This window comes from Lissotriton helveticus, chromosome 3_1 (genome assembly GCF_964261635.1).
Source record: "Lissotriton helveticus chromosome 3_1, aLisHel1.1, whole genome shotgun sequence".
NCBI classification, from domain to species: domain Eukaryota; kingdom Metazoa; phylum Chordata; class Amphibia; order Caudata; family Salamandridae; genus Lissotriton; species Lissotriton helveticus.
The window spans coordinates 625,382,083-626,358,913 of NC_136061.1; the positions used below are offsets into that span (position 1 = coordinate 625,382,083).

The 976,831-nt window shown below is 46.1% G+C and overlaps 4 protein-coding genes and 2 long non-coding RNA genes across 11 annotated transcripts; 3 read left to right on the top strand and 3 right to left on the bottom strand.

Annotated features, from left to right (window-relative positions):
• Positions 1–3,339: 3,339 nt before the first annotated feature.
• On the bottom strand, positions 3,340–59,122 carry TMEM216 (transmembrane protein 216). The gene is made up of 6 exons (XM_078680627.1): positions 59,062–59,122; positions 41,458–41,474; positions 39,223–39,316; positions 38,137–38,229; positions 8,692–8,893; positions 3,340–8,331 (listed from the first exon to the last, which is right to left on the bottom strand). The coding sequence occupies exons 1-6, from the start codon at positions 59,072–59,074 to the stop codon at positions 8,316–8,318; spliced, it is 435 nt and encodes a 144-aa protein (XP_078536753.1). The 5' UTR covers positions 59,075–59,122; the 3' UTR covers positions 3,340–8,315.
• A 113,946-nt stretch (positions 59,123–173,068) lies between these two features.
• On the bottom strand, positions 173,069–246,372 carry TMEM138 (transmembrane protein 138). 2 transcript variants are annotated; one of them, XM_078680635.1, is made up of 5 exons: positions 246,301–246,372; positions 243,956–244,134; positions 214,440–214,611; positions 189,431–189,506; positions 173,069–174,539 (listed from the first exon to the last, which is right to left on the bottom strand). In XM_078680635.1, the coding sequence occupies exons 2-5, from the start codon at positions 244,081–244,083 to the stop codon at positions 174,427–174,429; spliced, it is 489 nt and encodes a 162-aa protein (XP_078536761.1). In that variant the 5' UTR covers positions 244,084–244,134; positions 246,301–246,372; the 3' UTR covers positions 173,069–174,426. The 2 variants fall into 2 exon arrangements, with proteins under 2 accessions (XP_078536761.1, XP_078536762.1); XM_078680636.1 differs by lacking the exon at positions 246,301–246,372 and adding an exon at positions 246,102–246,242.
• CYB561A3 (cytochrome b561 family member A3) lies at positions 246,370–490,540 on the top strand. Of its 3 annotated transcripts, none has more exons than XM_078680631.1 (6): positions 246,370–246,490; positions 418,464–418,665; positions 462,506–462,714; positions 468,981–469,135; positions 474,171–474,333; positions 490,325–490,540. In XM_078680631.1, exons 2-6 carry the CDS (start codon positions 418,488–418,490, stop codon positions 490,352–490,354), a joined length of 735 nt encoding a protein of 244 aa, XP_078536757.1. In that variant the 5' UTR covers positions 246,370–246,490; positions 418,464–418,487; the 3' UTR covers positions 490,355–490,540. The 3 variants fall into 3 exon arrangements, with proteins under 3 accessions (XP_078536757.1, XP_078536758.1, XP_078536759.1); XM_078680632.1 differs by lacking the exon at positions 246,370–246,490 and adding an exon at positions 247,132–247,147; XM_078680633.1 differs by lacking the exon at positions 246,370–246,490 and adding an exon at positions 308,124–308,166.
• Positions 490,501–839,008, bottom strand: TKFC (triokinase and FMN cyclase). Of its 3 annotated transcripts, none has more exons than XM_078680630.1 (18): positions 838,866–839,008; positions 661,607–661,715; positions 646,630–646,819; positions 646,069–646,179; positions 640,218–640,399; positions 639,406–639,484; positions 638,732–638,821; positions 621,470–621,504; positions 613,253–613,337; positions 613,051–613,140; positions 603,951–604,067; positions 568,850–568,972; positions 535,245–535,382; positions 534,611–534,717; positions 534,302–534,405; positions 531,756–531,789; positions 510,565–510,654; positions 490,501–491,082 (listed from the first exon to the last, which is right to left on the bottom strand). In XM_078680630.1, exons 2-18 carry the CDS (start codon positions 661,610–661,612, stop codon positions 490,921–490,923), a joined length of 1,743 nt encoding a protein of 580 aa, XP_078536756.1. In that variant the 5' UTR covers positions 661,613–661,715; positions 838,866–839,008; the 3' UTR covers positions 490,501–490,920. The 3 variants fall into 3 exon arrangements, with proteins under 3 accessions (XP_078536756.1, XP_078536754.1, XP_078536755.1); XM_078680628.1 differs by lacking the exon at positions 838,866–839,008 and adding an exon at positions 688,675–688,871; XM_078680629.1 differs by lacking the exon at positions 838,866–839,008 and adding an exon at positions 688,563–688,834.
• LOC144824683 (uncharacterized) lies at positions 728,070–728,563 on the top strand. Its single transcript, XR_013609058.1, has 3 exons — positions 728,070–728,194; positions 728,282–728,376; positions 728,463–728,563. It is a non-coding gene; the product is annotated as an uncharacterized LOC144824683 (long non-coding RNA).
• Positions 839,009–898,646: 59,638 nt separating the features above from the next.
• On the top strand, positions 898,647–921,742 carry LOC144822767 (uncharacterized). Its single transcript, XR_013608684.1, has 4 exons — positions 898,647–898,855; positions 898,947–899,051; positions 914,097–914,139; positions 921,549–921,742. It is a non-coding gene; the product is annotated as an uncharacterized LOC144822767 (long non-coding RNA).
• Positions 921,743–976,831: the final 55,089 nt, after the last annotated feature.

A 976,831-nucleotide genomic window follows, 5' to 3' on the forward strand; every position in this document is an offset into this window, starting at 1 on the left:
AGCTGGAAAGCGTTTCCTGGGGACAGCTGTGGCGGTGGCAAAGCGGGACATAGCAGCGGGTTGGTCCCAGGCAGCGGCTCCAACGGTGCGGAGATGGAGGAGGGGGGTAGATTGGTGTGGGGTACAGGAGGAGTCTCTCTTTGAGGCCCGAGGTTGTCCGGAACTATTCGGTAAAGTGTGGGGCAAATAGTTTGGCTTAATACCACTGTGAAGGTCCATGTCTTATTATGCAACTGTGTTATCTGGGGATTGATGTACCCACTCGGAGGGGGGCTGCTTTACCTTTGTTGACGTCAATGAGGAGAGGTGTTTTAACTGTGATGTGTGATTTGCTACCAATGAATTTGTTTAAAAAATTTCTATAAAAATTGATTATCAAAAAAATCGTGCTAAGTTTTTTTATCGTTCTAGTTATATTTAGATATCTTATGTTGCCACACTTTCGAGGTTGTAGGAGATTCATTATAAACGTTGCAATCTTCCCTAACCCAGTGTTTGGACATTTTTTGTAGTTCTTCAATTAATCTGAAATATTTAGCTGCATACAGGCCTTTGTATGTTGGTGTCAGGCAAATATCCATGTATTAGATAGGTTTTCTGACCACTTAATGGAAATAAACCTGGCAGCCTGGTCATTTTTCCACACCGAGAGTGAAGTTGAGAAGAAAACCTCTCCAGAGGTAACAATATTTCTGGTGGATATATAATCTTCCAACATATTCCTAACCTTCCTTAGGCTGTGTCAAAGAAATTCCCAATGTGAAGTTAATCAAGTCCATCACATAGCAGTGTAGCTCCCACTCGTAGACCTCCAGCTAGACACTGATGGCATCCACTTTCATAATGAGAAAGCCTATGAAATAAGCAACTACTTGGAAGACTCCAAGGGCTGCGCCCATTTCCACAGGTGAATTGTCTCCCAACAAATGATCCAACAGCCCACACTGCGCTATCGATCTAATGGATGCTTGTGATGTTGTCCGACAGAGTACAGAAGTTGCCCCCTGCAATAGCAGGGAGAAGAGCCTTCAGGGCAAATTGGACCTCCTGACGCTCAAGTACATAGATTTGAGGCACTTCTGCAAGCAAAGGCACTGCACCAGTGTGACAGGTTAATGAGCACCTTAGCAAAGACACAAGCATTGCCACAACAGCCAGAGCCTGAGGAGGGCTGAACGGTTACCCATCAGAAGGTTGGAGGGTTCAACAACTAAAGCAGATCCTGATGCTCCGAATTGTATATCCTCATCTTAGCCTAGAGACTTAGATGAAGTAGTGGTTACGACACCAATGGACAACACTAAGAAGCGCTCATCCACAAATATATGCAAGGCACCAACAGGACGAACGAGGCCATGAGGACCAGCAGACCTAGGACCGGGATCTGAGCTGGAGCCAGGCTAGTTAAAAAAACCACCTGAAGATCCATGATCCTCTGAGAAAAAAGAAAGGCCTTCATAAGTTGTGTTGACCACTGCCCCAATAAATGGCTGCCCTCTGTGTGGCAGGGAGAGGAGACTTCTGAATATTGATGGTAACACTGAGTTTGGGGAATAGAGTCTGTGCCTGGAGATATTCGTGGATCAAAGTTGGGGACCCCGCCTTTAGCAGTTAGTCATCAAAGTAAAGGAATACATGGTCTTCCACCCTCTACAGCAAAGCCTCCACAGCTGCCAGCACCTTTGTAAAAACGTAAGACTATCGTTATTCCAAAAGTGAAGACCTCAAACTGAAAATCATGAACCTCAAATACCACCTGTGAGCCTGGAGAATTGGAAGATGACACCAATCAATTGGATCTAGTTCAGGGATACCATCTTGAACTTTTCCTGATGGCTGAACAGGATCAGAAGGTGGAGATCTAGAATAGATCTTAATTCTCTGTCCCTCTTGGGGATCAAGAAGGGAGTAAAACCTTGCCCCTCTCTCTTCCAGAGGCACTACAGTTATAGTCCCCTCTGCTTTGCAGATGATGTTTGAAACATCACACTCTTCAGTAGCGGATGGAAGTTAAGCTACACGGAGCAGTCTATGGTGTCTGCTAATCAGCTTTTGTATTACCAGGTCTGAAAACGCTGTCTCCCATGCACTCATTGTTGGGTCTAGGAGAGCCTCATTAAACGGAAGCAAGTGCCCCGCATAAGTTGTAGAAGAATGGAAGAATTTTTTTTTTAAAAGAACCATCATTTTTAGCTGGAAGGTCTTAGCCTGAATGGTGTCAGCTGAAGAACCGGGAAACATAAATAAATCTTTTTTGGGGGAGGAGGGAGTGTGTTTTGGGACACCTGGCATTGAGGAAGAGCCCGACATTGGGTAACAGTGTTGAGGATTCATACAGTGCCAGGAATGGGGCCACTTCTTTAAGGTGGAAAATGACTTCTGCTTCATACAGCAATGTTTGTGTCTTTTGGGGGGAGAATGTCTTAGGAGAATGTTAACTCGAGGGTGACTTTCCTTTTGTGGTGAGAGTTCACTAGAGTCTCCCTGTGGGCCTGAGTCAAAAATAGGTTGGCCTCCCACTCCCTAATGGCCTTCACAGCCGTGGCCGCTGCAGGTAAGAGTGGTGGGGCCAGGTGAGGGGGGATTTCGAGAGACAACCACTAGGGAATATTAAATAAATTATTTATTTTCCCTCGTAGTCGCCTCTAGAAATCTCCCTTCACCTGGCCCCTCCGCTCTTACCTGCAGCGGCCGCGGCTGGGCCTTCAGGTGCATATAGGTTCAATAGCTGCACACTATAGCGTCAAGTCCCAACCTCAGACATCTCAAATATTAATTGTTGGGTTCCAAAGGGACATCATCTTGCAGCAACCGCTACAAAAAATATATTCTGGAGAAAAAAAAAAAACAGTTTCGAGCACTAAGAACCGCATCGACGAGACACATAAAAATAGGAATAAACACTAGCAGGCAAGATGACAACTAAGGCACTCCAGGAATGTCACGTCTTGAGAACAAGTTATGGCTGGACTTATGTGGAACCAACCACCTGGTGATGGTGGAGAGTCCTTTTGGGGGGGGATGCTTTTGAGACCATACAGAAGTCTGGAAGGAGTATTCATAAGGTGAAGAATGTGCGGGAAGATCTATTCATTAGAATTCCTATGCACTTTACACCCCAAGATTCCTTACATTCCTGAAACTCTTGTCAGAGCTCATAGGAAACGTTCAGAGTCTTGCTGGGTCAACAGAATTTCATAAGCAAACATGATTCATTAAGAGTCAGTTATTATCCAGGTTGAAAGCCAGGTAGTAGGCCTATACACAGAAGTGTAGGAGAGCCCGGAAGTGCAGAGAATTTCACACAGTATGTTGAAGAAGTGTTCAATCAAAAAACAGTTTTTATGGAAAATAAAGATTTATTATAAATATTTCAATATTCCATTTATGGAAAACTGGTGATTGGGAAATAAACATGATACAGTTGAAAATCACAGAACACTGCATACAAATTGACTGAAGTCCTTATGGACTTAGGGAAGAATCCGCACCTCTTCAGAGATACATTATTGCGAGGAAACTTGCTCAAGAGCTTACGGATTTCACACAATCTGGAAAGATGTTCCATCCACTCCCAGGCACAGAACCTCCAGACAAACGTCCCCTTGGTCATCTGAATTCAGCAGACACAATGAAGAAGCTCTATCACCTACAGAACTCCTCAAACCAAGTCTACCTTCAGCCACCACAATTTCAGGCACTCATGGCCAGGAGAACAGCCTTTACTCTTGAAGAAGTTTATACTTTCCATTCAGTAATACAAAGAAAATCCCACTAAATACACGCCCAGAAACAGCTAGAGGTTACCTCTCCTCACAAGAACAACACATCTATGGAATTAGACCCTCTTTTATAAGTGGGGAAGCAACTAGGACAAAGGCACCGTTTCCTTCTGAAAGTATCAGCACCACCAAGACATTAATAGGTTACACTCGCTTTGAAATGCTACCAGGAGCCCTAGAGAACTTGGGGGGTATTGTAGTGTCTACTGGATGACAAAGTTTTGAAAGGGTGCCCTGCTAATTTGGATAGCAGTAATGATGCCACAGGTCACACAACAAAGCTCAGCAAGTGCATCCATAGAAGCTTAAGTAGCTGCTTTGCACGTGTTCACCAATAAGATATTCCTGAAAAGCTAAGCAGAAGCACTTTTCCGGCATGCATTTCTTTGCAATTAGTAGAAGTGTTACATGCAGTATTTTAATCCACTCCTACAACAATTCCTGAACAGCACATCTTAATCTCCTGGATGACAGGTCTAAATTTGTAGGATCCTTTGGCAAAGGAATCTTGCCTGGAGATTTGGAGACACTTTAAGAGCTGAGAAGCAGAACTGGCATTTGTGATGTGGACTTGAAATCTATGTTCCCATGTAATTCATCCTCACCTTGTACACAAGTTGTACTGGGGAGCATAACAAAAGTCAGTCTGTCCCTCAGCCTTTGACCATTCTATAAGCTAGTGTGTTTAAGCTAACCCCATGCTAGTATGTGGAGCCTAAGTGATGTAATCAGTTTACCAGCTATAGGAAAAGCCATATATAATGTGAGGATGGTCTCAAGATATGTCTACAAATGCAATTCTTTATATAGGGTCCAACACTGAAATATTCTGAATGGCTGCTGGCCTACTTGCCATATTGAATGGACTTCAAGAATGCATAGGAATTTGGTGCACTTGTGGTTACGGGGTTGGACCGTACTGGCATTTTCATTGTTTTGGAAGTAACTGGTCTACCAGCCATGGACGCTATGATGAGCAGAAATATAATACTCATGTGGCTACAGGGGCTGGTTAGTTGCCATCTCGCTCCATTGAATTTTCAGTGTGTATACTCTGCTTCCTGAATACTGAAGGCTCTTATGAACTTGATATTTATGCGGAAGCACTTAAAGGATACAGGTGAGTGAAGTCCCTGCACATGTTTTTTGCAAATCATGAATGACATACACGGTCAGCCTGACTGAATGTATCAGCCTGATTAAAAGTATGCGTTGACGACCAGCTCGGGCACTTTGAAGTATCTTTGAAAGCTTTTTATTTCTTAAATTACAGCTGAAATAGGAATTAGGGATTGTTCTATCAGATGGTTAGAGGAGCAACAGTCAGTTGTTATAAAGATATATTGCTTGGATTTTTGGGCAGCACATCTCTGTGAATGCTTTACCAGCACAGTGGAATGTCCATATCGTTGAAATGTTTTTAGCGTCTTTCTTACACATTGGTGTCGCTTCACCCTGTTCTTTCTTTTTCCTACTGTTGTCATAGCCCCTTTCTGGTTCTTAACAATGGGTCAGGAAGAGTAAAAACCTTTTTTAATATGTTCCACAGACATAGCGCTGTGATTTCTGTGCAGCCCATATGTGTGACTACTTTACCAGCACAGCGGAATGCCCTGATCGGGGGGATGCTTTTATCGTCTCTCTCGCACACTGGGTTGGCTTCACCACGTTTCTTCCTTTTCCTATTGGTGTCGCTCCCCCTTCTGCTTCTTAAAAATGGGCCCGGAAGAGTAATACTTTTTTAGTGTACGGTGGTAGTACGGTGCAATGCTCTGTTCGGGGGCATGTATCTAATCTTTGTTTTCACATTGGTGTTGTTTCACTTGGTTTCTTCCATTTCCTACCAATGGTATTCCTCTTCTCTGGTTATTAATATGGAGCTAGGAATAATAAGATTCTTTGCTCATGACCACTTCATCTTAAATCTTAGAGTCTTACAAATACCTGAACAATTAGGTGGTGATGTTGTGCACTAGATCTGGCGACCTTAGCCGAGTCATTACTTGATGGTGAGTATATGGCATTAATCATTTTGAATATTTTAAACAATGGGCTCTGGCACCCTACACAAGGTGTCAGGTCAACTCTCATACGGAGGGATCTCCGTAATGAATAATGGATTAGTAGTTTCACTTCTGTGTAGTCCATGTCTAATGAAAAAAAATCTTTTGTTCTCTCCCCTTTGTATGTAGTAGTTTGTTTTCGTTTCTCACCCTCTGTATATTTGGAAGGTGTGTTAATTACTGTATGCATTTTGCTAGTTCCTATTTGTCGTTTAGGGTTTGATCCAAAAAAATTCTTCTTCCTGCTTTTGACTGATCAATTTTTGTGTCAGTAAAGTTTATCACCTGTATTTTAGTCTACATTTGTCTAGGGATTGTTATATAATTAGTACATTGCCTGTGAATTTGTATTTGTTGTGCATTTGTAATGTTTTAATAATTCATTTGGATGACTTTAAATGTTTTATTCTCTGATTTTAAAAGAATCATGTGGGAAGTTATGGAACTGTGTTGTTCCTAATACACTGTTAATTTGTGTGTGTATTTATAGGTGTGTTTTCTGCTGCATGTCATGTGTGCAGCCCTGAAAGAAGACTTGTACTGGCAAAACGCGTTGGCGGCATTATTTTTTGTCTACATGTTAAACAAAACACTGATAAAAGAACACACTCTAGCAGAGGATCATTTTGTCTTGAGCATACTGATATGTTGGTTTACCTTGTTCAAACACAGGCCTTTGGTTGCCTGTCGATTATATGTGTAAGGTACTCGGGGTGTTCTTTGCATACTATTGCCTACCCACTCCCCACAACACATGTGATCTTGTTGAGATCTTGGTCCTACGAAATTCCAATTAATCACAACTCTGGTATTAGCCTTATATTGTGGTGGAAGCGTGCTCTTGAGTGCTGCAGGAAGTTTGGGAATATGTCACATGAAGTCCTAGATTGGGCTTACAGTGTTTTGATCTCATCAATTTGTTTTCCTTACAGTGGTTTTCTTATCTATAAACTACAACAAAGTGGTTCCAACAAAAAAGATAAACAGTCCTAAGCTACTATGCTGAACATGAGGGCACTATCAATACTTTATTTCCATGTTGCTATCCATGATCTATGAGTTTTTGCAAAGCTAAAAAAGAACATAGGTTTGATGGCAATTTTTGATCCTTTCTTAAGTGATCTGAACTAGTTCATTCTTACAAATGGCAAAACATTTATCCAAAGGCAGAGAATTTCTCACAACTAAAAAGTGTACCATGCCCTCACCAGTACATGGGTACACTAAGTGCAAGATGGAAAAGCCCAATCTTCTTGTACTGTATAACAGAGATATCGCGAAGTCTGCAGTCTTTAGTATGTCTCTGCCATCTATCACTACCATGTATTCACTTTCTGTGTTTGTGGAAAGAATCAGTCTGCCCCTACCCATTGTTCTGCTGGTCTACAGGTGAAATCCAACATGAATGGCATTTCTCAAAGTTCCCAAATGGTGCTAAGAAATAGTGATCTTTTTCAAATACTGCCCCCTTCCTCATGCCACTGTGCTGGCGCTCAGTGATTTGAGGATTCACTCACAAAAGTTCATCTAAAGAAGGAGTCATCCTCACCAGAAAAATATTTTAGCTACCGTATTATATTAATGTTGACTAAGCCAAATTATTCGCAGCATGAATGTCATGAAACCTCCCCTATCCAGTTGACGGTCTGATATGACCAGACAATTAAACAAAAATGTTTTTCTAAAAAACTCTAACTTTCTCAGCATCACCATCCAGGAAGATGTCAATAGAGAAGTGCATGCAGACCCAGAAGCCACTACTGACGTCAGACTAGTCTGCGAGTCTGTGACCAACCAAATCCTGTCTCATCAGTGAGACAGCGGCTGAAGGATGAAGGACTGCTTGCATTAGCCCAACAGAGGTAGATCAGCTTTTGAAATTGGACTTGAGACGGCACACCTATAGAGCTTCTGAACCTATAAGGGGGATACTTGTTTATAGATGCTGACTTTCTGGTGGGGGCTCATACAGAGAGTCCTGGGCGAGCTGCATCCCACTCTGATACTCTTACAAAGAACACTCTTCCCAGGGAGAATGAATTCTGCTGTTGAACGCAAATAACCACACATCAAACACCTAAAGAACCCCAGAAATCGCCATTTCAGGGAGTTACACAAGAATAACAATAGTGGTGGCTTATACGGATTATCAGGGAAACACACAGGTACACGCAGAGCCACACATTTGAACAAACTAACACAGTCACACTGCACAGATAATGAACTCCTGCTTTCTGCTGGAGCGAGCACCTCCTCTGTGTCACAAACGTACTCCTCGACAACAAGTGGAGCACAGCCCCTACCACGGGTGCCATGAGCAAGGAACATGTGCACATTCACCGCAGAGCACTGTGAGGAGCAGTCATCTGCTGTGCACAGCAGCTTCTGTCTGCTTATTACGGAGGATCTCAAAACCTCTTGGGCAGTAGGGTGACAAATTCTCAGGTGTCCTGCATTTGTGAGAACAGCATCAGTATGTTTCCAGCCTGTAAAAAGAGAGAAAGATTGGATAAGATGCAAAGGACAAATGCCTCCTCAGTATCCCCATTTATCTCCTAAACAGATGTTATCTATGTGGCGGGACAACCCCAGAGACATACAGGTACATCTATATTCACTCACGTTAAACACTGCAGATGAGATATCACATAAGGAAAAGTATCCCCGTCCTATCTATCTTAAGGTCTCTGTGATGCATTTACGGTTGATTCTATTTTTAGTGCACTGTTCATCTGGCATTAACTATTCTTACTGTCCCTTCAATCATGGAAGTTTTAAAAGGTGTTCACAACATGAGAGAGGTGTAGTTCTCCTCACCAGACCCCAGAATAAAGGCATACCATTACCTGGAGAAAGAGACGAGGGCCACAATGTCTAGAAGAACTTCTAGAACATAGAAAACCAAGAGGATGACGTTCATTACTGCTTCGAGACGCAACACGTAGGTCTGCAGGAGCAGGTAGTACAAAGCCAACATGGCAGCTGGAAACGTCAAGCCCACACTGATGACTACAGGCAGTTTTCTCTGAGTCAAGTTTCCTTTTGAACCTGTAGTATGCAAAGAGCAGAACATCTTGTAACAAAGAAAGTTTAAAGTACAGCCAATACACAACAAGGAGAAGAAAGAGATGGGGCGGAGAAGAGAAGAAAAATAGATAGTAAATGAACACATCAGCAAATCCAAGTTGGGACCCAAGTAAAGGAACTTATTCTAAATGCCAGTGTGACATATTACGCAATCAGATTGCTGTTTAATTAAGCACCATCAAACATTACTCTGTAAGGATGTAGGTTTATTTAGACAATTCGCCGTAAAATGATTGATGGACACTATAAGGAAGCTACACAAACTACAGCTGTTCAAAATGAACATAGACCCCACTTAATGGTGCACAGACAACAACCTCATGAGTAATGCACAACATATCATGGCATCCCATCCCACGAGATAAGTATTTCATTTTCTCTGATGTAGCAGATTACCAAATATTCACTGAAGTATGCAGAACACAAACAAAAACTGGTAGTTTACTGAACTTATAAATGTATAAAAGGCACCCGTTACATATAACTTACTCGGTTCCACAGAACCGTGTGAAATAAAAATATGAAGGCCGTTTTTAAATCGCATCTCTGTATGAAACGGGTGGCTTCTCCATTAGGGCTCTGCGGCTGCGCCCCCCCTGATATTCCTTCACATTCCTGTACAAATATTAAATGGATCGATTTATTTAGAGATAAGATCGTATCTCTAAACAAATTGATGTATTTAAGTCTGGGCTGTGTGTCCCAGGTTGCCTGCCCCACCTTGCTTTGAAGCCAGAGAAGGAAGCCAGGCAGTAAATCAACTTTCTGAACTGTGATGCACAACGCAGGGCTTACTGTTCTAAGGCCCTGCATAATAAAGCATTGTCATTATATTCTATGGCAGTGTCCACTTTAGGCCAGTGACGCTTTCAGCATCATAGTTTCGGGCGTTAAAGTCTCCATCCCTGTGTGAGCGCAGCCGTCTGTCATTCACAGACATAGATCCCACACATTTCCATTTGTCACACTTAGGAGTGGATGCAAGCATGTGTAGTCTGGTGCCTTGTTCTATGTAATGGTAAGTGTTAGAATGCTAATCTTCTGTGATGTGTATTGGTTTGAGACCCCTCGCCACCCTAACCTCCCCCACTGTGACACGCGTCACCCCAGGCCCTGGCTGCACGTCGCTAGACCAGTTAGATGTGGAGTTGCTGCATTTGTTTCCCCGCAAAATGATCCAAAAGCGAAGGCCAGGGTTCTTTTCCCCCTGTGAAGTTGATACAAATAACTGAGTCAGGGGCAAAGCAAGTGAAATGTGCTTACAGTAGATAGTTATCTGCTGTAAGACAGTAAAACTGACCTTGAGTACCGAGCCCTGCAGAGAAGTACATCCTGTGCGCCTTAAAGTCTATCCAGTACAGCTGAACTATGTTGGCTCATTTGATATAAATGCACTGCAGTTCTAATGCGGTCTGCCGGCAAAGTGTCTTTAAATCAGCTTCATGCCTGACTGCAATTACTACATCCCTGTAGGTGCATGGCCATGCTGCTTAGTCTCTAGACCAACAGCATGCAATGCAGACTTTAACAATAACATGGTATTAATGGCACAGTTTACGTTCCCAAGGTTTGATGAAATGCTACTCTGAAAACAAAAGCATTGTGCGGTTTTTTAAATTTGATTCACAAGAAAGAGGTGGACATTAGCGTTCATAGCAGTCCGAACCATAGCCCTCCAGCCCGCATTACCGCAGTCTTTTTTTTTTTCTTTTTTCTTTTTTAAAAACCTTTATTTGAGTCAATCAAAGCGGTACAAGCGCAGGCCTACAACCACAGGGGCTGGCCGCAAACTCAGGAAATACAAACAGGAGCATTACACATGTTTACGGCTCAAGGAGCTATCGCGGTGTAGTCATAATACGTGGTTGTAGGCTCCACAAAGCATAAGGATAAAAGAGGTTTCATTTTTATATTTTTGAAGAAGTAACTGTGGCTATATCATCGAAGGCATCACACTGCACGATAAACTAGAAGAGGCGGGAGGGGAGTATCCCCCCATGCAATCAGGAATCGGTGATGAGCAATACGGCATAAGACACAGTACGCCCGCCAAAGGCAGGCCAGGAGGAAGGGTCAAACAATGGCAAGCAATGTATCGAAAGCATCATCCGAAAAACCAAGCCTTCCGAAACCACAAAAGAGAGGCAAGTGCAGATGCCCGACAGAGAGAAGGATGAAAGGAAACGATACAGCCAACCCTACTAGGAAGGAAAAAGAAAGGGACCATAGAACAAAACAAACTAAAATAACAAAACCCCCCCAACACCCTCCACCCTACATCACCGTAATGGCTATGGCCTATCCCACTAACAGCGTGCCTGTCGCCCCGGAATTACCCTAAAGAGGAAAATAAAGGATCCCGGTGTATAGACCCGAAATTTAGAAAAGAGCGGAAAGGGGCCCATCGCCCAACGAAATAAAAGAAGGGCCCAAGAAAGGGAAGAAGAAAGAAGAAAGGGACCATAGAACAAAACAAACTAAAATAACAAATCCCCCCCCCCCACACCCGCCACCCCACACCACTGTAATGGCTACGGCCTACCCCACTAACAGCGTGCCTGTCGCCCAGGAATTGCCCCACAGAAAGAGAAAGAAAAAGAGTAGATTCGTAAAAACTGAGGGAGGGCCCTCAGTACGGGCTCCCAGCCGACCCTTCCCGCAAAATATACTACTCCCCAAGAGACATAATCCACAGCAATAATCAATCGAGTCAATCAGTAATGGGGAGAATCATCAACAGTTCGCACTAAAAGGCACAGAAAAATAACACGCGCCCCGCATCCCCGCCAGCCACCTAATTGTCAACATTTGAAGGGATACATCTTATCCTTGGCCTGTCCTTACGAGTCCCCGAAGGCACATCCGCCGATCGATTCCCGCATCCGCCGATACAAGGAAACAAAGAGGCCAAGCAAAGGCGGAGAGCAACACAAGCATACAAGATGGACGTCGCTGGCCACCAGCAGAGTCTTCGGCCCAGGCGGCCATCTTCCCCAAGACATTCCCAGGACCCGTATTCCACAGCAGGGATGCGAGGACAAAGACGGAGGAAACAGGCACGGGCACCAGCCGTCGCTGTGACAAAGCATAGGACGTCGGTAGCGGAGCAACGTACGGAACCGCTAACAGCTGTTGTGAGAGGGAACCATCAGAATAGTCAAAAGCCACGGATAGTTGTCCACAGTTCTACGCATTGTCCATTAGCACCCACACTCCTCCGCGTACACGGGTGGTCACGGTACTCGCCTCGAAAACAATTCGGGGCCGATCTTCATGTACCAAGAAGTCGTCCGACCGTGAGTGTCCCAGTGCGAGCATGACACCATCCAGCTTCCTCCAGAGCTCACGTGAACAGTGTTCCCAGGCAAATCGAAAGTCATCAATAGCAGCAAGTATGTCACCGCAGAACGACGTAGCCCCTGTTGTACATACCGCAGCGCCTCTTGATTGCACCCACTCCACCTCTTGTTGCACCTCGGGAGCCAGGATAGCGTTCTCCATCTCATCCAGGCAGCATTCCGGTGTTTCCATCGTAAATGGGGACTGGGAGGTAGTCAGAGGCGAGGGCAGCTCGATGCGATCACATTCCGGTTCGCAGAAACATGGAGGGCAGAACCCAAAGCAACGGTCTCCTGCAGCGATCATCTGCGCTCCGGTGCAGCGCCAGCCGAAAATTCGGGAGTGGCCCGCGAAAACCGGGCCGAGTCTGAAACAGCGTCGGATTAGTCACCATCTGTGCTCCACATATATATTAAGTTCCCACCAGGTCATCGCTTAAGGGGTGCGCCACGGCCGCTTTGCTTGTCAAGCAGGACGCCTGTGGTAAGAATCCGATCGCCGGATCCTGCACTCCTGTGGACCGACTCCGCCCCAGAGCAGATGGCCGCTGTTGTTGCATCAGCACCCGGCCATGTTTAGAAGCAGATGCCCCGGCTCCAGAGTCTCTCAGGGCTGCCGACTGCCATCGCAAATATCTCCGGTTATGAGGCCAGCAGGGAGCTCGGGAACACGCTATCAGTTTCAGCGCTCATTCCCACACACCAGATTAAAGCGCAATGTCAGGATAATGACAGGAGAGTCATGCGGGGCTCGGAGGGTCACGGAGCTGGGAGCCTACACGTCCGTTCGCATCGCCATCTTGGCTCCTCCCCCGCATTACCGCAGTCTTGCCCGCCAGTGACATGCCCTTAACAACAGTAATGCCAAAAACATGGATTGATTTACAAACAATGCGTGTTAAAAACATTAAGGTAATGCATGCCAGCTATTTAGTTTCGATCTTATTTCAAGTTTGACTTAACCCCTTTGCCGTGGCGTGAATTTCGCAGTGGTGCGGGGTTGCGTGGGGGGGTTGGGGGGGCGTGACACTGCGGTGCTCATGACGGGTACCTGGCCGTCATAAATCATGGGAGGCGTGTGCTCATAACGGCCGGGAGCCGTCAGAACTCCGCCCACATATTAATTCGCCCACACAGGCGGGGAATTAATTGTGCATGGGAGGAGCGGCAGCGTTCTGACGGCTCCCGGCCATCATGAGCACACGCCTACCATGCATGACGGCCAGGAGCCGTCACGACCACCGAAGGTGTTAATTTAACTTCACTCAAAAGTTTGCTATTTAATCATGTTGTGTTTCTTTCTGTATTTTTTTCGTGCATCCTTTGAGCTGTGCAGGTGTTTATGAGGGGTTTTGATTGAGAACGCAGACGCCGACGCTGAAGCCAAAGCAAAGTGCCTGTCAGTGGGTTGGCCTCTTTGCAGAGTACACAGAACAATGGTGTGAAGGGTAGAGGACAAAATATTTACAGGGCAAAAGTAAATAAATATGAGTGAGTGCAGTGTATGATTGGAAGTGGTGAAGTGAGGGAGATACATGGGAGTGCCTTCGAGAAAGAGTGAAAGGAGGGTGCCAAAGAGGAAAGAGAGGTGGTTGAAGATGTGCAGATGGAAGAGATGTGCAGCGAAAAAGGACATATATATCTAACCTAAAGTACACATAACTGAAGACAGGAGTCCTTCCACATGCCTCAATACTATTGAAATATCAGAATGGAACCATTTTGAAGGTTAATTATTATAACAAATCTTTGTTGTTACTCATTTATGTTAAACAGCTAAAAAACATTGACAAAGCCAATCACACGGACAGGTTTTAGGTATAGGTCAGTTGTTGTGTTACATATCTGGATGCAATTACATCTAAGAGAGAACCCACAATACCGGTCGGGTAGCACACTATGGGAATCACTGAAATTTCTTTTACGTATTCCCTTTTAGAGAGTCAACACATTTTTCATTCCAATTAAAGACCTGTCTTCACATATTTCTATATGACAAATTGCAGTCAGCAGCTGTGGATCCTTTCCGAAGCCTGGTTAGAGCATATTCTTCCAAAATTGATGCTGCATGCAGTTCAAGACACTGGGCAAGCACAGAGTTTAAAAGGCTGAAGTTGTTGTGTTGTACAATTGGCACATTACAGTAACTGTCGAATATATAAATGCAATAAGATATAGGGCAGTTTTTATCTTTTGTTCAATTTATTTCTCTGGAGGAGGATCTAGCCTGGAACCCACGTTTGTCCAATAAGCTTGCCCACATCACTCACTACATAAAAGTCATACCAAACCTTTACGCCACACCACTTTAAATGTCACCATCCGCCATTGGTATGGAGAAAAATATATTCAAATATGAGCAATGGAAAGTATCAAGCCCATTCCGTTTGTTTTGCTTACACACTCCCTATACATAGATTCCAATAATTTTGCCTTTTTAGCTACATTTACATATAGGGGCCTTCCGTTACGTCTCTTCATCCATTCGTCTGCTGTAAAATATCATTATCCACCTACCACAGCATATAGATGGTGGTACAGTGCCAGCCCAATTCAGCTGGTCTCACTTGAATGACGGCATTTTGCTTATGCACAATATGCACATCAAGAGGCAAAGTAGTCTATGCCAGTGATTAAGTACTAGCCTAGGAGTGTGGGGGTAATACTCCAGGGAGTCTACACCAACTTGAACAGGGCTCAATTTTGTATTCAAAATGGGCCAACCTATTGATGGATTATACCCCTTAAATCCACAGTGCAATCACAATGAATAATTAGAAAAAAGACGAGTCCATTATATTACAGGCCTTCAAAATTTCAAATTGAGCATTTGAGTCCATAAGGCTTCATTTTCTTGTATAATAATTATTTATTGATCTTGTGGTCCTTGAACTAAAAATATTTCAGGGTGCTACAAAAAGGTCCCAGACAATGCATGTTTCACCCCTCAACACTCATAGGCTATTACTTAATAAACTTAAGTAGTGTTACTCTACACACAATGTGGTATTTCTAATTCCAATATACAAACCCCCACCTGCACCACACGTACTCTAGAGAACTGCAACCTATCAGCACTATGCTCACACCCATTTTGAATGCATCCTTCTCCTCCGTGACCTTCTCAGATGCTTGAAAACATGCAACTGCCCCTCCCACTGCTGAAGAAACTCTCTGCTGTCCCTTCAAAGCTAGTCAACTAGGCAGATGTCCTGCTTATCCTTCTCAGCCAAGGCCTTAGAGAAAATCATCAATAGACACCTCATCAAATACCTCAACGACAACTAACTATTTGAGACCACTCAGTCTGCTTTTAGATCCAACCACAGCACAAAAACGTCCCTCTGACTCTGGACAGAGGAGACAAGGCGACCCTCATCCTCCCGTATCTCTCTGCAGCATTTAACACAGTCTCTCACCCCATCCCCATCCAACGTCTTCATGAAATTGGAATCCAAGGACAGGTACATCAATGGATCTTCTTCCTGACTGGAAGGATCCAGTCAATTAGCCTGGCAGCGTACACCTCGGATACATGCGATCTCTCTGTGAAGTTCCGGAAGAATGCTCCCGGAGCCCAACCCTCCTCAATGCATACATGATCCCTCTAGCCAGAATCATCTACTCTCGTGATATCAACCTCCTCTCCGATGCACAACTCATTCTCCACCTCATAGACAAGACGCCCAGTACCCTGATCAAGTTGAAGGCCTGCTTGACTGAAATCGCCCACTGGTTATAGACCAACTGTCTAAAACATAATGCCAATAAGGCCAAAATCATAAACTTCGGGAAGAGCACATCACTGAGGGACTTCACCTGGTGACCAACAGAGCTAGAACTGATACCCCCACCCGACTACCCATGCCAAGAACCTCAGGATCAACATTGACAGCAAACTTAACATGACCGCCCAAGCCCATGCTGTCAGCACCTCATGCTTCCATATCAATCAATCAATCAATCAATCAATCAAGGGGCTTGTAAAGTGTAACTCCGATCAGTCGCAAGGGACTGTGGTTTAGTCGAAGAAGCAGGTCTTGTGGTCCTTCCTAAATTGGGGCAGTGACAGCGACTGCCTTAGGGGGAGAGGCAGGGTGTTCCAGGTCTTTGCTGCGAAATAGGAGAAGGATCTTCCCCCCAGCAGTGGTCTTACGGATACATGGGATGGCGGCCAGGGCCAGTTGTGCAGAGCAGAGGGCTCTGGTGGGTGCATAGAACAAGAGGCGGTGGTTGAGTGATGCAGGTCCTGTGTTGTGTAGGGCTTTGTAGGCGTGTGTGAGGAGCTTGAAGGTGATCCTTTTGTTGACTGGGACCCAGTGGAGGTCTCTCAGGTGGCTGGTGATGTGGCTGCGGTGGGGGATGTTGAGGAGGAGTCTGGCAGAGGAGTTCTGAATGCTTAGAAGTTTCTTGAGGAGTTTATGGGTGATGCTGGAGTGGAGAACGTTGACGTAGCCGAGTCTGCAGCTCATGAGTGCGTGGGTGACAATCTTTCTGTACTCCGTGGGGATACACTTGAAGATCTTTCTGATCAGGCATAGCATGTGGAAGCAGGATGATGAGACAGCATTAATCTGTTGGTTCATGGTGAGGGAGGAGTATAAGATAATACTGAAATTTCTTGCGTGGTCTGTGGGTGTGGGCGGAGGCCACCAGGAGTTGTCCCTAGCGGAGTGGGTGGAGCACAAGATGAGGACTTCGGTCTTCTCTGTGTTTAGCTTGAGGCAGCTGTCCTTGATCCAGGTGGCGATAGCCTTCATCCGGTCCAGAAGTTGCTCTTGGCAACTGTGGGCTCATTGGTGAGGGAGAGGAACAGCTGGGTGTCATGAACCCTGATGATGCTGAGGAAGATAACACCCTCTATGCCGGGATCAACATAAAACTTACCAGAAGGATGAAGACCATTCAGAACTAAATGGCCAGAATCACACTCAACCTCCCACACTGCAATCACATCACACAAAACCTGAAGAAGCTCTACTGGCTCCCCATTCATAAACAAGCCCAAGTAAAACTCCTCACCCATGCTTACAAGTACGTAATACTGGCCCTGCATACCTCAACAATCACATCTGCTTTAACAAACCTTCCAGGGACTTCTGCTCGTTCCAGACTACTACCTCCACAAACTCCAAGCATACAGAAAACTAGATCTAGTTTTTGAACCTTTTCATAAATTGCTCCTTAAGCATGAATTGACATGCAGCCACACATAAGAGCATCCTCCTCACTTATTCAACTCTGCAAGAAGCTGAAGACCTGGCTTTTCGTGCAGTCCCACTAGGGCCTGGGTTTCCTAGACTCACACCCGCTCAGCACCCGGATGCCCTCCTGAGTGATAGTGTGCTCTCCAAATCTGCATAACACACATATTACATCTATATGATGCAGGCGACCGCTTCATTATAATAACAACTCCCATTTAAGACAGCAATAAGCATTGGAAGAAGTCTGGAGGGTAAAAGTCTGCAAAGGCTAACCAGGCAACAGTGTGACCAACTCAAGAAAGAGAGCAATAAAATGGCATTGATAGAGGAGATATACTGCGTGATCTCAGGAAAATAACCACGCAGTGTTGGTCTCCGAGGGGAATTTTACAAGAAGTACATGGATACATTGGAAGTAATCCTGGAGGCAGTAGAATGGCTCCCCTTCAATGCTGGAAGCTATAATCAAAATTGTAGCCAAACAGAACAAGAGATACACTGGACTGTAGAGCATATCATCAACTCTCAATGATTAACATGGACAAAAAATAATAGACAAAATACCAGCTAACAGATTCATCATTAAAGCAATGTCAGGACTGATATATGAAGATTAGTGTTGGTTCATTTCTGTAATGACTTGGCTACGCTTAGAAACAGTAAAAAATACTGGACTGAATGGGGTAGGATTGGTGAAAATCTCAGCCCAGGAGAGAGAGTAGCACTCAGAACTCTTCAGGAAAATATGGAGATCATATTAAAAGAGGTTGACAAAGGGGGAAACATAGTGGTCATGAATAGACATGACTACAAGAGTGAAAAGGTGGCGGGTAATTCTTAATTTGAATTAACAACAAAAATCAATCAACATCTAAAGATATAAAGGCATGACAACTGTTTATTTAATGATGACGAATACATGTATTTACGAATAGACCGCCCAAAATAGCTATGCATCTACACTCTCCCCAAGATACAGGGAGAACAATAATTTCGGGTATTGGTGTACCCACAGAAAGACTATCTGAATTTGTGGATGTATTTCTACAGCCTCTGGTTAAAAGCTTGCCCTCATATATACAGGACACAAAGCTTATGCTTAATCTGTTGGGAAATATCTATTGGGAATCAGGCATGACAATGGTTACATTGGATGTTGTATCGCTATAACTAGCCTTGGACATGATCAGGGACTCGGCTCTACGACAAATATAAAGTAAAAGATCAGCCAGCCTATGGCAATATACAGAGAGGCTGCTGGGGATGTCAGAGTTGATCTTGAGGAATAATGTGATCCTATTCAAAGATGAATGGTACAGACAACTACAGGGGACTGCGATAGGTTCCAAATGCACTTCTTCATACGCCTGCCTCTTCATGAGGTAGTCAGAGGTGGAGCTAATTTGGGTCCCACATGGAATGCCATGGATTGACTATGTGTTCTACTGGGGATGCTGCATAGATGATTGCTTTATGATTTGGACAGGTAGCGTACAGCAACTAAACAGCTTTTGCTCCTATATCAATGACAATCAGTCCAATATAAAGTTTACCTTTCACTATAGTACAGAGACAATTATTTTCCTGGACTTGGAACTTTACATTATTATTAATAAGATTCAGAGCAGGCTTTAGCACGCGCCCACATCATGCAACTCATATTTACAACAAGGGGTGGTGAGGGACAGAGTCTCTGAATTAAGCAGAATACTCTCACCCAGTCAAAAGATCAGGGCTAGATCCAACACCGTTTTTTAGCTCATTGCACCATCCCAGTTTCAGAACCTGGCTGTATGCAAATTAGTCTGTTCCTGTCCCAGTGCATGATGGGAACAGGGCAAACCAAACTACAAAAGCCAATTCTTACACTCAGTATTACATGCATCTAGTACTCATTCAAAATATCAGGTTAATGCCATCCCTTTTGGAGAAATGACACAGGCAAAGCATAAATGTAGTGAAGAATCAGAATGTGAGACAGTACTGAATGACATTGAAATTAGGTTTTTACAAGAAGGATACAGCAGGCAAGTGGTTAGTGCTGCTAGGAAGCGAATTATGAATGTGAGTAGGGAACAAACACTAATCAAAAGACAACAAGCGAGCAAAGATCCAAGAAGGTACCGCTGGTGACAGATTACAGCAGGCTCTCTGTAAAATTCCGCAGGTCTCTTCAGCGACATTGGAACTTACTGACAACAGATAGAATGCTACAGGGTTATATCTCTTACATAAATTGTGAGTCAGCTGGCGGGAGTGTGGATCAACAAATTTAAGGCCCTCAAACTTTGCAAAGGCAACAAAGCGGGTAAATTATTAGCCTCTCATCTTAAACATAAGCAGAAACAGTTTACTATAAAAGACTCCAATAGGAACATCCAAACTAACCAAAGAGAGATCCTGCACGCCTTTAAATCCCTCTATGAAGATCTATATAAAAGCAAACAATCAGTTTAATCGGAAGAGTGTGCCAATTATTTAAAATCACTAAACCTACCAAGCTTATCGGAAACAGAAAGAGCAGCGCTAGGGAAACCCATTTTGGAAACGGAACTAGCTAACTCAATCAAATCCCTGAAAAGTAACAAGGCCCCAGGTCCAGACAGTTTCTCGGCTTCCTTTTATAAGGCATTCGGAGGGTCTCTACAACCAACCATGTTAAAAGTTTTGAATACCATACCCAGAGAGGGACGTACATCCAATTCGATGAAAGAAGCCAACATTATCTTAACACCAAAGGAAGGAAAAGACCCCTTATTGCCAAACAATTACAGGCCAATCTTACTGATCAATGTGGACTGTAAAATCTATGCTAAAATTCTAGCCCTAAGACTGAAAGGGGTTCTTCCAAAGTTAATTAGTAATTCACAAGTTGGATTCCCTAAAAATCGAATGTCTAATGACAACACTAGCTTATTATGTTTCTTGAGATAATGTATGTTGTCTTTTAATCTAGGTAACTCGTACATCAACATGGTTATGGCGATGTATTAATCACTTACCGCCTGTATAGCGATTAATGGAACCCTTTCGGATGCCTTTACACTTGAGCAGCGAACTAGGCAGGGTTGTCCTCTTTCTACCGCCCTCATCCTCCTAGCCCTTGAGCCTTTAATCCAGGATATTAAGTGTAACAACGAAATAAGAGAAGTACGTTTTAAGGATTCTAAGGTGAAACTAGCCACCTATGCAGATGATATTCTCATTGTAACAGAGGATACGAGCTCTTCTATTAAGGCCCTGATGCGATCCATATAAGTTTATTCCTCTCACTCGGGTTATAAGCTAAAGAGAGATACATCCAAAGTTAAGCCCTTGAACATTCACTGCACCAGAGAGATACTGGGAGACTCGGGCCTTGCATGGCAGCCGGGATTTATCAACTATCTAGGGATAGAATTCGGCAGCACTATCTTAGAGTCTCTTCAACAGAATGAATTCATCACCTTGGGGAAAATTAAAGATCTCCTAGACGCATGGTCCCCAAGATTTATCACGTGGTGGGGCAGAATCGAAACCATGAAGATGATGATCACGCCTCTAGTGAATTACCTAATCACAATGCTCCCTCTCTTATTGACGGAGGATTTCCACCGCAAGTTGGACATCCTCATATCCAAATTTCTTTGGCAAGGGAAAAAGGCCAGTATTAGTCCGGAAGAACTCAGATTCGACAAATCCATTGGGGGAGAATGGGGAATCTAAACTCTACCAAACAGCGTTCTTAGCTAAACAAGGTTCGTACTGGCTTGTACCACAAACAGAGTATACACCAGTCTGGCTAGAAATTGAAAAATCCTTGCTTAATATGCTCACCCCAGTAACCCTTCTTACCTCCAACTTCTTGAACGTCAACTGCTCAAAATCCATATTTAAGCACGCAGAATCTGCACTAATGATATTAGACAAAAAATTTGACACCAGCATAAGACCCACTAATCTTGAGTATATTTGATATGAGGCCTGGATTGTTAGAGGCAGCTTCTTTCCACACCAACTATTCGACTCAGCGTACCCCCTTACATTCAAAGCTCTACAGTCTAAATATAATCTGGAACCCTTGGAGTTTTACAATTTTTAAAAGTAAAGACAGCAGTAATGAAAGATAAATTACGGCCATCACCTCCTCGTCTCCCACAATACGTAGAGAAGATAAACACGTTTGGTCATCAGGTTTCTTGGATCTACAAATTACTCCACCCAAAACAATCTGCCCTGAATAAGAAGCTTATCCCTTTTTGGGATTCACACTCTTCCTCCCCGATCTGCGAAGCTGATTAGTCCAATACATGGAGCTCAGTCTCCTGGAATAAAATTTCACCAGCCCTTTCACAGACAAAATGTTGGCTCCTACATAAGGTTTATTGGATACCAGCCCGCCTACAGTTACACAAGATTCGTGAGGACCCTAGATGCTGGAACTGTGAAGAAGAGATAGGGAACCTTGCATATCTGCTACTATACTGCAAATGTGTGGAACCATTTTGGGACGGGGTATTCAACTTTATTTCTAAACTTTTCACATACCTCCTCAAGACGGAACTTTCTACGCTGACATTCGGCTTTATCAGGGTAGACTCATTGAACGATAAGGACAGTGCCCTTTTGGACCTGCTCCTGATAGCAGCGGTTAAGGTCATCTTGAATAATTGGAAAAAAGCGTCTTAATTGCTGGCTAAACTGGGTCTCCAATCTTAGGGGTGCTGACAACATTGCTCTCCAAAATACACCATGGAAACCCCCCTCAGACATATGTGGGACAGCCTTGATCTATTTTTCAAACCATATAAACCGCCATGAACCACGAATCTTAGCGTGGGGTAGGCCCTTCGCCTGTCCACATTCTGGCAATATCTGTTGGCTAAATATTCCCCTAAAAGGGAAGTACCTGAACATTGCTGTTTTATAACTTTAGTGGATGCATACCGTCAATGTATAATCTTTATTATTGGATTCCTATTCTTTTTTGTATATATTTTCTGTATTTGTATTTATATTTTCTGTATTTAAAGTTCAATATATTATGTGACAAGCTTTAAGGTAGCCTGTACGGGTTCGTATGTATCCTCACTAAGGGTCTGTCACATTCTTAGAAACACAATGTATAGAATGCCATGACACCATCTCAACCTTCAATGGAATATGTTTGTCACAGTCGATCACTCTGCAATTGTGCTTGGGGTTCCTGCTCTCGCTTTTCCACCTCCAACTTTAGATATTATGCTTAAATGAAGATTTTCAAAGATATATGTCGGACTGGGCTAAGGAATTCTTTTCTATTAATCGGTATTCGTCACAATCTGCAATTGTGTGGGATTCATTCAAAGCATGCTTTAGAGGGGGGGCACAAGAGAGCGCACAGCGGAATGGCTGCCTCTTGAGACAGCTCCGCTGGCCAGGATGTAATATTGGCTAATATAGCTAATATAGCGGAAGGCGAGTGACCCGAAACACATTAACGGCAAATATCGAAATCGGAACGTGCCAGGAAGAACGGGATGAGGCTAAAGTGAGTGGCCGATAGCCGGATGGCAAGAAATATGCCCCGGAGACGTGCGGTGTGGGGATACGACTCGGCCCAAGATGGCGGATCGGTGAAGCGAACGCATTACGAAACACGGAGGCTGCAGCATATGGGCGGTAGGATTGCAGTGTGGCTCCCAGCGCAGTTGCGGAGAAACTGAGAGGCGCGCAACAGGGTCTGGTTGGCCTGATTAACAGAGTAAGGCAGACGACGTGAATAGTCCCAGGCAGCGCAACTGTAACAGTGCGAGGCGTAAGATGGCGAGAAATACCCCCAGCCCCGACGCGAAGCACCCAAACTCTCACAGCTCCGAGCCTCACAGGAAGAGATGCACGAAGCGATTTAATCACTACCCTAATGCTGTACAGCAATGCGAATACCCCCGCAGTAGCGATCAGAATTGGAAGTAAAGTATCCTGGATCACAAGATGGCGGCGCCCATAGGGGTTTAGAGCGCGCAGACAAAAACGGAACACAGGACTGCCGGCAGAAAGGTGATGTCTGGAAATAGCGGTGAGAGGCGATAACGAGACGATACCACTGTCGAATTCACACAAGAGAGTGCACTAACACCGCCATATCCCACGTGTGGTCTGGTATACATTGTGCACATATTGCGGTCACTACTACGGGGAGGCGCTAGGAGAGAAGACGAACGCGCACAGCACAAGGCCCATAGCGGGGAGAGTGGTGTAGACAGCATACCCCCCCAACCGGCAGGTATGAAACGGCAACATCGGGGAGGCCAAGACAAGACAGGAATTGGGCGGTGTGACGGCGGGACCTGGCAGGTACTGCCCCTTACCAGCTGACATACGACCAAGGGACAGAAGGCAAGCATACCAGAGCAGGTACCAGCTCACTACAACCCCTTCGTGGGGTGGAAACGCCGAACACCCGAGGGGCAGTGTTTAGTAGCAAAGCATATACCCTAAGTGGAAAGACGCCCGCGACAGCCAAAGGCATTTGGATAAGTGGGGTGGAAAAAGACACCAATCGACAGAGACCATAGACGGGCAAGCACGATATCGCACACATTGAGAGCCTGTGGGACAGAAAATATGGGCAAACCAGAGAAAGTCCAATCTAAGCTGGCCTTTGACACCAGGAAGACAGCGAAAGGCTCCAATGTTCCCTCAGACACTGAATCAGATAATGACATCGAGCCAAACAATGTAATGGAGCAAACATTAAAAGCCATCCAAAAAAGCCTGCAGGACGTCCACGGAAAATTAGACTCCATCACACAGAGGGTCGATAATATGGCCGCAAAATTGGACAAACACGACAAACGACTAGAAGAGGCAGAGACCCGCCTGTCGGCGGTGGAGGAGGATGAATCCCACACTACCACACAGAAATGCTCGGAAATGGACAGAGTGCTAGAAGTCATTAAAAACAAATACGAGGAGTTGGAAGCGCGGTCCCGGCGCAATAACGTCCGAATCGCAGGCGTGCCAGAAACAACCAACACCGGCAAAATGGAAACTTATGTGGAAGACCTGTTGAAAAACATCTTTGGGGCCGAGCACTTGTCATCAGTATTTATTGTAGAACGCGCCCACAGAACGTTAGCACCAAGACCAAAACCGGGAGCTCCACCGCGGCCGATAGTCGCACGTCTTCTGAATTACAGAGACAGAGATGCGGTCCTAAAAATGGCGAGGGAGAAGCAGACAATCGAGCATCAGGGTAGCAAACTGCAATTTTACCCCAACTTTACGATTAACGTCCAAATGGCTCGTAAAGAATTTGCACCGGCGAAACAGAAACTCAGAGAGATGGGTGTTGAGTATGCAATGCTCTACCCTGCCAGATTGAAAATAACAAAAGATGAAAAGACTGTGATTTGCCAAACACCGAAAGAGGCGAACGACTTCATCAAAAAAATAGGACAGCGGCGTCGCGAGCAACGCAGACAGGAGCAGAATCAAGACTCGGAGTAAAGATGCAAAGTTGTGAATAACAAGTTGAAATCACCCCAGCTGCGACAACAACAGGTTGGGAACATTGTAAGTCGACTACTCCTATTCCACAGACATGAAACGGAGAAACCACTCGACGGGACTCTACACCGAACTACCCAAGAGGCGGAACAGGCGAGGGCCTGACATTACAGCAGGCGGGACCATATCGGGCGCACGTTGGCGCCGTTCTGCCTGGTATAACATATGACCGGAAGAGTAGATACCTGGCAGAGCGCACTGGATTGGTAAAGCCAAGCGCCCAGAATCGACTAGAAGAGGTAGAGTGTTGTGGTACTGTGGCTCCTCACTTCCCCCTAGACCAGGTAACAGCATATATACGCTACACTAGTGTGTTATGGGGCGGAGGTATGACACAGTTGGACAGACTGCTATGGCATTTCATGAACATGGACATGTGGTCCTGACTTGACCGGCTCTAAAAATGTCAGAAGCAGGAGTGGTTTTAAACGATTGATATTGGCGTAGATGGCACCCCACTCTGCTACATGTGGGGATGGCACAGATGGGGTGAACTAGCCGAAATACCACAAACCTGGCCACATCCACTATGTTGGATGAGGTTGTGTGACCCAGGTGGACCCCCCAACAGGGTGACCCCCTACCATGGTTTTTTCAAGTTAACTGTTGATAATGGGGAATGTCTTTGGCATGATTGGGATGCTAAAGTGGGTGGGGGGAGGTGGGGAGCAGTTGGGGCTGTTTGGTACGAAGTACTGCATTTGAGAAGCACTGCCTTAATCCGAACAGGGAATGTATTGAGATGCATGACACAGCAAATATGGCGAATGTGTTGTATAAACATTACCAGTAGTAAAAGATTGAACAGCTAAAGATTAGAGAGTGGAGATGATTGAGAAACAAATGTCGGATAAGCTAAGACTGATAACCTGGAACGTGCGAGGCCTCAAAAACCCCAAGAAAATTAGGCAAATACTGGCATATTTCATGAGACTACATATTGACATAGCCTTCCTACAGGAGACACACATAGATCCTCATGCACAGACAAATATAGGCAACAGATGGGCGGAATCGACATATGGGGCTGCATATTCTTCATACTCGAGAGGGGTCCTGATACTGTTATGGAAAGGGTTAAACTTTATAACGGAACACGTTCACACTGATAGCGAAGGGAGATATGTAGCTGTTACAGGCACCCTAAGAGGACAAAAGATCAACCTACTGAATATATATGCACCAAACGTAGACGACCCAACATTTTACAATGCCATCTGGATGAAACTAAATGAACTCCCAGAAGTCCCGGTGGTGTGGGGGCGGGGGCGACTTTAACGTAGCCTTAAATGACGTAGTTGACAGATCACATACATCGGCGGAGACACACAAACAAGCACTAAAGAAACTGCATGACATCTTGCTAGACTAGCAACTAGTAGACCTCTGGAGAACAAAACACCCGACCAAATTGGAAGCTACACACACAACAGCGGCGCATGGTAGCTGGTCGAGAATAGATTATTGGCTGGGTTCCCCTGAAGTGTTACAGTGGATGGTAGATATAACCCACCTCCCCCGAACTCAGTCTGACCACAATCCGGTGATGTTGACTCTAGCACTGCCCAACTATATACCCCCTCCGTTTAGCTGGAGATTCAATGGGAGAGCCCTACTAGATCCGATTTATAAAGAAACAATCAAAAAAGCCATAGCAGAGTACTTTGAGTTCAATGCACCCACCACAGACGACCCTTGGTTACTGTGGGAAGCCTTCAAAGCCACCATAAGGGGTATATGCATCAGCACCAATGCAGGTATCTTGAAAGACCTACGGCAGCAACTATCGAAAGGGGAAGAGAAAATACGAGAACTGGAGATGGAGTTCGAACGGACTCAGGATCCAGCTCTATTGGGCAAAATCAGAACTGAGGTATCCGAATATCAAAAGCGTGCAGATGAGGAGCTTAATTATGTCCATAAAAGACGGGTTGCGAGAAGCTATGGTGAAAGTGGGAGGCCGGGTGCTATATTGGCAGCCAAAATAAGTGCACAGAGACCGCCACCAGTAGTGACAGCGGTGAGGGACACAGAGGGGGAGCTTCGACATGACGCGAAGGGGATACTAGAGGCATTTATGTATACATACAGGAAATTATATACAGCAGGCACAACGGCATCGGAGGCCGAAATAGCGACATACTGTGATGATGTGGCACTAGCTTGGTTGTCTGATGCGCAGAGGGAATACCTCTCCCTGCCAGTGACAGTAGAGGAGGTCACTGAAGTCATACAATCACTACCTAATGCAAAGGCGCCCGGACCAGACGGGCATACGGGAGAGTTTTATAAAGCCTATGTGGACCTACTGGCTCCACATATTGTGGATATGTTGGGAGATGCTCACGAGAAAATGACATTACCGCCATCGTTAAGGGAGGCTATGATACTAGCGTTTTTGAAACCGGACAAGGACCCGGAGACATGCGAATCTTATAGACCACTGTCTCTTATAAATGTTGACACTAAAATACTCTCTAAACTCTTGGCAACTAGGCTACAACGACCAGACTGATCTTACCCGTCCAGTCGGGCTTTATCCCGACCCGTTCCACGCCCCATAACACCAGAACCCTATCTGCACTTTCCCATTACTTAACCCCTACTACCAAGGCCGCAGCGGTCCTATTGGACGCCGCAAAAGCTTTCGACACTATAGCATGGACATATTTGCGCACAATTTTGGGCAGGATGGGCTTCCCGCCGATGTTCCTTCAGTGGGTGCAATTACTATACACTGCGCCCATTGCACGCATTCGGGTCAACAAATACGTCTCAGAGCCAATTTCCATAGGGAGAGGCACCAGGCAGGGATGCCCACTATCCCCCCTGCTATTCGCCATAGCGTTAGAGCCCCTAGCTTGCAAGATACGACAGGGCCACCACTACTCAGCATTGCAGTTTCCCCAAAGACCACTCCACATATCGCTTTATGCGGATGATATGCTATTGTACGTGCAAGACCCGAAAGACAATCTGAACCCACTATTGCGCGAATACGTTAAATTTGAACACCACTCAGGGCTAAGTATAAATTGGGCTAAATCGACAATTATCCCGCTCACCGACAGCACTCTTCCATTCCAAACGGAATACCCCTTGGACTGGCAATCAGACCCAGTTAGATACTTAGGGGTGTGGTTTCATAGAGATCCCGAAGTAGTGATCCGCATGAATTACGGTAGAGTGGTCGCAGGCCTAGAACAAAAAATTGACAGATGGATACAGTTACCGCTATCACTGGCGGATAGAATAGCGATCGTGAAGATGGTAATACTCCCAAAACTACTCTACCTATTTAATAATATTCCGATAAAGCCCCCAATGGCAGTGTTTCGAACAATTACATCCATGACGCTAAAACTAATATGGGCGGGTAAAACAGCTAGGATTCAAGGTCCCTGACTTCCTGCTCTATTACCTGTGCGCTCAGGCCCAATATGCCCATTTCTGGTACCACAAGGTCCCATTCCTTACACATGTTGCCGTTGAAGAGGGAGACGCCCTTCCCATTCCCTTGGACGCAATACTAACACACGACAGACCCACATTGCATAAGCAGGATATAAACACAATAGACGCTACAAATGAAGCTTGGAGACTGATGGCTAAAAAGGTGAATAAGCAGCCAATTTACGCCCCGGAACTGCCATTACATCATCATCTGAATATCTCGGTTACACAGGAGAAGGTGGGGATGGAACTCCTTAAACAGGTGGGCATAGACACCATGGGGGATTTATACCAGGAAGGGGTGGTCAAAACTTTGGAAGACCTTGCATACGTACAAAACCAATCAATGCTTTTCAAATTCACGTTCTATAGACTACAAAAGGCACTCAAAGCACTTTACCCGACGTACCCATCAGAACCAAACGTATTACTGACCCTACAACTGATACTCACAACACCTGACCCCAGACACCGGGTGTCCAAGCTCTATGTATCACTGCAAGCCGAAATGGGTGTCACAGCACACAAGGCGATCCAGAAATGGGATAGCTGTTTAGACACCCCACTCACGGAAGAAGAATGGTCCACAACGGGCACGATCACGGAACTACTGACACCAAATGGGAATCTACGGTTGATACACATTATATATTTACACCACACGTACCACACACCTAAGAGATTACACAAATATGGCCTGAGAGCAGACTCTAGATGTCAAAGGTGTGGGACCGAAAACGCTGATTTTATACATATGGCATGGTACTGTGGGGGGGTAGCGAATTTTTGGTTGTCAGTAAATGATATGTTGGGCAAGATGGTGAATATCCAGATTGATTGTAATATTTGCACATGCTTACTGGGCCTGTTGCCGGGTGTTCGAGCACGCAGACGTAAGTTTTGCGTAATAGCCCTCCTTATGGCAAAAAGGAGAATAGAGATCTGCTGGGGAGGTAAAATGGCACCCCAAACCAAGCACTGGATCCGGGATATGGTTTATTGCAAAGACAATTTGAAACTGTTTGAGGAAGAATTACCACTACGAGCGCGACCAAAAGACTACTGGCATTATTTAATTAATTATTTAGCTGGATTAGACGAACAGCAGTAATGTACGCACGATGTAATGTATACTGGTTTGACATGTACTATACAAGATCGTACCCTGTTGGATGTGGAGTGTTGTAATGCAGTGATGTTGAAAGAGGTGTGACTACCTCATGTTCGGACGTAAGGCGTCCTATAATGTATTTGAAATGCCAATAAAAACAATAAAAAAAAAAAAAGCATGCTTTAGAGGGGAGGTATTACGTTTTGTGAGTTATCAGAATAGGAAGAGAAAGCAGGAGATGTTGGAGTTATATGCCAAGCTGAGGGATGCGGAAAATAGATTAATTCAGGGGGTCACTACGCGTATAGGCAATATACAAGAATTAGAGGAGGCTGCAGAGCTAGTGAGGTCTAAAATCAAGGGAATCTGGAATATGGATAATGGCAGGAAATATCTGGTCCATAAAAAACAAATTCACGAATTTGGCGAATCGGTTGGCCGGTGTTTGGCGCTTCGCCTACGTATGAAAGAATCTGGGTGGCGTATTGCGGGGATGAGGGATTATGCTGGTGTACAGTGTCAGGACCCTAAAGGGATATTAGCTATTTTTCAACAGTTTTATTCAGAATTGTATACGCACAATCAACCTCCCAGTACACCCACTCTAGATAGCAGGGATTGGCCCTTTGTACAACTTGATACTAGTGAATGGGAGAGGATGGTGGAACCGATTACTATGGAAGAGTTGGAAGCAGCTGTAAATGGACTAGCATTGGGGAAAGCGGCTGGACCCTACAAACTTCTGGCAGACATATATAAGCTGCTTTTCGGGGTAATAAAGGAAGATATGTTATGCACATTTAGGGCTGCACATAATGGATTGGCTCCTAAAGCATGGGCAGAAGCCACTATTGTGGTTTTGGGAAAAAAGGTAAAGATCCTGAATTGGCGGGCTCTTATAGGCCAATCTCATTATGGAACTGCGATAGCAAAATATATTCTAAAATTTTAGCCAACCGACTGTCTCAAGTCATTACTCCTTTAGTGTCCCAAAATCAACATGGTTTTATTCCTGAGCGCAGCACAGTATCACATGTTAATAAAGTGGTGACGTTGCTTGATATTGCACAGACGGAGAAGCGGGAGTTAGGCCTTATTTTATTGGATGCAGAAAAAGCGTTCGACCGTGTGGAGTGGGCTTACTTGTGGGAATTGATGTCAATGATGTGTTTTGGTAGACGATTTATAAAGGCCCTACAAGTTTTGTACACTGCACCGGTCGCCAGGATTGCTTCAATGGGCTTACTCTCTGAAGGGGTACAAATCACTCGAGGGACAAGGCAGGGGTGCCCTTGTTCTCCATTGCTGTTTGCGCTATTTATAAATCAGTTTTTAGAACAACTAGGCAATAATTCTTTGATCAAGCCCTTCATGGTTTACAATGTATCTTATTCAGTGTTTGCATATGCAGACGATATTGCTGGAACTACCTCTGATCCTGTTCTAGTGCTCCAAGAGAGAGCGGCTTGCACATTCGTTTGGTCAGATTTTTGGCTATAAACTAAATGTCACTAAGACACAGGTTTTAATTACTGAGCAGGTGACTATGCAAGATACACAAGTGATAAAATAAGAGACGTATCTGGGTATCCAAATTAGACCATCTATGGAGGAACTGGTTAATGTTAATAGGAATACGCTACTATTGAGTATTCAAGATTCATTAGATAAGTGGTCCAGAATTCAATTTAGTTTGATTGGCAAAACCAATATATTTAAGATGAATTTTTACCTAAGGTGTTGTATATTTTCTGAGCTGTTCCATTGGAGATTTCTATGACACAACTGCAGCACTTACTGTCTATTTGCTCCAAGTTCCTTTGGGCCCCGGGTAAACCCAGACGAGCCATGAAGTTTCTGACCTTACCTGTTGAGGGAGGGGTGCTTGCCATTCCTGATTTTGCCCTCTATTTCTATGCTTGTTTTTTGTTAAAAATGCGGATTTTATTACCAGGAGAAGATGTGGGCAATATTGCGAAGGCTCCGTCTATTTTTCAGATTTTGTTGGGTACTGAGGCACGTCAATGCTTCTTCAAACACATTTATGGTAGTTATTACAAATGCACAAGGTTTAAGGTCCTTATATCTGCCTTTAACGTGTGGAAAAGAATACGAACGATTTGTTTAGTGGAAAAATTGTCCCTGTACACCCCAATTAATGCTGTAAATATTCTTCCTCCTATATTCTGGGATACCATTGCTAAAGGGTGGAGGGCAAAGGGTGTTGTCCTACTTGGGGATCTCTTTTGTAACAACGGTTCCCTGATGTCCTATGAAGAACTATCCCGATTGTATAATTTGCCTAAAAAACAATTCTTTAAGTTTCTTCAGTTTAGATATTTTATTTTCTGGAAAAAAGTTAGAGCGGACGCCAGCTCAGTAGTCACTGCTGTGCAACGACAGGTTCAAATCGGGGTGCTGTATCAAATATTGTTATCCTGTAAAAAGGATGATCTTGATAAATTTAGTACCAACTGGGCTGCGATGCTGGGCATCGAGAACTTGAGTTTAAAGGATGCTATTGTTAGATCTAGGGAGACTCTGCTATCTGCGAACTTGAAAGCTCAATGTTTCAAAACCTTTTTTAGTTTATATTATACACCAGGCGTATGATTAAATGGGGAACTGGGCAAGATGGAAAATGTTTTCGATGCCGGGGGGATAATATAGATATGTTGCACATTTTTTTTTCCTGTGCTTGTTTGACAAATTATATTCGATGCAGTGACCAATTTTTGTCTAGAGTAGTAGGGGTTTCTACTGTTATAACACCCGTAATGATGCTCTTGGGTATTGGACCGGAAGTGGGCAAGGGTACTCCTTATATAAACACAGATATTTTATTTTTATTGCAATGACTGTCGCCCAACTTTGTATTGCTGCTGAGTGGTTACAGGTTGAACCTCCCTCCTTTGAACGATGGAGGGCTAAGATGTATAACTTATTTTTGTTAGAGTTTAGTTTATATTCGGTTAAAGGGATCATGAAACGAAATATTGGTTTAGGTATCTGGGGTATTTTTTCTGATCATGTGTCTGATTGAACTAATTTTGATTTTCAAAAGTATGTATTGGTCCATTGAGTTACTGTGGGGAAAAAAAGGAATACGTTTGTTTATTGATTATATGTGAGTAATATGTTAGTGCTTGATGTTCGTATTTGTTTTATAATTTATGAAAACAACCAATAAAACATTTTTTGAACATAAAAAAATATATTCTAATGTTCCATAGGCGGAAGACCTTCAAAAATCTTCTTAATCCCAGTTACCCAAAACATAGATGCAAGGTTATTTGGCTGATAGAACTGAGTTTGGGCTTTTACAAATGCAGTCACTGTGGTATGTGCAAGCGAGCTATGGATAAAACAAGGAGAATTAGCAATGGGGTGAGAGGTGTATGACATTTTCCATAATATTACCTGTAATACAAAATATGTGGTGTACATCATTATCTGTAAATGAGAACGAATATATATTGGCAGCACAATCAGGTGCCTTAGAGACAGAGTTGGCAAATACATGAGGGGCCTAAGAGTCAATGATGTACGCCACCCCATTGTAACACATACCATGGAATGTGGAGCATAAACTGAACAGAAGAGTTTTAATTTCTGCGGTATTGACCATTTGAACAGAGATCCCCGAGTGGCAACAGGGAACTATGCCTTAAACGCAGACAAGCGCTGTGGATTATGCGATTACGGTCCGTTAAAGGAGTTTGAACATTGACCATGAACTACTATATTTCTTGGGGGAATAATGTAGATACTATGGAATGTCTGCTATGCATATACTTGGGTAGCTTTTGTTTGATATCACAGGGTCATTGGTTTGGATCTATAACTTGGTGGACTTCTACCATAATGTAAATGGAACCTGCACGCAGAGCGACTACATTAGACTAAAGCTTATCCCTGAGTGTGCATCCAGATTAGCTGGTCTGGTAGGAACGTGGACGAAGAGGAGATCCAATTGGACTTTAGGCATATGGAGACTCAAAAATGTTGGTCTATTTTCATCATAGTACAACTGACCTCACAGCTAGATCACCTATATGGTTCACACCTGTGTCATGAACAGGGGTGAACCATTCGAAGAAAGGTCTCACGATAATCTTGGATACAACTAAGCGACTCAACTTGAGCCATTGGTGATTATGGCACATTGATAATGACATATTACGAATGATGGAGAAGATTCCAGTATAACACTTATGCAAAATTGAGTAATAGTATAACACTTTTATCTCTACTATTACAATTATGATACATATAGCTTTCGGGACAATATCTACACTTTACCCATCCTCTCGGTTTAATCTACAGTGTATATTGAGTAACTTACTACATTTCTTTCCTCGACGAAGCATGGTTTATGACTCAAAACCGGATTTGAGTAAAAACGGATATGGTGCTAATTTTGGTATATATGATATTATAATATTAGATAGATCAATGATATGATAGTCTACATATGCAAACATATATGAATAGTGGATTGCCTTACCCTCCAATTGGGGTTCTAATTAAACTTCGAATGTTATTGAGTAAAGTACAAGGATTATTCTCCAATGAGTCTACAACATGACTCAATACTGACCAGAGTTAAGCATGCTAACCGTGCAAATATGCTCCTATTTACAATTCAGATATGACAACACCATTCTCTTGTACAGCATGCAGCATGCGTCAGGTTAGTTGTCCACCCTTTATCCGCTTTTAAATAGGGAAGTCAAAATCACAAAGACTAACTGAAGTTCTGGACAATGAGATATCAAAAGGTACAATCATGAAAATAAATATTACACACCTGGCAGACGCTCCCAGTGAAACACAATTGGGACAGAGATTGATAATGAATTCAGGAACAGAAACTGGAACAAAGCCCTGTCACGCATTAGAAAGACCTGAAGCAATGCTAGATTCTGACTCTTACAGTTTAGAATCATACATCACATATATGTGACACCTATCATCCATACTATTATTATAAAGAGAGAGCCCAAACCTTTGATGCGGGTAATCTCAGTAACCACAGCACCAATCACAACACCCAATACAGCGTTCGAAAGGGCAGTTGCAGCAGAAGAACATAGGCTATGCAGACGGCCACCATATTTATTTATTTATTTATTTCTTCATTTTTGCAGAGTTTTATATAGTGCGAACTTGACCCGAACTGAATCAGGTATCAGAGCACTTTACATAGCATCAGTTACGTTACATGAGGACACACATTCATTTTTGTTAGGCACGGGGAGATTAAGTGATTTGCCCAGAATCACAGGATGTTTGGCGTTGTTACCAAGACTCGGACCCAGATCCCCAGGTCCGAGGTCGAACACCTTAGCCGTTAGGCCAACTCCTCTATACATTTAAAAGGTAAAAGAACCGTGCCAGCAAAGTAGTCCCTTGTGGGCGTGTCTGCGTTCTGCTGTGGGCGTGGGCTGGGGGCATGACTAACGTTGGGGGCGTGTGGTACGGCCATCACATCGTGGGCTGTGGGCATGTGCTGGGGCGTGACCAACGCTGGGGGCGTGTGTCCTCCCTTCATGCCATGTGAGTCGTACATACAAGCGCCAATTACATTGCTACGCAGCATCAAGGGGCACGCTGGGGGCGTGAGAAACGTTGGGGGCATGTGTCCGGCCTTCATGCCATGTGAAGGCAATTGCGCCGCATCAAGGGGCACGCTGGGGGCGTGAGAAACGCTGGGGACGTGTGCTACGTTCCGCCCTTCATGCCATGTGGGTCGTACATTAATCAGAAGATCGTTTGCTGTGGCCGTGTGCTGGGGGCGTGACAAACGCGTTCACCTGGAGGCCTGGTAAGTAACGTTACCGCAGCCTCTCCTGAGCGCTGTTACTGAACTCTCTCATTCAACGAAATTACACGCACCTGCTACCATCAACCAGGGCTCTAGCCGGGCTCAGGCGGCGGATCAGTACACTAATTACACGCGCCTGATAACATCAACCAAGGCTTCAGCTGGGCCTCAAGCGGGGGAACACACGCCTGCTAACATCAAACAGGCCTGCATCTGGGCCTCAAGCAGGGGAACACGCAAATGAGCGTGTCTACGGGGACAATTACTGCAGCCTCTACTACTCGCTGTCACTCAACTCTCTCATTAAACGGATTTACCCGCGTCTGATAACTCTCTCATTCAACGACATTACACGCGCCTGCTATCATCAACCAGGGCTGTAGCCGGGCTCAGGCGGCGGATCACCACACCAATTACACGCGCCTGCTAACATCAACCAGGGCTGCAGCTGGACCTTCTCCGTCCCTATTCTAATGAAACAAAAAATGTTGTCAACCGCGAGATTTTGAAATAAATTGCCCTTGCCAAATACACACATTACACACATTCTATTTCATACCTGGACAACGTCGGGACGGGCTGCTAGTGCTACATAAAGTAGATCCAAGTAAATCAGATTGATGTGCCAAATGCAAATAGAGAGAATTTACATTCCGCCATACGATCAGAACATGCCTGATGATCTAGTAGTGTACTGGGAGAGGGTTGAAGAGAGATAAAATGGTGCCAAGAGATGGTAAATAGTAGTAGACTCAACTGCCTTGCCTGCTTGGTATATCAAGATTTAGGACGAAAATCCAAATGACAGGGAGGCCATCAATTCACAATTCTACTTCCTGGGCATATAATAGCAATAGGCGGGATGTGGGAATCCCCTCATATAATGGATGGTTGATCGGGGATATCAAGGAGTGGTCATTGGTGGAGAACATACAGAATAGACTCCTAGAAATGATAAAATAGGAGAGAACGTAACAGGATAGAGAGCATACATATTAGATACAGAACCACACAAGAAAAACAAACTCATCCTAGACTTAATCTTGTTCTCCCAAATGGGGACATTAATGTAGCAATTAAAGTGGCTATAGGAGTAGAGGTTCAAATTAATTAAAAAAACACAGTTCAGGACTGTATATGAAGAGGTGAGAACCGTTTTTTTTAAAAAAAGGAATAAGTTCCACTATTTCTTTTGCCGCGGTTTGTATAGTTTCTGTTACGATGGAAAATAGTAAATGTATTAAATGGAACAAGAAAAAACAATAAAGATAATGTTAAAAAAATAAATACCATTTGTAATAACACAGGTATCTAGATTTACCTTGCTATGGAACTTATTGGTAAAAGAGTAAGGGCCATATGTATCACGCCAAATTGAATTCGCAAACGCCGAAATTCGCAGAATTTCGGCGTTTGCGAATGCAATTTGGACTAATGGTATGCATCAAGCAAATCTGCTTGAAAAATAAGGAATCGCAAAATAGCGATTCCTTAACTTGCGATTGCATTTAAGGAATACAATGTAAGAAGCCAAAAAAATTAGCAAATTGGCCTTAAAGAATCGCAAATTACCACCAACTTCTAGTTGGTGGTAAGTTGCGAATTCCTTTCAAAATGCATATTTTTACAATTTTCTAAGTGCCATGTGATGCATTTATGTGCGCCACATGTGCACCCATGCCGATTTCAGGGGTGCAACATGGTGTCCTTTGGACACCCCTGCACCCTTGAAAATATTCACAATTTGCGATTAGCAAATTGCGATTAGCAAATTTCCCCTTCATTTCTATGGGCCTCCTGGCCCATGGAAATGAAGGGGAAATTATTGCTTAATTGCGATTAGCAATTTGCTAATCGCAATTAAGGAATTTTAAGAAATCGCTAAAAAGAAGCCGATTTCTACATACATACCATTTTGCGATTTCTAAATAGCGATTCCTTAAAAATCGCTATTTAGGAATCGCAAAACGGAATGTTGATGCATATGGCCCTAAATATACAGTTTTGCATGTGGGACAGTGGTCACACAGAATCAGGTAGGGAGCACTTGGTGGCCACTTGCTCCCGAACTTAAAACTTACAGGTATCTATGGGTTACATTCATCTTCGAAGGCCAGTGTCACCAGATCTACACTGTTTTATTTATTTCACAGAACAAGAAACCAGTGGTCTCTGGAAACAAGAATACCGAGACTGCCAAAAGTTTGGCCTATCTGAAACAAACCCATTTCTGTCCCTATGGCCCTTTCAATTAAATGCTTAATTTATATAACACAAATAACATTGTAAACGCAACCTGTACCTCGAGAGAGAACAGGCTACGATAAACAAAGGAAAGGTTTACAACGCAGCATAATTAGAATAACGTCATGGCCATACTGATGAGTTATTAAACAAAACGATTGTCTTAAGGGAAACCTAGAAGCAGCTGGAACAGAAGAACTGCATTTATTACCAAATACACCTTGCGAGAAAACAGAAATAATGACTGTCCTTAAAGATCTCCCAATAGACCATTCATTTGCAGCATTGCAAGTCATTTAAGACCAGAAAGAGAAATCATTGGATTTCATGGAGTTGATCTCTTTTAGTCCCTCACACACCAAATCAGAGAACGTGCTCATGGCCACTCAGTCGGTCTTCTCCCCCACCCCATTCCTCTCGAGCTTTTTTGTAATTCTGACCTTACAGTATGTGCCTCTTTTAGATTAATAAAATGTCAAATTCTTATTTCTCACCAAAAAATATGCGGACGACCTCGATGGCAAGGTAGAGGAAGAGCATCACCAGGTCCAGGGTCAGGTTGGCCGTGGGATACGGTAGGAGCAGACCTGCAGGGCGAGACAGACCTCATGAGAAGCGCTAGCGCGGGCAGCGAGCACAGGATGGACTGGGGTGTTGGTGGTGCAAAAAGGAATATTACATCGTGTGAGAGAAAAGTGGGGTGCATTGAGGAGAAGGGAGAAAACAAAATAATAATTGACAAAAGGCATAACGGTAATGGCACCGGAAAAGAAAAGGTATCATTGGGAAGCAGCAGCCAGGGAGAGGGAAGGTAGTTTACTTAAAGGAGCATAGAGTGATGGGACAATTGTGTGGGTCTGGTTTTGAAAATGCACTACAATTGTAGACTGCTCTCTCCTGTCTTCACTGCCAGCGAGCGGCCTGCTTTTGCAGATCTACGATGGTGAAAGGAGACTACAAACGTGAAGCCACTATCAAAACTAGGCCACAAACTGATGGGCACACCGGGAAAAAATGTAATCCATCTCAATAGGTTTACAATGATCTCGCGCAAGCAAACACATAATACAGCATGCCAGCATAAAGTATTGTACTATATACTTGTCAATCTAGTTTGACTGCCCCCTTTAAGCTAGTGATGGGATGGCTTAGTGGCAGTATGGTAGAATGTGAGGTGAACCACAGTTGGTACATCGCCGAGGCAACAAGGTAGAAGAGGAGTTCGAAACCCATATATGGCACCGAACAGGAGAGAGCAGGGACATGAATAAGTAAGCTAAGTTATTTGATAGGAGGTTACAAGAGCAATGGAAGTTACTATTCTGGTGACAGCGCTGAAATGAGTGATAGTGAGATTATTAATATAGGAGCATAGAAGGAAAATGGCACACATTGCTTTATTTTGGCACAAGGGAGTTTGGAATAGGTATGGTTTCTACCCTGTAATGGCTTAGGAGGAGACTGTTAGACCCCAGAAGCACTTGAGTGGAGAGATGCTGAAATTATGGACTGAAGGCAACGTAATGGAGGCACCAGACGTACTGTTGAAACTAAACGATCAGCATAAGTTACATACTCACCTTTGTATGCAAACATGAGTATTTCCATCACAAAGTAGGTTGCATAATACCAGCCGTTCAGAAAGAGGAGGACCTCCAGGGGAGTGGAAGAGAGCTGTTAGTCAAGGAATTCAACTTCTACCCTGAAACAGGTTAAGAGGCTGTAGAAAAATTCACCTGAGAAGAATTATGTGACGGGGCAAAATTAATCAAAAGGACAGAAAGAAACCTGCTAAATTATGTACCAGCTATTGTTCTTCCCAATATTTTTTTAAATATAGAAACTAAGGTTGATGCTCGATATGTGTCTACGTGCTCCTGAACTTGGAATAACTGATGAACTAATAAAATAAGCTGCCACAAACTTCACTTTCTGTTTTTGTGGACTCCCTCATTTACTTTTATTAGTAATTTTCTTCCCAAACATTCTTTCTTCAATCCCACCCTCCCTTTTGTTTTCCATTCTTACTCCCCTCCATTTGTGCATCCTTCTTAGTTCCATCTTTTTTGTAGCATGCTGTTTCTTTTTTCCCACGTGAAAGGAAGCTACTCTACATCTACCTTTTCTTCAGCCAGCCTCCTTCCTTCCTTATTACCTCAATTTAACTACTTTATGGGGTTTCGTCTTTCATCCCTTTATTCTTTGACTCTCCTATCCTTCCTCAATCCCTGCCTTCATCTTTTATCGTTTCTTTACCATACCACTGCACTTTCTCTTTTTTACATCATCCTATTATGTTGCTTCTTTTATATTTTTAACATCTTCATCCATTCGTTTTATACTTACCTACTTTTCCTTCACAAAATTTCCATTTCCTCTCCCAGTCCCTATTTTCTCTTCCCCATTACCAACTACTCCTCAGGACCCAATAAGAGGAAAATGACTTTGGGAGGGGGTAGTGTCTATAAATACAATTTTGCTTGCCAGTTTCTTGTTAATGGGTATTCTGCAGAGATTTACATCGAACATGAGTAAGTCTTGGGTCTTCAATCTTAGTCGGAACAGCTCAAACTTCAATTATTTTGAGGTGCATCGAATTCCTACGGTACTAATGATTTAATAATAGTTTTACCTCTTATAACTATATATATTTGCAGTAGGAGCCATTTGCTCCGGAGGCGGTTTACAAGCAAATGTGCTATAACCTCTTGATGAATGCTTCCCCAAACAAACTAACCGAAGCAGTACAGTTAAAAATAAAGTCACAATTGCCATAGTAAACAGTGGCTAGATGAGCACAGATGATACAGTCTGGAAGAGGCAGATCCAATACTGAAGTCTACCTGGTATGTTTCTTCCAGCAGAGAGGAGGGTGGAATAGAGGGTGGAAGACGAGTACCTATGGTCATGAACTCTGACTGGGTGGCCTGCACCGTGGTCAGGCAGGATATCAGCTTACTGCCATCCTAGCTCTGTGTGCGTGTGAGACAACAGAGGGAGTGTGCCAGGTTCAGCACTGTTGGCATTGAGAACCTGTAAATACTGCACAATGCAGCCTGCAATATTAGGGATGTGGAGGTGTGAGTTGGACGGCTGTTGTGAAATTCTGGCCATGCAAACCATACGTTTGATTCTTAATTGTGTGACATATACATGGAACATTGTTAATAACCGATAGTTGCAATATATCGAGTATATCTACTCATAATACTGGGAAATACACACTCTTCTATAAAGAAACGTGCACTACGGAAGGCATAGATGGTCCAACAACCCTTCCCAGGGTACATTTTCCCTCCCTTAACTAAAATATAAGCACTGTGGTGTTGTTTGAGTGGCAAGGGGTTTGTCGGGCTTACGGAGACCAATCTCTAAGCATTACTAAGTCCTAACAAGAGTTGTTTCCCTGTGGCCTTTCACATGCTCTACTTTCACTGCCTCCTCCTTTCCACCCTTCTCTCTAATTCAGCCTGCCTCAGCTAGCCTCTTATTCTCCCCCTTCCTTATCTATCCCTCGTTGCCTTCCTCCATCCCTCCTCTCTACCACCTTTATCTCAAGCTGTAGAGGTTGTTTAGCCAAGAGTCGCTGTACAACGCCTGCAGCAGGAACATGACCGTTACCTCCAAAGTAGAATCGGACCCTGTTTATAAGACTCAGCATATATCCCCTCCCCAGTGCATTTACTTAAATTGAATGTGGTGGGCATTTCCTTCATAGGGCTGGTGGGCTCCGCCTGTCAGCGTCCATCCTGCTCTTACAAATGAGCTGTGGTGCTTATCCTACTGCTCACACAGCAGCACGGTTTAAAGGATACAACTCTTCCGCGTCTCCCTAGAAAAAAAACACAAAGAAAATCAAACGTTAGAGCCGTACTCCTTATTAATGTATCAACCTGCGTGTACTTGTTTCCTCCTGTCCGGGGCTGTCAAGCACTGCTATCCTTGCTATGTTTTGAATGGTTCTACCTGCCTCTCCCTTTCTATCAGGTTTGCTATATGGGATTTTTTGCTCTTTCCCGGTCCTTTTAATTGACGGTGAGAGGGGGTGGAGGGTGGGGGGTTAGGGGGGAGGTCAGGCAGGCAGGACGGGAGGAGCTGATTTACTCCATGTGGCAATATCCAAGTCATCACTTAAGGGTTTGCTGTCCGTCGAGGTTTCCTACTCTTGGTTCACACAGTTGAACCTGCATCCTAAGGAGACGTCAAGTTTCTCTTTCTATTATGATCTTGCCCAGGACTGTTGCATTTCATCAGTTCTCCCTGCCTAGGTTTCCAAGTGTGGAATCTTAATCTCTTACTATCCAGGTCTCCCTCCAGTCCATCTTCCTGATCCAGAGCTCAGTCAATGCTCCTCAATCCCCCAGTACTATCCGTCCTCTACCCCATGTAGGTCGCACTCAGTGCTGTCCCTCTTTATGAAAACGCAATGACTGTGCACTGGGCCCTGTCCAACTTAATACATCGTCTGACTGTCTTGTGCAGCAAAGCTAATGAAACAGTCATAAGGGGCAACTATCCTTCCATCTAGATCTGAATTAGTGTGGAGTGTGTTTTAAAATGGCGGACCCATCTGACATCAAGGGGGCATTGCCAAAAGCCTAAGACCAGTTGCGTACATGTACACTGGTTCGGCCCTCCTTATCAGAGGCTTTTTGACAGAGCAGAGCAACTTCAACCTTGTGTTGGACTCGCAAAGCCTTCTACTGTCAGGTCTCCCTGCTGCCTTTTTGAGATGTCATTTAAAACTGTGGCTCTTGCCCTTTTCTCCCACACTGATGTCCTGCTGCAGTGTACACGTGCTGCCAGTCATGCTGTGGTGCTCTGGTGCCTTCCTTCATGCCACCGTGGTCATGGGTGAAGCCCCTCCTGCTAATGAATTTGCACGTGATTGGCATTCAGCAGCTGTATTCCCCAGCATGGCGACACTGCTTTCTTGCCTAACGCCGCCCATCCTCGAGTGGTTCTGCATGCATAACAGAACATAACAGAACGTGTGTTTTTGAAAACCTCTCGTTCACCCACAAGGGTGTCTTGGCGCTGAATAACGTGTAATGGGCTACTCCAACTCTGGGTTCACCTGTCCCTTTGCTGTGCATCCCCAGTTCAGCCCCTCTTGCTGCACAAGGGCCGCCCCTCACGTGGTTGGGATACTGCTGGCCAAATCACGTAATCTCTTCACGCCTAAAAGTGAGTGTCTTGTCTGTAATGCAACTGGTGCTCATGTAAAGCGCTCCGATACCTAATGGTCGAGTTCGGCTAATAAAAAACTGCGGTCTATCCTGTCCCTGTATTTCACAGTGCAATTTCTCCTGTTGGTGTCTTTCCCAGCTCTATCCACAGTGATTCTTACATCGTATGGACAGGTGTTTCTAGCTCCCGATCAGAGGTGCTGTTCCTCAAGCCGCTATGTTCTCCTGCAGGGTCCCTCCTGCTGCTCTTTGCACTGACTAGCTCCTGCCAGTATTCGTTTGCTTCCACGTGATGGGCTCCTTCCTCCCACCCCATCTGCTCTGTTTCCCAGTTCTGTCCCTCTTGTGTCTGTGTCCCCAGTGCGCTCTTCCTTCTCTATTAATGTTTTGCCTCCCAAACCCAAATCCTTGCTCCCTATTCTTTCAAGCGCCAGCCCTCTTGCTATCTCTCCACGGGTACTGTCGCTACATCTCCTTTGTCCTCAAATGCAGCCACTCTGGACTGACTGAATATAAAACAGTTATGAGGCAGGCTACATTCTAAAAGATGGGTGGGAGGGGGCTTCTGTGCACTGGAGTCTGCCTCTCTGCTTGTTGAAACTGGATTCTGGTTTATGTAATACAGACCTTGTCATAATACCGGTACCGCATGGCCTGTGCACAGAGGCAGTGGTGGTACCCGAATCTTATCAAATCTATCAGCGGCATTCAACACCACTGATCCCTAAATTCTCAGCATGCGGACATCGGAGGAGGATTTTTGAAGGGGATCGCTTCATTTCTGTCAAAGCGATAAGAGGGGTCCGAGGCAGCCAGGATCGGATTGGGTTGATAAATTGGCCCGGGCACCCCAAAAAAAGTGGCCCACATTTGGGGATCGCAACCTTTCAACAATCATTGTGTGGTTAGCATTATGGGCTTATTTTGGGGAGATATTTGTGGTAAATTATGTTTTTTTAAAGTTTAAAAGGTCTGTAGCATCATCCAAGACTGGTAACACTGTTATTCCATTACAGATCACCTACGTCTTCTGACACATACCTTCTGGTCAATAAAGCCGTCACCGTCAGGTCCTTGAACGCCTTGCTCTCTTTCTTAGATCCCCACGCCCTTGCTCACCCTCAGATCTCTTGATCCCCACAGGACCTAAAACTCATGGTCATCATTAGGGATTCTCAGTCACCACTTCTATCCAACATGGCCCCAGAGGTTTTCACTCATCCTCAAGTCTGTAGGCTTCTGCTCACTTCAAGTACCCATGGGTTTTCCAAATCTTAAGGACATAAGGCTCATGCTCACTATCAGTTGGTACTTAAACCACCCACTTACCAATAGGCCCCTTGAGCTCATTTCCACGATTTGGCCCCCTGAGGATTCTGCTCAGACTCAGAGTTCTGAAGCTCCAGCTCAATCTCAGAAGCCTTTGGATTCCAGCTTATCTTCTGGTCACCTGATTTTCCTGTTTACCCACTCATACCTAAAAGCTTCAAGATGCCCTCGGTTCACTGAATACCCTGTTCAGCAGGAGATTTTGCAAAGCATATATTTCGGTTTATTTCCCTTGCTGCTTCAGAAGTAACTAAAATGAAAGGGAAGGTTGGAGACCTGTATACCACTCTATCATTCAACCCTTCTTGCTACTCAATATTCCCCCTGCTTGTCTCTCTGCTCCTCTCCCTCATTTCCTTTTGTGTCTCTTTCTCTCCTTTCTTTTTTCTCTCCTCTTTCATCCCATGATGGAGGATGAATGTTTTTCTTTCTTTTTTTACAGTAATACTGCCAAAAAGGTGTTTTTCTTTAATCTGTTTCTATAAAAAATATTAAACACATTTCCAGGACTTCGGTGAGTCCTTCTTTGCCTGGAACTTCCTTTGTTTCCCCTGGACTCCTCGGAGGTAGCAAAGGAAGTGCCAGGAGTAGCAGGCAGCAAGTTAGAGGTCACAGCTGCGACCCCTGACTACCTTCAAAGACGACCATGGTATGCTGCCAAGACATTTGTCACATCTTATTTACAGTGGTGATGGCTGCTATGAAGTGGTTTGCAAGGTGTAGAATGCGGCACATGATTCTGTGGTCTTGTGAATGATGGCAAAATCCAATGTGTTTTGGTTTGTGTGGATTTCAATTGGTTTGGTATTGTACATGGACAGGCCTCACTCGCCTACTTCCTATGTCAAGTCAGATTTTATCAGTATGAGCTATTTTTAGGCCCTACTGGCCTAATCTGGCAGCTGACAAACAGGTGTCCTGATCACGGACTTAAATGAGCAATAAAGATGTATTTAAATCTTGTTTTCCTCGTCTCACATTTTCTCTGAACTCAACGACAGAGATCAAATGTCAGCTTCGTGTTTGCTTTTCTTTCTCCAATTTCAAAGTTAGAGGATTTTGTAAAGTGAGCTGTCTGACCATGCAAATAGCTTATAAATGAACGGTTCAAATATTTCAAAATATATTTCAACAATTAGGAATTACATTTTTTGTAATTCTGTGGTATGAAAACAAAAGATTTTAATAGAATAGGAACAAGTAAGAACACTTTACTTACTGATGTGTAAATGATAAATTTGTTTGCTGAAACCCAATTTCCACACAATATTGTTTAAACGCTGTTTAGTTTTATCAGTAAAACTGAATGTTAGTAGGAACATTTGTGGAAATTTCAATAGAAAATGTGCGGTCTGTAAATTACAGTGCGCTTTCACATCATGCTTTAATAATATATTTAATAAAATCGAGTTGTTAAACATAAATTATGAAACATTCCCGCCCCGCCCTGATGACAATGCTATTAGTGAACTAACAGGTAAGTCAGGGGTCATGTGTTCTCGAATTGCGGGCTAAATTCTTATTATACAAGAAGCAAAACGTTCAGTCTAGTAAATCCAATAAATGTGCTTTTTTACACAGCAGAAATACTGAACTCATTGATTTGAAGCTGCTCCCATATGTGATGATGAAGATAAAGGCGACCGTGAAATTGAATATTTGTCTAGTGTCACACAATTCGAGACCAGTTTATGGGTCAAGTATGTTACATTTAGGTTTCATACATTATTCAAGTCTCTAGAACTGCAGATCTGGTAAAACATCATTTTTCGATGCCTGATGGAGACTTGATGTTAGGAGATTTACTGAACTATAATGGTATGTGGAGTATGTTCCAGTATGTGTTGTAGGGTATTGTAATGTATGGTGTGAGATGGATGGCATTGCTTACCTGGTGTTTTGGAGTGAACTGGGTGTCACAGAGTGCCCTGGTGCAATACATTGTGTATGAAGATATATTCTGGCACATTAGGATTCAAAATGCTAGGATTTGTATGCGAAAACATGGCATTTAATAGTGCTTGAAATGTTATAGTATTCAGCATATTCCAGTATGCAGTGACAGTGTTGTATAGTGAGGTGTGGTGGGATCTGACCTAAACAGTACAGTGTTAAGTTGTGTATTGTGGTGTTATGTGGTATGGTTCAATGTGATGAGAAGCTTTGCAGTGTGGCAATGTGTGCATGCCTTTAATGTTTGTTGTGCTGTAGGTAGTGATATGATGTGGAATATAGTGTGGTTTACTATGTTATGTGCTGCATTGTTTGGTGCACTAATATGTGCTATGGGTGTGGCCTTGTGTTAATTATACAGCTGCGGACTTCAAATTTCTTTCATGCAGCGTTCCTCGCATGTAAAAATTAAAAACCTATTTTTTTTTCAAAATTATTCAATACGATTGGGATATCTAAACATATTTAACAATTCAAACATTGTATTTATGTTCAGCTATACCTTTTAAAAATACAATCAAATACTATGATTGTCAACAAGCTATGGGTCGCCTTGCTAAAGTGTAAAAGTATCCACAGTGTAATGCTTTACCAGAAATGAGGGGTGGGACTTTGCAGTGCTATTTAGAGGCCCCCTCAACGCCTTCTCGCAACAAGACACTTTTTTTTTTAACTAAAAAGGAAAGCAATGTTTTTAGCATGGTGCTCCTCTTGGCCAGTGCCTGCCGCTATCCCCGTGATCTATTTGGGCACCCCCAGAGGAGACACACCCAATTTGAAGACCTCTAGTATATGGTTTGTTTAGTGGAAGCTTTAGCATGTAGAGCAGTATTGTGGAGCGAGGCACTATACTGGTAGAGTAGCTAAACTGCTTGTGTGAGGGTTATAGGTGAGGTGTGATTTTGAACTGCAATATTCCAAAAGGTCATTTGATGCTGTGGCAGAGTGGAATGTATAAGTGTGGTACTGAGTTTGACAGGATACCTGTGTTGCTTGGTGAGCCAAGTGATGTGGGTTTAAGGTACTGAGAAGGTTTTGTCTCCCAAACAAGAAACTCCACAAAGAACTGGGTTGAACACTTTAGTGGTTTACAAAAGACACATTTTCAGGCACAGGGGAGCATGAACATGGGTACAGATGTTTGTAAAGAAGGAACAGAGCCTTACATGTAACTCTTTCATTGAGTGGGATTCAGCAAATTGACCTTAATGCAGGAGTTTTGTGTCCTTTGTTAAGGCACAATATCATTCTTACCAATCATGCTGTATCAACCGATCTGTGTATGTATTTCTTCCAGCTTACCTCTACACCCTATTTCTGCTAGCATGAGTGCTCAGCACCGAAGTGTGTGCTCTGACCCCAAAATGGTACGGTCAAAATTGCTTTCATCCACTTCATCTATGTAACTTCCTGTAAGGCCATGGTAAATGGCATAGAAAACACTCAAAAGGCATGGAAGTTCAATGTCATATGTGGGCTGCAGTGTGTATTTACACCACCAGTATGTGTGACAAAAATATATGCCGACCAATAGCATCACTGATCTCCGGCTGGCCTGCAGTTTAAAGCACTGCAGTGACACATGGAAAGAACAAGTGCCATAGCATTTTTAGGAAAACTTAGTTTTATATATTAATAGATTACCTCTAAAATGTACATTCTAAACCCACAGATCTGGGCGCTTCAAAAAGTGACACACTATTCACAGGGCCACTAGAATTAAGCAATTGTGCGGCTGCTGTGATTTTTCGCATTATTATAGATTTGCCGCATTTACCACATAATCCATCATCTGCCGCATAATCTGCAGATTTTAACGAAAGAACATTTTGTTTCTATCTCAAACAGTTAAAAAGTTACTAAAAATGCAGTAACATGTGGTGCTGCGCACTGAAACGCCCTATGGAAAATTCGACTGATCATCTTTTTGTTGCTTATTGCTATATTTGGGGATTACAATTGCAATAATGAAGTGCAACCAATGCCCAGTGTTACCAAGTTATAAAATGATGAACTAATAAAGAAATACTATTACAAAATGTGTCACATAATGCCACACAATTTTCCTTTCTTTGCCACATAATTTACTGAACCCTGCAGCATAATTTGGCCCTCTCCTGCCGCATAACTCCAGTCACCCTGACTATACATCTATAATAATGTCCACTCACATTGACTAAATATCCAAGAGCTCCTTTCACTGCATAGGTTAAGCTAGATTCCCCATAAACAGGCCTGTGTGAAATTAAAACCCTTAATTTCTGTCTTTGCCTATGAAAGTGTAAGCAGAAATACTCTAAGTTATTTTCCACTCTGGTTTAAAAAAATTACTTAATGGCGACATCAAATTTTAAAGTAATTTTATTAGAATACCTGTTGTGCTGCCTGCGCTAAAACTGACTCAGGAACAGTTTTACCATTCATCTCCCCTCCAGAAGCCCAACACGCATTCCTGACTGGAGTTAATGACCCTGCTCACCTGTGGACAACAGCCTGGCCTCTAAGCCGAGGAAGGAAGTTATGTAGTCAATAAATGACCACTCAACCGGAGTTAACCATCTGGAAGGGTTACAGAAACAGTTGGCAGAATATCTCGCTTTTGATTTGGAGATGCTTAATGAAGCTGGCAGGATCTTCTCCCATTCATTCTTAGTGCCTTCCATGACTCTCCGCCTCTAGCCCCAGTGGAGAGAATACCCAGTTCTAGACCTTGAGCAAGGCAGAAGAACTCATCTAAATAATGGAGAGGTTTACAGTAAATCAAAGAGAAGTACAGCAAAAGGAGGTGGGCATGGGGCAAGCAAGTAAACAGGACTGGGTAGGAAACGGTCTCCAATCGCTAGCTAGTGCACAGATACCACCTCCTCAGAACATTCTTGGAACTGCAACTACATCCCCCAAAGGAGAAAGCCCTGCTGAAAAATTAATTGAAGGACTCCTGAGGTTCAGCCATGGATTGGAACTGCTCTCCATTGGTCATATGGCTGACCTTCTATTTGCCTGCTCCAGGGACACAAAAAGCAAGAGGACTCGGACTCTAAGTAGCCCCACTTGACCACTGAGGAATAGACCCTGTAAGACCCCTGGCTGGAGAGACCTGGTGCCTAGCAGCTTATCCCGATGACCTAACCTATGAGTTTTCCCAGCAATTAAAGAAGTGTGGGACGTAGTCATTTTTTACCCTTCTGGAGAACCGGGGCAAGGAAACCAGGTATGTCCCACTCAGAACTTTTTGCTGCACTGAAAACAGGTACAGCAGGACCTTGCAGTAAAAACAGGTTGTCTTGTATCATTGTGCACAGCTATAACCTCCAGCCTTGCCCTGCTAAAGAATTCTGAGAACTTTAAAAAAGTGCCTTAGTCCAACTGTGAAACTCTGGGCTAGGGCAAGATGAAATTATCTAGCCAAAAAGTAAAGTAACATAGGCAGCTACAAAATCCAGCTATGGCCCTTCAGAGCTTTTGGTGTCATAATCAACAGCTTCAGCACAAGTTCAATTATAACAAACCTGACTTTGAGGAACCTAGTCTGCTTCAGGCTTCAACCTTACCCTGGAAGACTTTAACCTCCAGGAAAAAGGCTACGTCCATAGGTAAAAACTTTAACCAGGAGGATCCATTCGATGCATCAGACCTCCGCTCTATCACTGTCAGGCAGATATCATGCCTAGCTCCCAATAAAAAACAAAGGAATGTTTTTCAGTAGTGCTTTCCTTTTCTAGGCACTTTTTACTTAAATAGTTGTATATTCATATTGCTGGTTCCCACTATCCAATTTATTGGCATTGATGTCTTTTGATTAATAAAGTTTTCCATATTTTTTTAATTAGTTTGTGAATTAATTCGATTGTGTTGTATCTTTGACTTCTGGTTTGGTTTTGACCTACTGTTTGGACTTAACACCTATTTCTCTGAAGATTTTGTTAATTCCTGTGCCATTGCTATCAGGAGTTAAGCAAAGTGTCAATAAAAATTGGTTTGAACCAAACAAAGGTGTATTTTTTATGTTGGTATGGGTACCCCCCAGCCCCTCCTAAATGTTAAACAACTTTCTGACAGGGACAAGAAGTTTTAATGTTTATTTGTCCAACTGACACTAGACGTTATACTACAGGTAGCAAGAACTGGGTCATGGCACTCTGGTGCTCACAGCCAATCAAGTTGGCAGAAACATATCTCATTAATGCGAGAAATGTGTTAAGGGCAGAAGTCCATTTCTGCATTTTCAGCTGTTACTAACTAAGACAATCCTGAGTCTGCCTCCAGGTACGACGCTGCTTACTAAAATTAACCTAATTTAGGAGAGGACTTAGGGGTCAATACTGGTCTGCTGTGGGATCATAAAAGGGGAAGCTGCAGCCTCCCCAGAATAAAGAAGATAGCACACTTGAGAGCACTGAGATGCTGTACATGGTAAAGCGCAATGCAGCTATCTTCTGAACACAGTCAGAATTGCCTGGTGAGCGGTGGGGGCTAGGAGCAGGCCTCTGACCCCTGGGCCCCCGCCTGTGTTTTTTCTTCCTCATTTCGGCCCCTAAGTAGTGCCAGATGCACCATACAAAACACTGGGCACACAACATTTATTTGCAGGACTCAAGCTGGCCTGTCACCAGAGAAAGAGAATGAATTACAAAAACGGTGATGCCAAGGTATTTACTAGAGAAAAGGTGATTCCGAGAACAAAAACGGTCAATTATTTGTCTCTTTACAACCAAAGTTTTTATGATATATATCTCTCTTCTGTTAAGACGTTCATCCAATGGTAATTACTAAAATACACGTACACATAATTACAACAAAACAGTAGTATAGTTTATAAATTATTTTAAAGAAATGTAATTAAATATAAATCAGTCGACCAAACAATATTTAATCTTGTAAGGATTGACGTATAAAAATTACAACAAACAAAATTAGTAGTCTAAATTCCAGTGATCCAAATGTCTTATTGTTGTGGACCCTTAATCCAAAGTTTTGTGTAAGAAGCCCAATGGTTTCTTTACAAGGAAAAGAAATGGCGTTGTCTTTTCTCGGCCTTATTTCCTTTTTCTGACACCACATTAGCAGGAAGCAAAGGAAGCCCAATTGATTTTATGGCTTCAACCATCAATGATGCTCCTGGGAAATATATTCATCCAGTTTCCAAATCAAAAACAGGTGCCGAAATATAACAATAACTGTCCTTTGCCCAATGGTTTCTTTACAAGGAAAAGAAATGGCGTTGTCTTTTCTCGGCCTTATTTCCTTTTTCTGACACCACATTAGCAGGAAGCAAAGGAAGCCCAATTGATTTTATGGCTTCAACCATCAATGATGCTCCTGGGAAATATATTCATCCAGTTTCCAAATCAAAAACAGGTGCCGAAATATAACAATAACTGTCACCAGAGAAAGCCAGAACTTCAGGTGTTACAGCAGCCGCACTATTCACAGTAGAGTTCCATAATGTAAGAATGTGGATTATGATTTGGGCTGGGAAGCCGCCTGAGCCCCTGATAATATATGGAAAACTTTGTGGCTAAAAAATGTCATATTTTTGGATTTGCAGCATTTGCCACGTAATCCATCCTTTGCTGCATAATCGGTGGCTTTTAACTCAAATGGATTTCTAGCTCAAACAGGTCCAAAAAAACTCAGCAATGCATGTTGCACCACAGTGGTAGGCAATTGTCTGGTCACTTTTCAGTTGCTCCCCAGAGATATATAAGAATAATATCCCCAGAGACAGCCCAGAGGGACGCCAGGGGTACCGACGGAGAGAGCGGTGCTCCATGTACCTGAGCTGCAGCCAGGTGAGGTGGGGCTTTGCCTTCCTGCCAACAAGCCAGGAAGATGGTATCAGATCACGTCTAAGGTGATATTATTCTTATATTTTAGCAGTAGCATACAAGGGTTCTGAGGAAGCAGCAGGAGACCACCTGGCTCAGGTAGTCTGCAGAAACATGTCGACCTAAGATACTAGTAGTTATAACATTATACTACTTTTGCACTGATTTTTAGACTTTGGGATTGCGGGGGTACTGAATAAATTTGTTTTCCCCTGTCTCTACCCAATCTTAATTCTCCTTTTTTCTTTATCACTTATTGATACACTTTCACCATTTTCCTGCACTGCTATCCAGTCATCCAGAGACACGCTCTCTCTTTGACATTGGAGACATAGATTAGGCTCAATATATCTGCCAATCTATTGTGGAGACTTGTCTTTCCAATATGTGACGGTCTCAAATGATGAAGGGTGGTCTCGTGAGTTGACTGATGGGAACTCACACATGTGGATGATATTTCCACAGGCTAGATCATTGTTCACACTCTGCTCTGTCTAGCTATCCAGATACATGCAAAAAAGTTTTTTGACTGATTATTTTGACTCACTGCTATTTCATGTTGGTGTATTACTGATATTAGGGGCTATAGCAGGTGTGGGTCGGTAAACTTCCCCTAGGACCCTTCACTCCCAGTGTTTTTGTTGGGTAATCTCAGTAACCACAGCACCAATCACAACACCCAAATCAGCGTTGGAAAGGGCAGTTGCAGCAGAAGGACATAGGCTATGCAGACGGCCACCATATACATTTTTTTTTAAATTGTTTTTATTAACTTTTCAAGAAACAGTTGTGTTCATCACAAACATACAGTGCAAGACATACAATTGTACCATAGGACACCATAAACATTTAAAAGGTAAAAGAACTTTGCCAGCAAAGCAGTCCCTTGTGGGCGTGTCTGCGTTGTGCTGTGGGCGTGGTCTGGGGGCGTGACTAACGCTGGGGGCGTGTGGTACGGCCATCACATCGTGGGCTGTGGGTGCGTGCTGGGGGCGTGACAAATGCTGGGGGCGTGTGTCCGCCCTTCATGCCATGTGAGTCATACATACAAGCGCCAATTACGTTGCTGCGCAGCATCAAGGGGCACGCTGGGGCCGTGAGAAACGCTGGGGGCGTGTGTCCGGCCTTCATGCCATGTGAACGCAATTGCGCCGCATCAAGGGGTATGCTGGGGGCGTGAGAAACGCTGGGAGCGTGTGCTACGTTCTGCCCTTCATGCCATGTGGGTCGTACATTAATCAGAAGATCGTCTGCTGTGGCCGTGTGCTGGGGGCATGACAAACGCATTCAGCTGGAGGCCTGGTAAGAAACATTACTGCAGCCTCTCCTGCCCGCTGTTACTGAACTCTCTCATTCAACGAAATTAGATGCGCCTGCTACCATCAACCAGTGCTCTAGTCGGGCTCTGGCTGCGGATCAGTACACTAATTACACGCGCCTGATAACATCAACCAGAGCTGCAGCTGGGCCTCAAGCGGGTCAACACGCAAACGAGCGTGTCTGCGGGAACAATTACTGCAGCCTCTCCTACTCGCTGTCACTGAACTCTCTCGTTAAACTGATTTACCTGCGGCTGATAACTCTCTCATTCAACGACATTACACGCGCCTGCTAACATCAACCAGGGCTGTAGCCGGGCTCAGGCGGCAGATCACGACACCAATTACACGCGCCTGCTAACATCAACCAGGGCTGCAGCTGGCCCTTCTCCGTCCCTATTCTAATGAAACAAAAATGTTGTCTACCGCGATATTTTAAAATAAATTGCCCTTGCCAAATACACACATTACACACATTCTATTTCATAGCCGGAAAACGTCTGGATAGACTGCTAGTCTATAATACAAACCTAGGCCACATATAGGGTACATGTGACAACTAACTTGCCTCTTAGTTCACTAAAAGCATTGCCATCGTGACAGGGGAAAGCTCGGCTCGCCCTGTAAATTTGTTGGCTCAACCACCTCCAGTTCTAAGTCCAGAGAAAATAGGGTCCAGAAAAAGGCAAATAATCTGGAGTGACAATGAAGAAAAGGCAGATTTCTACATATAGAACTCCAAGATAGCAGCTGTTGCTATCTGCATTACTTCATTTTCTGCATTTTCAAGATTGCTGAGTTACTTTAAGTTGGACTGGAATGGTGGGTGATCATGTTGGGAGGAATGACGCTCTATCTATTTCAATTCCTATTATAAAAATGAATATGTTAAGGAAGCACAGACTGAAAAATGAAAATCTACACCTTTACGTATCGGAGGACTGTTGCACAGCCCCCTTCCGCGGCTGGTGAAAATGTATGTAAAGGTGGTTTTGTCGTACTTGTGGTGTCCTTCCCTACACACTTCTCCTGGCAATCAAGCAAACACAGCAGAGGATGCAGCACAGGCCAAGATGCCAGAGAGAAAAAGAAAACTCTGCACTTCTGAATATGGAAACATAAAGCTAATATTGGAGTGCTATGTTATGTTAGCTGAAACAACAAGGGGTTTAATTTATGCAGAGGGCATATCGCTATTAAAGAGGAGTGTAATTTCAGCCTTCATGCCACCGAGTTCAAGGGTCTTTATGAGGAGTGACTGAGCCAAGCAACAAAGTAGCAGCTGTAAATCTCTCTAACCTCCTTTGAGAATAATCCAGTTCCTCCTCCTCTACATTGACTATCCCTGCATCTTTCTTCTGCTACCCTACCCCTCAGACACTACACACTCATTATAACCATGCTCTAAGCTTCTGCCCCTGCTATTCCTGTTCTCCATGTACATCATACACTGCAGCAGTCTGTCCCGTTTTGCTGTGTGTTTGTCTCAGAATGTCACAGGTGCAATACTTGAGTAGTAGATTTTTGTTGAGAGCAATCAAAGCTTGCATGATACTGCACGTGCTGCAGCACTGCAGCTTTCATCATTAAACCTGTTCTATACATGAGAAACCCCTGCACCATGGCTGCCTGAGCTATACACGTTCTTTGTATGAGAAGCTTGCATGATGCTGTTAATTGGACTAAACAATATACGCCCATTCACACCTTGGGAATTGTCTAAAAGCGGAGATTTGATGCCCACTCAATCACTCATCTTTTTCCCCCCGAGACTGACCTCCCTCCCCCACCAAGATCATCTTCTTTAAAGTAGAAGAGCTGACTAAAGATTCTTCAACTGACCAATTAAAACATGGCAGCTCTGTGAGGCACCAGTTCCAATGAAAGTAAAGTGGCACTAAAGTGAAGAGCGGAGAGCGGATATTTCCCAAAGAGCTGCAACAGCTCTGTTAAGTGCCAATGCTATTCCGTTAAAAGGGAAAGTGACTCTAAGAGGTGCTTGCACGACACTGCCACCACACTATATATATACACTGAGTAATGGTCCCTTGGCCTAAATTCATGCAATGATCTACCCACCAAACATAATTAATCACAATGTGATATGGTATTTGAAGACAGGTTAAGTGTATCATGGACAGGCGGAGTATTCCAAAGGCACCAGAGGTTTGATGGGGTGCAGTGTTATTGTGCAACTGTGTGCAAGCTGGAGTAGTTGTATGAAACGGTGTGCAGTGCTCAATAAAGGGTGTTAGCAACCTAGCATTTCTTTATTTTGCCAGGATCAAAGGTCTGGGTGAAGGGCCATCCGTGCGTCTTGCGAGTGGTGCGACTGGCGCAATTCAAGAAATGGAGGCATGGGTTTTCCACCACTGACTTAATTTGGTTGGGGGGCCAGTATTCGCTAGAACAGCTTGCTGAAGAAGCTGTGGCCCACCATTGAGATAATTTGGTTGGGGGTTCTAGGCATGCGCTGGAACAGATTGCTGTAGAAGCTGCGGCACAGACTTGGGGGGGGGGGTGTCTCCCCTCCCAACATTTTGGTCATACACCTGGAAGCCAATGATTTGACTTTCCTGGGTAGGAGGGCACTGCGGCCAGAAATGAAATCCTCTTGGTGTAAGTTAGGCAACCAATTGTGGGCATGGGTGTTATGATGGGCAGAGATAACCCAACTGTTAGTGTGGCGAGGGGCCCGGTCACAGGGTTAACGGGAAAACCTCAAGCAGGAGAGTTAACAGTGCCAGGCGTTGATTCACTGAACAGAGGGAATTTGGTTTATCAGGCATGGCCTGCTGCATGCTAAAGTCCACAGGGAGTTTTAAAGAGGATGGGGTGCACCAGTCTGAGTGGGCATGGTCTTATTCTTGCTGGACCTGGGAGAGGCCCTGGAATCAGCAGGATGTAGGTAAAAATGCCTACCTTGGTGGGGGACCTGGTAATGACGGGGCCACACCCAGAGCTGTGGCGGAGTTGCATGGCGATCCAGAGGCAGAAAGATACTCAGGGGTACCCTCTTCAGGAGCACAAAGGGTTCAAAGGCGAAATTCCCCAGCAATGCCTCGTGCTGGACCATGGAGCAGCGACGGCGCCCCGTTAGTCCTATGGGTGGTTGTAAGCCAGAGCAACCGGGGTTGCATAGAACGCTCCTCCCCTTCGGGTGTTAGCAAGGGGGTGGACTGGCAGTCCATTGGTGGGAGGGGTTTTCTCCTCCCCAAAATTGGTAAGCGCCGATTGGCGACAGCCACGGTGTAATTTGAGGCGGGCAGGTGGCGGAGGGGCTGCCTGTTCTTGCTTCGCCCGTAAGATAACCCACCATTTTGGCATATTTGGTATGTAAATAAACCTGCAGCAATTTTCTCCACAAACAAGGTGTTGGGTGGTTTATTTCCTAATATTATTGCTGTATGTGGGATGGGGGTGTTGTTGATATTGGCACTATGTTGGCTGCTCGTGGTCAACAAAGGGGATCCTCGAAATAGGGCGGACGCCTTAGTGCCACATGAGGGCACACAAGACAGTCCAGGGTTGTGGGACCCCCTAAGGGTCCGTGCGCATCGTCACTTCCGGTAGGGGTTGGGCAGGGGTGAGGTATAAGCGCCTCTCCCTGCCCACCTCTTGTTGCTGACCTTGATGCCGTTTCTCTCCCTACCGTTACCCAGCATAAGTGCAAGGGTGGGGAGGGAGAGGTGTTCTAACATCTTATTTTGTGTTGCAGGCGAAGTTACAGGGCGATCCAGAGGCGGAAAGGTACTCAGGGGTACCCTCTTCAGGAGCACAAAGGGTGCAAAGGCCAAATTCCCCAGAAAGTCCTTGCGCTAGACTCTGGAGGAGCAATGGTGCCCCATTAGTCCTATGGGCAGTTGTAAGCCTGAGCAACCAGGGGTTGCCTGGAACACTCTGCCCCTTCGAGGCATGAGTAAGGGGGTGGACTGGCGGTCCACCGGTGGGAGGGGTTATCCCCTCCTCCAAAATTGGTAAGCACCGATTGGTGACGGCCACGGTGTTATTTGGCTCATCAGGCAGGCAGGCGGAGAAGGGGCTGCCAGTCCTTGGATCGCCCGTAAGATTACCCACCATGTTGGTATATTTGGTATGCAAATAAACCTGCTGCAATTTTCTCCACAAACAATGTGTTGTGTGGTTTATTTCCTAATAATATTGTTGTATGTGGGATGGGGAGTGTTGCTGATATTGGCACGATTCTAAGTGCCAATGCTATTCTGTTAAAAAGACAAGTGACTAAGAGGTGCTTGCACTACACTGCCACCACACTATATTTGTGCACTGAGTAATGTTCCCGTGGGCTAAATTCATGGAAGGAGAGTCAGATGTGGTGGGCGCTCCTTTTCATATAATTCTGCCATCGGTTGGAATGCCCTTCCACTTCATTTGCATAAAGAGCCCAATCTGCTCTTGTTCCAAAAGCTCCTAATAACCTAGCTCTTTTAGATCTGTATTCATCTCTCACTGTTCTGTCTTCTGCACCCATCCGCAGCGCTGGGAGGCCTCTGTGTAGCAATCGTGTTTTATAACTGCTATTTTATTTAATTCAATGAGCTACCCACCAAACATAATTAATCACAGCGTGGTACAGTAGTTGAATGGCTTAATCAAACAAAAGACCCCTAATTCGATTGATGATACTGTATTATTCATAATTCAACAGTAACGCCATTCATTGGTGCAGACGGCGCAAGGTGCAAAGAAGTGCGCAATCCGTGACAGTATTTACAATGAAACGCCTAAACAACAAGGTGTCACACGATAATACATAAATAAATTCAATGTCCACATACAATCCTTACACAATAACTAGAGTTGGGGCGATTTTCATAGTGTGGTCTATACTCCCCAAGAAATGCCAATTCCACTGGTTCCGGATTTCTGACCAGATATTTAATAGAGTATTTTTAACTAGTACTTTGGTAAAGTTATAAAGGCAGGATTTGGAAGAGAGTGTTATAGAATAACAATTCGAATGAGCACTCGATGACTCCCCCAAATAAAGTATACTCCTCTGATGCCCCCGCATGCAAAGTGTTTCGTTAAGCACGTGTCCTGCTGATAATGTAACGTTGATCAATTCATTCCCAATTATCAACACATTTTAGGGGGGATGTGGAAGAGCTGCCAAAAAATAACACCATTGGCTGAGCATTTGGACGCACTAGCTATGCATGCACCAGAGCCATATGATTTTTATGAGATAAGCAACGGAGCAAGTACTCCTCCTCGAAAGCCCTGGCAAATCTTGACCACTAGTATTGTAATGCCGGTCCGATTTGAACATTTGATTGAAATGGCTTAGACTCAAACGATATTTCCAAGGGTAACAGCAGAAAATTAACAATTTTAAGCAAAAAAATAAAAAGGTCGGGTCTTTAAAATGCGAGTCCCTTCAGAAGTATTTACTTACCGCCGATTCATGTTTTGCACCTCTCCCGGCAATCCTTAATTTGTCACACTTTCTTCCTGTTCTTTCGCTTAATTATCTTCTTTTCCTCCTCTAAATAGCCCTTCACACCATAGTTACCCTTTCTTCTTTCCATAATCACTCTCCCTGGCCTGCACGTGAACCCTCAAACTCTACAGTTCACCCTACATCCACTTTCGAATTCCCCTCTCTCTATGCGCCTTTCTCATAGCACTTTACTCCAGTTCTTCACATAACCGATCTAGCTGCCCCCTCCTCATGGTCAGTATGCCTTTCATCATCTCCCCTCCCTCTTTGCACGCTCTTACTGCCCCCCTTACCTCGCCTCATTTTCTTAGGTGCCCATTCTCTGTGTGACACTCACCTCTAGGCGCCATCTTCAGTGTCCATGGGAACCAGTACAGCGTCGGAGCCGGAGAACCGTATTGATCTGTCAACAGTAAACATAGAAAGCGGACAAACAAATATCTAGCCAGAAAAGCCTGACTGTGGATATAGAAAGAGGACGGGAAATTAACCACCGTGACAGCAAGGGGGCGGGCTGCGGGGGTGCAGAACAGTAGTTAGAACTGAGAAATAGTAACTTTGCTAGGCACGGGAGCCGTGAATAGTCCAGACCATACCAGAATAATTCATGGATACGATCATAAAAAAAATCACACCTCTGCCGTCTCCCACAGACGTCTAATAAAGAATTAGCAAGCACGCTGAAGTTATCAAGTCAGGGCTTCGAATTTACCCGGTCCATGCGTGAATGGCTCATTCAGTCCAGATTTTTGTCGTTGCTTGCAGAGATCTGTAGTCCTGCTGTTTGACGTATTATAAAACTAGAATAAAAAAAATTCCAGACGTTTTAAACTGGTTTGGATCTCTATGTTCTATGAGGCACAGTGCTATACAAGTATACAAATACATTCAGATATGTTCAGTAGATCTTGTTACCACCTATACTGGATTCATCAGTTTTGTATTAAATAAAGTATCCACAGGATACATTTCGGCAGTGCAAACCTGTTGGCATTTAGGTGGGGGGAGGTGGGGGGGATGAGGGGAATATAGCCAGCAAATACATGAACATGTGGATATGGGGGGTGAAAAGCACCAAAAGCCACGGTAAACCACGAACATTCATGCTACGTGATATATTTTGCCCTGATAAATACCAGATAAACTCAAAGTGGGTTTTTATTGTGTGAGGTAATGACAAATGTCCTAGCTAACGAGAAGGAAAGTTTAAATTCTATTAAGGGCAAGGAGGCGAGGATTATGTATTTTTTTCTATACATTATTTTCACAGCAGTATTAAAAGAACTTAAACCTGTAAAACATTACAGACTACACAGATTACACCCCACTTCACCTCTACATCATGCATTTCCCCACTATTCCACTGCCTTCTCTCACCCCCCAACTCCCCTATTCCTTCCCATTTCTACCCTTTTTATTCCACCTGTCTTACAATCTGAACCACCAATCAACTCGCCTTACCCTCCCCTCACCCTCCCCTCGGCCCCTCACCCCTCTTCCCCTTTCCTCAACCCCCCCACTCTGCCTGGTGCCTTTACCCCTACTTTCACCTTTCATTTCCCTTGGTACCTGGCCTGCACCCTCTCTCCTCTCCCCAATCGTGTGGCCTCCCTTTGTCCTCCCTCCTCTCCCTGCTCAACCCCTTCTCCTCTCACCCCACCATTTCCATGGCCCTCCCATTACCCCACTCCCGCTCTCCTCCTCCAGCCATCCATTTCTACTTCTCAACTATCTCCTCCTAGGTATGATATCTATTCTTCACCTCTGCTCAACACCAGCCCCCCTCAGACCCTTTCATCACATATCTCCTCCCAGCCCCCCACAACCCACTGCCCTTCTATGCATACTTCACTTCCTCCCCCACCTTCGACCCCTGCACCCCAACACTCTCCCCGGTCCCCCACTTCCTCTTGTCCTCCTTCGCCTAGTCCACTCTCTCCCGTAACCATTGAGCCACCCTTCACTCCATGCTCAGCACACCTCTCTCTGGAAACTAAACTTGATTCCCTCATCGCGTCCATTTCCCTGCTTGAAGCGTCCATTTCACTCCTTTGTACTAAGATATCCCCATCCCCGAACAACCTTCCGAAGAGTTCCTTGCTCCCGCGCCCCAATAGAGCCAACCACAATCTATCCTCCACAGACATTACCAACCTATCGGCTACTTACAAGACCATCAATGTCATTTCCCCTACACTCGCCTCTCCTAACAACTCTACTCAATTTGCCATTCAGACAATCTCTTCCATCAGAATTTACCAGCCTCGACCTCAAGGGGCACCCTCATTCAAGAATCTAATCCCTATCCCCCTCATCAGTCCAGACACTCACATCACCAAAACAGTTGCGTCAGAGCTTCACTGTATGCTCCATAACTGCAGATCTGCAACCAAACACAAACTGGAAATCTCCGACACCATCACTCACCACAACTTCGACATGCTCTTTCTCACTGAGACCTGGTTAAATGACTCCTCTCACACTTCATTTGATCTTTTGTTATCTACTGACCACTCTATTGTCAGAAACGACAGACCAGGCCAGATCGGGGGAGCTATTGCGATTATCTTCAGAGACACCCTCCAAATTAAAGCCTCTCCCACTACCCTCTTTAGCACCTTTGAATGCCTCTGTCAGATCCATGTCAACTGTCAGGTCCATGTCAGTTTCGGGTTCAAAATTCACACCAGTACCTGTGTACAAGATTCGCAATAACCCCTTGCCCCAGTTGTCAATTTGGGGTTGGAGGCAGAGACAGGTCCACGCTAGTAAACGGAGTTTTGGGTTTGACATGCTTCCTGATTGTTCCATTGAGGTTTCAGGTGAGCGCTCTAGTTGTTTCTTGTAGTCCGCCATTTCGTGCGTTAGCACGTATTATGCTGCGCACTTCAACTGTCATTTCCCTAGCAAAAAGACGTTCTGTATTTTGCTCCCTGTCACTAGAGTATTTTCCCCATGTAATTTCCTCGTCCTTAGTCCCCTTTTTGTTCCCCTCGTCAGAGTGTTTCCAGTCAGCTCCGCAGCGACGAGGTCAGGTATTTACTGCCGCGGCTCTCAGCCCGAAGCTCCGCCTTCTGAGGTGTTCCAGCGGAGTTCGGTCGGGAGCTTGCCGGTGGGAGTTTTTTCAATTCCAGTCAGCTCTGCAGCGACGAGGTCAGGTATTTACTGCCGCAGCTCTCAGCCCGAAGCTCCGCCTTCTGAGGTGTTTCAGTGGAGTTCGGTCATGATCTTGCCGGTGGGAGTCTTTCAATGATATTTGCATTTCCAACTGCTCTGGGTCATTTAATGAAAGCGGATAATATAACACGACTCTGCTGCGCTTGGGCAGGAGGCTGCATTTGATTACAGCAGTCTAGTATTCCGCTTGAGGCAGTAGTAAGCAGAGCAGCAGTTTTCGGACATTGTCAAATCAGTAATTTATGAGTAGGGCTAGTACTGAACATTTTCGAAATTAAGCCCTAATTCAAGTCAACCAAGTAAAGTCAGCCACAGAGTAACCAAGTATCCAGAGGCAGCAGTTGTAGTTGTTTCCAGTGAAGTAATCATAATACGTCAGTGATTTGAGAGCAGTTTGAGTCATCATATATTGTACCTATTCAGTGCAGGAAGAGCAAGATCCTTCAGCTGCAGTATATAGGAGTATCCATATATGCATATAGAGTATACTTTTATTTACCACCTAAAAAAGACTCAATATAAGGCATAAGACTATTTACTGAACTGAATTCTTCAATCTGCAGAAAAGACTTTAAACACAGTAAGAGATTGTCATTCAAAGAGAGAAGCTCAAATCCACACAGTCACAGGTATTTAGAGTCAAGGTAGATTAGAGTGTCACTTTCCAAATAGAGTTGCTAGAACTGTGGTAATCTTTTGTTAAATGTTACAGGTGTTCTCCAGCTTCCTGAATTCGAGAGGAAGCAGTAGAAGACACCGGTGTGGCAGTCTCTCTTGTTATCCACTTCCCCTTTCCCTTCCATTCCTGGGCTTGGAGTATTCCGAGTGCAGGGGTGATTGGGAATTTGGAAATACTCAGCTTTGAAGCCTTGGTCATCCGCTCCCACGGAATCAGGAAATTCAGGTACTGCTTCTTACAGATTGAAGTGCCAGAACTACCTTCTGTCTGAGCGAGATGGCTGAAGGTTTTGACGTCAAGGCGTTGGCTTCAATTTTAGAGGGGTTACAGAAACAGTTGAGTGAAACTAGGGAGGAGGTAAGGAAGTCCAATCAGGAAGCAAATTATTTGCGTCGGAGGATAGATGAGCTTTCTGAGAGTCCTAGTCCTAACTTTGGGAGTATCAAGTCACAAACCTTTGCCCCTTCTCCATCGTCTTCTACAGAGTTAACTACTCAGGTAGTGCATGCCATGTCCCCCACAAGTCAGTTCGCCCCTCCCTGAGAGATTTCAGGGAGATCCCCATAAGGCTCAGATCTTTCTTACACAGTGCACCTTGCATTTACTTTGTAATCCCATTCTGTTCAAGGAGGATCAGTCTAAAGTGGCGTTTGTGCTGTCCTACCTGAGTGGCGATGCTGCAGCATTGTCCTTGCCTCTGGTTTCTTCAAATGATCCGGTTCTGTACAAGTTTGAAGACTTCAAGGCTGAATTTTTGCGCATCTTCGATTGAAGGACAATTTCTCAAACCACGGACCACGAATTATTGGATTTAAAGCAAGGAAATAGGGATCTGGTGGCATACCTAGCGCAATTCAACAAATTGATTGTAGAAACTAGTTGGCCAGAGGCTAAGAGAGCGGCAATTTTTTACAGAGGTTTGAAGGATGAGTTGAAGGATGGATTGGCTCAGATTCCAAAGAGGCCCACCGATGTGTCTGAACTAATAGATCTTGTATTGCAAATTGACCAACGGCAATCAGAAAGACAAAATGAACGTCGAAAGGAAGTCAGAATTCTCCCACCTCGATTTGATCGTGTTAGGTCTGAGTCAGTCAAGAACCCAGAAGGTCATTCCAGTGAAGAGCCAATGCAGGTTGGAACAATCCGCGGTCCTCTCACTAAAGAGGAAAGAGAAAAGAGGCGTCTGGGAAGGCTATGCATGTATTGTGGACAGTCCGGCCATTTCGTAAAAGAATGTCCAAAGAAACCAAAGACCAGTTCATGGGTAAAAGACAAGCTCCACCAGTAGACGGAGTTGCACTGGTGGGAGCAAGTGGAGAGACAACTCCAAAACTACAATTTCTGGCAAATACCTTACAATCTGCAGCTCCACATTTGATATTATCTAGTAAAATTTCTTTTGGAGAAGATCGAGTGGAAGAAGTCTCCGTCATGGTTGATTCTGGGGCAACGGGGAACTTTTGTGACATTCAGTTTGCCAGGTCATTAGGAATTCGATTTGAGAAGAAGTTAAGACCTGAACCAGTTCGGGCGGTGGAGGGCACCAATTTATCTTCGGGACCCATAGTCTTTGATACTGAAGTGATAACTGTGTTGGGTCCGGGAGAACATCGGAGCTACATCACATTTAATCTGATTGATGCTCCTCAGTTCCAGCTCATTTTAGGACTGCCCTGGCTCATGGAGCATAATCCACAGATTGATTGATCAAGACGCACAGTGGAAATGAATTCAGACTTTTGCCATGAGCATTGTTTCCAGTCTTTATCTGAGGCCCCGAGATCCACAATGTCATCAAATTTGGCTAATCAAACCCAGATGATTTGCGCTTTGGAAGTTCCAGAAATCCCTGATGAATACCAAGATTTGAAGGAAGTTTTCAATGAGAGAGAAGCTCAAAGGTTACCGCCTCATCGGGAGTACGACTGTCGGATTGAATTAGAGCCTGGAGCCTCCTTGCCGTGCAGTCGAATTTACGCATTATCTGAACCAGAGAATGTCCACCTGAAAAAGTATATTGAACAAAACTTGGCTAATGGTTTCATTCGGCCGTCCCAATCCCCAGTGTCATCACCTCTGTTCTTTATTCCAAAGAAGGATGGAACCCTGAGAACTTGTATTGACTATCGGGCATTAAATCTAGTCACCAAAAAGAATCGCTACCCGTTACCACCAATTTCTGAGCTCCTCGATCAGGTCAAGGATGCTTGTGTATATACCAAATTGGATTTACGTGGGGCCTATCATTTGGTTCGCATGGCTGAGGGTGAAGAGTGGAAGACCGCGTTTCGAACCCGGCTGGGGTTGTTTGAATATCAAGTGATGCCCTTTGGGCTATGTAACGCCCCAGCAGCATTCCAGCATTTTGTGAACAATGTGCTTCGTGAGTTCCTTGATCAATTTGCCGTGGTGTACATCGATGATATCCTTATTTTTTCCAACAGTCTTGAGGAGCATGTGTTTCACGTACATGCCATTTTGGAGCGGCTGTTGGAGAATCAACTGTTTGTGAAATTGGAAAAGTGTGTTTTTCATTCGTCTAGAGTGGAGTTCTTGGGCTTTATACTTTCTCCAGAGGGAGTCTCCATGGATAATTCTAAGCTTCAGGCAATCCAGGCCTGGCCTGCTCCCCGGTCTGTGAAGGAGATACAAAGCTTTTTGGGATTTGCCCATTTTTACCGGCGCTTCATTCAGAATTTTTCGGAAAAAGTGAGTCCTATTACTCGGCTGCTTAAGGAAGATGTGCGGTTTACCTGGGAACATGAAACTGAGGAGGCTTTTCAGCATTTAAAGGAGGCGTTCATTACCGCTCCCGTTCTGCAGCATCCCGATTTGAAGGAACCTTTTTTCATTGAAGCAGACGCTTCCAATTTGGCGATTGGAGGAATTCTGTCTCAACGTCAGAAGAATACAGGTCAGCTCCATCCTGTGGCCTATCATTCCCGAAAACTGTCACCTGCAGAGGTCAATTATTCAATTGCGGACAAAGAGCTTTTGGCCGTGAAGGAGGCTTTACAGGTTTGGAGACATTACTTGTTTGGAGCAAGACACGTGATCACCGTTTTCACCGATCATCGGAATTTGCAATTTTTAAAATCAGCTCGAACTCTCACTCCTCGACAACTTAGGTGGTCCCTTTTCTTTGCAGACTATGATTTTGTTTTGACCTATAAGCCTGGATCTGCAAATGGAAAGGCGGATGCTCTGTCTCATTTGAGTTTGGGTGAAGATTCTGTTGCCAAAGTGGAGGGTTTTATTATTCCAGAAGAAAAGATTGTGGCCATTACAGTCGAGGATGAGTTGGGAAATCGGATCAAAGAAGAATTTTCAAAGCAGGAATTTTCCAATTGGGCAATGGAAGGTCCAGATCGACTAGTGAAAGATGGGAAACCATTCTTACAAGGAAAAATGTTTGTCCCAATTGAAGGTCTTAGAAAAGAAATCATTCAGCAGTTTCATGATCACCAGTTGGCAGGACATAAAGGAGCCTTAAAGACTGTGGAATTGATTAAGAGAACATTCCTTTGGTCTGGCATGGACGCTCAGGTGAGACAGTACATCGCCACTTGTGAACAATGCGTTAAGGGTAAGAGTTTGAGACAATCCCCGCAGGGTCTCCTTATGCCTCTGCCTGTAGCCCCTTCCCCTTGGCACACCATATCTATGGATTTCATAGTGGATTTACCATCTAGTCAGGGATATTCTGTGATCTGGGTAGTGGTGGATCAGTTTTCCAAAATGAGTCACTTCATTCCTCTTAAGACTCTACCTACTGCATCTCAGTTGGCCACTCTGTTTGTTGACCACATAGTAAAATTGCATGGAATTCCTAAAGTGGTCATTTCTGATCGTGGATCGCAATTTGTTTCCCGATTCTGGAAATCCTTCTTAAAGGGGTTGGGGGTCGACTCTCGTCTGTCCACTAGTTATCATCCAGAAACTGATGGACAGACAGAAAGAGTTAATCAGGACCTGGAACAATATCTCCGCATGTACTTAATGAATCAGGAAGGGGATTGGCCTTCTTTGTTGAGCACGGCAGAGTTTGCTTATAACAATTCAGTTCATACTGCCACTGGGTTTTCCCCGTTCTTTCTGAATTCAGGTCGCCATCCCAACATGTTGGTAGGAAGGGTAGATGTAGAAGTCCCAGCTGCGGAAGAGGTGATTCGAAATTTGCAAAGATCCTATCAGGTCGCTTCCTCTAATCTCTGTAAGGCAAAGGGGGCTAATAAGGTTCAGGCAGACAAGAAGCGAAGAGAGAGCCCAATCTATGAGCCTGGGGATAAGGTTTGGATTTCCACTCGACACATGCGGTTGAGTGGAAATCGAAAGTTCCAACCGAGATTTGTGGGTCCATATCCAGTGATTCGAATGGTAAATCCAGTTAGTGTAAGAATAGCACTGCCTAAGTCTTTGAAAATCCACCCTACTTTTCATGTCTCTTTGATCAAACGAAACCCACCCAATTTCAGACAAAAATTACCGCCAGCTCCCATTCAAGTTCAATCCACGGAAGAATTTGAGGTTAAGAGAATTCTAGATTCTAAATGGAGAAGAGGGAGATTATTCTATTTAGTGCATTGGAAAGGTTATGGTCCTGAGGAACGGTCTTGGGAACCCAGTAGCTATGTGCATGCCCCAAGATTGGTCTCTGATTTCCACAAGACACACCCGCAGAAACCCAGGGAGGGGGTTTTGGTGGGGGGTACTGTCAGGTCCATGTCAACTGTCAGGTCCATGTCACTTTCGGGTTCAAAATTCACACCAGTACCTGTGTACAAGATTCGCAATAACCCCTTGCCCCAGTTGTCAATTTGGGGTTGGAGGCAGAGACAGGCCCACGTTAGTAAACGGAGTTTTGGGTTTGACATGCTTCCTGATTGTTCCATTGAGGTTTCAGGTGAGCGCTCTAGTTGTTTCTTGTAGTCCGCCATTTCGTGCGTTAGCACGTATTATTCTGCGCACTTCAACTGTCATTTCCCTAGCAGAAAGACGTTCTGTATTTTGCTCCCTGTCACTAGAGTATTTTCCCCGTGTAAGTTCCTTGTCCTTAGTCCCCTTTTTGTTCCCCTCGTCAGAGTGTTTCCAGTCAGCTCCGCAGCGACGAGGTCAGGTATTTACTGCCGCGGCTCTCAGCCCGAAGCTCTGCCTTCCGAGGTGTTCCAGCGGAGTTCGGTCGGGAGCTTGCCGATGGGAGTTTTTTCAATTCCAGTCAGCTCTGCAGCGACGAGGTCAGGTATTTACTGCCGCAGCTCTCAGCCCGAAGCTCCGCCTTCTGAGGTGTTTCAGCGGAGTTCGGTCATGAGCTTGCCGGTGGGAGTCTTTCAATGATATTTGCATTTCCAACTGCTCTGGGTCATTTAATGAAAGCGGATAATATAACACGACTCTGCTGCGCTTGGGCAGGAGGCTGCATTTGATTACAGCAGTCTAGTATTCCGCTTGAGGCAGAAGTAAGCAGAGCAGCAGTTTTCGGACATTGTCAATTCAGTAATTTATGAGTAGTGCTAGTACTGAACATTTTCGAAATTAAGCCCTAATTCAAGTCAACCAAGTAAAGTCAGCCACAGAGTAACCAAGTATCCAGAGGCAGCAGTTGTAGTTGTTTCCAATGAAGTAATCATAATACGTCAGTGATTTGAGAGCAGTTTGAGTCATCATATATTGTACCTATTCAGTGCAGGAAGAGCAAGATCCTTCAGCTGCAGTATATAGGAGTATCCATATATGCATATAGAGTATACTTTTATTTACCACCTAAATAAGACTCAATATAAGGCATAAGACTATTTACTGAACTGAATTCTTCAATCTGCAGAAAAGACTTTAAACACAGTAACAGATTGTCATTCAAAGAGAGAAGCTCAAATCCACACAGTCACAGGTATTTAGAGTCAAGGTAGATTAGAGTGTCACTTTCCAAATAGAGTTGCTAGAACTGTGGTAATCTTTTGTTAAATGTTACAGGTGTTCTCCAGCTTCCTGAATTCGAGAGGTAGTAGTAGAAGACACCGGTGTGGCAGTCTCTCTTGTTATCCACTTCCCCTTTCCCTTCCATTCCTGGGCTTGGAGTATTCCGGTGCAGGGGTGATTGGGAATTTGGAAATACTCAGCTTTGAAGCCTTGGTCATCCGCTCCCACGGAATCAGGAAATTCAGGTACTGCTTCTTACAGATTGAAGTGCCAGAACTACCTTCTGTCTGAGCGAGATGGCTGAAGGTTTTGACGTCAAGGCGTTGGCTTCAATTTTAGAGGGGTTACAGAAACAGTTGAGTGAAACTAGGGAGGAGGTAAGGAAGTCCAATCAGGAAGCAAATTATTTGCGTCGGAGGATAGATGAGCTTTCTGAGAGTCCTAGTCCTAACTTTGGGAGTATCAAGTCACAAACCTTTGCCCCTTCTCCATCGTCTTCTACAGAGTTAACTACTCAGGTAGTGCATGCCATGTCCCCCACAAGTCCGTTCGCCCCTCCCTGAGAGATTTCAGGGAGATCCCCATAAGGCTCAGATCTTTCTTACACAGTGCTCCTTGCATTTCCTTTGTAATCCCATTCTGTTCAAGGAGGATCAGTCTAAAGTGGCGTTTGTGCTGTCCTACCTGAGTGGTGATGCTGCAGCATTGTCCTTGCCTCTGGTTTCTTCAAATGATCCGGTTCTGTACAAGTTTGAAGACTTCAAGGCTGAATTTTTGCGCATCTTCGATTGAAGGACAATTTCTCAAACCACGGACCACGAATTATTGGATTTAAAGCAAGGAAATAGGGATCTGGTGGCATACCTGGCGCAATTCAACAAATTGATTGTAGAAACTAGTTGGCCAGAGGCTAAGAGAGCGGCAATTTTTTACAGAGGTTTGAAGGATGAGTTGAAGGATGGATTGGCTCAGATTCCAAAGAGGCCCACCGATGTGTCTGAACTAATAGATCTTGTATTGCAAATTGACCAACGGCAATCAGAAAGACAAAATGAACGTCGAAAGGAAGTCAGAATTCTCCCACCTCGATTTGATCGTGTTAGGTCTGAGTCAGTCAAGAACCCAGAAGGTCATTCCAGTGAAGAGCCAATGCAGGTTGGAACAATCCGCGGTCCTCTCACTAAAGAGGAAAGAGAAAAGAGGCGTCTGGGAAGGCTATGCATGTATTGTGGACAGTCCGGCCATTTCGTAAAAGAATGTCCAAAGAAACCAAAGACCAGTTCATGGGTAAAAGACAAGCTCCACCAGTAGACGGAGTTGCACTGGTGGGAGCAAGTGGAGAGACAACTCCAAAACTACAATTTCTGGCAAATACCTTACAATCTGCAGCTCCACATTTGATATTATCTAGTAAAATATCTTTTGGAGAAGATCGAGTGGAAGAAGTCTCCGTCATGGTTGATTCTGGGGCAACGGGGAACTTTTGTGACATTCAGTTTGCCAGGTCATTAGGAATTCGATTTGAGAAGAAGTTAAGACCTGAACCAGTTCGGGCGGTGGACGGCACCAATTTATCTTCGGGACCCATAGTCTTTGATACTGAAGTGATAACTGTGTTGGGTCCGGGAGAACATCGGAGCTACATCACATTTAATCTGATTGATGCTCCTCAGTTCCAGCTCATTTTAGGACTGCCCTGGCTCATGGAGCATAATCCACAGATTGATTGATCAAGACGCACAGTGGAAATGAATTCAGACTTTTGCCATGAGCATTGTTTCCAGTCTTTATCTGAGGCCCCGAGATCCACAATGTCATCAAATTTGGCTAATCAAACCCAGATGATTTGCGCTTTGGAAGTTCCAGAAATCCCTGATGAATACCAAGATTTGAAGGAAGTTTTCAATGAGAGAGAAGCTCAAAGGTTACCGCCTCATCGGGAGTACGACTGTCGGATTGAATTAGAGCCTGGAGCCTCCTTGCCGTGCAGTCGAATTTACGCATTATCTGAACCAGAGAATGTCCACCTGAAAAAGTATATTGAACAAAACTTGGCTAATGGTTTCATTCGGCCGTCCCAATCCCCAGTGTCATCACCTCTGTTCTTTATTCCAAAGAAGGATGGAACCCTGAGAACTTGTATTGACTATCGGGCATTAAATCTAGTCACCAAAAAGAATCGCTACCCGTTACCACCAATTTCTGAGCTCCTCGATCAGGTCAAGGATGCTTGTGTACATACCAAATTGGATTTACGTGGGGCCTATCATTTGGTTCGCATGGCTGAGGGTGAAGAGTGGAAGACCGCGTTTCGAACCCGGCTGGGGTTGTTTGAATATCAAGTGATGCCCTTTGGGCTATGTAACGCCCCAGCAGCATTCCAGCATTTTGTGAACAATGTGCTTCGTGAGTTCCTTGATCAATTTGCCGTGGTGTACATCGATGATATCCTTATTTTTTCCAACAGTCTTGAGGAGCATGTGTTTCACGTACATGCCATTTTGGAGCGGCTGTTGGAGAATCAACTGTTTGTGAAATTGGAAAAGTGTGTTTTTCATTCGTCTAGAGTGGAGTTCTTGGGCTTTATACTTTCTCCAGAGGGAGTCTCCATGGATAATTCTAAGCTTCAGGCAATCCAGGCCTGGCCTGCTCCCCGGTCTGTGAAGGAGATACAAAGCTTTTTGGGATTTGCCCATTTTTACCGGCGCTTCATTCAGAATTTTTCGGAAAAAGTGAGTCCTATTACTCGGCTGCTTAAGGAAGATGTGCGGTTTACCTGGGAACATGAAACTGAGGAGGCTTTTCAGCATTTAAAGGAGGCGTTCATTACCGCTCCCGTTCTGCAGCATCCCGATTTGAAGGAACCTTTTTTCATTGAAGCAGACGCTTCCAATTTGGCGATTGGAGGAATTCTGTCTCAACGTCAGAAGAATACAGGTCAGCTCCATCCTGTGGCCTATCATTCCCGAAAACTGTCACCTGCAGAGGTCAATTATTCAATTGCGGACAAAGAGCTTTTGGCCGTGAAGGAGGCTTTACAGGTTTGGAGACATTACTTGTTTGGAGCAAGACACGTGATCACCGTTTTCACCGATCATCGGAATTTGCAATTTTTAAAATCAGCTCGAACTCTCACTCCTCGACAACTTAGGTGGTCCCTTTTCTTTGCAGACTATGATTTTGTTTTGACCTATAAGCCTGGATCTGCAAATGGAAAGGCGGATGCTCTGTCTCGTTTGAGTTTGGGTGAAGATTCTGTTGCCAAAGTGGAAGGTTTTATTATTCCAGAAGAAAAGATTGTGGCCATTACAGTCGAGGATGAGTTGGGAAATCGGATCAAAGAAGAATTTTCAAAGTAGGAATTTTCCAATTGGGCAATGGAAGGTCCAGATCGACTAGTGAAAGATGGGAAACCATTCTTACAAGGAAAAATGTTTGTCCCAAGTGAAGGTCTTAGAAAAGAAATCATTCAGCAGTTTCATGATCACCAGTTGGCAGGACATAAAGGAGCCTTAAAGACTGTGGAATTGATTAAGAGAACATTCCTTTGGTCTGGCATGGACGCTCAGGTGAGACAGTACATCGCCACTTGTGAACAATGCGTTAAGGGTAAGAGTTTGAGACAATCCCCGCAGGGTCTCCTTATGCCTCTGCCTGTAGCCCCTTCCCCTTGGCACACCATATCTATGGATTTCATAGTGGATTTACCATCTAGTCAGAGATATTCTGTGATCTGGGTAGTGGTGGATCAGTTTTCCAAAATGAGTCACTTCATTCCTCTTAAGACTCTACCTACTGCATCTCAGTTGGCCACTCTGTTTGTTGACCACATAGTAAAATTGCATGGAATTCCTAAAGTGGTCATTTCTGATCGTGGATCGCAATTTGTTTCCCGATTCTGGAAATCCTTCTTAAAGGGGTTGGGGGTCGACTCTCGTCTGTCCACTAGTTATCATCCAGAAACTGATGGACAGACAGAAAGAGTTAATCAGGACCTGGAACAATATCTCCGCATGTACTTAATGAATCAGGAAGGGGATTGGCCTTCTTTGTTGAGCACGGCAGAGTTTGCTTATAACAATTCAGTTCATACTGCCACTGGGTTTTCCCCGTTCTTTCTGAATTCAGGTCGCCATCCCAACATGTTGGTAGGAAGGGTAGATGTAGAAGTCCCAGCTGCGGAAGAGGTGATTCGAAATTTGCAAAGATCCTATCAGGTCGCTTCCTCTAATCTCTGTAAGGCAAAGGGGGCTAATAAGGTTCAGGCAGACAAGAAGCGAAGAGAGAGCCCAATCTATGAGCCTGGGGATAAGGTTTGGATTTCCACTCGACACATGCGGTTGAGTGGAAATCGAAAGTTCCAACCGAGATTTGTGGGTCCATATCCAGTGATTCGAATGGTAAATCCAGTTAGTGTAAGAATAGCACTGCCTAAGTCTTTGAAAATCCACCCTACTTTTCATGTCTCTTTGATCAAACGAAACCCACCCAATTTCAGACAAAAATTACCGCCAGCTCCCATTCAAGTTCAATCCACGGAAGAATTTGAGGTTAAGAGAATTCTAGATTCTAAATGGAGAAGAGGGAGATTATTCTATTTAGTGGATTGGAAAGGTTATGGTCCTGAGGAACGGTCTTGGGAACCCAGTAGCTATGTGCATGCCCCAAGATTGGTCTCTGATTTCCACAAGACACACCCGCAGAAACCCAGGGAGGGGGTTTTGGTGGGGGGTACTGTCAGGTCCATGTCAACTGTCAGGTCCATGTCAGTTTCGGGTTCAAAATTCACACCAGTACCTGTGTACAAGATTCGCAATAACCCCTTGCCCCAGTTGTCAATTTGGGGTTGGAGGCAGAGACAGGCCCACGTTAGTAAACGGAGTTTTGGGTTTGACATGCTTCCTGATTGTTCCATTGAGGTTTCAGGTGAGCGCTCTAGTTGTTTCTTGTAGTCCGCCATTTCGTGCGTTAGCACGTATTATTCTGCGCACTTCAACTGTCATTTCCCTAGCAGAAAGACGTTCTGTATTTTGCTCCCTGTCACTAGAGTATTTTCCCCGTGTAAGTTCCTTGTCCTTAGTCCCCTTTTTGTTCCCCTCGTCAGAGTGTTTCCAGTCAGCTCCGCAGCGACGAGGTCAGGTATTTACTGCCGCGGCTCTCAGCCCGAAGCTCTGCCTTCCGAGGTGTTCCAGCGGAGTTCGGTCGGGAGCTTGCCGGTGGGAGTTTTTTCAATTCCAGTCAGCTCTGCAGCGACGAGGTCAGGTATTTACTGCCGCAGCTCTCAGCCCGAAGCTCCGCCTTCTGAGGTGTTTCAGCGGAGTTCGGTCATGAGCTTGCCGGTGGGAGTCTTTCAATGATATTTGCATTTCCAACTGCTCTGGGTCATTTAATGAAAGCGGATAATATAACACGACTCTGCTGCACTTGGGCAGGAGGCTGCATTTGATTACAGCAGTCTAGTATTCCGCTTGAGGCAGAAGTAAGCAGAGCAGCAGTTTTCGGACATTGTCAATTCAGTAATTTATGAGTAGTGCTAGTACTGAACATTTTCGAAATTAAGCCCTAATTCAAGTCAACCAAGTAAAGTCAGCCACAGAGTAACCAAGTATCCAGAGGCAGCAGTTGTAGTTGTTTCCAATGAAGTAATCATAATACGTCAGTGATTTGAGAGCAGTTTGAGTCATCATATATTGTACCTATTCAGTGCAGGAAGAGCAAGATCCTTCAGCTGCAGTATATAGGAGTATCCATATATGCATATAGAGTATACTTTTATTTACCACCTAAATAAGACTCAATATAAGGCATAAGACTATTTACTGAACTGAATTCTTCAATCTGCAGAAAAGACTTTAAACACAGTAACAGATTGTCATTCAAAGAGAGAAGCTCAAATCCACACAGTCACAGGTATTTAGAGTCAAGGTAGATTAGAGTGTCACTTTCCAAATAGAGTTGCTAGAACTGTGGTAATCTTTTGTTAAATGTTACAGGTGTTCTCCAGCTTCCTGAATTCGAGAGGTAGTAGTAGAAGACACCGGTGTGGCAGTCTCTCTTGTTATCCACTTCCCCTTTCCCTTCCATTCCTGGGCTTGGAGTATTCCGAGTGCAGGGGTGATTGGGAATTTGGAAATACTCAGCTTTGAAGCCTTGGTCATCCGCTCCCACGGATTCAGAAAATTCAGGTACTGCTTCTGACAGCCTCTCCCTAGAATTCCAAGTTCATCATGGCACACCCTTCAGGTTCCATACTATCTACCACCCGCCTGGAAATTGCTCTTCCTTCATGGAGGAATTCATTGACTTCATTAGTGACCAATATTCACAGAGCGACAAACAGATCTTCCTAGGTGATTTCAACCTCCACTGGGGCTCTTTGGAAGACTCGGCTGCCAACAAGCTTGCAACCTTTCTTTCCGCTAATGATCTTACACAACACTGCTTGGAATCTACACATGCCAAGGGATCAATTCTGGACCTTGTGATTTCCAAATCAGACCAGATTACCACTGCTTCACCCATCCTTGTGGACTGGTCTGACCATTTCCTCATTCCCTTCTGTTTTCACCTCTCTCACATTTTAACTCTCAGCCAACCCAAAAGAGCCGCTACGTGGTTCCGCAACACAAAAAACATTGATCTTGAGTCTCTTTGTGATTCTGCTATGCAGTCTCTTCCTAATCTAGACCCCAATACGGATGTCAACGATCTCACTCCCCTTTGCCTCTCAATCCTCGCAGTCGAAATCGACAAAGTTGCTCCACTCCAAAGCAAAAGGAAAAGACCCACCCCATCAGCTCCTTGGTTCAACAAAGATCTCTACGACGAAAGGAAAAACCTCAGAATCTTATAGAAGCACTGGAGACATTCTCCATCCACCCCCAACCTCTCTCTTTTACGTTCAGCAAGATCCATTTACCACAAACACATCTTCCAGGAAAAAACATCACACTTCAGATCCCTTCTCGATTCAGCTAAAAACAGACCCAAAAAACTTTTCGACCTCGTCAAAAACCCAAATTGTTCTCCCCAAACCATAAAACCTGAGGATGCATCAAAGAAAGCAACTGAGTTCGCTATATTCTTCGACCAAAAGGTAAAATCTCTGGTGGAACAGGTCACCCACCCCACCCTCATCGAGGAGCAAAAATCCTTAGTCACTTGGCAGAACTTTGCCGGCATCTCAGAGGTTGATCTCCTCAAATGCATCCGTGAAACCAAACCCTCCAACCATTCCTCTGACCCCATTCCCAGTGGCATCGCCATTGATTTCTATACTAACACTCTCTCCTACTGGACCAGACTAGTCAATCTCTTCCTCAGTCAAGGATCTCTCCCAAGTGTCTTCAAAACAGGACAGGTTACCCCCCTTCTAAAAAAAACCTCTGCAGATGCAAATGACCTCAGTAACTTCCGCCCCATTACCAATCTCCCTTTTCTTTCAAAGATCACAGAAAAATGTGTTGCAAAACAACTGTCCCAGCACATTATGGACAATAATCTCCTCGACATGTTCCAGTCAGGCTTTATTCAAAACTGCAGCACTGAAACAACCCTGCTGAAAGTGATCGATGATGCGCTGCATATTCTTGATTCAGGGGAATCGTGCCTTCTGATTCGTCTTGACCTCTCTGCAGCTTTTGACACTGTTAATCACACCACCCTCCTTAACATTCTTCAACAGAGAATGGACGTGGAAGGCACAGTACTCAAATGGTTTGCCTCTTTCCTCACAGACATATCCCAAATGATCAAGATTGCAAATAGTCTCTCGTCTCCACTGATGGTTGGTCAAGGCGTCCCTCAAGGTTCTATCCTTGCTCCCACTCTGTTCAATCTCTATCTGGAAGTATTAGGGAACCTTCTAAGCAAATCTGGAATCCTCTACCATCTCTACGCTGATGACACCCAAACCTACCTCAAGGTGTCTTCCCCTCATGATCTCTCACTACTCAGCTCTACTCTCAACACTATTCACAACTGGTTGCTAGTTCACCAACTCATTCTCAATCCCTCCAAAACGTAATTTCTCCTCATATCTAACTCTCTCTCGCCGCCTCCTGTTCAAGCCTGGATTGATCAATCAAATCTACTCAACAGTAAACCCATCATTGTGGACTGCGCTAAATCCCTAGGTGTCATACTAGACAAAAGACTCAACCTAGTCTCACACATCAACTCCATGGCCAAGAGCGCACGTCATCAACTGCGACTCTTATGGGGGATTCGTCGATTCTTCCCGGAGAATGACCTAAAAACCTTGGTCCAATCGCTAGTTCTCTCTAGACTTGACTATTGCAATTCTCTTCTGACTGGCCTTCCCAAATCTCACCTCTCTCCCCTCAAATCCGTCCTCCATTCAGCAGCTCGCTTCATCTCAGGGTCCAAACGAAATGACCTCATCACTCCTATCCTGTCTTCTCTCCGTTGGCTTCCCATTGAGGCTAGAGCTTTCTACAAAACAGCGTGCATCACCCACAAAGCTTTGCACTCTTCCTCCCCTCGCTATCTGGCGAATAAACTCAAACTGTCTGGAGGCTCAAGACCTTCTCGGAATGCAGAAAAGTTCCTTCTTGAACCCCCCTCCTTCAAAAGAGAAAAACTGTTGGCACAATCGTTCTCAGGGAATGCAGTGAGAACCTGGAACTCGCTTCCTCCTTCACTCCGTGCCATCACCTCCATCCAGATCTTCAAAGCGGACCTCAAATCTCTTTTATTCCAAAGACACTTTCTGAACTAATTCCCTCCTCCTCAGACCCTGCCAGGAAGTTCTTTAGTCTTTGTAAATTTGTCACATATGTTTATATTTTTGATGTGCATCCTGTGCTTGCTGTGTTTGAAATTGCTTTCCTTTTGCCTGCGTTGTTTTGATTCTATGGCCTGCTATTGTTCGCCTGGAAGTTCTTTAGTCATTGTAAAATGTGTCATATTTATTCTTACTTTTACTTGTACACTCCGTTCAGGCCATTTTTGTTTGTTCTATTCCTGCAACAGTTCTCTCATGTAACGTAACTGGTTCTATTGTACAGTGCTCTGACACCTTCGGGTAAAGTCCACGCTTTATAAAAATGCATTAAATAAATAAAATAAATAAATAAACATCCCACCTACCATAGTGGAGCAGTCTCCATGGTAACCATAGTCCAATCACAGTTCAGTTCATTGCTTAGAATCACGTGACGTCCCTTCCACTTCCTCGTCTTCACTCGAAGATGTTAAGCTGGGATCGCCACCCTATTCAAACTTTTGATAATTACCAACAATATAGAGAGAGTCCCGTTACTCTCTTCTTCAGAATATCAATAGGTCAACATTAGTCCATGAATCCACTCAGAGTACAATATATCCAAACTGCATAAATGGGCTAAAAGGACTTCAGCCCCCCGTTGTGTGTCTCAGCCGGGACGGCTGCAGCTGGAACTGCTGTGGGCTGGGCAGTGTCTGGAGTTTTATCTCCGGCACACCCAAGTTTTTCACAGGTATTTAAAGATCATTTGCATATTTACATACCGTGTAAACTGGTTGCCAAGTCTTAGTTTTTTTTTCTGGTTCCAATACCCCCTGGGCCCGCACTCTGCCTATCCCTTACATTTGTATTTTACATTTACTGACGTAGTGTAAGAATGAATTTTATGAAAAAGAATATAAAGTAGGGTTGCCAAAAGAAAAATGCCACCATGTGTTGTTTAAAGAGCCTGCAAAGACCTCGTCTTGACAATAAATATGAAAAAGTATGTATGCATTTGTAATGTGACTTTTCTGTCTTTGTTTTCTAATTATCAGTCAAGGATCATTCAGGCAGCCCTAGAACACAATTAAAAGTGCTTTCTATTTATATTTGCTGTTCAAAGTATGAACAGATAAGTGCTGAAAATACGGCTTTCGGTGACTGTTTATTTTTGTACCGTCTGGGACATCAATATAATGAGCTGGAAACCTTAGTCATAAGACTGGAAGTTTGTTGCAGGATCAGCACATTATTTATTTCCTTCACCTTCGATCCCCTGTGTATGATTAATGCCATAATAGAAATAGTTTAACTTATATCTGAAACCATGCACCCTGCACTCAGACAACTCACTTCTCATTCTCGCCCTTCACTTTCACATTCACCCTGCACTCACAGCAATCACAATGCACTCACACTGATCACCATGCACTCACGCAATTCACCCACTCACCCTGCACTCACAGTGATCTCTCTGCACTCACAATCAGGGCTGGACTGGCCGAAGCGGGCACCGGGCATACCCCAGTGGGCCGCCGTAATGGGGGCAGGTTTATGGCCCCTGGGGGGCCGTTTTTATTACTGGGGCCGGCAATATCGCACCAGTAGTGGGGGCAGATTAAAGGCCCCTGGGGGGGGCATTTTTATTACCGGGGGCCGGCAATATCGCACCCCTGTAACAAAATCGGCCAAAAACCGCACTAACAAACAGCTGGGCTGCACCCTCTCTCCACCCCAGGGGGGTCGGCTGTGCAGTTTGCCAGGGCTGGTTTCGGTTCCCAGTCCGGCCCTGTCTGCAAGTCACGCGCACTTTTTGTGATGATGATCATGCGCATTGGGGCTCGCACAATAAACATTTTACTGCGTGAGCCCCAATGCGCATTACATTATTACCAGACCCACCCCTGCTGTCATGTATTCCTATAGGTTCTGAATCAATCCCCCTATTCCTGACCCTATTCTGGTTAAACTAACTATCAAGTTAACTAACAGTCAGCCCATGAGGCAAGAAAAGCCCCCATGATGCAGATACCGTTATCTGACGCAGTCACACTACGGCACAGGAACGTGTTATCTGATTAGGTCATAACGCTTGAGATCTAATTAGACAAGCGACATTCCTCCAGCCCCTGATAAGGCATACGACGTTCTCATAACAAATCAAACCTATGACAACCTGGAAAATCCGTGCGGCCATTGTTTTGATTTCACAGAGAACTTCAGTAAAAGAATGTGCTAACGAGCAAGTCGTATGACATCTTTATTGACGCATCTATGTCCATCCTTACGTCAATCTCGGCACCTTTAAGGTATAAATATTGCCGATCTTGCCCTATGCAAACACACGCGTGGTGTCAAGACGGAGCAGCCATACTTGCCGAAGCCCAGAAGCAGAGCAGACCCCGCTGGCAGCAGCCCCGCCTTCCTGACGCGCTGAGAGACGCGCTGCTATCTCCTACCGAGAGACCCAGCACCGGCGCTTTCGGGCAGCCCTCGCAGGCAGCCTGGAATATCGAGACCAGAGAAAGAGATACCATTCCTCATTCATCCTAACTTCCAGGTACAGAACTGAATAACCCCTCACAGAGAATTCTTTAGTTATTCACTTGGCAAAAACAAACTTAACTTAAACTGTAACTTTCTATTCCCGCCCACGCATTAGACTTAGGTCAGGTACACGGGGTAGGCGTATTTAGAAACACCAGTTGAGTACGTTTAGTCAAATGTATATGTGTATGTAAATATATTTTAATCATTTTAAACATCATATGGCTCAGAAACCATATCAATGTTTTTACAGTATTATTTTATACTATTGCTTTTAATGTATGCACTTTACTTAACTATAAGTATTGCAATAATATCGATCCATTTCTCTTGTACGAGAAAAGAGACTGATCAATAAATAACACCTTTTTATTGAACACGCCCGTCTCTTCCTTTTCTCTACAATCTGATGAGACTAAGAATGCACGTACTGACTGAGTAAAATAATTGCCTTGTGCTCACACGACTCTGGAGATACACTCTTGATTAGGGGAGAGCAAAGTTGTCATGTTCTATGGTTGTCAGAAACTAAATCCCTTCTTGTCTAATCAGGGGAGTTAATTCTTTCCTGAACATTCGAGAAAGTTTCTAGCGAACTCTGAGCTACGCTGGCAAACCCAAAACTTAAGTCTAGTATCGACAGTAGTAGACCTAGTTAACGTCTGGCCTAGGCCTTTACTGCTGTAGGTATTATTCCAATGCGCAGAGCCTATTGGGAAGATAGGAACTACACTACATGGCGCCCAACGCGTTTGGAAAGGGCGATAAAACTAACGTAAGACATTTAGAGTAACTCAGTCGTGCTTTCTCACTCAGACCCCTTTTCCCAAATACTCCAAAGACGTCTGGAGTGGGTGAAAGGTAATATCCTCCAAAACCTCGCAGGAGGGAACTCCTATGTAAGGTTCTTGGTATAGTCAACGTTGAAGGATAAACAGTTCCAAAATATTGTGCATCTAATCTTTGTTCCATTAAGAAACCTGATCTGCAAACAAACATAATACCATCCTGTCGGTAAAATGGGAGACAGTGATGAAGAAAGAGAGGCAGTTAGATTAGCAGCTGAAATAGTAGCAGCTGATACTGCAGCACTAGATGCGGACGGGGATATAATACTCATCCCGGTCGCCAAAAGGAAATCTATTACCTTAAAACTTATAGAAAATGGACTGACACCTAGAGGTGGCACAGTCATATTCGTAATTGAGGCACACGAATATCGGCAGACAGAGGTATACTATACATGGATACATTTTCCAGCAGCAAATGCTGTAACAAAGTACTTCCACTATTACAAAATAGAGGTTCCACCCGACATTTACACTCCTTTCGAGGAGGTGGAAGTACCACTCAAATTCCAAGAGCATTTGCTCTTATTTGATGGCGCCCTAATACATAACAATCACATTACAAGGCTCGGTCCTTTAGGTAGACCAGGAGCAACGTGGCTGGTCTTAGCCGGATACACACCACACCCAGACATCGAAGGGATGTCTACAGGAGAGCTGTTAATACAGCTAAAACAATTACTAAAAATTCATAGACAATTAGTCCAGTATGTAATGCGGACTTCAACAATTCAGCCAGCGATTAAACTTCCACAGCTGACCCCTCACCAGGGGAACACAAATAAAATCACACCACAGAACATCCAATCCTGCCTAGGTAAAGTTCCGGCTAAACGGGAACAAATACCATTCTGGTTGGCACAGAAAATCACCCAAATAGAGGCGGTGTCTCCTGACACCACCCCATTAGAAAAACACAGGATTCTGACTATATGTCTCCCAATGGGAATCGCACCACACATAGAGGACTGTGACACTTGGGGTACAGTCTTTGCTTCAATCTACACAAAAACGCACGGTGTTCCATCCATTTCGGTAATACCAGATGTGCTAAAACAAATTCAAGATGAATACGGTCCAGAACCAGCTTTAACTCTTGGTATGAAATTACTGAAAGACTTCAAGCAGGTCTCGGCTATATTATTAGCCAACATAAAAGGTGAAGCAGCAAACGTGGCGATCCGCCAGAGGTTAAAAGAGACAGATATAGCAGACCAACCAGCTGAAATTGCCAGAATCATAGAAAAATCTTATGAAGAACTAGGTAGAGATAGTTTAGGTGGAATACCAGTGAAACCGCAACTGACTGAAAGTCCAGAAAAAACATTTTTTAATAATAATTCACCAAAAAAGAACTGGGATGGAAACAAACAATCCAATCCAAAAGAAAAGAAATTCCAGTCCCGAGGAAGGTCTCCTAGGCGAAGGGAGAAATCTCCGAACCAGAGACACAGGTCACCCCAGAGTGACCCCTCTGGGAAAAGATATAACCTTAGAAATAGGGATAATATTAAAAAACCTGATAGATATCAAGACATTGATACACGTCCCTCTCAATCTTTTCAGACTTCCTCGCAGAAATCGGAAAGAAGAGGACGATCAGAACAAAGAGAAGAGCACGCCAAGTCCAAAGACAAGGAACCTGCTCAACAAAAAAAGAAATTACAATTTCCAAAAAAGAAGGTAGCCAGTATCAAGGTAGTTAACAATGCCGAGAATACTGAGGACACAACTGAAAAACGGAGAGTGGGCTCAGACAATGCTAGACAGCGCAGCAGAAGTGAGCATAGCTCGCAAAGTCCTTATGAATCATCTGGAGACAGTGGACACGAATGAATATCTTCAAGTGGAAACTGCAGACACCAGAGTTAGCAAACCCCACAAGATATACGAGATAACATTACGTATAGAGGGAGATAAGACTAGGAAAATAAGGGGACTATTTTGGGATAACCTCTCCAAGGGCTATGACATCCTTCTAGCTGAAAAAGACTGGCCACCAGAGTTTGTCAGGGAGTGCCCTCATGGCGAAGAAGTAATTATACCTGCCTTCTCGAATCAAATACCGATTCATAAAAAATACACACTTGCCAGAAAGTGGGCAGTGGCCTTAGCACCTGCTTTATATAAAAATCATGTAGGATGGGATGAGGATTCTCCTCCTCACAAAATCCAGTTAAAATCACAACCTACTGCACAAAGGCAGTACCCAATTAAGCAAGAAGCTAAAAAACAGGTAAATGAAATACTAGATCAGCTAGAATACCAGGGGGTGATTGAAACTTGCACCTCACAAATGAACAATCCTTTGTTTCCGGTCTCCAAACCAGACAATTCATATCGTCTAGTTTTGGATTACCGACACCTTAACACATGTTGCAAAACCTTTGCAGTGCAAAACTCACACAGTGCTGCACTAATGAATAACATAGTGCGCAAAAAATACAAAACAACCTTGGACATCTCCAATGGATTCTTTTGTCAAAACATAGCACTAGAGAGCAGATATTTAACTGCATTCTCAGTAAATGTCACTCAAAAGCAATTCTGTCGGTTAGCCCAGGGGTACAAGAACAGCCCGGGGGTATTCTCAGCGAGAGTAACAGAATTACTACAACTATATGATAATGAAGCATTATCTTATGTCGATGACATTTACTTAACAGATGATGACTTGGATACTCACTTGAAAAGAGTGAACACCATAATACTTGGGTTCGCAGCAGAGGGTTACAAATTCAACTTTAAAAAATCCAGAATTGCCCATTTAACGGTCTTATACGTAGGATATGAATTATCAAGTATAGCCTGTTTGACAATTTTCTAAATAACTAGAAGAATTAAAAAATCTAAAATATGAAAAGACGTATCCTCTGCCAATCGACATTCTGCCTCTACGACATTACGCCTGTGTAATCTATACAGACGGACATGCTCAACCCTCCGTTTGGGGAGAACATGCATACAACCCCACATGTGAGATTACAAAAGAAGTGTGGCGCGGAGGTAAACTAAGACCTCTATTAACAAAAACACACTCAGTTGAAACTAATTCAGAACTACAAACTGAAATAATAGCATTGAAAATGGCGCTAGATAATGCGGATCGCGAATTCCCGACACTTATAGTGTCAGATTCATATTACTGCGTCAAAGCATATAACAAGGATTTGCAGACATGGATTCAGAACGGTTACAAAGATGACACAGATGCACCAATAAAGCAGAAATTGCTCTGGGAACAAATAGCTCTTTTACAAAAAGAACTACCAAAGACTCACGTGACACACTCACTGAGTCATCAACGTGATGGCGTTCACGTTGTAGGGAATTCATTGGCTGAAACAGCCGCAGCGGCAGCCACTAAACCGGCTCCCGTAGATCGAAAAAAGCGTACATTAAAATACATTGACGGTGAAACAATGCTGGCGGTGAAAACGTCATCAAAAGGCGACTGCTCAGCGTTACCGATCAACTATCCACTCAATTATACATACATAATCGATGCAAACTCCGTCCCTTTTGCTCGAATCCCTGGAGTGGGGGATAGAGTGATTCCAAACATGGACAGGAGAAGCTTGTTAATCGCAGACGCACACATGGGCGAGGGTCTCAGACACCTCAAACTGAAAGATTCTCTGGAAGAATTACAATCACGGTACTGGTGGCCAGGCATGAGCCTGCATTACACCATGTTTGTAAAAAACTGCCCAAACTGCAACAGAGATCGCAGTGGGGAGAGAAACAGTTTAATACCTCGTCGTATCAAGGCAGATAATATGACCAATAAAAAGCAGGGCTTGCGATTAACATATACAGGCTAGTTTCCACTTATAATGTAGATCACCAGCACTCGGCTGACGTCCGGACTGTTATACAAAGATTTGCGAGTCTAAATGGCATATACGCTAAGAGCATGTTACGTTTGACCATTGTCTTCACTCTAGCCCTCCGGCCGGGGGGGAAACATGGCCAAATGAGCACAGCCCAGCGGGAATCTTCTCACTTCCTTCCTGAGGGTACGGGATGGTGTAAAGAAAAAACCAAGGCAGAAAGCAATCTATAATGGAAAGGATATTAGATTCGGGAGCTGGGTGGGTCAAACATCTAATAAGTGTCCAACGTAGTCTAAATAACTTGCCAAGAAATTCTCTGAAGGGATTCAGTCCGTACGAATTATTATTTGGAACTAGAATGATTATCTCTGACCTCGACAGTCAGACTTCAGTGGTTAAAGAAAAAAGCTTTGATGTCAAAGACCGTTTGGCTATTTTGCAGGACTTAAACAAAACAAGAAAAGACCTGAGCAACATACAGTTGAAACAACAGCCAACAACCACTGAAGAATCACCACCTGTCCCAGCAAGACCTGTCTGGATTCCAAAAGTCGGGGATCTAGTCAGGGAGAAGATCGCGGTAAAGAAGGAATTTGGGCCTTCTTACAGAAAAGCAGTTCCTGTCTTGTCTGTCAACGGGACAAGATCAGTTGTACTACCGCCACTTGCTGGTAAAAAGGAGAACCGAGTTGTATCCATCGACCTGGTAAAACCACAACATGTGGCCGATAACAAACAGTAGGCCAAGTGGACTCCCAATAAGTAGCAGAACACCAAGGTTTGCTACCAGTACAGAGGTCCTAACGAAGAGGCTCATCACATTCGAAACGCCTACAGAAGAACAACAAGGACTATGCAACGATGCAATAGAACTCAGACCTCTGAAAACCCAAATAAAAACATTTAGCAGGGACACACCAATCTATAATGAAGTACCAAGTGAAAATGCAAGAAACAAAAATCCTGAAGCAATTGGAACAATTGACAGAACTGCATCCGGCTACTTCATCAACTTCGATGATTCCTCTGAAAGCCTCAGTGAATCAAAGACACAGCCATCATCAAAATCCTTTAAAGACAAAGCTAAGGAACTTTTGAACCAACTGAAAGAAACATATCTGATTTCTCCATGGATTGAATTTTGGGTGGGTTTTGGTGCATTTATCCTCATACTTTGGCTCATCATGGTATTAACTTTGGGACGCTTCATTGAGGGAAAATATGCTAAAATGGACACAGCAAGTCAGAACATCAACTTGGTCCTCAAACCACACACATCTTCACACGTCGAGAAAAGAGAACTTTCTTCAGCCAACTTCACAGCCAATCCTATACCTGGTGGGGTAGCCTGGGACAACACTGACTATGAAATTTATGGTCCGGTCGAGATCCTGAAATACCCACACCAAATCAAGATCTCCTTGAGTGACTTTGCAAAACCAAACTCATTTGCTGATGATTGGGACTTCGAAAGCATTAATAACATGATGTCTGACTTAGTAATGGCTGCTAAATTTACAAAACATGATTATTTGCAAGGTTCTACAAATTATGATAGTATGTATTGCTATAACCACTATGGTAACCATTTTTTACATAAATCTGCACAACCTAGAAATGTTTTAAATTATAATCAATGGGAACATTGTGCAACACCTCCAAAAGGGAGCTCAAGAATCATTTACGACAAATATTCATATTTTTCAGGTTTTAACACAAGTAATGCTGAAACATTTTATTATAAATTGTCAAACAAGACAGGGATGAAAACCATGATAACCAACACAAAGTTGATATATTCAGATTCATTCTTCGAAGAAATGAATACTTTAGGATTTAATTATTGGGACAAAAATTTTGATTTGAAAAGTGTTTGGGGTACAAAAGAATGGCAAGTACAGGGTTTAGAAGCTTTGTTTAGAGCTTGCATGATCCCAGAACAAATGATATTTTTAAATGACACTGTTCAACAAACCACCTGTCTTGGCCTAGCCAAAATCAAAGATTTAAATAAACCGTCTATTCCAAAGCCAACAATGTTTAGCAATAGCTCTGATACGGATGAAGAGATAGACGTAAACCATATATTAAACCAAAACAGAACACATCCTGATTGGAAACAATGGTTGATCTGGCCCACAGATACAAATAACTGTCAAGACAGATTCCTGAATAAAACACAGGGGTTCAAAATGACCAGGCCAGACCCTAGATATCCCCAAAGACATCACCCAGGGATAATAACAACCTACAGTGTGGGCAAATTATGCCTTCAATGGCTACAAACTTCCACACTGCCTGAAATTAAGCAACACCTAACTTTACTTACTGATGGTGCTGACTTGCGTGATTTCATAATGGGACCACGCAAACAGCGTCAAAAGCGTTTCATAGCAGCCTCTGTATATGCAGCATACAATGAGGCCTGGAAGGTTAATCAAATTGAAACAGCAGAGAGAATACGGGAAATTGACCGTATTAATTTGGAAAAATCACTTTCTGTAGTGGACAATGGGTTAATGACTCTGTCCTCCAGAATTTTTTCATTGGACAGCATTGTGTCTTCAGCAATCGATATATTATCGCAAGACTTACTGTTATTACAACATGGTCAGTCACAATTGCGTTCTATTGTACAGCTTGGCTGGACGTTACAAAATCTGCGTTCAGGCTATGTGCCTTGGCGTTTAATCAACACAACGTCACTATTCCAAATCTTTAACCTTACTGATAGACAAATCGGTATGGCGCAAAAGGGTGCTGATTATACAATCTTGAGCATTGAAAAACTAGAAAGATTACCAATGACAATGTCAGAACGACCTGTCAGTGAATGGATAATCCACGGAATCATAAATATTCCAATCTCAACCTTCAGGTTTCAATACTGCCAAAAATATATATAGGCTGGCATGTACGAGAAATTGGGAAAGGGGTACCTTAAAACAACTTGGAACCTGCCCTATTCACATGCATGTGTCAGTAATAAAGGACAGAAAGTGTTTCTTAGTGGCAACAATTGTGCTATGTCACTAAGCGGCACGCTTCTGTGTAACGGAATTAGTTTGCATGGAGCCTGTGAAGGGAATTCATACAACCTTTCATGTCATCAGCAAGGCGCACCTGCAACTGAAATAGAACCATTCTTTCAAAGACTCTATAATGGGAGTTACATTCTTATTGTAGACCGCAAATGTTGTAGTCTTATGCCCGGGACTCCTTATCTAGTCACTACGACTGCGAAGGTCAAGTGCTGTGGACGTTCTTTGTTCCCCAGCTCCTTTCCAGACAGGGAGGCAAGGGCATGGCCCAGTTTGAAAATTACTTCTATTCGAATAGATACTTTAAGCAGAATGAAAACAGTGCTTCTTCAGACGCCTACAAGGCTCACGTCATCAAAAGAAACGTATGATCTACAAGTCGCAAGGACGACTGCAGAGATACATACATTATTATCAACTAATTCCCCCCGTACATTTCGCGGAAATCCTGAGCGAAATCTTAAATATTTCTGATACCACTGGGGTCTCAAAGGTATTTAAGACAGTATTTTCGATGGCATTAACACCATTCAAAGCCATACTGGGTATTTTTCCAGATTTCGTCCATTCGATTTTTGGCGGACTTCCCCTGATCCTGGGACTAATTGCAGGAATCCTATTCTTAGTCCTTATTTTTCGTTATGGCAACCCATGTCACAGATCAAACTCTTGCGACAATGGAAGATACAATCCTAGCCATTGGATACCGGGACCGGATATCAAAAATCCTGGGACTCTCCCGGCTTAGAGACCTAAATATGACTTGGTTTCTATCATTTCGACCAATGTGGCAAAGATGTGTTTTACCTGTATTGAGATGTCTGCTATGCGGAGAAGAATGCGTGTTAGACACCTGTCTGACGCTACAATCGGATGCGCCAGTGGATGCAGATACATTGTTGGTTCCTACCAAGGTTCACGCTTTGTGCTGCCCTCAAAGGCTGCCAATCCTGATGACGGCATTCGTGGAGTCTTCACCACTACGATTGAAGAGTAGTGAAGTTCAAGATGAAAGCAGCATTAATCAGGTACGACCTTCTGTCAGCAATGCGAATCAGAATGTCGATGGAGACAATCATGCGCACGAATGCATGGTTACACCTATTTCCGACTTAGTGGAACTTTCCCATGAAGCTGTTGACAGTTTTTTCGAAAGCCTTAATGATATGATGTTCTCTCCGGAACAGAAATAGAGACTTTTGAGCAAGCTCGCACACGGCGTTCCCTGAATTCGGCCTTCAACTTTAAAAATAAAGTCACATGAACAATTTTTCCCACCAGTTCACGGACAGCAATTTTTTAGCAGCCCCAATTTGTTTTTTACAAAATTTTCGGGACACTTATCTTCTGCTTAAAGTAAGAAACTATTCCTAGAGAACTAAGATTTTTATTTTTAGATACTTTATAAACTTTAGTTGCCCGCTGGTATGTTCACAAATATTTTATTATGTGATGAAATGGTCTCGAACTTTCTTTCTGTATAGCCATATTAAGAGCCATTTCATGTGTATTTCTCATATACCAAATAAGCAATAATGTCTACAAATGCGTGTTTACTTTAGCGTTTAATTCATAGCTTAAGTGCATACAATATATATGACTGCAATTTTTCTGTATATTTGAAAATTTCAAAATGCATTTATGTATTTTGGGGTGGTGAGGTATACACTATACTCTATAGTATGTTGTACTATGTTATACTATGCATAGATTAGTAAATATGACCATAGTTAGCGTGGAGTGGGTGTCATGTATTCCTATAGGTTCTGAATCAATCCCCCTATCCCTGACCCTATTCTGGTTAAACTAACTATCAAGTTAACTAACAGTCAGCCCATGAGGCAAGAAAAGCCCCCATGATGCAGATACCGTTATCTGACGCAGTCACACTACGGCACAGGAACGTGTTATCTGATTAGGTCATAACGCTTGAGATCTAATTAGACAAGCGACATTCCTCCAGCCCCTGATAAGGCATACGACGTTCTCATAACAAATCAAACCTATGACAACCTGGAAAATCCGTGCGGCCATTGTTTTGATTTCACAGAGAACTTCAGTAAAAGAATGTGCTAACGAGCAAGTCGTATGACATCTTTATTGACGCATCTATGTCCATCCTTACGTCAATCTCGGCACCTTTAAGGTATAAATATTGCCGATCTTGCCCTATGCAAACACACGCGTGGTGACAAGACGGAGCAGCCATACTTGCCGAAGCCCAGAAGCAGAGCAGACCCCGCTGGCAGCAGCCCCGCCTTCCTGACGCGCTGAGAGACGCGCTGCTATCTCCTACCGAGAGACCCAGCACCGGCGCTTTCGGGCAGCCCTCGCAGGCAGCCTGGAATATCGAGACCAGAGAAAGAGATACCATTCCTCATTCATCCTAACTTCCAGGTACAGAACTGAATAACCCCTCACAGAGAATTCTTTAGTTATTCACTTGGCAAAAACAAACTTAACTTAAACTGTAACTTTCTATTCCCGCCCACGCATTAGACTTAGGTCAGGTACACGGGGTAGGCGTATTTAGAAACACCAGTTGAGTACGTTTAGTCAAATGTATATGTGTATGTAAATATATTTTAATCATTTTAAACATCATATGGCTCAGAAACCAAATCAATGTTTTTACAGTATTATTTTATACTATTGCTTTTAATGTATGCACTTTACTTAACTATAAGTATTGCAATAATATCGATCCATTTCTCTTGTACGAGAAAAGAGACTGATCAATAAATAACACCTTTTTATTGAACACGCCCGTCTCTTCCTTTTCTCTACAATCTGATGAGACTAAGAATGCACGTACTGACTGAGTAAAATAATTGCCTTGTGCTCACACGACTCTGGAGATACACTCTTGATTAGGGGAGAGCAAAGTTGTCATGTTCTATGGTTGTCAGAAACTAAATCCCTTCTTGTCTAATCAGGGGAGTTAATTCTTTCCTGAACATTCGAGAAAGTTTCTAGCGAACTCTGAGCTACGCTGGCAAACCCAAAACTTAAGTCTAGTATCGACAGTAGTAGACCTAGTTAACGTCTGGCCTAGGCCTTTACTGCTGTAGGTATTATTCCAATGCGCAGAGCCTATTGGGAAGATAGGAACTACACTACACTGCTAAGGGTGAACTGTAAGACCGCGGCGCCAGGACTCCAGGAGACAGATCTGAGCACTGCGCGTGACATGTAGGTGCAACCTGGTGGATTAATTTTAATAAAATTAAATTGGGTAAAGGACGTTGCGTGCAGCACCAGCTGTGCTTGAATGTTTGCTGAGTCCAAATCGGCCCCAGCACAAAAAACGGCCCCCACCCCATCCAGCCTACCGGGGGATTGCCCGGTATTATCAGTCCGGCCCTGTTGATGACGGGGCGGAAGCCCTTGTCCTTCCTCTGTATCAGAAAAAGGTTGCTTAAAAATCTGCCTGGGTGGAGTACTGACCTGTAAATGGCTCCTTTTTTCAGGAGTTCCAAGACCTCAGAATCTATGAGACATTTGTCTTCTGCGAAAAGACCAAGGGTCTGGGGCGTAAATCTTGAATAAGGGCACCGTAGAACTCTATGTGGAAGCACCTTACAGTCAGAAGAACCCAAGTCCGTTGTGACCCTTTCCCCGTTGTGCTCAAAGTGCAGTAGCCTCCCCCTAGATCTCACCACTTTTTCCTTTAGCGAAGGTCTGGGGCATTCAACCTGGAGTCTAGTCCTAACTTCCTTCTTCAAGGGCTGGCGGATCTTCCCCACCACATACTCTGCCACTTTGGCATCAGGGATCCACTGTGCTGACGGGGTGATATATCTCAGTAGGGTCGAACATATCTGAGTGACCCCGTCCCTCTGTGGGGACTCAGAGTCTTGAGATCTCAGGAGCCAGGGATGGCCTGAGCCATTGTCCTTGTCAGAGGAGAAATCCTCCTCCGACACACCCTCTCCTTCAAAGGGAAATCTACCATCGGGGTCTGTATTTGGACCAACAGTGTCACAGTTTTCTCCGGGCTTATCTTCCTCCCGGCAGGGTGCCTGTTTCAGCGTTTGCACACTTTTCTGGAAGGCTTTTCTGAGCCTAGCAAATCCTTCCAAGTACCCCGCATCAGACTTTGTACCCCTTTTACTCCACACCTGGCAGCCACTAGGTCCCGCCTCCACCTGAGTGGGGTCGCTGAACACCCCCGATGCCTTTGGACAGACCATCCACCTGATCCCTAAGGGGGGCCAGCGCCCTAGAAATAGCCTGTGACAGAGCCTGGATGGAGGGGCATTCTTACTCTAACTACTAGAATGAGGAGTAAACATGGCCCTCAAATGACGACATATTAAAGTGAGGGTGTGAGCACACATAAAAAATTCCCTTTAGAATTTAAAATGGGCAGCCCCCTACCCGGGGCTCCAACAGCTAAAAGCTGTACTTATGTACGAAAAACCGCCACCGGGTGGCACTGCGGTCACCTGATCGTACATGGAATCGCACCACGTTGTGGTGTCAGTGCGGTGAGGCTTGGTTTGCGAGAAGCAGGGAGAGGACCTGGCCAATAGGCTCAGAAAGCCCTAATCCACAAGTGCGTGCAGAATGCCGATGAGAGCGCTCAACGCAGCTGCCTCGTTCGGTCACCGTACACCTAACAGACCACACAGTGCACTGACGTGCAACTGAGAGGTCTGCGACAGCGGGAGATAAAAGTGCTTGACCTAAAGCCTACTGCGCTCAACAGTGGACAAAAATACCTAGCCAATAAAATAGTGAAATCACCATAAAGATATATACTTTTTTTTTTTACATCAGATAAGACAGGAATGAGAGGAATGCACCTAACTGGCAAGCAGTGAAGAAAAAGGAAGCGGAAGGGATGTCATGTGATTATATACAATGGACTGAACTGTGATTGCATTATGGTTACCATGGAGACTGCTCCCCTATGGTTGATGGGATGTGTAGTCTGTAATGTTTTACTGGTTTTTGTTTAAGTTCTTTTAATACTGCTGGGAAAATAAAGTGAAAAAAGAAATGTATAATCCTCGCCTCCGGTCCTGACATAGAATTATTAAATGTGGAGCCTAGTCATTTTGGCTTCAGCCTCACACGTTAATAATATAAAGTGGTGCACTTGAACTCAGTACTGAAGGGCATTCACTGTAAAACTAGAGATTCAACTACACTGTGCCTTAACCTTATTAAAATGTAGTCTGTAGAGATTGGATAATACCATCCTCACACTATTAATATGTATTTACTTCAGGAATGAGAAAGATTTATGTAAACGTTTGTATTAATTTTTTCACATTTGAATTCATAATGTAGTTCACATTCACATTTATACATTATATTTACATAAACTACAACATTAATCTAATATTGAATTCATGTACTGACAATTTCATTTATTTGTAGTTGTATGTGCACATATTAGACGCATGAAATGTGCATTAAATACTGCTTTTCATTACTACTTGCATGTCGGTTCTTTGCAGGTGCGTTTACATGATTTGTTAGCCTGAGAATAGATGTAACACTGTACTAGTGATAGAGAGCCTGAGAAGGGGACCTTAACAAAGAACATTGAGAGCCAGAGCGTTAACTACAGTCCCTACTCAATAATGTATTGAGGAGTTGCAGGTACCCAAGGTCGATATCATTTACAGGACTGGTCCAGGAGAACTTGCTAATGCTGCAGCTCAAAACGTGAGAATGGAAAGGACAATGGAGCCTTTGATGATGTGAATAAGGGGTGTTACTCAGAAGGTTTGTGTGTGTGATAATCTATTATACGAGTTAAGGCAGAGGTGGAACACAATGTGTTCTGTGTTTCATGTTCTGTCATAGAATGTAATTTTGCCAGGACGTCAGTTGTCTCTTGGTGCTGTTCGTTATGAGACGTAAATAAGTTTCTACAGACAACTCATGTGTTATGGTTTATTTGACTACTACAATTGAGCTAAGATCAGAAAGAACACCCACAGCGTGCGACTCAGAAACCACAGTCTGTGGTGATTTTCAGTGACGACGTTCGTGTGCAGGGCTGTCCAGGTATTATCTCTCAGGTCCTAACCGTAGCGGAGTTCGAGGTGAGAGCGATGTGCAGCACTGCTTTGTTAGCAGCAAGCGGCATTGGGTGAGGCCAGATATGTTTAAGACATTGACAGATTGGTGAAAGTTTTACTGCCGGCATTAACGATTGTCAGTTATGAGTCGTGTGGCAACGCTTTTTTTGCGCAAGCTCACTCACCACCTGTGTTTGGACTACAATCCAGATTGTTTCTATGTGAAAATTAAACTATTTGAAACTTCTGACTCCAAAAGCGTCTTGTGTTTGGACCGTAATTAATGTTTGTACTTTCATGAGTTACCTCTTCTCTGTGGACAACGATTTGGGCCTGTCAGGCTGACAGACCAAGATTTTTGAACTCTCTGGTGCTTTTGGACATATTAGTATCGATTGTGTATCAGGAGGTCTTTTTGATCCTAATTATTATTATTATTATTATTAACAGATTTGTGCAGTGCATAGCTGCCCCAGCAACGAGGCATCCCAGCGCTACCCAAAAAATACTCGTAAGTAGTGACAGCCCGGGGGAGAGAGTTACACTGGTAAAAGCCAGGGGCCTCATTTATGAAAGCCTTGCGCCACCGGTGCGTCACTTTTTCCCATGTTAAAAGTGACGCACCGGCGGCGCAAGGCCTTCATAAGTAAGGCACCAGGTCTTTATGGCTTTCCGAAAAGCTAGGTGATCTTGGAGCCCTTTAATACCAGTAGGAAGGGAGTTCCAGAGCCTGGCAGCCAAAACTCTAAAAGAGTGACCACCTGCTCTGGCTCTTTAAACTCTGGGGATGTATACCAGCCCTTGGTCAGCTGACCGCAGGCAACGGTTCGGGACATAAGATGTTAGCAAGTCTGATAGGACTAGGGGGGCTTGTTTGGTCAAGATTTTATGGGCGACACAAAGTGATTTAAACTGAATTCTTTTCTCCACCGGTAGCCAGTGTAGTTTGGGTAGAAACCTAGACACAGAGCATGTTTTCGGCAGCGACAGTAGAGTACGGGCTGCTGCGTTTTGTATTCTCTGCAGGCGCTGGATACAAGATTTGTTGGCACCTAAATAGAGGGAATTGCCATAATCCAGTCTGGATAAGATTGTGGCCTATACAATAGTCTGCCGGATTTTGGGCTCGAAAAAGCCAAGTAGAGGTTTTAACCCTCTCAGGAGCCCAAAGCAGGTCCTTGCGACTACTTTGGATTGGGCGTCAAAGAAGAGACCTCTATCAATCCAACACTAGATAGGCGGTATAGTGTAATTCATTCTTGTATACCACACATTTCCTTTTGACCGTGTTCCTCTACTCGGAATCTGTGATGTGCGAGTTCAGTCAAGTGATCACTGCCCCCTAATTTTGTTTATGACACATTTCATCTTGCCAGCATGTCCCATCCACAGGAATCAGCCAGCAGTGAAACGCACACTTGCTTCTTTCATGTCCCGGCTACAGGAATAAGCTGGCAGTGACACTCACACTAATTTGTGTCCATCATAGCATGTTTTTCGGCGAGTTTGCCATTTGTCAGTGACACACTCACTGTATGGCAGTAAACAGCATTTCCAAGTGTTTATTCACTGGTCAGTGACATGCACTCTGTTAATTTACATCAGAAGTAATTTTTCCTGATCATCCTTTTCCCAAGTAAATTTGTTTCTCTGCAAGGTAAACAGTGGCACACACACTTTGCGTGCCAGCTGAGTTCAGCACCTGTGAAAACTGCAGTGACACACACCCTTTTATTTGTTGGCTATCACAAGTTTGTTTTTATGCACACTTTGCATGTCAGCCTTTGGTTGCAATTAAGGCTTACAGTTATTGCTAATTTGCAGTGGGAGGGCAGGAGGTGTATACAGCCCTAATTTACAAAAGTACAGTGTCCTATTTGGTCATCTAAATAAACATTATTATTAGTCATAATTGCTGTGATAATAGTGATTAAACTTTGACCTTGGCAAATTGTGTTTGTGAATTGCAGTTGGTAATTTCAACCCCCTCCCTCCATTTGTACAGTCCCCAGGCGAACCACCCGTTAAATTGAAGATCCGGGTTTAAGGCTTTTACAAAGTATTTAGGAGCCATTGGTGAAAATCGATACTCTACAGAGAGGAAAAGGTTTCTCCTCAAGCACAATTAGTGGTGTGAGGGACAAACTATTTTTGAACATTTCCGCCGATAAAACAGGCACAGATGAGGAAGAGTAATTGGACGAGTTTCAGGAGGCAGGTTCAGAAGCAAGTGAAGCAATTTGATGTAATGCTAAGTCTAATTGTAAACAGGTATACATTTTCTACAAGAGAACAGCACCAGGAGGAGTCGATAGACTCAAACATGGCAGCTTTATGTGTTTTAGCCACCAATTGTGAATTTGAACACTTCATGAACCAGTTAATCAGGGACCAAATAGTGGTCAGGTTTCCTGACAAGAAGTTACAGGAGAAATTTCTCACATATAAGAGTCCTTCTCTAAATGAGACAATTAATATTGTCAAAAGATTTGAAATATCTAAAAAAAGTTAGAGAGAATTGATTAATAAGGTGAGTGTCGCCGCAATGTTAGACAATGTTAAGGGGGTGAACAGCAGAATTTCTTTTCAGACAATTTTGTTTTAAATTAAGAGAGTTAACAAGAATCAATTTTTAAGCAGTAAAATGTACACTTCAGATGTGGGTAACCTCAACATCCTTCCTACCTCGAATGTGAACACACTCGACCTCTGTGCACTGTTGCTGGAAACTCTTTTCCAATTATAATTTCAAAACACTGTGTAGCTGAATTGTACACACTGGAAATTTATTCTGATTAAAGATTCATTAGGTAACTCTATACCTTATTCAGTTTTTTGAAACATACACAAAGAAAAACATTTGTTTACATCTTCATTTTGATCATGAACAATAGATAATCAGCAAGTTAAATTTTGACAATACACGAATTCAAAACATCGAAACATTTTGTCCATTTCACATGGATGCCCGATGCATTTCGAGCCTGAGGTGGCTCTTCTTCTGGGGCCTGAAATCTAAACATATAGAAACACTCTGTAAATTTCTGACAAGCAAGGGGCCATAAAGTATTCATAAAAACTTCTTATACACAAATCCAAGGCCGAGAAAATTGATATAGAAGAAAGAAAAAATATGAAAACACATCCACCATGTGATCAGTTTTCCCTGGTGCTGTCGCCAAAATATTCATACGGAGAACTTACCCTCCTGGTAGTTCGTTATTGCCAGCTGCAATTACTAAACCAATCGATAAAGGAAAATGAAATGCTGTTCTAATGGTTGCCACATTCCTAGTACAACAGTGTACTCTTACAAAACACTCACCCTCGTTCATCTCTTCCTGTCCGACTGCGATCCTTCAAACTCGTAATTTTGCTAGAAGAGCAAAAACCACAACTTAGAGACCTGATACGTGCTACACAATGTGGGTAAAGTATCTACTCTAAACACGTCCTATAACATACCTTAAAGCTGTAACTCAAACGACTTGATCCACCACTTTCCGAAATATTTCACGCGCCTCCAACTCGCTGTTGATACTTTCACTTCTATCCGCCATCTTAACATATCTACAGCACTACCTCTAACCAATCAACACCCGCGTTCCCATACGCCGTCAACGGAAAGACTACAACGTTAACCTACGCTGCTCAATCCCCATACACAACCGAAAGTTACCGAGCACTATTACCTATCCTCACCTTCGTCAATGGAACTGCTGCAACTTTATCAATGCTTCTATTCACACGGACCACCCGGGATCGCGAACCACTTCTGTTTATACCACAGCTATTTTCAATGGCAAGAACGGTTCTTTCTACTACCGAATGGTACATCTATGGGCTTTGCAGGGGCTCCTGCATATGCAAATACCTTCATGGCCAAGTTCGAGTCAGACGACATATATACAGACAAAGATTGGATGAATCATGCATTACTCTACTGCAGGTTCATAGATGATATATTTGTGATTTGGAATGCAGACAGACAATTGTTGGAAGACAAATTAGTTACCCTTAACCAACATGACGAGCACATTCATTTCACACATAACATCAGTGAAGACTGGATCTCATTCTTGGATGTGGCTATACGCCTAGAAGACACAGGTTTACAGACAGAGGTTTTCCGCAAAGAAACTGATGTCAATAACGCATTATCATTTCAAAGTTTTCATCCACAAAATCTCAAGGAAAATGTACCTTTTTCTCAATTTATGAGAATAAAGAGGATTTGTTTCACAAATACAAACCTAGATAAACACCTGGACATCCAACAGAGTACATTCACTGAAAGAGGATATCCGGATGAAATTTTGACTAAAACAAGGGAACGAATAAAGGCATATGACAAAACTAATTTGTTGAAACAGAAACACGAGAAGACCATTGAAAGACATGTATTTGTCTCAAAATTTTCCACAATCTAACAAAAGATAAAGAACATTATCAATCGCCATTGGGAACTTCTCCAAAATGAATGTGATTTCAAAGGGATTTTTGATCAAAAAACGATTTTTGCTTACACCCGTTCAAAAAACCTGAAAGATATTATTAAGAGTAAGATGAAGCAAAAACAAACAGCAGTTTTCAAAGTAATGAAAAAGTATGGTAACTGTGTACATTGTAACAATGTCATAGTAGAGTCATCTCTACATCATCCTCAAACTGGAAAAACAATATCATTGTTTCACAATTCAGATTGCAATTCAAGCATGTTGATTTACAACATAAAGTGCCCTTGTGGAAAATTATATGTCTGTAAAACTGAGCGCAAATTAAAAGTGAGAATTTCTGAGCATAAAAGTACAATTAGAAATCAGAATGCCAAAAGCTCTTTAGCCGTTTATTGGATGGAGGCAAAACACAGCATAGCTCAGCTACAGTTCTCAGTTCTAGAAAAGATTCAACCACAAGCAGGAATGGATCTTACTAGATCCCTCCTACAGAGAGAATCCTATTGGATGAAAAAGCTAGACACTCAGGACCCCAGGGGTCTAAATGAAAAATTAGATTTTTCGTGCTTTCTATAACAGGTATTCATTGTTGATGCACCATGTGTAAATGTGTGAAAATCTGTTTGTTGTCTCTAGCGATTTTTTCAGTAAATGTTTACCTCCCAGAGTGTTTCAGAAATACACCATTGGCCTTCTTTATTCTTTTTTATTTTTCTTCCACCCAAAAATGTTTTTGTTTAATTTTTCTGTTTTATTAGTTTCCATTTTCATCGCGATCACGGGTGGTCCGTGTGAATAGGAGCATTGATAAAGTTGCAGCAGTTCCATTGACGGAGGTGAGGATAGGGAATAGTGCTCGGTAACTTCTGGCTGTGTATGGGGATTGAGCAGCGTAGGTTAACGTTGTAGTCTTTCCGTTGACGGCATATGGGAACGCGGGTGTTGATTGGTTAGAGGTAGTGATGTAGATATGTTAAGATGGCGGATAGAAGTGAAAGTATCAACAGCGAGTTGGAGGCGCGTGAAATATTTCGGAAAGTGGTGGATCAAGTCGTTTGAGTTACAGCTTTAAGGTATGTTATAGGATGTGGTTATAGTAGATTCTTTACCCACATTGTGTAGCACGTATCAGGTCTCTAAGTTGTGGTTTTTGCTGTTCTAGCAAAATTACGAGTTTGAAGGATCGCAGTCGGATAGGAAGAGACGAACGAGGGTGAGTTTTTGTAAGAGTACACTGTTGTACTAGGAATGTGGCAACCATTAGAACGGCATTTCATTTTCCTTTATCGATTGGTTTAGTAATGGCAGCTGGCAATAACAAACTACCACGAGGGTAAGTTCTCCGTATGAATATTTTGGCGACAGCACCAGGGAACACTGAGCACATGGTGGAGGTGTTTTTATATTTTTTATTTCTTCTATATCAATTTTCTCGGCCTTGGATTTGGTGTATAAGAAGTTTTTATGAATACTTTATGGCCCCTTGCTTGTCAGAAATTTACAGAGTGTTTCTATATGTTTAGATTTCAGGCCCCAGAAGAAGAGCCACCTCAGGCTCGAAATGCATCGGGCATCCATGTGAAATGGACAAAATGTTTCAATGTTTTGAATTTGTGTATTGTCAAAATTTAACTTGCTGATTATCTATTGTTCATGATCAAAATGAAGATGTAAACAAATGTTTATCTTTGTGTATGTTTAAAACAACTGAATAAGGTATAGAGTTACCTAATGAATCTTTAATCAGAATACATTTCCAGTGTGTACAATTCAGCTACATAGTGTTTTGAAATTATAATTGGAAAAGAGTTTCCAGCAACAGTGCACAGAGGTCGAGTGTGTTCACATTCGAGGTAGGAAGGTTCAGTAGCAGGCACGTGAGGACAAACATGTCACCTCTGTTGCACGCATATAAAAGTACAGTTTAGTTACGAATATTTAAGAGTTTCATAGTATTAAGATTAAAACAAGGAATGCTTCTCATTTGAACATTTTCCAATAGTTACTTTGTCCAGTACAGAGTAAGCACCCAACCATGTCATGTGACACGATTTCAAGTACAACAGAACATAGGGCAAGCACTTTGGCTTTTACACCGGAACAAACAACTGATATCTACTCATTAATTGAAGAAGTTAAATCAACAGACACGCAAGGAACCACGATAATACAACAATTAAAACAACTGGAATTTTTAGCAAGACGGGAGATCAATCAGAAACTTCACGCATCAACACTGGTGCAATATCACAGGGTCAAACGGATCCCACGAGGTTTAAGGCTGTCTATCAAGCCCATGCTATTTAGGTTTCATCTGAACAAAGAATTCATGGATCGATGGTATTCTATTCTAAATAAATGTAGTTTGGACTCGATTTTGTTATTGGTCGAAGAACTAGCCAAAACAATTAGAGACCTAGCAAAAGAAATAGAAGAAATTAAAGTGAATCTAGAGGAAAGAATGGATAAGGTAGACTGGGACAAAGCTCTTGAAGACATCCATATGAGACTAGAGAAACACACTAAAGAAATTCAAGAAGGCAAAATAAGGAAATTTAAAAGAGATACACTGGATTATAAATTACAAGAAGTGTACACTTGGGCAGAAGTGTATGCCCAGCGACGAGTGTATCCTAAGAGAAAAACAAACATTTCATCTGAAGAAAGTTTGGTATCAGATTCAGAAACTTCAACAAATAGACCACCGGCCCAAAGTCAATTGCCTAGAGAACCAACAACTTCAAAACCATTAGATGAAGGAGGGGCACAAGCCTCTAGTTCCAAACAACCTTTTTTATCCAATGCCGCGGACACCAGTCGCCCACCAGGAACATCAAAGCCAACAGTAAAACTAGGCGAAGCAGCAGAAAAAGCTCGCACAAGGAGCTAGAAGTAAATCTGGTGGTTAACATTTCAGATGTTGAACTAACACCACAACAAATGAGAGTTTTAAACAAAGCCTTAGGTTTTGTTCCAACTTACACAACGAATCTCTTTGAAAGTGAAGTTGCTCTGTTTAAATTCATGAGAGTTCTACGTTTGAGGCATTTTTTTACCAACGTAATACCTAGCCATACTCAAAAAACTGAAACAGAATTCTTGGGGTTTCGTCCAAAATCAAAATTTCAAGCACCAGTTTCACACAAAATCTTGGATGCTTTTGAGAGATCAGTTCGTAATGATTTTCAAAAAATCAACATGCAAAGAGTTAAAAGAAAGAATTTGTCGAATCAAGACAGAAGCACGTTGAAATCATTACAAGACAACACGGAGATACTGATTCAGAAAGCAGATAAAGGCGGGGCGATCGTAGTGATGAACATGAAATTCTATATTGATAGAGTTGAAGAACACGTTTCAGATACCTTGACCTACCTACATCTTGATAAAGATCCCTCTGAAGACCTTAAATTGACACTTCAAAAAATTCTGGAAAAATCTTTTGAATTAGGATACATCTCATCATCCACTAAGCAGTTTTTAACTGTAGATTATCCTAGGAGACCACGTCTCTACATGCTCCCGAAGATCCATAAGGACTTGAACAACCCACCGATGAGAACAATAGTGACAGGGTGCGGTACCATCTTTGAACCCCTTGGGCATTATATAGACAAATTTCTTCAACCATTTGTCCAACAGTGGCCGTCGTATGTAAATGATACCACAGATTTTCTCCTTAAACTCCAGACAATTCTAGTAGACAGCAAAATGCTGCTCTGTACTATAGATGTTAAATCATTATATACGTCTATTCCTCACCAAGCAGGCCTGGAAGCTGTGGAATGGGCACTGCTGTGCAAACCCACCATAAGAGCAGACAAAGTGTTCATTTTAGAAAGCCTCCACTTCTGTTTATACCACAGCTATTTTCAATGGCAAGAATGGTTCTTTCTACAACAGAACGGTACATCTATGGGCTTTGCAGGGGCTCCTGCATATGCAAATACCTTCATGGCCAAGTTCGAGTCAGACCACATATATACAGACAAAGATTTGATGAATCATGCAGTACTCTACTGCAGGTTCATAGATGATATATTTGTGATTTGGAATGCAGACAGACAATTGTTGGAAGACAAATTAGTTACCCTTAACCAACATGACGAGCACATTCAATTCACACATAACATCAGTTAACTGGATCTCATTCTTGGATGTGGCTATACGCCTAGAAGACACAGGTTTACAGACAGAGGTTTTCCGCAAAGAAACTGATGTCAATAACGCATTATCATATCAAAGTTTTCATCCACAAAATCTCAAATAAAATTTACCTTTTTCTCAATTTATGAGAATAAAGAGGATTTGTTCCACAATTACAGACCTAGATAAACACCTGGACATCCAACAGAGTACATTCACTGAAAGAGGATATCCGGATGAAATTTTGACTAAAACAAGGGAACAAATAAAGGCATATGACAGAATTAATTTGTTGAAACAGAAACCCAAGAAGACCATTGAAAGACATGTATTTGTCTCAAAATTTTCCACAAGCTCACAAAAGATAAAGAACATTATCAATCGCCATTGGGAACTTCTCCCAAATGAATGTGATTTCAAAGGGATTTTTGATCAAAAACCGATTTTTGCTTACACCCGTTCAAAAAACCTGAAAGATATTGTTAAGTGAAAGATGAAGCAAAAACAAACAGCAGTTTTCAAAGGAATGAAAAAGTGTGGTAACTGTGTACATTGTAACAATGTCATAGTAGGGTCATCTCTACATCATCCTCAAACTGGAAAAACAATATAATTGTTTCACAATTCAGATTGCAATTCAAGCATGTTGATTTACTACATAAAGTGCCCTTGTGGAAAATTATATGTCGGTAAAACGGAGCGCAAATTAAAAGTGAGAATTTCTGAGCATAAAAGTACAATTAGAAATCAGAATGCCAAAAGCTCTTTAGCCGTTCATTGGATGGAGGCAAAACACAGCATAGCTCAGCTACAGTTCTCAGTTCTAGAAAAGATTCAACCACAAGCAGGAATGGATCTCACTAGATCCCTCCTGCAGAGAGAATCCTATTGGATCAAAAAGCTAGACACTCAGGACCCCAGGGGTCTAAATGAAAAATTTGATTTTTCGTGCTTTCTATAACAGGTATTCATTGTTGATGCACCATGTGTAAATGTGTGAAAATCTGTTTGTTGTCTCTAGCGATTTTTTCAGTAAATGTTTACCTCCCAGAGTGTTTCAGAAATACACGATTGGCCTTCTTTATTCTTTTTTATTTTTCTTCCACAAAAAAAAATGTTGTTTAATTTTTCTGTTTTATTAGTTTCCATTTTCGTCGCGATCACGGGTGGTCCGTGTGAATAGGAGCATTGATAAAGTTGCAGCAGTTCCATTGACGGAGGTGAGGATAGGTAATAGTGCTCGGTAACTTCCGGTTGTGTATGGGGATTGAGCAGCGTAGGTAAACGTTGTAGTCTTTCCGTTGACGGCGTATGGGAACGCGGGTGTTGATTGGTTAGAGGTAGTGATGTAGATATGTTAAGATGGCGGATAGAAGTGAAAGTATCAACAGCGAGTTGGAGGCGCGTGAAATATTTCGGAAATTGGTGAATCAAGTCGTTTGAGTTCCAGCTTTAAGGTATGTTATAGGACGTGGTTATAGTACATTCTTTACCCACATTGTGTAGCACGTAGCAGGTCTCTAAGTTGTGGTTTTTGATCTTCTAGCAAAATTACGAGTTTGAAGGATCGCAGTCGGACAGGAAGAGACGAACGAGGGTGAGTGTTTTGTAAGAGTACACTGTTGTACTAGGAATGTGGCAACCATTAGAACAGCATTTCATTTTCCTTTATCGATTGGTTTAATAATTGCAGCTGGCAATAACGAACTACCAGGAGGGTAAGTTTTCCGTATGAATATTTTGGCGACAGAACCAGGGAACACTGAGCACCTGGTGGAGGTGTTTTCATATTTTTTCTTTCTTCTATATCAATTTTCTCAGCCTTGGATTTGGTGTATAAGAAGTTTTTATGAATACTTTATGGCCCCTTGCTTGTCAGAAATTTACAGAGTGTTTCTATGTGTTTAGATTTCAGGCCCCAGAAGAAGAGCCACCTCAGACTCGAAATGCATCGGGCATCCATGTGAAATGGACAAAATGTTTCAATGTTTTGAATTCGTGTATTGTCAAAATTTAACTTGCTGATTATCTATTGTTCATGATCAAAATGAAGATGTAAACAAATGTTTTTCTTTGTGTATGTGATAAAGCGCCGGGACACTCCCCTGGAGTAGCCGTGCGCTATAAAAATAGACATATAACATATGTTTAAAAAAACTGAATAAGGTATAGAGTTACCTAATGAATCTTTAATCAGAATAAATTTCCAGTGAGTACAATTCAGCTACATAGTGTTTTGAAATTATAATTGGAAAAGAGTTTCCAGCAACGGTGCACAGAGGTCGAGTGTGTTCACATTCGAGGTACGAAGGTTCAGTAGCAGGCACGTGAGGACAAACGTGTCACCACTGTAGCACGCATATAAAAGTACAGTTTAGTTACGAATATTTAAGAGTTTCATAGTATTAAGATTAAAACAAGGAGTGCTTCTCATTTGAACATTTTCTAACCTCAACATCCTCCCATGTCCCGCCAAGAATGCCATATGTAAGAACTGTGGGAGAATTGGTCATTTTGCTGAACGCGATTGTGGTGTTTGAAGGTGATTATCAAGATGATATGACTGATTTGGTGGATGGCACAAGAGACATGGTTTTAGTCATAAACAATGAGAATGAACATGAATGTAGAGCTCCATATTCTGATTTCTGTGTGGACGGCAAGATGTTGAAACTACTAGTGATTCAGGAGCAAAAAAGACCATAATGACAGAAGAGCTATTCATGAACACATGGGACAACAAGGTGTTGTCGGCTCCAGATAGGTGCCTGGTCTCATATGAAGGGAAAACATTTAGTTGATTGGTTATTTTGAAACCACTCTTCAATTCACAGAGAGGATCATTCAAGGGAAAGTGTAAGTTGCAAAAAAGGGACATAACATTTTAGGTTGGTATCACCAAGGATTGTTTGAGTTGATTTTGAGACCTGGGAAGGTAGTACCGGTGTCTTTGGTCAGGGACATTTAGACGGACACCAGCATTTCATGGATGCTAAAGTTACCTAAGGTGCGAACTAGCTAAGCCATTATGGCTGCTAGCCTGGATAACAAATGCTACTGCTGCTTGTCGCCACCAGGGAGATGGGAGGGGTGGGGTGGGGTGGGGTGATGGGGTTAATTCTTGGTTAAATATTATTATTGTTATGTAAAATTTAAAGTGCATTGCGATATAAGGAAATTCACTGGATCAGCGTGCTCGATGTTTGATTTGCATTGGAAGAACCATTGTTTGAGAATACTGGATGCCATATGATGTGTATATGACAAATGTAAAAGTTATGATGCAATGTCACCAATAAAAACAAGTTACAAAAGTTACCTAAGGTGTTTGAGGACAGTTTCGGAACGATTAGTGGGTTCAGACACAGGATCAGGGTCCAGGACAACGTGTTATCTGCTAAACACAGACTTAGGCCTTTTAGCATCAGAGGAGAGTTAGGAAATATTCTGGAAAGAATGTGCATCTAAGGTGTTATTGAACCCATAGAATCGTCTTTATGGCTTTCTCTGTTAGTTATCGCAAGGTAAAAAATGGGAGATCTTAGAGTCTGCATTGATTTGCGCAGCTTAAACAAGGTTATATGAGTTGACTGCCATCCTTTGCCGCGAATTGATGACATTGTATCTAGTTTTGCTGGTGCATTGGTGCTTAGCAAGATTGATTTATTATACGCTTTCATCCAGTGGAATTGGCTCAAACTTGCAGGCATTTTACTGCTTTCATCTTACCAGTAGGCACTTTTCAGTTTAAGATAATGCCTTTTGGTTTGGCATCCACTGCTTTAGTTTCCCCAACATATCATGAAATTCATAGTTAAGGGCATCAATGGTTTAGTGCTTCAAGATCTTATTTTGGTTGCTGCTAGGGATATCCATGAACATGACAAAATAATACACAGTGTATTGGGAAGGCTGGAATGTTCCAGTGTTGTGGCAAATGTTAAGAAATGTGAGTTTGCCAAGTCACAAATTGAATATCTAGGTCATGTATTTTCATGGATTGTTGTGGATCCGCGACCAAGTTTATTGAAGTATATGGTAAAAGCTCCTGCACCCAATAGAAAGAATCAAGGGCCAGATGTAGGTAAGTTCCATTTACCGATTCCTTAATAGCGATTATTACCGAATCGCTATTAAGGAATCAGTAAATGCAATGTAGGTAGGAATCGCTAAAATATTAGAGATTCCTTAACATTCCTTAATAACGAATCGGTAATACCAATTCTTTATTAAGGAATAGCCATTCATTCCTATGGGCCAGGAGGCCCATAGGAATGACTGGGAAGACATTCACTATTAGCGATTCGGTATTACTGAATCGTTAATAGCGGGAGGTATTTCAAGGGTGCCAGGGTGTCCAAACGACACCCTGTTGCACCCCTGAAATGTGCATGTGTGCACATGTGGCACACATCCATGCCCTAAGGGCACAGAAATAAAAGCATTTTTACCACCAACTTGGAGTTGGTGGTAAATAGCGATTCCTTAAGGCTGAGGTGCACTGTTTTCAGTGCTACCTACATTGCATTTAAGGAATCGGTATTACCGATTCCTTAAATGCAAGAGCAATAAGGAATCGGTATTTACCGATTCCTTATTAACCGATTCCTAACCTACATCGCACATGGCTAAATACCGGTCGGTAACGCCGGTATTTAGCCACCTACATCTGGCCTCAAGTGTCATCTTTTCTGGGTGTCTGTGAATTTTATGCAATGTTCATTAAACATTTTGCCAACAGATCAGAGAATTTAAGGAATCTCCTAAAACAAAATAACTGTTTTCAAGTGGGATGAAGAGTGTCAGAAAGAGTTTGACCAGCTGAAGGCTGAGATAGGGTCTGAGAAAATGTTGTCACCATATAATCCCGCCAATCAGTGCATTCCTACTGTTGATGCCAGCAACGGTGGTTTGGGGGCTACTCTTTCTCAATGAGGGGTTTGAGTGAACGCACAGTTGGTTTTGCCTTACGAGCTCTACGTGTAAATGAGAAGAAACTTTCTATGATAGAAGAACTGCTTGCTTGCTTACTTGCTGATGGGCAGTGGAGTGATTCAAGTGTTTTGTGTGGGGAAGAAAGTTCACAATTATGACAGACCGCATACCCCTTGTTGGTATTTTGAGTGGGGATGTCATTAGAGATTTGACTCCCAGGATCACAAGATTGAGTGCAAAACTACTCTAATATAATTTTGAGGTAAAGTAGATCCCTGGAGGGGAGAATATAAGGGCAGATTACTTGTCAAGGTCTTCATTAAGTATCATTACATTTGAATCTGAGGATGAGGATCAAGAATGCCTCCTAGCAGCAATTGATGTGTTTGGAGAGTTCTTTCGAAAGAGATGAATGGTTGGAGGATATGGGAAAAGAGCAAGTTTTAGAAAAGGTTCAGGAATGTGTGGTCCATGGATGGCCTGAGGAATCATCTTTGCATCCTAGTGTCCAACCATATTTCAAGATCTCTGATGAGCTAACTTCAGAAGATGAAGATCTGATCATGCGAGGTGACAAGTTTAGTCCACCAATGTCACTCAGAGGGCGTTTAAAACAGGCTAGTCACGAGGGTCATTTGAGCCAAACTATCACCAAGAAAAAGACATATGCTGTGTATGGACAGAGAAATTGTTGAAATAGTCAGGGATTGTGTCCTTTTCTCCACAAGTGATAAGGTCCTGAAGACTGTCACTCCCCCTTCCACACTGTTGAGCTTCCAGAAAGGCCATGGTCCAAAGTGGCTGTGGATTTCATAGGACCTTTCAGCATTCTGCCAACCAGGTGCACGCACGCTATTATTTTGTTTGACTATTACAGCAAGTGGTGGGAGGTGAAATTTGTCCAAGAACCCAACACCAATTATGTCATATCTTTTTTCAACAAGATGTTTAGGAGGGAAGACTTACATAAAGAGCTGGTCTCTGACAGTAGTTTTCAGGTTGTGTCAAGAAAGATGAGAGAGTTTCTGAGCAAAGCAGGAATCAAACAAAAGAGGGTGGCTTTGTGTCATCCTCAGGCAAATGTTTTGGTGGAGAAAATGAACAGAATCTTGGAAAATTGTATCCAGTGGGCTGTTCAGAATGGTGTTGGTGTACACACGGCAGTGGAGGATATGCTGTTTCCCCATCGCAGCAGTCCCAATGCAGTCTCAAGTAAAACACCTTTTGAAATGATGAGAGGACGATTACTTTCCAGTGTATCCGTCCTTTGGTGGAACTGGCACAAAGAAAAACAAAACAGAGATTTGATGTCAAAAACATGGCGGGAATAAGCATGGGAATGCTGTCGTGGAAGGAAATAGGATCCATATAAAAGAACCTTCTCATGTGCTGAAAGCCAGCGTTTAAGTTCAGAGAACCTGTAAAAGTTGAAGCCATGAGTGGTTATCTGTCATGGTGAAAGGACATGAGTGGTGAAATAGTTCAAGGGTAGTGAAAGTAAAGGACGGAGATGTCATGGAAGCACTAGAAGAGTATGGTTCGGATTGAAAATAAGTTTTGTCTCCAGACAATGGTATTCAACAAAAAAGAGTCATTAGGAAACCTTTAAGGTATCGTTGAAAATATGTTGAATTTTTGTGTATTTGTTTTGCAATGAATATACATGAAAAGCTTTATGTGTGTATGTTCCTTTTATTGCATGTTGGTCATCGATTTTCTCACTTTTCTTTTTAGTCAAATCATTTTATATTGTTAACATTATATTAGTGTCTTTCGTTGTTTTTTGCATGAAGAGGGAGATGTTGTAGTAATCTATTATATGAGTTAAGACAGAGATGGAACACCAGGTGGTCTGTGTTCCATGTTCTGTCATAGAATGTAGTTTTGTCAGGACTGCAGTTGTCTTCTGGTGCTGTTCGTGATGAGAAGTAAATAAACTTTTCTACAGACAACTTGTATTTTATGGTGTATTTGACTACTACAGTGTGATATTAACTCGTGTTCTCACAGGTCGATGTTGGCTACTTTTCCTTTGGACATTGAGAAGTACAGACCTCTATGTTTTCCCCTTGGAATCCTTTGCTAAGTGTGGCCTAGGCTAATACTAATTTCCTCATCACTTGAAGACTCTTGACCAAGCTTCTGAAATGCTGACACCGTCCTGTTATTTTCCCTTTTTCTGAATTTTCCCAAGTTTTTGAGATCCTTTAAGACTTACTCACCCTTAAAGGTTTAGGGGCAGATGTATCATCATTGCAGTTTGCGAGTCCTTAATTGGCAATTTTAGCGATTAGCTATTAAGAACTCGTAAAATGCAATAAAATTGCGATTCCTACATATTCCATAATTGCGAATCGCAAATTGCGATTCGCCTTTAAGGAATACCTTGTTCCTGTGGGTCTAGAGGCCCGTAGGAATGAATGGGAAGACATTCGCAATTTGTGAGTACCCAATAGGTACTCGCAAATTGCTAATGCAACTTCAAGGGTGCAAGGGTGCCAAAAGGACACCCTGTTGCACCCCTGAAATATGCATGTGTGTACATGTGGCGCACATACTATGCGCCACATGGCAATTTGAAAAATGCAAAAAAGGGAATTTTTCTAGGAAATTGCAAATTACCTCCAACTTGAAGTTGGTGGTAATTTGTGATTTCTTAATGCAAAATCGTACAACTTGGGTGCTTCCAGAATTGCATTTAAGGAATCTCAATGATTACTTAAATGCATTCGCAAATTAGGGAATCACACATTTTTTGATTCCCTATTTTGCGATGGCCTTTTGGAATGATACATTATTATTATTATGTATTATTATTAGTATTTATTAGGCGCAAAAACGAATCATCTCCATGGGGATCTCTCAGCGCCACATCCCATCCCATGATACATCCCAAAAGGCTTTGATACATCTGGCCCATAGACTCTAAATTAGGTGACTGTAGACATTACTCATGTTTAGGAGAGAAGATCGGAGTCTCTTCTCCGAGCACCGCATTCTATTTTTATATTTTGTATTGCTGTGACTGAACTTCTTGTATGTCTCATGCTGATGCACCTGAACTTCTTTTGGAGGTTAGGCTATCCTGTTGTTATCTTGTATCTTTTCAGTATGGTATTAAAATGTATCTACATTACCTGACTGTTACCTTGTAATAAAACTTCTTAACTTTATTCTGCGATTCCTAGTCCTCTTTTGTAGCCAAATTGCTTACAGTGTTAATTAGATTTGTTTGACTAATGCTAAAACTCCTTCTACCTCTCAGTCGACAAAGAAAAGACCCATTGGTTAATCAGTGGTAAGAGGTTGGCCCAACGCTGGATCAAATGCGATGACGGTCAAATCACAATAGTTCTTTTTATAGTTTTGCCACATCTCAAAGGATTAATATCAGCCATTTGTTCATGTTTTGCCATCCTGAAGCTGCATAGTGCAGGTACTTAAGAAATGATATGCAGTCCTCTGCATTCTTTGTAATGGGGCAATTCTTCCGATGAACCCTTCAACAAACCTTTAGCAATAGTTTGGGCTACTCTGAAATACTTCTCAAGTAGTTTCTTATATTTCCTGTTTTAGGTGCATATTTCAAAGGATCAGCAAGAATTGGCAAAGCCAATATACCCGGCATTGACTGCTAACCTTTTTGCTTTGCCAATGTGTGCTTTTTATTTTAAATTATTTGGTAAAACCATTCCAAAAAACCTTTAAAATGCATGCCTGTGAATACACAATCAGCGATCTTGAAATGTTTTTTTTAAAATAAAGTTTTATAAAAAAACAGTAAAATACAGATGCTTAGGTGAGCACATGAATGCATGTTAGTGGCCGTCTTCAAATTTTTTGCCAAAGCAAAAAACATTAAAAGATGGCCATCCATGCATGCACATGCGTCGATGGCCAGTTTTGAATGGTTTCGAAGCTCACTCAAAGATGGGCAATGATTCTGAGAGGGCCCGTGCGGAGGGGCCCTCGGGGCACACACACCCCTCCCCAAAACAAAGCCGTGGGGCCGTGAAAACACCAGATGCAGGCAGCAGCCCTGCAGCCATATTCGAATGAAAGAAACTACGCCAAGGACTCTCCTGGACTTCTTTACTTTTTCTTTTGTCCTAGCCGCCATTTTGCTGCTGCTCTCGGCCGCTTTTCTCTGGACCCTGACCCGCCATCTTGTCCATTCCCTCGTCCTTTATCCCTTTTCCCTCGTTTCCCCCTTGACGATCCTCAAATGTTTGTTCCCTTTTCTGGTTTGCCTTTTCTCCATACCCTTGTATCCCTCCCACCCTCCCTTGGTGCTGTGACTGCATCCCACTCCGACCCCACTTAATGGAACTCTGCTTTTCAGTTTCTTTTTTTGTTTTTTTTTTGGGGGGGGGGTCTTGACATGAGAAAATCTACTATGTGTATATATGTATATAGAGAGAACTCTAATCACTAGAGTAGACCTTTGTACTCTGTACCATTCCTATGTGACTCTTAGAGTATATCCATTTGTATCTCTTCCTTGAGTGACTTTACTAGTTGTACATTTGCAATTTTTCTTTCTGTTTGTATCTTTTATGTAACGCATGTAATCCTAAATCCTTATGTTTTGCAACTGGTTCTTATGTAAAGCGCTCTGACACCTTCGGATAAAGTTCGCGCTATATAAAATCGCATTAAATAAATAAATATATATATTTTTTTAAAACTGCAAGTGAGAGACCTGTTGCAGTGTTTGTGGACTTGCAAGGCTCTCACAAATCAAAAAAAGTTACAACTTTTTTTAAGTTGACAGTTTTCCAAAACCAATAAAATAGATTTAAAACAAAAAAGAGACATTGGCCCACAAGGACCTGTCACCAATAATGGCACTATGCATGGTCAGAATGCAGCAACTCACACAAATGGGAAACAATGGTTCAAGCGGGTGGACGTACTGCCCATGCTATGTGCTGAGGTGTATGGAACAAAATGTGCAGAACCCTACAACAGAGTAATGGATGAACAGGACTCAGTGAAAGCCCTTGTATATATGTAAAGCCCATGCATATATGTATATGTTCACTGAAAAGAACTATGTTAAAAAACGAAGTATTTTCCTGGCTCAAAAGTATAACCCATCGAAATTCACCAGTAATGTTTGTGAACACACACAACATAACTCATGGTCGTCCTCCATGTTGTTTTCCTTTAACTATTTTTGTGTATCTGTGACAATAGCAAATAGTTTTTTTGTGCATGGCGGTCGACCGTAAGATGTGTCGTGTTATCACTGTTTTATACATTTGAGACAGAAACAGCACAGTTTTTAACTTTGTTTTTCCCCCAGTAAATTTAATAGTTTTTTAATGCTTTACTTCAATATTAGTATTAAACAACAAAAGAGTGACTAAGAGACAACTAAAGGGTAATTGCTCTAAACAATTAAAGAGAAAAAGCACAAAAGATGTTTATTAAAAGAACCCTCACTCACCGACTTGGTCGGTGACATGCTTCATCATAGGGTTCCACCAGAGAAGCCAAATGCTTCCCTGGTGTGCTTCCACGCCTGACTTACAGTGTAGCAGGATGTTCAGATGGTTGTGTGCATACATGGTGAAATGTGAAAAGTGATGATTAAAAAGTGTTTGGAACTGGCCCTTCCAATGATTTATTCAAGGCTGCCCAAATACTAATAAAAACGTGAGGTGGATGTAAGCCAGTCCTATAAAGTAGCTGGTGGCATCCAAATTTATATTAAGAAGTGGTCAACATGTTTCTGCTTAAACGTGCTATTAGCAAAGCATTGGTCAGGACCCAGAAAAAATCCCACGGCGGTGTGCGCACGCTAAGGCGCACCCTAACCCGTGGAATATTGCAACAGATGGTACAACTCACGGTTATGCCCAGTGGTCTTGCCTAGATTCAGAGACCTTTATGTTAAATTCAACCTGTAAAAGAGAGACATTCTGTCATTGTGTCCTAACTTCAATCTAGTAAGTACAATTACATGTTTGTATAAACACTGCAGAAGTGAATAATCTCTTTAAATCAATATTGTATATATATTTGTGTATTTACATGTGGTCAGTAAATTGTAGAAGAAACACATCTGAACTTGACAGGATGTGTCTATTAATGCGATAGCAGCAATGATTCAGTTACCTTTGCCATTTTCTTTAAATATTTCATTAAAGCGCATCGTGGTTGAATATTTCATTAAAGCGCATCGTGGTTTTTAGGTCTTTCTAAATACCTACGAGCGCAAAGAACGTAGTCTGAAAGCTCAAAAAGGGATTAGAATCCCGCATGCTTTATGGTATTCTCAACATGGTTTGACCCCCAGAGATAAACAGGGGTAGGAAAACTGGTGAAAAGCATGCGTCTAAATTCTGCACAATAGCGGAGAAAATGGATTACTTGGACTTGTCAAGTGAACTGCTTCATGGGGCTCACGGGGAGGTGAGACGGACGTTTGGGTATCTAAATCAAACGAAAATTAATCGTAACTACGAGCACTCGCGAAATCTTGAAACTGTAATGCGCCCAATATAACTTCAATATTAACCCAGACTGGGCATTGTCTTTGGCGAATTCTGCATGGGTTTGGCCGCAGTTCAACCTATCATGGTTGCCCACCTCTTGCTGCTATGCTCCTCAGGGTCTGTCCGCATTGCAGAGAGTTCCTGAGTCCAACCCACTGTTCCCACCTAACCCATCCCTCCGCATGACCTTCAACAAGAGTAGGCACAGGTCATCAGGGGCTGGGCACAGGCCCTGTACCCTACCTCCTGCCTTCCAACCAAAGCCAGACATATTTTAGTGGTTTGGTCCCAATAATTAAGTTTACAACCAAATGTAAATTTTTTACGCCTGTCAGGATTTTACAAACGTATTCTTGGCAGGTGTAGATGCATTTATGAGTGTGTATTTCTCTGTCACAAGTATGGGGAAATCCACTCTTGAAATCCCACCTAAGGAGCAGCTTATGGGTGTTGCATGCCCAGGTTTGCCTTGGAAGTTTGGGAACAACCACAAAGATGTACTTTTGTGAGCATTCCCAAACCACCATCCAAACCATTTATGGTGTCTTTCGGTTAAAATATTAATTCGATCTATGAAAAAATAGATCATAAAAGCACAAATTCATCATATCAAACCATTAAAAAACCGTTAAACAATTTACAATCATAAATTTTGGATTTACAGTAATTCAAGTTAGCGTGCCCATCGACTTTCTTGAAAGTTTGGAAACACCCACGAAGATGAGCATTCCCAAACCACCATCCAAACCATTTATGTTGCTAATATGTTTGAACCTGAAAGCTACCATTTTGTAAATGGGAGAAACTTGTGGGTTTTATTAGTCAAAATAAGGTGTAAAAGACTGCACTTAATGTTTAAAGAGATTTCCCTGCTGCTTGAAATAGAAATATGGACGTGCTGGTACTCACTACCTCGCGATACATTTTTGCTACTGAGTAGTGCAAGTACTCTCTTACTAAATGTTTGGCATCCCTGATGAGAGGTGCTAGTACCTTCCCTTTCAAAAGAAATTACGTGAAGGTTCTAGAAGTATGACAATGTCTGTCCATTTAAAGCACTGTTTTCTCCCAAATGTCAAACGTCACCTTACATAACTGTTGCAAATTGCCATGTCTTGTCTTATCTTCATTTATAAGGATTGGCCTACAAGTCGCACCATGCAAATTATTGTTGACTAAAAAGCTGGGACTGGTGCTAAGGAGGCTGTCATAGCGAATTTCTGGTCTGTGAGATAAGGTGACCCATTTCAAATAGTATTTTCTCCAACCTCCCAGATCACACTGCAGCAGTGACAGGTAAACTCTGAAATAGGTGTAGATCAAACTTCAGTACTATGCTGCACCAAGCAAGAATGTCAGCCTTCCCTACCGAAACTAGATCTTTGTTTCTCCCCAAATTTTGTTATAAAAACAGAGCCAAAGAAGTTTTTTTGCAGCATAGGTTTTCAAGTTTGTCCGTCAAAAAACACAGGGTTTACAGGTTTTTTAATACCCCAGAGTCTGCAGCTGCACAAAGGAGCATTGGTTTATGGCAGCATTAAGTCTTTGACGTTTCCATCAGAAAGCCATGTGTTTGATTGAAACACAGGAATCACAGCACAAAATATTTGTGTAACATCATTGAAGAAGCCCACACCGTCAGAAATAACCCCACCAAAAAAAACGCTCTTTTCAAGTTGTATGCCAGTAGAAATATTTATTGCGCCCTACCTGATTCTGTTTGCACGACTAATGGACCAGGAGAGATGGTAATCCCTGTAGGAGTATGGTGCTCCGGACTGAACCTGCTTCTCTTTTGGCATGTGAGAATGGTTCAGAGCCACGGAGTGTCAGAGTCTTTTGGCATGTGACAGTCAAAATGAACATGTGAAACTCATTTGGTCTTCGCGCCTTCAGCCCTTGAAAAACAACGCCCCATGCGAGCGCGCAGCGGATGCCTGATACCCAGTGGCAGTGGGTTCGAGGCTGCTGCGCTCGTGTGTGGGTGCGTCCTGTGACTTTTATCCTCATTTTATTCCTACCACTAGTTTTTAAAGATCGTGCATTTACTAACTAGTTTTTTTAAATTTAACTGTACCTTATCTCACTGGACTGCTGATTGCCTCCCTCGCTCTTCCCGCTCCCCTAGCCCCGGTCTGGCACGGCTGTGTGCCGATTGCTCCGGATGGCTGACGGGGTAGCGGGCGCCATTTTGGGAGAGGCAGTGGTGTTCTCAGGGCAGCGCACCAGTCTTCGCGCCTTCAGCCCTTCAAAAACAACGCCCCATGCGAGCGCGCAGCGGACGAACGCCAAAGGCGCGCCAAAGGCAAGCCCGTCTGCGCCCGTCCGCGGCTAGGGGCCCTCCACTCTGCCCATTTTTATTCATACTCCACTGCACAACTACTTGCGCTACAGGTCCGTTGGCTCCCCCAAATGGCCGTCTGCGCACGGATCACTGAACTTGGCATAGCCCGTTCCCCTTTTCTTTTCACCTCCCCGGTTGTAGACCCTCCCCCGCTCTCCCCAGTCCCCCCAAGGCCCTCTTCCCCCCCACTACTGCCACCCGTGTCACTCCATCTCTCAGCCTTCCTACTTAATACCAGGTCGGCCGTCAAACACCAGCTAGAATTGTTTGACTACTTGGATTCCGTCAAGCCGGACCTACTTTTTTTGACCGAGACCTGGTTCCGCACTGACTCTCTCCCCAACGTGTTATCAGCCCTCCCTCCCGCCCCCTATGTTATCCTCAGGGCCGATCGGCCTGAGGGTCGAACAGGAGGTGGGGTTGCTCTGATTGCCCAGGCAGGCCTTCACTTCCAAATGCTCCCCTCCCCTTCCTTACCTTTGGCGGATTGCTTGGTCATTCGCTCTTCCTCTTCCCAGGTTCCCCTTACGTTTGTCCTTGTCTATCGTCCTCCCCAGCCTTGCCCTTGTTTCCTCCCCACTATTTCTGATCTCCTGGGAACCTTGGCAATTAATAACTCTTCGGTCTTGCTCCTTGGGGATTTTAACTTCTGGCCCAATGACCCAGCGGAAGATATTGTATCCCGTAATTTCACTGAACTCCTTCTTAGCCTGAACTTTGTCTCCCGTGTTTCTTCCCCCACCCACATTCATGGCCACACTCTAGACCAAATCTGGACCCTTAATACCCCCGTTTCTGTCCCCTCTGTCCAGCCCTGTTCTTGGTCAGACCACTTTCTGATTTCTTTTTCCTTGGATCTTAGCGTCACCCCCAAATCTCCATTTTCCAAACACACCTGGGCGAGAAATTGGAGCAGAGTGGACATCCCTGCACTCTGCTCCTCTTTATCTGCTTCTGGCCCAGACCTGGCTGGCCTTGCACCATCTAGGCAACTGGATGCCTTGAACATCTGGCTCCGGAGGGCCTGCGATCAAGCTGCCCCCCTGAAGTGTGTTACAGTCAAACGCGCCCATGATGCTAACAAATGGTTCTCCCCCGCCCTTAAGGCAAAAAAACTGGCCGTGCGCCAAGCAGAGAGGGCTTGGAGGCGTACCTATTGCCCACTTTCGAAACTTCGTTACACCTCCATCCTTACGGAATATAAAAAGGATATCCTTCTCGCCAAGACAGCCTATTTTACAGGGAGGATTCTGGCCGCAGAGAACCAGTCCAAAGAAATATTTTCCATAGTTCATGAACTGGCTTCTTCTGACAGAGCCTCTTCTAATATTCCCCCATCCCAGCTCCTGTGCAACTCCCTCAACGATTTCTTCGCCGAGAAAGTCGCTCTCATTAAGGCTAAGATTCCGCTACCTTCCCCTACCTTCTGTGATCCCCAGTTTCCTTCCCCCTCTACCAGTTTAACTCATTTCCCCCTCCTGACCAGAGAAACCTTCCTCGCCCTAGTGACCCGCGTCAAATCTGGATCCCCTGCGGATATTGCCCCGGCGCATATCTTTCGCTAGATTTTTACTAACTGCTACCCCTCCCCCCTCACCTTCCTTAATGATTCTCTTGAACAGGGGATTGTACCGGCCCCTCATAAAGCTGCTATTGTTATTCCCATTCTAAAAAACCTGGGGCTGACCCCGCCTCTCCTTCCAACTATCGTCCCATTTCCCTTCTTCCCTTTTTGGCCAAAGCCCTGGAGGTTCACGTCACCCAGGTTCTTGGCGCCTTCGTGGAGGAGAGTGGGGGACTTGCCTCCCACCAGGCCGGCTTTCGACCCCGGCACTCCACTGAGAAGGTCGTCATTTCTGTGATGGACGAGTTTAGAGAGGGGCTAGATACCAACACTTCCCAGGCCCTCGTTCTCTTGGATCTTTCCGCCGCCTTTGACACGGTTGACCATTCCATCCTTCTCACCCGTGTCAAGGCGGCGGGCATCGGGGGCCCAGCTTTGACCTGGATTAGCTCCTTTCTGAGTGATCTTCCCAGGCCGTCCATCTTGCTGAGTTCACTGCCTCCCCTCACCCGGTTCAGTGTGGTGTCCCCCAGGGTTCCTCTCTCTCTCCTTTATTATTTAATCTGTATATCTTTCCTCTTATCTTTGCACTCCAACAAATGGAGGTCACCGTGTATAACTATGCCGATGACCTCCAACTCATTTTCCATCTGTCATACCAGCATACTTAATTTCCAGTCTGTCATGCTGTTCATCAGTGATTGGATGAACCGCAACCATTTGAAACTAAATCCGGACAAGACTGAACTTGTCGTCACTGGTCGCACCCCCAGCCCCTGGTCCCCTAACTTTTGGCCTTCCTCCTTGGGTACCCCCCCCCCCCACGCCTTCTTCCTCAGTTAAAACTTTAGGGATCTCACTCAATAAACACCTCACTCCCAGATCAGTTCTGTTGTTTCTTCCTGTTTCTTTGCTCTCCGCACTATACGGAAAATTTCCCGGTTCTTCTCCTTCCACGCCCTAAAATTGATTTTGATGGCAATGGTCCTGTCCCGGTTGGACTACGGGAACATTGTGTATAATGGCGCTCCTGCATATGCCTTTCACCGCCTCCAGCTAGTCCAAAATCAGGCTGCCCGCCTGATTTACGGGCTGCCCAGATTCCATCGCACCACTCCCCTACTCAAATCCCTACATTGGCTGCCGATCAAAGAACGAGCTCTCTTCAAATTGGGCTGTACCACCTTTCAAGCCATAGCGGGAACTGCCCCAGAGTTCATTTCCTCCGCCATGAGTGCTTACTGCCCCAACAGAGAACTCCGCTCTTCCACCAAATTTTTTCTCTCTGTTCCCCGGTTCAAAAAAAGCAAATCTGCGGGTTTTAAATTTACCGTTCTTGCCCCCACTTTTTAGAACTCCCTCCCCCTTCACATTAGATCTATTTCCTCCTATCTTGAATTTCGCAGGGCCCTCAAGACTTTTTTATTCTCTCACGCTTTCCCACCTCAGTAACTTTGTGGTCCTAGCCCTAGGTTAAGCATCCTTCAGCGCCATGAAACCGCCTGGTATACGTGCGCTATATAAATTCCTGTAAATTCAAATTAAAAAATGATAGACAAGAGTAAGCTTAAACCTTAAAGGCTTATTTTCATATTTTAGTCATACAATATACTAATAGCATAGCCAAATCAATACATCAGAATGCATAGCTCAGTCAGAATATAAAATCAATCACAGACATAGTAAAGTTCAGGGCAGCAAAATACAGAGAATGGAGAGTAAAGCAGCTGGGATTCGCCTCCTACAGTCGGAGAGAAGAGCCGTAACATATCCAAAAAGACTGCCCTTTTATAGTGTTCTGAATAAAGGATTTCACACACTCAGCACATTAGTACATGGTTCTCATCAAATGGACCAATCAGAATTAATCAAAGCGAAACTGTTGCAGAAAAAATAATTTCAAAAGTCTCTCATAATTCTGTAACATGGAGCTTCTCACGCATTCTACCTGCACTAGAACAAATAAGGTTACACTTTTTCAAAATTCTACCAAAACAGCTAGATTAGACTTTGGACATATGTAATTTTGTTAATATTCTTGAGTAAGTCATTGTCTTGCCTAGGAAAGATACAACTAGAATTATTCTACTGAGAGATGAAAATACAAGTAATACAAAACATTGGCAACTAACGTCACAACGAAGATAGAGTCTATACTCTCTAAATAGCATGAGCTCTATTTTCACTGGTGCAATGTATTACATTTGAGAAAAACTGCAGCTTCACCCATTCCCAATGATTTACTAAAATCATCACATTCTGCCTTTTTAGACCAGCATCTCACAAAACAGTTGTCATCAGCTTTGGATTCTTTCGTCTTGATTCCTCAAGCTTTTTCATTTCATCATCCAATCCGCTTTCAATCTCCTCTAACTTGACTTCATTCCTCCTTCTTTTTCTTTTGCTTGTTGCGAACAGGTTCTTTTTTTCCCACAATGTATTCCACCTTTTGATAAAATATATCCAAAGCCTTTAAGAACACACATTTCCACAATTATGATGACAGGTTATTAGTATTAGCTTTAATACTCACCCACTTAAATTTCTAAACTGCTCACCGATCTTTGTAAAGCCTCTTCATATGGAACCTGATAAAGAAACGTTTCCTTCCCGTGCCGCAGTGTCCTTTTACTCTTTTATTACATGAATGATATTTGTGATATTAGCGATGCTTAATCTGCTGATCGACTTTAGATGTAACATCACAACACTGCAGTAAGGGAAGCACCTTGCAAACCCTGCCTTCCCTTCCCCTGCAAGTAGCAAGTCAACTGCAAGCTGATTTTGCTTTACCATAGCTCTAACAGCCAGAAAATCTTTATCAATAACTGTTAGTGAACTTGCTATGTCAGTAGTGCGCCTCATGAGTTCCCTTCTTTCAAATAATTTGAATGATATATTCTAGAAAAAAAACAAGGTTATGTAGTAACTCTCTTCCCAATTTTGTGGTAACTGGAAGTACATAATAAATTCCCCTTATGTTAACGTTAGGCCCTGTAAACTTTTGATTCTTTATCAAATAATTCTGATTATAGTTACTCCAAACCACCATTTCTACACTCAGTTTCGATCCTTTCTCGCATATGATACACAGTTCAGCTCTTTTTGCCACATGCAGGTTTGACCTTGGATGAATTTTTGTCTCTAACACTCTCTCTTTATTCAAATTACCATTTGTACTGCCACCTGCACTTTCCTTCCTTATCTTTACATTATGCTCATTTATAAATATTCTTTCAGCATGGTTAATCTTACTCGGAAGATCACATGCACTTGTGTTAGCAGAATTAGGGTTAATGTAAGGCTGAAAATATTTAATAATGTACTCCCTTTTACTTACCCTTCCATGAGCTTTTGAAAATCGAGAGATAGGATTTGTCATTCAGATGTACAGTTTGAAAGAATTAGTGATAGGTACCTTCTCCAAAGGCAATTCGTTGTCAGAATAAAAGAGTTTCACAGAATCCTGGTGATAAAATAATTCAGAAACACGTTGCAGGAAAAAGCATGAGACAGTGGAAGGTGAAAATAAGTGGAACCATGAGCTGCAGAGGCTGGCAAATAAGAACATATTAAACACTTTTCTACTTTCATAAAAATGTATATATTCAGCTAATATTTGATAATAAACACTACAACTAAAAATAATATCAGATTTTGATCTATGCTCTAATCTTCTTTCTAGTTTCCATTTACCACTTGGCTGTGTCTGGTCTACCTTAACATTAGGTGTAACATGTCCATCCAGGAGGTATAAGTCTCTCAACAAACCTAACACACAAATTGCTAAGCCAACCGTCAAGACTACTAGAACATTTCACAGCATGCCTGTGCCTTTAATGCCATGCTAATCTCTTTGCAACTCAAAGCAGTGAGAAAAAGAAAACTGTCTTATCAACATTCATTATTAGCTCAGATCTTTGTTTCAGTTAGTTCATGTCACACTATATGCTAGAGTCTCTACCGTATCCGTAAAGTGGCTGTCATCTTCTTCAGCTGGATACCTTTGGGCTCTAGAGTCCTCTAACTGTCAGCCTAAGGCACATGTGCTTCAAACCTTTATCGTTTCCTCCTTCAGTGCGTTTTTGCACGCTCAAAAATCATCAGAGGTGGGCGTGGCCAGCCACCAGGCAAGATGGCCGCACACTAGAAGAGCACCACAGCAGCCCGAGAAATAATCTCCATAAATCCATCATCATCCGATCTAAACAAGCATTTACAATGCAATGGTTTCGCCTTTGGAAAAGTTAGAGCTATTGGCATTGTAAATGACAACATTTGTATTTATGTGTTGGTTGAGGATCCCCTCTCCATAGCAACAGTGAAAACCGCGGAGGCTTTCTCCGGCCCAATCACGACCACTGCCATCCCACCATTTCGGGTCACGTTTGCAGATGTTTTGTCAGACTGAGAAGATACCTTTGTGGTTATCTTTCTACCCATGCTCATCGCCTTGCCTCGCGCTTTCGGCAAAGGGGGTTCAGACCAATCAACACCGGCCTCCTAAAGACAGATCTGCAGGAATGCAGAGCAAGGGACAAGAGACTCCTCGGGAGCACCTAACTAACAACTGATGGGATAGGGGAGGACTTGTGTTACAGTAAGGTACTGCTAATGCTAACCCATTCACTGCCTTACTTTGAAGTAAGGCAGTCTTGATAGAATGAAGCCAATGCCATAAAATACATAGTCGGCATGCTACAAAATAACTTAACGTAATGCACTCATCGTAACTCGTAACTGTGTGATCGTTTGCGTCCTTGTGCAACGCCATAGACCGTGCTGCCAATGTTGCAACGTCAAACACATGCCACGGAAACCCCAAACAGGACCAAATGACTACAAAGCTAGCAGCAACACACCAGTGCTGTCTCCCGTTTTCAAGGCCTGCCTGACACTGAGTTTGTGGCATAGGTAGCCTGGGGGGTTCTGCTGGTCTCTTCGAACGTAACACTCTAAGGGAGCTTCCTGGCCTCGGACTTCCGCACACACCCCGAGAAGGGTCCTGGTTCTTCCGACGCCCCCTTGTCGGATACTTAGGCACTGGCGTTGTCCCTATGCCACCCGTCTTGCCTCCGTAAGTACATAAATAGATAAAGTCACTGTCGGGAAATGGAAGCAATGTCGGCCCCCCAGTCCACACGAACACCTTATTAAGTGAGGGCGTTTCATACAGACTGCGGACTCTCCCCGAAACTCTTCTCCGCAAATTTATTGTGCCTGATTTCTGGCCAATGCGCTCGAAGTTTTAAATTGGATTTTGCACACACGGTATTCGTCCTGTGTAGTCATTTCATGACAAGAAAACTGACCCGCTTACTTTTTTTCTGACCAGAACGGAACAAAATCAGTTTTTTTTCAACTGAGGAAGGACGAGGTACGCGGTGGAGAGGAGCCGTCCCCTGTCACGGAGATGCCTGCCGAAGATCAACGAATGCTGGTCAGGTCCCAGGACCACAGAGCTTCAACTTGTCGAAGTGAAATAGTAAACAGTGACAGGCACATCGCTCGGTGTATGGTGGTTTAAGATTCACTCCGATACCACCAACACAGTCCAAGAAGAAATGGAGTACACAAACGAATGCACATATAAGTACAGGGTCAAAACATAAAAACACAGCTTTCTTTTTGTCTCTATCATTTTATCTATCTATAATTTTGAATGTTTGCAAATAGATAGATGGTGATACAGTAGAGCTATAGCGGCACAATAAAATTACATGAGAGAAATGGCCAGTGCTTTAAATGGGAAAAAATAAGTGCAGGTACTCATTAATATGAGCTAGAGGTGTGGCAAGTGGGCGGGGCTAGGGGCGGGGCTAAGAGCAACACAAGATGCTACATAATGAATTCGGTACCAGTTGCAGGCACTATAAAAACACATGAAAAATATGTGTATGTAAATGAAACAGGTTAACTCGTTACAAGAAATGAAATCCAAACAGGATGATATGTGAACAGTTCCTCGTTTTGCCATACTGCTTTTTTGTTGTTGTTTGGCACAGTACTATCTACTCTCAGGCATACACACACACACACACACACACTCACATACACACTCACACTCACATACACACTCACACGCACACTCACAATCACTCACACTCACTCACACTCACTCACACTCACACTCACATTCACACACACTCACACACCATCTAAAATCTCCTGAGTGTCCTGATTCTCTCCCTCTTTCCCCCACTTTTCTCCCACAGAAAAACAGGCACACACAAGTCGGCAAGCACACAGACATAAGCAAACACTCACAAAAAGTCTCAGGTGGGATTAAAGCCATTTTAAACTCCTTACCTCCCATGACTTTCTAAATTGCTGCTGTCCATGTTCTGCCTCCATACCTGTGTTTGCCCAAAAGCACACAATAGTGGGAATGTGATTAACAGCACAGGGCCTAAATGGGCCCTCCACTGTCAATACTGTGTGATGGTGAACACAGCGACATCGTGCAAATGATCCCAATCTAAATAGTTCAACAGCGGTTCTACTCAGGACTATAGAAGCGCTGTGGCTGTCAAATAGGTTCCAACCATGGCAGCCTCGGGCTCACCAGCACTAGCAGCCAGTGAGCCTACCTTTCATGAGTTTTGGTACTCTCCTCAGCAGTAGAGACGTGCTACTACACACATTTAAAACAATGGCACTGCCCTTTTCCCTAGGCTCTTCCTGGTTCCATGCCTTTACATAGGCATGTCCTCTCCATTCGCCTCTCATCTTTACCCAGCCTCTAAGCTTATCTCCCTAGTTCTGCTTCTCTTCTTCCCACCTTTTGCTTACTCTCTCTACAAGTCTTCAATTTCCTCACTGTTTATTTCCCTACTTGTCTCCTTTTCTCCCCTCCATTCTGTACTCATCCCCTAAGTTTGCCATCTGGCCAGTAGTTTGTTCTGCAGTGTGTGTGTGTGTCTGTGTGCGTCTGTCTGTGTGCGTCTGGGTGAGTGTGTGGGTGTGCGTATGTCTGGGTGTGCGTGTGTCTGGGTGTGTGTGTGCGTGTGTGTGTCTGCGTGTGTGTCTGTGTGTGTGGGTGTGTCTGTCCGTCTGTATCTATCTGTGTGTATGGGTGGATGACAGCACGACATGATGACGTCACTGAATTATACCAATTACTTTATAACCGGGATCACATTTAAAACTATTAGCCATGCGAGATGGGATGCGCAAACATGGAAGATGACAGCACGACATGATGACGTCACGGAATTATTCAAATTACTTTATTAACAAGACGTATCCACGGGACGGGCCAAACGGGATAAACATTTCAACTGTAGATAATTATCATGGGAGGGCACGAACACGGAAGAAGGCACTAGGAGTATGCAAATAGAAGGCACATTTTAAAATATTAGCCATGGGAGATAGGATGCTCGAACACGGAAGATGACAGCACGATATGATGAAGTCACGGAATCATGCCAATTACTTTTTAACCGGGATCACATTTAAAACTATTAGCCATGGGAGATGGGATGCACATTTTAAAATATTAGCCATGGGAGATGGGATGCACAAACGCGGAAGATGACAGCACGACATGATGACGTCACTGAATTATTCAAATTACATATTAACAAGATGTATCCACGGGACGGGGCCAAACGGGATAAAAATGTCAACTGTAGATAATTATCATGGGGGGGGGGCACGAACACGGAATAAGGCACTTGGATTATGCTAATTACTTTATTAACCAGACGTATCCACGGGACGTGCGAGACATCATATGCATACCTGCCAACGGGATAAAAAATGTAAACTATAGATGATTATGATGGGGGGGCACGGACACGGTAGAAGGCACTTGGATTATGCAAATTACTTTATTAACACAGTGATTAATGTTGGAGGGGCTCACAAAGAGAAGCAGCTCCTGTCCTGAACAAAAAAATGCAAAGAAAACCGGCTTTGGCTGTCTTTCTGAACCCATTTACACCCCTAATTGAGAGGGGCGGGGGTGAGGCTAAAGCACTTTCAGCGGAACTGTCGTTGCGCATGTGATTTCCTCACTGTTTATTTCCCTACTTGTCTCCTTTTCTCCCCTCCATTCTGTACTCATCCCCTAAGTTTGCCATCTGGCCAGTATTTTGTTCTGCAGTGTGTGTGTGTCTGTGTGCGTCTGGGTGTGTGTGTGGGTGTGCGTATGTCTGGGTGTGGGTGTGCGTGTGTCTGGGTGTGTGTATGCGTGTGTGTGTCTGCGTGTGTGTCTGCGTGTGTGTCTGTGTGTGTGGGTGTGTCTGTGTGTCTGTATCTATCTGTGTGTATGGGTGGATGACAGCACGACATGATGACGTCACTGAATTATACCAATTACTTTATAACCGGGATCACATTTAAAACTATTAGCCATGGGAGATGGGATGCGCAAACATGGAAGATGACAGCACGACATGATGACGTCACGGAATTATTCAAATTACTTTATTAACAAGACGTATCCACGGGACGGGCCAAACGGGATAAACATTTCAACTGTAGATAATTATCATGGGAGGGCACGAACACGGAAGAAGGCACTTGGAGTATGCAAATAGAAGGCACATTTTAAAATATTAGCCATGGGAGATAGGATGCTCGAACACGGAAGATGACAGAACGACATGATGACGTCACGGAATCATGCCAATTACTTTTTAACCGGGATCACATTTAAAACTATTAGCCATGGGATACAGATAAGCATGCAAACGGTGAGATACCCGGCTGGTAAACAGACACTTGATTGGCCACTGGAATACACATTATTGTCTATAAAAACGTATGCACCCGCACTCACCGACTGTCTTCTGGCGGGCGGGGCTCTCCTCCTCACACGGGAGCCTTGCTCCCTGCAGCACTCCTCCGGCGGTCGCTTTGGGGCCGCGGGCGGGGTTCCTCTCCTCCTGGGCTCTCCTAGATGCAGCAGGGCTCCCTCGCATCACGGGAGCCCTGCAAACCGGCCGCCATGCTTCTTCTTTCTTCCCCCCGGGCTGCGGGGGCGGGCACTTCCGGCCGGCCGCGCTGGGATTGGCCGGCCGGCCAACCACTTCCGGGTCGCTGCGGGCAGCGCAGCGGCCCTTCTCCTTAGGTAGGCAGGCGGGGGCTGATTTTTACGGGCAAATGCCGGGTGGGCACCGGCTCTAGATAACCATCAATCGGGGCGGGAGTGGACACGGACGGCGGGAGGGGGCGGGAGTGGACACGGACGGCGGGAGGGGGCGGGAGTGGACACGGACGGCGGGAGGGGGCGGGAGTGGACACGGATGGCGGGAGGGGGCGGGAGAGGACACGGACGGCGGGAGGGGGCGGGAGAGGACACGGACGGCGGGAAACGTGCACAGGACAGCGAGGGGGGGGCGGAAATGGACAGCGCATCAGTGAAAGGGGAGGGAACGGGAAAAAACGTAACTCCGCCCTGTGAAAAAATCTCGGGAACGCCCCCGAATCTGGTCCGGCCTTGACGGACAGATCTCTGTTCCAATGGCTAGCCTCCATTTATGGAGCTAGCCAATGGGACAGGGGGGCGTATTCCATTCTCCTTACTGGAAATCAAGAGATTTCTCTGGAGGCGGAGCTAAGAGCTCCGCCCTCCAGCGAAACCTAAAAATGGCAGTCTGACCCCGAGGCAATAGCAAACGGTGGACCGAGATCTCACAGGGGACTGTGTGGCCGGCGCCTCCCTGTAGACTACATATCACGAGAAAAGCCTGAGTGAATGAGGCGAGAGACGAGCACTGCAACCGAGCTGGTCCCGCTGCTGAAACTGGAGAGACGGGATTGGCTGCAGCGACACACTACTGATCGGTGGCGGGACTGATGGACGGGCCACCAAGCGCGCAAGGGGAGAGGCGACCAAGCCGGAAAGTCCTACTGACCAGAATTGACCATGCAGGGGAGGTGCACCAGTGGACACTCTCCCATTCCTCCAACCCTCGCCGCTGACGTCCTACCGGGGGATCGCCCCCCCTGCTCCGTTGCCAGTGACTGGACCCTTGACCCTGCTGGTTGAGCGGGGCTGCGACATTGCTTCTCTGCGGACTTGGCATCCGGGGACCGACTGATATCAGAAGGGCCCATGTGAGAGCCGGGCTGTCCTGGGCGTCGCGCTCTGAAAGGGGGCGGCCGGCGGAGGTGGGGGACCGCTTGGCACACGGCAAGAGCCGGTGTGCGTGACTTTTGATGCAAAGGAGCTAAAATGGGTCTGGGCCAGGCCAGAGAGACTCCCAAGAACAAAGTTACATCCTGCTGGTCTCTTCAGTCCTCCCCCGCAACGAATATTATTACTTCTTCAGGTGCCCCCCCTCACGCCACCCTCCTGAGTATTTAAGACTTGAGTCCTTGGTGATGCAGATTGCCAGGGGATGCGACTCTGCCCCCATGCGAGCACTGTGATTGAGAGTCCCCTGGGGACCAGACTTTGCCTTGGGGGCTTGGTGGTGGCAGACGGGGGTAAGCCCTGGGCCTCTGCGGCAAGGAACAGAGTGGAGTGGGGTGGGGTGAGGGCCATATTGATCTCCTGGGCCTACCCCTTGAGGGTTGTACTAAGCGGAGGGCTCTCACAGGAAAATCAGGCTGCGGAATTAGCCCCGAATCTTCAAAAGGGGGAGCTGGACTAAATGCTAGGCCCGTTCACTCCCAGAGAGAGAACAGCGCTGGCTGGAGAACTCGGAAGTCCACGCCAAATACAGCACTAACGAACAACGAGAGATAACGGCACTCGGGGACTGACCGGAAGTAAGAAACTTGGGGCACTGGTCAGGAACCACGGGACTAAGCCACTGCAATTAAATAAGTTGGACAAATATACTGTACCAATGGTGGCTCAAGGAGACATTTCCCCTCTGGTGGGAACTGAAGTGGGCCCCTCCACGCAGCAGGAGGGGGAGCCCACACTGAGAGAAATAATGGCAGAAATACGAGACTTAAGAGGCCCACTGTAATCTAAATTGGACACAGTTACAACGGATGTGAACTTCCTTATGACAGATGTGGTGTCAGAAACATAGCAGACAAAGTGAAGACAGCCGAATCCCAGATAAATGGTCTCCAATCAAACACCAAATGTCTAGAGGAACACTTGCAGGCCCTCACAAAGGATATTGCAATCCTCACAGCAAATGTTGCAGATCAGGAAGGAAGATCAGGACGCAATAACATCAGGGTGGTGGGGGTCCCGGAGGGAACAGAATGGCCTAGTGTCAACCTGTTTCTTGAAGACCTGATCCTCACCATGTTGCGCCTGAACAGATTCTCTAAATTATTTTCCTTAGGGCAGGCAACGAGAGCTCAGGACCCGTGACTCAAACCAGGTTCCCTGCCACGCACAATCATAGGAAGAATATTCAACTATAGGGACTGAGATGCGATCCGCCTAGCGTTACGCACCCATGGAGATCTCAGCATAGAAAATGCAACTGTTCGTTTTTTCCCAGACTCCACCCTACAAGTTCAAAGACAACGAAGGAGCTTTGAAGCAGTGAAACGAGCCCTCTGGGAAAAAGACATTAAATATATGATGCTCTATCCGGCCAGATTAAAGATTATCAGCGAGGGCAAGACGTGGCACTTTGATACCCTGGAGGAAGCCTGGGAGTGGGTGAAGGTATGGAGACCAGCACATCAGAAAGGGTCTAGGAACATAGAGATCCAAAGCCCAAAGGGGGTAATATCCACTGATATGATGACCAGCTCGAGGACCGCTGACCCCCAGGCAAGAGGCGAGAACTGGTGAGAAACTCATGTTTTCAAGTATCAGCAAATCTGTAATTCTGTACCTCTTCCGCTTTTGTACCTTATAAGACTGTTTGAAATGAATAAAGGGATGGGAGATTCCAGACTACAGAGAGGGGGGGATCATGGCAGGGGTGAACTAACCAGGGTAAGACATGGACCAGGGGTCGCTGCACTAAGATCCTGGTTGGAGGAGATGTTAATGCATGTTAATTTAGGCAATTTGATCTTGGGCTGGCACGTGTTGCCCCCCTACAATGGGATTGTTATGGTTTATTTTGGGCAACAGGCACTCTACAAGTTGGGGGCATGGGCATGTTTTAGCTCACTAGGCAGGGTAGCAGGGAGGGGGTGGTAGATGTTCTAGGGATTGTTCTATGAGAAATAATTAATGTTTTATTTATTAATGCATCACTACGCAAATGCCTGGTTGGGATTGTAAAAGAGATTGTAAAATATCAGAATGGTTCAGAGCCACGGAGTGCCATAGTCGGGGAGGTGACTCCTCGAATGAGTAATGGCTCTCTACAAACACTCTTTAACAAAAGAGGGATGGAGAGGGAATAGTGGATTCTGTCTCCCCTAGCAACTATCATAAACAAAAAGGAATCCACTAGGTGGACGGCGGCTGTTACCACAATGGTGGGGAGCAACCAGTGTTGTTAAAATACCCCTCACACACCAACAGGCCCCTTGGTGTCATGCTTCATCATCGGGGTCTTCGCAAACCTCTACGGAATGCGGCGTGCTACGACTTCACGACTACGCAGGAGCACTTTATGAGTGAACTATGTGTTTGGTGTGTGTGAGGGTACCAAAATGTGAGTGGTGAGGTGAAAGTGAAGGATTAAAAAATACCTGGCACGTGAGTGCTGAAAAAATTTTTTAATGAGTCTCCGGCTGGTATTATTAAAAAGAGTGCTAGAGTGGTTGTGGTTTACTAATTAGGGTAACCCAACCAAGTTAGTGCGTCGACATGTTTCGGAGTTATGGAACTCCTTCTTCAGGACGGGAATATGCACTACTTATCCCCACCTTACTCACATGTGTGTAGATTTTAAAAGTGTGCTCTACAAAAATAGATATGGTGAATAATGTACCTATCTATGTTGGATGTACGGTCCGTTGCGCCCAATTGGCGGTTCAGGATACCTGTAACAGAAAAGTCATGTAAAACACGATGACACAGATTGTTGTGTCCATACTGTGCAAACACACAGAAGGGTAATAAGGAACAAAAGTGAAGGTCCAGGAACCCTAAGAATTATTATTAAACAGGATAATACATGTTCTCGTATTTATACTGTGTAAATACACAGAAGGGTAACAAGGAACAAAAGTGAAGGTCCAGGAACCCTAAAAAAGGAAAAAAACGAACAACATATAGACTGAGACACATACACATTCAAAGTATCAGATAGGTCTTAGAGGGTATGGTTTCTGACCCAATTGTGTAGCTTACTTATTAAGAGAGGTCCAATGGCCTCATGAGCCACAGCGTGTTGGGGGGTCCGTTCTACCCGATATGGCAACCTGTGAGGTATTTAAGGGAATGGATCAAAAGGTTTGTAATCCCTCGATAATAAAAGATCACACACCATTAGGCTTGTTCATACATCCATGCACACTCACGGTTATTCACAGGGCTGTCTGGCTTGCTCCCCCTCCACGCGGCTCCGACGAGTGAGGCTGTGAACTAAGGAGCGAGTTTAAATAGTCTCAGAAGACTTCAATTAGCCCCTAATTGAAAGCGGAAAAGGCCCATAACTGGTCCGGACCCCTAGTCTGCATTCCGCATCTGCGCGCACCGGGTAGGGTGTTCCCGTGTGGATGCGCATGTGCGGAGGAGTAGTGTTAAATTCGTGCGCATGCGCCCCTGCTCTATTCGTCAGTGACAACCCTAAGTCGCTTCGCGCATGTGCGATACCGGTGACAGACCGGACTCAGTGTCTGCCGCCTCGTGCATGCGCGGAGAGGGTATAATTGCCTGTATTCGAATCGATTTAACATAAAAACCTCGTGTGTTACAAGGAGACGAGCTGAGATCGCTTTGGTGACAGTAAAAGGCGCCATGTATAAGCCGCCTACACAAAAAGGGATAATGATAATATTTAACCATGGGCATTAAGGGGGGAAATGTTACAAGTATTTAAAGCCTGGTAACAAGCCGATTAGGAGGTAAATTTTCAAAACAAAGACTAATGGACTACATCTATCACTGGACCCCTATGAGCCAAAAAGGACAGTATGGTTTTTCTGACCTGGATGTTAACGAGGATGTCCTCCTGTGGAGTGAGTATTGAGGACAGGGAAAACTAGAAAAAGAGTGTGGAGGGAGATGGTTAACAGATCTCTGGGTTCTTGGCAAAAGTGGTGGTTATTTAACGCAATTGGCTCCATGGAATGGAGTAGGTGTTTTACAGATCTCGGCGTGCTTGGCAAAAAATGGGGGTTATTTAGCGCAATTGGCTCCATGGAATGGAGTCGTTCAACCCAGTCACATCTGAGCCCAGACGGAACACCCATCTTTGTTCCTTCTCGAACAAGCCCCTTTCAGATTTCAATTGCTCAATAACAGTCCAATGTATATCATTCACACAGTGCTGTGCCTCCAGGAAGTGAGATGCCATTTTCGTTGTCTGTTTTTTGCATCTCACATTGCTCTTGTGTTCATTAATTCTGGTTTTGACTGCACGTGTGGTCATTCCTACATACTCTTTTCCGCAAGGGCATGTGATAAGATACACCACATTGCGGCTGTTGCAATTCGTGACAGTGCGTTGTTCCCATTTCTCGCCATTACTAAATTCAAGAGTCAGGCTTTTCTTCGTCAGGTGGCAACTATTACAATTCCCACATGGGTGATGCCCATGTAGTCCTTTTAGCCTTGTCTGCTGTGTTACATTGGTTTGAGGTCTTGTATGGACCAGGATATCCTTCAAGTTTCTTCCTCTCCTATGTGCAAAGATGGGTTTTTCCAGATCTAAATTCACACTCGTAAGGATGCACCAGTGTTTGTTTACCAGTTTGGATACCTGGTTTGACACGGGGCTGAAGGTCGTGACACAGACTGGTCTGACAGATTCCTCTTTTGGTGGGTTGTCATCTAAAAGAGCTTCCCGGTTGTTGTTCCGGGCTCTTTTCATAGCCTGGTTAATGATCTTATCTGGGTATTTCCTCTGTTGTAGTTTTTTGCTCAGATCCAGTGCTTGGATTTTGTACTTTCCCACATCGCTGCAGTTCCGACGTAGGCGAAGGAACTGTCCATATGGTAAGTTTTCCCTCAGGTGACGTGGATGAAAACTGTCGAACCTGAGGAGGCAGTTCCTTGCTGTCGGTTTAAAGTGTGTCTCTGTCTTTAAAAGTCCAACCTCATGATAAATGTTGAGGTCTAAAAAGACCATGGACTCGTTGGACATTTGATGAGTAAATTTCAGGAAATCGTTCTGGCGGTTAATCCATTGCATGAAATCCAAAACAGATTGGTTATTGCCTTCCCATATGACCAAGACGTCATCGATATAACGTTTCCATGACAGGATTTTACTCCTGAACGGATTGTCCTGGTGAAGGATTTTGGTAGTCTCCAGGTGGTGGACATAGAGACCCGCCAGGCTTGGAGCAAAGGTGCTCCCCATGCTAGTCCCATGGCGTTGCAAGTAGAGGGTACCCTCATACTCGAAAAAATTCTTCGTGAGGGCCATCGAGATGCATTCCATCACCACACCTCGTGGGGTATGGTAAAGCCACTGCTTGCTATACAAGACTTCCTCAATGATGTTCAGGGTTTCATCGTGTGGGAGACTGGTGTACAAGCTCTCCACATCGAGGCTCAGTAAGATTTGTGAGGTTGGGTTGAAAGGATGGTCTTTCAGTAATTGAAGGACGGCTTTCGTATCCTTAAGATATGTATCAGTGGCCTGTACCAAAGGTCTCAGGAAGGCATCCGCGAACTTGGAAAGGGGTTCCAAAATAGAAGCGATGCCCGACACGATGGGGCGACCAGGGGGGTTCTCGAGGTTCTTGTGAACCTTGGGTATCGTATAAAAATACGGTACCCGTGGGTTTTTCTGTGTCAGAAACAGAGCCTCTTTTTTCGTGAGCCAATCATGGCTGAGAGCTTCTTCGGTCATTGCTCCCACTTGGATTCGTATGGACTCTGTGGGGTCCTCATCCAGAACCTGATAATTCCTACTGTCTGCGAGGAGTCTCCTGCATTCTTGATCATATGCCGTCATTGTTTGAATCACAACGGCCCCGCCCTTGTCCGCGGGTTTTATGATAATCAATTTGTTTCTTGATAATTCTCTCACAGCCTCGTTCTCTAGTCTGCTCATGTTCTGAAAGACCCTGGAGTCTGTATCCAATTTGCCTAACTCAGTCATGACAGCTTTCTCAAAAGCTAAGACTTCCACTGGGAGCTGGTTATCCTGTGGTGTGAAGGAAGATTTTGGTTTCAAACCCGTGTCTGATGTCTCGACATTAGGTTCTTGGTTATAGAAAAAGGCCTTCAGCTTGATGGTCCTGATAAAATCCTGGACCTCCCTGTGTAGAAGAAAAATGTCTGGTTTGTTCGTTGGTACATAACCTAGACCCTTGTTCAGTACTTTTTGCTGTATCTCAGTTAATGGCCATGGGGATATGTTGATAACTAAGTCCCTCTCTTGCTGGTTGAGGCTTGACCCGCTGTCATGCTCCTGGTGTGCATTCTGGGGTCTGATTCTGTCACCGGTTGCCAAGTGACATTGTTCCCTCTCTTGTTCCTGCCCCTGTTGGATCCTGGGCCCCACGATAAAAAAGGTTGTTGGTTTTGTTGTGGTACGGTGGACTGATCATCCCCCCATTGTGGGTACATTGGTCCCATTTGTGGTGGACCATATTGGTACTGTGGAAATTGAAATGGGCCCTGAAAAGGATTGAACATGGGTGGTCCTTGGAAACCCCGCCATCCCCTTTGGCGTGGATACTGGTTTCTCTGTTGCCGATAGCCGCCCCTTTGATGTCTCTTGTTCCTGAATCCCCCAGAGTTGTTACTGGCGGAACTCCCATCAGAGTTGACGCTGTCAGCGTCACTGGTATTCCCACTAGCCACATAGTCCGCTTTGGTGTAAGGGTAAGCCCATTCAGCTGTAAAGCGGTCCTTATCTTTTTTGAATTTATTAAATTTACTTTGTTTTAAAGTGGCCTCGAACTCAGACATTTGTTTATTAAGTTCTTCTAAACCTTTCTTTAAATCAGCCGGTTGGATATAACCTTTTAGTTGGACTTCCAGTCTCTGTATTTCAATCTTTAATTCTTGGGATTTTTTACTTGCCGTCTGTACTATGAGGACTAACCAGTCCCTGGTGCAATGCCAGGAGATCAAAGACCATGCTTTTTTAAAAGCTAAATCATCCTGGAAGATAAAAGGTTCATTTTTTACTAGTAAGCCCTGAGGGGCTAGTTTGCTCCTTAAGTACTCCCTCATTAGCAGTCCATGTAGGGCAGCTCTGATCTGTACCTTCCGCACATTGGTTAGTTCATCCCAATCTCCTACTGTAGGGGCAGGGTTGTCGGTGCTTAAACCCTCGAATGGATTGTCCTGCGCCAAAATCCTGTCAATCTCATCCTCAGTGAAAGTAAGCCCGTGTTCATCCTCCATGGTGGTTTCTGTGGATGGTCTATCTAATGATGAATGTGAAGTGTGTCGTCAAACATATACAGTGTTGTTCGATAAGGGAGGGGTTCCCACAGCTGCGCGCTGTCTACAAATAATCTTTAACAAAAGAGGGATGGAGAGGGAATAGTGGATTCTGTCTCCCCTAGCAACTATCATAAACAAAAAGGAATCCACTAGGTGGACGGCGGCTGTTACCACAATGGTGGGGAGCAACCAGTGTTGTTAAAATACCCCTCACACACCAACAGGCCCCTTGGTGTCATGCTTCATCATCGGGGTCTTCGCAAACCTCTACGGAATGCGGCGTGCTACGACTTCACGACTACGCAGGAGCACTTTATGAGTGAACTATGTGTTTGGTGTGTGTGAGGGTACCAAAATGTGAGTGGTGAGGTGAAAGTGAAGGATTAAAAAATACCTGGCACGTGAGTGCTGAAAACATTTTTTAATGAGTCTCCGGCTGGTATTATTAAAAAGAGTGCTAGAGTGGTTGTGGTTTACCAAAAACAATAAATTCAAAAAAGATAAGGACCGCTTTACAGCTGAATGGGCTTACCCTTACACCAAAGCGGACTATGTGGCTAGTGGGAATACCAGTGACGCTGACAGCGTCAACTCTGATGGGAGTTCCGCCAGTAACAACTCTGGGGGATTCAGGAACAAGAGACATCAAAGGGGCGGCTATCGGCAACAGAGAAACCAGTATCCACGCCAAAGGGGATGGCGGGGTTTCCAAGGACCACCCATGTTCAATCCTTTTCAGGGCCCATTTCAATTTCCACAGTACCAATATGGTCCACCACAAATGGGACCAATGTACCCACAATGGGGGGATGATCAGTCCACCGTACCACAACAAAACCAACAACCTTTTTTATCGTGGGGCCCAGGATCCAACAGGGGCAGGAACAAGAGAGGGAACAATGTCACTTGGCAACCGGTGACAGAATCAGACCCCAGAATGCACACCAGGAGCATGACAGCGGGTCAAGCCTCAACCAGCAAGAGAGGGACTTAGTTATCAACATATCCCCATGGCCATTAACTGAGATACAGCAAAAAGTACTGAACAAGGGTCTAGGTTATGTACCAACGAACAAACCAGACATTTTTCTTCTACACAGGGAGGTCCAGGATTTTATCAGGACCATCAAGCTGAAGGCCTTTTTCTATAACCAAGAACCTAATGTCGAGACATCAGACACGGGTTTGAAACCAAAATCTTCCTTCACACCACAGGATAACCAGCTCCCAGTGGAAGTCTTAGCTTTTGAGAAAGCTGTCATGACTGAGTTAGGCAAATTGGATAAAGACTCCAGGGTCTTTCAGAACATGAGCAGACTAGAGAACGAGGCTGTGAGGGAATTATCAAGAAACAAATTGATTATCATAAAACCCGCGGACAAGGGCGGGGCCGTTGTGATTCAAACAATGACGGCATATGATCAAGAATGCAGGAGACTCCTCGCAGACAGTAGGAATTATCAGGTTCTGGATGAGGACCCCACAGAGTCCATACGAATCCAAGTGGGAGCAATGACCGAAGAAGCTCTCAGCCATGATTGGCTCACGAAAAAAGAGGCTCTGTTTCTGACACAGAAAAACCCACGGGTACCGTATTTTTATACGATACCCAAGGTTCACAAGAACCTCGAGAACCCCCCTGGTCGCCCCATCGTGTCGGGCATCGCTTCTATTTTGGAACCCCTTTCCAAGTTCGCGGATGCCTTCCTGAGACCTTTGGTACAGGCCACTGATACATATCTTAAGGATACGAAAGCCGTCCTTCAATTACTGAAAGACCATCCTTTCAACCCAACCTCACAAATCTTACTGAGCCTCGATGTGGAGAGCTTGTACACCAGTCTCCCACACGATGAAACCCTGAACATCATTGAGGAAGTCTTGTATAGCAAGCAGTGGCTTTACCATACCCCACGAGGTGTGGTGATGGAATGCATCTCGATGGCCCTCACGAAGAATTTTTTCGAGTATGAGGGTACCCTCTACTTGCAACGCCATGGGACTAGCATGGGGAGCACCTTTGCTCCAAGCCTGGCGGGTCTCTATGTCCACCACCTGGAGACTACCAAAATCCTTCACCAGGACAATCCGTTCAGGAGTAAAATCCTGTCATGGAAATGTTATATCGATGACGTCTTGGTCATATGGGAAGGCAATACCCAATCTGTTTTGGATTTCATGCAATGGATTAACCGCCAGAACGATTTCCTGAAATTTACTCATCAAATGTCCAACGAGTCCATGGTCTTTTTAGACCTCAACATTTATCATGAGGTTGGACTTTTAAAGACAGAGACACACTTTAAACCGACAGCAAGGAACTGCCTCCTCAGGTTCGACAGTTTTCATCCACGTCACCTGAGGGAGAACTTACCATATGGACAGTTCCTTCGCCTACGTCGGAACTGCAGCGATGTGGGAAAGTACAAAATCCAAGCACTGGATCTGAGCAAAAAACTACAACAGAGGAAATACCCAGATAAGATCATTAACCAGGCTATGAAAAGAGCCCGGAACAACAACCGGGAAGCTCTTTTAGATGACAACCCACCAAAAGAGGAATCTGTCAGACCAGTCTGTGTCACGACCTTCAGCCCCGTGTCAAACCAGGTATCCAAACTGGTAAACAAACACTGGCGCATCCTTACGAGTGTGAATTTAGATCTGGAAAAACCCATCTTTGCACATAGGAGAGGAAGAAACTTGAAGGATATCCTGGTCCATACAAGACCTCAAACCAATGTAACACAGCAGACAAGGCTAAAAGGACTACATGGGCATCACCCATGTGGGAATTGTAATAGTTGCCACCTGACGAAGAAAAGCCTGACTCTTGAATTTAGTAATGGCGAGAAATGGGAACAACGCACTGTCACGAATTGCAACAGCCGCAATGTGGTGTATCTTATCACATGCCCTTGCGGAAAAGAGTATGTAGGAATGACCACACGTGCAGTCAAAACCAGAATTAATGAACACAAGAGCAATGTGAGATGCAAAAAACAGACAACGAAAATGGCATCTCACTTCCTGGAGGCACAGCACTGTGTGAATGATATACATTGGACTGTTATTGAGCAATTGAAATCTGAAAGGGGCTTGTTCGAGAAGGAACAAAGATGGGTGTTCCGTCTGGGCTCAGATGTGACTGGGTTGAACGACTCCATTCCATGGAGCAATTGCGCTAAATAACCCCCATTTTTTGCCAAGCACGCCGAGATCTGTAAAACACCTACTCCATTCCATGGAGCCAATTGCGTTAAATAACCACCACTTTTGCCAAGAACCCAGAGATCTGTTAACCATCTCCCTCCACACTCTTTTTCTAGTTTTCCCTGTCCTCAATACTCACTCCACAGGAGGACATCCTCGTTAACATCCAGGTCAGAAAAACCATACTGTCCTTTTTGGCTCATAGGGGTCCAGTGATAGATGTAGTCCATTAGTCTTTGTTTTGAAAATTTACCTCCTAATCGGCTTGTTACCAGGCTTTAAATACTTGTAACATTTCCCCCCTTAATGCCCATGGTTAAATATTATCATTATCCCTTTTTGTGTAGGCGGCTTATACATGGCGCCTTTTACTGTCACCAAAGCGATCTCAGCTCGTCTCCTTGTAACACACGAGGTTTTTATGTTAAATCGATTCGAATACAGGCAATTATACCCTCTCCGCGCATGCACGAGGCGGCAGACACTGAGTCCGGTCTGTCACCGGTATCGCACATGCGCGAAGCGACTTAGGGTTGTCACTGACGAATAGAGCAGGGGCGCATGCGCACGAATTTAACACTACTCCTCCGCACATGCGCATCCACACGGGAACACCCTACCCGGTGCGCGCAGATGCGGAATGCAGACTAGGGGTCCGGACCAGTTATGGGCCTTTTCCGCTTTCAATTAGGGGCTAATTGAAGTCTTCTGAGACTATTTAAACTCGCTCCTTAGTTCACAGCCTCACTCGTCGGAGCCGCGTGGAGGGGGAGCAAGCCAGACAGCCCTGTGAATAACCGTGAGTGTGCATGGATGTATGAACAAGCCTAATGGTGTGTGATCTTTTATTATCGAGGGATTACAAACCTTTTGATCCATTCCCTTAAATACCTCACAGGTTGCCATATCGGGTAGAACGGACCCCCCAACACGCTGTGGCTCATGAGGCCATTGGACCTCTCTTAATAAGTAAGCTACACAATTGGGTCAGAAACCATACCCTCTAAGACCTATCTGATACTTTGAATGTGTATGTGTCTCAGTCTATATGTTGTTCGTTTTTTTCCTTTTTTAGGGTTCCTGGACCTTCACTTTTGTTCCTTGTTACCCTTCTGTGTATTTACACAGTATAAATACGAGAACATGTATTATCCTGTTTAATAATAATTCTTAGGGTTCCTGGACCTTCACTTTTGTTCCTTATTACCCTTCTGTGTGTTTGCACAGTATGGACACAACAATCTGTGTCATCGTGTTTTACATGACTTTTCTGTCACAGGTATCCTGAACCGCCAATTGGGCGCAACGGACCGTACATCCAACATAGATAGGTACATTATTCACCATATCTATTTTTGTAGAGCACACTTTTAAAATCTACACACATGTGAGTAAGGTGGGGATAAGTAGTGCATATTCCCGTCCTGAAGAAGGAGTTCCATAACTCCGAAACATGTCGACGCACTAACTTGGTTGGGTTACCCTAATTAGTAAACCACAACCACTCTAGCACTCTTTTTAATAATACCAGCCGGAGACTCATTAAAAAAAATTTTCAGCACTCACGTGCCAGGTATTTTTTAATCCTTCACTTTCACCTCACCACTCACATTTTGGTACCCTCACACACACCAAACACATAGTTCACTCATAAAGTGCTCCTGCGTAGTCGTGAAGTCGTAGCACGCCGCATTCCGTAGAGGTTTGCGAAGACCCCGATGATGAAGCATGACACCAAGGGGCCTGTTGGTGTGTGAGGGGTATTTTAACAACACTGGTTGCTCCCCACCATTGTGGTAACAGCCGCCGTCCACCTAGTGGATTCCTTTTTGTTTATGATATCTCTACAAACACTCCATTCAACACAATGAACCAAGTACTGAATAGAAACGTACACATTTGGACATGGAATGTCAATGGATTGGTCCTTCAATACATACAAAGACAGGCTCCAGACGTCATATTACACCAAGAGACACATCTTAAAGGCACAAGCTACAGGGCCCTCAACAGGTTTGGGTACACACTGATAGCACACTCCGGGTATACGACGGATTCATTGGGATAGGAATACTGCCCAAGAAGACAATCCCTTGCACAGTGCAACATACCTGGAACGACCTACAGGGTAGATTTGTGGTAGTGACAGATACTTGGGAGGGTGAGACTTTGAACCTATGCTCCCTCTACACCCCACCATGACTACATATGGGAATTCAACCAGAAGTGGACGCAGCATTATTGGCCCTACCCACTGGCACAGTGGTGTTGGGGGGCATCAATGATATATTGGATATAGCCCTAAACAAAATGAGCGGGCGGGCTGACTGACTGGGAAAAGAGGGGCATTATCGTCCTTTACAGAAGCCATGGGATAGGTCGACCTGTGGAAGCAACACAATTCTGCAGGCAGACAAATCACACATTTATCCCCAGCACATGCCTGCTACACCCGGCTAGACTAACTACTGACATATACGAAATCAGCCAGATGGTTCTGAGACACAACTATCCACTCGAGAGGCATCTCGCACCACTCTCCAGTGGGAGTACACCTACAAGGGCGACCAATAAATAATTTTCAATTGATTCCTAGAATAGACGTTTGATATCTCCAGGAAAAGGTAAGAAAAGATAAAATTAGGAAAGATACCACCCTAAACTTCGAAGAGAACCAGGGGACAGTCCGCTCCCCATGCGTGCTTTGGGAAGCATATACAACGGGTGGAAAAAGGATGGAGGAATGGCAAAAATGTGGGAACCTTGAAAGGTAGGTCCTAACCCTAGAAAGGGAGCCAGCGTAGGACAGATCAGAGGCAGTGACCCACCAGCTGCGCCTGAAGCAAGACGTCCTTTGCGCTCTTGCAGAAAACAGAGGGAGGGCAAACACCCTTGGTGACCCAACACCGTCAATATAACTTTGGTGACAGAGCTGGTAAACTCCGGCCTGGCTAGAGCACTGAGACAGAGACAGAACCTGGGTATTAGAAATCAGGGACCCTGACTGAACGACTCGGAAAACAAATATGGAAATAGTAGAGGCATTCACCTGCTATTATGAGGAACAATATGCCCCCCAGATCCGGAAACGGAACTAGGCAGCACAGAACTTTTACAGTCTCTAGGCTTACAGACTGACGCAAAAGGACAGAGAAGGATTAGAATCAGATCTGACGGAAAAATAAGTAGTTGGGGCGATAAGAGGACTACAATCCGGGAAAGGAACGGGTCCCAACGGCCTCCCTCTTGAATTAAGTAATATATGCTCAACTGGGGAGGCCAAACCAATGTTGGACATGTTTCAAAAAGCCAGAGAGAAGGGTGGCTACCTAGGGATCAGAGGATTGCCACGATAGTCACCATCCATAGGATGGGCAAGGTCCCCTCCCAGTGTAGCTTCTACCGCCCGATTCCCCTCCTAAATGTGGAGGTCAAAGTGCTTGCCAAGGTGCTGGCGACAAGACTTAGAGAGGTTATCATGAAAATAATACACCCAGACCAGTCGTGCTTCATAACCCATCTTAACACCCGACTGAATCTCTGACTCCTTTTCAGGGTCCTAAGCCAAACCAAGCCGCCTTCCTCAGATAAAGCAGTGGTGATGGCGTTCGACACAACGACGGCGTTCAACAGTATATTATGGAAATATATCTTCACTGTACTGCCAAGGATGGGCTTTAGAACAAACTTTTGCAAGTGGGTCCGAGTACTATACCGGGAACCCTTAACCCAGGTACAGGTCAATGGAGTAACCTCTCGGGTGTTCACCCTGGGCAGGGGGACACTCCAAGGCTGCCCCCTATTGCGATAGTCTTTGCACTAGCCCTGGAACCGCTCACATTGTGGATACGCGGAGATCATCTAATTTAGGGGAAACCTACACCCGGAGGGTGGAAAGAATGCATATCACTATATGCGGACAATGTCCTACTATATGTTACACGTCCATATGGATCAGGGAGCAGGTTGCTCCAGATATTCACAGAGTTTGGTAACCATTCAATATATTGGATAAATTGGCCTAAATTGTTGCTCTTCCTGCTTAATAATAAAGGGGCTTGTAGAGCGCACTGGTGACGCCATCCCGGCGTGTCCCCGCGCTGTGGAGAGAGAGACAGAGCAGACCGAACCGATACTACTGAGTGAACAGGTGGGTTTTTAGAAGCTTCCTGAATACCGTTTCGGTCGTGGCCATCCTAATGTCGATGGGAAGGATATTCCACTGGTTGGCTGCCAGCACACGGAAGGAACGACCACCCATTCTGGCCTTCTTAATGCGTGGTACTTTCAGAAGGCCCATGCCCAAGGAGCGAAGTGCTCTGGTGGGCTGATAAGGGATGGCTAAGTCCTTCAAATAATCCGGGGCTTTTGAGACGGTAATCCTGTAGCAGAATAACAGTGCCTTGAAGGGAGGGATTCCCCGACTAACTACAGACTGTGGGGCTCCGAATTCCGATATTTGGGCATCCACATTACCAGGAACCTGCAAAGGTTTCTCAGACTAAATGTGCACCTCCAGATAGATCGGCTACATGAAAACGTGACTCACTGCTGTACTTTGCCCCTCACATTATCAGGGAGAGCTTCACTATATAAAATGATGACCCTCCTCATCTTCTATACGTGTGGCAAAACATGCCGTTTTGTATTCCGCCAGAACTATTTCGGAAGATAGAACAGGAGGTGTGGACGTTGCTGTGACAGGGAGCGGCCCCTCGAATAGCTCTGCATAAACTACAGAGGGGAGTGTATGACAGGAGCATGGGGATCCCAGATGCCTGAATCTATTATTGGGCAAAGCAGCTGATGGTAATTAATGACGGGGTATTTGCAGACCTGCAGGAGCCCACATATAGAGTAGATAGACATGTGATGGGAAACTGAAATTTTGAAATTATTCTATATCAAAGGAGAAAAGAAAACACTCTTCCCGAGCAGACTCGCTCAGTGATCAGAGCCCGGCAGGAGGCAACATGCTACCTGGGTTGGCGCAACAGACTAACAGGAAAGACTCCCGTGTGGGGCAGTGACCTACTGAGAGAAGTGAGAGGACTGAAGGATTTTAAACACGTGGAGACACTCGGGATAGGTCATTTATGAGATGTATTGAGAGGACAGGCTATAATATCATTCACAGATGTCAAACGAGAATATGAACTGTCAGAAAAGGAATGGTATAGGTATATACAATTGGGTCATGCACTGAAGAATTATTTAAGAGAGGGAGACTTATTACCAAATCTCTACCCCTCAGAGGACAGACTCTTAGCAGACCCTATGCCTAGCAAGGGCATATCGCTGACTTACAAAAAACTATTAGATAACTCCCCAGATGTGATGACATCCCTGCGTCAGAAATGGTAAAAACATTGATAATGAGGAATGGATTTCGGCAATGCAAAGTCCAAGAGAGGTAGCTACTAGAACTAGGTTCCGGTTGATCCAACTACAGATCTTGCATCGCTCCCACTACTCCCCGACCCTACTTTAAAAAAAAAAAAATCTTTTTATTAAAATAAAAGGCTCCAAAAAACAGTTGCATACTGTAAAGCATCGGATAGTATGTGGACATACAGAAGGCAGGGTCATGCAGAATACAATTCCGAACATTACGCTCTGCATACAAAGACAAAGATACATACATATCCTTAGCAGGTTTCGGAGACAGACTGGGTTGCCAGTAAATCCCCCCTGTACATTCTCCACGCCGCCCACTTTACCTATTTCTTGGGACACCCTCTACTTTTATATATCACTTTTTCCGCCCACTTGCACCAATCTAGGTCCTTTTCCCAGTCTTCCACCCCGGACCCTCCTTTTTAGAATAGGAAAAACACTGTCACCATTGTACCTGTAGAGATGTGGCCAGGAAGCTACCTTTTTTCATATATTATGGGACTGTCCACTCATTCAGTCCTTCTGGGAACAAGTCACTGGAATACTGACCCAATTCATATCCAAAACTATCCAAATAAATTGAAAAGAAATACTACTGAATATGTCCGGCGATGAGCCTAGAACCAGATATCACCATATATGGGTCACCTTAGCCCTATCGGATAGCAAAAAGAAATATTGCTAGGGCATGGCGCAAGCCGGAACCTCCAACATTACGAAAATGGATGTCAGACATGGATTGGTACCAGAATGCAGAACAAGTGATATATAAAGAGTGAGGGTGCCCAAAAAAATGCGAAAAAGTTTGGGGACCTTGGAGAACCTATAGAGGTACAGGTGGTAACAGTCAGATTTGAAGGGTACCCAAAGTGACCAGGATGGAAGGTGGTTGACTGTGGCTCTGACTCAGAGTAATGCTGATCAAAACATGCTAAGAAATGTTGAACACCAAAAACGATTACTTATTAACTCATGTTTTTCCCTTTTTTTCTTTTTCTGTAATTGTTGTAACATAATGATAAATGCATGATCCGTGCTAAATGTATGATGCAAACCTTAATAAAAAAAGAGTTTATAAAAAAAGAAAATCGTCAGAGGTAATTCTTTTCTCCTGAACTACACTCTCTCCATTTCATGGCGGTTCTTCAAGGATGATCTAATAGTCCCCTAAATCAATGTTACCTTTCACAAAGTATGTCCAGTAAGAGCCTGGATACTTATTGTTCGGTTTTCTTAGTCTTCTTGGTCTCTCTATTGCTGGTTGCTATCTGTTCTGTGTCTTCTTTCTCTTCCAGTTCTCTTTCCTTTCTAATGATCTCTGGTTTTGTAGATCTTGTCAACACACCTTCTTGCATTTTCATTCTTTGGGAATTTGTCTTCGTAATGCACTCTTCTCCATGGACGTCATTTAGGGGTCGCTTCTGCAACCCCTGGCATGTCTCTTATGACCCCTGGCAATGCCTTCATGACCCCTAATGGCAGAAGTGGCAAAATCACTGCCAGGAACAGAAGCAGCTCATCCTTATGAATGTCAGTGGGGGCTTCCATTTCCTTGTTTTTTGTCAATTTTTTTTATTATTAAATATTAAATTATTTGCTATTAGTTTAATTAAAAAAAAATGGGGTACCAATATTTGGCATGTAACTTTCCTAGCAGTTTAGGTAAGTTAAAAAATGCTTTTAGATGTATGTGTGTTGTGTGCGTACTTGCAGTATTGAGTGTGTTTATGTAAGAGAGCGTGTGTATGTGTGAATGTGTGTATGTGTAGGCAGAGTATGTGTGATTGAGTGTGTGTGTGTGTGTGTGTGTGAATATGTGGATATGTGTAACTGTTTGAATTTGTGAGCATGTGTATGTGTGAGTGAAATTGAAGGTCAAAGGGCATGTGAAGTCACTTCCGCTACCCATGGCATTTTGGTGAATTGACGTCCATGCTCTTGTCTTTGAGGTACCTGTCACCTTCGATTCATGGAACAGATATTTTAAGCCTACCGCTTCTCCTCCCTCATCTTCAACTGGCTGTGCACATGTTTCTCCTTGATTGCTCTTTGTTCTCCAGAGTTCACCAGGGATTTGACAGATGCAGAGGTTCATCACTGTCTATACATGCTTCTCCTGGGCTTTGCTCTGGCTGCTATTCAGACAAATGGTGGTGCGGACTCTTGGGTAGGACCTCTTCTCCTTCTTCCTCTGATGCCTTAGAAACTGCAAATCGAGTTGGATTCTGAGAATCAGTGAATGTTACTTCCACGTTTTCCAGCTCATCGCAATGTTGACGCATGGATCATGCACGTATCTCACTTGCCTCGGACGCCTTCCAATCATGCCCCAGTCCTGCTTGAGCTTGACCTCCCACGGGGTTCCTCGTGTGCCTTCACCTATTGGCTTCCGCCTTGATTTCTGAAGGACCAAGTGTAGTGTGAGGAAATCAGAACCACAGTAACGGATTATTTTGAGCAAAATGAATAAACTGAGCTGGTGTGCTTCCTTCCTCTGAGAGGCCTTTAAGGTTGGGACATAAAGCGCATGAAATGCGAGACAGGCTGGGATGCTAGGGGCGCTGCGAGGCGAGCTGGCCCACCTAGAACAGGAAATTGGGGAGTTAAAGCTTAGGGGGCAGATTTACAATAACTGGCGCATCACTGTATATCAACAGGGATGCGCCAGTTATTGTGCATCATGGCAGACACCTCTTGCGCCACCATGGATGCGTCGCATTTACAATGCGGCGCACCATGGGGCAAGAATAGATAGATGTGTGACGCATCTGCTCCCATAAAGGTGACGCATTGCTGGAGTCGCATCGCAAGTACGAGGCAGCTCCAGCAAGGCTCAGGGTGCACCTATGCCTAACATGCTGTGTCAATCTTTACGCCAGCTTCAAGAAGGCGCAGGGTTTTGATGCAGCATGGCCTTAAAAGTGACTGAGTGAAATCTTGTAGATTTCACTCAGAAACTTTTAGGAGGCGTTCCTGCGCCGGAACGCCCACATGTGGCACAGGGCTTTACAACACGACACATCTCCCAGATGCGTCACATTGTAAATACCCCGCAGCATGGCCCTGGCTTTGCGCCGCCGCTGTGTCACAAAAGTGACGCAACGACGGTGCATATGTGGCGTACGGGGCATGTAAATCTGCCCCCAAGTATTTTTCAGGCTGTAGTGCGGCGGTGCTGGTATCCATCAGGGGAAAATTGACGGAATATGAACAGGCGAAACAGAGGGAAACCCACTACCTGGGAAAGGAGACCAGCGCACGGAAATATAAAGAGGGAGACAGGACTGTAGTGCGGTGGTGCTGGCATCTATTAGGGGCGAATTGACAGAATATGAGGAAGCAGAACAGAGGGAAACCCACTACTTGGGAAAGGAGACCAGCACACGAAAATATGGAGAGGGCGGGTAAAACATTAGCCCAAATGATGGGCAAACACTGGGCTAGCAATTACATAGTAGAACTGCAGAATGAGCATCCCTGTGTGCACGTCAGTACTGAGGGGGTGCAGGGTGCAATTAATGATTTCTTTTCTTTGTTATATTAGACACAGCAAATTACTCCTCCACCAGACCTTACGGCATGCTTTGACTCTATACAATTGATATGGCTTGAGGATGGCCATAGGAAATACCTTGATGAACCCTTCTCGGTTGAGGAGGTGGTCTGGGTAATCAAAGTTATGCCCGGCCAACAAAGCACCAGGGTTCAATGAACTTACAGCGGCCTTTTATAAGGAATATGCCCGTTAATTGGCACCACACCTCCTCACGATGTACGAGGAGTCATTGGCAGCCAGCTCCAATCCACCGTCCTTAAGAAGCCCTTATCGTGATAATCCTCAAACCGGGTAAGGACCCCTAGCGCTGCGACTTGTACCGCCCTCCATCAATGATAAAACTAGATATTAAATCCTTGCTAAACTGATCACCTGAAGACTGCTCCAGCAACTCCCAACAATAGTGCGCCTGGACCAGTCAGGGTTCGTCCCAGGTAGGTCGAAGTTGCATGATTTGCTCACTTTTTTGCCCTCCTTCACACTATTGAGCCGACCATGAGCACAGCAGCAGTGTTCTTAGATGCCACTAAGACTTTTGATTCATTAGAGTGGCCTTATCTTTTTTCGGTACCGTTGCGCATAGGAGCAAGCTTTCGATTCAAACAACTGTGTAGGCTAGTGTATAGTCAACCGGCAGCCCTTTCGGTGACATGGGGGACTCAGCAAGTCTGCCCCGTCACCAATTCCCTTTTCGAAAACTATGGAGCCGGTTACGGCACAGCTGAGGCAACATCATTCGTGACGCGGCCTAGCTTTCACACCCTGTAGCATCGTTATGCTGACGATGTGATGCTTTACGTTAGCGACCTAAAGTCTAACCTGGACCTGCTGATGAGGGAATTTACGAAATTTGGGGGTTTGTCAGCTGTCATGATCAACTGGACAAAATCTATCCTGTCCCCCTTAACAAATACAATGCTTAAATTCTCCCCCGAATGCCCGATTGAATGGGTGGATGGTCCTGTTAAATACCTTGAGATGTGGCTTAGTAGGGACGTAGATGATCTCTGGAAGGACAATTATGGGCGCTTGACGTGGCTGGATGAACATGTGGAGGGCTGGCGCAGACTCCCGCTCTCATTGACGGGAAGACTGGCCATTGCCGAGATGGTTATTCTACCAAAATTCCTTTATTTATTAACTGCCCTTGCCGCTCTATTTCAGACACCAGCTCCGATCGCGATTGGTGTCCCTTGTGTGGGCTGGAAATCAACCCTGGATAGCCTGGAAGATACCGACACTCCCCTTCAAACAAGGGGGACTGGGTGTCCCAGATATGGATCTATACTATTTGTGTGCCCAAATACAATTCTTCCACTACTGGATCTTTCCCACACAATTCCAAGCCCATAATCCCGAACATGCGCTCGCTATGCCGTGCCCCTTGCAGATGGTACTGCTCCAGTTCCCTAGGTGCCCGCACATTGGTACAGTGGCCTGTACGGTGTGGGCATGGAGGGAACTCATGCAGAAGACGAGACTGGAGCATTTGTTCACTCCATCTGTGCCGCTTATAGGACATCCCCAGTTTCCCATCACCCTGGCTGCAGGCACACACACAAGCTTGTAGGTGTGGCCCCCTGTCGGTCACAGAGCGTGGGACACTGATGCGATGCATTGCTGTGCTCAGGCGTGTGCACTGTTCCCCAACTATCGACTCCATCTTATACATTTTACATACATACCCGGCCTAATCTCACTCCAAACAAGCTCCATAGAGCGGGACCGATTGATGATACACGCGTGTGATGTGTGACACCCTGTGCTAATTTATTACAACTCGCATGGGATTGCCTAGATGTGAGGAAGTACGGGGATGTGGTATTTGAGACGCTGAAGACGATGATAGGGAATGCGCCAGAGGGGCGCAGACTGACTGCGATGCTCCTCTTGCTTGCCAAGCACCGAGTGGCAATGCACTGGGGCCAACGCGCGGTGTTACGCGTGGCAGATTGGCTTAAGGATGCAGCATTCTGCCAGGTGCAATCGAATAATTACTGGAAACTGATGCAGTTACGTGCTCTAACCCAAGATATTTGGTCCCCCTAATAGGCCTACTTACTTGCTCAAGCTGACAAGGAGGCCGAAACTGCAAACGGCATGGTGAATCTAGAGGGGCCCGCTCCAGTGGTAAAGGGGATATCATTCAGAATGATTGCCTGACCCAGCCAGGGCGAGTGTGTGAATGATTGATCAAGACCAGGATTGTACTGTTGTGCTGTCATTACCGCCACTTTATTTTTTTTTACTTGCTGGGTGTTTCCTTACTCTTCTCCTTTTCAGTTCCCTTTCTTGTAGTTGACTCACGGTATCACGAAATCATATGCATCACTTGCAATTGTGACCATGTAACACTACCCATCCTGAACTGATGTTGCTGTATCCTGTGTTGTCTCATCTTGTTTGAAAATCGATAAAAATTATTTTTTCTTAAATAGTCTCTGTATTCTCGAACCATGATCAGATGCAAGCGAGTCATGTGCTTCTACATACATCTTTTATAGTTTCTCTGCATATTCTATCTGCACTCTTTCCTTTTGCCTATCATACTAGAGCGCCATCCGTCTTTTTATCTAGAGAGACCGGTGTTCAGTGATGTTGTTGAACTCCCATCAAATGTATCTGCTTGAAAAGTAACATTGATTCTTTCATCCCGGCTCTGTGTCCTGTCTAGTCATCGAATTCTTTGCAGGGCTGTGAACATTGAGTGCATTTTCATTCTGTTTCTTTCCCCATTTACCACTTCAGAACTCTGTAGTAGGGATATGCACCGGTCACCGGGTTTCACATATATTAGTCTACTGTAATCTGATCCATTGATAATTCAGTGCACTCTACATATTCGCTCTGTTGAGATGTAATCACTCGTGGTACCCCAGCTCCGGCTCAGCTGCACCTTGTCCTTGGCTGACCTTTGTACCGCAACCATCTGTCTGTGCATTCTGGGAAGGTCCATCCTCTCTTTCCGGTACTGTCATCATAATCCTGCCCCTCTGGCTTGAATTTGATTCCAAGTCATTTCCTCTGCCGGGCTGCTTTGGGGTGATTTGATATCTGTTGACCCAGTGGCGTCACTAGGGTTGGTGTCACGCGGTGCGGGTAACTCATGGTGTCACCCCCTCACAACTTACCGGATGGACCAACTCACCCTCTGCCTGCACCATGTCCCCCTGCCGGCACCATCTCTCCCTCTGTCCGCACCATCTCCCCTCCGCCTGCACCAACTCCCCTCCGCCTGCACCATTTCACCCCCTGCCTGCACCATCTTTCCCTCAGCCTACACCATCTCACCCTCAGCCTACACCATCTCACCCTCTGCCTGCACCATCTCCCCTCTCCCTGCACCATCTCTCCTCTGGTTGCACCATCTCTCCCTGTGCCCACACCATCTCCCCTCCGCCTGCACCATCTCTCCCTCTGCCTGCACCATCTATCCCTCTGCCTGCACCATCTCTCCCTCTGCCTGCACATCTCCCCTCTGCCTGCACCATCTCCCCTCCGCCTGCACCATCTCTCTCTCTGCCTGCACCATCTCGCCCTCTGCCTGCACCATCTCCAGCTGACCCCTCGAAAAATGATTTACGTCCAAAGTGGGCAGGGAAGATTTCATGTTTCTTTTGTTTCCCAGATAAAACATCTAAACACCAATTTTCTAAATCAAAAAGCCTTAACATCGCATGGGGCTTACCAGGCTTAAGTAGACGTGCACCACACATTAAGATACTTGACGGTTATACTGTAACAGACGTGCCTTGTTTCACTCCCTCAGTATGTCAAAGATTTGAAACAATCTTAAAAATAATGGTACCTCTCAGTCCTTGCTTTAAGGTTTCGGTGTTTCTCAGAGGAAAGACAGGAAAAGCTTGACTGCTCCAACTAACTGCTTTCAGAAACAATGTAGCAAGGGGTTTTCGGTTCACCTTGCCCATGCCTTCGAACTATTATTCAGCACACTGGCTCCACCTCCTGGAGCTTCGAGAGCACCAAGAGGCAATAAAGCACAACCGAGGTAGTAGCCAAGGCCTCAGCGCACAGTTTCCTGCGTTACACCGCAAACTGCAGGGAAGAAGGCGCGACGAGTCAAGCAGACATGGATGCCCACACCTCTGATCCAGGCAGCCCTCTACTCCGACTGGCTGGCGCGCCTGCCACGCGCCCACCCTGCTGAAAGCACTGCATCTGCACGGCGGCTTCACAGGTTCAGGGAGCAAATGTCCTCTTAATCTAGCATTCCAGGTATTTTTCTCTGTTCTCGTAGCACCGACACTAAAACAACACAATCGCTGTAGTACAAAGCGCTGAGAAGGGGAGGCCTGACAAACCCATCTACAAAAAGCATAAGAAGCAACCTGCAATCCAGCTCATATTGGATCGTCGCCAGTTTGCAAGACTTCTAGTGAAGAAAGAAATAAAAAGGTCATGTTCAGAATACTTTCACCATGAGACGTAAATGGGAACTAGAGCAGCTGCCAGTGCCACTAGCAGAGAGAGCATTATGAGATATTGAAGGATGAAGATTCCTTAAGCCGGAAATGTCATTTTTCCTGTTTTATTGGACTGCAGATTCGCCAACTACGTTGCCTCGGTTTTCCCATTTATATTTGTTTCAAGAAGATTTCTTTTGTTGCCACCTTTTTAAATGGCAACTTTTTTAGACTTTAAATTGCCTTTTTTGTATTTAAAGATAAGAAATAAAATGTGGCCAATACATCATTTAAATAGGCTGAAATATAATTTAATGAGCCAAATGACTTTTTAAATAAAATGGGAAAAACTGTGAAAAGGGCGCCTGGCTCTCGCATGTGGTGTGACTATTTGATGCTTATGATTAATATTTGGGATACCCTGAATGAGAAGAGAGCTTCTTATTGGAAATTGTCACAATTGGTGCCTGCTGACTCCTCTTTTGATTTAACATGAATTACTGCAGTATTAGAGGAAAAACAGCATGTGCACGGAGCACATCTACATAACGAACCTGACAATTCAGGAAATTTCAGGAGGCACATTCAGGGCCCTCCAGGGACAGGGAACCACTTCCCAGCAAGTACATCTTGGCGCACAACACTCATTCTGCTCATTGTGACATTCCTGCATGCTGACAGGGTCAACAAGCATTTGCAATGCAATGGGTCTTGCATTAGTTAAATGGAGAGCTATTGGTTTTGCAAATGGAAAAGAAATGCGGAGTCCGCCTGCTTTTGTTTTTCTATTTATAGACTTTTGTTGCAATGGCGACACGCTGCACTTTAGCTTTAGATGTTTAAAGCTAAAGCACAGTGTGCCACCATTGCTGCAAAAGTCAATATGTAGAAAAAAAAGTTGTGCGGCCACCGGATACAATTTTTTTTTTTACTATTGTAGCAATCCCCGCATGTGCGCTTAACCTCAATATGTTTAAAAGTAAAGAGCGGCATAGCACAATTGCTATAAAAGTAAATAAACTGAGAAGAAATGTGGCATCCGCCCGCCTTTTTCTATTTATTGATTTTAGTAGCAATGGTGGCACAACGCACTTTAGCTTTAGATGTTTAAAGCTAAAGCACGAGATGCAGACATTGCCACACAGCGACATGTAGACATTGCCACACAAGTCAATCAATAGAAAGAAAAAAAGTTGTGCAGCCACCGTCTTTTTTTCTATTAATTTACTTTTATAGCAATCGTACCAAGCTGTGCTTTAGTTTAAAATGTTTAAAAGTAAAGCATGGCCTGCCACGATTGCTACAAAATTAAATAATGGAAAAGAAATACGGCATTCGCCCGTCTTTGTTTTTGTTGTAATTTTTTGTAGCAATGAGAGCATTGTCGCGTTTTAGCTTTAGATGTTAAACACTAAAGGGCGGCGTGCCGTCATTGCCACAAAAGTCAATGAATAAGTTGTGCACGCGCCATATCTTTTTTAATTGATGTACTTTTGTACCAATCTCGACATGCCGCGTTTTAGCTTAAAACTAAAGCGCAGCATGCAGCGATTGCTACAAAAGTAAGTAAGCACTGCAAAGAAAAAACAGGAAGGACAGCAACAATAATGGGAGGGAGAGGGTGCGTCTGCGAGCAAGGAGGCAACAGATAGCTAGAGATAGCCAACCAAAAGAAACAAAAGAAGCAGACAGTATGCAGACTCACGGTGTTACCGTCCTATATAGCACTACTTGTTTTCTAAAAAAAAGAAAAAAAATAGATGATTTAGAATGAATAACTGAGTGCAGCCTTATCTCGCACGCATGTGCACAAAAAGACAAGAAATTGGAGGTAAAAACATTTTTTCTTTTATTTTAACCCTTTGGAGGGTTAAAGAGGAACCATTGCCATACCAGGGAAGGCTGCATGTTTATTTTGTTTTGTTTCTAAAGCATCTGTTGTAAGAACATTCCAAAAATAGTTTGACAGGGTTTTCCAGTAAGCATAAAGTGAGGCTTTTTGCTATAGTGGTCCTGGTAAGACTTATCTGTAGACAATGACTTGAAAAGAGAGCTACGAGATGGGCCCTGCACTGCACCTCAACAGAAAGAGTGGGTTAGGGTGAGACAGTCACAGAAGGAGCCTGTGCTACACTCTAGCACCTGGGATGGCTTAGGGTGATAACGCTGTAGATAAGGCCATGCACTTCACTGCAGCACTGCGAGTTGCTTAGGGTAAGACAAATACAGGACGTGCCCTGCACTGCACTCTAGCGCTGAGGGTGGGTTAGGGTGAGACTGTCACGGAAGGCGCCTGTACAGCACTCCAGCACCTGTGATGGCTTGGGGTGCCACACCTGTAGACCGGGCCATGCAAGTCACTGCAGCACTGTGGATCGGTTAGGCTGGCAGAGCTGAAAGATGGGCCTTGAACTGCAGCTCAGTACTGTGGGTGGGTAAGGGCGAGTCAGCTAAAGAACGGGCCTTGCAGTGCACATCAGCACAGTGAACGGACTAGGGTGACACAGCTACAAGACAGGACCTGCACTGCACTACTTCACTGTGCTTCCGTTAGGATGCCAAAAAGTGATGGATGAGCCCTGCACTGCTCGGCCCTGTGAGTTGGATAGGTGACATGGCAGGACAAAGAGCCTTGCACTGGAGTAAATCATGTGGTCCAGTGGGGGTGACAAAGCCGCAAAATGGACATCGCACTGCAGCCCTTCACTGTGGATGTATTAAGGTGAAAAACTGAAGGATGGGCTTTGCACCACAGCCCTGCACTGTGGATGTGTTAAGGTGAAAAACTCAAATGTGGGCATCGCACTGCAGCCCTGTACTGTGGATGTGTTAAGATCTAAAACTGAAGGATGGGCTTCGCACTGCAGTCCAGAACTGTGTGCGCGATGCAGCGAAAGAGATGGAGGATGAGCCATGCACTGGACCTCAGCACATCAGATGGTTTAACGTGCCAAAACTACATGATGGGTCCGCACTGCAGTTCAGCACTGTGGATTGGTTTCAGTAACAGTAACAATGCTGTAGGATGGGTCTTGCGCTGCAATTCAACACTGTGGGTCAGTTAGGGTGATAGTGATGCATGATCAATACTGTACTGCAGACCGGACTGTGATTATGCACATAAAGCTAAGGGTAGGCCTTGCACTGCAGCTCAGCAGTGTGAAATGGCCTAAGGGGCATGGCTGCAGGGTGGCCTTTGACGTGCAGCCCCAGAGTGTGGGATGGGTTACTGGTACAAAACTTCAGGATAGGCCTGCACTGCAGTTTATTTTTGTGAGAACGTTATCGTAAGAGAGCTGCAGTGATTAGCACTGCACTAGAGTCCAGCGACGTGGAAATTGATTCTGCTGACAGAGCTACATGGCACCCTGCACTGCCACACTGCTTTGGTTGAATTATGATGACAAAACCTACAAAGTGCATTTCACTGCAGTTTAACAATGTGGCATGGTGCAAGGTGACAGAGCTACACACCCTGTGCTGCAGACATGGCTTGTGGGTGTGATATGGTGACAGAGCTGCAGGTTGGGCCCTGCGCAGCAGTGAACAGCTGTGGGTGGGTTAAGGTGACAGAGTGATGGACCCCACGCAGAGGTCAATGTCTGTTGTTGGTTGGTTTAGGGTGACAGAGCGATAGATCCTGTACTGCAGTCATGGCCTGTAGGCATTTTAGGATGACAGAGCTGTAGGATGGGCCCTGCCCAGCAGTCAAGGACTGTGGGTAAGTTAGGGTGACAGAGCTACCGGATGGGCCTTGTGCAGTAACCATACGGAATCAAACAAGCACTGGTAAAAACGAACACGTCTTGTTTCTGAATGAAAAAGCGAGATCAAAAGTACTTATGTAGTAGTGGAATATATAATTTTTAGAGCAATCCTAGCAGCAGTGTAAGGTGCCATCACGCAGCCAAAACCGTTTTTGTTCCTCCCAGAAATGTATAAAATAATGCATTGAAATAGTGAATAAAAATAAACGTGTTTGGAATAAGTGATTGTTTGACGGAGTAACGCGGTTGTTAAACTCTACACCAGGCTCTTAATATCTTTCAGATGAAAGAGGCAGTTGATGACATCATGAGGTTTTGTGTCAGTGATCTGCAGCACACTCACACTGCGCGAAGCTCACACTTGGATTCCAAGAAGGAAGAAGGTGCTATCCATCACAAGACATGGCACTACACAGCGCCTGAAGACGTACCATGGCTTGACTTGGCATGAGAGCACTGGGAAGCACCCGCCAGCTGCCCCTCTCTGCACCCTCCTCACTGAGGGTCAGCTACTCCCTCCACCCACCGCTGGCAGGAATGAGATGTGTCTGACAGCCCACAGGTCAGTTGGGGGTAGGGGTGGCGCTCTTCCTGCCTTGGACTTGACACGCTCAGTGGCGTAACGAAAATTGATGGGGCCCCCCTGCAAAGTACACGCCCCCCATTATCCACGCCACTCAAGATTTCTCAGGCCAGCCACCTGCCTTACCACAGGGGCTATTGCTACTTCACTGGTACCGATAGGACCGTTATAAGTATTCCTGGATGGTAGAGTTAATAGGTGGGCTTAGTTTGCTTGCAGTCTATTTAGATGGTGGTCTATCCACTACTACAGGGTCCCTGCCATCAGTACGCTGGGGAAGTTTGCCCTATTTTAGGTGGGTTTCGTGATGCAGACTCATGTCATGATATACAACATCGGGCCCACTCATGGTTTAGTTTTGCCAAAAGTGCATCCACTGCTCCTTCTCTTTCACACCTCCTTCCTCCCTCTTGCTTTCTCTCTTCCTTTCTACTATTTCTGAGTATTCTATCTTTTCTTCATTCTCATCCCTGCCTTTTTTCTTTCTATTCTCTATCACTTTTATCTCCAACTTTTTCTCTCCTATCCCATCAAAATCATTCCACTATGCTTTCCCTATCTCCTGTGCAGTATTTCTCTCCCTTTCTCTGCTCTTTTTATGCTATCTGCTTTGTATTCCCTTCGTCCATTTTCTCACCCTCTCCCTTCCCTACCTCACTTTTCTTCTTTTATACCCCAGCCGACCTTGTCCCTATAGCGCCTTGTGATTTCTTTCCTTCATACTTTCTCGCTGGGTCCCTTGATTAGCGCTTCCAGTGCATTCTTATGCTCTTCATCAATCCTGTACAGACCTTATTGCCCTTTTTCTTTCTCATCTGTTACCATTCTTGGACAGATGTATTTAAACAGTACATTGTTGTATTTCTTGGATGCTAACTACTCGCTCTTCCTGCTTTTTCAACCTCCACTTCACTACCTCACAAAGCCATTTACTGATAAGCATCACTATCGATCAAGGACAAAATCACCCCAAAAAAATAAGCTATGTTCCAGCACCACAACACCTTTCCAATAATTCACTTTAAAATACTCCGCAGAGGTCTGATCTATTTAATGTTTAACAACAGCCCTTGAAACAGACTTGCAGTAGAGCATCAAAACCCATCCAACCTGCTACTGTACAGAGAACAACTCAAGGATCTCCTGCCAACACCAAACCTACCAACTCAAGACTCATAAGTTTCCCCAACTCCTGCCTGGTCGATCATCAGCCCAAAAGTAAGGCTCTTTCTTCAACCTACTGTCCTACAGAAACATTCCAAGGTGTCTTCCCCAAATGTCTCTAAATCGATAAAGACAAAGACAACCAGTCCCAAACATAACCTTTCACACTGTGCAGCTTCCTCTTCCAGGTTGTCTGAGACTGACAGACAAACAGATAGAGTGCGACCCAGCACTTCTCTTGTCAATTGACAGAGATCATGCATTTGATCGAGTGTACAGGCCTTTTTCTGTGGAAAATACTAGATAAGATGGGTCTGGAAACACAATTCAAAACATGGGAATTGTGCAACTATTCTTGCCCCGCAGCTCGGAAGCTGAGCTGGACTTTCACTTCATCATAAAGAAATGGACTGACATCCCCCACAAAGTGCACACCTCCTCATTCTGTGCCTCACGAAAAGAAGCAATGCTTAAGGTGACACACTATTGGTACTACACCCCAGCCAGAAGGTGAAATGGAAACTCAACAGGCCTAATGGCTGTTAATGCAACTTCGGCCACCCAGACACACTGACTCGTGTCCTCTGGTTCTGTCCCAAACTCTGACGCTACTGGTAGGCCGTCTGAAAAATATCAATGAAATGTTTGCAACAGACATACCCTTTCTTTCTAGCTACGTCCTACTGAGCCTCACCAATGCCCAAACACACCCTCTACACTCTAACAAAGGGAAAGCAAAAATAATGGGTTTTGGCTTTGTGTGGGGCTAAACAGGTCATCAAAACCAAATGGGGCACAGATACATTGTCGTCTCACTTTGACTGGCTGCATAAACTGTGGGACTTCACAGGGATGGACAGGCTTACTGCTTCCCTGCAGAACAAGTTGCTACACTTTGACAAAATGAGGGGCCCATGCATCCAATATCTGGCACAGGACTTTTGGGAACTTACTAGTCCTCTTTACTTACGAGTACACCAGCTTACAGGACGAAGGGGCACACCTGATCAGCAAGACAAACACTGACCGCAGTGGGTATGATGCACTAAAAGACCCAGCCTGCTGACACTGAATACTTTGCGAAAGAGCTCATTCTGGCGAGAGCGGCTATGCTCCCGGGGTGACAACCCCTGATATTTTATCGCTTCCCTCTCGCCTTTCCCAGTCCCCCCTGGTATCCTCCCTTCCTCGCCTTCTATCTCCTTCTTCTGTTCTCCCACTGTTCTTCCTCATCAGCCTTTCGATTTAGGTAAGAGTATCCGTTCCTGGATAAATTTAATAAAAAGATCTGAACCATAAAAGATCAATGGGTCAGCTAAATATTGTCATTTTAACAATATTAATATAATATTCCATCATCGCAAGTAAAATTCAAAGTGGTGTACTAACTCGCAGCTGCTGTCACCTCCTTTTTCAGAACTACGTACCTGCTGTTTTTGAGAACTACCCCGCAAGCTTTAAGATAAGGTAGCAGCGATAGAGCTGAAAATGTGGGACACCTCAGTTAAGAGAGCGTTGGCATCCTGTCATTTTTTTTTTTTTTTTCGAAGACGTTTATTAATGTTCAAAGGTGCAATACATATAGCAAAGCCTACAACCCTGCGGGCCGGCTGCAAAGGAACGGTAAATCGTGAGGGTGCAGGTCTGCATAAGAGGGCGTATCATTGCGCCCCTTGTGTCCCCGGTACATTAGGTCATAGATGGTATAGTCACATTATCTTAAATCAAGAAAAGAATAGGTCCATAAATGACGTCTTATTTTTCAGTTTTTCTAGAACTAAGCCATGAATTCAGCAAACTAAACAAAACAGTACATATCGGTATGTCCCAATGTTCCTATCGTGGCTACACCACATCAAGTCTGTCCCATTTGCACGGTGTCGATAGGAGTCACCTCTGACCAGTGTGGTATGTGGCGATGATGGTACAGTACAGCAGGGGGTCAGTGGTGTGCATGCGCAAGTGCACTTAGACTTGAGGTGGGACAGCTCCTTTGGGCCATGGTATTTCGCCGGTCGCCGGCCTGGTTAGTGGAGCATGTAGCTGTCAGGTGGAGTAGCCTCGCTGTCGGTGTATCAAGCGGCGTCTACGCCTGCAGTCGCCGCCTGGAGCGCCGTTGACCGCTTCCACCCACCGTATCATGGGGGGTTGGAGAGGCCACCGCCGGTGAGCAGGGGTCCGATATTACAAACATGTGAACATGAACGGGGAAGGGGGGGTGGAGTGTATTCGCGGGGGCGATGTCAGCAGCTCAGCGCTGGGGGCGTGTTGCTGGGCAATGACTGCTGGTGGGCGCCCGCGTGGGCGTCGAGCCGGTTCTGAGGTCTGCGCGCTGGGTGATCCATGTCAGTGCCGGGGGGGGGCTGCGGGTGGTGGTTCCTGCAATAGGGCTGCAGCCTCTGTGGCCCACCTCCGGTGTCGCTTATTCTACGTGAGCCCCCTGACAGTGCCCTCCCCCTGCAGGGACCCCAGGATGCCATCCCAGAGCTGTGCGATCGGGAACTGCCTCAGACCCGCTATTTCTTCCCGGTGTAGCGCCGTGCCTTCCGCCCTGGCCCAGTTAGTAAAGGACGTGAACCAATGTGTCGGGGTGGGCGGTTCTCGCCGTTTCCAATGTCTTGTGAGCAGCCGTTTGGCCGTGATGAGGCCCAGATCCCAGAACCGTGCCTGTGTTTTGTTCAGTTTGGTTCTTTTATAGAGTCCGAGAATGCACGCCTCCCACGTGTCCGGCAGGCCCGGGCCCGTGCTGTGATTCAGGAGTGAAGTCACCTCCCCCCAGTACGCGGTCAGGGTTGGGCAGTGCCAAAGCATGTGTAGGATATCTGCACCCAGCAGGTCACATCTGGGACAAACGGCAGTGTCGATCGCGAAGTATCTGTTTATTCTATCTGGCGTTAGGTATGCCTGGTGCAATATGTACAGTTGAATGACACGGAAGCGGGAATTGCGGGGGACGTTCACGGGACTAGCCAGGACTAGGTTCCACTCCTTATCAGTCCAATCCCTCCCTCGGTGCGCCGCCCATTTAGCCCTAATCTGCTGTGTGGGTTTTTGCGTGTGGATGAGAAGCGCCTGCGCTAACCAATGTGTGATGTGCGAGCCTCTGCCCATTACATGTAGATATTGGATCAGGTGGTGTATCGGTGGCTCATCCTGGATGTCTCCCCAGGAGTCAGTGTATGCCCGCAGTACCGACGCATGGAATAAGAATTGCCCAGCCGGCAGTCCCGTGGTTTCGATAGTTCCGCAAATGGGAGCAGGGCCCCGTCAGCATACAGGTCACCCATGGTCTCTACTCCGGCTGTGACCCAGAGGTCCAAATTGCGCGGCGTGACCATCCCGCTCCTCCTGGGGGTGCCCAGCAGGGGGAGGGCAGGAGCATACGGTCTGACATTTTGTGTCAGTTTCAGGCTCCGGAGAAAGCATTTGCGGGCCACGGCCATATGCAAGGGTAAAGGACGGGGTCCTATGGTTAATGGGTGAAACAGGGCACAAACCTGGGGGTGGGTCCATTGGTAGTCCGCAGTGGCCGTATCGTCTAGATGCGTATCGCTGAGCCAGTACGTCACCCATTGGAGCTGTGCAGCCAGGTAATATAGCTCCATGTTGGGGACAGCCAATCCTCCCTCCGCAGTCGGGGAGTACAGTTTAGCCAGCGCCACTCGAGGTCGTCCCGTGTTCCAGATCAAGCATCGAAGCATTGATTCCAGGTCGCGGAATATCCGTGCGGGGACATACGTAGGGATATTCGCGAAGTGATAGAGTAGCCTAGGGAGCGCTATCATTTTGGAAAGAGCTATGCGGCTGGGCACGTTCAGCGGCAGAGTTTTCCAGAAGGACATCTGGGCTCGCAGGGAGGAAATGGCGCGCACCAGGTTGCCCTCCAGTATGTCCTGTGGGTCCCTATAGATGTGCAGCCCCAGGTATTTAAACGTGGTCGGGTACCAAGCGAGCCGGGTCCCTCCGAGGTGCACATCGCATTCCAAATGGTCTCGGCTGAACGAGTATATTCCGGACTTGGCCCAGTTGACCCTGAGGCCCGAGACCTCCGCGAAGGTCTGGAAGATGTCCGATAGCTCGGCTGGTACCGCGGTGAGGTCTCGCACATAAAGCAGCAGGTCGTCTGCATAGACGGAGACTGTGTGTATTCCGTCAGCCAATGGGATCCCCCATCCCGCCCCCTGTCCCGCAGCAGAGCCGCCAGTGGTTCAATGGCTAAAGAGAAAAGGAGGGGCGACAGGGGGCAACCTTGCCTGGTGCCTCTGCGCACCCTGATCCTCTCCGACAACAGCCCACCCATCCGCACTCGGACACTGGGTCTCTGGTAGAGCAGTCCGACCATGTCAGCAAAGGCATCTCCCACCTCGAATCTGTCTAACACTGCTCCCAGGTATGGCCATTCTACTGAGTCGAAGGCTTTCTCCAGGTCTAAGACCAGACACCCCTGATCTAGGCCAATGCGTCAAAGCCGCTTCCTGAATCCGGAAGAGGCGGCGTAGGTTACGAGACGTGCTCCGCGCCGGCATGAAGCCGTTTTGATCCGCATGCACCAGAGTTGGTACCTCCAGGGCCAAGCGGCGGGCCAGGAGGGAGGTGAAAATTTTATAATCGGTATTCAGCATGGCCAACGGCCTATAGGACCCCATGAGTGCGCCATCCCTGCCCGGTTTCAACAGCGAGACCAGGTTTGCCTCGTTGAGCGAGTCTGGGAGTGCTGATTCCTCCATCGCAGTCTGGTACAATTTGAGCAGCTGATTCCTCCATCGCAGTATGGTACAATTTGAGCAGCTCCGGAACCAGCGTGTCCGAACACGCCTTAAAGAATTCGGCGGGTAGTCCATCCGGGCCAGGTGATTTGCCGTTGGACAGTGCGAAGATGGCCTCGCGCATTTCTTCCGGGGAGAATGGTGCCCCCAGGGCGTCTTGCTGCGGGCCTATAAGGGAGGGCAGCGGGATGTCTGCCAGGTATTCTGCTATGTAGGCCGCGGAGACTCTCAGTTGCGATTTGTACAGGGCCTGATAGTGCCCCACAAACGCTTGATGTATCCTGCTTTGGGTGTACACTAGCTCTCCCTCAGCCGTGCGGATGACGGATACTGGCTCCGTGCGTTCCTTCTGCCTGACTAACCAGGCCAATAGCCTACCGGGCTTGTCGCCGTGTTGGTGCACCCGCGCCGAATGGGCCGCAAAATTGACGTGGCGCAGCCGTTCCAGTAGTGTTTCGTGCTCCGCCCGGGCCGCCTGCAGCCGGTCTCCTGCGCCTCCCACCGCCTCCTGTTTCCTGCCGAGTAGGTCCGCTTCCACCCTGCGCAAATCCTCCTCCAACTTCCACCGTATGCTCCCCTGAGTGCTCAAGCAGTGTCCCCTTACCACCACCTTAAATGCGTCCCATTCTACTCTTGGGGAGGATGCTGTATCTGAGTTGTCAGTGAAGTATTGCGCTACGCAGGCCTGCAGGGAGTCTCTAAAGGGGCCGTCTAGCAGTAATGCGGGTTGCAGTCGCCATGTGGGGATTGGTGGGCGCGGGCGTTCCCAAGCCATGTGGAGTGTATGGGGGTTGTGGTCCGAGTGCGTCCGACCCAGGTATTGGGAGTCAGAGATGTGCGGCAACATTTCCGTTGACACCATGTACCTGTCAAGGCGTACGTGTAACGTATGTGCTCCCGAGAAATAAGAGTACACCCTAGCATCAGGATTGTGCGCGCGCCATGCATCCTTCAGTTCCCACTGTGCCGCCCACTGTGTGAGTGCCCTCGTGGCCCCCTGGGATGTTGCCTCTGGCCTAGGCGGGACCGAGCGGTCCAGCACTGGGTCTAGTACCGTGTTATAGTCGCCTCCCAGTATCCATGGGACGCCGTGCCAGGGCGCCAATTTCTCTGAGATGCGCGCCAGGAAGGTGCCCTGATCCGTGTTTGGAGCGTAAATGGACGCCAGGACCACCGGTCGCCCGTCCATGCGACCCTTCACTAGGACATACCTCCCCATCGTGTCTGTGTGAACTTCTGACATTACGAAGGGAGTTCCCGGCTTTACCCACAGCAGCGCTCCGCGGGCATATGAGGAGTATTCAGTGGCATACAGTTGTCCCCTCCATCTTCGCCTCAGCGCCGTCACCTCCGCCCCACCCAGGTGTGTTTCCTGCAATAGCGCGACCTGCATGCTTTGCCTTTTCAAGTAGGAGTATATTTGATACCTGCGCGCGGGCGTGTGCATACCTCTAATGTTCCATGTACATATTTTTATGGCAGACATTTTGGCAATATACATTCCTCCCCGACATTCCCAACAGCAGCGGCTCCACCAAAGGCCCCAGCAGTGGCTCTCCCAGCTCTCCCGTTTCCACCCCCCGCAGCACACTCAGCAAAGTTCAGGAAGACAGTAGGACAGGGAAAAAAAACAATGAATAACAACAACCAACAGCGGGCTATCCCCACTAAAATACCAAAAGGGCAGTGGCGGAACGGGCCACCGTCCATGCTCTCAAGGGAGAGGAACATTCTTACTTGTCTAAGGGGCAGTGTGTGCTAAGCACAAGTTCGGCAAAAAAGATATATAGTCAGTTAGGGGAAGCAGGTCACTTCCCTGAGCCACTCGATACAGGGTATTAGTTGCCGCCTACTACGGTCCAACGCTCCGAGTAACCCATCCTGCGTGCGGTCAGGTGCGGATGTGTGCTGAGAGACCACCCCGCCATCTCCCACCCTGCTTACCGCTAGTGCCACTAGGGCATTACTCACTGTTCCAGGTGTCCACTGTTCGGTCAGCTGGCAGGGGGGGGGAGGGAGATGGCCCCAGCAGTGGCGGGCGCCAGTCGCGCATCATCGTCCAGTCGACCATCGCCAGCCCCCCCTTCGTTGCGGCTAGGCCAATGCAAACATCACCTCTAGAATCAGTGGATCAAGTCAGAGGTTTGCGGCGTGACTATAGGCAGTTCCACCGAGATCTGTGAGTTCGGGATCCCATATATGGCCTCGTCGTCGTCGCTCGGTACCGGCGGTTGGCCGTCCTCCTGGGCTGTCTCTTGGGAGGGTGAGTTACTCATTTGAGAAACCTTCTGTAAGGCATCACGCTGTTCTTGGAGCATCTGGTCCAGTGGGGGAGAGTGTCTCGCCCCCTCCTCCGCGTGTTGGGACCGTTGGGTCCTGTGTCTGCGGCGGCGTCGCGGTCCTCGTGGCCTGTTCCTCGTCTCGCCCCCGCGAGAGTACTTGGGTGCCGTGTCCGTGCCCCCGTCCAGCCACTCACTGGCCTCCACAGGTGTGCTAAAGAAGTAAGTGTTGTCTCCCGCCACTACTCTCAGCTTGGCAGGGAATAGTAGGGAGTACTTGAGGCCCGCGGTGCGTAGCCTCCTCTTCACTTCCATGAAATCGTGCCTCTGGCGCTGTACCTGGATGGTGTAATCGGGGAAGAACATGATCGACGCATTGTCTATGCGCACCTCGCCCAGTCGCCGGGCCTCTCGCAGCACCGTGTCTCTGTCTCCGTAGTTCAGTATCCTGAAGAGCAGAGGCCTCGGATTGGCGCCGGTGGTGTAGGGCCGCGTTGGCACCCGGTGTGCGCGCTCCACAACGAAGTGTGGTGACAGCGAGCCCTCGGGCAATAGTGTCCGCAGCCAGTCTTCCACATGTTGGGCCGGGCGGGCCCACTCCCATTTTTCTGGAACCCCCACAAGTCTGATGTTGTTGCGTCTCGCCCTCCCTTCCGCGTCCTCGGCCCTGTCCTCCAGGAACTCCACTCTGTTCAGGAGGTCCTGCATTTGCCTGTCTGTCTGAGTGACCTTGGGCTCGATCTCCTTCACTGCGCCTTCCAGGGTCTTGGTTCGGTCGGACAATTTCCTGTGGTCGTCGCGCAGGAGGGTCAGGTCCACTGCGACCCCATCTATTTTGGACTCCAGGGAGGTTCTAGTTTGTTGGAGGGACTGTTCCATTCGTTCCATCGCTGCCAGCACGCTGTCGAGCCTCGCAGCCAGTTGCTCGGCGGCCATTTTGTGTATCGGTCTGCCCGTCTTCCCTTTCGGCGGGGCCCCACCAGTCCCGGTGCGGGTCCCGGTGCGGGTCCGCACTCCCCCGGACATGTGCGGGTGGCGCCTGTCCGGCAGGGTCGTCCCCGGTGCTGCTCCAGTGATGGCGTCCCCGGATGCGCTGCACTCCTGGGTGGGGAACTCTGCGGTTGTCAGCTATTCCCTCAGTGTAGGCCGTCGTTGTTGCCCCCGGGGGGGGGGGGGGGGGAGGGGGTCCACCAGGGGGTACTTCGCCTTATCGCCCCATGGCTGCGCCACACCGGCCCGAATGCTGCACTGGCCGAGGGGGCGTGTGTGACACGTGTGCCTGTGTGGTCTGGGCAGGGTGGTCTGGGCCAGGTCCGCTCTTCACTCATGCCATACTGTCTCTCCGGCAGCCGTCGCCCCCATGGGGGGGGGTCCGCAGGTGCGCCCCTCCGTGCGTCAACAGTGTGGGGGGGATGGCCGTTCTGTTCCTGGTGGGTACGCGGCCCCCCGGTCAGGGTACCAGGCCCTCAGTGTCCGGCTCTGGGGCTGCTGCCTCCCGCCGGCCCCTCGGTGTCCGCTTCAGCGTGGTGGGCTCCCCGGGTGGCGCCAGTTGCTATGTGGTCCCTCCGGGGGGGGCTGTCTGCCGTTGGGGCAACCGCCGTCCCCTGCGTCCCCCCCGGGTCGACCACTGCCTCGCTATGCCTCACCTCGGTCCGGGGCAGGTCGTGCGTGGGGGCCGCGGCGCGAACGGGGGGGCGCCTGTTCTCCCCAATGTCCGGGCTCGTCCCTGGCGGTCTGCAGCAGTTCAGGGTGACTTCCGGACCACCGGCGGGTCCACCCGGCAAGGCAGTGTGCAGCTCGTGAGGTCCGGGCAGCTCGAGGAGGGTGGGCTGTCGGGCCTGTCCTCTGGGCCCACGCCTCGGTCTCTCTTGGCTGTGCCGCCGGCCCGGGAGCGCCCTGCCCCGCAAGAGGGCTGTGGGAGAGGTCGGGGTCGGCCCCGTCGGAGCTCGGGAGCAAAACTTCGCCAGATGAGCCGTGGCGGGTTCCGGGGGGGCCCGCTCAAGGTTTCGGGCGGCCTCGATCAAAATTGCCGGATAATTGGCTCAGGGAAGGGGAGCCGGTAGCGGAGCTCTACCCAAGAGCGTCCGTCGCCATTGCGTGCTTAGCCACGCCCCCGTTGGCATCCTGTCATGGCGGCAGTCCCACAGTGTCATGGATAGCGTGTGCTTCAGCCAAGGCGACAATAACTTCTGTTGTCTGCGTGTACCCAGGGGGTCTAAACCAGTACTTCATTTGTTATTCCATTATGACTTTATAACACACAAAAAGATAGAAGAGGGCCTAAGGGAGTTTAGAGACCGAACAAAGACATATTCCCCAAATAAACATGAAAAACACAAGTAATGTCAAAGGGTCTGGACTTAAAGCTATGTGTGGTACATTAAACTAGTAAAAGACTGTGTCAACCCATTAAAGTCTAAATAAAAACGTGAATATAGACATGAAAGAGTGTCCTGTGTACCCTAACAGGATACCCATCAGTCACCACTCGGAACCGCCCTTCATCATTTGGGATTCCTGTACTACATATCTGAGGTCAACTATCGGAGAGGGTAAAAGGTCAGTTGGTATAACCTTTAATTCACCTGATAGTGACTGATATGTTCAAAAAGCCACAAGTGCCAATGACTAAATATGGGGTGACTGATTTGCAGTGCTCGTGGAAAAAGTGTTAAGTGAAAAAATAATAATAAAATTGGGTGAGGGAGCAACAATGAACATTTTTATTCTGTTTGCTTGCTCGCTCCTCCAACATTAAAAAGAGCAGCAAAGGTAGGTTCAACAAATATCTACCCGAAGTTGGTCAACATGTTTCAGCATTACAAAGGGACAGGTGAGTCCAATGCTTTCATCAGGACATGGATAACTAAAGATGCTACTGCAAAGGTATAGTGAAAAATTTAATTAAAAAAGTGACTATATCAAACATACTGCGACATGAAAAAAGATCACCTGGGTTCCTAGGTTTAGAGTTTGCTTGCAGTTGTACTATATGTCACATTTTTGGTCGAAGTATTTAGCCCCACCTCGCCTGGCACCTGCTCAGGAATCAAGGGAGGCCCCGCTCTCTCCGTCGGTACCTCGTTACCGTCTTCCAAGCCAACTGGCTTGGAAGACGGTAACGAGGTACCGAGGTACCGAGGTGCCAACTGGCTTGGAAGACGGTAACGAGGTACCGAGGTACCGACGGAGAGAGCGGGGCCTCCCTTGATTCCTGAGCCGTTGCCAGGCGAGGTGGGGCTAAATACTTCGACCAAAAATGTGACATATAGTACAACTGCAAGCAAACTCTACACCTAGGAACCCAGGTGATCTTTTTTCATGTCGCAGTATGTTTATGATATAGTCACTTTTTTAATTCAATTTTTCACTATACCTTTGCAGTAGCATCTTTAGTTATCCATGTCCTGATGAAAGCATTGGACTCACCTGTCCCTTTGTAATGCTGAAACATGTTGACCAACTTCGGGTAGATATTTGTTGAACCTACCTTTGCTGCTCTTTTTAATGTTGGAGGAGCGAGCAAGCAAACAGAATAAAAATTTTCATTGTTGCTCCCTCACCCAATTTTATTATTATTTTTTAACTTAACACTTTTTCCACGAGCACTGCAAATCAGTCACCCCATATTTAGTCATTGGCACTTGTGGCTTTTTGAACATATCAGTCACTATCAGGTGAATTAAAGGTTATACCAACTGACCTTTTACCCTCTCCGATAGTTGACCTCAGATATGTAGTACAGGAATCCCAAATGATGAAGGGCGGTTCCGAGTGGTGACTGATGGGTATGCTGTTAGGGTACACAGGACACTCTTTCATGTCTATATTCACGTTTTTATTTAGAATTTAATGGGTTGACACAGTCTTTTCCTAGTTTAATGTACCACACATAGCTTTAAGTCCAGACCCTTTGACATTACTTGTGTTTTTCATTCCATTATGACTGCCTGGGAGACACCCCCTTTTAAAAAAAAATGTTTGGTTTCCTTCCATTCCTCTCAAACCGTACACCACTAGGATAGAAGGAGTTAAACAGTCTCTGATGTCAACATATTAATGCATTGAATATAACAAGTGGCTCCTGGTTTTACACAGAGTATAAAGAAGCCTTCAAGCTGCCTATGTGCACATGCATGTGACTGGGACCCAGGAGGATGAACACGGACACTGATATGTAGAAAAACATCTGCTGTCATCCCTAGTCTACACAGGTTCATCGGTGGCCCTGGGAGTTGTACTTAAAAGCAACGAATGCAGACGACATATGTACACGTGCACACGAGGCTCTGAGACTTGTACGCATAAAACTGTTCAATACGTCGCATTCACCCCAAGAGTACACATGCAGTTGTTAGCCTGCATGTTTAACACAAAGCCGGTAAGGGGACAGGGGCAACTATCCCACGTGTGTACACATGCTTGTGGATATAGAGGTCAGCAGGAAAAGGACCTTTGGGGCTTATCTCAGCCTTCTCCCCACTCTCCTCCTCACATTTACCTGCATTAACAGGACGTGTTTTAGAGTGTGACATATGGGTGGTGTATCTCTTGTTCCCTGTAGAGATAGTAGGAAGCTATGGTCATAGCAGCTATAAAGTGACCCCATTACAAAAGACCCCTTCAGGCATCCCTTTGGGTGTTGGGACTTTAGGTCTGCACTCAGCTGAAAGCCTGTCTTGGTGGCCTATATCAAGCTTTACTGGTCCATCTTGGCATCTCCAATACCTCATGTTTGGCACCCAGCATCCACTGTGTACTCCTGGGGGGCAGATGTCGTGCCCTCTCACCCCCCTCCTCTCTAGGCCCCGCTATACTAGGTGCTCAGCTGTCAGCATGTCTCTGACTTTCAGCGTACCCTGGTTTTTCCAACAGTGCCATGAATGCTGGATGAAAAGTCTGACTCTGAAACTTTAACCTGGTTTCCTAGATCCAAAGTAGCAGCATAGCTCTGCTTTTTAGGTCAAGCCTAGAGTCAGAGTGCTTTCAACTCGCTCTCTGCTGTGCCAGTCAGAAATGCTGACCCCCTTTTGGTGGACTGCTTTCCAAAGTCTCACCCCAGGCTGCTTGGTTGATTCCCAGGCGATTTCACTAAGAGAACAATGTTAGTGGCCATGATAGTACTTTAATGGTTCCTCCTGTTACAGCGTGTAATAGTTCCTCCTCTTATCTGCATTGCATCTTGCTAAAGCCCCGGCCCCCTGCTCCTCACTATGCTCGTGCGATGGAATTCCATCACCATAGTTTTGAAAAATGTAATACGTTGCGCTATGTTTATAGCAGATTAATCACAGATAAATACCGTAGCTATCTCTTTAAAAACAAAGAGTGCTAGATATCATGAGGACAGTTTAAGTTTTTTATGTAGCTTGACCCAATCCCACTCCAAATAATTCCAGGACACTTAATACCACATAATTACTATCAACATAATTCCACAGCACCCAATTCCAATACACAAATTCACTCCATGACACACAATTCCAAGCCACACAATTACACAACTAACTAATTCAATCCAACCCACATGATTCCACACCAAACCACATGCATACACTCTGTAACAACAAATAAGTAATAAACATTGCCATTTACAATGCCAATATCTCCAACACAAACAAATGCGAGGACCATTGCATTTCCAATGCTTGCTTACCTTCCAATGCGTACCAGCAGAGTCCTATTCTTGGAGCTGCAAACCTTCTCCTGGCCAGAGATGTTTTAAGGCATGGGCAAAGTGGGCCCTGGCCTTTCAGGGGGCCCCCTCATAGAGCTAGCTCTTTTCTGCAGAGTCTAGTCCTGGTGACCTTGAGCAATGCTTAGACAGTTTGTTTTAAGTACCATTTTTCTTTAATTTATTTTTAATATGGGTGATGTGTGAAAGTCTATTACAGACATTTTGCAGAGAAATGTTGTGTTTATGTTTATTGCAAAATCCATTAAAAAAAGGTTTCTTTTAGATCAAAAGAACCTGAAATATGAGAAATGGGAGGGTGACACAGAGGTTATTAGCAGTAACATTAGTGTGCTGCTACTGTGTGACCATATTGAAAACACAAGTTACTACCCCTTAATATTAGATGTAAACACATTTAGAATTTGCAGTAGTGTGCTTGTGCACTGTCAGTGACCTGGCCAAAGGGTGCATGAAAAAGCTGAAATAAGAACAACAATTGAAAGCTGTTCCAAACAGGAGCCCCCAAAATAATTTGGCCCAGGGCTCCCAAAATCCTTAAAATGTCCCTGCTCCTGGCCCTGTCAGCTCTGTGTTGCCTCTTCTCATAGGAGCAGTGCTCTGTGGGGTATGTTCTTTCTGGGGCCCCCACCCCCATCCTTTTTCCGACCCGGCTCTGACTCCGACTGAAGAGAAACAATGTAAGTTGTTACTTTGTTTCTCTAAAGTCAGCGCGAGGAGCTCAGAGCAGGTTGCACACTGCACCTGCTTTAGAGGGAGAGAGGCTTGCTTTAGCGCAAGCCTCTCTCTCACAGCTCTCACCAAAGAGCTGAGGGTGCCCTCTTTATTTATTTTAGAGTGGGGGCCAACCGCACAGCGGGGGCTGCGGGGGGATTTGTTACGCCCCCGGACACACTGTCCGAGCAGTGAGGAAGATGAAGTTGCCCCTGGGGCTGGCCAGTCAAATGGTAGCAGCCCCCTCGGAGGGCACCTCGGAGGGTCTGTCCCCACTGTCACTAGTCAGGAGAACTGAGGCCCGCAGGGGGACAGCTGCGCCTGCATCCCCGGCGACACACGTAAGCACACGGGCACAGATACTGCAACTCGCTGTTTATATCCCAGTTACTGGCACAAGAAAGAGATGTGGGAGGCAGCTGAAAATAGGGACTCTCAGAAGAAACACGAGCAGATAAACTGACAAGAAACAAAGAGTCCGGCTGAGGGTGTATGCAAAGAGGGATACAGGGAGGACATCGCACACACACACACAGGCAGGCACGCAAAATACAGGATAGGCAGCACAAAGGCAAGCCTTCATTGCTAACAGCAAACATCACACACAGACCCGAGCTCTTGCGAGGCCCCGCGTCCCACACATGACTGACCGCTGCCTCTCACTGGCCCTGGTCGCTTCGCCCAGGCGCAGTTGGGGGAACCCCTTAAATCAGAAAGGATGGTTCTGGGAAGATGCAGTGTGGTGAAGTCAGAGGGTGTGAGGGGCTGGCCGTGGAGTAACCAGCCCGCCTGCGGCTGAGAGGCCTTCTTCACCCCACAAGGAAGAGCTGTCTGTCTGTCCCAAGATCCACTGACGGGCTCTGGAGGTGCCTCGAGGCAGAAAGCGCCACAGTACACATTGCATCACGCACTCAATCTTCTTTTACAGCCAGTGCCTGAGACTGACAGGGGAAATGCAAATTATTTTTCTTTCTTATGGTTGGCAATATTATCAACAGGCATAAAAGAGCTTTCGCAGGGCGGTGCGCAGTTCTCCCCCTAAAGTGAGATGTCAGCCCGGCCATCTGTGAGACAGGGAAGAGGTGTGAGAGACAGTCCGTGAAAAGTAGGCACTTGGGGAGAAGAAGGCGGGTGCGCAGAAACAGAACTGCAGAGACAGAGAGAGAAAAAGAGGCAGCGAGAGTGGATGGCAACGAAAGCCGACTGACTGAAAAAACATAGTGCTTTAGCATAATGCCGAAAGTAAAAGATCTAGTCCGGATGGGCGGTCCGAAAAGGAGACAGAGCGGTAACAAGGAGGGACTAAGAAGCCTCATTTTCAATCAGAAGCCAGCATTTACCATGGACGATGATGCCAGCCAATCAAAAATATGGGCGGGGCTTCCACTCCACTTCTAAAACATACCCTACTACAATATGCCTCGCAGTGCGAGCAGCTCATGCGCGCTGCAACGCTAGGCAAGACCTAAAAATCACCGTTGTAATATAACACCTAAACAAGTTAATTAGTAGCAGGGAGGTTGCAGTGTTCAAAAAGCAAGGATACACATCAAGGTGGTTGTGTCATCTCTGAGCACAAATTAGGATCCCAATAACTTTTTCTTAAAGCACCTAGAGCACCTGGGATGACCGTAACTCGAAATTTCCTGGTGTGAGGAGAGAAGCGCTGGTGAGAGTTGTCTTCATGCATGTCCCTTGGGGACATTCCATATAACGGTCAATATTTTTTCCATGTAACAATACAACAGTGACCATGTACTGGAATGTGCTTACATGTCTCACTGCTTGATAGTCACACATAACGGGAACACTCAAAAAGCACGCTGGTTGCTGTTTGCAATGAGGAAAGCATCTGCCATCTCTTTAAAGTGTCTCAACTAAAAGTTACATTCCTGTAGAGCAGAACTTAGCTCGGTCTCGCAGCAGAAGATTAGTAATTGTTTTCTACAGGTTTACATCCAAAGACTGCATGCTAACTCAACCTTGAAGTTGACCCACTAAATTCCTAAAGCCGTGCAAGAAAAAGTGACCTCGACAAACTTGAAATGTTTCCTTCCTTCACTTCTTTTGAATGCCTCGCTTTCCCTTCTGAATCCCTCCTCAGACTTTTCTAAGATGCATGCCAGTCTGCTTTTATTGCTATTGCTTTACAACCATCACCCTGCATGCTAACAATATATCTATTAATTTCCTCATCTATTTGGTTTTCATATTGCCTCCACAAATTATCACACCTAACTCATTAATGTATCGCAAACGAACCGCTGAAAACACATGCAATGGTCTCCTCGAGTACACTAGTCTAAACCTGATAACCAATGGACTAACCACTAACTTTAGGTTCAGGAGTAGCATGCTGCACTGCACTTAAACACATCATCAGGAGTAGTAAGTGATATATCAATGATTTAAATTCAATACTAACCCACGAAAAAGAAAAGAAAACAGATACAAAGAACCCTGCACCGATTTATAAACGGATGTCTCTGGTGAAACATTTAGATCAGTGGTAAGTGGTACCACCAGCACCATGCACCAAGAGGGAGTCTCCATTGTTGCTGCCAATCCTGCTTTGGCTTATGGGAATTGCCCCCAAGAAAAATAGTATGGAACGCAACAAAAATATTCAGGTTTTATTTAAAAAAGGTTTGCTTGCCTAACATTTCCACTGTTAAAGAAAACTTCAAACGTACCGATATAAATGATCTCAAAATTAAAATCTTATCTGGATCCTTGCTTGGGAGTCTATAAAATGGTAAAAACAAAAACGTGCTTCAGTGTTCTTATTCTCCGACTACAGGCTAGTTTACTTACACAGTATGCATTCAAACAGATGTTGTGAAGACCTGAAATTTTTTGAGATTAAGTACAAAGCCAAGAAACAGGACACTTTTTGCAAAATAGTTGTATTAATTTACGCAATGATTATAAATTAAAAATAAAAAACATCTAAAATTGGGCCAAAGATATACTCCCACCCCACCCCAAAATCCGCTGGAAACATTATCCTGGAAGTGAACTCTTGAGGAAATAACAGCGGAGAAACAACGTAGATTGCTTCATGGACATTTGTAATGTAGCAGATCTATGTACCCACATCTCGCTCACCTCCACCCACAAGCTCAAACACCAGCACCAACTATAAAGAGTACTTGACAGAAACACAACAATGCACAGCAAGGAAAAGATGGACTAAACTTATGTTTGGAAGACGGCAGATTCCTCATTCTTGCACACTGCATGGCCGCAAGCACTTCATTCTGACAAGTATATACATTTCATCAAACCAATATGCACATATTTTATCAGAAACAAAGAATATTGTAAACAAACATTTATCAAGATAGGCACACAATGTATCTGAAGACTGGGCCATATTTTGCATCACTAGGATAAAAGCATGCCCTACCTCAGAGACACCTGTCTGTGTGACATCTGACACACTCATGCTCTACCACTCAAACTTCAATATAACAGACATTTGTGTCCTTTAACCTCGATGTACTGGGTAGCTTGTGGTTCTGTTGGATGCTTTGGTGGAACAGGGGCTCACTCCTCAGTGTATAAGGACTAAGTTAAGTCGATGGGTTTATGGTATCTTAGTGCATGTCACATTATGACATTAGTTCACTCTCAGGTAACAGATACTCCAAACATGATCAGAAGGGATCTCTGGTACACACATTAATAGCTGTAAGCCTCAATCTGCTCAATAACCACCCAGGCAAGCTCAATGTCCAAATAAAAAAAAAGTCATGTACTGTCAAAGAGGAGTTCTGACACAGGCAGGCTCCCCTCCAGGGAACTTCATGTATCCTCTTCTTCCAAGAGCATAAAATACTCCCACCCTCCTCAGAGGTGGATATTCTTCTCCCCCCGGTCAGCAGCAGGTACACACATGAAAGGCTATCAGTCATGATCAATATAAGCCCATTGGCTCCGTGTGAAGTTCCCTCAACTCTGTACCATCAGTGGAGGTCAGCTCCGCATGTGGGCAAATTCCTTCCGTAGCCAAAGGGAGTCTTCATAAAAGCGTGGATCCCCAAGGCACACTGCTGTTCTCTTATAGAAGTAATAATACAGAACGGCCCCTGCAGGAAAATGGAAATGGCAGAGAAGATATTAAACATACAGAACAACACCTTGTACAGCACTCCGTTCACTTTCAGCAACGGTTGTGCTACACAAATACCACATAAATACAACACACAGGTCCCAAGAAATGAGTCAAAGCTACTTAACAATGAATTATCAGAGGAGCAAGAAAAATGAGGTTATGACAACCACACACGAGTCCAACACCCTCTTCAGCCATTGGGCTCTACAAGCGTAGTTTTCCAGTATGGTCCCCGTCATGTGTTCAAATGTTTGCACTTCGTTCCACCTGGCAATGGATTCCATAGCACTCTAAGAAAAGATGGGCTTCTTTCTTAACATGAAGTGGTTAGAACTACATTAAACGAAATAGAACTACCACAGAAAAACAAATCTTAAAGGTTTGTGTCTTTAGAAGATTATTTTACCTACATTTCACTATTCAGACTCTTGCATCAGAGATTATGTAGTATTCCAAGCATCAACCATGAGTTATAGAATGATATATGTATACAAAGTGAGATTTCTCTAAAGAGTCTGATCAACTGGTGGAGCTACAACTATAAACCACAGGCAACCAAACAAACGATGAAAATCCAAAAGAGATCAATTCAAGAAAAACAGAAAAAATCATTAGACAACTAGTTAACAGTTTAAATACATATGATCTGCCTATTGATTACCTCAACGATCAGAGACTATCCTAGGACTGATGTCTCACCCTCGTAGAGGCCTGTGGGGGCACAATTACGTGCTTAAATGTAATTAAACCTCCTCCAATCTGACCAAATCCCCAAGCGAGAGGAGGGTCAATGGCTCTGGGGACTCCCGCAGACTGGCCCAGGGTGCGGTCAGTGGAAGTAGCGCGAGGATAGTAGCGTGTAAATGGAACTTGTTAGGGGGAGTACAGCCTGAGGGATGACTGCAGACAGACCTAGGAGTGCACTGAAGAAGAGTTACACTGCTCATGAGGCGCCTATGTGACCAATTTCAGTGAGGCCAAAGGCTGGCATCAATATTTTTATCGTATTTTCAAATATAACAAGAAAACACTGCTTCTCCATGATTCATATAATCACAAATATCAATAACATGTTCACTCCACGCACCTCCCCCATCTATCATCCTATGCTCTACCATTTTGATCCCACCCATCACCCTCAATTTAATGGTATTTATGTGGGCAGACAAGGGCTTTGTAAACTGTTTTTTTCCAGCTGCAGAGCATAGGTTCATGTCACAAGTCCACTCAACCACAGTAGAGGGAAGTGACAATCCAGTGTCTTAAAATATCTCGCTTTGCCACAGTCATACTGGTGGTCACCAGGCAGCATGCACCTAATTAACCTGGGTCCTCACCTTCAAAACCCAGGATGGCACTTTTGGAACACAGGGTCAGAGTGCAGCCAACCACCCTGCTAGGTTCATTATATCTTGGCCCTGTAATGTTAGATTTTGGGGAAGTCTCAGCACTGCTGACCCATATAATATTGCCTCTGGGCTCCATTTTTGGGCAAGATCTTGCTCCAACCTGTAGGCCAGGTCTAGGCGATCCCCATATATCTAATCATTAACCACCACTAGTTATGACACCCAGTACTACAGACAGATGTCGGGCGCCCCAGACCACCACAGTAGCATCCACGTCCATATATCGCTATATAGGGTCTGAAACAGCTTTAGGAAGTAGCAACCAAAGTTAATTCTATTTAGGGTCTGAAACAGAAATGGTAAATGAACTGATTCGAATGCCTTCTCAAAAAAACAACAACAAAAAAAACGACCAGGGTTATTGAGTCCTGCACCTCTGCCGCTATGGCTACTGCAGGTAGTGAATGCAGTGCCTGATGCCATAAGCTAGCATAAAGCCACTTTGGTCTGCCTGGACCAATAATCATATAACCAGAGCCAGCTGTGAGGCTAGTATTTTAAGAAGTATCTTTGCCTCCGTATTAATAAGGATATTGGACGGTGTGATGAGCAATCTGTGGTGCCTTCCCTGGTTTGGAAATAATCACTTTCATGGCTCACCCAAAGTCATATGGCTTTGCTGTAGTATTTCTACAAAGAGCACCCAAAAGCTGCAGGGCTGTAGAGAAGAGTACGGATTATAAAATCCAGCCAAAAAACCATTTGGACCTGGCGTCTTACCAGTGTACATTGAAGATATAGCTGCTTGAGCCTCCTCCAGGGACAATGCTTCATCTAGCTACCCCCCTTTCCAGCATCATCAACTTATTCACTAGGTGATCGGGTGCTAGTACAGGCACAGATTGCTCTTTTGCGGAGGGGCCTGTGTGGCATATAAATCGGAGTAATACTCTGCAAACACCTCTGTAATAGAGACCGCAGCTGTGGCCAGGCACCCACTACTGTGGCGTATCTGTGGAATTATGTGTAGTTCCATGCCCCCTGTAGCCAATCTGGCAGCTAACCCACTTTAACTCCCCATTTTTAGATCATATGCTGAGTGAAGAGCCATGACACACTTGCAGCATTCAGTCTGAGGCGTCGCAGCTATTCCTCGGCTGCCACCAGTCGTCTGACAACAGGGGGTCCCGCGCACAGAAAACACTCGACAAGTTCACAGATTTCGGCCTCCAAGAAGAAAAAAAGTTACTTACCTGTAACTTTGGTTCCCCAGTATTGGTACTTTCATAGATTCCCATGCTTTGTATCAATTCCCCCGTCGTCGGAATGGGAGCCTCTGTAAAATAAAAATACCATAGCAGTAGTTACAAAAGAGAAAGAAAGGCCTAGGCCTCATCTCATTTTGTACCCTATCTGCCTCTTTTTGTAAAAGAGACCAAAAAATTGTAAAAACCAATCAGAGTAGACTCACCCCATAGAACCCTCCTGAGAGAGCCTCTGAGCCTCAGATTTTCGTAGCCGTTGTGTAAAAGTAATTACATTTGCTGAAGGCTGAGCTTTCCCAGGGGAGGCGGGTGGGCATATGGAAATCTATGAAAGTAACAATACTAGGGAACCAAAGTTACAGGTAAATAACTTGTCTTCTTGCCACAGTATTGGACTTTCATAGATTCCCATGCTTTGTATCAGAGTAGCTAGCAGTAAGCCACAAATGCACATTTTGTTACATGCATATCAGCATAACACAGTATAAGCATTATCATCAAATACAAAATGTGCAATAAAGGAAGGAGGGATAGAAGGGAAAGCTCACCGTCACTGGAATAAATTCCTCAGGACTGCTTGTCCGACTGCTGTATCACTCCTTGTGGAAGAATCCAAACAGTAGTGTTTCGTTAATGAATGGGCACTGCTCCATGTAGCTGCCCTACAAATGTCCTTGATAGGGACACCAGAGAACAGAGATGTTGATGATGACACTGATCTTGTAGAATGAGCTTTGATCCGTCCCCTCAGCGGCTTTCCCGCTGCTTGATGACAGAAATGAATCGTGCTGGCAATCCAACGTGATATCCCCTGCTTTGACAGGGGCAAACCTTTCCTTGGAGAGCTAAAAGCGACAAAAAGTTGCAAAGTCTTCCTTAATTCTTTCGTACGTTGAAGATAAAACTTCAGGCATCTTTGGACATCCAAAGTGTGGAGAGATCTCTCCTCCAGAGATGAAGGTCGAGGAAAGAAAGTCTTTAGTAATATAGACTCATTTAGGTGAAAATCCGAAGGGACTTTTGGGATAAATTTCGGATTTGTCCGTAAGATCAGGACACAAACTTCATGTCCGCTCTATGTATTGGTTCAAAAGGAGCCCTCATGAGATGGGCAAGGACCAGGTTGAGTTGCCAAATTGGAGGAGGAGGTCTCACCGGAGGGAAAGCCCTGAATAGACCCTTTAGAAATTGCTTGATCACCCTCGCGGACCAAAGAGAAGGGTCAGAGGTTGTCCGTCTGTACCTCGAGATCGCTGCCAGATGCACTTTAATGGAAGAGTGTTGAAGACCTGATTTGGCCAAAGACAATATGTACGGTAAGATTTTATGAGGAGCCGAAGTAAAAGGATGAAGATTCTCTTTTTGGCACCATGTACAAAAAGGCTTCCATTTTGCACGATAGGTCCTGTTTGTACTAAGAGCCCGAGCTTGAGCTAAAATGTCTTTGCAATCTTGAGGGATATCTAAAGCATTGAACTCCCGGTGCTCAGGAGCCAAGCTGTCAATTGCAGAGAGCTCGGGTCTAGATGCATTACTTGACCCTGGGACATCGTCAGCAGGGTAGGAATTGGACGCAGGAGAATTTGTTGATCCTTCGATAGAAGGAGGAGCTCTGTGAACCAAAATTGGCGGGGCCAAGCTGGGGCTATTAAAATCATGGTGCAGGGTTCCGTCTTGAGGTTCCTCAGTATCCTTGGTATCAAAGGAATCAGTGAAAAGGCGTAAAGAAATGCGCCTGACCAGGCTACCGAAAGGGCATTCCCCAGCGACTCTCGATGGTGATACCTGCTTGCGTAGAATTGGCATTTCTTGTTCTGTGGAGTCGGGACAGGTCTATAAGAGGAGTGCCCCAACGAGCGAATATTCTGTCGAGAATCCTCTGATCCAATTCCCATTCGTGGGAGATTGACCTTAGACGGCTCAATGAATCCGCCTCGACATTGAGAGAACCTGGTAGATGTTCTGCTGAGAGAGCTAACTGGTGACGAATAACCCATTCCCAGATCTCCTGTGCCTCTTTTGAAAGGAGTTTGGATTTTGTTCCGCCTTGCTTGTTCACATAATGCATGACCGTCGTGTTGTCTCTCCGCACCAGGACTGTAGAATTTTGAATTTTTGGAAGGAAAGCTTGTAGAGCTAAACAAATCGCTCTCAGTTCTAGTAGGTTGATGTGAGAGGTGCGAAGCTCTGGAGACCAGCGATCGCTCACTTGAAGATCCTGTAATATTGTAATATAGCTCCCCAGCCTTCTAGAGAAGCGTCTGTGGTCAGGACTAACAGAGAGGGAGGAACCCTGAAGGAGAGACCTTCCTCGATATTGCTTGTTACAGACCACCACCTGATCGCCTTCTTCATGACACAAGTAATCTTTATCCTGTCTTCGAAAGACCCCTCTGCTTGACGCCATTGCAAGTCTAGTTGTTCCTGCAGAGGACGCATGTGAAGCCTGTAGTGCGGAATCAATGCAATGTAAGATGTTATCGATCCTAGAAGGGATTTGTACTGACGGACTGAAAGAGTTTGTTTCGTTCGAAAACGGTTGGCAGAAAGAATCAGTCTGTTCTATCACTCCTCTGAAGGGAAAGCTCTGCAAAGAGTTGTATCAAGAATGGCACCCAGAAATCTTGCCGACCTGGACGGAAGAAGGACAGACTTGCCTCTGTTTAGGCCTAGACCCAGATGACTGAAAAGTTGAATACAATCCTCGACTGCTTTTGAGGCTGCTTGAGAGATTGGAGCTTTTATCAGCCAGTCGTCCAAGTAGGGAAACACCTGCAGAGACTGCCTTCTGAGAAAAGCTGCCACTGGTGCCAATACCTTTGTAAATATCCGTGATGCAGATCTTAGACCGAAAGGTAGGTTTTTGAACTGAAAGTGGCTCTTGGCTACTGTAAGTGAAGATACCTCCTGTGGGCCGGATGAATGGGAACATGAAAATATGCGTCCTCTAGATCTAGAGTTGCCATATAATCGCCAGGATTTAGGAGACGCAATATATCCTGAAGAGAAACCATCCGAAAAGAGAGTTTTATGAGATAGGTGTTGAGCTACCTCAGGTCTAGATTTGGGCGCCACTTTTCTTCCGTCTTGCGAACCAGGAAAAACCTGGAATAGAATCCTTTCCCTCGTTGGGTCTGAGGAACCGATTCTATCGCTCCTTTGATGAGCAGCTGTTGAACTTCGAGACATAGAAGATTTAGATGTTTCGATTCCGTGGCGTGAGGAGTTCTGGATGATGGAAATTCTTGAAACTCTAGTGTGGGATGTATGACGTTATAACGCATACTATTACTCCGCAGACCATTACAACGCGACTTTTACTCCGCATACCGTTACAACGCATAGCGCCTTGGGGCGCTGGATAGTGGTAAGTATAATTTACTATTCTAACTCCAGTCCCCGTGGACCCTAGGGAAGGTGTTGGATAGTAAATTATACTTATTCCCTATCCTAGAGCGCCCCCCAGCGCAATGCGTTGTAATGGTATGCGGATTAATGGTCGCGTTGTAATGGTAGTGCGGAGTAAAAGATCCGTTGTAACGGGTGTATACCCTAGTGTGTGGCCGAATTGTATGATGTTGAGGACCCCCCTGATCCGATGTAATAATTTTCCAGTTAAGTTTTTGTTGTTTACTTTATATAAAATGTGAAACCTTTTAAATATCCTCTTATTGCCACGAACTTTGGATAATGTTATGCTTCTTTGCTGCCGGACCTTCGGCTGTCGGCTGATGAGCGGTGTCTTATTGTGCTACTGTTACTGCATTTGACTGGCCGGCCCCAGTGGTTGTAGGCCTGTAACTGTATTCCTTGTCTTACTAATAAAGGTTTAAAAAAAAAAATAATAATAATAATAATTTTCCAGTTGTGGAGATATTCTGATATCCTGCCCCCCACTGATGTGACTAGAGGGGGAGGAACAGTAGACAGAGCCATGAAGCCGCTATTGACGTTTAGGTGTATCTCTCCCCTGACGTCCTCTAGGTGGTTGGCGAGAGAAAGACGCCGATTGACCATGGCGCTGTGAGTATTTGGGCTTGTATGACTGAGAGGACTGCAAGTAAGAAGAGTAGCGCTGTTGGTTGCACCCTCTGTATGATGAAAAACCTCTCCTTTTCGCACCCCTGAAAGGAACCTTGCAGTAATGCAATGTCCCCAAGGACCTTGCCATGTCCGTGTCCTTCTTGATGTCTTGAAGGCATCATCTATATGCTTTCCAAAAAGCATTTCTCCATCATAAGCTAAGTCCAAGATCTTATTTTGGACTTCCTGGCGAAACCAGGTTGCCCGAAGCCAGCCCGGATGCCTTAAAACTGCTGATCCCGCAAGAGCTCGGAAAGCGGTGGTTGCTATATCCATAGCACAATCTATCACCGCCGAAGATGAACGTTCTCCTTCCTCCAGAATCTTCTTGGCCTCTTCCTTTGCACCATCCGGAAGTTGGTCAACAAACGGGGATAAATCACACCACATTTGGCGATCATATCTACCCAGGATTGCAAGAGCATTAGCAGCTCAGACTAGAAGGCTGGCCATTGAGGAGAACCTTTTTCCCACATTGTCCAAGCGTCTCTCCTCTTTGTTGGCGGTGTCGTAAGAGGCGCTGATGGATTTTTGGACTTTCTTTGCGCTGCCTGGGAAATAACGGAGTCTGGGTTCGGTTGACCAGTCAGGCAAGCGGGACTGTTTTCTGGAGCCTTATATTTTTTCCCAGCCGGGTAAGAACAGGAATGACCGTAGCTGGATTCTGCATCACTTTAGTACCTTCCGACCACACATGTTCAACTATCGGTATTGAACGGATGGATTTTCTGTAAGGCTCCTTGAAGTCGTAAAGGAAACAGTCTGTCTGTACTGTCGTAATAGGAAGACCAAACCTCTTGGACGCCCTCTCCATAAGGTTATGGAAACCTCCAATGTCTGCTGGAGGAGAGGTAGCAGGATCCAGCAATGGTGAGGCTGGATCTTGAATAACATACTCGTCCCAATCTCTATCCGGGTCTGGGTTTTGATCTACCTGATGATCGTCATCAGATGAGTCATCATCATCCTGAATAGCAATAACCTCCTGATGGCTTTCTTTTGGATCTGGCTCCGAAGCTCGAGAAACCTGAGGTGTCACTGTAACTGGAGTAGTAGCAGGAATGGAAGGAGGAGGAGGCTGCGCTTGTTGGTCCGGAGCTTGAGACGGGAACCTTCTTTTGTAATCCTGGAGCATCATCTGCAAGTCTGTTATGAGAGAGGAAGGCATTGCCACCATGTCCTGTTGTTGTTGAGGCCTCTCTTGCTGAACAAAATGGCGTTCCTCCGTATAGTAGTCATCAGAGTCTGAATCTTGATACTTCACTTGAAGTTGGGATGGGCTGTAAGCATCCCCATAAGGGCCATCTTCTTCATCTGATTCCTCCTCCAAAAGCAAAGTTGGAGGCAAGGGTGTTACTCTGCGAGGAGATGTCATCTCTGGAGTAATCTGCTGTCTTTTAATAGAAATGTGGACCCTTTGAATCGTCTAACGTTGACGGAGAGATGGACCTCGTCGACGGTGGACTGATAGTCGACGGTGTCGTCGACGAGCTCATCGTCATAATCATCACCGCTGTCGTCGTCGACGTCGTTCTCGACATTGAAGATGTAAGCACCATCGTCGACGAGAAGGAAACAGGTACCTTAAACGTCGACGAAGATATCACTGCAGCTGCCGTCGACGAGGCTGCCGTCGTCGACGTACCAGATATTTTCGTCGTCGACGGACGAGATTTCTTATCAGATTTTCCTTCCTGAGGGACAGTAGCAGGTTTTTTGAATACCTTCTCCTTTTCAGATGGTGGAGAAGTAATAGAAGGAGTTTTCTGTACCTTCTTTGATGACTGTGTCTCCTCAGTCCATCCCAGCCTCTCCTTTACACCTCGGTGAGGAGATGGTTTGGGACTAGGCCTCTCAGACCTATCAGAGGTCACTTGCAGGGCCTTAACAGGGGGCTCAGAAGATGTTGAAGGGGAGGACCCACCCCTTTTTTGAATCTCCTGGAGGACGCAGCTGAGGAAGAATCCTCACTGTTGGATGATAGAACCTCCTTACGAGACTTCATTTTCGGCAACCAGGTTAACAAGCAGCCTTCAATGGTCTCTCAAGGTCTTCGTAGAGAAAGTCCTGCAGATCTTACAATCTGTGGCCTTGTGATCCGGGTACAAGCAGTATATACAGTCCTTATGCTTGTCCTCAATGTATAGCCTCTTCTTTGAGCAGGTAGCACAAGCTCTGAATAAAGCCTTCTTCTCCTTATCAGACATATTAGTTGAAAAAGAAGAAAAATTCCAAGTCTGAAGAGAAATCTGAGCAGAGCTCTGTAAAGACTCCCTTAGCACAATGTGCGGTAGAAAATCTGAGGCTCTCTCAGGAGGGTTCTATAGGGTGAGGCTACTCTGATTGGTTGTTACAATTTTTTGGTCTCTTTTACAAAAAGAGGCAGATAGGCTACAAAATGAGATAAGGCCTAGGCCTTTTTCTCTTTTGTACCTACTGCTATGGTATTATTATTTTACTGAGGCTCCCATTCCTACGATGGGGGAATGATACAAAGCATGGGAATCTATGAAAGTCCAATACTGGGGCAAGTCTGCTTCTTTTTTTTTTTTTACTCTTTGTTTAACCCCCATTATTAGAGCTTTTGTGTGACTGTGTGCATCCCACCATAAAGGCCTCTTATACGATGCAAGGTGTTATCTCTTTGCCCTTTTCCAATTTAAATCATGTATGCAACACTTTCCTGTTGGCCGCTTTGAACCGATTGGTAGTGCTTTTCTGCATGAATTATGAGCCCTGCCCTTTGCTTATCGGTGTCTGAGGGAGGATAAAGAAGTTTTTCTTACAGGGGCGGGAGTGTGATTCGACAGTGGATCACTCTCTTGTGTGCAAACACGTTAAATTGCACGGCGAGTAAAACGTGTCAGCGCCGAATCTCTCTTGCTTTTTAAAGGGGACCGAGTACCATCCTTCAAGCCTGTCTTTACATTGCTTACTAACGGCAGCTATCTCATTTTAAACAATCAAGACTGCTGCGGCTTGCGAGTGGGAGTCCCATACTTAGTAACAGTTTCCCAGCGAGTAACTTGCTGTATCAATGTCCTTTTCTCACTCCCGCAGGGGAGTTTAGATTCTTCACTTTGGCCTTCCATTCCTACTTTGAAACCAGAGTTCAACAAGTTGAGCAGGCTCAAAGCCCTTTTACTCCAAGAAGGAGGAGGCCCTCACTTCCGCCAAAGAAACATTCAGATTGCAGGTGGCTCGGACCTCGAGTAAGATACAGTCGCTTTTTAACACTAACCTCCCACTTCATTTTGGGGAACTCATTCACCAAATATTTAATGCATCTCAGATGACAGGCCGTGCGCACTTTTTAAATGTGTGGTATCTGGTCTGGTCTCTTTCTTTCAAACTATATTCGGGCTAATACCAGTTTTTATTCATTCTATATTTTCAAGCATTTTCGGAGGCTTCCCCTAATATTGGTGCATGCAGCTGGTGTCCTGCTTCTCCTCATTTCGCTCCGTAATGGCTGCTCACTTTGTGGCTCTGCATAGGCCAGCCCAGCTACAACTGTACCGCAATCGCCTGTATGAGGCTTTTGGATGCTTGCCCTTAGCAACGATTGGTGCAAGTTATGACTTGACCTTTCGCTTTGCCTTCTATACTTGCGTGCAACCTGTTCTTCATAGCAAAATTTTTTATTTCTCCTGTGCGATGGAACTTTGCTTATCGAACACGTGTTGTCCAATCCTTGATTTAAGTGGTTCATGGGTCCCTTAGAGGCGCAGGACAAGGCTTGTTCTGTGGATGGTCAAATGACATGTGCAGCTTTCCTTGGAATCTTGGCTCAAAGGAATTTGTGTACGGCTGCGGAGACCTTCCTTCAACATAGTTTCATTGAATATCACAGAAGTTTCCCGTTTCTAGTTTTGGATGCTCCTGCTTCTGAGGAATATGATTGTTCCTTCGACTTACTTAATTGGAGGTCATCACTTTTTTCTACCAATGACAAAGATGAACTATTGGAGGGAATTGCATTTCTTTGCACACATACCTTCATGGTTTGACTACTTGGTTCGTCACAATTCCAGTCTGGGATTACAGACTCTTTTTTTCCAGGACTTTCCCTTTTTTCTCCGATTTGGTTTTTTAGAAAGTTCCTCACCAATATTTTAAACACTGCCTGACTTTTGAACTCTGTTTATGTTCTTCTGTCTATGTCCTACTGACTTACCAGGGGGAGGGTGTTATATTGGGTTATGTGGCCCGTAGATACATTGTCGACATTGCTAAGTTAGCGTGAGTTTTGCCTGCCCTATGCTGCTGCTTTTTGCACTCTCCTCTGCTACAGTTTGTTTTCGCGACACTTTGCCTCTGCCCTGTACATGATAACAGATTGTTTTACACGTTCTGAGCTTTCCCTTCAAATTCTGTCTGAACATAATGTGCAAGGTCGATCAACAATATCTCTTGTTATTCTGTTCTGGTCAGTCCCTATTACCTAGACAAAACATGTTACCAACAGTTACAATAGGGAAGAATCATGCTTTGATATAGCGTTGTTGCATGTTTTTGAAACACACTCGAAGAAAGCCGTCCCAGGGAGCGGAGCTCTGCTATTCCTATGATGTAAACCTTTGCGTTTAGGCTTTCAGGTAGGGGGTCTGCAAACAACGCCTAGGGATCTTCTTTTATATAAAATAACTTGTTACTGCCAAGGAGATGGTGATTATGCCTAGTTATTTTGCCTTTTTCACAGTCTTTATGAAATGATGACTCCTTTTGTATCTATGGTTTTCTAACAATACTAATGATGTTAGCTTTATGCATTTTGCTGCTTGTCGTGGTTCACATACTGTTTTATGAATCACTATAGTCAAAATAAACATTTTGAACTAATTTAGAAACTGATTATTCTTATTGAGGACAAGTACGAGAGAAGAAAAGATTGTCTTGTTCCCGCGACACTGAAGTGAGTTGGGAGTGCTCGTGTTCTGGGTTGTCCTCATGTAACGCAACTGGGCATTTGGTTCTGGTTGACATAGCTGATGGTCCTGTCTGGCCATCAGGGGAACCCTTATTCGAGCTTCCGTTGCTTACGGAAGAAGTCTTTAGTGGGCTGGCACGGGGCATTTCATCTGGTTCTCCTTTGGACCCTGTCCCACATAAGATCTAGAAGGAATATGAGGAGGAATTATTTCCCACCCTCCGCCTGATCTGTAATCAGTCTCTGGGTATGGGGGTGGTTCCAGTTCAGTGGAAGCAGGCTTTGATATCTCCATTACTGAAGAAGCCTTCCTTGGACCCGGAATGTTCCAAGAGCTACAGGCCGATTTCCTTGCTGCCTTTTCCTGCAAAGGTCGTTGAGCGCGCAGTCAGCTTGGCTCTATCTCATCATCCGGAACACCACCACCTACTTGAGGATGAGCAATTTGGCTTCCGTCCGGCTCACGGGTCTGAAACGGCCTTGGTTACTGCCATGGACGAGCTTCAGAGGCGTGCAGACAAAGGTCAGGCAGCGGTGCTTATTCTGCTTGATATGTCTGCCGCCTTTGATACGGTTAACCATGAGATCTTGCTGGGCCGTTTAAGTGAAGCTGGGGTAAGAGGCATCGCTCTGTCGTGGTTTCGGTCATTTCTGCAGGAGAGACAGCAGGCGGTTTCGTTGCCTCCTTTCCAGTCTGCGTTCTCTCCTGTTCCACATCGGGTGCCTCAGGGCTCGGCTATCAGCCCGATCCTTTTTAATCTTTACTTAAGACCCCTGATTACGCTCATCAAATCTTATAACATAAAGGTTATAAATTATGCGGATGACACGCAGTTGATTCTCTCCTTTGAGGGAGAAGAATCGATTTCGGTGGAGGTTTTCCATAACTGCCTACTGGACACGTCGCGCTGGCTGAGGGGTAATTCCCTTCAGTTTAACGCCGGAAAGACGGAGGTGCTTTTTTGCGCTGGGAATAAGATCTCCCGTCCTTTTCCTGAGAATTTTTGGCCTCCTGAGACCGCGACTAAAGTGCGACCCGTGGAGGCAGTCCGCAACCTAGGAGTTATGCTTGATCATAAACTCAGCATGGAGACTCATGTAGCGAAGACGACATCTTGTTGCTTTGCTATCTTGCGGTCTCTGCGGAAGATATTGCCTCTACTTCCATTCCAGGCGCGCACTCAAGTGGTCAGGTGTACGATTCTTAGTAGGCTTGACTATTGTAATGCCTTACTACTGGAATCTCCTGGCTTCCTGCTGGACAGGCTCCAGAGAATACAATCAGCGGCCGCGAGGTTGGCGTTGGGGCTTCCCAGAAGAGCTCATGCGCCGGCAGCCTTGGCAGAACTTCATTGGCTCCCTCTGAGACAAAGGGTTCAGTTCAAGGCGCTATGTCTGATGTTTAAAGCTCTTCACGGATTGGGCCCTTTGTCCCTGCAATCCAAGTTTACCTGGCACGCTCCGATCAGACTGCTTCGATCTTCATCGGCTAGCCTGGTGAATGTGCCTCGGTTTAAGAAGGTCCGTTCGGGAGGCAGATCCTATGAGGTAGCGGCGGCCAAATTATGGAATCTGCTCCCACACGAGATCAGGCACACCGCGGAGCTTCTTCCCTTTTGGAGAAAAGTTAAAACCTGGTTGTTTCCTAAGTAACGTAGTCTGACCGCCCTTTTCCGACACTCTTCTTCCCTCTCTTGAGTTATCAGCGCCAGGATGCCTGTCAGGTGAAAGTGCGCTATATAAGACCAACAAATAAATAAATAATAAACTGGTGCCACGTAAAGCGTCCTGATACCCGATACCTTCGGGTCAAGTTTGCGCTATATAAAACTCTGCAAAAAAATTAAATGACAGTGAAGGTATCCAGCCTGCCCCTTGACCAGAACAGATAGAAGCAGTGGCGCAAAGGAAAATGGAGAAATCTGAAGATGGGAAGCCGCAAAACTGCTGCTGTTCCCTGATGAAGAACTAATAGAAGGTTTTCTTTATCAGTTGGCTTTCGAGTGATATGGGAGTCGAGCGACTGAGGAAGACGTGTTCTTTCAGGTGAAAACTGCCAGAGTTTTCGGCAGCATCTTGGATTCTTCTATGCAGGTCTACTTTATAAACATTTGGTCACCTTTGAGATTTTTCTGTACTGGATTGAACTATCAGCAATGATTAGGAGGAACTAATCTGTGGATGCTGTAATGTTTGGAGTCTCTTTCATGCTGTTTTTAATCTGACTTTAAAAACACAGGCAGCAAAATATAAAAACATTAGAAATACAAAAACTGGAATCCCAGGTTGACAAACATTTCTATAAAAACCAGCATCAGCCAATTGGAATGCCAAATCTTTGAGATGCTACTATGTAATCTCAATTGAGACAAAACAAAACATCTTCTCTGCTGAGAAGCAGCATTGATGGAATGAACAAACTGGACAGTCTCCTCCGCATGTGCTCAACAAATTATAAAAAAGTTTTTTTTCTTATATGTCTGCAGGTTGTACTACAATGGATACTGACCTGAGTGTGCAAACCGGATGTGAGAATGTCATCCACAGAGTCCAGTGGGACAAAAAAAAAAAAGAATCAAGGAATGAAGACCAAGCGTTGACGGTGGTGTGAGCCAATTCAACTGTGTCATCACTTTTGCCATTTTGACTCAAAGTTAAACTCTTAGGAAATCATGGCTGCATTTTTATTTACAAGAGTTGGTTGTTGATAATGTGGATGATTACCTTGTGTTTCTGTTACAGTTGTTTAATACAAAATGAAGGAGATCGTTTGAAATGCATTAATTTAAAAACTATTTTACAATCTTCAAACTTCTACACAGATCTTCTTTCAACTGAAGATATAATGAATGTAGAGCACTACAGAAAAAGTGACTATTCGAAAAGTGACAAATAAAAGAGAGTCTAACGTACCACATCCACAAACGGATTTTATATGTGTTATATATTAACTAGGAACTAACCTGAAAAACTGGAGTTGACGCAGATTGTGCATTTGTTTTGTGAGGGGTGAGGTTTTGTAATACTAAACAGTGTGCTACTTCATCATAGGAGTGAAGCCTATAACGTAGTGCAGAAGGGAAAAAAAGAATAGTGGCAAAGCAATGGACAATCTTACAGCAGAGAACATTAAGACTAGCTGTTATATGCACAGGAAGTAGAGTATCTTCTTATTCCCAGGTCTGGATTCACACCTGCGGGGTCATCTCTCAGATACTCCCACACCCCATGTTCTTACCTAACCTCTGGAAGACGAAGAGTGCCTGGAGCCCATCTGTCCACACAAAGGCTTCACTGTTTCCCCAGCGCAGGCTCTAAAAGGGAAAGGCAGGTGTAAAGGAGGGGTGAACGGGAGGGCGGGTGCACAGAGAGGTTAATCAAATGAGCAGCTTTAACAAGAAACCCAGGGATCAGCGCCAAGGCTTCTCTGAGGCTCAACGCAAATCCTCTTATAGCAGCACTATGGGGCCGGCAAAAAGCAGGCCATGTTACTGACATAAGAGAACAGATCTGTGCCCTGGGAAGGCCCTGTGAGACTCATACAACGGATCACGTACAAGTGATACCGGGCCTATCCCAAACCAGGCAAAACCACGCCAAATCACATGCAGCCACGTGCTCACATTGGAAAAAGTGTACATTGAACCATATCCTGCTTAATCGCCTTATCATTCAATCCATACCCTTCACATCTTAAGTAACTTCTCTTCCACATTGTTAATGTAAACTCAGGCTGCCTCCCCTCCCCAGTCTTTGAAGGCCAACTCAGGGCCTCAAAGCGCTTGAAACGGTCTGTATACCCCTCTGCCACTGACACTGTGGGTTTAAATCCGTCCCCACCCTCTTCAGCTGTTCTCCTAACCTTTACCTATCCTACAGACCCTTATCATATTTTCCTATCTTCAGGACTTTGAAGCACAGTGAAGTGGACAAAAGACAAAAATAGCGGTGCAATATAAATGACAAAATATAAGTATGCACACATTGCTATATCTTGTTCAATCACACTCTGATCTAGCAGGTTTAATCACACACACGGCATGCAGTGTCCACCCGCACATTGGGTAATGCTTTGCTTGGGCGTACAGATTAATATCCAGGCTTTTCATGCAAGGGACACATTAACAGTCAGAGCCAAACATGGCGTAAAAACAAATCATATGCACCTTGAGCTAAATTTTCTGAAGCAAATACATACATTATCACATGCATGATGTGTCCAATCAAAGACCAGCGATATGAACCACAAGGAAAAAACACTGAACCATAACAGCAGACTAAAAGATCGTTCAATACTGTGCCTAATCCCACACAGTGCAATACTCATCCTAATTACACACTGGCAACACCCAGACTAACCACACACTGTGCCATGCTCACCCTGCCATATAATACTCCGACACAAAGAAGTGGTCTCCTCACAGAGCACTGCACAGCTCCTTGCCCAGGCACACACTGGCCATATACACAACAATAAACACCCTGCCTAATCACACTCTGCCTAATTACCAGAAAGGCCAAGGCCTGTCTAATGAAACGCACAACCTGCATATTCACATAACAAGCATAACCTGGCTTTATTCAACTTAATAGCACTTAGAGATCCACATACTCTGTACTCTACACTCACCTGTCAAGAGCTGTGCCATACTGCACGAACAACAAATAAACAATTGTCCTCAAAGGAATCGTTTAAACCAATTTCAGTAATTAATATTGTCACAAAAAAGTGATCAATTATTTACTAGAAGCAAGGTAAATACAGTTTTTTTACTGTTTTATGTTTTCTCACAAAAATATTTTTTCATTCGAATATATTATCAAAAATTCAGGCATGGCAACATGATACTACTACAATTCATTGATTTTCGGTAGTATATAACACCTTATGCTCTTTACATGGATGAACCGAAATGCCATGTACAAAAGATTATATCAGAGTCATACATTTTTTATATAACATAAATGGTATTAGTATAAGCAAAGCGGCGTCAGGCGTCGACGTTTCGGTCCTTCTTTGGTTAATAAATCCATAGGACCATCCTCAGGACCAGTTGCACAAAATATATCTACAAATAAATATGCACAAATGAATATACATTCATATAAAACACCTTGCATTCCAAATATCGTCTAATCATTTCAAAGGAAAACAAACAAATCAAGAAGTGTGAGAACCATTATAAAACCACCACCAAAGTGCTCAATGTACACTATATACAAAACATCAAGGTCTTACCACTAACCACCAGCCGGTGGACGTGAGGCCTCAATGGGCAAATTATTTTGCAGAATCTAAAAATCAAAAACCAACTACCTATTAGATGTGGCAGTTCTAAATAACCATAGGATTAAGTAGCCCAAAGTACAGTCATAACCATACTTACAAAATATTCGACTCAATCCTGCGTATTAATCGGGAGAGTATAATACCCTGTAACAATACAAAAAACGGTACCAGAACTGTGCAAGTCCAACGACCAGATCAACCACTATGTTACCATCTCAACACCACAGCGTGAAATGAACCAAAATACTTACAACTGAAACCCTCGATGTTTCTTTTATCTCCTACAAACCAAAACGGACTAATTACTACATATGACCTCGACAGAACCTCCATAGATGAGATTACTCGTACAGCGCTAACACTTACTTGGGTTCCGGAGCATTCGCGTCTCACTTCCTCATGCCTCAACGGTCAGGGAATGCCAGAGACGACACTTCCGGGTATTTGACCTTTAACCTGTACCACGTGATCGCGTGTAAAGCGAAAATAAAAATAAAACGTGGTATTGTTGTAAATAATCAAGAAACCATTGCGTGCTAGCCGTATCAAACATATGGGCCAAGTAAAAACTTATAGAAAACAGATTTAAAAAAAAAAAGATTTAAAAAAATCGGATCCGAAGGAGTTACCGACATTCAAATCTAGTGGCGGCCATGATGGAATGGGTTCCAAGGAAGAGCAAATTGCTCAACCTGCATCAATAAATCAGGCTGCTTAACCTACATCAGCCAAACTCAATTTACAGCAGTTTGGCCACATAACCAGTATATTAGTTAAACTTACCAAACCCAAAATACTATTTACAACAGTTAGCCACATAGAAATGTCAAACTTCCAAGGGAAAGGACTATAATGTCGCTACAGTATGCCATTCAATAACAGAACACCCACAAGAAGTAGGTGAGAATTACCAAACCTGATCATAGCCAGCCTAATCATATAGAAGGCTCCAAGTTTTCTGTTTCTATTGATTTTACAGATAAATATTGATATGAGATTGATAATTAGTAGAGCGCTCGACTTCCCAGGGGTGTCTGGCGCTTGTATCTGTGAACAATGAAGGTAAAAACAGGTCTGTGTGAAAACAGGTAAAAACAGGTACTTTGCGAAAAGAGCCATGTTTTCAGTTGTTTCCTGAACTATAGAAGGGTGGGTAATGCTTTGAGGTGCAGGGGTAGCGTATTCCACAATTTAATGGGGTCATTTGAAAGACTTCTAGCTCCCCAGAATGCTTTATTGATTTTGGACCTAGCCATTGATTTAATAGAGCTAGAACGGAGGAGGTTTTCTGGGGATATAACAGCAGAATGCACAAGTTACTACTTGTGTAACGATATATCTTTAAGAGACATTAGTTAGTGATAGATTCCCTACCTTAGAATATCCCCAGGCGTCAGACTGGATCCGGAAAGTTTCGCTTAGCAGTACCCCTTCGTGTTGGTAGGTGGGGTCGTGCGGCTCCGCACCCGTCACTGGCATCGTGAGCGCAGAGATTACGTCACAGAGACTACTTAGGCACCACCCATGCGCGCTGACGTCAATTCTGTGCACGACTTTCAGCGCCGAAACGCAGAGCCATGCAAGATACTGACCATTGGTGCATAAAACTAGGGCCCTAAAAGGGGATGACCTTAACCCTAGTAATAAGTTTGCAGAACGGGGAGGATGGGTGGGACGGTAAGGAATCTATCACTAACTAATGTCTCTTACAGATATATCGTTACCCAAGTAGTAACTTGTGCACCTGAAAGAGACATGTTAGTGATAGATTCCCTACCTTAGAATAGATACCCAAGCAATACCAACCCCAATGGTGGGTCTGCGAACCGGATTACACCAGAAAGTCACGGAGCACAGAACGGCCAAAGAAGCCGTCTCTCCGGACCTGTCAAGGCAGTAGTGTTTGGTAAACGTGTACAGCGAGGCCCACGTAGCTGCCTGACAAATGTCCTGCAAGGCAACGCTGCGTCCCAAGGCAGTAGTGGCTGCAGTTGCCCTGGTCGAATGGGCACGCAACCCCACAGGAGGCTCCTTCTTGTCCAAGGAGTAATATGCTTTGATGCACACAACGACCCACTGGGAAATGGTCCTTTGTGCACAGCCCGGCCTTTTTTGGCACCCAAGTAGCCAAAAAAGAGCTGATCATCCACCCGGATCCACCCGGAACTGCTGTAGATAGAAAGCAAGCGCACGTTTTGGGTCCAGACGGTGGAGCCTTTTCCTCTTCCCTGGAAGGACGCAGAGGCGGAAAGAAGGTGGGCAAAGTAATGGTCTGCCCGTTGTGGAAGGGCGTGACAAACTTTGGCAAGAAAGAAGGACGGGTCCTTACAACCACCTTGTCCGGATGAACCGAAAGAAAAGGAGGTTTAGAAGAAAGAGCCTGGAGCTCACTCACTCTTCTAGCAGAGGTGATAGCTACCAGGAAAGCCGTCTTTAGAGTAAGAAGACGTAAAGGACAGTTATGAAGAGGCTGAAATGGAGCGCACATCAGAAAAGTCAAGACAAGATTTAAGTCCCATTGAGGCATTATGAAAGGCACAGGAGGAAACGTGTGTGTAATGCCTTTGAGAAAGCGGTTAACAACCGGGGACTTAAAAAAAGAAGGCTGATCAGGAAGCCTCAGGAAGGCAGAAATGGCAGAAAGATAGCCTTTGATAGTGCCCAGAGCAGATCCCTGCTGGGCCAAAGAGAAGAGAAACAGTAGAACCTCAGAAAGAGGGGCCGAAAGGGGATCCACAGCCTACGCTGTGCACCGCACCACACCACAAATTTTTTCCATTGGCACGCGTATACAGTTTTAGTGGAGGGAAGCCTGGCTGCCAGAATGACATTACAGACTTCGGGAGGAAGGTCGAAAGCAGTCAAATGTCGCCGCTCAATCTCCATGCATGGAGGTGGAGGCTGGATAGGTACGGGTGGAGGATCGCCCCCTGCTACTGCGACAGAAGATCCTCCCGAAGAGGCAGACAGATCGGGGGATCGATGCTCATACTGAGTAGCTCAGGATACCATACTCTTCGAGCCCAGTCTGGAGCCTGATCTTCTTCAGCACTCCGGGCAGAAGTGGTATAGGCAGAAAAGCATACAGTAGACCGCAGCTCCACTCGAGACGAAAAGCGTCTCCTAGTGAGCGCTGTCTTGGAAATTCCAACGCACAGAACTGATGACTTTGCGCGTTCTCTTTGGTGGCGAATAGATCTAACCAAGGCTCTCCCGACTGCAGAAAGAGACCTTGCGCCACGCCCGAGTTCAGGTGCCATTTGTGATCCATCATGCACCAGCGGCTGAGTTTGTCCGCCCTGGCGTTCAGAGAACCTGCCAGGTGTTGAACCACCAAGGTAATGCCTTGATGTTCCAGCCATGTCCAGAGGCGCAGAGCCTCTTGACATGGGGTCCACGACCCCACCCTGCCCTGTTTGTTGCAGTACCACATGGCGGTGGTGTTGTCTGTGAACACCTGCACTACACTTCCCTGGACAGAGTGAAGGAATTCCTTCAGTGCAAGTCGGATTGCCCGCAGCCCAGAAGGTTGATATGGAGCCGGGACTCTGCCGGAGACCAGAGGCCTCTGATCTCCGCCTCTCCCAAGTGGCCTCCCCATCTTAGGAGGGATGCTCCGGTTTGGGAAGGGAGAGGGATCTGCAATGGACCCAATCGCGATTCGTGAGCCACCACTGCAGATGTCACGCAGTGCCCTCTGAGATCTGGACATGATCTGACAGGTTGCCCTGGTGCTGTGCCCACTGGAACTTCAGGTCCCACTCCAGAGCCCGCATATGCCATCTGGGATTTGGCACCAGCAGGATGCAGGAGGACATCAGGCCCAGGGGTCATCCTGACTGAAACCCAGGATAGAGGCTGGAAGATCGGAATCATAGCCTGAATATCCCGGACTCGCTGCTCGGGAGGCTAGTCCTGAAACTGCGTCGGGTCGAGAACCGCTCCAATGAAGGGGAGCCTCTGAGAGGGACTCAGGTGCGACTTCGGCACATTGAGGGAAAACCCCAGAAAGTGCAGGAGGTTGGCCGTAGTCTGAAGGTGGGTGACGACTGCCTAGGGCGAGCCCGCCTTCAACAACCAGTCGTCGAGATAGGGGAAGACTGACACCCTTGACCTGCGCAGAGGAGCTGCGACCACTGCCATCACTTTAGTGAACACCCGAGGGGCACTGGTAAGGCCAAAGGGGAGCACGGCAAACTGAAAATGCTCCTGGTCTACGGTGAACCGCAGGTAGCGCCGGTGGACCAGCAGGACTGGAATGTGAAAATATGAGTCCTGCAAGTCCAACGCCACCATCCAGTCTCCAGGGCAGCTAGGACCTGAGCCCGAGTCAGCATCTTGAACTTCTCCTTCCGGAGACCAGAAAGTAGTGGGAATAACAACCATGTCCTACTTCTGGCCCAGAAACGTGCTCGATGGCCCCCTTGGCCAGGAGGGCCGAGACTTCCTGACAGAGAAGAGTCAAATGATCCCACGACATGCGGGGGTGCCGAGGCGGCATGGCAGGAGTGGAGGACAGAAAGGGAAGTGCGTAAACATGGCCGATTTGCAGCACCCACTTGTCCGATGTGATTTCACGCCAGTAGTGGAGGTGGTGGCGGATCCTGCCACCCACCGGCGTGGGGTGCACTCTGAAGCTTGGATTAGGAAGGCTTAGAGGCGGAAGCAGCGGGGGTGGAAGTGGACTGACCCACAGACTGGTTACCAGACCCGCCCCTGCGGAATCCATGGAAAGGCTGCACTGAGGCTGCTTATGCACAGGCTTGCTGGAAGAGCGTGCCTGGGTGCCCCTGCCCTGGCCACAAAAGGAACGAAACACCGGCGTGGCAGGGTTCTTCGTGGAAAGACCCAAAGACTTAACCGTAGCCCGAGAGTCTTTAAAAAGCTCCAGGGCATTGTCGGCCTTATTGCCAAAAAGGCGGGAGCCATCAAAGGGCATATCCATGAGCGAGCACTGGACATTGGATGAGAACCCAGTGGAACGCAACCAGGCGTGGCACCGCAACTCCACAGTCGTGGAAATTGCCCTGCCCAACGAATCAGCGGTATACAAACCACACCTGATGGCAAACTTCGCCGCATCCTTGCCTTCCGCAATCGCTTGGGAAAGGACAGCCTGGACCTCCTGAGAAAACTGAGGCAAGACCTCAGCTACCGAATCCCACACTGTGTGAGAGTAATGGCCCAATAAGCAGGCAGTGTTAACTGACCGCAACCCCAAGCTGGCTGAGAACAACCTCTTGCCGAATTGGTCTAGCCTTTTAGAGTCCTTATCCAGCAGAGCCGCGGGAAAAGCACTTTGCGATGTTGAGGCCTGAATGACCAGGCGCTCAGGCGTGGGGAGAGTGGTCAAGAGGACAGGGTCACCAGGTGCCCCCGAGGCCGGTCGCAACCAAGTGCCCAAGAGGACTTCGGTGAGAGCCTCATTGAAAGGGAGCAGTGGCTCCGACGACGTAAACGCCGTCTGGAGCACCTCCCTAAGGAGGTTGGTCTTAAGGGCCACCGTAGGGAGGTCGAGATGAAGATCCTCCGCAGCACCACGGTATAGGAAGCACCCTCCTCCATAGTAGGTGGAGGAGAGGCAAGCCCCGGATCAGCAGACACATCAAGCTCGCCCGCATCTTGAAGGTCGTCCACCCAATCCTGCTCGCAGTCACATTGCCGGGCAAGGGGGTCCTCGGAACCGTCCCAGTCCTTGTCCGTCTGTGGAGTAGAGGGAGCCAGCTGTGGCGGCAGGGCCGGAGAGGGAGCAAGCGACGCCAGGAACGGCGCCAGTCGGGGCCGAGCCGGAGCCGTATCCCAATGCGGATCCCAGGTCGGAACGAAATGGTCCGAGAACAGGGGCAGGGGTAGGATAAACTGCACTCCGTGTGGTGCCTGTGGTGGAGCCAAGGGCGGCGCCGGGGCCGGAGGCAAGGGCAGCACCGGGGCTAGATCCAACGGCACTGCACCTCATTGCGCTGAGGCTGGAGCCGACAGCGCAGGATCATGTGGCGCCGGGGCAGGCGCCAGTGGCGGAGCCACCAGGCCCACAGGATCTGGACATGGGACCCGAAGGCGCGCCGGCAGGAGCCTAGGGCCTAAAAAGGCTGTCCATGGCAGCAAGAAACTCTTGCATCTGTTCGGGAGTCGCCGACGGACCCGGGTATAGTGGGTAGGCAGCAGGACTCCACGGCTCCAGAGGAACCGCAGGGGTGGAGCCACTGTCCATCCCCCCCCCCCGTCCTCCTCCGGGGAGCGGCGGGGGGACGTCAGAGAGCGAACACGCTTCTTTGACTTCTTTTTATGGCGCCTCTTAGCGGAATCTGAAGGCGAAGACTTGGACTCCGGTCCCGTGAGCAGCCCGGGAACCGGCCTCTAGACCCGGAGCGGCGGTAAAAGGAGTGCTGAACCTCCAGCAACTTCCTGCGCCGCTCCCGCAAGGCCTTTGGGCCATGGCTCGACAGTCTCGACAGTCCCGGGAGTCATGATCGGTCTCCAGGCAGTAGAGGCACACATCGTGGGGGTCCGCCACCGACATGTTACAGCTACGTGCACCAGGAGATGAGAGGAAAAGACAAAAGTCTCAAAAAAGTAGTCAAAAAATGACGGAGGTGCTCAATCTGGATCTGTGTTGCAGCGCGGAAAAAGACAGAACTGACGTCAGCTCGCATGGGTGGTTTTTAAGTAGTCTCCGTGACGTCATCTCGGCGCTCACGACGCCAGTGACGGAAGCAGAGCCGCATGACACCACCTACCGACGCGCAGGGGTACGGTACTGCTAAGCAAAACTTTCCAGATCTAGTCTGACGCCTGGGGATATTCTAAGGTAGGGAATCTATCACTAACGTGTCTCTTTCAGATACCTTTGTCAGATAGAATGGGCCTGAATCGTGAAGTGCCTTGTGTGTCAAGCAAAGCACTTTAAATGCTACTCTTTTAGTGACAGGGTGCCAATGAAGCAGCCAATGAAACATCTCAATGGTTTGGGAATCTGGTGTGTATTTTGGGATTTTCATAAAAAGATCTGCGACATTTTGAAGTATCGGCAGTTTATTCATCTGCCTTTTTTGTATGTCCATATAAAGGGCATTACAGTTCTCAATCTTAGAAAGGAATAATGTAGTGATTACGGATTTGTGTAAATCAAACGGGATGAATGGATGGATCTTTCTCAATCTTTACAAAACCTAAAAACAAGATGATGTAGTATGATTTAGCTGGCCTGAAAAAGTACTCTTGCTGTCGAAAATGACCCCCTCATTCTAACCTTGGAGACTGGGAGAGGGGTGGGGGGCAGGAAAGGGCCCAATTCATGAGGCTAGCAAGTGGGATTCTAGAAGGTTATTTCTTTTTCAAAAAGTAGGACTGCTGCCTTCTCAGCGTTTAACTTAAGACAGTTGTCTCCCATCCAACCTACAACCTCACACATACACTTTCTGTAACGTTTGGCAACCTCTAATGGAGCCCCCGAGATTGAAGCTACAACCTACAATATCATTGGCATATGATACGGTGGAAAAATCAAACGACCTACAATCACAAAACCATTTATTTTCCTGACTGTCTGTGTGCACAGCGCTTTTGAGAGTTATCTGGGGAGAGAGCTAACTCAGCTGGAGAGTGCTGGGTGACTGCAGCTAGGGGGGTGCAAGCCACTGGTATGAAGTCCCTGCCAGTATTGGAGAAGATACTTCTACTGCTGACCCATCTATACTGGTTGTATGTGCAGTAAAAGGCTGCTTTCCTACATCACCAAAGTCAAAATGCAAAGTCAATGGCTCAGTGTAACCCTCCTTGAAATGCCATGGCCTTGAATTGCTCACATGACCCTTGCATCAGACACCTTGAGCTGCTGCAGCGAAAAGCTTACAACGGATATCACGTCTATTGCATAGTTCTTAATGCTGTGACTTATGAGTTACAAAGCCAATGGTCGTGCAGACAGACACGCTTGGAAGTTAAAAAAAAAAAAACTGTACTAAGCTTTTAATATGATTGTACTGTTCTACTGGTGAACTTACATGGCCACTTACACCACTAAAACCCATAAGGCATACAACAGCGAGAGTACTTCTATTGGTTAAATACATTTTGAAATGTACAACATGAATCTTCATTTTTTCAGAAACACATGGATCAATAGAGTTAAATAAAACCTCAAAAAATATATAATTGAACTAAGAGTGCTAACTGTATTCTGAGCCATATCTCAACAACTAACACACCATGTCTAACCATATAATGAATTACTGTGCATGATGATATACTGGGCCACAACTTGTTTAAACTAGGCCAGATGCAGAGCCCAATCCTAGTCTGGGCCCGAATCTGGAAAATCTCACAATCAAACCATCACATACTGCACCGTCAGTTTGCCTATTCACAAACCATGTCCAATCTAATAATACACTGTGCCAAATGCATATAGTGGCATTCACTGCTTAATGATTCACCAGGATACCCCCTACTTAGTCATATACTTAACTTGAAGCAGACAAAGTCATACAAAGGCATGAGCAGAAAGAGGCATGTCCTGTCTAATTACGCACTACCAACATGCATAGTAAGAATAGTAAGGAAATTGTGCCTAAAGACAACAGATCAGATTATCAGCAAGACAAACCATTGCCTATTCATACATAGGGCAATATCCGCACACAGGTACTGGAACTAATTGTGCAATACTGTGTCTAATTGCACTCATAGACATAAGCTGCCTAATTACCTTCTAACCCCCTAACCTGCCAAATCATACACCAGGCCCCATTCTGGCTGATCACACACATAGCCATACGCATACTGAACTCTATTATGCCTAACCCCACATTGACAATGCACGGAGCAACAAAATCAGTGCCTCATCACACCTGAAGCAATCGATAATCTGATGAATCACACTAGCCAGACCAGGTAAAACCAAAAACGATGCCTTCCTCTGATAACCACAAACCATACCCTCTCCTGCCTAGTCACATAGCATGATATATCGCACCAAATCATATACACAATGAGCCATACACTCGTCTCATCACGCTAGACTCTTATACACACATAGCAAAACCATGCCTTATCTTGACACACTCATTATTCTCATCAAACCACAGAGTATAACTAACCTAATAACTTACTGGAGCATAACCATGATATTGTTTCCACCCATACAATGACAACACACATATATATAATATATTGGAACCAATTGTTTGAAACTGAACTTAGATAAAAAGGAACGGATGCTGTCGAGTACGAATAATTTGCTCAATTGTCCCAAAGCATGACTTGCCACTTTCACCTTAGAAAGGCAGTTTCCAAACTGCCTAAAAAAGAAAAATATGAAAAATCAAATGGGGCCGGGGTGTTAACATGAGACTTCATGCCCGCTTTGGCTAAAAGAAGCTTAGACAACAAATAGCTGGATATGAAGACAACCTGCAAACCAGATTCAGCAAACACAATATATACAAAACATAGCAGCACTGGTGATCTTTCAATTGCATAAGCAAGATGCAGGGTCAACTCTTAAGTGAACAATCCTTTGGCATCCAGTGGAGTAGACACACACTTTGAAAACACCCTGCTTAATATTTAAATAATACATCTTGAAGGCCCACTGTACCTGCAAGCAAAGGTCAATACTTATGTGTAAAATATTATGTTAGAAATCTCCTAGCCTATATTTGCCAATAATTCCACAGCCTGGTCTATATTTGCTGACAATTCCACAGGCCATGTATAAATCCTTGGAATACACCGTTTGCCCACACTGGCTACGTCCAGGAAGGGATTAAAACATCTGCGGCTTATAAAATGGTCAATCTGTATGACACTTTCTTGACAGTACCTCTTTTCAGACCCATGTGTGATTGGCTTATGTGTTACACACTATAAACATTTTAAAAAAATCAAATTGTTAAAAATACCCTACTCATTCATAAAGCAGGCAATATACACACCAAGCAAAACACTGTCATAGAACACGTTGGACAATAATCTGCCTGATCACACTAGGCCACTTAAACACCAAGCCATACCCTGCTTATTCACATGCAGTGGCATATATCCGTAGGTCTGATGATTCACAAACTGACAATATACACATGAAACTTCAGGCCTATCACATACTTGGTAGCCCTACTGCTCTTTATTTCACATTGTACCACTTCCTGCCTAATGGTATCTGAATAAATGTGCACTAATCCATACCTTGCCAGTTTTCACGCTGGTCAATCAGCACACCGAGCAAAACATTGACTTATTAAAGCCTGTAATAAACCAGGCATAAATGACATACCCTCTTCTAGTAAATCACCAGGTTTATACGCTGAGACAGCAAAACCCTATCCAATGAGACACTAAGCTAATCAGAGAAACCAGCATTGGCATAGCCAATTGGTCTCGCCTTTTTGACCCTATAAGTGTGTAGCCATGCAGCACGTTATCCTGGGATCTGTTCCGCCTGGGATTGAAGGGGCTGCTCTGGAGGGGCTGCTCCTGTAGTGTAGCTCCTATTTTCCCAATAGGCTCTGCGCATTGGAATAATACCTACAGCAGTAAAGGCCTAGACCAGACGTTAACTAGGTCTACTACTGTCGATACTAGACTTAATTTTTGGGTTTGCCAGCGTAGCTCAGAGTTCGCTAGAAACTTTCTCGAATGTTCAAGGAGGAATTAACTTCCCTGATTAGACAAGAAGGGATTTAGTTTCTGACAACCATAGAACATGACAACTTTGCTCTCCCCTAATCAAGAGTTAATCTCGAGAGTCGTGTGAGCACAAGGCAATTATTTTACTCAGTCAGTACGTGCATTCTTAGTCTCATCAGAATGTAGAGAAAAGGAAGAGACGGGCGTGTTCAATAAAAAGGTGTTATTTATTGATCAGTCTCTTTTCTCATACATGAGAAATGGATCGATATTATTGCAATACTTATAGTTAAGTAAAGTGCATACATTAAAAGCAATAGTATAAAATAATACTGTAAAAACATTGATATGGTTTCTGAGCCATATGATGTTTGAAATGATTAAAATATATTTACATACACATATACATTTGACTAAACGTACTCAACTGGTGTTTCTAAATACGCCTACCCCGTGTACCTGACCTAAGTCTGATGCGTGGGCGGGAATAGAAAGTTACAGTTTTAGTTAAGTTTGTTTTTGCCAAGTGAATAACTAAAGAATTCTCTGTGAGGGGTTATTCAGTTCTGTACCTGGAATTTAGGATGAATGAGGAATGGTATCTCTTTCTCTGGTCTCGATATTCCAGGCTGCCTGCGAGGGCTACCCGGAAGCGCCGGTACTGGGTCTCTCGGCTTGAGATAGCAGCGCGTCTCTCAGCGCGTCAGGAAGGCGGGGCTGCTGCCAGCGGGGTCTGCTTCTGCTCTCGGCTTCGGCAAGTGTGGCTGCTCCGTCTTGTCACCACGCGTGTGTTTGCATAGGGCAAGATCGGCAATATTTATACCTTAAAGGTGCCGAGATTGACGTAAGGATGGACATAGATACGTCAATAAAGATGTCATACGACTTGCTCGTTAGCACATTCTTTACTAAAGTTCTCTGTGAAATCAAAACAATGGCCGCACGGATTTTCCAGGTTGTCATAGGTTTGATTTGTTATGAGAACGTCGTATGCCTTATCAGGGGCTGGAGGAATGTCGCTTGTCTAATTAGATCTCAAGCGTTATGACCTAATCAGATAACACGTTCCTGTGCCGTAGTGTGACTGCGTCAGATAACGGTATCTGCATCATGGGGGCTTGTCTTGCCTCATGGGCTGACTGTTAGTTAACTTGATAGTTAGTTTAACCAGAATAGGGTCAGGAATAGGGGGATCGATTCAGAACCTATAGGAATACACGACACCCACTCCACGCTAACTATGGTCATATTTACTAATCTATGCATAGTATAACATAGTACAACATACTATAGAGAATAGTGTATACCTTACCACCCCAAAATACATAAATGCATTTTGAAATTTTCAAATATACTGAAAAATTGCAGTCATATATTTTGTATGCACTTAAGCTATGAATTAAATGCAAAAGTAAACACGCATTTGTATGCATTATTGCTTAATTTGGTATTTGAGAAATACACATGAAATGGCTCTTAATATAGCTATACAGAAAGAAAGTTCGAGACCATTTCATCACATGATAAAATATTTGTGAACATCCCAGCGGGCAACTAAAGTCTATAAAGTATCTAAAAATAGAAATCTTAGTTCTCTAGGAATAGTTTCTTACTTTAAGCAGAAGATCAGTGTCCCGAAAATTTTGTAAAAAAAAATTAATTTGGGGCTTCTAAAAAATTGCTGTCCGTGAACCGGTGGGAAAAATTGTTCATGTGACTTTATTTTTAAAGTTGAAGGCCGAATTCAGGGAACGCCGTGTGCGAGTTTACTCAAAAGTCTCTATTTCTGTTCTGGAGAGAACATCATATCATTCAGGCTTTCGAAAAAACTGTCAACAGCTTCATGGGAAAGTTCCACTAAGTCGGAAATAGGGGTAACCATGCATTCGTGCGCATGATTGTCTGCATTGACATTCTGATTCGCATTGCTGACAGAAGGTCGTACCTGTTCAATGCTGCTCTCATCTTGAACTTCACTACTCTTCAATCGTAGTGGTGAAGATTCCAGGAATGCCGTCATCAGGATTGGTAGCCTTTGAGGGCAGCACAAAGCGTGAACCTTGGTAGGAACCAACAGTGTATCTGCATCCACTGGCGCATCCGATTGTAGCGTCAGACAGGTGTCTAACACGCATTCTTCTCCGCATAGCAGACACCTTAGTACAGGTAAAACACACCTTTGCCACATTGGTCGAAATGATAGAAACCAAGTCATGTTCAGGTCTCTAAGCCGGGAGAGTCCCAGGATTTTTGATATCCGGTCCCGGTATCCAATGGCTAGGATCGTCTCTTCCATTGTCGCGAGAGTTTGATCTGTGACATGGGTTGCCATAACGAAAAATAAGGACCAAGAATAGGATTCCTGCAATTAGTGCTAGGATCAGGGGAAGTCCGCCAAAAATCGAATGGACGAAATCTGGAAAAATACCCAGTATGGCTTTGAATGGTGTTAATGCCATCGAAAATACTGTCTTAAATACCCCTGAGATCCCATTGGTATCAGAAATATTTAAGATTTCGCTCAGGATTTCCGCGAAATGTACGGGGGAATTAGTTGATAATAATGTATGTATCTCTGCAGTCGTCCTTGCGACTTGTAGATCATACGTTTCTTTTGATGACGTGAGCCTTGTAGGCGTCTGTAGAAGCACTGTTTTCATTCTGCTTAAAGTAGGGAGGAAACAAATGACAACAAGGACAAGTCCATTATTATTCTAGGACTCAGTATCCTAAATTTGCCCCTGTAAATGTATTAAGTATGTAATGTAATGTATTAAGAGCACAACCAAGTTTAACTTAAATGTATAAACTGCTTTACAAATTGGGTTCTAAATTTCACAATCAGTGTTTACATAACTTTTATAAATACTGCACAAACGTCTGACACATTAAAGAATGAGTGGCTGCAAAATGATAATATCTTAATAACAACAAATCTCCATTCCTAACAATAGGTTCAAAGGAGAAAACCATCACCACCGAGCCAACAATAATCACAAACTGGACCCTATTAAACGACATTTCTGAAAACAATAATGTGTAGCTAAAGAACAAGTTCAAGTCCCTAATCCACTTGCTAAACACTGCCTGTACCACCTTGCTCACTTTGCCACTGGATTCAAGCAAGCCGGGCTGAAGATGGCTGTAATGCCAGAAACCGGTCCTGGGAAGCTTGTTTCCGGTCCAGGGAAGGCATGGCTTGGCAGTTCGGGCTGGAATGTTCCCATGAGGCACGGGGTCAGACTGATTTGCATATGGCCATGTCTGAACTGGGGTGGCAGAGTGGGCTAAAGAACGGTGATGGATTAAACCCAGATCTGTTGACTGGGTGTGAATGTTTGATTGGTTCAGATGCTCCGTCTATCACCACCCCCTTTTGTACCACTTTGTACCACTAAGAACCGCCTCCTAAACTTTGGGCCTTCTCCCATGATTACTACGGAGACAATAATTCTTAGGAACCCGTGGAGTGAATTAGATGCACTCCAGCTACTTGGAAATACTGATGTAAAGCACAGAATGCTTTGGAGTATTTAGACAAGTGGGAGTTACTATGCACACTGTCACTGACTGCAAATCAGTTTCTGAACAACATCGCTGTATTGGCACACATCTGGTACAAGGCAATGCACACAAGGAAGTGTTCATAACCAGTCCATAATTCGATACAGATTAATCAGAAGAGCAATGAAAATATACACTCAAAAGCAAGAGTGGGCACAATCCAGAGTCATGGAGGATGCCCAAAAACTGTCAAAATAAATTGACTCTCAAACCACACTCTTTACATAGCGCCATAAAATGCTAAATGAAACTATTAAGTTGTCTTCGTTTTGAAGCACTAATGCACAAATTCCCAAAGGAGAAATTGCCTTCATTTTATCTTCAATCACAACTGTAGGCTGGGACTGCATCCTCTCCTGATTTCTGTGAAGCTGATGTTTCCTTGCTATCAGTCCAGATAGGAGAGAAAAACCACACCTATTGTACATTGCCCTCAAACTAATATAATTTTAAAAAAAATAGGGTTGGTAAGGGCCCTTGCCATCACATAGGGGGAGAAGAAACCCTCTGCAATGGAGAAGGAGAGGGGTTGCTTTCATACAGTGGGTCTGAGACAGCCCTTGACAGCAGAGCAGCGACCTTGCTGCACACTACAGCAAAGGAAACGATACAGAAAGAAATGGATGTTATATGTGTTATCGCACACATAAGAGTACACACAGGGGCCCCATATGCTATAAAGCCTTAACCATTGTTGTGCTGGCCAAAGATTAAATGCCCCTGTGGCACCTCCACTAAAGCAGAAACTGCGCGAATGTCCTCAATACCATCAAACTAAATGAAACTGATCAATGCAACCATTACAGTAAGGGATTATAGAATACAAATTAAGAGCATAAGATAATTACAGCCTTCCCTGTCTTTAAAAGATTTCAAAACTATAGTATACAAATTGTATGGGGGCTGGTGATGGCAAAATGCCGTAGTTACAAAAATCATGTTTAGCCGGGATCTGTAAGGAACTCCTTGTTATGTCACTCTGTTTCACCCACCATCCAGCCACAGCATGTTCATGCCACAAACAACATGAAAAGGCAACAGCGATTTCAATCTGGATGTCCTATTGTTAACAGTGGGGACGGAGTGTTTTGCCAGTGAAGTGCGACCGCTTCGGATTTCATGTTTTCCGCTCCGATTTATTTACTTGTCATATCTTGATACCTACATCTAAATCTCTTCCCAGAACTCCTCTGAGCCTCTTATTCATGCCCGGATTTAGAGTGGGGACATCCAAATTGTGCGCTTAAACCTGGCAACAGATATATTATGGGCGCTTTTGTGGAAAAAAAGTGCACACCTTGTAGAACGCAAGAGAGAGTTGGTCAAGCATCTCTTTCATCAAGATGTCATGTTCACGACAGTCAGCCCCCCGAAGCTCGAATTGAAGGCCGCCTGCTTTTCCGCTAGCTAGTGGGGGGAAGTGCTTTTTAAAAAAGCATTGCGTAGCCAATAGGTCTCGCTTTGTGGCCTTATAAGTGTTTAGAGAGAGCATTTGGCCTTGTTAACGTTTTTAATATGTGTTCAGATCTTTCTGAATGTTGTGTAGTATGTTTAAAAGTTATAATGAAAACAGTAGTATAACCATTTATTACCTTATATATAACCTAGAGAACATTATATACAACCGAAGTATCCTAATATAAACCAGAATTAATAAAAAAAAATGTGTTCTCGTTTTATTTTGTTTATGGAAGGAAGGGGGCAGTAGGGGGGGAGAGTGGAGGTGATTTTTTAGGTCTCGCCTGTCGATGCGCATGCGCATCGAGCTTGCGAGACTATGGGGGCTTATCCACTCTTTGTCCAACTTGCAAGGAATCGTGGCGATTCCTTGCAGTGCCCGTGACTTTTAAGCTCAATGCGCATGAGCATTGAGCTTAAAAGCGCGTGCACATGCCCCCAGCCGCCTGCCTTGCCTACTCTCCCGCCCCCTCACTTCTTGATTGCACGGCCGCTAGGCCGTGCCTCCCCTACTCTCCTCCCCCCTCCTCCTCCTACTCTCCTCCCCTGTCTGCCTGCCGTGTCGCACCTCTCCCCTCTCCGCCCCCTCCCCTGCCCGCCGTGCTCTCCCCTCCTCTCCTTTCCCACGCTCGCCTCCTGAAAGTCGTCTTCGTTTTGTCTCACCGCTCTCCGTTTACTTTCCTGCCTCCCCCTCTTTCACCCCTTTCTATTTTATATCCCCAATTTTCTCCTTTTTAGTTTTTATTTATTCCACTTCCCCAGCAGCACCGCACACACGCCCCTCCCCCGCTGTCCCCTGGAGCAGCGCGCAGACACCCGCTCCCTCCCCCGGTGACATGTCTCTCGCTGCCTCTGTTTGTGTTGGTGCAGCGAGAAATGTTCTGTCACAATCCCGTCCGTCAAATCCGGCTTCGTATCCTCACTCACAATGTCACGGGCACCGCGGCCTGTGCCCTCACACCTCCGACGACCACTCGGTGCAAATACGGACTCTCTCCCTCAGTACTGCGTCATCAGTGCCTCCCACGGCGACCCCCTCTTCCAACAGACCACCCTCCCAGACCAGCAGCCCTCCTCTCCCTTTCACCCCACAGAAACCGTGCCCGCACTCATGACGTACACGCCGTCCTTTCCTACCCACACACCTGCACTCACACTGCCTCTCATCTTCTGCATCTCACAGCGACAGTCTCTCCTATCCCAGGCGTCCCACGCTGAGTCTATTTCAACTCCGGCTTCCCACAATGACCGTTTCTCCCGCCTCATTGACAGTCTCTCGTTTCCAGTGTCTCTATCTCCTGCATCCCACACTGACAGTCTCTCTCGTATCCTGCACGCCACACTGACAATCTCTCTCATTTGCTGCACCCACCCTACATGACAGTCTCCCACGCCTCGTACACCCAGCAATTACAATATCTTACGTCCCCTGCACGCCACACCGACGGTCTCTCTCGCCTCCTGCACTCCATACTGACAAGTCTCTCTCTCATCCTGCACGCCACACTGACGGTCTCTCTCGCCTCCTGCACTCCACACTGACAAGTCTCTCTCGAATCCTGCACGCCACACTGACGCTCTCTCTCATTCCTATACTCCACACTGACAGTCTCTCTCGAATACTGCATGCCACACTGACGCTCTCTCATTCCTATACTCCACACTGACAGTCTCTCTCGAATACTGCACGCCACACTGACGCTCTCTCTCATTCCTATACTCCACACTGACAGTCTCTCTCGAATCCTGCACTCCACACTGACGGTCTTTCTCGCCTCCTGGATCTTAGGCTGGCAGTCCCTCTCATCTCCAGCATTCTACAGTGACACTCCTCTTTCATCCTGCATGTCTCAGCTGCCTTTTAAATCATCTACGCTCCGCGCTCCACCAGACAAAGGCACCACGAAGCTTTGCTGAGCGGCTATAACTGTCAATGCCTAGAGCGTGGAAACAAATGTCTGGAGCTCGTGTTACAAACACCCTACAGTTGTAGCTAACATGGCATAGCCTCGGGCAACTAATGGTATAATATTGTGCTCTCCATAGCTACACAGTCCTGGACGGCTGCATTGCCCATTGTTGCTCCACCGGGGCAAGAGCTGTGCCACCCTTTGAAGATCCCCGCTGGCTTTGTAAATAAGCCCCGTCTGGGTTATATATATGCCATTTGGCTATCATTAACATCGAGCAGAAGACCTTTCTGTGCCTCCCCTACTCTCCTCCCCCCTCCTCCTCCTACTCTCCTCCCCTGCCTGCCGTGTCGCACCTCTCCCCTCTCCGCCCCACCCCTGCCCGCCGTGCTCTCCCCTCCTCTCCTTTCCCGCGCTCGCCTCCTGAAAGTCGTCTTCGTTTTGTCTCACCGCTCTCCGTTTACTTTCCTGCCTCCCCCTCTTTCACCCCTTTCTATTTAATATCCCCAATTTTCTACTTTTTAGTTTTATTTATTCCAGTTCGTGTGTCACCTCTTTCTTCCTTTGCCCATCCAACCTCCGTTTTTGTTCTGCCTTTGTCCCTGCTCAGCAGCCCCGCATGCCTTCCCCAGCAGCACCGCACACACGCCCCTCCCCCGCTGTCCCCGGAGCAGCGCGCAGACACCCGCCCCCTCCCCCGGTGACATGTCTCTCGCTGCCTCTGTTTGTGTTGGTGCAGCGAGAAATGTTCTGTCACAATCCCGGGAAATATCACCACCTCCGGGGATTATTTATTAACAAGCGGGCTCCTGCCCCGCCTCTCTCCTCATTCGATCTCTCTCATTCGGCTTCTTCTGCTGCTCTCCCCTCCTCTCCTTTCCCACGCTCGCCTGGGAGCCCTAATGAAATGTATTGACGCGGGGGCTTAAAAAGTTTGAAGACTAGGGCTCTAGGGCCTATTGGCTTAGCCTGTGGCCAATGTTAAGCTCCAAACTCCTACGAAAGGTGATGTCACCCATCAAATACAGGTAGCCCCGCCCACACTCCACAAACACCCTCTGCCTAACAGCTGAACAAAGCCACACTTGCGTCGAAGTGGAAAGTCCCCGACGATCTCTGTTCGATCTTTAGTCTGCTTTGCTTTCACTTTCTTTTAAGACAGTAAAGTTAGCATTTCCAGGAAAGGAAGGACACCCACGCGCAGTACATGTGAATGCCCTCACCCTCACTCACCCTCAACCCCTCACCCTCACTCACCCTCAACCCCTCACCCTCAAACCCTCACTCACCCTCACCCTCACTCACCCTCACTCACCCTCAACCCCTCACTCACCCTCACTCACCCTCACTCACCCTCACCCCTCACCCTCAACCCCTCACCCTCAACCCCTCACTCTCACTCATCCTCACTCACCCTCAACCCCTCACCCTCACTCACCCTCACCCACCCTCAACCCCTCACCCTCACCCTCACTCACCCTCAACCCCTCACCCTCACTCACCCTCACCCTCACTCACCCTCACCCTCAACCCCTCACCTTCAATCACCCTCAACCCCTCACCCTCACCCTCACTCACACTCACCCTCACTCACCCTCACCCTCACTCACCCTCACCCACCCTCAACACCTCATCCTCACTCACCCTCACCCTCACTCACCCTCAACCCCTCACCCTCACTCACCCTCACCCTCACTCACCCTCACTCACCCTCAACCCCTCACCCTCAATCCCTCACCCTCACTCACCCTCAACCCCTCACCCTCACTCACAGTCAACCCCTCACCCTCACCCTCACTCACCCTCACCCACCCTCACCCTCACTCACCCTCAACCCCTCACCCTCACTCACCCTCACTCACCCTCACTCACCCTTACTCACCTCAACCCCTCACCCACCCTCACTCACCCTCAACCCCTCACCCTCACTCACCCTCAACCCCTCACTCACCCTCACTCACTCACCCTCACCCACCCTCACGCTCACCCTCACTCACCCTCAACACCTCACCCTCACACAGTGCAATAGCTCTCAGACCATTTCAGTTACAGCTTTTATAAATATTTATGGCTTTTTTTATTTGTAATTCTTTAGCATTGGCTACAGGAAACAAAAATGCTAAACATTTACAAAAAAAAACCATAAACAATTCTAAAAGCACTAACTCTAATGGTGCGAGACCTATTGCATTTCCAATGCTTGTTTTTTATTGGGATCTAGTAATGTTAGTTCCGGCATACACCGGCTTAAATTAAGCCTCCTGCATGGGTGGCGCTGCTCTGCTTTCTGTTAGCATGCCGATGTGCGTACCAGAAGCCACATGTTTAAATTAATCCCTCTGCATGCACCTATATTACCCGCCTGGTTTTGAGGGTGCCCTAAGAGCTTGGCATTGTGCACAAAGAAAGAGAGTGAAAGGAGGCCATGTTAATGAAAGAAGGGGGCAGAAAAATGCTCAGTGCTTTTTCACGAATGTGTTTTTATGTATTGTGCGTTAGATTTCTTTTGGGGAGGGGGTGTAGCCACCGGCTTAAATTAGGCCCCCTGCATGGGTGGAGGAGCGTGTGTGCTTTCTGTTAACATGCCGATGTGCGTACCAGAAGCCACAGGTTTAAATTAAGCCCCCTACATGGCCTATATTCAATGCTCTAATCCCTTCACCCAGACATTGCTTGAGGAAAGCTAGCTTCCTTGAGGCAGTAAAAATACCTCCTCCAATTGCCTGAACATATGTTTGAGCCTTCTCTCCAGTCTTCCCACGGTACAACTGGTTCACCAGGGGAATATAAAAATACATCAGGAACTGATAAACCTTCTATAGTGTTGCTTTAAATAGTCACAACAACCAGAACAATCCTTATACAGCAGCGCTGATACAGATGCAAAATTAGCCTAGCCAGCAAGGGTTAATCCAGTAGAGAGATTTGTGGCCGGAATAGCATGTGTTTGCCAGGCAACCAATCCGGCAGCTACAAGCTACAGTGGGTCTCATGCGTGCACGTGCCGCACCCCAGGAAAGTTGAAGGCGAAACTCCTCTGTGCAGAGACCCTCACAGCTGCAAATTAAGCTGATTTCTTCTCGTGAGAGCTTCCGCGATCAAAATAAATGGAGTCCTGAAGATCCTTGTGAAGGTCTTGCCAAAAGTAACGCAACTGCAAATTCTGGCTCTGTGTGTCCCACCGTACAGGCCCTCTCAGAAGCCCTCCTCCCGGAGGCAAACCCTAGCAGTATTTTACTAACTCCTACCTAATGCAGATGCTGTGTCCAACCCCTAACTATCTGTTAATCTAATCCTTTCTGAGTTTAATCTAACTTTATTTAATCTATTTTTCTCACTTTTCTCGGTTTCGGCATAAGTCGCAGCAATGAAGTATGAAGTTGTGCTGTGCGGTTAAAACGCTATGTCACTACAGTAGGATAACTTTTTTTTACATTTATTTTGTGTCACAGTTTTATGTAGAGCTAGGCCCAAGGGCAAGGTAGCGCTTTACTTGAGCGCAAGTTACATTACACAAGGTCAGATTCGATTAAATTGATTTGTAAAGAGCAAGGATTGTGGTTTTGTCCTTTCAGCAAATGTTGTCTGGGCCATTGTCCGGGAAAAATGGTGGAAGTTCTGTGGTGAAAAACGCAGTGCACTTCCTGGTTCGTGACATTGCAGGGAGAGGATAAGCACACAGGCAACAGCAACATGAGTGAGGTAGAAAGGAAGGAGCACATGACAGAGATTGCTAGAAAATGCATCTACTCTTTAGGAATGCTTAGACAAAAAGAAAGAAGTAGTACTCGAAAAGGGAACACTGGAAGTACACAAATAATGGGCCCATGCTCCAGGGAGAGGGACAAACAAGAAGTGGAAGAGAAGCCCTCACGCACTAAAGAAGGAGAAACAATCAAATGAGAGTGAGACTGAAGCCAAACAACGCTAAGCAATCATTGTGGGCTCTAAGCCCACGGTTAGCTGGCAAAATGATTTCCAACGACAGCGCATGTGCAGTCTATGGCGAGACTTGAAAATGGCATACTAGTCGGGTGCTCAACATTGCTGGACAAGGGCCTCATTCATGCCATATTTTTAGGTTATCCACGTCATTTACATGTACATAAAAATCGGGGCATGCAACGTGTTTTTGTTTTTTCTTCAATCATTATGATATTTTATGGAAAAGTGACAATTTCACGATGCATGAACATTAATGGCACACATATACTTATTTAACACAAACAAAATGGTTCTGTAAAAACAGTTTGTGGTTTTTCCCTCTGTAATGACATTGTACCTGGCAAAGTTCTGCAAGTTAAACTTGGATGGGAAATGTCTAAACTTTTGCTACCTACCGTACATAAAAAAGCTTTAAAAAAAGTAAAATTGCAGAGAAATTATTTGGCATGTATCTTCTAACAAGGGTGAGGTTGACTAGAATGAAAATGATCTCACCAAATAAAAATATCACATGGGTAAAAGTAAACTGGGCAACTTTGCCGGCTACGCATAGTGCACATCTGGAATTTTACATGTAAAAGAAAAAGAGAAAAAAAGACCTACAAACTGCAGACAAAAGCACTTGCAGCGCACTAGAAAGAAAAGCTCCTGAACATTCTCCTAAAATGCTGTGCATCTGGTCATGGGTCCCTTCTTACCAGGATTTAAAACAAAACCCTACTTGGAGACATAACCCCCATATTTATTCTGGTATGCCTTTGCCTGGAAATGAGGTTTGTTGTCCTTCACTGCAAGTCTGCTAAACCAAACACAAGCTGGAGACACTAATCCCGAGAAAAGCCATACTCTACCTAATTATACTACAGGGCAAATGTACATCCAGCCATATGCTGACTCATAAATGAAACAAGGCTATATTTAGATTGGGAAAAACTCTGCCTAACTACACATTGAAGATCCAGCCTAGTAACTCACCCACACAAATTCAAGGCCATAACCTACATGGTCAAACACCAGTCAAACCATGCCAAACTACACACGGAAACACTGTCCAAAACACCTTGACATACTTTGCCTAATCACATGCCAGGTCTTATCATCACGTACCGACGAGCATCTGTCTCATAATCCAGTCCATGCATGAAAAACAGGGCCCCTAAACACATGCTGACAAGCCCAATCCCAAACACACTAACATTCTGTTAACACACCCGTCCCTTACACACTAACAGTGTCCCCTCAGCCTGTGCCTAAACATCTGGATCATCTGCAGAAACACAACTTGCAGTCATACACACAATTACCCTTTACTTGAGAGACCAGTGCCCACGAACTCAAAAACGTATCTTCAACACTACTAACAATAACTCCCATCTTTTACCAATAGTCTTGAGCTAGAATAGAAAAACTAATAGTGATTGCTGAGCCTACTTTCACATGATATTTGTCCTTACCATCACCCAAACGTGGAAGGCAATGCTCAGCCCCAGGTACACAGCCGAAAGGAGGATGGTGCCTTTAAATTTGTGGAACAGGAGACTAACTAGACCAGCCTGGAAGACGAACGTGTTGAAGAACATCAGGAAGAGTGTGATGACATTGAAGAGGATGGCAATGTCCTGAATGCTGCAGAGACACAAATCCAAGCAGGAAATTTATCGGACAGTGGCAAGGTTCGTAGAGTGTCTCACCAGAGACCATTTCTGAGAAACCACCGTCAATTTGAGTAATACATAGACTAAATGACTGTAAATGGAGACTGGAAGACAAGGTATGAAAAAGGAGGATTTGGAGACTAAGAAATGGAATAAAGAGGCAAGAAGAGGATAGGAAAGGGAGGATTAGGCAAGACACCCGTCATTGGCTCCCAATCCAGAAGTGAACTTAACTCCCTCAGTTAATTTTGTTAAAAAAGCTTATTCACACATTTCTAAATTTATAACTGTCACTGGACTGAAAACATAGAATACTAAACATTTCTAGGTGGTTGTATTTTGGCCTCAAGCACATCAAACCAAAGCAACAACAGATACAGACAGCATGTTCAAATAAGACTTGTATTTGTATATACACAGGGATCCAGCCGGCACTCTAAAAGTATTCCTGTAGGAAGGTGGAGTAATATGTGGTGATATTGGATAGTCTTCACCATGCAATGATCCCACAATACCCCCAAAGACGGTGCTTGGATTAACAATATTAAATCCCAACTTCAGTCATGGGAGAGTGGCAAAGAGCAGTCAGGCTTTACTAGAGGAACATGTGTTAAGCATTTCAGAGTACCAACATCTGCGGCGTCCCCCAAGGATCCTCACTGAGCCCCACCCTCTTCAACGTCTACATGAGTCCCCACCCGGCCATCGCACGCCAACACAACCTCAGCATAATCTCCTACGCCGACGACACCCAGCTGATCCTCTCCCTGACCAACGACCCCGCCGCCGCCAGAGCCAACCTGCACGAAGGGATGAAAGAGGTAGCCGAGTGGATGACGACCAGCCGCCTGAAACTGAACTCGGACAAGACGGAGGTCCTCATCCTGGGCTCTTCACCCTCCGCCTGGGACGACTCCTGGTGGCCCCCCGCCCTGGGCACCGCACCCAAACCGACAGACCATGCACGCAACCTGGGCTTCATCCTGGACTCCTCCCTCTCCATGACCAGGCAAGTCAACAACGTCTCCTCGGCGTGCTTCAACATCCTACGCATGCTACGGAAGATCTTCTGGTGGATCCCCACCGAGACCAGGAAGACCGTCACCCAGGCCCTCGTCACTAGCCGACTGGACTACGGCAACGCCCTCTACGCCGGTACCACCGCCAAGCTCCAGAAGAGACTCCAGCGGATCCAGAACGCCTCAGCCAGACTCATCCTCGACATCCCACGAACCAGCCACATCTCCGGACATCTGAGAGACCTTCACTGGCTCCCCGTCAACAAAAGAATCACCTTCCGCCTCCTCACCCACGCACACAAAGCCCTACACGACCAAGGCCCAAGCTACCTCAACAGCCGAATCAACTTCTACGCTCCCAAACGCCACCTCCGATCAGCCAACCACGCTCTCGCCGCCGTCCCCCGCATCCGAAGAGCGACTACAGGAGGAAGGTCCTTCTCCTACCTGGCCGCCAAGACCTGGAACTCCCTCCCTCCCGACCTGCGCCTGACCCAAGACCATCTCTCCTTCAGGAAGAAGCTGAAGACCTGGCTGTTCGAGCAGTAGCGGCACCCCCCCTCCCCCAGCGCCTTGAGACCCTACGGGTATGTAGTGCGCTCTATAAATGTCATTGATTGATTGATTGATTGACTTTAAGTAATTGACACAACTCTAAATAAATCCGACACCAGTTTATAATAATAGAGAAGATTTTTATATTAATTTAGACAACAAAACAAACGTAATCAGATACATATAACCGGAGTTGTAGATTTTAGAAAAAATATATATATATCACACCAATTCAATACGGCAGAGCTTTTGCTTTGGGGTCAATGGGAAAGAGTGGTAGTGACAATCGGTCACTTACTTGCAGGTCAAGTTGCGTGGAACCCAAGGAGGCTAAAGGTGATGTGGGTCACAGGACCAAGCCACAATAGTCAGTTAAATATTACCTGGCTCAAGAAGCCCGGATGCAGAGTTGTCCTGGCTGTCTTGGTGCTGAAGCTGGAGCCGTGGGAATGCTGGGTTTACCGATTTCACACTGCTGGTGGGGAACATGGTGCACAAAGTAAAAAACGAAGCACCTTCTGAAGTCGGAGGAAGGTTTTGCAGTGTTACCGCTAGGCACAGCGTTGAGTAAAGGAGGTGGTTGCCAGACTGGCGACCAACAAGCCTGGCAGCGGTAGGCACAGCAGAACGTGATTTTGATGTCTGGAGGTCCTGGGGTACACAGTAGCAGCCTGAAACATTGTGGAGTCCGTCTGTCTGGGGGAAACTAACTTTGGTACGAGGACGAGCACATCTGTGCAGTTCCAGGAAGGTTGCCACAGGTGCAGAGTATCACCCCTTTGGTTTGTGCAGCTCCTGTTGTCGTAGACACAAGTCTCCTCTTTTGTCCTTAATGCAAGTCAGATCAGAACGGCGGTTCTGATATCAGGGGTAGCCCTTAAATCCTAGATTATGAGGCATTAGGGACACGGGTGCAAGTGGCCAATCTGCCCCTGAGGTGACTACATCCAACAGTGCATGTCACCTATTCTACCCAGAACCCACTATTCGACTACTTAAAGGTGTGGCTAAACTTTTGGGGGTGTACACATCCTAAATGTCTCACTTTCCTGCCTGCCGAGGTGCAAATGTGCCTGGGGGCAGGGCTGTTTCCTCCTTTGTGAGGCAGCCTGATTGCATATCACAGGCAGTGCAGCATTTGAAGCTCACCGCCTTGAGGTGCTGCTACACTAGCCAGCCTGTCAGGGAGGGAGTTGTGCCCTCCTTTCCATCCAGGCCGTTGTGTGGCAGGGGGTCAGATTCCTGTATTGGTAGCAGCAAGTGTGGGCTGGCAGCCAGAGCACAGAAAAGGCTGGGGCAACCACAACCTCCAAGGTAGCTACCTGGTAGCAAGCCACATCATCCACAACACAAGATTTGTGTCAGAGGTGATGAGGCACGTTGTTTGATACCAAGCACAACATATTTAGGCAATACCATAATGGAGCTGCCAACCATGGGTTTGCTTGGGTGCCAGCCCATGTTATCATGTGGACCTTTAATGGTAAAGGTCTCTTAAGGACATATAAGCTTGCACTTACATGACCACACCTTAACTATAATGCACCCTGCCTCCTGGGCTTTAAGGAGGTCTTCCTTAGGGATAACTGGCATATATTAAAAATAGTACATTGACTTTGCCACACATGGTGAGTGCAAAGTAGAGTTCAAGCCGTTTCCAATGTTCCTGCAGTCTGCAATGGCAGGCCTGTTGTCATTAATTTATTTGGGTCAATCAGGCTTGGACAACCAGTGCTTCAGGTCAGGCTGACCCCTTAAACACCATGCCCTGGGTACCACATACTATGTTATGTTATGTTATTTTTATATAGCGCAAATCACCACTGGTCTCTAAGCGCTTCAGAGAAGGAGCAAGTCACTGCATGGCTGCAAGGACGGAGCATTAGACAGATGTCAATGTCTCTCTAAACAAGTGGGTTTTTAACAGCTTTCTAAAGGGGAGCTGGCCCGATTCCTTGTGCAGGCTCTCCGGTAAATCATTCCAGATCCGTGGAAGTAGGACCGAGAACGCTCTGCCCCCTTTAGTCTTGAAGTTGTACCTGGAAGAGGCTAGCCTACAGGCCTCCGAAGAACGTAGAACCCGTCCAGGCACGTACTTTTGCACTCTGTCTTTTATGTATTTTGGTGCATCCCCATACATAGCCTTGTGGGTTATACACAGGCTCTTAAATTGCACACGCAGCCAGTACAATTTGTGAAGTAGGGGGGTGGCTCGCGTGCACCTAGGGAGACTAAAAATTTACCTGGTCGCATCATTTTGTACAATCTGCAGTCTCCTCAGAAGCTTCTGTGGGATGCCCAGATAAAGGGCATTCCCATAGTCCAGCCGAAAAATGACCGTGGCTGAGACAATTGATTGTAAGACAGAGGTGGAGAGGAGAGGGACAAGTCTCCGTAATTGCCTAAGTAAGCCCGTGCAGATGCCTACAACCGAAGACACCTGGCCAGGCATAGACAGATCTGAATCGATTTTCAAGCCTAGGCTCTTTACTACTGGCACTGGGATTGGCGCCACACCTAATTCTGAATGCCAGAAAAGTCCACACCAAGGGCTATTTTGAGCTGGGATAATCAGTACCTCGGTTTTATCCGGGTTGACTTTCAATGAATTGGCTGCCATCCAGTTAACAGTAAACCTGAGTGGAGGGGCGCTAGAGGGCGCACTGCGTGATGGCTGACTTCTAAGTCGGCTCCGCCGGACGGGCGCGTCTCCTCGAAACCCCTGGCCCTAAACCTGACCCGATTCCAGCGAAAAACGGCGGAATGGACGGCTGACAGACTCGCCTGCACTCTGTGGCGATCTCGGCCGAGAAACGGACCGCACGCCGAAGAAAGTCGACATGACCTCTCCTGGAGCGGACCGGCTGCACAAAATGGCGGCGCGCGGCTGCAGTGACCGCAGATGAAAACGCACGATGACGCGCATTAAAGTCCACTGGACAAACCCCCCCTCAACGCGCTAGCTGTGAAGCGCTAATATCAGCGGCTTTTGGGTGTGATGTGCCTGTGCAGACTGCGGGTATCGCGGCGGACTGTCTGCGTTCCACGGCGGCCAAAATGGCGGCGGCGGTGACACGCACACTCGGCGAACCTGCGCCGGACGCTGCCAGCTAACTATCGTGACACATCAGAGTCCCTCCGGCGCGGAGACCTCACTTTGTGCGGCTGCTACGGTGCCTTGGGAGGAGTAACAATCGGAGGTGAGCTGCAGGGAGCGAGCGCGTCGGAAGCTGATCGCCGATGCTGACCGCTGCCTTGACGGCGCGACCTAGACCCGCCATCACCAGCGAGTCCGCCCCACACGGTCTGGGAGATATAGGGACGCGGCCAGCGCACTGCATCGTATGCACTGGCACATGACACCACTGCACAGCGCGCTGAACTGACCTACACCGCCGTGGAGCCCGCCACATGGCCCAATGAGCAGGGCCTCGACGTGGAGGACGTCTGGAACACGGATGCGACGCGCACGGACTCCAACTACGACGGCATTACCTGCGAGCCCCCAAATCACTAGCCCAGTTGGCCCCCCGAGCGCGATGGGCAAGCCGGACAAGCAGCAGTCGAGGCTGCCCTTTGAGACACGGAAGCAAACGACGAAAACAGGCGCTGCTCAGGATGCTGATGGAGACCAGGTACTGGAAGAGGGCGCCGGCATGGAGGCGGTACTGAGGGCTATCCAGCAGAGTCTACATGACATGAATGGCAAGATGGACAGTGTCGTGGCGCGGGTGGACTCCCTATCTAACAAGCTGGAAAACCACGAGGGGAGGCTGGTGGAGGCGGAGCGCAGGATCTCCTCGGTGGAAGATCACTCCAGAGACATCGCGAAAACACACAGCGCCCTTGAGAGGACCCTGGAAACCCTAAAGGCGAAGGTGGAGGACCAGGAAGCGAGGTCCCGCCGCAACAACGTGCGCATCTCGGGCCTGCCAGAATCTACCAACACGGGCAAGATGGAGACATACGTGGAAAGCATGCTGAAGGACATCTTCGGGGCTAACAGCTTCTCTGAAGTCTTCCTGATTGAACGCGCTCATCGCTCTCTGGCCCCCGTTCCGAAACCAGGGGCTCCACCTCGAATAATCATCGCCCGGGTGCTCAACTACAGAGACAGAGACACTATACTACGGCTGGCGAGGGAGAAGGGCGCCATTAACCATCAGGGCAACTCGCTGGAGTTCTACCCAGACCACACCATGGCGGTGCAACAAGCAAGGAAGGAATTTGCTACAGTCAAGAAGAAGCTCCGTGAGCTGGACATTGGTTACGCGATGCTGTACCCTGCAAAACTCAAAATCCTGACGGATGGTAAGCCGGTGGTCCTCACGACGGTGCAGGCTGCACAGGAGTACGTCAAGACCCTCACCAAACGTCGGAAAAATCAGGAGAATGCGAGCAGAATGAGCGACAACGACTGAAAGCGCGACAGATCATCGTGTGCCTCTTTGGACTGTTTCGGCGCTGTGGGCGCCACACGACGGCCATTACAAACTGAGTGAAGCTTCACGTGGCGCACCACGGGACTGGGACGCCCACTGCTGGCGAACCCTAGATGGGAGTCGTGCATGGCGGCGACGCAGTGAGTACTATGGGGAACTGTTTATACAGAACTGGCACAGGAGCATTGGGCCTCCATTAACTATTGACAGACAACTAACGAGGTACGCTACCTGGCTATCACTGTGCAGCCCGAGACACTGACAATGAGGGTGCTCGATACTACCTGCGAGTGGTCTTGTAATTTGGGGGGGGATTGGAAGAATGTTGAAGGTCACTAAGTGCCTGCGGGGGATCGGGGATGGGGTGGGGGGGATAGGGTGTTCATATTGATGATGTACTAGCACGCTAATCGCGCCCGTCCACATCCACTATGTGGATGGAGATGTGTGCTTCAGGCGGCACCCCCAGGAGGGTGTTCCCCACAAAAAGTTTACTCACTGTTCTGAAGTTCGGGGGGGAATGGCTTTGGCGAAGTTTGGGTGCTAAAGTGGGTGGTGGGGGGATGGGGAAACTGATTGAAGTTACCGTATTTGCACTGTGTCTGAGAAGCATTGCGACCTCGTTTATTGCCTTCATAGCGAATGTTGGGATTGTACTGTTCCATAGGTGGCCACGCAGATCACGCGGCGCACATTTCCACCGGAACACACGCTAATGGCGCGCTTTGACACACTCAACCTCATCACGTGGAATGTCAGGGGGCTGGGGAACCCGAAGAAGAAAAGGCAAATGTTTGCGTACTTTGACAGGCTCAAGGTCGACGTGGCCTTCCTACAAGAAACTCACTTGGCACCCACTTCCACACATGGGCTGGGGAACAAGTGGGCAGAATCCACAACTGGCTCATACTACTCATCGTACTCCCGTGGCGTTAGTATACTGGTAAAAAAGGGCACTCACTTCAAAATCACAGACACACACACTGACCCAGGGGGTCGATATGTTATAGTAGTAGGTGAGACGAGACGTCATAGACTGGCTCTTGTGAACGTGTATGGTCCGAACGTGGACGATGCAGACTTCTTTGAAAGGCTATGGCATATTATAGCTGATGTACGAGCGGACAATGTTCTCTGGGGAGGGGACTTCAACGTCACACTCAGGGACGGGCTTGACAGGGCAGCACACACGCTTGAGCACCACACCAAGGCGAGGGAAATGCTACTTGACGCAATGTCTGATTTGCACGTCAGTGACCTGTGGAGGTTACTACACCCGGGGGAACAGGTAGCCACACACATTAATGCTGCGAATAGGAGCTGGTCCAGACTAGATTTCTGGCTAGCCACGCAGGACGTTCTTGCCTGGGTGGAGCAGATTACACATCTCCCTAGAACACTGTCAGATCACAGCCCCGTGCTCCTACGTTTACGGATCCCACACTATGTCCCACCGCCCTACACATGGCGCTTCAACGCACAGGCCTTGCGCGACCCGCTTTATGTAGATACACTCCAAACAGCGATCACTGACTACTTCGAACTAAATGCCCCTACCACGGAGGACCCGTGCCTTCTATGGGAAGCATTTAAAGCGACAATACGGGGCGTGTGTATTAACACGTCTGCAGGTATACTGAAAGATATTCGCCGCCAACTTACCAGAAGGGAGGAGATGCTCCGAGATCTGGAACAGCGCTACACAAACACTGGGGACACGGCGCTGTTAAGCGACATACAATCCATACTGCTGGAGTACAACACATTTGCTGATGACGAACTCAAATACATATTTAAGAGGACAACGGCCAGGAGATATGGGGAAGGGGGTAGGCCGGGCAGGGCCCTAGCAGACAAGATTTGCTCGGGAAGGACACCACAACATATAACAGCTATACGCACCACACAAGGCACACGCGCGCACGACATACCAACCATTATGGGCGAATTCAGGGAAACCTACGGGGCTCTATACGAGGCCAGACCACAGGTGCCACGGGAGGAGATACTGGAGTACATGGCTGACGTAGAGATTGCCTGGCTGGCAGACGGGCACAGGGAATACCTAGCTAGACCCCTCACGACGCAAGAAATCATTGACACCATCAAAAGGCTCCCTAATGGCAAAGCACCGGGCCCGGATGGCTTCGTCATAGAATTCTATAAAACGTACGCTAGCACGCTAGCACCACATCTGGTGAACCTGTACGAGGCCGCTCATGAAGCCCAGACTCTGCCACCGTCTATGAGAGAGGCGTTGCTCATCGCCATTCTGAAACCTGGTAAGGATGAAGAACAGTGCGACTCCTACCGTCCTCTCTCATTGATAAACGTTGACACCAAGATCCTAGCCAGCATACTGGCGGACCGACTAAAGCCATTAATGCCGATGTTAATAAGACCTGATCAGGCGGGGTTCATCCCGGACCGGTCGACCGCGCACAACACCCGCACCCTCTTTGCTTTGGCGCACTACTTGGCCCCGGACATCAAGGCAGTTGCTGTATTGCTGGACGCGGCTAAGGCGTTCGATACGATTGACTGGCCGTTCCTACATGCAGTTCTGCTCCGGATGGGATTCCCCCCCTTATTCATTGGCTGGATCACGATGCTGTACTCGGGCCTGACGGCCCGCATACGGGTGAACAAACATCTCTCGTCTCCGATCGACATCCGACGTGGCACCAGACAAGGGTGCCCCCTATCACCTATGCTTTTTGCCCTTATACTGGAGCCCTTGGCGTGTAAAATAAGACAGCACCACCACTACTCAGCCATTCAGTTACCCACGCGACCCATACACATTGCCCTGTATGCGGACGACATGGTCTTATATGTGAAAAACCCGGAGTCCAACCTCAACCCCCTACTGCGGGAATACATTAAATTCGGCCAATATGCAGGGCTCCGCATTAACTGGAACAAATCCCTCATACTCCCACTGACAGATAGCACCCAACCCACGCCTCTGGACTATCCCCTGGAATGGCAGGAGGAGCCGACGAAATACCTAGGCGTCTGGTTCCACAGGGATCCAGAGCTAGTCATCCGCACCAACTACGGGAGGGTTGTCTCTGCTCTGGAAGACAAGGTCAAGCGATGGATAAAACTACCGCTCTCACTGGCGGACAGGCTTGCCATTGTGAAGATGGTGCTCCTGCCCAAATTTTTATATCTTTTTAATAATATCCCTATTAAGCCCCCGGCGGAGGTTTTCCGTAACATTAAATCTCTCATGCTCTCTTTAATCTGGGCGGGTAAGCAGGCTAGACTGGACCTGCAGACTCTGACGCTCCCATACGCTAGAGGGGGATTCAAGGTGCCAGACATCTATCTATACTACCAATGTGCTCAGGCGCAATACGCGCATCACTGGTTCCACGAGATTCCTTTCCTCACACATGTGGCTGTTGAGCATGGAGATGCTGACCCCATCCCACTAACGAGTATACTGACACACAAACGTCCCAGATTACACGCCCACGATATTAACCCGGTGAACACCACGGTGGAAGCATGGAGAACACTCAGTAAGATGGCGCGATGCACACCACTCTATGCACCGGCACTCCCGTTGGCTCACCACCCGGCGCTGTCGGTCACGCAAGAACAGGTAGGGATGGACCTCCTTAAACGGGCTGGCATAGACACCCTTGGGGATTTGTACAGGGAAGGGCACTTTGTGCAGCTGAACCAACTCACATATATCAAGAATCCAACTCTGTTGTTCAGCTTTAACTATTATAGACTTCAGAGGGCGGTGAAGGAACACTTTGTGTCTTTTCCAGCAGAACCGCAAGCACTAGCACCACTGACACTCATGATCGACACCCCCTCGGCTGCACACCTGGTATCCCGACTGTACCGTTGCGCACAAGCTAGCAATGGTGGTAACACTGCACGAGCCAGGGAGAAATGGCAAACGGTACTGGGGGAGGATCTCACGGAAGAAGACTGGGAGGCCTCCTGCATGCTCACGGGGATGCTAACACCTAACGGGAACCTCAGACTGATCCATTACAAATATTTGCACCAGATGTACCACACCCCTGCACGTTTGCACCGATATGGGCTGAGAGACAACTCTAACTGCACTAGGTGTGGGCGGGAACACGCGGACTTCATACACTTGGCGTGGCACTGTGATGCTGTAACACAATACTGGGATCAGGTGATACGGACACTCAACGCTATGTTAGGAGCCCAATTGCCGTGCACTGCTAAAGTCTGTCTCCTAGGATTGGTGCCACACTTGCGAGCGAGACGGCGTAAACTTTGTGTGATTGCGCTATTAATGGCGAAAAGACGAATATCCCTACACTGGAACAGTAGGCGAAAGCCTAAGGTGAGAACTTGGCTGGAAGATCTGACCTACTGTAGAGACACCTTAGTCACGTATGAGGAAGAGCTGCCTATGGGATCCCGCCCCAGAGACTTTTGGGAGCCCTTTCAGCAGTATATGATGTCAAGGGCATCTGATGACAATGAGGGCTGAGCGCTCCAATGTTTAAAGACTTGATGCCACTATGAGCCACACTTGTGGGCAAATGAGGGGGGGAGAATGCTGTGACACAGTGCTTTAAGGTTTACAGGGGGTTGTTGCTTTGATGTTTGTAGTGTTCCCCCTAGGTTGCGGGGGCTTTTGTAAAAAATGCCACGAAATGTAAGACTGATCAGGCAAATTTACCATGCAGATGCATCGTCGACATCACTGCCTACGCTACTACCGAAAATGCGCCGCCGGACCTATGGTTGTCGGCTGATGGGCTGTGTATGGTTGAACTGTTCATTTATTCCTGCGTACTTAACAAAGCCGGCCTTTTGAGGTTGTAGGCGAGAATGACTGTAAATTTTCTATGACAATGCACAATAAATGTCTTACCCAAAAAAAAAAAAAAAAAAAAAAAAAAAAAACAGTAAACCTGAGTAGATTTTTCATCGATTCTTGTGCATGGCTGGTGTTGTCAAGTCGGACCAGGAGTTGGGTGTCATCAGCGTAGTTAAAGACCTGGCAGTCTCTGCATGTGAGCGCCTCCACCAAGGGCTGCAAATAGATATTAAAGAGAAGTGGAGACAAAGCAGAGCCCTGGGGGACTCCACAGGACAGGGGGCCCAAGGTCGACACCTGCTCCCCCATTTGGACTCTCTGGGTACGGTCGGTCAGGAAAGATCTTAGCCACTGAAGTGCTTGCCCCTTTATGCCCAGATTCAACAAACGGCTCAGCAGGATGTTGTGGCTGACCGTGTCGAATGCCGCTGACAGATCTAATAAAATCAGAGCACTCGGATGTTTATTATCGGCTCTAATTCTAAGCTCGTCCAGTACTGACACCATTACCAGCTCTGTGCTATGGTGTGTCCTAAAACCCGCCTGTCTAGAATGGAGCAGGTGGTGATCGTCTAAGTATTTTGCAAGGGATTTCAAGATGTGTTGTTCTAATAATTTAGCGAGGAAGGGGAGCTATGAGATGGGCCTATAGTTTTTTAAGGCTGTTGTATCTGCCCCTGGTTTTTTCAATAGGGGAGCAACCCATGCTTCCTTCAGCCTCGTTGGTAGATAGCCCAGATCTGAAGACTCGTTGATCAAATCCAGGGCCTGCCTTTCCAAACCCGGCGCCTGCCTTTCCGAACCCGGCAGGGCCATTTGAAAAAGGCCTGGCGGGCCTGATTTAATCTGTTTAGCTACTGCAGCCAGGGTGGCAGGGTCAAGCCTTGGAAAACTAGCCAGCTGGCTGCTAGGGCAGGGAGGGGTAATCTGATCCAGGAGACTGGGATCAATGGGGTTTGTAGTAATTTCTGAGATGATGTCCAGAACCTTTTGGAGGAAAAACCCCTGAAAACTATCACAGGTCGGCAGGGCTCCCATGGTGTTTTTGTCCCCTTTTTGGCTCAGTTCCTTCAGTATTGCAAAAAACTCTTTTTTTTTTTTGTTTCCCGCCGAGCTAATCCAAGCTTCATAGAATGCCGCCTTCTTACCTAGGATAGCTGATTTATTCTTGGCAAGGAGGGCTTTATAGGTTTTTAAATCTATTGGATCATACTTAAGTCTCCATCGCCTCTCGGCTTGTCGGAGAAGTTGCTTTTTTCCCTTAGAGTCTCGTCGTACCAAGGGGCTCCTTTCCCTTTGTCTCTAACCCTTTCTTTACGTTCAGGGGCCAGTGAGTCAATGGCCTGTTGTAATCGGGAAAAAAGGGCTACGCATTTGTGGTCCAGGTTATCCTCACTTCCCACAGGGACAGGGCTAGAGTGGAGTAAAGCGACTATGGAGTCTGCCTCGACGTTTTTCCACAATCTAACCTGCCTCCACAGAGGTGGAGGCCGAAGGAGTGGGCAATCCATGGGGACCCAGCATCTCAACAGCGCGTGGTCCGACCAGGCACAGGGACTGATATCGGTGATCTGTGCCTGCGGTTTAGAAGACCAAATTAGGTCTAAAGTATGCCCTTTGTTGTGGGTAGAGCCATTTACCAGTTGCACCATTTCCATAGAGCTCATGTTTGACTCAAATAGAGATTCCGCAGGTTCTCTTTGCATCTTGTCCCAATGATAGTTGAAATCCCCCACTGCTAAGAGGTGTTTCTATCTGGAACATAGGTCAGACATAAGTTCCAGAAAACCCTCATTCAAGTCAGGGGTGGATCTAGGGGGGGGCGATATGCTACCATAAATATAAAGCAGGAGGATTTCAAGAAGATTTTTATCGCCAAAATATCAGCACTATCACAATTTTCCGCAAGTATTTTAGTGACCATAAGGCACTTTTTGAACAGGACCGCTACTCCCCCTCCCCTGAATTCTCCTGGCCTATTATGCCAGACCGCGTCAAAGTCCATTGGCAAGGCTGCCACCATGTCTGGGGTGGAAGTATCCCCCAACCACGTTTCTGTGAGTGCCAAGACATCAAAGTTACCCTCTTGTAATAGGGTAAATACTTTGAGGTGATGTTTCTGCAAGGAGAGAGTATTACGGAATGCTACCTTTAGACCATTTCCTATAGGGACTCAGGGCTGCCCCAGAGTCCTCCGGGCCCCCTCCCCCTCAATGTTGCTGGTCTCCAGTAGGGATTCCGCTCGCAAGTTTGCGTGCACACTGTTCTCTAACACACAGTTATCTGATTTAAGTGCCCATAGTGTCTCAGGCGCTAACCAAGATGGCGGCGTGGCCTGTGCCACCGGAAGTTGGAACGCAACTGCATCCGTCACCCTACACTCCCTCCACACAAACAGCACTTCAAGCTTCGGTGGAACGGGGAGAAGTGACCGGAATACGGCGAAGGGCTAGGTAAGCAGACTCGATATATGCGGGCAACAGTTTAAATGCCCCAAAACTGTAGCACTGTATCAGGCAGCTTCTCACAGTCCCCTCAATAGTAGGCAAACAAAGTGCAATAGTTAAAAGTATCAAAGTATTAAAACCCGTGTTGAAGAGCTCTGTGTTAGCTGCTCTTCTCTAAGCCGGGACTTATAAGGGGGTTAAAGTTTTATGCCAATTGGGGTTACCAACTCAAATATCAGTTTTAGAGAGAGAGCACTAGCACTAGGGCTTAGGCAGTAGGCTCTAGTGCACGTTCAGACTTTCAGAGGTGTAGTCATCAGCATTGGGGCAAAAAGGGGGAGGGCAAGCAAAAATGGCACTTTTCGACAATCCCATTTGTATTTCCCTCTCCAACAGTCTCCTAAAGTCTACTGTCCATCTTTGTAGATTACAGCCTTCAGGCTCTTGCCTTACTTGATGGTTGAACTAAACTCCTGAACCTACAGTCCTGATACATGGTGTTCGGTTGTTAATGGTTCCTAGACACTGAAGTCTGGAAACAGGAGACAGGACTCCTTCAGAAAGGATAAGGTATTTTTGCCAAGAGGGGCCGCTGCTCTTCCTGTAGCACTTCCATTTAGTAGAAGATGATAGAGAAGGGTGGGACTGTAGTTTCTCCTGTTCAGAATGAGAAGGATCCTTTAAGTGAGGCAGCATTTTGTCTCTTTTCTGATTCTGGTCAGTGGGTCTGTTAACAAGCTAGGTGCAGAAAGTTGCACGTTTGTTGTGGTAACTCCGGGTTTGAAACTGCCCTCCTATCAGAAGTATTAAGCTGCACAAAGACTGAGCCTGGAGAACAGCCTGGAAAATGCAGATGAACAGGGAACCATCTCAAGCCAGTTCTTAATGTCCAGATAGTGAAACCACATCCCCAGTCTGCCTAAACTGTTTTAAAGTGGGAATCACTGACTGACATATTGCTCCAGTTCCATTCTTTCTTCAACCAAGAAAGGGAATGTTCAGTGTACTACTGCACTACAAGGGCTCGTATCTGCCTGATAAACATTTTCCTGAGATGAAGGGACATACCTGGAATCTGGCCTTGGTGGAAGAAGTGGAGTCTCTGGCTTAAAGCTCTTTGAAGCCAACGAGCTGCTGAGAGAGGAAAGGAGCCTGCCAACCCTGCAGAGGTGTGACAGACTTGAAGCGCCTGAGCAGACTTACCTCCAGTGCTCTGTAAGTCTCCCAGCCGATAGAAGACTTGGACAACGATCAACAAGCCCCGTGAGTTTTAGGCATGCATCTCTACCACAACATACACTCCGAAAGTCAACAGCCTTTAACAGTTTGGTTAATAAAGTACTTTAAGAAAACTAAAAGGCTGTACCCACATGACGAAGGAAGGGAGAGACAACTGGAATGAAACTAAAAAGAAGAAAACACTTACATCTATACTAGTAACAATCCAAAGTCTTTTTCATCCTTTATCTAACCCTCGACAGTGGAGCACACAGTTTTATTTATATAGAGCAATGAATTTATACTTAAGTTAATATACAACTGTGATATCAAAATGTACACATTTGGTAAGATTCATAATACTACTTAACAGTAATGATGGAAGGTATAAAAATCAGTGCAGGATATTCAATGAAAACCAAGTATATAACAAGTCATCCACAGTTACTTATTTTTATTTTTAAAAATAGAAAGCTATAGGAAAACTGTCAGTTGCACATGTGTTAAAGGTTATAACCTAGAAATCAGTAAGGTTTTGAGATTTGTCAACATCGTAGGTCAAAAACTGGGTACACTCATCACAGGCACTATTTAGGATGATGCCAGGTATAGATCGACAGAGAACGGGCGGAAGTTGTCTATAAGTAGCAATTAAAGCTTCCAAAGAACGAATTAGGCTGTGTAATGTTGCAATGATATTGTCAGCAGGGAGTAACACCCAGAACAAATGTTAATTTCTCTATACTCTTGTAAAGCTCTACTTCTAAGAATTAAATTGGATCCTTGCACTAACATCCTAAGTGCATTATGCTTGTGTGTGTATGTGACCAGTGTACTGTATGTAGTTTATGAGTGCGCCAGAGTAATGGAAGCCTGAGGGTTCCATTTTAAAAGTCCCTGGCCTGTGCACAAGATGGAGGTGAGACTGTTTTACCAGAAACTGGAAATGTAATGCTTGTATTCCTGAAGCTGGAGGGAGGCAACCTAGACACTGAAGTCTGGAAACATGAGACAAAACTCCTTCAGAAATTATTAGGTATTTTTGCCAAGTCGGGCTCCTACTCCTCCTGTAGCACTTCCATTTGGTAGAAGATGGTAGTGATGACTGTAGTTTCTGTTCAGAATGAGAAAGATCCTCTAAGTGAGGCAGCCTTTTGTCTTTTTAGGTCGAGCTGGAGAAAGCAATGTGAAGCATTGCGTCCAGCTCGACAACTAATGTTGCCCGTCTCCTGGGAATCTGAGACAGGGGATGTGCACGCGGCGATTTCACTTCGTGGGTGCGCACGCCCAGCCCGGCGCCATGCACATCTCCTGTCTCAGATTCACAGTAAGTCAGCCTCTCGCACACAGCCACACTCACGCATGCGCACATACACAGCCACACGCATGCACACGCACACTGCATACACACACGCACCCCCCCTTAAACGGACACACGCGCACACAGACAGACACACGCACACTCGAACACACACAGACACACGCGCGCACCCCCCCCCCACCCCACTCACCGGGCTCTTTCCGCGTGTCCCTCGGCAGCGGGCATTCAGCGTGCAGGGTTCCAGGACTTTCTCCCGCCGGCAGTTCCTTCCTGTTTCTTTGCAGGACCCGCCCACGTCCCAGCGAAGGCTGCCTGACTTCCGCTATGTATAACGGGTAGCATTAGCACTCCGTGGCATCTCAGACGCATAACGGGTAGCATTAGCACCTCTTGTTAACATTGTAAATAAAGCAAATGTCTGGATTGCTGGTACTATTAAATTGTTTTCCTGTGACAGTGTATGTTACCGGATTGTTACTGTATCGTTTTCTTTTTTAAACTGTGATAAAGATAATGCATCTGAAGTGCCTGCTTTCCATCAGTAATCGTGCACTTATTGAGTCTGATTATGATTAGTTTCCAGAGTGATTATTTTCACCTTAACTTTGGATGTTTATGTACCTAAACACTGGCTGGCCAACAAACCTCACGGTGTCCTGTTTTCAAAAGGGCCAGCAACGTTCTACTAGTGACATTTGGAAAGAGCAGAAGAACTGAAACTTTTCTCATACACTTAGGGGTGAAAATAAATCCTTTGCCTTGGGTAACAGTTATGCCCCCCTTCCCCACCCCATTGTAGCTCCATCTGAGTGAACTGCCATTTTCTGGGTAATGTCAATTTCTGCCAAATTCTGAGTATATTTACAGTGAGTTTCATACCTGGTTGGGTATCGATTTCTACCGAGGTGCATAGTGAATGGAGTAACCAATACCAGATAAGGGATTTTGTAAGACAATCCTGGGGCGAGATGATCCTGACTCTTTTCAAATGCGCATCGCGGAAGCGGCCGCCTGAGGGGTACCCGCCCGGCACTGCAGAGAGACACTGGTGTACACGCCGCCTTCTTCCCTTTCTTTCTACTTCAGAAAATCTTTTTCGGCCTATTTTCTGTTGTCTGCACACACAAAAGTATAACAATTTGCGAAGCCACCTGTCCTTCGCTATTCAGGTGCTGCCCCGTCCATGTAATGCGCGGTGTCTGTGTGGGACCTGCAGCTGCCTAGATTTAAAGGCCAACAAATACAGTACATGTTTTGTAGTGGGCACAGCCTGGGCTGTGAGAGGGGGCACCTCTGGCTGTGGGATGCTCTGAGCCATCTTTAACGCAATGCCTTGATGAAAGGCTGAGCTCTGCATGGCTGCAGGTCGTAAACACTCCAAAGTCTTCTCAATAAGGGGCAGTTCTGGCTGCTGTGAAGTTGGCACGTATGGCCAGAAATATACAGTATGAATCGAGTCTATATTAGCAGTGGAGAGAAACAGAGAAGTTTTAAGACAAGAGCAAAGTGGGCTCTGCCCAGGGGCCACAACCTTTCAGCCCCCCCCCCCCCGATAGAGCCAGCTCTGTTCTACAGAGTCTTGCCCTGATGGCCTTGAACAGTTCTTAGTTAAAAGCAGATTGCCACCTGACGCCAAAGAATGCTCCCTTGTCCCCACAACCCGCCTATTTTTTTCCTCTTTTGCTTTAAACATTGAAAGCACTAAAACGGTAAACCTTTTTCTGCTTTCTATAGCCCTTAGTTCAGAAAACAGTCTCTCCTATTTTACCGCGTTGAAAAGGTTTCCTTTATTATTGTCATGGAATGGCTCTTTCTTGGAAGGTATGTATGTCACTGTAAAACTGTCCTGTATAACTTTTAAAGTAATTTTAGCAAGGCGTTGCTTAAAGAAATGTGTTACTACATCTACTGATGAATTGTGGGAGTGATGGTGATTAAGGAGATTGTCTTTCTGAACATTTGGAAGATAATGTAAATGTAAATCGGTCCTTAAGTTCGGTCGGACGTAGAACTATTGGTAGTTGGTGTCTGTCACTTAATTAGAAAAATAATGGGTGGTCTAATTGTGCCATATTATGGTTGCCTAGGAAAACACTCACATCGGAGATACGCTTGTTATAAAAACAAGGAAGGATGTTTATTTAGTGCCCTTGCTGCAAAGTCTGGATTTTGCTGCAAGAAACCCAGCCCAGGGACTTGCAGTGTTCAATTTTCAAAAGACTACTTACATGTAAATTGGCTGTAGTTTAGGCACATGTCTGCAAAGCTTACACGTGCTGAAAGTTGCTTGCAACTGCTTCTGTTTTTAACACATTTAAGACTTTAGAAAACATCATAATTATAAATGGTAGCATGGTGACATCTTGAAACCCCGCCTGGCACTCTCACATAAAACAAGCTGCATGTGATCCACTCATGGAGCAGCACACCCATAGAGGTTATTAGCATGAGCATAACGAACCAGACCTTTTTAGTATTACATTATTAGCAATTGCGAGGTATAGTTGTCCAGTACAGTTCTATGCGCTAAGCTTCTCAGATATCATAACCATACATGTTTCAACAGATGACTGGTGTCAGTATTTATCCGTTATATATCGCGTTCCACGGATGCTTCTTTTGGTTGGAATCTGATACAATTTACTATGTTTCAGAAATCAATCCACTGGTGTATAAGTGCTCTTTGAAATCAAGGTCACAGTATGAGACCAGATCGGTTGTGATTGTTGGAGAGGTTTCCAAGTGCATGCAACAGCTTTCCAGCAGTAGAGCCAAAAACGCTACACGCAACTATAAGGGCTATATGCGATGGGAGTGATTTTAAGTTCGAGCTATTTCGTGTATTATATTTTATGCGCTCTCTCTCTCTCGCAATCATATCTATATTCCTCCATCCCCTGCAGTCTTCGGCATAGATGCTAGAACAGTCGAATTTCCTGGCCAATTCCACCACAACATCACTGAGCGTCACCACAGCATCAATCTGTGCAACCATTCAACAACAACTGGTTCAAATCTGTTCTCTCAATGTTTCAAGCTTTATTACAAATGTCACAAAAAGATGTTGATATTTCAGTTCTGTTCTTGGATTTTCATCACAATAAAATACACTGAACATAATCTTCACAAAAGTTATTTACAAAATTTTAAGCTATTCCCATTATAAATTACAATAACTTTTATTTAAGTATTAATTATTAAAAAAAAAAAAGCCATTGTTATTTGTAATATCAATACATCTAAGTCACGTAAATACAACACATATTCCATTACAAATGCTATTGGTGTCACATTTGCGAAAGTTATAACGATTGGCATTGTAAATGTCAAACCTATTAATTTAGCTATTTTCAAAACCAACACATAAATAAAAAAATTGCCATTTACAATACCAATAGCTCAACCTTTCCTAATGCGAGACCTATTGCATTGCAAATGCTTGTTTCTAATTACTGTCAGTGTGCCTGTTAACGAGCTAGGTGGAGAAAGTCGCACCTCTGTTGTGGTAACTCCAGGCTTGAGACTGCCCTGTTATGAGAAGAATCAAGCTGCACAAACACTGTGTCTGGTGAATGGTCTGGATAATGCAGATGAACAGGGAACCATCTCAGACCAGTTCTTAAAGTACAGATAGTAAAACCACATTCCCAGTCTGCTTAAACTGGACAAAGTAGGAACCACTGACTGACAATTTGCTCCAGTCCCATGTTCTCTTTAACCAAGGAAGGGAGAGCTTAGAGGCAGTGGCGGCTCCCCCATAGAGGTGTGGGGGCGTTGCCCCACTGGTTTCTCGCAGTGCGAGAAGGCAGAAACATAAATGGTAATAACTACCATTTTATGTTTCTGCCTTCTCGCGCAGCGAGAAAGCTGAAGTGCCTGGATGTGGGTGGGCGGTCCTGCTCGAGGGCAGGGGGTGGGAGTGGCTTACCCACTGTTGTGCGCACTGACTGTTTGGGCGGTACTGTATGTACAACAGTGGGCAAGCCACTCCCCCCTGCCCTTGAGCAACACCGCCCACTCTCCTTGTTCTCTATGTATGCTGCTGCATGGCAGCATACATAGAGAAAATGACCCGGGTGGGGCGCGCTCCGCTGTGGCCACCAATCACAATGCTGCCATTGCAGCCTTGTGATTGGTGGACAGGAGGGAGAGAGGCTGCCTTTCCTGGCTGATGACAGGAATTAAATTCGGAAAAGTACGGATGGCGGGAGTCGGTCGGTGGACCCATCCAGAAGCTGATGTGGCAGCGGCGCAGGACGGTAAGTTAAGTTTTCAATTATTTGATATATATGGTTTCGTTTTTTAATTAAACAAACCTCTCCCGCCTCCTCCCATCCCACCGGGACGATCCCATTTCCCCCGCCCCCTCCCCCCCCCCATCTACCCGTCATGCCGGCCGCTACTTGCGCCATGTTTAAAACATGTGAAAAGAAAGCTTTATGTGTACGTTTAGGTGTACGTACTACGGTACTATGTATATGCAATCGGATTTAATTGCTTGCTATTGTGTTAAGTGTGTCTGTGAGTTTCGGGCCAGCTCAGCACAGTGCGCATTTAAATTTACTAGATGCACCTGCATGACCGTTTCTATGCATTTTGTGCCTGCGCACACTGGGCAAGGATTTCACAAGGGAGATGGGGTGCACGAATGACGTGGATCTGCGCCTGCCAAACGCTTTCAAAATTCGTGAGCATGGGAGTAGTGTGTGTGCCCATTAATTTACACACAAATCATTACGGTTTGTGTATGCAAAAATTTGATTTTTGTTCAATGTGCTTTAGCATAGATAAAGAATAAGGTTTGTGAATTCAAGCCCTCTGGTATCTTTTGTTACAAAATATTTACCAAAATGTGTCACTAATTGTTTTTGGAAATGTATTAATGGAGGGGTTAGTCGGTACAAAATATTTTGATGTCTGGTACTGCATTAACTGAACTTAACGCGTAATATATATATAAAAAAACTCCGTTTTCCAGCATTGGGCCTCACTCTGTTACACTGTTGGTGTCTTTTGATGGGTTACTCCGAGCCCATTTCCGTGAGGCCGCCTTGAAGGGTCGGGGGCTCCAGATTCGGGGAATCTGTGTGTGAATTGAAATGAGGAGCATGACCCACCCACGCACCAAGCCTACAAAGGACAGCTAAAGGTGCTAAAACTGTCTGCGTGGTGGAAAGGATTCGTAAGGGATTACATCCATTCACGATCTTGCTGGACACTGATGTTTGTTTTTCAAGCAAAATCGGAAATTATTCGCAGAGACTGCTATTTCGCCTGACATCCTTGATGGATTAACCCCACACCAGAACAATGTATTGCACGTAAGAACATTGCATCCAGATTGCTGGTAAAAGAAAGATTTGAACTTTCAGTATAATCTGCTTACTATAAGTGTGCATGCATTGTGGGACTTGTATTCTTTATGTACTGTCAGGTGATTGATATTTTAAAAAGCACGCAATACGCACTTGCCAATCACAAGTTCATTACTTCCTGCTGTGAACAAGACTTCCGCCGAAACGTTAGTATATGGAAGTTTGTTGCACTGCTACCGCCTGATTAAAAACCTCGGTTTTCCAGCATTGGGCCTCACTCTCTGTTACACTGTTGGTGTCTTTTGATGGGTTACTCCGAGCCCATTTCCGTGCGGCCGCCTTGAAGGGTCGGGGGCTCCAGATTCGGGGAATCTGTGTGTGAATTGAAATGAGGAGCATGACCCACCCACGCACCAAGCCTACAAAGGACAGCTAAAGGTGCTAAAACTGTCTGCGTGGTGGAAAGGATTTGTGAGGGATTACATCCATTCACGATCTTGCTGGACAATGATGTTTGTTTTTCAAGCAAAATGCAAAATCGGAAATTATTCGCAGAGACTGCTATTTCGCCTGACATCCTTGATGGATTAACCCCACACCAGAACAATGTATTGCACGTAAGAACATTGCATCCAGATTGCTGGTAAAAGAAAGATTTGAACTTTCAGTATAATCTGCTTACTATAAGTGTGCATGCATTGTGGGACTTGTATTCTTTATGTACTGTCAGGTGATTGATATTTTAAAAAGCACGCAATACGCACTTGCCAATCACAAGTTCATTACTTCCTGCTGTGAACAAGACTTCCGCCGAAACGTTAGTATATGGAAGTTTGCTGCGCTGCTACCGCCTGATTAAAAACCTCGGTTTTCCACCATTGGGCCTCACTCTCTGTTACACTGTTGGTGTCTTTTGATGGGTTACTCCGAGCCCATTTCCGTGCGGCCGCCTTGAAGGGTCGGGGGCGACAGATTCGGGGAATCTGTGTGTGAATTGAAATGAGGAGCATGACCCACCCACGCACCAAGCCTACAAAGGACAGCTAAAGGTGCTAAAACTGTCTGCGTGGTGGAAAGGATTCGTGAGGGATTACATCCATTCACGATCTTGCTGGACAATGATGTTTGTTTTTCAAGCAAAATGCAAAATCGGAAATTATTCGCAGAGACTGCTATTTCGCCTGACATCCTTGATGGATTAACCCCACACCAGAACAATGTATTGCACGTAAGAACATTGCATCCAGATTGCTGGTAAAAGAAAGATTCGAACTTTCAGTATAATCTGCTTACTATAAGTGTGCATGCATTGTGGGACTTGTATTCTTTATGTACTGTCAGGTGATTGATATTTTAAAAAGCACGCAATACGCACTTGCCAATCACAAGTTCATTACTTCCTGCTGTGAACAAGGCTTCCGCCGAAACGTTAGTATATGGAAGTTTGCTGCGCTGCTACCGCCTGATTAAAAACCTCGGTTTTCCCGCATTGGGCCTCACTCTCTGTTACACTGTTGGTGTCTTTTGATGGGTTACTCCGAGCCCATTTCCGTGAGGCCGCCTTGAAGGGTCGGGGGCTCCAGATTCGGGGAATCTGTGTGTGAATTGAAATGAGGAGCATGACCCACCCACGCACCAAGCCTACAAAGGACAGCTAAAGGTGCTAAAACTGTCTGCGTGGTGGAAAGGATTCGTGAGGGATTACATCCATTCACGATCTTGCTGGACAATGATGTTTGTTTTTCAAGCAAAATGCAAAATCGGAAATTATTCGCAGAGACTGCTATTTCGCCTGACATCCTTGATGGATTAACCCCACACCAGAACAATGTATTGCACGTAAGAACATTGCATCCAGATTGCTGGTAAAAGAAAGATTTGAACTTTCAGTATAATCTGCTTACTATAAGTGTGCATGCATTGTGGGACTTGTCTTCTTTATGTACTGTCAGGTGATTGATATTTTAAAAAGCACGCAATACGCACTTGCCAATCACAAGTATATTACTTCCTGCTGTGAACAAGGCTTCCGCCGAAACGTTAGTATATGGAAGTTTGCTGCGCTGCTACCGCCTAATTAAAAACCTCGGTTTTCCAGCATTGGGCCTCACTCTCTGTTACACTGTTGGCGTCTTTTGATGGGTTACTCCGAGCCCATTTCCGTGAGGCCGCCTTGAAGGGTCGGGGGCTCCAGATTCGGGGAATCTGTGTGTGAATTGAAATGAGGAGCACGACCCACCCACGCACCAAGCCTACAAAGGACAGCTAAAGGTGCTAAAACTGTCTGCGTGGTGGAAAGGATTCGTGAGGGATTACATCCATTCACGATCTTGCTGGACAATGATGTTTGTTTTTCAAGCAAAATGCAAAATCGGAAATTATTCGCAGAGACTGCTATTTCGCCTGACATCCTTGATGGATTAACCCCACACCAGAACAATGTAGTGCACGTAAGAACATTGCATCCAGATTGCTGGTAAAAGAAAGATTTGAACTTTCAGTATAATCTGCTTACTATAAGTGTGCATGCATTGTGGGACTTGTATTCTTTATGTACTGTCAGGTGATTGATATTTTAAAAAGCACACAATACGCACTTGCCAATCACAAGTTCATTACTTCCTGCTGTGAACAAGGCTTCCGCCGAAACGTTAGTATATGGAAGTTTGCTGCGCTGCTACCGCCTGATTAAAAACCTCGGTTTTCCAGCATTGGGCCTCACTCTCTGTTACACTGTTGGTGTCTTTTGATGGGTTACTCCGAGCCCATTTCCGTGAGGCCGCCTTGAAGGGTCGGGGGCTCCAGATTCGGGGAATGTGTGTTAATTGAAATGAAGAGCATGACCCACCCACGCACCAAGCCTACAAAGGACAGCTAAAGGTGCTAAAACTGTCTGCGTGGTGGAAAGGATCCGTGAGGGATTACATCCATTCACGATCTTGCTGGACAATGATGTTTGTTTTTCAAGCAAAATGCAAAATCGGAAATTATTCGCAGAGACTGCTATTTCGCCTGACATCCTTGATGGATTAACCCCACACCAGAACAATGTATTGCACGTAAGAACATTGCATCCAGATTGCTGGTAAAAGAAAGATTTGAACTTTCAGTATAATCTGCTTACTATAAGTGTGCATGCATTGTGGGACTTGTATTCTTTATGTACTGTCAGGTGATTGATATTTTAAAAAGCACGCAATACGCACTTGCCAATCACAAGTTCATTACTTCCTGCTGTGAACAAGGCTTCCGCCGAAACGTTAGTATATGGAAGTTTGCTGCGCTGCTACCACCTGATTAAAAACCTCGGTTTTCCAGCATTGGGCCTCACTCTCTGTTACACTGTTGGTGTCTTTTGATGGGTTACTCCGAGCCCATTTCCGTGAGGCCGCCTTGAAGGGTCGGGGGCTCCAAATTCCGGGAATCTGTGTGTGAATTGAAATGAGGAGCATGACCCACCCACGCACCACGCCTACAAAGGACAGCTAAAGGTGCTAAAACTGTCTGCGTGGTGGAATGGATTCGTGAGGGATTACATCCATTCACGATCTTGCTGGACAATGATGTTTGTTTTTCAAGCAAAATGCAAAATCAGAAATTATTCGCAGAGACTGCTATTTCGCCTGACATCCTTGATAGATTAACCCCACACCAGAACAATGTATTGCACGTAAGAACATTGCATCCAGATTGCTGGTAAAAGAAAGATTTGAACTTTCAGTATAATCTGCTTACTATAAGTGTGCATGCATTGTGGGACTTGTATTCTTTATGTACTGTCAGGTGATTGATATTTTAAAAAGCACGCAATACGCACTTGCCAATCACAAGTTCATTACTTCCTGCTGTGAACAAGGCTTCCGCCGAAACGTTAGTATATGGAAGTTTGCTGCGCTGCTACCGCCTGATTAAAAACCTCGGTTTTCCAGCATTGGGCCTCACTCTCTGTTATACTGTTGGTGTCTTTTGATGGGTTACTCCGAGCCCATTTCCGTGAGGCCGCCTTGAAGGGTCGGGGGCTCCAGATTCGGGGAATCTGTGTGTGAATATATATATATATATATATATATATATATACATATACATACACACACACACACACACACACACACAAAGTGTTGGATATGTGATTCACAGTTAGCATGACTAACAGCCCACAGCGACCTCCTGAAAACAACACTGAAAAGAACATTAGATTTCGGCATCTCTGTGATGTAAATTTAAATCAACGGTCAGGCGGTTATGGATTGAAAGTTGAAATCATGTTCAAAACTATGTTGTTACCAAAAAGGTGAAAAATCTGCCGCAATTCCAAAGTACTTCCTTATTGGTTCAAAGGCTCGAAGCCTCTTGACTCTAGGATTGCAAGCAGCATGTGGCTCTGAAACTTTTGATGGCGAGTCTTGTCTTGTGGTAAGTGTGTTTGATTTCTTTGTCTTCAGCTGTCTGCCTGTGTGTTTTGGCTTCAGTGTACAGGCATCGTGCCTTGCACAATGCACACAGTTATCCCCATCAGTCCTGATGCACATTAGTAGTCATTTTGCTTCATACCGCAACATTTTGTACAGACCGAGTGAGGACACTATGACCAATATATCACAGCAGACTAGTCACCCCCTCCCCTCCTTCTGCGCCAAACGACTGCAAAACGTTACTTGCACAAAGGTGAGAAGTGCGAACTGTGGTGGGGGGGGAAGGGGTTTTGACGGTCACGACCGTCCCATTTGAAATGCTTCAGCTAAAGTGAAAGGCATGAGTCTCTCTGTGATGTAAACCGAGGAAGGGGCAGGCTGCTAAAACAAGCCTTCTTGCCAGGGTACTTCCTTCCCAGAAAGAAATGTAAATATGCACATGTAAATGTAAGGGCGCTTGGAAGCCCATATCGGCTTTTATTGAAGCTTTCTGCTACAACTTCATTATTTTTTAGGGTTATTGTAAGGGAGCTACTAGCTAATCTGTTAAGTGTGGGCTTCACAAAAACGGTTATAAAAAAACCTGCACAACGTAGAGTATGCACAAATATCTATATGTTGGTAATACTTTTTTATCTTAAGCCTTTTTGTGCATTCTGTAGCATTGCAGCCAATGTTATATTGTGTGTGTAATGCAATTTTAAAATAATTACTCAAGTGTCACAGTGCTTACTACCGCAGACTGAAACCTTGTATCACTAAACATATACAAGTCACTATTCTCCACTGCACCAACCAGGATTCACTGCTGTGGCTCTCTGGTGCACTGCATTAATAGACGTTTCATAATGCTCAATAGTGCTGCATTTCCCACTGATTTACATAACTTGCATTTCCTTTTAATTTAAACTGTGCGTTATTTTATATGTAGTTACGAGAGTGTGAAAGACCGAAAAAAGTTACAGATTATGTTGTTTTTTTAGCCATGCCCAAACGCTCAGGTATTCCGCCTCAAAGAAGGTCTGCGTTTCGCTCAATTCCGTATGAGTGCTGCTTACACACAGTGCAGTGCTCTAACATAAACCATCCTTTTGGGCACTTACCATCATGTTCCTGTAATTTGTGTTCCTCCCATGCACCATTTGCCCACTTTTTCAAAATTTTCCAAATTTTCGGGGGGGGGGGGAGAGGGGTTGTACCCCCTGCCCCAAAACCCCCTTATGTCGGCTTGTGCATGCACTCTGCTACAGCTTTTACGCGTCACCACTTTCAAATGTCACCAGCCGCCACTGCTTAGAGGACTACTGCACTGCAAGAGCTCATATCTTCCTGACAAACTTTCCCCTGAGGTGAACGGACATAACTGGAATCTGGCATTTGTGGAAGTAGTGGAGTCTCTGGCTGAAAGCTTTTTGAAGCCAACTTGCTGCTGAGAGAGGGAAGGAGCCTGCCAACCCTGCAGAGTTGAGTTGGACTTGAAGTGCAGAGCAGACTTACCCCCAGTGCTGTGTAAGTCTGCCAACTGATAGAAGACTTGGGACAACAATCTGCATGCCATGAGAAAACTGGGCAGCAATCTCTCCGTGAAAATAGAAAAGCAGTTCCAGGAGGGAAAAAAAGTTTGTGGTTGTCACTACTGTCACTGAGAAGTATGTGCCAGAGTTGGACTGTGCCACCATCACACAAGCCTGTGCCAGAAATGTGCAGTGCTGCTGCGACAGACCCCACAACTGCTGCCCTCATGCCACTATTACCTTTGCTTTTGGCGACCCACCAACTACATCTCACTGGTGACCAAAAAGAGGGCCCACCATTAACAGTCACTGACTACCATTGAGGATGTAGGATAGCAGTGCCCCGTTGTCAAATTACTGCTGCTGCCCTCTCCAGGATTGTGGGACACGCTCCAGCCAGCATGTTCCCCCCTGCCCCCAGAAGCGAGAGTGACAAGCGCTAAGGGTCCTCTCCGGATGCTGGAAAATGGACCCCAAGACCTGAGCTGTGGTGAGACTGTACAATATAAGAGACTTGCTTGAAAACGGAGCACTAAAACTGAACTCTGGGGTAATGTGCATCTTCCTTTTGATACATCCCCAAGGAACACTCAAATGCCCATGGAGAGACCTACCTAGACCCACCAAAGGGGTTCGGGGAGACAATCAAGATAGGAGGAGAGGGGGCAGACTACAAGGAGCATTATCCCAAGCAGAAAATTCAGACTGTTTTATGTGCTGTGAAATATTATGTTTTAATTGTGTAGATTAAAGCATTTCTTTCTTACCAATGTAGTACACTAGATAGCACGTGGAGTCATTGTGCTTCTGGGTGATGGCTAAGTGTTGGGTTTGCAAACCCTCACACTAACTGTCTGTGAAGCCTCCGACTGCTCGACATCGCCACCACAGAGAGGCAAATGATAAAGGGGTTGTATTTGGGCCAGTCTGTAGAGCCATAGTAACACCGACCATAGGGAACACCGACCATAGGGCATCACAGGAAAACGACTGCAGCCACGCGGATGAGGTTCAGTAGTCCCTACTTGCTCCATGGCGCCTGAAACAAGTTCTGACAACTGCAAATCTGGCTTTGCGACGAACATGGATGTCAATACTCTTACACAAACGACACAGAAGAAAACAGGACAATGCCATTAAAGGGACATCAAAATAGCCCTGGCCAGAGGTAAGTGCTACTCCTTGAACTATTTTCTATGTTGTGTCTAGCGTTGCACAGAGGTGCTTTCTTGTCTTTCACCACAGTTGCACAGATAAGCTGCTTTGTGGTCACAGGTACACTAACAGTATATTATATACCCTAAAACAATACAGTATGTCTGCCAAGGTCACACAATGTTCAGCAATAAACTTGGTTGCTGAGCAATTCCAATGCCTTTTATCGGGAGAGGGAAAGAGAGAGAGGGAAAGAGAGAGAGGGAAAGAGAGAGAGAGGGAAAGAGATAAAGGGAAAGAGAGAGCGGGAAAGGGAGAGAGAGGGAAAGAGAGAGAGAGAGAGAGAGGGAAAGAGAGAGAGAGAGAGAGAGAGGGAAAGAGAGAGAGAGAGAGAGAGAGGGAAAGAGAGAGAGAGAGAGGGAAAGAGAGAGAGAGAGAGAGGGAAAGAGAGAGAGAGAGAGAGGGAAAGAGAGAGAGAGAGAGAGGAAAGAGAGAGAGAGAGAGAGAGGAGAGAGAGAGAGAGAGAGAGAGAGAGAGAGAGAGAGAGAGAGAGAGAGAGAGAGAGAGAGAGAGAGAGAGAGAGAGAGAGAGAGAGAGAGAGAGAGAGAGAGAGAGAGAGAGAGAGAGAGAGAGAGAGAGAGAGAGAGAGAGAGAGAGAGAGAGAGAGAGAGAGAGAGAGAGAGAGAGAGAGAGAGACCCTTGAGAAGGGGCCTCAGCAGGCACCTTTTGAAATCCATTACTTTTATTTAAGCAGTGGGTATACCCAGATAACTCCACCAGACGTTAAGGAGGAAGTGACAGATATAAGGATGGTGCGTTTATAGAACAAAAAGGTAGAGAGGGGACCCACAGGATGCTAATATAGACAGGTGGTCAGGACAGGATTAGCGAGAAAGGGGAGGCATAGGATGTGATTATACACAAAGCAGCAGGGACGTAGACACTAATTGGGTGGTTTTAAGGAGAAGGGTGGTGACATACTCCCAGCAGCAGTGGTTATAAATGCACAAGTAGCGACAACATGTGAATATGACTGTTTGAGTACACACAATTACAGAGGGAAAGCCCAAAAGGTAAAGCTGTACTTACATGAAAAGCACAAGCTGTATGACAGACACAGTGCGCAGCAATTCAGAAAAAGAGTTAACAAAGAGGTCATAGAGGAGCAGCAAGAACTGCAAGGACAGCACTAGGCTGTAGTTGCTGGTCTGAAGCATCTTCCTGCAGGGCTCAGCATCCAGAGTCAGAAGCGAAGACTGTCATCCTCGCTAAAAAGAGAAAGAGAGAATGCGTGTGACAGTTAGCATTTAGGCAGAGACAGAAGCTTGTGGGTTACGGAGAAAGCGAACTGGCCTGCAACACAGCACACTACTTCCTGAATCTCCTCTCGGTTCAAATTACCAGATGTGTTCATATTATGAAGAGACTGAAGTACAGATAGATATATACCTGTACTAAAAGAGCACGTGAACATGAAAGGAATTTTGCATTCTCAACTATGTTTATTCAAGTTTCTAGAGAATGTACATGCACACACATTGAAATGTTTGACAATTCAGATGCACCAGCACGTTATCTGCATTTTATTAATGGCAGCAACCTGAAGGCAGTGAAGGAGCATTCCTATTTTTACTTCCAGCCGTGCACAAAACAAAGGCCTGATTTAAAGGGCTATAACACCTTCTTTTAAGTATCACTCTGTCTAGGACCTATCTAGAATCTATTATCTAGATGCCAATGTAATGGAAGGCACAAAGGTTATCGCTTCACAAGTAGTTTAGAGAAACTATGACTTGGAGGCAGGTTTTTAACTTTATTCAACCTCCATGTAGTGTAAGATTTCAAGATTTAGTGTCTGTGAGTGATAACACAAATACTGATTTAAATGGCAACTGCTATTTTTATGTAATTATTTTACAGCACTATTCCTCCCAGTGTATTGTGTCAGAGTGCTTTACATCACACACAGAGGCATAATATGTAAAGCAGCACAGGAAGAGTTACAAAAGGCAATGAGTATTATAAGGGGTAGGAATCACATATGCGCAACACTTGTAGATGTTAAGAGTGAATGGCCAGGATAAACACACAGTCAAGATATAAAACATAACGCAGTGATTGTGGTTGTCTTTACTAAGCCCAGCACCATGTGACTCTGGGCAATAGCTCGCTTAATCTTCCCGACGGCCCCCAGCGCCTAGAGACCCTTACGGGTGATTGTGCGCTTTACAAATGTGGACTTTACTTTACTTTACTAACAAGACTTTTTTACTTCCCACAGACCCTTCTTTCCAATCTTATAATAATAGATTGAGAAAAAAAATAAGGATCTAAACCCATCATTTACAGTTTGCATGTAGCTCTATGACACTGGTAAATAGATCACTGTGACATATCAGGACTGCCTCATGACCTGGAAATAACAAAGTGATCACGGTGGATAAAAGAAATAGTCCACTTATCTATCTACATTAAATATAAACCTGTGAACTGCATGTTACATGATGTACTTTGCAGGGAGCACATTAACCGACTATGCTACTTTATGAGCTAGAACTGAGGTATTCACTAGTTATTTAACAACTATTATGATACTCTCAGAATTGCTGGGCAAGCACAAATCTCTGCAGCAGTTGTCTTAACCATGTAAAATATTTAAAAATGCAGCCTGTTTGTGGCCAATTAAGTAAGCTAGAACACATTTACTGACGAGCATGCTCTTGGGGCCTATTACTTTAAATGTATACGTTAACTGCCAGACTAGACTCTGCCTTTCAAGCTCCATCCTTGTGACTCCTCTACACCTTGACTTTCAATGTATGGGTTCTTAGTAACCCTCACCGTCTGCAGGTTTCGCTTCTTCTAGTTCACCTTTTTTTGTTTAATGTTTTACAGCCCACCCTCTCCGATTTCCATCCGGAACCCTTATGTGCTCTGTCTTTCTCCCTTTGCTCCTGCCCAGCTCCACCTCAAGAAAATATGTGTGTTCACCGCTACGGTCACAGATTCGAATCCACGCGGTCTCTAGCTTTTTATCCTCCCGACATCTACAAAAGGTGCTCCACTTAATTCATCTGTTATTCAGCGACAAGATTTTCACGGGAGAAAGTGCACTTTATATGTACACGTAAGGGTATGGATACTCTCCTCTCTCCACGACCTCCCAATACCGCCTCCCCTTGGTTCCCTTCTTTCTTCCTCTTCCCTCATCATTTGGACTTTAAACTAATCATACCAAAGCTGGCAGCCCTGTTTCTCTAAGGGTTAGAGGTATTCTACTCTTCCGGACTGCTCACTCCCGGTGCACCTCTTACTCGTCTCCTCGTCCTCTAATCTAAGCCTTGCCATTCCTAGTATCTTCCCGCCTCAGGTCCGCCAGTTCCCTATCATTAGCATCTACCGAAATCAGTTCTACCCACCCCTCCGGTTCTCACCTCGTCAGGGTTTTCAGCCACAAGCGTCATGGAAACAGCAACATCCGACTAATTTAGCCCCGCCTCTTCCGAACACGGAATCCGCACTTCTGATTCGTTCATCACTGAACCAGCATTAACCTCCTACAACTCCCAGAACGCCCAGCGGCACCACCAGGAAGTGCGTACAGAGGAGACCCCGACAGCGGCGGTGAGCAGTATTGCCAGATTGGATTAATTTCCGCAGAAATTGGCGATATTTTCCCCGTTGTTGCGGGAAATAACTCTCCAGGCGGACGGGGCAGAAACGTGGGCTTTACTAAGCCCTGTGCGCGTAAAAATCTCGGAGGGGGGGGGGGGGCGACGCAGCCAATCAAAGTCCTGCAGAGCCCCCGGATTCAGCATATAGCGCGAAAGCGCTACATAAGACGGCCGTGCTGAATTTTTATTTCTTTATGTATAAAGCGCCAGCTAGACCCGTGGGTATCGGAGCGCTTTACATACACAAAGGAAAAGAAATATTGCATAACTTTGCAGGACACGAGGGTGCGTGAAGGTATAAGCAAAGACATAATACTTATGTATACTGTGAGCGGAGAAAGACGCAGGTGGTTGAAACAGTCAGTTAACCACCACCCTTGAAGGTCAAAGTGAGGAGGAAGTACATTAAGTTATTGATGCCTAGGTTGGTTGATTTGGTCAGTAAAGTATTGGTTGAGGAGAAGTTGTTTCAGGTCTGTTTTGAAGCAAGAGACGGAGGGGTTGCATCTGATGTCAATAGGGAGTGCATTCCACATCTTGGGTACATTACCATAGAAGGATCAGCACTGGGTCGTTTTCCTTTCCAGTTTCGGAGGGATGAGAAGTGGTGAGTTGGTGCTTCTGAGAGTTCTGGATTTTCTGAATGCTTCTGGCCTGCCCCCAGATTGACTGAAACAATGTGGTCTCTAGGGGCAAGTCTCGTTTGTATGGATTTCCGCATAGTGCTATGGCATCTCTCATTAGTTACTACCAACAACCTGTCATAGGTGCCGAATTATAGGCCAGTTCTAATGGGGCATGAACACCCCGTGAGGGGCTAACAAAATAGGCTTATTTATGACTGAAAATGCTGTGCAGATCTATTCCTTACCAAATGCTTGGTGTCCTTTTGAGTCCACCGCAGAAATATTTAAAATGTTGACATGTGCAGCACAACCAATGTTTTTACCTCATTTTAAAAGTCAGCACGAAATAACGCAGCCTGCCCTTGGGTACATTGTTTTGGAACACCCTGAAAGTGAGAGAAGCAAACGGTCCCTAATGAGCCATAGAATACATGATCAAAGCCACCAGTCCTCCTCTTTCAGTCCCCACCTCAGGGTCTCTACGTACACACGCTGCTTCTACTGATCTGGAAGGACTGGGGGCGCTGTGGCATTTGAGAGAGGAGTCAGGAGTGTCAAGGCAAGGGCTGGTTGGCCTACCCTGCAGCCAGCTTCTGTTGCGCGTGAGATTCCTAGGTGCCCAGCAGGTTATTTAAGGCAAGGTTAGTTGTCCAAGTCACCAAGTGTCCTTCTGCTCAGCTGCTGTCAGCTGCCCTCTCTCTCTTCCTCTTCTTCCCGCACCTCCTCACTTGCTGAAAACCGTGACTTAAAAAAAAGTAGTTTCCTCTACTTTCCCTCATCCGTTCCCCTGTGGATTTGATCCAAAAAAAAGAAAACACTTGTGCTGGAAATGTCCTCTTTTTCTGAAATGTTTCTGTTCCATAGTGCAGCCTCGGGAGGAAGAACATTTTTTTGGGAGAATACAAAAAATAAATATCTAAATAAAGCATGACCAAGTGGTAGTAAAGTGGCCAGATTGTTTTTATTCACGCCCAAACACATTAGCGCCATTTTACAGAGTTTACCAGTATAGCGCTACTTTTCTTTTCTCGTCTTTCTTTGAACAGCATTGATTTCCCCGGGTGTGGAAGTGACCCAATCCTGTCAGCACTTTAATGCCTGATTGATTGACAGGAGTGGAAAACATTTAGGGCCATCTGTAGGTGAGGCAATACCGGTCGGTAACGGTGAAATTCGGTAAATTTCACTGTTACCGACCGGTATTTAGGGATTAGAGATGTAGGAGGCAGGTTTCAAGGATTCGGTAATTTACCGAATCTGTAATTTAAGGAATCGGTAAATTACTGAATTCTCAAAATACTGATTCGGTTAATTACCAAATCCTTAATTCCTATGTAGGAGGCACTCAAGTGAGTGCATTTTAGCATTCAGGATTCGTTATTTACCACCAACTATAAGATGGTGGTAAATACCGAATACCTTAGTAAAAGCAATTTATTGCTTTTTTTCCAGTGCCATGTGGCAGACATACATGCCCATAGGGCATGTATGTGTGCTATATGTGCACACATGCACGATTCAGGGGTGCAACAGTGTGTCAATGTGACACCCTGCCACACTTGAATATGTTCCCCCTATTACGGATTCGCTATTTACCGAATCGGTAATAGTGAATGGCTTCCCATTCATTCCTATAAAGTAAAGTAAAGTCCACATTTGTAAAGCGCACAATCACCCGTAAGGGTCTCTAGGCGCTGGGGGGCCGTCGGGAAGATTAAGCGAGCTATTGCCCAGAGTCACATGGTGCTGGGCTGACCTGCCGCCGGAGCCGGGGATCGAACCGTGGTCCCCAGATTCCAGCGTCAGTCGCCCTGGCCGCGGCGCCACACCTCTTCCCAATGGGCCTCTAGGCCCATAGGAATGAATGGGAATTACCGAATCGGTAATACCGAATATTACAGATTCGGTAAAATGTACTGAATATTTACCTACTTACTATTTACCGATTTTCAAATACCGAATCGATAAAATTCGGTATTTAAAAATCGGTAAATAGTGATTACCTACATATGGCCCTTAATGTGATCCTTATCAGTAGTTTTCCTTATTTTAGTTTAGTTATTTTTAGTTTATAAAATCTGTGTTCAGGGATGTGGTCTCTTTAAACCATATTGCTCACATTTTGTAAGGAATCGACATTGAAACACGTCCCTTCTGGACCCTGCAGTCCTGTCCTTAACTTTTCAGGCAAACACACTCATTGATTTCTGAACAATGAGTGTAAAAGTGTTAAGGTAACCATGTTGTTCTGCTTACATTTCACATTCTTTACTTAATCTTGCATTCCCTATTCCCTATGAGGGTTTGCCTTTCCCAAGATGTCACCTGGCAGCATATTACTCTTGTCTAGTGCATAGTTTGAATTGAGTCGCCTACAGGTGTTAATAGCGGGGCACAATTGGGTTGTAGCTGAAGGCAGTGCAATTTTCTCTCAGTGGGACAGTATGGTGGTCACTCTGGGGAGAGGATGTGCCACTATGGCCAGAGCTGCCGAATTTGGAACTGGGTAACCAGGTTCAGTCTTCAGGAACAATCCACCACACCACTCTCCTGAGGAAGCACATTTCCATGCTAGACCTTAAAAGCCCTGGTGTCTTAGCACCTTCAAGGCCTGTCCACCACAATCCATACTGAAGTTCACCTCCAGTCTTGCGGGCAGGCCTACGAAGCAGCACACCCTAGAGCAACAGTGACTCTGTCACTGAGGTCACAGGACTTTGGAGGTCAGTCCGCCACACCCATTGGTACCTCCATTGGCCTTGTTTCAGCAGGAGTAGTACAACTCACCAGGGATCAGCAATGCAGGATTTGCATGCACACCAAACTAAGACGCTTCTTTACAAGAGAATGGCGAAGCGTGGCGTTAAGCACACATTGCTAATGCCACACTCCACCATTCTGAAAATGCAGGGATGCACCGTATTTTCAATAATATATCACATCCCTGCATTTTCCCTAGGGCTAAACCCAGCTGCCGAGCACCAACGCATGCACACTTGCACCCATAGTGCATGGGTGCCAGCGTTGAGGCAATGATTGTTTATGTGCAGGAAGGTGTCCCTTCCTGCACATAAACAATCCAGTATGGTGAATTATAACTTCTATTTGTGCTGCATTGTGCAGCACACATAGAAGTTGCAACTCGTCATTTATTAAATGTTTATGTGCAGGAAGGGATACCTTCCTGCACATGATTAATCCTTCATGGTGATTTGCTGTTTCTATGTGTGCTGCACAATTGAGCACACATTAAAACAGCAAAAACCAGAAATTAAGCATTTATTCTCGTTTCGCCATGTTAAGACCAGGTTTTCCTTGGTCTTAATTTTGGCGTTGCCTCTTATTCACGCCACCCTTGTAAATAGGGAGCAGCGTCAAAATCAATGGATGTTGCGACGGAACATAGGCCTGCCTGACAGACACTCTTCTTGTTCAGGTCAGGCAGGCAGGAGCTGGATATGCCTTCAATGCGCGGACTCCCTGAGATGAACTTTGCCAGGCGGAGGATTTCACAGCCCTGTTGGCGTGACCTCCTCAGTCCGGCAAAATTGCCCTGAGGCCCTTCCCTAGTGATGAAGGGGAGCATCATCGATTGCCTTGGACCCAGGCACTTCAGTTTTAAGCGCTGAAGTTCCCAGGGCAGTGTCTCGGAGTCACAGAGTTGGGTGGGGTTAGCAGTGTCATTGACCCCATCCCACTCTGTGACGAGGTTGAGACTGTTGCCTTCCAATTAGCCAATGAGGTAAGGCAGAAGTCCCAACCCTTCTAGGACCTCTGAGGCTTCCTTCTTGGAGAGCTGCTAAGGTAAGTTGTATCCGTATTTTTTTAATTCAATTCAATTACAACTTTATTTCGATCTTTAGATCATAAAAGTGCACAATTAAAAACGAATATATCACATTTCCATCTCACACTTAGCGATAGAGTAAATTTGTCACAATAATAAGGTCATGGGGCATGAAGTTTAACAATCCATCATAAAAAAAAGAGTATACAGATAAAATCAAATAATTCATTAATATAATAAATAAAGTAGTTAAGATGTTAAAAATTCTTCATAATTATTTTTTTTTTTAAACAGTAAGACACATATCTCATAAATTATTAGTCATAACATTAATATATCTGGACACTCCATAGAGAAAAGAATTCATCATTAGATTTTTTCAACGGCTTTACAAAGTTTAAAAACAAGATTTTTCAAATAATTACTAGAGTTTTATGGAACAGTTGTCACAATTTCAACCCTTTTTTTGCTCTAATATACATTACACAGGAGAGGAATCTAGAAACACAAAAAACCACCAATTGCGTGGTTTCGGACCTTAATAAATGTTCTGCCTCTCTGCGCTGCCTTAAATTTAAATTGATGCAGAGAGGTTTGATCCATCTTTTTCTTGGTGTGTCGTACAGTGGACATAAAAAGAGTATGTGTGCATCATCCTCCTTGACCTAATAAAGGTGTTTACAAAATGTACATTCATCATAATTTTTGTCGTCACGGTTACAACCCCATTTAGATTTGTGTTCATTGGTTTGCAATACCCCATATCTAAATTTCACGTACAATGATTTTGCAATTGGTGGGCGTACCTCATCCAATAGTGATTCAAATAGAGCTATATCTTTAAACAGGAGAAAGGATGTAGATAGAGAACCTAAATTGGAGCCGTGCAGAAATCGACTGCTCACATGACTCCAAAAGGATGACTTTACAATCTTACTACACACCGTAGTCCGCTTTGAAGGCTCATCCCAGTAGTGTGCTAGGCCTATTTTTTTAAGCCATAACAACACATGTTGCAACCACGGGATGGTGTTTATGGGACCAAAACTCATTATCTCCTGCAACCATTTTTTATAGCGTACTAGCTCTACCGTTGCCCAAATTCTTAGCCAAAATAAGAGGGGGCTCAATACTGCGAGATTGTCAGTACGTTTTAAGTTAAGATCGAGTGTTACCGGAAGCATCGGGGTCCTATTGGGTAAAGACAGTAACTTACGAATACATTTATTTTCCCCAATTTCGAAGTAACGTTTACAGTAGGCTACCCCAAAGTTCTGTCCCATACAAGGCTGCGGACTGAGCCTTGAATTTATAAACCTCTATGGCTGGGGAAACTGCCCTAGAGGTGCTCCCTCTATGTTTCTTTGTAATAGGGGCACAATTTTGGAGAAGAACTATTCTGTTTTTTCCAGTTGTGGCTTCCATGATAGTTTCGAATCTAATGTAATGCCCTGGTAATTAAAACTATGTACATGTTCCAATCTTTGGCAATTTAACTCTAGATTGCTTTTAAAAGATTTATGCGGGTTAATAGACATTTATTTGGTCTTGCATGGACTAATTTCCAATCCCTTGTTGGTACAATACAGATGAAAGGAATTCAACAAATTCTGGAGCCCACTGGGCGTTTGTGAGATCAAGATGGTATCATCTGCAAAAAGTAGTGCTGGAATTATTTCCCCAGCCAGCCTAGGGGAATCATTTTTACAACCCTTCAGGAAGCTAGGAATATCATTTACGTACAATGTGAACAGGGTGGGCGCCAAGATACAGCCTTGGCGCACACCCCTACTCACATGAATTTCCCTGGTAAGTTCACCCCTCGGCGCCCATCTCACTTTTGCATAGTTCCCCTCATGCAGCCTGATTATCTGGACCAGTAGTTCGATAGGTACCCCCAGATCTTTCAGGCAGCACCAAAAGTGGCTCCTGGGTACCAAATCGAACGAGGCCCTCAAGTCAATAAATGCAATATATAAACTACCCTGTCTTATGGTTATATATTTCCAGCAAAGACACAGAAATCTGAAGACTTGGTCGATGGTACTTGTCTTCTTTCTAAACCCGGCTTGATATTTGGAAAGCAACCCGACTTCTTCGATCCAGTCCGATAGCCGAGATAATAAATGCTTAGCATGCAGTTTCTGTGGAATGTCAATCAAACTAATAGGGCGATAATTCGCCGGATCGTGTCTATTACCCTTTTTAAAAATTGTAACTATCTCTGCCCCCTTCCATGTGTTTGGTATTGGTTCAAATTTAGCTATTGCGTTACATAGGTAGTTAATATATGGGCCCCATATACTTAAGTCATGTTTAAAAAGGTCGCCAGGAATTTTGTCCGGTCCCGGTGCTTTGCCGGATTTGGCTGATCCCAATAATGAAATTGTTTTGTTTAAAGTAAAATTCAGGTTGACTGCCTTAGCATTATTAATCATTTCCTCAGTTAAAACAAAGCTATTGCCATTGGATTCAGAATGTAGTGCAGAGAAGTGATCCACCCAAGTGCTTTCATCTAGGAATAAGTCTCTTTGTGTTCTTCCTGACCTATTGTCTTTGGCCATTAAAATCCGGCCTGCTCTTTTTCTTTAGCTGCACAAATTAGATCTGCCCAGATCTCCTCATCCCAAGACCTCTTTGCAGCATCAATGGTCTGTTTATACATACGTCTTTTATCCCTTATTTTATCTGTATGTTCACTCTTAATAGCCTTTATTAGCTCTTGCTTTGCTATTCAGCAATCCCCGTTAAACCACGGGTTACCTGGGCTAATCCTGTCTGATATTCCTACCTTTTTTTCTTTAGCTGCTTTAGTTAAAACAGGTCCTAGGGATCTAACCAATCTGTCATGGACTTCTATCATTTTGGGTTGAACCGAGGCATTCTCTATAAAGGGTGCAATGGTCTCTGCGAAGATAGAATAAATGCTAGCCATTGCTCTTGTATTCCCTAAAATAAATGGGCATTTTATAGCTCGGTTATTACTCCTTAGTAAAATTTCATTATCCAGGCTACCTATCTCATCTGAATCCGAATGTGGTGGGAGGAAGAAATCTAGCAATATCGATAAGTTCAAGGGCCGGTGGTCGCTTTCAATTCTATCAAACTTCTTTAAGATCGACCAAGTGACTCCAGAATCCCAGTGACACTAGGATGTAGTCTATATTGCTCCTTGATTTGCCTCTACTAAACATATGAGCATTGGGTCTGTCTGAAGGAAGGAGCCAATTGCAGGCTCTAAGGCTGTAAGACATTGTTAACTTTAATAATTGAGTCACAGCAGCTGTACACTTAACCACTTTATTACCTTCTAACTCTGGGATGTTGAATGACAGGTCTTCGGCCTCCAATAAGTTGCCGAATCCCGATACAGGCTCAAAATTACAGTTGAAGTCACCTCCAACTATGATATTCGATTCCTGTCCCAGAGTATCAAGGAATAGTTCCAGCTGATTAATTACTAGTGACTCACGATGTGCTGGGCTTGGTCTATTGTAGATATTAAACAAGTGCACAGCCTCACCGTCTTTTGAAACCAGTTTTAGGCCCAGTATATCTTTGGATGGAACATTCAAAGGCGCTATAGTAATTTCAAGAGAAATCCGAATCCAGATCACCAGTCCCCCCGATGGTCTTCCCCTTAGGGAGGGGCTCGCCTCCACACTAAATGTTTTGAAGCCAACCCTGTGAGGTGTATCTAGAAGCCAGGTTTCCTGTAGGAGTATCACATCCCCAGTCTCAATGTAGGTATTCCACATTGGGTCTGACAAATTCCTCCTTAGCCCTGCAATGTCCCACGAGAACACGTGCAGATTTGGTATATTTTTCGATGCCCTAGATTGCAACACATCATCGATACCCAGGATCCCAGTAGTACTGTGAGAATCAATATTGTGAAACCTAGTAACCGAAGGGATCTCTATTTTTGTTACCTGAGTTTCGCTAGAGCTGGCTACCATCAACAGAGTAAACACTTCCACCCTATCCACACAATTTATCTCCATGGGAACTGTAGGTATTTCCGGCCCACACAGTATATGCTCTAAATGTCAATCCAGGTCATCCACGGTTGATAGGACCCCAAAGGAGTTATTCAATGAGACTTTCGGAGCATCACCAACTCAGTTATCTATCTCCGCTGGTCTGTAAAAATATCCCAGCGGTACAGCACTAATGTTGGTGGTCCCCAGATCAAGCATCTCATTATTCGCTAGGATGGCCCTAATCATGTGCGGCCACCTAAAGTTTACCACCACACAATCCCCTCTAATGTTTTTCCTAGATTCTCCCACCCAACCCACCCTACGTACCATTAAGATGTCAGCTTCTCTCAATGGATTACATTTCCTAAATTTTGCCAGCCAACCAACTACCTTATTTTTCAAATTAGACCAGTTCTCTTTCTGTTCCCTTCTAAGCACCGGTACTCCTGCCAAAATTAGCGTATAGGGGCAAGAAGCAGGTGGTAACTTTAGGACGTCCTCATTGGGAATTAGATCTGTACCTTTGAGGCTAAATAAAACCGGTTTGTCTGTTTGGGCTCCATGCCTGTCACAAGCTGGGGCACCATATTGGCGAACTCCTACCTCCCTTTGGGGTTCAATAGTAACTCTTGCCTCAGTTACTACTGTTCCTGCACTATTGTCAACTATAAGATTATCATGTGGTCTTGGGATATTCCTTGTCTTATTGCAGCATATAATTATCTCTGGTTCGAGTGGGATGGGTTATTTACAACCTGGCCACTTGCTTTGGGTGGAACTCCCTGTGTATTTCCAATCCCTCTCTTCTGTGCACAGTCTCCAGATGGGGAGCAACCCGAACTCAACAACCCCATTGTGTTTTGCAGTAGACCCAGCTTCTCTTCCAGCGGTTTTAAGGCCTTGCAGATAAGGTCATCTATATCCGCTAACATACCATCCCTTGCAGAATCCAGGGATTCTTTTACGATAGACTCAAGATCCCCAAGATGGTTGACTGTGGTTGGGGCATGTAGGTCATCATAACTCTGTTTGAGTCGAAACACTCTTCCCAAGGGCTCTATTGTTGTCTAGGCATATTTTATTACCCCCAGCGACCCTGGCCCTCACTTTCCTGGGTGCTGGAGATTTTTTTTTTTTACACCTTTGCCATCTATTTTTTTTGCTACCAATGTCTGATTTTTATTTCTTGATCTGGATCCCACACTAGAAGTATCATTGATCATTATAGGGCTGGCTAAATTTGAGCAAGCTAGAGCCAGTCCCTCCTCCTCATCTTTTTCGGCAGAACCTATGGATGGAATCTGAGGTGTACCAGAGAGCCTAGGTGAACCTCTTTGCATGTAAATTGGGTCAAGGGACAGCCTCCTTTCAGCAATTTGAATCTCATGGTTAAGGAGGGATTCAGCCCTAATAATAAAAGCATCTAGGGTAGCTGCGGGTCCTTTACGTTTACTCATGGCGCAGCCCCTTGTCACAAGTGTGAAAAAAGAAAATAATATAAAAGATGGACAATATAATACACCAGTGGGACGAGTACAATAAGGAAGGGTGACCAGCCTCTCCAGTGGCTGGAGCTTACCAACAACTTATGATCTACCAAAGTCCAGATGTCAGCGGGGTGGCCCAGTCCAGTCTCCGTCAGGCTACGATGGGCATGGACGGGCCCGCCCTTGGCCTGGACTTTGCCCGGGCACGCCCGCGCGCATCCCGTGCTGCGGTATTCCTTTCGTTGCTTTAAGCACCTCCTGGTGCACGTGACCCCGTTAGGCGTGTAGAACTAGTGCACAGGATGCTGGGATGTGTAGTCCCCACACGCTAGTAAACAATGGTGGCGCTCGAGAACCCTCTCGAGCGCGGCGGCCCCCTCAGGACTACGGGCTCTCCTCTAGTGGCAGCAGGTAGGGATTTGGGCACAACAACAAAGTTTCAGCAAGATTTTGGATGTGATTTATAGATTTATACTTTTATTAGTGTTGTGAATGGGTGTGTGCGTGTGTGAATGCACAAGTGTAAGTGAGGTGTATTTGCATGTGTGGCCACCGCCCCCTCCCTGGTAAAATTACCGGCCATCACTGCTTTTAACACGGATATCCTTTTGTTATTTGCAGTTACAATGCCACAATCCTTCTACTATAGCATAGTAAGGCATTACTTTATGGTTTATATCTTTTTAGGTCTCGGCCTGACGTCAGCAGCGCATGCACTGCTCTCGTCATATGAGACTTCTTGGAATCGATACGATTCCATAAGCCTCAACTCAGCTCTGCCTTCAGCTTTCATTCGTGCGCGTAGTTTGACGTCACAAAATATGCCTAAAGCAGTGCATTGATTACACTGAAGGCATGCCAATCATTCTTTGTTGCCACCCTGTCTCCTTTTAGGCACGCCCACTAGGATTGGATAGTTTAAGGGCGGATATACACTGTTTCCGTTAAAGGACTCAAAGCACTTTTTTTTCTAATTTGCAGCGCCGTCCACATGCTTGTAATGGCCGCTGACAGTCTCTCCTGCTACTGCCCTCCCCACCCTCTCAAAATGTGGAATTCTGCTGCATCATCAACGCACCTTATCTCTCTGGTGTTTAGATTTTTAAAGCAATCTATTCATGCATTCATTTGCGCATTATGATGAGCTGACGAGTATATTTCGTGTGAGACGGGGTTGGACTACAGAGGTATGTTTGAATAGTCAGAGCCTTTAGAGCCAGAGAACTAGGTCAGCAGAGCTGCTCTAGAGGCAGAGAACCAGGTCAGCAGAGCTGCTCTAGTGCCTACGAAACAGGTCAGCAGAGCTGCTCAAGAACCTAAGGACCAGGTCAGCGGAGCTGCTCTAGAGCCTAAGAACCAGGTCAGCAGAGCTGCTCTAGAGCCTAAGAAGCAGGTCAGCAGAGCTGCTTTAGAGCCAGAGAACCAGGTCAGCAGAGTTACTCTAGAGCCAGAGAACTAGGTCAGCAGAGCTGCTTTAGAGCCAGAGAACCAGGTCAGCAGAGCAGCTCCAGAGCCTAAGAACCAGGTCAGCAGAGCTACATTAGAGCCTAAGAACCAGGTCAGCAGAGCTGCTCTAGTGGCAGAGAACTAGGTCAGCAGAGCTGCTGTAGAGCCAGAGAACCAGGTCAGCAGAGCTGCTGTAGAGCCAGAGAACCAGGGCAGCAGAGCTGCTTTAGAGCCAGAGAACCAGGTCAGCGAGCTGCTTTAGAGCCATACAACAGGTTAGAAGAGCTGCTGTAGAGCCAGAGAACCAAGTCAGCAGAGCTGCTCTAGATCCAGAGAACCAGGTCAGCAGAGTTGGTGTAAAGCCAGAGAAATCAGGTCGGCAGAGCTGCTTTAGAGCCAGAAAAACCAGGTCAGCAGAGCTGCTCTAGAGCCAGAGAACCAGGTCAGCAGAGCTGCTCTAGAGCCAGAGAACCAGGTCAGCAGAGCTGCTTTAGAGCCATAGAACCAGGTGAGCAGAGCTGCTGTAAAGCCATAGAACCAGGTGAGCAGAGCTGCTTTAGAGCCAGAGAACCAGGTCAGCTTAGCTGCTCTAGACCCTAAGAACAAGTTCAGCAGAACTGCTTTAGAGCCAGAGAACCAGGTCAGCAGAGCTGCTCTAGAGCCTAAGAAGCTGGTCAGCAGAGCTGTTCTAGAGGCAGAGAACCAGGTCAGCAGAGCTGCTTTAGAGGGAGACAACCAGGTCAGCAGAGCTGCTTTAGAGCCAGAGAACCAGGCAGCAGAGCAGAGCTGCTCTAGAGCCATAGAACCAGGTCAGCAGAACTGCTTTAGAGCCATAGACCTGGGTCAGCAGAGCTGCTTTAGAGGCAGGGAACCAGGCCAGCAGAGCTGTTGTAGAGCCAGAGAACCAGGTCAGCAGAGCTGCTCTAGAGCCTAAGAACTAGGGCCCGATGTAGGTAATTAGTATTTACCGATTTGTAAATACTGAATTTTACCGATTCGGTATTTACAAATCGGTAAATGCTATGTAGGTATTTTTACCGTTTTTTTTTTTTTTACCGAATCTGTAACATTCGCTAATTACCGATTTGGTAATTGGCATTGATTTCTTTGGGTCTTGAGGCCCATAGAAATCAATGTCTATTGCCAAATCGGTAAATACCGATTTGGTAAAATTACCGAATTTGCAAGGCGGACAGGGTGTCACTTTGACACCCTGTTGCACCCCTGATTCTGGCTTGTGTGCCATGTGGCACACATACATGCACTTAGGCATGTATGTGTGCCACATGGCACAGGTGTACATACACAGATGTGCATGTACACAGGAATTCGTTATTTACCCTGATATAGCATGTCATGGTAAATAACGAATTCTTAAGGGCCGGTGGCACTGTTTTCAGTACCACCTACATCACAAATTTGCGATTCTGTAAATTTACTGATTCAGTAATTTACAGAATCGGTAAATTTTCCGAATCTGTAAATATACCGAATCGGTAAATTTAAGGCCCCCTACATCTGCAACTCCAAATACCGGTCGGTAACGGCCGAAATCGGCCGTTACCGGTATTTGGCCTCCTACATCTGGCCCTAGGTCAGCAGAGCTGCTCTAGAGCCAGAGAACCGGGTCAGCGAGCTGCCGTAGAGCTTCTGTAGAGCCAGGGAAACCAGGTCAGTACCTCTGGTACTTTTCCTATAGGCCAAGGGGTCCCACAAAGCTCGTCCCTGAACCCTCTGCTCTTCAATCTTTATGTCCAACCCCTGGCGGGTTTAGCCAGGAGCAGAGGGTTGACCATGGTCTCTTACGCTGACGACACTCAGTTGATGGTGGCTCTTTCGAGTGACCCCAAGTAGGACGCCAGGAAATTTCAGGGCGACCTCTCGGCGGTTGCCGAGTGGATGACCACCAACTGTCTCCAACTGAATACCAACAAGTCTGAAGTGCTGTTGGTGGGAGGGAACCATGATTGCTGGAGCGAGCTGTGGTGGCCCAAGGGTTTGGGTAAGGCTGCCATTCCTAAGCCTGTAGTAAAGAACCTGGGGGTCTGGATGGACACCTCACTCAATTTTCAGACTCAGACTAAAAAGGTGGCGGGAACATGTTTCGGTTTGTTGCGCGGGCTCAAACCTATACTAGCCTTCTTCAATGCCACGACTAGGCAGATCATTATTCAGGCCTTGATTTTGTCTAGTTTGGGTTATGCTTGCTCGCTGTATCTGGGAGCTAATACATCTGAAATACAGAGGCTACAGAGAGTCCAGAACACAGCCGCAAGATCTCTTTTGGGCCTGCGCAGAACATCTGCAGTGACCAGTGCCATCCGTCGCCTCCACTGGCTGCCTGTAGACAGGAAAATTGAGTTTAAGGCACTGTGAATAGCTTATAAAATTCTGAAACTGGCATCCCCTCAAATTCTGACGGATCTTCTTTTAGCTTATTTTCCCACACGATCACTTCGATCCATGGGACAATGTCTGGTAGTGATCCCCCGGGTGAGAAGGGTCCCCGCCTGCGGGCACTCCTTTTGTAATATAGCTGCCCTTCTGTGGAACTCTTTGCCGGCCCACATTCGAGTACTCACTAATTATCTTCACTTTAGGAAGGCCATTAAAACATTTCTTTTGTCGCTCCTTATAGGCCTCCTGTGTTTTTGTGCATGCTATTCTTTTGCTACTTAGCGCCGGGACGCCTCTTAGCTGGGCCAGCTGTTGCGCTTTATAAAATTTTAACATAACATAACAGTGCTAATGATGAAGGGAATTGAGTGGGATGGAACACGAACGTTATCAGTGGAGTTGAGGGAGTGCCAGTGTTCAGGGTGTCGCCAAAAGTTCTGGGAAATTAGGTCACTTTCCTTTCTGCTCTAACGTTCATCTGTACCCCAAACAAACTCATCTGCTGCTTGCCAAGATATGAGCTTTAGTCGAGCGCTTGCTGCAACACAATGGAAACCACAATATCCTCTATACCTTTTAGTGTAAGTAAGTGGTCACGGAAAAGGACTTTGGAACGGAGGGCAGGGAGTCGGTTAGAGTAGGTGACTGTCTCTTTTCTGACCTCTCCTTACATTTTAACTGGATAAGTGTTGAACTCTCGTCTTACTGTAGCAGCCCTCAGTTTTCACACTGTTGCTTCACATTTACTGACACTTGTTTTGCATGAAAACTGTGTTCCAGATTTGTCTGCTGCAATGGTTATTTTTGCTGTTGTCCCATACTTTCATTGTAAAGTAGTTTTTTGTTGTATATTTTCAGACCAGTACATAGAATGTAAGCTATGTCAAAATATTTGTGTTGCAATTACGTTAATACAATGAGATGTTTCTTAATATGTAGATCATTGTGTGGTGTTAATTCTGCATAACCTTTTCAATATTCTTTTTGGAGCCAAATTGTTGAAATGGCATTGAAATTCCTATTCATAGACCTAAAGTGGTTTTTAATATGCTTTTGTTGAAGTAATTCATGAATGTCAGGTTTGGTTCTGTGGTGAAAGAACTACAAGATGAAAAGTAAAATGAGTAGTGATTAACACAGGTGACCAGTTAACCTCCTCCTACTATCTGTATATTGAATAGAATTTAGATTAATCTTTAAAATATTTTCTGAAGACTACTTTGCAAAATTTGAGAGTTTCGACTTTGGGTTGACACTGGTCTGCATTGGGCTAAATTTAGGCTGGCATTTGTGTGAGGTCTTGGCTGCCGCTGCCGGACTCAGGATGTCTCCTTACCTTACGGAAGACTACCTCACACAAGCGCTGCCGGACACAGGACGTCTCGGTCTCACACGGAAGTTTACCTAAGCATTAACACGGATTTGCCTGGAGGCTTACTCATCGCCCTAAACTAGGTATTTGTTCCCAACCTTGGTCAACGTACTCCCTTATCTGAACTGAGGACCCAGGGGCTTTTGTCTCTTTCCATAGAAACCTCTTTGATTATATTCGTTGTTGGCATTCACGCTTGGACTTGTGAATTAAGCTATGAGTTAGGATTGAGGGAATTGGAACTCAAGGCCAAAAGTTTGGAGGTGCCTCCCTCTGGTGGCAGCACACCGCCAGTGTCTGTTGAAGCAAGAGTCTACATCTCCAAAGATGTACTTAAAGATTTCCACAAGAATGAGGATATTGGTCTATGGTTTAGGGCTTATGAAGTGCAATGTTGGCCCACCGGGTCCCTGAGAAGGATTGGGGAGTGGGATTGTGGGCCACTTTGTACGTGATCGGAGGGACACTTTGTTGGATTTACCTACAGAGGAGCAGATGTCCTATATCCACATGAAGGGAGCCATAATGTCCAGATTTGGTTTGACCCCAGAGTTATACAGACTTATTGCCCAGAAGAAGCCCTTTTTATAGGGTGAAATATGTTGGCTGTTCTACATGTATACTAAGGATATTTGAATAATAAAAGACTTTCAATCAATATCTGAAGACTATATGTTATATTGTTTACACTTTACCTGCTGAATTTGTTAATTGGTGTGTTGTTTCTCTCATCAACTTTTTCTAATTATAGTTGTCTGTGGTCATGTGGCAGCTGACTATTTGAGGTGGGAACCATTATCTTTTGTTTACTTTCGGTGGCAAGCCAAGACGGTGCAGTTGTCTCCAACCCTGCTGCCCTTCTTTCTCAGTTGCTTCCACCTCATTAGTACCAGTTTAATAACAAATTGCAGAAGTAAGCAACTGAAATATGACCAGTTAACCTTTGTAAAGGACCTTCTACTGCAAGCAAGCACATTGCCACTTTTTTAGTAACTTGATCCGTTTGTAGTTACAGACAATTTTTTTAATTAAAATCTGCAAATAATGCATTATGTGGCAAATAAGGCAAATCCTTAATTATGGGGACAACAAACATGGCTACAGAATAGCATAATTTAAGTGGCCCTGATATACATTATATAGATATATTTAATAACTTTCTCTTTTTTGGGAACCCCCCCCCCCCTTGTTTTATTTACTCCTACCTTTTCTTTTCCACTACCCACCCCTAGGCACTACAATTAGTCTTATCTCCCTTTACCACTTCCCATCCCATAATCCTAAATGTAACATTTAATTGATTTTTCAGAGGGGAACCTCCCTGTTAGATCTGCCACCATTGGCGTGGGTCTCCCTTCCACTTTTTGCTGTTGCCACTTATGTTTTTGCTGGTTTTAGATGTTTTTGGGCACTGTGCCACTGCTGTTCAGTGCCACAGTGCAATTGCTCCCTATGGTAAATTGATGTATGGATTAGTGACTCCATGATTGGCTTGTTTGGTTTACTTGTCAGACCCTAGTACAGGGTGCCAAGCTACCAAGTGGGTGAGCAGGGGTTATTTTAGGATTGTAGCCCCTTGCCCAGACTATACGCAAGGGTCCCTATTTTGTCAAAGGTACCTACCTCTGCCAACTAGAGACCCCCAAATCTAACATTGGTGGTCGGCGGTGAGGATTTGGACTTGCTTTTGTGAATCATATACAGTGATTGGTGTACACTACTAATGAGTGCAGACCATAACGTGACCACATACTTTTTGAGAGTTTTTCCTTGGAACTTCTTTTCTATTTTTGATTCTTGAGAACTGCCAGTCTTTTCTACCATGAGCAAGTCAGCATCCATAGTATCTGTAGACATCGTATTGGAAGAGAAGAGAATTTATACTTACACTGTGCCTCATCTCAAAGCTTTGTGCCAGAAATGTAAAATCTCTGTGAAAGGCCTCACCAGGAAAGAGGAATACCAAAAGGCGCTGAGGGCCTGGGTAGAATCTAGGAATGCCAGTGAGCATCCTGAGGGGCCAGTGATGGAGCCAGAGGATTTAAGTGGGCAGCTTGAGGGGCCAGTGGACCCAACCGGGGGTGAGGAGGCACCTTCAGGGGCAGCCAGAAGTGTTTCTTCCAAGGGATTGTTCCCAGGAGAGCTGCAGGACAGAGTAAAGGAGAGGATGCATAAGTTGGAGCTAGCTCGGCTCAATATGGATGGTCAGAAAGACATAGATAACAAGAATATAGAGCTTGGGATGGCATTAGAGATGAAGAAGTTAGCCTTAGAGGAAAAGAGAATGCATTTTGAGCATGAGTTAGGATTGAGGGAATTGGAACTCAAGGCCAAAAGTTTGGAGGTGCCTCCCTCTGGTGGCAGCAAACCGCCAGTGTCTGTTGAAGCAAGAGTCTACATCTCCAAAGATGTACTTAAAGATTTCCACAAGAATGAGGATATTGGTCTATGGTTTAGGGCTTATGAAGTGCAATGTTGGCCCACCGGGTCCCTGAGAAGGATTGGGGAGTGGGATTGTGGGCCACTTTGTACGTGATCGGAGGGACACTTTGTTGGATTTACCTACAGAGGAGCAGATGTCCTATATCCACATGAAGGGAGCCATAATGTCCAGATTTGGTTTGACCCCAGAGTTATACAGACAAAGGTTTAGGAATTGTAGAAAACTGGATTCTACGACATGGGTGGAATATGTGTCTTTCTTTTGCAGAGCATTGGATGGTTGGGTGAAGGGTAGCAAAGTGGATACTTTTGAGGCGCTCTATGATTTGTTTGCATGGGAGCACATGTCAAAGAACTGTTTTCCAGAGGTACGCCAGCATCTTATTGATAGCGAGCTGACTAACTCTAGGAAGCTTGCTGAGGAGGCGGACCGCTGGGTGAGCACCCGGGTCCAGAAGGGTCATGTGGGAGACTTTGCCAAAGGTGGGCAGGGTCTCCAGCAGAAGAGTGGGGGGGGACAAGGGTAAACAGAGGGAATTCCAGAAAGGGCCCTAAACTAATCCCCAAGGGAAAGGTTCCCAGCCTCCCCCTGAGAAGACGGTAGTGGCCCGACAGATACGCCTGTTCACAAGGTGCCCAAGACCTGTTGTAAGTGTGGTCGTGTTGCCCACTGTTCTTATGACGCTAGATGTCCCTTGTATGGGAAGACAGCACCCACTGGTGCACTACCCCGGCAGTTGGCTAGTGTAGCCCTGGGGGAGGAGATGGGTGCCCAAGGTGGGTGGGGCCCGGAGAGATGCCCCTTGTCTCTTTAGGAGACTGTGAGGTGGTCCCCAGGACCCAGTTGCCTGATAACACTAAAAAGTACAGGCAGTGGGTGACCATCAATGGCAAGAGGGTGGAAGCTCTTGGAGACACCGGAGCCAGTGTGATAGCTGTCAGTTGTCAGCTGGTGTCTGCAGAGCAGGTAATCCCCAATGCATTTTACCCAGGTGTTGCCGCTGACAACACAGAGAGCGGCTGCAAGGTGGCACAGGTTCCCTTTGAGTGGGCAGGGGAGGGTCGCAGGGACTCTTCAAGTAGCTGTGAGGCCAGCCATGCCTGTTGATTATCTATTAGGTAACGATTTGGTGAGCTCCCCTTGGGCTAAGGTGGAGCAAAGAGCTCATTTAGAGATGTTAGGTTTGCCTGAGTGGGCCTGCGTGCCCACTCGGTCTATGGCAGCCAGTAAGGGTATTCAAGAGGACCTGGAGCCTGAGAAAATGGACCAGGTGCCTGCCTTAAAGAGAAGAGAAGAGGTGAGGGCACGGGAAACCGGCCCCTGAGATTCCCACGGCCCAGGAGGAGGCAGACCCTGAGGGGGATGCCCTGGAGCCTACCGGGGAAGAGATTGCTGAACTGGGAGACCTGCCTGAGCTGATCCATTGGCAGCAAGAAGGAGGTCCCTCCAGGGAAGAGTTCTGAGAGGACCAGAACAAGTGCCCTTCTCTTGTGAGTTTGCGGCAGCAGGCTGCAAATCAGGCAGTAGGTGATCAGTCTGGATCACATTGGATCTACTGGGAGAATGGTCTCCTGTGTAATGAGCCTAAGGTTGCTGAGCCTGGTTCAGCCCGTGTGCTAGTGGTACCACAGCGCTTCAGAGCCTTCCTACTGGGGCTGGCTCATGGTGTGCCTTTAGCAGAGCATTTGGGGCAGGACAAGACCTTTGAAAGGCTTGTCACCCACTGTTATTGGCCCCAAATGCACAAGAGTTTAGACACTCATTGCAGGACCTGTCAGACTTGCCAGGCAAGTGGAAAGGGTGGGAGGAAGTGCAAGGATCCTCTCCAGCCATTCCCTGTGGTCAGCAGCCGCTTTGAAAGGGTGGGCATTGACATTGTTTGGCCTCTGGATCCCAAGACAATCATGGGCAACAGGTTCATCCTGGTCTTGGTGGACCATGCCACCCGGTACCCAGAAGCCCTCTCAGGACAGTGACGGCCCCCGTGGTGGGACGTGCACTGATGGGGTTTTTCTCCCGTGTGGGGTTTCCCAGAGAGGTGGTGTCAGACCGAGGTACCAGCTTCATTTCTAAGTATATGAAGTCCCTGTGGCAGGAGTGTGGTGTAACATACAAGTTCACCACTCCTTACCACCCCGAAGGTAATAGGCTGGTTGAGAGATTCAGTCGGACCCTCAAAGGCATGATTATGGGTCTTGAGGAACCCATGAGGAGTAAGTGGGACGTCCTCTTACCATGCCTTCTCTTTGCATATCGTGAGGTGCCACAAAAGTCCCTAGGGTTCAACCCCTTTAAACTTCTCCATGGTCACCCAGTAAGAGGACCTTTGAGTTTGGTCAAGGAAGGCTGGGAGCATCTCCCAGCAAAACCTCCCCAGGATGTATATAGCTACATGCTGGCCTTCAGGAACCAAACTAGGCGATTCAGAAAACTCGCTGAGGCGAATCGGGAAGCCAGCCAGGAGGAGAAGCGGTGGTACAACCATAATGCCACTCTGGTTGAACTTCAGCCTGGTCAGAAAGTGTGGGTCATGGCCCCAGTGTAGCCCTGTGCGCTCCAGGATAAGTGGACCGGACCATTTGAGGTGATGGAGCGCAAAAGTCCGGTTACCTACTTGGTGGACTTGCGGTCTCCCAGGAACCCCTTGTGTGTCCTGCATGTCGGTGAAGATAGGAGATCCCCTTTGGACAAATTTACACTGGCATTCTCAGCTCATAGATAACCTAGGAGCAATAACACTATTCAATACAACTATAAGTATAGACACTGGAGCCAATTGCGAACGTGAAAAAATGTGAAGAAATAGTAGCAATGAAGAGAAAATTAAAAAATGTACAATTTATTTTGATTTAAAAAACATATGCTGCTAAGCAAATATCACATTTGAAACAGACATCAGAAATAATATACATATACAGTGGGAAACATTAAAATGAGGAAAATAGTTCCTATGATATTAGAACTATATGCACAAGTGTAGAACAGAATCACACTACACAATTCATAGAATATTATAATTGGAGTGGTTATTGCAAAAACTTTGTGCACAGTGGTTCAAAAAATAGCATCAACGCGTTTCAGTGGGCGTGAAGGTAGAAAGCCAACACCTTCTTCAGGATAAAATTTAGGAAAAATTGAGAAGTCCCACACACAAATACAATATCTGAAATATAAGAACAACATATGCAGGTATAAGATACACAAATTTAAAAACATAATTTAAAAGAACCAATTCATAGCTACATAGCTCCAAATCACACAAAAAGCTCCAGGGTTTACACCGATTTATGTACATATAGTAACAAAAAAACACATTTATCTATCTTTATGATTAGACATATACAGCATCTTTATAATCACATATAGATCCAAAGTATATCCTAGGTTATCTATGAGCTGAGAATGCCAGTGTAAATTTGACCAAAGGGGATCTCCTATCTTGACCTACAGTCTCTTGGTACCCCACCCCTTTGGTCTGTGGGTCCCTCTCTTTTACTAGAGATGTCCTGCATGTCAACCACCTGAAGGCCCTTTTAGAGAGGTCAGAAGTGGGCATGCTCCAATCAACAGATGCTGGATTCCGGTCCAGGGAGGACCTGGCTTGGCAGTTCGTTCTGGAATGTTCCCAAGAGGCACAGGGTCAAGACTGATTTGCATATGGCTGGCTCTAAACTGGGGTGGCATGGTGAGCAAAAGAACGATAGATTTAACCCAGATCTCTTCACTGGGGATGAATGTATGATTCATTCATCATTCCGTTCATCATTTGTTTGCTTAGCACTTTTCGCCCTATGTGGGATGGTTATGCCCAGACGTGGGTCCCTTGCTCACTGCGCCACTGGATTCAAGCTAACCTGGCTGAAGAAGGGTGACATACCCTGAAACCGGTCCCAGGATACTTGTTTCCGGTTCAGGGAGGACCAAGCTTGGCAGTTCGGTCTGGACTGTTCCCATGAGGCACAGGTTCAAGACTGATTTGCATATGGCTGGGTCTAAACTGGGGTGGCATGGTGAGCAAAAGAATAATGGATTTAACCCAGATCTCTTGACTGGGGGTGAATGTATGATTCATTCATCATTCCGTCCATCATTTGTTTGCTTAGCACTTTTTGCCCTATGTGGGATGGGTATGCCCAGATGTTGGTCCCTTGCTCACTGTGCCACTGGATTCAATCAAGCCTGGCTGAAGATGGGTGACATACCCTGAAACCGGTCCCAGGATACTTTTTTCCGGTTCAGGGAGGACCAAGCTTGGCAGTTCGGTCTGGACTGTTCCCATGAGGCACAGGGTCAAGACTAATTTGCATATTGCTGGGTCTAAACTGGAGTGACAATCAAAGTCAAAGGGAATTTCCCTGGACTAACTTTTTGGAGAATAGTGTTGTATTCTAAATAACATTTAACTATAACACAAGCACATTATTCAAAAAGAATTTTTCGCCACCAACTAAAATGTAACGTTTGTACGTTTTCTTTATGAAAATTTTTTTTTCCTCACTTAACAAGGTATTATCCTTAACATAAGGACCCCAAGGACAAATTAAAATTTCAGAAAAACCAGTTTATTTTCTGAAAAACAATTAATATACACCTTTCTTTATGCAATAGAAAATTCATAAAACATACATCAATACAAAAAAATATATTACAGTAAGCATAAACAACAAATATCACAAAATAAATACATATAACTTGATTAAAAAACAGACAGAAAACCCCTTCTTTTCAGTGGAACAATGGATGTTTCTCCCAGATAATCAGATCCAATAGCCTTTTTATCGTACGTATGAGCATTCCAATGTCCAAGATTGGCGTATTTATGGAAACCACTCGGCTTTGCTTGGATTCTATACACAAAGTGCGTCGATGCGTTTCGGTGTTTTAGCCTTGGATATGGTTACACCTTCCTCAGGACAAAAATGATTGGGGTCAACATCACCAAGTTTGGTGGAATCCTTCTAAATGTTAAAAGAATATATATCAGTCAATGCATTACTTAGTATTCCCTCTCCAGTTACATAACCAGTTTTTAAAATGACACACTACCTTAGTGCTCTATCTTTCGTTCATCTGCCTAACTCGAGTTCATTGTTTTTTATGTACATACTCTCTCAACATACGTCTTAAGTCTAGTCAACATAAACATTTCACAAATCTTTATTACACATGTAACGTTGCCGATTCTCTGCAAATTGATATATACATTCTCTCACTATACATGGTGACAGTCTAATACCATTACATTATAGATGTTGGCTTCCATTCATTTGGGTGACTTAACATGGAGGAAACCTCTCTGCAAATTGGTATAAGCATTCTCTCACTATGTGGGATGACAATCTAATGCCATTACATTGTAGATGTTGCCGTCCTTTCATTAAGGTGACTAACATACGGAAAAACCTCTACTGACCTTTATATTAGATTTCGTGTTATCAGGCTTCTTAATAGGAAAATGTGTCCTATTATATCCAAAAAAGGGCTCATCGATCATTCATCTCCCTAGTTGCAATTAAAATCGTATCCTTATAGGCACTGGGGAAGGCAAAAAGTGCGTTTTAGACTCCTTGGTTATCGTTTGCACTTAAGTTCTACTTTGCAGGGATATTCTCCTTACCTTTTATATTCTGTTTGAGCGTTTTATTTACAATTCACGTATGTTTTAGCTGCTTCCCTCAAAGCTTCATTATGTTAATGCGAATTTTGGTACAGGATTCTAAGTTGGAGACAAAGTTGTAAGTTTTAGAATTATGCCTCGCTGTTCTGTTCGGTTTTTGTTTCTAACGCTAGCTAAACGTTTTCTTACCCGTACTCCTTCTGTCTATTCAATTCACCACGGTGTCACCTTGGGTATCCACTTTCAGATTAATCAGCAAGGTTCTTTGAACTGTATGTGTTCTAAACGGAAGGAACAACATATGCTAGTTTGTGTTGGTTTTATTTAGGTATGATCTTTTAAATTTAACTACGTTTCCCTATATTTGATTATTTGTCCTCATTTAAGAGCACCTCCTTCTGGAGAGCATGTATTTTATTTTTACGAGTAGTCCGACCTTTATTTCTATTATTAACATTTCTGTAAGTAGAATGGTTTTAATACCCCGAGTTTACTTAACTTCCTCCTCGTATACAAAAAGGATCACTTCCAACTACTCAACTCGAGTTGAGATAACATTTATACAAACTAATCATGTTTGGCCTCCGCCCAATTTGCAAGCCTCTATTGTTAAACCTGATGTTACCCCTTCCCTCCTACGGGTCCGAGTCCCACCTTTTGTACTAAATACATCTTCCATCCCGGGGGGTTTTTCGGGGACTAAATACAGCGGGCTTACCTTCTAGTGCTCCACCACGTACTTCACCGCGGGTCCGTCTCGTTCTGTTTGCTCGTTGCGTTTATCGCACGTTATATACCTTTCCCCAGTACTTAATAGATTACAGCTGTAGTTTGTTAGTCGACGCTACTCCCTTATTCGAGCGTTTTATTTGCGCATGCTGTAAAGTCTGGATGGGCCCTAGGCCCTCATGTTGGCAATCAGTCACACGCAGGCACAGGACACACTGGAGGTATGCTGCAACTGGCCCAGAGCACGTGGGCTCGGCCTCTTTTATTGAAGCTGTGTCACCTGACCAGTGACATCAGTGGTGGGTGGGTGTTTAGTGTGAATACAGGCTCAGCACTAGAATGCTGACTTATGCTGGGTATTACATCCCTCCCCAAATTGGTTAAAAAATTAAACCAAACAGAAAAAGTCCAAAAACCTGTGGGGGAAAGAAAAACATAGAAATGTACCATTGGACTTGCGCTTTCAAAACGAGTCTCTTTGGCTGTTTGCAAGCCGCAGGCAGTATAGTTCTTGCACTGAGAACTAACAGTTCTCGGTGGCACGGTTCGCAGTTGTTCGGCGGGTTCATTCTTTGTCTGTGCTGTCTGTCCGCTGTTCTCAGCCCTGCCTTTGCTACGCTCCGTTGGTGATGAGAGATAGATGGATGACACAGGTGACAACAGTCTTCTGGTTTCGTGGTGTTTTCCGGGCAGGCTTTAGTGTTGACTCTTGGCAGGTGAATAGAGTAGGTGCACACATCCCTCTCACTAGGTTGCCCCTCTCGCCGGTATTCCTCTCTCACCAGATGTCCGGGAGGACTTTTTTGCCAGGTTTCCACTGGACTGGTGTTCTCGGTCGTGTTGCTCCACCATGGCCTTCGGGCCTTGAGCAGGACGCTCCACGAGCCTCACCGTCGTGTCCTAGTTCCACCTGAAGGTTGAGTTGTAGACTCTTCTCATTGCTCGCGAGGCTTTCATCCCCTTGGGTCCTGCAGACGTGCATCTGTGGATCTGTCTCCTGTGCGGGACTTGCTGCCACCAGAGTCCCTTGAGGCCTCTGATTCTGGGTTGCCACGGGCTGGTGCGAGGTGGTCAGTTCCTCAGCTTCCGGAGGCCTGAGTAGTCTCGCCATCCAATCTTCCGCTCAACCCCAGAGGTAGATGTCGCCAACAGTCTAGCTTGCTCTCTTCTGCGTTCGCCATGTGGATGGATGGCTCGTAGGTGGTTGTCTTTGGTCTGCGCTGCCGGTGCTCTTGCTAGGCTTGTCTTCCATTGCACTCAGGTGTTCCAGTGCCTGTCACCTTGCTTCTTTCTGCAGGGGCGGCTTCTTCTTGCAGTGGCAGCGTGCCATTCCGACTTCTCCCTTCTTCTTTTCTTCTTAGTGGCAGTGGCCACTCTGTTCTTTCTTCCTTCTTCTTGAAGTGGCTTCGTGCCACTCTGACTTCTCCTTTCTTCCTTTCCTCGGTGGTGGCGTGCCACTCCGATCTTTCTTCTCCTCTTCTTGCGACGTACCCTGGTCCCCTTTTCTTCATCTTCTCTGGCCAGGCTTCCCCATGCAGCGCGCGCACTCTGCACGTGTTGTCCTGGTCTTGTCCTAGTCCTAGGACACTGTCTTCTTGTCACTCACTTCCCAGGGTTAGCCTCTCGTCCTTCACTTCCTCTTTCTGTCGCTTTCATTAATTATAGGGTTGAAGTTCGTGGGTCCATGTCCTCGGACCGCGCCTTGTCTGAACTTCTTGGACCTCGTGCTGGTACCCTCTGCCGATCACTGACAGGTAGGCTTCTCGGTGTGGCCATCTGCCGATCACTGACAGGTAGGCTTCTCGGTGCGACCATCTGGCCGGTCGACTTCTTGGTGCGGCCATCTGGCTGGCCGGCTTCATGCTTGGTGACCAGGCTGTGTGGTCATGTTGCTTCTGTGTTGGATCCTCACCGCTGCGGGTTGTCTGCGCAACCATTTTCTTTCCTTCGCAGTATCTTCCTTGTGACTTGCTGCTTTGGGCTAGTGCGGTCTGCACTGCTGCGCAGTTGCGTCATGCGCTTTCGCACTTCCTGGTGCGTTCTTGGGGTTTTCTTCACGCTCTTTTGTGCTTCTGGCGCGCTCCTACGTCATTACCTTTTATCTTCCTCGGCGGTGTGATGGCTTGTATACTACTTTGGACGTGACTGCGGGCAGGTTGATGCCTTTCGTAGTCTTTTGCTGCAAACCTTCCTTGTGCGTTCCTGCGCTGTCTCCTGGCGTCTTCCTGGCGCTTTTCCTGCGCTTGACCACTGTCGTCTTGCTGGAGGGCAATGAGTTGCAGTCTGTCCTTGGCTTTTAACCTTGCTTTTGCTGTACTCCCTTGCTGCTACAGTCTTGTGCTTCTGTGTGTCTTCTGTGCACCCTGTTGCCTTCTTCTTGGAAGTAGTCACCTGCCAGCAGGTGGTTCTCTATCCGTCTCTGGGCAGCATTTGTGGGGGCTCTTGTGGCTGGGCTGTGGGCTTTCTTTGCTTGGGGTATGCTTGTTTTTAATTGGTTGACCCAAGGCTTGTTCCTTTCTGTGGAGCTCTTCCCTTGCCTGTGATTTGTTCACATGGCCACTAGATGGCAGTGTAACGGAGCATCAACTGATCAGATCTGGAGTTTCTGTTCACAATGGCACCACAGCCTCATGCACATCGCTCCCCGGGACACCCACAGGCCGCTAATGATGACCGGAGGACTCCGCTTCAGACTTGTGAGTCTCTTTCTGTTGTATTTACTTCCCCCTGGTTCAGACTACGTAGGGAGGGGGTGTTGGTGCTGCGCTACCGCAGGCTACTCTTTGCTGCCCCTCGTTGCTTGCTGCGCTGGGGCTAGGGCTGCAGTCTCTTTCCTTCTTAGTGGTGGGGCAAGGCAGGCGGCACAGTTTGTTTGTCTTGGCGGGGACGGGGAGCAGTTAGCTACTCCGCTCTCCGTCCTTCCGCCCTGGTCTTTCTTCCTCATGCTCCCCCCCGCTGCAGGTAGGGCTCACCTCCGGGCCTGGTCCTTCTTTTCTTCTATGCGGGTGGGCTCAGTTTGGGTGCTGCCTACGGTGTTGTGTAGGGTGAAGTTGCCTTCCCTCCCGGCTTCAGGTCAGACGCTGGTTTCTCGCCTCGCGCCACACGCTGCGCGGGGTAGGGGTGACGGCACTGCTCCTCACAGTCGCGGGTGGGCTCCGCTTCTTAGTCGGCTCCCCGCAGCTTCCCTCACGCTGGGGGCGCTCTCTGGTACAGTTTATTCCCTCGCCGCCGCACTTCACACACGCGGCGGGGGACGCTGCAGGCAGGCCGCGGGTGGGCTCCGCTGGTCCTGGTTCACTTCTACATTCTTCCACCCTCGCAGCGGCAGCCGCGCACTACACATGCTGCGCTGCGGGGTTAGGAGGCGCTACAGGCAGGCTGCGGGTGGGCTCCGTTGGCTTCGCTTTACTTTATGTTTAACTGTCGGCTCCCACGCGCCCGGCAGGGTGCCACGACTATGCGGGTGGGCACCGCTTAATATCCAGTCACAAGGGGGTCGCTTCAGGCCTGCGCGGCCCCCTCAGGCATTTCCAGCGCCCTGGCTCACCTCCGGCCTGCGGGCCTTTCACTCCATCGCGGGTGGCTCCGCGTTGGTCGCCTCACTGTCGGGGCAGTCACGGTCGACGCGGGTGGGCTCCGGTCGATCCACGTGGGCACAAACTCAATTGCGGCCGGTACAGGTGGGCTCTGGCCGGTCCGCTTATATTCTTGGGGGCACCGCCACGGCAAGGCGGCATACAGCAGACTGGAGAGGTGCGGGGTGGATTCCCGGTCACCTCCTCCTTCTCCAGGCCCGGGGCTCGACACACGCCTCGTGGGCCTCTCGGCGGCCGGCTGCTTTCTCAGGGGGGTGTGCCTTTGCAGCAGGCAGCTCTCTCTTCCCCTTTCCCTTGAAGTTTTCTTTTTAGCTGTGGCACGCTGGGCACAGCTCCGCTCTCGTCGCCATTGTAAAGTCTGGATGGGCCCTAGGCCCTCATGTTGGCAATCAGTCACATGCAGACACAGGACACACTGGAGGTATGCTGCAACTGGCCCAGAGCACGTGGGCTCGGCCTCTTTTATTGAAGCTGTGTCACCTGACCAGTGACATCAGTGGTGGGTGGGTGTTTAGTGTGAATACAGGCTCAGCACTAGAATGCTGACTTATGCTGGGCATTACACATGCGTCTTTGAGCCGCTTTGGAGCAAAACGTGGCCGCCATCTTATGACAGTCATTCTCACTTTCCGATACACATTATAAGAGTGTAATTTAACTTTATAGCGTCGTAACGATGTGGGCTTTCTTTCATTAATCGCTCCTGGTGAAAAACATATTATAGGACAAGTATTCGTCCATTTGTAGTCTAAATGCGGTGAACTTTCTCTCACCTAATTTATTTGTACCGGCAAGGAGTATGCGTCCTATCTATTTTGGTACTGGTATTTTGTGTTTACCAAATATTTAAAAAAAAATGTTTTATTTTTTTAAAAGTAGATGGCATCCCTTATTTTTCAGTTTTGCCCATCGCTAACTCACACCTAAGTATTCGGACGTGATCTCTCCCAACTATGGCCCTCCTGTTTGAACCGTCAAGTATATATTGGGTATATTAGAAGTAATAGAATTATATTATTGAGCAGTATTATTTTTGTCCCTAAGTGCGGTTTTTTTTGCACTAACATTTTCCTACCGATAGTTCCTGTGATTCTGTGTATCTTCATTTCTACGGATCTGATGGTCTTCCTATGTGGGTTGTCATTCCTACCCACTGTCATACACACTATAGGTTGGAATCTCTAAATTGTCATATTAATCTTTACTTAGTATGGACCTCTCGGGTAAAAATTCTACATTAACTAGTACACATTGGCATGTAGGATTGTTTGCTATACATGGGTGAACAGATCTCTATGCACATCTTTTGCATCGTACTGCGTGCATATGCCCCTATTTGTTACCATTCCTTCTTTATTCTTACAGGAGAGTATCCCAATCCTCCCTGGTATTAAGTCCACACTTTATGGTGTTGAACTTAATCATGTACCACTGTTCTTGCTGTTTCCGTCTTTTTTTGGTGTTGCCCATCCTTGTCTCTTCTTTAACTTTTTTCGACAACTACCCATCTTATATCTGACTCATTGTGATTTCTTTCTTTCCAGTGGTTCACTAGCGGGGCATTCTCTTTCCCTAATCTGATTGCGGATTTATGTTCCCCTATTCTTACCCTTACCTCCCTGCCTGTTTCACATATATATCCTAGGCCGCAGGGGCAGAGGATTAAATACACCAAATTCTTGCTCCTGCAGTTCGTCAGAGTATTCAGGCTGTGCTTGACAGAATTTAAACAGATTTCTTTAGTGACCAAACAAACATCACACACACTGCATGTTCCACATTTGTGGTTTCCAACTGCTTTCCCTCCTGTCAAGGTTTTTTGTGTTTCAACTATGTCATCTCTGTAGGTGTGTACTAGAGTTGAACACAAGTTTTTTTATTTTTCTTATACGCATATAGTGGTCTGGGCAGGACAGTATCAGATCCATCATTAAGGATCTTCCAATTATGGTTGATCACATTTTTTATCTGGTTAGCCAAACCTGAGAATTGGCTTACCATTACAATTTTCTCCCCAATTGGGGCTCTCTCTCAAGTAGGCTTTCTCTATTATAGTACCGGGCCCTTTTTAGAGAGTGGTTTATGAGTTTATTTGGATAACCTCTCTCTCTAAACTTCTGTTTAGTCATTTCGGCATGTTTGTAGAAATCCTCCAATGAGGTACAATTCCTCCTTAATCGGAGGAATTCCCTAAAGGGTATACTGTCCTTCTGGCTGTTGGGGTGATAACTTTTATAGTGTAAAACGGTATTTCTGTCTGTTTCCTTTTTAAAAAGCTCTACTGCAAGCTGGTTATTTTCGTTTTTTATACTGATATCTAAAAAAATCCACTTTTCTGTTATTGTATACAGCTGTAAATTTCAGATTACTATCTCCAAGGTTAATCCATAATAAAAATTCTTTGAGAGCATCTTCAGATCCGGACCAGATAAAAAAAAATATCATCTATAAATCTGGTCCAGTTTCAGATGTTCTCATAGAAAGGACTTATATTATTGTATATATGTTTCTCCTAAAAAACGCTGACATAAATGCATGCTAGACTCTGTGCGCAAGTTGCACCCATACTTGTACCTTTACGTTGTATGTACAAGTCTTTTTTGAAGAGAAAGATATTATTCAATAAAACCATAGATACACACTGCACTATGAATTCTTTATTTGCACCAATGATTTCTGTATTCTCCAAGAGATTCCTTATTACTTCAATCGTATCTTTTTGTGGTATATTAGTATATAGTGACTCTACATCGAGAGTCACTAAATACTCATTTTCCCCATCAAACTGTAATCCTTCTGTTTTACTGATCATGTCTGCTGTGTCTTTTTGTAAGACTTTTGTTGCTGGACTAAAGGCTTCAGAAATCTATTGGCATACTTACTGAGGGGTTCTAGCAGAGAATCAATAGAGGCCACGATTGGTCTTAGGGGTGGATCCTCTATGTTTTTGTGAACTTTCGGGAGTCCATAGAACGCTGGTGTTTTAGGGCTGTCATTATATAAGAATTTAAATTCTTCTTCACTAATGTCTCCCTTCTCTTTGGCGGTCTGTAGTACACATTCCACATTTCTCTTCGGGTCATTTAAGTTGGTTTGAGAAACCCTGGTGTAGTGTTGTTTGTTCAATAAAAGTTTCATAACTCTCTCATCGTAATCTGTGGTATTAAGAACCACTACCCCCCCCTTCTTATCTGCTGGTTTTGTGGTGATTAGGGTGTCTTGTGCAAGGGATTCTAGTGCTTCTCTTTGTTCTTTCGAAATGTTATGTGCCTGATATTGTTTCCTTTCTAATAATTTGCTAATTTCCATTTTTACGACACTTTCAAAGATGTCGACATTTTTGTCAACCATCCCTAGACTTGGGGTGAAGTTAGATTTGGCCCTCAAACCTGAATCCGTTGGTGGTTCTCGTTCCGGTCTATTCTCAAAGAACCTACGAAGTCTGATCTTTCTAAAAAAAAGACCTAAGGTCTTTTTCAAGTTGGAATTTATTGATGCCCGCCGTGGGGGCAAAACTAAATCCCATCTTGAGTACCTGCTCTTCTATTATGGTCAATTTTCTACTCGACAGGTTTATTATTGGTGTAGTCTCTATCTCCAATAAACTTTGTTTCTTGTCCTTTTATATTCTTGAGGGGCCTGGTTGTTCTGGTAATCCTGGTCCTGATCTCTCAGGATGGGTTTCCTTGTATAGGATCCCCTTCCCCTGTTTGAGAATCCCCTTTGGGGTCTTTGTGGGCGATGATCTAAAAAATCCTCATACTTTCTATTGGGATGAGGGTGTGTTGAGTCTTCCCGATGGGGCATATCTTCCTCCCCCCCCGCTACTTTCAGAGGAACCGGAAAAGTTTGTATGTTTAGGTCTTCTATTTTGGAACCTTACTCTCGGTCCCCTTTCCCAAGTTTGTTCTGATTTCTCTGTATAGTAGTCTTTTTTTAGGAAGGGATATATTAACTCTTGGCTAAATTTATTTATGTCTTTCCTCAGTTTTTGGGTTTTTCTGTTATTCAAATATTCATAATACCCATTCATGTCCTGATTTATTTCTTCTATCTTTTTTTTGGCTTCTTCCACTATATTTGTATCTATTTCCCTCTTTTCAATGAGAATGGTGCTTTGTGCTGTTTCTATTATTAAAAGCATCCAATCTCTACTGCACCTATTTGAGATGAATGTCCAAGTCTCTAGGAATTTAGCGTTATTAACAAAGAGGCCAGGCTCATTGTGTATCTGGAGCCCTATAGGGATGGTGCCAGCTCTAACATATTGTGACATGAATTCGGCATGAAGTTCTGTTTGAATAATTTTCTTTTTTAGATTAACCAACTGATTCCACTTCTCTCCCCCATTCGGGATAAAAGTTATAGTATTTCCACTCCTATTTGAGCTTAGAATTTTATTAAGTTGTTCTTCACTGAAGCCAAAGGTCTTCAGTTGGTCCATTATTAAAATTGGACAGAAACGAGTTCGTTTTTATGGAAAACCTAACACTAAAACCTGTCTCTCCAGCAAAGAGCTGTACACATGAGTTAATAAAAGAGAGAAGACCCCACTAGTTCCAGGGAACAGGGTACTACAGACAATCAAAGTGAATTTCCCTGGACTAACTTTTTGGAGAATAGTGTTGTATTCTAAATAACATTTAACTATAACACAAGCACATTATTCAAAAAGAATTTTTCGCCACCAACTAAAATGTAACGTTTGTACGTTTTCTTTATTAAAAAATCTTTTTCCTCACTTAACAGGGTATTATCCTTAACATAAGGACCCCAAGGACAAATTAAAATTTCAGAAAAACCAGTTTCTTTTCTGAAAAACAATTAATATACACCTTTCTTTATGCAATAGAAAATTCATAAAACATACATCAATACAAAAAAATATATTACAGTAAGCATAAACAACAAATATCACAAAATAAATACATATAACTTGATTAAAAAACAGACAGAAAACCCCTTCTTTTCAGTGGAACAATGGATGTTACTCCCAGATAATCAGATCCAATAGCCTTTTTATTGTACGTATGAGCATTCCAATGTCCAAGATTGGCGTATTTATGGAAACCACTCGGCTTTGCTTGGATTCTATACACAAAGTGCGTCGACGCGTTTTGGTGTTTTAGCCTTGGATATGGTTACACCTTCCTCAGGACAAAAATAATTGGGGTCAACATCACCAAGTTTGGTGGAATCCTTCTAAATGTTAAAAGAATATATATCAGTCAATGCATTACTTAGTATTCCCTCTCCAGTTACATAACCAGTTTTTAAAATGACACACTACCTTAGTGCTCTATCTTTCGTTCATCTGCCTAACTTCGAGTTCATTGTTTTTTATGTATGTACTCTCTCAATATATGTCTTAAGTCTAGTCAACATAAACATTTCACAAATCTTTATTACACATGTAACGTTGCAGATTCTCTGCAAATTGATATATACATTCTCTCACTATACATGGTGACAGTCTAATACCATTACATTTTAGATGTTGGGCTTCCATTCATTTGGGTGACTTAACATGGAGGAGACCTCTCTGCAAATTGGTATAAGCATTCTCTCACTATGTGGGATGACAATCTAATGCCATTACATTGTAGATGTTGGCGTCCTTTCATTAAGGTGATTAACATACGGAAAAACCTCTACTGACCTTTATATTAGATTTCGTGTTATCAGGCTCCTTAATAGGAAAATGTGTCCTATTATATCCAAAAAAGGGCTCATCGATCATTCATCTCCCTAGTTGCAATTAAAATCGTATCCTTATGGGCACTGGGGAAGGCAAAAAGTGCGTTTTAGACTCCTTGGTTATCGTTTGCACTTAAGTTATACTTCGCAGGGATATTCTCCTTACCTTTTATATTCTGTTTGATCGTTTTATTTACAATTCACGTATGTTTTAGCTGCTTCCCTCAAAGCTTCATTATGTTAATGCGAATTTTGGTACAGGATTCTAAGTTGGAGACAAAGTTGTAAGTTTTCGAATTATGCCTCGCTGTTCTGTTCGGTTTTTGTTTCTAACGCTAGCTAAACGTTTTCTTACCCGTACTCCTTCTGTCTATTCAATTCACCACGGTGTCACCTTGGGACTCCACTTTCAGATTAATCAGCAAGGTACTTTGAACTGGATGTGTTCTAAACGGAAGGAACAACATATGCTAGTTTGTGTTGGTTTTATTTAGGTATGATCTTTTAAATTTAACTACGTTTCACTATATTTGATTATTTGTCCTCATTTAAGAGCACCTCCTTCTGGAGAGCATGTATTTTATTATTAGGAGTAGTCCGACCTTTATTTCTATTATTAATATTTCTGTAAGTAGAATGGTTTTAATATCCCGAGTTTACTTAACTTCTTCCTCTGTATACAAAAAGGATCACTTCCAACTACTCTACTCGAGTTGACATAACATTTATACAAACTAATCATGTTTGGCCTCCGCCCAATTTGCAAGCCTCTATTGCTAAACCTGATGTTACCCCTTCCCTCCTATAGGTCCGAGTCCCACCTTTTGTACTAAATACATCTCCCATCCCGGTTTTTTTTTCGGGGACTAAATACAGCGGGCTTACCTTCTAGTGCTCCACCACGTACTTCACCGCGGGTCCGTCTCGTTCTGTTTGCTCGTTGTGTTTATCGCGCATTATATACCGTTCCCCAGTACTTAATAGATTACAGCTGTAGTTCGTTAGTCGACGCTACTCCCTTATTCGAGCGTTTTATTTGCGCATGCGTCTTTGAGCCGATTTGGAGCAAAACGTGGCCGCCATTTATGACAGTCATTCTCACTATCCGATACACATTATAAGAGTGTAATTTAACTTTATAGCGTCTGAACGATGTGGGCTTTCTTTCATTAATCGCTCCTGGTGAAAAAAATATTATAGGACAAGTATTCGTCCATTTTAGTCTAAATGCGGTGAACTTTCTCTCCCCTAATTTATTTGTACCGGCAAGGAGTATGCGTCCTATCTATTTTGGTACTGGTATTTTGTGTTTACCAAATATTAAAAAAAGTTTTTTTTTTTTTTAAAGTAGATGGCATTCCTTATTTTTCAGTTTTGCCCATCGCTAACTCGCACCTAAGTATTCGGGCATGATCTCTCCCAACTATTGCCCTCCTGTTTGAACCGTAAAGTATATATTGGGTATATTAGAAGTAATAGAATTATATTATTGAGCAGTATATTTTTGTCCCTAAGTGCGTTTTTTTTTTGGCACTAACATTTTCCTACCGATAGTTCCTGTGATTCTGTGTATCTTCATTTCTACGGATCTGATAGTCTTCCTATGTGGGTTGTCATTCCTACCCACTGTCATACACAATATAGGTTGGAATCTCTAAATTGTCATATTAATCTTTCCTCAGTATGGACCTTTCAGGTAAAAATTCTACATTAACTAGTACACATCGGCATGTAGGATTGTTTGCTATACATGGGTGAACAGATCACTATGCACATCTTTTGCATCGTACTGCGTGCATATGCCCCTATTTGTTACCATTCCTTCTTTATTCTTACAGGAGAGTATCCCAATCCTCCCTGGTATTAAGCCCACACTTTATGGTGTTGAACTTAATCATGTACCACTTTTCTTGCTGTTTCCGTCTTTTTTTGGTGTTGCCCATCCTTGTCTCTTCTTTAACTTTTTTCGACAACTACCCATCTTATATCTGACTCATTGTGATATCTTTCTTTCCAGTGGTTCACTAGCAGGGCATTCTCTTTCCCTAATCTGATTGCGGATTTATGTTCCCCTATTCTTACCCTTACCTCCCTGCCTGTTTCACCTATATATCCTAGGCCGCAGGGGCAGAGGATTAAATTTACCAAATTCTTGCTCCTGCAGTTCGTCAGAGTATTCAGGCTGTGCTTGACAGAATTTAAACAGATTTCTTTAGTGACGAAACAAAGATCACACACACTGCATGTTTCACATTTGTGGTTTCCAACTGCTTTCTCTCCTGTCAAGGTTTTTTGTGTTTCAACTATGTCATCTCTGTAGGTGTGTACTAGAGTTGAACGTAAGTTTTTATTTTTCTTATTCGCATATAGTGGTCTGGGCAGGACAGTATCAGATCCATCATTAAGGATCTTCCAATTATGGTTGATCACATTTTTTATCTGGTTAGCCAAACCTGAGAATTGTCTTACCATGACAATTTTCTCCCCAATTGGGGCTCTCTCCCTCTTCTCAAGTAGGCTTTCTCTATTATAGTACCGGGCCCTTTTTAGAGAGTGGTTTATGAGTTTATTTGGATAACCTCTCTCTCTAAACGTCTGTTTGGTAATTTCGGCATGTTTGTAGAAATCCTCCAATGAGGTACAATTCCTCCTTAATCGGAGGAATTCCCCAAAGGGTATACTGTCCTTCTGGCTGTTGGGGTGATAACTTTTATAGTGTAAAACTGTATTTCTGTCTGTTTCCTTTTTAAAAAGTTCTACTGCAAGCTGGTTATTTTCGTTTTTTATACTGATATCTAAAAAATCCACTTTTCTGTTATTGTATACAGCTGTAAATTTCAGATTACTATCTCCAAGGTTAATCCATAATAAAAATTCTTTGAGAGCTTCTTCAGATCCGGACCAGATAAAAAACATATCATCTATAAATCTGGTCCAGGTTCGGATGTTCTCATAGTAAGGACTTATATTATTGTATATATGTTTCTCCTCAAAAACGCTGACATAAATGTATGCTAGACTCGGTGCGCAAGTTGCGCCCATACTTGTACCTTTACGTTGTATGTACAAGTCTTTTTTGAAGAGAAAGATATTATTCAATAAAACCATAGATACACACTGCACTATGAATTCTTTATTTGCACCAATGATTTCTGTATTCTCCAAGAGATTCCTTATTACTTCAATCGAATCTTTTTGTGGTATATTAGTATATAGTGACTCTACATCGAGAGTCACTAAATACTCATTTTCCCCATCAAACTGTAATCCTTCTGTTTTACTGATCATGTCTGCTGTGTCTTTTATGTAAGACTTTTGTTGCTGGACTAAAGGCTTCAGAAATCTATTGGCATACTTACTGAGGGGTTCTAGCAGAGAATCAATAGAGGCCACGATTGGTCTTAGGGGTGGATCCTCTATGTTTTTGTGAACTTTCGGGAGTCCATAGAACGCTGGTGTTTTAGGGCTGTCATTATATAAGAATTTAAATTCTTCCTCACTAATGTCTCCCTTCTCTTTGGCGGTCTGTAGTACACATCCCACCTCTCTCTTCAGGTCATTTAAGTTGGTTTGAGAAACCCTGGTGTAGTGTTGTTTGTTCAATAAAAGTTTCATAACTCTCTCATCGTAATCTGTGGTATTAAGAACCACTACCCCTCCCCCCCCCCCTTATCGGCTAGTTTTATGGTGATTAGGGTGTCTTGTGCAAGGGATTCTAGTGCTTCTCTTTGTTCTTTCGAAATGTTATGTGCCTGATATTGTTTCCTTTCTAATAATTTGCTAATTTCCATTTTTACGACACTTTCAAAGATGTCGACATTTTTGTCAACCATCCCTAGACTTGGGGTGAAGTTAGATTTGGCCCTCAAACCTGAATCCGTTGGTGGTTCTCTTTCCGGTCTATTCTCAAAGAACCTACAAAGTCTGATCTTTCTAAAAAAAAAGACCGAAGCTCTTTTTCAAGTTGGAATTTATTGATGCCCGCCGTGGGGGCAAAACTAAATCCCATCTTGAGTACCTGCTCTTCTATTATGGTCAATTTTCTACTCGACAGGTTTATTATTGGTGTAGTCTCTATCTCCAATAAACTTTGTTTCTTGTCCTTTTGTATTCTCGAGGGGCCTGGTTGTTCTGGTAATCCTGGTCCTGTTCTCTCAGGATGGGTTTCCTTGTATAGGATCCCCTTCCACTGTTTGAGAATCCCCTTTGGGGTCTTTGTGGGCGATGATCTAAAAAATCCTCATCCTCTCTATTGGGATGAGGGTGTGTTGAGTCTTCCCGATGTGGCATATCTTCCTCCCCCCGCTACTTTCAGAGGAACCGGAAAAGTTCGTATGTTTAGGTCTTCTATTTTGGAACCTTACTCTCGTCCCCTTCCCAAGTTTGTTCTGATTTCTCTGTATAGTAGTCTTTTTTTAGGAAGGGATATATTACCTCTTGGCTAAATTTATTTATGTCTTTCCTCAGTTTTTGGGTTTTTCTGTTATTCAAATATTCATAATACCCATTCATGTCCTGATTTATTTATTCTATCTCTTTTTTTTGGCTTCTTCCACTATATTTGTATCTATCAGTGTTTTTTCTAATTCCTCTATTTCCCTCTTTTCAATGAGAATGGTGCTTTGTGCTGTTTCTATTATTAAAAGCATCCAATCACTACTGCACCTGTTTGAGATAAATGTCCAAGTCTCTAGGAATTTAGCGTTATTAACAAAGAGGCCAGGCTCATTGTGTATCTGGAGCCCTATAGGGATGGTGCCAGCTCTAACATATTGTGACATGAATTCGGCATGAAGTTCTGTTAGAATAATTTTCTTTTTTAGATTAACCAACTGATTCCACTTCTCTCCCCCATTCGGGATAACAGTTATAGTATTTCCACTCCTATTTGAGCTTAGAATTTTATTAAGTTGTTCTTCACTGAAGCCAAAGGTCTTCAGTTGGTCCATTATTAAAATTGGACAGAAACTAGCTAGTTTTTATGGAAAACTTAACACTAAAACCTGTCTCTCCAGCAAAGAGCTGTACACATGAGTTAATAAAAGAGAGAAGACCCCACTAGTTCCAGGGAACAGGGTACTACAGACAATCAGTCAAAGGGAATTTCCCTGGACTAACTTTTTGGAGAATAGTGTTGTATTCTAAATAACATTTAACTATAACACAAGTTTGGGGAGCTGGGAGGGAGGGTGGGGAGGGGGTGGACTTGTTGGGAGTGAGTGGTGGCTGTGTGTGTTGTATGGGGTGGCTGTGTACGTCCTGGCACTGGCAGGGGAAGGGCAGGGTGGCGTTTTTCTTTGTTGCTGTCCTTTTGCTCGTGGGTGGGGGTGGGGAAGTTGTTTTTGCACAAGTTACATGTCTTGGGGAGTTTTTGGAGGGTGGGATGGGGTTCTTGGAGAGGGTTTTGCTGACATCATGTGCGAATGTTCCAGATGTTGGGATTCCTGAGGGATGGGTTCTGTTTTACGCGGACATTGTTGCTGGCCTCAGGTGTATATTGAGTTCGAGTTGTGGAGGGTCACCTCGTGGTGCTCCTCCTTTCCGCTTACCTATTGTGGGGACCGAGTGGGAGCGGGGCGTGTTGTATTTTCACTGTGCCCCGATTGGGCGTAATAGCTGGACATGGGATTTAAATTTTTAACGTGGAATGTGCGTGGGTTGGGTACTTGCACCAAGAGACACAGAGTGCTCACCTTTCTGAAGAGACATGGAGTCTCAGTGGCTTGCCTGCAAGAGACCCACTTGGATGACGATGGTGCGCAGCGCCTGTCCAAGAAATGGAGGGGCCAGATGTTTCATTCCTCCTTCTCTACATATGCTAGGGGTGTCCTTATTTGGGTGGCTCCGGGGATCCCCTGCGCTGTCCAGTATGTCGATGCGGATGTGGAGGGTAGATACTTGTTGGTGCGAATCAGATTAGATGATAAGGAACTCTTGCTGCTTAACACCTATGCCCCAAACACCGATGACCCGGCTTTCTTCTCTCGGATCTAGGACCTGGTGGCCTCTGGTATGGATGCACCCCTCCTTTGGTTTGGAGACTTTAATTGTATCTTGCACCCAGAGTTGGACCGCCATCCGCCCCGGTCGGGCACTAAGCCCCGTATGACGGCACGGTTGCGGGACGTGATGCACAACCTTGGAGCGTTGGACGTGTGGAGGGCCTGTCACCCTACGCAGAAGCTCTATACCTGTTACACCCCGACGCACGGTACCCATAGCAGATTGGACCGCGTATTGGCGGCTAACCTTACCCCGTCTCTTACCTTGACGGTTACCCATCAGGCCCGGTATTTGTCGGATCATGCCCCTGTGACGTGTGTGACGCAGTGGCCTGATCGGGTTACACGGCCCCGCACATGGCGAATGCCCGCTGACCTCCTTCAGGATCCAGTGGGTAAGGATCATGTAGAGACTTCACTGTTGGACTATGTGAACCTTAATTGGGGAGGGGACGAGCTGCCCTATTCTGCTAAATGGGATGCGTTGAAAGCGGTAGTGCGGGGGGCGTGTATGGGCCTCACGTATGGGGTCAGAAAACAACTGCTATCTGAGTTGCAGGATGCGGAGGCTGCGCTTCGGCGCGCCCAGTCCCGCCCTGACCCGGATGCCCTAGATCGGCAGGCTGAGGAGGACGCTCTGGTCTCGATCCACGACATCCTTTCCCGGCTTGATAAATTTACTCTGGGCCAGTACAGGCAGAGACTCCACCGTGAGGGCGATAAATCTGGCCGCCTGTTGGCCTGGATACTTCGCCGTGAGTTCGCACCTGAAAGGATAGTTGCCTTGCGCGACCCGCATGGGGTTATGGTCCACTCTGAATCCGATATCCTCGAGGTACTTCGAAGCCACCTGCAGTCTGTATATGAGGCGGACCCAACGGTTACGGAAGGTACCTATCAATCGTATCTTGAGGAACTGGACCTTCAAGCCTTGCCGGAAGCAACGGCGAAGGAACTAGATGCGAAACTGACACTGAGTGAGATAACTGCGGCAATGGCCGCCCTCCCTCGGGCCAAGGCCCCTGGTGGCGACGGCTATCCGGCAGAGTTGTATCACTCCTTCGGTCACGTCCTGGCCCCCCTCCTGTTGCAAGTCTATACTGAGGCTTTACAGACGGGCGCCCTTCCGACCACTATGAACCAAGGAGAAGTGTGCATGATTTTAAAGCCGGGCGGAGACGGTGCTGACCCCGCGGCATACCGTCCTATCACCTTGATTAATACGGACGCAAAAATTCTCACCAAGCTGTTGGCCACTCGACTCGCCCCACTTATGACTCGGCTGATACATCCCGACCAGTGCGGATTCATTCCGGGTCGTAATACGGCGATGAACTTGCGCCACCTGAACCATATCCTGCATGAGGTGAGGGGTCGAGAGGGCCCTCATGTCTTGGTGTCAATCGACCTGGCCAAGGCCTTTGACATGGTGCACTGGGGATATCTGATGCAGGTGCTCCGGAAGACGGGGTTCGGACCTGAATTTCGCGCTTGGATCCGGGTGCTATATCGAGCGCCCCGGGCCAGGGTGCGGCTGGGGTCGGCCCGTTCGGAGGAGTGGTTGTTGGGGAGGGGCACCCGACAGGGCTGTCCTCTGTCCCCCCTCCTTTTCGCACTTGCGATTGAGCCCCTTGCCGTATCCGCCCGCGCTGCACTACAGCGCAGGGCAATAGCCGTGGGTGGCACTGCTAATGTGATATCCCTATACTCGGATGATGCACTCTTTTATCTTGCCTCCCCCTCTGAGGCCCTTCCTGCCTTGATGAGGGTCCTGGACCACTTTGGTGCGGCTTCTGGGTTGCGTATTAATCTTAATAAGTCCCTAGTGTTCCCGTTGTCGGGCTGCGCCCCGGACCCCGACGTGGATAGACCCTACCAGGGCCTCCGTTGGGAATGGGAGGCGTTTCGCTACCTTGGCATTCAGGTGGCCGCGTCCGATGATGCCCTGCTGACTCGCAATGTGGACAGGGTGCTTATAGCCCTCCGCAAGTCTATCACCTTTTGGAATACGCTTCCTCTCTCTCTCATGGGACGGTTGGCGGTGGCCAAAATGGTGATGCTCCCTAGAATCCTATATATCCTGCAGAATACCTTATGTCCGTTGCCTTCCCGAGTGTTTCGCACCTTGGACTCGCTCCTCACTTCCCTGCTTTGGGCGGGGGGGGCGCAGCAGAGTAGCTTTGCGCACGGTGGTGCGATCATGGGAGGAGGGAGGCCTCGAAGCCCCGAGATTCGAACTATATTACTTTGCGGCGCAGCTCCTCCCGGCGGCGAGGTGGTTTGCGGAAGAACAGAACTGGGAATTGGCTCTACTAGCTGGCACGGCCAATGACAGAGTCCTGAGAGAGGCGTTGATGCAGGGCCGAGGCACCGACGACACCTTGCCGTATGTGGTACGCCACACAGCCGAAATCTGGCAGCGGTTTGTTGAGAAGGGGTTGAGGCGAGCTCCTTTTCATAGGGAGCTCCCGTTATGGATTTTAGCCCCGGTACTCCGGTTGGAAGAGACTATGTCCTACCGAGAGTGGCGCTCTGGTGGATGTGAGACACTGACGGACCTCTATCCAGACGACTCTTTCCTATCCTTTGAACGAGCCAGAGAGTCCTTTGAGCTGGGTAGGGGGCAATACCTTCACTATCGAAGCCTCCAAGATGTGGCCAAGACGACATGGCCCCAGTACCCGGAGGCTCCGCCAGTTACGCATACCCTGGACGTCATCTAGTCCTGTGGGCGAGGCAGACGGTTGATCTCCCTTCTCTACTCGGCCATGTGCCGGGATTCCACCCCCCCGACGGCGCCGGCCTGGGCGGCCTGGGAGGTGGACTTAGAGGTGTCGCTGGCACCAGATCAGCGGAAGCGAATAGGGCTTTTAACCCGCAAGGTCTCCTGCAATGCGCGTTTTAAACTGATACACTTTAACTTCCTCCACCGAACCTATATGACCCCTGTGTCCTTGCATCGTATCTCGGCTGATAGACCTCACACCTGCCCGCGATGTGGAGCGCAGAGAGCGGGCTTTCTGCACTTAGCATGGGCCTGCCCTCCAGTACAGGACTTTTGGAGGAAAGTGGTGCCACACATTACCCGGGCCACGCATATCGAGCTCCTCTTTGACCCGCTCCATTGTCTCCTGGCACTGATACCCAGGCCCAGGAAGAAAAAGTTGTCCTATAAGTTCCTGCAACTTCTATTGGTCCTAGCGAGGAGACGAGTGGCCATTACATGGATGGGTCAGAGGGCACCCGACCTTTCTGTTTGGCTGAGAGATGCGAAAGAATGGGCTCTAGCTGAGGAGACGCACATGCAGCGTACTCGCAGGGACGAGAAATTGCAAGAGGACCTACTTGCCTGGAGGGTGCTATGCATGGAGGGGCTAACGGAGGATGAATCGGATGCCACCAGTGATGAACTGTTTTCTCCTGCTGATCCAGAGTCCGACAGTCCTGGGGAGGGGTCAGAGTTAGGGGGGCTTGATCGGGTGTAGGAGCCCATAGTACCCACGCCAAGTTCCCTTGTAATGTCTGCTTGAACACAACGGGGATCCCCATAGGTCCAGCCGCTTCCTATGATCCATGCCTTAGCTTGTCCTCACACTAGTGATTTACCTCCTTAGAAGTTGTACTACTGATGCCTATGTTTGTTTTTAGGGGGTTTTCTGGTTATTGTTGTAATATTATATGTACTCAGAATTTGTAGCGTAAAAAACAGCGAATGTATTGATGGTTTGGTATCCTTAGCACACAAAGGCGCTTCTTATATCCTCACTACATGCCTAGTCCCTGCTCCGCCCAGCCTCCGGGATGTGGGCCGTGATTGGCTGTGTATTATTTTGGAGTTGGCGTGATGTTATTCCTCCTGCGTATATGCTTGAGGTGTCATTGTAAGATGTGCATATTCTATATTTTCGCAATAAAAACATATTTTCAAAAAAAAAACTATAACACAAGTACATTATTCAAAAAGAATTTTCGCCACCAACTAAAATGTAACGTTTGTACGTTTTCTTTATTAAAAAATATTTTTCTTCACTTAACAGGGTATTATCCTTAAAATAAGGACCCCAAGGACAAATTAAAATTTCAGAAAAACCAGTTTCTTTTCTGAAAAACAATGAATATACACCTTTCTATATGCAATAGAAAATTCATAAAACATACATCAATACAACAAAATATATTACAGTAAGCATAAACAACAAATATCACAACATAAATACATATAACTTGATTAAAAAACAGACAGAAAAACTCTTCTTTTCAGTGGAACAATGGATGCTACTCCCAGATAATCAGATCCGATAGCCTTTTTATCGTACGTATGAGCATTCCAATGTCCAAGATTTGCGTATTTATGGAAACCACTCGGCTTTGCTTGGTTTCTATACACAAAGTGCGTCGACGCGTTTCGGTGTTTTAGCCTTGGATATGGTTACACCTTCCTCAGGACAAAAATGATTGGGGTCAACATCACCAAGTTTGGTGGAATCCTTCTAAATGTTAAAAGAATATATATCAGTCAATGCATTACTTAGTATTCCCTCTCCAGTTACATAACCGGTTTTTAAAATGACACACTACCTTAGTGCTCTATCTTTCGTTCATCTGCCTAACTTCGAGTTCATTGTTTTTTATGTATATACTCTCTCAACATATGTCTTAAGTCTAGTCAACATAAACATTTCACAAATCTTTATTACACATGTAATGTTGCCGATTCTCTGCAAATTGATATATACATTCTCTCACTATACATGGTGACAGTCTAATACCATTACATTTTAGATGTTGGCTTCCATTGAACCAAGGGTTGGCTCTAAGCCTGCGATTGAGAACAGCAGGGCTACTAGCTGCTTGCCACTGAATGTTAGGTCTATGGTTAGACATAAGTACCAACTTGAATGTCTCATCCAGACTGAAGATCCGGATGTACTGTTTCTTACCGAGACCTGGGCCAATGACAGTAGCGACCCCGATTGGAATATCGCTGTACCTCTGGGCTACGCAGTTGCTAATATCAATAGAACCGAAGGAAGGGGGGGTGGCATAGCCATCATTTACAAGTCCTTTCTTAAGTTGCAGGTCGCGCCCGAAAGACTTGAAGGTGCGGAATCTATGAGCTACACATTGAAACTTGACAATACTGCTTCGTTCTCCGGCCTACTTATTTACAGACCCCCGGGCCCAAGAACTCAGTTCTTAGCAGCAATCCAAACATATCTTGAAAATTCTTTTTTGAGCATGATCACTACACCATCTTGGATGATCTGAATTTTCATATGGAGGACATAAATAACTTCGATACGATCAAGGTTCTTGACATACTCTCCTGCCACAATATGGAACAGATTGTCAATGAACCCACCCATAATGCAGGTCACACCCTAGATGCCATCTGTACCAGCATGCCTCATGTTGCTAAAAACAAGATAATTCCTATGGCATGGTCCGACCACTATGCGATTTTCTTTACTGCCCTGCTTCAAAATGCCCCCCATAGAAGACGACTTAGGTCTCCCACCAGGAAATGCCGAGCCTGGAAGTCAGTCACAAGGTCTGACTTACTAGGTGCCCTCGGGGAAAGAGTAGGAGCTTGCCCAGATGTTAATGATGCGGCTCTGGCTCTTCATGCCAGCCTTCTTAAAACCGCCAACCTGGTAGCACTGGAGAAATCACTTAAAGTGCGGCAAAAACGGGTGTCCGCGCCTTGGTACTCACCAGAATTAAAATCCGCTAAAATTATCTGCAGGCAGAAAGAGCGGACCTGGAGATTGAATTATGATCCAGGTCATAGAAAAAATTATTGCGCTGCACTAGAGGATTATAAGAGCCTAATTATACAGGCAAAATCCTCCTACTATTCCAGGAAGATACAGGACGCCATCCATTCAAGCAGAGAGCTATTCACCACAGTCAATACTTTATTGAGTTGCCCCCGAAGTGAGAGTTTTTAACCTGACAAGGCATTCATTGACAAAATGGCGACCAACTTTCAGAATAAGGTGCTAGTTGTTTATAATGATCTGTCCACATCAGCAGATAAGACACTGCCAGAGCAAAGCAGGGGCGACGGTGTATGTAAAGCACAAGGTGCTCTCTCATCGTTTCCCCCGTTGGATGCCAACATGCTGGCTGATTCACTGATGAACACCAAGTCAGGCTCTCCAATGGATCCCTGTCCACCTTTTGTGCTCCACTTGGCACCGGCAGAATTAAGTGCTCTACTACTGCCGGTTTGTCCTGAGCTCGGGAGTTTTTCCACTATCCTGGAAAAAGGCCTGTATTCGGCCTTTGTTGAAGAAGCCCAAGCTAGATCCCTCAGAGGAAAAGAACTACCGTCCCATCTCCTGCTTGCCGCTGCCAGCCAAGCTAGTGGAAAAAGCCATGAACACTGAATTATCCGCATTTCTAGAGACATGGCATATTCTTGATAGCACCCAACATGGCTTCAGGGCAAATCATTCCACAGAAACTGCCCTGCTGAGGGCAGCGGAAGAAATCCGGATGGGAATGGATGAGGGAGGTAGGGTCACGTTGGTTCTATTGGATCTAACGGCGGCCTTCGACACCGTAAACCATGAGGTACTTATCCTACGGCTGCAGGATATCGGTGTCAAAGGACTAGCGTTGGATCTCCTCTCCTCTTTTCTGTCGGACAGGGAGCAAGTTGTTTCCTGGAATGGCCATCAGTCAGACATCTTTACTCTACCGGGAGGAGTTCCTCAGGGCTCTGCGTTATCTCCTACCTTGTTTAATATTTATGTCTCCCCTATGGCCAAGATAATAATGAACCTGGGGTTTAAGCTGGTGTCATACGCTGATGACACTCCGCTGATTGTCTCCATGTCCCACTCTGTAGACGTCAAGCCCGGTGATTTCGCCGGCTGTATGTCGGCAGTCATGCAGTGGATGAACTCTAATTTTTTAAAACTGAATACAGAGAAGACAGGAGTCCTAGAATTTGGACAGAAAGCCTCCAACTGAAACCACAACTGGTGGCCTACGACGACCGGAGCCTGTCCGGTACCAGTGGTGAAAGCAAGGAACCTTGGGTTCATTTTTGACAAAGATCTGGCTTGGAAGTCCCAGGTGAACCAGGTAGTGTCTGCATGTTTCTTTGTGCTTAAAGGGCTGAGAAAGATCTTGCTGTTTATCCCTTACCATCTTAGGAAATCGGTTTTAATTGCCACTATCTTTTCAAGAATAGATTATGGCAATGCCCTCTATCTGGGAGCATGGTGTGCACAACTGGCCAAACTCCAGTCTATCCAGAATGCCTCTGCCAGATTGCTACTCGGTCTGCCCAAACACCATTCTACTTCACAGGCCATCAGGCAGCTACACTGGCTTCCAGTCCAGAGTAGGATTGACATTAAAGCGCTGTGTTTAGTGCACAAAGCATTGGCGGGAGGGGGGGCCTCCGATCTCCAACATCTGTTTTCAAGGTACACGCCAACCCGTCCGCTGAGGTCTGCCTCTTGCGGGCTGGTTGTGTTGTCTAAAATTAACAGACAACGGTGGGGAGGGAAGAGCTTCTCACATCTGGCCTCGAAGCTTTGGAATGCATTACCTCAACAGCTAAGGCAAATCCCCAATTATTTGCGGTTCAGGAAGGAAATTAAAACATGGCTCTTTACTAAATAGGATGGTGGCAAGTTCTTCAGCATGTTACCCTACACAGCGCCAAGACGCCTCGGCATTAGTGCGCTTTACAAATACCAGCACTCACTCACTCACTCACTCGCTCCATTCATTTGGGTGACTTAACATGGAGGAAACCTCTCTGCAAATTGGTATAAGCATTCTCTCACTATGTGGGATGACAATCTAATGCCATTACATTGTAGATGTTGGCGTCCTTTCATTAAGGTGACTAACATACGGAAAAACCTCTACTGACCTTTATATTAGATTTCGTATTATCAGGCTCCTTAATAGGAAAATGTGTCCTATTATATCCAAAAAAGGGCTCCTCGATCATTCATCTCCCTAGTTGCAATTAAAATCGTATCCTTATGGGCACTGGGGAAGGCAAAAAGTGCGTTTTAGACTCCTTGGTTATCGTTTGCACTTAAGTTATACTTCGCAGGGATATTCTCCTTACCTTTTATATTCTGTTTGATCGTTTTATTTACAATTCACGTATGTTTTAGCTGCTTCCCTCAAAGCTTCATTATGTTAATGCGAATTTTGGTACAGGATTCTAAGTTGGAGACAAAGTTGTAAGTTTTAGAATTATGCCTCGCTGTTCTGTTCGGTTTGTGTTTCTAACGCTAGCGAAACGTTTTCTTACCCGTACTCCGTCTGTCTATTCATTTCACCACGGTGTCACCTTGGGTATCCACTTTCAGATTAATCAGCAAGATTCTTTGAACTGGATGTGTTCTAAACGGAAGGAACAACATATGCTAGTTTGTGTTGGTTTTATTTAGGTATGATCTTTTAAATTTAACTACGTTTCCCTATATTTGATTATTTGTCCTTATTTAAGAGCACCTCCTTCTGGAGAGCATGTATTTTATTTTTACGAGTAGTCCGACCTTTATTTCTATTTTTAACATTTCTGTAAGTAGAATGGTTTTAATACCCCGAGTTTACTTAACTTCCTCCTCTGTATTATCTGTATTATCCTTATGTTAAGGATAATACCCTGTTAAGTGAGGAAAAAGATTTTTTAGTAAAGAAAACGTACAAACGTTACATTTTAGTTGGTGGCGAAAAATTCTTTTTGAATAATGTGCTTGTGTTATAGTTAAATGTTATTTAGAATACAACACTATTCTCCAAAAAGTTAGTCTAGGGAAATTCCCTTTGACTTTGCTTGTCTGTAGTACCCTGTTCCCTGGAACTAGTGGGGTCTTCTCTCTTTTATTAACTCATGTGTACAGCTCTTTGCTGGAGAGACAGGTTTTAGTGTTAAGTTTTCCATAAAAACTAACTCGTTTCTGTCCAATTTTAATAATGGACCAACTGAAGACCTTTGGCTTCAGTGAAGAACAGCTTAATAAAATTCTAAGCTCAAATAGGAGTGGAAATACTATAACTGTTATCCCGAATGGGGGAGAGAAGCGGAATCAGTTGGTTAATCTAAAAAAGAAAATTATTCGAACAGAACTTGATGCCGAATTCATGTCACAATATGTTAGAGCTGGCACCATCCCTATAGGGCTCCAGATACATAATGAGCCTGGCCTCTTTGTTAATAACGCTAAATTCCTAGAGACTTGGACATTCATCTCAAATAGGTGCAGTAGATATTGGATGCTTTTAATAATAGAAACAGCACAAAGCACCATTCTCATTGAAAAGAGGGAAATAGAGGAATTAGAAAAAACACTGATAGATACAAATATAGTGGAAGAAGCCAAAAAAAAAAAAAGATAGAAGAAATAAATCAGGACATGAATGGGTATTATGAATATTTGAATATCAGAAAAACCCAAAAACTGAGGAAAGACATAAATAAATGTAGCCAAGAGGTAATATATCCCTTCCTAAAAAAGACTACTATACAGAGAAATCAGAACAAACTTGGGAAAGGGGACCGAGAATAAGGTTCCAAAATAGAAGACCTAAACATATGAACTTTTCCGGTTCCTCTGAAAGTAGCGGGGGGGAGGAAGATATGCCACATCGGGAAGACTCAACACACCCTCATCCCAATAGAGAGTATGAGGATTTTTTAGCTCATCGCCCACAAAGACCCCAAAGGGGATTCTCAAACAGGGGAAGGGGATCCTATACAAGGAAACCCATCATGAGAGAACAGGACCAGGATTACCAGAACAACCAGGCCCCTCAAGAATACAAAAGGACAAGAAACAAAGTTTATTGGAGATAGAGACTACACCAAAAATAAACCTGTCGAGTAGAAAATTGACCATAATAGAAGAGCCAGGTACTCAAGATGGGATTTAGTTTTGTCCCCACGGCGGGCATCAATAAATTCCAACTTGAAAAAGACCGTAGGTCTTTTTTTAGAAAGATCAGACTTCGTAGGTTCTTTGAGAATAGACAGGAAAGAGAACCACCAACGGATTCAGGTTTGAGGGCCAAATCTAACTTCACCCCAAGTCTAGGGATGGTTGACAAAAATGTCGACATCTTTGAAAGTGTCGTAAAAATGGAAATTAGCAAATTATTAGAAAGGAAACCATATCAGGCACATAACATTTCGAAAGAACAAAGAGAAGCACTAGAATCCCTTGCACAAGACACCCTAATCACCATAAAACCAGCAGATAAGGCGGGGGGGGGGTAGTGGTTCTTAATACCACAGATTACGATGAGAGAGTTATGAAACTTTTATTGAACAAACAACACTACACCAGGGTTTCTCAAACCAACTTAAATGACCTGAAGAGAGAGGTGGAATGTGTACTACAGACCGCCAAAGAGAAGGGAGACATTAGTGAGGAAGAATTTAAATTCTTATATAATGACAGCCCTAAAACACCACGGTTCTATGGACTCCGAAAGTTCACAAAAACATAGAGGATCCACCCCTAAGACCAATCGTGGCCTCTATTGATTCTCTGCTAGAACCCCTCAGTAAGTATGCCGATATATTTCTGAAGCCTTTAGTCCAGCAACAAAAGTCTTACATAAAAGACAGCAGACATGATCAGTAAAACAGAAGGATTACAGTTTGATGGGGAAAATGAGTATTTAGTGACTCTCGATGTAGAGTCACTATATACTAATATACCACAAAAAGATACGATTGAAGTAATAAGGAATCTCTTGGAGAATACAGAAATCATTGGTGCAAATAAAGAATTCATAGTGCAGTGTGTATCTATGGTTTTATTGAATAATATCTTTCTCTTCAAAAAAGACTTGTACATACAACGTAAAGATACAAGTATGGGCGCAACTTGCGCACCGAGTCTAGCATGCATTTATGTCAGCGTTTTTGAGGAGAAACATATATACAATAATATAAGTCCGTTCTATGAGAACATCCGAAACTGGACCAGATTTATAGATTATATGTTTTTTTATCTGGTCAGGATCTGAAGATGCTCTCAAAGAATTTTTATTATGGATTAACCTTGGAGATAGTAATCTGAAATTTACAGCTGTATACAATAACAGAAAAGTGGAGTTTTTTAGATATCCGTATAAAAAACGGATATAACCAGCTTGCAGTAGAGCTTTTTAAAAAGGAAACAGACAGAAATACCGTTTTACACTATAAACGTTATCACCCCAACAGCCAGAAGGACAGTATACCCTTTGGGGAATTCCTCCGATTAAGGAGGAATTGTACCTCATTGGAGGATTTCTACAAACATTCCGAAATGACTAAATAGGAGTTTAGAGAGAGAGGTTATCCAAATAAACTCATAAACCTTTCTCTAAAAAGGGCCCGGTACTATAATAGAGAAAGCCTACTTGAGAAGAGGGAGAGAGCCCCAATTGGGGAGAAAATTGTCATGGTAAGCCAATTCTCAGGTTTGGCTAACCAGATAAAAAATGTGATCAACCATAATTGGAAGATCCTTAATGATGGATCTGATACTGTCCTGCCCAGACCACTATATGCGTATAAGAAAAATAAAAACTTACGTTCAACTCTAGTACACACCTACAGAGATGACATAGCTGAAACACAAAAACCTTGACAGGAGGGAAAGCAGTTGGAAACCACAAATGTGGAACATGCAGTGTGTGTGATCTTTGTTTGGTCACTAAAGAAATCTGTTTAAATTCTGTCAAGCACAGCCTGAATACTCTGACGAACTGCAGGAGCAAGAATTTGGTGTATTTAATCTTCTGCCCCTGCGGCCTAGGATATATAGGTGAAACAGGCAGGGAGGTAAGGGTAAGAATAGGGGAACATAAATCCGCAATCAGATTAGGGAAAGAGAATGCCCCGCTAGTGAACCACTGGAAAGAAAGAAATCACAATGAGTCAGATATAAGATGGGTAGTTGTCGAAAAAATTAAAGAACAGACAAGGATGGGCAACACCAAAAAAAGACGGAAACAGCAAGAACAGTGGTGCGTGATTAAGTTCAACACCATAAAGTGTGGACTTAATACCAGGGAGGATTGGGATACTCTCCTGTAAGAATAAAGAAGAAATGGTAACAAATAGGGGCATATGCACGCAGTACGATGCAAAAGATGTGCATAGAGATCTGTTCACCCATGTATAGCAAACAATCCTACATGCCGATGTGTACTAGTTAATGTAGAATTTATACCTGAGAGGTCCATACTAAGGAAAGATTAATATGACAATTTAGAGATTCCAACCTATAGTGTGTATGACAGTGGGTAGGAATGACAACCCACATAGGAAGACCATCAGATCCGTAGAAATGAAGATACACAGAATCACAGGAACTATCGGTAGGAAAATGTTAGTGCCAAAAAAAACGCACTTAGGGACAAAAATATACTGCTCAATAATATAATTCTATTACTTCTAATATACCCAATATATACTTGACGGTTCAAACAGGAGGGCCATAGTTGGGAGAGATCACGCCCGAATACTTAGGTGTGAGTTAACGATGGGCAAAACTGAAAAATAAGGGATGCCATCTACTTTTAAAAAAAAACAAAAACCTTTTTTTAATATTTGGTAAACACAAAATACCAGTACCAAAATAGATAGGACGCATACTCCTTGCCGGTACAAATAAATTAGGTGAGAGAAAGTTCACCGCATTTAGACTACAAATGGACGAATACTTGTCCTATAATATTTTTTTCACCAGGAGCGATTAATGAAAGAAAGCCCACATCGTTAAGACGCTATAAAGTTAAATTACACTCTTATAATGTGTATCGGATAGTGAGAATGACTGTCATAAGATGGCGGCCACGTTTCGCTCCAAAGCGGCTCAAAGACGCATGCGCAAATAAAACGCTCGAATAAGGGAGTAGCTTCGACTAACGAACTACAGCTGGAATCTATTAAGTACTGGGGAACGGTATATAACGCGCGATAAACGCAACGAGCAAACAGAACGAGACGGACCCGCGGTGAAGTACGTGGTGGAGCACTAGAAGGTAAGCCCGCTGTATTTAGTCCCCGAAAAAAAACCCGGGATGGGATATGTATTTAGTACAAAAGGTGGGACTCGGGCCCGTAGGAGGGAAGGGGTAACATCAGGTTTAACAATAGAGGCTTGCAAATTGGGCGGAGGCCAAACATGATTAGTTTGTATAAATGTTATCTCAACTCGAGTTGAGTAGTTGGAAGTGATCCTTTTTGTATACAGAGGAGGAAGTTAAGTAAACTCGGGGTATTAAAACCATTCTACTTACAGAAATGTTAATAATAGAAATAAAGGTCGGACTACTCGTAAAAATAAAATACATGCTCTCCAGAAGGAGGTGCTCTTAAATGAGGACAAATAATCAAATATAGGGAAACGTAGTTACATTTAAAAGATCATACCTAAATAAAACCAACGCAAACTAGCATATGTTGTTCCTTACATTTAGAACACATCCAGTTCAAAGAACCTTGCTGATTAATCTGAAAGTGGATACCCAAGGTGACACCGTGGTGAATGGAATAGACAGAAGGAGTACGGGTAAGAAAACGTTTAGTTAGCGTTAGAAACAAAAACCGAACAGAACAGCGAGGCATAATTCTAAAACTTACAACTTTGTCTCCAACTTAGAATCCTGTACCAAAATTCGCATTAACATAATGATGCTATGAGGGAAGCAGCTAAAACATACGTGAATTGTAAATAAAACGATCAAACAGAATATAAAAGGTAAGGAGAATATCCCTGCGAAGTATAACTTAAGTGCAAACGATAACCAAGGAGTCTAAAACGCACTTTTTGCCTTCCCCAGTGCCCATAAAGATACGATTTTAATTGCAACTAGGGAGATGAATGATCGATGAGCCCTTTTTTGAATATAATAGGACACATTTTCCTATTAAGGAGCCTGATAACAGGAATATCTAATATAAAGGTCAGTAGAGGTTTTTCCGTATGTTAGTCACCTTAATGAAAGGACGCCAACATCTACAATGTAATGGCATTCGATTGTCATCCCACATAGTGAGAGAATGCTTATACCAATTTGCAGAGAGGTTTCCTCCATGTTAAGTCACCCAAATGAATGGAAGCCAACATCTAAAATGTAATGGTATTAGACTGTCACCATGTATAGTGAGAGAATGTATATATCAATTTGCAGAGAATCTGCAACGTTACATGTGTAATAAAGATTTGTGAAATGTTTATGTTGACTAGACTTAAGACATATGTTGAGAGAGTATATACATAAAATACAATGAACTCGAAGTTAGGCAGATGAACGAAAGATAGAGCACTAAGGTAGTGTGTCATTTTAAAAACTGGTTATGTAACTGGAGAGGGAATACTAAGTAATGCATTGACTGATATATATTATTTTAACATTTAGAAGGATTCCACCAAACTTGGTGATGTTGACCCCAATCACTTTTGTCCTGAGGAAGGTGTAACCATCTCCAAGGCTAAAACACCGAAACGCGTCAACGCACTTTGTGTATAGAATCCAAGCAAAGCCGAGTGGTTTCCATAAATACGCCAATCTTGGACATTGGAATGCTCATTTGTACGATAAAAAGGCTATTGGATCTGATTATCTGGGACTAACATCCATTGTTCCACTGAAAAGAAGGGGTTTTCTGTCTGTTTTTTAATCAAGTTATATGTATTTATTTTGTGATATTTGTTGTTTATGCTTACTGTAATATATTTTTTTGTATTGATGTATGTTTTATGAATTTTCTATTGCATAAAGAAAGGTGTATATTAATTGTTTTTCAGAAAAGAAACTGGTTTTTCTGAAATTTTAATTTGTTCTTGGGGTCCTTATGTTAAGGATAATACCCTGTTAAGTGAGGAAAAAGATTTTTTAATAAAGAAAACGTACAAACGTTACATTTCAGTTGGTGGCGAAAAATTCTTTTTTAATAATGTGCTTGTGTTATAGTTAAATGTTATTTAGAATACAACACTATTCTCCAAAAAGTTAGTCCAGGGAAATTCCCTTTGACTTTGATTGTCTGTAGTACCCTGTTCCCTGGAACTAGTGGGGTCTTCTCTCTTTTATTAACTCTAAACTGGAGTGGCATGGTGAGCAAAAGAACAATGGATTTAACCCAGATCTCTTGACTGGGGGTGAATGTATGATTCATTCTGCATTCCATTCATCATTTGTTTGCTTAGGAATGGACTAGGAGACTGAGCCTCTTCCTGACCTCCTGTCTGCAACAGAGCGAGATGGGTCAGTGGATGGAGTGAACCTCTCTTCCACCCTGACCCCTGAGCAACAGAATGAATGACTGTCACCAGTTGCTGGGACAGTTTTCAGACCTGTTCTCCCTGATTCCCAGTGTCACTGATTGGTGCGTCCATGATTGGGGACAGTCCTCTTAAGCACAAAACCTACAGGGTGACTGATAGGGTGAAAGCTTGCATCAAGGAGGTCTCCAAGATCCTCGCATTGGGGGTGATTGAGTCCTCTAACAGTCCTTGGGCCAGCCCAGTGGTCTTGGACCCAAAGGCTGCCGCACTGAGTGTCGCACCAGAGCTGAGGTTCTGCGTGGACTACCGAGGGCTCAATTCAGTCACCAGGACTGTCGCTACCCCATCCCCAGAGCTGATGAGCTCATTGATCGGTTAGGAGCTGCCCGGTACCTCAGCACGTTTGACTTAACGTCTGGGTACTGGCAGATCGCCTTGACTAATGGGGCAAGAGAGTGGTCAGCATTCTCCACACCACATGGGCACTACTAATTCCGGGTTATGCCCTTTGGGATGAAGAATGCCCCTGCCACCTTTCAGAGGTTGGTCAACCAGGTGTTGGCTGGACTGGAAGAGTTCAGTGCCGCCTACCTGGATGACCTTGCAGTGTTCAGTGCCAGTTGGGAAGAACATCTGCGCCACCTCTGGGAAGTGTTGATGGCGCTGCGGAGAGCAGGCCTCACGATCAAGGCGAGTAAGTGCCAGATCAGGCAGGGTTCCGTGGTGTACTTGGGGCACCAGGTTGGGAGCGGCCAGATGGCGCCCCTGCAGCCCAAGACTGAGACTGGCTTGGGAACCCCCCAAGACCCAGACAGAGGTTAGAGCCTTTTTAGGACTCACCAGGTATTACAGGAGGTTTGTCAAGGGGTATGGCAGCATGGCTGCACCCTTGACAGAGCTGACTTCCAGGAAGCAGCCCAAGAGAGTGGTTTTGACACATGTCAGCTTTTGATGCCCTGAAGACTGCCATGTGCACGGCGCCCGTGCTCCTGGCACCCAACTTCTTAAAAAAGAGTTTATTGTTCAAACAGACGCTTCAGAGCATGGGGTGGGGGCTGTTCTTTCACAGATTAATGAGGAGGGCCTAGACCAACCTGTAGCCTTCATCAGTAGGAGGTTACTTCCACGGAAACAGAGGTGGAGTGCAATTGAGCATGAGGCTTTTGCTGTGGTCTGGGCACTGAAGATGTTAAGACCATACTTGTTTGGGACTCACTTCCGGGTTCAGACAGACCACAGGCCCCTCATATGGTTTATGCAGATGAGGGGTGAGAATCCAAAGCTGTTGAGTTTGTCCATATCTCTACAGGGGATGAACTTCACAGTGGAACACCGCCCTGGTACAGAACACGCCAATTCTGATGGTCTGTCCAGATTTTTCCGCCTTAGTTATGAGAACTCCCAGGAGGTAGGGTAGTTCTCTCCACATTTCAGCTGGAGGGGCACGTGTTAGACCTGACCTCCCCGCATTGAGGATCTCGCTCATGATCGGCAACTTGATGTTGCTTATCGTGAATGAGGAAAAAGTCTCGCCGGGATGTTGATTTTGCCCGCTCGCCAACTTGACGTTGAGGACTGCGAGCAAAAAATGCCCGCTACACGTTCTTGCACTGTGCTACGTGCAATTTGGGTAGTAGTGCAAACTACGCATGCTCCGCAAGCATAGCTTAGTACTATGCCCAGGGTTACTTTTGTTCAGTAATAAAATAGCTGGATGATTTCAAGCCTTACAGATTGGTAGTAAGGGAATTGCCACTTAGCTCCTGTTAGTGTTTGATGGTTGGGATAGCATAATTATTAGCTATTTTCCTTTTAATTTCCATAACTTATTTAGTGTTTCAGCAGTTCAGTTGTATGTTAGCCTTGTAGGCTAGCAACTCATTGCATCTTGGCAAGTTGTTATTTTCAAAGAGTTAAATAATGGCTTTAGAGGACACATTCTATCCTCATTAAATTCCGAACAGGTACACAAAAGGTATATATGATATTCACAAAACTTGTAGCTTTGATCTGGGTCTTTTAGCTGCCATGGAAGAGATCTATCCTTCAATGGAATTGAGCCAGTTGATATTGGAGAAATGTAATTTCAACTCTAAGCAAAATGGTTGCTTTAGATATTTGAGGACTAAGATATTTATAGGAGTTGACGGTAAAACATGTGTGAGCGCTTATTAAAAGCAGCGGTTTTCTCAATAAATGAAAACCTTTTAGCCCTTCCATTGGCAGCCTTTTTAAATATGTTATGGATTATTCTATCTGACCAAAGATCTTGTGAGCCAAGTTATTGAGGTGAGTGGTAATTTGAGTCATTGGTTTGTTTCCTGTCTGGTGTTGTCGGAAATGTCCTGCCATGTATAAACAAGCATTTGCAATGCAATAGGTCTCGCAATACTGAAAGTTTAAGCTATTGGCCTTGCATTATTATTTGCTACACCAATGGCTCAAACTTTTAGTTATGCAAGCCCTATTGAATTGCTAATGTTTTTTTTATTTTTAACATGTTGTTCAGAAGTGTAACTGCTGTGCACAGTATAAAAAAAACATTGATCAGCGAATAAATTTTGCATTGACGAAACCTATTGCTTTGCCAATGCTTTCTATAAAACCAATTCCTAGATCATGTTCCTGCATGCATAATATGAGACAGCGTACGGACAGATGGCCTAGAGAAGTTGTGCCTATTCTGAATCTCCCTACAGCCCAAAAAAATTAATGATAGTCTAGATGTATGTGCAAAGGAGTATTAGATGTGCCTCTACGTGGAGTATCATTTCAAGCACTGTGCGTAAGCCCCATGTCTTCAACAATCGCCTTACTAAGTCCAAAGTTCATATTGGAACTTTATTATTTGCATAATGAGAAGTTCAGAGGGAAGTGACCTGTGCTGCTCGTGTTGCGTGAATGGTATGTTAATAACTGTGTGATTGAGCTTCTTCAGGAAATTACTGAAGGAACCAGTTCAAGATGTTTTTAATATAAACATCAAGCACATTTGTGTACCAATGCTTAAATAAGTCGGCATGATGTCTCCTTTAAAGAATATATTTTTATAATCACGGTGAGCCGGCCCGCAGACATATTTAACCTGAAGCACCAACCATACCCTTGCATATAACCTCAGCAATTAAATGTTGGTTCAGGGTTAGAACAACTCATGCAGCATCAACACAGTCAGGGCAAAACAGAGTGGTTTCACAGCAGAATCGGCAGTCCGAAAACCGTAGCAAGGCACTAAGGCAGGAGGGGTTGAGGGACGGGCAAGCAATGAAGAGACAGGAAAAAATGAAATGGGGGAGGTAATAGGGAGAGGCCAGGAACGACTTGTAAGATCGCAGAGGAGGAGAGACAACAGCCTGCAAATGCACTAATATCGAGTGCTCAATCTCAAATAAAACTTTGCTCAGGGTACTTTAGCAATAAAAGAAATATTAATCTAAAAAAGTTTGATTGCAAAGCGTTCTGTCCAGCTTAATTAGTGCCTGTTTCAAGCCGGTCAGTAATGCCATAGAAAAGGGCCTAAATGTTCCCCCTCTTCCAGATAAGGACATGGATGGTTGCTCACTCTATGCACGTGGAAAGAGTGGGTTAAGGGAAACATTGCATTCGTGCTCGGATGGCTCGACACCAATCCGGAAGGTGAGAGCGTTCACTTTGAATCTCCGTGGTGACCTAATAAACAAAAAAACAAGCTGGTCAGTATGCCAGCTTTTAAGTTTAAACGCTGTGTAATCATGGGAGGCAACAAGAGAGGAGCACACCGGGAGTTGGAAGCGGAGAAGAGAACAGCATGGGCTAAGAGTGGCTTGCCCTGGGAGGTGGTAGTGGAGGAAGGTCAGTATGGCAGCATTTAAGTCTGTAGTTTTTCTCTGTTGCTCCCTTGTCATAGGAGGAGCCAAGAGTAGCGTGTCCCGGGAGGTGGCAGCGGGGAAGAGTACCACACGGGCTAAGAGTGGCAAGCCCCGGGAGGTGGTAGTGGGAGAAGGGCACTGCTTGGGCCAAAAGACACGCAATGTTTGTCTCTGCTGCCCCCTTATCATGGGAGGAGCAAAAAGTGGCGTGCCCTGGGAGGTGTTAGCGGGGAATGGTACAGCACAGGCTATGGGTGACATCCTCCGGAGGTGGTAGCAGGGGAAGGGCACCGTATTGGCTAGGAGTGGCGGGCCTTGGTAGGTGGTGGCAGGGGGAAGGTAACCGCACGTCCCAAGAGTGGTGCGGTGGGGGAAGAGCAACGCGCAGGGAGATCGAGAGCAGGGACACCGAAGTCAGGAGCTGCGCTTGTAGTGTAGGGAAGGGAAGCAGAAGACAAGCCCGGGAGTTATGTGCGCGCGCGCAAAAAGGAAATGAAAAAAAGTACGCGAGTGGTGCCCGCGGTGGAAAAAGTGAAAGCAGCTGCAGCGTCCCGCATGTGTAAGGGTGAAAAGCCAGATGGCGCCTGTGCGCGTAACCGCACGCTTTAGGCCGCACAAAAAGCATGCGGTCGGATTTTTGAAGCTCACTTACGAAAAGTCTCGCCAGAGCAGCGCATGCGCTGGCTCAGGCGAGACCTAAAAATTAAGGTGTTATTACTGGAGTTTTGTATTATATGTATTAGGTTGATATATGTGAGTTCCCTAATAATTAGGTGATTACAGAGGCCAAATTCCAAACTAATCTGGCTTCAAGCCACATTTGTTGTTAGACAAAATAATTTTCTATATAGTTTAACTATTTTGATGTTCAAAAAGTGGGTAATTTCAGTTGGGACTGTGGCCAAACAGTAGTTCAAAACTAAATCTGATTTGCTCTTTATTGTTTTTAGCAGTGGTTGAGGGAGGCCCCCTGCAGTTTAATATGCCATTGCTTAAATGCATTGAAGCAGCGAGTTTGCTTCTGTCATAAGAGATGCTTTATGTACATTAAAGGAGCCTAGCTTATCAAACATAATGCCAGATATTTGTAGGAGGTTACTATGTCAACATTCCGCTTCCTTGATGTTTGGTTCATATTGTTCAACATAAATTTGGTTTTATCTAAGCTGGTCTCCAGGCTGTTTATCGGACAGAGGGACGATACATAGCCCTACTCTGGCCTATTTGAGGTGTAGATTTTACAGTAGATTGCAACCTGTTTCCCACTTTTTGTTTTGACCCATGTTTTCATATATAGAAGCTTCATGGCCTTTGAAATTTGGGTAGTAAAGGACCTTTTGAATAGTTTCAACCAAAGAAGTTGTCTTGGACTTTTGTCATATGCCGATGTCAGGTCGATAAAGCTAGTGTATAATGTTGGTTTATGAATTGGAACGGAAAGAGCTGTAATATTCTGGTCTGTTGCACAACGGAATCCAGTTTGTTTGAAAGGAACTACCCTCTGTTCTTCAATCCTGTCTTCTAGATCTTGTAGGATTGCCCTGTGAAGTTTTAGCTTCTATATTCAAAAGGGCTGCCAGCCTGTATTTTAGGAGCTCCTTCCATCTCCCTTATATATTGTCTGCAAGATTGATCTATGTCAGGATTCTAGTATGTTGAAAATAGAGGCACTCGTTGAATAACCGCGCAAGCAAAGGAGACAAGAAGCTCAGATTTTTTTTACCTATTGAGATGCATACCTTATTGGAGTTGAATTCAGCCAAAAAGGAAAAGTTGTTTTCAGGATTGGCGTTATATAACATTTGAAAAAAAAAGAATCCAGTTGTTTTCAGTGATGGTTTGTTTTTCTAACAAGGGATGGAAAACTGGTTGACGGTGGACCGGAATAGTTTCAAATTACCTTTCCTGTAGGCAGTTGAGCCCAAGTTTCTCATGTCTCCTTTCTTGATTGTGATTGTGATTGCAATCCTTTTTTTTTGGTACGTTTCTTTTGGTCCTATGCGTTTTTGGGAATACCCAGTGATTTTCTTCAGAGACACTTTAAAAAAAATCTTTTTGAAGTTCTTTATTGATTTAACCAGTCAGTCAGTCAGTCAATCACTTTTATTCGTTTAGTAAAAATCAGAAAAAGACACGAGGTACAAAAAATCACATACAGAACAATACGGCATTACATACAATTACAATTAGTTATAAACATCAAGAATATAAATAACATTTCATATTTAAAATGAACATATTTCATGAGTTTGATTAAAAATGTAAAAGATTCCGTTTGACAAATTATCTACATGGTTTTAGGAAGGCAACGACACTACAAACATGATTCAATTGTTGTATGTCTGTGACGTAAATTAGAGCGCTTCTTATTTATGCGAACACCTGCCACTAAAAAGCTTGCTACATGGAATGTTACACGTGCACTCGATAAAAGTTGGAAAAACAGGAGTGCTGTTTAGCCATCTAGTTGAGTGCAATTATTTATTTTTGTTAAATATTTATTTGATAAATGATGCTATTATCCTGGTTTCTTTCATGAAGACAATTCATTTCTTCCACATTTTGCACCCCTAACCCTATGTGACCAGCCTTGCTTATACAGCTGGCAGTTGAGTGCCATTCAAGTCTGATAGGATCCGTTCTGATTTGCTAAATAATCTAGTCCATTTCTTCAACAATGAAGCCTATTATGTTTGCCATACTTGTTATTTCTGTAATTGGGCAATGTTTTTCCAGGGGAGGTATTGTGGTTAGCTGGAGATGGTGATGGTTGTCAATTCCGTTTTCTATTTCAAAGTCCCAGACTGCTGAAACAAGGATTTGACTGACCATCATATAGTCTTAAGTGCTGTTCCTGAACTTTGGAAAGCGGGTTGGTTTTCTGGGCTATTTTATGTTTTTCTACCATTGAGTGCTCTTAATCCCATAGAGTGGAGGTCTTCATCCTGTAGTAGTCTTATTAAGTCTCCCAGATTATAACAGCAAATCTGTTTCTTTTGTTGTTGGCAAAGACTTGTTATTATTCATGCTGACTTCAGTTTATTTAGCACTGGTGCTACCTAGAGACAAAAACCAAGAGTGAGAGGTCGATGAGATTTCAGTAACCTGAGTGTGGGCTTATTCAGATGCCTTACCAATATTATTCACAGATTACCTTGTAGTGGGATAGATTGATTAGGAATTTCTGTCAGCTGTTTTTAAGTACTGATTTTGTGTATAAATATGCTTTGACTTCAGTTCATTTATTTTTTCTCATAGGTGTTTTCATATCTAAAAATCAGTGTTTATTTGGAAGAAGAGAACTTGGATATATTTGTGTTGGAGGTTTGTTTGTAATAATTTCCTAATTATAAAAGATTGATTTGTTTGAGAGGATGGCATTAGCTACCTCCACAGAATTTCATATGACCAAAGTTGATACATTGGTAGTTGACCTTGTACTTTCAATAAAAATCTATTGACAATATGTGCGTCAACAATAAATGTTGCAGGTCAGGATGAGTTGCAAGTAACTTTGTGATATTCCCTTTGTTTAATATGACTTGTATTCTGAGTGGAGAATCAGTTGTTGGCTGCGAGCTAGTGATTCCAGATTTCATGATCTGCCCTGTGAATGGGAGTGTTGGACCCGGGGTCACCGGTCCACCTAGGGTAGCTTGGCACCAAGTGGAAAGGCCTAACCCCACAGCTTTGGTGTTGTACTTGCGACACACTTGACACCGTAACTCATCGCACTCCCACTCCAAAAATGACACCACACCGACTTTAGAAAAATAGAAAAGCTTTATCTTTCCTTTAAATTTTACTTAGTTGCATCAGCAATAACATGTCATCATTTCAAATGTTTCACCATTAGAATTCCTGTCTCCTAACTTCCAGGTTATTGCATTAGCTCCAATCACACTAGTGAATCTTACTTATTTACAGCACTAACAGCTTAAAGTTTAAAATGTACATTCATTTCAGTCCAACACTCATTTGATCACTAGGAGCGAATAGAGGAAGGCTTAGAGGTAAATCAGCAGGACGCCTCTTAGTTTGAGTCAAGAATTTGATTATATCAATTGTCAAACAAATCAATGCCTAGAAATGAACAATGCAATAGATTACGTTAAACCATTAGTGCAAAGTATCCATACGAAAGGTTTTCAGTTAGCACAGTCAGAGCATACTTTCGCTTTAGTAGAACAATAGAATTCCTGCGTTAAACCCAGCACGAGTACACATTAATTGTGAAAGGAAAGCTTGCCACCTGGAGATTATTTGGCAATGCTCTGTTTCTTTGGACAACCTTAGTTCTTATGGGAAAAGTACCTAACATATGGGTCAGCATTTGCCTCTGGAGTTGAGCTTCTCCCCCTCCCTTTTCCCAAGGCTACTCCCTGCTCCCTCCTGCCAGGAAAATCACAGCGCACTGTTTGATCAAGGGCCAAGGGAAGGGGTTAAGTTCCTTTGTAGGGCCTCCACCCCAGTCACTGAAAGCAAGCCCCCGGTGGTTGAATCTTCACCTGACACAGGGGGCTCTCACGCAGCAACTCCTCTTCCTAACTCGGCACAACTGGCTTCGCGCCCACACTGAAGCGAAGCGTCATGCCGGAAACCCAAGCGCCCCTCTGCCACGGTTCCTCCCTCAAGGCAGGGCGCACCTCCTCCAGGCCCGCCCCGCTCCTCCTGTTTACGTCAGGGCAGGACGCTACTCCGTCCTCCGCGACCTGGCAACAACCTCATTGACGCCGCGCACACCCTGTCAGTGCCGGTCCTTCCCACAGTCTCTTTAGCGGGGAAGTCAACGTTCCCTGAAGCCCCGGTCTCTCCCCGGACCTCTCCGCTGTACCACGTGGAACCAGTCACCAGGGTCGCCGCCGGCGCTAATCTGCAGGATTCGCGCTCCCACTACAGGAGAACCGCCAGAACAGTGGCGATGATGACACAATAGCGTGGGGAATACAGGTCAGTTCAGATGCACCAACTGTCAGGCCCAGGTGGGTCACCGCAGGGTAGCGAGGTAACAGGTTGTGCTGGGCGCAGAGAGATGACTAACCCAAGGGACTTTTACCAGTGCTACCGCCCCATTCAGAAGGCAGCCCCACTCGCCCTCACCAATCTGGTTAGGTTCTTTCAGCTTGCAACCCGGACTTCCACTCGGGGTACTGGTGGTATTTGTTGTATAGTGCAGGGGTGTGGAATTTATTAAAATATCTACTTGTCCATGGGGCAAGTTGCTTCATGAATCTACTTGTCCTGTAACAAAATCCACTTGTCCCTCTGTTGCCATGTAGTGCCAGCAACACATTATGGCACCAATCTCATTATATAGCCTCTCTGATTATGCAGGGCTCAAACCATAGTAGTGTTTGAATACTGGCAATCCCTTTATGTTGCCACGTTTCCGCAGATCTACATACTGGGTCTGAAGGTAGTGGCAAGCAATAGATCCAGGGTTGGAATGTCCTTTTGAGTCTATGCAAACTTACTAACTTGCATGTTTTAAGGGTTTTCAACAACTCTTCTCTAATATTTTCCCATACTGAGAAATGTTGGAAATTTACTCCTGACAATGGCAGAGGTAAACCTTCTTCCAGAGTTGGGAAAAAAGTAGTTGGAGGAAAAATTAATTTGCAAACACTCAGGTTTTCGCCTTAGCAAATCTATACATGCATATTTGCTCATGCTAAAATGCAGTTCACAAATATTTTCTAGGAGTACAATTTCTTACCCTACTTCTGTAAATTCTTGTGAAATCACGAAAGACATATAGCTTCACTTAATGCAAGGGTGCACTTTTGAGACTTTCTTTAATAATTGGGCCCTTAATTTGGTCTGGCATTAACCATGACCGCTTGTGTTTATTAAAATTCTCTCTCTGTATCGGCTGGCTTCACTGTGGTGACAGCATTCTTTCTTTTACAAGGAGCATATCGGCACACAGAGTAGTTTTGTTCAGTGCCAATAACTAATGTGGCAGTGTGTGCTTTTTTGAGAACAAAAAATAATTTTTGCTTTTGCCAATTTTTGTTTTAATTGTGAGGGCCTGGAAGCTCTCACATCAATAAGGTTTTACAAAAACCATGCCAAAACAAGTCACGCATTGCCAAAACTAAAAGGCCGACCACCAATTTCAGACCTACTGGCTTTGCCAATGCTAGTTTAATGTTATGTTTCCCATAACCTTATTAAAACTGGTTACACTGATTTTGCAATATGATTTTTTTGGGGAAATATTAGCATGCATCAACACATTTTGCTAAATGATTCTGAAATTTTACAGTAGTTTAGCTAAATGTTTTTTCCCTACTTTCCATTTTTTAGGAACATTTTATATTGAAAGCAAAGAATCATTAATGTTGCTTTCAAGCTTCTGCTAATATGCGCATCTAATCAGAGCATTCTGGGAGCATTATGCATAGCCTCATATTGCTAAACTTTGAAACCGTGTGTACACATTTTTATACTAGAACCACTGTCAGTAGTGCAGTCAGAACTTACATTTACTTAGAGCGCCCACCCTAATATTAAAGGCTTTCAATTAATGAACCATAAATAAAAGTTTGAACAGCATTAACATATGCACACAAACATTAACTTAACTGCAGGCAGTGCCCTTCCCTGACCCTTAATGTGGTACTGCAAACTGGCAGCCAAAGGGTTTGTGCTGCAAGAGGTTGGGCCTACTTGTCCCAAGGACAAAATACACATTAAAACTTGTTGCCCTTGACCCTAAACAATATGTCCTGGGCGTCGGGCTATAGGAATTCCACATCCCTGATAGTGGCTTCAAATGTCAATGTCCTCGCTGGGTCAGATTAATGGGCTAGGGGTAGCATCACAGGAAGGAGTAGCAGCCTCTGAAGGCAGTCAACCCCCTCACTTCACAGTGCCAACCTCCTCACTCCACAGCCTGGACTCCAGCTTGATTCTGTCTCCTCTGCTTCCAAATCCCCTCACTTCACAAAATGGCCGCCCAACATTCCACCTTATATAGCCTGTCCCTAGAGGGTCCAGAGAGGTCCAGAAGGTTCTGGAAGCCCTCATATGGCACTAGACTATGAGGTAAACTTGTCAGTTGGCAGGCCACCATTTTATAAATGATCACTTACTCCTGCCTCCATTTTAAAAGAGCATCTGTGCCTCATTATTATTTAGTAGCAATGGAGCGCCCAGAGACCTAAGGTCAACACCAAAAAGAAAATGTAGTGGCCACTAAAAGGGAGAAAAAATAAGGAGGGACCACCCAAAGGACTGACAGGTCTAACAGGGAGTACTGATATTCTTGGGTCATGAGTATTATTGGGGAACATTCCTGTTGTTTGATTTCACCTGATGACCGAATCGGCTCGATCTTTATCTGTATGCTCATAGTGAGGCTGCTTCTCTGATATCTTTGTCTTAGTCACTATGTAAATGTCCAGTGAGTGGTTTTGAAGATCCAATTTGAATTGAGTAATTTTAACGTTGGCTCAGATAAGTTAACTATACTAGTGTCTGATGACTACTTATGTAGTTTTCATTCTTTGTTGCCGCTTACTAGTGTCTGCTGTCAGGGTTGATCTGCAATTAGGCGCTAATTTTGAGTTGAGAAGTTTTAGCTTAGAATTCAGTCTCAGTTTGGGTTTAAAAATGTGTCCTTGTTTTTGAAGTATCCAAGGTGGCGTTGGATAAAGTTTTCTTTCATTGGAATTTTGTCTTGTAAACATGAGAAATAATTTCTGAGTCTCTGTTGATAGTTTGGGGTTTGATTGACTATTTAACTTTTGTAATACCTTCTTATTATGAGCTTTTCTCAGTCTTTGTTTGTTTTGCCTATTTGTTAGTTGGTGTGAAGTTTGATCCTGGGTGACTATGTGACTAGCAGTTAAAGATTTGCTTTGGATGTTTACAGTAGGAAATATTTGCCAATCATATTCATTTTTTCTAAACTTGAGGAGGCTAGATTCAAACTTTCACTAGCCTCTTCCTCCCACTGAATTTAAGCTCCATGCATCATCTTGGCTATTGCCTGAAGTGTGGGTTTTGTTCATGATTTCAAGAGTTTCTGTTTGTAGATTCATGTTTTTCTACTTCTGATGTAATTATGTTTAGGATTTCTGGGAGATCAGAGAGTGTATCTACAATATAGGACAGCTGTATTGTTCTTGATGTTTTTTCACAAGTAGTGAATTTTTACAAGTCTTGAAAGTACTTCTGAATTTGTTAGTGATGACGCTCAGTGATTCTATTATTTCTACCAGTTCAGCATGGTGGGATATCCCCGACAGTAGATTCCCTGGTGAGTCTTTTGAATTCCTTCCCAGGTGATGTGTCCTTTTTGATTGGTGGGGACTTCAATTGCCATTATGAACCCCTGAGTGGTTCCATGAAACCTATTACCAGTGTCAAGGATGCATTTTGGTCGATTCCACCGCCAAATACATACCCGATAAAGGGATGGACCCCACTAGTCCTCCAAATGACTTCGCTCACACCCACTTTTTCCTTGAGGGCCTGCAATGGGCGATTCCCAAGAGATAATCCAGGGCACCCAACCTTTGAGAGGGTAGGTCAGGCATCAGCAATTGATTATTTTTTAATTAGTCTTGAAATTTGGCATAAAGTGGCAGATTTCAGTGTTGAGCAGCGCACCGAAAGTGATCATAATCCTTTAGTCATTTTGCTGGATTTTGTTATGATCTAAACAGATCAAGGTAATGTAATTCCTCCTAGAAGCGATCTTAGAGTAGTAGATGGAGGGAGGCGCATTCGCAGGGCCACAATTATTCAATCTCCTGAAACAATGTCAAGAATGTATAATAGTATTATCCCCATCTTAGAAAAGGCTAGCATTGTTTCTGGAAAAAACCTTAACACTGGACACGGTGATGACCTGGGGAAAATTCACCAGTAAATGGTTGTAACCCTGGGGGACTACTTTTATAGCAGTAGGCCAATCACGTGCAAACAACGTGGGGGGGAAAAACGCTGGTTTACCAAGGGTTGTAGGGTGGCAAAGCGAACTCTGTTATCATGCCTTAAGGGGGGTGACCGTTTACGTATAAAGGAAGCTAGGCTAGATTTTAAGAAAATTGTTTTGTTTTTAAAGCAAAATCAGAATGGGAAGCAGATAGATGCAGGCTATTAAGATTGCCCTAGATGCAAAAGATGCGAGGTCCTTTTGGAATTTGGTCAATACAGGGAAGTCAGAGGGCAAGACTACTATTGAACCAAATATTGCTGGGGAAGCCTGGCGTCTATATTTTAAGGAACTATATTCAATTATGTCAATTGAACCAAGTGAGTCGCCGGTTTGTCTTCAAACCTCCGATCCCTCGTGGAGCATACCACCTTGCACCAAGGCTGATGTCAAACTAGCTTTAGATAAGCTCCAATTGAATAAAGCACCAGGATTAGATAGGATCCCGGGAGACCTGTATAAAAATGAACAGGCAGTTTGGGTTCCCTATCTCCAATTACTTTTTAACGCAATCCTTCAGGGCCTCCAGGCTCCTAGCACGTGGGCAGGGGCCGAGATTATCCCCATTTATAAAAAGGGGTCCCCCATGGAGCCGGCCAACTGTAGGCCAATTAGCCTAATCGATGTATCTCAAAAAATGTACGCAAGGGTGTTATTAGAAAGATTGCAGGAATGCATTCGAGACCATTATATTTTGACCCCATTGCAAGCAGGTTTTAGGGCCAAAACCTCTACTATAGATCAGTTATTTAGGCTCCAGCTTATTTACTGGAAGCATGCAGTTTTGGAAGGAGGGAGCTTATATCTTACCTTCGTGGATCTGAAATCCACATTTTATTTGGTGGACCGTAACCAGCTGTGGAGTATTTTGCTGGCTATGTGAGTTCCACCATATCTATGTTTTCAGTTTAAACAACTCCACGAAGATACCTGTGCTAGAGTAAGATATGGCAAGAACGGGCAATTGACCGCTCCGTTTTCCGTGGGTAAGGGGGTGAGGCAGGGCTGCGTGCTTGCGCCGACCCTCTTCTCCCTCTTCCTAAACGATTTGATTCAAGAGCTATCTGCCACTAATGACATAGACTCCCCGAAATTGTCTCTCCGCAGATTTCCCGCATTAATGTTCACAGATGATACCCTGCTGCTTTCGAAGTCAGCAATGGGTATGCAGCGGGTGCTAAATGTATTTACCCAGTTCTGCAAAAAGAGGAACCTTGTGGTTAATATTAACAAAACCAAGTACATGGTCTTTAACGCTAATTCTACTAACTGCCCGCACCCGATGATGGAGGACAGACCCCTTGAAAGGGTACCCATTTTTGACTATTTGGGTCTCTCTTTGAAGAATAAAATGGGGTGGGGTCCCCAAATGGATAAGGCTAATTTAAAATTGATCCAGGCTGCAGGGGGAATTTTAAAAGTCCGGAAGAAATGTGTTTTAAAGATTATAAGCCCACCACTTGAAATACACAAAGTTCAAGCCTGGTCAGCATCCCTATATGGGGCGGAATTGTGGGGGCATAGATCTTCTAATGCCCTCACACTAACTGAAAATAATTTTATCAGACAAATTCTGACCCTACCGAAAAACACACCATTAGTTCCGCTAAGGATGGATTTGAATAGCCTCCCTATTGCGGATCTTATCTCGACACGTCCGTTGCTTTATTGGCGGCGGTTGTGGAGTACTCCAGAGTTGGGCTGTTATAGAGAAGAATTAAAAGCGGTAATGTCAGCATTAGGGGCTGGTAGTATACCCTGGCTTTCATTTGTAAGGTACTCTTTTAGGGCAATTGGTAGGGAAAACCTATGGATGAATCCAAAAGCCTCCTGCCCAGCCATTTCTAAGAAAAGTTTGGCTAGTGCACTAAAAGAGTATAAACTGACTAAAATTCTGCAGACAGTTAATTCTGCAAGCTTAACTTATGGGTTCCTCGATTTTAAGTGCCACTATGAATTTGAGCGGGTGTTGTATTCTATTCAATCGACGTTAGCGAAGAAGTTGTTTTTACAATTTAGATACGGAACCTTACCGCTATATGCGACCCCAAATAAGTGGGCAGGAGTATCCAGTTGTCTTTGTCCTGACTGCCATGTGGAGGAAGAAACTATGGTTCATGTAATGCTCTTCTGCGGGGCATATAAACAAGCCAGGCAGAAATGGATTATCCAACTTTTTAGGAACCTTAGGAGCTATCTTGATTTTTTTAGGATCCTAAAAACAGACACTGACCCGGTTCACGTGGTTGCAATATCAACATTTTTGTTTGCTATGTGGTTAACACGAAGGAACCTGCTAAAATTTTAGCAGACCACAAGTAATCTATAACACCCTCTTTTTTTTAATATTTGGTATCATGACTTATTCTGGATTCCCTAATTTTAGTCCGAGGTGGACCGAGGTAAACTAGATTGAGATTTAGTAGTATGTACTTTGGGTTCGGATGTCGACCATGGGACTCTTTTTAGAATTTTACGAATTCTTATACTTAATTTAATTTATATTTTTATTTTATGTTTTAAACTCATGAAATTCCCATAATGATGATTCTACATTTTTAATTAAATGCATTATTTTCTATTTTATGCCTAGATGCCAATGTACGTTTTGATCAAGTAACTGTTTGGATTTGTAATTGATGCTAATTTAATGTGCTTTTATGGCTACAAATGGCCGCAATAAAGTATTTTTGAATTTGAATTGATTCTATTATTTTATCAATAACCACAATTGCTGTTGCCAATATTTTTATCAGAACAACCTGGTGCTCCAATTTGGTAGACTGATTATTCAGAACTTTTCCTGATTGATTTAATGAGCCAAGTAGTGTGGGCCAAAATGATCATTATCCATTTTCACTGCAGTAGAGATGAAATGTTATTTACGTTCTGTAGAGAGACAAGATGAGTCGGGACTCGGACATTATTGATCTGGGCTTCATGGAGATAAGATAAAGACCCTGTTTTCTTGTGAAGGCGTTAGATTGGCGTGTTCCTTGATTGTTTCCTGAGTTGGTTCTTCTTAGGCTGCTAAATTGAGATAATCTTTAGGAATTTACGGAATTGTCAGCCTTGTGAAAGGTGGCGCGTTGTTTGTTGCTTCATTGCGTATTACTATTTCTAGTTGACTGGGTGCTTCCTATTGCTGCATACAACCATGCAGTTACCAGTTTTGTGAACATCTGGCATTATTTGTTGCCTATTGCCAAACCCTCTTTCTGGTTGGCTGGGAAATTCTAGTTGCTCCATAGTCACGTGATCGTAGAGTTAATCTGCTGTGCTCAGGAAGTACTCATCAATTCTGTTTGTATTTTTTCTGTAACTGAGGTTTTAAATATATTTCCTTTGCCACAGTTATCTTACTTGCATTAGTTATGCCCTCTTGTTTCTATTTTTTGAGTTTCTTTTCTACTGGAGTAAATGGTTGTGCTCTGATCTCAAACAGCCTGAGCACGTTTGTAGTATTTATAATTGGGACTCACCAAGTTTTCTGTAGTGAAAATTATTGAATACGTCGATAAGTAAGATGAAGATCTCTGTTTATAAGTCTTTAATAATAAAGGTGCATTCTCTGATGCCTTATAGTCATTAGTCTAGAGAGTATATAATCTGTCGTCTTCACGGGGTCCACAAGCTGCACCGGGCTGTCTTCTGCAAGGAGCTCCCTCTGTTACCACTAGGGTAGCTGATGCACTTTCTGCAGAGGACCTGAAACCGTGAGTCAGCTTCTTGACTTAATTGGTTTGGACTGGGGCCGAAGAGCAAGATGGATCCTAGGGAAACCGCAGCCGCGTCCCTCCAAGCGCAGTAGTGCAATACGGTGGCACTCCTAATATGTTGGCAGGGAAAATGAGGCAGACCAGCTCTGACAAACCACTGCAAGCCTAAGGCACAGACTTAGGTTCCTACCTCTTGCTGACTCCTCGACTCATCAAGCTCTACAGACACACTGTGCCACTCTGCCTTTGTCATGGCTAGTCACCGTCTTCTGGCTCAGTTCTCCATGTTATTCAGGGAGCATGCAAGGGCAAGGAGAGGGTCCTGTCAAGAGAAATTGAGACTGTTTAGGTGCCGCCCAAACAGACCATCCAGAAGATTCGTTCGGAGTCCTGAGTGGTTAGGCAGCCTCCTCCTGTTATATGGTTCCTACTAATCTAGTAGGACTGTGTATTAAGTCAACAAAACGTCACAATATAGAAACTACGTCTCCTTATATCATCAGTAAATATCAGCTTTGGCTAGCTTACAGTACCACATCTAATCTCCTAACTTTCCACAGTTATATATGTTGTCAGTAACCTCGAATATGACTTCTCCAGTTCCCAAGGAATTATAAGTCTTTAATAATAAAGGTACATTCTCTGATGCCTTAAGCTATGTCATTAGGCTAGAGAGTATATAATCTGTCGTCTTCACGGGGTCCACCAGCTGCACCGGGCTGTCTTCTGCAAGGAGCTCCTTCTGTTACCAATAGGGTAGCTGATGCACTTCCTGCAGAGGACCTGAAACCGAGAGTCAGCTTCTTGACTTCATTGGTTTGGACTGGGGCCGACGAGCAAGATGGATCCTAGGGAAAACGCAGCCGCGTCCCTCCAAGCGCAGTAGTGCAATACAGTGGCACTCCTAATATGCTGGCAGGGAGAATGAGGCAGACTAGCTCCGTCAAACCACTGCAAGCCTAAGGCACAGACTTAGGTTCCTACCTCTTGCTGACTCCTCGACTCATCAAGCTCTACAGACACACTGTGCCACTCTGCCTTTGTCATGGCTAGTCGCCATCTTCTGGCTCAGTTCTCCATGTTACTCAGGGAGCATGCTAGGGCAAGGAGAGGGTCCTGTCAAGAGAAATTGAGACTGTTTAGGTGCCGCCCAAACAGACCATCCAGAAGCTTCGTTCGGAGTCCTGAGTGGTTAGGCAGCCTCCTCCTGTTATATGGTTCCTACTAATCTAGTAGGACTGTGTATTAAGTCAACAAAACGTCACAATATAGAAACTACGTCTCCTTATATCATCAGTAAATATTAGCTTTGGCTAGCTTACAGTACCACATCTAATCTCCTAACTTTCCACAGTTATATATGTTGTCAGTAACCTCGAACATGACTTCTCCAGTTCCCAAGGAATTTGTGGAAATAGATCTAACCCTTTTGATTGTCACTTCTGCCCGCCCACGGTGTTACGAAGAAAAGAAGCACAATTGCATTTTCAAATGTTTATTAAAAAGCTCTAATCCTTGTAACTAAAATGTGAACCATGACTATTAGACAGATGAAACACATAATTTTTGTAAGCATTATTATAATGGTGAAAAACACAAACAATTCAACCATGTTAATTGTTCCTAATGTTACTCCTATCTATCACTAGTACCTCTACACTAAAGCCACTAAATCAATCCATAAATCATATTACTTGTAAAGCGCGCTACATACTCGTGAGGGTCTCCAGGCCCTGGGGGAGAGGGGGTGCTGCTACTGCTCGAAGAGCCAGGTCTTGAGGAGTCTTCTGAAGGTCAGCAGGTCTTGGGTCTGCCGTAGGTGGGCGGGGAGGGTGTTCCAGGTCTTGGAGGCTAGGTGGGAGAAAGATCTGCCGCCGGCAGTCGTTCTGCGGATGCGGGGGACTGTGGCGAGGGCGAGGCCGGTGGAGCGGAGTTGGCTTGTTGGGGTGTAGAAGCGGAGTCGTCTGTTGAGGTATGCTGGTCCGGTATTGTGGAGTGCTTTATGTGCGTGGATGAGGAGCTTGAAGATTATCCTCTTGTTGACGGGCAGCCAGTGCAGGTCTCTCAGATGGGGTGTGATGTGGCTGCGGCGGGGATGTCGAGGATCAGACGTGCAGAGGCGTTCTGGATGCGTTGTAGCCATCTCAGGAGTTTTCAGTCGGCTGTTCCTCATCCATTCGGCGACGGCCTTCATTCCTTCGTGGAGGTTGGTTTTGGCGGTGGTGAGGGAGAGGATCAGCTGGGTGTCGTTGGCGTAGGAGATTATGTTGAGGTCGGGCGACATGGGCGAGGATTGCCATGTAGATGTTGAACAGCGTCGGACTGAGGGATGAGCCCTGGGGTTCACCGCAGATGATCTTGGTGGCATTGGAGCGGAAGAGGGGAGTCGGACGCTCTGTGTTCTGCCAGAGAGGAAGGATGTTATCCAGTCCAGGGCCTTCTCTTGGATCCCAGCGTCTTGTAGGTGCGTTCGTAGTGTACGGTGGCAGACCGTGTCGAAGGTGGCTGACAGGTCCAGGAGGATTAGGGCTAATGTTTCTCCGTTGTCTAGCAGGGTCCTGATGTCATCGGTGGTGGCGATGAGGGCGGTTTCGGTGCTATGGTTTCTGCGGAACCCGGACTGGGACAGGTCCAGGATGTTGTCCTTGAGGTAACGGGTCAGTTGTTTGTTGACGGTTTTTCGATGACCTTTTCAGGGAACGGGAGCAAGGAGATGGGCCAGAAGTTCTTGAGGTCCTTGGGGTCTGCCTTGGGTTTCTTGAGTAAGGCGTTGTTCTAGGCGTGCTTCCAGCTTTCCGGGAAGGTTGCTCTATCAAAAGGGATGTTGATTACTTTCCGGAGATGGGGTGCGATGGCTGTGCTGGCTTTGTTGAAGATATGGTGAGGGCATGGGTCTGACGGTGATCCGGAGTGTATGGTGTTCATGATCTTGCTGGTGTCCTTGTCGTAGATGCTGGTCCAGGAGATCAGGCGGTTGGTGCGGGTGTTGGTCGTGGGGGCGGAGGTCTCAGTAGTTATCGGGGTGGACGTGACTTTGAAGCTGTCTTGGATGTCGGTGATCTTACGGTGGAGGAAGGTGGCCAGCGAGTCGCACAGGTCTTGCAAAGGTGGGATGTCGTTGGTGTTGGAGCTGAGGTTGGAGATTTCCTTCACGATGTTGAAGAGCTTTTTGCTGTTGTGTGCGTTGTTATCTAGGCGGTCTTTGAAAGATGCCCTTTTTGCGGATCTGATGGTGTCTGCGTGAGGTGTTCTTGTGGGCTGCGTAGCTGTTCGGTAATCGTTCGCAGAGCCAGTTTTTCTCCAGTTTTCGGCATGTTCGTTTGGAGGCCTGGAGGTCTGCGGTGAACTAGGTGACCTTCTTGCTGGTGTGTCTGTTGGAGGGTTTCCTGAGCGGGGCGAGGGTGTTGGCACAGTCGTCGATCCACTGTCTGAGGTTGCGGGCGACGATGTCTGGGTCGGAAGGGTCGGCGGGTGGGCTCTGGGCGAGGGTGGTGGTTAGCTGGTCTTCGGTGACTTTGCTCCAGCAGCGACGAGGCATCTTTTGGGTGCGGTGGTGCGTGATGGGCTTCCTGAAGATGAAGTAGATGCAATGATGGTCGGTCCAGTGGAGTTCGATGGTGTGGTCGAAGGAGACGTGGGGGCTTGCGGAGAAGATGGGATCGAGCGTGTGGCCGGAGGCGTGGGTGGGTGTTGTCACAAGCTGTCTGAGTCCGAGGTTGTCGATCAGGGTGGTGGAGTTGGTAGTGTTGTTGTTCTTGAGGTGGAAGTTCAGGTTCCCAAAGAGGATGTGGTCTGAGGAAGCGAGGGCGCGTGTGCTGATGAAGTCGGCGATGCAGTCGCTGAACTGTGGTTGGGGTCCGGGGGGGGTCTGTAGATGAGGGTTTCTCTGAGGGTGGTGTTGGGGTCGGTGTGGATCTGGAAGTGCAGGTGTTCGGCGGTGCTGAGGTTGTCATCGGTGTTGGTCGAGACTCTGAGGGTGTTTTTGTAGACAATGAGGATTCCTCCTCCTACACCGTTGGTGCGGTCCCTGTGGGTGATCTTGTAGCCTTCCGGGATGGCTATGGCGATGCCTGGTGCTGAGGTCGGGTTCAGCGAGCGTAGCAGGACTACCCTTCCACCAGGCCAGTTGAAATGATCTAACTCCATACCTTGGAATTATGTGTCAGGAGGCAGGCCTCTGTGCATTAAAAAATGCACCCGTCTAAGGCCTGCACTCTTCTCTTGCACGACTGTCTTCCTTCTCAGGATGAAGCTCAAGACCAGCAGGGCTACATCTCAGTCACAACAATTTCCATAATAACTTTGGCGTGAAGTATCTCTCCCCAAATTCAGCATGGATGCTGTTAAATAATAAAACCATCCTTATTTTACTGTGCCAGAGGTGCAGAACAGCGTCTTTAGTTAGTCTGGGGAGCAAGAGTCTCCTACAAGTACAAAACTTTAGCAAGCGTATTGCGTTCTAATTATGTGACCCTGGAACTAATTGTGTGCACTACAGGGCAAAAATGCCTACCAAGAATAAATGCTTGTGTTACACATTCTTGTATTAGGAAAAACAACTAAACCACCATTAGAAAAAGATGCGAAGTTTAAACAGAAATCTATAATGGTGGCAAAATGTAAGCTCTACAACACTTTCCTGGCTAGCATTCCTCTGTACATAAATCTTCTCTCGGGTTACACAGACCAATAGGCTCACGTCTCTAATAGAAGAGATAATCCTCATGTTGCAGCTCTCTTACAAACTAGACAGACCAGGGAAAAAGGGAGGAGGTTTGGCTATTATCTATCAAGCGTCCATCCAAGGAGTCTTTTTCCCAGTGACCTCCGTGGCATGTGAGGCCCTGGGGTTTAAGCTGGAGCTCTCCAATCATCAATCCTTTAAGGGCTGCCTCCTGTATAGACCTCCTGGGACGAAGTCCCTTTTTCTCGAAACAGTGGGTAGCATTTTGGAGGAAGCCCTCTGCGCCAACTCCTTCACGGTCTTGGGTGATTTTAACTTTCATTTAGAAGGTATCACTGACGTGGACACCATGGCTTTAGTTGAAGCGATGTCTGCAGTGGGACTGACCCAGGTGGTCTCTGGGGCAACGCACCAGGCCGGCCATACATTAGATGGGATATTTTCGAACAATCCCGATCTGGTATTTTCTAAAGCTGAACCCGTGCCCTGGACAGATCATGGGGCGGTGCTGTTTACCTTCCTCAGCCCTCTGGTTAAGAAGACTCTGTGCGAGGGGCAAACAACTAGGATGTGCAGGGCTTGGAAAAATATTGATGGTATAGCCTTGGAGGATCTGCTAACAGCCTCTAGGTCAGCCTTGCCTGCAGACGTGAACAAAGCTACCACCGAGTACACGGAGTGGATTGACAGGGCCTGTCATAAGTTAGTCCCTCCTAAGTTATTTCGGCCCACTAGGTCGGTTCCATCTGCTCCATGGTTTTCCGACGAGCTTAGAGAAGCTAAAGCAGTATGTAAAAAGCTAGAACGGATCTGGCGAGTGAATTACAACGAGCCAGATAAAGAGAGACTAAAAGTCAGCCAAAGGGCATATAAAGATAGCATCAGGAAGGCCAAGAGTGCCTATTATACGGACTGCATTGAGAAGGCCAAGAATTCAGCAAAGGAACTTTTCGATACTGTGGCCAGTCTGACCTCCCCCAAATCTGTGATTGTGCCACCCAATATCGAACTCTGTGAATCACTGGCTAACTTCTTCTTGAACAAAGTTCAAGCAATTTTCACCACTCTTGAACCGCAGGTGGCCCATAGCCTCGTGGAGGGGTCCCATAGGGCCTATCCTGCCAGGTCCTCGGGGGCTAAATTTTTGGCCTTCGAGCCAGTAAATTCAGGCGATGTTTTAAAACTACTGATGACAACCAAGTCGGGTTCACCCCAAGATCCCTGCCCTACGTCAATTGCAAAGTTGGCAGCCGTCCCCATTGTAGACTCCTTAGCCAGCATTTTCAATCTGATGTTTGAGAAGGGTGACTTCCCCAAAGTGTGGAAACGGGCATCCATCTGCCCACTACTCAAGAAACCCTCGCTGGATATTACGGACCCTAACAGTTATAGGCCAATAGCCAGATTGCCGTTGCCGGCAAAATTTATTGAGAAAACCATGAACTCCCAGCTCTGTTCATTCCTGCGTAACTCGAAGGGTCTAGACCCGGCCCAACATGGGTTTAGGGAAGGAGACAGCACTTAGACCGCTCTGATTAAGTCCACAGAGGAGGTCCGGAAGGTGCTGGACGATGGGGGCCAGGCAGTGCTGATCCTTTTGGATCTGTCTGCGGCCTTCGATACGGTCCACCATGCTATGTTGGTGGACCGATTGGAGGGCTACGGTGTCCAGGGTCAAGCACTTAACATTCTGAAAGCCTTCCTGAAAGACCGGGTACAAGTGGTGGCTATGGCTGACTTCGAGTCAAGACCTTTCGAACTCCCCGGGGGGGGCCCCCAGGGATCTTCCCTAAGCCCCACTTTATTTAACATCTACGTATCCTCTCTTGCCCCGGTGATCCGATCCTTTGGGTTCGAGTTAACATCTTACGCAGACGACGCCCACATTGTGGTCTCGGTGCTTCCGGGGAAAGATTTGGGGTGGCAGCCAGGTTTCAGGACTGCATGTCAGCAGTCAGCTCTTGGATGGCAAAAAGCTGTTTAAAATTGAATTCCTCCAAGACCGAGGTGCTTATCTTTGGGTCAAACACAAACCTTTGGAGCCCTAAGTGGTGGCCTACAGATATGGGATCTCCGGCTCCAAAGGTGAAGAATCTTGGAGTCATTATTGACAACCATCTCTCTTTTAAACCCCAAGTCAAGGCGATGACTTCCTCCATACACTGGACTTTGAAAATTATTAGAAAGGTTCTCCCCTTCTTACCGGAGGGAAGCAGAAAGACGGTGGTGACGGCACTCGTTCTTTCGCGCCTCGACTATTGTAACAGCCTTTTTCTAGAGGCCCAAAAGGGGTTGCTCAATAAACTTCAGGTCCTACAAAACGCGGCAGCCCGCCTCATTGGGGGCTTGCCCAAGTTTTCATCAGTTACCAGGGTACTGGAGAAGTTGCACTGGCTCCCGGTGCGGAAGCGGATTTTGTTTAAAGCCCTCTGCATTGTCTTCAAGGCACTGCATGGTTTGGGCCCGGTGTTCCTTCAGGATCATTTCCAATGGTACAGACCACGGAGACAACTAAGGTCCGCCAGCATGGGGCTGATTAAAACAGCCCGTATCAGGAAGGCACGCTGGGGGGGCAGGAGCTTCGTTAGGGGAGCAGCAAAGGCGTGGAAATCCCTTCCTCTTACCCTCAAACAAAATACGAATCTGTTGGCATTCAGGAACAACCTGAAAACATGGCTCTTTACCCTCTAGTTCGGGAGGCTCAATCTCGGGGAGTTACCACTTCAGCGCCAGGACACCGGTTGTTATTAGCGCGCTTTATAAGTGTTATAAATAAATAAATAAACTCATGCTTCGCACAACAAATGTTTCTCTCACTTTACTGAGTGCTTACATGCTCCAGCGTTTCTCTGCACACCTTTCCTTTTTTGCAGAGCTGCTGCAGGGTCAGACATCTGACACCAAACAATCTCCCATGAAATTTGTTTTAGGCTTGTGTCTCTGACAACATTTCCTCTTAGGCTACAAATATCTTACCGGCTCAGGTCTATGACTGAAGAGCTATCTCTTGGAATTTAGGTCTTAGAGGCTCAGCTTCGGAGAGCAGTGTTACCCCTTAATTCACACAAACCTACACGTTCTAACCATTGGCAGCAGAGCTATCCTTCAGGTTACATCACTCTGGCAGACTTAGACCTATTGTAGCGTAGATTTGCACAAGGTCACACAATACCTATTTTTTAATTCTGGACAGAAGATCTGACCTTCAGATTCAAGGACTCGTGCAAGTTTCATCTTCAGTGAGCAGAGCCATAACTCGGTCGCAGAGTTTCCCATGTCAGAGGAAGGCAAAGCTATGCATCAGGTTACACACATTTTACATTCAAAGACAGTGGATAGCAATCCTACCTCTTTTGGTACAAAGATCTTATAGGCTACGGTTTTAAAATAAATAACCATCCATTGAGTCACGCATTTAGTACAGATCTTGGGCCATGAAAAATAAAGATATTCCTTAGATGACACTTTTTGCTGTTATTTTCTAATGTCACAGTTCTTCTCTGGTTCACATATCTATCAAGCTTAGGCGTTTGCCACCAGCAGAACTATCATTCATTTGATTGAAATCTTGTAAGTCCTGAATTATGACAACCGAGTTAGCCCACATATTGCAACATTGTGCTATTGCAACCATGGAAATGTTCTAAAAAGCTTTGTCTATACAGTGCTGTTGCTCATTTATATAACAACCTAAAGAGAAGACTTTTAAATACAAAAAAAGTGCATCGCAAAATATACCAAGAAATAAATGTACTAGAAAAACAAACTGGTGTCTATTTCACTTCAAGCAGTTTTTATGTAGGATATGTCTATGTGGTATTAACAACATTTCTCATTAGAGGTATGTGATAAACAGTGCAAGTTTTCCTCACCGACATAGAACATAAAGATCACGTGAATCCGTTCTGCAAACTATTCATGCACAGGAAATTAACAGGACAGGGAGCAACAGATGTCCGTTAACCCTAATAAGGGGGCCATCAAAGTTTGAGCCATGGTCTAAAGACCTATTTGCTCGTATCCTAAGATATCCCTGTCTAAGGGGCACTCTTTTCAAATCTCTTCAATACAATCCTAAGCTACCTTATATCTGAGCTTAGTGCTTATTTTTCATTCTGCGTCCAAACCCTAATTGTTTACCATCCCATGAAATACATAGATTCTGTAGGTTTATTTAACGATAGACGTAACATGATTACATTCTAAATATATAAATATTTAATGCTAAAAACGAATCTCTAGCAACACTTCACAAGGAATTGTATAATGACATTTAATCCTCTCGATATTGGGTTGGTTAGGTAATCCTGTGCCAACTGTTTTCTGAAAATACATGTGTGTGATTTTTCTTTCCACGCCTCTCTAGCACTTAACACATGTATGTGTCATACAAGCATTGTATGAACAGGAAGAAGATAGGTAGATTTTACTTTTTTCTACACACTTTGCTTTATTAAGGACTAACATGTCTTGCTTCTATTCACCTTGTCAATAGAGCGAGCACATGAATGGTGTCACCCATATGCCCCTTCTTGTGTTTACATCTTGCAAGCTTTGACACGTGGGTCAGTGGAACACAGGCAGAGATTTAGGACCCCTATCTGGTTTGACCCTAGCAGAAACGTCCTCTGGATTAGTGTACAAGAGAAACATCTGCTTCCTTATTTATTACAGGGCACCTACAGGAGTCCACTTACCTGGCAGCTGAGTGTGTCTGCTCTTGTGCATACCTTGGTGAGGAATGCATTTAGAGCCAGGTTCTAATAATTGGAATACATGAGCTATATGGAATCTTTGTCTTAAATCGGCATCTTTGCTTAATCATATCCTTCCTGATGAGATAATTCTCCCTGGCTCAGTCCATCTTGAAGCCGACGGTTTCGTTATACGGTTCCCACTAAAAAGGTAGGACTGCGTATTAGGACGACAGAACTTCAGAATATAGGCACAGAGTCATCTACTACATACACATCCATTGAGGCACAAGGGTCCTCTGGAACGTTTACCGACCAATTACCAGATTCAATCCCCAACTTCCACTAAGATCAAATACAAAAACAAACTGGCGGTCAAAAAAGGGAAAAAAAGAACAACAACTGGTTAGGGCCCCACTACAACTTTGTCACATCCCAGAACAAAGTGAACCTTTTGAGTGAGACTAACATCTGAGATAGAGGCTCTTACGAAACAGTCCGATTTCCATCAGATTTCCATCAACTGCCAAGAGTGGGCAATGTCATCATTTGGATATCTTTCCTTGCTACCACTTGACCTCTTAAACACAGAGGGAGATCATGTGGTTCAAATATCGTAGTAGTCACTGTGACCTCCACAGAGAGTTATAAAACCAGGGGCTGAAGACTATTTTGGTCAACAACTTTCATGATATAAGCCAAGGATATCAATGGTGATAGAAAAAGATAAGTGCAGTGCAAGTGAGTGAGAATATAAAAATGATATGGAAGAAAAAAACTTTTTATTATAATATTCCTCCCAAACTTGATAAAAAAGTGCAGAAGCGGCGTGTAACAAATATGCCGCTGATCAAAAAAATGGTTGACTAGTTTCAGCCAATCGGGCTACTTGCCCAGGATTTCTTCAGGACCTATGCTTTAAAAGCTACTGCATTTGTGAATGCATACCATTGTGCATAATCATATTACCTCTATACAGGCAGAGTGATTTTCATACCTGAAAGAAATAATGACAAAAAAAGTTCTTTTGAGGACATACACCAGTCAAAACATGCTTGTCTTTATTCTATACCCATCTCAGTGGAATCATCCATATATCAAGAACAAATCCACTCACCTGTCCTGCAAAAGGTATTAGCCACACCTCACCCAGTAACCACTCAGGTAGATGAGACCCCGCGCTGTAAACAATTTATGTAAATAGACTTTAACAAGGGGGTATTCAAAAAAGCCATTCTTGGATTGACTGTTCTCTACGAGACAGTGCACTGTTAAAATCAAACTGATTAGGGAAGAACGCATCAGGCACCAAGACTATGGAAACGATATATCGATGATATTCTTGTAGTTTGGCATGGAGATGTCGAGTCAGTCACAGAATTCCAAAGATGGCTCAAAACCCATAATGATTTTTTGAGGTTCACCCTAGAGGTAAACAAAAACAGAATATCTTTTCTTGATTTATCAATCTATGTGACATCGACAGGTCTGGAAAGCGAGCTTTTCCGAAAACCAATGGCATGCAATTCCCTTCTACACTATGACAGCCAACATACAAAGTCATTGCGAGATAAGTTGCCATTCGGCCAGTTTTTACGTCTTCGACGTAATTGTTCCACAATGGAAAAGTTGAAGCAACACGCTGGTAATCTGACAACCCAACTGCATGAAAAGAAGAACCCTAAATAACTTATCAAACATGCTTGCAAGCGCGCCACGAATAATCATAGGGAAGCGCTATTGGAGCCTAAGATTGCAAAACCACCACTAGGGACACTGACTTTTGTGAACACATTCAGTACGCTCACCAATGGAATCCAGAAATGTATTCGTAAAAACTGGCAGTTTTTGAATACTAGTAAAGAGAAGATACTGATGCCACTCTTTGCTTTCAAACGGGGTCACAACCTACGGGATAGTTTGGTGCACACACGCCCTAGACAACAAGAACCAAGAGCAGTAGGCACATTGTGGAATCTCCCACCTGTTCAAGGCCATTTCCCTTGTGGAGCATGCACCATTTGCCCACAAACTCAACAGTCCAAAACAGTGGACATTGGGACATTGAGACCATGGACACAAACCAGTTTTACAAACTGCAATAGTGACAATCTTGTCTATCTGATTAAATGCCCCTGTGGGTATCCTTATGTTGGTATGACAACCCGAAAGGTGAGATTACGGATGCTAGAGCATAAAAGCACCTTTCGTTGCAGAAAGACCAACACTAAACTCACAAGGCACTTTACTGAATTTAATCATGTTCCAGATACTTTTTCTTGGACAGTGTTGGAAAAACCCTTTATACCACCTCATGTGAGTGATAAAGCAAAATTTCTTTTTCATAAAGAACAAAAATGGGTGTTTAGATTGCGAAGCGATATCAAGGGGCTGAATGACACGATACTGTGGACCCTTTTGTGATACTGGTCCTGCTAAGACTTAATCACCAAGCACACTGTATCTGTAAGCTTGCACCTAATGTCTAGGAGGCTTTATACCAGATGGAGAGAGAGCAGGAAGAATAATAAAGATTCTATTGAAAGGTCCTTTATTAAATCAATGATCGCTAAATCGGAAGTGCTTCATATTGACATTAAATAGACACAATAGTCTACTGTTAGCAGTTATCTAAGAAGATGGAATTAGACCTCTGCACGTTTTTGCCCGGTTGTGACACTTGTTTGTGTGGTGTTTGAATCTAAGACCAACAACTAGTTTCTTAATGACAAGGTCATTGAAATCTGGTATTATAAGGATCAAGTCTCTGAAATGTCGGGGGCATTTGGGCACATATCTTTGTAACATATTTACTTAATTACTTCATTGATCAGAGTAGTTATAACCTATAATTACAGACTTATGTACAAAGAGAGCTTTTGTAGTTTTGCTGCGGAGGCTGTGTTACCTACCCTTTGGCTTTCATCACCCTTTCATTTGTAAAAAAAAAAAGTATATATAAACTTTAAAAACGTTATTGTTCACAGTAAAGAACAACAAGATAATATTAATAACGTAGGACTTTTTGAAAGCGTGGATGATGCAGTCTCCTGTAGTTCAATCCGATTAATGTGCCAGCTTAGGGCTTAATATTAATATTATCGCCCTCAAAACTATTTTCCGATTGTGATTACACATTATAAATGACCAGTGTAGTTTGGAATACACGTAGCGCTTGATAATAGTAAACGAATCGAAAAGAACTACAATACCGCCATTGGTGACGTCATTTCGTAGTCTAATGACGCGACGCGCTCGCGGCGTGTGTTTGTTTTAAAATTGACACTGGATGGTGCCTCGGGACCTCCCACGAACTTGGGTAATGCCCGAGGCACCGACAGAGAGGTGAGGCTGATGTTGGTATGTGTTGCTCATGACGTGTGACTGAAAGATATTAGAGCCGGGCCAGAGGATGCTATGCGAACGCCTCTATGCAGCCGCGGATCGAGCATGGAGATGTGCTGTTAGTTGTAAGTAGCGCACGATGGAAGACTTGCAGACATTTATAAGCACAGCGCGATTGAGTACAAGCGCGTAGCAAGGAGAGCACTTCGGGTAAATTAGACACAAGCAGAAGTTGTAATGTAAGCGTTTGCTGTACTTTCTGACTGGGCAAAGAGATGTGCTACCAGCTCTAAGCAGCGTATGATGCAGGATGTTAAGATAATTGCAAGTATCCCTCGAATGAGTAATAGTTCTTGGCGAAAAGTTCAACATGGTGATATATGAGCACATACAATAAATGTCGAGTAGCGCGTTTCCTGTAACCCACTGTAGTAATAATCCAATGTAAATAAAGAGAATTCCAAGAAATGAAATGAATAATATTTATTTCTGAGCGGTGAAGAATAGATGCAGCTGGAAGGAAGGTTCATTCAAAGAATGAATCCCAACTCCAGTTTCAGTACACACATTAGAACATTCATTTGTAAGAAAACATTCCACAATACATAGAAAGGATTCCATTTAAAGGAACATGCAATCACTACACATCCTCCTTCTTCAATAAAAAAAACAAATATTATAAGCAATAAATACAACAAATGTTAAATAACGAACCTTCAGTAAACACACCACTTGGAGACTCCAAAGAAACAGGAACCTGTGAACCATCCTGAACTTCAGAATCTTCACCCACAACATCATTTCCCTTTTCAAATAATTCAATTATTTCTATCTAGTGACTTCAAAATAGATTGCTGAACTTAGTCAGCATCCCAATCCACTGGCTACAAAGCTCAAGATGCTGTAAGTCTTGCTGTCCAAAAAAAATTGTCAGGACTAACCTCATATATAAAGGAGTCTACACCTTCACAAACCTGCTTACAGTGTAGCCCCAACGAAATAGGATTTTGTGTAGAACTATCAGAGCTGTTGTGTCCAAACTGTGTTTGTGTCCTCACCATCCTCCTTTTTGAAATGAGACAAAACTTCTAACTACCCATAAACTCTTTTTAAATTAGCAGTATCTTACTCTTCCACAAAGAAGTTCCCTGCTAGAGCAACTCTATTCTATTTACTCTACCAATATAGAATTTCACTTGGGACAGTGCAAAACAGTAAATTCTTGTTCAAAACCTGTACTAGTTACGAAACTCTCCATCAAATGTGATTTAAACTGGACACCATAGTTCGTCAAACTAAAAGCCGGAAAAACCCTCTCTTTAAAAAAAAAAACATATCTCTAAGAAACTAAACACACACTATACATCCAATTTATTTACGACCTTCACTTCAAACCATTCTGAAACTAAGTCCACGAACACTATAATGTACCTAATTACACCGTCCAGTTAAATCATGAGTCCCATAATATCTATAGCAAAACTTTGCTATGGCAAACTAGTACAATCTAACGAAGATGGCGGTGAATTAAGCATTTTGTGTGCTTAGTCCGAAGTTTCACACTACAAACAATATGAACAAGTCTATCTATGCTTGCGTAATACGTCTTTTGGTTGAAAAAAAATTCATGGATGACCTAAAAATTTGGGACCAAGTCTAACATTCTTACACCATCTCTGAATAACCCTACCTTAATAAATCTACTAGAAACTGCACGCAACATATCATCTTCCTTATATTCCTCTTCCCACATAAGCTTCAGACATAGAATTTATAGTAACAGTAATAGTAACACACCACACGGGTCTAGGGCAATTTCTTTAAGCAATAAGGAATGCCTACTGAGATGCTTGGAACCAACTGTACATTAAATGAAATCTTTGAGTCATATAGACATCCTGACTACTCTACCTGATGCTCTGGATAAATCTTCCATAGTTAGTATTCTAAGTAAAGTTTTGTGGTCTGACCTTAAAAGACATTTCCTGCCCTAAATGAGTGCATAAGTCGTTCGTCTTAAGAAAGTGAAATTTTTTTTTAATGCTTACAATTGTTGCTTTGCACAACCAAGAAATTTGATTCTGAGAATGGACAAAACTTCCTTTAAAGTGGTATTCTACTGAATCTTATCCTTGCCCATTATCAGAATATTGCTTTGGAAGACAACAACCTCAGAAAAGTTCGACATCAATCTCTGAAACACTGCAGTAACTTTTGATCTTTCCACCCTAAGATCGGTGGACCATTTTTTGCAACATATAATTTTCCCATAGCATGCTTCCCTTTCAAACAAAACATGAGGGTTCTAAACCCTAGTATATCAATTTTCCCGCCTGTAAAACGTTCGGCAGTAACATCATTGGATTCTAACCACCATCCTATTTTGTCCACAAAATGAGTTTTCCACATTTCTTGTCGCACTACAGTGAACGGTGAACCCGAATCTGCTTCCAATTGTACTGTAATTCCTCCCAAAGAAATATCACAAAAAGGATTAAATGATGAGTCACTAGAGGTATTTAAAACAACTTTTTTCCTCTGTATCAAATTTCCCTGAACAACATTATTGTCCAAATTTGATGAAGAAAAATCACCCTCGTGTTGGACATACATCACTTTTTTTTTAACACTTTCTTGTTCTTCCTGTTGCACACTCGCGAAAAGTGTCCCATCAATCCGCACTCCCAGCACTTGGTAGATCTAGCAGGGCATTTTTCAAAGAAAAGAGCATGTGAATTACTACCACATCCAAAACAAAATAAGTTGCTACACACCTTTTGCTCAATACCCTTAAATTTCCTTCTAACTTTGAAATCAGTTTTCACTTTCTCAAACTTGTTGGTTTCAAAATTCTTATGCCCTGTTACCTCTTCTACTACCTTCCCCACAGTTTCTTTTGGCATCCTGTTACCCTGCGAAGACGTAGCTTTAGCACAACGATCAGACATTTCTGTCTTATTAACTAAGGCAATTATATCTTTAAGACATTTATTACCCTCGACCCATAATTTGTCCTTCAAAGATTTGTTTTTGGTATACATTACTACTAGGTCAAGGATTAGATCATTGTGTAATTGAGCAAATTCACATTTCCTCGTTGACCTTTTCAAAACTGAAATAAATTCCTTCAGAAATTCAGCAATACCTACTGAGGAAGAAAAAAATTATGCAAATCTAATAATGCATTTTTAATTTCAAATGTTTTTATTGAGTTTTTAAGAACACAAGGAATGGGCAACACAATGCAGTATACGCACATCAGGCATATTTGGCGATCGAGACAGACAGACATGTCTTCTCTACGTGTCAGCAGATAAGCATATAGAACATGCCCAAGCGGAGGTGCAGTGCCCGTAGCCCACGAAGGTAGGCTTTCAAGAGTAAAGAACAAACAGAACAGTGAAAAACACCCCGCCTCCCTCCCAAATCCCACTACCCCTTCCCTCCCTCCTCCCCGACCAGTATGCCTTTTGTCTAGAGCTACTGTGGTGGCACTCACAGAAGTGCACGCCTCAAGACGTGCCAGAACACGTTGGGTCTCGAGATTGGTGCGTAAGGCGCAGGATGCGAAGATATTTCGGGCAAGTAATTTCGTGAAATTCCCTGGACAAGAGTGACAGAAGCGGCTGCCAGGTTTTCTGGAATGTGTCAGCAGTGTGAGTAAGCGTGGCCTGGATGCGTTCCATGCCTAGTGTGAACCACAGTTTGTGTAACCAGCCAGTGTGGGTAGGTAGCGTGGTGGAGCCCCACAGCGACAGGATGTGTTGTGACGCTGCTTGCATGGCGATGCCCATCTGTTTGCCACGAGGTGAGCGCAAGGGAAACGTGAGCGCGTTGGGCAGACCTAGGAGAGTGTACGCTGGGAAGCGCGGGATTTCGGTTGCGAATGCAGAGTCTATGTCGTCTAAAACTGCTTTCCAGTAGCCCTGCAGCATGCTACATTCCCACAGAAGATGGGTCAGAGTCCCCTTCTCACCACAGCCCCTCCAACACAGCGCGCTTCGAAGAGGGTTGCCCTGATGGAGTCGCGCCGGAGTAAGATGCCAGTAGATGGCTAACTTTACCGCAGATTCCCGGGCACTAGTGTTGCGAGTAGTGTGTGCTGCTCTGTAGTATATCAGTTCCCATTCTTTGGGTGAGAGTGCCCTACCGAATTCCGACTCCCAGCGCCTCTGCCCTGCCGTTGTAGCTGAATTTGCTTCGGGGGATAGCATCTTGTATAGCTCTGATATGAGGTGTTTGTCCGATTCCTTTGAAATGAGCCAGCGTTCGAACTGTGTCATCTGCCGGCCGACCAGGAGGACGCGCTCCGGGGCCAAAAGCCAATGGCGGAGTTGGAAATATTGGTACATGTGAGGTTTGGTTATGCCATAGCCCTGTGTAATGTCAGCGAGAGGGAGAAACCCCTTCACGTCAAAAAGGTGGCCGGCTGAGCGACAGTCTGTGGAGCGCCATTGCGGAAAGGCATGGGGGTCATTTCCCGGTGGGAACTCAGGGTTATCAAAAAGTGGAGTAAGTGGGGAAGGGAAGGTTGTTAGTCCCCTCCGGACAGCTACCGAGTCCCAGACTTTCATGACAGTGCGCGTGATAGGGGAGCGGAGGAGATAGCGCGGCCTATGTTGGCGAGGAAGGAATGGGATTTTCCACAGTGATGTCTGGGCCATTGCCCTGTCCTGGAACAACCATCTCTTTTCGGATTCGGGTCTGTACCATTCCACTAAGTATCGAAGCTGTGAGGCCCATAGGTATCGTAGGAGGTTAGGGATTCCGAGACCCCCCTCGTCCACAGGTCTATGCGCCACTTGTTTGTTCAGCCGTGCGCGCTGCTGTTTCCAGATAAACTGGTGAAGAGCACCTTGGAGGGCGGCTATCATCCCCGGTGGCGGCATGACCGGGAGGGTCTGAAAAATATACAATATTTTAGGTAGAACGGACATTTTCACTGCCGCTACGCGGCCTAGTAGAGAGAGAGGTTGTTTCGACCAGCGTGCGAGGTCGGCTCGAATCTGGGAGGATAGCGTGGTGTAATTAAGAGTGGCCGTCGACTCCGTGGACGAGGTAAGAGTGATGCCCAAGTACGGGAGTCGTGGGGAGACCTGCAGATCGCAGCCGAAATCAGGCAGCGGGGTGTTAGAATGGGCATAGCTGCCTAAGGGCAGTATCAGGGATTTCCCCCGATTGATTTTGAAGCCGGAGACCGCTCCAAAGTTATCCAGTTCCTCCAGGAAAGCCGGCACGGAGGTGGACGGTCGGTCCAGTGCGGCTATAATGTCGTCAGCATAAAGTCCCACCACATGGGGTTCATGGCCGAAGGAGACGCCACTGATGCGGGGGTTGTCTCGGATTGTCTGCGCCAGGGGTTCCACATAAAGCGCGAATAAAAGGGGCGAGAGAGGGCACCCCTGGCGGGTGCCTCTTTGTATCTCGAAGGGATCCGACTTGAGACAACCCAGTCTGACTCGAGCCACAGGGCGGTGGTAGCAGCTGGCGATCCAAGCTCGGAATCGGTCGCCCAGACGATAGCGCTGCAGGACTGCCTGCAGGTAGGTCCAGTCGACGCGGTCAAACGCCTTCTCCGCGTCAATGGCCAGCAACACCGACTCCGAGTCCTGGAAGTGGGCTTTGTCCACGAGGTGCAGCAGACGCTTGGTGTTATCACTACACTGGCGATTCGGGACAAAGCCCGATTGGTCAGGTTCCAGGATTCCCGGAAGGCAGGGGCCCAAGCGGGCCGCCAGCACCCCCGTGAACAGTTTCAGATCCAGGTTGAGTAAGGAAATGGGGCGGAACGCCGAACAGTGAGTCGGGGGTTTACCCGGCTTGGGTAGGACCACTATGTCAGCCGCTAGCATGTCCGGTGGTATGGAGCTTGGGCCTTCAAAGGAATTAAACAATCTCGCAAGTATGGGAGCCAGAGTGTGGCCAAAAGCTTTATAAAAGCCGGATGAAAACCCATCAGGGCCCGGTGACTTAAGCGGGCGGAGACGCGAAATGGCGGCGAGGACTTCGTCCGGGCGAATGGGGGCATCCAGGGCCTCCGAGCTCGACGGACAAAGAGGCGTGATATTAGCCGACAGCAAATACTCATTAACAGCATCAGGGGATACTCTATCCGCGCTATACAGGGAGGCGTAGAAGGAACGAAAGGCAGACGCTACCTGCGAATCATCCGCAATAGTATTACCGGAATCATCCCGCAGCTCGGTTATCTTCGAGCGTTGAGTCTTAGCTTTTAAGGCGCTTGCCAGGAGGCGTCCGGTGCGATTGCCCCCCACGTAGTAAGTGTGACGGAGACGAAGAGCAGCTAATTCCGCTCTGTCAGTGTCGAGACTGGCCAGTTGCGCCCTAGCGGCTTTCAGCTGACGCCAGATTCTCGGAGCGCACGTACGGCCGTGAGCCCTCTCCAATGCAGCTACCTGCGCGGTGAGGTCAGTCCTCTTTTCTTTGCGGATCTTAGCGTCGGCGGCAGCAATCGCTATCAGTTCCCCCCTAACCACAGCTTTCAGGGCACCCCAGAGAGAGGAAATGGAAACCGCCGGGGAGTCGTTGGTGACAAGGTAATCCGAGATGCAGTTACGGAGTTGCTCAAGCACAGCTGGCCGTTGTAAAAGGGGCTCGTTGAGTCTCCATGTGCCAGGAGCGCGCGGGGACCTAGGTACCCTGAGCGTAAGCTCCACCGCATCATGGTCAGAGAGGGCAGCTGGGACAACGGAAATGTCGGCAATGTGGGGAACCATTTCCGAGGGGCCCAAGATATGATCCAGGCGCGAGTATGTGTGGTGAACGTGGGAGTAGTAGGTGTAGCGTGTCGTGTTGGGGTGTGCCGTTCTCCAGAGATCCACTATGTCCCTTTCTTGCAACCATAGTTTGCCTGTATCTGAAAGCGCGCCGGTATCACCATAGCGGTGTCCTGATCTGTCCATGTGCGTGTCCATAACGAGATTGAGGTCCCCCCCTATGAGCAGCTGTGAATGAGGTGGTTGCAGAGCTTCGGAAAGTGCAGCTTTGAGGAATGCCTCCTGGCCCGTGTTGGGAGCATAGATGGAACCTATCGTGAACATGGTGTCCCCCACATGGAATGCGTGTGTCAGGAGGCGTCCCCTCACCTCCCCAGACCTAGCACCCACCCTACCCCGGAAGCGTCGGGACACTAGAATGGCAACCCCTGCTTTCTTGGACGGGAGAGATGAAAAGAATTGCTGGGGAAAGGCTCGGGAGCGCATCCTATGCCAGTCTTTGGGCAGAAGGTGAGTTTCCTGCAGCAAGCAGATATCAGCTTCCGAGCCTTCTAAATAGGAGATAATCGCCCTCCGCTTAATCGGGTTATTGAGGCCCTTGACATTGAGGGACAGTACCTTAAGTGTGTCCGTCATCCTGGTAAGGGGTGAGAACGGGCAAGTAAGACAACACCTGGCGCAGCAGCATTTGAAAAGACATGGTTAGCGTGCGAGCATTTTGTAGAGTCCCCGGCATACTGGTCCCCACCCCCGCGCCCCTCCCACAACCTCTTCCTTCCCCCTCGTCCCCCCTACCCCCCCTTCCCCCAGAAGCCTCCCTAACCCCAACAGGTTGGGCGTCCCCAGTCCCCATTCCGCCCACCTCCCTCTCCCCAGAATTAACCAAATAACAGTCCCCAAACTTAGAACTAGTTAAAGTCTCGGGCCTAAACGTGTGTGACACAGGTCCGTAGAAAGTCATAGGTAGGGGTACCATGGCAGCGGCCGAGTAGGCAGCTCCCCGACCCGACACCCCAGGATAGTGCAGCTTGAAAGAAAACCCCCAAAGTCACAGTGTCTTACTGATCCGTCGCGGTGTTGTCTGCTACCTCCTGCACTGCTGCCTCCCGCTCCTGGGCGACCGTGGCAGGATCCGGCCTCGAGACACTCCTCGGGGAGCGCCGCCGGCGCACCATCTGCCAGCCGTCCCGTGGTCGCCGGGGCGGGTCATCTTGCGATCTGTGTGGGGATGTGTTCCCGGATCCGGGACTCTCAGGCAGTTCAATGTCCAGGAGGGCGCAGGTGTCTTGGAGCGATCGGAGTTGATGAAGCGAACCCTTCCACTTAAAGATCAGGCGGAACGGGTGACCCCAGGAGTAGGGTACACCATTGTCTCTTAAGAAATTGGTGGCTATCCGGAAGGATTTGCGCTTCTGTAGCGTGATGGAGGAAAGATCTTGAAAGAGGGCTACGGGCACTCCACGGAATTGGATAGGTTGTTTACCCCGGGCCTCTCGTAGGATGCGTTCTTTGATGGGGAAATCCGGGAGGAAAGCCAAGATGTCCGGCGGGGGGGCCGGGGCACGGCGCGCCACGCCCACTCTGTGTGCCCTATCAATTCGTATCATGAAGTCATGGGGTTCACCCAATATGTCCCTAAACAGTTCCTGTAAGTATTCAACCAGAGTAGGCTGTTCGGCCTTCAGAGGGACTCCGTGGATCCTAATGTTGTTCCGCCTGGAGCGGTTCTCGAGATCCTCTGAGTGTGATTGCAGGTCCACCTGTTGGTCCTGAAGCCGAAGGATCTCCTGCTGCAGCCTCTCCACCTCCATGCTGTGTGCGCTATCCGCTTCCTCCATCGAAGCCACCCGCTCACCCAGACCGTCCAGGTCCCGGCGCAGCTCACGTTGCTCCCCCGCGAGTTCTTGTTTTAGGGTTTGGAAGTCCTCCCTCAAGGTGTTGAAGAGGGAGGCCAGAAAGGCCTTGGTGATGGGGGTAGTGTCATCCTCTTGGTTCTCGGGACTCGCCCGAGGTTTCGGGGAGGCAGCCGTTTGGGTCTTCTCCGCTTTCGATGCAGATTTTTGCATTAAGTCCACAATATTCCGATTCCCTTTACGGTTAGAGTGAGCCATGGTAGGTAAGCCCAGAGGCCGCAAACGTGGTCCGGGAAACTGCGGGGTGCAAGCAGCAGAGAGCCGTGTGGTCGGGCGAAGTTGCCGGTGTGTCTGCAGAGAAGATGTCCGGGCTGGGTGAAGCTCCGCAGCAGCAGGGCCAGGGTGCGTTGCAGGCAGCGTGTCCAGGCCGGGGGGAACGTCCGTGCCGGGGGCTCGCGGCAATCCCAGGGCAGAGATGGCTGAAGAGGCGCGTGGGCCGTCACGGGTAGTGAGGGCAGGTCTGACCCCTCAGTGTGGTGAAGGGGGGTCCGTCAGTGGGGCGGCATCCGTGCTGCAGGCTCCGCAAGCCCCGGAGTCGGCGATCTTCCCCAGGCGTACGAGAGCAGCCCCAAGCCCGGGTTCCAGCATCAGGCCCGCCGAACCTCGAGCGTCACCCGCAGGGCCCCCAGCCGATCTCAGGGGGGCCGGCCGGGAGGTGGAGGCGGGAGGCGGCAGGCACCAGCCTCGGCGCGGCAGGGCTCGGGTATCAGCGCCGCCGGATGGGCCCCTCAGGCACTTCGTGGCCTGCCCCTAGGCACAGGCTCCGCACCAGCGTAAGGATCCCAGTAGCAGCCGTCGATGGCCCAGCCCCAGGGCGGTGATCCCAGGCGGAGTGAGGTTCCAGGCAGAGGTGAGGGCGCAGAGCTGCTGCGTGGTGCGGGGTATCCCCTCAAGCGCCGATAGAGCCGGCGCCGCGATGCCAGGCCCCGGCCCGGGGGCTCGAGTGCAGCGTGGAGCTGGAGCCGGCGTCAGCAGGCAGCCCCGTCAGGCACCGCCGCCGTCCTCGGGTGAGGGTTCTGGGTAAGGTTCTGGGCAGCACCCGGCCCCCGGAGGGAGAGCCGGGCCAGGGCACGCCTCGCGGGTAGCTGGCAGGGGGGAGCGCGGCAGACTCCGTCGGGTACCCGCTTGCCGGGGGAGATCCCGGTGGAATGCTGCGTAGGCCTGAAAGCCGGGGGGCAGAGTTGCGGGGATTCGCCTCACCGGACAGTGGTAGCTGCAGGGATCTCCCGGCATCCGCGAAAGGGCCGCCTCCTGGGCCCGGGCGACGTCCTCTCCCGCCGTCTCAGGCACGTCGGGAGCCCGCAGCGCCCCCCATCTCCGCCAAGCTCATCGGAGAAGCTCCTCCGTGCGCCGCCATGAGGCCAGGCTCCCGGTCTCGTCCGTGGGCGCAGCTGCGGGACAGCGGGGGCCTCGGCGGCTCCGAAATTCAACTTCGGGGGTGTCGTGAGTCGCACCCCCCAGCAAAGCAGGGTAAATGCAGGGTATTTGGGGGTATCCTAGAGTATAGCGCCGTGCTAAGGGGATCAGGGCCGGGGAGCCACACAAGGCACGTCCGATCAGGCCGACATCTTGGCCACGCCCTTCTAATAATGCATTTTTAAAAACATCCAAATCTCCTACTGTGCTTTCATGTGTATGTATTTCTTCAAGAATGCGCAAACCCTCTGGATCAAGTGAATATAACAGCATTCGTTTCTTCTTTTCAGGAGAGAATGTACCGTTGACATCCTCTAAGTTAGCAATGAAATTTAAGAAACATGCATTCCAATCCACCCAGGAAACAACAGGTTCTTCACAAACTGACAAAAATTCTCTAGGTGAATTGATTTGTAAATTCAATGGATTTTTGTCACTGGTTGCAACTGTTCTTGATGCGCTCGCTGTCAGTGGCATAATTGAATGCTTTAAAGAAAATAAACACCTGAAACAAAATTGGTTAGTTATCCGAAACGACCCCCTCGTGAATGATGTCTTCGTGAGAAAAAATTTACTTAACACAATAACTAGTTATTTTTTTGAAACAACCACTTTGTGAATGATGTCTTCGTGAAAAAGAAATACCTAACACAATAACTGGTTAGTTATTTGAAACATTCACTTAGTGAATGATGTCTTCGTGAAAAAGAAATACCTAAAACAATAACTAGTTAATTACAACCACTTCATGAACAATGTTTTCGTGAACCAACAGCTGAATATTGAATGAACCACTTTGTGAATGATGTCTTCATGTAAGGGAATACAAAAGACAACAACTCGTTAGTTATTGTACTTGTTGAATTATCAAAAATGACACTTCGTGAATGATGTCTTATAACAAGTAGAACATTGTACTTGTGGAATATTGAATACGACCACTTCGTGAATTATATCGTAATCACTTCATGAATAATGGCAGTTTGTGATGCACCAGGTTAAAAAAAATCTTTTAAGTAAAACTTGTAAAATGAATTGGGTTAGTGAAAAAGAAATAATATATGATGATATAGAAACTCCAAATCGTGAAATAACCACTTCGTGAAAAGGTGTTCTCCAGTAATGTTCTAGACTTCCAGCTGCATAAAAATCCAAGGATAGTAGAAAATCCTTGTGAGTTACACCGCTAAACTTTGTGCAATATATATAAAAGTACCGCTAAAATTTCTTTCTGAAAATTGCTTCTTCAGATATTTCCACAACGTAAGTGGTTGCCAAGGAAACCCGAAACAACACTTTCAAAATGGCCGTCAAACGTAGGCTGATGTGTGATGATGCTGTCACTCTGGGTGGCGTGATGAGTGATGATGCTATCACGCTAGGTGGCGTGCGTCCTAACGTGTTGTGGTGATTGCAAGATGGAGATGAGATGCTGTGCACAGCTCCCTCGAGAACCACGTTAGAGACGTTCCAATGCAGGACGCTATTGCCAGGAATCCGTTACAGCGCCGATTTCAAAGATAAACAGCAGGTAGAAATCTCACTGTTGAAGTTGACAAAGTACAAAAATCGCCATCCAAACTGGATAATTTCCTTTCACATGCCTCTTCCCAAATGAGTGCCCAGTACGATTCACGCTTCATTCAGTCCGAAACTACTTCTCGTGTAGGAGATAAGCGGCAACACGAAGCAACAGAAACGTACTCCAGAACAATAAAATTCTTTTAAAGTACTTACAGGAAGAGATGAAATTTCCAAGCAGATAAAGCGATTTATAATTCCAAATGTCGAGATTTAACAAAAGGCAGTCACTTTTGTGGTTTAAATCTGGTTCTTTTTCTTTCAAAAACCATCCATGTCGCCAAAATTGTAGTAATAATCCAATGTAAATAAAGAGAATTCCAAGAAATGAACTGAATAGTATTTATTTCTGAGCGGTGAAGAATAGATGCAGCTGGAAGGAAGGTTCATTCAAAGAATGAATCCCAACTCCAGTTTCAGTACACACACAGTAGAACATTCATTTATAGGAAAACATTCCACAATACATAGGAAGGATTCCATTTAAAGGAACATGCAATCACTACACCCACATGGCGCGTTAAGTGTGTATTCAAGAGCGCAGAAAATATGTAATCATTACAGTATTAGGTTAATACTGAATATATACTGTAGGGTTATTTCAAGACGGAGATTGTTAGGGACCTGACCGTTGCGTATGCAATCATTTCCCTAAGTGGTTTGAAACTAAAAAGCTCAAACATTAGCAAACTACAAAATGATTAACAGATGCACTGTAAGATCAGGCTAGCAACATGGTTCAGCTTAATAGTGAGAATCTTGGTGCCTGATGCCTTCTTCCCCAATGAGTTTGATTTTAATGGTGCACTGTCTCTTAGAGAACAGTCCACCCAAGAATGGCTTTTTCGAATACCCCCTTGTTAAAGTCTATTTACATAAATTGTTTACAGGGCCGGTTACCGGGTGAGGTGTGGCTAATACCTTTTGCAGGACAGGTGAGTGGATTTGTTCTAGATATATGGATGATCCCACTGAGATGGGTATAGAATAAAGACAGGCATGTTTTGACTGGTCTATGTCCTCACAACAACTTTTTTTGTCATTATTTCTTTCAGGTATGAAAATCACTCTGCCTGTATAGAGGTAATATGATTATGCACAATGGTATGCCTTCACAAATGCAGTAGCTTTTAAAGCATAGGTCCTGAAGAAAGTCTGGGCAAGTAGCCCGATTGGCTGAAACTAGTCAACCATTTTTTTGATCAGCGGCATATTTGTTACACGCCGCTTCTGCACTTTTTAGGTCTCCTGGCGTTTAACAGCGCGTCAGCGCTGTGTCCGCCAGGAGATCTTTTGTCACTGACTGTGCTCCCCAGGAGACAGTACTGGCCGCGCGCATTTTGTCTCCGAGGAGGCGATTAGAGCTGGCCACGCGCACGCGAACGAGCGCTGTGGCCAGCTGCTGTCTCCTGGGAAGCTCCCACACGCATGCGCATTCACACAGACACAGACACACACACGAGCACCCATGCACGCACGCACGCACATACATACATACATACAGAGACACACACTCTCCCATGCATACACACACACACGAGTGCGCCGAGGCCCCCCCGCCGTCGCATACACACACACAGACAGTTTGGGGCGCGCGCATCCCCGAGGCCCCCCCTTCCCCCCTCCCCCGCCGTCACCGTCGCCGTCGCATACACACACGAGCATACACACACACAAGTGCACCAAGCCCCCCCAGCCTTTTGAAACTTACCTGGGCAATGTCGGGGACTCTTCTCTCAGCACGCGGCGCCCAACCTCCTGCTAGCGCGGCCCCGGGTCTCCACACCGCTCACAGGAGCCCCGGGCCGCGAGACGCATCGACTCCGCCTGCCTCCTCTTCCGGTCTGGACGTGGCCCCGCCCCCGTCACAGGCGACCGTGCCTGACTTCCCCTCCACTCCTCGTGCTCCACGTGGGACCCACGTCCTCGAGCATGGATTAAAGGGACGGCGTCGCATTTAACTTGCTGCTCTAAAGGTAAAAAGATATTGGAGAGGAACAGCAGGAAACACTGGTTTTCAGGCTCAATGCTATGAGAAAAAAATTTGTGAAAAAGCTAAGAAGGCAGGGGAAGATAAAGCGAAAGAGTGAATGGAAACTCTGTCTTCCTATCTGCAGCTTTGCCGCGGTCCCAGCAAGTGGGGGGGTGCTGTTTGCCGCACAGAACTCATCAAGGCACTATTCTGCCTTTTCACCACATTGACACGCAGCAGCGAAGAGCAAGGAGGTTGGTTAGCATATGTGGGTCAGTGCCAGCCATACTCCCAGGAAACAATGGCACCAAAAGTCCCGGTCGGAGGAGGAATGAAGGGGAAGACGCGCTCCGATGTGAGTGCTGGCTCCTCTCCAAAATCTGCAACATCATCTGACCCTCAGGCCAGACCCGGCGGGGGAAAGAAGCAGTCTGTATGAAATTCCACAACCCGGATGGAGTAGGCGGAGGATAGAAAAACCAAGGGCGGAGCTCCATCTCAGCCGCACGCAAGTCAGCCCTCTGTCCTGGACCTGCTGAGAGCCGCACCAGGAGCTAAGCATGCCGTGACTCCGCAGTCACAACGACAAGAAGAAGATGGAGATGGAACAGGTGAGCAAAGCCGAGGGGGTAGTGTTACAGGCAGTGGTGTGATGGGGTGGATGTTGCCATAACAACTGGTAGATGGGCATGAGGCTTTTCTCGAGACTGTATCTCTATTCATATCTGTGCCCGTATTTCTACTTGAAATCAGCGTGGTAACAGCGAGCAGTCAATTGCCTCCCGCTTCCCCCTGCTTGCAACCGGGCCAAGGGACGACGATGGGTGTAAGACGGAGGGGTCTGGGGCTCAAGTGGAGGAAACAACCTTAGAAACCACCACACTAAACCCCTATCAGGAAAATGCCCTAACCACGACCCAAGCCGCCTCCTCGAACCATAGTGAGCAAGAAATGGATTGCTTATTTTCCCTCTCAGATGGAATCTGATCAGAGTCAGGCTCAGGATCAGATTCACTAGGTGACTCGAGCGAGGAGATTTCGGACAGTGATAAAAGAGACCCAACAGTCACAATGCGTAAGGCAACAAGAAGAACAAGCCACCCCAATCTGCATAAAAAGCCTAAATTGGTATCATTCAGGGTAAGAATTACTCACTAGCCTGACAACACCACCCCCAAGGTGACAGCACACTTCCCTCAATACACCCAACCCTAGAAACTGTTCTTCAATATATACTCTATCATTGTGAGGAGACGCGCCAAGATAACAGGCGAGCGCAGACAGCCATGCAGAAGATTCAAGGGGCTGATAGGAAAGTCGCAAAGTCATGCTGTATAATCAATGAGTGCCTGACAACCCTGTAACCAAGAACAGAAACTCTGGAGAACGACCTGGCAGACACATGCGAAATTACTATTGCACATGATGCTCAACTAACTGACATACAATGGAAGTTAGAAGACCATGAAAATCGGCATCCCTGAAAAAACTCACTACTCTGCACTCACTACTCACTACTCACTACTCTGCACTCACTGCTCACTACTCTGCACTCACTACTCACTACTCTGCACTCACTACTCACTACTCTGCACTCACTACTCACTACTCTGCACTCACTACTCTGCACTCACTACTCACTACTCTGCACTCACTACTTTGCACTCACTACTCACTACTCACTACTCTGCACTCACTACTCTGCACTCACTACTCACTACTCTGCACTCACTACTCACTACTCGGCACTCACTACTCACTACTCTCCATTCACTACTCTGCATTCACTACTCTGCGCTCTCTGTAAGCTCACTGAAAAGTTTAGTTGTGCTATTGAATGGTCAAAGATCCTCTGTTCAATGGTACTCATTTTATCGACCTTAGAAGGATGAAAAGCCATGTAAACTCATGTGGAATCAAACAAGTGAACATGTGAGTATAGGAGAGCAAACACAGATCCTTGGAGTAGGCACATTAGCTCCTTTGGCCACCAGTGTAATACATAACTGTTACCATACCACATGTCCCAGTAAGATAACGGTGTTCGGACAGTGTAGTGACACACACAGTAGTAAAAACCTGCGGGTACTTGGTGTACCAGAGGGAAAGGAAGGGTCGGGTACCCGGTTGTACATGGTTGATATGCTATCTAAAGCATTTCTGGACACAAAACCCCGTGCTACGTTGGTTTATTTTTGCAATGTTTTACTGCATCAGTCTATCAATGATAGAGCTAGGCCAGCAACGGAGTGGGAATAGTAATTTTTACCCCTACGCTATCCAACACTTTCCCTACTGTTGCACTCACTGGATTGGGAATAGTAATTTGTACCCCTATGCTATACAACACTTTCCCTACTGTTGCACTTACTGGAGTGGGAATAGTAATTTTTATGCCTACACTATCCAACACTTTCCCTACTGTTGCACTCACTGGAGTGGGAATAGTAATTTTAACCCCTACGCTATCCAACACTTTTCCTACTGTTGCACTCACTGGAGTGGGAATAATAATTTTTACCCCTACGCTATCCCACATTTTCCCTACTGTTGCACTCACTGGAGTGGGAATAGTAATTTTAACCCACACGCTATCCAGCGCTTTCACTACTGTTGCACTCACTGGAGTGGTAATAGTAATTTTTACCCCTAGGCTATCCAACACTTTCCCTACTTTTGCACCCACTGAAGTAGGAATAGTAATTTTTACACCTATGCTATTCAACACTTTCCCTCCTTTTACACTCACTGGAGTGTAAAAGGAGGGAAGCCCACTCACTGGAGTGGGAATAGTACATTTAACCCATTTAAGTAGTGAGTGCAGAGTAGTGAGTGCAGAGTAGTGAGTAGTGAGTGCAGAGTAGTGAGTAGTGAGTGCAGAGTAGTGAGTAGTGAGTGCAGAGTAGTGAGCAGTGAGTGCAGAGTAGTGAGCAGTGAGTGCAGAGTAGTGAGTGCAGAGTAGTGAGTGCAGAGTAGTGAGCTGCCTCAAGTGAAGTACTCTGGTACCCAAGGATGACTAGCAAACAATATTATTCACAACGTTGCTTACTATTCAGCAACATTTGACAGTTTGCAAATCATCTTTATACAACAATTCAGAGTTTGATAACAAGTTAATGTAACACATTGTAATATACAATGCCAATAGCTCAAACTTTAAAGCTGGGAGACCTATTGCATTGTAAATGCTTGTTTTATCAGGTTTGGGAGGAATATTATAATAAAAAGGTTTTTTATATTCTCACTCACTTGCACTGCACTTATCTTTTACCATCACCATGGATATCCTTGGCTTATATCATGAAAGTTGTTGACCAAGATAGCCATCAGCCCCTGGTTTTATCACTTTCTGTGGAGGTCACAGTGACTACTACGAAATTTGAACCACATGATCTCCCTCTGTGTTTAAGAGGTCAAGTGGTAGCAAGGAAGATATCCAAATGATGACACTGGCCGCTCTTGGCAGTTGATGGAAATCTGACTGTTTCGTAAGAGTCTCTATCTCAAATGCTAGTCTCACTCAAAAGGTTCACTTTGTTCTGGGATGTGACACCGTTGTAGTGGGGCACTAACCAGTTGTTGTTCTTTTTTTTCCCTTTTTTGACCGCCAGATTGTTTTTGTATTTGACAGTCATCTACACCATCAGTGACTGTCGGCCCAATTCCTATCTAGCTCATAGTGCCTCACCTGAACCCCTAAACTTGCAAGTGATTTTGGCAACATTAAACGTGACACTCTGATCCCCAAGTGAATCGTGGAAACAGATCTTACCCCTCTCGTTGATTACTTATGCATGCCCATGGTAAACACAAGAAAGATACAACTAATTTAGTCAATACTTTTATTGAACTAATCGTAGTCTTGAATAGAAAGAGTGAGCTGAAATTATTAAGCAGATAAACCAAAGCAATGTAACCAGCATGATGAATATTGTCAAAAGCATAAACAGTCCCACCATGGCAGTCTGTTTTATATAGATTTTTACCTATCATTACCCCTACTCCGACCAAAGAGTCACGCAAGCAACCAAGATGGCCGCATAAGCTCCCGGCTCCGTCGACCTCCGTCGCTGGCGGACTTATCCTGAACTTCATCCTGACCTCCCGCCAGACTCCCGTGTGTCTGAATCGTTGCTGATCCCAGGGGGGCAATCCCGGAGTTTTTATCGCCTTTATTGACGAAGTTACGCCGTCTTTCATTTTTGGGCCTCCTCCAGTGTGTAAGCCGGGGCCTCGAGTACTGACCCAGCCGGTATTCAGTTGAACAACATCGGCCGCGGGTGACCGGCAGAGTCCGGTCTCATCGGAGTGGAACATATTCTCTATCCTGGTGGTGGTCCTTGGTCCCTGCGAATACTGGACGAACAGCGACGAGACGTGGTTGCCGCGGTGGGTGGGGGGCCAGGTCCCGGGACCCTGCTGCAGCCCTCGGGGTCCGCGGGTGGGGCCCCCGCTCTCGGCAGTGGTGTAAAGGTTGCCAAGCCTGTGAGTCGCCAGTCGCTTCCGTCCACTCCGTGCCTGATGGTTTCCACGGAGTAGCCGGCCTCCGGGGCTGAAGATCTGCTTTGCTAACGCCCACGCGGAGATGGATCGGCCGATGTGTGGACCGACCCTGGGGACCGTAATGGCCGCCATCGGGGCTCTTCGCTCCCAAATGGAGGCTGCTCTCCACAATTTGACTGCTCGCCTCGAGACTGTTTGTTTGAGACCGGACTCCAGCCTTGTGTTAGACCTGCAACATACGCTTACCCCCGCGAAGATTGATCTACCTCGAGTGGAGAACCCCGACTATGATCTGAAACTGGTGCCGATTGTGCCCGCACGATTACAGCGGTACTTTGCTGGAGCCCCTGAACACCTAGCAAGATCGGCAAAGTCATCGCCCGCACAGGACTCACTTCTTCCTTCTCTTCTGGAGACCTCCACTAATATTTTCTGGATTGACTTTCGTGTATCTGATAGACTTCGAGACTTAACCTTTTTGACTCTTTCTGGCTATATTGATCTCCATTTTCAACGACACTTTGACTCTTTTGCTACTATATTGGTTCTACTGGATGGGGTTTGTGCAATGGATCGTAAGGGCCAGGGCTGAATTTGACTTGAATTCGGTACGATGACTTTCTTTTGGCTCAGCTGGGTTGTATCTGTGGGAGTGAGGACCAGATGGACTTCTTATTGTCTGACTTTGGTGTGACTGCTATGATCGAAAAGGGATTTGCTGTCTCTGTGGTGCCGGGGGCTGGGCGGGACGGTCTTTTCTCTGCCTGTGGCTCCCCTATTGGTTTACTTATTAATCTGTTGTAACTTGCTTAGTACCGCGGTAGGGGATGTCTGCTTTTGGCGGGGGGAGGGGAGTCCGGGAGCCCGTATCGTCTTGTAATACATCTCCTCCTCCACCTTTTCCCTTCCCTGGGGTGTAGTTTAGGGGGTGACAGGCACGCTGCTAGTGGGGTTAGGTCGTAGCCATCCGCAGGGGTGCAGGGTGGGGGGTTGAGGTTTTTTGTTTTTTTTCCCTTATTTTGTTCTATGACCTTTCTATTTCCCTTTTCCCTTCTTCGCAAGAGATGTGGCATCTTCTCCTGATCTTTTTGTCTCTCATATCCGGGTGTCGAATGTCCAGTCTGCATATCCTGTATCCCTGGTGGGCGGGTTCTGATAAGGTTTGCTTATGGTTATCTGTATCGTGTTGTTTTGCCTAAGCTCTAAGCTGGTATTGATATTTCTCAGATGCCTATAATTGTACTGTATTTCCTCAATTCATTCGCCCGTTCACCGCTGTAATATGTACCACCAAATGACACCCGATATGTACATTTTTACTCTTGTGTTATAATCAATAAAAATATATACAACATTACCCCTACTCCGAGAACACTGTGGGTGTATGTTGGACCTGCGATGGGCAAGCCCAGCACAAAGGGGGTAGCTTGGCACAAGTGACAAGGCGAGTGAAGGCTGTAGTGTTAAGCCGGCTTTGACCCAATAATAACCCCCTGTGCAGCCACACCAAAAAGAAGGACACCACACCACTGCTGTAGAAAAATACGATTCCTTTATGTAAAAATTCTCTGTAAATAGGGATGATTGGGATAGCACATATACATTTCTTTTAGTCACACATTTCAGGGCTTCAATTCTGTAATGAGTAGTTCCATAAATAATATCAAGAATAAATAGCATCAATAAATAGAATAAATATCAGGAATAAATAGCATCAATAAATGGAATAAATATTATCAGCAATCAATTTCACAAATCAATAGATTATATATCACTTTCGCCTAGCAGAATAAATACTGGTTCATTTAAATAAATAAACACATGTTCATTCTAGTATCGCTGCCACCAATTAAATATTTTAGGAACATTTCATTTGCATTACGTTTCAATTTGGAAAGATAACTCTTACAGTTTGTGTTGGTTTCAATAACAATGCATACAGGCTTCTCTGGGCACAGAATGCGTTTTGGGACTCTTTAAGGCTCATTCAAGGAGTACGTGCGTGTATCTAAAAAGGCAAGGAAACACAGTGAACATCTCATTTGCACGCGACTGCCACCGGGATAGGATCTCTGCTTGCCGGTGGAGTCTCTACGCGCCTACGGGCTTTGTCATCGCTTGCACTCAGGCGGCACCAGTTCAAAGTCTTTAGACTGACGAACAGGCTGCCGGCGAGGTCACGTAACTTCCGCGCTTAGGGAAAACAATGCCGGTTCACAGTTCCTTCACAACGCTGCACATTACTGGAAGAAACGGGCCCACCTCACGTTGGCTGTGATCGAAAAGCGATTCAGTCAGGGCTCAGCACTCCTCACACCAGCGGCGCGATTCTCAGGGGCTCACCGAACCTCCCTCTGACTTCCGCGTTCCGGGTGGTTCCCGCCCACGGCCACAACTTCTGGGTCACTGGGGAGTGGCAGGGACGCTAGTCCCGCCCAACAAGGGTTGGCGCTCCCCGCCCCGGCACACCACCTCACCGTCAGATCGCGCAGGAAGCGCTCTACGCTGGTGGGGCTCAGAGACGTCCGAGCTCCCCTCTAGAGGCGCCTGTCGCGAAGGGGGGCACAGTCGACGATCGCGGCGAACTTGCTCTCGCCACGCGACTCGTGAAGTCTGTCGCAATTCACAACCGGGGGGCGGGGAGGCACACGATATTGGCCACAGTCTTTGGGGATGATGAGGCACTCGCTGGGCAGGTGCTGTAGGCGCAAGGTCACCGCTAATGCGGATAACTGGAACGCCAGTCAGGGTCAATGCCAATGACCTTTGCCACTCTACTGCCCGCGCTACCAGCCACCTCAGGGGTCAACAGGCAGGTGTCAAGTCTGGAATCTAAAATGAATCTCAAATGAATCTCAAATGAATCTCAAATGAATCTCAAATGAATCTAAAATGGCCGCCAGGGACTGAGCCTTATATAGCCAGTGCCCTGGGGTGCTGGCACGAGCCAGAAGGTTCCAGAACCTTCTCTGGCTGTGACAATGACATGGCCCTTTGGAGGTGTATTTAGGCCACACAGAGCCACTGTACTGTGGTTCTGGAGCAGCCATTTTGTGTACCTGAGAGGAAATAAAGAAATTCTGGTCAGAAGAGCGCGCTAAACAAAGGACGCCAAAACCTCCAAAGGTCAAAGTTCATGAAGGCTCCAATGGGAGTCACTCACATGAAGGAAAAGGGTGTCTACCATTTTAGGGCCATATCTTTGGGTTGACAACCCCAGTTTGTAATGCCACCGGTTTCACCATGTCTTGTAAATAGGTGCCACAAACCTGGTGAGCAACTGGGCTTCAAGGAACATCTAACCCCATGAAACAACACATAAAAAGTCCTGGCAGACAAAGAAAAGCGACAAATTTTGGGAGGTACAGGGGAACAAAAGAAATCATAATGGTGAGGGGACTCTCAGAAGCAGACATGTCTAACACGCGTCCCCCCCCAGCTGAAAGTGGGGAGAACTACCCAACCCCTTGGGAGTCCTCAACACTAAGGCGGAAATACCTGGAGAGACCGTCTGCATTGGCGTGGTCAACTCCGGGCCGGTGTTCCACCCGAAAGTCCATTCCCTGTAGGGAGATAGACCACCTCAACAGTTTGGGGTTTTCCCCCTTCATTTGCATGAGCCAACGAAGGGGTCGGTGGTCTGTCTGAACAAGGAAGTGTGAACCAAACAAGTATGGTCACAGCTTCTTCAGTGCCCAGACCACCGCAAAGGCTTCCCGCTCAATGGTACTCCATCTCTGTTCCCGGGGAAGCAGTCTTCGTGACAGAAAGACCACGGGTTGATCCAGACCCTCTTCATTGAGTTGCGATAACACCGCCCCAATGCCAATGTCGGATGCATCTGTCTGGACAATGAACTCTTTCGAAAAATCTGGAGCCTTCAGGACTGGAGCTTTACACAATGCTTGTTTCAGAGTGTCGAAGGCTCGCTGGCAAGCCTCCGTCCAGATGACTCTCCTGGGTTGCTTTTTTTTTTTTCTTCACAACCAATTTTATTGAGCAAATGAGCATTGAGAATGTGGCATCTCCACAACCGAAGAACACCACGACAGTATCAAAACAGCAATTACATAGGCAGCAAATGCAAGAGTAGACTCATAAAATATGCTCAGTATAGAAACACCCCAGTGACCCACCCTAACCCACTACTCCACCCCCCCAGCCCCGGACACCCCCCAACCCCCCCCACCACACGTGCATAGAAAGCAATAAAGAAAAGCAAGTAGGTGCAGCGCCACCAGGGCAATGTTACTTCGGGCCAACAGTGTCACTATGATCAAATGTCCTCCTCACGCTCCGCTGGGGGGTCCAGGAGTAGACCACGATAGTCAGCCCACCGCTTCCAAATTTTGAAGTGCTTGTGAGGACAGCCCCGTGCTTCAAAGACCGGCCTCTCCAGACCCATGAAGTAATCCAGCCCCGCCTTCCAAGCAGAAAGGGGGGGGGGCCTCACCGCTTTCCATGCCCGGGCCAGGTCTCGCTTGGCCACAACCAGCCCCAAGAGCAGCAAATGGCGCTTATACATGTTACCCCCAATCCCTTCCATGATGTGCAGTAGGCCTAACCGGTGGGTACGAGGAAGGTCCCAGCCCAGCACCTCAGCCAGGCAACTCCACACACCCCTCCAGAACCCAGTCAGCCGGCCACACGTCCACACAGTATGCAGTAAGGACCCAGGCACCGACCCACAGCGCAAGCATTCCGGGGATGCAATCAAACCAGCTTTCCACAATTGTTCGCGTGTATAGTATGCCCGATGCAGGTACTTGAACTGAATGAGCCGGAGCCGGATAGCAATGGCAGTTCCACGTGGGGACTCCAGCGCCTCCCTCCAATCGTCTTCATCGAGGGGACCCACGTCCACCTCCCACGCCTCACGAAGGGAGTGCAGGGTGGAGGAGCAGTGGACAACAAGTGTCTGGTATATCTTGGAGACCTTTCTGTCTCCCAAGTCTCCCATAAACACCTTGGCCTCGATCGGGCTAAACTCTGGCAAGGAGTCGAGACCGGCGATGCTCGGGGCGAGGGCATGGCGCAGCTGAAGGTAGCGGAAGAATTGGGACTGAGGCATCTGGAATTCCGTGCGGAGCTCCTCGAAGGATTTGAGAGTGGTGCCAGACACGACCTGGCCCAGTTGTGTAACCCCTATTGCCTCCCAACCCTCAAAGCCGGCCAGTGCCGCTAGCTCTGGGAGCAGACCATTATGCCAAAGCGGCGTCTCAGCCGTCAACTTGCCCCACCATCCCATGCGGCGCAAGGATTGTCGCCACACGGCAAAGACCACCCTTGTGACCGAGGGTAACCCACGACGCAGGCGAGCCGAATACAGGATGGTGTGGAGCGTATGGTCACCCATGAGTGACCGTTCCAGGGCGTAGGCCGGATCGCTCCTATCGCCATACCACCACTCATTAAGAACAAGTAACTGGGAAGCCTGGTAGTAGGAGAGGAGGTCCGAGGTGGCCAGACCGCCACAGTATGTGGACAGAAAACACGTCTTCAGTGCTACTCTGGCCGCACCCCCATCCCACAGGAAACGACCCAAAACAGAGTTAACCTGACGGAACCACTCCAGGCCGATGGGGTATGGGAAGTTCTGGAGCTGGTACAGTAGACGCGGAAGCGCCACCATCTTGAAGATGGCCGATCTACCAAAGATAGTGAGCGGCATCCTGGACCAAGTTTTGACATCAGCCTGTACCCGTTCCCACACCGGCAGGACTCCACGCGCCCAGGCCACAACCCGCGACTCCGATAGAAAAACGCCCAAGTACTTTAGGCCTCCCGTCGCCACTCGCAACTCCGCAGCCCAGGGGTCGGCGACCACTCCGCCGCCCAGCACCCACAGGGTCGATTTGTTAAGGTTGAGACGGAGGCCCGATGCCTCGCCGAACGCCCGCATAATCTCCAGGACCCGGGGGCCCGAGCGTTGCAGGTCGGTGAGAAAGAAGAGGACGTCATCCGCATACAGCGCAATTCTGTCCGCCAGGTCCCCATTCCAGACAAAGCCACACAATCGGGCATCCACTCGTACCCGCGACGCCAGGGGCTCCATGGCAAGGGCAAACAGATACGGGGACAGGGGGCAGCCCTGCCGAGTGCCACGTCTTATATGGAAACGCCCAGAGGTAGCTCCGGCCACACGGACCGAGGCCGTCACGTTAGTGTAGAGGAGACGGACATACGACAGGAAAACCGGCCCCAGGTTGAGGCGGGCCAGGAGGGCAAACAGATAAACCCAACTCACAGAATCAAAGGCCCTGTCCATATCTGCCAAGAAGAGTGCCGCCTGCTCATCGCTAGCTCCCATAGCATCCACTGCCGCTTGCGCCCGTCGGATGTTGTGTCGGGTGGCCCTCCCTGGCATGAATCCAGCCTGGTCTGGGTGGACCAGATCAGTGATGTGGGGTAGCAGGCGGTTCGCTAAGGCCTTAGCCAGGATCTTAGCCTCGATGTTTAACAAGGAAATAGGCCGGTAAGAGTCGTATCTGTCCGGCTCCCTACCCGGTTTTAAGAAGACCACGATCTCGGCATGGCGCCAGTCCGGCGGCATCTCCCCCTGAACCCGCGCCGCCTCCAGGGCACGCCGATAGTGGGGCCCCAGCTGGACGTGAAACTTTTTATAGAATTCACACGGGTAGCCACTCGGGCCGGGCGCCTTCCCGGCATTCAGTTGACCAAGGGCCTCCCCGAGTTCCTCAGCCGTGAGCGGGGCGTCCAGGGCGGTCCTGGTCTCATCAGGAACGGCCCGCGGTAGCAGGTCGTCAAGATAAGCGGAGATCCCACCCTCCTCCAATTGGTCACAAGGGGCGTACTGCGTCTCGTAATAGCGGGCAAAGCTGGCCGCCAATAGGGCCGGGTCAGTCATAACTGAGCCGTCCTCAGCCGTAAGACCCGGCAACACAAGAGGCTGGAAAGTCGCCTGACACAACCTGTGTAGCATAGTGCAGGATTTGTCGCCCCACTGGTATACCCTGCTGCGCGTGGCGAGCCACGCCTGCCGGGCTTCATCGTGTAAGACGGAGGCGTACGATTGTTGGGCCTGTAGGAGCCGCCGCACCATGTCTTCGTCGCTCCCAAGACTACCACGCCGTTCCAACTCCTCTACACGGGCGGCAGCGGTCACAATGGCTTCCTGATGCTTCCGCCTAGCAGCCACACACCATGCAATATCAATACCCCGTAACGTGGGTTTCAGCGCCTCCCACACCACCATTGCATCCACATCACCCACAAGATTCTCACGCCAATAATGATCAATCGCCACGCGCAGGTGATGCACATACTCGGGCCGTTGCAGCTGCCAGGACGACATCCGCCATCTAAACGGCTGTCGTTGGGAAGGGAGGGTCATAGTTGCCAGGACCGGGGAGTGATCAGACAGGCCCCTGGGGAGTATCACCGCATCCCTGACTCGACTCAGACAGGCACCCGGCACAAACAGATAGTCCAGCCTTGAAAAGGACCCATGCACCGCCGACACAAATGTGAATTCACGCGCAGCAGGATGAAAGTGGCGCCACACATCAACCCATCCCAGGCCACTCGCAGTCGCGCTCAATCTGGTGGGAGCAGCAGCGGGGGGGGGATCCACCACAGCCGGCGCCCGCCTCCGACGGTCCAGGCCCACATCCATAACCTCATTCCAGTCACCTCCCACCATGGTCAGCACCTCCGGAATCTCATCCCACAGCGCGAACAGCCGCTCAGACAGGGCCCATTGGAGAGGGGGGGGCGTACACGCTACCAAACACCACCTGTTCAGTACCCAGCTGGCCCTTGATGAAAACAAAGCGGCCCTGAGGGTCTATCCATTGCCTCTCATGCACATAAGCCACCCTGCGGTGCACCAGGATAGCCACCCCCCGCGAGCCCCTTGCAAAACCGGCATGGTACACTTGTTGAAATCCATACCTCTGGAGGCTAAGGGCCTTGGAACCCAGCATGTGGGTCTCCTGAAGCAGCAGCACATCTACCATCTCCCTCTTCCCCCATCGTAGCACAGCCCCACGCTTGATTTTATCCAAAATTCCCCTCACATTCCATGTCACAACACGCAGGGCCTTAGGAGAAGACATAGTCACGGCATCAGCCATAGTCAATACAGGAACCAGCACCCGGCCCTCCACACCACCCCGGCGCACCCCACAAAACAACAAAATCAACGATCATAGGCACGTGTGGTCCCCCCCTACCCATCCCAATACTCAGCAACCCCCCCTAGACCCAAGCCCCCCCAACCATCAGCAACCAAAGAACATCCCCCCACGCCCCACTCCCCCCACCCCAATACCTCAGAGAACATTGAAGCATCTGTCGCGGCATGGAAAGACCCGGGTCCAGAACAGAGAACCCAGGGCCCGCCATACCAATGGATCCCAACACCCCAATCAACACACACACACCACCCCCCCCACTACACTCACAACCGTGAGGGTCAGAGGCCCACAAAAGGTGCCTCCCGAGCCCTACCGTGCTCCCGCTAAAAGCAATAGGAGTCAGTAACCGGGAACAGACTGGTCATAGGAAAGTCAAAAGAGAACAGTCTCACCAGCCTATGAAGGGCAACTCAGGACTCAGCAACAAGGCCCAGTCCCACCAGTGTTCAACTGCCGGCATCAGAGTGTTCCGAGTCCCTCGCACCACTCGTCTGCGATGCACTAGCAGAGGCCGCCCGCCTCCGAGACCGGGACCTCCGGTGTCGACCCCTCCGGTTCTGGTGGTTCATCCGCTCCGGCGATGACCTCTGGGACCCGCCCGGATTCAGACCCGGCTGGGGATGCGGCCGGAGCTGCACCGTCTCATCGGTCCAACGGAAAACCTCCTCAGGTGAATCAAAGAAATGCGTCCTGGACTGATGTACCACTCGCAGACGGGCCGGGTATAGGAGAGAGTATTGGAGCTTCAAGCCCCTCAACTTGGCCTTGGCGGCCACAAAGGATTGTCTCTGCTTCTGCACCAACCTCGTGTAGTCGGGAAAAATCATGATGGTACGATTTTCAAAGGTAAGCGAGCCTTTGGTCCTTGCCTCCCTCAGGATGACATCACGGTCGTGATAATTCAACAGCCGGGCTATGACTGACCTGGGACGCTCACCCTCCGGTGGCCGCTGGGTTAGGGCCCTATGCGCCCTCTCGATAACGAAGCACGTGGACAGCACCCCTTCGGGGAGCCAACTCTCCAGCCACCGGGTCAAGAACCCCTCCATGTCGTCTTTCTCGCACCTCTCCGGAAAGCCAATAAAGCGGAGGTTGTTCCTCCGTGCGCGCCCCTCGGCATCCTCCACGCGGGCCGCCAACGTCTTCTGGACTCCCTCCACTTCCGCCAACCGCTTCTTCAGGGCGCCGATGTCCGTTTCGGTCACCGTTATCCGGGACTCGGCCTCGGTGATCCGACCCACCGCATTCCGGAGGTCCTGGCGCAGCAGCGCGACATCTTCTCCCACCGCTCCGATTTTGGCATCAAGCGCATCCCGGGATTGGGTGATGGCCGCCAGGATCGCCGCATTGTCCGGTCCAGGGCCACCGCTGCCACCGGCCGCCCCGGAGCCACCACTAGGCCCCGTGAATTTATCGATAGGGCCATGCTTAGGCGGGCCGCCACCTCCGGTTCTGGTCATGGCCCAACACGGGCTCGCCGGGACCGCTCGCCGGGCAAGGCCGGCACTCCTTCCAACAAGGCTCAGGACCCCCCAGGTACTGCCACTAGCGTTGGAGGCCCCAGGCCCCTGAAGAGAACTGCAGTGGGAGAGTCCCAAGAGGCCAGCCCAGGCCCGAGGCCACGAAATCCGAGGACCGGTCTCACCCAGGTGGGACGGGCCGTCCCGGCGTTTATCCCCACAAATGTCTGCCCAAGGTGCAGGAACGGGGAGGCGCTGCCGTGGTCAGAGGGCAATCGTAGCAGTAGGGGTACTGAGTCAGGAGCGGTGCAGCGGACCCCACCGCCACCCGCGGGCCCACAGCCGCCGCCGGGCGTCACTTAACTCGGGAGCCCCGGTCTCCAGCCGGTCACCAGGCCGCTCCTCGCTGGTGCCTCCCCCGGACTGCAGGGGAGAGAGGTGTCCGCCCAAGGCACAAGGATGAGGGGCGCCGCCGCGGTCCACGGGCAGCCGCAGCAATTGGATGGAGCTAGGAGCCGTGCAGCTGAAGCCGTCACCACCCGCGAGCCCGCGACCTCCGCCGGGCGTCCCGAAACTCGAGGACCCCGGTCTCCAGCCGGTCACCAGGCCTCACTCCGTCGTTGCCTCTCCAGGATTTCAGGGGAGAGAGGCGTCCACCCAAGGCACAAGGATGAGGGGTGCCACCGCGGTCCGCGGGCAGCTGCAGCAGTAGGACGGAGCCAGTAGCGGCGCAGCTGAAGCCGCCACCACCCGCGAGCCCGCGACCACCGCCGGGCGTCCCGAAACTCGAGGACCCCGGTCTCCAGCCGGTCACCAGGCCGCAGGGCGCCGTCGCCTCCCAACGGGCACAGGAGAGAGAAGAGTGCAGGATCGGGACTCCGGAGCAGGCAAGGGACTCCACCAGCTTCGCGCCAGTCGCCGGGAAGCAGTATCGGGCTCGGGGACCAGGATAAGTGAACAAATTAAGGTCGGGCCGGCGGGAGCTCTACAAGGCTGCGACCGCCATCATCGCCCGGCAAGCCACGCCCCCTCCTGGGTTGCTTTTTGGCTGTGAGTTCTGTAAGGGGTGCCACGATAGTGCCATACCCCTTTACGAATCGTCTGTAGTAACCTGTGAGGCCCAGGAAGGCTCGGACCTCAGTCTGGGTCTTGGGGGGTTTCCAGGCCATGATTGCCTCAATTTTCGCCTGAAGGGGCCGCACCGTTCCCCTGCCCACCAAGTGACCTAAGTACACTACCGACCCCTGGCCAATCTGACATTTGCTGGCCTTGATCGTCAAGCCAGCCCGTTCCAGGGCCTGGAGAACGGCTTGCAAATGCTGCAAATGATCCTCCCAACTGTTACTGAAGACAGCAATGTCATCCAAGTAAGCAGCAGAGAATTACTCCATCCCGGTGAGGATCGTGTTCACCAGCTGCTGAAAAGTGGCAGGAGCGTTCTTGAGCCCAAAGGGCATGACGCAGAACTGGTAGTGTCCATCAGGTGTGGAGAAGGCTGACCTTTCCTTGGCTCCATCAGTCATGGCAATCTGCCAGTACCCTGCAGTAAGGTCAATGGTACTGAGATATTGGGCAGCTCCCAACCGGTCAACTAGTTCATCCGCTCGAGGGATTGGATGAGCATCTGTCTTGGTTACTGAATTTAGTCCTCGGTAGTCCACACAGAATCGCAATTCTGGTGTGGCGCCAGGTGGGGCAGCTTGGGGAACCAATACCACCGGGCTAAACCAAGGGCTACTTGAAGGTTCAATGACTCCTAGCTCCAGCATCTTAGCTACCTCGCTTTGGATACTGGCCTTCACCTTGTCAGACAGCCGGTAAGACTTCGACTTCACAGGTGGGCTGTCTCCAGTGTCCACGTCATGGGTACACAGGTGGGTCTTGCCCGGGACAAGGGAGAACAGAGGAGCGAATGGCCCCAAGACCTGGCGACATTCCTCCTGCTGCTCAGGAGTCAGGGATGGTGAGAGTTTAACTCCCTCCACCGACCCATCCTTTTCTTGAGACCCAAAAAGGTCGGGGAGAGGCTCAGTGTCCTCTTCCTCTGAACCGTCAGTCACCATTACCAACATGACTTCGGGCCTCTCAAAGTGGGGTTTGAGGCGATTGGCATGTAACACCCGATGCGGGTGCCGAGGGGTTTTCATGTCCACCAGATAGGTAGTCTTACCCATCTTTTCCAACACCTCGTAAGGGCCTGTCCATCGGTCCTGGAGGGCGCTCAGCTTTCCAGGCTCCATCACCCACACCTTCTGTCCAGGCTCCAACTCCACTGGTTGAGCATTGTGGTCATACCACGCTTTCATGACTGCCTGGCTGGCTTCCAAGTTGTCAGAAGCTTGCTTCCACAACTTAGCCATTTGGCTTCGGAAGGCCAGCATGTAGCTCACCACATCCTGGGGAACTTTCCGGGGAGATTTTTCCCAGGAGTCCCTCACTAGGCTGAGAGGTCCACGTACAGGGTGCCCGTACAAAAGCTCGAAGGGGCTGAAGCCCACTCCCTTCTGTGGCACTTCCCTGTAGGAAAAGAGCAAACAGGGTAGGAGGACGTCCCATTTCCTCCGCAGGCTTTCGGGTAGACTTCTGATCATACCCTTCAAGGTTTGGTTGAACCTTTCCACGAGACCATTGGTCTGTGGGTGATAAGGAGTGGTGAACCGGTAGGTCACTCCACACTCCTTCCACATGGCCCGCATATACGCTGACATGAAGTTGGTCCCCCTGTCAGACACAACTTCTTTGGGGAATCCCACTCGGGTAAAGATCCCCATCAGGGCCTTCGCCACTTCCGGTGCAGTAATGGTTTTCAGAGGAATTGCCTCTGGATACCTTGTGGCGTGATCCACCAGTACCAGGATAAACCTGTGACCGGATGATGTCGGTGGATCTAGGGGCCCAGAAATGTCGATGCCCACCCTTTCAAAGGGGGTGCCAACGACGGGAAGTGGTTCCAGGGGAGCTTTCAGCTTCATCCCTGTTTTCCCACTGGCTTGGCATGACACGCACGACCGACAGTATGCGTCAGACGCCACCCTCATTCGAGGTCAATAAAAGTGGGGGACAAGCCAGGCAAAAGTCTTGTCCTGACCCAAGTGTCCTGCCAAGGGAATCTCATGAGCCAACTCTAATAGGAAGGCTCGGTAACAATGTGGGACTACCAGGGCCTGTGACAATCCATGCACTGGTGCCCTGGGTTCACTGTAGAGGAGACCATCCTCCCAGTAAACACGATAGTTCCCAGACTCGTTACCTGCTGCCTGGGCTTCAGCCTGTTGCCTCAGACCCTCGAGGGTGGGACATTCCCTCTGTCCCTTGCTTAGTTCCTCCCTGGATGGTCCCCCTTCCACTCGCCACTCAGCGGGGATAGGCAAGTCCTCCAACGGAACTATGTCCTCCTCCGCGGACTCCGGGTCCACCTCCACAGGTGGCCTATCCGTCTCACGGGGCATGGACATCGAGGCAGGCTCCTCCTGTCCTCGAGACGCTCCCTCATCAGCAGCTGGATGGGCCATTGTTCCAGGCTCCAACCCACGCGACTTCTCCTCCCGAGCAGCCGCAGACCTGGTACTCACACAGGCCCAAGCAGGTGTACCCAGCATCTCAGTATGAGTCCGGTATTCCACCTCCTTCCAAGCATTGTGCTCCATATCATTACCCAGCAGACAATCAACTGGCACGGCGGGGCTTACGGCAACTCGAAGTGAACCTGCAACCCCTCCCCACTCAAAGGGAACCTCGGCCACAGGATAGTGGCCCATTCTGCCGTCAGCCATCGCGGCTGGATGAAGTACGCCTGGAATCACCTGCTCTGAGGACACCAGATGACTCCTTACCATAGTCATACTGGCTCCTGTATCTCTCAGAGCTTCCCCTCTATGGCCATTGACGGTGACCCATTGCCCATACTTGGTAGTATTTGAGGGCACCTGGATCTTTGGAACCATCTCCCGATCACCCAGGGACACTAAGGTGACACCCGCCCACTCCCTCCCCTTAACTAAGGGCATCTCCTCCCCGAGCGCTACACTAGCGACTCCCGGGGCCTTTCCTCCAGTGTGAGGGGGTGGTCTCTTTGGGCATTTCACGTCTCCCTTATAATGTCCAATACCACCGCACTCAAAGCAATGGATAACCCTTGGCTGCTGACTCTGGCCAGGATTAGGGTTCTTCTGCGGGTTAGCCTTAGAAGTGGAGAAGAAACTTTTCCCCTTAAAGGTATTTTGGGGGCCTTTGGAGAACTCCTGTTTCTTGTTATCTCCCCCCTCTTTCTTCTGGGAAGCGCCCTGTCCGGACTACTGAGAATCTCCTCCCGTCCCCTTCGTGGACACTCGGGTACTTGCCCAAATGTCCGCCTCCTCAGCAAGCTTACGGGGGCAAGTAAGTTTGCTGTCTACCAGGTGTTGCCTCAGCTCAGGAAGACATTTCTCGAGTAGATGTTCCTTGAGTATTAGGTCGTACAACCCTCGATAGTCCTCCACCTCATTACCTTGGACCCACCCATCCAGGGCTTTCTTGGCAAAATCCAGGAAGTCAACCCAATTCTGTGAGCTCAGTTTGTGGCTGCCCCTAAACCTTTGCCGGTATTTCTCGGGGGTCAACCCATACTTTCTGATGAGTGCCACCTTCATGGAGGGGTAATTTACCTGTTCCTCCCGGTCTAGGGCCAATAGGGCATCCCTACCTGTCGGAGGCATGTACCGGTATAATCCACCACCCCAATGCTTCTCATGGATCCCATGGGCTCTTAAGGAGACCTCATAGGCTGCCAGCCACTTGGCTATGTCGTCTCCAGCGGTATAACTGGCGACTACGTCCTTGGGTAAATGGGGCCTGGACTACCTGGCAAATTCCTTTGACTCGACACCTTTCGGAGCGATGTTATGGGCCTGGAAGTCAAGTTCTCGTAGCTTGAACTCATGTTCCATTCTTTTCCCTTCCATCTCCAGCTTGGACTCATGTTCCAACCTCCTCCCCTCCCTCCTTTCTTCCAACTCCATTTTTGCTATTTCCCACCTTAACAGTCTTTCCTCTCTCCTGTCAGCTAACTCGGTCTCTGATAACCCTCTCGATGACACACTGCTACCCTCCTGTGAGGTTACCTTGGGGCTGATTGACATCTCACCCACCCCCGGGAGACATTCCGCAGTCCTATCAATGACAGTACCTCTGTCCGATTCCTCCTCCTCCACCGTTCCCTCCGTGTGTGCTTCCACCCATGCTCGCAGACTAGTACGGAGCTCCTCTCTTTTGGCCCCTCGCCTGACAAACACTCCCCTCTCCTGACAGAAATCCTTGAGCTGTGCCACTGTATAGGTCTCCAGCTCTGACATTTCGAATTCCATCTTGTCAGTGAAAAGTGTGGACAACCACCCCGAAGTAGGTGACCAGGATAAGAATTTTGAGGGTCACTTCCACCCACCTCCAGGAAAGAATTTGGAAAAAGCAAAACGTTGAATTTGAGGGCCGCTAGGAGAAAACTCCGGATGTGTACCTGTGGTGCACACTGAATTATTATGGGGTACAAAACAAGCACGGCTCGCAATCCCACCCGCTGAGCACCAATTTTATGTTGGACCTGTGATGGGCAAGCCCAGCACAAAGGGGGTAGCTTGGCACAAGTGACAAGGCGAGTGAAGGTTGTAGTGTTAAGCCGGCTTTGACCCAATAATAACCCCCTGTGCAGCCACACCAAAAAGAAGGACACCACACCACTGCTGTAGAAAAATAGGATTCCTTTATGTAAAAATTCTCTGTAAATAGGAATGATTGGGATAGCACATATACATTTCTTTTAGTCACACATTTCAGGGCTTCAATTCTGTAATGAGTAGTTCCATAAATAATATCAAGAATAAATAGCATCAATAAATAGAATAAATATCAGGAATAAATAGCATCAATAAATGGAATAAATATTATCAGCAATCAATTTCACAAATCAATAGATTATATATCACTTTCGCCTAGCAGAATAAATACTGGTTCATTTAAATAAATAAACACATGTTCATTCTGGTATCGCTGCCACCAATTAAATATTTTAGGAACATTTCATTTGCATTACGTTTCAATTTGGAAAGATAACTCTTACAGTTTGTGTTGGTTTCAATAACAATGCATACAGGCTTCTCTGGGCACAGAATGCGTTTTGGGACTCTTTAAGGCTCATTCAAGGAGTACGTGCGTGTATCTAAAAAGGCAAGGAAACACAGTAAACATCTCATTTGCACGTGGCTGCCACCGGGATAGGATCTCTGCTTGCTGGTGGAGTCTCTACGCGCCTACGGGCTTTGTCATCGCTTGCACTCAGGCGGCACCAGTTTAAAGTCTTTAGACTGACGAACAGGCTGCCGGCGAGGTCACGTAACTTCCGCGCTTAGGGAAAACAATGCCGGTTCACAGTTCCTTCACAACGCTGCACATTACTGGAAGAAACGGGCCCACCTCACGTTGGCTGTGATCGAAAAGCGATTCAGTCAGGGCTCGGCACTCCTCACACCAGCGGTGCGATTCTCAGGGGCTCACCGGACCTCCCTCTGACTTCCGCGTTCCGGGTGGTTCCCGCCCACGGCCACAACTTCTGGGTCACTGGGGAGTGGCAGGGACGCTAGTCCCGCCCAACAAGGGTTGGCGCTCCCCGCCCCGGCGCACCACCTCACCTTCAGATCGCGCAGGAAGCGCTCTACGCTGGTGGGGCTCGGAGACGTCCGAGCTCCCCTCTAGAGGCGCCTGTCGCGAAGGGGGGCACAGTCGACGATTGCGGCGAACTTGCTCTCGCCACGCGACTCGTGAAGTCTGTCGCAATTCACAACCGGGGGGCGGGGAGGCACACGATATTGGCCACAGTCTTTGGGGATGATGAGGCACTCGCTGGGCAGGCGCTGTAGGCGCAAGGTCTCCTCTAATGCGGATAACTGGAACGCCAGTCAGGGTCAATGCCAATTACCTTTGCCACTCTACTGCCCGCGCTACCAGCAACCTCAGGGGTCAACAGGCAGGTGTCAAGTCTGGATTCTCAAATGAATCTCAAATGAATCTCAAATAAATCTCAAATGAATCTCAAATGAATCTAAAATGGCCACCAGGGACTGAGCCTTATATAGCCAGTGCCCTGGGGTGCTGGCACGAGCCAGAAGGTTCCAGAACCTTCTCTGGCTGTGACAATGACATGGCCCTTTGGAGGTGTATTTAGGCCACACAGAGCCACTGTACTGTGGTTCTGGAGCAGCCATTTTGTGTACCTGAGAGGAAATAAAGAAATTCTGGTCAGAAGAGCGCGCTAAACAAAGGGCGTCAAAACCTCCAAAGGTCAAAGTTCATGAAGGCTCCAATGGGAGTCACTCACATGAAGGAAAAGGGTGTCTACCATTTTAGGGCCATATCGTTGGGTTGACAACCCCAGTTTGTAATGCCACCGGTTTCACCATGTCTTGTAAATAGGTGCCACAAACCTGGTGAGCAACTGGGCTTCAAGGAACATCTAACCCCATGAAACAACACATAAAAAGTCCTGGCAGACAAAGAAAAGCGACAAATTTTGGGAGGTACAGGGGAAGAAAAGAAATCATAATGGTGAGGGGACTCTCAGAAGCAGACAGGTCTAACAGTGTACCATCTGCCTGATCTGTAAGGTTAGCCTGAGCTCCCATACCTGGATAACTGAGCGTAGGAATCGACCTGAAGTGGAGATGGCAATCCTTCACTGCAGGATGGAAGATGAGTGTCAGCAGAGCTGCATGTCCAACACAGGATTTGTTCCAGGACAATGACCGGAGTGCTCCTTTGACTTGCACAGGGCATTGCGCAGTGTTTATAATAAAAGCCTGCTGTGTTATAGGGGCAGCTCCAATGCAATGATATGTCCTAGATGTTAGAAGCTGTCTCCGAATAGGCAACACAAGCACTTGGCTATCTTGTTCTGATTTTGTAGCTGTTAGACCTGGCATCTTTGGCGTGGTTTCCCCTATCTTTTTGCCTCTACCTCCTGTATTTTTGATGCTGTGCTAGATTTCGATTTTGCTGGTTTAGATGCTTTGGACACTCTGCCACTGCTGATCAGTGCCAGAGTGTAAGTGCTCCCTGTGTAAATTGCTATTCTGATTGAATATATATGTTTGGCATATTTGTATCACCATGAAGTCCCTAGTAAAGTGCGCTGGGTGTGCCAGGGCTGGTGATGACAAATGCTACTAGTGGGCCTGCCGCACTGATTGTGCCACCCACAGGAGTAGCCCTAAAATGATGTCTCAGGCCTGACACTGCAGTGCCTGTGTGCAGTTTAGAACTGCCATGTCCTCCTGGTCAGTGTCCCCACTGACCAGGCCTAACCCTTCCCTTTTTGTACACATCAGTCACCCCTATGGAAGGCCCAAGGTACCCCCCTGGGCAGGGTGCAGTGTATGTAAAAGGTAGAGCATGTACTGGTGCAGGTGACATGCTCTGGTAGTGAATGGCAGCCATTTTCGTTTTTCACTACTGTAAGGCTATCTTGCTCCATAGGTTAACATGGGGGATGCTGGCCACAGTGGTTAACAGCATTTCTTCCCATAGGAACAAGATAAGACATAAGTATCTAGTATCCCTGAACTCAGAATTTAATAACACATCTTTTAGGAAAGGTTGTTTTTAAATCCTGTGTTTGAGAACAGCACTTATAGAAAGTTGCTGTTCTCTTGTCTGACCCTTCTTTGTGCCTGGGCCTGTTTGTGTATTGACTGTTTGGTTTGAGAGTGACAGGGGCTGGGGGTTTCCCCAGGAGGCTGGATGAGTCAGCACTAGGCTGAATGACTGCAATTGCAACTGGAGTGGTGGGAGAAGTTAGCACCTGGGCTGAATAGGGCTGTGCCTGCCTTCCACAATGCTGGCTCCACCCCCCTGCTGGGCGGCTGAGGACCCTGCCCCTCACTCTGAAAGGAAAGATGCAGCCAGCAAAACAAAGTACTCAGGAACCACCCAGAACTGGTTCAGACCGGGCTCAGGGCCCACATGCACCAAGAGAACAAAGGCTTTAGGGGTATAAGTACAGGACCCCTGACAACAGAAAATTAGATCATCCTGGAATCAAGAAGGAACCTCTGCCAAGGAGAAAGCTGAAACTGAAGAAGGAAGACTGTCCTGCTGTTGCTCTGCTGGACTGACCTCTTGCTTTGCTGCCAAGGAGAGGGGAAGGACTTTGCTGCTGAGCTGTGTCCCCTGTCTTGAAGGAATCTCCAAGGGCCTGAGTAGAGCTGGCTCCCTGTTTTGAAGTCCCAGGAACAAAAGGACTTCACCCCCAGCTTCCCTGAACTCTGCTGAGAGAGTTCTGTCCTTCCTAGAGTGCTTGATCCAGTTGTGGGGCCTCTGGAAGTTGTACCTGTGCTGGGAAGCTTGAAACTAAGCTTGAGTGACTTTTGAAACTGAAAAGTGTCGCATCGCTCGCTTGCAGAGCGCATCCCCGACAGTGCGAGAAGTTTCCCGCCGCTACGGAGGTCGAGATCGTCGCAGCGCCTGACGCCGCTGCCAGAGACGTCGCATCCTTCGTTTGCGGGACGCACCAGACCGGTGCGGGAGAATCGAACATCGCTGCGAGTATCGTCGCAGAGCCTGTCGTCGCTGGGTGAAATCGCCGCACCGCTTGCTTGCGGACCGCATCACGTCGCTGCGAGCATCGTCGCAGAACCATCGCATCGAGGATCACCGCTGGACCGCGCATCGTCGCCCCGGAGATCGTCGCAGCCCCTACGAGATCGTCGCATCGTGCCTTTGCGAGAACAGACTTCCTACGGAACCTACGCACCGGAATCCATACAAGTGGCCTTCCTCCCATACAGACCGGATTCGTCGCAACACGCCCGCTGCTGCAGCGGGGCTGTCGCATCGCCTCCCCAGGGTCTCAGGAGCAACGCATCACTTGTTTTCCACCGCACCAGCTTCTGCTTTTGGAACTTTGTTGCAACTAAAAGGTACTGTGAGTAAACGTGACGCAACTGTGAACTTTTCACACATCTGTAGAGAATTCTATCGCAACGTAGAGAATTCTATCGCAACCTAAAGAATTTTAACGCAACCTTAAGAACTCTTTTGAAACCATATTCTTGAACTGTGTATGTTGGATTTTTGTCGTTTTGGTCTTGTGTAGTTTAGATTAAAATACCTTTATTTTTCTAAACTGTTGTGGAGTCAGTTTGTGGTGTTTTCACTGTGTTACTGTGAGTGTTGGTACAAATACTTTACGCATTGCCTCTGGTTAGCCTAGACTGCTCGTGCCAAGCTACCTAGAGGGTGAGCAGGGGTTATCTCAGAGGGTTATCTCCTTGCCCTGACTAGAAGCAAGGGTCCCTATTTGGACAGTGGTACCTACCTCTGCCAACTAGAGACCCCCAGATCTAACAGTAGCCTTAAATGGAGTGTACAGATTACATAGCGAGAAAGGCTACCTGAAAACAAGCAACATGCACAGCATTTTCTCAGATTAATATTGTGCAAGTATAAACATGTAAAATAACATTGCTAAAGCGGTCAGTCTAAAACTTGTAAAATATTGAACTAAAATGGAGAACTAAAGTGATCCCAAGAAGTCCTCACAAGACTTTTCTAATGACAAAGTAGATACTGTTTCACATAGCTCCCAAGAGCTGCAGTTTACAAGGTCAATGATCCTTTTGGTAAAGAACAGAGTAGACTGAGATAGTGTCTCGTTCACTTGCACTCAGCAGTTATACAGATTTCGGCTGACCTTCAAACAGCCCAAAGTATCTTTTTAGCGACACAATTAATTACCTCGCCAAAAAGAAGTCAACAGACTGTAATCCAGTACTAGAGACAAGGCAGCAAGTGCTGCTGCTTGAACACTGGCTCTGCAATGGCGGTCAGGTTCTTCCCTAACATTCTAAATGCACCTGACATAAACCAACATCCCCACATTTCTATACAATGAAAAAAAGTATAGATTTAGCACATTGTCCCTTTCCCACTACAGAAACAACACAAGTTAAAAATACAAGCTGTATCTACAAAATAAATGGGGAAAAAATGAGAAACGGTTTTCTGGTATGCAGTAATAATAAACAAAATTGTGAAATTGCTATATGAACAGAAAATAAGGTCTATGATTAAAAGAGTTCTTAGAACTTAATAATGAATTACTGAATATATATCGTTGTGGTCCATGCTAACAGCACAACAACAAAACTCTTTATATCTCAATAGTTTAGACTTTGTTCTTTGAGACAGTTGTCAAAAGACCACTGTCACCAAGGTTTGCAAGCTTACTGTTGTTTATTATACATTTTCCCCATAAATGTCCCGACATTGAGCCTGCAGTGATCGACACCAAAAACTTATTCAGCACTTTACCATTCTGTAGTAGTACTGCGTGGTCCTTACTTCCTTAACTTGCACAGGGGCAGAGAAATGTGAAAACCACGTCCGTACATGACTTGGCTTTTTGATCCTTACCCAGTCACCCACTTTAACAAGGTGTGTTCTGTACTCTCTTCCCATCATACTGTACTAACCCTGTACAGCGTTTTACATCTTAAACCCTTTCTAATTTTCCGCATACACTTCTATCCTACCTATCCATTACTTGTTTAACTTGGATCCAGCTACTCTTCCTCTCTGCAAGGTGAAAGGTGATATACCAATGCTGATGTGTGGTGTGGTCCTCATGGTGCATAGCGTGTACTTTAGTGCAGACTTTCACCTCAGCACATTAACCAATGCCAATTTATCCTTGATTACACTATGCATCTTTTCTACTAAACCATTGCTTTGGGGGTGGTAAAGGAAGGTTCTGACACGCTTGATACCAATGCATTTTTATAAATGTTTGCATTTCAAAGGACACCAGAAGGGTGCCGTTGTCTGTTACAAGGTCTTCAAGGTACCCCACTCTTATGACGGAGTTCCACGCCTCCGCAAAGCACCTGGGATCCTTGCTCCTCGCTCCTCCTCCCTTCCACGATGCTGATGGCAGCAGGTAGCTGGCGTTTCCGCTGCTGCTCTCAGCTCTCTGTGACATGGCGTTTTGGCGTTCTTACATTTCTGTGCCCGTATTTCAAGGGATTCGAGATACCGAAGTTGGCAGTACATTTCTCGGAGCATTTTCTCGACGCCCCACCTGACCCGTGCCGTGCCGGTAAGCACCCTGCCAGAAAGATCGCAAAATTCAGCTGCTACAACGATTTTGGATATCAGTTTTCGGTGATGGCGGTGGGTGAGTCTTTCCAGCACGGGACACAGCCTCAACTAATATCCACGGCGGCAGGTTTAAAAAAAACATAGGCAGCAGGTGGCACGAGTCGTATTCCTGCATAAGGCTCCTGTTTAACGCACTTTGAAAAACCACTAAAACAAACAGCGGGTCCTTTGCTTGTCGGATCTATTTGTTTGTCAGAGGGATTGGCGGTAGCTGTAAGCTTAAGCCAAGGCATTTTTCTCTGGGGGCCAGGACCACAATATCCAGCATGCTCTGCTTCCCCCATTGTTTTTGGGGCTATGGGTTTTAAAGGAGCTTGTAAATAGTTAAAAATTGGTGATCGCAGGATGGACTGCCTTTGAAAAGCAAGCTCTCATCAACTCACAGAACCTCTTAGAATCTCCCACTCTGCTACCTTGTGTTGATGCCATTTACCCCATTCACCTCGGGTAAACTGAATTGCAGAAGTTGTTATTTCCTTTTTTTTTTTTTTGGGCAAAGTAACAACAAGCTAATTGTCAACGGTTTTTTGAGTGAGAAGGGAGAACGGAGATACAGACCATACAATATGGGTAAACTTCTTAATGCACGCAATAAAGCGAAAGCCCGTCGACAGCAGGCTAAGGCGGCAGAGGATACCGCTAAGCTGGCAGGCAAAGGTGAATGCAAAGAAGATGATTCCTCTGAAAGCTCAAATGAGTTGGAGGGGTCCTCCACTGAACTGCTTACGCAATCTGGCGAGATCCCGGGGCTGGCTGAGATAGGGAAGGTGAATACCGGCTTGGAATTACCCCAATCTGCTCAAGATGGTCAAAATGAAGTAAAAAAAGCTAAGACGCCTGGTGCGCTTAAGGGTCCAAAGCAATTCCCTCTGTTTGAGAAAAAACCTAGCACACATTCAATTAGCCGCCCTGCTCAACCAGTTGTTCTCTCGGTATCCAACCACCTTCCAGAAACATTAGCCGTCACAGTGTTTTCAGGGAACTCGGATCCAGCGCTCAGCATGGTGCCCAATACTGTTTCAGTACCCGCTATGACTTTACTTCCAGGTAAAAAGGCATCAGGACTCTCAGCACAAAGAGGAAATGAATCGGCGAATGCTGCAGTGTCACAAAGTTGTAATCAATTGACCTCTGGTACTCTCTTCGATTCCAATACTGGTCACGTAATAATTAGTAAGCCACTCTCACCCTCTGTAGACACCCGATCTGCACACTTGACTGACCCATTTAGCCCCATCTTGGATACAAACACCGAGACTGTGGGTGAAATCCAGATGTTAGTTAAGGACATGCTATATCTAATTTTAGATGAGGTGTGTGAGATGAAAAGATTTCAAAAAGCCGAACTGGCCTCAATTCACCAGTGATTGGAAAAGATTGAGGATTTGGTCTCCACCTTCCCACTGCGTCTTCAAGAAGCTGAGAGCCAAATATAAACCTGGAAGACCAGATGACAGAGGCAAAAAAAGAAGTCAAAGTGCTCTCCAAGACCACACGGGTGCTGGAAACAAAACTGGACGATTTGGAAAAAAGATCTAACCTCCGATTAGTGGGGGTCCCGGAGGGTATAGAGGGGTCCAACACGGTGCAGTGGGTGACTTCCTTTTTAAAACAGAAAGTGATCCCAGAATATGAAGGGGATTTAACCATTACCAGAGCGCACCGGGTACCTGCCCAACCCTTCCCCAATTCCACACTCCCTCGTACAATTTTGTTAAATTTTTCAGATGTCCGGATAAAAGAAACTATTCTATCTAAAGCCATCCAGCAAAGACAATTTGCAGTAAATGAAACAACCAAATGCCGCATTTTCTCTAATATGTCCGCAGCCGCCGCACGCAGAAGAAAGGAGTTCGTGAAACTTCTGCATCTGTTTAAAGCCAATGGAGCCCAAGCTATGATTGCTCAGCAGTCTAAACTGAAGGTGTTGGTTAAGGGCAAATTTGATATGTTATCAGATTTGGATGAAGCACAGGATTTGCTGAAGGAAATTTCACATGGTCAGAAGGGGTAGAAATCTCTATATTAGCTATTCTGCTTTGAATAATGCTGCAAAGTCTAAGATGTGTTCTCCTTTTTGATCACAGCTAATGGTGGTTTACAACTTGCAATCTAAAAGATTTGAGGTATGCTTGGTATGCTGAATTTCAAGGGGGGGGGAGGTGGAGTGGGGAGGTGGAGTGCAAGGGGTCCCAGGGGTTTAGGGGTGTAACAACAGGACACCCCAATGTTAGGGGGAAGGGTTCTGTGGCTGGCGTGGGGGAGGGAAGTAGGGCCACTGGATGGGGGGGTAGAGGGAATAGGTGTCACGGGTAGGTGGTGGTGGTTGAGTGGTGGCGGGGGTGAAAAAAGAAATGAAAAAATGAAGTCCTTGGTGTTATTTTGTTTAATTATTTTGTGGCTGACAGGTTTTTGGCTACTCGTAAAGTGTAAAGATTCGGTCGGAAAATAGGCAAATATGCAATTAATTTTGAATGTCTAGTAGGGAGTGTTTGAAAATATTTTTTTTAATGTTAATGGCCTAAATAATAAAAAGAAAATGCGGGCTATAGAAATGTGGATCAAGACCGAAAATCCCTCTGTAATTTTGCTACAGGAGACACATATTTTGTCTCCAAAACTCGATGAGTTTCTAATGTTTAAAGCTTGGGCCTCACATCGAGGCTTTTCCTCGTTTTCTGAATCTCAGCGAGGGGTTGCGATATTTCTAAATAAGAACATCCATGCTGAAATTATACATACAGAAGAGGGCGGCTCAGGGCGTTGGTGTTGGGCTACATGTAAAATCCAAAATAGACAGAGACCCATTATTTTTGTAAGCTTTTATGTGCCAGTAGATGATAACGCTAGAGCTTACGAAGACCTGTTCCAATCTTTACTGATGGCGGCAGGAGATATGGTCATCGGATGGGATTTATGAACTTAAACTTGGATTCAACTTCTCAATCAAGAAAGCAGCTCAAGCCTAAATCACTGAAAACTATTCTTAACTATAAAATAACACTAGACCTTTGCAATCCATGGCGTACACAAAACCCGTTAAAAAAAGAATACACATGCTGGTCAGGCAGATTTAAGTCTTCCTCTAGGATTGATTTTTTTCTTGTTTCTAGACAACTTAATTTGCATCAACAGAGGACTCTTCATAACGGGTTCTCTGATCACGCAATGTTAGTCACTGAGTTTGTTTTAGGGAAAAACTTAAAAACTCTTAAACGCTGGGTGTTCAACAAAACATATTGAACGACGAAATATGGGTTGCATCATTGAAACTAGAGATCAGAGATTTTGTGTTTCGTAACATTGAAACAGCCCCACTTAATATTGTTTGGGATGCCTTAAAGGCCTTCATTCGCGGCGTCGTTATAGGCAAGGATGCAGCCTCATTGACAGCAGCTAGATCTAATAAGAACTCGTTGGAACAAAGAATACAAGTTTTAACCGATTTAAGGCAGGTGAACCCCTCCAGTAGTATTCAACATCAATTATATGAAGCAAAACGGGAACTGAGTGCAAATTTATTTACCCAGAGCGAGGAGATTTTTCGTAGACTATCCCAGAAAATTTATGAAGAGAGTAATTTTACTGGGAAGTTTTTAGCTTGGCAGGTCAGAGAGCAAGTTGCCGCTAATTCGATCCGAGGTCTAAAATGCCCAGTGACCCATATAGACACAGCAAATTCGGCTGAGATAGGGAAGATAACGTTTACCCATTATAATAATATTTACAGTCAGCAACATAATATAGACCAGCAAAAGCTAACAGACTTTTTAGGAAAGTACGCATTGCCTTCCCTTTCCCAATTTGAACAATCGACAATGGCGAGTCCATTTTCTATGGAAGAAATAGAGTTGGTAGTGAAGGATCTCCCAAACGGCAAGGCCTGTGGCCCAGATGGTCTGCCCGCTGAGTTTTTTAAAGTCTTTTTTTGCGCCTTTTCCGATATTTTTTTGCAATTACTGAATTCTATGCTGGAAGGGGGCCCAAGACCAGATTCATTTCGGGAAGGAACTGTGGTGAGCTTTTTGAAGAGGGGAAAGAAACCAAAGACCCAAACTCATATCAACCCATTACCTTATTAAATTCCGATTATAAAATAGCTACAAAATTACTATCTATGCGCTTTAACCAAATATCAACAGATCTGATTCATCTGATCAGAATGGTTTCATTGCAGGTAGGCAACTGATCACGAACACGCATTATTTGATTGAAGCTCTAGATTATTTTGAGACACGAGGGATTCCAGTGTTAATTTTGTTATTAGATGCTGAAAAAGCTTTTGATTTGGTGGTTTGGGAGACACTTTTTATTATTTTGTAGTATTTTTGTATTCCAGATAAAATTATAAACCTAATCTGGAATATTTACACGGGTGCCAAAGCCAATGTCATCATATATAAGGTAATGGTTGGGTCAGTCTTAGTCAAGCGTGGCACGAGGCAAGACTGCCCATTATCACCCGTTCTTTTAGCGTTTTTTTATCGAACCCTTAGCAGTTGCAATCCGGAATTGCACAAATATTCTTCCTCCCGTCCCTTTAATTGCTAAGATAAAACTATACGCTGACGATATTATGCTGTTAATTAAACCCGAATTACAATCACAAGTTAGGGTACTTCAGATTTTTGAGGAATTTGAAGCTATGGGGGGATACCGGATCAATAAAAAGAAAACGGAAATTCTGGTATGTGGAGGTAGAGATCCAGAACTGTATTCTGACATACGTTGCTATATTAATGCTAAACCTAAAAGATATCTTGTTTTTTTTTTCAGCTTCAGTCAATGATCTGTATAGGCTTAATTTTGACCCCCTTCTTCAAAAGATCCGTGTAATGTTCGCACGGTGGAACTCACTGCCACTATTGATTCTTTAAAAATGTCGGTTCTTCCTTTATTTCATTTTTTGTTCTCTACTATTTCTTGGTTTTTGCCAGGAGTTTTTTTTAAGGTAGAATCTTTGTTCTCTGCTTTTGTCTGGGTGAAAAAAACACCCCGAATCGCAATGGGCCCTCTCTATGAGGAATCGGATCAAATCTCAGGGTCTATTATTATGCATATTTCTCACAGTATTTGTCGAGATTTAAAAAACAAACTCATGGCCAAAACTTATTTATAAATTTCTTTTTCAATTTAATTTGCCTAGAAAGTCAGATACCTGCCCCTCTGCAGGTACTTAAATCTCCCAAATTAGTCCGCTATAAGACAATGCTATGGTTTTTTTAAATACGTTGCGCTATGTTTAAAAGATATTCTCTTCCCTTGTTTAATTCAACAACCCTGTTATCCAGTACATTTTCGTTAATAGGGATTAAAAGAGGGTCAGAGATAACGGAACATTGGGCCAGGGCAGGATTTACTAAAGTAATAGATTTTTTGAGAAATGGATTATGGATAACCCCGATAGGGATGGCACGTTTAATTCACAGGAACTTTATGTTGATCGGGTCTTATACTATGTTTTATAAATTTTTGGATCAAATGGATGCTACACAGTTTAATCAGCCAGCCCAATTGGTTAATGACCTTTTTGTGAATGAAGGTGCAAGGAAACCCGGGGATTGGAAGCGCTGTTTAGCGCAGAGTAGGGAGGAGGACTTAAGCCAAAAAGCAATTAAAAAATGGCAGAAACAAGAAAATAATGTATTATCTTTGAACACCTGGCGGACTATTAACAAATTTAATTTCAACACACTCTGGGGCGCCAATTGGCGCAGAATGTTATTTTTTGGTAAATGGTTATTGTACCGTACACCTGCAACCATTTCTAAAATGTATGCAAATCATTCACCTAACTGTTTTAGATGCCTACAACATGCTCCGACCAATTGGTCCCATGTAATGGTCCACTGTACTAAAATCAGGGTATTCTGGGATGAAATATTTGTTTTTTTCCAAACCTATTATAGGATTATGATCTCCTTAAATGTAAAATTGATGCTTTATGGTTTTGATCCGGATCTCAAGCTCTCTGACCAGCTAGCTAAATTAGTGTATATTGCAATGGCAGTGGCCAGGTCTTTGCTATTGCTATTGCAGAACTGGCGGTCAGAACAGATCCCATCCATGCAGGAATGATTACAGAAAATGAGGAGAGTCAGGAAAAGCGAACAAATCTATGCATTGCGGAAAATTCGATAAAATCTGGGGAATTTACTTTGATTAATTGTTATATATGGGATATTGAGGATGGAAGTAATTGTTATTATTGATTGTATCTGCCGGCGGGATATGCTCTATGATGAATTTTGTTTTTCTGTATTATTGATTAGTAATGTCACTAAAGGACTTCAATAAAAAAAGTAAAAAAAAAAAAGGTACCCCTCTCTTAAGAACACTTCTGGGAAAAACTCTTTGATAACACTCCAGTTAACATTCCCCACACATTTTATTTCAGAGAAGTAGCATATCAAAACTAGGGTGTACTTCAGCTTACCTCCTAAAACCCCATTTGGTCAGTAAATGTCAAATACCAATCGCAATAGGAGTGACATGACTAGGTGTGGTTACTTGCAGTTTGTCACTGAGAACCTATCCACAGAGATGAACTATAAATCTTCGACTCCAATACAAGGAGTTTGTAATACCGCTACTTACTTAGGGATCAGAGTCTCTGCTAAATTAGATGAGATAGTTGCGCTAAACTATGAGCCATTATTGAAAGAAACGGTTATCTCATTAAAAAAATGGCACAAGGTCCCTTTAGGTATAAGTGGGCGGATACATTTAATAAAAATGAAGATCCTTCTTAATTTGTTTCAGTCCATCCCCTTGCGTATCAATAACTCATTTTTTAAATGCCTAGATGGTATATTTAGAAGTTTTATCTGGGGCTATAAAAAGCGCGTTGCGCAATTGAGCTACTAAAACCTCCATTTAATCAGGAGGGCCTCGATTTCCCAGATTTTACATGATCTTTTTGGTCAGCTTTTCTAGGACATATTCGCTGTTTACTAAGCCCTAGTAACAATTTTTTTTATTATGTATTTATGTTGGGAGAAGAATCTAATACGTTCCTGTACAGAACTAACGATCCAAACTATTATAAGCGGGTCAAATTTAAGACTGCACGAGATAGTGTAATCATTTGGCGGGCTATTCTTAACAAATGTAAAACATCGCTTTATCATCCCAAACTTCCCTAATGGGATAATCCAGCCCTCCCGGGAATTTTTCATGATGGGGGTGGGAAGCGATGATCTAACTTGGGTATTAAAGGTTTGGGGGATTTGTATGATTCCAATGGGTTCTCGACATTTGACAGATTAAAGATCTCACATAATCTCACAGAGAATATGTGGCTCAAGTATTATAAAATCGTGATTATTTTACACGAAGTATGAAGCTAACAGCCGTATTAGACTCTGATATATGGGACTGCATTCATATGGCTAAGGATAAATCACTGATTAGTACTGGATATAAAAGTCTTCACTCTGATAAAGAAGATGATTGTGTGAGACTAGCTGGTCAATGGAGTCAAAAAATGGGGACCAATATCACTGCTAATACTATCTTGTTCGTACTTAGTGGTATTTGTAAATCGGTTCATTCCTCTAATCTGAGATTACAGCATTACAGAACTATTTGTTCATTATATCATACTCCTGAAAGGATAGCAAAATGGTCGTTAAATACCCCTACTAGTGATCGGATCAAGTGCGACTTATTCGAAGCTGATTTTAGTTTTTTCAATGTCCGGCACTAAGAGTTCTGTCGAAGGGTCGTTCAAATTCTGTCTCAGAAATTTGGTAGACCTATATCATTTACAGTATTGGATGTGATGTTGGGGGGACAGAACAGGGACTCTAACCAGAAAGACCTAATAACTATTTTACTGGTTTGTGCTAGACTAACAATATCCCGGGTCTGGATTTCGTGGAACCCGCCATTTCCTCTGGAGTGGTGGGGCCTGGTTAAAGAAACATATCATATGGAATTCGCACTTGCCAAAATGGGGGGGATTCGATCATTATGCGAATTTGAAAAAATCTGGGGAACATTTATGTAAAGATCTGCCCCTCTTCTTTTTTTCCCCTTTTTCTTTTTTGTCAAATGGTTCCTTTTTTGCCTTTTTTCCCCTTGTTTATTAAGTCCCAAATAACTGTATTTTTTGGGAGGATATAATGATGTCCTGTAACTGTTTATTGTTTATTGCTATTTCCTTATGTTGATAATAAAAAGAGTTAAAAAAAGAGAACCTATGCATAGCAACCCCTGACAAAATGTTCCACCGCCTAAGAATTTCAAGCCACCAGACATCCTCTCTTAATCTATGTTACATGGCATGTATACCAACATGCTCCTGATGTTCCAAGTTCAGTACTTTGTCACAGAGTCCACTTGGAACCACTATTATCCCATATCTGTGTACCGTCTACTACAGACTATTTTTCAGAAACTCTAAGAATGTTGTGCCCATTTATATCTTACAGTCTCACTCTTGTGTTCTCTTCCATTCGTCTTTGAATATTGCCCCTTTCATCACTCCTTCACCAAGCTTATCGCGCACACCATTTTAAAATCATCTTTGCATCCACATTGTGCATCGATTGCAATCAAGGGTAATCTGGAAATACAATCTGCAGCTTAATTTTTCACCCCGGCAACATACTTAAGTGTCCAGTGAATTTCCAAAAGTCTGTATTGCCGTTTGAGATTGCAGGAGGTAGCTCTCATTCCCCCAGTAAAACTGACTAAATCTACTAATGGTTTATGATCTGCTCTTATGATAAACTGATTCCCCAAACAACATTCTTAAAATATTCAGTGCCCACCCTTCAAGCAGAGCTTCTTTTTCTATAGTGCAATCTGTGGGTTCTGTGGGTTCGTTGGGGCCGTTGGGGTCGTTGGCAGCAACTACGTCCAGGGATGTTAATAACACTGCCACTTTAACGTGACTAACATTTAATTCATGTTAGGTATTGGTTAGTTGTCTACCCAAATGTTGTAGTCTAGATCCTGTAAATCCACACACAATCTCAACGATTTGTCGAATTTGCAAGCTAATACTACTGAAATGAACCGTTTTGAACCTATGTTTATTATTGTTATTCAGTTTGGTCAATTATCCCCAATGTGCACAAAAGGTAGAGTTCAGATTTTAATCGTGTTCTTAAACTCATGGGAAATGTGCATACTTTGTACCCCACTGATTGAGCCCCTTCTTTCAAAATTATGTGGTGCTGGGAACCCTTCAAATTACATAAACCATCAGTAAACATTTGCGAATACTCGTTCACACATTATCAGCCCTTGACTTGACAGACATCCCCATTTGGGAAACTCATAAGTTTCTGTTTACCTAGCACCATGTCCGGATGATTGGGATCTAATATGATTTTGAGATCACCCTGATCCTTCCACCCCAACACATTTGATCCATTTCTCACAACACACACTAGTGCAGTAATAGCACTACTGTCAGAATCTAGAGGGTGTGGTTTAAACAGCCAACATGACGGGTGCTCTACTGAGCTCTGCACGGATCCCCTTCCATCCAGCATTAATCCGTCAATTTACTTGCCATCATGGCCTTTCTTGCTACCCCAGTGCTCCTCGGGGTGACACTTAGCTGGGGTAGTATTCCGGGACAACGAGGCACCCCAAAGAACTACCTTTCCAGTAGTGCCCGATGCGAGGAGCCTTTTGTGTCAGGAGCTACAGTTGCTGTTCGTGTGCCCCCCAGACGCCCCAAACTGAGACTGTGCTGAAGAGGTGAGTACTGGGACCCCACAGCCGCATATGGCCTCTTCCATGTGTCCCGGGCCTAGGGACTAGCGATGTGCTGCCGTGGCCCAGAGGAGGAACCACCCATTTATGTGGAGGTGGGGGTTCCGATAAACACAGTGCTATGGGAGTGGAGCCCGATTATTCCCTGGCATGGTGAACCCTGATATTGAGGGTGGCTGCTGACCAGCCCAGGGCCCAACATATGTGACAATGTGGCCTGTGCTGTAGCAGGAGGAGAGGCATTAGAGTAGCACCTCCAGCTGCATTATTGCTTTCATCCTCGAGACAGCCTTGAAGTGGACTACCTTTTTTATTCTCTCTGGTGAACAGGCCAGGAGTGGACCGTGTCATGTATGATTGACCTCAAAGTGACTGGAACAAAAAAAGAAACTGTAGTGTCAGGAGACCCCCGCCCTGCTAACTATCACCCTATACCTACTTTTATATCTCTCGTCGTACCCTCTGCTGAGGTGTGAAATGTCCCCCACTGTTGCGCTTCTGCCTGGGAGATAATGATCGCCGTTCCCTCTTGGCTTTGTTTTCCTTCTGCATAATAGATGACCCGGCTGAATATAATACAGGCTGCCTTGATTAGCTGTACCTAACTTGTTGCCGTTGTTCACTCCCTCCAGGGATCGCCGGGGGCTTCCTTGTCCTGAGATCCACTGGCTTGTACTGCCACGTTGTCGTGGAAAGCGGTCCATGCCGGCATTGGCGGCAGTACTCTACAGAGTCACTGCACCACTGCCATTGGTAAAGACAAAACTACTCAGCCAGCAACCTCCCATACCCTGATGGAGCAGTTCACTACAGGACCTACGAGTGGCCACTTGGAGGGTGGTGGAAATGGAGAAGAGGGCTCCTCACTACGATACTTCAAACCATTAAAACCTTGCAAACAGCTGTAGAAACAAAAATTGATGAGGTACGCATAGATAGGGCATTGCTCTGCCACGTTTTCCGAAACGCTACGGCTCTCATCATATAGGGTGAATCTCTTGAGTGGAGGATGAGGTTGCGACCCTCAAGACACAGGTCACCAGCCTTCTTGCACATTTCTCAAAGCTCCATTTCTGCGCCGAAGATTAAGAAAATCGATGCTGATGCAATAATGTGAGTGTGATTGGAATTCCTGAAGGGACTGAACATCTATAAATTGCAGATTTTCTGGAGACATGAATTAAATACTAGATGCCTGTGGAGCACCTCTCCTCCTGGTTTGCGTTTGAAAAAGCCCATTGAGTTTTGATCCCAAAACCTCCTCTGGCTGCCTCCCCGAGACCAGTGATCACCTGTGTCCCCAACTTTAGAGCTAGAGATGTGATTTTGAAGGAGGCTTGCTCTCAACCAGAACTTCGCTGCGGGGAGGTCAAAGTTCTTCTTTTCCATGACTACACTCGAGAGGTGTAACAACAGTGCCATTCGTTCACTGATGTTAATCAAAAACTCAGGACAATGGGTCTTCAAAACAGTCTCCTGTTTCCAGCCAGGCTCCGGGGGATTTATGCAAATAAATCTCATTACTTTGAGTCCCCAGAATCAGTCTGGACATGGTTCATAGAGGAGCATCCTCTTCATTCTCATGTGGAGTGCACCCCTCAAGGAGATGGGGGTGCAGGACTAACTAGAGGCACACCGGCACCTAGATCGTGAAGATACTGTACCCGCTCCCGCAGGAGACTCCCTGCCAACCATTCCAAGTCCCCTTCTAGTTCCCCTCTGGTACGCCCCCTCTCGGTACATCGGCCCCGGACCTGTGGTGAGGGAGAACAGGAGACAGATGGATAGATCCTTCTGAACGCTGCAACCTTGTTACCAGCTGTGATTTTACCAGACTCTGATCTTTTTCAGAGTCCCACACTGTGACACCTCCAATGTTTTAAACTCATGGGCTGCGATCATATTTTTCACTATGTGGCGATTTTCTTCAACCTGATGGCAACTAACTATCCGATCTACATGGAAGAGGCTGACATGCATGCTTCCCCTTCTTTGAATGTTTTAGGGCAACATATACTTCTCGGGTGGAAGTATGGGGTGGAAGTTGGGGGTGAAGTTTCAGTGCAGTATTGTTGTTGACGTTTTATTTGCAACTGCAATGTTGTTTCAATAACTGTTCTATCATTTCAGTTGCACACTTAGACACACATTCATATCAAACACCACGCAAGGAACATTGACTTCCCTTTACAGGTGCTGATCTATAGATGAGTTGGTTCCCCTTATCCTTCTCTTGCTACACAGTTTATTACTCACCCTGCGGTAGCATTTTTTCATATTTTGTCATGGAACATTAATGGCCTCCTGATCGGGTGAAACGTGCTGCGGGTTTAGCCTTTGCCCATTGCTACCTCCCCACAGATCTCTTCCTCCAGGAGGCACATCTCTTGAGGACTTGCTGCCCATTCCTGGCTCGTAAGAGATACAACAGGGTCATTCGTGCAGGGTTTTGGTGCGGTTCCTGAGGGGTGGTCATTCTGCTTATACACTCCTTCCCCTTTGCGATTTCCCAGGAAACCCGCGATCCATGGGGTCGCTTCCTTGCGCTTACAGGAATGCTTGGGGGCCAGACCGTCAATCTGGTGTCTATGCCCCACCTGCAGCTCATGTTTGTTTTTTTTGCGATTTATCTAATGCCCTCCTAGACCTTCCACAGGGCCTTTCAGTTCTAGATAGAGATTTCACTGCGGTCTCCGCCCGAAGTTGATTCTACTGGACCCCCTCGACATTTGGATGCTCGGGTGCACATAGACTCTCTGACTAGGCTAATGCTCTGGGTCTCTGCTTCACATGGAGGATCTAGGACCTGAGACGCCACCAGTACACAAACACATCGGCTTCCTATCGTTCCCACTCCTGTCTAGACCGTGTCTTTCTACCAGCCCCTGATTGCTGTGTCATTTCCCATGTCCAGATTCGCTGCTGTGGCATTTCTGACCATGCTCCTATTCTGCTTCATCTGGGCTCTCCAGAGACGGTCCTCAACCCATGTGGCGCCTTAATGCTTGGTACCTGCAAGACAAAGTCTGCATGAAGGTTCGAGGGAAGAACTACAGGCATGCTTTATAATAATGAGGGCTCGGTTGACGCTTTCGGTACTTTTGGGGCTGCTAGCAAGGCTACATTGGAGGGTTTTGCTTAGGGGTGGATCCGTATGTAGGAACGCTCTCGCTCGCTACACATCAACACATCACCAGCGTACCCTCCGCTTGGAGAACAAACTAGAAACGGATTCTGGCAGTGACACTTACCGACAACTAACACTCCTCCACGAAGAAATTTGCCTCCCTGGAGGCCACAAAGCATCTGTGGCGTACTACCACAGCCAGGATATATGGATGTGGGATAAAAATGGGAAGCTGCTGTACTGGCTGGCCTCCCATCATCAGGTGAGTAGGATTGTCCCGGAGATCATTGAGGAATATGGTATTTCCTTTCATTCCCTCCCTGATATTACACAAGCTTTGCTCGTTACTTCTGCCATGTGCATGCTGCTCTATCTGAGTGAGATGCATCCATCTTCACTCAGTTTCTCACTGACGTTCCCTTATCGGCTGTGGTGACCAGGTCCGGATGGGTTCCCAGCAGAATACTACCTGGCACTCCGAGATGTCTTGACCCCGCAGCCCTCTATAAGGAAGTGGGGGAATTGGGTACCTGTCCCGTGGAGATGGATACGGTCACGATCATGGTGATTCCCAAAACACATCTACTTCATGTGCTGACTATCGCCCAATTTCTCTGCTCAACAGGACGCTTAAGAACTTTGCTACTCTCCTGGCTGCCCGACTTAAACAGGTATTACCCACCTTGATACATCTGGACCAGTGTGGCTTCATGCCGACCCGTGCTACGTGACTCTGTCTCCGCCGGCTTCACGTGACCCTGGCGCACTGTCATCTCTCATCTTTGGACTTAGCATTGTTTTTTATAGATTTTGAACAGGTATTTGAAAAAGTGTACTGCAGCTACCTCCAACTGGTATTGGAGTGGCCCAGGGTCAGGCCCCACCTTAGGAGCATGGGTCGAGCGTTATACTCTAATCCGACGCCTATGGTTTAAATTAAGGGAGTACTCTCCCACGCATTTCCCATAGGCATGGGAACTAGTCTGTGCCGCCCTCTTTCCCCGTTCATCTTTGCGCTCACGATTGAGCCTCTAGCACAACTCATCGGGGTAGATGCACAGACCCATGGGTGGAGTTGGGGCGAGGGTCATGAAGACCATATAGTGCTGTACGTAGATGATGTCCTGCTTTACTTGGCAAACCCTGCTCAGAGTGGACCCCGATGTCTTTATCTCCTACACTGCTTTGGAACAGCATCACGCCTTAAAGTAAACCCTGCCAAATCGATATTGGTACCCCTGGCCCATCCTGAGACTGCTTTGACTGGCAGAGTAACATTCTCATCCGTCGTCTTAGCTTCAGGTACTTGGGCATGTGGATTACATTACTCCCCAAACTTACCAGGTCTCTCAACATTGAACCCCTGATGCGGAAAGCCAAAGCTGATCTTGTCAAATTGCAATCCCTCCCACTAAATGTAATGGGCCGCACCACCCTGTATAAGATGATGATTCTATCCTGCTTTTCGTACACCTTTCAAAACTTCTCGCTTCCCATACCACGGAAATGGTTCCGATCCCTGGATAGGGTTGCTATATCCTTTCTCTGGCATGGGTGCAAGGTTAACCTCGCATTTGCACATTTCCAACCAAGCACCTATGACGGTGGGCTGGGAATGGCCAACCTCTACCCTTATCACTTAGTTTCATCCCTTTTGGTGATCTATGATTGTTTCAATGGGGGTGATCAGAACCTGCCTACCGTCTGGAACTAAACATTATGAGACTTCCTAAACTCTTATCTATGCTCTGTGGTTTTCCCGTTCCCAATTCCACACCCTCTGTGACCAAAGTGGTCCTACAAGTCAGGAAAGAAGCCCTAGGACATATTCACTGGGACACAAAACGTATGCAACAGACACCTCTTTGGCATGGCACTTGGTTGAGGAAAGTGGCGTCCTTATAGGGGTTTGAGCAATGGAACCTAATTGGATATTTGGTCGGGCACCCACATGCGCTACTATCAAGAACTCCTAACCATGTACGCACTTGCTCACCCACAGTTTTATAACTATTTCCAACTGAGTCAAACACTTCAGGCGCATCTCCTTCAGACTGATACACTCCCTGAATTTAGTCAGTTGGAGGCTACGCTTTTGATGGGCAACTTAGGTAAAGGTGGAGTCTCTAAGACAGAGGTCTTCAAACTTTTGGATGCCGAGACCCCCCATCAACATTTTCAGGTGTAAGGACCCCCTCATGACAAAAAAATCCAAACCTGTTGGCAAAATCTGCATATTTATCAAACTCCAGCTCTGGTCCAGGCAGCACAACAAGTTTTGGTCCCAGAGCAGGAGTGGGCAAAAAGCCTGGATTCATGGCTCTGCCAGTGCCGCAGGTTAACAAACGGTTTCCTAAACCTACATATTTAAGGGCAGATTTACGTTACCTGACGCATCCCTGGAAATCAGCAGGGATGCGCCAAGAAACGTGCGGCACGCAATGCCATTGTTGCACCACAACGGATGTGCCACATTAACAATGCGGCATGCCATGGCGCAAGGATAGGCAGATGCGTGTCACATCTGGCGGCTTCAGGTTGGAGCAGTGCTGGAGTTGTGTTGTGGGCGCGGCGCAACTCCAGCACTGTGCCAACCCGGCCTATCTTCCACATGGTGCGTCACACCTTACGCCTGCTTCAAGCAGGCGCAAGGTTTTGACGAAGCGGGGTCAAAAATGTGACTGAGTGAAATCTTGTAGATTTCACTCAGGCACTTTTCCGAGGCATTCCTGCGCCGGAACGCCCACCCTGCGGCCTTACGCCCACATGAAACCTGACGCAGGTTACATGTGGCGCAGGCCTTTACAACGTGACGTAGATCCCTAGATGTGTCACGTTGGAAATCCCCCGCAGCATGGCGCTTGCTTTACGCCGCCGCTGCGTCACAGAAGTGATGCAATGGCAGCGCAAAAGTGGCGTAAGGTGCTTGTAAATCTGCCCCTCTGTGCTTTCATTTTTTTACATCTCCAGCACATCCACAGGACCAAATTCTCACGAGTTGGAGTGCTGCGATGCAATGGGACTTCTATATAATGTTTTCATAAGATAAATTATTCTTATAATAGAAATTGGCAAAAGTGAAAAACATTTTGGGGCAGATTTACAAGCCCCTTGTGCCACTTTAAGTCACTTTTAACATGGGAAAAGTGACGCAAAAGTGGCGCAAGTGGCTTGTAAATCCGCCCCTTGGTGTACAGAAAAAAACCTTTTAAGATGTATGAATGTTTTTTCTGTTCTTAGTTAATTTCATTTGTTGTTGAACTGTGACATTCTTCACTTCCTGGAGTTTTTTCACAGCTGCGCTTGATAGAACTGTTTAAATGTAAGGAATAGGCAGAGTGGGGCCCCAGGGGGTACTGGAACCAGAAAAAACCCTAAGTTTTGGTAACCTGTTTACAAAGGCATGTAAATAGGCAAATGGTCCTTAACGACCTGTCAAAAACTGGGGTGTGCCAGAGATAAGACTCCAGACACTTCCCAGCTGATCCCACAGCAGCTCGAGCTGTACTGCAGCAGCCCGGGCTGAGACACAGACGGGGAGGAGGGGGGCTGAAGCCCTTGGGCCTAGGTAGAGTGACTGGGAAGGCACAACCCATTTCCATCGCTCCATGGCCCCCCTGGGGGTTGCACCCCACGGTTTGAAGACCCCTGCTCTAAGATACACCACACCATGATAATCAATGCACAGGGCACTTTGAACCATCTGAGAGCCCAATGGGAGGCATGGCTGGGTACTCTCGAGGACAAAGATTGGCGGGATACACTAATGGCACCAAGGGTGATCAACACCTCTTGTAAACTTTGACTTGTTCAAACATATAACTTCTAAGGGGCCTATCTCTCCCCAGATAGGCTCTACCGAGCCAAACTACTGCCCAAACCTACATGCCCTCGCGGTAGAGCAGCACCAGTTAACTTCTACCATGTGGTATTGATGTGCCCTATATCTTGACCGTTTTGGTCTGTGGTGGCAGGGGAATTGCCCGAGGTGTTGGGCTAGGAACTTCCCCTTTCTCCCTTAATACTTCTGGGTGTTTTTGCGAGCTGGGGGGTATGATGGCCTATCGCTCTTTCCTGGGGATGGCCCTTATGAGTTTGAGTTTAAAACATTTATAGAGCGCGCGTACACCTGGCGGTTTCATGGCACTATGAGGTACTGAGCCCTAGAGGGTAGGGAAGTCGGGGAAGATGAGGAGGATTGGATTATGAAGGGAAGGCTTGTGAAAAAAGAAAGGTTTTTAGGGCCTTTCAGAAGTAGGAGTATTGAATGGAAGATCTGAGGTGGGCTAAACAGGATATTGCTGCCTGCTGGAAATCCCTTCTCTCCCCACTCTCCCACAATGGCACAGAGGGATAGACTGGTGTGCAATGCAGGTGAGACGGTCTATGAAGCCAAGGGCTTTTCTTGTAAATACAACCGAATATGGGGAAAGTGACTTGGTCAGTGAGTCTGCAACTGTGCCTTAGGGTGGAGAGGCCGCTAATTTTTTATGCTGAATTATGCCAATTGGTTTTTGCTGCTTTGTGATCGCTCTATGTAAAAGTGTTCAAAACTCAATAACATTTGTTTATCTGCAAAAAGAAATCTAGAGTTGCTTTAAATTTACCAACCACCTCCACTGTTTTTCCACCACATGCAAATATCTTTATGCATCATACTTAATGGTGTACATCTTCAAAATGTAATAGTTCATTGATCAACTTGAATGGAGATCCTGAGTACTCAATGAAACTGATCTTCTGTCTGTCAATTGTTAATTGAGGCTATTCCGAACACTTCTCCCACCCAGTCTTCAGAGGAGGAAAGCATGAGCACAGAGTTCTCATCTTCTGAGATGGTGGCCTCAAGTGTTTTACAGTTTCACCACCACATGTTTTCTGTCCCACTGATTATTTACCTGCATATGCAAAATGTTCTTTTGTTTTTTTTAGCACATTTGAAACAGACATGGCTGAGGGCTGTGTAGACCTTAGGGTCGCCTAAATTAGACTTGCTACCACAGCAAAAGCATACCAGCTCACTTTTCTCATGAATACTTTGCAATAGAAAATTTCACTTTTATGTCCTTATTTTTAATTTTCAACTTTTACAGTACAATTTCAGGTTGCTTGAAAATGTACTTTATTTCACTCGACCTAGCATTTACGTTAAATTCCTTCATGCAGAGTTCAGAGTGCTCTATACTCTTTGCCAGTGCTGCTAATGCGGTCTTTAGTTCTGGATCTGCCATTGATAGTAATGACTCCTAGATTTTCATATTTTTCTTTTTCTCAATCAATTGTTCATGAATAGCCTCATGCTTAAATTCACAATACGTTCACGTGGAGGAAGAGCTCTTAATGCTGCTACAAAGTCACCCATAGGTTTCCCAGGCAATTTAGACCACTGAAGAAACTTGTTTCGTTCCTGGTCAGTATTCTTCTTTGGATTGAATGTTTGGTCCAGCGTCCTTATATAAGAAGCATAATGATCCAGCACTGCAGCAGTATCGACATCTTCACCAGGACTAGTGCAGGATCTAACTAATTCTAAAGGAAGCGTGTTTAATAAACCTTTTCCTTCAGGTCGTTTGTAGACCAAAATCAACTTTATTTGTTCTTTGAGATGAACGTGTCACCATCATGGCTTGGTATGATTTGAATGTTTCTCGGTAATCGTTACACGGTTTATTCCATACAGTTGTCAGCACCAGAGTCAAAGCAGCAACTACCACTACTGAAACCCAATCAGGTTGTTCCCCAACATTGAAAATGCACACGACCTAACTCAACAAACATTCACTCTTAAGAAGAGAGAATCGGGGTAACATTTTAAAGTAAGGCTGAAAGTACAGTATGGTTTGAACATAAGATAAGAGACCTTGTTTCTCACATCACTGTAACTATTGTCTTTTTTCATTAGCGTGTGGGAGATGTTTGTCATGTGCAAAGAAAATGTTAGGGTGCATCACATTCTGTTTATTGTCCCATATAAATGTAAGTCTGACAGTACAGTATCTGCATCAGATCTCGTCAGTAAAACCCATCAGATAGGACACTTTATCCGTATTATGAAATCTTTAACCCTTTTATATTCACTAAGTCCCAATCCTGGGCTGATCCCAGTCTGATCCCAGTCCGATCCCTGCACAAACTGCCATTTGCTCAGGGATAAAAATTAGGTAAATGTACTGTAGTTCCTACACCCCAGTACGTACATTTCAGCAATCCAAACATGAAGACATTTTCTGAATGAAAATGTTGGTAAATTAATGTTGAAGAATTCAGTACAGTAAGTACCAAACTATGTATGTCATTCTTCATTTTTAGGGAAACTCAAATTCAGAGATTTTTACTGAACCTCATAAATACCGCAATCCAGGGTTTTAATATCCGAGTGTGGCAAATATTTTGCCGCCCTCTAACCCATTCAAACACTTTACAGGGGTCGACTACAGGGCGAGAGACAACTATTTACATGTGTTTATTAAAGACCTTTATGTGGCTGGTCCACATGTGCAGCCTTTTAAAATGCTGTTTCTAGCAGTGCTTTTTGGGGGAAGCATTGTATTATCTTTCAGTTGCACACCATCAGCCCCACATTCATTCACTCCTACCCGCCCGCTAATCATTCAAAGAGTTGGGTAATAATGTCGCTCAAAATGGGATATTCATGGTTCACCAGTAGTCTGATTGAACACTGATCATACCTCTCACCTCGACATCAGTACATGAAAATAAACTTGGTGATATATACAAGTTGACAGTATTTCAGCAATTTATTAGGTACAACCAAACAGGGAGGAATGCTCCAGTTTGCCCTTTCAGAAAAACAAATCAAAATTATTTACGCAAGACAGATTTAAGATGTGTACAAGGATAGTAGTCCAGATTATTTACAAATTCACAAAGGAGTAATTTTCTCTGACACATGTACAGATTTTGTAACCAATAATAATACTTACATGTTTGCATACGTGTCCTTAAGAACAAAATGGGTTCGAGACCAAAAGCAGTATGGAACTCCGGAGCAGTCCACATTACAGTTGAAAGTCCACCATCCACGTGGGTGGGTTCCTGCACACCCTTAGACGTCGGTAGTCCTCCATTATATTCTGTTTTCAAATTTCCTCTAACAAACTCTTTAGCTTTCTTCTTCTCCGCAAAACACTGACATTTTCACGTCATTTTTCTGTCTCCACCATCACTTAACAAGGTGTACATGTCTGCCCATACGACCCATGGAAAGCAGGAAAATGTTGACATTACTTTTCTTGGCCTCCTGTTTTTCGTTACGCTGTCTTGCAAACTTCACAGTGTACTAGACGTCTCACGTCACTTTCATAATCGGGTCTCTGCCTCCTTTCTCATACTGTCAAATCTTACTTTGTGGAGTTGACCAGTCTTTTATTGATCCACCCCATTCTTTACATGGTGGTAGATAACCTTCCTCTCATTAACTCATAGGTACTCCGACCGATTTTGCAAGGCGGGGTAGTGCTATATGCCCACACCAGCTTTTTGATGCAGAGCTTCCAATACTCACCTTCACACTCAGCAAATTGAAACCCCCCTCCTTGAGGGCTATTTTCCGCTTCTCAAGTAATCCCCTCCTTGAGGACTATTTTCTGCTTCTCAATTAATGTCTCATCTTGATGGTAAAATACCAACGACTTTATGGGCTATTTTCCTCTAATATTAAAATATCCCTGCATCTCATTGGAAACCAATAGTTCACCATTATCATTCACCAGAATCCCAGTAAGGCATTTCCTAACAATCCATTACTTTCCTTAGTGGTGGCTTGGCTGGTAAATCCTAGCTCTGGCCAACATGAAAAATATTCCACTACAATACTGGTCTACTTCAGAATACCTCATAAGGTACAATAAGGCCTAGTAATGTCCAGTGCAATCTTTCTGCAAGAATTTTCCCCATTGTTAGTCACAGTGGGAGGATGGCTCACTGGTATTTGGGATTTGTCGCCCAATGCGTGGGAAATGCTGTTCCTTATTTTAATTGCCACATCCTGTTCCAAGCCTAGCCACCAGTAATTCTAAGAATCCGTATTTGGTGGCTCTGTTACTAGTATGACCTTTGCGGGGCAACATTAGTATTTTCTCTCTCGGTTCCACCAGCACCACTATCTGCTCCTTTCCAAATATAATGCTTCCTTCATCCAACACTGGTCTTCCTGAAATCTGTTACTTCATTATCCATGCTCCCTTATTTACATGGATTTTCAGACCTCATTCAAAACTTGATCCTGTTTGTCCGCATGCAGCCTGCAAAATACAGACATCTGACCTCTTGTACACCTGCCTACATGAATTCACCCATCTGACTTCCCCTCCGATACAGTCTTAGTTTCAACAGGCAACATTGAAAGACAATCCACCAGCTCATTTGTCTTACCTAATTAGTATTCATGAAGTATGTCTATTTGCCATCCACTAGTAATCGCTAATGAAACTCAAAAGAGTTTCATACATTATAAATGGCAATTTCCTAACTGCGATTCACAGGAAAATGTAATTAGGAAATCGCTATTCATCACTATTGTATATCTGGGCCATGCTTCTTACAGTAGCCACTGGCCGTCATCCTGCCTTGGCAGTGCTGAATTGGTAGGACATACGCTGTGCAGGACTGGACTAGCCGCCGCTGGAATTTGCTTTTGCTTTGTGCGCCGTGGCCTGTGACCTAGAGACTTGGAGCCTGCCCATGCCTCACCTTGTTCAGGAAACAGGTAAAGTAGTGGTATTGCCATCTTTGAATTTCCTATTTATTGTTGTGTTACAAGAACTCATAAATGATAGCATAGAAGCAACAACCCAGCAGAGAGATATTTGAAAATTAATGCCGTACTGCAGGCAAATTATAACTTATTGCTTAATAGTAAAGAAAAGGTCTATGCTATGAATTGCTGCAGTGGAGCACTTCAGAGTATTACCTAGTATTAGCAGTGCCATTACAAAAAATGCAATCACCTTGTTAGAAATGGGGGTCTCTAGTTGGCAAGGGCTTGCACCTTTGTCCAAGTAGGGACCCTTCTTCCTAGTCAGGATAAGGGAGTTACACTCCTAAAATAACCTCTGCTCACCCCCTTGGTAGCTTGGCATGAGCAGCCAGGCTTCTTTTAGAGGCAGTGTGTAAAGCATTTGCACATAACCAACAGTAATACAGTGTAAGCACTACAAAAGGACACCATACCAGTTTAGAAAAATATCCGATATTTTTATATACTTAAGACCAAAAACGATAAGAATCCATAATACAGTACTAATAAATCTTCAGTTATCAAAATAACCTTGAAAAACAGTTCCTTGAAGTCAATAGCTCCCTCTGAGGCTATCACAGTGTTGTGAACATACAAATCCAAACAGTTCTGGCTGACCGTGGCATCACGGGTCAGCTACGGTGTCGGGAAGACCCGCAAAACAGTACCTCTATAAATGCAGGGCATCAGCGACCACTCAGTGCGCTTCCGAAAGCACGGCGTCCGCAGGGGTCGATTCCGGAGGTCGGTGCTGGAGTTGTTGGTCCCTTGAAGTCACACGAGTTGCAGATCGAACTCCTCGCGGTTGAAGTCAGGAGCGCTGGCGTCGGGTGCTGCGGTGCGAGGGCCGGTGCCCTCAGGTCGCGGTGCGAGCAGCGACCCGGTGGCAGCGTCGGATGGCGTCGTCGGTGAGACCAGGGTCGCAGTGCGAAGTGGTGCGGTGCTCTTTGCAGTGCTGGCAGGTCATGGTACAAGCAGCGGTGCCGTCGTTGCTGAAGCGGTGTCGTCGGCTGCCGAACTAGAGTCGATTGTGCCGGTGTCGGTAAGCCAAGGCTGCGGTGTGGGATCAGGACGGTGCATCGTGTAACTTTACGAGCGGTGCCCTCGAACCATGGTACAAGCAGCAGCGTCGATTTTGGTGTGGAGCGGCGTCATCAGGGAAACCAAGGCGGCGCAGCGAATCGAGACGATGTGGAGTGCGGTGCAAGCAGCAGCTCGGTTTCGCTGTCTGCAGGCGCCGTCGGTGAAACTAGGCTCGCGGGTGCAGAGTTTGTTTGTGCCCTCTGCGATGCCTACAGGACATGTAGTCTGCAGCAGCGTCATAGACGGCGTTGGGTTGCTTTTTCCTCTGTTGCAGCACAAAACACACAGTCCCCAGTGCTGAGAGCAGAAGAACTTGAAGTCTTTGCTTTTCCTGAGACTTCTTGAGCAGGGGGCAAGCTCTACCTCAAGCCATTGGAGAAACTCACAAAAATAGATTGCAGAAAGTTCAGTCCAGTCCTTTTACTGCCGAAGACAGAAACTGCCACTGCAGGCCAACACAGCAAGTGGTAGTTCCTCCTCATAGCTTCTCCAGCTCTTCTTCATGGCAGTCTTCATTGTCCAAAATAGTTCTAAAGTTCAGGGTTTTGGGCAACACTTTTTATAGCCCAACATTCTTTGTCCTCTCAGGCAGAGAGTGTCTGTGCCCAGCCAGAACCAGTTCTGTCCTCTCTAAGGCAGCTTTCCAGCAGGAGGCAGAGACTGCATTGTCAAAGGCAGACAGGGCTTATTCAGGAGCAATATAAATCTCCCACCACTCTCAATACAGACCGGGACTATTCAGGTGCTAGTGACAACCAGTGGCTTCTGGTGACATTTGAAAGTGGTGGGGCGTAAATGCTGTACTGTGGCGAGCGAACCAGCCCAAACCACTTGTGGGGGTTCCGGGGGTCTCCCCCGAGAAAAGTTTGAAAAAAGAGTGGGCAAATGTTGCATTCTCAAGCAAATTTGAGAAAGAAAATAGGTGGCTTGGCGAACACATCTCTGGGAGTGGCAGACAAGTCTCTTTGCACTTGCACAGATACATCACTCTCACTGCATTAACATAGGCACAGTCACCCTGCACTCATAGACCCATTACTCACCTTTCTCTGACAGATCACTAAGCATGCATTCACCCATCCACATCACTCACCCTGGACTCACACAGGCACACTGCTCAACCTGCACTCACACAGACATCACTCACCCTGGACTCATACAGGCAAATCGCTCACCCTGGACTCACACAGGCACATCACTCACCCTGGACTCACACAGGCACACAGTTCAACCTGCACTCACACAGGCACATCGCTCCCCTTGGACTCACACAGGCACATCGCTCCCCCTGGACTCACACAGGCACATCGCTCCCCCTGGACTCACACAAGCACATCACTCACCCTGGACTCATACAGGCACATCACTCACCCTGGACTCACACAGGCACACTGCTCAATCTGCTCTCACACGGACATCACTCACACTTTGCTGCACTGCACTCAATAGGTTTAATTTATCACAGCCTGTCTAGGTATTTGTGATACTATTGTAAAAAATTTAAATAATCAATTTTAACAATAATATACAGAGAATTCCTTCAATTACATTGCTCACGGTGACCATAATGTGCCTTATAGACAAAGCATTAAACAACAGTGGAAATGATAACACCCTTATAGCATTTGGATTCGGTCCTGTAGAAATTCAGTCATTCCAATGTTTGTTTGTTTGTTAATTAAAAATTATTAAAAAAAAAAAAAACTTATGTGAAGCAGGAAACAGACAGAAATTAAATATGTCTCTGATGAGCCCAAACAGCTGCCATTTAGCACGAAATGCAGTTAAACAGGCATGAAGGGGCGCGTCATTTTACTCATCAGGCCCTGGCAGTATTCGCCAACAAAAAACAGTTTTGGATTTCTGAGGATCACAAAGTTTCAGGTGGTAACCTGATGTAAACGGGGGCAGTTGTGCGCGAGCCTGCTGCCAATTATGGACTGCCAATCGCTTTAACAGGCACTCGAACTCTGTCACTAATGTAGCTATAGTTTGTGGTTTGTAACCCAACAGCACTCTGCTTGCAGGCCAAAGATGGGAAATGGAAACTACAAATCCCAGAAATCAGAGTGTTGCTACCTGAAAAGCTGGGGCCAGAGAAAGGTAACCAATCAGAGAAGCTGGCCTTGCGTAATGGGCACGTATTTCTGAACCAGGTCAAAGATTTAAAGCGTGGGGCCTCTCTCATATTAAATGTGAGAATAGCCCGAGAATGTTCAACGTGCAGAATCTACTCTACAGGAGGCACCGAGGCAGGAGACTTTCTCTGGCAGTGGCACAACCATTGGGTGCACCTAAAGGTTCGGTGAGCTGGAGGACCCGGGGGACCACGGATTGAAACATTGGTGCCAGCCTGGGACAGGCTGGCGGCTTTGGCCCAGCGTCGGCGATCTGCTCGCTGGGCTGCGCTGGGCCACAAAGGGGTCGGGTCGGGCCGGACTGACTGGCAGGCCGCTGTCGCCAGGGGTATGATCGGCCCAATTGCCACAACAACCACACAGGAGGTGAGAGGGGGACACGGATGAATGAGTCTGAGCATGCGAGACTCGAGAGCCCATGTTGGACAGTGGCTGGGAGGTGAACTGATGTAGCAGACCCGGGGAGGTGCGAGGCCTGGTGGAATGCAGCGCTGGGTGCCCTACGCTGGCACTGAATGTGAGGTGTGCATAGACTGATTGGGGGCCGCAAAGGGCTGCCCTGGTTGTGCGGGCTGCCCAGTGCCCACACGGGGATCCGTAGTTGACAGAGGCCATTGTTGGTGTTTTGGGATACACTTTCATTTTGCCCCAGGCAGTGATTTCTGAGACTTGGGCCTACTTGCTGACCCGGCCTTGCAGCATTGGGTAGGCCCTGGCCTGGGACTGAAGCATAACATAGGTCTCACTGGGGGGGGGCATGGAGGCACGTGGAGGGCACCACCACACACAGTCCACAGGTCGGGACTCTGTTAAGATGGGCCATCGGGGGACCAGAGCTGTGACGGAGGTAACGTGTGAGGGCAAAAAGCCATGCGCGGTGCATCCATAAAAATACACAATCGATCCCTCAGGCCATCACAGATCAGGAAAAAATTAATTGCTGTGCAGCATGCATCGACAACTATAAATTAGAAAACATCACAACACTCACTCGACCTGTCGCATACTGCGACCGAGCCACTACTAACTAACACGTTCGAGAGTAGATCTCTTACTTTTAAATTTTTTCGCAATCGCAGCGCAGGATCTCTCTATTCTCTCTAGCCCTGGTCTACACTTAGTAGTGAGTGACTACGTCGACGACGCACGTGAGTGAGCGACACGAGTCCGACTCCTCCAAGTCCACCGTCACGAGTCGACGAGCAGCAGGCTGAGGCACCAGCAGACTGTCAGGGAGCAGCCAGACAGGCAGCGTGCGTGCGTCCTGAAATGGCCAATCACTGCATGGCTTCACATGAAGTCACACAGTGATTGGCCATAGAAAGTGCGTCTGCAGTCCACCACCCACGCGCGGCACCCAATAATGGATTGCTGCACGGCGGACCAACCAATCCTGTCGCTGCATGCAGCGCCAGGATTGGCTAGGGGTCACAATTACCATCTGCCCTTTCAACCCCGGGTCTGCAGCCCTGGGGTGCTGTATGAAACAGCACCCCTTGGGTCCCTCTCTAAGGGAAAGAAGACGTAAAGCGCATGTGTGGGCGGATCAAAGGCCCGAAATACATTTGCGCACTACCAGTACTGCTGCAGCTGAGTGTGTGCACTGTCACTCAAGCTGCAGCAGGCCAGCCAGCCCCACCCCCTGGCGCACTCCGATTGTTGTGTCGGGCGTGAGGAACAGCAAGCAATCCATTATCCTAATGAATCATCATGACTGCAGTGCTTGACGACGTGCATCCACGAGGCTTAGTGGGGCTACGCCCCTACGCCCCAATGGACGCGCCGCGCCTGGTGACAACTCCTCCCACTACTCTGAATACAGCCAAGGTCTATTCAGCCCATCCCTGACCCATCTAGACTCTCTGGAGCAACGGCTCCTTCCCAACCCCTGTCATCCAAAAGCCAGACATGCAATACACATCCTAGCAGAAGCATACAGAAGAGCTCTTCACTATCGTCAAGGAGTTCTCCAACCCCAGCACCGGCACCAACGACATCATTCCGTCACAAGACCTCTGTGACTCCCTCGCCTCTTTCTTCCACCGCAAGATCGCCGACATCCACAACAGCTTCGGCGCCCCACCCACGCACCCAACCGTCGAACCAACACCCCCCACCGCCACCCTTCGCACCCGGACCACGGTGACCACCGAAGACACAGCCCGCACGATGAACACCATCCACTCCGGATCACCGACCGACCCCTGCCCACACCACGTCTTCAACAAGGCCGACTCCACCATCGCACCCCAACTCCGGAACATCATCAACGCCTCCTTCAACACCGCCACCTTCCCGGAGAGCTGGAATCACGCGGAGATCAGCGCCCTCCTGAAGAAACCTACAGCGGACCCCACCGATCTCAAAAACGTCCGCCCCATCTCGCTCCCCCCTTTTCCTGCTAAAGTCATCGAGAAGATCGTCAACAGACAGCTGATCGCCTTCATCGAGACGAACGGATCCCTCGACCCCTCGCAGTCCGGCTTCAGAGCCAACCACAGCACCGAGACTGCCCTCATCGCAGCCACCGACGACATCCGGACCCTGCTCGACAAGGGGGAAACAGTGGCCCTCATCCTCCTGGACCTCTCCGCTGCGTTCGACACGGTCTGCCACCGCACCCTAGTCCAGCGCCTCAGCAACATCGGTATCCAAGAGAAGGCACTGGAGTGGATCATCTCGTTCCTCGCCGGAAGAACACAAAGAGTCCGCCTCCCCCTGTTTCGCTCCGAGGCCACCGAAGTCATCTGCGGCGTCCCGCAAGGATCTTCACTCAGCCCCACCCTCTTCAACATCTACATGAAACCTCTCGCAGCCATCGCACACCAGCACAACCTCAACATCATCTCTTACGCCGACGACACCCAGCTGATCCTCTCCCTCACCAGAGACCCCGACACCTCCAGAACCTGCCTACACGAAGGGATGAAAGACGTCGCCGAGTGGATGAAGGACAGCCGCCTGAAACTGAACTCGGACAAGACGGAAGTCCTCATCCTGGGATCTTCGCCCTCCGCCTGGGACGACTCCTGGTGGCCCCCAGCCCTGGGCACCGCACCCAAGCCAACCGACCACGCACGCAACCTGGGCTTCATCCTGGACCCCTCCCTCTCGATGACCAGACAAGTCAACGCCGTCTCCTCATCGTGCTTCAACACCCTGCGTATGCTTCGCAAGATCTTCCGCTGGATCCCGACCGAGACCAGGAAGACTGTCACCCAGGCACTCGTCACCAGCCGACTGGACTACGGAAACGCCCTCTACGCCGGAACCACAGCCAAGCTACAGAAAAGACTCCAGCGCATCCAGAACGCCTCCGCCCAACTCATCCTGGATGTCCCCCGACGCAGCCACATCTCCAGCCACCTGAGGAACCTGCACTGGCTCCCCGTCGACAAGAGGATCACGTTCCGGCTCCTCACCCACGCACACAAGTCTCTCCACGACCGGGGCCCCAAGTACCTCAACGACCGCCTGACCTTCTACACGCCCACCCGCCAGCTACGGTCCACCAGCTACGGTCCACCAGCCTCGCCCTCGCAGCCGTACCACGCATCCGAAGAGCCACCGCCGGAGGAAGATCCTTCTCTTACCTGGCTGCCAAGACTTGGAACTCCCTCCCCATCCACCTTCGGCTGACCCAGGACCATCTCGCCTTCAGGAAACAACTCAAGACCTGGCTGTTCGAGCAGTAGCATACCCCTCCCCCCAAGCGCCTTGAGACCCTCCCGGGTGAGTAGTGCGCTATACAAATGGCATGATTGATTGATTGATTGATGGCTGAGTAAGAAAATACCTACTTTCTGAAAGTGGTATTTTCAAACACAGAATGTAAAAATCACCTTAACTAAAAAATGCATCTTTAGATTCTGAGTCTAAGCATGCTAAACTTTATTCCTGTACTTTGTTCCAAAGGCCAGTTACATTTATAAGATGTTATAAACAAACTCCCCATTCTGTCCTATGGGAACAGGCAGCCTTGCAATAGTGAAAAAACGAAATTGGCAGTAATTCACTATCAGGACATGCCACACACACCAGGGCATGTCCTACCTTTCACATACACTGCACCATGCCCACAGGGCTACCTTGTGCCTACCTTAGGGTGACTGATATGTAAGAAAAGGGAATGTTAGGGCCTGGCAAGTGGGTACACTTGCCAAGTCGACATAGCAGTGCCAGACTGCCCACATGCTCTGCAAGGACAGGCCAGAGTTACATTTGCAAGCTGCTTAGTTGGGTGGCGCAATCCAGTGCTGCAGCCCACTAGCAGCATTTGATTTACAGGCCCTGGCACACTCAGTGCACTTTACTAGGGACTGACAAGTAAATCAAATATGCCAATCGTGGAAACACCAATCCATAACACAATTTACAGAGAGCATATGCACTTTAGCACTGATTAGCAGTGGTAAAGTGCCCAGAGTCCTAAAACCAACAACAGCAGGTTAGGAAAAAATAGGAGGAAGAAGCAAAAAGTTTAGGGATAACCGTGCAAAAAGGGCCATCTCCAACACACCACTTTTAAGAATATGCTCCCATATGCCATGCAGAGCCACTCACCATGATTGGGTCATTTTCTATTGTTCTTTCCTTTTTGCACCGTCAACAGATCACCTGATGGATCAGTTTTTGTAAACAAGCAGCAGAGGCTTAGGAGAGGCATATTTATGCCAGTTCTTGTGGCTTAGTGGACTAATGCATCCACTGCAGGGGCCTGTGTTTGACCTCATGGTTACAGGTTTCATTCCAAGTCGGTCCACTCAGCCTTTCAGACTTTCTGAGGTTGATCAAATGAGTACCATTGAGTTGGGTAACAATAAACATCTGTTATTCAGTGCCACGATGCCCCTTGGGGGCAAACGTGTGCTTTACACATACATGTTATCTTTTGTTAAGTATGTTACATTTGTTTGTTCAGGATCACACAGCTTGATGAAATGGGGAAACCGGTCTTAAACGCGTTGATTACAGTTTTGCCTTTTGTAATTTTGACCTCTGGATCTTATCTCATTGTGTGGCATGAGAGGTAAGATATATAGTTTGTGGGGTGGAAAGATGTATGATTTCCTTTGTTTGCAGGGCACCTGGAATATTTTGTATCCCGTGTTAGAGGGCATTGTGTAATAGAAGGAATAAGTTACTCCCGCCTTTATCTTGTGTACAGATGGCATGTCACAATTGTCACAATATATCCCACTCAGCACGAGACCCAACTCCAACTTTTATGGCTCACCACTTTGAAATGTCACCAGCCACTACGACATATTATGCTGATCCCATGAAGGAACAAATCTGAGACTTGGATTAAGGTGATGGGAGAAAATATTTTTTGATTGAATCCATGACCATGATAGTTTACTCCATCTTAATTTTTCACTTCAAAGCCAAGCTGTTTTCCTTTAAAGCCTCTACACCTTATTGAGAGCTACATCATGCACCTCTTTCTTGTGCTGAACACCAAAATGTCATCCTTGAAATATTTTAAATTAGGAACTACCTTGAATTGCTGGTGCAAGGCAGTTTGAAACACTGTGCCTCCTGAGTTGAAATCAGTTTGCCTAAGCCTGTACCTATATACCCATCAAGGTGTGACCAAAGAAGTCAGCGGTCTGGAATCAGGGTGATAGGCAATTTGTGGAGAGGCTATAGAAGGTGGAGAATATCTCTGCCCCATTCATTTTCAGTAGCATTTCCCAGCTGTTCAACAAGGTGTGTCTGTTTACTCAGATAACAGAGTTAAGGATTCACAGGTTATAAATGATAGTGGCCTAGCCCTGTGGTGGCAACTAGGACTCCAACACGCACCAACACTTACACAGCATACTCATTTAACAAAAGTTTAATTTAGAATTTTCCGCAAAAATGATAAACCTCGTATTTATATAGATTGTCTAATCATAGCATCTGATTAGTTGCATAATGACAAACAAAATGAATCAATTTCAATTAGAAGCAAACATTTTTTACAAAAATCTTGAAACCCAATGCATTTTGGGACACTTGGTCCCTTCGTCAGGGGTTTTCTGTGGAAAAAGAAAAAGGAAACATGTTTAAAAGATGCATAGGAGGGTCCGGTCAAGTTTGTTAGTAAGATCACGAACATTCGTGATTTCTCCAATAAATCGTGCTACCTTCACCAAGGTGTAAGAAGCAAATTTACACGAGTCCAAAAACACTTACTGGGTTCTTGTAACCAAATACTGCCACAATCTGCAAAAATCATCAAAAAAATAAATGTGGATATTTAGAACGACATAGTTTAAATTCATAAAGTGGATTCAAAGTGAAACGCAATTCCACCAATCACACGTACGTGCTGAATAAATGCCTGTGCAATTCGGCTGAGTGGTGTTCAGTATGTTTAAATGAAACGAAAATTACAAGTGGTTTAGGGAGCTTGTATATCAATCTGCAATCAAAATAACTGTAGTCACTACATCTATCAATAGAGGCAGCCTTGTACTGAATATAACAAGAAGAAATTGTACACTAACCTCTAGGGCGTAAGTAACAGAGTAAAAAGCAACAATAGTTTCCGCAGGTAGAGGAGCGCCTAAAAACCTCATGAGAGCCTGTAAGTAAATAAGGAGTATTCTATTTGCAGAAAATGACCGTAAACAGAGGAGTCCTAAACATTATGAGTGGTACGTGGTTCTCACTTGCCGGCAAACTGCTCTCTAATCGTCAACACGCTCACTGAAACCTGGGCAGTACACACGCTGATGTTTCGTACAAGTCTGCAAACAAAAGAGGAACGTTCAAGCGTCGCAAAGCCAGTGTGCCGATAAGACACAGGAACACACAATGTAACATTGTGCTCACCTTTCACAACAATTTCCTGACCTGAACCTCTTAAGTATTCATAGGTTGACGCACAGTCTCAAATCCTATTGAGCCTTCCTCGCCAAAACCACTGGAGCTAACCACTCCAAAGCCTTGATGGGCTCAATTGTAGTCCCACTCAGTCCTCAAAGCTCCTTACATAAAGGTTCCAGCATCACCATTCTTCACCTTGTGCACCATTGGCCTTGCACTATCTTTTACAATTATTCTGTAACAATCCTTGCCCTTTTTATACACGTCTGAAAAACATATATGCCCAATATCTAGCTCCAATTTTGTTTACCTTGGCAGCATCTACTCCTAAAACATGGTCCGGGACCAAACGATCAAGTCTTATCTCAATCTCACATTAATGGAGCCAACACCAAGACGCAAGATCCATCCTTAGCAGCATGAATCTTGGGCTGAAACTTTATTTTGATGAATAGTAACACAGCTTCAAAATACCCTACCACCTCCACAGGTGTATTTCCATTAGTGACAAGCTTAACATCAGGTATTTTTAGTTTCTCGTCTCCAAATGTGTACATTTTCCACAATGAGGGTGTATCATTCCCAGGGATCTGCTAACGCTCTTACTTCATTACCATCAATCTTTTCTTTTATTAAATCTTAGTATATTGATTTTCACACAGCCCAAAAAATAACATTGCCCCAGTGTTGCAGAAATTAGTGGGATACACAGGTTTCCATATTACTTTACATAAACATCAACACATAAAGCACCCCTATTCCAGCTCCAGGCAAAAATCCTTAACCATAATGGTCCCACCATGCATCCCATGTCTTATGATATTTATGTGGGCAACCCCATTCCCAGTAGACCATTCCTGCGACTGCGGTGAGATGTCCATTTCATGTGCTCATTGAGCTGCCCAAGCGAGAGCAAATGCAACCCAATGTCCGACAATATTATGTTTTGCCATCAACAGGCACATAGCCACGTGGGAGTGAACACCCACGGTCTCTGCCCCCTCTCCATTAGTATCCAAGATGGGCTGCTTGGGATCAAGAGACTAGGGATACCCAACGATCCTACCTTACTTATGCTTTCCTTCTGGGAGTCCATGTCTTTTGGAGGAGGCTGTGTTCTGAAGTCTTGGTCATCAATCTCCCCATTCCTCAAGGAAGGAAATGTATTGCTTCACGGATCGGTTGTAACTGGAAGAGGATCAGGAGGATTAAGTGGTATTTGCATGGATTCAATAAAACAACATCATCATCATCGTCTTCCACAGCAGAGGTTTAATACTTAATAGGTCCAGGTCCAGACATTCTAGTAGGATGAAACTACCCACCAAAATAATTTCCAACATTTGACAGTCCTCTTGCCATTGCTGGTGTTCCCCTAAAAACTGACATTTCTAAAGATTCACTTAAAGCATTTGTGTCTATTCCAGGGCACCCGAAAAAACAAACAGCTGCAGCCACCGCTCGCCAGAGGCAGCTATTTTACCTAATGTGAAATAGATTGTGGACCAGTATTGGGCAGTCCGGGGACATACCCATGTCATATGAAAGAAATCTGCTCATTGGTTGAATGTGGGTGGGGGAAATCCTTTCTTCTACCCATGTGCCAGAGTCTAGAGCGATCATATTAGATCCTATGGAAATATTTAAACTGTATAATTCTTAATTTGTCCGAAATGACCAAACACTTGGCTGCCATCTTGGTGTGCCAACGGCTGCTTGCCACTAAGGGCCAGATGTATCAAAAAATGTTTTGCAATTCCCTGAATGTGAATCTTTACAATTCGCAATTAGGGAATCGCAAAACGTCATGCAGGAAAGTGTGCAGTACACTTTCAATGATTCCTAAGGGGTCGCAAACGACCTACCTCGTGAATATTAATGAGGTAGGTCTCAATTTACGACACTCTAGGAATCGCAAATATCAAAAGGATGGTGGCCTGCTGAGATCAGCTGACCACCATGTCTGTGATTGCTTTTAAATAAAGCAAGCTTTTTTTTTTTTTGTAAAGCAGCCCGTTTTCCTTAAAGGAAAACGATATGCTTTACAAAAAGAAAAATGAAAAGTTTGCTTTTTTTTTTTTTAAGAGCAGGCAGTGGTCCGTGCGAATCGGCCCGTTTGTGAGGAGAAAAATGCCTAATGCATCTGGCCCTTAGCCTTTAGTTGTAAGAGGGTTGTAGAGTGGACCAATAAGGATCTATATATGAAAGATAGAACTCTTGATGCTAGTGGTTCCATCACAATGTTGGACTCAGGTAGGTTAAATTCCTGCCCTATTTGCAGGAGGTAGTGGTATGGGTGGAGTGAGTGTCTGACTTGCTTTTAGCGTAGGAATTGGTAGCAATGTACTGTGTATTCCTCTGCCAACTAGGCATATCATTGATGTCCCCGCATTTTCAGAAATGTCCTATTTCTGAAAAGCCAATCCGGTCCCAAGACCCTAACCCAGCCAGGCCTGCGACTTCAGGCAACAGGGTGCTCTTCCCGATGCGATTTAAAAAAAAAAAAAAAGAATAATGTGCCTTATGTCAACAGATCAAGGGGGTCCTAGTAGGCACATGGATCACTTTGCACAGGGATCACTTTGGGGACCGAAGAGTCATTTTTTAATATATTGAGGTTCCATGCCTGTTAGAAGTCCTGCTTTAGCCTGTATGTTGAGTCATGAGTGTCCCCAAATAACCAGCCATTAATGACCACCATCTGTGAGGCCCCTTAGTACAAACAGAGATCTGGTATTACTAGCCCACTTAGACAGTGTTACCATCTTATAGAAGGCCCATGGCATGTAAGTGAGAGGAGCAGTTTATCCAAGGCTAGTACCGCATGCCTAGTTCATGCCATGATAGAAGCAACATTGAGATTCCAATATAGTTGTGGTTCTGCAGTTAAATGAATGCCCAAGTATGTGAAATGATTCCCTGGTTCTCCCAACCTCGCCAGTGTTGAGAATTCTAAAATGATTGATATGGAGTACAAAGGTGTCTCCATCTATTTTAAGAATTTCAAGAAACCGAGGTGTAGAGCTTTTCGGCCACTGCAAATACACCAGAAGATCATTGATGTATAAGAAGACTCTGTCCTTCTGACATAAGAGCCATCTGAATTCCAACCCCCCAAACTTTAATCACGTTGGATCTTATCTGCCATAGGCTCCACGACGAGCGCCAAGGCGAAGAGGGAGTGAGAGGACACCCCTGTTGCCTATGCCTCTCAATTGGAAATGGTTGAGACAACATCCTGTTTACCCACACCCCCGCTCAAGTAGCATGGTACAGAGTTTGAACATATAACAGGAATTGGAGCCCAAAATTCATACATTTTAGGATCTAGCATTACTGTCACTCTTGATTGTACACTACGGGTTGTCCTTCATACTGCTTTCCACATCACTAACCTGTCATATGAATTCTCAATGGCCTCCTCTTCCTCATTGGTTGTAACTCTCACTCTCTCTGGCTTTCCTATAATTTCCCCATAGCTGGGCTTTGCACAGAGGCATAGTGTCCCTTTATTTGACATTTTCTGCAAATCTTGCCTTCGGTGGAATACGCCTCTTCAGTTGCTAGATGTTCTCTGGTACCACATTTGAAACAAAGTAATCACTACTGTTGAAGTAAATTTTTACTTTAAGTTCTCGCTGGCTTCTTGCAGTATACCTCTTCCTAATACTCTCTCTATCCTTTATGGCTGCTAATTCCTCTTTGGTTGCTACCAACATTTCTTTAAACTTTTGACTAGTATTTTCAACACTTTGCACAATATCTGTAGTCTTTTGCAATGTAAAATCCTTACAGTTTAACTATTTTTCTTGCACTTTTGAGTTATTGTCTTTACTAGTTCTTTTCTTAACATCTTACTATGAAAGCCTTTGTAAGTGCATGTAGCTGCCCGTGACCTCAATATGCTCGTCAGGTAGGTAATTTCTGCTGTACATTAACCCGAACTTTTCATCTACCTCATTGTTCTACTTTCCATAGTTTTTATTCAATATACAAATGGCATTTGTTAGCTGTTGACTTCTTTCTCTTCTCCGTCCTTTTCAATTGGTGGTGATATGTGTTTTTTAACAAACAGCGAACTTCCACCCTTAAACAGTGTTTCAGCACGGACAATTTCATGTAATCTGGGAAAATGTAATCTCCAGCAGGCTTTGCATAGGCTTCAAACCACTCTTTTCATTTGGCCCAAATCAATGATGGTTCCTTCGGTTTGTCGAACAGCATTGGAGGGGCATACATGCTTTCCATGACAGTCATACATGTTTGAAATACGTGAAGTAGTTATTTGAAGTAGGTGTCGTATTGTTTTGTGTCAGTGGCTCTTCACTTTAATTTAGTTTCCTATTTCTTGAATTTGTTGTGCTTAGCACTCTGAGCAGTAATGCTATTAAAATTGTGTTGAAGCTCCTGAAAGTAGGGAACACAACAAATTAGTTTTGTTGTTTTACTTTAGTCTATCTGAATGTTGGCACATGTACTTCCTATAATCCAAACTTATGGCCTGATTAGGATGGCGGGTGGACACCCTAAGGGAGATGGCGACTGCCTGACAGTGTCGTGGGTCCCACATGCACAATTACAATGCGACCGCCACTGTGGCAGTCGCATTGTGCATGTTTTCCATTGCGGCAGGTGCTTCTGGCTGCAGCACCTGCCGCAATGGAAAAAATGCAGGTTTTGCATTTCCCTGCACTACGTGGCATGCAGCACAAAGTGCCTGCCACATGGTGCAAGGAAATGTAGGGGGGGCACCATAGGTGCCCACCAAGTGCACAAACATACAGCCCCTTCATAAGAGGGGCCTGCAACGGGCCCCCAAAGCACATTCCCGACAGCCTTTCCATGGCGGTTGAACAGCCATGGAAAGGCTAGTGGGGATGCAGCATCCTCATCTGGCGAATGGTGCCTGCTAGGCACCGCCACCATTTTGAGGATGCGGGTGGGTCCAACAGGCTTTCCGCTCGCCATCCTTATATGGCGGGCAGTAATTGGCCGTACGATGGCGGTGAACCCGCCATCGGCAGCGTGCCGGTGGCGGGGTTCACCCGCATCATAATCACCCCCTTAGTTCTTAACTCTTTCTACTGCTGCATAGCTGGTCAGGCACTGTATCCACTCACCCTAAGTGACGGGCAGTGCCTTCTCTGTTGGTGACTTTAGATAGCAGTGACACATTGCGTCAATAAACACTTTACGAATTCCAGCCAGAGCGAACCGTAACAGTACCTCTCACTTGAGGATGAGAAGGGAGCATGAATGAGATTAGTCCATGCACTGGTGGTCCCAAGATAAGCGAGCAAGGATTACAGCATATGATGCTTGGATTCACAGCTGATCTACATCTTTAAATACTACTGCCAATAGATATGGTCTGATTTTACACACACTCCAGAATAACTCATAATTTGGTGATGCTTGTGCTGACAGGAGTAACACCTGTTATGGCTAGATAGATTGATCACTGACTGCATCTGGTTCCTGGCCTCTCACTGGTCATCCACAGCATAACAGATCCATAAGGCAGTCTTCTCCCCAAAATGTGACCAATCGTCACCCACCAATGATCATTAAAAAGTGTTAGTGATAAAGATTGAATATGAAAATGTAATAGCCATAACCAAACTGGGATAGAACGGTCAGGCACTGATAAGAATAAAACACCTAGAGCTTTTCACATTAAGATTCCAGAATGCAAGTTTGTTCCAGTGACAAGTCATCCAGAGCTGATACTTCTACAAAGGATGGTACACTTGGTAGTGCTGAACTGGGTCGGAATTCAGGGACCTGAGATTCATAATCCAGTATCTGAAGGGTTCATGGTAGGTTTTAATCACAGACTGTGCTTGCAGATCACCTACATAAGGCCTCTAGGAAGACCTAGGGTAAAGTTTCTTCTATTCTTCCGATCCATTTTTTTTGTGAAGAACATTTTGGAGGTAATGACTGTTTTGAATGTCTCTAGTTTCACCTATCTGGTATCCAAGCAGAGTGTTTTACTTTGAGTTAGCCATGCAGGTTACCATTTATGAGTTACAAAACATTACATAGTCAACAGTCTTTATAACAGAATTCTAGGCCTATACCTGTTCTCAAGACTCCGTAAGATATTTGACTAGGTAGTGACGTTGGAAGAGTAAGTCTATAAACTCTACTTTACAGGGCCTAATATGGATAGGGTGGAGTTAAAGATTCTGGGTCCGGTTCCTAAGAAAGCTTGATTGAAGGTTCTTGCATTCTTGAAGCTGGAGTTTCCAGAAGGAGAGAGTCTGGTCTGTGGAGTGTACGTAATCTATCTTATCTACCAGTTTATTAACTAGATGGGTAAGAGAGATCTCATAAACAGAAATATGGACAATGCAAGTTAGATTAAATAGACGTAACTCAAAATTGAAGTAACATCGTTTTATAATCTGGCACTAGATAGCAGGCGTTGAATTTTCAAGATTCTGGTCAGCCGCAAAAATGCTGAAAGCCAGTTTAGAAAGCACTAGGGCTTCTGCTACCCATTTGCAGTCATTTGTTGAAATTATGGACTTTATTTCTTGTTGGAGTCTGATTTCGTAGTGTGCGTAACTACGGCAATAATTTGGGGTGCACATTGAGTTTTTTTATTTCAGTAATTTTCCATAATTGTAGGCTTGCAATACTGCAGATTTGTTGCATCTAGCCTGGCCTGGAGTGGTGTGGAGCATTTAGAGGGAGAGAGAGAGAGATATGAGGAGGAACTCTGTTTTCAAAAGGTTCAGTTTAAAGTAGAGGTTAGACTTCCAGGATTGTAGAAAAGGCCTGGTACCACTTATTTGACCGTTTCTTGTTTAGAGGCGATTCTCTGTAAGAGGTGGAAACACTTTTGCATGATTCAAGTATATATTTATTAGACCTAACCCCACATCTGCTGACTGACCTTCATTGCAGTGATGTCTGCTGTGCTCCTTGCCAGCATAAAAATAATTCAGGCTGCTTTGTCCTTTTGAAAAAATAGAAATGCATCACCAGTCATTGTTTATTTTACCAGGATTAAAAAATGAACTAGAAAATGACATTGATGATCATTCTGGGTCAAGTAATAATTATTAACACAACATCTGTAAAAGAGGCCTACGCCTAAAGAATCTGTTTCCTGACACATACTAGACTGGGAAACAGCATCAGTTCTGGGTTGGAATAAGCTTGATTGCCATTTTGTCATCATTCTAGAGTGTGAAGAATAAATTCGCACCATATTGGAACTGACAGTTGGAGCAAAGGTGTGGAGGACAGCGACTACATAAGAGAGAGAAGATACCTCATTTAAAAATCTGTTATATCTTGTTCTGTTGAGTATTTTCTATCTGATTCATTTTACTATTGGTGCTGTACCTATTTGTGAAAAAGTTGTACAGGAACTGTAATCACTTTGAAGTGGTAGAACTGGCAGTACGTATAGGCAAACCCTGGTTTATTATTCTTTCTTTTTTTTTAAACTTTATTTATCATTTTCAAAAAACAAAGGTAAAAGAAGAGACAGAATACAAAATGAAGCTAGTGTTGCCAAGGTGCGTCAGAATACAAATCATACTAAACATAGTATGACATAAATGTGGAGGAGCGGACGGTAGTACATAATTGAGGCAAATTCGGTCGTTCGGGCACTGAATGTAGCATTACGGAATAATGAATCATATATAAAATGGCAATGGTAAAATTGCAAAGTAATACGCAATATAAACGGATTGGTGTCAGTATAACGCGTTGTATTACAACGCATTCCGTTACAACGCAGATTTTACAACGCGGGATCCATTACAACGGATGTCATTACAATGCATGGCATTACATCGCAGATGCTATTACAACGCATGGCATTACATCGTAAGTATAGGTAAGTTTACTTTTTTTTAAAAATGTTATTTAGTTTATTGTAATTAATTTTTTTTAAATAATTTAATTAAAAGACATTTAAAAATTGTCATTAATTTAATTTAATAAAATAATATCTATTTAATAAATGAAAATATAATAAAAATTGTTATTAATTTAATTTAATTAAAAAAAGTAATTAGTTTAATGTACATATTTTTTATAATGAAATTAAATTAAATTAATAATATTAATTTATTTAATGTAATTAATTTAATTAAAAAATGTAATTAATGTAAAATAATTAATTTAATTTATTAAATATATTTCAATTAATTTTAAAATGGTAAATATAATTTAATTATCCCTAAATCCAAACCCTGCCCTAAAACCTAAAAACACCCCTGCACCCCAAAACCCAAACCCTGCCCTAAAACCTAAAAACACCCCTGTACCCCAAAACCCAAACCCTACCCTAAAACCTAAAAACACCCCTGTACCCCAAAACCCAAACCCTACCCTAAAACCTAAAAACACCCCTGTACCCCAAAACCCAAACCCTGCCCTAAAACCTAAAAATACCCCTGTACCCCAAAACCCAAACCCTACCCTAAAACCTAAAAACACCCCTGTACCCCAAAACCCAAACCCTGCCCTAAAACCTAAAAGCACCCCTGTGCCCTAAAACCTAAAAACACCCCTGTACCCCAAAACCCAAACCCTGCCCTAAAACCTAAAAACACCCCTGTGCCCTAAAACCTAAAAACACCCCTGTACCCCAAAACCCAAACCCTACCCTAAAACCTAAAAACACCCCTGTACCTCAAAACCCAAACCCTGCCCTAAAACCTAAAAACACCCCTGTACCCCAAAACCCAAACCCTACCCTAAAAGCTAAAAACACCCCTGTACCCCAAAACCCAAACCCTGCCCTAAAACCTAAAAACACCCCTGTACCCCAAAACCCAAACCCTACCCTAAAACCTAAAAACACCCCTGTACCCCAAAACCCAAACCCTGCCCTAAAACCTATAAATACCCAAACACCCCAAAACATATACCTCAGTACCCCAAAACATATACTCCTATACTCATACTTATTTAAAAAATCACTATATTTAATTTATAATATTTAAAAACTAAAATAAATATTTTTTTTATAATTAATAATAATTAAATCAATTAAATAATATTAAATGAAATAAAAAAATATTAAATACTTACCAATACTTACGATGTAATAGTATGCGTTGTAATAGCATCTGCGATGTAATGCCATGCATTGTAATGACATCCGATGTAATGGATCCCGCGTTGTAAAATCTGCGTTGTAACGGAATGCTACGTAAAAGTTGCGTTGTAAGTGTAACATACCAATATAAACATATCAACCAGCAGACATTCCCAACAGTGTCATTTCTCAGGTAGAAGACCTCATCCGAGTAATTGCAAACACACAATAACACGCCAAGGAGGTGAATACAGTGAAATAAGGTATACAGTATAATTGAAACTGAGTGCGGGGACCTATCCAACCCCTTCTGGGACAATGGGGTTCAGTGACTAAGATTGTCGTTCCTCAGTGATTTTAGCGATGTACGAACGATATTGGCCCCAAATGTCAACTGGGCGGGAAGTCAAGGGGATCTGCGTGGAATATTCCACACTGTGAACGTTACAGAATGCCATGCTCCGAAGCCAGGAGGGTGAGCTTGAGGCACGTCTAGCACACCAAAGCAACGCTACTTCACGCTTTGCCAACAAAAACCAAGGGCGGCGAGCTTACGGATCGAGCGAGGAAAGTTAAGAACATAGCCCAACAACGCTATTTCAGGGGTGTGAATTAATACTACACCCAATATATCACCGAAGATGCGGTGTACCTGAACCCAATAGTCATGTAGTAGAGGGCAGGTCCATGAAAGGTGGGCGAAGTCAGCGTGAGGGGCCTTGCATTTGGGGCAGTTGTGGGGTCTGCAGGGTCTTTTTTATGCGAAAGGACTGGAGTGTGGTAAAGCCGTTGCAGAAACTTGAAGTGTATGAGTTTGTGTCTGCTGTTGATAGACACTTCTCTCGTGGCGGTACAACATTGTGCCCATTGGTCATCTGTTATTGATTTACCTAAGTCACCCTCCCACGCAGCGCGAACCCTGGAATCCAAAGAGGGAAGCGAGGCAACACACAACTTATATAGTTTGGAGATCTTATGGGACCCTATCTAGTTCTGTATGACAAACGTGAGGGGCGCGGTGTCATCAGGGGGAACCGTAAATGTGGGGAACTCGGCGCGCATCATGGACCGCATCCTAGTCAAAACAAAAGAGTCCATGAACGAACGGTCAGCAAAACGTTGGTCTTCTGATATAGAAAAGGCATGACCCTCGGGGAAAAGGTCGCCGACGGTGTGGAGATTATACTTGGACAAAGTACGCTGGACCATGGGTTTGCCGGTTATAGGAAGCCAGTGAGAATTGGGCAGAGGGAGGGCGGGCGAATACAGCCGGTCCAGGCGAAGCAATCTGCGCACCTTGTCCCAAGCCCAACGCGTGGATGAGACAGTCTGTATGTCTTGGGGATCATGCGGAATACCCCTGGGAAGGACAATATTAAGGGGCACAGGAAGCACCAGGTCAGCCTCGGGTTTCAAATACAAAATCCTGGCATCAGGGTTGAACCAGGAATGTGTATACGAACATTTTGCCACCAAAAAATAAAGATGAAAATCAGGGACACCAAACCCGCCCCTTTCGTATGGGAGTGTTAAGACACGCCACGACACACGTGGGATCTTGTTCCCCCAAACCAGACGCAACAATAAAGAGCGCAATTGGGAAAAGAAGGTATTGGTGAGTAGAATTGGGATGTTGTTAAAAAGGTACAAAAAACGAGGGAGCACTACCATTTTTATTATGGCAATCTGGCCAGCCATGGATAGAGGGAGGCGAGTCCACCGCTCAAGCTGGTCTTCTAAAAAATCAAGAGCACGACCATAGTTCGATCTGATTTTGGCGACCGTGTCAAGGTGGACATGGATGCCTAAATACTTAACCGATTCAGTACTCCATTCCAGAGGAAAGGCACAGTTCCACTGCGAGGTGGCGGGGGTAAGCGGAACTGGTTTATTATTTTTCATTTAGTTTATACTTTACATAAAAGGAAAAAAAAGTTCTACTGAGTTCTCTTTCTTCACAAAACATCAGCCAGCAAGTTTTGTATGTGTGTGGGTGTACACACTTACACACAATTCTACCTACTGGTGGTAGCCAGTAGTTAGATATAGTTAGGAACTAGTTTCCATAGGAAAAGCGTTTTTTGTTTTCCCAATAACTTTGGCATCGTTTAACGAATCTTCACGAAAGTTTAAAAACTAGTACTTAGCTGAGTTCAGCTGCTGCCTGGAAAGTTTCAGGGTGAAACATCAAGTTCTGGCCAAGCAAAAAGGGGGTCCCAAAATGTGTTTTCCCAATGCAATTTCCAATAGGGATTTTTTACATCACTACAGCTCGAACCGCTGAACAGAATTATACCAAATTTGGCAGTAAGGTAGATTTTAGTAAAATAGAGTTCTTTTTGTGATTTGGTGTCGATCCGTTCAGTAGTTTTTGAGTTATTAAAGGAAATACTAATTTGTATCTTTAAAGGTGAGAATCCTTCATGGTACTTTGTGAATCCATGCACCAACAGCAATGCAGTGATTGGGTGGCCGCAATCTGAGTAGAATGTTGTGGCTGCCTTTTTATAAATCATGGAAGGTCACGAGAGGTGAAAATCCATCAAAAAAATAATAGACTGGGTCAGGGGAGAGGTACCCTGCCCCATTGGTGCAATATAGGGTTCTGTGTGGGACCCATGGTGGGCAAGAAAATGTGCAGAAACTTTTTTTCATGTACGAGGATTCAGGAATCCGCTGCGATGCTCAGCATGGCCCCCGTGTACCACCACCGCGGCAGATTCTCAAATTCGGCCCAAAATATTCATACTCACTCAGACACTCCCACACCCACTCACAGACCCACTCAGATACTTATGCATCCACTCACAGACCCACTCACACCCATGCACCCACTGATGGACCCACTTAGACACTGATGCCCCACTTAGAGACTCACACAGACACTCACACCCACTTACAGACCCACTCAGACACTCATGCACCCACTCACAGACCCACTCAGACACACACACACACACACCAGTCACAGTCATCAGACACTGGCTCACCTACTCACAGACCCACTCAGACACACATACACCCACTTGCAGAGCCACTCTCACAGTCACTCATAGACCCACTCAGACATTTACATAGCTACTCACAGAGCCACTCAGACACTATTCATCCACTCAGACACTATTCACCCACTCAGACACTCTCACCAACCCACTCAGACACACACACCCATTTGCAGACCCATTCAGACACTCACACGGCCATTCACAGACCCTCTCAGACACTCTCACACCCACTCACTGACCCAATCAGACACTCACCCACCCACTCAGAGAACTACTCTGACATTCTTACACCCCTTCAGACACCCACTCACAAACCTATTCAGACACTTATGCACCCCATGACAGTCACACTCAATCACTCTTATATAGATAGTCACTCAGAGACCTGCTCACAGACCCACTCGGACATGCACCCACTCACAGACCCACTCAGACACATGCGAACTCACTCACAGACCCACTCAGACACTCACGCCCCGACTTGTAAGAGCCATACATTCACTCACACATCCACTCACAGACCTATACAGGCACTCACACACCCACTCTCAAAGGTTACAGGTTACAGTTACAAAAATTTTATTAAGAAAAACCTAAGAAATTCACAAAAAAATAACAAATGTTACAGGGACGTTATAGTTAGGAAATAACATTAAAAATACGTAGAAATTCATTTAAAAACCAAAGGTTACAGGCATGTTATAGTCAAATAATGAATGAATGAATATTACATTTATAAAGCACTAACTTAGCCCAAGGGCATCAAGGCGCCACAGGGGACTAATGTGCAACCGAATAAAATGCACATACTGAAATCTGTGTAGAGAACCAAGTTTTGAAGGCCTTGCGGAAAAGATATTGTGATCCCAGACCTAATAAGCCATCAGGGTGAGAGTTCCACAACCTAGCAGTGGCAGTGGAAAAGGCTCTGCCTCCCCAGCTAACCTTTTTATACCTGGGAACTACTAGCAAATTCTTGCTAGCAAGTTGAGGTTCAGATTTCACATCCACAACATCATAGAAATTCAACAATTATGAGCGAACTATAACTTACGGCCCTGAAATGCACTGCTTATGACCTCACATATTACATCACTCATGTTATGGTCATAGGGTTCAGTTGAACAGCCAGGTACGGATGTATGACGTTACAACGCATACTTTTACAACACCTACCTTTACAACGCGGTTTTTACCACGCATACCATTACAACGCATAGCGCTTTGGGGTGCTGGATAGTGAATAGTTTAATTTACTATTCCAACTCCAGTCCCCGTGGATAGTAGGGAAGGTTATTGGATAGTAAATTAACCTATTCCCTATCCTAGAGCGCCCCCAGCGCAATGCGTTGTAATAGTTTGCGTTGTGAAAGTTGCATTGTAATGGTAGGTCGTTGTAAAAGTTTCGTTGTAAAGGTTATATACCGCCAGGTACTGAGTCCTTTACTGAATTCCAGCAGAGAGGATGATGTCTGAAAGTGAAGTGGGAGGTTGTTCCAGGATTTTGCAGTGAGGTTGGAGAAGGAGTGTCTTCCACTGTTGCTTCAGCCGATGCAGTGGGTGTGAGCGAGGGAGAGGGTGGCGGAGCGCAGGTGTCTGGAATATTAGTGGAAGTTCAGGCGGTGGTTGATGCATGCTGGTCCTTGTTTGTGAAGGCTTTGTAGGTGTGTATCATCTTCTTGAATTGGCATCTCTTCTGCACAGAGAGCCTGTAGAGCTTCTTGAGGTGGGGGTGATGTGTGTGTTTTGGGAGGTCGAAGATTAATCTGGCCGCAGTATTCTGTATGGTCTACATTCTCTTCAGAAGGTGTGTGTTGATCCCTGCGTAGAGTGCGTTGCCATAGACTAGCCGACAGGTGACTAGAACTTGAGGGATGGTGCGTCTGGTGTTGACAGGAAGCCTTTTGAAGATCTCGCGTAATATGTAGAGAGTGAGGAAGCAGGCAGAGAAGACTGCATTGACCTAGCTCCTCAAGGTGAGCTTGCTATCCAAGGTTGCAGGCATGATCTCTTGGAGTGGGTGCAGCTCCTACTTCGGATTGCCACCAGGCGTCATTCCAAGGGGAGGTGTTGTTCCTGAAGATCAGTACTTCCGTGTTGTCAATGTTGAGTTTACGACAGTTGTCTTTCTTCCAGTCAGTGATGCTAGTCATGCACCCGTGGAAGTTAACCATCGTGGTAGAGGGGTTTCCAGATAGCAAGAGAATGAGCTGGGTGTTGTTGATGTAGGATATGATAAGTCCATGGGTTCTGATGATGTTGGCTGGGGGGTGGCTGGGGGGTGGGGTAATGTAGGTGTTTAACAGTGTAGGAATGAAGGATAACCCATGAGGGATGCCGCAGATGATGATCATATGTCCCGAGGTGAAAGGTGGTAGGCAGATTCTCTTGGTTCTTCCGGTGAGGAAGGAGGCGATCCATATGAGGGCATCTACGTGAATTCCAACATGGTGCAGCCTCTTGATAAGGGTGTGGTGGGATATGGTGGAAATCGCTAATGAGAGGTCGAGGAGAATCAGGGCCACTGTTTCTCCCAGATCAAGGAGGGTTCTGATGTCTTCAGTGGCAGCAATCAGGGTGGATTCGTTACTGTGGTTGGTGCGGAATCCAGATTGGGAGGTATCCAGAAGATTGTTGTTCTCCACGTGTTCCTTAAGTTGGCGGTCGATGGCTTTCTCAAGGACTTTGGCGGGAAAGGGGAGCAGAGAGATGGAATGGTAGTTCTTGAGTTCACTGGGGTTGTGAAAGGTTTCTTGAGCAGGGGTCTCACTACTGCGTGTTTCTATTCTTTGGGGAAGTTGGCCATGGTGATGGATGCTTTGAGGATGGTAGTGACCTTGTTGCAGATCATCTTGCTCCCAAGGTTGAACATTGGGTGGGGCAGATGACCGAGGGAGCTCCTGAGTGGACAGAGGTCATGATGCTTGTGGTGTGTAGTGTGGGGAGTTGATCCCAGATGGTCTGGGTCTGGATGGTCTGTGGGAGTGGGGTGGCTGAGCCTGTTGTCGGTGTTGGGTTGGGCTTTGAAGTTTTGTAGATGATGGAGATCTTTTTTGTAGAAAAAGTCCACCAAGGTGTCGCAGAATTCTTAGGAAGGGTTGAGGATGTTTTTGGTGGCTGCAGGGTTTCCACCAATCATAACAATCTACCCATCTTCCATGCCATGCACGCACACACACTGACATTCTATTAGATAATCATTCATTCTTAGCCTTCCAGACACAGGCTCAGACATACAAGGATTCTACACAGTATATGCTGTTTTCTAGGACTGCATAGCACTCTGTTGCATGGAGAGGAGGAAGGGGCTGCATTGAAAATGTATTGTGTTTTTACATTAATTGTCTTAAATGCAATAGGTAGCACCAAAAGTAACCCACCTTTCTTTTATCCAGAACAACCGTTTCACAAAACCCACAGATCCCACAATGTTCGCATTTTATGTAACAAAATATATCAACATATCCATTTTACTGCTCTTCTTGCAAATGAAAGTTAATTTAAGCTTGAGATTCATTTCTTGAAAAAGTTAAGTAAATCTGAAGTAAAGCAAATAGTTTTTATTTCAATTCCAAAAACATTTTTGGGAAACCTTATTTGTGCATTGCTCTAATAGTGCCCTTCCAGGTAGTCCAGTTTGGATTACCATATTATTGTAACTAAAATAATTAACTTTAAAATGATGAAAGAGGGTCAATCTTTAAGTCCTCATTGAGTGAATAGTCTTCAAGATAGATTTTGGGCAGGAATATGCAGAGAAACCTGCTAATTCTACAAGGAATTCATTCTTTATTCATCATTCTCGTATTTATAGAAATGGATCGCTTGACTTCTATACCTAATGTCTTTATTTAAAAGACTTCACCAGAATTGCACACCTCATCTTTTGATTTGAAAGACCTCCTCTTGTGACTTCTTGAATTGTGGAGTTGGTGATACTGTAGGTGTACCAGGCATTAATGTCGCATTCTGAACCTAGGAGCTGTTACTGAGCTTCCTGGTCTGCTACATGTAGTAGATAGTTCATTACAGCAGTCTTAATCTACCTGTGTCCCTAAGATATTTCCCCACACCCTACGAACGCTGTTCTCTCTATCAGCCCACAAATTACTTTTTCTCTAGTAGCATTGCTTATAAACGCTTAACCTATTGTAGATTTTTTCCTTCCAACCGAGACCTTACCAAGTTCTCTGAAGACTACTACTTTAGGATCCCTTTCACTAAAAATATGTCTGTGCAGGTGTTTCTGATTTTCACCCAAAACATTCTATTGGCTTCCTGCCCCACAGACTAGCCACTACCTTTCTCTCTGTTCATATTTATCTCATTGCCTCCCCAGAGATGTACTCTGTACTGGTCTAGATATGTCATTTCCTCTGTAGAGGTCTAATTCGCTCCTTCAAAGGACCCTCCTCCTACTGCCTTCTCACCCCTATCAGAGAGGTGTATCCTCTACATTCCACCCGCTCCCCAGTCCCTAAATGTAGCATTCCTTTTCCAGAGATCTCTTCCTTAACACTTGTCTTTCATGAACTCCATATCCTATAGAAGTCTACTCACTAGTTCCATTTCTCCACAGGTGCTGCAGTGTCACATCAGGAAGATGAGGCTCTTCTCCCTCCTGTACCTCCTTGTGATCCTCCTGGGCATTCTGTGCGTGTTCCTAACCGTGTTCTGGGTCCAGCAGTGGCGTGGCGGCTTTGCCTGGGATGAATCAGGAATGATGTTCAATTGGCACCCGGTGTGCATGGTGACTGGACTTGTGGTACTCTACGGAAACGGTAAGTAGCAACTGGAACTTTCAAGGAGGATAGAGTAACCAGTGTCGGATAACTGCCACCAAGCATTCATGCATGCTTTCAATCCATAACCTCTCTAGTGCTCTATATTTTGGACTCTGAGACAGACTGCTGCGCCAAGCACCTCCCGTGCTAGCAGACCGCTGGATGTATGCATAACCAATTTACTTGATGGGTAGTACCAGTACAATTGTTTTAAAAAGTTATGATAAGTTAGATACTAGGCAGAATTGATGACATCAAAGTGCTCCAAGGGAGCTTTTTTTGTCAAACTCTGGTTAAATAGGCTTTTTGGTGTGTTATGGAGGGTACTAGTACAGAAAGTTACATGGCGGTGTACATACTGGTGGAGATAGTATTAGAATATGGCACTGGCTTGGTGGGTGAGACAGCATTGTGAGGCCCAGAGTGAGGCCAGTTTCAACAGTACCTCCAATGACTGATTCATGTCGTATACAAGGAGAAATTATGGTGGTGGTGTGTGGTTTGGTTGGATGTCCACTGGTGTTTGTTGCTTGGAAAGATCTTTAATAATGGTGAGTAAATCATATAGCAGTAGGGTGGTAGTAGGAGTCTTGCAGATAATTGGAACAGAAGGCTTTAGCTCATACTGTCATTTTATGACCTTTTTATAGCCAGCCGAATATATCTTTGTCTTTAAGAGGAATTGTGGGTCCAGTTTCTTTCAGCCTTATGAAAGATGATTTTGAAGACTGAAGTGAGAGCACTGAGGGTACCCATTTCGGTGCTTGGATTTGGTCTTATCAAGCATAGCAAATGTGTCTAGGTTGACAAAAGGTTTATCAGTCTAGGCGTCACGTTGCTACTCTTTGATGGCAAGAAGAAGAAATGCTTGACTGTGTTGAGCAACAAGAATTACAGTGAGTCCAGTGAGAATGAATGAGACACTGGGACATTTCGGAGAGTATCACTTTAATATAGGTGAGGCAAGAAATGATCACTCAAGTTTCTTCGATGATGATGTGACAGGAGTTGGTTGGTCTCGATGCAAGCGCAAACAAACACCAGCCAGCTTGGAATATTTTGGGTGAAAATCTAGTAAAAAAGTAACAGGCTGGGCATGTTGCAGCAATGAGTTGGGTGAAACTAATTACGAGAGGGGTGAGTATGGCAGATGTTGCTGTGCTAGTACTCTAGTTGTTGTTGAGCTGTAAGTAGCCTAGGATGATGAGACAAGAGAAAGAAAAAAACGGAGTAGCACAGGGGAAACTGAATTTAAAGATTGTGTGAAGGGTGAACGATAGCTGTGAGTTATCAAATGATTGCTGCTTTTCCACCTGTTTTGAGTAATGTAATCCAGAGGAATGAAAGGCCTCCTGTGGGCCTGAGTTCATATGCAGCAAGGCTTCCAGAAGGCATAAGATTGAAGGCTGACAGAGTAATCCTGTCTACTGCCCAAATTACTTTTTCTATGAATAAAGTGGAATTTTATTGTATAAATCTGACATGTCGCTTCTTGAAATATGACCTAAAATCCCTGACAGATATATACACACACAAAAAGGAAGTAGGGAACCGTGGGGAAGTGTGGTCATTATAGCTGCACTGGTGTACCGTCTGCCACTGTCCTGGGTAGGACAGAAGTTGCCCTGAAAGCTGCTCCACGCTGGACTGACCCTGGCTGCCTTCATCCTCTCATGTATAGGCCTCGTAACTGTGTTCGCGTCCCACAGCAAGCAGCAGATCCGAAATCTGTAGTCGCTTCACAGCTGGCTGGGCCTTGCCGCAGTACTGCTCTTCTCATGTGTTTTTGATTTTTCTTGAGAGGGAGGGAAAAAAATCAAAAATCTCTTCATCCACTTTCACATTGAAAATGCCCCTTTCACATTGCAATCAGTTTCACATTTGGAAATGGCACCAGTCACATGAACAGTTTAATGTGAAAACACTCTCTCCGACTGCCCACTCTGTACATTTTGTTGTGTGACAGCTCTCATTCCTTATGACAAATGTCAGTCACGTTCTCTGGACTTGGTGTGACCCTATATTATTTCCCTTGGTGTGTGCCCAAACACTCTCGCCTTTCTCTTCTTATGCCCTTCTCTCCTGTCTCTTGGTAAGCCCTTCTCTCCTGACTCTTGGTATGCCCTTCTCTCCCATATCTTTGTATGCCCTCCTCTCTCGTCTCTTGGCATGGCCTTCTCTCCTGTCTCTTGGCATGGCCTTCTCTCCCCTCTCTTGGCATGGCCTTCTCTCCCCTCTCTTGGCATGGCCTTCTCTCCGATCTCTTGGTATTCCCTCCTCTCCCGTCTCTTGGCATGGCCTTCTCTCCTGTCTCTCGGCATGCCCTTCTCTCCAGTCTCTCGGCTTGGCCTTCTCTCCTGTCTCTCGGCATGCCCTTCTCTCCTGTCACTTGGTATGCCCTTCTCTCCCATCTCTTTTTATGCTCTTCTCTCCCGTCTCTTGGCATGCCCTTCTCTCCAGTCTCTCGGCTTGGCCTTCTCTCCTGTCTCTCGGCATGCCCTTCTCTCCAGTCTCTCGGTATGCCCTTCTCTCCTGTCACTTAGTATGCCCTTCTCTCCCATCTCTTTTTATGCTCTTCTCTCCCGTCTCTTGGCATGGCCTTCTCTCCTGTCTCTGGCATGGCCTTCTCTCCTGTCTCTCGGCATGCCCTTCTCTCCAGTCTCTCGGCATGCACTTCTCTCCAGTCTCTCGGTATGCCCTTCTCTCCTGTCACTTGGTATGCCCTTCTCTCCCATCTCTTTTTATGCTCTTCTCTCCCCTCACTTGGCATGGCCTTCTCTCCGATTCCTTGGTATGCCCTTCTCTCCGGTCTCTCGGCATGGCCTTCTCTCCGGTCTCTCAGCATGGCCTTCTCTCCTGTCTCTCGGCATGTCTTTCTCTCCTGTCCCTCAGTTTGGCCTTCTCTCCAGTCTCTTAGTATGCCCTTCTCGCCTGACTCTTGGTATGCCCGTCTTTCCTGTCTCTCGTTGTGCCCTTCTCTCCTGTCTCTCGGTATGCTCTTCTCTCCTGTCTCTTGGTACGCCCTTCTCTCCTGTCTCTTGGCATGGCCTTCTCTCCTGTCTTTGGTATGCCCTTCTCTCCTGTCTCTCGGTATGCCCTTCTCTCCGGTGTCTTGGTATGCCCTTCTCTCCTGTCTTTGGTATGCCCTTCTCTCCTGTCTCTGGTATGCCCATCTCTTGTGTCTCAGGTATGCCCTTCTCTCCTGTCTCTGGGTATGCCCATCTCTCCTGTCTCTTGGTATGCCCTTCTCCCCTGTCTCTTGTTATGCCCTTCTCTCCGGTCTCTTGGTATGCCCTTCTCTCCCATCTCTTTTTATGCTCTTCTCTCCCCTCACTTGGCATGGCCTTCTCTCCGATTCCTTGGTATGCCCTTCTCTCCGGTCTCTCGGCATGGCCTTCTCTCCGGTCTCTCAGCATGGCCTTCTCACCTGACTCTTGGTATGCCTGTCTTTCCTGTCTCTCGTTGTGCCCTTCTCTCCTGTCTCTCGGTATGCCCTTCTCTCCTGTCTCTTGGCATGGCCTTCTCTCCTGTCTCTCGGCATGGCCTTCTCTCCTGTCTCTCGGCATGGCCTTCTCTCCTGTCTCTCTGCATGGCCTTCTCTCCTGTCTCTCGGCCTGGCCTTCTCTCCTGTCTCTCGGCATGGCCTTCTCCTGTCTCTTCGCATGTCCTTCTCTCCTGTCTCTCGGTATGCCCTGGCCTTCTCTCCTGTCTCTCGGCATGGCCTTCTCTCCTGTCTCTCGGCATGCCCTTCTCTCCTGTCTCTCGGCTTGGCCTTCTCTCCTGTCTCTCGGCATGCCCTTCTCTCCTGTCTCTTGGTATGCCCTTCTCTCCTGTCTCTCGGTATGCCCTTCTCTCCTGTCTCTTGGTACGCCCTTCTCTCCTGTCTCTTGGCATGGCCTTCTCTCCTGTCTCTCGGCATGGCCTTCTCTCCTGTCTCTCTGCATAGCCTTCTCTCCTGTCTCTCGGCCTGGCCTTCTCTCCTGTCTCTCTGCATGGCCTTCTCTCCTGTCTCTTCGCATGTCCTTCTCTCCTGTCTCTCGGTATGCCCTTCTCTCCTGTCTCTTGGCATGCCCTTCTCTCCTGTCTCTTGGCATGGCCTTCTCTCCTGTCTCTCGGCATGGCATTCTCTCCTGTCTCTCGGCCTGGCCTTTTCTCCTGTCTCTCGGCATGGCCTTCTCTCCTGTCTCTTGGCATGGCCTTCTCTCCTGTCTCTCGGTATGCCCTGGCCTTCTCTCCTGTCTCTTGGCATGGCCTTCTCTCCTGTCTCTCGGTATGCCCTGGCCTTCTCTCCTGTCTCTCGGCATGGCCTTCTCTCCTGTCTCTCGGCATGACCTTCTCTCCTGTCACTTGGTATGCCCTTCTATCCTGTCTCTTGGTATGCCCTGCTCTCCTGTCTCTTGGCATGGCCTTCTCTCCTGTCTGTTGGCATGGCCATCTCTCCTGTCACTTGGTATGGCCTTCTCTAATGTCTCTCGGCATGGCCTTCTTTCCTGTCTCTTGGTATGCTCATCTCTCCAGTCTCCCGGCATGGCCTTCTCTCCTGTCTCTTGGTATGCCCTTCTCTTCTGTCTCTTGGCATGGCCTTCTCTCCTGTCTCTCGGCATGCCCTTCTCTCCTGTCTCTCGGCATGTCTTTCTCTCCTGTCCCTCAGTTTGGCCTTCTCTCCTGTCTCTCGGTATGCCCTTCTCTCCTGTCTCTCGGCATGGCCTTCTCTCCTGTCTCTCGGCATGGCCTTCTCTCCTGTCTCTCGGCATGGCCTTCTCTCCTGTCTCTCGGCCTGGCCTTCTCTCCTGTCTCTCGGCTTGGCCTTCTCTCCTGTCTCTCGACATGCCCTTCTCTCCAGTCTCTCTGTGTGCCCTTCTCTCCTGTCTCTCGGTATGCCCTTCTCTCCTGTCTCTCGGTATGCCCTTCTCTCCTGTCTCTCGGTATGCCATTCTCTCCTGTCTCTGGGTATGCCCATCTCTCCTGTCTCTCGGCATGTCCATCTCTCCTGTCTCTCGGTATGGGCTCTCTCCCGTCTCTCTGTATGACCTTCTCTCTTGTCTCTTGGTATGCCCATCTCTCATGTCTCTCGGTATGCCCTTCTCTCCTGTCTCTCGGTATGCCCTTCTCTCCTGTCTCTCGGCATGGGCTCTCTCCCGTCTCTCTGTATGACCTTCTCTCTTGTCTCTTGGTATGCCCATCTCTCATGTCTCTCGGTATGCCCTTCTCTCCTGTCTCTCTGTATGCCCTTCTCTCCTGTCTCTTGGTATGCCCTTCTCTCCTGTCTTTGGTATGCCCTTCCCTCCTGTCTCTGGTATGCCCATGTCTTGTGTCTCAGGTATGCCCTTCTCTCCTGTCTCTGGGTATGCCCATCTCTCCTGTCTCTTGGCATGTCCATCTCTCCTGTCTCTTGGTATGCCCTTCTCCCCTGTCTCTTGTTATGCCCTTCTCTCCGGTCTCTTGGTATGACCTTCTCTCCTGTCTCTCGGCTTGGCCTTTTCTCCTGTCTCTCGGCTTGGCCTTTTCTCCTGTCTCTCGGCTTGGCCTTTTCTCCTGTCTCTCGGCTTGGCCTTTTCTCCTGTCTCTCGGCTTGGCCTTTTCTCCTGTCTCTCGGCTTGGCCTTTTCTCCTGCATCTCGGCTTGGCCTTCTCTCCTGTCTCTCGGTATGCCCTTCTCTCCTGTCTCTCGGTATGCCCGTCTCTCGGTGTAACCTTCTCTCCTGTCTCTCGGTATAACCTTCTCTCCTGTCTCTCGGTATAACCTTCTCTCCTGTCTCTCGGCATGCCCTTCTCTCCAGTCTCTCTGTTTACCCTTCTCTCCTGTCTCTCGGCATGTCCATCTCTCCTGTCTCTTGGTATGCCCATCTCTCCTGTCTCTTGGTATGGCCTTCTCTCCTGTCTCTCGGCATGCCCTTCTCTCCAGTCTCTCTGTTTACCCATCTCTCCTGTCTCTCGGCATGTCCATCTCTCCTGTCTCTCGGTATGCCCATCTCTCCTGTCTCTTGTTATGCCCTTCTCTCCTGTCTCTTGGCATGCCCTTCTCTCCTGTCTCTTGGTATGCCCTTCTCTACTGTCTCTTGGAATACCCTTCTCTCCTGTCTCTTGGAATGCCGTTCTCTCCTGTCTCTTGGAATGCCGTTCTCTCCTGTCTCTGGTATGCCGTTCTCTCCTGTCTCTGGTATGCCCTTCTCTCCTGTCTCTCGGCTTGGCCTTCTCTCCTGTCTCTCGGTATGCCCTTCTCTCCTGTCTCCCGGCTTGGCCTTCTCTCCTGTCTCTCGGTATGCCCTTCTCTCCTGTCTCTCGGTATGCCCTTCTCTGCTGTTTCTTGGTATGCCCTTCTCTGCTGTCTCTCGGTATGCCCCTTCTCTCCTGTCTCTCGTTATGCCCTTCTCTCCTGTCTCTGGTATGCCCTTCTCTCCTGTCTCTCGGCTTGGCCTTCTCTCCTGTCACTCGGTATGCCCTTCTCTCCTGTCTCTCGGCTTGGCCTTCTCTCCTGTCTCTTGGCATGGCCTTCTCTCCTGTCTCTTGGCATGGCCTTCTCTCCTGTCTCTTGTCATGGCATTCTCTCCTGTCTCTTGGCATGGCCTTCTCTCCTGTCTCTTGGCATGGCCTTCTCTCCTGTCTCTTGGCATGGCATTCTCTCCTGTCTCTTGGCATGGCCTTCTCTCCTGTCTCTTGGCATGGCCTTCTCTCCTGTCTCTTGTCATGGCATTCTCTCCTGTCTCTTGGCATGGCCTTCTCTCCTGTCTCTTGGCATGGCCTTCTCTCCTGTCTCTTGGCATGGCCTTCTCTCCTGTCACTTGGTATGGCCTTCTCTCCTGTCTCTTGGCATGGCCTTCTCTCCTGTCTCTTGTCATGGCATTCTCTAATGTCTCTTGGCATGGCCTTCTCTCCTGTCTCTTGGCATGGCCTTCTCTCCTGTCTCTTGGCATGGCCTTCTCTCCTGTCTCTTGGCATGGCCTTCTCTCCTGTCTCTTGGCACGGCCTTCTCTCCTGTCTCTTGGCATGGCCTTCTCTCCTGTCTCTTGGCATGGCCTTCTCTCCTGTCTCTTGGCATGGCCTTCTCTCCTGTCTCTTGTCATGGCATTCTCTCCTGTCTCTTGGCATGGCCTTCTCTCCTGTCTCTTGTCATGGCATTCTCTAATGTCTCTTGGCATGGCCTTCTCTCCTGTCTCTTGGCATGGCCTTCTCTCCTGTCTCTTGGTTTGCCCATCTCTCCTGTCTCTTGGTATGCCCTTCTCTCCTGTCTCCCGGCATGGGCTCTCTCCCGTCTCTCGGTATGACCTTCTCTCCTGTCTCTTGGTATGCCCATCTCTCCTGCCTCTCGGTATGCCCTTCTCTCCTGTCTCTCGGTATGCCCTTCTCTCCGGTGTCTTGGTATGCCCTTCTCTCCTGCCTCTGGTATGCCCTTCTCTCCTGCCTCTGGTATGCCCTTCTCTCCTGTCTCTCGGTATGCCCATCTCTTGTGTCTCAGGTATGCCCTTCTCTCCTGTCTCTGGGTATGCCCATCTCTCCTGTCTCTGGTATGCCCTTCTCTCCTGCCTCTGGTATGCCCATCTCTTGTGTCTCAGGTATGCCCTTCTCTCCTGTCTCTGGGTATGCCCATCTCTCCTGTCTCTTGGCATGTCCATCTCTCCTGTCTCTTGGTTTGCCCTTCTCTCCTGTCTCTCTGTATGCCCTTCTCTCCTGTCTCTCGGTATGCCCTTCTCTCCTGTCTCTGGGTATGCCCATCTCTCCTGTCTCTTGGCATGTCCATCTCTCCTGTCTCTTGATATGCCCTTCTCCCCTGTCTCTTGTTATGCCCTTCTCTCCGGTCTCTTGGTATGACCTTCTCTCCTGTCTCTCGGCTTGGCATTTTCTCCTGTCTCTTGGCATGGCCTTCTCTCCTGTCTCTTGGCATGGCCTTCTTTCCTGTCTCTTGGTATGCTCATCTCTCTAGTCTCCCGGCATGGCCTTCTCTCCTGTCTCTTGGTATGCCCTTCTCTCCTGTCTCATGGTATGCCCTTCTCTTCTGTCTCTTGGCATGGCCTTCTCTCCTGTCTCTCGGCATGCCCTTCTCTCCTGTCTCTCGGCATGCCCTTCTCTCCTGTCTCTCTGTTTGCCCATCTCTCCTGTCTCTTGGTATGCCCATCTCTCCTGTCTCTCGGTATGCCCAGCTCTCTCTTGTCTCTCGGTATGCCCTTCTCTCCTGTCTCTCGGTATGCCCTTCTCTCCTGTCTCTCGGTATGCCCTTCTCTCCTGTCTCTCGGTATGCCCTTCTCTCCTGTCTCTCGGTATGCCCTTCTCTCCTGTCTCTCGGTATGCCCTTCTCTCCTGTCTCTTGGAATGCCGTTCTCTCCTGTCTCTGGTATGCCCTTCTCTCCTGTCTCTCGGCTTGGCTTTCTCTCCTGTCTCTCGGTATGCCCTTCTCTCCTGTCTCCCGGCTTGGCCTTCTCTCCTGTCTCTCGGTATGCCCTTCTCTCCTATCTCTCGGTATGCCCTTCTCTGCTGTTTCTTGGTATGCCCTTCTCTGCTGTCTCTCGGTATGCCCCTTCTCTCCTGTCTCTCGGTATGCCCTTCTCTCCTGTCTCTGGTATGCCCTTCTCTCCTGTCTCTCGGCTTGGCCTTCTCTCCTGTCACTCGGTATGCCCTTCTCTCCTGTCTCTCGGCTTGGCCTTCTCTCCTGTCTCTCGGTATGCCCTTCTCTCCTGTCTCTCGGTATGCCCTTCTCTCCTGTCTCTCGGTATGCCCTTCTCTCCTGTCTCTTGGTATGCCCTTCTCTCCTGTCACTTGGTATGTTCTTCTCTCCTGTCTCTTGGTATGCCCTTCTCTCCTGTCTCTTGGTATGCCCTTCTCTCCTGTCTCTCGGTATGCCCTTCTCTCCTGTCTCTCGGTATGCCCTTCTCTGCTGTTTCTTGGTATGCCCTTCTCTGCTGGCTCTTGGTATGCCCTTCTCTGCTGTCTCTTGGTATGCCCTTCTCTGCTGTTTCTTGGTATGCCCTTCTCTGCTGTCTCTTGGTATGTCCTTCTCTCCTGTCTCTCGGCTTGGCCTTCTGTCCTGTCTCTCGGCCTGGCCTTCTCTCCTGTCTCTCGGCTTGGCCTTCTCTCCTGTCTCTCGGCTTGGCCTTCTCTCCTGTCTCTCGGTATGCCCTTCTCTCCTGTCTCTCGGTATGCCCTTCTCTGCTGTTTCTTGGTATGCCCTTCTCTGCTGTCTCTTGGTATGCCCCTTCTATCCGGTCTCTCGGTATGCCCATCTCTCCTGTCTCTTGGTATGCCCATCTCTCCTGTCTCTCGGTATGCCCTTCTCTCCTGTCTCTCGGTATGCCCTTCTCTCCTGTCTCTCGGCATGGCCTTCTCTCCTGTCTCTTGGCATGGCCTTCTCTCCTGTCTCTTGGCATGGCATTCTCTCCTGCCTCTTGGCATGGCCTTCTCTCCTGTCTCTTGGCATGGTCTTCTCTCCTGTCTCTTGGCATGGCCTTCTCTCCTGTCTCTTGGCATGGCCTTCTGTCCTGTCACTTGGTATGGCCTTCTCTGATGTCTCTCGGCATGGCCTTCTTTCCTGTCTCTTGGTATGCCCTTCTCTCCTGTCTCTTGGCATGGCCTTCTCTCCTGTCTCTTGGCATGGTCTTCTCTCCTGTCTCTTGGCATGGCCTTCTCTCCTGTCTCTTGGCATGGCCTTCTGTCCTGTCACTTGGTATGGCCTTCTCTGATGTCTCTCGGCATGGCCTTCTTTCCTGTCTCTTGGTATGCCCTTCTCTTCTGTTTCATCGTATGCCCTTCTCTCCTGTCTCTTGGCAAGACCTTCTCTCCTGTCTCTTGGCATGGCCTTCTCTCCTGTCTCTTGGCATGGCCTTCTCTCCTGTCTCTTGGCATGGCCTTCTCTCCTGTCTCTTGGCATGGCCTTCTCTCCTGTCACTTGTTATGCCCTTCTCTCCGGTCTCTTGGTATAATAATAATAATAATAAAACATTTATAAAGCGCCTGGCTGCACAGAACTGTGTGTCCCCGCGCTAACTGCTGATACAATACAGAGATCCAGAGGAGCTGTGGAAATGGAAACTTAAGGGAGGATTACATGTTGGGGAACAAATAAGTTTTCAGTTTTGTCCGAAATCTCAGTTCAGATGGCTCCATCCGCAGGTGGAGCGGGAGCGCATTCCAGTGTTTAGAGGCCAAATACCTAAAAGATCTTCCTCCCATTTTGGCCCTGACGATTCGGGGGAGTTTAAATAGCATCATGCCAGATGATCTTAGGTTCCGGGTCAGACGGTGTATAGTGAGGAGATTTTTTAAGTACTCAGGACCTTTGTCCTGAGCAATGTGGTGGGCATAGCAAAGAGTCTTAAACTTAATCCTCTCCTTCACTGGCAGCCAATGGAGTCTGGTCAGGGCAGCCTTAGCAGAAGTTCTTCTTGGGAGTCCTAGCACCAGGCGTGCGGCAGCTTTCTGCACGCATTGTAGTTGATGTAGGCCCTTCTGACTGAGCCCAATCAAAAGGGCATTCCCATAGTCCAAATGGGGTGTTACCAGTGCATGGACTATGGTTTTTCTGGCTTCGGTAGGAAGAAGATCCAACACCTTTCGAAGAACTTTTAATATGCTAAAGCACCTTCCCGTTATCCTGTTGACTTGGGTCTTGCCAGAAAGGTCTGAGTCCAGCATGACTCCTAGGTTTCTAACCGCCTCTGCAGGGGTAGGCAGGTTGCCCAGCTCGCTACGCCACCATGAATGAGACCACACAGAAGTTGCTCTCCCGACCACCAGTAGTTCGGTCTTATCGCCATTCAGACGGAGACAGTTGTTATTCATCCAATCCATGACCTTCTCTCCTGTCTCTCGGCTTGGCCTTTTCTCCTGTCTCTCGGCTTGGCCTTTTCTCCTGCGTCTCGGCTTGGCCTTCTCTCCTGTCTCTGGGTATGCCCTTCTCTCCTGTCTCTCTGTATGCCCTTCTCTCCTGTCTCTCGGTATGCCCTTGTCTCCTGTCTCTCGGTATGCCCTTGTCTCCTGTCTCTCGGTATGCCCTTCTCCCCTGTCTCTCGGTATGCCCTTCTCTCCTGTCTCTCGGTATAAACTTCTCTCCTGTCTCTTGTTATGACCTTCTCTCCTGTCTCTCGGCTTGGCCTTTTCTCCTGACTCTCGGTATAACCTTCTCTCCTGTCTCTTGGTATGGCCTTCTCTCCTGTCTCTCGGCATGCCCTTCTCTCCAGTCTCTCTGTTTGCCCTTCTCTCCTGTCTCTCTGTATGCCCTTCTCTCCTGTCTCTCGGTATGCCCTTCTCTCCTGTCTCTGGTATGCCCTTCTCTCCTGTCTCTCGGCTTGGCCTTCTCTCCTGTCACTCGGTATGCCCTTCTCTCCTGTCTCTCGGCTTGGCCTTCTCTCCTGTCTTCTCTCCTTTCTCTGGGTATGCCCATCTCTCCTGTCTCTCGGCATGTCCATCTCCCCTGTCTCTCGGTATGCCCATCTCTCCTGTCTCTTGGTATGCCCTTCTCTCCTGTCTCTTGGCATGCCCTTCTCTCCTGTCTCTTGGTATGCCCTTCTCTCCTGTCTCTTGGTATGCCCTTCTCTCCTGTCTCTTGGAATGCCGTTCTCTCCTGTCTCTGGTATGCCGTTCTCTCCTGTCTCTGGTATGCCCTTCTCTCCTGTCTCTCGGCTTGGCCTTCTCTCCTGTCTCTCGGTATGCCCTTCTCTCCTGTCTCCCGGCTTGGCCTTCTCTCCTGTCTCTCGGTATGCCCTTCTCTCCTATCTCTCGGTATGCCCTTCTCTGCTGTTCCTTGGTATGCCCTTCTCTGCTGTCTCTCGGTATGCCCCTTCTCTCCTGTCTCTCGGTATGCCCTTCTCTCCTGTCTCTGGTATGCCCTTCTCTCCTGTCTCTCGGCTTGGCCTTCTCTCCTGTCACTCGGTATGCCCTTCTCTCCTGTCTCTCGGCTTGGCCTTCTCTCCTGTCTCTCGGTATGCCCTTCTCTCCTGTCTCTCGGTATGCCCTTCTCTGCTGTTTCTTGGTATGCCCTTCTCTGCTGTCTCTTAGTATGCCCCTTCAATCCTGTCTCTCGGTATGCCCATCTCTCCTGTCTCTTGGTATGCCCATCTCTCCTGTCTCTTGGTATGCCCATCTCTCCTGTCTCTCGGTATGCCCATCTCTCTCTTGTCTCTCGGTATGCCCTTCTCTCCTGTCTCTCGGTATGCCCTTCTCTCCTGTCTCTCGGTATGCCCTTCTCTCCTGTCTCTCGGTATGCCCTTCTCTCCTGTCTCTTGGTATGCCCTTCTCTCCTGTCTCTCGGTATGCCCTTCTCTGCTGTTTCTTGATATGCCCTTCTCTGCTGTCTCTTGGTATGCCCCTTCTATCCGGTCTCTCGGTATGCCCATCTCTCCTGTCTCTTGGTATGCCCATCTCTCCTGTCTCTCGGTATGCCCTTCTCTCCTGTCTCTCGGTATGCCCTTCTCTCCTGTCTCTTGGCATGGCCTTCTCTCCTGTCTCTTGGCATGGCATTCTCTCCTGCCTCTTGGCATGGCCTTTTCTCCTGTCTCTTGGCATGGCCTTCTCTCCTGTCTCTTGGCATGGCCTTCTCTCCTGTCTCCTGGTATGCCCTTCTCTTCTGTTTCATCGTATGTCCTTCTCTCCTGTCTCTTGGCAAGGCCTTCTCTCCTGTCTCTTGGCATGGCCTTCTCTCCTGTCTCTTGGCATGGTCTTCTCTCCTGTCTCTTGGCATGGCCTTCTCTCCTGTCTCTTGGCATGGCCTTCTCTCCTGTCTCTTGGTATGCCCTTCTCTTCTGTTTCATCGTATGTCCTTCTCTCCTGTCTCTTGGCAAGGCCTTCTCTCCTGTCTCTTGGCATGGCCTTCTCTCCTGTCTCTTGTCATGGTCTTCTCTCCTGTCTCTTGGCATGGCCTTCTCTCCTGTCTCTTGGCATGGCCTTCTCTCCTGTCTCTTGGCATGGCCTTCTCTCCTGTCTCTTGGCATGGCCTTCTCTCCTGTCTCTTGGCATGGCCTTCTCTCCTGTCACTTGTTATGCTCATCTCTCCAGTCTCCCGGCATGGCCTTCTCTCCTGTCTCTTGGTATGGCCTTCTCTCCTGTCTCTTGGTATGCCCTTCTCTCCTGTCTCTTGGCATGGCCTTCTCTCCTGTCTCTCGGCATGGCCTTCTCTCCTGTCTCTCGGCATGGCCTTCTCTCCTGTCTCTCTGCATGGCCTTCTCTCCTGTCTCTCGGCCTGGCCTTCTCTCCTGTCTCTCGGCATGGCCTTCTCTCCTGTCTCTTCGCATGTCCTTCTCTCCTGTCTCTCGGTATGCCCTGGCCTTCTCTCCTGTCTCTCGGCATGGCCTTCTCTCCTGTCTCTCGGCATGCCCTTCTCTCCTGTCTCTCGGCATGGCCTTCTCTCCTGTCTCTCGGCATGCCCTTCTCTCCTGTCTCTTGGTATGCCCTTCTCTCCTGTCTCTTGGTATGCCCTTCTCTCCTGTCTCTCGGTACGCCCTTCTCTCCTGTCTCTTGGCATGGCCTTCTCTCCTGTCTCTCGGCATGGCCTTCTCTCCTGTCTCTCTGCATGGCCTTCTCTCCTGTCTCTCGGCCTGGCCTTCTCTCCTGTCTCTCTGCATGGCCTTCTCTCCTGTCTCTTCGCATGTCCTTCTCTCCTGTCTCTCGGTATGCCCTTCTCTCCTGTCTCTTGGCATGCCCTTCTCTCCTGTCTCTTGGCATGGCCTTCTCTCCTGTCTCTCGGCATGGCATTCTCTCCTGTCTCTCGGCCTGGCCTTCTCTCCTGTCTCTCGGCATGGCCTTCTCTCCTGTCTCTTGGCATGGCCTTCTCTCCTGTCTCTCGGTATGCCCTGGCCTTCTCTCCTGTCTCTTGGCATGGCCTTCTCTCCTGTCTCTCGGTATGCCCTGCCCTTCTCTCCTGTCTCTTGGTATGCCCTTCTCTCCTGTCTCTTGGTATGCCCTTCTCTCCTGTCTCTCGGTACGCCCTTCTCTCCTGTCTCTTGGCATGGCCTTCTCTCCTGTCTCTCGGCATGGCCTTCTCTCCTGTCTCTCTGCATGGCCTTCTCTCCTGTCTCTCGGCCTGGCCTTCTCTCCTGTCTCTCTGCATGGCCTTCTCTCCTGTCTCTTCGCATGTCCTTCTCTCCTGTCTCTCGGTATGCCCTTCTCTCCTGTCTCTTGGCATGCCCTTCTCTCCTGTCTCTTGGCATGGCCTTCTCTCCTGTCTCTCGGCATGGCATTCTCTCCTGTCTCTCGGCCTGGCCTTCTCTCCTGTCTCTCGGCATGGCCTTCTCTCCTGTCTCTTGGCATGGCCTTCTCTCCTGTCTCTCGGTATGCCCTGGCCTTCTCTCCTGTCTCTTGGCATGGCCTTCTCTCCTGTCTCTCGGTATGCCCTGGCCTTCTCTCCTGTCTCTCGGCATGGCCTTCTCTCCTGTCTCTCGGCATGACCTTCTCTCCTGTCACTTGGTATGCCCTGCTCTCCTGTCTCTTGGTATGCCCTGCTCTCCTGTCTCTTGGCATGGCCTTCTCTCCTGTCTCTTGGCATGGCCATCTCTCCTGTCACTTGGTATGGCCTTCTCTAATGTCTCTCGGCATGGCCTTCTTTCCTGTCTCTTGGTATGCTCATCTCTCCAGTCTCCCGGCATGGCCTTCTCTCCTGTCTCTTGGCATGGCCTTCTCTCCTGTCTCTTGGCATGGCCTTCTCTCCTGTCTCTTGGCATGGCCTTCTCTCCTGTCTCTTGGCATGGCCTTCTCTCCTGTCTCTTGGCATGGCCTTCTCTCCTGTCTCTTGGCATGGCCTTCTCTCCTGTCTCTTGGCATGGCCTTCTCTCCTGTCACTTGTTATGCTCATCTCTCCAGTCTCCCGGCATGGCCTTCTCTCCTGTCTCTTGGTATGCCCTTCTCTCCTGTCTCTTGGCATGCCCTTCTCTCCTGTCTCTTGGTATGCCCTTCTCTCCTGTCTCTTGGCATGGCCTTCTCTCCTGTCTCTCGGCATGGCCTTCTCTCCTGTCTCTCGGCATGGCCTTCTCTCCTGTCTCTCTGCATGGCCTTCTCTCCTGTCTCTCGGCCTGGCCTTCTCTCCTGTCTCTCGGCATGGCCTTCTCTCCTGTCTCTTCGCATGTCCTTCTCTCCTGTCTCTCGGTATGCCCTGGCCTTCTCTCCTGTCTCTCGGCATGGCCTTCTCTCCTGTCTCTCGGCATGCCCTTCTCTCCTGTCTCTCGGCTTGGCCTTCTCTCCTGTCTCTCGGCATGCCCTTGTCTCCTGTCTCTTGGTATGCCCTTCTCTCCTGTCTCTCGGTATGCCCTTCTCTCCTGTCTCTTGGTACGCCCTTCTCTCCTGTCTCTTGGCATGGCCTTCTCTCCTGTCTCTCGGCATGGCCTTCTCTCCTGTCTCTCGGCATGGCCTTCTCTCCTGTCTCTCTGCATGGCCTTCTCTCCTGTCTCTCGGCCTGGCCTTCTCTCCTGTCTCTCTGCATGGCCTTCTCTCCTGTCTCTTCGCATGTCCTTCTCTCCTGTCTCTCGGTATGCCCTTCTCTCCTGTCTCTTGGCATGGCCTTCTCTCCTGTCTCTCGGCATGGCATTCTCTCCTGTCTCTCGGCCTGGCCTTCTCTCCTGTCTCTCGGCCTGGCCTTCTCTCCTGTCTCTCGGCATGGCCTTCTCTCCTGTCTCTTGGCATGGCCTTCTCTCCTGTCTCTTGGCATGGCCTTCTCTCCTGTCTCTCGGTATGCCCTGGCCTTCTCTCCTGTCTCTCGGCATGGCCTTCTCTCCTGTCTCTCGGCATGACCTTCTCTCCTGTCACTTGGTATGCCTGCAGAAAAATACAAACTGGGGGGGCACTACCAACCAGAATATAAGATCCTTAATTATTGCCCGGCGATGTCGCCTCTTGAACCCACAAAGAAGTTAAACTATTGAAGAGGCAGGCGCTGGAGACTGGAAGGCAGGAAACAAGGTTTTTATTCGCTCCGGAGGAGAACACGACGAAAACGGACAGAAGGTATCGTTCTGAGGTGCTCTAACTGCATCCCGGAGGCCTGGCCTCTTATACACAGGTTTATCTCTTTATTACATGTAACACATTCTCGTTGATACTTTGATGTACGGAAAGACATCCTCAGAACCCCCCCTTCCCAGCCCGTTCCCATGCAAGGCTACAGTGGAAGTCCCCGCCCCGTTCACAACAGGTGATGATCATTGCGCAGCTGGGTATTCCGCCGATTCACGGAGTGTGCGGGTTTCGATCGGATCTCGTGGGATGGGGGGGGCTTTGATCATCTCGGGGGTCCTTTGAGGAGGGAAGCTTCCTATTGTATGGGGAGGGGCAAGAGATTGGTATCGGCAGAGCTAGGTGTCGGCCTGGGAACGGGGAAGACAAACGGGCACACGGGGAAAAGGGGTTTGCATCAAAAGGGCCGGAGGTCATGACGGGGAAGCAGGGAGATGTCGCGCTGGGAACAGGATGAGGGTCTGGGGTAGAGCAGCGCCGAAGAGGGGTTTATGACTCAAGGCAGGTGCAAGCGGGGGGGGTTGCCAGCGAAGTTAGGAGAGAGAAAGAGAGAGAGACGCGCTGGCTCTCGGCGAAATCAGGGAAGCCATGGTGTCCAAAATGGCGGCTGTTTTACGCGCACAAAAGGTTTAAGGAGAGCAAGAGGGCGCCGATAATGTTGACGGGTTTCAGCCTAACTTTTAACAGTCCTCCCTTTTCAACATATCTAGCCAACTTGCTTACTCAATGTCAATTTTCATCAAATTCCTAACTTCGGTATCATATAATGCCCTCATATGTTCGCTTCCAATGTCCACAGTTTTGGAAAAAATACAACTCGCACATAAAGAACACATAGGTGGCAAACATTGAATTCCTAAGCATAGGCCACATATTACAACTACGGGAATCAGGATAATGGTGAGCAGTCTCCAGCCCCAGCTTTTGACGGTGTTCCAGAACCAACCACCAAGCGACCATTCTTCTTGCTCTTGGTGAACTTCCGAAGAGAGTCTGTGAAGATGTTCGATGGCTTTGTACACTGAGGGTGAGTTGTCCGGTATGTATGTACAACAGCTGGCCCCAATAATGCGGCATGCTCCTCCACGGTCCGCCAGAACCACATCTAGAACAAGGCGGTTCTGAAGAGCCACCAAACGGACCGCTTGGAGCTCGGCAGTGTTGTTGGCAAAGATGCCCGCTGTGATGTTCATGGTTGTCTCGACTGCCTGAGTCAAATGTCGGATGGCACGGCTGTTTGCCATCGGGCCCCAGAGGGGGACGAGTCCTTTCATAGCATCGAGGAACTGTGCCCCTGTTGAGTCGGCTTGCTCAACGTCTTTGGCTCGTTTTTGTCTGTGGTGATTCGCTGGGGCCACATAAGTTGGAGGAAGGACGAAGGAGATGTAACAAGTGCCCCCCCAGCCTTTGGGGAGCCAGGTGTAGGCCTTCGTGCCACAGATGAAATACATGTTTGGGGATGACACAAAGGAAGGTGGATCCGTGGAGTCCAAAGTTCTGGTAAAGCGGCAAGCGCTGTGACCCACCAGCTGTGTCCCAAGTCCTTCTACACACATGTGGCCTGTGACGTTGATGACCGTCAGGGCCACGGTCAGAGTGGCAGCCGTTCGTTTCCGCAGATAGGAGAAGGTGGGTCTGGTTGGATTGTTGAACACCTGCATTTCGATTCGTTCTTTGGCCGGAATGTCCATTTGGATTGAGTCGCTGGGGGTCAGCGGGCAGAAGTGTGTCTTTGTCTTGTTTCGCCCGGCCCCATGAGAAGAATGTGCTGCCGCTCTGCTGGAGGTGGCATTTCCCGTATAGCTCTCTTGCAGGAGGATCAGCCAGGCAAGGCAGGAGCCGTGGACGGAGAAGGGTGAAGGGATGAATGGTATTGAATGTCCAGTGGCATGGGGTAGCAACCCACAGATCCAGCAGTTGGTGGCGTTGGTGGCAAGATTGTGCTGGTGAAGTAGCTGCACGAAAGAGTTGTTCCAAAACTCCTTTCGCCTCTCTCTTAGTTGAGGAGAGAGCGAAATTAGATAATGTTCCTTCATGGTGGTAGGCTGAGCAGTGGTTAGGAATGTTTCGTGAGCAGGTGCATGTTCTTCCATAATCCAGAGCGTAGTCATGAGGAGAAAACAGAGGAGGATTACGATGAAGAGTGCAATTGTCTTTGAGCTATGGAGTCTGTCTGTTCTCGGATTTCTGTAGTGGGTATTTCCTGTTGTCTCAGTCGGCTTCTTGTTTGGCGCTTCCATCATCTTCTTATCTGGCGCTTCCATCATCTTCGTCTTCAAGGTGCTCGGTAGTGGGCAGGACCACAGACTTAGTTTTAGCTTCTCTCCAGGTAACCCTTGGTAGTTTGGGTCACCGTTCTGAGATTCTTTAACCTAGTCCGTGGCCTACTTAGCCGAAGCTCCCTCCTTTCGCCGCAGGAAATACCCTTCTCGAGATGGCACAGTGGGGTCAGGATGTTTTGAAAGTTCAAGTGTCTCTGTATCAGGGTAGCAGTTCAATGATGGTCGGTCCCGGTTCAGGAGCTCTTCTTGGGTGTTGACGGTGTCTGTCGTGGCCAGGGCTGGAGAGACCTTTTTGCAGTGATGAGCGTGCAGCCAGTGTTTCTTCCCCTCCACTCGAAGTGCGGTCCGAGTGGTGATCAGCACTTGCCAGGGGCCCGTCCACCGGGGTTCCAAACTCTTTGATCGCTGAAAGTTTCGGATCAGCACGAAGTCCCCTGGCTGGATGGCGTGACCCGGACCCCTGGAAGCATCGGGGATGGCCTGCCGCACCTGCTGATGAAGGACAGACAAAGTTTCAGTCAATTTGTACAGATAATCAGACATTAGGACATCCGGAACGTCATGAATGGACGTTGGTTTCGGGGCAGACCAGACGCTCATGGGTCGACCGAAGACAACTTCATAAGGGGTTAAGTGATGTCGGGTGGGGGTAGAGCGCATCGATAGCAATGCCAATGGGAGGGCGTCTGGCCATTTCAGGCCCGTCGTAGCCACTATTTTGGCCAGTTTAAGCTTTAGTGTGGCGTTGTGTCGTTCGACAAGTCCAGCAGATTGAGGGTGGAAGACTGCGTGGAATTTCTGTTTGATACCCAGCCCATTTAGGATGAGCTGGATAACGTTGGCTACGAAGTGGGGGCCATTATCACTCCATAAAACACGACAGAGGCCATAACGGGGGAAAAACTCCTTTAACAGGACCTTTGCAGTGGCCATAGCGGTGTTGTCACGGGTTGGATATGCTTCCACCCATTTGCTAAATGCGCACACCACGACAAGTACATATTTCAGGCCTTGGCATCTGTCTAGCTGGATGTAGTCCATCTGCAGGACTTCAAATGGGTGGTCTGGGACCCCAAATCCCCCCCGGGGTACTACAGTTCCCTTCCCGGGGTTGTGTTGCAGGCATATTAAGCATTGTTGGACCAGGCGTTTGGCGGAATCTGGGATCTTGTCATTGTGCCAAACCCTGGAGACAAGTTCGATCATGGGGGCTGATCCTATGTGGGCTGGGGAGTGTGCCATGGATAATATGGGAATCAAGTATGAATCAGGTAGCAACCATCTGTTCGTGTCTTTTGTCCGCCAGCAGCCTTCATCGTCTTTCAATCCCACCCGTGCCCATTCAGTCAATTCGTGTTGTGTGCTAGCCATTTGTATGTCTCTAATTGTGTCCTTGGCGTCAGTCCAGTTTTCTGCTTGTGACCTGGTCACGTACATACGTGTTGTCGTTCTATTTTCAGCTGTCGTTCGGGCGGTGATGTCGGCTAGTGCATTTCCCTGTCCAATAATGTCTGTCACCTTCTTGTGTGCCTGGCATTTGATAACGGCAAGTTTGTTGGGGAGGAGGACAGCTTCGATTAAGGCGGAGACTAAATCCCCGTGCAAAATGGGTGTGCCGTGTGAGGTCAAGTATCCTCTCTCCCTCCAGAGGAGCCCAAAATGGTGAACCACCCCGAAGGCATACTGGCTGTCGGTGTAAATGTTCGCCGTGGTTCCTGTTGCCAGGATGCAGGCTCTCGTCAAAGCAATCAGTTCCGCTGCCTGGGCAGATCGCTGGGGGATGCGGGCTGTTTCTACTATAGTTCGAGCCGTGGTGACTGCATAGGCAGCGGAAGTGGTACCATCGGAGAGTTTGATGCAAGAACCGTCCACCCACAACTCCCCGTCGGGGTCAGGGAAAGCTGTGTCTCTGAGATCGACCCTACTCCTGGTCTGTTCGTCCGTAAGAGTCACGCAGTCATGTACGGGGTGCACATTGGGGTCGTTCTCTGGCAAGGGTAACAGGGTTGCTGGGTTCAGTGTGGTGCATCTTTTCAGGGTGATATGGGGGGCAAGCAAGGTTAGTTCGTATCCAGTCAGTCGTGCACTCGTCAGATGTTGCGTCTTGGTTTGGTTCAGGAGGGTGTCGACTGCATGGGGTACCAGTACCGTGAGGGAATTCGAGAGTACAATCCCCTCACTCTGTCGGATAGAGACTGCAGCAGCAGCTACAGCTCGAAGGCAGGCAGGCAAGGCTCTGGCGACAGGGTCAAGAGTGGCAGAGAAGTAAGCGCACGGTCGTTGCTTAGGACCGATGGCCTGGGTCAGGACAGATAAAGCGCACCCCTCCCTTTCGTGAGTGTAAAGGGAGAAGGGCTTTCTGTAATCAGGGGTACCCAGGACAGGGGCTGAGCAAAGGGCATCTCGTAGTTCTGTGAAGGAGGTTTGACACTCAGGAGTCCAAGGGAGTGGGAAAGGGACGTCTTTGTTTAGGAGAGAGAGCAGTGGTTTTACAACGAGGCTGAAGTTTGGCAACCATTGTCGGCAGAAGGAGGTGAGGCCTAATAGGGAGCGAACCTGCTTCTGGGTTTTAGGGACAGGGGTGTCTAGAATGGTCTGGATTCGATCAGGGGTGAGTTTCCTTCCATCTTTGGACAGAAGGTGGCCTAGGTAAGTGACCTGGGGTAGGCAGAATTGCAACTTCTTCTTGGAGACCTTGTGGCCATTTTCCGCAAGGAAGTGCAAGAGTTGAATGGTGGCGGTAACCGCTAGAGGGGTGGTGTCGGCTGCCAAAAGGATGTCATCGACATATTGTACCAACACCACCCCGTCGGGTAACCGGACTTGGTCTAGTTGCCTTTTGAGGGCCTGGCTGTAGATGCTAGGGCTCTCCGTGTAGCCTTGAGGGGCTCGGCAAAACCTATATGAGCGGGATTTTAGGGTAAAGCCGAAGAGATATCGGCTGTCTGGGTGGATGGGGATGGAGAAGAAAGCGTTCTTGAGGTCGATGACGGAAAAGGTGGTGGCAGTGGATGGAATCAAGGTCAGGATGGTGGTGATGTCTGAGACCACAGGGTACTGGGGTACCACCACTTTGTTGATCTCTCGGAGGTCGATGATGAAACGGTATGCTTTCTCATCTCCCTCTCCCTGCTTCTTGATAATGGGCAAGATAGGGCTGTTGCAAACGTTGCTAGCCACTTCCTCTACCACTCCTGCGTCTATCAGTGACTGGATAATCATTACCAATGCCTTCTCGCCCTCTGGCGATATCCGATATTGTGGGAGTTTTGGGAGTGTTGCGTCTGGTCGGACAGTAATGTGCACTGGGTCAATTAACATACGCCCTACGTCCGAATCCGCTTTGGCCCACAGATACGGAGGTAGGGTGTCAAGCAGGGACGCGTCGACGTCGGTGATGGAAAACATGTGTCGGGGGGAACAATGTTTAAGCAGAACGGGGTTGTCGTAAAGAAACACTCGAACTCCATCTTGAGAACACCTAATCGTCGCTCGGAAGTGTTTCAGTAAGTCAAGTCCCATAATGGCGTCAGGACTATTGGAGGAAAGCAAGAACGTGGTGTCGGTGGTGTTGTTTTCTACGTCAAAGAGAATCGGGGCAGACAAAGGGTTGGTGGAGGGCGTTCCATCGAAACCTGTCGATGTTATGAGTGAGCCAGACAAGGGTGCCCTTGGAATCAGTCGTTTAGATAACGCACTACGTGTTGCGCCAGTGTCTACCAGAAATGGAGACTTGGTACCCAGGACCTTAGCAGTGACATAAGGGCCCTGCTGGTCAACATAGAGCTCGACTGGATCCCTCCCTCGCCCTTGGCTGTCCTATGCAAAGGTGTGAGTGTCGTCATAGTCAGATTGTTGATATTGGTTCTGTCTGGGTCGATCGAACGTATTCGGTCTGCTGGATCTGTCATTAGTCGCGTCATTTGGGGGCCCTCGTTGTGGTCCTTTAGGTCTCGGTCTGTTTGCTACATCCCTGGGGTCTCTGTTCCTGATCATTTCCAGGAGAACTGGGCACTGGGATTTCCAATGGCCAGCCCCTTTGCAGAAAGCGCACTGGTCATCTCTAAGGTCTGTGCGTCCACTGTAGGGAGTCAGAGTGCGGTCCTGGGGAAATGCAGTCTTAGGGACGTTTGTCTGGTAGTTTCCCCGGTATTGGTCTCGTCCTATAGTCACCCCTTGCAGTTTGGCAATCATCACCCTCTCTTTTAAGTCTTTCTTCTTTTTCTCTGTCGCCCTATCGTTTTCATTTTTCTGATGCTCATAATATTGGGCCATTTGGAGAATCGCTGTAGGTTTGGAGGCTGCCCAACTACTCTCGCTGGCCTGTAGTTTCTGGGAGATGTCCAATGATAGGCCCTTAACATAATTCTGGACAAACAGATGGTGTCCGGTTGCAGTGGTCATGTCCTGGCCGCTGTAATCGGAGAACACCGTTTCAAACCGGGAGAAGTATTCCGATACATCCTCCTGGGGTTTTTGGCGACAGGCTGTTACTATCGACCAGTCCACTTTCTTTTCTGGGATTAGGGTTTTTAATTTCTCTACAATTTTATCTGGGAGGTCTAGAATGGATTTCAACGGCTTTTGTCCTGGTCCCCGTTGTTTGTCCAAGTCATCGAGTTGTGGCCAGGTATGTCCGAACAGCTCAAGGTGGTCGACTTTCCGGATTTGCTTCCACACATCAGCTGGTAGACATAACCCGAAGAACAAGTCGATGTCAGCCAGGGTCATGATAGTTGAACCCAGGGCTGTACCCAATTCAGTATAGAAGGCAGTGGGGTTTTTACGTAGGTCGGGTAGAGATTTCCGGAATGTCAGTATCTCTTGCCGGTCCCATGGCTGGTAGACCCAGTTGTATACTACCCTTCCCTTTGCATCTTGGTTGTTTGCATCATCGTGAGTCCCTGTACCTCGAGGGGGAACCCAGTAAGGGGCAGCCTCACGTATCGGCATCATGGTGTTAGATTGCTCGGTTGGTGGTTCGGTCACTACGGGGGCCGCGGATTTAGCTCCCGGCTTTCGTTCAGTGAGGTGGCGGAAAACCTCAAGCGTACGCGTAAGGAGGTCCGACACATCACACTCGCCCTCATCCCCGATATCGACCTTCCGGTACAGAGCCCTTAGGCTCTCGGGACCTTTGTCTCGATATCGGTCCTCGTATGTATTCAAGACATGATAACACAGTCGTACGGTAAAATGTCGTCTGTGACTCCCTGTATACGAGCTGAACATATCTGTGATGTACTCTTCATCATCCTTCCTTTCTACCAGTGTCCTTGCTATTTTGTCGATCCCCGCTCGCTCATCTTTGTCTAGCCTGTTTGTTCTTGCAAGGCCAGTCCCTCGAGTCTCATGCTCGTCTAACGTTGTCGTTGATGCGGGTTTCAATACAAGGGGTTCGGCTGGCACAGAGGCCATTGGGGCCGATGCTGCGGCGGTACCCTCGTTTGTACCTGGGGGTGGCGCGTGCTGCGCCAAGGGTCGAGAAGGGGCGTATGGAGGGGGCATGTAGATGATAGGAGGACCTAACAGCAGGTCCTCATTGGCTTGTCGTTTCGAGGGTAAATCAGGGTAGAGCATGGAGGGGGTTCTAACCGGGCACTGGCTTGGCGTTTCCCTTTCTAGTTTCTGTTTAGCTTTCTCTCTTTCCTCTATCTCCTTTTTTAGTTTCTGAGCAGCTAGGTGGGCTGCTTTTTGCAGCTCTTTTTCCAACCTACTCTCAGTTTTCTTTTTACGCTGTTCAGTTTCTTTTCGCCACATGCCGAAGCTATCAAGCATAGTGGGTGTTGTCTTGTTTTTACCTAGGGCAGTTTCTAGCATTTTTATTTTATCATCATCGAAGGATCCTACCAGGGGCCATTGACTTTCTTGACCCTGTTTTGTATATTTATGCCATAGTTTACTATAGGCAATAGCGGTCAATCCATGCTTCATGAACATGTCCTTATTAGGGGTGCCTTCCAGTGGGGCTGGATGGTCCATCTCTAATAAGCGGTCCGGGCTAAACAGGCTACCAATCAGTGGGGAGAAGACAGACATGACGGCTCGTAACGAGGGACTAAAAAGTCAGCACTGCCTATCTTATCACTAGGTGCAAAGACTAGACAGAATATTTCTATTCTACGTTGTTTGCAGGCAGTGAATACCTCATGGATCACAATAACCAAAGACCGACAAATAGCAATGGGGAGAATGAGTAGGTCCGCAAAGATCTGCGTTACCTACCTTTTTCACTATCTGCAAAAAGGGTGGTCTCTTCCCTGTTTGCAGACAGGGAATCTCCAGGAAACAATAATTTTGCGAACAACAGTTCAGTTTCAAGCAATTATAGGGTGGGGGAGAAAAAAATAAGCACGGCTGCTACCCTACCTATCCTCCACTGCTTGCAAAGGGAGAGACCTTTGTTTCTCCGTTTGCGGACAGTGAATCCCTCATAGATCAAGATAACAAAAGACCGACAAATAACAATGGGGAGAATGAGTAGGTCCGCAAAGATCTGCGTTACCTACCCTTTTCACTATCTGCAAAAAGGGTGGTCTCTTCCCTGTTTGCAGACAGGGAATCTCCAGGAAACAATAGTTTGTGAACAACAGCTCAGTTTCAGGTGACTATTGAGTGGGGGAGAAAAATAAGCACGGTTGTCTGCCCTACCTATCCTCCACTGCTTGCAAAGAGAGAGCCTGTTGTTTCTCCGTTTGCAGACAGTGAATCTCCAAATAAACAAAAAGAGCAATACTAGTATTTAACAATCAAGCAATTTTTTTTTTTTTTTCGCAATTTGTCGTGGTAACACGACCTTACCCGGACCGCATGGACAGTTTCCTGACTTCCGAATCCAGCGCCCGATCGTCCTCTCTTCTTCGTTATCCTCGCGGCACTCCTGATGGTTCCCAGTCAGGACCGTAGATCACTCGAGAGAGGTCTGTTCGGAACCAGTGAAGTTCGGATGATCGGCTGTCAGACGAGGGTCTATCGGACAGACGCGTTCCCGATCGTTGCAGTCGTTCACTTTGTCGTCAGGACCTCTCCCACTGGATCCATGGGTCGCTGATGGGCCCCACGCTTGGGACGCCAATTGCAGAAAAATACAAACTGGTGGGGCACTACCAACCAGAATATAAGATCCTTAATTATTGCCCGGCGATGTCGCCTCTTGAACCCACAAAGAAGTTAAACTATTGAAGAGGCAGGCGCTGGAGACTGGAAGGCAGGAAACAAGGTTTTTATTCGCTCCGGAGGAGAACACGACGAAAACGGACAGAAGGTATCGTTCTGAGGTGCTCTAACTGCATCCCGGAGGCCTGGCCTCTTATACACAGGTTTATCTCTTTATTACATGTAACACATTCTCGTTGATACTTTGATGTACGGAAAGACATCCTCAAAACCCCCCCTTCCCAGCCCGTTCCCATGCAAGGCTACAGTGGAAGTCCCCGCCCCGTTCACAACAGGTGATGATCATTGCGCAGCTGGGTATTCCGCCGATTCACGGAGTGTGCGGGTTTCGATCGGATCTCGTGGGATGGGGGGGGCTTTGATCATCTCGGGGGTCCTTTGAGGAGGGAAGCTTCCTATTGTATGGGGAGGGGCAAGAGATTGGTATCGGCAGAGCTAGGTGTCGGCCTGGGAACGGGGAAGACAAACGGGCACACGGGGAAAAGGGGTTTGCATCAAAAGGGCCGGAGGTCATGACGGGGAAGCAGGGAGATGTCGCGCTGGGAACAGGATGAGGGTCTGGGGTAGAGCAGCGCCGAAGAGGGGTTTATGACTCAAGGCAGGTGCAAGCGGGGGGGGTTGCCAGCGAAGTTAGGAGAGAGAGAGAGAGAGAGACGCGCTGGCTCTCGGCGAGATCAGGGAAGCCATGGTGTCCAAAATGGCGGCTGTTTTACGCGCACAAAAGGTTTAAGGAGAGCAAGAGGGCGCCGATAATGTTGACGGGTTTCAGCCTAACTTTTAACATGCCCTTCTATCCTGTCTCTTGGTATGCCCTGCTCTCCTGTCTCTTGGCATGGCCTTCTCTCCTGTCTCTTGGCATGGCCATCTCTCCTGTCACTTGGTATGGCCTTCTCTAATGTCTCTCGGCATGGCCTTCTTTCCTGTCTCTTGGTATGCTCATCTCTCCAGTCTCCCGGCATGGCCTTCTCTCCTGTCTCTTGGTATGCCCTTCTCTTCTGTCTCTTGGCATGGCCTTCTCTCCTATCTCTCGGCATGCCCTTCTCTCCTGTCTCTCGGCATGTCTTTCTCTCCTGTCCCTCAGTTTGGCCTTCTCTCCTGTCTCTCGGTATGCCCTTCTCTCCTGTCTCTCGGCATGGCCTTCTCTCCTGTCTCTCGGCATGGCCTTCTCTCCTGTCTCTCGGCATGGCCTTCTCTCCTGTCTCTCGGCCTGGCCTTCTCTCCTGTCTCTCGGCTTGGCCTTCTCTCCTGTCTCTCGACATGCCCTTCTCTCCAGTCTCTCTGTGTGCCCTTCTCTCCTGTCTCTCGGTATGCCCTTCTCTCCTGTCTCTCGGTATGCCCTTCTCTCCTGTCTCTCGGTATGCCATTCTCTCCTGTCTCTGGGTATGCCCATCTCTCCTGTCTCTCGGCATGTCCATCTCTCCTGTCTCTCGGTATGGGCTCTCTCCCGTCTCTCTGTATGACCTTCTCTCTTGTCTCTTGGTATGCCCATCTCTCATGTCTCTCGGTATGCCCTTCTCTCCTGTCTCTTGGTATGCCCTTCTCTCCTGTCTCTCGGCATGGGCTCTCTCCCGTCTCTCTGTATGACCTTCTCTCTTGTCTCTTGGTATGCCCTTCTCTCCTGTCTCTCTGTATGCCCTTCTCTTCTGTCTCTCTGTATGCCCTTCTCTCCTGTCTCTTGGTATGCCCTTCTCTCCTGTCTTTGGTATGCCCTTCCCTCCTGTCTCTGGTATGCCCATCTCTTGTGTCTCAGGTATGCCCTTCTCTCCTGTCTCTGGGTATGCCCATCTCTCCTGTCTCTTGGCATGTCCATCTCTCCTGTCTCTTGGTATGCCCTTCTCCCCTGTCTCTTGTTATGCCCTTCTCTCCGGTCTCTTGGTATGACCTTCTCTCCTGTCTCTCGGCTTGGCCTTTTCTCCTGTCTCTCGGCTTGGCCTTTTCTCCTGTCTCTCGGCTTGGCCTTTTCTCCTGTCTCTCGGCTTGGCCTTTTCTCCTGCATCTCGGCTTGGCCTTCTCTCCTGTCTCTCGGTATGCCCTTCTCTCCTGTCTCTCGGTATGCCCTTCTCTCCTGTCTCTCGGTATAACCTTCTCTCCTGTCTCTCGGCATAACCTTCTCTCCTGTCTCTCGGTATAACCTTCTCTCCTGTCTCTCGGCATGCCCTTCTCTCCAGTCTCTCTGTTTACCCTTCTCTCCTGTCTCTCGGCATGTCCATCTCTCCTGTCTCTCGGTATGCCCATCTCTCCTGTCTCTTGGTATGGCCTTCTCTCCTGTCTCTCGGCATGCCCTTCTCTCCAGTCTCTCTGTTTACCCATCTCTCCTGTCTCTCGGCATGTCCATCTCTCCTGTCTCTCGGTATGCCCATCTCTCCTGTCTCTTGGTATGCCCTTCTCTCCTGTCTCTTGGCATGCCCTTCTCTCCTGTCTCTTGGTATGCCCTTCTCTACTGTCTCTTGGAATACCCTTCTCTCCTGTCTCTTGGAATGCCGTTCTCTCCTGTCTCTGGTATGCCGTTCTCTCCTGTCTCTGGTATGCCCTTCTCTCCTGTCTCTCGGCTTGGCCTTCTCTCCTGTCTCTCGGTATGCCCTTCTCTCCTGTCTCCCGGCTTGGCCTTCTCTCCTGTCTCATGGTATGCCCTTCTCTCCTGTCTCTCGGTATGCCCTTCTCTGCTGTTTCTTGGTATGCCCTTCTCTGCTGTCTCTCGGTATGCCCCTTCTCTCCTGTCTCTCGTTATGCCCTTCTCTCCTGTCTCTGGTATGCCCTTCTCTCCTGTCTCTCGGCTTGGCCTTCTCTCCTGTCACTCGGTATGCCCTTCTCTCCTGTCTCTCGGCTTGGCCTTCTCTCCTGTCTCTTGGCATGGCCTTCTCTCCTGTCTCTTGGCATGGCCTTCTCTCCTGTCTCTTGTCATGGCATTCTCTCCTGTCTCTTGGCATGGCCTTCTCTCCTGTCTCTTGGCATGGCCTTCTCTCCTGTCTCTTGGCATGGCATTCTCTCCTGTCTCTTGGCATGGCCTTCTCTCCTGTCTCTTGGCATGGCCTTCTCTCCTGTCTCTTGTCATGGCATTCTCTCCTGTCTCTTGGCATGGCCTTCTCTCCTGTCTCTTGGCATGGCCTTCTCTCCTGTCTCTTGGCATGGCCTTCTCTCCTGTCACTTGGTATGGCCTTCTCTAATGTCTCTTGGCATGGCCTTCTCTCCTGTCTCTTGTCATGGCATTCTCTAATGTCTCTTGGCATGGCCTTCTCTCCTGTCTCTTGGCATGGCCTTCTCTCCTGTCTCTTGGCATGGCCTTCTCTCCTGTCTCTTGGCATGGCCTTCTCTCCTGTCTCTTGGCATGGCCTTCTCTCCTGTCTCTTGGCATGGCCTTCTCTCCTGTCATGGCATTCTCTCCTGTCTCTTGGCATGGCCTTCTCTCCTGTCTCTTGTCATGGCATTCTCTAATGTCTCTTGGCATGGCCTTCTCTCCTGTCTCTTGGCATGGCCTTCTCTCCTGTCTCTTGGTATGCCCATCTCTCCTGTCTCTTGGTATGCCCTTCTCTCCTGTCTCCCGGCATGGGCTCTCTCCCGTCTCTCGGTATGACCTTCTCTCCTGTCTCTTGGTATGCCCATCTCTCCTGCCTCTCGGTATGCCCTTCTCTCCTGTCTCTCGGTATGCCCTTCTCTCCGGTGTCTTGGTATGCCCTTCTCTCCTGCCTCTGGTATGCCCTTCTCTCCTGCCTCTGGTATGCCCTTCTCTCCTGTCTCTCGGTATGCCCATCTCTTGTGTCTCAGGTATGCCCTTCTCTCCTGTCTCTGGGTATGCCCATCTCTCCTGTCTCTGGTATGCCCTTCTCTCCTGCCTCTGGTATGCCCATCTCTTGTGTCTCAGGTATGCCCTTCTCTCCTGTCTCTGGCTATGCCCATCTCTCCTGTCTCTTGGCATGTCCATCTCTCCTGTCTCTTGGTTTGCCCTTCTCTCCTGTCTCTCTGTATGCCCTTCTCTCCTGTCTCTCGGTATGCCCTTCTCTCCTGTCTCTGGGTATGCCCATCTCTCCTGTCTCTTGGCATGTCCATCTCTCCTGTCTCTTGGTATGCCCTTCTCCCCTGTCTCTTGTTATGCCCTTCTCTCCGGTCTCTTGGTATGACCTTCTCTCCTGTCTCTCGGCTTGGCATTTTCTCCTGTCTCTTGGCATGGCATTCTCTCCTGTCTCTTGGCATGGCCTTCTCTCCTGTCTCTTGGCATGGTCTTCTCTCCTGTCTCTTGGTATGCCCTTCTCTCCTGTCTCATGGTATGCCCTTCTCTACTGTCTCTTGGCATGGCCTTCTCTCCTGTCTCTCGGCATGCCCTTCTCTCCTGTCTCTCGGCATGCCCTTCTCTCCTGTCTCTCGGTATGCCCTTCTCTCCTGTCTCTCGGTATGTCCTTCTCTCCTGTCTCTCGGTATGCCCTTCTCTCCTGTCTCTCGGTATGCCCTTCTCTCCTGTCTCTTGGAATGCCGTTCTCTCCTGTCTCTGGTATGCCCTTCTCTCCTATTTCTCGGTATGCCCTTCTCTCCTATTTCTCGGTATGCCCTTCTCTGCTGTTTCTTGGTATGCCCTTCTCTGCTGTCTCTCGGTATGCCCCTTCTCTCCTGTCTCTCGGTATGCCCTTCTCTCCTGTCTCTGGTATGCCCTTCTCTCCTGTCTCTCGGCTTGGCCTTCTCTCCTGTCACTCGGTATGCCCTTCTCTCCTGTCTCTCGGCTTGGCCTTCTCTCCTGTCTCTCGGTATGCCCTTCTCTCCTGTCTCTCGGTATGCCCTTCTCTCCTGTCTCTCGGTATGCCCTTCTCTCCTGTCTCTCGGTATGCCCTTCTCTCCTGTCTCTCGGTATGCCCTTCTCTCCTGTCTCTTGGTATGCCCTTCTCTCCTGTCACTTGGTATGTTCTTCTCTCCTGTCTCTTGGTATGCCCTTCTCTCCTGTCTCTTGGTATGCCCTTCTCTCCTGTCTCCCGGTATGCCCTTCTCTCCTGTCTCTCGGTATGCCCTTCTCTGCTGTTTCTTGGTATGCCCTTCTCTGCTGGCTCTTGGTATGCCCTTCTCTGCTGTCTCTTGGTATGCGCTTCTCTGCTGTTTCTTGGTATGCCCTTCTCTGCTGTCTCTTGGTATGTCCTTCTCTCCTGTCTCTCGGCTTGGCCTTCTGTCCTGTCTCTCGGCCTGGCCTTCTCTCCTGTCTCTCGGCTTGGCCTTCTCTCCTGTCTCTCGGCTTGGCCTTCTCTCCTGTCTCTCGGTATGCCCTTCTCTCCTGTCTCTCGGTATGCCCTTCTCTGCTGTTTCTTGGTATGCCCTTCTCTGCTGTCTCTTGGTATGCCCCTTCTATCCGGTCTCTCGGTATGCCCATCTCTCCTGTCTCTTGGTATGCCCATCTCTCCTGTCTCTCGGTATGCCCTTCTCTCCTGTCTCTCGGTATGCCCTTCTCTCCTGTCTCTCGGCATGGCCTTCTCTCCTGTCTCTTGGCATGGCCTTCTCTCCTGTCTCTTGGCATGGCATTCTCTCCTGTCTCTTGGCATGGCCTTCTCTCCTGTCTCTTGGCATGGTCTTCTCTCCTGTCTCTTGGCATGGCCTTCTCTCCTGTCTCTTGGCATGGCCTTCTGTCCTGTCACTTGGTATGGCCTTCTCTGATGTCTCTCGGCATGGCCTTCTTTCCTGTCTCTTGGTATGCCCTTCTCTCCTGTCTCTTGGCATGGCCTTCTCTCCTGTCTCTTGGCATGGTCTTCTCTCCTGTCTCTTGGCATGGCCTTCTCTCCTGTCTCTTGGCATGGCCTTCTGTCCTGTCACTTGGTATGGCCTTCTCTGATGTCTCTCGGCATGGCCTTCTTTCCTGTCTCTTGGTATGCCCTTCTCTTCTGTTTCATCGTATGCCCTTCTCTCCTGTCTCTTGGCATGGCCTTCTCTCCTGTCTCTTGGCATGGCCTTCTCTCCTGTCTCTTGGCATGGCCTTCTCTCCTGTCTCTTGGCATGGCCTTCTCTCCTGTCACTTGTTATGCCCTTCTCTCCGGTCTCTTGGTATAATAATAATAATAATAAAACATTTATAAAGCGCCTGGCTGCACAGAACTGTGTGTCCCCGCGCTAACTGCTGATACAATACAGAGATCCAGAGGAGCTGTGGAAATGGAAACTTAAGGGAGGATTACATGTTGGGGAACAAATAAGTTTTCAGTTTTGTCCGAAATCTCAGTTCAGATGGCTCCATCCGCAGGTGGAGCGGGAGCGCATTCCAGTGTTTAGAGGCCAAATACCTAAAAGATCTTCCTCCCATTTTGGCCCTGACGATTCGGGGGAGTTTAAATAGCATCATGCCAGATGATCTTAGGTTCCGGGTCAGACGGTGTATAGTGAGGAGATTTTTTAAGTACTCAGGACCTTTGTCCTGAGCAATGTGGTGGGCATAGCAAAGAGTCTTAAACTTAATCCTCTCCTTCACTGGCAGCCAATGGAGTCTGGTCAGGGCAGCCTTAGCAAAAGTTCTTCTTGGGAGTCCTAGCACCAGGCGTGCGGCAGCTTTCTGCACGCATTGTAGTTGATGTAGGCCCTTCTGACTGAGCCCAATCAAAAGGGCATTCCCATAGTCCAAATGGGGTGTTACCAGTGCATGGACTATGGTTTTTCTGGCTTCGGTAGGAAGAAGATCCAACACCTTTCGAAGAACTTTTAATATGCTAAAGCACCTTCCCGTTATCCTGTTGACTTGGGTCTTGCCAGAAAGGTCTGAGTCCAGCATGACTCCTAGGTTTCTAACCGCCTCTGCAGGGGTAGGCAGGTTGCCCAGCTCGCTACGCCACCATGAATGAGACCAGACATAAGTTGCTCTCCCGACCACCAGTAGTTCGGTCTTATCGCCATTCAGACGGAGACAGTTGTTATTCATCCAATCCATGACCTTCTCTCCTGTCTCTCGGCTTGGCCTTTTCTCCTGTCTCTCGGCTTGGCCTTCTCTCCTGTCTCTTGGTATGGCCTTCTCTCCTGTCTCTTGGTATGCCCTTCTCTCCTGTCTCTTGGCATGGCCTTCTCTCCTGTCTCTCGGCATGCCCTTCTCTCCTGTCTCTCGGCATGCCCTTCTCTCCTGTCTCTCGGCATGCCCTTCTCTCCTGTCTCTCGGCATGCCCTTCTCTCCTGTCTCTTAGTATGCCCTTTTCTCCTGTCTCTCGGCTTGGCCTTCTCTCCTGTCTCTTGGTATGCCCTTCTCTCCTGTCTCTTGGCATGGCCTTCTCTCCTGTCTCACGGTATGCCCTTCTCTCCTGTCTCTCGGTATGCCCTTCTCTCCTGTCTCTCGGTATGCCATTCTCTCCTGTCTCTCGGTATGCCATTCTCTCCTGTCTCTGGGTATGCCTTTCTTTCCTGTCTCTTGGTATGCCCTTCTCTCCTGTCTGTCGGCATGGGCTCTCTCCCGTCTCTCGGTATGACCTTCTCTCCTGTCTCTTGGTATGCCCATTTCTCCTGTCTCTCGGTATGCCCTTCTCTCCTGTCTCTCGGTATGCCCTTCTCTCCGGTGTCTTGCTATGCCCTTCTCTCCTGTCTCTGGTATGCCCTTCTCTCCTGTCTCTGGTATGCCCATCTCTTGTGTCTCAGGTATGCCCATCTCTCCTGTCTCTTGGCATGTCCATCTCTCCTGTCTCTTGGTATGCCCTTCTCCCCTGTCTCTTGTTATGCCCTTCTCTCCGGTCTCTTGGTAGGACCTTCTCTCCTGTCTCTTGGTATGACCTTCTCTCCTGTCTCTCGGCTTGGCCTTTTCTCCTGTCTCTTGGCTTGGCCTTTTCTCCTGCATCTCGGCTTGGCCTTCTCTCCTGTCTCTCGGTATGCCCTTCTCTCCTGTCTCTCGGTATGCCCTTCTCTCCTGTCTCTCGGTATGCCCTTCTCTCCTGTCTCTCGGTATGCCCTTCTCTCCTGTCTCTCTGTATGCCCTTCTCTCCTGTCTCTCGGTATGCCCTTCTCTCCTGTCTCTCGGTATGCCCTTCTCTCCTGTCTCTCTTTATGCCCTTCTCTCCTGTCTCTCGGTATAACCTTCTCTCCTGTCTCTTGGTATGACCTTCTCTCCTGTCTCTCGGCTTGGCCTTTTCTCCTGTCGCTCGGTATAACCTTCTCTCCTGTCTCTTGGTATGGCCTTCTCTCCTGTCTCTCGGCATGCCCTTCTTTACAGTCTCTCTGTTTGCCCTTCTCTCCTGTCTCTCGGTATGCTGTTCTCTCCTGTCTCTCGGTATGCCGTTCTATCCTGTCTCTCGGTATGCCCTTCTCTCCTGTCTCTCGGTATGCCCTTCTCTCCTTTTTCTGGGTATGCCCATCTCTCCTGTCTCTCGGCATGTCCATCTCTCCTGTCTCTCGGCATGTCCATCTCTCCTGTCTCTCGGTATGCCCATCTCTCCTGTCTCTTGGTATGCCCTTCTCTCCTGTCTCTTGGCATGCCCTTCTCTCCTGTCTCTTGGAATACCCTTCTCTCCTGTCTCTTGGAATGCCGTTCTCTCCTGTCTCTGGTATGCCGTTCTCTCCTGTCTCTGGTATGCCCTTCTCTCCTGTCTCTCGGCTTGGCCTTCTCTCCTATCTCTCGGTATGCCCTTCTCTCCTGTCTCCCGGCTTGGCCTTCTCTCCTGTCTCTCGGTATGCCCTTCTCTCCTGTCTCTCGGTATGCCCTTCTCTGCTGTTTCTCGGTATGCCCCTTCTCTCCTGTCTCTCGGTATGCCCTTCTCTCCTGTCTCTGGTATGCCCTTCTCTCCTGTCTCTCGGCTTGGCCTTCTCTCCTGTCTCTCAGCTTGGCCTTCTCTCCTGTCTCTCAGTATGCCCTTCTCTCCTGTTTCTCGGTATGCCCTTCTCTGCTGTTTCTTGGTATGCCCTTCACTGCTGTCTCTTAGTATGCCCCTTCTATCCTGTCTCTTGGTATGCCCATCTCTCCTGTCTCTTGGTATGCCCATCTCTCCTGTCTCTTGGTATGCCCATCTCTCCTGTCTCTCGGTATGCCCATCTCACTCTTGTCTCCCTGTATGCCCTTCTCTCCTGTCTCCGGTATGCCCTTCTCTCCTGTCTCTCGGTATGCCCTTCTCTCCTGTCTCTTGGCATGCCCTTCTCTCCTGTCTCTTGGCATGGCCTTCTCTCCTGTCTCTCGGCATGGCCTTCTCTCCTGTCTCTCGGCATGGCCTTCTCTCCAGTCTCTCGGTATGCCCTTCTCTCCTGTCTCTTGGTAGGCCCTTCTCTCCTGTCACTTGGTATGCCCTTCTCTCCTGTCACTTGGTATGCCCTTCTCTCCTGTCACTTGGTATGCCCTTCTCTCCTGTCTCTTGGTATGCCCTTCTCTCCTGTCTCTTGGTATGCCCTTCCCTCCTGTCTCTCGGCATGGCCTTCTCTCCTGTCTCTCGCCATTGCCTTCTCTCCAGTCTCTCGGTATGCCCTTCTCTCCTGTCTCTTGGTATGCCCTTCTCTCCTGTCACTTGGTATGCCCTTCTCTGCTCTTTCTTGGTATGCCCTTCTCTGCTGTCTCTCGGTATGCCCCTTTTCTCCTGTCTCTCGGTATGCCCATCTCTCCTGTCTCTTGGTATGCCCATCTCTCCTGTCTCTCGGTATGCCCATCTCTCCTGTCTCTCGGTATGCCCATCTCTCCCGTCTCTCGGTATGCCCATCTCTCCTGTCTCTCGGTATGCCCTTCTCTCCTGTCTCTTGGCATGGCCTTCCCTCCTGTCTCTCGGCATGCCCTTCTCTCCTGTCTCTCGGCATGGCCTTCTCTCCTGTCTCTCGGTTGGCCTTCTCTCCTGTCTCTCGGTTGGCCTTCTCTCCTGTCTCGTGGTATGCCCTTCTCTCCTGTCTCGTGGTATGCCCTTCTCTTCTGACTCTTGGAATGCCCTTCTCTCCTGTCTCTTGGTATGCCCTTCTCTCCGGTCTCTTGGTATGACCTTCTCGCCTGTCTCTCAGCTTGGCCTTTTCTCCTGTCTCTCGGCTTGGCCTTTTCTCCTGTCTCTCGGCTTGGCCTTCTCTCCTGTCTCTCGGTATGCCCTTCTCTCCTGTCTCTCGGTATGCCCTTCTCTCCTGTCTCTCGGTATGCCCTTCTCTCCTGTCTCTCGGAATGCCCTTCTCTCCTGTCTCTCGGAATGCCCTTCTCTCCTGTCTCTCGGTATAACCTTCTCTCCTGTCTCTTGGTATGCCCTTCTCTCCTGTCTCTCGGCTTGACCTCCTCTCCTGTCTCTCGGCCTGGCCTTCTCTCCTGTCTCTCGGCTTGGCCTTCTCTCCTGTCTCTCGGCTTGGCCTTCTCTCCTGTCTCTCGGTATGCCCTTCTCTCCTGTCTCTCGGTATGCCCTTCTCTTCTGTCTCCCGGTATGCCCTTCGCTGCTGTCTCTCGGTATGCCCTTCTCTCCTGTCTCTCTGTATGCCCATCTCTCCTGTCTCTCGGCATGCCCATCTCTCCTGTCTCTCGGTATGCCCTTCTCTCCTGTCTCTCGGTATGCCCTTCTCTCCTGTCTCTCGGTATACCCTTCTCTCCTGTCTCTCGGCATGGCCTTCTCTCCTGTCTCTCGGCTTGGCCTTCTCTCCTGTCTCTCGGTATGCCGTTCTCTCCTGTCTCTTGGTATGCCCTTCTCTCCTGTCTCTTGGTATGCCCTTCTCTCCTGTCTCTTGGTATGCCCTTCTCTCCTGACTCTTGGTATGCACTTCTCTTCTGTCCCTTGGTATGCCCTTCTCTTCTGTCCCTTGGTATGCCCTTCTCTCCTGTCTCTTGGTATGCCCTTCTCTCCGGTCTCTTGGTATGACCTTCTCTCCTGTCTCTCGGCTTGGCCTTTTCTCCTGTCTCTCGGCTTGGCCTTTTCTCCTGCATCTCGGCTTGGCCTTCTCTCCTGTCTCTCGGTATGCCCTTCTCTCCTGTCTCTTGGTATGCCCTTCTCTCCTGTCTCTCGGTATGCCCTTCTCTCCTGTCTCTTGGTATGCCCTGCTCTCCTGTCTCTCGGTATGCCCTGCTCTCCTGTCTCTCGGTATGCCCTTCTCTCCTGTCTCTCGGTATGCCCTTCTCCCCTGTCTCTCGGTATGCCCTTCTCTCCTGTCTCTTGGTATGCCTTTGTCTCCTGTCTCTTGGTATGCTCTTCTCTCCTGTCTCTCGGTATGCTCTTCTATCCTGTCTCTCTGTATGCCCTTCTCTCCTGTCTCTCGGTATGCCCTTCTCTCCTGTCTCTCGGTATGCCCTTCTCTCCTGTCTCTTGGTATGCCCTTCTCTCCTGTCTCTCGGTATAACCTTCTCTCTTGTCTCTCGGTATAACCTTCTCTCCTGTCTTTTTTTTTTGTGTTTGAAAGCTTTGATAAGAGCAAAAAATGGTAAACATCAATAGACATCAGCAGGAAAATAAAAAATGTAAAAACAACATCCGAAGCAGTGTCATTGCTAATGTCATAACAGAAAAATAAAAGCATTTTATGGGATTTTAAGGTTATAAGAAGGGGGAATACGGGGGGGAGGGGCGAACAAAAAAAGAAAAATAATGTTACAGCAGAATAATAATAATATAAATATAGCGGCAATTCAAACTATGAGAAGAAACAGTCGATCAAATAACAGTATACATATGTAAAAGTTGGTATAAAATAGGGAAATTTCAAAAACATCAAGTGAACAAGTAAGGAGAGAGTAAAAGTCCTTCAAGGGGGTTTGAAATTCTCTGAGGTGGTATGATTGGGTAATGTACGGGCTATTTGGTCTAGATATGTGGTAAGAGGTAACCAATAAAGATCCACATTACGTTGTGGATTACAAGAAGAAGCAAAGGCAACATCAAGTCTGTGAAATGACATAAGGAGTTCCATCAATGTTGTACTGAAATGTTTGAGAGGGATTTCCAGTTGGAAGAAATTTGTTGGAATGCGAGTGCTAGCATGGATCATAAAGACTATGTGAATGTGGAGGAAGATCTAAAGAATCTGAGAGACTGCCCAGAAAGAGATGAATGTTTAAACAAGGAATAGAAAGTGTGAAAATGCGAGAAAGATAAGATCATATTGTATTCTAAAAAGAAGAGACAGGAGGGCAGAGAAAGAATAGATGAAAGAGATCAGCATTTAAAGAGCCACAGGACCAGCATTTAGAATCAGAGGAGGAAGAGAATCGAGATAGAGAAAGAGGAGAAAGATGAAGTCTGTGGTATTGAAAAAATAAGGATTGAGTGAGAGAAGCAGAGCGAGAAATCTTCAAAGATCTAGACCAAAGTTTGTCCCAAAGAGCAACAGACCAAGTACAATCAAAATCATGTTCCCAAGAAAGTTCCACTTTGGTTTTGGAACGTTCCGGGTTGGGAGAGGAAAAGAACTTATAAATTAAAGAAGCTTTAGGGATGGTAGAGAGAATAACAAGAGGAGGAGATTGAGGATGAAATGAGGCCAAAGAAGGAAGAGAGTAATAACGATCAAGAATTGTCTCCATGAAAATAGTAAATTTATGTAAAAGAAAGAGTGAGGACAGAGGGACAAAAGCTGAAAATGGGGGAAATAACGAGGTGAAACACCGTCAAAGAGATGATTGACCCACATAATACCTTTTAATCTCCAAGATGTCCAACAAATGGGTCTATTGTTAAAAAGTATAAGAGAATGATGCCAAATTTGAGTATTTAGAAAGGATTCCGGCGAAATATCACGCGGAAAGAGCAAAGGTTTTAAAAGAGAAGAAGCATGCTTAAACAGAGGAAGAGAGGTATAGGGAGTTTTGGTAGAAAATCACAATAGTTCTTTAAAAGAAAAGGGTAGCAACAAGATTCGTTCAATGTCGAGCCAAAGAGGAGAAAAGAGGGAAGTGTCGGAGGAAAGCCATCGGGAAGCTTGTCGCAAAGAAAAGGATTTATGATGAAGACAAAAGTACGGAAAAGTAACACCACCATTCAATTTGGATCTATGAAGAGTAACCAAAGAAACTCTAGACTTTTTACCTTTCCAGAGGAATTTGGAGAGAGAAGAATCAATGCGTTTAAAATAAAGAGCAGGGATATGAACAGGTAACATAGAAAAAATATAAATAAGAATAGGGGCGATCATCATCTTGATAGAGTCGAGTCGACCCCACCAGGAAAGAAAAAGTGGGTTCCATGAGGAAAATAATCTCTCAATTTGAGATAAAACTGCAGACATATTTAATGTGACGGAGAAAGAAATAGATTTGGAAAACAAAATATCCAAGATATTTGATCTTTGTGCTATTCCAAGTAAAGCCAGTCAAGGAGAACATATGTGGGAGACAACTATTGGTCAAGGGGAGAATTTCGGTCTTGTCGGAATTGATCTTATAGCCCGAGATGGAGGAAAAGTCATCAAGTTCAGATAGTAAGGGGGGAAGAAATGATTCTGGGTTGGAGATAAACAAAAGGATATCATCTGCGTATGCAGAGAGCTTTAAGTGATCATCACCGTAAGGGAAGCCAGAAATAGACTTATTATTGCGAATGGAAGTAAGAAATGGTTCAAGGGCTAAAATAAAAAGAAGCGGAGAGAGTGGGCAACCTTGACGTACACCTCTTTGGAGGGTGTGGGAAGAAGAAAGCTGACCATTTACAAGGACTGAAGCGTTGGGAGCAGAATATAATAAAGAAATAAGAGAAATTAATTTGGGGCCGAAACCATGCCAGCGTAACGAAGCAAACAAAAAGGACCAATCAACTCTATCAAAAGCCTTTTCCGCATCAACAGAAATAGCAGCTAAGGAAATTGAAAGGAAAGAGGCTTTATTCAAAACATTGAGAAAGAGTCGAGAGTTGTCAGAGATAAGTCTACCCTTAACAAAACCGCACTGTTCTTTACCGATAAGATGAGGCATAAGGGGGTCTAAACGCAAGGCAAGTAATTTAGCGAAAAGTTTATAGTCAACATTAACTAATGAGATTGGACGGTAATTCTTGCAATATTAGGAGTCACGGCCATCTTTTGGAATCAAGAAAATGGTAGCATCTTGAAAAGAGCCTTCAGCCTTGCCAGTAGAATAAAATGATTGAAAAAGTGACAGAAGTTTGGGTAATAAAAGATCAGTGAAGTGTAAATAAAACTCGACAGGAAAACCATCAGGACCCAGTGTTTTACCTTTAGTAAGGGAGATAAAGCAGCAGAAAGTTCTTGTAGTGAAAGATCAAGTTCAAGAGCAGAAAATTGAGATGGGAAGTAGTAGGTTTAGATAGTTTCTCAAAGTAAGATTGAATAAGGGAAGAGGAAGGAGCAGATTCTGGAGTATAGAGCTGTTGATGAAACAATTGGAAGTGATAAAGTATGTCTTTATCTTTATGAAGGAGAATATTGTCAAAAGAATAAATGCAGTCTATAAGAGTGCGTTCTTTTCGGGATTTAAGATAGTTAGCCAAGAGTTTACCAAATTTATTGCGACCACCATAATAACGGGCGCTACTGCGAAGAAGAATAGAAGAGGCATTATCAGTCGTGAGTTTATTAAAGTCAATTTTGGCACGGAGAAGTGCTGGTGACATACATTTATCTGAAGAGGTGTAAAATTGATGTTCTAGTCGTTTTATATGTGTTAGGGAAAGTTTTTGTTTCTGAAGAAACTGTTTCTTCTTCCTGGAAACAAAATCAATAATAAAACCCCTTGCAGTAGCTTTATAGGAATCCCAGAGTATATAGGGAGGCGTATTAGGGTCAGAATTAAGTTGAAAGAAATCATCAGTAAAGGAGCGAAATAAGGAAGAAAAGTTAGGATCGGAAAGGAGAGCACAATTAAAACGCCAACGAGATGACTTGGGAAGAGGAGAGAGCAAATCCAGGTCTGTCACAGTGGCAGCATGGTCAGAAATAACGATAGGTTCAATTGAGGAAGAGAGTAAGTTCTGAGATAAGGATTGAGAGAGAAAAATATAGTCCAGTCGAGAAAAATATGCATGAAGAGGAGAAAAGAAAGAGTAGTCCAAAGTGTCTGGATGTAAGAGTCTCCAAGAGTCAGTGAGGTGTGTTTGCGAAATGGTATCAAGAAATTGTTCATGAGACTTGTGAGGGGTAAATCGAACCGTAGATTTGCGGTCAAGAAATGGGTCCATAATTTCATTACAGTCTCCACCTAAGAGAAATAGATCATTTTTATGCTCGTAACTAGAGGCCAAAATGTACAATCAGGTTGGGTAGGGCCATAGACATTAAAAACAGTTAAAGGAATTGAGTTAATTAGTAGATTAGCAAGGATCCATCTGCCATCAGCATCCGTTTCTTCCGTCAAAACCTTACATTTCAACTTTTTATGCAATAGGTAGGATGGCAACTCCATTCTTCTTGTTATTAGAGGGGGAGAAGAGAACTGTACCAACCCAGTTCCGTTTTAATTTAAGGGATTCAAGTTCATTAAGGTGAGTCTCTTGTAGAAGGACAATGTCAGGGGCATAGGAAGCAAAATGAGAGAAAACTCTCTGCCGTTTAATGGGATTAACAAAACCTTTTACATGCCAAGAAATAACTCTAAATGTTAAATAGGAGGAAGTTAATTATAACAAATGCTAAACAATATGTATACATCATAGAGTCAAAACAAACGAGTAAGACAAAGAAACGTACATGCCAAATGCAGCCTAAGAGAAAAGGGATAAGGAGAGAAAAGAGGATAAAACAGAGAGGATCAAAAAGAGGAGTAGAAGGGAAAGCAGGAAAGGAAGGGGGAGTGAAAGAAGAGAGTAGGCAGTACATATCCAAAGGATGACTGAGAGGGACATACCTGAGGGGGACAAACAAGCGGGGAGTGGGGTGATGTCAACACTCAACAAGATGGATCGCTCGGAGAGCGGAAATCCAACCGAACCAGGACAAGGAATTCAAAGACAAGAAGCCACACGGAATGAGAAAACAAATATCAGGAACTTGTGTGAAAAATAAAGGAAGGAAATAAAAAAAATAAAAAAATACACTACAATAATACAATGCAAATGTATAACAAAAATAAAAAACAACGAGAGTTACATCATAACATCTTCAAAATAAACCAGGAACAGATAAGTAAAGAGATGAAACATTATCAGAACCATTCAAAAAGTACCATAAGAGAGTAATCAACAAATATAAACGACCCATGAATCAGCCAATAGAAGAGGTGGAAGTATCCATCGTAGTATTAGACTGAATGTGAATAAAGTTCTTAAGTTCTCCAGGGTCTTGAAAAGTCCATGTTCGATTCTGATGAGTGACCTTAAAAATACATGGATGAAACAGGCCATATCTTGCACCTAGAGATCGTAATGGCGCACGAAGACTGAGAAACTCCTTGCTTCTGGCTGGCGTGGCATTGGAAACATCTTGAGAGAGGAACACTCTCTGGCCCAACCAGGAAACAAGACGCTTGGATTGGGCTGCAAAAAGAACTGAGAGAAGATCCGTGAATTTCAAGAAGAGGATGATGATTCCTCGTGGTTTTGGTGAAGTGGACGAACGAGGACCAAGTCTATGCGCTCTTTGGATGACAAGAGAAGTGGTGGGTGGCATATCCAGTAATTTTGGAAGGAAAGAAGTAAAGAAAGTAACAGGATCATCACCTTCCAAAGATTCAGGAAGACGATAAATACGGAGATTATTTCTCCTGTTTCTGTTTTCCAAATCCTCCGTGTGCTGCTGAAGAGCAAGAACGAACTTCTCCAAAGAAGAGATGCGTTGAGCATGGGTTGGTATTTCCGCAACTTGTTGTTCCACCGACGTAAGTCTGTCGTTCATAACTGACCACTTCTCTTTTAGAAACTTCAATTCATTGTTAGTATCTTCATCAAACGGACGTAGAGCACGAATCTCCTCTAAAATTAGTTCCATGGAGATAGGAGAGGATGATTTATCTGGAGAAGGAGGATCCTGCTTCAATCGCTTGGACGAAGTGACAGGAGGAGAGGACTTGGATGACGTTGACTGCGATGCAAAAGAACGATTAGGAGGAACACCAGCCATTTGAGTTGAAGAGGTAGGAGCAGGAGTGATTGGAGAGGCCAGATCCTCAACACAGCGACGAGAAGGAACAAAGATAAATGTCGGTTTGCGCAGTTTGCCCATATAGCGTCAGCCAGGAGTGAGGTATAAAAAGGAGAGTTTAGGATGATAACAAAAACGTAGTATAAACCTCCAACGTGAAAAAGCCCACGAAGTAATGTATACAGTGGTCAACACCTCAATGTATAAAAAAAAAAAAAAAGGGCACAGTGTATAGGGAGTACTATAGTTCAAAGTAGCAGAGCCTCAGGGCGCAGGAGGTGTCACTACGCAGCAAAAAATCAAAAGGCGCATTACTCAAATATCGAAGAACAGTAGAGAAGGTCACCCCTCATGTAACATACGAAGGTAGTAGAGAGAGGCATTCACAGGACTTCACAATTCACAGCATTGAAATTTTGAAGACGTGCGCAGATGCATAAACGGAAGTGCACTCCAGAGAAATAGTAGGTGGCATAACTGACAGGCGTGACAGCTCCAAAGTCAACAAAGCACAGGTTAATATATGAAGCAACCATAAGTAGAACATGCAAGGGTTAGATGCCAGAGAAAAATTCCAAATATGCCAAATATGAATGCCAGAGGAACAAGCAAGTCACAAATGGTAAATGAAGTGTTGAAATCACTAAAACTTCATGGTGCAGCATATGCCATTTTGTTATGAGGAAGCATGAAGGAAGGAGCAAAAAAGAACTGAAAAAGCCACAAAGAGTTCCATATGAGTGGCAAACGTATGGCAGCAGGGGAGAAAAACAGTCATAATATTTACAAGGAGGTGCAATTCAACATGGCAGTAACGTGCGTTGGTTCGTGAGGAGAACCCCGCAACACGAAAATGGCAGCCGGCACAGCTCAGTTGAAGGACGCGGCAGCTGCAAAACCAGGAAAACGTTGCGCGGCAGGTGAAAAGAATGGGTCCCGATGGATAGACGTTGCTATGGAAGCTCAGGGCATGCCGTGAGGAAAGTAGAAAGAGCGACTAAAAGGTCCGGCTCGGCGGAGGTGCGCTCTCAAGCCGCCATCCTGTGTGGTGCCGTAGCCACGCCCCCCTTCTCTCCTGTCTCTTGGTATGACCTTCACTACTGTCTCTCGGCTTGACCTTCTCTCCTGTCTCTTGGTATGCCCTTCTCTCCTATCTCTCGGTACGCCCTTCTCTCCTGTCTCTCGGTATAACCTTCTCTCCTGTCTCTTGGTATGACCTTCTCTCCTATCTCTCGGATTGGCCTTCTCTCCTGTCTCTTGGTATGCCCTTCTCTCCTGTCTCTAGGTATGCCCTTCTCTCCTGTCTCTCGGTATAACCTTCTCTCCTGTCTCTTGGTATGACCTTCTCTCCTGTCTCTCGGCTTGGCCTTCTCTCCTGTCTCTTGGTATGCCCTTCTCTCCTGTCTCTTGGTATGCCCTTCTCTCCTGTCTCTTGGTGTAGCCTTTCTTCTATTTCACTTGATAAGTGTCCGATCTCTTTTTCCTTAGTATGACCATCTCGCCTTCTTCCTTTGATGTATTCTTGTCTTGTCACTGATAGTGTTGACCTCTTCTCTTTCATTATAGCTGCACTGGTGTACCGCCTGCCACTGTCCTGGGTAGGGCAGAAGCTGCCCTGGAAGCTGCTCCACGCTGGACTGACCCTGGCTGCCTTCATCCTCTCAGTTGTAGGCCTGGTAGCCGTGTTCGCGTTCCACAACAAGCAGCAGATCCGAAATCTTTACTCGCTTCACAGCTGGCTGGGCCTTACTGCAGTCCTGCTCTTCTCTTTCCAGGTGTTTTCTCTTGACATTTCTTTTGCCATGCAGCAACCTAAAATGCACCTGCCTGTTGCAGCTATTACCTATTTATTTGGCAAATTAATTAAAATGTATTATCAAAGTGCAGTTTATTAAAACCATTACACCAAACATTAGAAAAAGTTGTAAAAATTACAATTTCTGTATTATTATCCATCTTTAGCCACAATATGAGTAGATGTTAAAAAAAAAAGCTAAAAAGTGTTTTTTTTTTTTTTTTTTTTAAAAAGAAAGAAAAAGGACGTTCGTTATGCATTGGGTGTGTGCCAATGTGCTTAGCTGTGCATGACTGTAGGTTGCAGTTTTAGAACATATCGTGCTCTGTTTTTGGGGTTAAAAGTATGTCAGGGGTGTCCATGGAGGGTCCAAAGTGTCAGTGTATAATCCAGGTCTTTAAGGGCCTTTGTCTCTGGTTCTGCTTCTTTCCTGTGGCTCTTACTCTGGCTTCAAAACTTTCCAGGAACGTAACCATCCTGATGTTAAGCTGTATACATTTAGGGTTCAACATTGCAATGTTCGAGCATCTACCTGGTTAAAAGTGCACCGCAACCCCGTTCTTCGACCTGTTAGCACAGCGGGGCAGAGGATGTGCATTAGGGTTACTTTCCTTCGACACTGAGTCTACAGTGTGTCTTGACTGGCTTCAGCCAGTGGGGTGCTTGTTTCAGAGTTGGCTGGGTTACTAGGCGGAGGTGCATGAGTTTGAGTTTATAATAGGAAAAAAAGCCTTAGTCAAAGTCTGCTTGCGGCTTCAAAGTGTCGTAGGAATTGATACTTTGTAATGCATGTGCACACTTTGCCAGGGTCTCTTTGTCTTCTTGCAGTGAAATGAAACTGGTAGATCTATTTAAGGTTTTTAATTACTCAGCTGTTGAAGTCCTTGCTCTCCATTGATCGAGGGCTTGCAGCAGCTGGAAAGCATCAAATAAATCATGTGTAAAACAGATATTGAGTTTGGCTGGTTTATTTCAAGCCATGCTTGTGCTGCTAGTGTGTTATTCTCTTCTAATCTGAATTTGTTACACATTTCTAGGAAGCTGCTCTTCATGGCCATTCATAGTTTTATCAAGCCTAGCTCTATGCGTAGTTGGGCCTGCGATGTGTAGTTTGGGAATCTATGTACGGTCCGATATGTATTAGCGATTAGCAGACCCCGCAACGTTGCCACCTTTGTTCATATAATTAATTCACAGCCATACAAAATAGGCAGGAGTAGTTTTGTGGCAATGACCTTGTGAAAGGGGCCCATCATTGGTCCTTGTTAGGATTTCGACAAGGTGATAAAACCAAAGCTTAGAGAGGCAGCTTTGCATTTCATTGCATCCATATTTGCAAATAAGTTGCCTCTTGAATATCCCAAGATATTTCTATTTTTGCTTGACTGCTAGTCTGACCCCTTCTATCCACTGGGCTATGGATGTTTTAATTTTCCTACTTTGATTTGTTTAGGTTAATTTCTAGTTTATGCTGCTTGGTAAAGATCGAGACCGTGTCTAGGACCTGTTGCAGGCCTACCGGAGCAATGCTCAACAGAAGCAGGTCATCTGCGTATAGTATATTGGTGGATAGGCATTTACGGAGTCCAAGTCTGTGGATAAGCTTGAAAGGTAGCTGTGAAAAAGAAAAGGGGGGAGCACACACCCTTGTTTCAGCCCGGTATTTGCACAATATTTCCACAAGAGTTATGAGCCTCTACGCAATTTACACACAGCCTGGTGTCAGTGTAAAGGAGTTGGATGGCCCTCATGATTCTCAGTGGTACCCCAAGGCTGATGAGTTTTTCCCATAATAATTTTTTGGGGACTCTGTCAAATGCTACTTTGAGGTCAATGAAGCCGGCATATATTAAGTTGATTTTGAGTCAAGTGCCTTCTCAATGCAAAGGGCAAGGCAACAAGGTTGGATAAAGTTCCCGGGCCAGTACGAAATGCTACTTGGTTCCAAGGGATAAACGCCTAATTGTCCTATCACTTTTGTAGGTCTTGCAGCACTAACGTTGCATAGTATTTTGAATTGTTATCAAGGAGGGCTATTAGATGACAAATTGCAGGGTTACCTCTATGTCTCCTTTTGAAGATTGGGTGGATTACTGATCCCTGCCAGGAATCTGGGACTGTTTGCTGGATATTCACTGCACTAAAGAGAAGGGCGAAATTTTTTGCCCAGAGCTTGGGATCAATTTTATAAGGGCGGAAGGGAGTACATTTCGGCCGGGGGTGCTATCAGATCAGCACCGCCATATTATTTTTTTCTCTCTTTAAAGATTAATTTAATATGAGTCTTCTTTCCTCTTAAGATTCTTCATCTTTGATTTTTCCATGACTGTTCCAGTTTCCTGGGGTGGTGGCTCATCTCGCTTGGTCACGTCTCCACGGAAGTCCTACAAGTCGGGTTGTCTTACTGGATGATTCTGAGTCAGGGGACTGGCACTGACTTGGTGGGTCCCTTTGGCTGTGGTTGCCATTGGCTCTTCTCGCCTTAATGAATAATATTTTCGTAGGTGCTGAGACCATACTTTCTTGCTTATGGTATCCCTGAATATCGTGGTGTGGTCATTGTTTAGCCCGCAATTATTTTCCAGAAGGCTCGAGAGTCTCTGAAATTGCATGTATGGAGCATCTTTACCCAGAATATGTCTGAGTGCTGTTTCTTGGCGAACCACACCATCTTCTACTCTCTGCGTAATTTCCTGACTTTATCTTGCTGTTCCTTCACTAGATGATTGCATTTTAACAGGCGGTAGTCCCGATTTAGTACTCTTTTAGCCATGATGATATTTGTTGTCATCCATGGGGTGATTCTCTTTTTGGTAGTTGGCAATATAAGGGAGATTTTCTTATTTCCATGCCTTGTTATCGGGATCCAACAGTACTGCTCCCAGTCACTGATGGCATTGGACATTGTAATAGGGCGTTTTCCTAATGAATTTGTGCAGTCTGCTAGGATTTCGACCTGCCCTTGTGTCAGCCAGTGCAGCTGCTTCAGATTTTCTGATTCTGCTCCAGAAGAAAGAGTATTGGCTGAGGTATGAGCAATGGCTTAAGAGTTAGTTGCTATTTTTGTTGCAAAATCAAAAGGGGAGGGGAACAGATGCTCTCTCAAAGAGTTTGAGACTGACCTCAAAAGAGATTACGGGACCACACCCTCCAGTCCTGTGTGCAAATAAAGTAAACATTGACAGGTTTTGAGGCCTGAGACTAAATGAGTAGAACTCCGTAATCAAAATGTAGGTAATCAATTGTGAGTTTATTCAATACTTTTGTATCAAAAGATATTATTCATAGGCCAACACGTGTTTCACGACAACATGCTGCTTCATCAAGGCCATGAAATGTAAGTTTCACATTAGCTGTTAAAGAATGTTCATAGCATATACTCTGTAAATCACATGCAGTCTTCATTTGATGTATTATACGCTCACAATTTCGGTGCGATGGCCGAACGCCGTTTTCGCCGGGGGTTGTACAGACTTCATTAACTAAACTTAAATTACCAGGTTGTACTCTATTAGTCTCAGACCTCAAAACCGGTCAGTGGCTATTTTCTGTTGATTATGGCTGCTTTCCTCCCGTTATTTATTTTTGAAATCTGTGATGTATTCAAAAAAAGCCAATGACTTTGCTGTGTAATTTCTAATGGTAAAGGACCTTTTGAGGTGTATGTCAAGGCCAGGCTTATGTCCCTGTGAGTCTACCTTGAATAAGATCCAATCCTGGTTCTACGCCAATCATCTTAAACTAAACCCTAAAAAAACTGAAATTATTCTCTTCTCACCTAAAAACAATCGGCTCCCCATCCAAAGTTGGTTCACTGACCTGAATGCCCTCAACTGCTCACTTTCCCTATCTGATTCAGCGAAATATCTAGGTTTCACGCTTGATAAAAAGCTTGAACTTAAAGACCACATTAAAAAACTCTGCCAAAGGAGCACTCTGCACTCTCCATCACCTCAAGAAAATCAAGCCCTTTATTCCCTCTGATGACTTCAAATCAGTTGTCCAATCCTTAGTCCTCTCTTGATTAGACTATGGCAATGCTATCCTCACAGGAACCCCCAAAGTTCACCTGGCCCCACTTAGAGCTGTTCTCAACTTGGCGGCCAGACTCATCATGGATTGTAAAAAATGTGACCACATCTCTCCAGCCCTGAAAGCCCTTAAATGGCTCCACCGCCTGCATCACGCACAAAGCCCTTCACCAATAAACCCCGCTATACTTAACAAACAAACTCAAAAAGGTGGGTTGCACCAGACTGATGAGGAGCTCCAATTCGCTCCTCCTAGTCCCTTCTCTGACACTAACTTATACCACATGTATATTATGTTTATGTTTCTTTTTCTCTACATTGTTTGAAATAGCACGTCTTTCACCCTAACTCCTTACCTCGCTTATTTTTATAATGTGATGTGTTCGCTTGCTACATTTGGCATCCTGTTCGACTGTTTTTCCCGTTTGCCTATGTTCATGTAAAGCGCTCTAATACCCCCGGGTCTAGCCAGCACTATATAAAACTTTTCAAATAAAATAAACTTTTCAAATAAAGTCTCCCATTAATTAACCAACTCCTCAAGAATGTATGTGGAACAGCTAAAACTAACCGAAGACAAGAGTGAAATGATGTTAATTGTTGCACAGTAAACTGCGTTCCTACAGTTAAACGAACCTGGGTTTAATCATAGATAACTTGGAGGATCTTGGACCTCTCAAATGCGTTATTAAAGCTCACTTGGCTTTACCAAGCTCTTTAGGCACTCGCATTATCATAGCTTGACAGCTAATTTGGGCACCTCTCAGCACCAAGCTACAGCAGCAGATTCATGTAGTTCAGGTGGCCCCAGCATAAGATTCACTTCCCTGATATGGTGGCGTCAGGCAGTTTTTAGCAACAATATAGAAGGCACTGGGTGGTCATACTGGGGCAGGAGCTACAGGATCTGATGGAATTCTGCCAAACGTATGTGCGCTTTATGTATTGTTTTTATTCAGAATGTTTTGTCTGCAGGGATCCAATTAGGCACAACAAGGCATTGTTTTAAGCCCACAATGTATTGTGTTATTGTCATTGAGGCTTGGTCTATATATTCTGGTTACTATGTTACTCAAATTATTATTGAAGGTTAATACATACTATCGCCAAAATCACAGGCAAAATCATACATTGTGCAGATTTTAGTGAACGTATCACACGTTTAGAATGTTTTCCATTAGCATCGTCTTCCAGTGTACCCACTCATTTTTAGATTTGAGCACTTTATGGTGGTGGATATCTACTGTAATACCCAACACAGGTATGATTATGCGTCCATGTAGGTTTTCACTCCATAAAAAAAATGCTACAATACTATTATGTTATTATGAATGAATGTAAGACTTTTTCAGTAAAATGGTAGCAGAAATCTACTTTCTATCAAAAATGCTAACACAATGGAAAGTCCCCCAGAAGAACTTCCTCCACATTATTTCTGTGGCTTCAGAAATGCCACCAGTGGATTCTCCTCCCAGCTTAGCATTACCTCGGGAAATCGGCGGACTTTCCATCACCAACCAACTGCAAATCAAGCTTTCAGTCTGTAAGATTCACCACTTCAAGCAGTGACTCGTTCTCTCACTGTCGCTTAATGTTCATTACATCTTCTCCCTCTGCTTCCGGTTACTGCTGGATTTCTCGTCTTTGTTTCATCTCTTTTGTAATTGTCCTGCCCTTCCACTACTTTTCTAACTGCTTGCAGTCTCTCTCCGCCACCCATAACGATTGGCTTTTTATTTTGTAGAGTCTTACAGCTGGCTTGTATGTGGCAGTCTTTCAGAGCAGTCTGTCTCTCTCCAGCTCCGTCTGGTGAGATGGTATCGGTTCCTTCCTGCAGTTTCTTTGACTCTTACCTCAGTCATTCTTACTATTGTGATCTTTACTCTCCCCTGGCAGTCTATCCTGGTCGCCTGTCTACAAGCTTGCAGTCTCTCACCACTAACAGTGGCCACGTGTTCTGGCCATTGCTTTCACATTACTGTTATCTGTTGAACTTGCAGTCTTTCTATTGACTTTATTTGCAGTTTTTTCGACTTTTCCATGGCCCCTTTACGCACTGTTAGTTTATTGTTGAGTCTACCCTTATAATGTTTCTCTTTCTCTTGGAGGTGCCTTGTTCTCTCCTGCCGTAGCCGCATCTCCTTACATCTTCTCACCATATACCATAACTCTGTTTTCCTGCCATCTCTTTGACCATTTTTGTTTTTGTTTGTAGTGGATGTCAGGACTTTGCGCCTTCCTCTTGCCACTGCTGCCTGCCTGGTTCAGCAGTGCCTACAAACCAATCCACATGAGCTTTGGGTCAGCCATCTTCATCCTTTCGTTGGCTTCTGCCATTGCTGGAATTAATGAAAAGCTGATATTCAGCCTGTAAGTAATGCATCTTTTAAGCAGTATGGTTGACAGAGGGACATTAAAGCTGTACTTCTGAAATCAAGTTTTCTCTCGGGGTACTTGTCTTGGGAGGTCTTCCAGGCATCAGACGGGATCATGAAGATTTTGCATTAGGGCTCCCAGTCAACACTAGATGGTGCCCAAGTAGCTCCTGCTATAGGGTTGGAAACGTCATTCCTGGAGGAGATGCAGTTACGGCATAAAGGTGCTGCTTTTTTGGGTAATGTCGGTTCCTCTTTTCTGGATGCAAGTGTAATGAAGACAGGATCAAGCAGTTAGTTCAAGTTCATCTTTAATGAAATGTAAGCCTTGCAGGGAAAACTGGACTTTCACATCTTCTCTATCCCTCCACTTCATCCTCTTCAGAATGTAGTTACCTCTAACATTTGTACCATCACCCTTGAACTTTCCAACCCAAACAAGGTACGCCCATAGGAAGGTTGGAGGAGGGAACTAACCAAAAGGAATATATTCAAAGGGGAACAGATGAAAAACTGAGAAGAGTGAGACATAACACATTCCATTCTTTGAAATAAAGAAACATAGAATTAATTCAGTCTTGCAATATCCCCAACAGAGATTTCTCTTTTGAGACATATTCATTACCCTGTCAGCCACTGGTCTTATAATAGGATGGCTCTGCCCAGGTTCTGGTTGAACATGAGGATGGCTGTCTAAGATCCATCGGAGTCAATGACATGGGAATTATCCTTGACAGCCAAGATATGTCTCAGGTTCAGTAAGACCAAAAAAGTGCTTCCTTTGTCTGCTTGTACGTCTATTACTTCTGCCTTTTCTTGCTGTGTTTCAGATTGTTCATTAAACATAATACAATCCACCACAAGTGCTTTCCTTGATCAAAACACTTTTTTCCGCCCCTGCTGTGCAGAGGGTCAGGTACACCTTAGGACAAGGTTAATCTTAGGATCTGAGCAGCACTAAATATCAAAAATTCTGGTGATAAGAACACTGCACCAAGGAAGTTGGCGAGCCACCAGCAGACATCTGAAAAAATACTAAAGCAGGAGCGATGATTATGAGAGGCTTGATGTCGGGTAGTAGATCAGCACACCAAAACATTCCCCAAGTACCTATGGGATAGCATAATGTGCAAAATATCTGTAAGCATCAACTTGTGACCCCTGTAATGAAGACAGGATTGAGCAGTGAGTTCAAATTTAGCTTTAATAAAATGTAAGTGTTGCAGGAGAAACATGAACTTCACTCCATCCCTTCACTTCAGCCTCTCTAAACATCTTTGACAGATCCACGCCTTGCCTCAGCACCTTCTCACTCCAAAAGATTCTATTCCAGTACCACGTAAGATGCAGGCTCAAGCGTTTGTGGCATGAAACACCAACAATTCAGAGCCTAATCTTTCTCGGATACCTGTAAACAACGTCATTTTAAGTACTGTTAGGAAGAGTGGCTGAGACTCAGGTGTCGAAATCAGAGCAAAGGAAAGGCGTAGACCTTAGAGAATCTGCTACATCCTAAAAATTCATACATGGGTTTATTAATTGAACTGCAAAACTTCAGTGGGTTTCATGTCTCCCCTGAGTGGACATTTCACGAAAATTGTGTTCCATCTTCAGAGGACTACAATTCATTTGCAAGGTCCATTCAGAAAGCTGTTAAGGCCCCACATTTCATAGTGACTTGCATGTAAAAGATCACCTGTGGACTGACCCTCCATTGGACCCCAATATGGCAATGTGACTAAATTCGAACAATCCATACACAGGTCATGTAAAAAACAAGCTGGCTCACTCTGAGTGCCCATCCCGCCATGCAGAACTTGGTGGTCCGAACATACTCTGAAAAAAAGAAGTCTTCCCTTCTGTGCACTTGAGAGGCAACCAAAGAAGATGGGTATTCTAAGTAGAATTTTTTTTGCCATTGGCAGTTTGTCCTTCTGAGCCATGAGTGCCTTCTGCAGGCTATGCTGGTACTTCCACACTATATGGGAGAAAGAGAACAGGTAACTTATCCGAGCATGACACAGTCACTTTTGTCTTGTTTGGGAACAAATATTGCACTTCTTTATGGGTGTGGTGCAAGCTCAAACGGCACAGACATTAGTGCAAACTGGCGTATTTACTCTTCACACAGGAATGGCGAACATGCACTTGAAACAGAACCTCAGCAGGAATGCAGATGCAGCAGATAGAAACCGCTACTGAAAAGGGTTGTACCAGGGAACACCGTCCACGGCAACAAGAGGGCCTCAGGCCTATACCCTCAAAAATCGTGAAAGAAAGCAGCATACTGATACAAATAGTGGAGTGTATTCAGCAGACGAAAATCATTGTGACTGTAAGTCTCAAAGAACCTCGAATGCGGTCCAACTGTCACATTGAATGTTCTGACTCCCAACATTCGAGGGAGGGTCAAGAAAGGAGAGAAAAGAAGGGGGAAAGTGAAAGGAGAGAGAAAAAAGCAATAATAACAACATACAACTGCATGCCTCTGGGTTTTCTGCCAGTTTAATAGCAAGGAATGGACACAAATGAAGGAAGATATATTTGTAGAGCGCAACTGCTGCTTCAGAAGAGGACATGCCTTTTCACTGCTACAAACTGTTAAAGAAAACGCTGATAACTTTTCAAAAGGTTGAAATAAATCAGAGCCAGAGCACACTCATGTGGACGTTGTGCCTCCCCGGTGAGGAGGTTCCGTCACGTATAAATAAATAAAAAAGGTCAAGCCCGCAATAGGTAATCTTTCTTCAGACAAACCCTTTCACCACGGCTGCAGCATATACCCCAGTATGTCTAGCCTGTTGGGCTGAGAGGCTATATCACCTAAGACAACTAACCAGGCTATTGATCTTACAGAAGCATGATCTCCAATGTTTCTAAAAGTGGTAAGAGACCCCTTTGATCCAATTCGTCCTCCGAGTAAGGAGAACCCCTTCCATTTTACTACAAAACATCCACCCATCTCTCCTACCCTGCTCGCCTCTCCCCTCCCACACAAATATCTTGCTACAAAAGGAAATACTAGACCTGGTACCCTGCTGTCAATTGAAAAGAAATCTGCGACTTGAATTGTTTTCTGGTTCCCAAGTAGGATGGATTTGACCGATTTGTGCTTAAGTATAATATCAAAATAGTAACAATGTTGCAGATTTTTAAAGCCCTGGAACTTTATAACACCAAGATTAATATATCCATATGCCTTAAGGCATTGTCGGAGGAAGTACCTGAAGTTTATAAGAGGGAGGAAGATGAAACCCTTCCAAAGTTGGAAGTCCATGCTACCAGCAATATACCAGTAGTATTACCAGGCTAACTCACAAGGCGTACCTTGAAAATGTACTAATCAAGCCTTATTCTCCAGAAGTGACATCCCCAAACGATAAATGATCTTTTTCACAGCCAGAGTTTCTCACTTAACCTCTTTCAGTATTGTTCCAAATGCCTTCATGAAGACTGCAGTTCATTGATCAAGACATGTACAGATACCCTTTTCTCACCTGCAGGAAGGGAGGCGAACATCATGTTCAGCAGAACATATAGAATTCTAGATGGATAATGAGGACGTTTCTCACCCAGGTGTTCTGAGTGACATCAAATCGATAACCAGAATTAATCTCTGATTGTCTAAGGACAGTCCTATTAAGATGCTCTGGACTCCTAAGATTGGTTCTTGGAGGAGAAATTTAAAAAAGGTAATTCAGAAATCTGAATTCTTGTGACATAGCGGGCCACTATTTGTCCCCTCCCTCAAGGTCAGCTCAGGACAAACCTGCTTAAATGACCCTCTGGCCATTCTCCTTGGTAGAGAACGTAGAACAATCTTCTGTCCTCTATGCTTTATCCAACTCACCCCTTCCTCCCAAATAGGTCAGAGGTTAGGAAGCATCAACAGCCCACTTACCCCTCAGAAGAATCAGAATTCATGATCGAGAGGTGCTGTTTACTAACTTATAGTACGAATTTGCAGTTCGGACCGTATCTCATCTGTACATTATTGTTACAGTTGGACCCTTGTGAGGCTCAATGGAGCACAAACCCTCCTCCTTGCTGCACCCTGAATGTCCATGGTACCTTATGTTTGAGTATCTATACCAGCACTAGAGGACACTGGAATTTAAAATAAAAAGCTCTTGGTGGCACTTCTTGGAGGATCTCAAGGATTTCCAGATCAGGCAACAATGAAAGGGCACCAGTAGCCAATTTTGACTCTGACAACACCTTGTTATGGCATCCTTGCAGCTCAAGGATGAGTAAACTCCAGGAAAATAAATTGTCTGTCTTATGTTTCTGCACTATGAGGGTAACTATCCAGGAAGCAGGGCTTATACAGGCTAGTCTCCATTCAGAAAGTCCTTGCCTGCCAGAGGGAAGGATTTTTCTAGAAGAAACAGTTCAGTGCAAATAGAAATCTGTGAAAATAGGTATTTACTCACTTCTACCTCTTTGGAAGTAAACTTCTGAAACTCCTTCACGGCACTCAAGCTGAAGATATTCTGCAATCAAAGTAAATGGTTATCCAAACTCCTACCAGAATACTACAACAATGCAAACTTTGCTAGAGGGTGGTCATATTCTGGCATGAGTGCCCTTCCTCATATAAATTTCTTAAAACTAGGCTACTAGTTAGGATATAAGTTAGCCCTAGAATGTGAGCAAGGAAGAGACTAGCAGGAGGTAATTCTACAGATAACACTTAAAGTAGGAAACCATCAATGTATGCGCTTGTACAACAGCAGATGTATAGAATGACCCCCTTCCCTAATGGCGGAAAATGGCTAGTCCGATGAGGGCTATGGTGTAGTACAGCTGTTTGGACCTTCAGAGATGTATTTATTATTCCCCATGTAACAAGCTGTCCCATTAAGGACAGAGAATGGGGCTGTGGATGTCAAAATAAAGACTTAAAGGAAATAAATGGAGCTTAGGGCCTGCTTTTAGAGGTAGAATTGGTAAATACAAGCAGTGACTCTTTGTTTGTGCATGATTTTGCCTGATCTAATAAATGCTTCTTCTTCATTGTAACTTTTTAGGAAACCAAGCAACAACACAGCTGGGTATTCATCACTGCCACCTGAGGCACTCTTCGCCAATAGCTTGGGTTTGTTGATTGGGGTCTTCGGACTACTGGTGCTGTGGATGCTCTCTCGACCGTCCTGGCAACGTCCTGATCGGCATATCTCTGAAGCAAGACAGGTAAGGCGAAAGTTCATATCTAATATTGTACCCCACCATGATGGGTATCTTCATTATGATCGTAACAAGATAATCCTTCAAGTCATGCTGGACCCCAGAACTCTTAAAAATATTACATATAATCAACCCTATGTTGCACCACCACTTCTAAGGGTTCTGTGATTTTTGTGCAATTCTCAATTTTGTCTTCCTGGCCTCCAGTCATTATGAAGTCTGGCAAGTGGGATCAGTCAGATGCAGGTAGCAGTTCCCTGTTAAATCATTTATTTTTTTCTATCTGAATTGAATCAGAGAGGCATAGAACCTCCATTCAAAGAGAGGCAAGCACCTTTCCTCTACAAGAAGATCTTTTTTATTTCTGTATCATAGATGACTGTTGAAAAAATACTCTCTTTGAGATGATTTGGCATGAATTTTCCAATTTCACAGAAAGACCTATTTGGGTTCCTCAGAGGGCCCACCATGAAAATAGGGCTCCATCTCCGATTTAGACCGTGTTGGTCTGGTCGACACTGCGTCGAGTGATGCTGGTCCGGCTCCGTATTGGAGACAGGAAGCATGATGGGATTGGCACTACAGATGGGCGTTGGTGGCACTAGGAACGGTGCCACTGGAACCGTCCCCAGTGAAGGCTGCGAAGTTGCAGACAATCCACCAGCGGATCCTGTGGGCCTGACTGGTGTCGAAGGTTGACCCGCCAGGTGGCAAGGGGCTTCCCGCCGGCAGAGCCCCAGTTGTAGACCCTTCTGAACCTTTTGGGCTCGAAGGCGCTCCAAAAGGGTTCAAGTACCTCAAAATGAGGTTCATGGCCTCATAACATTCTTGTAGTTGGGTGGGGTGAGAGACTCGGAAGCACGTAGCAGACCCAGTGTCAGATGCATGCTCCATAGGAACAACCTGGGAGCAAAACCTGGATCTGTGGCGTTGTTCCCTCGCATCATCCGAAAAATGGGATTGAATTGAACTTCCACATGTTAGACATACCTATATAAGTCCGGGATCGCGACAAACATCAACGCAAGCAACTTTAGAAGCAGTCCCTAGATCACTCTTGCGAACAGGACCAGCAGGGGCACAGAGTTGCACAAGCAAATGACCAAAAGCTTCATGGCCGCTTGCAGTGGCCTTGGGGTTAATGACTTGCACTTCACACAGGGTGCGGAGTCGTGGTCCCACTCCACAGATAGATCAGGTGGTGGTCAGTCAGACATCTGTTTGTGACACGCACCATAAGGGTTAAACCCAGTAGGTTTCTTTGGGGATATCTCTAGAAAATAGCAAGAGAAACAAGCATTGGCATAGCCAATAGGTCTCGCTTGTGGGACCTTATAAGTATTTAGTTACAAGGATATTGTGCTGCAAAACAAAAAAATACTTATAAGGTCCCACAAGCGAGACCTATTGGCTATGCCAATGCTTGTTACTCCAGTTAGTGTAAATAAATACTGGCCTGTTTATTGCACATCTTCCTGAATGGTATTACTTGGTTAAGTGAACAGCAGCCCAGTGCAGTGGTTCTGCTGGGGGCTGCAAGCAAAGGTCAGGAGAGCTGCATAGGGCTCCTGTGCCGTACTTTGAGTAGGACTGTGTGAGACCATTTGCTGCTTTGCTGCCATTTTGGAATTGTAACAAGATAATTGCTGCTGAGATGTGCAGCGCCTAGAAACGGCATAAACGGGGCATGAAGTGCTACATATGAAATGCATTATGAAACTGGCAACGTCCTATCATGAACTGGCAAAAATCCAGGACGCCCAGTCACCCGCTGGAGCTGATTTTCGGTATACTGCAGAGCATTACTAAATGAATACATTGAATAAATGTGTATTCTCCGCGCCATGCGGTGTGGTTTGAAAAGCGTGCGGTGCAGCCTGCAGCGTCTTGGGCGCAGGGGTGAGCTCCGTCTAATATGTGTGCTTCCATCTGAAGAGCCGTGGCTGGCACCAAGACTTGGAGGAAGATCTGAGACTCCAGCCCGTCCGCCCGACCTCAAGTGTGATGAGAAAGGGCCGTGTACGGGACTCGACGGGCCTGAAGGCAAAAGCCACACTTCCAAGAATAGTCAAGAAGAGCAGGAAAAGGAAGCCCTTCATGACGAGTTTTCGAAGCATTTGAAAAGCTTTCTTTCGTATAGATAAATCAGTGTGAGCACACTTAAGTTAAAAACAGAAAAAAAAGTCAAACACAACGCTTATTTCAACAATTACATGAAATACAAACATTTTAAACACGCACAAACTCTACATTATCACTAGAAAACAAAGCTTTGTTAAAACATTTCGGGAAGCGTGTGTGACAATGGAAAAAACATGAGATAACCGGCCCCACAGCAGACATGTGTTAGCTCTTGTTAGAGAATAGAAGTCTGGGCTAGGGAAAGTAGCCGTGTTTATTGGAAGTGCAGCAAAGTGGATTCCTGTCGGATGAGGTAACCCCGCTGCCATGTTCACAAGTCATGTTCTGCGGAGCCTTTGTTTGGTTTCAGTTAGATGGAAGGAAAAGAAGAGTGATGCGTGAATGGGCCGTGACTGGCTCTCTAAACCTAGCCGTCGTGAGCGAGATGTATTAGTCATTCTGATGGGGGGGAGGTGTGGGAGGAGTGCTGCTACGGCAACTGCTACGGGCTGGGGAGGGGGAGGAGAAATGAAAGGAAAGGCTGTGTTTGCGGGGAGAGAGAGAGGAGGTGCTGGTGTGGGAGGGGGGAGGTGCTGGTGTGGGAGGAGTGCTGCTACGGCAAGGCTGTGTTTGCGGGGAGAGAGAGGGGAGGTGCTGGTGTGGGAGGGGGGAGTTGCTGGTGTGGGAGGAGTGCTGCTAGGGGAGGAGAAGCCCTGGTGAATGCTCGTGCATGTTCACGTGAACTGCAAGAAAACGCCGGGCTGAAAGCCCTTAGTTTGAAGAGGATTTTGCCGACATGAATTCGATCCTATCCATTCCTGCGGAATGGGACAGGCTCGACCTAAAAAGGCATACTAGTCAAAATCGACAAAATGTAAAAAAAAAAGCCAGCCAAAAATGCCTGTGTGTAGTTTGTCTGGATGCGCGCTGATTGTGGGTGGGGGGTAAATAAAGGAACCGAGGTCAGCGTGCTGGGATGGTCTACATAGGCAGTCGCACGCCACTTCTGTATGACACCCGAGGAATATTTTAAGGTAAGGAATCTGTGGCTAGAAGTCTCTATCAGATATCCCTAGGACAAGACCTAGAATGCAGATCCATAATATATATTTCAACTTGGTCTCTACAATCTATCATCTTGTATCCATTGGTTGTGTGCAGGTCGGTGGTGGCTCCCAAAAATGAAACGAGTGGTGCCCCAGTCTTAGTATTCAGCAGTTCAAACACTTTAGACCAATATTTAAGTCTTGGTGCAGGACCATGCCACATGGAAAGAGCCAACAATAGACATACCACATTTCTTACATTTCACTACACTGCAAAGAGTGGATTGGCTATGTGCTCGGGTATAAGGTAAAAGCAATGTTTAAATTGAATTCATTTAGGTATGTATGTTATTGGAGCATCTTTAACCCTTGCACAGCAATAGAACCAGCATTTTTCTGAGATCGGACCCTTCTCAAGTCTGCTTCCCACTCTAACCTCCTCCCTAGTGTTAGTGGTTTTGTGCCCACTATAACATCAGCACAAAAAGAAAATGGACTTGTCCGTTCCGCTGGAAGAATACATTTAAGAAATATAAGTTCAGAAGATGGCCTTGGGAAGTCTGTGGATGCTTGCTTTGCTAAAGATCTTAGCTGGTAAAATAAATAGTGACCACAGGCGAGGTCCGCCCTTTTACTTGAAACCCTGGGAGACTAATGAACTCTCCATACCTTTTGTCACCTTTTCTAGAATTGCAATTGACAGTTCCTGAGGCGTAGGTGGATTGAGCAGTGCTGGCAAGAGCGGGTAGTACAGCAGCTTGCAATCAAATATCTTTGACATTATCCATCATGCTCGTGAAGCCATTCAACAACGTCTATAAGATCTATTGTCACTGAGGGTTGTTTACAGACCATAGCTAATAGGGATTTAGGACGCGTCATTGTGCTTTCAATCCTTGCACGTATCAGTATCTTAATGCCAGGGATCCAATATTTATTATAGTGCTCCTTGTACACTAGATAGTGTGACTGGGAATCTTGAACAGCGGGGCCTCCATCATGCATAGGCTTCGTAAGAATTGCCCATTTCACTTGTGGTCGCTAACCTCACCATGCCAGTCGGCTCCGTATTTGCTGTCATTTCTTTAAAAAAAATTGACTGGTATATGTATATTAGTCAATACAGAAATATAGGTAACACTGTCATCTTGATGCTAGAAATAGAACCCAGAATAGAAAGAGAGAGCCTTATTTACTGCTCAACCCGTGTCATTAGAGCCTCAAGTGCTGCTCCTAAGTTGTGTCTATGCAGCTCTAGGATATCCTGCCTAATGTAAATGCCCAAGTACTCCACTGCCCCTATGCTCCACTTTAGGGAGTATTCTGTGAAAGTTAATTCTGTGATGTCAGTTCAGAATTGTCCCACGTTAATTTGTAGGCCTGAGCACCCCCCAAACTGTACAACATCTCTGATAACTGATGGAAGAATTTCTTTAGGGTTCTGAATATATAATACATTTTCTGAATATAAGGACACTATCAGGGTCCGTCAACTAATATAGATCCCTCAGTCTGCATTGAGGCCACGTAAAAAACAGGCAAGTCATTCAATCGAAAGTAAAAAAAATCAGTAAGGACGGGGCAGCCCTGATGCATGCCCCTGCAGATGGCTACTGTCTCACAGTATATGCTGGTAACGATAACCATGATCATGGCACAAGGTGTGGTGTACAGTAATGCTACAACTCTCAAGAACTGGGCTGACTGACGGTATTTGTAGAGCGCACTACTGCGGAGGCGTCTTGGCGCTGTGGTAGAGACGAGCTAGGACATAAACGCATACTTTAGTGTTGAAAAAAGAGCCATGTTTTGATTTCTTTCCTGAATGCCAGTCTGTTGGGTAATCTTCTAAGATGTACTGGTAGCGTGTTCCAGAGTTTGGACGCTAGAAAGGAAAACCGCTTTCCCCCACAACGTAATCTTTTTATTTTTGGAATTTGTACAAGGCCAAGAGTGGATGGCCTTAGAGTCCGGGGAGGGAAATAATGTGAGAACAGAGCTTGCACATCCTCGGCCCCCGTTCCAAACAAAGCTTTGTGCACCAGGCAAAGTGATGTAAATTCAATGCGTCTTCGTACCGGGAGCCAGTGAAGATTCTTTATCGCTTTTGATGTTGGCTGATGCTTAGGCAGCCCAAGCAAAACTCTGTCTGCCGCATTCTGGATAGTCTGAAGTTTATCTAGTTTGGCAACACCCATTCCCAGATAGACGGCGTTGCAAAAATCGATTCTGGATAAAATGGTGGATACTACCATTGTTTTCCACAGGGAGAAGGGAATATAAGGGAGAATCTTTCTCCCAGCATGTGTATTAAAAGCAGTAGATTTTAAAGTCAACTGCTCTTTGGCGATAGTGTCATGATACACCTCCAGAAACCTAGGGGCTAGAAGGTCTCTATGTATTCTTTATAGAGCTCTGTGAGCAAACCATCTCCCCCTGGGGTCTTTCCACTAGTGAGGCTCACAATTACACTGTTAACCAGGGGCGTAACACAAGCCCCCGCGGCCCCCGCACTGCGGGGGGCCCCGCGGCCTGCGCTCCAGGGGCCCCACGCTCCAGGGGCCCCCTCAGCTCGGAGCCAGGGAGCACTAGGCATCTGTGACCGGGCGTCTGGGATTTTGATAGATAGGCAGGGGTTACGTAACTTATAATACATACGCTGCCTCGTGCCCTCGCTCTAGACTTCATACATTTAAGGGTGTGAGGGCGTGCTCCAGGGGCCCCCTCAGCAGAGGCAGAGCCTGAGCCAGCATCACAACCGTGACTGTCTGGGATAGGATACGTAATTAATTATAGGTAGGTTAGCATACGCCGGCTCTAGAGACTTGTCTTCATGAATTAAATCATTGGTAAAATCAAAAAAACGTAATGGTGCAACCCAGAGGCCAGAAAAGACTGAGAGGCACCGTGCGTGCGATGGCGACCGCCACGCCAGCCATACTTTAATTATTTCTAAATGCTAGACTTGCTGCCCTGTCTGCTGCCCGCGCAGGTGAGTCTTCGGCTGTGCCAAACCCAGTGGGTGGAAGGGGAGGGATGCATCATGATGCATCATCATGGGCAGTGGGCGGGCAGGCCGAGATTAAAAGCCAAACGTAATATAGGTCCCAGGCACCAGGCCCGGTTCTGCACAATCACACCGTGAAGATACATATCTCCACCAGTCAGTTACAGTGAGAGCAGAGGGAGGACTGCCACATGCCTGGCAATAAGCTGCTGATAAATTTCTTCTGTTTTCGCTCGGATCTGTAGGTGGGGCAGTTCACCGAGTGTGAAATCGATATTCACTCGATATTCACTCTTTCTTCTACCCAGGAATGCAAACCCACCATGGCTGATTCATGAAAAATGAATGCCGCGCGTCTCTTAAGCCCGTCTCATTTGTCGTGGAGAAAATCTAAGGTCTTGAATTTAGAGAATCGTTTAAAATGATTAGGCAGAAAAGTTTGAAAAGTTTGACTGCATCATCACGGCCGCTATAGCTCAAAAGTGCAAAGATAACATGCTGCATCCAAATCTAGCCGAGGTGTCTGCGGGATGAGCCGGGAGCAACAGGCTTTACTTCTTGTTCTCGTGCAGCAGAGAATCATGCAGAGGGCTGTGTCTTGGAATTTGAAAGTATCCACAACTGCCACATTGTTCACGCACTGTACTTCTTCCTACTAATATGAAGCCTCTGTTTATCTCATGATGTAACTGATTCCTGGCAACGTTTTAAAAATTGTTTTCTCCATAAAGGCATGGTTTGTTTAACTTTCTTTTTTTAATGCGTAGTTATTTTTTTTCCACAACCGAGAACTTAATGGGCCATTTGCTTTCAGTTAATGAATGAGCTAATTCGTTTAACAGTTGGATGTTTGAAGGCTGTCTTTTAACAGATGTTCTGTCCTAGCAGAGGCTAATTGTGAACATGAATTACACGTTAGAATTTCTGTGAGGCAAAATGCAGGTACTATTGCATGTATTTAGTACTTCACAACTTTAAAAGCAATGCCAAACTCAAAAGGTCTGTGCATGGTGTTATATTATGTAGATTTATATGACGCAGCTTATCACCGGTGAGGCTATCCAGCCACCAGAGCAGGAGTGTAGGTCTAGAGGTGCTCCTAGTTGAACATCCAGGTCTTCATCTTTTTGCGGAAGTCGAGGAGTGGAGTGGCAGTCCTGATATGTAGAGAGAGTTTGTTCTAGCTTTTGGCTGCAATGAAGGAGAAGGCACGACCACCTGCCTTGCTTCTGCGGGTGCATAGAGCAGTGCAGGGTCAGGTCTGAAGCACAGGGTTCAAGAGGAAGCAGTACAAGATCTGAGGGGTGCATGTCATGGGTTAAAATGGTGGAGGGAAATTGCAATGCTAAGAGAGCATAGGCAGTACAATAGCAAGGGAATGCAGTTCAGCACAAGGTACCATGCCAGGGGCATAACTAAAGCCTCCGCAGCCGCTGTGGTGCTGGGGGGAGGCAGGCTGCAGGGGGCTCCCCCAGCACAGTACTTAGGCCACGGAGCTCCGGATTAAATCCAGAGCGGGGGGGCCCCTCGATGTACCTTGCAGGGGGGCACCCTCAACTTTCGTTACGCCACTGCTGTTAACATCTAAGGCTGAGTAGAGAATTTAATAACTCCCTCGTTTCCCCTTCAATCCATCCTAGGGCAATGTTATCTAGATAGTCAGCAATGACATATTTGTCACTTTGGACCTTGGATGTTTACTGACACGAATAACATCACCTAAAAGCATCCACTTTTTGAGTTGGTAAAGGTGGTCACCCCCGTGTCTGTGGCTAGGGTTGCTTTACGGCTGCTGTCTAGATTGGACTTGATCACCCACGTCTAGATTCTGGCTGCCCTGTCTCCTTCCCCAAACAAGTCAGCGCTCAAGTCTTTCCTCCGGTAAAGAACCTAGCGATCTGCTGATTTCTGAAACTCTTTCAAATTATCCTGAAGTGTACGAAGTATAGATAGGGGTTTAGTGATAGCTTATGTATTCTCTAGCGTTTTGATCTCGCCCTTAAGGAGTCCAAGTGTGCCAAGGAGTGGTTGGAGGATACCTGATCCTTTCGATGTACATACCTCTCTAATATATACCATGATTACTTACAATAATGTGGCAAGCTCAGCAACTCACCCTTCATTCAGCATGAAAATGTCTATTATTGTTGACCTGACCTAAGAGCAAAATGCCTTGTCTTGAAGTTCTGTGCCTTTCAAAAGCCAACTTATAAAGGGGAAGGGTAGGGGCGGATCCTCGATAGTGAGACTGACTAGGAGTGTTCTGATAGTGTTCCTTGGGTAAATATCCAGTTCCTGCACTCTTGCATTAATGGCTGCATGTCGACGCGTGAGAATGCATCATGAACTGAGGAACAGTACATGAACTCAGTGTCTGATGGGCGTATAGTTCTCCAAACATCTACCATAAAGATGCATTATATGTTTCAGCCACCCTGCAGGGCTGTCTGAGCGCCAGATAGTGTATCATACAGTTCAAACAATCAAGTTAAAGTCTACTCCCCATAAGATGGGCTAGTCCCTCTAGCTACCACACTTTAGCATTACTTCATCCCAAAAAATTTGGATCGATGTTAATCCCGTAGATATTCACCAATAGAATCGGCTGTGCATTGAGTATACCTGCCACTATGACTACCCTCCCAGCTGTGTCAGTAATACCCTCCCTGGGGACGAATCCAAGTGTTTGCTTAACGCACAGGTTCACTATATTTGCTAACACTCTTTCTGGTAGAGAGGCTATCTAGCCGCAGATTGCTCATCCTTCTGAATACTCCCCAGTGATCAGACTGGAACTGGAAACTTTACCACGGTACCTCCTCACGCCAGAAGGATGAACTCAAACAAATATTTGTACTCATAAGAGTTGAATATATGAATAGGAGTAATTGGGGGGTATATTCAAGTGAGCCGTTGGGGTTTCGATAGTCAGATGACTTGTCCTGATAAGACCCTAGAAGTTTGATTGTGGTTGAAATGTCAACAGCACATCCCTCGGTTTATAAGGACTTTGTCTTATGAGGAATACCAAATAGGAACAGGATTTTGTGAAGATTGTTACATCGACCAGGGATTGTCAACAGAGCTGTGTTTTTATATTTACATAATTCACTTATGCACTTTTTCACACAATACATTGTCTGCACTAGATTGCAAAGTTAGCTCACTATGCTGTAAACCTACATGAAATCATATAAAGAGAATATATATATTAAGTACATAAGAAATAGGCCTTGTTGTATTAATTACAGTTGCATGATTGACAACTTCACTAAATGAGATACATAACTTTTGTATGGTAGTGGGTCACCATTAATAATAAGGAATGTTTACCTCTCTAAAAGAGTCTCACATGACCACTGTTCCTTGTAAGAGGTTAAGGATAGGTGCCATGCATGCAAACACAAAGGCAGAAGCCTTATTGATGGTACCTTGGGCTCTCAGACCTTCCGGCAGTTGTTTCTTGGCAAGTGCGTAGCAGATCTTAATGCAGAGGACAGTCTACCTTGACAGCGTTGTCCTCTATACCTGCCTCCCCTTTCTTTGCCCCGGATAAACCCCAATAAAAGCTGATTGTGCATACTCTGTTCTCTGGTATGACCAATATAAGAGCTTAAAGCCCTTTCCGGGTCCAGACAACCATTCTCTTTTTAGGGGTTGGGAAGGGAGGTAAAGAACACAGGAAGGGTGATAGATTACTCAACTTAGTTGTTTAAACAAGGATGGTAGGGCTGGCAAACGTAAAGAGGCTAACAATGCCAACAAATAGCCCTTCATGGAAATAACCTTCAATAGTGGTGGTGCTGCTGCTGCTGCAAGGCTTTGCTGGGCCAAAGACAAAACAATCAAAAGAACATCCAACAGCATGGCTTGTAAAGGGACAGTTTCATGGCTACCACAGCAGGCCACAACAGTGTCCCAGCACCCGGATCTACTTCATAGAAGGGTGTCTGGCAGCAACGAGGACTTTCAGGTGGTTGATCAAACTGAATCAACTGTGCAGGTCTACCTCTGCAATGGAGGTGTACATTGTGTAGGTTCAGGTGCAGAACACTGCTCCTCTGCTGTGACAGAAGATCCTTCCTTAGTGGAAGCCTGATCGGAGGACAGATGCTCTTGCCCAGATGTTCTGGTTCCCACATCTTCCTGGCCCGATCTGGAGCCACTAGGATGACTTGGGCCTGGCCATTCCTGACCTTTTTTAGAAATTCAGGGAAGGAGAGGCAGGGGCGGCGCCGGAAGGCATATGGCAATTCCAACATGCAAAATGCTTGACACTGCACATGCTTGAGGGTGGTGAGAAGATGGGATATAGACATATAGACACCATTCATGATCTGCCAGATGTTGCCAGCTTAGCTCATGCGCTCTGGCATGCAAAGATCCCACCAAATGGTCTACATCCTGATGCCCTTACACTCCCAGAGGTACCAGAGCTTCCTGGAACAGGACCCACAACTCCACTCCCATCTGCTTGTTGCAATACCACATGGTGGTGGTGTTGTCTAATAGAACCTGCTCCTGCCTCCCCTTGATAGATGGTAGAAATGCCTTCAGAGCCAGACGAATGGCCTGCAGCTCCAGCAGGTTGATAATGAGCTGGGGTTCTGTTGGAGACCCGAGTCCTCGGATTACCACTTACCCCAGATGCGCCCCCCCACAACCCAGTGTGATGCATCCGTTTCCACCATCAGTTCTAGGCAGGGATGGGAGATGGGCTTTCCACTGGACCAATTGTGTTTGAGCAGCCACCACTGCAAATCATGAGCATTTCTTCTGTAATTTGGTTGGCATCCAGTAAACTTTCTTGATGCTGAGCCCACTTGAACTTTAGATTCCATTGAAGAGCCTGCATGTCCACCTGATGTAGTCAACCAGAAACACTTATGGAGAGCCAGGAACGAGGCTGAAACATCTGGATCATAGTCTGAACATCATATGCGCATTGCGGCTGAGGGAAAGCTTTGAACTGCACTTTATCCAGGGCATATATAGAAAAAAGCGAGTGACCCCACGAACCAAGAGATAGGGTACAGAAAGTACAAGATAACATAAACCCAAACTATGGGCCCCAAGGAACAACTACAAGCACATTCGTGAACAACTCAATGAGTTTATAAAAATAAAATGTTATTAAAAAAAATATTTCTAGAAACATATAAAAATACAATGATGTGAAATAGAATCGCAATTTAAAGTTACAAATTACAATACACAAGAGCCAGTAAGACATGTGAAGAACATACACATCATCATATAGTGGTTATTTCAAGTGAATCAATCAATTAAAAATAAATCTATCAATGAATATTGAGATTGGAATGGAAAGTTCTGTGAAAATAACCAAAAAGACACGAGGGGGGTTGCCGCTTTTCGGTGGCAATAGATTATTCAGAAACCACCTTCATCAAGACAAGAATGACAACTGTCTCTCTTATTATCTAAATTCTGGTGCAAATTCACGTAACCTAGTTAAAACACAAATGTAAACAAAGAATCACAATCATGTATTTATACACAAATCTTTAAAAACATCTTTCTAATCCAAGAATCAATTCATAACATAAAAATCAAGATGTATCCACTAAGGGAGAGAAATAAATACAAAATGTGATTACATAATTGTTGATAGGGGTCCATGACTTGATCTGCCAACCATCTGTGTATACACTTACACCACGCAGGCATTACATCACTCATACTCGCAATCAAACTGTTAAGCATTATCGCAGCGGCTACTCTACAGGAGTGTCTTCAATCTCCTGTCGTAAGGGCAGGAGAAATCTCCTCCCATGTTCATCCTCTTGGGCTTAGCACATACATACAAGGGTTATAATGTATCAAAATCAGCCACATAATCTAAGCTTACTCTAAAAAATAATGATGATGGCTATAACACCGACCTGTATGGTAAGTGTGAAATGGACTGTTGCTCTCCAATTCGATAAGGAGAAATTGTGATGATGTTAAAAATATTTTAAAGTATCCGAGGCTCCTTGAAGTCCTAAAGGGAGAATATAATGCATATTATAATATGTAGTATGTTCATGACTCAATATTAGATTTGGTCACGTCATGCTAATACACCCACTGTTTATGGTGTCTTTAAGTGAAAAAAGGAACAATACTCTTCTCCTGCGACATGCTTCCCGGTGATGCGGCGGCGTCTGCTGCGATGTCGATCCTCTTCGCCAGCGATGCGAGGCGCTTTGTGTTGTGAAGCGGCAGTTTGGCGAACCGCTTCATGTTCTTGAGTCGCGCTTCCAGCTCCTTGCGACACGCAAGTCCTCAAAAAGTCCAGCACAACTGCAGGCACTTCAAGAAAACTCTTGGGGGGCTGGTGGGTGAAGTCTGTTGTCCCTGAGATTTCAGCAGGAGGCAAGCTCTGTTCCTAGCCCTTGGAGATCCTTACAAGTTGATGAAAAGTACACAAAGTTCCTCTCTCCTTTCTTTGGCAGTCAGGCAACCACTGCAGGTCAATGCCCCAAGCAGCACTTCAGCTTAGGGATAGTCTGTCCTCAGTCTCTCTGGTTCCACTCCTCAGCAAAGGTTTCTTGTTGTTGTCCAAAAGTGATCTAAATTCTTGGGATCAGGGTCCCAATACATTTACCCTAAAATCCTTTGTCCCCTGAGGGCAGAGGGGCCTTTGCCCAGTCCAAACCAGCTCTGGAGCACTCTGTTTACATGATTCCTTCTTTCCTTTCACAGTGCATGGCAGAAACATCAGACGCCCTACAGGAGGTGGAGCCAGCATTGTGGAGGAAAGGCACAGCCCTGGAGCACTCTGTTGACATGACTCGTTCTCTCCTTTCACAGTGCAGGGCAGAGACATCAGACGCACCACAGGAGGTGGAGTCAGCATTGTGGAGGAAAGGCACAGCCCTGGAGCACTTTGTTGACATGACTCCTTCTCTCCTTTCACAGTGCAGTGCAGGGCAGTTACATGAGACGCACCACAGGGGATGGAGCCAGCATTGTGGAAGGCAGGCACAGCCCTATTCAGGTCCCAGGTGCAATATCAGCCCTCCGTAGGTTGTTCAGGCTCGCTCGCTGCAGTGCAGTAAATAATTATTTTACGCCTCCATCACTTTCAAATCTCACCAGCCGCCACTGGCTACTGTAAATGTTGTACATTCTTAGGCTATTGCTCAATAATTGTAGTTGTGTAGGCTTCATCTTTTGGCTTGACAATGTATGATATTATTAAAAGGGTTTGGTACTCTGACCCACTGGCTGTAAACAGAAAGATCATTAACCATTACCTAGAGGGTGACATTAAGCAAAAGCCAACAGTGCCTTGATATAAGAACCTCGTCATTAATGTTTAGTGTGTTCACCTCCTAACTGCAGGCCTGTTTTAAGGATTATGTTACAGCCTCATAAACTGGAGCATAAAATAGGCATGAGCGGGCTCCATGGGGACTGTAATCTGCATTCCTCTTGCTTTTCTATAAACACTCACTTTGAAGTCACAGAAAGAAAGGTAAACACCAATCTCCCATGGAAAAAGAAGCTTGACATTTGACGTGTATAAAGGAACAGCAATTGTGACAAGATAAGAAGAAGATTTCAAGGCCGGTTTACAGAAAGTAAGATCTTGTAAGGATACTGTAAATAAGGTTTGGGCAAGGGAAGAGCCAAACTCATGCTATACAGCCTAAAACAAATAGGTCAGCAAATAGAAAACAAGAAATGTGAGTTATTCATCACAAAACCAATGGTTAGCAATTGGCAGAAAGCATTGCCAGGGAACCTTTCTGAAGGTCCCCTGAGATATCTTCAGCAAACCAGACAGGCGTGCTAGGCTTCCACCAAACTAGGATAGCGATGAGGAGGTCCAATTTCATTTCTCTGCAGGATGCCGAGAGCTAGAATACTCAGTCTCACAAAGACCTTCTTCAAAGTGTCTTGCAATTTACTATCCCTCCATCATACACCATTTTGCAACTGTTCATACTATCGCTTTCATGTAGATAAAAGGACAGATGGAATCTTAATCATCTGCTTATCTTTCTAGTGAATTTGTTAAAGCTGTTACACGAAAGGGGGCCTACTTCAATCAGAAAAAAATATCTTCTGTCACCAATATAACAGAAACCTAAACTATAGTTGGGCTACTCACTATTACAAAGGGACCTGCATTACGTTTGAGTCTTGAAGAACACTAACCCTATCCCTGCCCAGTTTGAAACTGTTCATATTGGGCTTTTATGATAGATGAAAGGACACATGGAGTCCTAAATCTCTACCAGCCCATATTTCTAGAGCACTTGCTAAATACCAGGGGCATGCTTCCATTGGCAAATTAATATCTTTGTCAACAATATAACAGTCACCAAAGACTTACCCCATAACACAGCAGTTATAAATAAGAAACACAGTCTAAATTGGGAGCCGCAGTATTCTGTGACCACCTCTGTGCGAGCGAGACCTAAGGGCATGTAGGCTTCGGGGGCTGGGTGATGTTGGTTGTAGCCTTAAAGGAGCAGCAGTCCCTAATTTCCAGGCTAATCTCTCTTTCTTTGAAGTTTGAAAAAACCTTTTTCATTATGAATATTTCAAGTAAGTGGTTGGACCAACAGAAACATCGCAATGTTACAAATATAGTGAAGTTCTCATTATGAAGCAATACACCTGTAGAAATGTCTGTGAGAGGTGCAAGGCATGCTCACAATGGGGTTAATAGGTGTGGGGCAAAGAGGAAGCTAATGATCACAGATAAGAGGGTAAAGCATATAAAGGCAGAAGTAAAAGAGTGACTTTGGAGTTACCCAGGGAATGATGCAGAACAGTAGTTGGTAAACAGCGGCTGCTTATTAGGCACATGGAGAACAGCAGTGACATGCAAGGAGGGGGAAAGGCACAGAACGCATGCCTGAAGGGTGTAGATAGTAAAGTATGATGATGGTAGATGTCCACAAATCATGCCAAAGAAGCAAAAAGGGTGCTGGCTGGGAAACAGGAATGAAAAGTAAGAGAGTTGCACATAGGTGCCAGCGTGGCACCAAATTACATGCAGGAGAGGCACTAGTACAAATGCCCAGAGGGTACACAAACTGGATGGAACAGCAGAAGGTTTACATGGGGTGCTGTATAGAGTGCAGAACAGAACACCAAAGTTGTTGGAAATGGTGCAAAATCACACGAGGGGATCAGAGACAGAATTTTGCAGTGGATGTGGGAAGAAAAGACTGTGGGACGACACATAAAGCCAAGAGGTACACATTAGGGAGAGGGAAACTGTTGTTTCGAAGGTACACACTCTTGGGAGCACAGAGTTTTATTAACAGTGGCAGCACAGTGGTAAAGGTAGCTTGCAAAATTGTGAAGAGATAGAGTGTTGGTATCACCTTTGTGTTTCTATGGTCATTAAGTTCTGCAGCTTTTACAAATAAGAGTTTGACAGACATTAGTTTCAGCAAATGTTTTATGCTTAGGGCACGTCAGTGGGTTGCTTTTAGGTGGCTATGGGCAAGAGTTGTTAAAGGGTATGTCTGCTTGGTGCTGGAGCAGTTGGATCATTTGGTTTCAAAATCACTTGCTGAAGGATCCATTGATTTATATAGCAACTACAGTACTAAGTGTAGGAAAGGTTTCTGTGGCTCCTACATCCCCAGATCCACAGAGATGAAAGCAGTGAGATCCTGTGTCTATTAGGATTCTGAAGGCAAGATGTCCTACGTTCTAAAGATGAGGTTGAAGTTGTTTTGTCAAGGGAGGGTGGATGCCATTATAATCTAAGGCTGCTCTGCCTTCAAGGTTAAAATGGTGTGACTTGCTCCTGCTGAACCATACTTACATGATTTAAAAAAAACTATTTCAGCCCCTGCTTGAGGAAGAGGATGGAGGATGATGAGCCAAGCTGCTTCGCCGATGACAGACCGGCAATAGGAGATCAACATTTTGTACAGCTTCTTCCTCCTGCAACACTGTGCCAACTCGAGAAAACTGAACGCCCTGTCCCCCAATATGTCATGAATGAAAAGACACTAAGCCATATTAAGTGAAATAAATATGATTTTATTTCTAATACAAGTGACACAGGTGTAAGTTGTGTTTTGTTTGCCATCAGATTTTTAATGGTCACTTACTCCAAATATACATACATCAGATAGTAAAAACCAAACCAAGGATTTCTGAGTTCAAATGATTTTTTTCCCTCCAATTTATTGTTAATTATTATTATTGTAAATTTACTACAATTGTATTATGAACAGTAAACATACGTAGAACATCAAATTGTTGGATTCTTATGCACAGGCAATTGCAAGATCCTCTGCGCTTATATAGCACTTGTTTCATTGTGTTTGCTTGCCCGGGGTTGTGTTGAAGGTCTTTGACTTAAACTGCAGTAACTGCATTTACTACATCGGTGATGGGGAATGAGCGAGCTGACAATGTGGCGTCTTTTCTCCTGGGTCACTGCTCCCCTGCTTGTAGACCTTGCAAGATAGCCCGCAGGATAGCGGCAGCAGCCACAGCTCCTGGGTCTGGTCGGGTTAGCCGCGATGAGCTGATGTAACTGGCCCTTCCTGCTGCGGCCTCCATGTCCTTAGTAGATTCTGCCACTGCTTCAGCCCTCTGCCAGGAGTAGAAGAAAAACATGTCAGAGGCTGGAGGGGTGACATGTGAGACCCACATCAAAAAAAGAGACAAGCTACTTTGGACTGATATCAGAGAAACACAGTTTGGAAGGTCCTTGTAGAACAAGTATTAGTTAAAAAAGAATTTACCCTTAGGATTCTTAATTACATGTACTCATACATGTCACACATTCACATATTAAACTACTAGAGCAACTCCAAAGGTCAGGGACATGAAGATATACCAAAGTTTATTCTTTACAAATACATGTATTTTTTTTTAAATGATCAATTGATCCAAACAATACAGTGCAATACAATTTAAAATTATGCTCAAAGCACGATTCTAAAAAAAAAAAAAAAAAATCAATACATCACAAAAAACATGAATAGCAGCAACTTAAAAAAAATATTACAATATGCTAAACGGAAGGAAACCTACACCAGGCAACAACAATGTACCCTTTCTGCATTAATCTGTTTATAACTAGGGTCATTGCATGAAACAAAGACTCTGTACCTATGCCAATTGTCCTGTTACAGATTTAATTTGTATGTATGCGTCAGAACAAGAACGAACATCAACCCTCTCTCAGAAGAGAATGGGCATGCAAGTTGATCTCTCCAAGGCTCTCCTGCCAACCATCCCGGATTCGGGAGGGCTGAACAAGGCTGCCATCAGAGATTTTGGGCTTTATTAAGGGTTTGGCTGGGTCTCATTTAGGGTTTAAATCAACTGGAAGACATATAAAAGCGTGTATTCTCCTGCCAAACTCTGTTTCCATGCCACATTGAGAGGAGGGGGACCACTGGGTTATTGTCAGTTAAGCCTCCACTGGCTCCACCAGTGATCTTGCTGCCACAGGCTGTTCAGTCATAGTATATAAAAATGCCTGTGTGGCAGGGCTATGTGTTTTATGTTAGGAGAAAACAAAATTGTGTTTGGGAATTTGTTTTCTGTAAACAATATTTTGCAGAGTAGGTTTTTAAACATTACGGCACCTCAGCAAACCAAGCAGTCCTGTCTAAGAAGCTGCCAGATTAGGGACTTCCATCACAGCACAGAGACCCTCTCGAGGAAACATTGATCTTTCAATAGGGTGGATAGTACACTTCAAGGGTGGCTGAGGCCATAGCCTCTGCCCCCTGACGGACTGTCCACAAGGGAATAAATAACCCCTTTGTAATTTTCTACGGTAAGGACAAAGAATGGCCTGCATGACTTCAAGAGATCCACCCATGAGAGAGAACATTGGCCGTCCCTGGTCAATGCCAGGAGAAGATGAATACCATGCCACTTGACCTTTCGTAGAACCCCCCCTCAGAAGAAGAGACTTTGGTTTGGGGGAAACAACCGATAGAACTGAAGCAACAAGGCCAGCATTGTCTGCATTATGAGGAGCGATAGACAAAAATTCTAAGTATAAGAGTCAAGAACGAGCTGTCATGGACCTCCAAGAAGCCTTTCTGAAAGAAAAAACAGAGCTAGGTCTGACTATAGACACTCTCCCAGAAGAAGAGAGCAGCACATCTAACACTGATCTGAGAGAACTGGGTCAAGCAGAAGAGACAGATCTAGAATTCCAATACAGGACTAATGGTTTAGTCCGAAATTTAAAAAATAAGCAGAATCGAAATGATGTTCCACAACAAAGCACATTTCTCAAGTATGTTTAGTTTGAATATTTTCTTGTTGTGCCCAAACCAAGGAGTATCAGGAGGTACATTTACACTGGAACAAATGCAATCCTAAATATTGTTAAAATGCAGGAGGAACAAGCTAATTAACACAGCTGCCAACTTTTGAGACCGCCTTTGTGTGTCATTTTGAGGTTTCACTTGGCATATGAGTGACATTCTACTGTCAAGTGTGTGGCATAGAGTGTGGCACTTTCTTTTGAGTAAATCAAAGCAATAGCCAGTATCTGAGTGCTTCTCTGTGAGTTTTCTCTCCCAGTATCCAGACATATCACACTATAATGAACATGTGCTGAAAGCAAGCTAGCCCTATTTGTGTTGATAATGCTGTTATCCAGTGGCGGCTGCTGCAGTACTGAAGCGTGAACGTGGAATAATAAGTACATTTAAGAATCGTACCCGAGTTCATGGCAGCCGCCTTGGTCCACTTCTCTGGTTCTTCTCTAGTCCCAGCATGCACTGGGGCACAGACTCTGTACCCAATCCTGGCGCTACTCTCCTGCATTGAGAGCAGTGCCAGGATTGGTCTGCCATTTACACCTTGCCGAAAGTGCACAAGAGACTTGAAAACCCACTGGGTAGACCAATCGTTTCAGGTTGTGGGTCGGCATTTGAACCATTAAATCAATGTATAGATCATTATTTGCAGCATTGGGTTCCCAAGACCAAATCCTATGTACGTGACACGATGCACATAATACAACCGCTTGAAGACCACCCCTTTGATCAACATAAACAAATATTAGTCACCATGGATGTATCATCGCTCTATACATCTATTCCACAGGACAGAACTACTGAAGTAATTAGAACTGTGCTGGATTTGAGACCATTGCCACCTCTTTTCTCATCACGCTCCTGGAAATAGCAATGAAAAGGAACTACTTTGTGTTTGAAAAACAATTTTACTATCAGTGCAAGAGAGTGGCTATGGGGGCTACATATGACCCAAGTCTAGCAAACATCTTTATGGACAGTTATGAGGAAGAGCATCTGTACAGCGACACAAACCCATACCTCAACAAGATTGAGGTCTGGAAGAGATACATCGATGATGTGATCATGATTTGGGATGGCAAATAAATTGAGCTAGAAGAGTTCCATGCTTGGCTTAACCAGAGGAACAGTGACATTCAGTTGACTATGTCTAGTAGCAAGGATTCAATAGACTTACTGGGCCTAACTTTCAGAACAGAAGAAGGCAGACTGTATTGTGACCTCTACCGCAAACCAATGGAAAGGAATACATTATTGATGTATGGGTCACACCATCCATGCAACTTGAGAGACAACCTGCCTTATGGGCAATACCTTTGGATAAGGAGAAATTGTTCGTATAGAAGGGATTTCTTCAGGGAATCAGAAGTACTGACTAATCGCCTGAAGGAGAGGGGATACCCAAAGAACTTGCTCAAGCGTGCAAAAAAACGGGCATGGTATTGCCAACGTGAACAACTATTGGAAGTAAGAGATAAATCTGGTGATACTGATAATATCGTTTGTGTGACTACGTTCAACACAAAGAGCAATGATGTTAAGAAGATCGTACTGAAGTATTGGAATCTGATTGCGGGTGAACTTCAAACCACTGAAAAACCCATCTTTGCATTCAAAAGGGGAAAAAATGTCAAGGACATGGTGGTGAAAGCCTTCTTGGAACCACCGAAGCGAACGGACCTGAGGGACTACGTTGGTCTTCCACCCATAACTGAACATCACAAGTGCGGGACCTGTAGAGCCTGTGACCTATGCCAGGAGGGAAACAATTTCACACACAATAACAGGACTTACAAATTGCCAGACTTCACCAACTGCAATAGTACAAATCTGATATATGCTATCCTTTGCCCTTGTGCCAAAATCTATGTAGGCCAGACAACGCAAAAAGTAAAAACTAGGATCTTGCAACACATGAGCCGTGTAAGGTGTAAAACGCTAGGGGCCCCCTTGGTTGAACACTACATTACACATAACCACACACACGACGATATGAAATGGTGGTTTTTGGAAAAGATCCATGCCAATCCTAGGGGTTGTTCAATCACGCGTTCTATGAACTATAAAGAATGTCGATGGATACATTCACTCAACTCATTGCAGAATGGGCTGAATGAGACTGAGGAAATTACCAGACAAATGGGGCAGTTATAACTACGACGGTTAGTATATGGTTTGCTTTGACCAGGCCTACATAATAAGATGCAGATTACGTCCACCTTTTTCCACACCCATAATGGTGATACCACCCAACGTCCTCAGATCTCAGATGTAAGCACCTGTAGGCGCACTAACGTATGTTAGGGACTATGATGATGTATGTATTCTAATGATTGTACATGTCTGCATGTGCCTGTTGAACTTTTATGCCTTCACTTAATGATTTAAATAATTATTGTATGCTAAATTTTTATATCCCACAACAATGTAAAATTGGATATGCCTTCAGTAACATTGTGTACTTAATATGCCTTAATATGTAATTCACCTACGAGGTTGATGTTATATAATTAAATACAATGATGAAGACACACCAGCTTGCACAATCAACCGAATGTCGCGCTGACTCATCCACATTCCTGCGCATACACATAAGTCTTCTCATGCCACGTTCCTTTGGCGGCGGTAGTGTTACTACCTAACTGCACACGCCGTACATAAAGGTTTTATAAACTGTTTGTTATAATATTATGAATGCTTAGTTGCGATGCTTTGCTCGCATTCATGAGGAAGTAATCTAGTGTTTTTGACGTCCCAAGGGTTGCTTAGCAACCAGCTGCGTGTCAGCGCCGGTAGTGTCCTCGCACTTTGCGTACCGGCTTTAACTAGTTTAGTAATTCTGACGCGGTCAGTGACACAGAGAAACCGTACCCGGACAGAGCACTTCTCACCGCCGGGTCGAGCAGCTTTTTGGATCCTGTTGGACCGCACTGAATAATCTAAAATAAACGAAAGATTCAGTGTAATAATTAAGGTAAGCGGATGCGAAATACCCGCGACTTAGCCTCGCTTATTTAGTTTGCTAGTTTCTTAATTTTTTAGTTTGTTGCGCATAAGGCTAAATCACTGCCCCTTCCTCCCTAGCCACAGCTGACAGCATTATCAGCGATCAGGGATCCCGAAGACAGATTGGGCTTGTTCAGAAATTTTCATGGTAAGCGTTAAGAATGTGGTGGCTACTTAACGCTGTGCTAACTTCTGCACGAACAATAGGGAGTATCTAATCAGGCCAATATTCTCCATAACAGAACTCGACCGTAAGAGAGTCGTGTATCTATTGATCGCCTAGAAGAAAACATTGAACTCCAAAGGAAAGCCCGGCTGGGCCTACTTTGAGGTGAGTTGTTACCACTATGCACCAATCGTAGTTGTTTAAATAACTAAATATTTGTGAATCCAAACCTGACAGTTACCCCTTTCAATCATTAGGCTGCCACATATACCCCTACCTCCCTCAACCTTACTCAGTCCTGATGAAGACCCGCGCAGACGCTTCAAGAGCGCTACACTAGCGTTGAAACGTCGACATAACATAACTGTTGACCATCTTTGTAAGGATTCTGTATTTGAGACTGACTATTGTTGTGTACAGAACACTCTTAGTGACTTTGTAATATTGGCCACGCTTCCTTTTTCCCATTCCCCTCCCTGTCACTGGAAATTGGCATTGTATATATTGTATATGACCCTTGCACAAAATTTCACTGAGCACCAATTGTTACAAATTTTCACTTTGCACGCCACTGTATAAAGTTGACAGCCTTTTATACCTCTCAAATGAGAGTACTTATAAATTATTACAATTTATAATGTATCTTGCAATACTGCAGATGGTTTGGATTCCTCCTTTTTATCTACGAATTGTGTTCGCTTTGATTTACTTCTCTTGCAATGAATGAATATATTGTGTAAAATGTAAAATAAGTGAAGAAATACAGTGCACCCGAGTGAACCAATTGTTTATATTTTGCCTTACTGCTCAGGTTCTTAGGGATACTGGGTCACCCCATAGATACTTAACAGGATTGGTCTGAGCGGCATGGTTCGCTGCTTAGACAGGGCTTCGGCACCTGTGACATTTCTCCAACCCAGATGTGTAACACAGCTGGGTTTGAGAAACCTAAGTGCACATGTCTGTTGACATGCGCACTTACATAATGCCTACCAGTCCACCCTGCTGGCATCAGCTCAGTTAGTGGTCATTTGCTAGACTGCTGACTGACTGACCAGTAGGGCGACGCTGTTTCAATTATGAAAATATTAGTATTGTGAATTGAACATTGCTAGGTCTGTGGAAGGGGCAGTGGACTTCAGAGTATATCAATCACTCCCATTGTCCCCACTTTACTCTGCAGTTTCACGGGTACCAACTGCAGCATCCTCCCGACCCTGGGTACATGCTATGATAGACAAGGAGCTTAGTATAACACGTCTTTCTTCATCGGCATGTAACTGCAAACTCAACATTCTAAAGCTGCATTCACTTCACTACCCTCTAACTCTTACGTCCCAGTTCTACGGAGTCCATCAGGAGCCAAGAACATTGTCACTGCTAACTCAAACAACACTACATCTCCCCTCTGTTAAATAATTTTTTTAAATGTATTTATAAATATATATATACAATCATAGCTCTTCAATAAGTCTACCTGGTGCTCTGATTACACGTCCTGAGTGTGTTTTCAGAAACTGGGGACAGGCAGTAGAAGTGTCTGTGATCTGCGTTGGCGATGTAGGAACAGCAGCAGTCAGTTGGTTTTCAATGGTCCTTTCAGAACCAGTCGCTACATTTACATCAGTTTCTAGTGAGCAATGACCCACATGTTGGAAATGCGAGGAATCCCACGTAATGGACTTCCCAGAAAGTTGGCCAGTCACCATGTGTCCTTTGCTGGTCACAACATGAAATGGCTCAGTATCGGGGGAGCATCAGATTTCTGTTTTCTAGTCTGACAGACAAGTACTCCATCTCCTCTAGTGAATGTAACGTCTTTTGCATATTGGCACCTGTCTGCATAGGCCTTCATTTTTCTTTCACAATCCAAGTTTTTTATAAACGTTTCTTCCTCAGTACTTGATCTTGGCCATCAGGGTTCTTCCGAACATCAAGGTTGCAGGGCTTTCACCTGCGTCGGGTGAGGGGTTGAACGGTAAACTTAAACAGTAGAATTGTAGATGGTTTTACGCTCAAGCTTTTCCAATACAGCACACTGAACAGCTTTCTTAAGTACTCCTGAAACGTTCGACAAGGCCATTGGTCTGTGGCCAAAGAGGTGTGCTTTTTACATTCAGATGGCTGACAAAGTCTCTCAATTATTGACTGTTGAAAGGTGGGCTGTTGTCAGATATTAAGATTGCAGTAGCAGTCCAGGTTACAAAGATGCCGTCTAATCTCTGGATGACTCTTCCTTAAGTCATAGATGAGAGATCTTCTATCAATGGAAAACAGGAGTATTCATCAACCATCACCATCAGGTGATGTCCATTGTCTACAGGACTGAAGAAGTCTACAGCAATTCTTTCCCAAGAATGCTTTGGCAACTCTAGCAAAAATAACAAATGATAGACTGAATGCTGAACAAATTAAGTATTCATTCCCAGTCACAGATTTGGGTTTAATCCATTGTTTGTTTGCTCTCCAAACCACCCCAGTTTGGACACAGCCAAATGCAAATCAGTCTTGACCCTGCTCCCCATGGGAACAGTCCAGCCCAAATTGCAAGGCCAAGTCGTCCCTGGACTGGAAACAAGCATTGTGAGACCAGATTCCGGGTATCACCCCTCATCAGCCAGGCTAGCTTGAATCCAGTGGCACAGGACCCACGTCTGGGCATCCCCTTCCCACTTAGGGTGACAAAAGGAGAAAGAACAAATGATAGATGAAATGCTGAACAAATAAAACATTCACCCCCAGTCACAGATCTGGGTTTATTACATCTTTTTTTATTGCTCATCACCCCAGTTTGGATACAACCATATACAAATCAGTCTTTCTTTAAAAAAATATTTTTTTATTTTCATTAGAATACACAAACCAGCGAAGGCAATACGTGCACATAGCACACTGAACATTACCCGCATAGAGCTAATAATGGTGTACAATGTCTCATTTCTTTGCTTAATACAACTCTTAAGATACACAAACATATTGTAAAATGGAGCAGAATATACAAATAGACAACACAAGACCTCGTCATGTATTTGTGTCTGACTGGCACTCGAACCCGGTGTCATGCCCCTGCTACCCTCTACGGACCCCAACCCACAATAAGTTCGCCGTCACCCCCAGATCTTGTAAAACATACAGGGACAGTCTCTACCACTAAATATCACCTTTCCAGCCGCTATGTACAGGTCCATCCCTCGTCTCCATTCCTGTAGGGAGGGTACCTCAGGTGCTCCCCAATACCTGGCCACATCTCGCTGAGCACTAAAATGAGGTTTAAAATGTAGGACATCTACGTCAAATTGGATCCCCAACAGAACAAACCATTGTTCGAGTAGAAGTGAAATCTCAAGAATACCTGAGAGCTCTTGAATGATTGTTTTCCAATGCGCTTGTATAATGGGACATTCCCAGAGTGTGCATACGAAGGACCCTATATCATCCATAAAACGTACGCAGGTCATGACTGGCACTTTCCCCATGCTATGGAACTTGTTCCGATCACAGAGTAAACCCTGTGAAGGATTTTAAATTGCATCAGACATTACTCAATAGCCACTTCACGTGGGTGCATCAGTACTGCCTCCCAGTATATCCTCGAGGTCCCCAGCATCCCGCTGCCACCTTCCATGTAGCTGGTCCAGGGTATCCAGCATGTTGTTGTGAAGTGTTTTATACGGGGCAGAAATTGCACCCCTCCCTAGTTCCTCGATTGAAATCTGTCCACCCATGAAGCGTATTCAGCTATCTCTGCCCGTTCTATCCCCATGGCTCACCAGGCGTGTTGCAATTGTGCATATTTCAGAAATTGGATCAGGTGTAGCTGGTATTTCCCCGTTTCCATGAGGAGAAATGCATCATGTCTTCCTGTTCAAGAATATCCCCAACCTTGGAGATATGTATGGTATCCCAGTTTCCAAAACTTTGCAGTTTTGCTATTTCAAGCAGCCAGGTCCCTTTCCAGAAGGAGGTTTCCCTAGTAATCCTGCAGGCCAATCGAAGTGTCTTGTTGGCTTTTGCCCAGGCTTCTAGTGGGACCTGCGTCGCAGGCAGCAGTGTCTGGGTGCCCTTCCCACCATAGAGGTAGTTCTGCACTCTGTATATATGCCCTTAAGGGCTTTGATAGTTATTTATATTGATCAAGTGGGGTGCCCAGTCCAGTAGTACCCTTCAATGTCCGGAAGTGCACCATTATGTTGGTTCTGCTGTAGAGGTTTGAGCGGTATTATTGGTTATTGCCCGTACCACAACAGGGTCCTCAAATCTCAGTTAATCCTAGTAAACACAATTAGGGAGACTGGGTAGTAGGTATTCTGGAGTGTATAAATTAACTTGGGGACCATGATCATTTTGAATAGGGCTGCCCACCCCATCAATGTAAGAGGCAAGCATCGACATCGTACGACATATGGTTGAAAGCCTAACAACACCCTCCCCATGTTACGACTCGACCAAATCTCCCTTTGTGCTGTAACAAATATCCCTAGGTATTTGAAACCATCCTTGACCACTTAAAGCCCCTGTGGTACAAGTAGGGGTTCTCGTAGGCCCGTGGGGCATGGAGCACTGACTTATCCCAGTTGATACTATGACACAAGTGGGCCTCATATTCCCTCAACATTTGGAAAAGCACCAGAATAGTAGTCGCAGGTTTAGTTATATATAATAGTATATATATGCAGGGAAAATTCTAGGGGCCAAAGACTCTGCTAAGGAGCTCTTCGGTATCTATAAATCACTGACCACAATCGATGCGTCTGCTGACCCGAAGAGCTGTTCGATTGAAACATGTGACCGCATAGCTCACTATTTTTCCACCAAAGTCGAGAAAATGTACTCGACCTTCCCCAATCCTCCTATTATAGGGGTTGAGTGTGAAGCTACATCTGTGGCTAGGGAGATCCCAGGCTCATTTACCAATTTCACCACACCACCTCCTGAGGTGCTGGTCAGGACGTGCCTTTCGGTAAAATCTGGCTCCCCTATGGACCCGGTGTCTCCCAAACGGTTGGGGGACAGTTTGAGTGTCCTGGAGCCTTACATAAGGCACGTCTTGGGATATCTCCTTCGAATCTGGCACACTTCCTGAGGGGTGGAAACAGGCGGTGGTACTCCCCCTCCGAAAGAAACCTCACATTGGCTTTGAGGTGTTGGAAAATCTGAGGCCCATCTCACTCCTACCTTTTCTGTCCAAAGTGGCAGAGAAGGTGGTGAACACCCAAATTATGAAGCATGTAGAGGAGGTGGGTTTGCTTCACGATACGCAGTTTGGTTTCAGACCGCGGCACTCTACAGAGTCCGCCCTGCTCATGGCTACAGAACAACTGAGACAGGGCGTAGACGAGGGGCAAACCATGGCCTTGATCCTGCTTGACCTCAGCGCGGCGTTCGACACTGTAGCACATTCCACCTTGCTGCAGTGTCTGAGCAAAGGGGGCATCGCTGGCACCGCGTTGAGGTGGATCCAGGACTTCCTCACAGGAAGGAGCTTTCGAGTGCGGCAGGGCGACCACTATTCCAAAGGGGTGCCGTTGGGTCAGGGCGTGCCGCAGGGCTCGTCCCTGAGCCTGACCCTTTTTAACCTATATGTGGCGCCCGTTGCATCGATTGTGGAGAGCTATGGCCTCCAATTGGTGACATACGCTGACGATACGCAGCTGGTCATCTCCCTGTCGCACGCGCCCTGTCTTGCTGCGGATGGCTTCCAGTCGTGCATGAAAGATCTGGCCGATTGGATGGCCGCGAATTGCTTGAAGCTAAACGGCAGCAAGACAGAGGTGCTGGTGGTAGGGAGAGCCCAGTCGGCCTGGTCGTCAGCTTGGTGGCCATCCTGTCTTGGACCTACTCCCACCCCCTGTCAGGAGGCCAAAAATCTTGGTGTGTGGTTCGATGCGGCTCTTACCTTCGGGCCTCAGATCAATCGGGTAGTCGGAGTCTGTTTTGGGGTCTTGAAGAGAATGAAGAAGGTTTTAGACCTTCTGCCATTGGAAGCGCGTCAAACCTTAGTGCATGCCTTGGTGACCGCAAGGCTTGACTACGCGAACTTGCTGTACCTTGGGGCACCGAGTAAAAGCATTGCACGTCTTCAAGTGCTGCAGAATGCGGCGGCACGCCTGATTCTTAGGCTGCCCAAAAGGGCGCCCTCGAAGCTGGCTCTACGAAAACTCCACTGGCTTCCGGTAAAGAGCAGAGTTGAGTATAAAGCTCTCTGCACGTGTCATCGGATTTTGTATGGTAGGGCGCCCCGACCTTTGCAGAAATTGATCGAAGCCTATGAACCTCCTAGAGCGCTTAGATCTGCGGGCGGAGGACTGCTGAGGACTCCCAGGGTAAAGAAAGCTCGGATGGGAGGCAGGTCCTTTAGGTACCTGGCCCCCAACCACTGGAACAAACTCCCAGTAGACCTACGCCTGGAACAAGCAGGAACGAGATTCCGAGCTAAGTTAAAAACCTACCTCTACACCAGATAACTTTGGCCTGCCAGTACTGTTTGCCCCTGTTTTTTTTGTTTCTCTCACCGTCAGCGCGGGGACACGCCGGTGTGCGTAACTCAGCGCTTTACAAATGCCCCTATTATTTATTATTATTATTATCATCGGCATAGAACTATATTTTTTCTGCCTGCTTGTCCGTTTCAGAGGTGTGGAACCCTCCCAATCCAGGGTGCAACCGCACCACACAAGCCAAAGATTCTACCGTTAAAGCAAACAAAAGAGGAGACAAGGGACATCCCTGTCTGGTCCCCCTGCCTATCGGGAATTCTGCAGACTTCTTCCCATTGACTTAACTGTCGCAATCAGATTCTTGTAAAGCATCGCTACCCAATTCCTGAATTGGGGGCTGAAGCAAAATTTCAAGTCTTGATTGTTTTCAGCCAATTATGTGTACGTCGTAAGTTAAGGTGTGTTGACCTGCCGGGCATGAATCCCGACTGGTCTCGGTGGATCAGGGGGATAATAACTTGCAAGAGTTTAGTGGCCAGGACTGTGGACAATAGCTTAGTCTCGACATTAGGCAGGGAGATTGGGCAGGACGCACATTTATCCCTCGGTTTCCCGTCTTTAGAGAGATCCACAATAGTGGCCCACCTCAAGTCCGGGGGGAGTTCCCCTGATTACTGAACTTCCAAGAACAGATTTAGCAATAGGTTCCCAATAAATTCCTGTATCGTTTACAGAATTCTGCCAGGATGCCATTGGGCCCTGGAGTCTTCCCAGATTTTAATTTTGCCATAGGGGCCTGTACTTTGTTTAACGTAAACTCCTCTTCTAGAGAGTTACGTGCTTCCGCGTTTAGTCCTGGGGTGGAGATCGCCGCAAAGTATTGTGCTATAGTGTATGAATCATGTAGTGGTCTAGTACTATAAAACCTTCATAAAAGCTCTCTACAAACACAATTTTGGACTGCACTGAGTCTTTGTTTTTAGGAAAGTATAGCTCTCTATCCAACCTAAGTCCCCAAGCTACATCCTGGTCTTTCAGGTCCCAGGCGTTGAGTTTCCAGTCGGTTGCTCGCCTACTCCTAAATCACCCCACTTGAACTAATACGGGTGATTGATTGGATTGGCCTCTTGCCAAAAAATCTATGCATAGTACCTCTACAAGTAAGAAATAAGAGTATTTTCTACCTACGAGGTGCAGATTTCGTCAGAGGTCGACCAGGCCCAGTTTTTCCGCCAACTGCGCCAGCGCTGTGTCTTGTGGTGGTATTTCCCTTGTCCCCGAACAGTCAAGGCTTCGGGTCATCACATCATTTAAGTTCCTGCCTACTATGCGTAATGTGATGGTAGAGTCTAAAAGAATATCTGTTATCTTGGCCAAGGTGGGTGCCTGGAGATTTTGGGGTTGCTAATACAAAGGAGGCTTGGGTCATTGCGCAAACTAGATTGGACCACTTCTATTGTGCAAACTAACAAGGTATCAAGTGCCATATTTATTGATTTATTCAAAAATAAAGATACCAATTTCCGATTTCATTAGCCCTTTTGGTTTATTTCACTTTTCTTTAAAAAAAATCTTTTTTTTCATCAAGGCATTTCTCAACTGCAACACTTAGTTTTGAAAACACAAAATACAAACAAACATTACACAATTGATATACATGAGTGATTTGATTTGTGTGTTTATATAGCGCCTAAATCACCCCTAGAGGAGTATCTCAGCACTCGCAGTCTTACCAAAGGAAGCTGTCACAATAAGAAAGGTCTAAAAAAAGGGCAGTTTTCAGAGCCTTCCTGAATTTCAGATGGTCCGGCCACTGCCTTAAAGCTGTGGAAAGTTGGTTCCACAAGGAGGGCGCCAAATACGAAATGGCTTTTCCTCCTGTCCTCGCTTTCTTAATCCTGGGAATTTTAAGCAGGGATTTCGAGCTTGAGCGTAGGTCCCTTAGGGGAGTATATTGATGAAGCCTTTCTGCCTAATAGGATGGTCCATTTCCCCATATAGCCTTATGTGTCAGACAGCAGATCTTAAATTTCACACGTATACGCACAGGTAGCTAGTGGAGCTGTTGGAGGAGGGGGAGTGAAGCTGTTCTGTGTGGGGCGTTCAAGGTTAAACGAGCTGCCATGTTTTGTAATACCTGAAGGCGGTTCAGAGAGGACTCGTTGGCCGCTATCAATAGGGCGTTACTGTAGTCTAATTTGCTTAACACCAGGGTTTGAATGAGGGTCTTTCCCAAGGAATCGGGAAGATATGGAAAAACTCTTCTCAGTAGGCCCAGCACGTGAAAGCATGAGCCAACAGTGTGTGTTACATGCTCTTTCATGGATAAGGTCTGATCAAGACGCAACCCTAGGTTCTTCGCCGTTGTTTTAGGTGCTGGAGCCGTTCCCAACTCTGTAGGCCACCATTCTGGTGTCCACAGCAGTGGGGCCTCTCCAAAAAGCATGATTTCGGTATTTCCGGCATTCAGCTGTAAAAAGTTGTTTCTCATCCACTGGGAGATAGCTAGCATGCCGGAGGAGAAGGAGGTTTGGGCTGTCTGAGAGGCCTTACTGAAGGAAAAGGTGAGTTGGGTGTCATCTGCATAGGATATCGGGGTGAACCAGTGGTTCCTCAGTAGTGAGGCCAAGGGGGCAATGTAGATGTTGAACATAGTAGAGTTTAAACAAGAGCCTTGAGGCACTCCCTTGGTTAGTTCTTTCATGCTGGAATGGTATGGAAGTTGAAGTTGAAGTTAAGAGTTTTGTAAAGCGCTCGATCACCGTGCGGTTTCTTGGCGCTGAAATGTATGGCCCCAGATTAATGGTCTGAGTGTCATCCACTGCAGTGCCACTCCACCAATCCCGGCTTCCTTCAGTCTCCTGAGCAAAGTCTGGTGGTCGACTGTATCGAATGCGGCAGAGAGATCTAATAGCACCAGGAGAGTAGGTTGACCATTGTCTAGTGCTACCCTGATGCTATCATTGATGGCCACCAGGGCTGTTTCCATGCTATGTTTTGGCCGGAAGTCCAAGTGGGATGGATCAAGGTAGCCGGCCGATTCGATATGGTCCGACAGATGTTTATTAACCTATTTTTCCAGTACTTTGCTCAGAAAAGGTAGGAGGGAGATGGGGCGCAGATTTGAAAGATCTGCCATGGAAGCTTTAGTGTTTTTTCGGATTGGGATGATCTGTGCCGCCTTCCATGTTAGTGGTAGGTGGCCTTCCTTCAGCGATAAATTAAATAAAGAGCAGATTGGATCTGACAGCTGTTTAGCAAGAGAGGCTGAGATTATTGCAGGTAAGACATCCAGTGGCGAACTGGATTTTACCTTGCACATTAAGGTTTCTGTCTCTTCCTGGGATAAAGGGGGGAAATTCAACAGCGGTTTCGCCCTTGGACTAGGTAGAGATACCATTGTGGAGTCTGCGAACTGTGAGCAGCTTGCCGCGGTGATCCTATTATAGATGGTGTCGATTTTCTGTATAAAGAAATTGCTTATTTTATCGCAGAGGGACTTAGAGAAGTTTTCTTCAAGATCGCAGTCTGTGGGGTTAGTGAAGCCTTTAGGATCCGGTACAGGGCTTTGGGAGTGTTCTCAGCTTGGCTTAGTTGGGGAGCTATATGGGCTTTTCGAGTCTGCTTTATGTTTGTATGGTAATGTGGGAAGGCTAGCCTATATTTCTCTTTATCCTCGATAAGATGGGTCCGACGCCATCTTCTCTCCAGATTTTTACATAGAATTTTTTTGCTTATGAAGTTCAAGAGAAAAAAACGCCGCCTGGGTTTGCCTGGATTTATTTGATCGCATTTTAAGAGGGGTGATCTGTTCGATGGCGGCTAAGGCTGTTTCATTGAAAAGGGCTAGGCTCTCCTCAATATTGCTAAATGCGATGTCCCCAGGTGGTATAAAGGCCTTTGAGAAAGTTTCTGGGTTGATTTTATGCAATTGTCTATACCAAAACTGGTAATCTGAGACGTGCTCCTCTTGTTCTTTGGGTCACTGCACTTGGAAGTCAATGAGCACGTGGTAAGACCAACTTAGTGGCCTCAGGGCTTCACATGTGAGGAGTGGTGAGTTAGAAAAAATAATATCAAGAGTGTGTCCTGCTACGTGGGTTGGGCTATCATTGATTTTTACTACGTTCAGTGCAGCTAGTTCAGCCAGAAAAGATTACGTTTCTGCATTGTCTAGGCATTCACTATGTATATTGAAGTCTCCCAACACCATAAAGTTGTTGGCAGAAATCACATAAGGTGCTATCAGTTCCATGAGTTGGAGAGAGAATTTGGCAATGGGGCCTGGTGGACGGTATACCAGTGCCCTTTTCCAACTATTTTGTGGCGAAAGATCCAACCGAAAAATAAGGATTTCAATATTCTCATTACTGCGCTGCTCCAGAGTTGAAATTTTCACTGTCGCTATGGATGATGGCTATTCCTCCTCCTGTTTTGTTCTGCCTGTCAAGTCTTTGAATCCTATAACCCTCCGCTATAGCGATGGTAATTGTGAGGGTGCTATTAGGTTTTAGCCATGTCTCAGTTAGGAAGCCTACATCAGGTGCCTCCGAATTAAGTAGGTCCCAGATCTCAGTTGCGTGTTTGGGAAGTGATCTCATGTTACCCAGGAAACCCTTCCAGCTTTGCCTTGGTGTGGGGGCCTTAGGGGGTGTTTCCATTCAGGATTCAAATTGGCTGTTTCCTTGTATCCGTGCCTTATTTGCTCGGCACTTTGGGGTCATCTGGCCTGTATGCTGCGTGATATGGGTTAGTACTCTAGTACCTGCAGTGTATGCAGGAGAAGAATTCTTCCAGGTGGTTTAAACGTTGCACCCCGTTGCTGGAACAAGGGTGGCGCAAGTAATGGCAATTGTCCCTAAGAAGCAGAAGATCTGCCCTTAAATATCTAAGCGTGGGGCTGGTACCTGGTTCAGGGTATGAAAGGTCGGTGTGCCTGGCTCCTGGCGACGGTCGGGTGCAGAAGGGCGCAGACGGGCTTGGCTTTGGCCCGCCACCGGCGCGTCTGCTGCGCGTTCCGTATTCCATCCGGTTTTATGGAGCAATTGTGAGGCTAGAACGCCAACCTCCACCCTGCTGGAAGTACCTCCCTCCACTCAAACGTGAAAGCCTGCGGTGGACCAGGGAGAATGGCTCAGGGAAGACCAGGTGAGACTACTCGGGTATTTCTGATTGTGGTGTTTCAAGCACAAGAGTTACCAAACAACATATAATGACCTACTAACATATTCATAAACAACATCAAATATTTCTTTGACCTGTCCTTCATTAACACTAGGCGGATTGTTCACTTTATGTTATGTATAGTGTGTCCTGCCAATGTGTATTGCCCCAGGGTCGCTATTTTTTTATGTTGTCAAGGAGAGAGTAGCTACAATTCTAGATCCCTCTCAGACACCGATGATGCGACTGTTCTTTCCAAGGGAATCTAGAATAAATAATCAAAGCCCCCTTTTGGATGAAGTGGCACACAAAATTGTAGCCAGTGTGTCAGGTTGTTGCAGTGGAACAGAGACTCATGACAAACATGAGCTGGACCAAAAGACTAATAGTGCCTGCCCGGATATCATGCAGTTTTCCAGGGAGTGGTCCTTTGCAGCTTTTTGCGCAACCTCCAGCTGATGCAATATTATAGCATTTCCATGCCCATTGCAAAAAGCAGTGAAACAGTGAGGAGGACCTTTAAAGACATCTTGTGGATTAAGAGCCTATCAAGTAAAGCAGAAGGGCCACTTCAGTCTAAGAAGCCCACCTTAAGTTCTGGGTCATGCCCTTGCATTCACGTACTATAGCAGAGCATTTTGGGGTGAAGAGCATCACGGTCCAGACACGCAGCCTTGACATCTCTGGGAACTCTATCTCAGTGGGATCAGGGCCTCTTGCTTTCATTAGCATCCAGTTATTTTGAGTATCTTGGGGATGAGTATCCAGTAAATGAACAAAGAATCTCCTTAAATTCGTACAAAGATTGGGATTAAAAGCTGATACCTCTGATCATTAGATGCAAACTCAAGCTAAACCGTTGTTGCTGCGCCTTCTGTGTAGCATGTTGTGCCAATACTCACCCCTAATCCAGGGATGTTTGAATCTAGCAAGAGATTAACAATATTCAGGATTAGTACACAGACTTTATCCTATGCATTCATCTATCAGGTAATAGTAGCTAGGGAACATATGCATATATAGCACAAAGTAGCACATGTTTTGAAGAGGACAACACGTATTTATTAGGATGCACAGACTGCAGAAGTGGGCACTCTGTGCAGTCTTAAACAATCTGACGCCTCCGACCTATAATTAAATGTTTCCGCTCTGAAGTTGCAGGTATGTGCTTTCCCCATCTATGTGTACAGAAAAATGATCTACAAACATCTGAAACAAATGTGTTTCTGAAACATCCAATGATTCTCATGGCCAGCGTCACATAAGTGACCGAGCTACCCAAAACCACTCTGCTGAAACTAGAAGCAACTTATGAAAGAGAGAAGACTTACAGAGACCAAAATAAATAGATCCAAAATATTAGACCTCTTTTCAAAAAACAAGAGCAGCCTCTCGGGGCTAAATCTTAATGGTCACTGTCCTGGACTAACCTCTGAAAGACGCTGCCCTATGAAAACAGCAACAGACTTAAGACTGAAAATCCAAGGACTGGCCCAAACTTATTTAATGCCTATGTATCATCCTTGGCCAAAATCTGCAGGAAGTGGGGAATCGCAATCTGCTCTTATGCGGACGACACACATTTGATGGTAGCCCTGGGGGAAAGATCAGAAGTTTAAAAAAAAAAAAACTCCACAACTGCCTCTCGGAGATGGCACAGTGGATGCTCGAGCAGTGCCTGAAACTAAACGCAGGGAAATCCGAGATTTTGCTCTTTGGAGGGGCTAAACTAATTTGGGACGCCACCTGGTGGCCACAAACACTCGGAGCTGCTCCTGTCCCTAAACAATGGGTACCTGGGCATTCTTATCGATGATGCTCTCTCCATGAAGGACCACGTGCGGGCCCTTTGCGGTAAAGGTTTCGCAACACTGAAACTGCTATCCAGACTCTTCCCCTGGGTTCCGTTGGACTGCAGAAGAACAGTCACACAGGCCCTGCTCATAAATCAGCTCGATTACGGAAACGCCCTATTCGTGGGCATGAATGAGCACCTTTTCACGCGGCTGCAGGTACTTAAAAATGCCGCAGCCAAACTGGTCTGCAATAAAAACAAATTAAGCTCGGCATCAATGTGCATGAAAAGTCTCCATTGGCTACCTATCCGTCAAAGAGCAGTATTTAAACTGCTCTGTCATGCACACAGAGCTTTGTATTTAAGCGGCCCGAAGATCCTCCAGGAGAAAATTGAGTTTTATGTCCCCACAAGGAGCCTCCGCTCTTTACACCAAGCATTAGCCAGCACCAAGCGTATTAAGAAGGTGAGGACTGGAGGGTGCTCCTTCTCATATCTGGCAGCCAGGAAATGGAATGAGCTCCCCCTGGACCTACGGCTCACTCCCAGCTACCTGATTTTCCGAAAAAAACTAAAAACCCACCTATTCCCTAAATATTAATAATGATTTGCATCCCCTCTCAGCAGCCAGGCCTTGTTTTTCTGCTTCCAGCGCCTTGATATCCCTTGGGATGAGTGTTGCACTTTATAAATAAATAAATAAATACAAAATAAATAAAAAAATAAAGAGAAAAAACAGCAAACCTCGAACCACATCTCAGAAGTGCCTTCATAAGAAAATGATAAAAACTGCAGCTTTGGAGAGGAGATGGGCAGAACAAGGTCTGTAGCAAATGTCTGATGTAAATAAAAATAATCTTTTAAAGAGTCCTGCTTCTTAGGAGGGATGTCCATTTTAGGGTTAACATTTCAGAGAAACCACCTCAGAAAATGGAACTAAAGTGGGTGGATTAAACCAATAAATGCACCCAGCCAATGAGTACAAAAGAGACTCTCCCAACACAACCAAAGCAGGAGATAAAGATACACAGAGGTTTATGTTCCCTTTGTTTATTTCACTTCCAGAGCTATCGTTTGTGGATAGAAGGTCTACATAAAGGTCATGACTTACATCCCTTTAGTGACAGTGTAAATCTACAGATGTCCCCCTCCACCAAGACCTCTGGTGCTGCACAGGTCTTAGCAGCTGTGCCTAACTAATGGACAGAGACCACTAACCTCCACAGCTGCGGATAAAACCTTAACAGCATTCACGTTGGGCGTCTTCAGTGCCTGAAGTTCCTTGGCTGCAGCACATAAAGGGTCCAGCTGGAAAGTTAAAAGAAAAGTTCGAGCTTAAGAAAGAGGTAAGGAATAGCAGTCCTACAGAAAATGAAAGATCAGTTCTTCAGGAGCCTTTGTCAACTAGTTTCCATTTCAGCCCCCTCCCCCATCTCCTTCTTTACCACTACAATGCAGCGTCTGTCTACTGAGCAGCAATCCTATACAAGTTTATGTCTGCTCCCTCAGCCAGTGCCATACTGTGACCAGCAACTGGGTATCACTGATGGGCATGTGCCAATGGGTTCTTTCAATTATTCAGCCAAAGCAATATTCTGATGGTTGTCTCGGACTGTTACGGTGGTGCCAGACTGCCCCCTCCAGAAATAGTTACACCATAGTCTAACTAGGCAGTAGGTGACATGACTGCACCATTGTTTGCTGTCTACAGAACTCAGGGAAGCCAGGCTTAGACTGAACACTATCAGGTCTGTGGAGGTGACCTTCAGCTTTCCAGTCCATAAACCAATGAGGTACATGGACCCTGTATGATGAAACCCAATGTTTGTGCTCAGTTTTTTTAAAAATATGTCTCCTGAATATGTTTAAGGAGAACTATTATCAAGCTATGCTAATATTTATATTCAGTCATGGTCTCTTTAGTTTCTTATCTGCCATGGTTTTCATGACAGTGGAACTGCCATGAAAACCCTGGCAGAAAGGAAACTCGCCAAGCATATTGCAGCCTCTGACTACTTCCCTGGCGGAACCGGCAGTCCGACTGCCCGAATCGTACGACCGCTGGTGCAGTGGAGGCTGGATCCACCACTGCTGCCCAACCATGAGCCTGGTGGTCAGACTCGCAATAGGGCACTAAGTGAATGACGTATATGTAATGGTACTGTACATTATTAGAAAGACTGTATTGTCAATTAAACTGCCACCTTGTACCCAAAGTATCATTTGAAGAACTTCTGTTGGAAGTGTTAGTGCAGACTCAGTGAGCCATTGTTAGAGGGTTGTTTCATTTTGTGTTGGTCATCTCAGGAGGATGGTTGCTGAGGGAAGAGGATGGAAGATTTCTCTTACCTTAAGAAATGAATTAGTGTTAATGTTTTTTTAATTACGTAAATGTTTCTTATTTGCCTATGCGATACTAACCATGATCATGCTATGCTAAATTTGCAAAATCTATTTCAAGAAAGTGTGATTTGTATATAAAAGCTTCTGGGGTTTAGGTGTTCAAGTTTTAGTTTGGTTGTCGTCTGGGCTAAGAGTTGACTTAGGTGTGGGGTTCTGTTGGATTTTGCAGCGGTCATTAAGATTGCTTTTACTGAAGACTTTAGTTTCCATTTTGGCTTAGATTCTCAATGGGATGTGTCTCTACTCTTTGAGTCTGACACTTAGAGTATTTACTTGATTCCTGTTCACTAGGGATTAATGCATTCTACTATTTTGATTGTAATTCTGTATTCTGAGCCTTTATGGCATTTCGTGCATATTTTCTCTGTACCATATTTGAGCTTTTTCTGTATTAAAATACACTTTTTGCTTTATTTTTGGCCTAGAACTCAATTCTTTATGCTTCCAATATATATTACTGTTTAACTCTGATAAATTGTGTTATTCTAATGAGGAGTGTAGTCTTTTGTTACATCAACTGGGACACTGAAGCTGAATTATTTAGGTAAAATGTCAGGGTATCTAAATATTGAGGTTCAGATGATTATTGGGGTTCGACTCTCATACCACCAAGCAATAAAATACATGCCTCCAGGTGTCCAAACAATCCGGACTTCCACAAAGGGACTGCCCCCCCCCTCCCTCGTTAGTCATAGGTTTCCATGTGACAGAATCAATAAGGAACTTTGCATGGTACACCTGCTAAGGTGGGTAGGGAATGTAGACAAGCAGAGGGTGAATGACACTAAGAAACAACACTGATGCTCTTCAAATGCCCTTGTTTTGTGAAAGTAGACCAGTCTCTATTACTGGGATGAGATGAAGCTGGTCAATCTATTTGTGTTGCATTGTTCACCATTTCAACTTGTGGATACCAATATTATGATTCAGTTAGTATTCTACATTCATTGTAATTGTGCCTTCTTAGAATGCAGTGCCTACAGACTGGTGTGTTGACCGCCTGCCTGTAAGGAGGTCGGACTGTGCTGCCAAATAAAGACTTTTTTTACATCGATTGTCTACTTTCTAATAAATGGCGAGTAAAGGCAATGGTATCCTGTCATAGGGAGGCAGGCAGCACAGGAACGGATTTGCCTCGGAGGACCCATATGCTTTAAATGGGGGGGGAACTTACTTAAGAAGCCATTTTGATGCTGGAGCGACATTATCATTGCGGCAGAAGTCGTTCTTACCAGTATGGATTTTGACATTTTTACAGATACTTTTGGATTAGGAAGATCATTGGCAAGCGGATCGGAACAGTATTTATATTTGAACAGGTGCCATCAAGCAAGGTGAGCCTTACCTTATGATGTCACTCGTGCCTGGCCTGAGATTCCAAGGCACCATTGTGATGAGAGTTGTTTCCTCATGGCCCAGCAGTGTGTAAGTTGCTTCTTCCTTGAGTCGCTTCTTCTGTCTAGAGAAGCAGTTGGGCGCAATGAGAGTGGAGCATCAGGTCCATGCGCACAAAACACGCTATGCTCTGATTGATACTTGGAGCGTAAAGGAAGGAACACAGACTCGGTGCTAGCCTGTGGTGTTTAGAGCACTTTGTCATCGTGCTGAACGTGTAGGTCACGTGATGCAATATGTCACTGTGCTAACGTGGCCGCCATTTTGACTTGGGAAGGCCACAGCTACAGACAGATAGCATTGTTTTGGATTATTCTTCAGCTACCGTTTTCAGTCAGCGTTTGAAGGTTTATGGCGCATTAAAAGAAAAACGAAAGAAAATAATTGTAGTGCTCTTCATTGTGCCTATGGTCAGGACTGAAGGATCACTTGAAATTGTTACTACAGTCTGCTCCTGCTCCCATTGTGTTATGGTCAGTACTATTGATTCCTTTGATATTTTACACATTATAAACCTTTCCATTAAGTTTTTCATTGAACTATAAGTTGGGTCACTTAAGTACAACTTTAAGAAAAAATGCAGTTTGACCCCACCAGCCAAAGTTTTGCACAGCAAATGGGAATTGCCTTTACCTTGGATGAGGTGGAAGGAGGAGTTTATTACTTTTATGAAAGCTGTTGATGGTGAAACGATGTGAGTCGAGTGGGAGAAAAATATACTTTTACATTGTCTTGGATCAGAGAGTCCAGATCTTTTCAGAACCTTACCTCGAGTAACTCTTTCAGGGGGTCAACTAGACATGGATGTGTACAAAGAGGGGCTTTTAAGGATGGAACTTACATTTAAACTCACTACCAGCATTGGTTTGAATAGATTTAAGTTTTATACTAGGGCGAAAAGGGATGGAGAATTACATTTTTCATGGCCTTAAGAGCTTTACCCATAACTTGTAATTTTGGTCCCATGACAAATGAGATGATTAGGGTTCAAAGCATAGTTCATGTAAAAACCAAAAATATTCAGGAACAATTATGGGTCAAGGATGATCCTAAGGTACAAGATGCCAATTCCACTGCTAAGGCATTAGAACAATCAGAAAAGTGGTTGTCCACTATTAAGGGCACTAGCATGTAAGTGGGAAATGTTGATGATGTGTGTGTGTGGTGAAACGTCATGATGAGTACCGGGTAGACTGCAGTAACATAAGTGTTTTGCGTCCTAACAATTCTGACAATTTAAAAAAAATCAAAAAATAGAGAAGACTAATGCATGTTAAAGGTGTGGTAGCAATACACATATTGCATCCTGTACTTTGGTGGCTGACTATCAACAAAGAATGCATTTTGCGCATGTGTGCGGGGTTCTTAAGAAAAGTCCTGGATAGATGCAGGGTGAAGTGTCATTAGACACAGAAATAATAGAGAACAAGCTGGATGGAGAGTATGGAAGGGTCACAGATAATGGGCGAGATATTGTATTATCCATTCAAGAGGATGGTGATGGTGAAACAGAACAAGGGGTAAAATAATCCACCAAAGTGAGAGGTTCACATTTTTGGAGTGGAGCTGGAACTTATGGCAGATTCTGGTTCTCTATGGACTGTAATAACTCGACAGTATTTCCTGCAATAGTTTGAAAGAGTCATAAATATTAGTCAGTTACAGCCTTCAGACTAATAGCTGAAAACTTTGATGGGTCCACCATCTAAGTTCCACCAAATGGATGGTAATATGTGTTTGGAATTGGAGTGGTAGGGAAGGTGGGCTCAAGTTAAATAATTTGTGTCAGTACAGGGAGTGAATGTGTTGGGATGGAGAGATGAATGGAAATTGGGATTTATTTTAGATCCTTGAGGTAGTGAACTCGTGTCTTTGTTAGCTGAAAAACAAATATTATAAAATGATGAAGGTATGGAAGAAAAATGCTTTCAAGATGACATCTTAATTTCTCTAGGAATGAGAAGGAGTGCATAATGTAAAATGATTCAAAAATCTATAATGTTTCTAAGTCTCGCTTTGTCTGGTGATGGAGTGGTGCCAAAGAAATCTGATGTAGAAGATATAACTGAGGCACCAGCACCTGTTAACAAAGAGCAAATGCAGTCTTTCGCTTGCATGTGTGAGTACTATATCAAATGTATTACAGATTTTGCCATTAAGATGGAACCGTTGAGGAAGACTCAAACCTGATTTTGTTTGGTTGGAAAGACAGCAGTTAGCATTTGAAAATATTAAGCGTGAAATTGTAGAAGCTCCTACGCTGAAGCTGTTGTGCATGGGAAAGGAGTGTGTTATTAGTGTACATGCCAGTTTGTATGGTGTGGGTAGTATATAGTCCCAGAGATGTGGTAATGGTGAATAGTTTGTAGCATTTGCATCATGTCACAGACATGATGCAAATGACACAGAAGGAAAATGCTACTTACCAGTATGCATCTGTTCTTGGCATGTAGGGCTGCTGACATTCATATCTTAGCATAGATCGCCGCCTAGTGTTGGGTCCGGATGTTTGCACCTTGTTGTCTTGGAAGAGTCTTCGAAGTATCACGAGATAGGTGACTCCTCCCCTGGACTATAGTGCGCATGGGCATCTTCTCGATCCTCAGATTGTTTTTCGCCATTGTGGCAAAGATGGAGTATAGTAAACTAAGAGATGACCATGTAAATGTATGTAAAGAAGATAACCATGTAGCTATGACAGGCACCGGGGAGGAAGGTGGGCGATATGAATGTCAGCAGCCCTACATGCCAAGAACAGATGCATACTGGTAAGTATCATTTTCCGTTCGAGGCATGTGGGCTGCTGAATTCATATCTTAGCATAGACTGTATAGCAGTTTCTCCTCTAGCGGTGGTCGCCTGTATCAGCTGCAGTGGTTTGAAATAGTGGTTTAAGGACAGCCTGGCCTACAGCAGCTTGTTGTTTGGCTTGCACGTCAACACAGTAGTGTTTAGTGAAAGTGTGTATGGTAGACCATGTAGCTGCCCTACATATGTCTTCTAAGGGAATATTTCCTAGGAAAGCCATGGATGCCCCCATTTTACGCGTTGAGTGTGCTTTAGGGGGAACTGTTAAAGTGCGCTTTGCTTTTTGATAGCATATTTGAATGCATTTAACTATCCATCTGGCTATTTCTGTTTTGGAAATGGGATTGCCCTTATGTTGTGGTGAAAAAGCGACAAATAGTTGCTTTGTCTTCCTGAATGATTTTGTTCTGTCAACTTAATATAAGAGAGCTCTTCTAACGTCTAGTGTGTGTAGGGCTCTTTCAGCTACAGATTGCGGGTTTTGAAAGAAAACTGGCAATTCTATGGACTGATTGATGTGGAAAGTGGATATAACTTTTGGCATAAATTTCGGGTTTGTACGCAGCACTACTTTATTGTGGTGAATTTGCATGAATGGTTGCTGAATGCCACCTTCCATGTTAAGAATTGTAGTTCACATGAATGAAGTGGTTCGAAGGGAGGTCCCATGAGTCTGGTAAGTACTATGCTTAAGTTCCAGACTGGAGAAGGTGGATGCTTTGGAGGGATAATTCTTTTAAGTCCTTCCATAAAAGCTTTGATAGGTAGGATTCTGAATAGGGACACATGTTTCTTTTGAAGATATGCTGCTATAGCAGCGAGGTGTAGCCTTATGGATGAGTATGCTAGGTTACATCTCTGAAGGTGTTGCAAGTAACAGATTACATTTTGGATGGAGGCATCCAATGGATTGATTTGATTATTATTACAGTAAATAACAAATCTTTTCCATTTAGCTGCGTAACATGCTCTGGTAGTGGGACGCCTTGCTTCTTTGATAATGTTCATACAATCTGGAGGCAAGTTAAGATATCCGAATTCTAAGATTTCAGGAGCCAGATCGCTAGGTTCATCTGACTGGGATCTGCCTGCCTGATTTCTCCATGGTTCTGCGTTAGCAGTTGTGGCGAGAGGCACAGTCTTTGGTGAGGAACTACTGAGAGTTCTAGGAGCGTTGTGTACCATGGCTGTCTTGCCCATGTGGGAGCAACCAGGATCATTGTGAGTGACTGTTGCCTTAGCTTGCGTGCCACTAATGGAATCATTGGGGTTGGTGGAAAAGCGTATGCAAATCTGCCTGACCAGTTCATCCATATCGCATTGCCTTGTGACAACGGGTGTGGGAACCTGGCGGTGAAGAACGGGCATTTTGAGTTTTCGTTAGTGGCAAACAGATCTATGTCTGGATGTCCCCACTTTTGGAAGAATGGTTGGAGAACTTGAGGATGAATCTCCCATTCGTGTATGTGCTGACTGTGTCGGCTTAGTAGGTCTGCTATCTGGTTGTCTGTCCCTTGGATGTGTTCTGCCAGGAGATAAATGTTTTGAGGAATCGCCCACTTCCATATGCTCTGTGCTAGGTGAGATAGTTGCAGAGAGTGGGTGCCCCCCTGTTTCTGGATGTAGTACATGGCTGTCATGTTGTCCGTCCAGATCAACACAGTCTTGTTGCACAAGTATTTCTGAAAAGCTCTCATTGGAATTGCCAGTAATTCTAAGTCGTTTATAAGTGGAGTTTTTGGTTTGACTGTCTAGAGACCTGGACTGTATTTTGAAGGAGATGGGCTCCCCAACCTGTCAGTGATGCGTCTGCAGTTAATACTACCTGTGGAACCGGCTCTTGGAACAGTCGCCCCTTGGAAAGGTTTTGTGGGTTCCACCACTGCAGAGAGCGGTAAGTGCGACTGTCTACCAACACTAGGTCTTTTAGTTGTCCTTGAGCTTGGTTCCACTGGCGTGTTAGGCATTCCTGTAAGGGGCGCATTTTAAGCCGAGTATGAGGGACGATGATGCCTATAAGCTGCATGAACACTCGAGCTGGCAGGGAGTGTTGTGGCCGAAATTTTTGAATGAGAGATTGTATGTTGTCTATCCTGGCTGCATTTGGATATGCCTTTGCTATGGAGGTGTCTATTGTTGCTCCCAGATATTGCTGTATGTGGGAGGGTTGCAGATGTGATTTTGATTAATTTATTGAAAATCCTAGATTGTGCAGTAGCTGGATCGTCTGTGAGGTATGGCTGGCACACTGTACGTACGAATTGGCTTTTATGAGCCAATCGTCGAGGTAGGGGAACACATGGATGTGTTGCCTTCTGAGGTGTGCTGCCACTACTGCTAAGCATTTTGTAAACACCCTTGGTGCTGTGGTTACCCCGAAGGGGAGGACTTTGAATTGATAGTGCTGACCTTCTATTGTGAACCTGAGGTATTTCCTGTGAGCTGGATGTATGGGTATGTGAAAGTATGCATCCTTGAGGTCTAATGTTGCTAGGAAGTCGCCTTGCAGGAGTAGTGGGAGTACCTGTTGTAGAGTGATTATATGGAAATGATCTGAGTGGATGTATTGGTTCAAAGGTCTCAGGTCCAATATTGGTCTGAGGGAGCCGTCTTTTTAGGGAATGAGGAAGTATAGAGAGTATACACCTGTCCCTTGATGTTGTAATGGGACTGGCTCTATGGCACCCTTTTCTAGCATGGATTTCACCTCCTGTTGTAACAGCATGATATGTTCTTTGGACATTGGACGGTGTTTGGGTGGCATGTTAGGTGGAGTAGATTTGAGTTCCAGGCAGTAACCATACTGGATAATTTGTCTCACCCACCTGTCTGTAGTAATGGTATTCCAGACAGGTAGGAATTTTTGTTAATCTTCCTCCGACTGGTGTTAACTGGTCTGGAGGGAGTGTGAGAAAGTCACAGTTTGGTGGCGGTGGAGGCTCAGGTGTTATTATTACCACGTCCTCTGCCCCTTGTTATTGTTTTCTCTATAACTTCCTCTATTGGAGCCTTTATTAAAGGTGCCTTGTGTAGTACTTTTATATGATGAAGATGTTTGTGATGTGTTGCCTCTGCCTGAGCCTCGAAAGGAGGAGCGACGAAAAGAGCTTCTAGACTGTTGAAATTGAAGTGCCCCCATGGACTTAGCGGTGTCAGTGTCTTTTTTCATCTTTTCTAAGATGGTATCCACCGCAGGCCCAAATAAGAAATCCTGGTTAATAGGTTGATTGAGTATGGTAGACTGCACTTCATTTTTAAAACCTGAAATGCGAAGCCAGGCATGCATGCGTAGCAATACACTAGTGTTGACAGACCTAGCGGCTGTATCAGCTACATCAAGGGCGCATTTTATGGATGCGTTAGTAATGAATTTCCCTTCCTGTATTAGGTCATTAGCTTTTGCCTTATAGGGTTCTGCTAGGTTTTGTAGTAATCCCTCCAGTTTGTCATAGTGTGCTCTGTCATAGCGTGCTATGAGAGCTTGTGTATTGGCAATCCTCCAGGTATTTGCTGCCTGGGAGGCCACTCTTTTCGCTGATGCTTCTAGAATTTTTGACTCCTTGTCAGGAGGGGTAGCATCACCCGTTGTTTGTGAGTTTACTCTTTTCCTAGCGTTAGACACAACTAGGGAGTCTAGTGGTAGTTGAGACCTGATATAAGAGGGGTCTGTAGGGGCCAATTTATATTTCTTTTCAATCCTTGGATTGAGGACACGCGCCCTGGCTGGGTCTTTAAAGATGTCTGGTGCGTGCTTTAGTACCCCTTTTAGCATAGGGAGTACACGTACACTCTTCTCTGATGTTGAGAAGGTGTTAAATAGGAAATCCTCCTCTATAGGGTCAGTGTACATGTGTACACCATGATACTGAGCTGCTCTGTCCACTAGTTGGTTAAAAGTGACAGTGTCATCAGTAGGAGACGTCTTTGTGGGGTATGTAGTGGGATCGGGTATGGGCTGCGTGTAATCTGTGTCATCAGGGTCATTATGGTCACTCCATGTGTCATCTGGGTTCCCTGGATCGTCAGGTGGTATAAAATCATCCTGAGGATCTTCCCCCATGTCTTCTTCCTGATCATAATCTACAAGTGAAGGAGAATATGGAATATAAGGCATGTTGGGAGTGAAAGGAGGAGGTGTGTAAGGTCTTGAAGGGGATGTGCCAAAGTCCTTTTTCTTAGGAGGAACAGGAGAAGGGGCTTCAGTGTCCAGTCTTCTTTTGTTTTTATTGTAGACTATATGTCCTTTTTCAGGGTCTATATACAGTCTTTGTTATGGATCTGGGTGAAAGAGTTCTTCCTCCTCTGTCCGTGGCGCCGAAGATTTTGCTTTTTTCGGCTGTACGGCTTTTTTCGGATCGAGTGTCTCTTTAGGCTGGACGTTTTCATCATGTGAAGCCTTCTTAGGGTCGACGGGCTTTTTCGGCTCGACGCCTTTTTTCGGTTCGATGCCTTTTTTCGGTTCGACGCCTTTCTTCGGTTCGACAACGTTTTCAGGGTCGACGACCTGTTTCGGCTCGACCACCTTTTTCGGCTCGACAGCTTTCTTTTGCTCTACGGCTTTTTTCGGCTCGACGACCTTCTTCGGCTCGACGGCCTTTTTCGGCTCGACAGCCTTTTTCGGCTCGGCGAGCTTCTTCGGTTCAACTGCCTTCTTCGGTTCAACAACCTTTTTCGGGTCAACAGCTTTTTTCGGCTCGTAGGCCTTTTTTGGCTCAACGGCCTTTTTCGGATCTACGACCTTTTGGGGTGGAGTGGCTTTGCTCGGTCCCGGGGTACCGGAAGGCTTGGTTGTGATCTTCGGAGCCGAGCCAGAAGGCGGGGCTTCTGAAGTGGTGTTTCAGTCGCGGCTAAGGCATTTGTACGATGCTTTCACCGGAGCCTTGTGTGGAGGTGGAGACGGGGTAGGGGCTTTGGTACTCACGATTTGCCCCGGTGTGATCTGGTCATCTGAGTCCGACTGGTCCTCTACGGTGACTATTTTGAGGTCTTCCGAGCCCTCTGCATCTGGGAGTTCATGTTCATCGTTGAAAATGTTTTCCGGTTCTGGTGCCTGCCGCTGCATTTCTAGTCGAGCAGCTCCTCGGTTCCGGATAGTCTTTTTGGACCGGAACAGAGCACAAGCTGGACAGTTTTCTTCGTTGTGCTCCGGAGATAGGCACCTGTTGCATACCCTATGCTTGTCGCTGTGTGGAAATGTGGCTCCACACTCTGGGCATTTTTTAAACGGGGTACTTTCCATCAGCAGAAGGTCCACGTGGCGTCGAAAAGGCCCAACGGCCCGCGTCGACAACCGGAGAGAAAAGGAAGTTTTGTCAAGTCGAGGGACACCGAGTGGAAACAATACCGTCAAAAGTATAAAGTTGGGGGGCGTGGCCGAGACAGCGATGTGAGAAGACGTGTCTCGAGCGAGCTCCGTCGCCCCGCTGCTTTCTCAAGCCTGTATTAGCGTAGTTTTCGGGGGGCACACACTCCTGGAGACCCTCTGTGTACCACTGAACCTGCTGAAGTTCCTCTCTGGTGGTGATCTGCGGCTGGAAGTCCACACGCGGCAGCGGCATCAAACTCCGGAGCTCCTGTGAACGGCCGTTGGCCGCCATCTTACAACGGGGCCTGCTGCCGGGCCGCTTGGACCGGCCCCCACGGCGACGACCAACACTGTGGTTTGGGTGAGGCACCGGTGCACCCCTGACCCCTCTTGTGGCTCCACTGCAGCGGAACCAGCCTGACGCCATAGGGGACGTGCCGGTGCTGTCGGGGCCGGGCTGCCGAAGGCGGGGCACACAGCAGCGGCCCGGGCACCGAGACTACGCGAGCCCCCGGCTTGAGCCGGAGCACCAGGCCCGACCCAGAAGGATTGCCGGAGACCTCCCGCCTGCGGGCCCTGGCCGCGGCTCCCTCGCCCACCATCGGACTCCTCCGGTGAGCTGCAGCGCATCGCCCCCCCCTCCCCGCCATCTCCCGGGGACCTGGGGACAGCGAGGCCCGGCCGCGGGCCTGCCCGCCATTTTGCCCTCTTGGTGGGGGACTGGCCCCAGCATATGGAAGATCCCTGCCGGGGTGGACGATCTGGAAAGGAATCCCACCGCTGCATACCGGTAAGGCCTGCGCCTTGGGGGCCCTCAGCATAGCCGCCCTCGCCCCCTGGCTCCCTCTTCGACGCAGCCCGCCCCTGCCGGGCCTTGTGAGCTGCTGACTTGGCGACCCTGCTGCGCACCTACGGGGACTCCGGGGGTTTCCACCGTCACTCTCCCCTGCTCCTGGGACTCTTGCAGCTGGGACGCTCCCGGGGGCCTTCTTTGACACGGCCAGCTGGGCACCGCGCTGGGGGTGGATTCTGGCCCAGGCGGGACCAGGAGGCGGCGCCACATCACGTCCTTTCGGAGATCCTCCGCCTGCAGGCCCCAAGCCCGACCCACGTGGAACACCTGCCGCCATCGCCCCCCTGGCGCCTCTCCGGCCTACAAGCTACAACGCCCCCCTGGCTGCACTACCTGCCCCCGCTCACGCGCCTGGACTGGCTCCCGGGGGGAGGCCCGACCCTGCGTCCCGGGTGAGGCTCCGGAGCACCCCTGCTCCCACCCGTGGACTCCCTGCACCAGCGGAACCAGCCTGTCGCCGGCGGAGTCGCGCCGGAGCGGTTGGAGCCGGGCTGCCACGAGCGGAGCACACGGCGGCGGCCTGGACGCCGAGCCTACGCGAGCCCCCGGCTTCGGCGGGAAAAACAGGCCCAGACCCGAGGACTTGCCGGCGGCCCCTGCCCGCGAGCCCTTGCTCCATCGCCCGTCGCTGGACCCACCCGGTGAGCTGCAGCGCGCTGACCTCCTTCCCCCCCCCCCCCCCCCCCTGCTGCCTTCCCGGGGGGTCCGGCGGTTGCGGGGCTTAGCGGTTGGTCTACCCGCCATTTTCCCCCCTCGGCTGAGGGCTGATCCCGCTCACGGACGATCCTTGCCGGAGTGCCCCCGGCTGCCCTGGACTCACTGGCAGCGTGCAAGCGGACCCTGAGCCTTGGTGAGCCCCATATCCTCTGGACAAGTCTTCTGGCCGCCTCCCTGCTAAGGCCCGGCCCCGCCAAGCCTGGTGGGCCGCAGACCGGGCACACCTGCCGCGACCACACGGGGACCCCGGGAGCCTTTGCCTTCTGCTTTTCCCGGCGCTGGGCTTCCCGCAGCTAGGGAGCTGGGACGCCTGGGGGGCCCTCCTGGACACTCCTCGACTGCTGTGAAGGGGCTGGCTGGACGCTGCTCTGGGAACAGGCCCTGACCTTGGTGGGACGAGGGGACTGAGCCTGGTCGGGACTCTTCGGGGGCCCCCCGCCTGTGGGCCCCAGGCGCGATCTGCCGTGGGACACCTGTAGCCATCACGCACCTAACGTCTATCCTGCCTCATCGCTACCTTGCCTCCCCGGTCGCTGCTCCCGCTCCGGCGGCCCCACCACATTCTGGACTCCTTCAACTTGAGTGCGCCCCACGCCTTGTTAGAGGACGGACCTGGCTACAGACAGCGAGGGCAGCGGCACGCATTACCATCTCCTGCATCGTGACCATGAGCCCTAGATCGTGGGACCCGGACAGCTGCACCGCAGGGCACCAGTGCGTCCTCCCTCGAAGCACCCCCCACCTCGACCCGGCGATTGTGCGTGGAAGCCGAACCTGTCCCCCGCTGCCCCGTGCCGCCTTGAGTGGATCATGACTCGCGGCAAGGGGACCAAGCTGGAACCCCCGCCCACGACGACCAGAGGGGCATCAGTAGCTTCTATGTGGGGCAAGGCGGGCTCCCCGCCATCTTCCGGAGGCCCCTCATCGGCGTCAGGGGGGAAGCCCCCGCCGCCAGCCGACTCTCCACCGGTGACGCAGGCCTTCATGACCTCCTTCATGGCCGATCTGAAGACGGAGATTGGATCCCTCAGAACGGAGGTCCACACCTGCGTCAAAGAAATGCGCAGGGAAGTCACTGACCTTGGAGATCGAGTCGACGGCCTGGAGAAAACGGTCGACTCCCGCACCGAAGACCTGGAGCAGATCTGGCAGAGAGTGGCGACCCTTGAAGAACAACACATCCAGCTTCAAATCAAGCAGGAGGACCTGGAAAACAGGGGACGACGCAACAACCTCCGCATACGGGGCGTGCCACTTGGAGAAGAGGGGACTAATACCATGGCCTACGTGGCCCTGCTCTTGCAAGCGGTGTGGGGCGAGGAGGACGCCCCCCCGCCGCGCCTCGACCGTGCACACCGGGTCTTTGGAGCGGGAGGAAAAGCGGGCCTCTTGCCCGACATCGTCACTAGGCTCCACTACTTTACCGAGAAGGAGGCCATTTTGAAGGTAGCTAGGGACAATCCAGACCTGCGGTACGAAGGCCACAAGATCCAGATCTACCAAGACTTGGCCCCCACAACACTCCACAGGAGAAAGGTCTTTCGCCCGATCACCGAGAGGCTCCGGACCCTCAACGTCTCCTACCAGTGGGGCCACCCTTTTGCTCTCATCTTCAAGTGGGAGGGCAAGCGTAGGGCTCTCCGGTCCTACCGAGAAGCGGCACACCTGCTAAGCATGCCGGAGTCCCCGGACCACAGCCCGACTCGCCCCCCCCGCTCGGAGAGGGGCCCCCCGCGCCCAGATTGGTCCACTGTGCGCCCCCGACGAAGGTCCCCTCCGGTGGACGCGCTCTCTGCTTCTCAGACCAAACAGGACATTATCGCACACATCCGCTCCCTTGAGGGCGACCGCGAGGGGCAGGCCTCCCAACTCCTCGCTTCTGGCTCGGAGGGTGGGGATCGCCCCTCAACGCCGGATGGCCGCTGATCGCTGCTGTTGTATCACATGCTACCCTGGGCGCGCGCTTGCCAGCTGGGCGCTTGGCCTTGCCCTCTTCAATCACGATGGCCTGATCCCACTGCTCTAGAAATGGACAACACTCTTCGCTTCTTCCAGGCCGAGCACCACATCGCCGAGCTCCAGCGCCCTGTGGGCGCCTGACCGGGCCGAATGGACCCCACGGCCCGGCACACCCCCCGAACTACCTCGAGGCAGCGGGGTAGACGGGCTCTGAGACGACTTGTTTGCACACTACTTTTCCAGATCTCCGCTCCCCCCCTTTGTCCCGTAGGAAGTGACATTCCTGAGTTCGTCCAAACCCTCGGGTAGAGGATGTCCGGTACCTGGGACACTGTACACTGGGCCCGTTGGCCTGTTTTGGTTCTCTTCCCCCTCTGCGCCTTTTCTTCTTTCTTTCTCTCCTCTCTTCCTACTTCCCCCTTACACATCCCCCTCTTCCTGTTCCTTCCCCGCGCTTGCGGAGGGGTGGCATGGTGGGTCCTGCGGGGGTTGCCGCGCTGGCGACGGGTTGACGCTTCTGCTGTCCCGCTTGCGGGGAGGTCTGCTAGGCCGGGTCCTGCGCGACTCCAAACCCCCTTAGAGCTATGACAGCAAATATCCCTACACCCTTGAAGGTCCTTTCCCTTAACGTCAAGGGGCTCAACTCTCCCAACAAGCGAAGGCAGATATGGCGCTACCTCCTGCACCACTCCCCCGACATTGTTCTCCTCCAGGAGACACACCTCCTCAGGGGGGACATCAAACGCATGGCGCACCCTAGATACCCCACACAGTTCTGGGCATCCTCTGACACCAAGACAGCGGGGGTGGCAATCCTCTGTAGGGCTGGCATTAGGCGGGGACCCATGAAACCCTTTAAAAGCACTGACGGGCGCTTCCTCCGAACCACGGTACAGATAGGCTGTGCACAGTTCACTCTAGGATGTGTGTATGCACCCAACTTGTCGCAGGACAAATACCTCCAGACACTATTGCGGGAACACTTCCCAACGGGCGACGCTAATACAATCCTGGGCGGTGACTTCAATCTTGTTTGGGACCCCGAGCTGGACCGCGCGGGCGCCCCCTTTAACGGCGCGGGAGCGATGTCTTCTACCCTCAAGACGCAGCTTACGGACCTGGGTCTCGTGGACGTGTGGCGCTACCATAACCCGGGGTCCCGAGATTACTCCTTCTACTCGCATTCCCACCGGACGTACTCCCGTATCGACTATCTGTTTACCTCCCTTGAACTGGCCCGAGACTCCTTAGCTGCTGCTATATCCGACATCTCCCTGTCGGACCACGCCCACGTGGAGCTGTTACTGCAGGACGCCCAGGCTCGTGCCGCTCGCGAACGCAGGTGGGTGCTCCCGCCGAGAGTCCTTCGAGACCCGGATGACGTCGCCAGCATCCGTGACGCCATAGACTCGTATTTCACCGTTAATGACACCCCTGACCTGCCCTTTCACACGGTGTGGGACGCCTTCAAGGCCACCATTCGGGGCCACATCACCTCCTTGGCGGTGGCGCGGAGGAAGGAGGTGTTCAAGTTGGAAACTGACCTGGCCAGTGAGATCAAGCTGGCGGAGGCCCAAGATCGGGACGCCCCCACTCGGGCGACAAAGAGAGCCCTTGCCAATCTCAGGGGGCAACTCCGCGCCCTGCGCACTAACAAGGCGGAATTCTCCCTGCTGGCGCTCAAGCAACGGTATTATGAGGGAGGGGACAAAGTAGGTCGCCTACTAGCAGGCAGACTGCGGGCGCGCGCCGCTAGGGCCCACATCGCTAATGTCAAGCGGCAGGATGGCACCCGTGCCACCTCTGAGAGGGCCAAACAGGCTGCATTCGTTGATTATTACTCCTCTCTATATGCCGAGGAGCCCACCTCTGCGGAGGCACGGGAGGCCGTGCTCGCGAACTTTGAGGGATCCCCGCTGTCCCCGGCGTGTGCAGCCACGTTGGAGGAACCCCTGCGGGAGGAGGAAGTGACAGAGGCTATAGGGGACCTCCCCGTGGGGAAAACCCCGGGGCCGGATGGCCTGCCGTTGGCCTTCTATCGCCTGTTCCTGACCCAGCTCCGCCCGCATCTGCTGCGCCTCTACGGCTCCTTTTCTGACGCCACCGGCCCGTCCCCCGATATGGGCATGGCGGAAATAGCCTTGATCCCCAAACCTGGGAAGGACCCCGACCTGTGTGCTTCCTACCGCCCCATCGCCCTCCTTAACACCGGTCTTAAGATTTACACTAAGATCCTGGCCAAACGGCTGGATCCGCATATGCCGGGTCTGGTGAACCCGGACCAGGTGGGTTTTATACGGGACCGCCAGGGGGCCGATAATGTTCGCAGGTTGGCGCACTTGGTGGGAAAGGTACACCATTGGAAAATCCCGGCCTGCCTCCTCTCGCTAGACGCGGAAAAGGCCTTCGACCGGGTCGACTGGACCTTCCTGAGGGCGGTCCTTGAGAAACTGGGTCTTGGCCCTACCATGATCTCCAGGTGCATGGCCCCTTACATTGGACCACAGGCTAGAATCCGGGTCAACGGCCAACTGACACCGCCGCTCTCGATCCACAGGGGTACGAGGCAGGGATGCCCGCTCTCGCCGCTCCTGTTCGCCCTGGCGGTTGAACCGCTGGCGGAGTTGATTAGGCGTGCCCCTGACATCCATGGCATCCCCCATGGGGGGCGTGCTAACAAAGTAGCGCTGTTTGCGGACGACCTGATCCTTACTCTCACGAACCCTCGAGTCTCACTCCCAGCGGTACACGACGCCCTCACACTGTTCGAGCGGGCGTCCGGCCTTAAAATTAACCACACCAAATCTTGGGCGCTTAACCTCACCATCCCCGAGGAGGAGGTCTGCCTCCTGAGGGAGGTCACGCCCTACCGTTGGGCGGATGAACACATCAAATACCTGGGTCTGGACCTCACTCCCCGCCTCGACTCGTGGTCCTCGAGGAACTGGGCTGCTTGCCGAAAGGATGTCCTGGCGGACCTGCGGAAATGGAAACCCCTGATGATTTCCTGGTTGGGGCGGCTCAACGCGGTCAAGATGTCGATCCTCCCCCGCATTCTATATGTCTTCCAGTGCCTCCCCACCCCGATACCGATTCACTGCATCAAGACCCTCCAACGCGACCTCACGTCTTTCATATGGGGAGGCAAACGGCCCCGGTTCTCACAGAAAGTCCTCATGGAGCCGAGGGACAGGGGCGGCCTCGCCTGCCCGAATCTTCTCCACTACTATTGGGCGGCGCATCTCCGGTTCGTGATAGAATGGGGTGCACGCGAAAGCGACAAGCACTGGTTCCACATGGACCGAGTGGTTACGGGGCGCACCATATGGGACCTGCCTTGGTTACCGCGGGTGGCGCGCTCCAGAAGTGCATACATGGCGGTCCCCACGAGGACGGTTCTTGAAGTATGGGACAGAGTGGCAGTGTCCAAAGGTCTGACCACGTTCCCCTCTCCGCATACCCCCATTGCAGGCAACCCGCACTTTCCCCCTGCTGCTCAGACCCGGGCGTTCGAGAGCTGGACCCAAGGAGACTGCAGGGTTGCAGGAGATCTTTTTCTTAGTGGGTCGCCTAAATCGTGGCTGGACTGCAAAGAAGAGTTCAACCTCCCCTCGACTGCCAGCTTACAGTACGCGCAGCTGCGCCACTGGACCTCGGGAGACGACATGTATCAGGCTGCTTCCAGGGCGCACACTCCATTTGAGAAGTTGGCACGCTCCCTCGGGGGACTGAAACGACTCATCTCCCAAATTTACAACATCTTGCAGCACCCCTCCACTCCGCCTGCGCATCCCTACCAAAGGCAGTGGCAGACGGCAACTGGCACTGAAATCACGCCATCTCAGTGGTCTAGGCTCTGGAACGACATCCCCAAATCCTACCGCAGCATCCCGCAGAGGGAAAATGCGTACAAGATGTTAACACAATGGTACTACACCCCCCTGCGACTCAGCAAAATGTTCCCTGCCTCCTCACCGCTGTGCTGGAGATGTGGCACTGCGACTGGCGATTTCATACACATCTGGTGGTCGTGCCCTGCCCTGGCTGTCTTTTGGAAGGAGGTCCTCAGTCACATTAAGGAGGTGTTGGGTTTTCCCCTCCCTGAGGAGGTTTGCACACTACTGCTGGGTATACGACCCCCCACACTTAAAGCACTCACGCGCAGCGACTGGATCCTCACCCTCCACATGCTAGGCGCTGCCAAACAACTCATTGCACTATACTGGAAGCGGGCTGAGGCACCGCCGATAGCTTCCTGGTTCGTGCGCCTCTGGCAGGTCCTGACCATGGAGCTGCTCACGGCACGGATACAATCAAGGGGGGTGCGATTCAAGGCAGTGTGGGAACCCCTCGTGCGTCACCTGTGCTCCATCAGCTATGCCCGCCACATGCCTCCCAGGCTCCGCGCTTTGCAATTGTTTGAGGACGCCCTCATCCCTGCCGACCCAAGCAGACTAGGCTCATAGTCACTTCCCCCAGTGCTGGTTTGCGTCTTATGCCTCTTGTGGGCGACCGCAGGTACACCTCCCTGGCCCCTCTCCACCTCACCCCTGCTCTCCCTCTTCCGACTTTCTCTTTTTCCTTGCCTTGCCACTCTGGCTTCCGCCCCCCTTTGGGGCAGTTTGGTCCCTGTTGGGCCTTTGAAAATGTGACACCGCTGCTCTCCTTCTCATACGCGCCTCCCCCGTACTATGGCACATTGCCAGCACATGGCCACCTCTTGCTTTCTACTCCCTTAAGCCACGCGGCCGGCCCCCCGGGGGTTGTAGGCAGGGCGCTGTGTTAAGGATTCCACCTCACCTGGTTACCTACTCCTGTTACTGATTTTTCTCTGCGCGGCCGGCCCCGATGAGGGGTTGTAGGCTTATCGCTGTGTCCACAATAAAAACAGATTTGAATAAAAGTATAAAGTTTTAGCGGTGGAAAGTTGGAAAACTTCGGCCCCGAAGTTGGAGTTGTCGTGCATCCGAACCCAATGGCGGAAAAAAACAATCTGAGGATGGAGAAGATGCCCATGCACACTGTAGTCCAGGGGAGGAGTCACCTATCTCGTGATACTTCGAAGACTCTTCCAAGACAACAAGGTGCAAACATCCGGACCCAACACAAGGCGGCGATCTATGCTATTCAGCAGCCCACATGCCTCGAACAGAAGATATGCAGTGATTGAGAGGGAAATGGTGGCATGTGATTGAACAATTTAGGAACTACGTGTAGAAAATTTGCCCAAATGATGGCCACAAGCCATTAGTCAGCATATTGTATCCCAGTGGGGGAAGTAATTCCATGTCACATATTGTTAGACTCACTTCAAGATTGCAGTTACTGTGTCAGCAGTCTGAAGCAAAAAGTGTTATGCGTGAATGTGGTATGGTGGCCACGATTAAGGCCATTGTGTGCAAGAAGTTTGATGACATTCAGAAGAATTCTGAAAGGAAAGTAAGAGGAAAGACAAAGTATGGCAAGCCACCAAGAAGTATGTGTTGGAGGGTTGGGACAAAAGAAAGGAAATTGTGCAAGAATATTACCCATGTTCAAAGTGGCAGAGGAGTTAGAAACTGAGGGTGATTTGTTGTTCAACAATGGAAAATGTGTTCCTCCGAGTAATGTGCAGGAGATGATTCTCAAGTTAGCCCATAAAGGCATGTCCGATATGAAACATCTTGTGAGTAATTATTTTGATGGCCTGGAGTGGACAGGACAGTGAGGGAGTGTGAAGTGTGAGCCAGTAGTGAGAAGATGTTAAAAATTAATACTGGTCCACTTAAGTAGATACATATGATATATCCGATCAATTTAATTTACTTCCTATGGATGCTTGGTTGGTTTGGCACTGATTGGCTATCATCCTAAATGGCCAAAGCTGAAATTGGTGTAAAAAACTTTGACCAACAAAGTAAAAAATTCTTCAGAGCGGTCTACAGTTGCCCATCTGTTTTAATTATTGATAGCGGTGTAAAGTTAAGATTATCTGTGATTGTTTCTTAAACATTGTAGTTTTAAACATATGATGACCACACTATATGAACCGCATAGGAAAATTCAAGTTGAAAAATTCAACAGAGTTTTGAAAGGATACATAAATGAGGCACACAGAGGAGGACGGGACTGGAAAAATTCCTCGAGGGAAAAGTTGTGGTTGTACCGTAAAACTTCACACACCACCACTGAGGTTAGCTTTTTCAAGTTTTTCAAAGGTAGAGATTTGGTTTCAAGTTTGTGCCATTGGTGATTCAATATGAAGTGTAGAAGAGTGGAAAGCAAGTGTGATTTTGAAGAGGTTGCAAAAGGGTGAAAAGAAACAAAATAAATAAAAGAAATGGTATGAACCCAAACGGATTGCGAATGGCACATGAGATCAAACTTGGAGACTGGGTTAGACTTCTAAAACCAGGATTAGGGAAACATGTGCTTCTAAATTTGATAAGACCATGAAAGTGGTAAAAGTATTCAATGTGTTTCGATTCAAGATGGTGAGGGGTGGCATGTAAAGTGGGTGGATAAATACACTGGGCCATTGCCTGTGAGTGATGAGGATGATGCGGACAACGAGGACAGATCATTTTTGTAAAAATTCATAAGGAAGTTCACTAAGGGTGCTGACAGCGGCGGACAATGAGACTTCCATGTTGCATGACAATCTGCGAGGTCAAGTGGAGGGGGGTGAAATAATGGAAGAAACTATGGCCTCAAGAGTTAAAGGTGCGAGCAGGTTCTGGCAACCGCCTATCAAATTTGCTGAATTTGATAAATAATGTTTTCTGTTCACCTGTGGTTTGTGATATTTTACGTTGCTACCCTGGCTATGTTTTTAATATTTTTTATAGTTTTTCAGTATGTTGTTCTTTCTTAAGTTATATTTATTTTATTGTTTTACTGTGTACTTAGTCCACATACAGTTTGTTTGCGAACTGGAATGTGACCTCAAGTGTTCCACAAATTGAAGTAAAAGGGCCTAATATCACTCACCATGGTACGATCTCCAGGCTCCGCCCCTCCATACCTGCAGTAGGAACCACAAACATGCATTAGACATGGAGACCATACAACAACATTTTTCAGGGAAAAGAAAAATCATTGTGCATAATTCTTGTAACCCCAAGTATTTCCCACTAATCACAACATTCTCACACACTCACTCATGTTCCCCTCCTAACCCCTCTTCTCATCACAACACCCAGTCACCTCTTAATCTCAGTGTCTACTCCTCTCCACCATATCTTTCCCCTGATTCCTTTCCTAGGTAGACAGAAGTCTGGGCCAAAGCGAAGGATCCTACTTTTAGGTCTCACTTAGGCAGCGCTTGCACTGTCTCTTCGAGACCTGCTGTATTCAGGATATGTGCAAAACCAACAATTGATGGACGGAATGTTGCACAATGGCAAAACATTCACCCCCAGTTACAGATCTGGGTTTAATCCATCGTTATTTTGCTCACTACAACCCCCAGTTCAGACATGGCCATATGCAAATCAGTCTTGACCCTGTGCCTCATGGAAACAGTCCATCCCGAACTGCCAAGCCGTGTCTTCCCTGGACCAGAATCAAGCATCCTAGGACCGATTCCTGGCTATCAGCCTTCTTCAGCCAGGATAGCTTGATTCCAGTGGCATGGAGAGCACGGGACACACGTCTGATCATACCCGTCCCACTCGGGATGACAAATGCAACACCAATAATTGATGGACAGAATGTTGCACAATGGCAAAACATTCACTCCCAGTCACAGATCTGGGTTTGATCCATCGTTATTTTGCTCACCACACCACCCCAGTTCAGACATGGCCATATGCAAATCAGTCCTGACCCTGTGCCTCATGGGAACAGTCCAGCCTGAACTGCCAAGCCATGTCTTCCCTGGACCGGAATCAAGAATCCTAGGACCGGTTTCTGGGTATCAGCCTTCAGGAGAGCACGGGACTCACGTCTGAGCATTCCCGTCCCACTCAGGGTGAGAAATGCAAAACCAACAATTGATGGACGGAATGTTGCACAATGGCAAAACATTCACTCCCAGTCACAGATCTGGGTTTAATCCATCGTCATTTTGCTCACCACACCACCCCAGTTCAGACATGGCCATATGCAAATCCGTCTTGATCCTGTGCCTAATGGGAACAGTCCAGCCCGAACTACCAAGCCATGTCTTCCCTGGACCCGAATCAAGCATCCTTGGACCGGTTTCTGGCTATCAGCCAGGATAGCTTGATTCCAGTGGCATGGAGAGCACGGGACTCACGTCTGAGCATACCCGTCCCACTCGGGGTGACAAATGCAAAACCAACAATTGATGGACGGAATGTTGCACAATGGCAAAACATTCACCCCCAGTCACAGATCTGGGTTTAATCCATTGTTATTTTGCTCACCACACCACCCCAGTTCAGACATGGCCATATGCAAATCAGTCTTGACCCTGTGCCTCATGGGAACAGTCCAGCCCGAACTGCCAAGCCATGTGTTCCCTGGACCCGAATCTAGCATCCTAGGACCAGTTTCTGGCTATCAGCCTTCATCAGCCAGGATAGCTTGATTCCAGTGGCATGGAGAGCACGGGACTCATGTCTGAGCATACCCGTCCCACTCGGGGTGATAAATGCAAAACCAACAATTGATGGACGAATGTTGCACAATGGCAAAACATGGTGAGCAAACAAACGATGGATTTAGGCCTAGATCTCTGTACTGGGGTGAATGTATGAAAATTGTTCTGCATTGTGCCCATCAACTGTTGTTTTTGCATTTGTCACCCCGAGTGGGACGGGTATGCTCCGACGTGAGTCCCGTGCTCTCCAAGCCACTGGAGTCAAGCTATCCTGGCTGAAGACGGCTGATAGACAGAAACCGGTCCTAGGATGCATGATTCGGGTCCGGGGAAGATATGGCTTGGCAGTTTGGGCTGGACTGTTCCCATGAGGCACAGGGTCAAGGCTGATTTGCATATGGCCATGTCTGAACTGGGGTGGTGTGGTGAGCAAATAAAAAAAATGCGTCCCCACACATTTCTTTTCTTTTGCTTCACTTTTGAAGCAATCGCCGCATCCGCACTTTAGCTTAAGATGGTTAAAACTAAAGCGTGCATGCTGCAATTGTAAAAAAAGTAAATAAATAGACAAAAAAGCGTGTGTCATCACACCTTTTTTTTCCAATTTCTTTACTTTTCTTACAATTGTGGCACCTGCGCTTTAGCTTTAAACATCTTAAGCTAAAGCGTGGGTGCCACAATTGCTTAAAGATTACATAAATAGAATAAAACCTTTGAGAATGCAATAGCTCTTGCATTACTGAAAGCTTGAGCAATGGCAATAGCTCACACTTTCAGTAATGCAAGGCCTAGTGCATTGCAAATGCTTGTTAAACGTAAGTACAAGAAAGTCATGCAGAGGCAGGAGTGACTCATGACAACAGAGTTTCATGTTGTCATGAGTTATGCTGCAGAAGCTCAAAAACACTGTGCTTGCAGGAAGAAATGTGTCTTGAACCTTTTACAGTAACAGAAGTACACAGGCACAAACCTCTTCATGGCTGCAATCCCCGCATCTACTGCTTCACACCAGACTGCAGGTCCGCTGCCCGTCTGCAGGGCCTGTGCAGCCGCCAGGAGAAAGAGACTGTAAAGCTGAACAGGACATAAGAGAAAGCTCTTTGTTAGGGTAATTCAAACCTTGCTCCCTTCCTTGAAGCTGAATATAGTTATTCTGCAGAGCTTCACTGACCGAATCCTACACATTCTGCAGGGCAGATCTTATTTTTTTAGATTACTGTTTCTTATGGCCAGACTCCCTCTCAGAACAATTTAATTTGTGAGGGCCCTTCACACTCACCGCCCCCGAGGAGCCCCCCATCCTCTCCAGCAGGATCCTGGCCAGAGCAGAGAGAAGCTGAGCCTGGTCTGTAGACACCGGGGGCAACTTTATCCACTCCTGGATAGCTAAGGAGAAAAAAACAGGAGAACGTCAAGAAAGGATTGACTTTATATGCGACATAGAAAGGGTGAGTGTTTACAAAGTAGGCACAATATTCTAAAGTCGATCCAAAAACTGGGCCTCGAATCTGACTGGTGAAAATGTCCATACCCATTGAACATAGCCTGTGAGTCATGTAGTCTTAAAAGTGACAAACGTTTGTGTCACCGAACAGGAGACCAGACAATCCGGGTCACGCTGAGCTTATCCAATCCGGTAGGTAGCAGGTTTGCAATAGCTGCCTTTCAGCCCAGCAGGCATGCATCTAGGTGTAGGAAAACATGGCCTCGCTCATGCCCGTGTCTGTGCCTGTCTCTCGTGCCTGCTTGCTCCTACGAAACGTGTGCTCCTTCACCTCACTTGGTTCTTGTCACTTATCTCGACTTCACATGTTCTCTCGCCTTGCTTGTGTACTTGGGTCCCACTGGTGTGCTATCCCCCGAGTGTTTCCCAGAGGAATGCATGCTTGGTACCCGGTAGGCCGCTCTCTCACCTTGTGCCGCTCTTGTGTGGGTGCTCCCGCAGTCTCCATCCCCTGCAGCTCGGTCCAACTCATTCAGTTGGTCTTCAAGGCTGAAGAGGGTGCTGCACACCTGTTCCAAGATTCGCCTCATGGTGAGCGATAAAGGGACTGTGCGGAGAAGAATGACAGTCGGCATTAGATGCTTAGTCGAAGACGCGGTGATCATTTCCACAACATTACCCATAACTGTCTACCACTTACCTAGAACTTCATCTTCAAAGCTCAGAATATGCTGTAATTACTCTGTTTTCTACAGGGGGATTTCCCAGCTGCCACCTTTTAGCCTTGGGGGCGACTACAGCACAATAAGAGATTATGTATCATATTTCTGCACATTGTTTTTGACTGGTGTACAGTGATGCATTTATAACGCTGTAATACCATGTCAACCCACAGGAAAAACAGGCCCATGGCCAGGTTTTCGCTGGTGGTAACACTACAAAATGAATTAAAACCTGCACAAACAATACTTCTGCAAGTTATTTCCCATTTATGTGCCGAAAGTGATAAATCTGCGGTAATACTACGCGTTACAGGTAGTCATTTGATTACCACTCTGTGGTACTACTATTATATATTAAGCAGGCCACTCTAAATAAGGGCCCTAGATACAACATGCTCACAACTCAAGTGTCAGTCTTTCCCATTCTAGTGTCTGCAGCCTTTCCAGCCTAGTTTTGATAGTTTTCTCATCCCTGCATCAGGAGCTTTCTCTGCCATCGTGGACTGTCTTCCTATCCCATTTGGAGAGGGGGAGATCTTAGGGGAGATATGTCAGAGAGGGGTGAGAGCAATGTATGGGAGGGATAGCGTGAAGGACAGGAAAACTGACCATCAAGAGGGGGAGCGTTTGGAAAGAAGAGATTGTAGAATAACAACCGACTGATGGATGAGAAACAAGCTACACAGGGAGGATATAGGGTCAGGGTAAGAGGGCAGGCGAGAGATGTGAGTGGGGACACAAAGAGGTGGGGGAGAAGGACGTAGATTGAAGAGATGGACAAAGATGAGAGGGTGGTGGAAGGGACAGAAATGAGGTCGGGATGGTACTAGAGTATAGAAAGGAGACTCGAGAGTCTGGTGAGAAGGGCAGAGACAAGGTGAGATACGGAGAAAGAGGTGAGTGAACAAGAAGGCAAAGAAGGTACGATGGAGTGTATGATGGGATAAGCGAGAAAGAGAGGGTACCGTGGGCAGTACTAGAGGCCAGGAGAGTATGGTGAGAAAGGAATGATTGGAGTAAAAGGGTGGGTGAGAGGAGATCGGAAGAAGAGGTAGTGAGAAAAAAAGTAAAGAGGGTGGGGTGAAAAGAATAGTTGGAGGGGTAAGTCAGGTAAAAAACAACCTGGCAAGAAGGTAGAAAAATATGTGAAGAATGAAAGCAAACACATGAGAAAATGAAGAAAGTGAAAGAGGGCCATATTAAAATGTTGGTGGGCGAGAGACATGGCAAAAGAGCCTGATTTGTTTTGGGAAAATTGAAAGAGGAAATAAGACTGTAGGAAGGAGATTACAGGAAGACCACATAGACACAAAGGGGGTGTGGTGGAAATCCGGCGGGCTTAGTTCAAGAAGATGTCAGAATTGGCAATAATATGTTCTGGGTAATAACAAGGAGCAGACATGAAATTGCCAATGTTGGATTGCTAGAAATCTGAGCAAAACGTGTCAGCAATTCACCACTTGAGAGACATTGGCTTCAAACAAGAGATTTTAATTAAAGAAAAATACAACTTTCAGATTTTGTATCAAGGTCGTATGAATTGGTGTCTTACCCAGTTGTCCCTACCAAGGGAACAGAAAAGCAGAAGTGTACAGTATTCTCTTCACCAGGGTCTCCTCCGTCATAGCACCATGTATACAACAAAACACCCCTTGGGTAATTATAATTGATGTAGGGCATTTCTCCTATATGAAACATATCTAGTAAGTAGCGCATAACCATTATAGAAGCTGATAAATTGCATCGGGGTTGTCCATTACTCCTGAAACAGGGTGACCGAGGTCCCCAATGGGAGGGAGGGCAAGGTTAATTTAGGTGATAATTTTTTATTTCCCGGAAAATTAAGTTTTTGGTGACTCAAGGTAACTTATTATCTACCAGAGGTTGTACCATCTTTATGATGTGCCTTGGCTGAGTAGAGAAGATTCAGGAATCCTCAAATATCTCTAGGCTTTGAAGATTGTTGTGAGAGAGAAACATAATGCCCTTTTTTATCGTTAAAATATAATAAAGTTACTTGCCATTCAAAATGTTTGGAGTGGGAGGACGGAGAGCTACTGGTATATCCTTTAAATAAGTCAACAGTGCCATCAACAAAGGATAGCTAAGCAGGAGACAGAGCCCCATACACCTTGGATCAATATGTTGCCGTACCCCAACATGACTCGGTTAGGTGGGAAGACCCTACCTCTTGTTCACCGCAGCAATGGCACTGTAACTCATTCCCACCATGTCCTTGGGCTTACAGTACACCCTGTGAAAGAACTGATAATGAATCAGAATGTTTATTAATAAAGGATACTTCCTCAGTATGCACGTCCATTGCCCATCCATAATTAGTGTGCTGATCTCAGACTTCCATTCAATATTAGCATCCACATCATGGGCACTGTCTGCTAGGAGTGGTTGTTACAAGACTGAGGGAAAGGAATGAGGGGGGAGTTGAGGAAACATTGGAAATTTGACTTGGCAGGAGGAGTGCAGAGGAAGGTATCCAGCAGCGTGCTTTGAAAAACGAGTGTTACTGTTGTAGCGGCAGAAACTTACTGTCACGGAATATGTCCCCTAATACTCCGGGCCTTAAATTTATCCTTTAGGTTTTGCCATTTGTTTCCAGCTAAAGTGGTATTGGTAGGCTATTTAGAAGTTGCATGGTAGGTGAGTAAAATGAGGTACTAGTCCTCATCTTACCTAGATTGTGAATCTCCAACGTGTGCAAGTTTCTGGTTCAGTCAACCCAAGGACCTTTTACAAGGATGTTCAAGCATCATGTATCATGTATGGGGTTGTCGGTATGCAATATCTCGTTCTGATAATAAATGTGGCAGGAATGGCGAGGAAGGAAACCAGTAAAGGGTCTACAGAGCTTGGTCGCATACGAAGTACAGCTCAAATTTAGATGTTGTTTAAACCCTTCTGTTTGTATGTTCCTATCAGTGTATGCTATTTAAGGTGCATCTGTTTGCTTACCCAGACCAGTTTGATCAGGAGGGTGGTCAAATTGATGGGTCAGTGGGTATGGCATATTAAGGAGTAGGGAAAGAATGTTTGGCAATACCACAATTTTTATCAAGGCTATTCGACCTACAAGTGATAATGGAAGGTGAATTCAGCAGTTTACTTTTTCAGCTATTCTTGGTGCACGTGACTCTGTAATTGGCACTGATAACATGTTGCGCCTCTTATACATTCCTACCAAAGTATTTAATAGACCAAAGGGCACCAACCTGAAAGAGTCAACATTGCATATATTAGTGTCCTTTATTACTGGACATATTTGTGATTTTTACCAGTTAATTTTAAAACCAGAGTCTCCACTAAATCTAATTACTTCACATACAGTGGGGGTGAGATTAGATGAGAGGCTCTCTGTCCAACAATAATATATCATCTTCATACATTGATAGCAGTAATATAAAGTGAAGTCCTCGTGCTGAATGATGTTGACAGCATGCACACCATTGGCTTTAATGCATTCACGTATAAGACTGATGACACTGAGAACTATTGCCTTGTCCCTCTAGAGATTTTGATCTGTGTGGATAGTGTACCGTTTATTCTGAAACAGGACTCATGTTGTGCATAAAGCAGCTTAATCCATTCCACCATGTCCCTCTCCAGCCAGGGACTGCAAACAAGATGCTCCACTTCAGTGAATCAAAGGCTTTGTTGGCATCTAGAAATACACGTATAGCTCTTAATACTCTCTGGCTATATAGATTGTCTGGTTTATAATGGACAACAGGGTATGAACCTTATGCGAGGTGGATTGGCCTGGTATGAACCCAGATTCATCCAAAAAGACCAAGTTCAGCAGTAGAAACAGACGTCTGTAGGAGGAGTGTTTAGTGGGTGTTCTTTGGAAAGAAGTAGTGATATATTTAGAGGGTCATGGAATGTGGAGGACAAGAACCACTTTGTTCTTGCTTCCTTGTACATTACTGGGAGGTCAACGGAAAGGATATTGGCCCTCAAGGCCTCACCACTCGGCATTCTGCATCTTTGATTTCTGCGATCAATAGCGGTTCAGTTAGCTGTTGCTGGAGCGCATCGCCTGCCTAGGCCAGTGTGACCTCTGAGGCATAAGAAAAAAAGTTACTTACCTGTAAACTGTGGTTCTCCAGTATTGGTGTCTTTCATAGATTCACATGCTTGAATATTCCCTGTCGTCGAAGTACATAGCAATGTAGCCATAACACAAGCATATATACATAGAGAAAGCAAAAACCATAGAGTTTTTCCTATATAGACAACATATCACTACTATGATATATCATAGTCATTATGTTTTGGTCCAAATGCCGGCCAATCAGGCTTCAGCACCCTCTTAGAATGTTCTCCTCAGATGCTTAGGTCCTCAGATTTTCATAGCACAGAGTAATATAGAGCCAAGAGATAAAGAGAGAGCCTCTGAGGGGAGGAGGGTGGTTCACATGTGAATCTATGAAAGATACCAATACTGGAGAACCACAGTTTACAGGTAAGTAACTCTTGTTCTTCTCCAGTATTGGGGTGTCTTTCATAGATTCAAATGCTTGAATAAGAGTAGTGAGCAGTAGAGTTAGAATAATGCAAGGTACTTATCAATCAACATAATGATAATAAACGTAATAATAACCATAATAATACACAGTACGAAAAGATTAAAGTATATATCAAAGAAAAAGAAAGTACCTTGTATACAGGAGGAGGGAAGCAACAGAGGCTCACCTTATTTAAAAAGATTTCGTAGGACTGCCTGTCCCACGGCTGAGTCAGCATTGTCCGCAGCATCCAGACTGTAATGCCTCGTAAAGGTGTGCCTGCTGGACCATGTTGCAGCTCTGCAAATGTGATGAAGAGGCACATCAGCAAACAGCGCTGTAGACGAGGAAACTTTTCTAGTAGAATGCGCTCTAACAGATGCAGCAAGTGGTTTTCCCGGTTGCTGATGGCAAAAAGTAATTGCAGTAGATATCCAGCGTGCAATTGTTTGTTTGGTGACTGGATGTCCTTTTCGCATCCGCCCATAGGCAACAAAAAGCTGGTCAGATTTACGTATAGTAGCCGTCCTTTGAAGGTAGAATTTTAGACACCTCTTAATATCCAAAGAATGAAGTGCTCTCTCTGCTGGTGTTTGAGGATTAGGAAATATTTACCTTAAAACAACTGGTTCATTGAGGTGGAAGTCCGATGGCACTTTGGGGATAAAGGCTGAATTGGTGCGGAGCAAGACTGAGTCTTTGGTAAACTGAAGAAAAGGCGGTTTAGTAGTAAACGCCTGAATGTCACTGACTCGACATGAGGAAGTGAGAGCCAGAAGTAGAGAAGACTTCCAGGTAATGTATTTAAGATCAACCTTATGGATTTGCTCGAATGGGTGTTTCATTAGTTGTGCCAAGACAATGTTCAAATGCCAAGGAGGAGGTGGTCGACGAATTGGTGGGAACATCCGAAAAAGACCTTTAAAAAATTGTTGAATGACTCTGGAAGAGTAAAGAGAGTTATTGCCATCTTGACGGAACCTTGAGATTGCTGCTAGAAATTTTTTTAAGGTAGCAAACGAGAGGCCCGACATTACCAAGTGTAAAAAGAAAGGCAAAAGTTGCTCCGGCGTGGAATGTATAGGATGTACCTGAGCATCATTGTACCACAAACAGTATCTTTTACATTTAAGTGTGTATGTTTTCACAGTTGAAGCCGCTCTCGCATTTGCCAGGACCTCTCTACAATCTGAAGGAATTTCTAAATTCAGAAACTCATCGTGCTCAGGTTCCAAGCCGCTAAGCGTAGAGATGCTGGGTCGGGATGACAAACTTGGCCCTGATCCATGGTTAGAAGATTCGGAAGAGGGTGAAGAATGATCGGATCGCACTGTGACAGAAGCAGGAGTTCCGTGAACCATACTTGTCGAGGCCATCTGGGAGCTATTAGAATAATGTGACAGGGTTCCTTCCTCATTTTTCGAAGAACTCTTAGAACCAGAGGTATTGGTGGAAAACCGTAGGCATACATTTTCTACCAGTTCATCAAAAAGGCATTTCCGCATGACTCTGGTTGGGGAAGCCAACTTGGATAGAACAGGATTTTGCGGTATGTGTTGCGAACAGATCCAGATTCGGGCGACCCCATACCCGAAAAATGTGATCCAGTGTGGGTTGATGTAACTCCCACTAGTGGTTGGTTGTAGAAGACCTGCTCAGTTAATCCGCAAGATTGTTTGACGCTCTCGGAACATGCACTGCTGAAAGGACGACCTGATGCTGAATCGCCCAATCCCAAATCTGCTGAGCCTGATGGGACAGTAGGATGAATCACGTGCCTCCTTGTTTGTTTATGTAGTGCATGCACGTTGTGTTGTCCGTTCGGACCAACACTGAAGCTCCTTGTATGATAGAACGGAACGCTTTTAGTGCTAGAAAAATGGCCGGCAACTCTAGTAGATTGATGTGCCAGGTCTTTTGCTTAATGTTCCACTTTCCTTTTACTGTTAGCCCCTCAAGATGTGCACCCCAGCCTTCTAGGGATGCATCTGTTGTGAGAGTGAAGCTTGGAGCGTCCATCAGGAACGGACGACCTGAAGAGACGTTCTTTTCAAGAGTCCACCTCAAGAGACTTCTTTTCATTCGAGATGTGACACTGATCATATCGTTGAAGGTTCCGGAAACTTGAGCCCATTGCTTGTCCAACTCCTCCTGAATAGGTCTCATTTTTAGTCGGCAGTGAGGGACAAGAGGACAACATCCCAAGGAAAGATTTCAACTGTGGGACAGAAGCGGACTCTTTTAATAGGAGGGAGGCTGCTAAGTTTAGAAGACGCAGACGTCTTTTGTGAGACACAAAAGCTTTCGCTAGCTTGGCGTCCAGAATGGCTCCCAAGAACAGACTGTTTTGAGCAGGGAGAAATTGAGACTTTTCCCTGTTGAATGTGAGGCCCAGGGACTGAAAGAGGGACTTGCAGATTTGTGTGTGTTTGGAAGCCTGCTCGAATGACCGCGCCTTTAGCAGGCAGTCATCTAGGTATGGAAAGATGTGTACTCCTTCCAGGCGAAGGTAAGCTGCCACCGGTGCGAGGACTTTGGTGAATACACGGGGAGCGGAACGTAGGCCGAAAGGAAGAACCTTGAATTGGAAGTCCTTCCCGCTACTCTGAATCTGAGAAATGTTCTGTGCCTCCGCAGAATTGGAAGATAAAAATAAGCATCCTGGAGATCCAAAGTTGTCATATACTCTCCTTGAGATAGCATAGGAAGTAACTCCTGAAGGGACAACATGTGAAACGTTTGCTCTTTGATGTATTTGTTCAGGGCACGTAAGTCCAGTATGGGGCGCCATTCTCCCGACTTTTTCTGTATGCGGAAGAACCTCGAATAAAAACCTCCTCCTCTTTGTAGTTTTGGTACCACTTCGATCGCACCTTTTCTTAACAGAATTGTGAGTTGGTTTAAAAGTTCTTTCAGGAGGTGGACCTCTTGGTGGAGAATTGGGAGGAATCTTTAGAAACCCCAATGCGTGTCCCCTGCATACAATATCCAGAACCCATTGATCTGTAGTAATCAGTGACCATTTTGAGTAAAAGTGAGAGATTCGACCTCCAACCCTTGAACAAAAGGGCGGAGTTAGAGATGGTGAGTGGAGCAAGTCATGATTTTTTGGAAGAGTCCTTACCTCTGTAAGAGGATTTACTTCTGTATTGTCTATAGGAGGAAGAATGCTGTTGCCTGTACAACTGTTGACCTTGGGAGGAATAACGTTTTTGTCCTTGTTTGTACTGACTGGAATTACCTCGAAAGGAAGATGAGGATACACGACCTCTTGCGCCTCGAAAAGTTTGCATTTTGAATTGGAGAGTTCCGAGAGCACGGGCCGTGTCGGTGTCTTTCTTTATTGTTTGGCTGGCCAAATAAAGATTCGCCATCGTAAGGCATGTCTAATATTTTCGTCTGCACCTCTTCACGAAAAGACGTGGCCTTCAGCCAGCTCTGTCTCCTGAGAACAGCAGCACCAGCCAAAAGGCGGAAACCAGTGTAAGATACGTCTATAGAACAATCAATCATCTCAGAAGAAATCCTCTCTCCTTCATGAAGAATTTTCAACGCCTCAGCCTTAGAAGATTCTGGTATCAATTCTACAAGAGAGGAAATGTCCGACCACCTTTGCCGGTCGTAATGAGCAAGGATCGCCATTGAATTGGCAGCACGCACTGTAGTTACTGCCATTGTAGAACATTTTTTGCCTATAGCATCAAGGCATCTACCTTCTCGGTCAGATGGTGCAGATATTGGAGATGAAGGATTTCTAGACCGACGTTGTGCTGCCTGAGTAATCATGGAATCGGGCTTGGTTTGAGAAATTAGACAAGCAGGTGTATTTGCAGGTGCCTTGTATTGTTTATCCAGCTTCGGCAGAACAGCTGGTATTGAATTGGGGTTTGCATAAAATCGATGATGGGAATAGAACGCATTTGTTTTTGAGGCTGTTCTTTAAAATCATATATGAAACAATCTTCTTCTGTAGTTGTCATAGGAATTGGAATATTTTTGCTGCTCTTTTCATGAGTAAATGAAATCTACCTATGTCTATAGGTGGAGAGTCCAGGGGAGCCAGAGTAGGAGAGGGCGTTTGGATTTGGTATTTGTCCCATTCAGAGAGAATGGATCTGTCGTCCAGCTCACCTTCCTCTCTGCCGTCATTATCATCATTATCATCGTCATTGTCCTCTACTATGACCTGAGGAGTATCTTGTTGTTGAGCCCTGGCCGTCGACGTAGAAGGCGTGATTATTGGCTCCTTAGTAGGAAGAGGCTGCATAGGTGTTTGAGGTACTGGAGAGGCCTGTACTGAACTCGGAAAACGGCGGCAGTAATCATCAGCATGAATTGTAGATTTTAAATGAGTGTTGAAGGCATCTGTGCCATAATAGGTTCTGGCTCAGGTTGTGTGCCACAAGTAGAATTCTCTTCGTCTTCTCCCTCTAGGGCTTCATCCTCATCCAAGTCCTGACACTTTATAAGAAGTTCAGAGGGACTGCAAGCAGCCCGGAATCTATCATCCTCTTCAGAATCTTCATCATCTGAAGACAACAATGCAGCTGGAGGTTGAGAAGAAGTTTGGATTGGCATTAGTGTATACAAAGAAGAGTGTCGCCGCTGAAGAAGAGAACGTGAGGATTTCAATGGTACTAAATCCCTGGAAGCAGCTATCACAGTTTCTGTCAAAGCCACCGTCGATGAAGCCACTGCCAACTAAGCCACTGCCAACTAAGCCACTGCCGACGAAGCCACTGCAGACAAAGCCACCGCTGACGAAGCCACCATGGACGAAGCCACCGCCGACGAAGCCACCACCGACTAAACCAACGCCGACGAACCCATCGTCGACGAAGCCACCGTCGACGAAGAATGTGTCGACGAAATCTTCTTCTTCTGCTTACTTGATACCATCGACGAGGTCAAAGGCACCGTGGACGAAATAGGCCTCACCTTCACAGATACGAACGTCAACGGTGAAGATGCCGACGACCGGAACCTAGTTGGCTTCATAGATGAAGCTGTTGAAGTCATCGACGTAGACGCGACGACGGCAGCTCTCGTCGACTGGGGAAGCGACGACGAGCTGAGGTAAAAACTGCATAGATGGAGTCTTTGACGCCTGAGAGTCAGATCTCGAGGGCCTAACAGGTGCAGCAAGACTCTGAGGGGGAGAACTCACCCCCCTTAAAGTTGAAAGTTGATCCACATGATGTTTCTTCACCATTTTAGGTTTTGGAGATACCTTTTGGTGTTCACTGGTTCTCTTCAGGGATGAAGAAGTCTTGACAGAAGACACACTCTCTACATCAGAGAGAAGATTCTCTGAAGTCTTCAACTTCTGTAGCCACAGAAGGAGACGCCCTTCTCTGTCCTTCTAGGTCTTCTGAGAGAAGGTTCTACATATCTTACAATCCTGGACTTGGTGCTCAGGATATAGGCAATTTATGCACTTTTTATGAGGATCTTCAGAATGAAGTCTCTGTTTTCCACAGGTTCCACAATGTCTGAAGAGGGACTTTTTGGTGGAAGACTTCTTAAAATTGGATTTCTGAGAAGAAATGAGAAGAAATCTGAGCAGAGCTCAGGGAGACTCCCTTCACGCAACGTGTGGTAGAAAATCTGAGGCCCTGAGCCTCTGAGGAGAACGTTCGACGAGGGTGCGGACGCTTGATTGGCCAGAATTTGGACCAAAACATAATGACTATGATATATCATAGTAGTGATATGTTGTCTATCTAGGAAAAACTCTGTTTTTTGCTTTCTCTATGTATTTATGCTTGTGTTATGGCTACATTGCTATGTTATGTACCGTGGGACTCCCACTTCGACGACGGGGGATATTCAAGCATGTGAATCTATGAAAGACACCCCAATACTGGAGAAGTCACCATACCCAAATTTTGATATCTAGAAAGAGCATGTTCCGATTGGCCCATAGAACATCAGATCATCCCTTCCAACACTGCACCATCTGATTACGTGCGGACATCAAGAGCAAATGCAGAGGACAGAGCAATAAGGGACAATCCTTGTTAAAGTGTTTCATTTGTTGTTCATGGAGAGACTGCACTGAGAGGAAACCCCATAAGCTAAAATAAGGTATTTCAGTGTCTCAAATGCATCTAAGAAGTATTTTAATATTAGAACCATTGGATGCCTGTTATCTAATGATTTCAGCATATTGGTTTAATTTTTGGATTTACCATGAGCAATGTTTTTTTTGGGTTGACATTTCATGGTATATGAACCAGGTCTGCAAAATAAATATTTTTAGGTACAGCAGTTGTACAACTGTTTGGTTTTCAACTGCTTGAATTTTCCCTGAAAGGCTATTACTAATACATTATGCTGGGACAGCAAAGATAGAAACCAGTGAAAAGGTTAGTAAAAGCAGGCACTGAAATAATACAAATATAGTTTGCAAGGCTGGAAAATGTTAGAAACTGCTGGCCAAAGAAGATTGTCGAACCTTGAGATACGCACTGTAACTTGAAGCCCTCACAGTTCGTTTCTTTTAGCCAGCATACATTTTTAATTAGGTTTTTATTTCATTTTTTTAAACCAAATCATTGCTATATCACTGGTAACTTCGCATGCATCAGTAGAAATTATATACATTGGTTCTTCTACATACACCCCAGAAGAATATGTAGAGAAACACATGTTGCAGAGGTAGTTAATATGGGTAGTAGAGGCATTGGATGGTTAATTCTGAACTCACCAAATGTATGGACTTGGTTCCAAGCAGCTGTAGGAAGCACACAGTCCAGTAGCAAGTGCACCTCAAAACTGGGAAATACTTGTGTTACCAGACTTTACAATTACATTTTATAAGTAAGGTATGAGCCAAGGATGGTCTGGTCTATAAGGTCGTCAAAGATTTCCTGAGATTGCTTTACCTGGGTTGCACAGACTCTTTTGCACAAACAAGTATGTCAGGAAAGCTCCCTATCACTTTACATGCCTAGAGGACTCTGCTGTTAATTTTGTAGGGATTGGTAAAATGGAGCCAATACTGACACTGATGCAATGATCTATGCATCATGCACTTGTGATATTCTAGTCACACATCATCTGTCAGACAGGCTCAGTGGTAACATAGGACATGGAACATAAATGAGCATAAAGGTTAAGTAAAATAATGCTTTGTATGGGGGGAGCGGTCCAACTTGGTGGACACGTATTAGCCAGCTCAGTCAGCCTGATTCCAATATCCTACCAAATCCTCACTTAATGCCACCTAAAACTTATCGGCACCCCCGGTAGACATCAAGCGACGCCATAGACACTGGACTGAGATGCCAGCCTTCCGGCAGCGTCGCAATGCTCGGAGCCACGCCACACTCCGTGCCCACACATCGCCAATAGGGAGTCGGCTGTGGACGCTGGTGTGCTGCAGCACAGCCACACCGGACAAGGACGGGATCCTGAGCAGGCGCCCACCACGGAAGAATTGAGGCACTTGTAATCTCGCCGAGGGGCAGACTGCAGCAGCGAGACGTAAGCTGGGCGTGATCCACGTGGCTTCCCTGGCAGCAACTACGACCTAGGCAAGGCCAGGAGGCCTATCAGTGAAGAGGGCCCGCGCGCTGAGAGACACGCAGCAACCAGGCCTGGGTTTTGGCCCCACCACAATTAGCAGTACCCGAAGCCCCGTGGACAGAGGTGGGCTGGAGGTAAAACGTGCGACCCCAATAGCTGCAACCATAGCTGGAGTGAGACGTAGCAGGCCATACACAGAGAGACGCGCTGCAGCCCATATCTGGACACCTAGGGTGAGCGGACTACGGTCCACCTGGCGACATACGGATCATCTCCACGGAGGGGCCTCAAGACACAGCTTTGGGCCCGGTCTCCTGAAGAACCGTCAGTGGCCTTCACATATACCAGTACCTGAGAGGTGGGGCACCCAATAGGGGTTGGAGGTTGCCTCCTTCGGACCCCAGAGGCAGCCGGGCTAGGTCCCGGTGCTGCTTGTGGGGGGCCCTCCCTCTCGCCTGCTCTCACAGCAGCCACTTATGGCTCCTATCGAAGAGCTCCTGGGGGCAACGCCTAGGACCAGTCCGAAACAGTGGCACAAATCCTGTGTGAAAGAATCATAGTGGCCTTCCAGCACCACGATTACCAGAGACAAGGTGGCAAGCACTGCAGCAAGACAAAGCACCATAGACTATACCGGTGCCTATGCTCGCAGAGTGGACACAGAAGGTGGACCCTACACCACACTACTCGCCAGAATCACCCAGTTGATTGTAGTGCTCGAGTCCTCAAATTGGCGCAGTCAGTTCGGAAGTGACCCTTCGGCGCCAAGACCTCTGGTGAGTGATCGAACAAATAACAGAGGCAGAATTCAGGGTCTCAGGAGTGGAAGATGCTGTATCTCTGCTCCATGTGTTGAGCTTTAACAGGGTAACCCACGTAAAACTACCATACCTGGGTCAGTATTACAGTATACAATGGCGGTCGTGGTAGCAATTCATTTAGACAAATGGGAATAAAGAGAATGTATACACCACGATTGGTTTTCTTTGATTCTCAAATCATATTTAATCTCAGAAATGAGTGGCATCAAATCCAATATAAAGTCAAAGCATTTCTCAATGGCAACACAGTTGCTCCATTAGATAGTAGTGCGATAAAAATATTTACAGTGCTCTTGGTGTGAGGGGAGAAAAAGAAGAGGTAGGGTAGATGGTGGTGAAGTTGTGAGTGAAGGACAGGGAAAAGGTGTAGTGGCATATACACATCATTTATACATATAGTAGAACCTTTCTAGCATACCATAGGTCAATTGTTTCTGAATTTTAACATAGCTCAAATATACATGTTAATCGTAACAGTCTATCCTAAGAGCTTGTATAGGGGTTGTATGTGGTCAACGTTTCGCCCCCTAGGGATGAGGGTGAATTCAGTCCTCATGTTGGGGTGTTCATCGGGACAAGGCTGAGAGGAGCATTTGTGAATAAGGCATGATCACTGTGCGTTCAGGGGAAGTTCATATGTAACTCTATGACACCAAAGCTCACGAGATACAAGATTCTCTCACGAAAGGGAACTAATCCAAGCAGTGTCTCAGTCATGGCCGTCCGGCTCTCAAGTCTCTATGCTCCAGGCAAAAGTATCCACCGTAGACAAACTAACTAAGGGCCTGGCATCAGGAGTGGAACAGGACAAGCTCAAAGAAACAATCTCTACCACATGGGCTATCCTGAGAAGTACGAAGGTAGCACCACTGAAAAATTTGTGGGAGAATGGATTGCCTCGTGGATTACAGCAGGTAACCTCCCTCCATTCTTTATTATAGAACGTGCACACAGAGCCCTTCTCCAACGACCGCCCCCTGGGGGCCAGACCGCAGCCTAATATCGCACGAATTTTTAATTACCATTATCACAACCTCATTCTCAATCACCCCAGAATGAAAGCTGAACTGTTCCACGAATCTCAATGAATTATGATATTCCTGGACTATACCAGACTGGTCCAACAGCTGCGCCAGTCCTTTCAAGCTGCCATGGTGCAACTTCGAGATTTGAAGATCACCTATATGTTGCAATTCCCAGCTCGCCTGCGTGTAGTCTATAACTCTCGCACAATGTTCTTCGACACGCCAGAAGAAGTCTTCCACTGGACAGATGAAATACAACATCTTAAGCCGCACACACCCCCACGCCATGACTCAAGACTTTTTGTCTTGAGCATCCCATTGAACACAGAAACAACCCAAGGATAAACGGTGACACTGCTCCCGCTCAACATGGTGTTCTAAGGCTGGGGACCCTGATCGGGGTAAAATATCCGCAGACGAAACGTCTAAATCCCACAAGTGACTTAATACATATACCCGAAGAAATACCGAGGAACCTTCCACAACTCATGAGACTTGGCGGTATTTTGGTGCTTCATATCGAGCCGGTACATTAAGTGTTTTATTTTATATTGACATGAAGATATCAGGGTGTTTAGGGATCCATTGGATGGACACGGAGCTACATTGGGGTTTGTACTACTGGCCATCTGCAACAGATGCTTCATTGTTATGAGGTATTGGGGTGGAGGGAAGATGTGGGAAGTTTCACAGAGTTTAAGCTTGTTGTTCTAGCCCAATGCATTGAATTTTATACCCTTGGAAGTAGTTACTCCATAAGCCGGCAAAACTGGTATCTACCACCACATGTAGATGTCGACACAAACATGGCCCCACTGGGTCAAATACAGATTGTAAGCTGGAATTTAAGAGGCATGTTAGATAATGTTAAACGTGGCGCAATATTGCGCCAGTCCAAACAGATAAAAGCAGATCTAATACTACTACAAGCCACACCTCATGGGCACTAAAGCACCTTGTCTTGCCAGGTTTGGTTATATACATGTATTCCACGCATGTTTCACACGCTTGTGTAGGGGTGTAACAATCCTGGTACATTGCAGGACACCTTTTATACTCTCCCGTATGTGAGTTGATCCACATGGAAGATACATCTTAGGGGGGCGTGGTTTGGACGCCGATCGTGATGGCGGCGTGAGCCTACAGCTCCGCGCCAGATCCCACACTTATCCTGTGAATCCTCGATGTTGAGCCGGCTGACCAGCGGAAATTCCCCCTACAGCACTGGCCTCGCCGTGGAATACTATCGCGGACCGGTGGGTGACCAACGGCTGTGCTGGAACCCGGCGCCCGACCCTCGAAGTGCCGCGAGCGAGGGCTCAAGATGGCGACCGCCCCGGACTGCAGCGATTGACCGGCGGGACACGGTGATCCGCAGCTGCGGCAACGAGGAGGCGGCTGTCTGGCGGGGGCTGCGGAGCGGGGCCCTAGCTGAGCGGAGACGAGCGGCAGTGGACGTGGGGCGGTGCGCTGTCTGCCGCACCACGGACTTAAGATCGGGGAGCCCTTCCCCCCCACCGCTGCTATCGGCGGCCATCTGGAGAGGTGATGCTCCGCGGCTGCTCGGGGAGCTCCCGTGGTGGACGGAACGGAAGCGGCGCTGTGACCCCAGTAAGCGGTGAGGAGGCGGACAGCACCGGGGAGCCTGGCTCGACGGATTGGAGGTCCCGGCGCCCAGCCTTGGAATCGGCTGCCGCTGGGTGCGAGACCCGTGGGGAAGCCCAGTACCAGGAGGGGAGTGAGAAAAGAGTAGGAGCGCATGTGGGTGAGCGCTGTCGGCCCCTCAGAGCGGACGGAGTTCGGCGGCTGCCGCCAATGCGGAGCTGATTCAGCACCAGCAGGAGGGAGTGGAAACATTTACCGGGTGGCACCGGCAACCACCGCGCCTGGCTGTTGGGAAGCGGCGCATCTGCACAGATCGGTTGTCGGGTCCGAGCCGAGACCCTCTTGCATGTCGAGGAGCACACGTTCAGCTCCCCCCCGCGCTCCTATCTTTGTCATTGGGCCTGCAAGTGACCTGGGAGTTTCCTGTCATTTTAAACTGGGGGACGACCGGCGTGGGACCACAGGGGGGCCTGGAGAGCCGTGTGGAGCTGGGTGGACCGCTCCTGGAGGGCGTCAACTGTGGTCGGCCACCTTGGGCGCAGTGGTGAGGACTCTGTGAACCGGGCGACTTGAATCCTGCAGGTGGGGGCCACTGCCCGGGTAGGACACATCGGGTGGTGTGAGGGTACAAGGGGTCTCCCCGCCTGGTGGTTGAAAGCTGGGGCCAGACCGTTCCCCCGGAGGCAGTCTTCGGACGATGCACGCGGCGACCGAGATGCCCGCCACTGGCGGAGCGGAGAAGGTGACGCAGGGGCATGGCCAGACGACTGTGCCGAACACGGAAGGCCAGATCCAGGCGGCCCCGGATACCTCGGCGCAAGAACGCAGATTGAATGCACGGCTGGATGATATATTGGAGGCGATTACTGCGACTAAGGAGTCTCTACACCAAGATATAGCGCAGGTGACTACAGGACTGGGTCTCCTGAGGGCGGACCACACCAAACTTTCTGATAGGGTGAAAGAAAACGAACAGCTGCTGCAAGAGTTAAAACCGGCGGTGGTGACCGCGGAGCATAAACTGACCGATATTCTCACCCGACTGGCGACGCTGGAGAAACGTGCGGAGGATTCCGAAGGCCGCAATCGAAGGAACGTCAGGGTAGTGGGCCTGCCGGAAAAAATCGAGGGGGACGACGCAGTGGCCTATATGGAAAACTGGTTCAAAACAGTAGTTGCTCCGGAAGGTTTATCTACATTCTTTTCAATTGAGAGGGCACACAGGGTCCCCGCCCGCCCATGCAGGGCCGCCCTCCCAGACCAATGGTGGCCAGACTCCTGCATTTTAAAGACCGTGACTTACTGATACAACGGGCGCGCTCAACGGGCCCCTTCCAGGTAGACAATAGCTCGGTCACGGTTTTCCCAGACTACACGCAGGAGGTCCAGAGGAACAGGGCATCTTTCCTGGCAGTGAAAAAAGAACTGAGAGATGAGGGCATACAATACTCCCTACTCTTTCCGGCTAAATTGCGGGTGATCTTGGATGGTACGACCCAATTCTTCCATACTCCTGACGAGGCGTGGTCCTGGCTTGAGTTGTACCGGGCTGGCACAGATCGACAGAACAAAGGGGGAAGGGAGAGAGAGTGGCCGGTCCAGATCCGTAAGTCCCAACGCATCCGCAAGCGTAACAAACTTAAAAGGGCACTGAGGGCCAACCTGATGGCGGCGGACAGGAAGGGAGCACTGGCTGCGACGGCGATCATCACGGGGTCACAGCAGGAGAAGTTGACGGGAGACTCTGACTCGGAAGAGGGGGATGGAAAGTCTGGAGAAGAACTTTCGGAAGCTGGCAGCTCGGCGGGGCCGACGGTCACGCCACAGACAGCAGATGGACTATTTAACGAATAGTATTTGCAGTGGGGGGCATAATGGTGGCTCCTTGCTGGAGCAGTTTAATCCTGATGCTTGGCGAACTAGCAGGTACTCTGTGGTGACTATTATGTGGGATGGTGGGCGTGGGGCTGGGGCTTGCCCCGCTTTGGATCGGCTCTAAAGTACCCCCTCACTGCCCTTAAGGCTCTCTGTGGTGACGACTGCAGAGTAGTGGACTGTGTATGTTGTTAATGGTTTGGATGGGGGCTGAAGTTGTGTTCTTAGGTCCTGTCCTGGGGAGTGGGGTTGGGGTTGTTTATTGGGGTGTTTTGAAGGAGGGGAACTGCTGCAAGGATGTGGGGGGTCGTCTGACACTGTCGAACTGGGGGGGGTGATGACTGCAATGGGGACGTTACCTGATTTAAAATGCCTCACATGGAATGTCCGCGGACTCAGAACTATGTCAAGGAGATACAAGGTACACGCCTATTTGGTGAGAAGAGGCGTCCAAATCACACTGTTGCAAGAAACTCATTTAACTAAGCCAGAGTGTGGTGCACTGCAGAAGAAATGGCGTGGCCAAGTGTTTGGCACCTCGTATTCGGGGTTTGCCAGGGGGGTGCTGATCTGGGTAAGGGCGGGAGTCCCGTTCCAGGCCACGAGACAATTGGTGGACCCTGGGGGCCGGTTTGTGGCGGTGGAGGGGAGGCTTTATGGCCGTGAGGTGGTCCTGTGTAGTGTATACGCCCCCAATGTAGACCAAGCCCGATATTTTGAAAGTCTCACAGGCTCGTTGGCTCACTTCCTGGCGGGCCCCATTGTACTGGGTGGGGACTTTAATTCAATCACTGATGTGACGTGGAATAGATCGCACCCACCACTGGCCGACTCCCCGGTGCGTAGACTGGCATCACACAGGAAGGATTGGCAGGAGAGGTGGGGCCTTGTGGACGTGTGGAGGGAGCGGCATCCTGCTGTTAGGGACTACTCCTTCTTCTCGGCACTACATGCCCTACACATCAGAATATATTCTATCCTGTGTAGTGGCCCCCTGGCTGCCATGGTAACGCACACAGAGTACCTTGCCAGAACCATCTCGGACCACAATTCCTTACTGGTGGCAGTGCGATGGCAGAGAGCGAGATCCGCGGTCCCGACATGGAGGCTACGGCCTGATACATTAGAGGACCCGGTGTTTAGCGACACGGTCCAACAGGGCATAGAGCATTACTTTAGTGAGAATGAGGGATCAGCCGCCACGAGATCGATTGAATGGGATGCGATGAAAGTGGTGGTGAGAGGCATCTGTATGGGCGGCTTTTCGAATGTGAGGACGACTGTCTTGGCCGATCTGGGAAAGGCGGAAGGTGTGCTGAGAGAACTTGAACTGCGTAGGCCTGAACGACCGGACCTGCAGGATCAGTTGCTAGAGGCGAAAGAACTGGTGGCGAAAGAAACGGAGAGATTGAGATGTTATGATTACAAGCTATATCTCACTACGGTGCATGCGGAAAGAGACAAGGTAGGCACACTACTTGCGAAACTTGCTAACCCGGAGCCTAGGGGTTGTCCGATTATGAGCATTAGAACGGAATCGGGGGGAGGGGGGGTGGTCTGCTCCCAAGCTGCAGTATTGACGCGCTTTCGGAAGTATTACACGAACCTTTATGAGACTCAGTTAGAAGAGGGCGCCTCTGCGATAGGCGACTACCTAAACACTGTTCGGCTCCCGACACTAGATGATGAAACGGCGAAGGTCATGGGAGGTCCCATAACTTTAGCGGAGATTCGGGTGGCCGTAAAGCCGATGGCTAGGAACAAGACGCCAGGGGTAGATGGCCTACCAATTGAATTTTATGTGAAGTATATTGATGTTTTGGCACCCAAACTATTAGTGGTGTATGCTGAAGCCATGACCCTAGGACACTTGCCCAGCTCAATGAGGGAAGCGCTAGTAGTGCCGCTGTTGAAACCTGGTAGGGAGGCCTTGGATGTGACATCATATAGGCCCCTTTCTATGCTGACGGTAGACTACAAGATACTGAGCCGTATTCTGGCCACAAGACTATTGCCTCACATGACCACGCTGATACACGCAGACCAGGCAGGGTTCATTCCTACTAGGAACACGTCTATTAACACCCGTCGGCTGATCCGTATCCTACACGGCGCCTCGAGCTCGGATCATACGTCGGCAGTGCTATCGGTGGATATTGAGAAGGCTTTTGACAGCCTTGAGTGGCATTATCTGGATGAGGTGCTGGAGAAGTTCGGCCTGGGCGGAGGCTTTGCCCGGTGGACAAGGGTTCTCTATTCCTCTGCCTCTGCCAGGGTGCGATTGGGGGCTGTTATATCCTCCGGCTACCCGGTGCGTAGAGGAACGAGGCAGGGATGCTCGCTATCTCCCCTCCTGTTCGCTCTCGCGATGGAACCATTGGCGGCACAGGCGAGAACGGGAGAATCGTATAATGGTGTTGGGTGTGGGGGGGACACCCATTTCATCTCGTTATATGCGGATGATCTGTTGCTGTATTTGGAGGATACGGAGCTGGCTCTTAGGGGGGCCGTAGAGATGCTATCAAACTTTAGCAAATTATCAGGACTAAAGGTAAACTGGAATAAGACTTGTGTCTTTCCATTGCGGACGGATATACCGTATCCTCCTCTTGAGGTGGGCGTGGTCTGGGAAGATAGGTGCTTCACATATCTAGGAGTCCGAATCTACCACGACGCTGCAAGCCTGCTCGAGGGCAACATAGGTCGCTGTGTGAGAGGGCTGCGGGGATGTATGTCCTTCTGGGCGTCCCTTCCTCTATCGGTACAGGGCCGAGTGGCATTGTTGAAAATGGTAGCATTACCACGGCTGCTATATTATTTTCGGACTTTACCAATATGGATCCCTCAGCGGTTCTTCAAAGACTTGAGGTCGATGGTTACTGGTTGCCTCTGGGGAAGTGGCAGACGCAGAGTGGCGTTGCACACCATGACCAGGCCCAAACTCGAAGGGGGGATGGCGGTTCCTGATTTTGAATTGTATTACTTGGCGGCCCAGCTCCAGGTTTTGACGCAGAATATCGCAAGAGAATTTAGAGGCCCAGACCAGGTACGCGGAGGGGGTATCCAGAGGCACGTCCTGTCCTACATAGTTATGCAACAGAAACTGGACTTGAATGGGCTCACCCTTGAAGAGAGAACTCTCCGGTTGTGCTGGCACAGGAGCCTGAAGAGAGCGCGGACCGCGCGACCGTATGCGCTGGAGATCCCTCTAGGGATGTTGACAGCGCTGCCGCACGGAGGCGACTGGTCCCCGTTGTTGGAATGGGAGGAGTTGGGCCTCCATGTGGTAGGCGACTTGTATGTGGAAGGGTTGTTGGCTCCATTTGAGGTGCTGCAGCGCCAGTTTGGTCTCCCAGACGGGGGCTACCTCATGCATGCGGCGATCGCCGCGGCAATACAAAAACATTGGAGGTTAGGGTTGGCGGAGCCGGACATGACCATGGCATGCCAATATGTGATGATGGCAGCGGGCACGATCAAGGCGGTGACTTGTCTCCACTCGAGAATGTTGAATGAGGGGTTAGAACCGCTCACTGCGCTGAAGATACAGTGGGAGGAAAGTGTGGGCAAACCTATTCCGGATACGGTTTGGGGCCACATACTGAACCGGACGTGGAAGGGTAGCAGGAACGCCCGGTTCCAACAGGTGCATTTTTTCATACTGCATAGGGCTTATCTGACCCCGGGGAAACTCCGACTGCACTTTCAGGTACAGGACGCGGCGTGCCCGCGGTGCTTGGCACTCGAGGTTGAGCTGGATCATATGCTCTGGGGTTGCCCAAAGCTGGGTTCGTACTGGCCTGAGGTGGGCGAGCTTCTGAACGCGATTACGGATAGAGAGGTGGAGTTCGACATGGCGGCGTGCCTGCTGCTTTGGTTCCCCCACACTGCAAAAACGAAAATTACGAGTAAGTTTATTGATCTGGGACTCATGCTAGCCCAGAGAGAGATTACGTGGCGATGGAAATCCAAGGAGGGCCCTTCGGTTGGGAGGTGGACGAATGAGTTGCTGAAATGGTCTCGATGTGAGAGTGTGATACGAATGCGGCAGGCCACCAGAACGGGTAATGAGAAGAGCCTGGAGATGGCTAGGGCGTGGGAGATGATTGTGCAGGCTCTGTGTGACCATTTGGCAGACGACGAGGAAGAGGGGCATCTAGAGACTGAGGTTCCATGAGGCTCTGAGCACCGAAGGCATAACATCAGTTAATAGTGAGCCATTCTATCTAGGACCCATAGTAACAACCCACATCAGCAGCAGACGGGGGGAGGGAAGGGAGCAGGGGAGTTATTAGGTTACTCAGTAGGGACAGTGGGATGCCGGCGACGGGGTCTATAACTAGTGACCATAGGAAAAGGGAGCAGGGCACTAAACGTGGGCTCCCGTGATGTAGATGTTGCTATGCACTAAATGATGGTCGACGTTAGAGAGTGCTAGCGGAGTCCAGATAACGTAGCTCCTGTAGGGCCTGGCGTTGCCCGCTCGGAGGGAATGATCCCACCGGGAGGTGTCGGGGGGGGTGGGGGGGGTGGGGGGGGGTTGGTGGGTTGGGGGGATATAAAAGCGGATACTTAATTGTGTTGTTGGCCAGAAACCCCTTGGGGGCGCACTAGGCGGCCTGTTGCTGGAACTTTTTGTTGCGCCGCCCAGCCTCCGGGATGCGGGCTGAAGGGCTGTGTGCTAATTTGAAAATGCATAGTGCAAGGTGGTGGATATGCTGGCTGATTTGTCCCGATGTTTATCAATGATTCTGCAATAAAAAATATAAAAAATAAAAAAAAATGGAAGATACATCTTAGATCACAGGATCATTTCAAGAGAACACATAGTAATCGGTAGCTTTTACGCCCCTCCCACCCTTACAGAAAGCTTGATTGACCAACCAGTAGACATATGGGGGTCCTTACTTGTGGGCCTTGCGATCATGAGAGGTGACTGGAACGACGTGATGTGCAGGTCCAAGGACCGCGGGTGAACCTTAGGGGCCATAGAGAAACCAAAACAATCAAAGCTGAAATCTTTCACTCTTTTGGTGGGTTGGGTCAATAACTGGAGAACACATCATCCACAGGACACAGGTTACACATATTACTCCCCAGTACGTAACTCTTTCTCTAGGATAGATTATATTTTCATCCCAGACCGATATCTTCAGAGACTATAAGACACGACGATTCTGCCCATGGGACTGTCGGATCACTCCCTGATCGTGATACGGCCCTTGATAGGCCTAAGCCAACGTCCATTTCAGTGGAGGCTCTCTCCGTGGCATCTACAAACCATGGCTATATAACACACATCCACAACACACTGACAGACTACTTTACCTTAAACACAGAAACAGCCTCCCTACCAGAAATTTTTGGGGAGGCTATGAAACCCACCCTCTGAGGAACTGATATAAGCTATTGCGCGTCACAACGCAAACGCCTGAAACATAGCTTATTACAATTAGAAGCCCATCTCATAACACTCAAAAAGCAGGTCAAAGATAGCGGAGTGCACATGGCGCGCAGACAATAACGTCTCACTCAACAACAATACCAGAGTGAATTTATAGAGTAAGCACGATGAGCATGGTTAGTATCCCAAAGTAGGATCTAGCAATGGGGTGACAATCCGGAAGACTATTATACAGCCTGTGCCAGCAGGCCTCGAGCCCAACCCTCCCCCCTGCAATCTGTGACGCGCATGAAGAAGTTTTCAAAGACCCCGCCGAGATAGTGCAGAGATTTGCGGAATTCTGTGAGGCACTGTATGCTCCCAAGGAAGTAATCTGCATCACCCTGATCGAGAGCTTTCTTGATGACATACCACTGAGAGCTGTATAAGACGATACGTGGGAGAACCTAGACGCACCCATAATCTTAAGAGGAATTAACAAAGGCAGTAACAGAATTGCGTACTAGCCGAGCAGCAGGCCCTAATGGCTATCCCAGTGAATTTTAGAAGACCTACATACCAAAATTAGGAACTCACCTCCTTAACACCATCCAAGATGCTATAGAAATTGCCCACTTACCAGCTGACTGGAGACACGAGGAGATAGTGGTCTTCCCTAAACCAGGCACACCCCCTGACCAACATGCCTCCTATCGCCCCATATCTCTCCTGAATACAGAGGCAAAACGACTAGCAAAAGTCCTCGCAAATAGGCTACTACCATACATACCAGACCACCTAGATCAGACAGGCTTCATGTCTCGCCGCTCCACCCGCCACAATATTAGAAGGGTCCATTATGCGATAGCAGTGGTAGACCAGCTAGGTAGGCCAGCTGCACTATTATTGGCTGACATTGATAAGGCCTTTGATTCAGTCAGCTGGACATATCTTTTCACGCTGCTCCGGAGACATAACTTCGGCCCACGCTGTGTAGCATATATTCGTCTCTTATATACAGACCTGACTGCAACCATCCAGATAACAGACTGCATTTCAGCCCCCTTCCCTGTCGGGGTACAAAACAAGAGTGCCCCCTAACCCCCCTGTTATTCGCGCTTGTGATTGAACCTTTAGCCATATGGGTCTATAAAGAAGCACTCGCTAGAGGCTTCAAATGGACACCCAACATCTCAGACCGCATAGCATTATATGCGGATGATATTCTATTTTTTCCTCACAAACCCATACGGATACAGATAATGCGAGTGTTCTGGGAAATATCTGGCTCATACACAAATGTACACATATTGACCATCTGGCCACTACAGGGCACTCTAGGGAATGCCAAATGGGCCGCAAATTTAACACACACTGCAGAGGGGCTATAATACTTGGGGGTCTTCCTATCGGAAGATCAAAAGATGTAGTGGGATCGAAACATCAGGGCCACAACCAATAAGATACAGTTAGACATAAGATCATGGTCAGGACTACCTCTATCCTTCCATGGGAAATTGGCCATATTCAAAATGATCTCTTTTCCACAACTTCTTTATCATCTACAAAAACACCCACACCCAGTACCATTGGACAAGTTACTTACCTTCGGTAACAATATATTTGTAAGAAACAGTAGTTAGTGTTAGATTCCTTACATTAGAATATCCCCAGGTGTCAGACTGGATACGGAAAGTTTTGCGTAGCTTAATTTCCACCTCGATGAGGCCGATTCTAAGGACACTCTTTCACTGGTGGAGTCTCTTGGAGCCTGTGACCTTGTTCAGCTTGTTACCAATTCCACCCATAAGGCAGGTCACATTCTCGACGGGGTATTCTCCAATGATTCGAGACTTTCCTGCGGCTTACCTTTGCCGTTGGTCTGGACTGACCATCTTGCAGTACCTTTATATCTTGCCCTTCCTATTCCCAATTCCATCAAGAAGGCGACTTCTTCTTTTGTTCTGAGAAGAAATCTCAGAAACCTCACGGATGAAGCTCTTGCCTCTTTAGTTTCTTCACCTGAGACGTTCCCCTAAAGACGTTGAGGAGGCAGCTCAAGATCTGAAGGACTCCATCACGAATGCTGTAGAAAAACTCGCTCCTGCACTCCTGCGATATGTAGCCCGACGTAAGCCATCAGCTCCATGGTTCTCTGACCAGCTCAGATCTCTGAGACAGGGCTGCAGAAGCAGTGAGAGGAGATGGAGGAAATCCTGGGACCCTAAGGACCGGGAGGCCCATAAGTCTGCTCTGCGTCAGTACAAGCAGAAAGTGATTATAGAGAAGCAGAAATATTCTCCAATCTTACTAGCTCACTCACTTCCTCTAGGGAGCTCTTTAAAATTGCTGACTCGTTATGCTCCCTTCAACTTCCTGACCCTGTAGTCAGCTCTCAAGATCTATGTAATGACATTGCAGACTTCTTTCACAACAAAATCCTTGATATCCATACATCATTAGAAGCACAACGTCATTCTCAGGATGAGAACATTCCTCCTGGTATAAGCGCTTTTGAATCCTTGGATACAGCCCCTTCTAGTTCCTATACGGAATTTCCTCCCCTGTCTCTGGAAGGACTAAATCTTCTACTTGACAGGACGAAATCCTCCTCCCCACTGGACCCACTACCTCTTAAAAAGCTGAAAGAGTGTAGATGCAGTCTTCTTCCCTCCATGTTGGAGGTGATGAATAAGGCGATCGCTCAAGGTTCCTTTCCATCGGTATGGAAGAAGGCAATAGTGAAGCCCCTCCTAAAGAAACCTTCACTTGACCCCGGCCTCCTTAAAAATTTTAGGCCCATCTCCCTTCTCCCTGCACCTGAAAAAATATTAGAAGCACATTTGAATTTCCATCTATCTTCTTTTCTCGATGCTTCTGAGTATCTTGACGGCACCCAACATGGATTCCGAAAACAGCATAGCACAGAATCTGCCCTCACTTTTGTAGTCAATAACATCCGACGCAAAGTTGACGCGGGTCAAACTACTATTCTTGTGCTATTGGACCTCACGGCCGCATTCGATACCCTGTCTCCCGCCATTTTAACATCTCGGCTTAGGGAGGCAGGTGTGACTGGGTCGGCCCTAAGCCTCCTCAGTTCCTTTCTCCTTGATAGGGAACAGAGAGTGATGCTCGGAAACCACCTCTCCCCTGCCAAGTCTTTGCAATGTGGGGTGCCACAGGGGTCGGCATTAAGTCCGACCCTGTTCAACATCTACGTGACCCCCCTTGCTAGGCTGGTAAGATCGCAGGGGATGGAGGTAGTTTCATACGCCGATGACACCCAGATCATGGTGTCATTCACTCATTCCTCTGTCACTACATCTGCCATCAGCTTCAGGTCATGTATGCAACTTGTTGCAGACTGGATGGTTATCAACTCCCTGAAGCTGAATGGTGAAAAGACAGAGGTATTGGTGTTTGGGAAGGACCAAAATGCCTGGTCGAGTGAGTGGTGGCCTTCCTCTCTCGGCACCTGCCCCACTCCCTCTCAATCGGCCAGAAATCTCGGTGTGGTGTTTGATACTTCACTCTCTATGTCTCTTCAGGTGAATCGGACTGTGGCAACCTGCTGGGGTGTTGTCAGGATACTCAACAGAATCCGCAGCTATTTGTCTCTGCATGCACGTAAGCAGATTGCAGTCGCCCTTGTTGGCTCCAGGCTGGATTATTGCAATTCTCTATACATGGAGTCCAACAAGGGCCTCATACATCGGCTGCAAATCGTGCAGAATGCTGCTGCACGTTTTGTCTTAGACCTTCCGAAGTCATCATCTGCCACCATCGCGAGGAGAGACCTCCATTGGCTGCCTGTCCAGCACAGAATCTATTTTAAAATCCTGTGCTTGACGTACAGAGCTCTCGAGGAGGGATCTAGAGGTGCTCTCAGCTCCCTACTTACCCGCTACCATCCCACAAGGTGCCTTCGCTCTGCGGGATTACTCCAGCTTGCTGTCCCCCGTTTCAGACTGACCAGATGGGGAGCTAGGGCCTTTTCCGTTGCTGCTCCACAGCTCTGGAACACCGTGCCTATGGAGATTAAAACTCTACCTTCTCTAGACCTGTTTAAAAAGGCCTTGAAAACATGGTGCTTTTCAAGAGCCTACTCAGGTTGAACTGCTTGGTCTGTGTCATGAGCTGGCTTTTTGAATTAGGCGCCTTGATGCCCACTGGGCTAAGTTTGCGCACTATAAGACTCCTATCATTTCATTTCATTTCATTCATACCTCTGCCAGTGAATAATAAGCCTAAATGCACAAAAATACCCATCGAGAAATGGTCCTCTTGTGCCCCACCATCCCTTCTTAGCGCCCACGTAACCAACAAAGAGCTGGTCGTCCACCCGGAACTGGCGTGTGCGGTCCAGTTAGAATAAGAGCGCACGTTTTGTGTCCAGACAGTGGAGCCTCTCTTTCGGGGGATGCGGAGGCAGAAAGAAGGTGGGCAAGGTAATGGACTGCCCGATGTGGAAGGCTGTGACTACTTTGGGCAGGAAAGAGAGACGCGTTCTCAAGACAACTTTGTCCGGATGGACAGAGAGGAAAGGACGTTGAGAAGATAGAGCCTGGAGCTCACTCACTCTCCTGGCAGAGGTGATGGCAACCAGGAATGAAGTCTTAAGAGTTAGAAGACAAAGAGGGCAATTGTGAAGTGGCTCGAAAAGGAGCGCACATCAAATAAGTCAGAACAAGGTTCAAGTCCCACTGAGGCATCACGAAAGGAACAGGAGGAAACATGTGAGTGATGCCCTTCAAGAATCTATTTACAACAGGGGACTTGAAAAGAGAAGGCTGATCAGGAAGCCTTAAGAAGGCTGAGATGGCAGAGAGGTAGCCTTTGATAGTGCCCAGACAGAGCCCTGCTGGGCAAGAGAAAGAAGAAAGAGGAGAACCTCTGAAAGGGGGGCAGAAAGGGGATCCACAGCCTTTGCTGTGCACCATGCCACATATTTGTTCCACCTGCAGGCGTATACCGATTTTGTGGAGGGACGCCTGGCTGCCAGAATCACATCACAGACTTCAGGAGGCAAGCCAAATGGCCTCAACTGTCGCCGCTCAATCACCACGCATGTAGGTGGAGACTGGACAGGTTCGGGTGGAGGACCTTCCCCTACTGCTGTGACAGAAGGTCCTCCTGAAGAGGCAGACGAATCGGGGGATCGACTGACATGCTGAGGAGCTCAGGATACCAGTATCTTCGTGCCCAGTCCGGAGCCACAAGGATGACTTGGGCCCGGTCGCGCCTGATCTTCTTCAGCACTTTGGGCAGAAGTGGTATAGGCGGAAAGGCGTACAACAGACCGCAGCTCCACTCGTGACGAAAAGCGTCTCCGAGCAAGTGCCGCCTTGGAAATTCCAACACGCAGAACTGATGACATTGCGTGTTCACTTCGGTGGCGAATAGATCTAACCAAGGCTCTCCCCACTGCTGAAAGAGATCTTGCGCCACGTCCGAGTTCAGACGCCATTCGTGATCCATCATGCACCGACGCCCTGGCGTTCAGGGAACCTGCCAGGTGTTGAACCACCAGAGTGACGCCCTGGTGTTCCAGCCACTGCCAGAGGAGCAGAGCCTCCTGGCGAAGGGTCCATGACCCCACCCCGCCCTGTTTGTTGCAGTACCACATGGCGGTGGTGTTGTCTGTGAACACCGGCACTACACTTCCCCGGACAGAGGGAAGGATTGCCTTCAGTGCAAGTCGGATCGCCCGCAGCTCCAGAAGGTTGATATGGAGCCGGGACTCCGCCGGAGGCCAGAGGCCTCTGATCTCCGCCTCTCCCATGTGACCCCCCCAGCCCAGGACGTCACTACTACGCGCTCCGGTTGGGGGAGGGAGAAGGATCTGCTGCTGACCCAATCGCGGTCCGTGAGCCACCACTGCAACTGTTTCGCAGTGCCCTCCGAGATCAGGACGTGGTCGGACAGGTTGCCCTGATGCTGGGCCCACTGAAACTTCAGGTCCCACTGCAGAGCCCGCATCCGCCATCTGGCGTGATGCACCAGAAGGATGCAGGAGGCCATCAGCCCCAGGAGCCGCAGCGTCAACCTGACCGAGACTCGGGATAAAGGCTGAAAGATTGGATTCAGAGCCTGAATATCCCGAACCCGCTGTTCGGGAGGATAGACCCAAAACTGCGCCAAATCCAGAACCGCTCTGATGAAGAGGGGCTTCTGAGAGGGACACAGGTGTGACTTCGGCACATTGATGGAGAACCTCAGCAGGTGCAGGAGGTCAGCCGTAGTCTGGAGGTGGCTGACATCTGTCTGGGGCGAGCCCACCTTCAACAACCAGTCGTCGAGATAGGGGAAGACTGACACCCCTAATCTGCGTAGATGAGCTGCGACCACCGCCATCACTTTTGTGAACACCCGAGGGGCGCTGGTAAGGCCGAAGGGGAGCACGGTAAACTGAAAGTGCTCGCGTCCTGCAAGTACAACGCTACCATCCAGTCTTCTGGGTCTAGGGCAGCTAAGACCTGAGCCAAAGTCAGCATCTTGAACTTCTCCTTCCGGAGGAAGCCGTTGACGTTCTGCAGGTCCGAGATAGGGCGAAGGCCCCCTTTGCCCTTCTTGAGAACCAGAAAGTAGTGGGAGTAACAACCACACCCTACTTCTGGCCGAGAAACGCACTCGATGGCCCCCTTGGCCAAGAGGGCCGTAACTTCCTCTTGCAGAAGTTGCAAGTGATCCCCCGACATGCGGTGGTACTGCGGTGGCATGGTTGGAGGGGTCGCTTCAAAGGGTAGGGAGTAGCCCCTTCAAACGATTTGCAGCACCCATCTGTCCGATGTAATGGTGCGCCAGTGGAGGAGGTGATGGCGAACCCTGCCCCCGACTTGCGTCAAATGGGCCTGAAAGCTCGGACTAGGAAGGCTTTGAGGAGGATGCTGCGGGGGTAGATGTGGACTGGCCTCGCCGCTGTCCCCTGGCACCGCAACAGCGATTACCACGTACGCCGCCATACTGGATGTTAGTCTGCGGCCCGTGGCTGGCAGGACGTGAGGGGGCGCCCCTTCCTTGGCCACGAAAGGAGCGAAAGGCAGAAGTTTGCTGGCGCTGGCCCGACAGGCTCAAGGACTTGGCCGTAGCCCTGGAGTCCTTGAAAGGCTCAAGCACACTGTCTGCCTTGTCGCCAAAGAGGCGACGGCCATCAAACGGCATGTCCATGAGGGAATTCTGGACATCAGTTGTGGAAATCGCCCTGCCCAGCGAGTCCGTGGTATCCAGCCCACATCGGATAGAGTACCGTGCTGCATCCCGCCCTTCCGCAAGGGCTTGAGCGAGTTTGACCCGGGATTCCTCCGGGCAATCTGGCAGCACGTACACGACCGTGTCCCAAAGAGAGTGGGTATAACGGCACAAAAGGCATGCGGTGTTGACCGACCGCAACCCCAAACTAAGTGAGAACAGCTTTTTACTGAACTGCTCATACCTTTTGGATTCCGAATCAGGTGGAGCAGTCGGGAATGCGGTCTGGGAGTTAGAGGCCTGGATAACCAGGCTCTCGGGGTGGGATGGATGGACAGGAAGCTAGGGTCACCCGGGGCCGGGCGGTGGCGCCAGGCCACGTTCCGATCTACAGGGGGACCTGTAGCGAGCCTGGACCAAGTGCTCAACAGAATGTCAGTAAGAGCCTCATTAAACGGCAGTAGAGGCTCCGAAGAGCCTGCGGTTTAAGGACCTCGGTGAGGAGATTAGTCCTCACGGCCGCGACGGGGAGCTCAAGAGCCAAGGCCTTGGACGCCCTCGTCAGCACCACGCTGTAAGCAGCCCCCTCCTCTGTAGCCACGGTAGGAGGGGAGACAAAGCCAATGTCGGGCGAGGTGTCCAAACCGCTGGCCTCCCCTAGATCCACTGCCTAGTCCTGATATGATTGGCACTCTCGTGCCAGAGGGTCCTCAGACCCCTCCTAATCCTCCTCGTCTCCCATCTCCTGATAGTCAGGTGCAAAGGATGGGGCCGGATCATAGAAGAATTGCTCTTCTCTCAGCATCGAATGCGGCGTCGAGCGAGGCTGGTCCGACGCCAGATCCGGACTGAGGGAGGGACCGGGGACGACGTTGTCCGGGGACGGCCTCGGGGGCGACACCCTGGGGGTCGGCGCCGGCGGAGGGGTCGTAAAGTCGACCAGCGGCGACCCGGATCCGGACCCAGATCCGGTGGGGCCCTGCGGCATCAGGACCGAAGTCGGCGACGGCGACGGGGCCGAAGCACCCGACGTGCTTGGGCACCCAGTCGGGGTCGCGGGGCCCGAAGGCGCCACAGTGGGACCCGACGGAGGAGAAAGCGACCTCATGGCCATGAGGAAGGCATCGATCTCCTCCGGCGGGTATGGAGCTGGCAGCGTTGCCTGCAGTTCTGGCGCCGCCGCGTGGGTGGTGTCGCCTGAACCCCCGGCCGCATCATGCGAGCGTCGGGGGGGGAGTCGGAAAAGCGATGTAGTCTCTTCGACTTCTTGTGCCTCTTACCTGAGGACTTGGAGCCCGACGAATCATGTCGACTCGCCGAGCTGCGATGACTGTGGCCCCGCGACCGGTCCTTCGACCTCCACCTCGACCTGGACCGTGAACGGCACGGGGCCGACTGCCGGAGCTCGAGGCGCTTAAGCGACCGCTCCCCCCAGCCTTCGTCGTCAAGGCCCGGCAGTCGGGGCACGACTCGTTGTCGTGGTCGGCCCCAAGGCAATACAGGCACCGACGATGGGGGTCGGTAACCGACCTCAGGCGGTTACAGTCAGCACAGGGCTTGAACCCGGGCCTCCCTACCGGCACCGAGAGTCTACCGACTCGAAAAAGGACCCAAAAAGGATCGAAAAAGTTAGTCAAAAAGTGACTAAGAAGTACTGCTTTTTCCGGATCTGCGCTTGCTGGCGCAGAAAAAAGAAGAACTGACTTCAGCGCGCGAGGGCGGCATCTAAGTACTCCGGCGACGTCATCCCGGTGCCGAAGAGCGACGCGGAGCCGGAGACGACGCCTACCGATGCGCAGGGGTACTGCTACGCAAAACTTTCCGGATCCAGTCTGACGCCTGGGGATATTCTAAGGTAAGGAATCGAACACTAACCTGTTTTTTTCAGATATTCTGGTTCCACCAAATTAACACCATGTTAGGACAATTTCTATGGGGTGGTGGCGCATCTTGGGTTGCACTAGGCACATGCTTTCAATCAACATGCTGCGGTGGAATAGCTGCTGCAGATATCCAAGCCTACCACGAAGCATCACACCTAGAGCTGTTAAACGACTGGTGGTACGGACCCTGTGATGATCTGGCCTATGCAGTGGAGAGATGGCTACTCGATGACTCAACACTTACATCATACCTATATAGTCAATCAGACGTGCAGGCCCTGCCACCAGAGCGGTAATACTCACCTGCCGGCATTCTCTCAGATGGATAGGCTGGTGGTAACGTATTACGTGCGAGACGCCTTTATGGCGAAACAGATTACTGCCTCAACTGGCGGATCTTCAAGGCTTTAGTGGGTAGGACCAGTTAGGAATCCCCACTATCGGGGACGTAATGCACGGCCTTACACTTAAATCATTTCAAGAACTCAGACACGAATATTCAATGCCAAACTCCCAGTTCTATAGGTATCTGCAGCTTCGTCATGCTATCATGCCCCACATAGCCAAGATAGAGTCACTTCCAGATTTTAACTCATTAAAAGGCAAACTCTTGAGGGATGATCTGGGCAATCCTAAAATTTCAAAAATACATCAATCTCTCATTACACACAGTACCACAGCACTTGAAATGCCGAAGACCTCTTGGTAAGCAGACATTGGCACCCTTGATGCTGATGACTGGACAGAAGCTCTGGATTCCCCTCGAGGGGCAGCCATCTTCTCACGCTTGAGACTAATCTAGTTTAAACTTCTACACAGGGCACATTACACACGCTATAGATTATGGAGGGCTGGATTGATAGAATCCCCAATATGCCTAAAATGCCGGAAAGACGAGGGATAATTACATACTTTGCAGATATTCTGGGGATTGGAGCTCCCCAAATCCCCCAGGCTAATACTACTCCACATAGCGGATGAAATCAGAGGCAAAAGATAAAAGCACCACTTGCTATAGATGTGCCTCACCATGGCTAAGCGAGACATAGCAAGTCTATGGAAGTTAGATAAACCTCCGGCAGTAAAGACATGGAAAAAAGGGATTTACTTTTGTATGGGACTGGAACTACCAGTTTTTCTGGTGCAGGGATGCTCATTGAAGCACACACAAATATGGCGGAGATCAGCTGAATGTTGCGGATTTGTCCTGGAAGACTAAACGTTGATTTCCGAAGTCATAGATTCTGAAATCCAAACACACAATCCTGAGATGTGATATATATAACAATACTTTTTAAAGACTACACCACCACCTAGGGACTATATTAACAGTTCACCATGAACCTTGCATTGGATTTATGATGTTATGGTTGATTAGTTAAACATGTGATACAATATATGTATGTAGCCCGGCAGGCTATTATGTCACAAATACGCAATAAAATTTGTTAGGAAGAAAAATAAATGCTTTCTATTACAACACAGTGCACTAAACATATTTACAGATATTATGTACCTCCTACACTGTGTAAGGCCTTGTCTTCTGTCTGCCCGCCTCCTGGAGCTGGGATCCAACGGGTCTGGCCAGATACAGACACTTTCGCTACAGTGGGCCATGCTGGTGCTTCTGTGTCAGCATCTGCAAAGGGAAAAGACAAGTACAGAGACGGGCATGGATCACCTACTTGATAATCATGTTACCCCAATTTGCCATTCCTTTTACCCACTGTGGCAGCAGAAGCATGTAGTGAAACATAGGATAGTGTCCAATAAAGTGTCTCAAAAGGAGTTAATTTTACCAACTCCTTCTGATTTTGCAGAGAGGTTATAAAGGGTAATTATTTAAATACTTTATAATTACTCAGAATCGATTATTCTACAACAGGAGATTAGAAAGAAAATAGTTATATTCTACATCAGGCCAAACTCCATGACACTCTATTATATGCATAGGTTGATTTTCCGCATCAGACATAAAACACAATGAAGTCAAACAGTCTTTACATCCTACCAAATGTTGCAAATTATGTCAAAAGCAAATCCATGAATCCTCCCTTTTTCAAGGTTTCTCCCCATTAGTGTAGCCAATCCTTTGCAATTTTGCTGGCTTGTAGTGTAGTTCCTATATTCCCAATAGGCTCTGCGCATTGGAATAATATATCCTATACATGTGATGTAGGACTTAGGTCTACTAGGTCGCTATCAAATATATTAGACTTAATTGTGAGTGCCAGCTAGCTCAGAGGTCACTAGAAACTTTCTCGAGTTCACAAGAAGGGATTTAATTTCTGACAACCGCATAAACATGACAACTTTGTTTCCCCAAGATAAAACTGATCTTCAGAGTCGTGGAAACAATAGATATATATTTTACTAAGTCAATCGTGCAAGATTCGTTTAATCAGAGGAGCAGAGAGATAGAGAGACGGGTGTTTTCAATAAAAGGTATTTATTGAACAGTCTTCTTTCTCATGCAGAAGACATGAACTGCCACAATCGTAATACTGGCTGCAAAGTATAATGCGTACAGCAAGAAGAGTATTATAAAATAATACTGTAAAAGCCTTGTATGGTTTCTAAGCCATAAAATACATACATTAATAAATAAAGACTAAAAGTACTCAACTGGTGCTTCTAAAATACGCCTACCACGATGTACCTAACCTAAGTCTAGTACGAGGGAAGAGGGAAGAAGTAAGTGTGGTGTAGCATAAGTTTAGTATTCTTTTTGCCAAGAATCTATCCAAGATTTCTCTTAGGGTCTAATCAGCTCTGTACCTTGATTCAGAATGAAGAAGGTCAATCTCAGGACTCGATTTCCCAACAACCCGCAAGGGTAGCTTGCAAACAATGGAGCTGGATTTCTCGGCAAGAGAAAAGACAGCGTCTCTCTCAGTGCATCTGCTGGAAGGTCGGCTTCCTTCGGCACTTGATGTAGCAGGATGCGTCAGGTGGTAGATAGTCGAACTGCTCCAAACCCCCGTGTGTTTGCTAGGGCAAGTGTGGGCATATTTATACCTTGAAGGTGCCGAGTTTGACGTAAAGGTGGACATAATAACGTCATCAAAGAGTCTCAGTTCTTTGAAAACTCCATGAGTTCTAGGACAAGTCAGTATTCGAGCAAGGGGAAGTCCCTAACTGCTGAAGCCGAGTTTTCTAAGAAATCGTTGTGGATTTTCGGAACTAGTGGAAGCAGCCATGCCGTATTTGGACTGCATGAGCTATGTCTAAATAAATATGGTTATGATTTCTATGCCTATATAAGGATATGGTGATTTATACCTATAAAAGGGCATGAATCGGGAAAATTACACTAGGGTCCTAAAATGCTATACAACACCCACTCCACTTTATTATGTTCGACATTACTAAATTTAAGCACTAAAACATATATAAAGCATGTGTTTACAATCCCACCCAAAAATACGTAAAAAATGCATTTGAAATGGTTGCACACGAAAAATGAGCATTTGTACTGAACACATTAAAAGCAATGATTTCATCCTAAGCACATACCATCATATTTGAAATGCTAACCGAATAAATCATGAAATTGCATTTATGAAATGGCTCTTAAATACAGAAGAAAAGTTGAGACCATCTCATAGCAGAATATACAAACTGTTTTGGTTTGTGAATTAGGTAAATATTTTTCCTAGGAAGTATTCAAAGAATTCTTGTTCTCTAAGAATAGTTCTACTTTAAGCAGATTACTTTGTGCCAAAGTTCAGTTTTGGCAAAAAACGTCAAATCAAATCTTAGAAAAATAGAGTTCCAAAGTTAGAAGTTTTTGCTTTGAAAAGCGAAGGTCGAATTCAGAGTTCATAGAACGCTGTTGCTAATTTCAAAAGTTATTCTCGGTATCAGGAGAAAACATTGATTCGTCTAGGCTGGCAAAGAAATCATCTACCACAGTAGATGAATGTTGAACCACTTCATTAAGTAGGTCAATCGTACACAGATGAGAAGCATCGCCGTCAGCATCAGTCGCATTAGCAATGTTCGCAGTTGATGGTACCTCTGTGCCTGTTGGTCAGCGTATCTCACCCACAGCTGGAATTGCCGGTGAGACCTCAATGAATGCCGTCATCAGGATTGGTAGCCGTTGGGGGCAACACAACACCTGAGCCGTACCGGACCCAGTAATGCGTCAACATCCGTTGGCATAGCTGATGGAAGAGTTAGGCATCGTAGAACAGGTAACCTGACTCCAGGACACCCCCCCACGCCGCACGGCTCACCTGCTGTAGCACGTCCCTGTCCTTGTAACCCTCGCTGCTGCTCGTCATCTCCCCACTGCTGCCCACGGGATTCCGCTGTGCCCTTGCTGCCTTGTGTGTCCTTGTCTCTTTTGTTTGCTTTTTGTCACTCCTTCTCCTGTGTGCTAGATATCCGGTTTGAGTGCCTCCACCCGCTCCCTGCCGCCGTTCCCGCCGCCGCCGATCCGTCGCAGCCCCGCCCCCTTCTCGCCAACCCCATTGGCCGCCCCGCTCCCGCCTCCCAGCTGCTCCTCCCTCCCACTTGGCCTCATATTGAGCCCGCGCGGCGTAGGCGAGTGTGACCTGACTCCAGGGCACCCCCCACACCGCACGGCTCACCTGCTGTAGCGCGTCCCTGTCCTTGTAACCCTCGCTGCTGCTCGTCATCTCCCCACTGCTGCCCACGGGATTCCGCTGTGCCCTTGCTGCCTTGTGTGTCAAGCAAGCCGGGCTGAAGACGGCTGGAATGCCTGAAACCGGTCCTCGGAAGCTTGTTTCCGGTCCAGGGAAGGCATGGTTTGGCAGTTCGGGCTGGACTGTTCCCATGAGGCACAGGGTCAGACTGATTTGCATATAGCCATGTCTGAACTGGGGTGGCAGAGTGGGCTAAAGAACGGTGATGGATCAAACCCAGATCTTTTGACTGGGTGTGAGTGTTTGATTGGTTCAGATGCTCCGTCCATCACCTCCCCCTTTTGTACCACACTAACAAGATAGGCTGTCCCTGGCATTATTCCACAACAGATGTGATCATTCAGCATTATGTAGCTTCCATTGGAAAGCTGCCTAAAAATTGGATCTATCACTGCTGCCGGGGAACCCTGCAGGTGGCATTATAAGTTGTTTGAAGAACCATCACAGGCTCCATGTAAACTAATGCCTTTACAAAGAAAAGTTCCGCTTAGTGCGTTGTTGCAATTTTTACCACTACGAAACACCTCCTTTTCCCCACTCCAACATTTGTGTGTGTATGTTAAATCCCAGGTCGACCTTATGTATTCTTTACCCAACCTTTCATACAGGCCTACTGGTATGTGTTTTAAGCAATATCGAAACTGGAAAATAGTCACTGGTATCGTGATGGTGCCATGTATTATCCATTCAACGGCTGGTTTCTCAGAAACAGTCAATGGTAATCTCTCCAGTTTTTTCTATGCTCAGCACTGTATAGTTTGCTCCCCTCTGTGCCAAAGAAATTTGTTTATCTGTAAGGTTAAATCCAGTAAACAATGACGTGTTGTTGATTAGATGCCAAGGCACATAGCCTGAACAAAGGTTTTGTAACGTCCAGCCTAGCAGCATTATAGAACGTAATTGAGACTGGCCATGTTGTAACATTAGCAAGTCCTGTTCCATTATGTCTATGGCAGAGGATACAATGCTGTCCAAAGAATACATTCTGGATGACAGAGTTGTTAAACCATTGTCAACTACAGAGAGAGCTTTCTCTAAATTAATACGATCAATTTCTCGTAATCGTTCTGCAGTTTCCATTTGCGTGACTTTCCATGCTTCATTATAAGCATCGTATATGAAAGGTTTATGACGTAGTTTACGAGGTCCTTGTAAGAAGTCTCTCAAATCAAAGTCATCTTTAAGTAAAGTTAAGTGTTGTTTTATATCTGGGACCGCGGATTTTTTGAGCCACTCAGGGCACTACACTGTAAGTTGTTATTATCCCTAGATGTTGTCTCTGGACATATCTTGGATCTGGCCTAGTTACTGTAAACCCTTGTGTATTGTTCAGGAATCTATCTTGGCAGTTATTCGTGTCTGTGGGCCAGATTAACCAATTTTTCCAATCAGGATTAGTTCTGTTTTGTTGTAAAATGTAATTTACGTCTACCACCTCATCTGTAGTTCTATTACTATCAGGTGTGGGCTTAGGTATGGACGATGTGTTTAAATCTTTTATCTTAGCCAGGCCAAGACAAGATGTCTGTTGAACAGTTTCATTTGAGAACAGTATTTGTTCCGGGATGATGCAGGCTCTGAATAATGCATCTAAACCTTGTACCTGCCAGTCTTTTGTGCCCCAGACAGTTTTTGTCTCAATATTGTTTTTCCAAAAGTCAAAACCTCATGTGGACATTTGAGCATAATAGGCTGCAGAGTAAATGTCCTTAGTATTAGTCAACATACGTTTCATGCCTGTCTTATTAACATTTTTAAAGTAAAATGTTTCTGGAATTGTGACATTAAAGCCTGAGAAGTATGGACATTTTTCATAAAATGTTTTAGAGCTACCGTTTTGTGGCGTTGGACAATGTTCCCATTGATTATAAGTTAAAACATTTCTAGGGTTTGCAGATTTGTGCAAATAATGATGACCACAATGATTAAAACAATAAATTTCTTCATAATTTGATGAACCTTCTAAGTATTCATATTTTGCAAATTTTGCTGACATTTCTAAGTCTGCAATCATGTTATTAACAGTCTCAAAGTCCCAATCTTCAGAAAATGTGCTCAAAATAACTCAAGGAAACCTTAAATTGGTGTGGAATCTTCAACAGCTCTACCGGACCATAAATGTCATAATCAGTTCTGTACAAATAAGTGCCTGCAATAGCAATTGAAAGCATCCCCTGGCGCTCCACTCTAAAATAATAATTTCGCACTTTTTTCAAAAAAAGTTCATGCAATGTTTTGTTCGAATCAAGTCTTATTGTATTTTCATAAGTTTAGTTTTCAAAACATTTCTTGTTCAGTGATAAAGTTCATTGATTGATATCAAAATAGAAATAACACAATTGGTGTCCAATGCATTTCAGGTTGTCCGCCCTTCATCCGGGACAATAGCTAGAAGCAAGACCAAAAAAAATCATTCAAATCATTGTAACTTAAGTATGCAAGAAAACATAACAAAGCACGTAAAAACACATAATTATCCCACAGCTCTTGAATGATTTAGCCAAATGTAAATGCATACATGAACTAAAGTGCATAAGTAAATGAAGATTCTCTCACGTGTTAATTCATGTGTCGGCAGTTTTGTCTCGGAACTGTAAATAAAAATGGACGTGCAAATAAATTGGTATGTTCTATCAAACGGTAACGGTTTTAGATGTGCTGGTTACCGAGAACACTTTACTTACTTGAAATGCGCGTGAAGCGCGTCTCTTGTGTTTCAAAAAACGGGATCTGGCTCGCGTGTGACGCGGGTGGCCATCAGAGTAATGCGGCCATTCACGTTGTGCGTTAAAAAGCACGTGAGTGTTGAGATTCCTGTGAAGTGTAACCTGATAGGATGAACTTGCGATCACGTGATATGTTCTCAACCAATCAGTGATGTGTATGCTGTAGTCAAGGTAAAGGAGTATGTTTACAAATAGTGAATACGGGCGGAGGGATAAAAGAAAAAATACATAATGTGAACCTGAAGGTTGTGTTTCAAAAAACAAGTGCGTACGTGTCCTTGTCACTGATATGTTCTAGTATTTTCCGTTTGTACATGGTGGAGTTCATAATGACTAATCCGCCTCCCTTGTCTGCTTTCACGCATACAATGTCTTTGTTACTCGCAAGTCTTTTTAAGATTCCCATATCTTTGTTGGTGATATTTTTATGTCGTTTCTTTTGACAATTGATTTTCATGAGATCTTGTCTGACGAGCGTTTCAAAGAGATCTAATGACTTGTGGCTCGTAGGCGCCATAAATGTACTTTTTGGTCTTAATCCTTTGAGTTGATCCTGATCTTGTATTGTAGGTTTGTTGGACAGATTATTGAAAAAATGCCGCAATCTTAGTTTTCGCATTAGTTTAAAAAAACTAATTTCCAGCTCTAGAGTATTGGTACTCGTGGTTGGAACAAAGGAGGTTCCTTTTTGTAGTAGTTTCAATTCCTCGTCTTTTAGTCGGTAGTCTGAGATGTTGATGACTAATTGTTTTTCGGCTGTTTTTTCTTCTCCTTCTCTTTCAGGGTCACTTTGTCCTTGTCTATGGAGGTCACACTTCTTGTGTGGGGTCCTTCTTTTTCCCCTCCTGAGTCTTCGGTTTCTGGGGGACCTCGTTCTAAAAAAGGGACTTCCGAAACATTGGAAATGTTTGATGTAGATGGAACATCATCTTTGGAGTGCTCTCTTTGAGGGATGATAAAACTCTTTTTTGGAGGTTGCGATCTATTGTAAGGTGGTTTATTAGACATATCACTCCCGGAGGATGAAGTATCTGTGTATGGAGTATACGGGCGGTTCCTGCGTCGTTGGGCGTACACATCTGCCCATGTGTACACTTCTCCTAGCTTGTAATCAAGCGTATCGCGTCTGAACTTGCGTATTTTCCTTTCATTTAGATCCTGAGTGTGTTTATCAATTTGATCTTTTACATCCTGTAAAAGGGTGTTGAGTTCTTCGCCAGTAAGCATAGAGGAGAGTTCTTCTGTAGTGTCTTGTATTTCCTTCTGTAGTTCATTTAAAATACCAGATAGTTCCTCTATAATTAGCAAAATGAGGTCAAGAGAACACTTATTAAGTATAGCGTACCATTTGTCTCGAAATTTTTGTGAATTCTTGCATAGAGAAGGTTTAAGGGCAATGCGTAGTCCTCTCGGTATACGTTGGAGCCTGTGGTATTTAATCAATGTGTTCGCATGTAGTTTCTGATTCACTAGTCGTTTGGATAGATACAGTAATTGTTTAAGATTTTGTTCTTTAGTTTTGTTGGAAGCAGTTGGGTCAATCTGTTCACCGATGAGAGAATAAATTCTGCAAGCTGCTCCTTCGTCGAAGGCGAAGGTTTCAGCTCTTGCTTCAGTGCTTTTAGCTATTTCTTCGTATTGCATCTTGGAGAAATACTGATTGTTAGCTTGATAGAATCTAATTTTTTGAGGAGTTTCTAAGTGGCGTGCAGACCATTCCGTGACAAGGAACAAATGTTAGTACTATTGGAAAAGTGGAAGGTCGCACAGCTGGATACGGTTTAAAGAATTCAATTAATTGCACCCTTAGATCAGTAATTGAGGTTTGCAGCCTGGGAGGCGTCTCCTGTCAAAGACGTCCAAAGTATTGTACAAAGAAGTGCCTGCAATAGCAATTGAAAGCATCCCCTGGCGCTCCACTCTAAAATAATAATTTCGCACTTTTTCAAAAAAAGTTCATGCAATGTTTTGTTCGAATCAAGTCTTATTGTATTTTCATAAGTTTAGTTTTCAAAACATTTCTTGTTCAGTGATAAAGTTCATTGATTGATATCAAAATAGAAATAACACAATTGGTGTCCAATGCATTTCGGGCTGTCCGCCCTTCATCCGGGACAATAGCTAGAAGCAAGACCAAAAATAAATCATTCAAATCATTGTAACTTAAGTATGCAAGAAAACATAACAAAGCACGTAAAAACACATAATTATCCCACAGCTCTTGAATAATTTAGCCAAATGTAAATGCATACATGAACTAAAGTGCATAAGTAAATGAAGATTCTCTCACGTGTTAATTCATGTGTCGGCAGTTTTGTCTCGGAACTGTAAATAAAAATGGACGTGCAAATAAATTGGTATGTTCTATCAAACGGTAACGGTTTTAGATGTGCTGGTTACCGAGAACACTTTACTTACTTGAAATGCGCGTGAAGCGCGTCTCTTGTGTTTCAAAAAACGGGATCTGGCTCGCGTGTGACGCGGGTGGCCATCAGAGTAATGCGGCCATTCACGTTGTGCGTTAAAAAGCACGTGAGTGTTGAGATTCCTGTGAAGTGTAACCTGATAGGATGAACTTGCGATCACGTGATATGTTCTCAACCAATCAGTGATGTGTATGCTGTAGTCAAGGTAAAGGAGTATGTTTACAAATAGTGAATACGGGCGGAGGGATAAAAGAAAAAATACATAATGTGAACCTGAAGGTTGTGTTACAAAAATGGAAATTAAAACGGAACAGCATATCGCATCCAATGAAAGGCCACACAATCAAACTTAAAGTGAAGAGAGTCAAATCCGACCACTCAAACCCAGGATCTCCTATCAAGACCAAAAAGGTCACGCCAGACGCGATAGACATGATCCTAAGCAAGCTGGATGAGGTGAAAGACCTAGCCAGATCTACCAAAGAAGAAGTTGTGGCAATCAGACAGGACATAAGGGACACCAACGCTCGCCTGACGGAGACGGAATCAAGGATTAGTCGACTCGAGGACATCGAAGTTAATATGTCTGCGGCACTGAAACAATTGTACATATCCTCGGATTCCACTACAAGGAAGCTGGCTGAATTGGAGGACAGGAATAGAAGGGGGAACCTGCGCATTTTCGGGGTTCCGGAGGGATCCGAAGATTCGGAAGGCTCATGTATCCAATTCCTGGAATCATGGTTCGCACAAGCTACAAACCTGGCCTTTGTTCATCCTCTAGAATTCGACAGGGCCCATAGATTGCCGGGAAGGATCACTAAAACGCAAAAAGGCCCAAGGCCTATAGTGTGTAAACCGCTGCGCTACCAGCACGTGGAGCAGATCCTTGCCTTTGTCCGGAAACACAATCATATCTTGTGGAAGGATGCGAAGATCTACATTTCACAAGACTACAGCAAGGAAACGGTGGATGTGAGGAAAGCGTTTCTGGCGCTTCGACCACAGTTGAAATCAAGGGGCTATCAGTTTGGCTTTGTGGGTCCGGCAAAATACAGGGTGATCATTCGGGGGTCTCCACACATCTTCTCAGACCCCTTGAAACTCAGACGTATGTTGTCTGATCTGGATGAACGTGACATGGACACCAACAATATGGAAAATGGGACGGCTTCGGCCTTGGGCTACAAATGAGTATCCTTTTGCTTTAGCTACGATACACTTTCACTGTGCTCTCACAACCTAACATGCCTATCAGTACATATGCTCTGCATACAATATTTGCAAGTTTGATACTCTTGTCTGTTAGTAGGAAGGTCTGGCAGTTAGCTACTCTTTCTCTTTGCTCAGGAATACCGCAACGCTGATAATTTGGGAATAGACTTTATACTAACTCAGAACTCAGCTTGCTCGCTACTGCTCTACATCAGTCGCCTGATAGTGTGTTAGATCCTGATGGTGTGTTAGATCTGATAGGAGCTCTTTACCTTAAATCGAGTATGCCCTTCCAAATCTACTTTCTTAGAGTTTAGAGTTTAGGGTGCGCATTCTCAGAAATATTGATGACTACAGTTAGCTTATGTGTGGGGCCATTGCTCCTTTTGCAGTATAAAACTGTTTTCTCATTGTTATGCATAAATGTTCAAGTGTTGGAAGGGGGTTACCTTGAAGTTAAACCTGTGACATTTCTCACATGGTAATACTTGACTTATCGCTAAGTTGAATGTTCACAAAATTGTTCCGATGTTCCTACTATATTAACGTATACGGGAGGGAGTACTGCGGTTTTCCTCAAGTCACCATGCTTCTGTTTGCGGTTGGGGATGGGGGGGGTGGGCGGGGGTGGGAGGATTGGGGGGGGGGTATGTATTGGTTTTCATTTTCTTGCTTTTTCCTTTTCTTTACTTATGCCGACAAAATTTGGCGTTTGCATGTCATCCTTATAAGCTTGCTCGATTACTCGACATTCCTATGGTTCGGGTGCTTCACTGAACGGGTTATTGTGTCTACACCACTCCATGATTTCACTGTACCACATAGAGCAACTTTCTCTGAGAATCATGCTATCATATACTATATCTGTGAATCTTTGGAATGACGCGCTCTAATATTGATACGCCACTTGGGGTGGCCTCAACAGACAAACTAAAAATTCTGTCTTTAAATGTAAAGGGTTTAAATCAACCCGTCAAAAGACAAAAGATACTGGACTATCTGCGCAGACAGAAAGGAGATATTGTGATGCTACAAGAAACCAGATTAGACAGCAAACAATTCTACACGTTAAGAAACAAATATTATGCTGAAGTAGTAGGCTCTGATGCGGTGGGGAAGAAAAATGGAGTGTTGATATTGATAGCTAAACGCTCAAAAGTTGAGTTGCTCTCTTCATCAGCAGACGAGAAGGGTAGATGGGTTACAACCAAACTAAGTAGAGACAACACAGAGTTCTATGTCACCAACATCTATGCTCCAAACACTAGTGACCTAACTTTCTGGGAAGGGTTAGCAAAACAGGTTGAGACTATTCCGGACTCTGCTATACACATACTGGGGGGTGATTTCAACTTTCCAATGGACCCACTCCTAGATAGGGACTCAGGATGCACTTTCAAGTCGAACAAGGCTCTCCTTAACATGTGCCAACGTTTCCATCTGGTTGACACATGGAGATTACAAAATCCCACCGACAGGGATTATACGTTTTACTCGTCACCACATGATTCCTACTCGCGTATCGACTACATCCTAATCACACAGAATGGGGTTCCGAGAATAGAGGACTCTTCTATTGAACCAAGGGTTATGTCCGACCATTCGTGTATCTCCCTCTCCATAACCAACGCCAAACCTTCTTCACGACACACATCATGGCGTTTAAATGACGAAATACTGAATAAAGATAATCATCACCTCGCTATTCAATCTGCCATTCTATCGTATCTGGAGTTGAATGAAAGAGGGGATACTTCTGACTTGGTTCGATGGGAAGCACTAAAAAGCACGATCAGGGGGGTATGTATCAAAATCCGTTCAGCAATGAACAAAGACCACAATGCTAAATTGGAAACACTGGAGCAAGAGATATCGGATCTGGAAAACAAACATCTAATAGACAGGGACAGAGTACTTCTCGACACAATGACAGCTAAGAAATATGAATACAACAAACTTGTTAGCGAAAGAGCGGGCGTATGGTTAGACAGGAGACGTAGACTCAAAATTTGCGAATCCAACAAAGCGGGTAAGAGCTTGGCCGCTTATCTAAAGTTTAAAGTCCAAAGGAATTCAATTAACGTCATAAAAGACTCATCGGGGGTGGGCCACTCTGAACCAGACGAAATAGCAGAAGTTTTCAAAGACTTCTACGAAACCCTCTATGCAAAAAATCCGTCTGTAGAGGAGGATAAGATTCAGGATTACCTGAACGAAGGTGACCTACCGAAACTCTCCCTAGATGATCAACTAAGGCTCAACGAACCAATTACGGCAATTGAAATAGAGAAAGCAATTAGGGCTCTAAAATGTGGTAAAGCTCCCGGCCCTGATGGCTTCACTGCTAAATTTTACAAAAACTTCACCTCCTTCTTGGTGGACCCCCTCCTCCATTTGTTCCGTGAAATAAGCGATACGGGTGCGGTAAGAGGAACTCTGGCGGAAGCTACTATTGCTGTCCTCCTGAAAGACGGCAAGGACCCCTCCCTTCCAAAAAATTACAGACCTATTTTCCTAATTAATCTTGACCCAAGATCTTAGCCATGATTCTCTCGGCACGCCTCCAACGTGTTCTCCCTAACCTGATCCACCCTTCTCAAGCAGGGTTTCTTAAAAACAGATTATCCAGTGATAACACCAGAGTTCTTGCGCAAGTCCTGGAGAAAGCTAAACTCTTAGATACTCCAACGGCGGCAATAACACTGGATGCCGAGAAGGCTTTTGATAAAGTAGACTGGGCCTTTCTCGAAGCAGTGTTAAATAAATTCAATCTAGGGGCGACGTTTACGAAACTTGTCATGTCACTTTACGCCTGCCCCACTGCAAAGGTTAGGGCGGGTGGCTCTTTCTCCTCTTCCCTGTCCCTGAAGCAGGGTAGGAGACAGGGATGCCCCCTTTCCCCATCCTTGTTTTTGCTGGCGATTGAAACGTTCCTGTTTCATAAAAGGCATAATGATGCAATTGCTGGTATTCCGTTCCAGGATTGTAACATAAAACTGACCGCGTACGCGGATAATGTGCTAATTTTGTCTGAAAGAGCTGACGAGGCTATCCCGGCACTCATGCATACCATCGATGAATTCTCCAAGGTATCGGGCTACAAGCTAAATAAGGACAAAACGGAGGTCAAACTCCTAAACAATATTGGAAGTAGTGAGATCCTTGGAGACTCCGGCCTCACCTGGCAACCACACTGTTTCAAATACCTAGGCCTTGATTTTGGGAAGGATTTAATTTCCACACTGAGAATCAATGAGGAACTAACCCTGAAAAAGATCTCAACATTATTAGATGGTTGGTCACCCAAGTTTCTCTCCTGGTGGGGCAGAGCAGAGACCCTCAAAATGATGTCCACCCCCCTGGTGAACTACCTTGCTAGCATGCTTCCTATGACTTTTACGGATGACTTTATTAAGAAAGTGGACAGGCTGTTTGGTGAGTTTCTGTGGCGGGGGAAGAAAGCCAGGATATCTATGAAAAAGCTGCAGATGGCAAAAGAAAAAGGCGGCCTGGGTCTCCCCTCGTTCCGGAACTACCAGACAGCTTTTCTTTGTAAGCAGGGATCCTTATGGTTAGTGGACTCCCCACCATATGTTCCAGTGTGGCTAAATATTGAAAAGTCTATTCTAGCACATGCTCCTTTACCGACTCTCCTTAGTATGAACTTGTCACATCTACCTCACTCTAAATATATCCTACTGAATACCAGACGAGCTTTACTACGGCTCGATCAAGTCCACAAAACTAACCTCACTATCAAAAAAACCACTTGTTTGTCACTATGGAGGAACCCTATGTTCAAAATAGACGGCGAAACCCTTTTCTGGGAATCATGGTCTAGAAGGGGCATTAACATGGTTAAAGATCTTTACGAGGGAGCGCAGCCCATTCCCTTCTCGAAATTACAGACGACATATGACTTGTCCCCCATAGACTTCTACCACTTCCTAAAATTGAAAGCTATCATTTCCAAACGTAATCTCACTACTGACACTCCTTGGCTTGTGACGCATCTTCCACACTTTACTCATGTTGGCCACTTTGTATCTAGAGTCTATAAATTACTCCTACCACTACCAAGGAAATCCCACAAAAAGGCGGAAGGTAAATGGGAGTCCGAACCCAACACGACGGGAATAGTGTTGGATTGGGACATAATTTATAAATCCGCCTTAGCTAACAAAGTGTCCCCAATTCTCTGTCAGACAAAATATATGTTGCTGAACAGGGCGTTCTGGACCCCACAGAGATTGTTTAAATGTCATCTGAGAGACACGCCTAAATGCTGGAACTGCCAAAAAGGGGTAGGGGACTTCGCACACATGCTTTTTCTCTGCCCTATACTACAGACATTCTGGGGGAGGATTTTCGATTATATTCGCCAAACCTTCCACATCAATCCCACCAGGGAATTTGTTTATGTTATCTTAGGAGCACTAGACCCACAGCTTCATGACATTCAGGACCGCCAACTTCTTGATTTAATGCTGACACTGGCTTGCAAGGTCATCTTGTGTAAGTGGAAGAGCTCGTCAGAAGTTACCTTTGCAATATGGCGGGAATGGCTCTTTTTTTGAGAGGGGCAGACAACCCAGTGTTGCAGTCCACTACTTCGCATCCCTCAAGTACAAAACTATGGAAATCCCTCGATGCTAAGCATTTTCAATATGACCCCCCGTGAAGCAACGGGTGTAACTGTGTTCTACTCTTGTATGTTTCCCTACTGATTCAGCTTGCATCTGGCCGTCTGATCGACCCTATTGCTGCTAGCTTGGATGCCATGTATTTGGTTCTCTTATTTTAAGTTTCTTTTCCTTAAGTGTAAGTGTCATTTATTTAACATGTATCAATCCATCTATGTAATTGAAGATTTTTTGTAATGTCTTTCCTTTGTTTTACCCTAAACTTTCAATAAAAATGATTTGAAAAAAAAAAAAAAAAGTGAACGCTACTTGTGAAAGCTCAAACTTAATATACATGTTAAAATGCCCCTGTGGCAAAGTGTACGTGGGCAAGACAGAACGCAAAATAAAAATCAGACTCAATGAACACAAGTCAAATATACGCACAAAGAATTTAAGATCTTCTATAGCTACACATTTTATGGAAGCAAATCACAACATCTCTCAACTCCAATATGTGGTACTGGAGACCGTTGAAAGAATTGAAGGCAGAGACAACAATCGATTTCTCTTACAAAGAGAGAACTATTGGATTTATTTGCTTAACTCCAGCAAACCCAATGGCCTTAATGATCGGATTGAGTTTTTGTGCTACGTATGATCATATGTTTCTGTATAATCTAATGAGATTGCCTTTTGTTGGAATGTTGATGTTTGGTCAATCTGTTCCGTTTTAATTTCCATTTTTGTAACACAACCTTCAGGTTCACATTATGTATTTTTTCTTTTATCCCTCCGCCCGTATTCACTATTTGTAAACATACTCCTTTACCTTGACTACAGCATACACATCACTGATTGGTTGAGAACATATCACGTGATCGCAAGTTCATCCTATCAGGTTACACTTCACAGGAATCTCAACACTCACGTGCTTTTTAACGCACAACGTGAATGGCCGCATTACTCTGATGGCCACCCGCGTCACACGCGAGCCAGATCCCGTTTTTTGAAACACAAGAGACGCGCTTCACGCGCATTTCAAGTAAGTAAAGTATTCTCGGTAACCAGCACATCTAAAACCGTTACCGTTTGATAGAACATACCAATTTATTTGCACGTCCATTTTTATTTACAGTTCCGAGACAAAACTGCCGACACATGAATTAACACGTGAGAGAATCTTCATTTACTTATGCACTTTAGTTCATGTATGCATTTACATTTGGCTAAATCATTCAAGAGCTGTGGGATAATTATGTGTTTTTACATGCTTTGTTATGTTTTCTTGCATACTTAAGTTACAATGATTTGAATGATTTTTTTTGGTCTTGCTTCTAGCTATTGTCCCGGATGAAGGGCGGACAGCCCGAAATGCATTGGACACCAATTGTGTTATTTCTATTTTGATATCAATCAATGAACTTTATCACTGAACAAGAAATGTTTTGAAAACAAAACTTATGAAAATACAATAAGACTTGATTCGAACAAAACATTGCATGAACTTTTTTTGAAAAAGTGTGAAATTATTATTTTAGAGTGGAGCGCCAGGGGATGCTTTCAATTGCTATTGCAGGCACTTCTTTGTACAATACTTTGGACGTCTTTGACAGGAGACGCCTACCAGGCTGCAAACCTCAACTACTGATCTAAGGGTGCATTTAATTGAATTCTTTAAACCGTATCCAGCTGTGCGACCTTCCACTTTTCCAATAGTACTAACATTTGTTCCTTGTCACGGAATGGTCTGCACGCCACTTAGAAACTCCTCAAAAAATTAGATTCCATCAAGCTAACAATCAGTATTTCTCCAAGATGCAATACGAAGAAATAGCTAAAAGCACTGAAGCAAGAGCTGAAACCTTCGCCTTCGACGAAGGAGCAGATTCCAGAATTTATTCTCTCATCGGTGAACAGACTGACCCAACTGCTTCCAACAAAACTAAAGAACAAAATCTTAAACAATTACTGTATCTATCCAAACGACTAGTGAATCAGAAACTACATGCGAACACATTGATTAAATACCACAGGCTCCAACGTATACCGAGAGGACTACGCATTGCCCTTAAACCTTCTCTATGCAAGAATTCACAAAAATTTCGAGACAAATGGTACGCTATACTTAATAAGTGTTCTCTTGATCTCATTTTGCTAATTATAGAGGAACTATCTGGTATTTTAAATGAACTACAGAAGGAAATACAAGACATAACAGAAGAACTCTCCTCTATGCTTACTGGCGAAGAACTCAACACCCTTTTACAGGATGTAAAAGATCAAATTGATAAACACACTCAGGATCTAAATGAAAGGAAAATACGCAAGTTCAGACGCGATACGCTTGATTACAAGCTAGGAGAAGTGTACACATGGGCAGATGTGTACGCCCAACGACGCAGGAACCGCCCGTATACTCCATACACAGATACTTCATCCTCCGGGAGTGATATGTCTAATAAACCACCTTACAATAGATCGCAACCTCCAAAAAAGAGTTCTATCATCGCTCAAAGAGAGCACTCCAAAGATGATGTTCCATCTACATCAAACATTTCCAATGTTTCGGAAGTCCCTTTTTTTAGAACGAGGTCCCCCAGAAACCGAAGACTCAGGAGGGGAAAAAGAAGGACCCCACACAAGAAGTGTGACCTCCAAAGACAAGGACAAAGTGACCCTGAAAGAGAAGGAGAAGAAAAAACAGCCGAAAAACAATTAGTCATCAACATCTCAGACTACCGACTAAAAGACGAGGAATTGAAACTACTACAAAAAGGAACCTCCTTTGTTCCAACCACGAGTACCAATACTCTAGAGCTGGAAATTAGTTTTTTTAAACTAATGCGAAAACTAAGATTACGGCATTTTTTCAATAATCTGTCCAACAAACCTACAGTACAAGATCAGGATCAACTCAAAGGATTAAGACCAAAAAGTACATTTATGGCGCCTACGAGCCACAAGTCATTAGATCTCTTTGAAACGCTCGTCAGACAAGATCTCATGAAAATCAATTGTCAAAAGAAACGACATAAAAATATCACCAACAAAGATATGGGAATCTTAAAAAGACTTGCGAGTAACAAAGACATTGTATGCGTGAAAGCAGACAAGGGAGGCGGATTAGTCATTATGAACTCCACCATGTACAAACGGAAAATACTAGAACATATCAGTGACAAGGACACGTACGCACCTCTACAATACAACCTGACAAATGAATTTCAGATGAAACTTAATGATCTCATCAATAAAGCTCAAAAAGAGGGAACCATCACTGAAAGAACAAGTAAATTCCTAAAAACATCATATCCCAAGAGCCCTTCGTTTTACATGATGCCGAAAGTCCATAAGAACTTATTTGATCCACCACTACGCCCAATAGTGTCAACTAGAAATAGCTTACACAAACCAACTGGTCAATTCATTGACAGATTGATGCAACCCACGGTACAGAACATGGTCACATACATTCGTGACACAACTGATTTCTTAACCAAATTAAACTCTTTAGAGCTAAACCAGCAAGAACAACTGATACTCTGCACCGCGGATGTTAAGTCATTATATACATCCATCCCGCATGGCCCGGGGATTGAAGCCATGGAAGAAGCCATACTATCCACAAACTATGACCCTAAACTACAGATCTTTCTCATGGAACTAACAATATTCATCTTATACCACAGCTATTTCAAATACGACAACACCTGGTACCGGCAACTCATTGGCACGAGCATGGGCAATAGCGCAGCACCGGTATACGCGAACCTGTACATGAGATCATATGAAAATCAACATATCTTGAGTAACCCATGCTGGACAAACAACCTGAAGATGCTTGTGCGGTATATTGACGACATTTTTATTTTATGGAAGGACTCATCTGAATCACTAGAACATCAATTAATGGAACTCAACAGAAAAGAAGAACTGATTCAATTGACATGGGAAATCTCCACAGAGTCTCTTACTTTCCTGGATGTAAAAGTGATCCTTAAAGGAAGAAAAATAGAAACAGAAATGTTCCGAAAAAAGACTGACAGGAACAACACCCTCCACTATGACAGCTTTCATCAAGAATCCTTGAAACGACACCTACCACTATCTCAGATGATGCGAGTGAAACGCATTACATCAAATCCAGAGAAAACTAAAAATACCATCAAAGAAATGGGAGACAGATTCCGCATGAGAGGGTACCCAGAATCTATTCTCAAAGAAGCTGAACACAAAATTGAAAACTTACAGAGAAAAGATCTCCTTACTGTCAAAAAGAAACCACAACAAGAAAGAATGACAGTGGTGTCCAAATACTCCACAGTGAGTTATAATTTTAAAAGAATCATCAAGAATCACTGGAACATTCTCAAGGCAGAACCAGATTCTAGACAAACCTTTGAAAATCCTCCCATTTTTGCCTTCACCAGAAATAGAAATTTCGGAGAAATGTTGCAACACACTTCAAGCGATTCAAAACCATATCGTGGAACTCGCCCCTGTCTGCAATGTGGCAATTGCAACAACATTTTAAAAGGCAACCGAATATCGCATCCAATGAAAGGCCACACAATCAAACTTAAAGTGAACGCTACTTGTGAAAGCTCAAACTTAATATACATGTTAAAATACCCCTGTGGCAAAGTGTACGTGGGCAAGACAGAACGCAAAATAAAAATCAGACTCAATGAACACAAGTCAAATATACGCACAAAGAATTTAAGATCTTCTATAGCTACACATTTTATGGAAGCAAATCACAACATCTCTCAACTCCAATATGTGGTACTGGAGACCGTTGAAAGAATTGAAGGCAGAGACAACAATCGATTTCTCTTACAAAGAGAGAACTATTGGATTTATTTGCTTAACTCCAGCAAACCCAATGGCCTTAATGATCGGATTGAGTTTTTGTGCTACGTGTGATCATATGTTTCTGTGTAATCTAATGAGATTTCCTTTTGTTGGAATGTTGATGTTTGGTCAATCTGTTCCGTTTTAATTTCCATTTTTGTAACACAACCTTCAGGTTCACATTATGTATTTTTTCTTTTATCCCTCCGCCCGTATTCACTATTTGTAAACATACTCCTTTACCTTGACTACAGCATACACATCACTGATTGGTTGAGAACATATCACGTGATCGCAAGTTCATCCTATCAGGTTACACTTCACAGGAATCTCAACACTCACGTGCTTTTTAACGCACAACGTGAATGGCCGCATTACTCTGATGGCCACCCGCGTCACACGCGAGCCAGATCCCGTTTTTTGAAACACAAGAGACGTGCTTCACGCGCATTTCAAGTAAGTAAAGTATTCTCGGTAACCAGCACATCTAAAACCGTTACCGTTTGATAGAACATACCAATTTATTTGCACGTCCATTTTTATTTACAGTTCCGAGACAAAACTGCCGACACATGAATTAACACGTGAGAGAATCTTCATTTACTTATGCACTTTAGTTCATGTATGCATTTACATTTGGCTAAATCATTCAAGAGCTGTGGGATAATTATGTGTTTTTACATGCTTTGTTATGTTTTCTTGCATACTTAAGTTACAATAATTTGAATGATTTTTTTTGGTCTTGCTTCTAGCTATTGTCCCGGATGAAGGGCGGACAGCCCGAAATGCATTGGACACCAATTGTGTTATTTCTATTTTGATATCAATCAATGAACTTTATCACTGAACAATAAATGTTTTGAAAACTAAACTTATGAAAATACAATAAGACTTGATTCGAACAAAACATTGCATGAACTTTTTTTGAAAAAGTGCGAAATTATTATTTTAGAGTGGAGCGCCAGGGGATGCTTTCAATTGCTATTTCAAGGAACTTCTTTGTACAATACTTTGGACGTCTTTGACAGGAGACGCCTCCCAGGCTGCAAACCTCAACTACTGATCTAAGGGTGCATTTAATTGAATTCTTTAAACCGTATCCAGCTGTGCGACCTTCCACTTTTCTAATAATCAGTTCTGTCCCATGCAATACAACCAGGTAGCGGAACGGCTGTGATGTTCACTGATGACATGTCTCTTTGTTCACGATGAGATGATTTGTGTGGCTTCAGGAGCAAGTTGATGTTCTTACTTGCTGTGTCCATTTTACTATATTTTCCATCGATCAGCTTTCCCAAACTTAAAACAAGAATGAGCCAAAGTAGGAGAAAAAGTACACCTAACAGAATCCAAAATTCAACCCATGGTGAAACCAGCTATGTATTTGCAAGCTGGTGAAAACGTTCTGTTACTTGTTCCTTGAAAGTTTTATTTGCTGGCGTTGTTTCGGGCTCACTGGGATCCTCAGAAAAGGTATCAAAGTTGATGAAATAGCCAGAGGCAGTTCTGTCAATTGTTGGTATTGCATCCGGATTATTCGAAATCGCTGGAGCTGCTTGGTCCCTTGACATGTTAGTGTAGTCAGATGCTACATCATTGTAGACGGGTGTTTCTTGACAAACTGTTATTTGGGTTTCAAGAGGCACAAGTTCCATGGCTTTGTTGCATAGTCCTTCTTTTCTCACTGCAGATTCTTCAAAGGTGATGAGTCTTTCAGTCTGAACCTCTTGGATAGTAGCAAGATTTGGTCGTCTGCTACATCTTTGAAGTCCACTGCGCCTACTACTTATTATCGGCCACATGGTGTGGTTTTACCAGGTCAATTTATACGGACTGGTTCTCCTTTCTTCCAGCAAGGGGTGGCAGTAACACTGTTTTTGATCCGTGGACTGCTAGTACAGGTACTGGTTTTCTATAAGAAGGCCCAAATTCCTTCTTATCCACTATTTTCTCTCTGACCAGATCCCCAATCTTTGGAATCCAGACTGGTCTTGCTGCGACAGGTGTTTTTTCGTCAGTGGTCGTTTGTTTTTGTATGATGTTGCTAAGACTTCTTTTTGTTTCGTTTAAGTCCTGCAAAACAGCCAAACGATCTTTGATATCAAAGGGTTTTTGTTCCACCACTGAAGTATGACGATCGAGGTCTTCCACATCATTCTAGTACCAAAAAGGATTTCATATGGAGTGATTCCACCAGAGAATTTCTTGGCAGGTTATTAAGACTACATTGGACACTTATTAGAGGTTTAACCCACCGGTCACCTGAACATAATACCCTGGCTGTTATAGATTGCTTTATGTCACGGTTTTTTCTTTCCACTACCGAATTTCCCTCAGGATGGAATGGACTTGAGTACTGCAATGCAACGCCCAAGCTGGCCATGGCCTCCTTGTAAACCCTAGAGCTAAAAGCAGGACCTTGGTCGGAATGTAGCGTGCCGATTGCGTATGTGCCGATAAAGACTCGCAAATCTTTTATAACAGTTCGGGCGTCAGCCGAGCGCTGAGGCCACATCCAAATGAATCTTGAGCTTGAATCCACTGCGACTATGATGTATTTATAGTTACCGTCCCTTTGTAGGGGACCACAGTTGTCCAGGTAAACACATGCTAATGGTTTATCTGAAATTAGAAGGGGTGTCTGCACCGGGCATTTCACTGTTGAAACTTTCATCTTCTGGCAGATTTCACATTCCAAAACATAGTTTCAGGTCTGTTTCCTCATGCGCGGCCACCAGTATCTTTGCTTTAATAATGACACTGTGGCGGAAACACCTACGTGTGCGGAGGCGAGCCCTTCATGTGCTGCTAAAGTCAGTCCTAATCTATGTTCCATGTTTGGGATTACTCTGTCCCCCACTCCAGGGATTCGAGCAAAAGGAATATTATTCGCATCAGTTATATATGAGTACTTGAGTGGAGAGCCTTTTGGTAATGTTTTACCACTATCTTTAATTGAAGCAGTGACAGCTTGCATTATTTCTCTATTTTTGTTTTTGAACGAGTGATTGCAGCTACGGAAGCCGTTTGCACAGCAGCCTTCGCGGCTTCTTCAGCCAATGAATTCCCTGCAACGTGAACGCCATCACGCTGATGACTCAGTGTATGGACCACGTGAGTCTTTTGTAGTTCTTTCTGTAATAGAACTACTTGTTCCCAAAGCAATTTATTACACTTTTTGCATTTTTGAAACCGTTTTGAACCCAGTTCTGCAAGTATTCATTGTAAGACTGGACGCAGTAATACGAATCGCACACTATGAGTGTGGGGAATTCGCAATTGGTATTTTCAAGCACCATCTTGAAAGCCTGTAGTTCAGCTCGCTGAGCTGTACAGTCTCCAAGAGATTGAGTTTTTGTGACCATAGGTCTGAATTTACCATCGCGCCAGCGACCTTTAACAATCGCGCACGCAGCCCCAATAGCTTTTTTACCCCCAACCGCGGGCTGTGCTGATCCATCTGTATAAATTATACATCCGTAATGTTCTAGAGGCAGAATTTCAGTGGGCAGAGGACATTCTTGTTTGTATTGGAAAAATTCTTGTGTCTTCAAGTAGGGGTCAAAAACATATTCAATGTCTGTCGCAGCAAGAGAATTAACCCATTGTATCCATCTTGGATGTAGAGCTTTTGCATTTGGAATGCTCGCTTTTGTCACTGCCTCTAAGGCAGGTACAGGAGTAACGACCTTTATGCATTTTCCCTGCGCGAGGCCTCTCTCTTTTGCTACTGAAGTTTGAACCGCTGTCAGGATTTTTTCTGTTGAAGTGAATTTCATTTCAGCTTGTGTGTACAAGTGTGAATTGTAAGCTATTGGTACCTTTTCACCTTCATTAAAGGTTAGGTATGTGAATCCGCATCTACCTGGGATGATTCGGATTACAAGGTTGCGTTAGTTTACACGTATCTGTAAATGTGTTGTTGCTAACATGTCTGTTTGCACTGAACGCAAAATTTCGGTGTGTTTTTGAGTCCAATTAGAAGGTTTGAAATCAGGTTTGATTAGTTTGTAGATAGGTTTAACCCTTTCTACGTAATTTAGAATGTATGTTCTTCCGAAATTCAGGAATCCTAGAACTGACTGTAAGTTTTTCAGTGTTTTTGGAGGTTGGAGCAGCGCACATTTCTCTAAAAAGTTTGCTGCCATGCTTTCGCCTTCACTTGAAAGTTTGTATCCCAAGAATAGGATGTTGAGGTGGGCAATTATTGATTTTTTAAAGTTGAATTTGTACCCTTCAGAGGCAAATCCAAGTACTATGGTGTTCACCCTGTTCAAGTGCCTGTCCAAATCATCGTCCGTAAGATAGATGTCATCGACATAAGATAATGCCTCATCATTGTACGTTTGTAGTAACTCTGTTACTCTGGCTGAAAATAATCCAGGACTGTTCTTGAATCCCTGGGGGAGACGACAGAAGTGTTGTTGTGCCCCCATTATTGAGAAACGGTCAAATACCTGCTTTCAGGTGCAATGTTTTGACAGAATAAACCGTTTGAAATATCTAATGTTCTTTTATATTTTTTGCGCACAATGTTATTCATCAGTGCTGCACTGTGTGCGTTTTGTACTGCAACAGGTATTTAAATGTCTGTAGTCCAAAACTAGACGATATGTATTGTCTGGTTTGGAGACAGGAAACAAAGGATTGTTCATGGACGAGGTGCATGTTTCAATCACCCATTGGTATTCAAGTTGATCTAGGATCCTCCTGACCTGTTTTTTAGATTCTTGTTTAACTGGATACTGCTTCTGAGCAGTTGGTTGATTTTTTTTTAACTGGATCTTATGGTGAGGAGAATCCTCATCCCATCCCACATGATTTTTATATAATGCTGGAGCCTGGGCCACAGCCCATTTTCTGGCATAGGTGTATTTTTTATGAATAGGAATATGATTGGAGAAGGCTGGCATAATGATCTCTTCGCCATTTGGGCACTCCTTGACAAATTCAGGTGGACAGTCTTTTTCAGCTAGAAGAATGTCATAACCCTTAGATAGTTTTTCCCAAAAGAGTGCTTTTAATTTTCTAGTTATGTCTCCCTCTATCCGGAGCGATACTTCATATAACTTATGGGGTACACTAACCCTGGTATCTGCAGTTTCAACCTGAATGCATTCATTCAGGTCCACTGTCTCCAGGTGATCCTTCAGGATCTTGCGAGCCATGGTAACTTCTGCTGCGCTGTCCAGCATTGTCTGGGCCCACTCCCCGTTCTTGAGTTGTGTCTTCAAGATACTCGGCATGTCTGATTTTAAGACTTGCTACCTTCTTTTTTGTGAATTGAGTTTTCTTATTTTTCAGAACGTGTTGATAGTCTTTGGACTTCACGCGTTCTTCCTTGTGTTCTAATCGTCTTCTTCTTTCGGATTTCTGCGAGGAAGTCTGCAAGGTACGAGAGGAACGTGTATCAGTATCTTGATATCTATCAGGTTTTCTCAAATTATCCCTATTTCTGAGGTTATACCTTTTTTCAGAGGGCTCCTTTTGAGGAGACCTACCTCTGGATTGAGAACGCTTCTCTTTAGGAAGTGTCTGTCTAGTATTTTCCCACTTTTCAGGAGTAGTGAGTGTGTTTTTAATAAAAACATTTTCAGGATTTTCTGTTAGTTCGGGGTTTACTGGTTTCCCTCCCAAACTATCTCTTCCTAGTTCTTCATACGATTTTTCTATTATTCTGGCCAGTTCATATGGTTGCTCGGTTACATCAAGTTCTTTTAGTTTTTGGCAGATTGCCACGGATGCTGCTTCACCTTTAATATTAGCTAATATTATAGCTGAGACCTGTTTGAAATCCTTCAGTAACTTCATACCAAGATTTAAAGCAGGCTCTGCCCCGTATTCATTTTGAATCTGTTTCTGGACGTTTGGTATTACCGCCATATGTTTTTGTGTAAATTGCAGCAAAGACTGTACCCCAAGTGTCACAGTCCTCCAGGTGTGGTGCAATCCCCATTGGTAAACAGATTGTTAGAATCCTGTGTTTCTCATGAGGTGTACTATCGGGAAATACTGCCTCAATCTGAGTAATTTCTTGAGCTAACCAGAATGGAATTTGTTCTCTTTTTGTGGGTAATTTACCAATGACTGATTGTATAGTCTGTGGTGTAATTTTGTTTGTGTTCCCCTGATGAGGGGTGTGCTGTGGAATTCTTATAGCAGGTTGGACTGTTAGAGTCCGCATGACATATTGTACCAATTGTCTATGTATTTTAATTAATTGTTTTAGCTGAGCTAACAATTCTGGCCTGTCATTTGTTCAATGGCAGGATGTGGTGTATAGCTGGCTAGTACCGGACATGTTGCTCCTGGTCTACCTAGTGCACCGAGCCTGGTAATGTGATTTTGATGTTGTAGGGCGCCTTTAAACCAGAGCTGATGCTCTTGGTAAGCTGGTGGAATTTCAATGTCCTTGAAAGGAACGTATTCCGCTGAATGTTCCTCTATCTTTTAGAAGTGGAACACATGTGTTGTTGGATTTGCTTGTGGAAAGATAATCCATGAATAGAATACCTCTGTCTGACGATATTCATGTGCCTCTATGACAAAAATGACCCTACCCCCTTTTGCTGATAGGCCATTTTCTATGAGCTTTATTGCTATTGTTTTCCGCATATTTTCCGGGATGTTTATAGCATCCGGGTCATCATGTCGGAAACCCGTAACGTCAAGACCTGGTTATTTGCATTTACTGTACTTCCACTTTCCCTGGGATTATTCTCGTCCGTATCTGACATTTTGTTTGAAAGTCTTGCAGAACAAGTTTCAAGGAAATAAAGATGAGGTGCACAGTATTTTGAAACACTGTATTCTTCAACGTTGAACAAAACCAAAAACTAATAAATAGGATTTTCGTCCTACTCAGTTATGGCGGATATTTTATCCTTTAACAACAATTGATGGACAGAATGCAGAACAATGTCATACATTCACCCCAGTACAGAGAGCTGGGCCTAAATCCATCGTTTTTTTGCACTCCACACCACCCCAGGTCAGACATGGCCATATGCAAATCAGCCTTGACCCTGTGCCTCATGGGAACAGTCCAGCCCGAACTGCCAGGCCATGTCTTTCCTGGACAGGAATCAAGCATCCAAGGACCGGTTTCTGGCTATCAGCCTTCATCAGCCTGGATAGCTTGACTCCAGTGGTGTGGAGAGCATGGGACTCACGTCTGAGCATACCCATCCCACTCGGGGTGACAAATGAAAAAACAACAATTGATGGACAGAATGCAGAACAATGTCCTTGGATGCTTGTTTCCAGTCCAGGGAGGACCTGGCTTGGCAGTTCGGGCTGGACTGTTCCAATGGGGCACAGGGTCAAGACTGATTTGCATATGGCTGGGTTCAAACTGGAAAGGCATGGTGAGAAAAAAAACGATGGATTTACGCCCAGATCTCTGTACTGGGGTGAATGTATGACATTGTTCTGCATTCTGTCCATCACCTGTTGTTTTTGCTTATTTTATCCTTTAACCCACTCCAGACGTCTATTGGAGTATTTTACGGGATAAATGGGTCTCTGTGAAAAGCACGACGGAGTTACTCTAGTATCTAGCGTTAAATTAGTGCCTTACCAAACGTTGGGCGCCATGTAGTGTAGTTCCTATATTCCCAATAGGCTCTGCGCATTGGAATAATATATCCTATACATGTGATGTAGGACTTAGGTCTACTAGGTCGCTATCAAATATATTAGACTTAATTGTGAGTGCCAGCTAGCTCAGAGGTCACTAGAAACTTTCTCGAGTTCACAAGAAGGGATTTAATTTCTGACAACCGCATAAACATGACAACTTTGTTTCCCCAAGATAAAACTGATCTTCAGAGTCGTGGAAACAATAGATAGATATTTTATTCAGTCAATCGTGCAAGCTTCGTTTCATCAGAGGTGCAGACAGATAGAGAGACGGGTGTTTTCAATAAAAGGTATTTATTGAACAGTCTTCTTTCTCATGCAGAAGACATGAACTGCTACAATCGTAATACTGGCTGCAAAGTATAATGAGTACAGCAAGAAGAGTATTATAAAATAATACTGTAAAAGCATGGTATGGTTTCTAAGCCATAAAATACATACATTAATAAATAAAGACTAAAAGTACTCAACTGGTGCTTCTAAAATACGCCTACCACGATGTACCTAACCTAAGTCTAGTACGAGGGAAGAAGTGTGGTGTAGCATAAGTTTAGTATTCTTTTTGCCAAGAATCTATCCAAGATTTCTCTTAGGGTCTAATCAGCTCTGTACCTTGGTTTAGAATGACGAAGGTCAATCTCAGGACTCGATTTTCCAACAACCCGCAAGGGTAGCTTGGAAAAACTGGAGCTGGATTTCTCGGCAAAAGAAAAGACAGCGTCTCTCTCAGTGCATCTGCTGGAAGGTCGGCTTCCTTCGGCACTTGATGTAGCAGGATGCGTCGGGCTGGTAGATAGTCCAACTGCTCCAAACCCCCGTGTGTTTGCTAGAGCAAGTGTGGGCATATTTATACATTGAAGGTGTCGAGTTTGACGTAAAGGTGTACATAATAACGTTATCGAAGAGTCTCAGTTCTTTGAAAACTCCATGAGTTCTTGGACAAGTCAGTATTCGAGCAAGGGGAAGTCCCTAACTGCTGAAGCCGAGTTTTCCAAGAAATCGTTGTGGATTTTCGGAACTAGTGGAAGCAGCCATGCCGTATTTGGACTGCATGAGCTACGTCTAAATAAATATGGTTATGATTTCTATGCCTATATAAGGATATGGTGATTTATACCTATAAAAGGGCATGAATCTGGAAAATTACACTAGGGTCCTAAAATGCTATACAACAGGCTTAGTTGATAATAAAAATGTTCAATAGAACTAGCCAGCACTTTAGGGTTTGTTTTTTTATGGAGTTTTATATAGCGCAAACTTGACCCGGTATCGGGTATCAGAGCGCTTTACATAGCACCAGTTGCGTTACATAAGGACACATTCATCATTTTTGTTAGGCACGGGAAGATTCCGTGATTTGCCCAGAATCACAGGATGTTCAGCGTCATTGCTGAGACTCGAACCCGGTTCCCCAGATTCGAGGTCGACCGCCCTAGCCGTTAGGCCAATTCCTCTTCATCTGCTTGGCAACATTTCAAGAATAAGGCCCACAGTGACTGAGGTTCTACATACTCATTTTCACCATCATGTTCTTCACCACTGCTAAATTGTGTCTGAGTTTTACCTATCACGTTTGCATCAATGGGCGACTACTTGCATATGAGTGATCAGTTTGATGGAAAATAAAATTTCCTAGACCAAGAAAGAAAATTTACCCAAGTCCTGGGTGGAATATTCGGGTCCTCTGGTAATGTAAGTTCTGTTATGCTCTTGACCTTTACTATAATGTCCTTTTTAAACAAACCTACTTACATCTACACCAGAGTTCTGGTGTATGTAGATTATACTTTATTTATAAAGTGTGAAAAACCATCTAGAAATTTCTTTTACACAAAATTCTTAGCTATGGAGGATGTGTCATGGTAACTGCAAAGTGTCGAGTTGGATTTCCAATTAATCATGTCACCCTTAAAGAAAATCATATTGCCACACGCTTTGTGGGGAAGATTGCAGAACAGAATAAAATTCAGAAAGGTGTGTTTAAAGTCTTCAACAACACATTACCCCGGCACCTACTGCATAGAAGCCATTGTGGATTTTCAATATGGATTATCGTCATTGTTGGAGAGTTCCAGCTTGTGACAGCTCAAATTGAAATGTGAGCAAGCAGCGGACACCCTGGATGTGATCATCGCTGATCGAATAGTTCTGATTCCCACCAGGGCTCATTTCCATTTACTGTCACTGCTGGTTTAAGATCACCTGGAAGAAAGATCTTCGAAAGTCCTACAAACACTACGTGACCATCCCCCATATTTACTGTTGTCCAACAAGAATGCAATCTGCACTCTTGTAAAACCTGAAATGAAAGTGGAAAAGATCACTTCTTCCACATCTAGGGAAAATTTGCAGCATTCCAGAGATCTGCAGGTCGAAAGTTTGCCCAGGCAGTTATATGACCTCCCCTAACTCCACTGATTCATTAAATTTCAATGATATGTCTGTGCATTCGCTCCAGTGTGATTAGGAAAGACCTCCATTGCAAACACAACAGTGATGGACAGAATGTGGATCAATGTCACACATTCACCCCAGTCCAAAGATCTGGGCCCAAATCCATCGTTTTTCCACTCCACACCACCCTGGGTTAGACAATGGCGATATGCAAATCAGCGCTGACCCTGTGCCCCATGGGAACAGTCCAGTCCGAACTACAAAAGCCATGTCCTTCCCAGAACGGAATCAAGCACCCGAGGACCGGCCCGGTTTCGAGGTAACACCTCTCATCAGCCCGGCTAGCTTGACTCCGGTGGTGTGGAGTGCCTGGGACTCACGTCTGAGCATCCCCAGTACACTTAGAGCGGTAATTGCAAACACAACAGTGATGGACAGAATGTGGATCAATGTCACACATTCACCCCAGTCCAAAGATCTGGGCCCAAATCCATCGTTTTTCCACTCCACACCACCCTGGGTTAGACAATGGCGATATGCAAATCAGCGCTGACCCTGTGCCCCATGGGAACAGTCCAGTCCGAACTACAAAAGCCATGTCCTTCCCAGAACGGAATCAAGCATCCGAGGACCGGCCCGGTTTCGAGGTAACACCTCTCATCAGCCCGGCTAGCTTGACTCCAGTGGTGTGGAGTGCCTGGGACTCACGTCTGAGCATCCCCAGTACACTTAGAGCGGTAATTGCAAACACAACAGTGATGGACAGAATGTGGATCAATGTCACACTTTCACCCCAGTCCAAAGATCTGGGCCCAAATCCATCTTTTTCCACTCCACACCACCCTGGGTTAGACAATGGCGATATGCAAATCAGCGCTGACCCTGTGCCCCATGGGAACAGTCCAGTCCGAACTACAAAAGCCATGTCCTTCCCAGAACGGAATCAAGCATCCGAGGACCGGCCCGGTTTCGAGGTAACACCTCTCATCAGCCCGGCTAGCTTGACTCCAGTGGTGTGGAGTGCCTGGGACTCACGTCTGAGCATCCCCAGTACACTTAGAGCGGTAATTGCAAACACAACAGTGATGGACAGAATGTGGATCAATGTCACACATTCACCCCAGTCCAAAGATCTGGGCCCAAATCCATCGTTTTTCCACTCCACACCACCCTGGGTTAGACAATGGCGATATGCAAATCAGCGCTGACCCTGTGCCCCATGGGAACAGTCCAGTCCGAACTACAAAAGCCATGTCCTTCCCAGAACGGAATCAAGCATCCGAGGACCGGCCCGGTTTCGAGGTAACACCTCTCATCAGCCCGGCTAGCTTGACTCCAGTGGTGTGGAGTGCCTGGGACTCACGTCTGAGCATCCCCAGTACACTTAGAGCGGTAATTGCAAACACAACAGTGATGGACAGAATGTGGATCAATGTCACACATTCACCCCAGTCCAAAGATCTGGGCCCAAATCCATTGTTTTTCCACTCCACACCACCCTGGGTTAGACAATGGCGATATGCAAATCAGCGCTGACCCTGTGCCCCATGGGAACAGTCCAGTCCGAACTACAAAAGCCATGTCCTTCCCAGAACGGAATCAAGCATCCGAGGACCGGCCCGGTTTCGAGGTAACACCTCTCATCAGCCCGGCTAGCTTGACTCCAGTGGTGTGGAGTGCCTGGGACTCACGTCTGAGCATCCCCAGTACACTTAGAGCGGTAATTGCAAACACAACAGTGATGGACAGAATGTGGATCAATGTCACACATTCACCCCAGTCCAAAGATCTGGGCCCAAATCCATCGTTTTTCCACTCCACACCACCCTGGGTTAGACAATGGCGATATGCAAATCAGCGCTGACCCTGTGCCCCATGGGAACAGTCCAGTCCGAACTATAAAAGCCATGTCCTTCCCAGAACGGAATCAAGCATCCGAGGACCGGCCCGGTTTCGAGGTAACACCTCATCAGCCCGGCTAGCTTGACTCCAGTGGTGTGGAGTGCCTGGGACTCACGTCTGAGCATCCCCAGTACACTTAGAGCAGTAATTGCAAACACAACAGTGATGGACAGAATGTGGATCAATGTCACACATTCACCCCAGTCCAAAGATCTGGGCCCAAATCCATCGTTTTTCCACTCCACACCACCCTGGGTTAGACAATGGCGATATGCAAATCAGCGCTGACCCTGTGCCCCATGGGAACAGTCCAGTCCGAACTACAAAAGCCATGTCCTTCCCAGAACGGAATCAAGCATCCGAGGACCGGCCCGGTTTCGAGGTAACACCTCTCATCAGCCCGGCTAGCTTGACTCCAGTGGTGTGGAGTACCTGGGACTCACGTCTGAGCATCCCCAGTACACTTAGAGCGGTAATTGCAAACACAACAGTGATGGACAGAATGTGGATCAATGTCACACATTCACCCCAGTCCAAAGATCTGGGCCCAAATCCATTGTTTTTCCACTCCACACCACCCTGGGTTAGACAATGGCGATATGCAAATCAGCGCTGACCCTGTGCCCCATGGGAACAGTCCAGTCCGAACTACAAAAGCCATGTCCTTCCCAGAACGGAATCAAGCATCCGAGGACCGGCCCGGTTTCGAGGTAACACCTCTCATCAGCCCGGCTAGCTTGACTCCAGTGGTGTGGAGTGCCTGGGACTCACGTCTGAGCATCCCCAGTACACTTAGAGCGGTAATTGCAAACACAACAGTGATGGACAGAATGTGGATCAATGTCACACATTCACCCCAGTCCAAAGATCTGGGCCCAAATCCATCGTTTTTCCACTCCACACCACCCTGGGTTAGACAATGGCGATATGCAAATCAGCGCTGACCCTGTGCCCCATGGGAACAGTCCAGTCCGAACTACAAAAGCCATGTCCTTCCCAGAACGGAATCAAGCATCCGAGGACCGGCCCGGTTTCGAGGTAACACCTCTCATCAGCCCGGCTAGCTTGACTCCAGTGGTGTGGAGTGCCTGGGACTCACGTCTGAGCATCACCAGTACACTTAGAGCGGTAATTGCAAACACAACAGTGATGGACAGAATGTGGATCAATGTCACACATTCACCCCAGTCCAAAGATCTGGGCCCAAATCCATCGTTTTTCCACTCCACACCACCCTGGGTTAGACAATGGCGATATGCAAATCAGCGCTGACCCTGTGCCCCATGGGAACAGTCCAGTCCGAACTACAAAAGCCATGTCCTTCCCAGAACGGAATCATGCATCCGAGGACCGGCCCGGTTTCGAGGTAACACCTCTCATCAGCCCGGCTAGCTTGACTCCAGTGGTGTGGAGTGCCTGGGACTCACGTCTGAGCATCCCCAGTACACTTAGAGCGGTAATTGCAAACACAAAAACAACAAAATTTGCATATCGCCATTGTCTAACCCAGGGTGGTGTGGAGTGGAAAAACGATGGATTTGGGCCCAGATCTTTGGACTGGGGTGAATGTGTGACATTGATCCACATTCTGTCCATCATTGTTGTGTTTGCAGTTACCGCTCTAAGTGTACTGGGGATGCTCAGACGTGAGTCCCAGGCACTCCACACCACTGGAATCAAGCTAGCCGGGCTGAAGAGAGGTGTTACCTCGAAACCGGGCCGGTCCTCGGATGCTTGTTTCCGTTCTGGGAAGGACATGGCTTTTGTAGTTCGGACTGGACTGTTCCCATGGGGCACAGGGTCAGCGCTGATTTGCATATCGCCATTGTCTAACCCAGGGTGGTGTGGAGTGGAAAAACGATGGATTTGGGCCCAGATCTTTGGACTGGGGTGAATGTGTGACATTGATCCACATTCTGTCCATCATTGTTGTGTTTGCAGTTACCGCTCTAAGTGTACTGGGGATGCTCAGACGTGAGTCCCAGGCACTCCACACCACTGGAATCAAGCTAGCCGGGCTGAAGAGAGGTGTTACCTCGAAACCGGGCCGGTCCTCGGATGCTTGTTTCCGTTCTGGGAAGGACATGGCTTTTGTAGTTCGGACTGGACTGTTCCCATGGGGCACAGGGTCAGCGCTGATTTGCATATCGCCATTGTCTAACCCAGGGTGGTGTGGAGTGGAAAAACGATGGATTTGGGCGCAGATCTTTGGACTGGGGTGAATGTGTGACATTGATCCACATTCTGTCCATCATTGTTGTGTTTGCAGTTACCGCTCTAAGTGTACTGGGGATGCTCAGACGTGAGTCCCAGGCACTCCACACCACTGGAATCAAGCTAGCCGGGCTGAAGAGAGGTGTTACCTCGAAACCGGGCCGGTCCTCGGATGCTTGTTTCCGTTCTGGGAAGGACATGGCTTTTGTAGTTCGGACTGGACTGTTCCCATGGGGCACAGGGTCAGCGCTGATTTGCATATCGCCATTGTCTAACCCAGGGTGGTGTGGAGTGGAAAAACGATGGATTTGGGCCCAGATCTTTGGACTGGGGTGAATGTGTGACATTGATCCACATTCTGTCCATCATTGTTGTGTTTGTAGGAAAGACCTCCAGCACAAAGCTCTGCTAAACTATGGAAGCTGTAATACAGAAAGTCTGAAAGACACATCTCTTACTATAGCTAAAAACCCGCCCACAAACTTTGCAAAGTGACGATTAACTAAGTGGCTCTGTCCTCCATAGCAACCCTCTGCTCCTCAGGGAAGATCCCCCATGATCTAAAGGACAAATCTATAAGACTGCTACAAGGGTAATCGATTTCAGTCTTGAAGCAGTGCTAACGGGACACCTCTTCCCCCCAACTGGATATAACAGCATTCTATCTGCTGCCAAAGTCACTCTTTGAGAGAAGCTGCTCAGCCGAGGCCCTGTGTGTGCTATGATCTTTCTTGACCTCTCAGCAGTCTTCAATATCATTAAACGTAAAATATTTCTCCTCTTCGTGATGTAGTAGGTAAGGAGAATGACACTGCAATGGTTCTTGTTCCTTCCTGGCTAGCTGTAACCACTGGGGAAAACAAGCCTTTTTTGCTACCACAAATACCTGCAGTGCGTTAGCATCTCTTCCAAGCAACGTCCACGGCTCCAGCTGCAAGTCGCCGATACCAAGATCCAATTTAAATAGAAGACGAGAGGAGAGCCTGAATCCCTGACAATGTATGGGCTACCTCACTCATATTCAATAAAGGGTGGAATGACTCAGTGCATTAAAGAAGGAGTACCTAAACTTAGGACAGGGTTGTCTCACCTCCCTACCAGTCCACTAGCCCACATTTACCATCCCAGCCACCTTCTTTCTAGAAAGGTTATCAACAATGGGGTCACATTCAACAAATATCTATCACTTGATCCTCATGTAAATGGTGTCACAAACAAATCCAGTTTCTTATTCTTCCAAAAGTTTCTTTGTTCTTGCAGTGGGTTTCTCATAGCAACTACTGATGCAGTTATCCATGACAGTCACGGCCTGAAACCAGGATAGTGAATCAATAAGTGCGTGAAATGACTAGATCACACAACTGCCAACACTACACTTGCCTTGTACACAAAGTCCCGTATAAGTTATGCATGGATAAAGCTACCTCACTGGAGTGCTGCTGCCATACCAGTCGATCAAAAGCCTAAACTCAGCCTTCCATGACACCGTACATCTTGACCTGGCACAATGCCACTGTTCGTGGCACGAGCCCCCTCTTTTCCACTGCCCATCTGTAAGAAGAAAGAGAAAGGGCTTAAAAATGTGTATCCAAGTTTGTGCTTGGCCTGCACACTATATGTCCTTTACCCCTAGCATGGCCTATTTTGTGATATCTTCTAGCTCAGTGTCTCTCCTCATCCTACACATCATCACCATGAAACGTGTTCTGATTGGGCTAATTGGCAGCTTGAGCATGATACAAGAACAATTAAAAAAGACATTTTGATCACAGACTCAAATCAATTCCAGGAAATATCACAGACTTCCATAATGCTTTACATTCATACCGTCTCTGCCAGACACGTCTGTGAAGGGAGGCACTGTTTGCAACAGGCACTCACTGGTTCACCAGATCCACTCCATCTGTGTTTTGTTCCTAGTGTCTTTTGATGTTTTTGAGTGCTTACCTAACAACTGCAATAATTCATCGTCCACCTGCATGAAAGTGAGAGACACACCAGCCATTTCCAAAGCAGTCATGAAAGGGCCTGCCATTGCTCTCTCGATCACCACTCCTCTCTGTTCTGGAAAACAAGCACAAATAGATTATAAAAACATCTAGGAAATAGAGGGGGGTGCATAGTATTTACAGGATAAATCTGATCTGCAAGCACAGGCACACAGGATCCATGTACACTTGCACAGGACTTCTCCATATATAGGCATATGAGATCTGTACAGCAAAATTAAGGCTTGGCACCACTGGAATCAGCATTGAGGCACACACAAATAAACACACAGAATCTGCACAAAGATACATACGTAATATGCATACAGAACTTCACCAAGCATAATATTCTAGCCATTTATAAATACATAAATGATCTTATTATGGACAAAGACTCAATGTTATAGCCATTACATACACATGACCTAAGGTCCCTCTGGCCCCGATATAGCACAGTTAGAGCTGTCCGCCTGTCATTTCACATTTTCTTTCAGCTCCAATCCTTTCTGTCAATATTCGTCCTAATCCCACTCCACCATTCTGGTGATTACATTTCTAGACCACCAGGTTTTACTTGCAGCTGTGGAAATCTGACTAACTTCTAGTTTTCTGACATTTTAACAGGATTTCGTTTGGAAACTTAAACATCTAAGTATTGGGTATACTTCACTTCTTGTCTGGAAAGGAGCTGCCTTCTGGACACAGGGACAACCGACTTTTCTCAAACCCAACGTATGGTGCAGGCGACACCTTCAACTATATATTTACCTCTGAAATCAGCTCATTAATATATTGAAGATGCTTGTTTTCCCATTGACTAACCCTTTTCACTGCCTCCTTACACCATTCTCCTGCTCCTGAGACATTGTTCACACTGTTCTATTTCCACTTGGACCAAACTCACCCTGGCAGCGTTAGCTTTCAAGCGAAACTTGCGTCCACCTAGGATCCCTCTGTTAGGCATAATTAACTCTCTTGCCCCTCATGAGCCCAAACCGGAAGGTCGATCCATAGCCAATGTCCTTTATGTGGGTGACCTACTGCAGATGAGCATGACATGACGAGAGGGTCTGCAAAGACTGATTACCAAGTTTAGAAGCAAGTACACTGTGGGTAACATACTAGAAATAAACCTTAATAAGACCAAGGGGTTTTCGTTTTGTAAACGTAACAAAAAACATGGCAAGTGGTTACTTGATGGTCGGGCCATAGAAGTGTCGACCTACAAGTACTTGGGTTTCATCCTTGATGCTCTGGCATCCTTTGTCCAACAATATTAAGAGTAAAGCCTCAGCACTAATCTTTGCATTCATACCCCTTTCTAAAAGACTGCGTGGCCCACCCTGAGCCCACTTTTAACTGTGGTAAAGTCAAATTCCTATCCTGCAATTGCTTGTGAAAGAGAGTTGATGCTTGGGCGGGAAGCTAAACTTATGGAGACCCTCTTGACAAGGATGTACAGATGTGTATTTCATTGGCCCAGATCTGCCTCACCAGCTGAAATCAGTCTTGAGTTTGCCCACGCTAAACAAACTTTGGTAAGGAGGGGGGCCTTTTTTAAATTCTGTCATAAGATTCGGAACTCCACAAATGACACCCTGGATTACTATGTATGGGCAGAAATAAACCTGAGGAAAGGAAAGACATGCTACAAGAGATACTTGGATGAATCAAATGAGAACTTGGGCCGGAGGGCCGGGGGGGGGGCATTAAATGAGCCAAGCTGTGCTTAAAAAAGAGTGAACGAATGTATCCAGAGGATAAGTCAGGTGGAGGACAAAAAGGCTTTTGCATAGCAGGAGGGAGAGGTGTGGCGTAGCGGCCAGGGTGGCTGACTCCGGAGCACGTGGTTGACGATTCGATCCCGGCACCGGCGGCAGCTCAGCCCAGCACCATACGACTCTGGGCAGTAGCTCGCTTAATCTACCCGACGGCCCCCAGCGCCTTGAGACCCTTAGGGGTGATTAGTTCACGCTTTACAAGTACTGGGTTAAAATACCGGGTGATAGCGGGCCCACGTGTGGTTGGTGCTAAAATCTTATACAGGCATGTTGGAGCAACCACACTTGGGGGGCCGGCTACTCTATACAAATTTAAATAAAATGAATGGCTCTGCAATGAGGATCCTTTCCGACCCTTGAATACTCCCCAAAGAAGCACTTGACTCCTTGACAGTCTTGGCAATCTCGATAGCTTCCGTCAGAGTTCTGCTTTTTTATTCCCCACAACCTCGCCAGCTTTTTCTTGCTATATTTAATGATAAGTTGATCGTTTATCAGTTTGTTAGTGCCTTTGCCAAATTGATATTTTATATCCAACTCTCTACAAATTCTTCCACTGATTCGTCTCACCTAAGTGGTTGAGTACAAGTCAATCCAAAGTTCATGGATTTGGTAAACCTTGTTTTCAGCCTTCCAGAAGACAACTGCAATGGGATGACCTAAATGAGCCACAGAAACCATAAACATTTGAAGACGTACAGGCTTTCCTTGCTGAGGGCACTAATTAATAGGGCATTTTTCCCATAAAAAAATGTCCAATCCTGTGCAATTACATAATTCGCAAAAACATCAATCCACTCATCCCATCCTCATCGCCAAGTTGTAGTATAGCAATGTTCACTCGAAGGTGGTAACTTTATGAAACCGGGGGAGGAGGGGAGTGGGCTGGGGGGTGTTGGGAGTGGGTGGCATGGCCAAGCAAGATGGCAGGCAGGACGCATCTCTATGGAGCTCCAACGACCCCGGCATAATCCTCCATTATTCTGTCATCACTAAACCCCCAGAGCACCAAACTAAGTCTGTGGTAGGTGCTTCACAGCAACTGTAACCCATACTGGGGTGAATTATCAATATTTTGACCAGATCAGTGAGTTACGGTGCTGAGACGGCAAAGCAATGCAGCGCATGCTGAGGCCACACAGGGAGCTGGCATTGGCTCTGTGGCCTGATAGGACCTATGGGGCAGCTTTCCTGCCACTTTGATCCCCCTTCAGGGGTGGCGCAAAGCTGGAGCTGTGTTCGGCAGACAAAGGAGCTGATTGCCCGAGCCAATTGGCGAGTGTGCTGCAGCCTAGCCGCCAGGGCCCCGTGTGCCATGGTCCCAGTGGGATCCCTTTGAGGAAGGGAGAGATGTCCACCTTGGAGATTTGCCGGCATGCTGGGGACTGACAATGAGGTAGGGCGGGCTGGGATCGCTCTGCCTCTTCCCCTATTGCCCTCTGAGACTGTGAGGCCATCAGTGCAGGATGACAAGGTTGCAGTGGAGTGCATGCTGCTTTCAGGTCTTCGTCAGGTTTGGGGGTTGGGGGCAGTGTGCTCCTGATAATGATTGGTAGTGCAGCACGTTGTTGGAGCAGCTGAGAGCTTCCAGGTGAGGTGCAGAGCCCTTAAGTGGATGGGGAGCTTGCCTGGTGCTGCACTGGTTCGCCACTGGTTCGCTGTTTGCCTGACCGGGCCATCTGTGGTGTCCGGAGGTTGCGGCTCTGCTGCCTTCCAGGGGGGTGTATCTGTGGCCCTGAGAGCTACCGGTCCCGTGTGGCACCCCACTTGCTTTGGATAAGGCAGCCTTGAGGCCTATGAGACAGAAGTAAGGTGCGGATCAGCAGAGGCGCCAGAATAGCTCCTATTGTATCTGGGACACACAAGGAGAGAGTTGGGCACCTGAGAGACTGTTCGCCCATTCGGGGGTGAAAGTTGTTGGTGGGAGTACCACAGAGAAGCACATATGGGGAGGAATAAGCAGGCTGCACCCCTCAGGGAAAGCTATGGCGCAGTATACCACAGCGAAACCCCTTGTGCAGCAGCTGATGCGACAGGCTGGTCCGAGGAAGAAGAATGGACAGGGCATGTCTGCTGAGGAGCCCTCCCATGCAGAGTTACTTGCAGCTACACAGGGGTCCCGAGTGCCTCTGGAGGGGAAAATAGAGACAGTGGTACTGGTAGTGAATCTCCTGCATGCTGACCTTAGGAAAGTTTCAGACAAGGTTTGTGCAGCGTAGGGCTCAATAGCTGAGCTGCAGTCTGAAGTGGCCACACTGAAGAAGCAAATGGCGGTGGTCATCTCCAAATCTGGGATCCTAGAGGCGCGGGTCGAGGACACTGAGGACAGGTCCCCCTACAATAATGTTCAGCTTGTTGGGTTTATGGAGCAACCAGAGGGTAACGTGATGGAGGAATCAGTGGAGCTCTGAATTTGGGATGTGCTTAAACCTGCCGGACTATCTCCCATGTTTGCATTTGAAAGAGCGCAACCAACACTGGTGGCTCCTCCTGGTCCGGGGGCTCCATTGTGGGCTATTATTGTACGGATCCTAAATTACAGGGACTGGGACTGTATACTTTTGGCAACCCGGCACACAGACACTGCTCAGTTTGACATTTTTCAGCTATCCATTTATCTAGACTACAAAAACAAGGTCCAGGGCTCCAGGAAGGGCTTCTTGGAGATGAAGGCAGTGTTGCATGCAATGGGTATGCAGTACATGCTCCTGTATCCCGCCAGACTCCAGGTCCTCTCGGGCAAATCCCATTTCTTCGACACTCCTAAAGATATGTGCCACTGGCTTGAAATATGGGACAAGGTACCCAGAGACAGTATGGGGCGTGGGCGGACAGGCACTGAGAGTGCTCTGGCAGCTCATAGTCCCAACTGGAGGTCGCGGGTGTCCCCGGAGATGGATGATCCATTGTGGACTGTTGAAGGGGATTCCTCCAGGATTGAAATTCAGGGAGACGGGACTATGGCTTTGGTGACCCTGGACTCTGAATCAGTAGTGGGGGTTCAATGGAGACTTTGGGGTTAGTGATGGAGGTGGGAGATGCAAAGTGCTGAACTTTCACACTCTCGATGAGTCTCATAATTCTTAGGGATGCCTTTGGCTTTCTGTTTTCACTTGTCTCTCTGCTTCTTTTATGTGGGGGACGTCAGGGGAGCGGGATGTCTCCTGTATCCAGAAGTTATGCATATTGTCTGAGTTTACTATATGATATCTGGACTTACACTGTTGCTGGTGCGTATCTAGAGGTGGTCAACATAGGTTGGTCAGAAGTGCATTTTAAGGTTGATATGGCATTGTATTTTCTGTGGGGCGGTGGCCGTTGCCTCCACATTAGTGGTAGGATAAAGTTTTGGGTTTAGGCTGCGTGTTCTGGCAGGGAGGATAACAATGGATAAGCAGTGTGTACTGTCAATGTTGCTATACTGTAAGTCTGGGGGAGGGGCAATATAAGGGAGTTATTGTTTGGAAATACCTCAGCTAGGGGGAGGTTACGTTTTTATTGCAGTGCACTAGAACTATTTTTTGGTCGCTTTTACTTGTCCAGGATGCTACATGATGATGGTGCATTGGGGCAGGAGATGGTTGGATTCCCGGGGGCGAACACATAAAACACAAGGGCAGAATGTACTAATATTGTGATGTGGAATGTCCGTCCGGGGCCTAAAGGACTACACCAAGAGTTACAGGGTCCACTCGTTCCTGAAGCACCATAAGGTGCCGATAGCCCGTCTTCAGGAGACACACCTCTGGGGGGGAAAAGGCTCACAAGTTAGGTAGGAAGTGGAGGGGACAATTGTTTTCGGCCACCTGTTCCACCCATGCTTGGCTTTTAGGTTCATGCACAGTGAGGCAGATATAGAAGGTCGTTACCTTCTGTTGCAGGCTACACTTGATGGGAGGCCTACATATGCACCCAACATCGATGATAAGCACTTCTATGATCGTATTCAGGATCTGCTGGTGGATAGTGTGGGACAAATGCAAAAAGAACAATTGTAAAAAGAAAAAATTGGGACACCCAGTGACATGGGCAGGATATTATAATTGTATTTTGGGTGGGGATAAGGACTGCTATAACCCCTCAAGCATGGCACTAAACCTCTGATAGCCAAGTCACTTGCCGTCGGTAACCTAGGATTCTCTGTCAGCTGGCAAATATTGCACCCAAGGAGTCGTGAGTACACCTGACACTCATCTACACACAACACTTATAGTTGATTGGACCACTCTTGGTGGATGGGCTGGACCACTGGAGATTGCACAGGGTGTCTCATCTTGGGAGATATATATCTCATCATGCCCCGGTCCTGTTGCGCCTGCGGTGGGTGGATAACTTGAGCCGCAAGCGTAGATGGTGTATGCCTACCAACCTCTTGATTGAAACAGTGTGCTGGGAGGTGCTGGCGACCTCGCTCACTCACTTTCGATCGGTTGATTGGGGGGCAACTTCTTCCAGGGCGCTAGACTGGGAGGCTCTCAAGGCAGTTATGAGAGAAACCTGTTTAGGCACCACCTTTGGGGCCAGAAAGCAAGTGGAGGCTGACCTAGTGGGCTAGGAGCTCCACTTGACAGAGCTCTAGAGGTCAGATCTGACTACGCCAGAGGTGCATTTGGAGGAACTCCAGCTTTGAACGGAAGTGCTGCATCCGTGAGACACCCTGGATAAATGTGCGCTGAGCACATATCTTCAGCGCCTTCACAGGGGGACAAATCTGGCAGAATGCTAGCTTGGATACTTAGAACGGAGCTTCATGTCCGCTCAACTGTCGGTACTTTGGTGACCAATCGCCATGCTATTTTGGATGTTTTTGTAGGCCACTTCAAGCAGGACTATCAGCCTGGTGGGTGGGTCCTGAAGTGAGAATGGAAGATTTCCTGGACGCTGTGGGATTGCTTACCCTCGGGATGGACCTAGTACAGGAGTTGGAGAGGGAGATCATGGTGGAGGAATTGGGCAAGGCAATTAAAGCTCTTAACAGATCTAAGGCACCTGGAGGGGATGGATTCCCTGTGGAATTTTATCAGGGCTATTAATTGGTACTAAAAGACAAACTGCTGGAGGTATTTCAGGAGGCACGCAGAATGGAATTCTTCCCGCCACCACGAGGGAAGGAATTGTATGTTTTAGGTCACAAGCAGGCGGGGACGTCGCAGACACCTCATTATATAGACCCCTCACCATGCTTAATACAGATGTAAAAAGTTGGTGTAAGCTGCTCGTGACCAGACTGGTGGGGGTAATCCAAGAGTTGGTGCATGAGAACCAATGCAGCTTTATGCTGACGTATCTCCGCAGGCTTATACACCTGCTCCCCGTGCCGCTCGTTGATTGGTGGGAATGCTGGAGTGGGCTTACTTGCAGGTGGTTCAGGTTGGTATGGGCTTTGGGCTGGTGTGCTGCAGTTGGGTGCGACTCCTGTACACTGGCTGTGTGGTTTGTGTTTGGATTGGGGGTGAGCTTACAGGGCCATGGGCGGTGGGGCAGGGGACTAGACAGGGTTGTTCCCTTTCCTCCCAGCTCTTCGCCCTTGTGATTGAACCCCCGGCTTGAGGGCTGCGCAAAGGCAGGTCACTTTCTCCACTATGCTAAATTGGAGGGTACAGCAAGGAAGGTGTGGGCTGGGTTCCCAGTGGCGCCACAATCCTCCCAGGTGCTTGATAGGATGCTCTGGTGGGAGGACAGGTAGCATCTCATTACTCTGTTTCATGGCACGGTATAGGCAGATATGGAGTGCTCAGAGTGTGCAGCGCAAGTGGCTTGGGCTGGGGAGTTGGGGGAACCTATTACAGATACAGAGACTGGTCCAGCACACGCATGCTAGCAGATGAGATTGGTGTCTTGTAATCATAGATTTAAATTGCTGCATTTTCATTTCTTGCACTGCACTGATGTGACACCGAGGCAGTTGAATCCCTGAGAGGACCTGGCTGTGCAAGTTGTGGAGAGTTAGGGGCCTCTTTCCTACATTGAGCATAGGAATGCACTGAGATTCAGAATTTCTGGGCTGGGGTGCTGCGGTACTAGCCATAGTGAAAGCAACTGGCTTGAAGGTCCCCTTCAACCAGTGGCTTGCCTCTTGGGAGTGGTGGGGAAACACATGGGCCGAAAGATCCCTACACGATTGCCCAGATTGCATTGCTTTTAGTGAAAAGAAGACTAGCCATTGGGTAGATGGGAGACAGGCTGCCACAGTTAAATTCATGGCTTAGGGACCTCCATGAACGGGGAGCAGTGGAGGAGGCCCATATGCACTTATCCATACTGATGAGAAAGCTGCAGATGAAATTGTGATCTGGAGGTTGGTTATGAATAACTTCAATGAGGATGGCGATGCCAGCACGGGGGTGGGTAGTTGACACGGACACTGACTCAGGGGTGAGCTACCTCTTCAGATTTTCATGTCCTGTATAGTATGTGACAGCCAAGTGTGATCATTTTTTCTCTACTGTATCCACGGAGTACCTGGGCAGTGTCTTTTACTATTTTATTATGCTAAAGTACATTTTCTGCCCCCTAACACCTGCATGTTATTGTATTTCTCTGATGATTATGGTGTGGACTGGATGTAAAGGAGCAATATTTCTATTGGATTGTCATCTGTATGTGTAGCACTGCTTGTTTCTTTGTTATGTCTTATGAGAAAAATCAATAAAACAAAGTAAAAAAATAAAAATCATTAAACCGCCAGACTCTCTAAGATGAAGACCAATCATTCAGCCACCAGTCTAATTGACCTGATAAGGAATGTGATGACATCAATGGAAATGTTGCTCACCAGACTTCACGTAATTACAAATTATGCAGTCTATCTTCTGCTCAATCCTCCTTTCTTCTTGTCAGTTAATGCCCATCTTCCCAGTGTCAACTGGCTTCCAATCAGAGAAAGGATCATATTTCAATCTCACTCCTTGATGTACACTTATCTCCAAAATCAGTCCTCTTCACTCGGTTTGTAATCTTACTGACCTCTCTGTTTCCCTACCGTATGCCTTACTCACTCTTGCTGCTCCAGAATCCTATGTTTAAGTACAGAAGATTTGCAAGACTAAAGTTTTGGGTATCAGATGCCTCCTATTGGACCAAACTTTCTTTGACACCTCAGTCCATTGCTAATCATCTGGCTTTTCCTAAGAACCTGCAGAGATTTACAGACGTATTACTTCAGGACAGGCCAGAGAAGTGCATACCTGCTGCAGAAGGTGCATACTACCTTCTGTATAGTAAACTGGAGTCAGAATCTGAAGAGAAACTACAATTGTGCTTTGCACTTGCACTCACCTAGGCACTGGACTGCTGAGTTAGACACAACACCCAACTCCAGGAAGGACAGACCACCTAAATTGTTCACCACAAGGACCACTCGGGTTCCTGAAAAAACGAACACCAAATGGGGAGAATGTGAAAATGTAAAGCTCACAACCCTTGCCTCTTCTGTGGCACAAGTGGATCTTTCTGATTTTAAACCCAGCTTATCACTTACCTGGGTCGAGTTTAACACAGGATGCATTGCTAGCATTTGTCATGTGGTCAACCATCATTTTCACAACTTCATCTGCAGACAGCATCTGTTTCACAGAAGGTATGCATAAACATAGTTACTCGACCAACAACACAATGTGCTCAGCTCATTCTTGAATAGGGTGTTTTACGATGTGCCTCAAAAACTGCTAATCACATGATTTCTGCACCCACCTTCTGCATTATCTTTTAATTTTCACCAGAACTGACAAATTCCAGGCCAGCTTAAAATGCTAGGCAGACCATCAACATAACAGAGCGGAAAACCAACAAAACACAGGTAAGGTAAACTGTCAAAGACCCCAACAACTCTAAAAAAACTAAAAAAAAGTATCATCACTCAAAGTCATTCTGATGAATCCAATCCAATAAAGAATACCCAAAAACAAACAACATAAATACAATTAATCATACTCTCGAAAAGCAACAATGGGAGGTACACCTGTGAACACAAATAGAGATTCAACACACAAACTCAAAATACTCATCATTTCAGTCTACCAATATCTCCTCAGAAAGACATTCTGAACAGAACACAATAAACGTGAAACAGTAACTTACCCAACAAATATTTTACCTACAATTGATCCAACGTGGCCTTCAGCAGTCCATCACAACCAAGTCCAAGAACACAACTAGTTCAATCTGTCTAAACAGTAAAGCAAAATATAAGCAACCAATCCTAGCATATTATCAGAGCTACGAAGCCACTAACCTCCATTACTTGTCCTGAAATGAAGTGGAAGTGCATATGCTGGATGCACTCATGACCGTAAAAGAATAGGGACAGTGCAGCAGAGAAACACAACTTAAGGGGATATTATGCAAAGACTAACATGGCTATAAAGAACTGATTGCAATGGCCGACAAACTACCCGCCTCACAGTCAAGGAGAAAGAGGCATCACTTTTGAAGGCAAACAACCAGGAGCCTTCACCTACATCTGGGTGGGCACCATGCTTAGCACAGTCAACACAAAGAGCAAGTTACTTACCTTTGGTAATTATTTTTGGTGGATACCCTATCTAACAGCAGCTTCCTAACTTTGTAAATAACCCCAGGTTGCCAGATTAGATCTGGAAAATTCAAACCAGTGATCCTGTTTGCCTGCAGGTGAGACAGTTGACTCCGTATTTACGCCATTTCACTCTGAAAGTGATTAATGTAGCCACTTATATGAGCCATCTATGTGGATGAAATCAGTTTCTGTCATTAATTCTTCTACGCCCTTGGATGTGGAGCCAACTGACCAACTGAAAAATCAATGGGCAGATTACTAAATTAGGATCTTGCTAGATGGAGTGAGATCATACCATAGATAACTGAGACAGGGGGGCAGTGAGAAATCTGCGATTAGATAAGGTATCCACCAAAAAAGCATTACTGTAGGTAAGTAACTTGTTCCTATGGTGGATACCGCAGATCCCTTACCTTGTGTATAGATACCAGAGCAGTAACTCCCAAGTTGGTAGGCCCCTGTAGTGACTCAAACTAAAAAGTTCTGCAGGACAGAGCGGGTATCATACCCATCTCAACAGACCTGACTGTCGAGGCAATAGTGCTTCGTGAAAGTGTGCACCAATGCCCAAGTAGTGGTCTAACAAATATCCAGGACAGCAAACACAGTGGTAATCGCCTTGGCCTTAGTGGAGGGAGTATTCTAGCCTTCTGGAGACTGCTTCTTAGCCAGTGCGTAGCAGAACTTGATGTAGAGAACAAACCATCGAGAGATCGTCTATTTCTGTCCCTCCCCTCTTGCCCTACTTTGCCCCAGAGAAACCCACACAACCTTGGTACAGTCAATGTAAAAGCTCTGCACTCACTTGGGGTCAAAACAATGGAATCTCTTTTCCTCTTTTGAGGGATGGTGTGGAGCAAAGAAAGTCAGAAGAGTGATAGCATGTCCAATGTGAAACAGCATCACTAGCTTCAGCAAGACTGCCACTCGAATCCTTAGCGCCAGTTTGTCTGGGAAAAAGGTGGTATAAGGAGGCTAAAACGAAAACGCCTAAAGTTTACTCAACTGCCATGTGGATGTTATCACCATCAGGAACACAGTTTTAAAAGTCAACTGTTCATCAGTTTGAAAGGAATACACATCAGAAAGGTGAATACTAAATTTAACTCCTAATGTGGCACACTATACTGGCCCACTTGGATGAGTTGGGCCCTGTGGTTTCCAATCATCTTCAGAACTTGGGATAGTTAGCGGTGAGAAGGCATACATGAGTCCAGTCCTCCACCGTATGTAAAAGAATAAGTACAGAAGTTTCGTGGGTCTCATTCATAAGTTACCATGAAGGTATGATATAGGAATCCACTCAAAATTTAGATATCAACAATGCTTATAATGCTTTATTCTTCAAATAGGTATTTCATAAACTGCAATAGTGCAGAGAACATAATGCTCATAGGTGCAGAAATGTGACTATTAGAATTTGACAGATATGTACAGGTAGGATATCCATAATTGTACATGATGAACATTGAGTAGATGCATGCATCATAACTTAAAGGTAACATATGAATGAGACCCACTGAACCACTGAAATGATTTTAGATTATACCCAGGTTCCTGTTCCAGGCAAAAAAGGTTGGTCCTGTGTATCTTTCCACCATGTTCAGAGAGAACTTTCTGGGGACCTCCTGTGCACAAGCGTTGACATTGTGCGTTCTTATAGGAGGTGAACAGATCTAGTCAGGGTGCCCCGACTGTTCGAAGAATCCCTGTGCCACCTCCGCATGCAATTGACATTTGTGATCCACTTGGTGACTGAGTTTGTCGGTCCTGTCGTTTAAAGACCCCGCCAGGTTGTGTACCACCAGGGAAATCTCCTGATGGTCCAGCTAGCTCCAGAGGTGCAGTGCCTCCTGACACAGGACACTGGACAACACTACACCCTGCTTGTTTCAGTACCACATGGTGATGGGTCTAGCTATCAGACCCTCCACCCTCCCCCTTTGGTGTTGGGCTGGAATTCCTCAACACCAAATGAATCACCTAGAACTCCCACAAGATTTTTTTAAATGTATTTTTATTTGCCATTAGGTATATATTCACACCATACTGCATACGTCAAAAAAGCAGGTTATTTTCAATCTCATGTCGTTCGACAAGTGATGTATTATGCTATTGGCATATAATTGCATGTTTATCATCAAACCATTTTAATTTTCATTATTAACAACAAAAGTAACTTTTTAACATAACCAACCACCCTCCATCCCAATCCTTGTATATATATAGTTGCTCACTCCAGTCTTTTTGTCTCAACTCTTGAACTTCTTCAACTTCTTTCTGTGTGTTGTGAATAGTGAGATTATTGTCCTACGTGATTGTATTTGTATAGATAGTCGAGGTTATATCTTTGGGGTTTCCACCACGTCTAGAAGCATTAAGTATCTAAGCAAGAAGTAAACCGACAATGTGATATGTGTTGTGTGCCTTTTTGAAGAAGGGGAAAAATGATAATCAGGGAAGTTCATGTGGGCAGATAATCATTTTTGTTATAGGATTTCAATGCTTCCAACATAACATCCCAGCTTTGGGTAATGAAAGTTTTCCTTAATCCTGCACTTTCTTTCCAGTGTAAATGGACACATTTGACTTCCAGCCATTGTACAGATGTTGCCTGTCATCTTACAGTAAGGGGCATTGACATTTTTCCTGTTCATGGTTATATTTCATAGCATCAGTGCTATTAGTTTCTTAAAGGATTTGTCCCATTTTGGTGGTACAGAAAGGCCAAGTTTGCATTCTTCCACTGTGTTCTGAACTTCTTAACCAGTAATGGCAACCACTGCCATGGCAATCCAGTCTGCATACAGCAACAGCGAACTGCAATACCGTAGCATATGAGGGAGACCAGCTTAGTTAAATTACATCGAGGGCAATTAGGGGAGATGACGGGATAAATCCGACTGAGTCTCTGAGGCGTAAGATACACTCTATCTAGAATATTGAACCAAATAAATTTAAATTACGCAATACTGTATGCAGTTACACAAGGATTTTTTTCCAGTCTGAATGGTGCAATGGCCTAGATAAATCAGCGTCAAATTCTGTGCAAGGATTACTGCCCATAGCCAATTAACTAGGCACCCGCTATCACCCACAGCCCAAAACTAACAAGTTGATGTGGAGGTGGGTCTCTGCCAGAGACCAGAGTCCTCTGATCTCCACCTCTGGCCTACCGAACCGAGTAGCAATACATCGGTCACCACTGTCAGCTATGGGTGGGTAGGGAGAGGGTCGGCCGCTGGTCCAACTGCCATCCTTGCAGATCTTTTGCAGTCCCCTCCAAAACGTGGATGAAATACAGTAGGTTCCTATGGTGCTGGACCTACTGAGACTTCAAGTCCGACTGCAACACTTGCATATGTCACCTGGCATGAACAGTAAGCAGAATGTAGGATACTAATAGGCCCAGAAGCCTCAGGGACATCCTCAATGAGACCGAGGACAGAAGCTGAAACACCGGGATCATAGCGCAAATGTTATGGACTTGCTAGTCCGGAAGAAAAGCTTGAAGCATACTGCTTCCAGAATGGCTCTGATGGAAGGAAGCCTCACGAAGGCGTCAGGTGTGACTTTGGCAGGTTGAACAAGAGCCCTAAAGATGTTAAGAGGTCTATAGTTGTCTGGAGATGGTCCGCAACCAACAGTGGCGAGCCCGCCTCAACAGTCATTAAGGTAGGGGAAGACTAGTGCCCATGACCTTCTCAGATGGGCAGCGATCACTGGCAGCGCCTTCATGAACACCCCAGTGGCGCTGATGAGACTGAAAGGGGGCCTGACAAACTGAAAGTGCTTGTAACCCACCTTCAAGTCAAGTCATAAATTTGTATAGCGCGCTATTCACCCAGAGGGTCTCAAGGCGCTTAAGGGAAGAGGGGTTCGCTACTGATCGAACAGCCAGGACCTTAAATTCCAAGTAGCCCATGTAGGGCAGGGGTGTGACAATAACCATCTTGAAGGTCCAACATCAAGATTCAGGGCAGAAAAAAACTTGGTTAAAGTGTGCATCTTGAATTTGTCTTTGCGAAGGAAGCCTTTGATAGGTCTAAGGCATCCACCCTTCATCGGCACAAGGCAGTAACAGAATGTCAGTCAGTCCCTTCTTCTGAGGCCAGAATTCTCTCTACAGCTCATTTGGCTAGAACACTTCTCGGCATAAGACAGTCAGGTGATCTTCCAACAGGCATTCTGCTGTAGGGGGCAGGTGTGGTGAGTCAAAAAGGAAAAGCAGGGTGTGTTCCCATTGGACAATCTGCAGGACCCATTTTTCTACTGTGAAGTTGCGCCACGCTTGCAAGAAGTGACTGATCTTGCCACCAACAGGATGGCTGTGTGCCACTAAGGATGCACTTAAGAGCGTTTGTGGTTGTTGCTGGAGGGCAGGAGACTGGGAGAAAAGCTGTCACTGATGGCCAGGCCATTGTCTGCCAGAACCACAGCCCTGACCAGGAAAGCCTGTTGCGCATGTGATGGGGGCTGGAGCTGTCGATTTGCTAGATTTCAGGCATATACCCTAAAGGACAATATGTTGTGGCAATTGGCAGACTAGAACCGAGACCCAGAAAACCTCTTGTGGCTTGGCTTACTTTAAAATGTTCCAGGGCGGTATGTGCCTTTTTGCCAAACAGGTAGGAGCAATGAAAAGGCATATCCAATTAAGGACACCTGGGAGTCCCCGGAGAAGCTTGTGGACTTCCTCCATGCATGGTGCCGAAGCAGCATGCTAGTTCCCTTAGCTCTGCCCAGACAATCTGGCCCAAGTGGATTACGAATTTGACAGCTTCACATCAACATTGAATGATTTGGGTTAGTGAAGATTGTAGATCTTCTGAAACCACAGGTCTTGCTTGAAAAAGCATTGGGGCTCACCATAACGATGGACAGCTGTACCACCATGCTCTCAGGTGTCAGGTGCTGGGCCAAAACAGCTGGGTCGCCTGAAGCACGTCTAAGGCCGGCAGGCAACTTGTGGTGGGGTGAGGGTGGCAGAGCATGACTTTTCCCAAGTGCCCGCTTCACTGAAAGGTAAAAAATGTTCAGTCATTGCCTTGCCAGCATGTAGGACCTCTGTAAGGATATTTTTTTTAACCTCCATAGGGGAGAGGGGAAGTTCAAAGACATCAGCAGCTCTTTTGATTACTGTGGCGAAGGATGTACTCTTCTCTGTTACTGGTCCGTGGAGAACAAACTCTGTATCGGGTGAGGTGTCCAGTCTACTGGCCTCCTGTAATTTCATATACGAGGCATCTGCATCATAGGAAGGGGCAAGTTCTTCCTCGTCTCCTCCATTGTCATCTCCATAAGACTGGTTCTGATCAAAATCAAAGCCAAAAAGCTGGTGCAACGTTTGCATGCCGCTGCACGGTAGTGTAATCATATCCGAGTTTGATAGGTTCAATATAGGCTACAGTAAATCAAGATTTAGACATGGTCAAGCTGAAGAACCTTGAGTCCCATAGGTTAGCCAGAGGGAATCAGAAGCATGCCAAAGATGCACAGGGTGGCCTCTCAAAAGAACTCAGGGTGCATCGGGACCAGAGAGGAATTTGGCTTGTTAATGGATTGGGAGCAAGACGAAGTGGCACGTTGAACTTCCTTGTGCATTCTCCAAAGAGTAACAGGAAAGGGCCGAATCCTGGTTAGACTTTTTGTGTTTCTCCTTCGATTTACACTAAGATTTTGAATGCGAGGAAGATCAGCCTCGGGAATGACTTAGGAGGAGAGAGTGGGAGCAAGAGCAGGTATGTGTTCTCGACCGGAGCTTGTAGCAGGACCTATGCAGAGCCTTCTGGTAATTCACACTTAGAGGTTTGCCTCGTGATCTCGGCTGGCCTTTGGGTTCATCAGGGCGATTTCATCACAGGCCTTGGAGTCGTGCGATAAACCCAAGCACCAAAGGCACACCTGGTGAAGATTTGTCACAGACATCGGTTTGTGACAAGGTTTAAACCCTGTAGCCTTGGGGGCTAACATCCCATGCACACTGGAAAAACTTCTATTCACAAGTGAAAAAAAGAGGAGCAGAGCTCCAGATTCACATGTAAAGGCGCAGAAAGAAAGAAAGGAACTGACATCAGCATGCATGGATGTCACTTATACGCAGCTCAATTTGTCACCTCCGGAGTGGAATTGTGCCGACACAGAGCCACACAGCACCTCCTGCTGGCACACAGGAACTTTGGTTTGAATTTACCAGATACAGTTTGGCGCCTTGGGATATTCACAAGGTGAGGAATTTGCAGTTAGAAATATCTATCAGGACTAACATACTAAAAGCAAGATAACAACTTGTGCGTCATGTTTATATGTAGACAAAAAAACTTGCTTCATAGCCAGGAGAGGGCCTGGAGAAAAGGAAGGGAACCCATATACACTAATCATAGGTTGGACAAAAAGGAGACACATCAATCTGAAGATTGAGCCCAGAACCACCTACATCTTTTGCAAAGGGAGACCAGCTACAGACTCTAAACATTTTCAGACTTTGTGAGATGCAGGCCATCTGCAAAAAAGCAGTGGATCTCCCACCCGCCGTATTTCGAGCGCTAATGACATCAATGCCCTCTTAATGCTGTGGACGGGACCTCTGTCACTCTTTGGTAGATGTCTCTTATCTTCCAACCAATAAATACGGTTCTAGGTCTTAAACTGAGAGGGATTCTGAGCTGAAACATTAACAATCCAGTAGCAAAGGACTTCCAAAGAGCAGAGAGGGCACATTTCAACTGAGAAGGTGCAACCTTCTTCAAATTTCGACTAGAAAGAGCTCTTCCCACAGAACCCGAGGACCAGGAGGAAGAAGGAAATCTTGATAATTCGCCAGTAGGGGGAGGCTCTCAAGTTCACTACGCTTGAGTTTCTAATGAACAAGCAACGGAAGTACGGGAAATAGTTAAATAACACAAACGTCGCAGAGACAACGTTTGCACTGAGGTACAGCTTGACACAAACCTTTGATACAAGAAGACTGAAAACTGCAGCCCAACCACCATGACCTTTAACAAGGTTTCACGAAACAAGTGAACGCCACAAAAATAAAATCAGCCAAACTAGATTTTTTTAGATTTAAATTGATTCATTCTGACAACTGTTCTATAAAATCACCCTACAATATACATACATCGCAATTTCATCAACCATCTCTTCATTAGCCAAATGTACCTTCATTCGTCGGATTCCTGCTTCTCCGTGAATCCCTAAAAAAAAAGACACAATCAGCAAAACATCACACAACATAGCTGAGGGGTGGGGGCGGGGGGCCATAGAAATGAAATGAAGAGGATGCAGGCAAATATAAGACAAAAGCGAGATGTGAGATAAAGATGAACAAGAGAAGTAGTAAAATGGAACAGGATATTAGATGGAAAAGAAGAAATAGTAGGCATGGTCTTATTACTTCATAAGAGGGCATTGATATGCAAATCTCCAAAAAGCCCATAGACCATTCTAATAGGTGACAATTCCAACTTGCTGAGGTAAGTGGACTAACTGGAAAGACAATGCAGGGGAAGGTATATCGACGCTTTTAAGACGTTGTAGCTAAAGGGGTTAAGGCATATGTGTCCTACACTGTGATTGTCTCCCCTTTCCTGGAGCGACCTCCATCTTGCATAAGTGCAGTGCATTTATCATCAATGTGATCAACCTGAGGCGGAATATTTATGTAGCGACAAATTAGAAGATCAAGCACATTGACTAATGGGAACAAATGACCCTTGGATACATTTTCATAGAATTCAGCAGCACAACCATTGATAAATAAAAGCAAAAGACCTCAGTGAAAGGCATTCTTGTAATACAAGTCTATGTACAGATGCGTACTATGGCTCTACACATTCCACCATGATATGCTGGTTAACTTTTTGGGGTATTACCGCTTGCACAGCAATGTAACAAATGTATTAACAAAATTCTAGTATCTGTGATTTGGAATTCTTTCTCCCCAAAAGGAAAAGGACTAGAATGTTCCCCTAGCCTACTACCTCGTAGCCTCGTGGATCTAACCGTTGAAGAAGACAAAGAAACTAATAGGGCATTTTACAATTCTAGTTGTAACTTGGTTTTAGCTGCACCTCATTTCCTTGCTTTTGGGGACAATTCATGAACTGTATTTTGTAGTACGTTTAGCAGTACTACAATACTACTATTCACAGACTATATATGTTTTCACTAACCTATGTGTGGAGGTTTCAGCCTCTGCCTCTACGATCTTTTATGTGCGGTGGTCACCACATGGATATGCCTACGTTTTAGTAGTAAATGTTTCAGGGGTGGGCAGGATGGTTAGAAAATTAGGAATGCCTCCTACTAAATGGGAATGGTTTAGGGAGCAGTAAGGAGGGGTAAGGAGCGATTTAGGGAGGGACGTGCACCTACCCACAAAAAAGTAAGTCCATGCCTATTTACAAACTGCCCTTATATAATTACTACAGCCAAAAGGGAACATAAACAGTCGTAAAAGTACTCCAACACTGTCTTGGTGTAAGTCCAGCACCACCCATGGCCAACCACTGGTAATGCAACACCCTTCCATTGAAACTAACGGCAACAGAAACTTAATATAATACCACATCGAAAATAATGTTAAAATAAATTAATTTACTCTTAAAATATAAATAAATTTAGTTAAAATTAAATGCAAAAAAGTATGCATAGATAAAAATGGGTAAACAGAAAGTTATATTTGATAATCACTGAGTCAGTCCCATGAAGCTAAGGTGTCTCTTGTAACGGAAAACAAGTATAGCTCCCAGGATATGTGCTTTGAGGCAGCAAGACTACTTTCCAGATGGGATCCCCAGCTATTAGCGATCTATAGAACACCAATACTTCTCACGTCCCCCCACTCCATTCGGTCAGATTTTTGCAGTTCCACTGCATGATAGTAATTGAATATGTAAGGCATACCGAGCCCAGGTTCCCCGGGTTGTGTGGACAAATTTTGTGCAGCAAACCTTGGTCCGCCCCACGCCTCCTCCCCCCCCCCCCCCAAGTCATTCACTGCTTTTTGGATTTCCCATAGAACACCTCTCAAAGGCTGCAGGGAAAGTGTTTGTGCAATGCATAGAAATCTACGTAAGGCCATAATTTTGACAGCTGTAGTTTTCCCTAGCCAGGAAACAACACCAATATGCCACATTTGGAGGTCTAACTTGGGAACCACATACATTCCCTTTAGTTCACGTGTGCTGTTTTCTCCAGCCAAGGAAATGTTTTACCCACGAAGTAGGAGATTTGTCCACCTGCCCATTCCAATCAGAACCTCAACTGTACAAGGGCATTCTAATCCAGGAGGTGGAAAGGTTGAGGATTTGGGATTTCTATAGATTTTCAATCCTGAGTCTAGGCCAAATCTCTCTAGCACCTCCAATAGGGGTGGCAGTGAGGTGGTTGGGTCGGATATGGCAAGCAGCTCATGATCTGTAAACACACGCATCTTGTGTTGATTTCTTCCCACTCATACCCACTTAATTTCTCATAGAGTTTTCACTGTATTAGCCAGGGGCTCCATTTACAAAGCAAATCGGAAGGGTGACATGGGGCAACTCTGTCTAGTACCCCTCCCAATCTGAAACAAGTCAGAGGCCTTGCCATTGCGATACAAAAGGGGATGATGGACGGAGCGTTTGAACAAATCAAACACTCACCCCCAGTCAACTGATCTGGGTTTAATCCATCACCATTCTTTAGTTCACTCAGCCACCCCAGTTCAGACATGGCTATGTGTAAATCAGTCTGACACTGTGCCTCGTGGGAACAGTCCAGCCCGAACTGCCAAGCCATGTCTTCCCTGGACCGGAAACAAGCATCCTGGGACCGGTTTCGGATTCATAATCCTCATCAGCCAGGCTATCTTGAATCCAGTGGCCAAGTGAACAAGGGACTCACGTCTGAGCATACCCTGCCACACTTAGGGCGAACAAAGCGATACAAAAGGGGATGATGGACGGAGCGTTTGAACAAATCAAACACTCACCCCCAGTCAACTGATCTGGGTTTAATCCATCACCATTCTTTAGTTCACTCAGCCACCCCAGTTCAGACATGGCTATATGCAAATCAGTCTGACCCTGTGCCTCGTGGGAACAGTCCAGCCCGAACTGCCAAGCCATGTCTTCCCTGGACCGGAAACAAGCATCCTGGGACCGGTTTCGGATTCATAATCATCATCAGCCAGGCTATCGTGAATCCAGTGTCCAAGTGAACAAGGGACTCACGTCTGAGCATACCCTGCCACACTTAGGGCGAAAACAGCGATACAAAAGGGTATGATGGACGGAGCGTTTGAACAAATCAAACACTCACCCCCAGTCAACTGATCTGGGTTTAATCCATCACCATTCTTTAGTTCACTCAGCCACCCCAGTTCAGACATGGCTATATGCAAATCAGTCTGACCCTGTGCCTCGTGGGAACAGTCCAGCCCGAACTGCCAAGCCATGTCTTCCCTGGACCGGAAACAAGCATCCTGGGACCGGTTTCGGATTCATAATCCTCATCAGCCAGGCTATCTTGAATCCAGTGGTCAAGTGAACAAGGGACTCACGTCTGAGCATACCCTGCCACACTTAGGGCGAACAAAGCGATACAAAAGGGGATGATGGACGGAGCGTTTGAACAAATCAAACACTCACCCCCAGTCAACTGATCTGGGTTTAATCCATCACCATTCTTTAGTTCACTCAGCCACCCCTGTTCAGACATGGCTATATGCAAATCAGTCTGACCCTGTGCCTCGTGGGAACAGTCCAGCCCGAACTGCCAAGCCATGTCTTCCCTGGACCGGAAACAAGCATCCTGGGACCGGTTTCAGATTCATAATCCTCATCAGCCAGGCTATCTTGAATCCAGTGGCCAAGTGAACAAGGGACTCACGTCTGAGCATACCCTGCCACACTTAGGGCGAACAAAGTGATACAAAAGGGGATGATGGACGGAGCGTTTGAACAAATCAAACACTCACCCCCAGTCAACTGATCTGGGTTTAATCCATCACCATTCTTTAGATCACTCAGCCGCCCCAGTTCAGACATGGCTATATGCAAATCAGTCTGACCCTGTGCCTCGTGGGAACAGTCCAGCCCGAACTGCCAAGCCATGTCTTCCCTGGACCGGAAACAAGCATCCTGGGACCGGTTTCGGATTCATAATCCTCATCAGCCAGGCTATCTTGAATCCAGTGGCCAAGTGAACAAGGGACTCACGTCTGAGCATACCCTGCCACACTTAGGGCGAACAAAGCGATACAAAAGGGGATCCTGCCTGATTTCTGTATCCTTATTAGTCATAACTCCCCTCCTAGTTTAAATACCTTCCTGTGAAGACTTCTCTGCTTTCTTTAACCAAAAAACCGACAACATAAGAAGTGATCTCCTCAATGACGCAATCCTTTACTCCAACCCCCAACACACAGCAGCGTCTGAACCAAAGAACAATGCTACATTGTCATCCTTTAGCACCTACTCCGAAGAAGAAATTGGCAGATTGCTCAGCACCCTGAAACCATCCAATCACCTCACTTACCCCCTTCCTGCTAACGCTGTAAAAGACTTTACCCCTTTGCTCCTCCCACTCTGGACTAAGATTATCAATAGCTCTCTTCAACAAGGATCTATCCCTAGCACCCTAAAAGTCGGACAAGTCACACCGCTACTAAAAAAACCAACAGCAGACCCCACTGATCTAAACAATTATCGGCCTATTACAAATATTCCCACTCTCGCTAAACTGTTGGAAAAATGCGTACAGCTACAACTGACTAAACACATAGATAAGTTTGATCTCCTCAACCCTCATCAATCAGGCTTCCGAGCTGTGCACAGTACCGAAACTGCTATGACTCACATAGTTGACGACGCCCTCCAAATCCTAGACCAAAACGATACCTGCCTCCTCATCCTTCTTGATCTCTCTTTAGCATTCGACACAGTTAAACATGAGTACCTACTTGAACTATTAAACACAAGAATGGGCATATCTGGGACTGTTCTCAAGTGGTTCACTTCCTTTCTACACAACCGGTCCCAGAGATTCAAAAGCAACAACCTGATGTCCTCTCCGGTACCTGTATCGCTAGGCGTCCCTCAAGGATCCTCCCTCTCACCAACACTGTTCAACCTAGTTATGGAACCTCTCACTACTTTGCTACAAGCATCCAATGTTCTCTTTCACATGTATGCCGACGACACCCAACTTTATCTCAAAATACAATCTCCCAAGGACATCATGCTTCTGAACACCACGATCAGAAACACCCAATCCTGGCTTGCCGAGAATCACCTCAAACTCAATGCGCTGAAGACTGAATTCCTCCTGATCTCACCTCCCGCAAAAATCTCTACCGCTCAAACATGGCTTAAGCACCTAACGGCTCTAAATGTACAACCTACCATCGTAGACTCAGCAAAATCTTTAGGCATAACACTTGACGCCAATCTCAACATGCAGCAACACATCAGCAAGGCAACGAAAGGAGCGAACTTCCAAATCAATACCTTGAGAAAACTTAAACCCTTCCTTCCAGCCAAAGACTTCCATACTGCAGTACAATCTATAGTCATCCCGCACATAGAATACGGTAGCACCGCCCTCTGCGGGCTCCCCCTAACTACAACGGCACCCCTAAGAGCGTCCCTTAACGCGGCAGCGAGACTCATCACTGGCTCAAAAAAACACTCGCATATTTCCCCTGACTTTAAATCCCTGAACTGGCTACCTTTTGAAGCCAGAATACATCTGAAAATCGCCTGCATGACACACAAGGCTGTACACATGAACTCACCCGCCTACCTCACTCAAAAGTTGACAATTTCTGGTGGCTCTAGAACTACTAGAAGCACAAACAATCTTCTGCTGAAGCCTCGAAGATTTCGGAAGGAAAAAACGTATAAACGCTCCTTCTCAGGAATGGCGCCCAGGATCTGGAACTCACTCCCTCCTGAAACCAGGCTCATCTCCTCCAACAAACTTTTTAAGAAAGAAGTAAAAGCGATCCTCATGGCTAAATACACATGATCTATTATTCTGTATTTCTCAAGAATCCGCTCTGTACTACCTGCCTGACCCCATGGGCTATTTGTTTTACTTGTATTATCGTCTTATCTGATTGTATACGTTCCCTCTTTGGATATTTCTATATTGTTGACGCACCCGTTTGACTTGCATACTGTACCTACTCCACCTTAACTATTCCTACTCGTGTACTACTGATCCACCTGTGTGACTATGCACCCTGTACTCACCTACCTCAACTTTGCCTACCTTTATGCTATCTCCAAAAGCATGTTAAGCACGCTTAAAGAAGTATATGCTCCTTCTTTTTGTACCATTATACTATTGGCGCAACTGTTTGATTATGCACCTTGTACCTACACTACTTCAACTTTGACCTACCGCTTGTATTTTGACCTACCTATGTAACTATGCACGCATCTGTTTGACGATGCACCTTGTACCTACACTACCTCAACGTTGACCTACATCTTGTATTTTGACCTACCTATGTAACTATGCACCTTGTACCTAACTACCTCAACTATTACATACTATTATTCTATCACCCCCTTGTCCTTGTAAAGCGCTCTGATATCTGCAAAGATCTTGTTCGCGCTATATAAAACTTCAAAAATAAATAAATAAATAAATAAATAGTTATGACCCTTTTCATTATTACTTTGGCCCTCAGCATACAAGCAAGAAGCTTCCCTGCCTTGTTCACCCTTTACACAATAGGTCTGTTTCAGTAAGAACAGTGCATGCTTGGCTCTCTCTGAGTCCACCGCTTTTAACTTGGTATGAGTCCCAATGCATATGTATCTTTGTTCCTACATATCATTTGACTTAAGGAATGTCTTTATTGCATTTCAGAATTGGGATTTATTGCAAAGGTTGCAGAAAAGGCTATCTTTAAGTTACTACCTCGCTCTTATCGTCGAGGCTTGGGGCACTTGAATAACCAAGTGCACTGAGGCGTGATCAGAAATTGCCGTGACCCCAATCTCTGCTATTCTCTTGAGTAAGAAGGAACCGAAATAGTGGTCCAGCTTAGTGTATGACTTATGCACAGCTGAGAAGAAAGAAAAATCACTGCTAAGATCTCCAGTGGTCTGGCAAACCAATGTCTTGTAGCTCTGTCAAAGCTCTCCCATGTGACACATTCTCAAAACTGAACGTTCTATGGCACTACTCTTGATGCTGATATTTTGATGTCCCAAGCAATTTTCAAGGTCCTCCAAGAGCGCCTGGAAATTGAGTTTCTGGTCTTTTAGCGTGATGAGTTCCTGGCTCACAGTTTCATACTCGCTCTCTTTCACGTCTCAGGACTCCTTTAGGAATTCGACTTAGCAACCAACAGCCATCGCATGTTGCTTACTATTTTGCAGGTATTTTGAGGTGTCATCCTCCGATGTGCCATGTCTTCTCGAATGCATCGGCACACCTTTTCCATAATGTAGCGAGTTACAGGATCCCTTATGGAGGTTGGAGGCCTAGTTCTACCTTGTGAGTCTCACATTTGGGTGCTTGCCCTAGCGACCATCTTCTTCTGTGAGAATGCTTTCTTGCTTTTATTTGAGGCCATATTTTTAAGAGTTGCGTCCAGTTTCTCAGCCACTATTTCTCTAGCGGGCTTCTTGTGATGCAGAGGATTGGCCTCACTACTCTCCCATCAATTCTGCTCTTGGGCACTTCAATTGACATGTCCTAGGCACACTTTCAGGCAGGGGGTTGAAGGGAACACCCTTCAAGACACTCCTGGTGCTTTCAGTTAATTCATTCTAGATTATGTTCAGAAAATTAATATTGCAAACAGCGTTCCAATGCCTTCTGCAGTGTGCTAAGCTATCTCCTGAGTCAAATATGCCCTGGCAGCTTCTCTGCAAACCACTACCAACAAGCACCAAAACTCCTAAGACGAAGTGCAGACACAATCCATTTCTTGTCTACCCCTCTGCCCCACAAGAACCAGGATGGAGAGGATGCCACGATTGCAATAGTGTCCCAGGGGCCAACGTTTGAAGACAGGCAGTTCTTGCAGTCTATGGTGCTTCAGTGGCGCCCAGGTACCTGTTTATGCATTATGGTGTTCAGAGGCTCCCAAATGTATTCCTGGAGCGTTCTCACAGGGGCAGACACCATCTTGCAGCCCCCCAATTGCATCCCAAGGCACAAGCTGCCACTGGCACACAGAGATCAGTTGCGAGTTCCGGCTGCGGAGACAGGACAGTCATCATTCTTTTGCCTCTCGTTGGGTCGTGGCCACTCAAATCAGCCACTCCAGTAAGCGAGCTAACAAGTCTGGGAAGACAGGGGTAGGTTTCTCGGCCCACTGTGGCTGCCATCTTGTAGCCACTGCATCTGTTGGATGAAGATCGGGTCATGGAGCAAATGGCCCAGTCTCATGGGGTAGGGGGATTCTGGCGGCAGGGGTGCCCAAGCAGCCCAACAGGACAGACGATTCTCAGGACCTGGGCACAGGAGAGAGATGCATGTTCTACCATGCCACCATCGGGACTGGATCAGAAGCTGATTTGTTGGAGGAGACTGCAGTACCTAATTTGACTCTAAGCCCTAATATTAGATTATAAATCTGATGTATTGTACATTTACCTTCAGAACTCAGCTTTCAAAACAAGGAAATATTCAAGGATTCGGAGATATCTAGGGTTTATCTCACCTAGGCACGCAAAAGGATACTTTCTAATAATACTCCCACCATCCCCTCTCTAGAATCTATCTATTTACTGAAATCTGTGAAGTGAGATCTTCTGTGGTACAACAGTATCTCACATCTTGCATACCAACAGAAAACAAATAAATGGATCTTTTTAATTGCGCCATACTGAAGAACTACATAGTTCTTAAGAAGCTAGCTACCTTGAAGAAGATACCATTAACATTGAGGGTTGAAATGTGTCGGAGTAATCTGTTTAAGGAAGGACCGACTGCAATTCAGTGTGTAACTCCCCCAGAGTGACTACTTTTGCGGTCCTTCTTGTGCATTCACTCACAAAGAGACGGACTGCTTGTACACAAAACTGGCGTAAAATGGCCCATGCTGGAAACTGTTTTATAGTAGAATTTGCATATATAATAAGATGATATGCTTTTTCTTTAATGCTCACTTAATGTTACATATTTACAGCAAATGGTAGTGGTATGACCCCTGCACTTTTTCACTACTCAATATGTTTTAATAACTGTTAATGCTGTGACTATTTCTACTGAATGAAATCTAAATACATGATACTTAAATCATCCAATTGTCCTTTTGTCATATTTGAGATGAAAACTAACAGTTTGTGTCAACTCAAATAATTTGTAATGTAAGTTCCTATTCGTGATGTTCCTATTATATGGGTATATCAATATTTCTAAAAATGACCAGACTTCTAACCTAGTAAGAGTACACACATACTCGTATTATTTCACTTGACCCAACACCCTTGGCTGCAAAATGTTTCGCTCATTTCCTTTTCCTCATAACTACTTTTCTTCATTAGGATTTTTAATTTGTACACTGTGATATTCTCTACACGTTTCAGGACATCTTCTGTCCCTTCATCAGGAGAGTGTGTGTAAGTCTCATTCTGGAAAATAATCAAACAATACATCGCAGGTTTTACACATCTCAACACCATGCTTAAACCAGGGTTATAACCCCTTTTATACATGGGTAATTCATGTATTTTGTTCAATGCAAGAGCTTTCAGCATTGAAAAGTATGCACAATGACCACCACAGTGTCTAACTTACATTTGCCATATTTTCTCACCCGAGGCTCCTCTTCTCACAATTTTGGGTTTTCTCCCTAATTTTGTTTTGACCTACTTTTTTTAGTCTTCTAAGATTCCTTTCAAAAACAATTCTGACATGCACTTATTCAAAAGGTCATCTAGTGTATGATAGTACAGTGCTGCCAAAATTCCAGCTGACATCACCAAACAAATAAACATTGTAGAATGTTTATTGTTAGTGATGCATGAATGGGTAAAGACACTGTTCTTTTCTCTTCACTAAATGGCCCATTTAAACAAAATATGAATGTAACTTTTTTTTTATTCGTCATTCATCTATTAGGGGCGGAAAGTTTGTAAATAGTCAATCTGCCAACTTTCCATTTGAAGTATTTTCTGTGGTAAGTCACATCCTCTCTTTGGTAATTCAGCTTCTTTACAACTCCCTCACAAATCTGACATCTTAATTGAGCTTCATTGCTGCCTGCTTCCATAAAGCCATATTTCTAATGCATGCTTAATGCTCATTAATCTTCTCATTTATGAAGTTTTCCAAACACAGCCCATACCACATGACCATTTCAGCAATCGGATCACATTCTTAAAAAGAGGAGTTTTATCAAAATATCTGTTCTAGTTTTATTATCACTCTGTTCAAGTAGCATCGACATGTGCAGAATTCCATAAAACTATCTATTGAGGTCAGAACTGATGCCTTGTATGACTGGCAATTTTGATTTTATCAATCAATCATCAAGCATGACTCCTGTGACTATGCTCATGTCCATAGTTTAGTTCCATGAATGTTTTTATTGAACAAGGCCAGAAGTCCTAATGGCCTAGCACTTGAATTCCATATGTCTGTTCACTGCCATCTTGTTTCAAGTCATTAGTTGGTATATTCCATTTTTTCTGATTCTGGAACAGCCACTTTTTATTTGGTAACCATGGTCACACATACATACACCAGGGCAAAACACCCTAACCTTAAAATTAGAAATCAACTTCCCCTATTAACAGACTGCAAATGCTTTGCAAACAAATCTAGCAGATTGCTTAAATAATTTGGTGCGTGCTTCTATCACTTATGTCCAAGCTAACGGTGTGAATTGAAGATTAGATTCCACCAACACTAGAGTAAGCATTTCTTAAAAAATTCGAAGCCATGGTATGCCACAATCACAAACACTAAGAAATAATTTTATGGACTGGAAAGGGCATACTTTTTCATAGCCTTGAGATAGTATGCTGCCTCCTAAGTCTTCATCTTACCTACTGCATATCTTGGACCAGACCCAAAAACTCTGGTCTTGGCAAAAGGTAGCTGATCAACATACTTCATAGGGACTCAAACAATCTTCATAGGGGATCTAGTCATGGAGGCGTAATTCTACTCTTCTTTCTGTTGTACTTGAAACCCTTTTTCCAAAAAGGCAAACACAATCCAATGATATAAGACCTATCATATTCTGACCCCCATAGTTACCTCTGCTCATGTTTTTCTTCCCTCTGATCCCTCAAACTCGCCATTCAATGAAATGATTAACCGGACTCTAGTATCAATTTATAATGTTAACAAAAATAATAATTTAGGTTATACCCCCTTCCGAATTCTGCATCAGAGGCAATGCAGCAAATGTGGGTCTTCCATGGAATGGCACTTCTATCAGACATCTCACCATGCACTTACCACATCACATGGACACTTATTTTTCATTGAACCGAAAGTTGCTAACTGGACGTAGTACAAGCAAGATTAACTAATAGGTACTACTTTAGGTTTTCCTCAGTATAATCAAAATGACAATATCAACCCTCCCATTCTAGTATCTTTAGCCCAAAAATGATTTTATAGCAACATCCATAAGGTAGTATCAAAATGCTTATAGACGCATAAGCACTCACTTATATCCTCAAACCGCTCTGAAACTACTTGTATAGCAGAGAAGTGAATTTCCCAAACTATCAGCTTAATTGATAAGCCGTCATATTAAACCAAGCATCACCTGATTCGGTATGCATCTAGAAGACCGACAATCCCTCCATCTCATTACACATAGCTCTCTCTAACTCTGCTGCATTTGTGCTTGTTTTAAAAAACTGCACTCTGAAAAACTAGCTCAAGGAGCAACTGTAGCAAATCATATTGGTTCATCATCATCGTGGGACAACTACTTCAAAAAAAGATATGACTGATTGAACTCTACTTTTTAAACTAATAACCTCATTAAATGTTAAAAAAACGCCCTCAAACTCGGATCAAGGTGAATCTTTAATTTTAAAATACTGCACTTTCAGGGATCAGTTACACTGGAATCGTATTATTTGAACGTGAAATGGGAAGAAACAAAAGGACTGTGCTTTTCAGGAAATGCCTGATTGAGTATCTCATTCGTGGTTACGGTTGTACTACACAAATCACAATATTTACACAGAGGAATCCACTTATGTTGCATATCTGCTTGGTAATACAAGCCCTGTTATTCCTAGCTTAGAAGGGCTTGTGGATTCTCAAAATACTTTTTTCAAGCCGCCTATCTCCATATATTCAATGCTAAACGTGCCACAAAGTAGCTGCTTTCCAAGAATATAATTTTGTTGCTAGCTTGCACAGAGCCCAGTTTGATCCTAAGTAAAATCAGGAATGCCCCATGCTTGAAGAACGGGCATCTTACCCTGCCTTGAATGCCCACCTGTATGAGAAACTGGGATGCTGACGTTATTGTTTCTCCCTAGCGTGTGTGCAGAGGCTTAAGTCTGACCATAGAAAATAAGGTACAAAACCAATTCTGTGACCTGAAGGAGCACACCACGGATGCCTACCATACAGGGCATGAGTAACAAAGTGGTTGTGGCAATGTACCATATTTTTGTGACTTATTAGTGTAATCAGTCTTTTTTCTTTGTGTTATGGAGAGTGCCCATCTCAGGTACAGAAGTGGACCCCAGATCTTTGTACATTTTGAGTGTCTGCAATATATGTGTAGCACTTGTATGGTAGTACGACTGTGTGTGGTGAGAGGGTGAGTACTGGGACTAGTGGGAACCACTTCGGATGCCCCTGGTTTAGCATGCCACAAGACGGAGAGTACCCCCTAGACAGCAGAAGCATATAGACTGCATTTCTGTAGCTGGATGGCGGAGACGCAGAAGACAAGTCTACCCTTAAAAATTCAAGGAGGACTGCATTAGCAAAAGTCTGCTGATTAGTTCTTACTGACTGTTACTATTTGGTAGATGGTAGGGATGAAGGGTGGAACTAGTTTTTCAAAGTGAGAATGTTTCTAAGCACTGTTTTTGTTTGTGTGTCCCCCAGATAATTGTTTCAAGAAGGCTTGTAACAGGGTACAGAAATCTTCATTGTGTCCTTGTTTTGGATACTTCTGCATGCAGCCAGCATCATTGCTTCCTGCTGTTAGAGCCATCAGTTTGCACAAAAGGCCGTATCTAAGGAGCAGCCAGAAAACGACATTTGAAAGAGATCCAGTCATATCGAAGATCTATCAATCACTGGTGACCCATAGCTCCACTACATTTGATAAACTCAAAGAGGCGTGGGCTGGGAATATTGGCCAAGTAGTTAAGAGATGATTGGATGGACGCGCTGGCCTCTCCTAGGGGAGCAGCGATAGCAATGCTTTTGCGTCTCATTCAATATAAATACCTTCACCGGGTTTATTAAACCGGGCTCAGGCTGTAGAGGGAGGGTTTGGTGACGTCCCCGATGTGCCTGCGTTGTGGCCGGGAGGAGGGCTCCCTATTTCATACCATTTGCCACTGTACAGCACTCACTAAATTTTGGAGGGGAGTACTGGCCTGCTTGGCGGAGAAATTGGGGTGGGAGCTCCCCTCCTCACCAAGATTGGCAATTTTGCATAATATGGAGGGTATAGGATGTAACATATACAAGAGACATCTATTACTGCTGGGGCTGACATTGGCTAAAAGAGATATAGCAAGGCTGTGGAAGGCGACGGCCACCTCTCGCCATGGAAAAATGGGCTGGATTTTAGCATGGGGTTAGAGACCCCAATATTCAAGGCTAGAGGCTGCCCGCAAAAGCACCCCAAAATCTGGAAATGATGGGCAGATTATCAAGGCCTAGATTTGGACCCGGTGCACCCAGTGAATGCCTCTGTATCTACATTGATATGCTGGCCACTAGGGTTAGGGACTGGATGTGTGGTGAGGGAATTAATTTGTTGAAATGGGGGATGTGGTGGCAACCGAAAAGCAGCAGAGTGGTAGTGCATGTTCAATGTGTTTAAGTTATATTGTACTTCATGACTATAATGATAATGTATAAATTAAATGTCAAGGACAATAATCTGCAATGTCTGATGTGGCAGGTGTTTCCTGGGTTAATGAGCACTGCACCGTATATGACTATTGACATAATAAAATCAGGGTTTTAAATTAAAAAAAAAAGAAAGAGAACCAATCTACACTGTTTCTGAAACAGTGGATCCACATCCCCTATCTTGAAAACTTTTACAAATTGGTATCAAGACCACCTCACATTGTTCCAGTTCCAAATTCTTCATGAACAAAGAAGAGTGTGCTCTGCATCGTACTTGAAAGACTGCTCTGTGGCAAGGACAGGGGTCTGCATTACAGACAGTCTCCCAGAGGGAAAGGGGCATAATCTGACATCTGCAAGGTCTGCAGGAGGAGTCGAGGGTCCGCTAGAAGCCTGTCAGCCTCTAAGAGACAGAAGGAGTGTTTCTGGCCCTGAAGGAGAAGACACAGTCCAGGAGGAGACACCCAGCGTATTCCTGGTATGGGGAATAGCCAGCGAGAGACTGCCAGGAAGCAAAGTCAGGTGTGACCCATGTGTGGAAGGGGTCCCACAAGTCTCGCTAAAATGTTATGGTTGTGAACCCAATTAACCCTTCTACAGAAAAGAAGATAAGCAGCCCGCTTTAGATAACAGTCCCTGCTGACATCATTACCCAAATGCCGTTATCCAAGAGGTCAAGTTAGGCTCAGGGGTAAACTTGTCAGACCAGTGTCCGGTCTGTACCCAGCTTAGGTAGGCCACAACTGAAGAAGCCAAGAGCTCAGCGGCAGGAGCGAGCTGCTACACCGAAATCTCCAAAGTCTTTAAACTCAAAGTGCGACTGCTGCCACCGGTGCCAGACCGTAGCATATGTCCGTCCCAGATCCATACTGCAACTCCCAGATGCAGGTAACCTCGGGGCTTGAAAACTGTCTGCATATTAGAGACGCAGTAGCGGGCTCAGGCCTGCCATATGAACAAAGAACTTTTTTACGAATATCTCTTGAAGTAAAAAGTTAATTGAAGTTTTGGGTCGATATACAGTTGGGGTGGTTGAGGGAACTGCAACTGCGCCTATCCAGAAATGTGTGCCAGATTAGATGGCAGGGATTATTGAAGCTGAACTCTGTCAGCGGAGGGGCGCCGTATCACTGACTGGTGTGGCGTGTCAAGATCTCAAGCAGAGTTTTAACCCTGTGTTACAATCCCCTGATTGTGCTGTATAATAATAAATATTGTTGGGGATTAAAGTACACATTTATTCAAAAGACGATCACTGGGACGGACAATACATTATTGTGTCTGTTGGTTGATGATTTCTGAGCTCTTGTCCCTCACACTAACTCCATCAGAAGCCTTTGACTAGTCAACCTAACAATCTTAACAGTCAAGTAGGAAAGGGTGTATCTGGCCCAGTCTGCACAGCCATAGCAGAACAGACACCAGGACACATGTGGCAAATGACCTCAACTGACAAAGCTACGGCCCAGTAGCCCCTGCTCAGGTTCTGACAATCAACATCATTTCAGGATATAAAATAGGTGCGAGAGATATTTATGAGTTATCTGTCTGGCTCCTTGTTTACTTCTTTGGAAAGGCCATTATTAGTGTATATAATTGCCACCACTCTGCAGCAAATCATTGCAACATGAGATACGACACCGCAAGCTATACTCGATAGTGCACTCTGCCATGTCTCACTTATAAACTAACAGAACTGAGATAGTTTAGTTTATTTGTTTAGCACAGTTAATTAAAACCATTGCTGTGAAATATCCATATTAGCACAATTATCGCATCAAGAAACAAAACTGAAGAAATACACTGTCGATTTAAAAAAATCTATACATTTAAAAACAATTTTAAAACTACCAGTGTTAAGTTGCTATTGAAATCTAAAAATGAAAAGATTAGAACAAGAGGTGCTAGACAAGGGAACGAAAAAAGTCAGTTATACGGTTTGGGGGGGGGGGGGCAGGAAGCGTAGGAGCCGAGGAGGGTGAAAAGAAATTTACCAAGAGTCTCACAAACTTTCCAACCCTGGCAAGAACTGAGATAAAATACAGAGGATTAAACAAAATATCATGAAACGTTGTCCTAGTTACATATTTATATGAAAACCATGCTTCATTGCAACCACTGATTCTTCTTTTTTTTACTTCTGCTTAATTTCGTTCTTTTTGCATCTCTTGTAATAGCGCAATTAAGATAAGTGAATTAGCATATTTGACAAGGCGATCCTACAAACTTTCATACACTTATAAATCACTTATCACACATGCCTCGGTCTCTTTTCCTAGTCTTCGTGCGGCTTGGGCGTAAGACCTTGGCCAGTTGACGGATGATGACTGGCTGGAAGTGCTGGGAGCCCCACTGGAGGCTGCTATTGCATAACAATTTCGATCTTTACTGTTAAAATACCTGCACAGGGTACATAGATCATGAGATCTGGGTTATGGAAAAGGAGAATAAGTGCCACACTGCTCTGTCTGCGTTGCTTTACCAATCAAGGGATTTTCTCCAAACAGTTTGGTGTTGCCGGGTGCTCAGTACCTTCTGGACGGGGATTCTGATATTCCTTGGGGGTTGTTATGGGGTTGGTCCCTCCCCAGTGATCCTAGGTTAGCCCTATTGCACCTTATGGATGACCTAGATGGCAACATATTTAAGAGAACCCTAGTGTGGATTAGGTTAGTGGTGCCATAACGCAATATTGCCAGATTTTGGAAAAAAGTTGAGGGTCCATCGTTGACGGAATGGAAGAAATGTCTGGATAAATGTGTGAACCTGGAAAAACACTATTTATATAGCTAGAGGTTGCCCAAATAAGCAGGGTAAGATCTGGAGTGGCTGGGCTCAATATCGAGGGATTCTACTTAAACATTGCATTACTCAGTCATGGTCTTTGGCCAATGAGGTTCGGACCTAAGTGACCTAAAGGCCGGGTTGAAATTACATTGGTGGCTGCGAGGGCAGGGAGTGGGGTTGAGGTCAAACGGTACTTCTGGCTTCTGAGTTGGTGCAAAGTGCTCTGCGATATGTTCCAAACAAAGAAAAGGGAGCTGTTTCGGGGAAAGATATTTTGTCAATTTTTCTAGCTGTTAAAATGTGTTATAAAGAAATCATTTAGCTCACAAAAAGGATAGCACAAATATACAGTGAGGGTGGAAATAAATAAACGTTGAGAGAAGAAAGGGTAGAGGGAACAAAGATAGTTAGATAAAAGACAGAAAAGGGAAGAATAGAAAATAGAGAAGAAACTAGACATAGGTAAAGGGGGAAGGTAGAGGAGGGGGCGTTTGCATCTGGCTGCAAAGCTACTTAGATGCAATTATCACAGTGCTCCCAGCACTGGTGCTAGACGAGACAGGAGGGGGAGAGAAGAATAGGGATTCTAAAATGCCATCTCACCTAACCCAAGCTCCATCTCATCCTGGGCAAGATGAAAGGTTGGTACGGACCCCGGCACGCTGCAGGGGGACAGGCTCACCCCCAGAGTACCTGCATTTAAAGACAGAAAAGTGTCAGGAGAAGGGCTAGTCTCAGGGTCCAGCTTATACCTGGCAAGAGGAGGCATTCACCAGAAACACCTCTTGACCTGCCAGGGATTGGAATTCAACTGTGTTAACCCCGGTGAAGTTTCCAGAGAAAGAAAGGCACCACTATCAGGAAAGAGTCTGAGTTCTGTCAAGTGAGCCCTTCTGCAACATCCATATAAAGGTCTAGATGCAGAGGGGCTCATCTCTGTCGCGATCATGTATTTGTCAGGAGAGGGACTCCTGTGACCAAAGTGTCCATGTCACACGAGGGGGATCTAGTGACTCTTTGTAGCAAGTACAAAAGGGACTCACCTATGCATCCCATATACAGAGCAAATAGCAGAGTAATGTAAAGGTAACTCGGTTTCTTTATGGCATTCTGAGTTCACATAGTGCTGCTGAAGCATTGTAGACGCCCTCACAAGTGAAAGCTCTCAATGCTCGGTGCTATGTGCAGCCAATGCCTTTACCTCCCTGCATTTCCAAGTACTTGGGTGTTTTTCAGACATAATCTCTATCTTCTCTTTTACAGTCTTTGAAACTTACCCATTTTAGCCGCGGCTGCCGTGACCTTCTGGACAATAACCTCCAGTGAATTTCCAGCCTCGGCAAGAGCTCCAGCCATCTATAGGAATTCAAAGGCGACAAATGACCAAGCATCCTGAAGCCTCATAACACAGACAGGTACAAGTATCCCTAATGCCACATCACAGAGCATCGCAAATGTCAGCTATATAGCAGCCATTATGGAAAAGACCACAAAGGCATCCATAATGACAAGTATTACAAAGCAGCATTAACACCAGACATCACACACAGTGCCTAATGTCACATATAGCATGATGATCATGCCAGATAGCACACAGTACCCATAAAGTAAAATATCACAGAGCACCACCAATGTGTACCACCCCGGAGCACCACTACAGCTGCACAGCACATACAACTGTAACTGGCAAACTTCCAACTATTGCAGGAGCTGGGTTTTAGAGAAGCAAAGAAGCTGCCGACAGTTGTGCCTGGCTGAGGAGTTTCAGAGAAGGATCCAAGTGACCTGCAAAGGGCCAGAGGTCCATGGCATGGTCACATCTGTTAGACACCTGCCTATCATATTGGGATCAGGAGTCATGCCAGCTGCCATAGATCTGCCTGGATCAGGAAAGTACATCTAGAGGAAACATTCCAGAAAGGTCCCTGGCACAGGGCAGATAACCTGAAAAAACAAGCAGCACAGTTGGCGAAGTTCAGCCTCGTTACTTACTGCTAATCCCAAGGACGGTTTAGTGTTGTAAGAGCTGCATGTTCTATTTGTGATGGAAAGGCCTGTCTTGGCGTTAGTCTAGGCACCTGGTACTCACCTTGTGGATCAGCACAGTCCCACAAAGCCCTCTCCGTCCAGCCTTTTTGTGTGCAGCAAACGCACAGTCATCAGCAACCACCACCATTTGGACATCTATGCCCTGCACTCTGGCCTGCTCCAGCGCCAGGCCAAAGTTCAGACGGTCCCCTGTGTAGTTCTTGACGATTAGGAGGACCCCAGCTGCAAGAAAAAGCATTGCACTGTAAAAACCACCAAAATCTCCCTCCCACGGTTAAACAGAAGAGGTGCATGAAATAATCTAGCTTCTCCCTCTCTGTGCTTTCTCCCCTTCTGGAATCTTAATCACAGGCTTTCCTGTGAGACAAGATGTTGCAGAGGCATGAAGTGCGCCCCATTTGACCAATAAAACAACACACTGCATTTGTGAACGATAAGGAAATTAAGGCTTTTCAGACTGCACTCAAGCCCTGGTAATATCACAGAGTAAGCATTTCACAAAACTAAGATAGTAAACAAACACAGAAAGAAGTAAAGAATAGTAAAAAACTAGAAAATATTTTGTGTGAGTGGCATCTGGAGCTGCTTCTTTTCCAGATTATGGCAGAAACGTGTCCACAAGATAAATCCCTAATTTGTCTGTATTTAATAGTTTAAATATTTTTTCTGTAACACAAGCAGCTCACAGGATGCTTCAGGCTATACTAATTTGTTTAAAATAAAGGTCGATTAGTGCTGCAACACAAGTGGATCAATGTAGAGGAGTACATGAAAAAGGGTGGAAGACAGAAGTTGGTAGCATCACAGATAGCATGATTGAAGCACCTCAGATTCGATGGGAGTGCATGGGTAGTTTTCCAACCGCTTAGAAGATCAAAATATTTGAGTCTTGAACCAGTGTAGGTCTCTTCAAAAAAGTGCTTCCGGCAACTCATAAGGCAAGTCACATTCTAGATCTAATTTTTAGCAATGTCGAGGATCTTCAAAATAATAAGGCAGAGCCCGTGAGGTGGACTGACTGCAGTGCGCTTCCTTTTGAGTTTACTTATGAAATGAAATCAGCCTCCTTCTTAAAGACCTTCCTCTATCAGGTGTAGAACCTGGTCCAAACTTTCCAGTGAGAATTTCACATCAGTCCTCTATGCCGATGATTTTCTATACAATACGATATCTGGGTTTGCTCTAAACTCTTATTTTAACAAAGAACAAGAGCAACCTATATATCCCTGTGAACTGGGAATAGCTAATCAGCCAACAAACAATTGTTCACATGGAACTCATTTGGACAACAAATGTAAAAATAACGCAAGGAGTGTTAGTTTCTTGCATACAAATAAGAGTTTGTAGTTGAAACGGCAAATTGTATCCTTCTAACACTGTTATTATATTGGTTCTATACAGAATCAATCAACGTTTTTAGGTTTCGCCTGAGCCCGCGCATGCGGTGCTCTGGCGAGACATTTTGTAACTGGGTTTTAAAAGTGCTACCCACAGGCTTCTGCCGGCCACCAGCTTGCTGTTAAGCGCACAAGCGCGCGCGACGTGCACAGCACTTTTTCCCATCGAGCGCGTGCACCACTCGCGTCACTACTCGTGTTTTTTTTAATTTAATTTTTGCGCGTGCACGCGCTCACAACTCCCGGTCGCGGCCAATGCTTGTTTTAAATATCTGTCAAAGGCCGTTGTCAGCGTTTTCACCTGACTAACACCGCGAGGAGAACAGCCGGCTTGTGGTTGCTTTGGGGGCGGGATCCATTTTTAGTTTCTGTGCAGCAAGTTCCTGTCTGTGCGGTAGGGTAATAGCTGGCGATCAGTCACCTTATTATAAACTCACCCTGTGCCAGAACCCCTTTTATCAAAGGTGATATGTGATCCCTGACTCGGGCTTTGATACACAGTATTTGATAACAGTAAAAATTCATCTGTCAACACCCAGTTCTACCAATGTAAATAAACCGTGTCTAGGAGGATGACAGTAGTGACGACAAAGCCACATTTTAAATACTACCACAGGAAGGGTAAATGGTGAAACAACATTAATTGTGCACAAAATGCCTCAGTTTTCAGAAAAATAACACAAGAAAAAGTTGGCACAGGCTAAACGAATAAGACATCAACAGCGTTGGCATGCATTCTTGTTTCAATGTCTGCCTAATGTTAGCTAGGAAAATGTAAATGCTTTAAAAACATGGTCATTGTTTATTTATTCTCCGGCTAGTACGGCGGGTTCGCCCTTCAACAGATGAACTATATTTTACACACACAGGGGTTAAAGATTTGTCAGAAATCGTAGGCTCTAGAAACTGATTAAGCACTAGAATTCCTTCGCCTAACGCAGGATGGCCCAGTGAGTTGAATGCCAAATTGATTATTTGAATCCTGTTGAGGCCTCCTCTGTTACACAGTCAGCACAATGAATATAATTAAATTGGCTAATAGACAGTTATAATTTATAGCGCTTAAAAACGGTAGAAGTGCTATTTAAAAAGCGTTATAATCTTTTAATTCAGTACTTGTTTTTCATTAACGAATACGTGTCTAATACGTTAATTAAATATTAAGTTAAGGTTTTTCCTTTGCATTCTTGTTTATTCCATAATAATATATCCAGGACTAAACGTCCCAAAGTGCAAAGAAAAAAAAAACCTTGTTTGTTGCAACTATTTACGCACGGATTTTGAAAGTGTGAGCTAAGCAGGTGACATTAGTATGCAACTGAGGCATTGTGGGCAAGCTAATGAATCAGAAACACATGTGACTTCAAAATGGACATTACTTCCTGTCTCTCATACCTGAATGATTAGTTGTGAATGGCGGCCACAGAGCATATTCAGGATGGGCAGATAGGCAGCAAGCAGCGGGAGCCTTGGGGCTACGGCTAGAGCTATCGACGTTGAAGCTGGGAACAAGGGTGAGCGTCGGCTCAACATCCTGTGCTTCTGGGCAATCCACTTATTTTCACCATGCCTACTGCCTACTAAAATGAATATAGCTGCCAAGGTTTCAGATTGCTCAAGTTTGACATTTTCATGCTTTCAGTGTAATTATGAGTGACATTCAACGACTATGAGTGACACTTTTTTCATCATTATTGCTACATACAGGGGTACAAATATTTTAAATGGTGCTCAATAACTTGTCATCGGCAAAAGCAAGTATTTGAAATCCTTCACAAGAATGAAAGCAGCTCATACTTCCATAGAACAGCAACCACATGAAAGAGTGACAAGTAAGGAGATCACAACTAAATTAATTAAAGTAAAATGCTACCAGGGAAAGAAGACTCCAAATATTATTTTAGCAAAGCCACTTACTTGGCACCTTTACAGGATGACATAAAATTGCAGAGTCACTCAGAGAAATGGATATATAAATCACTGCATAAGTGGCACACTCGCGAATTTCAATGTACTATCCAGAGAAGAGACCGGAACAAATATTGATTTTGGCCAATTGCAAATCTGCCAAAGGGCTATGAATAAATATGTTTTTGGGACTAGTAAAATACACTGAAACGCATACTGCAGACTTTCAGAGAAAAAAAGGCCCCGCTTTTTTAATTTATGTATGATAGCGCTTGAAATCACTGGGCATTTTTTAGTCGCAAGAGACGGATCACCTTGACACTAATTACACAATTGCAATGGACACATCATCATTTAACAACATTAAGTGCTCGGGAAATTTTTTTTTTTTCTAGGACATAGAACGAGTTCTAAGCTGATAGTTGACATAACATTACATTTAGTACTAGAAAGATAATCCACCCAGTCACTCAAGGGAGGCAAATTAGCTTTTCAAACACGCACAAGTCAGCTTCCAGCCAAGCATGAGAAGGATGCATTAAAGTGAATACATTTCTTTTATGCTGCAAGAGTGCTTGAAGTTTAAACAGAAGGTGTATCGTGTCAATATTTACAAACTAAGAAGAAATAAAATCTTGTTGAAGATTAAAACTATTTAAAGTTTTGATGTGCCATTTTAGTTTATCAAGAATGTTTTTTTCCATTGAATCCAATATTATCTACAAAAAAATAATGTAACAATACTATTATTTCCCTGTTTCTTTGGCCTATTCCTCCGAAAGCATTTTCTGTTATGCAATGGCCTCCATTGCCTTCCTTTATGTAAGCTTCTGGCACTAGGAGCAGCAGTCACCAGGGACATACGGCTGATGAACTCTGAGAAACAATTCAAAGTGTCCAGGATTAGACAACTGGACAGTGTGCCTTTTTATTCCTGGAACAAGACAAATATTATTAATGTCTGTTTTTATTATGTGCAGAAGGCCAACGATCTCAGTCTAGCACCTATCTGCAAACAAACAAAACAAGTAGGTGTACTGCTACTTTAGACACAAACATGCAGATTCTTTGTCTTGTTCTTATGGCATTCAGATTGTCTCTCTACCCTCCTCTCTACCCCTCTCTCTACCTACCTCTCTCTACCTACCTCTTTCTCTCTCTCTACACACCTCTCTCTCTCTACTCGCCTCTCTCTAACTTTAAGTGGCAGCCGGAGCCTGATAGCACTGCTTGTCCTTTTAAAAAAAAAAAAAGCATTGGCATAGCCAATAGGTCTCGCCTTTGGGGCCTTATAAGTGTTTAGTCTTGCAACAGTTAATGTTGTTCCACCAAGGATAATGTGCGGCATAACTAAATACTTATAAGGTCCCAAAAGCAAGACCTATTGGCTTTGCCAATGCATGTTGAAATTGAAGCCCGCATACAACAACATTTCTATCAAATCACTTCAGCCAATCATGGGCATAACTTTTATTTTGCGCAGGACGATCATATGAAAGAAAAGTAAAGCAAGTGCTGTGTATTCACACTATATACAAGATAAAAAGTGATTCAAGTGACTTATGTGCCCCAGAGTAGTGACCATAACCAACAGTGACATATTATACCGTGACTAATAAAGAGAAGCAGTTGGTTCTTGGAGTAATGGGGGAGGTCCCTTATGGAATAAAGTTTCAATCTACTTATCAGAAAACATTTCTAATGTCCTAGGACTCTCCCTCCTTTTGTAGTCGATGACGTTTCAACCCTCTCGAGTTACAGGGTCTCTTCAGGACAAGGGGTTCTGGGGACCCAGGCATTTACATTTGGGCGAAGGTTAGGAAAGTTCTTCTTGATATGGTATGGTGACCTTATCGTCGGTCATGCAGACTCTGACAAGGAATCCATCAATATTGGCTTGCAAATAGTTGTCTGGTGCCAAGGGGTACCAGGAGTCAGGAAGGCAGGTGAGTAAGTATAGGGCACTGGTCACCCTGTCAATTAGATTACAAACTCGCGCTAGGGTCAGTCAGGAGGAAGGGGCACTGGTCACCTCGGAAATGTAATACATTTCCCTCGTGCTGTAATCAGCATGGGGGAGTCTCGGTACTCAAGTATCGTCTCTCTCGGTGGACCAGTGCCCTATACTTACTCACCAGCCTTCCTGACTCCTGGTAACCCTTGACACCAGACAACTATTTGCAAGCCATTGTTGACGGATTCCCTGTAACTCTCAACTAGCCATTATACCTACCTGAGAAACTAAGTCTTAAATGGTACCATACTTGACCCACATATCTCTTCCTAAGGAAATCTCCCCACCAGATTCTCTTTCTAGAAAATTCATATTTCCCTTGCACTCTTATGCCAGCCAACACAAATGCAGGTAACCCTGTATCTGCTGTGTAAACACATGTGCACTCTGTAATGCTTTTTAATTCCTGCTCTTATAATCCCTGATGTATTTAACCTATTCTCTGCAATGTACTGCACCACTATGCACTACATTACACTCCACTGGTTCCAAAAGCAAGGTGTACATTTCATAAATACCATATCAAAATAAAAGAAAGCTGAAAATATGTTTCATAGCCATTCTTCACATACCTGTTCCAACTCTGGCCACCGCCTGAATTGCTGCAAGAATACTGCCAACTGGAGGGGAGGTGAAGACTGCTCCTGCGATAGCTCCGGAGAGCATTCCTCTGCCAACATAGCCTTCAAAGAAAAGAGAAAAACGGGGAATGCTGGAGTGGGAGCTATGAGAATGGTTATACTGATCGTCCCACAACAGCTTCCACTACTTCAGCACATAATTCCCGAAACAGCTTCTGTGACACAAGTTCCCACCAGCCATGTCGCGTCAAGATGCTAGCTACCCGTTTCCTCCCAGCAGCACCCAATGCCAACAGTGCGAGTCCTTTAGCAGAGAGATTATCCACAGAGTGAACATTCAGACAGCAGAATAGGAACAGCCCAATAACCCCAGCAGTGCTGTGGAACAAATAGGGCCCGAGCATCACAAGCTTCTTCCCTTCGGTACCGTGACAGTGTTCTCCCACAGCACTTTAGTATTGTTGGCCTTCATAGGAAATTCTTTCAACTTCTATGAAAGTGCAGCAGCGTAAGCTTTCTCCAAGCTGTGGAGGTGCTTCCAGTCCTCCGTACCTGCATGGGCTGGCTCATGTCCAGAGCCCCCTCCAGAAAGTACAGCTACTCTGCCACAGAGCTCCTTCAGGTCTCTCCTCAGCACCACACGATGTCCTTGCAGGATCTGGACATTGGGGTTACAGGATACCAGTCCACCCAGAGCATCATCCACACAGCTGGGCACAGAGTTCAGCAGCTTCTTCGAAACCTGCAACAAAGACACAGAAAGCCGATGAAAACAAACGAACAGGTACTGTGCTTAGTACTACATGAACAGGTTCTAACTTTGCGGTGCAGTTCAGTAAGAGATGGTACCATGATTGTATCTGTCCAGGCATCTGCACGGTCTGTGCTGTGGTCAGTGACTAGCGTTGGTCTGCTCTGTAGTCTAGTGAGAGAAACATATAGGCTTGCCCCTAGGAATCAGCGAGTGAAAGAAATGTCTGTTCCTGAGATCCATACTCTTTTTATGTACTCTCCATAAATGTTACTTTCTCCCTAATGCTGTACACTACTAAACTAGTCCAGAGTATCTTACCTGGCTCAATTCTGTCTCTATTGTCCGCTTGACAGATCAGTTGTCATGCGACAATTATGTGCAAATCACTAGAGAGTGGCTTTTACTCCTCCAACATGTTGGGGGCAAGGAGTACATGATTTTGATTGGGTAGAAGTTGTGTGCTTACACAAACAAGCATTGGCCAAGCCAATATGTCTTGCCTATGTGAGAGCCATTGGCAAAGCCAAAGTCTTTGAGCCATGTGGTACAGCAGCATGGCTGTTGTTCATTAAGGTTAAAAGTTAGTGGCATTGTGAAAAAAGAGAATGGCATGGAGTGGAGTACACTGGGGTGGAGTGGAATGGCATAGAGTGGAGTGTTCTACAGTAGAGTGGCATAGGGTAGAGTGGGGTGGGGTGGCATAGGCTAGAGTAGCATTCAGTATAGTGGCAGAAAGAGTAGATTGGAGTAAAGCAGAGTGCAGTGGCACAATCTGGAGTAGAGTGGCATAGAGCGGAGAGGCATAGAGTAGAGAGGTGCAGTGTAGGGTGGTATAAAGTGACAGTGGAATACAGTGGTGTAAAGTGCTGCAGGGTGGCACTGAGTGGAGTGGCGAGAAATGGCTTAGAGTGGCGTAGACTAGAGTGGAGTGGTGTAAAGTAGAATGGTGTACAGTGATGTAGAGAGGCATAGAGTAGAGTGGCATTGTGTGGAGTGGCGTAGAAAGGCGTGGGGTGGCATAGAGTGGCATGGAGTAGAGTGGCATAGAGTGGGGTGGCATGGAGTAGAGTGGTGGCATGGAGTAGAGTGGTGGTGTGGAATGGAATGGAGTGATGTAGAGTATAGAGGCGTACAGTACAGAGGCAAAGAAAGGAGTGGCATAGAGTGAAGTAGAGTAGAGTGGAATGGAATGGAGTAGAGTACAGTGGAGTGGCATACAGTGGTGCAGAGTGGAGTGGCGTAGAGTGGAGTGGTGTAGAGAGAAGTGGAATAAAGTGGAGTGCCCTGAAGTGGCATTGAGTGGAGTGGCGAAGAGTAGGGTGGCCTAGAGTAGAGTCGAGTGGAGTAGGGTAGAGTAGAGTGGCGTAGAGTGGTACAGTTGTGTGTCTAAGTAACTAAAGAGTCAGTAGAGATGTCAGATAGGGTGAAAGCAACATAAATAAGAAGCATGTGCTTTGGTTAAAATTGAATTGAATTATTTTCAGGAATAATACTGAAATGCTTATTGCAAAAACAGTGTGTTGCAAAAAGAAGAGTGAGAACAACTATGAGGAAGAACACATGTACTTGGCCTATGCTCCAGGAAGGAAAGGAAGCATACAGGAGCTAAATAATTGAAAGACTGCAAATGAGAGCAACAACGAAAATAACTAATGGTATGCTGTGGAGGGCGGGGGGGGGAGGGGGTTTGGAAGCCCACTGAATTGTAAACTAAACATCTCGTAGCACAGTGCATGCACTGTGTAGGCTAAACCAAATGAGTACTTGCCCTTCACCCAGCTATGATAGTTTTGTTTATTTATCGAGCAGTCTGACCTTGCATTTTCAGGAGCACACAGATGGCATTGTAAAGCTATTAAAGCGTCTTAGATAACTTGATAATTTATGGTGATTTTTCTCTGGCAACAGTACAGAGAGGAGGAAGGCAGTCATTAACCTACATGGATTTTCAAGTCTGGCTTGCCAGTGCAACCCTCATCTTACCTTTTAATCTACATCAATATTATTCTGCATTTCTTTGCTGCTACACAAGTACATATCCATTCCCACACTATCTACTTGTAATGCTCCACATTACCATACAGCAGTGGTTCCCAAACTTTTGACTCCTGAGGACTCCATTGAGTCACCACTGGAAGCCAGGGACCCCCAAGCAATTTGTTTCAAACAGTATTTTGAAAAACAATTAACACACATGTGCACACAAAACAAATACTCGAATTACTAATGATTTTAGGGGCATATTTACAAGCCCCTATCACCATGGGAACATCACTTTTTGTGACATTCCCATGGTGATAGGAGCCTCGCCTTATTTACAAGGCAGCGTTAAGCCACTTAACATGGCTTAACTGTGCCTTGTAAATAAGACCCCCTTTCACCCAATGCTTAGCGTGAAAGGGGTGGGCAGTGGGTGTTGCGGTGGGCGTTCCCCTGCAACACCCATCGATTTTGACGCTGTCCCCTATTTACAAGGGCAGCGTAAATGGGATGCAGCGCCAAAATTAAGACCAGGTAAAACCTGGTCTTAATTTGGCGAAACAAGAAGAAATGGCTTATTTCTCCACGTTTTTGCAAAATGCCTTGGTTTGTTTATGTTCAGGAAGGTGACCCTTCCTGCACATCAACAATCTTTAAAAGAAAATGACATTTTGTAACTTCCATGTGTACTGCATTAAGCAGCACACATAGAAGTGACAAAACGACATTTCAAGATTGTTTATGTACAGGAAGGTAGAACCTTCCTGTACATAAACAATCTTCCCCTGTTAAGTGTTGCGCCAGCGCAGGGAAAACGGAGGGCTGCACCATATTCTTGTAAATATGGTGCAGCCCTGCTTTTCTAAAGTGGCGGAGTGTGTTGTTAAGCCAAGGAGGCTAGCGACACTCTCCGCCACTTCTGTTGTATTTTATATTGTAAGAATTTGCAAGAAAACGAAAAAAGTTAATGGAAGGTTAGTGCTGCATCTCCGTGACTAACTTTTCAATGGTTGGTTTTATTTTGCAGTACGAGGCTCCTGCTCCTGCTAGGGCCAGACTGGAAAGCCAAAGCAGCCCTGGCAAATGATTTCAGACCAGTCCCCATACGGTGCACACCAAGTGCATGGAGTGAGCCTGACCACTACAAAGGAGGATTTGGTAAATGTAGTAAACAATGGTGCAGTCTACAACACATTTATCATCATATATTGAATTGTATTAGCTTTTTAATAAAACAGTAAATGAAGACCTGACTATGCACCAGAATACGACAATCTTTCTGGGGGTTCTTTAATGATTCCCTCACTATCACCCTCCAACAGTGCCTCTTATCTCTCCATAGCCCCTCTGTCACATGTATTTCATTTGCATGTTTACTTTTTGCAGTTTTTTAAAGGCAACCTCGACCCAAAGGTATCGGAGCACTTTACACGAGGGCCACTTATGTTACACAATGACACATTCATTTTTGGTAGGCACTGGGAGGTTAAGTGATTTGCCCAGAATCACAGGATGTTCAGCCGACGCGGAGGCTCAAACCTTTTCCCCAGCTCCTATGTTGCCATCTCTGGCCCTTACCCCACATCCTCTCCCCTTGGCACCAGGAGCAAGGCTAAACAGGGGGAGACGTTGATCCAAAAATAAAACAACTGATCAGAAGCACATTTTCAAGACCACGCCATTAAAAAAAACATTTCTGGTTGAAATAAACTTCATATTGTTTACCACAGAAGCCCTAGCGGCGCTAAGAAATGAAGCCTGTCTCTAGTGCTTTCTCAGGACCGGGCACATCCGTCTTATGCAGTGTTGCATGAGCTACATTAGATAAGTCAAAGCTGCCACTGGACAAACCTCTCATCTCTCTCCAGCAGGGACATTAATCACTGCAGTTATCTTCTTGACACTTATATTGTTCTTTGAAAACTGCTAATTAAACATGAAACTTAGCAGTGCTTTTAAAACTGCTGCCTGCGGACCCCCTGGGAATTTGTCAGGGACCCCTGGGGGTCCGCGGATCACAGTTTGGGAAACACTGTCATACAGCATTCCTTTAAGGCCTGACCAACTGGCATTGCCAATGTATCTAAATTGCACGTAAAGCACTTCTGATGTATGACTTCCAGTATCGAAGTGCCCTTGTCGTGCGTTTAAAAAAAAAAGACCACTTCAAAAAAGGGCTACAGTTAGAAACACTTGTAGCAAAAACCTATGTTCCAAAAGGCGCTATTGAAAGAATATGTGACTCCTGGGCTGATGCCGCCGATATTCGCATCTCTCAGGAATGATGCTTCAGGTAGCAACCACAAATGCTTAGTGGCGGGTGGGCTCCCCAACTTATCTCTTTGTGACCGGTATACTGTCCTAGTTTTCTACAATGCAAACCTCCACAGTCTTTCCTGGAACCTTTCAACCCCCTCACAGCAGTGGCCTTTCCCTGCGCAGTCATTTATCCTGCATGTTCAGGGAATTGTGTAGCCAAAGTCCAGTCCTTACTGGCCTTCTGGTCCTTTTCTGTAGTCTGTTATTTATGATGACTTGCTCTGGACTTTCCGACTACTGGCTGGAATCGTTGCTTCACTGCTTGCTTTTCAATAACTATTTTTTATTAAAGAACCCCATTAGAGCGCATGTGTTTTTGAGCCGTCTCCCTCCAGTAAGTCTCTCCCTCTGCACTCGTTGTTCTCTGTTGCCCGACCGCTTCTCCTTGCCATCCTCCCTCTTGTGCTCACTTGTGTGGCTCTCTCCATTGATTCCCCTCACCCGACCTTCTGTGTTGCTTTCCCCAACACCCATGTTGCTTTCGTTCTCACGCTCCTCCTGTTGCTTTTGCCCCCCTTTTGTATTGCTTCGGCGTTCCTCACCACCCTCTGTTGCTTCATCATTCATCCCCCACCCTTCCTATGTTGCTTCGCTGCTCCCCCAACCGTTCCACAGTTTGCTTTTGGTCCCTGACTGCTAAAAAAAAAAAAAAAAAAAAAAGCAAAAAACATGATTTGTTATGTTATATGTTATATGAGTATTTATTACGCGCACAATTACTCTTGAGTATCCTGGCGCGAAAACCACAGAGAAATCACATAAGGAAGCACAGCATAATTTTAGTGAACTTGGTTAAAAAGGTGAGTTTTAAGAAGCTTTTTAAAACGGCTAAGGTCTCTGGTGTCCCTGAGAATGAACGGAAGGGCATTCCAGAGGGTAGCTGCTCTGACTGAAAAAGATTAGCCGCCCAATCTGGTGCGCCTAAAGCGCGGTATTACGCGCGATTTTAGACATTTTCTTTCTTTGAGTTACTGCTCTAACTCAGAGGAGTAACTAAAAAGAACAAGCATTGGCATAGCCAATAGGTCTCACATTTGGGACCTTGTAAGTAAAAAAAAAAACAGAAGTATAAGACTTCACGTTTACATTTACTTCATATTTAGGATTCAGTAAATGTAAACGTTAAGTCTTACACTTCATTTTTTTTTTACTTACACGGTCCCAAAGGCGAGACCTATTTTCTATGCCAATGCTTGTTTCGTTTTTGGTGAGTTACCCAAATAGTTACATTTTTTCAAAACTCATATAGTATATGCTAACTAGTATTTCACAGTCCTGCACCAGATTAGTAATATTTATTTTCAAACAATTTTTTATTTTTTTATTTTGTAGTTTCCAACAAATAAAACAAATTCACATTATTACAGCGCAATAATATGACTGTGTGCTTTCTCTGTTCTAGTTATAATTCTTAGCCAGTGACCCCTGAATGTGTTCGTACAACCTTTGCAGAAATTGTGTAAAATATTAGGTATAGAATTCTCATAGCACACACATAGCTTGGGTGACAAGTGATGTTTGGAGCAGGATGACTGCTGACTCTAAGGCCAGGTTGCGTTGTGTTGAATGTTGAGGTGTTGTGTTTAGTGTGTTCTGCAAGTCTGTGTGTGGTGCGCTTGGGTGACAAGTGATGTTTGGAGCAGCATGGCTGCTGACTCTAAAGCCGGGTTATGTTGGATGCATGAGGGGTGCTGTTTCATGTGTTATGCATGCCTGGGTGCAGCGTGTCTTGGTAGCAAGTGACTGTCCAAGTTGTGTCATGGTGGGTGTGTCTGGGGTGCTGTGTGTCTTGTGTCCTGCTACATGCTTGTCTGTGATGAGTCTTGGAGGCGGTGCTGATGGGAGCTGATGTGTCCTTTTGCGGTACTAACTTTCTGCATTGAATGTGTGTGTTTGTGTGTGTGTGTGTATGCGCGACTTTTGGCAGGAAGGCCTTGGAAACAAGTCAGTCGTGTGAGTTCTAGTAGAGGTGGCTCTTTCTCAGGGGTGGCGGCTGAGGAATGTCACAGGCAAATGGAGAGATCACGGGCAGACCCCTTTGCTCAGCCCTTGACCCCCCCCCGTTTCTCAGCACTTGTCTTATCTTGTTAGCTGCTGATAGAGGGCCCGGCAGCTTCGGAGAGTCACTTTCAATTAGGACTTTGCCTGGCATGGGTCGGGCTCCTGCAGTCTAAGCAGGCAATTATCAGTTGCCCAGAGCCCGCGCGTCCCCGGCACTCTGTGCCACCCCCACACACCTTGTTTCTGTCTCGGAAGAGCAGCTGTCAGACCGAGGCAGCCTGTGTGGCAGTGGCATGACACGAGGCATGAACACCACCCTGCCGGTGTCCGGATGCTATGTCTACAACTATCGGACGCGGACCCTAGGTTGTATCATACGTATCCCGTGCCAGGCGCAGCCCCACACCTGCAGCCTCAAACCTTAATTCACAGCGGCGCCCGGGCAGCTTTTTAACATCTCTTTAACTTGAGTTCAACTTGGAATGCGTTTTTATGAAAAATCCAGTTAGCAAGTTTGGAGTCGTAGAACGTCAGTCAGACTTGTGGAGGTTTGCAGTATGCCATGCCTGCTAATACGTGTCTGGATCCTTCATCACTTAAATGTGCCAGGGACAGAGCAGAGGAGAGGCGGGGAGGCTTTGATGATGTCAAAAAATGTTTGGGTTGAAAAGGATAAAAAGGGTTGAAAGACGAGCACGGCGTTTGCCTTGAGGGAGCGAGCAGCGGCAGGCGGAATACTTACTAACAGATGGTGACACTGCTTGCTCCCGCAAGGCAAACACTCTGCATGCACGAGTACTCATTGAAAACAGTGCAAAACATGCACGAGTTTCCAAGAAAGTATAGAGCGATTCCAAGAGGTCCCTCCTAAGCAGTGCTTGCGCGCTGCGTAGGCGAGACCTAAAAACAAAAAGTATCCACTTCATTCTGTAGGCATGTGCATGTGCATGTGCGGTGCACGTACCTACAAAATAAAGCAAGTGGCAGAGTCAAGGGCTTTTTTTTAACCTTGGCCATGATGCACAGCATTGAAAATGCTCTCCAGAGTGGTTAACAACCATCTGCAATGCTGCTGTTTTATTCTGTGCCTGGACTTTGCAAAGTGAAAGAGGATGCAAGCTCAGCCTGTCTTTCTTTGGCTCGCAAATGCCCACTATGAGCTCTGTTCCTTTTGTTTCAACAGGACCATTATGTTTCGAAAAGAGGCTACTTACAATCATGATTCAAACTTTTCGAGGCTAGAGCTTTGAGTTCGGGGAAAGTATCAACATATACCGTAGAAATCCCTGGGCTGCATGACCAAGGCTAGTAACTGCCAGTTCATGAAGCAGAAATATACAACCTTTCTAGAAATAATATTTGTGCCTTCAAGCTTGAACGTCGTGTGCGCCACGGAAGCAGCCAGAGATGCTCATTGCTGCACTGTGCGCGCACAACTGTGGTGACCATTTCCTGGCTGATTTCTTGCCTCCGCGACTCTGCAATATTGAGGCTTCCAAACTCAACTTCCCAAGGTTGCGAGGCTATTAGTCCCCAGGTCATGAGACTAGTCCCTGTATTCCTGCATATGCTGGGGGTGTTCAGGAGACAGGGCTCCAAGGAGAGTGGGGGGCTGACTTCCCGAGGGAGGCTGCGGGAGCACAGGAACTGGGAATCGGAGTGGCCAAGAGATTTTGCATTTGTCTGCCAGCTGAGTATGTGTATGGAAGGTGGTGTTAGGTGCTTCTTGCAACCAATGAGCAGTGACTAACAGCTTTTCAGCCTTATTGTGGTACTGCACCTAAGTCAATACATGGTGCTATATACCCTCTACTTGGCCACAGCACATGCTGAATAGAGGTGCAGGGATCCAGTTTGGCATGAACAAAATGAATGGGGGCTTAACAATGTAGTAATTCATGATCTGGATTGCATGTGGGGCTGTAGACTTTGACCACAGCCATCAATAAGTAGGTACCATTGGGTTTACTTCATAGTAACTGAAACCATCTACTTAATGTAGGTATCAGTATGACTATTAGCATTGCCACATAAATGTACAAGTGGCTAAAGTGACTAGTGTTCAACAACCATGACATTTCTAGTCAACCAGTTTTCAGAGGCCCTTTAATAGTTCTATTAATTCTGCAGCCTTATTTTCCTCTGCATTTATCATGACTCGGCCAAGAAGACGGTATCAATGAAACTATATGAGAACTCGCTAGGTGTATTTAACTTCCTTGGCCTGAGCGTTTAGATCCTGGACAATTAAGAGCAGAGAGGATGAAGAGCCTCATTTTTTATTCAACAACAATCTACTTCTGAAAACAATGTTCGGATGTTCAACCAAGGATTGTTTGCGGACGTAGATTGCTGTTGAATAAAAAAATGATCAGTTGCAGGGTATAATACTTTACGACTAGATCATGGATTAAAGAGAGTTAATGATGTAGTGGGGGTGAAATCTTTAATGTATTGGTAAAGACTTTAGTCAGCCCTCAAACTTCTACTTCTCCGAGGAGCCTTGGAAGAAGTTTTGGGGCAGTTGAGGTCCAGTAAGATTTCCTGGCTTAGGGTGGTCAGAAATCTGTTGATTGAAGTATCCTCTGGTTAGGGGATAACCCTCTAGGCACAGCTCTCAATCCGCTGTATAGCGTTCAAATCTTAAGTGAAATAATCCAATGAGAATCTTGTGTTAGATTGCTTATTTGTATTTATTTAGAAGAAAATTGTATTCATTGACTTCTATTTATTTCCATTTGTTGTATGGTAAGTTGAACTTTTAATTTTCAAACTTTCATTTTCAAAAAGGCATTCCCAATGCATTTCGTGCACTAAGTGCACTTCATCAGGGGAAATCTAAAGAAAGGAATAAATGAACTAATTTTGAGGATGACATCCTACTTACACGTAGGTATACAACGTTAAATCATGACTATATCATCTGACTGTCGAAAATATCCGTAAAACGAGGTGAGATTAGTTCGCTGCTATATTCAGTCATGGTGAAATGGTGAAATGCTGAAAAACAGCGTTATAAAGTTTATATAACGCTGTTTTTCAGGATTATTTTATCGTTTTTTACTCAATGTTTATTGTGCAGACAGTATTCAGTATGTTCAGATTTATTATTATTATTTTCATTATTGCACATATTTAATTTGACACATTCAAACTACTGTTCCTGGAGATTCTTCTCTATTATTGAATCATAATACTTAACAAAATTTTGTCCTTTTCACCTTTCCAAGATGGCCCCCATACTAACCCCTGGGTTATCACTAGTCCTATTTCGATCTCCAAACACACTAAGCGGAATGAAAACCGGCTTGTTTACGATTCCGGCTTGACCACGGAAGATACTTCCATACTAAATAGTTCACCCATACGACGGCAGGTAAGATGCTTTCTGCTCTCACATTCGGATAATCTCCGAACCGATAACGTTAGAAGATGTTTATTTTGGACCCTATTTGCACCTTCGTTTTACAGCACGTATATCGGTTAACAATGCTCGCTTCACTCTTTTAACTTGTAGACACATCTCGGACTATTCACTAACAACCTAGAATAATTATTCAGTATTTTATTACCATCCTGTTACTTATCATTATTGAGTTTTTTTCTCACCATCACTGAATATAGCAGAGAACTAATCTCACCTCGTTTTACGGATATTTTCGACAGTCAGATGATATAGTCACGATTTAACATTGTATACCTACGTGCAAGTAGGATGTCATCCTCAAAATGAGTTCATTTATTCCTTTGTTTAGATTTCCCCTCATGAAGTGCACTTAGTGCACGAAATGCTTTGGGAATGCCTTTTTGAAAATGAAAGTTTGAAAATGCAAAGTTCAACTTACCATACAACAAATGGAAATAAATTGAAGTCAATTAATACAATTTTCTTCTAAATAAATACAAATAAGCAATCTAATGCAAGATTCTCATTGGATTTTTTCACTTAAGATTTGAACGCTATACAGCGGATTGAGAGCTGTGCCTAGAGGGTTATCCCCTAACCAGAGGATACTTCAATTACCTAAGTTCACAACACTCTAAGAGGTAGAGAGTGATACCTTGGGAGCACGCCACAAAAACTCAACTATTTGCACTGAAGCCTGTGCGCCAACCTCATAACTTTATTTATTCAGAAATCTGTTGAGACAGATTGGTTTTGTCAATTTATAGTAAACACAAACTGATGTTGGACTGGTCTCCAAACAGGCATTAAAAAGAGCCTACTGGCAATATGTGGACCAAAACACTGTACCTCTAGGGTGGGCTCCCTCACTGCCTCTTTCTTCGAGTTCAAAATTGACTACTGATTTGAACCTTTTTTGGATGAGGCAGAACCCCCCTATGCCGGAACCCTGTACTTAAAGTTCCGTCTAGGAATCCTCCCAATTCAAGTCTTTACCAATTCATGGAGGTCTGGGAACAGAGAGTCTGACAAACCACGCCCTTTCTGCCCTGGGGTGATCAAAGTGGATGAACATGTAATTCTATTTTGCCCAGCCTATCAAGGTCCAAGGAAAAAGTGGATTTTGCCACTTTGTCGTAATTTGGGTCTGAGGAATTACAGCATCGCCCTTAGAATACTCAGAAGTAACACAAGTCAGCCCATTGTCTATGCAGTCTCAAGGTATCTGATGTTTATGTGGAGGTTAAGACACAAAAAAGGTGTCCCTCTAATGTTGCTGTGTACTAAACTTTTTAACATATTTTATCCTGGTTTTACTGTAATATATCTAGTTGGATCTCTTTTCACTCTTTTAAACGCCTGTATTTTATTTGCTTTTATATCATCTGTATTTATGTATTTATCTTGCGCTTTTATGGCCTTAAAGGCCGAAATAAAGATAATATTGATTTAATGATAATACTTATTAGGCATATTGATTTAATACAAACGTGCTAACTGAACTTCGAAACAGGAAAATAAATCAGAAACGATGCAAAAAGTTCCAGCATAAGTTTGAAACCTGGCAGAGGACAAATACTTGGGTGGTATGCGAAAGAATTAAAGGTCTTGAAGCGTAGTATTAATAAACTGAGTAAAAAAAGCACGAAGGCCAAGACAGAGATGATCTTCACGTTCCTAAGTTCATAAAGAAGCTCTTTAAAATTGGTGTTGGGAGGACAAACAAGATTTACAGCCAAAAGAATGGGAAGACATAAATACATGAGCCAAGGTAACAATTTCAACCAATTCTCGAATTTTATTACAAAGACTATATGAAAATCCACAGAAACATGAATGAAATGCAATTCTAACTGAGATGTGGAGTGACTTTGTCAGCTATTTAAATCCATTTCAATCCTAGCGCAGGTCACTGGGAGGTCTTCTTATCAAATACTGACCATATTAAGGTCATGGAGAAAACTCGAGTTCAGAATCTAAGAGCTACAAAGCCAATCAAGAGCACATGACCCACAAGATAACAATTAACTTCTTTAAAGCAGATGGTGATTTCTGATCTGATTCTGTCCACTTACTATCCTTTTTACTTTATCTTTTGAAAACCAGGTGATACCAGATTCATGTATGTAGCGTCTCCTCCAGCCCGGGAGCAGCCATATGAATACGCAACACACGGAGATCTGGATTGTACATCTTTATTCCTCCGTATACAATTACATACTGTTCTCTGATTATGTCATAACCGTTAATAAGGACACTTTAACACCTCCCAACCAGTTACGTACTTCCTCTGTTGAGTCCGCCCAGAACCACAATGGTCCTAGCACACAGTCTCATTAAACTACATCACCCCCCTTGTTAAAATAAAAGTACAATCAACACTTACATTATATTTCTTCTATAAGTCATCAAGGTGCTTGCAGAGGTTGGCCAGGTCGAGTGGCATGAAGTGGTTGAGATGAACCCTGCTCATGCACCAATGGTACAGGTTCTGATGCTTGATTTGGACTATCAGACAGGACAGCCTCACTAGTAAATGTAGGAGCTGACGATTGAAGAAGTAGGCGCTTAAAATGTGACTACTCTGGTGTGACGGACTGTCCTGGAAGATGGGCCGTCACCATGTGTCCTTTGCATGTCACAACCTTCAGAGTATCAACAGCAAACAGAGAGTCTGTTTTCCGCTTTCGCATCTGCTTAACCAGAACTAAGTCACCTTCACTGAAGGCTGTGTCTTTGGCTCTCCAACGCCAATCAGCATGCATCTTCATTTTGCACTTTTGAGAAGTGTCGATGATATGAACTTTATCAGCACTCACTAAGTGGTCTACTGTCCATTGTGGCAGTTTGGTTCTGATAGCTCCCCAAAATAGCAAAGTGGCAGGGACTTTAGCCCGTTGTGGAGTAGTGAGAAGTTGAACGACAGGCAAGTAGGGCTTGACACAGGTTAATTCAATCCCCTTTACTGATACTCGCTGAACTACACTTTTGTGGGTACCTTTGAATCATTCCACAACACTATTTGCTTGGGGCCACAGAGGTATACTCTTCTGGTGCTTGTTATTCATTCTGACTAGAAACTCTCTGAATTCTTTGCTGTATAGCGGCGGACCACTGTCAGATTTATGAATGGGGGGGATTCACAAACTACGAAGATGCTGTCCAGCTGCTCAATGACCTTGTAATAGATCTTTAGTCAGGGAGAGGATGAGTAAGGTGTTGTATGCGTAGAAGATAATGTTGAGTTCATGGCTCCTGACGATGTAGGCCAGGGGAGTTATGTATACGTTGAAGAAGGTTAGGCTGAGGAATGAGCCTTGAGGTACACCGCAGGTGGCGTTCTTAGGAGTGAGGAGAAGGGAGGGAAAATGATCTTCTGAGTTCTTCCTGTGAGGTAAGATGCGATCCACTTGAGGGCTGCTCTTTGGATTCCGTTGTAGTGGTGTCTGTTGATCAGTGTTTGGTGGGATACAGTATTGAATGCTGCTCAGAGGTATAGGAGGATGAGGGCTGCTGTTCCTTTGCGGTCTAACAGCATTCTGGTGTTGTCCGTGGCTGCGACTAGAGCGGTCTCTGCTCTGTGGTTTGCTCTGAAGTCGGATTGGAAGGGGTCCAGAAGGTTGTTATATTAACAATGTCTAGTTAGCTGGATGTCAATAGTTTTCTCTAACACCATGGCTGGGAAGGGGAGCAGGGAGATGGGTCGGTAGTTCTTGGGTTCTCCTGGGTCTCCTGAAGGTTTCTTAAGCTACGGCTTCACGTCACCATTTTTCCATTTCTGGGGCAAGTGGGCCATGGGGTTTGAGGAGTTGAGGACCTTGGTGAATTCTGTGCTGATGGGTTGATTGTCGAAGTTGGAAGTGTGGTAAGGGCAGGGGTCTGCTTGGGTTTAGTAGTGGAAGGATCTCATAATGGATGCTGTTTCTTTCTCATTGAGGGTGTTCCAAGAGGAGAGCTGGTGTGGGTGGGTGTCGGTCTGCATGAGGAGGTTGACTACGTCCTTGGCCGGGATTAGGATTTGGAAGTCTTAGTAGATGGAGTTGCTTTTGTCATGAAGAAGTCCGCGAGTGCTTAAAGCACATGGTCACTTTTGGTAAATGAAAGATGCATTCCCCCTACACAGTGAGGATTTTGGAGGTGATTACTATTGAAACATGCAAGTTTAGCACAATTAACTTTTCATTTCTCACAATTATATACTTTTGCGTAATTTAAGGCACACTATTAGTGATTTAGCTAATATTAGACAAAGCTTAAACAGGTCAAAACATTTTAATCTCACATATTAGCGCTGCTAACTGGCCTGCTGTGAGACAAAGCAGGAAGGCTTTAAAAAATCCACACGGGGATGGTGTACAGCCACAATGAAGCCCACAATGGGCATTCATCTTTTTGCATGTTGGGCATTTTTACAATGGAATTACCTAAAAGAAAACCATTAAAATTGTGTTTTTATCCAGTTATATGCCATATTTTAGGGAACTGAGATGTAGGGAAAGGTTGTTTAGCAGCTTCCCACGAACTAGAGCCGAAAAATGCCAGCTATTTAGCCAAAAGCAAAATGAGTGTAATAAAGCACTTTTCTAGAGGACACAAGGTGATTCACCTGACCTTCACGAGTAAACAAAAAACCATAGCAGAGAGACAAGGTAAAGAGAGGCTGCATAGCCTCGAATCACCTGATTTATGAAGCTCCTCCGCAGCTTGAATTCATCTACGTTTCAGGACCATCCATGCAGTCTACACTCACTTCCGATGTGGATCATTTGAGAAGCTTAAACTCACCTGCTTTGTTGACCACGCAAGCAGCACGGACTGACCTGCTTTGAGCACCTCCAGTGAAGCCTGACAGTGACTGACCTGCTCTGTAGACACCTCAACTGCAGCCATGACTCTATTAGTTAAGTGCTACTGAGCAGCCTGAACTCACTTTCATTGGGGACAACCGAGGCACCTTAATATCATCTAGGAGGAAAGCACTAATGCAGTCTAGACTCGCCAGCTTTGGTAACCACCACAGCAGACTGCAATCACCTGCTTTGGGAACCAAGTGGGCAGCCTATACTCACCTGCATGTTGCTGTTGAGTGCAACAGGTCAAGCAGAGATGTTGTAGATGCAGATGTTCAGCAGCTGAGATTTTTAGGAGTCAGTACTGTTGAACACGGTACACTGACACCTAAAATAAACCAGAGACATAAAAGTGGACAGTGAGTGATTTCACATTAAACAGCGAGGCACATATACCTTAAAAGCCATCAGACCCCTGCAGCGCATAATCACGACCCCAGCCTGTGTCAAATCGTAGGATTAGATAAGTGACTGTAGCAGCAAATGTATACATTTAGGAGCATTATGGTCATACAGACAGACAACACATTACACTGTCTTTTCTTAGTAACGCTGTCCCTTTACAAAATACCGAATTTATTGTTGATAAATGTAAATTCATGCTGCACGGAAGCAAGAGCATCAGTGGAGTTACTCTTCCCAACCACCAAACTAGGAGCTTCTCTTTCACACCAAAGTACTAAGACTTTGTTGTTTGTTTTAAACCTATTTTTTTCTTGTTTGTCTTTTAATGATATCTATCCTTGCAAACTTTTTTTGGCAGTTATGATTATAACTGACAGATGTTCGTGAGTTGATCCCTCAAAGACACTGCATGCGTTTATCCCAAAGGTCATTCGGCTCAGGTATATTTACCTAATCTGCAGCATTTCAGTCCTACCTTGCTCCTACACCATTGTAATACTAGCATTAAAAGAAAAAGCCAAGCAACAGGACTTCATTACCCATCAAACATCAGCACAAGAAGTGACATGACTGAATCTACCATCATCTACCTACACAGAAAGTGACATCACTGAATTTCCCATTATCTATTTGGACAGGAACTAGCATTACTTGTTTTCCCACCAAAACCGCCTTCAAAAGAAGCCAACCAAGAGGACTTCATTTCCCATCAGCACAGGAAATGACATCAAAGCACCCTGCACTCCTCCGTCCTCCTGGGACTTACTTATTGGCAGCTGCAACACAAATGTGCAGTGGGTGAGGCAAAGGCCAGCCCGTTTGCGCCCTTCTGCGCCTGGCGTAAGCCAAGCGCAAGGAACCCTGATCCGATCACCGCTCAGTGATACCCAACAGCACTTCTTAGGTTGCTAGACCCCGGACGCTGTTCCCTCAACTGCTGCAGTGCCGTGCCTCAAACCAGTGTAGGATATAAAACACAACAAGGGCACCCAAACGAGTCAGCAAAGGACCTCGGGGAACATATGAGTAAAAACAACAGTGGTCCTATGCAAGGAATGAGTACACACAAAGGATAAATATAGACACAATGGATACTATATTCTCAGTGGACTTGCCCAGCCGGGCAGAGGTCTAATATTTAATTTTCAACACGGTTTTGTGACAGATACCTTCAACAATTTTTGGAGGAGGGCACAAGCCTGTACCCAAATGTTTACAAATTGTCATGGTTAGCAGAGTGGATAGAGAGTAGAAAAGATTTTTAGGCAAGAAGCTGTTATATTTCTGTGCATATAGCAATAACAGAATTTCCATTCACACCATTACTTTGAATTATAATGATTCATACACAAGACAGTATATTGTGTAGTAAATGTCGACGGCGTTTCGATCCCATTACACAATTACAGGGATCATCATCAGGACTGAATAAAGCCTAATTATTCCTAGCCAAGATAGCCGCGGTGGGCAAGAGCCCTTGCACCGGCCAGGGAAGCTGTTGCAGTCCTGCGTGAAGGCTCCCTCTGACGACCTAACCCATCGTTGGCGCGTCAACTCTTTAACAGGGAGACTGTTCCCGTTTAACCAAAATCCGCCCGCAAATTGAAGTCACTTGGATAATTGCCCCAGTGACCGAGAACTAACTGCTTCTTCACGGGTTACTACTGCAGCCCTTATCAAGTACCGGCCGGCAACCACCACGTGGCTCTTGCCCACCGCGGCTATCATGGCTAGGAATAATTAGGCTTTATTCAGTCCTGATGATGATCCCTGTAATTGTGTAATGGGATCGAAACGCCGTTGACATTTACTACACCATATACTGTCTTGTGTATGAATCATTATAATTCAAAGTAATGGTGTGAATGGAAATTCTGTTATTGCTATATGCACAGAAATATAAACAGCTTCTTGTCTAAAAATCTTTTCTACTCTCTATCCACTCTGCTAACCATGACAATTTGTAAACATTTGGGTACAGGCTTGTGCCCTCCTTCAAAAATTGTTGAAGGTATCTGTCACAAAACCGTGTTGAAAATTAAATATTAGACCTCTGCCCGGCTGGGCAAGTCCACTGAGAATATAGTATCCATTGTGTCTATATTTATCCTTTGTGTGTACTCATTCCTTGCATAGGACCACTGTTGTTTTTACTCAAACCAGTGTAGGAGCTTTCACCTGCAACCTCTGCCGTTTCTCCAGCAGCCACACCCCCACGCAAATACTAATAATACCCTCAACACCCCCTCCCAACACACACGCCACACAAGCACCAACAGTGCCGACACCCCCACCCTTTTACCACATCACACGCCACAGCAAACCTGTACGTCAACACACCCTCGCATGCATGCTTCTAGACATACAATCACACAGCAAACACACAACTGAAATTTTGGCACCTGCTGAGTAGAGATGCACCGACATCCTCTTTATCACAGAGACCTGACTCAACCCCTCATCGACTCCAGACACTGCCATGGCAATCCAAGCGGGCTACAAGATAGCTTGACAGGACCGCCTTCACAAGCCAGGAGGAGATCTTGCTATCATCTACAAGGAATCCATAAAATTCACAACATCCACAGAGAAAGCCACCCATTCATGGAAAACCTGCACTTTAAGCTGCAAATCTCAGAAAACTTAACCACCCAGACCACGAGCTACCTTTGCCAACCTGATCACCAACTTTGTGCCTCCGCTCACTCCAAAGCCTGCATTCTCCTCTGTGGCCTCAACTATCACCTGGAAGATCGGAACAACCCTGCTCCACAGCACTCCTCAAAAGCTTGGGCAACATCAGACTCACCCAGCTCGTCACAGAACCAACACACACAGCAGGAAACACATTGGACCCCTCTTCACCATGAGTGACAGCATCAAATAAAACTCCAGCACACTGCTGACATGGACTGAACACTCCATCATCCACTTCCAAATCAACATACCTCAAGTCAATACCCCTACTAGGTTCAGCATTCCAAGGCACAGCCTTGGCAGAATCACAGAAGCAGACTGGCTCAGCACCCTCAACAAGGATCACCCTAGCCCCACAGACAACCTTGCACAGAAAATCAAAAACTTTCGCAGCTGTATCAAGACAAGATCTGGGCTGTAGGAAAGTTCGATCTGCTTTCATGGTTACCCCTGTTTTTTGCTGGTGTTATTCTGTTTTCTGACTAGTCTGACTGGGATCCTGACAATCAGGAACCCAGTCACTGTGCTCTCTCCCTAAATTTGACTATGGTAAGTACTTTGGTACCTTCCCAATTGGCTACTGGTATATGGTACTAGGGTACTAAGGGCACAGGGGTCCCCCATGCGCTGCAGCAAGTATTATGCCACCCATGAGAGACCACTCAAACTGACTACAGGCCTGCCATTGCAGCATGTGTGAGCTGGTGCTAGGTATAAGTTTCCTTATTTCTGAGGTCACTGCACTTAAAACCTATAAGTCACCCCCAAGGCAGGCCTTTCAATCCTGATGGCAGGATGCTAGGTTATAAGAATGAGGGTTCCCTGCAAGAGCAGGATACCCCCTACAAAACCAGGAGTCGATTCTCCAGGCTTTGTAAGTGCGGTCAGCCATTTAATACATATAGTGGACATCAAGTCAATTACGAGATATCTAACTATATATTGGCTGCACTAAAACGGGTCATGTTTGGTATCAAACATGTTGGAATCCTGCCCCAACAACGATTTCTGTGTTGGATGTAGGATCCCATGTACTGGGGGTTCCCCTCGGAAGACCCCCAGTATTATCTGTACCAGCCTTCCAGGGTTTAACAGCAAGCTATTGCTGCTGCCAACCACAGACATGATTCTGTCCTCCTCCTGCTGAACCGAGCTCGAGCAGGGAAGGGTAGAACAAAAGGTTTCCTGTCACCGGGAGGTGTGACCACCTCCCACACACGACTTGGTGTATTGGGCTGGGGTGGGGGCGCTTGCCAGCACCACCAGACTGCTTTGAAGGACACATTTGGTACCCTCCTTGCATATTCCAGTTGGAACCCCTTCAGGGAGCAGTTGGCTCCCTCTCTGGTGCATAGCTGGACAAAGGACACAGGAGCATCCTCCCCTCTGTGCAGCCCTTCCTCTGGGAGGGATCCCTGAACCGTCCCAACCCTTTCCTTAGGGTACTTAAGGGCTTACATGTGGGTGGCTCTTCAGATCCGTCGTGGGAAAAGATTCAGATCGGAAACCACTTCAACTTCAACTTCAACTGTCTGGGCACCTTGGACTTTGTTGGACTTAGCCTGGAACCAAGACTGCATCAAGGAAGACTCCTGCTGCTCCTGGTCTCGTCGTCCTGCCATTCTTCTGCATCGTCTGTGTCTGTGCTTCATCCAGGTTCTTTTTCAGGTGAAGGAGTCACTCCCCTGCATCTGCAGGCACCGCAACGAACCTGAACGGTCTGCTGTTCCTGATGTCCCACGGACTCCGAAAGACTCTGGAACATGTGTTCGTTCTGCAACTCCCTCGAGGCCTGCACTGTCTTCTCAGCAAGTTTGAGGCCAGTATCCCTTGTCAGAACCGCTGTAACAGAACCCCTGTGCTCCACGTCGACTTGCCGTTGCCAAGGCTTATTGAGTCTTTCCTCCAGAGATCTTCGGACTACAAGAATCTCCAGCATCTCCTGCTACCAAAATCTTCATCCTCACTGCATCCTCTGCACCATGGAGCAGCATCCTTTGTGAGCTGCTCAAGGTCCTCTTGCGACTCCTGTGCCTTCGGCCTGTGGGTCCTCTTGAGGGTCTTCTTTTGTTTCAGTGGTCTCCTCTGCTTGCTCGGTGCCTGCTCTGACTCTCCTGCACTTGGGAGTCCCTAGGAGAACCTTGCTGGTCCCGAGACTGCACCTTCTTCGTTTACCACGTCTGTTGCTGCTGCCATTCAATGTTCCCCCTAATTATTATTTTCTGTGTGCCGGAATAGCATCTTTGTGTGCACACATTTTCAGACAGTGAGCGCAACAGAGAGTGATCATAAAAAGTGTGCTATCATGCATGATGGAACTAGCACTACAAGGCCACACAAATAGCAAACAAACTATACAATGGAAAATAACAATACTAACTCCATGTAAAGGATGTCTCAATGAGTTGAATGATTGCCAATGATATAAATGTTGATCAGCAGCGGTTTAGTCTAGCTAGCCCGATGTTACCTCTTATTTACATCGCTAATAAATGACAGAAGAGCATTATAGAGCAATATATAGAAAAAGTTCATATCATTGCGAGGCTACAATCAAATTATGCAAAACAATTTGAAAGGGTAAGTCCTGGAAGGGAACTCTAGACTTATTACCAGGTAATTCTGATCCAACTGATCAAGTTAGAGGGCAGACCTGACATTGAGCACCAGGATATTGTAAATTTGTTGACTTTTCCATTTCAAAATCAGAAAAACTGAGCACATTGGCAAATCAGGGACCTAGAGAACAGTATATCAACTCTTAGAAACAGATCAAAAAATGAATGCCCAAAAACACATCAAACACTTTTATGGTGCTGGGTTGGTCTGCGAAAGTGGTCAAGCAATATTTGAACTCCAACATATGTCAACATTAATGCAGAGTACCTAGGTGCTAACATGAGCTTGATGCATAATGTATTCATGGAGTACCTTTTTTGTATAGGGCTTTGAGCCAGCTTTAGTTGTCTCTCCAGCTTCAATAATAAAAATCTTAAATAAAAATACCACCTATTAAATCGTGGCACTCCCTCTGTAAACACGTGAATCCAAAACTCAGTTTTGGTGTCTATCAGGGCTGCATAATTTTCCACTTTCATTCATTAAATTATATTGGCACTGAGGTCCCTGAAGACTAAGTTTGAATGATCTGTTTCTTCTCATAATCCCTAGAATTTGAACGGTCACCTTTGGAAACCTTGCCATCTTAACTTTTTCCACTACAAAGTGGAATTGTCTCCCCATATCAATTCATTTTGAATCTTGAGGCACTCTTGTGGTCTGACACCCTGTGATGACCTTGACTACCATGATTATAATTGACTTTCTTGTGTTATTTTATCCTAGCCTGAATGTACAACGTCTTGCATATGCCTTGTTTCTCTTAGGGGTTGGTTTCTTGTAATCTTGCAGTCTTTCAGTGGGAGCTGTCACGGAGTAGGACAGCCTTGCCAAGAACAGAACGTTTGGGATGTGCATTTGAAAGCATGAGAGAGAGCGAGGTGTGGAATGTTCTTTTTGGTCTAGAAGTGCTGTGTAATGAGCAGTGGTGCACAAATGTGCGCTGTGTTGTACATTAAGCGATGAAGTATGTGATATTAGAAGCAGTAGTGCACAAATGTGCAATATGTTGTACATTGATAAGTATTATGAAGTTCTTACTATTGGCTTTGACATGGCCTCAGGTCACCCTGAATTCTGACTCTGCCTGGCTTGAGCTTTATCTGTGTGCACAGCCATGCTTGCAAGTTGTTTGGGTTAATCACGTTCAAGGATTGTTTTGTGAGAGATTGTTTAATGTATCCTGGAAGACTTTTGTGAGTTCCGTACATACGAGAAGGTAGAGGGGACATGGAAACTCCTTCCTGCCATGGAATGCTAGCTTGGAAGCTGGCCAGTCCTAGTAAGTTTCCTTGTGCGGGGAGGATGATTCTCGAACCTTCTAGTGCTGTTTTGAGATTATAAAGCTGAGGGTTGTTGGATTTTGGAGTACGTGGGGGGTTGGACGCGTCTATTTCAGTACAGCGGAACCCTGGTAGCTGAGGCTCTTATCCCCGGCTGTTAATCCCCCGGTCAGGAGTGGGCTAAGATGCAGTGTTTGCACTAGGTGAAGTGTTGAGTTTTGACTATTGCCACTGTGATGTGTGGTTCCCGTGGCTGTGGTCATTTGAGGTATTTGAGCTTTGATTATTGCCATTGTGAAGTGCGGCCAGTGGCTTTGATCATTTGAGGTGTTTTCTTTATGATGTGTGAATAAGTGAGGTGCACATCCAAAGTAATGATTTGATGTATTCAGTGTACATCTTTCTTATCTCTTGCAGGACGGCCCATTATAGCTGCTTGAGTGTTATCTCATATTATTTGCTGCTTGTTTATTCAGTAGTATTATTCATGCATTTAACTGTTGCATTTACCAAGTGAGTTATTATTGCTTGCATATAAATTTATATCTCTAAATATATTTGAATGTTGTTATTTTGGCATCTGGGAAAGCCTTTCTGTTGGAGAGCATTGTGTAAAATAAAACCCCCAGCCGAATTAAAAAAAGAGATTCTTTGCATTTTGTAAAATAAACCCCTTTTCTAGGTGTTGTTGTGTTTTTATGTCTCCTGCTTCGCCGTGGGTTTTGAGCAACCGTGTGGGAGATTCTGTATTATCTGAAAGGCGAAGCAAGACAAGCACCAAGAAACTTTGATGTACATGTGTAATATTAGTATCCTTAAAATAGCATAATACACTTGGCTTTGTATCGCCTTATTCATCAATTGGCCTTTTCAGCTCTTATTCACATGTTACATACAGCAAATGGCAATAGATTATTCCACTTTAGCCACTGGCTAACTCGCACGGTGACTCACTTCATTTTGCATGATCACATGTGCAACAACCACCTAAAAGAAGGGTGCTTCAGTGACAAGTGTAGTATGCTTTTTTTCAATTTACCATTCTTTATCTTGCTATTGTATTTTTAAGTCGTCCTTGTGTGTTTAAAGTTGGCATTAAGGTGCAGTAACTCATACCCAAAACTCTATTTTCTTTTGCAAATAAGAATCAAATGTTCATGTCATGCACATTAAAATTAAAAAGGGTCTCTAAACCTAGGCTATATATACACACATCTGCCTGCTAGGAAACACCGATACTGCTGACTTAAAATTATATGCACTTTTTTAAAATAGTTTTTTCATTGCAATCCTATATCTTTTTTTCTTCCGTTTATTTTAATTTTTTACATATGCAATTGCATTTGCTTTTACTAGCCTTTTTTTCTACAAATTAACCATTTTACCAGCTTGCCAAGCTCAGAACTATTGGATTTGTGTATTTTCTCATTTGTACAAAATAATGTGAGTGTTGCTTTCTAACTCAGTAAAAATATCTATAAAGTGTTTGTGTTGTCAAAACTATTAATGACATTTAAAAAATACATTTTTAAGGAAAAATATGTTTACAACATACTTAAACTTTATTGAACAATTGAAGTAAATATAATTTAAGTGGCTCTTCGTATAAGCAATGTGGGGACCACAAACCTATACACCTGCTTAATCACTTGGATTAGTGTGCTATACAAATCAATATAACCTAAAGAACACATAACATGACAAAACAGACGGTGTTGTGTTGCTCATTAGAATTTTGTTAGTGGCACTTATTATGTAATGCTTTTTAAGTAGAACGTGAGAGAATCTGTTGGTTCCACGGATGAAAGTTACTGTTGACCTGTAGGGAAAAAGCAGTTTCTGGGCTGTCACTATATAAAAGCACCTTTTATCGTACAATTTATGGATGTTCCTTACAGACGGTAACCCCAATCCAAAAGAAGTGTTAGTTTTTGTGTTCCCCTTGGGTGGTTAGCTTTCCTGATTGACGCCATTTCTATTTGAAACTTCTCTCACCAACGCTCTGTTAGAATCTTTAATGCTGGTTCAAGGAAACAAGATGAAACTTCCAACTTTTGACAATTGTGTGTATCTATTAACTTGCAGTTTTCCCAGTGTTTGGCAGCTCTCATGAAAACGTATGCAAACAAGATACTGTGTAATTTACTACGGGAGGTAGGACAGGTAGTGAGGCAACATGGACAAGAAAGGGAAAGAGATGGGGCCTGTGTTCAACACAAACAATGGAAGGGTGTCAGCGAGGTACATGGGTCCCACAAGCACTTTTAACGCAATAGCAACCAGATTTGAAGCCTGGCTACGATAGCTACTGAGCCTCAAAACATCAATGTGGAAAAGGGGTACGATGGGGGGGGGCATATAACAACAGACAGCAGCAGGAGGGCTATATGGACAAGCAACATGAGTGAGGGGGGCAAGCAAGATAAGGCAACCAAGGATGTAGAGTGGGGTAGAATGAGGGCAAACGTAGGCACTCTTACGGAGTTTAACAAGGAACATAAAATAAAGTACACTCAGAAGCATGCAACCAGTAAAAGAACACTGCCCACTGAGGACAGTAAGCTTTACTTGGTCCATGCGCCACCGAATGGACAAAGACAAAGTTAAAAATAGAATTTGCAAAGACAATAAATCTTACTTTTGCAAAAATTGTTGGCTTAGCCAATATGTTTTAGCCATGTTGTACATCAGCAGGGCTACTGCTCAGCAGGGCTACAGGTTAATGGAATAAAGGAGAGTGAAGTGTCGTAGAGTAGAGTAGAGTGTTATGGAGGGGCATAGAGTAGAATTGAGTGAACTGGAGTGGCATAGCGTGGTGTAGAGTGCTGTGGAGTGTTGTGGAGAGAGTAGTGTGTAACTGAGTAGAAAGGCGTAGAGTGGAGTGGCACTGAGTGTCGTGGAGTGGTGTAGAGCAGAGTGGAGTGGCATAGAAGATGTTGCTTTGAGTGATGTAGAGTAGAGTGGCCTCGAGCAGAGTAGACTGTTGTTGAGTAATGCAGAAGAGTGGAACGGCATAAAGTGTCATAGAGCGAAGTGGCATAGAGTGGAGTGGCACAGAGTGGAATAGTTGAGTGAAACAGAGTGGATTATTGTGTCATAAAATAGAGTGGAGAAAAGTGGCATGGAGTGGCATAGAGGGAGTTGTATAGAGCGTTGTAGTGTCAGAGTAGAGTCGATTTTAATGGAGTAGAGCGTCATAGAGTGGAGCATTGTAGAGTAGAGTGTCGTAGAGTGGAGTGTCTAAGTGGAGTAGAGTTCCCTAGAGTGAAGTGGCATTAAGTACAGTGATGCAAAGTAGATTGGCGTAGAGTGCAGTGGCTTACAGTGCATCGGTTTTGATTAAAGTGGTGTGGAGCACATTGGAGTAGAGTGCAGTGACAGTAGAGTGGTGTAGAGTGCAGTGGCATAGAGAAGAGTGGTGCAGTGGCAGAGTGCAGTGGCGTACAGTAGATTATTTCAAAGTAGAGTGAAGTGGCACAGGGTAGAGTGGAGTGGCTCAGGGTAGAGTAGTTAAGAGTGCAGTAGCATGGAGTGCAGTGGTGCAGAATAGATTGGAATGGTGAGGAGTGGGGTAGAGAGTAGTGGCATTGATGGCATTGGCATAGAGTGCCATAGATTTACTTTATGCTCAGTAGCGTGAAGTGGAGGTGAGTACAGTCTTACAGAGTGTTGTGCAGTGAAGTGGCGTAGAGTGGCGCAGAGAGCAATGGCGTACAGTAGGGTGGTGCAGTGTAGAAAAGAGTGGCGTAGAGTGCAGTGATGGAGAGTGAAATAGTGTATTGTGGCATATAGTATAGAGACACAGAATACAGTGAAAAGTAGTTGGCATAGAGTGCATTGGCATAGAGTGCCGTGGTTTAAAGTAGAGTGGCATAGAGAGCAGTGGAGTAGAGTGGTGTAGACTAGATTGGCGTAGAGTGGTACAGCATAGAGTGCAAAGGCATAGAGTGGTGCAGCGTAGAGTGCAGAGGCCTAACTTGCAGTGTAGTAGTGTCTTCCACAATAAAGCATAGTGGCAGAGAGTGCTTTGGTGCAGAGTAGCATAGTGGCGTAGAGTGCAGTGGTACAGAGTGCATTGGTTTTGGGCAAAGTGGTGTTGAGTGCATTAGGGTAGAGTGCAGTGGTTTACAATAGAGTGGCGTAGAGCGAAGTGGTGTACAGTGGAGTGGCACAGAGTGCAGTGGCATAGAGTAGCGGCGTAGAGCGCAGTGGCGTACAGTAGTGCATAGTAGAGTGCAGTGGCTCAGAGTGGAGTAGAATGACAGAGTGCAGTGGCATAGAGTCCATTGCTGTAGAGCACAATAGCATTGAGTGCAGTGTTGCAGAGTATAGTGGCATAGAGTAAAGTGGTTCATAGTAGACTGGTGTGGTGTGGAATTCAGTGGTGAAGAGCACACTGGTGCATAGTAGAGTGGGGTAGAGTGCACTGGCATAGAGTAGACTGATGCAGAATAGAGTAGAGAGGCGTAGAGTGAAGAGGCATAGAGTGCAGGTTTTTAGAGTGTAGCAATGTAAAGTGTAGAGGCGTAGAGTGGACTGGCATAGAGTGGAGTAGAGTAGTGCAGAGGTGCAGAGTAGAGTGGTGCAGAATAGAGTGGCTTTGAATTTAGTGGCGGAGAGTGCAGTGTTGCAGAATAAAGTGTTGTGGAGTTCAGTGGTGTAGAGTAGAGTGGTGTAGAGAACATTGATGTACAGTGCACCGGAGTAAAGAAAATACCATGGCTGTGCCACATAAGGGATCTCGCCTTAAGGTTAGGCAGGCTGGACCTCTGAAAAACCCCTGAGTCTTCATGCCCAATGATATCTAGGTTGGAACTAGTGCAACTCTACAGGCATGTGTACATTCTGGCCATACAGGGAAGTCCCACTTGCGGTCGGATGACAACTGGGTTCTTATAAGTAAAAGATCTATATAGCAAGAAACCCTTCCTGGATGTGATCCATCCCCCATTGGGCAGGAAACTGTATGTGCAGTTTAGACTAGGGAATCTTCCATTATTTGCACACATAAGAAAATGGGCCAAAGAGAATACGGCTGAGTGTCCTGCCTGTAATTACAAGCTTGAGTCCGAAGCACATGTACTGTTTTACTGCCCTGCATATCAACTGCCTCGCAAACGCTGGTTGATCCAAATTTGCAGAAATGTAGGCTTTGAGCGCCATAGAGAGGCGTACAGAGTGCTAAAATATGACACGCACCCCCAATTGTGTTTGCTGTGTCACGCTTTTTAAACCATATGTGGCACATACGGTGGGGTTTGATTAAGAACCACACTGGGGAGATTTACGTGTAGGATGCAAAGGTCCACCTCAGTGCAAACACAATTAGGGTGCTCTGTCTCAGGATATATATATATATATATATATATATATATATATATATATCCTGAGACAGAGCACCCTAATATATATATATATATATATATATATATATATATATATATATATATATATGCCACACCTGAGGAAAATATCGGAAGCGTTTTTAATGAACTGCCCAAACAGAGTAGAATTCTAACACCCTCTATGGCGGATGCATTTCGGCGTGGTCTGCCTCTTCAGCGGCAAGTGTTTGAGGAAAGGGGTGTGAGCGAAGGTATATGTGTCCTGCCTTCTCCTCATTCACGGACTGCAGCTCCTCCCACACCGATGTCGTCACAGCATATACTTCCTGTGGTCCGCTTGGTCATCAGCGCTTACAGGTTCCAGCATGCAGTAGCAAAACTCTGGTAAGTATCGCCGAAAAAGTGGGAAAGAAAAATAATGCTCCAATGTCAGTGAATTAGCCCCAATGTCCATAAATACTTTAACTTGTGTTTTTTTCAAATGAGTGCTTTTACTGGATTCTAAAAGTGTATAGGACACTTGCGTTTTAATTACCACATCTTTGTAGAAGCTGGAGAATCCTGTCCCAAGCAGGCAATTTTGATACATGGAATATATAATTGCAAGTGCTTACTCTTTTTATGTATTTTATTGTTGCTGTGATTTTTAACTATGCACTTTTATGGCCCTAGTAGCCAAAATAAAGTTATCATTGAATTGAGTTTAAATTAATTGAATAGAGAGCCATAGAGTGCAGTGGCGTAGGGTAAAGTGGAATAGAGTGTAGTGGCGTATAGTGCATTGGAGTAGAGAGCAGTAGAGTGGCATAGAGTAGTGCTGAGTAGAGTGCAGTGGCATAGAGTGCAGTGGTGCAGATAAGAGTGGTGTATAGTGGAGTGGTGCGGGATAGAGTGCAGTGGCATTGAGTGGCAGAGAGAGCCGTGGCAGAGTGCAGTGTTATGTTAATTCAATTTATAATGCGCACAAATCACCCCAGGAGGTGTATCTCGGCACAACACAGCAACAATGAGTAAAGGTGAAGACTGATAAGGCCTGGAAAAATAACATTTTGTGAAGTTCCTGGATTTGAAATGGTCTGCGAATTAACGTGTATGAAATGGGAGTTAATTCCTTCAAAGTGGAGCCAGGTAAGGAAAGGATCTGCCTCCTGAGCGAGATTTCGTGATATTTGGGGTTGCCAGCAGGGCTTGGTCACTGGATCTCAAAAATCTCCAAGGACGATAGTGAAAGAGCTTTGCAAAAAGATAGCTAGTTGCAGTGCCCAGCAAGGACTTGTGAGTCAGGCAGCAAACCTTGACAATGATTCTCTTGCGAACCGTTGGGCACTGAAGCGAGCTCAAAAGAGGGACAGATGCTGTTCCGGCTGGAAGATGGAGGATGAGACATGCTGCTGTATTTTGGACGACTTTCAATCTACTTATAGTAGTCTCCTTTATGGAGGCCAGTAGAGCACTGCAATAGCCCAAGCGACTGATGAGGAGTGCTTGGACAAGAGTTTTTATCACATAATGAGGAAGGAGGAGGAAGACTCTCCATAATAGACATAGCATGTGAAAATAAGTAGTTGTTGTGGCAGTAACCTGATCTTTCATGGAAAGTGTTTGTTTGTGGGTATGCCCGGATTTCTTAAGACCAATTTTGGGAAGGGGCAGGACCAAGTTCTGAAGGTCACCATTTGGGTGTCCAAAACTGATGAACCTTGCCAAACAAGATGATTTCAGTTTTGTTGGCATTCAGCAGGAGACAATTTGCAGTCATCCCGGGTACCATAGCAGTTAAGCCTGCTGCGAAACAGGCTTTAACATTCTTTAGGTTATGAACCAAAGAAGATATTAACTGTGTGTGCGGATATAAAAAAAAAGGTAGAAAGCCAAACCTTCTGGCAAGATTGGCAAGGGCCATATATATATTTAAAAGCACAGAGTTCAAACAGGAGCCCTGGGGCACCCCTTTATCCACTTTCACAGTGCTCAATTTATAAGCTCCCAAGGAAATAGTTTGGGTGCGATCAGTTAAAAAGTCCTTGAGCCATGATAATGCTATCCGATGAATTCCTAACATCTGTAATCTCAGCAGCATTTTAGAATGAGAGACAGTGTCAAATGCTGCTGAGAGATCCAACAGCACAAGCAGTGAAGTGGTGTTGTTATCAAGAGAATATCCAATGTGGTCGGTCACTGCAAACAAAGCTTTTCTCTGTACTGTAAGACGTCTAAAACCCGCCTGGAAAAAGCCCAGCAGCGAATTTGCTTCAAAGTACTCCAGGAGAGCAACCCTTGACCCTTCCAGGTAGGTCGCTCCCCCTCCGCACAGCACCGCCTGTGTGTCCCTGCCCCAGCTGCCGCTGCTGAGGGTTCGAAGCCCTCCTCCACCCGCAGGCTACCACCTGCGCCTCATCCCTGGTGGCCAGTGGTAGGCCGTAGGTTTGCTCATCCTCCATTGTATTGCCTGTATTTTCTTTCATTGCTCCCGTTGTAGTGACTCAATTTTCATTGCTGTGTCTGTGACTGCTGTTGTCTTCTTCCCTGCTGCCTGTACGTGGTCTGTGCCCTTTCTCTCCCACTGTTCCCCTCGCTGCCCCCGTGTCTCTCTGCCCGGTTTCCCTTCTGCTCCCCTCGCTGCCCCCGTGTCTCTCTGCCCGGTTTTTCCTTCTGCTCCCCTCACGGCCCCCGTGTCTCTCTGCCCGTTTTTGCCTTCTGTTGCTTAGCTGCCCCTGCATTTCTGTGACCTTTCTGGCTTCTGTGCCACTCGGTTCCCCCCCCCGTTTTTTGAGACCTTTCTGCCCTTTTCTTGTGATCTTTTGCCTTCTGTGCCACTTATTTCCCCCGTTTTCTGGGCCCTTTTGCCCTTTTGTGACCTTTCTGCCCTCTGTGCCACTCGTTTAACACTAAATTGTTGTGCCCTTTGCCTTCTGTTTCCATCGTCAACCCTCACCGCCCCGGCTGCTGCGTCCCCTGCGGCTCCGCCCCCCTGACTGCCCATTCGCTACCCCTGCCTCCCGCCTCCCAGCTGCTCCTCACTCCCACCTCCCCATACATGCCTGCCGCTGCGCGGCCGCGCTGGCGCGCGGAAAGCCCGACTGTGCCCGTCCATGCCTGGACCGCGCCCAGCGCCAGCACCCCTGGCCCCCGCACCCGCCAGGACTACCACCGCTACTCTGACGCCAGCACTCTGCACGCTCTCAACCCCGGACGGACCCACAACTGCTTCAAGGCCACCCCTAAACACACACACGGTCCCTTCACCTGCCGGAACTGCAGCTACACCAGCCACAGAGCCGACGAACACCCGCCAAGAAAGACCTCAACCACCTCCGATTCATACTACTGAACACCCGCTCCGCACCAAACATGCCGTCGAGCTCTGGGACCTACTCAACACAACCTCCCCGGACGTCGCCTTCCTGACAGAGACCTGGTTGAACAACTCCTCCGCACCTGACATCGCCATAGCCATCCCAGAAGGCTACAAGATCACCCGCAGAGACCGCACCAACGGAGTCAGAGGAGGAATCGCCATCGTCCACAAGAACAGCATCAGGGTCTCGACTAGCACAGACGACGTGCTCAGCACCGCCGAACACATGCATTTTCAGATCCACACAGACCCCAACTCCACCCTCAGAGGCACCCTCGTCTACCGACCCCCTGGATCCCGCCCCCAGTTCAGCGACTCCATCAGCACGCACGCCCTGACCTCCACCGACTACATCCTCCTCGGAGACCTGCACTTTCACCTTGAGAACAACAACAACTCCACAACCCTGATCGATAACCTCGCCAACCTCGGACTGAGACAACTCGTCACAACGCCCACCCACACCGCCGGCCACACGCTCGACCCAGTCTTCTCCTCAAGCCCGCACGTCTCCATCAGCCACACCACCGACCTCCTCTGGACCGACCACCTTTGCATCCACTTCACCTTCCAGAAACCCACCACACACCACCGCACCCAACAGATCCCCCTCTGCCACCGAAGCAAAATCACGGAAGACCAACTATATGCAAACCTCGCTCTCAGCCCACCCACCGAATCCTCCAACACCGATGTCGCTGCCCACAACTTCAGACGCTGGATCGAGGACTGCGCCAACACCCTCGCCCGCTGAAGAAACCCCTCCACAGAGACTCCAGCAAGAGGGCCAGCTGGTTCACAGCAGAACTCCTAGATTTCAAGCAAGCCAGCCGGAAACTAGAGAAGAAATGACACAGTGAACAAACTCCGGACAGCCACACAGCACACAAGGACGCCATCCGCAACCACCTCATCAGGGCTGCCAAGAAGACCTCCTTCAAAGACCCCCTCGACAACAACGCACACCACAGCAAAGAGCTCTTCAACATCGTGAAGGAACTCTCTAACCCCAGCTCCAACACCAACGACTTCCCGCCGTCGCAAGCCCTGTGCGACTCCCTCGCCACCTTCTTCCACCGCAAGATAGCAGACATCCACGACAGGTTCAACACCCAGACAGCCCCAACAGACAGCAACACAACAGACCCTCCGCACACCATCGACCACGTCCCCTTACTAGCCTGGCGTGAGCGTCAATGACACCATAAAGCCCATGATCACAATCCACTCTGGCTCTCCGTCAGACCCATTCCCGCAGCACGTCTTCAACAAAGCAAGCAGCTCCATCGCACCCCACCTACGCAACGTCAACAATCTCTCCCTTGAGACCGCGACCTTCCCAGAGAGCTAGAAACACGCCAAGATCAACGCCCTACTCAAAAAACCCAAGGCAGATCCAAGAGACCTAAAGAACTTCCGACCCATCTCTCTGCTCCCCTTCCCGGCCAAGGTCATCGAGAAAATCGTTAACAGACAGCTAACCCGATACCTCGAAGAGAACAGAATCCTGGACCCTTCCCAGTCAGGGTTCCGCAGCAACCACAGCACCAAAACAGCCCTCATCGCCGCCACCAACGACATCAGGACCCTGCTAGACAACGGGGAGACTGCAGCACTCATCCTCATAGACCTCTCCGCCGCCTTCGACACCGTCTGCCACCGCACACTACGCACACGCCTCCACGCCGCAGGGATCCGAGACAAGGCTCTGGAATGGACCACCTCCTTCCTCTCCGGCAGAACGCAGAGCATCCGCCTCCCCCTGTTCCGTTCCGAAGTCTCCGAGATCATCTGCGGCGTACCCCAAGGATCCTCCCTCAGCCCGACACTGTTCAACATTTACATGGCCCCGCTTGCACACGTCACCCGACAACACAACCTCAACATAATCTCCTACGCGACGACACTCAACTGATCCTCTCCCTCACCAAGGACCCCATCACCGCCAAAGCCAACCTCCATGAAGGAATGAAGGCCGTCGCCGACTGGATGAAGATCAGCCGCCTGAAGCTGAACTTCAGACAAGACGGAGGTCCTCATCCATGGCTCCAACCCGTCAGCCTGGGACGACTCCTGGTGGCCAACAGCACTGGGGGCAGCCCCGATCCCGACCGACCACGCACGCAACCTGGGAATCATCCTCGACTCAACGCTCTCAATGACCAAGCAAGTCAACGCCATCTCCTCCTCCTGCTTCAACACCCTCTGCATGCTCCGCAAGATCTACAGATGAATCCCGTCAGATACAAGAAAGACAGTCACCCAGGCCCTCGTCAGCAGCAGACTCAACTACGGAAACGCCCTCTACGCGGGAGCCCCAACCAAGCTCATCAATCTACTACAATGCATCCCAAACGCCTCGGCACGACTGATCCTCGATGTACCACGACACGGCCACATCACCCCCCCACCTGAGAAACCTGCTCTGGCTCCCCGTCAACAAGAGGATATCCTTCAAGCTCCTCATCCACGCATACAAGGCACTCCACAAGACCAGCCCAGCCAACCTCAACAGACGGCTCTCCTTCTACACCCCAACCGCCAGCTACGCTCCGCCGACCTCTCACTCGCCACCGTCCCCGCGCATCCCAAGAACAACCACCGGCGGGAGATCCTTCTCTCACCTCACCGCCAAGACATGGAACACCCTCCCACTGAGCCTACGACAGACCCAAGACCTGCTGACCTTCAGGAGGACACTAAAGACCTGGCTGTTCGATCAGTAGTGGCCCCCACCTCCTCCCCCCCAGCGCCTTGAGACCCTCACGGGTATGTAGTGCGCTTAACAAATGACTGATTGATTGATTGATGAGTTGGATGTTAATTTGACCCTCCAACAATTTGCCCAATAATGAAAGAAGAGAAATGGGTCTATAGTTGGTAAGATCCATAGGTGGCAAATTATTTTTTTTTTTTTATGGATGTAACTAGTGCTGCTTTCCAAGCCAAGGAAAAATATGCCTGATGAGATTGATAGATTGAATAATGAGCAGATAGCAGAGGCAAGCTAAGAGGACAGTGAGGTGGTCGTGCAAGCTGGACAGATATCAGAGGGGGACCCTGATTTAGCCATACCTAATGCTTTCTGGATAGATTCTGGCCACAATGGCTTAAATTCACTTAAGGTTAGACTATTGGTAGAGCACATGAAATAAGTCTTAAGCTCCTCGCTGTTTTGCTCAATTATACTAAGGACATTCTGATAAATGTCATTAATTTTGCTTTTAAAATGATCTACTAAGGAATCGCAAAGGGATTATGACGAAGCAATATCAGAGCAGAGTAGACTGTCGTGTGAGTGCAGTGGTGTATAGTAGAGTGGCATAGAGTACATTAGCTTGGAGTGCAGTGTCATACAGTGGTGCAGAGTACAGTGGTGCAGAGTACAGTGGTGTAGAGTGCCGTGGCGTAGAATGGTGCTGAGTACAGTGGCATAGAGAGCAGTGGCATAGAGTACAGTGGTGTAGAGTAGAATAGAGTGGCTTAGAGTATAATGTAGTATGGTGTAGTGGCATAAAGTGTGGCAGAGTAGAGGATAGTGGCATAGAGTGCAGTGGTGCAGAGTAGTTGGTGTAGAGTGCAATAGTTTTGAGTAAAGTGGTGTAGAGTGCATTGGTGTAAAGTGCAATGGTGCACAGTAGAGTGAAATGACGCAGAGTGAAGTGGTACTGAGTAGAGTGTATTGGCATAGAGTGCCGTGTTTCAGAGTGGAGTGGCATGGAGTGGAGTGGGGCACAGTGGCGAAGACAGAAGTGGTGCATAGTAGAGCAGTGTGGGGTAGAGTGCTGTAGATTAGAGGTGTTTAGTTAATTGGCTTAGAGTTAAGTGGTGCAGAATAGAGTGCAGTGATTCAGTGTGGAGTGGCGTATTTGGAGTTCTGCACAGTAGACTGGAGTTTGGTATTGTGGAATATGCATGGTGTGGTAGCACACTTCCATTACAGACAACACATCTTCAATTATAATCACCATTACATTTGCACAGACATACAATGTTATGGATAAAAGTATACAGTGCACAAATGATAATGTGTGGAAATCTCAACACGTAGTTTATTGATTTGTTTCGATCGTTTTAAAATATTTGTTTCCCCAACCCATCAGAATTACCAAATAATGGGCTTTTCGAAATTTGAAATATCTGCACAGTTCATTTACAGACAGTTACATTTTACTCTGTGCTAGAAAAAAACTAAAAAACAGCCTTCCTCAAATACTCCCACGGAAATCCTCTCACTTTGAAGTTAGAGGTAAATACCAAACTCCCTGGAAGACAGAGTGTAATCTGGTCTCAGTTTTAGAATGGACAGCAAATGTAACAAGATAGAGTGCCGTGGCGTAGAATGGTGCTGAGTACAGTGGCATAGAGAGCAGTGGCATAGAGTACAGTGGTGTAGAGTAGAATAGAGTGGCTTAGAGTATAATGTAGTATGGTGTAGTGGCATAAAGTGTGGCAGAGTAGAGGATAGTGGCATAGAGTGCAGTGGTGCAGAGTAGTTGGTGTAGAGTGCAATAGTTTTGAGTAAAGTGGTGTAGAGTGCATTGGTGTAAAGTGCAATGGTGCACAGTAGAGTGAAATGACGCAGAGTGAAGTGGTACTGAGTAGAGTGTATTGGCATAGAGTGCCGTGTTTCAGAGTGGAGTGGCATGGAGTGGAGTGGGGCACAGTGGCGAAGACAGAAGTGGTGCATAGTAGAGCAGTGTGGGGTAGAGTGCTGTAGATTAGAGGTGTTTAGTTAATTGGCTTAGAGTTAAGTGGTGCAGAATAGAGTGCAGTGATTCAGTGTGGAGTGGCGTATTTGGAGTTCTGCACAGTAGACTGGAGTTTGGTATTGTGGAATATGCATGGTGTGGTAGCACACTTCCATTACAGACAACACATCTTCAATTATAATCACCATTACATTTGCACAGACATACAATGTTATGGATAAAAGTATACAGTGCACAAATGATAATGTGTGGAAATCTCAACACGTAGTTTATTGATTTGTTTCGATCGTTTTAAAATATTTGTTTCCCCAACCCATCAGAATTACCAAATAATGGGCTTTTCGAAATTTGAAATATCTGCACAGTTCATTTACAGACAGTTACATTTTACTCTGTGCTAGAAAAAAACTAAAAAACAGCCTTCCTCAAATACTCCCACGGAAATCCTCTCACTTTGAAGTTAGAGGTAAATACCAAACTCCCTGGAAGACAGAGTGTAATCTGGTCTCAGTTTTAGAATGGACAGCAAATGTAACAAGATAAGAACAAGATTTAAAGGCCAGAAATCGAGCGCTGGTGGGTGTATAAGGTAAATAGGATTTGGGCAAGGGAAGAACGGATCTCCAACGAGAAAGTCTAAAACAAATAGAGCCATCAACTAGAAAGCAAGCAAATGTGAGTTACAAACGACAAAGTCAGTGGTAAGCAATGGGCGAGATGCATTCCCAGGGAGGCTCTCCGAATGTCCCCAAAATGTCACTAGCAAACCAGACAGCTGCTTTCTCTGGTAGACTTCGACCTAAAAATGAGTCGCTGACCAATAAGAATCAAGGAAATTAGGGTGCTCTCTCGTCTTAGGTTTATTCAATCAGAGCCTAAAGAATTTCGCGATATTGCGATGTACAAAATAATGGCCAAATTCTCACTGGAGTACGGTGCCCACAATATTTAACAATTAGGCCACCAAAAACAGAAAATAAAGACACATGTGCTCACGAAGATTTCTTTATATCATACTGTGATAGGCACATCCTGCTTGCACTGCAGCACAGTTCACCTGAGCCTAGAGAGTCAGGAGCCTGACAAAGGCCCACAGACAGATTCAGACTCTGAAGGGATGAATTTTAGCACAGCCCATGCGTGTGGCAACCAAATGCAGCAGCCCCATTCCATCCAGTGCAGAGATCTGGTCAAAAGATGCACAACAAACACTTTAAAACCGTGTGGGCCCTCTTATCCATGGCTAAAGAGGTAGAATACACATGTGCGGCCATCACAGCCAGAGTTGGCATACTCTTTCCTGGAGCTAGGCAGCTGTCAGACACCAGTTGTCCTCAGTGGAAGAAGGTGTTTGTCCTCTGCACCTAAGACAGCACCGTGGACAGGGTCATAGCTTCCACTGGTGCAGCTGCACCAGGCCCCGGTCATCTGAGGGGTCAATGTATCCTGGTTATTACTGTGATTTACAGTACAAACAGTGGACAGGGGGGCTAATTTCCTTCTGTGCACTACAGCCGATGACATACTGGCAACGCCACTCTCTGTGAAAGCAGGAAGTGCCTTTTCTACCCTCTGCAGTAACGCAAAAACACTATCTCTGGTAACCTCATTCAATGCACCATCACCCAGACAGACAGCAAATTGATGGAAGTATTGGCAAAGCAGACAGACATGCTGATGTCCAGCTGTGACCGGGCTTCAGGGCGCTGTGGTGTGATAGGTGAATTCCGGGGTTTCTGGAGAATGGCCAGGAGGCTTGAAACCAGCACTGCTGATATGTAGCAGTCCATGCACTTCATCAAACAAGCACTGGCAACACCAATAGGTCTCGCCTACCCAGGTATTGGCTGTTAATGTTTTTAGTTATGCTGCACAGTAGCGAAGCTGCTGTGCAGCATTACTGAATGTTAAAAAATTTTTAAAAAGAGCTATGATGCACTGGCCGCATGATAGCGCTTTTTTATTGCTGGTGGTATGGAGGGCATATGGGGAGGGAGCGATATAATGCCATCAGCATGCCCTCCTCATAGCCGTTTTGTTTTTGTTATGGCGGGTGGGAGAGAACACATTTGACATCACACAAATCTGTGTGCAGCCATCCACATAAAAGTACTGCACCCTAAATACAGCTGCATGTGAGATCACACAGAAGGGTTTTTGACGCAGTTCTCTCAAGAGGAGGCAATCCAGAGGCATAGAAAGCCAAGCCTAACGGACTAAACAATTCTGATGAAATCCTAGCTGCACATTACCCCCTCATCCGACCTCCCTGTCACAGTCTTACATCAATGAGCGGCAGCTCCCCATCCTGTGGGATTTAAAACCTCTGACCTCACACCCGGAAATCCTATTATCCAAAGCCAATGAAGCCGAACACAGGGAGGGATGGGAACCAAGACTGTGATGGGGAGGTTGTAGACTCGGAGCAATGAACCTTACCGGTAAGAAACCGGGCAGTAGAAGTCACTCTGAATGTCCTACCCCTACTTCAGGGAGATTTGCACAAGCACTCAAACACAGATAACCCTGGGGCACAACTCCTGAAGCATGACTGACTGCAGAGTGACAGCTAAAAAAGCGTGCACGTCAGTGTCCAGAAACCTCAAACTGTGAAATAAACAGATATACATACATACTCTCACACATAAACACACAGAACCCCCAACACATCTGCAAGAGCAAAAGAGGGACCTATAGCAAAAGAAGCAGGCCGCATTTATGTTCGCGGATGTGCCTACACATAAGTGCTACGATGTGGACCAGAAATACCTGGTGATCCTGGTGTGTGCCATAGACAAATCTAAGAGAATGAAGTGGAGTGCATCAAAAGTGCAAAATTAACAAAGATACTTTGAGCTCATTCTGGCAGCAGAAGTTCTAATCTGAGACTTGTTACTGAGGCCGACTGAGGCCCTGCAATATCCTGAGTGCTTCCAGAGCAATAGCCTGGAACACCAACTTGATTGAGGGATCGCTTATTCCAATTGATCACAAGAGGTCACTTTGGACCTAGGCTACAATTCACCCAGTATACCTGTGGAGTGCGATAGTTCTCAACATACACCTTTAACTTCAGCAAAAAGATACTCGCCTACTGAGCCCCGACAAAGTTCTCATCATCAGAACGAAACGTGTTGGCTGACCGTAAAATCTCCAATTCTGTGAGAACTAACAGATTGAAAATAAAGACTCCTTTGAAAAACTAAATATTGACTTCTTGGACTTCATCACCTGGCGCACGCCCAACCCCTCTATTGCATCAAAAGTGCCTTCATGTGACAAACTACTGCAATTAAACACGTGCCTGATCACCTGCCTTTCAGTCAGGGGGATAATGCAACTCCTGTTATTGGCAAAGTGTGCCTGCATCTGACTATGTGACATCTTCCAAACAGGACATAACTTGCTGCACTTTTCCACCCAGTAACTGAAAGATACGTAACAGATACACCTGTTTCTCTAGAATTGGTTGACTACAGCTAAGTTAAAAAAAATTGTGGACCTTTCAGTGATAGCTGCATAGCCTGTTAAGGATCACAGACTAATTTCATGTTGCAAGAGCATCAATAAAAAGCAGAAGCGTATGTTAGGACAGGAATGTCCCCTGCAAGGTAAACAGATGTGCCCCCTGCTCTGAGTACCTGGCTACATATGAAACTGTTTTTTGACATTCAGCCCTGGCGTCAAGCTAATTTAGTGTGTATGCAGAGAGTTAGGCCTGCCCCTGGTGATTCAAAGTTGAGAACTTGGCTGGGCTCACCAAGCGTGACTACTGTCCTGGGGATATCACATAAAGCAGAAGCGGCAACATACTGTATTTTGTGAATCATTAATATGACTAGAACTACTTCTCGGTGTCAAGGAGATGCAAGCCTAGTGGTTCTTCTGCTGGAAAAGTCTGCTGTTATGTGAAACACAGAACCTTGAGATGCTATTCTGTGTGCATGTATGTGTAATAAATGTGTAGCATTTGTACAGCAGTCAGATTCTGTGTTGCATGAGTCTGTGTACTTGGCCCAGTGGGATCCATTTTGGGTACCATGAACATGAAGGATGTGGACTGCTTCACCAAGAAAATGACATTTTAAAAACAACCACTGGCAGCCAGTTCTCAAACCTTGGACAGTGGATCTACATCTCCTTTCTGGAAAATGTATTTAAAAGAGGGTTGTAAACTATATCTGTTTGTTCCAGTTCCAAGTTACAAAGGAAGGAAGCGCTATGTGGAGTACTCAAAAGACTGCTCAATTACCAGGATTGGTGCCTGCAAGACATTTGTCGCCCATGTGTGAGGGCCTGCTGAGCATCTAGCCCTTCAGAATCAAATCCTGAGTTCCCTCAAACTTAGATTTTCACTACATTAGGGGATGAAAGAAGACAGTGACACCTTGCCAGGATGAATGAAACATCCTACCGCTTCACATATCATATCCTCCTGCACCTAAAGCACTCCTTGATTTGTCATCTCTGACTGGCTACTATCTGGACATTTGGTGTCCCACAGTAGCTCACTGTGGAACACAGAACAGACAGCCTAAAAGCAGAACAACCCCAAACACAGTTGGCTAGCCACTACTTGTTATGCTTGGCTTAATCTATGTTTCAGAGTGTTACCACAATGAATTGCAATCAGACACTCCTAGGTACTTAAAACATGCCCATTTTTTTTCAAAGTGCATTCTACTAGTTTAAGTCTGAACAGAAATGATTAAGATTAAAATAAAGTGCCAAAAGTGCAAAAAAAGCAACTCTGAGCAACAAAATTTCAATTTTTGCACCGCAATATTTGTCAACCTATGCCATAACATCCTGGGAGGGTCTTACACATATTTTACTATACACTTGAAAGACTGTAGAAAATTAATGTAGGACCCTTTCAAAATAGTTCTAGATGCCTTGTGACGAAGGGAAGTTTGATGCACATTGTATGGGACTATTCTGATATTCAAAGATAATGGAGGGTGGCCCAGTCGTATTTTCCAGAAACAACGGTACAATCGATTGACTTAACACCTAAAGTGGCGCTCTGGGGGATTATGGAGGAGATGGGGACTCCAGAGCAGCATGTACACTCATTGGCTTGGGATTCCTAATCAGCAAAAGGGATATCACCAAGAAATAGAGAGCTAAACCTCCCCCAACAATTCAGGAATGGAAACAAGGCATGGACTGATGTTCTACACTAGAAACATTGTTTACATGGCTAGGGGATATCCACAGAAATATGAAAAGATGTAAAAGAAGTGAGCAGGGGCGTAGCTTGGTCAGTAGGAGTGGGGGGTAAACTTCAGATTTACTGCCAGTCATGCTAGCATATCAGGTTAATCATGATATGCTGGGGAGGTAATGGGGAAAAAATGAAACACTTATCCCTGTGCTGCAGCCTCTAGGTCCTCTTCACCCACTTCCAGGACTTCAGGCAAGGAAGCAGGAAGCATCCGGCTCCCAGGCTCTCCATAGCCAATCACAACGATGCAATGCAGCGTTGTGATTGGTCCCTCAGCCAGGGAATGGGAGCCTGGGCATGTTCTTCACTCAGGCTGTAATTAAGCCTGGGTGAAGAACATGCAAAGTGCACATTACCTGCTGCCCGAGACGGTTGGCCAAAGCCCCATGTGCACTTGGCATGGGCAAACCAATCCTCCCCTGCCCTGCTCTGTGAACAGAGCAGCCTGCCCCTACCCAGCAGAGGCAGGACGAAAAAAATAAAATTATAATAATAATGTTATTATCATTTAATTTTTCCTTTTTGACCTGATCAGTGGGGCTACACTCCTCTGCCTTAGCAGAGGCGCCGTCCCTGGTGGGAAGCAGCACATGAGCGGGGACTGAAGGATCAGCGGAAAGGGGAAGGAGTGCGTACTGTGAGGGGTACTTAAAATACAATATTTTGACAAATAACCATGTTTGCAGATATTCAAAATAGAGTGGTGTGTGTGTGTGTCTGAGACTGAGTGAGTATTTAACAATCTCAGCTGAAATCGAAGACATCTTACCATACCCGACTGAAAGCACCTGTACCCAATTATTTATTAAATAATATATATATTAGGGGGTGTAACACCCCAAAGACCCCCTGAAGCCACGCCATTGGAGGTGGGTGGAAACTATGTAGACACATGACAACCGATTTCTGACTGGGGAGAGATCTGCTCCATTTTCTTTGTCTTTCATTGCATCATTACTGTAAAACATGATTGTTTGTTTAAAATATACACTGTACAGGATTGCATTTCCGTTTACTTCCTGCCTGCTTTCGTTTTGGAATACCAATGATTCTGAAAAGAATAATATGATCATTTGAAAGCCAAGGTCATATTTGGCAGCTTTCTAGTACATGCTGTGCAGAAACACATCTCATGCTGCAGTTGTCAAAGCTGGAAACTTGGTGTGGCCGTTTTCAAAGGTGTAAACCACAGCCATGGAGGAGTACAAGGAGAAACAAAAACGTGCCATGCAACGTTCTTCACAACTAATATCTTAGGATACTCGATCTGCCGTCTTTAACCGAATATCTAAGCAAAAAACGGCCACGGCAAACGTGTATCCAAACCAGAACGGCCTATTGTGCCGAAACATCAATGACACAACATAAACTGCTGGATAGACAAGCATTGAAAACGCCACTGGGCTTGACTCTAATTGGCTGCACCCTGCAGTCACAAACGCACACTGTCCCCCCTGTATGCACTCCTCCCAGTATGTCCTCGTGCAGGCTCACCTCTCACCCTGCAGTCACACAGGTGCACTACTCACCAAACACTCCTGGAGGCACAGCTCACTATACACTCGGGCACAAGTCTCACTCTGCACGAACAGAGACACATGGTTCGCCATTTCAAATTAAAGAAGTGTAAACACTCAGTACCTGCCCATTCAAACATGGAGGGAGGTCCAGAGTCCACAAACCGGGCAGTATCGCCGCAGGTGCACTTTAGGAAGCACTCTGAACACACAGCTGGAAACTTTTGCTCTGAGGGAGGACCGACTATACGCCTGCTCCCTGGGCGAGTGCCGCCTAGAGCAGGGGAAGGTCTCTTCCGGTGAGGACTTCGGACTTAGTCCAAATTCTACCCTGGTGGGGAGGGAAGAGGCCTTGGCGGCGTAGCCAGGGCAAGGTAGTGTGGGCAATAGGCCAGACTAGTGGCAGAGCTTATAACTGGACTGAGGCAAGCAAGTGCCGTTAACTGTCTCACACAACCTCCACCTCCTCTCAAGTGCTGAACTTGTAAATCACAGTGGTCAGTCATAATTCAAGCTGTCAAAGCCATAAAACATTATTTCATTCTGAGTGTCACAAATCATTCTGACAGGGGCATACATCATAATTACGCGACAGGACATAAATCACCGCTGCCGCACATAAATCATTTCGACAGGATGATAAAACCTTGCTGCGTGACAGGTCATAACTCATCAACGGTTGATGTCCCAAGTAATCACTGCCACATATCAATCACGTCCTTTTCATTTGCTTGTCATAATTCTGCCACCTTTTGTTGTTGAGGTCATCATCCAAGCCGCTTTTTGGGGTCATAAAGGATGTTGGTCTCCTGTCGGTTCTTTCTCTGATCGTGAGGGGGTGGGCCTCTTACTGCTGTTCGGCTTCAACACACAACCTTGTCTGTATTTTGTGCCCTGCCAACCGGCGGGTCTGGGCTGCGAGTGCCGTGCTCCACTTACTCCACCGCTGGCCTACTTATCCTGCCGTAAAGCATCCCCGTGCCCCAGCTGAGGGTGTGGTGGTGTCCCCCCATAGGGGTGGTCATAACATTACTTGGTATTACCGGTCCCTCACTGGCCCGGTGTCTTTGCACCAACCTTGCATGCTTTTCTTTCCCTGACTGGGGGTGGGGCAGGATGCCCCTCCTCTCCTTGTTTGCCACTAAAGCACCTCAGATTGGTAATTTCCATGTCCTCGGCAGCTGTTATAGCGCCAGCCGGGGGCGGCCTCTGCCAAAAGCGCTAGCATTGTCCAGTTAAGGTATTGCAACTCTGCAGTTAAGCGTCAACACTGTCTCATTAAAAGTGTAATGGCAGATCTATCTCAATAAAACAACATCAGCATCTCTGATAGGTGAAAATAGTGTCCTATTACAAAAAAAAAATACTTGTTGACCAATGCTAGAACTGCCCTGTTAAAAAAACATTCACTTATGACGAATACTTGGACTTCTAATTCCAAAGAACAAAAGTCCTGCTATGTGGGAATTAATTGCTAGTAATACTACACCGAAAGAATGCCAACCTTGCTCGGATAAAACACGCAGGCATTTCCAAATTGAAAGACAATAGCCATGAAAAAATACAGGTGCAGCTACACTGGAAAAAAAACTTACTTTGTTATGATGAAATATATTAGTGCTTCTAGAACACTGGTCATTTTCTGTGATGCTAATGCTGCATTGAAAAGCAGCTGCCCCACGTTAATAGGAAGCGCTGGAACTGAAGAGTACCTGCCAAAATAATCTTTAAAATAGGAATGCAGATGAGCAGACCTCATTCCACAGGCTCTACAGAAGTGGACATCGCTGAAGCTGCCAGTATCCATCTCAACAGGAAGTGGCAACACTGGCTTACAGCCAATAGCATCTTTAAAAGAAGAACCCATACAAGAAAAAGTCATTCCTCAGTATCTATCTTCCCAGCATTTATCTCTACAAAAGTGACATTGCTTCTTGCACCCTCCCTACTTCAATCACCTCATTAGGGTGTTCCTGGATATGGGTGGATGCAGACAAGGGAATTACCTGGGCTTTTGAACACCTGGGCCTCGATCTGGGCCTGGGCAAATAATCCTTCTCCACTGCAACTAACAAAGTAAAGTCTCACCATAAGCCTCACTAAGCATCCCAAACAACCCATCCCCACAATTACACCCATACCTAGACAACACGAATACTCACACAGCACCTTCACAACACATAGACTCAATTACCTACACATTCCGCTAACCACAACTCACCCTCAAAGCACAAAACAATCACCAGCCCATGCTCATCAATGCATGCTCTGCAGTACTACGCTCGAGACATCCCCGCCCTCATCACCTATCACGACCTGGATGCACTCTTTATCACAGAAACATGGCTCACCTCTACACCACTGCACATTCTATACATCCTTACAATGGCGGCTCGCATAGGGCTGCTGCGGGGTGGGTGAGGGGCAGGGTGGGCAGGGTAGTAAACTCAGACATACAACGAAACGGAGGAAAGTAATAATTATGGTCCTTCGTTCCATCGTATGTCCAAGTTTACTAGCCCCCACCCTGCCCCTTCCCGGCCCACCACCCGCAACAAGCCCTATGCGAGCCGCCACTGCATCCTTATTCCCACAGGCTACAGCAGCACGATGTCAACGGCTGGATACTGAGTCAGTCGAGTCCCTTTCTTGAGTTCAAGAGTAAAGGGCAGTAGTCACAGTAGCACCCTAAGAATAACACATTTAAAAGGTATCAATTGCCTTTTTAGGAAGGAAAAAACACACAGAGGGAAAACAAATCTCCTTGCTAATCTTGTAACTCTTGATTGAAGATGAAGATTAATGCAGAAAGAATATCACAACGTCAAACTCCCCTTGAAATAAGGGAAGGGGAAAAAGCCAATCAAGAATATCCAGAAGTAGGTCCAGCAGACGTTCCAACTGTAAGAAGCAAAAATTAGGGCCAAAAATAGTGGCAAAGGGGCGAAGAGCATGATGGAAAGTAAGGAAATGAATGCATTCTGAAGCATCCATCTCTTGTAAGTGCCTCCTACTATGTGTTTCAAACAGGAACTGACATCATTTTGGATTGAGAACCCCCAAATGCGCTGAACAAACAACCATCTTCGAAAAAGTAGTTTATATGGATTAACCATGCTCCTTTCCTGAAATGTAGGGTGTCAGTTTTGCACATGTAGAATCACAAGTTTGACCTCCATTCCACAGTGCTGACCACAACAGTGATGCAGCGGGCCTTCTCGCCCAATGCTTTACACAATGTGTGGAACACCTCTCCTGTTGACTGCAAATGCAGAAAAGTCAATGCAGTGTAGGCAGTAAAGATACTTAACGATGGAGGTGAGCAAGGTATCCATCAGCATGATGCCTAACTGTGCGAGGAGCACATAATCTTCTCCTGAATGCATGCAATCTCAGCACCAATGTAAATACCAGCATGCGGACCGTGTTCAAAAGAATAGAGAAAGTATAACTGTAATTCATAAGGACCCTTGGTATGCACCATAAATACGCGACACACAACTCAATGAATGTCATTTCACACTCTCCATCTCTCAGTCTGCCACTTTCCACCTCATTGACAAGCCTCCTGGATGGAACATGGACTTCATATACAAATTCTTAGACCTCCTGCCACCTCATTCGTTTAACACAGCCACACCACAATCCATGGTGACTTCAAATGTTGAGTCAACTCATGCATGAAAAAAGGAAGTGACACCCTCATCGACACACTTATCATGGTACAAGCATGCCACCCAACCAACACAAAGCAAAGGTCAAAACTGGAATTAGTTTTCTCGACATCACCACATTTCCAGTGCAACTGGACTCACCAACCACCTTGCCATCCCAATTAACATGCTCAGTGTTCCACCAACACGTTGAGGTCAACCTAAAAGAAAACAATATATGCTTTGTAGACTTCTCCATTGATAACCTATAGCTCAAGCTGAACTCTTGCCATGCCACCTCCGTGTCTGATGTCAAACATTTTCTATATAACTCTACAAATAGTTTTTTAAATTGCTTTATGATAACAAAACCAGGTAATCGGTACAGTACACAAATGTCATGTTCTTTGCCGGAACCTTGAATGAGTTAGTTTCATCACAACATAACAGGACCACAATTCTGCTCCTCCCATCAACCCCCGGCAAAACAGGCTCTACACCACCATCGGCTTTCCTGCCTGAATTCATACCCCCCCTTACTTGGCCCCATTTCCGGGACCAGGGTTGGAATGGCAGTAGCAGGCACCGGGCGTTCTCCCGGTGGGCTGGAATGGTTGGTACTGGTTTTGGACCGGTGGGGGGCGTTTTTTGTACACAGGGTCGGTCAGGGTCAGCCCTCTGTCCCAAAAGCAGCAGTATTGTTTCGCACCAAGATGTCCCCTTGCCCCCACCGGCGGGTCTGACTTATTTGCCAAGGCAAGTTTGCTTACCCAGTCCGGCCCTGGCTTGGACGCTGGGGGCTCATGGACCGGTCAGGTCAATGAGCCCCATGTCTTGGTGCACTTGTGCGAGCATCTGCCAGATGTATAGACTGCCTCTACTGCACTCTCGTAGTAATCCATGCCCCTAAGCAGATTCTGTATTAGAGGGGGAGGCGCATATCTCCAATAATTGACTATATCCCTTTTGGCTAGTGTGCACCAGATCGCTACCAGTATTTGCTGTTCCCTGAGGCGTCCCATCCAGAGAAGATTTCTAATTATCCTATTTTGGGGGCTTGCTCGAACGGGAAACCCATCATGTCCACCAGAATGGGAAAGATTCTATCTGAGTGTAATCAGGCATTCCTAAACAGTGTGTGTCCAGTTCCCAACAGCCACTTCCCCACATGAGAAATTCTGAGGTCTGGGCTCTCCCCTTCAGCCATAATTTGTGAGGTGTAAAATATATACTATATACTGTAAAGGAATTTGAATTGGATTAGTCTAAGCGGATGCTGGGAGGTCTATCTTTCACTTTAGGGCATTTTTAAAATCGCACGTTTTATTGCCAATGTGCTTGATTTAATAAGCTTTTATTCTCTACTTGTGCTGTGACCTCTCCCCTCCCCCCCCTCGCTACCTGACCGCTCTCGGCCGAGCATTAACGCTGAGAGTTGGTCCCGGTCAGGCGAGTGATTGACGGTGGCCATATTGGGTGTGGGCTATTGCTGGGACGCGCTGTAGCTGCGCATAAAAGGGGCTTTTGGGAGCCCGGCGCTCGTCTAGGCAGAACGATCTTTTCCCCCTCCTGAGGCGGATGCCGGGCGGTCTATCTTTCACTTTAACGCATTTTTAAAATCGCGCGTTTTATTGCCAATGTGCTTGATTTAATAAGCTTTTATTCTCTACTTGTGCTGTGACCTCTCCCCTCCCCCCCCCCCTCGCTACCTGACCACTCTCGGCCGAGCATTGACGCTGAGAGTTGGTCCCGGTCAGGCGAGTGATTGACGGTGGCCATATTGGGTGTGGGCTATTGCTGGGACGCGCTGTAGCTGCGCATAAAAGGGGCTTTTGGGAGCCCGGCGCTCGTCTAGGCAGAACGATCTTTTCCCCCTCCTGAGGCGGATGCCGGGAGGTCTATCTTTCACTTTAGCGCATTTTTTAAATTGCGCGTTTTATTGCCAATGTGCTTGATTTAATAATCTTTTATTCTCTACTTGTGCTGTGACCTCTCCCCTCCCCCCCCTCGCTACCTGACCGCTCTCGGCCGAGCATTGACGCTGAGAGTTGGTCCCGGTCAGGCGAGTGATTGACGGCGGCCATATTGGGTGTGGGCTATTGCTGGGACGCGCTGTAGCTGCGCATAAAAGGGGCTTTTGGGAGCCCGGCGCTCGTCTAGGCAGAACGATCTTTTCCCCCTCCTGAGGCGGATGCCGGGAGGTCTATCTTTCACTTTAGCGCATTTTTAAAATTGCGCGTTTTATTGCCAATGTGCTTGATGTAATAATCTTTTATTCTCTACTTGTGCTGTGACCTCTCCCCTCCCCCCCTCGCTACCTGACCGCTCTCGGCCGAGCATTGACGCTGAGAGTTGGTCCCGGTCAGGCGAGTGATTGACGGTGGCCATATTGGGTGTGGGCTATTGCTAGGACGCGCTGTAGCTGCGCATAAAAGGGGACGGCTATGTCTCCGCGCAGCGGACGCGTACAGCGGACGCGCCGGACCTGTGCCGGAGTCAGCCAGAGTCCTGCCCGTCTGCGCCCGTCAGCGCAAAGGAGGCGCCCTGCGCCAGGGATACTGTGCCTGTTAAGCCCGACGGAGGTATTTATATGCGGGAGGAGCTACTCAGTATTCGACAATTGTCCCGGTATTGTGAGCATCCCTCTCTTAATCCGTTGTGTGGCCCTTTTCAGTGACCATGTGGTAATTTTTCTCTTACTCCCCCAACCCCTATTAGAGCTCTCCTTGCGCCCCCTCCCTCTGTACCCTCGCCCACTGAGCCTCCGGCTCCTCGAGATCTTAAAGTCTGGCACCTTAATGTTAGGTCGTTGGTAAAGCATCATTCCGAAATTCACGACCTTATTCTGGAAGAGGCCCCTGATATTTTCTTCACGACTGAAACCTGGCTCTATGATGAGGCCGTGGCTGAATTGAACTTAGCACTCCCTCCAGATTATTCCATTTACACTCATAATCGTAACTCTAGGGGTGGGGGTATTGCAGCGGTAGTTAAATCGTGCTATCCTTGTATCTGGAAGAAACTAACTATGGAGGGGTGCGAGAGTGCGCACTTTCGTATTACGGTAAATCACCATTTTACCCTTTCTGGGCTTCTGATTTATAGACCCCCTGGCAACGACATCGCTTTTAGAAAGGCTCTCCCAGAAACCGTGAGCTCTTTTGCGATGGGATCTGCTAATTTTAGTGTCTTTGGCGATCTTAACCTCCATTTTGACCTTTGTCATACCCCAGCTATTCGTAGCACACTCGCAGATCTAGAGGCGCTGCAGTTAAGTCAGGTGATTACCCACCCCACGCATGTGGGTGGCCACATTCTGGACCCTATATTTACTAATCTGACAGTGGCAAAGCCCTACCACCTACTCCGATAGCCTGGTCGGGCCATCTCTTGGTGGAACTGCGCCCTGCGATCAGAGACCACCCCTTTAATACCATAGACAGAGTCGTTCTTAAACGCCCATGGAAGAAATTAAAGCTTGAGGATTTCCATCGATTGCTCGGCGAACTTCCACTCTGCTCCTTTTAACGACGTTGAGTCTGGCTATGATCTGTTCTGTGATTGGGTTTCTCGGGCACTTGATTCCCTGATTCCTGCTAAATGGAGTAAATGTCGTGGCTTAGAACCCAGCCCATGGTATGATAACACCCTACTGCTCCTAAAAAAATCGTGCAAACAAGCGGAAGGAGACTGGCGAAAAACTTATGACGCAGGGAAAAAAATGCAGTACCATGCTAAAGTTAAAGTCTACTAAAGAGCCATATGGAATCTTGACCAAACATCTCCAGATTGCTAATATTCTGGATCCCTCTCAGAATGGATTTCAGGCAGGTCATAGCACCGAGACTGCTCTCCTTGCTATGACGGAACATCTGCGCTCTGTGCTTGACTCTGGTCAGACTGCGGCACTGGTGTTACTTGACCTCAGTGCCGCATTCGGCACGGTCTCACACGAGCTACTGCTACGACGTCTGGGAGAGGCGGGGGTCTGTGGTCTTGCACTTGAATGGCTCCGGTCATTTCTAACAGGCCGCTCATTTCGGGTCGCGACTACTCCATTTGAGTCTAAACCCTATTTCATCGAGCAGGGAGTACCGCAGGGGTCGGCACTTAGCCCCACATTATTCAATCTGTACGTTCAGCCGCTGGCTGCGGTCGCCAAGCAGTGGGGCCTGACTATGGTTTCGTATGCTGACGATACGCAGCTGGCGGTTGCACTCAGTGGGGACTCCGACTCTGAGGCCTCTTGGTTTAGGGAGGGTCTGACAGCAGTGGCTGGCTGGATGACGGCGAACTGCTTGCAGCTCATCGCTAAGAAAACTGAGGTTCTTGTGGTTGGTAAGCACAGCAACCTCTGGGGCGATCAGTGGTGGCCTCCAGAGCTGGGTCTAACCCCCATTCCGGTATCTGAGGTTAAAAATCTAGGTGTCTGGTTAGACCCTGACCTCAGTTTCTGTGGACACACCAAAAAAGTTGCTGCTACATGCTTTGGTATTCTGCGTGGGCTCAGACCAATCCTAAAATTCTTTGACGCCCTTACCAGGCAGTTGATAATCCAGGCCACCATACTCTCGCGGCTTGATTATGCGAGTTCGCTTCTGTTGGGGGCCAATCAGACGGAAGTTACCCGGATGCAGCGCGTGCAGAATGCGGCGGCCAGGGCCCTGGTGGGTCTTCCTAGATTCTGTTCTGCGAAGGAAACTATCCGGAAACTCCATTGGCTGCCCATGGCTCAAAGGATTGAGTTTAAGACCCTATGTCTTTCCTTCAAGATTCTTAAACTGTCTTCTCCCCAGATCCTAGAACACCTTCTTACTTCCTATGTCCCCTCTCGTTCTTTGAGGTCATTGGGTCAAAATTTGGCTACAGTTCCACGGTTCAAACGCTGCAGAGCGGGAGGGCGCTCCTTCCGCTTTCGTGCGGCCAAGCTCTGGAACTCTCTACCAGCTCACATCCGTGCCCTAGATGACCTGCTTATGTTCAGGAGAACTATTAAAACCTACCTTTTCCCTCCTGGACTTTAATGGACTGTTCCACTGCTACTTCTCTTCTTTTGTTATGTATGCTATGTTCTTTCTGCCAGTCAAAGCGCCGGGACGCCCCTTAGCTGGGGCAGCTGTGCGCTATACAAGTTATTATAACATAACATAACATGAGCCATGCTTGGATCTCCGATGGCTTGACTGTCATTTTGGCTTCCACCCAGTCGTCCTCATCAAGGGCCCGATGTAGGTAATTCTTATTTACCACTTCTTAAATACCGAATTTTACCGATTCGGTATTTAAGAAGTGGTAAATATGAAGGGGGGAGATGTAGGTATTTCCAGATGTGTAAATACCGAATCTTTAAGATTCGGTATTTACCGAATCTGGAAATACCGAATCGGTATTTCCTATTGATTCCTATGGGCTGTGAAGCCCATAGGAATCAATGGGCAATACTGATTCTGTAATTACAGAATCGGTAAATACCGATTTTAGCAAGGGTGCAGGGGGTGTCACTTTGACACCCTCTGGCACCCCAAAATTAGGCATGTGCGCCATGTGGCACACAGACATGCCCTAAGGGCATGTCTGTCTGTCACATGGCTAGGTGTGCATGCACACATGTGCATGCACACCTGAATTCGGTATTTTAACACCCAATTGGATTGGGTGTTAAAATACCGAATTTGTAGGACCTTTGAGACTCTGAAGAGTCCCACCTACATCTGAAATTTACTGAATCGGTAAAAATACCAATTCGGTATTTTACAGAATCGGTAAATTTACCGAATCGGTAAATTTACCGATTCTGTAAAATTGTGCTCCTACATGCCAAATCTGTAATACCGGTCGGTAACGGCCGAAAATACCGATTTTCGGCCGTTACCGACCGACCTACATCTGGCCCCTAGTTCTCCTAAGTGCAAGGCCTTTTTGATTCTCAGATTGGTCATATTTTTGGGCGTTTTGATCATCAGGGTCATGTACAGCCAGAATAGGCCTTTACAACTGATTTGCCCCCTTCATGATTATGAGTCCTATGGGATTATATTCGGGGAGCGGAATAGACTCTTTCTCTACTATTTCCAGGGTATGTCTCAATTGTAAATATTGAAAGAATAGTGATTGGTGTAGGGTCATATTCTGAGGACAATTGTTCAAACGATAGCATTTGTCTGTGTGCCCACACATACCCTAACTTGGAGATGCATATCTTGCTCCACTTACGAAACGAGCCAGGTCCTTTGCCACAAACGCATTTCCCTAATAATTCTTCTACTCCAAGCAAACTGTTTCAGGGCCCAGCACTCGACCGGGACAGTTGAAATTGAGAGTGTCCCAAGGGGAAAGTTTTGCGCCGTAGAGCCAGGACAGTGGGGCAGAGTTGTAAAACTCTGCCACCTCCAGTCTGATGGCCGGGTCTCATCTGTATCCAAATTTTCAGTCATAGTAGTCACTTGAGCTGCCCAATAGTACAGTTGTTTATCTACTGCGCCAAGTCACCGTCCAATAGCGATTGAATACACTTCGCGTGCGCCACCCTCAGAGGGAAGTTGTCCCAGACACATCCATTCATTTCCAATTGCAGTTTGCAAAACCATTTGGGTGGTATCCTATATGGACAGTTTTGAAAGGTGTATAGCAGTTGGGGGGTGCTATTATTTTAAATAATGTGCCAAGTCCCAACAGATTCAGGGGGAGTAAACTCCAGCATGTCATATGGTTCCTAACTTTATTTTTTAGTGGCGCTATGTTTAATTCCCAGCAGGTCTTTCGATAGTTGTATCCCTAGGTAGGTGAACAGGCCCTGTTCCTGTTAAATGTCAGGGTGATGGTACGGGGCTCTTGTAGGTGAGGTAGTCAGGGGGATTAGGTGTGATTTTCTCCAGTTTACCCTCAGTCCCGATGCATCCTCCGCAGCACGTGTTTATCGGGGATCAAGATTTTCGGTAACTTCAAACATTTCTGAAGATCATGTGTACACCCAAGCTCCAACTTAAACACGCCAATGCAAGCTGAAACCTTCAATATCCTGGTACCCCAGAGACCTTGCCAACATCAAACCCTCCATCTGAAGACAAAAAAGAAAATGGAAATAGAACCCAGGAAGAATTCTGCTACTGACACGCAGGCAGCTCATCACATCAGACAAAGCCAAGAACCATATTCAAACCATTGATGGAAATGTCAACAGAAGCAGAAATCTTGTCAAGACAATCACGCTCTGCATCAACCCCACTGCCTGATGGTCCTATCTCACATTCCAAGGGTATGTGGAATACAGAAGATCTGACAACACTTTGACAAAACTAAACCTACTTCACCTCCAACATCCACACCTCACTCTGCATCCAAAAACAAATCATGCCGACGTCACCAACGACTGGCCACCTCACATCTTCCTTTCATTGGTAACATCATGTAACAGGATACTGGCGTGGATGTAATTTTGAATGTATGCACAGACAGCTCCCACATGACTACAATTCTGGTTTCAGATCATGCTGCAGCATGGAGACAACCACATTACAAATCATAGATAATGCTCTCTTGCCCACAGATAAATATGATCTCTGTCTCCTGATATTACTGGACCTCTCAATTGCCTTTAACACAGTTGTCCATCCTACCCCCATCTACACCATGCAGTCTCAAATGGGATTCACAGTACAGAACTATAATAAAATGTCTCATCTGCTTAGATATTAAACTCCTCAAAAACTGCTTGCATCTCATCCAGTACAAGTATAATCCCACCACAAGAGAATTCCTGATGTTTGCCAAGAACAAGCAACCGCTTGTTCAAATCTGACTGAAAGTCATGAACCTAGATGAATTTAAACAGCAACTTTCACCCAGTGCCACGTCACTGGGATTCATCCTAGACTCTGCCCTCACCCTCCAGGAGCACAGTCACTATCCAAGGACTGACACTTAGTCGAGGGCCTTTGGTTGTTAGTGGAATCGGAGGTCCAAATCAGGGCAGTCTTGGTCTGCTAGAGGTAAGGGAGACACCTACCAGTAGCCACAAGGTTGCCAACACTCAGTAGCACCAAAGCAGACAATGCCTTCCAGAGAATCCCCAGTTGGAGGAAAAAGCTCAAAGGGCAAAAAAACTCAAGGATGGCAGAGGAAATCAGGAACAAGAAGATGGAACCCAAGAAGCAGGCAGGGCACCCAGAAACAGAACTGAAGACATTGCCAGGAAACAACTGAAGGATAATGACAGTCAAACAAAAACCAGGAATAACTGGAAACAAGTTTGAAACGAAGAAGCTATCAACAGGACTAATGAAGCATTGTGCCACAAAGAAAAGGATTTCTGATCTCCTTTTATACCCCAAAAACCAAGAAATTACATTAGGAATGGATAGGGAAATAATTATTATATGGACGGCTGCCATATTGGATTGGGAAGGTGTATATCCCTCAAATCCTCAATTGTTTCAGATAATGGAGGTACTGAAGGGCTTCTTGTGAGCAACCCCCCAGGAGCAGAATGGAGATGCAGGTGATCCTATTGGTCGGCTGGTTGCCGCGAGATACATGGATGTGAGGAGCGCGGCAGCCCACCGATGCACCCTGCACTGCCCCTGCTGTCAGCAAGCCAAGCGCTTGACAGCCCTTGAATGACTCGGGGACCACGTCAGACGAGGCAAGTGTGCAACAGAGCACATCAGCAAGAAAAACAAGACAGCCTGCTACCAGCACTATATTAAAGAAAGTGAAGCTGTTCTTCTCACAAACCGACTTCAGAACTGCTGTTCCATCTATGGTACTCTTACATCTGGATAGTGGCATACCCACCATACAGCTTCTTAGACTCCACACACACTTTTAGAGCATCCTCCACGCCGCAGCAAACCTCATCAATGTTCTGATAAAATATGACCACTTCATCCTGACCCTGATGGAACTCCACTAACTTCCGCTTCAAAATCAGCTGTATCATCTACAAATACATTTCAACCTGCATCCACACTAATCTGGATGGGAAGACAATGAAACGAAGTGCAAAAAAGAAGAAAAGAAAGCAACATGCCTTCTCCATTTATGCACCAAAGATCTGGAATGACATCTCAATAACCATCAAGGTTGACCAAAATCTGCTCCATTTAGGACAGAGCTTAAGACATACCTCTGTAAAAAAAAACCACTGAATCACAATGCAGTAATACTTCAGGGTCACTCTTAGAAACCACCTCCCTCTAAACCCGCACACTAACAGTATCTTTGCCATTGACTCTGTACAGCGCACCGCAGCCTTACGGCTGGATTTATTCTTTATAAATACCACAAAGTTACAAACATAAACATAGGCAAACATAAATAATGCAGCAATGAAAGAACTCCAGTACTGCTCTAATAAGAAATACAGATACTGCACAACGGCCCTGCTTTGATAGAAGTACTTGAACTCTATTCTTTCTCTGATTAAAAGGAGCTGTCAAAGCTGCACTGAAAAAATAACTAGAAAGTTTATGATAGTTGGTGCTGGTACTGCTTCATTGAGAAACACCAGTCTTGTTCCACATGATAAGTGCTGGTACTGCTAGAACACTAGTCCTACTCTGGCAACAACCGCTACTGCTACACGGAAACACCAGGTCTGCTATGATAAGAGTTACTCATACGGCCAAAATACTAGCCCTGTTATTAGAAGTGCTTCTTCGGCTACATTAAAAAGCACTGGTTCAGCTAACATAGGTACTGCTGTTTCTATCACAACTTGTTTTGCACGGCATCCCACCTAAGGTATACGTTAGGCCAGGTACCTTTTATACTGCATTCCATACTCACCCTCTACTCTTGCTGTAGACTATCGCCTTTGGCTCTTAAAAAGCCTTATAATGGTCTGCGCAATATGGTTGTGTTCGTCTAACATGTTCCGTTCTTCCCTTTCTCCCAGCAGTTTGGTGCAGGTTTAAGGCAGTATAAGCGCTATATAAATAATTTATTGTTAAGCAAGGGTACTATATTTAGTAGGATTAGGGTCAGAAAAGCTAGATTTTAGTAATAAAAGAAGAAAAAGGTTTTTATTGGAAGTTAATCCGTCTCCTTCCCAGTTGAAGAAAATCCCAAGGACAATGTAAGTGCAAATAATGATAAGACTCTAAATAAAATAGAATTAGTAGAGCTTTGTCTTGCTCTTTTTCTTCTCTCTGTATATGTCATTGTCTTTTCTTCTTTCTTTAGTCAGAAATGGGATCCTTATTTTGTTCACAAGTTCTAGCAACATTACCCAGCTTAGTTTTTTCCCCAGTTAAGTTGCTCTGGGTTAACCAGAGCCTACTTTTTCCCCAACATTCGCCCCTGTTAGGTAATACTGGATTTCCATGTTTTTGTCTCCCTCTGGTTACCTTCTACCTTTTAATGCTGGCTCATTCTTTTTAGCCCCCTTCATCCCACCCTCTTGTTAGTAGTGTGATGCGCTTTAGCCGTTACCTCGTGAAGTTTCCCCTCAGGCCTCTCCCACCTCCATTGGCTTGCCCTAGTAAGACACCCCAATGCCCCACAGAACCACGTCCATATGTGAGTCACTGTGGGACCAGTACGTCTTCAGGCAGGTCCTCAGTCGCATCCTCCTCCTCATCTCAGAGTTGTAGTTCCTGGTTGGATATTTTTCCGCTGGTTCTGGTCAACAGGCCTTCTCAGGTTGCTGCAAAACTTCTGTCCCAGCAGTATGTTTGGCTGGTTCCTTCTTTCAGTCCTGATTCGCGAAGACAGCTTTTTATAGTATTTTCTTAATGTTTGTGTTTCCTTTCTTTCTTTATCGGTCACTTCCTCCTTGCAGCCTATCTTCTCTTTCTAACCCTTTGTTTACTTTTCTTTTTTGAGGAGTGCCCCTGTGACATAAGGATGAAAGGCGATAGACCACCTCCTCCCAATATCAGGTAAGTCATACCTATGAGCTAAGTCGCAGTCAAAAGTCTCCAGCATAAATCCCACATATCCTGACACAGCCCACTCAACAGTCTCCTCTCAAACACCTTTCACCATTCCTTTTATACATCTCCACCATTACCTACTCTGGGAGTACCTAATGAGGCCACACCTCAACTCAATATTCTTCCTACAAAGCTGTTCCTGCTATGTAGTGATCTACCTTTCCACTATGGTATCTTGTAAAGGGGTAGAAGCACTATATAAACGCAAATGTAATAAATACATGTGAAAACTTTCAACCATCTCCATACATGTAATCTATCTTTACCCTTCCTCTCTGCTCACAATTCCACAAGACCATCCCCAACCGTTCCTCAAGACACTCCTTTTACCTTCCATCTTCTGCATGCCTTCTGTTCATGAGTATAGCCTCCTCTGAGTCGACTGCCTGCCTTAATCCTTCTTATTGTAATTCTGAAATTGTCTGATACCACATAGATCACAACCTCTCCTCTTTAAAACCCAATCCCTATAAACTAACATCACCTAATCTCCACCAGCCTATCTCACCAAACCGTCTAATGAAATTGCCTAACCCCCGCTAATGTTCACAACTAACTGGTATTAATACAATATATTACAAAATAACTGGGGTAAATGCATAAGAATCTTTCTTAAGAGAACATGACCTAATCACAATAATCAACAATACCCACTAGATTAACCACTAAACTTGCATTCTGGGGTAGCATGCTACTCACTGTGAGGCACTTTAATGCCTTGTCAAGGGTAGTAAGCACTAAATAAATATAATTACGACTAAAATCCCTTAGACCATGAATGACTATCAATTATTACAGTCTACAATATTGCGAAGATTATGATTCAGGCAAATGGCATAGATCTACAAAACACTGCTTTCTTACTCAAAAGTCTCAAAGCAAGGACACTGAGGGAAAGGAAACTGAGGATGGAAACACTGTATTCTTCACATGTCTAATAACAGTTTAAGAAAAGGGGGTGGTGATGAACAGAGTGTATGAATTAAGCAGACCACTCTTACCCAGTCCAAAGATCAGGGCTTGATCCATCACCGTTATTTAGCTCACTGCCCCATCCCAGCTCAGAACCTGGCTATATGCAAATTAGTCTGTCCCTGGCCCAGTGCATCATGGGAACAGGGCAGACCAAACTACCAAGCCAATTCTTCACCAGAAAGGAGACAAGCTACCGGGGACCGGTTTCTGGCATTTCAGCCTCGTCGGCCCGGCTTGCTTGAATCCTGATGGAGCAGTGAGCAAGGGACTCACATCTGAGTATACCCTTCCACGCTTATGGTGGACAAAATGATTCAGAATAGGGGGTGGTGATGAACAGAGTGCCTGAATTAAGCAGACCACTCTTACCCAGTCCAAAGATCAGGGCTTGATCCATCACCGTTTTTTAGCTCACTGCACCATCCCAGCTCAGAACTTGGCTATATGCAAATTAGTCTGTTCCTGTCCCAGTGCATGATGGGAACAGGGCAAACCAAACTACCAAGCCAATTCTTATACTGGGAAGGAAACAAGCTTCCGGGGACCGGTTTCTGCCATTTCAGGCGTCGTCGGCCCGGCTTGCTTGAATCCTGATGGTGCAATGAGCAAGGGATTCACATCTGAGTATACCCTTCCACGCTTATGGTGGACAAAATGATTCAGAATAGGGGGTGGTGATGAACAGAGTGCCTGAATTAAGCAGACCACTCTTACCCAGTCCAAAGATCAGGGCTTGATCCATCACCGTTTTTTAGCTCACTGCACCATCCCAGCTCAGAACTTGGCTATATGCAAATTAGTCTGTTCCTGTCCCAGTGCATGATGGGAACAGGGCAAACCAAACTACCGAGCCAATTCTTATACTGGGAAGGAAACAAGCTTCCGGGGACCGGTTTCTGCCATTTCAGGCGTCGTCGGCCCGGCTTGCTTGAATCCTGATGGTGCAATGAGCAAGGGACTCACATCTGAGTATACCCTTCCACGCTTATGGTGGACAAAATGATTCAGAATAGGGGGTGGTGATGAACAGAGTGCCTGAATTAAGCAGACCACTCTTACCCAGTCCAAAGATCAGGGCTTGATCCATCACCGTTTTTTAGCTCACTGCACCATCCCAGCTCAGAACTTGGCTATATGCAAATTAGTCTGTTCCTGTCCCAGTGCATGATTGGAACAGGGCAAACCAAACTACCAAGCCAATTCTTATACTGGGAAGGAAACAAGCTTCCGGGGACCGGTTTCTGCCATTTCAGGCGTCGTCGGCCCGGCTTGCTTGAATCCTGATGGTGCAATGAGCAAGGGACTCACATCTGAGTATACCCTGCCACACCTATAGTGGCCAAAAACGATTCAGAAAAGGGGGTGGTGATGAACAGAGTGTCTGAATTAAGCAGACCACTCTTACCCAGTCCAAAGATCAGGGCTTGATCCATCACCGTTATTTAGCTCACTGCCCCATCCCAGCTCAGAACCTGGCTATATGCAAATTAGTCTGTCCCTGGCCCAGTGCATCATGGGAACAGGGCAGACCAAACTACCAAGCCAATTCTTCACCAGAAAGGAGACAAGCTACCGGGGACCGGTTTCTGGCATTTCAGCCTCGTCGGCCCGGCTTGCTTGAATCCTGATGGAGCAGTGAGCAAGGGACTCATGTCTGAGTATACCCTGCCACACCTATAGTGGCCAAAAACGATTCAGAAAAGGGGGTGGTGATGAACAGAGTGTCTGAATTAAGCAGACCACTCTTACCCAGTCCAAAGATCAGGGCTTGATCCATCACCGTTATTTAGCTCACTGCCCCATCCCAGCTCAGAACCTGGCTATATGCAAATTAGTCTGTCCCTGGCCCAGTGCATCATGGGAACAGGGCAGACCAAACTACCAAGCCAATTCTTCACCAGAAAGGAGACAAGCTACCGGGGACCGGTTTCTGGCATTTCAGCCTCGTCGGCCCGGCTTGCTTGAATCCTGATGGAGCAGTGAGCAAGGGACTCATGTCTGAGTATACCCTGCCACACCTTTAGTGGCCAAAAACGATTCAGAAAAGGGGGTGGTGATGAACGACGACGCCTGAAATGGCAGAAACCGGTCCCTGGAAGCTTGTTTCCTTCCCAGTATAAGAATTGGCTTGGTAGTTTGGTTTGCCCTGTTCCCATCATGCACTGGGACAGGAACAGACTAATTTGCATATAGCCAAGTTCTGAGCTGGGATGGTGCAGTGAGCTAAAAAACGGTGATGGATCAAGCCCTGATCTTTGGACTGGGTAAGAGTGGTCTGCTTAATTCAGGCACTCTGTTCATCACCACCCCCTATTCTGAATCATTTTGTCCACCATAAGCGTGGAAGGGTATACTCAGATGTGAGTCCCTTGCTCATTGCACCATCAGGATTCAAGCAAGCCGGGCCGACGACGCCTGAAATGGCAGAAACCGGTCCCCGGCAGCTTGTTTCCTTCCCAGTATAAGAATTGGCTTGGTAGTTTGGTTTGCCCTGTTCCCATCATGCACTGGGACAGGAACAGACTAATTTGCATATAGCCAAGTTCTGAGCTGGGATGGTGCAGTGAGCTAAAAAACGGTGATGGATCAAGCCCTGATCTTTGGACTGGGTAAGAGTGGTCTGCTTAATTCAGGCACTCTGTTCATCACCACCCCCTATTCTGAATCATTTTGTCCACCATAAGCGTGGAAGGGTATACTCAGATGTGAGTCCCTTGCTCATTGCACCATCAGGATTCAAGCAAGCCGGGCCGACGACGCCTGAAATGGCAGAAACCGGTCCCCGGAAGCTTGTTTCCTTCCCAGTATAAGAATTGGCTTGGTAGTTTGGTTTGCCCTGTTCCCATCATGCACTGGGACAGGAACAGACTAATTTGCATATAGCCAAGTTCTGAGCTGGGATGGTGCAGTGACCTAAAAAACGGTGATGGATCAAGCCCTGATCTTTGGACTGGGTAAGAGTGGTCTGCTTAATTCAGGCACCCTGTTCATCACCACCCCCTATTCTGAATCATTTTGTCCACCATAAGCGTGGAAGGGTATACTCAGATGTGAGTCCCTTGCTCATTGCACCATCAGGATTCAAGCAAGCCGGGCCGACGACGCCTGAAATGGCAGAAACCGGTCCCCGGAAGCTTGTTTCCTTCCCAGTATAAGAATTGGCTTGGTAGTTTGGTTTGCCCTGTTCCCATCATGCACTGGGACAGGAACAGACTAATTTGCATATAGCCAAGTTCTGAGCTGGGATGGTGCAGTGAGCTAAAAAACGGTGATGGATCAAGCCCTGATCTTTGGACTGGGTAAGAGTGGTCTGCTTAATTCAGGCACTCTGTTCATCACCACCCCCTATTCTGAATCATTTTGTCCACCATAAGCGTGGAAGTGTATACTCAGATGTGAGTCCCTTGCTCATTGCAACATCAGGATTCAAGCAAGCCGGGCCGACGACGCCTGAAATGGCAGAAACCGGTCCCCGGAAGCTTGTTTCCTTCCCAGTATAAGAATTGGCTTGGTAGTTTGGTTTGCCCTGTTCCCATCATGCACTGGGACAGGAACAGACTAATTTGCATATAGCCAAGTTCTGAGCTGGGATGGTGCAGTGAGCTAAAAAACGGTGATGGATCAAGCCCTGATCTTTGGACTGGGTAAGAGTGGTCTGCTTAATTCAGGCACTCTGTTCATCACCACCCCCTATTCTGAATCATTTTATCCACCATAAGCGTGGAAGGGTATACTCAGATGTGAGTCCCTTGCTCATTGCACCATCAGGATTCAAGCAAGCCCGGCCGACGACGCCTGAAATGGCAGAAACCGGTCCCCGGAAGCTTGTTTCCTTCCCAGTATAAGAATTGGCTTGGTAGTTTGGTTTGCCCTGTTCCCATCATGCACTGGGACAGGAACAGACTAATTTGCATATAGCCAAGTTCTGAGCTGGGATGGTGCAGTGAGCTAAAAAACGGTGATGGATCAAGCCCTGATCTTTGGACTGGGTAAGAGTGGTCTGCTTAATTCAGGCACTCTGTCCATCACCACCCCCTATTCTGAATCATTTTGTCCACCATAAGCGTGGAAGGGTATACTCAGATGTGAGTCCCTTGCTCATTGCACCATCAGGATTCAAGCAAGCCGGGCCGACGACGCCTGAAATGGCAGAAACCGGTCCCCGGAAGCTTGTTTCCTTCCCAGTATAAGAATTGGCTTGGTAGTTTGGTTTGCCCTGTTCCAATCATGCACTGGGACAGGAACAGACTAATTTGCATATAGCCAAGTTCTGAGCTGGGATGGTGCAGTGAGCTAAAAAACGGTGATGGATCAAGCCCTGATCGTTGGACTGGGTAAGAGTGGTCTGCTTAATTCAGGCACTCTGTTCATCACCACCCCCTATTCTGAATCATTTTGTCCACCATAAGCATGGAAGGGTATACTCAGATGTGAGTCCCTTGCTCATTGCACCATCAGGATTCAAGCAAGCCGGGCCGACGACGCCTGAAATGGCAGAAACCGGTCCCCGGAAGCTTGTTTCCTTCCCAGTATAAGAATTGGCTCGGTAGTTTGGTTTGCCCTGTTCCCATCATGCACTGGGACAGGAACAGACTAATTTGCATATAGCCAAGTTCTGAGCTGGGATGGTGCAGTGAGCTAAAAAACGGTGATGGATCAAGCCCTGATCTTTGGACTGGGTAAGAGTGGTCTGCTTAATTCAGGCACTCTGTTCATCACCACCCCCTATTCTGAATCATTTTGTCCACCATAAGCGTGGAAGGGTATACTCAGATGTGAATCCCTTGCTCATTGCACCATCAGGATTCAAGCAAGCCGGGCCGACGACGCCTGAAATGGCAGAAACCGGTCCCCGGAAGCTTGTTTCCTTCCCAGTATAAGAATTGGCTTGGTAGTTTGGTTTGCCCTGTTCCCATCATGCACTGGGACAGGAACAGACTAATTTGCATATAGCCAAGTTCTGAGCTGGGATGGTGCAGTGAGCTAAAAAACGGTGATGGATCAAGCCCTGATCTTTGGACTGGGTAAGAGTGGTCTGCTTAATTCAGGCACTCTGTTCATCACCACCCCCTATTCTGAATCATTTTGTCCACCATAAGCGTGGAAGGGTATACTCAGATGTGAGTCCCTTGCTCATTGCACCATCAGGATTCAAGCAAGCCGGGCCGACGACGCCTGAAATGGCAGAAACCGGTCCCCGGAAGCTTGTTTCCTTCCCAGTATAAGAATTGGCTTGGTAGTTTGGTTTGCCCTGTTCCCATCATGCACTGGGACAGGAACAGACTAATTTGCATATAGCCAAGTTCTGAGCTGGGATGGTGCAGTGAGCTAAAAAACGGTGATGGATCAAGCCCTGATCTTTGGACTGGGTAAGAGTGGTCTGCTTAATTCAGGCACTCTGTTCATCACCACCCCCTATTCTGAATCATTTTGTCCACCATAAGCGTGGAAGGGTATACTCAGATGTGAGTCCATTGCTCATTGCACCATCAGGATTCAAGCAAGCCGGGCCGACGATGCCTGAAATGGCAGAAACCGGTCCCCGGAAGCTTGTTTCCTTCCCAGTATAAGAATTGGCTTGGTAGTTTGGTTTGCCCTGTTCCCATCATGCACTGGGACAGGAACAGACTAATTTGCATATAGCCATGTTCTGAGCTGGGATGGTGCAGTGAGCTAAAAAACGGTGATGGATCAAGCCCTGATCTTTGGACTGGGTAAGAGTGGTCTGCTTAATTCAGGCACTCTGTTCATCACCACCCCCTATTCTGAATCATTTTGTCCACCATAAGCGTGGAAGGGTATTCTCAGATGTGAGTCCCTTGCTCATTGCACCATCAGGATTCAAGCAAGCCGGGCCGACGACGCCTGAAATGGCAGAAACCGGTCCCCGGAAGCTTGTTTCCTTCCCAGTATAAGAATTGGCTTGGTAGTTTGGTTTGCCCTGTTCCCATCATGCACTGGGACAGGAACAGACTAATTTGCATATAGCCAAGTTCTGAGCTGGGATGGTGCAGTGAGCTAAAAAACGGTGATGGATCAAGCCCTGATCTTTGGACTGGGTAAGAGTGGTCTGCTTAATTCAGGCACTCTGTTCATCACCACCCCCTATTCTGAATCATTTTGTCCACCATAAGCGTGGAAGGGCATACTCAGATGTGAGTCCCTTGCTCATTGCACCATCAGGATTCAAGCAAGCCGGGCCGACGACGCCTGAAATGGCAGAAACCGGTCCCCGGAAGCTTGTTTCCTTCCCAGTATAAGAATTGGCTTGGTAGTTTGGTTTGCCCTGTTCCCATCATGCACTGGGACAGGAACAGACTAATTTGCATATAGCCAAGTTCTGAGCTGGGATGGTGCAGTGAGCTAAAAAACGGTGATGGATCAAGCCCTGATCTTTGGACTGGGTAAGAGTGGTCTGCTTAATTCAGGCACTCTGTTCATCACCACCCCCTATTCTGAATCATTTTGTCCACCATAAGCGTGGAAGGGTATACTCAGATGTGAGTCCCTTGCTCATTGCACCATCAGGATTCAAGCAAGCCGGGCCGACGACGCCTGAAATGGCAGAAACCGGTCCCCGGAAGCTTGTTTCCTTCCCAGTATAAGAATTGGCTTGGTAGTTTGGTTTGCCCTGTTCCCATCATGCACTGGGACAGGAACAGACTAATTTGCATATAGCCAAGTTCTGAGCTGGGATGGTGCAGTGAGCTAAAAAACGGTGATGGATCAAGCCCTGATCTTTGGACTGGGTAAGAGTGGTCTGCTTAATTCAGGCACTCTGTTCATCACCACCCCCTATTCTTAATCATTTTGTCTACCATAAGCGTGGAAGGGTATACTCAGATGTGAGTCCCTTGCTCATTGCACCATCAGGATTCAAGCAAGCCGGGCCGACGACGCCTGAAATGGCAGAAACCGGTCCCCGGAAGCTTGTTTCCTTCCCAGTATAAGAATTGGCTTGGTAGTTTGGTTTGCCCTGTTCCCATCATGCACTGGGACAGGAACAGACTAATTTGCATATAGCCAAGTTCTGAGCTGGGATGGTGCAGTGAGCTAAAAAACGGTGATGGATCAAGCCCTGATCTTTGGACTGGGTAAGAGTGGTCTGCTTAATTCAGGCACTCTGTTCATCACCACCCCCTATTCTGAATCATTTTGTCCACCATAAGCGTGGAAGGGTATACTCAGATGTGAGTCCCTTGCTCATTGCACCATCAGGATTCAAGCAAGCCGGGCCGATGACGCCTGAAATGGCAGAAACCGGTCCCCGGAAGCTTGTTTCCTTCCCAGTATAAGAATTGGCTTGGTAGTTTGGTTTGCCCTGTTCCCATCATGCACTGGGACAGGAACAGACTAATTTGCATATAGCCAAGTTCTGAGCTGGGATGGTGCAGTGAGCTAAAAAACGGTGATGGATCAAGCCCTGATCTTTGGACTGGGTAAGAGTGGTCTGCTTAATTCAGGCACTCTGTTCATCACCACCCCCTATTCTGAATCATTTTGTCCACCATAAGCGTGGAAGGGTATACTCAGATGTGAGTCCCTTGCTCATTGCACCATCAGGATTCAAGCAAGCCGGGCCGACGACGCCTGAAATGGCAGAAACCGGTCCCCGGAAGCTTGTTTCCTTCCCAGTGTAAGAATTGGCTTGGTAGTTTGGTTTGCCCTGTTCCCATCATGCACTGGGACAGGAACAGACTAATTTGCATATAGCCAAGTTCTGAGCTGGGATGGTGCAGTGAGCTAATAAACGGTGATGGATCAAGCCCTGATCTTTGGACTGGGTAACAGTGGTCTGCTTAATTCAGGCACTCTGTTCATCACCACCCCCTATTCTGAATCATTTTGTCCACCATAAGCGTGGAAGGCTATACTCAGATGTGAGTCCCTTGCTCATTGCACCATTAGGATTCAAGAAAGCCGGGCCGACGACGCCTGAAATGGCAGAAACCGGTCCCCGGAAGCTTGTTTCCTTCCCAGTATAAGAATTGGCTTGGTAGTTTGGTTTGCCCTGTTCCCATCATGCACTGGGACAGGAACAGACTAATTTGCATATAGCCAAGTTCTGAGCTGGGATGGTGCAGTGAGCTAAAAAACGGTGATGGATCAAGCCCTGATCTTTGGACTGGGTAAGAGTGGTCTGCTTAATTCAGGCACTCTGTTCATCACCACCCCCTATTCTGAATCATTTTGTCCACCATAAGCGTGGAAGGGTATACTCAGATGTGAGTCCCTTGCTCATTGCACCATCAGGATTCAAGCAAGCCGGGCCGACGACGCCTGAAATGGCAGAAACCGGTCCCCGGAAGCTTGTTTCCTTCCCAGTATAAGAATTGGCTTGGTAGTTTGGTTTGCCCTGTTCCCATCATGCACTGGGACAGGAACAGACTAATTTGCATATAGCCAAGTTCTGAGCTGGGATGGTGCAGTGAGCTAAAAAACGGTGATGGATCAAGCCCTGATCTTTGGACTGGGTAAGAGTGGTCTGCTAATTCAGGCACTCTGTTCATCACCACCCCCTATTCTGAATAATAACAGTTTAAAGCATTTTTCTTTACTACTGTAAACACCAAGATCTGGACATCAGTGGAGAACCGGGAGCACCCAGGGTTTAATAAAGCCTTATCACCCAAATCATAATTTTCATGAAGTTACAGAAAGGGAAGGATGGACTCTTGAGCCAATAGACACCCTTCTGCACCCTCCCTTGAAAATAATTTACCATGCCCACTGCCAAACATTTCTCTTCAAAAGTTACTTTACCTTTAAACTTATTGGTGAAACGTTGACAAACCTGAATCCCAGCGGTATCTATATGATTTGCCCTTTCATTTGATTTTACTCCAGCCAATGTGTCACTGGAATGAGAGCAAGCATTTTGATCCTTAATAAACAAATACACTGACACTTTAGAAAAATTAGCTGCCCTCAAAAATCTCAGGATTAGCCGCAATAAACTCCTAAACTCAAACTTTCAAGCAGAAAATCTCTCCTCTCTTCACCTCTATCTCAACTCCTGAATATTAAAATGTTGCAAGTCCTGAACCCTAACAAGCCCAAAACAGGTTTGGCATTACCCCCTTCAAATAACACCCACCCACATCAACTAGAGAATATTTTTTCTTTTAAAGAAAGCATTTCCAAGCAGCACTCCAAACTTCTCCCATATTCAACAGGCATATACTCTGGGCAGTACCCTTGTTACACTGGGTGCGATATCACCAAGATTATTTGCTCTGTCCACTTAATCTTGGCAGCTCTTCTTCAGAAATCTGCAGTTGGGAATCTTCTGAAGGCAGACTCATTCCTACAGGGATATCAGTATCATCCATTTCTCAGTATGCCAAGCAGAATCCTCCTCCTAGCAGATCCACATGACTTACATTGTTGCAGACTTCTTCAGGTGATTTCCTGTCACCTCTTGAAAGCTATCTTTCAAGGATACTAGCCCGTGATCTTAGACCATTTCCTCGGCATTCTGTGGGGAGTTGCCAAGTTTGGTCAGTGAGACTTTCTGAAACACCAACATCACTGATATTTCTTTCTCAGACATGGTTTTTCTATTCTACTTGTGCTGTTCTTGAACTGGTTCGTGGCGGTTCCTTTACTTTGCATATCCTTCTTCCAAAGGAGACACACTCCTTGTCTCCAGGTGATAGGTTGCAGTAGAGGGTGATACTGGAAGTCTCTAATGTGAGCAGCCCACAATATTAACATAAATACGGTAGAAGCCTTTACACCTGGCACCCATCAGCATTTTGGGACAAGCACCTCTTGGGTATCAATCGGAGTAGGCCCTGTGAAAAGGCTAACCAAGCTTTTCAGGGACGTCTGAGGTCTCCCTACTCCTCACAGCCTCCATGTAATTGGATTGGCTTGCTTCATGAAGGTACAAAAGCCAGGACATATCAAAACTGGCACCCCACATTTCAGAGTCGAATACTACACAAAAGCTTGAGGAATGCTAGCAATATACAGTATCAGTCTGTCAGGAGTACTCTAGCCTTCGTCTCGTACAATATGCTTTCAATGCCAATCCAAGATGGGTTCAACTGATGCCACACAGGGCACCCAGTCCAGATACATACTACCACACACATAAGCCACATACATTCACTATCTAGTCACGGCGGATCCAGCAATGGTAAGCGGTATACTAGGAATACAAGATTATGCAGACATTTAGAGAGACAAGGCCATCAGGGCACTCACCTGCTGCCCCATTCGGCCCAGCTTATGTGAACCAGCAAGGGGACAGTAGTCCTACTTGCTAAGGAAGACACAAATGGTGCATTCTGCCAAATCACAAAGTTCTGCTCTCGGTCATGTATTCCATTTAGGTAAAAAGTCCTCAGCAGAAGTGCAAGTTGGAAACATCATGCAGGGGACATTTCAGTTCCAACAACTGACCATAGATATTCGACTCTGACCCATTTTCAGTCCAGATAAATATAATCAACCATCTTCCAGGTGAGGTTTCCAAATTCTCAGAAGAACGCAAAGTACACGTCAATAGCACTCATGCTCTAAAACTCAACATCTCTCTGGATGACCAGCCAAGTGCAATGGGAACTCATTAGCGAGCCAGCTGTTACCATACTGAAAGGGTTTTTGGCAGCAAATAATCTTGCAACACTTCTTTTTTTCCTCAACCAGATAAAAAAAGAGAGACACTCTCGACCAAAGTATAGCCAAAACAATCCTTCATTATTGACAAATACCTAACTATATTTTGACTCCTGCCCTATGGATTTTGCAGTCGACTATTTGTACCTACATTTGGCAAAAGAGGGGAGACTGGCTGTTGACTTTGCAACTTCTAACATATTCCGGTTTTGTCCTGCAGGACACAGAATCCATTTTAAGTTACAGGTTGAAAGGAATACATACTACACTGCATAAAATCAGTCCACAGTTCTGCATACCCATGTGATCGATAGACGCCACCTGTGACCACTTATTGGTCCTGTGCCATGGAACCCTGGGACGTGAATCCCACAGCCCTAAAATGGTTTCTAGATATGTGTAATGTTATTAAACTCACATCTATCAAAGGTTTTCATTCACAACTCAAGAAACAAACCATTAGCAAAGGAACACTTCAGCGTTTTAACATAGGGTGGACTTCCCCGGAAGGGACAGCTTTGTTTCTGCTCTACCTTACATTAATTGCCTGTTCCTATTTGTTTTTACCCACTATGATATCAAGACGACTTATTCTGAAACCAGGAACAAAAATGAATGCTGATAAATAATCAATATACCCTGTAAACTCAGCGTTACTTAATTAATTACTTGGTACAACGCCTAGATACCCTCACGGGTAACAAGCAGCGCCCTACAAATCCACCTTACATTACATTACACTACAGCTCCAGGACAAAGATTTCCAGGCCCCTAAGCTAAATTGGCATTTTGCATCACGGCTTTACTTTATCATGGCAACAAGACTTTTTGTGACCATTTGTTCCAACCTGCCCTTCCGTAGCAATCAGTGGTGCCACCACAAGGCAGCTATCTTCAGTGGTATTAATGTAGCACCATCAATGGCTTATTAAAGTGGATTTCTTTTGTTATTCACTCATTTCCCCAATCTCTGAAGCACATTAAGTCACCTCCCTGTTTTATGAATTGTAAAATTGGCTTAAGAAAGGCAGCCCTTGTTCTTCATAACCCAACAACTACCCCTCCTAATTAGTCTGATGATGTGGGTGCCTGGCTGACATACACAAGAGAGAAACTTCAGGCACCTAACTTTAGGCTGCAATGTATTATAGCATTTGTATAGAGAGTCATAGGGTAATACTTTATTGTACAGTTAATTAAAACCGTTACAATCCATCATCTATAAAAACAGTTTCCTATTTCGAAACAGACATGACAAATAACAATGATACTATGGTAAACAGTGAGTAAAAACTGCTACTAAAATAATACAGCCAAAATGTGTTAAAATGTGGGTAGAGAATAATATTTGCCTAAGAATGGACTCAATTCTATTATGCCGATAAAAACTTTGCGGGGGGGAGGCCCTCTACATAGGTTGGACTAACTTGCATTCCCATTCTGTCCAGTTAATTATTAAAGCCCTTGATGCACCTGGGCCACATATGTTATGTTATGTTATTCGGATTTTTGAGCGCACAGCTGCCCCAGCCAAGGGGCGTCCTGGCGCTATATCTAGAACAGATAACACAACTAATGACACAGAATAGGTAGGAAAAGGTTAATAAGGCAGAGGAAAGAGGTGAGTTTTAACAGCTTTCCTAAAGGCAAAAAGGTCCTCCAGGGAGCGAATGTGGGCTGGGAGTGCGTTCCATAGTTTAGTGGCCAAGACCGTAAACAACGGGCCACCCAGTCGACATTTTTTGAGACGGGGGACAAGTGCCAAGTTTTGGCCGGCAGAACGAAGGCTGCGCAAAGGAATGTTCAAGGACAGAAGGTGCTGAAGTATGATGGGGGTGTCAAATTTAAGAATTTTAAATGCAAAGCAGAGGGCCTTGAACTCTATACGTCTGGTTACTGGCAGCCAGTGCAAGTTGAAAATTGTGCTACGGGCTGAGCAGAAGCGCGGTAGGCCCACCAGGGCCCTAGCTGCCGCATTCTGCACCCGTTGAAGTCGCAAAACTTCCGCCTGGTTGGTGCCCAAAAACAATGAGCTCGCGTACTCGAGCCTCGATAGTACGCTAGCTTGGATCACCATCTGGCGGGTAAGATGATCCACCGCATAAAATTATGCTTGCTTCATCCAGCCCAAGAGAGAATTACCACATGTCCTACAAAGAGAGCGAATCAGTAGAGTAAGAAGAGAAGAAGAAAGAAATCCCAATATGCCCTTGAAACAGCACAGACAGTTGATAGCTTGAGGAACAAACAGTTTCAAAGTTCAGAGAGGCATCTAAGCTGTAATAATTTGGATCTTAAACTCTGATCATTAACTGTTCAAAGTTTTTAAAGTTTATAGCAGTAGAGCTCAATGAACACTAAGATACCGACTAGTCCCTTGTTGTCATCCAGTTATTTTGTCTCCTTGTGTACAAAGATAGCTCTGGATTCCGTCATTGTCCCTCCTGCTATTCCGCTACTGCGAGGCGGAGCCTTCTTCATGAAGATTTTAGCGCTAGATTCTGGTCTACAACCAGACCGATTTGAATTTTTGGTCATTCTTACACTTTATATATCAACAAGGAGAGAGGTAGGGAGAATCAGAGACACTCTCTTACACCCCAGTTAAGTATCAAACAACAAAAGAAGAGAGGTCCGGTCAAGCACAAAGCTACCAGATATGGAGCAAAGAGATAAGAGGGTAATTTTGATCACAGTCACTCTATTTGAGTAGGAAAGCCCTCACACACCGACCTGGTCAGTGTCATGCTTCATCATCGGGCCCCACCGAAGAGACCGAGTGTCTCTTCGGTGTGCTGCGACGCCAGAAAGACTGCGGAGCTGGTCGTGTGGGGAGGACGTGTTGTGGAAATTGTAAAATTAAAAGTGACTAACAGGGTATCAAAAAAACTTTTAATGAGTGATCCCTAAGACACGTGTAAGTGGTATATGTGTCTGAATTTAAGGGCCAAGGTTTTTAGGATTTTGATTAAATTCAGCTAAATACCACGAGTTTTAAAATTAATCAGTCAACATGTTTCTGCCTTACTTGTGGTATATATTCACCATGGCATTCTTCAGGACTATACCCCGGCGGTATGGACACTCTAATAGTCCACCCTGACCTGGGGACGTGTAGGTGAAAAAGGAAAAGTGAAAAAAGTGCTTAAAAATTAGAAGAGCAAATTGCTCATTCCAAAAAAAAACCAATTTCAGGGGTGTATCACGGTCGGGGTCCGGTTTAGAGGAATCTTGCAGGTTGACAAGCGGGTTGTGAGCGCTGAGGGCGATGTGCCAAGCGCGCTCCAATCCTCCTCCCGAGACCCATGGTGCTAGTAGCGCCCTGTTTTAAAAGTGCTGATACACCCCTGAAATTGGGTTTTTTTTGGAATGAGCAATTTGCTCTTCTAATTTTTAAGCACTTTTTTCACTTTTCCTTTTTCACCTACACGTCAAGGCAAAGTATTTAATTGTCCTGATGATGGTTCCTATGATTCCTTAATGGAACCGAAACGCCGTCGACTTGCTCATGCACCCGATACAAATCTGATTGATTGATTTTATGTAATGGTGCAGCTTGATATTTTCTGTGTAATTTGTATGTAAACAGAAAAACGTTTGTTTTGCCTTGAACCTTTCCTGTTTTCTCCAACTGTAATCACCCCTTGAGTGTTGGGCACAGGCTTGTGTGCCACATAGGGGCATTGTGGAAGGTATTCCTAACTTCTATTTTCTGACAAATCTTGTTTATTAAGTAAACCTGAAAGACCTCTGTCCGGCTGGACATGTCCTTCTGAAAATATAGAAGCGATTTCGTCTATATTTATTGGTTGTGTTTTATTACATATGCATGGGACCACTGTTGTTTCCATAAAAGTGTTCCCCGAGGTCCCTGCCTGACTGAATTGGGGTCCCTTGTTGTTAAAAAGTGACCAACTCAATTTATAACATTCCAAAATCAGATTAAACACACAACATTGTGGTTGTTCAATCGCCCTATTTACATATTATGCTAATGTTTTTTTCGGACTCGATACTTGTAGGAATTTATACAGAGTCAATGTATGTCCCAAGGATATACATATAGTGCAACTATAGTCATTTCATATCTAGGTCTTCCCCAAATGTACACAGTGGACAGCAATTATGTATGTATATGAAGATATATACAGATGCATATATTAATACATGTAAAAGTTCTCCAATGGTGAGAGGAAAAGCTCCATACATATTATCGTGGTTGTTATAGAAGGTAACAAAATATTTAAAGGTTCACCCCCAACCAATGATGTATCGTCAGTCTATATCAAATCCAAAGCAGTTGACATTGACCCAATAATTGCATATATTCACCAAAAGTGTATCTACCGATGTTGGGGTTCACACATCAGTCTGTTGACCAAATCGTGCATCAGTTGGTATATCTATGTACGGAGCACTCCCTCCCTTCACTGTCTATACACTTGTTGAATGTTGGCATTATCAAGCATTATACACAGTTTTTAGGTCGAGCCTAGACGTACAATCAATGTGAAGCATTGATTGCTGTCTGCTCGACGACTATTGTAACCCGTTTCTGGGAATGTGGACACGAGATGGGCACGAGCACAGATTTCACCTCGTGGGCGCGCACGGCGCCGTGCCCATCTCCTGCCTCGGAAGCTCCAACACCACACACGCATGCGCATACACAGAGACACACACACATGAGCGCCCACGCACGCACCCATACATACAGAGAACCCACCCCCTCCATCGCATACACACACGCACGCGCACACACACAGAACACACACAAGCGCACCAAGACCCCCCCACCCCCCGGCCCCCTTACAACTAAGGATTGATAACGTTGGGCGCGTGCGCTTCTGACTCAGACAGCATGGCATGGCAGCGCGCACACATCCCCCCCCCGGCAGCCAGCGGGTCATTCTGGGCAACAGGCGTGTGCCGCGGGGCTCTCCACGGGAGCCCCGCTAGCTGAGACGCAAATCTTCCGGCGGGCACAGGAGAGCGGGGTAGACTCCCGTCTGCTTCCTGTATTTGTCTGGCCCCGCTCTCGTCCCAACAAAGGTTGCCTGGCTTCCTGTTGAAGCCGGGCTGCGGCGGTGAGTTTGCTTGTTCCTAATGGTTTAGATGTTGATTTACCGTTCATTAAATTATCTAATACTTTATAGTATTCCTCTACAGTTGCAAATGCACTTGGAATGCACTTTTATGCCTTGATCTGTGTGGACTTGTGGAAATCCTGAACGCATAGCAGACAAACATTTGTGTCATAGGAAAAAGCATGTCTTTCTAACATAAGGTTCTAACGCGCATCACAGTCCCTAAGGAGACAAGGCTGCCAAACAGTTTGTTTTTGGGGGGGTTTACACAGCATGCATATCTGATAGCCATTTTAGAACGGTCATTAAAGGTACAGAGCTCTGTCACAGTCTTAATAACGGTGATGACGTAGATATAAAAAAAAGCAACGTTGAAGTGGGCGAAGGGTGGGTAATTAAAAAGTAAAATAAAGCAGCAGCTGTACCAATCGAGGGTTTGGGGGAGAAAAAAACAAGGTGATCTAGACAACATGAAGGCCTGGGCAAAAGTAAAATGGGGAAAGGAAAAAAAGAAGACTTGTTAACCTCGGGAACGGGAATTTTCACACACAGCCCCTTACAGACGCACCCGCCCCCAGCCCTCCTCACACTTCATGAATAATCTTCACCTCGTTAGCGCACTTTACGTTTACCCTCCCACCGCACTAATGCATTTAAACCCTTGTTTTGCTACTGCAGATGTAGGACACGGTATAAGTATTTATATCGGCGTGTCCTATCCTTTTTACAGGTTTAAGTTAAAGCTCCCACCAAAGCCATGTGTCTACGTCTTGCCATATCAGATATGATATATCTTTAGGGATGCTTTCAATAAAGCATAATGTGAATGGCCGGTGTTAAGTTTAAGCTCTCTCCAAAGCCGATGTTTCTGCCTCCGCCATGTCAGACACAGCATGTCTCTAACAATGCGCTCAATAGAGTTTCAAAAGTAAGCAGTTGGTGCTAAGTTAAAGTTCTCGCCAAGGCTGATGTTTTTATGTCAAGTCTATCCGACACACTCGATAGAGTTTTAAAGTGAGGAGACCACGGTACATTAAGGCTGCCCACCTAAAACACTTTGAATATTCCAGTTGCCCGCTATCTAACTTATCTCAAGTTTTACCTGATTTTGACTGTATACCCCGGCCTCTTTCGAATTCTATGATTGCAAGTAAATCCCTTTGTCTCTACAATTCTGATCACTCCTCCACAGACTGTTGCAGGTAGAGACATGCAAGTCTCCGGTATTATGTGTTCTGTAAATAAGTGCTGCGACTAGATGAGTTTAGTTGGCATGCTTCTTTTCGTTTTACCAACGTTTTTTCATTTACCCTTGCTGTCGCCTAAGAGTTTTTTATTTTTTTTATTTTGGTGATGTTGAGTAACGCAAAATATCTGTGCCTCAGATGCATTTAATTTTTCAGGTACCTTCCACTTTTGCACATACCTTTCTGCGTTCCTCCTAATTTAAAGACACGCCTAAAATAAAGCCTTGCATATTCTGTAGGAAATGTGACAGGTGTATCCTGAGCGAGTCTCTGTCTGCCCTCAAAGCAAGTGCTTGTCTATTAGGGCCAGTAAAAATAAGTTTCTAAGATTCCATTGAGCAGTCAGCATTTCTGTATCCTCAGTTTCTGCCAGTGAAGCTTGATTCTGGGGTGAAATCCCTTGATGATAGGTTGCGTAAAGGAGCCCAAAAATTTCTCAACTCTCCACGCCGTTTTTTAAATACCTGGTAAAATATTACAAAATTAACCAGAGATGGCTGCACTTCACAATTTACTAACCGTTTAAACTGTCTAGAAGCATAGCTTGTACTCTTTAATTGCATTACTTGATGTGATACCATTTGAATTAACCATTTCACCAGTTTGTAATAAATACCTCCAAATCGCTTCTTTTGTTGTCCATATTTAGGATACATATAAAAGGAAACGAAAATTTAGAGTCCCTATTTTATGGCTGCATCTCCAGTATCTTGGCAGATAGTGATAATTTTTGGTCCTGCTGCACCACCACAGCATCACTCAGCGCCACCCCAGCATCATTCAGCACCACCACAGCATCACTCAGCACCACCACAGCACCACTCAGCACCACCACAGCATCACTCAGCGCAACACCAGGTTATAGGTGTCACATTTGCGAAAGTTATAACTATTGGCATTGTAAATGACAAAGCTATTAATTTAGCTATTTTCAAAACCAACACATAAATAAAAGAATTGTCATTTACAAGACCAATAGCTCAAACTTTCCTAATGCGAGACCTATTGCATTGCAAATGCTTGTTATAACGATGTTATTGAAAAATTCATTTCTGTACCATCTTTTAATTTGTTTATGACCAAGCCACATTTATACACCTTCATGTTCATTCACCATATGCTATACTAAGAACAACTATAACAAAGGCATAATCAGAATCTCTTGACTTATCAACTACATATTATACACACATATTTTTGCAGTATAGCCCATATCCAGATGGTTTTCTTCATATAAGTGTCATTAGGGAAGTAGAGTTCTACCTGATAAGTCTATCCCATTCTTCTCTGCAGTTCAATCCTGAGTAGTAGGTTTTAAACTTGGACATGAAAAACTGTTCTCTTTGTTTGCGTTTTTTATTTATATCGCCGCCTCGTACTGATATTTTGATTTTCTCGAGAATAAACCATTTGATATCATCTATACCATGTTTTTCGGCAATCCAATGCTCCACTAGTGGTGCATTCTTTTTAAGATTTTTTAGTGCGGACCGGTGTTCAGTGAGACGCTGCCGCATTTCTCGCCCGGTCTCACCTACATAACATTTGTTGCAGGGACAGATCAAGAGATACACCACATTGGACGTTCGACAGTTGACATGGTCGTTCATCCAGTGGGAGATACCATTTACCTCCAACTTATCTGTTCTCACGATGTTTTTACAATGTGAACAGGTTCCACATGGCAAATTGCCTCTAATCGGAGTGTTATTGATTATATTTCTTAGACCGGAAGATTTAGGTTCTCTGAATGTCTGTACTAAATGGTTCCTAATATTTCTATTCCTTCTATAGGCATAGATCGGTTTGGGCATAGGAGCTACACCGGTCTTGTTCAATATGGACCAATTTTTATTAATGAGATTCTTAACTTTGTTACTGAAACCAATGAAATCGGAAACCATCACAATTTCATTTTTCTGTTGTTTAGATTTTTCATTATTTTCAAAGAGGCTGTCCCGATTATAGTATTTAGCACGTTTGTATGCTTCTTTTATTAGCCGCTTAGGGTAGCCTCTTTGGGACAAATTTATCTTAAGCGTTTCAGCATGTATCTCAAAAGTTTGCCTATCGCTACAATTGCGTCTAATCCGCAAAAATTGGCTAAAGGGTATGCCATCTTTTTGGCATTTCGGGTGGTAGCTAGTATGGTGAAGGAGGGTATTCCTGTCTGAGGGCTTGACGTACAATTCAACATTTAAAACCCCTTCCTTTTCCATGATCTTTATATCTAGAAAATCCACAGCTTGTTGGCTTTTGGTTGAAGTCAATCTAAGATTAGGATCTCCACAGTTTAACCACTCTAAAAAGCTGTCGAGGTCCTCTTCAATTCCGTCCCAAATAAAGAAACTATCATCTATAAACCTAGACCAGTGTTTGATATTTTCAAAAAAGGGACTCATCTCATTGTAAATATGAAGCTGTTCAAATTTTCCGACATATAGGCATGCCAGACTGGGAGCACATGTGGCTCCCATGCTGGTACCTTTAGTTTGGCATTAATAATCATTCTTGAATAGGAAAATGTTATTCCTCAGAATGATCTCAATACATTCGATGATGAAGGTATTCTGGGATGGTAAATCGCCCTCTTCATTTTTCAGAATATCCTCCATCACCCTCACTGTATCTTGCTGCGGAATATTTGTGTAAAGAGATTCAATATCTAAACACACAAGCCATTGTGTGTTTTTATTGAACTCAATCCCTTCCGCTTTAGAGATCATGTGTGTCGTATCCTTTATATACGGCGGTAAAAGGGCTACCAAAGGTTGGATAAAGTGATCCACGTATTTGCTTAGTGGTTCAGTTAATGATTCCATTCCTGATACTTTAGGTCGCATGGGTGGATCCTCCATGCTCTTATGCACCTTGGGGAGCCCATATAAGGCTGGTATCTTGGGTGGTCATTGATTAAAAACCGGTATTCCTCCTCACTAATAATGTTGTCTTCTTTAGCGTAGCTGACTACATCCCTTACTTTCTTTTTAAGATTATCCCAGTCCTTGGCACTAGATGGTTTATAGTGTGTTTTGTTTTCTAGCAGTTTTAGCATTCTTTGATCATAATCTTCTGTTTTTAATATCACTATACTTCCCCCCTTGTCTCCCGGTTTTATAGTTGTATCTTCACAGGTGGACACATTTTTAGTGCTTCTCTTTCCATTTTGGATAGATTATTTTGTGTCCAAACTTTGGTATCTAGTAATTTTTCTTGGCCACTTGTAACCACTTTTTCGAAAGTGTCAACTTCCTGGCCAACCATACCTGTATTGGGTGTCCAAGTGGATGGGGGTTTGAGGCCAGACTTATTGTTAGTTACTCGCTCCTCTTTTCCCTCAAAGAATTTTTTGATTCTAATCTTCCTAAATAGGTCTCTAACATCTCTTTCTATTGCGTATCTACATCCTTGTGTGCTGGGGGCAAATCTTAATCCCTTTTCTAGAACACTAACTTCATGGGCGGACAAGGTTTTATCTGAGAGATTAATTATAGGGGCTTTCAAATGTCCATTCTCTATTCCCAATCCTTGTGACTGCGGGTTCGCATGTATGGTCTCCTCATCGTGTGTCCAGTTTGTGTGTTGCCCAGACGGCCCCTCCCCCGCGTTCTGAAACCCCTGGGTTGGCGCCTCTGTGATTGACCTAAAAAAGCTGTTGAGTATTCCCTGCTACTACCAGCTTCCCCATCTCTTTGATCTTTCCTATTTCTATTGTCACCATTTCTCTCTCCTTCCGAATCTGAGCTGTTATATGAGGTATCTGAGAAGGTTACATTCTTTTTAAAATATCTGTTTTTATTGTAATGAAACTGTTTGCCCCCATATTCAGTTGCCGCTGGTTGATCATAGTAGTCTTTCTGAATATAGGGGTAAACCGACTTTACCCTACAGTTAGCTATATCCTTTCTTAGTTTGTTCGATTTCTTGTTGAACATATATTCCTGATAACCACAAATGTCTTCTTGGATCTCATTACATTTTTTCTTAGCATCATCAAGGGCCGTGCTATCATTAAGCTCCTTTTCTAGGCTCTCAATCTCCTCTCTTTCAATTATTATTATGTCCTGAGCTGTTTCAATTATTAACAACATCCAATCGCGACTGCATCGGTTCACGATGAGTGTAGGTTTTCCTTAAACTTTTCATTTTTACAAATAATCCTGGCTCATTCTTGATTTGAAGACCCACAGGTATAATTCCCTTTTTACAGTATTGGATGATGAACTCCGAATGTAATTCGGTACGAATCATCTTTTTCTTCAGATTCCATAATTTATTCCATCTTTCATCTTCATTTCTAGATAAAGTCATTGAATTAATTGTTTAGGAGCTACCCCCTGTGAGTTTTTTAAATTGGTCTTCAGAAAAGCCGAAAGTCCGTAAAGTTTCCATGGTTTTAAGCACACGTCCTAACTTTCCAGCTACAGGAGCTGTAGAACAACTTTCAAAAAAGAGAGTTTCCCAGAATACAAGAAAGGACTGGGTATCAAACAGTATCAAAAAGAATTCCTTTCTGTGTTACTCACTTTCTATTTGTGACCAGAAGGCCTACACACTAATATCACTTTTTAGTGTTCAATAGTGACACGGATAATTATATCTGCACGAAAGTAGGGTTGCTTTTGTCTCTCACATTTTTTATTCTGATTAAAAACATTTGAATTAATTTATTCCATAACATTTTCATAAAAACATATCCTCAAAAAATTATTCTCTAATACATATAGTAATCCCTATAGTGGTTCCAACTCAAATTAAAATGAATCAATACAGAATAATATTCACACATTAAAAAATGATAACATCATAACATCAAATATAAAATGATGGAAGAAAGTCCTTTGTCGACGCGTTTCGGTGCTTTATGCTGTTTTAACACCTTCAGGACAAACTTTTAATTAAAAACAATGGTTCTTCAGTCTAAAAACAAATACATACAATTAGTATCATGTATTTGGATGAGAGCAAAGTGCATTTTATCCACTAATGTGCATGGTTACCCCGTGTCACTATATCGTAATAGGGAGACAATCTTACTTTGAATGTATTGTCATTGATCTTATATCTTTAAGATTCCGCACCCTTGAGGATTGATTAACAGTGGATCCTCTATGCAGTTGATAGCATGCCTCAGTTCTCTAAATAAAGAGGGTACACTAATTAATTGTATGGCCCAAGTTAAAGTTCCAGGCCCCAAAAGTGAGCTATTTTACTTTGCACTTACTTAAAACGGGGAGAATAATGTCTCCTGTGTCTAATTGAATTCTTGCGACTTTAAATCTGCGCCAGATCACTTGTAGTTATTTGCTTGGATTTAACCTAAAAGAGAACATTATATTCTTTGTCTCTGTATCCTATAGTCTTAATACGTCCCTGTTGTTGGCTCAAACGGGTTCCAAATATACCTTTAAAATCATGTACGAGGTCCCTGTATGCTACTCGAAGACGGGTTTTCTTCTCGTCTTTAGGGTTTCTTCACTTTGTACCCATGAAAATTGTAGGGATATTCCTTCTTGCAAGGTTACCTGATTTTAGGAAATGGAATCAGTCTACATTTTAACTTTAAACGCTTATTATCCAACAGTGCTCATCATATTTTTTAAATTATGATTAGACTTTGTTAAAGTTTCTATGTTATTGTGTGCTTGGAGGGTTAACATTTATCCCTATGTCTACATAAGTATCGTGGAACCATGCTTACTATGGGCGTGCGCTTTAAAGATATCCGCCCATATTTATATATAGCAAGGCCTCTATTTCATAGTTTTATAATGTCTCAAGCGATTTTTAGGCGCATGTCATTACTAAGACCGTAAAATCAGCTTGTGGCATTCCACTGAGCAGCACTCAACATTTATCAAGTGCACGTGTTTAATAAGAACGCATGGTAAACTTATAGCGTTCAACGTAGAACAACTCCGAGTTAGTCTCGTGCAGCTGTATACCCCTCCATTTGCGTATGCCCGAAATTGTGGCTAAAACAACATTCCACATTTGGCGGGGCGCACCTCTATACTAAGGCTGCTCAATAAACTAAAAGCATTCGGCGGAGCAATACTCTTAATCAATTGCGTGCAACCACATGCCCCTGCGTTTGCGTGTGCCCGAAGCTCCCGGACCCCTCCACGATGCCCATGATGCTCACCTCATAGCCGTAAACCCGGAGCGATCGACACGTCCTCTCTCCCGTCAATGGAATGAGAGAGGACGCCTGCTCGGGGTTTATATAGCAATATCACTTTGTCCTAATTAAATAATTAGCTTCAATCATTTCATTATTGGCGCTGAACTCGCCGGTCCTATCCGCCATTTTGGTAGTTTTATATTATCTATATATGGGGTTACCGCAATTTTGTCGAAGAGTACAATAAATGGCGGTGAGGTGAGCATCATGGGCAACGTGGAGGGGTCCGGGAGCTTCGGGCACACGCAAACGGAGGGGCATGTAGTTGCACGCAATTGATTAAGAGTATTGCTCCGCCTAATGCTATTAGTTTATTGAGCAGCCTTAGTATAGACGTGCACCCCACCAAATGTGGAATGTTGTTTTAGCCACAATTTCAGGCATACGCAAATGGAGGGGTATGCAGCTGCACGAGACTAACTCGGAGTTGTTCTACGTTGAACGCTATAAGTTTACCATGCGTTCTTACTAAACACGTGCACTTGATAAATGTTGAGTGCTGCTCAGGGGAATGCCACAAGCTGATTTTACGGTCTTAGTAATGACATGCGCCTAAAAATCGCTTGGGACATTATAAAGATATGAAATAGAGGCCTTGCTATATATAAATATGGGCGGATATCTTTAAAGCGCACGTCCATAGTAAGCATGGTTCCACTATACTTATGTAGACATAGGGATAAATGTTAACCCTCCAAGCACACATTAACATAGAAACTTTAACAAAGTCTAATCATAATTTCAAAAATATGATGAGCACTGTTGGATAATAAGCGTTTAAAGTTAAAATATAGACTGATTCCATTTCCTAAAATCAGGTAACCTTGCAAGAAGGAATATCCCTACAATTTTCATGGGTACAAAGTGAAGAAACCCTAAAGACGAGAAGAAAACCCGTCTTCGAGTATCATACAGGGACCTCATACATGATTTTAAAGGTATGTTTGGAACCCGTTTGAGCCAACAACAGGGACGTATTAAGACTATAGGATACAGAGACAAATGAATATAATGTTCTCTTTTAGGTTAAATCCAAGCAAATAACTACAAGTGATCTGGCGCAGATTTAAAGTCGCAAGAATTGAATTAGACACAGGAGACATTATTCTCCCCGTTTTAAGTAAGTGCAAAGTAAAATAGCTCACTTTTGGGGCCTGGAACTTTAACTTGGGCCATACAATTAATTAGTGTACCCTCTTTATTTAGAGAACTGAGGCTTGCTATCAACTGCATAGAGGATCCACTGTTAATCAATCCTCAAGGGTGCGGAATCTTAAAGATATAAGATCAATGACAATACATTCAAAGTAAGATTGTCTCCCTATTACGATATAGTGACACGGGGGTAACCATGCACATTAGTGGATAAAATGCACTTTGCTCTCCTCCAAATACATGATACTAATTGTATGTATTTGTTTTTAGACTGAAGAACCATTGTTTTTAATTAAACGTTTGTCCTAAAGAAGGTGTTAAAACAGCATAAAGCACCGAAACGCGTCGACAAAGGACTTTCTTCCATCATTTTATATTTGATGTTATGATGTTATCATTTTTTAATGTGTGAATATTATTCTGTATTGATTAATTTTTATTTGAGTTGGAACCACTATAGGGATTACTATATGTGTTAGAGAATAATTTTTTGAGGATATGTTTTTATGAAAATGTTATGGAATAAATGAATTCAAATGTTTTTAATCAGAATAAAAAATTTGAGAGACAAAAGTAACCCTAGTTTCGTGCAGATATAATTATCCGTGTCACTATTGAACACTAAAAAGTGATATTAGTGTGTAGGCCTTCTGGTCACAAATAGAAAGTGAGTAACACAGAAAGGAATTCTTTTTGATACTGTTTGATACCCAGTCCTTTCTGGTATTCTGGGAAACTCTCTTTTTTGAAAGTTTGTGAACATTATCCACGTTGTGTGGAGTGGAAGAAAAAGTGAGGAACTCAGCCCAAAAGTGGGACTAACAGGTAAGGGAGTAGTCAAGTGGTACATAAGTGTTTTGTTGTTAACATGTTTCTGCCTCAGTACATGTTTCTGTGTTTGTGCCGATGCATGTGTATGGTTTGTTTGTGTGTGTGTGTCTGTAACGGGGTGTCCCCGTATCCGCTGCCCGTGGTAGGAAACAACCCTGTACTGATCCCTGGAGCTAGGTGTACACCCCCACTCACCCCCTCTTGTCTCCCTCAGCAGATGGACTACCGAGGGAGTGCATCCGAGACTGCCTCATGCACGGAGGGTAAAAGGGACTGGCCCTTTAATACTCAGGCCGAGGACGAGTGGGCGGGGTTCCAGGACGTCGGAACGCCGTCAAATGCGGAAACACCGCGAGACGAGGTGTGCTTGTACACCCGGAGTGGCGAGGAAGAGAGAGGTTGGAGGAAGAAGGAAACGAGTTGGAGAAGCGAGTCGAAGCAAGGAGAAGAGGTCCTGTCGACAGAGGAGACGCCTGGAGGCCACCGGTCCCACGAGCCGCCCAGCCACCCACCCGGGGGAGGTGTGTGGCTTGCCCAGGTGCGTAATACGATCCGGGGCTGGGTGGGACGGAAGGGCGGTCCTGTTGTGAAATAGCGGTTCCCCTTGTCCCGGTTCCCTACTCTGAGCACCCCCTCCCTCGCACTTGTAGATAGTGTCCGAGCACGGGTCGTAGTTCTCCTCACTCCCTTTCCCTGAGTGTTGATACGGGTTGGATACCCCCCTCACACTCTGCCTTTCTTTTGTTTTCTTCCGGTCCTTGGAGAGGAGACGCCAAGACGGAACAGGGAGACTCCTATCCCCGACAAAGCCAGACCGGCTATCGGAGGTCCAGAACAGTCGAAGCCCGTGATAAGAGGAGCTCACGAAGTCGGTCTCCCCGCAGAACTACCTTGCCCAGAAAGACTTGTTCTGATATTTTGTTTGACTCAATAAAACCCGTGGTAACCAGAACACGACTGCTGCCTTTCCCTTCGGTCAACGCGAACCCCGGTCCCGCCCAGGTTACAGTGGTGGAGAATGCGGGCATAGACCCCATCTGCGCACAGAAGATGGAAACGGTAATCGAGCAGCTGGCAAAAGGACAGGAAAGGCTCGAGTGGGTCGCTGAACAGCAACTCAACGCTGCCCAAGCCAATCGCGACTTGCTTAAGGAGGCATTGGCCACCAGACCCCAGGCCCCGTGGGTGGATGCAGCCTCTCCCGGGAGCAGTGTAGAGAGAAGCATACCCCATGGATCGGCGGCTATCTCACTCCAGAAATACCAACCCGGTGAGGATCCCGACTCGTTCCTCCTGAATTTCGAACGAGCCGCCAGGGCCTGTGGTTGGCCCGTTATAAAGTGGCCTTTCTTTTTGGCCCCCCTCCTGGTGGGTGAGGCGCAAGCCGCTTACCAGGTTGCGAACCCCACTGGGGATACCCCCTACACCGAGGTGAAACGGATCATATTAGATCATCTGGGGCTGGATGCCGAGGCCTATCGTCTCAGGTTCCGGAAGGAACGAGGCTCCCCTGGGGAGAATCCTAAAACCTTATTCGTACGTTTACGAATGGTCGCCGACAAATGGTTGACCCCCGCAAGCAGCACCAAGGAGGAAATAATGGATCGAATATACTTGGAGCAGTATTTGGAAGCTCTTCCATACGCCACGCAGAGGTGGCTCAGGCAGCATCATGATCTTACAACCGCTCAGGCCATAGAAATGGCCTCCTCATTTGCCCGGGCCCAGCCCAGAACCCCCGGATGGGAGGCGGATAAGACACCCAGACCGGCTCCTAAACCAGAGAGGAAGCCGCCACGCCAGATAGAGCACCCCAAAGCACGACCCTGGAGACCCGAGAGCCCTGGAACCTCCGGTCCCCAGTGCTTTGACTGTGGACATTGGGGACACATTGCCCGACACTGCCCGAAACGAAGACCCCCTGATGAACCCATGGAGGTGGGATACCTCCCCAAATCCGTCCTCTTCTCGGCTGAGATGGGGGCTCCTACAGAGTAAGTGTCAGGGTAAACAGGTCCTCTATTCCGGCCTTGCTAGATTCAGGGTGTAGACAATCCGTGATTCAAACTAAACATGTCACCCTTTCTCAATATGTGCCCCGACAGATGGTTAGCATTCGTTGTGTGCATGGCGATGTACGTCCTTATACTGTGGCGAACATTCCCATACAACTCAAGGAGGGGGATACACAAACGGTCAGGGTGGGGGTGTTGGCTTCTTTGCCCGAAGACCTAATCATAGGGACAGACAACCCCCGATTCTTGTCCATGTTTAAAACAAGCCTTGACCGCATAGGAAGTCCGGTCCCACAAATAGACAGACCCCATGAACCATGCCCCGCGATGCTCTCCCCGGAACCATGGGTACTGGACAGGAGCTTTCGCTTCGCCCAGACCAATGACCCCATGTTATTTAATGCGTGGGAGCAAGCCCATCAGGCTCAAGGGCAAAACCCGGATAAGTATCCCCGGTTTGTCATTAGACATGATCTGTTGTACCGAGAAGGGAACCCGAACGAGGAAGCCCAACTGTTGGTGCCCGTTTCCTTCCGTAACCAGGTTCTATTCTTCGCCCATAGTCATTTACTCGCGGGCCATATAGGGGGAGAAAAGACAACTCAGAATATCATCAGGCACTTTTACTGGCCAGGTATCTACAAAGACACCTCAGAGTATTGCAGGGAATGTAGCATATGCCAAAGGATGAACATGACCAGACCCCCGTCCGTTCCCTTACAGCCTCTTCCGATCATAGGAAAGCCCTTCGAGAGTTGGGATGGACCTCATAGGACCCCTACCCAAAACTAGAAAAGGGTACCAGCATGTGCTGGTGATGGTTGACTATGCCACTCGTTTTCCCGAGGCTTTTCCTTTGACAGCGGCTACCACCAAACAGGTAGCAGAGCGAATGGTTGAGGTTTTCAGTCGAGTGGGTTTTCCTAAAGAAATACTCACCGATCAAGGCACCCCGTTTGTGTCCAAACTGATGAAGGACGTGTGTAAAAGCCTAGATATCCATCAAATACGCACGTCCGTGTATCATCCACAAACGGATGGCCTTGTGGAAAGGTACAATAGAACTCTCAAGACAACCCTCAGAAAAATGATAGAGGTCAGTGGGGCTGAATGGGATCAAATGTTGCCCCTAGCTCTTTATGTCATCAGAGGACAAAGACAAAGTAGCCTCGGCCTCTCCTCATTTGAGCTGCTGTACGGCCGACAACCCCGCTCCTTGATGGAAATGACAAAAGACGCATGGGAGAACGAGATACCGGAGGAGACTGCCAACACCTTGGAGTATGCCCAAAACCTAAAAAGCTGGTTGGGGAAATTGAGGGACTTGGCCTATACCAACCTAGAAATCCATCAGAGAAGACAAAAAACGGCCTACGACAAGAGAAAAAATGGCGCAGTTTGAAGATAAACGATTGGGCATTGATCCTCCTTCCCTCTTCCACCCAGAAGGTCAGAGCGGAATGGGTGGGTCCACATAAGGTCCTGGAAACCATCGGAAGAACCAGCTATAGATTGCAGATGGGTCCCCACAAGACACAAGTCTATCATATCAATTTATTGAAAAAATGGTTGGGACCAGTGCCAACCGGAGCACACCTAGCAACGACCGTCACCCCATCTTCCACTAGAGAGGAATTGGTTGTCAATGACGAGTTGACCAGAGAGCAGAACGGGGAGCTCAAGAACATACTCCTCAGACACGACTCCCTCTTCTCGAGTATACCCGGGAGAACCTCTTTGGCGGAGCATTGTATTGACACAGTTCCTGGGAAGACTATCAAGATCAAACCATATAGAGTGCCGGAATCCAGAAGACACGCTATACAGAAAGAAGTGGAGGACATGCTGGAACTGGGAGTCATCAGGCCATCCAAAAGCAATTGGTCCAGTCCGATTGTCATGATCCCCAAACCAGATGGATCCCGCCGGTTCTGTATGGACTTTAGGGCATTAAATGAGATCTCTACCTTTGATGCCTACCCACTACCAAGAGTGGACGAATTAATCGAACGTTTGGGGGACGCCCAGTATATCACCACGTTGGACCTTACCAAGGGATACTGGCAGGTGCCCCTCAAAGAGGAAGACAGACGGAAGACTGCCTTCAGTACCCACGAAGGGCACTACGAGTTCACCGTCCTCCCGTTTGGACTTCACGGAGCGCCCGCCACCTTCCAGCGACTCATGAATACAGTCCTGAAAGATGTATCCACCTTTGCATCCGCTTATCTAGACGACATAGTCATCCACAGTCCATCATGGTGCTCACACTTACGACACCTGCATGAGGTGTTTCAAGCCCTGGAACAAGCAGGCCTAAAAATAAATGCGAAGAAATCCAAAGTGGCCTATCAAAAGGTGAAATACCTTGGGTATGTGGTGGGTCATGGGATCATAGAACCACAGATAGAGAAAATAAGGGCTATAGCCGATACCCCATTTCCCTCCACCAGAAAAGAGCTGAGAGCATTCCTAGGTCTGATAGGGTATTACAGGCGCTTCATACCCCGATTCTCACACATAGCCGCCCCCCTTTCGGATTCCTTGAGACATCCCGGCAAGTCCATCACCCCCGTCATACCCACCGAAGCCATGCAATCAGCGTTCCATCATCTCAAACACATCATCACGTCTACTCCCGTCCTATCTTCCCCTGACTTCACAAAGCCCTTCACTCTGCACACCGACGCCTCCGATTATGGTATCGGGCCGTGTTGTCGCAGACTGGGCCCGATGGCCAAGACCATCCCATACTGTATGTGAGCCGTAAGCTGTTTCCCCGTGAGCTAAGGTATGCCACCATAGAAAAGGAGTGTTTGGCAGTTAAGTGGGCAGTTGAGAAACTCTTTTACTACCTAGAGGGACACCCGTTTACCCTGTTCACGGACCACGCCCCCCTCCTCTGGATGTCACGGAACAAGTCCAATAACGCCTGGGTGATGAGATGGTTCTTGTCCCTACAGCCTTATTCATTCACTGTGAAACATCGGAAGGGCTCCGAGAATGTGGGGGCAGACTATTTGTCCAGGCATCCGCTCCCCGAACTTGAGCGTCCTAGGGGGGAGGTGTGTAACGGGGTGTCCCCGTATCCGCTGCCCGTGGTAGGAAACGACCCTGTACTGATCCCTGGAGCTAGGTGTACACCCCCACTCACCCCCTCTTGTCTCCCTCAGCAGATAGACTACCGAGGGAGTGCATCCGAGACTGCCTCATGCACGGAGGGTAAAAGGGACTGGCCCTTTAACACTCAGGCCGAGGACGAGTGGGCGGGGTTCCAGGACGACGGAACGCCGTCAAATGCGGAAACACCGCGAGACGAGGTGTGCTTGTACACCCGGAGTGGGGAGGAAGAGAGAGGTTGGAGGAAGAAGGAAACGAGTTGGAGAAGCGAGTCGAAGCAAGGAGAAGAGGTCCTGTCGACAGAGGAGACGCCTGGAGGCCACCGGTCCCACGAGCTGCCCAGCCACCTACCCGGGGGAGGTGTGTGGCTTGCCCAGGTGCGTAATACGATCCGGGGCTGGGTGGGACGGAAGGGCGGTCCCGTTGTGAAATAGCGGTTCCCCTTGTCCCGGTTCCCTACCCTGAGCACCCCCTCCCTCGCACTTGTAGATAGCGTCCGAGCACGGGTTGTAGTTCTCCTCACTCCCTTTCCCTGAGTGTTGATACGGATTGGATACCCCCCTCACACCCTGCCTTTCTTTTGTTTTCTTCCGGTCCTTGGAGAGGAGACGCCAAGACGGAACAGGGAGACTCCTATCCCCGACGAAGCCAGACCGGCTATCGGAGGTCCAGAGCAGACGAAGCCCGTGATAAGAGGAGCTCACGAAGTCGGTTCCCCGCAGAACTACCTTGCCCAGAAAGACTTGTTCTGATATTTTGTTTGACTCAATAAAACCCGTGGTAACCAGAACACGACTGCTGCCTTTCCCTTCGGTCAACGCGAACCCCGGTCCCGCCCAGGTTACAGTGTCTGAGAGAGACATTTCCTGCTGTGGAGTCTCCCACTGGTGTATGGCATCTTGTTGTAACGGACCACTGACATACAGTGACCGTTCAAGCTGTAAATTGGCTCTCAGTTGAACCCGGCGGAGATGGCTAGCATAGGGTCCGCATCCTCAGCACAATGCGGCCTTTCCTGACATTTTGTGATTAACCCTGGTAGAATGTGGGCACCCCTGAAATTCAGTATCTATCACCGGCAGAAAAGGGGCGTCCTCAACATCTGGTGGCTAACCCTGGGATCTGGTAACCAAAACACTCAATTATAAAGGACAACATGTTTTTGGAAATGTATGTGTGATCTTACAAATCATATATTTTTTAAAATATCAATGAAAGCTTTTGTTTATGTTGGGTCCCCATACATTTAGTTATTTGCAATTTCTATGACATATGTATTTGTCATGATCTCTTATATGCAGTTAATTTAATCTCCGGTTTGCGACTAGAACTGAATTACCATGTCGCGAAATGATGCATATCTGAAAATTCAGTTAATTTTACTTCCAGTTTGCTATTAAAACTGAATTACTGTGTCGCGAACAGATACATGTCTAAAAAGTGTGTCACCAACATGAAAAGTTTGGAAAGCATTGCCCTAGGCCATTGATGTTCCAGGAACACAGGTTGAAGACGTTTAGCGTGTTCCCAGCTTTGGCTATACTTTGTCATTGATTTTTTGTTTTAGCATTTATGGTCCTGGAGAGCCAACTCCAGTCTTGCAGGCTTGGGCTTTTTCGTGGCAGGCGGTCTCTTATTACACTGCTCTCGGTGGACTAAGTTATCAGGGGTGTTGCTCCGAGCCCCTCGCAGTACTGAAAGAGAGCGAGGGTTTGTATTAGTCTGTCCATTCTCTTTCCATTGCTGGCTTTCAAGAGTCAGAGGATCCGGGTATCTTGTTTTTAAGAATGGTCGAATTTTTATTCCCCATGAGTTAAACTTTGCTTGTTCTCACCTAATTCTGCTGTAGCCCATCATGTTTTTGTTACTTCTACCCCTGAGTAACACGCAGTTCTATAAATTCTACTGACTCGATGTCGTTGGAGGATATGTTTTTGAGGCTGTCGATGGATTTCAGTAGGCGTAATATATTCCCCCTGTTTAAAATATTGCGCCCATAGATTTGTACTCCGGGTGAAACACCTTTGTGGGGTTGCCTGCTTGCCCCTTCTCTTGGGTTGGGCTATTCTGTGCCATAGTAAGATCGTCCCCTGACCCCTGGCATTCCTCAGTTACTTCTACTTGTCTTTGAGCGCTCATTTAATTTGCATACGTTGGCTCTGAGCTGGTGGCACTTGCTGCAATTGTGGCCCCTTGGGAGTCGCCTCCGTCTTCCTTTTTTTGGGAGCGAATGGTGGCACAGTTTATATTTTGAGATGTTTTTCGTTTGGATTTTTTCCTCACTTCCTGGTTTCCAGTTTTTCTTAGCTCTAAGTCCATATCTATATCATCGCTCATCTGGACAGGGCTGTTTTGTGTTGGGTCTGGTATCATGTTCCCACTAATCTTACTCTTGCCCCAAGCTATTACAGGGGTTTTTCTCTTTTAATTACGCCCCTTCCTTTTCTGCTTTCCAGATCGGAGATGCTCCGGTGCAATTTCGTTTTGCAAGTATTCGTCCAGTGGCATTGTGTTCATAATTAGTGGTGGTTGGGTTCCTCCATTTTGCTGGCTGGTATTGGGCCCTGCCTTTATTGAGTCTGCGTTTCCCTGTACTGCTAAAGTTCTTGGGTTATCTTTGGGCTCTCCTGAGGTAATAACTGGGTTCCTGCTAACAGTGGCGGCCAAATTTCATTTCTCTTTCTAGCAGGACCATCTAAAGGTTTGTTTTTTACTCCCTCCCTAATGTCAGAGAGGAGGTTGTCCATTGCCGATGGAAGGTTGCCAACTTATCCACAATTGTTATGCAGGACTATTTAGGTTGTATGAATTGAGTCTCTGCTTGGGTCCCTCTAACCTAGGTTGTTAAGCTCTGCTAACTTTGCCGTCAATATTGGCAACAAAAACTGGCAGAGAGTTAAGGACGGAAAGTTGGAGATCCATCTTGTCCGACTGATATTGAATGGTATTTACCGACAGTTGCATTGTGTGCAGAAGCAATGACCAAATATCTTATTTTACTTTTAGTGTTTCCTTCCCGGAATTTGCATTTGTTGTGGTGTGGTGTTGATCCCTCCTGATAGTTCTCCCTGTGGGGCCGCGGGGTAGGACGCTACCAGTTCTTCCCACTCCTCGGGGATGAGATTCGAGATTTCAGAATCTGTGGCCTGGATTGGTATAGGTGGTGTGTTAGTTAGAGTGGCTAGGCCCGGAGAGTGAGTTTCGATTTGGCTCAACGCGCCGCCTAGCTCGACTTGCTCAAGTTGTTTCTCAAGGTGTTGATGATTTGTGTGGGGTGCAAGCCGTTCCTGCACTGTGGCTTACCGTATAGTTTGTGTGTTAAGTGGCCTCTCCTCTTTCATGTCATTCATGTCTGCCACTGTTACCAGTTCCCTCGTTCTCTTACATTCTTGTAGTGCCAACCTATCCTCTGGTAACGTGGGTGTGTACTTACAGAGCACCAGCTCTGATTGAGCTGAAACATCACCCTGCTGCGTGTATTCATTGTTTTGCACATCATCCTTGCCCTGCGGTGTATGGTACCTGGGCCCCCAGGGTGCTGCTGCCTCTGGCCCTTCTTGCCTCTCGAATTTTCCGTGTGGTCCTTGTCCTCCCTTGAAAGATTCTAAGGATTCACGAGCTATAGGACTATCAAGGCTTGTAGGACTTCTCTTTCAATTTTTGGGACCTGTGATCGCATCTTGACCCTCTCTTTTGTTCTCCTTTATGCCTCTACAACCACGGCCCTTTGGGTTTATCTTTAGGTTTGGGTCTACCTGCTCCCATCCGCATCCCTGTTCCTGCACATTTTGAATCCATGGAGCAATCTTTTCAAGTCCCTTGTTTGGCTCTTCTTTGCTTACGTGTGCAACCTCTTCCACACAGTTCCCTCCTCCTCCGGGTTCAGCTCCAGGTTCAGCTGGTTCACTCTTTGACCCCGCCTGTGGTTGTTGCTTCAAGGGATATGCCCTACTTGGTTGTAGTGGAGTTGGCTGATTGCTTGAATTGCGACTATTTAAACAGAGGGCTGAACCGGTGTCTTTAATTAATGAAAACTTCGTGTAGATTTTAGGTTGGGAGACGCATTTATTCAAGGGAAATGCACTTGCGGTTTCTCTCGCCTTGATATCTGATGAAAGTTTGGGGCTTGTGAGCAGAGGGGAAACCAAGAGAAGTTCTCCCTCTTCCTCCTCCTTTCCCTCTTTTTTCCCCATACCATCTTCGCTGATCTTCATTAGGTCCTTGTTGAGATTTTTGTTTGCTCTTCTCGTTCTTTTAGGGGGTTTAATAGATGCTTTCTGGTCCCTTGACCTCCCGACCTCATTGCTCTGCTTTTTACTTTTTGCTTTTATTCTGTTATTCTTTACTCCTTCTTCTTCTTCCCTTTTTTTTCCTACTCAGCTCTGTGCAGTGGTTCCAATTCGGCTAGTCCCACCAATTGCGAGTCCAGTTGGTAAGTAGTAGCGGTGGTGACGATGATAAATGAGGCGAGGAGAGGAGAGGAAAGGGAATATGGGTTACCGAGGATGCTAAGAGTGGAGCGAGAAGATCAGCGAGAGATAGGGAGATAATGAGAGAGGACGAGAGCAGGACTCGCTGGAAGCACCACAAGCCTCACCCGACCTAGGGGCCTATTAGGATGGCGGACGGACCTGCGTCCGTCTGCCATCCCAGAGGTGGAGGGACCGTCCGCAGGGGCAGTGGCGGTCCCTCTGTACGAATTAGGATGTGACCGCCACCCTGGCGGTCACATCCTGTATTTTTAACATTGCGGCGGGTGCTGCTTGAAGCAGTACCCGCCGCAATGTTAAAAATGCATGTATAGCATTTACATGCACAAAGTGGCAGGCACCGCGCGGTGCCTGCCGCTTTGTACATGTAAAAGCAGGGGGGTACCATAGGTACCCCCCATGTGCACCTCCCACCCCCTGACACCATGGGGGCCCGCAACGGGCTCCCAAACTGAAAAGACCACATGCTTTTCCACGGCGGAAAAGCCGCCGTGGAAAAGCATGTTTACGCATGCATCCTAATATGGCTGGCGGTGTCTGATAGACATCGCCACCATATTAGAGATTTTCCGCCGCGGGACCGCGGCGGAAAAGCTGCGGACGGGCTTCCCGACCCCCCTGCCATCCTAATCTGGCGGGGGTCTTGTGAATCACCACAGCGGTGAATCTGCATCCTCCGGGCCGACGGTGGCTTCCGCCGGCCCGGAGGATGCGGATTCACCGCAATCATAATCGGGCCCTAAGTCTGGCCGCCTACGTGGGTATGCCTGGGCCCTTCACTCTGTGACGTCCACTAGAGGTAGTCACGCTCACCTCCTCACTCTCTCATGGCCCTCTGTGAGCTCTATACCCTGTTCCCTTCTGCCAGCTCCTCACCGGTGCCCCGCTGCGCTGTACCGTACCTCTCAGAGCCTCTCAGCTCTCAGATCCGCTCAGTGCACAATGCTGTCTGTGGCAGGCTGTGGTAGTCTGCGGTTATTGCTGTGGTTTCAAGCAAGCTTTGGTAGTCTGTGGTTATTGCTGTGGTTTCAAGGCACAGAGGGCACGGCGCCGACTCACGCTGGTGCAACACCAACACCAACTCGGCTCAACCACGCAACTTACAGCACGCCCTGCCTCTGCTTCGCTCGGCTCAGCCTGCCCAGCGCCTCAGCAGGGTTGGGTAACTGGGAGCTGGAAACCACGAGAGCGCGAGACAACAATTTCGGGGTCTCTGCGTCTTAGCGTCCTTCCTTGCATCTCCTCGAAGCCTGAAGCACACCGCAATCGGCGGTCAGCGCAAAAACCCGGTACGGACTCTCTCTGTCGCTGCTGTAGGAATGTTTGTCTGTTTTCATCAGAGTAAAAAAAAAACAGCTGTCAACAGAATAAATCACCTAAAGCATGTGCATCCCCACCGCGGCCACTCACTGTGCACAACAACAGGATGCCCGGATCAATAGTAGCAGTCAGTGGAACGTGGCATTCCCTGGTGGTGCATTTGTATAGTACTTGCCTATCCTAATGGTACCACAAAGTGCTTCACGGAGTAATAAAGTACTCAGTTTGTTGTGCATAACTGATAGGGTATATTTGCTAGATTCATGTCTACATAGACGGTTCCCGATACACAAGCTCAATCCATTATTAAAGTCAATGGGTACATTGGTCATCGCTTCTGCTTGGTGTTACCTAGTCAAGTACAAGCTGCCAACCATGGATACATGGATATGTATTAATAACTGCTTCCCTGGTACAGAGTAGGCTCACAGGAGCAGCCTTGATGGCTACAGTGGGAGAGTTTTGCAGACTGGGTTTCAAGACTATTTCAATCCAAGAAGTTAACTCAGACATTTGTCTCACAAATCCATTGAATGTTATTGAACCTAATAGCCATAAATCTTATCGAAAAATGAGCTTTGCACATCACCCTGTGGTTGCTACTTCCTACTGGAATTGAAGCACATCTACCATCCCAAGAAGGCTTAGCTATGGGTCTCCATCACCTCTCCATCAGAAAATAGTGGCAATAGCAGATGGTGAGGCAAGTGACATGAGCCTTTGGGTTTGTCTGATGGACTGACACTCGTCTACACCGAACAACCAGTACATGTAAATCCCCTGGATGAAATACTGCAACACAGACCCATAGACACAGCTTGGTGCCTCAGGATAGTGCACACACCCTGGACATGGAATCGGATCTCATATTTATCATTCACTAGGTTGACAATCTTCATGTGTCACCCAGTTAATGCCTCCGGTTGCTAGTTGGTCCAGCTTCCAAGAGGCTCCTCCTCTCCAGCGTTGGACACTGCAGAGACAGCCAGAGAACAGTATGGTTCTATGTAACCTGCCTGCTACTGACTCAGGATAATTTTATTGCTGAGCACTTCAGTCATAGAGACCCCAAAGGATCTGCCCCTTCCACCTGACACACAGCACAAGAAAGGCTCTGCGGGACTGTCACTTTACTATCAAAATCGGGACTGTGTACGTGCATGGCCAAAGCGGTATCCTTGGGTCTACCATATATGACAGTGCTTTCTATTCACTTATGGGCTCTTCTGGAACATTTGCGCCTATGTCACACACAGCCACACTTATGCAGGTGCTCACCAAATAGAACTATTACAAGTGCTATAACTTACACTGCACCTAGCCACAGACACTCTTTGCCAGGTAGAGAAGGAAATGCATAACTCAAACAAGATGTACTATGGATAGGCTATCCTGTATTGGGTTTAAGCCTAAAATTACTGATAAGATCCCACCAAAAATATAAAAACACCGATAATAACTTGCACAATCACATATTAAAATACCATTCAAAGAAAGGAAAGTTAGAGAGAATGATTCATCTTCATTTCTTTCTGAAGGGGCCATCAAAATGCAATTCTGTTATAAAAGGTAGCAGCAGGAAAGACTGGTCTTAGATAATTCTGCCTGGGTTTTGTTGTTTAGGGAGGTCACTAAACTATTGTTTCTTTTACTGTAACGCCCATCTCGAGCTCTATGCAAACCTACTCCTGCCCTCGTCCTGGCTGAAAAAGATATGGTCTTCACTGCAATCATACCTACTAAATATAACATTTTAAGTTGTTGTAGGTGTGCTGAATGGTAGCCCATCTTTATATGAACGATCATACATATCTGTTTGTTACTAATTTACTTTACGCTAGAATGTATACATTATATATATTACATTACTTCATTACTTAGCAGTAGGTACAGAAAGTTCCCATCCCCATCACATTGGAAGAAAGATCTTTGGTTAGTATTTAACTTCACACTTACCTATTACAGCAAGGAGAATTTCATAATGTCTTATTTTACATTTATATTGTAATACTGCTTCTCTTTTTTTCCTTTCTCCCTTTACCCTCTCTACCCTTCCAGCGTTTATATGTTTTTGTTGAATATTTTCAATAAAAGTTATAAAATAAATATATTGTTTCAATTCAATTCAATACGCTTTATTCGGTCATCAGGCCACTAAAGCACAATGTAAATACACACTATCCAAAAATGTTTTAAAATTAAAAAGAAATAAAAAATAGCCCATCAGTATTTCTTAAATACACAGTAATTAATCATGTTAAAGTCGGCTTAATAAGGCTGTGCAATAATCACAAAAAAACAAGTTCCAAAAGGCCAGTTCAGAATACTTAATACATGGATAAAACAGACTGGTTAAAACAAGCTGATTAATAATAATGCAAACAGTCTAATATAATTCTACATACCAAGACAGACATATTCTAAAATCAATGGTTGATGGTTCCCTCAATACTAATATACCCTTATGTTTTAAATCAGTGCTTTCATGAGCAGGGCCGGGGCTTACTAGGGTAAAATCAGGTCTCAGCTCATGACCTTCCTTTTCAGGCCCCACATGTGACCCAGGAACTTCGCAGTTGCGCACACTAATGATGATCTAGTGTCATATAGCTCCCCTCGAGCCAGGGTGCGCCTAGGAGCCGCGAGATCGGAGGAGTGGCAGCTGGGACGGGGCAAAAGACAAGGATGCCCCCTCTCACCACTACTTTTTGCCCTAGCCCTCGAGTCGTTTGCTGTCATGATTGGGACTGAGATGAGACAATGGGGTATTCAGGTGGGTGACACGTGCAATGTACTGTCGCTATATGCGGGTGACGCCTTGTTTTACTTGAAAACCCAGAGTGAGGCGCTTCCGAGGTTACTGCATCACCTGGACCGTTTTGGCGAGGTGTCGGGCTTGTGGCTTAACCGTAGTAAGTCCCTTATTTTCCCGCTATCGGGCTTTGAAGCAATACCCCTGGAGGACTTGCCAGAGCTTGGGCTGCGATGGGAACAGACCAGTTTCCAATACCTAGGCATTCATGTGGCCTCAACAGAGGAGCAGTCCCTCGCCCAGAACATAGACCGGGTGATTACGTCTCACCAGCAATCCGTGTCCTTTTGGAACACCCTACCACTGTCCCTAATGGGGAGGCTGGCCGTCGCTAAGATGGTGATGCTGCCAAGGACACTGTATGTCCTTCAGAACACGTTGTGCCCTCTTCCGCCTAGGATTTCTCGAACCCTCAATACGCTGCTTACATCCCTGCTCTGGGCGGGTCGGCGAAGCAGAGTGGCCCTCCGTACTGTCGTGCGCTCCTTTGAGGAAGGGGGATTGGAAGCCCCACACTTCGACCTTTACTATTACACAGCACAGCTACTTCCGGCGGCCAGATGGTTTGCAGACGCGGATGTATGGGAGACGCGATTACTTGCAGGAAGGGCGACAGTGCAGGAGCTTCATCTGGCACTGATGCGTGGGGCAGGAGCCAATGCCGAGCTACCCTATGTGGTGAGACACACAGCGGGCGTATGCCAACGTTTTATAGTAAGGGTTCTACACTAGGCCCCATTTCACAGGGATCTACCGATCTGGATATTGGCCCCCATGCTAGAGATAGAACACCATATGTCCTTCCGAGAATGGAGAGAGGGGGGCTGCGAGGTCTTAGCAGATCTATACCCCTCGGAGAGCTTCGTGACGTATGAGCAGGCGGTGGAGTCATTTGGCCTAAGTGGCGGACAATACCTACATTGCCAAGGGTTGCGTTCTATAGTGCGCTCGATCTGGCTGCAGTGTCTGGAGATACCCCCGATGACCCATACCGTACATATCCTACTGTTCTGCGGCAGAGGACATAGGTTGATAGCCTTGCCGTATGCGGCTATGAAACGTGATTCTGCCCCTCCGGTGCCGCCGACATGGGCGGCCTGGGAGGCGGACCTGGAAGTGCCTCTGGATCAGGGACAGCGGAAGCGTATAGGAGTCTTGACGCGGCGGGTGTCCTGTAATGGGCGCTTTAAGCTTATTCATTTTAACTTCCTGCACAGCACCTACCTCACTCCGAAGGCGGTGAGCCGCTTCGCGGAGGATAGGAGGGACAACTGCCCCAGGTGCAGCGCAGTGAAGGCGGGTTTTTTGCATCTGGCCTGGGAATGTCCGTTGGTGGGGAGTTTTTAGACAGGGGTTGTAGCTCATATAACGGCCACCACTGGCCTCCGAATCGAACTAACACCCTTACATTGTCTGCTGGCATTGGTCCTAAAGCCAAGGAAACAGAAGCTTTCATATAAATTGTTGCAATTGATGCTAGTGCTGGCTAGGTGCAGGGTTGCCATCACATGGATGGGACAGAGGGCCCCAGACGTGGACACATGGCTCAGGGATGTGAGGGAATGGACACTCGCAGAGGAAACACACATGCAACACACTAGGAGGGATGAGAAATTACAGGAGGACCTGCTGGCGTGGCGAGCCATGTGTATGACAGAGTTGGCTGCAGAAGGGCACTCGTCACACAGTGACTCTGAAGGGACTAGTGGCGACTTATTCTCTGAGCAAGAATCTGAGGGGGAGGGGAGAGGGGCCCACTGAGGGGTATTCGAACAGTGCACGGAACTGGGCCTGATTTCCTCACGATGTCAAATGTTATCTGCTTGTTATTCTGCTGTACTGCATGAACTTGTGTGCTTTCAGATGTTGTCCTAATCCGAGATGTGGCATAATGAGTCCGTCGACCTGTATGCAAATGTTCTTACCGATGCCTTGGGGGGGTCTTTATTTGTATTTTGCAAAAATTGGAAAATAAAGTTAAAAAAAAAAAAATGATGATCTAGTGTCCGATTTTAGTATGCCTAGAGTGGATCTTGAGTCGCTGGTTCCAAGCTGCTTGTAGATGGGAATTAGCCATTTTGCTGTGGGTTTAGCGTATCCGGGCAGACAAAGAAGACATGGCCAACTGATTCAATTGGGGCGGGGCAGCAGGGACAGCCTTTAGCGTTGCATGATCAAGAGTTTGTAAATTAGTTTGCAGGCAGGGAACCGTGCCTAAATTGCGTATAGAGATTCCTATCGACCGGTACCTTGATAAGATTGAGATAACCTTCCAGAAAGCAGCTAGATTTAAAATCTACAAACTCCTCAGTAAGTTTGCCCCGGTCGCTAGCCACTGATTCTGTCTGCGCTACTCATTTCCAATACTATATTTTAATTTATTTCTTGGTACATGGTGCTGGACAGTTAATATTATGCCCCCCTTGGCCAATGTTAGTGATGAGGTTTCTAATGTTTTTATCCATTGTATTTTGTTCATCGTATCCAATGAGCAGACCTCCTCTAAAGCAGATAAATATGAGGACAGTTCTGGCATAGATAAATGCCTCTGCCAGAATAGAAGTGGGCGTAGCATCACTAGATCCTTGATACGTTTTATGCCCATGTCCTCTTTTAAAGGGTTATGCTCATTGGGGGAGACACTAGGTTCCTAAGGAACTTGTTCTGAGCCGCTGTCAGGTTGCTCAGTTTTTCGAAACCCCGGAGCTCTGCTCCATAGAGGTCACTACTTACTGCCTACTTTTATATAGTTCCAGGGCTGGTGCTACTGGTTTTGTATATGAGCGACAGTGTTCCTACCTAATGTCTTCGGTGATCTGTGAAAACTTAAGGTGGGTCTTACTTAAGTGCTATTTCCAGGTTATGCCATCTGATAGTGTAATGCCCAAGTATTCAAAGCTCCTCACTCTTTCTAGGGGAATATTATTTAATTTTAAGCACCCCTTGTAGGTTTTGTGGGGATTCAGTGTCATCAGTTTGGTCTTAGCAGTGTTGATTTTGAGACCCCTCTCATCACAAAAGAGCTTAAAACTATTTATTACGGTTTGGAGCCCCATAGGTGTTTTGGAGACGAAAAGAGTGTCGTCTGCAAAGAGCAGTGTTGCAATTTTCTGGTTCCCTAAGTGGGGCACATCCGCTGGAGTAGCTTCTAGAAATTCAACCACCTGGTTGATATGTAGCTAGAATAGTGTTGGAGCCAGAACGCAGCCTTGGTGGATCCCACGCTTAAAGCTGACAGGATCAGTAACTTGTCCCTGCCCACCCCATCTTACCATGGCCAAGTTCTCTTCATGTAGGTTTATGCGAAGTGCCAAGATTTCTAGAGCCACCTCCATAAAAACCTGCCAGACCTTGCCCCTTGGTACAAGGTCAAAGGCTGACTTCAAGTCTATGAATGCCACATAGAGACTCCCCTTGGCCAATTGTACCACCTTCCAGTATAACAAAAGGAAGTGAAAAGCCTGATCAAATGTGCCCGTTTTCTTGCAGAACCCTGCTTGTAGCGGGGACAAGATATGTTTGTCAGCCATTCAATCCTGGATCCTCACCAGGAGAGAGCGGCAGAAATTTCCTGGGACGCAATCAATCAAGCTAATGGGGAGATAGTCGCCTTTTTTAAAGATGGGAACCACTTCTGCTCCCTTCCAGGAGGTGGGAATATATTGTTTCTTTATACTTTAGTTTCCTCCAGCTTTGTGTGCTTGGATTAAAGTTGTAGGGTTGAGAAGAATGTTTTAGGTCTCATCTACTTATTTTATACATTACAGAGAATCTGGGAATATTAAAACCATATTTGATCTTTTGACAGTGTGTAATTCTTTCACTGATTGGTGAAATGGCTGGTTCATAAGAATCTCCGTCGATATGTACTATCACATTTACCATTAGGTACAGAATGGGTAAAATCCTTTAATATATCGGTCCCCTTTTTAGGTCGAGCATGGGCAGCGCATGCGCTCTTCTGCAAGGCATACTGCATTCAGGTATGGACTTGAAGCCCAGCCCATCTTTTCATTTGCCTTCCATTACTGTCCTTTCTGAATGGTTGCTTTTGATTCATAAATAGGCTTTGTAGTCCCACCTTAGTACCTACTTAGTACAGGAGGACTGGCCTTTTTAATTATTTTGTTACATGGTTTGTTTTATTTACAGTCTATGAGCACTGCTTTCCTTAATGATTTTCTCCTATTGCAGGCCTGACATTTCCTGCACATGTGCCCGCTTTACGTACTGGTGACGCATTTTAGGTTTCAGCACGGCACCCACTTTTACATTTTTATTCCCAATGGAGGCTAATTTGTACCTTTTCATCTACGTGCCTTCCTTTCATTCTTTTGGGCAATGCGTCCCGCTTTCACTATAGTGACCGCGCACCCTTATTTTCCCTGGAGAAGCAGCCAAAGGCGGATGCACACCTTTTTACGTCGAGCAATTTATTGCTCTGAACCTATTGGGTTGAAAACAACTCTTTGACCAAGAGGATTCCAAGCCGGATTCCTCCCAATGCATGTTGTCTAATGAACCGTGACGCTTCGCCAGGCGCGCGCTGGGCCTCACTCACACCTTCAGGTTTCAAAGGAATGCTCTCCCCCGCCCCCCTCTGCGCAATGCCAGAGCTTGCCACTTCACGAACCCATCAGCCTCGCTACCATTTGCTCCCCGAGCCAGGCATCAGAAGCTTAAGACTTCAAAGCAATCCCTTCCGCTCCCCCACCCCCGCCACACCAGCTACGCCACACCACCATTTGTCGCTTTCCTGCCTTGGCTACGGAATTTGCTTGTTGCCGCCATTTGTGAAAGGTATTTTACTTAAGATGTAGGGTTAACGTTGCTATTCATAGCGTTCAAATTAATCCGTCACCAACGTAGTTCAGTACAACATCAAAGAGGTACAGAGCACGCACTGAATAGCCTCTAGGCGCTGCTAACATATATTATGGATATATATACAGCAGCACTTACTTCACCCATTGATTTTTTTAAGTGTCTCAGTGATGAGATTGTTATCATGCAGTATTGATGCTTTGTAGCTTCTGCGGTCGGAAGTGGTTCACACACACTGTATCAGAGCTGTGTCTTCTGATAAAACTTTAAACTGCTCTTTCTAATCGCCCGCTTCTCTCTCCCACCCATCGCTCCATCATCCCAGAGTGGCAGAGTTTGCAGCTGCTCTGGCGTGCTGAAGACTCCTTCATGGCGTCAAGTGAGCGATAGTGCTGACCAGAGACCCCACCAAAAGTTAACTTTTGTCTTTCCCCGACCCTCGAGAGAGGACCCTCCGGGCTCTTTCGGTTTAACATTGCCTCAGAGCCTTTTTATTACTCTCCTAAGTGGACCCCGTACTTCAGAATGCACATTGCACAGCAGCGCAAAAATCGTTAATATCTGCTGACTGCGTCTGTTCTTGCTCTCCCAGCACATCACGTTTATGAGCGAGACATGCTACCTTTTAATTCACATAAAACGTGTGCCAATAGAAAGGCAGCGTTCCTTTCTCTTGTTTACTAAACGACTACAATCGTTTCATTCCACATCGTGTTGATAGTCTATTACAAAGTATGTGCATGCTTTTTCATTTTGACTAATTTATTGGTGCCGTGAAGCCATTTAGAAGTCTGTCTCTCTCTCCCACATGCTTTAAGGTAAAATGCCGTACTGTCTTTTCCTTCTAGTTCGCAAATAATTTCCAGGGGAAAAAAAACCATACCGTAAAAGGCGATTTCTCCCCCCCCCTCCCCCCCTCCCCCACCAAATCAATGTAACTAGTTGGTTTACAAACCATGAAATACAGGAAAAACACACCAAATGCGGTTTATTAGCTTCACCTAAATTATTTGCAGTTGGTACTTTAGGGGTATAGCACATTGGGATATATTACCTGTGTTTATGGCCACTTCAGTAAAGATTTTCATTCCCAAACAAGTTCGATCTGTTGTGTAGAAGATGAATAGCAACATTTTCTAGTTTTATCTTACTCTTGCGGAGCGGCTCCCATTCTACGGAGGCCGATTTCAGCCACTTCAGCAGACTTGAGTGCCTTCATTCGAGGCTTTATTTATTCGCACAGCTGCTCCCACTGCACAAAGGGGAGGGGAGGGAGCAGAGAGAGCCATGGCTGAGCCCCACAGATAGCATAATGGCAGAACTCAGATCCTGCATAATCGCAGATGTGCGTGAGACTAGCATAGACGCAGGCACTGATTGCGTACTTTGTGCTCTGAGTTGTCTCGGTAACTACCATTCATCAATACATCCATCCCTGTATCCACTCACTCACTCATCCATGCATCCATTCTTCCGACCACCCATCCATCCATCCATCCCCCCACTCCAACCATCCATCCATCCCCCCCACTCCATCCATCCATCCATCTCCCCCACTCCATCCATCCATCCATCCCCCCCACTCCATCCATCCCACTCCATCCCCCCACTCCATCCATCCCACTCCATCCATCCATCCATCCCCCCACTCCATCCATCCATCCCACTCCATCCATCCATCCAACTCAATCCATCCATCCATCCATCCCCCCACTCCATCCATCCCCCCACTCCATCCATCCATCCCCCCACTCCATCCATCGATCCACCCCTCCACTCCATCCCCCCACTCCATCCCCCACTCCATCCATCCCCCCACTCCATCCATCCATCCCTCTCCATCCATCCCAATCCATCCATCCATTCATCCCCCCACTCCATCCTCCCTCCATCCATCCATCCCCCACTCCATCCATCCATCCCCCTACTCCATCCATCCATCCCCCTACTCCATCCCCCCACTCCATCCCCCCCACTCCATCCATCCCACTCATTCCATCCATCCATCCCCCCACTCCATCCATCCATCCATCCCACTCCATCCATCCCACTCCATCCCACTCCATCCATCCATCCATTCCCCCACTCCATCCATCCATCCGTCCCCCCACTCCATCCATCCATCCGTCCCCCCACTCCATCCATCCATTCATTCCCCCGACTCCATCCCTCCATCCCTCCCCGCCCCACACTACATCCCTCCCCCGCCCCACACTCCATCCCTCCCTCGACCCAAACTCCATCCCTCCCCCGACCCACACTCCATCCCTTCCCCGCCCCACACTCCATCCATCCCCCGCCCCACACTCCATCCCTCGCCCCACACTCCATCCCTCGCCCCACACTCCATCCCTCGCCCCACACTCCATCCCTCGCCCCACACTCCATCCCTCGCCCCACACTCCATCCCTCGCCCCACACTCCATCCCTCGCCCACACTCCATCCCTCGCCCACACTCCATCCCTCGCCCTCCCTCTATCTCACGCCCTCCCTCTATCGCTCGCCCTCCCTCTATCTCTCGCCCTCCCTCTATCTCTCTCTCGCCCTCTATCTATCTCTCGCCCTTCCTCTATCTCTCGCCCTCCCTCTACCTATCTTTCGCCCTCCCTCTACCTATCTATCGCCCTCCCTTTATCTATCTTTCGACCTCCCTCTGTCTATTTATCGCCCTCACTATCTATCGCATCACCACAGCATCACTCGGCACCACCACAGCATCACTCAGGGGCACCGCAACTCACTATGCGCTACCACAGCATCATTGATCGCCACAGCATCACTCTTCGCCGCAACAACATTATTCAGAGCCACCACATTATCAATCTGTGCAACAACAACTGATTCAAATATGTTCTCTCAATGTTTCAAGCTTTATTACAAATGTCACAAAAAGATGTTGATATTTCTCTTCTGTTCTTGGATTTTGTCACAATAAAATACACTGAACATAATCTTCACAAAAGTTATTTACAAAAGTTTAAGCTATTAAGCTATTGCCATTATAAATTACAATACCTTTATTTAAGTATTAATTATTTAAAAAAATTAAAAGCCATTGTTATTTGTAATATCAATACATCGAAGTCATTTAAATACAACACATATTGCATTACAAATGCTATAGGTGTCACATTTGCGAAAGTTAAAACTATTGGCATTGTAAATGACAAAGCTATTAATTTTGCTATTTTCAAAACCAACACATAAGTAAAAAATTTGTCATTTACAATACCAATAGCTCAAACTTTCCTGATGCGAGACCTATTGCATTGCAAATACTTGTTATAACCAGTAAGTGCTCTGCACCTCTCTCGGAGACGGTTTTGCCCAATGGGCGGCCGCTGCTTATCCCTGACCCGATGTGGCATTCTATCCAAAGGTGAAGGGGCCGTGCGCGGTGGCTATCGCAACGTTGTCCTTTACGGGCGGACACACCACAGCTTCAAAGGAGCCTTCCTTTCTACATTAATCAAGCCTTTCCCTGCATAGAGCTTTTCCAAGACCAGAGCCCCGTCTGGTACGCTGACTTTACATGTCCATGTCATGGGAAATTGGGTGTCACAGCAGGGAAGTGCCTTCTCGCATGCAACTATTTAATGGAAAGGGGTGGTGGGGCCCAGAGTGCAGTTTCACTGTAGTTGTACACAGGGGCAGGCTGTTCTTTTAATTGCCCCCACCCACAGCATTTACAACCCTTCCCAGACTCGAATGCATTTTATTCTTCATTTCTTGCTAAACGTTGTGTGCATAATGTGCTAAAAATGTGTGCAATGTAAACAGAAATGCTTAAAAAACAAGCATTCAGTGTATTGATGTTCCAGATACATAGCGGTTTCGTTGCTTCTATAGTTCCTTGTAAATGAAAAACACAACTTTACTGTAGAGTGGAAGTTGGATAAACCGCAGGTTTTATTACAAACAGTAGTATATGTTGTGACCCTACAGGCAATTGTTTTTTTTGTGTGCTTTTTTTATAGCGTAAACTTGAACCGAGATCATTACAGCGCTTCACAGGAGGACATAGGCAGTTTAAGTGATTTGCCCAGAATCACTGGATGCTGTGTGGAGGTCGGGGTTGGATCCTGCTTCCATCGTTCTCAGGTCACCTGCACTAGTCGCTATAGGCCATGTCCTCCATCAATACTCAGGGACGGATTTTTTAACACAGGCTGATTACACTAACTGTTTATATTCAGTGCTTTAAATGGGAAAAATAAGTGCAGGTACTCATTAAAATAAGCTAGAGGTGTAGTGAGGGGCGGTGCTAGGGGCGGGGCTAAGGGCAAGACATGATGATACTTCATGACTTCTATATTAGTTGCAGCACACACCAAACCACATGAGAAATGCGTTTATATAAACAAAGCAAGTTAACTCATTGCACAAAATGAAAGAGAAATGCTATAATATGTTAACAGTTCCTTTTTTTGCAATAGATGCACTTTCTTAATGCCATACTGTTAATTGCTGTTGTTTGGCATAAAACCATATATTTTTCAGCACGAGTAGGAAGAAACTGAAAATACCCCCACATTGCACCAAAGCTCTTATGGCACCAAGCAAATAAAGCAGATCATCATGACCCTCCCCAGAAGATATCTCTTGTCTCTTCCATAGATCTATCCATTCATCCTTTCATCCTACCAATTACCTGCTGATGTCCACCATTTAATCTTTACATTCTGTCGTTTATTCAGTCTTTCATCCATCAATCAGTTTTTCCCCATTTCGTCTGTCCACCCTTCACATACAAACCTATCCATCCATCCAACTCAAAAGCTATCCATTCATCCTTTCACTCATCCATCTCTTTATCCACCCTTTCGCTCATTCATCAATCCTTTCGCTCATCTGTCCATCAACCCTTTAACTCCTTTATTCCATCCGCCCTTTCATTCCAGCCACCCTCTCACTCAATCCCTCCTTTCACTCATCCATCCTCCCTCCCTTTCATTCATTCATCCATCCAATCTTTTACTTATCTACCCATTATCCGGCCTTTTATCCAATCATCCACCCTGTTTCACCCAGCAATCCATGCTTTCACTCATCCATCCATCTATACATCCACCCTTGCTCACTCATCCATACACTCACTCACCCACTGAAAATACCACCACTTCGACCCAAAGCTCTTATGGCACAATGTGAATTAAGCAAATCACCATGACCCTCCCCAGAAGAAAGCTCTTGTCTCTTCCATAGATCTATCCATTCATTCTTTCATCCTACCATTTACCTCCTGATGTCCACCATTTAACCTTTACATTGTGTTGTCTATTCAGTCTTTCATCCATTATTCAGTTTTCACCATTCCGTCTGTCCACTCTTCATATCCAAACCTATCCATCCATCCATCTCCAAAAGTATCCATTCATCCTTTCACTCATCCATCTCTTTATCCACCCTTTCGCTCATTCATTAATCCTTTCGCTCATCTATCCATCAACCCTTTCACTCCTTTATTCCATCCGCCCTTTCATTCCATTCACACTTTCACTAAATCCCTCCTTTTACTCATCCATTATCCACCCTTTCATCCATCCTCCCTCTCTTTCATTCATCCATCCAATCTTTCACTAATTCACCCTTTATCCGCCTTTTTATCCAATCATCCACCCCCTTTCACCCAGCCATCCATGCTTTCACTCATCCATCCATCAATTCATCCATCCACTCATACATTGTTCACTCATCCTTCCACTCACTCAAGCACCCACCAACCTTCCATACTATGCTATTTATTTGAAGTTCATGCTAAATTCATTCGGGCGACTCGGTGGAGTTTTAAAAGCTAAGGCATACCAGAAGTCCCTTTCAAATCTATAGTATTCAGAGACACTATGGAATAATTTGAACAAAACCAACTACATTACAAGTTGGCCAATAAATTGGTAAAGTAATATAGTACTCAATATGTTTTATACCTGCTGATAAAACCAGGTGTGAACTGGAATTATAGCTTTTTCTGTCAGTTAGCATCTATTTAGAAAGGTTTGATAATGCACGAAATTACAGAGGCTGTTTTTTGTGATCAGTAATACTGGGTAGGGTTTTACTGATTATTATTATCTGTAATACCAGTTGGTATTACTGGCATAGTAATAGCAACTGGTATTACCACACACTTGCAAAAAAAACATGAAATAACATAAAAAGGCATAAGTCTATCATTTTTGTGAGATAGCTTCACAGTCTGGGAAGTGAGTCTGCCTGGATAGTCTGCCTTCTACACTATGCTCTAATCTCACCCATGAAGTTTGTTCTCTTTAAAGACTGAATATCACTTGCAGCCTCCTGAAACTTCAGTTAATTTCCATTATCATATTCTTACAACCATCTGGAAAAAACAATAACCTAATTGCACATACTGGCCACAGTTTGACTTAGGAAAGTCACATTTCGTGAACAAGGAACTACAGTTTCTCATAGAAGATGTTGTTAAGCAGGAACCTAAGCTCATAGCCCATCTGCAAGGCATAACTACTGCAAAGGTCTTACTCTGAGAGAATATGTGTAAGAAGTAACAAGAAACCCAGTCTATTCTCCCCTTGATACTGTGGAGACAGACCTGCACTTGACTTGGTACTGGACCACAGGAAGGGGCAGGTGCACACAATCATCACCAGCATAGAGGCGATGAAACCTGAAGCAGAAGTCCCATACAGCGCCATCTCAAGGAAAAACGGCATGGGCATGAAGGTAATTATCATGCAAGAGATGGATCCCTGTGAGTGACCTGAGGAAGTAGGATCTGCAATGCTATGTGTTTGCACTTCATCCAGGTCCTCCAGATCACAGCCCATTTCAATGTTTGCAAGTGACACTTCACAGGAGTGCAGTGAACTGGCTTCTACAGTCACAGGTTCAAAAGTAAAAAATACCAAGCCCGTTGTATATGTTAACATTTAATTTCAGTTCTGCTGTCTGCCATTCTTGGGAGTTTCCGAAAGTGCTTGCTGCAGAAGTTAAGGAGTTAAGAACTGACAACGTTTCAGCTACATAACCCGTGCATTGATCAGTGACTTTTTACTTATGAGTAATTCATAACATTGGGCTAATGTCTCATTATTTCTATGTGCTTGTAAAGCCTTTTGTGCAGCTTACACGAATATCTATGTCATATTTAGAATATTCGCAAACGTTCAGGAAATGTTGTGTTAGTATTTAATGCAAACAACATTGTTCTGCATAGGAACCGTTTATCTGCTAAATTAGGGTGAGACACCTCTGACTCTTGTTAACATTTATACTACCAATATAACTTTCATTACCTCATCAGGTTCTCCATGAAAGTTGTGACTCGTATCATGCTCTTTTTGACTACTGCCTCAGAAATCTCTGTCATCTCACACTTGTTTGCACAAATACACAGGATAGTGTGACTGTGATTGACAGCACAGGGCCTGAATGGACCCTGCTCTGTCAAACACAGCGTGATGTTGAGCACCCGGCAATTATTCAAATGAGCTCTGCTGAATAGCTCAGCTGGGGCTCGAGAAGTGGCGCCTTGGCTGCCTGTGAAACCGTCCACTCCCGGTTCACCAGCACCCACAGCTAATAAGCCTACCTTTTCATGAGTACCTGTACTCTCCTTGGCAGAAGAAAAGTGTCGGTACTCAGAGTGATAAATCCAAGAAGTGCCAGTACTCAGTACCAGTGAGTGACGGCCCATTTAAAGCACTGTTTATATTGAATAATTTACTTCTAGGTGACGCAGTTCACGTCATTGCCTTAGGTTCTTCCCTAATTTTAAACACAAGTTACCTCTGACACCATAAATCACACCACTTCTTTAACAGCCAGGGTCCCTTTTATTGACCCTGTGTTATTTTTTATATTATTTTATCAAATTATTTGTATTTTTTGACAATTAGGCATTCCTTCACCATGTACATCACACAATAATTTTGTATTGTTTTAGAAAAAGAAAACAATAAAGACAATTTTTTACATATACTCACGAAACATACAGTTAATACATCTTTACATTTGTACACCAATACATTGAAATTCCTACCAATATTTACAAATCGCTAGAACTCTGCATTTTCACAAAGGAAAACAACCATTTCTTTTTCTATACAATTATGATGTCCTACTATTTATTTACTGTGTCAGGGCTAAACCCAATGTTAGTCCTAAACACTTATCCTGATTTTTGGTCCCTGTGAGGTGGTCTGAAAGCAGATTTCAATTTGATGGAATGGGTAAATTTGTCTTGTTTCAGTTCTCCAAGGTGTGCAGTAAGCAACAACCTCTCTTTAGTTTAAACTTCCTAGACCACTATGTTGTGCCGACGCGTTTCGACCTTACGGTTGTGGGACCAACACGTGAATTTATATTAAGGTCTTCATCAGGGCTGGATTTGGTTGTTGTAGGACGAGTTTTTAATTTCATCTTAGTAGCTGAAGGTCAGTGTATTTCTTTTCTACCCTCTCTCCTATGTTTGTGTTTGTTTACACAGTCCGTTTTTTGTTGCTACTTCTTTCAACTGGTATTTTCTACCTTCGATGTAAAAAGTCCTTGTTGATCTTATTTCTGGAGCCACCTTTTCTCTTCATTTGTCAGTGTCTCCCGTCTCAAGCAGGCTCGCGCTCTAGGTTCTTCCCTGGCACCACCTTCTGCAAAACCTTTCCCTTCCGGGACATAGTGCACTTCTTCTCTGACCTGATCTAGGCCACCCTCACAGTTGCTCAGTGCCCCCAGCAGTCCAGGCTGAGGAGGCCCCATAGTGTCCTGCCAGAGGCCCGATTGTGTTGGACTTCCAAGGCCCAAGGATATTGTACCGTACGCAGCTGTCTTTCATTCTTGCTGTAGCTGTTGCCATTATTGAGTTTTGAGCAGCGCTGTAACTATACCTTCAATAAGATTATTTAGACAACCTGGATGAGAGAATGGGTCCCACTTATGATGGTTCAAAAGAAGAGGGCTGGCAGAGGCACCCTCTTTTGCGTATCCTCACCACACTTCGAGTAATTGCTATCTCTCCCTCACCCATTCAGGGAGGAGGGTCATCTTGAGGACTGAGGCAGTGTAATTGTGTCAAACTATATTCAGCTCATTCTTCAAGCAATCCCTCACAAACAAGGCCTTGACTGATGTGGTGTAATGGCAAGAGCTACCGACTTTGGAACTGGAGAACTAGGTTTGAGTATCGGCATTGGTGGAGCTAGGGAACCAGGTTTGAGGATCGGCTTTGGCTTAACATCCTGTGATTCTGGGCAAATCACTTAATCTCCTCGTGCACACCAAAAATAAATGTGTCCTTGTGTATTGTAATTGAACAGAATACAAGCAAAATTAATAAACACAAGGTGCACATTTAGACATAACATACCTATAAAAGACTAACAAAGAAATAGAAAACAGCAAAGAAACGCAAATGAAAAATAAATTAATACTATGATGCAATCAGTAATTCCAAATACTACGTGATGACAGTGTGAGACATGGCACACGTTAGACAACCTCAAAAAGCAAATTTGTTATGGGTTGGGATGGTGAGTAAAGAAGCAAAGTTGTGTAAAATAATTTGCAATTGAATAACGCCCTCTAATATAAGCGTTGCAAATAATATTGCAACACCAATGGCTCAAACTTTCAGTAATGCAAGACCTATTGCACTGCAAATGCTTGTTTAACAAGTCACTATTGAAAGCAGGTTAACTGCTTAACACTCCAGCCTTTAAATATTCAATGCAAGGTGTAGTGACAGGTACATGTGAAAGGACTGCTATCCCAATGCATATGAGATAGTGGTGAAAACATGAGACACAGCTTTACTTTCCACATACCAACAAAATTCATAGCTGCAAGGTGTTGCATTGTTATGAGTGATACATTCAGCTAATCCCGGCTTTTTACCCAACTGCTCTTTACTGCTGGGTTTTTGAACCCATAGTTCCAATGTTCACAGCAGAATTTTAGGCCCTAGAATACAATGTGATATCTGTGAAAAGGTCAGGGCTGATATAAAGTGAGACATTTGCCATGACGACCGCTATAAATGTACACACAACAGCATCACCATCTATATAAAGTCTGGAAAATGGAACAGAAAATCAGAGATGAGCATGCTTAAAGCATTACTTTTCAGGTGCCTTAGAATGTGGGACTACAAATGAATCTGGCCTAATTAAAAAAAATGTAATGTACTATTCTGTTGGCAGGGTTTACCACACCCCTATAATGCATAATATTAAGTAAGATGTAGGTGAATAATCCCCAACTGTGTCCAGTAATTCGTTTATTAAAACATTTAGTATAGCACTCTTATTTTTTAAATTCTTTGAAAGTCCTATAAACCAGACAATGTCCTGACAGACTGAGTGTGTGTCTAGCTCCACCTTACAGATAATACAGAGTTCTACATAAAACTCATACAACATAGTGGCTCAAGCACGGCGGAGCAGGAGACAAAAAACACAACACCACCTAGAAAGGGGGTTACTTTACAAAATGCAAAGACTCTCTTTTTAGAATAAGGCTTGGGGTTTTATTTACGCAATGCTCTCTAACAGAAAGGCTTTCCCAGGCGTCAAATGAACAACATTCAAATGTATAAAGATATATAGATATATATGCAAGCATTAATAACACATGTGGTAAATGTAACAGTTGAATGCATGAATAGTACTAATGAATAAACAAGCAGCAAATAGTACTGGACGTCCTGCAAGAAATAATCAGTAAGATTTATATACACTAAATACATCAAACGATTACTTTGGATGTGCACCCTGACTCATTCACACATCACAAAGAAAACACCTCAAATGATCAGAGTCAATGGCCACACACCACAATGGCAATAAACAAAACTCAACACTTCACTTGGTGCAAACACTACATCTTAACCTACTCCTGACCGGGGAATTTAACAGCCAGGGATAAGAGCCTAAGCAACCAGGGTTCCGCTGTACAGAAGTAGACGCGTCCGTCCCCATTCGGATTCCAAAATCCTGGTTTCTAAGTCAACAACCCTCAGCTTTATAATCTCAAAAACACACAGCCTTTATCTTGACGAAGTTTATGAAAGCCTTCCAGGGTACATTAAACAATATTTCACAAAACAATTATTGAACCTGATTAACCCAAACAACTTGCAAGCCCGTCTGTGCACGCAGAAAAGCTCAAGCAAGGCAGAGTCAGAATACAGGATAACAAGAGGCCATGTCAAAGCCAATAGTAAGAAATGAATATTACTTGCCAATGTACAACACAATGCACATTTGTGCACCACTGCCTGTAGCATCACATACTACATATTTCAATGTACAACATAGTGCACATTTGTGCACCACTGCTTATAGCATGACATACTTCATCTCTCAATGTACAACACAGTGCACATTTGTGCACCACTGCTCGTAACACTGCACTTTGAGACCTAAAAGTACATTCCACACCTCTCTCTCTCATGCTTTCAAATGCACATTTCACACGTTCTGTTCTTGGCAAGGACGTTTACTCTGTGACAGCTCCCACTGTAAGACTGCAAGATTACACGAACAAAACCTTCAATAGAAACAAGGGATTTGCAGGACATCGTACATTCATGCTAGGATAAAATAACACACTAAAGTCAATTAAAATGATGGTAGTCAAAGGTCATCACGTGGTGTCAGACCACAAGAGTGCCTCTAGCACTACAGTGTGAGACGTAATATGTGAGAGGGTAATAAGATGTGAGTGAATGAGTGTGAAACACACAGACGTTCTATGCTTAAAAGAGTCTATCATAAGTCCACTGGACACACATCTAATAGGAAGACACTACATAAGCTGCATTACTTCTCCTTTAAAATAAATAAATATGTGCTTTATAACACTGACTGCAAAATACAACAAGTTTTGTACACATTGGAAAAACGCAGTATTTGTCTATTTGGTGATTTGGGCAGCTAAATAACCACTAATAAGCACTGATTTCAAAAGGTGTTGAAAACACTAAGACCTCTGAAATTCACACAAAAAACACTGAAAACAGGACAGCCTAACTGAGAGGAAAGTACTATGGGAGACGTTTTTATGTTGAGCCTAGGCAGTTCATGTGCTGCCTCTCGGCATGGTATATTCGTTCTATGGGCTAACAGCCTGACTCCAGCTTCTGATTGGCTTTTGTCGGTGTCCTTTAAAAAACCTTGCTTATAATTGGATAATGGCTTGTCCCACCTTTCTTCTCAATTGTTGACTACCATGGATCACCCACAGGACTTGTCCTCTCCCGCTTCTGGTATTTTATGTCCTGTCTTTTGAACAATTGTTTTTACATTGACACAGAGAGCACCTCTAGCGCAACATGCCGGACACCACACTTTATCTTTAAGCATAGCGGCTGCACCTTTCCTTTGTTCTGCACAGAGCGACTGGCAGGGTGACTCATTTTTCCAAAAGTGGTCCCCATAACTGAGGCACACCAATACAGCCCACAAGTCCTTCTGCTGCTGCGGAGTGCTGTCAGCGGAGTGCTGCACAGCACCACTTTACAATGCCTCACGTCATGTTGCACAGCGCAGTCCCCGTAACCGAAGCACACCAACACACCCTGCATCAGCCACACTTTGTAAACCCAGGTGGTACTGGGCCAGGGCGATCTCGACTGCCGGCCTTTGCGCCTACCTGGGTAGCAGAGAGGGGAGACCCGTTTAATTGACATTCTGACCTCTCCGAGATTGTAAAACAACGTTCCTGACATGGGAAGAGGTGACTGGGATACTTTTAGCAAGATTACAGTAAAGGCTTTAAAAGAGTCCTGCTGATTTTTTTGCACACTACTTGATATTGGTGAAAGGGCATATCCTGTCACAAACGTACTACTTTGATATGTATACAGGTGTACATCCCTTGTTTTTAATGCACTTCGACTACTGGTCTGAAATGATGTAATACCAGATGAGGTCATGTGGCTCTGGCAGCTAACCTTGTCAAAATTATAAAACATTAAAGAAACAAATCTAAGTAGGAGCTCAGAGTCCACGCCCGACCAGGAGGTAGATTATGTTGGCAGTAAAAGGGTAACTAGCCGCCACTTTGCTAAAACATTAAGGTGCAATTTCTAACCTCTGTTTCTACTTCAACACAAATCTTTTCATAGATGCCAAGATTTCAGATTGCTTATGTGTGACATTTTTATAATTTCAGTGTAATTGTGAGTGACTTTCAATGACTATGAGTAATACTTTCTCGCAAGCAAAATCAAGAAATGAAGATGAGGGAAACATACATTTCCGAAATTATACCCATTTGAACAATGAGAAACTCTAAGAAGATCTTAAAACTGCTGTAATGCACTAGAATTGGAATGGTCCTAACTTAGTAAAAAGCTGAAGCTCACAGCTAATCCTCATAAAATACAGTTTTACGAATATATGTGGTTCATGTTCTTTCTCTCCTCCCCTTTTCTCCTCTTTCTTGCTTTTTCCTTCCTTCCCACAGTTTCATTTCCCATTTCCCTCGCTGGTGCACTTTTCCTTCCACCTTCCTCACGCCCTCTCACCTTCCCCAGCCTCTCAAACATGGACCAAAAAGCACTATGAAGCAGTCATCACTGTCCTCTTTCGAGTGCTTTTTCAATCATTCCGTTATCCACCCCTCTTCCCTCGTTAGCCACCCCCCACTTGGCTGCTAAAGTCGAAAGCTTTCCGACAGGGTAGACCTTTCGGCTTTGTCAATACTGTAATAATGATGCAGATTCGTTGTGGTACGTTGAAGGAAGCTTTAATGCAACAGCCCCTACACAAGTGAACAGCACCGCAGCTCCGGAGTAACTGTCAGTATAAGACTAGTGTAATGGCATAAACTGATGGTATAACGGTGAACATTGGAATGTTCCAACCAATGGGGAAGGGAAGGGTTGGCAGCGCGTGCCATCGCTTGCAGGTGAGTTTCAAGGCAGTCACTGTCGCGTACCATGGTTATGGCACGCGGCATTAACTACTGTTACAACGGGAAACAACCCTTACAACGCAACTATTACAACGCACACCGTTACAACGCACACCATTACAACGCAGGATCCGTTACAACGCATGACTTTACAACGCATGACATTACATAGCAGATGCTATTACAACGCATGCCATTACAACGTAAGTATTGGTAAGTATGTTATTTTTTTAAATCATTTTTTTTAAATGTAAATTAAATACATTAATTTAAGTAATAGTATATATTTAGTTTTGGGTTATGGGGTACAGGGGTATTTTTAGGTTTCAGGGCTAGGTTTGGGTTTTGGGGAACAGGGGTATTTTTAGGTTTCAGGGCTAGGTATGGGTTTTGGGGTACAGGGGTATTTTTAGGTTTCAGGGCTAGGTATGGGTTTTGGGGTACAGGGGTATTTTTAGGTTTCAGGGCTAGGTTTGGGTTTTGGGGTACAGGGGTATTTTTAGGTTTCAGGGCTAGGTTTGGGTTTTGGGGTACAGGGGTATTTTTAGGTTTCAGGGCTAGGTTTGGGTTTTGGGGTACAGGGGTATTTTTAGGTTTCAGGGCTAAGTTTTGGTTTTGGGGTACAGGGGTATTTTTAGGTTTCAGGGTTAGGTTCGGGTTTTGGGGTACAGGGGTATTTTTAGGTTTCAGGGCTAGGTTTGGGTTTTGGGGTACAGGGGTATTTTTAGGTTTCAGGGCTAGGTTTGGGTTTTGGGGTACAGGGGTATTTTTAGGTTTCAGGGTTAGGTTTGGGTTTTGGGGTGCAGGGGTATTTTTAGGTTTCAGGGCTAGGTTTGGGTTTTGGGATACAGGGGTATTTTTAGGTTTCAGGGCTAGGTATGGGTTATGGGGTACATGGGTATTTTAAGGGTTCAGGGTAATGGGTATTTTTAGGGTTCAGTTTTTAAATAAATAATTTTAAATAATTTAAATAATTAATTTTAATAATTTTATTATTTTTTAATATTAGTTCTTTAATAATAATTGTTCTTTTTAAAATAAACTATTTTTTAAAGTATATATATTTAAAAATTAATTATTAAAATATAATTTAATTTATTAAATTAATTAAATTTTAATAAATTACATTTAAAAAAACAATAATATACTTACCTATGCTTACGTTGTAATGGCATGCGTTGTAATAGCATCTGCTATGTAATGTCATGCGTTGTAAAAGCATTCGTTGTAAATGTATCTGCGGTGTAAAAATTGCGTTGTAACGGTGTGCGTTGTAAAAGTTCGCGATGTAACGTCATACATCCGTTACAACACATCTTCCTCTCTTTAAAACAATTCAGAACAGACATGGTAATTACAAACAAAATCGTTGTATTTTTTTGGTTTGTGGATGGGTCTATCATATCTTACTGATATACCACAACTGTTAACCACAGCCTTCGAGTCAGAGTGTGAATCTATACCATCACCCAGGTCAGGTGTGTGACGATCAGAAGGTGCTGAGGAAGACAGGAAGTCACCAACTTTGGAATCATTGTTTCTTACAAGCATTTCATCATTCATATTCGTTGACCTGTACACATTACTTGGTTCATCATAATCAACCCATAAATCAACGTTAGAATTGCTCTTACAAGACTGAATAAGCTGTTTGCCGTCAGAGCTGCATTTAGCTACTCTGTTCATATGCCACACTTTACCATCACTGAGTTTGGCAGAGTTATTATACACATCCAAAGAGGGGTAGAGAATCTGCTTTCACCTTTCTTTACTTTCCATTCAAAGCGAACTTTTACAAGGTCACCAACATTAAATGAGTGATTCTTGATACCATGTCTAATGTCATACCATTTTTTATAACACACTTGTGCTTTTCAATGTTGTTTCTAACAGTTTCAGGTGACCACTCAATTCGTTTAGAAGATTCCATCCAACTTAAGTCCCTGCTGATGGGTTTTCTGCTTCTCATGAGAACAAAAGGTGATTTGTTGGTACTGATATAGGGTGTAATTCTGCAAGCCCATATGAGCTTAAGGATTTCTTCTTCCCAGTTGAGATTACCATTTCTGAATAGTTATATGTTACCCTTTATGACCCTGTTGAAGCGTTCAACAAGGCCATTCCCTTCTGAATGATATAGTGAAGTAGTGTTGTGAGTTATGCAATTTCTCACGAGGAATGATTTGAATGCTTCAGAGGAGAACTGGGGTTGATTGTCGGTTATGCATTTAGGTAGCCCCTCGCTCATGAACAGTATGTCCAGTAATGAAATGACACAAGAACTGTCGGCATTAAGAACAATTTTGATCTCAGGCTATTTGGAAAATGGTCCATGACCACCAGAATGTATTTTAGTACGCCATCAAGGCCTTCAATAGGTCCTGTTATGTCCAAACCTATTCTTTCCCACAGCATACTAGGGGATACTATTGGATTTAGGGGAACTCTCGCAACTTTTAGATTTTTGTCGGCGTCATTGCAATCCACACAATTTCTGATAAGGACTTCAATTTGCTTATCTACCCCTGGCCACCAATAGCTGTTTTTAATTCTCAGTTTGATTTTTGATATGCCGAGGTGACCTATGTGGCAGTTTTAGGATTTTCTTTTTAGTGAGTTGGGGGGGAATGGCTTTCCCTATTCTGAATAGTATGTAGTTTTCGTAACTCAATTAATTTCTTAGTTCCCAATAAATCCTAACCTCCTTGTCGAGATGTCTTTTGTCTGGCCATGACTGCTGATGTGTTTACACACATTTTGCAGAGTGGTGTCTTTCAACATGTGTTCTCTCCATTCAGTTTCAGTAATGCCAACAAAATCGACATCGAACAGTAAGGCTACTTTCCCAATGTCATCCTGATCTTCTTCAATGTCTTCATTGGATAAGGGCAGTCTACTTAAAAAGTCTACGACTTTGTTTTTGACACCAGGCCAGTATTCAACAGTGTAGTTGTAATCTAGCAATTAAATGGACATTTTGCTTAGTTTGGGAGAGGCATTTTGAAAACCAGCAGCTGAAAAGGTTTTGACGAGGGGTTTGTGATCTGTTCGCAACATAACATTGTAACCCCAGACATACACTCTGAAGTAGTCGAGAGCCCATGAGCACATAAGCATCTCGCATTCAATCACTGAATATCTTTCTTCAGCAGGAGTGAATGAACGAGACGCAAAGGCTACAACCCATTCGTGAAAGAACGGCCCCTTGTTACTGGCATCAGTGGTAACTAAAGTTTGAGCCTTAGGATCGAAATCTTTAAGAAAAAGTGCACCACTTATTTCTTTTTTTATGTTGTCAAAGGCAATCTGGCACAATTGGGACCAGGAAAACTTCACTCTTCTCTTAAGTAATTGCTGAATGTGGTACGTCTTTTCTGAAAAGTTATGTATAAATTTGGAATAGTAGTCAGTTAACCCAAAGAAAGCTCTTACCTCATCTTTGCTGGTGGGACAGGGTGCTTGGAGAATGACTTCCACCAGACTTCTTTTGGGTTTAATACCGTCCTGACTTATGCAATAACCCAGATAATTAACATTGGTTTGTGAAAATTGACATTTATCTAATTCAACAGTTAATCTATTTAGCTTTAAAATTTCAAATACTTGTTTTCAACGTGCATCATGCTCTGTTTTGTTGCTGCCCATCACAAGGATATTATCTTGAAAAAACGTAATGCCTGCAGCACCCTCAAAAATGGTTGATATTACTCTTTGAAAGAGTGCTGCGGTCAAAGCCAAACCAAACGGTACCCGAGTGAAACGATAACAGCCAAACGGTGTAATGAAGGTTGTGTATTTCCTACTATCAACATGTAAAGGTACCTGGTGGTAAGCAGATTTCAAATCAATAATGGAAAACGGTTTCATGTCTTTAGTTGCAGTAACTATTTGATTAATACGTGGCAGTGGAAATTTGTCAACGATAATACTCTTATTGAGATCTCTTAAGTCAATGCAGAGTCTGATTTTACCATTGGGGCGTTTAACGACAACCATGGGGAAAACCCACTCTGCAGATTGAACTTTCTCAATCACCCCAATGGTGACCAGATTATTAAATTCAGTTAGCACATCATCTCTGAAGGATACTGGTAAGTGTCTAACTTTATGAACACATGTTGAAGTGTTTTCTTTTAATTCAAGGTTGTGTTCAAAACAATTGAGTAACCCCACTTTTCCAGAGAAGACTTCTGGGTATTGCATGAGTAACTTATCACAAAATTCACTGTTGACATCTATTGACATGACAGAGTCAGTGCTGTTGGGATTTAGAAGGATCCCTAAATCGGCTTTATCATTCCACCCCAGAACAGAGGGTCCCTTTTTTGCCACAAACAGTTTGCAAAAGGCATTCCTACTTTTGAATTCAAATTCCAGTTCACGAGTGCCAATGAATTCTATATTTTCACCAGTGTAACTTTTGGCAATAACATTAGATATTTCAAGGGAATTAACGAAATGTTGCTTCCATATATTTTCATTGACAATTGTAAATGGAGATCCTGAATCAGCAACTATGTTCATCGACACCCCACCCATTTTTATTTCACATATGGGCTTCTTGACTTTCATAGAATTGACATCGAGGATGTCCTACTAAATACAAAATATGTAGTTGATCTTGTCAGATTCTGATTCTTCAGAGTCATCTGATGCCTCGTAATCCTCACATTGAATATGTCGAACTGGTTTGCTATGTTTGTTGGATTTCCGATTACATACTTTGGAGAAATGCCCAATTAAACCACACGAGGTAAATCTTTTGTATCTAGCAGAACACTTTTTGAAATCAGTAAGGTGGAGGGGAGATCCACAATAACATTTTCTATTGGACTTATCACTTGAATTTTTTTGTATATGTTTTTTACATCACTGTACATTCCTTTGTGATCTGCATTCATGTTGCTCTTATTAGTATTTCCTTTATTTTTGCATTTATTAGCATTAGATGGATTAACTAATTTCACTTCATTTGGCTCCTCTATTACAGCTTTTGCACAACCTCCCAGTGAGTTCCGCTTTTGTGTCTAAAGCCACCACTTCTTTTAACGGAGATTCACCGCTAACCCAAAGTTTGGTCTGAATGTTGGGGTTACTTGCATGTAATATGATCTGATCTCATACAAACTCCTCTTGTAACTGCACAAACCTACATGTTAAAGCCAACGTATTCAAAGCTGACACATACTCATCAATGCTTTCATTTTTACCTTGTTTCCTTCTTCATCCAAAGCATGCTTGAAAACATAATTTCCCTCTCTGACTTTTTTCAATTTGATTATATGTTTTAAGACCACCAGGACCGAGGCAATACAACAGAACTTTTTTTTCCTTATCTGGAGTGAAATCTTCATCTTTGACTGTTTCAATATAATTGCAAAAATATTCCTTCCACTCTTTCCACATCAAGCACGGTTCACCTTTGAGTGGAAGGAAAGGTTGTGGCTGTGAAAGGTTTAAAGAACTTAAGGCACACATGGTAAAGAGGTTGGATGTGTGTGAACTGAGAGGAAATTAAATGCTCCACAAGCAAGGGAACAGCGAGTGAGTATACTTTGCAACGTGAAAGTTGGAATAAGCTTTACTGCAGCTAAAGTGGAACTTTGAAATTGTAGCAGGTGTGCGCGTCACTGGATGATGCACGCAGCAGGGGATAAGCAGCTGTTTATTGTTTAAATGTATGAAACATTCGCTGTGCACCCACTTAATAATGCATGCGGTGATGATAATGCGGTATGCCGCGATACTTAGTAAAAATTAAGCAGTGGTGTGAGTGTCACCGAAAGGATACGCACAGCATTGGTTAACCAGCTGGTTGAGTGAAAATGAGCCGGGAGAGTAAGATGGCCGCCACACACTAGTTTACGCCGGCTGACTTGCTTCCAAAATGCTCTGCTTATCGCAGCAGCAACAACAAAACTTCCAAACTGTGCTCAACACAGGCATGTTATATAAGATATAAAAAACTTATAAACAGAGAGAAATAAAAAGATTTTCTCACATTTAACTGTAAGAAAAAAAGTAAATCAAATCAAATAGCAAGTTCCAAAATAAAGTCTAAGTTTCAAAATATCAAGCAGATAACAGACAGAAAGCAAAGCAAAGCAAGCAAATACTAAGCAAATCCTAACCAAATGAACAAATGAACCAGTTCAATACAGATTTACCTCATGTGTAGTCTTCAACTCCCACCAGTCAATCCTCACTGATCCAAAAATGACCGTCCGGAGGTCCCAGTCAAGGCCAGAAGCCGCCAGGAAGATCAGAGTCAGAGAGCTGGAAAATCACCTTGGACCACGATCAACTCTAATCTCTTCAGGTGGTGCGCCCCTCAGCGAAGTTCATCTTACCGACCCGATCTCCTCCCCCTGGTCCGACTGCAAGCCTTTGATAGGGATTAGAATTAATCTGTAACACAAATTGGTGCCCGAACGTGGGTCCCCATCAAAGGCTTGAAGCCGGCGCCACCAGAAGGTACGCCAAATTTTGAGATGTACATCAAATATGGTATTTGTCCCATCATGTATAATACATTATGGAACAAATATACAAAAGAGGATCCACAGTTATAATGGCCATTAGAGGGAACCATGGACCCTCACAAACTCGAGTATTTAGAGAAACAATTGTTTTTAAAGAAAATTAAGCCAGCTATGTTTGACTTTTTGCATATGTGGAGGAAAGAAGCAAAGGAGCGACAGCTCAAGGTGGAGAAGGTACAAAGGAAACAGGAAAGGAAAACAGAGTATTAGAAGTATAAGGAATTGAAGAATAAGGAAGTTCAGGAGAAAAAGGAATGTTTAGATAGAGAACATAGATTACTAACATCTAAAGAGTTAGACCAACCGTAGCGTTCAGGTCCACCAAGAAAATGTGGACTCAGATATTGACGGGTTGTTGATGGAACGACCTCCGCCCCCATATGTACTCTTAGCACCTCTTCCCCTGGACCCCCAAATGTCGCCCCCTTTGTGCCCCCGGCTCCCCCTCCTTTGCCCGCTGTTGTCCAGCTTCCTATTTTTCAACCAGTACTGGTACATCCCTTACCTCCTCGGTCCCAAGTCACTGCGCCCCCATCCCAGGCCACTGCATCTGAAATGACTGATGATCCCGTACTTTCCTGCATCTGTCCTGACCCCTCGAGTTCTTCGCTCTACTATACCTCAGTTTCATCAGGATGCGATAATATTGATGGTATTAAATTGGTTGAGTAATCTAGAAATGGAGGTAGGAGAAATGATAGATCAAATACAGGATTTCTCTGAGGGTGAGCTTCTTTGTCTTATAAATAAGCTTTCCCATCAATTTATGGTTCAATGGAAGATTACAGGACAGAATGGCCCAGATGATGTTAGAGCTATTAATCGACAATGTCAGATAGAGGCCTTCCCTGTAAGTAGAGTTAATGCTGCCAAAGCAACAATAATTGGATTCCGGAATTAACTCTCTTCCTCTCCCCGAATAAGACCTATGAGGGAAGCTGTGCCACAGTTCATTCCTGAAAGAGGGAATGCAGATAATGATGACCCTTATGGTCCCAATGCTAGAGCTCATTTTTTATACAATTGGATATATACGCCTTGGAAAAGGATGGATGTAAAAGCTTCCTTACCAGACATAAAAAAAAATACTAGGGGATTTTATGATGATGTACAGGCAGCCATTGATTCTTGTATCATGACCTTAGCAGATATTGATATGTTTTTTTTATATGATCGTGCCACCTCATATGTGGCGACTTACCTGGAAACAGGATCATGCTGTTGATTTGAAAGGAGATTGGACTGCCATTATAGTGGCGGATAGAGATAGGAAGCCTGGAGAGAAATCTAGTCAGCTTATACTGGATCTTCCTGGTAAGATACTTACTTATATAAAAACGATGGTTCCAGCTAGGCACTTGTTACTGTTTGTAAACAAAAGCAGGGAGAGGCCGTCCCTGATTTCTTTACTCACTTTGAGGAAGTTGCCTCTAATGTATGTAATAGCCCTATTCTTCCTGACCTAAAAGAAGGGATGTAATACCGGATAAAAGTTTATTAATTTGCGATGGATTTGAGAGAAAGTAACAAGATAGTAGTCCCTCAATATCCTATTGTTTCCAAGGTTAAATTAATACACCTTTGGGATTTTCTGGCATCCCTGTTCAAAGCCCTATTTCACAACAACTGAATGTTTAGTAAAAGGGTCTCCAACATTTTCTGTCACAAAAGTCACAAATAATATAAAATGAGCACCCCATCCAAGTGTATCAGCATTGATCACATTGGTGCCTTAGGCAGGGTTTTCAGCAGTAATTAAAAAAAGCAAGTCTTTGACAATTTAAACTGAAGAACTACATGTGTAGTACAGCAAACCATAGCTACAATACCCCTTGCACCAAGGTATAAAAATGAGTAATAAATATCTCCAACTGAAATAATAGCTTTAAACACATTTTCAAAATGTCACTTATTTTCTCGGTAGGCATCAGTTTATGAGTTGTGAAAATACAAAAGAAATGTTGTCTTGAATGCCTGTGGTTTACTTTTTTAAATACAGGTTGGATCGTACATTGGTGAGCTGCTGGTAGCTTATAAGCTACTCATTGGAGACATAGCAATACAGCAGAAGGTTTGAAACAAGTTACAATGAAATTATTGCATCACTTAGTATCCTTGGGACATAAAGTATCTCTTTTCCAATTACAGTATTGTCAATAGAAGGTTACCTTTTTAGGTTTCCTCCTGTCAAAGGGGGGTAAGACCCTACACCAACATAGGATATAATTGGTGCAGAACTTGCAGAAACCACTGACTCAATCTAATATCTATGCGTTTATTACCAACTTTTTTATAAATTGCAAACCCCCTGCTTGCCTTAACATTAAAGCACGTATGCATGCCTTTTTCTTTGGACTAATCAGTGTAAAGATGTCTTTTTGCAATTGAGAAATGCTTTACGTAATGCTCCTGCTTTAGGTAAAACCTGATTATTACAAATTTGTGCATGCAAAAGATGGTTGCAGCTTGGCACGGTCCCATGTAGGAAGGAATAGGACATGTGCATATTTCTCCTCCACACTGGACCCCACTGCGATAAAGCAATCTGAAATGTATATTTAAGGTCACAATTTGACAGTTATGGTACCACATTTAGTGGATATCTAAAAAATAATTCAGACCCACCATCTGACCACTGCGATATTAACAGGGAATGAGTTGATACTTTTTGCTCCAATACATCACTCTGAAATGCTGTAAAACTTTGAATCCACCCACTGTACTACCCCTCTCGGAGTCCCAACAAAATGAGAAGCATGATTGCATATTTTATTACTGAGAAGGAGACTAAGGGACGGGTAGACCTGACAGATACCCCTATATCTGACCCACTAGGGAAACTGTTCGTGGATGGTTTAGGTTACAAACTACTTGATGGCTCTAGTACAGTGGCCTATACAGTTACTCCCTTGAAATCTGTGGTTGAGTTATGTAAAATAAAACAAATGTCAATGCAATCTGTGAAGCTGACAACTTTGACTAGAGCTTGTGAATTAAGTAAATATTTGACTGTAAACATTAATGTATATGTCTTTGGAGTAGCCCATTCATTCTGACGACTCTGAAAAGAAAAGAAAAAAAGGGGGTTTATTTTGCATGGTGATAAGATACAGTATGAGGAATGAATAGTAAAGTTACTGGATACCTTGATGTTACCAAAAAGAGTTGCTATTGTTAAATATTTTGTCCACAAGAAAATTATAGATGAGGTAATAGAGGGAAATACTTTTGCCAATGAACCAGTTAAACGAACAGCCTATTTAGAGTATAGTTTAATGTATATTGTAGGGACAGCTAGATGGATACCAGGAGTGACTATGTTTAATCAAACTCTAGATTGCATTAGGGAAGTACAGGAAGAAGATATTGGTGTCAGGATGCAACAGGATGTTGGATAGATCTGTCAGGAAAGCAAAGATGAATACTTCCAAATTATTATGTGAATGCTATTGTTATCATGGCTCACAGTTCAGCCCATATCAGTGCTAAAGGAATAGTGACCGTGTCAGATCATGTATAGTTCAATAATCTGATTACCAGGGTGGCAGATTTCTATGTCAAGAAGTGCATGATGTGCCATACTTATAGCACAGGAAAAGGTACCCCGTTTCAACAGGATATTTTGCACCCCCAGATCGGCCCTTTGAAGGACTTGCAACCATTTCAGGTGGTTATGGGGAGGCCAGCAAATGTATAGGGTGTACCAAGATCAAGGACAATCTGACATTGAATTTACCATTCTTGTTGATTACTGTGTTGACTAAAGATCTGCATTTGATCCATTCACATGTGAAGGCCAGTCTCTCTCCCAGTCTTAAAGGTCCAGTTCACAAGCTGAGGCCTAGAGACGGTGTCTTTACCCAACAGTTTCAGAGGCCAGTGCAAGTTTTCTTCACCACCGAGTGCTGTTAAGTACACAGGGCCCAGACATTAGGTCCATGCCAATGATGTGAAGAAAGCAAGTGCCACTCCCTTTGCCATATGATCAGTGGATAACAACAGAAATGCCTGATTTGAATAGGATCAGCTCTCTCAGCAAGTGCCTTTTGGAGATGGTGATTTTTTTAAACATGGTGAAGTGGAGTCATTAGAACAATAACTTGCTGCCATCATGCCTGACCTAGATGAACAGGTTCTGTTTGAACATCCTGACATTGTTCAGCCCTGATACAAAATGCAGCCAAGGGCCGAAAAGACAACTTTTCAAATGTCATGGGTCAATTTTCGGTTGTGTGCAGGCGTGGTGGGAATATCACTAGGGTGGGATATGTTGACATTGACTCCGTCACAGAGGATTGTTCACAGGACCGATCCAGACTTGTCGACACCCTTGATGCTGACACAAATGATGCTGTACTAATTAAAGGTCCCATCTGTGATGTCTCCATAGGTGTCACTAAACTTAGATATGATGGCAGATTATGGTTCACCCATCACAATAATTTTGGATACCCTGTATGTACAAATTCGGTAGGGCAACCAAATCCTTAGAAAGACCAGATGTATTTCCAAAAGCTTATGGTGATAATGACATTGATATGCTTGGCTTCTTAATGGAAAAGGTAAAGTGGTTAGGTAGAGAAACATACACTAAAATGTATGTGGCTGTGAAAGGCAAATTGATTTTGGGGTGGCGAGATTTGGCAAGATTGGGTTTGATGTTGGTGCCTGGGTAACCCAATCCGGTCAGGATATGTGATGTTATCTTAGCTACGGTACAAGATTCTGTAGAGGATCTCCTTACTGAAATGGTAAAGGTTTTCCTAATGTCTTTTCCAACAGGATTGGCAAGTTTGAACGCAAAATTAAGTTATAGAAGAATGCTATTCCCATCTCACACAAACGCAGGTCTGTGCCTTTATCAGCTAGACCTGAGCTTAAACCTTTACTGGATAGTCTGGTAAAAGATCAGGTAATTACCCAGACTAACTCTTCTGATTGGGTAAGTCCCATTGTAATAGATTGCAAAAAGGATGGTAATATTAGGTTGCGTGCAGACTTATGCTCCCTAAACAAAAATATAGTCATTGATTGCTATCCATTGCTTACAATCAATGACTTGCTGTCAAATATCAGTGGAGCTACGTTTTCTCGCTGTTGGCCCTTCGTTATGCCTATCACCAGACCCCACTCGCTGCAGAATCTCAAGACCTTACAACATTTATCACTCCTTTGGGGCATATAAATTCCTAAGACTCCCGTTTGGTCTGGCTTCTGCAGCAAGAGCGTTTAAAAAGTTCATGGATTTTTTATTATCTGGAATACCGGGAACGCAAATCTATCAGAAAGATGTCCTCATTTTACCTCGAAACCGGTCCCAGGATGCTTCTTTCCGGTCCAGGGAAGACCTGGTTCGGCAGTTCGGGCTGGACTGTGCCCAGGAAGAACAAGAATGATTTGCATATGGCTGTGTCTGAACTGGGGTGGCGAAATGAGCTAAAGAACGATGATGGATTCAACCCAGATCTGAGACTGGGAGTGAGTGTCTGAAAACTTTCAGTACTCCGCCCATCATCTCCTTGTGTTTGCTAATTTTTTCAAGTACAAGAGTGGAACAAACATTTTAACAAAGGTCTTGGAAATGTTTAGAAGCGTTGGTATAACTCTCAAACCTGACAAATGCAATATGTATAAACGGAAGTAGACTATCTTAAATCTAAAGTTTTCATTGATAAAGGCAATACAAGAAGTTCCTCCTTCCAATGTAGGGATTCTCTCAGATCTTTTTTGGGAATGAGTGAATACTATGCAAAATTCATACAAGGTTATTCCATCATTGTTCAACCTCTCAGTAAACTATTTTAAAAAAAACATTTTATTTGGGATAAGATTGTTGACCAAGCGTTGAATACTGTAAAAATTGTGCACTGTTTTGTCAGCATTTGAACCAGGTGGAAGATGTTTAGTGACTGTTGTTGCCAGTCAAATGGGTATAGGCGCAGTACTTTCACAATCCTAGAATAACAATGAACACACTGTTGCTTGTGCTTCACGGTCTCTCAAATGATCAGAATCTCATTATAGTACCATCAAGAGAGAAGCTTTAGCAGTTCCTGGGCCACTGAGCAATTCAACACATACCTAGGGGGAATTAATTGTATTCTGTTTACTGATCACCAACCACTTATTCATCTTCTTAATGGAAATGGGTCAGGCAAAGCTTCCTCTAGGTTGGTTAGGTTGTTATCATGATTGCATGAGTACAATTTTAAAATTTCGTTTATTCCTGGTAGCAGAAATTCCAAGGCAGAATTTTTGTCTAGAATGGCTATTTAGGAAGTTAACGTGTGTGAAGAAAATAAAGAAGTGGAGTCAGTGGTGACTACTTTGGTTGATATACTGAGTACTCATAGTATGATTTTTCGTGATGAATGGATGTCTGCTGTTGCAGACAATAACATTTTATCCCAAGTCATGGGATTTGTCACTAAAGGGTGGCCTACAGAAAGGTGTCTTACTGCTCCAATGAGACCTTTTTGACAGGTTTCCAGCAAACTGCCTTTAGTTACAGTCAGCTGGTTCACAATGACCTTGTAGTTACTCCAGTTGCGGTCAGATCCAAAATATTCCAAGCAGCTCACTGTGGTCATTTAGGTGTTGGAGATTGTTGGACCTGGCCCTTTTGGCAGGTTCACCCCGAAACTTTTTGCTTTTTCCTAGCCTGTTTCTGGAACCTGGGTTGGTGATTTTAGGCCTCTGCGCACTTTTTCACTGTGGTACAGTGTAAAGTGCTTGAGCTCTCTGTGTATGTGTGGTGAGTGACCTGCCCTCCCATAGGAATGAATGGGGAATATGTATGCCCATGGTAGTTCCTGATGTGTGGGGAGTGCAGGGTCGAGTTTGATATGTGCGAACTCGTGAGATTGAATGCTGCATAATGGTGTATGCGGCATGATTGTGTCTAGTCTAGAAGTACAACTTTTAGAAGTTGGCATATTTGTGTAGTGAGTCTGCTGGCATGTGATTGGCTGGTGAGCCTGGCCCAGGAGTGCCTGGGCCTGCTTGTGGATTGACTGTCTGGTTTGAGTGTGACAGGGGCTGCAGAGCCCCAGGAGGTTGTCTGAGTCAGCCCGTGGATGAAAGGCAGCATCTGCTGCCAGGGAAGTGGGAGGAGATTAGCACCTGATAGTGAAGGGCTGTGCCTGCCTGCCACAATGCTGGCTCCACCCCCCCCCCCCCCGCTGGGTGACTGTCACCTCTGTCCCTGATACTGAAGGGACTTCCCTATAACCAGTTCTGGCTGGTTCTCACACTGTCTCCACAAAGACTTCAAAGACTTTTCTGTGTATAAGAAGGGGCTGTGTCCCCTTCCAAAATGTTCTTGTTTTTGGACTTGAATCTGCCAGGGGCGTGCTGCTGCTTGGGCTCAGGGGAATCCCTGAGCCCTGCCCAGCCCCTGGACTCCTGATGGACTTTCCTGGATGCCTGGAGGACTCCTGGGGGACCCCTCTGCCTTGCCTGGGCGGAGGGGGGGGGACTTTGCTTTGCCCCCTGGGAATCTCTGGGACCTTTTGCAGCATGGAGAAGCTGCATTTTCCTTGCTGGGAGCTCTGTTGCTCCATCCTTTGATCTCCAGGACTGCTGATACCTTTTTGGATGGCTTTGGTTTTGCCAAGGCTTCATTACAGCCTTCCTGCGCCTTATTTTTGGGGCTTGGGCGCTTTTATCCTGATTTCTGGCAGAGCGCTGTGTTGATCCCGTGTGGGAAGCGCTCCTGCCCTTGGTGTGCCCTCCCGAGTGCTTCGTGTGCAATTTATTTTTAGGGACGGGTATTCTCCCGTTTATATGCCCCTCTGCGAGTGCCCACCTCGCTGGTATATTTTATTTTAATAGCGAGGGTGCCCACCCCTCGTTATGCCCCTTTGATCACCGCCGCGGCCCGAGCTGTATTTCATGGCCGCCGGAGATGCCGCGCTGTGATTGGCGGGCCTGGGAGGCTCGCCCTGCGAGGCCGCGCACTGATTGGGTCGCTGTTGGAGGCGTGTCCCGGAGAGCCGCGCTGTGATTGGCGGGCCCCGGGAAGAAGTTGCCGCGTCACGAGGGGCTCGTTTGGAGAGCCTCGCCCTGATTGGAGATCGGCCTCCCGGTCTCCCGTGTGCAGAGGGAGACCGGGGATTCTGCTGGACCGGGTGAAGCGTGGCCTGTTGCTGGGGCTCCCGCGTGCTGAGGGAGCCCCAGACGAGAGAGAGAAGTCCGGTGCGAGGCTCCCCGAATGGAGGGAGAGCCCCGAGTAAGGAGCAGAAGCAGCACCGCGATCGCTGAGAACAGCCCGGAGAGTGAAAGGGCTGGGGGCTCCGTGGTGTTGCTGGCGGTGCCGGTGGAGGCACAAGGTCAAGGGCGGCCCCGGTTGGCAGCGGGTCGCCCCAACGTTGTTTAGAGCCCCGAGAGGCTCCCTGGGCGCATACTTAGTTTAGGAGCAGAGTGCTCCACGGGCATGGTGATCTTACAGAGCCTATTTGGCTCCAGCCTATGGGAGCATAATTGTTTTAGGGCCATGTGGCTTCCACGAGGGGCACCTTGGTGATTTAAGAGCCTAGATGGCTCCCAGGGGCCATGTGTGTATTTTTTAGAGCCCTGTGGCTCCCACGTTGGACACATTTGATTATAGAGGGCCAGTGAGAGCCCAAGCTGCCTTTTTGGTGGCCAGAGCCTGAGAGCTCCAACGATGGGGCGCAGTTTTGTTCTAGGGCCAGTGAGGCCCCAGGCCGCAGTTCTGCATCCCAGCTGCCCAGCAATTAGTGGGCAGCTGCACCGTTTAGGTCTTGTGTGTTCCCAGGTGCCCAGCAAGTAGTGGGCACCTGCTACGTTTAGGCGTGTGCTTGGACTGGCGCTGCATGGCAGCGCCCCCTGACATTGAGACTCAGGGCGTCCTAGCCCCAACAAGGCCAGTTGGCCTAGGGACTGCCACAGGTGGTGGCTTATGTAAGGTTGTGCGCAATTGTATGGTTTTTATTCCTGCGCCTCTGAATGTTTTTAGACATCATGTGACTTTTGCGCTATTGTATTGTTATGGTACCTCTGAATGTATTTTTATTGCATCATGTGCTTGTTCTTAACACCGCTGAATGTGTAGGTTTATGCATCATGTGTTTCCCTTTACTACTCCTCTTAATGTATATTTATGCATCATGGGTAATGTGTTCTTGTTTATACCCCTAAATGCTGTGTGATACTTAGGTGGTTGTTCTTTTTGATACAGGTGGTCCCAGTGAGGTCCTGGTCCCCTGCGTGATATTCTCCTAAGGTGGTTAGGGTTGCGTAGGTGGTACTTACCTGTTGAAAAAACAAATGTGCGGAGGGTCGGGAGGGGAAATAATTTACCGACCTGTCAACTCATGCCCCTAAGAACAAGATGAGAAACACAAAAAGAGAGAAGACCAGGTCCAGGGTGGTGTGTTATCTTGAATGGTGTGCGGTAATCACACGGGTGCAAGTGTGAAAAAAAGGGGGGTATTATTGAGTCTTGCTGGGCCAAAGAAATCCCATCAGACCACCCATTGTGGCGGCATATCATCATATGGGGGTTGGTAGTCGCTCCATACACCGCCTAAACCATCAAGTGGCGGTGCAGAAATGGAAAGCGGCACATTTAGCCTACAGTCGAGCTCAAAATATAATATAGAAAAAGTGCAGTGCTTTAGAAAAAGTGCTTGCTAAAATTGGCTACCTAGACTAAAGGAATTGCTTGTGAGAGTTAGTGTAGGTGTCAAGATTAAAAAACACGCCTGGTAGTGGGCGAGTAAAACTACATTATGGAGCTGTGCAGAGTGGTCGACTAGTTTCAGCTTGAAGGAGTATTACTCCAGCTTTCATCAGGACCTTAAAAAGGATAGGCTACTGCAACACAATGTTGGGGGTGTATACACATGTAAAAGAGAATTGATTTTATCAATATCATGCAATATACTTAAGAAAATCTTGTCGCCCCCTCAAAACTTGGAACCCCTGTGTTCACTGACGACAGGAAAGAAATCGTCTTCCTGTCAAAAAACAAAAGATAAAAAATACAAATATACAATGTATACTTTTACACACATGAATCCACATAACCCCACGAACACCACCAAGACATAGAACACCTGCCAGAACAATTTGCGTTCTGCACAACAAATAAGCATATTAGCTTTATCACACAGAGGCATTTCCTCATAGTGATACTCACCCAGTTTTGTGTGGGTGAAACCCTCACCTCGCCCGGCAACCGCTCGGGAAATTGAGGCCCCGCTCTGATGTGTAAAGAAAAGGACACAGTTAGCGCACACTTCTTCTGTGTCCAGCCAAATCACTATACACACACTAAACCCAATACAAGTGTGATAGACTCCTATCTGACCTGCCAGAATACTACCCCCGTCCCTTTACCACCACAGATAATGGTGGATGACTACCCTGAGATGGAGGACTCAGCTGGTAAAGATGACTATGACTGCCATATATTGCCCAGTGACTAATGCACTGTATAGCACTGGGTACCTTTAGTGAATAAATGCCCTAGGAGGGAGCACTGGAGTCATAATAATGCTGGTACCGAACATATATTACCCAGTGACTAATGCTGTATAAAGCCAATTGAGGGATACATAGATCGGGCTCGCCCGGTTTTTAAAATGACCCGCAGGTGAGCACCTCTTTTGCTTTCGACTCGCGATCACATGGCCACAATGTATCCCTCAATTGGCTGACGGGTCAAACAGCCCTGATACATAAACGTACCAGGTATACCCGTCGGTGCCTCCCCTTCCGCTCGATCTCAGCGTGGGGTATCGACGGATAGGTAAGCGCAGAGAGTGTGCATAGATTATTTTATAGTGGTCTCTCTTTGGATGGGACATGCCCGTCGTTGGTGGTCTCTATACTATCTTTGGTAGTTTTTCGGTGTCGCCTGTTCCCTTTGGCAGCTTCCCATCATGGTGCTTGCAGCATCTTTTCATGGAAATTACTCGGGTCTGTTATCGGCGGGCAGTAGTCTTCTGCTGCTATAACACATAGCACCCAGTGCTTTATACAGCATTAGTCACTGGGTAATATATGTTCGGTACCGGCATTATTATGACTCCAGTGCTCCCTCCTAGGGCATTTATTCACTAAAGGTACCCAGTGCTATACAGTGCATTAGTCACTGGGCAATATATGGCAGTCATAGTCATCTTTACCAGCTGAGTCCTCCATCTCAGGGTAGTCATCCACCATAATCTGTGGTGGTAAAGTGACGGGGTAGTTTTCTGGCAGGTCAGATAGGAGTCTATCACACTTCTATTGGGTTTAGTGTGTGTATAGTGATTTGGCTGGACACAGAAGAAGTGTGCGCTAACTGTGTCCTTTTCTTTACACATCAGAGCGGGGCCTCAATTTCCCGAGCAGTTGCCGGGCGAGGTGAGGTCTTCACCCACACAAAGCTGGGTGAGTATCACTATGAGGAAATGCCGCTGTGTGATAAAGCTAATATGCTTATTTGTTGTGCAGAACGCAAATTGTTCTGGCAGGTGTTCTATGTCTTGGTGATGTTCGTGGGGTTATGTGGATTCATGTGTGTAAAAGTATACATTGTATATTTGTATTTTTTATCTTTTGTTTTTTGACAGGAAGACGATTTCTTTCCCGTCGTCAGTGAACACAGGGGTTCCAAGTTTTGAGGGGGCGACAAGATTTTCTTAAGTATATTGCATGATATTGATGAAATCATTTCTCTTTTACATGTGTATACACCCCCAACATTGTGTTGCAGTAGCCTATCCTTTTTAAGGTCCTGATGAAAGCTGGAGTAATACTCCTTCAAGCTGAAACTAGTCGACCACTCTGCACAGCGCCATAATGTAGTTTTACTCACCCACTACCAGGCGTGTTTTTTAATCTTGACACCTACACTAACTCTCACAAGCAATTCCTTTAGTCTAGGTAGCCAATTTTAGCAAGCACTTTTTCTAAAGCACTGCACTTTTTCTATATTATATTTTGAGCTCGACTGTAGGCTAAATGTGCCGCTTTCCATTTCTGCACCGCCACTTGATGGTTTAGGCGGTGTATTGAGCGACTACCAACCCCCATATGATGATATGCCGCCACAATGGGTGGTCTGATGGGATTTCTTTAGCCCAGCAAGACTCAATAATACCCCCCTTTTTTCACACTTGCACCCGTGTGATTACCGCACACCATTCAAGATAGCACACCACCCTGGACCTGGTCTTCTCTCTTCTGGTACTTACCTGTTACCAGTAGATACTGGTTGTGATTTATAACTGTTACTTTGTGCTACAGTGATTTTATATCCTTTTGTTCGAATTTCTAAAAGTGTTGATTCTGACAGTGGCCCATGTGGCCCTGTCCTGTACATAATCCCTTATGAATGTTGCCCGTGCCAGTTGGCACAATGTACATGTGTGATTTGTATCTGATGTGTTTTGACAATACAAAAGGTATTTTAATATAACCTTGTGTGGAGTTCCTTTTGTGGTGTGCCTAGTATGTTGTTGCTGCTGTGTGCTGGCGCAAATGCTTTACACATCGCCTCCGAGTTTAGCCTTACTGCTCGTGCCAAGCTACCAAGGGGGTGAGCAGGGGTTATCTTGGCGTGTGACTTCCTTGCCCTGACTAGGATGGTGGGTTCTGCCTGGCTTTGGCGTCAGCCTACCAGAAATAGCCAGTTCTAACAGAGACACTTCCAAGAATGTAAACACAATATTTTTGGTGGCTCTCATTGGACTCCCAAGTTGCTGGTTGGATATCATTTTGCAGTGCATTTTTGTTATCAGATAAACATTGGGTCACTCACAATACTCCCTTAAATGTAGTACCCTTACCAGAGGAAGCCTGGTCTAAAGCTGGCCCATTTCACTTGTTATATTCTGAAAAGAGGTTCTTAATAGTTTTGGTTGGTTATTTTTCGGAGTGGATTTTCTTAGATTTTGTTCCTAAGGCAAACACTGCATCAGTAATTACATTTTTGAGCAGTATAATTAATTGTGAAGGACCTCCCAGGGAGCCTGTAACCGACAACAGTATACACTTGGTTTCAACACAAATGAAGGACTTTGTTGACAAACACCACATTAGACATCTCATAGTAGCTTTGTATTCCCTAACGTCTAATGGTTTAGTTTAGAGGGTAAATAGATTCTTGAAAGAGGATGTGTAAACTGCTATGGCAAATGGGGCTCCAGATGAGATTTTTCTAAAACAAACGGGTTGGAGTTATCACCTGACCCCCCACTCCACTATGGGGGTGTCTCCATTTTTCCTGTTAAGAAAAAGGAATCCTAGGTCAAATGAGTGGTTAAAAGACACTTTACCTAAAGACAAACTTTGCCATTGTACCTTTACCAAGATAGTCAAACAAAGTAGAGGATGACAAGTGAAACAAAAACTATATTACTATGCCTCTCATGCTACAAAGTAAATTTATTTTGAAAAAGATGACTTGGTTCCTGGTTAACCTTACAAAGTTAAGAAGGGAGAATCTATATACTCAGAACCATTTCGAGTTGAAAAGGTCTCTAAAGGTGCTGTTTTCTAACAAGATAAGGGGTGGTGGTGTAACAGAGATTTGGTTAAGTTGACATCTGAGCAAACGCATGACATTTGCAAGCACAAAATGTTGGAATCCGAAAGCTGGTTTAATGTGATGGTTTATCTACAGGCATGGTTCAACCACAGGTTCAGTCAAATTTGACCAATTTTAATGTTGTAAAAGAAGGCATTACTGATGCTATGCATGAAAATATTTCTTTGTAGGTACATAATGACTCTGTTCCTTGAGCATCTGACATAAGTGGACAGAACTCCATGTAATGCTTCCATGTCCGCCAGGTTTAAAGATTTCTATGTACATTAAAATAGTTTGTTGTTCATTATAAAAGGGAAGATGATGTAGAGTGCTTCTTTTATACTTCTCTAGTTATGTGCATGCACAGATGTGATCATACGCCTGATGGCGTGTGTGCATGCCAAGCGTGTTCATGCGTACTGCTTACTTTCAAGTTGTACCGTTATTTCATGAGCCACATGGCCGCGTTCCTTCTCCATGGTTTCCACAACCATATCCCCAGATGCGGTTGCGGTTTCATGGAGGGTGGACTTGCAGCCAGAGGGCCCCTGCATATTGGAGAATAATACTTCTTAAACTTATTCCAGGGAGATGGTAATTTCTAACTGCCTGAGGGTGCCTCCTAATTGCAGTCTCCTAATTTCGTCAGCTCTGTTGCTGTCCAGTCCTCCAGTCGGTGTGCCGTAAAATAACCCCTTTAAAAGTCACACCAGAGGCACTGCCGGTGCATTTAGCGCCCTTGCTCCTAGTCGTTTGTTCGCCCCCTTCCATCAGCGGAGGGCCTCTGCCAGCAGTCTTGGTTTGCTCCGGGGGCACATTTTTTTTTTTTTATATATTTTTTTTATTATTTTCAAAACAAAGAAAGAAACAGACATATCAGGTGCCATACATTCAAATATAAAATAAAGCGAACAGGCGTAATATCAGGATTAATACATAGCAACGAAAAATGGTTTAGATGGTAACGTCAATGTCAGAAAACAGGATATGCAACAATACCATATAGAATCCACCTTACACGTATACCCTCAGAGCCTGCCCACCCAGAAATCAGGATCATACAAGAAGCATGAGCACCAGATACTAGAGTACAATCAGAGTCAGGATGTTTCACTAAATATACTTATCAAAGAAAAGTGAGAGAGAGTCCGAAGAAAAAGAAACCGTAAAAACAATAAAGCAGACAAAATAACAAACCCATCCCCCCACCCTGCACCCCTGCATGTGGCTTTCGCCTAACCCCAACTAGCAGTGTGCCTGTCGCCCCAACTAACTAAATACTATAAACTTAGTAAAATGGAGGAGGACATATTCATACAGGCTCCCGGTCCCCCCTCCCTCCCGCCAGATGCAAGAGTCCCCGGACTAAGGTCAAAAAATCTATTAGGCAGCAATACGTGTCGAAACAAGGGAAACTTCAAACACCGCCCAGCCTCCCGAAAGCATCATAGTAGCAAACCCCATGTCCAGCAATAATCAAGGTCGAACCCAGTCTCTCAGTATCATCCTTGACCCTTCCGATCGATCGTGTGAGCCCCTTCCGGACAAACTGCAGTTCCCACAGGATAGTCCAAGCACGCTGTAGCCGTAGGAAAGTTAAAATCAAAATGCGGCAGGGAAATGAAAGTGTTGAGAACTCCGTCAAGTCCAAAGACTCCCCTCACCATGATGAATTCCCAACTTTGTTTCGTCCGCCATCTTAGCAGCGTAGATGTATAGGGGAGTGACACAGTTTCAAGTCTATAACGGTTCCCATCAGAAATCTCCGGAAAGGGGACACCAAATAGTCTTTCCACAGTCGGCAGCGATCTTAGGCCTGACAATCAATTTGCAGCATCGAGCTTGCTCTCATCGGACAAAACACTGGTCAGAGGCTTCAACACTTCCCGTAGTACGGGGTCTGCTTTCGCCATCGAAGTGGCCATCTTGGGTATCTCGAGTCGTTTCGTTTCCTGTAGTGGAACAGGGTCCGGTCCAAGCCATCCAGTTTCAGTCAAGCGCGCCATCATTCCCTGAATGCGGGCTTCGACGTAAACATGAAGCAACCCTATGGCTCCAACACAGTTCGTAGAGACGGGTCACTTTCGGTCCGTTTCACCACTATTCGCTCGGTGTCGATCATATTCCGTCCCCCAGAGAGCCTGGTCTCCCTGCGGGGAACAGGCTGAAAAGGAACGGACAACTGCAGAGGGGGACTTATCGATAGTACAAAAATATCCGAATTTCGCCACCGCAGGTGGAGATCCCGACCCAGCGAACACTAGCGGGGGCCGTAACCGGGCCACCGGGCAGGGACCCCCATCCACCGCTTCAATTGGGAGTCGTCACCCCTCCTGCATTAGTTACCAAGTCAGCCAAACGTCGTCAATATCGATCCAAGAAATCTTTCACTACGGTAGACCGGACCCTGTCACATCACCATAGCCGATGTTGTTCGACTGGAACCCGGCCGGGCCAGTACTCGAGACCCCGGCTTCCAAGCGGATCTAGGCCGTGAACTGCCACTCGACGTATCTTCGTCTACCAAACAGGTAGAAATCTCGGGATTGCACCATTAATCTCTTGTCAGATTCATACATACGGAGGCAGGGCGCAAAAACAGGATAATTGACAGGATCCGCTGGCGGGAGTCGGAGGTCGGCGGAGCCGGGAGCCTAGGCGGCCATCTTGTTTGCTAGCGTAGCTCCTCCTCCCTGGGGCACATTTATGTTCCTAGGATCAACGTGTTAATGGCTCCCTCCCTGTGCTCTTCACCAAACTCCCCCTAATCCGCCCTATCCAAACCAGCAAGCCATCGGCGCAGACATTGCAATTACTGTGAAACAATACAAGTTCCATAGCAGTGCATTGAGGGAGTTAAACCAACTCAGACAGGAATGTTAAAAAATAGTAGAGCATCTGAGCCAAAATGATCATCATTGTCAGCGCTACCTTGGCCATATTGGTGAGTTGTCAGGTGTTAGATCAAAAACAGGGGGACAACTGTTCCGAAAGAGGGTGTGCAATGTTTCACCCATTCAGATGGAAAAGAGAGAGAAACTGAAAGCCAGAAAAGAGGGATCCTAGGCTTAGAACCCACTGGTTGGAGGGAAGAACAAGTCTTGCCCTTGCAGCCCACACACACACCAAAGGATGTCATGCTTCATCATCGGGCGTGTGTTCCTTGTCAGGTCGGCGCTAAAATACCCTATGGGTTCCCCCGAAGGGTCACTTTAGCGGACATCTTTTGAGAACTGCTGTCAGATGCATGCGGGTGTGTGGGGTGAGCCCTATGTGGAGGGTGGGTAAGTGCGTGCAAGTTAAAACTGGCTAGGGGTTACCAAAAGGGTGTTTTTAAGGTTGTGTGTTACTCCAATAGGAGCAATGTGCCCAGGTAACTAAGAGGTCGACATGTTTCGCACCTGGTTGTTCACAAAGATCCGTGGCGTTTCATCAGGACCGTAAAACAAGTCATGGTGTGAAAGTGCAAGTGAGTACAAGAGGGTTACAAGCCCTCTGTGGAATCAAGGCATGCCAAAACTGTGAACCCTACAGTAAGGCTACAACTAAATAGATATAATGCTCCTGTGTCACCAAGGAAAGAAAGAAAAAACAACAGAAAAGACATACGTCAGACATATAAAAGAGGCGCAATTTTATGCCTCAGTGATTTACATTAAGGAAGCGCACATAGCACATGAAAAACACGAGACTAACTGAGTGAGGGTACCATGGGGCCAAACCCCAATGTGGTGGCTATCGAGGTGTGCTCAGCAGGCCAGCTACAAGGTTACACCAGAAAGCTGGCGATCACGTGTGCGGCCTTGCTGGTACCCTAGAAGCAACCCTTGTCTCGAGAAATGCCATGAGATGAAGGCCCTTCACGTAGGGCCAGTAGCGCACAGGAAATGCTGAGTCAGAGGTGTTGAGTAGGCACACAAGAGTGGGGATACTACTAATGTGTTGTGAGGAAGACAACGCACGCGCCAAAAACAAGCCGCCCGTATGATGGGCCAACACAGGCAAGTCTCACTAAAAGCCTGTGGTTCTATATATGTACACTTGCTTGAAAATAAACATTGCCTCGTTGCAGCGCACAGAGAGGAAGACAACCCTTACCTAAATTCAAAAGGAGAACTGCTCCATCAGATCGTGGCGCAGGATGCCCACACCTTACCGGGCTGGAAAAGGGAAACGTAATAGAGCATATAGTGAGAGGGGAGCAGGCATGCCCAAACTGTAGTCCCACAGTGACTTACAATGCAAGCTCTAAGTGAAAAGTCTCCTGTCTCTATTTACAGTTTATCTCGGGTGCCAGCTCACAAGCACCTACCCCGTCCATACGCCTGCCCGAATGTTATCTGGCCACGGTGGGCGCAGCCCAGATCTAGTGGCGGGGCTTGCTTTTTGGGCGGTCCCTTCTTCCGGGGAGCCTAGTCATGATTGAGAATTGGTGCGCCTGTGCGGATGGTCTAATGTTGCAGTCCCTGGGTAATGCGCATGCGAACAGTGACTGCTCAGTGTGGCCTGCGCTAAGCGGCCGTTGTAGCTGTTGTCATAGGGATAAGAACACTTATAATCTGAGGCTGGTAGCGCGTAATGTGCATTACTCAATGCGTTAAAGAAGTGTAAATGTTAAAAAAATTACAGTACCCCAATGAGGTACGTTTCACAGTAAAAATTAACCGGGGTATACCCAGGCTCACTGATGGTGTGAGACAGAGGCCAGAGTCGTCATGCATGCTGAACATGGCTGTGGTGCAGAATACACGAGTTGGAAGAGCATGGCCCCCTGGTAAGTGACTAGAGTCCTCACTTTTGCCAAGTAATATCAACACAGTTCCGGTAGTGGTGTGTAGGGGGGAATGCGATGTGTGACCCTTATAGTGCTAGGTGGAAGTTACTTCATGGTCCAGACCTCATAGTGCAAGGGGTGGCCAGAAGTGGAGTCAGGAATACATGGACATTGGGAGAAGGTGACCCTGGTCAATCCAGGAATGGTATTATAGTTAAGCCCAGGGTATCTCCTCATTAAGGGTCCCTAATTGGGTGTGAAGACGGTGGACCCACCGTTGTTCACGGCGTAGGAGTGAGATATATATTGCTCAATGTCTGGTTAGCCTCCTCACAGAAGTGTCTCTTTTCGATGAAGTGGTTGGTCATCTTGGTTGCCGTCCGGCCGAGTTTGATCGTGCTTTTGTGCTCACTGATCCTGACCTTCACGGGTCTGGTAGTCATCCCAACGTATCTCGGTAGACAGGGACAGGTGATTAAATACACACAATTTTTGGGGTTTCAGTTAGTGTGTGTGCGCGCTGTTCCCAAGTAAAGTCATCCGAGTGCAGAGTTTTCGAGTGTCGAGTAGAGGAGCAGGCACTGCTAGTGCCGCATGGGTAATGTCCTGACACAGGGGGTAGGTTCCATAGGGTAGTGTCCTGGGGTTTCTTCTTGGGCCGTGGTCGTGTATTGACCAATAGGTCTTGCAGGTTTGTTGTGCATTTGAAGGCAAACTGCGGTTGCTCAATGTTCAGTGAGCCAGTATTGAGGATCTTCCAGTTGTGTCTGATAATATTCTTTATCTTGTTAGACAGCGGGGTGAAGGTCGTAATGCTAATGAAGAGGTACTGGACCGACTTCAAGAAATACAGAATACTGCGGTCAGGTTGGTCCTCAATGCTCCCCCCAGATCCCCGTCTAAATCTTTGCTAGAAAAACTTCGCTGGCTATCTGTCCGCCAAAGAGTGAAATTTAAGATATGTTGCATAGTACATAAAGGACTACATGACCTAGGACCCTCTTATTTGGCAACAAAATGTGTTCCCTATGTTCCCATACGCGCTCTTAGGTCAAGTAATCAGCTGCTTCTGAGGGTGCCCATGACTAGAAGGGCCAGAAAGGGTGGTAAAGCACTGTCAGTGGTAGGCCCAACATCGTGGAATAAACTTCCTCTCCTGCTAAGGCAGTGCTCGGACCACTTTGCCTTTAGGAAAAAATTGAAAACCTTCCTGTTTCAGGCCTAAACTAGCTAGGCCAAGTTACAATCATATAGCATTCTTTGTTCAGGATTACTGCCCCTTTGGTTTTGCCACTGTTGTCTCTGGAGCGCGGAGCTACTCCTTCGGGAGTTTATTCAAGCGAGTTACAAACTCGCAAATAAATAAATAAATGCATGTGATGACATTGCTCGTCTGGGGCTCCCTTGTCTAGAGGCTTATTCACCATGAAGAGTGGGGGACAACAGACCCTGTCTCCTAGGTTGGATATTGTGTTCTCACAGTCAAATCAAAGTTACGAAGGAGGAGAAACGTCATTTCTTGAAAAAGTAGGAGTGAATAGAGGATTGAAAACAAGGCACCACTTACACTACATCTTGATATTTTGATGATCTGATATTCCCCTAAAGAGGATGCAGGATCCCCGAATTTAGATGAGATCAGTGGGTGGTAATAGGAAAAGTTCTATACAAGAGAGGGAGCCGTGGGCAGCAGATGCAATGTGTGTATTCGCCTGCTGTAGGATTCGAGACCCACCATGAGTCACAGAGCCCCAGTTCCGAGGCCCAGCTGGCTAGTCCATTAACCATCCTAGGTACCGTGCAAGGGTTCCTAAGAGAATCCAAGAGACACATGCTATCACTGAAATCGCTCCCCATGACTAGTGTGCCAGCTTGGGGAAATAGGACTAAGTCCCAGAGTGATAGCAGTGTAGAGGTGGCGATCTGTGGGGGGACATATATTGAGTTCTCCACCAGCACTAACCTCCCAAAATCACAGCCGGTTACGCGAGACACTGCCATCATTAGAGAGTTGTAGAGGAGAATCCCCACCACCTTAGAACCGCGGCCAAATCCCACATGATAGACTTTGGAGAACCCATACCAGGCCAGAAGGAATCAAATAGTCCCCATGAGGTGTGTTTCTTGTAGCATTACAACCTGGGGACTGTGCCTATGGAGGAACTGCAGGACCATGCCCCTCTTAAAGCAGGCCAACAGGATGTTTACGTTCTATGTCAGAGCTGTAAAGGCCATCATGGTGGGACATGTAGGCCATGGATCAGAGTCAAGTGAGTGCCTTGTGAGTGTCTTGGGGGATCAATACCCTCTCAGCGGTCTGTACCATGTAGGTGTGGGTCGCACTGAGTCTGCAGGGTAGGCAGTGCTGCAGGGTGTGTTCGCCAAGCCTTACATAATTACTATAAACTAAAAAGGTATAACAAATAAACCAAAACCCTATCCCCACAACTCCACCCCTCCCTATACTTCCTTCCAGTAGAAGCATCTGTTGCCCAAAAACTGTCCCCATCACAATCGTGGCCAGAGACGGAAACTGTTCACAGAGTTGCCGTCCTGGAGCTCCCAGTCGCTAAAGCTAATGAATGATAAGATGGTTTTTCATATTGTGCAATAAGTGAAAGCCCCAAATTCACCCTGAATTATTGTGTCAATTATTGTCCGCATCAGCCTGGGCCTGGGGACATTCGATGGTGTCATTCTCCATTGCGGGTGAGCCCCTTGTTCCTTCCTTATCCGAGTCAGAGTTGGCTATATTGTAACACCATGGATCTGAGTTTTTGTTTAACCTGGTCATATGATCTGTGTTGAGCCAGTATCTGTTTAGTATATTCTGGGAACACCATCACCAGGATGGATTGGTACATGACTTACCCTTTGATCCTCGCCTTCTGAAAGATCATGTCCCTGTCTTGGTAATTCAGGGTCTTGGCTATCATAGGGCAGGGCTCCTGAGGGTGAGCGGGAGGCTTTTGTGCTTCAGACCTATAGACTCATTCTATGATGAAGCATGTTGACAATCGGGTAGTGCCAATCCAAGATGTAATCGATTGATCCAGAAACCCTTCAGGAGTTGCCCTCTGCACAGTCAGGAAATCCAATAAAGAGGGAGGTGGGAGATGTCTTCCTGAAACTGGCTTAGCTCTTGTACACTGAGCCAACCGTGCTGGTTTGTGTCAATGGTATAGTATCCAACCCCATTTGCATCACAAAAGGCATGCATCACAGTTGTCCAATCATCTCTGGTGTATGCGCTCGCGGCTGAGCCCTTGGCTTGTGCACTAAGTGAATACCATGCGCATCGGGGTATGAGTGTTCCACATTATAATTTGATAATGTCAGCCTATGCAAAAGACACGCATTTATATGTCCAAAATCAGGAGTTCAATCTCTACTGTCAGAGGTCGTCCTCTTCGGTGGGCACCCTGAAATACAAATTAACTGGGATAAGTACCTAATTTTCCCACTAACTGCTTCCACGACACAAGTACAGCTGGAGCATCACTTGCAGTGGACAAATATTTTTGGGAAAGCAGTCCAGCGCCTTGGGCTGGCAATTGACTGCTGAATTCGCCTGTCTCTCTCCCTCACTCTCTCTCTCTCTTTGGGGCTGGATTGCCATCATGTAGATTGCTGTGTTGCCTCGCTTTTTGTTCCTGTTTGCTAATATCCCCATGCTGCTGCCTCCTGCGGTTTTCCGAACTCTGATGGTGCACTTTGCGTGGGCTGGCTAACTGCCGCAAGTGCGATGGAACACACTCTCACTCTCCCTTATGAGTCGGGAGGGCTGAATGAGTCCGATCTTGAAACTTATTATCGTGCTGCGCAATGCAAGTTTGCGTATTTCTGGCTTCACGGTCCAGCGGATCTTCCTCATCTGTGGCTGCTCTCCCAATATCTTTGCCCCAATTTTTGCACAGTGAGGCTACACGTCGAAACCACACGGTGGACCTTACTGGTCTCACTCAATGCCCCTGGAAGAAACTTGCTGATCTGCAGACTGGGTAGCTGCTCTACTCCCCACGGTTGCTATTGGAGTGGTGTAAGTGGTTTCCCCTAAGGCAGGAAAGGGCAGTGGCAAGTGCTCTTCAAGGGCTTTAACTGAGGAACATTGGTGGCTTCTTTGAAGAGGGTATCATCCATGACTGCGCTCAGGTGAATACCCAATGTAAAGCACCCACCTCCCTAGCGCAGATTCAATACTATAGGGTGTGACATGGTGTGCGCTCTGCTGGGTGGGTCACTGGTGAAACCCTTAGTGTTACCCCTATTTACTACAAACTACAACGCCACAGCATGCAATCGCTAAGCTGCACAAACACTCACAAGAGGCCCGTCAGCCTGGTGCTACAAAGGCTTGTATGCATTCTCAGGAGGATATGGCTATAGTAATCAGTAACAAACAGTAGGTTTATTGGTGCTCAGCGGTCAGGTCCGTTTCATTGAACGGCCGGCATCGGCTGATCCACTTCAAATACCTTAACCGGGTCTATTAGGATGAGCGCCAGCTTTGCCCATGTGGCATGGTACTGTCCTGGCACACAGGGATTCTGGCATGCTGGGCTCCAGGCACTGCGAGAGAACACAGGTGAGCCAATAGCATCCACCCCTCTTTTAGGGTTATTAGGCTACGATAAGGAAGGGCCGAGGGCTTGCAGATGGCTAGTTGCAATGGGGATCTTACTGGTGTGGCGTAGAATAGCAATGCTTTCGATGAAGGGATCTCTTCCTGCGTTGCACGATTAGCATACTGATATGACGTACTGCAATAATCTGATGCTTATCATGATATCATGCCACTTTGTAGCCATCCAAGGGACATTAGGTGGCTGTATCAGGCATACCTCTTACACTTGGGGGATGATTATGCTGAGGAAGAAGAAACGAGTGGTGTGGTGTTGTAAGATATGCTGCTGCGTGCCTACCTTTCTGCCTTTTGAGGGTATGTCACACTGGCTGCTGTTGAGGGCTGTGGTTGAGGGAGAGATGGTCCTTGGGTAAGACGGCTGTCACTGATTGCACCACTGAGTGGCATGGCTGAACTGGTTATAGTTTTCTGGCCCGGTGAGATCTAAGATGGACACTCACATTTATGTAATGGGACATGCCCTTCTTATTACTGCATGCCTTTCAAGCACTGTTTGGTCCACCTTGGTCACGATCAGGATCACTGTAGCCATGTAATGACTACCACTGCTTTTTTGTACCTCGCCAGTACCTGTCACATGATTATATGCGGTCTGGTTGCTGTTAAAACAAATCTGCCCAGCAGTAATCGGAGCCAACAAAAATAGGAAATTCAACGAAGTGGAGGTTGTTTCTGCAGATTTTATTTTCTACATCTTTGGCCCTGGTGGTAAGCACCTTGGAGATCCATGTCAGGCGGGACACCTCGGTTTTAAGCTCACAGACCACGTCATCCAAGTCTGAGATGTGCCCCGTTGCTTCGGAGACCTTCGCAGTAGTGTTACTAAGATCCTGGTGCAAAAGGGTAACATCCTCCTTTACCTCCCTAATCTTAGATCTGAGGGACATACGTGGGTCCTGGATCGCTTGAAGGCTTCCTCTGTGCCCCCCATGCTGATCCTGGGCAGTCTGGTTTCTACCCCTTGAGCCTCTTTTTGACCACCTGTTAGAGCTGTCAATTTGTCAATTTTAGATTGAGCCGGGGTCGTTGGTGGTCTGCCGCAGCCCATGGTGTCTCCTAGGGTCTTTTTGTCACTGTCAGGTCCCTCACTGGCCCGTAGAGGCCAGCAGTACATACAACTTGTGGTGTCTAGCCCACCTGCCCCGCCCCAACTGAGATGCGTGTGACACGAGCAGCGAGAATCTGCACATGCTGATCCCCCTGTGGAGCAGGCCAGGGCTGACAGTCCCCAGTCACTGTCGCTTGCTCCAGAACTCTCCTACCATCTGGGGCCTTCTGAAGGCGCTTCGAGCATCCCCCCCCACACCATGTTGAGCACAGTGCCCCAGCCTCACACGCCCTTTATGGCTTCTGTGGCATTCAAGGAGCCCCAGCCCTTTCCTGAATCTGGTGGACTTTGCCACAGGGTTACTGTCAGGCCTGGCCAAGAGAGGAATCGCCCAGCGCGCTGCGTCCCAGATCCTGTGCTGCAATTTCCTCACTGCTGCTGATGCAGGCAGAGCACATGCCATTGTCCCAAGGGCTGGACTCAGGCTGTCTACCTGTTGCCCCCACTGGACCCCGCTGGCTGGAGATGCTGTGGAGCGGGGGGTCAGTGTTCCACAGTCACCCCGAGTCACATGGTCAAGCCGCAAACCATGTCGAACCGTTCGCCGAAGGGCCACCCGCTTGTGCCACAATTCCTGGCAGCTGTACGGGACCTACTTGAGATAACACTCCATAGGTCTGGAGAGTGATACCTTAGGAGCAAGTGACAACTTGTTCACCCAAGGAACCACATAGGCAGTGCATGTCAAATTTGTTCTTAGCTGTACGGGACTAACATGGTTCGTCAAGACCATTCCAGGCACAGAACCGCCAGTGGCAGTCCCGTAGGGGAAAACAGTTTGCCAGCACCGTCGGAAGTAGTTGTGGACAGGGAGTTGAGCGGGAACTCAAGAATGAGCAATCGCTAACTTGCCTGTCCCAACTCCTCCCCAAGAGTCTCCATTTTCAATTGTACATCCTGATCAAACACATTTAGTTTCCTCAAATTGATCACAAGGGGGGGCTAATCTACTTACTTGGGAGTCTAGCTGACCACCGGACACCGCGACTGCTTCCTGTCGCTCTCCGCCGCAGTTCCCATCGCGGCCACCGAGAGGGGGGAGCTCGGAAAAAACTACATTACCCAGCGTCCCTTGCTGGGACCAACGACGCCCACAGAAGCGCAACCTTCCCGCGCCCGGAGGCGCATTTAAACGCGGCGCTCCTCCCGCGTCGCAGGACGCGCGCGGGCGAAGGCCGGGCAGAGGGCGGGCCATCTGTGGCCATCAGGGGCCAGCAGTGGTCGGGTCGGGCCACCCCCCTAACCTCCACCATGGGCAAAAGAAAAAAGGTATGTGCAGGGGACGACGGCGGGTCAAAAGCTAAAAACCCTAGGAAATCCGAATCCATCATTTCGTACTTAACCTCAGCGGTGGGGGTGTTGTCGAAAGAAATTGCTGATGCGGAAAAAGAATTGGGCATAAACTCAGACGTCATTGACCCAGTCCTATCCCCAGTGCAAACCAGGGAGATTCCTCTGGAACCAAATATCGTGATTACTAGTCGGGAAGTGACTTCAACCCAAAATGTATCAGTAACCCCACAGGTTGCCCATAGCCACTTGACATCACCGAAGCCCACTGTCCCTTCACACAAATTGCACAAGAGGAGAAAGTTCACAATTCACTCGGGCAGGGTGAACAAACATGTGGGTCATACTAATCGACTTGATTCCCGCTATAGAAACCAAATTGGAAAATTCATAGAGGACCTATTCATTACACGTCTGGAACCTGCACTGGTTTCAGTAGCAAAAGACATCGTGGACACTTTAAATACTTGTGTAGCAGGGCTTCTTTCAAAGTGTGAAAAAATTGATGTGTTGTTGAACCAAAACAGGGGGGGAAAGGGAGGGGTGACACAGTCGGTGGCCACGGACAACAACGTGCCCACAGCTGAGAGTAGGGCTCTAAACCCCAAACCATGTCGGCCCCCGTGTCCGGTAAGGACTGTAAGTCATCCTAGTGAAAAGATGGAGATAGGGAATTCCCTTCCTGAAGTAAACACTGAAGTTAATACTAGGTGCACTCAGGCGCATGACAACAGTAGACGGTCGCGTCGGCCTGGTTACTCACTGGAGCTCCCACCAGATGCAGCCCCGCTGGTGGCTGTTTTCACTGGGGTTCCTCCGGTTAGGGCAGGCACTTGGGAGACAACAGCTGATCTTATGAATGTAGCCAGACAGTGGTGTGACCAGTTTAGCTCGGGTGAAGCAAACGTGGCAAGTGCAGTTACCATGGTCAGGAGGGTTAGCTGGGTGGGCCATTGTCCTAAGAACATCCCAGGGGACTGTGTGGTGGTAAACTTTAGTAGCAGGAACTGCGCGGAGAGATTATTCTGGGATGGCTCAGTTCTTGATAATAAAGGCATCAGACCGCTCCCTTTGGGGTTCTTTTACCCCCCCGGTAAGGGTGCCTAGACATCCATCACCACCTATTCAGCCTCACATTCAACCCATCAACATAAACACTTTGACATATCAGGCTAGGATGAGTGCACAGATGGGATCTACCCGGGGGCAGTTGCAGGGAGGGGTCACTACTCGTATGAATATTCTGCCAGCACTACCAGCCAACACTCACAATTATGGAGAACTAGAGCTTTGTAACCAATTCTCACCCCTGTCTCAGCTGGAGTGCAATGACTGACTGGGCTTGGACACCTTAAATCAGGGGGATGGGACAGCTGTTACAATCCATCCAGTCGATACACGGCCAGCTTCATGCAAATTTTTAAGCTGGAATGTGGCGGGTCTTAGATCTAAATGTACAGACCCCATTTGGCTTCAGTTCATAAAACAGTTTGACATAATGGCATTCCAGGAGACGTGGGATATAGACTCTAGGTTTACCTTAGATGGTTACCAGAGTTTCACCGCCCCCGCGCTCCGAGGGACTGTAGGGAGGCCCAAGGGGGGTTTACTCTCTCTCATCTCACTTAACCTTGCCGGGACATTTAAAAAACTAAGTGGGGAGTCAACTAATTTTCTTATTCTAGAATGGTCTGTCTCCAACATGCAATACCTTTTGATTAATTTGTACAATGCTATGGATGGTACTGAACATTTTAACATGCTAGAACAATTTTTGTCAGTCTATAAGGTTAATAACTCTTTTTCGGTAGAGATGTTCCTCATGGGGGATTTTAATATACACCCATGTAAGTGGGACTGTTACGGGGACGACTGTTGAACATACAAATGGGAGGGTACCTCACTTTGAACATGGCAAACAGGGCGAGGAGCTGGAGGAACTTCTCTCCAATCTGAATCTTTTTGAACCAGCTAAGGCAAGTGGTAGTGAGAACGCTCCGACATTTATAGGGCGGGGGGCCAATTCTGTCATCGACTACATCTTTCTATCCCCTCTCCCTCTGAGCAAGACTAAGGGCTATAATGTAGTGATGTCACCTTTTAGTGATCATAACCCCCTTACCCTAGATGTCAAAATAGGTGACAAGATTGTCGATATAACTCAAGGCAGGGAGGCCCCACGGGATTTATCGACCAAAGATCAAGGCAGAAGGGTAAAATGGGACAGTATAGTCCCGGAAGCCTTTTTTGCTGAACTAACTGCCCAGACGGAATCCAACATAGGCATCTGCCTGGACGTTAACACCGTGGGCACAGATACTATAACCTCCTTTTTGGCAATTTGTAATCAAATTGCCGAGAACCTTCATAAAGAGAGCAGGTCTCACCGCAAGAAAGCACAGAGATGGTTTGATTCCACATGCTCAAAAGACCATGAGGCCCTTCTCATGGCCCTCAAAAGTAAACCAAGGGATAGGGTCTTGGTTTCCAGTCTCCGCAGGGAATATAAAATAGCCATTAACATGCGGAAACAGAAAATCAAAGAGGAAGCCTGGGACAACTTGCAGTCCATCGACGTACTGAGGGACAGCAGAAAGTTCTGGACCACAATAAATCAGCCATTTTTTACGGAGACCGACAATATAGACACCGATTGCGTAATTCCGGATGATGTGTGGCTCCAGCATTTTAAGCATATTTATGGGGATAATGAGCCCCTGGAGCCCACACCGGACCCTCCTCTCATGAATCGCTCGATAAATCCTGTTAAATTTGATTTGTGGGAAGTAGAACGGGCTATTAGAGAGATATCTAAAAACAAGGCCCCAGGTCCTGACGGTGTACCTGCTGACCTTTATATCATGTACCCTAATTTCTGGGCAAAAATTCTGACTAATGTATTCAACGCCGCAGCACTAGTGGGTTTCCCGCCGTCATGGGCCTCTGCTATCATTGTGCCTATCTTTAACAAGCATTTGCAATGCAATAGGTCTCGCATTAGAAAAGTTTGAGCGTTTAGTATTGTAAATGGCAATGTTTTTTTTTTTATGCAGTAGTTAAGTTTTGTTTGTATAAAAATGAGCACCTTGAAGGAGTGAAGGATTTCAAAGTAATAATAAAAGCATATACAGACAATAACTAACACACACAAATGGGGAACGGTGCTGTCAGGAAACTGCAGGTAATTTATATACATGCCTTGCAGGGGCCGTAGAAAACATGCACAGGCAACGCCAATAGGTCTGCCTCGTTTTAGCAGTATGTGTTCTATAAAGTAACTGTTGTGCGTTATTGGGCGATAGGTTTGGAAAGTGCCACTTGACAAGTACGTATTACTCGTGCCGATGTTAAAAAAAAAGCCAAAGCATTCCTTTTACATATGTTAAAAAAGATCTTAATGCAGCATTATACCCAAAGTGGCACTTTCAGGTCAACAGGAACAAGCAAAGAGTTTAGTGTGCTTCAAATGCCAAATCCACTCAAATAGACTCAAAATATGCCTGCTAAATATTGCATAGGTCACCTTTTCCGAGGTAAACATTACATTAAATATACTTAACTAAAACATCATCACTCAAAGACACTATCAAAGGATTTTAACGGTCTTGTCTCCTTTCTGGTGAAGACCGGTTCCGTGCCACAGAATAAATCAGTCCAAAATCAACAGTTTCAGTATTTCCATATTCCAAAAGACGCACGAATGTTCAAATACAGAAAATAATTTCGAGATGTGGGACACGCAAAACACTACAATGAATCATTATTTTCAAAATGCTTTAACAATTCTGATGCTAATAATTAAATATACCATAAACTTACTGGTTGTCAAAAAAGTTAATAACGCAGTTCGGCTCCTCCATTGTATCTACCTTTCCCTCAATTCCCCTGAACGCACACCCACATACTGCCTCACCAGTGTTGTCTTAATCACACGTGTATACATTCATCCTATGTGTGTACCCTTTGCCCGTCACTTCTCCCGCTCAACCCATTTCGCATGTCCCCAGCTCACACTCACACTCCGCTTCTCCAGCTCATCACTTTGTTCTTGTAGCAAGCTATCTCGAAGCGTTTGCCGGCCTTCTTCATCCTCACCACGGCTACATTGGTCAGGCGGATCTGGTTGGTGGGGGTGAAGATAGACATCTTGATGCAGACGATAGGGACCACCGGCAGCTGTCACTGCGTGCAGACAGAGAGACAGAGCGTCACAGCCTCTGCGGGACACAGGGTCAACCCCGTTGCTTGTATAAAGATCTGCGTCAGAACCGGCACAGGTTGTGTTTCAAGGCTCTCCCTCAACTGTAAACAAGTGACACCTAAAGCTAATATCACGCAGAAAATTAAAACACTTTCAATATAGGTCAGCTTATAAACGCATTCTTCCACCCAAGCACAGCGTATGAGGAAGCGTGGTACTGCTACTCAACTGCCGAAAGCGCCTTGCCGATAGCATGAAGCCCTTTGTAAATGCAACTACTATACGATCAAAACTGACACTTAAATGCTTATAGACCATTATCCAAAAAGAACTGTCCATTTTACTAAGTCGAAAACCAACCTGTTTACAAATTTCTGTCGGGTCGTCTGTTCCAAAAGCTTTGGATAGATATTCTTTCTTTGCCACTTGGCCCTTTGACACATTAGTGAATATTGAATGCGTCTGCATAACTTCATCAAGGTCTTTCTCTCTGTGGGTCTCTGGTGCGGGCCTGAGCCCGGTACAAACGGAACATCGCCGCCCGGCCTGCGACCAGGAAGTCAGGCAGGCCGGGCGGGACAACCGGAAACAGGAAGTAGGAGGGCGGGAGCCTACCCCGCCTCCCACGGAAGAGCCGCGGCTGTTTGGAGCACCGGAGCAGGCAGGAACCTACCCTGCGCCCCGGTGCCGAAGGAGGGAGGAAGAGTCCTGCTGCCGGGCCCTGCAGCTGCCGATGAGAGGAGAGCCGCCGCCGCACCAAGGAAGCCGGTGAGTGGGGCTTCGCCTTGTTGCTGAGCTGCGAGGGCGGGGGGCATGTGTGTGTGCGCGCGTGCGGCGGCGGGGGGGGGGCTGTGTGTGAGCGTGCGTGTGTGTATGTGTCTTGGAGTCTGTGTGTATGCGTGTGGGGGGACGGGGGGTGTGTGTGTGCCTGTGCATGGCTGTGTATGCGTGTGGCTGTGCGCATGCGTGAATGTGGGTGCGCGTGCACGGAGTGAAATCCAGCCGGAGAGAAGCGCGTGGCAGTTTCTTGTCCTTCATTCCCCCGAGTCAGCTAGCTATAGTTCTCCACCTGGACCGCATCCTTTGGATGCGAATTCCAGGCTCGACCTAAAAAGGGGAATCGAGGAGACCCCGCCTGTTATAGGCCAATCTCCCTGTTAGACTCTGCCGTCAAGATCATGGGCAGAGTCATTCTTCAGAAACTGGGAGATTGGACGAAGGACAGGGGGGTGCTCTCGAATCTCCAGTATGGTTTCAGGTCACATAGGAGCACCATGGACCAATGCCTCAACTTATACCTCTTAATCAATAAGTATACAGTAGCAAAAGAGGGCTTTTTATGTCTTGGATTCATGGACCTATCATCGGCCTTTGATCTAGTGAATCGCTCCAAATTATGGGGCATTTTGCTGGAAATGGGGGTAGATGCACCGTTAGTTCATTTTCTCAGTGTCCTTCATCAGAACTTAGCGGCTGCCGTCAGGGTCACACAGGAGGGTAGGTGCACAGGCCAATTTGGTTCCAGACGGGGAGTGAGACAGGGGTGCATCCTTGCCCCACTTCTTTTCACGATCTACATTAACGGCCTGGAAAAATCTTTGGAAAAGGCCAGTGCGGACATCCCGCGTGCAGGAGGGAAGGGCATCCTGGTCCTCCTGTACGCGGATGATGCTGTACTTATTGCGCGAACAGGTCTGGGATTACAGCGGCTGTTGGACAATTTTGGTGCATTTATGGAATCCCTTGACCAAGGTAAACAGCAATCAATCCCATATAATGGTAGTCGGGGCACGTAGGAAGACTAATAAGGTTAAAACATTTAAATGTCTGGGTGCGGAAGTTTCCAGAGTCCCAGTATTTACTTATCTGGGCGTTTTATTCGACGAGAAGGGTAACTGGGGACCTCAGCAGAAACACAAAAGCAATGCTGTTGCTAGATCCACCACAGCCCTCCTCAGCTTTGCAAAAAGGTTGGGAGCCAAACCCTTGGAAGCTATGCTTAAAATCTACAAAGCAAAGTGCTGTGCGATCGCCTCTTATGGGGCATCAATTTGGGGCTACGGACCTGTGGGCAAAATACAACTAGTAGAAAACAGGTTCCTGAGAGCCCTGCTGACGGTACCCCAGTCGACATCGACCCTGGCTATACATTGTGAGTTGGGCATGGGTTACATCACTGATCAGCTAAAAATAGCACAATTGATTTGCTGGGCAAAGACGTGGCTCAACGAGGATATTACGCTTAACCACCTCATTCTTAAAGACTGCCTGGGCCTCGACAAGGCACACAGAATCCCATGGCTGGCATACGTTAGAGAGGCGTGTGTCAGACTGGGTCGCCCTGAATTGTACGAAGCCCCAGACAGGATTAAAAAGGAGGACGTGGCATGGATCAAACATAACTTTAGGGCCACGCTTGAGGCAGACAGGGAGGAGGTGGAGCTCAAAAAAACTGGAGTAAGAAGCATTTATGTGTTACAAACCTCGTCATCTATTGAGCCATATCTAAAGTTTGTCACTAAGCCTTACCATCGCTTCTTGCTGACAAGATTTAGATTTAATATAATTCACCTTATTTTAGGTGATTTTCAGCAGTGGGGTAAACCTGATGATTGCTCACCATGTTCATGTGATAACTTCTCGACACAAGACACCCTTCACCTGATTATGTTTTGTGACCATTTCCTGGAAGCACGCAAAAAATTTCTACACCCTATATTACGAGAAGCAGGGTTCGTGCAAGTGAGGCCCGCACTTATATTCCTGCAATTGTTGAACAGTGTGCGGGTCACCTATGGTGTAGCTAGCTTTTTAGTGGCAGCAGTCAGAGTAAAGAACAAAAGAAGTATATGCATCACTTAAATACGCCAGGATGAGAGGGTCATTCAGAAAAGGGGGTGGTGATGAACAGAGTGTCTGAATTAAGCAGACCACTCTTACCCAGTCCAAAGATCAGGGCTTGATCCATCACCGTTATTTAGCTCACTGCCCCATCCCAGCTCAGAAACTGGCTATATGCAAATTAGTCTGTCCCTGGCCCAGTGCATCATGGGAACAGGGCAGACCAAACTACCAAGCCAATTCTTCACCAGAAAGGAGACAAGCTTCCGGGGACCGGTTTCTGCCATTTCAGGCGTCGTCGGCCCGGCTTGCTTGAATCCTGATGGAGCAGTGAGCAAGGGACTCATGTCTGAGTATACCCTTCCACGCTTATGGTGGACAAAATGATTCAGAAAAGGGGGTGGTGATGAACAGAGTGTCTGAATTAAGCAGACCACTCTTACCCAGTCCAAAGATCAGGGCTTGATCCATCACCATTATTTAGCTCACAGGAACAGACTAATTTGCATATAGCCAAGTTCTGAGCTGGGATGGTGCAGTGAGCTAATAAAACGGTAATAGATCTAGCCCTGATCTTTGGACTGGGTAAGAGTGGTCTGCTTAATTCAGGCACTCTGTTCATCACCACCCCCTTTTCTGAATCATTTTGTCCACCACAAGCGTGGAAGGGTATACTCAGATGTGAGTCCCTTGCTCATTGCACCATCAGGATTCAAGCAAGCCGGGCCGACGACGCCTGAAATGGCAGAAACCGGTCCCCGGAAGCTTGTTTCCTTCCCAGTATAAGAATTGGCTTGGTAGTTTGGTTTGCCCTGTTCCCATCATGCACTGGGACAGGAACAGACTAATTTGCATATAGCCAAGTTCTGAGCTGGGATGGTGCAGTGAGCTAAAAAACGGTGATGGATCAAGCCCTGATCTTTGGACTGGGTAAGAGTGGTCTGCTTAATTCAGGCACTCTGTTCATCACCACCCCCTTTTCTGAATCAGGATGAGAGGGTGGCATTTTTGTCCTTTTAAATATGGTAAATTGAAAAATGATTCCACTCTTTATATTTTTATCTTATACAGGGGTTTTTACACCAGAGGGTGAAACTAGTCGTCTAGATTGTTTGTTTTTAGATTTTCGACTGTCTAGTATTGTACATATATGACATTTTTTATAACTGTATGCATTTTATCTGTATCCAACTTTTAGCTATTTTTCCCAAATTGTATGCTAATATTGCTGCTTCTCCTATGATTTTAAGTAATCGAAATAAAGAGTTTTGACTGACTGACTGATCACAAGACCAAACTGTCCTGTCACTTCCTCAACCTGAAACACAATAGAGTTTACTCCCACCCTACTTCCTACTTTGGAACCAGAGGAATTGCTCCTTTCTCCACTAGGACTGAGCTCTTCTCCAGAAGTACGTTCTTTTTCCAGTAATTTCTTGGAATGGGTTTGGGAATGATCCCTGAAGATGTTGGTAAGGTCTCAAATTCTATCATACAGCCCTTCTTGACTACCTAAATGACCCACTTGTATGTGGTTATCATCTGCCATTCTGAGAAGAATCTATGCAGTCATCTGCCAACCTTTAATGCTTGGCAATCACTTCTCTTTTTGGCATAGTCAGTAGCGCTGAATCTTGTTGTTTCCATCCTGTTTTTGTTTCTTGAAAGAATTATAAGATCAACTTTTCCCGGGTTCCTGGCGGACTAATCTTGCAGTCCTTTAGAAGGTCGTCTGAACAAACATTTTCAATTTCAGGATTTTTTACACATGGTGATTCATGTCTGAAAGAGGAAGAATTAATTCGTACTTTAAAAATGTGTTGCAGCTAATCCTCTAATTACGAAACAAACAGCCTTAAACCTTCAAACACTTTCTCAATGCTGTCACTTTTTAAGGTGAATCAGTGTTGCAATCCTTCACATTAAGATTGTGTCTGGTTGCAATAGAGGCTACGCTAACCAGGGATGCTGATCCGACAACAAATTCAAAAGAAATGTCTGATAATTGTTCAACATGGCATTTCATCTTTTGCAATAGATCAGAAGAAGCCGTTCCTTCGTGAATAACCTTGGAAAGGGGTTTCAAGTCTGAAAGCAATGCTTAGGCATTGTAACATGAGATCCAGAGAACACCTTTTCTACCTGCAGAGCCTTTTAAAATATTTTCTTCCACCATGAAAGAGCTACCCAAGAGCCTTGCAATCACAGAGTCCACATGCACATTGTCAGGTAACATAGTGCTCATATTTTCGAAAGGATACGATTTTTACATAAAGCTTGGCAATTAAATCTTTTTAGGATCTTTCCAATCAATGTCCGGCAAAGTACTAGGCTTTTCTGCTGGTGGAAACCCCATATTATCTATCACATGGAATAATACATAATTAAGCATGTCCTTGAAAATGTATGCCTTTCTGTTCTATAACAGATATAGAATCTTCACGGTCTTCAGGATTGAATCCTCAGGGGCAGACACAAACTCTCTCATTCGTATGTTGCCCGTATCAGCTTTTGGATTGCCCAAACAGCAATAATTCAGAAAGAGTACGAGACATGCTTATTAAACCTTCTTTATCTTCTTCGAGGGGGTTTAAACCATGCCAAAAAGCATTTATCCTTTGCGTTCCAAAATTAAAAGTGCACACATGCATGAAATCTCCTGGCTGCAGCGCATGCACACACCACAGACTCCTCTCACTGTCGGTCCTCGAAGGAAGCAGGAAGAAGCCACCTAGCCCTTTACGTCAAATGGGATTATCGCCACTAAGCACAGTATGTGAAGGATGCACAGGAGGGCTAGGGAAATTATCTAAAACTCAATCCCAATTGGCTGCTGCAACTTTGGTGAAAGGAAAATCCTCTAAGAGCCCAGCAGGAGATTAAATGGGCCTCTGAAAGCCAAGCAGAGACCTCACATTCTCTTCCCTCCTCTGTTCCTTGTTCCAGGCAAAGTAATCAAAAGAGAAGGATTGTAGGAATGTCATCCCTTTTATGACATGTGTGAGAAAAGTGGGTTTTTAGTTGGGGTGGTTGCGAGACTTCCCCAAGTAATAATGTCACTATTCTGTATCAGGTGCAGTCAGAGTACTTTGATTCAAACCAAAGTCCAGTCCTGGGTTGCTATGGCACAGAGCAGTGAGGCTTAACTCAAAGAAAAAACAAGTGTGAAGCATTTATCATACCAAAACAGCCATTAAGTAACAAACACGCCACAATAAAAACCCCACTCTAATGTATAAAAAAAACATATTTTTATCTTTAAATAGAGACCGAAATGGCAAAAATCAGATGCAGGGAACCAGAGTTATTTTTGCAGGCTTTCCATAGGTGATTGCTTTTCACTCTTAGTGGTAGTCTATGAGCCTTGAGTGCAAGGGTCCAGGGCAAAGTCAAAGCTTCAGGCAGACCGGGATAGAAGCCAGGGTTGGATGTGGGCGCCAGGTTCTATCTCTCTTTGGAGTTGAGGTCAGCGGAGTCCTTTGCAGCTTGAGGCTGGCATTGGGCTCGACATTGTTGATGGATAGGCGAAGTCCAGTGGTCCGTTGCTGACCCTTGGTTCTTGATAGCGTTTTGAGGCTACCCACAAACCAGCAAGTAGCAGTAGTCTATGAGCCTCGGACTCTGTTGCCGAAGAACGTTATCTTTTGCCCTTGGTTTGCAAATTGTAATTTTGTTGTGAGAAAGAGTACACTAGCACCAGCCAAGGGTTCAGAACCTGGAAGCCACCTCTTGGGGTTAAGACTTGGTCACTTGCTGCACCAACAGAGTCCAGGGCAAGTCCAGTCGCTACTGGTTAGATGGGCAATTTGCAAATGCAGGGTTCTTTAGCTTTGATGTCTGTGAAGTTTAACAGGAGGCTATCCAACTACACCTTGGAGTCTACTAACTGGTTCTTGGCACGAGTGGGAGCAGGTTAGCCCTTGACATTTCACACCACACGTTCAACCACAAGAGATGCCTTTCTCTTTCTGAAGTCTTGTGTTAGTGCAGCAATTGCAGGCTTCCTTGGTGCCTTTCTTTCTGATGTCCACATGTTAAGCAGGCATAGTTCCTCCTGTGTTCTTTCTGAGTTCAGCAGTGTTTTAAGTCTGGGAGTCAAGGGTGCCACTTTTATGCCAATTCCGACCTTGTGGGTAGGGAGGACTCCCCAGCCAATGGAGCTACATTTCGCTCAAGGCAACAATACCCCGTCTTTATTATTTCCTGTGGGGTTGTCACTAAACAATCCAACAATACGTCTCTCTGCTTAGATCCAAAATGCCAGGACCCTCCTTCTATGGGTCAGAGCTATAGGGCACCTGAGGTGTGTCCAGTAGAATTAGAATCCCCTCCTGGAAGCCCAGTTCTGCAACTGGCTTTCCCCCACTGGAGGGGATGCCAGTCTGCCTACCAACATGAAGGAGTGGGCAAGCTAAGGTGTGAGGTGCATTTGCCTCTCAGAGGAGGTGGCCCCTTTGAAGCTGGAACATCTGTGGCCATCACCCTTGGGATATCCTGGTAGGAGGCCAACCCTCCTCTCTCTAGCAGACCCTTTGTTCCCCTTCCTGGGAGCGCCTCACACCTCCTGGCAGAAGGGAAGCAGGCAGCCTCTGGTGGGTGAAAATTGTTGCAGCAATGGCCACCAGAACTTAGAGGCAAGTAAGTGGTGACTTTCTAAAGTTACCTCATATTAAAAGTCATTTAAACCTTACTTCAGCAATGAGTCAAGTTTAGTGTAACAATTAATTGGATACCTTGGAGAACTGTATATGGTGGTCCAAAATGGAAATTAGCACATAGTGCTTGGGTTAGAGTAACTCCTTTTTCGCCAATGGGATGCTTACCAACCTTAACCTTACAACCATGAAAACAACAATTTGCAGTTTTCGATGTCAGGGAATGTAAATCTTTAAAAGGGAGGTTTTGACAAGGCATAAGGGCTTGACAGTTTTAAAAGCTGCCCGATTAGAGGCCTGTTTTCACTTTGTCCCTGCAGTGGTGGCACAACAAGTGTTGAAGTCCACTAGTGACATTTTACTTACTAGCTCTAGATACACATTGTATCATATACTAGGGACGGAAAGGTAAGTTAAATATGCCAATCAGTAAAAGAGATGTAAACAAAAAAATATGCCAATCAGGAATTATCCAATTCTATATATACTTTAGTGGATCAGAATGCATGCACTGGGGCCTGGTCAACAAAGCCCAGTGCACTTCAGAGTCGAAAAATCAGCAACATCTAGCACAAAGTGGAATTTCCGGCAATTTCCTTACAACGCTCAGTATGATGGTTTCATTTTCAGAACCTTCTTGGAGACCATTTCAGAATAAAGACTGGGATGAGGGACATAGAAGTAATATGCATTTCATCTTCATGGTCCAGAACTGCTGCATGGTCCAAAACTTCTCACCACATCACAAAGTGCTGCTATCACCAAATGAACAGACATGGGCCATAAGATCAAATTTGTCACACACTGTTGGCCAATAGGAGTACTTTGATTTTTAAAAACTAAAGATTCCACTGCTGGTCCCAATTAGCTAAACACTATGACCGCTTCTTCATATCTCACAATGAAATTCAGATATGGAATGACAATAACAGAGCCCAGAGCAGATCTCCCAACTGATTCTCTCTCCAATCCCACTTGCTGAAAGACCAAACTCTTTAAACAAAACATCAGCTTGGACAACCAGGTGCAGTAACTAGCTAAGTAGACTATGATCATAAGATATAACATACAAGGACCTGCATAGCTGCTCAAAGATGCAAGCTTACTGGAAACCATAAACTGTGGTTCTAATTCAAACTTCTTCTTCATCATCCATACTGCTAAGCACTATGTCCCATAACACTGTGCCTGTTAGTGGCTCAGAAAGGTGTTCAGACCACATGCTCATCTAATTATTGGACTCTCAACTAAGTGCACATAATGATGATAAACTCCTCGCTTATCCATGATAGTGATACAATCCGCTTTTTTACGTTTCATGTTTTACTTCATTAAAATTCCCAAAGAGTATATGAATTTTCGAGATTGTGTATTTCCATATTTTTTTATAATGCAACATGTGATTTTTGAATAGTCCATACTGCAAACGTAGTCACCTTTAAGTGTCTGGGTAAGTTTGGGTTATGTGCGGGTGTGAGTGAAGAGGCATGATTGAGAGCTCTGGAGTTGAGACTGAAATCAGTAAAAGTTTCTCACAGTGTCTGTCGATGGGTCAAAGTTGTTGGACTACACAGTCATCAAATCCGTAGCCTCTCTGCAGAGTGCACATAGTCACACATGCCAATTGTAGGTGGTACACAACTGTCAAAAACTGACAGCACCAAAAATTAAGAAATGAAAATATCGATTTTATAGACGAGGAGAGAGAGGAGTGTGTTTGAGTTTGACCATGGCGAAAACAGCGAAACAAGAAAGTAAATACAGAAAGGCAGTAGTGAAAAGACAATTGTAATTAGAATTGTATTTATATAGCGCTTACTTCCAATGATGAGGTGTCATAGCAATTTTCGGTGAGTAGCATGCTACACCGGAACCCAAAAAGGATTAGTGGTGGATTAGTATAGAGAAATATTTGTTCATTTGAGCGGTGGACTTGCAATTCTGTCGGTTGGATTGATTAGGATAATGTAGGAACAGTAGTGGGAAGAGTTCTAGAAAGTGTTATTTGGGAGATCATAGTAGTAAGATGAGGCTTTAGATGAGTAAAAAGAGAGATGGAGGAGGGAAGTCTCTACAAATGAATTAGGGAAATCATAGTTGTCAAATGAGATTTTGGGTGAGTCGGGGTGGGATATACTGGGGAATCTAACTGGAATCACATCTTTCTCTGACAAAGCACATATATTACATTGTATTGAGGATATTATCAAGGTACATTGTAAAGTGCATTTGTGCAGTGACTTGCATCTAGCAGCGATAATGAAAGAACACTTAGGTATTCCAAGTTAAGGAGCACTTGTGCAGTTCTTACGTTTAGCAGCAATAGTTTAACCCCTTCGCTGCTAGTCATTTCTCCTCCCTGTGCTAAGCCTTTTTTTTTTTATATTTGGGGGAGTTTGCGCTTAGGCCCCTGTAACTTTTTGACTACATGAGGTATCCACGCCAAATTTGCGTCCTGTTCTTCCAACATCCTGGGGATTCTAAAAGTACCCAGGGTTTGTGGATTCCCCAGGAGGGGACCCAGAAATTAGCCAAAATACAGGTAAATGTTGGTGTTTTTGCGAAAAATGGGGAAAAAGTGCTGCAAATGAAAGCGCCTGGATTTTTCCCTACAAATGGTATCAAAAAAGAGTTTGTGGGGCTGAAATCCCCATTTTCCCAGCTTTTAGGAAATGACAGACTTTTGTCAGAAAACCAAACATTTTTACACAGTTTTGTCATTTTTCTGGGGCAGCCTATTTTTGCTACTTTTTGTGCTTTCAACCTCCTTCCAGTTAATGGTAGATTTGGGTATGAAAGCAATAATGGAAAGCTATACTATATATTTTTGAAACGCAGACAACATTCTGAATTCAGCAAGGGGTCATTTGTGTAGATCCTTCAAGGTTTCTTTATAGAAACTAACAATTAAATATAGGAAAAATTGGAAATTAGTTGAAAAAAACTGCCTTTTGTGTCAACATTTTCACCTGTAACTTCTTCTAAATATGACAGCTCTTTGAAAGCAATGTACCGTTACATTTGCTAGACCTTACTGATTGTGGGATATATAGGACTTGTAGGTTCACCAAGAACCCGACGAACCCAGAGCCAAAAACTGAGCAGTGACTTGCAATGGTTTTGTATTATGTACCGGGTATATAGCAATTATTCTGGGAAAATGTATACATGGAAAAAATCGGTATGAAAGACACCTATGTATTTCTGAAATGGGAACAAAATATAGAGTTTAGAAACAGTAGGTATTTGCACATTTCTGAAATTGGGAATACTCATACTAGCATGAGAACTTCTTTTTTACACATTGTCGGTCATTAGGAAGGCAGAAATGCATTGAAAGTCAATAGCTAATAACAGCTGCTTTACAAATCTGAATTACCCTAAGTCTCCCGATGCAAATGGTACCTCACTTGTGTGGGTAGGCATAGTGCCCACAAAAAGAAACGGCTCAAAACGCAACGTGACCACACAACATTTTCACAATTAAAAATTACCCTTTTTTTGCAATGAGCCTAGCTGTAGTTTTTGATCCCTAGCTCTGCAGGCACCTAGGGAAACCTAGCAAACCTATACATTTTTGAAAACTAGACATCCAGGGGAATCCAGGATGGGGTGACTTGACTGGCTCTCAACGGGTTCTGTTACCCAGAATCCTGTGCACACCTAAACAAATGCAAAAAAATCATACATTTTCCTCACATTTCTGTGGTGGAAAGTTGTGGAATCTGCGTGGATACACAAATTTTCACCCACCCCGCGTTCCCCAAAGTCTTCAGAGAAAAATGGTACCTCACTTGCATAGGTAGGCTAGTGCCAAAGACCGGAAACGGCGCAAAACGCAACGTGGACACACCACAATTTCACAGCGAAAAATGATACTTTTTTGGCAAAGTACCTAGCTGTAATTTTTTAACCCTAGCTCTGCCGACACCTAGGGAAACCTAGCAAACCTATACATTTTTTAAAACTAGACACCCAGGGGAATCCACGATGGGGTGGCTTGACTGGCTCACGCCAGGTTTTGTTACCCAGAATCCCTTGCAAACCTAAATAACTGTTTTAAAAAAAAACACATTTTCCTCACATTTCTATGGTGGAAAGTTCTGGAATCTAGGTGGATCCACACATTTCCTCCCACCCTGTGTTCCCCAACGTCTTCTGAGAAACATGGCACCTCACTTGTGGTGGTAGGCCTAGTGGCCGCAACAGGAAACGGCGCAAAACGCAACGTGGACACCACAATTTCACAGTGAAAAATTACCCTTTTTTGGCAATGTGCCTAGCTGTAGTTTTTTAACCCTTACCTCTGCCTGCACCTAGGGAAAACTAGCAAACCTATACATTTGTGAAAAGTAGACACCCAGGGGAATCCAGGATAGGGTGACTTGAATGCCTCTCACCAGGTTCTGTTACCCAGAATCATTTGCAAACCTAAAAAATTGTCCACAAAAAAACACATTTTCCTCACATTTCGGTGGTAGAAAGTTCTGGAATCTGTGTGAATCCAAAAATGTCCTCACACCCAGCGTTCCCCCAGGTCTCCCGATAAAAATTATACCACATTCGCGTGGGTGGGTCATGTACCCGCGCCAGGCAGGGGCCCAAAACCTATTGAGGCGACATCAAAATGACCTATCACAAAACAACCTGGTTTTGCAAGGGGGGATCACCTGGGTTTTGTCACCGGGCTCGGTGGCCATCTTGGGAAACTCCCAAACCCAAAAATTTCGGAAAAATAGACACACGGGGGAGTCCAGCCAGGTATGGCTTGCTTGGGTCCCCTAATGTTTTCCTACCCAGAATCCCCTGCAAACCTTAAATTTAGCTTTAAAAAAATCACTTTTTTCTCAAATGTATGTGTGGGAAAGTTCTGGAATCTATGTGGATCCACACATTTCCTACCACCCAGTGTTCGCCCTGGTCTCCCGATACAAATGGTACCTTACTCACGTGGTTGGGCCAAGTACCCGCGACAGGCAAGAGCCAAAAAATGTAGCTGAAAAAAAATAATTTTTTTCTCAAATTTCTGTGTGGGAAAGTTCTGGAATCTGCATGGATCCACAAATTTCCTTCCACCCAGCATCCCCCCTGGTCTCCCAATAAAAATGGTACCTCACTTGTGTGGGTAGGCAAAGTGGCTGAAACAGGATATGGCCCAAATCGTATTGTGGAGACTTCAAAATTACCTATAACAAAACTACTTGGTTTTGGGGAGGAGGGGGCACCTGCGTTTTTGTCCCCAGGCTCGGCGGCCATCTTGGGAAACTACCAAACCCAAACGTTTCTGAAAACTAGACACCCTGCAGAGTCCAACAAGGTATGGCTTGCGTGGATCCCCCCCCAACGTTTTCCCACCCAGAATCCCCTGCAAACCTCAAATTTAGCTAAAACAAACATATTTTCCACATATTTTTGTGTGGAATCACCCTGCTGGCATAAATGTCCTACTACCCAGCGTTCCGCTTGTTCTCCCGAGTAAAACGCTACCTCACTTGTGTGAGTGTCCAAAGCAGAACTGGTTAAAAACGTATTTTTAAAAAAATATAGCTCTTAGAATTCTAGGTGCTATACTCTAAATCCCTATGTTTTGGGCTCTTCATAGTCACAGGCCTTTAGCCCACCCACACAAGTGACGTATCATTTTACTCGGGAGATAGCTACTAGCCCGGTGGCAGCGGGTTAACGCGCATCTGCTGGAGCGCGAGCATTTGATTTTAACTTCTTGCATCACTTAGCTGATTACGAGCATTTTTATCTGTCTCCTCACCTACCCCTCGCCCTGCTGATCGCGAGCAGCGGCAATTGCCCCTTTCAATCCCTTCAGTGGCCCTGCTGATTACTAGCCGCCACTTGCTCTTGATAGCCTGCCTAAAGCCTCCAACTTACCGTGGGCTGTCCGCTTACCGGCGACCCCCGGCGACTGTGGGCGCCATCTTGGGTTGGGCAGTCGGCCTGGAACCTCTCAGCCACTCCCCCCTGATCACATCTCTATTTAGGATCCGCCCTGCCCTCGCTCCTTTGATAGCTAGTAGCCCGGTGGCAGCGGGTTAACGCGCATCTGCTGGAGCGCGAGCATTTGATTTTAACTTCTTGCATCACTTTGCTGATTACGAGCATTTTTATCTGTCTCCTCACCTACCCCTCGCCCTGCTGATCGCGAGCAGCGGCAATTGCCCCTTTCAATCCCTTCAGTGGCCCTGCTGATTACTAGCCGCCACTTGCTCTTGATAGCCTGCCTAAAGCCTCCAACTTACCGTGGGCTGTCCGCTTACCGGCGACCCCCGGCGACTGTGGGCGCCATCTTGGGTTGGGCAGTCGGCCTGGAACCTCTCAGCCACTCCCCCCTGATCACATCTCTATTTAGATGGCACCCTCTCGTCAGCGCAGCGGACGAGCGCAGCGGGCGCGACGTAGGCGCGCCGGAGTCGCGCCAGAGTTAAGCCCGTCTGCGCCCGTCCGCGGCTGGCCGGGGCCGGGGCCTGGTCACCCTGCCCAAACCACCATTAGGTACTCTTCGACTACGCTTCACTCTCTCTGGCACCCCCACTCCCCGTCAATCCTTGCGCTGGAGCGCATTGGCTCACTTGGCCTACGCAACCCCAACTCGGTCCCCCTGCGCCCCGACACCCCCTCCCCTCTGCTTCACCACTCCCTCCCCCTCCTTACTAGGTTGCCCCCTAGACCTATTAATACTTCCCTGCGTACTCCTGATAATCCTAAACCCGGTACATCTGCGATCCTCCTTAACACCAGGTCTGCGGTGGGGCACCAACTTGAGCTTTTCCATCTGCTCGACTCACGGCAGCCTGACCTGCTTTTCCTTACGGAAACATGGTTCAGGGACGATTCGCTACCCAGCCTATTGTCCATATTGCCTCCCACTTACTCGGCCATCAGGAGGGACCGCCTAGGGGGGAAGACGGGCGGCGGCGTGGCCCTAATTACCCGCACGGACCTCCTCTTCCAAACCCTACCGTCCCCTGTGATTCCGGATGTGGACTGCTTAGTAGTCCGCTCCACTTCTTTTGGGGTTCCCTTAACCTGTGTACTTCTTTACCGCCCGCCTAAGCCCACCTCTGATTTTTTACCTGCCATTGAGGATCTTCTGGCCACGCTCGTGGTGAATAACTCCGCTATACTACTACTCGGAGATCTGAATTATTGGCCGAATGACTTAGCTGAAGATACCAGATCCAAGGAGTTCACGGCTTTGCTTACTAGCCTAAACTTCCTCCCCCAGCTTCACACGGCCACCCATATCAAAGGTCACCAACTCGACCAAATTTGGTCTCTTAAAATCCCCATGGATCTTCCAACCATCGCTCCGTGTTCTTGGTCAGATCATTCCCTCATTTCCTTTACGGCCGACCTCGGGCGGCCGCCCAAACCCCCTCTGCCCAAAAACATCTGGGCCAGAAAGTGGGATAAGGCGGTCCTCCCCGCGGTTTGCTCCGCCCTGGCGGCAACCAGTCCGGAGCTTGACGATCTCTCCCCCTCCACTCAGCTCTCCGCCATTAACAACTGGCTGCTTAAGGCGTGCAACTCCACCGTCCCCCTTAAGAGAGTGGCTATTAAACGTGCTCATGCGGCTAACCGGTGGTTTACCCCTGCCTTGAGGGACAAAAAGCTTGCCACCCGCAGAGCCGAACGTGCTTGGCGCCGCTCCTATTGCCCCCTACTTAAAACTTACTTTTGTCAGTCCATGAAAGAGTACAAACATGATATCCTGAAAGCCAAGATGGAGTACTTTTCAGGGAGAATTCTGACAGCAGAGAATCAGCCAAAAGAGATCTTCGCCACTGTCCATGAGCTCGCCGCTTCCGACAGGGCGACCCCCAAAATCCCTCCATCTCAAACTCTTTGTAACTCCCTTAATTCTTATTTTTTCGAGAAGGTCGCCCTTATCAGGGCCAATATCTCCCCCTCACTGTTGATACCCTCCCCTGCCCATCCCACCCTTCCCATTCCCTCACTTATTGAGTTTCCCCTCCTCACCCTAGACTCCCTGCTCCCCCTCCTGGCCCGGATCAAATCGGGCTCCCCCCAGGATATAGGCCCTGCATTTGCTCTTAAAGAGCTCTTCTCCAACTGCTATGTCCCTCCTCTTACCCTTATTAACCACTCCCTCAGTATCGGCACCGTTCCCTCCGCCCACAAGTCGGCAGTCGTCATCCCTATTTTGAAAAAGGCAGGGGCGGATCCATCCTTGCCCTCCAACTATCGCCCTATCTCTCTCCTCCCTTACCTTGCGAAGGTCTCAGAGGCTCACGTCACCAGGTCTCTCAGTTCCTTCGTAGAATCCACGGGCGCCCTTTCTACCCGTCAGGCGGGCTTCCGCCCGCTGCACTCAACCGAGAAGGTAGTGGTGTCGGTGATGGATCATTTAAGGGAGGGGATTGACACTGGCCGACCACAGGCTCTAGTCCTGTTAGATCTGTCCGCCGCGTTTGACACGGTGGACCATGACATCTTGTTAACCCGTGTCCAAGCGGCGGGCATCGGAGGCACGGCCTTTGCCTGGCTTCGTTCCTTCTTGACAGATAGGGAGCAGGCCGTTCAACTTGCTAACTTCACGGCCCCCTCCAGGAGGGTGACCTGTGGAGTTCCACAAGGTTCCTCCCTATCCCCTTTATTATTTAATTTATACATCTCACCCCTCATTTTTTCTTTACAGCAGATGGAGGTCTCGGTGTTCAACTACGCCAATGACCTCCAACTTATTTTTAACCTTTCATCCTCCCCTTCCTCGTCTTCCAATTTCCAGAAGGTTATGCTTTTCATCCAAGGGTGGATGAACTGCAACCACCTCAAATTAAACCCGGACAAGACCGAGCTGGTCCTGACGGGGGGTGGTTGCAGTCCCTGGTCCCCTTCCTTCTGGCCCTCTTCCCTTGGTTCCCCCCCCCTTCCAGCCCTTAAAGTTAAAACTTTGGGTATCTTTATTAATCCTCAGCTCACCCTCCACACGCAGATCAGTTCTGTGGTGTCTGCCTGCTTCTTTTCCCTCCGGACCATCCGGAGGGTCTCACGTTTCTTTTCTGCTGCCGCACTCAAGCTCATTCTCATGGCCATGGTGCTGTCGCGCCTTGACTATGGGAATGTTATCCTCAACGGTGCCCCGGCTTACCTCATCCACCGACTTCAACTGATTCAAAATCAGGCGGCCCGCCTGATTTTTGGGCTCCCCAGGTCCAATCACACGTCCCCCTTGCTTAAGTCTCTCCACTGGCTCCCGGTGAGGGAGAGGGCGCTCTTCAAGCTGGGCTGCATCACCTACCAGGCCAGATCTGGGACCGCCCCCTCCTTTCTGTGCGAAGCTATCTCTCCATACTGTCCGTCTAGAGAACTTCGCTCCACTCACCTGGCCTTTCTGTCAGTCCCTCGTTTTAGGAAACAGAAGGCCGGGGGGGCCAGATTTGCTGTGCTGGCTCCATCCTTTTGGAACTCACTTCCACCTGCCCTTAGGATGTCTTCCTCCTATCTGGAGTTTCGTAAGCAACTGAAGACCTTCTTGTTCTCCAGATCTGCCGCAGCTTAATCCGCTCCCCACTGATCCTCGGCTATCTAGCACCATGAAACCGTTTTCGGTATAAGAGCGCTCTATAAATATTTTAAAATTCAAAAAAATTCAGAACAAGGGGAACGCTGGGTGGTAGGACATTTGTGCCTACACGGTGATCCCACGCAAACATGTATGGAAAAAGTGCTTTTTTCAGCTAAATTTGAGGTTTGCAGGGGAGTCTGGGTAGGGAAACATTAGGGGACCCATGCAAGCTATACATCGCTGGACTCCCCGGGTGTCTAATTTACAGAAATGTGTGGGTTTGGTAGGTTTCCCTAGATGGCCACCAAGCCATGGGCGAAAAACTCATGGTACCCCCCCTTGCAAAAGCAGGTTGTTTTGTGAAAGGAAATTTTTATGCCGCCTCAATAGATTTTGGACCCTTGCTTGTCGCGGGTACTTGATCCACCCACGTGAGTGAGGTATAATTTTTATCGGGAGACCTGGGGGAACACTGGGTGGGAGGAAATTTGTGGATTCACGTAGATTCCAGAACTTTCCACACAGACATTTGAGAAGAAAGAGATTTTTTCAGCTAAATTTGAGGCTTGCAGGGGATTCTGGGTAGGAAAATGTTGGGGGATACACGCAAGCCATACCTCGCTGGACTCTCCCGGGTGTCTAGTTTACAGAAATGTGTGGGTTTGGTAGGTTTCCCAAGATGGCTGCCAAGCCCGGGGCCAAAAACTCATGGGACCCCCCTTGCAAAACCAGGTTTTTTTGTGATAGGTAATTTTGATCTCGCCACAATAGGTTTTGGGCCCTTGTCTGTCGCGGGCACCAGGCCTACCCATACAAGTGAGGTATCATTTTTAGGTTTCGGCTACCGTCCCACTGCGTGAGCAGTGGGCGGAGCCGAAATCTTATGTCTCTACATATGGGGCTTTGGTCCAGCCTTGTCTTCCATTGGCTAGCTCCATAAATGGAGGCTAGCCATTGGAAGAGATTGGCTGTCAATCACGCTTTCCCCTGAAAGCGCGATTCGGGGGCGTTTCTGTGTCTTTTTTTAAGTCCCGCCCTCTCCTCTTCCCATTGGCTGGAATTTTACCTTCCAGCCAATGGGAAGGGGAGAGCGCGAAAAACACGCCCCCGAATCTGCCGGCCGGGACACCCCCGTGACGTCATTCCCCGGGCCGCGCTGTGATTGGCTGCCGGCCCGGGACTGACTTGTTTCGTCATTGCGTTTCTCTTGCCGGGATGGACGTAGCGCTTGCTCCGCTGCTCTGTCCCGTGGTTGGAACTCTGAGGCGTGAACTCAGGACAACCACAAATATCACATTTCGCTAGACATGTCGCTTATGCTGAAGATGGTCCAGTCGACCTGCACCCCCTTACTTAGAATTCAGTCACCTCATTGCTACCCAGATCTGCATCTTCGAGTGAAGAGACCAGCCAGTAAGAGTAAAGGCAACAACAGATTCGACATGGATTTACTGCACCGGATGCTGACAGGGAGGGCGGAGGCGACATAAATCTCTGTATCTTTAATTGGCCAACGGCGTGTCTGCAGCAGAATCGGGGTATTCCAGACTGGCCTCGTCAGTAGCCACCTCGCCATCTTTGAGGTAAGTGTTTTTGGGCCTAGCTAATGGATTCATCTGAACTTCCCTTGCTCGTGCTGTCCATTTTTTCAACTAAACTTACCGGTATGGATGAGCAGGAGGAGGTGGAAGACCCCCATTGGCGTGGCGGTCCGGCCACCCCTTGAACTCCGGCCGAGTGAACCGCTCCGGTGGGGCCTCGGTGACTTCCCCTCAAAGGTGTGTGCCAAGACCAGTGAAGGTGCGAGCACCGCCCGAGCGGCACCGAGGCTTGTATGGACCGGCCCGGGGGGTGGGGGGGCAGCGGGTGGACGGTCCTGTTCAGCCCCTCCCATACCTGCCATGCCCTCTCACTCATCTACCAAAGCCGTCACGCCTTTCATCCCTGGGCCGGGCACAAACAAGCGGGAAAATCATTTGGCTGCAGAAGAGCAGGTGAGGGCTCGCGGCTGTTGTTTCCAGTGTCAAGGACACACAGCCGTGACATAGTCCAGTGCGGCTTTGGAGTTATGTCCAAGGGACTGGCAGTTTCAGGCGGTCAGGTAGCTTAGTAGGTTGCGTTTGCTGCAGAGGTGTGTGTTTGAATTGAATTTCACACATGCGAATCATAGCTGGGGTTTCCATCATACAGCTGTTGATGGAACATGTCTATGTACAGCAGGTGATTGTGATGAGGCCTTTCATAAAGTGACAAACTACAGCTCATGGATGAGCAGGAGGAGGTGGAAGACCCCCATTGCCGTGGCGGTCCGGCCACCCCTTGAACTCCGGCCGAGTGAACCGCTCCGGTGGGGCCTCGGTGACTTCCCCTCAAAGGTGTGTGCCAAGACCAGTGAAGGTGCGAGCACCGCCCGAGCGACACCGAGGCTTGTATGGACCGGCCCGGGGGGGGGGGGGGGGGGGGGGGCAGTGGGTGGACGGTCCTGTTCAGCCCCTCCCATACCTGCCATGCCCTCTCACTCATCTACCAAAGCCGTCACGCCTTTCATCCCTGGGCCGGGCACAAACAAGCGGGAAAATCATTTGGCTGCAGAAGAGCAGGTGAGGGCTCGCGGCTGTTGTTTCCAGTGTCAAGGACACACAGCCGTGACATAGTCCAGTGCGGCTTTGGAGTTATGTCCAAGGGACTGGCAGTTTCAGGCGGTCAGGTAGCTTAGTAGGTTGCGTTTGCTGCAGAGGTGTGTGTTTGAATTGAATTTCACACATGCGAATCATAGCTGGGGTTTCCATAATACAGCTGTTGATGGAACATGTCTATGTACAGCAGGTCATTGTGATGAGGCCTTTCATAAAGTGACAAGCAACAGCTCAGAATTGGCGCTATTTAGCTCAAGTTTATTGTTTTTCAAGATATTCCTTTTAAGAGTGTTTCCCTTGCCTTTTCCATCATATATTAATTCCTGTCTGCTTTGCCTGGGCTGGTGAGGGATCACTGACAGAATATCGAAAACAAAAATATCGCGTGGACAGAATATCGTGTCAAAAATACAGAGGACCAAAACATCGAGAAGGTAGTGCAAATACCTTAAGTATAGATTTACTATTCTTAACTGCACATCTACGTGCCTTGAAGAAATATATATTTGTCAATCTAAATATATGTGGAGTTAGGTATAGTAAAACTTTGCTTTTCCGTAGAAACTTACCTCCACCATATTTCCGTGCTCGATAATCTTGACACAATATTCTGTCCCATGATATATTTTTGTTTCTGATATTCTGTTTAAATACCTATTCCAGTAGAAAGCTCAGTGGGTTACTGCCACCACTGCAGACGTGAGCGTCTGTAATCGGAGTGACACTGATTTCAATCCTGCTTGGTGCAATGTATGAGCATTTTTCTCATTGATTGAGCACTCAATGATAGTGCATATACCTTTCAGCTGTCTGTTTCATGTACTTCTTTCCCCCCACCCACCGTGCTCCATGTTGCTTTATCTCGCCAGGATACTTTTCTCATATCCCCCTACACTTGCACTCATGTGCCTCTGCCCTGCGTTAGTTTCTTGCTCATTTACTTCTCCCTCAAACACTGCTGTCCCTTCTCACCTTCCCATTCCCCATTGCAACCTCTTCTACCATCCTGCACCCCCCATTGCTGCTCCTTCCCCCTTGCAGTCTTTTAAAAAAAAATGTATTCGTTATTTGTTTTTTTGCAGCTGACCAGGCCAGGCCACTGCTACCTGACCATCTGCCTTAAAACCACTTTTTAGGTTTCGGCTACCGTCCCACTGCGTGAGCCCAGTGCCCTCCTAGTACCACGCCATGAGACAGTGTTGTTATTCACCTAGTTACTTGTTATTTTATCTCAGGATTAGCCTGTCACACGGAGAAGAATAGAAATTATACTGCAAATCATAACAAAGTATACTTAAGGATTTGAGAAGTACACGTTCACCCAAGGGTATCTTGGAGCTGAACAACAGATCGTTCGAGTTACCCAACTTAATGGTACTCATTTTATAGACCTCAGAAAGATGAAAGGCAGGGGGACCTGCCAGGATTTAAACCTGTGACCACACAGACAGGAAATTAGAACCTCTAACTTTGGGTGACAACGGCCATGGCTAATGGAGTAAGTGGGTGGAGCCAGAAAAAAGTAGGTGTGGCCTCCTACAAACATTTGAGCACCTGCACTTCAGATTTTACAAATTAAGCACTGACGGAGACCCCCCCCCGCACTCCCCTATGAAAACTAACAACCTTTAACCCTGCCAAAAAACACACAACTTCCCTCCTCACCTTATACAAAAAGCAATGGGCAGCACCCACTCCGGGTCCATGCAGGGGAGGGCGAGGGTCAGCGCGAACAGCTTTTAGTTTAACCTATCCGTCCAACTATTGCTGAACAGTTTTCACTGAGATGGATTCTGTATTAAACGGGGCTGTAAAGGGTCTTGTTTGCATTAAAATGTTTCTTGTAAACGATGGGCACCTTTATCCATAGCTTTGTACCAGTATCAGGTATCGAACATCTGCTTGGGCCTGTTGTATATGCAGCTTGGCTCCTTCTAGGAGTGACACTGAGCTTCATTTTATCGTCTATTGATAGGTGGAATTATGTGTCTTTATTTCTTTTTATACCGCATCTCACATACTAAGCAACCTAGCATTGTTAACACTGTCACATTTGTGTCGGGGGATAACTGATTGACTGCAGTGTAATGTAATGAAATCGTTTTTATGAGAAAATAATTACAGTATAAAAAAAAACTAGTTGCTGTTTAAAGAAGCCTTTTTTAATAGATTCCTGGATGCTGTACGTTGAAATGGTGAATGGGGATTTAGGAGCCGGCTGTACAGCATATTCCAATCAGCTTCTTGAATGGTGAAAAGAGAATATGCAAAGGGGACACCCAATTAATATAATTTCTCTCTATTATGAGGGATAGTGTTTGCTGGCAACTCCACCAAGATCGTGTATGGAGGAACACGTAGGGAGCAGCAGGGCTTTAACTGGGACGAAAAACAGGAGGGTCTCTAGAAGGGGCGTTGGCAGTGTAATTAAGGGCGTGGCTTAAAATTATATACAATAAAAATCTGCCTTAACATAGTGTGCCACCCGACTTGTATGTTGCTGTTTCTGTCATTGCATCCTAGGTGTGTGGGTGTGTGTGGCTCTGGGTGTGTGTGTGGCTCTGGGTGTGTGGGTGTGTGTGTGGCTCTGGGTGTGTGGGTGTGTGTGGTTCTGGGTGTGTGGGTGTGTGGCTCTGGGTGTGTGTGTGTGGCTGGCTCTGGGTGTGTGTGTGTGGCTGGCTCTGGGTGTGTGTGTGTGTGGTAGTAATTGCTGTCTGCTGAGCTCGTCCAGTAGGGTACAATAGGTCTTACATTTGCGAGAGATTACGCTGTTGGCAATGTAAATGACAATGCCATGTATTTGTCTGTTTTCAAATCCAACACATAAATAAATAAATTGTCATTTACAATGCCAATAGCTCTACCTTTTGCAAAGGCGAAACCGTTGCATTGTAAATGCTTGTTCTCGGAAGGCTTTGAGGAAGGTGGGGTGGGTGGAATTGTGTGGATCCACGCAGATTCCACAACTTTCCAATACACAATTGTGAGGAAAATGTGTTTTTTAGACAAATTGTTAAGTTTGCAAGGGATTCTGGGTAGCAGAACCTGGCGAGAGTCAGTCAGGTCACACCATCCTGGATTCGCTGGGTGTGTAGTTTTAAAAAAATGTATAGGTTTGCTAGGTTTCCCTATGTGCCAGCAGAGCTAGGGTTCAAAATCTACAGCTAGGCACTTTGTAAAAAAAGGGTCAGTTTTCACTGAAAATGTGGTGTGTCCACATTGCGTTTTGGGCCATTTCCTGTCGCAGGCACTAGGCCTACACACGCAAGTTAGGTACCATTTTTCTAGGAAGACTTTGGAGAACGCGGGGTTGGTGGAATTTCGTGGATCCATGCAGATTCCTGCACTTTCCACAAGATAAATGTGAGGAAAATATGTTTTTTTAAACAAAGTTTGAGGTTTGCAAGGGATTCTGGGTAATAGAACCTGGTGATAACCGCGACAAGTCACCCCATCCTGGATTCCTCTTGGTGTCTAGTTTTTCATTTTTTTTTTACAGGTTTGCTAGGTTTCGCTACGTGCCAGCTGCGCTAGGGCCCAAAATCCACATGTAGGCACATTGCTAAAAAGAAGTCGGAGCCTAGTGGGCTTTCTGCCGCCCTGGGCGGGGAATCGGGGGAAGGGGGTTCACCCTGATATGCCCCCAAGGGGGGCAGAAAGACTGTGAATATTTTTTGTTGGGGTAGGTGGCATTGGTATGACCATTTTGGGCAGCTCTCACCCCCACGCATATAAAAGCCTGCGTAATCGCTGGCACCTAGTGGGCTTTCTGCCCCTCCAGGGGGCAGATCAGGGGCCACTGCACCCATCTGCCCTCCCGGGGGGCACAAAGACTGGAATTTCTCTGGGGGTGGGGGTATTGTCATGCCCATTTTGGGCAGCCCCGACCCCTACACGAATAAAACAAAAAAATCCCTGGTTTCTAGTGGGCTTTCTGCCCCCCCCTCCCCCCCCCCCGGGGGAGCCAGATTGGGGGCTACAGCTCCCACCTGCCTCCAGTGGGGGCAGAAAGACTGTAATTTTTGTCGGGGTGCAGGCAGAAAGGCGGTTATGGTGGCGGGGGTCGGGGCATTGGAGTGCCCGGTTCGGGCAGCCCCCACCCTAAAAACTAATGCGCAAAAAAAAATCCTGCCGTCAAGTGGGCTTTCTGTCCCCTCTCCCCCAGGGGGGGGCAAAGCCCCTGCCAACGCCACTGACACACCTCCCCACGACCATACCCTGTCACCTACCACCTCCAAATCTGTTCCTCTACCTAACGCAGCCTATCGTCCAAGAAGCACGTCCTGTCTCACGCCCAATGAAATCGACAGTTTTCTCAAGTCTTATTCGTCCAACACGGACCTCAACATGAGTCCAAATGGAATAATCCAAACCATTCATTCTAACCCTAACAGAGAACCCTACCACAACTTCAGAGTCATAAATAAAGATAACCTCAAGCGAGTGAATATCTCGCAGACCCCTCCCCCTCATATTCCGGTTCCACTCAAATGCATACTACTCATTGTAGGTCAGCTAGCAAACACGCCTCCGAGTTCTTCGACCTCATTCAACAGAATGAGATAGACATCATTATCCTCACAGAAACTTGGCTCAACCCTTCGTCCACTCCAATTCTTGACCTCTTGGTGCCCCCCACCCACAACATAATTCGTCTTGACAGAGCTAAGAAGCTGTGTGGTGGCCTAGCTTGTATACATCGGGGTACGCTTGCGGTATCCCTTTCAGAGTCATCTTAGCTGGTAACGTGCAAATACCTTTGTCTCAACATCTCTAGTAACAATCATCTGGTTTGCAAACTACACACATTCTATCACCCCCCCAGGCGACAATCTCCCCTTCATTGAACAATTAATGGAAATCACCTCTGGCAATGTGGACTCAGCCCAGTCCCACATCTACCTGGGGGACTTTAAACTTCACTGGCCTAACACTAATGATCACGCAGTTTCATGCCTAAATTCCTTCTTACACGACCATGAATTGATTCAACATTGTGACCAGCCTACTCACATTAAACGGAAACTTTAGACCTCATCATCTCCAAAGGTCAATCCATCTCATTGGATTCCATCATACCGTGTGATTGGTCGGACCACCACATCATTTCCTTCCATATCAACTCAGAGGATTATCAGAGTAAGGCACAAAAAACCAAACCAAAGATTTGGAAAAGAGACCTTAGAGACATCAATAGAGCTCACCTAGCAACCCGCTGTAATCAGGCCCTCTCTCCCCAATCGGACATTTCTGAAGTCCATGCTCTCAGAGACTCATACAACTCTTCTATTTCCAACATAATGGATTCCATGGCCCCACTCCAACAAAAAAATGCACCTGCAAAAATTTCCAAACCTTGGTTCAATGGCAACCTAAACTCGGAACTGCGCAATCTAAGGGCCATAGAACAGTCCTGGAGAACCACTCCATCTGTAGACCATCTAAAAAATCTTAGAGCAGCAAGAAGTGCATATAACAACCAAATCAAGACTTCAGATCCCAACTTAACCAAGCGGCTAATCCACCCAAGAAACTATTTGAACTAGTTAAACAACAACCGGTGGTAGCCCCTAACTGATCAGCTTCGGACATCAGACCTCCCTCATGTGTGGATCTGGCTGCCTTTTTTACTGAGAAAACTAGGCTTATCAACATTGATCTGGAAGCCAGGAAGGCTCTATTGCTACCCAATGAATCTGCACCCTCACTGACCGTACTATACAAGACAACACAAATTAGCTGGGGTATCAAGAACAACGCTTCCTGGGACACCTTTACCCCCCTCAATGAATATGATATCAAAAAGATATTTATTATTAACAATACTTCTAATCACTTCAGTGACCCGTTACCACCTAACATCTTCAAAGTAGTTAAGGACGAAATCGCCCCCTTCTGGACAAAGATCATCAATGCGTCTTTGTCACAAGGCATGATCCCAAAATGCCTAAAAGAGGCTTGGGTAATACCTATATTAAAAAAAACACAGCTGATAGTACAGATCTTAACAACTTCCGACCTATCTCCAGCATACCTACTCTTGCCAAACTTCTGGAAAAATGTGTCCAGTCACAACAATGTGCGCACATCGAAACTTTCCACCTCCTGGACCAACACCAATCTGGCTTTCCTTGCTCACTGCACCATCAGGATTCAAGCAAGCCGGGCCGAAGACGGCTGTAATGCCAGAAACCGGTCCCCGGAAGCTTGTTTCCTTTCCAGTAAAGAATTGGCTTGGTAGTTTGGTCTGCCCTGTTCCCATGATGCACTGGGCCAGGGACAGACTAATTTGCATGTAGCCAGGTTCTGAACTGGGATGGTGCAGTGAGCTAAAAAACGGTGATGGATCAAGCCCTGATCTTTTGACTGGGTAGGAGTGTTCTGCTTAATTCAGATACTCTGTCCATCACCACCCCCCTTTTTGAATCGTTTTGGCCACCACAAGTGTGGAAGGGTATGCTCAGATGTGAGTCCCTTGCTCACTGCACCATCAGGATTCAAGCAAGCCGGGCCGAAGACGGCTGTAATGCCAGAAACCGGTCCCCGGAAGCTTGTTTCCTTTCCAGTAAAGAATTGGCTTGGTAGTTTGGTCTGCCCTGTTCCCATGATGCACTGGGCCAGGGACAGACTAATTTGCATGTAGCCAGGTTCTGAACTGGGATGGTGCAGTGAGCTAAAAAATGGTGATGGATCAAGCCCTGATCTTTTGACTGGGTAGGAGTGTTCTGCTTAATTCAGATACTCTGTCCATCACCACCCCCCTTTTTGAATCGTTTTGGCCACCACAAGTGTGGAAGGGTATGCTCAGATGTGAGTCCCTTGCTCACTGCACCATCAGGATTCAAGCAAGCCGGGCCGAAGACGGCTGTAATGCCAGAAACCGGTCCCCGGAAGCTTGTTTCCTTTCCAGTAAAGAATTGGCTTGGTAGTTTGGTCTGCCCTGTTCCCATGATGCACTGGGCCAGGGACAGACTAATTTGCATGTAGCCAGGTTCTGAACTGGGATGGTGCAGTGAGCTAAAAAACGGTGATGGATCAAGCCCTGATCTTTTGACTGGGTAGGAGTGTTCTGCTTAATTCAGATACTCTGTCCATCACCACCCCCCTTTTTGAATCGTTTTGGCCACCACAAGTGTGGAAGGGTATGCTCAGATGTGAGTCCCTTGCTCACTGCACCATCAGGATTCAAGCAAGCCGGGCCGAAGACGGCTGTAATGCCAGAAACCGGTCCCCGGAAGCTTGTTTCCTTTCCAGTAAAGAATTGGCTTGGTAGTTTGGTCTGCCCTGTTCCCATGATGCACTGGGCCAGGGACAGACTAATTTGCATGTAGCCAGGTTCTGAACTGGGATGGTGCAGTGAGCTAAAAAAACGGTGATGGATCAAGCCCTGATCTTTTGACTGGGTAGGAGTGTTCTGCTTAATTCAGATACTCTGTCCATCACCACCCCCCTTTTTGAATCGTTTTGGCCACCACAAGTGTGGAAGGGTATGCTCAGATGTGAGTCCCTTGCTCACTGCACCATCAGGATTCAAGCAAGCCGGGCCGAAGACGGCTGTAATGCCAGAAACCGGTCCGCGGAAGCTTGTTTCCTTTCCAGTAAAGAATTGGCTTGGTAGTTTGGTCTGCCCTGTTCCCATGATGCACTGGGCCAGGGACAGACTAATTTGCATGTAGCCAGGTTCTGAACTGGGATGGTGCAGTGAGCTAAAAAACGGTGATGGATCAAGCCCTGATCTTTTGACTGGGTAGGAGTGTTCTGCTTAATTCAGATACTCTGTCCATCACCACCCCCCTTTTTGAATCGTTTTGGCCACCACAAGTGTGGAAGGGTATGCTCAGATGTGAGTCCCTTGCTCACTGCACCATCAGGATTCAAGCAAGCCGGGCCGAAGACGGCTGTAATGCCAGAAACCGGTCCCCGGAAGCTTGTTTCCTTTCCAGTAAAGAATTGGCTTGGTAGTTTGGTCTGCCCTGTTCCCATGATGCACTGGGCCAGGGACAGACTAATTTGCATGTAGCCAGGTTCTGAACTGGGATGGTGCAGTGAGCTAAAAAACGGTGATGGATCAAGCCCTAATCTTTTGACTGGGTAGGAGTGTTCTGCTTAATTCAGATACTCTGTCCATCACCACCCCCCTTTTTGAATCGTTTTGGCCACCACAAGTGTGGAAGGGTATGCTCAGATGTGAGTCCCTTGCTCACTGCACCATCAGGATTCAAGCAAGCCGGGCCGAAGACGGCTGTAATGCCAGAAACCGGTCCCCGGAAGCTTGTTTCCTTTCCAGTAAAGAATTGGCTTGGTAGTTTGGTCTGCCCTGTTCCCATGATGCACTGGGCCAGGGACAGACTAATTTGCATGTAGCCAGGTTCTGAACTGGGATGGTGCAGTGAGCTAAAAAACGGTGATGGATCAAGCCCTGATCTTTTGACTGGGTAGGAGTGTTCTGCTTAATTCAGATACTCTGTCCATCACCACCCCCCTTTTTGAATCGTTTTGGCCACCACAAGTGTGGAAGGGTATGCTCAGATGTGAGTCCCTTGCTCACTGCACCATCAGGATTCAAGCAAGCCGGGCCGAAGACGGCTGTAATGCCAGAAACCGGTCCCCGGAAGCTTGTTTCCTTTCCAGTAAAGAATTGGCTTGGTAGTTTGGTCTGCCCTGTTCCCATGATGCACTGGGCCAGGGACAGACTAATTTGCATGTAGCCAGGTTCTGAACTGGGATGGTGCAATGAGCTAAAAAACGGTGATGGATCAAGCCCTGATCTTTTGACTGGGTAGGAGTGTTCTGCTTAATTCAGATACTCTGTCCATCACCACCCCCCTTTTTGAATCGTTTTGGCCACCACAAGTGTGGAAGGGTATGCTCAGATGTGAGTCCCTTGCTCACTGCACCATCAGGATTCAAGCAAGCCGGGCCGAAGACGGCTGTAATGCCAGAAACCGGTCCCCGGAAGCTTGTTTCCTTTCCAGTAAAGAATTGGCTTGGTAGTTTGGTCTGCCCTGTTCCCATGATGCACTGGGCCAGGGACAGACTAATTTGCATGTAGCCAGGTTCTGAACTGGGATGGTGCAGTGAGCTAAAAAACGGTGATGGATCAAGCCCTGATCTTTTGACTGGGTAGGAGTGTTCTGCTTAATTCAGATACTCTGTCCATCACCACCCCCCTTTTTGAATCGTTTCACACAAATCCCTCCACTTCAAAACCCCCACCTACCTTGCACAAAACTAGTACTATACGGAGGAGGTAGATTGTCAAGGAGTGCCAATTCCCTCCTCTTGAAACCACAGATCTTCCGCAAAAAGAGAACTTGCCAACGAGCCTTCTCTGGCTCTGCTCCTAAAATCTGGAACTCTCTTCCACCTGAAATTCGGAGGATCTCTTCCAAGGCTGCTTTCAAATTGGAAGCAAAAAGATTCCTCATGAATAAGTTCTTACCTTAACAGGAAGGGCAATTATTTAGCTCTAAGTGCATCGGACATACTATAGTAATCGGTCATTATTCCAGTATATGATTATTATTTTGGTTTTGATTATTATTCCTGTACATGATTATTGTATTTACTCCCGATAGGTCATTATGTTACATCGTCTTGCTCACCCTTCGTTCACCCAGGTGTATAAATGATCTATTAGATGTCCACCACTTGATTCAATGCCTATTAGACGCCCCATTTGACTCATGTTTAGAATAATTATTTTGGTATTGGTTATTATTCCTGTATATGATTATTTCACTCACTCCCCTTACATCACTACGCTCCATCAAATAGCCCACTCCTCGTTCACTCAGGATTTATAATTGAGATGTTATGTCTGCACTATTGGATTCAATGCTTATTATACTACCCATGTGTGACTCATGTTTTGTTTGTTACCTTTCCCTATAACCGTAAAGCGCTCTGATATCCTTCAGGTTCAAGTTCGCACTATATAAAACTTTATAAATAAATAAATATAAATTAACATTTTTGAGATATGATGGCAGGTCGGCCATAAAAAGATTAAAAAGGCATGGTGCCAAAACATAACCCTGTTTAAGACCACTTTTAGTTTCAAATCAGCGGGTTGTACATCTACCGTCTCCGACTTTAACCTGGACCCACGCGCTGGTATATAGCAATTTAATCATATCAAGCAATTGATTTGGAATGCCCCATTCAGATAGCTTAGCCCATAATAAAGTACAGGGGACAGAATCAAAAGCGGCCTTAAGGTCAACAAAACAAATAAATAGCTTTTGCTTTCAATACTTTGCTCTTTCGGACAATAAAGTTAGTAAGGTCAAGTTTGTGGTCGTTGATTCACCCCTTCGGAAGTCAGTTTGGAATGTTGGAATTAAATTTTCTTTTGAGGCCCATTATTCCAGATCATTCAACAAACAGTTTGAGAAGATTTTTGCCTCCACATCTGTTAGGGCGATCAGCCTATAATTTGCTGGGTTGTCTTGTGAGCCACTTTTGTAAATCGGCTGTATTATGCTTCCCTGCTATGATACGGGGACCATTTCAGTTTTAATAACATCATTAAACAAAGTTGTTAAGATTTCTGCCCAAAGATCAAGCTTAGCTTTAAAGATTGAACTCAGGATTCCGTTGGGGCCTGATGCACCATTGATCTAATCCTACTTATTGCCATTTTTACTTGATCCAGTTGCCATATCTCATTGACTTGTGGCTCAGCTTGAATGCGATACTGAATGTTCCTAGATATTTCACTGACTCCTCTGCACAGCGAGCTTGACTTTTGATCTCCGGCATTATTGTTTAGAATTACATCAGGGGATGCCCCATACAGGTTGGAAATAAAAGACGCCCAAAAGGATTCAGTTATATTAGTACTATTTGCTCTTTTGCTACCATTTTCAAGATCGTTTATTATGCCCCAGAATACTTTCAGGTTTTTTGTTTTGCAGGAAAAATGCAGCTTCGTCCATATTCCTTCATAGTACATATGTTTGTCTTTCCATATTTCATTTTTATAGGACCATCTAAGACATTTTCGTTTGCAAAGTTCTGTAGTTTTTGGAGCTCTGTTCATTTTTCTAAATGTGGGCCTTATTGCTTTGTTAAGATCTCTTTTTTGGTGAAGTACTCTATTTGTATACCATCCTGATTTTTTAGGCCTCATAATGGACCCTTTTGATATAGTTGAAGAAGTAAAGCGATCCAAAAGTGAAGCACACAGACCGGACCAAATATCAACCATAGACCTCCTTTGGCTTTTCTCAATTAGCGCCTTAGCAATTGCAGGTTCTAAAAATTCTCATATTTCCTTCTGGCATTCTTGAGTTCCACACTAGCCTTTTCAGGCTGAAGGCCGTTGACCCGGTTACCATAGATCTTGCTTCATGCAGGTGGGCAACTGATAATACCAGGGAAATTGATTATGGTCACTTTCTATCCTAGGAATCACTTGATAATTGTGAAAGGAGGATATCAATTCCATTGATCTTGCTTCATGCAGGTGGGCAACTGATAATGCAAGGGAAATTGAGTGTGGATTGTGGTCGCTATCTATCCTAGGAATCACTTGATAATTGTGGAAGGAGGATATTAATTCCATTTGAATTATGGAATAATCCATAGTAGAACATTGACCTGATTTCTTAAAAGTGGGAACACTATTATTGGAATTTTTGGCATCTTTCTGTAATATCATAAGATTGTTTATTGAGCTGAGAACGGCACATCTGTGTCAGCACTCTACTTGGTTTGTTATAGCCGTTTTTGTCGAACAAGTGCATATTAAAGTCTCCTGAGATAATTAGCATAGTGGCAGGATATTCATGGTATAACATTTTGACTACTTCCCATAATGTAGTAAATTGGGATGTCTTGATAGTATTTTTTGGACTTAGGTACAAGTTTATAAATATTATTGGCTGTTTGAGGTCTAATTTAATGCACAGAAGCCACGCTAGTTGAAAGTCAATTTCATAATGTTTGACATCTAGGGTCAATGACACATAAATTGATAAGCCACCACAAGTGCGACCAAAGACAGACGTGCGGGATGCAAAATTTGAATACTCATAATATCCAATAAGAGGTTCCTTTTTCGTATTCCATGTTTCCTGAAACATTAAAACATCAAAATCCCTTTAAAAAGTTTCCGTATCTTGGTACTCTATTTGAGTTTTAAAGCCGTTGGTGTTCCACAAACAAATGGTAAAACGTTTTATTTCCTTGATTACATTTTTTGAGGATCATTTATGCGTTCCAGTCTTCCCTTTTGTGAGTATTTTCGGAAGCCAGCTCAAGTCATCACTAAGTGCTGTATTTTTCTTTAACTTCTCGTACACTCGAGAACCCAAGTCGCAGCTTGTAACTTTGATCCTGGATGACAGATCTGGATTAAAGAGTGGCCCGATAGCTCCTTTTAATACCCTGGTATAGCCTAATGATCTTATGGTTGTAAAGGGATCTGTTGAAGCAGGACCATTAATTATTAACTTAGGAATCAGTAAAGTTGGATAATGATTTTCATTGCTTTTCCGCATATCGGTGCCCCATTTCTCAAATTGTGAGTTGTTTTCTAGAATTTTAGAAGCAATCTCATCACAATGCCAAGTTGTGAGAGTCACTTCTTCAATAAGATTATTAGGATCTTGTTTAAATTCAACCGAATCTAAATCATCCGTAGTTAAATCCTTAAGCTCTGGAATTAAGTTCAACAGTTTCAGAATATTACCACAATTCAATATATCGTGAGGGCCCTTTGAGGTATACCGTGGGGTGAATATCAATTTCGTAATGGGGACTGAATACTTGTTGTTCACTAACTCTCTCTTTTATATGTTACCACTTGGCTCAGGTGACCACTGAATGTCTGGAGTATTCCTGTCACCTGGACTGATGTCGTCATCTTCTGATGTTCCTGAAGATACCATGGCCTTGAAGTTAGTTGGAATATTTTCCGGTGGTGCAACATTTTTATCACGCTTCCCTCTTACCACTTTTTGCACTTCACTCTGCCGGGCACTTACTTGTTGAACTGGATCTTGTCCAAGCGCTTGAGAATAAGATACTGCAGTTGGTTGTGACGCTACAGGTTCAAGAGCTGCTTCAGTGAAAGAGGAGGATATGGCTAATTCATCTGGGCGTGGGGTTTCATACCGACGAGATTCCGAAAATCTAAAGCTTGGATAAATTTCTTTTGAATTGGGATTGGTAGGCGAGCTTGCGTTTGTAGATTTCTTAATTTCTTTGATTTGTTATGGGCTTTTCTTAATCTTTTTCTTGCTCTTTTAGTTAATCCTTCTTGTATTATATTAATGGTTGAGATCAAGTTGGAGGCGACTTGGGAAGCAGTGACAGCTGATACTGATAATAGTTCAATAGATAAATTTCCTTCTGTTGAGTGCTGAGGTTTGCTTTGTGTAGTCTCATCCCTTGGTGATTGATTTTTACTTTCATTCTCCTTCCCTATTGATGGGAGTGTGTTCTGGTGCTGAACTTAATGGGAATGAGCGCTATTGGTGTTTTTTCTAGGTTTTCTGCTGATCCCATTTTTTTCCTGTGAATTCCCAATTTTGCCTGGTGTTCCTAATGTTAGAACTTTGGTATCTGAAAGTGGTGACCGTGATCTTTAACAATTGAGCCTGCCCAAATTCCAATCTGACATTGGCATGCCCAATATACCTTTGTATCCTAAAAACAGATTTAAAAACTTTTATTTATAGGTTATCAGAGATTTTTGCGTCTTTACCTCAAAAAATCATTGAACCATAAACCAAATAGGGAATCAGCTTTGCCTTCATGACCTTAAGTAAATGCTCATGGTTTGGACATGCCAACGTATCTCTCAACTTTCTAAAAGCAAAGGACAAGGCTGTAGCTTTTGGTTTTTGGTTAATAAAATGCTGTTTAAAAGACAATTTATCATCGAATGGGATGCCCAAATATTTCTAGAATTTCACAGTTTCAATATGTAACCCACTAATCTTCCATACTCTCGTCTGATTTGGTACCACCATCATCATTATTTTTGTCTTCTTGGTATTAGTTTGTAAACCATTAGCAGTTATATAATTGTTGAATGAATCTACTAATCTATAGATTAGCAGTGTGGCTTAACAGTATGATATCATCTGCATAGTGTAAATATTTGATATCTTGTCCTAAGAAGGTGGGAGAGTAGGCCAAACATGTCTCAAGATGGCCGCTGGACAGGAGATCCCCTAGTGAGCTCCGGGTTGGGGGATCACCAATTTCAGTCATTATCCCCATATAACCCCTTTGTTCACCGCCCTGCATTCCACTTACCTCCAAAATAAGGCAGGAAGGAACCTTTTCAATTACATTCATACAACCATTTGGGCTTGAGGAGGCCTCGGGTATCATGTTTTGGCAACCACCGACCACGCCTGGATTGAGCAGAATAAGAGATGGTATCTGAATAGAAGAGGGCATAAAAACCTTGTCACTTGTATTTTGGTCAGGGCCAGGAGATTTACAAATAACAGAGTTGTTCAAATTTTGACTAAGAACCTTGTGTGTTCGAAAAGTTGTGCCTGCTTTAGAAGCTGACGTTATCATATCTCCTAGGTTGATGGTGCTAAAAGGTCGGGATTTATTGCGCCTCCAAGCCCACTGGACGAACATGTTTGCTGTAATCCGCGTTTTTACAGTGGAGGCATGAACCTGAGCTTTTACCAAGAGTGGGCCGTTGAATTGTGGCGTTGCTGGTAAAGGGGCCACACTGTCAACTGTTGGGAAAATACAGGGACTGTTGTTGACTAGTGAGCGGTTAATACACTTTTCCTTGTTCCCTGGAAGAAGTGGAACGAATTCATGCAAACACCCTGGGTTAAGTTCTAGATATTGCGTTATTTTAGCTTTATTCGTAGATATTATATCTCCATCTGCACCGCAGGCTATTGGTCCTTTTCCAAGGTCTTTGTTTACAGTTTCAGGTTTCTTTTTGAAATATCCTGTGATAGATAGTCGGCAGATCCTACTAGGAACTCTTGAGTATTTGTCCTCTTCAGGAGAAGTTATATCTCCTGTTGGAATACTCAAACTGCTGTGCCGGGAACCGTCCCCACTCTCACCATTCTTTCTCTGCCGCTTTGTTTGAGGTTGTGTTATTGCCTCACACAGCCGTCCAGACATCATTGCGCTAACTGTGCTGAGAATGTTTTCTTTTTGGATTGCAAGCAATTTTTGGGGGGGGAGGAGAAGGGGGGGATTTAAAGAAGATTCCAGCTAAATTCTGCTATCACTTTGGATCGTGATGTTAAGTGCGGAGTGGAGGGTTTGATGATGTCTGAAAAGATGGTTAGCAACAACAACCCGTTCAGCCAAGAAGAGGGTGAGGACAAACCATTCACCAGAAGCTACTTCCGCTGTCCCTGCAGCCACAACCTTCGTCACATGCTCCCAAGAACAGATCTGCAGGGAGGAAAGCAGCAAACAGCGATGAACAAACGGGGTGTCACAGGGGTATGACGGGATGGGTCCTGATCTCCTGCGGATAACCGGACAATTTCAGACTGATGTTAAACTGGTAACGGACTGGGTGTCTCGCAAATATCAGGCGAGTAGTCTTGAGTAGTGGACGGGAGCTACCACGTGCTTGCAAGCTGCACCCAGACCTAACTGGGCCGCTTCTACAGGCACCAGCGCTTCCACTCAACAAGGACCTACTAAAAAGACCCTCAAAGCGAAGGTATTAAGTGTTATGTAATGTTATGACTGTACACAGCTGCAGCGGCTCACCTTTCCTTCCGCTCCTCCATAGCGGTCAGCCCAACAGTACGTCAGCCCCCGGGCTCTCCGGCTCTCCTTCCTGCTCCTTGCGTCTCGTTTTCTCTGCTGCACCGGGACCAGGTGCAGGCTTGCGGCACCTTTCACTTGCTGCTCCTGTGGTTGATACCTCCTGGGGCTGAGACCACTTCGCTGTACCCAGCAACCCCCCTGGGCGGGTTATACAGCACCTGCTGCCACAGCTGACAGCCCCCTGTGGGGGCTCCTCTCGCTTGTAGCTCCTAACAGCCCCGGGGGTATGGACTACCACGCTGCAGCTGACGTCAAACACCGCAAATCACCAGCCAGCAGCCGACAGCCCCCAGGGCTAGGCTCCAGCTGCCCCTTAGTTCCCGGTTTGCGGTACACAGCTAACCGTGCTCGCTCCTGCCTGGCTTCCAGCCTCTTGACTAACTTCCAGGGCGTGTGCTTCTCTCACAAGTCTACAAGCTCCATCCTAACCATTTTTATAACTTTTTAAAAAGTCATCTTTTCCTTACTATTTCAATAGTGAAGCACTTGTAGATAAAATAGTTATGATATTTACATATTGTGACAGAGGAATAAAACAGGGATCCATGATCATCTAATTAAATAAAAAAATAAACAATTACCTATAACATGTTAAGCACAGAAGAATAAATATATTAACTATAAGAAATACATACATTTTTAAGCCGACCTAAAGAATAGCCAAATATTTTAGAAACAGTTATTATATATATTTGTACTTAGAAAGACGCCTATCTAGATACATATATATCATCTCATTATAAATGTTTACAAACATAGGGATATGCTGTAAATTAAGATTGAATATGGTGGTTATGTAGGATAGAGTCAACTCTTGAGTTCCTGTTGCGACTGCTGTATTGTTCCTGTTAGAAATGGGATCTCTGGTTGGCGGAAGATTGCGCCAAAGCCAGGCAGAGACCAAAACTCTAGTCAGGGTTGGGGAGTTACACGCCAAAGATAACCCCTGCTCACCCCCTTGGTAGCTTGGCACGAGCAGTCAGGCTTATCCCTGAGGCAATGTGTAAAGCATTTGCGCACGCACACAACAGCAACAACATCCCAGGCACACCACAAAAGGAACTCCACACAAGGTTATATCAAAAATAGCCTTTGTATTCTCAAAACACATTAAAATAGTAAACACATAATGTACACTGTGCCAACTGGCACTGGGCAATATTTACAAGGGATTATATACACCTGACAGGGCCACGTGGACCACTGTCAGAACCAACACAAAGTGAACTTAGTAAAAGTAAAACAGATCATAAACGTACAACCAGTAAACACTGGTAATCACTATACTTAGCATCAGCCTGTAACATAAACTAAATTATGCACAGTCCCATCAGGCGCAAATTAAATTTAGCGCCAACCTCAACAGCATAAAAACATTATGCAATCATCTCTCAAGTCTAAACACATTAGACCCTAACCTCCTAAGTATAACTCACATTAGGGGCGTAAATCACACAGTGGAACATAATCTCACTAGCATAAACCATGATATGCAGAACAACCTCATAAACCACAATTTAAAGGTATGAAACAGGGTGCGTAAAACATACTAAATGCATTACATTTCCTAGCACCACATCACATTAGCACATTAGGGCCTGGCGCCCTATAAATCTAACAATCCCCCTGGCCAACTGCCATCTCAAAAAGAGGGGGTTCAAATGCCTTATGTCCACAAAGTCAGGGTTGCTGCATAGGCAGCGAAAGTCAAGGGTGCGCCACTGCGCAAACCTAAACGTAGCAGCTGCCCACTACTTGCTGGGCAGCTGAGAACCATAACGTGAGGGCCTAAACGATGCAGCTGGCACTAATTGCTGCGCAGCTGGGAACAATGGGAAAGGCCTGGCATCTCCTCTTGTGCCACTTCTGTCCCTCTCAGGGACTTTCTCAAGAATTGCGCCAAAATGTCGCAGCTGCCCGCGCTGGTGCGGCACAGCTGGGGAGAGGACAAATGGGCCCTGGCACAAATCGGGCTCTCAATAAACTGTGTCCCTGTTGGAGCCACCTAGGCTCTGAAAATATATATGCCAATCGTTGGAGCCACCAAGGCTCTGAAAATAATCATGTCCCCAAGCACTGGAGAAAGGATACAGGCCCCTCTGACCCTGTAAACAAGTATGGCCAATAGTGGGAGCCATCTAGACTCTGGAATAAACATGCCCCCTGTCGTTTGAGCCACTCGGGGCTCGGGACACCACAATGCCCAACGTGGTCGCCACACTGGGCTCTGGGCAACTCATGGCGCACGGTGAAGCAGCCCGCTGCCACACGGGGCCGATCATGCTCTGTGCCTTTCAACCAGCACCAACACTCTGACTCACTGCAGAGCGCCACTCATCGTCTGTTGTGGTGCGCTGCTCAGTTCTCCTCTCCACCCAGTCCCGCCCCCGGGGGCCGGGTCTCTTCACAGGCGGCGGGCGGGGCTCTCACATTCACAAGAACCTCGCTGGGGGAACCGGCAGCATTTCCTTCACAGCGCGGGGCTTCCCCTTGCTCCTGGGAGCCCCGCGCTGCAGCCTCCCATTTTTCACTCGAGCCCCCCACCTGGGAGGCTTGCGGCTTACTACCGGCACTCGAGGAGGCGGGGTAGGCTCCCGTCCTCCTCTCACTCACACTGCCCGGCTTCTCCTCGGCGTCCAGCCGCACTTCCGCTTTTGTCCGGCGGCCCCGCCCACAACCAGGCAGGCAGCGGACGCGGCAATACTTCGGCTCGGCAATGAGGGTAGGCTCCATCCAGCATTAAAACAGAGCGGGGTGGGCACCGCGAGCTCTAATAACGGCAAAGTTGCGGGATGGGCACCCGTGCAATTAACATATAAGTAGCGGCCATAAGCGGGGTGGGCACCCGCTCTAATTACCAAAATAAGCGGGGTGGGCACCCGCAAGGCTCGCATCAAGGGGGAATCCCTAAGCTGGGGATTCCCCCTCTCTCCCCTCCAGCAGCGCCGCGCTGCAAATCCTGCTCGCTCCTCCTCTGGGGAAAGCGCTCCCCAGACGCTGGAAGGCGCCATCAAGCATTGGCAAAGGAAAAGGAAAAGTAAAAGGTCCAAGAAGTCCTGGGCATCAGGGAGGCAATGTAGGGCCCAGGGGCCAGCACATAGGACACACCAGCAAGGAGGCAGCCCCCATGGCGGTCCCTCCTGGGCCCCACCAGCAGCAAGCCCCCCTCTGTCAGGATTCCAAAAGAGAACAACTTACATGGGGTCACAGCTTTTTTACAGCATTTTCCTTTGTCTACAACTGTAGGGCAAGGGGAGAACCAGATAACTGGTTCAGGAGCACTTTGTTTTGCTCAGCTCCCCTCTCTATTCACAGGACAGGCAGGGACATCAGACGCACCACAGGAGGTGGAGCCAGCATTGTGGAGGGAAGGCACAGCCCTATTCGGGTCCCAGGTGCAACTTCTCCCTCCCATCTACATGCAGATCTCCCTATTCACCACAGGCAGACCCATCCTTGCTCCTGGAGCCAACCACACCAGCCAAACCCTGTCAATCTCAAGCCAGACATGCAATTCAAATCAGGCAGGCAGGCAGACACACTGCACACAGAAATGCCAACTTTTAAACGTGGCACTTCTCCACTAGTCACAATAAATCTGCGCACACCATTGTGCAGCATTTATTCTCACGAGTTCACACATACTAAACTCGCCCCTGCACTCCTCTCAACCCAGGAACTACCAGGGACTCACATATCCCCCATGCATTCCTATGGGAGGGCAGGCCCATCTCACCACACATACAAAGAGAGCGCACGCACTTTACACTGGACCACAGTGATAAAGTTCGCAGAGGCCTAAAATCACCAACACAAGGTTACAGAAACAGGCAAGGAGAACGCAAAATGTTTTGGGGTGAACCTGCCAAAAGGGCCAAGTCCAACAGTTCCATATCCTTGTTCGATCACCAAGTAGTAAACCCCCTGTCAGATTCTAACATAAAGCAATCCAGCCAGTGGGGTAGATGGCATTAAAGTAGGGAGCTGAAAATCTAAATCTACCATTGCCAATGAATTGGTGCCCTCTGGCTGGCTGTTAGGTTACTGCTATGAACTCATTCAATGAACTTCGACTTAACTTGAAGAATATCCTTCTTCTGTAAAGTGACAGAGGAGCACCCAATATCAGGGGGTCTAAACTAAGAAAAAGAGTTTATATGTTTTAAACAGAGAAGGTACAACATGCCCTCCATGAAACATCTCTCGCTATGGCTCTAAAAACAACCCCACCTTGACTGGTCTAAGCTGTATCTAATAGAGCTACGGTTAAAGAATCTTATGATGGGAAAACTATATACATGTCCAAATCTTCATGGAGATATGCAGAGGGTTATCTTGGTGGGAGCGACAATAGTGGGTTGAAAATTGTATTTCTACCTGTGGTTTGACAATTAAAGAATATGACGTGTGTAATAAGCAGATGGAGGATTTCAGAACGAGATGAAGAGAAACATGACATAAGTGGCTAGCAGAGCAGAGGAAAATTATGTGAAGTGAAGATACAGGTGTAATTGAGACTCTTTGAAGGCCACTATCCCCCCCCCTTCCACAGACCTAGTAATGTTCAATTCACAGTATAAGTCCCTCAGAATTGAAACACTTTCGGTTTTAATTATTCACAACAACATCATTATGACACATTGATCTGATAATTCTAACAAATATTACCAGCGCTAACAGGTCTTGCTTGTGTTAGGCCAATGTTCATGCAACTATTTAATGGAAAGGGGTGGGGCTCAGGGTGCAGTTTCACTGTAGTAGTACACAGGGGCAGGCTGTTCTTTTAATTGCCCCCACCCACAGCATTTACAACCCTTCCCAGACTCGAATGCATTTTGTTCTTCATTTCTTGCTACACGTTGTGTGTATAATGTGCTAAAATTAAGTGCAATGTAAACAGAAATGCTTAAAAAACAAGCATTCAGTGTATTGCTGTTCGAGCTACATAGCGGTTTCGTTGCTTCTTTAGTTCCTTGTAAATGAAAAACACAACTTTACTGTAGAGAGTGGACGTTGGATAAACCGCAGGTTCATTACAAACAGTAGTATATGTTATGACCCTACAGGCAATTTTTTGTGTGCTTTTTTTATAGCGCAAACTTGAACAGAGATCATTACAGCGCTTCACAGGAGGACAGCAGTTTAAGTGATTTGCCCAGAATCACAGGATGCTGTGTGGAGGTCGGGGTTGGATCCTGCTTCCATCGTTCTCAGGTCACCTGCACTAGTCGCTATAGGCCACATGTCCTCCATCAATACTCAGGGCCGGATTTTAACACACGCTGATTACACTGTTTATATATGTAGTCACAAGACAGTGTCACGCATTTGGCCGCGGACTGTCACTCAAAAGTCAACTGAAACCATAAAATGTCATACATAAGCAATCTAAAAAATGTGGAAGCTATGTAAAGCAAGTCCTGCAATGAGAAAACGTGCACTTAACAGCTATCCTATTTAACCAAAACAACAGGGCGGAGAATGTACATGAACTAGCGCACAGGTGTCCCCATCACCATCGTTCCTTCAAAGCATGCACACCCAAGTTCCAAAATTTTGAGTTTCCAAAATACATAACAATCCTACCTCTAAGAAGTTATAACCAGCGACCACGAGAAATAGTTATGTAGCTGAACCTTGTCCATTATTTACAATAGACGGGTCTTATCGCCATGTGTTATTGCTCTTCCACACCTTAAGGTTTCAATAAAGATTTACAAAAAAACAATGTTCTTTTCCTTTCCTTTTTTTCTGGCTCCGACGTCATAGCTGTCTTTCTTTTGTTTCTACTACCTTCGGTTGCTTGAAGCACAACAACGTTATATCTTTTGTGTCAGTGTCAAAAGGCGATGTTGATTTGAGCCTTGAACGCAAAGTATTCACGTTTCTTTCAGTTGGGGCTCCTTAAAAGCGCTATATATTATTTTATTATTCCTGGAGCTTGATTGAAAAGGAGCACGTCCCTCTTTACAGTCGAAGGGCACCGGAGCCCAATTTAAAATGGCCGCCACCCAGTTGTTGGGAACTGGAACAAGACAGCTATGGAGTAACACATGAATGCGGTTATGGGCGCCGTGGTTCTGGAACAGACACTTTAGTATTCATACGAGTGCTAATTATAAAGTTCTATCTCCTAATTTACGGTACTCTGTTTACCAACATGTGAAGGGTGGAAGCCAGGCTGAATTTGCCATGCTGGATTTTGAACACGTGGACGCAAGACTTTGTATTCGTGACTGACAAATGTTCGGCTCACTGAGCAATCCTGTTTGCATTACGCCAAGCATTTAGCCAAACAAACATTTGCAATGCAATAGGTCTCGCATAAGGAAAGTGTGAGCTATTGGAATTGTTAATTGAATTTTTTTTATTTATGTGTTGTTTTAGACAATAGATACATTAATAGCATAGGCATTTATAATGCCAATAGCTTAAACTTTTGCAAATGTGACAGGTATGTGGAGTGTATGTATGTTTTATAGAGTACAGTAAATCTGTGATGTGTAATTATGTGGCACTGAGTGTTAATATGTGGAGTGCATTTATGTTTCATTGATTGAAGTGTAATTATGTAGCATATAATTGTATGGCACTGAGTGTTATTATGTGTTTTCAAACTGTTATGTACATAAGATGCATATGTATCCATATATGTATGCATGTATTTATATTGTTATGCAGTTGTGTATATATATATATTCACTGAAAAAAACATAGGTTTCAGGAGTTATATAGTTAGGAATTAGTTTTTAAAAAACCTTTGAAATTCACTCAAAAAACTATAAGTTTTAGTGGTGTTATAGTTAGCTGGACATTTTACAAAAACAATGAAATTGCTCCTATATAGTTAGTTGTACTAACTATATTTCGCGCACCCGCAATCCACTGCTGATGATGTCACATATTAGATCATTCATGACATGGTCAGTGACATCACTGATGACATCTCAAATGACATCACTGATGACATCACTGATGACATCATCCACGTGACAATCACATACACCTTTTCATACATTATTACAATTTTTCATCACTGTTTGTAAAATACAGAGTATCATATTTAAATCCATTGTCACAGCAATACAAGTATCTAAAAATCCACTCAGTGATTCATAGATGTATACACACATCTAATCACTTACAAGTTCACACAGACAAACAATGTGGCGTTACACCGTTCAATATACAAGGCATTTACTGAAAGGTCCAGCCTGCTTTTATTGGACGGGATAAGTAGGAAGTGAGTAAAAAATAAACAGACACGGAACACACTCGCCAATGTTCTTTGCTATGCTCTTGGGGTGGAATCACATTTGTGGTGATGGTGCATGCAACAAAAATGATAAACACGCAGAGGGACTAGAAATTACAATAACCGCGAAATATAAACATCATTGCACAAGACCCTTCCCTGCACGGTTGCACAAATGCACTGTCATGTGAAGATGGGGTATACACAGCTGTATGGAAATTGCCACAGAAAATGCACGTTGTAGATGGCCTGGTAAACCATACTTTTCTGGATCTTGAAATGTGTTTAAATGCCTATAAAATGCATCCACTTCACTTTGCTGGCATGGGCAACAAACATTGTATTTGGTTTTTTTGTGGACAGTTTGCTCTAAAATGCCACAAAACCTCTCCGCCTGTCACACTTCACAGACACACCTGAGGAAGAGGCACACCCAATGGCGCTAACGTAGCCCATCACAAAAACTTCGGGACTGTAAAATCAAACACAACCAAACACTGGATTGTGAATAAAAGAGGACAACCCCCTGAACCGCACCCATCTGACAGACCAAGGCCAATGTTGTACACGCCTTAGGCTGTGGTGGTCCAGCTCTGGGCAGTGGGGCATCACATGGTAGACAGTGGTATGTGCTCGCTCTGTATGCATTCCATATTATGTATGGGCACACACAACACAAGTATATGCGTAAGCAGCATTATCTATCTACACACCCGCCCACACACAGAGCAATTCTCCACGAATTTTCACTTGCCTGCTACAGACCTGCGCTCATAAAATCACCACAAAATTAATTCCAATGTATAGAATGCGCATGCAAAGACATAACGCCGCCGAGGCGCCCTCTCACTGTGCCGTAGCAATGCCGACAACAAAGCGGCGGGTGTGCAACTCACCTTGCAGCTGCTTGAAGTGCCCCTGCAGCTGTTTGTAGTTGCAGGGTACCTGGGCGGTGTACGCTGGGGACATGGGCCCCGGCATGCTGGTCGCCCGCTGTAATTCCATTTAAGACCGTTGTCGCGAAGGTGGCATGCACAAACACAAGCTGCTCGCGGCGCGTGCGGCCACCGGCTTCCTCGGCCCTTCCCCGGGGATACTCTACAGCCTTCTGCAAACACAGCGCGCGCTTCAAAATGTGACACCGGGAGGCGAGCTTTGTGCAAATCAATCAATGCTGCAGCAGCATGCACTTCACAGTCCGGGTCGGGGTGCAGCAATGCAAAAATAAATAAATAATATGTACATATATGTATATACAAGAAAGAGCTTCTAGAGCATGCTGCTGAGAGGTGTGCCTGCCTTGCACTCGTGCTCTCTCCTCCGAGCTCCCCGCACGCACACCTCCCCAGCCCTTCCTGCCGGGGTGTAATTCAATCAGCCGCCACGCATGGTGTATTTAGTGCTGATGTCACTCGATTAGCATAAGGCATTGTAGAGGAAACCCAGAACGTACCAAGTTGAAGTACGAGCAGGGGAGGGAGAGGTGGCAAAAAGAAACAGGAATCCAAGTCAGACGGCTGCAGGCATATATTTCACGAGGTCGGTCTCTCACAAAGTACTGTGCTGAAGAAGTGCTGCACGCTTTCAGAGCCCTTACACGCACCATTGGGCACACTGTAAAATAGTACGCCCCTGGACACAAGTGGTGGAATTACAACCTTTTGTTAAGAGCCTCTTGTAATAGGAAAGTCTCAGATTACCGTCAAAGGGGAACGAGAACGCTTTTGCTTCAGGTACCTTTCAGATGGGGATAGGTTTGATATGAGATGCAACCACTTTGTGAGGCTCAGCAGGAGCAAGTGGGAGGAGGGAGCCGGAGAGGGGATTGATATAGATCAAATAGCTTTCCTGTTGTCAGTGGCCGCAGGCTGCCAAATGGTGAGCGCGCGCCTGTCGCACATGCACTGTGTCTGATCCGTTTTTTCGGAGCATTTCTGAAGTGCCTACATAAGCTCTCGCTTCGCTCTAGCACATGCGGTAGCGGAGACGAGACCTAAAAACGAGGAGGGATAGGGGGCGTGATGGTCGCTGATAGGTATATGTTTTCACTTCTATAAAATGAAAGAACCATTGAATCCTTGAAGCATCGTGATTCCTCAAATAGCTATTTTAACAAGCATTTGCAATGCAATAGGTCTCGCATTGACACAAATTTACGCTATTGGCATTGTAAATGAAAATGCTTTTTATTTAGGTTTTGGGTTTTAAAATATAAATAAAAAGGCATTGTCATTTAAACTACTATTAGCTTAAACTCTCGCAAATGCGAGACCTATTGCATTGCAAATGCTTGTTATGATATGGGCTGGGCAAGAGGAGAAGAGCTCGCTCCTTCTCCAAGACTCCCTAAAGAGGAACTGAGGCGAGTGCGGGTTCCCTCTGTGCCACTCCCACCACCTGGCACCCGAGCAGCCTGAAATACTTGTCATTACTACTGTTTAGCGAGCGAGTAAACATGTATAAAGCACTAACACAAACTGTCGCCTATACCCACATCCAGATTCAATATCTGCAGCGCTTGATCAAAACTGTGTGATCCTAGCAAGTGATATTTTCTTGTCTCCTTATTCGCTTACCTGTCAATTCTTAACATCCTTACTGGTATTATAATAAATATATTCTTTAATACTGGTGGCAAGCCTGTATTAATAAGCATTCCGAGGTACGGGGCTAAGGGAACAATTCATGACGTATTTTTGGAAAAACGATAATTCCAAACTCCCAATAAACCAGAGAAATGAAACTGCAACTTTTATGAGGAGAAAGCCATGATAACATTCAGACCACCCCGAGCTCATGCTGCGTCTGACGCTGCACAAAATACCCTCTTTACACATTAACATGGATACACTGAAAGCTCGTAATCTGAGAACACAGGAAGATGTCCCCTGTGCGACGGCAACAGCAGAATGATATACATCATCACCCTGTCTGCAAACATTAGAATGCCCACGGCTGACCGCAGCGGAGCCAATACAAACAGACTGGTGGGCCAGTGTTGGTAAACAAAGTTATACTGTCAGAGCCACTGTACTTTAGGCTGAGCGACATGTCACTCTCCTGAGTCCAGAGCCGAGGGCTTCCTGGCCACAACGAATTTCCAAAATAGAACACTTTGCCTCTTCTTCACTGAACACATCACAACTTGTCTTCTATTCCTATTAGGGCCATTTTATTCTAGAAATAGTTGTAAAAAGTTGATGGGCAAATTACACGTTTCCTAAAGTGAGCATAAATTGCAGATGATCAATAAAATAACTGCATACCCCCTGTAGATTGGAGGGGTTTGGAATCATACGTGGAGGCGGAAGGGTTAGAGAAAAACAGAAACACACCTGCAAGGCTGCAGCAAAGACCTGAGGCTTTCTTTTCCGTCACATGCTCTGCATAACATCATATCCATAGATTACAAAATGCTAACTTCCCCCTGCTAGCGTTTTTCGGGGGTTGGGGGGGGCACCTTTTTTTCCCACACACCAGAGGATTAAAACAAGGAGGGAGAAGTTACCTTGATGCAAAACTGGGTAGCAGCCGCCTTAGACATGTCTCACACAGAAATCAGGAAGTTGTTGCACTTTCCTCCCCCTGGACCCTTAGGTCAGGGGCATCCCGGGGCGACAGAAGTTGTCTCAGGAGCATCCATGGTCCCCCACCAAAGCAGGCCCCCTTTCCCTGGAGGGGAGGAAGCCTGCAATATTTGGGAAAGGGAGGGGGACGTCAGGCTGGTGTTTGCTCGTCTGCTCTGAGAGTGTGTGTGGTAATGTTTTTTTTTGTTTTCCTTCCTGGAAGATAGAAACTGAAAGGCGCCTCTGAGGCAGGCAGCGGCCCCCTTGGCTCATTGATCGGGAGTGTGTTTCAGTTCTCAGGCTGACGCGGATTCCCAGCAGTGGGCTCTGCCTTTTAAAGGGTCTGGGCTGCACAGCCGCTACCGCCGCCACCAGGAAGCCGGGGCTCGGGTTACGCGGGCAGAGGCAGGAACTGGGAAATGGAGGCAGGCAGGGGAGGAGGAGGAGCAGGAAGTGGAGTGCAGGAGGGAGGGGGAGCGACTACCGGGAAGGGGGAAGGGCTTGGCAAGGGAGGGAGGGTGGGTGGAAGGAGAGGCACCCAGGAGGGGGAAGTGCAGGAAACCGAGAGAGAGGGAGGGGGGAAGTACAGGGAAACAAAGGCGGCAGGAAAGAGAAAACGCACAGGCAGGCGGATTGCACATTTGACACCAGCATGTGCGCCTCGTGCTGCAGCAGGGGGAGGGGGTCTGCGCGATTTACTTGCAGGAGCGAGCAGCAAGGCGCGATGATTGCGACAATATGGCGCCACCATATGGCCCGGCTCGCTCCCGCAAGGGAATCGCCAGACATGCACGCGTTGCCATTGGAAGCAATGCAACGCGTGCTCATCGATGGCTAAAGGTCTCTTTCCTACCAGCGCATGTGCGCTGCGTAGGCGAGACCTAAAAACAATATACCAAACATTACATTTCTACAAAGGTATCCCTAACCTATCAGTTCCACTTTGACTCCTAGAAATAAAGACTTCCACAATTCTGGACATGAACAATTTTTTTCTAGCTAACAGGTCTAGAATTTTCAATTAAATTAAGCACTCGGAGGTAAGGATTATGTTTTCTCCAAAGTTTATTAACATTTTTTTTACAGCAGCCACTTAAAACGTAACATAAAAAACTACATTTCTCACTAAGCCACTCATGACTTCCTCTTCAGGGACCCAATCAGGTACATGCCTATGTCAATATAATTTTAGTACGCCATACAGTGTTGCCAGATTGGGCTGTTTCCCCCACAAATGGTTGATATTTCTCAATTTATGCAGGAAAAAAACACCCCTGACAGGTTGTGTAAATTTGGGCAACATTTGTCCGCCTGTGCGTTATATTTGTAGAGTCAGCCGCACCCGTGGTTTCAAATCAGTTCAGTCATTCATTCATAGCACAAACACACTACCTAAGAAGGCACTGCTTCATTTTGATGGCCTGGCCGCCACAGTAAGCGCTTTACATGTGTTTGCTTGAGGTTTGAAGACGTCACCTACCTGCATGTAGCCCATACCATGCAGTCAGCAACATACGGAGCTGTGGCAGCGCATGAGTGCACCTGCTGATCAGCATCTGGCAAACTCGAGCTACAGACTTCCTGCAAACCACTTGGTTTGCAAACGGTTGTCTTTCATAGGGGTTGGATCTATAACAAACTGATGTTACAAAAACGATTGTGTACAGAAGGGGTGCAGGGTCCTTGGCTTTCACCACTGGGCATTACGTTGTCATGTAAGGAAAGTTTCACATCCACAAAATGTAAGAACAAACCCATGGAGGCAGGTGAGAATTGATCCTCATGAGGGCATGTGCTATTGTGACCCCAGGGCTAATTAATAGTATTAGGTAATGCACTTTCTTGTGCAGAAGGCGCTCTGCGTGGGTGAAAATTCGGGTTTGTTGACATTCGCAGAATAAACAAGGTTTGATTAATGTGGAAGGCCGGTAACAAAAATAATATGGGGAAAGCTATTAGTCTGTTTCTTAGGAGATTAACATTTTAAAACTACAGTTTCAGACAGAAAACACCCCCAAAAGAACTTCACATATATCAATTGCTCCTTGATCTGTATTAGAACATTGGAATGTTGGGCGCTCCATTCAAAACAATGGAGTGCTCCGGGTTTATAATGGCTGGTATAAGCCTGGAGCTCCAACATTCCAATGTCTCTTTGTTCACAGCTCTGGCTGTGAACAAAGGCTTCAGGGAACCTGAGGGGATTCCAATCCCCTCATACTCCCATAAGGCTTTGTTCTTTTTTTGTTAGAACATTCTCTTGTTAGAACATTCTGCCCTCTAGTGGCAGAATGTTCTAATAGCCTTATAGCCCTTCGTAGCTGGACTATACCGGCTATTAAAGTCCCTCTCCCTTGTTAACGCTGAAGAGGGCCTTTAATAGCCGGTATAGCCCTCTACGGCGGGCTATAAGGCTATATTGTCAGAACCGGCTTTTGCAATGGTAGCGCTTAGGGGGGACATTTTTCTTGGCGCCGCCCATGACTTCCTGCGCTACAGATTCCCTCACTACCATGCTCCACCAGTGCCCCTCATCTCTCCATTTCCTCTCTCTCGCTCTCATGTATTTTATTTGTTTTAAAGCGCTACTCAACTACCGGTGTAGGGTGTCAGAGCGCTTTACATCCCACAAACAGAGCCAATGACATGTCTCTTAGATTATTAGCAACATTTTTATCAGGGTGGGGATGTTTCCCAATTCATGTTTAAAAGTTTTCTTATTTTATAAAAACATTCCCGATGCAGTGGTATATTTGGATGTGCTAAAGTAAAATGCTTTCACGTGTTAAAAAACACATTTTTGTATTGTCAAGACACCATATCATATTCTAACATATTTTTTGTTGCATGATGTACATGGTAAATATTTTCATGTCTCAGTTCTGGCTATGCTTGCCCATCTCTATTGAATTGTATGTATATCGCTCAGTAAGTTACTGCTTTTAACACAGAGATCCTTTTGTTATTAGCAGCTAATATGTCACAATCCTTATAATATAGCTCAGTGAGGTATGACCCAGCATCAAGGAACTGCACGCAAACTGAAAGGCATTGCTTTAGAACCTTGTTTCTATCCTTAAAATGTTGTTATTTCAAGGTTGCTTTGGATCACAAAGTGTTTAGTCAACTGAATAGCGTTTTAATCCTGATTGTGTGCTTCTACAGAGCAAATGTACTTAACATATAATGCCTACCAGTTTTCATGGTATATGACTCCTGCACATTGTTGCCCTTATTGTGCACATGCATAGTAGTGCTTTAATTTACAATTGGTATTTATATAACCATCTCTCTATGCACTCTTCTGAGAGGCCAAGGATTGGATGTGCATTTAGTTTGAAAGTCTTAATAACCCAGTGGCAGGTACTGTGAGAAAGCAGTACTGCTTTCAGCATCGGGACTCTCAATCTTGCCCATCATAAATGTTTAATCACAATCTAAACTCACCCTGACCTGAAGGCAATTATTTTCACAATTTGTACTATATGTATGTTTTATGAAAATAAAAGTAGGAAAACACATCATCTGGAAAAAAGAAATACTTTTAGGGAACTCTGCATGAAGTAAAGGACATGAAATGTAAACATGGAATGCTTTGCTAACATGGATTACTTTAGAGTGTTTACAGTCAATGCTGAGAAATTAAAGTTAAGAGCATGAATAATTAAAGCCCTGGGTTGGTGATAGGTGTAAAGGAGCCTCATTAGTTTGGCCCAGGCCAATGGTGGTATGGAAGTGGACCAGCACTAATAATAAATGGGGGTGGAATGGGATGGAACAAGAAGAGTGATGACAGTATCAGCAGAGTTGATGGAGTGTCAGTATTAAGGGTGTCACCAAACGTTCTTTGGAAGAGGGTCATTTTCCTTTCTGCTACAACAGCCTTATTTTAATTTGTACCCCAAACATACCCATCTGCTGCTTGCCAAGGCTAGGAGCTTAAGTCTAGCACAAGCTGCAAGAGTAAGTGGTCACAGTTTAGGACTTTGGAATGGAGGGCAGGGAATTGGTCAGAGTAAATGACTGTCTCTTTTCTGGCTTCTTCAGTACATGTTAAGCAAAAAGGTGTGAAACTCTCCTCTTACTGCTGCTACACTGTTGCTTCATATTTACGTACTTGTCTTGCACGAAAACTGCTTTTCAAATTTGTCTACTGTGATGTTTATTAGTACTGTTGTCCCAAACTGTCACTGTGAAGGAGTTTTTTTTGTTGTTGAATATCTTCAAGCAATTAGATAGAATGTTAGCTGTGCCAAACAAGTTGTGTTTCAATTACTTTAATACAAGGGGATGTTTCTTAATATGTGCATCATTGTGTGGTGTTAATTCTGCATAATGTTTTCAGTATTCTTTTGTGGAGCCACACTGCTGGAATAGCATAGAAGTTCCCATTTATAGACATAAGGTGGGGTATAATCTGCTCTTGTAAAGTTAATTCAAGAATGCCAAGTTCGGGTTTAGATCTGTGGTAGCAGAACTACAAGTTGAAAAGTCACAATGGGGACTGGTCTTGAAAATGAGTAGTTATTAATACAGTTGACAAGTTAACCTCCTCCCACTATCTGTGTATTGAATAGAATTTAAATTCACCCTTATAATGTTTTCTGAAGACTAATGTTGCATAATTTGAGAAATGCGACTTTGGGCTGGTTTTGGGGCTGACACATGTCTGCGTTTGACTAAATTTGGGCTTATACTTGAGCAGCTTTGGGCTTTGGATGGGTCTCAAACTCTGGCAACATTGACACCATATTAAATCCTCTTTCTTTGTCAGCGACAGCAAACAGTCTTAAAAACTTGAAAATGCTGAGAAAAGGACGAACTGGTCAAACCCAACTGGTCACACGACTGTCGAACTGGACTGAAATATTGTCGAAACATCTGAAGCAGAACAGGAATTCGCACTTATCCTACTGAAATATGTTGTTTCTGTTTTCTACTCAGAACCTGGAAAAAAGGAGGAACATGTACTTTCCAAGAATACTCAAAAACATCCACATTCTTTTAAACCAATAACCTTAATTTAGCATTGTAAGAATTTTCAACAGTCACATTAACTCAGCATCAGGGTGGGTAATAAACATCATACAAACCCACGGGCAAAACTTGGAAGATAAAAAGGGTGGGATAATCCTTGCCTCCGCGGACTTAATAGAATAAAATATTCTAGACGTGTTATCTAGAAAAAAATGTACTCTATGTCACGACTGGAGGCTTCAAATTATGTTTGTTCACAGCTGATTCAATATCACTGAGGCTACATCTACAATAGATTTACAATAGAATGTTTTAAAAGTAGAATCTAAGTATAAATCAACGACCATCATAATGTGCTGAAGTTGAGAACCCAGAGAAAAAGGCTTGGAGGCCATTGCACCTCTGACAGAGTGCACCCCAAATTTACTGGTACCAACTCCAGCGTTTCCTAGAAGCTACTTCACCCATCTAGCCCAAGTGGCAGAAGAGACTGCATTAAAAGGCTTTTGAAGGGAAATTAATAACTGGCCAAAACCAGAACGATGGAACTCTCTAGTCTGGTCTCTCATATTCTTTTAAACATTGCACAATGCATAATTTTGGATTGTTTAGAAAATGGGGATATGTAATCTACTTGGAATCTGTTTTTGTTCTTCTAGACAAAGTAAAAGAAGGACTGTTGGAAGTAAATAATCTGTCTGTTAAGTCCAGACCTTTAACATCAGACACTCTTCTGCAAGACACCAAACAAAGCAATATAGTCAACTGTCTTTTTGAGAAAGGTCAGAATTGGCTGGCCACCTATGTAAAATAGAAAGGGTAATATTCACGCCCCACAAATAGTCGTATTTGGGTTTTGAGGGGTTGCTCAAGCGAATACCACACATAACTCCCACTGGTTTCCCATTCACCAATGCTTGACCAGCTGAAATGGCAGAAATGTAGTTTTTGACAGAAGATCAAGTCAACCCCGAAGAGGCTAGTCCTGCTAAGAACTTTATTGCAATGACAATTGGGCCCCACATTGGATCCAGACTCCGCTGGTCTCACCAACTAAACCATTGTCGTGAAGCAGAAGCATAACGATTGTATATGGCATCAGACCAGGAACGGAGAAGGAATTTTTCAGATTGTTTTGAAAGGTAAGGCAGGAACCAGCATTCCCTGAAATGTGCCACTCTATGAGATGTAGATGGCCCTGCATCAGTAAGGGATGTTGAGCTCCTGAGGGATCCAGAAAAAGATCCAGGAATATAGTGATCTGGGACTGACATGCGCAAGACAGCTCCATTGGATGGGGGAGTGTAGCCAGCGAGCCAACTTGGCAGACGCAACTCTGTGAGGTTCCGTGCCTAATGCCTCAATTATCCTGACTTTCTCCTACCATCCGACCCATCCGACAGATAAAGTGGCAGTGTTCAGCTAATACCAGACTGTGATCGCAGCTAAGACCTTGCAGCAACCCTGAAACGCGACCCTGGCTCGTAATGACGGCTGTACTGGGAGTGCGGCCTAAGAAGCTCCGGAGTGGACGCGTGAATGTGCCGCCCGGTGAGTAACGGTCTCAGCGGCTGCGGAGCTGCCACCGTGCCAACGAACTTTGCAGGAGGAATTTTCGGCACGGGGTAAGAGTCGCCCGTGATCACGTTGGTGCCCGGACCTTGTCCATGACGCTCTAGAGGCGCGGACCCGGATCACGTGGCGCTGGCAGGCGTGCCCTGTGAGCCTGCTACTGATGCGCATTTGCCGGTACAATCTTGTGGGGGAGTACTGCTGCCGCTGCTGCCACAGAACTGGCACCTGATATGGCGTGGCTGGATTGCGGTCCTTCATCAGGAGCTGGAAGCGGCATGAACATGTCCGAGGCCAAATCCCTGAACCTGTGGGTCCCCGCTCCCGAGTTGCTGCGGGACATTACTGAGGCAGCCAATGAGACAGGTGCTGAGAGATTTGTGGCGCGCCTCTGTTGACCCGTGGATGGAGGCGGCCTTTGATGGAGTGCGACTCGGGAGGCCTGACTCCCGCGATGACAGCGAGGTGGACATTCTGGACTCCTGATTGAGGCAGAGGGGAGTGCTGGCACATCAGACTTTTATCCGGTATTTGGCGCACACCATACCCTATGCTCGGTATTCTTCGCTCTCCTGGACACTGATGTGGGCCTGCCCAGGGAGGTACGTTAAACCCTATTCCGTGCTGGGATTTTGCCCCTTAGTGGTGCGGCGAGCTGGGCCCTGTCTGCTTGGTTGCTACCAGGGGAACCATTGGCTACGCTAGCTGCTGTGTGGCTGTCCTGAAGAAGCGAAGGTGTCATTAAGAGTGGATGTATTGGGACACTTACTGGAGAACTGAGACTGTTTTACGAGGGGAGTTGACCGGAGGTGCGACGTGGCCTATACTTTCTGGTGGGTGGGCCTTGCTGTTGGGCCTACAGCAGAGTGCGCTGCTTCACACACTACTATAGTGCCATGTGGTGATGAGCCTTGCGCACACAGCGGGTGGGTGAAAAAACACGACCTACCCCGCGCCCTGCACCCCTCTTGCATCTGCCTGCACCAGGACCTGGTGACCCACTTTATGCTCGCGTCTGCAGGCGCTGCACGACAGTGGGGCAGTTACTGTCAAGCACCATGAACTTGAAACGCCTGTTGCGGCATAGAGACAACCACGGCTAACTACACTGGAGCACAGACAACAAGCAAGGTCGACTATGTGGCTACGACCCATCCCTATATTCACTCCCTTGCAGTTGTTTGCTGTCGACTGTCCATGCTTTCGGCACAAAAATTGGCGATGGGCCGCCTACGTAACAACGCGCAGCAGAATGCGGCTCACGCCAGCGCGCTGGACCCGTCACAATCAGCGGGTAATACAACTGGCGATGATCCAAACGCGGGGATAACTACAAAACTGGATTCGGTAGCAGTCGAAAAAATTGAGGCTCAGATCGACAAGGTAGCGTCTGATTTCACTTTACTGCGTGCTGACCACCGAATTCTGGCAGAGAAAGTCCAGTCGCAAGCTCAGACACTATCGGAATTGCAACCAGTTACTACTAGTCATGCAGCGGCCCTGCAAGATGTCCTAGATCAGGTGCATACACTTGAAGACAAAGTCGAAGACGCAGAGGGACGCTCACGCCGCAATAACATCCACGTAGTGGGCCTCCCTGAGGGAGAGGAAGGACGGACCCCGGAGACCTATGTGAAACTCTGGCTCTGTGGTATCCTGCCTGCTAGGGTGCTGTCGCCGAACTTCGTAGTGGAACGGGCTCACCGTGTGCCGGCCAAAAGGCCCCCCCCCCCCGGTGCTCGACCGCGACCTCTCCTTTTCAGACTTCTGAACTATAGAGACAGGGATACGATCCTACCCGAGACCCGTAAACTCTCTGAATTAAAGGTCAGTGGAAGCCCAATCATGGTATTCCCAGATTACAAGGCACAGGTGCAGAGCGCCGGAGCACCTTCACAGTGGTGAAGCGACAGCTGTGTAATTTGGAATTTCCCTATTCTCTGCTCTTCCCCGCCATGCTTCTTTGACTCACCTGATGAGACGTGGGACTGGCTGGAAGAATCCGGCCTATAGACAGGACCCCGCACCTCCAGTGAAGATCCAATTAGACCAGTCAGCAAGAGGAATCGCCCCTGAGGTTGGCGCGAGCGGAGGAACAGCATGTCCAGACGAGCAACAGCGCCGTTGCCGGAACAGAGCGCGATGGAACGCCATGATGCCCTGGAAGCAGTTGTGACATTGGGAACCCATGTCTATTGAGAGGTGAGGGAAATCCACTGCTCCGGTTCGGCGGGTACTAGTGACATCCACCCCTAGGCCTGACGCCTCCGACGAACTGCGGCTACCAGATGTTACCCCGCAGACTGCGGATGACCTCATGTGAGGGACTGCCAAGACTCAGTCACAAGTGAGAAAGCCGCGCACGCAAGTAGAGTCTGCCTTATATTAATTAACTGTGATGATGTTAGTACCTCACAGTTCGATTTGACGGTATTGGCCTATGCGCAGTGCACGCATTGGAATTGGAATTGGAATTGGAAACGGATTTGTAGAGCGCGTAGCTACCCTAGGGCGTCCCAGCGCTATCGGTCAACCTATGTTTCCGGAGGGGGAGAGGTACTATGGGAAGAGCCAGGTTTTAAGTTGCCTACGGAAGGCCAGTAGGTTGTGTTCTCTTCGAAATTGGAATAATGGAATTGTATGTTGTATGATGTGTAAGTATGCTAATGATGCTACAACACAGGCTTAATACATTACACCCACTACCATGCAGGTGGGGAAACGGGTGGTTGCTCCTTGACATAGAGGGATAGGTAATAGGCATAGTAAAACCAACCTTGCCCTCTCCCGTTACTCTTCAGTCTCCAGTCTGAGCTAGTCACTGCCTCGTTGGGCAACATAGTAGTTTGGACGAACGTCATTGTGGAGTTCGCACTGATTGTTGATATGGTTATGGTTCATATCTTTCATTTTAGTTCAGTAATAACAGCCCATGCTCCCTGTCTACATGGTACACCGGGCATGCCACTGCTCACCTCACATGCACTGACAACCTCTACTGCCCAAGCATGACACAAGTAATTTTGTGACAAAGTGGAATATGCACGGTATGCATACGCCCGCCTGCAGATACTCTATATATTCGTACGGATATAAGACGCTTATAGCATTACTTCAGGAGACCCACATGTCGCAGCTTGAATTGGAACGCCTGCGCGGGAGGTGGAGGGGACAGGTATTCCGCACCATCTTTTCGGCTGGCGCGAGGTAGGTTAGGGTGGATCAGGGCTGGGGCCCGTTTATGTGTGATGAGGCCCTTAACCATAAGGACGCAGAGGGTAGGTTCACCTTTGTGAAGGGGCGTTTAAACGACCAAACCTTGCTGCTGGGTTCCATCTATGCCCCCAACATAGACAAAGTTTCTTTCCTTAAGAGCATCTCTGGGGTCCTGGCCCATTGGAATGGCACTCCCTGGCTGTTGGCTGGTGACTTTAATTCAGTGCTAGACGTTGATCTATATAGGTCATTCCTGCCTTTAAATAGGAACCCTTCCCTGTCGAATGCGAGGGCCCTCACCCTTTGGCTCACACACTGGGCTCTTCTGGATATATGGGGTTCCCTGAATCCCACTGCCCGCGTTTATTCTCATTACTCCGCAGTACATAACTTGCACGTGCGTTTAGACAGGCTGGTGGTGTTGCAGGCACTTCTTCCCATGATCCAGGGCATCGACTACCTAGGGCAGACGCACTTAGATCATAATCCCCAGTTACTCCACCGCTCAAATCGGAGATGCAGTGCCCTCCGGTTCCTACATTGCGGCTCCAGGCCAGTGCACTGGAGGACTCGGCATTCCATGCCTCGCTGGGAACAGCAATTTTAATGTATTTTGAACTAAATGAAGGTACAGCAAATGACGAGCTTATTGAATGGGAGGCGTTTAAGGTATCAATCAGGGGCCACTGCCTGGGAGCTACTTGGAATATCCGTAAGCTGCTCTCCAACTCCTTTGCAAAAATAGAAAAAGCAACTATTGCACTATGAACAGTGGGGGGGGGAGTCGGGCAGAGATCCCAGAGGTCTTCAGGAATTGCGTTCTGCACATGAACACCTTTGCTGCCATAATTATACTGCACATGCAGCTCGTACACATGCTACTACGGATAGAGCGGGTAGGCTCTTAGCGTGGCTAACACGGCAGGGTCACACTCATGCTCCCATTGGGACACTGCGGGGAGGGTCAGATCAGATGTTATGTACACAGAGTGAAATACATGCCGCCTTGACACACCATTATGCCAGCCTCTACCGCTCCCGTAGACGAGACTCTGGGCATGACCTAGAGGGGTTTCTGGGTGCTTTGCAGCCACCCACGGTGGAGCGAGATCATAGGGAAACACTCAACGCACAGGTCACACTGGAGGAAATTGGGGATACCATACAATCACTTGCAACTGGAAGGTCACCGGGCCCTGATGGGCTATCAGCGGAGTACTATAAAGCATACACGGCCTCCCTTGTACAGTGTCTCCATAACGTATACACCCCTGCACTGGACTCCCAGCAGCTTCCATCCTCCATGCGACCTGATATCACTGTTGAAACTCCATAAAGAACCCACAGAGATGGGCTCCTACAGGCCCTTAGCTTTACTTAACACCGATTGCAAGATACTGGCGAAGGTGTTAGCAGATAGATTGGCACAGGTTGTTCCGTCACTAGTCCACACCGATCAAAATGGCTTTGTGCCTTCCCGTAGCACCTCCCTCAATTTACGGCACTTCTTCAGGGTATCAGCATACGCAGCGGAAGCATGGCCCCGGGCGTGTTGTCTCATATTAGATCTGGAGAAGGCCTTTGACTCCTTAGACTGGAATTATCTATTTATGGTACTTAAGGAATTCGAGCTGGGCCCAATGTTCATCCAACTGATGCGTCGCCTCTACACCAACCTCACAGTCAGAGTCAAAGTGGGACCCTACCTTTCTGATTCTATTCCAATACAGAGGGGTACACCGCAGGGGTGCCTTTATCACCGCTCCTCCTTTGCGCTCACGATGGAGCCATTGGCAGAGGCACTGCACATCCAACTGGGTGATGGAGTGCCTCTGGGAAATGCCACGCATCAGGTGTCGCTATATGCAGGTGACCTCCTCATCTATATTAGAGATATCAGCAGTGCCCCTGCCCACCTCACACAATTGCTGAAGGAGTTCACTGCGTTTTCTGGGCTGACGGTTAATGTAGACAAATCCTGTATTTACTCATTCAAAGAGGGACTCCTGGACCCTAACTTCGTGATGAGTGGCAAAAAGGTACATTGAGCGGCTGACACGTTCCGATACTTAGGCATCCAAATCTACCAACGCACAGACAATCTTGTGGATGGGACCCTAGGCCGGTGGTGACGTCCCTCAAATTGCAGATGCAATTTTGGAGTACCCTGCCATTATCTGTGACAGGCAGGGTTGCACTTACTAAAATGGTAGTGCTGCAGAGACTCTTGTACTATTTTATAAACCGCTGGTCTGCATCCCAGCCTCTTTCTTCACCCCCCTAGAAAAGCAACTCCAAGATTTTATCTGGGGTAACACCAGGCATAGGATCGAGCGTAGGACACTATACCTGCAAGTGGACCAGGGGGGGTTAGCGGCTCCTTCCCTTCAGCATTATTATCTTGCCTCACAACTTCAGTGGGTGGCACGCTGGCTCCCAAACCGTCATTGCGCAGATACTGCCACTATGAGTCCGCCCTATTCCCTGCATCATACCGTCAGTCTCTTACACCCAGGTGCGCGCTCCAGACCACCGAAGCCTTTATTACTCGAAGTGGCCTATAGGTGCTTCTGCAGAAACCTGTATCATACCCGTAAGGTTACCTCTTATGCACCAGCGATACCTCTGGAAGGGATCCCCGATGGCCGTACAGTAATCTCCAGGCAGATACTTAGAAGGCGGCATGAGAAGGACATTCAGACGCTTGGAGACTTATATCGTGAGGGTGCACTTTTGCCATACGCGACCCTGGTAGAAGACAATGGGCTCCCGCCTGGCCACTTTCTGACTCACTGTACGTTGGTGGCTTCACTCACGGCTAGGTGGAGAGACATGACTGCAGAGCCACAGACACATCACACGGTGCAATATTTACATGTTATGGGGTCCAGTAGGCACCTGACACGATGGTTTGCAGCTTCTCTGAGGGCGCATGCAGCAATTAGCCTTGACCCACTGCGTCATAAGTGGGAGCATCATCTGGGACACCAGTTTACAGATACAGAGTGGGCTCAGGTGCTTGAAAGCCTGACATGCATACCCCGTAATACACGTTTCCGGCAAAAACTGCATTTTATCGTTCACAGGGCGTATCTCACACCTGAAAAAATTTATCAATACGTCAATCGTGTAGATCTACCGAGTGTCCGAGATACACTGAACGAGGGGCTGGTTTAATTCACATGGTATGAGGCTGTATCCGGGTGAGTACCTATTGGAACCAAGTGGCCTCTTTCCTACGCACCTGCACAGGCAGAACACTAACGCATGACTGGTCAACCTATCTTACACAAATTTCACAGAACTCCCGCTACCTTGAGATCCCTAGATTTGGGGGCTGATAGTGGCCTAGCGGCTCATTACCAAGAAACGGAAGGCGTCCGACCCCCACCCCCCCCATGGTAATGGGCCTGGCGGAACTCAATGCTTGCCTGGGCGAAGACAGAGAGCATTGCCATTCGATGCAAGGAAACACTAGGGCTGTTCAGGATCCCCATTGCAGCATACTGGTGCACTCTCTATGCTGAGCTGCAACTCCCTGTGGACATGGTAGGAGGGGATTCTCCTGAACTACACTCTGTAGATAACTGACATCACCCTGAGCTTGAGTGGTGTATGCTTTGCAGCATTTTCCTGTCGTATCACACACTACTTATACGCAAGGGCCAATGCAAACTATAGCTACAGAGAATGGCAGTTGGTAGACTCCGGTAGTGGGTAAATAACACACAACTCCCAACAGGACGTTAAAGGGCTGAACAACAGTTTATAAGGTTGTTATGTGTTCTTCCTTTTTGTAAGTTAACGCAAGTTTTAATTTCTCACTCCGAACTAATGATACAGCCTAAACCGTTGCCAATGCTAATATTATCATTTGTGTAGTGCGTTAACTTGTGTAAAGGCACGCAACAGCAGTCAGTTTATAATGTACATATTCTTTTGGATAAATGCACCCAAATGTTTGATGAACATTGAGCTCTTGATCCTTATGGTATGATTCTGCCTTCTTACTGTATGTGTACCATACCCATGTTGCATGTTATATGGGCTACTACTGCTTGCCCCGTTGCACGCAGGAGTCATTTGTACCCTCCTTAAAACGAGAAAAAATAATAAAACAGATTTGCAACAAAAAAAAAGACATCTCCATTGGAACGGGGGGAAACGGTTGAACATTCCACAGTGGAGTAATAAGAATGAGTTCCGCTTGCTGGCTGCGGGTTTGAGTAGACACTCTCAGAATCAAGAGAATGGGAGGGAAGGCACAATGGAGAGGACCGTGCCAATCCTGAAGTAAGGCATCTGTGGCCAATTTTGGGAGTTGATTTGATGGAAAGGAGGCAAAAAGATCTGGGTCGCATGGGCCCCATTGTGTCTGAAGTAATTGGAATACGGATGGGTGCAATTTCCATTTGCTGGCATCTCAGAGATATCAAGAATTCCAATCTACCACCTATATTATCCGAACCTGGGAGATATTCTGCGATCACTGTGATGCAATATTGAAGACAGTAGTTCCAAAATTCTTTGGCAATCATCACTAACACTTGGGACTTGGTCTCACCTAGTCTGTTGATGTATTGGACCATGGAGACATTGTCCATCCTCAGTAAAACAAACATCAGGAACAGTGGGGGGCTGGTGTTCTGATGGCGGAAGAGCCCACCAAGAGCTCTAAGCAATTGATAAGGAGCCGAGATACGTTGGAATTCTATCTCCACCTGTGGAGATGTTCCCGCACCTGGCTTCCCAACCCCACTGGCTGGCGTCCAATTTGATCACCACGTCCGGGCGTGAGCCAAATATTTCCCGATGTTCCCGGTGGCCATGAGGTTGAGCCACCATTGCATTCTGCTCTGGTGCCTGATGTGATGTTGTTCATCTCGGAATAAGAAAGACCCAGGTAAAGATGCTCATCTTTAGACGCTTCAAAGCCTGATAACCTAAAGGGGCCGGTAAGACTGCCTGAATGGAAGAGGCTAATAGCCCCACAATTCTGGCTAGGACTCTCAGAGAGATCCTGTGTTTGAAAAGGGCTGATTGAATTTCCCTTTGTATTAGCTTCTGCTTTGGGCAGAGAAGGGAAAGAAGAGCCTCCGCTGAATTTATTTGGAAGCTGAGAAACTCCATGCACTGGCAAGGGCAAACATTTGGACTTGTTTTGATCGATCAGTAAACCCAAATCTTGGAACAGCTGAATGGTCCATGAAAGATGAGTTAGTAGAAGAAGTTTTTCCTGTGCCATCAAAAGGATGTTATTGAGGTAAATGACAAGACGAATACCTCTAGCACGCACTTTTTCCACTACCGGATGCATCACCTTGGTGTATCACATCGGTGCCGAGGGCAGACTGAAAGGAAGAATCTTGAAATGAAACCATCGACCCTCCCACCTGAATTGGAGAAACTTGCGACGAGGGGGGAATATGGGAATCAAAAGATATGTGTCCTTCAGGTCGAGGCTGACCATCCAGAAACCATCCTGAACGAGGTCTCCGTGGAGGTAAATACCCTCCATTCTAAAGCAGTGATTTAGTGTCCAGGAAATGAACTCTTTCAAATTGATGACTAGACGAGCACCTTTCTTTTTTTGGGAACCACGAAAAACATTGCTGCCAAACCCTACCGAATCGGGGGGGGGGGCAATGAGCGATTGCCCCTTCTGAAGAAGTTGGGCCAGTTCATTTTGAATAAAAGTTCGATTTTGTAGGGAAAGGACAGAGGATGTGGGAGCAGGGGTTGATGGGTAGTTCTGAAAATAAATAGACTGTTTTCAGCACCCACGGGTGCGGTATTATACATTCCCAGTTGAGGAGAACATGTTGTATTCTGCTCCCCTTTTGAACAGAGGAAGGGAAAATAAGGCTTACCTGCGGTGCCATAAGAGGTGCTGAGATTTCCTTGACCACGGGAGGGGCCTTTATGGTAACGATATTATCCTCCTCGTCCTCTGGATCTGGTACGATAGAAGTTGGGGAGTGTGCCAGATTCATAGTCACGGTTTCTGCCCTGGTACCTTCTGGAAGGGCTTGGAGTGTAAGGGCTGCTGGTCAAATACCCTCTGAATCGACTGGCCCGCCCAAAAAGGCGTTGGTTATGGAAAACCTTATGCAGGAATGATTGCCCTCTATCAAGTGCTGTGAAGGTCTGTATGAATTTTCGGATATCCTTCACAAATCTGTCTACTAGGAGGAGTCTATTCGCCTTTGGTACTGGTTCTGAATTGGCCAATTCTGCTAATTTCAAGTCTTTGCGTATGAGTATGGACCTACGGCGCTCTGCCAATAAGGTGCAATTGGTGTTTCCCAACATGCATTGCGCTTGCTGGGTCATCCAGCTAAGGTGTCAGGATCGATGGGGGAACCTGCATCTCTAGCTGAGACTGCCATCTCCAAAACTTTGCACAAGGGCCCAGTCAAGTCAAGGACTTTATCTTGACAATCTTTCGACGATCTGTTGATCCCTTTTTAGGTCTCGGGGCCGTCGCACTGCGGAGCAGTGGGCGGAGTCCCGAAGATTTTATGTTTTTAAGTTAGGGGGGCTTGAACCCGCCTCTCTCCCCCATTGGCTGGCTTCCTAAACGGAGGCCAGCCATTGGAGGAGAGGGGCCTCACTCCATTAAAGCCCTGTCTCTTTCGGATTTGGGGGCGTGTTTTTGGCGTTCTTTCGCCCTGTGACGTCATCCGTCACTCAGAAAGCCAAAAACACGCCCCGAATCCGAAAGAGACGGGGCTTTGCGGCCGCCATTTTGCTGGAGGTAACTATCCCTTGTTGTTGTTGTTGTTGTTGTTTGGCCCATTTTTGTGTTCTGCTCCATGTGTTTAACTTTTAGAGGTAAGGGGCTGCTGGTGGTCTCGGAATGCTCGGATGTTGATGTGTGCGAGAGTGTCTGCGAAGTTTCTACGCGTTTATGATGAGCCTGTTGCTGCAATTTATTCCCTTTGCGTGAGACCTTTTCCGACCTTCTCTGCGTTTAGGCACTTCAATTAGGCGAACATCAAGCAGGTAAACCCCTGTAGTAAAATGAATCACTTTCTTTCAGACCTTTTCCGACCTTCTCGGCGTTTAGGTACTTCAATTAGGCGAACATCAAGCAGGTAAACCCCTGTAGTAAAATAAATCACTTTCCTTTTAACGTTTCACTTTGAGCGATTTATGCTCCGAGGTTGGATAAGCTATTAAGGAGGAGGGAGGCGTGTGTGACTGTGCGCGCTTTAACAACACCGACGTCGCCTTCAAAAGTTGCTGCCTTAGGCGTGCGCTTGTTTGTGTAGCAGCAGGAACACGGTCTAAACAAACATTGAATAATAGCAGTCGTTCGACTTTTGTACACTGAAAAGCGGTTCGCAAGCGTCAATAACGCACAATTAGCACTGGAGTACCAGGTGTGGTTTCTTATTTATACATACAGGAGAATTGTATACTACTGCATTCCACAGGCTCACAGCTGTTATTATTCACACAGCTCTGATGATGCACCTCAGGTACGGGCTGACGCAGTTATTATTCACACAGCTCTGATGATGCACCTCAGGCACGGGGCTGATGCAGTTATTATTCACACAGCTCTGATGATGCACCTCAGGCACGGGCTGACGCAGTTTTTATTCACACAGCTCTGATGATGCACCTCAGGCCCGGGCTCACAGCTGTTATTATTCACACAGCTCTGATGATGCACCTCAGGCACGGGGCTGATGCAGTTATTATTCACACAGCTCTGATGATGCGCCTCAGGCACGGGGCTGACGCAGTTATTATTCACACAGCTCTGATGATGCACCTCAGGCACAGGGCTGACGCACTTATTATTCACAGCTCTGATGATGCACCTCAGGCACGGGCTGACGCAGTTATTATTCACACAGCTCTGATGATGCACCTCAGCGCAGGGCTGCCTGCAGTTGTTATTCACACAGCTCTGATGATGCACCTCAGGCACAGGGCTGACGCAGTTATTATTCACTCAGCTCCGATGATGCACCTCAGGCACGGGCTGACGCAGTTATTATTCACACAGCTTTGATGATGCACCTCAGGCGCAGGGCTGCCTGCAGTTATTATTCACACGGCTCTGATGATGCACCTCAGAGTGTTGAGGGCAGAGGGCAGAGTTTTGACGGCAGAGGGCAGAGTGTTGAGGGCAGAGGGCAGAGTGTTGAGGGCAGAGTGTTGAGGGCAAAGGGCAGAGGGTGGAGGGCAGAGGGCAGAGGGTTGAGGGCAGAGGGCAGAGTGTTGAGGGTAGAGGGCAGAGTGTTGAGGGCAGAGGGCAGAGTGTTGAGGGCAGAGGGCAGAGTGTTGAGGGCAGAGGGCAGAGTGTTGAGGGCAGAGTGTTGAGGCCAGAGGGCAGAGTGTTGAGGGCAGAGTGTTGAGGGCAGAGGGCATAGTGTTGAGGGCATAGTGTTGTGGGCATAGTGTTGAGGGCAGAGTGTTGAGGGCAGAGTGTTGAGGGCAGAGGGCAGAGTGTTGAGGGCAGAGGGCAAAGTGTTGAGGGCAATGGGCAGAGTGTTGAGGGCAGAGTGTTACGGGCACAGTGTTGAGGGCAGAGTGTTGAGGGCAAAGTGTTGAGGGCAGAGTGTTGAGGGCAGAGGGCAGAGTGTTGAGGGCAGAGTGTTGAGGGCAGAGTGTTGAGGGCAGAGTGTTGAGGGCAGAGGGCAGAGGGGAGAGTGTTGAGGGAAGAGTGTTGAGGGCAGAGGGCAGAGTGCTGAGGGCAGAGTGTTGAAGGTAGAGGGCAGAGTAAGGGCAGAGTGTTGAGGGCAGAGTGTTGAGGGCAGAGTGTTGAGGGCAGAGCGTTGAGGGCAGAGGGCAGAGTATTGAGGGCAGGGTGTTGAGGGCAGGGTGTTGATGGCAGAGTGTTGAGGGCAGAGTGTTGAGGGCAGAGTGTTGAGGGCAGAGTGCAGAGTGTTGAGGGCAGAGGCAAGATCTTCCGATGGATCCCCACCGAAACCAGGAAGACGGTCACCCAGGCCCTCGTCACCAGCCGTCTGGCCTACGGGAACACCCTCTACGCTGGAACCACAGCCAAACTCCAGAAAAGACTCCAGCGCATCCAGAACGCCTCAGCAAGACTCATCCTGGACATCCCGCGCCACAGCCACATCTCCGCCCACCTGAAAGACCTGCACTGGCTCCCCGTCAACAAGAGGATCACGTTCAGACTCCTCACCCACGCACACAAGGCTCTTCACGACTTGGGCCCGAAGTACCTCAACAGCCGCCTCACTTTCTACACACCCACCCGCCAGCTCCGATCCGCCAGCCTCGCCCTCGCCTCCGTCCCAAGAATTCGGAAATCCACCGTCGGAGGAAGATCCTTCTCCTACCTGGCAGCCAAGACATGGAACTCCCTCCCTACTCACCTACGGCTGACCCAGGATCACCTCTCCTTCAGGAAACTACTCAAGACCTGGCTGTTCGAGCAGTAGCAACCCTCCCCCCCCCCTCAGCGCCTTGAGACCCCTACGGGTGAGTAGCGCGCTATACAAATTCTGTGATTGATTGATTGATTGAGAGTGTTGAGGGCAGAGTGTTGAGGGCAGAATGTTGAGGGCAGGGTGTTGAGGGCAGAGTGCAGAGTGTTGAGGGCAGAGTGCAGAGTGTTGAGGGCAGAGTGTTGAGGGCAGAGTGTTGAGGGCAGAGTGCAGAGCATTGAGGGCAGAGTGCAGAGTATTGAGGGCAGAGTGCAGAGTGTTGAGGGCAGAGTGCAGAGTGTTGAGGGTAGAGTGTTGAGGGCAGGGTGTTGAGGGCAGAGTGTTGAGGGCAGGGTGTTGAGGGCAGAGTGCAGAGTGTTGAGGGCAGAGTGCAGAGTGTTGAGGGCAGAGTGCAGAGTGTTGAGGGCAGAGTGCAGAGCGTTGAGGGCAGAGTGCAGAGTGTTGAGGGCAGAGTGCAGAGTGTTGAGGGCAGAGTGTTGAGGGCAGGGTGTTGAGGGCAGAGTGCAGAGTGTTGAGGGCAGAGTGTTGAGGGCAGAGTGTTGAGGGCAGAGTGCAGAGTGTTGAGGGCAGAGTGTTGAGGGCAGAGTGTTGAGTGTTGAGGGCAGAGGGCAGATTGTTGAGGGCAGAGTGTTGAGTGTTGAGGGCAGAGGGCAGAGTGTTGAGGGCAGAGTGTTGAGGGCAGAGGGCAGAGTGTTGAGGGCAGAGTGTTGAGGGCAGAGGGCAGCGTGTTGAGGGCAGAGTGTTGAGGGCAGAGGGCAGAGTGTTGAGGGCAGAGTGTTGAGGGCAGAGGGTTGAGGGCAGCGGTGCAGAGGGCAGACGGCAGTGAGCAGAGTGTTGAGGGCAGAGTGTTGAGGGCAGAGGGCAGAGTGTTGAGGGCAGTAAGTGCGTCGGTTTGTGAACATATATATTTTGAATATTTTACAGTATCCAGTTTCCACCAAATTTGTCAGGGCCAAAGTGCAAATCTGTACATTTCCATTCAGGTGATCGTTTGCTAAGGCCTGGTTCTCATTTTAGGTTTTACCTGTATAGCACTTGCACTGTGCTTGAGAAAACGATTGTGTTTAATATAAACCTACAAGGGACTTATATCCTGCTTCACTCTATCACTATATAATACTCACTCTTTCACTTTTTACTACTCGCTCTCTAATACTCTTTACTAATAACTCTCTCCTACTCACTATCAACTACTCACTCTACTACTTACTCTGTGTGTTGGTGCTAATGCAATAGGTCTCGCATAAGCAGACGATTAAGCTATTGGTAATGTAAATGACAATGCCATTTATTTATGATAAAAAAAAGTCAAGAGCAATACCAATACAATAGCTCTACCTTTAATAATGCCGAGACCATTGCATTGTAAATGCTTGTTTTGGGATCCTTTGAAGAGCGTTTTAGAAAGGTTGCTAAATTTGTGTCTATTTCTGGTGTAAAAGTCACCTTGTCCATAATGTCAGGGCCGGGGCACTCGGAACGCAATCTACTGTGCACTTTCTTATCAAATCCCTTCCTGACGCTTTTGTGAGCTGGGATTCAAGGGATTTGGAGGTGGGTCAGAGGACGTAGAGGGGCAAGGAGAGTCTCGTTGGGCCCTCGGACGTTTCTTGAGCAGAGGAGTCTGTCATGTCGTAGAAGCAATAACGACTGACAAATCTTTAGGTTTATAGGAGCTTTATTTCTCTCATCTTATGCTGACCCTGTCCCTACTCTAACTACCCTTATCCTGTCTATACTCCTCCTCTTCCCCTCATCCCCAGCTAGCTCCACCCACCCAACTACTAGACTGCTGACTACATAACATCTCCCCCTTTCTTGGCAAAATGAAATTAATTTCTACCAAGTTCGCACTTGTCCACTCAGCCCCATGAATCGGCAGACAATCTGTTTGGGCCACAGGAAGGTGTCCCCATGCATGAGTTCAGATTCAATCCGGTCTTCGAGCATCAGTAGGGTCGAATCAGTGATGGGCCTGTCTTTAGTCGATCCTTCTGTTGTCTCAACACAGACATCTTTGACCACAGGAGCGCTTTCTTGAAAATGTGAGACATTGTGCGTGAACTGCTCATTCTCAGAGTCCACAGTTGTCACGATTTCTTTTTGCTGTGTGACTATTGATATCTCGGCGTGGCAGTGGCAGTCTGTAATCCATTGTGGCACTTGTTCTTCTAAGCATCCGTTTGTTATGTTATGTTATTTTAATTTATATAGCGCTCAGATGCCGCAGCCAAGAGGCGTCCAGGCGCTTTCCAAAGATGGTAGAACACAACACAGCAGAAATAACCAGAAAAGCAATGTTAAACTGAAGAGAATAAGAAGGTTTTTAGTGCCTTCCTAAAAGGGAGCAGATCTGGGATGGAACGAAGAGTAGTAGGTAAAGAATTCCAGAGAGCTGCCGCCAACACTGAAAAAGAGCGTCCGCCCATTCTAGCTCTTTTAAAGCGGGGCACAATGGCGAGATTTGAGCCTGAGGATCGAAGGGATCTGGAAGGAATATAATGTTGGATTGTCTGCAGTAGGATAGGAGGGGAGGCAGATTTAAGAATTTTGAAAGTTAAGCACAAAGCTTTAAACTTAATTCTTTGCCCAACAGGCAGCCAGTGTAGGTCTCGAATAGTACGACGGGCAGAGACAAACTTCGGGAGGCCAACAAGCATCCTGGCCGCCGCGTTTTGCACCCTCTGAAGGCGGGCCAGTTCCGCCTGATTCACACCCAGCAACAGAGAGCTGGCATAGTCCAGTCTGGTAAGAACCAGTGCTTGGACTATGATCTGTCTGGTGTCCGCATCAAAAAACTTGAAGATGGGTCGGAGGCATTGCAGGGCACCAAAACATGTACCAGCTACACGTTTAGTGTGGGAGGTGAAAGAAAGTTTGTCGTCGAGCCACACCCCGAGATTTCTAACTTCAGCAACGGGGGTGGGAACAGGGCCCAATTCAGATGGCCACCATTGATCTCCCCAGAGTCCACCTTCCCTACCAAAAATAATGACCTCGGTCTTAGAGGCATTAAGTTGTAGTCGGTTGTTCGCCATCCAGCCTGCCACAGCTTTGAGGGCTGACTGAAAGTTAGGGGCATCCATATTGGAATCACCATTAAGTGCCACCGCCAGCTGTGTGTCATTGGCGTATGACACCATGGTGAGACCAAAACTATGGGCTACCTCCGCCAATGGCTGAACATACAAATTAAAAAGGGTAGGACTGAGGGCCGAACCCTGCGGGACACCCTGATGAATGGGGCGAGAGACCAAGATAAAAGGAGGTGTGGATACTTTGAAGGTTCAATCCGAAAGAAAGGATCGGAACCACTCAAGTGCCAACTCTCCGACTCCGGCCTCCATGAGACGGTGCAGAAGGATCTGATGGGAAACCGTATCAAAGGCGGCACTTAGATCCAATAGGATCAGTGCCGCCGTCTGACCCTGGTCCAGCATCTTCCTAATGTGTTCAACCACGACCAAGAGCGCGGTCTCGGTGCTGTGGCCCGCACGGAACCCATTCTGGGAATTATCCAGAATATTGGATTCCTGCAGATGAGAAGATAAAATCTGATTAGCATGAGATTCTGCTAATTTTGCTAGCCAGGGAAGAAGGGAAATAGGCCGGTAGTGTTCAGATTTGGTAGGGTCAAGGGCAGGCTTTTTAAGGATTGGGATAACAGTCGCCTGCTTCCAAGCCCTGGGAACCGTGCCGGTGTTAAAGGACAAATCCATCAGACTGTGCATTGCGGGGTAGCAGCACTGGGCAAGTTCCCGAAATTGAGTGGGTCTCATAGGGTCGTCCGGGGAGCCAGATTTGACTTTTGTCGTTAAGGCTTTAAACTCCTCCATTGTGGGGCTGGGAATAATAAGCAGTGGTTTAGAAACCGTAGAAGCAATGATATTATCCCTAATAGGGGCCTGAGAGAAAGACCTGTAAATGGCTTCTACCTTTTCCACGAAGAACGAGGCCAGATCCTCACAATGGGCCAACGAGGCTTCGAGAAAGGTAGTATTGGTCTTTTTACTAGTAAGATCATTGCATACCCTAAATATGACCTTGGTAGGATTAGTGCTGTTCTTAATCTCCTGAGAGTAGAAGGCAGCCCTGGCTAAACAAATGGCCCGATGGTAAACTCTGGTGCAGGCCCTATAAGCCGACTTAAGGTCAGCATCATATTTTTTGCGCCATGCACGTTCCGCTTTTTTGCAGGAGGATTTGAGCTGTTTAAGGGATTCGTCATACCACGGACTGGAGGGAATAGATCTGGTCTTACTCCACCTGACTGGTATGAGAGTATCCAAAGATTGGTTTAACCACTCGCAGAAATTGTCATAGCCAAGGGAAACTTCTATAGGGGGTTGAGGATGGTATTTCATCAGGAGCTGATGAAAATGCTCAAGATCTAGATTTCGCCAAGGACGTTTGAGGATGTCAGGAGAATTATTTCTGTGGGGAGAGGTAGGGGTAATGATGCGGGTTTCGATCAGGTAATGGTCGGTCCAGGCTATAGGTCTAGGTTGGAGCACTGAGATATTGGTGGTCAGATTCGTCAAAAAAGGATCTAACAAGTGTCCGCCTATGTGAGTCGGTGATTGTACCAGTTGGCTTAGTTGGAAGGCTTCAAGATCCGCCAACAGGCAGTGGACCGAGTTACTGAGTGGAACTTCCATGTGCATATTAAGGTCGCCAATAATCGCAAAATTCACAGTTTTCGTAACTAAAGAGGCGACTACTTCCGGAAGGCTGAGCCGAAAGGCACCCTCAGGACCAGGAGGCCTGTAGATTAATAATCCCGAGAAAGTAAAGTGGGGATTCACAGTGATATTAAAGTGAGCGCTCTCACACCCTGCTATGGTAGTTGGTTTCCAGACGCATAGGTAATGGGATTTTACCGCAACTGCGATGCCTCCGCCTCTAGCGTTACGATGGTGAGAGTACATGGTATAGCCCGCAGGAAGGGCTAAATTGATAACCGCCATGGATTGATCATGTAGCCAGGTTTCGGTAAAAAAGAAGATTTCCGGATCATCATCAGAGATCAACGAATATACTTCTTGATGGTGACATGTTAGAGATCTGACATTGAGATGAAAGATTTTCAGGATGGTTTGGGTAGCTCCGCCTACAACAGGGTTAGGCTTGTGAGCACCAGGCAGTCTAGATTGGAGACTGACAATAAGCTGCGGTTTAGGAAGTTGGAATGAGCAGGTGGGACAGTGAAAAGGCCCACTAAGAGGATCCAGGGTGCCATGACGGCAATCTCTTACCTCGTGTCGCATCGAGCGCAAGCTCTCAGCAGATAACATCCTGTGAGAGCCAGAGTCCCCTGCCCTAGCCCTGCCTTAGCGCTGACGGGCGCAGACGGGCAGGACTCTGGCGAGACTCAGGCGTAGCGAAGGCGCGACCGCTACCCTAGACCGTTACGCTCCAGGCGAGCGTTAAATAGGCGAGTGGCGGTGAAAGCGCTAGCGCGCTAACCCCCAGACAAAGCAAGGGAACAGCCTTCCCAAGATGGCGGCGTCACGTCGTAGTCACGTGACCCCGAAGCCCCCGGAGCCCGGACCCGCAAAATAGCGGTGCTTAAGTTGTTTTATATGCAGTGAGGGCCGGGGGGGGGGGTTTGCAGCAGAACAGTAAAAGCAAGGGAAAAATAAATAAACACAAATATAAAAATAGGATGAGTTAAAATAGCAGCGCGAGCCACAGCACAGCGCTGAGCGAGTAAAGCTCTGCAAACGCGGTGGTCACCTTCTCCAGCCTGACCCCGAGTCAAGGCTCACCTTAAATAGGCGAGTGGCTGTGAAAGCGCTGGCGCGCTAACCCCCAGACAAAGCAAGGGAACAGCCTTCCCAAGATGGCGGCGTCACGTCGTAGTCACGTGACCCCGAAGCCCCCGAAGCCCGGACCCGCAAAATAGCGGTGCTTAAGTTGTTTTATATGCAGTGAGGGCCAGGGGGGGGGGGGGGTTGCAGCAGAACAGTAAAAGCAAGGGAAAAATAAAATAAAATAAACACAAATATAAAAATAGGATGAGTTAAAATAGCAGCGCGAGCCACAGCACAGCGCTGAGCGAGTAAAGCTCTGCAAACGCGGTGGTCACCTTCTCCAGGCTGACCCCGAGTCAAGGCTCACCTTAAATAGGCGAGTGGCGGTGAAAGCGCTAGCGCGCTAACCCCCAGACAAAGCAAGGGAACAGCCTTCCCAAGATGGCGGCGTCACGTCGTAGTCACGTGACCCCGAAGCCCCCGGAGCCCGGACCCGCAAAATAGCGGTGCTTAAGTTGTTTTATATGCAGTGAGGGCCAGGGGGGGGGGGGGGGGTTTGCAGCAGAACAGTAAAAGCAAGGGAAAAATAAAATAAAATAAACACAAATATAAAAATAGGATGAGTTAAAATAGCAGCGCGAGCCACAGCACAGCGCTGAGCGAGTAAAGCTCTGCAAACGCGGTGGTCACCTTCTCCAGGCTGACCCCGAGTCAAGGCTCACCTTAAATAGGCGAGTGGCGGTGAAAGCGCTAGCGCGCTAACCCCCAGACAAAGCAAGGGAACAGCCTTCCCAAGATGGCGGCGTCACGTCGTAGTCACGTACCCCGAAGCCCCCGGAGCCCGGACCCGCAAAATAGCGGTGCTTAAGTTGTTTTATATGCAGTGAGGGCCAGGGGGGGGTTTGCAGCAGAACAGTAAAAGCAAGGGAAAAATAGAATAAAATAAACACAAATATAAAAATAGGATGAGTTAAAATAGCAGCGCGAGCCACAGCACAGCGCTGAGCGAGTAAAGCTCTGCAAACGCGGTGAGTTCACTTCTTTTGTCCATTCGGTCAAGGGCATCAACGCTCTCGTGCTCACGACCCTGCATATTGGACAATAGAGCACTGAGTGTCCTGGTTCGGTTTTGGGACTCATATGCAGGCTCTATTGGTCCTATCTGCTCCCACTCGCGTATGTCAGTGTTGAACTCCTTGAGCATTGGGGCATGGGCACGTTCCGTTCTCGTCTCTTCTTGTCTTCGTGATGCTGATCCATCTTTGCCAACACACCTTGTCTTCTTGACGGAGTGATGAGACGGTCCTTTTCCCAGCCAATGTACAGTGTCCCATATGGTTGTCTTTCTTCCGAAAACCCTTGGAGTCAGCCTCGCAAACCCCGTCAGGGGTGACGGTATCCTCCTCAGGTCCGGATAAAACTGCAACGGACCGGACAAGTTGCTTGACGAGGTGATCGATTGTTCCGAGCCATCGGCGTGAGATGTGTTGCTTTGGATGGGTGGAACAGTCTCTGAGTCCAATGTCCGCTCAGGTGATCGATACCATGGGGTTTGTCGTGAGCTTGAGTCCGTTGATCCGAGTGATCGTACCGACATGTCCTTTGACTCAGGGAAGTCTCTTGCTGATTTCCTTCGGGACCCTTCTTTCAAGTGTGGTTTGACTGATACACTTCTTGAACCGGTAGACTGTGACAAACTGCTTTTAGAGTCAGAACTGTCTTTGGGACATTTCTTGGGATATGTCTCTCGACATGTCTTCCACGCTGTTCCCGTGGAGAGACTGTCTGACAACCAAGCGTTTATTTCTTTCGTTCGATCCCAAGGCCTTTTGTCGCTGCCCCTCTCGTATGATGTTATTTGTCTCTTCCCAGTTTCCTCGTTTTCACTGGTATCATGAGTGTGCTTGCCTATCACTTTCTGGTGTCGGAGTGAATCACCCAGTTTTGCGAGGTCTCTTTCTTCTTCTCGCTTGTTGGGGGCCCTGGTGTCCGTGTCCTGGGAGTGGTGTTCTGACTTGTCTGTGAAGATTGGTGACCCGCACGTTGCTCAGGCGTGCTTGTGTAGCGGCTCCCAGAGTTGATATGACTGGTCCGGCGTTCTGTGGCTTGTCTTTCCTCCATACTTGTTGAGCAGGCTGACCTCGGTTCTGTCCATGTGATCCGTCCCACTTGACTCTTTTTCAGAATAGTTTGTACCATTTGTTGAGTGACTCCTTGAGGTTGAATAACTCCCTGAGGCTATGTCGGTGGGGCTGTCCTAATCCTGGATCATCTCGGTCTTTTGTCTTCGTGTTGTTGACTCAGAGTATTTCAGGTCACTTTGTCTTTCCCGCTGTCTTGTCACTGGTCTACCTTCATCCTCCCTCATTCTGGTTTTGGTTGCCTCTTGGATTTGATGCTCTGACACGAGGGATGTCTCCTTACGCTTATCTTCTTTTCTTGTATTGACATGCAATTCTCTTGACAGCCCTCTTGTTTCGGCTCGCTCTCCAGCTTTAGCCCTCCTGATGATTTCCGTTAACGAGAGTTGCCTTTGAAGTATCTTGCGCTGTGCGTCTGGTTCTAAACAGCTCTCAATCGCCCGGAGACTTACCACTTCCTCATTTGTGAATGTATTGAATTGACAGTATCGTACTAACTTTTGTAACCTCGTTATGAAGTTTGATAGTGATTCCCTTGGTTCCCGCCGTGCTGCATTGAAAACGATACGTTCATGATCGACATCTTCCTTTGTGGTGAAATGAGCACGTATCGTTCTTTTGAGTTTTATATATGTTTCTGTATCCTTTGCTGAAAAGGTTCTGATCAGGCGTCGACCTTCGTGACCCACCAATTGGAGTAGTAGTAGTAGACGCTTGCTATCTCTTCGCTCTCCGATAACGTCAAGAAATGCATCCAGTGATTCCAGCCACCGGTTCCTTCTGGACCCAGACTCTGGTTGCCGGTCTGTGTCACTGGGGGTGGCACTCCAATGCAGGGGCTCGATGTATGTGTTTCTTCTCTCACCGACATGATGGTGGAATGCGCTGGCGTGACAATGTCGCAGGGCTGTTCCCTTACTTTTCTTCTTGTCTTCTTTTGATTTTGGGAATGTTCGCCACTCCTGGGTGACTACTGTATTCTGTCCGCCCTTAGCACGACTGTCTCGGTAGGCTTCAATGAGTTAGGCCTGGATTTCCTGATTTCAAAATGGCCACTACTCAGATCATTTGATCTCTTAGCTCTTCTTACTGTTAATCATCTATCTTCGCGTGGTGCTGGAAGTTTATTTCGGTACTTGCCTTTGCTCGGGTTTGTTTACTTTACTGTTGTCCGTACTTGTGCTTGTTTGTCTTCATTGTTGTTTTTGCTCGTGCTTATTTTCTTGTTCTGTCTCTTGCATTTGCATGTGCTTATTCTGTTTGCTATTGCCAGTGCTTGTTCATTGTAGGTTACTTGCATTTATCAGTGCTTGTTTATCACGTGCGCCAATGCTTGTTGCTTGTCTTTGTCAATGCTCATTTCCAAACTCTGCTTGTCTGACTTAAAGATGGCCGCCCATTCACTTCATAGGGATGTCCTTTACTGTCGCCTGACTTCAAAATGGCCGCCACCAGTCATACACAAGGTTTGAGCTCCTCTTCAGCCTCAATCACACTCGGGCTCTTTCTGCACTCATCGAGGGTCCCTTCTTCCAGCAGCAGGGATTTGGCAGCTCTACATCCACTTCTGGGCCACTTTCCACCATTCAGGTAGGCCGGGCAGGCTCTAGCGTCTTCCGCTCGCCGCGTGCCGTTTCTCACGCATCGGGGGTGAGACCCGATGTCGGCGAGATCGGCGCTTTCGTTCTGGCGCCTCCGCAGACTTCACTTGCCTCTCACTGCGTTCCTCACTTGAGCAGGACGCCTCAGGAAGGCTGGGATGGGCTCCCAGTCCCTTCCTTCTTGATGCAGTCTTCGGGACACACTCCCGATTTTGGCGCGAAAATCGCGCCGGACACCAGAGGGTCAGTGCTTCACTTCTCACTGCTCTGGGGTAGCCTCACACGATCTCCTGGTTGTGGGACAACTCCTCCACCGCTGGCCTCAGGCTGTAGGCGGCGGCGAGACGTCGCAAATTAGCAGGTCACTTATATCCCACCCTCGTCACCAGTTGTCATGTCGTAGAAGCAATAACGACTGACAAATCTTTAGGTTTATAGGAGCTTTATTTCTCTCATCTTATGCTGACCCTGTCCCTACTCTAACTACCCTTATCCTGTCTATACTCCTCCTCTTCCCCTCATCCCCAGCTAGCTCCACCCACCCAGCTACTAGACTGCTGACTACATAACAGAGTCAACCTGTCAGTGTCTGAAGGTGGAAAGGGGGGGAGTCAGAGTCTGGGTCGTATAAGGTGGAAGGAGGAGGAATAACAACCTCTGGTGACCTGCCGTGTAAGCAAAGTTGGAGGAAAAAGTGCTGGAAATGCACTGCATAATCGTGATGTAGGGCCAGTCAGTGGATGATGCATCACTATCTGCTTGGATCTGGCTAGGAGGGGGCGCAGTACTGAAGACATGACGCTGAAGATGGCTAGTGAAGGGCTGGAGGGCAGCTGCTAGGTCCGATTCACTGAATGTGTCACGGAGGCATCAAGGGCCTCAACCAAGTTCTCTTCAAAGAGGGGTAAATCTTCCTGCATGTTGGGCTGATAATCCTCATAAAGAAACTGCCACCCTGCAATAACTGGGCAGATATTTTTTACTGGTGCAATGAGAAGTTCAAGGGGCAATTACCTGAGGCAAGTGTGGATTGTCGGGCAGCCCGAACAATGGCACACATAAGGATAGGACTGCTAGGAGGCAACAGAATGTGACACTGGCCCCTCAGACAAAGCCTATATAAATGGTAACACTTGCCCCCGTGGGCATAGGGACGCGTCACACGTTTGATGTGCACTCCGGTGCTATCTTGGAGTGCAGGCTCCAAACTTGCGAGGCTTGCTATGCCCAGTACACCAGTGTTACTTGCAGCACGTGTAACACACCGACTGGTAGCAGCGAGCTAAAATGAGGACAATAAAAAGCTCTGCTTCTCGACTCCTTAGCACCCATGTTCGGTGCGAAATATGCAGTAAAGCACCCACCAAGCTAAAATGAAACAATACCAAGAAATATCACCATGAAACATTACCAGTCAAGTCAAGAGTAAAAAGGCACTTATATCTGAGGTGGAGCAGAAAAGAAAGAGGATTTGATATGGCCTACTAACATTATTTCGGCATAGGCATGTCCTAATTGGGTACCTGAGGATGAGGTCATGAGTGGCTTATTGGGAAATGTAGTTTTTTTAATGTTAAATTTTAATTGGCTGCACTAAAAAGAAAAAAAACCAGGGAAGAAAGAAAAAGCATAATCTGAAGCCTCCTGTCCTGACATAGAATTAAGTTGTTCTATGCCACTCTGCGTATTATTTTCCAGTGCTGGATTCATATTTTGCCTGTATATTTCCTATGCCGATTTAAGTGTGTTATAATATCCCTGTTGAGAGTTTAATAAAGTACAGCATGAGTAGTTGTGACCTAGCCGCACTGAGGTTAGTAGAATGTTTATGGTGAATGGGTTGCTACAATGACTGTGGTTTGTGAAATCACGGTGCTCTATGGAGGGTAGTGTCAATTATCTCTGACCAGGCAAAAGAGATCCATGTATGCTGCTGGGATCTAAATAAAGAGACATGTTTATACTTGTTTCCTGTCCCACATCTTCAGAGTGCAAACCAAGATTGTGAAGAAAACGAGTGTGCCAGACCCCCTCTCATGCTGAACATTTTGGGACCTACAAAAAAGAAACTTTTTGGGAGACAAATAGTGACATTAATTGAGTAGATGACTGACCGTCCAAAAGAGATGTCGTGTAGTAACATTTAATTGTTTTGTTACCTCCTTTTATCAATAAAATGTAATTGTAATTTGTAACAAGTTGTACATTATAAAAATCAAACGTACATTGAATGCATGTATATCTGCATAATGGGAGCGATGACTATTCCATATGTACTTACTTTGGTTACCACATACAAAGGTTGCATCTAGTTTGAATGCCTATTGCCTGTCTTTCATCCTACTTATGGAGTTGTTGCAAGATCAATCAGGTTCGAACAGTTCAAAGGAAATCTGATGATTGGCTTTCATGGCCTAATAGGTTGAAATATACTGTATGAAACACACTATTGTTTGCTCATGAAAACGACAATCAAATCTGTTATACAAAAGATAAATCAGGTTCTTGAGAATGCAGGGTTCAAAAGAAGACTTTCTTCAGGAACAATCCTGTGATCCTCCTCTAGGCAAACCACCAAACTGCCAGGTTCCAAAGTAAACATACCATGACCACTGACCTAGTTATCATTCCTTTTTTTAAATAATTTTTTATTGGCATTTTTGAACAAGTACAGTTCAATAGCATCAATATCGATTAGAATGTATTTTTCATCTATTTTACATCTTGTTATGGAATAGAATTACATCGCAATTTGCGCCCCCCCTTAACAGTTCTGGAATTGGCAATGCTGATGCGGATAGATTGGTGAGGCGAGATCTGTTTCCATGAAAGGAAATCTGTGAGCTGTACTGGGAGTTGGGCTTCGCTCACATTGTCAGCCCTACACAAAAGTTGATGGTATGTGCCAGCTAATGATGTAAACAGGAACAAACTGGGGAGACATAACTGGGATATACTGTGTCTCATATTACGCCACTTGGTGAGGGCCGCCTAATTACTACATTTTGGCTAGGTCTCAGTTGTGCATGCACAGGGTGGGAGGGGAGGACCCTGGAATGCCGCTTGAAGACTGACCTAGTAAACATTCTACAGTACTTAAAGATAAATGCATCTTTGCATCTTTGTCTGTCCAGGTTGCCCCTCTCAGTTGAGAATGATGTTTCAGAACGTGATGATTTGGAAATTGTCTGTGCTGTATGCTCTTTGGAAGACACTGTGGGTTGTGCTCTTTTTGAACGAGAGTGGTTGGACAGTACGTCTGAGGATGTTGTTGTTATGAAGGTTATTGATTTCTTAACCAATGTGTGGCCCAGCGATAAGGATTGTCCTTCTGATTTGATACCTTACAAAAGAGTTAAGGACGAATTGTCCGTAGTGGAGGGTGTGTTACATAGAGGAGGTTTGCTAGTGGTTCCCTTTTCTATTCGCAGTAGAATTTTGAATTTGGCTCATGAGGGTCACCCTGGCATCCGCCCTCAATGTTAAACCACTTGCTCTAATGACACTTAGTACATGTTTGACCCTTTCGTCATGCTCATGTTCAGTCTTCCCATGAATTAGGATTTTGTCTTGAAAAAAATGACTCCAGGAATATCCTTAAATACATTTTTCATTAACCTCTAAAATACTGCTGAAGCTGAGGCAAGGCCGAAGGGCATACGGATGTAGTGATAAGCACCTTTCGGAGTGACAAAAGATGCCAAATGTCTAGACTCTTTGCACAGTTCAATTAGATGATACGCTGAAGAAATGTCTAGGAAAGTAAAAAATTTGGCATTATCCAGAGTGGTTAACAATTCATTAATGTTAGGAAGTTGTTGATGATTGACCCAGATGTTAGCGTTAAGGTCTCTCAAATCAACACACATCCTGAGACACTTATCTGATTTTCGTGCTAAAACAATCGGTGCGAGCCATTCGGAACCCTCAATGAGTTCGATGACTCCAGCAGCACATAGACGTTCCGATTCCTTTTTGAGTTCAGGACGAAGACTCAAAGGCACCTTGCGAACTTTGTGTGCTACGGCCTTTGCACCATCCTTGAGAAAGATTCGATGCTGGAAACCCTTGAGCTTTCCTAGCTTGCCATCAAATACTTCAGCAAACATGTGTTCCCACTTGACACTGGATAATTGGGTAACAGTGTGAGCTGAGGATGGACCAAGAGAAGATTTGTAAAACTCACTTCGGGAAACTACCATGTCAGGATGGTTCGGGTCCAAGATGATGTTCAGCGCTCCTTGTTCACCCCAACCTAACAAATTTGCCTTTTCCTTGATTACAAATACAGTTCCAGTGGGATGGTCAGTATTGAAAATAAGATTGGCAGCAAATGTTCCCAAAACCTCAACTCTTTTGTCCCCATATGCAAAAATGTTGATATTAGATTGTTCAAGTTGAACATTGGCTATATTATAACAATTCACAACATTAACCAAGGTAAATGGGGAACCAGAATCAGCCAGAAAACTTAGACATGTACTATTTACAGAAATGTTGCAAGAAGGAGATTTTCTTCTGTGGACTCCATCCAAAGAAAATAGTTCAGCTACTCCTTCAGCGTGAGACGATGAGGGGGACAGCATTAGTAGATCATAATTCTCCTCATCAGAATCATCAGCGATGGCTTTCAACATTTGATCTGGATTTTTCTTGATAGAAACAACTTTGCACATCCTAGAGTAGTGACCCTTCCTTCCACAATTATAACAAGTCTGATTCAAGGCAAAACAAAATTTGGCATTGCCAAGATGAGATTTACTCCCACAATGGAAACACATTAGATCATTCTGTTCAGGCTTGGCCTTATTAGAAATCGCTGAAGAGGGGCGTGGAACGTTGACATGAGATGGTTTTGCAACACTAACGGACGATGATCTGGCAGGTTTGTAAACGGTTTTTAATAACTTTACCTCAGTAGTTGAGGAAGTATTGCTCATTTCTTTCACACAAAACTGGGAATGTTCTATAGATCTGGCTAATGTGAGAGCAGTTTCCAAGTCAGCATCGTCTGAGGATAACAACTTTTCTTGAATGTCTTTGTTAGAAGTCTTCTCAATTAGCTGATCATGTATGATCTCATCCCTAAATTATTTGTCAAAGAAGATGGACAAGACTGTTCACATTTCTGTCTACAAACTCCTGGCCCCACACCCGCACTTCACTCATAGGCATTTGGACTGAAAGATCTCCGCCAAAGAGCCCCTCTTTGAGGTGTGCCCGTTGGGTATTGCACCGCCTACCCAACGAGGAGCACTGCCTATGATGAAGCATGACACCTGCAAAGGTGTGTGAGGCAACTATATCCAACATAATGGATACCCAGTGGTAGGCTTGCACACGCTAGCCACCACACTTCCTCTACCCTGTGACCAGCACACTACCTCTTTCCAGGAAAAGCCTTGTCCATATTCTTTGACAAATACTTGCGCAGGGCACGGACTGCGGCTGGACCTTCCACTCCCCTTGAGTGGTACTTTTGCCCTTTTGATCCAATTGGATCACCCTCCCCCAATTTTGTTTACACTCATCCCTAAATTCTCTGTAGTTACAATTGACAGCTAGAATTCTAAGCGCAGCGACGAAATCATCAATAGATTCGCCGGAAGTTTGGGAATGCTGAAGAAATTCATGATGTTCCAGGACAATATTTCTTTTAGGGCTGAATCGTTTGTCTAAGGTTTTAATGACCGAAGCATATTCGTCAACAAGTAGGGAATCACCACTGTCCCCACCACTCAGAAGAGTACTCACTATCTCCAGAGGTAAGGTTTTTAAAACATTCCTGCCCTCCGCACCAAGGTTATAGATTAAAAGAGCCTTCTTCTTTTTAGAAGTAAAAGTTTCTCCATCAATGGCTTCTAAATACGCCTCAAAAGTATCTTTCCATTCTTCCCATTTCACAGGTGGTGTGCCAGCAGACTGTAGAAAAGGTAGAGGTGCTAAAACACGATCCATAACTGAGTGTGGGTGAGTTGCTGCCCCACACTGCTGTTTATCATGCTATATAAACACAAAAAAAATGACTATGGTGTGTACATCACCGGATGCACAATGATGAATGAAGGTGACAATGCACAAACTAAGAAAAAGTGCTGTGCGCATCAGCGAAGAAATACTAAAATGTCCTTGACGTTGAAATGAGCACATAAAAATTAACAGCTGTGTGCATCAGCGGTGAGGAGGGCAAAGTGTTGACAATTAATGTGCATTGGAATTAACAAATGTGCACATCAGTGGTGAACCAAGAAAAGCGTAGATGAGTTGTGCGCATTACAATTAACGTTGTGCGCATCATCGGTGAGCAGGGCAAGGTGTTAAACAGCTGTGTGCATTACAATTAAGGCTGTGCACATCAGCGGTGAGCAGGGCAAGGTGTTGATAGGCTGTGCGCATTACAATTGAAGGCTGTGCGCATCAGTGATGGATTAGGTAAAGCGTTGGTAGCTGTACGCATACAATTAAACGCTGTGCGCATCAGCGTAGGATTCGGCAAAGCGTTGCAGGATGATCCAAAATGGCTGCACGCAACGTCAGTACATTGTGTGCTCGTCACAAAGCAAGTCAGGCAGAATACAGGTTGCACGCAGAGCGTGATGAGGGGGCGATGACGCGAGGAGCAGAACAACAGCTCAATCGCACGCCAAGCAGCAATATACAACAAGCATTTACAATGCAATGGTCTCGGCATCATTAAAGGTAGAGCTATTGGCATTGCTCATGACATTTCTTTTTTTTTCTTTAAATCATAAATAAATGGCATTGTCATTTACATTGCCAATACACCACACTCTGCACTCAACAGCACACAGCACTCAACAGCACACACCACTCTGCACGCAACAGCACACACCACTCTGCACTCAACAGCACCCACCACTCTGCACTCACTACTCTGCACTCGCTACTCTGCACTCACTACTCTGCACTCACTACTCTGCACTCACTACTCTGCACTCACTACTCTGCACTCACTACTCTGCACTCCCTACTCTGCACTCCCTACTCTGCACTCCCTACTCTGCACTCCCTACTCTGCACTCACTCCTCTGCACTCACTCCTCTGCACTCACCACTCCCTACTCTGCACTCCCTACTCTGCACTCCCTACTCTGCACTCCCTACTCTGCACTCACTACTCTGCACTCACTACTCTGCACTCACTACTCTGCACTCACTACTCACTACTCTGCACTCACTACTCACTACTCTGCACTCACTACTCTGCACTCACTACTCACTACTCTGCACTCACTACTCTGCACTCACTACTCTGCACTCACTACTCTGCACTCACTACTCTGCCCTCACTACTCTGCACTCACTACTCTGCGCTCACTACTCACTACTCTGCACTCACTACTCTGCACTCACTACTATGCACTCACTACTCTGCACTCACTACTCTGCACTCACTACTCTGCACTCACTACTCTGCACTCACTTCTCTGCACTCACTGCTCTGCACTCACTACTCACTGCTCTGCACTCACTACTCTGCACTCACTACTATGCACTCACTACTATGCACTCACTACTCTGCACTCACTACTCACTACTCACTACTCTGCACTCACTACTCTGCACTCACTACTCACTACTCTGCACTCACTACTCACTACTCTGCACTCACTACTCACTACTCTGCACTCACTACTCACTACTCACTACTCTGCACTCACTACTCACTACTCTGCACTCACTACTCACTACTCACTACTCTGCACTCACTGCTCTGCACTCACTGCTCTGCACTGACTGCTCTGCACTCACTGCTCTGCACTCACTACTCACTACTCTGCACTCACTACTCTGCACTCACTACTCACTACTCTGCACTCACTACTCACTACTCTGCACTCACTACTCTGCACTCACTACTCACTACTCTGCACTCACTACACACTACTCACTACTCAGCACTCACTACTCACTACTCTGCACTCACTACTCTGCACTCACTACTCACTACTCACTACTCTGCACTCACTACTCTGCACTCACTACTCACTACTCTGCACTCACTACTCTGCACTCACTACTCTGCACTCACTACTCTGCACTCACTACACACTACTCACTACTCAGCACTCACTACTCACTACTCTGCACTCACTACTCTGCACTCACTGCTCTGCACTCACTGCTCTGCACTCACTACTCTGCACTCACTACTCTGCACTCACTACTCACTACTCACTACTCTGCACTCACTACTCTGCACTCATTACTCACTACTCTGCACTCACTACTCACTACTCTGCACTCACTACTCTGCACTCATTACTCACTACTCTGCACTCACTACTCACTACTCTGCACTCACTACTCTGCACTCACTACTCACTACTCTGCACTCACCACACACTACTCACTACTCAGCACTCACTACTCACTACTCTGCACTCACTACTCTGCACTCACTACTCACTACTCACTACTCTGCACTCACTACTCTGCACTCACTACTCACTACTCTGCACTCACTACTCTGCACTCACTACTCTGCACTCACTACTCACTACTCTGCACTCACTACTCTGCACTCACTACTCTGCACTCACTACTCTGCACTAACTACTCTGCACTCACTACTCAGCACTCACTACACACTACTCTGCACTCACTACACACTACTCTGCACTCACTACACACTACTCTGCACTCACTACACACTACTCGGCACTCACTACTCACTACTCTGCACTCACTACTCACTACTCTGCACTCACTACTCTGCACTCACTACTCTGCACTCACTACTCTGCACTCACTACTCTGCACTCACTACTCACTACTCTGCACTCACTACTCACTACTCACTACTCACTACTCTGCACTCACTACTCACTACTCACTACTCTGCACTCACTCACTACTCTGCACTCACTCACTACTCTGCACGCACTCACTACTCTGCACTCACTACTCTGCACTCACTACTCTGCACTCACTACTCTGCACTCACTACACACTACTCACTACTCAGCACTCACTACTCTGCACTCACTACTCACTACTCTGCACTCACTACTCTGCACTCACTACTCTGCACTCACTACTCTGCACTCACTACTCACGACTCTGCACTCACTACTCACGACTCTGCACTCACTACTCACTACTCTGCACTTACTACTCACTACTCACTACTCACTACTCTGCACTCACTACTCACTACTCTGCACTCACTACTCACTACTCTGCACTCACTACTCACTACTCTGCACTCACTCATTACTCTGCACTCACTCACTACTTTGCACTCACTCACTACTCTGCACTCCCTACTCTGCACTCACTACTCTGCACTCACTACTCTGCACTCACTACTCTGCACTCACTACTCTGCACTCACTACATACTACTCACTACTCAGCACTCACTACTCTGCACTCACTACTCTGCACTCACTACTCTGCACTCACTATTCTGCACTCACTACTCTGCACTCACTACTCTGCACTCACTATTCTGCACTCACTACTCTGCACTCCCTACTCTGCACTCACTACTCACTACTCTGCACTCACTATTCTGCACTCACTACTCACTACTCTGCACCTACTACTCACTACTCTGTACTCACTACTCTGCACTCACTACTCACTACTCTGCACTCACTACTCTGCACTCACTACTCACTACTCTGCACTCACTACTCACTACTCTGCACTCACTACTCACTACTCTGCACTCACTACTCACTACTCTGCACTTACTACTCACTACTCACTACTCTGCACTCACTACTCACTACTCTGCACTCACTACTCACTACTCTGCACTCACTACTCACTACTCTGCACTTACTACTCACTACTCACTACTCTGTACTCACTACTCACTACTCTGCACTTACTACTCACTACTCACTACTCTGCACTCACTACTCACTACTCACTACTCTGCACTCACTACTCACTACTCTGCACTCACTACTCACTACTCTGCACTCACTACTCACTACTCTGCACTCACTACTCACTACTCTGCACTCACTACTCACTACTCACTACTCTGCACTCACTACTCACTACTCACTACTCTGCACTCACTACTCACTACTCTGCACTCACTACTCACTACTCTGCACTCACTACTCACTACTCTGCACTCACTCACTACTCTGCACTCACTACTCACTACTCTGCACTCACTACTCACTACTCTGCACTCACTACTCACTACTCTGCACTCACTACTCACTACTCACTACTCTGCACTCACTACTCACTACTCTGCACTCACTCACTACTCTGCACTCACTCACTACTCTGCACTCACTCACTACTCTGCACTCAGTACTCTGCACTCACTACTCTGCACTCACTACTCTGCACTCACTACTCACTACTCTGCACTCACTACTCACTACTCTGCACTCACTACTCTGCACTCACTACTCTGCACACTCACTCTGCACTCTGGACTCACACTCTGCACTCACTACTCTGCACACTCACTACTCTGCACTCACTACTCTGCACTCACTACTCTGCACTCACTACTCACTACTCTGCACTCACTACTCACTACTCTGCACTCACTACTCTGCACTCACTACTCACTACTCTGCACTCACTACTCACTACTCTGCACTCACTACTCTGCACTCACTACTCACTACTCTGCACTCACTACACACTACTCACTACACACTACTCACTACTCAGCACTCACTACTCACTACTCTGCACTCACTACTCTGCACTCAGTACTCTGCACTCAGTACTCTGCACTCACTACTCTGCACTCACTACTCTGCACTCACTACTCTGCACTCACTACTCTGCACTCACTACTTTGCACTCACTACTCACTACTCTGCACTCCCTACTCTGCACTCACTACTCTGCACTCACTATTCTGCACTCACTACTCACTACTCTGCACTCACTACTCACTAATCTGCACTCACTACTCTGCACTCACTACTCTGCACTCACTACTCACTACTCTGCACTCACTACTCTGCACTCACTTCTCACTACTCTGCACTCACTACTCTGCACTCACTACTCTGCACTCTTTACTCACTACTCTGCACTCACTATTCTGCACTCACTACTCTGCACTTACTACTCACTACTCTGCACTCACTACTCTGCACTTACTACTCACTACTCTGCACTCACTACTCTGCACTCACTACTCTGCACTCACTACTCTGCACTCACTATTCTGCACTCACTACTCACTACTCTGCACTCACTACTCACTACTCTGCACTCACTACTCTGCACTCACTACTCTGCACTCACTACTCTGCACTCACTACTCACTACTCTGCACTCACTACTCTGCACTCACTACTCACTACTCTGCACTCACTACTCTGCACTCACTACTCACTACTCTGCACTCACTACTCTGCACTCATTACTCACTACTCTGCACTCACTATTCTGCACTCACTACTCTGCACTCACTACTCTGCACTTACTACTCACTACTCTGCACTCACTACTCTGCACTCACTACTCTGCACTCACTACTCTGCACTCACTACTCACTACTCTGCTCTCTGCACACTCTCTCTGCACACTCTGCACACTCTCTCTGCACACTCACTACTCTGCACACTCACTCTGCACTCACACTCTGCACTCACACTCTGCACTCACACTCACACTCTGCACTCACTACTCTGCACTCATGGAATCTTCCACCACACTTTCTAAAACTCTATAGTCCGAAGCATAATAGGCACAGGAACAAAAGAAGGGTAGACATTTGCTTAAAATAATCTTATTATATTTATGAGAAGCAAAAGCGAGACTGTGAAATGTGCTGAATATCAGTTTGTTAGGAATCAACAGAGTGGAGTTAGAGAACCAAGAAATAGTAATTTAGAATCGGGGTTAGAAGGAGTAGTAATCACAAGCTGAGGATCAACGAGCGCGAAACAGCGTGGTGGGCGTGCACGAGACGCAGCGTGGGCGTGCACATCATACTCTGCACTCACTACTCTGCACTCACTACTCACTACTCACTACTCTGCACTCACTACTCACTACTCACTACTCACTACTCTGCACTCACTGCTCTGCACTCACTGCTCTGCACTCACTGCTCTGCACTCACTACTCTGCACTCACTACTCTGCACTCACTACTCACTACTCACTACTCTGCACTCACTACTCTGCACTCACTACTCACTACTCTGCACTCACTACTCACTACTCTGCACTCACTACTCCGCACTCACTACTCTGCACTCACTACTCTGCACTCACTACTCTGCACTCACTACTCACTACTCTGCACTCACTACTCACTACTCTGCACTCACTACTCTGCACTCACTACTCTGCACTCACTACTCTGCACTCACTACACACTACTCACTACACACTACTCACTACTCTGCACTCACTACTCACTACTCTGCACTCACTACTCTGCACTCACTACTCTGCACTCACTACACACTACTCACTACTCAGCACTCACTACTCACTACTCTGCACTCACTACTCTGCACTCACTACTCTGCACTCACTACTCTGCACTCACTACTCACTACTCTGCACTCACTACTCACTACTCTGCACTCACTACACACTACTCACTACTCTGCACTCACTACTCACTACTCTGCACTCCCTACTCTGCACTCACTACTCTGCACTCACTACTCACTACTCTGCACTCACTGCTCTGCACTCACTGCTCTGCACTCACTGCTCTGCACTCACTGCTCTGCACTCACTACTCTGCACTCACTACTCACTACTCTGCATTCACTACTCACTACTCTGCACTCACTACTCTGCACTCACTACTCTGCACTCACTACTCTGCACTCACTACTCTGCACTCACTACTCACTACTCTGCACTCACTACTCACTAATCTGCACTCACTACTCACTACTCTGCACTCACTACACACTACTCACTACTCAGCACTCACTACTCACTACTCTGCACTCACTACTCACTACTCTGCACTCACTACACACTACTCTGCACTCACTACTCACTACTCCGCACTCACTACTCACTACTCCGCACTCACTACTCTGCACTCACTACTCTGCACTCACTACTCTGCACTCACTACTCACTACTCTGCACTCACTACACACTACTCACTACTCAGCACTCACTACTCTGCACTCACTACTATGCACTCACTACTCTGCACTCACTACTCACTACTCTGCACTCACTACTCTGCACTCACTACTCACGACTCTGCACTCACTACTCACGACTGCACTCACTACTCACTACTCTGCACTCACTACTCACTACTCTGCACTCACTACTCTGCACTCACTACTCACTACTCTGCACTCACTACTTTGCACTCACTACTCACTACTCTGCACTCCCTACTCTGCACTCACTACTATGCACTCACTACTATGCACTCACTACTCACTACTCTGCACTCACTACTCTGCACTCACTACTCACTACTCTGCACTCACTACTCACTACTCTGCACTCACTACTCACTACTCACTACTCTGCACTCACTACTCTGCACTCACTACTCTGCACTCACTACTCTGCACTCACTGCTCTGCACTCACTGCTCTGCACTCACTGCTCTGCACTCACTACTCTGCACTCACTACTCACTACTCTGCACTCACTACTCTGCACTCACTACTCACTACTCTGCACTCACTACTCACTACTCTGCACTCACTACTCTGCACTCACTACTCACTACTCTGCACTCACTACACACTACTCACTACTCAGCACTCACTACTCACTACTCTGCACTCACTACTCTGCACTCACTACTCACTACTCTGCACTCACTACTCTGCACTCACTACTCACTACTCTGCACTCACTACTCACTACTCTGCACTCACTACTCTGCACTCACTACTCTGCACTCACTACACACTACTCACTACTCAGCACTCACTACTCACTACTCTGCATTCACTACTCACTACTCTGCACTCACTACTCACTACTCTGCACTCACTACTCACTACTCTGCACTCACTACACACTACTCTGCACTCACTACTCACTACTCTGCACTCACTACTCTGCACTCACTACTCTGCACTCACTACTCTGCACTCACTACTCACTACTCTGCACTCACTACTCACTACTCTGCACTCACTACTCACTACTCTGCACTCACTCACTACTCTGCACTCACTCACTACTCTGCACACACTCACTACTCTGCACTCACTACTCTGCACTCACTACTCTGCACTCACTACTCTGCACTCACTACACACTACTCACTACTCAGCACTCACTACTCTGCACTCACTACTATGCACTCACTACTCTGCACTCACTACTCACTACTCTGCACTCACTACTCTGCACTCACTACTCATGACTCTGCACTCACTACTCACGACTCTGCACTCACTACTCACTACTCACTACTCTGCACTTACTACTCACTACTCACTACTCTGCACTCACTACTCACTACTCTGCACTCACTACTCTGCACTCACTACTCTGCACTCACTACACACTACTCACTACTCAGCACTCACTACTCTGCACTCACTACTCTGCACTCACTACTCTGCACTCACTACTCTGCACTCAGTACTCACTACTCTGCACTCACTACTCTGCACTCACTACTCTGCACTCACTACTCTGCACTCACTACTCTGCACTCCCTACTCTGCACTCACTACTCACTACTCTGCACTCACTATTCTGCACTCACTACTCACTACTCTGCACTTACTACTCACTACTCTGCACTCACTACTCACTACTCTGCACTCACTACTCACTACTCTGCACTAACTACTCTGCACTCACTACTCACTACTCTGCACTCACTACTCTGCACTCACTACTCACTACTCTGCACTCACTACTCACTACTCTGCACTCACTACTCACTACTCTGCACTCACTACTCTGCACTCACTACTCTGCACTCACTACTCACTACTCTGCACTCACTACTCACTACTCTGCACTCACTACTCTGCACTCACTACTCTGCACTCACTACTCACTACTCTGCACTCACTACACACTACTCACTACACACTACTCACTACTCAGCACTCACTACTCACTACTCTGCACTCACTACTCTGCACTCACTACTCTGCACTCACTACTCTGCACTCACTACTCTGCACTCACTACTCTGCACTCACTACTCTGCACTCACTATTCTGCACTCACTACTCACTACTCACTACTTTGCACTCACTACTCTGCACTCACTACTCACTACTCTGCACTCACTACTCTGCACTCACTACTCACTACTCTGCACTCACTACTCTGCACTCATTACTCACTACTCTGCACTCACTATTCTGCACTCACTACTCTGCACTCACTACTCTGCACTTACTACTCACTACTCTGCACTCACTACTCTGCACTCACTACTCTGCACTCACTACTCTGTACTCACTACTCTGCACTCACTACTCACTACTCACTACTCTGCTCTCTACACACTCTCTCTGCACACTCTGCACACTCTCTCTGCACACTCACTACTCTGCACACTCACTCTGCACTCTGCACTCACACTCTGCACTCACACTCTGCACTCACACTCTGCACTCACACTCACACTCTGCACTCACACTCTGCACTCACTACTCTGCACTCACTACTCTGCACTCATGGAATCTTCCACCACACTTTCTAAAACTCTATAGTCCGAAGCATAATAGGCACAGGACCAAAAGAAGGGTAGACATTTGCTTAAAATAATCGTATTATATTTATGAGAAGCAAAAGCGAGACTGTGAAATGTGCTGAATATCAGTTTGTTAGGAATCAACAGAGTGGAGTTAGAGAACCAAGAAATAGTAATTTAGAATCCGGGTTAGACGGAGTAGTAATCACAAGCTGAGGATCAACGGGCGCGAAACAGCGTGGTGGGCGCGCACGAGACGCAGCGTGGGCGTGCACATCAGCTGAAGATCGCCGGAGAAGACACCGAGTTTGCCTGCTGCCATGACTGACCCGCTGCGGAGGGAAAGAGCCTGGTGAGTGGGGGTAGAGGGGGGGCGGCAGAGAGGGAGTGGGCAGAGAGGGAGGGTGTGCGTGTGTGTGCGTGTGTGTGCGTGCGTGTGTCTGTCTGTCTGTCTGTCTATGTGTGTCTTTACGTGCCTGCCTGCCTGCCTGGGTGTGTGCGCGTCCACAGACCCTGGTCGGCTCGTGCACCGCACTGTACTCCATTGCGAGCTTACTCGGTGACAATAGTTCTCGTTGCCGAGACCTAAAAAGTACCTCAATTTCAAGAACGGGCTGTGAGGAAATCAAGCAGGCGACCAGCGTGCATCAGGAAACCACCAAGATGACAAGAATGTCAACAAAATGCGGTAACAACTTGAGGCAGGGGCAGGGCGGTACCGGACAGGTCAACTGGAAACAGATTCACCGGACACAGGATCACCATGGATGGGGAGGCTGAAGATTGGAGCTAATCCTCTCCAGTGAAAGGAAGTACAAACTCCGTACAAACTCCGTCAGGTAGGAGGTTATTTAATTCAGTTCAGTCACAGCAGCTCCCCGGCAGCAACTGCCGTAGATAGAACACTCTCTGTTCCACGCAGAGAATGTTGGAGCATAATATGAGGATTCTACAGAAACCGGATCCCAACAAAAGGTACACTCAATAACACTAAGAAACCAAGGATACATTTAAAAAATGTATTTTTTAAATCAAAACCCTAGCCCAGTGCATACAATATGAAAAGTGACTATTATGAAATCGCACCAAATAGTAGCAATAGGGATCATCTAAAGAGTGAATAGCAAATAATAATGTAAAATAATGGTAAAACGTAAAGGCTTTCTTTGTATCAATATTTACAATCCAACCCTCATCTCTTTGGCTAACTGAACTAACCAAACTAATCCTAGCACCAAAAAATGGCCTTATTTGAGTTTCGAAGATGGTTCACACCCACATATCTAGTCTGAACAATAGAGCCAATATTCAGTACAATGGCAGTATCTGCAGGCAGACCGATAAGCCCACTGATTGAAGGCAAAATGTGCCTCTTGCTAGCCTTCGGAAAAGGATGGTGATACGGTTCTGTATGACCACTGCCTCAATTCTCTGGTATGAAGGTCCTCTATATCTCTTCAGACTCTGTTCTTAGCTGAACCTTTTAGAATAAACAATTAGCAAAAATGGTCGTGACACACGCTCACTTACATTTTGTAAAATTGTGCCCATTGTTAAAAAACAGTAAATGAGAAGTGAAGTTAGCAGCTTCCATGAAACTTTGTTCACTATTTAAAACAATCGCAAGAACAGATCGTTTGATTAATATGAAATAGCATGAATATATTCAAGCATACTTGAATATCATTTTGCAATGAGTAATAAATGTGTTTTCTATACTTCAAGATAAAGTGGCATCATATTGTAGAGATGAGATTGAGAAAAGGTAATTAAAATGGGCTGCACGTCTAAAAAGAGATATTCTAATTATTGGAAAGCAATTTTCGTGTGACTCTCGCATTATTTTGGAGCCAGTAATCCTACCAAAAAAACGGAATGTGTTTGGTAACAGATGAAAACTATAGATACCTTAGGTATATGTTAACCAAGAAGCATCAGTCAGTACTCATTTGTGAGGTGCGTGGCATGATCAGCCCTCAGTCTTGTATCTACCTTCTTTGGCTAATTCTGAAATGAGACCGAAAACTTGTGGATGTATCATTAGTCTAAACCCGTTTTATTCTTGCTCTGAGACAGTTAAGTTCTTAAATGAGAATAGTGGGGTGTATTATTGTGGATCGTAGATGAAATGCACAAACTCACATATTTTATTGTACTGTTTTTATGTTGTGATTGAAAGACAGAGAATTTTAAAGTCTATTTTTGCCAAGTATGGGGAGTTAAATTTTGTGACTCTTTGAAATTGTTATTTAGTGTGCAGTTCCACAGCGTGAAATGTGCAAATGGATGTTTTTTATTGTCAGTAAAGTGTAAAATGTAAGATCATCATTGAGGAGGGATATGGAATGGTCAAATTAGCTAGGTTTTATGTGAGGTAAAGTAGGGCTGTTTTATCCTTTTAACTGTAAACATGTTGCTATGTTTAATGAACAACAGTCCAAACAAACTTCATTCATTCACTCTTTTCAACATTTACATCTTTTTAACCAACATGTATATTTCAGGAAGAGGATACCTAAAGCGGAACAACTCTCCTTGCTCTTCACTAATACCATCGTACATACCTCCCTTCTGGTAAAGAGCAGCCTGTCTTAAGTTCCATTTTTTATTCATTTTCTAGTTGGATCCAAAGTCAATATAGCAACTTAACCATTACCCAGTCACCCTAAACAACACTTATTTGTTGTTATCATTCAATCCAAAGTATGTTCACTCTCAGCACTATAAATCGTGTGTAACCAGCCTCGTGTCAAATTTGTACCCACCGACCTACCTCTCATCAACTCAAACTGGGATGTGCTCATTATATAATTGACTAGGTACAGTGTGTCAACAACAACTCGCAGTGCTAATACAAGATTTAGGGCCTAATTTATACTGTGGCTGGCAGCCATTTTTCCCTCAGGTAGACAGAGTTAATCACCCCCTCTCCCTGACAGAGGTGCCTTCTGCCATATTTAGAAATGACTGCCAAGCTGGCGGCCATTTCTAAAGCAATGACAGGAACCACTGTCACAGTGATTCCTGTCAATGTTGTTTACAGTTGATTTGTTTTTATTTAAAAAACATTTCTAAATCCTGAAGTGGGATTTTCTTTTTCAAAATAAAAAAGAGAATGCTTCCTTCGCCATGGGAGAGGACTCCCATGGTGAGGGGAGCATCTAGCAATTTTCACTGCCCATTACTGCCAGGGCTTTTCTGGTGTGACAGGCAATGAAAACTGAGCTCTAATTCTACCCATTTAAATTAGGTGGGCGAAATTAGAGCTCTGCTTCTGACAGCCCTTAGTCCACAGGGCAGTCGGAGGGGTTTAATCACAGCAAAGATGAAATATCTCTGCCTTGATTAAACCTAAGGTTTGCCCGCATAGAAATCTGGCAGGTGGACCTTTATCTTAGTGGTATAGATATTCCGTCGCCATTGGGATGGTGTATCTATACCAACAAGATGTAAATTCACCCCATTGCTTTGATTTTACTGCATCGCCATGGTCCTCTTAACTAACCGGTTTGTCCTCTACACTTTTCTGTTACCTTGGGAAACGTATAACGAAATGCAAGTGTACTTTCTTCCCCATCTATCCAAAAGGTTCTTCATTTCCAAAGAGATCAGCTTCATTCCATTATCTCTCACCAAACAATATGGAATTTCTTCTCTACGGAAAATTTCCCTCAAAGCACTAAAGGTCGATTGAATGGTCATATTCCTCATAGATATGATCCCTATCGACTTAGAACCACAACCACATGTTTAGCATGCTCTGGTAAGCAACAAAAAGTGCCAATAAAATCTAAACAAATTTTGTCCCATGCCACTCCTCTAACAACTATCTTTTGGTCTTGACTCATGGTTCCCAAACCAACCTTCAAAGGTTTCTCAGATTTCAAACACACCTGACACCCTGTCCCCATTTCTTTCTTGGTCATCTGGACCTGGACACCAAAACGTCTCCTTGAGCCTTTTTTACATCATAGTTTGACCAAGGTATGTTTCATCGGATAAGTCTAACAAGCTCACACCTTGAGGAACAAATCCTATTTTGAGAAGTAGTTGACCCCAGTTAACATCAAGATCATTTAATTTATATTAGCAAGAGGAAACCTGTCTGTGATAATGTTGTCATTAGGGCTATGAAGGTCTACACAGAGTCTCAAACAGACCTCTGATTTTTTTTTGTGATGACTACATTAGAAATCCATTTGGCTGCTTCTAATGGCTCTAGGACTCGGGCAGTACCCATCTGGCTCAACAAGGCTTTCTCTTCAAATCTGATGACCACTGGAATTCTTCTGGCCTTTTGCCTTATAGACAAGGCGCCGTTTTTAACACATTTGCAAACTTACTCTTTAGACAAACCCAATCTGCCCTTAAACACTTTTCTACATTTCTCCCAAACTTCTTCCAACCCAGCATCTTTTACCACCATCACCTTATCAGTTGCCCTAGGATTTATAATAATCTTCAAGTCATATTGATGTATCCAACCTAGGATTGGTGGACCACTCTTAGAGTTTAATATCTGTCCATGTGATCTCCAACTAATTAACCGGCACTTATGCATATAAGGCACCAAATCAATCATCAATCAAATGTCTTGGCCAAAAACTCAGAACATGGCTTTCAGTCTGTTTCTTTCTTCATTGATTTTGATCACTCTCTGCTCCCGCCACAATTAGCCCCCTTTGCAATTGTGTATTGTCCTTCATGCTGTTGAACTAATCATTGCCAAAATGTTGAAAGATAAATCACGTTCCAGAGACTCCAAACTTCAAATGAAGACTTCTTTAACAAACAATTCTGTGATGCTTCTCTAGGCCAGGCTCCAATTCAACAACTAATGATGCCTGGTTCCAAAGTAAACACAGAAAGGAACAAATGACCTAGTTAACATTTTACAGTACTTAAAGACACAAAAGAGTTCAAAGAGTACAGACGGTCAACCTCTTGTCTTTTGAGGGTGGAACATTGAGATTTGTGTGCATGCATTGTGAATGGTTAAACAAGACTCAGAGACACTTGTTGGAGTACACACACTGTCTGAGCCTATGGGTGCTTTTCACAGAAAACATATTAATTATTTACCAGTGACTACCTTGCAGGATCAGGGTCATGGGAGTTACTGTGGATGGCGACTCAAGAACCTGCATTCTAAATCAAACCTTTACAAGACAAGTATTACAAGTCAAACCATTCGATTTTATTAAAATGTGGAATCATTATAGAAGGCACAAGATGGTTATTTAATCAGGTAATTCAATTATTCATAATAAGTGAGAGGGTATAACATAAGGACAAACTCTAGAATAAATCAATAGCTAGAATCAAAAATATTCTAAGTACAGAATCAAATAACATTCCAACATGAGGACTGCTCACTCTGATAACAAGAAAGGGGTCCAACACACATCCAAAGCAGGGCACTTTTTATCAGTTTTCAGTGAAAGACATGCTTGTGACATGGTGTGAAATGAGGAAATAATAACAACAACCAATAGAGTTTCATAAATACATGATACATAAACAAAAACACTGTTAGATATGCCTTCAGGATGCATAACTAATTCTAACCCTTTAAAAAAAAAAAAAGGTTTTTATTGTTTTCCAAATAACAAAATGCAATTATACAACATTATTCCTTCCGTCTACATATTCCAGCTGCCCCTTGCGCTCCTCCCCTGAATTCCAACAGCTCAAAACTCCTAAAGTACCGTATTAACTATCACGTGATCCTTAGGTCTCGTACCCCCTTGTGCCTCTAACTAATTCCAAACCTTAACCTAAAAAAAGTGAGTGACACTACGTATTTGCAAGTGTTCAGTACAATGGACCCTTGAGAGTCATCCACAGGAACAGGATTAGTACTTTACTTGATTTTGTTGCAAGAGTGAGTACAGTTAGGATACCGTTTCCTCCAAGCTATTTTTCCTTAATAAGAAACAACTCCAGTAGGCCTTTTAAACGTGAAAAATAAAACAGCGTTTCCTTCGAAAATGTTAAAAAAATGTGAATGTCAGTACAGGCAGTCGGAGACCCATTTATGTCTACTCAAGGCATGGTTATGCTAATTTAAAGTGACAGCTAATGAAACATTATTTTAATTAATAAATCTATTCTAACAAACCCATGTGGTCGTACAGCATATATTACTATCATGATGCTGGGCCCACCGTCAGAGTATTATGTATGATGTAACGTTGTGAATGTTAAGTGCCACGTGGCGCACTAGAATCATCTACTGGAAATGGATATTTGTAAGTTGAAGATTATATTATTTTATGGACACTGTCTTCATACAAAAATCTGAAGCCATTCAGATAGGTGGTACAATGTTGTTTTTTTCATGTTAGAAAACTAGGCTACGGCCACAGTTCAATAGGTCATATGAGGCACTCGTTCTCTCTCCAGCTGTAATCAACTCCCAGGTTTCACCCAGCATACAAATGCCAACATTTCAAGCATTATCACAGTCTTACAGCAGCCACGTTCAACATTCTACAGCATGTCAACTCTGTCCATGCTACCTCATCCCTTTTCCTTAAACATAGGACAAATCAGATACATATTAAGACACTTCATGTTACTCTAAAGATTTCAGTTTGCAGCTGTTTCTGCTGTGACCAGCATACACAACTTTTCTGATCTGATCTCCTCCTGGTGGCTGTCGACTGTCATCCTAGATATGACAGCTAAGACATCCATTTACCTAGTGGGGGGTCTAAGCTCAAACTCTGCGGAAGTGCCCTTTCATTACTGATTGATTAGTGTTGAGTTCTGCCCGTTAGTGTTTACTATTGAATGATTCCGTTTGTTTATGGTGGTGAATAGTGTTTGATGAGGTGACCATATTACAATAATTCGGTCTTTTTAAGGCAACCTTTGACGTTTGTGTCAATTATTGCAAAGTACAGCCAGACAAGGCTGTCAATTGCCAGTTAAATGCTAGGATACTCTATATATTTGAAAACTTGTGTGTAATGTTCTGCATTTCACAAGGGCAATGTTCTATGAAGTCACTTCTTGTCGTTGTACTTGCTGTGATATCACTGCATACAACACAGTTCACAGGCCATTTACCTCCATCACATTTCCGACTATTGAACAACCTACGTCATATCACACAATAGAAGACTGGTCTACACAATACCACATTGCACCATCCAATATTAAGTCCCACCCTACCACTTCATATCATAGCAAATCTAGCAATTTGTACATCGACAGCATAAGATACCAGGCACACAAAACCGTGCTACATGATAACATTCAACACCATACCACATCACAGAACACATTTGACCACTAGAATAGCCACATCCGGACATAGCATATAACACACCACATCGCAAAAGACATTCCTAAGGTTGTTCAGTGAGGACACGCTGGCAGAACGAATTAATCTGAGGGGTTTCTGAAAGAACAAATTGCCATCTTTTGAGGGTGGTATATTAGGTGCCAAATGCAAATAGGTATTTGTATATTGAATAGCTATGTTCGAATCAGTTTCTTCTTATGAATGATCACTTATGAACACAGAAAATAGTATTCACGCCTTAGACTTCACATATTACATAAAATTACATCCACACCACACCAGAGCACCTTCAAAATATCCTCCCTACACCACACCATTCATCAGCAAGTTGAGTTACCATGCCCCACCTTTAAACATCACACCATACTACACCAGACCGTACGTACACAACCTTTCACAATAGCATGTCACACTATCTAACAATTCAAGAAATCAAAGGGGGGGAGTGAAGTGGTAGAATCATCCTCCTCTAAATACTGTTAAATAACACAAAAATTCTACCGCCTTTTTCTAAGAAATAAGGTGAATTTAATTGTTATAATCTAGGTTAGGTTATTAGCAAATAAATGAAGCGTGGTGTGAAAGACAAGCACCTTCTCTTTCATGTATTCGAAAGACAAAACTTTTGAAATTGTAAAATACCCCTCACACACTGAAACCTGATTCAGTGTCATGCTTCATCATTGGGGTCTTCCCATCCCTCTACGGGACGGGGCGTGCTACGACCTACGTAGACGTGGGAGCACTTTTAGTTGTGATTGGTGATTATGTGTAGTGCATGGGGTGGTAGGGTCGTGAAAGATCTGTGAAAATAGTTTTAAAATTTCCTGACTAGTGGAAAAAATAACTTTATTGCCTTCCCTAGCTACTAGAACAACATTGCCCCACTTATTTATTCTCTTTGAACTATACGTTTTTGGGTGGAAATATAAATGCTTCCATATTTCTAATATGATTTCTCGATAGATAAGAGAACATACAATGGCATATCAGTCTAAGTGGGCATATTCCCTTTGCCATAATGGCCGCTATATTTACGGTCTGCCATAATGTGCACTTATTAAGTTTTGATTATGTGTGTGTATGCTTTAATCTTCGTTTAATATCCAAATATGTTTTCTCATCGCGCATGGAAATAGAAAAGGATACATGATATGAAGTGGATTCGTATCCCCTTTTCAAAATGGCCGCCATATTTATGTTCTGCCAATATTGTGCTTACAGAGCCCCACAAAACATGTGGTTTTGAATGTATTGTGATTTCTTTCTAATATTCGGATCTTTGTTTCTAAATAAATATTATGAATCAGTCAGTAACAATTCCTTATAATACTGGCACCCGATTGAAGTTTTTACAATATACGTCACGTGACTCAGCAAATTACGTATAAAAAGGAGTTCCAGGTCAGACACAAACGTGTATCCTGACCCGGCAGCTGCTCGTTGGTTGCAAGGAGGCCGTAACAATTTTAATTGGTGAGCGAAAACCCATGACAGTTACGTTGTGATATAGATATAAGGGGCCAGATGTAGGTAATCCCAGATTACCGATTCTTAAATACCGAATCATACCGATTCGGTATTTAAGAACTGGCAATCGGGATGTAGGTAATTTTACCAATTTAATTACCGAATCGGTATGATTCGGTAATTACCGAATCGGTATTTACCGATTCGGTAATTGCCATTCATTCCTATGGGCCTGAAGGCCCATAGGAATGAATGTCAATTACCGAATCGGTAAATACCGATTCGGTAATTGGGGGAAACATTGAAGGGTGGCAGGGTGTCACTTTGACACCCTGTTGCACCCCTCAATTGTGCATGGGTGCACATGTTGCAGACATACATGCCCTTAGGGCATGTATGTCTGCAACATGGCACTGTTTAAAAAGCAAAAGAAATGCTTTTTAAAGGGTTTTCATTATTTACCACCAACTTCTAGTTGGTGGTAAATTAAGAATTCTTAAACCCCTGTAGCACTGATTACAGTGCTACCTACATGTCAAAAATACAGATTCGGTAATTATACCGATTCGGTATTTTTCCGATTTGGTAAAATTACCGAATCTGTATTTTAACATGCCCCTACATCCCAAACTCCAAATACCAGTCGGTAACGGCCGAAATCAGCCGTTACCGACCGGTATTTGCCTTCCTACATCTGGCCCCAAGTCCTTAGACATACTGGTTTTAAGATAACAGCCAGGATCCTTGCCATTTAGTTCATATAATCACATGACTTCATTATAATCCACCGCTAGACACGGTATAGCCGTATATCTGCCGCTTTGTAAGTTAGATATATTAGCAACTATCCGTTTCTCTCTGGTGTAATGTCAGTGTATGATTAAACACAGAGTGGCACTTATGAAACTCCACTGCGAGAACAATAAGCAAAAATCATGTACTTGGGTCTGAGAGCCACTTGATAAAATATCAATGTAAAAAAATTATATACACAAAAGACGAGGCGTCTTAAGGATAGACATTACATCTACCAGAGATTGTTCTCAGTTTTCTTGACCAACAAGGGGATCAGACAAGTTGGGCTATGCATGACACGCTGATTTTATATGGTAAGAGGGCATAGTAAGCCATAATAACAACAACTGTATAATATATAATATAGTCTACACAGACCGGGTAGGCATCTTATAATAAGATGATGTTTTGTCTTATAGGTTTTTAAACCTCCGGTTGCTTAAGTGGCACAGCAACTATAACAGGTCATAATTTTATAACTTTAATAATAGTTCTGAGAGATTTGGAACACTTATAATTATAGTAACTCAAAATGAATTTATTTCTCCTTTTTATTATCTTGACCTCTTAATCGCCCTACATTTTCAAAAAAACGGCGAAGACCCAGATTCTAAATTCTATGCTACCAATCACGGCGCATCAACTGGTTATATCGATGTACCAGTATATGTTCTTATTGCAGGTAAGCCTGCCAATAACGTTTTATTTTTGGTCAGAACACTGTACAACAGAATATTTTTGGGTAATGCACTTAGTTAATTTTCCATATAGAGTTTGGGCATCATTATTGAACAATAATAGAACGGTTGCACCAACGAACACAACCAACATCATAAGATTTTTAATCTGAAGGTATGTTGTAACATGTTTGACCTATTTTACAAAATATATGATTTGGAGCTACCGTTGAAAATAGCTCTCTGTGTTCCTCTCTAACCCCAAGGTTTTTATGAGTGAAACATCCTCAATCCCTCATTCTTAAATATATTGATTCGTCAAAAAAAAGCCTAGCGAAACTGAACACTATCAACGTCCTAAAAGATTTTAGGTATGTGTTTCAATAAATTGTAATTAAGCATGACGCATGGTAATGCTTCAATTCATATGTGAAGTTAAGCTGGTAAATGTTGTTGATTATTCAGGAGGAACAACAAGTTTATGTGCTGTGGTAGCCTGAGGGATGTTAAAGTGAATAGTAAAATGTTATTAAAAGTCTGTAGTCATTTTTCGTTTGTTATATATTGAGTCAGCAACACATGATTTTGATAATAACACAATGTTTCTGTTGTTTAGAAAACTGTCCTGAATAAGGTGTACAATTAACTACTCACCGAAACGCAGCGTCAGCAGTTCTGTTTTCTTGTGATATTGTAATTGTATTTTTAATATGAAATGTTTTTAATCTTGATTGTGTATTTATTTTGAAATAAAATATGTTCTATTTTAGCTTTGCATTAGTTTTCTCTATTGCATTGACTCTCTAGCATTGTATAGCATATGATTGTATGGATTGACGATTTCACTCTCAGCACCAGCACTGTGTAATACCTTAGGAACAAATTTAACTGTTGAGTAGGGACCTTTTGTGTTTCGTGGTTGTACTTACCCTGTCCCTGATCTGATTTTAAGGGTATCTCCCCTGTTTTTCTTTACTTAAGGAAGGACATATGCAGAAAAATCACATTATGTACCATCAATGAACCGAAATACATTTGTGCATGCACCAAGCTGCAATGACTTTTGCTGGTATAACATGAATCCGATACCTACATATTCAGACTGTTCAGTGTAAGCTGCAAGACAAACCCCACATAAAGAGTTCCATGATGATAACACACAACAAGATAACACGGAGTGTGAAAGCACAACTATTTATGATTCATTACCAAAAAAAGAGAAAAATACACCATTTATATGACGAATGCATCTGGTACACACATCACCTGTAGGGAAGAGAATGCGCCCTGTATTTTGAACAGGCTTGTACTCCTGCCCTAAGTACGCGGCTGTTTGTAAAAATGTTATCCAGCGTTTATTTTAGCCCTGGAATCACACTAATCTAGAGCCTAATCTATGATATAGAAAGCCGCACTAATCTAACTCTCATAGAGGGGATTGTACTACTGCCCATGCCTTGTGTGCATCACTGGTGGAAGCATACTGTGCTCTTTGAGTCTACACTGCAACCAAACGTTTTACTCTGTGTTAAGGAGAAGCCAGGCTACTGGCTCCTCTTGAGTAAAGTTTTGCTGTTTTGTTGAATCCACAACCTTTTGCTAGCAACCCATATAATTAAGATTTTTTGGGGGGGTTCGGTGACCACCCACCTCAAGGAATAATAACAACCCTTGGCAGGGTCAACCTTTAAAGTCACGAAATTACTCTGAGCTTAGTCACCTTATAGCTATGACACAGAGCGGACAGGTTTACCTTAGTGCAATGTGTAAAGTATTTATGCAATACCAAATCAGTAATAATGTCAAAATGAATAACAATAAAAATACCAAATAGAATTTGCAAAAAAAAGCACAATTTAATAAACAAAATGTCTCAGTTTGAAAGGCCATAGTAGGGCGAAGGCCAGGACAGAAATGACAAATGACCTCATTCCTCACATTTGGCCCCGTCTGACATTATAGCTTACAGGTTTGAATTCAGAAGCCCTCATTATGAGTACCAAAGTGGAGGCTATGGGAAGACGTTCATGTCAAAGATTCCCATATAAGACACCTTCTGAAATGCATAGTGTGGTGCAAAAAAACACACATTTATTTTGACACGTATTACATTCATTTTTATATTGTATTGTATTGTAATTGCATTTATATAGCGCTTACTACCCCTGACGAGGCGTCGAAGCGCTTTTTCGGCGGGTAGCACGCTACTCCGGGACCCACAGAGGATTAGTGTTGAATTAGTATAGTGAAACATGCAAGTACATTTTAAGCAGAAGGATAGATGAAATATGAGGTAATTTCAGTGGTGTATATTAGTCTGTTACTTGGAGTGAGAAGGATAGCAGATGGATAAAAGGAGAAGAAAGATTTGCATTCATATAGCACTTGTTACCCCTGATGGGTGTTGAAGCGCTTTTTGGCGAGTAGCACGCCACTCCGGAACCCATAAAGGATTAGTGTTGAAAATTAGTATAGTATAAATATGAAGTAATTTGAGTAGTAGATATGTTATTCAGTTATTTGGGCAGTATATTAGTATAGTTGAATATGGAACATGGAATTTGAGAAGTGAACATGTTAGTCTGTTAATTTTTATAGAAAAAAAGGATAGTGGAGGGATAAAAGAGTGAAGGTTTTTTTTTTATGAGAAAAAGGGCAGCATTTCTGTCCCTAGTCCCGATCAGTCTTGAACAGGCCCAAACAGGCAACTACCCTTGTCCTCTCCACCCTTAGCCTCGACGCCCGGGCTGAGACGCCCTAAGCCTGGCCTTTTTTGTAGCCCTAGTAATCAGGTGACCCCTTCAGCCAATGGGAACCCTAGCCCTAACATTATCCAATCACAACATTAGCCCTAACTTCTAGAACCAATAGGAGACCAGGACCTTGCAGCCAATCTTAACCCTAGTCCAAGCACCCAATCAGTTCAAAAACCCTGATCTCTACGTCCAGTAAAGGCCCTAGCTCTACCACTAGTCCCAATCCAAGTCCAAGCAGCCAATGGTACATGTAGCCCTAGTCCCTACTTCCAATAGCAAGCCTAACCCTACTCTTAGTCCCACACCTGGTCCAACAACCAATCACACCAGAAGCACTAAATAGCTACTTCCAATTGAAGGTCTAACCCTAGCCCTAGTCCCACCCTACTCCCAACAACCAATAACATAGGAAGCCCCTAGTCCCTACTTCCTATAGAAATCCGAACCCTAGCCCTAGTCCCAACCCTGCAATGATTGAATCACAGACCGAGAAACCAGTCAGAACCCTCAAATACCCAACCAATGAGGACATTAACCCTAACCCAATAGAAACACCAGATACAACCACCAATCAGTGTACACATGTGCCAACCACCAGCACACCATATAAGGTCCCAGCAACCTCAGACAAGGTTTGCTGGCCAGGGAGTTGGAAGCTGCTTGCTCCTGTTCAGAATCTCCTAGGAGACAGACAGGCTCAATCCACAACTTTGGACTTCAGCAGGTAAAGGCTTCACTAACTCGAAATCTAACAATACTGTTTGAATAAAGCTTTACTCCCCCTGCTGGCCAAAAAACGAAGTGCACAGACCCCAGTAAATACAGCTCACAGAAGCACCCTCTGATGTAGAAAATCCCTGTAGCTAGGGGGGGGGGGCAGGGGGGCTGGCCTCACTGGCTTGTGAACACAAAATGGTGGCGGGGGGTGCACTGTTTGAGCACACAGGCCTAAGCACAGAACAAAGGAGAAATTTGGAGGGAAAACAGATTTGTCACCAAGGAATTAGAGGGACAAACTACAGAGGTTGGACTGCAAATCCCACAATTCAACACACTAAATGAAGGCAATCATGGGCAGGGAAAACCACACATTTAAAACACAACACAGGTGATAAAATATGCAATTACAGGCAGGATAAAACTAAAATTTTTAACTGTAACAACCACAGGCATAGACAGGAAACACAGAAAGTGAAAATCGTTTTTTAAACAACTTTTTGTCTTGGGAAGAGACAGCACTAGTCTGTCTCCTTACCACTTCCTGGACTCTGCTCAAAGCAATCTGGGGCACATGTGGGCTGCAACTCACAAGATGGAGGAGAATGATTTGGGGTGCACCCAGCAAGGCCTTCAGGGGCCTGGGCAGGTGTGAGAGGAGGGCTCAGACTTGCCTGGTAGCTGAATAGCCAATGGTCTGCTGGCCTGGGGGTGGGGTTTGGGCAGCTGCTTGCTCCTGTTCAGAATCTCCTAGGAGACAGACAGGCTCAATCCACAACTTTGGACTTCAGCAGGTAAAGGCTTCACTAACTCGCAATCTAACAATACTGTTTGAATAAAGCTTTACTCCCCCTGCTGGCCAAAAAACAAAGTGCACAGGCCCCAGTAAATACAGCTCACAGAAGCACCCTCTGATGTAGAAAATCCCTGTAGCTAGGGGGGGGGCAGGGGGGCTGGCCTCACTGGCTTGTGAACACAAAATGGTGGCGGGGGTGCACTGTTTGAGCACACAGGCCTATATATGATACCTGGCAGAATGAATCTGACTTGTACCAGAGCCAATATGAAACATGGTAGAGTGAAAATGCCACTTAGTGATTAGTATGAATAACACACACTTTGAAATGAATAAGAGATATACTGAAATATATATCAATCATACTGAAATTAATATGGCCCTACTGTAAACAATATAGCAAGCACTGAAATTAACACCATATGAATAAAAAAGAATCTGACATTACTTGAAATGAATGACATATGCCAAGAGGAATATGACATATGTTGGAAGGAATATAAAAGACTGAAATTAATATCAGTTACTGCAGTGGATAGATTATATACTGAAAAGAATATATTGTACATTGTAAATAATAACACATACCTTGAAATGAACATTTAACATTTTGCAATGACTATGAATTGTGTTGAGATGAACATTGCCCATATTGGAATGAATATGAGATATGCAGAAATGAATATGAGATGATTTAAAAAGAATATGACTGTTGTCAAAATTAATATAAGCCCCATAGAAATGAATTTGACATGACTTAAAATGAATATGGTCGACACTGATGCTCGTCAAAATGAATTTGTCACACATTAATTACTATGATACATAATGAAATAGATAGGACAACGGTTAAAATGTATCTGACGCATGGTAAAATTATCATAACAAGTGTAATATGATTATGACATCCTTTGAAACAAATATAAAATTGATTGAAAGGAATAAGACCCATGACAAAATGAATATGACATGTGCTAATACGAATATGAGAGTCATTGAAATGAATTTAATATTAATTTAAAATGAATATGAGTAAACTTGAAATGAACATGATATTTATCAAAATGAATACAGATTGCATTGAAAGTCATTTGATACACATTGAAATTAATATTATATGTGTTGAAATGGATGTGACTTGTTAAAATTATAATAAGAAGTTTTAATATGACTGCAATAAAATGTGCATTAAAATGTATAAGACGAATGCTAAAGTTAAAATGACACTGGTTAAAATAAATATGACATGCTCTGAAATTAATATGATACACATTAAAATGAATGACATATATTGAAATAATTGGGAAACAACCATTACAACAAAGTCATTACAACGCACTACCTTTAGAACGCAGTCATTACAACGCAACATCCTTTACATCGCATGTCATCACAACGCAGCCATCACAATGTATGTCACTACAACACATGCCATTACAACGCATGCCACTACAGCGGATGCCATCATGGGCGTCCGCAGGGGTGGCAAGAGGGGGCGCTTGCCCCCCCTGGATCCAGGCCCGGTTCTAGAGGATGGGCCCACATACCTGGGCCGACTTTCCTACCTGAAAGGTCGCTACAGCGCCGAGTGTGACTTTCAGCAGGTCACAGAGTGAGGCCGGTCCATTGTCATGGGCAGAATGACAATGGGCCGACAGAGGAGGCACAGCATGGAGCATCTCCGCCCATCCCAGCCCTCAGGAGATGAGCAGCGCAATTAGCAAGTCTTAGGCAGGGGACGGGAGCTTTAGTGCCTCACAGCAGGCCACAACGATCAGATAAAAAGCTACAGGGCGCGGGTGGGGGGCGTTTGGGGAGCAGGGTTAGTGCAAACATTCTTAGTTTAAAAACTGTGAAGTGACAGACCGGATAGAAATTGAAACTTTCTTATGAAATTCCATCCGTTTGTGCAATGGGGAGCATGCTATATACAGCTAACAGTGAAAAAACTCCGGAAAAAACACTAAGGACTGAAATAACTATATTTAAAGAACAATATGACTAAAAATGGAAAAAAATGAAAATTCGATTTTGACAATGTAGTGAAAAATGTAATTAACCCTCCATGTTGAGGCCAAGGGAGACGTAAGAGCAGAGGAGAGATAAAGAGAGGGACCGGACCAAAAGGAAAAATAAGAGACGTAGTGGGGAGTAGAGACAAACGGAGAGGGGGGAGGAAAGAGGGAGAAATGATTGATGAGAGAAGATAGTAAAAGAGGCGAGAAGGGGGGACATAATTATAGATAAACACAATGAGGGAGGGAGACGGAGTGAGACAGAGGGCGACAGACAGAGGGAGATAGACAGAGGGAAGGGGGCGACAGAGACAGAGAGACAGACAGACAGGGAGACAGATAGAGGGAGATACAGGGTGGGAGACAGACAGAGACAGACAGAGGGAGAGAGACAGAGAGAGAGGGACAGAGAGGGAGACAGAGAGAGAGGGAGACAGAGAGAGGGAGACAGAGAGAGAGAGACAGACAGAGAGAGGGAGACTAAGAGAGAAGGAGACAGAAAGAGGGAGACGGAGGCAGAGGGAGACAGAGAGAGAGGGACAGAGAGGGAGACAGAGAGAGAGGGAGACAGAGAGAGGGAGACAGAGAGAGGGAGACAGACAGAGAGAGGGAGACTAAGAGAGAAGGAGACAGAAAGAGGGAGCCGGAGGCAGAGGGAGACGGAGAGAGAGGGAGGCAGAGGGAGGGAGACAGGGAGGGAGCCAGGGAGGGAGACAGAGGGAGGGAGACAGAGGGAGGGAGACCGGGGGAAGGAGACCGAGGAAAGGAGACCGACGGAGGGAGACAAAGACAGACAGAGGGAGACAGAGAGAGAGGGAGACAGATAGGGCAGGAGACAGAGGGAGAGAGGGAGGGATACAGAGGGAAGGAGACAGAGGAAGGGAGACCGAGGGAAGGAGACCGAGGGAGCGAGACCAAGGGAGGGAGACAGAGACAGACGGAGGGAGACAGGGAGAGAGGGAGACAGATAGGACGGGAGACAGTTGGAGAGAGAGAGAGAGAGAAAGAGAGAGAGAGGGTGGGAGACAGAGGGCGACAGACAGAGGTAGCGGGTGACAGAGGGAGGGAGACAGACAGGGCGACAGAGGGAGACAGACAGAGGGAGGGAGACAGAGAGAGAGGGAAAGACAGGGAGACAGAGAGAGAGGGAGACAGAGAGAGAGAGGAAGATAGAGAGAGGGAGACAGAAGGACGGAGGCAGCGGGAGACAGAGAGAGAGGGAGACAGAGAGTGGGAGACAGAGAGAGAGGGAAAGACAGGGAGATAGAGAATGAGGGAGACAGAGAGAGAGAGGAAGATAGAGAGAGGGAGACAGAAGGACGGAGGCAGCGGGAGACAGAGAGAGAGGGAGACAGAGAGTGGGAGACAGAGAGAGAGAGAGACAGAGAGAGAGGGAGACAGAGAGGGAGGGAGGCAGCCGGAGGGAGGCAGAGGGAGGGAGACTGAGGGTCAGAGACTGAGGGAGGGAGACAGAGGGAGGGAGAGAGAGGGAGAGAGACAGAGAGAGGGTGATAGACAGAGTGAGTGAGACAGAGGGAGACAGAGGGAGACAGAGAGAGAGCGAGGGAGAGAGACAGAGAGGGAGACAGAGAGGGAGGGAGACAGAGAGAGAGAGGGAGGAGGGAGGTAGACAGAGACAGATAGAGATAGACAGAGACAGATGGAGGCAGGGACAGGGGCAGGGGAAGACACGCAGAGACAGACAGAGAGACAGAGAGGGAGGGAGGGAAACAGGGACAGATAGAGACAGACAGATAGAGGCAGAGACTAAGACAGACAGAGAGACATAGAGGGAGACAGATGGAGAGAGAGTGGGTGGGAGACAGAGAGAGAGGGAGACAGAGAGAGAGAGGGAGCCAGAGAGAGAGGGAGACAGAGAGAGGGAGATAGAGGGAGGGAGACAGAGGGAGGGAGACAGACAGAGGGAAACAGACAGAGGGAGACATACAGAGGGTGACAAAGGGTGACAGACAGAGGGCGACAGACAGAGGGTGACAAAGGGAGTGAGACAGAGGGAGGGAGACAGAGGGAGGGAGACAGAGGGAGGGAGACAGTCAGAGGGAGACAGTCAAGGGGCGACAGTCAGAGGGCGACAGACAGTGGGCGACCGACAGAGGGCGACAGACAGAGGGCGACAATCAGAGGGAGGGAGACAAAGAGAGGGAGACAAAGTGAGACAGAGAGGGAGACAGAGGGAGGGAGGGAGACAGAGGGAGACAGACAGACAGAGGGTGACAGACAGAGGGAGACAGACAGAGGGAGGAGGGCGCCAGAGGGAGGTAGGCAGACAGAGGGAGAGAGACAGACAGAGGGAGGGAGAGAGAGAATGAGGGAGGGAGACAGAGGGAGGGAGACAGGTGGAGAGAAAGGGAGGGAGACAGGGAGAGAGAGGGAGGGAGACGGGGAGAGAGAGCGAGGGGGAGCGAGATAGACAGAGAGAGTGAGACAGAGGGAGACAGAGAGAGGGAGAGGGAGGGAGAGAGAGAGACAGAGAAGGAGACAGAGAGAGAGAGAGGGAGACAGAGGGAGGGAGACAAACAGAGGGCGACAGACAAAGGGCGACAGACAGAGGGAAGCAGACAGAGGGAGACAGACAGAGGGAGGAGGGCAACAGAGGGAGGTAGACAGAGAGAAGGAGAGAGACAGACAGAGGGAGGGGGACAGAGGGAGGGAGACAGAGGGAGAGGGAGGGAGACAGGGAGAGAGAGGGAGGGAGACAGAGGGAGAACGAGGGAGAGAGAGATAGACAGACAGAGTGAGTGAGACAGAGGGAGACAGGGAGAGGGAGAGAGAGGGAGGGAGACAGAGAGACAGAGAGAGCGCGAGAGAGAGAGAAAGAAAGATGTGTGTATGCCGGGTCTGGTGGCTAAGTGGACGAAGGCGTCCGCTGCAGGGACCTGTGTTCAACCGCATGGTCATAGTTTTTTTGTTGCTGTATCCTCTCCCCCCTCCCCACTGACCCCACCGGGGCGGCCCTCGGCCACAAACCACACTTTAAATTTGGCCCCCGAGAGAAAGTTTGTGAGTACCCATGCTCTAGAACTGCATCAACTTGATTTAGAATGTTTTTGTTTTTTTCCGGTCATTTTTAGTTTTTCCCTCTGTTTTATTGTAGTTGCCAGGTCATCTGATGTGGCGCCTCACAAGATTTTTCTCTTCCCCCTATGGGTTTCTTTGTTTATTTAAGCTCTTTGTCTTATTAGATGTTTTTTTTATGTATTTAATACTTGTGCTCAATCATGTCAGAGGATGGTGATGAAGTTAAAATGTTGCCCCCCCCTGGAAACATTTCTGCGGATGCCCATGCATGCCATTACAACGCATTATAAGGTAAGTAATGGGAAATAGTAATTTTTACCCCTACACTAACCAACACTTACCCTACTGTTGCACTCCCTGTAGAGGGAATAGTCATTTTTACCCCTACACTATCCAACACTTACCCTACTCTTGCACTCACTGGAGTGGGAGTAGTATGTTTTACCCCTACACTATCCAACAAGTACACTACTGTTGCTCTAAAAGTATTATGCCTTGTAATGGTATGCGTTGCAATGGAATGCGTTGTACGTGTAGTTTCTAAAAATGCGTTGTGATGGCATGCGTTGAAATGATGTTGCGATGTAAAAACCACGTTGTAAAAGTTTGTGTTGTAACATGTCCTATTCGAAATAATTATAACATATGTTGAAATGTACATGACCCATGTGTAAATTAATATGTCATGTGTTAATTTGAATATGACATCCATTGAAATTATTATTAGGGGCTAGGGGTAAGAGGTGAGGAAGAATGAAGGGAGTGTGAGGGATGAGATGCACAAGATGAGGAGTGACTACTGAGGGATGAGAGAATGGAGGTGTGACATGAATGGTGGGTTATGAGGAATGGCAGTGGCAGATGAGGTCTGAGGAGCAAGGAGTGATGCATAACAGATAAGGTTTAAGGGATAAGGGCCGCAGAATGAGGGGTGATGGGAGAGAGCAATGAAGATGTCTTAACAGGGATTAGGTAATAAACATTTGAAAAATGATGAGTGAGGAATTATGGATGATCAGTGAGAGATGAGAAATGAAGGGTGCGAGATGAAGCATGAGGGCTGAGGACTGAAGGTTGATTGGTGAGGCTTCAGTGAAGGATGAAGAATGAGGGAACAGTGAGGCATGATGAGCGAGAACTATGGGGTCAATAATGAGAACTGTGTCATGAGGAGGGAAGGATAAAGATATCCTAAAATAGTCAGGGTGGTGGACATTTTAGGAAAACATAATTTGTCCGGTGTCCGTGTCATTGTGGATGAATGCTGTAGAGTAAGACAAGTGAGTGGAGATTGAGGGATTAAGAGTGAGGGAAATTGTTAAATTAGTGAGAAATTAGGAAAGGGGAATGAGGAGTGAGGGAGAAGGAGAGGGCGAGTATGGGATGAAATAAAAGATGAGAAGTGAGTGTCGAGGAGTGAGACTGGAGTAAGGAGTAACTAAACATGAAGGATGAGAGTTGACAAATGAGAAATGAAGGCTGAGAAGTAAGATATCAGGGCTAAGCATTGAGGACTGAGGGATAAATTATGAGGAATGGTGGTTGAATAAAAAAGTATAAGAAGTGAAGAAAGAGGAGTGAGGGTAGGGAATGAGGAAAGAGAACTGAGGTATGAGATATAAGGGTTAAGCATGTCCTATAACAGACAGTGGGGTACACATATAAGGCGAGGTGTGAGCAGTGTGGGATGAGGAAAGAAAAAAAGGGAAAGGTGAGGGAATAAGTGTGACAAGTGATGAAGAGTTAGTGGAAGAGTGGGAAATAAAGAGATGGAATAAGGGATGAGGGATGTGGAGGGACAGGCGCGGGGTGAGGGATGAAACATTAAAAAATAGGTTGAGTGATGCAGAGTGAGGGATATGAAGGGATGAGAGGTGAGAGATGACTTGTGTACGGAGAATGGGGGATAGGGAATGGTTGACTGATGGGGAGGGACGAGGAGTGAGGGCAGAGGAGGAAGGGGTGAGGATAAAAAGTGAGAACCAGAAGAAGGACATTTAGGGCATCATTAATATTTTGGTGGTCTGCATGTCCTTCACCAGGGCGACGGAGTAAATTACTCCGTCACCCTGACAGAGGTGCCGACTGCCAAATTAAAACTGTCTACCAGCAGGGTGGACATTTCAAACATTGACACCACTGTTCTCTCTCTGATAACATTTAAATTGGACCCTATGCATGATAGAAGAGAACTATAGAATGAGGAGTGAAGAAAAAGAGAAGAGCTGAGGAATGAGAAGTCAGGAGTGAGATAGAAAGAGTAATGGATTAGTATTGATGAGTGAGTTTTAAGGAGTAAGAGGGACTACGGGGACTAACCTATGGGGGAGCTCGCTGGACCTACAGTGCCAGGAGCAAAAGTGGACATTGTCCCTAATGCCTTCATTGTGCAACACTGTAGGGCGTGCTGCCTTTACTCACAGCTGGACTCCCCCAGCAGCCACAGCATCCCCCAATGATCATACATCTTCACCCTAGTGGTAACAGGGGACTCCAGGCAGGGCTCAACTGTCTACACAATTGTATGCAAGATAGGGAAGGGTGACACCATGCAAGCTAAACTGTACTTTAAGCCAAGAGACAGGCATAGCTCACTCATAGGAACAAGCATTATCCTATCAGGGAGCCACCACGGCAAAGGATGATGGTGACATGAGGTTGCTCCTAGTGCATATCCTGTAAAGCCTTATTTCTATAGATAACAAGATAACAAGATTGAAATGATTTACTCCAGAGTGGACAAGCTAACAACTGCTCTCAGCAAACAAGAAACATTGATTATTACCACTGAAAGTCAAATATCCACTCTCAAGGGCAACATAGCACACTATAATGAAAAAATAGTAAACACCAATAAAGTGCTAAATGTCATAAAAGTGAAGAACGAGCACTTGGAGCACGATCAGTATGCAACAACCAGCGAATCATAGGTATGCCCGAGACAACAAACACAGGCAATATGGCTTCTCAAATCCCCCTTTGGAGCAAACATCTTTTCACATTGTTCGCTGTGGAAAGGGTTCACCGAGCCTTGTGGCAGATTAAAGCCCTTTCCATGTTCTAATGTGAAGGCCCATCACAATGGGAGGGCAGAAGAGTTAGTATGCCCGGGGCCTGTGATTTTTCAGGGCCCCGTGCTGATGGAAGGATGGATGGCTAAATGAAACAGGGATGGAGAGAGAAAGGGAGGATGTGTGGATGACTGAAAGGGTGAATGGGTGGAAGGATAAAGGACTGGGTGGATGAACGAGTAAGTGAAAGGGTGGCTGGATGGGTGAGAGGGTAGATGGCTGGATGGATGAGTGGATGGATAAGGTGAAAAGATGAATGGAGGGATGGATGAGTGAAAGAGTGAATGGGTGGAAGGATGAGTGACTGGGTGGATGAATGAGTAAGTGAAAGGATGGCTGGATGGGTGAAAGGGTAGATGTCTGGTTGGGTGAATGGATGGATGAGTGGAAGAGTGGATGGATAAGTATTCCTGTTAAGCACAGATTGAGGAATGTCCCGTTTAGTATAAGGGAACAGCTGGAAACAGAATTGAATTGTCTTTATAAGAAAGGGATAACAGAACCTATCGAATCTTCGCTTTGGCTTTCCCACCTAGTCGTCGCTAAGAAGAAAAATGGCGAGCTTCGCTTCTGTGTTGATTTACGCAGTCTAAATAGGAGCATTTGGGTAGATTCCTATCCCCTTCCAAAAATTCCAGATATGCTTTCGCTTATTAATGGTTCAAAGTGGTTTAGCAAACTAGACTTAGCGTCTGCATACCACCAGGTTGTCTTAGATCCTGCTTCCAAGCATCTCACTGCTTTTGTGTCCCCTGTGGGTTCTTTCCAATACTGTCGCATGCCTTTTGGATTGGCCTCTGCGGCAGCAGTATTTCAAAGAATCATATCAAATCTTTTAAAGAACATCGAAGGAATTGTTGTCTTTCAGGACGATGTTTTGATTCATGGGGCTACTTGTGAAGTGCATGATGAGATCTTAAGAAGAGTGTTAGAGGCGTTGCGTAATGGTGGAGTTGTTTTGAAAAAGGAGAAGTGTGTGTTCAGAACGCGAAAAGTAGAATATCTTGGCCATGTTTTGTCGGAAAATGTTCTGGAGCCAAGACCAGGTTTAGTAAAAGCCATTGTTGATAGTTCACCTCCTAATGATAAAAGTGGTTTGAAATCATTTATTGGTTTATGTGAATTTTATTCACGTTTTATACCAGACTATGCAACTAAGGTGCAGCCATTTGCGAACATGCCCAAAAGAGAGGTTCCTTTTGTTTGGGATGTTCGATGCGATTCAGTTTTTACCTGGATTAAACAACAATTAGTGAGTTCAAAAGTGTTGAAGCCTTTCAATCCCAATGCCATGTGTACTATTACTGTGGATGCTAGTGGGTTAGGATTGGGAGCTGTTCTAACTCAGGAAGTAAATGGAGTAGAGCAAACTTTAGGTTATGCTTCTAGAGTTCTTCGTGGTTCAGAATTCAACTTTGCTGTAATTGAAAAAGAACTGTTAGCGTGCTTGTGGGCGATAAGGAAGTTTAACCCTTATATCTGGGGAAAACATTTCCAGTTAAGGACTGACCACAGCCCATTAGTTTCTATTCTTTCAGGAGTTAGAGTGAAAGAGCATTCACCAAGGATAGCTAGACTTTCAACCACATTGCTTCAATATGATTTCGAGATAACATATATCCCTGGAAGCAAAAATACAAGAGCTGATTATTTTTCTAGAAATCCCATTGAAACCGATTGTGAGAATGATTTTGAGGAGGAAGACTGTTTTGTTGCTTCAGTTGGTATGGATGATATGTTCTCCATTAGTGAAGCTGAATGGAGGGAACATCTATCACAAGACGTTCTCCTTAATGAAGTTATAAAGTGTGTAAAAGAAGGTTGGCCTAGAGAGAAAAATGTTCATGTTTCTCTACAAACTTTTGTGAAGGTTTCTAGTGAAGGTGGGTTGTTAATGCGTGGCGATAGATTAGTACCTCCAGATGACCTTAGGACCAGAATTGTTAAAGGTGCACATGAGGGTCATCTGGGTAAATCTTTGACTAAAAGAAGGGTCCGTAGCATTTCTGGTGGCCGCAGATGGATCAGGATATTGATACGGTTGTTGAGGAGTGTGTGATTTGTTCGAGTGCTGAAAAGAGTTTGAAGGTACGCTCTCCACCTTTGCAACCTATTGTTCTTCCTGACCGACCCTGGGAGAAAATAGGAATTGATTTAGTTGGGCCTTTTTATTTGCTTCCTTCCTCCTCAAGGTTTGCCATAGTCGCCGTCGACTATTATTCTAAATGTCCGGAGGTACGTTTTGTTGGTGATCCCAATTCAAAAAATGTTATTGACTTTTTAAAAGACCTTTTTCTAAGGGAAGGTTTTCCATCCACGATTGTGAGTGATAACGGTGTTCAATTCGTTAGCAAAGAGTTTAACACCTTTTTGAGCCAAAGTGGGATCAATCATTTGAAAAGCTCCCTCTATCACCCACAAACTAATGGTTTAGTGGAGCGCATGAACAGAGGCTTGAACAATTGCGTACAATGGGCTATTACACAACGTTGTCATGTTCCTAATGCTGTCAGATCCATGTTGTGGTTCTATCGTACCACGCCGCATTCCTCAACTAAGGTGTCTCCTTACGAATTATTACGAGGGAGAAAACCATGCTCTAAGATTTGTCCTGGTTGGATGTCACAATGGGTGAAGTTAAATTCCCTGAGCAATGTGGATGAGATAGTTAGGCGTAATGTCACACAAGCTCAGTCCAAACAGAAACTTAATTTTGACTCAAGGAAAAGAGTTGTGACTCAACAGTTTTCTGTTGGTGATAGGATTCGTATTAAGTTACCTGTGCATACCACTAAAGGCAGTGGCAAATTCTCTGAGATTTTCATTATTGATAAAGTCTGTGGTAATGCTGTGAGAGTGAATATGAAGAACTGGTGGAATATTGCCAGAATTGTCCAAGCTAATGAAAGTGTCAAAAAGAATACTAGTTTTGCTTTAAGTTCCGCTTCTAGTGGAAGAGACTCTGTGTCTTCTGATGCTGTGGGCGGTGATGGCTTGTCTCCTTCTCACTCTTCTCATCTAGTGGGTCTACGCAGGAGCAGTCGTCAGCGTTCTATTCCAGCAAGGTATCGTTAAGAATGTTAGCTATTTATTCTGCAAATGCGTTTGTATTTATTTCAAGTTTGTGCGTATTGTATTTCTTTCAAGTTTGGTTTTCAGCTTTGTTTTTATTTTATTTTTATTATGGAATAAGAGAGGATAATGTAATGATATGTTCTAGTCTTTTTAGAATGTTCTGTCTGTGTTCCGACTCCTGGTTCTAAATAGAACTAGCGTTTAAAAAGATAACGAAGTTCTGAGCTGTATGAAGTGTTAGCTGCTGTGCATCACCTGTGTATCATTAAAGCTTACATTCAACTTCATCGTGTGTACGAGTGCTGATACTACAGGAGACTACTGAATTAGCATGGTGCATGAACGACAGCTTGGTTTCGAAAATGACTCCAAGATTTCTGACTTTTTTGACTGTTGAGGGAGGTATTCCTAAGTCGGCTGGCCACCATAGAGAGGACCAGGAGGGTGTAAGATTACCGAAGATCATCACTTCCGTCTTGCTGGAGTTCAGTCTGAGGGAGATGTTTGCCATCCAATTGCTTATGGCAAGCATTCCCTGCTGGAAGCTGGCAGCAACCTGAGCACCATCATTGTGTATTGCCAACACTAGTTGGGTGTCGTCGGCGTAGGATGTGAGACCCAGGTTGTAGGTTTTAATGACCCTCGCCAGGTTCGACACATAGATATTAAACAATGTCGGGCTTAGCGAGGAACCCTGAGGCACACCGCAAGGAAAGGTAAATGGAGGGAAGGTGTAATTGCCAAGCGTGACTGATTGTGAACGGTTGGCCAAAAATGATGCAAAGAGGGCCCTGGCCATGTGAGAGACACCCAAAGCAGAGGCACGGTCAATCAAGGTGGCATGGTCGACCGTGTTGAATGCTGCTGAAAGATCAATCAGGACGAGAACTGCCGCTCCTCCTGCATCGAGAATTCTTTTAATTTCATCAGACGCTTTGATGAGGGCGGTTTCCATGCCATGTCCCCTTCTGAAGCCGAATTGGGTATCATGCAGTTGGTGGTTTTGCTCGATGAAATGTGCCAATTGGGTATTCATAATTTTTTCTGCAATTTTTGCTGGTAAGGGTAAACATGCGATAGGCCTATAGCTGGTTGTGTCAGCTGGGTTAAGGTTGGATTATTTGATAAGAAGCTTAATGACCGTCTTTTTCCAGGTGGAAGGGTAAATACCGGTTTTGAACACAGAGTTGAGTGTGTGAGTTAAGTTAGATCCTATGATGACAGGATTAAGTTTAAGGGTGGCCGGAGGGCATGGATCGTCTGGGGATCCTGATTTCATTGAGGAGAGGAGATGAGTAGTAAGGTCGGGGAGATTTGAATACATTCCTTAAAGGATGGGGGGTGTTGTGTACTAGTGGGAGAGGAATCAGGAGGAGCAATGGCGCCTACAGGATCACTGGATTCGCTGGTGTCAACTGAGGGTATGTTAGAGGACTTGTTTAGTGTGAAGTTATTGTAGATAGAGCTGACCTTCTCCTGGAAGTATGTAGCTAGGGAGTTACAGAGTGTCTGGGATGCGTTGATGGGAGGAGTCAACCTTTGCCCTGCGAGCTTAGAGATGACTTGGAACAGTTGCTTGGTAGAGTTTTTGCAGATTCAATTTGATTGCAGAACAAATTGCTTTTTGCCGTGATCAGGAGGCATTTATAATTACCTAGGGATTGTTTATAGAGGGCTTTTTGGATGGGGTCATAGTTTATGCGCCAGCAGTGTTCTTGATGTCTACATTTCTGTTTTTCCTGCCTAAGGGTCTCATTGAACCAAGGTGCAGAGACAGTGGTTCTGTTATTAGACCTTTGTTTGGTAGGCACCGCCAAGTTGACCGCGTTGTTGATCCAACGTGTGTAGTATTAGCAGCTAAGTCAGGGTCATTGGGAGGAAGGTTGGGCTGAGATGTGAGTAAATAAGATTGAAATTTGAGGGGGTCGATATTGCTGAAAGCTTTAAACTGTCTGGGAAGTGAAGGATTTAGGTGGGGAGGGAAGTTAGTGTTGGATTGGATATCAAAGAGGACTGCATGATGGTCGGTCCAAGGTAGAGGTAGGTCAGGTCCTAAGACATGGTGCTGGTGGTTAGAAAAAAGTCCGTCTAATGTGTGTCCAGCCGAATGTGTGTGGGAGGCGACGATTTGCGTGAGGCCTACCACATCAAGTTTGAATAGTAAGGCTGCGGTGTCTTGGTCATCCTGTAGCTCCAGATGGAAATTAAAATCTCCTAGAATGGAGAAGTTGTTTTCGCCTGCCACTAATTCGAGTAGACATCCTATGGAGGTAAGGAATTCTGAACGAGATCCAGGGGGACGGTATAAAAGAATACCTTTGAAAGGAGAGAATTGGAGAATTTTCATAGAGAAACAGCAAGCTTCACAGATGTTGTTGGGGACCAAGTCCGTCTTAATGGAATAGTTTTCCTGGTAAATGAGGGCAAGACCTCCCCCTTTTTTTGTAGGTCTATCAAATCTGCAGATAGAGTAGCCTACTGGTGTGGCTGTGCAAAAGTCCAGCCCAGAGGCCAGTTCATCCCAGGTTTCGGTAAGAAAGAGAAGGTCCAAGTTGTGATTTTCGATAAGGGTCCGAATTTCGTATTTGTGTTTTGGAAGGGACCGAGCATTTAACAAGGCAGAGTGAATGTTTGAATGTGATGGGATGGTGCTGGGCGGAGAAAGGGGTGACTGGAAAGTGTCTAAGGAGAAGTGCAATTTGGGCCGAGCGGGATGGGATGAGGAACAGATTTTTCAAATTTGAGGGTGGGACATTTGTAAGGGTGGTTGCAGGAGGAGAGTATGGATTTTAGTTGTTCAGGAGTGTAAACTAGTCGATTATGGTGGGAGGATCTGCTTGAAGGATCGGGGGTGGCCCTGGGCCTGGTCCAGGGCCGGACGGGCACAGACGGGCTTGCCTTTGGCGCTTCCGGCGCACCGCCAGCGCACCTGCTGGGTGTGTCTGCTGTGCAAAAGGAAAGGAATCACTTTTTATAATTTTTCCGGGGGCAGAACAACTATCCTGCTGACCTATGCGCCGCTGGCAGAGGAAGTAGTAATCACTTTCGGTACGCTATTGGAATCCTGCTTCCCTCCACAACAATCTGAGTAATTCAGCGGTGGACCGGGGAAGAAGGTGAAAGAGGTGAGAGCATACAGATTTAAAAACAGGATAAAAGCTGTGACTTAGCAGTGTATTTCAGTAAATCGGCGCAGTGAACACAGGTTAAAGTAAAAGTCTGCGGGAGCCCTTTGCCAGGCGCTCCAGGACAATAACGCTGTAGTAAGATTTACCTTCCCTCGGTGGGTCTGCTGCGCAAAAGCAAAGGCAGCACTTTTAATAGGTTGGCCGGGGGCAGAACAACTAGCCTGCTGACCGATGCGCCGCTGGCAGGGGAAGTAGTAATCACTTCCAGTGCGCTATTGGAATCCTGCTTCCCTCCACAACAATCTATGTAATTCAGCAGTGGACCGGGGAAGAGAGTGAAAGAGGTGAGAGCAAACAGTTTTAAAAACAGGTTACAAGCAGTAGGTGGGGGGCGATCTGACCTGTTTCCCCATGTGCTCCTGTTGTGCATTTGAGGTACAGAGAGCGTCCGTGTTTTTTTTTGGGAATCAACCATCATAGCGAACTTCAACCTGCACTGTACCTGCTTATGCATGCCTCTTTGAACTTACGTCTCTTTTACTGTTCGAGGACTAAAAACAATTTGAATTTACATTGAGTGTGACCTGAGCAGTCTATTTGACCTTCTGCGTGGGTCAACTGCCGTTTTAATAAGCGCTGCCCACTTCCCTCGACGTTCTATACAGCTTTTACTGCGGCCATTATCCTCCCACACGCATTACTCTACTGAGCGCGGTGACATGCTCGCCGCTCATTCTTCATACAGCGCAATTGGCACACAGTGACATGCTGTCTTTCATCGTAAAGCACGCGAGCAGTGGAGCGCTTACTTACATTTTGTGTACATTGAGTCATGTATCCGGTGGGAAGTAGTACTTTCACCATCTCATCTCCTCGCTGTGTCGCATATTTCAGCAGTATTAGAAAGAGGACTAAAGTTTTACAGTTGTGGTAACAATGGAAGGACTTCTTTGTCTTCAAGTTCTTCAGAACAGATCGAACTAATGACTACAGCATCCTCATTTTTTGTGAAATCGCGTTTATTACTTTAAAAAGTGGGAAAGTCAATAAAAAAAAGAAAGGAAAACACGAAAGAAGACACCTTTTGTACAGTGTTTTATTTTATGTTTCCAGTTTTTTTTATTCTTTCTCTTTTCTTTTTCCTTCTTTCTTCTTTATCCTTTTCTTATTCTTCTGTATTTTTTATTCTTTCTTTAGTCTTTCCCTGTTTAGGCACTAACCATATTATTTTCACAGGTATCACATCATGCAGAGTGTTACGGCTCCTGCTCCTTTTTTGCATGAACCAGGAGAACCTCCATTGGAATGGAAAGTCTGTTTTTTGTCTTTCAAAGCATATTTAGGTGCAATTGTTGGTCAGAGATTCAGACCTGAAAGAAAGGAAAATCTAATGTACTATCATCTAGGGGTTGAAGGGCAAAATGTTTTTGACCATTTGCCACCTTATGACCCACCTGAGGGTGAAGATCCTGATGAATTTGAGATAGCTGTAGCTCAATTAGACAAGTACTTTTCTAAAACGAAAAATATTGTAGTACACGTGTACAAATTTTCTACTAGAGTGCAGACATCTTCGGAGAGTATTGATACTTTTATCACTGCACGTTCTTGCTTCCAAGTGTGAATTTGAGAACTTCACTTCACAATTGATACAAGATCAGCTTGTTGCTCGATGCCACTGTAAAATATTCAAGAAAGGTTACTAACCTGTAAAGGATTCTTCTTTAGACAAGGCAGTTGACATTGCCAAAAGCATAGAATGTTCTATGGAGGATGTCAAACAATTAGAAACTGCTTTATCGAATATCGCTGTTTCTGGTGCTGTTTCTAGAAAATTCCCTGGTACAAAGAGTGATGATATCAAGAGACTAAATGTGTTCAGAGGTGGAAGAATTTTCACTTAATATAGATCTTATAGTCAGAAAATTAGTTGTTTCAGAGGTGGCTCACCTTTACATGTGTCATCTTTTAAGAACTGCCCTGCTATTAATCAGCAGTGTGGTAAAATGGGACATTATGTGAGAGTTTGTAGAGGAGCTAAAAAACAAAGTCAGGTGTGTTCTAAATGAGGTTGAAAATGATGATGGTGATGATGTTACCAATCAGGAATACATAGTGGTTGTCAAAGATAGTGGGAAACAAAATACATCTTTTATTGTTGATCCTGAGGTTGATGTTACTATTAAAACAACTCAGATTCAACTTCTTGTTGATAGAGGAACACATATCATCATTGTGTCAAAAGAAAAATATTTTACATTTTGGGCAAACAAAAATGTATTGCCACCTGATGTCCCTACGGTGGCTTTTGAAGGCAGCAAAATTGAATTATTGGGTTACTTCTAGGCTACTATCAGTGTATTGGGGGAGATTATCAAAGCAAAAGTTTATGTTGCGAAGAAAGGCATCAATGTTCTTGATTTATTACATCAGGCTGAGTTTGGTTTAACTATTAAACCAGTGTTACATGAACCAATTTTCATTGATAAGCAGCCAATACAAAGTCAGTCCAGAAATTATATCAATTCTTTTTCTAGTACTGATTTAACAAACAAATGGGAGCATACATTTGAAAAAGTATTTCAAGAGTGTCTAGGCAAAGTTTCTAGTTTTCAACACTTCATCAAAGTAAAAGAGAATGTTACACCTGTCAAACATAAGTTGCGTAATGTTCCTCTTAGTATTAGAGCAGATTTATCACAACATTTGAAAAGCCTTTGTGATCAGGGCATATTTGAAAAAGTTGATTCTACTCTCTGGCTTTCACCTATAATTCTTGCTAAGAAGAGGTCTGGAGACTTGAGGATGTGTGTCGACTTAAGTAGTGTGAACAATACCATTTGGGTCATCAGTTTTCCTCCACCACGCATTGAGAATTTCATTGCAAAAGTAGGATCCTCTTGTTGGTTTACGAAATTGGACCTCAAGGCCGCCTATCATCAGGTGGAATTAGATCCCCAGTTTCGCCATCTCACAGCTTTTGCCCAAGATCTTCTGTTCCTTTTAGTTCCTTTTTCAGTGTGGCTGGTACTAACAGGAAAAGCACTAGGGTTCTTGTCAGACCCAGTAAATTACATGATTCTGTTTGATAGTTTTATTAGGTCTCACCTATGTAGCGCGCATGCGCTGCATAGGAGGGGCTTTAGCCGTCGTTCTTCACTTTTTCAAGCACTGCACTTGTGCTTGTGGCGGCATCCACCTTGTGGGAGCGAGCAGGGCTGCACCACAAGCACGAGTGCAGTGCTTGAAAAGTGAAGGCTGCGCGCGCACGCACCACTCCCGGGCTTGTTTTTTTTTCTATTTCCCGTGTAAATCAGTAGACAGGCGTTTTTAAAGCGTGCCTATCGCTGATAATTAGGCAGAAAGGTACGGTTGCTGTAGCGAAGTGTAAGCGCGGCGTTAAACAATGGTTAGCGCACTAGCTTTTTGCTTTTTTCCTCGCAGCCACACGCACTCCGTCATAGGACATGCGTGTGTACAAGGATTACCATCCTTGTACATAGAGGAGTTCTAAACTCCCTACATGGCGTTTTAAACCACAGGACCACAATTCCCTGGATACATTCTATCGTTCAACATCACACATGCTATTATGCCAGTCCGGCTACATGCACCTATGTTGAACTGCCACTCATTTTCCTTCTTGTATATGTTTCAGTGCGGTTTTAAAGTAGTTATTTTTGCTATAATACATTGCTTTGGGTCTTTTAAAAATAAAAAATAACAAGCATTGGCATAGCCAATAGGTCTCGCCTTTGGGACATTATAAGTGTTTAGCCATGCAACAGTTGATGTTGTTGCACCAAGGATATTGTGCTGGATAACCAAACACTTATAAGGTCCCAAAGGCGAGACCTATTTGCTATGTCAATGCTTGTCTCTATTGCTCATTGTGTTTGCTAAAATGCCAAATCTATCCTTTATTCTATGTTTGTGTTCTTTTTTCTGTTATGTAGAGGGATTTGTATTTTGTTGTGTTGTTTCATTAAAAAGGGGGAAGGTGTGTTGATGCTGGCAGAGCTGTGTGTGTGATGTCACCTGGAATGTTTACAGGTGCCTTCTGCCTTGAGTGTTCCACGTTTGGCAGTTGGTGTCTGTGCCTGGGATGCAGACAGCTGGGATGGCTCTCTGTACCGACTAATAAACTTGAAGGCAATCTACATGCTGCTGTGTCTTTCGTCTTCTCTTTGGTTTTGTTGCTTTGTGACATGTTATCCATAGCTGTGGTGTTTGTTCGGCAAACTCTAACGTTTCTCCCCATATCCTCTTAGGTTCAGGATTGAAGACGGAATGAAGAACAAAGCGCTTAGCTTCCGTCAGAGAAGATGCGGAAGGACTACGCTGCATTATGTGTTATATAGACTATCAGACTGTTACTGGAATGTCCTATTGGTTACCATGGTAACTCCCTATTGGTCATGGGAGTTGTAGTATTGGGAATGTGTTGTTTTAAATTTTACCTTTGAACTTGCTATTAATAAAGAGTGAAGAAAGATATGCATAATCCTCACCTCTGCGTCCTTAATAGAATTAAAACTTTCCTTCATGCTAACTAGGAAATGTTTAGGTTGAGCCTAGAGCAGCGCATGCGCTGCTTACTCGACTTAAGTAAGGAGGATTTCAAAGTGCTACCCTTGTCTAAAGCTTGCGTGCAGCCGCCATCTGTCTTTCGTATCTCAATTGACATCATGAGTCATCCTGTTTATAAATTACCTTTACTCACAAGCTATGCCCATTTTAGAGTTTAGACGGAAGCACGAGGTGAGAGAATGGAAATATTTACATGAAGCAAAGTTGTGAAATGTCACCAACATATACCAAAAGGGCTTCACTCTGAACCCCTAAAACAGGCATCACCACCAAGGGTGCAGGGTCCCTTCTTTTCTATCCCGATCCAATCATCTCCAGAACTTTTCTCTGCGATGTTCTATACCTTTCTCTTTCTTTTCCCACCCGCAGTCCTTCATCCCCCTTTCACTTACCCTGTTTTTATCTCATTCTCCCTCTCCTTTTCTTCTTCTTTTAGTCAAATTCATTGCTCTTATCCTTTCTCGAATGAAAAGGGGATGATGGACAGAGCGCAAAAGGGGATGATGGACGGAGCGCAAAAGGGGATGATGGACGGAGCATTTGCATATGGCCATGTCCGAACTGGGGTGGCTTGGTGAGCAAAATAACGATGGATTAAACCCAGATCTGTGACTGGGGGTGAATGTTTGCCATTGTGCAACATTCTGTCCATCATCTTGTGTGTTTTGCTTCTCCTTTCTAAGCACACCATATTTATCTCTTTCTCGCTGTTGTTTCTCTCCTTTCACATATCTATTTCTTGCTCACCTCTCAGTTCCTCTCCTTCTGTCACATTTTCTCAGTCCCTATATCTTTCACTATTCCTTTTCCCCTATTTATTTTTTCTTCCTTTTAATTCTTTTATTCAAGCCTACCAGTTTCATTCTTTCACAACAACACTATTAGCTTTGCTTTGCTGATGTTTTTTTTTTTTTACCGATCAGAAATATCTGTCAGCCTTGCCAAATAGGTAAAAGCCAAATGGCTATTTTTGCATTATAACACGCACGTGTCACGATGCATGTGCAAGCATGCAGGCCATCATTCCAAGAAGGTCACTCTGCGGTAGCCGCTATGTGTGTACATGCAAATGCATGTATCACGATGCACGAGCAGCAAATTTGCAATTTACCATTTGGATGTGGTCAACTGCCATGCTGGGACGATGCCTTTGCAAATATGCATTGACAAAGTCAGTACTTCCCTTCAAAATGTGAGACCTATTGCCTTGCCAATGCGTCCTTCTCTTTAGCCCCACCTCTGTCTCCACCTCTTTTCTGTCTGACCATATCTCTTTCTCCCTTTCTAATCCACTCTGCCACTTTTCTTTCTCTCGATTTTTCCCTCATCGTTCTCCCGCTCTTATTCTGAACCTGTCTCCTTCTTATTCTCTTTTTCACTCTGACCCAACGTCATTCTCAATATTTTTAACCCCATCCTTATTCTTCTCCTCATTTTCCCTCTGTCTCTAACAATTTTTCCATCTCTTTTTCCTATCTGACCCCTCTTTCTTTCTAGTCTTAACTCTTTGTTTTTCTATTTTAACTTTGAGCCCCATCTCTTTCTCCCTCTATTTCCCTACATCTGTATATTCATCACTCTCTCTTCTCCCCTGTCCTTATGTGCTTCTCCCTTCAAATCTTCTTTTTGTTTCTCTCTGTCCTGTCTTCGCTTGCTTTTCATTTGCTCACCCCCTTCTATCATCTCCCTTATTCACAAATACGTCTCATTACATCGCATACTAATACCACACATGCCATTACAATGCGGGTATTACTAAGTGATGTCAATGACAACGACATGCCATTACAAAGCAAATTTAATTTTTACCACGACTATGCCTTTACCACGCATGCCATTACAACGCAAAGGCATGCGTGGTAAAACTATAATTGTGGTGAAAGTTTGCAAGGTAAGTGACTATCCTACCTCTACATAACCCTTCCCCGCTCCCAAACTCTCCCTACAATAACACTACACTACCTTGCACGACCCCACCACACTACACTAAAACACTACACTACACACTACAACACTACCCTAAACCCTAATTCCCTACACTACTCAAACACTACAACACTACCCTAAACCTTAAAACACTACACTACATAAACACCACTACCCTAAACCCTAAAACACTACACTACACTACCCTAAACCCTAAAAGACTACACTACACAAACACTACAACACTCCCTAAAACACTACACTATTACACTACACTACCCTAAACCCTAAAACACTACACTACCCTAAACTCAATAACACTACACTCCACAAACACTACCCTAAACCATTTAACAATACACTACTCAAACACTACTACACTACCCAAAACCCTAAAACACAACACTACCCTAACCCCTAAAACACTACACTACACGAACACTACAACACTACCCTACACCCTAAAATACGACACTACACAATCACTACTAAACTCCCCTAAACCCTGAAACACTACACTACACAAACATTACTACACTATCCTAAACCCTAAAAACACTACACTACCCTAACCCCTAACACACTACACAAACACTACAACACTACCCTAAACCATGAAACACTACACAACACAAACACTACTACACTACCCTAAACCCTAAAACACTACACTACCTTAACCCCTAAAACACTACACAAACACTACCCTAAACCCTAAAATACTGCACTACACAAACACTACAATACTACCCTAAACAGTTTAACACTACACTACTCAAAAACTACTACACTACCCTAAACCCTAAAACACTACACTACCATAACCCCTAAAACACTACACTACACAAACACTACAACACTACCCTAAACCCTAAAATACTACACTACAAAAACACTACTACACTACCCTAAACCCTAAAACACTACACTACACAAACTCTACAACACTACCCTAAATCACTACACTACACACTCACAACTACTACACTTCCCTAAACCATAAAACACTACACTACCCTAACCCCTAAAATACTACACTATTCAAACACTACACACTACCCTAAACCCTAAAACACTACACTACACGAACACTACAACACTACCCTACACCCTAAAACACGACACTACACAATCACTACTAAACTCCCCTAAACCCTGAAACACTACACTACACAAACATTACTACACTATCCTAAACCCTAAAAACACTACACTACCCTAACCCCTAACACACTACACAAACACTACAACACTACCCTAAACCATGAAACACTACACAACACAAACACTACTACACTACCCTAAACCCTAAAACACTACACTACCTTAACCCCTAAAACACTACACAAACACTACCCTAAACCCTAAAATACTGCACTACACAAACACTACAATACTACCCTAAACAGTTTAACACTACACTACTCAAAAACTACTACACTACCCTAAACCCTAAAACACTACACTACCATAACCCCTAAAACACTACACTACACAAACACTACAACACTACCCTAAACCCTAAAATACTACACTACAAAAACACTACTACACTACCCTAAACCCTAAAACACTACACTACACAAACTCTACAACACTACCCTAAATCACTACACTACACACTCACAACTACTACACTTCCCTAAACCATAAAACACTACACTACCCTAACCCCTAAAATACTACACTATTCAAACACTACACACTACCCTAAACCTTAAAACACTACACTACATAAACACCACTACCCTAAACCCTAAAACACTACACTACACTACCCTAAACCCTAAAAGACTACACTACACAAACACTACAACACTCCCTAAAACACTACACTATTACACTACACTACCCTAAACCCTAAAACACTACACTACCCTAAACTCAATAACACTACACTCCACAAACACTACCCTAAACCATTTAACAATACACTACTCAAACACTACTACACTACCCAAAACCCTAAAACACAACACTACCCTAACCCCTAAAACACTACACTACACGAACACTACAACACTACCCTACACCCTAAAATACGACACTACACAATCACTACTAAACTCCCCTAAACCCTGAAACACTACACTACACAAACATTACTACACTATCCTAAACCCTAAAAACACTACACTACCCTAACCCCTAACACACTACACAAACACTACAACACTACCCTAAACCATGAAACACTACACAACACAAACACTACTACACTACCCTAAACCCTAAAACACTACACTACCTTAACCCCTAAAACACTACACAAACACTACCCTAAACCCTAAAATACTGCACTACACAAACACTACAATACTACCCTAAACAGTTTAACACTACACTACTCAAAAACTACTACACTACCCTAAACCCTAAAACACTACACTACCATAACCCCTAAAACACTACACTACACAAACACTACAACACTACCCTAAACCCTAAAATACTACACTACAAAAACACTACTACACTACCCTAAACCCTAAAACACTACACTACACAAACTCTACAACACTACCCTAAATCACTACACTACACACTCACAACTACTACACTTCCCTAAACCATAAAACACTACACTACCCTAACCCCTAAAATACTACACTATTCAAACACTACACACTACCCTAAACCCTAAAACACTACACTACACGAACACTACAACACTACCCTACACCCTAAAACACGACACTACACAATCACTACTAAACTCCCCTAAACCCTGAAACACTACACTACACAAACATTACTACACTATCCTAAACCCTAAAAACACTACACTACCCTAACCCCTAACACACTACACAAACACTACAACACTACCCTAAACCATGAAACACTACACAACACAAACACTACTACACTACCCTAAACCCTAAAACACTACACTACCTTAACCCCTAAAACACTACACAAACACTACCCTAAACCCTAAAATACTGCACTACACAAACACTACAATACTACCCTAAACAGTTTAACACTACACTACTCAAAAACTACTACACTACCCTAAACCCTAAAACACTACACTACCATAACCCCTAAAACACTACACTACACAAACACTACAACACTACCCTAAACCCTAAAATACTACACTACAAAAACACTACTACACTACCCTAAACCCTAAAACACTACACTACACAAACTCTACAACACTACCCTAAATCACTACACTACACACTCACAACTACTACACTTCCCTAAACCATAAAACACTACACTACCCTAACCCCTAAAATACTACACTATTCAAACACTACACACTACCCTAAACCTTAAAACACTACACTACATAAACACCACTACCCTAAACCCTAAAACACTACACTACACTACCCTAAACCCTAAAAGACTACACTACACAAACACTACAACACTCCCTAAAACACTACACTATTACACTACACTACCCTAAACCCTAAAACACTACACTACCCTAAACTCAATAACACTACACTCCACAAACACTACCCTAAACCATTTAACAATACACTACTCAAACACTACTACACTACCCAAAACCCTAAAACACAACACTACCCTAACCCCTAAAACACTACACTACACGAACACTACAACACTACCCTACACCCTAAAATACGACACTACACAATCACTACTAAACTCCCCTAAACCCTGAAACACTACACTACACAAACATTACTACACTATCCTAAACCCTAAAAACACTACACTACCCTAACCCCTAACACACTACACAAACACTACAACACTACCCTAAACCATGAAACACTACACAACACAAACACTACTACACTACCCTAAACCCTAAAACACTACACTACCTTAACCCCTAAAACACTACACAAACACTACCCTAAACCCTAAAATACTGCACTACACAAACACTACAATACTACCCTAAACAGTTTAACACTACACTACTCAAAAACTACTACACTACCCTAAACCCTAAAACACTACACTACCATAACCCCTAAAACACTACACTACACAAACACTACAACACTACCCTAAACCCTAAAATACTACACTACAAAAACACTACTACACTACCCTAAACCCTAAAACACTACACTACCATAACCCCTAAAACACTACACTACACAAACACTACAACACTACCCTAAACCCTAAAATACTACACTACAAAAACACTACTACACTACCCTAAACCCTAAAACACTACACTACACAAACTCTACAACACTACCCTAAATCACTACACTACACACTCACAACTACTACACTTCCCTAAACCATAAAACACTACACTACCCTAACCCCTAAAATACTACACTATTCAAACACTACACACTACCCTAAACCCTAAAACACTACACTACATAAACACTACTACACTACCCTAAACCACTACACTAAACAAACACTACAAAGCTACACTACACTACAAAAAACACACTAAAACGTTATAAAACATCCCACACAACACAAATATTACAACACTACTTTTACACTACCCTAAACCCTACAAAAGTAACCCCCACCCCAAGTTCAAACCCCCTTACCTCTTTCCTCTCCAACGTCGTCGTCTCTGCTCCCGGTTCCTGCTTCCTCCTTGGTGCACGTCGTTGTGAGGAAACAGCCTCAGTTTCCTCACAACAACTTGGATAGCCGCCACCATTACACATTACATTGCATGCCTTGTAAAAGCGTGCGCAATTTAATGGTATGCATGGTTTTTACCAGGCGTAGTAACATCGAATGCATTGTAACGCATGCGATGTAATGGAAACGCATGGTAAAAAACGCGTTGTAAAGGCTGCTCCCCCTTATTGACACCCTCCTGTCCCATATTTGTGTGCACTGTATTTTAGTCCATTCTAGTATCAGCTTTTGAAGTGTTGATAATAACAATAACAGAGGCACCTATGATGTCAGACCCCGTTTGGGGGACCACAGGAATAATATTGGCTACTGGGCCACATCCATGGGAGCTGGAGAGAGCGTGCCTCTGATGTCCCAGAGTCCATCCTGCTACGGCTCTGCAAACTAGGCCAACTAGAAACTCTTTAGTGGTTGACTCTCGGTGGTAGCGATGGCGAGCAGTCACAGGCTTCTCAGGTAGTTCAGTGTGGTAGTACAGCAGGCTCAAATCTCAACAATCACTCGACTATGCAAAAACTTGCCTGTCCAAAGTCTGACATGAGGAACCAAGATTTAATTGTCGACTTGCTTATTATCTACAACATTCAAAGCTTTGCGTTCAGAGAAGTTAATGCTTGTGTATACTTGGATGTAAATATATTTATTATATGTACAATATCTCAGATTAGGTTGTAAAGTAGTAACATCTCTTTTACATAAGGGATAGTATAGGGGTGTGATATCACTTTCTGTGACATTATTACTGCTTGTGACATCATTACGTATGATAATTAGCCCCTCCCCCACTATTAGTTTTAGGACTTGTGCCATGCTGAGGACATAATATTGATATGGTGCTGGCTCTGTGAGAAGACTCTTATCATGTGTAAAACCTAGAAAACCCGACCACAATAACTGAATAAGGAACTTGTTTTATTTACAAGTAAAAAACAAGCATTGGCATAGCCAATAGGTCTCGCCTTTGGGACCTTATAAGTGTTTAGCCATGCAACAGTTGATGTTGTTGCACCAAGGGTATTGTACTGCATAACTAAGTAGTTATAAGGTCCCAAAAGCAAGACCTATTGGCCATGCCAATGCTTGTTTAGCTGCGCTACTGGTTTTTAGATCCTGACCCGTAGACACATTTAGCTGCTGTTAAAGAACTATTGTTTGCTATACAGTACATAGAGCAGGCTTTGAATCGGGCCATTGCTGCTGATTGGATGGATTTCCTATTTATCTCAGTCCCCCAATCCCCAGATGGCTTTCATCCCTATTATTATTCCCCGCCCAATAGCATTTCAGATTTATATGACTACTGCAGTGGTTGACTTCTAGCCTTCCACCCTTGACTGGCAGGGAGGGACTACATTTTCTTTTTTAAGATGGCTTCGGCATTCCGTGAGGGTGCATTGCTTTTCTCACTCTCCTACTTGCTTTTCTTTATTATTTTATATTATTATCGTTAAAGGAAAAAAAATTAGCAAGGGACCAGCAGCTGCACACTGCTACAGGGTTGTTCGCTTTTGGGCCTGTGCTCTCCCAGCCCCACTTTTCAATTTTAAAATGTGCTTCTTTAAAAAAAAAAATATATATATATTATTTACAAAGGCCCTGCAGTTTCGCACTGCTTCGGGGTGCCCTCTTTTGGAACCCCAGTCCTAGCAATGTCATCTTCTCGCCTCCGCCACTCCCCTCTTGGACTCATTCATTACCTGTTTTTAGGTCAAGCTTGGAGCAGCGCATGCGCTACTTGCTTGACTTTTAGTAAGGGGTTTTTCAAAGTGCTACTAGAGGCTTTTCCTGGCCTGAAGGTTGCGTGCACACGCGCAGCCGCCGTGTGGGTTTCTGTCAAGGCTCATTAAGCCTTGCATGCCTCTCTCCGTGCTTCAATTCTCCCCACCCTTCCCCACCACAGATCGCGTCACTATGCTGGCCTCCACTCCTTTCCTGCCACTACGGGTCTGCGTTCTGATACTTAATATTCCTGCTTATAAAGCGATATATAAATACTACTGATTTTAATGTTTTTTCATTATTCTCCCTGTGATGTCGCTGTGCACCTTAGGAATGACTACCAGTGAGGCAGGTGAAGGTTAACCGTGTATTTATTCGCTATAACACTTATGCAGAAGAGCGCCCGGCGTCTGGCGTTCTCTGGTAATTTTCTCCGATTCGCACATGCGCAGTGCGCTCCAAAATGGCCGCTATGCGCGCTACGTCGTGACATAGCGCGCATAGACTAGAGCGCGACTACATATCTCCCTCTTTTTCATATCAAAAGAAAACATACAGTTTATGTACATCTAAAAGTTATTCAGCTTCCCCCAGTTCAAAGTCTCGGAAGCGGGTGGGCCTTATCACCGCTCTGCCTGCTCGTGTGCGTCTTACCGGAGTAGAAGGAACTTCCCTGGTACTGTTCTCTGCAGGGCTCACCACCTTATCTCCTTTGGTACAGGGTCCTTCTCTCCTGGGGTCACATTCTCCCTTCCTGGCTGTTCCTCTGCGACAGGAATATCATTGTCTCCCAACTCCTCACTATTTCCATCCGCTCCTGAATTCTCTTCTCCTTCTGGGGTAATTTCCACAATCTCCCGTTGCCTCTCGTCTTGTGGTGTCCTCCCATTATCCTCATGGGACCATTGTAAGATCTTATTGCATTTGGACATACGGTCCTGGGACCATTCGGTTAGATCAAGGCCTAACTCTTAAAGAGCAAGTACACCAGACAGCCGGCTCATGCTTCCACGTAATCGGTCTACTCCGAAGAGTTTTTCCGTTACTTCCGGACTCCACCCGGAAAACCCTGGTACAAGCTTTGGTGCTTAGCCGCCTGGACTATTGTAATGGGCTGCTGATTTCAGTTAATGACACCTTACTTAGTAGACTTCAGGTGGTCCAAAATACAGCGGCAAGCCTAGTTCAGAACACGCCTCCCAGGTTACCATCGCGCCTTCTGTTGGAGAAGCTCCATTGGCTACCTATCCGCCAACGGATTACGTTTAAAACATGTTGTGTTATCCACAAATCCCTTCAGAACACGTGCCGCAGTGCAAGTGCTCCCTACTGTAAAGTGTACCTGTGATTGATGTCCATGATTGGTTCATTGGATTTACTGTTAGTCCCCAGTACAGTGCACCAGGAGTGCCAGGGCTTGTAAATACCAATGCTGCTAGTGGGACTGCAGCGCTGGTTGCGCCACCCACAGAAGCAGCCTTTAAAATGTGTCTAGGGTCTGCCATTGCAGAACCTGCGTGCAGTCTGGTACTGTCATGCTGGCTGGGCAAGTGCACACACTTGCCAGCCTCTAAACCTTCCCTTAACTTCATATTAGTCACCCATATGGTAGGCCTGAGGGCAGGGTGCATTGTAAGTGTAAGGTAGGACATGCTCTGATGTGTGTGGCATGTCCTAATAGTGAATTACTGCCAATTTCGTTTTTCACTATTGTAAGGCTACCTGTTCCCTTTAGGCCAGATGGGCTGCTGGAATTATTACACTCTATAATCCCAGCAGGCTCAGGGAACAAGGTAGAAATTAATGTTTAGTATGCCTGAACTCAGAATAATAAAATACTTCTTTTAGTAAAGTTTATTTTAATATCCTGTGTTTGCAAATGCTACTTTTAGAAAGTTAGCCTTTGCTTCCCTAACCATTTCAGCCCGCCTCTGCTTGGATGTGTATCTGACTGTCTGGGTTGTGTGAGTGACAGGGCTGGGGGATGACAGCTGGTGAATGGGAGGATTACACCTTAGTGGGAGGTAGGAGTTTCCCTGGACTATGCATCAGGCTGTGCTCTGCCACCACAATGCTGGCTCCGCCCCCCTGGGGAGCGACTGATGACTCAGCCTGCACCTGGCCCAGGAAGGGCGAAGCCTGTCAACAAAGTACTCCTGGCTGCCCCTCTCCACACAATGCTGGCTCCGCCCCCCTGGGGAGCGGCTGATGTGCCTGCCCTCACACTGAAAGCAGAAGCCAAAAGTACCCCCAACAAGTGCTCAGAGGCTGAGAGCAGTTATGCAAAGGCCCCCCTGGCCTGTAAGAACAAAAGAAACTGTGTATAAAAGTAGGAGCCCTGCTCCTTGTAAATCAGAATCCTGTTTTACCACGAAGGACCTCTACCCGACTAGAAGGAGAAGAGACGCTGGGAGGACTGGCCTGCTGCTTGCCTTGCTGAGAAAGGAGAGGAGAAGACTTGCTGAGAAAAGACTTTGCTTCTTTGTGCTTTAAACATTCTCCAAGGGCTTGATTGAGCTTGCCCCCTGACCTGGACCCCAGGACTAGTGGGTCCTTGGTGCTTTTGCTCGTCTTGACATTCGAGCCGTGTGTGCTTCCCTGCTGGAGCCAGACTGCGCCCCTCTTCGCCCCCTCCTAGGGCTGTGGCACTCGGGAGCTTGCCAGCCTTTGCCCTGTGAGAGCCTCGCTCCGACCAGAGTCGCTCTCTGCCCCCAGGCTTGGCTTCCTGCTCCTCTGCCCCTTGCCTGCTACTGGAGCGCGCTGAGACGCTCTTCCCCCCTCCCGCCGGAATTTCCTCTGTGGATTGTGATCCACGCCGGGTCGACAGCTGCACAGTCCGTGCCCTGTGACCCCGCTTCGCAATTTCCGAGGTTTGTCAGGCCGCGCCGCCCCCGCTAAGGAGACCCCCGCACCGTCGTGCCAAGGGTCGCGGGCCGTGCCTGCCTGACTGTACACGCCCGCTGGCGTCAAGATCCGAGAGTGCCCCCCACATTGGAGTCGCACAAGCCTGTGCCGACTCTCCCCTAAAGAAGAGAAGTGTTCATCTAAATCATCATCGGGCTCGGGGCCCGCAACGCCTTCTTTCCCCGTCCTCCAGCTGTTGCTCGACTTAGAGCCGAGCCGAGAAGCCTCTGTGTGCTCGGAGCCCCCACGGGTGAGTAAGAGCTGAGTGCTCCGTCAGTACTCCCCGTCAGGGACTCCGAGCTTCCTCTTACCTGCCGCGCTGCTCCCAGAGCCCTCCCGCACCGCTGGGCCGGCCCGCATTGACTCTGTCCTCGAGCCGAGAGGAAGAGCCGGGGCCTGCACAGGCGTGCTCATGCCCGATGCGTGAGCCGCGGTAGGGGCTGAGTCAGTTTCCCCGTTGAAGGCAGGAGAGGCGCTGCAAAGCACGCCGAAGGCCCGGGGAGGGTCCCAAAGCCCCAGAACAGAGAGAGACTATCCTTTGAAAAGGGGATAACACGGAGAGAACACTTAAATAACTATTTCCTGAAGTAAAGCAATCGAACTATTTTTGAACAAGCAAACAACCATTGAAAGCTACAACTGAGAACCTTTGCCTGTTTTACAACCCTGTTGGCATACAAAAACGTTATTTGGTCTTGTGATAAGTCTGTTGAGATACACATATATATATTTACATAAAGAAGCGTATTTTTTATATATTCACAGCCTGGTGTCCATTTGTGGGGGGATTGGTATATTTTACTGTGTGTGTAATTACAAATGCTTAACTGAATAACGCCTGAAGAATAGCCTTGGCTGCTCACGCCACGCACCTAGAGGGTGAGCAAGGGTAATTCTAAGGGGTCATCCTTTGCCCTGACTTAGAGGAGAGGGTCCCTGCTTGTCACAAGTGCATACTTGCGCCAACCAGAGACCCCCAATTCTAACATTGGACGCAGCGGTGAGGATTTGCGAATTTGCATTTGTAGTTTACATACAGTGAATTAACTGATCACCACATAGCGAGAGCAGACCTATAACGCAGCCACAGGTTTCCATTTTTTAAATTTTGCTTGAGACATCTGCCATTGTTGAAGCCATGCCTGGCTCACTCCCTGCTGGAAGGGCACCCTCTGTCATTTCTGGAATTGAAGATGTAGACTGGGAACAAGGAGGTCTGGAGGGCTACAGAGCACAGGATTTGAAAGCCTCTGTATAAAGTTCAGAGCTGCACACACTGGGTGCAAGAAGAAATCCCAATACATCAAGGCGCTGAGAGCCTGGAAGGAGTCAAGAGATCCCCAGACTCCGGTGGAGATCATACCACCAGATGGCGCTGTGGAGCCCCCCAGAGGCCTGTCACCAGAGGAGCTGGCAGACAGGGCAGCAGACAGGGCTCATGCAATGGAGATGGCAAAATTGGCTGGACAAATGGAGATGGACAAGCAAAGAATGGCCATGGAGGCGCAGCAACGCCAAAATGAGCATAACCTGAGATTGAAGGAGTTGGAGCTGAGAGGTTTGGGAACAACTCCTTCTGGTGGCAGCACAACGCCGGTGCAGGTAGAGTCCAAGGTGTACATCCCCAAAGATGTAGTTAAGGAGTTCTTTAGGGGGGATGACATAGGACAGTGGTTTAGGGCATATGAGGTAGCCATGTCCTCCCACCGGGTCCCTGACAAGGATTGGGGAGCGGGGTTGTGGGGGAGGTTCCTTAGCAAAGGGCGGGACACCCTGCTAGATTTGCCCACTGAAGAACAGAGTTCCTATCCCCACATGAAAGAGGCCTTAATGACCAGGTATGGGCTTACCCCTGAAATGTATAGACAGAGGTTCAGGGGGTGTGCGAAGCGTCCTGGGACTACATATGTGGAGTATGTGACTTTTTTTTGCAGAGCCCTGGATGGTTGGGTGAAGGGTAATAAGGTGAATGATTTTCAAAGTCTCTTTGATTTAATTGCATGGGAGCACTTGTCTGATAACTGTTTTCCTGAGTTACGCCAGCACCTGATTGATAGCAAGCTGTCCAACCCGAGGAAGCTTGCTGAGGAGGCGGACCGCTGGCTCAGCACCAGGGTCCACAAGGGTTCAGTGGGAGACTCCGCCAAGGGTGGGCAGGGTCCCCAGCAGAAGAGTGGGGGGGACAGGGGTAAACAGAAAGGGTTTCCTAAAGGCCCCCAAAGTAATCCCCAAGGGAACCAGCAGCAAGGTTCTCAGCCACCCCCACCCCCAAAGCAGAATGGGGCCCCGACAGGTAGGCCTGTTCCAAAGGGGCCCTTCAATTGTTTCAGATGTGGTGACCCGGGGCACATTGCCAGTGACCCCAAGTGTCGCCTGTTTGGAAAACCAGCACCCACTGGTGCTCCCCCCCGGCAAGTGACTAGTGTTCACTTAGGAGAAGAAGTGAGGATCCCAGGGGGTGGAGATCCTGTTCAGATGACCCTAGTCTCATTAGGAGACAGTGAAATGGTCCCTACAAACTACCTGCCCTCTAACACTAAAAAATATGGGCAGGTGGTGACCATCAATGGTAGGAAAGCTGAGGCTCTTAGAGATACAGGAGCCAGTGTGACTGCAGTGAGGCAGCATCTGGTGTCTCAAGAGCAGGTTGTACCCCATGCCTACTGTAGGGTTGTCAACGCTGACAATTCAGAGAGTCAGTGTCCGATGGCTCAAGTTCCCTTCGAGTGGGGGGGGGTCTCTGGTACTCTGCAGGTCTGTGTGAGGAAAACCATGCCTGTGGACTGTTTGCTAGGGAATGACTTGGAGGACTCCCCTTGGGAAAAGGTGGAGAAAACAACTCACCTGAAGATGGTGGGTCTGCCTGACTGGGCGTGCGTGACCACCCGGTCAATGGCAGCCAGTAGGGGTGTTCAAGAGGTCCTGGGGCCTGAAGGAGAGGCCCAGGAACCGGTCTTAGAGAGAAGGCGCAGGGGGGCGCGGGAAACCGGCCCCTGTTGTTCCCACGGTCCAGGAAGAAGCAGACCTTGAGGGGGATGCCCTGGAGCCTACTGGGGAACAGATTGCTGAACTGGGGGACCTGCCTGAGCTGACCCATTGGCAGCAAGAAGGAGGCCCCTCCAGGGAGGAATTCTGCAGGGAGCAGAAAGAATGCCCTTCTCTCGTGGGTATGCGGCAGCAGGCTGCAGACCAGGCCAATGGTGTTCAGGCCAAGACACATTATGTGTACTGGGAGAATGACCTCCTGTATTCAGAGCCTAAGGCTGCTGAACCTGGGTCAGCCCGTGTGCTGGTGGTACCCCAGAAGTTCAGAGCCTTCCTACTGGGACTGGCTCATGATGTGCCGTTAGCAGGACATTTGGGGATGGACAAGACCTATGACAGGCTTGTCACCCACTTCTACTGGCCCCAAATGCACAAGAGCTCAGATGCTCATTGTAGGACCTGTCAAACTTGCCAGGCAAGTGGGAAGTGTGGAGGGAAGAACAAGGCTCCCCTCCAACCATTCCCTGTAGTCAGTACTCCATTCCAACGAGTGGGGATTGACATTGTTGGGCCTCTGGACCCCAAGACAGCCATGGGCAACAGGTTCATCCTGGTCTTGGTGGACCATGCCACCCGGTACCCTGAAGCCATCCCTCTGAGGACAGTGACGGCTGACGTGCACTGATGGGAATTTTCTCACGAGTGGGATTCCCTCTAGAGGTGGTGAGCGACAGGGGGACCAACTTCATATCCAAATATATGAAGTCCCTTTGGCAAGAGTGTGGTGTAACCTACAAGTTCACCACCCCTTACCATCCCCAAGGAAATGGGTTGGTTGAGAGATTCAACCGAACCCTGAAGGGCATGATCATGGGCCTGGAAGGTCCAATGAGGCGTAAGTGGGACGTCCTCTTAACATGCCTTCTCTTTGCATACCGTGAGGTACCACAGAAGTCTCTAGGGTTCAGCCCCTTTGAACTGCTGTATGGTCACCCAGTGAGAGGACCACTGAGTTTGGTAAAGGAAGGCTGGGAGCAATCTCCCAGGAAACCTCCCCAGAAGGTATACAGTTACATGCTGGCCTTCAGAAACCAGACCAGGCGCTTCAGAAAACTTGCTGAGGCAAATCTGGAAGCCAGCCAGGAAGAGATGAAGCGGTGGTACGACCAGAATGCCACTCTGGTAGAGCTTCAACCTGGACAAGAGGTGTGGGTCTTGGCCCCAGTGGAGCCTTGTGCACTTCAGGATAAGTGGACAGGTCCATTTGAGGTTGTGGAGCGCAAGAGTCCGGTAACCTACTTGGTGGACATGCAATCTCCCAGGAACCCTTTGAGGGTCCTACATGTTAACCGCCTGAAGCCCCACTTGCGAAGGTCCGAAGTGGGCATGTTGTTGGCAACTGATGATGGAACGGAGGAGGAGTCTGAGCCTCTACCTGACCTCTTAGTAGCCTCTGAGAAAGATGGGTCAGTGGATGGAGTTAACCTCTCACCCACCCTGACGCCTGAGCAACAGGAAGACTGCCGCCAATTGCTGGGGCAGTTCCCAGATCTGTTCTCCCTGGTTCCTGGTGTCACAGATTGGTGCGTCCATGATGTGGACACAGGAGACAGCTTACCTGTGAAGCATAAGGCTTACAGAGTGACTGACAGGGTCAGGGCCTGCATCAAGGAGGAGGTCTCCAAGATGCTTGCTCTTAGGGTGGTTGAGTCCTCCAGCAGTCCTTGGTCCAGCCCCGTGGTCTTGGTCCCAAAGGCTGCTGCGCCGGGAGCCACACCTGAACTCCGGTTCTGTGTGGACTACAGAGGACTCAATTCAGTCACCAAGACTGACGCGCACCCTATCCCCAGAGCTGATGAGCTTATTGATCGGCTAGGGGCTGCCCGGTTTCTCAGCACGTTTGATTTAACGTCTGGGTACTGGCAGATCGCCTTGACCGATGGGGCAAAAGAGAGGTCAGCATTCTCTACACCAGATGGGCATTTCCAGTTCCGGGTTATGCCATTTGGAATGAAGAATGCCCCTGCCACCTTTCAGAGGTTGGTCAACCAGGTGTTGGCTGGGCTGGATGAGTTCAGTGCCGCCTACCTGGATGACATCGCGGTGTTCAGTGGTACTTGCCAGAACACCTGCGACACCTCTGGGAAGTGTTGACGGCCCTGCGCAAGGCAGGCCTCACAATCAAGGCAAGCAAGTGCCAGATTGGGCAGGGTTCCGTGGTGTAATTGGGACACCAAGTGTGGAGTGGCAAGGTGGTACCCTTGCAACCCAAAATTTAGACCATCCTGGCTTGGGAACCCCCCCAAGACCCAGACTGCAGTGAGAGCCTTCCTGGGGCTCACAGGGTATTACAGGAGGTTTGTCAAGGGCTATGGCACTATTGTGACCCCCTTGACAGAGCTGACTTCTAAGAAGCAGCCCAGGAATGTGATTTGGACTGACACCTGTCAGAAGGCTTTTGACACCCTGAAGACTGCCATGTGCACGGCGCCCGTGCTCCTGGCTCCTGATTTCTCCAAGGAATTCATAGTGCAAACAGACGCTTCAGAGCATGGTGTAGGGGCTGTTCTCTCACAGATGACTGAGGAGGGCTGGGACCAACCTGTAGCCTTCATCAGTAGGAGGTTACTTCCACGGGCAAGTAGGTGGAGTGCAATAGAGCGAGAAGCATTTGCTGTGGTCTGGGCGCTGAAGAAGCTAAAACCCTACTTGTTTGGGTCTCACTTCCGGGTTCAGACAGACCACAGGCCCCTCAGATGGTTGATGCAGATGAGGGGTGAGAACCCAAAACTGTTGAGGTGGTCCATCTCCCTACAGGGTATGGACTTCACGGTGGAACATCGCCCTGGCACAGATCACGCCAACGCTGACGGTCTGTCCAGGTTTTTCCGCCTTAGTGATGAGGAACTCCCTGGGGTAGGGTAGTTCCCCCCACATTTCAGCTGGAGGGGACACGTGTTAGACCTGGCACCTTGGCGTGAGTTTCCCTTCCACTTTTTGCTGTTGTGCCTCAGATGTTTTTGCTGGTGTCCGCTGCTCAGGGCACTGCGCCACGGCCAATCCGTGCCGCAGTGCAAGTGCTCCCTACTGTAAAGTGTACCTGTGATTGATGTCCATGATTGGTTCATTGGATTTACTGTTAGTCCCCAGTACAGTGCACCAGGAGTGCCAGGGCTTGTAAATACCAATGCTGCTAGTGGGCCTGCAGCGCTGGTTGCGCCACCCACAGAAGCAGCCTTTAAAATGTGTCTAGGGTCTGCCATTGCAGAACCTGCGTGCAGTCTGGTACTGTCATGCTGGCTGGGCAAGTGCACACACTTGCCAGCCTCTAAACCTTCCCTTAACTTCATATTAGTCACCCCTATGGTAGGCCTGAGGGCAGGGTGCATTGTAAGTGTAAGGTAGGACATGCTCTGATGTGTGTGGCATGTCCTAATAGTGAATTACTGCCAATTTCGTTTTTCACTATTGTAAGGCTACCTGTTCCCTTTAGGCCAGATGGGCTGCTGGAATTATTACACTCTATAATCCCAGCAGGCTCAGGGAACAAGGTAGAAATTAATGTTTAGTATGCCTGAACTCAGAATAATAAAATACTTCTTTTAGTAAAGTTTATTTTAATATCCTGTGTTTGCAAATGCTACTTTTAGAAAGTTAGCCTTTGCTTGCCTAACCATTTCAGCCCGCCTCTGCTTGGATGTGTATCTGACTGTCTGGGTTGTGTGAGTGACAGGGCTGGGGGATGACAGCTGGTGAATGGGAGGATTACACCTTAGTGGGAGGTAGGAGTTTCCCTGGACTATGCATCAGGCTGTGCTCTGCCACCACAATGCTGGCTCCGCCCCCCTGGGGAGCGACTGATGACTCAGCCTGCACCTGGCCCAGGAAGGGCGAAGCCTGTCAACAAAGTACTCCTGGCTGCCCCTCTCCACACAATGCTGGCTCCGCCCCCCTGGGGAGCGGCTGATGTGCCTGCCCTCACACTGAAAGCAGAAGCCAGAAGTACCCCCAACAAGTGCTCAGAGGCTGAGAGCAGTTATGCAAAGGCCCCCCTGGCCTGTAAGAACAAAAGAAACTGTGTATAAAAGTAGGAGCCCTGCTCCTTGTAAATCAGAATCCTGTTTTACCACGAAGGACCTCAACCCGACTAGAAGGAGAAGAGACGCTGGGAGGACTGGCCTGCTGCTTGCCTTGCTGAGAAAGGAGAGGAGAAGACTTGCTGAGAAAAGACTTTGCTTCTTTGTGCTTTAAACATTCTCCAAGGGCTTGATTGAGCTTGCCCCCTGACCTGGACCCCAGGACTAGTGGGTCCTTGGTGCTTTTGCTCGTCTTGACATTCGAGCCGTGTGTGCTTCCCTGCTGGAGCCAGACTGCACCCCTCTTCACCCCCTCCTAGGGCTGTGGCACTCGGGAGTTTGCCAGCCTTTGCCCTGTGAGAGCCTCGCTCCGACCGGAGTCGCTCTCTGCCCCCAGGCTTGGCTTCCTGCTCCTCTGCCCCTTGCCTGCTACTGGAGCGCGCTGAGACGCTCTCCCCCCTCCCGCCAGAATTTCCTCTGTGGATTGTGATCCACGCCGGGTCGACAGCTGCACAGTCCGTGCCCTGTGACCCCGCTTCGCAATTTCCGAGGTTTGTCAGGCCGCGCCGCCCCCGCTGAGGAGACCCCCGCACCGTTGTGCCAAGGGTCGCGGGCCGCGCCTGCCTGACTGTACACGCCCGCTGGCGTCAAGATCCGAGAGTGCCCCCCACATCGGAGTCGCACAAGCCTGTGCCGACTCTCCCCTAAAGAAGAGAAGTGTTCATCTAAATCATCATCGGGCTCGGGGCCCGCAACGCCTTCTTTCCCCGTCCTCCAGCTGTTGCTCGACTGAGAGCCGAACCGAGAAGCCTCCGTGTGCCCGGAGCCCCCACGGGTGAGTAAGAGCTGAGTGCTCCGTCAGTACTCCCCGTCAGGGACTCCGAGCTGGGCCGGCCCGCATTGACTCTGTCCTCGAGCCGAGAGGAAGAGCCGGGGCCTGCACAGGCGTGCTCACGCCCGATGCGTGAGCCGCGGTAGGGGCTGAGTCAGTTTCCCCGTTGAAGGCAGGAGAGGCGCTGCAAGGCACACCGAAGGCCCGGGGAGGGTCCCAAAGCCCCAGAACAGAGAGAGACTATCCTTTGAAAAGGGGATAACACGGAGAGAACACTTAAAGAACTATTTCCTGAAGTAAAGCAATCGAACTATTTTTGAACAAGCAAACAACCATTGAAAGCTACAACTGAGAACCTTTGCCTGTTTTACAACCCAGTTGGCATACAAAAACGTTATTTGGTCTTGTGATAAGTCTGTTGAGATACACATATATATTTTTACATAAAGAAGCGTATTTTTTATATATTCACAGCCTGGTGTCCATTTGTGGGGGGATTGGTATATTTTACTGTGTGTGTAATTACAAATGCTTAACTGAATAACGCCTGAAGAATAGCCTTGGCTGCTCACGCCACGCACCTAGAGGGTGAGCAAGGGTAATTCTAAGGGGTCATCCTTTGCCCTGACTTAGAGGAGAGGTCCCTGCTTGTCACAAGTGCATACTTGCGCCAACCAGAGACCCCCAATTCTAACACATATAAATAAAATAAAATAAAATAAATAAATTTTTGTCGCTGAGCAAAGCTGCTCTGTTGTATACTTCTTTTACTTGTAGGGGTTGGCTGTACTTGCTGTCCCCTTTTCTCCTTAGCACTGCTAATTTGACTCTCACCCACTCCCCTCTCTCAAGGGCTGTTTCCTTTACATTCCTTCTCCGGTTGTAATGTTTGGCATATATCCTTTGGGCTTTCTCTAGGTTGTGCTGCACCACCGCTGGAGACCACTTGCTTGTTACTGTCTTCTCCTTCCATGCTACGTTGTCCTTGGTGAAGGGGTGTCGCCCTCTCAGGATCTGGAAGGGGCTATACCCTGTGCTCGTGGGGGTGATGTGGTAGGCCTACATCATACTTTGGACCTCCTTTTCCCAATCCTTGCCCATCGTGATGGCGGCTTGTATGGATCCCATTATGACCCTATTAAACCGCTCGACCAGACCATTACTCGCTGGGTGGTATATTGAGGTGTGTTTGACCTTGAAACCGTTCCTCTCTGCGTACTTATACCACTTCTCCGAGGTAAACTGTGGTCCATTGTCGCTCAGAATGGATCTAGGAATACCTTCTCTGAGAAAAACGGATGTGAGGAATCGAAGCACCGTTTCTGTGTCCATCACTTCCTGTATGTGTACTTCAGGCCACTTCGAGTACCTGTCGATGAGGACGCACAGATATTTCGGCGTGCCCTGGGTATCTAGTACGGGTCCCAGGATGTCTACGGACACCTCCTCCCATGAATTACTCGGGTTGGAAAACTTCCCTAAGGCAGGCCTTAGGGGCGCCATAGTCTTGTCTGCCCTTTGACACTGGTCGCAGTCCCTTGCATGTCTTTCCACTTGGATGTCCACTCCTGGCCACCAGTACATTTGCTTCGTCCTCATCTTTGTCTTTACAATTCCCAGATGACCCTCATGCAGTATCGCCAACAGGTGGGGTATTAGCGTTGTCGGGGGGACTACTTTGTCACCTCTGTACAAGAATATTCCATTGTCCCCCACCGACAGTTCCTCGCGGACCTCATAGAATTTCCGGAGTGCTGCCCGTAAATGTTGCTTTTCTGGCCATCCATGTATTATACATTCCTTGACCTCTCCGATGTCCAGGTCTTCTGCATACGCCTCAGTCCACTCCTGGTTGCTTATCACGCGTTCCTGGTCTTCCATCACGGCTACCATCTCCTCCCTTTCTTCCACCTTGCTGGGAGCTCCTTCCATTGCTGAAGCTCTACTGAGATAGTCCGCCACCTTGTTTCTTGTTCCTGGTATGTATTCCACATCGTACCTGTACTCTAGTAGTTTCAAGATCATCTTGGCGATGCGCGGCGCGGCGCTCGCATGTCCACTCGAGGTGAGTACTTTTACCAACGGCTTGTGATCTGTCTTGAGTTGGACCAACATGAATATGGGACCCCCTCTATACATATATTTTAGGTCAGGGAAAGAGAGGAACACAAATATGACATGCAAGAATATTCCCTCACGACCTAAACAAATCTGGAAATAACAATTTTTATACTTTGACAATTATTTTGACACAGGGTGACAGCATTAATTCATTTCATACAAAATTTTTATTATTTTTTATATACGAAATATTTTCATCTTTTTTTCTTTTTTCTTTTTTTTACTTTCTAATTATCACAATCATTTGATAAAACATGTAGTACTTCATTAGAACAATAAAAACCATATCCGTACCATGCAAAGAAAAAAACAAAAACATATTCAAATTTTGTCAAGAAAAACCTAATACCAACTATCTCACACACCCTACATTCACTCCTTATTCTGCGTCTGAGGGATCGCAAGTTGTAACGCGAAGTTGTTACGCAAGGTCGACGCGTTTCGGTGGTGTAAAAACCACCTTCCTCAGGACCTTCTAGCAGAACACTCAGATGTTCACAAACGAATCATAACCACTGCATGGATGGATATCCTGGTGTATCTGGTGGGGTAGAATACCGCTTCAATTATAGGTTCATCTCAGAGAATTTGTTGCCTAGGAGTGTTCCAAGAAAATGGTCAACCCGATCATGAAATGATTTGGAGTACGGGGATTGTCCGGAGCTGGTAGCCCTTTGTAACAGGTACAGATTACCTTTTTGTTCACTCTGGTAACCATAAGATGCTTTGTGCACTAACGTCGGCTGGGTTCTATTACACAGTCCATTTGATTTAGATCCCTTATTCAGTGGCAATTGATTTTGTTTAATCTGACGCGCGGCGTATATCGCTCCATCCGGCACTTCCTCGTACGACCCCGTAGGCTTCAGTCTTGAGTTGGAACCTCGTGCCCCATAGGAATTGGCGGAACTTCCCCATGGCCCACACTACCGCTAGCATCTCCTTCTCTATTACGCTAAATTTTTGTTCCGTGGAAGATAGGGACCTGGGTGCGAAGCTGAGGGTCTCCATTGTCCCATCTTTCCTCTGCTGCATGAGGACTGCTCCCAGCCCCTTTTCACTGGCGTCTGTCGTCAATACTGACTGCCCTTGGGGGGTCGTATCCTTGTAGTGGTATGGCTTGGCTGATGTCATTTTTCAGGGTGTCAAATTCTTTTTGTGTCTCTTCCGTCCATGTGAACACTGTTTTGTCCCTCATGAGTTGCCTCAGGTGGTGCGTCTTGGTGGCAAAGTGTTGTACAAATTTACTGTAGTATTCCGCCATTCCTAGGAAGGATCGTACTTCTTCTTTGCTGGTTGGAGCCAGGGCGTCGCAAATTGCTTTCACATTTGCTCGTTTGGGCGTGATGCCATGTTCTCCGATCTCGTGCCCCAAGTATGTGACTGACGTCATTCCGAATCAGCACTTTTCCCATTCCGCTGTTAGGCCATTGCTCTCCAGGACTCGCAGACCATGTCCAGCTTCCTGTCATGATCCTTCAGATCTTTTCCCATTACAAGAATATCGTCCTGGAAGTACTGTACTCCCTCGATGTCTTTGAATAAGCGGTGCATCAGTTTCTGAAAGACTGCCGCCGCTGAAGCTAGACCAAAGGGCATGCGGCGGAATTGGTAGCATCCGGAGGGTGTTATGAATGATGTAAGTTTCCGGCTTGCTGTGTGTAGGGCTATCTCATGATAGGCGGAAGTGAGGTCAATGGTGGAGAACCACCTCACCTCTTTCGTCCTGGCCAACATTTCTTCGATGCGTGGCAGCGGGAATTTCTCCACAATTATGCATTTATTCAGTTCTCGAAGGTCTACACAGAGACGAACCTTGCCATTAGGTTTTATTGCCACCACCAGGGGCGCCAGCCACTCAGAGCTATTTATTGGCTCGATGATTCCATTCTCCTCCAGTCGGTGCAATTCCTGCTGTACTGCTTCTCTCATGGCTATGGGTACGTTCCTTACTTTGTGGGATATAGGAGTGGAGTTCTCTTTGAGGTCTATTCGATGTGTGAATTTTTCCAACTTGCCAACCTTCCCTCCGAAAACTCTAGGAAACTCGCTCTTCATCTTCTCGAAGTCCGGCCATCGCTCTGGGGCTGTCATTAGCACTTGTGTGTCTCCTCCGGGATCCAATTGTATTCCTAGGTCACCTTGGCCCATCCATCCTTGGACCAATGGCCCCTTCTCTGCTACGTACAATTTGCACTCTGCGCTCCGCCCATTGAACTCGAAGGTTAGAACTCTGTATCCGACCATCGGAATGGGTTCCCCGGTGTACGTGACCGGTCTTATGTCGGGTGGTTCTAGTCGTGGGCCCAGGCTGGGTCTGAAATTTTCATTCCACACTGTCCTTTGGACGATGGTATATGGGGATCCCGAGTCCACTATAATTTTAAACTTCACTCCTCCTATCACCATGTGGCACTGTGGCTTGCGGGAGCGCCTGCAGTCAATGCCCAGTACTTGTCCTTCTACGCATAGCACGTTGTCTTCTTCGTCCGGTTCTTCTTCTTCTTCCTCCTGCTGATCCTGCGCCACATACTTCACCGTGGGTCTTCTAATTTTTCGGCGGCATACCTTTTCGTAATGACCCACTATACCACAGAACATGCATTGCGTCCTGAATGCCGGACATCGTTTGTCATGGGCCACATGGGACTGGCTTCCACACCGGTAGCACGTGGACGTACTTTCTTTGTTCTGCTTCCTCTGCTGTCCGCGTTTCCCCGTCCACCTGTTTGGTCCTTTACCTTCTGCCGTCATGGCTTTGCTCCTTCCTGGTGGTTCCGCATCATCTACTTTGTTCACCATGGGCCTCAGGACAGGTTCTCTCTTTGCTGCGTCAGCGCACCTTTTTGACAGTCCTGCTTTTTTCACCATGGCTATCACCTCCTTGAGCGTGGCGTCTCCATTCACCCACAATTTGTCTTGTACAGTCTTATTGGTGGTATGCATGACTATCTGGTCTCTTATGAATTCATCATGCAAAACGCCAAAGTTACATGTTATCGCCAGCTTCCTCAACGCGGCGACATTGTCGTCGATGGAATCGCCCGCTTCTTGTTTCCTCTGCTGGAAATTGTATCGGTCAATGGAAGTGCACACCAGTGGTCGATAGTGGTTGTTCAGATCTTCTATCGCATGTCTGAATACGTCGTCATCTGCATTTGGTCTGGGCGTGGGCACAAGATTCTGAAAGACCCTTATCCCTTCCGGGCCTAGGTTGTGCAAGAGTATCCTCCTCTTCCTTATACTGGGGAAGGCCTCTCCGTTCTCGTCTTCCAGGGCTTCTATGTAGTTCATGAAGTACTCTCTCCAGTCCTCCCACTTCATTTGAGGCTCTCCAGGCTTAGGTAAAAACGGGATCGGCGTCGTGAGTGATGACGCCTGCACACTCATTTCGGCGCGTCTTTCTGGTTCCACCCCTGGACCTTTCGGGCTGCCCGGCGCGTTTGCACCCTCACCATGTGCTCGGTTCGATCACGGTCCTTCTGTGCCCCCTTCTCTATTTCTCGCTGATTCCGCCAGGGCCTCTATGGGGTGCGGGTACTTTCCTGTATTCACCACCCTCGGTGTCCTTCCTCAGCCTCTGTTCGCTCGTCCTCTGGGTTCTCTGTGGGGTAGGTTCTTTACTGCACACTCTAGCTGTCTTGTGCCACTGTATCTGGTACCTCGATGTCCTTGTGCTGTACTCCCCTTTTTTTTTCCTTTTCTCGTGCCTCTGCCACGCTCTCCTGCTGTGTTGCTTCTCTCTTGGTCTCTCCTTGCTCCTCGTGGTGGCCCACTGAACTGTGTTTGTGCCTCTCTTTCCCCTTATCGGGTCCTTTTTGTCATTCCCTTCGTTCGTTTTTTTTTTCTTTGGGCAATCCCGCCCTCGTCGCCACTGTGATGTCGCTGTGCACCTTAGGAATGACTACCAGTGAGGCAGGTGAAGGTTAACCGTGTATTTATTAGCTATAACACTAATGCAGGAGAGCGCCGGGCATCCGGTGTTCTCCGGTAATTTTGTCAGATTTGTGCATGCGCAGTGCGCTCCAAAATGGCCACTACGCGCGCTACGTCGTGACGTAGCGCGAATAGACTAGAGCACGACTCTACACTCCCTTTCTTATTTTTTTTTATTCAAACCACGCTATAAATTGAAGCTGGTTGAGCTGCAGCATGAAAATAAAAAATCCAAGCTGAATCACGGCGTTCTGCTTCCGCACTGTGTGATTTTGGGCAAGTTGAACTGCAGCGTGAAAATAAAAAATCCGAGCTTAACCACGGCTTCTCTGCTTCCGCACTGTGTGATTTTTGGCAAATTCTTTTTCATGAAGCCGCTTTTGTGCACATCACATATGACTGCACCTACAAATGCACGAGTTCGGAAAGCTCTGAAATGGGCCTACATGTTACAGAAATGCATTCTCTTAACTCTAAAGACATTTGATCATGTATTTGTTTTTTGTGTTATTTACATGCCGAGACTCGGGGCCTGAGCAGGCGCCTGCCTCAAGACTCCGCTTGCCTCGCCTCTCCATGTTAATTTGTTTGGTCACCACCTCTCAGCATCCCTCCTCGCCGTGCCACAGCTCGCCAACCTTCACCCTCGCTCGCTGTCTTCCTATTCCCCACCTCCCCTTTGCTTTCTCCCTCCCCTCACTTCCCTTTCCCTCACCTCCTCCACCGCCCCCCGCTCACGCTCGCTCTTGCCCTCCCCTCCTCGCAGTGAGGTATTACCACCGCCTGCAGGGGCCGCAGAGGGTTTTTTTCATCCCTGTTTTCAGTCTTTGTCACTGTTTTATCTTTCCATTCCTCCCTTCTTCCTCCTTTACTGCCTTTGTCTCTGCGTTTGGGTCAAATCTGAGCATGAAGAATAAGTTCCAGTGCCCAAAGATAAGTGCCAGTGCCCACCATCTGCAACCACCGGCACAAATCAAGCACTGCTGCTGATTCTAAAAATAGTGTGACTGAATTATGAAGTCTAGCTCTATGTACTGGAAATGTTGGTGAACCTGGCAACATATACAATGCATACAGTCAAACTCAAGCTCCCGAAGCTGAACAGTCCAATACCGGCAGCACCATTTGAAATAAAGGTCCACCTGTCTTTACTTTTGCCTTTTCCACTCTTTATCAAAGTTAACAAAACAGTATGAGTTCCCGTAACTAGAAAGCAGGCCCAGATGTGCCACCTCGTAGACATACAATATTCCGGGAAACATCCTTTACAACGCGGTGTTTACACCGCGGGGCCTTTACGACGCAGCCATCACAACGCAGGTCATTACTACGACTTGCGCTGGATGGCGCTCTTGCTCAAGGAATAGTTTAATTTTCTATTCCAACACCTTCCCTACTGTTACGTGGGCTGGAGTTGGAATAGAAAATTAAAATAATCCACAATCCAGCGCCCTCCAATGCAAGACGTTGTAACGACTTGCATTTTGATAACTGCGTTGTAATGGTAGCGCGGTGTAAACACCGCGTCGTAATGACATACATCCATATTCATGTCGAACCATGAAATATTTCCCAAACTTCAAGCGTCCGATCGTATAACACATGGATGGATGGATGCCTAGGTTTGTAAGTTTCATATAACGAAGGGAATAGTTCTGATGTCAAACATTAGGTATAGCTCTGCATTTAATGCCAGGACTAATGAGCTTTGCATAACCGTTAATATTTTGATGGGAAATGAAAGCAAGTGGAAGGTGGGAATGAGTTATCTGTTTTTCTGTATACTTTGCTGTGGTTTTTAACAGCATGTGAAGTCTAGGGACTTTTACCACATTTGTTCTAATATGCACAAATGTGTGTCATATTTTCAAGTGTTTCTTTGGGGAGGACTCCATAAAACATTCTTGACGACGGTTTGGTTAGAAAAATTGGAATGTTTCAAGGTTTCTCATTCACAATGGCCTGAAACACCCTCGGCCTTAAAACCGATTTTGTTGAGATGTGCCCTGTAAAATAGACAATGTCTACTCTTTTATATTTTTGGAGGGGAAAAGGGTAACCTCCATCAAACCCCCAAGTGGGAAAATGGGACTCTTTTGTTTAATTTGTTTGACTCCGGGCCGGACATACACATCACCGCCTTGAAAAAGCACATGCCACCACAAACACAAAACTGAATCAGAACTGTTCTGGACCATTTGCTTATTTATTTATCGAGTTTTCTATAGAGCAAACATGACCCGGAGGTATCAGAGTGCTTTACAGAGTTAGCACAGCAGCAACTACATGAGTTACCTATGGAGTAAACATAAATACATAGGAACAGTATATAAAAGAAGTATACAAGAGATACTAGGATATGTGGTCGATTGCGTGAACCTATCATGAATGTATCAGAGCGCTTTGCAGAGTTAGCACAAAGTACAGTTCATTAAAATTACAATTTACGAATAATCTGGTACCACTCAATAACTGTGTTCTTGATCAATGAAAACAATGTCCCTGTTTTGGTCACTTCTGGTTATTCCGCCCAGAGTGAACCAGAGAATGCAGTGATCTCAATAAATGGTAATAAAATTCCCAGGATCCGAACTGAAGCATTCTAGCACAGTGCACAATGTTATTCCTGGGTTGGACCCTTCCCAAGCACATGCAGGACTGCTGCCATTGAGTAGGTGTGGAGTGTAGATGCAATACGTGAACAGGATGCTGCGGCCATCTTCTAAGAAGACATGCTGATAGCGGTGATCTGGCGACGTGTGTATCTTTTGTGCTGTGAGACTCAGGTAGCAAAGCATTTGCACAGCACAATGCCCTTGTGCCATTTTACATCACAAAGATAATAGATCCATTTAGTCATTGTTCTCCTGTGTTATGCAATATCAGGCACCTAATTGTTCACTTAAGAGCAGTGCTCCTGCGTTTTTTGATATTAGACATGTGACACCCTGCGTTGTTCAATATCCGACATGTGATACAGTTGTTATACAGAAAGGCGTTCTGCCTTGGAGCTGCTTAATTCTGAAAGCTAAAAGGTCTTAATGAAAGTTCCATCCACCTAGGCTATCTTATATCAGACACTTGACATCTTTTGTTAAAGGCAGGATCCTCATGTGCTCTTTAATATCAGACAGACAACTATTAGAGATAGAAATGTGCTCCTCTGATGCTATTCACCATCTGAAAGTTACTGTACCTTATGGGATGGAGCCCAAATTCTGTTGACAGCCAGAAATGTAATACATATATTCCCACAAATGCTGCTCCTAAGCTATTCAGTACAAAAAAAACACTGGTTTTCAAATGCTCCTATATTTTATATTTAGAAGTGTAACAGATGCACATAAAAGCATTGTGCGCCAGTGTTTTATTTTATTAGTGTGAGAAGTTGGCCTGATATATGATGCTCACTAATTCTAGTGATCACCTTGTATCAGTCCAAACAACCCCTTATGGTGATTGGTTGTAAGTCAACCAGCTATCCTAGTAGCGTGGACAAAAGCAGTCTTTAGGCTAAACTCTTTTGGCATGTGAAGCCAGCTGTTTTACCACAATATAACCCCTTGAATACCAGATGAAAGGACACCACACTGGTTGTTATGAAAATAAAAGGATATTTATTAACTAACATACACCTCTGAACTCTTTATGAGGTCAGAGGGCTAAGCACATGACAATACTACAAAAGAAATACGAGTTCGCACAATATTTACACGAGTGCCTTAGGGGCACGACAAACCATAAACTCAAAACAATGGAATGCGAGGAAGGAAAGTACTGTAAGGAGATCCAGAGGCTGGAGGATCGGTGGGACTACGCTACAAACTAGGTAAGTACGGAGCAGGAGGCCCACGGGACTCACGTGCAGAGTGGAAACTCTCACGCGGGATGCGTACCAACGTCTATGGATGCTACAGTTTACAAAGTTACGGATTCCGGATGAACCCGGCTGGATGGAGGGAAAACAACAGTGGACCTGGACACTAGGATAGTGAACACAGACTTCAGCACCTAGAAGCTTTAGTTACCTAACCCACAGGCTGCGGGTGCATAGGGCTGAAGTGGTGTCGGGTTTGCTGCGTTGATCCCGGTGATGCCTGAAACAAGGAGTTGCTGGCAGGCAGCCAGATGGAGGAGTCCGGTGGTTCCAAGGATGGAACTGGGAAGAAGGAAGTCCTGAAAGGGAAGGGGACAGAGTCTTGGTCACTAGCCAGTGACGGTGCTGGAACCAGGAGGGAACCAGATGCTGTCGCCGCGTTCAGGTGGAAGGAGGGTCGCTTCTCTCTGTAGCTGCGCGGACCAGGAGCTGTTCTTCACGACCAGGCTGGAGGCACGAGCTGTCCCACGTAGTCTGCTGCTGTTGGCGGTGTTGGATCGTCGATCTGGACAACAGGCCTTGGCTAATGCAAGCCACGCGGTGGAACAAAGATGGCGTCTTGTGTGGACCAGGAGGGTCCGGGGTGCTTCTCTTTCACAAGGAAGCAAGGGCCAGTCTGGGGGACCAGACTAGCAGTGTCGAAATCTTCGGGTCGTCGTCTCAGAGGTCAATAGCCAGCCGGCAAGTGACCAGACAACAGGAAAGCAGCAACCAAGTAAAAGGGGCCCCACGCAGATCACGGAGACGCTGGGGGGCTGGTCTTTGGAGCAGGAGCTGCGTCAGTGTGGGGCTTCTCAGTCCCCAATGCACTCACTCGAGGAACTCTCGGGGGTCGTGCTGGAAGCGCTGTGCAGGTTTCTTCAAGATGGCCGTCTCCACGTTGCTCGTCGCACCCACGGGTCCCAGCTGTGCTGTGGATGTGGGTAGAGGTCAGAGGGGTCTGGAGGTCCGGGTCTTGTCGAGCTGGGTCGTCAGATTCCGGGAAGGAAGGACTTGCAGCAATCCGCACAGGAGCTTGATGGTGCCTGCGAAGCAGGATGGTCACTCCCTGACCATAGGGGAGATTCTTCAGTCTTCTGGTGTCCAGGAGGTTGAAGGTCAAGAGTTCTTCGTGGAAGTTGTCAAGAGTAATCTAACTGGGAATGGGACCAGCTCCTACCTTTATTCAGCTATAGGGGGCTGCACTACGACTAGGTCCCTCCCCTGGGTGGGACCAGGAAGGGGGGTGGTTACACCCCCTATCCTTTGTCCGGTTTCCCGTCAGAGCTGGGGCTGGAGTGCCCCAGCAACTGGTTGGAACCGGTGTATGCACAGGGCACCTTGTGTGCCCCAGGCATGTCTCATTCCTTTCAGCCTTGGCCTACCTATTACACAAAATCCTGTCTGGGGTGGTGCTAGCACCTCCCAAGGCAGGAAACCCTTTGTTTGAGCCTCCCCTGCTGGAAGGACTCCCAGCAGCAGGAGGTCAGACTTGTGTCTGTGGTGGCAGCATCCATTTTGTGATGCTGAGGCTTGAGTTAACTTTAAACGGGGTTCACAGTTACATACATGTCGTGTCCCTCTAGAAGGGTGGAATGCTAACCCCGTTGCCAGAATTGGCGAGGGGTTAGTATTCCAATTCGTATGACACCTTACTCGACATGTTTTGATAATGCTATGCCAAAGTTAGCATTTAACCGCGAGGATTATAATGCACTTAAGAGTATATGGTATAGCGTTATCATGGAACAGCTATTAGGACTTGGTTCCACAAGCTGCAAACGGGCTCAGCTCATGCCAGAGCACCATCTCACATAATTCCAAGCACTCTGCCTTCAGGATTGATATGGCCTGCCATAGGAGTGACTGATAGGAGAAGGAGTGGAGAAGTGTGGCTCACTGGTTAGAGGAGGCAGACCTGGAAGCAGAGGTCAGCCCGGGACCAGGGTTCAATTCCCAGCTCGGCGGGGTCTTGAGTCCTAAAATGTCCATGGACTTGACAATTCTCGCTCCGGTGCCTACTCGATTCACGGGTTCACACTCTGCGACTCTGGGCAATAGCTTGCTTAATCTCCACAACGGCCCATCGCGGCGGGATGCCTGGCTTTCACCTTGCGGATACCCTGCCGGGGTTATCTCACAGGGGAATACCAGGACGGGTTCCCTAAGCAAGCGCTTAGAAACCGCTTGGTGATTTGCGCTATATAAATTCCTGTACATTTACATTTACATAGGAATATATGTGTCCATTTTAGGGTTAGATATAGGAATACTATATCTAAAGCAAAGGGTGATTACACCACCTTGCCCCAGCTGTCGTGCAGCCAGTTGTGTCAGATTTGGGTGGCCAGCCAGGGGTGGCATAATACATGCTGCAGCCCCTGGTAGGCCCTGAGTGCACCTATGCCCTGGGTACCTAAGGTACATTGTACAGGGACTGATAAGGTGACCCAGTATCCAATTGGATATGTACCTAAGGTACATGGAGTCCATTTTAACAGAGAGAGCAGGAAGCCTGGGGTCCTGAATAGCAGCATCCCAGGCCAACTAAGTCAAAAACCAGCAAAACACCAGGAAAAAAGTTGGTGTAACCATAGTCAGATATCCACCTTCCTACATAACCCCCCCCCCCCCCAAACGAAAGGAGATAAGGCTATCCTTGACCAGGTACGCCTATATTGCCTGAGTGGCCATATGAGGAGGTGCATGCACTGGCATGGTTACCCCCTATCTCATGGTCCACTAAGCAATCCCTCACCCTAAGGGTATCTGAGGGTCTCCACCATAGGGAATCTCTACCTGTGGTGTGTTTTGGTAAAGAAAAAGGCTGGTGCTGATATGGAGTATTGAAGTGAGGCTCCACTAATTTTGGGCTCAGCTTCCTCCAATCACTATCCACCATGCATGCCTTTCTTTCCAGGACTGAGTTGCTGTATGCTCTCAGGGTCAACCTCTGGCTACCTAAAGCTGGAGGCTGGGTCCCTCTGTTTGGCTTACTGGAGGGACAGGTCAGGTTTGGGGCACTTAGGTCCCAGGTTTGGCTGTCCCCAACAGTGTCCATCTGTGGGAGGTCCCTAACTAATTTTAAGGGGGATCCCTCAGGAGTTTGTTTTATTTTCACTTGGCTAGGACTACTAGCTTCAGTGCCCTTAATCTGCTGATTGGGGAGTTCTTTTGGACAGGGGGCCCTTTGGGGTCCACCACTGGCCTCCCTGACCTCTACAGCCCTGGGCTGACTGAGGCAGGGTAGAGAGGGGCAGGTTACCTGCTCCAGACTGGGTCCCACCTTGGAAGGGTCCACTGACATCAGGGGCTCTGCCAGGCTAGGCCTGACTACCTCTGGGGCAGTTTCTTCACAAGGGGTAAGATCAGTTCCCTGAGGAGGCTGATCCTCTCCTAAAGTCTGGTAGGAGGGAGATTTCTCTTCCTCCTCAATGCTCTCTGTTTGAGTGGAGTGATCCATAGTTTCAGGCTTCACAACACTATTATCAGTCTGAGTTTGGGCTGTGGCCATCACAACCCCACCAACATTTTCAGGAAGGGACTCAGTTTGGGTATGGGCTGTTACCATCACAGCCCTGCTAACCTTCTCAGGGAAGGAATCTATTTGGGATTGGGCTGAGCCTGGCACAGCCCTCCTAACCTGTTCAGGAGGATTTACCATTTTAGAATGGGTTTCTTTTTTTTTTTTTTTTTTTTTTTTTTTTTGAAAAACCTTTATTTGAAAGACAAGTATAAGTACAAGCGCTGGCCCACAACCACAGGGGCCGGCCGCAAAGTCAGGAGAATCGAAAAGTTAAAGCAATGTATACGACAGGATAAAAACAGGATAGAAGCAAAAAAGTCAGGACATCGCCCGCGCCAGGATAAAGAGGTTACATTTTACAGTGTACATGAATAAAGGAGGCAGCAACCATATCTATTAGCGCGTCAAGCAACATATATCAAAAAGAAAAATGGGGGGGGCGGGAGGAACAACCCCTTATGCAGGTAGACGACCACAGTAGAGCAGAGCCCAGAGACCCCACACTCCCATAACAGGCGCGAAACGGGCAAAGAATACCAACAAACGAATAAAGTGGACGCCATATGTACAGCCCACCCACCCCGAAAAGGAGAAAAGTGCAGACGCTCACGAGACAAAGGAATAGACACCAAGGGACACAGCCCACCCCCTGAAAAAGGCAAAAAAGGGACCATAGAATAAAACAAACTAAAACAACAAACATCCCCCCCACCCTACATCACTGTAATGGCTACGGTCTACCCCACTAAACAGCGTGCCTGTCGCCCAGAGTCACCCGAAAGATAGAAAGAATAAAGGGAATAAAAAGAGGAGGGCCATAGAGACAAAGAAAAACACGAAACACATCCCATCCCCCCACCCTGCATACCAACGGAAGGCTACGGCCCACCCCCCCCCAATAGGCATACCTGTCGCCCCAAAAGAACCCCAAGCGGGAAAGAGAGTATAGAGAGTGAGAAGACCATCCCAATCTCCAACTCTCAGAAGAAGCAGGAGGAGGAAAGTTCAACATACTCCCGGTCACCACCAGCCCCGTAAAGCATCCCCAACCTCAAGTATCAGCAACACAACAGAAGTAGCAAGCAAGCTGGAGGTGGGGAGAGACAATTCAAAATGTGCGAATAAATCAGACAATATGTAGTCCCATCCCAGTCCCCGCCCGGCAGCGCGTACAGCACACTAAAAATCTCCCAGCCCTGGCCCGATCTCAGGTGGCCCCCTTCATCCGCCCCCCGTGAGGAGCCACAACCGTCAGAGAAAAGGAAACAGTCCGCCCCAGGGAGAGCAAAGAGGAAAGCTGCGTTAGATAAACTGGATGCAGAAAAAACGTCCCAACCCCGGCTCAACCAACAAAGAAGCTGTTAACTAAGATGCAGCCTAGCCCTGGCCCGATCGTGGATATATCCCTAAATATGCTCCCCTGGAGAAACCCGCCCACTGTAAGGCAAAGAGACAATATGGCCGCAGAGAGAATGAAAGTGCCGTAGAAACACAAAATGGCCGTCGAAAGTCACCAGAAAATCCACCGACCACAGTAGGGGGTTCCTCAGATACTTGCAGAATGTGTGAGTTCTTCAATAACAAAGTCGGAGGATATAACTCAGGAGCCATCGTTAGAGTCAGCAATGTTGTAGATAGGGTCCAAGGGACTCGCGATGTAAAATCCAACAATGTAGCACTCTCCGGTGAAAGGGGAGACAAAGTATCCCAGACATCGTTGTAAGGCTGACGGCCTCGGGCGTCCATAGAATTGGAGGAGGGCAAATCCGTCCAGTGGGCAGAAGGTAGCACTGTATCCCCGTGGGACGCAGGCAGAGACGAATGGAGGGTTTGCTGAGTCAAAGCGTCGCATCCCTGCCGCAGCGCCGACGCCATATCGTTCAGCTTCCCTCCAAGTATCTGGTAGCCTCGGTACAGATCGGCACGGAAGTCGCGCAGGGCTTGCAGGATGGTACCGAAAGAAAGTGTGGGCTGAAGCCCATGTCTCTCACTTCCAAAGGAAAGCGCCTGAAAATCGGACCCCATCTCAGGCCGGGCAGCACAGTCCACTGGCAGGGACGGGCGCCCTCCCCCAGAACACGGAGCACCAGACAAAGCCATTATGGCGCAAATCCAGGGTAATCGCCAGGAGTAACGTGGCACAGACAAGCGGCAGTGCAGGACTTCAGTAGCACCAAAGACAAAGCCAGTGAGTGTCACATTGTGGAGAGGCGTTCCATACTGGAGCAGGATAGTGAGGCGTGGGGTCGGGCAAGTGTGGGCAAACAAACATGGCCGAGCGACCCTCACCGCCTATGATCTGTCTCAAACAAAGGATCCGTTTCGGATTAGTGCCGCATTGGAGCAAGCGCTCGCTTCTCACCGCTTATTTCAATTCTTCTCAAGCGGCGCCACACGGCCGGTGCCACACGAGATTCCCGCCGGCGCTCAGGTCTTCAGCGCCGATAGGGTAGGCTGGCCACCATCAGTCCTCCGGGGCACGGCAAAGAGCGAGTGGGCAGGCAGGGTCCAGGGCTGAAAGCCGTCCCGGAGCTATCTCCGGCCGCCGGGCAGGGAGAGACTCAGGGAAAACACCGCTGGAATCAGCGCCGCGCCGCACGCGATCCGGTATGAAATTTCACCAGGATATATGCCAGGATGTCGGTGCGGCGGACAAAGGCTGGCGGAGCCGGGAGCCTACAGGTCTGCTCCGGTCGCCATCTTGGCTCCTCCCCTTAGAATGGGTTTCTTGTTCTACCTCAGCCCAGGCTGAGATCTCTAAATCATTCCCCAATAGGCAATCTACAGGCAAGTTTGATGACACTGCCACTCTCTTGGGGCCAGTGACGCCTCCCCAGCTGAGACTTACCACTGCCATGGGATGATTTTTCTGCACTCCATCAATGTTTGTCATCTGGTATGTGGCACCAGGTATAAGTTGCCTTGAGGGGACTAGGCTCTCAGTCACCATGGTGATGCTAGCCCCTGTGTCTCTATAGGCTTCAACTTTTAGTCCATTGATGAGGGGCTCCTGTCTGTATTTGCCCAAAGTGTTGGGACAATCAGTGAAGTTGGCAAACCCCATGCCATTCTCACAGACAAGAGTATCTGAGTTAGGGGACCTGGTTAGGCCAGAGTCCCCAGGGACTCCCAAAGTAAATCCACCCAAATTCTTGGGGGCACTCCCACCACCTGGGGGATTACTACTAGTAGTAACAGGAGGTTTGGAAGTGTTACTTGGGGGTATGTTCTCCTTATTGTTGTTGGCCCTTGGGCAACTGCTGTCAGTTTTCAAATGGCCTACCTGTTTGCAGGTATAGCAATAAGGTTTCTTCTGGGTATTGGAAGGATCTGGGACCCAGCCCCCTCAGAGGATTTTTGGGGCCCTGATGTGGTTTGATCTGTAGATTTATTCCCACCCTTCTCTTGAGGCTTGGTTGATTCCTTCTTTTGGTCACCACCTTGGTTCTTAGGCCTAATCCTGGTTCTGACCCATTTGTCTGCCCTCTTACCCAATTCTTGTGGAGAGGTCAGATCAGAGTCTACCAGGTGCTGGTGTAATAACTGGTTCTGACAATTATTTAAGACTTGCTCTCTCATAATTAGATTATACAATCCTTTGTAATCAGTAACCTTACTTCCCAGTAACCAGCCTTCAAAAGCCTTAGTGGCACAATCAACAAAGTCAGCCCAATCCTGAGACTGAATTTTCTGGGTGTCTCTGAACAGCAACCTGTACTGTTCAGTTGTTAAGCCAAACCCATCAATCAGTGTATTCTTCAGGACTTGGTAATTGTTAGCATCCTCAGCTCTAGTAGTGAGGAGCTTATCTCTACCTTTGCCTTCAAAGGAGAGCCACAATATAGCTGCCCACTGACTCTGGGGGATGCACTGGACAGTGCAGGCCCTCTCCAAAGCAGTCGTCCATTTGTGGATGTCATCCCTTTGTTTAAAGGGGGGCACTATCTTACTCAGGTGTCTAGTATCAAAACTCCTGTCTTTATCCTTAGGGATATTGCTGCCACCAGTGGGGACTACCCCACTCAACTGTTGCTCTCTAGCAAAGGCAAGCTTCTCCTTGGCAAGGGCAAGTTCTTCCCTCTGGATCCTCAAATTAGCCTGTTTCATCCTTGCTTCATTTTCTTTCTCTGGGGAGAAGTCATTCTCCTCTGAGAAGAGGCATGAGAGTGCACAGATCTATTGGAGTCCCTAGAATGAGACCTATCTCTTCTAACTCCAAAGTTAGGCCTGCTTAGGGTCAGTACTGGGGGTCCCCCAGATCCTTCCCTATGTAGGTCTAAGTTGGCCCTAGTAAGTCTGCTGACTAGCTCAGGACCATTGTCTGCCTCATCCCCAGAAAGAACCTCTTCATCCTCCTCCTCCTCTACTTCTTCAGTTTCAGGGAGGTCAGGATCACCAAGGGTACCCTCTAAGGCTGGCATGCTCCCATCTGTCTGAGAAGCTTTCCTAGCATCATATGTCTCTAAGAGACCTAACAGAAAAGGAGTGGTAGGGTTAGAACCCTGTTTCAATTTCCTGGAGGTACACAATTGTCTCATCTCCTGGAAACTGAGAGCTGCATATCTGGAAAGGACCTGTGGAGGGTCACTAGCCACTAGGGGAGTCTCTGTGGACTCTCCATGGGTAGACATGCTTTCTAGTGAGGTGTAAGTGATGCACCTACCTACACTATGGGTTTTCCTACTGATCCCTTGCTAAGAGTTGTAGTCAGGGTGTGCTAGGCCCTTTCTACTACAACAGCTGGTTCAGTAGAACTCAGAGTATTTCTAAGCTTGTTATATGTACCTAGGTACCTTATGTGATCTTTCAAATGATATTACAAGATTATATTTGGTAAAACAACAGCAAGCTCAAATCCCAACCGCTGCACACCAATGTGAGAAGTTGGCCTGATATATGATGCTCACTAATTCTAGTGATCACCTTGTATCAGTCCAAACAACCCCTTATGGTGATTGGTTGTAAGTCAACCTTATAGACCAGCTATCCTAGTAGCGTGGACAAAAGCAGCCTTTAGGCTAAACTCTTTTGGCATGTGAAGCCAGCTGTTTTACCACAATATAACCCCTTGAATACCAGATGAAAGGACACCACACAGGTTGTTATGAAAATAAAAGGATATTTATTAACTAACATACACCTCTGAAATCTTTATGAGGTCAGAGGGCTAAGCACATGACAATACTACAAAAGAAATACGAGTTCGCACAATATTTACACGAGTGCCTTAGGGGCACGACAAACCATATACTCAAAACATTGGAATGCGAGGAAGGAAAGTACTGTAAGGAGATCCAGAGGCTGGAGGATCGGTGGGACTACGCTACGAACTAGGTAAGTACGGAGCAGGAGGCCCACGGGACTCACGTGCAGAGTGGAAACTCTCACGCGGGATGCGTACCAACGTCTATGGATGCTACAGTTTACAAAGTTACGGATTCCGGACGAACCCGGCTGGATGGAGGGAAAACAACAGTGGACCTGGACACTAGGATAGTGAACACAGACTTCAGCACCTAGAAGCTTTAGTTACCTAACCCACAGGCTGCGGGTGCATAGGGCTGAAGTGGTGTCGAGTTTGCTGCGTTGATCCCGGTGATGCCTGAAACAAGGAGTTGCTGGCAGGCAGCCAGATGGAGGAGTCCGGTGGTTCCAAGGATGGAACTGGGAAGAAGGAAGTCCTGAAAGGGAAGGGGACAGAGTCTTGGTCACTAGCCAGTGATGGTGCTGGAACCAGGAGGGAACCAGATGCTGTCGCCGCGTTCAGGTGGAAGGAGGGTCGCTTCTCTCTGTAGCTGCGCGGACCAGGAGCTGTTCTTCACGACCAGGCTGGAGGCATGAGCTGTCCCACGTAGTCTGCTGCTGTTGGCGGTGTCGGATCGTCGATCTGGACAACAGGCCTTGGCTAATGCAAGCCACGCGGTGGAACAAACATGGCTTCTTGTGTGGACCAGGAGGGTCCAGGGTGCTTCTCTTTCACAAGGAAGCAAGGGCCAGTCTGGGGGACCAGACTAGCAGTGTCGAAATCTTCGGGTCGTCGTCTCAGAGGTCACTAGCCAGCCGGCAAGTGACCAGACAACAGGAAAGCAGCAACCAAGCAAAAGGGGCCCCACGCAGATCACGGAGATGCTGGGGGGCTGGTCTTTGGAGCAGGAGCTGCGTCGGTGTGGGGCTTCTCAGTCCCCAATGCACTCACTCGAGGAACTCTCGGGGGTCGTGCTGGAAGCTCTGTGCAGGTTTCTTCAAGATGGCCGTCTCCACGTTGCTCGTCGCACCCACGGGTCCCAGCTGTGCTGTGGATGTGGGTAGAGGTCAGAGGGGTCTGGAGGTCCGGGTCTTGTCGAGCTGGGCCGTCAGATTCCGGGAAGGAAGGACTTGCAGCAAACCGCACAGGAGCTTGATGGTGCCTGCGAAGCAGGATGGTCACTCCCTGACCATAGGGGAGATTCTTCAGTCTTCTGGTGTCCAGGAGGTCGAAGGTCAAGAGTTCTTCGTGGAAGTTGTCAAGAGTAATCTAACTGGGAATGGGACCAGCTCCTACCTTTATTCAGCTAAAGGGGGCTGCACTACGACTAGGTCCCTCCCCTGGGTGGGACCAGGAAGGGGGGTGGTTACACCCCCTATCCTTTGTCCGGTTTCCCGCCAGAGCTGGGGCTGGAGTGCCCCAGCAACTGGTTGGAATCGGTGTATGCACAGGGCACCTTGCGTGCCCCAGGCATGTCTCATTCCTTTCAGCCTTGGCCTACCTAATACACAAAATCCTGTCTGGGGTGGTGCTAGCACCTCCCAAGGCAGGAAACCCTTTGTCTGAGTCTCCCCTGCTGGAAGGACTCCCAGCAGCAGGAGGTCAGACTTGTGTCTGTGGTGGCAGCATCCATTTTGTGATGCTGAGGCTTGAGTTAACTTTAACCGGGGTTCACAGTTACATACATGTCGTGTCCCTCTAGAAGGGTGGAATGCTAACCCCGTCGCCAGAATTGGCGAGGGGTTAGTATTCCAATTCGTATGACACCTTACTCGACATGTTTTGATAATGCTATGCCAAAGTTAGCATTTAACCGCGAGGATTATAATGCACTTAAGAGTATATGGTATAGCGTTATCATGGAACAGCTATTAGGACTTGGTTCCGCAAGCTGCAAACGGGCTCAGCTCATGCCAGAGCACCATCTCACATAATTCCAAGCACTCTGCCTTCAGGATTGATAAGGCCTGCCATAGGAGTGACTGATAGGAATATATGTGTCCATTTTAGGGTTATATATAGGAATACTATATCTAAAGCAAAGGGTGATTACACCACCTTGCCCCAGCTGTCGTGCAGCCAGTGGTGTCAGATTTGGGTGGCCAGCCAGGGGTGGCATAATACATGCTGCAGCCCCTGGTAGGCCCTGAGTGCACCTATGCCCTGGGTACCTAAGGTACACTGTACAGGGACTGATAAGGTGACCCAGTATCCAATTGGATATGTACCTAAGGTACATGGAGTCCATTTTAACAGAGAGAGCAGGAAGCCTGGGGTCCTGAATAGCAGGATCCCAGGCCAACTAAGTCAAAAACCAGCAAAACACCAGGAAAAAAGTTGGGGTAACCATAGTCAGATATCCACCTTCCTACAATTAGGTGCAGGTTTTTACAGTTCAGTTTCAATCAGACCTGTTGCTTACAATATACATAGAGTGGGCTGTGGTTCTGCCCTTTTCAACCATTGGCTTTATTCAACCAATCTTGTTAGAAAGGCGACCCGGGGGAGGCAGAGGATGTCTGACTGACCACCCCTAGGTCAACCCCTCTGTCGAGAAGTAGCCGAGCGTTGCCGAGAGGCCTCCTGACTGAGGGCCCCTCCTAGGATCGTACAGCAGAGTAATCACAACACTACAAACGGACACCACACAGGAGGTCAAGTTCTCAAGCTTTTATAAGTAATAACGGTGGAGGGTTCTTGGCAGTATATACAGCTGGATCGAGGGATCCGTAAAGTCTCGGACAAGGAGGGTAAGGTAGCGGGACAGTCTTACTCTGGGTGGAGGAAGGGATACCCTACGCACAGCTCTCAATCCTCGAGCTGGGGGGTTCCGAGAGGTTCGAGCCGCGGCAGCGCCAGCAGGCTAACAGGATGGTTCAGCGAGGTAGGCCGCGGCAGCGCCAGCAGGCTCTCAGATGATTCAGCAAGGTAGGCCGCGGCAGCGCCAGCAGGCTCTCAGATGGTTCAGCAAGGTAGGCCGCGGCAGCGCCAGCAGGCTCTCAGATGGTTCAGCAAGGTAGGCCGCGGCAGCGCCAGCAGGCTCTCAGATGGTTCAGCCAGGTAGGCCGCGGCAGCGCCAGCAGGCTCTCAGATGGTTCAGCAAGGTAGGCCGCGGCAGCGCCAGCCGGCTCTCAGATGGTTCAGCAAGGTAGGCCGCGGCAGCGCCAGCAGGCTCTCAGATGGTTCAGGTTACAGGAAGGATGAGTTCGTCTGGTGTCGGCCGTGACAGCGTCAGCAGGGCTTCCAGTCCAGGATACAACTGGCGTCCTACTCCGGGGCTGGCCCAGATATAGGACGGAGGTCCTTTGATGTCCGGACCCTCGCGCCTGGGGGCCAGAGGGGCCGGGATGATGGTGTCCAGACACCCAGCAGGGGGGTGGAGCCAGCGCCCAGGGAGGCCGGAGGGCGATCGATACCAGGCGTCCGGGGACGGCTGGAGGGCCATCGAACTCCTCTCCCTCCGGGATCTGTCGAGTGGCCAATCGACCACCTGGGTGGATCTTGGTGCCTCGATGTCTGGGCTTCGCTGGGGCCGAGGCCACGTGGTCGTGACGTGGTGGGCCCAAGATGGAGTCGGGCACGGCCTCGTGCTTCGGTCGTGATGGGCCTACGCTGGGGTCAGGCCGATGATGGGGATCCGGGATGGTAGCCGGATCTGTGGTGTTGGAGCGTGCAGGGTCGGGCAGAAGGGGCCGCCCGAGGTCCGGAGGAGGGCTGATGTTGTCCGGGGCCCGCCATGCGGGAGGGGTAGGACCACGCCATGAGGCCGGGTCCAACACGTGTCCCCCCCAGCTGAAGGCAGGGGAGAGTCACCCACTTTCTTGGGGTTTCTCCTCGCCGAGGCGGAAGAATCTGGACAGGCCGTCGGCATTGGCGTGGTCGTTGCCGGGGCGATGCTCCACAGTGAAATCCATCCCCTGTAGAGAGATGGACCAGCGCAGCAGTTTCGGGTTTTCTCCCCGCATCTGCATCAACCAACGCAGGGGCTGGTGGTCGGTCTGGACTCGGAAGTGGGTGCCGAAGAGGTAAGGCCGGAGCTTCTTGAGTGCCCACACCACGGCAAAGGCTTCCCTCTCGATGGTGCTCCACCGCTGTTCTCTTGCCAGGAGGCGTCGGCTGATGAAGGCCACAGGCAGGTCGATTCCTTCGGGGTTAACTTGTGACAGGACCACCCCGATGCCGTGCTCCGAGGCGTCGGTTTGGACTACGAACTCTCTGCTGTAGTCGGGGGCCTGGAGCACAGGGGCGGTGCACATGGCAGTCTTTAAAGTCTCAAATGCTGTCTGGCACGCAGGGGTCCAGTGCACCTTCTGGGGTAATCTCTTTGAGGTCAGTTCGGTGAGGGGCCCCACAATGCTCCCGTAGTCTTTTATAAATCGCCGATAGTATCCGGTGAGCCCCAGGAAGGCTCGGACGGCGGTCTGGGTGACCGGGGGCTCCCAGGCCCGGATGGCGTCTACCTTTGGTTGGAGGGGAGCTACTTGACCGCTCCCCACTTGGTGTCCTAGGTAGGTCACGGACCCTTGGCCTATCTGGCATTTGCTGGCTTTGATTGTCAGTCCGGCCCGCCGGAGGGCCGTCAGGACTTCCCAGAGGTGGGACAGGTGCGCATCCCAGTGAAGGCTGTACACCGCAATGTCATCTAGGTAGGCGGCGCTGTATTCCTCTAGTCTGGCCAGCACCTGGTTCACTAGTCTCTGGAAGGTGGCCGGCGCATTTTTCATGCCGAAGGGCATCACTTTGAAGTGATAGTGGCCATCTGGCGTCGAGAAGGCCGATCGCTCTTGTGCGCCAGGGGTAAGGCCGATCTGCCAATACCCCGCCGTGAGATCGAAGGTGCTGAGGTATCTGGCGGCCCCTAGGCGATCGATCAGTTCATCCGCCCTGGGGATGGGATGTGCGTCGGTCCTGGTGACTGCATTCAGTCCTCGGTAGTCAACACAGAACCGGAGCTCGGGCGCTGTTCCGGGGGAAGCGGCTTTCGGGACCAGAACAACGGGACTGGCCCAGGGACTGTTAGAGGGTTCGACTACCCCCAGGGCCAACATCTTGGCCACCTCGGATTGGATGCAGGCCCGAACCCGGTCGGGCACTCGAAAAGCTCGTTGTTTCACAGGGGGGCTGTCTCCGGTGTCCACATCGTGGACACACCACCGGGTGACCCCCGGCGTGAGGGAAAACAGATCCGCAAACTGCCCCAGCAGCTTCCGGCAGTCTTGTTGCTGCTCTGGGGTCAGGGTAGAGGAGAGCCGGACCCCTTCGAAGGAGCCGTCTTTCTCGGTGGTGCTGAGGAGATCTGGTAGTGGCTCGGAGTCGTCTTCAGCTCCGTCATCGGTCGCCAGCAGCAGACTCAGTTCAGTGCGTGCAAAGTGCGGCTTGAGCCGGTTAGCGTGTAGAACCCGGAGGGGGTTCCGGGGGGACTCCATGTCTACCAGGTAGGTGACGGGGCTCTTGCGCTCCACCACCTTGAAGGGCCCCGTCCATTTGTCCTGGAGGGCACACGGTTGAACCGGGGACATGACCCAGACTTGCTGGCCCGGCTCGAACTCGATGGACGAGGCGTTCTGGTCATACCAGCGTTTCATTTCCTCCTGACTGGCCTCCAGGTTGGCCTCGGCAAGTTCCCTGAACTTCCGAGTCTGGTTGCGGAGTGTCAGGAGGTACCGGTAGACATCCGGTGGGGCATCTCGAACTGCTGTCTCCCAGCCTTCCTTGACCAGGCTAAGGGGGCCTCGAACCGGGTGTCCGTACAAGAGTTCGAACGGGCTGAACCCCAGGGATTTCTGGGGTACCTCTCGGTAGGCGAACAGGAGGCAGGGCAGCAGGACATCCCATTTGCGCCGGAGGGGCTCTTCTAGGCCCTTGATCATTCCCTTCAGTGTCCTGTTAAAGCGTTCCACTAGTCCATTTCCCTGGGGATGATACGGGGAGGTGAACTTATATGCGACCCCGCACTGTTGCCATAGGGACCGCATATGCTTCGAGATGAAGTTGGACCCCCAATCACTCACGACTTCTCGGGGGAAGCCGACTCGGGAGAAGATGCTCATGAGGGCTCGGCCCACCACGGGGGCCGTGATGGTTCGGAGGGGGATGGCCTCAGGATAGCGGGTGGCATGGTCCACCAGGACGAGGATGAAGCGGTGCCCCTGCGAGGTGCGAGGGTCCAGGGGCCCTACGATGTCTATTCCCACTCGCTCGAAGGGGGTGGTTACCACAGGGAACGGCTGGAGCGGGGCTTTGACTTTCCCCCCGCTCTTCCCGCTGGCTTGACAGGTCGGGCAGGTCCTGCAGTGGTTCTGTACATCAGTGCGCATTTTGGGCCAGTAGAAATGGGTCACCAGGCGGCTGTAAGTTTTGTCCTGCCCCAGGTGCCCGGCGAGGGGCACATCATGTGCTAAGTTCAGGAGGAAGTCTCTGAACCGGAGGGGTACAACCAGCACCCGGCCGGCCCCTAGCTCGGCAATCTTCTGCTCACTGTAAAGGAGGTTGTTGTCCCAGTAGACCCAGTGGGACCCCGCGGGGTCTCCAGCGGCTTGCGTAGCGGCTTGCTGTCGCATTCCCTCGAGGGAGGGGCAGATTTTCTGTTCCTGCCGGAACTGTTCGCGGGTGGGGCCACCTTCTTGGCGCCATTGAGCGAGTTCCGGGAGGTGGTTGAGCTCGGTGAGACCTTCTTGGTCGGGCCCTTGGGGGCTGAGCTCGGTGTCGGCGTCCTCGGGGACGACGGGTGGTGGAGGTGCGGGCCATTCTGGCTCCTCTGTTGGAGCCTCCACCGCCGGGGCGGAGGCTCGGGCGGACATGGAGCGGGTGGTCGCACAGACCCACTCGGGAAGGCCTAGCATCCCCAGGTGCTCTCTTCGTTCGACGCCAGCCCATGGGGAACTTTCCAGGTCGTTCCCAAGGAGGCAGTCCACGGGGGCATCGTCGCGGACAGTCACTTTCAGCACGCCCGACACTCCCCCCCACTCGAAGGGGATGCGGGCCATCTGACACATAGTTTCGGAGTTATCTGCGGATCGGACTGGGCACAGGACGTTAGGAAGGATCTGTTCCGGGGTCACCAGATGGCAGCGGACCGCTGTCACGCTGGCCCCAGTGTCACGGAGGGCTTCGGTCCGGCGACCATTGATGGTGACCCACTGGCGGTACTTCTGGGTGTTGCCGGGGATCGGCCCTCGGGGGATCATGTCGTGAGTACCCAGGCAGGCTAAGGTCATGGCGGCGGGCTCCCACTCGGCCTGCTCGTGGTCGTTGTCCTCTTCCTCACCTCTTTCTTCACCTAGGGCAGCTGCCGCGATCTGGCGGGCTGGGGGCCCGGTGGGGCCGGGTCGCTGGTTCATCGGGCAGAGGGGGTCATTCGCATAATGACCCTGTCGCTGGCATCTGTGGCACGTAACGTTCGGGCGGGGCCCCGGCCTGGCTGGGGGGGCCCCTCTCCGGCCCAGGGTTGGCGACGTGGAGGTAGGGGATGACCCCTGGGGGGCGTCTCGACCCCGGCTCTGGCCTACTCCGCCACCCCGGGGACCCCCGGCCGTAATCTCCCATCGTGTTCCGGGGAACTCGGGTGCTTGCCCATCGGTCTGCCTCGACAGCGAGTTTTCGGGGCTCAGTCAATTTGCTGTCGAGGAGATGCTGCCGGAGTTCGACGAAACAGTTATTGGACAGGTGTTCCCATAGAATGAGGTCGACTAACTGCTGGTAGGTGGTGACCTGGCAGCCCCGAGTCCACCCCTCGAAGGCTCGACTGTAATAGTTCACGTATTCCACCCATGTGGTACCGGGGATTTTTTTACAGTCTCGGAATCGCTGCCGGTACATCTCGGGGGTGAGTCCGTAGCGAGTGAGGAGGGCGGTCTTCATGTGCTCGTACGAGGTCCTCTTGGTATCAGGGAGCTCCAGCAGGGCGTCTCTTCCTTCGTTGATAAACTTCCCCCACAGGCCGGCATCCCAGTCCCTGAGGGGTACTCGATGGGCGGCCATGGCGACCTCGTAAGCTTTGAACCACTGCTGGATGTGGTCGTTCTTATAGTACTCTTTGACGACATCCTTGGGTATGTGCACCTTTGTGTCTACCGGGGGAGGTGAGGTCTTACCCCCGGAGGTGGCAGTCTCGTTTGCCTTGGCTTTAAATTCTAGTTCTTTGAGGACGCGCTCGTGCTCGAGCAGGAGTTTCTTCTCCTCGAGGTCTCTTTGTCTTCGCTTTTCTTCTAGGTCTCCTTCTAGCCGTAGCTGCTCGAGGGCTAGCTTCCTTTCTGCCAGTTGGATCTCTCCTTCTTGTCTGAGTCGCGCAAGCTCCAGCTCGTGGAGCCGGTTCTTCTCTCGTTCTCGGGCGTCTTCGTGGGAGAGGCCCGTGTTTGGGTTTGCGGGTCTCTCTCCCGCTGGGTTCAGCTGAGCCTCCAGGCCTCCGTCCGGGCCCGGGTTATCTTCACTCGGAGGTGGTGCCTCACCGGCGTCCACCCAGGCCTGCAGGGCCGATTTGAAATCTTCTTTGGTGCTTAAGCCAGTGGTAGCGATGCCTAGATCTTTGCAGAATTGCTTCAGCTCCTTGTGACTGTAGTCTTCCATTTTCTCCTTCTGGAATTCTGTGCTCATGGTCGCAGTGGGTTTTTCTGGGTAGCGAGTGAATCACTCTCTGTACGATCTGCGTGGGCTCGGATCCCGGCGCCTGCCACCAATGTTAGAAAGGCGACCCGGGGGAGGCAGAGGATGTCTGACTGACCACCCCTAGGTCAACCCCTCTGTCGAGAAGTAGCCGAGCGTTGCCGAGAGGCCTCCTGACTGAGGGCCCCTCCTAGGATCGTACAGCAGAGTAATCACAACACTACAAACGGACACCACACAGGAGGTCAAGTTCTCAAGCTTTTATAAGTAATAACGGTGGAGGGTTCTTGGCAGTATATACAGCTGGATCGAGGGATCCGTAAAGTCTCGGACAAGGAGGGTAAGGTAGCGGGACAGTCTTACTCTGGGTGGAGGAAGGGATACCCTACGTACAGCTCTCAATCCTCGAGCTGGGGGGTTCCGAGAGGTTCGAGCCGCGGCAGCGCCAGCAGGCTAACAGGATGGTTCAGCGAGGTAGGCCGCGGCAGCGCCAGCAGGCTCTCAGATGATTCAGCAAGGTAGGCCGCGGCAGCGCCAGCAGGCTCTCAGATGGTTCAGCAAGGTAGGCCGCGGCAGCGCCAGCAGGCTCTCAGATGGTTCAGCAAGGTAGGCCGCGGCAGCGCCAGCAGGCTCTCAGATGGTTCAGCCAGGTAGGCCGCGGCAGCGCCAGCAGGCTCTCAGATGGTTCAGCAAGGTAGGCCGCGGCAGCGCCAGCCGGCTCTCAGATGGTTCAGCAAGGTAGGCCGCGGCAGCGCCAGCAGGCTCTCAGATGGTTCAGGTTACAGGAAGGATGAGTTCGTCTGGTGTCGGCCGTGACAGCGTCAGCAGGGCTTCCAGTCCAGGATACAACTGGCGTCCTACTCCGGGGCTGGCCCAGATATAGGACGGAGGTCCTTTGATGTCCGGACCCTCGCGCCTGGGGGCCAGAGGGGCCGGGATGATGGTGTCCAGACACCCAGCAGGGGGGTGGAGCCAGCGCCCAGGGAGGCCGGAGGGCGATCGATACCAGGCGTCCGGGGACGGCTGGAGGGCCATCGAACTCCTCTCCCTCCGGGATCTGTCGAGTGGCCACTCGACCACCTGGGTGGATCTTGGTGCCTCGATGTCTGGGCTTCGCTGGGGCCGAGGCTTGGGCCGAGGCCACGTGGTCGTGACGTGGTGGGCCCAAGATGGAGTCGGGCACGGCCTCGTGCTTCGGTCGTGATGGGCCTACGCTGGGGTCAGGCCGATGATGGGGATCCGGGATGGTAGCCGGATCTGTGGTGTTGGGGCGTGCAGGGTCGGGCAGAAGGGGCCGCCCGAGGTCCGGAGGAGGGCTGATGTTGTCCGGGGCCCGCCATGCGGGAGGGGTAGGACCACGCCATGAGGCCGGGTCCAACAAATCTCTTTTAGCTGTTGCCTTGAAACCTTATCAATCAAAGTCTGGCTTAAGCCAGTGGAATATTCAGGGTCAGTCTTTGCTCAGACAGCGCCCTGGGTAAAACCAAAGTGTGTGCCCTTTCTAACACCCTTACCCCCACAAAGCTCCCCGCCTTTACACTTTTGCCTTTCCTAAGCACTGTATATAATAGCTGTTACTATGACACCACTTAACATTGTTGTTTCTGTGCTATTCTTTTTGTGAAAATGAAAAAAGCCTGCTCTGCAGTCTGACACTGTTGTTTATTGTCCTTATCACCAAGAGAGAACAATCATTGGCATAGCCAATAGGTCTAGGTGTTTAGGACCTTATAAGTATTTAGTTATGCAGCACAATATCCTTGGTGCAACAACATCAACTGTTGCATGGCTAAACACTTGCAAGGTCCCAAAGGCGAGACCTATTGGATATGCCAATGCTTGTTCATTCTTACTCCTTATGTGCTGCTCCCTGTAGGCTGCATACAGAGCCCAGGGTTGAATCATCAGACCGGAAGCCTCCCTGTGAGAAGAGATGGGAGGGCTCTGGACCCGCCGGCGGCGCTTCAAGAAGAAGGACGCCGCGGCCAAGGAGCCGGCGCCGGCCGGCAAGGAGCGGCCGCTGCTGGCCAAGGAGCAGCAGTCGGAGCCGGGCGCCCCGCAGCTGCTGCGCATCCAGGACATCAAGACGGAGAATGGCGCTCCGTCGCCCCCACAGGCCGCCTCCCCGGCGCTGCACCCTGTGCCCAAGGTCGAGAGCCCGGACAGTAGCAGCAGCATGTCAAGCAGCAGCCCCTCGGGCCGCTCCCTCAGCCTGGAGGGCCCCAATCCCCACCAGCAGCAGCAGCAGCACCCGCAGCACCACGGCCAGGGCTTCAGCGTGGATAACATCATGACCTCGCTCCTCGCCGCACCCAGGACTGGCATCCCTCCCTCCTTGTCCCTCAACTACTCGCCCAGCCAGGGCTCCCTCTACAGCTCGCCCTACAGCCAGAACAGCAGCTCCAGCGCCGGGAGCTACCACTGCAACATGCAGGCCATGAGCCTGTACTTGGGAGTGCGCTTTCTGACTTTGATTTCTGAACTATGTACCCCCCGGACTGCTTCTGGCACTCTAATCCATACTCACTGGGTCACTCTCATGGACTTCTTTACTTTTTTTTTCTTTTGTCCTGGCATCCATTTTGCTGCTGTTCACGGCCTCTTTTCTCTGGATCCTGACCTGCCATCTTGTCCATTCCCTCGTCCTTCCCCCTTTTCCCCATGTCCCCCTTGACAATCCTTAAATGTTTCTTCCTTTTTCTGATTTGCCTTTTCTCCATATCCTTGTATCCCTCCCACCCTCCCTTGGTGTTGTGACTGCGCCCCCCCCTCCAACCCCACTTAATGGAACTCTGCTCTCCTGTTTTTTTGTGTCTTGACCTGAGAAAATCTATTTGTATATCTATGTATATAGAGATAACTCTAATCACTGGTATATGCAGTAGACCATTGTACTATCTACCATTCCTATGCGACTCTTAGAGTATATCCATTCGTATCCCTTCCCTATGTATATAGAGATAACTCTAATCACTAGTATATGCAGTAGACCTTTGTACTATCTACAATTCCTATGTGACTCTTAGAGTATATACATCCGTATCCCTTCCCTATGTATATAGAGATAACTCTAATCACTAGTATATGCAGTAGATCTTTGTACTCTCTACCATTCCTATGTGACTCTTAGAGTATATCCATTCGTATCCCTTCCCTATGTATATAGAGATAACTCTAATCACTAGTATATGCAGTAGACCTTTGTACTATCTACAATTCCTATGTGACTCTTAGAGTATATCCATCCGTATCCCTTTCCTATGTATATAGAGATAACTGTAGTAAATAAGTCCATTGGTCGAGAAGAGGTAATTAGTAGAATCCTTTATTGTAGGTTAGATAGTGGAATAAGAGCAGACCCTCCACTGCAGCAGCAACTAAACAACTGCCACAGTAAAGAACCTACAGTACAAACATACAAGGAATATAGAATGTAGAACATCAAATACAAGTATTCTAAATAGACTAGAAAGACAACTTACAATGTACTACACATCTTCTCCCTTTCTGTTGTAAAAAAAAACCAAAAAAAAACTTAACAGATAAAATCTTGCAAATAAACAGGAGGTCGCCGAGACCTAAGAGAACGTGTACAGACAAAATCATTGTGAACAGGAGGAAGAACTTGCGAAGGAGCAGGAGCATCACCACCACCAGAGCTAGTAACTTCACCATGGACCGGAGACTCTAAGGACATGTGATCAGCCAACAAGTAGCCACTCATAGAAGGAGCATTAGAATCAGGATCAAGGGAAGTTGAATCACCATTTGGTAGAGAAACAGTAGAAGAAACAGATTTCACTCTCTTATAGAGAGCAACTCTCCTGAAGTTCCAACACTCTCCATTATTCAGAATAACACAATGATTGAGAACCTTCTTAACCTTGAAAGGCCCCTTGAATTTAGATAAACCCCTTTGCAGCCTTCCCAACTTAATTTTGACCAAATCTCCCACAGAAAAAGGAGAGGAAACAGGAACAAAAGAAGAGGAGGCATTAACCAGTTTACCTTCAAAAGTACTACACTGAGTCTGTAAAGTAACTACATCTCTCATCCAAGAAGGAAACAACTTCAGACCAGGATCACATCCTCTCATCAATTGAAATGGTGATAAATCTCCAACAACTAAGGGAGTAGTGCGGTATGCCCATAACATTTCATCGACCATCTTTCTGACAATACACCCACTACTAGAAGCCATCTGAATAATGCCCTTGACCACTTTGTTCGCCCTTTCACATATCGCATTGCCTTGGGGATTGTACAAGGACGTGCGATGATGAGAGATGCCACATTCTTTCAAATATATATGCATATCTCTGGATGTGAGCTGAGGACCATTATCAGTAATAATGACAGAAGGTAGACCCTCTTCCTTGAAAAGATTACCTAAAAATCTGATGGTATTCGGTGTAGTGATTTCATTGGTGAAATGCACCACCAACCACTTGGTGAAAACATCAACTACCACTATAGCGAATCTGTCCTTTTCATTTAACTCACCCATGGGGCCAATGAAGTCAAGGCAAATCGTGTGCCAAGGTAGACTTGGACTTTGTATGTGTGCATAAGGAATAACCCTTGGACCAGTTTTCAAGCGTTTCTCACCCTCTCTGCACATAGGACAATTTTCAATCCAATCAACCACCTGGGAATCGATGCCTGGCCACCAAAAGTGATCCTTAATACGTCTTTGAGTGAGTGTCTGACCCATGTGCCCCTCATGTGCCAAAGCCAGTAATTTGTTTCTCAACCCAAAAGGTGGTATAAATTTCTCGCCTTTAAGGAGAATGTCATTCACTATCGAAAGCTCATCTAAAACCTTGATATAGGGTCTCACAGAAATAGAGACAGAACTCTCACGCCTAGATCCCAATTTAATACGTTAGATCACTTCCTGAAGAGTTACATCAACAGCCATTTCCTTCAACCAATCGCTAGAAGAAAACACACCTTCACCAACAAAAACAGCATCCTCAACTGAAGCAACAGCAACATCATCCAAGTCTAAGGACACCTCTGAATTATGTGAAGAACGCCAGTCCAATGACAACCTCGAAAGGCAATCGGTCTGAACATTCCTCCAACCTTGAATATACTCTACGGAGTACTGAAATTCTTGTAGCCTGGCTGCAAGCTTCATAAGCCGGGCTGAACCCTTGCCCGCCCCTCCAGGTGAAAGGACTTTGATAAGGGGTTTGTGATCAGACCTTAAAATGAATTTCATGCCCCAAAGATATGTACGGAAGTATTCAACTGCCCAAGAAGCAGCTAGTGCCTCCCTTTCAATGACTGAATAGTTTTTTCAGTATCCGTGAGAGTTCTTGATGCGAAAGCAACGATTACTTCAGATGTTCCTTTCATTTGAGAAAGCATAGCCCCCAAACCATGCGCGCTGGCATCCACAGTGACAATTGACTTGTTATGGATATCAAATGAAGACAAGACTTTAGCATCACAGATCTCTCTCTTAATGTTTTCAAAACACTCTTGTTGTTGGGCTCCCCAGTTAAAACTCACACCACGTTTAAGCAAAGATCTGATATTAACAGTCTTATCAGAGAAATTTTTAACAAATTTCGAATAATATTCGATCAGTCCCATGAAGGAACGTAGTTGATCTTTGTCACAAGGTCGAGGTGCAGAACGGATGGCTTCACACAAGTCTTTTTTGGGTTTGATGCCTGAGGAAGTAATGGTATACCCCAAATAATCCACCTGATCTACTCCGAACAAACATTTTCCTTGCGCAAGGTAAGGCCAGCAGTGGATAACTTTTCCAAAACAACTTTGAGTGTGGAATTATGTTGATCTTCAGTTAGACCATAAATCAGAATGTCATCCTGAAAATAAACAACCTTTGGTACACCCTCAAAAATGCTAGAAACCATTCGTTGGAAAACACTCACTGCTGAAATGAGACCAAAAGGGAGTCGAGTGAATTGATAGGTACCCCATGGAGTGATAAAGGCTGTTAAACATTTGGAATCCTTATGTAAATCAATTTGGTGATATGCACTCCTGAGGTCTAGTTTGGAAAAAAACTTTGCACCATTAAGGGTGGTAACAAGCTCAGTTATGTTGGGTAAAGGGAATGTATCGGCTACAACACACTGATTAAGGGACCTGAGGTCGACACAGAAACGGAGTTTGCCATCCGATTTCTTCGTGACGACAATAGGCGAAACCCAAGGAGAAGCTTCAACTGGTTCAATTACTCCAGAAGACAACATGTCATCTAAAAGGCTTTTTACATCATCTCTGATAACAATGGGAATACGTCTCACTTTGTGCTGGACAGGAATTGAGTCTTTCTTAAGTATGATTTTATGGGAGTAACCCTTAAGATGGCCTATGTTCTCACTGAAAACAAATTTGAAGTTTGAAAGTATAGAATATATTTCTATGTCCTCAACAACCATGACTTGAGGATCTGCACGGGGATTGACTATAATAGAAAGGTCGTACTGGTGAACCCATCCCAGGATAGCAGGACCAGACTCTGAGACATAGACTTTCCCATGAATGTGTCTCGTAGAAAACTTGATGTTAGCTTCAAAATACCCTAGGATGTCTAAAGGTTCACCTTGATACCCACCTGGTGAAATATCCTTTGGGAGAAGAGGACCCATGCCCCACACATCTACAAAAATACAGTTGGGAATGATAGTGTAGCGTGAACCAGTGTCCACCATTAAATGAACGTCTTTCCCATTTATGTTAAACAACGCTTTTGGTCTGTTTTTCCTTTTGTGCTCTTCGTGTTGAAGACCATCATCACTCCCAACTACTAAAATTTTATTGGTGTCTTCAGTGAACTCTGGGATATCATTTACACAAGACACAGATGAACGAGGTCTGCTTTTACACACTCTAGCATAGTGCCCTAACTTGCCACATTTCATACACTCTTGTTTGGCTGCAAAACAAAATTTTGAATCGGAAGCATGACCATAACTACCACATCTCAAACATTGTTTAGAAATGACTGGTTTAGATGTGTTCTGACTTTTCACATTCCCCGTTTTCTTGTTAAAGAACTTCTTCGGCTTAATGAGAGCAACATTGTCTTGATCATCGTCTTCCTGTGGACAAAACATGTGAGAATGACAAGACACTTCACTGACATCACTTGAGATTGTTCTCTTTTCTAGTTCTTTCATACATCCTTCTGATTGTTCTACAATTTTAGCTAAATCAATTGCCGTTTGAAGATTAGGATTCTTCGCTGCCCATAGACGCTCTTGAATTTTCTTATTGTTACATTGTACTATGAGCTGGTCTCTAATTAATTCATCGGTCATGTTACCAAATTTACACTTGACGGACATTTCTCGCAATCTGGACACAAAATCATCAATAGTTTCACCCACTTTCTGACTTTTAGTGTAGAATTTGTATCTGTTCATCACAAGATTTTCTTCCTTGGCATATCTCACTTCTAAACGAGAAACAGCTTCTTTATATTCGTCTAAAGGAGCTTGTGCACCTGCTTGAAGAACTTGTGGTAAGTATTTAAAAACTCTTTGGCCCTCTTTGCCTAGTGAGCTCAGAAGTAGAGCTTTTTTCCGTTTAGCAGAGTACTCCTGAGCATCTAATGCATCCAGATAGTTCTCAAACATAGGAAACCAATCTTCCCATGATATGCTAGGTTGACCTGGCATGGGAAGAAAGCTAGGCGGTAAAACTACGGTGCCACTTTGTAAAGCTACTTGTTCAGACATCGTCGAATAATTGTCAAAGTTGTTAAAAGTGTAAACACACTGGTTGTAATAAAGTTGAAGTAATTGTGGAGATTATTCGTGGTATCTGAAACAGTTGAAGCAGTGAGAAAAGCAAGTTTGTATAAGGAGAGAAGATGAATTACGAAATGTAGGTAACAGGTCAGCGCGATACAAAATACATGAAAGTGAAAAAAATATAAGTTAATAATATTTACTCTGTATGAATGCGCAAAAGACGTGCGCATCGTCGTTGCATTGCTGGAGGTGAATCGGTTATCTTGGTAACACAAAATGGCTCCCAAATACGTGTTGACGTAGCAAGAACGTTGCTCTGGTCGTAGCGCCACGTACAAGCTTCCTGCGTTAGGTTGACGCTGAAAGTTCGACGAGAAGGCAGACGTCATGCAAGCTTTCACCAACTCCCCGTGAACATTCTACAGCGTCATCATTCGTCGAGAGGAGGAGACGAGAGGAGAAGACGGAGAGAGACATAAACGGGGGAGTAAGGTAGGTGAACAGAGGAGAAGGCAGTTTAAAATTGAGCTTGTTACTTGCCAGTAGGTGGAGAAATCAGATAGTTCTCACTGTAGTCTTCCGTAGACGTCTAGTTGAGGAGTTGAAGTGTTGCGCAGAGTAACGCGATGTCTGGTTCACCTCTATTCGGTCTGCTCTTGCTACTCTGACCTGTTTAAAGACGATGGGTTTGATTTCAAGTCGCCAAAATATTGTAGTAAATAAGTCCATTGGTCGAGAAGAGGTAATTAGTAGAATCCTTTATTGTAGGTTAGATAGTGGAATAAGAGCAGACCCTCCACTGCAGCAGCAACTAACCAACTGCCACAGTAAAGAACCTACAGTACAAACATACAAGGAATATAGAATGTAGA

Coding starts and splice junctions, on each gene's coding strand:
- TKFC (XM_078680630.1), bottom strand. Junction 604,068..613,050: donor CTCAGCAGTCCAGTGCCTAG/GTGAGTGCAAGT, acceptor CTTGTTTTCCAG/AACAGAGAGGAGTGGTGATC. Junction 534,718..535,244: donor CCACACAAGAGCGGCACAAG/GTGAGAGAGCGG, acceptor TTTTCTCCTTAG/CTATCCAGGAGTGGATAAAG.
- TMEM216 (XM_078680627.1), bottom strand. Junction 38,230..39,222: donor ACTCATGTTTGCATACAAAG/GTGAGTATGTAA, acceptor CTCGCCCTGCAG/GTCTGCTCCTACCGTATCCC. Junction 8,894..38,136: donor GGTCGTCCGCATATTTTTTG/GTGAGAAATAAG, acceptor TGCATACTACAG/GTTCAAAAGGAAACTTGACT.
- CYB561A3 (XM_078680631.1), top strand. CDS start 418,488: ATGAGGCTCTTCTCCCTCCTGTACCTCCTTGTGATCCTCCTGGGCATT. Junction 418,666..462,505: donor TGTGGTACTCTACGGAAACG/GTAAGTAGCAAC, acceptor CTTTCATTATAG/CTGCACTGGTGTACCGCCTG. Junction 469,136..474,170: donor GAAAAGCTGATATTCAGCCT/GTAAGTAATGCA, acceptor GTAACTTTTTAG/GAAACCAAGCAACAACACAG.
- TMEM138 (XM_078680635.1), bottom strand. CDS start 244,083: ATGCTTCAGACCAGCAACTACAGCCTAGTGCTGTCCTTGCAGTTCTTG. Junction 214,612..243,955: donor ATACAGCTTGTGCTTTTCAT/GTAAGTACAGCT, acceptor GTGTCTCTGCAG/CATTCAGGACATTGCCATCC. Junction 174,540..189,430: donor CTTCGTCTTCCAGAGGTTAG/GTAAGAACATGG, acceptor ATTTTCCTGCAG/GGGCCGTTCTGTATTATTAC.